The sequence below is a fragment of the Rhinatrema bivittatum genome, chromosome 5, assembly GCF_901001135.1.
Source record: "Rhinatrema bivittatum chromosome 5, aRhiBiv1.1, whole genome shotgun sequence".
Lineage (NCBI taxonomy): Eukaryota > Metazoa > Chordata > Amphibia > Gymnophiona > Rhinatrematidae > Rhinatrema > Rhinatrema bivittatum.
In genome coordinates this window covers 333748545-334901977 of record NC_042619.1, presented here as the reverse complement: position 1 = coordinate 334901977, position 1153433 = coordinate 333748545, and the positions used below count along the sequence as shown (strand labels likewise).

The window sequence follows — 1153433 nt, the reverse complement described above, 5'->3', positions numbered from 1 at the left end:
AATACAGGGAAAGGGACTGAAAAACAATAATAAACTGATTACAGCAGGAACTATATACATCTTATATACCACTAAATACATCTATAAACATCTTCCCAGTTGAGGCTACTATCAACAGTACAAAAGTAGGAAATTAAAAGGCGGATACTGCGGGTAGGCGGGCTGGGGAGGAGCTACGCTAAGAGCCGGGAGGGTATGAGGCAGGGCATGAGATGGTTCAAGGGATGCGGTTACTGGAAAATACTGTTCAAGGGAGGCAGCCTATGTTTGGTTTGCGTCAGCGTAGGCCTGCCTGAAGAGCCATGTCTTGACTCCTTTCTTAAAGTTGTGTATGGATGGCTCTAGGCAGAGACAGGTAGGGAGGGAATTCCAGAGGGAGGTACCAGCGATGGAAAAGGCCCTATCCCTGGTGAGGGATAGATGCGCAGATTTGAGAGATGGGGTGTGAAGGGTGCCTGCAAGGGTGGTTCTGGTGGGGCAGTCAGTTGAGCGGAAACGTGGCATTTCATCTAGCCAGGTGTGATTGTAATTGTATAATGAACTGTGAAGGATGGTAAGAGTTTTGTATTGTAAGAGGAAGGAAACGGGCAGCCAATGCAGGTCCTTTAAAATGGGGGTAATGTGGTCCCTTTTGTCCATGACTCTCATGGCTAGGAGGCCATCGGAGTGACATACACCGCGGACATCATGTGACCCAGCAGTATGAGGAAGTGACGAACAGTTGAGGATACTTGAGTCTGTAGACGATGCGCCAGAGAGGCCAGGGTGAAAGCCGATTCCTGAGGGAGGAAGACTTTCACCTGTATAGTGTTTAGGTTGACCTCCATAAAGGATAGGGTTTGGGATGGATCTATCTTGGATTTGGGATAGTTGATTAGAAACCATATTCCAGTCGGAGTACTGAGAGGAGAGGCTCACCTTGCTGGTGGCTGAAAGGAATCAGTAAGTTTTTGCTTGGGACATTGTCTTTTTTAAAAGTACTGGGGCAAAGTTAACTATTTGTGAATATTATTTAGTGTGTTTGTGCTTTTAATAGTCAGTAAGGCAGTGAATAAACAAGTTAGACTGTATTTTTAAATAGTCAGTCAATAAGGCAGCTAGTAAGCAGTAGGTAGTGTGTTTATTTTTAAAAGTCTGTAAGGCAGCTAGTAAGCAGAACTGAGTGTATTTAAAAAAAACCCAAAAAACCCAAAAAGTAGCCAGAAGCTAGAAATAAGCTAGGAGCAGTGTATACCTAAGTAAAAAGGTTGAAAAGTTCAGTTCAGTTACTCATCTTGGAAAGGTGTTGAGGTAGTGTAATTTTGGTTTGAATAGGTACCAACATTTATTAATCAAGAGAGCAGTGAGTCACTCTGGCTAACTAACTGAAGTTAGACTGTTTGGATTTCCCCACCCACCCCTAGCTCATCCTTTAATTTATTGGCAGGTGCCAATTTCACAAAAAAAAAACAAACAACAAAAACTATTGAGAGTTTGATCAGACCCCTGTAGGCCACTACCAGACATATAGAGAATTCACTAATACATTTAAAGGACGTTAATTAGACATATTCCTACTCCCATAGCAACCTAAAAGTTAACTAGGAACTGATCAAATTTGAGATGAAGGCAGCAGTCCAGCAGCAAGAGGGGGGCCTCCCAGTCTTTTGCATCGAGTGTAACGTGTATGATTTTTTACCCACCGGTGAGAAGTTGTACATGTGCATGCGATACAAAGAGCTCCTGGCTCTCAGAGAACGAGTCTGATCTCTGGAGGCTAGAGTTGCAGACCTGGAGGAGCTGAGGCAGACAGAGAGGTATATAGATGAGAACTTCAGGGACATAGTAGCCAAGTCCCAACTTCAGACTGGCAGCCCTGGTGGTGCCTTGGAGGAAGAAGGTCTCATGATTGGAAAGCATCAACCTGGTGTAGCAGGAAAGGATCCTGTAACAAGGACCTGCTCTCCAGGTGATGCACTATCCTTTCGTACCGAGGATATCTCCCCAAGGCCTACTGCCCAGGATGGAAGGGCTGGGTCGGCCGTCATAGTTGGTGATTCGATTATTAGGAATGTAGACAGCTGGGTGGCTGGTGGGCGTGAGGATCACCTGGAAACATGCCTACCTGGTGCGAAGGTGGTGGACCTCATGCGTCACCTAGATAGGATTTTAGACAGTGCTGGGGAGGAGCTGGCTGTCGTGGTACATGTGGGCACCAACGTCATAGGAAAATGTGGGAGGGAGGTTCTAAAAGCCAAATTTAGGCTCTTAGGTAGAAAACTTAAATCCAGAACCTCCAGGGTAGCATTTTCTGAAATGCTCCCTGTTCCACGTGCAGGTCACCAGAGGCAGGCAGAGCTCTGGAGTCTCAATGCGTGGATGAGACGATGGTGCAAGGAAGAGGGATTCAGTTTTGTTAGGAACTCTGGAACCTTTTGGGGAAGGGGGAGTCTCTTCCGAAGGGATGGGCTCCACCTTAACCAGGGTGGAACCAGACTGCTGGCGCTAACCTTTAAAAAGGAGATAGAGCAGCTTTTAAACTAGAGCAAAGGGGAAAGCCGACAGTCATTCAGCAGTGCATGGTTCGGAGAGAGGTATCTTCAAAGGATACTAATGATGTATTAGAATTAGGGCATCCTGACAGTGAGTTTCCAATAATAAGAAAAGTAGTCCAAGTGCCTGTAACTAAAAACTCACCTGAGCTAAAAGATTCTAACTTATCCCTATCAATTAAAAAGCAGAATGAAAATACAAACAAAAAACAAACTTTGAAATGTTTGTATGCTAATGCCAGAAGTCTAAGAATTAAGATGGGAGAATTAGAATGTATAGCAGTGAATGATGATATAACTTAATTGGCATCTCAGAGACATGGTGGAAGGAGCACAACCAATGGGACAGTGCTATACCGGGGTACAAATTATACCTCAATGACAGAGAGGAGCACCCAGGAGGCGGTGTGGTGCTTTATGTCCGGGATGGCATAGAGTCCAACAGGATAAACATCCTGCATGAGACTAAATACACAATTGAATCTTTATGGGTAGAAATCCCTTGTGTGTCGGGGAAGACTATAGTGATAGGAGTATACTACCGTCCACCTGGTGAAGATGGTGAGACTGATTGTAAAATGCTAAGAGAAATTAGGGAAGCTAACCAAATTGGTAGTGCGGTAATAATGGGAGAGTTCAATTACCCCAATATTGACTGAGTATAAGAACATAAGAAATTGCCATGCTGGGTCAGACCAAGGGTCCATCAAGCCCAGCATCCTGTATCCAACAGAGGCCAAACCAGGCCACAAGAACCTGGTAATTATCCAAACACTAAGAAGATCCCATGTTACTGATGCAATTAATAGGAGCAATTAATAGGAGCGCGACAAAGGGGCCTGCCCCTTTGTGCGCCCCTTCGTACAGCCCCTAGACCTGACCCGACCGGTCTCTGTAACCTTCGTGGACCCTTGGACCGATCGGAACCGAAGAGTAGGGCGCTGTGAGAATTCGCAGCGGCGGTTCCGAGCGGCAGGCGGCTGAAGCTGGCTTGTGGAAGACTGAAGCAAGACGCACGAAGGGCCCTATGCGACCAAGGGCTTGTGGAAGGAATGAAGAGACGAGATGACTGGCCTGGTGGTAGCAGGTCTTCACCCTGGAAGCCGGTACTCTCCCGAGAGGAGCTCGTAAGAGTTCGGCTGCTGGGTCTTAGGCGATTCACCCTGGAAGCCGGTGTCCCCCCAGGAGGAGCCCGTAGGGACCCGGCCGCTGGGACTTAGGAGGGTCCTTGGAGAGAGGGTCGTCGCTCACCAGGCCAGGGTCGAATGCCAGAGGATCTCCGTCAGCCGGTCCGGGTCAAGAGCCAGAGAATCACCAAAGCCGGTCCGGGACAAGAGCCAGAGAATCACCAAAGCCGGTCCGGGTCAAGAGCCAGAGAATCACCAAAGCCGGTCCGGGTCAAGAGCCAAGGAAGTGAATGATGAGGCAGGAATGTAGCAACTGGACACAGGGGAACTCTGGGAACCTCGTTGCAAGGCCCAGAAGAGAAGAACTGCAGGGCTTATGTAGCCCTACCGCGTCTGACGTCACCCAAGGGAGGAAGCCGGGTTTCCCACGCATGGCCCTTTAAATCGGGGCCCACGACGCGCGCGCGTGCCTAGGGGGCGGAGCCAGCCGCGGCGAGACACTGGCTGCTCCGCCGGCGCGGGAGCATGGCGGCAGAAGCGGGGGCAGGCCCGGCCGCGGCGCGCGAGCGCCGGGAAGACGGCGGCAAGGATCCCAGGAGGTGCGAGGAGGACCCGGAGGGCCCGAAAGCCCGAAGCGGTAGGCGGCGCGGCCGGAGCCGACCCGGGACCGTAACAGTACCCCCCCTCCTACGCCCCCTCCCGGGGGGCCGTGGTCTGTCCAGGTGCTGTAGATGGAACTGCCGAAGAAGGTCCTTATCTAGGATGTGGGAAGAAGGCTCCCATGAATTCTCCTCCGGACCATATCCCTCCCAGGAGAGTAGGTATTCCCAGCGGTGGCGCCGGCACCGGACATCCAAAACTTCTTTTACGGTGTAGGTGACCTCTGGATCAGAGGACACATCGGAGGGCTCTGGCGGGGAAGCCCGGAATCGAGAAAGTACCAGCGGCTTGAGGAGGGACACGTGGAAGACGTCATGGATCTTGAGAGTAGAAGGCAGACGCAATCTATAGGATACAGCCCCTATGCGTTCGGCCACCGGAAAGGGTCCAATGTAACGAGGCGCCAAACGCATGGACGGAGTCCGCAGTTGAATGTGCTTGGTGCTTAGCCACACCCTTGTCCCGGGTAAGAAGACCGGGGCGGGCCGTCGAGATCGGTCTGCATATGCCTTGAAGCGGGCTGCCGTTTGGTGAAGCTTCTCCTGAGTGGAGAGCCACAGGCGATGGAGCTGGCTGGCCGTCAATTGCGCCACCGGGGAGGTGACCTGCACGGGTAAAGGCAGCGGGGGTCTAGGAACCCTCCCATAAACTAGTTGAAATGGGGACTGTAGCGTGGCGGAGTGCTTGTGGCGGTTGTAAGAAAATTCCGCCCAGGGAATGAGAGAGACCCAGTTGTCTTGACGTTCATGTACAAAGGTTCGGAGGAAGGTCTTCAGAGAGCGGTTGGTCCGCTCCACCTGTCCGTTACCCTGCGGGTGAAAGGCCGTGGTGAAGTCCAATTGTATCCCAAATTTCTTGCATAATGCCCTCCAGTACTTGGCAGTGAATTGAGGGCCTCGGTCGGAAGCGATATGCGAAGGCAGCCCATGTTATCTGAAAATATGTTGGACAAATAGATCAGCCAGCTCAGGGGCCGTGGGTAGCTTAGGAAGAGGAACGAAATGAGCCATCTTTGAAAACCGGTCGACGGTGACCCAAATCGCGGTTTTTCCCTCAGAGGGAGGCAGCTCCACCACAAAGTCTGTGGAAAGGTGGGACCACGGTTCAGTGGGAATGGGGAGCGGCTGGAGCAGGCCCCACGGACGGCCTGGTGGGGGTTTTTGCTGTGTGCATGTGGGACAGGACTGAACGTAGTGCCGGACATCCTCCTTCACTCGAGGCCACCAGTAGAACTCAGTGAGAAGCTCCAGGGTTCGAGAAATCCCCGGATGGCCAGCTGTCAGGGAGTCGTGTGCCCATGCCAGAACCTTCCTCCGTGAACGAACTGGAACCACCGTCTTCCCTTCGGGTCCTAGGTCCGTGGCTGCCAGTAAAACTTTAGCTGGATCCAAGATGTACTGAGGGGTCTCCATCGCATCGTCCACCTCTGTGGTGCGGGAGAGAGCATCCGCCCGAACATTCTTGGCTGCGGGTCGGTAGTGAAGCGAGAAGTTGAACCGACTAAAAAAAAGGGACCAACGGGCCTGCCGGGGATTGAGCCTCTGAGCGTGAGACAAGTACTGCAGGTTTTTATGGTCGGTATACACTATAATCGGATGTTGGGCTCCCTCCAACCACTGACGCCACTCCTCGAACGCTAATTTTATGGCCAACAGCTCCTTGTCGCCAATCCCGTAGTTCTTCTCAGCAGGTGAAAATTTGCGGGAAAAATATGAGCAAGGCCAAGTCTTGCCGGTCTGGGAGATTTGGAGCAGCACCGCCCCTACCGCAACATCAGAAGCATCCACCTCTACTATAAACTGACGTAGAGGGTCAGGATGCCGGAGACAGGTATCCTGTAGGAAAGCCTCCTTGAGATCCCGGAAGGCCTGCGTAGCAGCGGGAGACCAGTTTCGTGCATCCGCGCCCTTCCGTGTGAGGGCCGTCAGGAGGGCTACCAGGCTGGAGTAGTGCGGGATAAATTGGCGGTAGAAGTTAGCGAATCCTAAGAACCGCTGAATCGCTTTCACTCCCGATGGTTGCGGCCAACCCTTGATGGCGCTCACCTTGTCCGGGTCCATGCGGAAGCCTGTAGAGGAGATGATATATCCTAGGAAGGGCAGTGATTCCTGTTCGAACTGGCACTTTTCTAGTTTAGCGTACAGACGGTTCTCCCTCAGTTTCTGTAGAACTTGCCGCACGTGCTGCCGATGTGTCTCGAGATCCTGGGAATATATCAAGACATCATCCAGGTATACGATGACGAAGGTGTATAGAAAGTCGCGGAGAACCTCGTTCATCAGATTCTGGAATACAGCTGGGGCGTTACAGAGACCAAACGACATGACCAGATACTCGTAATGGCCGTCCCTGGTGTTAAACGCGGTCTTCCACTCGTCCCCTGGGCGTATGCGAACAAGATTATAAGCCCTTCTGAGGTCCAATTTGGTGAACACACGAGCCCCTTGGAGGCGGTCCAGCAGTTCCGGGATCAGAGGCAACGGGTAACGATCCCGGCGAGTGATTTGATTCAAGCCCCGATAATCAATACAGGGACGAAGCGATCCATCTTTCTTCCCCACGAAGAAGAACCCAGCCCCGGCCGGGGACTTAGAGGGTCTTATGAAACCCAGGTCCAAGTTTTCCTTAATATACGCTGACATAGCTTGGGTTTCGGGCAGAGACAGGGGGTAGACTCTCCCTCGGGGCGGTGTGGTCCCTGGCAGCAAGTTGATTGCGCAATCAAAGGGTCGGTGCTCCAGGAGTAATTCTGCCTTTTCCTTAGAGAAGACGTCCTGAAAGGCATGGTACTGTGGAGGTACCGTTAACGGGGTTGTGCAGAGCGAGATGGGTTGCAGCGGGCGCGTGGGAAGGCAATGACGGTGGCAAGCAGAGCTCCAGGAGGTAATCTGAAGGGACCTCCAATCAATCACCGGAGAGTGTTCCCTAAGCCAGGGTAGGCCCAGGATGACTGGGTGGATAGATTTTTCAAGAATAAGAAACGAGATTTCCTCCTGGTGGAGGGCTCTAACCTGAAGCTTCAGAGGACTGGTGCGAGTGGCTATTAAACCAGGAAGTGGGTTCCCTTGAATGGAAGAAACCCGCACAGGCGGTTCTTGCGGGCGAACCTCGAGCTGCAGCTGTTGTACCAGCTCCTGGAGGACGAAATTCCCCCCGGACCCAGAGTCGAGTAAGGCTAGGGTATCAAAGCCTCCACCTGGAAGACAAAGTCGTACCGGGACGGTACATGGGGAGCTGGGTGAAATGTTGCCTAGAGTCAACTCCCCGCTGAGCTCTAGGTTCGGGCGTTTCCCGAACGTTCGGTACAGCGGGCCAGAAAATGCCCCTTGCCCCCGCAGTAAAGACATAGTCCTTGAGTACGGCGGTGTCTCCGTTCCTCGGAAGATAGAGGGCCACGGCCCAACTGCATGGGTTTCTCTGTTGATGGGGTTGTGGCTGTAGGGGGCGAAGACCGGACTCGAGGCGGAGTGATCCTGCGGGTAGTTTGTCCCTGAGTAGGCCGTCGCTCTCGGAATCGGCGTTGAATTCGTCGGTCTACTCGTCCGGCTAGCTCAATAAGCTCTTGCAGGTCGTCAGGCAGGTCACAAGCTGCAAGTTCGTCTTGGAGGCGGGGAGAGAGCCCCTCCAGAAAGATGCCGTGCAAGCTGTCCGATCCCCACGCCAATTCTGCTGCCAGCGTTTGGAACTCCATGGCGAATTCCTCTAGTGGCCGGTTCCCTTGCCTCAGCTGAAGCAGCTCCGAAGCGGCCGTGGCGGACCGGGAGGGTTCATCAAAGACTCGGCGAAAGGCTTGGACGAACTGCACTAAATTGTTGAGCCGAGAATCCTGGCGTTCCCAGAGGGCCGACGCCCAAGACAACGGTTTCCCATCCAGGAGAGAGATTATATATGTGGTCTTGACCCGATCGGACGGGAACTGTGCTGGCAGGAGGTCGAAGCGGATGTAACACTGGTTGAGGAAACCACGGCACGCCTTAGGATCCCCGGCATACCTGGAGGGAGCTGGCATCTGTACGGGGACGGAAGGTCCGGTACTAGGCTGGGAAGTGGATGCACCAGTCCTGGCAACCGAAGCCCCCTCCACACGGTCCGCTAGGCGTTGGACTGTGGACATCAGGGTGTCCAGGCACATCTGTTGCTGCTGTAGTTTTTGGGCAATGCCCGGAATAGCCTTTAGGCCGGCGAGGTCCGCCGGGTCCATGGCCTTGCAATCTGTAACCTTCGTGGACCCTTGGACCGATCGGAACCGAAGAGTAGGGCGCTGTGAGAATTTGCAGCGGCGGTTCCGAGCGGCAGGCGGCTGAAGCTGGCTTGTGGAAGACTGAAGCAAGACGCACGAAGGGCCCTATGCGACCAAGGGCTTGTGGAAGGAATGAAGAGACGAGATGACTGGCCTGGTGGTAGCAGGTCTTCACCCTGGAAGCCGGTACTCTCGCGAGAGGAGCTCGTAAGAGTTCGGCTGCTGGGTCTTAGGTGATTCACCCTGGAAGCCGGTGTCCCCCCAGGAGGAGCCCGTAGGGACCCGGCCGCTGGGACTTAGGAGGGTCCTTGGAGAGAGGGTCGTCGCTCACCAGGCCAGGGTCGAATGCCAGAGGATCTCCGTCAGCCGGTCCGGGTCAAGAGCCAGAGAATCACCAAAGCCGGTCCGGGACAAGAGCCAGAGAATCACCAAAGCTGGTCCGGGTCAAGAGCCAGAGAATCACCAAAGCCGGTCCGGGTCAAGAGCCAAGGAAGCGAACGATGAGGCAGGAACGTAGCAACTGGACACAGGGGAACTCTGGGAACCTCGTTGCAAGGCCCAGAAGAGAAGAACTGCAGGGCTTATGTAGCCCTACCGCGTCTGACGTCACCCAAGGGAGGAAGCCGGGTTTCCCGCGCATGGCCCTTTAAATCGGGGCCCACGACGCGTGCGCGTGCCTAGGGGGCGGAGCCAGCCGCGGCGAGACGTTGGCTGCTCCGCCGGCGCGGGAGCATGGCGGCAGAAGCGGGGGCAGGCCCGGCCGCGGCGCGCGAGCGCCGGGAAGACGGCGGCAAGGATCCCAGGAGGTGCGAGGAGGACCCGGAGGGCCCGAAAGCCCGAAGCGGTAGGCGGCGCGGCCGGAGCCGACCCGGGACCGTAACAGTCTCTGCAATACTTTTCCAAGTTTACTCCCATAGCGTTAGATATCCAGTGTCCCTCACATTGTCTCTCACGCCATTTAAAGGCCCACGTATTAACAGGCATGCTCCTCTCAGCCATCCCCACCATACCCCACCATACACTATCGCAGGAGACATACAGCAACAAAACCCGGCTACTCAACCACCCAACAACAGCAACAACAAAAAAGACTTATCCCCATCATGCTCTCACCTCTCAATCAGCTCCTGGGTCTTACCCTATTCTCCCTAACTCTTCTGAATGCTCAGTCACTCACAAAAAAACCCCACCTTTTATATGACTACCTCATGGAAGAGCAGCCAGACCTGTGTGCCATCACAGAAACAAGGCTAAAACCCGAAGACTCGGTCCTCCTCAATCAACTCCCATTACAATCCTTCGACATATTCTCCATCCCAAGACCGAAAAAAAGAGGAGGCGGCCTGCTACTCGCTGCCAACAAAAATCTTGGTCTGTCGCTTCATTCGTCTGTCTCCTCATATTCCCTGGAATTCTCAGTCTTCAAATCCCCCCATTTACAAATAGGCCTTATCTACGCGCCCCCTGGTTGCCTCGACTCAGACCCGTCTCCATTAATAGAACACATTGTAAAACATTGTAAAACACATCAACATTAGGGAGTCAGTTGGACCGTTAGATGATCGAGGGGTTAAAGGGGCACTTAGAGAAGATAAGGCCATCGCGGAAAGATTAAATGATTTCTTTGCTTCGGTGTTTACTGAAGAGGATGTTGGGGAGGTACCCGTAATGGAGAAGGTTTTCATGGGTAATGATTCAGATGGACTGAATCAAATCACAGTGAACCTAGATGTGGTAGGCCTGTTTGACAAACTGAAGAGTAGTAAATCCCCTGGACCGGATGGTATACACCCCAGAGTTCTGAAGGAACTAAAAAATGAAATTTCAGACCTATTAGTAAAAATTTGTAACTTATCATTAAAATCATCCATTGTACCTGAAGACTGGAGGATAGCAAATGTAACCCCAATATTTAAAAAGGGCTCCAGGGGCGATCCGGGAAACTACAGACCGGTTAGCCTGACTTCAGTGCCAGGAAAAATAGTGGAAAGTGTTCTAAACATCAAAATCACAGAACATATAGAAAGACATGGTTTAATGGAACAAAGTCAGCATGGCTTTACCCAGGGCAAGTCTTGCCTCACAAATCTGCTTCACTTTTTTGAAGGAGTTAATAAACATGTGGATAAAGGTGAACCGGTAGATATAGTATACTTGGATTTTCAGAAGGCGTTTGACAAAGTTCCTCATGAGAAGCTCCTAGGAAAAGTAAAAAGTCATGGGATAGGTGGCGATGTCCTTTCGTGGATTGCAAACTGGCTAAAAGACAGGAAACAGAGAGTAGGATTAAATGGGCAATTTTCTCAGTGGAAGGGAGTGGACAGTGGAGTGCCTCAGGGATCTGTATTGGGACCCTTACTGTTCAATATATTTATAAATGATCTGGAAAGAAATACGACGAGTGAGAATCAAATTTGCAGATGACACAAAATTGTTCAGAGTAGTTAAATCACAAGCAGATTGTGATAAATTGCAGGAAGACCTTGTGAGACGAAAATTGGGCATCCAAATGGCAGATGAAATTTAATGTGGATAAGTGCAAGGTGATGCATATAGGGAAAAATAACCCATGCTATAATTACACAATGTTGGGTTCCATATTAGGTGCTACAACCCAAGAAAGAGATCTAGGTGTCATAGTGGATAACACATTGAAATCGTCGGTGCAGTGTGCTGCGGCAGTCAAAAAAGCAAACAGAATGTTGGGAATTATTAGAAAAGGAATGATGAATAAAACGGAAAATGTCATAATGCCTTTGTATCGCTCCATGGTGAGACCGCACCTTGAATACTGTGTACAATTCTGGTCGCCGCATCTCAAAAAAGATATAATTGCGATGGAGAAGGTACAGAGAAGGGCTACCAAAATGATAAGGGGAATGGAACAACTCCCCTATGAGGAAAGACTAAAGAGGTTAGGACTTTTCAGCTTGGAGAAGAGACGACTGAGGGGGGATATGATAAAGGTGTTTAAAATCATGAGAGGTCTAGAACGGGTAGATGTGAATCGGTTATTTACTCTTTCGGATAGTAGAAAGACTAGGGGGCACTCCATGAAGTTAGCATGGGGCACATTTAAAACTAATCAGAGAAAGTTATTTTTTACTCAACGCACAATTAAACTCTGGAATTTGTTGCCAGAGAATGTGGTTAGTGTAGTTAGTATAGCTGTGTTTAAAAAAGGATTGGATAAGTTCTTGGAGGAGAAGTCCATTACCTGCTATTAAGTTCACTTAGAGAATAGCCACTGCCATTAGCAATGGTTACATGGAATAGACTTAGCTTTTGGGTACTTGCCAGGTTCTTATGGCCTGGATTGGCCACTGTTGGAAACAGGATGCTGGGCTTGATGGACCCTTGGTCTGACCCAGTATGGCATTTTCTTTTGTTCTTATGTAACATTGACATGCCATCCATTCTGTTAGGAGATTTCAATCTGCATGTGGACGCCACTCCTCGCTCAACCAACTGGGAATCCTTCCTCAACTCCCTCTACTGCATGGGATTCACAAAGCTCATCAACGAACCCACCCACAAAGCAGGACACACGCTGGATCTCATCTTCATCAACCAAGGCCTTAATCTAGCTTCACATATCAAATGTCTGCCAATTTCATGGTCGGACCACAAACTTATCTCTACCTCCCTTCAAAACCAACATTCAACACCCTCGGTAAAACAGAAATCCACATTCCAACTCAGAAAGTTATGTTACCAGGAAACCCTCATCTCTCACCTAGCTTCGGAGTTAACCGTAACAGAAATCGATCCTACGGATGCTGACTCTGCACTTTCTTCTTGGTCAAAAATCACAAACAAAGTGGCAGACGCAACCTGTCCTCTTATAACCAAAGTCATCAATGCCAAGAATGACAAAAAAAATCCCTTGGTTCACCCCACAATTAACTAACCTGAAACGTGAACTTAGAAAAAAGGAACAGAATTGGCGAAGGAACCCCTCTTCTTCCAACCTCTCGGCCTTTAAATCGCTCATGCACAAATACAGGATCATCATTCTTCAGACAAAAAGAGACTTCTATTCTCAAAAAATCAATCACTTCTTCTACGACCCAAAAGCCCTCTTCTCCCTGGTCTCATCACTGACCAAACCACCAACCTCAACTATTCCACATGACAAAGCTGAGTCAAAAGCCACCGAACTTGCCACATACTTCAAAAACAAGATAATCAACTTACTTGCTTCCCGTACAGTTAATACTGTTCCTACTCAGCTCCATCCATGCTCTTCTGCTCGGTCATTCAGCTCTAGCAATTCTCAAGCTCCCTCATCCTCCTCGCGACTAACGGCATGTTTAGAGAATTTCGATCTCACAACCCCTCTAGAGATAGAAAACCTTCTAAGAAAGCTCAAGCCATCCTCTCATCCACTTGATGCGATCCCAGCGAACCTTCTTATAGCAAGCGCCAAAGACGTCGCCAAGCCTATCACCCAGATCATCAATGCCTCTCTATCTCAGGGCCTGGTCCCGGACCCCCTCAAACTTGCCATCTTAAAACCCTTATTGAAAAAACCTAATCTCTCTACAGATAACCCAGCCAACTTTCACCCGATTGCTAATCTTCGTTCATTGCAAAACTCCTGGAGAGAATAGTCAACAAACAACTCTCGGAATTCCTTGACAATAACAATATCCTCTCCCCAGCACAACTTGGCTTTCACAAATCCCGTAGTACCGAAACTCTTCTTTTATCTCTGTCAGACAACATTCTCATGAATCTTGAAAACAAACAACCCTGCTCACTCATCTTTCTCGACCTCTCGGCTGCCTTTGACACAGTCAACCATGACTGTCTCATCGAAAGACTATCCGAGATCGGCATCAAAAACAAAGCCCTAAACTGGTTCATATCTTTCCTCCAGAACAGAAACTATAAAGTCAAGATCAACAGCAAGGAATCACTACCGTTCAGCTCCACACTAGGGGCCCCTCAAGGTTCATCGCTATCCTCCACTTTATTCAACATCTATCTCCTCCCACTTTGTCATCTCCTATCTGAACTAAATTTAATCCACTACTTATATGCAGATGACGTCCAAATCCTTATTCCGATCACTGAGTCACTGCACAAGACCATACATTTTTGGAACTCCTGCCTTCTCTCTAACAACCTCCTGACAAACCTGAACTTAATACTCAATGCTGACAAGACAGAGTTCCTCCTGATCACTCAAGACGGTAACTTTCCACTATACAACTCTCACCCTTCACAGTTCCCAATTTTCTCCCCTCGAGTCGGAAATCTTGGAGTCATGGATAATCAACTAAATTACTCAGGTTTCATCAACACCACGGTAAAAGAGTGCTACTACAAACTCCAAGTTCTAAAAAGGCTTCGACCCCTCTTCCATTTCCACAATTTCAGATCAGTGTTACAATCAATCATTTTCTCGAAAATCGATTATTGTAATTCTCTGCTACACGGCCTTCCCGTCAACACCCTAAAGCCTCTTCAACTTTTACAAAACGCAACAGCAAGGTGTCTCACAAAATCCAACAAAAGGGACCACATAACACCGATCCTAAAGAAGCTCCTCTGGCTCCCAGTCAAATTCAGAATCCTATACAAACTTTTATCAATCACCCACAAAGCTATTTTCAACAACACTCCTCTGGACCTCAAAATTCCTCTTCAACTTCACACTTCATCCCGCCCACTAAGATTAGCACAAAAAGTCACTCTACATGCTCCTCCCATTAAATCATCCTTAAGGAAAAGAGCTCTATCCACTGCAGGCTCCAAACAGTGGAACTTGCTTCCTCCTGAGCTCAGGCTGATTCATTGCCCTACCACATTCAAGAAGAGACTCAAGACATGGCTATTCATTCAAGCTTTCCCATAATTTTCTTGAGACATCCACAGCCTCCACCAACCATCACAGATTATAGCCTCCACAGACTGCCACAGACTTTCACTACCCATGACCTAAGCTTATATTCACTCAGCCACAGTAGCTTTTCCCCCCGTCCCCCCTCCATTATTTAATTCCCCCCTATTGTAGCCTTACCCTTTAATCCAATTCATTGTAACTGCTTACATTGTTCTCTTCCCAGTTATGTTCTCCAAGTTGTTCACATCCTTGTTCATTGTAAGACATATATTTGTCAGTATTTGCTACTTGTTGTAATGTAAACCGGAATGATAAGTAACCCTGTTACTTGAACTTCGGTATAAAAAAGTTATAAATAAATAAATTAATTAATTAATAGCAGTGGCTATTCCATAAGTAAACTTGATTAATAGCCGTTAATGGACTTCTCCTCCAAGAACTTATCCAAACCTTTTTTGAACCCAGCTACACTAACTGCACTAACCACATCCTCTGGCAACAAATTCCAGAGCTTTATTGTGCGTTGAGTGAAAAAGAATTTTCTCCGATTAGTCTTAAATGTACTACTTGCTAACTTCATGGAATGCCCCCTAGTCCTTCTATTATTCGAAAGTGTAAATAACAGAGTCACATCTACACGTTCAAGACCTGTCATGATCTTAAAGACCTCTATCATATCTCCCCTCAGCCATCTCTTCTCCAAGCTGAACAGCCCTAATCTCTTCAGCCTTTCCTCAGAGGGGAGCTGTTCCATCCCCTTTATCATTTTGGTTGCCCTTCTCTGTACCTTTTCCATCGCAACTATACCTTTTTTGAGATGTGGCGACCAGAATTGTACACAGTATTCAAGGTGTGGTCTCACCATGGAGCGATATAGAGGCATTATGACATTTTCCGTTTTATTAACCACTCCCTTCCTAATAATTCCTAACATTCTGTTTGCTTTTTTGACTGCTGCAGCACACTGAGCCGACGATTTTAAAGTATTATCCACTATGATGCCTAGATCCTTTTCCTGGGTGCTAGCTCCTAATATGGAACCTAACATTATGTAACTACAGCAAGGGTTATTTTTCCCTATATGCAACACCTTGCACTTGTCCACATTAAATTTCATCTGCCATTTGGATGCCCAATCTTCCAGTCTTGCAAGGTCCTCCTGTAATGTATCACAGTCTGCTTGTGATTTAACTACTCTGAACAATTTTGTGTCATCTGCAAATTTGATAACGTCACTCGTCGTTTTCTTTTCCAGATCATTTATATATATATTGAAAAGCACCGGTCCAAGTACATATCCCTGAGGCACTCCACTGTTTACCCTTTTCCACTGAGAAAATTGACTAGTCCTACTCTTTGTTTCCTGTCTTTTAACCAGTTTGTAATCCACGAAAGGACATCGCCTCCTATCCCATGACTTTTTAGTTTTCGTAGAAGCCTCTCATGAGGGACTTTGTCAAAAGCCTTCTGAAAATCCAAATACACTACATCTACCGGTTCACCTATATCCACATGTTTATTAACCCCTTCAAAAAAGTGAAGCAGATTTGTTAGGCAAGACTTCCCTTGGGTAAATCCATGTTGACTGTGTTCCATTAAATCATGTCTTTCTATATGCTCTACGATTTTGATCTTGAGAATAGTTTCCACTATTTTTCCTGGCACTGAAGTTAGGCTCACTGGTCTATAGTTACCCGGATCGCCCCTGGAGCCTTTTTTAAATATTGGGGTTACATTGGCCACCCTCCAGTCTTCAGGTACAATGGATGATTTTAATGATAGGTTACAAATTTTAACTAATAGATCAGAAATTTCATTTTTGAGTTCCTTTAGTACCCTAGGATGCATACCATCCAGTCCAGGTGATTTGCTATTCTTTAGTTTGTCAATCTGGCCTACTACATCTTCCAGGTTCACAGTGATTTCGTTCAGTTTGTCTGACTCATCACCCCTGAAAACCATCTCCGGAACTGGTATCTCCCCAACATCCTCATTAGTAAACACGGAAGCAAAGAATTCATTTAGTCTTTCTGCAATGACATTATCTTCCCTAAGAGCCCCTTTAACCCCTTGGTCATCTAATGGTCCAACCGACTCCCTCGCAGGTTTCTTGCTTTGGATATATTTTTTAAAGTTTTTATTATGAGTTTTTGCCTCTATGGCCAACTTCATTTCAAATTCTCTCTTCGCCTGCCTTATCAATGTTTTACACTTAACTTGACAATGCTTATGTTTTATCCTATTTTCTTCAGATGGATCCTTCGTCCAATTTTTGAAGGATGATTTTTTTGGCTAAAATAGCCTCTTTCACCTCACCTATTAACCATGATGGTGATCATTTTGCCTTCCTTCCACATTTCTTAATGCGTGGAATACATATGGACTGTGCCTCTAGGATTGTATTTTTAAACAGTGTCCAAGTCTGTTGAACACTTTTAACCTTTGCAGCTGCACCTTTTAGTTTTTTTCTATTTTCCTCATTTTATCAAAGTTTCCCTTTTGAAAGTTTAGTGTTAGAGCTGCAGATTTACTTATTGTCCCCCTTCCAGTTATTAGTTTAAATTTGATCATGTTATGATCACTGTTGCCAAGTGGCCCCACCACCGTTACCTCTCTCACCAAATTCTGCGTTCCACTAAGAATTAAATCTAAAATTGCTCCCTCTCTTGTTGGTTCCTGAACCAATTGCTCCATGAAGCAATCATTTATTACATCCAGGAACTTTATATCTCTACCAAGTCCTGATGTTACATTTACCCAGTCAATATTGGGGTAATTGAAATCTCCCATTATTATTGCACTGCCAAATTGGTTTGCTTCCCTGATTTCTCTTAGCATTTCATCATCTGTCTGACCATTTTGTCCAGGTGGACGGTAGAATACTCCTATCACTATACTCTTACCCAACACACATGGGATTTCTACCCATATAGATTCTACTGAGTATTTAGTCCAGAGCTTTCCAAAGTATGTGTCGCGACACTTTGGTGTGTCGCCTGAGGTGTGCCAGTGTGTCGCGCAAGCCCGGTGCACGTGACACACCGGCAAGTGGGAGCCAATGCAGCCGCCGGTGGAGCTCATCCCACTGGCGGCTGAGCAGTAAAGAATCGCTGTGCTGTGTGCCGCGGACACACAGCAGGAAGATCGGCATGGCCATGGTGAGTTCACGTCACCACGGCCCGAAGAAAAAGGGCACGTCTAAACGTGCAGGTGCTCCGCCTCCTTCCTGCCCATGCGGCCCCGGAAGAAAAATGTTGCCGGAGCCACACGGGTAGAAAGGGGGAGGAGCGTCAGCCGCGTGCAGAAGAGGAGCAGCAGCGTTGTTGCAGCGGGTAAGAAGAAGAGGAGGCCGGATGCAGGGTCCCCACCGCGGATCGGCCCGAGAAGATTAGGGCCGCTGCAGAGCCCATCCTGCAGCGACCCGTGAAGAGGAGGCCCAGAGGTAAGAGAGAGGCTGAGGGCCCGTAGAGTGCGTGTGTGAGCTGAGTTGAGCAATTGTGTGCGTCTGTGAGCTGAGTTGAGCGATTGTGTGCGTCTGTGAGCTGAGTTGAGCGATTGTGTGCGTCTGTGAGCTGAGTTGAGAGATTGTGTGTGGGAGTGAGGACCTGAATGTTTGCAGAGACAGCATGTGAGAGAGCCTGTGTGTGTGTGTGAGAGAGACAGCATGTGACAGTGAGAGTCTGTGCTTGAGCAAGACAGCATGTGGGAGTGAGAGAGAGCCTGGGTGTGTGAGAGTCAGACAGCATGTGCAAGAGAGAGACTGTGTATGAATGATTGTATGAGAGAGAGCATGTGACAGTGAGAGCCTGTGCTTGAGCAAGACAACATGTGGATGTGAGAGAAAGCCTGGGTGTGTGAGAGTCAGACAGCATACAATCATTCATACAGAGACTGTATGAATGATTGTATGAGAGAGAGCCTGTGAGTGTGTGAGAGAGAGAAAGCATGTGAGAATGAGAACCTGACTGAATGTTTGAGGGAAGAAGATAGATGGAGAGAAAAGAAATAGAAAAAAAGACAATATGAAAGGAATTGGCAAAAAAATAAGAAAGGGGAGGTGGAACAAAAAAGCCTGTGACCAACCGATTAGAAAACTAAGATCAGACAGCAAAGGTAAAAAAAAAGAAATAAATTACATTTTACTGATTGGCACATGTAATCTTTGGTAATGTGCAAGAGTAGCACTTTCTCTATGCTGATTTCACAATGTACGAGATCAACATGGAGGAAGTGGAAACCCACGGGGCCTGCACAGAGGAGGCAGCAGAATGGGCTTCAGTGCCAATAGCAGCAATCAGCGCCTCCCCAATAGCCATGCGGCAGCAGTGACAGTGGCAGCAGAGGAATGAGAGAGGCTCCGAGGTTGCTGGCAAAAGAAAGAGAGGGGGTTTGCCTTTAGTGTGTGCCTGCCTGAGGGTGTGTCTGTGTATGAGAATGTATGAGTGTCTTCCTGGGGTTTGTATGTGTGAGAATAGGTGCCGGCCTGTGTGTGGTATATGTGTGTGTGAGAATGAATTGGTGCCTGCCTGGGGGTCTGTGTGTGTGAGAATGAATGTGTGCATGCCTGAGGGAGTGGTGTGAAATTGAATGGAAGCCTGCCTGGGGTTCAGTTTCAGTGTGTGAGAATGACTGGGAGCTTGCCTGGGTGTGTGTGTTTGTGTGTATGTGAGGGAGCCAGACAGAGTATGTATGAGAAAATCCAGGGGAGTAAGAGTTTGTGTGGGGGTGTGTGTGTGGAGGGAGAGAGAGTGTCTTAGAGCTTGAGAGTGTGTCAGTGTCTGTGAGAGCGAGAGGTTATGGTGGGTATAAGAGCATGAATGTGTATGTATGTGACAGTATATGTGTGAGAGAGAATGGAAATGTGAGTATGTGTGAGAGAGAGAGGATAACCTCCTAATCCTTGACAATATCAGGGTGACTGGAAATCAAGAGCTCCCACGTATGGACAGCAGGGGCTTTTTAAAATCCTTATTAGTTTTAATTATTGGGTGTTATTTGATATATGTGCTGTTTTGAAATATTTTATTGGTGTTTAGGAAATTGTAAAAAATGTATATGATTTTAATGAATAGAAATTCTATTTATCAGTAGTTTTAAAATATTCTTTTATTAGTATGGTTTACTATTATAACTGATGCTTTATGTTTTCTTGATTTTATTTGTTTTATGAGGAATGGTGGTTCTGTTTTTCCATTATTAATACACAGAGTCTGGCTTCTTGGGATTTCCATTTCAGGTTTTGTCTAATTTGTGCTCCTTTATTTTGTATTCTGTATTTCGTGAGGGTCTGTCTCTGCTCTGTGTGTGTGACCATGATGAGAAATTCACTAGCATAGGGATCTATAGCAATCGGGTTTGTTTTGTTTCCTCAGTAGGTGGTGTATTGGTATTCTAGGACCCAGTATAATATTTACCCTTGCTTTTTCACAGGTAGGGTTATTGTTGTTTGAGTCCTTGGTGTTATTACTGTTATGTTATGATGGGATTGCAGTATAGATTTTGAGTGTCTTTTTTTTTTTTTTTTGCGAGGTTTTATTTTCGTTCACAATGTGCCTGGCAGTGGAAGGTGTTTGTGCTGCTGTTACTGTGAGGTGACACCAGAATTTGAAAACATCTTTAGTATGATGAGCTGTAAGGGAAACATTCAAGCTCCATTGTTTGGGGGAATTTCAGTGGATGCACAGAGTTACAGAACTGGAGGTGCAGGATTTATATTGACATTCTGTCCCTTCCTATAAATTCCAGTCTTCACTCTCATAGCCATATAGAATTAGTTGAATGAGGCTATCAAATAATTTTATAGTGTGAAACTGGCCAGCTTTTTAAAATTACGCAGAAGACCCTTTGGACTTTCTTATTAACACCAAATATTCAAAAGCTGTGCTCATCCCATCAAGCTCATATATCTCATTAAAGAGGTAAATTGAATAACACAATAACTTTGTTTTATTATTGTTACTCATAAATTATAACAATAACATTAATCTTGGAATATTATATATTTTTAATATAAATGAAAGATTTTCACAAGATAGGTTGTGTCGTGAAACATTTTATTATGTATATATTTAAGGAAACATACATAAATTGTCGAAATACATTTTGTTCGTTTAACCTTTAACCTCTGGTTTGCTAGTAGACTGAATTACTGTGTCCCGAAATTATGTTTGTCTAAAAAGTGTGTCACCAACATGAAAAATTTGGAAAGCTCTGATTTAGTCTCTTGTATGATCTTTATCCTGTTGGACTCTATACCCTCCAGGACATAAAGTGCCACACCCCCGCCAAGTTGATCCTCCCTATCATTGCGATATAATTTGTACCCTGATATAGCACTGTCCCATTGGTTATCCTCCTTCCACCAAGTTTCTGTGATGCCAATTATGTCAATCTCATCATTTGCTGCTATACACTCTAACTCTCCCACCTTATTTCTTAGACTTCTGGCATTGGCATACAGACATTTCAAAGTGTGTTTTTTGTTTGTTTTAACAACCTGCTTTTCAGTTGTTTGGGATAATTCGGAAATCATTAGCTTTTAATGGAACCTCTCTATTGGGATGCCCTAACTCTCCTGTTTCATTAGTATCCTTCAAGGATACATTGCTCCGAACCATGCACTGTGACTGTCGGCTTTCCCCCTTGTTCTAGTTTAAAAGCTGCTCTATCTCCTTTTTGAAAGTTAGTGCCAGCAGCTTGGTTCCACTCTGGTTAAGGTGGAGCCCATCCTTTCGGAAAAGTCTCCCCTTTCCCCAAATGTTTCCCCAGTTCCTTACAAAGCTGAATCCCTCTTCCCTGCACCATTCCTCTTCCCTGCACCATCGTAAACATATCATCGGGACAAGCTAGAGAGATAAAGTTCCTGGATGTAATAAATGATAGCTTTATGGAGCAATTGGTTCAGGAACTGACGAGAGAGGGAGCAATTTTAGATCTAATTCTCAGTGGAGAACAGGATTTGGTGATAGAGGTAACGGTGGTGGGGCCGCTTGGCAATAGTGATCATAATATGATCAAATTTGATTTAATGACTGGAAGAGGGACAGTAAGCAAATCCATGGCTCTCGTGCTAAACTTTCAAAAGGCAAACTTTGATAAAATGAGAAAAATAGTTAGAAAAAAACTGAAAGGAGTAGCTACAAAAGTAAAAACGTGCGTAAGAGGCGTGGTCATTGTTAAAAAATACCATCATAGAGGCACAATCCAGATGTATTCCACACATTAATGAAGGTGGAAAGAAAGCAAAACGATTACCGGCATGTTTAAAAGGGGAGGTGAATGAAGCTAATTTAGCCAAAAGATCTTCATTCAAAAATTGGAAGAAGGATCCAACAGAAGAAAATAGGATAATGCATAAACGTTGGCAAGTTAAATGTAAGACATTGATAAGACAGGCTAAGAGAGAATTTGAAAAGAAGTTGGCAGTAGAGGCAAAAACTCACAGTAAAAAATATATCCGAAGTGGAAAGCCTGTGAGGGAGTCAGTTGGACCGTTAGATGATCGAGGGGTTAAAGGGGCACTTAGAGAAGATAAGGCCATCGTGGAAAGATTAAATGATTTCTTTTCTTCAGTGTTTACTGAAGAGGATGTTGGGGAGGTACCAGTACTGGAGAAGGTTTTCATGGGCAATGATTCAGATGGACTGAATCAAATCATGGTGAACCTAGAAGATGTGGTAGACCTAATTGACAAATTTAAGAGTAGTAAATTACCTGGACCGGATGGTAAACACCCCAGAGTTCTGAAGGAACTTAAAAATGAAATTTCAGACCTATTAGTAAAAATTTGTAACCTGTCATTAAAATCATCCATTGTACCTGAAGACTGGAGGATAGCTAATGTAGTCCCCATATTTAAAAAGGGCTCCAGGGGCGATCCGGGAAACTACAGACCGGTTAGCCTGACTTCAGTGCCAGGAAAAATAGTGGAAAGTATTCTAAACATCAAAATCACAGAACATATAGAAAGACATGGTTTAATGGAGCAAATTCAGCATGGCTTTGCCCAAGGCAAGTCTTGCCTCACAAATCTGCTTCACTTTTTTGAAGGAGTTAATAAACATGTGGATAAAGGTGAACCTGTAAGAACATAAGAAAATGCCATACTGGGTCAGACCAAGGGTCCATCAAGCCCAGCATCCTGTTTCCAACAGTGGCCAATCCAGGCCATAAGAACCTGGCAAGTACCCAAAACTAAGTCTATTCCATGTAACCATGCTAATGGCAGTGGCTATTCTCTAAGTGAACTTAATAGCAGGTAATGGACTTCTCCTCCAAGAACTTATCCAATCCTTTTTTAAACACAGCTATATTAACTGCACTAACCACATCCTCCGGCAACAAATTCTAGAGTCTAATTGTGCGTTGAGTAAAAAAGAACTTTCTCCGATTAGTTTTAAATGTGCCCCATGCTAACTTCATGGAGTGCCCCCTAGTCTTTCTACTATCCGAAAGAGTAAATAACCGATTCACATCTACCCGTTCTAGACCTCTAATGATTTTAAACACCTCTATCATATCCCCCCCTCAGTCGTCTCTTCTCCAAGCTGAAAAGTCCTAACCTCTTTAGTCTTTCCTCATAGGAGAGTTGTTCCATTCCCCTTATCATTTTGGTAGCCCTTCTCTGTACCTTCTCCATCGCAATTATATCTTTTTTGAGATGCGGCGACCAGAATTGTACACAGTATTCAAGGTGCGGTCTCACCATGGAGCGATACAGAGGCATTATGACATTTTCCGTTTTATTCACCATTCCCTTTCTAATAATTCCCAACATTCTGTTTGCTTTTTTGACTGCTGCAGCACACTGTACTGACGATTTCAATGTGTTATCCACTAGGGATGTGAATCGTTTTTCAACGATTAAAATTATCGTCCGATATTTTTAATATCGTCTTAAATCATTATAGAACACAATACAATAGAAATTCTAACGATTTATCGTTAAAAATCGTTAAATCGTGTTAGTGCGCACTAACAGAAAATGATACAAATTGACACTTTCCAGGTCACTGAAGGTCAGTTAGGAATGAATATGTATTCCTATTGGCTGGCTGCCCTCTTATCTATTGATGTTACCAAGGTTCCCACTGAGGTGATGTTTGGGGGGATGGGAAATGGAACTGGAAACTCACGAACACCAACAGAAAATGATACAAATTGTTGACACTTCCCAGGTCAGTAAAGGTCACTTAGGAATGAATATGTATTCCTATTGGCTGGCTGTGCTCTTATCTATTGATGTTACCAAGGTTCCCACTGAGGTAATGGTTGGGGGGATGTGAAATGGAAACAGTTGGAAGCTTGACAAAAAAAGTAACGTGATGATCATCACTCATGTGACTAGAACTTGTTTGTTTATTATTTTTGTTAACAGGCACGTGAAATGCTAGTGCATGTTGAATTTGCCAATCACTGTGCATTTTAGAAAGGTGGTCCTGGCTGGAACTACACAGTTCAAATATATGTGGTAATTGATTGTTGGTAAGTGTATTTTTTAAGTATCCACACTGGCCACCAGATCACGAATCATGGAGAGCTGCATCTCTGCTCCCAGCCAGTCTGGGGCTGCCTGTCCCAGTCATCCATGGAGGGCTGCAGCCCTGCTCCCAGCCAGTCTGGGGCTGCCTGTCCCTGTAATCCATGCAGAGCTGCTTCCCTGCTCCCATCCAGTCTGGGGCTGCCTGTCCCAGTCATCCATGCAGAGCTGCATCCCTGCTCCCAGCCAGTCTGGGGCTGCCTGTCCCAGTAATCCATGCAGAGCTGCTTCCCTGCTCCCATCCAGTCTGGGGCTGCCTGTCCCAGTCATCCATGCAGAGCTGTATCCCTGCTCCCAGCCAGTCTGGGGCTGTCTGTCCCTGTAATCCATGCAGAGCTGCATCCCTGCTCCCAGCCAGTCTGGGGCTGCCTGTCCCAGTAATCCATGCAGAGCTGCATCCCTGCTCCCAGCCAGTCTGGGGCTGCCTGTCCCAGTAATCCATGCAGAGCTGCATCCCGGCTCCCAGGCAGTCCGGGGCTGTCTGTCCCTGTAATCCATGCAGAGCTGCATCCCTGCTCCCAGCCAGTCTGGGGCTGCCTGTCCCAGTAATCCATGCAGAGCTGCATCCCTGCTCCCAGCCAGTCTGGAGATCACAACACTCCTGGTATTAATAGGGATAGGGCACTAAGTGCAGGAAGATCATAACGCCCCTGGTATCAGGGTTAGGGCACTGTGTGCAGGAAGATCACAACACTCCTGGTATTAATAGGGATAGGGCACTGGTGCAGGAAGATCACAACACTCCTGGTATTGATAGGGTTAGGGCACTGTGTGCAGGAAGATCACAACACCCCTGGTGCCAGGGTTAGGGCACTGTGTGCAGGAAGATCACAACATCCCTGGTATCAGGGTTAGGGCACAAGTTCTAGTCACATTGACTGATCACATTACTTTTTTTGTCAAGCTACCAACTGTTTCCATTTCCCATCCCCCATATACTGTCAGTGGGAACCTTGGTAACATGAATAAATAAGAGGGCAGCCAATAGGAATACATATTCATTCCTAAACTGACCTTAACTGACCTCAAAAGTGTCAAATTGTATCATTTTCTGTTAGTGCGCACTAACTGGGAGTTAGTGCGCACTAATTGGAAAAAACGATTTTTAACGATTTTTTAACTAAAAAATCGTGCCAAACATGATTTTCTTCTCCTGCCAGACGATTTCAATCGTTAAGACGATAGGGCACACGATTCACATCCCTATTATCCACTATGACACCTAGATCTCTTTCTTGGGTTGTAGCACCTAATATGGAACCCAACATTGTGTAATTATAGCATGGGTTATTTTTCCCTAGATGCATCACCTTGCACTTATCCATATTAAATTTGATCTGCCATTTGGATGCCCAATTTTCCAGTCTCACAAGGTCTTCCTGCAATTTATCACAATCTGCTTGTGATTTAACTACTCTGAACAATTTTGTGTCATCTGCAAATTTGATTATCTCACTCGTCGAATTTCTTTCCAGATCATTTATAAATATATTGAAAAGTAAGGGTCCCAATACAGATCCCTGAGGCACTCCACTGTCCACTCCCTTCCACTGAGAAAATTGCCCATTTAATCCTACTCTCTGTTTCCTGTCTTTTAGCCATTTTGCAATCCACGAAAAGACATCGCCACCTATCCCATGACTTTTTACTTTTCCTAGAAGCCTCTCATGAGGAACTTTGTCAAACGCCTTCTGAAAATCCAAGTATACTATATCTACCGGTTCACCTTTATCCACATGTTTATTAACTCCTTCAAAAAAAGTGAAGCAGATTTGTGAGGCAAGACTTGCCCTGGGTAAAGCCATGCTGACTTTGTTCCATTAAACCATGTCTTTCTATATGTTCTGTGATTTTGATGTTTAGAACACTTTCCACTATTTTTCCTGGCACTGAAGTCAGGCTAACCGGTCTGTAGTTTCCCGGATCGCCCCTAAAGCCCTTTTTAAATATTGGGGTTACATTTGCTATCCTCCAGTCTTCAGGTACAATGGATGATTTTAATGATAAGTTACAAATTTTTACTAATAGGTCTGAAATTTCATTTTTTAGTTCCTTCAGAACTCTGGGGTGTATACCATCCGGTCCAGGTGATTTACTACTCTTCAGTTTGTCAATCAGGCCTACCACATCTTCTAGGTTCACCGTGATTTGATTCAGTCCATCTGAATCATTACCCATGAAAACCTTCTCCATTACGGGTACCTCCCCAACATCCTCTTCAGTAAACACCGAAGCAAAGAAATCATTTAATCTTTCCGCGATGGCCTTATCTTCTCTAAGTGCCCCTTTAACCCCTCGATCATCTAACGGTCCAACTGACTCCCTCACAGGATTTCTGCTTCGGATATATTTAAAAAAGTTTTTACTGTGAGTTTTTGCCTCTACAGCCAACTTCTTTTCAAATTCTCTCTTAGCCTGTCTTATGAATGTCTTACATTTAACTTGCCAATGTTTATGCTTTACCCTATTTTCTTCTGTTGGATCCTTCTTCCAATTTTTGAATGAAGATCTTTTGGCTAAAATAGCTTCTTTCACCTCCCCTTTTAACCATGCTGGTAATTGTTTTGCCTTCTTTCCACCTTTCTTAATGTGTGGAATACATCTGGACTGTGCTTCTAGAATTGTATTTTTTAACAATGACCACGCCTCTTGGACATTTTTTACTTTTGTAGCTGCTCCTTTCAGTTTTTTTCTAACAATTTTTCTAATTTTATCAAAATTTCCCTTTTGAATGTTTAGCACGAGAGCCTTGGATTTGCACACTGTTCCTTTTCCAGTCATTAAATCAAATTTGATCATATTATGATCACTATTGCCAAGCGGCCCCACCACCGTTACCTCTCTCACCAAGTCCTGTGCTCCACTGAGAATTAGATCTAAAATTGCTCCCTCTCTCGTCGGTTCCTGAACCAATTGCTCCATAAAGCTATCATTTATTCCATCCAGGAACGTTATCTCTCTAGCGTGACCCGATGATACATTTACCCAGTCTATATTGGGGTAATTGAAGTCTCCCATTATTACTGTACTACCAATTTGGTTAGCTTCCCTAATTTCTCTTAGCATTTCACTGTCCATCTCACCATCTTGACCAGGTGGACGGTAGTATACCCCTATCACTATAGTCTTCCCCGACACACAAGGGATTTCTACCCATAAAGATTCAATTTTGTATTTAGTCTCATGCAGGATGTTTATCCTGTTGGACTCTATGCCATCCCAGACATAAAGTGCCACACCTCCTCCCGAGTGCTCCTCTCTGTCATTGCGATATAATTTATACCCCGGTATAGCACTGTCCCATTGGTTATCCTCTTTCCACCATGTCTCTGAGATGCCAATTAAGTCTATGTCATCATTTACTGCTATACATTCTAATTCTCCCATCTTACTTCTTAGACTTCTGGCATTAGCATACAAACAATTCACAGTTTGTTTTTTGTTTGTAGATGTAGTTTACTTGGATTTTCAGAAGGCATTTGACAAAGTTCCTCATGAGAGGCTTCTAAGAAAAATAAAAAGTCATGGGATAGGTGGCGATGTCCTTTCGTGGATTACAAACTGGCTAAAAGACAGGAAACAGAGAGTAGGATTAAATGGACAATTTTCTCAGTGGAAAGGTGTGGGCAGTGGAGTGCCTCAGGGATCTGTATTGGGATCCTTACTTTTCAATATATTTATAAATGATCTGGAAAGAAATACGACAAGTGAGGTAATCAAATTTGCAGATGATACAAAATTGTTCAGAGTAGTTAAATCTCAAGCAGATTGTGATAAATTGCAGGAAGACATTGTGAAGCTGGAAAATTGGGCATCAAAATGGCAGATGAAATTTATAGTGGATAAGTGCAAGGTGATGCATATAGGGAAAATTAACCCATGCTATAATTACACAATGTTAGGTTCCATATTAGGTGCTACTACCCAAGAAAGAGATCTAGGCGTCATAGTGGATAACACATTGAAATCGTCGGTTCAGTGTGCTGTGGCAGTTAAAAAAGCAAACAGAATGTTGGGAATTATTAGGAAGGGAATGGTGAATAAAATGAAAATGTCATAATGCCTCTGTATCACTCCATGGTGAGACCCCACCTTGAATACTGTGTACAATTCTGGTCGCCGCATCTGAAAAAAGATATAATTGCGATGGAGAAGGTACAGAGAAGGGCTACCAAAATGATAAAGGGAATGGACTAGCTCCCCTTTGAGGAAAGACTAAAGAGGTTAGGACTTTTCAGCTTGGAGAAGAGACGGCTGAGGGGGGATATGATAGAGGTGTTTAAAATCATGAGAGGTCTGGAACAGGTAGATGTGAATCGGTTTTTTACTCTTTCAGATAATAGAAAGACTAGGGGGCACTCCATAAAGTTAGCATGTGGCACATTTAAAACTAATCGGAGAAAGTTCTTTTTCACTCCACACAATTAAACTCTGGAATTTGTTGCCAGAAGATGTGGTTAGTGCAGTTAGTATAGCTGTGTTTAAAAAAGGATTGGATAAGTTCTTGGAGGAGAAGTCCATTACCTGCTATTAATTAAGTTGACTTAGATAATAACCACCGCTATTACTAGCAATGGTAACATGGAATAGACTTAGGTTTTGGGTACTTGCCAGGTTCTTATGGCCTGGATTGGCCATTGTTGGAAACAGGATGCTGGGCTTGATGGATCCTTGGTCTGACCCAGTATGGCATGTTCTTATGTTCTTATGTTCTTACGTTCTTAACTGTAGGGAGATCAGTGTATGGAGAGTGAGATGCAAGGATGCCAATGCGGCTTGTTGAGTCAGAGCGCTTATCAACCAATCATTGAGATAAGGGTAGACATGGACACCTGACTCCTGAGGAAGGCTGCTACCACCACGAGGCACTTGGTGAAGACTCGTGGAGCGGACGCTAGGCTGAATGGTAGTACACGCTACTGGAAGTGACGAGGGCCGACCAGGAATCACAGGAATTTGCGATGGAATGGAATAATTGAGATGTGTGTGTATGCGTTTTGGCGATCCAGAGAGCACAGCCAATCTCCTTTTTGTAGAAGAGGAAATAGAGAACCCAAGATTACCATTTTGAACTTTTCCCTTTGTAGATACTTGTTTAGGGCGCAAAGGTCCAGAACTGGACAAACGCCACCTGACTTTTTTGGGATGAGGAAATACCGGGAATAGAATCCCTGCCCCTGTTCGGAGAGGGGCACTGGTTCTATTCCCCAGGACTGGAGGAGGTTTGAAATCTCCTGTTCTAGAAGGGGAGAGTGGTCGGACGATCCACATGTCAGCCGAGGTGGGGAGTCCGCCGGTACAGTCAGGAAGCTGAGGTAGTAACCCTGAGTGACTACTGCAAGCACCCACTGATTGGTGGTGACTATGTGCCAAATGTTGGTGAAGTGGCACACTCGACCGCCAACCAGTACAGATGGAAGAGGAGGTTGGCATATGCTCTCCAGGGAGGAGTAAAAACCCTGATGCTGGTCCCGGCTGAGGAGCAGGCTGGGTCGTCTGAGGTTGGGATTGCCTGGACAGACCTTTTTGATAAGGCTTGGAAGGGCGACCTCGGGAAGCCGGAGGATAATACCTTCTTGGTTTGTAGGCCAGCTGCTTAGAGTCTCGCCTGAATGTCCTCTTGGAGGTGGACGAGAAATCAGCAGGCACTGAAGAAAGTTGACGCAGCGTTTCATGGTGGTCCTTTAGCTGCGCCACAGTATCCTGGATTTTGTCTCCGAAGAGATTATCACCAGCACAGGGCAGATCAGCCAATCTGTCCTGTACCTCTGGTCTTAGGTCAGAGGATTTCAACCAGGCCCACCTTCTTGCACTAATCCCTGCTGCGGATACCCTAGAGGCAGTATCAAATATGTCGTACGCAGCGCGGATCTCATGCTTGCCTGCATCCAGGCCCTTTTGAGCCAGAGCATTAAGCTCATCCTGGAATTGATCAGGTAAAGATTCAGAGAAATCCTGGATCTTCTTAAAAAGGTTTCTGTTATACTGGGTCATGTATAACTGGTAGGAAGCAATGCGAGATATAAGCATTGAGCCATGAAAGACCCGTCTGCCAAAAGCATCTAGGGATTTCTGTTCCTTCCCTGGAGGTATGGAGGAATGAGGTTTGGAACGCCGTGCCTTTTTCTGGGCTGATTCCACAACCACAGAGTGATGATCCAGTTGTGATCTTTGAAACCCAGGAGCTGACTGCATGAGATAGGTGGCATCTGTTTTACGGTTGACAGGCGGAACTGAACCTGGGTGCTCCAGGATTTCATGAATAGGAATAGACATGATTTCCTTAGGAGCATCAAGAAACTGGAGTACTTCCAGCATCTTATGCTTTGAATCCTCTTCTGTCTGAAACTGAAATGGAATTGTCTCAGACATTTCTTTAATGAAGTTAATAAAGGACAGATCCTCTGGAGGAGAACACCTTCTCTCTTCATGAGGAGAGGGCTGTGAAGGCAGATCCTCTGTGTCCTGGGAAGAATCATCAGTCCAAGGATCATAAGGTTGATCACTAGCTCCCTGAGGATCTTCAGAGGGGAGAAATGGAGTTATTCCCGAAGGGCCAGGCCTAGGCATCGACGGCATCAGAGGTGGCACCGATGGCATCGATGGAGGCACTGAAGGCATCGATGAAGGCACCGATGGAACCGGTGACATCGATGGATGAGTTGGTGTCAGAATTCCAGATGGTGGTATGGGTATCGGTGTTTCTTTGTCTTCCTATGACAAAGGTATCGGCATCGAAGGAAGAGGACATACCGGTGTCCTCGGTTCCAGCAGTGGAAGGGCACCGATCAACGTGTCCAGTCTACCAAGTAGCGGTGCGAGCGCCATGGGAATCAGATCGGTGACCGGCATGGGCATTGGTACTGGTGTCGATGGAGGCTGGAAGCCATGCAGTGTTTACCGATGGCCTCTTGGATCATCCAATCCAATTCCTCATGGAAGTCTGGGGCATGTAACCCCAGCTCCGGAGTAGGAGTCAATAGAGGCGTAGCCGGAGGGTCCGCCGGTAAAAGTGGAGTCCCTGCACCGATGAAGGTGGGGAATGCCTTGGTGACCCGGTCACAGAGGAGGATGGGGCCTTCTCTGGACGGGATTTCTTTGTCGGTGGCTCTGTTGACGCCGATGCCGAGGGCTTGCCTGGATCAGTGGACTGAGCCTTCCGATGCCAGTGTCGACGCTTTTCACAATGTTCTCCTCGGTCCTTCTCCTGAGGCGATGAGGAAGAAGTTGACACCTTTGGTGTAGTTGATGCCAGTCGGGCAGCACCGCTGTCCCACTGCTGGCGAGAGGTCGATGGCACCGGCTCAGACAAAGTCTAAGCGGTCGACGGAGATGGGGGTTTTGAATGAAAAAGAAATTCCATCTTCTCTAATCGGGCTTTACGGCCCTTCGGCGTCATTTGGGCACATTTTGGTACAAGTTAGGGTATCATGGTCGGACCCCAAGCACAATACACAAACTCTCTGCGAGTCTGTGATGGACATTGTCCGAGGACAATCGGGGCACCGACGAAAACCCGACGCCATGGCTTTGACAAAAATGTAGCCGCGGTGCGATCGATGGCCAGTGGGCCCCAAAGGGAAAACTTGACGGGAATCGACTGCAAATGAGGGTAAAGCCTTACCTTTCGACCGCGGAGTACGGATATTGATAGGGGGACCCTTATGGGGTAGAATTTTTTGAAAATTTTTAAAGAAGTTCCGTGAAGAATATTCCTGTCAGGAATCTCAAGAGAGCTCCTTAACCCACGTGGCTACTGCTGCGCGGAAAAAAAGAGACTGAAGGGGGACCCCTGCTGGATGCAGGGTTGGTGCCAAGCTGGGCATGCCCAGTAGGTGCCAGTCAAAGTTCTAGAAACTTTGACAAAAGTGTTCCTTGATTGGGCTCCATCCTGTGATGTCACCCATATGTGAGGACTACTATCCTGCTTGTCTTGTGAGAATGAGGGACTCTGCCTAGGGGGCAGGGTGATGACTACAGCTGCACATGTTCAGTAGGGCATGTTTGAAAGTTCTAGATTATTTGAGATCAAAGTTCTGTGCAGGGCTCCATCCGATGATGTCACCCATGTGTGAGGACTACCATCCTGCTTGGCCTAGGAGAAACAGATTCTTTCAGTGGCTAAGTTAGCATTCTACAGAATGAAGTGGGTGAGACAACTGAGACCTTGTCTTTGTCCTGGGGTTATCTCTCTTTGATTATTGCAGTGCTCTTTATCTAAGATTACCTGAAAAATTGCTCAGGAGACTCAGGTAGTTCAGAACGTGATGGGAAATGGCCGTCACATACCAGCTGGCCCATTACTTTTAAGGTTACATTGGTTATCAATATCTCAGCGATATAAATTTTAAAGTTTAGTACTGGCCTTTAAGGTATTGAGGGGTGTTTGGCCTCCTCACCTTAGGGCATATATTCAATGGCATCATAGCAGACGTGAGCCAAGGGCGCATCTTCTTCGAGTGCAATTAAGTTTACCATGAATAAAGGCGTTTAAACACCTATGCCTGCAAAATGGAGCCTTTTCTTCTAAGGTCCAAAAACTCTGGTGTTAAGGGATGAAATTCCAGAAGGAGGTAAAAACATGGATAATGAAGAGAGGATATTAAGATCTTGTTTATGGAACTGAACTGGAGAAAGGTGAAATAGTGGGATATATTCTTTAGAGTTTGTGTGTGTCTGAGGTAATAAGCAAGCCAAAGATAGTTAATTCTATTGTCTGTCTTTCCCACCCACTCAACCCTTGATTTTTAGGTAAGAGACACTTTCTCATTAAAAATCAATCAGGGTCCAGCCCTTATTGAAAGTTTTATCATCCCCTTGTAGGACACTAGCTGATTAATTAGTAAATTTACCTGTAAATTTAAAGTACTCTAATTGCAACTCCCTTAGTATCCTAAACTTAACTAGCAGACTAATTAGTAAATACACCTGTAATTATAAAGTCCTCTAATTCCAACTTCTTTAGTATCCTAAACTTAACTAGGAACTCAATAAAATTAAGATGAAGGCAGCAGTCCAGCAGCAAGAGGGAGGCTTTCCAGTCTTTTGCATTGAGTGTCACATGTATGATTTTTTACCCACCGGTGAGAGATTGTATGTATGCACTCGGTGGAAAGAGCTCCTGTCTCTCAGGGAATGAGTCCAATCTCTGGAGGCTAGAGTAGCAGACCTGGAGGAGCTGAGGCAGAGAGGTATATTGATGAGACCTTCAGGGACATAGTAGCCAAGTCCCAAATCCAGTCTGGCAGCCCCAGTGCTGCCTTGGACCAAAAAGGTCTCCCAATAGGAAAACATCACCCTGGTGTAGCAGGAAGTGATCCTGTAGCAAGGACCTGCTCTCCAGGTGATGTATTGTTCTCTCGCACTGAGGACAAGTCTCCCAGGGCTACTGCCCAGGAGGGAAGGGTTAGGCCGGCCATCATAGTTGGTGATTCAATTATTAGAAATGTAGATAGCAGGGTGGCTGGTGGACGTGAGGAAAGCTTTGTAACTTGCCTGCCTGGTGTGAAGGTGGCAGACCTCACATGTCACCTAGATAAGATTATAGACAGTGCTGGGGAGGAGCCGGCTGTCATGGTACATGTGGGCACCATCGACATAGGAAAATGTGGGAGAGAGGTTCTGGAAGCCAAATTTAGGATTTTAGGTAGGAAGCTGAAATCCAGAACCTCCAGGGTGGCATTCTCTGAAATGCTTCCTGTTCCACATGCATGTCCCCATAGGTAGGCAGAGCTCCAGAGTTTCAATGCGTGGATGAGACTATGGTGCATGGAAGAGGGATTCAGTTTTGTAAGGAACTGGGGAAACGTTTGGGAAGTGGGAGACTTTTCCGAAAGGATGGGCTCCACCTTAACCAGAGTGGAACCAAGCTGCTGGCACTAACTTTCAAAAAGGAGAGCAGCTTTTAAACTAGAACAAGGTGGAAAGCTGACAGTCCCTCAGCAGTGCATGGTTTGGAGAAATGTATCCTTGAAGGATACTAATGAAACAGGAGAGTTAGGGCATCCCAAAAGAGAGGTTCCAATTAAAGCAAACATAGTCCATGTGCCTATATGTAAAAAATCACCGAAGCTAAAGATTTCTAAATTATCCCTAACAACTGAAAAGCAGGTTGTTAATACAAACAAAAAACACACTTTGAAATGTCTGTATGCCAATGCCAGAGGTCTAAGAAGTAAGATGAGAGAGTTAGAGTGTACAGCAGTAAATGATGAGATTGACATAATTGGCATCACAGAGACCTGGTGGTAGGAGATAACCAATGGGACAGTGCTATATTTATTTATTTATTTTTTAATGTTTATATACCGAGGTTCTTGTATGAAATACAAATCACTCCGGTTTACATAAAACAGTGAAATGCCCAAAAAAAGAGGGTGGGGGCTTTACATAGAACAATAGAACAAAGTACAAAATGAACATCGTATAGTATAGTTACAAGAAACATTTGAATTCAGTATCATAGTACAGTTACAAAGAAAAACAATTAAGCACAGTATCTTAATAGGGGAAAACAAGGGGACGGGTCGACATAAATGACTACTGAATATATAGTATGAGTATGCGAGCATCTAGGTCGCGTTAAGTGTCTGGGAAGGCTTGGCGGAAGAGCCAGGTATTTAGCTTTTTTTTTGAACTCCTGATGACTTGGTTCAAGTCTTAGATCTGGGGGGAGCGCGTTCCATTGGTGGGGGCCCGCTGAAGATAGTGCTCGTTTCCTTAGTATTGTTTTGCAGGCAGGGCATACAGTGTGCCTTTGTAACCGCTTCTGATGGGTCTGGAAGATGTATGAGGTTGAAGTTGTGTGCTTAACATGATGGGCACGAGATTGTGTGTCGCTTTGTGCACGATTGTAAGAACTTTAAAGAGGATCCTGTGTTTGATAGGAAGCCAGTGAAGGTTACAGAGGATTGGAGTGATATGTTCTCTTTTGTTGGAATTTGTGAGGATTCTGGCGGTGGCGATCTGTACCATCTGTAAGGGTTTGATAGTATTTGTGGGGAGTCCGAGTAGAAGGGAGTTGCAATAATCGAGCTTGGATAGTATGATGGATACTAGCTGGAAGTCATTGAAGTGAAGGAGGGGTTTTAGCTTTCTGAGGACTTGCAGTTTGTAAAATCAATCCTTTGTGGTAGTGTTTATAAACTTTTTTAGGTTTATAAGGGTACAAATTATATCGCAATGATAGGGAGGATCAACTTGATGGGGGTGTGGCAATTTATGTCCGGGAGGGTAAAGAGTACAACAGGAAAAAGATCATACAAGAGGCTAAATGCTCAGTTAGAATCTATATGGGTAGAAATCGAATGTGTGTGTTGGGTAAGAGTATAGTGATAGGAGTACTACTACCATCCACCTGGAACAAAATGGTCAGATAGATGCTGAAATGCTTAGAGAAATCAGGGGAAGGCTAACCAATTTGTAGTACAATAAAAATGGGAGATTTCATTACCCAATCATAAGCAGAAGCAACAACTTGCACATAAGCAAGTACTCAAGAACACTGGTGCAAGTAAATCAGTATATTTTCCATCCAATTATAAATCACTGTTTTATTATTGTAAATGTTCCAATATCCTTACTGTGGCAACTCCATACAAAGTAACAGTCAAGAGTTTACAGGTCCCCCGACACGGTCCCGTGTTTCGCGGTGGCTGCATCGGGAGGGACCGGATGACATTCAAAAATCTAGAATATAACATTGAGTAATCAAAACATGGAAAAAGGCTGCTGCAGGAAAACGGGTTACAGTAAGTAATCACATACCTTGTAGACAATCATCAGGAGCGGCGGGCATCCTCTGCATTTGGCAAACATTTAAGGGCAAAAAAGGCGCGAAAGCTAGCTCTCGCGAGATGCTGAGAGTGACAGAAGGACCACCTGTAATCGGGTTAACAAATTAACAAAACTGATAAACAGTACCGGTGAATATTCCACATGTTTATAAAACGGGCATCAGGGGAGGCGCTCTCAGCATTAAAAATTTTAAACAAGCAGAAGGACAAGCTGAGAGCGCCTCCCCTGATGCCCGTTTTATAAAAACAATGTGAATATTCACCGGTACTGTTTTATCAGTTTTTGTTAATTTGTTAACCCGATTACAGGTGTCCTTCTGTCACTCTCAGCATCTCGCGAGAGCTAGCTTTCACGCCTTTTTTGCCCTTTAAATGTTTGCCAAATGCAGAGGATTGCCCGCGACTCCTGATGATTGTCTACAAGGTATGTGATTACTTACTGTAACCCGGTTTTCCTGCAGCCAGCCTTTTTTCCATGTTTGATTACTCATGTTAATATTCTAGATTTTGAATGTCAATCCGGTCCCTCCCGATGCAGCCACCGCGAACACGGGACCGTGTCGGGGGGACCTGTAACTCTTGACTGTTACTTTGTATGGAGTTGCCACAGTAAGGATTATTGGAACATTTACAATAATAAAACAGTGATTTATAATTGGATGGAAAATATACTGATTTTACTTGCACCAGTGTTCTTGAAGATTCAATTACCCCAATATTGACTGGGTAAAGGTAACATCAGGACTTGCTAGAGACATAAAGTTCCTGGATGTATAAATGACTGCTTCATGGAGTAATTAGTTCAGGAGGAACCAACAAGAGAGGGGAGCTATTTTAGATTTAATTCTTAGTGGAATGCAGGGTTTGGTGAGAGAGGTAACGGTGGTGGGAGCCATTTGTCAATAGTGATCATAACATGATCAAATTTAAACTGGATAACTGGAAGGGGGACAATAAGTAATCTACAGATCTAACACTAAACTTTCAAAAGGGAAACTGATAAAATGAGGAAAATAGTTAGAAAAGAAATGAAAGGTGCAGCTATAAAGGTTAAAAGTGTTCAATAGGCATGGACATTGTTTAAAAATATAATCCTAGATGCTCAGTCCAGATGTATTCCACGCATTAAGAAAGCTGGAAGAAAGGCAAAAGGATTACCGGCATGGTTAAAAGGTGAGGTGAAAGAGGCTATTTTAGCCAAAAAAACATCCTTCAAAAATTGGAAGAAGGATCCATCTGAAGAAAATAGGATAAAACATAAGCAGTCAAGTTAAGTGTAAAACATTGATAAGACAGGTGAAGAGAGAATTCAAAATGAAGTTGGCCATAGAGGTAAAAACTCATAATAAAAACGTTTTAAAATATATCTGAAGCAAGAAACCTATGAGGGAGTCGGTTGGTTAAAGGGGCTCTTAGGGAAGATAAAGCCATTGCAGAAAGACTAAATTAATTCTTTGCTTCCATGTTTACTAATGAGGATGTTGGGGAGATACCAGTTCCGGAGATAGTTGGGTGATGAGTCAGACGAACTGAACGAAATCACTGTGAACCTGGAAAATGTAGTAGGCCAGATTGACAAACTAAAGAGTAGCATATCACCTGGACCAGATGGTATGCATCCTAGGGTATTGAAGGAACTGAAAAATGAAATTTCTGATCTATTAATTAAAATTTGTAACCTATCATTGAAATCATCCATTGTACCTGAAGACTGGAAGGTGGCCAATGTAACCCCAATATTTAAAAAGGGCTCCAGGGATGATCTGGGAAAACTATAGACCAGTGAGCCTGACTTCAGTGCTGGGAAAAATAGTGGAAACTATTCTAAAGATCAAATCGTAGAGCATACAGAAATGCATGGTTAATGTAACACAGTCAACATGGATTTAACCAAGGGAAGTCTTGCCTAACAAATCTGCTTCATTTTTTGAAGGGGTTAATAAACATGTGGATATAGGGTGAACCAGTAGATGTAGTGTATTTGGATTTTCAGAAGGCATTTGAACAAAGTCCCCTCATGAGAGGCTTCTAAGAAAACTAAAAAGTCATGGGATAGGTGGCGATGTCCTTTCGTGGATTACAAACTGGTTAAAAGACAGAAAACAGAGAGTAGGATTAAATGGTCAATTTTCTCAGTGGAAAAGGGTAAACAGTTGAGTGTCTCAGGGATCTGTACTTGGACTGGTGCTTTTCAATATATATCTATATAAATAAAAATGTAAATGTTCGTTTGTTCAAAATCTTAAATCTCTGAAAGTTCTTCACCGATTGTTTTGAAATTTTGATGCAACGTTGCATTCGAATACGTGCGAGTTTTTATATACCTATATTATATAGATGTCACACCTGCCATCTGTTGGACGTACAAGCAACACACGCTATCTACCATATAAATGGGCTCTGACCCATAGCCTGCAAATGCGCAGTAGAGAGCAGCACTACCGCGCATGTGCGGACCATTGAGCTCTGTGCTATGTGCTGGGTGTCACAGAGGGGAGGAGGAAAGGGCAGACGAGTCGCCACTCCGAGAAACGGCTCAGCCCGTTCCTCCCCCACTGGGGAAGGGGGGAGGGAGTAGGGACTGCTGGACAGTTACACACAGGAGGAGGAAAGGGTAGAAGAGTCGCTGAGCCAGTCCGTCCACCGCTGGGCAAGGGGGGGGGAGGGAGTTGGGACGGCCGGAGAAGAACAAATGCAGTAGAAAGCGGCTGTGAAGAGATCACAAGCAGCTGCAACCTGCAGCAGCCAAAGTACAAAGAGCTGAACAGAGAACAGCTCGCCCTCCTCCCCCGCCCCCTGAGTCCCGCAGATAAGGAGAAGCCAAGTAAATATCCCGCAACTGCGGGGAGGGGGGGGGGGGGGAAGGCAGTGCTGTCAGTCCGCCCTTGGGTTTCAGCCGCCACGGGAAGAATTTACATGGGCATCGCTCCACCCCCACTCCCAGCAAAGCACCGTGATGAAAGTGAATGCCAGAACCCTGCTCCCTCCTCCCTCTCAAGCCCCCGATTGGATTTCTTAAAGGCACAGGTCTGCCAGAAAGAGCAAAGTAAGCTAGGCAACGTGTCCCAAATCTGTTGCAGTGCCTGCCACCTGCCCTTTGCGAGGGGGGGGGGCGGAGTGTTTTCCTCTTTCTCCCAGATACAACTGGCGTGGGAACTTTGCAAGCTCTTGCGAGTGCAGAGCAAAGACTTAGGTGGGGAGGGGACAAAAATCCAGGCCGTTTTAACTGTGTGAGAGAGAAGTGTGGTACTGTGCGCTGAACGCGAGTGTGAGTGCCAGAGAGAGAGAGGGAGACTACGTGAGGGATTGTGTATGTGTGTGAGAGGGATTGGGTGTGCGTGTGTGAGGGACAGAGGGAGAGTGTATGTGCAAGAGAGAGAGAGAGAGGAAGCCTATGTATGGGGCTGTATGAGAGAGAGATTCTCTACCCCCCAGCTCTCCACTTATAGGTTACAATGGAAGGGGTTCAGTGTAGAGGGGAATGGGAGAACAAAGGAGTTGGGGCCTGTAAGGATAGAGTGAAAGGGGTCTGAGCCTGTCCCTCCGCCACTGGGGAAAGGGGGAGGGAGTTGGGATGGCAGGACCATTACGCCTCGTGAAATCCCCCTCGGCCACCGCTGCAGCTCCTACCACTGCCGCCGCCTCTGGCCCTTCTTGGTGCTGGGGGGTGGGGGGGGAGCGGAGCAGAGCAAAGACGTAGGAGGAGAGGGGACAAAAATCTTGCCCGTTTTAATGGGCTTAATGGCTTGGACTAAATATTTTACGATTCCATTTCAATGTTTCCGATTGCATTGTTAAATTGAATTTTTATAGATTTCGATTTATTTTCATTTTGATTTAATTATTTCGTGTGACATTGCGTTGGAATTGAGCTGTGTCATTTACCATACCATTCATTTAGTGAGTATAGTTTGTTTTTTCTTTTTTCATTCTTTTTCATTTCTAGAATTATGGGGTTTACATCTAGACACGGATTGCTTCTCACATGGACAATTATATGATGCGTGTTCTAGAGTCGGCAAACCAGACAATCTCTATATCTGTACAGACAATGGAACAACAAAATATTGTATACTCACAAGCACTGTGAAATTAAAAATATTCGAAACGTGCACTTTCTCTTTTCTTTCTTTTCCATTTAACCAGACTGAGCCACAGCAACACGTGGCCGAGTACAGCTAGTATATATATATAAATGATCTGGAAAGGAATACGACAACTGTTTATCAAATTTACAGAGGATACAAAATTATTCAGAGTAGTTAAATCACAAGCAAATTGTGATACATTACAGGAGGAGCTTTCAAGACTGGAAGACTGGGCATCCAAATGGCAGATGAAATTTTATGTGCATAAGTGCAAGGTGTTGCATATAGGGAAAAATAACCTTTGCTGTAGTTACACAATGTTAGGTTCCATAATAGGAGCTATCACCCAGGAAAAAAATCTAGTGGATAATACTTTGAAATTGTCGGCTCAGTGTGCTGCAGCAGTCAAAAAAGCAAACAGAATGTTAGGAATTATTAGGAAGGGAATAGTGAATAAAATGGAAAATGTCAATGCCTCTATATCGCTCTATGGTGAGACCACACCTTGAATAGTGTGCACAATTCTGGTCGCCGCATCTCAAAAAAGATATAGCTGTGATGGAGAAGGTACAGAGAAGGGCAACCAAAATGATAAAGGAGCTGGAACAGCTCCCCTATGAGGAAAGTCTGAAGAGGTTAGGGCTGTTTAGCTTGGAGAAGAGACGGCTGAGGGGGGGGATATGATAGATGTCTTTAAGATCATGAGAGGTCTTGAATGAGTAGATGTGAATCGGTTATTTACACTTTCGGATAATAGAAGGACTAGGGGGCATTCCATGAAGTTAGCAAGTAGCTCATTTAAGACTAATCGGAGAAAATTCTTTTTCACTTAATGCACAATTAAGCTCTGGAATTTGCTGCCAGAGGATGTGGTTAGTGCAGTTAGTGTAGCTGGGTTTAAAAAAGGTTTGGATAAGTTCTTGGAGGAGAAGTCCATTAATTGCTATTAATCAAGTTGACTTAGGGAATGGCCTCTGCTATTACTGGCATCAGTAGCATGGGATCTTCTTGGTGTTTGACTACTTGCCAGGTTCTTGTGGCCTGGTTTGGCCCTCTGTTGGAAACGGGATGCTGGGCTTGATGGACCCTTGGTCTGACCCAGCATGGCAATTTCTCATGTTCTTATGTTCTTAAACAATTGGTTTATAAGTATATAATGCAAGAGGATTAAATGTTTAAATTTTATTTTATGTACTGTTCTGTTTTTCAATTTTAGTGTTATCTGTTTATTATATTATGTATTATTTCTGTAAATTGCTCCTAATGATTTTTTAAATCTGGAAATAAAAAAATAAATACCTTATTTGGCTAACTCAACTCTGCTCTGGTCCACCCCCAAAAATGCCTTTACGTTATCCAGCTAAATTTCAGTTAGATAATTACATGGCTGAAATTCAGCCAGATAAGTGCTGGCGAAAGTCAAACATTGGCATTTAGCTGGATAAATGCCTTTTTATATCGGCCCCACCAAGATTTGTATAGAGCAAATCAGATATATGCAGCACTTTACAGAGACACATAATGGCTAGTACCTACTTCTTGGAGTTTATAATCTAGTCAAGACAGACAGACAGACAGGATGCACTGTGAAAAACAATTAAGTGACTAGTGCAGTTCAGTAGAGGATTTTGGTTTAGTATCATCAGATATGACGTTGTGGCTGTAAAAATTTAAGGAGAACTGTGGTTATGGATGTAGTTCCTGATCAGCCTATTCTTATTTTAGCTCCGTATATGTACAGCATGCTGTGATTACATAAAGCTCAGCATACACGGCTTAACATACAGCATCTTGGTTAGTGAACCCTATAGCTTGCGCACAGCATTCTGCAGATAGGTACGGTAACCTTAATACTGGTGTGCTGGCGCACATGTGCACTTGGTTGCCGGCTCTATTTTCTAGCATTCGTGCATATCTGCGCACATGTTATAAAATAGCCTGGACACACGTACGTGTGCGCACAAATGCCACTTCTAAGGCATAACTTAAGGAATTTTATAAGGGGTGCACGCTGATGCCATAGCTAGTTTTCCCAGTTCGTTCCCAGTTTGCCCAGTTTACAGATAGGACATGCAAACCTCTCTAATTCAGTTTCCTCCTGATTAGCCTAGAGTTTTTTGTTTTATTGCTCACATGCCATCCATAGCAGTAATAAAGTTATGCGGCACACATACACAACTCTTGATCTTCCCTCGACATGCCCGCGCCCAGACCATGTCCATTTCCTGCCCCTTTTTGCAAACTATTTCATTGTGCGTGTAGCAGGAGATACGCGCTTCTAAAATCCATTCGGTGTGCGCCAGCCCAACTTGTGCATGTATCTCCTGGCTTTGGTGCGTGCAGGGCTTTTAAAATTTGCTTGTCAGTATACAGACAACTGACAAAGTGATATCCCACTGGGATCCCTTCTCTATACCCTTATTTTTAGTATTACCTCTTCTCCTCCAGTACTACCTCTGTGCTCTCCTTTTTTCTCTATCCCTCCTTGCTCTTTTTACTAGGGGTGTGCATTTGTTTTCGCTGTATTGGCAATCTGCAACGTATATGCCCCTATCTGTTATATTCGTGGGGAGGCAAAACGTATCGCAACTCCCCATGAATATAATTTTTATCATCCATTTCATCCGCTGTACGGGGCACGGCACGTGCGCGCGCTTTTCTTCGCAGCCATTTGGAAATGGAGGACGCCATTTCGGTGTATCCACTATCCAGAGCCAAAAAACAGCCCTTTCCTGTGAGTCATCAGTGACTCACAGGAAAGGGTCAGACAGGTTGGCATGGATACCGGAGTGCAGCATATCAGTGATAACATTTTGTGAAATGCACTGAATGCAGCCAATCGTGCTGTCATTCAGTGCTCTGTGAGGATTTTACTGATGAGCCAGCACTATATATACTTAAGCACGAGGCGTGCCACGCACTTTCTTTGCAGGGGTGGTGTGGGGAGGTGGTCTCTGTGGAAGCAGGCTGCACTCAGAGCTAGTCTGAGTTCAGAAATCTCTATTGAATTGTTGGCTAGGCTAGTTAGTAGGGAAAAAAAAGCTATTTATTCTTTATTTTGCTGCAGTGCCTGTGCCAGCTAGCCCTGTTTGTTTTTTAAGCAGTTTATTTAGGTGACCTGAGATGGTCTCTCTGTGCCAGGGAGAGAAGCTGCTAGCAGTGCCATTTTGTTTCATTCACCCTCTGGGCTAGGCTGCAAGCAAGCACAATTTGAGTGTTGTGCCTGGGACAGATATATTCAATTTTGCTAGAATCTCCAACAATTCCAGGTTTTTTAAACTGAGTTTGTTTAATTCAACTCAGTCTCTCTGTGCACTGGGCTTCAGTGGGCAGTGGGTAGTTTAACAGACTGAACTTTATTATTGGGACAGTCTATGCAGTGAAATCCCCAGTCTGCCTCCTTCGTGCTAACAAGCAAGTTGCGTGTGTGTGCGCACACCACACACGTTACATTAGTAATGTACTAATGTAACGTGTGTGGTGTGCTATGCAGATAGTGCATAGCAAGGCACTGAGACAGTGGGCAGTGGGTAGTTTAATAGACTGAACTTTATTATTGTTTTATTTATTTATTGTTTTTATATACCAACATTTGATCTCAATTGAGATATCACACCGGTTTACATTCAGGTACTGTAGGTATTTCTCTATCCCCAGTGGGCTTACAATCTAAGTTTTTGTACCTGAGGCAATGTAGGGTAAAGTGACTTGCCCAAGGTCACAAGGAGCGACAGCGGGACTTGAACCTTGGTCTCCTTGTTCATAGTCCACTGCTCTAACCACTAGGCTATTCCTCCAGTCTGCCTCTTTTGTGCTTACAAGCAAGCTGTGTGTGTGTGCACACACCACACACATTACATTAGTACATAGCAAGGCACTGTGACAGTGGGCAGCCAGTAGGCACTAGGTAGTAACATTAAATCCATAATGTCAGGAAAAGCTAGATGTAGTCGAGTGATTGGGTCTGGCAGATGAGGCACTTCAAAAGCCACTAGTGCCACGCCCCAATTAAAGTTAAAAAGGGACCTGTCACAATCTAAACTCTTTGGAGGGGCAGGCAGTTCCATTCAGAAAAAAATGAAATGTGACCATGATGCATCGCCATCGCCACCACCTGTTTCTGACCCTGTAGTTTTGGAGGTGAGGGAAGGGGAGGCTGAGTCATGCCAGACAAAATGTTGACACCCCAAAGCAGCAGGGGGACAGAAGTCTCGACTAACATTTAGCGTTGACAATATAGTGCAGTCACTGTTTGCTTCTGATTCAGATGAAGAATCATCTTGTGTGGGATCAGAAATGGAAGAAGTAATAGCTGAAGAAGCTTTAGGAGGATCAGTTAGTCCTGTCTTAGCCTCCACTTCAGTGCAGCAGGGGAGAGATGAAACTGATGATGATGAGGAGGAAGAGCAGTCAGCGCAGGCACAGAGGGTGACTGAGGCCCCTGGCATTGCTTCTCGGGGTGCACCCACTATACTTCAGCTCCAGTGTCAGCATCCACCCCCAAGGCTTTAGAGAAGGGAGGATCACGAAAGACATCTGCGATCTGGAGCCACTTTAAAGTGATGGATGACCTGCGTTTTGCTCGGTGTAATTACTGTGGCAGGGATATTAGCAGAGGCAAGCAAATGGGACATCTATCTAATTTTGGCATGACGCATCAAATGAAGAGGCAACACTCAACAAGAGTACTGCCATCTGGGAATGGTGGCAGTACCAGTCAGGGGATCCCTTCCAAGCAGCGTAAAGTGGTTCAAAAGCAGCAGAGTCAGCCCACACCCTCATCCCCTTCTAGCAGTCAGGTGGCAGGCTAGCAACCCCCTGACATGTGGCAGAAGCGACAACCCACCATGGAGGAAATGGGTTGGAGTGCAGTAACGCTATCCCGGGGTAGGAGGCAGGCAGCCTCAAAAGTTGTAACCAGGAGCATTGGAGAAATGATTGCCCTTGATGACCAGCCCTTGCAGTTAGTGGAGAATGAGGGTTTCAAGTGTTTTCTGAAGGTCGTAGTTCCAAATTACAAAGTCCCCTCCAGAACCACATTTAGCAGAAAGGTCATCCCCAGCCTGTACAAGCAGTGTCACAGTCGCATGCAAGCGCTACTAGCTAAGGCAGAGGTGAGAGTGCATTTCACCTACGATATCTGGACCGCCATGAATGCTGCACACTCTTACCTCTCCCTGACAGCACAGTGGTGGGACCTGGCTGAGGCAGGGGCAGGCAGCAGCTCTATTACTGAACAAGTATCAGGGTGGAGGTGGACTTTACTGCACAACCACCTGACGGACCAGGCCCATACCACAGCCAATATTCTAGCATGCATCAGATAGATGCTGGAGGGCTGGCAACTACACCAGCGAGACAGGAATCCTCAGGCAGGGTTCTTTGTCACAGACAATGGTGCAAACATGGTTAAGGCAATAAACGACGGGCACTTTAAGAACATCCGATGTTTTGCACACACTCTACACCTGGTAGTGAAGTAAGCTCTGGGGTTGGATTCCAATGACCAAGAGAATGAATACCTGCATAGGTTAATACAGAAGTGCAGGAACATAGCAGCGCACTTCCACAGAAGTGTGAAGGCGGAGCAGGTTCTCTGACAAAAGCAGACTGATTTGGAGATGCCTCACAAGCGTCTCATTCAAGACATTGCCACCCGGTGGAATTCCACATTTATGATGCTCGAGAGGTTAGTGGAGCTGCAGACACCCCTTCATGAACTTTCTGGTACAATGGACATAGGTGTGCAGAATCCCCTAGGGCATCATGTTTGGTTAGTCATGAGTCAGCTGGTAAAAATCCTGCAGCCCTTCAATGATGTCACGGAGGAGCTGAGTTCCAGAAGTGCCACCTTGGCTGACATCATCCCTATAGTTAATCTCCTGGATAAACATTTGGAGGCCTTTAAACAGGAAGAGGGAATGACAGTTGAGGTGCTGCATTGTCTGAACGTTTTGCAGCAGCAGGTAGAAGAGAGATTAAGGTCTTTAACAGAACAGAACACATACATGCTTGCCACAGTCTGTGATCCCCGTGTGAAAGGAAAACTTGCCCTACAGTACGATTGTCTCTTATTGGTGAAGGACCTGCTGTTAGCAAAATTCCGTGAACAGGAGCGCCATAGGCAGAGACAGATTAGGCGTGAAGCAGAGGTGGAAACAGCGGGTACTTTATAGAGTTGTGCTGCTAGCCCAAGCAGGAGCAGCACTCTGTCAGCGACAGATAGTACCTCCTCCTCCACTTCAGAATGCCAAAGGTATGTTGCCCATAAAGATTCATCTGTTGTGCGACGGGTGAGAGAGAAAGCCACTGGCATGAATGACTCTGAGCCCACCCAAGCAAAGGAGACACCAGCACAGCTGTCAGTGACACGGTATCTCAGAGCCGACAGAGAACATGCAGGCAGATCCGCTGGCATATTGGGCACACAAGTCCACTGTCTGGCCACACCTAGCCAAAGTGGGTCAGCGATATCTGTCATGTCCACCAACCAGTGTGCCCAGTGAACATGTCTTTTCAGTGACAGGGGATATCATGAGCCCTCACCCCTCAAGGCTGGCACCAGAGTTGATGGAAATGCTAGCATTTTTGAAAGTAAGCCTGCCTTTGCTTGGGTTTCCAAATTTTCCCTGTGAATGGCAAGATGAATAAAAGCAAGTGAAAGCCTTGCAGCAGCTCCAACTGCCTCCTATGCTCCAGATAATATAAGCACTGCAGCACATGTACCTGACCTGAAACCCTGTGCCTGACCGTCCACTGTCCAGGCCGTACGTCTCTACAAGGGCCTGACCTGAAACGCTGTGCCTGTCCGTCCACTGTCCAGGCCTTATGTCCCTAGGTGGGATTCACCTCTGTCCTTGATTGCTGTGCCTGTCCATCCAGGCCTTATAGCCCTACATGGGCTTGACCTCTGTCCTCGACTGCTGTGCCTGTTCGTCTAGGCCTTATGTCCAGTCCTAACGGCTGAACCCTCGTTGCAAAGGGAAACCTCAGTCTCTGACAATTCAAACTAGTAATCCTTCACAGCATGGATCCTTAAATAAAACAGTTTCCTTTAGTTTCAGGGCAGAGAAGAGAACTTCCTCCGTCTTGCTTATGAAGTCATGACCTGTTTGCAAATCCTAACAATTTGTACCATTATACACTCTATGGGCCAACCCATTCCAGAGAACCCTTCTCTGCTCAAAGGAACGGGAACCCTCCCTGTTGTTGCAGCCTATCTCTTGCCACCTGTTGATCCACGTTCAGAACAAGAAAAGGTCTCTAAGGTACTTAGACTGTGGCAAACACAACACAGTGAGACCATGCTCCAGGTCGCCACACTTTGAAGGCTCGTACTCCACTCTAGGTGCCAACCCATTCCGGGGAGCCCTTCCCGGCTCAAAGGAAAAGGAACTCTCCCTGGGTGTAGCCAGCCTGTATCTACCCTCTGACCCATGTTGAACTGCTGTTTACATTGTAACCTCCTCCGCCTTGGCCTTGAATATTCTCTTTTGTATATCTGCTATCTCTACCAGATTTTAAAAGACCAGCGAGAGCTCACTAGATGTCAACGGAAACACCCCACTTTAGGGGCGAACCCATTCTAGGGAGCCCTTTCCTGCACAAAGGAAAGGGAACTCTCCCCGGGTGTAGCCAGCCTGTATCTACCCTCTGCCTCTGTGCCTTGCTGCCATACACCAGATGACTCACTCAACTCCTAGTGGTGTTCTGGCCACTATCATGGTTGCTCAGTGTGTTGGTGCTAGTCTTTCTGCTTGCTATGTTCCTCCTTCATTGTGCTGTAGGATGTTGATGCCACTTGTCTTGCCGCTTTGCCTGTCGTGCTGCCTTCGAGGGTTCATGCACCTCTTATCGGTGCTCTCTTTTGAAGCTCTCGCTACTGCTTTCCGCCTCTATGAAAGCTCTCTTCTTGCCACTCCTGGTACCCATTTGCCCCTTTAAAGTACCTTTGGCTATTCATGCCACTTTGTTGCCACTTTGCCACAGTCTAAGTACCTTGGAGCTGTTTTGTTGTTCTGATGATTGCTCCCCAGAAGTTTCATCAAAATTGATAAAACCCCAATTCTACAGCCAAAAATAGGCTGCAAATACTTCCCCCATTGACTTTAATGGAAACCGGAAAACAAATGCACGTATCAACATATCGGGGCACCATTGAACGAATGCAACGTATCTAGGCCCCAACGAATACGTATCCCGAATCCAACGAATACTTTCTGGCTGCACATCCCTACTTTTTACTCATTTCCACCTCTTTTCTTACTCTTTTACACTCTTACCTTTCCTGTACACTTTCTCACACTCACTCCCTTTATCCGATCTCTATCCATTTTCTTTCAGCACACTCTTCTCCTCCCTTACTGTTCCACACACACATCTTTTTACCTTCCCAGTCTTCCTCCTCGCTGCAGTTTCTTTTCTATGCTTACCCCTCTAGCTCTATCACTCTCTCCCTCATTTCTTGCCTCTGTTCCTCTTCCACATTCCCAGACACAGACAAATGCTTGGGTGAGTGGAGTGAAAAGATGGAAAGGCATGTGAGTTTGAAGGGCGCCTGAAGGGAAGAGAGAAAGACAAGCAGCCCAGGTGAGGAATGAGGGCACAGAAAACATAAACAGTGATGACTATAGAATATAAAAGCCAGAATAGGGAAAATGCGATGGGGGAAGAGAGAGAATGGAAAAGAGAAAAAAGATGACTCTGTAACCAGACAGGTGTGGCTTGGGGCAGCGGGAGGGAGGATTAAGGATTTTTCCCACCTTCTGACAAGTCTCCAAAAACTCTTCCATGGTGACAACCCCATCCTGGTTCCGATCCATTTTCTGAAACAAAAATCATTGGTTCAGAGACAGGGTTGTAAATAGAGTGATGTCCCTGAGATAGGCTGGGGGTTGCCAGGGACAGGGAAGATCCAGTTCTGTAACTCAGAACCCTGTCAGTAAAAGATACCCCCAGCATGTCTATTCAATCTGTAATTGAGACCATTCTAAAATCTCTCTACAGTCTTTAATTAAGGCTCCAGCGACTCACGTCAGTCTCCCAGGCATTTATGTGCACACTAAAACTGAGAACCACCAGCAAAATAGATGAGGGCCCCTCACCCCAGCATCTCTCTGCAGTCTTGAGCTGAGACCACCCTTCTACCCCTAAGAGACTGGCCCTCCACCCAAGCATCTCTCCTTAGTCTGTAGCTGAGAAATTCCCCTCAGCATCTCTCCATGAGTCCACGTTCTGTAGTTCATATCCTCCCCAGCTGAGATCTCCTTCAGCATCTCTCTGCTGTCTGTAATTGAGTCTCCCTGTGGCCTGACCAAGAAGGAGGCAGGAGAAAGACAGCAGACTGCCCAGGGATGCAAACATATTAGTGTTGATATAGTTAGCAGAAATAAAAAAGAGGGAGAAGCCTAGAGTTTCAGGACAGGGAGGGATCAAAGCTCCAACTTCACCCCATCCCCCTTCCGGCCCCCTCCCTCCACCATCAGCACCCAAGAGAGAAAACTGTAAGAACAGAGGGGAGAGAGAAGATGGGCATGCCAGAAATAAAGGCCAAAGATTTGCTATATTGAGGACTACGAGTGTCTCATATAAGATCCATGCAGATTATATCTAGTTTATTTTCTCATGGGTTGCTGACTAGGAAAAATCAATAACTGAGATAAATAAGTGCCTACAAGCACTCAGCAATTGGATAGTTCTGAATAAGCTTAGTTTGAATCCTGTTGAGCCAAAGTTCTTATGGGTTAGTAAGTCTGTTCCTCCAGTCTCTAATTTGAATATTCAGCTAGTGGGCTTCCCCTTAGTCTTGAAAATGGAAGAAACATAGGAATAACCATGGACTCCAAATTATCAATGAAGAATCATGCCTTTGGCAAGTTGTATGCACTTTACTAACAGGCAAAATTTAAAAGGAGTGTGTGAGTGCCCATAAACACCCATACTGGGCTTGTGAGCAAAAATACGCTTAATTTTATATTGTGATTGCAAGTATATGCGTATCATTTAAAATATCCCTGCCGCGTGTATGTGTGCAATCTTTATGCACATATTTTAATAACATGTTCGCACAAGTGAGCATGGAGAGAGTGAGAGAGAAAGAGAGAGAGTGAAAGCAAAATAGAGAGGGATATGACACTCTATATATCTCCCACTGTAAGAGGGGCACTTTCAACTCAGGGTGGGTTTTGGGGGGGGCAGTGTTACAAGGGTTACAGACCCTTGTGCCCTAGGCAGACCACTGTAACACCGCCCCCCACCCTGAGTTGAAAGTACAGTGGGAGATATATAAAGTGTCAGATTGTCTCTCTAACAGAGTCTCTGTCTCTTGGTCTCTCTTTATCTCTCTCCACCTCCTCCAGTGTTTATGACCCCTCTGGCTCAAAATCTTCAGACTTGAGCCTCATCAGAACCAGCAGTAAAGTTTCTTAAAATTCGTGTTGCTTGCGCATGGCCCGAATAGGCATGTATGGGGCCGTTTTTGCATGAGCAACACTTTTACAATCTACCTGATACTGTGGCCTTACTATTTTCCATGTGATAATTCTGTCCTGGGTGGATTACTATAGCTCTCTGTATATGGAGCTTCCTGCAAGCTCACAGTAGAGTCTTCAGTTGGTACAGAACATTGCTGTGTGCATTGTTTCTGGGATTAGGTGCAGGGTCTTTCTAAAATTACATTGGCTCCCTATAAAATGGGAAACAGAGTGTAGGATAGGCTGTTTGACATTTAAGATCTTCGGCATGTGCCTCCAGTAGTTAAAATCTCACTTGCTGTCCTATATTCCGTGCAACTCCTCAAAATCTAAGAATGAGGTTTGTTTGGTAGTTCCCTCATTCAAGGTAGTTCATCTGCATTTAAAACGAAACAGAGAGTTCTCTTGTGCGGCAACCACTTTGTGGAATTCATTGGGCTAGACTGTCATTTAGAGAATGACTAGAGTAAATTCAGAAAGCTGATAAAATCGTGGCATTTTAAGAAGCTTTTAATGATTGATAGATGAGGTTTTAGAATGCTGAAATGGAGGTTAATTAGTAGCTGTTCCATTTTTGAAATTTTTGAAGGACCTATCATTTTTATTTTGGTCAGTTTAGGAATTGATGGGGTAGTGTTTCCATGTTGCTCATACGTATAATTTTATTAACTGGTTATTTTTATTACTGTATTTGTTTAATTTATTTATTGGCTGTGTTTAATGACTGTTTATTAATATTTATGATGGTAATAATTTATGCTTAACGTCATATATACCTTGAGGTCCATATTCAGCTACTGGTTGGCTAGGAAAGTTAGTTGGATAAACTTATCCTAAAATTATCCAGCTATGTTATCCAGATAACATTGAAAATCTGCATTTATCCAGCTATCTTAGCCAGATAATCCATGCCACTTTGCAATGTTCTTGCCCTGCTCCTGAATTAACTGAATAACTTTTTAGTCAAATAAAAAGTTATCTGGCTAACTCAGGGCTAGTCAGGGTGGTAGGATTTTCAAACTCCAATATTTGTCCAGCTAAGTCCGAAGTTAGCTTGACAAATGATGCTGAATATTTACTTCCATATGTTGTTTTAAAGTCATGTTCATGTATTTCTATTTTCTATGATGTTGTCCTCTGGTCTCAGCAATACCAGAAAGCAGGATACAAAAATTTTAAATAAATAAATAATGAAGAGGCATGGACTCACTGAAGACACTAAAAGGAGGTGAAACTCCCTAGTGAGCGATTCCTAGAAGAAGAGAACTGATAGATCCACAATATCCACTCAAAAGGGTCTATAAATAAAGCCAGAGGGCCACATCAGGAAGTCCTACAACACACGATGGGATTTCTGTGAGGCCCAGTGAAAGTGTGGCCCAGTGGACGAGCCTAGAGTCAGCATTTGTCAGAAATCCTAAGGTCAATATTCAACACCACTTAGCTGTTATGTACTGACTTAACTGGCTAAGTGGCACTGTTTGAATATTTGGCCATGCTTAGCAGCCGCCACTCAGCCAGCTCTTTATCCAGCTAAATAGCTATCCAGATAAGTGAGGGGTAGAGCTACTTATCTTGCCAACTAAGGGCCTGATGCACTAAAACTTTTCTTCCATTCTTTGACTATGGGAGAAATGTTTAGTAAATGAGGCCCTTAATGCCAAAAGTTAGCCTTATTCGGCTTAGTTAGCCAGGTAAGTCAAGGGCAGCTATTTGTCTGATAGTTAGCTGATAAGCTCACCCTGCTAACTATAAGAGATCCAAGTGAAACCCCACTCACAAGGGAGAAAGGGTAAAGAGCATGCTACCATTTAAGTGAACTGCAGCAGAGAAGAAAAAGAGGACAATGCAGGAAACCCAGAATGAGATTGAAAAGGTTGCCAGATCCCTTACTGTGACAGTGCTTAATACTGTTGGTAAAATGCAATGAAATATCACTTCAAATCAAAGGATAGAAAAATCCTAAATTGCAGAACTATGACTGGAAAAGTCCTACACTGGAGAATTCTGAATGAGAGAGGGATTTATGAGACAAATGTACTGAAAAACAATCCTAGGAAACAACATATTCTCATCCTGACTAACAAAGGGAGTAGGACTCTTGGGTACCCAGTTCTCAGACAACAGAAAAAAAGGCCAGGCAGGATGAAAGGGTGTGAACATATTCTCTTTCAATAGTCCTGCTTGGGTTTGGCCTTTTGGCTGAGAAGTGATCCATCCAGGCTGGGGTAACAGCGAATGACTGGCCATGAGCTTATTGGAGCTGAAATTATTGAAAGCTGAGACTACTAAGGGCCTGAATCACTGAATTATATTCAAGCCATGAGCCCAGTGGAGCTTTAAAACCAAGCCTGGGAAAACCTTCCTATTGAGGAAGAAGAACTGAAGGACAGCAGCAGATCCAGAGGTGGAGTTGGGTCCCCCACAAGGAAGGGGATCCCAGAGGCAGTTTGGGAGATGACTCTGGGTCCCTCATGAGCAAGGGGACCCTAGCAGCAGATTGAGCAGTCCCCCAAGAGGAAGAAGATCCCAGCGGCTGATCCAGCGGTCTCCCAGGAGGAAGGTGACTCCAGCAGCAGATCGAAATGAGCAGTCCCCCAGGAGGATGATGACCCCAGCGACCGATTGAGTGGTTTCCCAGAAGGAAGGAGACCCAGCGGCAGATCAGTTCCCCAGGAGGGTGAGGATCCCATCATCAGATCAGTCCCCTAGGAGGGTGTGGACCCAAGTGGAAGACTTAGAGAGTGAACCTAGTGGCAGACCCAGAGCCGGAGTAGGGTCCTCCAGGACAGCATGGACCTCAGATGCATTCTGGGAGGCAGAGTCGGGTTCTCCAAGAGAGCATGGACCCCAGTTCCATTCTCCTAGGACAAGCAGGATGATAGACCTCACATGTGGGTGAATCTCTAGCTACAGGCTGGCCCTGAAAAATAATGGGATCAACAGATACCAACCAGATGCCAACAGGCACAATAGAGGAGCTACTGGTAACAGCTGGGATAGTCTGAACCCAAACCAGGGGCCTTATGTAGGAAGAGCTGGGTTCATAGTTGAAAGAGGTTCCTAAGGACAGACTGGCCGAATCTGCTATCCCGGCAGCCATCCCTATCCAGACAATAAAGAGCTGCGAAGATGTGCAGAGAACTCCATGTTGCAGCTTTGCAGATCTCCTCTATTGGAACTGTGCACAGGTGAGCCACAGAATTCACCATGGCTCTGACTGTATGAGCCAGGACGTGGCCCCACAGTTGCAGAAGGAAATGCAGTCCACTAGCCAGTAAGAAAGAGAGTCTGCTTAGCAACAGCTACACCCAGCCTGTTAGAGTCAAAAGAGACAAAGAGCTGGGTGAACTGTCTGTGGCCTACCATCCAGTCCAGGTAGATGGTCAAGGTCCTCTTACTTTCCCCTTGTTATCAAATTTGTGGATGATACAAAATTATTCAGAGTAGTTAAATCACAAGCGGATTGTGATGCATTGCAGGAGGACCTTGGAAGACTAGAAGATTGGGCATTCAAATGGTAGATGAAATTTAATGTGGACAAGTGCAAGGTGTTGCATATAGGGAAAAATAACCCTTGCTGTAGTTACATGATGTTAGGTTCCATATTAGGAACTACCACCCAGGAAAAAGATCTAAGCATCATAGTGGACAATACTTTAAAATTGTCGGCTCAGTGTGCTGCAGCAGTCAAAAAAGCAAACAGAATGTTAGGAATTATTATGAAGGGAATGGTTAATAAAACGGAAAATGTCATAATGCCTCTATATTGCTCCATGGTGAGACCGCACCTTGAATACTGTGTACAATTCTGGTTGCCGCATCTCAAAAAAGATATAGTTGCGATGGAGAAGGTACAGAGAAGGGCAACCAAAATGATAAAGGGGATGGAACAGCTCCCCTATGAGGAAAGGCTGAAGAGGTTAGGGCTGTACAGCTTGGAGAAGAGATGGCTGAGGAAGGATATGATAGAGTTCTTCACGATCATGAGAGGTCTTGAACGAGTAGATTTGAATCGGCTATTTACATTTTCAAATAATAGAAGGACTAGGGGGCATTCCATGAAGTTAGCAAGTAACACATTTAAGACTAATCAAAGAAAATTCTTTTTCACTCAATGCACAATAAAGCTCTGGAATTTGTTGCCAGAGGATGTGATTAGTGCAGTTAGTGTAGCTGGGTTTAAAAAAGGTTTGGATAAGTTCTTGGAGGAGAAGTCCATTAATTGCTATTAATCAAGTTTACTTAGGGAATAGACACTGCTATTAATTGTATCAGTAGCATGGGATCTTCTTAGTGTTTGGGTAATTGCCAGGTTCTTGTGGCTTGGTTTGGCCTCTGTTGAAAACAGGATGCTGGGCTTGATGGACTCTTGGTCTGATCCAGCATGGCAATTTCTTATGTTCTTATATTCTTGGTTGGAATGAGGCCCAGGGAAGAAAGTAGGCAGGACAATGGACTGCTTGAGATAGAAATCTGTCACCATCTTCGGCAGGGACTTAGGGTGTGTGTGTAGAACCACCTGGTCATGGAAGAATCTTGTGTAGGGTGGATAAGTCACCCAGGCATGCAGTTCATTGACCCTGCATGCCAACGAGATCGCTATCAAGAGTATGACCTTCCAGGTCAAATACTTGATGGTAGAGGAGCGCAGAGGTTCAAACGGTGGTTTCATCAGCTGGGCCAACACCACATTAAGGTCCCAAAAGACCATATTTCATTTCATTTATTTATTTATTTCATTTATTAAAATTTATTGATCACCTAATGCAAAAGGTCTAGCGATTTACAACAGACATACACAATATCATAAAAACAACAACATAACAAACAAATGTCATTAAACAGAAGTCATTGAATTTTATAGAAACCATAATTTCAAGAATATTAAGTATACAGATAATATAGATGATATAGAGCTAGAGATGAATCATACATCATACCTGGCAGAAAGATACAGAACTCAGCAATGCTATTACATTTTAAAATATACTAAAGGTGCGGTGGAACAGAAAGTTTTTCAAAAGCCTTTTAAATTTTTGTACATTATCCAAGGTACGCAACTCAAATGGGATGAGATTCCATAAAGATGGAACAACGATTGAAAACGATGTCTCTCTTCTGAAAAATAAACGTGCTTGCCGTACAGAAGGAATATCAAGCAAATTTAATAGAGATGATCTTAAGAACATAAGAACATAAGAAATTGCCATGCTGGGTCAGACCAAGGGTCCATCAAGCCCAGCATCCTGTTTCCAACAGAGGCCAAACCAGGCCACAAGAACCTGGCAATTACCCAAACACCTAGAAGATCCCATGCTACTGATGCAATTAATAGCAGTGACTATTCCCTAAGTAAACTTGATTAATAGCAGTTAATGGACTTCTCTTCCAAGAACTTATCCAAACCTTTTTTGAACCCAGCTACACTAACTGCACTAACCACATCCTCTGGCAACAAATTCCAGAGATTTATTGTGCGTTGAGTGAAAAATAATTTTCTCCGATTAGTCTTAAATGTGCTACTTGCTAACTTCATGGAATGCCCCCTAGTCCTTCTATTATTCGAAAGTGTAAATAACCGAGTCACATCTACTCGTTCAAGACCTCTCATGATCTTAAAGACCTCTATGATATCCCCCCTCAGCCGTCTCTTCTCCAAGCTGAACAGCCCTAACCTCTTCAGCCTTTCCTCATAGGGGAGCTGTTCCATCCCCTTTATCATTTTGGTTGCCCTTCTCTGTACCTTCTCCATTGCAACTATATCTTTTTTGAGATACGGCGACCAGAATTGTACACAGTATTCAAGGTGTGGTCTCACCATGGAGCGATATAGAGGCATTATGACATTTTCCGTTTTATTAACCATTCCCTTCCTAATAATTCCTAACATTTTATTTGCTTTTTTGACTGCTGCAGCACACTGAGCTGACGATTTCAATGTATTATCTACTATGACGCCTAGATCTCTTTCTTGGGTGGTAGCTCCTAATATGGAACCTAACATCGTGTAACTACAGCTAGGGTTATTTTTCCCTATATGCAACACCTTGCACTTGTCCACATTAAAGTTCATCTGCCATTTGGATGCCCAATCTTCCAGTCTTAAACCTCTAGTTGGTTTGTAAATGCATAGCAGTGCATTTGACCAATGAGAACCATCTAAATTAAGAAGTTTGAGCACAGTCATTATAAGTTTAAATGCAATGCATTCAAGCACAGGTAACCAATTCAGTTTACAAAGGATTAGCGAAATATATTCAGTCTGTTTTGTATGCGGGACAAGCCGAGCAGCAGCATTGAGTAAAAGTTGAATAGGCTGCAAAATAATAAAAAGGCTATTGCAATAATCTATGTGTGGGAACATTATAGACCAAACAACAGTAGAAAATCATGATCAAAGAGTACATGTCTTAAACCAGCAATCAATTGGAGTTTAAAAAATCTGGTTTTAATGATCGATCTAACCTGTGGCTTAAAAGAAAAGGTCGCATCAAGTAGAATGCCTAAACTCTTAAGAGGCTTAGTGATAGGAAATGACATGTTGTCAATGACAATAGACTCTTGAGAAAATTTAGAATGTGGAGAATGAATTAATAGTATTTCTGTTTTTTAGTATTTAAAGATAATTTATTTTGTTTTAACCAATGCTTTAGTGTCAATACAAAATTGAAGTGAGTCTACAGTTTCCTGTCAGGACTTCTGCACCTTACCATCGGCGTAAAGTTTATAACCGTCAATAACGATAGCCTACAGCTTTGTAATGGGGGCAAGATATACATTGAATAACATAGCCGACAAGGCAAACCCTTGTGGGACCCCCGCTTTTAACAGCTGGGGAGCAGACGATTGTTGATTAATCCTAAATAATTGGTAACGATCAGTAAGATAGCTCTTAAACTAAGAAAGAACTGAACCTGTTATACCACATTTTCGGAGACAGTATAATAGAATCTCGTGATCAATAGAATCAAAAGCAGATGAAATATCTAAAGATACCAAAAGAAACTATTGTCCCTGATCTAGACTGCGTTTTATAGAGTCAATCAATGAAATAAGAAGAAGCTCGGTGCTCAAATCTCGTCGAAAACCATATTAGTGTGGATTTAAAACTTCATTGTTCTCAAGAAAATCTGTAAATTGTTTTAGGACAGCACCTTCAATGATCTTTGCAACAAGAGGGAGTGAAGAAATTGGTCTATAATTTGCTGGGTTATTGGCATCTAAATTTGGCTTTTTTAACAGAGGTTTGACCACCAGTCAATAAAGAAGTTTTCACTATTTGAGAATTTGAGGTCTTGATAACTTCAAAAATAGCTCTAAAAGTTGTAGTAGAGATGTTCAGTAGAGGACAGATGGTATTGTTTAAATGGGAAACAATATCTGAAATCTCTAATGATGAAATTGTCTCAAAGTTGGACCAAAGTGGAACAATAATCGGAGTATCTTCCGAGAACCCTGGTGTCACGTTTTTAAAAAGTAAAAATAAATGTTCTAATTTCATAGAAGAGAATTGGACAAAAGTATCGAGCGATAATTGATTGTTATCAATTCCTTTGAGCTGCTGGTCTTTAGTTAGATTGTGTACTATTTATTTATTTTATTTATTTAAGAGTTTTTATATACCGTCATTAAGTTATTCACCATCATAACGGTTTACAAAAGGGCACCTATAACAAAAAATATGGGTCGTACATTACATAGGTGATGCCATTATTATTCGGTAACAAAAAGGCGTTTATTTGGGGGAAGGAGTGTTTCATAGTAATGTGTCCTGAAGGTTGCCTACAGTTAAAAAGGATGAGCTACTTCAGTAAGGAGCGTTAAATTAGGCATTCGGTGCTTTATGCCGCATATCTTTGCTTAATTGTCTGCATCACTTTTCTTTCTTGAAGGCTTGTATGAAAAGCCAGGTTTTGAGCTGTGTTTTGAAAAGTTTGTGATTGCTCTTGCACTAGGTGAAACAATGCTTTAGGACTATTTTCTAACTCCTTTATCTTTTTTGAATAGTACTCTTTTTTGGCTATCAAGGTCTCGGTTTGATATTTTACCAATGATGATCTACATAAAGATGCATTTTCAGAGGAAGGATGTTTTATCCATTTACGCTCATTTTTCCTTAATGATTGTCTAGTTAAAATCAAAGAGGAAGTTAACTAGGGCCGACGTTCTTTTTTTTAACGATGAAAAATATTTCATAGGGGCAATGGTGTCAAGAGAAGTAATTAAATGTGAAGACCAGTCTTTAAAATAGCTATTAAGATCAATAGCTTCTGATGGATCTGGAACTGGAATTAATACTTCCTTAAGTTTAACTGCATCTATAAAAGATTATTTAGAGTGACTACAGTGATTGCAAGAATCATTAGTCTTCAGGATAGAACAAGTCTCAGAGAAGCTAATTAAAGATTGATCAGACCATGAAACGTTAGTAACAGTGGGAGATCTACTATCTGTATATTAGCACAGTCATTCACATATATCAAATCATAAGGGGCCTCAGGGAAGGCTGCAGCTGGAGCAAACCATGCATTAATTGCCCTACCATGGGCTGTACTGAGATGGGCGAACCGTCCACCTCCTGGTGGTAAGCACCTATGGGACTCAGATGTACCTGAAAGGAGATGGTTTTAAGCCCAACCTCCGAGAGGTGCAGCAGGTAATCGAGGAGTTGCCGGACAGGACAGGGGAAGGGGTCGAGACCCTTCTGCTCACACCAGAAGGTAAATCTCCTCTACTTTGCAGCATAAGACTTCCTGGTGGAAGGCTTTCTCAAAGCCAAGTCTCGGGACACCTCCTCTGAGAGATCAAGAGACTGCAAGATCAACTGTTCAACATCCAGACCATGAGTGACAGGGCCCGGAGGTTGGGGTGGCACAGCCTGCCCTAATCCTAGGGATGTGAATCGTTTTTTGACGATTTAAAATATCGTCCGATATATTTTAAATCGTCAAAAATCGTTAGAGCCGCGATACAATAACAATTCCCCCGATTTATCGTCAAAAAATCGTAAATTGGGGGAAGGGGGAGGGGAAGGGGGAGGGCGGGAAAACCGGCACACTAAAACAACCCTAAAACCCACCCCGACCCTTTAAAATAAATCCCCCACCCTCCCGAACCCCCCCAAAATGCCTTAAATTACCTGGGGTCCAGAGGGAGGGTCCCGGTGTGATCTTTTACTCTCGGGCCTCCGGTGTGTTGTAGAAATGGCGCCGGCGCTACCTTTGCCTTGTCATATGACAGGTCAAAGGTAGCGCCGGCGCCATTTTGTTTTTTGTCCCCCGACGTCAGGAGCGTAGGAGATCGCTCCCGGACCCCCGCTGGACCCCCAGGGACTTTTGGCCAGCTTGGGGGGGGGCCTCCTGACCCCCACAAGACTTGCCAAAAGTCCAGCGGGGGTCCGGGAACGACTTCCTGCACGCGAATCGTTTTTCCGTACGGAAAATGGCGCTGGCCATACAGTGTATGGCCGCCGGCCATTTTGTATGTTTTTACGTACAAAATGGCGCACGCGAATCGTTTTTCCGTATGGAAAAACGATTCGCGGCAGGAGCATAGGAGATCGCTCCCGGACCCCCGCTGGACCCCCAGGGACTTTTGGCCAGCTTGGGGGGGCCTACTGACCCCCACAAGACTTGCCATAAGTCCAGCGGGGGTCCGGGAACAACTTCCTGCACGCGAATCGTTTTTCCGTACGGAAAATGGCGCTGGCCATACAGTGTATGGCCGCCGGCCATTTTGTATGTTTTTACGTACAAAATGGCGCCGGCCATACGCTGTATGGCCGGCGCCATTTTCCGTACGGAAAAACGATTCGCGTGCAGGAAGTCGTTCCCGGACCCCCGCTGGACTTTTGGCAAGTCTTGTGGGGGTCAGGAGGCCCCCCCCCCAAGCTGGCCAAAAGTCCCTGGGGGTCCAGCGGGGGTCCGGGAGCGCTCTCCTACGCTCCTGACGTTGGGGGACAAAAAAACAAAATGGCGCCGGCGCTACGTTTGCCCTGTCATATGACAGGTCAAACGTAGCGCCGGCGCCATTTCTACAATGCACCGGAGGTCCGAGAGTAAAAGATCACACCGGGACCCTTCCTCTGGACCCAGGTAATTTAAGGCATTTTGGGGGGTTGGGAGGGTGGGGGATTTATTTTAAAGGGTCGGGGTGGGTTTTAGGGATGTTTTAGTGTGCCGGTTTTCGATTTATACGATTTACACGATTTACACGATATTTAAAAAACCCAAACTGTGACGATCCGATTCCCTCCCCCTCCCAGCCGAAATCGATCGTTAAGACGATCGATCACACGATTCACATCTCTACCTAATCCTGCATGAGGAGGTCTGGGGCAGTTCACAGACAGACAGGGTCTCACTAAGAGAGGTCCTGCAGCAGTGGAAACCAAACCAGTCTCAGCCAATGGTGGTTATGAGGATCATAGTCCCCTTTTTCTGGAGAAGCTTCAAGAGAGTCCTCGACACCAACAGAAGTGGAGGATACGTGTACAGGAGGCCTGTCCCCCAGTGAAGGGCTAAGGCATCTGTGGCTGGCTGGCTGTCCGACCTGGTCAGGCAGCAGTACTGGGGAACTTTCCTGTTGCAGGGGGAGGCAAATAGATCCACATCTGGGGTCCCCCAGAGAAGGAAGATCTGATCCACCACCTCCTGCTTCAGGGACCATTCATGGGGTCTGAAAGTTCGGCTCAGCCTGTCCGCCAGGGTATTCTCCACACTGGCCAAGTACACGGCTCGGAGCAGCATTCCCTGAGCTATCACCCAGCCTAGATCTGCAACACTTCCTGACAGAGGAGGAAGGACCGAATCCCCTCCTGCTTGTTGATATAACACATAGTTACTTGTCAGTTTGGATGAGGACCATCCTGTCAACTAGCCAATCCTGGAAGGCCGAAAGAGCATACCAGATCACCCGCAGCTCCAAGAAGTTGATCTGACACACAGCTTCTTGTATGGTCCAGAGATCTTGTGTGCGGAAGCCATCTACAAGGGCCCCCCAAACCCAGGTGGAATGCGTCCGTGGTAAGCACAATCTAGATGGGGGGGTGCCTGGAAGGGAACACCCTGCTCCAGGTTGGAAAGAGTTCTCCACCAAGACAGGGAGGCCCTGAGAGGGGGAGAGTTGAATGCAAACCTGAAGGCCCTGGGTGGCTAGACACCACTGGGACCATAGGGACCACTGGGCCCGGCGCATATGGAGATGTGCAAAAGGGATAACATGGATGGTCACTTCCATGTGTCCCAGGAGCTGCAGCATATGCTGCACTGATACCCTCTAATGCTGCTGGACCTCCCTTGCCAGGGACATCAACGTGTCTGCCCTGTCGTGGGGCAAAACACTTTCGCCTGCATCGCATCCAACATGGCTCCAATGAAATTCAGCAGTGATGATGGATGAAGATGAGACTTCGGGTAATTGATCAGGAACCCCAGGGACTCCAGAACCCGAATGGTGTGACGAAGCGACTGCAAAACTCCCGCCTGGGTGCTGTTCTTGACCAGCTAGTCATTCAGGTATGGAAAGACCTGGATCCCTTGCTGGCACAAACAGACACTTTGTGAAGACCAGCGGTGCAGAGGCCAGGCTGAACAGGAGTACTCTGTACTGAAAATGTTGATGGCCTACCACAAAGCGGAGATATTTCCTGTGACCTGGGAAGATTCCGATGTGTGCAAAGGCTTCTTGTAGGTCGAGGGAGCAAAGCCAGTCCCCTCTTTGCAGGAAGGGAGTCAGGGTGCCCAGGGATACCATCTTGAACTTTTCTCTTTGAGAAATCTGTTCAAGACTCACAGGTCGAGGATGGGTTGGAGGCCTCCTGTTCTCTTTGGAATCAAGAAATAACGGGAGTAAAACCTCTGACCCAGTTGGTCCCAAGGGATGGGCTCCACAGCCCTGGCCATTAAGAGGGCTGAGAGCTCCACCAGGAGCAGCTCCAGATGCAAGATGGGATCCCACAACAGACATGGGGCTGAATCCGGTGGATCGTCCACGAGGTTTAGCCAGTACCCGTGATGGATGATAGCCAGGACCCATTTGTCTGAAGTTACGGATGGCCATTGGTCAGCAAAGAACTGAAGAAGGCCTCTGACCGATGGCTCTCTGGTGGTTGAAACCCCTGGCTTGTGCTCTCTTGCTGCCAGTCAAAACCCTGTAGCAGGGCTAGTCTGAGGCAGTGGCTGAGGCTTGGGGCCCTGCTGCTGCCTTCTACAGGCTTCTGCCTTCTACAGGCTGACATACTTTCTCAGCCTGTAGAAGGGTCTTCTCGGACCCGGTCTCGAAGACCTCTTGGAAGAGGACAGGGAAGCAGACACACTGGTCGACAGATGCTGAAGTGCCTCATGGTGATCCTTCAGTTGTGTGACTGCGTCCTTTACCTTGTCACCCAAAAGGTTATCCCCAGTGCAAGGTAAGTCAGCCAGCCTTTCCTGAACCTCAGTACAAAGGTCTAAGACATGGAGCCAAGACGCCTTACAGAAATGCCTTACAGTTGCCTTACAGAAATGCCTGCAACCACAACTTGGCTTGCCGTTTCAAAGACGTCACAGGTAGCCTGCACTTCATGCTTTCTACACTCCAAGCCTTTCTGAATAATGGACATAAAGGCCTCCTGGGGCTGTTGTGGTAGGCTATCTGCATACTCCTGGACCTGCTTCCAGAGATTATAGGAACTCCGCCAAGAACCTTGCCCACAGACCTTCAAAAAAACCCTAAAAATGTGGTTATTCAGCCAAGCCTTTCCATAACCCTCCGATCGCCTCTCCTCCTGTAAAATATGCTCTGGACAGCACTCCTTATGTACTCCCTCCTCCGGTTAATTGTTCCTACCTGCCACTTGCTAACTGTCATTATTAACAGTTAACCTTTTTAATTTTAAATTCTTAATTTCCTTATGTTATTCCTTAATCCAGTGTTAAATTTTTTTGATTGTATTGCAATCTTATTTTTAGTTTAACGGAATCGCAAATTAATGTTTGTTGTGACTCTTGATTGTTAAAGTTTCAGACTGTATATACCCAGTTATTCCCTGGCTCCCAGTTGCAAAACCCTGTTACATGTAATGCTATTATTCAACAACTGTTTCAATGTAAACCGACGTGATATGTCTTTGCCACATGAACACCGGTATAGAAAAATTATAAATAAATAAATAAATAAATATTGGGTCACGTACAGAAGGTAGGGGATGAAACTGGTTACTAACATGGAGCCCAGAAACACCTTCCTACCCATAGCTCCCTTCTGTGCTCTTTGCCAGGGGGAGCCGAGGCATGTGTTTTTGACCTCTTCGCCTTGTTTAGCGCAGACTCCATCACTACCGGCTTATGGGGGTGCTGACACTTCTCAAACCCCATAGTCTGCTGCACCAAATACACCCCATCGGCCTTTTGGTTTATTGAAGCAATGGAAAGGGGGTGCTCCCATAGTCAGAGAAGCAACTCGTGAAAGATCTCATGATCGAGTACCGCCACTACCTCTTTTGGGGCATCCAAATACTGGAGGATCTCCAGCATTTTATGGCAGGCATAGTCTTCCATCATAAGTTGGAAGAGAATGGCCTCCGCCATAGCGTGGACGAACCCCGCGACAGTTAGGACCACAGGCGGAGATTGATGCCTCTCCGAGGAGGAGGACGGATCCAAGGGAAGACCATTGGAATCCACTGACAAACTATCAAAGGGTCATAAGGGTCCTCAGGCTCATCAAGACTGCCTGTGGAGAAAGGCAGGGGAGCACTAAGTGCATCCCGAGGCTGAGGCACCAGGGAACCCATGGGCAACGGGGGCCCGAGGGTCCAGGCATCAGCCCAGGCAGCTCAGGCCGGGGCATGCAAGGTCCCAACTGTGCAGAGGGCACAGATGATCCCTTGTCCCCAGAGGAGTCTCCAACTGGGATTGGCTTGGACGCCCTGTGCTTCAGTACCCAACAGGCCTCCAAGGGATCACAGGGTGCAGGCACCAAATGGGTTGGGAGGTCTCCGAGGAGGGCATAGAGCCAATCCAATAATGGTTCAAACCCAGGTATCACTGGTGCCAGCATCAGTGCAGGCACTAGCATTGGTGAGGATCCTGACATAGGCGTGGGCGCCGGTATAGGCGAAGACACCGGCATCAGTGAAGGCACCGGCATCAAGGGAGCTCCAGCTCCCTGTCGCACAAAGCACGTTCCACCACCAGGCGCATTTGACGCTCAAGCTCCGCCTCAAAAGCCTCCAATGAAAGGGTAGGCTGTGAGGGGAAGGGTGAGATCAACTTCTCCTCAGGATGCTGAGGAGCATCCACACCCGACACCGGAATCAGTGTGGATGGCCTCGGGCCACCGGATGCGATGGAGCGAAGTCTCCTCTCACCGTGGCTGCTTCAGTGGCAAGCGTCAAGGCCAACTCGAGTCCTGCACTGTGCGAAGACCGAAACCAATGGCAGTGCTTCTGAGATCTCCCATGGTGCTCGGCCCGATCTTTCCCCGGCGCCGAGGACGAAGATGATGATCCAGAGGTCCAGGACTTAGAAGAAATCAACATCAGCCGATCTCCGGAGCCCCCCTTACCCGAAGGGCCTGAGAGAGGAGACACCGAAGGAACAAGCGGTTCCCCCTAATCTTTGGGCGGCATGGATGCCAGGGTGGAAAAATCAGACTTACCAAATCTGAAAACCTTCTCCATCTTGTCCAGCTGGGCATGGTGGCCCTTCAGGGTTATCTGAGTGCACAATTCGTAGCCCCGAACATCATGTGATGCTCCCAGGCACAGAATGCACACATCATGTGGATCCATTAGGGACATAATCCAAGGGCACTAGGGGCACCGACGGAAGCCCGAGGCTGCCATGAGGTGCACAGAAGACCACAAGGACATGACAACCAGTGGATACCGAGGAGAGGAAATAGGAAACAAAAAACTCACCGACCTAAGAAAAGTGAAGGGGAAGTGGAGAGAGACCAAGTGCAGGAAGTAGCGCTGCAGAAAAGAAGAGACTGAAGAGACACCCCCATGTGGACGCGTGGATAGTGGCATGCTGGTTATGCTCAGTGTGCCAGTTAAAGTTGCTAGAAACTTTGACAGAGGTTTTCTGTGCTGAGCTCCATCTGATGATGTCACCCACATTTGAGGATTACCATCCTGCTTGTCCTAGGAGAACGGAACTTTCAGCGGAGCAGAAGTGACACAGAGGAGATGGCAGCCGACCTCCCAGACCAGCACTACCCAGTAGCCCAGTTGAATCTTTTTGCATGGGTGATACTTGGGATAAAAGGGGGAGGATAATAATAATACTTAATTAAGTGGAACGCAAGAGGTCCCTTCTATTCCCTACGGTGGTTTACTGGGGGTGCCAATAACCCCAAACTGACAAATATTAAATGTTCTTGCTGTCTTGTAGAAATGTATATAGTTGCGTGGCCTGACACTACTAACATAGTCACAGAGAAATGTATATACTTATATAGTCTAATAAACCAATATATATTTGTATATACTGCCAACCTTGTTCACAGTCTCATTTGCTTTCCTGGGGTGAAGGGAGGGAAATCCCACTCATTAACACCTTCTTCCCCAGGTGGAGGTACCAGATGCTCAGATTGCAAGGACCAACGGAGTCTGCCCTAAGGGGGGGCTCCTGCCAGATCGGTCCTGGACATGGACCTAGGAACGCCCCATGAATTAAGTGGTCAAGGGGGCGTTACATACATTTTTGGAGGCTCTGCTGGGATCAATTTGATTAATTTTGATTTTTCTTACTGTGAAGAGGACTGGCAGATTGGGGGAAAATGGATGTTAAGGATGTATTGGTGTTGAAAAATTGGTGTAAAGAGGTTAACTTTTCACAAGATATATTGGTGAGAGGTGTCCCTGACTAAGAGGAGTCAGCTGCCATTGAGCAGACCCTAGAACTCCAGGTGGTGGGGCAAGTAAAGGTTAGGGGGAGATTTTATGATGATGCATAAGGGAATTTTAAAGCTTTCTGTACTTGCTCTATGGATTTAGATCCTAACAAATCAACCCTTACAGTTTTGCTGGGAGAAGAGGTATTTGTTCCCTTAGTCACGATGGGGAGTAAAGTGTCTGTTCTCCTTAACCCCAGTGGGAGGGTGGATGTTCTATGTCATCTTCCTGGTAGTTGGCAGGAAAAATTACAGGTCCTATTATGAAGTAAAGGAAAAACTCTGCAGGATGTAGCAGGGATTTTACCCCATCCGTGACAGCCAGCCTATTCCCCTGGTACACTGATTGGTACTATGGGGAAGGTGCTAGAGAAGTGCCTATAGCCCCACTATGATACCAGACCATACAAGAGGTTAAAGAGTATTCTCAGGAGTTGAGCCCATCCCACCAGGAGAGGAGGAATTTGACCACTGGATGGTCTTGGCCCTTCAGATTCTACAAGAATGGCAATGCACTGAGTTGAAGAAAAAGAAGAGGGTAGTAGAGAGTATGCGTGCCCCTGCCCTTGATGTCTCTGACCCTTTCTAAGCCTGATGCTACTACCCAGGATTGCTTGGACATTTTAGAAGGCATATATGGTAGTACAGAAGACCCAAAGGATTGCTTTATTCACTTTAAACTACCATGCAGAGGGCAGGGGAAAAGCTCTCACAATATGCATTCCATCTAGAGCATGTCCTACTTAAAGATGTGAGGAAGGGGGCATTCACAGCACAGGACATGGACAGGGCTCGAATTGAACAGATAGTGGGGGGGGGGGGGGGGGGGGGGGGATGGGGTCCTTATACTCAGATGTGACTATGATCAAAATTAGGTTAGCAGAAAAGAGGAGGGACCCTCCTCCCTGATATTATGAGCTTAGAGAAGAGACGGCTGAGGGGGGATATGATAGAGGTCTTTAAGATCATGAGAGTTCTTGAACGAGTAGATGTGACTCTGTTATTTACACTTTCGAATAATAGAAGGGGGCATTAAAACTAATCAGAGAAAATTCTTTTTCACTCAACGCACAATTAAGCTCTGGAATTTGTTGCCAAAGGATGTGGTTAGTGCAGTTAGTGTAGCTGGGTTCAAAAAGGTTTGGATAAGTTCTTGGAGGAAAAGTCCATTAACGGCTATTAATCAAGTTTACTTAGGGAATAGCCACTGCTATTAATTGCATCAGTAGCATGGGATCTTCTTAGTGTTTGGGTAATTGCCAGGTTCTTGTGGCCTGGTTTGGCCTCTGTTGGAAACAGGATGCTGGGCTTGATGGACCCTTGGTCTGACCCGGGATGGCAATTTCTTATGTTCTTATGGGATCAGGGAAGAGGAAGACCGAGATGCTATGAGGAGCTCTCTAAGTCACTCCAACAGAGAGGGACCCCACCTCAAATTGGAAGGGAGAATAGTACCAGAGGTTAAGACCCTCTAGGATCATCCAAAAACCCCTGCTATGGTTTAGAATCCACAGGAACAAAGGAGTGGGGGAAGGCACCATAAACCTACCTCAACTCCAGAGGAGTACCAGGCTAGAATCCACGAGTTGGAGTCCAGGCTGGAGGCCCTTCAGATCAGACTTGACTCTCCAATGAGCGCTGTTCCTCCTCCCACCCCTCTCAGAGGAACTGAAAGCGGGAAGAACTGTTCAGACAATCCAGAAACAAAGTGCTTGCATCAGGAAGAAACAATAAGCATTCTGGTGTGTGTCACAGGTGTGGGAAGCCAGGACACTACAAGAAAGAATGTAGCTTCCCCCTGGCCGCATGGAGAAGGGTAAGGACCTCCCAAAATCAGAGGAGCTACGGAGCATCCAGAGAGGGAGAACACCAGAGAGCCCTATATGTTGATAGCGCTCAGTTACCCCAGAAACCATCCAATTGGGCAGAAGGCCCTATGCCAGAGGGCTTAGTGGGACCCAAAACAACCGTCCCAATCCAAATTGAAAGGGTGGCCACCCAGGCCTTATTGGATAGTGGGTCTCTAGTCTCCCTTTGTATACCAGAGAATCTATGATATTAGGTTGTCACACATTCCGACTCCAGCCAATGCAGTGACTGGAGCTGAGGGACATAAGTAACCACAGTTGTCCCTATGAGGGCTATATAGTGGTGACAGTGGAGTTTCCCCAACACCTTACAGGGAGAGCCCAAAAGTTAGAGACTTTAATGCTAGTGTCCCCAGATTCACAGTTTGGAACCCATATCTCAGTACTATTAGGTATCAATTCGCACATGTTTGGCCAATTGTCACAGGCATGCCAGGAGGCCATGAGGGGCCAAGAGTGGCATCCCTTCCCAGGTGTCATGCTGTTACAAGCATATTTTGTAGGGGGCAGCACAGAAATGAGGTGCTGGATTTAGTGGGGGAGATACAGCAAAGGAGCAAAAATCCTATTGAAATACCCCCAGGAGATGTCAAGGAGCTAAATACAAGCTTGACAGTCGATGCCACCTTTGTACACAGCACAATGATAATTGAGGCCCCAGCAGAGGACAGACTGCCTGCAGAGTTACTGGTGCAGAATGGTGTACTAACTCTAGATGTAGGATGGACACAGAAAGTGTATATTATGATGAAGAATGAGTCTAATCACCCTATCCAGTTAACCCCCGGGGATCAGAGTGGCCACAGTGAGCTGAGTGGAGGCTGTGCAGAGAGTAGAACCTAAAGGGAGGTGTATCCAGACTATTGACCCGAATGGTTCCAGTTTAGGGACTCCCCGATTCCCCCATCTTTGAAGGCCAGACTACACCAAAAATTAGCACAACATGCTAGCGTGTTCTCATGGCCTGAGTGGGTTGAGTGGTGTGCAAAGGGTGTAGAACAGATGACACCTCATTCTGGGAAATATCAAGGAGAATAGTCCCAGATGACTAAACGGATCTGAGAGGGCATGTGGAGAAACTCAGGCAGACAAGGATTATCGCTGAATCACATAGTCCTTATGCCTCCCCCATTGTAATTGTTAAGAAAAAGGATGGGATGGCATGACTGTGTATTGATTACCGTACCCTAAATTGCAGGATCACACCTGACCAGTATACTACACCATGAGTTGAGAATGCTCTTAGCTCTCTGGGAGTCAATGGTTCTCTGTCCTGGACCTATGCAGTGGGTATTATCAAATACACGAGGTTGATAATGAGAAAACAGCATTTATATGTCCACTAAGATTTTACCAATTTAACCGACTTCCCCAGGGGGTCTCAGAGGCCCCAGCTATGTTTCAAAGGTTAAAGGAGAAGACTGTGGGGGACATGAATCTATTAGAAGTGCTAGTATACTTGGATGATCTGATAGTCTTCGGGGAAATCCTAGAGGAGCATGAAGAAAGGCTACTTAAGGTACTTGATTGGTTGGCACAGTGTGGCCTAAAATTTCCACTGGACAAATGCAAATTTTGTCAAGCTGAGGTTAAGTATGTTGGGCATATTGTTTTTAAGGAGGGAGTGGCCACACACACTGATAAGTAGCTGCCCTCACCACCTGGTCCTGTCCAGCCAACCAGAGAGTTGCATTCCTTTCTTGAGTTTAGAGGTTATTACAGATGGCTTGTGAAAGATTATTCAAAGATTGTAAATCCATTGTTGGAGTTGATGCACGGCTATCCACCTGTGAACAAGAAGCAGAAGCATAAGGTGTCTGACAAGAGGCAATATTACAAGGTGTCAGAGTCCTTTGGTGTAAGATGGACTCAAGAATGTGAGGTTGCTTTTAGAAGGACCATACAGTGTCTGGGTAATGCACCAGTACTTGCTTTTGCTGACCCAGGCAAATCCTATGAACTGCATATAGATGCTTGCCTGGAGGGCTTAGGGGCAGTTTTATATCAGCCACATCCAGAAGGACTAAGACCTGTGGCCTATGCAAGCCACAGTCTGAATAAAACTGAGAGAAACTTCCCAGATCATAAACTGGAGTTCTTAGTCTTTAACTAGGAGGTTGTGGACAAATTCAGGGATAATCTATATGGGATTGAGTTTAAGGTGAAAACAGATAATAATCCACTGAATTATATTTTAACAACTGCAAAGTTGGATGCAACTGGGCACCGGTGATTGGCAGCATTATCCCTTTACAAATTCAGTTTGCAGTACTGAACTGAAAGTAATAATAGAGATGTGGATTCACTGTCCCAGGAGCCCCACAGGAGTGACACTACCCAGGGGGATTGATATAGTTTATCAGAGACTGGAATGGCAGTAGTGTGTAACCAGGCGGGGAATGTGAGTGAAGGTAATACTGAGAACATATGTCGTGCTGCAGACAGCTTGGGGATCCCCCCCGACAGCATTCCCCCCTGTCTACTGTGATGTTGTGTCTCTGGTCTCCACTAACATGCCAAGATTGACATTGCAGGACGTTTGACAAGCACAACAGACTGATCCCTTGATTGGTGATGTGCTCAGGGTGAAGGAGAGAAATATGGAGGCACAAGCAGTCCACCAGAGCCACCCAGACACTCGGTTGCTAATCAGAGAGTGGGATTATCTTATTTGTGCGGAACTGTACTATACAGAGGAAGGAAAGATACCAATTCGGGTCATCTTGAACTATTGTGTTTACCACAAAAGTTCCACAGAACTGTGCTACAGTCCCTCCATGATGACATGGGGCATATGGGGGCAGAGAGGGTCCTACAACTGGTGAGGGAGAGCTTCTATTGGCCTAAACATGCACAAGACATTGAAAAACATTGTAGACAATATACTAGTTGTATAAAAACAACCCAGAGCAACAGAGATGGTAGTTGTATAAAAAACACTCAGAGCAGCAGAGATGGTAAACATTACTAGTCAAGGCTTTATGGACTTGGTGAGTATAGACCTCTTGACTTTAGAAATGGACTCCCCGAATAAAGAGAGCATTCTGGTTGTGACAGACCATTTCACCAGGTATGCACAAGCATACCCCATCAAGGACCAGAAAGCAGAGACTGTTGCCTGAGAAATATGGGAGAAATTCTTTGAGAACTATGGACTCTCAGCCTGAATACATTCCTACCAGGGGAGGGATTTTGAAAGCAGAATCATTAAAGATATGTTGCAGGTAGCTGGGGTTAGGAAGTCACACACCTCTCCCTATCATCCCCAGGGAGACCCCCAGCCTGAGACGTTTTAAAAGGACATTGAAGCCAGCTCAAAAGAGAAACTGGAGCCAGTAGGTGAACTATTTGGTGCATGCGTACAGCTGCACATATAAGTTTTCTCCCTATTTTCTGATGCTTGGGTGAGAGGCCTGGTTGCCAATTGATCTGTGTTTTGGGGTTTCAGTAGATGGGTTATTGCCTTAGACTTTTCAGAGCTATGTGAAGAGGCTAAAAGAACAGGTGGGGTAGCCTATAGGCTGGCTGCGGAATCTGCCTACAAACTGAGCCAGAGAAACAAGCACCAATATGACCAAAAGGTAAAGCAGAATGACTTGACGGCAGCGGACAGAGTACTCTTAGGGAACTGGGGGCTGACTGGGAGATACAAAATTGCTAGCAGGTGGAGGTCTACCCCTTATATTGTTGAGATAAAACTGAAGAACCTATCTTACCGGGTAAGGCCAGAGTGGGATGAAGGACCAAGTACACTGAAACCATCTCCTACCCATTGGACACATTCAACTCAGGGTGGGTTTGGGTGGGGGGCAGTGTTACAAGGGTCTATAGACCCTTGCGCCCAAGGCAGACCAACGTAACATTGTCCCCCCTCCAAAACCCACCCTGAGTTTAAGGTGCCCCTCTTACAGTGGGAGATATATAGAGTGTTAGATTGGCCCTTTAAAAGATTCTCTCTCTTTCTCTCTCTCTCTTGCTGTCCATCAAATTTCTAGACTTGCGCCTCATCAGGACCAGCAGTAAAGTTACCTGCGTAACTTAGCATGTGTTGCCATGATCAGCCTTGCAAAATTTAGGGGTTACGTGTGTATGTCTTGGCCCCTCTCTGGAACGCCAGTTCCCCACCCTTTTTCCGCCTCCTTATTCTTGACGTGCACACAGGTAGGTACGTGCATACTTTCCGGCTTCTTAAAATTCACGTTGCTTGCACATGACCCAAATATGCGTGTATGGGGCCATTTTTAAAAATCTACCTGTTAATGCAGGTAGAATTTTGCTATAAAAGTAGGTGCATAGATCTGAAAATGTCAGCTATCCATATACTTTTCCTTCCCTGACTTAAACATGTCCCCAGGAATGCCTCCTCTCAATGCAGCTAAAAGTATATTACATGGATTTTTAGCCACATTGAAAATGGGCAATTTTCAGACAGCCAATTAACATGGGTAAAAATGCATTTTACATGAGTAAATCATTTTGAAAACTGCAGTCTAAAAGGCTAATTTTCAAAAATTTTAATGCAGGTAAACAAGTGTTCATCTGCATAAAAAAATCATGTTTGAAAATTTCATCCCCTTCAGTACTGATTTAAATGACATTGATTTAGTCAATTTATGACCTGAAGCACAGAAGACAAGGAAAGAGAGGAGACAGGACAAGAGGAGAGGTCCCAACAGGCAACTATGGGAACAGTGACCCATCAGAGATCAATAAGAGATGCCACTTTCCCACTAACCGCTCTGCATGATACCCCTTCCCAACATGAGGTGATCCCAGAGGGATTTTTGTACCCCTATCTAGACATCTGAGATGGGTTATTATATCAGGTAGGGAGAAGAAGGCAGAGGGAGGAGGTAGTATACAGACAACTGGCACTACATAAATATCAAGGGGACCTATAAGAGATGATGCACTCACCATCAGCTGGGGAAAGATGGGGGTAAGACAGCACTCTAGTCCATTGCTTGGTCAGGTACTTTAAGCCTGAGATCTGAGACCATTCTGCTTCCTGGCCAGAGTTATCAGTAATGGATGTCCCCTTCAGGTGGCTGGGAGTTGATTTAGTGGGGTTATTAGATAAGTCAGGTAACAGAGTATATCTATATCATGGTCTTAGTGGACTATGCCATTAAGTATCCATGGGCCATGTCTCTCTGGTCAATGTTAGTGAAATTCATAGCCTTGGAATTGCTGTCAGTGTTTGCTCATATGAACTGAAAATAATAATAGGCGATAGTCCAGCCATCAAAGAGGAACAGCCAATAAAAAGAGGAGGGTCATCAAGATTCAACAATGTCCGTAAAGTTCAAGAGCAAAGTTTTATTATATATAGGCAAGCAAAAGAGTTCAATCGTTAGCAGAAGCCTGATATCTAGGGTATATGGTGAGCAACAAAGTTGAAGTGGTAGCCAATTATCTCATCTTCAAGTATAAGATACAGGTATTGCTATTCTTCAGGTTAGCAGAGTAGTACTGTAAATTCATGCCTTGATTATCAAAGTTGTTGTGACATACAGCCTCCAAACCAAATACAGTGGATACCTTAACTCAATGCATCTTTTAAGCACCCGAAAGAGGCTTTATACTATAACCCAATACTCTCACAGGTATAATTTAATAAGCACTTTCTGCTATAAACTGATGCCTCAAATGATGGGCTGGGAGCAATGCAATATCTAGATATCAGAGAGAAGGGGACATCCCATAACTAGCTGACACAAGGAAAGGAATATCCTAACTATAGTTGTTCTCATGAGAAAGGAACTATACTACAATTGAGAAAAAATGTTAGGTGGTTAAATGTGTGATAGAAAGCCTCTGTTACTATCTGCAAGGTTTGATTTTTAGACTCCTAACACTCTTCCTTTTGGCTTCAATGTTTGAAAGATGTGAACCTGTGAATCATGCACTGGTACTAACTCTCCAACAATACAAATTCACAAAACAATACTGCAATGGAAAGCAAAATTCTAAAGTAGATATTCTGTCCCAAGAGTGGGGGACTGTGGCTCATACCAAGAGTGTAGGAATACTCATAAAATAAAGGGTGGTATGTGGCCACCCCAGAAGAAGGCAGGAGGAAAACAACAGACAGCCTAGGGTTGTTAACAGATTAGTGTTGATAAAGTTAGAAGCTAAAAAGAGGCAGAACACTGGATGGAGTTTCAAATGAGAGAGGGCTGAAGTTCTATTGCTTACTAGAGATGTGAATCGGAACCGGAATCGGTTTGGTTCCGGTTCCGATTCAAATCTTATAATTTTTATCGTCCGGCCCGATTGGTTTTTTGTTTATCGGCTGCACCCGATCCGATAAACAAAAAACCCACCCTGACCCTTTAAAACTGACCCCTTAGCCTCCCCCACCCTCCCGACCCCCCCAAAAACGTTTTAAAATTACCTGGTGGTCCCGCTCTCGGGGAGATCGCTCCCCGAGAGCGGGACCACCAGGCCGGTGCCATTAAGATGGCGCCGGCCATCCAGTGCTCCTACCATGTGACAGGGGCCGGCCAATGGCACGGATACCCTGTCACATGGTAAGGGCAAAGGGCCATCGGCGCCATTTTTATTACTGTCAGCCGACAGCCCGAGAACGGGAGATCGCTCCTGGCGCCCCCACTGGACCACCAGGTAATTTTAAAATGTTTTTGGGGGGGTCGGGAGGGTGGGGGAGGCTAAGGGGTCAGTTTTAAAGGGTCGGGGGTGGGGGTTTTTTTTATCGGGCCATTGGCGCCATTTTTATTAGTGGCAGCCGACGGCCCGAGAGCGGGCGATCGGTCCCGGGGCTTCCACTGGACCACCAAGTGATTTTAAAACGTTTTGGGGGGGGGTTTGGGAGGGTGGGGGAAGGAAAGGGATTAGTTTTAAAGGGTCGGGGTGGGTTTAGGGGTTGTTTTGGTGTGCCGGTTTTCCCGCCCCCCCCCCCCAAATAACTCCCATTAGTGGACACAAATCCGATTAACGATTTTTCACGATAAATCGGGGGAATTTCTATTGTATCGCATTCTTCAACAATTTTTGACGATTTAAAAAATATTGGACGATATTTTAAATCTTCAAAAAACGATTCACATCCCTATTGCTTACTAGCCCCCAAGAGAGGAAGCTATAAGAAGCAGAAAGAGAAGAGGGGTATACCAGAAACCAGAAATACAGGCTTGAGAAACAGACAAACTGAGGATGCCTGTAGGAGGTAAACTTCCCCACCGAGTGCTAAGTAGGAGAGGGCTAACAGATCCAGAATATCTGGTTAAAAAATGCTCAGGGAGCTAGCCAGATGTCCACCTCAACAAAAGCTATCACCCCCTCCGTATCTTTCTGCAGTCAGGATATCTCCATAGTTTGTTCCCGAGATACCCCATCTGACCCCTTAGCCTCCCCCACCCTCCCGACCCCTCTCCAAGATCTGTAGTTGATATACCCAGCACCTCTTTGCAGTGAGAGCCCCTCCCCCAGCATCTCTCCACAATCTGTAACGGATATTCCCAATCCCCAGATTGTAAGTGAGATCCAAAAACATCTCTGCAGTATATAACAGAGACCTCCCTCCCAAGCAGCACTCTGTATTCTGTAACTGAGATCCCCAGTATATATGCATTCTGAAACTGAGACATCCCTGATGCCTCTGCAGTCTGCAGCCAAGATCCCTCAGCCTCTCTCTGTCATCTCTCTGATCCCTCCTTCCCCTAGCATCTCTCTGCACTCTTTAAATTTGTACACTTCTCCCCGTGTCTATAATTCTAATCCCAGCCCCCCAGAGTCTTCCCTGCTGTGTGTATGTCCTGATGGTTATTCAGGGTCTCTGAAGTTTGTAAATCTGACTCTTCTGCCCTGCATCTCTCTGTAGTCTGTAACTCTGTTGTCTTTGAGCAGTTTGTATCTCCCCAAATGTTTCGCTGCTGTTTGTAACACTGACCCCTCTCCCAATGTCAGATTGCAGTTTGTAATTTTATTCCATTACTGGCATCTCCTTCAGGACTGTAAGTCTGACCCTTCTCCCTGAAATTTCTTTGTCCTTTTAGAAGATTCATCTTTGATGCTGCCCTGTTTTGTAGGGATAGCCTCACCTGGAAGAATCTCTCCACATGTTCTAGGGGTGCGCTCTCCCTCAGGATGGGGTATGTGTAGCGACCCATCATGTCATAGATGGATTTCATAATATCTAACATCTCCTGCAAGGAAGAATGAGAGAAGGCTAAGACAGATGCCAAAAACAGTGCAATCGCATAATGGAATGAGGATTTGAAATTTGCACTTTGATTCCAAGGGCTTGATATATTAAAATCTGAGTAAATATGTGAGCTAAATTCTAGCTCATATTTTATGTACTTGCATGGTAAAAACTGAGTTAACTCCTGATGCAGAAAGCTAATGGTATGCAAACAGGGCCGGTGCAAGGGGATTTGGCGCCCTAGGCGAGCCTTCTTCCTTGCCCCCCCACCCCCCGGTCTCGGCCCCGACTCCTACCTCATTCTCAATCACGCCCGCTGACTGGGGTTTTCTGGGTCGCGAGCAGATTGGGCACTGCTTGTGGCCTGCCAAATCTCCACTCCTCTTTGCCACCACTTGCGTCCCCATATGGCTCGCACCCAGTGGCGCACCAAGGGTCTCCGGTGCCCAGGGGCCAATGCATTTGTGTGCCACAGAAAATCAGTGGCATCTCTAGACAGAAGAATTTGTTTTGGGTGGGGGGGAGCCAAAATGACATTTCTTCATCTCACCCACCTCTATAGCATGGATCCTGCTTTAAAATTGGTTATAAAAAAAAGTGTTAATAAAAAAGTCCAAAGGGTCCTCTGCATTATTTTAAAAAGCTGGCCAGTTTCACACTTCTAGTAAAACTACTATAAAATTATTTGATAGCCTCATTCAACTAATTCTATATCGATTATGAGAGTGAAGTCTGGAATATATAGGAAGGGACAGAATGTCAATACAAATCCTGCACCTCCAGTTCTGTAACTCTGTGCATCCACTGAAATTCCCCCAACAATGGAGCTTGGATGTTTCCCTTACAGCGCATCATAGTAAAAGATATTTTCAAATTCTGGTGTCACCTCACAGTAACAGCAGCACAAACACCTTCCACTGCCAGACACATTGTGAACTAACACAAAGCACCGCAAAAAAGACACCCAAAATCTATACTGCAATCCCATCATAACATAACAGTAATAACACCAAGGACTCAAACAACAATAACCCTACCTGTGAATAAGCAAGGGTAAATATTACACTGGGTCCTAGAATACCAATACACCACCTACTGAGGAAACAAAACAAACCCGATTGCTATAGATCTCTATACAGACACTATATGATAGCAGAATCTCTCATCATGGTCACACACACAGAGCAGAGACAGACCCTCACCAAATACAGAATACAAAATAAAGGAGCACAAATTAGAAAAAACTGAAATGGAAACCCCAAGAAGCCAGACTCTGTGTATTAGCAATGGAAAAACAGAACAACCATTCCTCATAAAACAAATAAAATCAAGAAGCAAAGCATCAGTTATAATAGTAAAACCATACTAATAAAATATTTTAAAACTACTGATAAATAGAATTTCTATTAATTAAAATCATATTTTTTACAATTTCCCAAACACCAATAAAATATTTCAAAACAGTACATATATCAAATAACACACAATAATTAAAACTAATAAAGATTTCAAAAAGCCCCTGCTGTCCATACATGGGAGCTCGATTTCCAGTCACCCTGATATTGTCGAGGATTAGGAGGTTATCCTCTCTCTCTCACACATACTCACATGTCCATTCTCTCTCACACATACACTGTCACATACATACACATTCATGCTCTTATACCCAACCATAACCTCTCGCTTTCACAGACACTGACACACTCAGGCACTCTCTCCCCCTCCACACACACCCCCACACAAACTCTTACTCCCCTGGATTTTCTCATACACACTCATGCTCTCACTCTCACTGGCTCCCTCACATACACACAAACACACACTCCCAGACAAGCTCCCACTCGTTCTCACACAGACACACACACACACAGGCAAGCTCCTAGTCATTCTCACACTGAACCCCAGGCAGGCTCCCATTCATTTTCACACCACTCCCTCCCCATCCCCCAGGCATGCACACATTCATTCTCACACACACACAGACCCCCAGGCAGGCACCAATTTATTCTCACACACACACATACACCACAAACAGGCAGGCACCTATTCTCACACATACAAACCCCAGGAAGACACCCATACATTCTCATTCACAGACACACCCTCAGGCAGGCACCCATGCATTCACACACATACACCGCCAGGCAGACTCCCATTCATACACATGCACACACTAAAGGCAGAGACCCCCTCTCTTTCTTTTGCCAGCAACCTCAGAGCCTCTCTCATTCTTCTGCTGCCACTGTCACTGCTGCTGTATGGCTATTGCGGAGGTGCTGATTGCTGCTATTGGCACTGAAGCCCATTCTGCTGCCTCCTCTGTGCAGGCCCCATGGGCTTCCAGTTCCTCTATGCTGATCTCGTACATTGTGAGATCCGCATAGAGAAAGTGCTACTCTTGCACATTCCCAAAGATTACATGTTCCAATCAGTAAAAAGTAATTTATTTCTTTTTACATTTGCTGTCTGATCTTAGTTTTCTAATCGGTTGGTCACAGGCTTTTTTTTTTTCCACCTTCCCTTTCTTATTTTTTTGCCAATTCCTTTTATAACATATTTCTTTTCTCTCCATCTGTCTGCTTCCCTCAAACACACAGTCAGGTTCTCATTCTCACATGCTTTCTCTCTCTCACATACACAGGCACTCATTCTCACATGCTGTCCCTCATACAATCATTTATACACAGTCTCTCTCTTGCACATGCTGTCTAACTCTCACTCCCACATGCTGTCTTGCTCAAGCACAGGTTCTCACTGTCACATGCTCTCTCTCATACAATCATTCCTACACACAGGCTCTCACTGTCACATGCTGACTCACACACACAGGCTCTCTCTCACTCCCACATGCTGTCCTGCTCAAGCACAGGCTCTCACTGTCACATGCTCTCTCTCATACAATCATTCCTACACACAGGCTCTCACTGTCACATGCTGACTCACACACACAGGCGCTCTCTCTCACTCCTACATGCTGTCTTGCTCAAGCACAGGCTCTCACTGTCACATGCTGTCTCACACACACAGAGGCTCTCCCATGCTGTCTCTCAAACATTCAGGTCTTCACTCCCACACACACACACACAGTCTCTCAACTCATCTCATACATACACAATGTACAAACCCTCAGTCTCTCTCTCACCTCTGGGCCTCCTCTTCACGGGCCACTGCAGGATGGGCTCTGCAGCGGCCCCGGTCTTCTCGAGCCGCGCTGATCCTCTTCTGCACGTGGCTGATGCTCCTCCTCTTTCCTGCCCGCGCGGCTCCGGCAACATTTTTCTTCCGGGACCGCGCAGGCAGGAAGGAGGAGAAGTTCCTGCATTGGCTGAAGCTCCTCCTCCTTCCTGCCCGCGCGGCTCCGGCAACATTTTTCTTCCGGGGCCGCGCGGGCAGGAAGGAGGAGAAGTTCCTGCATTGGCTGATGCTCCTCCTCCTTCCTGCCCGCGCGGCCCCGGAAGAAAAATGTTGCCGGAGCCGCGCGGGCAGGAAGGAGGAGGAGCACCAGCATGTTTAGACGCGACTGTACCACGGTCCTGCCGATCTTCTTGCTGTGTGTATCCGGCACACAGCATAGCAGTAGTTCACCGCTCAGCCGCCATTGGGATGACGTCCACCGGCGGCCATTGGCCATCAGCGGCTCGGCGCCCCCTAATGCTCAGCGCCCTAGGCGATCGCCTAGTTCACCTAGTGCTTCCGCCGGCCCTGTATGCAAATATATCAGGAGTTTAAAAAGTGTGCTAATCTGAAAATGTGCATGGAAGACATGCTTAGCACATTGATAGTAAATTTCAAACAGCCATGCAGGCATAAATGTATATGCATATATCATCTCGTGCCCAGAGACGCAGCCACTTTATAACATACATGCGTATATGCGCGTATGATATAAAATTGGCTGTGTGCACATACATGTGCGCACAAATGCCGGCTCTACTGTGTAAATTGGGGGGGAGGGGGGGATAATATTAAATATGCATGCCAATGCAATAGCACTTTTTCCCAGTTCGCCCAGTTAACAGATCAGATTTCCTAACACCTACCCCGTTATTTAGCCTTCCTTTTACTGTTTTAACCCCGATCCTTAAAACCCCGCTGACTTGCCTAGTTTTTTTTTTTTATTTTAATACTTACATGCCATCCATAGCAGAAGTAAAGTTACGTGGTAGGGGATCCTGGCACGCGCTTGTATGGGTAAATATGTGCACATTTCAAAGTAACTTCCTGGAATGCCCATGCCCTGCCCATTATCCGCTCAGACCATGCCCACTAACCACCACTTTTTTAAGTTTTGTTTTGTTCGCGTATTGGAAGATACACGTGTACTTGCTTGCTTTTTAAAATACGTGCCAGCTGGAGACACGTTTATATCCTGGCTTTGGTGCACATAGGGTTTTTAAAATCAACCTTATAGTAAGATGAATTTTAAAAGCCTGGATGCTTGCAACAATTAGAGGATGCATGAATATGTTGGGCCGGTGCGCACTGAGATTTTAAAAGCCACCCAGATATGCACGGACATGCTGCTGTGTGCACAAATTCAAAAATTTTTTTAAAAGGGCAGGGCATGATTGTGGTTTGGGTGTGGCATGGGCATTCTGGGATTTTAACCTAAAATTTGTGCGTAAATGCTTGTGTACTGCTGCGCATTGGGGTCCCTTGCTAATAAGTTTACTTTTGCTATGGATGATGTGTAACTTATAAAACAAAAAAATATAGAGTGATCAGCAGGGTTTTAAGGGTTGGGTCTAACGGGGCGAAGGAAGGCTATTAAATTAGAGGATTTAGAAGTCCTATCCCTTAACTGGGCAAACTGGGAATGAAATGGTAAAATGGGCAATGGCATCGGTACACGTGCCTTTTAAAATCCCCCTACTTAAGAACATAAGAAGATAAGAAATTGCCATGCTGGGTCAGACCAAGGGTCCATCAAGCCCAGCATCCTGTTTCCAACAGAGGCCAAACCAGGCCACAAGAACCTGGCAATTACCCAAACACTAAGAAGATCCCATGCTACTGATGCAATTAATAGCAGTAGCTATTCCCTAAGTAAACTTGATTAATAGCCGTTAATGGACTTCTCCTCCAAGAACTTACCCAAACCTTTTTTGAACCCAGCTACACTAACTGCACTAACCACATCTTCTGGCAACAAATTCCAGAGCTTAATTGTGCGTTGAGTGAAAAAGAATTTTCTCCGATTAGTCTTAAATGTGCTACTTGCTAACTTCATCTAATGCCCCCTAGTCCTTCTATTATTCGAAAGTGTAAATAATCGATTCACATCTATTTTTTAACATGAAGACATATATGCATGTATGTTATAAAATAGTCACTTCCCTGGGCGTGGGCCGAAGAATGTGCGCACATGTGCGCCTGCGTGCCACTTACATGGTAGAAGTGGCATTTGCGCGCACAGGCGCATATCCACTTAAAATTGAGCACACATATGCACTTGGTTAGGCTATTTTATAACATGCAGGCATATATGCATGTATGTTATAAAATAGTCGCTTCCCTGGGTGTGGGCCACTTTGAAAGTTACTGTCCCTGTGCATAAAACATGTTTCCTACACAGGCAGCGCAATTTTTTGGGGGGATGGAGGTGGGAGTTTGGGCAGTTTTCCCATTAACTTTAGGACTGCTTTTTCCCCATCCAGGATTAGTGAGAAAGCTTTACCCTACTAGGAATGATATTCAGCAATAGCTAGATAAATGTAAATTAGTTTGCCAGAACACCTCCATTCTTCTCCTTTTTTATCCGGCTAAGTTTTAGCTGTGTAATGAGTTGCATGTCTGTCTAGAAAACATAGTCATTCAGCAGGGAGGGAAATGGATGTAACCCATGAGATTTGACTGGCTAACTTCCAAACTTAGGGCCTCATTTTCCACCCGGATCGCACGCAATAAGGGACGTTTCGCACGCGAAACGTCCCTTATCGCGTGCGATACCAAAATGGGGGCGGAGTCAGCCCCGGAAGAGGAGGGGTCGGGGTGTCACCGGGGCCGACTCCGTGAAGACGCCCCGGACGACGAAAAGGTAAGGTCCTTTTCGCGTCCAAGTTTGCGCCCAATAGCTACACCTTCTATGGTGGTGCTATTGGGTGCGAAACCGGCAGCGATCGCACTGCGCCGGTGCGATCGCTGCCAGCTAGCGCAGGCCCGCCCCCCGTTTCGGCCCCCTGCCCCTCATTCCCTAAAGTATCGCAGGCCTGCAATACTTTAGAAAATGAGGCCCTTAGCCAGATAAACCCTTTTGAATATTGATCATTGTGTCTTTTCATATTCTATTTTTTTCTATTGTAGTTTGATACATTATGGTGGTGGTTTGTAACAGCGTTCATAAATATGAAGTGAATTATACCGGCTAATTTGTGAGCAGAATGTTTTCGGGAAAATTCACCCACATGCTTCTGAAAATGTAAAAGTATTCACCTAAATCCAAACCCCTCTCCAACCCTGTCCCCCAGGAACACAAGTAAAATCACATGTATACAGTCTATACGCAGGTAAGTTCCTTCTCACCATACTGGCAGGTTATTTTATAACAGGCTATTTCCATGGGTAAAACACTGTTTTGCCCATGGAAATGTCTTTTGAAAATTACCCTCCCTAAGTATTTGTTGGCATTATACTTTTTCGAATACTGCTTTTATATAGGAAAATTGGTTCTTACCTGATAATTTTCGTTCCTGTAATACCATAGATCAATCCAGACCAATTGGTTGTGCATCCCTACCAGCAGATGGAGTCAGAGAGCAAAACCTTGGGCACTGCTACATATCAGAGAATGCCACCTGCAGTCCCTCGGTATTGGCCTATACCCAAGCCCACAAGAGCTAACGGGCAAAGGGGGTTGGAACCCAAACACAACAGCCAACCCATTCGTCCATAACCGAACAACAAAACAAGTAGACCACCTCGGAAACTGTTCCTTCAAGAGCATCTGCAATAGGAAATTTATTTCAGCAAATCAATGGAGCTTAAGGCAGTCTTTCAGAATCTTGAAAAGGAATGGGCCTCTGGACTGATCTGTGGTATTACAGGAACGAAAATTAGCAGGTAAGAACCAATTTTCCTTTCCTGAATATACCTATATCAGTCCAGACCAGTGGGAAGTACCCAAGCCACCCTACACTAGGCGGGAACCCGAAAGACCCGTGCGCAGTACACTCTCACCAAAGGATGATTCATCTTGCACCCTAACATCCAAACGATAATGCTTGATGAAAGTGTGAAGGGAGGACCAAACCGCCACCCTGCAGATTTCCTGTGGTGACAGAAGCGGACACTCACCCCCGGAGGTAGCTTGGGCCCTAGTGGAATGAGCCCTCAGACCCAAGGGCACCTGACGCCTGATAAATTTTTTATGAGGTCTCGAACATGAGTCGGATTGACTCTATCCGGGTCTGACAATGACTCATGTTCGAGACCTCATAAAAAATTTATCAGGCAACATCTCAACACCCACCGACCGAGGTTTGAATGAGGACGAAATCCCTGATGAAAGGTCCCTGGACGGACTTGAAACATAGCTGCGTCGGTCATCCATTGAGAACATCAGATAAGTCGGGATGTTGAAGGAGCTTAGAATTTAAGCCTGTGTCATGTTTTCTTATGCCAGAGAGGTCCTACATAAGCGAGTCAAGTACTCATAAATACCTTTTGGGATTATTATAATTCTACCGGGACATTCACATTTATCATTTTCATGATTGATGGAGTGAATTTTCACCATCGTTAATAATGAAGATTTTATTAAAAAAACACTAGAGAGGTTCACACTTGGTGCTTCATATTTTTTTCATGAAAAACATTCGGACGGGGGAGGTTCGTTTATGATTATAATTATAATCATATTACCCTTCTTGGGGATTTATGATAGCAATATGTGAAACGTTCCTCTCTTTTCCTAAAAAAATTTTTTTATTATAAAATATTGCGCACACGTTGTTTGAATATGCGACACCTGTTTTGGGGTCTATGAAGATTATATATCTGTTATAAAATCGATTTGGAGAGTTCAGATTGTGGTTTATCTAATTTCGTTAGGAATCCCTCATAAATAATTTGGTGCCCATTGTTAGTTTTAGCAGTAAATGATGACATAGACTTAATTGGCATCTCAGAGACATGGTGGAAGGAGGACAACCAATGGGACAGTGCTATACCGGGGTACAAACTATATTGCAATGAGAGAGAGGCGCACCCGGGAGGCGATGTGGTGCTTTATGTCCGGGGTGGCATAAACAGGATAAACATCTTGTACGAGACTAAATGCACAATTTAATCTTTATGGGTAGAAACCCTTTGTGTGTCGGGGAAGACTATAGTGATAGGAGTATACTACTGTCCACCTGGTCAAGATGGTGAGACTGACAGTGAAATGCTAAGAGAAATTAGGGAAGCTAACCAAATTGGTAGTGCGGTAATAATGGGAGAGTTCAATTACCCCAATATTGACTGGGTAAACGTATCATCGGGACACGCTAGAGAGATAACGTTCCTGGATGGAATAAATGATAGCTTATGGAGCAATTGGTTCAGGAAGTGACGAGAGAGGGAGAAATTTTAGATCTAATTCTCAGTGGAGAACAGGATTTAGTGAGAGATGTAACGGTGGTAGGGCCGCTTGGCAATAGTGATCATAATATGATCACATTTGATTTAATGACTGGAAGGGGGACAGTAAGCAAATCCACGGCTCTCGTGTTAAACTTTCAAAAGGGAAACTTTGCTAAAATGAGAAAAATAGTTAGAAAAAAACTGAAAGGAGCAGCTACAAAAGTAAAAAGAGTGCAAGAGCCATGGTCATTGTTAAAAAATACCATCCTAGAAGAACAATTCAGATGTATTCCACACATTAAGAAAAGTGGAAAGAAGGCAAAACGATTACCGGCATGGTTAAAAGGGGAAGTGAAAGAAGCTATTTTAGCCAAAAGATCTTCATTCAAAAATTGGAAGAAGGATCCAACAGAAGAAAATAGAATAATGCATAAACGTTGGCAAGTTAAATGTAAGACATTGATAAGACAGGCTAAGAGAGAATTTGAAAAGTAGGCTGCAGAGGCAAAAACTCACAGTAAAAACTTTTTAAAATATATCCGAAGCAGAAAGCCTGTGAGGGAGTCAGCTGGACCGTTAGATGATCGAGGGGTTAAAGGGGCACTTAGAGAAGATAAGGCCATCGCGGAAAGATTAAATGATTTCTTTTCTTCAGTGTTTACTGAAGAGGATGTTGGGGAGGTACCCGTACTGGAGAAGGTTTTCATGGGTAATGATTCAGATGGACTGAACCAAATCACGGTGAACCTAGAAGATGTGGTAGACCTGATTGACAAACTTAAGAGTAGTAAATTACCTGGACCGGATGGTAAACACCCCAGAGTTCTGAAGGAACTAAAAAATGAAATTTCAGACCTATTAGTAAAAACTTTTAACCTGTCATTAAAATCATCCATTGTCCCTGAAGACTGGAGGATAGCTAATGTAACCCCCGTATTTAAAAAGGGCACCAGGGGTGATCTGGGAAACTACAGACTAGTTAGCCTGATTTCAGTGCCAGGAAAAAAAGTGGAAAGTATTCTAAACATCAAAATCACAGAACATATAGAAAGACATGGTTTAAATGGAACAAAGTCAGCATGGCTTTACCCAAGGCAAGTCTTGCCTCACAAATCTGCTTCACTTTTTTGAAGGAGTGAATAAACATGTGGATAAAGGTGAACCTGTAGATGTAGTGTACTTGGATTTTCAGAAAGCATTTGACAAAGTTCCTTACGAGAGGCTTCTAGGAAAAATAAAAAGTCATGGGATAGGTGGTGATGTCCTTTCGTGGATTACAAACTGGCTAAAAGACAGGAAACAGAGAGTAGGATTAAATGGACAATTTTCTCAGTGGAAGGGTGTGGGCAGTGGAGTTCCTCAGGGATCTGTATTGGGACCCTTACTTTTCAATATATTTATAAATGATCTGGAAAGAAATACGACAAGTGAGGTAATCAAATTTGCAGATGATACAAAATTGTTCAGAGTAGTTAAATCACAAGCAGATTGTGATAAATTGCAGGAAGACTTTGTGAGGCTGGAAAATTGGGCATCAAAATGGCAGATGAAATTTAATGTGGACAAGTGCAAGGTGATGCATATAGGGGCGGATTTTCAGAGCCCTGCTCGCCTAAATCCGCCCAAAACCGGGCGGATTTAGGCGAGCAGGGCCCTGCGCGCCGGTAAGCCTATTTTACATAGGCCTACCGGCGCGCGCAGAGCCCCGGGACTCGCGTAAGTCCCGGGGTTTTCGGAGGGGGCGTGTCGGGGGCGGGCCCGAACCGTGCGGCGTTTTCGGGGCGTGTCGGGAGCATTCCGGGGGCGGGTCCGGGGGCGTGGCTACGGCCCGGGGCGGCCCGGGGGCGTGGCCGCGCCCTCCGGACCCGCCCCCAGGTCGCGTCCCGGCGCGCAGGAGGCCCGCTGACGCGCGGGGATTTACGCCTCCCTCTGGGAGGCGTAAATCCTCCAACAAAGGTAAGGGGGGGGCTTAGACAGGGCCGGGTGGGTGGGTTAGGTAGGGGAAGGGAGGGGAAGGTGAGGGGAGGGCAAAAGGAAGTTCCCTCCGAGGCCGCTCCGATTTCGGAGCGGCCTCGGAGGGAACGGGGATAGGCTGCGCGCCGGCTATACAAAATCGATAGCCTTGCGTGCGCCGATCCAGGTTTTTAGCAGATACGCGCGGCTCCGCGCATATCTACTAAAATCCGGCGTACTTTTGTTTGCGCCTGGAGCGCAAACAAAAGTAGGCCTATTCGCGGAGTATGAAAATCCGCCCCATAGGGAAAAATAACCCATGCTATAGTTACACAATGTTAGGTTCCATATTAGGTGCTATTACCCAAGTAATAGATCTAGGCGTCAGAGTGGATAACATATTGAAATCGTCGGTTCAATGTGCTGCGGCAGTCAAAAAATCAAAGAGAATGTTGGGAATTATTAGAAAGGGAATGGTGAATAAAACGGAAAATGTCATAATGCCTCTGTATCGCTCCATGGTAAGATCGCACCTTGAATACTGTGTACAATTCTGGTCGCCGCATCTCAAAAAAGATATAATTGCGATGGAGAAGGTACAGAGAAGGGCTACCAAAATAAGGGGAATGGAACAACTCCCCTATGAGGAAAGACTAAAGAGGTTAGTACTTTTCAGCTTGGAGAAGAGATGGCTGAGGGGGGATATGATAGAGGTGTTTAAAATCATGAGAGGTCTAGAACGGGTAGATGTGAATCAGTTTTTTACTCTTTCGGATAATAGAAAGACTAGGGGGCACTCCATGAAGTTAGCATGTGGCACATTTAAAACTAATCGGAGAAAATTATTTTTCACTCAATGCACAATTAAACTCTGGAATTTGTTGCCAGAAGATGTGGTTAGTATAGCTGTGTTTAAAAAAGGATTGAATAAGTTCTTGGAGGAGAAGTCCATTACCTGCTATTAATTAAGTTGACTTAGATAATAACCACTGCTATTACTAGCAACAGAAACATGGAATAGACTTAGTTTTGGGTACTTGCCAGGTTCATATGGCCTGGATTGGCCACTGTTGGAAACAGGATGCTAGGCTTGATGGACCCTTGGTCTTACCCAGTGATAAGTATCACATCATCACAAAGCAGCTGTGGAGCTGAAAGAAACAGAAACAAGAGGGACTGGGCCAACAGATTCCGTGGTTGGTTTTCCATGATCGGTGGATTTAAGAGCTTGTTTGTTATCCTAGCCAGTTTAATTCTGTTTTGTCTTTTAGGACCCTGCATTATTCCTTTCTTGCTCAACTGCCTTCGTCGGATGATGGAGGACATTGCTGAACGCAAAAAAGCCACGCAGCTCCTGCCACTGTACATGTATTCCTCTGTGCCTATAGAACCTGTTTAACCATCCTCATGTTTTATCCCTGGGCCATCTTCCCATACATGACAAGTCGGGCTACAAAGGGGAGTGGAACCAATAGGGCCCATCCGTCTCAAACCCGTGAAGAAACCATCGGACTGTTTGGGAAATTAGGGCCCTCTGAGAACTCAAATTGCTAATTTTTCTTGTTTCTGTTTCTTTCAGCTCCACAGCTGCTTTGTGATGGTGGGATACTTATCAATCTCTATGATAAGTATCAAAGGGGGGAATGTAGTGGGCGGAGACTCCACCCTGACAGAGGACAACCTGAAATTCCTACCAGCAGGACTTCATGTACCAGAATTCCCTGCTTCATGACGGGTTTACTTACAGTCTGCAATACAGCTGTAGTTAGGACATTGAGAAACTCTCTGTCAGCACGTTTTCATTTTTGGCTTCGCTGTTCTTATTCTCTGATAAGCTTTCACTGCCTGTCAAGTCTGCTAGATTAGAACAATGAATGTATTATGTGCAGGACAGTATTACTACAAACTCGTGAATTCTTTTCCAGAACTGCAAGTCCTGGCAGCCTCTCCTGCATAACATGGGAGAAGTTTCACGAAAGTTCCAGGGTGTCTAGGGAGGGGGTCAGTAGCCCCTCAGCCGGGATATGCTTGCTCAGCAATGCGTAGAACGCATGTGTAAAAGATAAGAAATGTGGAATGTATAAAAGCCAGCTCCTGAAGGGGAGGGGCACGCAGATTTCTGAGCCATTGTTCTCAGCTGTGTCTTGCATGCAATAAAGGTCTTTCTTTTCGGACCAGTTGTCTGGGGCCTCTTTTCTGACGGTAACACCAGTATGGCATGTTCTTATGTTCTTATGAAAGTCTGTATCATATCACCTCTGCTCCTCCTTTCCTCCAGGGTGTACATATTTAGATTCTTCAATCTCTCCTCATAAGTCATTCGATGAAGATTCTCCACCTTTTTGGTCACCCTTCTCTGGACTGCCTCCATCCTGTCTTTGTCCCTTCGGAGATACGGTCTCCAGAACTGAACACAGTACTCCAGATGTGGCCTCACCAAGGAACTGTAGAAGGGGATAATCACATGCCTTTTCTTACTCGATATTCCTCTCTCTATGAAACCCAGCATTCTTCTGGCTTTAGCTATCGCCTTGTCACATTGTTTCGCCGACTTCATATCATTAGATACTCTCACCCCAAGGTCTCTCTCCTGCTCCTTGCACATCAGCCCTTCTCCCCCCATCGAATACAGTTCTTTCGGATTTCCACACCCCATATGCATGACTCTGCACTTCTTGGCGTTGAATCTCAGCTGCCATATCTTCGACCACTCTTCCAGTTTCCTTAAATCCCGACTCATTCTCTCCACTCCTTACGGCATGTCCACTCTGTTTCAGATCTTAGTGTCATCCGCAAAAAGATAAACCTTACCTTCTATCCCGTCCGCAATGTCGCTCACAAAGATATTGAACAGGAACGGTCCCAACACCGATCCTTGCTGCACTCCGCTTAACACCGCTCTCTCTTCAGAGTAAGTTCTTTTCACCATCACACATTGTCTTCTGTCCGTCAACCAGTTTGCAATCCAGGCCAGCACCTCGGCACTCACTCCTAAGCTTCTCATTTTATTCACCAGTCTGCTGTGCGGGACCGTATCAAAAGCTTTGCTGAAGTCCAAGTAGATGACATCGAGCGCTCTTCCTCGATCCAATTCCTTGGTTACCCAGTCAAAAAAGTCAATCAGATTTGTCTGACACGATCTTCCCCTGGTGAATCCATGCTGCTTCCAGCAATTCTCCCAACTGTAGATAGTTCACTATGCTTTTTTCAACAGCGACTCCATTACGTTTCCCACCACCGAGGTGAGGCTAACTGGTCTGTAGTTACCAGCCTCTTCTCTGTTCCACTCTTGTGAAGAGGGACCACCACCGCTCTTCTCCAGTCATTCGGCAGCACTCCCGTTTTTAGGGATCTATTGAACATGTCACACAGCGGACCTGACAGCACATCTCTGAGCTCCCTCAGTATCCTGGGATGAACCTCATCAGGCCCCATGGCTTTGACCACTTTCAGTTTCCCCAGCTCTTCCCATACATTCTCTACTGTAAATGGAGTTTCATTTACTCCATTCCCCTCCCATTTCTTGGTAACTAGTGACGGTCCTTCTCCAGGGTCCTCTTTAGTGAACACAGAACTGAAGTATTTGTTTAATATTTCTGCCATTTCTTCGTCACTTTCCACACATTGATCCTGTTCACCTTTCAATTTCACTATACCACTTTGAACATTTCTCCTTTCACTGATGTATCTCTTTACCTCTTTGGCTATCCTTTCTTCCGCTTGACCTTTTGCCGTCTTGATTACTTTCTTTGTCTCCCTCAGTTCTACCAGATATTCTTCTTTGTGTTCCTCCCTTTGGGATCCAACCTGAGATTGTAGCCTTAGAAGCCTTGTCATCTTTCTTAGGTTCACCGAATAAGACAAACAGATGATCCGTTTGATGGAAATCATTGGTAACCTCCAAATAGCACAAGCGTGCATGACGCACATCCAAAAGATGAAGATCCCTTTCCTGAGGGGAATCCTGGGACGACTGCGTAAACCCTGGCAGGTCCACCTCCTGATTGACATGAAAGGCAGACACCTCCTTGGGGACAAAGGAAGGAACCGTGTGCAAAGAAACTCTATCATCGTAGATCCTAAGAAAAGGATCTAAGCAAGACAAAACCTGCAACTCCGAAATCCGTCAAGCAGAACAAATGGCCACCAGGAAAAGTGTCTTCAAGGTCAAATCTTTCACCGGCGCCCTGCGTAAAGGCTCAAAAGGAGCTCCACAAAGCACACGAAGCACCAGGTTTAAACTCCAGTCTGGACACAAAGGGCGGATGGCAGGGCGTAGATGCTTGACCCCCTTAAGGAACCAGGTAATATCCGGGTGAGCAGCCAGAAAGCGACCGTGAAACCTGCCCCGTAAGGCACCTAAAGCCACCACCTGGACCCGAAGGGAACTGAACGCCAAATCCTTAGCCAAACCCTGTAGAAGGAAATCCAACACCTGGGGAATGTCCATTGATAACGGATCCAAGGAGCGCTGGAGGCACCACCCCTCAAAAAGATTCCAGACCCTAACATAGGCCATAGAAGTAGCCAGTCGTCGCACCTGAAGAAGAGTGGAAATGACCTATTCTGAATACCCCCTTAATTGCAATCGCCGCCTCTCAAAAGCCAAGCCATGAGAGAAAAGTGATCCTCCTGATCTGAAAATATGGACCCCTGACGGAGAAGGTGCAGAAGATGAGTCCACTGAAGGGGACCCTCCAGAGCGATTCGAACCAGATCTGCGAACCATGGTCGATGCGGCCACTCTGGAGCTACCAGAACTAAGCTGCCTGGATGCAGCTCTATGCGTCGGAGAAGATGACCGATGAGAGGCCAAGGGGGAAAAGCATACAGAAGAATTCCTGTGGGCCTACCGAGCCCAACTCTTGTCGACAACAGAAGAAGCGGTCTGTTTTCACATTGGCTCGTGTTGTCATCAGATCCAACTGGGGCACTCCCCAACTGGCACAAATGAGGTTCCAAGCTTCGGGAGCCAGCTCCCACTCCCCCGGATTGAGCTGTTACCTGCTGAGGAAGTGCACTTGTACATTCTCCACCACTGCGACATGCGATGCAGTGAGCCCTCTGAGATGGCGCTCCGCCCAGGTGAATAAAAGCCTCGCTTCCAGCACCACTACGAGACTCCTTGTCTCTCCCTGCCAGTTGATATAAGCCACCATCGTCTTGTTGTCTGAGAACACCCGAACCATTCTGTTTCTGACTAGGGGCAGCAATGCTCGCAGAGCAAGGTGGATAGCTCTCGTCTCAAGGCAGTTGATGGACCAGGACCTCTCCCTTGTGTTATGGTTAAATGTGAATCCAAGGTAGTCAAGGATCTTACCTTTCGGAATGGTAGATCCGAGGGGTTCTCAGCCAGTGGAGATGACGCACTGAGCACAGACCGTACTCAAGGCAGGCTGCAGACAAACCGGTACAGAAGCAGTCCGAGTCAGAGGTAGGCAGCGGGCAAACAGGTCCAAAAGCAATCCGAGTCAAGGGCAGGCAGCAGGCAACAGGTCCAGGGGCAATCCGAGTCAGCAGGCAGGCAGCAGGCAACAGGCAACAGGTCCAGGAGCAATCCGAGTCAGTAGGCAGGCAGCAGACAACAGGTCCAGGGGCAATCCGAGTCAGTAGGCAGGCAGCAAACAACAGGTCCAGGGGCAATCCGAGTCAGTAGGCAGGCAGCAGGTAACAGGTCCAGGGGCAATCCGAGTCAGCAGGCAGGCAGCAGGCAACAGGGCCAGGAGCAATCCGAGTCAGTAACAAACAGGAACCAGACTAACACACAGGAGCACCAGCACAAGCAAGCCTGTAGCCGAGGCAATGCTGTGCTGGGCTCAGCTTGTTAAATACCCGAAGTTCCCGCGTAAACGCGGGGACTTCTGGGTTAAAGTCCGGCACGCCGCGGGGGGCGGAGCTTGCGTTGCGTCGGCCTGCGCTGCAGCCCGAGAATGCCGCCGAAGGAAGCCGGAATCTGGTGCCCCTGCTGCCCTAATTCGTCGCGAGATAACAGTACCTCCCCCTCAAAGACCTTCTCTCCCCTTCTTCGGGCGAGGTTTCTCTGGAAAACGTCTATGAAACTCCTGGATTAGACGAGGAACCTGTATATTATGAGCTGCTTCCCAGGAATTCTCTTCAGGTCCATAATGTTTCCAAGAGATTAGATATTGTAATGTCCCCCTAGATCGTCTGCCATCCAAGATCTCTTTGACTTCATACTGAGACCCATCAGGCAGGACCACTGGGGCAGTCTGTTTAAACCTTCTGGTAGGCCAGGATAGCACTGTAGGTTTTAACAAAGAGATGTGAAACACATCATGAATGTGTAGGGTAGGAGGCAGACGAAGTTTGAAGGATACTTGTTTAATTTGCCTGTCGATAGGAAAGGGTCTGATAAATCGAGGTGCAAATTTTTGGCACGGAGTATGTAATTTGAGATTCCATGTACTCAGCCACACTAAGGGGTAGATTTTCAAAAAACACGAATAGGCGTACTTTTGCTGGCGCATCAGGCGCAAGCAAAAGTACGCTGGATTTTAGTAGATACGCGCGGAGCCGCGCGTATCCACTAAAATCCTGGATCGGCGCGCGCAAGGCTATGAATTCTGTATAGCCGGCGCGCGCCGAGCCGCGCAGCCTACCCCCATTCCCTCCAAGGCCGCTCCGAAATCGGAGCGGCCTTGGAGGGAATCCTCTAATGCCCTCCCCTCACCTTCCCCTCCCCTTCCTCTACCTAACCCACCCGCCCGGCCCTGTCTACACCCCCCCCCTTACCTTTCTCCGGGGATTTACGCCTCCCGGAGGGAGAAGTAAATCCCCACGCGCCAGCGGGCCTGTTGCGCGCAGGGACGCGACCTGGGGGCGGGTACGGAGGGCGCGGCCATGCCCCCGGACCGCCCCAGGCCGTAGCCACGCCCCCGTACCAGCCCCCAAAACGCTGCCGACACGCCCCCTAAACGCCGCGACGACCGGGCCCGCCCCCGACACGCCCCCCACACGCCCCCTCGGTGAACCCCAGGACTTACGCGAGTCCCGGGGCTCTGCGCGCGCCGGTAGGCCTATGTAAAATAGGCTCACCGGCGCGCAGGGCCCTGCACGCCTAAATCCGCCCGGTTTTGGGCGGATTTAGGCGAGCAGGGCTCTGAAAATCCGCCCCTAAGTCTCCGGCTTTTAACGGAGGTTCCAGTCTTCTTTTCTTGTCAGCTTGACTCTTCATTTTGCTGGCTGCCCGTCGCAATAAGCTTTGTGTCTCGTCCCATAGAGTTGTCATGGAACGAACGGTTTGTTCAACTGCTGGACAGGCAGAAGTGGTTGGAATAGGAAGTGGAAGTCCAGGGTGCCTCCCAAAGACCAAAAAGAAGGGTGATGAACTAGAAGCCTGGTGGATGTGATTATTATGACCGAGCTCAGCCCAGGGTAGTAAGGATGCCCAGTCATCCTGACATTGATTTACATAACAACACAGAAATGTCTTTAGTGTTTGATTTGTTCGTTTGGTTAGTCCGTTGGACTGGGGATGATAAGCAGATGAAAAGTTGAGGTCTATCCCAAATTTTTTACAGAGATCCCTCCAATATCGTGCCATGAACTGGACTCCTCTATCCGTAACAATGCTGGAAGGTAGACCATGGATTCGGAAGATGTGCTGAAGAAATAACCGACTTAACTCAGACGCAGAGGGTAATCCCGGCAAGGGAACGAAGTGTGCCATGTGAGAAAACCGATCAATAACAACCCAGATTACGGAATTACCCCCTGAAATAAAGTCTGTGGCGATGTGGTTCCCTGGCCGATCTGAAATCGGAAGAGGTTGCAGAAGTCCACTTGGTCGTTGTCTAGACGACTTTTGAGCCGCACATGTAGGGCATGAGTCCACATACTTTTTGACATCGGCCGCCCAATGTGGCCACCAATAATGACGGGACACGAGATTCTTGGTCCCGAGTTTGCCGGGGTGTCCGGCAAATAAAGAATCATGGGCCCAGCGTAACACTTTTTGTCTAGCACGTTTAGGTACTACTGTTTTCCCCACCAGAACAGTAAAGGTCACTGCCAGTATTATGTGGGCTGGATCGATTATGTCGGGGTGATTCAGGAATGTCATCAGGAATAAAACTTCGTGACAAAGCATCAGCACGAACATTCTTCTCGGAGGGTTGAAAATGTAACTTAAAGTCGAATCTGCTAAAAAAAGTGCTCACCGAGCTTGACGTGGATTAAGACGTTGAGCATGAGACAGGTAGGCCAGATTCTTATGGTCCGTATAGATATCGATGGGAAATTTAGCCCCCTCCAAAAGATGTCGCCATTCCTCGAGCGCCCTTTTAATCGCCAAAAGTTCTTGCTCCCCAATGGTGTAATTTCTTTCTGCGGGAGAGAATTTCCTGGAAAAGTATGTACAGGTACCTAATCTCCCTGAATCGGAAGGTTGTAAAAGAACTGCCCCAACTCCTAGGGCTGAAGCATCAACCTCGACAATAAACGGTTTCTCCGGGTCAGGACGTTGTAGACATGGATCTTTCACAAATTTGTTCTTCAACCTTTGAAAGGCCTGGATTGCTTCAGGAGGCCAATTACGATTTGGGGCTCCTCTCTTGGTTAGAGCAGTCAGTGGAGCCACTATCGTGGAATATCCGTAAATGAATTGACGGTAATAATTGGAAAACCCCAAAAATCGTTGCAAGGCTTTTAGTCCCACTGGTTGCGGCCAATCCATGATGGCTTTAAGTTTTTCAGGGTCCATGCGCAGACCTTCACGAGACACAATATATCCTAAGAAGGGTAGTTGCTGCTGGTGAAACAGGCATTTCTCCAATTTGGCATATAATCTGTTCTCCCGCAGTCGTTGAAGAACCTGTTGAACCTGAGTTTGATGTTGAGTCTCATCTTTAGAAAAAATCAAGATGTTGTCCAGGTAAACGATAACATGAGAATAAAGAAGGTCTCTGAAAATATTATTAATCATAGTCTGAAATACTGCTGGAGCATTACATAGTCCAAATGGCATCACTAAGTATTCATAATGTCCGTCACGAGTGTTAAACGCCGACTTCCATCCGTCTCCTTCCCGAATTCTGATTAAATTATACACTCCCCAGAGATCCAATTTGGTGAATATCTGTGCTCCTTTTAATCGATCAAATAGTTCTGAAATAAGCGGAATTGGATATCGATTTTTCTTAGTGATAGCATTAAGACCCCTATAATCAATACAGGGTCTTAATGATCCATCTTTTTTTTTAACAAAACAAAATCCAGCCCCCGCCGGCGAGGAGGAGGGTCTGATAAAACCTCTATCCAGGTTTTCCTTGATATACTGTTTCATAGCTTCTGATTCGGGTTCTGACAAGGCATAAACCCTACCCCTGGGAGGTTCTTTCCCTGGAAGTAAGTCTATCCCATAGTCATAAGAGCGGTGGGGTGGCAATATCTCCGCTTGTTTTTTGCTGAATACGTCCCTGAATGCTGCGTAAACTGGATGGAATAGTCAAAGAACAGGAGAGCATGGTAGTAGGTGGCAAAACCTGTTTTACACAATTCTGATGACAGTACTTGCTCCAACCAATTATTTGTGAAGTACCCCAATCAATCTGGGGTTGATGAAGTCTCAACCACGGTAAACCAAGAATTACCTGGTTGACTGATGAAGACAGCACATATAGTTGAATAGTTTCTTGGTAAAGAATTCCGGTGGTGAGGCTGATAGGTTTAGTGATTTGAAAAATTTTATTTGCCAATGGTTGTCCTGAAACAGATGACACGGTAAGAGGAACTGGCAGTGTCTCAATGGGAATCTGATATTGATGAACCAGAGCCTCTTCAATAAAGTTACCGACCGCCCCTGAGTCCAAAAAGGCTTGCAGATGAACAGTCTTATTATGAAGCGCTATGGAAACTGGAATTAGAATTTGTGGAGAGGACACAGCATGACCCAGGGAGGCCTCTCCTACCAAGCCTAGGTCCGGGAGTTTCCCGACTTGTTTGGGCATTTATTGATAAAATGTCCCATGCTGGCACAGTAAAGACAGAGATTTTTCAATCTTCTCCGTCTACATTCCTCGGGAGTTAAATGACACCGCTCGATCTGCATAGGTTCCTCCTCGGTTACCTGAGGTTCTGAAGCTCTTGAAGTTAGAAAAGGTCTCTGAAAAGATGGTGCTAGTGTCATAGGTCGCCTTGCGAGACTCCGTTCTCGAGATCTTTCCTGAAATCTCAGATCAATTCGGATCGCCAGCCGAATTAATTTCTCTAATGAATCTGGGATTTCACGGCCTCCTAACTCATCTTTTATTGCATTGGAAAGACCTTGTCGGAAGATAGCAGTAAGGCTGTCATTACCCCAACGTAATTCTGCTGCTAGTGTTCGAAATTGAACTGCATACTCTCCCACTGATCGGGATCCTTGTTTAATCTGTAGTAATTCTGAGGCTGCTGAAGTCGACCGTCCAGTATGGTCAAAAATCAACCGGAAGTCTTTTAAAAATTGTTCTAGATTGTCCATTAGTGGGTCCTCTCGCTCCCAAAATGGTGAAGCCCACGCCAAGGCTGGTCCCTCTAAGAGTGATAAGATGAAAGTGACTTTTGTTCTATCCGTGGGGAATGATGCTGCCTGGAGTGAGAAATGCATTCGGCATTGATTCAGGAATCCCCGACAGAGTTGAGGATTCCCATTATAACATGGTGGAGAGGCTGCAAACGTATGGGAGGAGGTGGTGACGAAGGAACGGGATTTGCTGAAGCGGCCAAAGAAAGGGCATCCATTCTGGTCACCAGTCTCTCTAGGACTCCTGAAACTTGGTCCAACGCTCCTTGTTGTTGTTGGATTCGTGTAGCTAGCCCTGGGATGGCCTGTAATGCTGAGAGATCTACTGGATCCATGGCCTCGGCTATCTGTTATGGTTAAATGTGAATCCAAGGTAGTCAAGGATCTTACCTTTCGGAATGGTAGATCCGAGGGGTTCTCAGCCAGTGGAGATGACGCACTGAGCACAGACCGTACTCAAGGCAGGCTGCAGACAAACCGGTATAGAAGCAGTCCGAGTCAGAAGTAGGCAGCGGGCAAACAGGTCCAAAAGCAATCCGAGTCAAGAGCAGGCAGCAGGCAAACAGGTCCAACAGCAATCCGAGTCAAGGGCAGGCAGCAGGCAACAGGTCCAGGGGCATTCCGAGTCAGCAGGCAGGCAGCAGGCAACAGGTCCAGGAGCAATCCGAGTCAGTAGGCAGGCAGCAGATAACAGGTCCAGGGGCAATCCGAGTAAGCAGGCAGGCAGCAGGCAACAGGTCCAGGAGCAATCCGAGTCAGTAGGCAGGCAGCAAACAACAGGTCAGGGGCAATCCGAGTCAGTAGGCAGGCAGCAGGTAACAGGTCCAGGGGCAATCCGAATCAGCAGGCAGGCAGCAGGCAACAAGTCCAGGAGCAATCTGAGTCAGTAGGCAGGCAGCAAACAACAGGTCAGGGGCAATCCGAGTCAGTAGGCAGGCAGCAGGTAACAGGTCCAGGGGCAATCCGAATCAGCAGGCAGGCAGCAGGCAACAAGTCCAGGAGCAATCCGAGTCAGTAATAAACAGGAATCAGACTAACACACTGGAGCACCAGCACAAGCAAGCCTGTAGCCGAGGCAATACTGTGCTGGGCTCAGCTTGTTAAATACCCGAAGTTCCCGCGTAAACGCGGGGACTTCCGGGTTAAAGTCTGGCGCGCCACGGGGGGGCGGAGCTTGCGACTGTGTCGCGTCGGCCCGTGCTGCAGCCCGAGAACGCCGCTGAAGGAAGCCAGAAGCCGGTGCCCCTGCTGCTCTAATTCGTCGCGAGGTAACACCTTGGCAACCAGAGACCTCGAGTGGATTTGTTTAAACAAACCGCTCCCCAGCCTAAAAGACTAGCGTCTGTGAAGATTACCATCCAGTTCGGCGGAGATTACCACCCCTTGCTCCAGGTTGTTGTGCAAGAGCCATCACGACAGACTGACTCTGGACTCTGGAAGTGGAGGCAACAGTAACTGGAATTGTTCCAACACTGGATTCCACCTCGACAACAGTGCACACTGCAACGGCCACAAATGAGTAAATGCCCACGGAATCAAATCCAAAGTGGAGGCCATGGACCCCAGGTCTTACAAGTGATGCCAAACTGTAAGAACCTCTCTCTGAAGGAGAGTCCTGACCTGAGCTTGTAACTTCGTCACACGGTCCGCTGCCAGGAAGATCTTGCCTCGACAGGTATCAAAGTGCGCTCCCAAGTATACCTGCGACTGAGTGGGCTCCAAGTGACTCTTCTGTACATTTATGATCCAGTCGAGTGACTGCAAGGTGAACATCATCCTCTGGATTGATCTCTCGCAGTCCTCCCTTGACTTCGCTCAAATCAACCAATTGTCCAGGTTCGGGTGAACTAGGACCCCCTACTTGCAAAGGAACACTGCCACGACTATCATGACCTTGGGTGAAGGTGTGTGGAGCTGTCGCCAGGCCAAAACAAAGAGTCCGAAACTGGAAATGTTGACTCAGTTCCTTGAACCGCAGAAACCGCTGGTGATCCTGCCAGAACAGGATGTGCAGATATGCCTTGGTGAGGTCTAGGGATGCAAGGAACTCCTCTTTGCGAACAGCAGCCACCACCATCCGCAAGGTTTCCATGCGAAAACGTGGGATCTGAAGACACTGGTTTACCTTCTGCAAATCTAGAATGGGGCGAAAGGTGCCCTCCTTCTTGGGAACCACAAAGTACACCGAGTACCGTCCTGACCCTGTTCTGCCAGGGGAACTGGAACTATGGCCCTGAGATCGAGAAACCACCTTGCGTTTGCCACTCGGGACTCCACAAAGGCGTCCCAAACCAGGTGAAAAAGCTTGAGAACGTAACCGTCCCTGACCACTTCCAGGACCCAGCGGTCCAAGGTAATCTTTGCCCACACTGCGTAAAAGCTCGACAATCTGTCTCCAACAGCTTTGATGTTGGAATGGATGCCCGTGGTCTCATTGGGAGGGCTTCCCACTTCCTGCTTCAAGGCCCGCGGTCTCTCTGCCTGGGCGGTGGCCACCACGAAAGGACTGCTTGGGCACAGACTGAGCATAAAATCAAACCAGCCCGGAATCTGCGTGAGTCTCGAAAACGAGCCCGAGGGGGAAAATCTTTCCTCGAAGGCTTTCTATCCTCCTGTTGCCTTTGGACTCCCCCAGCAGCTTCACCAATTGGTCCAGATCCGCCCTGAAAAGGAGCTTGCCTTTAAAGGGAAAGTTACAAAGCTGGGACTTGGAAGACAAATCCGCTGATCAAGTCCGCAACCAGAGGAGTCGACATGCTGCCACCGCGGCACCATGCTATGCGAGGAGCTTTGCACCAAATCATACAAGGCGTCCGTCACGTACGTAATGCCTGCTTCCAGATGCGCTGCCTGCTAAGGTCCATTACTACTCGTGCCTGCACTGGGAACGGCCTCCTGAACCTAACACAGACATGCCCTCTGCATGAGGCTGGCGCACACTGCCGCCCGAAGACTCAGAGTGGCAACCTCAAAGACCTGTTTCAGCTGGACCTCCAGCTTGCAGTCCTGCTTGTCCTTCAAAGCGGCAGCCCCAGCCATGGAAACTGTAGTTTTCTTTGTCATGGCAGAGACAGCCACATCTACCTTCGGGACCTTAAGGAGATCCAAGATGTCCTGTGATAGGGGATAAATCTTCGGTTTACCAGCTTGAGGACCTTCTTCGGCAAAGGGAAGGGTTTCGTCAGTGCCCAAATCCCATCCAGGACCAGGTTAACCCCTTTGCTGTCAGACTCATCCTGAGAGACCTTGAGCCCCAGGACCTCCAAAACCTGGGGAATAAGAGGCTGAAGTTCCTCACACTTAAACAAACGCATGACGCTGGGATCATCACTCTCTCAAGAAGGAAGCTCATCCGCATCCGGGTCGTTTTGGGGCACATCACCCAGATCATGACCCGGCTCCAGGTCCGGCTCCATCCCCGAATCCGGAACTCCACCCTGCGGAACCAGAGACCTTTCCTCGACTCCTGGCCGCTGCTGGTCCCCAGAACGCTGCTGGACGCCCGCGTTGGCTGAAGCTCCGACGGATCCCCAGAAGGAGCCGGTCTCTTAAAATCTGCCTGCTTCCTGGCCAGGAAAGCCTGGTGAAGCATAAGAATACTCAGGGGAGAACTCCCCTGGGATCTCCTCTCCCTCTGTTGGAAGGTCGGGCATCGCCGAGTCATCCCCAAATGAGCAATCCTACTCCACAGGGGCTAAAACGGGGGGGAATCCTCCTCCCGCGACCCCCACTGCGCTGGTACCCCCCGCCGCGGGAGGGGGTACCAGCCTGGCCGACCGGAGCCCTTGTTTCCCAGGCCAACCGCCTACAGATGATTCCTCTTGCCGTGAGCAGCAGCGCGCACAAAGGGAGGCAGCATCCAGAGCCTGCCCGCACACACCACACACAGCCACACAGTCAGCAGTAAAATCGAGGCAGTCGTGTCTGGCCTAAATATGAAACTCCCACAAGGCATGTTCACTCGCCGGGGGGGAGGGGGGCGCCGATGCGACATGCGCCGCGCACTGCGGCTGCCGGCCTGCACAAGGACCTCCTCACCCCCCTCCAAATCTGTCTGGAGCCCAGGGCACCAACGAATTCTGTGGGGGCACAAGCTGCACAATATCCTACTGGCCTGCCGCCAAGCGGACAAGGCCCGTCCCCGGCACAGACTCCTTACCTCAGCCTAACAGAAAGAAAATCTCTTTTTTTTCTCTGTTTTTTTAAAAAAAACTTTATGGAATCAGCCTTCCAGACGCAGGGAGTTGAAGGAGCAGCTTCGGTGCTCGAGGAAACCAGGAGCCCCTGCCTGTCAAACACACTGCACCGTTGTGGACGAAACTCAAGACAGGGGTGTCCAACCCCCTGGTTGCCCAGCTTCCACTGAGGGATGGATGACGAAGGTGTCTAACACCTCAGGGAGCTGTCCTACAAACTACCAGCTCCTTAAATTTTTTTTTTCTAAACTAACAGACTGCAGGAGTGCACCTCTACCATCTGCTGGAGTCAGAGAAATACTGAGGGACTGCAGGTGGCACTCTATATTGTAACAGTGCCCAAAGTTTTGCTCTCTGACCCCATCTGCTGGTAGGGATGTACAACCCACTGGTCTGGACTGATCTGGGTATGTTCAGGAACTATTTACCCCAACTATTGTATATGTTGGGGTAATTTTCAAAAGCACGTATGGCATAAACCCTGGATTTATGCGTGCAAAAGTACCTGGGGACAAGTTGTGTATGTAAAAGTACATGCAAAAGCAATCTCATGTATACTTCTATACGCATTACAAAAAGGTGTTCCCGGTTTGTGGTTGGGGCGGGGGATATGTTTTATAGGGATACTTTGTGCGTGTATGTTGGCACTGGTTCCACACATCCCGGTAAATTTTCAAAGCGGATATATGCACATAATTCTGCTTTGAAAATTTGGGCTACAGTCTGTGAGTAACAATTACTTTACTCTTTGAGGGCTATTTGAAAATTGCCCTTACTATATATATTTTGTTTAAAATGTTTTTAATGGTTAATGGGTAATTTTATGTACGTCAGTGATTTAACAACATTAAATTGTTCTTTTCCCTGCACAGCTAAGTATCAGAGACAATTCCTAGCCACTACTTTTGAAGCCAGGAACGTCCTAATTTGCATGGGATAACAAATAAGCACTTTGAAAGACAAAAGTGTAATCAGCTTTTCTTTATGGGGGGGGGCTATACATGGCCAGTACTCTCCTTTTAAGTTCTATGTGAAAGAGTTTGGTTCCAGCATAGTGTCCTATTAGCTGGGACCAGTGCTGAGTTTGGGGGGGGGGGGGGGGGGGAAATACAACTTTTCTGGAATAGCAGACTTTTACCTCAAAGCTTAGTTAAATGCTACATTATATATGTATGTCCCTTAGCCAATAAAAAAGGGTTCAAATACTGAGACTTATTAATTAATTAATTACTTATTAGTTAATATCTGTTTTATTATCAATATTAGAATTAAACAAAGAATACAATATAATGCAACAGCATGGGGACACGTGGAACGCTTCACATTTCCACATACAAAAACCAGATACATTTTTACACAGTAGCTGTCAACAACAGTATTTTGACCAAATATCTACATCCCTCCCTCCCCTCTCAAGGATGTATCTCCTTTGTTTTGTAGAGAGAAGGGAGAGGGAGAGGGAGACGGAAAAAGGAAGGGGAATTAATTAATTTCTGAATGTCAGCTTTTTGGCTGGGCGAGGAGAAAAAAAAAGGGAAAAAAATGTTTCCCCGTTTTTATTTTTACTGCAGGGTGTTTGCTATTTATTATTCAGTCAGCTGAAACAAGCATAGGGATAGATTTTTTAAAAAAGCGCAATCGCGTACTTTTGTTCGCACAGCAGGCGCAAACAAATGTACGCAGGATTTTATAAGATACGCGCATAGCCGCGTGTATCTTATAAAATCCTGGATCGGCGCACGCAAGGCTGCCGATTTTGGGCAGCCTGCGCGCGCCGAGCCGCGCAGCCTGCCTCCGTTCCCTCCGAGGCCGCTCCGAAATCAGAGCGGCCTCGGAGGGAACTTCCTTTCACCCTCCCCTCCCCTTCCCCTCCCTTCCCCTACCTAACCCACCCCCCCCCCGGCCCTATCTAAACCCCCCCCTTACCTTTGTCCCTAGATTTATGCCTGCGAGAAGCAGACGTAAATCTACGTGCGCCAGCGGACTGCTGCCGCGCCGTCATCCGACAGGGGGCTGGTCCGGAGGCCTGGACCACGCCCCCGGGCCGGCACCACGCCCCCGGTCCCGCCCCCAAAACACCACATCCCGCCCCCGAAACGCCACGTCATCCGGCCCCGTCCTCGACACGCCCCCGACACGCCCGGGGCTCTGCACGCGCCGGCGGCCTATGCAAAATAGGCATGCCAGCGCGCGAGGGCCCTGCTCGCGTAAATCCGGGCGGATTTACGCGAGCAGGGCTTTTAAAATCCGCCCGAGAGTCTTTTTGCTGGGTTTTTTTTTTTTTAGCAAGAGTAATTAAGGTGATTTTAAAATAAATTTTGGTTTGTTTAATTTCTATTTATTTATGTATGTGTTTGTTTACTTTTATATACCATCTATCTGACAATCAAGACGGTGTACATTGTGGTCGTATAGTGTTAATTAAAAAATAAATCTAATAACCATTTTAAAATTTAACATGTTTCTATAACTATAATAAAATACATCACTAAAATTAAAACGACCATAAATAAGATAACAAAATTAGGCATATAAAACAATGTTACAGTATAATTCAAATATTAACTTTAAAACTACAAATTTAATGTAATGAATAACATAAAATAAATGTAACATAAACGTAACAGACATCCATTTAATCTGCCTTTACTGCAACCCTGTTTTTATTTATTAACCCCTGTTTTATGTGAACCAGCACGATGTGACTGCTGTCTCGAATGCCGGTATATAAAAATCTGAAATAAATAAATAAATACAATAAATTAGTCTGAGAGTAAAATATGTTATTGTAACATGGTTATCAAATTATATGGTTGATGGATGAGTGTTATTTAACTCATAGGCCTTTTGGAACAGTATTGTTTTGAGACTTTTCTTGAATATTTTTATGTCTTTCTGTATTCTAAGTTCGTTAGGCAAGGTATTCCATAACTTCGCCCTTGCTATGGAAATTGCACGTTCTCTTACTTCTGAAAGATGGGCAGATTTAATAGATGGAATTACAAGTAGACCTTTATTCGCGGATCGAAGATTTCTTTGTGGTGTATGTAAACTTAATGAAGCATTTAGCAATTCAGTATGTTCGCAATTCATGGATTTAAATAATATACATAGGGCCAGATTTTGTAACCTGTGCACGGGCGTAGATTTGTGTGCATAACCCAACACGCACAAATCTACGCCCAATTTTATAACATGCACGCGCAGCCGTGTGCATGTTATAAAATCCGGGGTCGGCGCACTCAAGGAGGTGCACCTTGTGCACCTTGCGTGCGCCGAGCCCTAGGGGAGCCCTGATGCCTTTCCCCGTTCCCTCCGAGGCTGCTCTGAAATCGGAGCAGCCTCAGAGGGAATTTTCCTTCCGCTCCCCCCACCTTCCCCTCCCTTCCCCTATCTAACCTGCCCCCCAGTCCTATCTAAATCCCCCCTACCTTTGTTTTATTATTTATGCCTGCCTCCGGGCAGGTGTAGGTTGCGCGCGCCGGCTGAGTTCCGGCACGCGATCCCCGGGCCCAGTGAAATCATATACTAATATTCTGGGCAGAATGTAGACGGGGATTTGGGGAACTTAATTTTAATTTGCTTGAGCTGAGTACCAAGAGAAATGGCAGGGTTTGTGGTTTTCTAACTTACAAAAAGCTAATTTTCTATCTTTTTCTATGCTAATATATTCTTCTTTTACTATAATGCCATAGGTTTCTGTCTTCTAGAGCAGCGGTTCTCAACCGGTGTGTCGCGACACACTAGTGTGTCGCCAAGCACCGGCTGCTCTTTCTTCCCTGCTGCCGTTGCCGCCGGGCTATCAACACGTTCAAGCCCAGTGGGAACGGTAGCGGTGCTAAAAAAAAGCTGTGGCACTTGTGGCTGGGCCTTTTCTTCTTCCCGCGCCTGCCCCCCCCCCCCCCGTGACCCGGAACAGGAAGTGATATGCGGTGCGTGGGAAGGAGAAAGAGCAGTGCCGCGTGATAAAGTAGCAGCGGCGGCTGCAGCATCGGCCCCCGAGCAATTGAAGCAGCCGGTAATCGGGAAAGGAGAGAGCAGCTTGAGCCTCCCGCGGCCGATGGGAGTCTTCTTTCTTGGCTTGCGGGGGCTGGAGGAGGAGGCTGCTGCAGCTACCATTTGTGCTCGGGGGGGGGGGGGGGAGGGGGGGGAGAGGAAGTGAGTGAGAGAAAGAAGCAGCCAGCCTGCGTGTTATTGAGAGCATGTGTGTGAGTGAGAGAAACTGGTCAGAGAGCTGATGTGTGTGTATATGTGATAGACAATGAAAGTGACTGCTCAAGGAGATGACTGATGTGTATGTGAGAGTGTGAGTCATTGGTCAGGGAGGTGACTGAGGTGTGTGTGTGTGTGTGTGTGAGAGAGAGAGAAAAAGCATTGAAGTGAGAAATCTGGGTATGTGAGGAAGCATGGGCGTAAGAAGCCTGCTGTTGGGGGGGTGGGGGTGGGGTGGGGTGGATGTGTGTGAAAGAAAGCATGGGAGTGAGAAGCCTGATTATGTGAGAGAGAGAGCATGGGAGTGGGAAACCTGTGTGTGTGAGAGAGAGAGCATGGGAGTGGGAAGCCTGTGTGTGTGTGTGTGTGCATGCATGAGAGCGAGAGACTGGTTGGTAAGGTGACGGTGTGTGTGTGAGAGAAAGAGACTGGTGTGTATGAATGTAAGGGAAAGAATGTGATTCAGGGAATGAGAAGCCTGTGCAGTGGAAAGCGAGCATGGAAATGAGAGAGAGACTGGTGTGTGTGTGTATGTATGTGTGTGTAACAGAGAGAAACTGATTATGGGAATGAGAAGCCTGTGCATGTGAAGAGAGTGAGCATAGGAGTGAGAAACCTGGGTGTGTGTGAGACACAGCATGTGAGGGAGAAGCCTGTATATGTAAGACAGAACATGGAAGTGGGAAGCCTGTGTGTGTATGCATGAGAGAGATCAGGTGACTGGTGTGTGTGTGTGTGTGTGTGTGAGAGAGAAAGAAAGTGATTATGGGAATGAGAAACCTGTGCATGTGAAGAGTGAGCATGGGAGTGAGAAACCTGGGTGTGTGTGAGACACAGCATGGGAGTGAGAAGCCTGTATATCTGAAAGAACATGGGAGTGGGAAGCCTGTGTGTGTGTATGCATGAGAGAGATCAGGTGACTGGTGTGTGTTTGTGTGTGGGTGTGAGAGAGAAAGAAAGTGATTATGGGAATGAGAAGCCTGTGCATGTGGAGAGAACAAGCATGGGAGTGAGAGACTGGTGAGTGTGTGTGAGACAGAGAAAGTGATTATGAGAGTGAGAAGCCCGTATATGTAAGTAGAACACGGGAGTGGGAAGCCTGTGTGTGTGTATGGCATGAGAGAAACTGTTCAGGAAGGTGACTGGTGTGTTTGTCAAAGACTGTTTGGGAGATGATTGGTGTGTGAGAGACAGAAACTGGTCATGGAGGCATGACTGGTATAGTGTGTGTGTGAGAGAGACATGGGCACTAAGGAAGAGGACTATGAGTATAGAGCTTAGCTTTTACTGCTGCTTCTGGTGTGTACTACGGCCTGCATGGAAGAGGAGTAGGAGAGCTGCTGGAGGGGGTAAGTAAAGGTGGCTTTTTAAGTTTATTTTTCTTGATTGACTGCCATTTTAATTATTTAATATTATGTGATGTGCTGCTTTTTTTGAAATATTTTATTGGTGTTTGGAGAATTTTTAATAGTTTTTATGAGTTTTTAATTGTTGGATGTTATTCTGTTCATAGCTGTTTAGAAACATTTATTCTGCTTATTAGTATAGTTTTACAATTATTTCTGTGTGGGGATCTATAGCTGCTTGCTAGTTCTCTTTTCCTAATAAGAGGTGTATTGGTTTTTAGGGCCTGATTTAATATTAGTAATGTTGCCTTTTCATAGATAGGGTTGCTCCTGTTTGAGTGTATTCCATAATACAGGTGTAACTGTGTGCAGATTAGTTTATGTGCATTACTACAGATTCCTGGGAGTATGTTAGGTCGGTTCTGTGTCTGTTACCGAGATGAGATATTTTACTAGCATGTAAGAGTTTTATCAGTCTTATTTGTTGTGTTTTCTCAAGAGGATATGCATTGGTGGTAAACTGCTGTCTTTTCATAAGTAGGGCTATTGAGCCTGGAAGTAGAAGGAGTTTGAGTTGCTGTTACTGAGATGACACCAGAACCAGAATATCTTTTTTGTAGGGTGAGTTGTATGGGGAATGTCATAATTCTGCTTTACATCCATTATTGTGGGTCAGGGGGGTTCCCGTGGATGCAAACTGTACTTTTATAACTAGCCCAGTGACGATCATGGGTCAGTGTGTCACGCATGTGAGAACCAACTGTCAGGTGTGTCCTGACAGAAAAAAGGTTGAGAACCACTGATCTAGAGTATAAGACTCTTACCCTGGGATTCATCTTTCCGTTACAATTATAGTGGAATGATGAGTCGCAAAAAAAATGGACGGAGGAGCAATAGTGTGCAGCTGGCCAAACCGTGGCAGTGCATTTTCACCCGCCGCAGTAGCAGCTGCGCTGCACACTATCGCCCCCATAGTGCCCCTGCAAAAAGTATAGTTATTTTCAGCACTACTGCCGGCGATAATGTGTTAAACATTATCGCCCGCAGCACAACCAGGCCCTAAATTTTTGAAACCCCGCCGAAACCCCTCCCTTTTCCCTCATTTAAATTTTATCGTCACTATGCAGTAGTTATTGCGTGCATTGGGTCGTTATCGCACGCGATAATACCCTAAAGCATGCGATAACGGCCTATCGTTTTTTGATAAATGACCCTGTAAATATGTTATGTAAATGTGTATGAACTGATTTTGCTTATATTACTTGTAACACAGTAATATTTTGTGGGGTGGATTTTAAAAGGGCCGCATGCGTAAATCCTTCCGGATTTACGAGCGCAGGGCCCTCGTGCACCGGCACGCCTATTTTGCATAGGCCGCTGGCGCGTGTAAAGCCCTGAGATGCGCGTAAGTCCCGGGGCTTTCGAAAAGGGGAGGGAGGGGGCATTCCCGAAACGACGCAGCGTTTCGGGGGCGTGCCCCGGCATTTTGGGAGCCGGCCCAGGGGTGTGGCGCCGGCCCGGGGGCGTGGTAGAGGCCTCCGGACCAGCCCCCGGGACCGAAGGACGGAGTGGGGCTGCCGGCGACAGGCGTAAATTTGCCGACAAAGGTAAGGGGGGGGGTTTAGATAGGGCCGGGGGGGTGGGTTAGGTAGGGGAAGGGAGAGGAAGGTGGGGGGAGGGCGAAGAAAAGTTCCCTCCGAGGCCGCTCCGAAATCGGAGCGGCCTCGGAGGGAACATGCAGCTCGCGCTGGGCTCGGCGCACACAGGTTGCACAAATGTGCACCCCCTTGTGCGTGCCAACCCCGGATTTTATAAGATATGCGTGGCTACACGCGTATCTTATAAAATCCAGCGTACTTTTGTTCGCGCCTGGTGCGCGAACAAAAGTACGCGCTCGTGTATTTTTTAAAAATCTGCCCCTGTATTTTTAGTTTAGTTTTTCTTTTTCTATTCCAGCCTCTAGTCTCCATCCCTGGGAGAACCTTTAGTTGTGTGGGTATGTAACACATACCCATTCTAAGGGGGTCATTTTTCAACGGTAACGCACGCGATAGCTAAATTGGGGCGAAGTCAGGGAGAACGCCGTGGAAACCGCTGATGAAGAAAGGTAAGACTTCTTATTGCCGCCAGTTTCGCGCCCAATAGCGCCACCTTTCACGGTGGCACTGTTGGGTGCGAAAGCCGGCAGCGATCGCACCGCGGTGGTGTGATCGCTTCTAGCTTTCGCAGGCCCGCCCCCCCCGTTTCGACCCCCCGCCCCTGGTACCGCACGATTCACTAAGGCCTGCGATTTTAGAAAATCCAGGCCTAAATCACTCACTGGAGTTATATATGTGGCCCGTCTCATATGTGGGGTTTTACATTTATAACAACCCGTATAACATGCATTCAAAAGCTCATAAGTTATACAAATTTATAAAGTTAAATTATATGCATAATTTTACTTTGAAAGTTATCTGTAATCACATGCACAAACTAATCCTCTTTAAGCTACACCTGCTTTATGCAATGTATCACTTTTGTGGGTTAATTTATGTGCATACTGTTTAAAATAAAAAATATGCATGTAAATCCCAACTTCGCCCCAGCTCCATTCCCCAGAACGTCTATTTTTTGTGCACATAAAAAATATGCAGGAAATTGAGTTATACACATACATTTATTTATTTACTTATGTATTTAATTCGCCCATCATTCTGAAACTACCCAGGGTGGGTTAAAATAAAAAAATAAATCATCGAGTACACATAACCAATATTACAACAGAACATTACCAAAAATACATATTATATATATGTATACAAACCCTGGGTAATATTATAACAAGTCATTTATGCAAATAAACCCATGTTTTATGCATGCCAATGGTTTTGAATATTATCTCAATGTATATAGTATTACTGCCAAGTATCTTTTGTTTATGTTGCTTTGAAATTATTGTAATATGCTCTAAGCTTTTGAAAAAGCAGAATAAAAACTGAAATATAAATAAATAACATCTAGCTATGAGTGGATAGAGAGACAGAAAAGAGAGAAAGGGTGAAAGAAGTTGAAGGGAAAGAATAATGTCAGAGACTGATATAGGGAACAAAACAAGAGGTTAGAGAAGAAATTGAAAAGGGAAAGAAGACCATCGAAAATGACTTATGAGAAAACTGACAGGAAGAAACTGGAAAAGAGAGACCAAGACAAATTCAATTAGAAAAAATAAAATGCCCAGTCAACAAACACAGAAAAGAAAACATTTCATGTTCACTTTTTAGAAATTAGAATATGTCAGCTCTGGGAATATACATTTTTATATCTTTGTAGTTTGTGCAGTATAGGAGGAAATGCATGTGTATTTCTATTTCTCTAGTGTTGCATTGTTCATAGATTCTCAGGGCCAGATTTTAAAAGCTTTACGCGCATAGAGTGGCTTACACGCGCCGGGCCTATTTTATAAAGGCCCAGCGACGCGCAAAAAGCCCCAGGATGCGTCTAAGTCCTGGGGCTTTACTAAAGGGGCGGACGGGGGTGGCACGTGGGCATGGTTAGAGTCCTCTGACACAGCGACCATTTACCGCTGTGCCGGGGATTGCACGCCGGCTGTTGGCTGGCACGCGCAACTTACTTCGGCCCCAGGGCTGAAGTAAGTTTTAAAACAGAAGGAAAATAAAGAAAAAGGTAGGGGGGGAAAGGGCGGGGGAGGTAGGGGAAGGGAAAGTGGGGTGGGGGGGTAGGGAAAGGGGAAAGGCAGTGCGGCTCGGCGCATGCAAGATGCACAACTGTGCACCCCCTTGTGCGTGCCGCCCCCGATTTTCTAACATGCATGTGCATGTTAGAAAATCGGGTGTACATGTTTGCACCGGATAGCGCGCGCACATGCACGCCCGCGCGTACCTCTGAAAATCTACCCCTCAGGGTTTCAACTTCAATTTTTGTTAACATATGTCTTTTTAAAATTTGTAATCCCTTATTATGTATTTGGTAAGGGTCATTCTGTGTTCTTCACATGTGATTCAAGTGAGGGATTCTGCTAGTGTGTAATGTCTACATAGGAATCTATAGCAGGCTGCCTTTTTCTGGTTTTCCAATTGGTTTTATAAAGCCTAGCATAATATTTGCAATATAGCCTTTTCATAGGTAGAGTTGTGGCTGTTTGAGTCCTAGAAGTCAATGCTGATTTTTTATGGCAAGTGTGCTCTATAAATTCTGAGTGTCTTTTTTGCAGGGTTTTGCATTACTTGACAAAGTGTCTGACAGTAGGAGTTTGTGTTGCTATTACTGAGGTGACACCAGAATTTGAATATTTATTTTTTTGTATAGTGAGTTGTAAGGGGGAATGTTCTAGCTCTGTTAATGGGGAAATTTTTTTGGATGCTTGGTGTGTTTTACAGAACTGAAGATTCTGTCCCATTCTGTATAGACTTAAGACTTCACTTCCATATAGAAGAACAAGTTATGCTGTCAAATAATTTTAATGATAATTTTCCTTGGTGGTTGAAACTGGTCAATAGTTTTTTTATTGCATATTGTTCAGTACTTTCTCTTATAGCCAATTTAAAAGGAAAGGGGCCATATTGTGAGGTTGGGCATGATGTGTAGAAATATCTAGCTTGACCCTCTGTTTTTCTCCCCCCCCCCCCCCCTAACATCTTCCATCTATGGACATCACTGTATAAGAACATAAGAACATGCCATACTGGGTCAGACCAAGGGTCTATCAAGCCCAGCATCCTGTTTCCAACAGTGGCCAATCCAGGTCATAAGAACCTGGCAAGTACCCAAAAATTAAGTCTATTTCATGGTACCGTTGCTAGTAATAGCAATGGCTATTTTCCAAGAACTTATCCAATCCTTTTTTAAACCCAGCTATACTAACTGCACTAACCACATCCTCTGGCAACAAATTCCAGAGTTTAATTGTGCAATTATTTATTTATTTATTTATTTATTTATTTATTTAAAATTTTTATATACCGACATTCATCAAGTGATATCACATCGGTTCACAGTGTAATGCAAACAGACGCCTGGGAAGGCGTTTTACATCTAACATAATTATATCAAACTGTTATAACATGTTAACATTAGAACGAGAGAGGAGGGGAGGAAAGAGGAGGGATATAAAGAGGAAATATAACAATAAATGTTAAGAACAAGCTTTGCAAATATAAATAAAATAATGTAACAATAAATTCAATATCTATTAAGAAGCGATGACATAGTACAAAAATTTATGTAGAGTTTGAAGAGAGAAGGAGGAAGAGGGATATAGAGGGGGAGAGGGGAAGGAAGGAAGATTGAGAGGAGTTTGAATTGAGCAGTGGGGGTAGAGGGACGGGGTGGGGGGGGAGAGGAAGGGGGGAGGGTGGAGAGGGGTGGAGGGTGGGGAGTTAGAGAATTGATAAGTTGGGGGAAGTTAGGCGAACTGTACAGTGAGGAGAATGAAGAGAGGAAGGGAGAAGAGAGAAGAAGATGAAGAAGTTAAGTGTAAGCTTTAGTGAAGAGCCAGGTCTTCAGCTTCCGTTTAAACGTTTTTGTGCATTCTTCTTGCCGTAGTTCAACTGGCATTGTGTTCCAAAGGGTCGGTTTCTCGTGGAGGTTAGTTTATAGAGTTTGGGAGAGGGGGTAGGCATAGTGGCGAGATGTTGGTGTCTGGTGGGCCTGTTGGATTGGTGGAGGCGGAAGGATTCGTTAAACCAGTTCATTTCGGGGTTGTATAAGGCCTTGTGGACGAGAGAGAGAGCCTTATATTGGATGCGGGATGTAATTGGGAGCCAGTGTAAGTCTTTTAATACCGGTGTGATATGGTCATTTCTGCGTGAGTTGGTCAAGATCCGGGCTGTTGTGTTTTGCAGTATTTGAATGGGGTGGATGGAGTTGTTCAGGAGGCCGAGGAGGAGCGCATTACAGTAGTCGGTTTTGGCAAAGATGGTGGTTTGTAGAACTGTGCGGAAGTCGGGGGGATGTAGTAGGGGTTTCAGTTTTTTTAGGGAGTGGAGTTTGAAGAAACCGTCTTTTAGTATATTGCTGATGAATTTCTTCAGCGTGAAATGACCATCAAGGATGACGCCCAAATCACGGACTTGCTGGGCAAATGGAATATGACTAGGGGGGGGGGGGTTAGGATGGTTTTGAGGTGAGATGAGCATGATTTCAGTTTTAGTGGTGTTAAGAGCTAAATGGATGGAAGATAAAAGTTTGTTAATGGAGTGGAGTGTATCGTTCCAGATATCTATTGCTTTTGATAGAGAGACAGTGATTGGAATGAGTAACTGAACATCGTCAGCGTAGACATAGTGAGGCAGCTTGAGACTAGAGAGGAGGGCACAGAGGGGTAGCATGTAAATATTGAATAGGGTAGAGGAAAGAGATGAGCCTTGTGGGACACCCTGATTGAGGGGGATGGCCTTAGATTCGTGATTTCCTAGTTGGATTTTGCAGTTTCTGTTACTGAGGTAGGAGTTGAACCAGTTGTGGGCAACACCCGTAACACCAATTTCAGTTAAGCGTTGTAGGAGAATGGAATGGCTGATGGTATCGAATGAGGAGGAGATGTCGAGAAAGGCAAGAATATAGGATTGCCCTTTATCAAATCCTTTAAGGATATGGTCTGACAGAGAAAGTAAAAGTGTCTCTGTGCTGTGGGATTTCCGGAAACCGAATTGAGTGGGTGCAAGGATGTGGTTATCCTCGAGGTATTCTGAAAGTTGTTTGTTGACAGTTTTTTCGAGGAGTTTAGAAATGAAGGGAAGATTAGAAATGGGTCGGTAGTTGGCGAGATCGGAGGGGTCAAGTTTAGGTTTCTTTAAAATAGGTTTGACGATAGCCTGTTTAAGGGGGACAGGTACCTGTCCCGAGGTAATGGACAGGTTAATGATGTTTGTTAATGGTTTGGCGATAATGTTAGGGATGGTGAGTAGATGTCTGGTGGGTATTGTGTCAGAAGGGTGGGTGGAGGGTTTGGCTTTCTTGATAAAGGATTCGATTTCAAGTGCTGAGGTGCAGTCTAGGGAGGAGAGAACTTTAGTGTAGTTACTAGAGATAGTTTGGTTGAGGTCAAGTTTAGAGTGGAAGACGTGAGTGGTGGGTGAAGTAGGCTAGCAGCTTGTCTATTTTGGCTTGGAAGAATGTGGCAAGTTCTTCACATTTGGGTTTGGCTACTTCATCTGGAATGTCAGGGGCTGCTGACTTGGTTAGTGAGGCAACGTAGTCGTATAGCACTCTAGGGTTGAATTGGAATTGATGTATTTTGGTTGCGTAAAAGTCTCGTTTTGTCTTATTAAGTTTATCACTGTACAGATATAAGGAGGATTTAAATTGAGCAAGGTGGGTGGGAGTGGGGTCATTACGCCAGATCTTTTCAGATTTCCGAGGGTGTTGCTTTAGGTTCTTTAGATCTTGGGAGTACCAGGGTTTCCTTTTTTCTTTGTGTATTGGAGAGATGAGTTTTGATTGCAGGGAGCAAGTAGTGTTGGCAATGTTATTGGTGATGTCGTGCCAGGAGGCAAGCGCTGTGTCTGCATTGGTGAGATCTAAGTGGTCTAGTTTGTTGGAGATCGCTGAGATGAGGTCATCTCTGGTACAGTTTTTCCTGTATTGAATGGTTTTATTCGTGATGGAATGGTGGGTGGGTGTCTTTAAGGAGAGAGAGGCTTCGATAAGGTAGTGGTCTGACCAGGGAATGGGTGTGTGGGAGGGGGGGTCTACCTGAATGAGGGCGTTAGTGAAGAGGAGGTCAAGGGTATGACCCGCCTTGTGAGTAGGGCAGTGTATGGACTGCTTGTAGCCTAATGCATTTAGTGAATCAAGGATCGCGTCACATGTAGGGGTACGGGGGGAGTTGTCAACATGGAGGTTAAAGTCTCCTAGTATGATAGCTGGGGTGTCAATAGATAGGTTCATTGCAATGTATTCTATGAGGGTTGAAGGGTTCTTGTGTAGGGTTCCTGGGGGGGGCATAGACAAGACAGATTTGCAGAGTGGGGGATTTGAAAAGGCCTATTTCAATTTTGAGCGGGGGGGGGGGGGGGGGATGGGGTAGAGTGTCATGTTGAATTTTTTCTTTATGGCTAAAAGTAGACCTCCTCCTTTCTTTTTGGGCCTAGGTAAGGAGAAGATATCATATGTTTTGGATGGTAACTGGTTTAGGAGAACAGTATCAGAATCCTTAAGCCAGGTCTCTGTTATAGCACAGATGTCTGGGTCTTGGTCTGTGAGTAGGTCAGTGAGGAGAGGGGTTTTTTTATTTAATGATTGGGCATTAAGGAGGATGAGAGAGAGAGCAGAAAGACCGATAATTTGGGTAAGGGGGGGAGAGATCATGGAGGGGAGAATGGTGAGTGAAGAAGAACTTTCTCCGATTAGTTTTAAATGTGCCACATGCTAACTTCATGGAGTGCCCCCTAGTCCTTCTGTTATCTGAAAGAGTAAATAACTGATTCACATCTACCCGTTCTAGACCTCTCATGATTTTAAACACCTCTATCATATCCCCCCTCACCCGTTTCTTCTCCAAGCTGAAAAGTCCTAACCTCTTTAACCTTTCCTCATAGGGGAGCTGTTTCATTCCCTTTATAATTTTAGTCGCCCTTCTCTGTACCTTCTCCATTGCAATTATATCTTTTTTGAGATTCGGCGACCAGAATTGTACACAGTATTCAAGGTGCGGTCTCACCATGGAGTGATACAGAGGCATTGTGACATTTTCCGTTTTATTCACCATTCCCTTCCTAATAATTCCCAACATTCTGTTTGCTTTTTTGACTGTCGCAGCACACTGAACCGACGATTTCAATGTGTTATCCACTATGACACCTATGTCTCTTTCTTGGGTGGTAGCACCTAATATGGAACCTAACATTGTGTAACTATAGCATGGGTTATGTTTCCTTATATGCATCACCTTGCACTTATCCACATTAAATTTCATCTGCCATTTTGATGCCCAATTTTCCAGTCTCACAAGGTCTTCCTGCAATTTATCATAATCCGCTTGTGATTTAACTACACTGAACAATTTTGTATCATCTGCAAATTTGATTACCTCACTCGTCATATTTCTTTCCAGATCATTTATAAATATATTGAAAAGTAAGGGTCCCAATACAGATCCCTGAGGCACTCCACTGCCCACACCCTTCCACTGAGAAAATTGTCCATTTAATCCTATTCTCTGTTTCCTGTCTTTTAGCCAGTTTGTAATCCACGAAAGGACATCACCACCTTTCCCAAGTCTTTTTATTTTTCCTAGAAGCCTCTCGTGAGGAACTTTGTCAAATGTCTTCTGAAAATCCAAGTACACTACATCTACAGGTTCACCTTTATCCACATTTATTTATTTTATTTATTTAAGAATTTTTTATATACCGGGGCACGTTAAAAACATCACCCCGGTTCACATTGTAACGTAACGTAGCAACAGGCTTTACAATAATTTAGAATAGATAAGCATAGATAAACATTATTTAGCTTTACTATAGATTAGAATAGATAAACATTATGACAACTGACATAATGACATAATGACAACATTATGACAACATTATGACAACATGTTTAACTCCTTCAAAAAAGTGAAGCAGATTTGTGAGGCAAGACTTGCCTTGGGTAAAGCCATGCTGACTTTGTTCCATGAAACCATGTCTTTCAATATATTCTGTGATTTTGATGCTTAGAACACTTTCCACTATTTTTCCTGGCACTGAAATCAGGCTAACCGGTCTGTAGTTTCCCAGATCGCCCCTGGAGCCCATTTTAAATATTGGGGTTACATTAGCTATCCTCCAGTCTTCAGGTACAATGGATGATTTTAATGATAGGTTACAAATTTTTACTAATCGGTCTGATATCTCATTTTTGAGTTCCTTCAGAACCCTATGGTTTATTCCATCTGGTCCATGTGATTTATTACTCTTCAGTTTATCAATCAGGCCTACCACATCTTCTAGGTTCACCGTGATTTGGTTCAGTCCATCTGAATCATTCCCCATGAAAACCTTCTCCAAAACGGGTATCTCCCAAACATACTCTTTAGTAAACACCGAAGCAAAGAAATCATATAATCTTTTTGCGATGGCCTTATCTTCTCTAAGTGCCCCTTTAACCCCTCAATCATCTAAAGGTCTAACTGACTCCCTCACAGGCTTTCTGCTTTGGATATATTTTAAAAAGTTTATACTGTGAGTTTTTGCCTATACAGCCAAATTCTTTTCAAATTCTCTCTTAGCCTGTCTTATCAATATCTTATATTTAACTTGCAAACGCTTAAGCATTATCCTATTTTCTTCTGTTGGATCCTTCTTCCAATTTTTGAATGAAGATCTTTTGGCTAAAATAGCTTCTTTCACCTCCCCTTTTAACCATGCCGGTAAACGTTTTGCCTTCTTTCCACGTTTTTTAATGTGTGGAATACATCTGGACTGTGCTTCTAGGATGGTATTTTTTAACAATCCAAAAAAAGAACTGGAACAATTTCCACAAACACAAAATAGTAACCAAAAAGGAAATGTTATATAAAAAATCTTATGTTGAATGCCATTCCCAAAAATTGTTTTTGACAATTATTTGTTAAGTCTATGACCGCATCATCAAACCTGACAGCGTGTTCTCTGTAATTTCAAACAAGAGCCGCCTGGACCTCTAATCATCTGCGGCAGTCATTTTTTCTTTTTTTCAATTTTTTCAATTTCTATTTTTCTTATTTCTATTATATCATTGGTTCAATTGTCATTCCTTCAAAGAATTTTTCACATTTAAAAAAGCTCAACATACGGCCGAAGTTTCACAGCACCAGCTACTTCATCAGGAGCTGTAGTGCAATAGCATTATTCTTTCAATAATATTCAATCTTTCTCTGTCAGATGAATTCCTATATCAAGAAAAAAGATTTAATAAACCAAGATCTTATGTATATATATGTTTCTATTACTTATCTGAAGTCGGCAAACAATCAGACCTTGTAGCTGGACGAACGCCGTCTCACAACATCTTTAAACAAAAGGAACAGAGACCATCTTTGTATCAGACGTGGACTTATAACTAGTTTCCGTCCAATCCAGACCTCATACGTCATTACTAAGTGTGACGTAAGCATCAAGTTTTTCTTCACAGAAATACATTTAATTCTAATTCAGCATTCAACCCTATAGGATAAAGGGTATCCAGAAAATGTATCCATCTTTGTTCAGCTCTCAATAGTTTTTTGTTCATGTCGCCTCCACGCCAATGAGGCACAATCTGCTCCAAATCACAAACCCGCAATTCTTCAAAAGTATGTCCTTTTTCAAGGCAGTGGGACACTATCGGTGCATTCAAACGCTGTGTAGCCAAACTTGAACGATGTTCAATGATTCTAGTGCACAGTTGTCGTGTGGTCTTGCCCACATATGTCATCTTGCATGGGCATTGGATAATATATACAACACCCACAGATTTACATGTCGTATGTTGTCTCAGTTGAACTGTAATTGATAAATTATCAAACTGAATATCGGTGGTCACAAGCATATTCACACATACAGAACACGATCCACAAGCTGTATGTGAACCAACACACTGTTTAGGTGCAGAAATCGTCGAATCAGAATGTACAAGCTGATCTTTTAAATTTGAGCCTCTCGTATATGTAAATCTAGGTCTCGATTCGAATTCGTCATAGAACTGCAGCAAATGCCAATTTTGGTGAACAAGTTGTTTGAATGTAGATGCCATAGGGGAGAAAGGCACTACACAAGTAATCAAATCTTCTATTGTTTTTTCTTTCGGTAGAAACAACCAATCTCTGTTGGTATGTTTGGCTCGGAGAAAAGCTCGTCTCACACATCGTCTAGGGTAGCCTCTCTTAAAAAAACGATCACAAGATCTTAGCTTGATTTTTAAAATCATCCTGAGAGGAACAAAGACGACGGATTCTAAAAAATTGCCCGGTGGGTAGATATTCTTTTAAACTCAGAGGATGAGCGCTACTAAAGTGCAGAAAGGTGTTACTGCTTTCTGGTTTACGATAAACTGAAGTTTTAAATCCCATCGGTGTCTTTATAATGGTAATGTTTAGAAAGGTGATCACATTTGTCTGAAAAGAAGCTGTGAAATGAAGACTGGTATTACACAAATTTAACCAAATCAAAAAATCATTAAATTCCTGTTGGGTCCCTCGCCATAGAATCAAGATGTCATCTATATATCTTCTCCATACAAAAATATACTGAAAAAAAGGTTGATTGTCAGTGATCCATTTCTGCTCGAAAGTGCCCATATAGAGATTCGCTAGGTCTGGAGTCATAGTGGCACCCATTGCGGTGCCACAGACCTGCTGAAAAAAATTCTTTTCATACGCAAAATAATTTTTTGTCAGTGCAATACGTAATAAGGATTGTAAGAATTCTGAAGGTATTCGTTGTGAACGTGTTCTGGATTCAAAATATGTCATAGCAATATCCATCATTTCATTTTGTGGAATTGATGTGTATAGGGACTCAACATCTAGAGTAACCAGATGTAAATCACTGGTGTCACAATGTATGTTCTCCAGAAAGCAAATCATTTGTTGTGAATCTCTAATGAAGGAAGGTAACTCTGATACAAAAGGAGCTAAAAAAACATCAACAAATTTCTATAAAGGTTCCAATAAAGAGTCTCTGCTGGAGACAATAGGTCTCCCAGGTGGATTATTAAGGTCTTTATGAACCTTTGGCAAAAGATAAAAAATGGGGACCATAGAATGTTTTTTTATCAAAAATTTTTTTCTTTAGATGTTAAGAAACCTGCATCTTCTCCTTCCTGTACAAGATCTTCTATTTCTTTCAATAAAGACATCGTAGGATCTTCTTGTAAGGGAAAATAAAATGCCCTATTAGATAGTTGGCGATATACCTCATTCGAATATTGAATTCTGTCCATCAGAACAATTTTCCCACCTTTGTCTGCAGGCTAAAGACATTAAGTTTCACAGACGCTGATTTACAAGCTTTGTTAACTAGACCATCGAATTTTCATACCCAAACGCAACCCGATGAAAATAAGTGGGACACTTTGCAAAAATTAATGCAACGATCAATACGTAATACTTTGCATGCAGACATGCTATTGGAGTATTGCTGCTGTCAACGTATTTCTAGGGGTCTCTGAATTATAAAAGAACCCCATCTTTATAGAGAGGACTCTGAATTTGTTGATAACTGGAATGCTATTCTTAACAAATGCAGCTTGGATCTGATAATTTTGATCATCAGAACTGCATAGAAACATGATGCTGATATCCAACAAGAAATTAATACGATTAAAGATGATTTGTCTGTATCAGAGGACACAAACGTGTATAATGATCAGTTGTCAATAATACAGGAATCGAGTGAAAAATTGTGAGGGGCAATAAAAAAAAAAAAATTAAAATACAAAACTTTAATCGTGATGAACGTGACTACACCAAGGGATATGTATACCCTTGGATGGTCGATGATAAAGACAAAAATAAAACCGAGGCACGGACTCCAACAGTGATGATTCCTCTGGCGATGAAATCCAGCCAAGATACCAACAGAGACGGAGATATAACAACTCCTCTGGTGATGAATTAGAATTAAGATCGAGAGGTGATTCAGCACCTCAAAATCAAGATCAACGTTTTTTAGCGTCCCGAGGGAGGTCAGGCCGCCGACCATATCGAGGCAGAGGCAGATCTTGGAGAGACGAGACTACACCCAACCCCAGACAAACTCGATCTCAAACCAACAGGAATGCTTAGTTCTAAATCTCTCTAAAAGTGTTCTTTCTGCAGCACAAATAAGGGTTCTGAATAAAGGTGTAACCTTTGTGCCAGCCCCTAAAGCTAAATTGTTCGATTTGGAAGTTGCTTTATACAAGTTAGTGAGGAAATTATACATTAAACATTTTTTTGCTGATCAGTCTGAAAGTATTGACATCTCAGTTTTAAAAAATCCCTCCGTTTGGAGTCCACCAGGTCCGCCGGACCCCATTATTTTTTCTTTTCATCAGCTTGTTTTAAGTCAATTACGTCATCAATTCACTGACAACAATCATTTCTGTAACTTAACATCAGAAGAATTTCGAGCTATACAGGAATTGAGGGAGAACCCCGATTTGATCATTAAGCCCGCGGACAAAGGTGGGAAAATTGTTCTGATAGACAGAATTCAATACTTTTGAAGAATTGCGGGTTTGTGTTTTGGAGCAGATTGTGCCTCATTGGCGTGGAGGCAACATGAACAAAAAACTATTGAGAGCTGAACAAAGAAGGATACATTTTCTGGATACCCTTTATCCTAGAGGGTTGAATGCTGAATTAGAATTAAATGTATTTCTGTGAAGAAAAACTTGATGCTTACGTCACACTTAGTAATGACGTGTGAGGACTGGATTGGACGGAACCTAGTTATAAGTCCACGTCTGATACAAAGATGGTCTCTGCTCCTTTTGTTTAAAGATGTTGTGAGACGGCGTTCGTCCATCTACAAGGTCTGATTGTTTGCCGACTTCAGATAAGTAATAGAAACATATATATATACATAAGATCTTGGTTTATTAAATCTTTTTTCTTGATATATGAATTCATCTGACAGAGAAAGATTGATTATTATTGAAAGAGTAATGCTATTGCACTACAGCTCCTGATGAAGCAGCTGGTGCTGCGAAACTTCGGCCGTATGTTGAGCTTTTTTAAATGTGAAAAATTCTTTGAAAGAATGACAATTGAACCAATGATATAATAGAAATAAGAAAAATTGAAATAGAAAAATTGAAAAATTGAAAAAAAGAAAACATGACTGCCACAGATGATTAGAGGTCCGGGCGGCTCTCATTTGAAATTACAGAGAACACGCTGTCAGGCTTGATGATGCGGTCATAGACTTAAAAGTTTTTTTGGGAGTGGCATTCAACATAAGATTTTTTAACAATCACCATGCCTCTTGCACACTTTTTACCTTTGTAGCTGCTCCTTTCAGTTTTTTTCTGAAAATTTTTCTCATTTTCTCAAAGTTTCCCTTTTGAAAGTTTAGCATGAGAGCCGTGGATTTGCTTACTGTCCCCCTTCCAGTCATTAATTCAAATTTGATCATATTATGATCACTATTGCCAAGCGGCCCCACCACCGTTACCTCTCACCAAATCCTGTGCTCCACTGAAAATTAGATCTAAAATTGCTCCCTCTCTTGTCGGTTCCTGAACCAATCGCTCCATTAAAATGTAATTTATTCCATCCAGGAACTTTATATCTCTAGCATGTACGAATGATACATTTACTCAGTCAATATTGGGGTAATTGAGGTCTAAACATCACTCAGGCTGGTACTGCACTTTGAACAGGAAATCGTGAAGAACAACAAGTGCATATCAAATTCTTGGATCCAAATATTTATTAAGTATAAACAAATTCAACGGCAACTCCACTGTCAAAATTATTGTATTATTCCAAACACAGGTAGGGGTCCCCCAACACGGACCCCGTGTTTCGCCCACTGGCTGCGTCGGGAGGGACAGCACCATATAATCAAAGTTCTGTAACAATAAAGTTAAAAAGTTATACCATGGATCCCAAAGAGCAATGGGTATATACCGGCACATATCTTTATGTAATAAACTGACAACCATAACATACCTTTAAAGAGTTCAATATCAGGGTTACAGGGAGTGCACCTAAAGTATAATGCAACAGACATTTAAACGCCAGACCACATTTTGGCGCGAATACAATCAGGCAATCACAGTCAGAGAATGAGAAGCCAATCAGATCGAGGCAGGTAAGTACTTGGGAAATCCTTTCAGGTGAAGAAACTCCATTCCAAATCACAATTAAGACCATTCGGGGTCACCGTATCGAGAAGGTAAATCCATTTCTGTTCCCTCCTGATTAACAAGTCAGAAAAATTGCCCCACCGCATCGGGGGACGGACCACGTCCAGTAGAAAAAAATCTCAAATCTGTCATTTCATGGGAATGTTGTATCCAGTGCTCTACTAATGGTTCATTTTCCCTTCGATTTTTAATGTTTGATCTATGCTCTATAATACGTGTTTTCACCATTCGCTTCGTTTTGCCCACATAAAGTTTATTACATGGACAAAGAACCACATACACAACTCACGTAGAGTTACAATCAGATGAGCTTCGAAGTGTGAAAGTTCTATGTGTACTAGGGTGGGTGAACTCAGACATAGCCATTGTCAAAGAGCATAGTGAACAGTGGCCACATGGATTGTGGCCACTCACATCAGAAGGTGTAGCAGGATTAAATACAGTGTGAACCAGCATATCCCTCAAATTCTTACCTCTCCGATATGTAAAACGGAGGGTTGAATGAAAAAGACGGTCCAAAGCTAACGCTGTCCAGTGCTTCCGTATTAAATCTGAAATAGCCTTACTTTTTACAGAAAATGGCAAGCTACAATTTATTGACTCCTCCTCACATTGATTTTTCGGTAAAAATAAAAGGCCTCTATTAACATATAGGGCCCGCTTATATGCCCGTTTCAAAATTCTATAAGGGTACCCTCTCAGGGTGAACCTCATCATCATCTGCTTAGCTTGTAAGAGGTACTCCTCCTTTGTGGAACAAAGCCGACGTAACCTCAGGAACTGACCTGTTGGAATGTTCTGTTTAAGGAAGCGTGGATGACAACTCTCATATTGCAGAAGAGTATTCCTATCTGTACTTTTTCAGAAAATAGTAGTATTGAAACGATTGTTGGACACAGAAATCAAGATGTCTAAAAAAGAAATACGACTAGATTGTATATCAAAATTAAACTGTAAATTGCTATCACAACTATTGAGCCAGTCCAGGAATACAAAAAATTGTATGTCAGTTCCCAACCAAATAAAAAATATATCATCAATGTACCTTAACCAAATCGGTAAAAATTGTGACCATGCAGAGGGATATATGAATTTTTCTTCGAACATAGCTACATATAGACAGGCTAGGCTGGGAGCCATTGTTGCTCCCATAGCCGTGCCCTTTATCTGCTGGTAAAACTGGGAACCAAAAATGAAATAATTTTTTGTTAATGCTAAACATGTCTATTCTACCATTAATTCCGTGGGAGTCCTAATATGGCCAGATCTTGAATTCAACGTATATTCAATTACTCTTAAAGCTTCTTCTTGGGGAATGTTTGAGTATAATGAGATTATATCTAAAGTTACCAAAAAACAAGTATCACTCGGAACTGGAAATTGTTCAAGAATAGTGATGAGATGTGAAGAGTCCCTGACATATGATTTAATCTTTGGAACAAAAGGTCTTAAAAAACAGTCAACAAATTTAGATAATGGTTCCAAAAGAGAACCAATTCCCGATACAATGGGACACCCCGGTGGATTTACAAGAGATTTGTGGATCTTAGGAAGAATGTAAAATGCTGGTATAATGGGAAATTCACATATTAAAAACTGAGCTTCCCGAGTGGTAATGAATTTGTGATCCAATGCATCCTGTACCAAAACCTTTATACGACCGTGAATTGAAGGTGTGAGATCAATTGATAAGGGGGAATAAAATGCAGTATCATTTAATTGACGGATTATTTCAGATTCATAATCAATTTTATTCAATATCACAATTCCCCCACCCTTATCGGCTGGTTTTATAATGATATTAGGGTCCTCTGCCAATGATCTGATGGCTTGCCATTCATCTTTAGATAAATTAAAGAATACATAGTCCTTAGAATAATTGAGGTCTTTCACATTGAGGCGTACTAATTTTTGAAAAGCTGTCAGAAGAGGGTCAGGAGCAACATGGGGAACCCATCTCGATTTGGGGAGCAACATGGGGAACCCATCTCGATTTGGGGTATACTAACGATTCATCGGGTACTTGCGGTACCTCTGAAAAGAAAGACTTTAATTTAAGTGTCCGAAAAAAGTGGTAAAGATGGATATGTACGTTAAAGTCATCATACTTTACAGTGGGTACAAACGAAAGACCCTTTGTGAGTAGACCCTTCTCCGGAGTCGATAAGGGACGAGACGACAAGTTGAATACTGCTTCACTAGTATGGATCACTGTTGCCACGGGTCTTGTTGCCGACGAGTAGCGCGTGTTGTCCTCTGTTGAAATTGTTGTGCAGGTGCGGCCTGGCCATGACCTCGAGGGTTGCGAGAATTCCGATGTGGTTGAGACGCCTCTAAAAAAGAAGGTGCTGAAGTATAATCCGGTGCAAATGGTAAAGCAACATTTGAAGAATGAGAGGGGACAGACGTGCGATCCTCTTGGTGTATACCAAGACCTCCTTCTTCTCCTGAAGAGTCGTCCGAGGAGGACTGGGCGAAAGTCACCTTCCTCGGGACACAGTTTGTGGCCATCCATTGGTAAACGTACCCTTTACGATAAACGTATTCGTCCCGCTGAAATTTTTAAAAATTTTATAGCTTTTAGGTCCGACCTGAATTTCTCCAGATTCTCTTTAAATTCAGCGAGTTGAAGATCAAATTGTTCCACCGAAGAGTTGCTCCTGATATTTTCAATCTGTACTTTTAGCTCATCCTGTAGAGTGAGTGTTAGACTTTTAGTGGTCTCTATAATCAGAATCATTATGTCGAACGAACATTTATTGAGTATCTGATTCCAACGTTGTATAAATTCTTTGTTTTCGACAATTAAACAGGACTCCTTCTGGACTCGTAAGCCTCTAGGAATCCGGCGTACACGACAGTACTCAATAAGTGTTGATGCATGAAGTTCAGTGCATAAACGCTTCTGAAGGTTGATAACATCTAACCACGACACAGATGCACAGTTGCTCAATGAAGAGTCCGAGAAAAAAGGAACCTCTGTTAACACGGCTTGAAAAGCTTCCTCTGAATAACTGAATGTCGCTTCGTCGGCCATATTAGGACTCCCACAGAATTTCTGGTAGAATTGGCACGTTTAGCATTAACAAAAAATTATTTCATTTTTGGTTCCCAGTTTTACCAGCAGATAAAGGGCACGGCTATGGGAGCAACCATGGCTACCAGCCTAGCCTGTCTATATGTAGCTATGTTCGAAGAAAAACTCATATATCCCTCTGCATGGTCACAATTTTTACCAATTTGGTTAAGGTACATTGATGATATATTTTTTATTTGGTTGGGGACCGACATACAATTTTTTGTATTCCTGGACTGGCTCAATAGTTGTGATAGCAATTTACAGTTTAATTTTGATATACAATCTAGTCGTATTTCTTTTTTAGACATCTTGATTTCTGTGTCCAACAATCGTTTCAATACTACTACTATTTTCCGAAAAAGTACAGATAGGAATACTCTTCTGCAATATGAGAGTTGTCATCTACGCTTTCTTAAACAGAACATTCCGACAGGTCAGTTCCTGAGGTTACGTCGGCTGTGTTCCACAAAGGAGGAGTACATCCTACAAGCTAAGCAGATGATGATGATGAGGTTCACCCTGAGAGGGTACCCTTATAGAATTTTGAAACGGGCATATAAGCAGGCCCTATATGTTATATGTTTTATTTTTACCAAAAAATCAATGTGAGGAGGAGTCAATAAATTGTAGCTTGCCATTTTCTGTAAAAAGTAAGGCTATTTCAGATTTAATACGGAAGCACTGGACAGCGTTAGCTTTGGAGCGTCTTTTTCATTCAACCCTCCGTTTTACATATCAGAGAGGTAAGAATTTGAGGGATATGCTGGTTCACACTGTATTTAATCCTGCTACACCTTCTGATGTGAGTGGCCACAATCCATGTGACCACTGTTCAGTATGCTCTTTGACAATGGCTATGTCTGAGTTCACCCACCCTAGTACACATAGAACTTTCACAGAAGCTCATCTGATTGTAACTCTATGGGAGTTGTGTATGTGGTTTTTGTCCATGTAATAAACTTTATGTGGGCAAAATGAAGCGAATGGTGAAAACACGTATTATAGAGCATAGATCAAACATTAAAAATCGAAGGGAAAATGAACCATTAGTAGAGCGGTGGATACAACATTCCCATGAAATGACAGATTTGAGATTTTTTGTACTGGACGTGGTCCGTTCCCCGATGCGGGGGGGGGGGGGGGGGGGGGCAATTTTTCTGACTTGTTAATCAGGAGGGAACAGAAATGGATTTACCTTCTCGATACGGTGACCCAGAACGGTCTTAATTGTGATTTGGAATGGAGTTTCTTCACCTGAAAGGATTTCCCAAGTACTTACCTGCCTCGATCTGATTGGCTTCTCATTCTCTGACTGTGATTGGCTGATTGTATTCGCGCCAAAATGTGGTCTGGCGTTTAAATGTCGGTTGCATTATACCTTAGATGCACTCCCTGTAACCCTGATATTGAACTCCTTAAAGGTATGTTATGGTTGTCAGTTTATTACATAAAGATATGTGCCGGTATATACCCATTGCTCTTTGGAATCCATGGTATAACTTTTTAACTTTATTGTTACAGAACATTGATTATATGGTGCTGTCCCTCCCGACGCAGCCAGTGGGTGAAACACGGGGTCCATGTTGGGGGACCCCTACCCGTGATTGGAATAATACAATAATTTTGACAGTGGAGTTGCAGTTGAATTTGTTTATACTTAATAAACAATTGGATCCAAGAATTTGATCTGCACTTGTTGTTCTTCATGGTAATTGAAGTCTCCCATTATTACCGCACTACCAATTTGGTTAGCTTCCCTAATTTCTCTTAGCATTTCACTATCAGTATCACCATCTTGACCAAGTGGAAGGTAGTATACTCCTATCACTATCGTCTTCCCCGACACACAAGGGATTTCTATCCATAAAGATTCAATTGTGCATTTAGTCTCGTGCAGGATGTTGAAGCATAGAGCAATGTTGGAGTCACATTAACCGTGTATGTTTATTGAATAAGGGTATCAATCACCAGGTAGTAGCTGTCATTCCCGCAAGCCCCCCTATGCCTCTTCTCTTCATTCACATCCTCTAGACTTTATGGATCCATAGTGTTTATCCCACGTCCCTTTGAAATCCTTCACAGTCTTGGTTTTCACCACTTCCTCTGGAAGGGCATTCCAGGCATCCACCACCCTCTCCATGAAGAAATACTTCCTGACATTGGTTCTGAGTTTTCCTCCCTGGAGTTTTAAATCGTGACCCCTGGTTCTGCTGATTTTTTTCAAACAAAAAAGGTTTGTCATTGACTTTGGATCATTAAAACCTTTCAAGTATTTGAAAGTCTGTATCATATCACCCCTGCTCCTCCTTTCCTCCAGGGTGTACATATTTAGATTCTTCAATCTCTCCTCATAAGTAATTCGATGAAGACCATCCACCTTTTTGGATGCCCTTCTCTGGACCGCCTCCATCCTGTCTCTGTCCCTTCGGAGATACGGTCTCCAGAACTGAGCAAGTACTCCAGGTGAGGCCTCACCAAGGACCTGTACAAGGGAATAATCACCTCCCTTTTCTTACTCGATATTCCTCTCTCTCAATGCAGCCCAGCATTCTTCTGTCTTTAGCTATCGCCTTGTCACATTGTTTCGCTGACTTCAGATCGTTAGACACTATCACCCCAAGGTCTCTCTCCTGCTCCATGCACATCAGCCCTTCACCCCCCATCGAATATAGTTCTTTCGGATTTCCACACCCAATATGCATGGCTCTGCACTTCTTAGCATTGAATCTCAGCTGTCATATCTTCGACCACTCTTCCAGCTTCCTTAAATCCAGTCTCATTCTCTCCACTCCTCCCGGCATGTCCACTCTGTTGCAGATCTTAGTGTCATCCGCAAAAAGACAAACCTTACCTTCTATCCCATCCGCAATGTTGCTCACAAAGATATTGAACAGGACCAGTCCCAACACCGATCCTTGCGGCAATCCGCTTAACACCGCTCTCTCTTCAGAGGAAGTTCCATTTACCATCACACATTGTCTTCTTTCCATCAACCAGTTTGCAATCCAGGCCACCACCTTGGCACTCACTCCTAAGCTTCTCATTTTATTCACAAGCCTCCTGTGCGGTACCGTATCAAAAGCTTTGCTGAAATCCAAGTAGATGACATCGAGCACTCTTCCTCGATCTAATTCCCTAGTTACCCAGTCAAAAAAGTCAATCAGATTTGTCTGACAGGACCTTCCCCTGGTGAATCTATGCTGCCTCTGGTCCAGCAATTCTTCCGACTGTAGATAGTTCACTATTCTTTCTTTCAGCAGCGACTCCATTACTTTTCCCACCACCAAGGTGAGGCTAACCGGCCCGTAGTTTCCAGCCTCCTCTCTGTTCCCACTCTTGTGAAGCGGAACCACCACTGCTCTTCTCCAATCACTCGGCACCACTCCTGTTTCTAGGGATCTATTGAACAGCTCACACAGCAGACCCGCCAGCACATCTCTGAGCTCCCTCAATATCCCTGGATGAACCTCATCAGGCCCCATGGCTTTGTCCACTTTCAGTTTTCCCAGCTCTTCCCATACATTCTCTACTGTAAACGGAGTTACATCTACTCCACTCCCCTCCAGTTTCTTGTTAACTAGCAACGGTCCTTCTCCAGGGTCCTCTTTAGTGAATACCGAACTGAAGTATTCATTTACCTTGTTACTCTTTTTATCTTTTTACCTTGTTACCTTGTTACTCTTTTTATCACATTGTTAATTTTCTATCGCTTTCCTTACGTTCCAAGTTGCATTATGTCCCTGTTTTATTGTAACAGCTATTTCTTCTTATATCACATGTTAATGTTCTAAGTTTTTGTCCTCTTGTCACACCCTGTTAATTGTAAACCGACATGATGCGACTCCCATCGCGAATGCCGGTATATAAAAAAAATTAAAATAAATAAAATTTAATATTTCTGCCATATCTTCGTCTCTTTCCACACATTGATCTTTTTCACCTTTCAATTTCACTATACCACTTTGAACTTTTCTCCTTTCTCTGATATATCTGAAAAATATTTTGTCACCTCACTTTACCTCTTTGGCTATCCTTTCTTCTGCTTGACTTTTTTCCATCTTGATTACTTTCTTCATCTCCCTCAGTTCCACCAGATATTCTTCTTTGTGCTCCTCCCTTTGGGATCCTTTATATTTCTTGAACGCTGTTCTTTTAGCTTTTATTTTGTCAGCCACCTCCTTTGAGAACCAGATAGATTTCATTTTTCTTTTGCTTTTCTTTACTTTTCTATCATATAGAATAATTGCCTTGGTAATTGCTCAGTTTTATTTTGGTCCATTGCTGTTCCATATCTCTCTTGTTCTCCCAGCCTTCTAGTTCTTTCTCCAGATACTTCCCCATTTCATCAAAGTCCGTGTTTTTGAACTACAAAACTTGGGTCTTCGTGCTTCTTCTCCATATCCTATTTTTGATATGAAACCATACCGTTTGATGATCACTGGTGCTGAGTTGGGCACCCACCTGGACATTAGAGACATTATCTCCATTAGTGAGCACTAAAAAAAGTATAGCTCCCTCCCTCGTGGTTTCCATTACCATTTGTTTGAACAGAGCCCTTTGCAGAACATCCACTATCTCTCTACTATTGTTAGATTCTTAGATTGCTTGTGTAAAAAGGCCCATATATGCGAGTATAAGAACATAAGAACATGCCATACTGGATCAGACCAAGGGTCCATCAAGCCAGTATCCTGTCTCCAACAGTGGCCAATCCAGGCCATAAGAACCTGGCAAGTTCCCAAAAACTAAGTCTATCCCATGTTACTGTTGCTAGTAATAGCAATGGCTATTTTCTAAGTCAACTTAATTAATACCAGGTAATGGACTTCTCCTCCAAGAACTTATCCAATCCTTTTTTAAACACAGCTAACTGCACTAACCACATCCTCTGGCAACAAATTCCAGAGTTTAATTGTGCGTTGAGTGAAAAATAACTTTCTCCGATTAGTTTTAAATGTGCCACATGCTAACTTCATGGAGTGCCCCCTAATCTTTCTATTATCCAAAGAGTAAATAACCGATTCACATTTACCCGTTCTAGACCTCTCATGATTTTAAACACCTCTATCATATCCCCCCTCAGTCGTCAAAAAAGCAAATAGAATGTTAAGAATTGTTAGGAAGGGAATGGTTAATAGAACAGAAAATGTCATAATGCCTCTGTATCACTCCATGGTGAGACCGCACCTTGAATACTGTGTACAATTCTGGTCGCCGCATCTCAAAAAAGATATAGTTGCAATGGAGAAGGTACAGAGAAGGGCAACCAAAATGATAAAGAAGTTGGAACAGCTCCCCTATGAGGAAAGGCTGACGAGGTTAGGGCTGTTCAGCTTGGAGAAGAGACAGCTGAGGGGGGATATGATAGAGGTCTTTAAGATCATGAAAGGTCTTGAATGAGTAGATGTGACTCGGTTATTTATTAGTGGCAGCCGACGGCCCAAGAGCGGGAGATCGCTCCTGGGACCCCCACTGGACCACCAGGTAATTTTAAAATGTTTTTTTTGGGGGGGGGGGGGGGAACCTAAGGGAGCAGTTTTAAAAGGTTGGGGTGGGTTTTTTTTTTTTATCGGCTCGGACCGCACGAAGGCCCTTTGCCCTTATCATGTGACAGGGTATCCATGCCATTGGCCGGCCCCTGTCACATGGTAGGAGTAATGGATGGCCGGCCCCATCTTGGGCCATCCAGTGCTCTTACCATGTGACGGGGGCTGGCCAATGGCACGGATACCCTGTCACATGGAAAGGGCAAAGGGCCATCGGCGCCATTTTTATTAGTGGCAGCTGACGGCCCGAGAGCAGGAGATCGCTCCCGGGACCCCCACTGGACCACCAGGTAATTTTAAAATGTTTTGGGGGGTCAGGAGGGTGGGAGAACCTAAGGGAGCAGTTTTAAAGGGTCGGGTGGGTTTAGGGCTTGTTTGTGTGTGCCGTTTTTCCCGCCCTCCCCCAAAACGATAAGAGATCCCCACGAACAATTTTGTGGGGTTTTCCTATCGGTTTCGGGGAGCCCCCGATTTCTGACGCCTTTGAAAATATTGTACGATATTTTCAATCGTCAGAAATACGATTCACATCCCTAGTAGGGACTGGGAACCTCTAGTGGACAACAAGTAGTAGCACCACTTGTATTTAAATACTGTGACCTCTAATATTCATGGGTGTAATTTTGAGACTGCCACAGGGCCTGCAAGCTAATATTCAAAGGGAAATCGCAAAATAACTTAACGACACCTCCTTAGGTATAGGTAGGTTTCACGGAAAATCACCACTTTGTATGATTTTCTTTGTGTAATTTTACTATGTCAAAATTACTAATCAGCGGATTTGCATGATTCTTCAGCTCATTGGAGATTTTGCATATTTGTGAATCGCTTCACAAAATTATGCACAGTAAAATGGTAAATAGCATGATTAAAATTTGCAAAAGCGGAGGGAGTTCCAAGATGGCTGTCAGATGAAAGACATGGGACAGAGGAGCTCCTTATTTCTTCAAAATTTTTCCACTATGCCACATACCAAGAGGAAGGCAAAGTTCAGGGAAATGGGGCTACTACCCCTATCCGGGATCACTGGTGCAGGGAAAAAGGTATGATTCCATGAAAAATTATTAAAGCATTTTTATTTAGAAAGTTCAAAAGTCCTTACTGTGGCAACTCCATACAAAATAACAAACAAGAGTAACAGGTCCCCCGACACGGTCCGTGTTTCGCGGAAGCTGCATCGGGAGGGACCGGATGACACTCAAAATCTAGAAATACAACAAACATAATCAAACATGGAAGCACAAACAGGCTGCTACAAGAAATTAGTTTTACAGTGGATAAGGGCTTACCTTTAAACAGTCATCAGGAGCGCAAGCGCCCTCTGTAGTGGGGAGATATTTAAAGAGTAATTTGGCGCGAAAAGTCCATTCTCGCGAGACGCTGTGAGTGACAGCGAGACGCCGGGAATGACAGGCAAAACACCTGTAGCCTGATCGAACAATAACTCCAAAAATTTTACAATACTAAAAAGGAGAGGGCGCCCACCACTTATATTAAACCTCTAAACAACAGAGAACAGAGAAGCGCGATCTCCGAATGCAGTAAATTACCAACTGACACCTATAATCCTGAGAGTCCAATAATGCTCTAATAAAACTGATACCACTCAATGTCTTTGTTAAGACCGTGGGGGTCTCGCGAGAATGGACTCTCGCGAGAATGGACTTTTCGCGCCAAATTACTCTTTAAATATCTCCCCACTACAGAGGGCGCTTGCGCTCCTGATGACTGTTTAAAGGTAAGCCCTTATCCACTGTAAAACTAATTTCTTGTAGCAGCCTGTTTGTGCTTCCATGTTTGATTATGTTTGTTGTATTTCTAGATTTTGAGTGTCATCCGGTCCCTCCCGATGCAGCTTCCGCGAAACACGGACCGTGTCGGGGGACCTGTTACTCTTGTTTGTTATTTTGTATGGAGTTGCCACAGTAAGGACTTTTGAACTTTCTAAATAAAAATGCTTTAATAATTTTTCATGGAATCATACCTTTTTCCCTGCACCAGTGATCCCGGATACTTGCTTATGTGCAAGGTTTGCTTCTGTTATTATTGGATGTTCCCGCACGACTGAAGCTTTAATGGCTGCCTCCGATGATTACACTTTTAGTTATACAGAGGATGCGATAAATGCGGTACTCACTGACACTCTATTCTTTGAAGAGTCCTCTGACGTTGCTCCTCCCATCTCGTGGTCTGAACTGATAAACACTCAAAAACGCCTTACGAGATCGGAGCTACACTCAGCCACACTCATCGAGTACTGCCGGGTCCGACGGATACCGAGGGGCCTTCGTATGCAAAAGGAACCGAGATTACACACAGATAATACAGCTTTCATCAATCGTTGGAATCAGATTCTCAACAAGTGTTCCTTGGACCTTATGGTACTGATTATAGAGACCAACAAAGATTTGCAAGAGCAGCTTCAGGCTGAAACTGCACAACAACTAGACTCCATAAAGCAGTCCTGCCCGGCTGATACTTTTGAACAACAGCTTGAAGAATTTCAAGTGCATTTACAGAAATTTAGATCTGACCTTAAAGCTGTCAAATTGAGTAAATTTCAGAGGGACGCAACGGACTATCAGTCTGGGTACGTATATAAATGGATGGTTCAAAAATCCTCCAAGAAAGTTACCTTTGCGGACAGCATCTCGTCTGGAGATTCATCGGGAGAAGAGTCCCGAGTCCCTCGTACTCGGGGTCAGGCTCGACGTGCCCGGGGCACCGCTACCCTAGCCGACTCCGGACGTTCCGCACGTACCCCTACTGTACAGGATACAACATCAGGCGAAGTCCCTCCCTTGCCGGCAGTCTCCTCTGCCTTACGGTACTCCTCAATTGCAGCCTCTTTTTTAGACTCGGGTCAGCAACCGCCTCAGCCGCGACCGGACTCGCGACACCTTCGCCAACGAGCTGCTCCCCCTTTGCAGTACAACCCGCAGAACCGGCCACCCCGTCCTACCCGGACCCAGGCGGACCTCTGGCAATAAGGGAGGAAACGGTATTTAACCTTTCTTCACGCCAACTCACGGCATCTGAACTATGCGTCCTCCACCGGGGCTTGTCATTTGTCCCTACTCAGAAAGGGGACTCCTTTGATCTTCAAGTTTATTTACATCGCTTTTTTAGAACACTTAAGCTAAAATTGTTCTTCGAAGACTCTCCAACCCCACATGATTCTTCAGTGGTACATACTAAATCCAAATGGACTCCCCCTGGGATTGATGTCAGCCTGGGTGCTTTTGAGCGCCTTGTTTGTAAAGATGCTGTTGAGATCTGTTCACAATCTCAATACATACGATATAATTTATCTAAGAGTGAGGCTGTTGCTGTTAAAGCCCTGTCAAATGATACCACTATTGTCATTAAGCCAGCCGACAAGGGAGGTGGCATAGTCATTCTAGATAGATCGGACTATGAAAGAGAAGTGTTAAGACAATTGGGGGACACCTCTTTTTACACCCCTCTTCCATCAGACCCCACGGCATCTCTACTTGAGAATATAAAATCTGTCGTACAATCCGCTTTGGATTCCCATATCATAACAAATAAAGAAGCTAAATTTTTGATTTCTCCTCATCCGGTAATGCCTATATTTTATATCCTTCCTAAGATACATAAATCCTTGACTCATCCGCCTGGTCGCCCAATAGTGTCCGGCATTGGATCCCTGCTTGAACCATTGTCCCAATTTGTGGACATTTTTCTTAAACCATTGGTTCCTTGCATTAAGTCTTATGTCCGGGACTCTGCTCATTTCTTGACACTGTTAGCAAATATTGAGATTTCTTCGCCCATTTTTCTGATCACATTAGACGTCGTTTCTCTTTACTCTAATATTCCTCAAAATGAGGCCTTAACAGTTATTGAGAAAGTGTTGGATACACGTTTGCCACATCGGGTTACTACATCTTTTTTGGTACACCTTGCAGAAATAGCACTTACCAATAATTTCTTCTGTTTCCAAGACATCATATATCAACAAATTAAGGGAACAGCCATGGGGGCCACCATGGCTCCTAGTTTGGCCTGCCTATACATGGATGACTATGAAACTACTCACATTTACACTTCTAGCTGGTTCCATTTCATCCATGTCTGGCTTCGATTTATTGATGATGTTTTTATCATCTGGACGGGTTCTGATGTACAATTTTTTATGTTTTTAGATTGGGTCAATTCGATTAATTCTAATATCCAATTTAATTATAGTATTCATCCGTCTCAGATTTCCTTTTTGGATATTATGATATCTTGGAACGGGGAACGGTTTGATTCTACTTTGTTCCGCAAAACTACTGATCGCAATACACTTTTGGCTTATAACAGTTGTCATCCGCGAGCACTCCGAGATAATATTCCAACGGGGCAATTTTTAAGGCTTCGCCGCCTGTGCTCCTCACGGAGGGAGTTCCTTGCTCAATCTGAGAATATGGTTACTCGGTTCATCGAGAGGGGATATCCCACCCGGGTTGTGAAAAAAGCTTTTAAACGAGCTCTGTACACACACCGCGATTGGCTGTTTGGTGTTACCACACAATCTGATGACAATTTTCATAACTGTATCCTCCCTTTCTCTATAGTTGGAAGATCTGTTGTAAATATGATTAAACGTCACTGGTCCGCGTTGTCCCTCACTGATCTGATGCATGGTCCACCACGTTTCACTTTTAAGAGAGCGTTTAATTTAAGAGATCGTCTCGTACACACACTTTTACCATCTGAGCAACCCCGTTCACATATTGATGGTGGTCATAACCCTTGTGGTCGTTGTACAATGTGCAAACACACTGAGTCTTTCACAATGTTTAAACACCCGAGGTCTGGACGTGAGTTCAGATTATACCACCAATCTGACTGTTGTACAAAGGGTGTTGTTTATGTCATCTTTTGCCCCTGCTCTCTGCTATACGTGGGGAAGACCTCACGAATGATCAAAACGCGCATTATCGAGCACTGCTCGAATATTAGATCATCCAGATTGGATGAGCCGTTGGTCACGCATTGGATCCAGGTCGGACACTCCATCGCTGACCTCTCCTTCCTGGTACTAGAGGTGGTCTCTCCGCCCCCACGAGGTGGAGATTTTCTAAGCATTCTTGGTCGGAGAGAGCAGCGGTGGATCTTCACTCTTAATTCGGTCTCCCCCCACGGTCTTAACAAAGACATTGAGTGGTATCAGTTTTATTAGAGCATTATTGGACTCTCAGGATTATAGGTGTCAGTTGGTAATTTACTGCATTCGGAGATCGCGCTTCTCTGTTCTCTGTTGTTTAGAGGTTTAATATAAGTGGTGGGCGCCCTCTCCTTTTTAGTATTGTAAAATTTTTGGAGTTATTGTTCGATCAGGCTACAGGTGTTTTGCCTGTCATTCCCGGCGTCTCGCTGTCACTCACAGCGTCTCGCGAGAATGGACTTTTCGCGCCAAATTACTCTTTAAATATCTCCCCACTACAGAGGGCGCTTGCGCTCCTGATGACTGTTTAAAGGTAAGCCCTTATCCACTGTAAAACTAATTTCTTGTAGCAGCCTGTTTGTGCTTCCATGTTTGATTATGTTTGTTGTATTTCTAGATTTTGAGTGTCATCCGGTCCCTCCCGATGCAGCTTCCGCGAAACACGGACCGTGTCGGGGGACCTGTTACTCTTGTTTGTTATTTTGTATGGAGTTGCCACAGTAAGGACTTTTGAACTTTCTAAATAAAAATGCTTTAATAATTTTTCATGGAATCATACCTTTTTCCCTGCACCAGTGATCCCGGATACTTGCTTATGTGCAAGGTTTGCTTCTGTTATTATTGGATGCTACTACCCCTATCCCAGACCCATTGCAACTGACTATACAGGGGTTTCTCCACCGGGCCGCTAGCATGATTACTTCGGAGGCGTCTTTGGTGGCGGCCCATGAGGAGTGGAGGGACCGGTCGCCGGACATTCAGACCACGCTTAGCCCCGGAATACCGCTGACTCCTCCTTTACCTACAATACCACCGATTTTGGATTTCTCCTCACAACCATGTGGACCGTTTGGTCCTAGATTGGTAGTTCCAGAGGAAAATGCTAACGCCGAGAGAGTGACTGTGTTAATGCCAGATCCTTCTGCTGGCTTTGAGGCCTCGGCAAGTTTGAAGAACTCTACGCCGGGGACCAACGTGCTAGCCCTCCCACCAACGACGATGGGAATATCTACTTGCCTGGGAGGGTTGTGGCCCGGAGGACAACACATGGGTACCAGCTCGTAACATTCTGGATAAGGAACTACTGCTCCAATTCCATCGCCAGCATCCCGGTAAACCTGGGCCTTCTAAGAGGGGGCGTAAGAAGGGGGGCACTGTTGCAGCCCCGGTCGCGAGTGCCATGACCGGGACCTTACCTTCTGTGTTGGGCTCCAGTTCGGGGGGCGCCACATTGGGCACCGGGTTCCGGTCTCGATTCCGGGCGGCTGCCGCGTGGCGCTGGCGAGCTGGCGGGATACATCTTCGGCGGCGTCTCCACGAGGGAGACACTGTCGCCTCGCTGATATAGCCCTTCCTCCCTGGGTGCACGCGCACGCGAAAGGCCGGGAGTTAAAGCCCCTCCTCCCTGGGTGTGCGTGCGCGCGCGCGAAAGGCTGCGAGTTAAAGGGCCTTTCCTGCCTTGGGCATCCCGCCTCCCTTTCTGATGTCAGATGCCCTGCCTCCCTTTCTGAAGTCAGATGCCAGCAAATACTTAAGGCTGGCATCTGCCTCAGCTTACTGCCTTGCAACAAGTTTGCTGATCGTTACAGTGTGCCTCTGGAGTTCCTGCTTGTAATCGTTCCAGTTGCCTGCTTCAGTTCCAGCCTTGTTCCTGGTTCCTGTTCCAGTTGCCTGCTTCAGTTCCAGCCTTGATCCCGGTTCCTGTTCCAGTTGCCTGCTTCAGTTCCAGTCCTGGTTCGTGTCCACCTTCGGTGCCAGACCTTGGATCTTCTCATCGGATTCTCCTCTCGCCTAAGTCCCAGCGGCCCGGCTCCTACGAGCTCCTCCCGGGGAAGCGCGGGCTTCCAGGGTGAAGATCCTTCTCTTCAATCCGTCCAGTATCTGCCTCCTGGCCTGTTCCGCTAGTCCGGAGACTATATACATCTTCTCCGTCAGGCCGGCCTAAGAGTCCTCTAAACCGCTTTAACATACGGACTTGATTAAGAAATATCTTACTGAGATACTAGAAATTCCTCAAGAAATTATGCCTACATTTGCTAAAGTCTATATGACAAAATCCATAAGATCAGATATGTCAGATCTGTTAAATCAAGCAGAGCCTGATTTAACACAGCTTTTGGAAACTTCAACTGATACTGCGATAACTAAACGAGGGACTCTTTTTCTTTCATGTGTTTTTTCTCAGGACAGAGATTTGATATTAAGGTCTTTCTTCCGCCATAGGCAATCTTTATTTCTTGGCTATCCTGTCTGGGTTTTTCCAGACATACCCACTTCACTCAGGAACGTAGGAAAAAGTTTCTTCAAATGCGTGCAGAGGCTTTGGCGGTAGGGGCTAAATTTAATTTTAGATTCCCTTGTCAATGTATCTTAATTCATCAAAATGTTAAATGAATGTATTTTGATCCGGAACATCTATGTATATATTTAGATTCTTGTACCTCGATTGGTACTGTCTAAAATGTATAAGCTCGCCTGCGGTAATTAAGGTAAATGGCATAGTGGCAGCCTTTCCGTTTCATATATTATTACTATTATACAATTTTGCTCCTGTTATTCCATATTTTGGAACTCCCCTCTTTTCCTTAATATTACAAGAGAGATATGTTAAGTCTCTGGAATAAGATAATTACCAAGTGTATGTTTTGGTTTTTTTCTTGTAAATTCTCTCTTGTATTTTTTTCTATAAGCTATTATTCTTGTTAATTTGTGAAAATGCAATAAATAAATTTTTTAAAAAATTTTGCAAAAGCGATTACACGCGCTATTTGCCATTTTTCTATCCATTATTGCATTTGTGAGGCCATTCACAGTAGTACATCAACCTCCTTGTTTGCATACCCTTAATTACCCCTTTTTTTTTTTTGCATCGGCCCCTCAGTTTGTATTGACAATATAATACTGTATCTTCATGCTAGAATTCAGAGCAGCTGCATGGGGGAAGCAGGACTGGGTCTGCTGCCTGCAGGGAAGGAGAGAGACTGAGGGGTGAGAAGAAAGAGCCTTGGGGGGTATCATAGAGATGCAGAAATAGAGGAGAGCTTGCAAGTTAGCTACATTATCTGGCTGGAGTTTTCCCATCCCTCCTTCAAAGGCGGTTCACTGGCTCCTGCTATGGGGCAGTCTAGTCTGATAGAGACACACACACAGGCACACAAAGACCAAAAGACAAAATCAAGGCACTGGATTGGAGGTAACATGGTGGTGGAAGAGAAACTGCTCCCATCACTTATTTTGAGATGTGTGGGGATGATTGCCCTACCGTCGTTCTCCTTATGGTAATACTATCTGATAAAATTTTGAAAATATGGCACATCTCTCTGTGCTTTTCCTGTTATAAGAATTCTTGTTCGATTACTTAAATTCATAAATATCAATAAATATAAAATACTATAGATATATATATATATATATATAGATTAAAAAAAAATATATATATCTTTTTATTTTGTTTTGTCCTCCGGATTGAAAATTTGGCTACACTTAACACATGATTCCATGAGCCAAATGTTTGGAGTATGACGACAGAACTGCTATAAAGTCCGATGCACTCTTCCTAGCTTATAGAATGACTGCAACCTCTTTCTCTATCTTTATCCACAGATAGAGTGGACGATGGTGATGTTAGCAGCGAGGAATCCATTCCCACACCAGATGATTTCATGTTCCTGATGTCGAGCGCTGACTGCCCCAGCCAACACATGTCAACAGAGGAAGTGGTTACACTGAACCTGTTTGATGTGTCTTCTATCAGCCAACCACCAGAAGCATCGGTACCCCTGGCACAGGAGTATTCAGCATCCCTGGAAACATTTCTTGATTTGCAACCATCTCAGCTACAGGCTGACGCTCCACCAGTACTGGAAACGGCGTCAGTAGCGCAGGACCTAGAACTGGCACTTTTTGGAAATGATGGCCTGAGCGAGCAATTTTTGAGTGGAATAACCTTGTAGCACGATCAACATAATGAACTCCTCCTCCAGGAAGTGTGGTTGATGCGATCCGACCTCAACGCTGGGATGGCTGCTCAAGCAAATGCGAATTGAGAAACGATGGCGGAATTGATCGGCGCAATTCGAGAACTTGCCTCAGTTTATCGTTCCATTAACCAATCATACAATTTTCAATAAAAGTTCTGTTTGGCAATTTACCTACGTATCATTTAATGTCACATCCCGCACTGAATATGTCCAAAAAAAGGTTAAGTAATCAAAGTTGACAATATTACAACATAGTAGATTAGCTATTTTTTTTAATAGTTATAGATTTATACATAGGGAATAGGATGGGTAAGGCAAGGGAAGAGACCATGCAGTACAGGGGGATAAGAGCATCATCATCATTGCAGTTTGGCAGTGACGAGACCGGGGTGATAACGTCAATGTCGATGTCACCCCATACCCTATGTCAGGTATGAAGGTACAGATGGGGGCAGTAGAGACAGGGGGGGCGGGGAATCCTTGGCGCTGGAGGGGCGCGCCACATGCAAGAGTATAAAATACAAGGAAAGACAAGAATGTTGTATACAATGGGTAGACACACTTTATTGATGTTATACTTCACGAAATGTAAATGGAACCTTAAAAAACAGAATACAATTAATTAGTTATTGCTGGGAAAAGCTTTGATATTCATGCAAGGAAAGAAAGAAATGTCGGTTAAATGTTTATAAACTTTATATCGATTTAACACTTCAAGGAATATAAATGCAACCATAAAAAACCAAAGCCAATAAATAATATTTTGGTTGCGGAAAAAGGCCTAGATGTTCATACAAGAAGAAAGAAAGAATTTTAGGTTACAATGGGTTGACAAAGTTTTTAGATTTTATACTTCAAGAAATCCCATAAAAAACAGAAGACAATGAATAATATTTTGCTTGCTGGAAAAAGCCTAGATGATCATACAAGAGGAAAGAAAGAAAATTAGGTTACAATGGGTTGACAAAGTTTTTACATTTTATCCTTCAAGAAATACCATAAAAAAACAGAAGACAATGAAAATGTTTGTGATTGTAAAGGGATTGATGGAGGGGTCATCTTGCCTGGAAATGTTCTGAGGGGTGGATTGTTAGATGGATGCATCTCAGCTTCTGAAACAAAAACAAGACAAGAGTAAATAGGCCGTACAGGCAGAGAAATGATTAATATCTAGAATTAATCAGAGCGATGAACTACAATGAAAGCACCACATCAGTATGGGGCCCTGGAGACAGGAGTGGTGCTATAAGACAGAATAAGAGCAGTTAGGAAAATGAAAGTATGACATAACTTACAAGTGAAAACTATCGATGATCCTTCGTCGGACTTCATGACCCCGTGAAGTGTTGTCCGCTTCAGCTGCCGGTTCCACAGGCGGATCTGGTGGCAAGTTTTCGGCTACCTCTGCATCCACACCAAATCTCTGACAAATGTTGTGTAGCATGCAGAAGGCAACAATTATGCTCACCACCTTTTCTGCACTGTACTGCAGGGCTCCCCCTGAGCAATCCAGACATTGGAAACGCCTCTTCAGAACTCCAAAAGTGTGCTCAATCACGTTTCTGGTGCTGCCATGAGCCTCATTGTAGCGTTTTTCGGCCGCTGTGTGTGGGGACTAGAGTGGAGTTAGCAACCAGGGCTTTCAGCCATAGCCGTCATCACCTATAGGATCAATAATCCGGAATGCATCAAAAACAACTTCGCAGTGCCTAACATCATAAACATAACATCATAAACATAATTGAATACCGAACATCCCCAGACCTGAACACATGACAGATAGAATCACAGGCAGTAGCCATTGTCACTTACCAAGTAGCCAACCTTCACCGTACTTTCCCTCTGGGAATTGGGTCCCCAGAGCTGAATGTGCGAGAATGTAGGTGTCATGGCAGCTCCCAGGATACTTCACTACAACATTTAGAATCCGAAGGTGTGCATCACAAACGACTTGCACATTCATCGAATCGAAGTGCTTGCGATTCCGGATCGCACTCTCTTCCTCCGACCTGGGGATAAACGCAATATGAGTGCTGTCGATAGCACCCAACACGTTTGGCATCCCCGCAATACCCATGAACCCACTGCGGATCTGTTGCAGCTCCGCTGGATCCGTAGGAAAGACGATGTACTTCCTCATCTGCTTCATCATGGCCTTCAACACCTGTGACAGATGCCGTGAAATGGAGGCCTGTGTCATACCTGCAATGACACTCACGGGGTTTTGAAAACTTCCGGTACCAAATAAATTTAAAGCACCGAGAAGTTTTGTCAACCCTGGCACAGAATGGTGGCGATTGGCCAGGGGGTCACGGTCGCATCGCAGATCTTCATAGAGGAACAAGATTGCCCGTGAGTCAGCCGGTAGGTTCGGGCAACATCTCACTCACACATGCCAAACAGAGTTGTCCGGGTGCGAATGAAACGTCCTGGCCTGCCGATGGCCTGGCCAGCTGATGGCACGGTGCTCTGCCTGCATGGAATACAACAGAGGCAAACACAAGAAATTCAAATTAATTGAAGAACACATATAAATTGTTTAACAAGCACATACATGGATAAGAACATAAGAACATGCCATACTGGGTCAGACCAAGGGTCCATCAAGCCCAGCATCCTGTTTCCAACAGTGGCCAATCCAGGTCATAGGAACCTGGCAAGTACCCAAAAACTAAGTCTATTCCATGTAACCATTGCTAATGGCAGTGGCTATTCTCTAAGTGAACTTAATAGCAGGTAATGGACTTCTCCTCCAAGAACTTATCCAATCCTTTTTTATAAGAACATAGATATGCAACACTGTGGATTCTCGGGTGCACATAGATTTACTAGCAGGTGCTAATAGAAAAAGTTTCCCAGTACATACATGGATATGTCACACTGTGGATTCTCTGGTGTACATAGTTTTACTAGCAGCACATATAAATTATTTAACAGTACATACATGGATCTGCAACTCAGACCCTTCCCCTATTATAGAACTAACAGCAAAACACTTAAATTCAGGAAAACCAGCCATCTTAATGGGAGACTTCAACCTCCACGTGGACGACCAACCTCAGTCCTCCAACTGCAAAACTCTTCTCTCCTCCCTCAACCATATGGGTTTCAAACAAATTGTGACAGAACCTACCCACAAAGCAGGTCATACTTTAGACCTGATCTTTATAAACGAAGGTCTTTCATCCCACTCCACCCCTACCTGCCTTGCGGTTCCTTGGACTGACCACCGAGTCATCTCATCAATGTTAAAGATCCGTGACCCTCTTCCCCAAACAACTCAAACAATCACCATCTCAGTCAGGAAACAGTGCTCAGGAGATCACCTAAGCAAACACCTAGCTAAAGAACTAATGAATCTGGACCTCACCAACGCCAACTCAGCAACCTCATCATGGATCAACATCACCAACAAGGTTGCAGATCAAGTGTGTCCCATGACAACAAAGTCTATCAACCCGGACAAAGACAACAGGAAACCTTGGTTTACCACAGAGCTGAAGTCTCGTAAACACGAGCTTAGAAACAAGGAAAACCAATGGCGTAAAAGCCCGTCTACGACAACCCTCCTCAACTACAAATCATGCCTCAACACCTACAGAAACGAAATCAACAAAACAAAAAGAGAATTCTTCTCTAAAAAGATATACCACTTCTCATTTGATTCAAGAGCCCTATTCTCTTATGTCTCTGCTCTCACTAAACCTCCCGGACCAAACATCCCAGATGACCAAGCTCTAAAAAAAGCCAGTGAACTTGCCGACTATTTCGACAACAAAATCACCGCACTCGTAGCCCCTCTCAAAGGGCCAACGCCCCACACAATCCACGCAAGCAACCACAGACCACAATCAGCTACAGCAACCGCTCTTCAACCCAACACATACACAGCAACGCTCGAAACTCTTGAACCCACGTCCACCTTAGAAATAGCGAATATCCTTAAGAAGATAAAACCGTCCTCTCACCCCTTAGACCATATACCATCAAACCTGCTGAATTCAATACATGACATCATTGCCAAGCCAGTTGCTGAAATCATTAACTGCTCCCTCGCCCAAGGCCAAGTTCCTGACCAGCTCAAGTTAGCATCGCTCAAACCTCTCCTCAAAAAACCTAACCTTCCCACCACAGATCCGGCTAACTACAGACCTATAGCTAACCTCCCTATGCTAGCTAAGATTATGGAGAAAATTGTCAACAGACAACTCTCTGAATTCCTTGACGACAACAATATCCTCACCACTAACCAATATGGATTCCGGAAGAAAAAGAGCACCGAATCTTTATTAGCCACAATAACGGACACCATTATCTTCAATCTTGAAAAAGGCCAACCTTGTCTCCTCGCGCTTCTGGATCTTTCCTCAGCATTCGACACCGTGAACCACCATAGCCTACTACAACGACTAACAGACATCGGCATCACAGGAGCAGCTTTCAACTGGTTTAAGTCCTTCCTAGAGAACAGAACATACAAAGTTAAGATAAACAACAAGGAATCTCACCCCATCCAAGCCAAGATGGGGGTACCTCAAGGATCGTCACTCTCCCCCACCCTCTTCAACATTTACCTTCTCCCACTCTGTCAGCTACTTACTAACCTCAAGCTCACCCATTTCTTATACGCGGATGACATACAAATTCTCATCCCCATCACTGAGACCATACACAAAACCATGGCCTTCTGGAAAAAATGCCTCTCATCCATCACCGATCTTCTATCCAGCCTCAACCTGATACTAAACACCAACAAAACGGAAATCCTTATAATAGCACCGGATCAAGCTGCCCCGCCAACATCCAACAACTCTCCAGACACCTCAGGATATGCCACCGCACCTCAAGTCAGAGATCTGGGAGTACTACTAGACAACAGACTCAGCCTCAATAAATTCATAAATAACACTACAAAAGAATGCTACTTTAAATTACAAGTGCTAAAGAAACTAAAGCCCCTGCTACTCTACAGGGATTTCCGCACAGTACTCCAAGCCATCATTCTCCCCAAATTAGATTACTGCAATTCACTCCTGCAGGGCCTTCCCGCATACACCACCAAACCACTCCAGATGGTACTGAATGCCACTGCAAGGATCCTTACCAATGCCAAAAAAAGGGACCATATCACCCCGATCCTCCAGCATCTCCATTGGCTTCCCATCAAATACAGGATTCAGTTCAAAACCTGCATGATGATTCATAAGGCCATACACAACATCTCTCCCCTCAACTTAACCTTCCAGCTTCAACTACACTCTTCTAAAAAACCAACCAGATGGACATACCAGAACAGAATGATCACCCAACCTGCAAAATCTACCCTGAGGAAACGCGCTCTATCTACAGCGGGCCCGTCCCTCTGAAACTCCCTACCACCGGACCTCCGCCTTGAGCCATGCCACACTACTTTTAAAGTGAAACTCAAGACTTGGCTCTTCTGTCAAGCTTTCCCAGAGAGCTAAAGCAAGAAGAACAACAACCACCCTTGTCTTACAACAATAATGTAATGTCCATATTGCTTATATTACTTCAGTTATATGTTCCAAGTTGTGTTCTAAGTTGATCTTAGTTGTTTCATAATTGATTGTACTTTATTTTAGATTATCCGTTTATTATATACGATATGTTCCTTGTAAACCGCCTTCCCGGCGATAGTTATCTCTGTTAAATGTGAACCGGAGTGATATGTATTGTATACAGGAACTTCCGGTATATAAAAACAAAAAATAAATAAATAAATAAATAAACTCTGTGGATTCTCAAGTTTGTATTCTTAAATGAGCTATGCATTCTTAAGCTTTTACTATTCATAAATGAGCTATGCGTTCTTAAGTGTTTACTACAATCAGCAGCCTCAGGGATGCCTAATTCTAGATGCAGGAGGAATGCTCTGTATAGGTGTCCGTATAGGCATCCGTATAGGCGTTCGCTGTCCCTCCCCCCCCCCCCCCCCCCCGAGCCTCAGGACACCTAGCAGATGCCGGATGAAGGCCTGGCGTGGCTCCCATCTCTCCGGCGTCCATAGATGCGTCCATGTCCGGAGCCTCAGATACGCCCAGAGATGGATGGTACAGTTGAACCCAAACAGAATACATACCTCCTCCGGTCTTGCTGCTGGGTTCTCCGGTCTTGCTGCTGGGTTCTCCAGTTGGCTGGGTTCTCCTTGCTGCTGGGCTCCCTGTCAGCCTCTCCAATCTGCCGAGCATTTCGAGCATTTCTCATTCGAGCATTTCTCATTCTGCTTCTCAACCGAATGAAAAATATCGCCAGAGCCAATATATGCATGTTGTCCATGGTGCTGTCCAGTACGAAGCTGACTGAACACCACACTAACACCAGGGACAGGGTAGGCGGTAAATATTGAGGTTAAAGACGTGGTAAATAAGCTGGTTAAAAAGGTGATAATTTGGGCGCATGTTACTGTATCGGGGGGAATAGCTAATCCGATCATTAACATATCATATACATGCGGCGGGCGGTAATGGATATGCGTCTTTTTCGGCAAGCGCTAAGAACGTGTAAAAGCCGATACTGAATCACGCGTCCGTCTTATGCGCTCAAAACATGCGTCCAAAACGGGTTAAAAACCGCGCAACCGCAGCCATGCTTTTCTGTATCGGTCAGTCTGTTGGGAGTTTAGTTAACAGAACTGACTCTGCTGTTAACCCTTTCCTGTCTGATTACTTGCTGCAGTGAGACTTACTGTTTTTTTTTTTTCTTTTGGATTTTTGTTGAACTCACCAAGATTAAAGTGTAGGGTATCAGAAGTGAAAGTGAGAAGAAGGAAGTTTGAGTGCCCCAGCAGTTTCTGGACACATACCAGCAAGGATATTCTGTGGTAGGAGCAGCTGGGTTAGGCTTTCCACCCAGAAAGGTGTGTTGTCTGTGTCCTAGTACAAACAAAGCCCTTGACATAAAAGTTTCAGCTAGTACTAGGTTTATAACAGAAGAGTGTTTTCCAAATAAGAAGGAATTTTGAAAACAGACTGTTGGTTGTGATGTTCCTCTGTTGCTTTATCAGAGGTGACCCATATCCTGCATTCCAACCCCCTTACAAATAAATAAATAAATAAATAAATATCTCACTTACTTTGTCAAAATTACTCAAAGACAAATTCCTGTTGTGTTAGCCTGCGGTGTTTACATTATATTTGCCTACCTGCATTTTTAAGTAGACATTTATTCTTATTTGCAGAGCGTGGGTCGTTTTTGTTTATAACGGTGGAGTCTGGGAAATCACGTGGATGGAGTCCAGGGACAACAAAGGGTACCCCAGGTTGGTAGAGAGTGGGTGCAGTGGCACTGTCTGTCCCCTGTTGGCCATGAACCTGTAAACCACTGGGTCTCTAATTTATAGTGTGACCCAGTGAGTTTATTGTGTGCTAATCTCCCCCTACTGTATTACCTGAATGGGGCTGCTACTATTGCTGTATTATTGTTTTGTTACATCTATTTGTATTCCTATTGCCATTTGACTATTTAATTATTAATACGTATTTTTATTAGAGGGTGGTAGTTATGTGGGGTTGTGTGTGAGATAATTGTGACTGGGGTTGGTGTGTGTGTTTGTGAGATAGGTGTGCTGGTGGTGTGTCTGAGATGTGAGTGTGGGGGTGGTAGTGGCAGTGGTGGTGGTATGTGTGAGACATGCTTGTGGAAGGGGTTTGGGGATGGTGGTATATGTGAGATGTGTGTGTGGGGGGGGAGCTGGGATGGCGATATGTGTGAGATGTGTGTGCATGGGGGGTTGGCGTAGTGTGTGTGAAATGTGTGTGGGATATATTCATTTGTACAGGAGGTGATGGTGTATGGAGGATGTGTGCATGTATATGTGGGGGGTGGTGGTGTGTGGGATGTGTGTGTGTGGGGGGGGGGGAAAGGGTGGTGGTGTTTGGGAGTGTGTAGAGATGGTGGTGATGGGGTTTGTGGGGGTGGGGGAATGTGTAGAGGGGTGCAGGTAGGATATGTCTGTGGGGGGATGGTGATGGGGGATGTGTGTGAGATTTGGGGATGTGTGGAGGGGAGGAAGGAGTTGTGTGTTTGGGAGTGGGTATGTGTCTGCACTCTCTCCCCCATATCCTTTAGCACTCCAGTCCTCTCCTTCCCTTTCTTTTCTCTCCTCTTTCCTCTCACTCATCCCTTCCCTCCCACTCTAATACTCATTACTGACCTTGCCTCTCCCTTTCTCCGTTCTATTCTTTTTCTCCTTCCCCCACTTCAGACCACTCATCGCACCTCAACTCCCCTCGTACCCTGGCCACTTTCTGTGGCTAGTGCAGGCCGGGATACCCCACCATCCATGCAGCAGCTGCTAACCTTTTTTTTTTTTTTTTTACCAGCTGGTAGGGCCTGGGAAACCCCACCAGCCCTACTGCCGCTGCCACCATTGCCTGCTCATTTTTTCTCTTCCCTCTCTGGCCTGTGGTGCAGATCCACTGCTTCTGCCTCTCTGATGTCTGCAGGTGGCCCTGCCCACAGGTGCTCTGGGACAATGTCACTACATGCACACATGCGCTGTGATGATCAACCGGAGCCCCTAATAGTTTTCTAACATTTAGAGAAAATGAAATACAAGGTTTGCCATGCTGCCACTTACCTCCTTAGTGATGTAACCATCCTTGTTAATATCATACAGGTTGAAAGCCCAGTTTAGCTTTTCATGGACTGTTCCACGCAGCAAAACAGAGAGACCTATTACAAAATCCTGCCAAAGAGAAGAAGAGTACAGGAAGAAAGTGAGGGAGACAGCAAGAAAAATGAAAACAATGAGAGGGTAAGAAGAAAGGGGATGAAGAGTGGGAGGGAGAATGAGATTTTGAGACACTGTTACTTAGAGGATAATGATAACTGGACTTCTGTTTTACCATTTTACAGATAAAGGCTGATGAATCTATATTTTCCATTAGGGCCATAACTAAGGGTGGATTGAGAGGGGCAGCTGCCCAGGATGCAAAGTGTGGGCTGGCAGCGGATGAAAAGCCAGGCAGAGTGCCACTGTACTCCTACCATCCAGGTTGAGAGGGAGGAGAGTTAAAAAAGGGACTGGGTATCAGAGAGGAGGGAGCAGAAGGAGAGAGAAGCAAGGATGGAGGGGAGGCACAAATATGCTTGCTTGCCTCAGTAATACCTATATTTATTAAGTAGAATGGGATCTGGGACTCTGTGTGTGTGTGTACTATACGTGTCTCAGTCATGCAAGAAGGGCAGTGTAGAGCAGAGCCAGGCTTGAAGATGGAGAGAGAAGGCTGGAGAAGTAGATGTCAGTTTTTGCACTGCAGAAGAAACATGCACTAGATCACTGGGAATAGCTTAGTTTAGTTTATAAAAATGTTTAGACATCTTTAACAAACAGGTACTGAAAGTGGTTTAGAGAAGAATAAAACAGAAATTACAATATCAAATAGTTCTATATTTAAATATTCAGGAGGTAAGTTAATCGCATAAACTTATCCGGCTAACTTTGGAAGTATATTCAGGATATCTGGCTAACTTAATTCCGCTCCAGGATGACCCTACCTAATCCAGCTAAATTTGAGCTGGATAATGAGTTAACTGGATAATAATGAGAACCTTGTCCAAACAAATTTAAACAGAAACTTAAAACTTGGCTGTTCAAGCAGGCCTTTACCTGACTCTACACAACAACCTTTCACATACTTTTGGACCTCGTGATATATTGCATTGCTGTTCCTTCTATACTAAATTCTAAATAGCTTTTGCTTTCACTCAGTTCATAATGCAACTTAATGTAAATATTCTAACGCCTTCTATTGTAAATATCCTGGAACCCCCCTCTTTTTTTTTTTCTCTCTTATCCCCTCTTTCTCCTCTCACATCTGCTTTGCTACTTAATCTTGACCGCAATTTTGATGTAAAGCCCGTTGCTAATTTTGTTCTTGTGACCTCTATTTTAATGTAAAGCCTGTTGCTAAATTTGTTACCTGGAAACTCAGTTTAACTGATGTGATATTCCACAATGAATGTCGGTCTATAAAAACTTTAAATAAATAAACGGGCTAAACTTTAACTAAATAAGTGAGGGAAAATGCAAGTTTTCTTACCGTAAATAGTGTTTTCCTTAGATAGCAGGATGAATTAGCCATGCTTTCTGGGTGACATCCTCTGGTGGCACGGGGCGGACTTTCTCTTAGTGTACAGAGCTTTGTTTTGTGCTTATGTGTGGTGGTTTCCCCGAACAAATCCATCTTCTCTTCAGTTGATATTCAAGCTATTAAGTGAAATGCGTTTTATTTTTTGCAGAGAGGTGGTCCAGGGAGGAGGGCAGGGTGGCATGGCTAATTCATCCTGCTATCTATGGAAAACACCATTTATGGTAAGCAAACTTGCTTTTTCCCAGTTGATAAGCAGGCTGAATTAGCCATGCTTTCTGGGAGCCCCCAGCCTCGGGTTGCTATTGTATGCAGGAAACTACAGTTCATCTGGTCGCTGCAGAGATGTAGATGTGGTAGGATATTAGGGATGTGAATCGTTTTTTGACGATTTACAATATCGTCCGATATATTTTAAATCGTCAAAAATCGTTAGAGGCGCGATTCAATAGGAATTCCCCCGATTTATCGTCAAAAATCGTAAATCGGGGGAAGGGGGAGGGGAAGGGGGAGGGCGGGAAAACCGGCACACTAAAACAACCCTAAAACCCACCCCAACCCTTTAAAATAAATTCCCACCCTCCCGAACCCCCCCCCAAAATGTTTTAAATTACCTGTGGTCCAGTGGGGGGGGTCCCGGTGTGATCTTCCACTCTCGGGCCACGAGAGTGGCCCGAGAGTTCCTATCCCCCGAAGTCACGAGCGCAGGAGATCGCTCCCGGACCCCCGCTGGACCCCCAGGGACTTTTGGCCAGCTTGGGGGGCCTCCTGACCCCCACAAGACTTGCCAAAAGTCCAGCGGGGGTCCGGGAGCGACCTCCTGCCGTATTGCCGTATTGCAAAATGGCGCCAGCCGTATGGCCGTATGGCAGGCGCCATTTTGCAATACGGCAATATGGCCGGCGCCATTTTGCAATACGGCAGGAGGTCGCTCCCGGACCCCCGCTGGACTTTTGGCAAGTCTTGTGGGGGTCAGAAGGCCCCCCCCAAGCTGGCCAAAAGTCCTTGGGGGTCCAGCGGGGGTCCGGGAGCGATCTCCTGCGCTCGTGACATCGGGGGACAGGAGCCAAAATGGCGCCGGCGCTACCTTTGCCCTGTCATATGACAGGGCAAAGGTAGCACCGGCGCCATTTCTATTAATGCACCCGTGGCCCGAGAGTGGAAGATCACACCGGGACCCCCCCACTGGACCCCAGGTAATTTAAAACATTTTGGGGGGGTTCGAGAGGGTGGGGGATTTATTTTAAAGGGTCGGGGTGGGTTTTAGGGTTGTTTTAATGTGCCGGTTTTCCCGCCCTCCCCTGATTTACGATTTACACGATTTAAAAAAAAAACAAAACAAAACCGCGACGATCCGATTCCCTCCCCCCCCAGCCAAAATCGATCGTTAAGACGATCGATCACACGATTCACATCTCTGTAGGATATCAGTCTGTAGTTGATGTGTTGCAACCCGCCCAGTGCGTGGACTGCTTTGACCTCTAACTGTATTACGCAATATGCTGCACCCAGGACACTGTCTGAGGCTGCTTGCTGGTCATGGCAGTAATGAGATATAAAGGTATTGTGGGAATGAGCAGTGATTCTCACAGGCCTGGGGACAAACTAGATTGACTCCAGCCTTCTTAAAACAGACACTCTTTATTATAACTTCACACATGCACAACCATAGACTGTCTTCTCCTCAGAAAGTGTACACTCCTTACTTATAGTGTGTTGCTTCGTCTCAGCTCAAAGTTTGGACAGCGTTATGCACAGGAGCTGCCTTCCTCCGAGACCTCAGGCATGGTCTGGTTATCCCCAACTGGATCCCAGCTCTTATTCCCCAATCTCTGGTTATGCCCCACCTACCCAGCAGGATCCCACCTATAGAGCATACTCTCCTTAAGGCATTTAAAATGGGCCAGGCATCTAGCCTGGTCCTGCACCGGTAAATAGGGGAACAATGGGGTGCTGCCTCACATGTATGTACAGATGACCAGGTCACCGCTTTGTAGATATACAGAAGTGGTACAGTGAAGAGGTGTGCCACAGATGTTGCTGCGGCACTGAGAAGAGAGGATCACCATGCTGGTGGCTGAAAGGAATCAGTAAGTTTTGCTTGGGAAATTTTCTTTCTTAAAAGTCTTAGGGCAAAGTTAACTATTGGGGAATATTATTTAGTGTGTTTGTGTGTTTTGTGCTTTTAATAGTCAGTAAGGCAGCAAATAAAGGTAAGTTTGCTTACCGTAAACGGTGTTTTCCGTAGATAGTAGGAAATTTAACCATACATTCTGGGTGACGTCCTCCATAATGTCACGAATGCGGAGCTTACTCTCTTAGCGCGAAGAGCTTTGAAGTGCGCATGACCTCGGCTTCCTGCGCTCCTCGAGCTTCCCTTCAGTTGGTTTTCCAAGCTAAGTGCTGGTGTAGGCGTTGCTATGACGGAGGGCTATCCAGGGAGGTGGGAGGGAATGCATGGCTAAATTCCCTGCTATCTACGGAAAATACCGTTTACGGTAAGCAAACTTGCTTTTTTTCCGTTGATAAGCAGGGCATTAGCCATGCATGCTGGGAGTTCCAAGCTCATAGGTTGCAGAGACGATATTGCAATGTAAAATATTATTTATTTATTTATTTATTTATTTTTTTGCAACCTATGGAATGTGGACAGCCATTAAGGCTTTGAAACAGTTTTTAGAATTGCAGATCCCAATGAGGAATCTGATGCAGATTGCTAATCGAGGCAGTAGTATGATGTAACTGTATGAATGAACGACCAGGTTGCTGCCCTGCAAATGTCTTGGATTGGCACCCCCTGGATATGTGTAATGGAAGCCGCAGTCGCTCTGATCTAATGAGCTTTAACTGGACTGGCCAGAGGTATCGACTTTTTAGAATAGCAGTATTGGATACAGGCGGTAAGCCATTTAGAAAGTGTTTGCTTTGATACCGGATGACCTGGATTGTTTGGGTTGAAGGAAACAAACAACTGAATGTCTGATTGGGTCAGTCATGTTTTTGTAATAGGCTAAAGCTCTCTTACAGTCCAAGGTATGAAGAAGTTTTTGTCGATCGTCAGAATGTGGTTTGGCAAAAGTCCAGTAAGGAGATTGTTTTGTTCAAGTGAAAGGCAGATACTACTTTTGGTAGAAAGGAAGGTGAGTTCGTAATACCACTTTGTCATGGTAGAATTGAAGATATGGAAAATTGATTACCAGTGCTTATAGTTCACTTATTCTTCTTGCAGAACTTTCCAGGTTAAGAATTTTAGCATAGAAGATGACATTTATTTATTTATTTGTTTTTATATACCGGTGTTCGATCTGGCATGGGTTTACATGGGTTCAAAGGGTGGATTCATCAACGCTTCGAAGACTAGATTAATATCCCATGGAACTACTGGTTTTGTAAAAGGTGGGTGCAGATGAAGCAAGCCCTTCATAAATTTGGAAATCAAAGAATGGGAAGAGATGGAGCAGCCATTATCCGTGACAATATAAGCTGCAATAGCACTAAGGTGAACTCTGATGGACGTTACTGCTAGCCCTGAAAGGGATAGTCTGTGGAGATAAGTCAATAGTGATTTTGGAGGACAAGAAAAGGGGTCGATTCCTTGAGGGATGCACCATTTCAAGTACCATTTCTATTTGAAAGCATAATTTCTTCTGGTGGAAGGTTTCTGTGATGCAATGAGAATGTCCATTATGTTTGGGGAGAGATCCAGTGAGCTCAATATTTGCCGTTCAATCTCCACACCATCAAGTAAAGGGAGGACTGCATGGGGTGAATTAGAGTCCTTCTGTCTTGTGAAAGGAGGACGGGTCCTTGGACAGTGGTATTGGAGGGTTGAATGAAAGATGAAGAAGATAAGTATACCATGGTTGTCTTGGCCATGCAGGAGCTATTAGGATTAAATCTGCTCTGTCTGCAATACATTTCTGGACTGTGCGTGAGATTAGTGGTATGGGAGGAAAGGCGTATAGAAGGCCCCTCCCCCACGGAATCAGGAAAGCATCCTGCGACATCCTGTGTATACTGGGAAGAAGAGAGAAAAATTTCTCTACCTTCCGATTCTCTTCTGATGCAAAGAGGTCTATCTCCAGAGTACCCCAGTTTGCGAAGATCTTGTCTGCTTCTGTTTGCTTGAGTAACCATTTGTGTGGGTGGAAAACTCGGCTGAGTTTGTCTGCTCATGTGTTTGCAAGTCCCGGTAGGTAGGATGCCTGAAGGAAGATCTTGTTGTGTTTGGCCCACTCCCATATTTGAACCGCTTCTTTGCAAAGAGTCAAGGAACCAGATCCTCCCTGCTTGTTTATATTAATTTATTTCTATGTATTTATTTATTTATGCAATTTTTTATATACCGTTACACAGAACACAAGATTCTATCTTTACGGTTTACATAAGCAAAAATCATCATAAAAAGTTAGAAACAGAATAAAATACAATAAAATTCAATATAAAATAAAAACCATGTAACTCAAATCTACGTATTAAGGAAAATAAAATATAAAAATATAAATAAGAGTCCCTCTGTCGATCTCTTGTTTCTCAATTACCCTCTTTGGCATTGATTCCATACGCTTGTTGATTGTTGGTATGAATCATTACTGACTTCTCCTGTATCCATGACTGGAATGTTATCAGGGAGTTACTTATTGCCCTGAGTTCCAACAAATTTATTTGGAGACACTGATTGGTTTCCGACCATAGCCCTTGAGTTTCTAGATGTAAGAGATGTATCTGTTGTGATGATTAACTGATGAGGGGAATGTTGGAATGGGTTTCCTTCGTTTAAGATGGACGGGCAAAGCCACTATGGAAACTGTAACTCGTGTTACAACCCAAGAAAGAGATCTAGGTGTCATAGTGGATAACACATTGAAATTGTTGGTTCAGTGTGCTGCGGCAGTCAAAAAAGCAAACAGAATGTTGGGAATTATTAGAAAGGGAATGGTGAATAAAACGGAAAATGTCATAATGCCTCTGTATTGCTCCATGGTGAGACCGCACCTTGAATACTGTGTACAATTCTGGTCGCCGCATCTCAAAAAAGATATAATTGCGATGGAGTAGGTACAGAGAAGGGCTACCAAAATGATAAGGGGAATGAAACAGCTCCCCTATGAGGAAAGACTAAAGAGGTTAGGACTTTTCAGCTTGGAGAAGAGATGGCTGAGGGGGGATATGATAGAGATGTTTAAAATTATGAGAGGTCTAGAACCGGTAGATGTGAATCGGTTATTTACTCTTTTGGATAGTAGAAAGACTAGGGGGCACTCCATGAAGTTAGCATGGGGCACATTTAAAACTAATTGGAGAAAGTTCTTTTTTACTCAACGCACAATTAAACTCTGGAATTTGTTGCCAGAAGATGTGGTTAGTGCAGTTAGTATAGCTGTGTTTAAGAAAGGATTGGATAAGTTCTTGGAGGAGAAGTCCATTACCTGCTATTAAGTTCACTTAGAGAATAGCCACTGCCATTAGCAATGGTAACATGGAATAGACTTAGTTTTTGGGTACTTGCCAGGTTCTTATGGCCTGGATTGGCCACTGTTGGAAACAGGATGCTGGGCTTGATGGACACTTGGTCTGACCCAGTATGACATTTTCTTATGTTCTTACCTTGTGAGACATCTGCTGCGTCAGCTGGTTCCATTGAGATTTTAGACCCCACTGGAGGCGTTGTATGTGGATATGAGTACTTTGGACCACATGAATTTGCTGCGGCCATATGACCCAAGAGAGTACCATAATGTGCCGAGCCGGAACTACCTTCCCGACATAGTACAGTTCGAGAAAGGAACTGTAAAGTTTTGATTCTGTCTGGAGGTAGAAAGGCTCTGGAAAGTGGGGTTTGAATAATTGCTCCTATGAATTGAATGGTTTGGGAGGGATAGAGCTGGGACTTTTCATAGTTTACTATCCAATCCAAGCTTTCTAGATAGAGGGGTGTCCATTCTACCTGATTTTTTAGGAGTTGAGCATTGGAAGATACAAACAGCCAATCGTTCAAGTAAGGAAATATGTTTATTCCTTGTTTGCATAAGTGGTGCCACAACAACAGCAAAGACCATTTTGTGAAGACTCATCGGGCAGAGGAGAGACAAAATGGAAGTACTTTGTATTGGTAGTGGTGATTTGCAACTTGAAAACAGAGGTAATGCCAAAAATTCTTGTGAATTGGAATGTAAGTGTCCTTTAGATCTAAGTGAGCACATCTAGTCGTTTGTCTGCAGAAAAGGAAGTACCGTTTTGAGAGAAGTCATCTTGAATTTTTCTTTTGCGAGATGTTTGTTTAGTGCTCTGAAATCCAAGATGGGGCATAGGCCTTCTGATTTTTTGGGAATGAGGAAGTACTGGGAATAGAAGTTGTTTTCCCTTTGAAAGGAAGGCACTGGCCGGATTGCCTTCTGTTGAAGGAGAAGCAATATTTCCTTCATGAGCAAGGGAATTTGAATCAGAGGAGTTTTGGAAGAATTGAGATGGGGAAGAGTTCGAAAGGAACTGAAACGTAGTCAGTAACCTTGCGAGATTATGCTCAATAACCATTGTTCTTGGTGATATCGGACCATTGGGAATGAAACAAGGATAGTCCCCCCCCCCCCACCTGAACTGCTGTTGTGGCAAGTGGATTTAAAAAGATTGTTTAGGTGTCTGCTGAGAAGCTTGAGGTTTTTGTTGCATCTGGGTTCTTTGACGTAAGCTCTGTCCTTGCATTTGAGGCTGAGGTCTTTGTGATTGGAAAGGCTGTTTCCGAGTTTCTATACTGAGAGCTAAACCCAGCTTTTCAAGGAATTAGTGTGAGATCTTCCGGCGGTGAAGTAGATTGGGGAAGATCTTGTGGAGGGTCTGATGGAATACCCGTTGAACTTCCCGGAGATGACAAAGGAGAAAGATCCTGGGAGATCGTATGTACAGACGATGCAGGAGAATTGGAGTGTTGTGCAGATGGTAGATCATGAGGTGAGAAGCAGGAAGAAACATGTGTTGATGCAGGATCTTGGGGATCCGGCAGTAAAAAGTTAGGATCTGGTGGTAATCCTTGGAAAAAGGTGTGTAACAGCATAGTGATTTGAGACATTGTCTCTTGAGCTGTTGGGCGATGAGGTTGGTCAGGTATTTTGGCAGATTTTTTGGATTGTTTAACAGGCCTTTTAGGAAGTGGTACGTGAGGAGATCTTGTCCTATTTTTTGATTGTTTAGGAAGAGAAGCAAGATCTGGTGATGAGTCCCAACTTCCCGCTGGTTCGTCAATTATAATATCAGATAATATTGACTAAGGAGAGTGGTGATCCCCGAGCGGAGATGTAGGATGCTGAAGAGCAGATCTAGTTGAAGATGGTGCCCCAATGGAGGTGTAATATGTTTTGTTTTTGATGATGACTTACGTGGTCTATCTTGCAGTTTAGGTGCTGAATTCGGCTTCTCTGGTTGAGTGTGAGAAGGCTTCTTAACTTTATGAGTTGACTGCGTTGTGGATGTCTTCGTTGCGTTGTAATGCTTCGTAGATATCGACGCTTTTGATGGTGTTGACGCATGCATCGATTGCGTCGTACGAGGCAGAGTAGATTTAAGCGATGCAGGTTTTAACGACACATGCGTCATATGAGTCATATTCGGTGCGGCGCTCGACACATGATGCATGGTCACCGACGCAGTTTTCGGTGCACGGCCCTTCGAGGCCGAATGCGTGCGTCGAGAAGTCTCAGACCGGGGCTTTTGTTTTCCTGGGGAAGACTTTGTTGATCTTTTATCAGCTGGAGAGGGGGCATATGAGTGCCTCAGCCTCTCCATTTTCTCTGCTCTCAGTCTTCTCGCCCGCGGGGACATTCTGCCACAGTCCCTGCATGCGGCCTGATCATGGTCGGGACCGAGGCATAAATAACTAATTATGGCCGTCGGTCATGACATGATTTTACCGCAGGAGCAATATTTAAATCCTGGGCTTTTCGGCATTGTTTTCTTTTTCTGACGAAATTCTTTGGTTTTCTTTCTTCTGAGGGATGAAGAGAGTAGCCACATGTCTTTGTAATACCGTGGAAAATAAAAACTGAAGGGAAGCTCAAGGAGCGCGGGAAGTCGAGGTCATGCGCACTTCAAAGCTCTTCGAGCTAAGAGAGTAAGCTCTGCCTTCGTGACATCACGGATGACGTCACCCAGCATGCATGGCTAAATGCCCTGCTTATCAATGGATAAAGGAAATGTTGCTTACCTGTAACAGGTGTTCTCACAGGACAGCAGGATGTTAGTCCTCACATATGGGTGACATCATCAGGATGGAGCCCAATCACGGAAAACTTCTATCAAAGTTTCCAGAACTTTGACTGGCCCCTACTGGGCATGCCCAGCATGGCACTAACCCTGCAGCCAGCAGGGGTCCCCCTTCAGTCTTATTTGATAGCTACAAGCAGTGCCGAAAAAATAAAACAAAACGTTACGAACCCAACACCGCGGGGCGGCGGGCGGATTTCGTGAGGACTAACATCCTGCTGTCCTGTGAGAACACCTGTTACAGTTAAGCAACATTTGCTTTCTCACAGGACAAGCAGGATGGTAGTCCTCACATATGGGTGAGTACCGAGCTGAGGATGTCCAAACATGCACCAAATGTACCCAACGGCATGCAACAGGCACAACAACTGGGGTGGAATTTGGTAGAGGGCATCCTGAACCCCACCGGGCAGGTGGAAAGGTGTTGGTACGTCACGTTGCAAATAGGTTACGCAGGACAGATTGGCCGAAGATGGAATCTTGTCTTCCGGCTTTGTCTAGGCAATAGTGGGCTGCGAAAGTGTGGAGAGAACTCCAGGTGGCAGCTCTGCAAATGTCAGGAAGCGGCACCGATCGTAGGTGTGCTACTGAAGTCGCCATGGCCCTCACAGAGTGTGCTTTAACACGGTCTTGAAAAGGAATGCCTGCTTGCTGATAGCAAAAGGATATGCAGTCCTCCAACCAGGAGGAGAGAGTCTGCTTACCCACAGGTTGCCCTAGTTTGTTGGGATGGAAAGAGACGAATAACTGAGTGCTTTTCCTGTGGGCAACTGTACGGTCTAGGTAGAATGCTAGAGCCCATTTACAGTCAAGGGTATGCAGAGCCTGTTCCCCTGGGTTGGAGTGGGGCTTGGGAAAGAAGATAGGTAGTATGATGGATTGATTAATGTGAAACTCCGAAACTACTTTAGGCAAAAACTTAAGGTGAGTGCGGAAGAGTACCACCGCCCAGTCCTGCAGGAGTTTAGTGTAAGGCAGATAGATAACTAGGGCCTGTAACTCACTAACCCTGCGAGCTGAAGTGATAGCCAAAAGGAAAATCACTTTCCATGTGAGATATTTTAGGTCACAGGAGTGAAGAGGTTCGAAGGGTGGTTTCATGAGCTCCCCGAGAACCAGATTAAGGTCCCAAGAAGGGGCCGGAGGACGTAAAGGTGGCTTGATATGGAGCAAGCCTTTAAGAAAACGTGTTACGAGGGGTTGTACCGATATAGGGACATCCCCGACACCTTTATGGAAGGCGGCTACAGCACTGACATGCATTCTGATGGAAGAGGTCTTTAGACCTGATTCCGATAAATGCTAGAGATAGTCCAGAAACCTAGGGATTGGACAGGAAAAGGGATCAAGGGATTGCGAAGAACACCATGATGTGTACCTTTTCCATTTATAGGAATAAGATTTTCTTGTAGAAGGCTTTCGTGAAGCAAAAGGACACGAGAAACCAAATCTGAAAGGTTAAGTGGTTGAAGAATTAACCTTTCAACATCCATGCCGTCAGGGACAAGGCCTGAAGATTGGGATGGCGTAGACATCCGTCGTTCTAAGTGATCAGAAGCGGGTGCGTTCCCAAGGGAATGTGCCTGCGGATGGAGAGATCCTGGAGTATGGGAAACCACACTTGGCGTGGCCAGTGAGGTGCTATCAGGATCATGGTTCCCTTGTCCTGACTGAGCTTCACGAGAGTCTTCGAGAGAAGAGGAAGTGGAGGGAATGCATAAAGCAGACCGGCTGCCCACGAGAGGGAGAATGCATCTCTGGGCTGAGAGCGCTCGCTCCGAATGAGGGAGCAGTAATTGTCCACCTTGTGGTTCTGAGGGGACGCAAAGAGGTCTATATGGGGATGACCCCATTGCTGGAAGAGAGAGGTCGCTACAGAGGGATTGAGAGACCACTCGTGCGGTTGGAAGACACGACTCAGTTTATCTGCCAAGACATTGTGCACTCCCGGCAAATAGGTGGCCCTGAGGTACATCGAGTGGGAGAGCACTTCCGCCCAAATCTGTGCAGCTTCCTGACACAGAAGGAAGGAGCCTGTGCCTCCCTGCTTGTTGATGTACCACATGGTCACCTGGTTGTCCGTCTGAATCAGGATGACGTGATTTGATAGGCAATCCTGAAAAGCTCTGAGAGCATATCGCATCGCTCGAAGCTCCAGGAAATTTATCTGGTGTTTGGCTTCCTCTGGAGACCAAAATCCTTGTGACTGCAGATCGTTTACATGAGCTCTCCAGCCGAGGTTGGAAGCGCCGGTGGTGAGAATGATTTGAGGATCTGGCAGGTGAAAAGGCAGTCCCTGGAGGAGATTGTTCTGATCTTTCCACCAGGCGATAGACAGACGGAGTGCATCAGTGATGTGGACAATGGTTGACAGAGGCTGAGTCGCTTGAATCCATTGTGACCTCAGAGTCCAATGCATGACTCTCATGGCCAAGCGGGCCATTGGTGTGAGATGGACTGAGGACGCAATGTGTCCGAGAAGGACAAGGAATTGTTGAGCTGTTGCTGTATACTGAGACTGCAACTGATGAGCGAGGGATACGAGGGTTTGCACTCGTTGAGGTAGAAAGGCTTTTGCCTGTAAGGTGTCCAAGTCTGCCCCAATGAACGATAAGGTTTGAGATGGGACTAAATAGGATTTCTCGTAACTGACAAGAAATCCTAGAGAAATTAGAGTGTGTAGGGTCAAATCCAGGGACGATCAAGCGGCTTGCTGGGTTGGGGCCCTGATTAACCAGTCATCTAGATAGGGGTAGACGTGAACACCTTCTTTCCTGAGAAAGGCTGCGACAACCACAAGACATTTGGTAAAGACTCGTGGTGCCGATGCTAGGCCGAATGGAAGCACCCGGTATTGATAGTGCTTTGGGCCTACTAAAAACCTGAGGTACTTGAGATGAGCTGGAGCTATCGCAATGTGGGTGTACGCGTCCTGGAGGTCCAGAGAGCAGAGCAAGTCTCCTCTTTGTAGAAGAGGTAGAAGTGAGCCCAAGGTTACCATCTTGAACTTTTCTCGCTGGAGGTACTTGTTGAGGGCACGAAGGTCCAGAATTGGACGAAGCCCCCCAGATTTTTTGGGGATCAAAAAGTACCGGGAATAGAACCCTAGGCTTTGTTGCGAAAGAGGGACGGGTTCTATTGCTCTTAACTGGAGAAGAAGGGAAACCTCTTGCTCCAGAAGGACAGAGTGGTTGGTTACTCTCCACACTTGTAGAGGTGGTGATTCCAATGGAAGAGCAAGAAAGTTCAGGTAGTAACCCTGAGCAATGATTGCTAGCACCCATTGGTCCGTTTGTGATTGATTGGCCACATGCCATGAAGTGGCACAATCGACCTCCCACTGGTATGCCTGGCAGAGGAATCAGGCTGCTGCTCTCGAAGGGAAAGTCAAAAACTTGAAGCAGGCCCCAGCTGGGGAGCTGCTTGCGGCTTTTGCTTCCGGGGCTGGCGAGGCTGAGATTTTTGATAAGGCCTCGTAACTCGGGACCTTGTTGGTGGAGGATAGTACTTCCTTGGGCGGAAGAATGACTTCTTAGAGTCCTTCTTGAAGGGCTGTCTAGAGGGGAAGTCAGAAGGTATCGATGAGAGCTGTTTGAGGGTCTCATGATGGTCCTTTAATTCAGCCACTATTTGCTGAATCTGTTCGCTGAACAGATTATCTCCTAATACAGGGCAGGTCAGAGAGCCTGTCTTGTACTTCTGGACGAAGGTCAGAAGATTTGAGCCAGGCCCAGCGTCTTGCCGAAATAGCAGTTGCAGACACTCTAGTGGAGGTGTCGAAGATATCGTAAGCTGTTCTTATCTCATGCTTTCCTGCCTCAAACCCCTTGTTGACAAGGGTTTGAAGATGTTCTTGAAATTGGTCAGGCAGGGTTTCAGAGAATTCCTGTATTTGCTTGAAAATGACCCTGTTGTATTTGGTCATGTACAGCTGGTAAGAAGCAATCCTGGAGATGAGCATGGCCCCTTGGAACACTCGATGACCAATATTGTCGAGGAACTTGTATTCCTTGACAGGAGGGGTAGAGGAGTGTGGTTTTGTCCTTTTGATTTCTTTTGAGCCGATTCCACCACAACTGAGTGGTGGTCGAGCTGAGATTTTTGAAAACCAGGGGCTGACTGTACCAGATAAGTAGTATCAGCCTTTCTGTGTACTGGGGCAATGGATCCAGGGTTTTCCCAGTTCTTTTTGAGGAGGTCAAGAAGAACTTAATGAATGGGAATAGAAGTGATCACTTTAGGGGCATGCAGGAATTGGAGAAGCTCCATCATTTGGTGCCTATCATCTTGCTCCGTCTGAAGCTGGAAAGGGACCAATTCTGACATTTCCTTCACAAAATTAATGAAAGAGAGGTCCCTCTGGAGGAGAACACTTTCTACTTTCAGTAGGAGAAGGAGGTGAAGGTAAATCATCGGTGTCTGTGGAAGTATCATCACCCCAGGTGTCATAAGGATCAGAAGGCTGACCTGTAGGACGAGAAGGGGGTTGGATACCCGAAGGGCCCGGCTGAGGCTCCGAGAAAATCGAAGGAATCACCAGGGGCACCGTGGACGCCCTTGGGGGGCATCGGTGCCGGCATCGAAGGCATTGATGGTGCATCGCTCCCGATGAATGAATCGGTGGCGAGGGACGACATGGCATCGATGGCTGAGGCAATACCCCCGAAGGAGGAATGCGTTTCTCCTCCCGATGTAGCTGTCATCGGGGAGCGCACCGGGGCCATCGGAGACCCGGGAATCACCGGTGGAAGGGCAGTCATGAGCGCCTCCATCCGGGATAGCAGCAGTGCCAGCGCAGCTGGAATCGGGTCGTGACCGGTTCCACTCTCGGTGCCGGTGTCGGAGGGACCTGGAGTCATTGCATCGCCTTGTCGATGGCCTCCTGGACCAGCCGGTCCAGTTCTTCCCGGAGACCTGGGGCAATCAGCTCCTGCTCCATGATGGAAGAGGGAGGCTGAGGCACAGTCGGAGGGACCACCTTTACAGGCGGAATTGTGACTCCCAAACCCCAATCGGGTGAGGGTGGCCTCGATGTCCCGGTCGCAGGAGCTGTCGGTGCCGTTCCTGGACGGGGCTTTTTCGATGGTGGCAAGGTCGATGATTTCACTCCCTCGACGGTCTGAAACTTATGATGCCAATGGCGATGTTTCTCCCTTCGATCCCCTCGACCTTGAGGGGGAGAAATGGGAGTCGATGGCCGTGAAGACTTCGATGGCAGGCGGTCACCGGACGGTTGTCGATGATGGTGCGACTTCGACGGTGCCGGTTCCGATGACGTCGATGCGATGGACGGCGTCGTGGTGTGAGCACGGAAAAGGAGTCCCATCTTCTCCATTCTTGCTTTTGTGACCTTTTGGTGTCATGAGGGTACATTTGGTGCAAGTCAGGACATCATGCTCACGGCCTAAACACATTACACAGACTCCATGAGGGTCTGTGATAGACATGGTGCGAGTACAGTCCGGGCACCGACGAAAACCAGACGCCATGGCCATAGAAAAAAATTGAGCCACGGTACGGTCGAAGGCCAGTAGGCCGCGAGGGCCAAACTCGACGGTAATCGATGAAAAATGGTGAAAAACTTACTGGGGTACCGCGGCCTGAAAAAAAGTTAGAGGAGGGACCCCTGTGGGGCAAAATAATTTTAAATAAGTCCGTAAGGAAAATTCCTGTCAGGAATCTCTTCAGAGCTCCTAGACCGCGAGGCTACTGCTGCGCGGAAAAAAGAAGACTGAAGGGGGACCCCTGTTGGCTGCAGGGTTAGTGCCATGCTGGGCATGCCCAGTAGGGGCCAGTCAAAGTTCTGGAAACTTTGACAGAAGTTTTCCGTGATTGGGCTCCATCCTGATGATGTCACCGATATGTGAGGACTACCATCCTGCTTGTCCTGTGAGAAACAGAAGTTAGACTGTTTGTATTTCCCAACCCTCCCACCCCTAGCTCATCATTTAATTTAAAGGCAAGTGCCACTTTCACAGTAAAAAAAAAACCCCAGACTTTTAACTACACTTCACGAATTCCCCACACCTTATTGAGAGTTTGATCATTCCCCAGTAAACCACTACTAGACATATAGTGAATTCACTAATACATTTAAAGGACATTAATTAGACACATTCCTACTCCCATAGCATCCTAAAATTTAATTAGGAATTGAACAAATTTGAGATGAAGGCAGCAGTCTAGCAGCAAGAAGGGGAGCTTCCCAGTCTTTTGCATTGAGTGTCACATGTATTTTTTACCCGCCGGTGAGAAATTGTACATGTGCATGCGATGCAAAGAGCTCCTGTCTCTCAGAGAACAAGTCCGATCTCTGGCGGCTAGAGTGGCAGACCTGAAGGAGCTGAGGGAGATAGAGAGGTATATAGATGAGACCTTCAGGGACATAGTAGCCAAGTCCCAACTTCAGAATGGCAGCCCTGTTGCTGCCTTGGAGGAAAAAGGTCTCAGTGTCAGAGAGCATCAACCTGGTGCAGCAGAAAAGGATCCTGTAGCAAGGACTTGCTCTCCAGGTGGTTCACTGTCCTTTCACACTGAGGATGTGTCTCCAAGGGCTATTGCCAAGGAGGGAAGGGTTAGGTTGGCCGTCGTAGTTGGTAATTCGATTATTAGGAATGTAGACAGCCGGGTGGCTGGTGGGCATGAGGATCGCCTGGTAACATGCCTACCTGGTATGAAGGTGGCGAACCTCACGCATCACCTAGATAGGATTTTAGACAGTGCTGGGGAGGAGCCCGCTGTCGTGGTACATGTGGGCACCAATGACATAGGAAAATGTGGGTGGGAGGTTCTGGAAGCCAATTTAGGCTCTTAGGTAGAAAGCTTAAAACCAGAACCTCCAGGGTAGCATTCTCTGAAATGCTCCCTGTTCCACACGCAGGTCCCCAGAGGCAGGCAGAGCTCTGGAGTCTCAATGTGTGGATGAGATGATGGTGCAAGGAAGAGGGATTCAGTTTTGTAAGGGACTGGGGAACCTTTTGGGGAAGGGGGAGTCTCATCCGAAGGGATGGGCTCCACCTTAACCAGGGTGGAACCAAACTGCTGGTGCTAAACTTTAAAAAAGAGATAGAGCAGCTTTTAAACTAGAACAAAGGGGAAAGCCGACAGTCCTTCAACAGCGCATGGTTCGGAGGGAGGTATCTTCAAAGGATACTAATGACACATTAGAATTAGGGCATCCCGACAGTGAGGTTCTAATAACAAGAAAAGTAGTCCAAGTGCCTGTAACTAAAAACTCACCTGAGCTAAAAAATTCTAACCCCTATCAATTAAAAAGCAGAATGAAAATACAAACAAAAAACAAACTTTGAAATGTTTGTATGCTAATGCCAGAAATTTAAGAAGTAAATGTGAGAATTAGAATGTATAGCAGTGAATGATGACATAGACTTAATTGGTATCTCAGAGACATGGTGGAAGAAGGATAACCACTGGGACAGTGTTATACCGGGGTACAAATTATATGGCAATGACAGAGGAGCACCCGGGAGGTGGTGTGGTGCTTTATGTCTGGGATGGCATAGAGTCCAACAGGATAAACATCCTACATGAGACTAAATGCACAAACAAATCTTTATGGGTAGAAATCCCTTGTGTATTAGGGAAGACTATAGTGATGGGATTATACTACCGTCCACCTGGCCAAGATGGTGAGACAGACAGTGAAATGCTAAGAGAAATTAGGGAAGCTAACCAAATTGGTAGTGCAGTAGTAATTAGGGATGTGAATCGTGTCCTCGATCGTCTTAACGGTCGATTTCGGCTGGGAGGGGGAGGGAATCGTATTGTTGCCGTTTGGGGGGGTAAAATATCGTGAAAAAATCGTGAAAAAATCGTGAAAAATCGTGAAAAATCTAAAAAATCTAAAAATTGCAAAAACCGGCACATTAAAACCCCCTAAAACCCACCCCCCACCCCTTTAAATTAAACCCCCCACCCTCCCGAACCCCCCCCAAATGACTTAAATAACCTGCGGGTCCAGCGGCGGTCCGGAACGGCAGCGGTCCGGAACGGGCTCCTGCTCCTGAATCTTGTTGTCTTCAGCCGGCGCCATTTTCCAAAATGGCGCCGAAAAATGGCGGCGGCCATAGACGAACACGATTGGACGGCAGGAGGTCCTTCCGGACCCCCGCTGGACTTTTGGCAAGTCTCGTGGGGGTCAGGAGGCCCCCCACAAGCTGGCCAAAAGTTCCTGGAGGTCCAGCGGGGGTCAGGGAGCGATTTCCCGCCGCGAATCGTTTTCGTACGGAAAATGGCGCCGGCCATACGCGTATGGCCGGCGCCATTTTCTGTACGGAAAATGGCGCCGGCAGGAGATCGACTGCAGGAGGTTGTTCAGCGAGGCGCCGGAACCCTCGCTGAACGACCTCCTGCAGTCGATCTCCTGCCGGCGCCATTTTCCGTACGAAAACGATTCGCGGCGGGAAATCGCTCCCTGACCCCCCCACGAGACTTGCCAAAAGTCCAGCGGGGGTCCGGAAGGACCTCCTGCCGTCCAATCGTGTTCGTCTATGGCCGCCGCCATTTTTCGGCGCCATTTTGGAAAATGGCGCCGGCTGAAGACAACAAGATTCAGGAGCAGGAGCCCGTTCCGGACCGCTGCCGTTCCGGACCGCTGCTGGACCCGCAGGTTATTTAAGTCATTTGGGGGGGGTTCGGGAGGGTGGGGGATTTAATTTAAAGGGTCGGGGGTGGGTTTTAGGGGGTTTTAGTGTGCCGGCTCACGATTCTAACGATTTATAACGATAAATCGTTAGAATCTCTATTGTATTGTGTTCCATAACGGTTTAAGACGATATTAAAATTATCGGACGATAATTTTAATCGTCCTAAAACGATTCACATCCCTAGTAGTAATGGGAGATTTCAATTACCCCGATATTGACTGGGTAAATGTATCATCGGGACATGCTAGAGAGATAAAGTTCCTGGATGGAATAAATGACAGCTTTATGTTGGTTCAGGAACCGACAAGATAGGGAGCAATTTTAGATCTAATTCTCAGTGGAGCACAGGATTTGGTGAGAGAGGTAACGGTGGTAGGGCTGCTTGGCAATAGTGATCATAATATGATCAAATTTGAATTAATGACTGGAAGAGGGACAGTAAGAAAATCTATGGATCTCGTGCTAAACATTCAAAAAGGAAAGTTTGATAAAATGAGAAAAATAGAAAAAAAACTGAAAGGAGCAGCTACAAAGGTAAAAGGTGTGCAAGAGGCATTGTCATTGTTAAAAAATATCATCCTAGAAGCACATAAAAACATAAGAAATTGCCATGATGGGTCAGACCAAGGGTCCATCAAGCCCAGCATCCTGTTTCCAACAGAGGCCAAAACCAGGCCACAAGAACCTGGCAATTACCCAAACACTAAGAAGAACCCATGCTATTGATGCAATTAATAGCAGTGGCTATTCCCTAAGTATAATTGATTAATAGCCATTAATGGACTTCTCCTCCAAGAACTTATCCAAACCTTTTTTGAACCCAGCTACACTAACTGCACTAACCACATCCCCTGGCAACAAATTCCAGAGCTTTATTATGCGTTGAGTGAAAAAGAATTTTCTCCGATTAGTCTTAAATGTGCTATTTGCTAACTTCATGAAATGCCCCCTAGTCCTTCTATTATTCGAAAGTGTAAATAACCGAGTTAAATCTACTCGTTCAAGATCTCTCATGATCTTAAAGACCTCTATCATATCCCCCCTCAGCCGTCTCTTCTCCAAGCTGAACAGCCCCAACCTCTTCAGCCTTTCCTCATAGGGGAGCTGTTCCATCCCCTTTATCATTTTGATTGCCCTTCTCTGTACCTTCTCCATCGCAACTATATCTTTTTTGAGATGCCGCGACCAGAATTGTACACAGTATTCAAGGTGCGGTCTCACCATGGAGCAATACAGAGGCATTATGACATTTTCCGTTCTATTAACCATTCCCTTCCTAATAATTCCTAACATTCTATTTGCTTTTTTGACTGCTGCAGCACACTGAGATGACGATTTTAAAGTATTATCCACTATGATGCCTAGATCTTTTTCCTGGGTGGTAGCTCCTAATATGGAACCTAACATCGTGTAACTACAGCAAGGGTTATTTTTCCCTATATGCAACACCTTGCACTTGTCCACATTAAATTTCATCTGTCATTTGGATGCCCAATCTTCCAGTCTTGCAAGGTCCTCCTGTAATGTATCTCAGTCTGCTTGTAATTTAACTACTCTGAATAATTTTGTATCATCCGCAAATTTGATAACCTCACTTGATCATTTATAAATATATTGAAAAGCACCGGTCCAAGTACAGATCCCTGAGGCACTCCACTGTTTACCCTTTTCCACTGAGAAAATTGACCATTTAATCCTACTCTCTGTTTCCTGTCTTTTAACCAGTTTGCAATCCACGAAAGGACATCACCTCCTATCCCATGACTTTTTAGTTTTCGTAGAAGCCTCTCATGAGGGACTTTGTCAAACGCCTTCTGAAAATCCAAATACACTACATCTACCGGTTCACCTTTATCCACATGTTTATTAACCCCTTCAATAAAATGAAGCAGATTTGTTAGGCAAGACTTCCCTTGGGTAAATCCATGTTGACTATGTTCCATTAAATCATGTTTTTCTATATGTTCTACAATTTTGATCTTGAGAATAGTTTCCACTATTTTTCCCGGCACAGAAGTCAGGCTCACTGGTCTATAATTACCCGGATCTCCCCTGGAGCCTTTTTTAAATATTGGGGTTACATTGGCCACCCTCCAGTCTTCAGGCACAGTCCAGATGTATTCCACACTTTAAGAAAGGTGAAAGGAAGGCAAAACAATTACCGGCATGGTTAAAAGGGGAGGTGAAAAAAGCTATTTTAGCCAAAAGATCTTCATTCAAAAATTGGAAGAAGGATCCAACAGAAGAAAATAGGATAATGCATAAGTGTTGGCAAGTTAAATGTAAGACATTTTCATAACAGCCATAAAACAAACCTCAGGATGCTAGCTCACTCCATTCCCATAATCTATCACCTCTACCAAAACAGGAGAAAGCCAGCAACCCCTATTAAGCTTCACCAAAAGAGAACCTTGATACCCATCATGACCACCCCTCTTACACAATTCCTTGGTCTCTCTCTCATCTCACAAACGCTGTTTAACGCACAATCTCTCACGAAAAAAACTCATATTCTTAATGACTACCTTCTAGACTCGGAACCAGATATCTGTGCCATTACTGAAACATGGCTAAAATCCACAGACATTGTACTAACCAATCAACTACCTCTTCAGCTTTACGATATATTCTCTATACCTAGACAAAAAAAAAGAGGGGGAGGCATCCTTTTAGCGGCAAAAAAAAGCTGAAACTAACATCGCACACCTTGAAAACATCATCCAAACTAGAAATAGGCCTTTTCAAGTCTAACAATCTACAAATTTGCCTAATCTACTCCCCCCCGAGGATCCTAGACTCAGATCCTTCTCTGCTTATTGAACTCATAGCCAAACACATCAACTCTGACACCCCAGCAATCATCCTGGGGGACTTCAACATCCATATAGATTCGATCCCTCTGACTCCCAACTGCGAAACTCTTCTATCATCCTTCAACGCCATGGGATTTAAGCAAATCATCAACAACCCCACACACAAAGCTGGCCACACCCTGGACCTCATCTTCATAAACTCTACTATTGCTCTCAACTCCCCCCCCCCCCCCCCCCCCCCCCCCCCCCCCCCCCCCCCCCCCCCACTTGTTCCCCTATCCCTTGGTCTGACCATCTGATGATTTACAACTCGTCAAGACCCACCAGAGATGCTTATAGAGGTTCCCTCCAAGTACCCCCCGCGAAAACTACCAGACATGTTACCCTAAGAGATCGTGCCACCTCCACAGCTGGTCCTCCCCTATGGAACTCCATTCCTTCAGATCTCAGACAGGAGCCCTGCCTCCTAACCTTTAGAAAAAGACTTAAGACTTGGCTGTTCAAGCAAGCTTTCCCGGACACAATCTAATGACTTCACTGTCTCCTTCTCAAAACAAGCAGCCCTCAACCATGTTTTTTGTATATAGTATTTAATTTGTATATTGTTTAACTGTTACTAATCTATCCTCTCTTTTCCTCCTTCTCCCAGTTCTGCTACCCTTGTTAAATGTAACTGCACCTTCGGTCACCACAGTTCCAGTTTGATGTATCTACTGCACCCCTGTTTCATGTAAACCAGCAAGATATGTTTTTCATGATTGCCGGTATATTAAAACCTTAAATAAATAAATAAATAAATAAATAATTAAATGATCACTACTGATCTATCGATAAATAAAAATCAGACTCCCCCCATCCCCAAAACAACCATTCAATTCAGGAAACCATGCTCTATGGACGAACTGACTTCCCACCTCTCGACAGACTTACAAAACCTAGACCTTTCCAACGCAGACTCGGCATTGTCTTCTTGGCTCAACATCCCAAACTCTGTTGCAAATAAAATCTGTCCATTGACCAAAGAAATTAACCCGTTGTTTAGAAACAAAAAACCCTGGTTCTCTCTTGAGTTGAAAAACCTTAAACTAGAGTTAAGACATAAAGAACACAGTTGGCGCAAAGACCCTACCCCGACCTTGATGTCCGCCTATAAAGCCACCATGCACTCCTACAGGAACATCATAATCCGCACTAAGAGAGACTTCTATGCCAGCAAAATCTACAACTTCTTCTAAGATGCTAAGGCTTTATTCTCTTATGTAGCAGCACTTACCAAACCTTCGCCACCTAACATTCCTGACGACAAAGCCCAATCCAAGGCTATCAAATTGGCATCTTTCTTCGAGAAAAAAATCTCTAAGCTCCTAGACCCTCTCATCCGCGCTAATACCCAACCGCCCCCCTTCCATACCTCTCTAGACCGCCATAAAGCAACCTTTGACTCATTGGAACTCACTTCATCTCTTGAAATTGAATCTGTTCTCAAAAACATGAAGCCATCCTCACACCCTTCAGATCACATTCCTACTAAATTCCTTTCCATTCCAAACACCATTTCCAAACCACTAGCGGAAATCATCAATTGCTTCCTAGCCCAAGGATTTGTACCTGATCCATTGAAAATCGCCATCATTAAACCTCTGCTAAAAAAACCCCCAATCTGGATCCTGCTGACCCCACCAACTTCCGTCCTATAGCCAACCTTCCTTTCATTGCCAAACTGATGGAGAAACTAGTCAACACCCAACTCTCCGACTATCTAGACACTCACAAGATCCTGTCCCCTGCTCAGTTCGGATTCCGTAAATCCTCAAATACAGAATCCCTACTTATCTCCCTCACCGACAACATCATCATGGGTCTTGACAAAGGACAATCTTACCTACTAGCCTTACTCGACATCTCAGCGGCGTTTGACACGGTAAATCACACCATTCTCATTAATCGCTTAGCTGACATTGGCATCACAGGTTCTGCCCTTAACTGGTTCAAGTAATTCCTCAGCAACAGAAACTTCAGGGTCAGAATAAACAACAAAGACTCCCACCCCATAAGCTCCACTCATGGAGTACCTCAAGGTTCATCTCTCTCTCCAACTCTCTTTAACATTTATCTTCTCCCCCTCTGCCAGCTCCTGGAAAATTTAAAATTAACTCACTATATCTACGCCGATGATGTACAGATCCTGATCCCCATAACAGAATCCCTCTCTAAAACCTTTAACTTTTGGAAGAGCTGCCTCAACTCAATCAACCACCTCTTAACTAGCCTCAACCTAGTCCTCATCACTGCAAAAACAGAACTTCTAGTCATCTCTACCAACGACATCAACTCCGCGTTCAACAATTTCTCTACTGCCACCACAACACATGTGAGAGATCTTGGAGCCACACTAGATAACCGACTGGACTTTAAAAAATTCATCAATAATACAACGAAAGATTGCTTCCATAAGTTACACATACTAAAAAGGCTCAAACCTCTCCTGCACTTCCACGATTTCCACACAGTTCTTCAAGTCACCCTCTTCTCAAAAATAGACTATTGTAACACTCTACTTCTTGGCCTCCCGGCAACCTCCACCAAACCTTTGCAGATGCTCCAGAACGCTGCCACAAGGATTCTAACCAATTCTAATCGACGAGAACATATCACACCCATCCTCAAGAATCTACATTGGCTCCCCATTAATTTCAGAATCCTCTACAAGTCCCTCACCATCATAGACAAAACCATCCACAATCAATCCTCCCTACAGCTAAACATCCCATTCCAGGTTCATACCTTATCCAGACCGATTAGAACTGCCTACAAAGCAACCCTCCTCACCCCTTTGGCCAAGGCCACGCTCCACCCCTCATTAAGAAAACTCGCCTTCTCTACCGCCGGACCTATGTACTGCAATGCTTTACCCACAGAACTTCGCCAGGAACAATGCCCACTCACCTTTAGAAAGAAATTGAAGACCTAGTTATTCAGACAAGCCTTTCCTTAACATCCCGCAACACTAACACAGACTCCTGCTTCAGTTAAAGTACAATGCTCGTTACTACAACTGCGAATTCTTTCCCTTCCTGACCCCGCGGGCCTCGCCCTCCCTGTACCCCCCCCCCCATGTTACTCTGTCCCTACTCATGATCCGCACCACGTGCGGAGATTGCCTGTAATCTAGCTGTTTCTTCTACATTATTGTTAATCAGCCCTTGTTATGTTATGTCATCCCCCTTGTTATACATCTTTCTCTCTTCTATATTTTATATTTATTGATTTGAAGATACTTGCTATTTGTAACTTTTTCCTATTTTGGTTCAATGTAAACAGGCGTGATAAGAATTTTCGTCTTGAACGTCGGTGTAGTAAAAAGATGTAAATAAATAAATAAATAAATAAAGACAGGCTAAGAAAGAATTTGAAAAGAAGTTGGCTGTAGAGGCAAAAACTCACAGTAAAGACTTTTTAAAATATATCCGAAGCAGAAAGCCTGTGAGGGAGTCAGTTGGATCGTTAGATGATCGAGGGGTTAAAGGGGCACTTAGAGAAGATAAGGCCATTGCGTAAAGATTAAACGATTTCTTTGCTTCGGTATTTAATGAAGAGGATGTTGGGGAGATACCCGTACCGGAGAAGGTTTTCATGGGTAATGATTCAGATGGACTGAACCAAATCTCGGTGAACCGAGAAGATGTGGTAGGCCTGTCTGACAAACTGAAGATTAGTATATCACCTGGACCAGATGGTATACACCTCAGGGTTCCGAAGGAACTAAAAAATGAAATTTCAGACCTATTAGTAAAAACTTGGAACCTATCATTAAAATCATCCATTGTACCTGAAGACTGGAGGGTGGCTAATGTAACCCCAATATTTAAAAAGGGTTCCAGAACATATAGAAAGACATGATTTAATGGAACAAAGTCAGCATGGCTTTACCCAAGGCAAGTCTTGCCTCACAAATCTGCTTCACTTTTTTGAAGGAGTTAATAAACACACAGATAAAAGTGAACCGGTAGATGTAGTGTATTTACATTTTCAGAAGGCGTTTGACAAAGTTCCTCATGAGAGGCTTCTAGGAAAAGTAAAAAATCATGGGATAGGTGGCAATGTCCTTTCGTGGATTACAAACTGGCTAAAAGACAGGAAACAGAGAGTAGGATTAAACAGACAATTTTCTCAGTGGAAGGTAATGGGCAGTGGAGTGCCTCAGGGATCTGTATTGGGACCCGTACTTTTCAATATATTTATAAATGATCTGGAAAGAAATACGACGAGTGAGGTAATCAAATTTGCAGATGATACAAAATTATTGAGAGTAGTTAAATCACAAGCAAATCATGATAAATTGCAGAAAGACCTTATGAGACTGGAAAATTGGGCATCCAAAAGACAGATGAAATTTATAGTGGATAAGTGCAAGGTGATGCATATAGGGAAAAATAACCCATGCTATAGTTACACAATGTTAGGTTCCATATTAGGAGCTACTACTCAAGAAAGAGATCTAGGCATCATAGTGGATAACACATTGAAATGGTCGGTTCAGTGTGCTGTGGCAGTCAAAAAAGCAAACAGAATGTTGGGAATTATTAGAAAGGGAATGGTGAATAAAATGGAAAATGTCATAATGCCTCTGTATCACTCCATGGTGAGACCGCACCTTGAATACTGTGTACAATTCTGGTTGCCACATCTAAAAAAAGATATAGTTGCAATGGAGAAGGTACAGAGAAGGGTGACCAAAATGATAAAGAGGATGGAACAGCTCCCCTATGAGGAAAGACTAAAGAGATTAGGACTTTTCAGCTTGGAGAAGAGACGGCTGAGGGGGGATATGATAGAGGTGTTTAAAATCATGAGAGGTCTAGAACGGGTAAATGTGAATCAGTTATTTACTCTTTCGGATAACAGAAGGACTAGGGGGCACTTCATGAAGTTAGCATGTGGCACATTTAAAACTAATCAGAGAAAGTTCTTTTTCACTCAATGCACAATTAAACTCTGGAATTTGTTGCCAGAAGATGTGGTTAGTATAGCTGTGTTTAAAAAAGGATTGAATAAGTTCTTGGAGGAGAAGTCCATTACCTGCTATTAATTAAGTTGACTTGGAAAATAGCCACTGCTATTACTAACAACAGTAACATGGGATAGACTTAGTTTTTGGGAACCTGCCGGGTTCTTATGGCCTGGATTGGCCACTGTTGGAGGCAGGATACTGGGCTTGATGGACCCTTGGTCTGACTCAGTATGGCATGTTCTTATGTTCTTAATGGGGTGCTGCCTCACACGTATGTACAGACGACCAGGTTGCCACTTTGTAGATATCCAGAAGTGGTACATTGAAGAGGTGCGCCACAGATGTTGCTGCAGCTCTCACTTTATGTGCTTTGACTGAGTCTGTAAGTGCTGGAGAAAGAGAAGAGTAGCAAAACCGAATGCACTGAGTTATCCAATTTACTATCGTTCTTATGTACCGGGAGACCCAGTGCATTAGGGTTAAATGAGACAAATAGCTGAGAAGTTTCTTTAGTTGCATGTGTTCTTCTTTTGTAGTAAGCCAACACTTTTTACAGTTCATTATATGTAGTAATTTTTCCCTTTCATTAGTATGAAGTTTGGGAAAGAATGTAGGCAGAGTAATTGTATGATTCAGATGAAAAGGTGATACAAACTTTGGTAAGAAGAATGGGTGTGTTTGTAAGGTGATTTTGTCATGGTAAAACTGCAAGAAAGGAGGATAATAAACTAATGCTTGTAGTTCACTGACTCTTCTTGCTGAAGTTACTGCAAACAGGAACACCCCTTTCCATGTAAGGTACTTCATAGCTACTGTCCCAGATGATTTCAAATGGGGGGAGCATGAGCCTTTCCATTTAAGTCCCACGGAATGGATGTCTTGGTGACTGCAGGATGGACGTGAATGAGCCCCCTCATGAACTTAGATATCAAAGGATGAGTTGAAATGGCGAGCCTCTCCTTCGGAGTGTGGTATGCTGCTATCGCGCTCAAATGAACTCTGATGGAAGACGTTGCTAGTCCTTACATGAATAATGTATGTAAATAGTGCAACAGAAGTTCAGGACTGCAGGAAAAAGGATCGATGTCCTGCACCAACTGTGGTATATATGCATATTCAAGCCTAGTTTTGCCTCGTTGACAGATTCCTAGCAGAGACCAGGATATCTTGAATGCCAAGCGGCAGGTTGAAATGTTCTAATACCCTCCTCTCAATCTCCATGCTGTCAGATGGAGGGAGGATTGCATTAGATGTAACAGGGTGCCATCCTCCTGTGTGAGGAGGTCTGCACTGTTTTCCAATAGAATGGAAGAATGGAAAGTTGAACTAGATAAGCGTACCACAGTTGTCTTGGTCAAGTCGGAGCGATTAGTATGAGATCTGTGTCATCCACTATGCACTTCTGTATTCTCAGAGATATTAGGGGTATTGGAGGGTACACATAGAATAGGTCACTCTGCCAGGGAATGAAGAACGCATCCTGAGGATATCTCCTGGGCTCGGGTAAACCAAGCAGAAACAGCGAAGAGATCTAACCACGGTCTTCCCCACCTGGCAAAGAGGTAGTCTGCTACTGACTGGTGTAGGGCCCACTAGTGGGAATGGAATATCCTGCTTAGTCTGTTGGCTTGTGTGTTTCCAATTCCTGGCAGGTAGATCACCCTCAATGTGATGAGCTGAGCCTCTGCCCATTCAAGAATCTGGACCGAAATGGTGCCTTTACTGTCATGGATGATAGATTCAACCACCAGGCTATGTCCAGCTTCATGGCTTTTGTCAATGCCACTTTGTTGGAAATTGGTTGATGGAACTGGGACTATGGGTCCCATTACAGGAGACGCATATGAAGGCGAGTTTGCGGGACATTGTAAATCGCTGCAACCATTTGCCCCAACAATGTGAGAACCTCCCATGCAGAGGTGTGGGATTGATGATATAGATGAAGAGCTACTGAATGTGGGGAACTGTCTCGGTCTTCTGGAAGAAAGGCTTTGCACAGTACAGTGTTTATCCTTGCTCCTATGAACTGTAAAATCTGAGTAGGGTGGAGGTTCAATTTTTCAGAATTTATGATGAAGTGTAGATTCTCTAGGCAGTAATTATGTCCTTTAGATGCAGTTGTAGTGTTTCTGAATTCGGAGACACTATCAGCCAGTCATCCAGATAAGGATTTTTCCCTGTTCCCCTTTTCCGGAGATGGGCCATAGCTATGACAAGGTAAGTCCTGCCCCCTGGGAGCAACTCACACCCCAAGTCCCCGGTAGAGTAGTTGCTAACCTGGCCTTCTAATATAAGGGGTGTTTGCTAGCAGTGGGGCTAAAGGTTTACAAAAATAAAGAATTAGAAACCAAAAGTTGAAATGTTATACCTTTTTGATCACTAGGTAAATGTACACTATCTTAATATACTTAGGGAGAAAACACTCAGACTCAAACTGGTAGAGTTAGAGCAATTAAATTCTTTATCGTTTTATTTAGTTTGTTACATAACATTCTGAAAATATCCCAAGTCCAACAGAGTTGACAACATAAGTCAGAAAATATAAATACAAAATTTGCTTTCTCTATCCTTTAACTTATGTATCCTTCCTTTTCATTATAATTTTATTTCTAAAAATAGGTTCTTTAAATTCCTTGTAGATTCAATGAAAACATCAGATAAGTAAATTTTTTCCTTGTTCCATCTCTATTTTGTTTTTTTAAACTCTCTTTCCTTTCATAAATGTCTCAGTCTTTATGCATAACCTCTAACACTCTTTCTGGTCCATTCTCCTTTTCCTACAAAAATTATTTTATTGTCTTTGTTTTAGTGAGCTTACCAATTGAACACCAGTGGGGCCCTTTCTTTCAGATTTCGCTTCTTCTTCTTCTTTTCAAAGACTCCAGTTTTCTCCACTGCAGTTCTTCCTCAGACACCTACTACATATCTAAAAAAAACTAATTAAAAGAAACTATCTATTCTATATATATATTTTTTTTAATTAAACCCTACCTAACTAATACAAATAAATGAATAATTATAAGCCCTCTAATTAAACCCTTAACCAGACAGTCTCTAAAAAAATGTAAATAGATAATAGGGGGTCTTTATGCATCAGCATAGTTTACTTGTGCACATATACTGAATAGAGATGTGAATCGTGTCCTCGATCGTCTTAACGATCGATTTCGGCTGGGAGGGGGAGGGAATCGTATCGTCGCCGTTTGGGTGTTTAGAGTATCGTGAAAATCGTTAAAATCGTGAACCGGCACACTAAAACCCCCTAAAACCCACCCCCGACCCTTTAAATTAAATCCCCCACCCTCCCGAACCCCCCCCCCCAAATGCCTTAAATTACCTGGGGGTCCAGCGGCGGTCCGTAGCTAAATCGGGGGAAGGAGGAGGGCAGGAAAACCGGCACACTAAAACACCCTAAAACCCACCCCGACCCTTTAAATTAAATCCCCCACCCTCCCGAACCCCCCCCCCCAAATGCCTTAAATTACCTGGGGGTCCAGCGGCGGTCCGTAGCTAAATCGGGGGAAGGGGGAGGGCAGGAAAACCGGCACACTAAAACACCCTAAAACCCACCCCCGACCCTTTCAATTAAATCCCCCACCCTCCCGAACCCCCCCCCCCAAATGCCTTAAATTACCTGGGGGTCCAGCGGCGGTCCGGAACGGTCTCCTGCAATTGAATCGTGTTGTCTTCAGCCGGCGCCATTCTGCGCCGCCATTTTGCAAAATGGCGGCGCAAAATGGCGGCGGCCATAGACCAACACGATTCGACTGCAGGAGGTCGTTCAGACGGAAAATGGCGCCAGCAGGAGATCGACTGCAGGAGGTCGTTCAGCCGGGGTCCGCCATTTTGAAAAATGGTGGCGCAGAATGGCGCCGGCTGAAGACAACACGATTCAATTGCAGGAGGCCGTTCCGGACCGCCGCTGGACCCCCAGGTAATTTAAGGCATTTGGGTGGGGGATTTAATTGAAAGGGTCGGGGGTGGGTTTTAGGGTGTTTTAGTGTGCCGGTTTTCCTGCCCTCCCCCTTCCCCCAATTTACGATTTTTTGACGATAAATCGGGGGAATTGGTATTGTATCGTGGCCCTAACGATTTTTGACGATTTAAAATATATCGGACGATATTTTAAATCGTCAAAAAACGATTCACATCCCTAATACTGAATCTCTTTAGAATGTAATAATTCAAAGCTTTAGTTATAGGCACTTAGGCAATAAATATGGCCCTCGGTCTACAGCTCAGAAATGGCCAAATTTTAACCTGTGCCTCAGCTTTTACCATATTTCTTAAAGCTTAAGAAATTCCCTTGAAATCAATATAGGATCCTCAGACTCTAAAGGGTTCCTTTAAATTCAGGTGGTAACAGCAGCTTAACAGTGGCTCTGTCTTGCTATCAGCCAGGTTCAACCGGCTTCAGAGAGGAAGTTATGTTACATTAACTAGACCACTGTCAGTTTAAAACTAACAAACTTCAATAAAATTCTTTTCTTTTTTTTTTTTTTAAGAGTCCACATCCACATGCTAGAGCCAAACTCCTGCGGGGCTCTCTAAGTTAACTAAAACTCTCACAAATTCACATCCCCACACTCAGACTGTCATAAAAAAAACCTCACAAAAATGCCTTTGAGAGAAAGGATCTTCACATACACAACCTATCTCTCTCAAGGCTACCCACCCACTCACTGTTTAACTGTCACACTTGGAAGGCTGACAGCAGCAGTCCCAAGCTCAGTGAGTTTGTGACAGCCACATGCATACAGAACTTTCATTCAGACACACCTAAACTTGCCCCTTTTATTCCCCCTTACCTCTTTTCAGAACTTTTCTTCTTTAATTTATTTTCCCTCCTTTGCTTTTCCCCCTACACCAATTTCCCAGCCTGAGATCCAGGGAATTACATTTTTTTTATTTTAACCCATATGGGTTTCACAAGGCATTTGATGAAAACATGTGGGGTAGACGAAAGACCAAATGGGAGAACCTTGTATTGGTAATTCTTGGAACTGACTTGAAAGCATAGGTAATGCCAAAAGAACTGGTGAATCGAGATGTGGGAATATGCATCCTTGAGATCCAGTGAGCACATTCAATCACTGGGTTGGAGGAATGGCAGAAATAATTTGAGAAAGGTCATTTTGAATTTCTCTTTTGGAAGAAACTTGTTGAGAGAACAAAGGTCCAGGATCAGAGGCAGGCCCCCTGATTTCTTCGGGATTAGGAAGTATTAGGAATAGAATCCCTTGTGGCCCTGTGACTGGGGTAGAATGCATATAGTCCCTTGATGGAGCAATGACCCCACTTCCTGTTGTAACAGCATAGTTTGTAATTGGTCCTGAAATGGAATTACCTTGAACGGGATGGATAGATGATGCTCAAAACCTAATGATTGGACTTGATGGCCTCCCAGAAGTGGAAGAACAGTGTTATTCTGCCCCCTACTTTGAGTGGTAGCTGTGGCCCAGGCTCCTTCAAAACGTTTGCTATGGTTTTTGGGGTAGGCCCTGTTGCTTCTAAGGTCATTGGTCCCTTGGGCAAATTCTGGTCTGATTTTGTGGCCCCTGATGTCTGAGAGGCTGGTAAGTTTGGTAGGATTATGACCTGAACGAGGGATATTATTGGTAAGGACACCTTAGATAATAGGGCTTCTTATATTGCCTATAATAGCAACTTGAGGAGCCCTGGTGCTCTGATGTAGAAGTGAGAGAGAGAACTGTCACATTTTGATTCTTAATTTGGGAGACAGTTTCCCTAAGTTTGTCCCCAAAGAGATTGTCCATTTTGCAAGGTAAATCTGCTAACTTACCATGGACATTTTCCCTAATGGCACTTGCATGGAGCCAGGCGATTTGTCTAGCCACTATTAAAGCTGCGGATGTGCGAGCAGATGTTTCAAAAAGCCTCATATATAGTTCTTAATGTCATAGACCTTCCTCCAAGTCTACCAAGGAATGTGGGGGGTTTGTGTGTGTGTGTGTGTGTGTGTGGGGGGGGGGGGTGGTTGATCACCTGCACCTCCTGAGATAGGTGGCTTTAAAGCTTGCATGCATTTGCATAAATACCGCGTAATATAAAATCGATGCTGTTGAATTCCAACATTCAACATCGCCCCTTGGGAAACCTTTCTGCCGAATTCGTCAAGGATTTTATTGTCCCTTCCAGGAGGCATATTGGAATGGAGATGAGATTTCTTGGCCTTACACATCACCAATTCCACCACTACTGAAGTATGGGGGAGTTGCACTATTCCATAATGATTAGATTTGCACATCTGGAACTTTATGTCCGTTTTCCAGGAAACTGCTTGCCCTGTGAACAGGGACTCTCGGGTCTTATCCATGACTGCATCTAATACCAGATGGGATGCAACGCTATCAGTTCTGCAGGGAAATCAAAGATTTTAAGAATTCCTCACGTTTCTGATCTTGGATCAGGAAGCTTCTTGGTTTCTATTTTCAAGGCTGACCCCCACCTTGTCTATAAATTTGGAATAGATCAAAACTTCTGAAGGTGAAGCCGGCTCCAGGGACTGGATGGAATACCAGTAGAGAAACAACATCAAAATCTGGCTCTGGGGAAGGACTTGGTTCTGGACCTGCATTCTCATCCAGAGGGCTATTGGATTCTTGCTCCGGGGATGAGTGAGGATTCAGGGGTGAGAGATCCTCCTCTGCTGGTGGACTAGGGTGCTGAGGATGGCTCTGCGGAGTGTCGAGTGAGAAGAATGCTTTAAGTATGTGCAATATTTGTGACATTGCCTGTGAGGCTGCCCCTCCCCATGTGTCTGGGTACTTCTCCCTCTGTGGAGTGGAAGCTGGCTCAGTATGTGACTGTGACTTGGAGGCAGATCTCCTGTGTTCCGCATGAGGCATAGGCAGAGCCTCCTGAAGTATACAGGAGTCTGGTCCTCTATGGTGCTCAACTGGTGGTAAGCTCTGGGGGCTACTTTGTGCCTTTTAGCAATTGGTTCCTGCAACTGAGAAGTGTGTCTCTTCTATGAGACAGTGATGTCAGATCAGAATAAACTCTGTGGGAAGATGCTTACGATCTCTCTTGAGAAGACCCTACTTCCTTGTCATCTGAGAGGTGAATCCCTATGAGCTCCTAGGGCATAAACACTATTTGAGGATCAGTGTGAGGTTTGGAGGAATAAGCTTCCCTTAACAGTGACGGTGGAGACTTGTCTGTCCTTTCCCTCGTGTTATGAGTCATCTACATTGATAAGTGCAGCGATGACTGTTTTGGTCTTGACTTGAGCGTTGACTTCACATCGTGCATTCATTTTAACTCAAGCATCAGCTTTGTCGCTTGCGTGTCAACGTCTGCTTCGTTTCCTTTGTTGCTTTCTTCATGGATCATTCAGATGGAGACGCGTTGTGAGCCCTGTGTGACGCTGCTGACTCTCCTTTATGTTCAGTGTGTGTCGAGGGATGACTCTCCTTTACATTCATGTGTGTCGAGGGCTACGGGCCGGACAGACAGCACTTCAGGCTGTGTGTGTGGCGCTGCTTGGCCTCTGCCCTCCATCTGCACTGGCTCCATCTCTCTGGGAATTGTTCCCAACTGGCTATGCTTGATAGAGATGTCAATGGGTCCCACAGATGCGGCTCTTTTCCCATGGGGGGTTCTGTGATTGAGAACGGGGGGCCTAATGCTCGAGAACACCTCACCTTGCTGGAGTCTCTCAATTTTGGCTGCCCTTTGCCTCCTGTCTCTCAGGGACATCCATCCACAGTCCTGGCAAAATTCCTGCTGGTGATCTGGGCTGAGGCAGAGGTAGCAGTAGTTATGACCATCCATTAAGGACATTATCTTACTGCATTGGCAGTACATGAATGTCTTCAGGGCCATTTTAGCACTTAAAAGTGTTGTTTTGGGGGTCACTATAAGTGACAAGAAGGTGAAAAGAAGAGAGAAAGTTGACCGCACTACTGTCCAGCTGCATGGAAATAAAAAACTGAAGAGAAGATGGATTCATGCGGGAAACCACCGTGCATGAGTGCAGAGCAAAGCTCTGTACACTAAGAGAAAGCTCCATCTCGTGCCGCCAGAGGACATCTCCCAGAAAGCATGGTTAATTCAGTCTGCCTATTGATGGGAAAATATTGAATAGTCAGCTTGTGAGTTATCCAGTTATGTGCTTCAGAATATCATATGGAATGGCTCACCTATGAAGAAATAAATTAGGGCTGTTCATCTTGGAGAAGAGACTGCTGAAATGGTATATGAGAGAGGTCTATAAAATTATGAGTGGAATAGAATGGGTAAAATGGCATATAAAATATAAGATCTTAACTATCCTGCATACTCTTATTTATAACACAAATGTTTGGCTATCTGCCAGTCTGCACTTACATACTCCAGTTAAAAACCTGAGATCAAAAGATCAATCCCTTCTGCAAATCCCTTCTCCTAAATTCACATGATTAGTAACAACCCTTAAGTGTGCATTTTCCATTGCAGGACTGATCCTTTGGAACTCTATACCTCAAACTCTCAGATCCCTAGGCAAGAGAAAAGAATTCAAGAAGGTGCTAAAGCATTATCTATTTAAACAAGCCTTTGCAGACTTATGTAAATCCTAACACACATAATTCCTTCTTTTTAACTGTCTACGCGGTTGTATATCTTTTTAATTTCAATACAAGACTTTTAGGATATTTTATTATTTTATGCTTTTATGTTAATTTAATTATGAATGTATTGTTGTAACCTGCCCCGAACCTTGGTGGATTCGGGATATACATTATTTTTAAATAAATAAGTAAATAAATAAATAAATGTGAATCAGTTATTTACTCTTTCATAAAATTCAAAACCTATGGGGACACTCCATGAAGTTAGGAAGTAGTGCATTTAAAACAAATTGGGGAAAAATTATTTTTCACTAAATACACAATTAAGCTCTGGAATTCATTGCCAGAGGATGTAGTAAAGGCAGCTAAATTAGGCCTGGATTTATCAAAATGCACTAAATATCGCATGTGATAGGAAAAAGAGTGTGTTTGATGGTAATAGGCAGTTTATCACAATTTGTGCAAGTACCATGTTTAGTAGGTCTAAGCTCCTAGAGAGCCAGCCTAGCTGTTGAGAGAGAGAAAGAGAGAAGGAGAGAGAGAGAGAGAGAGAAAACCTAGCCATAATGCATTCATTCTAGGTAGGTATTTATCTCTCTATAGGAAGCCCACCTAGTAACTCGAGGTGAGGTTTAGGTATTAGTGTAGGGGTTAGGGGCCACTTTGACATTCAAAATGAGATGTATGAACAGAACAGTGCTCTCTTGTGAAGATTTGATTACCTTTCGAGTGAGGAAACTCACCCAAAGATGAGATTTGTGCAGTGTTCTCGTGTGTGTTCGTTCTCTCTCTCTCTTTCTCTCTCTCAAATCACACCCCAAGCTCCTCCCTTTTTTCTGATTTGCATCGCACCATGCATTATGGTGCTGTTAAAGGTGTTTTCGCAGGCGTTAAAGGGGCTTAACACATGCAAAAATGCCTTATAGCAATTTGATAAATGACCCTGTTAGATGGTTTTAAAAAAGATGTGGATAAGTTATTGGAGGAGAAGCCCATAAACTATTAACCAGATGGATTTGGGAAAAGCCACTACCCATCCCTAGGCGATAGCAGCATAGGATCTATCTACTGTTTGGGATCCTGCCAGGTACTTGGGACCTGGATTACCATTGTTGAAAACAGAATACTGAGCATGATGGACCCTTGGTCTGATCCAGTATGGGCAATTCATGTGTTTCTGCACATATTTATAAAACAAATCAATGAAGTCAAGACTGATGGATTCACAAAAAATAATATCTAACCCCTGTAATTGGGTTCTCCTCAGCAAGTCATTGGGCATACTCTGGCTGTCTCTGCTATGTCTTTTTCCTTTTCTCCTCTTTTCCTCAGTTAGAGTTTTCTAACCATTGCCAGTAAACAAGTCAGATACTGTAATGATATTCCAACAAAAACTTTACTGATTAAGTGGTCCAAATATGAAACTATGGCACTTGGTTCAAGTCTTTCTCACATAATGTCCGTAAAGAAATGAAAAACAGTAAATCTGTAATCCCTTGATCTATCTTTCAAGATCCATTTATCAAACAGAATGTGAAGCCTCCGTGGATAAACTGGAATGGTACTCCTTCCATTAAAGATTCACCTTGAAATATTTGGGATCGACTGCTTGCTGTTATACTCTCCAATTTTCTCCTCTTCTTTTCTTGTGTTTTGGCCATTTCCATAGCTGTTTGCGGTCTGTGGAAACCAATCTGGTGGCTCAGATCCTCCTCTCCCCTTCCTGGTTCTGGAACTACCTGGGTATCTGCTACTTCTTCACCAAAATGCCTGAATTCCTTGGATTGAAGGGCATCAAGGTGACTTTCGAAAAGAAAAAAATCTTCTCAGCAGTCTCTGATCTTTTGGGTAGGAAGGGTGGATAAAAACTTCCAACAAAAATCATCTTAAGAAGTAAACTACTCAAAAATCTTTTAGAATTAATTTATCAACCACTGGGTGTGAGTTGGAGATTCATTTCTTTACTTTCTAAGGCTCCTCAGTCAAGGTTTTGAGTTGTGGCTCTCAAAAATTAAGTGAACTGAAAGGAAACACACCTATCTTAAATCCAAATAAAAATCCACATAGACACCAGGTATCGCTTGTGTGCAAGCAGGAACAAAACAGAACAGTAGCCTTTAGTAGGGATGCTGTGGGAAAGGTACTCTGCATTGCCATGACCTAACTACTAGGCCATACTCTTTTGAAGGGATCCCCATGGGGTCCTATACTAAAATAGCTGGAGAAGCAGCAAGCTGTAGACATGAGATGCCCCTGAAAGAGCGCCACACAAGAGTCAAATTAATTATATCTGCCAACTATCAAATAAAGCTCATTGTGACTAGGGTGAAATGGAAGGCTTCAGATTTCCAGTTAAGGGTATTGTAAATGTTACGTTTGGCGGGCTGCCCTCGCAAACTCCTGCACTCACCTCCCCGGCTGGGCATTGCTGCTGACTCCTAGCACGGCGGGACACTGCACTCTGAACCAGCAAGACACTGTCAGCTCATCACATGACAGGACACCATTGGCCCCAACCTGCTGCGCTCCTTCTCAGGCGCATGCATGCTCGATCTCTCTTCATTTAAAGGGCCTGCAGCAGGAAAAGCTCCGTTGGGCCTGCTGATGACATTACACGCCAAACCCTTTAAAGGGCTCACTCTCTCCTTCTCTCACTGCCTCAGCAACAGGTCCAACTATTTCCTAGTAGTGCGTGTTGCTTCCCAGCATTCCAGTCTTCATTCAGCTTGTCTTCAGTCCTTGTCTAACTGTCTTCAGTTTGCCTTCTGCCTTCTTTCCAGTCTATTCTATCCACATTGCCCACTTGTTCTTGTCCTTGCCTGCCTGCCCTGCCTATCTGCCCTTCTTCTCCTATCACAGACGGATACCTGGTTTGACCTCGGCCTGGACTCCAGAAATGCCTGACCGCTGCCTGCCTCTGGCCATTGCCTGGACCTTGGATACACTTGCTGCCTGCCTAAGACCCTAGCTACTACGGACCTTCTCATCTGCCAACAGCAGAGACCCCTTCTAATTCCTGCTGGCCCCGGCAACCCAAGGGGAATTAGGGTTAGTATAGGTGAATGACCTGACTGGTCTCTGCTTTGCCTGGGTCTGCCTGCTGACGGTGAGAACCTGCAGGGCTCCTCCCTGCAGGTAGAGTCAATCCTGGCTTCGCCCAAGGGTCCACAAATTCAACAGTAAAGTTTCGAGGAATAGGTTTTGATATTGTTTGAATCAGCCAACTTCAAAAGATCAAGCAGCCTATGCAGCTAGTGGATTACAACCTTAAATATAATTGTGGGATCTTTTTGTGTATTGCAGGGTGCAGCTATTTTGATATAGGAAATGGGATGTCATCCTTGATTATACTTCTACTGTGTTCCTTTTTGTTATTTATTTACTTTTGCTCCTTCTTTCCTTCCTTATTAGGGACTTGATGTGTTAAACATGTATGTCATATATAACAGGGGATGGCTTATTTTATTCCTTCTTTTAATTGTTAATTTGTGATACATGTTAAACACATAGGGGTAGATTTTTAAAAAATGCGCGTTCGCGTACTTTTGTTGGCGCACCAGTCGCAAACAAAAGTACGCTGGATTTTAGTAGATACGCGCGTAGCCGCGCGTATCTTCTAAAATCCAGGATCGGCGCGCGCCGAGCCGCGCAGCCTGCCTCCGTTCCCTCCGAGGCCGCTCCGAAATCGGAGCGGCCTCGGAGGGAACTCTCTTTCGCCCTCCCCTCACCTTCCCCTCCCTTCCTCTACCTAACCCACCTCCCCGGCCCTATCTAAACCCCCCCCTACCTTTGTCCACGGATTTACGCCTCCCGGAGGGAGAAGTAAATCCACGCGCGCCAGCGGGCTGCTGGCGCGCTGAGACGCAACCCGGGGGTGGTTCCGGAGGGCTCGGCCATGCCCCCGGACCGCCCCGGGCCGAAACCATGCCCCCGGGCCCGCCCCCGAAACGCCGCATCCCGCCCCCGAAACGCCGTGTTGATCGGCCCCACCCCCGACACGCCCCCGACAAAAAAACCCGGGACTTACACGAGTCCCGGGGCTCTGCGTGCACCGGCAGGCCTATGGAAAATAGGCGCGCAAGGCCCTGCTCGCGTAAATCTGGGCAGATTTACGCGAGCAGGGCTTTTAAAATCCGCCCCATAATTTCCAGTCAAGAAGTTGTAAAACATAGTAAACAGTTAATAAACCAAAATAAATAATAAAATAGAGGGGAAGGAAGAGAATCGTCACACAAAGGTTGGGTATAGAGGGCTGCTATGTACAGGAATGCAGGTTTGACCACATGGCAGACTTCCAGAGGTGAGGTGTGAGGATTTAAGTTAGTTGTTAATTGCTGCTTTAAGAAAACTGCCCCATGTTGACTAGTAACTGAAATGAAAAGGTCATGGTCAGCCCAGAGACTGAAACAATTGTGTGGAAAAGAATGAGACTGCAGAGCGAATGTGAGATAAGAATGTGCCAATATGGGAAGCTACAGGACAATAGAACTACTGAATAAGCATAATATATAATGTCTGAGAGGCACATGAAGGAAAATTACCAGCAAACATAAGGGATGAGAGAGGGAAGGGGGGAAACATATGCGAGCCATGTTTAACAGTGTATAAAAGACTAAGGTAAATTTAAAACAATGAGTAAACTGGCATTACTCACAAAACAGTATATTCTGTGAGCTGGGCTCCGTTTACTTCCATAAGGAAAACACAATCTTGATTTCCTTATAGTTTCCTCTATCTTAACTTTGTATGCATGCATGAAATAAACAAATCCTGCCAGCAATTATAGATTGCTACTTAATAAATGTTATGTTTTGAAACTGAAAGTCTGTTTCATCACTGACTATCTCTGAGGAGGAAACCAGGCGGGGTAAGTTTCAAGGTTTTAACAGGTGATGGTATTCCAGGGTAGAGGGTGGCAGATTTGAAACTCAGTAAAGCATTTAGTGATGACAACCTGCCCAACTGTTGCTTGTTATGACCAGCTACTCGGCGCTAGAGTCAGGTGGTTTAATAGGCACAATAAATAGGGGTTAGATATAGTCATGATGTCACAAGAACTACAATTTTTACAGAAGTCTGTGACTTTAGAGATGTCTGTATAATCAGTCATTTACCTGGGCAATGGCTTCTGAAAATTGTCCTCTATTTATTATGGGAGTGTGACAGGGTACCCAAAGGAATTGTTACGGTCGTGGACCCTTGGGCAGGCTGAGACGGTGGGTGTTATATTGTGGGGACCCACAGGAGCGTCACAGCCGGGAGGCGGCACTGAAGAGAGTCTGGAGGAGGCTTCACCACTGGAAGCCCGAGGTCCCCCCAGGAGGAGCCCGTAAGGACCCGGGCCTCTTAGACTTAGGCGGGAACCTATGTGACCAAGGATCCGGGCAGCGGCCGAAGAGGCGGATGGTGAGGACAGCTGGACCCAGGAGGCCAGAAGAGTCTTTACCCTCGGAAGCCTGCGGCTCCCCCAGGAGGAGCCCGTGAGAACCCGAGCCGCTGGGACTTAGGAGAATCCTCTGGGCCAGCAAGTACCGGATACCTGAGGTGGAGGAAAAGGCTGAAGTCGGAGTCCAGGAACGAAGCCGGGTCAGAAGCCAGAAGTCATAGATCCAAACCAAAGCCAGGGGCGGAAGCTGAAGATGGAGTCGTGGGACGGAGCTGGGTCAGAAGCCAGAAGTCAAAAGTCAATATCAAAACCAGGGGCGGAAACTGAAGAGGAGTCAGGAGACGAAGCCGGGTCAGAAGCCAGAAGACACAAGAGACGATCCAGGATCTAAAGCAGCAACTAGAGACTCAGCGAACTGAAAGAACCTCGTTGCAAGGCAAGGTATAGCTGCAGCTGCCGGGTTTAAATGGCCCGGCAGCGTCTGACGTCATCAGGAGGCTGTTCCCGGGTTTCCTGCACTGGCCCCTTTAAATCTGAAGCCCCGATGAGCGCCTAGGGGGCGGGGCCAGCGGATCAGCGCCGGCATCTCCCTTGCAGGGAGAACGCCGCGGAGGGCCGCGTTTCCGGCCTGGGAGGCCGAAAGGGAGGCGTTCCTGCAGTCGGACCGGCCGCATGGTAGGTGCAGGTCCCGGGACAGGGCCCGGGACCATAACAGGAATGGGTCCTGGTTGCCCTGAGCTTACCCTGATTTGGGGCTGCACTATGTAACCTTGGGTTGAGAAAACAACAAGGAAGGCTGTCTAACAAAGCCGTGGAGGCAACAAGATAAGGATTAGAAGCCGAAATGTCCAATTTTCGATTCTTTATTGAGAAATTAAAATCTTTAAAAAGCCTGACTCAGGCCGAGTTTCACCCACTCTCAAAGGGGCTGCATCAGGGGCTACAACACACAAGCAGATTCATGAACACTAATAAATAAAATAATAAAAACACAAGACATAAATAATGGTAACATGAAAAATGGAAACAGAAATTGTGTAAGAACAAAATTATTTAAAAATGTATATGGATATTACCTCTGTTTCATCAAATTGAATTCAAATTGAATTCATAATAGTGCAGATGAAGTGAATAGAAAACACATCATGTGGTCTGGAAGATGTAAAAAATATGTTCTTAAAAAATATTATTTATTTTTATTTTTTATATTAAAAATTAGGTCAGAGCATTAAAAATAAAAAAATAATTAATTAAAATAAAAAACATTGAATTACCTCTAAACAGGGGTGTCGATAATCATATTGATGCGATCAATGCTTTGTAATCAAATGACAAACATTAGTGGGCAACTTCAACAGCATACTGTATATAAAACAAAACATGATTGAAAATGGATTTTAAAGACTTAATCCTTATAATAAAATTGGTGACAGTGCTATGCTAAAACATATATGCCTGTGGAAACAAACAAACTAACGAAGTGAGGACATTTGAAACGGACCATTTATTCTTAAGCTTAAGAAATCTACCTTATAAATGGGCCATGACCGACGGCCCGCAAATGCGCAGTAGAGCGCAGCTCTACTGCGCATGTGCGGGCAAGGACGTCGGTCTTAGCCAGCGTAAAAAAAAAAAAACATGGCGGCGGCGGGTGGCAGCAGCAGCGGCGATGGCGGCGGCGGGTGGCAGCGGCAGCGGCGTCGGGTGGCAGCGGCGTCGGCGTCGGGTGGCAGTGGCAGCAGTGGCAATAGAATATGAATAGTATGCTGAACACGTGTGAAAAAACAAAATGATATAAAATGCATCTTAATACATCTAAAAAATGATTATGAAAAATGTAAAAATAAACAAATTAAAAAAATATAAAGCTACCTTAACTATAAAATAATGACAGGCCCGGGACCATAACAGGAATGGGTCCTGGTTGCCCTGAGCTTACCCTGATTTGGGGCTGCACTATGTAACCTTGGGGCACTTACAAATGCTGTTACAGTTGAACCCCAAACAATGAGTTGTGCAGTTGGGAGATTCTGTCAGGAAGTCCCCCAGCAGCTTGGAAGGGTAACTTCTAAACAAGAAGAGAAAAAAACCAGGAAGCAAAGCCTATCCTGAGCCCAACGATAGGCTAAAGAAACCATATACATGACAAGTTCAACCAATGGGATCCAACATAAAGAAAAAGAGAAAAGTCTGACTCAGTATGACATTTTCTTATGTTCTCATTAAAAAAAAAAACAAAAAAAACCCAAAGCTGAACCCATACTGCCTCCCTCACTCTGGAAGCCCTTGAGGGGCGATTCATCTAAATTGCAACAGGCCTCAACGAGCTCTCCTAGACATAGGTTGCACCTTGTTACAATGTGACTAACAAAAAAAGTGGATAAACCTATAGGTGCCTTGGTAAACTCACGCAAATGCTGTAATATATTACCCTTTTAAGTTTGACTCTCATTCATTATTGCTGGATCGCTGAAGTAGTGTTGTTATTGTGTTATCAAATTATTATTAACTCAATGTCATCTACTTGGATTTCAGCAAGGCTTCTGATACGGTTCCGCACAGGAGGCTGGTGAATAAAATGAGAAGCTTAGGAGTGAGTGCCGAGGTGGTGGCCTGGATTGCAAACTGGTTGACGGACAGACGACAATGTGTGATGATAAATGGAACTTACTCTGAAGAGAGAGCGGTGTTAAGCGGAGTGCCGCAAGGATCGGTGTTGGGACCGGTCCTGTTCAATATCTATGTGAGCGACATAGCAGATGAGATAGAAGGCAAGGTTTGTCTGTTTGCGGATGACACTAAGATCTGCAACAGAGTGGACACGCTGGAAGGAGGGGAGAGAATGAGATGGGATTTAAGGAAGCTGGAAGAGTGGTCGAAGATATGGCAGCTGAGATTCAATGCCAAGAAGTGCAAAGTCATGCATACGAGGCTGATGTGCACGGAGCAGGAGAGAGACCTAGGGGTGATAGTGTCTAATGATCTGAAGTCGGCGAAACAATGTGACAAGGTGATAGCTAAAGCCAGAAGAATGCTGGGCTGCATAGAGAGAGGAATATCGAGTAAGAAAAGGGAAGTGATTATCCCCTTGTACAGGTTCTTGGTGAGGCCTCACCTGGAGTACTGTGCTCAGTTCTGGAGACCGTATCTACAAAGGGACAGAGACAGGATGGAGGCGGTACAGAGAAGGGCGACTAAAAAGGTGGAGGGTCTTCATCAAATGTCTTATGAGGAGAGATTGAAGAATCTAAATATGTACACCTGGAGGAAAGGAGGAGCAGAGGTGATATGATACAAACTTTCAGATACTTGAAAGGTTTTAATGACCCAAAGATAAAGACAAACCTTTTCTGTCGGAAAAAAATCACCAAAACCAGGGGTCATGATTTAAAGCTCCAAGGAGGAAGATTCAGAACCAATATCAGAAAGTATTTCTTCATGGAGAGGGTGGTGGATGCCTGGAATGCCCTTCCGAAGGAAGTGGTGACCAGAACTGTGAAGGACTTCAAAGGGGCGTGGGATAAACACTGTGGATCTATAAAGTCTAGAGGATGGGTATGAAGAGTGGGTGGCTTGCGGGAATGATGGCTACCACCGGGAGATAATACCAATGATGGCTATTACCTGGAGATAATAACCTTATTCAATAAACATGCACACAGTTAATGCGACTATTACCTGGAGATAATACCCTTATTCAATAAACATACACACAGTTAATGCGACTCCAACATTGCTCTAAGCTTCAGTGGCAAAAGGTAATGTGGAAAAAAAAAGGATTTCCATTCACAAAAAATACGGGGAGTAGCTTGCTGGTTACAGCGGTTACTACTCCTAACCAAATAAGCCTGATACTTCACTTTTAATGCCTATCCAGCATAGCTCTCTGCTTCAACAGCAAGGGAGAATGTTTGATACTTCACGCATATCCAGCACAGCTCTGATTCAACGGGAGGGGAGAAAGTCTGATACTTCACATTCAATGCAAGTTAGCTCTCTGCTTCAATGGCAAGGGAGGAAGACTGATACTTCATGCATATCCAGCATAGCTCTCTACTTCAATGGCAGGGGGAATTAAGATAAGTGGATCTATATACAGATAACAACCAACAAGGACTGAATTACTTAGACTGGGTAAACAAGCATGGGTGTAGCTTGCTTATTGCAGCGGTTACTATCCCTAATTAAGCTATTCACTTAGATGCAGTTCCAACACTGCTCTCTGCATTATGGCGGAGTGGAAGGGATACAAAACCAAAAGGTTACTAAGGGCCAAGAGTAACAAATAAGTATGAGAGAGGAGAAAAAAAAAAGAGTGCGAAGGCTTGCTGGGCAGACTGGATGGGCCGTTTGGTCTTCTTCTGCCATCATTTCTATGTTTCTATGTTTACTGTATTATAAACTTATACTGGTTGTTTGCATTTTATGGTGTTGCCTTTTGACTTTGTCATGTTCTATCACCAGCTAGAAGTAAAAGAAGTTTAATGTTATTTACTCAGTATGTTGCTTGCACAGTGAGTAAAGAAAGTGGGGAAAAGAAACACTTGCTAGGGTGGTATTGGGGTGGGGATGCCATCTACCCCCCTAAAGGTTGTGAACCCATAGACCAATACATCTATATCTTCTATGGGAATTCCTCTCTGTTATGATCAGCGGCCATGGGTTGCCCCACAGACCACCCCTCCTACTTCTGCCCCTAGACTTGTAGCATGGCAGGGCACCCAGCATGCTGCCAATGCAAGGCGGCTGCTGCCGCTCCTGCATCTCTCCATATTGCTCCTTAGGTGTGTACACATCACACTGTAACTTAAAGGGACTGTGGCAGGAAAAGCCCCGCGGCGCCTAATAATATGTCACAGTCGTTGGCCTATAAAAGGCCCTTTCTTCTCTCCCATCTTTGCCTCGGCAACAGGTCAGCTTGCTTAGCTTGGTGGTAGTTGCCTGCAGCTTCATCTCCAGCTCAAGCTTGTCTTTATCTCCAGTTCCAGCCTTGATCTTCAGTTCCAGTTCTTGTATTTATCTTCAGTCTCCATGGTCAGTCTTCATTTCCTTGGTGTGTCTTGCCTCCTTGTCATAAGAACATAAGAAATTGCCATGCTGGGTCAGACCAAGGGTCCATCAAGCCCAGCATCCTGTTTCCAACAGAGGCCAAAACCAGACTATAAGAACCTGGCAATTACCCAAACACTAAGAAGATCCCATGCTACTGATGCAATTAATAGCAGTGGCTATTCCCTAAGTAAAATTGATTAATAGCCATTAATGGACTTCTCCTCCAAGAACTTATCCAAACCTTTTTTGAACCCAGCTACACTAACTGCACTAACCACATCCTTTGGCAACAAATTCCAGAGCTTTATTGTGCGTTGAGTGAAAAAGAATTTTCTCCGATTAGTCTTAAATGTGCTACTTGCTAACTTCATGGAATGCCCCCTAGTCCTTCTATTATTCGAAAGTGAAAATAACCGAGTCACATCTACTCGTTCAAGACCTCTCATGATCTTAAAGACCTCTATCATATCCCCCCTCAGCCGTCTCTTCTCCAAGCTGAACAGCCCTAACCTCTTCAGCCTTTCCTCATAGGGAAGCTGTTCCATCCCCTTTATCATTTTGGTTGCCCTTCTCTGTATCTTCTCCATCACAACTATATCTTTTTTGAGATGCGGCGACCAGAATTGTACACAGTATTCAAGGTGTGGTCTCATCATGGAGCGATATAGAGGCATTATGACATTTTCCGTTCTATTAACCATTCCCTTCCTAATAATTCCTAACATTCTATTTGCTTTTTTGACTGCTGCAGCACACTGAGCTGACGATTTTAAAGTATTATCCACTATGATGCCTAGATCTTTTTCCTGGGTGGTAGCTCCTAATATGGAACCTAACATCGTGTAACTACAGCAAGGGTTATTTTTCCCTATATGCAACACCTTGCACTTGTCCACATTAAATTTCATCTGCCATTTGGATGCCCAATCTTCAAGTCTTGCAAGGTCCTCCTGCAATGTATCACAGGCTGCTTGTGATTTAACAACTCTGAATAATTTTGTATCATCTGCAAATTTGATAACCTCACTCGTCGTATTCCTTTCCAGATCATTTATATATATATTGAAAAGCACCAGTCCAAGTACAGATCCCTGAGGCACTCCACTGTTTACCCTTTTCCACTGAGAAAATTGACCTACTCTCTGTTTCCTGTCTTTTAACCAGCTTGTAATCCACGAAAGGATTACAAGCTTGTAATCCACGAAAGGATTACAAGCTTGCTCCTCGTCCTCCCGCCCTGCTTCTCTATCCTGACTTTCCCATGGATGGATACTCTGTAATCTTCCTCTGCCTGCTTCTGGACTCTCCTTGAACGCCACCTGCCAATGGTAGGGACCTGCAGGGTCTTTGCTCAGTGCCCCAAGAGAGTGAAAAGTGTACAATGCCCTAGGGCTCCTCCCTGCAGGTTGCACCAACCCTACCTTAGTCCAAGGGTCCACACTTGCAACAGATTGCCGAGGCCATGGACCCGGCAGACGTGTCCGCCTTGCAGGCTATCCCTGGTCTAGTTCAGAAGTTACATGCACTACAAATGGCCTTGGAACTCCTAGCTGCAGATATGAACATTCTTACTGCTCGATTGGATGCCCTGCCCATGCCTGCTGCTTTGCCTCCACCCGTAGCAGCACCAGCGCCTCTTCCAGTAACGACTTATACCTCAGTTACTGGCTCCATCCCGCTATGCTGGGGATCCTAAGCAATGCCATGGTTTCCTGAATCAATGCCACATACACTTCACGATGCAAGGAACGTTGTTCTCGGACGACATTACCAAAACTACCTACATGTTACATAACTTACAACAATTCACTGATCTATTCAAGACAATTTTCAATGAGCATGGTTGTACAACTCTGTTTGGCTCTGATTTACTCCACATCTAACTCCAGGCTCCAGGATTCTGGCAGACTACGCCATAGAATTCAGGACTTTGGCCACCGAATTGAATTGGCAGGGAGATAATTTGCTCACCCTATTCTTGGAAAGCTTAGCAACTAGAATGAAAGACGAACTTGCCGCCTGGGAGTTGCCCTCTTCGCTGGAAGCACTCATTAACCTTATGGGGAAGATAGATAAGATCCTCCAGGAAAGAGCCCGAAAGAGCTGCTCAACATGTAAAAATACCCATGAGTACCACTCTTCAAATCCTTGCCTGCGTCAGATACCTCTACATCAGTGAACCAGAAGAGCCCATGCAATTGGGCCGATGTCACCTGGCTCCAGAAGAAAAGAACCGATGAAGACAACTAGGCCTCTGCCTGTATTGCACGGTTCAAGGTTATGTCTTTGCTCAGTGCCCCAAGAGAGTGAAAAGTATACAATGCCCTGAGTTGATTGGACAAGTAATCCTAGGGTTTACTGCATCGTTGCCACAGTTCATCCTGCCAGTCACTACCTGGGCTTTAGTGAACACCTCTGGTGCTCTTGTCCATCTTTGAAAACTCTCTTCCCGGGCGGGTGACCCAGTCCCCACCATGCCCCTTATGCTATCTAGGGAGTCCGATTATCCTAGGTCTGCCATGGTTACAGAGACATCAGCCACAGTTTGACTGTACTGCGTCAGAACTCACCCACTGGGGACCCGCATGCATCGAATCCTGTATGGAGCCCAAAAGAACAGCTCAACCAGTAATCTTGGCTTTCACTCTTCTGATATTTCTAATTTCTTGCAGGTAGTCCAGAGGAATTCAAACTTCTCCCCAGCATCTCCAGGAAAATACCTCTAGAATAGTCTATGGACAATTACACAAACAGCTGGGTCAAGAGAGGGCCAAAGGGAAAGTTTACAAAAGGAATACAACAATGCCAAGGAAAGGCTGGAGTCTTTAATCACCAGGAAAAATGAAGAGATGCATATTTTATATACTTGACTTTAGCAAGGAAAAGAAAAGAACCGTATATTTTTGTTCTAGTCCAACCAGCCCAGATTCTAAAAAGACGGTAGCCGTCCCCACCCCTATAGTGGGGCCTGTTGCTCAGCTTCAATCCCAGGAACCGCATGAACTATGGGAGGAAAACAATTGTTTGGTTGCAGAAGCTGTCTTCCGAGCCTAGAAACCCATAAGGATCCGAAGGAATCTTCATGGCTGGTACCCCCGCAAACCCAAGCCCTTGGGAGGGGGCTTAAGAGGGGCAATACTGTTATGATAGGTGGCCATGGGTTGTCCCATGGATTGCCGCTCCTACCTTTGGCCCTGGTCTTGCAGCATAGTTGGGCGTCCGGGACACCACTGATGCGCAGTGGATGCTGCCGCTCCTGCATTTCTCCATGCTGCTGTTTAGGAGTGCACTCTACATTGTAACTTAAAGGAACTGCAGTAGGAAAAGCCTCATGGCCCCTGAACATGACATCATAGTCATTGTCCATAAAAGGCCCTTTCTACTCTTCAGTCTTTGCCTTGGCAACAGGTCAGCCTGCTTAGTTCAGTGGTAGTTGCCTGCGGCTTTGTCTCCAGCTCCGACTTGTGTTTATCACCAGTCTATCTTCAGCACCCATGGTCAGTCTTCAGTTCTTAAGTATGTCTTGCTCCTCATCCTCCTGCCCTGCCTCTCTGTCCCGCCTTTCCCATAGATGGATATTTGGTAATCGACCTCTGCCTGTCTCTAGACTCTCCCTGAACGCCGCCTGATGGTAGGGACCTGCGGGGCTCCTTCCTGCAGGTTGCACAAACCCTAGTTCAGTCCAAGTGTCCACATCTTGCAACACTCTCTCATTGTACCCAAGGTAAAACTATTACTTACTGGGAGGGGGCGGCGTGCTACTGGAGGTTTGCCCTTATCAGAGTAAAATGGGAATCCTAGATGTGAGGATCTGGGAGACGTCCTTTGAGTTGATATGATTGTGGAACCAACCTTCTTGATGTTAGATGAATTGGAATATTTCTCCTTTGCAAGCCTGCTTGAAAGACATAAGAACCCACACATTTAATCTGTATGTAAAAAGCCAAAACTCAAAGCTAAATCACTGGCAAAAGTTTTACTTCTTCCTTGAGGTTGTTCCCTAGTCCAGGAAAAGCCAAGATTGAAGCACTTGGCAAAATATTCCCTTTTTCTCTCCAACTTGTTTTGTAGTCTGGGAAGGCTAAAGTGAAGCACTTGGCTATGTTTTCCCCTTTAGACTTGAAGTATATTTAGCTACTTGCTGTCCCTGGAAGCCAAGTAGGAAAAAGAAGCTAGACAAACACAGTCCATATAAAATAATGCTTTAAAGAAGGATATCCACAATGAATATGCATGAGCTAAATTTGTATATATTGGGTCTCCATTGCATGCATAATTTTCTCATGCATATTCATTGGGGATATCCTGCAAACTCAACTGGCTGTGGGGTCATTAGGGCAGGTCTGGGAAGCCCTTCCTTAAAGTTGCAGAAAAATGACTTTCAGTCATGAGAGAATATATAAGTCCTTTGCAATTTGCTGTTGCGGTCTCCACCGCTTCCCTCCGCTTAGGGCTCAAACCTGCCGACCTCCGCCTTAGGAATCTCCGCATTCCGCCCGCTCTGGACCCCGGGGGCTTCTCTCACTCCACGTGGCGGCCGCCATTACGTGCCTGCTTCTCGTCAGTCTCACGCGCGCGCGAGGACGCCCGTCTTGAGCGCTCAACTCCCGGAAGCCTGGCCCCGCCCATGCTGCTGACATCACGCCCAAGCCCCGATATAACTGGCGCTCAAACTCTCTCTCATCGCCTTGCAACGAGGTTCACAACTCCATAGTTGTTCTTAGTTGCGTTCCTGGTGATCTCCACGTTTCCTGCTTTTGACTCCGGTCTGCTTCCGACTCCGCTTCAGCCAGCTGCCTGCCTCTGACTCCGGTTTGCCTCTGACTCCGCTTCTGCCTGCTGCCTGCCTCTGACTCCGGTTTGCTACCGACTCCGCTTCAGCCTACAGCCTGCTTCAGCCTCCAGTTTGCTACCGACTCTGCTTCAGCCTACAGCCTGCTTCAGCTTCCAGTTTGCTACAGACTCCGCTGCCGCCCGCTGCCCTGTCTTCAGCCGAACCTCGGCCCTGTACAGCCGGTCCCCTGCTTCCCGGGTACCTTGGACTTCCATTCTCCCCTATTTGCTCTTGTCCCGGACTAGCCTATCTCATTCCCTGGACTTTCTGCCTGTATTTCCAAGTCCCGAGGTCCCAGTGCCCTACGGGCTCCTCCTGGGGGGCTCCTGGTTCCCGGGTGAACACCTCCTGCCTGTGGCTCCGCCCCCCGGCCTACCCTGTCACCCTAGGTAGGCCAGCCCAAGGGTCCACTATCTCGCCAGCAGTGTCCAACTGCAACAGTTTGCAAGGCCATGGACTCGGCGGAGGCCCCAAGCCTGCAGGCCATCCCGGGGATGGCACAATGACTCCAGCAGCAACAGCACTGTATCGACACACTTGCCGCTACCGTGGAACAGCTGGTCTCCCGCCTGGAGGCCTCTCCTCCGGAACCGCCTCCAGCCCCTCCTCCGGCACCAGCACCCAGTTCAGCTTCAGTGACTCAGTTACCCACACCGACCCGGTATGCTGGGGATATCAAAACATGCCGTGGCTTTTTAAATCAGTGCTACGTGCGTTTTGCCCTCCTTCCTGCACAGTTTCCCTCAGACGCAGTTAGAGTAGCATATATATTCTCGCTACTGGATGGTAAGGCCCTTGACTGGGCTTCATCCATGTGGGAGCGTCAGGACCCCTTGCTACAGAATCTGCAGGAATTTGTCCTCAACTTTCGCCTTGCTTTTGATGATCCTGCCCGCCAGACCACCACGGCCTCGGAGCTCTTGCACCTCAGGCAAGGGACACGCTCGGTGGCCGATTACACCATAGACTTTCACACGCTGGCCATGGAAGTTGGCTGGCGAGATGACTGCCTTAGGGGAATCTTCCTGGAGGGGCTTGCTAGTCGCATCAAGGATAAGTTAGCAGGCCGGGACTTCCCGGAGGACTTAAATGACTTAATTGACATCGCTGGCAGGGTGGATCGTCGCCTTCAGCAGCGGGATAAGGAGACCCGCTCCTACCGTAAGGCATCACCACAGTCGTCCACTGCCTCCAGAACCCCGGCTCCTAAGGTCCTCCCGGCCTCTGTTAGCAGCGGAGAACCCATGCAATTGGGTAGATCTCCACTGACTCCCGAAGAAAGGAGGAGGCGCCGCCTGCTGGGCCTCTGTCTCTACTGCGGAGGCAAGGGGCACTTCCTCGCCAATTGCCCGGAACGTCCGGGAAACAACCGTGCCTAGGTTATACCGAGGAGCTACACCTAGGCTCTACAGGATCAGCTCCTCTATGTACCCTGCCAGTGACTCTGAAATACCCCGGTGGGGAACTCCAGATCCGCGCTTTCATCGATTCTGGTGCTGAGGGGAATTTCATTGTGGCCGACCTGGTGGATCAGCTGTGTCTCCCCACGCTACAGAAAGTTCCCCCACTGCGGATTTCCTCTATCCAGGGCACCCTGCTCCCTGGTGTCATCACCTGCTCCACAGCCCCCTTGACTCTCCAGACAGGCTTGTTCCATTCGGAGGAGATCTCCTTGCTAGTCCTGGAGCGAGCTGTGCACCCCCTGGTTCTTGGACTACCCTGGTTGCGACAGCATTCGCCCGTAATTCAGTGGGACAACTTTCAGCTAACCCGATGGAGTCCCTTTTGTTTTGAACACTATTTACGTCTCCCACATCCACTGAAAACCTTGCACCTTTGTTCCTCGCTTCTGCTGCCCGAGCCATATCGGGACTTCGCTGACGTCTTTTCCAAAGAGATGGCTGAAATACTCCCTCAACACCGGCCTTTTGATTGCCCTATTGACTTGTTTCCGGGCACCACGCCTCCCCGTGGCCGGGTGTACCCTTTGTCTTTGCCAGAGACTACTGCTATGTCTCAGTATGTGACTGAGAACCTTGCCAAGGGCTTCATTCGTCCTTCTCGCTCGCCTGCTGGAGCTGGCTTCTTCTTCATGGCCAAAAAGGATGGCTCTCTCCGTCCATGTATAGACTATCATGGCTTGAATGCCATCACCAAGCGAGACCGGTATCCGCTTCCTTTGATCCCTGAGCTTTTAGACCGCCTTCAGGGAGCACGCATCTTCACCAAGCTAGACCTCCGAGGGGCCTATAACCTTGTCCGCATTCGCCCCGGGGATGAGTGGAAGACGGCCTTTAATACCAGGGATGGGCATTACGAGTACTTGGTAATGCCCTTTGGACTCTGCAACGCCCCAGCCGTCTTCCAGAACCTCATGAACGAGGTCCTACGTGACATGCTCCACTCGCATGTCATTGTCTATCTCGATGACGTGCTCATCTTCTCCAAGGATCTGAAGACTCACCGTCGCCACGTCGCACAAGTCCTGCAGGCTCTCCGAGACAATCACTTGTACACCAAGCTTGAAAAATGCGTTTTCGAGGCTGAGGCCCTGCCCTTCCTTGGCTATATCATCTCCTCCACAGGATTTCGAATGGACCCCGAAAAAGTAGCTGCCATAACTAGGTGGCCTCAACCCAAGGGTCTCAAGGCCCTCCAGAGATTCTTGGGCTTCGCTAACTTTTACAGACATTTTATTCCACAATACTCGCATCGGGTCGCTCCCCTTACTGCCCTGACCCGCAAGGGGGCCGATGCCAAGAACTGGCCTGACACTGCGGTTGCAGCTTTCACCGACTTGAAAGAGGCATTCCTCATGGACATCTGTCTCCGTCATCCAGATCCCACCAGACCTTTAATCGTCAAGGTTGACGCCTCCAGCATTGCCGTCGGAGCGGTCCTCAGTCAACACTCCGACTCTGGACAGCTCCTGCCGTGTTCTTACTTCTCCGGGAAGTTCTCCCCCGCCGAGACTAATTACTCCATCGGCGACAAGGAGCTGCTGGCGATCAAACTCGCCTTTGAAGAATGGAGGCAATGACTCGAGGGGGCCCGACACACGACCACCGTATATGCAGATCACAAAAACTTAGAGTTTCTGTCCCAGGCTCAACGACTAAACCCTCACCAAGCCCGCTGGGCCCTGTTCTTCAGTCGTTTTGATTTCGTTTTACAATACCGGCCGGCGGCCAAGAATCTCCGAGCTGATGCTCTCTCTCGGACTTCCTTTTCCGAAGAGGACCAAGAACCTCCACAGTATATCCTCGACCCTAGTAAGGTTCGCCTGTCCGCCCTGACGTTCCTCTCCCAAGATAGGACCGTGGTTCCTCGACGAGACCGTTTAAAGACGCTATGCTGGGCTCATGACTCCCTCACTGGAGGACACGCAGGATGTGAGAGAACCCTGGAACTCCTTAACCGCCTCTACTGGTGGCCCAACATCCGACAAGATGTGCGCCCCTACGTTGCTTCCTGTCCCACCTGTGCCCGTCAAAAGCCCAGTCCTGGACCCCCGTGCAGTCTCCTACAGCCTCTGCCAGTCCTCACAGAGCCCTGGACCCATCTAGCTACAGACTTCATGGTGGACTTACCCCCGTCTCGCGGTCAAACGGTTATCTGGGTTACCATCGACCGCTTCTCTAAGATGGTGCACCTTGTTCCATTGACCAAGTTACCCTCTGCACCCGAACTAGCTCTCCTCTTTGCACAGCACATTTTCAGGCTACACGGCCTCCCGCAGGACATCGTTTCCGACCGAGGACCCCAGTTTGTTGCACGCTACTGGAGGACTCTCTGCAAGTGCTTCAAGGTAAAGCTCAGCTTCTCTACAGCTTTCCACCCGCAGAGTAACGGACAGTCCGAAAGAATGAATCGGTCTCTGAAAACCTACCTTCGAGCCTTCACCAATGAAAAGCAAGACAACTGGTCGGAACTACTGCCCTGGGCCAAGTTTGCCTATAACAATCAAGCTCATGCAGCCACCGGGCTCTCACCATTCCAGCTAGTCTACGGGAAACAACTGAGACCCCCACTTCCTCTCGCTATCCCCAGCGCCTCTCCAGCCGCCCAGTTGACGGCGTGCCAGCTACAGACCTTGTGGCAGAAGACCCAGAACAAACTGCTCCGCTCAGCCTCTTCCGCCAAACAGGCGGCTGACCGCCACCGACAACCAGCTCCTACTTACCAACCAGGAGACCGAGTCTGGCTTAGCACCAAAAACATCCGTCTCCGTCTCCCCTCATGAAGATTTGCGCCCAGATTCTGTGGGCCATTCCAGATCGCCGAAAGAGTGGGGTCAGTTTCGTATCGGCTGAGGTTGCCGTCCTCCCTTCGAGTCCACAATGTTTTCCACGTATCCTTGCTTAAGCCCGTAGTCCTCTCCCGCTATCACCGCAAACCTCCGGATCCTTCTTCTACTACCATCGACGATGATTCCACTTACCAGGTACGCGAGGTCCTGGACGTTCGCTTCTACAACCGCAGGTGGGAATATCTACTCGCATGGGAAGGTTGCGGTGATGAGGACAACACTTGGGAACCTAGCCGCAACATCCTGGACAAGTCCTTGTTACAGCAGTTCCACCGTGACCACCCGGAAAAACCTGGTCCTCTCAAGAGGGACCTTAAAGGGGGGGGGGGGGGGTACTGTTGCGGTCTCCACCGCTTCCCTCCGTTTAGGGCTCAAACCTGCCTACCTCCGCCTTAGGAATCTCCGCATTCCACCCGCTCTGGATCCCGGGGGCTTCTCTCACTCCACGTGGCGGCCGCCATTACGTGCCTGCTTCTCGCCCGTCTTGAGCGCTCAACTCCAGGAAGCCTGGCCCCGCCTGTGCTGCTGACGTCACGCCCAAGCCCCGATATAACCGGCGCTCAAACTCTCTCATCACCTTGCAACGAGGTTCACAACTCCATTGTTGTTCTTAGTTGCATTCCTGGTGATCTCCAAGTTTCCTGCTTTTGACTCCGGTCTGCTTCCGACTCCGCTTCAGCCAGCTGCCTGCCTCTGACTCCGGTTTGCCTCTGACTCTGCTTCTGCCTGCTGCCTGCCTCTGACTCCGGTTTGCTACTGACTCCGCTTCAGCCTACAGCCTGCTTCAGCTTCCGGTTTGCTACCGACTCCGCTTCAGCCTACAGCCTGCTTCAGCTTCCGGTTTGCTACAGACTCCGCTGCCGCCCGCTGCCCTGTCTTCAGCCGGCCCTTGGCCCTGTACAGCCGGTCCCCTGCTTCCCGGGTACCTTGGACTTCCATTCTCCCCTGTTTGCTCTGGTCCCGGTCTAGCCTATCTCATTCCCTGGACTTTCTGCCTGTATTTCCAAGTCCCGAGGTCCCAGTGCCCTACAAGCTCCTCTCGGGGGGCTCCTGGTTCCCAGGTGAACACCTCCTGCCTGTGGCTCCGCCCCCCGGCCTACCCTGTCACCCTAGGTAGGCCGGCCCAAGGGTCCACTATCTCGCCTGCAGTGTCCAACTGCAACATTTGCATTGGCTAATTATTATCTATTCAATATGTACAAGGTAGCAATGTTAGTGCACAAACTTTTGAATATGTCCTTTCTGCCATGGGCTAATACAATGTTGGATGTGTACAATCCTTCTAGAGCGTTATGCTCTTCTGAGCATGGTGTTTTAGAGGTTCTATCAGTGCGCTTGGCATGGTTTGCTGAAACAAGGGAAAGAGTGTTCTCCGTGTCAGAATCTGAAATTTGGAGTTCAATACCGGTGCAGTTGTGTCTTGTCACATGTACTAAGTAAATCAAGTCACTTTTGAAAACTTATCTGTTTAAGTAGGCTTTTATGTAATTTAGAAGCAATGGTACATTTTCTTTCTGTAAATAACTACTTGATTTGATGCTTTAAATGTTTTTCCTTTCTCTAAAGATGTTTATTCTGCTTGTAAATGACATTTTTATTAAGAGCGTTCAATTTGTACGGTGCTTAGAGCTGGGTGCATTTGGTGACTAATAAAAAAAATAAATAAAATAAATAACTAGAAAAATCCTCCTATAGAAGTGAGAGAGTATGTTCTCCACAAGGTAACTGGTACAGTAGACTCTGTTCAACCAGGTTTACCAGCAGACCATAGATAAGAATGTGAGAATTGATAAAGCTGCACAAATTCTAGTGGCCCCAAGTATGAATTGGTTATACATGGACAAACAGGGATAAGTGCCCAACATTTGCTTAAATTCAAGGATTTAGGCTTAAACTGCTACATTGGGTCCAAAGTCTCCCACAGATTTGTTAATTTAAGACATTATCTACCTTTCCAAGGGTTAAAATCCTATTTCATGTGTACAACAAAAACATAAAAATAATATATACAGTAAATCATAGAGCAATATATTATTTACATAAACAGCATGTCCCTAAAAATAATCTTATAACAATAGACTGTGCAAAAATAACAGCAAATATCCTTCAAGAAGAACATAAAAACAATATAAAGGAAAGTGTATAGCATATATATAAGTAGCAAATACCCATAAGAAAGTATTGGAAAATGAAGACAAAAATAAAACTGAATGGTATAGACAGACTAGCAGCGGGTATCCTACTCCCTAAAATAGGAACAAGTCAGTAGGATCCCAACTCTGCCCATCTTTACCAGCCTTCATTATACTTGGAATCCAGTCCCTATCTGAGGTTAACACATCAAACTGATACAAAGCATAAAAACAAACTCCTGTGGAAAGTTACTCAAAAAATAACAAAAACATCCAAAGTCTAAAATTTAGTTGGTCAAAGAAACTCATTACTTGATCAATGAAAGCTTGAAATTTACATAAACCCTAAATCCTAAACTAAAAAAGCATGAAAGATGAAGATACACAATGAGCTAGTAAAAAAAGCAAGTTTTCTTACCTGTAAATAGGGTTCTCGGTAGAGAGCAGGATGAATTAGCTATGACATGTGGGTGACATCATCTGATGGTGCTGAATGGACCCATCTCTCTAAGCTCAGTAAAAGTTTACTGAGCATGAGTGGTTCCATGCGTGTGCTGCCTCATGAGCTCCTCAGTCAATTTTAGAGCTTAACAAGCTTTAGCAAGGTAGTCAACTCTCCAGGGAGGAGGACTAGAATTAAGCATGGCTAATTCATCCTACTCTCTATGAAAAACCCTGTTTATAGGTAAACAAACTTGATTTCTCTGTCAACAAGCAGGGTTGAATTAGCCATGACATGAGGGAAGTCATAAGCTGAAGGTTGCAGAGCAGAGTTATTCAATAAAGCAACATGGCTGCTGGATGAACAGGTTGCATGAAACTGTCCAAAACTACTGTTGTCCCTTGACATGCTGTCCAGATAATAGTGGAATGTGAAAGTTTGGACAGATGGCAAATTTACAGTTTTCTTCAATCAAGGTGGCCCTTAGGTTCATCACTGAAGTTGTCATGGCTCTCACTTAATGAGCCTTCACAGAATGTGAAATCTGTAGGCCAGCTAGTGCATAACAGTATGCAATATAGTCGCTAGTAAATTTGACAGTTTTTTTGGCAACTTCCATTCCCAGTCTATTAGAATCAAAGGGAACAAACAACTGAGAAACCTTTCGATGAGGCTGAGTCTTTTTCAAATAGTAGGCCAAGGCCCTCTTGCAGTCCAGGAAATGAAGAGCCTTCTCGCCTTCATGAGCATGTGGTCTTGGAAAGAAAGTAAGAATAACAATGGCTTGGTTTATGTGAAAAGCCAACACCACTTTAGGAAGGAACTTAGGCTGAACTCAATAACAAACAGGGATCATTTTTTCATTGCTTTTGTTTTGTCTATTTTTGATCAAGGTTTATTTACATTACTTTATTGTGTTGCTGGTATTATTACTGCTTAGGTTTAGAGAGAAATTTTAAGAAACGCTGCCTTTCTGTAGTTTTTTTCCTCTTCTGTCTTTAGATTTAGTAGTTTAAAAGAAAATTTGTTGGAAGTCTTGGGAATTAAAAGCTGCTTATTACCTGTGTTAGTGTTAATAGTTTCATAACCTGAGTTCTGCATGTAGATCAGTCAAGCTAAGAAAGATCTACAAATCTTGGAGCAGCTCAATTACAAACAGAATTCATTTTTCTGGCTTGATTTTCAACTGCTGAGACATTACTTTGAAGGGGGGATAATTTTTTTTTATTGCTTTTGCTTTATTTTTGAAAAAGGAATATCTACATTGATTTATTGTTTTGCTGGTATTAATGCTTAGGTTCTCTCCCCATACCCCAACAATCCCTCACTCCTACCTTCCATGCTAACTTTATTTTATTTTTTATTTAAAACTTTTATATACCACCATTCTGATTTCAATCATGATGGTTTACAAACTTAGTGAAAAAATAAAATAGTGTAAAACAATCGAAATTACAAAAAAATACATATAAAATAAATTATTAGAACAAAAAAGAAATCTAACTTAAAGTAATAAAAGAAGTGCCTTAATCTTAAATAACATAGAACAGGCTAAAAGGAGTCTAACTTAAAAGAATAAAAATGCCTTCATCTCAAATAATAAAGTGAGAACTCTAACCATAAATGTCTGTCGTCAATCATACAATTAAATCGATACCTCAAATGCTTTCTCAAACAGCTATGTTTTTAAAAAGTCATAAGGTCTGTCGGTATTCTCTATTCCAAAGGTAATGAATGCCACAGTTTAGGTCCTGCTATCGAGATGGCTCTCTCTGACTTCGCTAAGATGGGCTGTGTGTATGGAAGGTACCACAAGGAGACCCTTATCTGCTGATCTCAAACTTCTTTGGGATGTATGGAGATGGATGGTTGAATTTAGGCGCTCTGTTTTGTCATTGTTTATTTATTTATGTAAAAGGCATAAAACTTTAAAATCTATTCTAAACTTTACAGGTAACCAGTGAAGGGAGCTTAATATTGGTGTTATATGATCAAATTTCCTAGCTCCGGTTAATACTCTGGCAGTGGCATTTTCTAAAAGCTGTAAAGGTCTTAAACTGCTTGTTGGTAGGCCAACTAAAAGCGCATTACAATAGTCTAAGCTTGAGAAGAGTAGTGCTTGTAGGACTGTACGGAAGTGCTCATGATTAAGCAATGGTTTTAATTGTTTCAGAATTTGACATTTATTATACCCGTCTCTTATTTTTATACTAATATGTTTTTTCATATTCAGATAATTGTCAACGGCAGGGGAGAAGAAAAACTGATACTTCACGCATATCCAGCATAGCTCTCTGCTTCAACGGCAGGGGAGAAGAAAAACTGATACTTCACGCATATCCAGCATAGCTCTCTGCTTCAACGGCAGGGGAGAAGAAAAACTGATACTACACACATATCCAGCATAGCTCCCTGCTTCAACGGCAGGGGAGAAGAAAAACAACCAATAAGAGCTGAATAACATAGTCTGGGTAAAACAAATAAGCATGGGTGTAGCTTGCTTATTGCGGCGGTTACTTCCCCTATTACCCCTAACTAATCAAGCTTGATATTTCACTTGGATGCAGCTCCATCACTGCTCTCTACATTAATGGTGGGGGTGGAAGGGAAATAGAACCAAAGAGCTATGAGAAACAGATAAGTATGAGAAAAAAATGTGTGAAGCTTGCTGGGCAGACTGGATGGGCCGTTTGGTCTTCTTCTGCCGTCATTTCCATGTTTCTATGTTTCTAGCTGTGGGAAATATGAGCTTTGCCAGCAAGCCATGTCAGGGTTTTACACTATCTTCCCTTCTCCCTGGCCTTTCACTGAATAAAAGCATCACCTGTGCTTAAGCCTCTCTGCCTAGGTAAGGATACCTGACTGTCATGTATTTCTCTAGCTTATAATTAATCCTGATTGCCTGAAATAAGGGCTGGGTGTTCCCTAGTCAGAGGCAGGACAAAGTCAGGAGGTATAGATTTCAGCAGCCAATGAAATGATCCGTGCACACCCCCTGAGCCAAAGCCAATAGTGTAGAGACATGTCTGTTGCTATGGGGAAAGTAGCCAATCATGTGATGACACATCATCTGCCTTTGTATGAATGTACAATAAAGGAGGACTCTGAGGTGTGCTCAGGTCTCTTTTACCTGCCTGCCATGAAAGCTGCCTGATGCGTCTTCAATACTGCTACATCTGGTGATCCCGCGACGTGATGATAAACTCTCTGCTCATTCGGCAGGACATAGCTTAGGTACGTACCGTTCAACAGATTTGCAATCGTAAGTATTTTTAAAGTACTTTTTAGTATTTTTCAGCAAGTTTGTTCCCCACATTCGTGAGCATGGGAAGTGATTTATCTGTACAGCAAAGGCTACATGCCAGGGAGCTGCAGAAAATCATCAATAATCATTATTTCATCACCAGAAGGAAAAAAGCACAAATCAGCCTGGGGGACTTAGAAAAATTAATAAGTGAAATAGCTTGCCGTTGCCCTTGGTATTCACAGGCGGGAACTCTGAATATCCAGGACTGGATTTTAATAGGCAATAGTCTTCATATGGTCCCCAGAGCTCCCATAAAGCAAATATTAATCTGGCAAAAATGTACAGAGGCCATAGAACACATAGAAAAAAAAAGTTTCAAGACAGCATTTCCAAACCATGTGCTTTTAGAAGCAGGTAGGCTCAATCAGAATACCCTTCCCCCATCTTATGCTCAGTCTCCCTCAGAGACAGCAAATTCTTTGTATCAGCTCTCCATACCCACACCCAAGCCCATTCACACCTCTTCAGAAAAGCAACCCTTGAGCACAATTGAACCACAACCTGGCCTGGGTGGGGTGATTAGCATTGAATTTCAGCAGAAACACCAGAAAGAAAACCTTACAGAAAAAGAATTATTAGGACTTCAAGCTGTGGCTTCCTCTGCGTCCACCTCAGAGAAAAGGCCCCAGGAAACTGAAAACACTGAGGTCAGAAAAACTAGCCTCCCTCCATCTTGCCTGCAAGCCCTTCCCCCACCAACCACCGACTCCCTGTACCCCCATTTGCCATTGCCTGAGACAGTCATTAATTCTGCATCACCAATTTGTCCAGGTAAATTACCATCTCAAACCGCTGCTCCCGGTAACAATTTATGTGCCGCGGTCAGCATGGGATTTCACCTAGAACATGGAAATCTCACAAGGGAGGAATTATTGAAAGGGATTCAAGCCTCTCCCATTACAAAAGGGATTAAAGAGCTGGGTGTGGCAGCAATAGAGTTGAGTGCCGCCCGGAGTGCCATGAGCAGTGGCTATGCCCCCAGGTCTTCAAAGAAATCAGCGTATAAAACCTTGGGCCAGGCAGCTGCACTCCTGCGTTACAAGCAAAGAAAATATCAATATGAAAAAAATGATTTAATTAGACTCCTGCGTTACAAGCAAAGAAAAAATCACTATGAAAAAAATGATTTAATTATACACTTCAATGACCTATTGCAGTCCAGATTAAACAGAGTAGTTGAGCAGACAGTACAGATTTGGAAAAAATGGTTTCTCTTGGTCTTCGATGTTCAGTTGCAGAGGGACTGCATGCTTAAGGAGTAGTTTCTCTTTGAATTCAGTTACAGAAAATCTGCCTACTCTGAGAGTATTTCCCCACAGAAAGTGAATGCACAGCCTTATGTTAAAACTGTACTGAAATTTGAATAATATACTGTGTAAATTACATGTGAAATGTTCACTTTTTGCAAAATTAATTTGGCTCACATTTAAAATGACTCCATTTCTCTGAGATTTAAGTTTATAGCTTGAATTGCCAGTGCACAGAACTTGTATTCTTATTGTAATTTTCCCTATAGGAGAAAAATAGTATCTGTCTGCAAGAAATCAGCAAGTCCACAAGAAATTAGCAAGTCCTTGCCAGCCATTGTTTCTGGTTGATGTTATCTATTGTTAAACAATACTGTCTTTCAGTTCCTGTTGACTGAAGGATTAATTCGTTGGGTGGAGTTCTCTGCTCTGTTTCTTTTCTTTTGAGAAACCCTGTTCCTCCCCCTCTTACTAACTCTTGATTGCTACTCATGGGGGGGGGGGGGGGGGAAGAACTTTTGAAAAGAAAAAAACTGGACTTAGTACTGCAGTTTCTCTCCCTAGTTTATAACTTTGAGATACATTTCTTGATACATTTCTTTAAAACTGTGCTTGCAGCTTTCAAAGGGGGGCACGAGACAGATCAGATCTCCTGCTGATCCAAATCTTTTCCCTCAACCTTCAATGCATTCCTACACCAGCCCTACTAGCCCTTCCTCTCACTCTGTTGTTAATCTTTTAATACTTTCAAACTTCTTTAATCCTGAACTGAGATTACTGAACAGTGTGTTTAATTTCCTATTCTAATAATTATAAGAAGAAATTCTATTCTGATATTCCACATTGAAAGTAAGCTCAGAGTATTATTGATTGCAACCTGGAACAATAGTTGCAATCTATAAAGTAATGATGGTGTCTCCACTAGGAGGCGCTATGCTATTCTACCGGTTATATTATATTATTGTTTTAATAATTCTGTTGTATAATAGTTTTTATTTTTCAGGCCTACAGACCTTCTGTATTAAAGAAACTTCAGTTTTATTTTCTTTTTCACAAATTTTTACAGAATTCTGAACCTTAAAAATTTTACTGACAGAGGTTGCTACATCTAAAGCAATCCCTCCCAAGCCTTTTCTTGCAAATCCAAATTGATTTTATTAAATTGAATGATAGAATTGATTCTCCAAGGTTAAGAAAGTAAGAATTTCACTTTAATCCTTACCTTAGTAAATTTTTTGCTGATGTCAGTTTTTAATATTTTCCAGATTTACAGCCTTCCTGCCATGGGAGATGTGAAGATGAACACTTTGCAGTTTATTTTAACATTCTTCTAACGCCTTTTGACTTTTGACCCTTGATCTAATTTTGTTTTTGATACCTTTTTGATAAGATTTTTAGCTCAAATTATGTGCTATCTGTTGTCTGTCTTGATGTCAAGAAGACTATGAATGAATATTTGCAGGATGGATGAATATGTGTCAGTTTTGTGTAAATTAATATTTGCAGGATGAATGAATATGTGTCAGTCTTGTGTAACATATGTTTAATATAATGTCTAATATACTTGTCATTTGTGATTCAGCTTACTGCAAATGACTTTTCCTTTAAACGATTAATTTACATGTATGCTATTTTACTGAATGAAAATTGATCACTGCATAAAAACTTTCTTGATAATGGGATTACCCTCTGTTCTGAAAAATGGCTCTGCTTACTGCAGCCATTCCTTTGCATGAATTTTGTCAATAATTGAACATTAAATACTTATTTGGCATCCCCTACAACACCACAGGGCAAGCCATTGTGGAGAGAGCCAATCATACCCTTAAGAGCTCTTGAAAACAAAAACAAAAAGGAGGGATTGCCCCTGGACTTCCCACTAAGAAGGACTGGCTGAACAAAGTATTGTTTAAATCATCTAAACATATCAGGTTCACATAAGACCACAGCCATGAGTAATCATTATGGGACTAGGGTTAGTCACCCACAGCCGTCAGTCTTGTATAGGATATTACCTAACCCTGTCTGGTACGGTCCCGTCCCCTTATCATAGGGACGAGGATATGTTTCTCTGCTTGCTTCCACAGGTATCAAGCCGTGGAGAGATGGAAAGGTGTCCAGGTCTACAGGACCCGATCCCCAACTTCTCCATGAGCCTCCACAGCCCTCAGAAGGACAGAGACCGGACTCCTTGCAAAAAGCAGCACCACATGACCTGGGGACAGATCAAGGCCCTATCCAACCAATCTGCACAACTCTTAGAACAGCAAGGCCTTGAGAAAACTCCAGAGAACTTATTAGCCGCCTTTTCTTGCATGAATGCCAACTCATTAACAATTGTGTTCTGCATCCTCCTCTTTTGCCTTATTTCTCCAGCTATGGTGATTTCAGAACAAGGACTCTGACAGGACAACATGTACATCCTCGATGCACAGAACTTTTCACACCTGTTGAATCGAACAGACTGTTGGATCTGCGCACACATGCCAACCCAAGCCTGCGGAGAACTACTGATGCATGCTGTACCATTTAACCTTACAGTATGGACTAATTATCCTTTACAGAGAGGTGTTTTCATTAACTCTCCAGTTAATAATACCATACTACACATTGGTAGCCTTATTCAAGAGACTGCCGCTCTTTGTTGGGACTATGATACAGGGGATGGGAAGGGGATTCAGGTGGGAAATGTCCATATTGTAACCGAACCTTTGTATTAATCACTGAACACTTACATAATTATACCACATATGTATGCAATTGGCAGATTTCAGGATGTGCAGTGGGAGACCCAAGCAGGTGCAGAAAGTATAGCGGGGACGAGGGATTTACCCTTTGTAGTTATATAACCCAAATGATATGAATTACAGAGACTTACACATCCTAGCTAACTGGACGACTGCCCTATTTAATCAGACAGTCCATGCATTAAGTCTCTCAGATTAGAGAAGTAGCATTTCAGAACAGCTATACCTTAGACACTATTTTAGCCTTAAAGGGTGGTGTTTGTGCATTAATTGGATCTCATTGCTGTGTGTACATATCAGACTATAAAGCAAACCTCACACATACCATAGAGCAGATAGAAACCATGGTTGCTGATGCACCATTTTCAGGCAGAATACCTACTTCTCCATGGGACTGGCTATGGTCCTGGCTCCCTGATATTTCTGGTCTCAAAAGGGTGATTTCTATTATAATGACCATAATTGTCTTAATTGTTTGCCTGTGATGCTGTATTCAGTGCATACCCAACCCTCATATCCATATTGAAACCTTGCTCTCAGCCCGGATACAAAGATGTCTTGTAAGATGCCTAATAGGGAATCCTGAGCCCTGCAGCCGTTGGCACACCACGCTGCACCAGCTCTGGGTGATATGGAGATTCAGGAGCTCATCGGCATCTGGCACACCACGCCGAATCAGCTTTCTTCCCTCCATATCCCCCTTCTCCTATTTCCAGCCCATACCAAGACATAACAGATTTCAGTAAGGGTCTAAAGCTTTATTGAGCTGCCTAAACAAAAACAGAAAGGGTGAGATGTGGGAAATATGAGCTTTGCCAGCAAGCCATGTCAGGGTTTTACACTATCTTCCCTTCTCCCTGGCCTTGCACTGAATAAAAGCATCACCTGTGCTTAAGCCTCTCTGCCTAGGTAAGGATACCTGACTGTCATGTATTTCTCTAGCTTATAATTAATCCTGATTGCCTGAAATAAGGGCTGGGTGTTCCCTAGTCAGAGGCAGGACAAAGTCAGGAGGTATAGATTTCAGCAGCCAATGAAATGATCCGTGCACACCCCCTGAGCCAAAGCCAATAGTGTAGAGACATGTCTGTTGCTATGGGGAAAGTAGCCAATCATGTGATGACACATCATCTGCCTTTGTATGAATGTATAATAAAGGAGGACTCTGAGGTGTGCTCAGGTCTCTTTTACCTGCCTGCCATGAAAGCTGCCTGATGCGTCTTCATTACTGCTACACTAGCATGTGAGGACAATTCAATTTCAGTAGAGCCTATGTGAAGAGAGAGGTGGTTGTTAAGTCTCAGTTTTCTGTTTAGTAAGATAATTTCAGTTTTTTCAAGATTAAGGATCAATTTCATATGGACCAATAATGTTTTTATTGCGGAGATGTAAACTTCTACTAATTTCATGGTATTCTCAATCATGTCCTTAATAGGGATCAGGAATTGGATATCATCCGCATATAAATAATGCGTAATACTTAGGCCCGCCAACAAGTGACAAAAAGGCAGCATATAAATGTTAAAAAGGGTGGCTGATAGTGATGATCCTTGTGGTACACTCAAATTGAGTTCAGTTTTCTCCAAAAGGGAGATGCCTACTTTCACTTGACATGAATGATCTTGTTACATACTAACCCACTAATTAGGGGGTTAAAATACACAGAATAACCTGACATTGGTTGAAAGAGAAATATAATGAAGTTATTTAGATGAATTGAATGATTTCTGAAAACAGAACTCTTAAGTAATGTTCAGGGGGAACTTAATAGTAATACCATAGTAAATTTCAGGTAATTATTTTTAGTTGGTCTGATCTTTAGTAGCCAAGACAACAGGATTTCTTATAAAATACACTTAGTTTATAACATGTATTTTTGTATCTATTAAAAGAGGATTTTCCTTTGATAATGGGATGATCTGTGGGTGATATCATTAGGCAGCACTGAACAGATCTCTCTCTCTGCAAGCTAGTAGAGCTTTGAGGTCTACGCATGGGTGTTGTCTCAGAATCTCAACAGTTGTGTATAATTCAGTGATTTTGGACAGATAAGTGCAAAATAAACCATAACCAAAATTTTAAAAAGGTAGGTTTATTAGAGATCATAGATAAACAGGTTAAGATCATAGAATAGGATAAACTACTAATCATCAGTTTGAGATAGTATTGCTTTGTACCAGGAAGAGGAGGGATAGCAAGTGATTTAGGTCATTTTGTGTTGTACGCTAACAGAACCAATCAAGTAAATTTCTTGGGAGCTTGATTATTAATATCACATTTTGATCTTTGTGGTAATAATTTGAGCTGCTCTGGTATACTTTTATACCCTAAGTAACAAGAGTCTACAAAGGGAGCAACACAAAACTACATATGTGATAGATTTATAAATACATATTGTAGTCTGAAAGAATAAGATAAATCACTTCATACTTCCAAGCAACAAGTAAGCAAGCAAACAGGACTACAAACAGGGATTTTGAATGTGGAGGTAGAAGTTAGATTTCACAGGCTAGCTAATTTTACCTGCAGAACAGTTGAGGAAAAGGTAGAGACTTTGGTAGGTCTTTCTCATTTATTTCAACAAGTACCAGAAGCTCCCAACAACTGAAGGATTGTCAGGAAATATGATATCCAAGCTGTCACCACAGTTACCACTTCTACTGGTATCAAGACTGATGTCCTGATCCACAGTGAAGGACTAGCTCAATGTGAAGGATATCTGCAGATTGACTCCCTCAGGAAACAGGTGACAGAACTCAGAGAGGAGATGGCAAGACTGAGAAGCATCTGGAAGAATGAGGATTAAATAAATGGAATATATATCGAGGCATCAAAGATGGAAAACTTGGGGGGGGGGGGGGGGGGAGGTGGGATCACATGATGTCTCCTTAGTAGGTGGCTGCACGCTTGGACCTCTTCTGCTCTTTTGTTGTTTTCAATATTTTTGGACCCCTCTACACAGTTGCTACTTCTTAGAAATGGCAGATAAGGGCATTTAAAAAATCTATTCGATATGGGGTGACTAGGTATTAAAACCTAAAAGATCTTGCCAAAAATCTGTTGCGGAGAAAGCACTTACCGCGGAAGACATGGTGTCAGAAGATAAGACCCTGTCAGATGGCAAGTTGCCTGTAGAGATGGTGGAGGCAATGAAGGTAGTCCTGCAGCAGCTGGGGGATAAAATTCATGTTAGCCTTGATGCCAAACTGGAATTGGTGGTGGACAAGGTTTTACAAATTGTCTCGACGTTAGAGGATGCAAGCGCACAGCTTGATAACATCTCTAAGTGGGTAGCAGAGCTGGAAATGAGCCTGACAGTGCTATGTGACAAAGGTTCGACACGGAGTGCAGACATAAACAGCTGATTGACGAGCACAATGAACTGGAGAGTAGAGGTATACAGTGCAATTTGCAGATTGTTAGCCTCTCTGAGAAGCCAGATGGATCTCCAAAATACTTAAGCTGCCCTACAAGAATAGTCTGCTCAAAATAGATAGAGTGTACAGGGCTCTGGCCCTGACCCCGGCAGAAAATTGCTTCCCCAGAGCTCTGATTTTAAAACTGTATCATTATGAAGGCCAAGATTCTCAAAGCCAGCAGGAAGATAGAGATTACCTACCAGAGCTGACATATTTTCTTTGTTCAGGACTCTTCTGCTGGGTTACAGAAGCAACTTGTGGGCTATGCTGACGTTCTAGAAACTCAGCATCTTACACCCTATTGTACCCTGCTATGAGTAAATCATGACAGCAAAACATCCATATTTGCTAGGGTACAAGAGGCTGATCTCTTTGTCTAGGGGTGTTAGAAAGCTGTAGGACCTAACAAAAATTTAATTTTCCTTTTTTATTCTTTTTGTGAATGCATAGAATAGTTGCCATGTGATGAGGTTTATTTTACTTGAAAAGCAGGATAAGGGGAAGCTCCAGGGGAGAGGTTAGTTGGGGCAGTCTCCATAATTGCTATGTGGAAGGTTGGGGTTTGAACGGATATTAAAATATTTTGCTTTTTTACTGATGTTTCATGGCAAATATATTTCTCAGAGCTGTTATGTGCGTCAGGAGACCCGGGGTATCTGTCTGGAATGGCATGCTGATTGCATTATCAGTTTCAGCGACAAGTTCAAAGCCGAGCTTGGGACTGCTGGTGTTGTGCAGTTGTATCCATGGAGTACTCTGAATGGATCAGGTTTTCATTGTGATCAGCTGCCTTTTCATGGTCTTCGTTAGAAAAAGCTGGATCCAGGCAGAATATCAGATTATGCCATGGAGATCAACTGAAATGTGACTCTGTTTACTTAATTTTTTTGGCTGGGACAAGGGAAGGAAAGGGGGGGGGGGGGAGAGAGAGAAAAGTGGTTATGGAGAGAAGGGTTCTTTTAAGGGTTGGGGGTTCTTTATCTGTGCAATTGACATACAAGTACATTGAAGCTGCATGAACTCTTCCATTCTGATATGCTGTGCTGTAGTATGGAGGGGGGGGGGGGGGGACTAGTTATTGCTGAATTGGTGGTGAAGGAATGGTTTGGGTGGTGTTGCCTTTCTATCCTGCAGCAGCAGAGGTTCTAGGGATCCCATTTGTTTTGGTTTAGTTATGGATGATTTTGTTATGAAGTGGATGGATTGTGGGCAGTTTTATATATAAAATACTGGGGATTTGGCTCTATGTAATCAGTTTTTGCTGTGCACTTGGCTAGTTCAGTGGGAAAGGACTAGAAATTTCAATTAACTGAAGTCTTGAGAAGCTATGATAGCCCTCTTGCAAGAAATACATCTGAGAGATGTGAAGCACATGAAACTGAAGCACAACTGGATAGGGCAAGTGGTACTCTCCTTTTTTAGCACCAAGAATAATGGATCTGTATCCCGAAACACAAGATCTGTTCCCTGGATGTGACCAGATCTCTAGTTGACCCTACTAGGCGTTATATTGCTTTGGAATGATCTATTTACGGGAAATAGTTTGCCCTAGTCAATATATATGGTCCAAACAAGGGGCAACTACGCCTACTACAGAAATCTTCTGGGTATTTTGGAGGGTTTTTCCACTCTTCCCTACATTATGGGCAGCGAATGGAATACCCATCTAGATCCTACAATGGACAGATCTTCTATTCAGGTTGGGCTGGGGCACAAACAGAGGATCTCAAGCTCTTGGTGCACGGGCAGGAGCTGGCAAATATATAGCATCGGGCAGAGACTAGATGTGTTTTTTGCAGAGACATAGTATGTACAGCTGCATAGATTTATTTTTATTCACATCTGAGTTTGCTGGCTTGGCTGGGCAACTGGATATTTTAACTTGTTCTATTTCTGATCACCACCCAATCCTGCTGCCATTGAGTATGCTGGGGGGAATAATGTTTTTCTTGAGAAATTACATCTTTTGCACTATGATTTCTTTTTTTTTGTCAAAATAATTTTTATTAAAGAGCAACACAGGGATAATCAAAACCAGACTTTGGGGAAGAAAAGCTCAGCAGGAGTCCAATAATAACACTATGGTTCAATATAAGAGCGATCTCCCAACATAACAAAGTCAACTGTAACAAAACCCCGTGTGCTCTCCTTTTGAGGTCCTTCGGACTAAGATAAACAGATTAAATTCAAACCATAACCCACTGCTCAGGCACATCACAGACATTCCTCACACTACTCACAACCCCCCCCCCCCCACCCCTACCCTGGGAGACAGCTCCCCCATAACAAACATTGCCAATCATTTGTTGAGAAAAGATTTCAAATGCCCAAACCAAGTTCAGTCCCCATCGTAGCTTACAGTGAACTCAGATCAAGCAGCAAGGCACCAGGCCCATCAGGAGTTACTAGAGTTCCAGTCATTTCCAAGATGAATGATATCCAGTGGCAGTTAAAGTGGATTGGAGATCCAACAGCAAAAGGGCATAACAAGTAGACCAACAAGACTGGTAGATCAAGTCCCGTTCCTTCTCATTATTCAGGGCGACCAGCCGTTCCATTTGCATTGAAAAGGCCAGTCATCCAAACCAGGCCCGCAGATTGGGTGGCGTGTCTGGTGTTATCCAGTCAGCTAAGATCGAACGGCAAGCCAGCAATATTGCAGTATGGCCAAATTTATCCAAGGACAACTGGTAGGAAGGAAGAGCACCCCGTAATCCCGAAAGAAGTAACTTGCCCATCCAACCAATAGAGGAGCCCATGCACTGGGCAACTACTGCAAGCACCTTCGTCCAAAATGCTTTTAGAACCGGGCAAGTAAACAACCTGTGTGCCAAAGTACCCGTCACTTGATGACATTTAATACATTTAGGGGAGGGCAACCTCCCCATCCAGCATCGGCGAACATCATCGCAAAAAATGTGATGCAAAATCTTGAATTGTAACTCTTGAAGAGAGAGGTCCGGTAGGCTTTTGGGCATAAGCTTGAAACAGGAAAGCAAGTATGGAGTAGAGATAGGCATGGCCCTCGCCTCAGTCCAGTACCAGGCTAAAGAGGTCACATGTGGCACAGAGCAATATGTTCTGCCGAACTCACACCAGCCTTTAATAGTATTACACTTTAGGGCCCCATCAAAGAAACGTTGTGTGAAAGCTGAATCCTGACGATAGGACTCCTCAGTCCAATGAAAAGATTGGAGATAATGACGAGTTTGCAAGTATGGATAAAAATGTTTAGCTGGTAAATCATAGTCTCTGGCCAAAGATGCAAAATCATGTACTGTTGGCGAGTCATTAACATAAGTCTTTTTGATGCCTGCAGCCAGGCATCAAAAAGAAAATAGTTGATGCGGCCTGGGGGAAAATCCAGGTTACCTATTAAGGGCATGAAGAGAGATGGAAGCCCAGCCACTCCCCCTCGTGACCGCAACCAGCACCAAGCCTGACGACAGGGCTTGCACTATGATTTCTAATGCTATCAAAGAATTTAACTAAATACATGAAGGGGCAGAGCAAAATCCTGTCTTATTGTAGGAAACTCTCAAGACTGACCTGTGAGGTAGAATTATTAACTTTGCCAGTCATCTGAAGCGAGACATGTTGCAAAGGGAGACATCCTTGGAGTGGCACATCGGTCGGCTGGAGGCTAGGCATAAATGTAATTGTTCCTCTAAAGTGTATAAGCGATCTCTGAAGTTTGCTTGCCAGAAAATATATGAACATGGTAACAAGGCTCTTGCTGGCAAGAGTTCTTCAGAAGAGATCACTCTGTTTGCTAATCCATGGAATTCATACCTCGCAGGGAACTGTTATATACCATCTTGCAGAAATGAACGAAGCCTTCAGGAATATTTATGAACAACTTTATTCTAGTCGAAAGACCTGAAAACTGGAGGAAATTAATGAGTATTTGAGCAAGGTAGATTTCCAAGGGTTGTTTGAACTGCAGGTGGCTAATTTGATTGCACCTATTACTGTTGCAGAGATTTTGAAGACAATGGCTGGCCTCCTCAATAAAAAATGTCCTGGGCCTGATGGCTTTCATTTAGATTTAGATTTTTATAAAAGATTCTTGCAGGAACTAACTCCACATTGTTAAGTATTTTTGAGCATCTACAACAATTCCCCAAGACTGAGACCAGGTTATTAAATGCCATTATTGCCCTGATACATAAAAAAGGCAAGGACAAGCTTGATCTTGACTTTTATCGCCTAACCTCATTAATAAATACTGATATTAAGATCCTAGCATAGGTTCTGCAGAGGTTAGAAAAGGTTATGGCAAAGACTGGCTTTATAAAAGGGAGGACCTCCATCACTAATACGCAGAGCAAAATGGGAAGGCTGGGCTAGTGGTAGTGCTAGACATGGAAAAAGCCTTTGACAGGCTTCAGTGGCCCTTTCTGTTTTCGGTGTTAGAGAAATTTGAAATCTGAGAGCCTTTTGCACTTGAATTAAAGGACTTTATGCCCAACCGAGGGCCAGGGTGCTGACTAATGGGAGTGCATCTGCTCCTTTCCCGATTTTCAGGGACAGCTGACAGGGATGTCCCCATCTCCATTGCTATATGATCTGGCAATTTAAATCCTTGCACAGAGAATCAGAGTTTCTCCTTCAGTGACAGGATTGTGAGTAGATAGGGTGGAGCATGTTATTTCCCTCTGTGTAGATGATGTGCTGAAATTCCTATTCAAACCCTGGGCTTCAGGCCTTAATATGCTGTCAGGGTATAAGGTTAACTTTCACAAATCTGAAGTGATCCCTATAGGGATTGCCACTGTTAATGATGTACCATGCAGTTTATCCCAATTTCGAGCAGTGATGAATGTATCACATATCTGGATGTCTGTGTGCCCAATAAGGTAACTGATCTATACAAGCTGAACTTTGCTCCTGTAGTTACTAGAATTCAGTGGGACCTGGTGGTCTAAGTTGCTTCACCACCTCAAGTTTACTGGCTATAGAAGAAACCTAAGCTACCATAGAAACAGAGGAGTTAAGGATGACTTCCAAACTTCTGCCCTGTTATTGAGAAGTTAGGGAAATCCCAGCTATGACTGGAGTCATATAGAAAGTGGGCACACAGAGGAGTTGCCAACCCAAACAGCACCACTTTGCTGAGATTTAGTTTCAGTTTACATTGCTGCATCTATTGACTTACATAGCAGAGAGAGTTTTAGCCACTGAAACATTTCCTCAAATTAAGAGGAAACAAAATGTGAATATCATCTGCTTAAGTATAACTTATAAGGCCAAGGCTTCTTATAATTATCTCAAGTAGCTGGATAAAGATATTGAACAGTATTGGGGAGAATGGTGATTTCTGACGTTCTCCATATGGGACCTTCCAAGTTTTAAAGTAATGAGAGTTTAAACTAACCCTCTGAAACCTAGCAGCCAGAAAGGAAGCAAACCAGTTTGCAGTGGTACCTTTGATCCTCATATTCACATGCCTGCAATGGAAAATCTTAACAGTGACTGAAATATAGAATACCAACTAGAAGGGAATACTTCTCTGATTAACCAGAGTAGGAGTACGCAACTCTGGTCCAGGAATGCCACAAATAGTTCTGGTTTTCAGGTTATCCACAGTAAATATACATGAAGTATATTTGCATTCACTGCCTCCATTGTATGCAGATATGTTTCATGCATACTAATTGTATCCTGAAAACCAGAACTTTTTTTGGTACTCCAGGACCGGAGTTGCCTACCCCTGAGCCAAAGACTGAGAAGTGCAACTCAGACCTAATCTCAGACTGCATTCTTCCCAAGCATCTGGCTATTTATGTATTTATTATTATTATATTCCACTGATCCAAGACCATTTACTCTCAGCAGATTACATTAGGAAAATACTGCACAATTGAGGACGTAAACAAAGATGCATGGCCAGGTGAAAAGACTCCCCTAATTAGAATGCAGTCAGGCCAGCTTGAGAAGATTTGCTGTTGCCCAGAAGGAGACGAGAGCTAAGCAAGCTCCCTATATTCCCTGCAATAGCTCTGAGGCTATATGCCAGAGTCTATCCAGAGAAGGATAATGAAGTAGTTTGGCAGCTCAAAATCCCTGTCAAAGTGTCTACACCTTCCAGTCTGAATATTCTCCTCAAGAGAGAGGCTGGAGAAGGATTACAGAGTTTAAAGACATGATGCCGATTTCCTGTTCCTAGGGCCAAAGCCTTAAGATATGAGGCTGGATTCCTGTACCCCAGGTATGAAACTACAGAGTCTACAGACAAGAGGTGGAACCTCTTCCTAGAGTCTGAACTTACTACTGTTAAATGATTTGTTTCTTTGATTCCTGCTGTTTTAAAGCTGAAGTGAAGCTGATATTTGTGTTATTTTTACTTGTATCTGCAGCTGCTTTAAACAACCCCAATTTTAATATGCTTTTAATATTTAATATTTTTAATATGAAATATGAGGTTGAAAAGCGTTACTCATGCAAAAATGCCCACATATATATGTGGGCTGTGCACGAGCAACACAGATTTTAAAAGCCACAATTTACGTACATACCCATCCATATGCCAAAAATAAGGGGGTGGAGAATGGGTGGGCCATTGACATTTCAGGGCAGGGTCAACTCTGTATTTTAAAACCATAGGCTGCAACATGTGTCAGCTTGTTAGCCACATAAATTTACTGCTGCCCCGGGAGTAAGTCTGTAGATCTCGCGTTTTAGGGCTTACAAGACAGGGTGAGCAATTGAGCAGGCATGCAGGATGAAGAACCAGAGGGGTCTGGAGGACCTCAATATTGACTGGGCAAACTGGACTAATTGGAAAAACTGTGAATATCTCTCATGTGAGTGTGTTTTAAAATCCAATTACATATGCACATTAACGCTGGCGAAGTCCTATGGAAGATACACGAAGTAGGTTTGTTTGAGTAACCTCTTAAAATTAGGAGCATACTAGGGATGTGAATCGTTTTAGGACGATTAAAATTATCGTCCGATAATTTTAATATCGTCTTAAACCGTTATGGAACACAATACAATACAGATTCTAACGATTTATCGTTATAAATCGTTAGAATCGTGAGCCGGCACACTAAAACCCCCTAAAACCCACCCCCGACCCTTTAAATTAAATCCCCCACCCTCCCGAACCCCCCCCCAAATAACTTAAATAACCTGCGGGTCCAGCGGCGGTCCGGAACGGCAGCGGTCCGGAACGGGCTCCTGCTCCTGAATCTTGTCGTCTTCAGCCGGCGCCATTTTCCAAAATGGCGCCGAAAAATGGCGGCGGCCATAGACGAAAAAGATTGGACGGCAGGAGGTCCTTCCGGACCCCCGCTGGACTTTTGGCAAGTCTCGTGGGGGTCAGGAGGCCCCCCACAAGCTGGCCAAAAGTTCCTGGAGGTCCAGCGGGGGTCAGGGAGCGATTTCCCGCCGCGAATCGTTTTCGTACGGAAAATGGCGCCGGCCATACGCGTATGGCCAGCGCCATTTTCCGTACGGAAAATGGCGCCGGCAGGAGATCGACTGCAGGAGGTCGTTCAGCGAGGCGCCGGAACCCTCGCTGAACGACCTCCTGCAGTCGATCTCCTGCCGGCGCCATTTTCCGTACGAAAACGATTCGCGGCGGGAAATCGCTCCCTGACCCCTGCTGGACCTCCAGGAACTTTTGGCCAGCTTGTGGGGGGCCTCCTGACCCCCACGAGACTTGCCAAAAGTCCAGCGGGGGTCCGGAAGGACCTCCTGCCGTCCAATCTTTTTCGTCTATGGCCGCCGCCATTTTTCGGCGCCATTTTGGAAAATGGCGCCGGCTGAAGACGACAAGATTCAGGAGCAGGAGCCCGTTCCGGACCGCCGCTGGACCCGCAGGTTATTTAAGTTATTTGGGGGGGGGTTCGGGAGGGTGGGGGGATTTAATTTAAAGGGTCGGGGGTGGGTTTTAGGGGGTTTTAATGTGCCGGTTTTTCGATTTTTCGATTTTTAACGATTTTTAACGATTTTTCACGATATTTTACCCCCCCAAACGGCAACAATACGATTCCCTCCCCCTCCCAGCCGAAATCGATCGTTAAGACGATCGAGGACACGATTCACATCCCTAGAGCATACTTAGGGCCTGATTTTAAAAAGCATTTATTCGAGTAAAACTAGGTTTTATTCGAGTAAATGTACTTTACTCGAGTAAGTGGGCTTTTGAAAATTGCTACAATATATGCCATTGAATTGTCCATAGGATTGACTCGAGTAGGTGCACTTTACTCTAGTAAATAGCTTTGAAAACCGCATTACTTCTTTGAAAATTACCCCCTTAATGTGCGGTAGGTGTATTTTAAATCATGTGTACGCATGATTTAAAATTCCAGTGTATCTGTTCATGCACTGATACACATGTGTATGGCAATGCACACTTGTTTTAAAATTAGTCTGTATGGTTTTAATATTATGATATGTTCTTTCAATATGTGTTTAATATCTATAGTATGTTCTGATTTCAAATGTGATTTCAATAAAGTGATATTTTAAAAGACTGGTCTGATTCTTCCTTCGGTGCAACTCAATTTTATCGCAGGCCTGTCATCTTTGGGCCAGAGTCTCCTAAACCAGTGTGAAAATCTCTAGCCCAAGGAGGCACAGCTTGCGACACCTGGAGATTTCCATCCCAGATGGACACAAATCACCACAAATCACATCACAGCCTTGCCAAGTCACTTCTATCAACCAAAAGGGAACACTACAACATTTTCCAAACTTGCATCTGTTTTTAATGCTGTTTTTGCAAGGTGTTTTTAATCTCCGCATTAGCATTGGTTATAGCGTGTTTATTGGGCTTACCATGGATTTTAGTTCCAGTTTGATTTACACACCATTAGTTTATAGCAGTGGTTCTCAACCTTTTTTCAGCCGGGACACACCTGACAGATGGTTCTCACATGCGTGACACACTGAACATGTGACCATCACGGGGCTAAATGTATATCAATTCTGCATCCTCAGGAACACCCTCAACCCCCAGCAATGGGTGCAGAGGAGAACTAGGGCATTACCTGTACAAAAAAAGATATTCTAGTTCTGATGACATCTCAGTAAAAGCAAAACAAACTCCCTTTACTGGCAGGCACAATACCCCTCCTTATGAGAAGACAGTAATTTACCACTAATGCATGTCCTATTGAGAAAACACAACAAACAAAATTGATACAAATGCCTACATACTAGTAAAATACCTCACCTCGGTCACACACCCAGAACTGACTTTCACCAAGTACACAAAGACCACAAATTATAAATATGGAGACAAACTGGAATGGAAAATCAAAACAGCCACTCTGCATGCAGTGCAAACCTGGAGAAATGGAAAGAGAAATATAGCACCTACCATAGTCCCATGATCTGCAATAATGCACACAAACTAGTCCACACTAAGTTACACCTGCATTATGGAACACACTCAAACAATAACAACCCAACTTATGAAATGGCAAACATACAAATTTTAAACCAAGCCCTAAACACTAATACACTTCTTATTAGGAAAACAGAACAAGCCAAGCTGCTATAGATCCCCACACAGAAATAATTGTAAAATTATACTAATAAATGATAAAAAATAGCTGATGAACAGAACAACATCCAACAATTAAAAAATCATAAAAATTATTAAAAATTGTCCAAATATCAATAAACTATTTCAAAACAGCAGACACATCACATAATACCCAATAATTAAAATGGCAGTCAATCAAGAAAAATTAACTTAAAAAGCCACCTTTACTTACCCTCTTCAGCAACTCTCCAACTCTTTTCCCTTGCAGGCCAATAGCACATACCAGAAGCAGCAGTGGCTGCTGAAGCTCTGTCCTCACAGTCCTCTTCCTTAGGGCCCACAACCAGTCACTCACACACAGTCTCTGTCTCACACAGACCAGTAACCTCCCTAACCAATCTCTCTTCCTCACACACACACCAGTCACCTCCTTGACCACTCTCTGTCTCTCTCTCTCACACACACACACACACACACACACACACACACACACCAGTCACTTCCCTGACCAGTTTCTCTTTCTCACTCACACACACACACCAGTCACCTACCTGACCAGTCTGACTCACACACACACCAGTCATCTTTCTGAGCAGTCTGTCTCTTTCTCAAAGAAACACATCACCTCCGACAAGTCTCTCTCAATCACACACATGATCTCTCATTTACATACAAGCTTTCAATCACATACAAATGCTCTTGCTCCCATTCTACCACAGCCCACAAAGTTGCCACTCATGCACCCAGGCATCCATTCTACCACACACACACACAAAACTGCCACTAATACACCAGCTCTCACTCAGGCACCCATTCCACACAGGCACACACAAAGCTGCCACTCACACACAAACTCAGGTGGAGCCTCTTCTCATTGTTTGGCCCAATAAGCCTGGCCTCCGCTCTTCAGCCACTGCCGGCCTGGCCTCTGGCAGTGGCACGCAGTATCTCTCCGCTCTTCAGCCGCCATTGGCGACGGCACGCAGCGTCTTTCCATACTTCAGCCACTGCCAGCCTGGTCTCCAGTGGCGGCAAACAGGTTCTTTCCATTCTTCAGTCACCATCGGCCTGGCCTCTGGTGGTGGCATGCAGCCTCTTTCCACTCTTCAGCCCGGCGGCAGCACATAGCGTCTTTTTGCTCTTCGGCCAGCTGGCTTGGCCGTCAGTGGTGGCACGCAGGGTCCTTCTACTCTTCAACTGCCTCTGGCAGCGGCACGCCGCCTCTTTCTGCTCTTCGGCCCCGCAAGCCTGGCCTCCGGCGGCGGCGTGCAAGGTCTCTACACTTCAGTTGCTGCCAGCCTGGCCTCCAGCAGTGGCAGTCCCCCTACCATCTGCATCGACCAGTCTGCCCCTGGGGAGAAGGGAAGCACAAGTGGGGCAGTGGGTCCCCGGGAGCCGTGACATACCAGCCGATGCTTGGCGACACACCGGTTGAGCATCGCTGGTTTATAGCATTGAGTGGGGCCGCATGTTTTTAATGCATACAGGATGAAAAATCAGTGCTATAATTTTGCACTATAATTGCTACAGGTTTTATTACATCAGATTCTGTATGCCTATGTGAAGTCTTTTTAAAAATGTTACTATTAGCAGTACACAATTTATGGTTTGTACTAGTTCTAGTCAGTGTGGGACACTGACTTCAGCTGCAGAGTAGCATGAAACAGCTTCTAGCTAATTCTATAAGACCTGCTCAGTGAGCTTAGCTTTGCATTAGAAAAAGCTCAAACAGGCCAAAGGCCTACTTTCTAAAATTTCTCCTCTGTGATTTTTCACAACTGCCAAGCTAAGAAAACCCTATTATTAGAATCCCCTTGCGCATATGATGCCACCATACCATTGATGCCATTTACACAGCTGTACAAACATCTTACAGAAAATCAATATTCCTCAATTAAATTGATTCTTCTTGAAATGAGAGTTCCTTCAACTCTTGTTCCTCTGTACCTAGAGAAGGAATAACCATCATAACAGCTGCACTGGTAACAGTCTTATGGCATATAGAAATCAAGCACTGGGCACAGGCTAATACACATTAAAATCTACAAATAACAATCAAAATGATAATATAAGAAATTTTTCCGCATAGGCCCTCAAATAATGACCCTATGCCCAGAACATCCCAATCCCAGTCAGTACCCTTAATGCTAAGCTCACAGGCCTAGTTGGACAAGTTAATGGAGTGCCTTATTTGGCCTTCATTATCAATATAATGGAGTGCCTTATTTGGCCTTCATTATCAATATAAGTACAATGGGAAATGTTTATCAATTTAAACTATTCCTTTCCCAGCCAGTAGTATGTCCAAACCCAGCCAATTATTCATCACCACCATAGAAACTGAGGAAACCTCTTGCTGAAGTCCAGCTAGTCCTTTTCTGGTTTCATTGGCTATTTGTTCTACAAGGGAGGAGAGATTTTGTGCAAACACTTCTAGCTCATAGACACCAAGGTTGGTAATTAATGCATAAATTTGTGCCAACTGGATGGATTTAATGGGATTAGCTGCCCTCTTTTCACTCAGTGATGGTGATGGATATCTAAAAGAGAAGAGGAGGAAGAAGAAATCAGGAAAGCATTGATATAAAAATGGATGGAGAAGTTAGGAAGGTGTACCCAAGTGTGACTCGAGAAGTAGAAGAAGATAACATTCTTTTGAAAGCCCTTTTCCCATTCAGATAAAAGACACCCATGGTGCTTAGTTATTTGTCCAGTAGCATGAATAGGGGGGTATACTTGCCATTTCTTCCCTGAATAAGATTTCTGTAATTTTGGGCCATCCATATGAATCATATAACTAAGCCAAGATGAAGCAGGCTAAAGAATAAGACCAGCAGGGACCTAGCAATCATGGTCAGGTGAAGTAGTGTTTGGAAAAACCAGGAAATTTGGAAGCTTATGATGATCCTTGGAACCACAGGACTGATGATAAGAATTAGGAGAATTAGAGAAGCAATAAACATCCACAGGAATATGTCGAAAAGTTTGTCTTGTTAAAGTTCCAGGGCCTATATTGATAGAACATTTTGCAGGTTGTATTTTCCTTCCAGCCAGAAGGAAGGGCAAAGTTTCCATTAGGGTAAGCCTCAACAGTGTAAAGACATTGTGGATAATCATCCTTATGTGGTCATTATGTCTTATCTGGATTGTACTGGAACTACCATTCAGTTAAGTCAAGAACGTGAAACAATTCAATAGTCTGTATGGTCTGGGAGATCATAACATGGTCTTTTTATATGAAGTCTGAGTTGATTCTGGCAGTGAAATGTGCTGAGACCACAAGGATGAGGATGAGGATGGAATAAGGGCGGTCGGGAGATGCGTGCATATCCAACAATCAGTAAGATTAAGACCTTGTCGCAGGGCATTGATCATTTGCTAAATTATTGTTCATTGTAAACCGAGGTGATGTTTGTAACGTTCCGCGGTATATAAAAAACCTTTAAATAAATAAAATAAAATAAATATGGACATACCCGTTTCTTTCAGGAGTAGCTATGACGGAAACAATCTGGATGAAGGAAAGAAACACAGTGGTCGACCACATGACATACATCCATAGCAGTTCTTATCAGGGATGTGAGAATGTGTCTACCACGGGATCCTCCTTGTAGAGGACCCCTCCTAGTAGAGTTCAAGTAAATTGTTGGAGGGTTAGCCTTTATTCATTCAGCAGATGAGGGACTTCAGGGGCCTGACCGCTGCTGGACCTTGAGGGGCCCGTCCCAGTGGAATTCAGGTGTGCCTCATCTATGTTCACACTTGTAGAATCAAAAGTCTTTTTGTAATGATTTACATGGACCTAACGGTCAAATCCTTGTAGTTTTAAAGCTAAATGACTCACCAAAAGTACTTGCTAGGGACTCTTCCACCACAGCTGTAAACAGTCCTTTCACTGGAATACCTTGAGTAGTATAAATTCACCTGGCTGAACATCTGGCTTTGTCAGATTAGATGGATCCGTTACCCGTTGGTAGTTCTTAACCTGCTGGTGTAACTGTGAAACAAAATGCAAAATCAGTTCATCCTGGGCAAAGTCAATGTCCACAGGTGATTTTGGCATGGAAACTGTAGGCATAGACTGTCCCATAATGTTCTCATGGGGAGTGAGTCCATGCTTGCGATTTGGCATGATCGAAATGCAATCAAATCCCCAGGGATATCAAACTAATTTCCTAATAATTTCTTTGCTACTGTCATTGTTTCATCCTTATACATACAATTCTTAAAACCCATTTGAACTGAAATACTTTTGGCATGTACAGTATATAAAGGCCATTTGTAGTGTCACAAAAGGGCCCCAAGGGGCATTGTGAGGATGCAACCAAAAGTCCTTTTCCTACATTATAAACCGTGTAGATATTGCAACTCTGAATAACATGTTATGCAACTGGGCCAATGTTAGGTGCCCACCAGTGTGAGAGAATTTCATGCATAACCTCCCCTTTTGCTCAAGTGTGAATCCTGGTGTGCCAGTCAAACAAAATACAGCAGAAGGGATGGAGATGCAACTTGTCTTTTCCAGATGGGATGATCACCAGCATCCTTCTGGAAAGCAAACAAATCAGTTAAAAAAAATGTGATCCAAAAGCTGTAAAGAAAAAGATGTTCATTAGAATGTGAAGCTCCATGGAAAGGGCAGCAGCTCAGGCTGCTGAATCTACCAGGGCTTTGCCTGTAGCCTAAAAGGGATTTGCTGTGGTATGAGCTACACAGGTGTGAATGGCAACCTGTAAAGGAAAGAAGAGAGAGTGCAACATGACATGAATATAAGTAGAGGTTTTAATGGGTATATCCAAAGAGATAAAAAAATCCACGGTTTCGCCAGAGGGTGCCAAAATCATGCTTAACCCCAAAGGCATAATGGAAGTCACAATAAATTGTGAGGGTTTGGCCTTCCTCCAAAAGGCAAGCATGAGTGAGAGCAAAGAGCTCTGCCTCTTGAGCAGGGAGAACAGGAGGAAGCTAGGCAGCCTCAACAACAAAGTAGGCTGCTACAAAGGATCCAGAGGGATTTTGAAGGCAAGAACCATCTACAAAGAAATCAGGTCAGGATTTTGCAAAGGAATTGCAGACAGATGAGGACAAACCTTGGTTTCAGTTTCACAGTCTTGTAAAATAGTAACATAGTGAATGATGGCAGATAAAGACCAAAATGGTCCATCTGGTCTGCCCAGCAAACCTTCGGTTAAGGGTAGTAGAAACTGCTGCTCTGTGCAGGCTACCCCCAAGACTCTGTTAAGGGTAGTAGCAACTGCCACTCTGTGCAGGCTACACTCAAGTCTTCTGTTAGGGGTAGTAGTAATCACCACTCTGTGCAGATTACCCCCTTGCAGAAATGTAAACTTGGTATAATAGAAAAGTTACTGCATTTCTTCATTATCATTCTCTAGCCAGCAGGGATCCTCTGTGTTTTTCTCACGACTTTTTGAATTCCATCACTCTTCTTGTCTTCACCAGCATCCCTGGGAGTGCATTCCACGCATTTACCACCCTCCCCATGAAGAAATATTTCCTGACATTGTTCCCAAGTCTTCTCCCTTGGAGTTTGATATTGCGAAATCACCTTCCTCCGGGGAAGGGAACAAGGAGACAGGGCTCAATGATGAGGAACAATGTGTGGTTACATTCCCCAAAAGGAATAGGAAATCATATTTTGTAAGTCAAAATATAGATGATAATTGTGGTTTTGAATAAGAGAGGATATTGCAAAGATGCCATTGTATTATAGCTCTTTAATTCATTCACAGGGACTTTAATAAGCACACCATATTCTAGGAAATCTTTTAAACAAACCCTAATGCTTTCCACATCTTTGGTCACATGGAATGCCATTTTACAGTAGGCAAATAGCTGTTGGAGACAATAGAGATTTTTACTGGGCAGCAGGAGAACTACATTGCTATGGGATGTGGCCCACAAAGAAACAGAGACAGGGAGAAATCAAGTTCAACAGGAGAAAAGTCCAGATAGACCAATTCAAAGCAGGTCTGTACTGCCAGGAGTGTGTCTGGGTGCAGAGATGTCAGCGACTCAAGAAATTAAGGAAAACATCACCATGATCAGTACAAAAAATTGTGCAGCTGAGTTTAAAAAGCAAATCTTGGCTGAGGAGATTGAGAGAGAAGGAGGAAGAGAGGAAGAAGGAATAGGAAGTCTCCAGCAGGCAGGTCAAAGGAATTGTCTTTTGAACATTAGCAACACCCACAACCTGAAGACTTGAAGAGGAAAATAGAAGTGAAGGGACAGTCTGCATCTGGAGTATGCAGCATGAAGCAATTATAGCAGCAACAGCACAGAAGTCCTGTACAAATTAATACCAGCCAGTGCACTGCTAACATAGGAATATTATACGGGCTGTGGATGACATACTTAATAACTTTCAATCCTTAGGAGTTAAAAGGACAAGAAGAACACTGGTATGAGATACAGCCCTCAAAGAAGCAGGGCAAGAAGAGACACTGCTGAATTTATCTGGCCTGGGCACAGAAAATCTCTCACATATTGGGTTTGTCTAATATAATTTCTGGCAGTGTATTCTTACTGCAGCTGAACTACCTTCTAAAGAAACTAAAGTCCAGACATATCACTTCCTATTTGTATTAAAAGTGCATCAACAATTATATTAGACTCACTGACAGCCTAGCATAAATCAGAACAAGAGCCATTATTGTTTCCCCACTCACAGCTAATATAATTAAGCAATGGGATGGATATATTTAAAGAAATCTCAATACTAATTAACTTAAACAAGATGATAAAACCCCCACAAATCACAGAATGCAAATCAATGGCTATAACATCATACATTCCACAAGGGAAAAAAAAAAATCTCGTTCTAGAATAATTAAAATAACTTTACAGTCAAAACTACTTAAACATAAATTAGTATAGTTGCAGGTTTATTCATATTTAATTTTATTTAAAATAAAACTAACTAGTTAATTAGACAAGTACCAGGACAAAACGTACAGTTCTTATTATTACTATACTAGATTAAACTATTCTCCAACAGCTGTAGACTGGGCAAGGAAGCTATATTAACCTGTTAAGTAGCTAAAGTACATATATTCACTCCCATATATTATTCCTGAACATACCCAGATCAGTTCAGACCAGTGGGTTGTGCATTCCTACCAGCAGATGGAGTCAGAGAACAATTAGAACTTTGGGCACTGCTACATAATGAGAGTGCCACCTGCAGTCCCTCAGTACTTCTCTGACTCCAGCAGATGGTAGAGATGGAAACCTGCAGTCTGTTAGTCAGTTTAAAAAAAAAAAAAAAGGTTATAAGGGAAAGGCTTTTTTCCTAGGATAGGCTAGTTTGTAGTTAGTAATGCAGCTTCCTGAGGTGTTAGGCACATTCGTGGGCCATCCCTCAGTTGAAGTCAGGCGTCCAGGGGTTGGATACCCCTGCTTGTGTCTCACCCGCATCGGTGCCAGTGTCTCGATATCCAGGGGCTCCTGGTTTCCTCGAGCACTGAGGAGGCTCCTCTCACTCCTTCCCTCAGACTCCAACTCTGTCAGGGTAAAGTTTTCTTCAAAAAAAAAAAAATTCAGAAGGAAAGCAAGGAAGAAGCCTTTCAAGGTAGGAGGAGTTAATTTGCGGGATGGGCTGTGCCGATTCCTCGGCAGGCCAGCTGGAGTGGTGAGCTTAACCTCGCGGATCCTCATGATGGCCCGGGGCTCCGGGTAGGTCGGCGGGGGGGGGGGGGGGGGGGGGGGGGGAGGGGGTGTGTGTGTGTGTGTAGGCCTTCGCGCGCGTGAGACCTCTTTTTATTTCCGCGCCGGCAGCTCTCCTCACAGCAATTTCGTGCCTTCAGGGAGTTTTTCTATTTTTAGCTCCTGCAGTCGCGCAAAGGTTTTCTGACTAGCCAACCACGTTTCTGCTCATTTTTCTCGATGGCACCCTGGCCTAAGTTGGGAACCTGCCGCGCGTGTGGGGCATCAAGGCAGGCCATAAATGCTAGTTCCCTGTGTTCTGCCTGTTCTTCAGGGCAGGAGGGAACTTCCTCAGGGGGAGCAGCAAGCAGGCAAGGGCTCTGGTCCTCCTCGGCGAGGGAGGGTGGCTCGCAGCGGCTGCCAAGGGAGGAGGAGGCCCCTCCCATTCTTTCTCTGGTGGACCAAATTCCTGCTTTTGGGGATGACCCTGGGCCACCAGACCCTCCTGCGGAGGGTGGTGTTGATTCAGGGGAGTTTTGCCCTGAGTTTGTGCTCCTGCTGCATCAGACATTCCTGGCTAGGAAACAGGAGATCCTGAAGAGAGCAGTGCAGCTGGACCCTTTGGCGGAACCTCCACCAAAGTGGATACCCACGGGGTCCCCGGACTGCCATCACCCTGGAAGGGCTAGGTGTGGATAGGTTGCTGACCCCACTCGGGGATCCCTCAGACCCTGGGGCGGATCAAGATCTGGGACTCACCCAGGATGACCCGGACCAAGATGACCTCCCACCCTCGGAAGGCAATTATCCCAGCATAGTGCGCTTGTTTAAGCGAGAGAAGCTTCGACCTCTCATTCCCCAGAGCTTGGAGGTCCTAGGGATCAAAGTTTCACAGGGGGAATCAGACAGCGAAGGTGTCAACCGGTCCTGGATGGGATTCGGTGTCCGACAACTTCCTTCCCGTTACCTAAGAAGGTCCGCAAGCTAGTGACCCGGGAGTGGGACTCGCCGGATGCGGGTTTAAAAGTGGGAAAAGCCATGATGAAACTTTACACGCTATCGCAGGATGTTTTCAATCTTCTAAAGATACCAAAGGTGGACGTGGTGGTGTCTGCCGTGACTAAGATGACCACATTCCTGTGGCCGGGGCTGCTGCTCTGAAGGTCATTCAGGACCGCAAACTAGAGATTCATCTGAAGCGAGTCTTTGAGGTCTCAGTGCCGAGTCTCAGGGCAGCGAATTGTGCCAGCCTCATGCAGAGAGCCTGTCTTTGCTGGGTTCAGGAGGCGGCCGCAACCCCCAGTACCGACAGCGGGGGACCCTTGCAAGCCGCGCGTTTAGAGGTAGGAGTTGCCTTTGTCGCAGACGCGTTGTATGACTTGATTTGGACCTCGGCGCCTAGTGGGTAGATGGCTCTGGTTGGGTAATTGGTCAGCAGACTTATCTTCCAAGTCTCAACTTTGTAAGCTCCCCTTTAAGGGCAAGCTTCTCTTCGGGGAGGATCTCGACCAGTTGGTGAAATTGTTGGGGGGAGTCCAAGGGCAACCGATTGCCATAGGATAGGAAACCTTCAGGGAAGGTTTTCCCCCCCGGGCTCGTTTTTGGGATTCTCACAGATTTCGCCCTGGTAGGTCTTCAGCTCCTTCGGGGTCCAGGCCAGGCTCGGGACTTCAGCAGTCCTTTCATGGAGGATGTTGCCCAGGCAGAGTCCATGGGCCAGGGTGCTGGTTGTGGAAAACCTACCCAATGAAGCCAGGGGCACCCATTCCATCGTAGAAGCTGTTGGAGGCACATTGTCTCGAGTTTTCACGCCCGGTGCGTCCCGCCTTGGTGGAGTCTCGTGTCGCTTCACAGGTCAACCATGAGGCAGTACAGGGGATGCTACAATGGCTGCTCGATCTTCCGACCATTGTTCCAGTTCCTCTGGTGGAACAGGGCAAGGGACAGTATTCGGTCTACTTTATGGTTCCCCCCCCCCCCCCCCCAAAAAAAAGAGGGCACCTTTCATCCCATTGTGGATTTGCAGAAGGTGAACAGGTGTTTGCGAGTTCCCCGTTTTCGCATGGTGATGTTGAGAACTGTGGTGGCCGCGGTACGCAGAGTAGAGTTTCTCGCATCGTTAGACCTCACTGAGGCATATCTCCACATCCCGATTCGCCGGGCTCACCAGCGGTTCCTCCGCTTCAAGGTGATGGGCCAACTTTTCCAGTTTCAAGCTCTCCCTTTTGGCCTGGTGATGGCTCCATGTACTTTCACCAAGGTCATGGACTGGAGTTTGAACCTGGTGCTGTGGGTGTTTTTGCGGAGCCCCCTTTGAGCCTTTATGGAGGGCTCCCATTAAGGATTTTACCTTGAAGACCGTTTTCCTCGTAGCCATTTGTTCTGCTCGACACATTTCAGAGTTACAGGCTTTGTCGTGTCGAGATCCCTTTCTTAGAATTTACGATGATAGAATTTTGCTGCGCATGGTACCTTCCTTCGTGCCCAAGGTGGTCTCTGCTTTTCATGTCAATCAGGCAGTGGATCTGCCAGGATTTCCGAACTGGTTCAGGGATTCTCCTCAGGAGAGGGAACTTCATCTTTTGGGTGTGCGTCATGTTCTTTTGCAGGTGGCACTCTCGTTATGTAGCAGTGCCCAAAGTTCTAATTGTTCTCTGACTCCATCTGCTGGTAGGAATGCACAACCCACTGGTCTGGATTGATCTATGGTATTACAGAAACGAAAATTAGTAGGTAAGAACCAATTTTCCTTTGAAACAACCTCATTTACAGACATAAACTAGAATCCATGATCAGTTATCACACTAAAACTGGAGTTTTCTCACATACTTCATTCAACTAAACAATGAAAATAGAAAAAAAAACCTGTTTTAAAAGACTTATTTAATTTAGACCATAAAATTAACTTTGTACACATGTCAATGTGCCCCTGTAGAGGCTGTATATTTCAAGATTTTCAGAATGCTTACAATTCTTAGTAAGAGAAAAATTTATTATCATACTAAAGAAATAAATTTATCAAATAACACCAGAATAAACTTTCTATTCTGTCCTTTCCATTTCTCGATATAATTCTTCATCTCATTAGAACAAAAACTTTCTTCCATCAGAGAAAACATGAAAATAACTTTGTAACCTTAATATTCTACCATCTGTACTAAAGGACAGAAATGTATTCTTATTATTAACTCAGTAACACAATTTCTGACCACTAATGATGATGTCCAACAATCATCACATTCTATAACCTTCAAAAAAGAGCAATTTCTCCAAAATATAAATACATAATATTTGAATAAAATGAATCACTTTTACTTTAAGGAAAAAAAGCAATGTGGCTGTAGATAAACATAGATTGAGAAAAAAACAGTAAGGAATTTCAGAGATAAAAAAAACAGAGTGAGACAGAAGAAATGGTTGGGCAGAAAATCTGGAATGAATTTTAGGGTTTTCTTCCAACTGCAAAGGAGCAATTATGAAATGCACTCTCTTCAGCGAGAGGTAGACGTGATATGGGGTTAAGTAAAGAAGCTTGAGAGAGCAAGTGATTTAGTGGAGGTCAGCAAAACTAAGTGTATACACTTGGAAGAGGATCCAGAGTTCTTCTGCCATAAAAGTATTCTTATGGTTTTATCCAAGGTTTATGTACGACCAGAAAGAGCAGACTCCTTCTGCTTCTATAATGCTTTCCCTACCAATCCGTTTAATAAAATATAAGAAATCCTTGTGACTGTACATTTCCCACATACTGTATATGTAGTTAGTCCTGACTTTGGGGGGGGTCCTTAGACTCTTAGTCCCCCATGGTAAAAAACCATATCATGTGTCTGTACCATACCATATCTGCATGCACTCACACTGCCACTGCCAAAGCCACAAAAGTAGCCAGTGTTTGGATAGTTTCTGAGCCACTGTTCCAGCAGTGGGTCTCAATCTCAGTCTGCCCAGAACTTGAATCATTCGCCAAAGGTTCTAAAGTACTCACAACCCTATGACTGTATTCCACTGGCCCATGAATATTCACACACTGTTGGATTTATTTCTGTTCACCAGAGAAGATATTCCTGTCCACCACCAGGAGGTACTCCAAATATCCACACACCAATGGATTTACTTCTCTATACCACCAGAAGTTACTGCTATATGCAACTAAGAGGTGCTCCTATATGCCACCAGGAGCTAAGAGAGTAACTGGAGGATAGACTGCAAAGTGACTGAGACTGTTTCCAAACTGCCTTTTGCAATGGCGCAGGGCAATACAGCCCCAAGCCAGGCACAGAATATGTGTGAGGAAAAGGAAGCTACTAAGGAAATGAAAGGAGAGGAGTGGCATGGCAAACAAAAAGGAAAGAACAAGCGAGGAAGTCATGAGGAATGCAAAGAGAAGAATCATATTAAAAGAGGAACAAACCTGAGGCAGAAGACTGGATGCAGGGGGGAGAAGATGATAAATCAGGTAGCATGATAAACAATAAAATACTCACCTAACTTTCAAACTGCTTCCACTTGCAATCAACAGCAAAAACAGTCAGAAATACTCCAAGCTGAGGTATTTTTGTGGAGCCCACATTCCCCCGACTAGATGTTATCCGACACAAATAAAAGCACACCTAGTTCATCCAGTAACCTTTCTTTATATACTTGCATGCAAGAAGATAGCACAGTCAGCAAATCTGAAGAAATCAGGAAATGCAGACTGATATATCATTTCAGTTATCCATTATTAAACATTAACTCATTACTTAGTATACAGCTATTAATTGGAGCTTAGCACTTCAGGGTGATCTTACCAACAGCATGATGTATCTTCATATAAGGCAAAAACTCAGATTTTGACCTGTAAAAGCTCTGTTAGTTATCTATATTGCTAGCAGAGTCTCTAACTTATGAATAATAATGTTATGCCTATCTGAAGTCTTTTCTAAAAGTTTTACTTTTAGCAGTACATAAGTTCTAGTTTATACTAGTTCTAGTCAGTGCAGGACACTGACTTCAGCTGCAGAGTGGAGAAGGTTATTATAGTTTAAAGCAGTGGTTCTCAACCTTTTCTCGGCCGGGACACACCTAACAGATGGTTCTCATATGTGTGACACACTGAACATGTGACCTTCACTGGGCTAAATGTAAATATACATTCAGCATCCTCAGGAACCCCCTTGACCCCCAACAATGGGTGCAGAGCAGAACTAGGGCATAACCCACAGAACTCACCATACTAAAAAAGATATTCTGGTTCTGATGACATCTCAGTAAAAGCAAAACAAACTCCCTTTTACTGGCAGGCACAATACCCCTCCTTATGAAAAGATAGTAATTTACCACTAATGCATGTCCTATTGAGAAAACACAACAAATAAGATTGATACAAATGCCTACATGCTAGTAAAATACCTCACCTCGGTCACAACCCAGAACTGACCTTCACCAAGTACACAAAGACCACAAATTATAAATATGAGACAAACTGGAATGGAAAATCAAAACAGCCACTCTGCATGCAGTGCAAACCTGGGGAAATGGAAAGAGAAATAAGGCACCTAACATAGTCTCAGGATCTGCAATAATGCACACAAACTAACCTGCACAAAGTTATACCTGTATTATGGAAAAACATCAAACTGTAACAACCCTACCTATGAAAAGGCAACACTACAAATATTTAACCAGGCTGTAAACACTAATATACCTCCTATTAGGAAAACAGAATAAGCCAAGCTGCTATAGATCCCCACACAGAAATAATTGTAAAACTATAATAATAAATGTTAAAAAACAGATGATGAACAGAATAACATCCAACAATTAAAATCTCATATAAATTATTTAAAACAAGCTGTACCCGGCCACGCATTGCTGTGGCTCAGTCTGGTTAAATGGAAAAGAAAGAAAAGAGAAAGCGCACATTTTGAATATGGTTAATTTCACAATGCTTGTGGGTATACAATATTTTTTGTTGTTTCATTGTCTGTGCAGATATAGAGATTGTCTGGTTTGCCGACTCTAGAACACGCAACATATAATTGTCCATGTGAGAAGCAATCCGTGTCTAGATGTAAACTGCATAATTCTAGAAATGAAAAAGAATGAAAAAAGAAAAAACATAAACTATACTCACTAAATGAACGGTATGGTAAATGACACAGCTCAATTCCAATGCAATGTCACACGAAATAATTAAATCAAAATGAAAATAAATCAAAATCTATGAAAATTCAATTTAACAATGCAATCAGAAACATTAAAATGGAATCGTAAAATATTTAGTCCAAGCCGTTAAGCCCGTTAAAACGGACGATATTTTTGTCCCCTCTCCTCCTACGTCTTTGCTGTGCTCCGCTCCCCCCCCCCCCCCAGCACCACGAAGGGCCAGAAGCGGCGGCGGTGGTAGGAGCTGCAGCGGTGGCCGAGGGGGATCTCGCGAGGCGTAACGGTCCTGCCATCCCAACTTCCTCCCCCCTTCCCCGGTGGCAGAAAGGACAGGCTCAGACCCCTTTCACTCTATCCTTACAGGCCCCAACTCCTTTGCTCTCCCATTCCCCTCTACAATGAACCCCTTCCACTATAACCTATAAGTGGAGAGCTGGGGGGGGGGGTAGAGAATCTCTCTCTCATACAGCCCCCTACATAGGCTTCCTCTCTCTCTCTCTCTTGCACATACACTCTCCATCTGTCCCTCACACACACACGCCCAATCCCTCTCACACACATACACAATCCCTCATGTAGTCTCCCTCTCTCTCTGGCACTCACACTCACCTTCAGCGCACATTACCACACTTCTCTCTCACACAGTTAAAACGGGTGGGATTTTTGTTCCCTCCCCACCTATGTCTTTGCACTGCACTCGCAAAAGCTTGCAAACTTCCCACGCCAGTTGTGTCTGGGAGAGAGAGGAAAACACTCCGTCCCCCCCCCCCTCGTAAAGGGCAGACGGCAGGCACTGCAACAGATTTAGGACACGTTGCCTAGCTTACTTTGCTCTTTCTGGCAGACCTGTGCCTTTAAGAAATCCGATCGGGTGCTTGAGAGGGAGGAGGGAGCAGGGCTCTGGCTTTCAATTTCGTCACGGTGCTTTGCTGGGAGTGGGGTTGGGGGTGGAGCGATGCCCATGTAAACTCTTCCCGTGGTGGCTGGGACCCACGGGTGGGCTGACAGCACTGCCTTCCCCTCCCCCCCCCCCCCCTCAGTTGCGGGATATTTTCTTGGCTTCTCCTTAGCTGCGGGACTCAGGGGGCAGGGGAGGAGGGCGAGCTGTTCTCTGTTCAGCTCTTTGCACTTTGGCTGCTGCAGGCTGCAGCTGCTGGTGATCTCTTCACAGCCGCTTTCTACTGCATTTGCTCTGCTCCGGCCATCCCAACTCCCTCCCCCCCTTGCCCGGCGGTGGACGGACTGGCTCGGTGACTTTTCTATCCTTTCCTCCTCCTGTGTGTAACTGTCCGGTAGTCCCTACTCCCTCCCCCCTTCCCCAGCAGGGGAGGAATGGGCTGAGCCGTTTCTCGGAGTGGCGACTCGTCTGCCCTTTCCTCCTCCCCTCTGTGACACCCAGCATGTAGCGTAGAGCTCAATGGTCTGCAAATGCGTGGTAGAGCTGCTCTCTACCGCGCATTTGCGGGCCGTGGGTCAGAGCCCATTTATATTGTAGATAGTGTGTGTTGCTTGTACGTCCAACAGATGGCGCTGTTTTTCCAAAAAAGCATGTTTTTACCTGTCACAGGTGTGACATCTATATAATATAGGTATATAGAAACACGCGCGTATTCGAATGCAACGTTGTGTCAAAATTTCAAAGCAATCAGCGAAGAACTTCCGGAAATTTAAGATTTTGAACAAACATTTACATTTTTATTTATATAGATTGTCCAAATATCAATAAAATATTTCAAAACAGCAGACACAACACATAATACCCAATAAATAAAATAGAAACAGAGAAACGACGGCAGAAAAAGACCAATCGGCCCATCCAGTCTGCCCAGCAAGTTCTCACACTTATTTTCCCATATTTATCTGTTTCATTATTTTCCCATACTTATATTTTCATCAACCACCAAGTTCAGGGCCCTTGTTGGTAACTGACTCAAATTTCCTGCCATCCCCTGTCATTGATGCAGAGAGTAATGTTGGCATTGCATCAAAGGTGAGCATAAGGCTTAAGGGTTAAGGGTAGTAACCGCCGCATCAAGCAAATTACTCCGATGCTTGGTTACCCAGACTGCACAGATCAATGCCTTATTGGATGTTGTCTGAATGTAAATCCTGTTTCCACATTTCCCCTTGCCGTAGAAGCAGAGAGCAACTCTGTATATGCATTCAAAGCGATTTATCAGGCTTAATTGGTTTAGGGTAGTAACCGCCGTAATAAGCAAGCTTATTTCTTTACCCAGATTGTGAAGTTCATTCCTTGTTGGTGGTTGTCTGAATGCAAATCCTGTTTTCCACATTTCCCCCTGCCGTAGAAGCAGAGAGCAACTCTGATATGCATTCAAAGTGATGTATCAGGCTTAAATGGTTTAGGGTAGTAACCGCCATAATAAGCAAGCTTATTTGTTTACCCAGATTGTGAAGTTCAGTCCTTGTTGGTTGTTATCTGAATGCAAATCCTCTTTTCCACATTTCCCCTTGCCGTTGAAGCAGAGAGCAATGTTGGAGTTGCATTAACCGTGTGAAGGCTTATTGAGTAAGGGTAGTAATTATCAGGAAGTAGCCTCCACTCCAGTACTCCACCCCCATGGCTCTTCTCTTCATTCCCATCCTCTAGCCTTTATGGATCCACAGTGTATATCCCATGCCCCTTTGAAATCCTTCACAGTTTGAGTCTTCACCTCTTCCTCCAGAAAGGCATTCCAGGTATCCACCACCCTCTCCGTGAAGAAATACTTCCTGACATTGGTTCTGAGTTTTCCTCCCTGGAGCTTCAAATTGTGACCCCTTGTTCTACTGATTTTTTTCCAACGGCAAAGGTTTGTTGTTGACCATGGATCAATAAAACCTTTCAAGTATCTGAAAGTCTGTATCATATCACCCCTGTTCCTTCTCTCCTCCAGGGTGTACATATTTAGGTTCTTCAATCTCTCCTCATAAGTCATTCTATGAGGACCATCAATCAATCAAGAAAAATAAGTCAAGTCAATCAAGAAAAATAAACGTAAAAAGCCACCTTTACATACCCTCTCCAGCAACTGTCGTACTCCTTTCCCTTGCAGACCAAGAACACACACCGGAAGCAGCAGTGGCTGCTAAAGCTCTGTCCTCATGGTCCTCTTCCTTAGGGCCCACAACCAGTCCCTCACACACAGTCTCTGTCTCACACAGACCAGTAACCTCCCTAACCACTCTCTTCCTCAAACACACACCAGTCACTTCCCTGCCCAATCTCTGTCTCTCACACGCACACACCAGTCACCTCCTTGAACAGTCTGTCTCTCACACACACATACCAGTCACCTCCCTGACCAGTCTGTCTCTCTCTCTCACACACACACACATCAGTCACCTCCCTGACCAGTCTCTCTTCCTCACACACAGTCCAGTCACCTTGCTGACCAATCTTTCTCACACACACAGACACCAGTCACCTCCTTGAACAGTCTCTGTCTCTCTCACACACACCAGTCACCTCGCTGACCAGCCTGTCTCTCTCACACACACCAGTCACCTCGCTGACCAGTCTCTGTCTCTCTCACACACACCAGTCACCTCCCTGACCAGTCTCTGTCTTTCACACAGACACCAGTCACCTCCCTGATTAGTCTGTTTCACACACAGTCACCTCCCTAACCAGTTTCTGTCTCACACATACACACAACCCACCAATCACCTCTCTGACCAGTCTGTCTCACATACACATACCAGTTACCTCCCTGACCAGTGTCTGTCTCTCTCACACACACACACACACACACACATACCAGTCATCTTCCTGACCAGTCTGCCTCTCTTTCACAGAAACACATCACCTCCGACCAGTCTCTCTCTCAATCACACACATGCTCTCTCACTTATATACAAACTCTCAATCACACACAAATGCTCTTGCTCCCATTCTACCACACACCCACAAAGCTGCCACACACATCCAGGCACTCATTTTACCACACACACACAAAGCTCTCACTCATGCACCCAGGCACCCATTCTACCACAGGCACACACAAAGCTGCCACTCATACATTCATTCTACCACAGGCACACAAAGCTACCACTCACACACACACACACACAAGCTCATATGGAGCCTCTTCTCATTGCTTGGCCCAATAAGCCTGGCCTCCGCTCTTCAGCCACCGCCAACCTGGCCTCCGGTGGCAGCACGCAGGGTCTCTCTGCTCTTCGGCCACTGCCGGCCTGGCCTTCAGCGGCGGCTCGCATCTCTCCACTTTTCAGCCCCGCTGGCCGGGCCTCCAGCAATGGTGCGCAACATCTCTCTGCTCTTAGGCCCCGCCAGCCTGGCCTCTGGCGGCGGCACTCCCCTACCAACTGCATCAGCCAGTCCGCCCCTGGGGAGAAGGGAAGCACAAGTGGGGCAGTGGGACACTGGGAGCTGCGAAACACCGGTTGAGAATCACTGGTTTAAAGCATGAAACAGTTTCTAGATAATTCTATGAGACTTGCACAGCAAGTTAGCTTGGCATTAGAAAAAGCACAAACAGGACAAAAAGGCCAGATTTCTAAGAAAACATAGAAACATGACAGCAGAAAAGGACTGTATGGCCCATCTAGTCTGCTCATCCGCCCAATTAATTAAGTTTATAAATCCCATCACTTCCTTACAGATCCTCTGTATTTATCCCATGCTTTCTTAAATTCAGATACTGGTTTTGTCTTTACCGCCTCCACTGGGTGACTGTTCCATGCATCTACCATCTTCTCTGTAAAGAAATATTTCCTTTCACCCTCATTTCATGACCCCTCATTCTAGAACCTCCTTTCCATTGAAAGAGGGTCACCTTCTGTGCATGGAAACATTTGAGATATTTAAATGTCTTTGCCATATCACCCCATCTCACCTTTTCTCTAGGGTGTATATGTTTAGATCTTTAAGTCTATCCCCCTATGCTTTACAACAAAGATCACTGACCATTTTAGTAGCCACTCTCTGGACAGACTCCATCCTGTTTATATCATTTTGAAGGAGTGATCTACATTACATATGATTAGATAAATGCTAAGATAATTTGGTCTCAAATCCTGCAGTAATATGAAGATCAAATATGCTACTTTAAAGTTAATATCGAAAGTGAGTTAACTGGCAACCAATGTAGCTCTTGTAGAATGGGGGTTGTATGATCTCTATATCTCGCTTGGAGACTAAGCAGGCTGCAGCATTCTGGCTGCAGCATTCTGGACCAGTAGCTTTTTCGGCAATCCTAACAATAAACTTTTGCAACAATCTAACCTTGTTAGTACTAACCCTAGCAGCACTGTTAGGGTTGTCAACTGGCTCCAGATTTTCAGGACAGGCTGATCCAGTCCTAGTTTTACTTCACTGCATGCAGGGACTTATAGTCTTGCTTTTCTTAAGGAAGGCAATAGGGAAATCAGATCTACAACTACCTGTGTGCAATGAATAAAACCAGGACTGGATCAACCTGTCCTGAAAATCTGGAGCTAAGGCAACCCAAGCATTGTCTTCAGCTGGTTCTTTTCTAAAAAGGAGCTAGACTGCCTTATCAAACATAGCTGAGCAAAGCAAACGCCATAAATAGAAACATAGAAACATAGAAATGACGGCAGAAGAAGACCAATCGGCCCATCCAGTCTGCCCAGCAACACACTTTTTTTCTCATACTTATCTGTTTTTCTTGGCTCCTAGTAACCTTTAGTTCTATTTCCCTTTCACCCCCACCATTATATATGCGATATAATTGTGATGGAGAAGGTACAGAGAAGGGCTACCAAAATGATAAGGGAACAACTCCCCTATGAGGAAAGACTAAAGAGGTTAGGACTTTTCAGCTTGGAGAAGAGACGACTGAGGGGGGATATGATAGAGATGTTTAAAATCATGAGAGGTCTAGAACGGGTAGATGTGAATCGGTTATTTACTCTTTCGGATAGTAGAAAGACTAGGGGGCACTCCATGAAGTTAGCATGGGGCACATTTAAAACTAATCGGAGAAAGTTCTTTTTTACTCAACGCACAATTAAACTCTGGAATTTGTTGCCAGAGGATGTGGTTAGGGCAGTTAATATAGCTTTGTTTAAAAAAGGATTGGATAAGTTCTTGGAGGAGAAGTCCATTACCTGCTATTAAGTTCACTTAGAGAATAGCCACTGCCATTAGCAATGGTTACATGGAATAGACTTAGTTTTTGGGTACTTGCCAGGTTCTTATGGCCTGGATTGGCCACTGTTGGAAACAGGATGCTGGGCTTGATGGACCCTTGGTCTCACCCAGTATGGCATTTTCTTATGTTCTTATTAATGCAGAGAGCAGTGATGGAGCTGCATCCAAGTGAAATATCAAGCTTGATTAGTTAGGGGTAGTAACCGCCGCAATAAGCAAGCTACACCCATACTTATTTGTTTACCCAGACTATGTTATTCAGCCCTTATTGGTTGTTTTACTTCTCCCCTGCCGTTGAAGCAGAGAGCTATGCTGGATATGCGTGAACTATTAGTTTTACTTCTCCCCTGCCGTTGAAGCAGAGAGCTATGCTGGATATGCGTGAAGTATTAGTTTTACTTCTCCCCTGCCGTTGAAGCAGAGAGCTATGCTGGATATGCGTGAAGTATTAGTTTTACTTCTCCCCTGCCGTTGAAGCAGAGAGCTATGCTGGATATGCGTGAAGTATTAGTTTTACTTCTCTCCTGCCGTTGAAGCAGAGAGCTATGCTGGATAGGGATGTGAATCGTTTTCGAACGATTAAAATTATCGTCAGATAATTTTAAAATCGTCCAAAATCGTTAGAGTGCACGATACAATACAAATGCCCCCGATTTATCGTCAGGGGCATTTGTATTGTATCGTTAAATAGGGCGCGGGAAAACCGGCACACCAAAAAAACCCTAAAACCCACCCCGAACCTTTAAAACAAATCCCCCACCCTCCCAAACCTGGGATCCAGTGGGGGGTGGGGGGGTCCCGATGCGATCTCCAGCTCTCTGGCCACGGCTGCGTTGAGAAATGGCGCCGGTGGCCCTTTGCCCTTATCATGTGACAGGGCAAAGGTAGCGCCGGCGCCATTTTGGTTCCTGGCTCCAGACGTCACGCTTGCAGGAGATCGCCCCCGGACCCCCGCTGGACCCCCAGGGACTTTTGGCCAGCTTGGGGGGGCCTCCTGACCCCCACAAGACTTGCCAAAAGTCCAGCGGGGGTCCGGGAGTGACCTCCTGCACGCGGGCCGTATTGCCAATCTTCAAAATGGCGCCGGCGCTACCTTTGCCCTCACTATGTCATACGGGCGACCGTCGCCCGTATGACATAGTGAGGGCAAAGGTAGCTCCTACCGCTTACCTTGGGAAAATGGCTACTGCCATGTCTGCAAACTGCCCTCTCCGGCGTCCCCGGAACAGCTATGGCATTGCCTCCCACCATGTTCCTCCCAAGGGCCAATAGGGTGCGCACGCGCTACCCACATCTTTATTCCAGCTATGGCGCGAACCTCGGGGGCGTCCCCCTCAAGTGATGTCACGCCATCCGGGTATTTAGCCTGCCCTTACTTGCTAGCTAATTGAGTTAGCAAGGACTGGATATAGGATTGGATTTGTCCGGTCTAAGCTACTGTAGAACATACTGATGGAAAAAATACCAGAGGCCTCAAAATGAATTAAGGCTCTGAAGAAAGAAGAAGAAGCTATGGTGAACTATGGCCTAGTTTTGCAAAGCAACATATGAACTATGGCCTAGTAACACACACATTAGCAGAATCCAGGTGAAACGTCAACAAGTGAAGTCACAGGATGAGCATAAGATAAGAAGATGACAGGTCTGAGAAAGGGTATCTGTGAAGATAACAGATCTGAAAAAGGGTATCTGTGAAGAAAGTTTGTGCATATGAAGTAAGATAAGATTAAACGGGAACAAAGAGTAGCTGCACTTAGCAGCAAGGTTAACTGAAATCTTGTGGTTTTGGAACAAATAGTAGTTATCAATTAGCTTACAGAAAATGTATATAAAAAGAGCTTGCAAAAAGAAAAAATTAAGCAAATGTTCCAGACCATAGATGTGCTATGTACATGTTGTAAGTATACCTTTGCTTCCTGCGTATACCATTGCTTATACTCAGTATAATAAATATATTATTGTGTGATTTAAGACTTAGTCAGAGTTGTTATTACAAACAATTGGTGGATTGAATGCGGGCATTTGTCACATGTTTGCGGAAGCAACTCTGATTATTTCTTGGGAAGAGTAGAAGATTTACGTTCTCTTGGTTTGATTTCCTAGGGCTCAGATTGATCAGCTGCAGCCCAATCGGTAATTAAAAGCCAAGAGTCCTGTGTAAATCGTGGTGATAGTTTTGAAAAGGCGCCTGAGGTTTTAACGCTGCAGCAATTGTTGTTTTTCTTGTATTTACTGTGTGGGTTGATATTAGCGTGTATATATTTTGTGTTCTTATTTTGTTTTGGTTACTATATACAGTTATATGTGCGTAGACTAAGTAAACGACAGTTTAAAATGGTTAACACACACCCAACCCCTAAAAGGGTCCCAGAAGGACAATTAGGAAAGCCTAACACGGTACGTACATTATATGTTAACAGTGATGATACATGTACGGCTGTCCAGCATGTAATTAATTTATTTCCATTTGAGAAAGACCTTATTAAGAAAACAAATGACAAATGGGGTAAATACTCTGCTAAAGATTCCTTTCTTTCCTGGCCCATGGAAGGATCTTTGAAACTTAGTCATTTATTGCCATTGTTAACATTCCTACAAGAAAATAAAAAGAAAAATAGTCTAAAGAAACACCTGCATGTCTGGAATTTATTTTCAGTGACAGGTGACTTATATACAGCTGATAAAGAAATAAAAAAGAAAAATAAGGTTATAGGTGAGATAGGATCAAAATCCCTAACTCCGCCCCCATATGTGACTACATGTCCCCTGCTGGAAGACAGTGATCACGAAATTTTAATGCCTATACCAGCAGGCTATGGTCCGTTGAAAGGTCCTGTACAAAAGCCTAAACCCTTATATCCGGACTTAGAACAAGCAGCTAAATTTGAACGGGAAGCTGCTGAGCTTTTCCCTGGAACAGATAACTTTAAAATTAAGGGATTAGTGCACCTGACACCTGCCGATGGCAAGGACTGTCAGCAATTACGGGCTAATGTGTTATCAGAAACCCCACAGAGTCGGTTAACAGAAACGGCTCAAGGGTCATCCTTGACACCAGAGATGATTAAAGAAAGGATTAAAACGAATGAGGAAGGTTCATATGGGGCTCCATGGTGGACCACTGTTAAGACAGAATTAGGCAATGCAAATATAAACACTCCTTGCCACCCGGAAGGGCCAGTAACTGAAGCACAGCTTTCAGAAATAAGGGAATTAATCAACAAATATTGTACGGAGTCAGAAGATTTGGAATTTATCCAAAAGGTCTAGACATATGGTTAAAATGTATACAAGATTTAAACGCGCCACCTTCTAAGGGAGTAAGAAACAAGAAAGATAATGTGGAATTGAAAGAATTTCCTATCTTCCTAAGAGATAATGGGCAACAGCCACCCATTGCAGCTTATAAACCATATACACCAGTAGATATTAGTACGATTATACAAAAATTGCCTAGTATACATAAAGGAGCAAGGCTCTGGCTCGAGGCAATAGATACTAATACGGCCGGAACACATTTAGCCATAGGGGATTTTAAGGCGCTATGTGCAGCTTGCGGCATTAGTTTACCACAACTCTCAGCAGTAAGCGCACGTCCAAGACTTATCACCCATATTGCTGACGGAATTCCTTTCCAAGGACAAGATAGGATAGATTTGGTAAATGCTTTAAATGTCCTGTATCCTACAAGCATAGATTTTACAGCTATCACTGCAGCCAAGTGGGATGGCTTAACTGATTTTGCAATGCACTTGACAAAATGTATGGACATGTATAAGGCACAAACTGGGCAGGATGCTGATATACAGCCAAACATCCCTGTATTTTTACATTTATTCTATGCTACTTTGCCTGCAAATATGCAGACTAATTTGAATAATGTTGTGGCACTTTCAACAAAAACATGGCCAGAGGTGAGAAACACTTTAATGCATTTCGCCTCAGTGCATTGCAAAATGATAAGAACTTCTAATAAAGAGCAACAGAAAATGGCTAGCAAATTAATGACATTACAGATAGCGGACTTAGAAGAGAAAAAGAATATGAAAACACAAAGAAATCAGGATACAGTAAACCTACAAGGCAGTGATATACAGGATTGTTATGTGATACAGGGTCCTCCGCGTACCCCGTATGAAGGAATATATCAGGGAGCATATCCCTCCTATATCCCCCGAGGTCGAGGGATGAGAAGGGGAAGGGGAGGAAGAGGTTTTGCACAGGGGATAATGAATAGACCGTCCCCTGATAGAAGAGCTCATGTGCAGTGTTGGAATTGCCAGTCATTTGGACACTATGCAACTGAATGCAGGCGATCAGGAGTCCCTGATCACACACAACAAACATTACAGACACCGCCGCCGCTTAACCAAACATTGCAGACACCCCCACCGTTATCTGCACCAGATCAGTTACAGGCTGGCCAACAGCCCTCACAATTCCCTGTGTGGGACCAAGGTAATTATTGACAGACTGCAGGGAATAGAGGAATGATCCAGGGAGATACTGTATTCTTACATAATTCAGAGCCGTTTATTCAATTATTAGTAGGTCCTCAGCAGGTTCCAATGCAATTTTTGATTGATACAGGCGCTACATCATCTGTTATTTGTGTTAAACCAAGCGCTGTAAAAAGATCCATTGAAACAAACACCACTATTGGCTTTGATGGCAAGCCCAGTAAAAAACATTTAACTGAATTAACCCCAGTAGTAATTAACACTACACAAGGTAAAAGAGAAGCTTCAGTTAAATTCTTAATTGCTGAACATTGCCCTGTAAATTTACTAGGACGAGACTTACTTACTCAATTTGGATTAACTCTCACCTTTAAAATCCCAGCATCTAAAAGCCTCCTTTCATTACTCACTTCAATAGGAAGTGAGGAGGAGAATGAAATCCCGGATGAATGGAAATGGGATCAACTACCTTTAGATTTATGGAGCACAGAGGAAGCTCCTTATGGTAGAGCAAAAACAGCTCCGGCTTATCGAATTAAAACAGTACCATTTGAGCTGGGACCAAATGTGAGCCCTTATCCAGTAAAAGAAAAATTAATGGAACCTACTATGAAACATATTGCTAGATTGTTAAAACATGGTATTATTGAAGAATCACAGTCACCCTATAATACTCCTTTATTCCCTGTGCCAAAAGGAGAAAATGATGTCAGAATTGTTCATGATTTACGTGCATTGAATGATATAGTGATTCCACAATATCCAGTTTGTGCTAATCCTCTGACATTATTACAAACACAGCCCATATATAAGTTCAACTCTGTCATTGATTTATCTAATGCATTCTTTGCAATTCCTCTACATACTGCTTCTCGTGATCTAACATCTTTTGTATTAGGCACAAAGGCTTATCGATGGGCACGGATGCCCCAAGGTTTTACAGATAGCCCGACTGTATTTTCAAAACAATTGAACAAGGATCTAGAGCAGTTCAGAAGTATTTTACCTAAATCAGTATCTTTATTTACATATGTTGATGACATATTGCTTTCTGCTGAAACTAAAATAGAATGTTGTGAATGGACATTTAAATTATTACAAAGGCTTGGTGAGGCAGGATATAAATGTAATCAACAGAAATGTGTATTAGCTAAGACTCAAGTAAATTTTCTAGGTCAAATAATATCCTCAGCTACTAAACACATAACAAAGGACCTATTGTTAGAACTACAGAAACAGGAGTTTCCCCAGACTTTAAAGCAATTACGAGGTTTATTGGGAACTTTTAATTACTGTCGACAATGGATACCAAGTTATTCAGCGCGCATTTCTCCTCTACTGAGGCATTTACAGGTACCGGCTGGTACTGGGTCTTATGCGCAAATAAAATTGACTGAAGATGACGAAATGGTAATACAAGATGTATTACAGACTTTACTACAGGCTGAACCCTTAGGTACTGTAGACCCCAGGCTGAAAGTGCATATATGGGTCCGAGACATGGGAAACACATGGGCTGCTTTTGTAAATCAAGAAGATACACCGAAACAAGCAGTGGCATTTCTATCTGGATCCTATAGTCCAGTGGAAATGGCTCTACCTGAAATTCCAAAGTTATTAACTGCTATTGTCGCCGCTATTGGTAAATGGCGAGCTATGATGCCATATAGCTCGTTAATTTTACACTGCGCTCATTCAATACATCATTTGCTAACGACTAGTCAGGCTGCATTGACAGCAACCAGATTTGGTAAATATCAAACAATATTGACTGGCCAAGATATAGTAACAGCACCTCTCACGAAAGCTCAGAATAAGTTACTAGATTGTTTTTTTCCTAGTAATGTACAGAGACAAATTGAAAGAAAAGACATCCCGGACCTTTTACTGACCCAGTTTGATCCCCTTGACAAGGGACTAATATGGTTTACAGATGGGGCACAGAAAGACCAGCAAGCAGCGTTTGCAGCATTAAGTGTTACACCCAGTTTAGATATTATTACCAAAATACAGTATCAAACAGAGAAAGGTGTAACAGCACAAGAAGCTGAACTCCTTGCTGTAATAGCAGCTTTGAAATCTTCAGGAATAAAAGAGCACTGCACGATCTATACTGATAGTTCATATGTAGTTAGTTCTCTACAATACCATTTATTGAAATGGAAAAGAAGGGGAATGATTACTGCCACGGGTCAGCCCTTACAACATATCAACAACTGGAAACAAATACTGAACTTATTATCAAAAAGGGAAGGGGTTGGTTCTAAAACTGCTATAGTATGGACGCCAGCACATACTGGACATATGAGCTTTGAGGCACAAGGAAATGACCTAGCAGATAAAGCTGCTACAGAAGTGCTTACCGTGAAACTAATGACTATGCAAACACGGTTTAGCTCAGAATTAATGCAGACTCCATATCCCATGCCACTTGACATACTCCATGAACAACCTAGTGGTGAGGAATTACAGAAATGGGTGACGATTGGATGTTATAAAAAAGGGAAAGAATGGCTCCACCCTAATGGAAAAAAATGTTTGACAACATCAGAAGTGTTGCGATACTTCTTTGCATGGCATGCAACCATGCATCTGTCTGCCACTGCACTATTAGCAGGCATACAAAGTAATCATTGGAACCAGAATCTTTATGCTTTAGCTGTACAGATAATTCATAACTGTTTAGTCTGTTCTACTCATATAGCTCGTCGAGGCCCAGCTGTGAGTCCTGGGAACTTGCCTATCCCCCAGGGACCAGGTTTGGAATGGCACATTGATTACACTGATATGATTGAAGCAGTTAAAGGAAAACGGTATGTATTGGTATGGGTGGATAGCTTTTCACATTGGATAGAAGCTTTCCCATGTACAAAAGAAACAGCTCATGTAGTTATTGATACCTTTTTACATAGAATTTTACCAGCCCATGGATGTCCAATCAAAATTGTATCTGATAATGGGACACACTTTAATAATCAAATTATGAATGAATTACAAGAGATCTGTAATATTATCCATCGACGTGTGTCAGTCTATAAGCCAACCTCGAATGGTTTGGTAGAACGATATAACGGAATATTGAAAACCAAATTGAGGGTATTACTAGCAGCATTAAATAAAAACAAAACAAACAAATTATATACCTGGTTGGATGTATTACCATTGGCCTTAATGAATATACGGAATACGCCAGGTACAATCCATGAGATTACTCCATTTCAATTACAGACAGGACGGATTATGAATCCGGTGAGAATAAGACAAACTGATACTCAAGTAGAGTATTGGAAAAAAGTTCAGCCCCTAGTAGCCATGGCAGCAGATCTCATACAGACTGAATCGAAAAAGGTTCCTAAACAATCTTTTTGCGCTTCCTTTTCAGTAGGTGATCAAGTACTACGAAAGAATTACACCCACAAGACTTGGAAGGATCCGATATACGTTGGACCTTTCACTATCACAGACCTCAGCCATACTGCTGCTAAACTATCTGAACATTCCACTTGGGTACATTTGTCGGATATACGGACATTTAATCCGATACTATAATTGGACTGTTGCATTATCTTTTCTCTCTGAAGTAGACTGACGACTGCAGGAAAAGAAAATGTTATGTTTACTAACCTGTTTATATGTACTAACGTATACATGGCCACTTGTTACTTCTTTCCCTCTCCAACAGGCCCCTGTTTCAGGTTTAACAAATTTGTGGGTACAGACAATACAAGAATTAGTAAAGACTCTTCCAGCAGATGTTGCTGATTGTATTGTCTGCACTCCACATCAAAAAGCCCATTCACATGTCCCAGCCATTTCCTTTCCAGTTCCATTACACCATATTTTAGGATTTAAAGATAATGGACCACACAATATGACCATAGATCCATTAGCAGGACAAACATGGACACAATATTTGGGTAATGCCAAACCTCCCCCACTTACAGCCGATTTACCAAAAAATGGTTTTCTTTGCCTTAGTAATGTTACTTCCCCGAACCCTATTCCTTGCAACTATACTTACTCCACATACAATACAACATGGATTATTCGTAAGGGAACCATCTTACCCAGCACCCCTTTCACTGACATTGTAATAAGCTGTAATTGCACATTTTCACATATTACTGCATCTCCTCCACCAGGTTGCCTCCCATGTATAGCAAATCTGTCCAAGATTGTACATGTAGCCACCGACACCCAATACATACGCACTTTCAATTCCACATACACTGTCTGTCCACGTCTGTGTGACCTCTTCAACATAGCAGACAATAACTGTTCATCTGAAAATGACTTATCTTTGGTTCCTTGTAGTGTATTAGGAAAATATAAATCTCCTTTTGTTTATGGCCCTTATGACAATAGCAATGATACCGTAATACAAAACTTTGCAAATCTTTATGTTGGACATTATTGGTTGTGTGATGGAATAGTCTTCCTCAAACTCCCTACATACTATGAATTTTGTGTGTTAGTTACATTTAACTATTTTTCTCGAATTATTCCATTAAATCACCCTATGCATACCCGCTCCCGAAGGAGTATTCCCTCAGCTGTCCCTGAAGATCAAGCAATCCAACTCTCATTGGATTATATTAACACAACCTACCCTTTAACTAAAACTAGATTAGACGCATTAAGCTATACCTCATGGTTACCATTTGCCCAACCTGCAGTTGCAGCTGAATTGGGAATGGCCATTCGGCGACTACAATCTGTTCTCCATGTAGTCACGCATGAATTAGAAATCGCCCTTAAAGCCCTTCAAGACACGGTAGATGAATTAACTACGGTTTCTACATATAATCGACATGGTCTGGACTATATATTGGCTGCCCAAGGCGGATTGTGTACGGTACTTAATAGCTCTGAATGTTGTACAGTAGTGGTTAATCGCTCTCATATAGTTTACAACGCAATGCAAAAGATACAAGAACTGGCTAGACTTCAAGTTAGCGATTTTGAGGGAGGAATCTCAGTAACTTGGTGGGATTCCATAACCTCCTGGTTTTCTAACTTATCTAGTCATTTGAAGGGGATAGTAGGAGTTTTTCTTGGATTACTAGTTTTAGGTATAATGTTATGTTTTTGTATTCCATGTATTTGTTCAGTATTACAATATTGTCGACCAAAGATGCTAACACCAAAACCAGTAACCAATATGATAGCGTATAGCAATATAAACTTGAGAACTACTAGAATGATCCAAACCACAATCAGTACAGATGATAGCTGGGAAACGGAAAGTGAGAGCAGTTAAAAAAGGGAGGTCCTAGGGAGGTGTCCACAGATACAAAGAAGAAAACCCTAGTCTCTATGCTGTTCCCCTGTGTGAAGAATGAAGACACCTAATGTGAGCCAGAGTCAATCTGGCTCAAGGGAGGATTGTAGAACATACTGATGGAAAAAATACCAGAGGCCTCAAAATGAATTAAGGCTCTGAAGAAAGAAGAAGAAGCTATGGTGAACTATGGCCTAGTTTTGCAAAGCAACATATGAACTATGGCCTAGTAACACACACATTAGCAGAATCCAGGTGAAACGTCAACAAGTGAAGTCACAGGATGAGCATAAGATAAGAAGATGACAGGTCTGAGAAAGGGTATCTGTGAAGATAACAGATCTGAAAAAGGGTATCTGTGAAGAAAGTTTGTGCATATGAAGTAAGATAAGATTAAACGGGAACAAAGAGTAGCTGCACTTAGCAGCAAGGTTAACTGAAATCTTGTGGTTTTGGAACAAATAGTAGTTATCAATTAGCTTACAGAAAATGTATATAAAAAGAGCTTGCAAAAAGAAAAAATTAAGCAAATGTTCCAGACCATAGATGTGCTATGTACATGTTGTAAGTATACCTTTGCTTCCTGCGTATACCATTGCTTATACTCAGTATAATAAATATATTATTGTGTGATTTAAGACTTAGTCAGAGTTGTTATTACAAACACTACTCTGCCGCTTCCGTGCTGCCGCTGGAAGCTCTCTCTCTGCCCTTCGGGGTATTGACTAACCTGGGTACCCGCTCCTCGAGGGCCCTCTGCTTTATTTCAGGTGCCTTACTGGTATCAGGTACTCGCTCCTCAAGGGCCTACTCTCCCAGAATCGGTGCCAGTACCATCTACTTCATCCTGGTGGAATCGCCAACCTACAGCTACCATCTAGTGAGTAATCTAACTCTCAGTCTGTCTCATCTACAGCATTGCCTTGCCTGGGAAATGTACACCGGAATCCCCTATACCAACGTGGTGAGACGGGTCCCCTCTGTCGAGGGTCCTGGGACTGCTACCTCTGGATCACCTCATTACTGCCACCTCTGGTGGTACACATCAAGCTGTATAATAAAAGAGCTAAATTGTGTGTTTGTGCATCCTGAGTCTAGCCCAGTACTGTGGCTCCCCACGGGGCTCCTCTCCGTGGGCATGGGCATCTGTCACAGTACACAAGAATCCACCCAAACACCGCTAAACCATAACAGATTGCTAACTCCATGGATTCGGCTCAGCTCACCGCATTGCAGGCCATTACAGGCCTCGCCCAGCGAATCTCCGAACAGCAGAATGCGCTGGAGAATTTGACTGCTGCATTCAACTAACTGCACGAACAGATGAACTTACCCAACACCACAGGTAAAGAAGTTACACCGCCAGAAGTGACGGTCAAGACAATTGTACCTCTATCTGCTCCAACACGCTTCTCGGGGGAAGTTTGGAAATGTAGAGGATTTATTAACCAGTGTTGCATGCACTTTTCCCTGCAACCTAGCCATTTTCCTACAGCTTATGGGAAGACCACCTACATCTTGTCTTATCTGGACAGAAGAGCGTTGGCTTGGGCCTCTTCGCTGTGGGAGCACTATGATCCTATCCTACATGATCTTGCCAGATTCCTTGAACTGTTCAGATCAGTTTTTGATGAACCTGCTCGGCATACCACTGCAAGATCTTCATTGGTTCACCTGAAGCAAGGTACTAAACCTTTAGCTGACTTCGCTATAGAATTCAAGACACTAGCATCTGAATTACATTGGGACCATAAATGCCTGAGGACCCTCTTCTTTGAAGGACTGAACTCTCGTTTGAAAGACGAGCTAGCAACTCGTGAGATGCCTGAGACCTTGGCTGAACTGGTGAAGTTGGCAACTAGGATTGATCGCCGACTTCGTGACAAGGTTCAAGAGACCAAGACTCCCAGAAGACCCTTTCAGGGTGAAGCTCGAGTTAAGTCAACACCCAGGCCTGTTCCCTCGGGTCCAGTTGCTGGTGAGGAAAACCAATGCAATTAGGCCACAGTCACCTGACGTCAAAAGAGAAAAGAACATGGAAGATGTTAGGCCTTTGCATGTATTGTGGACAAGCTGGCCATGCTGTTCAAACATGCCCTATATCTCCGGGACTGGCAGACCTAAGTCCTGCGGGAGGACTCTTCTTAGGTCTTATTGCACCCTCTCCTCCACTCTCTCTTCCTGTATCCTTGATCTGTGGACCCTTAGAGTATCAGACTCTTGCCCTAATGGGCTCAGGGGCAGGAAGTATTTTCATTTTACAACGATTAGTGGAGCACTTGCGGATCCCCACTACCACCATAACGTCTCCACTACTCCTATCTTCAATTCATGGAGAGTCTTTACTGGGTGAAGTAACCCAGCTCACCGAACCAGTATGTTTACGGACTGGTGCTCTCCATTCTGAAACTATCTCCTTCTTTGTTTTAGAGAAGGCCATGCACCCTATAGTACTGGAGCTACTGTGGCTGCAGCAGCATATGCCTCAATTCAATTGGGCCACTCTGGAACTTTCACGTTGGGGGTCCAGATTGCCATGGTAAATGTCTGATGGAGGTCGCTCCTATACCCTACATGCCAACTACCCCATTGATGCCGGGGTTGCCGCCTGCATCTTTTCAAGATGTCTTTTCCAAAGAAGCTGCAGACATACTACCGCCACACAGACCCTATGACTGCGCCATCAATTTGAAGCCTAACACTGAACCACCCAAAGGATGGGTCTACCTTCTCTCCGTGGTAGAAAATAAAGCCATGTCCGAATATATACAGGAGAACCTTCAAAAAGGCTTCATAAGACCCTCCAAGTCTCCTGCCAGCGCAGGCTTCTTCGTGGGAAAGAAGGATGGTACGTTGCATTCCTGTATAGACTACAGAGGTCTAAACGAGATCACTGTGAAAGACCGCTATCTCTTACCACTCATCTCAGAGCTATTTGATAGACTACAGGGAGCCAAGATATTCTCCAAGCTTGATCTCAAGGGAGCCTACAACTTAGTTCGCATCCGCTCTGGTGATGAATGGAAGACAGTCTTCAATACCCAGGACGGTCACTTTGAATATCTAGTGATGCCCTTTGGCCTGTGCAACACCCCGGCTGTCTTCCAAAACTTAATGAATGACATTCTGCGGGACCTTCTCTACAAATGTGTCGTTGCATACTTAGATGACATCTTGATATTTTCCCAAGACATGACCACTCATCTGGAGGATGTCAAAAGATTGCTACAAAGACTCCGTGAGAATCATCTCTACACCAAGTTGTGTAAGTGCGCTTTTCACAAGGAATCAGTGCCTTTCTTAGGTTACATTGTTTCCAACCAAGGTTTCCAGATGGAACCCACAAAAGCTGGAGAGCATTAAGAAATGGACACAACCCACAGGTCTAAAAGCTCTCAGACGATTTCTGGGTTTCACCAACTACTACAGAACATTCATCAAGAACTACTCCTCACTAACTGTTCCACTTACAGCTATGACTAAGAAAGGTGCCAACGTTGCCAATTGGTCTACTGAGGCAGTAACAGCATTCCAGAAACTGAAAGATACCTTCTCGAGCAAGCCATGCCTCTGACTCCTGGATCCGACTAAGCCCTTCATCACTGTGGTCGATGCCTCAGACGTCGGCATAGGGGTCGGGCTATGCCATGCCGGTGATTCTAAGGCCTTACACCTATGCTCATTTTTCTCCCATCGCTTCTCACCAGCAGAGAAGAACTACGGAATAGGAGATAAAGAGCTCCTGGCAATAAAGATGGCATTCGAGGAGTGGCGCCCTTGGCTCAAAGGAGCACAACATCAGATCACAGTCTTTACAGACCATAAAAATCTGGAGTACCTCCCCCACACACAGCGCCTAAACCATAGGCAAGCGAAATGGTCCCTGTTCTTCAACAGATTTGACTTTGTGCTGAAATACCGCCCTGGAGATAAGAACATCAGAGCAGATGCCCTATCTCGCTCATTCCTCTCTGAGGACGTTCCAGATGAACCTCAACATATCATTGACCAGAAAAGAGTTATCTTGGCAGCTACTCACTCAGTACCTGTGGGTAAAACCATCATACCCAAAAACCTAAGAAAAAAGCTGTTAGCATGGGGTCACGACTCCAAACTGCCTGGACACCCTGGTCAATGCAGAACTCTGGCTAAACTGCAGAAGTATTATTGGTGGCCCACCATGAAGGAAGACACATTTTCCTACGTTGCTTCATGAACAAATTGTGCCAGACAGAAACCACCATCCGGTCATCCTTGGGGCCTACTCCAACCCTTGCCAGTACCAGACAAGCCAAGGACACACATTGCTACAGAATTTGTGGTAGACTTACCACTCTCAGGAGGAATCAACATGATCTGGGTAACAGTAGATTGGTTCTCAAAGATGGTTCACTTCGTGGCTCTCCTTGGCTTACCCACAGCCATGGAGCTTGCTAAGCTCTTCATCACGTACATCTTTCGCCTACACGGCATGCCTAAGCACATCATCTCTGATCAAGGAGCCCAATTCACAGCTAAGTTCTGGAAGGCATTGTGCAAGACATTTGATATCTCTCTTGACTTCACCTCAGCATACCATCCACAGTCTAACGGGCAAACAGATAGAATGAATAGGACACTCAAGCAGTTCATTTGTGCTTATGTGGGCACTCGCCAGAATGACTGGGCTGAACTGTTGCCCTGGGCTGAATTCACCATCAACTCTCATCCAGCAACATCAACTGGATCAATACCATTCGAAGTGGTCTAAGGACGAATACCATTACCACCACTACCACTTCCACTGTCAGTGTCATCCTCGGCAGCTCAACTATTGCCAAAGACATTCAACAACTATGGACTCAGACCAAAGAGATGCTTCATAAAGCAGGACTATGAGCAAAGAAAGGCTATGATACTCATCACTGCAAGGCTCCAGATTTCCAGCCTGGTGACAAAGTCTTGCTATCCACAAAGCATTTAAGACTCAAGCTATCTTCAGCTCATTTTGCTCCACACTTCGTTGGACTCTTTCCCATTCTCCGACAACTAGGCAATCTCAAATACAGTCTGAAGCTTCCACCAGCATTGAAGATTCATAACGCGTTCCATGTCTCACTATTGAAGCCACTAGTTCTTAGTGAGTTCTCACCCAAGACACCTGAACCTACACCAATTGATGCAGAAGAAGACATCAAATACAAGGTAGATGCAATCTTTGATGTAAGGAAGAGAGGCAGAGTATGGGAATACCTCCTGTCATGGAAGGGTTATGGACCTGAAGAAAACTCTTGGGAACCTTTGGCAAATATCATGGATAAAGAAATGCTTCAACAATTCCACAGAATGCATCCTCAGAAACCAAGACCAGGTAGGAATACTGGAGGGTGCCCTTTGAAGGGTGGTACTGTTGCATCTGTCGGTCTCAGACCTTATTCTTCACTCCTCCTGCTTACCTTGGGAAAATGGCTACCGCCGCATCTGCAAGCCGCCCTCTCCAGCGTCCCCGGAACGGCTATGGCGTTGCCTCCCGCCATGTTCCTCCCAAGGGCCTACTAGGGTGCGCATGCGCGTGCTACCCACGTCTTTATTCCAGCTATGGCACAAACCTCGGGGGCGTCCCCCTCAAGTGACATCACGCCATCCGAGTATTTAGCCTGCCCTTACTTGCTAGCTAATCGAGTTAGCAAGGACTGGATATAGGACTGGATTTGTCCTGTCTAAGCTACTCTGCCACTTCCGTGCTGCCGCTGGAAGCTCTCTCTCTGCCCTTCGGGGTATTGACTAACCTGGGTACCCTTGATCTGCGGACCCTTAGAATACTAGACTCTTGCCCTAGTGGACTCAGGGGCAGGAGGCAACTTCATCTTGAAACGATTAGTGGAGCTTTTGCGGATTCCCACCACCACCATGACGTCTCCACTACTCCTATCGTCAATTCATGGAGAGCCCTTACCGAGCGAAGTAACCCAGCTCACTGAACCCATGAGTTTATGGACCGGTGCTCTCCACTCTGAGACTATATCCTTCTTTCTACTAGAGAAGGCCATGCACCCTATAGTACTGGGGCTACCATGGCTGCAGCAGCATATGCCTCAATTCAATTGGGCCACTCTGGAGCTTTCATGCTGGGGTCCAGATTGCCATGGTAAATGTCTGATGGAGGTTTCTCCTATACCCTGCATGCCAACTACACCATTGATACCTGCATTGCCGCCTCAGTATGCATCTTTCCAAGATTTATTTTCCAAAGAAGCTGCAGACGTACTACCCCCACACAGATCCTATGACTGTGCCATCAATTTGAAGCCTAACACTGAACCACCCAAAGGACGGGTCTACCCTCTGTCCGTGGTAGAAAATAAAGCTATGTCTGAATACATACAGGAGAACCTTCAGAAAGGCTTCATAAGACCCTCCAAGTCTCCTGCCGGTGCAAGCTTCTTCTTTATGGGGAAGAAAGACGGTACATTGCGTCCATGCATTGACTACAGACGTCTAAACGAGATCACTGTGAAAGACCGCTATCTCTTACCACTCATCTCAGAGCTATTTGATAGACTACAGGGAGCCAAGATATTCTCCAAGCTTGATCTCAAGGGAGCCTAAATCTAGTTCGCATTCGCTCTGGTGATGAATGGAAGGCAGCCTTCAATACCCAGGATGGGCACTTTGAATATCTAATGATGCCCTTCGGCCTGTGCAATGCCCTGGCTGTCAACCAAATCATGATGAACGACATTCTGCGTGATCTTCTCTACAGATGTGTCGTCATATACTTGAATGACATCTTGATATTTTCCCAGGACATGAACACTCATCTGGACGATGTCAAAAGAGTGCTGCTAAGACTCCGCGAGAACCGCCTATACACCAAGTTATCAAAATGCGAGTTCCACAAGGAATTAGTGCCTTTCTTAGGGTACATATTTTCCAACCAAGGTTTCCAGATGGACCAATAGAAGCTGAAGAGCATTCAGAAATGGGCACAACCCACAGGTCTAAAGGCTCTTAGGCGATTTCTGGGATTTACCAACTACTACAGATCATTCATTAAGAACTACTCCTCACTAACTGTTCTGCTTACAGAAATGACCAAGAAAGGTGCCAACGTCGCCAACTGAAAGATGCCTTCTCAAGCAAGCCATGCCTCTGACATCCAGATCCGACTCGGCTCTTCATCGTAGGGGTTGATATCTCAGACGTAGGCATAGGGGCCGTGCTAAGCCAGGCCGATGACTCTAAGAACTTACACCCATGTTCTTTTTTCTCCCGACGCTTCTCTCCAGCGTAGAGGAACCATGGCATAGGGGATAAAGAATTACTGGCAATAAAGATGGCATTCGAGGAGTGGCACCCCTGGCTTGAAGGTGCACAACATCAGATCACAGTTTTTACAGATCATAAAAATCTGGAGTACCTCCGTCACGCTCAGCGCCTAAACCATAGCCAGGCGAGATGGTCCCTGTTCTTCAACAGATTTGACTTTGTGCTGAAATACCGCCCTGCAGATAAGAACGTCAGAGCAGATGCACTATCTCGCTCATTTCTTTCTGAGGACGTACCTGATGAACCCCAACATATCATCGACCCGAAAAGAGTCATCTTGGCAGCTTCTCACCCAGTACCTGTGGGTAAGACTGTTGTACCCAAGAACCTAAGGAAAAAGCTGTTAGCATGGACTCACGATTCTAAACTGGCTGGACACAGTGGTCAACGCAGAACTCTCGCTAAACTTCAGAAGTACTACTGATGGCCCACCATGAAGGAAGACACGTTCTCCTACGTTGCTTCTTGGACTGTGCCAGACAGAAAACTCCGCCCGGTCATTCTTGGGGCCTACTCCAAAGCTTGCCAGTTCCAGATGAGCCCTGGACTCACATCGCTACAGACTTTGTGGTAGACTTACCACTCTCGGGAGGAAACAACACCATCTAGGTAACTGTGGATCGTTTCTCGAAGATGGCCCACTTTGTGGCTCTCCCTGGCTTGCCCTCAGCCATGGAGCTTGCAAAGCTTTTCATCACGCACATCTTTCGCCTATATGGCATGCCTAAGCACATCGTCTCGGACAGAGGAACCCAGTTCACAGCTAAGTTCTGGAAAGCATTGTGCAAAAAGTTTGATATCTCTCTCGATTTCACCTCTGCATACCATCCTCAGTCTAACAGGCAAATGGAGAGAATGAATAGGACACTCAAGCAGTTCATTCGTGCCTGTGTTGGTACACGTCAAAATGACTGGGCTGAACTGTTGCCCTGGGCTGAATTCGACATCAACTCTCATCCAGCGGAGAGGAACTATGGCATAGGGGATAAAGAACTACTGGCTCAACACCATTTGAAGTGGTCTACGGATGACTACCATTATCACCCTTACCACTTCCACTTTTAGTGTCATCCCCGGCAGCTCAATCTACTGCCAAAGATATCCAACAACTATGGACTAAAATCAAAGAGATGCTTCATAAAGCAGGACAACGAGCAAAGATAGGCTATGATACTCATCACTGCAAGGCTCCAGAATTCCAGCCTGGTACAAAGTCTGGCTGTCCACAAAACATCTAAGACTCAAGCTACCATCAGCTCATTTTGCTCCACGCTTCACTGGACCCGTTCCCATTCTCCGACGACTAGGTACTCTTACGTACAGTCTGAAACTTCAACCAGCATTGAAGATTCATAATGCGTTCCATGTCTCACTACTGAAACCGCTAGTCCTTAGCGAGTTCTCAACCAAGACACCTGAACCTACACCTATTGATGCAGAAGAAGACATCGAATACAAGGTAGATGCTATCCTTGATGTGAGAGAGGCAGAGTATGGGAATACCTCCTGTAATGGGAGGGTTATGGACCTGAAGAAAACTCTTGGGAACCTTTGGCAAATATCATGGATAAAGAGATGCTTCAGCAATACCACAGAACGCATCATCAGAAACCAAGACCAGGTAGGAGGTCTGGAGGGAGCCCTTTGAAGGGGGGTACTGTTGCATCCGTCAGTCTCAGACGGCTTCGACCCTTGTGCCTCACCTTTTTCTCTGCTCTCCCCGCTAGCCTTGGGAAGAAGACTGCTGCTGCGTCTCCTAGTTGCGTTCTCCGGCATCCCTGGAATGGCTATGGTAAAGCCTCACATCCATGTTTATCCTAAGGGCCTCCTAGGGTGTGCGCACGCATGCCACCCACGTCTTTATCCACGTCATGGCGGGAACCTCAGGGGCGTCCCCCTCGAGTGCCGTCATGCCATCTGGGTATTTAGCCTATGCTTGTTTGCTAGCTCATTGAGTTAGCAAGGATTGGACTCGTCCGGTCTAAGCTACTCTGCCGCTTCTGTGCTGCCACTGGAAGCTCTCTCTGCCCTTCAGGATATTCATCTAACCTGGGTACCCGCTCCTTGGGGGTCCTTTGCTTTCTTTCAGGTGCCTTACTGGGATCACTCTCCTCGAGTGCCTGCTCTCCCTGCATTGGTGCCTGTTACCAATTTACTTCTGCCTGGTGGAATCATCAACCTTACAGCTACCATCTAGTGAGTAATCTAACTCTCATTCTGTCTCATCTACAGCTCTACCGTGCTGGGAAACTGAAGGTCCCTAGACTGCTCCTCTGGATTACCTCACTACTGCCACCTCTGGTGGTATACATCAGCTATACAATAAAGACAAAACTCTGTGTTTGTGCATCCTGAGTCTAGCCCAGTACTATGGCTCCCCACGGGGCTCCTCCCCATGGGCATGGTCATCTTCCACAGTACACAGGAATCCACTCAAACACCTCAAAACCATAACAGAAAATAGGACCCCAGGTTTAAAATTAACATACATTACTTACAAACACAGCTGAAGCAGTCAAATATTTCCAGTAGATACATTCTTCTCCAACAAAATCTCCAAATTTCATCATAACCCCGAATGTTATTCGCAATAGTTCAGAAACTTACCAAAACCACCCAAGAGTCTTCATGCACCAAACATGGAAGTGATGACTTTGCTGATTTCTTCAACAACAAAATATCTCATCTAATCCAATTCAACATAACCAACAACAACCAGAACACCAAACTTAACAAACTTGGATTATGTACACATTAACAATAATCCAGCAGGATAATGTTGACCACAAAGATGGATACAATGATATGCACAAGAGGGCACAGTCCATCGAACATAACCCCTCTTTGGAGGGGCTATGTCAGTGGTGGATGAAGTCACCCAATGGCAAGAGGCGATGGGGCCTGAAGTCAGCATCTCAGGGTAGTAGCTGGAAAAAACAGGCAAGTACACCTGAAATTAGGGCCTCATCAGGGTCAAACTTTGACATTGCCTCCACCATTGAAATTCAATCTATAATAAATAAAATGAACCCCGCCAGCCATCCATTAGACAACATCCCAATAACAACCCTCAAATCAATTGAACCTACCATATCAAAAACCATCACCAAAATTGTCAATTTATCACTGACCGAAGGCAACTATCCCAAATGCCTCAAATCTGCTGTCATCAAACCAATCCTTAAAAAGAACAACCTAGATCCGGAAATCCTTTCCAACTACCGTCCCATATCAAACCTTTCGTTCATAGCCAAAACCATTGAAAAAGTCATACACACTCAACTAGAAGACTATCTGGAGACAAACAGCATCCTACCTCCATCCCAATATGGTTTTAGAAAAAACCTAAACACAGAATCTCTCCTCATCTCTCTAAATGACATTATTATAAGAGGCTTTGACAAAGGTGAAAAATACTTGCTCATTCTTCTTGACCTTTCAGCCACCTTCGACACAGTGAACCACAATATACTATTGGAGCGACTATCCCAAATTGGTTTAACTGGCAATACCTTACGTTGGTTTTCTTCCTATTTATCTGATCGAACATACCAAGTATTAATCAACAACAACCTATCAAAAATAATCAACCTCAACACCGAAGTCCCTCAAGGATCAGCTTTATCAGCCACCCTTTTCAACATATACCTTCTCCCCATTTGCCAACTACTAAAAGAATATGAAATCACACACTTCCTCTACGCTGATGACATTCAGCTCCTCATTCCCATACAAAATTCGATTGAAGACACCTACAAGAAAACCTTAGAACTACTTATCTCAATCAAACATCTCCTAAATTCCCTGAAACTCATAATCAACTTTGACAAAACTGAAATAATACTCATGGATAAAAAACCCAATCCAACTCCGCCACCCCTGACAATACTTGACAAACAAATGATAACTATACTCCCTACCACCCACACCAGGAACCTCGGAGTTATCATTGATAAAGAACTTTCTTTCAAGAACCACATAGCAAATAAAACTAAAGAAGGATACCACAGACTCCTAACCCTAAGACACCTGAAAACATTTCTCAACCCCTATGATTTCAGAACTGTACTTCAACTTCTTATCTTCTCCACCTTCAATTATGCAACTCCTTACTAATTGGAATACCTTTTTCATCCCTCAAACCACTCCAAATACTGCAGAACTCAGCCGCCAGAGTCCTAACTGGAACAAAAAGAAATGAACACATAACACCAATATTGACCTCACTTCACTGGCTCCCTATTACTGCATGTATTGCTTATAAATCAATGACCATAATCCACAAAATTCTAAACAATGATCATCAAGGTCTTAACACCCTAAACATAATCCCTCAAAATCCTCCAAGAAACCTACGCTCTAATAACTCAGGCTACCTAAACATTCCCCCTATCAAAGATGCACATCTGGCAACCACAAGAGAAAGAGCCTTTTCAATTGCTTCACCTAAACTTTGGAACACCCTACCTAAATTCCTGAGAACCCAACACGACCTAAAAATATTCAAAAAGGACCTAAAAACACTAATGTTCCGCAAATTCTACACTGACCCTCAGACGTCTGATCATTCCAACTCTCAACTGAACTCTCAGTTATAAACCTCTTAATACATTCTCTTCACCCTGAACTGCATACCCTCCTCTTCCAACCTAATAATGCTCTCTGGACTTGATATGCTTATTTCTGATATTGTTCAAATTGTTTTTTATTGTTGCACAACTGCTAAGAAAATGTATAAAGTTCACATTGTTTTTTCTGTTACACAACTGCTAAGAAAAATGTATATTTTTGTAAACCGTTATGATGGCTCTACCGAATGACGGTATATAAAACTCAACAAACAAACAAATAAATAAATAAATACATACATAAATAAATTCTAGAGAAACTTGGATTATGTAAACATTAACAATAATCCAGCAGGATAATGTTGACCACAAAGATGGATACAATGATATGCACAAGAGGGCACAGTCCATCGAACATAACCCCTCTTTGGAGGGGCTATGTCAGTGGTGGATGAAGTCACCCAATGGCAAGAGGCGATGGGGCCTGAAGTCAGCATCTCAGGGTAGTAGCTGGAAAAAACAGGCAAGTACACCTGAAATTAGGGCCAAATGAATCTCAGTCCCCCTCCTTCTACAGTGAAGTGCTAGAGCTTGCAGAAAGTCCTTTTTGCTGGCTTTTGGTGATGCTAGATAACAGGGGCAAATATTTTTCAAAACCAGCCCACGTGGTATCTGTCTGACTCCCTTGTGTGCTTTCCCTGCAGCATGTGTTTCAACAGTTCTGAAAAGCACGCAAAAATGACCCTTCAGAAGTACATCACGTGACCAGGAGCCTGGCAGAATTGAGCCAAAACATCTGCAACGTAAATTTCAAATTTTTCTTAAATAACTAAGTAGTAGAACACACCCTTGACAAGGGGTGAACAAACAGAGCTGCAGGCCCTTTTCCATCCATGCAATCAGTTGTCATCTGCCCCCAGAGCTAGTTATATCTCTCATATATATCCTGGATTCATGGTCTGGTATTAAACTCTCTTGCCAACCAATCAGCTCTTGAAACAATTGCCAAGTAATGTGACAACCACACTGCCAGCCAATGTCAGATACACACAGTGTCTTAGACACAAACATCCACACATACTCTTTCAGACACCCACTTTGTATCTGAGAGAGGGTATGTGTAGGTGTCTCTCTTTCTCTGTCATGAAGACACCCACATGCACACTCTCGCTCTCAGTTTATGGGTGTGTCATACATAAAGCATATGAATGATTGTCTTTCTGTGTCAGTCCCTTTTCATGACTGTAGCTTGCCTCCACTTCTCCATGCCTCCGCCACCATTCCAGCGCATTCCCATTGACTGAGTGCTACAGAGTCTGCTGCTTTTATGGTTCCTAGGGGAAACGAGATGTATGTCTGTTCCTCCAAGACTTAAGAAAAATGAAGCCCTGACCGAGACTAGAGAGAGCCACAGGACCAAAGCAATATAGCTCCAGAATCCTGCTTTCCCATGTGGATCCTGTGCAGCCAGGGCTGGTGCAAGCATGTTAGACATCATAGGTAAACCTTACAGTCTTGTACCTCCAGTCTCTTCCTCCCTCCACACAATTAAAAATCATGCATTTATAATTGTTTTTACATTTAAAAAAACATTCAAAGTACAGTCTTATGAGGTAAAAGTATCACTTACAGCATGTACATTATATTTACATGCACTGCTGTGCTGCCAACCAGAAAACCCTGCAAAATAAAAAATAAAGACACTTGGATCCCATATTAAATTAAGCCTATTGTAACAGATGTTCGGTGTGGGCTCAGTTCTCAGAAAGCCTTGGATAAACTGAATTACAATTAAAATACAGTAAAACTCCAATACCAAAACAGCAATGACAGCCAGCATTCAAACTGCAATAGCTCTACAAGCGAAATGGCAATTCTACAAATATTACAACAGGCCCTAAAACACCAATTTGGAAGCCGGAATAAGCTAAGCTACTTTAGGTCCCTACATAGAAACTACATGCTAGCAGAATACATCACCTCTGTCTATGTGGAGAACACAGATCGACCCCATAAAGTATAAATAGAAATGTGCAGACAAAAACTGAATTGGAAACTGCAACAAGCTAGATCCTGTATACAGTGCAACAATGGAAAAAAGAGAAATATAAATCAGCAATAGTAAAGCCATATTAATAAGAATAAATATTACAAAACAGCTGAACATCCAATAATTAAACTCATTAAACTTTTTTTTTTTATGTTATATCTTTTTATTAGTTTTCAAATATAAACAAACCAGAACCACATATGTTATAGACAGAACAGTGTCAATCAGAAAAACAACAACTGACAGAGCAGTACACAACGGTGGTGAGTATCCAAGAAAGATGTGCTGTGGTAAATACTGACATAGGTATAGAAAACCAAATACGGTAACATGATATCATATAGACCCTTCCCTTCCCCTATCCCTCCCCTTACCCCCTCCCAATTACACAGCAAAGGGTAATATAACTGGCAGTAAACATATCAGCAATCGCAAGGACAAAAAAATACATATACTAATATGGCAAGTTGTTTGTATCGGAGAAAGTCAGAGCGGTTACAGAAAAAAGAAAAGAAGAAAAGAACAGGACCCATGAACCTCTTAGAATAGTCCAATATATATATGTATATCAGGGACCACAGAGCATGCCTCAGCTTAGGATGAGAGAAGGCATGTACCAGTGCAGTTGAAATTTACGTTATTGGCGAAGGATCAATGAAAGACCCATGTGAATGATAGGTCAGAAACGGCTGCCAGAGATTCAACACAGATTTCCTCCGTCCCTCACTGTGCTGGGCAGCTGTCATTTGCTCAAAGGTAGCTAGTTTAATCATTTTTTGTACCCAAATATTGTAGTGTGGGGGAGTACTTGAGGTCCAAGCTGCCAGAATAGTTTGTTTAGCAAGAAGTCCTGCTTTGTCAACCAGCTGGGCCTGAGCAGGAGCTAAAGTAAGGGGGTCAAACAATGCACTACCCAGAAGCCACAAGGTAGGGTTTAAAGGTAGGTCCGTGGTAAGTAGTGCAGAGCAGTGGTATTGTATATTAGACCAAAAAGGTTGAATCTTTACACAGGACCAGAAACTGTGAAAATAATTCCCATTTTCGACACCACACTTTAAACACAAAGGAGTGTTGCTGATCCCAATTCTGTATGCCATATCATTGGTACAATACAATTTCCAGATAAATTTAAACTGTAATTCTCGAAGAGTCACATTCTCAGAAATAGTTTTAATTTGAAGAAGGTATGTTTTAATTGTGTCTGGATTAATATTCAGGTCAGAGTCATTTTTCCAGCGGTCACTAATATATTGCCTGGTGGATATAGGCATATATCCCTTCACTAATCTAGAGAAAATAGAGCAGGAAACTCGGCCAGGGTAACCAATGCCCAGGACAGACTCAACCGCCTTCCTGTGCACCGCTGATATTTTCAGAATGCCTAGGGAGCCAATATAATGTCTAAGCTGCAAATATGCATAGAAATCTTGCTTCGGTAAGTTAAATTTATCTTGTAGATCTGAGAAACTGTAGAGTTGGTCTGACGTGGGCATCAGCACCTGGGAGATCAATCGCAGACCCCTGGAAGCCCAGATTTGGAAAACAGAATGACCCTGCCCCGGAGGAAAGTTAGGGTTTGCACTAATAGGTATAATTAAGGTTGCATAGGTAGGAAGCCCAAGAATATGACATAAATATGCCCAAGCTTTTCGGGCTGTTTGTATCATGAGAAACTGTTTGCATTCTGGCGTTAGGTTCTTTGGGCAGACTTGTACCAGTGCAGCCAGCGAAACACCGGGCAAACTACCTTGTAGAAAAGCAGTCGGAGAAAAATATTCCGTGCCCAGCAGCCAGTCCCTAATATGACGTAACATACAAACCAAATTGTATCTTCGGAAATCAGGGCATGCTAAACCCCCCTCACCTACTCCTTCCATAAGATGTTTGAGAGCTAACCTGGACCGTTTGCCCTGCCATAAAAACCTTCGGATAGCACTATTTAAATGGGACAAGTCGTGTTGTGTAAGCCATATAGGTAACATTTGAAGTAGGTATACCCATTTTGGTAGTTCCATCATTTTTAACAGCTGGACTCGGCCCGTCAATGAAAGGGGTAGGCCCTGCCATTGCTGGAGCCATTGTCTAGTCTTGTTAAGCATAGGGAGTATATTTAAGCTGTATATGGAATCCAACCGGTTTGAGATCAAGACCCCCAGGTATTTTATAGGTCCCGTAGCCCACTTAAGTGGAAAGGAAGGGCCCCAGGTCTGTTGTAGGTTTCCGTGAATTTCCAGGGCCTCAGATTTATCCATATTTATCTTGAGACCGGAAAAACTACCATAAGAGATCTGATGGGACAGAACCCGCATTAAGGCCTGCTGCGGATTCGTGAGAAATATTAAGATGTCATCCGCGAAAGCAGCGGTCTTAAAAATGTGTCCTTCGCAGTCAAGGCCAGGAATCAAACGGTCAGCTGCAATCTTTCGCAGCAAGGGATCAATCGCTAAAATGTATAAGATAGGAGATAACGGGCATCCCTGTCGTACTCCTCTCTGCGGGGTGAAAGCTTGTGAGAGATGACCATTCGCTAAGATATGTGAGGTAGGTTGTGTGTAAAGGAGTGAAATATAAGACAGTATAGACCCTTTAAAACCATATCTTTGTAGAGAGGAGAACAGATAATCCCAGGAGACCCTGTCAAAAGCCTTCTCCGAGTCGAAACTCACAGCCATGGCAGGGATGGAGTGCATTTGACAATATTGTATAGCAGTGAGCAGTTTAGCTATGTGCGAACTAGAGGAGCGCCCCTTTACGAAGCCCACCTGAGGGGAAGAAATGAGGTCCGGTAAGACCAAACTCAGCCTGGTAGCCAAGATATTAGCTAGCAGCTTGAGGTCGCAGTTCAAAAGGGAAATGGGACGGTAGGAAGCAGGTAACCCTGGGTCCTTTCCGGGTTTGGGGAGTACAGTGATATAAGCTTTGTTGAAATCAGCAGGAAAGGAATTCAAGGCTAGAGCAGAACAATAAAAAGAGTGTAAGGTGCCCACCAGCTCAGGGCCTAACATTTTGAAAAAATCATACGCAAATCCATCTGGGCCAGGCACCTTTCCGGATTTACTTTTCTTAATTACGGACAGGATTTCGGAGCGTGAAATAGGAGCATTTAGTTTTTCACATTGAAGATCTGTGAGAGTAGGGAGATGGAGGGATTGAAAGAAATCATTTTCTTCTCTAGGGCCTCCAGAGCAGTCTTCAGTGTAAAGGTGTTTATAAAACCTTTGCATAAGATCTGCTATCTCATCCCCCTTATGGACCCAAGTGTCCTTAGAAGATCGCAATTTTACAATATAAGTTTTAGATTGTCGAATCCGTACCAGATTAGCTAGTGTCTTCCCTGCTTTGTTTCCAAAGCGGAAGAAGGAGTGTTCTTTAAAATGCATTGATTTAATAGCTCTTTGTTGAATCAAAGCCTGTAGCTTCCCTAGAGTGTCATGATATTGTATCCAATGCGCCTGGATGGGGTTATGTGATAATGCCAATTTTTCTTTTTTAAGTTGAAGGTCCAAGCGTAAAATGTCTGCATTCAAAACCTTATTTCTATGTCGTAAAAAGGAGATTATCTCCCCTCTCATAACAACTTTTCTGGTCTGCCAGAACAACTCAGGGTTATCCTTGTGGGGGGTGTTAAACTCTTGGAATTGCTCCCATTTAGTTTTTAGATAGGTTTGAAAGGTTTTGTCTGCTCTCATGTAAGAGGGAAATTTCCACCATGTAGTATGCGGTACCGAAGTGTCCCAGTTAATGTCAACCCATATTAGGGCGTGGCCTGATACACCAGGGGTGCCTATAGTTGCAGAGGTGATAAAAGTGAATAAACGTTCAGAGCCTAGTATGTAGTCTATACGGGATAGTGTACAGTGTGCTTTGGACACATGTGTATAATCCCTTTCCTCAAGATGAAGTATCCTCCAATAATCCAACAGATTTAATGAGCGGCAGACCCGGGCTATATTGGTTTTATGAGAGGGTGGCTGCTGGGCACCTCGTGAGCTAGAGCGGTCAATAGCTGGGTCGTGAACAGAATTGAAGTCTCCCACTAAGAGCAGTTCCCCCACCTTAGGAGATTGGTAATATTAGTAAAAAATACATTTGAGGGGGAGTTCGGACCATAAATATTTGCAATAGTTACCTCCCTTCCATTCAATTTTCCCGTTATTATTATGTATCTGCCCTCTGGGTCTACAAATTTTTGAGTCACCTGAAAGGAGAGAGATTTATGTAGGAGGATTGCTACTCCAGCCTTTTTCCCCACTGCAGCAGAATAGAAACATTGACCTATCCAGTCTCGTTTGAGTTTCATACTTTCTGTGGCAGTTAAATGTGTCTCCTGTATACAGGCGATATGGACCTTCGACTTCTTAAGATATTGTAGAACTTTGGTTCTTTTTATTGGGTGTCCCAGTCCATTAACATTAAGACTTGCCAATTTAACACCCGACCTAGCCATTGAGTTCTGAGTGTGGTAGCATGGATTGGAAGTATGCAGAAAAGAATGATGGGCTCCCCAGCCTAAGCCCACCATTGAAAACAGGAATAACCCATAGAAATCCACATTCCTCTTCTGAAACCGCTCCCAGCAGTGACTGAAAACTTGTTTGCCCATTGCCCTTACATGCAAGTGAAACCCATATGCTGTGAAGTGTGTCCCATCCCCTAATCCCCCCCCGTCCCATCCCTTTTCCCAATATTTCTAGAAATTTGGCGCCACATTTACCCCTTTATATTTCGGGCAAATGCGTGGGGGTACGTTAAGATGCGACGTGCCCCGCCCTTCCCGCAACAACCAAACAAAAACATGTACATACTATAAGTTTGTAACCTTAAATGTAGGAACACAAGTGCAGATTGCAGTTTGGGACCAAATGATCCGTAAAATGTCTACCGCGTCACCCGCCTCACAGGCCAACATTCTGGAGATCTGGCTATAGGGATCCAGAAGGAAAAAACCGTAGGAGTCACAATACCGGAGCGAATCAGAATGCATGTAATTGAAGGGAAATCGGAACAAGCTCCGCAGCAGTCAATCCAGGGAGATCCCCCGTGGAAACAATTCGCCGGGCCCTCCATGGCCGCCTCGATCAGTTAAGTCGTATGACTGCCGGCGCTGCGCTGTAGGGTACCTCTGGTAAGTCAGGTCCGGAATCTGTTTATGGCACCGGGATCTTCGAAGTTTTTGGGCCTCAGCCAATCGTCGCAATGTTGGTGTCAAGCTGTAAGTGGGTCGGCGGCAGATCGGAGAAGTGTAGTTGATGATCCTGCGTGGGACCAATGAGGAATCTCAAGGTCCTATAGCAGCAACATACTGCTTCGCGGGTGCCACCTCGGTGAACGTGTGATCTTGGCCTCCGTGTTTAAAACGCAGTATGGCTGGGTAGATGAGCTGAAATCGTATGTTCTTGTTATACAGATCCGTACATATGGGGCTGAACTGCTTCCGTTTTTGCTCCAGAGCTGCAGAAAAATCTTGAAAGAGACGGATATCTGCATCTTTATATTTTAGCGCTGGTTGATTCCGGTAAGCCTGCATTATTCTTTGTTTTTGGGCCCAGTTAAGCAGGCGGGCAATTATGAGCCTGGGCCTTTGATCTCCGTCCTTTCGTCTCCCCAGTCTGTGCGCTCTTTCAATATGGAAGGAGGGCCTCATGTCTGCCAGCCCCAGTGCCTCCGGAAGCCATGTTTCCAACATCTCCTCCAAATTTTGTTCCCCTGTGTCTTCTGGGAATCCCGCTAAATGAATGTTGTTGCGGCGTGCCCTGTTCTCCAAGTCGTCTATTTTGTCAGATTGACTCAGGACGACTTGTTCCAGCTCCTTTATCTTGTTTTGGGTAATTATCTGTTCATCTTCCGCCGCTGAAACCCTTTCCTCAACAGCTGTTAGTCGCGGTATAACCTCGGAGAAAGATTCTTTGAATTCTTTAAATTGCGTGGATAGTTCGTTGAATCTACCATCCAAAGCTGCGACAACCGCGTTGGTGACATTCATAGTGAGGTCATTAGACGACGGGGAGGTCGCAGGCGAACTCGGAGTTGTAGGCCGCACTGGCGCGTCCGCCATCTTGGCTCCCACGGCATTTGGTTTGTCCTTTTTTCCTCCTTTCAGAGGCATGGCGGGTGTTCCTTTTAGCATAAAGTGATCAATAGACATTTGTTCAAGGATATCTGCGGGTGGAAGAAATGATCATTCGCGTGATGTCAATGATTTTGGTTGATGCAGGGAGGGCGAGGCACAGAGCTCAGGGCAGAAGTGTCCGCTCTGTGTCACCGCATCACGAGACCCCCCTCATTAAACTTTTTAAAAATTTCCCGAAAATCAATACAATATTTTAAAACAGCAGACACAGAGCAGATAACACCAAATAATTAAAACCATTAAGAATTGTAAAAATCCCCCACTTTCTATACTTCCCTGAGATTGTTCTGGATTAGTGGGGCTGAGGGAGCGCACAAACTTTCTCTCCCCTCACATGCATGCTGACACATACACACTCCCTCGCACCCAGTGACACATTCACTCACACAAACATGCTCCCTCCCACCAGCTGATACACACACGTTCCCTTGTACTCACTGACACACACACACACACACACACACACGCTCCCTCGCTCCCACTGATGCTGACACGATTCCTCACACCCAACATATACACAAGCATCCTCACACCCTCTGACACATATATACATGCTTTCTCACATCCTCTGACACATATACACACACGCTGCCTTGCACCCACTGACACATACACACAAGTGTCAGACATATCCACTGGCTCAAATAGACACACACACAGGTACAGTCACACCTGCTGATATGCACACACACACTGCCTTGCACCCACTGACACATACGCACTCGTGCATGCTCCCTTGCACACTCTCACTGATTTTCTTTTTCCTTGCTACCTCTGAATATGTAATAAAAAAAAAATTACTTACACTGGTGGACAAGAGAGTTTCAGGCAGGGCTACCAGCTCTGCTGTGGGAAGAGGTAGGCAAAAAGGCCTGATGCAGCGGGAAGGGTTATTTTTTGCCATGGCCCCAACATAGGGGTCGATTTTCAAAACCATGCACGTGCATGCGCTGGCGCGTGCATATTATAAAATCCGATGTCTGTACACACCTGTGCGCCGGATTTTAACATCTGCGCGCACATGTGTGGGTGGAACGTGACTCGCGCACACGGGGGGAATTTTAAAATTATGTATGGCGACCTTTTTTCAAGTTCTCAACCCCCCTGCCTAACCTTCTTTCCCTTTCCCCTCTCCACCCTGACCCCTAACCCCTACCTAGCTACCCCAAATATTTTTATTTCACTACTTACTACTCCTCCGGAGCAGAAATATTTTCCGAACGCCGGCTGGCTGCTGGTGCGCACTTTCCCAAGACAGCAGCTAATGGCCGCTGTCCTGGCCGGCCTCCGTCCTGCCCAGACCACGTTCCCCCTGGCCTGCCCCTTTTTCAGTGCCCAACACATCTGCGCATAACGGGGGTTACGTGCGTGGCCGGGCAAGTTCTAATATGCGCCCAGCGCATGCAAGGCCTGGCCACGCATGAAACCCTTGTTTTTTATCTGTGCGACTCTTTGAAAATGTTAATGGAGCCATTGGCTATAGTGAGGCAGCAGCGGGAGGTCTGCTGGCTGCTACACAAGCAAAGAGAGAAACAGGGTGGTGTAAGGGATGGCTTTGGTAGCATTTCCCGCTGATGTTTCAATGGTCAGAAATTGAACAGATAACAAAATTTGAAACTGTAAATCTAATTCGGAAAATCAACCCAGCTAATCATCCCATGGATACAATTAATGCAACAACTCTTAAACAATGTATTGATGCAATTAGTACAATTCTTCAAGCCATAATTAATCAATCTCTCTTAGAAGGAACTATGCCAACATTGTTGAAAAATGCAGTCATAAAACCAATTTTGAAAAAATCCAATTTAGATCCCACATTATTAAATAATTATAGACCAATTTCCAATTTGTCTTTTTTAGCAAAACTAATTGAAAAAGTGGTAAATAAGCAATTGAGTGAACATTTGGAAAATAATGAGATTTTATATACAGCACAGCACGGTTTCCGTAAACTATATAGTACTGAAACGCTATTGTTGTCCCTATCAGATCTTGTCCTTAGAGGTTTCGATAGAGGTCAGAGCTTTGTACTCGTTTTATTAGATCTGTCGGCAGCGTTCGACACGGTAGATCATAATATTCTTCTTAATAGACTTCATGACATAGGCCTAGAAGGCATTACTTTAAACTGGTTTAAATCATTTTTAGAAAATAGAACATTTACTGTTAGGATTAAAAATATGCTGTCAGATAAGATAAAATTGACTACTGGAGTTCCGCAGGGTTCGGCTTTATCAGCCACCTTATTTAATGTGTATCTATTACCTCTTTGTCACTTGCTAACAGGTTGAGGCCTGACTTATTATATATATGCGGATGACATCCAGATATTGTTTCCAATAGATAGTAATTGTCAAGAAGGCGGCCTTGAAAGGCCTTGCATTCTGTTAGGATGGCCTCTAAAGGCCTTGCATTCTTTTACACTACTGGTGGTTTAGTGTGCCCTTGGGCCTCAGCCCAGGCCCCGACCTTCAGGGCCAAGCCGAGGGTTGACGGTGGCTCCACATGGCTAACGAGCTGACCCTCTGCCAGGCCTGCAAGCTCCCAAGGCCAACACCCAAGGATGTTGGAAGTTGAATGGTCCTCTGACCATTCCGAGCCCTTTCGGACCTGCTGCGGAGCAGCATGGAGCAGCAGGCCTGGCCTGAGGTTGAGGACAGACGGAGGCCTTGACACGTAGACAGGACTATGGTCGATGCAGCAGCATCGCAGACAAGACACTTGGCAACAGCTGGGTTGATGCATCGGCATCACGGACGAGGAACTTTGACAACAGCTGGGTTGATGCATCGGCATCACGGGCATGACAAGGAACTTGACATCCAAACAGGCAAAACACAAGGCATGGACATTGGCACTGTCTCTCAGGGCGCCCTACTCAGGCCACCCGCGGGACTGAGTCGCGGACCACCCTGTCCCACTGTGCGCCCTACACTGCCCTTGCAGGCTGGTCATGGTCAACAAGGAGAGCGGGACAGCGCAGGGAAGACCCAGGCAAGGAGGAACTCCAATGACGAAGCCGGTGTCATCCAAAGCTTCCCCCAAGGCTGGCAGGAACGGAGGCTCAGGAGCACAGGGACACTTGCCACCTGCAAGCCACCTCATTATCGGGCATACACCATGCAAGAGAACCGGCTTACAGGAACAGAAGGCTCAGGAGTACCAGACAAAGACACGGGGAAAAACATCCTGGAAGGCGGGCACATCAGGAGGTAGACGATCATAACGAGACATCATCATGGACCGAGACCTCAGGCGGAACACCAAGACATGAAGACGTGGTAGAAGGCAGACGAGACGAGGAGCTCCATGAAGAACAGAAGACCTTACAAGCTCTGGCAGGCAGAAGCCTCCAGAGGGAAGTTACGATGATGCAAGGCGAGGAACAGACTGATGAGGCAGCCCTTTATAGGGCTCAAGCAGGAAGTCCCATTAAAGGTGGGGCCAGCACACTTCCTGTGACTGGCCCTTTAAATCCAGCAGAGAGGCGCGGGCCGGCGCCTAAGAAGCAGCAGGAGCAAGGCTGTGCAGGACCATGGACAGCGGCCTGCACAGCGTCATCGCATAAGACGCTGAAGGAAGCAGGATTGGCCTGAGACGCAGGCCTGACGTAGGCAGTGGCTCCAGCCGCTGCAGGAGGCCCCGGGGGCGGCTCCAGCCACCACTTGAGCCCGGGGATGCGGCCTTAGCGCCGCGAAGAAGCTGATGACGTCGGGGGTGGTCCCAGCCCTGCAGGAAGGCCGCGGCTCCGACCGCGGAGCAGAAGAGGATCTAGGGCGGCCTCTGGGCCGCGTGGCAGGACAGACCGCGGCTCCAGCCGCGTTGGAGGCTTGATGGCGGCGTCCTGCCGCGTCGGGTGAAGAACAGCGTGGGAAGGTGAGTCTGCTCGCGGGGAAACCCGCAGGCAGCAGTGTTCATAACAGTAATATTGAATCCACTTTTAAAATGGTGAACATGTATCTAAAAATGATTAGCCAACTCCTTGTCCAAATGAAATTGGTTTTAAATTTAGACAAATCTGTTTTTATGGTTTTAGACAGGAAAAATTTCAATCAAGAAAAAAAGATAATCACCTTGGATGACCAAACATGTTTTAAGCTAACGGATACAACTAGGAACCTGGGTCTGATTATTGATTATGAACTTAATTTTAAAGCCCATGTTTCCAAAAAAGTTAAAGAAGGTTTTAATAAATTAAGGTTAATGAAACGTCTAAAATCTATGCGTTCTCCAAATAATTTTAGGTACATTTTACAGACATTAATGTTTTCAGGGCTTGACTATTGTAATTCTACAATGTTGGGACTTCCTAAATCAACTTTACGGCCTCTTCAGGTGATTCAAAATGTAGCAGCAAGGTTTCTGACAAATACAAAGAGAAGAGATCATATTACACCAGTCTTGAAATCCTTACACTGGCTACCACTCAAATATAGAATTAAGCATAAAACCCTATGTATCATCCATAAGATCATACATGGAGAAAAAACTGATTGGCTGAATATTACCATTAAATTACACGTGCCCCAACGTGAGCTCAGGTCATCCAATAATCAGCACATTTGAGCGAGGTGAGAGAGAGGGCTATTTCAGTTGCGGGACCGAAGCTTTGGAACGATTTACCATTAGAACTGAGGGTGCAGGATGACCTGAAGCGATTCAAGAAAGAATTGAAAATGTGGTGCTTTCAACAAGCATATAGAACCAATGCTCAGGACAATACATAAGTCTGCAATCCATTTTGATGAGTTTATCTTTTATATTCTTAACTATATTAATCTTATCTTTACTGTTTAACCTGTTTTTAGTTTTTGCTATGAATAGTTTTAACTATTTTATTATTTTTATTGATATTTTATTGTATTTATTCTGTTTCCTACTATTTATTACGTGTATTATGAAACCGTAAAGATAGAACCTTGTGTTCTGAACAACGGTATATAAGAATCGCATAAATAAATAAATACATAGATAAATAAATAATTAAAATGTGGTGGTGAGGGGAGGGGCAGGGAGATCAGCAATCCCTCGGAAAAGAAAAAACAAAACCAAAAAAGCAGGCCTATAGAGCCACACTGCAGTCATGGAAACAAGAAAAAAAGAGAAGCCATGGAACCGTTGCTGCAGCCGTGGGAAAAGAAAAAAAAACAGAAATGAGCAGAGAGCCTCGTTGGAAGTTCCCGCTCCGCCAGAATAGCTACTGTAGGCCGGGTATTAATCGCAGCAGCTCTGCGGGCATGGAGCCGCTGCAATCAATACCAGTGTCACATGACTGCCCTAACCAGCCTGCCGGGGCATGCCCGAAGCCCCGATAGGTCAATCCGCCCCTGATAAAGACCAATTGTTCTATCCAGTCTGCCCACTCTCTGGTTCTGTGCCACGTTGGGTAGATAAGCATGTAAATTCCTGTACTTAAACCATCACCAGCTCCCTCCCATGTCTTTTACCCAATCTTTCAACCCTTCTCCTGCCATTGCCCTCTGTATCTGTTGTAAGCAATTTTACATTATATTACCATTCTGGTTTCCATCATCTCTGCCGATAGGCCATTTCAGGTATTGTCATCCTTCTCATGTCATCCTACCAAGCTATGGAATAGTCTAAACAGCTACCAAAATTAGTAAAGCTGTTGTCCAAACTTCCAGCTGCTCCATACTCACTGATGCTAGGATTGTAGCCATGGCTGCTTCTTAGAAGCCTGATGCAGCTGTACCACCAGACTCTGCACACTGGTTTGTGTTCTTCCTTCTTTGGACTTCTAAAGTTTCACATGCCTGAGCATTACTCAAGACCCCCTCCCTCATATCTTCTACCTGTTACTATCCCCTCCCCTGCCTCCCCTGCCCTTGAATTGGATTCTGTCTGTCCCAAGAACATTTGAATTCTGTCACAGTTTTGATTGCTATTACCTCTAACACCTACCACCCTCTCAGTAAAGACACGTTTCCTCTCAACCTTCCTCCAGCTTCATATTATGACCCCAGGGCCTAGAATTTTTTTTGAAAAATTCACTCTTCTGTACTTTATTAAAGTCTGACAAATATTTGAAAGTTTTTATAATACAACCTATCAATACAATACCTAAACTGGAGGTAGGCTTATTCAAATCCAAATCTCTCCAAATCCTCCTCACATACGCCCCCCCTGGATTATTAGACCTAGATGCCTCTCCTATAGTGGAAATCATAGCAAAATACTTAAAATTGGATTCTCCAGCCATTATCCTTGGAGATTTTAATCTACACATTGATGCCAATCCTCGATCTTCTAACTGCGAAGCCTTCTTATCCGCCCTCTCGGACATGGGCTTCAAACAACTCATCAACCAACCCACACATAAAGCAGGTCATACCCTTTACCTTATCTTCACAAACTCAAACCTTACTCCACTTTCAATCCCTCTATGCCTCCCGGTTCCATGGTCAGACCATTTCATGATCACCTCCACCATCAGGTCAATGACAGGATCTTTTGCACCCCCTCAGCTCACCACTCTGCACTATAGGAGACCCTGTCTATCAGAAGCTGTCGGCAACTCTCTGATCAAAGAACTTTCTAACCTGGATCTATCTAACCCCAATGCAGCTATTATCTCCTGGCAAAATATCATAGAAACTATAGCCAATAACTTATGCCCACTGTCAATAAAATACATAAACCCTTCTCAAAAAAACAAGCAGCCATGGTTCTCAAAGGAGCTCCGTGCCCAAAAGCAAAGCCTAAGACGGAAAGAAAAGGAATGGAGGAAGAACCCCAACCCCCACTCTCTAACCATATACAAAGCCGCTCTCCACCATTACAGAACGGCAACGCTACGAACAAAAAGAGATTTTTATGCCCACCGTATCCATGACATGATCTTCGATGCGAAGGCTCTCTTCTCGTATGTATTGGAACTCACCAAAACTGCTCCCCCTACAATCCCTGATGATATAGCCCAATCAAAAGCCAACTATCTGGCCTTATTCTTCCAGAACAAAATCTCCAATACCCTGGCTAGATTACCTACCAGCCCTAACTCACTGTCTACGGATCCCCCCCCACCTCCTGAACCCAGATATAAGTTTGGAATCCTTCGATCCCGCTCACACTATAGAGGTGGAAACCTTGATAAAAAGAATGAAACTTCTACCCACCCTCCATACCAAATACCATCCAAATTTCTGATTCTCATACCAGAATCTTTCTCTAAACATCTAGCAGATATCATCAATTGTTCCCTCTCACAAGGAATATTCCTGGATGCTCTCAAATTGGCCACCCTTAAACCCATACTCAAAAAACCGAACCTGGACCCAAACGACCTCAACAACTACCGCCCTATATCAAATCTGCTGTTTGTAGCTAAGATCATGGAGAAAATCGTAAATAAGCAACTTTCAAATTATCTGGAAGATCATAATATTCTACACCCGTCACAATATGGATTCCGAAAAGAAAACAATACCGAAACCCTCCTCATCTCACTCCTTGATCAGGTATACATTGGCTTTGACAAAGGACAGTCCTTCCTCTTAGCTCTTCTCGATATCTCTGCGGCTTTTGACACCGTAAATCATAATACCCTTCTAAACCGGCTTTCAGACATAGGAATCGCAGGATCAGCCCTCAGATGGTTCGACTCTTTCCTTAGCAATAGAGGCTACAAGGTTAAAATCAATAACAAGGAATCCTGTTTAATATCTACCTACTCCCTCTCTGCCACTTACTCTCAAAACTAAAACTGAAGTTCTATATATACACAGATGATGTTCAAATTTTAATCCCCATATCTAATTCACTGGACTCAGCACTCAAACTATGGGACTGTCACTTGCAAATGATCAACCTTCACTTCTCAAGCCTTAATCTGGTGCTCAACACAACCAAGACAGAACTATTGCTCATCACCCCAGAAGGCAGTCCCTTCCATCACCAACTGCACGCTAACACACAAATATCCCATGCAAGAGATCTTGGAGTCATAATAGATAGTCACCTGAACCTAAAGCAATTTATAAAACACACTACAAAGGAGTGCTTCTACAAGCTACAAGTACTCAAAAAACTCAAGCCACTCCTATTCCATTATGATTTCAGATCTGTCCTCCAAGCCATTCTGTTCTCCAAGATCGATTACTGTAACTCCATCTTGCAAGGTCTTCCGGCTACTACTTTAAAACCCCTCCAGTTGCTCCAAAATGCAGCGGCGAGAATTTTAATGAACACTAATCGGAGAGAGCACATCTCTCCCATATTAAAAGATCTCCATTGGCTCCCAGTAAACTTTAGGATTCTCCATAAATCACTCACAATTATTCACAAAAACATTCACCATCAGACCCCTCTTGATCTGCTACACCCTCTCAAATTGCACTCAACGGCCAGACCCTTAAGGGAAGCCTACAAGGGATCCTTACATGTTCCCCCAATCAAAGTGGTGCACCACTCAAACATCAGAGACCGGACTTTCTCAATAACAGGACCCTCCATCTGGAATGCCATGCCTCCGGACCTCAGGCAGGAAACTTGTCTACTAACTTTTAAAAAGAAACTCAAGACATGGCTGTTCGGTCAAGCCTTCCCTATTCCTAGCCCAACAGCTTGACTCAGAATTGTTCCACCACCTCTGTAAATAAACAAGCGCTAAATCACACAAACAAATCATAATGAGGTTAGCTCCCTGCCTCCCTCCCATACCCTCTTGTATATAGTACTGTATTTTTGTTCTCCCTTTTTTATTTCCTATTCCCAGTTTAGGCGCCCTTGTTATAATGTAACTTTATGCTCCTTTTAATTGTCTCAGGTTATTTGGTTATGGTTAACCGCTTAGTTCGATGTAAACCGAGTTGATTTGATTTGTATCAAGAAAGTCGGTATATAAAAGCCTTAAATAAATAAATAAATAAATAAATAATATTCCCCCATCCTTTTGTTCCTATAGCGAGAACATTTTGACTGTCTTAAGCCTTTTTGTAGGGTTTGTGTTGCTTTGTATCATTTTAATAGCCCTTTTCTGTTCTGTCTGCATTTCCTTTGTGAAAGTTGAACAGACAGCTTAACTCAGTCTTTACTTGCAGACAGAGGAAGATGCTTCTTCAGCCCCAAACTATTAACAGGCAAAACAAATGAAGTCTTACTGTGCATAAAAATGGAGATATAGCGACCAGCACAGTCTGGGCCACTGAAATAAAGACAGGTAAAATAAGGATTATTTTTCAGAGCTGAGCCAGACTACCTATTGCATCACACATGCCGGACAGGCCAGATCTGACCAGAGCTGACTGAAAAACAGGAGGGGAAACACCCAGGATCCTCTGTTTCCAAGACAGAGGTTAAGAGCCAGCTGCACTGAATATAGCAGAAGCTGTGAACATGCAGGGTGACCAACAGATGGCAATATAACAGAAAACAAGAAACTTTGAAGAATTAAAGCATGAACACAGCATTAACAAACAGAAACAGAAAGGCTGATATAGAAGCATGTCACTGAAAGCAGAACAACAGTGAAAAAAACAGGAGACAGGACAGCTTCCACCTCTTTAGTGTCCCTACAAAGGTGTAGCCTCCACAATATTCAAGGTCAGATCTCACTGGTGATGAATATAGGGCAAGATTACCTCCTTTTTTTATGTTGATATCTTTAGTTATACAACCATATATACTGTTAATTTTTTCCAGTTTACTAGCCTTGAGTGAGTCTTAGGGGCAGGGAAGGCGGTTAATAAGAACTTTAAATAAAATTAATAGATATTGACTGGCTACCAAAGGTTAGTAACAGATATAGTCAGTCCAAAAAAAAAAAAGGTATTCCCTACAGCTTGATGTTGATCCTTATTTCTACTTGGTCTCTGACAGTGAATCAATAATGTTAGAATATAAGAACATAAAAAATGCCATACTGGGTCCATCAAGCCCAGTATCCTGATTCCAACAGTGGCCAATCCAAGTCACAAGTACCTGGCAAGTACCCAAACATTATGTTGCGTCCGTCAGGCTCAGACGACTTCGCCCGACATGCCTCACTTTTCTCTCAGCTTTCTCCACCAGCCTCGGGAGAATGGAGTCCGTGGCATCTCCTTGCCGCATCCTCTGGCTTCCCCGGAGCGGTTCTGGCACAGCATTTGGCCATCTTGACCCGAGGCCTCCTACGGTGTGTGCTTGTGCGTGTCCCTGCCTTTGTTGCAGTGTTGACCCGAACCTCGGGGGCGTCCCCCTCGAGTGACGTCACTGCTTCCGCATATTTAAGGTTGCCCATTTGCTGACTCTCGCAGACTTAGCAAGGATTGGTATGCCCCGGTCTGAAGCTACTCTGCTGCTTCTATCCACTGGAAGCTATCTTCACCCTTAGGGGTTCTTTAACCTGGGTACCCGCTCCTTGGGGGCCCTCTGCTTATTTACAGGTGCTGCTCCATTATTCAACCTGCTGGAAATCCATCTATCAGCTACAGTACCTTGCTATCTCTCTGCATTGGCCCCTACACCACCTTTGTGGAACGGGTTTCCTCTGCTGAGGACCAAGGACTGCTAACACCTAGGGATGTGAATCGTGATCGGGTTCGGCTGGGGGGGGGGGGGGGGCGGAAATCTGATCGTTACGAGATGTGAATTGGAATCGGTTCCGATTCCAATTCACATCACTAATTTTTTTTAGTGAAGCCCGCGCCGATAAAAAAACCCCCACCCCGACCCTTTAAAATTACCCCCGTAGCCTCTCCCACTCTCCCGACCCCCCAAAAACATTTTACACATACCTGGTGGTCCAGGGGGGCTGCGAGCAGCGATCTCCCGTTCCCACGCTATCAGCTGCGCTAAAAAAAATGGCGCTGATGGCCCTTTGCCCTTACCATGTGACAGGGCAAAGGTAGCGCCAGCGCCATTTTGAATATTGGCAATACGGCCCGCGTGCAGGAGATCGCTCCCGGACCCCCGCTGGACCCCCAGGGACTTTTGGCCAGCTTGGGGGGGCCTCCTGACCCCCACAAGACTTGCCAAAAGTCCAGCGGGGGTCCGGGAGTGACCTCCTGCACTCCGGCCGTATTGCCAGTATTCAAAATGGCGTCGGCGCTACCTTTGCCCTGTCACATGGTAAGGGCAAAGGGCCATCGGCGCCATTTTTTTTAGCGCAGTTGATAGCGTGGGAACGGGAGATCACTGCCCGCGGCCCCCCTGGACCACCAGGTATGTGTAAAAAGTTTTTGGGGGGTGTCGGGAGAGTGGGGGAGGCTAAGGGGGTAATTTTAAAGGGTCCGGTGGGGTTTATTTTTATCGGGCCATCGGCGCCATTTATATTAGTGGCAGCCAAAATGGCGCCGATGACCGAGAGCGGGAGATCGCGCCGGGACCCCCCCACTGGACCACCAGGTAATTTAAAACATGTTGGGGGGGGTTCGGGAGGGTGGGGGATTTGTTTTAAAGGGTCGGGGTGGGTTTTAGGGTTGTTTTGGTGTGCCGGTTTTCCCACCCTCCCCAATTTACGATTTTTCACGATAAATCGGGGAATTTCTATTGTATTGCGACTCTAACAATTTTTGACGATTTAAAATATATCTGACGATTTTTTTAAATCGTCAAAAAACGATTCACATCCCTACTAACACCTATCCTCTCTACTGCTCATTGGGATTCTCTCTATTCAGCTATGGGAGTGTGTTTAACATTTGCCAGTCTGTCTCTCCTACAGTGCATTATTGGACATCTGCATCGGGGCCTTACACCACCATTGTGGGACGGGTCTCCCTCGCCAAGGATTACAGACTGCTACCAGCTAAACTGCTCTCTACTGCCACCTCTGGTGGTCATCCTAGCTGTACAATAAAAGAAACTATCTCTGTGTCTGTGCTATTGAGTCTAGCCCGGTGCATCAGTCTCCCTACACGGCTCCTCCCCATAGGAGATAACATCACTGTTGCCCCTGAGAATCCACCAAGCACCTTGATATCATAACAGATTGCTAACTCCATGGATTCGGCTCAGCTCACCGCATTGCAGGCCATTCCAGGCCTGGCCCAGCAAATTGTTGAACAACAGAAATCGCTGAATAGCTTGACTGTGGCCTTTAATCTACTGCACTCACAGATGAACGCTTCTACTACCTCAGGTAAAGAAGAAAAACCGTCAGAGGTGACGGTAGAATCTGTTGTACCCCTTTCTGCTCCTATTCGCTTCTCTGGAGAGGCCTGGAGATGCATGGGATTTCTCAATCAATGCTGTATGCATTTTGCATTTCAGCCTAATAATTTTCCCACAGCCTACGCCAAGACAACGTACATTCTGTCTTACCTGGATGGAAGAGCACTGACTTGGGCTTCTCTACTGTGGGAGCGTGATGACCCTATTTTGAAGGACCTTACTGGATTTTTGGAACTGTTCAAATCCGTATTCGACGATCCTGCCAGGTACACTGTTACAGGATCTGCATTGGTCCATTTACAGCAAGGTAATAAGCCTTTGCCTGACTTCGCCATCGAGTTTATGACATTGGCTTCAGAGTTGAACTGGGACTCGAGATGCCTGAAGACCCTTTTCTTTGAAGGCCTGAACTCCCGATTAAAAGATGAGTTGGCGGCTCGAGAAATGCCTGAGACCTTAGAGGACCTGATGAAGTTAACTGCAAGAATTGATCAGTGACTTCGGGACAAGGTTCAAGAGGTTAAAGGTTACAAGAGGCCTAGCCAGGGAGAGATCCAAGTCAAGACTCTACCTAAGCTTATTTCATCTGAAGTGGTGTTGGGCGAAGAGGAACCTATGCAACTAGGCCATAGTCACCTGACTTTGAAGGAGAGAAGAACACGGAGAAGATTAGGCCTCTGCATGTATTGTGCCCAAGCCGGCCATGCAATACCAACATGCCCTATCTGTCCGGGAAACGGGCAGACCTAATTCCTGTGGGAGGACTCTTTTTAGGTATAAATGCTTCTTCTCCTCCACTCTCTACCAGTCTCCTTGATTAATGGACCACTTGAATTTCAGACTCTTGCCCTAGTGGACTCCGGGGCAGGAGGGAATTTTATCCTGAGACGTCTAGTGGAACACCTTCGTATCCCCACTATGACTATGAAGCCGCCACTTCTGTTATCCTCTATTCATAGGGAGCCCTTACCGGGTGAAGTAACTCTACAAATGGAAGTGGTCAGTTTAAGGACTGGAGCTCTTCATACGGAATCCATTTCCTTCTTCATGCTCGAGAAAGCTATGCATCCCTTGGTCCTTGGGTTACCATGGCTGCAAGGGTACATGCCTCAATTCAACTGGGCTACACTGGAGCTTTCACGCTGGGGCCCAGGTTGCCATGGCAAGTGTTTGAAGGAAGTCTCACCACTGCCCTGTATGCCTACAATTCCGTTGATGCCTGGGTTACCACCGCAATACGCATCGTTTCAAGAAGTGTTTTCTAAGGAAGCTGCTGACATACTTCCTCCACATTGATCTTATGACTGTGTGATTAACTTGAAACCGAATACTGAACCACCTAAGGGAAGAGTGGTGGAGAATAAATCAATGTCAGAATACATCCAAGAGAATCTACAAAAAGGTTTCATAAGGCCATCCAAGTCCCCTGCGGAAGAAGGATTTTACTTTGTGGGGAAGGATGGAACCCTACGTCCATGCATTGATTATCATGGTCTAAGGATCAAGGTCAAAGACCGCTATCCTTTACCACTCATATCCGAGCTGTTTGACCGCTTTCAAGGGGCTAAGATTTTCTCCAAGCTGGATCTTAAAGGAGCATATATCCTTGTCTGCATTCATTCAGGAGACGAATGGAAGACAGCTTTCAACACCAGGGATGGACACTGAGTATTTAGTGATGCCCTTCGGCTTATGCAACGCCCCAGCTGTCTTCCAGAACATGATGAACGACATCCTACGTGACCTACTCTACCAATGTGTCGTTGTCTATCTGGATGATATCCTGATCTTTTCTCAGGATCTGAATACCCACATCACGGATGTCAAGAGAGTGTTACGAAGACTGCGGGAGAACCGCCTGTATGCTAAGCTGTCCAAATATGAATTCCACAAGGAGACTGTACCGTTCCTAGGGTGCATTGTGTCTAACAAGGGGTTCCAAATGGACCCACAAAAGCTGGAGAGCATTCAGAACCCTTTGATCATCAAACGGTCCAACCGACTCCCTTGTAGGCTTTCTGCTTCAGATATATTTTAAAAAGGTTTTATTGTGAGTTTTTGCCTCTTTAGCCAACTTCTTTTCAAATTTTCTCTTAGCCTGTCTTATCGATGTCTTACATTTAACTTGCCAATGTTTATGCTTTATCCTATTTTCTTCTGAAGGATCCTTCTTCCAATTTTCAAATAAAGATCTTTTGGCTAAAATATCCTCTTTCACCTCACCTTTTAACCATGCCGGTAATTGTTTTGCCTTCCTTCCACCTTTCTTAATGCATTGAATACATCTGGTCTGTGCTTCTAGGATGGTATTTTTTAACAATGTCCACACCTCTTGCACACTTTTTACCTTTGTGGCTGTACCTTTCAGTTTTTTCTAACTCTTTTTCTCATTTTATCAATGTTTCTCTTTTGAAAGTTTAGCGCTAGAGCTGTTGATTTACATACTGTCCCCCTTCCAGTCATTAATTCAAATTTGATCATATTATGATCACTATTGCCAAGCAGCACCACCACAACAATTACCTCTCTAATCAAATCCTGTGCTCCACTGAGAATTAGATCTAAAATTTCTCTCTCATCAATTCCTGAACCAATTGCTCCAGAAAATGGTCTCTTATTCCATCCAGGAACTTTCTCTCTTTAGCAAGTCCTGATGTTTCACTTACCCAGTCAATATTGGGGTAATTGAAATCTAGAAATGTTGCAGAAGCACCTTGCACGTAAGTAAATCCACAAAGTCAATAGTGCAAGTAAAGAGATCAAAGTCCCATTCACTAAGTATAAGAAATTTATTAAACATAAGTCAAGTTCATCAATCATTTACTGCGGCAACTCCATATAAGTAATAGCAAACATATGTGTTATAAGTCCCCCGACACGGTCCCGTGTTTCGCGGAGGCTGCATCGGGAGGGACCCAAAGGAATTATTCATATCTGTAATATAATATAGAATAAAATAGTGAGGAAAGGAGCAAACACTGCCAAACAAGTGATATAATTAGAGGTACACATACCCATTCAAGTCTTCTCAGGAGCGCACTCGCCCTCTGATCTGCACAGACATTTAAAGAGCAGAAAAAGGCGCGAAGGGCAACTCTCACGAGATATGGCAATCAGCAGACAGACACCTGTAGACGGACACTTCTGAATATTGTTAATAAAACAGATACCATTCAATATCTTTATTGAGCCCAGAAGGGGCTACTGTGTTGAGGGTATAGATCCATCGTTGCTCCCTCCTACCAAGCATACCCGAGAAGTCACCCCCCCCCGCGAAGGGGGCGGGACCACCTCCAATACCGAGAAGGAGAGAGAATCAATGGAATGTTCAGCCTGGAGCCAGTGGGACACTAAAGGTTCATCAATCCTGGAGGATCTTATATTAGAACAATGTTCTATAATCCGTGTCTTTATCATTCGGGATGTTTTACCCACGTACAGCAGTGGACAGGGGCATCGTATGACATAAATGACTCCTTTTGTGCAACAGTTCGATTGAGAATAAAGTTTGAACACACGTCCAGTCAAAGGGTGTGTGAATGTGGTGGCCGGTTGCGTGTGACTGCACATTGTACAGTGACCGCAAGGAATATGCTGACCACTCGATTTCACTGGAAATTGTGCCACTGGGGCTGGGTGCACCAAGCGATCTCTATGATTGGTGGCACGTTTGAAGGTGAATCGTGGGGGACCATGCATTAAACTGTTCAGGGACAAAGATAACCAATGACGCTTCACCATCTTAGCTACAGCCCTCCCCACAATGGAAAAAGGAAGAATGCAGTTATAAGAGACGTCATCCGATGACGTGGAAGGTGTAAACAGCCAGTCTCGTTGTGTATACAAAGCTTGCTTAAAAGCCCTTTTAATCACACGCATCGGGTAGCCCCTTTCAGTGAAGCGGTCAACCAGCCCATTGGATTGAGAAAGAAATTCCTGACGTGTTGAACATAGCCGGCGAAGTCTCAAAAATTGCCCCGTGGGGATATTATCCCTCAGTGCCCTTGGATGGCAACTTTTATAAGCCAGCAAGGTATTGCGGTCTGTATGTTTACGAAAAAGGGTTGTTTCAAAGTGGTCCACTACCCATAAGACATTGATGTCTAAAAACGATATGCAGGAAGGGTGAATACTGTAATTAAATTGGATATGAGCATTAACTGTATTGATCCAATCCAGAAACATAAAAAACTGGATATCCGTGCCTGACCAGATAATGAAAATATCATCGATGTAGCGTAGCCATACATGGATGAAATGATACCATGTAGACGAGTATATATTTGACGTTTCATATTCAGCCATGTAAAGGCACGCTAAGCTCGGAGCCATAGTGGCCCCCATTGCAGTCCCCTTTACTTGCTGATAAAACGTGTCCTGAAACCGGAAAAAATTTTTGGTTAATGCTAGTTCAGCAAGTTGCTGGTGGTTGGAGGTGGTCCCGCCCCCTTTGCGGGGGGGTGACTTCTCGGGTATGCTTGGTAGGAGGGAGCAACGATGGATCTATACCCTCAACACAGTAGCCCCTTCTGGGCTCAATAAAGATATTGAATGGTATCTGTTTTATTAACAATATTCAGAAGTGTCCGTCTACAGGTGTCTGTCTGCTGATTGCCATATCTCGCGAGAGTTGCCCTTCGCGCCTTTTTCTGCTCTTTAAATGTCTGTGCAGATCAAAGGGCTCCTGAGAAGACTTGAATGGGTATGTGTACCTCTAATTATATCACTTGTTTGGCAGTGTTTGCTCCTTTCCTCACTATTTTATTCTATATTATATTACAGATATGAATAATTCCTTTGGGTCCCTCCCGATGCAGCCTCCGCGAAACACGGGACCGTGTCGGGGGACTTATAACACATACGTTTGCTATTACTTATATGGAGTTGCCGCAGTAAATGATTGATGAACTTGACTTATGTTTAATAAATTTCTTATACTTAGTGAATGGGACTTTGATCTCTTTACTTGCACTATTGACTTTGTGGATTTACTTACGTGCAAGGTGCTTCTGCAACATTTCTGGATTTCTCCGCACGACTGAAGCTTTAAATGGCTGCCTCTGATGACTACACCTTTAGTTACACTGAGGATGCGGTAAACGCAGTACTCACCGATACCTTGTTCTTCTCAGAAGACTCCTCGGACCCGGTTTCCTCTGTGTCTTGGTCAGAATTGATTAACATTCAGAAACGCCTTACGAGGGCAGAACTGCACTCAGCTACACTGATAGAATACTGCCGCGTCCGCCGTATTCCAAGGGGGCTTCGAATCCAGAAGGAGCCTAGACTACATACTGAAAACCCAGCATTTATTAATCGCTGGAACCAGATTCTCAACAAGTGTTCCCTGGACCTTATGGTCCTTATTATTGAAACCAACAGGGAAGTTCATGATCTGCTTCAAGACGAGATTTCACAAAAGCTGGAAGTGATTAAACAATCTTGCTCGGCTGAACAGTTCGATTTACAGCTGGGGGAATTTCAGGAAAATCTACAGAAATTCCGTTCCGATTTGAAAGCTGTCAAATACAGTAAGTTCCAGAGATACGCGGGTGACTATCAGTCCGGCTACGTATATAAATGGATGGCGCAGAAGCCATCCAAAAAAGTCACCTTTGCCGACAGTACCTCCTCAGGGGAATCCTCAGGAGAGGAATGCCGGGGCCCACGCACCCGGGGACAGAATCGTCGAGCCCGCGGGACAACATCTGCTGCAGCTCCGGGACGTGTCCCACGTACCGCACAAACTTCGGTTACTGTACCAGACGACTCTACATTGTCATCATCTTCTTCCAGATATGCCTCTATAGCGGCATCTTTTTTAGATTCAGGCCAGCCGCGACCGAAGCAAGATTCACGACAGCCTCGCCAGCGAGCGGCTCCTCCAGTGCTACAGACCAGTCAACAACAACGACCGGTCCGCCCACCTCGGACTCAGGCCGAATTGTGGCAATAAAGGACACAGTTTTTAACCTATCATCCCGCCACTTAACCACTACTGAATTAAATGTATTACATCAGGGACTTTCGTTTGTCCCTACCCAGAAGGGGGATGCATTTGACATCCTGGTTCATTTACATCGGTTCTTTCGATCTCTGAAACTCAAACTCTTTTTTGAGAATTCTCCTCCATCCCTTGATTCCTCTGTGGTACATGTGAAATCAAAATGGACCCCCCCGGGGGTGGGGGATGTCATGATAGGGGCGTTTGAACGCCTTGTATGCCACGATGTATCATTGATTTGTTCACAAAATCAATATATCAGACATAACCTGACAAAAGAGGAGGCTAGCGCTCTTACGGCCCTTGCTCGAGATCCCTCGATTGTTATCAAACCAGCGGACAAGGGAGGGGGGATAGTTGTACTCAATAAAACAGATTATATGGCAGAAGTTCTCAGACAACTGAGTGACACTGCCTTTTATGTACCTTTAACCACTGATCCCACAAATTCATTACGTCACCATATTCATTCAATAGTTCAGTCAGCCCTGGAGGCACACATTATCACCGCCAAGGAGGCCAAATTTTTGACTCCATCACACCCGGTAATGCCTCTATTTTACGTCCTCCCAAAAGTACACAAGTCCCTTGAAAAACCTCCGGGATGCCCGATTGTATCCGGGATTGGGTCCTTACTGGAGCCTTTATCACAGTTCGTTGATATTTTTCTGAAACCTATGGTACCCCAGATAAGCTCCTATGTGAGGGATTCCTCACACTTTATGACCATATTATCAGCACTACAGGTCCCTCAATCCACGATTTTTCTCATTACACTTGATGTGGTATCCCTGTACTCTAATATCCCTCAAAGTGAGGCCCTGACAGTGATTGAGAAATATTTGAGCACACGTCCGCCACCACAGCGAATTACCATTTCTTTTCTAGTGCAACTTGCTGAACTAGCATTAACCAAAAATTTTTTCCGGTTTCAGGACACGTTTTATCAGCAAGTAAAGGGGACTGCAATGGGGGCCACTATGGCTCCGAGCTTAGCGTGCCTTTACATGGCTGAATATGAAACGTCAAATATATACTCGTCTACATGGTATCATTTCATCCATGTATGGCTACGCTACATCAATGATATTTTCATTATCTGGACAGGCACGGATATCCAGTTTTTTATGTTTCTGGATTGGATCAATACAGTTAATGCTCATATCCAATTTAATTACAGTATTCACCCTTCCTGCATATCGTTTTTAGACATCAATGTCTTATGGGTAGTGGACCACTTTGAAACAACCCTTTTTCGTAAACATACAGACCGCAATACCTTGCTGGCTTATAAAAGTTGCCATCCAAGGGCACTGAGGGATAATATCCCCACGGGGCAATTTTTGAGACTTCGCCGGCTATGTTCAACACGTCAGGAATTTCTTTCTCAATCCAATGGGCTGGTTGACCGCTTCACTGAAAGGGGCTACCCGATGCGTGTGATTAAAAGGGCTTTTAAGCGAGCTTTTTATACACAACGAGACTGGCTGTTTACACCTTCCACGTCATCGGATGACGTCTCTTATAACTGCATTCTTCCTTTTTCCATTGTGGGGAGGGCTGTAGCTAAGATGGTGAAGCGTCATTGGTTATCTTTGTCCCTGAACAGTTTAATGCATGGTCCCCCACGATTCACCTTCAAACGTGCCACCAATCTTAGAGATCGCTTGGTGCACACAGCCCCAGTGGCACAATTTCCAGTGAAATCGAGTGGTCAGCATATTCCTTGCGGTCACTGTACAATGTGCAGTCACACGCAACCGGCCACCACATTCACACACCCTTTGACTGGACGTGTGTTCAAACTTTATTCTCAATCGAACTGTTGCACAAAAGGAGTCATTTATGTCATACGATGCCCCTGTCCACTGCTGTACGTGGGTAAAACATCCCGAATGATAAAGACACGGATTATAGAACATTGTTCTAATATAAGATCCTCCAGGATTGATGAACCTTTAGTGTCCCACTGGCTCCAGGCTGAACATTCCATTGATTCTCTCTCCTTCTCGGTATTGGAGGTGGTCCCGCCCCCTTCGCGGGGGGTTGACTTCTCGGGTATGCTTGGTAGGAGGGAGCAACGATGGATCTATACCTTCAACACAGTAGCCCCTTCTGGGCTCAATAAAGATATTGAATGGTATCTGTTTTATTAACAATATTCAGAAGTGTCCGTCTACAGGTGTCTGTCTGCTGATTGCCATATCTCGCGAGAGTTGCCCTTCGCGCCTTTTTCTGCTCTTTAAATGTCTGTGCAGATCAGAGGGCGAGTGCGCTCCTGAGAAGACTTGAATGGGTATGTGTACCTCTAATTATATCACTTGTTTGGCAGTGTTTGCTCCTTTCCTCACTATTTTATTCTATATTATATTACAGATATGAATAATTCCTTTGGGTCCCTCCCGATGCAGCCTCCGCGAAACACGGGACCGTGTCGGGGGACTTATAACACATACGTTTGCTATTACTTATATGGAGTTTCCACAGTAAATGATTGATGAACTTGACTTATGTTTAATAAATTTCTTATACTTAGTGAATGGGACTTTGATTTCTTTACTTGCACTATTGACTTTGTGGTAATTGAAATCTCCCATTATTACTGCATTACCAATTTGGTTAGCTTCCCTAATTTCTCTTAGCATTTCACTGACTGTCTTACCATTTTGGCCAGGTGGACAGTAGTATACTATCACTAATCTCTTCCCCAACACACAAGGGAATTCTACCCATAAAGATTTGATTGTGCATTTATTCTCATGCAGGATCTTTATCTTGTTGGACTCTATGCCATCCTGGACATAAAGCGCCACCCCGCCACCAAGATGCTCCTCTCTGTCAATGCAATATAATTTGTACCCAGGTATAGCACTATCCCATTGGTATATCTCATATCTCTGAGATGCCAATTAAGTCTATGTCATCATTCACTCCTATACACTCTAATTCTCCCATCTTACTTCCTAGACTTCTGGCATTAGCATACAATCATTTCAAAGTGTGCTTTTTGTTTGTATTTTCATTCTGCTTTTCCGTTGTCAGGGATACATTGGAATCTTTTAGCTCATGTGAGTTTTTAATTACAGGCACTTGGACTACTTTTATTTTAAGTGGAACCTCTCTGTTGGGATGTCCTAACTCTAATGCTTCATTAGTATCCTTTGAAGATATCTCCCTCCGAACCATGTGCTGCAGAGCACTGTCAGCTTTCCTCTTTGTTTTAGTTTAAAAGCTGCTCTCTCTCCTTTTTAAAGGTTAGCACCAGCAGCCTGGTTCTACCCTGGTTAAAGTGGAGCCCATCCCTTCAGAAAAGACTCCCCCTTCCTCAAAAGGTTTCCCAGTTCCTTACACAATTGAATCCCTCTTCTCTGCCCCATCTCATCCACGCATTGAGATTCCGGAGCTCTGCCTGCCTCTGGGGACCTGCACGTGGAACAGGGAGCATTTCAGAGAATGCCCCCCTGGAGGTTCTAGATTTCATCTTTCTACCTAAGAACCTAAATTTGGCTTCCAGAACCTCCCTCCCACCCACATTTTCCTATGTTGTTGGTGCCCACATGTACCACGACAGCCGGCTCCTCCCGAGCACTGTCTAAAATCCTATCTAGATGACGTGTGAGGTCTGCCACCTTCGCACCAGGCAGGCAAGTTACCAGACAATCCTCACGCCCACCAGCCACCCAGCTGTCTATTCCTAATAATTGAATCACCAACTATGATGGCCGACCTGACCCCCTCCTTGGCAGAAGCCCTGGGAGACCCATCCTCGTTGGCTATTCTGGAGAGGTGAAGTGGGTGGTGAATGTTTAGGAGACCCTCAGAAGGGCCTTTTTCTTCAGACATGTGAATGTCTCTATCTTCTTGCGCAGACATTTCATCCATCTGCATCACATTATACATAATGGACTCCCATAATATTAAATCCAATGGATCTTTTTCAATACATTTCAGAAGCTCACATTTTCTTGCTGCATTAGTTAAACTGTTATAAACTGCTATAAATCTAGTAGAACCAGCATTAGCCTTTACGAGTCCTCTTTTATGTGTAAATATATTTATTGAAAAGTTTTCAATGGGTACAAAGCTCCACATAGTAAGGAAAATACAAGATCAGAACATTGGATTGTACTGTCCAATGCCTGTATACAATGCATGCACCCTAACCTCTCCCAATCATACAGAGAGACTCCCATGCCCCCGCCACCCCACCCCCTATCCAATAAACAGTAAACAGTTCAAACTATGTGTTCCATATAATCGCAGTGTCAACCATCATGCAGTGTAAGATATCAGTCCACTGAACTTCAGATCTAATCAAGGCCATCCATTTAGTATTAAGCTGCGAGATCGATGCAGGATCAACTGCAAATAGGGATCCCAGATATTGATGAACTTCTTCTAGAGGCGCAGCGACCGACGCATTGACGCCGCATCCATTTGCATCATCCTGTTGCGCCACGCCCAATAAGAAGGGGGAGATGCTTCTCTCCAATTCAGTAAAATGACCTTTTTAGCCACTAAACAAGCTTTACAAATGAGTAATCAAAATCCCATATCTCTCACTTTTAAGGGAGAAATGCATCCAAAAAGCAGCCAGTACGGCGAGAGTGGGATATGGACTCCAAAGAGGTGAGCCATATATCCCAGCACTCAAGACCAATATTGCTTGATGGGCGGGCATTCCCAAAAAGCATGAGACAAAGAGCCACATGCATGATGACATTTCCCACATTCAGCCGTGGGCGATATCTTTAAATGGAATGCACCTTGAGCCGAAATGTAACTACTTCGAAGAAATTTATATTGCATTTCTCTATAGTACATGTTCACTGAGATTTGGGATACTCGTTTAAAGCATACTCGGAGAATAGACTCAGTGGGGCGGATTTTAAAAGGCGCGCGAATAGCCTACTTTTGTTTGCGCTCCAGGCGCAAACAAAAGTACGCTGGATTTTAGTAGATACGCGCGGAGCCGCGCATATCTGCTAAAAACCTGGATCGGCGCGCGCAAGGCTATGGATTTTGTATAGCCGGCGCGCGCTGAGCCGCGCAGCCTACCCCCGTTCCCTCCAAGGCCGCTCCGAAATCGGAGCAGCCTCGGAGGGAACTTTCCTTTGCCCTCCCCTCACCTTCCCCTCCCTTCCCCTACCTAACCCACCCGCCCGGCCCTGTCTAAACCCCCCCCTTACCTTTGTCGGGGGATTTACGCCTCCCGGAGGGAGGCGTAAATCCCCGCGCGCCAGCGGGCCTCCTGCGCGCCGGGCCGCGACCTGGGGGCGGGTACGGAGGGTGCGGCCACGCCCCCGGACCGCCCCGGGCCGTAGCCACGCCCCCGTACCCGCCCCCAAAACGCTGCCGACACGCCCCCGAAACGCCGCGACGACCGGGCCCGCCCCCCGACACGCCCCCCTCGGAGAACCCCGGGACTTACGCGAGTCCCGGGGCTCTGAGCGCGCCGGTAGGCCTATGTAAAATAGGCTTCCCGGCGCGCAGGGCCCTGCTCGCGTAAATCCGCCCGGTTTTGGGCGGATTTACGCGAGCAGGGCTCTGAAAATCCGCCCCAGTAAGCGTAAAGACACCATCACTGTTCTATCGTTCCACAAGGATTGAGCAGGTATCAGCGGCAGTTAAAATTTTTAGATTTTTGTAATAAAATGAAAGAGAAGGTGCTTTGGTTTTCTCAAACAAAACGACCTTATCCAGAGAGTGAAATGTCAAAGCCTGACGCGAGGCCAGGGGCAATGATCCAATATAATGTTGAATTTGTAAATACGGGAACACCCCCTTAGCCGAGAGGCCATACATCTCCCGGACTTCTGGGAAAGATAAAATCAACCCCTCAGGTGTTAGGATATGACCCAATTGCGAAAGGCCTCTGTCATGCCAGTTGCGGAATGCGCCCGTCTGGGAACCAGGGATAAAATTAGGGTTGCCTTGGATGGGCAAGAAACATGCACAGATGCGATCTACCTTCAGCAAGTGCATGAGTCAAGCCCAAGTCAACCTAATGGGCTTAGTTAGAACATTTTGTACCAGAAATGTGGGCAGGTGATGGGACAGTGATTGCAGGACAAATTTTAACTCAAGCGGAGTCGTCAAAGCCTTGTCCGCTGGAATAGAAATATATGTGGAAGTATCCAGTAGCCAATTTCTAATGACCCGGAGATTACTAGCCAAATTGTAGAGCGCTAGATTCCAGGACTCCTAGCCTCCCCAAGCCCCTCTTCTCCCGCAAATACATCAGGGGGATCCTAGCCTTCCCTCCCCGCCAAAGGAAACACCACTGCGCTTTATCGAGTAGTGACAGCTCCGCTCGTTGTAGTATAATAGGTAAATTCTGAAATAGGTATAGCCATTTAGGGAGGTGGACCATCTTGAAGATATTGACTCTGCCACCCAAAGAAAGCGGTAAATTTTGCCAGGCTTGTAACTTCTCCAATGTGATCTTAACCAACGGCTGAACAATGAGAGGGTATAATTTTGCAGGAGATCAGGGGATAATGATCCCAAGATAAGAAAAAGAGTCTCCAGCCCATTGTAGAGGAAAGTCCTCTCCCCAATCTGTCTGGAGGGTGGCAGGTTAAGCCAACGCAATAGATTTGGCCATATTTAAATACAAACCTGAGAAGACTCCAAAAGCCCAAATTAATTGAAGGAGTGGGTGCAGGGAACCCCATGGGTTTTACGTTTATGCCTCTTCTCGCCCCTCGCTCCACCTTGGGAGCGACTCCCTTTGGCTCTGACAGAAAGATGCAGCCGCAGCTTCTCCCTGCCTCTTGGTCCTGGTGTCCCCAGGCTGGCTTGACGCTACGGATACGCCATGTTCCTGATGATGTAAGGGCGCGTGCACACGCGCACTTCAGACTTTGTACCAGCAAGAGCGTGAACCTCGGGGGCGTCCCCCTATAGTGACATCATCCATTTTCACTTTAAAAGGTCTTTGTTTGCTAACCTCTAACGAGTTAGCAAGGAACTCCAACAGGACTTGCTTCGGCAGTCCACGATACTTGCAACAACGATCCGAGTCAGCAAGGAGAATCCTTCTCCACTGCTCGGCCTTTTCAAACTTACCAGGAGTACCCGCTCCACGGGGGCTCCACACTCTTCTTGATTTCAGATTGCCAAGACGCGATCCGGTACTCACTCCTCGAGGGCCTACGTCTCTGAATACTCAGAAGACTCCTCATTGCCTGGAAGCAATCGCAGACGTGAACACAGTGAGTTCTATTGTAGATAGGAATCGGTACTCACACCACAAGGGCCTACATTCCTATAACTCTGAAGACTCCCTTCCGTCCAAGACTTTATCGCAGGTACAGAGATCAAGAGTTATATTGGCAAGATTGCAGATAGGAACTGGTACTCACTCCATGAGGGCCCATGTTCCTAGAATCCTTTACAGACTCTTCTACTCTAGAAGCCATTTCATATACAGCTATTGTGAGTTCTTATTACAGACTGTTTAGAGGAACCAGTGCTCGCCTACGGCTCCTGTTCCTGAATATACTGAAGACTCTCTGTGGCATAGAGACCATTGCAGACATCCACTATTGTGAGTGTACCATCTTGTATCCAGTATTAGGGATGTGAATCGGAACCGGGATCGGTTCCGATTCCGGTTCTGATTCACATCGTGAATTTTCCTTCGTGCGGTCTGATCGGGTTTTTTTTTTATCGGCTGCGCCCAAGTCGATAAAAAAAACCCCACCTTGACCCTTTAAAACTGCTCCCTTAGCTTCCCCCACCCTCCCGACCCCCCCCAAAATGTTTTAAAATTACCTGGTGGTCCAGTGGGGGTCCCAGGAGCGATCTCCCGCTCTCAGGCCGTCGGCTGCCACTAATAAAAATGGTGCCGATGGCCCTTTGCCCTTACCATGTGACAGGGTATCTGTGCCATTGGCAGGCCCCTGTCACATGGTAGGAGCACAGGATGGCCTGTGTCATTTTTAAAGATGGTGCCGGCCATCCATTACTCCTACCATGTGACAGGGGCTGGCCAATGGCACGGATACCCTGTCACAATGTAAGGGCAAAGGGCCATCGGCGCCATTTTTATTAGTGGCAGCCGACAGCCCAAGAGCGGGAGATCGCTCCTGCGACCCCCACTGGACCACCAGGTAATTTTAAAATGTTTTGGGGGGGTTGGGAGGGTGGGGAAACCTAAGGGAGCAGTTTTAAAGGGTTGGGGTGGGCTTAGGGCTTGTTTATGTGTGCTGTTTTTCCCGCCCTCCCCCAAAACGATAAGAGAACCCCACAAAATAGAACCCCACAAACAATTTTGTGGGGTTTTCCTATCGGTTTCGGGGAGCCCCCGATTTCTGACAACTTTGAAAATATCGTACGATATTTTCAATCGTCAGAAATACGATTCACATCCCTATCCAGTATACCCTGTCTACTCACTACTTCTAGTCTTTCTCTACAGCTCAGCGACCCAGAGATTATATTCCAGTATCAGAAGAACTTCAGCCCTACCGGACACATTGACTCTCTACTGCCACCACTGGTGGTCCAGCTTCCAGCCTAATAAAGAACTATTTGTGTTTATTTCATATTCTAGCCTAGCTGGTGGTTCCTCTCAGGATCTCCTCCTGGGGGTGCTGTCATCTGCCATCGCCCCAGGGATTCACCATTTCCTCCAAGTGGTCATTCCTTACACTACTGTCACTCTGTGGGCGTCAACCACTACCGAACACTAACACCGCTTACGGAAGTATTATATAGATAACTACCTTCTCTTTCTATGGGACTTGCCAGCAGCCTATATATAACAGATTGCTACTCCGTAGCAGAGGCATGATAGATTTCTATCTCAGTAGCGAAGTACAATATACCTATTGTTAGCTCCTCTCCTCAGAAGGGTATCATTTAACAGATTGCCAACTCCTCTTCCCTGGGGAGTTGATCCATAACAGATTGCTACCTCCTTTCCTTACAGGAGCATCTAACAGCAGTTTGCTAACAGATTACTAACTCTGCCCTCCTGGCAGGGTAAGTTCTACAGATAGCTAACTCCTCCCCTCTGGAGGAGCAGATCATGATCGATTGCTAACTCCTCCCCCTTTCAGGAGAAAAGCAGATCAGATTGCTAACTCCACCCTCCTGGCGGAGTGAGTGATAACAGATTGCTAACTCCTCCCCTCTGGAGGAGGAGAGCATAACAGTGGGTCTGTGATGAACACTAGTATGTCATCAGCAAAGGCAGCATATTTAAAGGTAGTCATCTGTAATCGCATGCCCTTTATCACCTTTGTGAGTTGTATTGAGATAAGCAATGGTTCCAACTGAAGAATAAACAATAAAGGGGAAAGGGGGCATCCCTGTCTAGTACCCCTAGTAACAGGGAACATCTCCGCCTTAGAGCCATTAGCGACGATAAGCACCTTGGGAGAGTGATAAAGAAGGTGGACAGCATTATAAAATAGCCCATCAAAACCCATCATATATAAGATATGAAAAAGATACTCCCACTCCATGCGATCAAATGTTTTTTCAGCATTGAAACTTATCGCAAGATAGGGAGCCTACATTTGGTGACACATCGTCATGGTTGCTAGGAGTTTTCAAATATTGGATAGGCTGTAGCGCTTTCGTACAAATCCCACTTTATCAATCCCAATAAGTGAGGGCAATATGTCCGCTAATCTATTTGCCATTATTTTTGCAAATATCTTATGGTCGAAATTTAATAGCGAGATTGGGCGATAAGATTCAGGCATCAATGGGTCCTTTCCTGATTTATGAATGAGTGTAATATGCGCTATATTTGTATGAGCAGGAAAGGAACCCTTCTCCAATAACTCCATGTATACTCGAACTAACGGGTCCCCCACCAAGTCCGCCATACATTTATAGAATTCCACATTATAGCCTTTGGGGCCTGGAGCCTTAAGACGCTGTGTTTTCCAGATAACCAAGAGTACATCCGCCAAGGTGATAGGGCTATTCAATCCTTGTTTTTGTTCTCCCATTAACTGCAGGAGACTTAATTGGGAACAAAAACGATTACATGCCTCACTATCCCAGTCCTCCAAGGAATATAAGTTACTATAAAACTCTCAGAAGTGCCGCAAGATAGCTGACATCTCCGTAAGCATGTGTCCAGAAGAAGAATGCAGTGCTGAGATATGCCAGTACAAGCTTTACCAGCCTTGTTCCTATGCTGGTAAAGCTTGTACTGATGGTACAGCAAACTCTTCTGGGCTCTCTGATGGAGCAAAGTGTTTAACTCAGCTTGGATTGTATAGAATTAAGCCCGATTCGCACTAGTATTAACTCGGTTTAAGATCGTCCGCATGCTAGTTAATTGGGTATTAATTAATATTCTACAGTCTATGTCCCTCTTCTTATGCGCCATATATGAAATGATTTCGCCCCTCAGGACAGCTTTAGCCATATACCAAAATAACACAAGGGTCTTCACATGCTGTGTATTTAGTTCCGCATAGTTCATCCATTTGGCCCGAAGGTAATCATGAAATCTGACATCATTGGCCAAGTAAAACAGAAACCGCCAGTTCTGGGCGCCTGCGCGGGAGTAGTCCAAGACAAACTCCAGACTGACTGGAGCATGGTCCAATATGACAATGTCTCCAGTGGTGACTGCACGAACCTTGGCCAACTCCTTAGAGCTGATCAAAAAGTAGTCAAGCCTCGATAGAGTGCCGTGTGCCCAGGAGATGTGAGAAAAATCTTTTTCCCCATGGTGCAAGATACGCCAAACATCTAGCAATTGTAGAGAGTGCTCCAAAAAAGTGAGCCCTCTACCACAACCACCATCCTGTCAGGCGGACGGAGATTTATCCAGCTGGGGGTCACGAATTGTATTAAAATCCCCACCAACTATGATAAAATCACCCAGGTACGGTAAAAGGATTTGATAGATTTCACGAAAGAATGAAGGGCTATGATTAATGGGGGCATAAAGATTACACAAAATCATTGTAGTGTGGTGTATCTCCACCACTAGAATGATATATCGTCTGTGAGGGTCTTTGATTTCTTTGCAGACATTGACCGGGAAGTTTTTATTAATCAAGATGGCCACTCCAGTGGATTTACTAAATTAGACTATTGCAATACCCTCTTACTGGGCCTTCCTGCTAGCACTATGCGACCGCTGCAGCTCTTGCAGAATTCTGCCACAAGGGTATTGACTAACACCCCTGTTCTGAAAGAGCTTCACTGGCTCCCTATGGGATACAGGTCACAATACAAAACATTTACATTAATACACAAATCACTGTATAACGAGAAGGTCGTCTGGTTAAATGCAGCGCTACATTTTCATGTACCAGCACGAATAACCAGATCTGCGAACACTGGGCTATTACCAATTCCGACAATAAAATCTGCTCATATGAACACTGTACGAGAAAGAGCTTTATCTATTGCCGGGCCCAACCTTTGGAACTCTTTACCACCACAGCTAAGGATGGAACAGATATCAGACTTTTTAAAAAAGGAGTCAAAACCTGGCTTTTTAACCTAGCCTTTAACAACAAGGATTGATTTCTTTTATTGATATACTTTTAATGTTACATTTTGAATTTTAAGATGTGTTTTGATCTATAGTTTTATTTGTATTTTAAGATGTACTTGGATCCATTGTTATTGTATTTTAGCTTACGTTGAGACAGATTTTATATTTTAGATGAATTGTTTTAAAAGTTACCCTTCTTTTATACGCAAATGTAGTAACCAAACTTTGATTTATGCTTAAACTGACGTGATATGTATCAACATGAATGCCGGTATACAAAAATCACTAAATAAAATAAAATAAATTTGGAGGTTGCAGAGGCATAATGGAGACCCCCTCCCCCCCCCCAATAGCTACATAACTTCTCATGCTCTACATCTGTCAGATGTGTCTCTTGTAGAAAAGCTAAGTTGGCTTTTCATTTCTTTAAATGTGCCAGAATCTTACACCTCTTAACTGGCGAATTGATCCACATTCATTCCAAGTAATTAGACTTGCAGCGGAATTAGAGACTACATATCAGTAAGTGATTTATGCAAAGCATACAGAATCTAGAGAACAGCAAGAGTCCTCCCAGCAGGGACCACCGACTGTCGGAATATCGAGACCTTGAGACTTTGAGAGCAAAGTGAAGACATCTCACAATATGAACCACATTAGGAACACCTATATATCGCCACCCCATAACCCCTCTTTCCCTCTTCCCCTCCCATCCTGCAAGTCCTCCCCCTAACCCCTCTTCCTTATATTCCATATAGTAACTGGAGATCACTACCATGCTGGCCTACCGCCGCCCCCCCCCCCCCCCTCTCGACCTCCTCTGCACCTCAGGAATCCCACAAAGGATTTCAACAAACAGAAATAAGAAATTTGGGAAGCTGATCCAACTCCCACTTCAGGTAAAGCATAACTGAAGGTAAGAGTACAAACTAACCATGGCATCAGAAAAACAATAACATATTCAGCTGCTAGCAACACAACCAGATTATAAGCATTATAAACGATCATAATACTCATTTAGTTCAGAAAGGTGACAGGAGGCCACAACCGGTGTCTCCACAGAAGAATAACATAATCCATACGTGGCCTGGCAAATCCAAGGAGATAAAGAGAGGAAAGAGAAAAGAAAAAACTCAGTGTTATGGTTTTGAGGTGGAGTGGATTCTTGGGTACTGTGGTGATGGCCACTCCCATGGGGAGGAGCCCTGTGAGGAACTGCAGTACTAGGCTAGACTCTATACACGCAGACACAGAGAATTTGTATTTATTATACAGCTTGATGGTACTGCCCAGGGAGCAGACACCAGTGAGGTAACCCAGTAGAAGTAGTCTAGGGATCCTCAGCAGAAGAGACCAGTTCCACACTTGAGTAGATGATAGGCAGCGCAGGGTAGCAGAGGAAGGTCCCGGATGAAGACTCCAGCGTTGAAGCTGAAGGTGAGACAGACTGATAGGGTTAGTACTCACTGAAGTAGATAGCTGTATTGATGAAGATCCTGGCAGGCAGAAGTAGTTCAGTAGTAGGCACCAGAGTAGGGAGAGCAGGCCCTCGAAGAGCGAGTACCCGATATCCCAGATAGGTTACTGAAAGAGAGCATAAGGGCCCCCAAGCAGCGGGTACCCAGGTTAGCGATGAATTACCCCGAAGGGCAGAGAGAGGGCTTCCTGCAGCAGCAAGGAAGCAGCAGAGCAGCTTAGACCGGAGGCATTCCAATCCTTGCTAACTCAGTTTGTTAGCAAATGAAGGGCAGGCTAAATACCAGGATGTAATGATGTCACTCGGAGGGAACGCCCCAGAGGTTCCCGCCATGACGTGGATTAAGACGTGGGTGGCGTGCACGCGCGCACCCTAGGAAGCCCTCAGGAAAATCATGGCGAACACCGTCGTCGTTGCCGTTCCGGGGATGTCGGAGAGAGCGGCATGAAGACGCGGCAGCAGCCATCCTCCCAAGGCTTGAGGAGAGAGAGGGAAGAAAGGTGAGGCATAGAGGTCGAAGCCATCTTAGACCGATGGACGCAACAGTACCCCCCTTCAAAGGGCTCCTTTCAAGGATGCGATCGATGAAATTGACAAAGCATGATATTAGCCAATGGTTCCCAAGAGTTTTCTTCTGGTCCATATCCCTCCCATGACAGGAGGTATTCCTAAACTCTGCCTCTCTTTCTTATATCAAGGATGGAATCAACCTTGTACTCGATGTCTTCTTCTGCAATAACAGGAGGAGATTCAGGTGTCTTGGTGGAAAACTCGCTAAGAACAAGTGGTTTCAGCAGCGAAAATGGAATGCATTATGAATCTTCATTGCTGGAGGGAGTCTCAGACTATAGGTGAGTGAGCCCAATCGTCGGAGAATTGGAAATGGTCCGACAAAGCGTGGAGCAAATTGAGCAGATGGAAGCTTAAGTCTCAGATGTTTGGTAGGCAGCCAGACTTTATCACCAGGCTGTAATTCAGGAGCATTGCTTCAGTGAGCGTCATAGTCTTTCCTTGCTCTTTGTCCTGCTTTTTGGAGCATCTCTTTAGTCTTTCTCCAGAGCTGCTGTATATCTTTGGCAGTAGATTGAGTTGCTGGGGACGACACAGAAAGTGGAAGTGGTAAAGGTGGTACAGTTTGTCGTCCGTAGACCAAAAGGTGTAGATCCAGTAGATGATGCTGGATGCGAATTGATGGCGAATTCAGCCCAGGGCAACAGTTCAGACCAGTCATTCTGTCGTGAACTGACATAGGTGCTGAGGAACTGAGAGTTCTATTCATTCTCTCAGTTTGGCCATTCGACTGAGGATGGTACGCAGAGGTGAAGTCAAGTGTGATGTCGAATTTCTTACACAAGGCTTTCCAGAACTTTGCTGTAAATTGAGCTCCTCTGTCAGAAACAATGTGTTTAGGCATGCCGTGTAGGCGAAAGATGTGACTGATGAATATTTTAGCAAGTTCAATAGCTGATGGCAAGCCAGGGAAAGCCACGAAGTGAGCCATCTTTGAAAATCGATCCACTGTAACCCAAATGGTATTGTTACCTCCAGAAAGTGGCAGGTCCACCACAAAATTTGTTGCAATGTGGGTCCAGGGCTCATCTGGGGCTGGCAAGGGTTGAAGCAGGCCCCAAGGACGACCGGGTGGAGGTTTCTGTCTGGCACAATTGGAACAGGAGGCTATGTACACAAGAGTGTCTTCTTTCATGGTGGGCCACCAATAGTACTTTTGTAGCTTAGCCAGTGTTCGCCATTGACCAGGATGTCCAGCCAGTTTCGAATCGTGAGCCTATGTTAGCAACTTCTTTCTTAGATTGCAGGGTACAATGGTCTTGCCCGGGGGTACCGGATGTGAAGCTGTGAGAATCACTCTGCTCTGACATTCTTGTCACCAGGGCGATATTTCAGCAAAAAGTCAAATCTGTTGAAGAACAGGGACCACCTTGCCTGTCTATGGTTGAGGCGTTGAGCGTAACAGAGGTACTCCAGATTTTTGTGATCAGTGTAAACAGTGATCTGATGTTGTGCACCTTCAAGCCAGGGGCGCCATTCTTCAAATGCCATTTTTATTGCCAACAGTTCTTTATCCCCAAAGCCGTAGTTCTTCTCTGCTGGCGAGAAGCGTCGGGAAAAGAATGAACAGGGGTGCAACTTTCACAATGAAGGGTCATGTAGGATCCAGATGTTTTTTTTATAGTTTTATTGTTAAGTTAATATAGTTTTAGTGATAATTATAATTATGAGAAGTTTGTATTTTTTCCTTTTCCTGTTTTATTCTTGATGTAATGTAAACCGTCAAGATGGACATTGTCCGCACAACGGTATATAAAACTGTTTAATTAAATAAATAAATAAAGAATATCATTCATCATGTTTTAGAAGACAACCAGGGCATTGCACAAGCCGAAGGGCATCACCAGGTATTCAAAGTGTCCATTCCTGTTGTGGAGCGCTAGGAGAGCGATCCCACTCCTGGGTGATGTGTGTCCTTGGGCCACGGCTCGACCCCAGAGGGCTCTGAAGAGGTGCCGCGGGAGGCGTGGCATGCACGAGCATGGGCTGGACGGGAGCAGGGCTGGAGTGACATGGAAGACAGGCCCTCCTCCAGACCTGCACGCTTCGGAAGACCCAACAACGCAATGTTGGTCTTGTGAACAGTCCTCCGACCGTTCCCAGCCCTTTCGGACCTGCCGCAGGGTACGGCACGAAGCGGCAGGTCAGATGGAGGCCAGGGCAGCGAAGACTGGAACATGGATTCAGACGAGACTCAGGAACGACGTAGACTCAGGCATAGACGTGGACTCAGGAACGAGGTGCAGGATCCATAGACGTGGACTCAGGCATAGATGCAGGATCCTTAGACGTGGACTCAGGCAAAGACGTGGACTCAGGAATGAGGTGTAGGATGCATAGACGTGGACAGACACAGGCGTGGACTCAGGACTGGATGCACAGAGGTGGAATCAGGAACGAGGGCTGAAGGAAGACATGGGCACCGTCCCTCAAGGCGCCCTACTCAGACCACCCGCGGGACTGAGTCGCGGACCACCCTGCCTCATGCGCGCCCTACTCAGCCCTGGAAGGCTGGTCGCGGACCACGCAGAGAGCGGGAGAGCACAGGAAAGAGGAAGCAGGTTCGCTGACTCCTGGCAGCACAAGGCAAGGATACGCTGCACTCCTGGCAGCACAAGGCAGGTTAAAGCATCAGGATCAGGAACAAGGATTAAGACAGACCTCAGTGCTGGAACAAGGACATCTGGAACAGCAGGAACATCAGAACTGGAACACAGATACTGGAACAGGAGACACACCTCAGGGCTGGAACATGGACATCTGGAACAGCAGAGACATCAGGACTGGATCGAGAGACAGACCTTGGGACTGGAACGGGAGGCAGACATCAGGACTGGACGAAGAGCTCCGACAGGTAACAAGAAACACAAGACCTTGCAGAAGTGCTGGAACACGGACGACTTCCTGGAGCGAAGGATCTCAGGAGTGACCAACTCCTTGCGAAGGCACAGACAGACTGAAAGCTGAGCCCTTTAGTAGGGCTGAGGTGGACAACGCCCAGGGAGGGGTCAGCAGGGGGCCACACCTGGCTGGCCCTAGAAGAGGAGCAGAGAGACGTGCGCTCGCGCCCTAGGAGGCTGGAGAGAAGAGCTGGAAGCTGGTGGTGTCCTCAGCCACGTGGAGGGCCCAGGGAAGCAGTGGAGCAGCCCTGGACTGGAGCTGGGTGAAGGCAGGTCACTGGAGCAGCTCCCAGCTGCAAGGACTGAAGCAGGAAGAAGCAGAGAGAGGTAAGGCTGGCTGCAGGGGAAGCAGGGGGCTGTAGCAGGCTGCAGGGAGAACAGAGAGACTGCAGGCAGAGTAGAGAGCTGTAGCAGGCTGCAGGCACCGGCAGGGACGGCTTCCCTGCTGGGCAAGGACCCGGGCTGAAGCAGGCACTGACAAGGACGGCCTCCCTGCTGGCTGAAAGGTCCCGGGATCGCAGCAGTACGTCGGGGGAAGGCAGGAACAGAGAAGCCAGCCACATGGGAACAGCTGCGGGGACAGCCCCAGCTGATTCAGGGAGAAAGCAAGCAGCGTCAGCAGCCCGACTGGCTGTGAAGGTAAGAGCCTGCCCATGCTTCTCACGGGCAGGATCACAACAATTCCAGGTATTAAAAGCCATCTTCCATTCATCGCCAGAGCGGATGCAAACTAAATTATACGCTCCTTTGAGGTCAAGCTTGGAGAATATCTTGGCTCCCTGTAACCTGACGAATAGCTCCGAGATGAGTGGTAAGGGGTAGCGGTCCTTTTAGGTGATCTCATTCAGACCTCTGTAGTCAATGCATAGACGTAATGTTCCGTCCTTCTTCCCCATGAAGAAAAATCCTGCACCGGCAGGAGACTTGGAAGGTCTTATGAAGCCTTTCTGGAGATTCTCCTGGATGTACTCTGACATCGCTTTATTCTCTACTACGGAGAGGGGGTAGACCCTTCCTTTGGGTGGTTCCGTATTTGGCTTCAAATTAATTACGCAGTCATATGATCTGTGTGGAGACAACACATCAGCAGCTTCTTTTGAGAATACATCTTGGTAAGATGCATATTGAGGCAGCAACCCAGGCAACAATGGGGTAGTTGACATGCATGGTATTGGAGAGACCTCCATCAAGTTTTTGCCATGAAAATCTGGACCCCAACATGAAAGCTCCAAAGTGGCCCAGTTGAATTGTGGCATATATTTCTGCAGCCACGGTAGCCCAAGTAGCAAAGGGTGCATGGCCTTCTCTAGCACAAAGAAGGAAATAGTCTCTGTATGAAGAGCACTGGTATTTAAGCTCACTGGTTCTGTAAGCAGGGTTACTTCACCCAGTAAGGGCTCTCCATAAATAGAGGACAAAAGTAATGGAGACGTCATGGTAGTGGTAGGGATCCGCAAATGTTCCACTAGACGTTTCAAAATGAAATTTCCCCCTGCCCCAGAGTCCACTAAGGCAAGGGTCTGGTATTCCAGAGGCCTGCAGATTAAAGATGCTGGAAGAGAGAGTGGAGGAGAGGGTGCAGTTAGACCTAAGAAGAGTCCTCCCACAGGACTTAGGTCTGCCAGTTTCCCGAACATATAGGGCATGTTTGTACAGCAAGTGGTAGTATGCCGCAGCGGGGGAACAAGCCAAATTAAGTCGACTTATCAGTGGCGGTAAACCCGAGCCCATGTTGTTTTGGAATGTGGCGGGGAATTGGTGTTGGGGGGGGGGGGGGTGAGCCCTGTGTAGTTGGGGGTGCTGCTACATGGGAGAGCTGGTGAACTATGGGGCTAAAGCTCCCGGTAGAGCTTACTCTCGCTGGTACGAGGCAGAGTAGGCTGATAAAGGGGGAGGGGTTGATCTTCACAACTGGGGGCAAGGTGGTGAAGTAAAGGGGAGAGAGGAAAGGGGGAGGGGCCAGTTTTGTTAAGGTTAATGTTTTGAATTGTAAGGGCATTGGTTAGGTAATAAACTGCGGCCTATTTAAATACCAATTAATTGTGTTGTGTCGTCATTGGGGGGAATGGATTGCAAGTTGAGCACAAGTTTTGCCTCCCCATTTTTTTCATTTTTAACGGTAAGATGATTTGAAACAACCCACAGTAATGTAAACTGGGTATTAGTAGAAAGATGTGAAGTTTCTGCCAAAAATAGCTCTATATTAAAATGCTCTCATAACCCTTTATTCAGTTTGGGCCGGAACATAAGAACATAAGAACATGCCATACTGGGTCAGACCAAGGGTCCATCAAGCCCAGCATTCTGTTTCCAACAGTGGCAAATCCAGGCCATAAGAAACTGGCAAGTACCCCAAAAATTAAGTCTATTCCATGTTACCATTGCTAGTAATAGTGGTGGTTTTTATCTAAGTCAACTTAATTAATAGCAGAGAATGGACTTCTCCTCCAAGAACTTATCCAATCCTTTTTTAAACACAGCTATACTAACTGCACAAACCACATCTTCTGGTAACAAATTCCAGAGTTTAATTGTGCATTGAGTGAAAAAGAACTTTCTCCGGTTAGTTTTAAATGTGCCACATGCTAACTTCATGGAGTGCCCCCTAGTCTTTCTATTATCCGAAAGAGTAAAAAAACGATTCACATCTACCCGTTCTAGACCTCTCATGATTTTAAACACCTCTATCATATCCCCCCTCAGCTGTCTCTTCTCCAAGCTGAAAAGTCCTAACCTCTTTAGTCTTTCCTCATAGGGGAGCTGTTCCATTCCCTTTATCATTTTGGTCGCCCTTCTCTGCACCTTCTCCATCGCAATTATATCTTTTTTGAGATGCGGTGACAAGAATTGTACACAGTGTTCAAGGTGCGGACTCACCATGGAGCAATACAGAGGCATTATGACATTTTCCGTTTTATTCACCATTCCCTTTCTAATAATTCCCAACATTCTGTTTGCTTTTTTGACTGTCGCAGCACACTGAACCGACGATTACAATGTGTTATCCACTATGACGCCTAGATCTCTTTCTTGGGTAGTAGCACCTAATATGGAACCTAACATTGGGCATCATTTTCTAAAGTATCACAGGCCTGCGATACTTTAGAAGATGAGGGGCGGGGGGCCGAAACAGGGGGCGGGCCTGCACTAGCCGGCAGCGATCGCACCGTCGCGGTGCGATCGCTGCCGGTTTTGCACCCAATAGCGCCACCATAGGAGGTGTAGCTATTGGGAGCGAAATAGGCAGCCAAAAGGCACCTACCTTTTCGCTGTCTGCGGGGTCGGCGCAGAGTCGGCCCCAGTGACGCCCCAACTCCTCCTCTTCCGGGGCTGACTCCGCCCCCATCCTGGTATCGCACGTGATAAGGGACTTTTCGCGTGCGAAAGGTCCCTTATCGCTTGCGAGCGGCTTGGAAAATGAGGCCCATTGTGTAACTATAGCATGGGTTATTTTTCCCTATATGCATCACCTTGTACTTGTCCACATTAAATTTCATCTGCCATTTTGATGCCTCAATTTTCCAGCCTCACAAGGTCTTCCTGCAATTTATCACAATCTGCTTATGATTTAACTACTCTGAACAATTTTGTATCATCTGCAAATTTGATTACCTCACTTGTCGTATTTCTTTCCAGATCATTTATAAATATATTGAAAAGTAAGGGTCCCAATACAGATCCCTGAGGCACTCCACTGCCCACACCCTTCCACTGAGAAAATTGTCCATTTAATCCTACTCTCTGTTTCCTGTCTTTTAGCCAGTTTGTAATCCACGAAAGGACATCGCCACCTATCCCATGACTTTTTATTTTTCCTAGAAGCCTCTCATGAAGAACTTTGTCAAATGCCTTCTGAAAATCCAAGTACACTATTTATTTATTTAACATTTTTATATACCGGGATTCATGTAAAAATTTACATATCATCTCGGTTTACATTGTAACTCAGAAAACAGGCATGTAAAAATGCAATTACATAGAACAGGGCATAGAACTTGGCTCACAATAAAAGGGGGAAAACACATATTATATTATAGGGCGCATAAATTATATTATAAGGGTCATGAAAAGAGACATGAAAGAGGAACCATGTTTAGTCTTGCTGAAGGATTTATGTACATACTGGAATTAAGAAAAACTTTGAAGTGAGCTGCTGTAGCGAAGGGTTTGCTAAATTGTACAGGTGGCTGTAATTTGGCCTGTTGGCTAGTGTGGTGTTGTCGAGGTATGTCATTGTCATACTTGGAAAGCTTGCTCAAATATATAAACTATATCTACAGGTTCACCTTTATCCACATGTTTATTAACTCCTTCAAAAAAGTGAAGCAGATTTGTGAGGCAAGACTTGCCTTGGGTAAAGCCATGCTGACTTTGTTCCATTAAACCATGTCTTTCTATATGTTCTGTGATTTTGATGTTTAGAATACTTTCCACTATTTTTCCTGGCACTGAAGTCAGGCTAACCGGTCTGTAGTTTCCTGGATCGCCCCTGAAGCCCTTTTTAAATATGGGGGTTACATTAGCTATCCTCCAGTCTTCAGGTACAATGGATGATTTTAATGACAGGTTACAAATTTTTACTAATAGGTCTGAAATTTCATTTTTTAGTTATGATACACTGACCAGATCCTCATAGCGGATTGGCCGCCTCCTGTCCCCACGGTCCCCCAAGCCTCATTACCTTCAGGTGATTTACTACTCTTAAGTTTGTCAATCAGGTCTACCACATCTTCTAGGTTTACCTTGATTTGGTTCAGTCCATCTGAATCATTACCCATGAAAACCTTCTCCAGTACGGGTACCTCCCCAACATCCTCTTTAGTAAACACCGAAGAAAAGAAATCATTTAATCTTTCTGCGATGGCCTTATCTTCTCTAAGTGCCCCTTTAACCCCTCGATCATCTAACGGTCCAACTGAGTCCCTCACAGGCTTTCTGCTTCGGATATATTTTAAAAACTTTTTACTGTGAGTTTTTGCCTCTACGGCCAACTTCTTTTCAAATTCTCTCTTAGCCTGTCTTATCAATGTCTTACATTTAACTTGCCAGCGTTTATACATTATCCTATTTTCTTCTTTTTAAACCTATGTACGCCCGATTTTATAACATGCATGCGCAGCCGCGCGTATGTTATAAAATCAGGGGTTGGCGCATGCAAGGGTGTGCATGTTATTGCACTTTGTGAGTGCCGAGCCCTCGAGAAGACCAGCTAGCTTTCCCTGTTCCCTCCCCTCCCTTCCCCTACCTGTCCCGCCCCCCAGCCCGAATAAAAACCCCCCCGGTATCTTTATTTCTGAAGTTATACCTGCCAGAGGGCCGGATTTTAAAACATACGTGCGCGGGATACATTTGTGTGCGCTACCCGGCGCGAACAAATGTACGCCCGATTTTATAACATGTGCGTGCAGCCGTGCGCTTGTTATAAAATCCGGGGTCGGCGTGTGCAAGGGGGTGCACACTAGTGCACTTTGTGGGCGCTGAGCCCTAGGGGAGCCCCGATGGCATTCCCCGTTTCCTCCGAGGCCGCTCCGAAAACAGAGGCAGGCGTAACTTGCGCGTGCCGGCCAAGTACCAGTGCGCATTCCCCCGCCCAGCAGCCTACCAAAGGCCTCTGGCCATGCCCCCGCCTTGCCTATTTTTTCAAGCCCCAGGACTTACACGCGTCCTGGGACTTTACGTGTGCCGCCGGATCTTTTGAAAATAGGCCCGGCGCACGTAGGCTTTTAAAATCTGCCCCAGAAGCAGGCATAACTTGCGTGCGCCGGCTGAGTGCCGTCACACGATCCAGCGGCCTAGCAGATGCCTCTGGCCACGCCCCCGCCCAGCCTAATTTTTCAAGCCCCGGACTTACACGTGTCCTGGGGCTTTTCGTGCGCCGCTGGACCTTTTGAAAATAGGCCTGGGGCGCGTAGGATTTTAAAATCTGCCCCTATGTATAATAGGAGCTGGCAAAATTATAGAGTTAAATGGTACTCACAATAAAGATTCCAGCAGCGGTACACCAGCCACCATACAGGTAAATTCCCGCCAAAACCACGCTCATTTTATACTTGATGTAGATGATTAAAACGATTTTGTTTAGTAAATATAATTTTGCCATCTGCTATTCTACATAACTTTTAGTAAATAAGGCATTTTAAAACAGCTGTTTAAATGTATATACTTTAAAAAAAAAAAGATGAGACACTGCCCGATATTTATCAGGACTGTAGACAGCAGCATTTTTAATTAGCTCTGCTGGTGCCGATTCAAGTTAAAATAGCGATTTATAAGTTTAATAATAGCTCTATGTTTTACTTTATATCTACATTGCTTATACTCACACCTTATGAAGTAAATATAGAAACATAGAAACATAGAAATGACGGCAGAAGAAGACCAAACGGCCCATCCAGTCTGCCCAGCAAGCTTCTTTTCTCATACTTATCTGTTTCTCTTAGCTCTTTGGTTCTATTTCCCTTCCACCCCCACCATTAATGTAGAGAGCAGTGATGGAGCTGCATCCAAGTGAAATATCAAGCTTGATTAGTTAGGGGTAGTAGGGGTAGTAACCGCCGCAAAAAGCAAGCTACACCCATGCTTATTTGTTTTACCCAGACTATGTTATTCAGCCCTTATTGGTTGTTTTCTTCTCCCCTGCCGTTGAAGCAGAGAGCTATGCTGAATATGCGTGAAGTATCATTTTTCTTCTCCCCTGCTGTTGAAGCAGAGAGCTATGCTGGATATGCGTGAAGTATCAGTTTTTCTTCTCCCCTGCCGTTGAAGCAGAGAGCTGTGCTGGTTATGTGTGAAGTATCAGTTTTTCTTCTGTCCTGCCGTTGAAGCAGAGAGCTATGCTGGAGATGCGTGAAGTATCAGTTTTTCTTCTCCCCTGCCGTTGAAGCAGAGAGCTATGCTGGATATGCGTGAAGTATTAGTTTTTCATCTCCCCTGCCGTTGAAGCAGAGAGCTATGCTGGATATGCATTGAAAGTGAAGTATCAGGCTTATTTGGTTATATATTTATTATATATTTATATTTTATATATATTTATTATATATTTATTAAATATAAAAATGTTTATATGCAAACTGAATAAAGGGTTATGACAGCATTTTAATACAGAGCCGTTTTTAGCGGGAACTTCACATCTTTCTACTATTACCCGGCTTACATTACCGCGGGTTGTTTCAAATCATCTTGCCATTAAAAATGAAAACAGAAATATGTTTATTTTTAGATTCCAAGATCAATATTAATTACTTTATTTTCTGTGAAGGTGCCGGCATATATTAGGCATTATATAATGCCAGCATTATATTAGGCGCACATAGCTTTGCATTGAAAACTTAGCCACGGCGACAGATACAAGAATAGTTCTTTTTTTTTAATGTTTTTTGATAAAAGTAATATTTTTAAAGAACTAATTTATACTTTTTTTGTTTTTAAAAAATAGAAAATATATGCTAGAAAGCAGTTCTCTGCCTATCTTTGTTTTTTTATTTCTTTTATTGTTTGTAGGTTTTTTGTTTCAATTACAATAAGGACCCCTTTTGGTCTATGCATCTTAAAAATGCTCCATTTGGTACTTTGTATTTAACTAAAATATATTTTCTCTCTAGACCACAATAGAGAAGAGTTGGAGTTGTGCACAACTCTCCTGATAAAGAAATATTGGCTACAACTATTTCACAGACAAACTCTGAACAATATAGGTATAGTCCGCACCACTTGTAACTGTGTTATACAAACAATGTTGTCTTAAAAAAATAAGTTGATTCCATCTAGTTAGCTACTTTTTAAAATATATGTGTGTATTTCTTTATGTATGTTTTTTATACATGTTATAATAATTTTTTATATATGTTGTTTAAGTTTCTTAATAATTTTTATTATTTATACATGTGCCTTTTATATGTTATTAATGTACTTTTAATATGTCTTTTTAACATTAATATAGCCCCTGAAGCAGCCCCTGTTTATGGGCGAAACTCGGCCAGAGTCGGGCAGTTTATTATTTGATCAATAAAATCCACTTCTTGTGACATCAATTCACCTCTGGGTTTCTGCTTTCTGCTATATTGGATCGACTAACGTATTTTAGAGCAATACCGCGGCTTGATGCATCTCCCAGCGAGGATGGTGTTTATGGCAGTGATTCCACCATTATTACTACTTCTACTGCTTAGCACTTCTAGAGCACTACTCAATGTATGCAGTGCTGTACAGAATCACACAAGAGACAGTCCTTGCTCAGTAGAGCTTACAATCTAATCAAATATATAGGGCAAAAGAGACTTTGAGAATTTCATTTATTAAGAAAATGGTTAAAAATGATTATGGTATAGAGATCACTTCATCTTGGCATACCATCACCTTTTCTCTCCCGCATCCTCTTGATATAATTACCCTCCCCCACCTTCTCCTCACACATGACATTATTACCTTCCCTCTCCCTACCCCAGCACCACCACTTTCTCTTCCCTTCCCTCTCTCATTACTCCCTTGCATCATCATTTCACTTCACCTTCCCTTACCCTATAGCTCTGATATCATCAATCATCATCTCACCTTCCTTCTCACCTGCCTCCCTACATCAACAACATTCCCTTTCTCTCCCTACCCTCTGGTATCATCAGCATACCTCCTTTTTCCCCACTAAGGTATTCATTTCTTCCACCCCCCCCCCCCCCCACTCCTTGGCATATTCATTTGTCCCTTATCTATCACCCCCCCCCCCAATTTCCTTCAAACGGCATATTTTGGCAAGCATCGCTTACCTGCTGCTGCTGCTTCTTCCTCCTTTTCTGACTTCCTTTGGCAGTCAGCACTGCACTGGGCCAGCAGCTGTCACAAGACTATGGGGACCTGTGCAGTTTTGATTGCAGAGGAAAGTTGGCAGAGTGGAAAGCAGTAACCAGGATTGGTCTTGGACATTTTAGGGCCCCTGGCCAAAAAAATTGGGGCCAGTCTTATTTATTACTGCTGTCATTACATAATTTTGCATTTATTTTATGTGGCATAAATTAATATAGAAAAATTCAGCTGACAGTGTTCATGTAGGCACAGTTACCATGTTAACTCTCTGTTAGGCCTACCCCTCTACAGATGTTTCCTCTCTACGCAGTTCAAAATATAGTAAAAACTACAGACTTAAGTAAACATAAAGTCACCAAAGCAAGATTAATATTTCTACACAATCCAAGAAACTGACATATTAGTAAATGACAATAACAGCAACAATGCAATATCTGAAATACCATCAGCCTTTAGAGTAAGGGTACTTAGTAGTAGACCTAGAAGTACAATTAGATAAAACAGACATCATTCTAGACCACATAAACCAAATTCAACAAACTTGGTTGGACAAAAATTCATCTACCACTTTGTTGTAGTCAGTTTTCTGACCTATTTCCTTTTCAGTTGCTATAATAGACACGTTCTCTAAATGGTCTTGGCTCATGTTAGATCTTAAATAATATTTCATGTTTAACTTCAGAAAAGCTTTATTCCACTGAAGCAACCAACACAAGCATTGTCAACAAAATTCAAAGTCCAATTGCATCATTGGGGTAGATTTCACATAAATATTAGATAAAATAAATTGCAAAATTTCAGCTGCATTTTTAACATTGTCTGAGAAAAGTAAGCAAATGCTGTGAAACTCTTCAGTTAAATCAGTTCCCTCCACATCAAATTCTCCAGTAGCAGGGAGTGGTGCACTGGCAGCCAATTGAGTACTGGATGAAGTTTAAGATTCTTGCATTAATGTTAAAAGCCTTAAATGGCTGTTCCATCCATCCACCACCCTTTCTGTAAAACGTTTCCTACCTCCTTACATCCTACTCCCATGACTTCATTCCTGAGCTTCCTTTCCATTGAAAGAGGCCCTCCATCCCGTGTATTTACTCCTTGGAGGTATTTAAATGTCTTTATCATATCTCATCCCTGCTTTTCTCCATGGTGTACATGTTTAAATCATTAAGGGCCTCATTTTCCAATATTGCACGGGATACCAAAAAGGGGTGTTACCTTATGCTAATAAGCATGTGTATCACAAATTGCAATAACAGCTATGCAACATGCTCTTAGCACAAGTTGCACTATTAACCCAATTTGGGTTACATTGCAACTATATATCAGAGAGAGAGAGAGAGAGAGAGAGAGAGAGAGAGAGAGAGAGAGAGAGAGAGAGAGAGAGAGAGAGAGAGAGAGAGAGAGAGAGAGAGAGAGAGAGAGAGAGAGAGACTTGCTATAGTGCCTCTTCCCTAGACAGGTATTTGTATCCCTATGGGAGGCCCACCTAGTAACTCGAGGTGGGGATTAGGTATGAGTATAGGGGGTTGGGGGCCACTTTCACATTCAACATGAGACGTACGAACAGAACAGGTGTCTCTTGTGAAGATTTGATGGCCTCCCATAGGGATACAAATACTTGTCTAGGGAAGAGGCACTATAGCAAGGTGCTCTCTCTCTCTCTCTCTCTCTCTCTCTCTCTCTCTCTCTCTCCCTCCCTCCCCCCCCGGCCATGTCCATTTGCATGAGCCAGCATACATGCGTACATATACGTCTGCGTGGCTGTTTGAAAGTTACCGTTCTAGGTGCTTAGCTTCCAAAGTTAGGCACCTAAACTCTTTGACTCCTGCTGCTGCCCACCCTACAACTCAGCAGACCACTGTGGAGCCTGTCCCGTGGTGGCTGAAGAGAGAGATCAGACTCAGGGGCCACCAGCAGATTTCATTCGCTGGCAGTCAAAAGGAGGAGAAGCACGCAGTGGCCACCAGCAGAACCCATGCTGCTGGCAGCTGAAGACAGGAGAAGGACGCGGTAGCCGCCAGCAGACCCCATCCCATTGGCAGCTAAAGAAAGAAGGACACTGTGGCCACAAGTGGACCACATCCCAGTGGCAGTGTGGGATGATGGGGAGATTATTTCTTTGATTTCCTTATTTGAATTAATATTGTATTGGATACAGTGGATTTAACTAGTAAGCCAGCTAAAACTTACTAGTGACAGGCTGAAGCTTTGCTGACGCTGCATTTTGCTCAGAGATGCTGGATTGGAAGATTGACAACAACGTATGGAGTCAGTTAAAATAGAGTACATTTGGAGTCTGTCTAGCAACCGGAGCTGAAGTCCTGGATATAGTCATTGCTGTAGTCATTGATTGGTTGGGTCAGAAATAACTCCAAAACAACTGTTTCTATAATAGAAAGGAACAACTGTTTCTATAGGGAAGAGCCATGCTAATAAGTGATTCTTAGTTGGCTGGGGCTATTCTGGCACAAAACCATATATGACAAGAGAACTTGGTTATTCTGGTACAAAACCATATTTGAGGAAAAGAGCTCCAATTTGTGACCAATCAGAAAAGAACATTTGTCTTGGATTTCACTTGGGACATTATAAAACAGAGTAAAACTTTATCATCGCTTTGGAGGCAGAGAGAGAGAAACACATGCCCAGAAGATATCCTGTATCACAGTGCTACATTCCCTCCCCACTGTGAGTATCAATAGCCTGGCCAGCTACAACTTACATCGTAAGTATTTGATACAATATTAATCAAGTATAGATATCAATGGGAAAGTCTCTACGTTTATTTCATTATCTCTGAAAAGATCCCTAGAGATAACTGGATAAGGAATTATATACTTTACTGTATATTCTAAGTGTATACTAAAGAAACATTAAAAAGGATATAGCAAATCAACTTTTACCAATTTGCTTATTAAAAATTATTATTAAATTGGTGTCTGTGAATTATTCCTTATCAAACTAAAACAGTTACAAATTGGTGGAGAATGCAGCAGAGATAGGAATAAAGGCAGAGATGGGAATAAAAGCAGAGTTTTAAATAATTCTCTCTGATAGGTTGTATATTTGTATGTTTGTGTTATGTGGTGCACCATTAAATATTTTGGAAATTATTTAGACAAAGGAATTTGAAAAATTCTACTAGTAACACCTTGAGATGGTTGGGGCTTGTTGCTCTTTAATTAATCAAGGAAGGTTCTGGATCAGTTCCGTAAAGGTTACAGTAAGAAGGGGGAGTTATATGAAAGTAAGAGAGAATAAATAAGACCCCCCACCTATGTTCTAAATATAAGTAGTTCCTTGAAGGATATAAGGGGAACTTATGTTTGTCTAGGAGTTCTTTGAAGTATAAGGAGAACTTGTGTGTCTGGTGTTTCGTTTGAGTTAAAATTATTGTTAACTAATCATGTTTAAGCGTAAGAATCTTACAAAACAGGAACAAAAGTTAAATTATCCAGGAGTAGATTCGCCCTCACTCCTGAGACAGATTATACAGAATTCAGGTCCATGGCCATGGTCGGATTCATGCACCGACGTAATCAATTCAGTTTTTGATCTGGAATCACAGCTTGAAGCATATTGCAATCTGTATTCAGTAAAGAATAATCAGAAACAAACATCTAGCTGCTTATGGCTTCTGCGGAATTCGGCTAGTAAATTATTTAAAGAAAATGCAATATTAAAAGAGCAGGTGACAGCTTTAACACAGGAGACAAAAGATTTAAAAGATAAGCAGGAACACTGGAAATTACTTGCTCATTCTTCTCAAGCAAACGGAGAACATTTAAAAATAGCATACAGAGATGCACAAGCTCAGATTTCAAATTTAGAGCAAAAGACAGGGGATCAGGAAAAACTCCAGAATGAAAATTCTGTATTACAGGGACTTGTAAAGAAGTTATCTTTAGAACAGGGACGTAATCCTGTAGATCATGAGCGCTGTGAGTCTCGTCTTAAGAAATTGACTCAAGCAGTGAATATGCATAGAGCCCAAATAGCTGCTATCTCTTGTGAGGATGGCAATTGTGATGGTGATTTTGCAGACAAATGGAAGGGTGATATCTGGAGCTGGGATCCAGATAGTGCATGCCACCCTGTTGCAGTGGTCACCCGCACTTCTATTGCCACTACTCCAGGTGGAGATGGGGAGAATGATGCCCCCAGCACCACCACTACAACAACTACTCAGAGTTTGTCACCTGTAGATATGCAAGCCTTAGGGAAAGAACTAGGACCCCTTACAATTCGCACATGGTCAGATTGGTTAATAAAATTTATGGGAACTGTTTTTAGGGAGAATTTGGATAGTAAGGAAGTTCAACGTTTAATGTTAGCATGTGCAGATGATTCTATAAGGGGCATAGTGGAGAGAATTGCTGCAGTCCCTGGGCAACCATTGTTACAACTAATGACACAATTAGGATGTTCAATGGGTCAGAAAGATCTTAAAATTAAAGCAGCAACTCTAGTTCAGGGAGCAGAGGAAGACCCAGATAATTTTATCACCAAGTGGGGTCTTTTACAAGTTATGGCAGGGAATACCCGTCCAGTCAGGAACGGTGAAGGAAATGTTCCTGCAGAGAATTTAGATGAAGTAGCTTATGGCTTTTCTGCCTTAAGAGACTGTGTAGCTAGTTTGCATCCCCACTATAGTAATAGATTTTCTGTATGGGAGGATAATCATCCAGCTACAATGACAGAAGTGAGAGAAAAAGTACATCAGGTTCAGATGTACTATGGCTTACCAAAAGGGTGTAAGAAACAAGGTGTAGCTTCAGTTGGGACTACAGATATTACATATAGTAATGAGGGTGGATGGAGATCACAGTCAAGAGGCAGAAGTCGAGTCAGAAATAGAGGTGTGGTAGGAAGAGGCAGAGGAGGTTTATATCCTTCTCTCAGTCAGTGGCAGGATAACAAAGTGTATGAAAATACTACACAGGAAAATGATAATCGAGTACAGGCTTGGAAAATTCTGATGCAGCATGGGGAGAATCGTGATTATTGGAATGGGAAATCCACTTCCAGTATCATTGCTCGAGCTCTCCAACTTAATTGTAAACAAGTTCCAAATGCTGCTGTGGATTTTTCTAATTCTGGGGAGTATGGAAAAATGTTGAAAGAAGATTGAAATGAGGAACCTGAGAGTCATGATAGCACAAAATGTTGTAAATGGATCCAGTTGTGCCAGTTACAGTGGGATCCTGGAGGCAGACCAAGAGTGACTCTCAGGCATGGAACTAAAGAAATAAATGCTTTACTAGACACTGGTGCAGCTATTACATTAATTCGTAGTAAACCAGAGGAAGGAATTAGAGTTAGATCAGTACATTTACAGAGTTTTCAGGGCCACGATTCAAAGGGTATTTTATGGGGAAAAGTACCAGTGAATATTGCAGGAAAACAATTAGTTGGTCCTATGGTTCAGAATCCTGATATGCAGGATGATATGATACTAGGAATAGATTGGCTTAAGAAACATCAATGCATAATAGATATTCCCAATCGGGTACTCTGGAAGATTAGTAACAGAAATGATTGGTTTCCAATTAAAGATGTAGATGAAGGGATTGATATTACTGAAGTATGTGGAATTATGTGTAAGGAAGATAGGGAATATTGGCAAAATAAATTTCCTAGTCTATGGACAATAAAACCCACAGATTGTGGTAAAATTGAAGCTTGTGTTAAAATTGTAGGAGATTTTGTGCCCCCACAAAAACAATATAGGTATCCCTCAGAAGCTCATAAAGGTCTAAAAGAAATTATTGATGACTTACTAGCACAAGGGGTAATTAGGAGAACAAATTCACCATTTAATTCACCTATTTGGCCTGTTAGAAAAGCTGATGGAATTAATTGGAGAATGACAGTTGATTACAGGAGAGTAAATAAAGGTACTCCTCAAATGGCACCAGTAGTAGCTAATATTACGGAATGGGTACAAAAGATTCAAGATCGATGTAAATGGTTTTCAGTGATAGATTTGGCAAACTGTTTTTTCAATATCCCCATTCAATATGAGAGTCAGGAGCGTTTTGCATTTCAATTTGAAGATAAACAATACACTTTTTGTAGAGTCCCTCAGGGATTTCATAATGCACCTGCAATAGCTCATGCACATGTAACTCAAATGCTGTCTAACTTAGAAGAGTCAGACAAAGATCATGTATATTCATATGTGGATGATATTATCATTACGGGTGTTAATAAACAGGAAGTACAAGAGAGGACAGAAAGGGTACTAGAGCTTATTCAAAAGACAGGATTTAAAGTTAACCTGGAGAAGGCTCAGCTAGTTCAAGAACAAGTGCAGTACTTGGGCACTCTTATCGGTAAAGAAGGAAGAAAAGCTGATCAGAGAAAGGTCACAGCATTAGTGGAAGCTCCTGCTCCAACTGATGCTCATTCTCTTAGAGTTCTATTAGGAGGATTTAATTTTTTGAGATCGTACATTTTTCAATATGCACAAATAGCAGCCCCATTGTATAAACTGTTAAAGAAAAAATCTCAGTGGGAATGGGGTCCAGAACATGATCAAGCTTTATCTCAATTAAAACAAGCTGCGCTAAGAGCTCCAGCACTTAAATTCCCAGATAGTGCTAAGCCATTTAGTATTAGACTTGCAACATCTGATGTAGCTCTTGCTGCTGTGCTTTTACAGAGAAATGAAGATGATAAATTGGTTCCAGTTGCATATGATTCAAGGAAGTTGCAGGGCACAGAATTACATTTTAATCCTTGTGAAAGGGAATGCTTGGCTGCAGTGTGGGCAGTTCAGACTTTTGAACCACTGACAGGTACAGCTGCTATAACAATTCAGTGTCTGCATACTCCTTTGAAGTATATTTTGTCAGGACAGTTGGTAGGAGGTAGAGTTTCAGGAACTAGATTAGCACAATGGACTCTTATTTTGCTTAACAGAGGAGTTACTAGTGAAACAATAAGCAAACCTGATTTGATGGCACATGCACTTATTGAAAAAGGAAATGATCATAATTGTGGAGAATTGGAAGATACTCACATGTCACAGTGTAAAGTAGCTCCATTATTGTCAGAGATTGATAGTGCAGATTTACATCCACACATTTGGTTTACTGATGGTAGTTCATTATGGGAAAAAGGGGTAAGACATACTCAGTATGCAGCCATAAATTTGGCTGGAGCTGAGATAAAAGGAAAAATACACACACATGTATCTGCTCAAAATGCAGAAGTTGAAGCAGTTAAACAGGTTTTACAGTTCTATCCTAATCCACCTCCAGCAGTGTATGTATATACAGACAGTGATTATGTGGCTAAGGGCCTACAATATTGGATGTTAGATTGGGCAAAACATGGATGGCATACCATAGATGGGAAAGAATTAGCTCAGCGTAAACAATGGGAATATTTGTATACTTGGACAAGTAAACATCCAGGGATTTTACATGTTAGACATGTTAAGGCACATCAGAAGAATCAAGATAAGGAATCATATTGGAACAACAAGGTGGATAAACTAGCTAAGGAATTTATAGCAGCAGTTACCACAAGAAGGCAAGCACAAGATCAGTCACAAGAATCAGAGGAGCCTATATGGCATCCATCTACTATTGAAAGACAGGAGTTAATTTGTCTTGCACATTCTTACCTTCATGAGGGAATAGAGGGTACTTTATATAGAGTTAAACAAGTTGCACAGTGGCCTCAGATGAAAGATCAGATCAAAGAATGGGTAGCTAATTGTATACCCTGTGCTCAAGAAAAAGCTAGACAAGCTGTAACTTATGATAAATATCTTTAACCGTATTAGTCCAGTTGTTTATCAGATTGTTTTACCCAGTGATAAGCTTAAATGGGTACATATCTCACAATTAAAGAAATTTTCTTGAGTTTTCTTGTTACAGGATGGAGCCATGGAGACTTTTTTGTGGAGTGAAGCGTCCGCGTCAGAAAGTGATGCTGCCTCCTCGAAGATCACCTTTCCAGCCTACCTGGCGTCTTTCCTGGAAGAAGATGTTTTGTCTATCTTATGTTTCCTGGTTGTTTGTGTTGTTTGTCCATTTATCATACACTCATGCTGAAGAGGTTTCTCTTCATCCTTATTGTTCAGATGAGTAGAACTCCACTTTACTTTCCTATATTGACCATCTTGCAGATGGTCAATATAGGAAAGTAAAGTGGAGTTCTACAAAACAAAGTGGAGCTATAGCTTGGCAATGTACATGTGAATATTTAGGTAGTCCTTCCCCCCAATATTATGTCTACAATGATAACACTACTCATTTTCAGAACTGTACTGTTTCACAAAGTGAGATGTTTGCCTGTGATAATAGATTTCAGTTTGATGAAAGGATAGTTTACTGTGTTTCTTATTGTGTTCCATACACTATACGATGTGATCTGACATACCCTATTGAAACTGATAGTTGCTCCCATGATACACCTTTTGTCTTAAGTACACATCCTTTCCAAGTTAAATATGATGAACCTCATGATGTTTTATATCATGTAGATTATCATTTTGTTACGTGGCATTTACGCCCTCATTTATTTTTAGTGAGTTACACATATCCAAATTGCTCTAGTTTCGTTGCTAATCATGTTCAATTACTTGAATCTTGGTTTTGTCTTCAAACTACTTATTCTCCAGAGGAAACTATTCGACATAAACGTAGCATATTAAATACTATCTTAGGTGGTGCTAATACAGTACTAGGCACCGTGAATACAGTTAATTTAGAAGTACTTCGTAACAAAATGACTTCTACAGCTCAGCATAATGCTGATGGTTTTAGATCCCAATATAATATGAATGAAGCTTCCTCTCGTTTATCTAATGTTATTGTGGATACTACTAGTCTTGTATCATCCATTTTGGAGAAGAAAATACTTATGCTTGCTAAAAGTGAGTATGAACTTTCTAAAGATGTATCTTGGGCATTAGCTTGTAGCCAAGTACAAATAGAACTTAACACTATTCTTAAAGAAATTCTAATTACTGCTCGTCTAGGTCATTGGCCCACTTCACTCATGCAACTTGCAAGTAAGCATATACCTCAATTTGCTCTTGAAAATTTAGACTGGTGGACCGTTAGTGTTCCTTCTTGTTCTTTTACTGGTTGTACAATTGGTACTTTGCTTCCATGGCAGGGTGAACATATTGTTATTTATCCTATAGTTAACATTGGTATTCAATTACATAATGTGGTTGTATATCCTCGTGATGTTTTGAATTGGATTTTACCTCTTGATAGTGCATGGAATGAGTTTCAACCTATTGATCCAAGTTTATGTAAATCTTTTCCTTATCATTTCTCTTGTTTTGATGGTCAACTACTGAATATGTCATCACCTTGTTTACTTAATGTATCTCAGTGCTTTTTAGAGGCATCTGTAGAATACAATCCTAATGAAGATTTTATGGTGTATTATTTGGGTGCTGGACATTTCTGTTTTCACTTGTTTACACCACAAACTGTTTTCTTCACTACTACTCAAAGTTCTGTTCCATTTTCTGTGGACCTTACCAATGACACATGGTGTTCTAATCAGTCTCAAATTTTAACTTCGCTTCGTATCAATGGGACTGTATTTTCTACTCCTATCATCTTTAAGCAGTCTGTGGACATCACAAAGGACTTTCTTTCTTTTTCTGTTCATCCTTTACCATTGGGACTAGGTGAAGATATCTATCATCACCTTGTAAACTTTACTGCTCTTCATCACTACATTGCTTATTTGACATCAAATAATACTCAAGTCCAACACACTATTCAAATTGAAAATGAGAAAGTTTCACGCACTTTCTTAAATAAACCTGTTCATTTCTCTTGGTGGGACTCATTGTTCGGATTTTCCCCAACAGCCTCTCATGTTTTTGATTTTCTAATTCATCCAATTGTTATTATGTGTGTTGTGCAAGTTATATTCTTTTTCATTTTATTGTTTATGTGCTATTGGGTACGTAAAAAGACAGCACAGCTTTCAGTTATGCTTGCAGATTTCCATTTACAACGGAAGTTTTATAAGAATGCATAATTTTGCTGTGCTATGTACTTAGTATGTGATTCCTTGTTCACTGATGAGTTCTCATGGAATCATTTGAGGGAAATGTGGGATGATGGGGAGATTATTTCTTTGATTTCCTTATTTGAATTAATATTGTATTGGATACAGTGGATTTAACTAGTAAGCCAGCTAAAACTTACTAGTGACAGGCTGAAGCTTTGCTGACGCTGCATTTTGCTCAGAGATGCTGGATTGGAAGATTGACAACAACGTATGGAGTCAGTTAAAATAGAGTACATTTGGAGTCTGTCTAGCAACCGGAGCTGAAGTCCTGGATATAGTCATTGCTGTAGTCATTGATTGGTTGGGTCAGAAATAACTCCAAAACAACTGTTTCTATAATAGAAAGGAACAACTGTTTCTATAGGGAAGAGCTATGCTAATAAGTGATTCTTAGTTGGCTGGGGCTATTCTGGCACAAAACCATATATGACAAGAGAACTTGGTTATTCTGGTACAAAACCATATTTGAGGAAAAGAGCTCCAATTTGTGACCAATCAGAAAAGAACATTTGTCTTGGATTTCACTTGGGACATTATAAAACAGAGTAAAACTTTATCATCGCTTTGGAGGCAGAGAGAGAGAAACACATGCCCAGAAGATATCCTGTATCACAGTGCTACATTCCCTCCCCACTGTGAGTATCAATAGCCTGGCCAGCTACAACTTACATCGTAAGTATTTGATACAATATTAATCAAGTATAGATATCTGGGAGATTCTCTGCGTTTATTTCATTATCTCTGAAAAGATCCCTAGAGATAACTGGATAAGGAATTATATACTTTACTGTATATTCTAAGTGTATACTAAAGAAACATTAAAAAGGATATAGCAAATCAACTTTTACCAATTTGCTTATTAAACATTATTATTAAATTGGTGTCTGTGAATTATTCCTTATCAAACTAAAACAGTTACAGCAGCTGAAGAGGCTCAGGCCCTATGTGTGAGACTACTGTTGTGTGTTATTATTATTAGCACTATACTTTAAAATAAATTGTATTTAAATTATAATTCCCATGTTCATTTTAATTTATTATTATTATTTATTATTTATTTATCCAAGTTCATCCTACCTTGTTCATTGTAAGACATTATTCTATATATTGTCAAGTTATTTGTTGCAATGTAAACCGAAGTGATTAGTAACTATGTTACCAGAACGTCAGTATATAAAACTGTCAAATAAATAAATAAATATACTCTAATGTGTGTGTGTATGGCTGCTTGTGTGGGGGGTTGAGGGTGAAAGTCTGTGTTGGGTGTGTGTGGATGAGAGCCTGTGTGGGTGGGTGAGTGAGTGTGACTGGGAGAGAGCCTATGTGGGGGGTGAGGATGTATGTGTAAGTGGGACTGCTTGTGTGTGTATGTCTACCGGGGTGGGTGGGTGAGAGCCTGGGTATATGTATGTGTGGATGAGATCTGTGTATGTGTGGATGAGAGTCTGTGTGGTTGTCTGTGTGAGAGAGGATGTGTATGTGTGTGGGGGTAACTAATTGTGTAGGTGACTGTTTTTGTGTGTGTGTGTTGTGGGGGGTGTGAGAGCTTGGGTGGGTGAGAGGCTATGTGTTTGTGTATGGCTAGGTGAGAGCCTGTGTGTTGGTCTGTATATATATGACTGTGTGAGTGTGGGTGGGTAGATGACTACCTGGGTGTATGTGATGACTACCTGGGTGGGTGAGTGACAGCATGGGAGCATGTTTGTGGGTGAGATGCTGTGTGGGTGTAGGAGGTTGAGAGCCTGTGTGTTGTGGGGAAGGGTGGGTGAAAGCCTGTGTATGTATGTGTGATTGCCAGTGTATGGATGTGGGTGGATGACTGTATATGTGTGTGTTTGGGTGGGTGAGAGCCCATGTATGTGTGTGTTGGTGAGAGCCAGAGCATGTGTGTGTATATGTGTATGTTTGTGTGTAGAGGAAAGCCTGTATGTGGGGGTGTATGTGTGTGTGGGAGTGAGAACCTGTGTGTGTGAGTAAGAGGAAAAAGTTTGTATAATGCTCCTTCCCCTAATCCACAACAATCTGAGTGGCTGGAAATTGAAACATCCCAGGAATGAAGAGGGGAGATTTTTGAAATCCATATTACTGTAGTTTCATTATTGCATGTTATTTGATATGTTTGCTATTTTGAAATATTATATTGGTATTGTGGGAAATTTTATAAACATTTTTATGAGGTTTAATTATTGGATGTTCTATTCATCCATTTTTAAATATTTTTATTAGTATGGTTTATTTGTTTTTTTATACCGTCACATCAGTAAAAACCTTCACAACTGTGTACAGTCATTTAAAGTCATAGAAATACAATAATAATATAAAAGAGTAATAAATAGCTAAAATATAAAAAGTAATAAGATGTTATTAATAGCTGTTAAAATTAGACTAAAAGGACTATATAAATAAAATATACATAATGCTAAAAAATTGTGGAAGCATAGCTAAAATACAAAAGATAAATAAAATAAAATATGATATAAAAAATAAAATAAAGGGGGGGCGCTGTTCGCCGCTTTCAGAGAAGGCTGCTCGTGCCTGAGGCTCTGCCTGCCCGGCTACAATATCTTTAATTTTTACCCTGAAATAACTACTGTTCCCGGTAAATCGCAGCAGAGCTAGAACCTACTACTGTGGGGATCAAAATCACCCACAACAGAAGCCGGATCACTGCAAGAGGACACTGCAGGGCAGCAGCGAAGATCTAAGCTGCCAGTTTACCGACCGCTATCTTGAGAAGCACAAGCGTAGCGGGAAGCGGCCTGTCTGGGAGAAAAGAAGAGTGAATAAAAGCGAAAATAAACCGCAACAGTGCCGAAGTCAGCCTACAATAAAAACCAATTCTGGGGTAGCATTGAGCGCCGTTCGAGGAGGGGACTGCTGGAGCCGAAGACCTCACACCAGCAAATAACCGGCGCCTTCCACCCCACCCGTAAGTAAATTTAAATCCGGCGTTTTGCCACAGCGGCGGGCTGGGTGCGTGGTGTGGAGCACAATCGCACACAATAGAGGTTAGCCCACGAAGAATCCACATTGCTGTGATATTGGGAAGTTCTTTGGCCTTAAAATTGCCTACCCGCCATCTTATCGAGGGCCTCCCCTCCCCCCCTTGCTTAGCGTCAGACCCGATTGCTGCCGGAGCAGAGAGATCAGAGATCAAAGCAGACTTCCTAATCCAAATTGATCTCTGTAAGTTTATCTGCCCAGGCAGCGCTATCTTGGTGGAGGGATAGGGAGGGGACGGAGAGAACAAGCTGGACCTCGGAGAGACGGGAGAATATCCTGACTACCTGCTACAACGGCCCGCCATTTACAGCGCGCGACCATAAAAGTTCAAATACTGCGGGGCAGTCGGCATGAGCAACTACCTGGGCAATAGCTCGCACAACATAATCGCTGTTAAGGGACCCCTCGAATAAACCACTGTGACAAAAATCTTTAAGGGGGCGGTGGGGTCGGAGGAGCACGAAAGGAGCGAGCTGGCTACTGGGTGCCGCAGTCAAGGGAACAAAAGGAGAGAGTGAGTGTGCCCCAGCAACTAGAAGAAAACTTTTGACCCTGTATCTCTTTAGTGGCAGTCATCTTTACAGGGCGCAAGCAGCCATCTTAGTTGTACCTCAGTCCCTGACACACCACACTACAGCCTGGCTGTGTGGGGCAGAAGATCTAGCATTGAGGATTACTTACGTACCAACAACAAGGCATTTCTCAAACTACCTGAGGAAGTGTATGACAGAGCGGAACAGACAAAAGCCTGATCTGTGAGCCCTGTACCACCATGAACTTTTAAATGCAGCCCGGAGAGGGGGGGATGCTGGTGGGCGCCGCCGGGAGATGATAGCTTGAATACTGGATTGCGCTTCTCCCCCCTGCCCCTCACCTGCCTTCGTCGGATCCATTGAACTTTCTTTATTGAGTTCTTTTTCATTCAACCTATCTTAAGATAGCTCTTCCTTAAAACACATTGCAAATCTACCAGCTCCTATTTGCGAAAGTGTCAAATGGGGTCAAGATGGCGGCACACAGAAAAGCGGCAGATCTAAAGCAATTTGCTTTTAGCAAACCAGCGGAAGAAAATGTGACTGAGGCAATGATAACCCCGAACGCAGCCCAGGGTTTAAGGAATGCTGGAAAGGGAGTAGTTGATGCGAGAACAGAGGGTTTGGAGACTGCCCCGGGAGATACAGTTCCAGATTTCCCCACGCAGGATGAAACGCGTGGATGGTTTATTGAACTTCGGTCGGATATGTGGAACCATAAAGCAGAAATATTAGCATGCATTGAAAATATGAAAGAAGATATTGCCTCCCTGGGTTCCCATGTGGATGAATTGGACGGGAGAGCAGATGGACAAAGTGTTCAGATGGAAGCTTTATCCGCCCAAACAAAACAGTTCGTGATAGAGTTAGAAGCCCTGGGGGACAAAGTAGAAGATCTTGAAAATCGGTCCCGCAGGTCCAACATACGCATCAGGGGAGTTCCTGAAGAGGAGCAATATGCGGACAGCATGCAGACGGCGATTACCATCTGCCAAGATCTCTGGACCTGTTTCGGAACTCCCTCGAAGGAGCATGATCGTACCTTCCAGATGGATCTGGAAAGGGCACATCGGGCATTAGGGCCCAAACGCAACAATCAGCCCCGGGACATCATCATTAAATTTCTTCACTTCAAACAAAAAGAAGAGATTATCAAGCTAGCCCGGGCTCATCCCCAATGGAAATGGCATAACCATGATATCCACACCAGAAATTGAGTGCTAGAATAAAGGGTATACAGTCCCAAAAATTTCAATTTTAAAGTGTCAGAAATTTTTATTGTTCATTTCGGCAACTCCACTGTATATATCAAAAATTGTTGCAAAAAGAAGGGTCCCCCGACACGGTCCCGTGTTTCGCCAAGGGCTGCATCGGGAGGGACGCACAAAAGAGTTAAATGAGTACTGTAACAAAGCATAACATAGGACCGTATGTCCTATGTTTATGCTTTGTTTACAGTACTCATTTGTGAAAAATCCGGTCAGATTTTTCACAAAATATATTGCAACGTACACCTGGTTGCCATACCCCTTGCGGGAACTGTTCCATTTGTAAACACACAAAGCATAAACATAGGACCGTATGTCCTATGTTTATGCTTTGTTTACAGTACTCATTTTGTGAAAAATCCGGTCAGATTTTTCACAAAATATATTGCAACGTACACCTGGTTGCCATACCCCTTGCGGGAACTGTTCCGTTTGTAAACACACCACTACAATGACAAGTTTCACCGATCCCAGTTCCGGAAAAATTTATACTCTATACGGGTCATCGGACTGTAGTTCAGTGGGTGTTATATATGTTATTCGCTGCCCATGCGCAAAACTTTACATTGGCAAGACTAGACGACAATTAGGACTAGGGTGATCGAGCACCGGTCCAATATTAAACATGCTAGGGCTTTAGCCCCTCTTGTTGATCATTGGATATCCTCATCTCACACAATATCGGACTTATTTTTCTTTGTACTTGAAGTAGTCCCTACCCTACCCCGTGGAGGTGATTTTGATTCTCACTTAATTCAGTGTGAACAACGCTGGATTCATCGTTTGGACACGGTTGCCCCGGCGGGGCTCAACAAAGAGATTGAATGGGTGCATTTCATCTAACTCCCGATTGGTCAGGAATTCGTGGCTCTGATTGGTGGGCTAATCTCTTAGCTGATTGGTCTGTAAAAAATTCTTGGCGCCCTTTGACAGGTTTAAAGCTCCCTGTCTAATTATGTGGAACGCGCTCCCTGCTATGTCACCCTGAAGACTTTATTTTGGTAAGCGTTTGTATGTTTTGTATTGATATGATAATCATTATGTACGGCACTGGTGTTATTCTAATACGGTCCTATGTTTATGCTTTGTTTACAGTACTCATTTAACTCTTTTGTGCTTCCCTCCCGATGCAGCCCTTGGCGAAACACGGGACCGTGTCGGGGGACCCTTCTTTTTGCAACAATTTTTGATATATACAGTGGAGTTGCCGAAATGAACAATAAAAATTTCTGACACTTTAAAATTGAAATTTTTGGGACTGTATACCCTTTATTCTAGCACTCAATTTCTGGTGTGGATATATATAGAGTGCTAGTGGTGCTCGTTTGGCTGTGGACTAGACATAACCATGATATCACCATCTACAACGACCTGGCGCCTTCCACGCTGCAAAAGAGTTTTCTGCTGTGTGAGGCGACCTCTGTTTTACGCCGCACAGAAATCCACTACAGATGGACTTTCCCATTTGCTCTGATTTTTCAACATCAGGGTATTTCCTACAGGTTTAAAACGCTAGCGGAGGCTGCCGAATGCTTCACCCAAGCGGGCATCAGCTTTGACTTCACCCCAGCTCCCAGGCCCACGTCACATGCAGCTTCGGATGCAGACTTGCGATGGAGGTGACAGGGGACGGGCTGTGGACGGCTTTGCAGACAATCAGCTGGCTCTGGGAACCTCATCTCCGACAAGGGCTGACGGAGCAGGATCTCTCTCTTTGATTCCCTCTAGAGCAAAGGAAACTGTGCTGGGCATAAAGGAGTTCACTTTTCTGTTTAGAACCCACAGTCTTCTTTGTCACACGTTGTTTCACTGTTGATGGTTATATTTAGCTTGAAAGTATTATTGGTAGGCACGTTCTATATTTTGAAAGTGTTGCGCTATTAAAGCACATGAGTCCGGCGGGGGTGGGGGTGGGGAGATTTATTTATTTATTTATTTATTTAAAACTTTTCTATACCGTCGTTTAGTAGTACACCATCACAACGGTTTACAGTTAGGCACAAATATGTGGTTTCTCAATTATCCATAGGGTGCCATTATTATACGGTTACATGGTTCAATAATATACTCTAAATGGGGAATGGGTGTGGTTACCATTTATGATTAACTGTCTTTCTAATTTAATACTTAATAGTGAGAAAATAATAAAAAATAAGCAATTTTGCTTTTTCTTGTGACTTCCTGTTTTGTGTATGTGTTGTTATTCCGCTACCCTCACTGTGAAATGCTTTTTTGAAGAGCCATGTTTTTAAGCCTTTTTTAAAGAGTTTTAAGTCCTTCATTAGTCTTAATTCCAGTGGTAATGTGTTCCATAATAATGGTCCTGCCAAGGATAGTACTCTCTCTCTAACTTGGGTTAACTTTGCTGTTTTGACTGAGGGTATGGTTAGCAGAGCTTTATTGGCTGATCTGAGATTTCTTTGAGGGTCATGTAATCGTAATGCGGTGTTTAGCCAGTCAGACTTTTCATCATTAATTAGCTTATGAACTGTGCATTGTGTTTTAAATTGAACTTTCTGTTCTATTGGGAGCCAGTGTAGATCTGCAAGTGTTTGGGTGATATGATCTCTTCTGCCTTTATCAGTAAGTATTCTGGCAGCCGAGTTCTGTAGTATTTGCAGTGGTCTGATAGTGGTGTATGGTAATCCTAGGAAGAGTGTGTTACAGTAGTTCACTTCAAACAAAAAGAAGAGATTATCAAGCTAGCCCGGGCTCATCCCCAATGGAAATGGCATAACCATGATATCACCATCTACAACGACCTGGCGCCTTCCACGCTGCAAAAGAGTTTTCTGCTGTGTGAGGCGACCTCTGTTTTACGCCGCACAGAAATCCACTACAGATGGACTTTCCCATTTGCTCTGATTTTTCAACATCAGGGTATTTCCTACAGGTTTAAAACGCTAGCGGAGGCTGCCGAATGCTTCACCCAAGCGGGCATCAGCTTTGACTTCACCCCAGCTCCCAGGCCCGCGTCACATGCAGCTTCGGATGCAGACTTGCGATGGAGGTGACAGGGGACGGGCTGTGGACGGCTTTGCAGACAATCAGCTGGCTCTGGGAACCTCATCTCCGACAAGGGCTGATGGAGCAGGATCTCTCTCTTTGATTCCCTCTAGAGCAAAGGAAACTGTGCTGGGCATAAAGGAGTTCACTTTTCTGTTTAGAACCCACAGTCTTCTTGTCACACTTTGTTTCACTGTTGATGGTTATATTTAGCTTGAAAGTATTATTGGTAGGCACGTTCTATATTTTGAAAGTGTTGCGCTATTAAAGCACATGAGTCCGGCGGGGGTGGGGGTGGGGAGATTTATTTATTTATTTATTTATTTAAAACTTTTCTATACCGTCGTTTAGTAGTACACCATCACAACGGTTTACAGTTAGGCACAAATATGTGGTTTCTCAATTATCCATAGGGTGCCATTAATATACGGTTACATGGTTCAATAATATACTCTAAATGGGGAATGGGTGTGGTTACCATTTATGATTAACTGTCTTTCTAATTTAATACTTAATTGTGAGAAAATAATAAAAAATAAGCAATTTTGCTTTTTCTTGTGACTTCCTGTTTTGTGTATGTGTTGTTATTCCGCTACCTCACTGTGAAATGCTTTTTTGAAGAGCCATGTTTTTAAGCCTTTTTTAAAGAGTTTTAAGTCCTTCATTAGTCTTAATTCCAGTGGTAATGTGTTCCATAATAATGGTCCTGCCAAGGATAGTACTCTCTCTCTAACTTGGGTTAACTTTGCTGTTTTGACTGAGGGTATGGTTAGCAGAGCTTTATTGGCTGATCTGAGATTTCTTTGAGGGACATGTAATCGTAATGCGGTGTTTAGCCAGTCAGACTTTTCATCATTAATTAGCTTATGAACTGTGCATTGTGTTTTAAATTGAACTTTCTGTTCTATTGGGAGCCAGTGTAGATCTGCAAGTGTTTGGGTGATATGATCTCTTCTGCCTTTACCAGTAAGTATTCTGGCAGCCGAGTTCTGTAGTATTTGCAGTGGTCTGATAGTGGTGTATGGTAATCCTAGGAAGAGTGTGTTACAGTAGTTCGTGCTGGCAAATATTAATGCTTGTAGTACTGTACGAAAGTGTTCCTGATTTAATAGGGGTTTTAGTCTTCTAAGGACCATTAGTTTGGCGTAGCCTTCTCTTGCTTTTATTGATATGTGTTGCTTAAGGCTCAGTTCAGTGTCTATAATTACTCCTAGGTTTCTAGCTTTATCAGTTAACTCTACTGATTTGTCATTTTTAAGTCGAATGGGATTTTGAATTCTTTCGATGTTTTTTCGTTCAAGATGTATAAATTCTGTTTTTTCAATGTTGATTACTAGTTCCATTTGGTTTAATAGTTGTTTAATTATGTCTAGGTATAACTTTGCAAAGTTTAGTGTTTTTTCAATTGATTCTTCAACTGGTAGAATTAATTGAATGTCATCAGCATATATGTAGTGTATGATCCCTAGCCCAGCCAGTAAGTGGCAGAGGGGGAGCATGTAAATGTTAAATAGAGTTGCTGAGAGTGCTGAGCCCTGGGGGACTCCTGTCTTTAGTGTGATTTTGTCTGATATTGAGTTTTTTATCTGTACCTGATAAGATCTATTGTTAAGGTAGGATGTGAACCATTTAATTGTTTTGTTTTGTAATCCAATTTCTTCCAGTCTTTTCAATAGTATGTCATGGTTTACTGTATCAAATGCTGCGGACAGATCAAGCAGTATCATGATGTAGTGTTTTCCGCTGTCAAATCCGCGAAGTACGGTATCTGTTAGAGAGATAAGTAACGTTTCGGTGCTATAGTGTTTTCTGAAGCCATGTTGTGAAGGGAAGAGTATGTTATTGTTGTCTAGATGTTCTGCTAGTTGCTTTTGTACTGCGGTGGCGCTCGCCAGGTGGCGCTCGCCAGGTACCCCCCCAAGGGGTGGATTCGCAGAAGATGGTGAGTGAATCCTTTTTGGTTAAGGTGACGAAGGTAGTGGAGGCAGTTGGTCCAACTCACTTATTTAACTTAGGCAGATCCAGAATGCTCCTTTTTCAAATGATTGGGACAATGGCACACTCTCACATATGTACCCAAGATCCACATGGCCATTTGCAGGAAAATCTCCATAAACTTAAAGTGATGTTTCCTTCACTAATCAATAATGGTTAAGATTATCTCTCTCAATGTTAAGGGCCCAAACACTCATAGAAAGCGCTTCCTTCTTCGAAAAGAGTTGCTACATCAAAAAGCAGATATTGCATTCATTCAGGAAACTCACTTGAAGTACAAACACGAGCATTTATTGCATTTCAGAGAATACCCACATGCATTCTTAGCTGCCAGAGGATCAGAAGCTAAATATTCAGGAACAGGGATTATGATATCAAAGCATTTGGTATTCGAGTCACTTTCCCACGCTGCTGATCCGAATGGGAGGTACCTCATCTTAAATATCCAGATTGGCACGAAGAAACTTACATTAGCGACGGTCTACGCCCCTAATAGAGATCCAGGGCCCTTCTGGAAGGAATTACATGGGGCCTTGGCATTATATGCAGACGGGCCAATCATATTAGGAGGGGACCTTAATGTTATGCTAAGGCCGGACATAGATACGTCTACACCACACTCTCAGCTCTCTGGGCCCGGCAGGAAATCAGTGCGAAATCTCATGACCGATTGGAATATGGTCGACATATGGAGACACCGCTGCCCCAAGTCTAGATCATACACTTTTTTCTCTGCACCTCATGACAGCTATTCTCGCATAGATTATTTTTTGGTTGATAAACTATTGGGAAACCAGGTTAAGGGTCTGACCATGCGCCCATTATACTTGAGGTTGACTTCGATGACCGGGATGAGGGCAGTCGGTTTTGGAAGTTGAATGAATCCCTACTACAAGACACAGCTTTTGTACAGACACTGAGTGCCCAGTTGCAGGATTACTTCCATCTGAATTCAGGGGGGCAGGTATCCCCTAGCAGTCTTTGGAAGTGCTCCAAGGCAGTGGCAAGAGGGATCCTAATCTCTTGGACAGCTGCATGTAAACGCCAGGAACAGAGGGCTCGCATAGCTTTAATGAGCAAAATTTTGGCCTTATCGCAGGCACATATGAAAACCCAATCTAAGCACGGCTACCAGAAATTACTTGCTCTCAAAGACGAATTAGCGCAGCTTGATAATAAACGTATACTTTATGCTTTGGACTCTCTAAAGCAGAAATACTATGAATGTGGGAATAAGGCAGGTCGCCTCCTGGCATGTCAACTTCGGGCACGGACCTCCCAAAATAACATTCTAAAAATTAAAAATGCATTGGGGGAGATTCTCACCGCATCGGCGGGAATCCGCGGTACGTTTTCGGAGTTTTTTTCAGAATCTGTACAGGTCTGAGGGATCCATTCAACAAACTGACATAAATGCATATTTACAAACAGAGGACACTGTATTTTTCTATGTAAACAAATGTCCGGTATTGCTCATGAGGCTACTCCATTAATAGGTTTTTATTTTATTTTATTTTTATTTGTGTTATTTAGTATGCAAATAGTAATATCCCTCCACCGAGGGTGTTATTTTTTAAATAATATTGATCTTTTTCAAATAGCCCTCTCTTGTGCAGTCACGATATATTGCCTTGCTTCAAGTTCTTTTATACTTAGCTATTTTGAATAAGAAGTAATCTTCTCTTATATGTGTCTTTCATGATAGCAAAATTGGAGCTGTCAGCCCGACACTAGCAGTATTTCGACCATCCTCAGGGACTAAGAGAGCTACATAGAATTTAATACCCACACCCTCGGTGGAGGGACATTACTATTTGCATACTAAATAACACAAAGAAAAATAGATATAAAATAAAAACGGTATTTCAGTCTATGATACTGTTTAACAACCGTTTGAACCTTTGGAAACCCTGTTTAACTCCCCTTATCCCTGTAACATTGTATTTTGTAAACTGTTATGATGGCGTTATTTTGACAATTTCGTAAAGTATTACAGAGTAAATTTTATAAAGGCTATAAACAGCAGGGACCCATATTAAATTGTATAGCCTATGTTGCAATTTTGCTATGACATCAGAAGTAAAGCAGCATCCATAAAGTACCCTTGTATCTTTAATATCCCACAGAGTAGAAAGGTCCTCAAATGAGCATCTTGCCTGAAAGCACATTAACAGCAAAGTGGGAAAAATTGTAACAATGGTTCAGAATCAGCTGAGAGGGAAAGAGCCAGTAACTAGTACACTGGGGCAGAAATGAAAGAGAGAAGAGTGTCCGCTAGCACCACTCTGGGACATTGGATTAGCACTGGCTTAGAGGAAAGAATGCCCTCTAAAACCATGCTGGCAGAAAGGCTGATTGTCAGAAGGGAAAGGCTGCCAAGGTCTTGTAGACATGGAAGGGATGTCAAGGGTCTCATGGACAATGTCAGAGGGGAAGAGGTGGCAGAATAGAGGGGCTAAGTCAACTTTCCAATATAGAGGACTGCTGGCATGTCAGAGGTTAAGAAACAAGATTGTACCTCAAAGTTGATTGCTCCATTTCGGTCCAGATCAAATGCATTAAACAGGAAATGTGCATACATAGTGGCATCTGTGCAAAAAAGAGACAGAGGATCATCAGTTTCAATATCGTATGTCCAATCCAGGCCACTGTATCATTCACCATCATTCATCCGCACATTCAACCTCTCTGTATCATTCATCACTGTCTGCTGACTCACTCAGTCCAAGTCAGAGCATCATTATCAGGCCTGGCTATCTTGAACTAGTAATCCCCAAACCTTCTGAAAGGAAGTCTTCTTTCTGAACTACGAAGAAGCAGATCCTACGAAGAAGCAGATCCTACTAGAAGCAGGGGAGCTTCTAGTAGGATCTCCAGATCTCCCTGTTGTGTTCTGGCTCTGTCCAACTGACAGCCTAATGGACAAGGAGCTCTCCGTCACTGGCTGCACTATATAAACTCTCTTGCAGCTCTAATTCCTTATTGGTACAATGAACTTTGTGCAACTCTATACCTCACCTGTTTCTGCTTAACTGCCTGCATGGATTCTTACCTGTTCCTGCTCCTCCTAGACCTGTTTTCTGTGCTTCTTCAGACTAACTACTTAGTACTGACCTCAGCTTAATCTTTCTGCTTACTGATGGAAAATCTACTGGTATTATATTACTTTATTGGTTGCCTGTGTCCCAACTGTAACCTAACATTTATTCATCATCATTGACCCACACACTCAAGACAAGTCCCTTCATCATTCAGTAGCACTTACTACACACTGAAGCTGTCATTGTATCATTCATCTACTAAATACAGACACAGACTAAATTACTACCATTAACAATCATCATCATCTTCCTATGTACTCAAGGAAAGCTGCATCATCAACCATCTTTCACACACCACACTAAACTCAAGTCATTCCACCCATGATACTGCCACTATCCACCATCATCTACCTACACACGCAAGCCAAGTCACAGCATCATCCACCATTCACCAATACCATTATGCTAATTCACCACCTTCATGCATCCAGACATCCAGCCTGTAACTACAACATTCATTATTGTCTACATACAACCACTACCCAAATCATGTTGGTTGAGATTTTCAAAACACTCACATTGGTGCAAAGTCTGTGGGTACTTTTGTCTGCAAATTTTGCATCAGTTCTTTAAGGGAAAATATGAGCATACTTTCCCTATGAAAACTACCCTAAGAAAAAGTACCTGGTTTTTTTTTCAGTGGACACGTTTTGTGTCAAAAATAATGAACATAAATTTGAAAATGTGTGTGGACGTGCATGTGTGTGGGAGGGTGGCTGTTGGTTCCAGGCAGGTGGGAGGAGCTGTTAGCCCCACAGTTAACTTTGAATTTTAAGAGATGAAAAGGGAGATGAAAGGGTGGAGGGGCTATCAGCTCTGTGGGTTGCTTTTTCTTTGGCGAGTGGGAGGGGCATTAGTTGGCTAGCACTGATTTGTAGTGCTAGCCTCCTACATTTATGTTCCCAAAGGCTAAGGGGCCGATGCAATATAAAGCGCAGAAAGCAGGCGCTGAAAAGTCAGTGCCTGATTTCCTAATGCGTGCATGGCGCCCGCAAAGGGGGCGCCATGCAATACCCAAATTAGGGGGTCGCGCTAGCAAGGAGGCGCTATGGTCGCTTGCGCGACCTTAGCGCCTCCTTGCTAACGCGACCCCGCCGCGGCTGCGGTTATGAAGACCGATGCCGGTAAACTCGGCATCGGTTTTCATAAATGGCCATCTGCCAGTAATGAAAATGACCGCCGATAAACTTGGCTGAGTGCACTGTATTGCATCGGCCCCTAAGTGCATTAGTTCTATGCAGGTAAGTTTTAGTCACTTCGATTTAGATCAATTTTCAGCCAAAAATCTAGGCAGCTAGATTTTTAAGTTAGGAACTCAGCATTTTATTTTTTTTTTGAAAACCAGTCTCTAAGTAGCCCAAAATATCTTTTTTTTTTTCTTCCAAAAATAAGTCATTCTGCTTTGAAATTATTTGGAGGACAATAATGAAAGCCATTTCTGCGAGTAAATGGAAATGAGGGCTTTGGATACTGCCCAGCCTGTCTGTGGATTAAATAATGCGCATTAACAACATCCATACTTTTATCCTTACACGGTGGAGAAATTCATGGGGGCAAAGAGAAGGCAGAAAAAAGAACAACACTCGTAAGTTTGATTATTCAAATCTATGTGTTGTACTGGGCCAAAAAATTACCCACAGTGTTTTATACATTCCTTCCTTTCCAAAGACAATATCACATCTTTTTGAGCTGGAATTCTTTATGCTCATATTCTATTTATTTTGTAAAAGTTAACCAAGAGATAAGTGATGTAAATATAGAAGATAAAGCAATTCTTAACAAATAAAGTGGTAAGAATTAGAGATGTGAATCGTGTCATCGATCGTCTTAACGATCGATTTCGGCTGGGAGGGGGAGGGAATCGTATTGTCGCCGTTTGGGTTTTTAAATTATCGTGAAAATCGTTAAAATCGTGAATCGGCACACTAAAACACCCTAAAACCCACCCCGACCCTTTAAAATAAACCCCCCACCCTCCCGAACCCCCCCAAAATGCCTTAAATTACCTGGGGGTCCAGCGGGGGTCCGGAACGACCTCCTGCAATCGAATCGTGTTGTCTTCAGCCAGCGCCATTTTGCGCCGCCATTTTGCAAAATGGCAGCGCAAAATGGCAGCGCAAAATGGCGCAAAATGGCGCAAAATGGCAGCGCAAAATGGCAGCGCAAAATGGCGCCGGCTGAAGACAACACGATTCGATTGCAGGAGGTCGTTCCGGACCCCCGCTGGACCCCCAGGTAATTTAAAGCATTTTGGGGGGGGGGTTCGGGAGGGTGGGGGATTTATTTTAAAGGGTCGGGGTGGGTTTTAGGGTGTTTTAGTGTGCCAGTTTTCCCGCCCTCCTCCTTCCCCTCCCCCTTCCCCCAATTTACGATTTTTTGACGATAAATCGGGGGAATTGGTATTGTATCGTGGCTCTAACGATTTTTGACGATTTAAAATATATCGGACGATATTTTAAATCGTCAAAAAACGATTCACATCCCTAGTAAGAATCAGTTCTGTTTATGTTTTGTTTTTTAATCCACTGAGATGCCTTCTTCTACTTTTATATGTGCTTAAATGATTATTGGGTAAATTATCAATAAGGCATCTGAAAGACAAAGTGCATGTGTACTTTTCAGCCTACAAAAAACAACCTGATCTTTCACCACAAACTTCCCACGTAGTTTGTGTTTGAAGATTAAGGGGCAGATTTTAAAACATTGCGCGAGCGCATACTTTTGTTCGCGCAGCAGCGTAGCCGCGCGTATCTTATAAAATCCGAGGTCGGCGCGCGCAAGGGGGTGCACATTTGTGCAACCTGCGCGCGCCGAGCCCAGCGCACGCTGCCTGTTCCCTCCGAGGCCGCTCCGATTTCGGAGCGGCCTCAGAGGGAACTTTCTTTCGCCCTCCCCTCCCTTCCCCTACCTAACCCACCCCCCCGGCCCTATCTAAACCCCCCCCCTTACCTTTGTCAGCAAAGTTACGCCTGCTGAAAGCAGGTGTAACTTTGCGCGCGTCGCCGGCAGCCCCACTCCGTCCTCCGGTCCCAGGGGCCTGGTCCGGAGGCCTCGACCACGCCCCCGGGCCGGCGCCACGCCCCCGGGCCAGCCCCCGAAACGCCGGGGCCCACCCCCGAAACGCCGCATCGTTTCGGTGACGCCCCGGACACGCCCCCTTACACGCCCCCTCCCGCCCCTTTTCAAAAGCCCCGGGACTTACACGCGTCCCGGGGCTTTACGCGCACCGGTGGCCTATGCAAACTAGGCGCGCCGGTGCGCGAGGGCCCTGTGCGCGTAAATCCTGAAGGATTTACGCGCGCGGCCCTTTTAAAATCCGCCCCTAAGTACACTTTAAGTCATCTCAAATTAAGGATGTCTAGTATACATGTCAACTATGCATGTACATGCATAGTTTTCTTCCCCAATCATTATACCTCTGGAAATATTTCTTTTAACTGTGGCTAAAAGTGCATACATTGTGAAACTATATGCATACTTTTATGTCTGAAAATCCATGTATGCAGTAGGGATGTGCAGAAGGAAAAAATTCATTTTGATTCTGTACTCCTTTTGCTGGGACCCAAATCTGTTGCATTCGTTTCATAGGGGGAAACCCAATTCGTTGATTAGTTTTATTCGTTTTCCGATTTCCCATTAAAGTCAATGGGGAAAGTATTTGCAGCCTATTTTTGGCTGCAGAATTGGAGTTTTCATATCAATTCTGATGAAACTTCTGGGGAGCAATCATCAGAATGAGAAAAGAGCTCCAAGGTAAGTAGACTGTGCAAAGTGGCACCAAAGTGGCATGAATAGCCTAAGGCACTTTAAAGGGGTACCAGGAATGGCAAGAGTGCTTTAACAGAGGTGAAAAGCAGCAGCGAGAGTGTCAAAAACACACCACAGCTTCAAAAGAGATCACTGATAACAGATACATGAACCCTTGAAGGCAGCACGACAGGCAAAGTGGCAAGACAAGTGGCATCAACATCCTACAGCACAATGAAGGGGGAACATAGCAAGCAGAAAGACTAGCACCAGCACACAGAGGAACCATAATAGTGGCAAAGAACACCACAAGGAGATGAGTGAGTCATCTGGTGTATGGCAGCAAGGCAGAGTGGCAGAAAGCTGATAGGGGCAAGACAGGCTGGCAGAGCGGAGGTAGTCTGGTCCCTGTGGTTTTGATAGGGGCAAGACAGGCTGGCATAGCTGAGGTAGTCAAGTCCCTGTGGTTTTGATAGGGGCAAGACAGGCTGGCAGAGCTGAGGTAGTCAAGTCCCTGTGGTTTTGATAGAGGCTAGACAGGCTGGCCCCGGGGAGAGTTCCCTTTCCTTTGAGCAGGAAAGGGCTCCCTAGAATGGGTTCACCCTAGAGTGGGGTGTTTCCATTGGCATCTAGTGAGCTATCGCTGGTCTTTTAAAATCTGGTGGAGTTAGCAGATATACAAATGAGAATTTTCAAGACGGAGGAGGGTGCCATGTGAACAGCGGTTCAACATGGTTCAACAGGTACTAAGAGACAGGCTGGCTGGCTACCCCGGGGAGAGTTCCCTTTCCTTTGAGCAGGAAAGGGCTCCCAGGAATGGGTTGGTCCCTAGAGTAGAGCACAATCCTTCAAAGCGTGGTGATGTGGAGCAGGGTGCCATGTGAACTGCGGTTCAACATAGGTCAACAGGTACTAAGAGATAGGCTGGCCAGATAACCAGGGGAGAGTTCCCTTTCCTTTGAGCAGGAAAGGGCTCCCCAGAATGGGTTGGCCCCTAGAGTGGAGCACGAGACTTTAAAGCGTATTTGTTTTAAGGATCCATGCTGTGAAGGATTAGTATTTTGAATTGCCAGAGACTGAGGGTTCCCTTTGCAATGAGGGTTCAGCCGTTAGGACCAAAAGAAGTGCTGACGTCATCTCCCGCCCAAATATACAATATCAACCTTTGTTGACATTGTAGTTTACACAGTGCCTCTGTAAACTATGGGAAGACAGAGGATGAACTAGAGTGCAACTACCACCAGTTTTCTATAGTACTAGAAACATTACTGTTGGCACCTAAGAAAGATTTAGGGAACATGGCCCATATTATGAAGGTCAGGAAAACTATTGAGCATATAAAATATGCAAACTCCAAACATCTTAAGTCAGCTTTTTATGTTCTTACATTCAAAATGTGGACGGATAGGCACAGCGTTAGAGGTCAAGCCCTTGTAGGGACGTAAGGCCTAGACAGACAGGCACAGCATTCGAGGATAGAGGTCAAGCCCTCGTAGGGACATAAAGCCTGGACGGACAGGCACGCACAGTATTCGAGGATAGAGGTCAAGCCCCGTAGGGACGTAAAGCCTGGACGGACAGGCACGCACAGCATTTGAGGATAGAGGTCAAGCTCTCATAGGGACGTAAAGCCTGGACAGACAGACAGGCACAGCATTGAAGGATAGAGGTCAAGCCCACGTAGGGACGTAAGGCCTGAATGGACAGGCAGGCACAGCATTTGAGGATAGAGATCAAGCCCTCGTAGGGACGTAAAGCCTGGATGGACAGGCAGGCACAGCATTTGAGGATAGAGGTCACGCCCTCATAGGGATGTAAAGCCTGGGCAGGCAGGCAGGCACAGCATTCGAGGATAGAGGTCAAGCCCTCGTAGGGGCGTAAAGCCTGGATGGACAAGCACAGCGTTAGAGGTCAAGCCCTTTTAGGAACATAAGGCATGGACGGACAGGCAGAGCAATCGAGGATAGAGGTCAAGCCCGTTTAGGGACATAAGGCCTGGACGGACAGGCACAGCAATCGAGGACAGAGGTCAAGCCCTTTTAGGGACATAAGGCCTGGATGGACAGGCACAGCATTTGAGGTCAAACCCTTGTGGAGACATAAAGCCTGGATGGACAGGCAGGCACAGCATTCGAGGATAGAGGTCAAGCCCTCGTAGGGACGTAAAGCCTGGATGGACAGGCAGGCACAGCATTCGAGGATAGTGGTCAAGCCCTTCTAGGGACATACAGCCTGGATGGACAGGCAGGCACAGCATTCGAGGATAGTGGTCAAGCCCTCATAGGGACACCAGTTTTCTATACTACTAGAAACATTAATGTTGTCACCTAAGAAAGATTTTGGGAACATGGCCCATATTATAAAGATCATGAAAACTATTGAGCATATGAAATATGCAAGCTCCAAACATCTTAAGTCAGCTTTTTATAGAAACATAGAAACATGGAAATGACGGCAGAAGACCAAATGGCCCATCCAGTCTGCCCAGCAAGCTTTCACACATTTTTTTTTCTTTCATACTTGTTACTCTTGGTCTTTAGTTACCTTTTAGTTCTATTTCCCTTCCAACCCCGCTATTAATGTAACCTTTTGGTTCTATTTTCCTTCCACCCCCGCTATTAATGTAAGCTTTTGGTTCTATATCCCTTCCACCCCCGCCATTAGTGTAACTTTTTGGTTCTATTTCCCTTCCACCCCCATTAATGTAGAGAACAGTGCTGGAACTGCTTCTAAGTGAAGTATCTAGCTTAATTGGTTAGGGGTAGTAACCGCCGCATAAGCAAGCTACTCCACGCTTATTTGTTTACCCAGCCTGTGCAATTCAGTCCTTGTTGGTTGTTATCTGAATATAAATCCACTTTTCATCATTTCCCCCTGCCATTGAAGCAGAGAGCTTCTCTGGATATGTACTGAAAGTGAAGTATCAGGCTTAATTGATTCAGGGTAGTAACCACCGTAGCAAGCAAGTTACACCCATGCTTATTTGTTTACCCAGACTGTGGTATTCAGTCCTTGTTGGTTGTTGTCGGAATATAAAAATCATCTTTTCTTCATTCCCCCTGCTGCTGAAGCAGAAAGCAACACTGGATATGCATTGAAAGTGAAGCATCAGGCTTGTTTGTTTTTTTATCACCATCTGATTACTGCCTCGATCACGTTAAAAAATCCTCAAGTGAAAGTTAATTCTAATGATAGAATTGAATTTGAATATAAAAAACCTTGTTCAATTGAGGAATTAACAAATAACTTACCTGAAGCTTTAGAAAAAGTAGATGCCACAAGTACTTCAGAGGCAGTTACATCGTGGAATAAATCCATGGCTGACCTAGTGAGCAAATTATGCCCTTTGACTAAAAAATCGATTCCCATAGGGGCTAAATCCAAAGCTCCTTGGTTTTCTGCTCATCTTAAAAAGCTTAAGCAGGGACTTAGGACATTGGAAAGAGTTTGGCGTAAACTTCGCAATGATACTTGTCTAGCCAGCTATAGAGCTGCTCTTCAAAACTATAGAGAAGCCATCAATTTAGCAAAGAGAGATTATTATTCTGATCAAATTCATAAATTTCAATTTAATCCTAGGATATTATTCTCATATGTAGTGAATCTACAACTCATGGAGTATTTAGAAGATAATCATTTGCTATTTCCCTCTCAATATGGGTTTCAGAAGTATCATAATACAGAAACTCTTTTAATTTCATTAACCGATACTATACAAAGAGGTTTTGATCAGAACACATATTATCTATTAATACTCTTAGATATTTCAGCGGCATTTGATACCGTCATGAAGCTCTTCTAGTAAGACTCCAAGAAATTGGTCTGGTAGATACGACATTGGCTTGGTTTAGATCCTATCTTACGAACAGGTCTTTTACGGTCAAATTGGGAAAAGCAGAATCGGATAGAGTAGACCTTAATACGGGAGTTCCTCAGGGCTCTTCATTGTCACCAACCCTATTCAACATCTATATGGCCCCCCTTTGTAGGTTTCTTGCAGGGTTAGGCCTAGTACATTTTTTGTTTGCCGATGATGTCCAAATTCTTCTTCCCATCAAAGATTCTCTTCAAGACACATTGATATTATGGGATATGTATTATAAATCTATTAAACAGCTTCTTACCCATATGTCGTTAGCACTTAACAATACCAAAACTGAAATTATGCTTATCACAAATAAAATTACAGGTAAAATAGAGTCAGAAATTTCAGCTTGTGCTTCATCTTATATGTCGTGAATCAAGAGACTTGGGCTGTGTACTTGACACAGAGTTAAGCATGAAAGCTTTAGTAAAAGCTATCACAAGAGATAGCTTCTATAAATTACAAATTCTGAAAAAAATGAAACCGCTCTTACATGAAAATGATTTTCGGACGGTATTACAGGCTTTGTTTTACCAATATTGGACTATTTATTTATTTATTTAAATAACTAAAATTTAAATAAATTTAAATTTAAATGTAAGTTTAAATAAATTTAAATAAATTAAAAAATAAATAAAATTCAAATAGATAAATAAAAATAAATAAAAATAAACAATATTGGACTACTGTAATGCCTTATTACTGGGTGTACAAATATCTATAACTCGACCTTTGCAGCTGGTACAAAATGCCGCTGCTCGGCTTCTATCTAACATTAAGAAATTTGATCATGTTTCTCCTGTCCTAATGAAATTACATTGGTTGCCAGTTCAGTTTCGAATTAAGTATAAATGTCTCACTTTAATTCATAAAGCTGTTTATGGCCATAACACCGAATGGCTGAATGCTTCTCTTCGCATTCATGTCCCTGCCCGTAAACTTAGATCTCTTGGGCAGGCTCTACTGACAATACCTTCCCCTAAATTTATCCATCTTGGTTCGGTTAGTGAAAGAGCCTTGTCCCTAGCTGGACCAAAGCTGTAGAATTCACTCCCTGTCGCTATTCGTACTGAGGAAAATATGAATAGTTTTAAAAAATTGATAAAAACCTGGTTGTTCAAACAGGCATTTAATCAAGCTGACTGATACCCTCTGAAATTTGTTGCCTTGTTTACACATACTGAACATTTCAAATTTAGCTGTTTTATTTTTATTTTTTAACTTGTGCTAGCTTTATTAAGAATTTTATGATAGTTATTATGATTATTTTAAGTTTAGTTTTATGATAAGTTAAAAACTTTTATCATGAGAATATTGTTTTTTGTTACCTACTGCTGTATGATAGTGAATAATGTTTTAGTGATATTTTGATGCTACTGTACGACATGTTACTTTGATCGCATTTTGTTTTTTATGTAAATCTTTGGCATTGTAAACCGACTTGATATGAATTTAATGTCGGTATATAAATCTGACTAAATAAATAAATGTTATTACATTCAAAATGTGGATGGACAGGCACAGCGTTAGAGGTCAAGCCCTTGTAGGGATGTAAGGCCTGGATGGACAGGCACAGCATTCAAGGTCAAACCCTTGTAGAGACATAAAGCCTGGACAGACAGGCAGGCAGAGCATTCAAGGATAGAGGTTAAGCCCTCGTAGGGACACCAGTTTTCTATAGTACTAGAAACATTACTGTTGTCACCTAAGAAAGATTTCGGGAACATGGCCAAATTATAAAGGTCATAAAAACTATTGAGCATACAAATTATGCAAGCTCTAAACATCTTAAGTCAGCTTTTTATGTTCTTACATTCAAAATGTGGACGACAGGCACAGCATTAGAGGTCAAGCCCTTTTAGGGACATAAGGCTTGGATGGACAGGCACAGCATTAGAGGTCAAGCCCTTTTATGGATGTAAGACCTGGATGGACAGGCACAGCATTCGAGGTCAAATGCTCGTAGAGACGTAAAGTCTGGATGCCCAGGCACAGCATTAGAGGTCAAGCCCTTTTAGGGACGCAAGGCCTGGACGTACAGGCACAGCATTCAAGGTCAAATCCTTGTAAAGACGTAATCCTGGACAGACAGGCACAGCATTAAAGGTCAAGCCCTTTTAGGAACGTAAGGCCTGGATGGACAGGCTCAACATTCGAGGTCAAGCCCTTTTAGGGACTTAACGCTTGGACGGACAGTCACAGCATTCGAAGTCAAACCCTTGTAGAGACGTAAAGTCTAACGGACAAGCACAGCATTCGAGGTCAAACCCTCAGAGACGTAAAGCCTGGATGGAAAGGCTCAACAATCGAGGTCAAGCCCTTTTAGGGACATAAGGACTGTACGGACAGGCACAGAATTAGAGGTCAAGCCCTTTTAGGACTAAGGACTGTATGGACAGGCACAGAATTAGAGGTCAAGCCCTTTTAGGGACATAAGGCCTGGGCGGACAGGCACAGCATTTGAGGACAGAGGTCAAGCACTCGTAGGGACACCAGTTTTCTATAGTACTAGAAACAATACTGTTGGCACCTAAGAAAGATTTCAGGAACATGGCCCATATTATAAAGGTCAGGAAAACTATTGAGCATATGAAATATGCAAGCTCCAAACATCCTAAGTTAGCTTTTTATGTTCTTACATTCAAAATGTGGACGGACAAGCACAGCATTAGAGGTCAAGCCCTTGGAGGGACGTAAGGGCTAGACAGACAGGCACAGCATTCGAGGTCAAGCCCTTGAAGAGACATAAAGCCTGGACGGACAGGCAGGCACAGCATTCGAGGATAGAGGTCAAGCCCTTGTAGGGACACCAGTTTTCTATAGTACTAGAAACATTACTGTTGTCACCTAAGAAAGATTTCGGGAACATGGCCCACATATAAAGGTCATGAAAACTATTGAGCATATGAAATGTACAAGCTCCAAACATCCTAAGTCAGCTTTTTATGTTCTTACATTCAAAATGTGGATGGACAGGCACAGCATTAGAGGTCAAGCCCTTGTAGGGATGTTAGGCCTGGAAGGACAGGCACGACATTAGAGGTCTCACACACTTTTAGGACGTAAGGCTGTATGGACAGGCACAGCATTTGAGGTCAAACCCTCGTAGAGACATAAAGCATGGACAGACAGGCACAGCATTTGAGTCAAAACCTCAGAGAAACGTAAAGCCTGGATGGAACAGGCTCAATAATTGAGGTCAGCCCTTTAGGGACATAAGGACTATAAAGACAGGCACAGAATTAGAGGTCAAGTCCTTTTAGGGACATAAGGCCTGGACAGACAGGCACAGCATTAGAGCAAGAAAATGGCATTTTTTCATTTCTGAAAGATAATTCAACAAAGGATGCTTTAGTAGAGCATAGAGACTGCCATTTGTGAAACAAGAACTGAGCTGAGATATTTTGTGAATACCCAGAAGCTATTAACTGTACTTATGCACTTCAGCTGATGACAAAGGAACTTGAAGAGCTCTCAGAAACAAGAAAACCGCTACTCAAGTCCAAATCTACAATATCAACCTATGGGCCTTATTTTCCAATATCGCATTGATAACGCATTAGGGGGGAAACATCGTGTGCAGCAATGTTTTCACCATTAGCGCCGCACACGATGTTTTCCCACTGCACAATGATTCTTTCAGTGTTTTATCACGGTGCACGATATTTGCCGGTTTCGTTTATCACAGTGCACGATATTTGCCACTTTTTGGAGATAGTCCCAGACAGCCTGTTGCAGGCTCCGGGGGGAGGGAGGAGGGAGGGAGAGAGAGAGAGAGAGAGAGAGAGAGAGAGAGAGAGAGAGAGAGAGAGAGAGAGAGAGAGAGAGAGAGAGAGAGAGGGAGAGAGAGAGAGAGAGAGAGAGAGAGAGAGAGAGCGAGAGAGAGAGAAGAGACTATAGTGCCTATGCCCTACATAGGTATTTGAATCCCTATGGGAGTGCTACTACTAACTTCGGAGGTGGGGATTATGTATGAGGGGCGTCGGGGGTTGGGGGCCACTTTCCGCATTCACAATGAGACCTACGGACAGAACAGTGGTCCTCTAGTGCAGATTTGCTGTCCGTCGAGTGTGAGGACGCTCACTCCAAGCGGGAGATTTGGCCAACATTCTCGTCCACCTAGCATGTTGTTGCCCAGGTAGAGTGTCCATCAAGCTAGGTAGAGAGAACGTTGCCCAAACCACTTCTTGGAGTGAGCGTCCTCACTCCGACGGCCAGCAAATCTGCACTAGAGACCACTATAGTAAGTCGCGCGCTCTCTCTCTCTCCCCCTCCCCCCGGAACTATCGTGGATGGCGATAATCCTTTTCTGGCCCATAGCGCAGTCCATAACGCGAAGTTGGAGTTGTAGTTAAAAGCCGCGATAGCAGCCGCGCTAACACTGCGGCTGTTTCGCCGCACACGATACACAGGTTCCCGCTTTACATATGCTCCGCCCCAACTCCGCCCCCTGAATACCAAATGACTAATTTGCAAACGCGTTAACAGCTGTTAACGCGATTCGCGAATTTATCGCATGCGGTAAAGTGCTTTGAAAATGAGGCCCTATGTTGACTTTGTAGTTTACAACAGTCCAAGGGAGAAGTGCAGTGTTATAGTCAAGAAGATCCACACAATGAGTTCATATGTATAATTTTATATTTTGAATGAATACGGCAACTCCACGATGTAAAGAATGTCAGTAATACAGGCTTTAAACAATCCCCTGACAGGGTCCCTTGTTCGCCGTGCGGCTGCAATGGGAGGGACGGCAAAAATTTCAAAAGTCTAAAAACAAAAAAAAATTATATTGTGGATACTCAAAAAATGTGATGGATATAGCTCAAGGTCATTAAATATTACATTCTTTCAACATACCTTAGCCAAGCGTCAGTGCACAACTTAACCAGGAGTGCACCAGAATGTTACAATGGACAGTCCTTAAAAGCTGAGAAAATGCACGAAAAGGTGCTTAACCAATCACAACCTGACAAGTAACAGAGAACCTAGCAGAGAACTGTGACAGCACAAAATAATGCTAAACCGATACAAAAGTAACTAGTAAAGGAGGACCTAACAGATGACTGTAATGATGATCATGTGAACACACCCCACTCAGTTTCATTGTTCAAACCAAAAGGAGATAAACTTTGTAATAAAAAAAATCCATTTTTGTTCTCTACAAAAGTTAACCCTCCCTCCCCCCCCCCCCCCGGCGTGGCGGAGGGAGCACATCAATTATACTAAATTTTAGATCTGAGATGTCATGGGCTGGAGAGATCCAATGGGCAATGAGGGGAGCATTTTCTCACTGTGTATTGAGATTTGAACGATGTTCGATGATTCTTGTTTTAATCATTCGTGTGGTTTTCCCAACGTAGATCTTATAACAGGGACATCTTATGACATATATAACTCCTGATGTGGTACAGTTGGAATTAAAATGCAATGGAAAAGAATCCTGTGTAAGCGGATTATTGAATGTGTCAAGGGATAATGAATGGGGAAATACCGAGCAAGAATCATCGAACATCGTTCAAATCTCAATACACAGCGAGAAAACGCTCCCCTCGTTGCCCATTGGAACTCTCAAGCTAGATAGGATTTTAGACAGTGCTGGGGAGGAGCCGGCTGTCATGGTACATGTGGGCACCAACGACACAGGAAAATGTGGGAGGGAGGTTCTGGAAGCCAAATTTAGGCTCTTAGGTAGAAAGCTTAAATCCAGAACCTCCAGGGTAGCATTCTCTGAAATTGCTCCCTGTTCCACGCGCAGGTCACCAGAGGCAGGCAGAGCTCCGGAGTCTCAATGCGTGGATGACACGATGGTGCAAGGAAGAGGGATTAAGTTTTGTTAGGAACTGGGGAACCTTTTGGGGAAGGGGGAGTCTCTTCCGAAGGGATGGCTCCACCTTAACCAGGGTGGAATCAGACTGCTGGCGCTAACCTTTAAAAAGGAGATAGAACAGCTTTTAAACTAGAACAAAGGGGAAAGCCGACAGTCGCTCAGCAGCGCATGGTTCGGAGAGAGGTATCTTCAAAGGATACTAATGATGCATTAGAATGAGGGCATCCTGACAGTGAGGTTCCAATAATAAGAAAAGTAGTCCAAGTGCCTGTAACTAAAAACTCACCTGAGCTAAAAAATTCTAACTTAGCCCTATCAATTAAAAAACAGAATGAAAATACAAACAAAAAACAAACTTAATTGGCATCTCAGAGACATGGTGGAAGGAGGACAACCAATGGGACAGTGCTATACCAGGGTACAAATTATATCGCAATGACAGAGAGGAGCACCCGGGAGGCGGTGTGGCGCTTTATGTCCAGGATGGCATAGAGTCCAACAGGATAAACATCCTAACAGACTAACCCATCCCCCTGTACATAAGTTACTGAAGAGTTCGTTATCGAAACTTAATTAGTCATGATTGTTCTCTGTAAGCTCCTCTAAGCTCTTTTATGTGCCTTTTATGTTTCTCTTATGTTTCTCTGTTAATTGTTACAATGTAAGCCACCCACGAGGCGACAGTTTTACTTCCTTGTACACCGGTGTGATATGTATATTATACAGGAACATCGGTATATAAAAACGAAAAATAAATAAATAATAAATAAATAATAAATGCAAAATTGAATCTTTATGGGAAGAATCCCTGTGTATCATGGAAGACTATAGTGAAAGGAGTATACTACTGTCACCTGGTCAAGATGGTGAGACGGACAGTGAAATGCTAAGAGAAATTAGGGAAGCTAACCAAATTGGTAGTGCGGGTAATAATGGGGAGGCTTCAAATACCCCAATATTGACTGGGTAAATGTATCGTCGGGACACGCTAGAGAAGATAACGTTCCTAGATGGAATAAATTGGTTCAAGAACGGACGAGAGAGGGAGCAATTTTAGATCTAATTCTCAGTGGAGTACAGGATTTGGTGAGAGAGGTAACGGTGATGGGGCCGCTTGGCAATAGTGATCATAATATGATCAAATTTGAATTAATGACTGGAAGAGGAACAGTATGCAAATCCACAGCTCTCGTGCTAAACTTTCAAAAGGGAAACTTTGTTAAAATGAGAAAAATTGTTAGAAAAAAACTGAAAGGAGCAGCTACAAAGTAAAAGTATGCAAGAGGCATGGTCATTGTTAAAAAATACCATTCTAGAAGCACAGTCCAGATGTGTTCCACACATTAAGAAACGTGGAAAGAAGGCAAACGATTACCAGCATGGTTAAAAGGGAGGTGAAAGAAGCTATTTTAGCCAAAAGATCTTCATTCAAAAATTGGAAGAAGGATCCAACAGAAGAAAATAGGATAATGCATAAACGTTGGAAAGTTAAATGTAAGACATTGATAAGACGGGCTAAGAGAGAATTTGAAAAGAAGTTGGCCGAAGAGGCAAAAAACTCACAGTAAAAACTTTTAAAATATATCCGAAGCAGAAAGCCTGTGAGGGAGTCAGTTGGACCGTTAGATGATCGAGGGGTTAAAGGGGAACTTAGAGAAGATAGGCCATTGCGGAAAGATTAAATGATTTCTTTTCTTCGGTGTTTACTGAAGAGGATGTTGGGGAGGTACCCGTACTGGAGAAGGTTTTCATGGGTATAGATTCAGATGAATCAAATCACGGTGAACCTAGAAGATGTGGTAGACCTGATTGACAAACTGAAGAGTAGTAAATTACCTGGACTGGATGGTATACACCCCAGGGTTCTGAAGGAACTAAAAAAAAAAAAAAATGAAATTTCATGGGGAAGGAGCCCAGTACTCACCCGGGGAACTATCGCTGACGCCTCCGGATCCCAAAACGCTGGTTCAGGCAGCTCTACTGCTCGACTCTGTGCCTGCTGAGACGCCGGCAGGAATTTCCTTCGAGGATGCTCAGTTGGGAGGCAAGCCCAGGGACGAAGCAGACGGGGGGGCAGCCAGTGCTCGTGTCTCCGCTGAAGCTACAGGAGGGGAGGAGTATGAAGCCAGCGGAGAAGGAACAGCAGAGCCGGTTTCTCCACTTATCCCACAGAGATTAACAAAACCAGCGATTGTAACGCTCGACGCCCTTTGGGATCTGGTAGCGGGGAACGCTGCGAAGCTCGACAGACAGCTTGTAAACTAGAGGAAGTTTCCAAGAGAATGACTAAGATCGAAACTGACCACACGAATCTGGAAAAGGCCTTGACAAAGGTAACTGTGGATGTAAAAAAATTGCAAGATTTAAGTGCAGTTTCTGTTAATGAAAGACTATCGTCTTTGAGAAGATTGGAGTCAGTAGAAAATTACTTAAGGCACTTAAATATAAGACTCTTGAATTTCCCCAAAGTTATGGGTGAGTTGCCTTTGCAGACTTTCAAGAAATTTGCTATTGAAATTCTAAAGATACCACTAGAGAATGTTCCGCCTGTTAAAAAAATATTCTTTTTAAGACAGAGAGGAGCCTTAACATCGCCTGGTATGGGGATAGATATGGAAAATCTAACCAACTTTCTGGAAACAACAACGGAAGAAATTATAGAAAGGTCTGCCTTGTTTGTGACTCTTTATTCAGAAATTGATGTCGGAATAATTATGAAGAATTATTTCAAAAATTTAAATGTTTCTTTTATGGGTGGCCAAGTTCGTATCTTTCCAGATTTGGCAAGACCAACGCAAATGCGAAGGAAAAAGTTTATTTCACTGCGCCCAAAAGTGCTAGCACTAGGGGGGACCTATATCTTAAGGTACCCCTGTAGGTGCATAGTCAAACTTTTGGGGAATACTTATGTGTTCTTTAGTCCGGAACAACTTCAAGCCTTTCTAGAGGCACGAGAGCAGACCCCGCAGCCTATAGAGCCGGATCCAGTAATGAATCTGATGTGTAAACCCAGCCTTACTTCGAAATTGTTTCTTATGTTCTCCTTTTTATTCTTTTCCTCCTCAGTTACCTACGAAAGGTAGAGATTGTAAAATTTTGTCATGTTTCAACATTTAATTTTCAAATTTCAAATAAGAATTTCATGTAAAGAACAATTTCTCAATCTCTTGTGATTCTATGCAAATTACTTTGTATTTTGTTTTGAAAAGTTGATAAATAAAGAATCGAAAAAAAAAAAAAAAATGAAATTTCAGACCTATTAGTAAAAATTTGTAACCTATCATTAAAATCATCCATTGTACCTGAAGACTGGAGGATAGCAAATGAAACCCCAATATTTAAAAAGGGCTCCAGGGGCAATCCGGGAAACTACAGACCGGTTAGCCTGCCTTCAGTTCCAGGAAAAATAGTGGAAAGTGTTCTAAACATAAAAATCACAGAACATATAGAAACACATGGTTTAATGGAACAAAGTCAGCATGGCTTTACCCAAGGCAGGTCTTGCCTCACAAATCTGCTTCACTTTTTTGAAGGAGTTAATAAACATGTGGATAAAGGTGAACCGGTAGATGTAGTATACTTGGATTTCAGAAGGCGTTTGACAAAGTTCCTCATGAAAGGCTTCTAGGAAAAGTAAAAAGTCATGGGATAGGTGGCGATGTCCTTTCTTGGATTGCAAATTGGCTAAAAGACAGGAAGCAGAGAGTAGAATTAAATGGACAATTTTCTCAGAGGAAGGGTGTGGACAGTGGAGTGCCTCAGGGATCTGTATTGGGAACCTTACTTTTCAATATATTTATAAATGATCTGGAAAGAAATATGACGAGTGAGATAATCAAATTTGCAGATGATACAAAATTGATCAGAGTAGTTAAATCACAAGCAGATTGTGATAAATTGCAGGAAGACCTTGTGAGTCTGGAAAATTGGGCATCAAAATGGCAGATGAAATTTAATGTGGAAAAGTGCAAGGTGATGCATATAAGGAAAAATAACCAATGCTATAGTTACACAATGTTAGGTTCTATATTAGGTGCTACAACCCAAGAGAGAGATCTAGGCGTCATAGTGGATAACCCATTGAAATCGTCGGTTCAGTGTGCTGCGGCAGTCAAAAAAGCAACAGAATGTTGGGAATTATTAGAAAGGGAATGGTGAATAAAACGGAAAATGTCATAATGCCTCTATATCGCTCCATGGTGAGACCGCACCTTGAATATTGTGTACAATTCTGGTCGCCGCATCTCAAAAAAGATATAATTGCGATGGAGAAGGTACAGAGAAGGGCTACCAAAATGATAAGGGGAATGGAATATGGATGTGAATCGTTTTTGAATGATTAAAATTATCGTCAGATAATTTTAAAATCGTCCAAAATCGTTAGAGTGCACGATACAATACAAATGCCCACGATTTATCGTCAGGGGCATTTGTATTGTATCGTTAAATAGGGGGTGGGAAAACCGGCACACCAAAAAAACCCTAACACCCACCCTGAACCTTTAAAACAAACCCCCACCCACCCGAACCCCCCCAAAATGTTTAAAATGAACTGGGGTCCCGGCGCGATGATCCCGGCGCGATGTCCCGCTCTCTGCCCACGGCTGCTGGGAAGAGAAACGGCGCCGGTGGCCCTTTGCCCTTATCATGTGACTGGGCAAAGGTAGCGCCGGCGCCATTTTGATTCCTATCTCCCGACGTCACGCATGGTCGGCGCCATTTTGCTGTACGGCAAAACGATTCGAGTTTAGGAGGTCGTTCCCGGACCCCCGCTGGACTTTTGGCAAGTCTTGTGGGGGTCAGGAGGCCCCCCCAAGCTGGCCAAAAGTCCCTGGGGGTCCAGGGACTTTTGGCCAGCTTGGTCCCCCGACGCTCCTGACGTTGGGGGACAAAAAAACAAAATGGCGCCGGCGCTACCTTTGCCCTGCTGTCATATGACAGGGCAAAGGTAGCGCCGGCGCCATTTCTACAATGCACCGGAGGTCCGAGAGTAAAAGATCACACCGGGACCCTCCCTCTGGACCCCAGGTAATTTAAGGCATTTTGGAGGGGTACGGGAGGGTGGGGGATTTATTTTAAAGGGTCGGGGTGGGTTTTAGGGATGTTTTAGTGTGCCGGTTTTCCCACCCTCCCCCGATTTACGATTTACACGATATTTTAAAAAAAACAAAACCGCGACGATAAGATTCCCTCCCCCCCCCCCAGCCGAAATCGATCGTTAAGACGATCGATCACACGATTCACATCTCTAGAATGGAATAGCTCCCCTATGAGGAAAGACTAAAGAGGTTAGGACTTTTCAGCTTGGAGAAGAGACAGCTGAGGGGGGATATGATAGAAGTGTTTAAAATCATGAGAGGTCTAGAACGGGTAGATGTGAATTGGTTATTTACACTTTCGGAAAATAGAAAGACTATGGGGCACTCCAGGAAGTTAGCATGTGCACATTTAAAACTAATCGGAGAAAGTTCTTTTTCACTCAACGCACAATTAAACTCTGGAATTTGTTGCCAGAGGATGTGGTTTAGTGCAGTTAGTATAGCTGTGTTTAAAAAAGGATTGGATAAGTTCTTGGTGGAGAAGTCCATTACCTGCTATTAAGTTGACTTAGAAAATAGCCACTGCTATTACTAGCAACGGTAACATGGAATAGACTTAGTTTTTGGGTACTTGCCTGGTTCTTATGGCCTGGATTGGCCACTGTTGGAAACAGGATGCTGGGCTTGAGGGACACTTGATCTGATCCAATATGACATGTTCTTATGTTCTTACGTTCTGGTGCAGTCCCGGTTAAGTTGTGCATCGACGCTTGGCTAAGGTATGTTGAAAGAATGTAATATTTAATGACCTTGAGCTATATCCATCATATTTTTTGTGATTTCACAATTGAATTTTTTTTGTTTTTAGACTTTTGAAATTTTTGCCGTCCCTCCCGACACAGAAACACAGTGAAACATGGGACTATGTCGGGGGATTGTTTAAAGCCTGTATTACTGACATTCTTTAAATCATGGAGTTGCCATATTTCATTCAAAATATAAAATTATACATATGAACTCATTGTGTGGATCTTCTTGACTATAACACTGCACTTCTCCCTTGGACTGTTGTTTATGCTGTGCAGTATCTCTCCTCCATTGTTTGTGGACTTTGTAGTGTACACAGTGCATCTGTAAACTATGGGAAGACAGAGGATGAACTAGAGTGAAACTACCACCATTTTTCTATAGTACTAGAAACATTGCTGTTGGTACCTAAAAAAAATTTAGGGAACATGGCCCATATTATGAAGGTCAGGAAAACGTCTGAGCATATGAACTATGCAAGCTCCAAACATCCTAAGTCAGCTTTTTATGTTCTTACATTCCAAATGTGGACAGACAGGCACACCGTAAGAGGTCAAGCCCTTATATGGATGTAAGGCTTGGACAGACAGGCACAGCATTAGAAGTCAAGCCCTTTTAGGGACATAAGGCCTGGATGGACAGGAACAGCATTAGAGGTCAAGCCCTTTTAGGGACGTAATGCCTGGACGGACTGGTACAGCAATCGAGGTCAAACCCTTGTAGAGACGTAAAGCCTGGATGGACAGGCACAGTATTCAAGGTCAAGCCCTTTTAGGGACATAAGGCCTGGACAGACAGGCACAGCATTAGAGGTCAAGCCCTTTTAGGGACATAAGACCTGGATGGATAGGCACAGTATTCGAGGATAGAGGTAAAGCCCTCGTAGGGACACCAGTTTTCTATAGTACTAGAAACATTACTGTTGGCACCTAAGAAAGATTTCGGGAACATGGCCCATATTATGGAGGTCATGATAACTATTGAGCATATGAAATATGCAAGCTCCAAACATCTGAAGTCAGCGTTTTATGTTCTTACATTCCAAAAGTTGCAAAACAGGAAAAGAATATTCTGGAAAGAAGTGATGCACAAATACATGAAACTGAAATTAGAAATACTAGAACTAACCTCAGACAGGCACAGCATTTGAGGTCACGCCCTTGAAGGGACGTACAGTCTGGAAAGTGGATGGACAGGCACAGCATTTCAGGTCAGGTACATCTGCTGATATTATCTGGAGCATAGGAGACAGTTGGAGCTGCTGCAAGGTTTTCACTTGCTTTTATTCATCTTGCCTTTCTCAGGGAAAATTTGGAAACCCAAGCAAAGGCAGGTTTATTTTCAAAAACACTAGCATTTCCATCAACTCTGGTGCTAGCCTTGAGCGGTAAGGGCTCATGATATCTCCCCTGTTATTGAAAATACACGTTCACTGGGCACACTGGTTGGTGAACATGACAGATATCGCTGAGCCACTTTGGCTAGGTGTGGCCAGATAGTGGACACGTGTTCCCAATATGTCAGTGGATCTGTCTGCAGTCCTCTGTGGGCTCTGATAGATACCGTGTCACTGACAGTTGTGCTGGTGTCTCCTTTGCTTGGGTCAGCTGAAAGTCATTCATGCCAGCTGTCTTCTCTCTAGCCCAGGGTTCAGGAACCTTTTTGGCTGAGAGAGCCATAAACGCCACATATTTTAAAATGTAATTCCATGAGAGCCATACAATATGTTTAAAACTAAATACAAGTAAATGTGTGCATTTTATGTAAGATCACACTTTTAAAGTACAATAAGTCTCTGAAAATATTACACCAGGCCTTAAGACACCAATACATCTCCTATTAGGAAAACGGACCAAGTCAGGCTGCTATAGAGTCCTACACAGAAACTACACGCCAGCAGAAAACCTCACCTGAATCACGTGCTGTCCCTCACCTAACATAGAATAAAGAGACCAAAACGCATAACAAGAAGCATGCAGAAAAAACTGAATTGGAAACTGCAACAAGCCAGTCTCTGTATGCAGTGTAACAAAGGAAAAAAGAAACATCACCCATCCTTATAAAACAAATTAAGAAATATAAAATCATCAGCAGTAAAACTGTACTAACAAAAAGAACATATTTCCAAACAGCTGATGAGTGGAATATCCAATAATTAAAAACTCATATAAAACATTTCCAGATACCAACAAAATATTTCAAAATAGCAGACACAAAGACCCAGTAATGAAAAATAATAAGGATACAAAATTTTTTTGCTCTGCATACCTGGGAACGTTTGATATCCAGGTGTCCTGAGATTGTTCTGAATTAGCAGGAGGCGGGGTGGTTTGCTTGGAACTTTCTCCTCTCTCAGTCACATACCAGCGCGCTCTCTCACACTGGCTCTCAATGACACACCTATACACACATGCTCTCAGTACTCACATATACCCATGTTTTTTCTCTCTCACTTATATAGGCTCTTAATTACACATTTACACACATGCTGTCTATCTTTTCACGCTTACACACACACACACACACAGGCTTTCAATCACATAAATACATGCTGTCTTTCTCTCTCACACACAGACTCTCATTCACATGCTTACAAACATGTCCTCTCTTTCTCTCATTTACACACAGGCTCTCAATCACATACTCACATGCTCCCTCACCTAAATCAGCTCTCAATCACCCACAGACACACATGGTCTCTCTCTCTCATTTAAACACAGGCTCTCAATCACATACTCACATGCTCCATCACCTAAACCAGCTCTCAATCACACACAGACACACATGATCTCTCTCTTACTTATACACACAGGCTCTTAATCATACATACACATGATTTCTCTCACACACAAAGGATCTCAATCATACACACATACTCTTTCACACAAACAGGTTTTCAATCACAAACTTACACATACAGGTTCCCAATGGTAAACTTACATTCATGCTCTCTCGTTCTCTCACAGGCAGGCTCTCAATCACAGACATACGATTTTTCACATATACAGGCTCTCAATCATTCACATACATGCAATCTCTCACACACACACACAGAGCCCCCCCCCCCCCCCCCCGCGGCCCGGAAGAGGAAGTGGAGAGCATCGGGTGCCTGCGCGGCAAGAAGAGACCACACTAGTGCGCTCGGCATCGGCCCGAAGAAAAGAAGACTGCAGCGCGGCTCGGAGGAAAATGAAGAGGTTCAACCGCGGCCGATGGGACTCCGCCTCCGCGAGGGCTGAAAATGAAGGAGGTTAGCGTTGGGAGGAGGCTGCTGCTGCCGCGAGTTCCCGGGGTGGGGGAGAGAGAGAGTGAATGAGCGAGCAAACACAGCTTAGAAACATAGAAACATAGAAATGATGGCAGAAGAAGACCAAACGGCCCATCCAGTCTGCCCAGCAAGCTTCACATTTTTTTCTCATACTTATCTGTTTCTCTTAGCTCTTTGGTTCTATTTCCCTTCCACCCCCACCATTAATGTAGAGAGCAGTGATGGAGCTGCAACCAAGTGAAATATCAAGCTTGATTAGTTATGGGTAGTAGGGGAAGTAACCGCCGCAATAAGCAAGCTACACCCATGCTTATTTGTTTTACCCAGACTGTGTTATTCAGCCCTTATTGGTTGTTTTTCTTCTCCCCTGCCGTTGAAGCAGGGAGCTATGCTGGATATGCTTGTAGTATCAGTTTTTCTTCTCCCCTGCCGTTGAAGCAGAGAGCTATGCTGGATATGTGTGAAGTATCAGTTTTTCTTCTCCCCTGCCGTTGAAGCAGGATGTGCATTGAAAGTGAAGTATCAGGCTTATTTGGTTTGGGGTAGTAACCGCCGTAACAAGCCAGCTACTCCCCGCTTTGTGAGTGCGAATCCTTTTTTCTTCAGCTTGCTCGCTCATTCACTCTCTCTCTCTCCCACCCCCACCCCGGGAACTCGCGGCAGCAGCAGCCTCCTCCCAACGCTAACCTCCTTCATTTTCAGCCCTCGCGGAGGCGGAGTCCCATCGGCCGCGGTTGAACCTCTTCATTTTCCTCCGAGCCGCGCTGCAGTCTTCTTTTCTTCCGGCCGATGCCGCGCGCACTAGCGTGGCCTCTTCTTGCCGCGCAGGCACCCGATGCTCTCCACTTCCTCTTCCGGGCCGCGGGGGGGGGCGGGAAGAAGAGAGCACACCGGTGCCGCTGACTCAAGTTGTCCTGCTGCGTTCCGCCCGGGCTGACAGCATTTTAAGCCCGGGCAGAGGAGGACCGGGGAGCAGCTGGGTCAGTGGGAAAGTGTGGCGACTGTCTGCGAGCCAGATGCAGCCCTCAAAAGAGCCATATCTGGCTCGCGAGCCATGGGTTCCCGACCCCTGCTCTAGCCCATAGCAGAACAGATGATTCTTTATGGGCAACATGCCTTTGGCATACTGAAGTGGAGGAGGAGGAGTCCTGCTCTTGCTTGGGCTAGCACAACTCTCTGAAGTGCCCACCGCTGTTTCCTCCTCTGCTTCATGCCTAATGTGTCGCTGCCTATGGTGCTCCTGATCATGACTTTTGCTAACAGCAGATCCTTCACCAATAAGAGACAATCGTACTGTAGGGCGAGTTTCCCTTTCACATGGGGATCACAGACTGTGGCGAGCATGTATGTGTGGCCTTCTGTTAAAGGCCTAAATCTCTCTTGCACCTGCTTCTGCAAAAAGTCCAGACAATGGAGCACCTCAGCTGTCATTCCCTCTTCCTGTTTAAAGCCCTCCAAATGTTCATCCAGGAGATTAACTATAGAGATGATGTCAGCCAAGGTGGCACTTCTGGAACTCAGCTCCTCCATGACATCCTTGAAGGGCTGCTGGAATTTTAACAGCTGACTCATGACTAACCAATCATAATGCCCTAGGGGATTATGCACACCTAAGTCCATTGAACCAGAAAGTTCATGAAGGGGTGTCTGCAGCTCCACTGACCTCTGCAGCATCATAAAGGTGGAATTCCACCGGGTGGCAATGTCTTGAATGAGATGCTTGTGAGGCATCTCCAAATCAGTCTGCTTTTGTCGGAGAACCTGCCCCGCCTTCACACTTCTGTGGAAGTGCGCTGCTATGTTTCTGCACTTGAGTAGATTGGACTCCAACCCCAGAGCTGACTTCACTACCAGGTGCAGAGTGTGTGCAAAACATCGGATGTTCTGAAAGCTCCCATTGGTTATTGCCTTTACCATGTTTGCACCATTGTCTGTGACAAAGAACCCTGCCTGAGGATTCCTGTCTCGCTGGTGTAGTTGCCAGCCCTCCAGCATCTGTCTGATGCATGCTAGAATATTGGCTGAGGTATGGACCTCGTCCATCAGGTGGGTGGTCATCAAGGACATTCATTTCCCCAATGCTCCTGGTTACAACTTTTGAGGCTGCCTGCCTCCTACCCCGGGATAGCGTTACCATACACCACCCCATTTCTCCATGGTGGGTTGTCGCTTCTGCCACATAGCAGGGGGCTGCTGGCCTGCCACCTGACTGCTAGAAGGGGCTGAGGGCGTGGGGTGACTCTGCTCCTTTTCAACCACTTTACGCTTCCTGGAAAAAGGGGTCCCCTGACTGGCACTGCCACCATCCCCAGATGGCAGTACTGTTGTTGGGTGTTGCCTCTTCATATGATGCGTCATGCCAAAATTAGTTAGATGTCCCATTTGCTTGCCTCTGCTAATAGCTCTGCCACAGTAATTACACTGAGCAAAACGCAGGTCCTCCATCACTTTAAATGGCTCCAGATTGCATATTTCTTTTGTGACTTATTTATTTGTTGGTTTTTTTATACCTTTATTCGAATAAACATCACAATGGTTTACACAGAGCTGAGGAGAAATACAATGAAACAGGGGGAAGGGTAAGGTGGAGCAGCGAGGAAGAGAAGAACAAAGAGAGAATAGGGGAGGAAAAGGTACAGCGCAGGGCAAGGGCGACAAGAGTCGCAAGGTTAGGGGGAATACAGTATGCATAAAGCAGTAAAAACATCAAGCGGTAAATATATAGTTAGTTAGAAAAAAAACTGTATTACATTGAGCCTCAAACAGAAAGGCAACAAGCGGTATAAACTGTTACAGTAGTTCTCAAACAGTGAGCATTCAGGGGTAGGAGTAAAACAGCTGAAATATGTGATTGACAAGGAGCGTGGGCAGCCGGGTGCAACTTAGCACAGAAGACAAAGAGGGAGAGGGAGGCTAGGGAGGGCTCAGATCTGGGAAGGTTTGATTGAAGATCCAAGTCTTCAGACCTTTTATGAATTTTTTTGTGCAGACTTCTAGTCTAAGATCAAGAGGCATAGCGTTCCAGAGGGCGGAAATGGCTCGTTCCCTTGCGGAAGAGAGATGTGAGATCTTGAGTGTGGGGGGGTGAGGGTGCTTAAATGAACTGATCTAGATGGAAACAGGGAGCATCGTCAATCCATGAGAGATTATGGTTGTGGAGTGATTTGTGAATGATTGTGAGAGTTTTATGTATTATACGGGCCGGGATGGGAAGCCAGTGCAATTCCTTAAGGATTGAGGTAATGTGATCAGCTTTGCGGGTATTAGTCAAGATTCTAGCCATGGAATTCTGCAAAATTTGGAGGGGCTTAATAGTAGTGTATGGGAGGCCTAGGAGTAAGGAGTTGCATTAGTCCAATTTTGAGAGTAAGGTCGCCTGTAGGACAGTACGGAAATCTTGTGCATGGAGCATAGGTTTGAGTTTTTTTAGGATGTGTAGTTGATGTGCTTGTGAGGCATCTTTTTGAATGTGAGTTGATTGTCTATACAGACATCTTTTTGAATGTGAGTTGATTGTCTATTCAGACCCCAAGATCTCGCACATGAGATGGGAAGGAGTTGGAGGAGGAGTTAGGGTCTATAGGGTTGAGGGGAAGGGGGTTCTGATGATTGGATATAAGGAGGAGTTCAGTTTTAGATGTGTTGAGGGCCAAATGGAGGTTGATAAGGAGGACGTTTATGGAAGTGAGGTAGTTTTCCCAGACCATAAGGGTTTTGTGAAGTGATTCTTTGATTGGGATGATGATTTGGACATCATCGGCGTATAGGAAAAATTTGAGGCCAAGGTCGGTGAGGAGATGGCAGAGGGGCAGGAGGTATATATTGAAGAGGGTGGAGGATAAGGAGGAGCCCTGGGGGACACCTTGGGTCAGCTGGATGTGGGAGGATTCGGATTTGGCGATTTTTTTGTTATTAAGATTTTATTAAGCTTTCAGAACATGAAAGAAAACAATAACACTGTAATAAAGAACCAAAACAGCTTACTCGTGCAAAACAACAGTGCGACAAGTGCAGTGTCAGGCAGTACAAGTCATACAACAAATCAACATCGTGTTCCATATAACCCTCCCTCCCCCCTATTCCCCCAATGTTCCCGGTACAATATCAATAAATACAATAGGTAACATGTGGCTATCATATGGATATACAGGTGCAATGACTGAAACCACTAAATCATTGCATTCCCGCCCTGTCAACCTGAACTGAGAGCTATATGAAATTGCTATAGGGTAGGTATAAAGTAGGGCCCTCCCAGGCCATAGGTGTATGAGAGCAGCATAGGAATCAGATCCAAGAGTATAGGTAAAAAGTCAGACAGAAAAGCAGGGATCAGCGGTAAATGAGAAGACTAATAGTAGGAAAACTTAATGTGAGAGGGAACCGGAACACCCGCAAGGAGCTGGGTGACCAACTAATGCAGCTGTTGGCTAGTTAGATTGATGGGAGATAACTCCAAGTTTTCTCAAAGGCACTGAGACGCCGATAACGGCTGGCAGTGAGATAGTCGAGGCGCTTGTGGTGTCGTAGAAGTGAGACTACTTCCCCCAACGTGGGTATCCGGTCACATTTCCAATGTTTCGCTATTAGCAGGCGTGAGGCAATCCACACTTGCTGACTGATCCTCTGCTGGTCCTTGTCTAGCCCCTGTAGTTGACCATGGAGGAATACTGCTTTTATATTCAGCGTACCTGGCCGCTGAAATAACTGAGAGATCCACGTTCCAATGCCTTCCAAAAACTCGCTATGCTCGGACACGACCACATGTAGAAATGTACCCACGGCTCCACAGTCTCACCAGCAGAATGGTGAGTGGCGGGGAAAGAGCACGTGTAACCACTCCTGTACCAGATGCCATCTATAGAGCAGCTTGTAACAGTTTTCTTGTAGTTGAGTCGAAATAGAGCTCTGTCCCACTCTTTGATAGATGCGTCCCCATTCTGTAGTCGTTAATGGATCCCCCAGGTCCAGTTCCCAAAGACGGATGTGGAGCATGGGTGGGCTGTCACAGTTGTTCAGTAGACCATATATTTTAGAGGCAATCTTAGTCAGCTTGTCTGCCCCTCCACAATAATTCTAGAAAAGAGAGCGAGTAGGCCTCAATTCTTGTCGTCGAATCAGAGAAGATATAAAATGGTGGACTTGTGTATAGGGAAAGTAATCAGCCATTGAGAGTCCATATTGTAGAGCAAGCTGCGATAGAGGTATGAGCTGACCCCCTTGGTAGATATGTCCAATTGTCATGATACCCGCCTGGGTCCAAGAGTTGAAAGACGTCGAGCCATAACCCGCTGGAAATTGTTGAGTATGATATAGGGAGGATTGATAAAAATAAAAATAGTGACCCAGCAGTTTAGCCTTCCACAAATGCCATGTCCGTAATGTCGTGTTAAGTGCCCAGGGTATGCACCTGAGAGATCGCCACATATGACGAGGCTGCCAAAATAATGAGCTAAGCGCCATAGAACCAAACATAGCTTGTTCTACTTGAGCCCACTGCTTAGGCGCTTCTCGTTTGTGTAGATCTACAATAGCTTTCAGTTGGGAAGCAGCATAATAACACAATAAATTCGGTACCCCCAGGCCTCTAGCTGCCTTTGGCCGATACATCGTTCGGGGTGCAATTCATGGTGGTCGACGCCGCCATATGAAGTCAAAAATTTTCTTTTGAAGCTTTTTCAGCATGGAAGAGGACAAGTGAACTGGTAGTGTAGAAAATAAATAGAAAAGTCGGGGCAGGATGTTCATCTTTATAATGGCGATTCTGCCCAGCCATGAAAATGGTTTTTGATGCCATTGTAGAAGGTCACGATCAATAGCCTTAAGGAGTGGAACATAATTGAGATGATAAAGATCTTCTAGAGAGGCATTAAGGTATACTCCTAAGTATTTAAGAGCTGTCTTTGCCCATTTAAAAGGGAATGAGCCTTTGAGGGTAGTTACTTCTGCTGGACTGAGATTGATGTTGAGAATCTCTGATTTATCAAGGTTCACTTTGAATCCAGATACACGACTGAAGGCTGCCATCTCCTGCCTTACCGCTGCCAATGATGTCACGGGATCAGAGAGTATGAACATAATGTCATCCGCAAATAAAGAAATAGTGTATTGGTGACCAAGCAGTTCAATCCCTTTGACATCAACTGAGTGCCGTATGCGGGTGGTAAAAGGCTCCAGAAAAAGGGTGAAAATTAAGGGAAACAAGGGGCATCCCTGTCTAGTGCCCCTCTCTATTTCAAAACAAGGGCCATATCTCCCATTGACTGTTACTGTGGCCTACGGCGAATTGTAAAGCTGAAGTAACCATTGAAGGAAAAATTCCCCGAAATTCATGACCCTCCGTGTCCAAAACAGGAAAGGCCAATGTACCAGGTCAAAAGCCTTCTCCGCATCTACAGTGAGTAAAACCGCAGGGATATGCTCTCTCTTCGCCCACCACATGAGATCTAAGATTTTGCGAACATTGTCCACCGCCATGCGTTGGGGAATAAAGCCTACTTGGTCTGAGTGTACGAGACCAGGGGGGTATCGATTCAACCGCTGTGCTAGAATCTGAGCCAAAATCTTTAAGTCTTGGTTGATAAGAGATATGTGCCTGTAAGACCCACAGAGAGTAGGGTCTCTTCCTGGCTTAGGGATTATGGTGATACCTGCTGTATTGGAGTGCACGTGGAAGGAACCTCCATCTCTGATGTAATTGAAGAAGGACACCAGATGACCCACCAGTTCACCTGAGAGTGCACTATAATATTCACTAGAGAGGCCATCTAAACCCAGGGATTTTCCATTTTGTAGGTGTTTGATGACATCCCATACTTCCATCTCCGTAATTGAAGAATCCAAATATCCTTTCTGTTCTGCAGTAAGAAGTGGCAGTTTCACACCCTCCAAATAAGCTTGAATGTTGGAGTCTTGGATGGAGCCATCTTTACTATTTTTTATTTATTTTTATTTATAGGTTCTTCTATACCGCGGTACGTATAGTAATACATCACCTCGGTTTACAGTGAAACATTAATTTAGCAACAGGCTTTACATGTAACAGTATAAAATAAACAGTAAAACAATTAATAGCAACAGGTTTTACAGAAAACATGGGTTTCAAATAATATGCATAAATATCGAACAATAGAATATTAATAACCATGTATTTGCAGGAGCAAATAATCTATCAACTATAAAGTTGAGCATAGAAATCTACAAAACTCCTCCTGATCTCCTCCGGATCGGTGGTGAGCTGACCTGTAGAGTTCTTCATCTTCGGTATCATGCTTTGCACGGTGCGGTTCTTCAGCTGTCTAGCGAGCAGCTTACCAGCTTTATCGTTGCTCTCAAAATAGGTCTGTTTAATTCTGTCCAATTGAAAAGCTGTCTTATCGGCGTGGATTTGCAAAAGGCGTTGTCGCGCATCAGTAAGTTTAGAGTAAATTTTAGGGGAGAGGCTCTGCATGTGCACTTTGGATAGCTGGGCGATCTCAGCCTGTAGGACAGTACTTTTAGCTTCCCGTTCCTTTTTGAGAGCCACTGCTCTTGCAATGCATAAGCCGCGAACAACAGCCTTCGAGCACTCCCAAACCGTACTTACTGGGATTGCTGGATTATTGTTAAGCAGGAAATATTCGCGCACCTGTGAGGTAAGCCATTCTTTAAAGGTGTTGTCCTTTAAAAGTGATGTGTTTAACTTCCAGTAAATCTGACCCCCCATGGTCTCTCCATCCTCGTCTAAGGTTATCGCCCCATGATCAGACCAGGTAATAGGATATATGTCTGCGCCAGAGACCCTAGGCAGGAGGCATTGATCTAGTAAGAAAAAATCAATCCGCGAGTAAGAGTCATGGGGAATAGAGTAGAACGTATACTCTCACGCTGACGGGTTATGATGCCTCCATATATCGGTCAGCCTCCAGCTATTCATAAGAGTATGAAGGAGAGACCTCGTTTTTAGTCCTGAACGCTGTGGTTGCTGATTATGAGGATGAAAATTATCTTTCTCAGGGCGCAAAGTGATGTTAAAGTCTCCCCCAATTATCAAGAAGCCTTCCACTTCTGCGTTCAACAGTGTCCGAATCCGTTTCCAAAATGCTACTTGGTCGAGTAGTGGTGCATATATGGAAAGTACTGTGAATATGGTTGAACCTAGTTTAAATTTAATAAGTACATATTGCCCTAAAGCATCCTGCCGTTGAAGTAGCAGTTCAAAAGTGACAGAAGCCGAGACTAGTATTCCCATTCCTGCGTACCTAGCGGATTTATTGGCTGCAGCCAGAAACATCTGTGGGTATTCTTTAAATCGTAGCAAGTGTTCATGTCTCTTGCGTATGTGGGTTTCTTGTAGAAGGGCGAAGGACACTTTCCTGGCTGTTAGCTCCCTGATCAGGATGTCTTGTTTCCTACAGGTGTTCAGTCCCTTCACATTATGAGAAAGAAAACGGATCATAGCAGGTTAATAGAAAAGAATACGACTTTGCTCTCACAACAGACAATAACAAAAGAGTGTATTTTGGCTTGAGAATTCCCCACCCGCAGTCATAGATCTCCATCCAAAGTATAAAGCCCCATATAACCCACAAAATAAAGACATACCGCCGGGAAAATAAACTCCCATTTCTGAATCCAAACATACTCCCCACCGGATTCCCTCCTGTGGGGTGTGGGCCCCGCAGACCAATAAACCACACGCCTCCCTCCCCCTCCCATATATATACATTGTAAACTGCACAACAGGAGTGTATAGAGCAGATGATAATTATACTTAGCGCAGTAGTATAACTTGCAATAGGTTTCAATATCATAACAACAGATGAAACATTCATACTTCACACCCTTTAGGTGAAAACTTCAGATAATAAAATTTCCAGGCATGGAGTTCAATAGAGTCAGCCCTGGTCTGAGAGATTGCTAGTAGATTGTGCTGCTTGCGCTCTGGTATTGCGCCTTGTCTTCCCCACTGGCTGCCATCTGGGTCTGCGGTCTAAAGGGATAGATCGCTGTGGTGGAGAAATGGCGGGAAGGTGCAGCTCCAATCCGGCCTGGGCGAAGATCTTCACTGCCTCTTCCAATGATTTCAGCCTGTGTGTGGTTCCTTGATGCTAGAAAGAAAGCGCGAAGGGGAACTGCCAACGATATCGAACCTCCGCATTTCGAAGCGCCTGGATAACTGAGCGCAACTCGTATCTTTTCTTCAGCGTGCTGGGTGCTAAATCCTGAAAAAGAGAGATGTCCATGTCTCGCCATGCCCAGCTGCGCTTGGTTCTGGCTATCGACATTTTTTCTTTCTGGGAGAATCACTGAAAATTAATAATAATATCGCGAGGACTGTTCAGGCAGTGCGACCCTAACGCTCTGTGGGCCCGTTCTATTTAAATCTCTGCGTCATCAGCGCTCCAGACCGGAGATGTTTTCCTGGCATCGTGAGTGAGTAGAAAAGAGCAAAGTTCTCTAGCAGTAGTTAGACAGTCCCCGAATTCGGTCGTTTCTGGTATCTCCTTTATCCGTATGTTGGATCTCCGATTGCGGTTCTCAAGGTCTTCTATTTATCTTGTAGTAGAATAAGGCTGTGTTGAACTTCCTGATTCGACTGCGACAAACCTTGAATTGGGATCGCATGGCCCTCAACTGTGGTATCCATATCATCTACCCTCTGCCCTAGGGCCCTCATTTCCTCCCTAGTCTCTGCAAAGGAGTGAAGCAATTCATCTTTATGTTGCTTCATTTCCGCCCTGAGTTCTATGAACCAGTCTCTTATCAACGTTTTAGTAGGGAGCTCATCATCTTTAGGCGGCTTTTCAATAGCGTGAGGTGGCGAGAGGATCAGGACCTCTAGTTCAGAGCTATCGTTCCCGTTCGCCATATTGTCCGCCCAGGGGGGATCCAACTCCTGCAAGTCTTGTGCCGCTTTGACAAAAGAGAACCGCTGCAACTTACTAGTTTTTTCTTTGGTCGCCATCCTGGCCATATACTGTAGCCTGCAAGCATGTTTATGGGGTGAAACGAGCACTGAAACCCTGTGTTTTAGGCAAATGGGAGGAGGGAGTCCCGGGAGCTCTAGGCTCGTGCAGCCATTTCGGTCCGCGGTGAAACCATGCCCCCAGATTTGGCGATTTTAACGGAGTAGGCTCTATTATTTAGGTATGAAGTGAACCAACGTAATGCAGTGTCAGTGATCCCAATATCGGTTAATCGGTCCAGGAGGATCTTATGGCTGATAGTATCAAAGGAAGCTGAGATGTCAAGGATAAAGGATTGCCCATGATCCAAGCCTTTGAGTAGTGAGTCGGTTAAGGAGAGGAGGAGGCTTTCTGTGTTGAGTGATTTACGGAAGCCGAATTGAGATGGGTGTAGGATATTATGATCCTCAAGGTAATCGGAAAGTTGTGAATTTACTATCTTTTCCATGACTTTGGCCAGGAGAGGGAGATTGGAGATGAGGCGGTAGTTGGAAGGTTGGATGGGTTCAGGGAGGGGTTTTAAGGAGGGGCTTGACCACAGCTAGTTTAAGGGGGTCTGGGACTTTACCATGGGTGAGGGAACAGTTGATAATATTGGCCAGGGGTTTCGAGATGGTGGCGGGGATGGTGATCCCTTCTCTATAGCCTTCAGGGTGGATATAGTGATCCCTTCTCTATAGCCTTCAGGGTGGATGCTGGCACTGGAGCTGAAGTAGTGGGTGCACCCTGAGAAGAAATGCTAGGGGCATCAGTCACACTCTGTGCCTGCGCTGACTGCTCTTCCTCCTCCTCATCATCAGTTTCATCTCTCCCCTGCTGCACTGAAGTGGAGGCTAAGACAGGACTAACTAATCCTACTAAACCTTCTTCAGCTATTACTTCTTCCATTTCTGATGATGAGAATCCCACACAATATAATTCTTCATCGGAATCAGAAGCAAACAGTGCCTGTGCTACATTGTCAATGCTAAGTTGAGTCTGCGTCACTGCTGCTTTTGTGTGTCGCCATTTTGTCTGGCATGACTCAGCCTCCCCTTCCCTCACCTCCAAAACTACAGGGTCAGAAACAGGTGGTGGCGATGCATCATCTTTAAATTTCGTTTTTTTCCAGATGGAACTGCCTGCCCCTCCAGAGATTTTAGATTTGAACAGGTCCCTTTTAAACTATAATGGGGGACTGGCACTGCCTTTTGAAGTGCCTCTTCTGCCAGTCCCAATCACTCTGCCACGTCTAGCTTTCCCTGACATTATGGAGTTAATGTTACTGCCTACTAGGGATTTCAATTAAAAGAATTATTTCCAAAAGAGGCCCATTGGGGATTTGGCTTCAGAGAGCACTGCTCTCCCAATATACGTGAGTCTGCAAAAGTGCCCCCAGGCCCACGAGGCTGTGCCTGGATGTACACTAAAACTGGGACCACTGTATGTGTGCACACACACCAAACTTGTAACTACAAAAGAGGCCCACTGGGGATTTGGCTTCAGAGAGCACCCCTGTCCCAATATATGTGAGTATGCAAAAGTGCCCACTGGCCCACGAGGCTGTGCCTGGATGTACACTAAAACTGGGTTCGCAGTATGTGTGCACACACCAAGCTTGTAACTAAAAAAAGAGGCCCACGAGGCTGTGCCTGGATTTACACTAAAACTGGGACTGCTGTATGTGTGCCCACACCAAGCTTGTAACTACAAAAGAGGCCCACTGGGGATTTGGCTTCAGAGAGCACCGCTCTCCCAATATACGTGAGTCTGCAAAAGTGCCTCCAGGCCCACGAGGCTGTGCCTGGATGTACACTAAAACTGGGTTCGCAGTATGTGTGCACACACCAAGCTTGTAACTAAAAAAAGAGGCCCACGAGGCTGTGCCTGGATTTACACTAAAACTGCGACCGCTGTATGTGTGCACACACCAAGCTTGTAACTACAAAAGAGGCCCACTGGGGATTTGGCTTCAGAGAGCACTGCTGTCCCAATAATATATATGTGAGTCTGCAAAACTGCCCAGTGAGTGCACTGCCCAGTGAGTGCACTGCGTGTCTTCTTGGCTTAAAAGAGCACAAAGAGACAGCCTGAGTTCAATAAAAAAAAACTGCAGTTAAATAAAACGGATGGCTTGCTTGGCACAGCAGCAAAAACAAAGAAATATAATTTTCAATGGAAAATTCTATCAAAGTAGATAGCAATTTAATTAATATATCTCCCACCCACAATACCCAAATTCTGCTTGCAACCTACCCCAAGGGGTAAAATAAGCTGAAAATGCCACTGCTAGCAGTTTCTCTCAGTGCCACAGAGAGACCGTCTCAGATCAATAAAAAAAAGTGCAGTCAAAAAAAGCATGGCTAACTGGTGGCAGCACTGCAGCCAAATCGAACAAATATATTTTTCTATGGAAAATTCTTTCAAAGTAGCTAGCAATTGAATACAGATTTGAGACACTCAGACTAGCTATGAGTGCAGCCACCTCCCCGGACCACCTCCCCAGACCATCCCCACCAAGAAAGTGCATGGCACGCCGCGTGCTTAATGTATAAATAGCGCTGCGTCATCAGGACTAGCATCACAGAGCACTGAGTGAGAGCGGCGATTGGCTGCATTTCAAAAAATGCTTAGCTCTGATAGGTTGCATTCTGGTCTCCTTGCCAACCTGTCTGACCCACTCTGTGACAAGGCTGTGAGGTCACTTATGACTATCTCCTATTTCAAATGGCCACTATTGCTATCTCCTATTTCAAATGGCCGCTAAGAAATCACTGCAAGCCAAAAGAATGAAACTATGATATGTTGTATTTGTGGGGGATCGTGTTGCGTTTCGCAAACCCACGAATACAACGAATAGGGACGTATACGTTGCAGATTTCCAATGTGATGCAAACAAATGCACATCCCTAGTATGCAGATTCATTTTACCTTGATAATCTCCGATTTTACCTATGAAGTTCCTATGCACTAAAGCTTGGCGCTGCATAAACGGTAAATAGCTTGCTATGCAGTAAGGTGCTAACATGCATGATATACCAGCCTGACAAGAGGTTAGCACGATTTCACTAAAATTAATGTATGAGAATGTAAATGAAGGAACACGATCAGCAAATTAGTTTTAGCTACCATATGTGAAATAGCATGTGAAGCAGCTTGTACTGAGCTTAATAATGCCAAAATTTTAACACCTTCCTCATACCAATTGTTAACTTTTAGTATGCTTTGAAAGGGCTCACCTGTAAGCAAGCACTGTGGATGAATGATGGAAGTCATGTACAAGCGTTGATACTGGAAAAAGTTTAGCAACAGTCCCTTAAAGCATAATATATCTTCTGTTTGAAAATGAAAAAGACACCAACACATACATTTTTTGGGACTTCCTACACCAACCCATATTTATTCACACCACAAACATATCTTTTCAAACAAAAGAATAATACATGACAACTGATGCTGAAGCATTGGTGGGCACCTCATCTTGCTTAAAGGGCCAGTCCCCAAGTTAATGGCATGATCATCATGATCATTCACTTACATATGCATCATTCAGACCCACATATATACCGTGGGAAGAAGTTACTGGAGTAACAATGGCATTACCTGGGTAAATTTCCTGGGCTGAAAACTGCCCACCCCCTCAGTGGCTAAAATTATGTGGGCTGTTTCATAGCATGCATACTTTTAATTGCGTCTGAAAGGGGTGAGCTTGGGACAGTGGAAAGGAAATACAAACAGGGATTTCATTTTGAAATCTCTGCACATACGTTTTACCTGCTGCACCCTCCCCCCCCCCCCCCCCCCCACCAGTTCCAAATTTTCAAAGAGAAACTCAATAAGCAGTTTCCCTTTGAAAATTAGCTTGCAGATTCATGGATGCTAACTACCCATCGATCTGCAAGCTGCCTGAGGGGTTTCAAAATGACTCCCGTCTACAAAACAACTACAAAGGACATCTAAAGTCATATGGAGAGAGAAATTTTCATTAAAAACACATTGAAAAAAAACAACCCATGTGTGTTAACTTTTTGCCCCTACCCATGGGGAGGCTGGGAACCTGGGTGAAGGTTTTCTGAAGGCAGGGTGAAGAAACTCGTTCTGCCTCCAGAGGGGGCTCCTCCAGCATATCTGGAGCGAAGCTGAAAGAGAGAAAAAAAGGATAGTCACTCAATAAACAGTAGATGCAAAGAAGGAAAGAAGGCAGCATATTCAACTACACCTCCCCGGGTGGCATGCCTGGCCCTCAGAGTACCATTCCTTTTGAAAGAATGCTGCATGCTCTGGGGTAGTCAGGGGAGAAAAGAAGATGTTGAAAGAAACTCTGGTACAAGGGGATAAAGGAAAATTGGTTCTTACCTGATAATTTTCATTCCTGTAGTACCACGGATCAGTCCAGACTCTTGGATTTTGCCTCCCCTCCAGCAGATGGAGACAGAGAAGTTTTGACGGACTCTGCCGTTTATACCAAGGTGCCACCTACAGTCTCTGTCAGTATTACTCAGTCACAAAGCAGAATGGTTCAAAAACCAAACTAACTATATACAGTAACCTAAAAACATGAACTGGCTCACTAACCCACAAGTGGGAACAGAACCCGTTAAATATGGAAAAGTAGATTGATCTGCAGACCAAAAGTAAACAAATGCTGAATGAGCAGACTCTCCATTACCTTTAAGCGCCAAGCGGGCGGGACTCTGGACTGATCCGAGGTACTACAGGAACGAAAATTATCAGGTAAGAGCCAATTTTCCTTTCCCTGTACATACCCAGATCAGTCCAGACTCCTGGGATGTACCAGAGCTTTTCTTACCTGGGCTGGGATCCGGAGAGGCCTGCTCTCAGCACACTTTCTCCAAATCCTCCTGCACCCGGACCGTGGACATCAAGCCGGTAATGCCTGGCAAAAGTATGTAAGAATTTTCAGGTAGCCGCTCTGCAAATCACTTGCGGCAAAAATTATTGGCATTCTGGCCAAGACGCTGCCTGAGAACGAGTAGAATGTGCACGAAGACCCACGGGTAAGGGTCTACCACGTAGCAAATATGCAGAATTTATAGCCTCCTTCAGCCATCGGGCGATAGTGGACTTAGATGCCATATTACCCCTCTTTGGCCATTCCAGAGAACAAAGAGATGATCTGAGACATGAAAACCATTGGTAACCTCAAGATAACGCATCAAAGACCTACAAACATCCAATTTCCTTAAATCCTTAGAAAGAGGATCTGAGCGATCCAGGTCTGAAAAGGACAGAAGCTCCACTGATTGATTCAAATGAAAGGAGGAGACTACCTTTGGAAGAAAGGAAGGAACCATTCGCAAGGATACTCCAGAGTCCGAAATCCTTAAGAAAGGCTCCCTGCATGATAAAGCCTGAAGCTAAGACATTCTACGAGCAGAGGAAATCGCCACTAGAAACACCACCTTCAACGTGAGGTCCTTCAACGTTGCTCGTTTCAAAGGGTGCAGCACACAAAGCCATGAGGACTAAGTTTAAGTTGCAGGACGGACAAGGATGTCTCACTGGCAGGCGTAAATGCTTTGCTCCCCTAAGGAAACGAGAGACATCTGGATGTGCAGCTAACGCTACCCCCTCTATGGTACTGCGTAAACAATCAAGAGCTGCCATTTGTACCCTTAAGGAACTACACGATAATCCCTTAGCTAATCCAGCCTGAAGGAAACCCAAGATATCTGACACGGACGCCCAAGTGGACATAATCTCCTGGTCTACGCACCACGACTGAAAAACCTTCCATACTCTAATATAAGACAGGGAAGAGGAAGATTTACGTGACCTCAGAAGCGTAGTCACCACAGCATCGGAATACCCTTTGCCCTTCAGATGCTGCCTCTCAAAAGTCATGCCGCTAGACAAAACCGACCAGCCTGGTCGAAATAGACGGGCCCTTGATGCAGCAGGTCAGGGAGATCCGGAAACTGCAGGGGATCCACCACCTCTAAATTGACCAGATCCGCAAACCACGGGCGACACAGACAATCGGGAGCCACCAGGATCACTTCCACCAGGTGTAGCTCTATCCGCCTGAGCACTTTGCCAATTAGCGGCCAAGGTGGGAATACATAAAGCAGGACATTGCTCAGCCAGGGAAGAACGAGATCATCTACTCTGTCTGTTCCTGTGTCTCTGCGGTGAGCAAAGAAGCGGGGAGCCTTGGAATTCTTGAACGCCGCCATTAGATCCATGCAAGTCATGCCCCACGTGTCGCAGATGAGTCGAAAAGCCTTGTCGGCCAGCTCCCACTCTCCTGGATCGAGCCGATTCTGACTGAGAAAATCCACGTGAGGTTGTCAACGCCGGCTATGTGGGACGCAGCTATGGTGGTCAAGTTCTGCTTCGCCCAGCTGATTAACTGCCGAGCTTCCAGGTTGGCTTTTGGTTCCCTCTTGGCGATTGATGTAAGCCACCAAGGTCGCATTGTCGGACAGTACCCTGACCGACTTGCCCCTGAGAAGCGGTAGAATAGCCTGCAATGCCAGCCACACCACTCTGATCTCCAAGACGATTGATGGACCATTGGGACTCCTTTTGGGACCACTGCCCCTGTACAGACTTCCTCAGACACACTGCCCCCCAACCAGAAAGGCTAGCATCCGTAGTCACCACCATCCATTCTGGAACCACCAGGGGGACTCTGCAGGCTAACTTTCCGAAAGCAGCCACCAATCCAGACTGGATCGTGCAGACTCCATCAGCGGCAAGGGTAGATAAAACTGTTCGGATTCCATCGGGAAAGCAACACTGATTACAATAGTCGCATGTGAGCAAAGGCCCAGGGAACCAGTTCCAGTGTGGAAGTCATTGAACCCAGGACCTGTAAGTAATCCCAGACTTTCGGAGGATGCTTGGACAATAAGACTCGCACCTGCGCTTGCAATTTGAGAATGTATTTGGCCGTCAGGAAAACTCTCCCTTGCCATGTATCGAACAGGGCCCCCAGAAATTCTAATGACTGGAAGGGAATTAGGTGACTCTTGTAGGGATGTGAATCGTGTCCTCGATCGTCTTAACGATCGATTTCGGCTGGGAGGGGGAGGGAATCGTATTGTTGCCGTTTGGGGGGGGTAAAATATCGTGAAAAATCATGAAAAATCGAAAAATCGCAAAACCGGCACATTAAAACCCCCTAAAACCCACCCCCGACCCTTTAAATTAAATCCCCCACCCTCCCGAACCCCCCCCCAAATGACTTAAATAACCTGCGGGTCCAGCGGCGGTCCGGAACGGCAGCGGTCCGGAACGGGCTCCTGCTCCTGAATCTTGTTGTCTTCAGCCGGCGCCATTTTCCAAAATGGCGCCGAAAAATGGCGGCGGCCATAGACGAACACGATTGGACGGCAGGAGGTCCTTCCGGACCCCCGCTGGACTTTTGGCAAGTCTCGTGGGGGTCAGGAGGCCCCCCACAAGCTGGCCAAAAGTTCCTGGAGGTCCAGCGGGGGTCAGGGAGCGATTTCCCGCCGCGAATCGTTTTCGTACGGAAAATGGCGCCGGCAGGAGATCGACTGCAGGAGGTTGTTCAGCGAGGCGCCGGAACCCTCGCTGAACGACCTCCTGCAGTCGATCTCCTGCCGGCGCCATTTTCCGTACGAAAACGATTCGCGGCGGGAAATCGCTCCCTGACCCCCGCTGGACCTCCAGGAACTTTTGGCCAGCTTGTGGGGGGCCTCCTGACCCCCACGAGACTTGCCAAAAGTCCAGCGGGGGTCCGGAAGGACCTCCTGCCGTCCAATCGTGTTCGTCTATGGCTGCCGCCATTTTTCGGCGCCATTTTGGAAAATGGCGCCGGCTGAAGACAACAAGATTCAGGAGCAGGAGCCCGTTCCGGACCGCTGCCGTTCCGGACCGCCGCTGGACCCGCAGGTTATTTAAGTCATTTGGGGGGGGGTTCGGGAGGGTGGGGGATTTAATTTAAAGGGTCGGGGGTGGGTTTTAGGGGGTTTTAGTGTGCCGGCTCACGATTCTAACGATTTATAACGATAAATCGTTAGAATCTCTATTGTATTGTGTTCCATAACGGTTTAAGACGATATTAAAATTATCGGACGATAATTTTAATCGTCCTAAAACGATTCACATCCCTAGACTCTTGGCCAGGTTGACAACCCATCCTAGCGCTAGTAATAAGTGAAGCACCCGGTGGATCGCCGCTTGGCAAAGAGCCTCCGACGTCACTCAGATCAGCCAATCATCCAAATACGAGTGAACCAAAATATCCTTCCCGGCGAAGTTGCGCTGCTAACACCACCATTATCTTGGTGAATATCCTGGGTGCGGTAGCAAGGCCAAAAGGCAGGGCTTGAAACTGGTAATGATGTCCCAGGATTGAAAACTGCAGGAACTTCTGGTGATTGGCCAGGATCCCGATGTGCAAATACACCTCCGTCAGATCCAGGGAAGCAAGAAACTCCCCCTGATGGACTGAAGTAATGACGGACCGCAACGTCTCCATGCGGAAGCGGGGGATCCAAAGACATCTGTTGACCCGCTTCAAATCGAGAATGGGCCAGAAGGTTCCCTCTTTTTTTTGGTACCACAAAGTAAATGGAGTAATGGCCCCTTCGTTGCTCTGACGGAGGAACAGAAGTGATCGCACCGAGCTCTAAAAAGGCGCTGCAACATCTCCTTTACTGCCTAACGCTTGGTTGTGTAACCGCATGGTGAGACCAGGAATTGGTGACGGGGTCGTCGTGCAAAATCTAAAGCATAGCCTTGTCTTATCACAGAGAGAACCCACTGGTCCGATGTGAGTTTGGCCCACTCCTCGTAAAACAGAGATAGTTTGACCCCTACAACGGGAACCAAGGAATGGACTGGCCGCACATCATTGTGAAGGCTTACCGCCCTACGAGGACTGGAAGTTACCAGGTGTACCAAAATGACACCCTCGAAAGGACTGAGACCATGACTGCTGTCTGCCAGAATTCTGCCGAAAGGAGGAATTGGCCGATCGAGGCGCACGAGGCCTTCGACCGTCATGAAATCGAGACCTTGAAGAAAAAGAACCTCTCGACTTTGGCCTATCTTCCAGCAGCCGATGAACTTTATTCTCTCCCAGAGACTGAATCATGTTCTCCAGTTCCTTTCCAAACAGGAGCTTGCCCTTGAAAGGCAGGGAACCCAGCTGAGACTTGGAAGAAACATCCGTCGCCCAGTTTCTTAGCCATAAGAGATGATGAGCAGAGACAGCTGACACCATGGATCTGGCCGTTGTGCGCAGCAAATCATAAAGGGCATTAGCGCTATATGCAATGACTGCCTCAAGTCGACCCACCTGGAGAGCCTCTCATTCCGATAGCGATTCGTTGGCCTGCAATTGCTGCACCCAGCGAAGGCCCGCTTTCAGCAAGAAATTGCTACACATAACAGCATGGACCCCAAGCACTGAGACCTCAAAAATCTTTTTGAGCTGAAGCTCTAGCTTTCGATTTTGTAAATCCTCGAGGGCCGTTGATCCGGTAACCAGGATGATGGTCTTTTTTGGTTACCGCCAACACCGCAGAATCCACCTTAGGCACCTGAAGAAGATCCAATGCCTCCTCTGGCAGGGGATACAATTTATCCATCGCCTTTGAGACCTTCAGGCCCAAGTCTGGGATGTACCATTCCCAGAAAAGCAAATCCGTGGCGGAAAAAAGAAATGGGAAGGAGGAAGGCGGTCTTAGCAGACCCAACAACACTGGATCTATAGTCCCTAGCCGGGATTCTTCCTGGGGAGCCTCAATACCCAGATCCACTAAAAAAGGGGGAATAAGAGGCCCCAGCTCTTCCTTCCTGAAGAGGCGAACCAGTTTGGGATTATCTCCATCCACGATATGAGACCCACGCAGAATACCCTGCTGCTGGCCTGCATCTCCTTCAACCCCCCCTCGGAGGTGGAGATGGCAAATCTTGATTATCAGGGTCCTCAGGATCTGAGGAAGAATCTGAATCGGTCTGCGTAGCTCCTGACCTTAAAGGTCACTGTGACTTAGGGGGTCCCGCGTCCTCCGACGGTCGGGACTGCTTGCTAGACCTGGGCAGAGGATCTGAGAAAAGGGATTTGTCAGACGCCTTCTTTTTTCCTGCTTTCCGGACCTTAAAGGCCCTGTGCATGAGAAGTACAAAATCAGAAGAAAAGGACGAAGCAGAAGAGGAGGTATCTGAATCCCCCTCAGAGATATCTCCTGCTATCTTGGCATCAAGCCCCCCCCCCCCCCCCCCCAGGACCGTCTTTTTGAAGGGGTCTGAAGGCTACAACTTGACAAAGGCCAACCTGAAACTCCTGCCAAACAGGACTTCATGTACCAGAATTCCCTGCTTCATGACGGGTTTACTTACAGTCTGCAATACAGCTGTAATTAGGACATTGAGAAACTCTCTGTCAGCACATTGCACATTTTCATTTTTTTGGCTTCACTGTTCTTATTCTCTGATAAGCTTTCACTGCTGTAACCTAGATTAGAACAATGGATGTATTATGTGACGGGCTGTATTGCTGCAGACTCGCAAATTCCTTTCCAGAACTGCAAGTCCCAGCAGCCTCTCCTGCAGAACATGGGAGAAGTTTCACGAAAGTTCCAGGGTGTCTAGGGAGGGGGTCAGTAGCCCCTTCAGCCGGAATATGCTTGCTCAGCAATGCTTAGAACGCATGTGTAAAAGATAAGAACTGTAAAGTGCATAAGAGTCTGCTCCTGAAAGGGAGGGGCATGCAGTTGTACTAAGCCTTTGTCTTAGCTGCATCTTGCTGGCAATAAAAGTCTATCTTTACGGATCAGTTGTCTGGGCCTCCTTTCTGAGATTAGAGACGGTTACATTTGGCGAGCCTCAGCCAGGAGGTACCGGGGACGCTATTTTAGCCCCCCAGTTGGTCCAGGAGATTTTGTGGCGGAGTGATCCCCCAGACTTGCCTGGTGAGTGGCCACCGCTGAGTTCAGTGATCAGGTATCTGAGGGGGTCATTCCACGGAGATCCTCTGAGACCTCTGGGCCGGTGATCCGGGAAGAAGGCTTTCGCGACGATCGGAAGAACTTTGCAGGCGAGTATTTTGGGGAAAAATTAAAAAGATAAGGAATAGAGTGAGAAACGAGATAAAGATAAACTATTAGCCGATCCGTCACCAAGCGGATCGAGGGGGCCTTGATCACGCCCCGCGCAGTGGTTAGTAGGAATCCCGCTCTGAAGACCACGCGCTTGGGAACATATAGACTAGCGGGAATAGATTTCTTGTTGTGTGAAAGAGAGTGCATTTTCAGCTGAAGGTACCCTTAGGAAAATTTTCTATTGTGGTAGATCGGTTAGACAAATTTCTTTTTATGATCAAATGCATTATTTCTTTTGATCTACTCTGGTGATGCAGACTATTTTTACTTAAGGAAAACTTATTAAAAGTGATTGTGAATTATTTATCTGTATATGGGTACTGAACAGCGGCAGTTAGCCTGCGAGCATGGAGCTTGCAATCTGTTTTTTTGTGTGTCAGGTTTCTGCTGTAGTAAATGCATTACAATGTTATGGACAAAGAGCGTTGGGAGCTGGAGGGTTAACTAGTTAGGCTGGGCAGAGACTGCTTCTCAGCGGGGCAGTTTAACCCCTAAAACATTTCTCTGGTACGTTTGGGTTTTCAAATTATTAATTAAGGATTGTGATGTATGTAACTGCTATCTGTGAATTGCAAGCACATGTACCAGGGATTTTTTAAATTGTTTTTAATTGTTTTAAACCCTAATGGGAAGAGATTTTTGATTTACAGATGCTGCACAAGATCCTTCATTACTTAATCCAGAGAGTTAAGATATTTTAGTTTGTTATTAAAGTAGAGATGTGTTTCCTGCATTCATTGTATTAAAAGGTAAACTTTGAATGTGTCAATTATAAGTAAGATATTGCGCTTTGTATTTCCTTGATTACTCACAAGATGATCTGTAGTTTACAATCAGACCATTGCATATGTCATTTGACAGACATAATATGATGGACATTTTATAGCAGCAAATTCATTATTACAGTACAAAAAATGTAATTATAAAATGCTGGCGTTGTTAATCAGAAGTTTTCAGTTTTCTCATATCTTCTATCCCAGTGTCCTCCCTATGTTTATCCTTCACTCGATACATCCACAGGTTAGTCAATTATTTATTGTTTTTTTTTCCATCTATTGCAGGGCACCTGTACAATAAGAATATTCTCTAATGCCATGTTAATTATTGTTCTTACTTGTTTCCTATATATTATCTGTTATTTAAAAGTTACATTGGAACGCATGATAAAGTATGAACTCCCTTTTGCTGACGCAGTTTATTTTGAAGCTGTCTCTGGGAAAATTAGAGAAATGATTAAGAATTTCTTTGTTAAAGTTTTTCTTGTTGCTTCTTTGGCTAGCAGTAGTTAAATATGCAGAGCTACTCCCTGTTTTAAGGAATTGGCAAGATAAGACAGCATCTGACTGTGGGAATTATAGGATGCCGTTTGTAAAAACACAAAGACTTAATATTAAAAATTTTGATTCAGTGGCAGGTGCAAGATAAGGATTATTGGAAGTTGTGGGCAAGAGGAGGGGCCACTATGCAAGATCAGGAACTAGATCAAATATGATTCTGCCGAAATGACGAAGTAGTGGCCCACACACACACACACACACACACACACACACACACACACACACACACACATATATATATATATATTGCAATTATGTTCTTTTACCACTGGTGGGGGCTGGGCTCTGGCTATTACCATATGTTCTTAGTGTTTGCAATGTAATTGGTACAAGGCTTCCAAGGGTTTGATCATCACTCCTGCACACCTAAAGCCTGCAGATCCAGGTTGACTTTATTGAATTAACCCAATGCCAAACTTACAAGTATGAAGGAAGCAATGTTTTGCAGCTTCTCAGCCTCGTCAGAATTGATTTGCCTCCAGGCGCAGGTCACCTATTCAATTTCCAGATGGACTGTGATCTTTTCATCGTATTTTGAGGTGTATGGGAACAGGGATCAGGAAGAGAAGAAAAGGGCCCGTCCCTGCAACCAGGAACTTAATAATAGACCCGACATCCGAAAGAAGCTGCAGAAGGTCGAGGGCTTTGAGGGCATGAGCCTCAACCAGTTAAAAGCTATAGCAGACTAGGTATGTGGAAATAGAGAAGTGGAAGAGAAAAGAGAGAAGCAAGTAGACATATGAAGGAGAAAGTGACTGTTAGCCGCCGCTCCCGAGGACACTCGGACGGGAAGGAGCCAAGACAATGGCAGACCGCGAAGAGGAGGGGGAACAAGACCCCCCCCTTGGGAAAGAATCAGTGTGCGTACTGCAACAATGAAGGCCATTGGAAGAGAGACTGTGAAGAATTGCAAAAGAAATACAGGAGCCCTGCAGTGAATACTAACGACAAAAATGGACCTGCACCGACACAAAGGGGCCGAGGAGGAAGGAGATCGGACAACCCCCACTGGCAGATGGCGGGGGAGGCAACAAGGAGCATACAGCCTGAAGAGACCGGGAGGGAAGAATCCCCACTGACCCTCTGGTGGAGATCCACGAGGTAACACAACAAAAATCAGGGGCCTGTTGGACTCAGAGGCCAACGATCTGTCATGACTGCACCAATCGGCCCCCCCGACGAAAGAGACTGTTTCTATAGTGGGTGCCTCAGGTCAGGTACTCACTGCCCCTCTGCAGAAAGAATGAACTATACAAGTAGGCGGGACCATGGTATCCCTTATCGGACGGGACCTGCTGTGTAAACTACAGACCACATTGAGATTTCAACCAACAGGGGAAGTTAAAGCCTCCTTCGGGGACCATCCAGTGATACTCATCTGCCCCCTCAGGGAGAAATGGAGATTACTTCCTCAACCAGTCAATACCCAGAAGACACCCCATCATCGACAGAGACGGGATTTGTCCTGGAGGATTAGTCGTGAACGCCCCCAGTCTGGATCGAACTAAAGCAAGGCGCCCAAATAGTTAACCAAACCCAATACCCCGTGCCATATGCCGCCAGATGCAGTAATCGGATCTGAGTCAGAAACACCTGAAGCAGGGAGTCCTGGAAGCAACCAGACCTGAGTGGAACACGCCTTTGTTACCAGTAAAGAAACCTGGTACTAACGACTATCGACCTGTACAAGATTTAAGAAAAGTGAATACTCAAGTGGCAGATTTGGTGGCACTCGTGCCAAATCCGTACTCAATCCTGGCTCAAGTTTCTTCCAGCTCCAAGTGGTACAGTATCATTGATCTCAAGGATGCTTTCTTCTCCGTTCCAATAGCGGAGGAATGTCAGAAAATTTTTGCCTTCACATGGGAAAATGTGCAAACTGGAGAAAAGCAGCAATATACTTGGACTCGCCTACCCTACTCTGTTCTCAGAACAACTGGCCAAAGACCTGAAGATGTACCGGGTCACACATGGGCCAGTTGTACAATATGTGGATGATCTTTTGATATTTAGGGAAGTATACCATGAATGTGCGGTATCAACCCTACACTTGTTGAAGACTTTGTACTCGAAGGGGTATCGTGCGAGCAAAAAGAAAGCGCAAATTTGTGAAATAGAAGTAGAATATTTGGGTTTTCGTCTGAGAGAAGGCACTCGACGACTTGCAATTTCTCGTACTAGTTCTATAAGAGATCAACCTGTACCTACCTGCAAGAAAGAACTTCGTGCATTCCTAGGAGCCGCAGGATATTGTAGACTTTGGATTGCAAACTATGCAATTTTGGCCCAACCATTATATGACAAACTACGAGGCAAAGAAGCAGAATCACAGCCCTTCCAATGGAAAAACACAAACTAGCAAATTTGCACCAATTGAAAGAAGCTTTGATTTCACCCCCTGCTCTGGGGTTACCTGATGTAATGAAACCATTCCATTTGTTCATAGATGAGAAAAAAGGCATGGCCATTGGGGTATTGATTCAAACTTTAGGATCATGGGAACGACCTGTTGCATATTTGTCAAAAGGAATGGACAATGTTGCTAAAGGATGGCCTGGCTGTCTTCGAAGCATTGCTGCTGCATGCTTATTAATACCTGAAGCCGTTAAATTAACATTTGGACAAACTCTGCAAGTGACAACTCCTCATACTATTCAAGGACTACTTGAAACTCATGGACCAAAATGGATGACTAATTCACGTCTCGTCAAGTATCAAGCCTTACTGTGTGAAACACCTGAAATTCAAATACAAGACAGCAAAAACTTGAACCCGGCCACTCTTATGCCGGCACCTGAACCAGTTGCCCATGATTGTGAAGAAGTCATGACTACAATACATTCCAGTAGACCAGACCTGAGGGATCAATCCTGGCAAGGAGCTTGGACTTTATTCACTGATGGGAGCAGCCAAATCATTCATGGGATACGTTCTGCTGGATATGCTGTTGTATCCGAAGATGAAATCATTGAGGCTCAACCTCTTCCCCCAGGAACGTCTGCACAAAAAGCTGAACTAATTGCCCTTACTCGAGCTCTGCAGTTGGCAGAAGGACAAACTGTAAATATCTATACAGACTCTAAATATGCCTTCCTTACAATTCAAGTGCATGGAGCATTATAGAGGGAAAACAATTGAACAATGCATCAGAAGTACGTGAATTACTAGACGCAGTTTGGCTACCTCGCAAGGTGGCTGTAATGCATTGCAAAGCACACACCAGGAAATCAAACCCTATTGAAAAGGAAATCAGAGAGCAGATGAAGCAGCAAAAAGGGGCAACTCGGGAACCCTTCCAAGCAGTATTAATTGCATCGAATCATCAGACTTCAGGCAGTCCTGGAGCTCATCACCAACGACTGCTTTCGCTCTTAAACTCTGGGCAAAACAAAATACCAAAATTATGACTGCAGTGTACCAGAATAGATTGGTTTTAGATTACCCTCTGGCCCAGGAAGGAGGGTTTGTGGAACATTTAACCTCTCCAATTGTTGTTTACAGGTAGATGACCAAAACAAGGCTATCAAAGACATCACTGATCGCATGGTCAAGATGGCACACGTCCCTGTCCAGCAGTGGAATAGTGCTTGGGACTGGACCAATGGATTCCGTGGTTGGTTTTCCATGATCGGTGGATTTAAGAGCTTGTTGTTATCCCAGCCAGTTTAATTCTGTTTTGTCTTTTAGGACCCTGAATTATTCCTTTCTTGCTCAAACCGCCTTCGTCGGGTGATGAAGGACATTGCTGAACGCAAAACAGCCACGCAGCTCCTGTCACTGTACATGTATTCCTCTGAACCTATAGAACCTGTTTAACCATCCTCATGTTTTATCCTGGGCCATCTTCCCATACATGACAAGTTCGGGCTACAAAGGGGGGTGAAGAAACCATCGGACTACAAAGGGGGGTGAAGAAACCATCGGACTGTTTGGGAAATTAGGGCCCTCTGAGAACTCAAATTGCTAATTTTTCTTGTTTCTGTTTCTTTTAGCTCCACAGCTGCGTTGTGATGTGTGATACTTTTCATAGAGAATGATAAGTATCAAAGGGGGGAATGAAGGGGTCTGAAGGCTACAACTTGACAAAGGCCAACCTGAAACTCCTGCCAAACAGGACTTCATGTACCAGAATTCCCTGCTTCATGACGGGTTTACTTACAGTCTGCAATACAGCTGTAATTAGGACATTGAGAAACTCTCTGTCAGCACATTGCACATTTTCATTTTTTTGGCTTCGCTGTTCTTATTCTCTGATAAGCTTTCACTGCTGTAACCTAGATTAGAACAATGGATGTATTATGTGACGGGCTGTATTGCTGCAGACTCGCAAATTCCTTTCCAGAACTGCAAGTCCCAGCAGCCTCTCCTGCAGAACATGGGAGAAGTTTCACGAAAGTTCCAGGGTGTCTAGGGAGGGGGTCAGTAGCCCCTTCAGCCGGAATATGCTTGCTCAGCAATGCTTAGAACGCATGTGTAAAAGATAAGAACTGTAAAGTGCATAAGAGTCTGCTCCTGAAGGGGTGGGGCATGCAGTTGTACTAAGCCTTTGTCTTAGCTGCATCTTGCTGGCAATAAAAGTCTATCTTTACGGATCAGTTGTCTGGGCCTCCTTTCTGAGATTAGAGACGGTAACATTTTGAGGGAATAAATAAGGTGGGAGCTTCCCCTCCCCCGCCGCTGTAAGCGCCGCTGACCTCGCCGCCATGAGGGAATCCAACATGGTGCCCGTTCCCTCGCTCAGTGGGAACGGGCCGAAAGAAGGGGGCTGCAGCTCCCCAAAGGCTCCGGAGACACTTTGGACCCTTAAAATGACCCCCGTGGGGGTCGAGGAGGCTTCCTCGCCGCCAGGAAGACAAATTGAACAGAGCCTGTTGCCCAAGAGCTGAGCGCACTCAGTGCCGCAAGCCCAACACCTGGACCTCCGTGGCATTTCTCACATCCAAAAATAGCAAGTTTCCTACTTAAAAATGCACGAAATCGCTGCGGACAGCAACAACCGGAGCCCCCACTTGACCTCAAGGAAAGGGAGAGTCCAAGAGGGCAGAAAAACCAGAGATAAGAAAAAAGAAAATGTCCCTTTTTTTTTTTAAAACTTGCCTGCTGGCCTCCGGATCCTGATCCGTCTGGGGGGAATGAGCCGGGCTCCTTGGTATCACCCCCAGCGCTGCAAGTACATGGCAATAGGGCCCTCGATCCTCAGCCGCATCTGCCTCTGCAAACCAGGGGGCATGGTCCCCTCAGGACCCAGCAACCCCCTGGGAGGCTGAAGACAGTCTCCTGTCTGTCTTTTTCTCCTTTTTATTTTTTTTTTAAATGCTAACTAGCTGTCTAAACTATTCACTTTTTTTTTTTTTTTAAACTAAGTAACTAGAACAGACTGTAGGTTTTGCACCTCCGCCATCTGCTGGAGACAGAGAAATACTGACGGACTATAGGTGGCACCTTGGTATATATGGCAGAGTCCGTCAAAACGTCTCTGTCCCCATCGGCTGGAGGGGAGGCAAAACCCAGGAGTCTGGACTGATTCGGGTATGTACAGGGAAAAGTTATTCTAACACGTATGGATGAAGGATGAAAAAGACAGGATGCCGAAGAGAGAGAAGATGTACCATGTAACCAAAAGACACTACTCAAGGAACATAGAAACATTATTTGCCATTGCATATAACCAAGGACCACCCCCAAAAGCACAGAAAGAAAATAACACCACAACAGATGCACAGACACAACAGAGAGGAACAGAAGACTATTAGTTGCATTTGTTTTGTGACATGTTGTAAAAGTTAATAAAAACCACTAGAGAGGGACAGGAAGGAGCATGCACCGTGTTAAAGTTGGAACATATTATAAACACGAACAAATCAGGAGAACAATCATGCCACACAGAAACTAACTCTGCATGATAAGACACTGCAGACATGCATACAAGGTACCATGATGCACAGCACCATGTACAAGGAAATACTCACTGGCTGGATCAGTTCAACCAGCAACAGTTGACCCTTTGGACACCCTAGCAGAAACATAGTCAAATAGCTGGTTCTGTCTGGCAGGCTGTTATGACTGAATTAATTAGTAGCTGGGTCAGTCTGGCAGGCCAGAAGTACTGTAATAACTAGAAGTCCTAGTGTCAACCAAGTTGGTGCAGCAGGTTGGGGCTACTGTCCAGAAAGGCCATGGGAACTTAGTCAAATATTTGAGCACTTGCCATGCTATAGTACTGGTAGCAATTTAGATTAATACAAGCCATGTACTTAGACATGTGACGGGATGGGTGTTACACATAAACTAAATAGGGGATCTTGCAGACCTATATACCCAAGAAGGTAGAAGAAGATAACAAAAACTGTCTTGGATAAGATGTGATTATCTGTGGGTGGCTATGCTCTAGGATTGGCAGTTGAGATGTTGTCTTGGGTGTTGGATAGGAATAACTGGGCAGACTGCATGGGTCAGTTGGTCCATTACTGCCATCATTGTGGGGTTATGAGAAAATGTGACTGCTGTAACAGGAGTTATGGGAGATGTGAAATAGAGGACAGGGGAGTGATGGAGGAGAGGGAGGGAGTGACAGATAAAGTAGGAGACAGGGGAGAGACACCAACATACTTGATAGCACTTCAAAAATAAATCTGTATTTATTTACACAGTGCTAATACATTTACAAGCAAGAGGCTGACAGAGGACAATTTTTTTCCAATATACACTTCTAAATTTCTTAGCCATTACCAATGATTGTGCACAAATGTCTCATTGCATGTGTTCTATGTTCTGCATGTTCTCAGATGGCTCCTACAGTATGCAAGAAAGGTTTGTAGTAGAGACAAAGCTGCTGCAGGTGACAGCTAAGACCCTTACAGATGGCATTAAGAAGCAACTGGAACAGATGATCAGGAGGCAGTCTCCACAAAAACGTTGATGTCCATTGGAAACCTTTCCACCTCTAGTCTGGGGGCTTCTTTGATAGCTGCTCTTGCTTGGCATGGATACAGATAATGCAGTAGAAGGGGGTCAACTTAGCTTCAGCACATGGGCACATAGTGCTGTTGATCATTTGGTATCTGCCACCTACCATACAAAGATGGTCATTTCTGTCATTACTGTCTAATAACCACCTTAGGCATTCACAGCCTTCAGTATTAGTAACTGCCAGAGAATATATGGGTTCTTTCACTCTATCAATATTAGTAATTCTTTGGGTTTGAATGCACAGTTCTTTCCATACTAAAGTACTCATGAATTGTGCCATCATACCATTGTTGGTCCAACATTACAGTGTGGTCATAAAGGGAGGATATTCTGATTACAGTGTCCTTCCTAGTCAAGGCTGTCAATTTCTTTACACACATCATGGCATCACTGGGATGGATCTGATGGAGCTGGACCATGCAACATCTGAACCCAGTCAAACTATTCTGGCTGGATAATAATAGAGATGATGAGTTAGGTAGGATGGAACCATTCCATGATTGTTCTGAGTCTTCTCCCTTAGTGGCAACTATGAGGTTCAGTGGTATATGTCTTGGGCATTTGAGAGTTCAGGGTGCTTTTGGCAAAGCCTTTGGACCTGGAAAAGATAGAAATGATTAAGCTGTATTGTTGGAGCTAATGAATTCCTATTGCTTTTACCAGAAAGGTAAGGCTCTTCTTCAGCAAGTCACTTATCCTGCAGCTCTCCAGTCCTGCAGTCTTTTAGTGGCCCACCAAACCCTCAACCATCCTTAGATACCAGCCCTGCAACTCCAAAATGCTCTTCACTCACTAGGCCCCCCAAGCCAGTCCAACACTCTTCCACCTGCTAGGTCTGTAATTTCCTATAGGTTCCAAAGACAGACCAGGCTATGTAAGATAATCCTACAATGAAATGTTAGTGAACGCTTACTTTGTGTTCCTACAATCTATTCTTGTCATGCAAGTAAATTAATGGCTCACCCTGTGGTATTGTTGTTGCTGTACTCATGGACTCTGGAAGGCCAGCAATGACATCCAGCCTCAAAGTTTCAGCAAGGTGTTGCTCCAGTGGTATAAAGTGAATAGGACAGGCAAGGTCACCTTCTGTTGTCTTCTGTGGGTATAGATTTAATCAAACTTCTCTTGGAGACCCCATTTAACTTCCTAATAAGAGGGTTTAATTTGTTGTATTGTTCTGTGGACAACTCTGAGGTTGCTGATCTCTAAAACTATTTGTTTGGAAATGCAATCCTTTACTATCAGAGACTTCCTTTTGGAGTCTCTGTCAAACAGCAACCAGTCTGGAGCTGGTTCTGAAGGACCAGCTCCAGACTACAGTAATTTTCTTCCTAAGAGAAGCACCACATATCCTGCTGTGGTTGTGACCCTGCTGCTTCAATATGTGGAGCAGCCTCTTGCTCCTCCTGTAACAGTTCTTCTTTAGTGTGCTCTATGTCCTGGACAGACATGGAGGCACATGCTTTTGGAAGTCCATGCCTAATTTATATTCTCTCCCTTCTTCTCCTTGCTGTGCTGCACTGTGTCCTTTCACCTGGTGTGTAATGGGCCTGACCTGTAATGGTCCACCCCTTTTGTCTTTACCCCACTACTCCCTCCTTCATTTCTCCTTGAACTGTAATAAACCTCCTTCCTGTTGCAGTCACTCTCCTCCTGACGCTTCTAACCTTCCTCTTCCCATTTTACTTACTCACACCTTCACTTCTAATGCATCTTTCATGCTCATAACTAACTATGCACATATGTTTGGTCCCCTTGACACTTTGTTTTCTCTCCAACCACATCCTCTCTTTGCTCTTTCAAGACCCAAACTTACAAGAGCCTGATGGACAGAAATATGCACTTGTTCATCTAACCTTGTAACAATGGAAACATAGAACACAAAAGGAGTATAAGAGACATAACTACCCACTCTGAAATCTGTTTTATTCTCTCCTTGCTCTCTCTGTTGTCCTTCAGTCTTCGGATCCAGTTGTTCTCCCATTCTTTCTGTCAGCATTGATAACCAAGCCCCTGTGCCAGCCTTCCTTTTATACCATTTTGAAATAATCAGAAGGCTCCATGAGAAAACGAGGACTGAGCATGCTCAGTTTAGCATGAGCACACTATTAGCATGCTCACACTAACACGGGCCAATTCAGTAAAGTGCGCTGGGCCATGCTACCTGTTCAACACACATTTGGCCGCGTGTTGAGGGGCATCTATTACCCCTTATACTGTAAGGGGTTTAGCACCTCAAAAATGTGTGGCCACACCCCCTGAAAACTAATAGCACTCATCACTTGCAAATGTATGTTGATGAGCCTATTAGTCATTCACCTGGGATTCAAAAAGTAAAATGTGTGGCCAATCTGCACATTTTACACCAAAGGCAGGTGTTAATTTATGAGCAGGCTGGAAAAGTGTACAGAAAAGCAGAAAATACTGCTTTTCTGTACACCCTCTGACTTAGTATCCTAGCGATATTAAGTCAGAGGAACCAAAAATGGAAAAAAATAAAATAAAATAAAATTTAAAAAAAAAATGTTCCAGCTGGTCCGATTAGGAGAACGGATGCTCAGTTTTATCGGCATCCATTTTCCTAACCGATCACTGTCAGCGGGTTCGGAAAACCGAAGCTTGTAAAATTGAGCGTTGGTTTCCTGAACCCTATGACAGAGCAACCTCTCCTGAGCCAAGGGGGTGCTAGGGGCACGTATTCGTCTCTAGTGCCTCCTTTTAGCATGACCCCTCACTTAAATATAGGATCGCACGCCCAGGAGAGGTGGCTGGGTACGTGACGGGAGAGCGGGCACTCAACACGGAGCGCCCATTCTCCGGCGATTGTTTCTGTATCGGCTTGACAATGTGTTGATGTTATGTTTTCTCATGCCAGCTTGACAAGTATGCCCCCACTGTGGAGGCAATTTTTTTAACAAATTTATGCTAAATTTTAGGGCATAGGATATTAAGTAGAATTTTTAGCATGCACATTAAATTTTTAACTAGGATCAGACTAAAAATTTAACACAAGTTTTAGCACAGAGGTAGGCAACTTCAGACTTGGAGTGCCACAAGCAGGTCTGGTTTTCAGGATATCCACAATGAATATGCATGAGGTATATTTGCATGCACTGTCTCCACTGTATGAAATATATCTCATGCAAATTCATTGTGGATGTCCTGAAAACCAGACATGTAACTTTTATTAGGGGTAAAATAAATTGTCATGTACATACTTTACATACATTTCGGGTTCCCACATATTGCACTTCACTTTGTAGCATCATTAGGAGAAGAAGTCTACAAATATGAAATAAAACTAGCCCAAAATAATATAGTAGAATTAGAAAAGGTAATAAAGCCATCTCAAAAAAGATTTAGCAGAATTTTAAAAAGGTAGCAGAATTTTAAAAAGGTACACAATGTTAGGTTCCATATTAGGTGCTACTATCCAAGAAAGAGATCTAGGCATCATAGTGGATAACACATTGAAATCATCGGTTCAGTGTGCTGCAGCAGTCAAAAAAGCAAACAGAATGTTGGAAATTATTAGAAAGGGAATGGTGAATAAAACCGAAAATGTCATAATGCCTCTGTATCGCTCCATGGTGAGACCGCACCTTGAATACTGTGTACAATTCTGGTCGCTGAATCTCAAAAAAGATATGATTGCGATGGAGAAGGTGCAGAGAAGGGCGACTAAAATGATAAAGGGAATGGAATAGCTCCCCTATGAGGAAAGACTAAAGAGGTTAGGACTTTTCAGCTTGGAGAAGAGACGGCTGAGGGGGGATATGATATAGGTGTTTAAAATCATGAGAGGTCTAGAACGGGTAGATGTGAATCGGTTTTTTTACTCTTTTGGATAATAGAAAGACTAAGGGGCACTCCATGAAGTTAGCATGTGGCACATTTAAAACTAATCGGAGAAAGTTCTTTTTCACTCAAGGCACAATTAAACTCTGGAATTTGTTGCCAGAAGATATGGTTAGTGCAGTTAGTATAGCTGTGTTTAAAAAAGGATTGGATAAGTTCTTGGAGGAGAAGTCCATTACCTGCTATTAATTAAGTTGACTTAGATAATAACCACCGCTATTACTAGCAACGATAACATGGAATAGATTTAGTTTTTGGGTACTTGCCAGGTTCTTATGGCCTGGATTGGCCACTGTTGGAAACAGGATGCTGGGCTTGATGGACCCTTGGTCTGACCCAGTATGGCATGTTCTTATGTTAAAGGCAGCCAAAATAATAAAGGGGATCGCAGAGGTTATACTAGGTATCAAAAGGTACGGGGCATGGGCCCATAAGCCCTTCTTTCCCAACATGTGAGCACAAAGAACAATCTTATAAAAACATCTCAATGGATATCGCACAAACGATCTCTGTTCTATGTTCCTATACAGCTGTCTCGAGACAGAAGAACCTTCTAAGTAACAAAGAAATCCCTGGCCAGTTTCAACCATTAAAAATACCACTAAAATTATTCGACAGTATTAATCAATAAAATGTCTTCTATATGTCTTCTGTCTGAAGATATTCCTGGATTCACAAGGCTTCCAGAATTGCTAATTGAACTTTTACTATTTAAAATATATTAGAGCCAAGTACAGAAGTTTGTATAATTGCATAATTGTGTGCCTTGGTTTTTGGAGGGGGCAGATCGAACTGAAACCAAAACGTGTGGAATCTAAACTGCTTTTCTGGGTTTGAGGAAAAAAAATAAACCCTTTAATTCTGTCTTTCTACCTTGTGGGGCTGGGGCTAATTGAATTGCCTGGCCATAAGACTAGTGTGTTGAGGAACAACAGAGTCTTCTGTCTACAAGTATTCCTGGATTCACAAGGCTTCCAGAATCATTAAGTGAACTTTTACTGTTTGAAATATAATAGAGCAAAATATAGAATCTCAAAAGCCCTCCCTCCCTACCCCTCTACCCATCCACCCCAGAGGTTGCTCTTTTAATATAGTCTTGCTGGGGTTCATAATTGGTAACAAGATAAATTGTTATTTTTTTTATCAATTAAAGGAGTTCTTTATCAAATTAAATGAACACGATGACTATTATTCAATGTAACAACTGTGAAGCCTTTATCTTGAAGTAAACCATCTCGAAACTTAGGGCTTGGCCAATTTGTTCACAACTCTCCCCAATTAAAATGGAATTAACTCAACTTAAAAATGAATTAGCTACAATAAAAAAGGAATTAGCAACCTCCAAGCAAGCCTCATCCCCTTTACAGCATTCAGGAATCTTCTACCACAGAAGATTCCAAAACCCAGAAACAAAGGGCAGATTTTAAAACTTATGCAAGGGTGTAGATTTGTGCGCATAAATCTACACCCGATTTTATAACATGCGTGCGGTTGCACGTGCATGTTATAAAATCCGGAGTTGGAGCTCAAGGGGTTGCACACTTGTGCACCTTGCGCGCCGAGCCCTAGGGGAGCCCCGATGGCTTTCCCCGTTCCCTCCGAGGCCGCTCCAAAATCAGAGAGGCCTTGGAGGGAACTTTTTATCGGTCCCCCCCAACTTCCCCTCCCTTCGCCTATCTAACCCATCCCCCAGCCCTACCTAAATCCACCCCCTTTCTTAAGCCTGCCTGAGGCAGGCGTATCTTGCATGCGCCGGCTGGCTGCCGGCGTGTAAATCTTCAGGACGGCCGCAACAAAGGAGGCCTTGGGACCACCCCGGACTGCCGCCACGCCCCCAGACCACCCCCTGACCCGCCTCCAGATTGCCACCACGCCCCTGGCCTGCCCCCTTCCCGTCTCTTTTTCGAAGCCCCGGGACATACGCACCGGCAAGATGGCTTAGGTAGAATAAGACCTGTGACCCAAAGACACCCAATAGTGCAGCCCAGATGCCCTCCTCCACTTGCACAGAGCATCCAGAAACCCAAGAATAAATGGATTACAGTGGATTTCTGGTAGGATAAGACCTGCGATGCAGAGACACCAACTCTCTAGTGACACAAGTATAAAATGCCTTCTCTGTATTGATAAATGAAGAAGCTTCTAGCAATGGAGACTGATGTAGGATCGGAAAGGAAACAAGAAATCCAATACGCACAAAAATTCCATAATACAACCAAAAACCATACGAAGAAGCTCATTGTGCAGGGAGACTCATCAAAGGCACTAATTTGAGAACTCTTTTCAAGGGGAACACTATAGTTAAATGCCTTCCAGAATCCTCATCTGGTAGAAATGCTAATCAGATACTCAATGCAATCAATGAAGAAAGTAAGGATGCTGAAATTGATCTTATCATCCATCTTGAAACCAATGACCTTGCTAGAAACAACGACCAAGCCATACAGAGAGATTTAAAGACTCTGGGGAAGCAGATTAGGCACATGGTGAAGTCTATTGCCTTTTCAGAAGTGTTACCTGTTCATGGAAAGGGGAACGAGAAGCTACGCCATATAATTAATTTCAATGCATGGCTCAAAACCTGGTGTAAAGAAGAAAGTTTTGGATATATTGAGGGATGGGGGTCTGTGTATAGAACAGTCAGAGGCTCTATGTCAAAGATGTCTTATATCTGTCTGTGGCAGGAAAAAGGATCCTAAGTGAAAAATTCAAATCATATACCATAAAGCATTTAAACAAGAAGACGGGGGAGGCAAAAGGAAATTGAAATGTCACCCCAACATCTCCAAGAAATGGGGGAAGAAATTAACAAAAATCAGCTGAATAGAACAGAAAATATGTCCAAGGAGAAAAGCTGGAAAGCTTGAGCACAAATGCCAGTAGTCTTGTAAATAAAATCCCAGACCTGCAGGCTCTAATGGTGGAAGCAGATTTGGACATCGTTACTATTACAGAGACATAGTTCACTAAGTCTCATGACTGGAATACAGTCATTCCTGGCTATAACTTGTTTAGGAAGGACAGACAGTACAGAAAAAGTGGACTAGCAGCTCTTTAAGTCAGAAATAATATCCAAGCAACTGAAATGCAAGGGTCATGGGGTAGGGAAGAATCAATATGGGTTGTTCTAAAAAAAAAAAAGAAGATGGTACTTCCATTTACATCTGTGTAGTCTACAGGCCTCTGACTCAAACAGAGGAACCGGACAGAGATCTGGTCAAAGACATCCAAAAGGTGGGAAAGAAGAGAGAAGTGTTGCTAGTTGGAGATTTTAATCTGCTGGATATGGATTGCAGTAACCCATCTGCAGAATCTACAAGAAGTATAGACATAGTGGATGCCTTTCAAGGGGCTCTGTTCAAACAAATGGTAATGGAACCCACGAGGGAGGGTGTGATACTTGACCTGGTGTTCACAAATGAGGATAATGTCTCAATTGTCTGAGTAGGTGCCCACCTGAGAACCTGTGATCATCAGACTATATGGTTTGATATCGCAAACAGGATATAGAGAAGGCACACAAAAACCCAAATTCTGAATTTCACAAATAAAGACTTTGTCAAAATGGGAATGTTCCTAGAGGAAGAACTGGAAGACTGGGAGAAAATGGGTGAGGTGGAACAACAGTGGGCCAAATTGAAAGGGGCTATTACAAAGATAACAAATCTATGTTAGAAAAGTAAACAAAAGTAAGAGGAAAAGAAACAAGGAAGTGGCTGAAAAAATAAAGGCAAAAAGAACAGCGTTCAAGAAGTATAAAGGATCCCAAAAAGAGGAACTCAGGGAAGAATACCTGGTGAAACTGAGGGAGACTAAGAAAGAAATCAGGAAAGCAAAAGCTTAAACGGAAGAAAGGATTGCCAAAGAGGTAAAGCAAGGTGACAAAACATTTTCAGAGTTTGGAGAAAGGTCTAAAGTGGTATAGTGAAATTGAAAGGTGACAAGGAACATTGTGTGGAGAGAGTCACATAGAAACATAGAAATGACGGCAGAAGAAGACCAAACGGCCCATCCAGTCTGCCCAGCAAGCTATGCACTTTTTTTTTTTTTAAATTTCTCTCATACTTCTGTTACTCTTGGCTCTTAGTAACCTTTTGGTTCTATTTCCCTTCCACCCGCACCATTAATGTAGAGAGTAGTGTTGGAACTGCAACCAAGTGAATATCTACCATAGTTAGGGGTAGTAACCGCCACAATAAACAAGCTATTTATTTATTTAAATACTTTTGATATACCGATGCTCAAGACGAGGTCTTATCGTACCGGTTTACAGTGTAACCAGGGGTAACCAAATAAACAGAAGGTAAAGTTACAATGAACAAGGGATTTACAGTTCGGGAGAGTTAAGCGAAAGAAATCAGTTTAACATAACAAGATCCTAACAAGAGAAACTAACGTAACAAACGAGGTAAGATACATGCTTAGACATTGGTCTGCTCTGTAAATCAAACTGTGATAGGATCGATCCTGGAGGAGGGGAAGGGGGAGAACTGTGGAAATGAGGTTAAGGACTACGCTGATTGTGGAGTGACCCATCACGGGAAGGCTTGAATGAACAGCCAAGTTTTTAGTTTCTTTCTAAAGGAAAAAGGGCATTGTTCCTGCCGAAGTTCTGGGGGAAGAAGATTCCAATGATAAGGTCCAGCAGTAGACAAGGCTCTACATGCTACACCCATGCCTTTGTTTACTCAGACTATGTAACTCAGTCCTTGTTGGTTATTGTCTGTATATAGATCCACCTTTCTACGTTCCCCCTGCCGTTGAAGCAGAGAGATATGCTGGATGTGTGTTGAAAGTGAAGTATCAGACTTCCTCCCCTGCCGTAGAAGCAGAGAGCTATGTTGGATATGCGTGAAGTATCAGACTTCCTCCCCTGCCGTAGAAGCAGAGAGCTATTTTGGATATGCGTGAAGAATCAGACTTTCTCCCCTGCCATAGAAGCAGAGAGCTATGTTGGATTTGCTTGAAGTATCAGACTTCTCCCCTGCCATTGAAGCAGAGAGCTATGCTGGATATGCATTGAAAATAAAGTATCTGGCTTATTTAGTTTGGGGTAGTAACCGCCATAACAAGCAAGCTACTCCCTGCTTTTTGTGAATGCAAATCCTTTTTTTCCACACTTCCTCTTGCCGTTGAAGCTTAGAGCAATGTTGGAGTCGCATTAACCGTGCATATGTTTATTGAATAAGGGTATAATCTCCAGGCAGTAGCCGTCATTCCCGTGAGCCACCCACTCTTCATTCACGTCCTCTAGACTTGATGGATCCAAAGAAATGGATGGATCCAAAGAAATGAGTCAAAGAAATGGCAGAAATATTAAAACACTTTAGTTTGGTGTTCACTAAAGAAGACCCAGGAGAATGATTGTTGCTGGTAGACAGGATCGTAGATGGGGATGGGGTATACGAAACTCCATTGATGGAACAGAATGTATGAGAAGGAGGTAAAAGGAGAAAGAACTGAGATTACCTCGCTGTGGCCATCCGGGGAAAAGGAGAGGATCCCGGCCCCGACGGGGCTGCAACACCATTTCCTGTCTGTGACGTCATCTAGGAGGGACCGGCAGAGCTTAAAACCGGCCCCTCTTGCAGCGTTTCTTTGAGGTGAAAGGAGAAGGATTATCTTGCTGTGGCCATCCGGGGGTAAGGAGAGGATCCCGGCCCCGACGGGGCTGCAACACCATTTCCTGCCTGTGACATCATCTGGGAGGGACCAGCAGGGCTTAAAACTGGCCCTTCCTGCATTGTGCCGCTGCGGCCGGCGCGCTGCCAAAGTGGTGCGCGGCTTTATTTAATTCTCTTGGGACCTGGAAAATATTAAAGAACTTCCTGGATTCCTTGTAAGTTAAAAGTTTTTATTGATTTTCCTTTCTCAAGCTTCCACTCCAGGAGAACTAGGATAGGTCTTTGACAGAGACATATACTAAGGAACTCTCCGACCCACTATTTCTTATACGTGAATTTTTTTTATTTCCTTAATGTATGATGCCTCACACAAAGAGGTAGGCCCGGTTAAGGGAGGCATCAACCTCGTCGTCTTTGCCAACAATATCTCAGCTGCGGATATCCTCCTTCTTTATGCCAACAGCTGAAATGACGCCAGAGGAAAGGGCCACTGTGGAGGTCGCATCAGAGCGAGAAGCAACACTGCAGGCTGAAGTAATATCGTTAAGTCTTGGCGCTCCTAGTACTCCCTCCTCGCCACATGTAAGTTTAATGGGTTCTGTAGGCCCCCTTATATTTGAAGTTATATGCTAAAGTTTCCATGCAGATGTGAAATAAATTACCTACAGCATAAGTATGTTTTCTATGAGGTTTCCCCAACACCGGGCATTTTTGGAATCCCACCCCACAGTAAACACAGAAATTGGCTAAGAGCAAAAGTAAAGAATTTGGCTGTAGTCTCTGATTGCTATGTGAGGGGATTTTGTTAAATCTCCTTAATAGTTTCTTTTTTCTGTAATTCGCTCATTTAAAGTTAGCTCTCTTTTGATTTCCTCAGAAAATAAACAGATAATGCTTTTATTACCTGATTATATGGAAATACATGTTTTCTTAAGATGTATTGCTTTATCTGTATACAGTTATAATATTTGTTATAATTGTGAAATGCTTAAATTAAAAATTAAAAAAAAATATATATATATGAGAAGAACTAGGCAAACTGAAAGTGGATAAGGCCTTGGGGCCAGATGAGGTACATCCCATGATACTGAGGAAGCTCAGAGATGTGCTGGCAGGTCTACTGAAGAACCTTTTCAATATATCACTGGAAACGGGAGTGGTACCATGGAACTGGAGAAGAGCAGTGATGGTCCCGCTTCACAAGAATGGTAGCAGAAAGGAGGCTGGAAACTACAGGCTGGTTAGCCTCACATCGGTGGTGGGAAAATTAATAGAGACACTGCTGAAGGAAAGGATGTTGTAATTATGTGTGTTTGTGGATCCTTGGGTGCTGCGGAGGTGACCACGCCCACAGGGAGGAGCCCCGTGAGGAGCCACAGCACTGGGCTAGACTCGTACTACACAAATACAAGAGTTCTTTTCTTAAACACCTTGAAGAGAACCACCAGAGGTGGCAATAGTGAGGCAGTCTCGTAGTTGCAGTTTCAGGGACCTCGGCAGAGGGAGCCCTTCTCTCCTTGATGACGTCAGGAGGTTCCGCAGCAGGTCTCCCAGCAAGGAGATACTGTGGATGAGATAGACTGAGAGTTAGAGTACTCACTAGGGGGCAAATCTTTAAAGGTACTTCGGGCGCAGATTTGTTCACGCAACAAATCTACGCCTGATTTTATAACATGCGCATGCTGCCGCGTGGATGTTATAATATCTAGGGTCGGCGCACGCAGGGGGATGCACAATTGTGCAACCTGTGCGCGCCGAGCCGAGCAGCCTGCCTCCGTTACATCCGAGGCCGTTCCGAAATCGGAGTGGCCTCAGAGGGAACTTTCCTTCCGCCTCCCTCCAACTTCCCCTCCCTTCCCCTATCTATCCCACCCCCCAGCCCTACCTAACTCCCCCTCCTAACCTTTATCGAAGAAGTTACGCCTGCCTCCTGCACGCACCAGCTCTCCATCCCCTGGCACGGCGGCTGTGCCAGAGGCCTTGGCCCCGCCCCCGGGCCAGTGCCCCGCCCACGGCCCCTCCCACGGAACACCCCCTTTTGCAAGCCCTGGGACTTTGAAAATCTGCCCCTAGATGTTTGCTGTTGATATGCGATTCCACCAGGTCTGTTGTAGAAGGTACAGGCATCGAGGCAGGGAGAGCAGGCCCTCGAGGACCAAGCACCTGTTCCCTGTAAGGCACCTGAAATAAAGCAGAGGGCCCCTGAGGTGCGGGTACCCGGGTTAGCATATTCCCCGAAGGGCAGAGAGAGAGAGCTTCCTGCGGCAGCACGGAAGTGGCAGAGTAGCGTAGACAAGAACGGATTCGAGTCCTTGCTAACTCGGGGAGCTAGCAAATGAGTGAAGGTAATATACCCGGATGGCGTGACGTCAGCGTGAGGGAGCGCCCTTGAGGTTCGCGCCAAGGGTGGTACAAAGACGTGGGTTGCGTGCGCATGCGCACCCTAGTAGGTACCTGGGAGGAGCAGTGGCAGGAGGCTGCACCATAGCCATTCCGGGGACGCCAGAGAGGTCAGCTTGTAGACGTGGTGGTAGCCATCTTGCCCAGGTAAGCGGGAGGAGCCGTGAATAAGGTGAGGCAAATGGGGCAAAGCCATCGAGGACCGATGGAGGCAACAAAGGATAATAAACTAACTACAATCTGGTGAGTTGCTAGATCCGAGGCAGCATGGATTCACCAGAGAAAGGTCCTGTCAGACAAATCTGATTGATTTTTTTGATTGGGAATCTAGAAAATTGGATCAAGGAAGAGCACTCAATGTGATCTATTTGGATTTCAGCAAAGCTTTTGATGTGGTTCCACATAGGAGGCTTGTGAATAAAATGAGAAGCTTGGGAGTGAGCGCCAAGGTGGTGACATGGATTACAAACTGATTGAGCAATAGGAGACAGCATGTAATGGTAAATGAAGAGAGAGTAGTGTTAAATGGAGTGCCACAGGGATCGGTGTTAGGACCAGTTCTGTTCAATATCTTGCAGAAGGGATTAGAAGGTAAAGTATGTCTATTTGCAGATGATATCAAGATCTGCAACAGAGAGGACATGCTTGAAGTAAAGAGAATGAAAAATGATTTAAGAAAGCTTGAAGAGTGGTTGAAGATTTGGCAGCTGGGATTCAATGCCAAGAAGTGCAGAGACATGCATCTGGGATGCAGTAATCCAAAAGAACCTTATGTGATGGAGGGTGAAAGACTGATGTGCAGGGACCAAGAGAGGGATCTTGGAGTGATAGTGTCTGGGAATCTGAAGATGGTGAAGCAATGTGACAAGGCAAAGCTAAAGCCAGTCTAATGCTGAGCTGCATAGAGAGAGGAATAATCAGTAAGAAAAAGGAGGTGATAATGCTCTTGCATAGGTCCTTGGTGAGGACTCACCTTAAGTTTTGGAGCCTGTAACTCAAAAATGATAGAAACAGGATGGAGGCAGTCCAGAGAAGAGCAACAAAAATGATGCGGGGCCTGTATCCAAAGACTTACGGCTCGACACTGTAAGGCCGCGGTAGAAACAGTGCGGCAGTGTCAGGCGCACCCTTCCTCCCCGCACGCACAGTTCTCTTGACCTAGCGCCTGATACTCTCTTCTAATTGCATGCAAATGCATGCCGCGGCTGTGAAGCGTTAGGGAAGGGTTATGCCCGCACAACCCATTTTACTGTATAGGCGCTTAATACAGCGCCTGTACAGTAACCTGGGTGCGCTGGTACCTGTCATTTCAAATGTCATTTGAAATGACAGGCACCAGGAAGTGTAAAAAACAAAATTTTTAAATACCTGTCGGAGGGCCGCATGGGTCCAGGCGGCCGGCGGGCGGCGGGATCCGGGGGGCGGGTGGTCGCGTGTTAAATCTAGGCCGCGGGCGGGTGGGCGCCTGTTCCAGGCAGCGGCGGGGGCGGGTGGACGCGCGTTAGTTTCAGACGGCCGGCGGCGGGAGCCGGGGGGGCGGGTGGTCGCGTGTTAAATCTAGGCCGGGTCGCACAGACGCGCATTCATCCAGGCGGAGGAGCCGGCGACGAAAGCAGCCGGCTCCTCCGCCTGGATGAATGAATGCGCGCCTGTGCGACCCCTGCGATTCGGTGCTCAAGGCAGTCACATGCCGTGACGTCGGGCGTCGTGACGTCACGCCTTGAGCGCCGAATCGCAGGGGTCGCACAGGTGCGCATTCATTCAGGCGGAGGAGCCGGCTGCTTTCGTCGCCGGCTCCTCCGCCTGGATGAATGCGCGTCTGTGCGACCCGGCCAGGATTTAACACGCGACCACCCGCCCCCCGGCTCCCGCCGCCGGCCGCCTGGACCCACGCGGCCCTCCGACAGGTATTTAAAAATTTTTATTTTTTTTTCTGACAGGTTTTATGTGTCCCACAGCATTACATTTTCTCGATCATCTCTGTATCGCTTTTTTTTTTATTGTGTTTTATTGTTTTTGAGTATCTTAAGCGGTGTCGATGGATTTGTTACTAGACTCACAGTCCTAACACCTACTAGGGGGAGGCGGTAAACTAACACATTAAGGCCGCGGCAAAACAGCGGGTTACTAAGGAGATAATATCAGCGCCCGTTACAGTATCGGAGGGGAATAGCTAATTCCTTCATTATACAGCTAATTCGTTCATTTACACATCATATACATGCTGCGTGCGGAAAGGGTTATGTGTCTATTTTACAAAGCGCTAAGGACGCGTGAAACTGGAGACTGTATCGCTGGATCGCCTTACTCGTCTGTATTGTGCGCTCCCAGCACGTTACAGACGGGGAATCTTTAACCGCACGTTACTGTATCGACCTGTTAATGAGGAGAGGCTGAAGAATCAGAATATGCATACTCTAGAAGAGAGGAAGTGCAGGGGAGATATGATACAGAACTTCAGATACCTAAAAGGTTTCAATTATGTATGGACTTTGAATCTTTTCTGCTGGAAAAAAAAACCAATATAACTAGGGGTCATGAAATGAAACTCCAATGGGGAGACTCACAACAAACATCAGGAAATATTTCTTCATGGTGAGGGTAGTGGAGGCCTCGAATACACAGTTTTTCTTTCTCTCTCTCTCTCAGACACACAAATACATGCCGCTCCTTCAAAACATACCCGCAGATATTCTTTCAACACCATACGCTTCCTCTCTCTTTCACACACATGCTAGCTCTCATTTGGGCCGATACAGTACGGACGCGCAAGAAAAAGTGCGGCAGTGCCGGGCGCCCGCTCGTTTGACACGCGCACATTTTGGTTCACAAGCCGCTCGATTCAGTATTCAAATTAGACACAAATGCAATCGGTGGCAAACGAGCGTCCAAAGCGCGTCAATGAAGCGGTAGGCGTTCGCAATCCATTTTACTGTATAGAACGGTATAAAGCGCCTATACAGTATCCAGGGTGCACTGGTACCTGTCATTTCAAATGTCATTCCACCAAGTGGACGCTTCTTTTCTACAGATCCCGCATGGACACCGGGGCCACTGCCCTGAGCATCTGGACGTCCTCTTGTTCGGAAGCCACCCCCAGCCTTCTACGTCCGGACTCCCGGCCGGACGTCCAAGGTTGGGGCTTCTGTTCATGTACCTTTCCTTCCTGTATCCGGGCGTCCATGATCGGAGGCCTCCGCTGCCTTCCAATGTCCATGGCCGCTGCCTTGAGCGCCCGGCCGGATGGCCAAGGTTGGGGCTTCCGTTCATGGACCTTCCCGCCTGTATCCGGGCATCCATGATCGGAGGCCCCACTGCCTTCCAACGTCCATGGCCGCTGCCTTGAGCGCCCGGCCGGATGTCCAAGGTCGGGGCTTCCGTTCATGGACCTTCCCACCTTTTTCTCGCTACCCTCCATGGCCTTGACATCCATGGTGGCAGGTCTGTTTTTCATTTTCCTGTTTGCAATATATGTTCCCCTCTTCTTTCCGGTAATTATTTGTTTGATGTTCATGATTTTCACGGTGACTGCTAGCTGTATATGTGCCCCTCTTCTTAGCGGTTATTCTGTTTTTGATGTTTGTTATTGTCACTGTTACCTGTATATGTTACCTGTCCATCCTACTGCCTCTCTGTTCTACCCTCGCCCAGTTACATTCCCCTTGTTGAAATGTATTTTCCAATCTTTCAGTTATTGTCACTGTTACCTGTATATGTTACCTGTCCTTCCTACTGCCTCTCTGTTCTACCCTCGCCCAGTTATATTCCCCTTGTTGAAATGTATTTTCCAATCTTTCAGTTATTATGTGAACCGGTATGATGTCCCCACTAATACCGGTATATAAAAGTTTCTAAATAAATTCTAAATAAATAATTCTGTTTTTAATGTTCGTGATTGACATATGTGCCCCTCTTCTTTCAAGGTTTAGACTCTTGGCTGTAAGCTCTCCATGTGCCCTGTACCTTTGCTGTCATTTGGTAAATTTTAATCACAGTCATTAACCCTTTTTCCCCTTGTTATTTTCTCCGATTCAGACAATGATGCCCGGAAAACATTGCATTGCACAGGTAGAGGCGGAGCCCGGAGAGCAGCAACCTGTACTGGAAGGCACTTCAGGCTCTTGCTTGATGCTGTACATGGGCCTCTCTAGTTTCTAATATATTTTATTTATACATATTTTGTTAATTTCCATCATGCTGTCTTCCCATTCATTAATCACTGCTTTTTTTTTTTTTACCGTTCAGGTATTAATATGCCGGCAAAACGCACAATCGCTGAGGTTGAGGTGCATGCCGTTGAGCATGAACAACAAGAAGGTACAGCTGCAAGCCAGCCATCCAAAAAGCGAACCCATAACGCTCGCTTTATGGATGAAGAGAAGGAATTATTGTGCCGTGCCGTCTGTGAGAAATATAAAGTTCTTTTCCAGTCCAAGGTTTCGTGCTCCACGAAGAAAAGGATTTGGGAAAAGATCGCTCACGATGTGAGCTCCCTTTCGGTCAAGCCCAGGGATGTTAAACAGGTGCAGCACCAGTGGCACGACACCAGAAAAGAGGTCAAAGAGAAGGCCGCAAAAATAGACACATCGGCAAAGAGGACCGGTGGAGGGCCACCATGTCACATCATGCTCACACCAGTGGAGGAGCTGGTTCTCCGAACTGTGAGGACGGAGTTCGTGGTAGGCGTGCAGACACAGTACGGCGTTGACACGGCAAGTGAAGGTATGCATGTACATAAATCTTGTTAGCATTACATGTTAACTTTATGGCTCATGAGGGGTTGACTGATGTTTGATCGCTCTCTTTCGTTGATTTCCACTTTTTTCCGTTATTTTGAGATGTGTGGGAATGATTGCCCTACCGTCGTCCTGCTTATGGTAATACTATCTGATAAAATTTTGAAAATATGGCACATCTCTCTGTGCTTTTCCTGTTATAAGAATTCTTGTTCGATTACTTAAATTCATAAATATCAATAAATATAAAATACTATATATATATATATATTTTTTTTTTTTAATTTTGTTTTGTCCTCCAGATTGAAATTTTGGCTACACTTAACACTATAAAGTCCGATGCACTCTTCCTAGCTTATAGAATGACTGCAACCTCTTTCTCTATCTTTAGCCACAGATAGAGTGGACGATGGCGATGTTATCAGCGAGGAATCCATTCCCACGCCAGATGATTTCATGTTCCCGATGTTGAGCACCGACTCCCCCAGCCAACACATGTCAACAGAGGAAATGGTTACGCTGAACCTGTTTGATGTGTCTTCTATCAGCCAACCACCAGAAGCATCTGTACCCCGGCACAGGAGGATTCAGCACCGCTGGAAACATTTCTTGATTCACAACCATCTCAGCTACAGGCTGACGCTGCACCAGTACTGGAAACGGCATCAGTAGCGCAGGACCTAGAACTGGCACTTTTTGGAAATGATGGCCTGAGCGAGCAATTTTTGAGTGGAATAACCTCACACCAGGATCAACATAATGAACTCCTCCTCCAGGAAGTGCGGTTGATGCGATCTGACCTCAACGCTGGGATGGCTGCTCAAGCAAATGCGATTCGAGAAACGATGGCGGAATTGATCGGCGCAATTTGAGAACTTGCCTCAGCTTATCGTTCCGTTAATCAATCGTAAAATTTTCAATAAAAGTTCTTTTTGGCAATTTACCTACGTATCGTTTAATGTCACATCCCGCACTGAATATGTCCAAAAAAAGGTTAAGCAATCAAAGTTGACAATATTACAACATAGCAGAATAGCTATTTTTTTAATAGTTATAGATTTATACATAGGGAATAGGATGGGTACAGCAAGGGAAGAGACCATGCAGTATGGGGGATAAGAGCATCATCATCATTGCGTTTGGCAGTGACGAGACCGGGTTGATAACGTCAATGTCACCCCATCCCCTATGTCAGGTATGAAGGTACAGATGGACAGATGGGGGCAGAAGAGAACGGGGTGGGGGTGGGGGGGAATCCTTGGCGCTGGAGGGGTGCTCCACATGCAAGAGTATAAAATACAAGGAAAGACAAGAATGTTCTTATACTTTTCAATGTTCTTATACTTTTCAATATATTTATAAATGATCTGGAAAGAAATATGACGAGTGAGATAATCAAATTTGCAGATGACACAAAATTGTTCAGAGTAGTTAAATCACAAGCAGATTGTGATAAATTGCAGGAAGACCTTGTGAGACTGGAAAATTGGGCATCCCAAAGGAAGATGAAATTTAATGTGGATAAGTGCAAGGTGATGCATATAGGGAAAAATAACCCATGCTATAATTACACAATGTTGGGTTCCATATTAGGTGCTACAACCCAAGAAAGAGATCTAGGTGTCAAAGTGGATAACACATTGCAATCGTCGGTTCAGTGTGATAAGGGGAATGGAACAACTCCCCTATGAGGAAAGACTAAAGAGGTTAGGACTGGGCAGCTGGAGAGGGAACGGCTAGAGGTAGAGGCAAGGGCGGAAGAGGCTGCTTCCCATAGACTATTTGGAAGGCGAAGCCCCGGTTGCGGTGCAAGGGTGCGAGTTATTGGAGAACTCTGCCCAGGTGAGCAGCGAGGCCCAATTTTCCTGGCGGGCATTGACGTAAACTCTCAAGAATTGTTTCAGAGCTCGATTAGTGCGCTCTGCTTGGCCATTCACCTGGGGATGGTAGGCGGTGGTGTAATCAAGGGCGACGTGGAACTTCTTCAGAGGTTCTGCCAATACTTGGCGGTGAACTGAGGTCCACACTCCGAGGTGATGTGCAGAGGAAGACCATGGAGCCAAAAGATGTGTTAGACGAACAACTGTGCCATTTTGAGTGCTGAGGGAAGACAGGCTAGGGTTGTAAAGTGAGCCATTTTGGAAAAACGGTCTACCACCAGCCATATGGCCCTGTTCTTTATATGTTTCGACTTCGAAATCCGCTACCGGCCCGCAGCTAAAAACCTCCAAGCAGACGCGCTTTCCCACTCGTTCTCTCCAGAAGACCATTAAGAACCACCTCAACATATCATAGACCCTGCTCGGGTCATCGTTGCGACCACCCATGCGGTGCCGCCCGGCATGATTATCGTCCCTCGAAGACTCCATAACAGGGTCCTAAAATGGGATCACGACTCACGTACCGCAGGGCACCTCGGACGAGCCCGGACCTTGTCCTTGCTGCATCACTATTGCTGGTGGCCGGGAATGCGCCAAGACGTGTACGCATACGTGGACTCCTGCCCCGTTTGCGCACAGCAGAAGACACCGGTGGAGAAACCCTGGGACTTACTGCAGCCTCTTCCTGCACCCAAAGAACCATGGATACATGTTGAGGGGTCTTATCAAGGGTCAGGGCAGGTCCACAAGGAAGTCCGTAGATACGTGTGTCCATGGTTCTTTGGGCGCAGGAAGAGGCTGCAGTAAGCCCCAGGGTTTCTCCACTGGTGTCTTCTGCTGGGCGCAAATGGGACAGGAGTCCACGAAGGTGTACATGTCTTGGCGCATAAGAACATAAGAACATAAGAAAATGCCATACTGGGTCAGACCAAGGGTCCATCAAGCCCAGCATCCTGTTTCCAACAGTGGCCAATCCAGGCCATAAGAACCTGGCATGTACCCAAAAACTAAGTCTATTCCATGTTACCATTGCTAATGGCAGTGGCTATTCTCTAAGTGAACTTAATAGCAGGTAATGGACTTCTCCTCCAATAACTTATCCAATCCTTTTTTAAACACAGCTATACTAACTGCACTAACCACATCCTTTGGCAACAAATTCCAGAGTTTAATTGTGCGTTGAGTAAAAAAGAACTTTCTCCGATTAGTTTTAAATGTTCCCCATGCTAACTTCATGGAGTGCCCCCTAGTCTTTCTACTATCCGAAAGAGTAAATAACCGATTCACATCTACCCGTTCTAGACCTCTCATGATTTTAAACACCTCTATCATATCCCCCCTCAGTAGTCTCTTCTCCAAGCTGAAAAGTCCTAACCTCTTTAGTCTTTCCTCATAGGGAAGTTGATCCATTCCCCTTATCATTTTGGTAGCCCTTCTCTGTACCTTCTCCATCGCAATTATATCTTTTTTGAGATGCGGCGACCAGAATTGTACACAGTATTCAAGGTGCGGTCTCACCATGGAGCAATACAGAGGCATTATGACATTTTCTGTTTTATTCACCATTCCCTTTCTAATAATTCCCAACATTCTGTTTGCTTTTTTGACTGCCGCAGCACACTGAACCGACGATTTCAATGTGTTATCCACTATGACACCTAGATCTCTTTCTTGGGTTGTAGCACCTAATATGGAACCCAACATTGTGTAATTATAGCATGGGTTATTTTTCCTTATATGCATCACCTTATCCACATTAAATTTCATCTGCCATTTGGATGCCCAATTTTCCAGTCTCACAAGGTCTTCCTGAAATTTATCACATTCCTGGCCACCAGCAATACTTTTGCAGCAAGGACAAGGTCCGGGCTCGTCCGGGGTGCCCTGCGGTACGTGAGGCGTGATCCCATTTTAGGACCATGTTATGGAGTCTTCAAGGGACGATAGTCATGCCGGGTGGCATCGCCTGGGTGGTCGCAATGATGACCCGAGCAGGGTCTATGATATGTTGAGATGGTTCTTCGTGGTCTTCTGGAGAGATCGAGCGGGAAAACGTGTCTTCTCGGAGGTTTTTTGCCGCGGGCCGTAATGGAGTTCGAAGTCGAAACATGTAAAGAACAGGGCCCAGCGGGCTTGGCGAGGGTTAAGGCGCTGGACTTGCTGTAGGTGCTCAAGGTTCTTGTCTGTGTAGACCGTGATTCAATGCTGCGCACCTTCCAGCCGCTGGCGCCATTCCTCGAAGGCCGGTTTTATTGCCAGGAGCTCCTTATCACCGATGACGTAGTTGCACTGAACTTGGTTAAATTTCCTGGAGAAGAAGGAGCAGGGATGCAGGGGCCCATACAAGTCATGAACACCATACCTACCCCTTCAGAGGAGGTGTCCACCTCGAGTATGAACAGAGCTCTGGGGTCCGGATGATGAAGACAGGGTTTGTGCAAAAAGGCTTCCTTAAGCACCTGGAAGGCCTCTAGAGCTTCGACCAGCCAGTCTTGGACGTTGGCCCCCTTGAGTGTCAGGGCCGTGAGGGGCGCGGCCAACCTGGAGTAATCTTTTATGAAGCTGTGATAATAGTTTGCGAAGCCCAGGAATCATTGAAGGGCTCGTAACCACCTGGGCCGCAGCCATTCCTGGATGCTTCTCAGTTTGGTCGGGTCCATTAGGAATCCCCGGCTGGACACAATATATCCGAGAAAGGGAAGAGAGTCCTTTTTAAAGAAACATTTCTCTGGTTTAACGTAGATATGGTTCTCGCGGAGTCGTTGTAGAACCTGGCACACATCTTGGCAGTGAGCCTCTAAGGTCTGGGAGTAAATCAGGATATCATCTAGGTATACAATCATGCAGTTATAGAGGTCATGGAAGATTTTGATCACGAGATTTTGGAAGACAGCAGGCGCATTACTGAGGCCGAAGGGCATCACTAAGTATTCATAATGGCCATCCCAAGTGTTGAATGTTGTCTTCCATTCATCTCCCTCCTTAATAGAACGAGGTTGTAGGCTCCTCGGAGATCCAATTTGAAAAAGATCTTAGCTCCTTGGAACCGGTCGAAGAGTTCTGCTATCAACGGGAGCGGGTAACGATCCTTCACCATGATGGCATTCAGGCCATGATAATCGATGCACGGCCAGAAGGTGCCATCCTTCTTGCCTACAATGAAAAAGACAGCTCCAGCTGGGGAGTTCGAGGGACGGATAAAGCCTTTCTGCAGGTTCTCCCAGATGTATTCAGTCATGGCACGTGTTTCAGGGAGGGATAGAGGATACACTCTTCCCCGAGGTGGCGTTGTGCCAGGTAGCAGGTTGATAGCACAGTCGAACTTCTGGTGAGGAGGTAGGATGTCCGCAGCCTCCTGGGAAAAAACATCTACAAATTGAGGGTAGAGCGGAGGTACTCCTTTAGGAAGTGCGGAAGTAGAACAGCAGACGGGCTTCATGGGTTTGGTCTTGCAGGTCTGCAGACAGGAAGAGCCCCACCGGACGAATTTCAATGAAGCCCAGTCAAATTGCGGGTTGTGCTGTTGCAACCATGGCATGCCAAGGACCAGGGGATGAATGGCCCTTTGAATCACATAGGAGTTACACGTAGTGGTTGGGCTCGACATGGCATAGCAAGGGAATGGTCATGCGTGTAATCCTCCCTGGGAGGGGGTCTCCATGGATGGAGGAGAGTGTGAGTGGAACGGGACAGGGGCGCATGGAGATCAGCAACTGGTCGACTATCTCTTGCCTGCCCCAGAATCCATGAGGGCAAGTGTAGGGAAATCACGGCCCCCTATGGAGAGGGTTACTGGCAGGGTTAAAGGGGGAGCTGGTGCAGTCAGGCCTAGGGTCACACCCCCGGTGAGACCTAGGCCAGGGAGTTTAACTGCCGGACTGGGCATTGGGCAAGGAGGTGTCCCGTGGCCCCGCAGTAGAGACAGAGGCCGCCCTGCCGAAGTCTTTGTCGCTCCTTGGGAGACAGGGACCCACGACCCAAATGCATGGGCTCTTCAGGAGGACCTGCCGGAGAAGGGGCGGTTGCGAATCAAGAGAGGCCTGCCGGGGACGTCCGGGCGCAGTTGTGCGTTGCTTGGAACTGGGTAACGCCAGTGCTCTCTCCTGGAGGCGGCGGTCGATCTGGCCCGCTAATTCGATTAGTGTGTCCAGAGACATAGGAAGATCATGGGCGGCCAGCTTGTCCTTAATCCTAGCAGAAAGTCCGTCCAGGAAAATGACTCTCAGGGAGGGCTTGTCCCAGTGAAGTTCGGTCGCCAGGGTCCTGAACTCAATGGTATAGTCCAGTAAAGGGCGACCACCCTGACAGATGTGCAGGAGTTTGGTGCTGGCCGTGGCCCGTCATCCAGGGTTCTCGAATACAGAGCATTACAGGTGCAGGAAGCGGGGAGGTCCAGCAGGATGGGGTCTGACCGCTCCCACAGAGGTGAAGCCCAGGCCAGGGACAGGATGTAGGTCGTCTTGGTGAAGCTGTTTGGAAAAAGTGCCGCCTGAAGACAAAAGTGCATATTGCACTGGTTGAGTAAACTTCAACACTGCTGGGGATCACCCACATAGCGGGGAGGAGCCAGCAGGGAAATGACCGGTCAGGGCGGTGACGCCATCCCTGACACACTCGTGGTGGGTGAAGGCGTGGAACCCGCCGAGGCGACAGAATCCAAGCAGGTGTTAAGACGCTCCATGGAGGCGGCAAGCGACTCTAGGACCTTCTGTTGCTCTAGAATCTTTTGCGCTAGTCCAGGTATGGCCTGCAGTGCTGAAGCCTCCGCCGGATCCATGACCTTGGCTTGCTGTTATGGTCGTGGATCCTTGGGCTGAGGGGGAGTTGGCACCACAATTCCCCACCATCGGCTGGCCAGGCTGGGGAGAGCCTGAGCCCCTGATGGGGCTTCACCACTACCATCCCTCATTCCCCACAGGTTGAGCCCTTGGGTACCGGGGCCAGCTGGATTTACATGGGGTCTCAGGTACAGAGTGTCTCGTAGTCTGGGGTCCTAGCAAGGGTCAGGGCAGGCAGTGAATCTCATAGTCCATGGTCCAAGTGTGGGACAGGGCAGGCAGCGAATCTCAAGGTCCAGGTTCAGGCGAGGGTTGAGGGTCCAACAGGTCAGGAACATAGAGTCTGGAACAGGATCCTCCAAGAGCAGGAACCAGAAAGCCAAGGCAAGGTCTGGGGGCAGGCCTTGCCTTGATATAGGCCGGGGTCAGGAGGGTAGAGCTGGGGCACCTCCTAGTGAGGTCCCTTTAAATGAGAGCGAGTGGCAAACGTGCCTAAGGCAGCCGGGAGGAAGAGGAAGCTGGGCGGCTTCGGCCGCGTTGGAGGCGGACGTTCGGCACGTGGCAGGATGCGTCCATCGCGGCTCGCAGCTGCCACCAGAGTCCCCGGGCTGACCAAGATGCCGGAGTGAGGCTGGTAGGTGAAGGGGGCCAGCCGCGGACCTCCGTGGCCGGTAACCTTAACAAGAATGTATAATCCATTTATAAGAGCATCATTTTCTGGTTATGCCAGAGCAGATTATGCCTAGAGGCTCCCGTGAGTCAGTGTTTTGCAGGAAGGGACACTGGCAGCATAGAGCTATAGTTGTGCAGGGGTAAGGCTCTCCATTTCCAAAAAAGGTTTAAGAAGAGTAAAGTCAGCCTAAAGTGTCATGGCCCCGACCCATGGCCGGCCGCGGCTAGCCCCTCCTACCTGCTCTCGGGCTGCCGCCGCGCTGCTATGCTTTCAGGCACCTCCTAGCAGCAGCCTAGCTGCCCGGCTCCTACGCGTGAAGCCACGCCCCCTCACAGGACTTAAAGGGGCCTCATCCTGCAAATTGGCTGCAGCTGTTCCACAGGGGCCGGACGTATGGAAGTATTTAAGGAGACTTCCCTCACTCACTCACCGACTTGGCAACTTGTTTGCTTGAGTCTGGTCACTCCGATGAGTCTCCTGGTGCTTCGGTTCCTGGTTCCTACTTCCTGGTTCCTACTTCCTGGTTCCTACTTCTTCCAGTGCAGATAAGATACTAGTTTTTGGAAATACTGCTCTGTGTTTCATAATCCCTTTTTATTATAGAAACATAGAAACATAGAAATGACGGCAGAAGAAGACCAAATGGCCCATCCAGTCTGCCCAGCAAGCTTCCCTCATTTTTTCTCTCATACTTATCTGTTTCTCTTAGCTCTTGGTTCTAATTCCCTTCCACCCCCGCCATTAATGTAGAGAGCGGTGAATGAGCTGCATCCAAGTGAAATATCTAGCTTGATTAGTTAGAGGTAGTAGGGGTAGTAACCGCTGCAATAAGCAAGCTACACCCATGCTTATTTGTTTTTACCCAGATTATGTTATACAGCCCTTATTGGTTGTTTATCTTCTCCCCTGCCGTTGAAGCAGGGAGCTATGCTGGATATGCGTGAGGTATCAGTTTTTTTCTTCTCCCCTGCCGTTGAAGCAGAGAGCTATGCTGGATATGCATCGAAAGTGAAGTATCAGGCACATTTGGTTTGGGGTAGTAACCGCCGTAACAAGCCAGCTACTCCCCGCTTTGTGAGTGTGAATCCTTTTTTCTTCTCCCCTGCCGTTGAAGTTATGCTGGATATGCGTGAAGTATCAGTTTTTCTTTTCCCCTGCCGTTGAAGCAGAGAGCTATGCTGGAAATTCGTGATGTATCAGTCTTTCTCCCATGCCGTTGAAGCAGAGAGCCATGCTGGATATGCGTCGAGAGTGAAGTATCAGGTACATTTGGTTTGGGGTAGTAACCGCCGTAACAAGCCAGCTACTCCCCGCTTTGTGAGTGCGAACCCTTTTTTCTTCTCCCCTGCCGTTTAAGCAGAGAGCTCTGCTGGATGTGTGAAGTAACAGTTTTTCTTCTCCCCTGCTGTTGAAGCAGAGAACTATGCTGGATATGCATTGAAAGTGAAGTATAAGAATGGAGTGATCAAGCTAGTTGAAAGGCATCAGGAATAGAGGAAGGTGGAGGTAGTAATTTGGATATTTGGTTTGGGGTAGTAACCGCCGTAACAAGCCAGCTACTCCCGTCTTTGTGAGTGCAAATCCTTTTTTCCACATTTCCTCTTGCTGTTGAAGCTTAGAGTGATGTTGGAGTCACAGTAACCATGTGTATGTTTATTGAATAAGGGTATTGTCTCCAGGCAGTAGCCATCATTCTGGCGAGTCACCTACTCTTCATTGGCGGCCTCTTGACTTTATGGATCCACAGTGTTTATCCCACGCCCCTTTGAAGTCCTTCACAGTTCTGGTCTTCACCACTTCCTCCGGAAGGGCATTCCAGGCATCCACCACCCTCTCCGTGAAGAAATACTTCCTGACATTGGTTCTGAATCTTCCTCCCTGGAGCTTCAAATCGTGACCCCTGGTTCTGCTGATTTTTTTCTTATGGTAAAGGTTTGTCGTTGCCTTTGGATCATTAAAACCTTTCAAGTATCTGAAAGTCTGTATCATATCACCTCTGCTCCACAGTATTATAATCTGTGGTTCCTTGATATTGGTTTGATTCTGTATAGAAAACTGCTCTGTGATTTCAAATCCCTTTCTATTCCAGTGTTGTATACTAATCTGTTTGGTTTCTTGATATTAGATTGTTGTAAGATTCAAAAAAGCCACAAAAAAAAAAAAGAGAAAAAAATTCCCAGTATCCCTCTAATTGTATAGCTGTCATATAATCTGTTCCAAATTGGGATATAAGTGCTGTGGGATCTTTTACTAGCTAAAGGACAAGTAAACTTTCAGAAAGTGTCTTGCCCTACCCAGCTTGACCTAGGTATAAACTGTTTAACTCCCTCCCACCCTACCCCTCTGCCCACCCACCCCTAGGTTTGTATTTCTAATGTAGTCATCCTAACTTCATAATAGGCAACCAGATAAATTAGTAAATTGATTATTCCTTAGGTGCACCAATCAAATAACTTACCTAAATGAGTACTATTCAATGCAACTGCTGTGGAGCCTTTATATTGAGGGTAATCATATGGAAACTTAAGGCTTGCCCCTTTTGTTCAAAACTCTCTACCTTGGAAAAGGAGCTGGATGACTTTAAAGCTGAATTAGCTTCAATAAAGAGAGTCTCAGCCACGGTACATTATTCAGGAAATAATTTCCACTTACCACTGAATAACCAAAACTCAAGAAAAAAGAGATTTACCGTGGGCTCAGGTAGGATAAGACCTGTAACCCACAGACACCCATTATTGAAAGCTGTGCAACCCACAACTCTATCCCACCACTCACACAGGCCATTAAGGAACTTTAAAAGTATTTCAGTGGGCTCTGGTAGAATAAGACCTGTGTTCCGTAGACACACACTGTATCAAGTGCAACAAGTACAAAATGCCTTCTCTGTATTAAATTCTGAAGAAGTCCTTGAGAAAAAGATTGAAATGTTATCAGAAAAGAGAGAAAAAACCCAATGCATACAGAAATTCCAAATCAGAAACCAAAGGAAAAAGCTCACAGTGATGGATGACTCTGTCATCAGAGGCATTAATATCTTCCCTTGCACAAATGCAAAGAGAAAAGTGGATAACAAAACTCAACTAAATAGGTCACAAAAGGAGTCCAGGAACAGCAGTAACCTGAGCAAAGAAAGCTGGAAAGCTATGAGCACAAATGCTCGTAGTTTGGGTAATAAAATCCCAGAGCTGCAAGCCCTAATGGTGGAGGCAGACTTGGACGTTGTTGCTGTCACGGAAACATGGTTTACGGAATATCATGACTGGGATACGGCAATACCAGGCTATAACTTGTTAAGGAAGGACAGAGAGGATAGGAAAGGGGGAGGAGTGGCTCTATATGTCAGAAACAATATCCAAGCATCTGAGCTGCAAGGAAGATGGGGCAAAGAAGAAGCACTATGGGCCGACTTAAAAAAAGATGGGGCATCCATTTTTATTGGAGTGGTTTACAGGCCTCCAAACCAAAAGGAAGAGCTGGACAGAGATCTGATTGAAGACATCCACAGGATAGCAAAGAAAGGAGAAGTGGTGATCGTTGGAGACTTTAATATGCCAGATGTAGACTGGAGAATCCCATCTGCAGAATCTAATAATAGTAGAGAAATAGTAGATGCCCTGCAAGTAGCTTTGTTCAAACAAATGGTAATGGAACCCACGAGAGAAGGAGCTATACTCGACTTAGTGCTCACTAATGGAGATAATGTCTCAGACGTCCAGGTGGGTGCCCACCTCAGCACCAGTGATCATCAAACGGTATGGTTTAATATCACAAAAAGGACACGGAAAAGAAGCACAAAAACCCAAGTTTTGATGTTCAAAAACACAGACTTTGATGAAATGGGGAAGTACCTGGAGGAAGAACTAAAAGGCTGGGAAAACGAGAGAGATGTGGATCAACAGTGGACCAATCTAAAAGGAGCAATCACCAAGGCAACTAATCTATATGTTAGAAAAGTAAAGAAAAGCAAAAGAAAAATGAAACCTATCTGGTTCTCAAAGGAGGTGGCTGACAAAATAAAGGCTAAAAGAACAGCGTTCAAGAAATATAAAAGATCCCAAAAGGAGGAACACAAAGAAGAATATCTGGTAGAACTGAGGGAGATGAAGAAATTAATCAAGATGGCAAAAAGTCAAGCGGAAGAGAGGATTGCCAAAGAGGTAAAGAGTGGTAACAAAACATTTTTCAGATACATCAGTGAAAAGAGAAAAGTTCAAAGTGGTATAGTGAAATTGAAAGGTGGAAAGGATCAATGTGTGGAGAGAGACGAAGAAATGGCAGAAATATTAAATGAATACTTCAGTTCTGTGTTCACTAAAGAGGACCCTGGAGAAGGACCGACACTAGTTAACAAGAAACTGGAGGGGAATGGAGTAGATGTAACTCCATTTACAGTAGAAAATGTATAGGAAGAGCTGGTGAAACTGAAAGTGGACAAAGCCATGGGGCCTGATGAAGTTCATCCCAGAATACTGAGGGAGCTCAGAGATGTGCTGGCAGGTCCGCTGTGTGACCTATTCAATAGATCCCTAGAAACGGGAGTGGTGCCGAATGATTGGAGGAGAGCGGTGGTGGTCCCGCTTCACAAGAGTGGGACAGAGAAGAGGCTGGTAACTACAGACCGTTTAGCCTCACTTCGGTGGTGGGAAAAGTAATGGAGTCACTGTTGAAAGAGAAAATAGTGAACTATCTACAGTCGGGAGAATTGCTGGACCAGAGGCAGCATGGATTCACCATTGGAAGATCCTGTCGGACAAATCTGATTGACTTTTTTGACTGGGTAACCAAGGAATTGGATCGAGGAAGAGCACTCGATGTCATCTACTTGGATTTCAGCAAAGCTTTTGACACTGTCCCGCACAGGAGACTGGTGAATAAAATGAGAAGCTTAGGAGTGAGTGCCGAGGTGGTGGCCTGGATTGCAAACTGGTTGACGGACAGAAGACAATGTGTGATGGTAAATGGAACTCTCTCTGAAGAGAGAGCGGTTTTAAGCGGTGTACCGCAGGAATCGGTGTTGGGACCGGTCCTTTTCAATATCTTTGTGAGCGACATTGCGGAAGGGATAGAAGGTAAGGTATGTCTTTTTGCGGATGACACTAAGATCTGCAACAGAGTGGACACGCCGGAAGGAGTGGAGAGAATGAGACAGGATTTAAGGAAGATGGAAGAGTGGTCGAAGACATGGCAGCTGACATTCAATGCCAAGAAGTGCAAAGTCATGCATATGGGGAGTGGAAATCCAAATGAACTGTATTCGATGGGGGGAGAAAGGCTGATGTGCACGGAGCAGGAGAGAGACCTTGGGGTGATGGTGTCTAATGATCTGAAGTCGGCGAAACAATGTGACAAGGCGATAGCTAAAGCCAGAAGAATGCTGGACTGCATAGAGAGAGGAATATCGAGTAAGAAAAGGGAAGTGATTATCCCCTTGTACAGGTCCTTGGTGAGACCTCACCTGGAGTATTGTGTTCAGTTCTGGAGACCGTATCTCCGAAGAGACAGAGACAAGATGGAAGCGGTCCAGAGAAGGGTGACCAAAAAGGTGGAAGGTCTTCATCAAATGACTTATGAGGAGAGATTGAAGAATCTAAATATGTACACCCTGGAGGAAAGGAGGAGCAGAGGTGATATGATACAGACTTTCAGATACTTGAAAGGTTTTAATGATCCAAAGACAACGACAAACCTTTTCCATAGGAAAAAAATCAGCAGAACCAGGGGTCACGATTTGAAGCTCCAGGGAGGAAGATTCAGAACCAATGTCAGGAAGTATTTCTTCACGGAGAGGGTGGTGGATGCCTGGAATGCCCTTCCGAAGGAAGTGGTGAAGACCAGAACTGTGAAGGACTTCAAAGGGGCGTGAGATAAACACTGTGGATCCATAAAATCAAGAGGCCGTCAATAAAGAGTGGGTGGCTAGCCAGAATGACGGCTACTGCCTGGAGACAATACCCTTATTCAATAAACATACACATGGTTACTGTGACTCCAACATCACTCTAAGCTACAACAGCAAGAGGAAATGTGGAAAAAAGGATTCGCACTCACAAAGTGGGGAGTAGCTGGCTTGTTACGGCGGTTACTACCCCAAACCAAATAAGCCTGATACTTCACTTTCAATGCATATCCAGCATAGCTCTCTGCTTCAACGGCAGGGGAGAAGAAAAACTGATACTTCACGCATATCCAGCATAGCTCTCTGCTTCAACGGCAAGGGAGAAGAAAAACTGATACTTCACACATATCCAACATAGCTCCCTGCTTCAACAGCAGGGGAGAAGAAAAACTGATACTTCACGCATATCCAGCATAGCTCTCTGCTTCAACGGCAGGAGAGAAGAAAAACTGATACTTCACGCATATCCAGCATAGCTCTCTGCTTCAACGGCAGGGGAGAAGAAAAACTGATACTTCACGCATATCCAGCATAGCTCTCTGCTTCAACAGCAGGGGAGAAGAAAAAAGGATTCGCACTCACAAAGCGGGGAGTAGCTGGCTTGTTACGGCGGTTACTACCCCAAACCAAATAAGCCTGATACTTCACTTTCAATGCATATCCTGCTTCAACGGCAGGGGAGAAGAAAAACTGATACTTCACGCATATCCAGCATAGCTCTGCTTCAACGGCAGGGGAGAAGAAAAACTGATACTACACGCATATCCAGCATAGCTCCCTGCTTCAACGGCAGGGGAGAAGAAAAACAACCAATAAGAGCTGAATAACATAGTCTGGGTAAAACAAATAAGCATGGGTGTAGCTTGCTTATTGCGGCGGTTACTTCCCCTATTACCCCTAACTAATCAAGCTTGATATTTCACTTGGTTGCAGCTCCATCACTACTCTCTACATTAATGGTGGGGGTGGAAGGGAAATAGAACCAAAGAGCTAAGAGAAACAGATAAGTATGAGAAAAAAATGTGAAGCTTGCTGGGCAGACTGGATGGGCCGTTTGGTCTTCTTCTGCCGTCATTTCTATGTTTCTATGTTTCTATGTTTCTCGGTGATTCCTCGGTGTGTGACTTCGGACTGGCAAACGGTGATCCCTCGGTGGGTGACTTCGGATTGGCAAGTGGCAATCCTCTGGTATTCAACCTCGGACATCTCTCGGACCATCCTCCTTCAAGGGCCCACCTATGTCCCTGTGGCTCGGGTCCCTACGGGCTCCTCCTGGGGGGACCGCGGGCTTCCAGTGGTGAAGATCCAGTTGGCCTTTGCACCGACTCCATGCCTCTTTGACCTCTCAAAGGTCCATCAAAGTCGCCTGCAGCGAAGATCCAGCCAGTTCCAACTTCTGTTCCGCCTCACCATCCGACGGGGGAACCTGAGGAGCCATCTCCTAAGGTAGTACCAACTTCCCTATCGGTCCAAGGGTTCACGATCCCTCCTGGTCATAACAGATTGCCAAGTCCATGAACCTGGCAGAGGCACCTGCCCGCCAGGCCATCCCCGGAATGGCCCAACGAATGATGGACCAGCAGAAAACCCTTGATGCCCTCGTCTCCGCAATGGAGAGCCTGAATCAATGTTTCGAGGCATTAGGGCCCATGAACCTCACTTTGCCATCCCCGTCTATGGCCCCTGGGGCCCGCTCATTGATTCGTCTGCCTACACCACCACGCTTTTCCGGAGAACCCTGGTCCTGTAGGGGTTTCATTAACTAGTGCAATATGCACTTCCGTCTACAGCCGACCCTCTTCCCCGACGATGCTACCAAGACCACCTTCATTCTCTCTCTCCTCGAAGGGAAGGCCCTGGAATGGGCTTCCCCCGTGTGGGAATGGGATGACCCCGTCTTGAGTAACTTGAGAGAGTTCTGGGAGCTTTTCCGAATGAGTTTCGGTGATCCCACTCAGGAGGTTTCCGCTGGGCCCAAGCTTCTCCAACTGCGTCAGGGTTCGAGAATGCTGGCCAAGTTTGCCATCGAATTCTGGACCCTCTCTTCAGAGCTCGGTTGGGGCCCAGACTGCTTACGACCCATCTTTCTACAGGGACTCAGTCCTCGAATCAAGGACGAGCTCGCAGGCCGGGAACTACCCGGGTCCTTGAACGCCCTCATCGATCTAGGAGGGCGTATTGATAGGCGCCATCAAGAACGCCGTCAAGAGGCCCAGATGGCCATGAAAACCTCAACACCTCCTAGACGCCTGTCATGCTCACCCTTTCCTAAAGGTGAATCAGAAGGGCCCTGAACACTGACCGACGAGCCTATGCAATTGGGTCGAGGGAAGCTCTCCACACGGGAGCGCCAAAGGCGAATCAGAGACGTCCTCTGCCTCTACTGCGGTGCGGCGGGTCACCAAGTAGCCGCCTGCCCAGTGCGGCCAGGAAACTCTCGGGCCTAGGACCTGAAGGAGGTCTCTTCCTGGGCCTAACATCACCTGAACTTCCACTAACCCTGCCAGTTGCACTGACATCTGGGGACAGCGAATTCCATACCTTAGCCCTGGTAGACTCAGGAGCCGGGGGCAACTTTATTATGAAGAGTCTGGTGGAGCACTTAAAAATTCCACAGGTTGAATGGATACTGGAGATCACGTGACACGTGAGAGGGGGCGGATGTAGCCGACCCTCTCGGGCTCCCTGGTTTTCCTGATCTAACCCCATCCGGCCCTATTTTTCTTTTTTTTCGTGGAAGTTAACCAATATCCCAGTGTATTTTTGTTTGGTGAGCTGAACTGAAGCCAGATGTCGACCCGAATGGCAAGATTTGGCAAGAGACAAAACAAGGCCTGCTGATCCGGCTTCCGAGGAGAATCACAATATGGCGGACTTACCGGCGCCGACAAACTGGGCAGATCTCCGTGCTGCTGTGGTTGAAGCGCTGGAACCTGAGTTTAAAAAGTTATCATCACAAATAGGAGAGGTGACCGCGGCGATCGCTGGATATGAGGCGCGATTCTCGGCGCTGGAGCAGCGGCTCTCGGATGGAGAAGATGGCGCCCAGGCCACGAGGTCAAAGGTTGCGGAGCTGAGAGCGGAGATCATCCGGCACACAGCTCGTATTGAGGATTTGGAAAACAGGTCCAGGAGGTCCAATTTACGCCTGGTAGGCCTTCCGGAGGAGATCGATGATCGCGATTTGCCCCAAAAATTAGAAAAGTGGCTGACCCGCGAACTTTCTCTGGAGACAGAGCATGGACCCCTGAGAATAGAGAGAGCTCACCGGTTGGGGCAGAAACGGGCTCAGCAAGACAAACCACGAGTGATAATAATAAAGTTGTTAAATTATGCTCATAAGGTTGAAATCCTGCAGGCAACTCGACGAGGGCAAGCGCTGATGTATGAGGGGAAGAGGATTCTAATCTTTCAGGATTTCTCAGGGGCCTTATCTGCGCAGCACATGGCGTTCTCCCCACTGTGTGCTCAACTGTTTAATCTGGGCCAGAGAGCTGTGATAATATACCCAGCGCGGGTCCGAGTCAGTGCCCCTGGAGGGCCCAGATGGTTTACGGAGGTGGCTGACTTAAAAGCTTATATTGGAACTCTGGGGCGAGTGGCTGGAGAGAAACCGGGCGGACGCAGTTCTGGGTCTGACACAGGATGAATGTGAATGACAGCCAGTATAATAATCAAGCCTCTTCGGCAGTTTATTGAAGGCAAGGCACGAGGTGCCCAGCTCTTTAAGAACATAAGAACATAAGAAAATGCCACACTGGGTCAGACCAAGGGTCCATCAAGCCCAGCATCCTGTTTCCAACAGTGGCCAATCCAGGCCATAAGAACCTGGCAAGTACCCAAAAACTAAGTCTATTCCATTTTACCGTTGCTAATGGCAGTGGCTATTCTCTAAGTGAACTTAATAGCAGGTAATGGACTTCTCCTCCAAGAACTTATCCAATCCTTTTTTAAACACAGCTATACTAACTGCACTAACCTCATCCTCTGGCAACAAATTCCAGAGTTTAATTGTGCGTTGAGTAAAAAAGAACTTTCTCCGATTAGTTTTAAATGTGCCCCATGCTAACTTCATGGAGTGCCCCCTAGTCTTTCTACTATCCGAAAGAGTAAATAACCAATTCACATCTACCCGTTCTAGACCTCTCATGATTTTAAACACCTCTATCATATCCCCCCTCAGTCGTCTCTTCTCCAAACTGAAAAGTCCTAACCTCTTTAGTCTTTCCTCATAGGGGAGTTGTTCCATTCCCCTTATCATTTTGGTCGCCCTTCTCTGTACCTTCTCCATCGCAATTATATCTTTTTTGAGATGCGGCGACCAGAATTGTACACAGTATTCAAGGTGCGGTCTCACCATGGAGCGATACAGAGGCATTATGACATTTTCCGTTTTATTCACCATTCCCTTTCTAATAATTCCCAACATTCTGTTTGCTTTTTTGACTGCCGCAGCACACTGAACTGACGATTTCAATGTGTTATCCATTATGACACCTAGATCTCTTTCTTGGGTTGTAGCACCTAATATGGAACCCAACATTGTGTAATTATAGTATGGGTTATTTTTCCCTATATGCATCACCTTGCACTTATCCACATTAAATTTCATCTGCCATTTGGATGCCCAAATAACATCTCACTGAGCAATTTTATCTAGCCTGCTGCAATTTACATTTTTTCTGGCCTGTGGTGCTTCTTTCTTTCCTTTCACTTCCCACTCACCTGGAAAACAAGGGAGACAAGAGAGGTGCAAGCAGTGGGAGCGATGGAATAGAACAGTCTCAAGAGCGTGCTGGAGCTAGTAGGAGCCGTGCTGGAGCCACCACTGGAGAAAGAAAGAGGGAGTCCTACCAAGCCACCGCAGGACAAAAGAAGGAAGCTGTGCGAAAGCACCACGGGCACAAACAGAAGAAAGGCATGAGCCAGAGCGCCACTGGCAGGAGGAGGAGTAGAAGCGGCAAGCACAGGTATAGGGGGACCGGAGAACTGTGGCCTGTTGGGAGGAGAAAGAGAAAAGGGCATTGGAAGTGGGAACGAAAGAGAGGAGATGGGGATGAAGGGAAGAGAATGAGGAAACTGTGAGAAGGGGATGTTGGGGAAGAGAAAGGGAAGAAAATACTGAGGGAAGAGAGAAAGATAAAGGAGATGCTGAGAGGGAGATATCGGATGAGGGAAAAAGGAAGAGAAGAAACGCTGGGAGGAGAAGGAAAGAGACAGGCTGGAGAGTGAGGGAATGAGAGGGTACATTTTGAGAAAAAAGGCAGAAAGAGAGATAACCCAGAGGGAGCAAAAGGGACAAGAGAGAGAGGAGAGGCTGGAGGAGAGTCGAAGAATAGAGATGCTGTGAGAAGGGGAGAAAAAGGAAAACTAAGGTTTAGGATAAGGGGGAAAGATAGAGGGGTGATGCTGAAAGGAAAGAAGAGACCTTAGGAGGAATGGGGAAGGAGGATATGCTAGCAGGAGAGGGGCAAGAGAAGAGACATTGAGAGGAGGCGGGAATAAAGAAGGACAGTGGGGTAGAGGGGAAGAGAGGAGATGCTAGGAGGAGAAGGAAAGAAGGAGACACTGGGAAGATGGGGGAGAGGAGGTCATTAATATTTTCATCTAGCGCTCTCAATTATTTGAAATGTTTGACATGGCCCTGCTCATAAAAAGTTTGGGGACCCCTGTTCTGGATGATGCAAGAAATAATTGCATGTAGCACATAAGCTTGACATGTACACAATTAATGGTTAGACACAGGGGAGGGAGAGTGTATGTGTGTGGGAGGAGGCGGACAGTGAGCTGCTAGAAAAGCCCCAGAAGACAGACTAATACGTGAGGAAAAATATTTGGGGGCAATAATCAAAATTATGCGTATTGTTCCATTCTCTGCCTTCCCCCAGGGAACACCGCCATAGTATGTGTCTAAAAGTATGTGCGTTGTTGAAAACATACAAGTTTTTACTTACATGCACAAGTAACTTCTATAAAAAAAACCACAAGCCGATTTGCACAGGTAAAACACTGTTATGCTCACGGAAATGCCTTATTGCCTTCTCTATATTTCAAAGAGCCTCCTGGCCATTTCAGAGCTCCTCAAAGAAGGACAGAAGAGGGATGTGCTTAGAATCGCTGCCCTGGATAATTGTATCATTTTTGTGCTTATACTTGGATGTCCGTGAGTTTTCAGAGTAGAAGTCTTGGTATTTAGGACCTGGATGGTGTGGATCCAGTGTGATTAGCACACTTCAGGTAACTGTGATAGGACCTGTTGAGAGTCCAGTGTGGTTATCAGTTTTGAAAGGTCCATTCTGTGGTGTTGCAAGTGCAACAGAGTAGGATGCCCAGGCATCTCGGGTAATGGAAATGGGTATTAAATGTATTAAGAAATACAGAGTTGGGTGTCAGTCTTCCTTCCTGGTCTTTACTGAAAAGGGTCCACTTTTTGATAATGTGTGGGGACCATAATGCTCAGTTAAATATCAAAAAGGAATAAGCGTATATCTACTGCTGATTCTGTATGTATTTAAAAAATGATCACAGTCTAGAAACATGGTAAAACAAACAGGCTGATACAGTACAGTGCGCTCCAATGGAGCGCACTGTACTGTATCAGCTGTGCTGTACTGTATCAGCTGTGCCAGCTAACAGTGCGCTCCAATGGAGCGCACTGTTAGCTGGCATTTGGACGCGCGTTTGACGTGCTAGTTTACCCCTTATTCAGTAAGGGGTAATAGCGTGTCCAAAACGCATGTCCAACCCCCCCCCCCCGAACCTAATAGCGCCCGCAATATGCAAACGCATGTTGATGGCCCTATTAGGTATTCCCGCGCGATTCAGTAAGTAAAATGTGCAGCCAAGCCGCACATTTTACTTTCAGAAATTAGCGCCTACCCAAAGGTAGGCGCTAATTTCTCCGGGCACTGTGCACCCTCCGACTTAATATCATGGTGATATTAAGTCGGAGGTCCCGAAAGTTTAAAAAAGTAAAAAAAAAAAAAAAATTGAAATAGACCCACGGCTCGCAAACCGGATGCTCAATTTTGCCAGCGTCCAGTTTCCGAACCCGTGGCTGTCAGCGGGCTCGAGAACCAACGCCTGCAAAATTGAGCGTCGGCTGTCAAACCCGCTGTCAGCCGCCGCTCCTGTCCGAAAAGAGGCGCTAGGGACGTGCTAGTGTCCCTAGCGCCTCTTTTTACTGCCGAGCTTAATTTAAATAAATTTATTTACTGTATCGCGCGCACAGGAGAGTGGCCTCTGCGCGCGCCGGGAGAGCGGGCATTTGCCCGCTCTCCCGTGATTTTTACTATATCGGCCCAAAAGAAAGGTTGAGCATACAGAGAAATGGCAGCAGACTATAATTGCCAGCCTTCCTATCGAAGCTGGTGCTTGATGATGATCTTGATTTTATGGGGACATCTTGTCAGTGTTTGTATTGCATGTGTGAATGTTTAGGAGGGCTGGTTTCAAAGCTATTTACCCTGTATTTATCCAAGTAAATTGGCTTCTTTGAATATTGTGCCCCTTTGCCTGGTTAACACTACAGTGGGCTTACACAGTGCGTGTACTTTTAGCTGGCAGAGAAAAGGCATTGCTGGGAGATGGGAGAGGGCATGGTAGGGAAAGAGAGCCCACAGATTTGATTTTCAAATCCTCACATATTTTGCATGAAATTTTTTTGCTTGCACAAAAAGCAGGTATAAAATCCAGGTAAGTTTCCTTTGAGATTTAGCTGCAAACCCATGAACTTTGCACCTCCTAAATGTTTGGGAAATCTGAGTCGTGTCCATGGATAGAAGAACAAAGTGCTGGTATATTTCAGAGGTGGCCAACTCCAGTCATCGAGAACCACAAATAGGGCAGGTTTTGAAGATATCCACAATGAATATGCATGAGACAGATTTGCATGCACTGTTTCCATTGTATGCAAATCTATCTAATGCCTATTCACTATAGATATCATGAAAACCAGGCCTGTTTGTGGCTTTTGAGGACCGGAGTTGTCACACTCTTGGTGTATATATATATATATATTTTTTTTTTTTTTCTAGAAATAAAACGAATCCTCTTTTTAAGACAACGTTTCTCTCAATTATAATAGCAAAGAAACTCCATCATTGCTTTGTCATTACAGAACAACATATGAAATCAAAAAAGGAAATAAAACCACAGCCAGCGCTTCAATGGACAGTTTCAGAGGCTGACAATGACATTTTACTAACATAATAAAATCAAGCTTTTTCATTGTTGCAGGATTTTAATAGGGACAGAAATATTAGGGGTGTGCAGAAGTTAAAATTTATTTTGTTTTCTCATTTTTTTTCCCCACGAATTGTTTCATTTAATGTTTAACTTGTTTTTCATTTAAAATAACAAAAACAAAACAAACATTTAAAAAAATCCTCAAAAAAAAAAAAAAAAAGGAAATGGGGCCTCTTGTCCCTCCCACCCAGAAAAATGTTGGGCCAGGATCCTTCCGACCCCCACTTATCTGGTCCGGAGGGGATATGCTGGCGAGGTCTAGGCCCAGGCTAACGCCTCTGCCTTGCTTAGGCCTAGGCTGTGATAGATCACAGCGACCTCTGCCTAGGCTCTACACAAGGCTGAGGCTTGGCCTGGTCCCAATGCCTCAGCCTAGGTTGGATGCCTGGGCCTCAGCCTCTGCAGGGTATTGACTCCCGGGCCTCGGCCCAGATGTCAGGACTCAGCCTCCAAGCCAGGCCCCAGCATTGGGCCTGGCCTCCGGACCGAGCCCTGGCATCGAGCCCGACCCTGGGTCTTGGCTGAGGCCCAGACTTTGGAACCTGGCCTCAGAACTGGGGGCCTTGGTCTCGGTTGAGGCTCAGGCATCGGGACCCAGCCTGGCCATGGCATTGGATCCCTGACAGATTAGGTAAGTGGGAGTCAGGAAATTTTCTAACCCCAGTAAAATATTTTGGGGTAGTTCCTGGGCCTTTGCTTGGGTCTTGGCCAAGGTCCCAGCGTCAGACCTGTGTGAGCTGAGACCACAGTGTTACACTCGGGTGAAGGCTGTGGCTTGAAACAACCACAGCCTTTGCCTGGGCCTCTGCCAAGGCCAAGGTACCAGTATTGCGCTCAGGTGTAGGCCATGGCCCTTGCTTTGGGCCTTGGCCTATCCCCTATGCTAGGGAGATTTTTTTTAACCGAATGAAACAAATATGATTTGTTTAATTCTTGAGGCCCCTCAGTTTACTTTGGGGCCCTGTGATAGAAACATATTGGCCCTTATTTGTTTAATTTTTCAAATTTGGTTGAATGAATGCACATCCCTAAGAAATATCATAGTCACTCACCTCCCTGAGGGAAAAACTGAGAGTAGATGAGCTTGAATGTTTCTTCATCCACGAGACCGCTGGGGCACTCCTGTAAGGAGACATTACACAACAACTCCCACAATCAATGTCCGTATCGGCAGTTTCTAGGTTCAGCTACCGTGGTCACAGCTTTCAGCATCAATTCACACAACTCCTATAGCCAGTCTAGCAGATCCCTACTCCCATCATCAGTGACTCCCTGCCCTCCCAACACTCAGTGCCAGTGACCACAACTAGAGCTGCCAACTAGCTCCATTTTTTTCAGGACAGGTTTACCCAATTTTCTGCATGGACTCATAGTTCTGCTTTTCTTAGGGATACCAATAGGAAATTCAGAATTAAAAGTTCATTCATGTAATGGTGTAAAACTAGGACTGGATCAGCCTGTCCTGAAAAAACAGCCAGTTAGCAATGCTAACTACCACTTTCAGCGATCTCAACTCCAAGCATCATCAGCCTCTCCAACTCCTACTATCACTGACCTCACTGCTCAGTATCAGATCCCTCATCTCTCACCATTTACAAACTCAACTTCCAAAGCTGCCAGGTGATCCAGTTAAAAGAGGGAGACTTTTGGCTAGTCCTAGTTTTTTAACTTACATTCCCAATGCCTTTTGGTATTTGTAGTTCTTGGTTTTACCATTTTAAATCAGCACTGCAGATACCAAAATGCAACAGAAATCCAGGACTGGCCTAGGATCTCCCTTCTTGATCTGAGTCACTTGGTATCTCTGAACTCCCAGAGTCGATCCTCCGGCTCCTAGCTTTAGATGCTCAACTCCCAGTATAAGCAACCAAATTCCCTTATGGGCCAATATAGTAAAAGTCGCGGGAGAGCGGGCGAGCGCCCATTCTCCTGTGTGCGCAATTTAGTATTCAAATGAGGGCCGGCGGAAAAAGAGGCGCTAGGGACACTAGCACGTCCCTAGCGCCTCTTTTTTGACAGGAGCGGCGGCTGTCAGCAAGTTTGACAGCTGACACTCAATTTTGCAGGGGTCGGTTCTCAAACCTGCTGACAGCCACGGGTTCGGAAACCAGACGCTGGCAAAATTGAGTGTCCGGTTTTCAACCTGCGAGCCGCGGGCTGATTTTAAAATTTTTTTTATTTAAAATTATTTTTTACTTTTGGGACCTCTGACTTAATATCATCATGATTCTTCATTCTGTTTCATTGTAAACCGGTTTGATATGCATTTTATGCAGGAAAATCGGTATAAAAAAACTTTAAATAAATAAATAAATGATAAGTCGTACACTTTCCCGGTGCCGGCAGAAATTAACACCTACCTTTGGGTAGGCGCTAATTTCTGAAAGTAAAATGTGCAGCTTGGCTGCACATTTTACTTACTGAATGCGCGGGAATAACTAATAGAGCCATCAACATGCATTTGCATGTTGCGGGCACTATTAGTTTCCGGGGGGGGGGGGGGGGGGTGGGAATAAGGGGTAAAGCTAGTGCATCAAAAATGCGCGTCCAAACGCGGGTTAACAGTGCGCTCCACCGAAGCGCACTATACTGTATCGGCCCACCTCCCACTGTCAGTAACGTCAGCTCCAACTATCAGGGCCCCCTAACTTCCAATTTCAGAGCCCCACTACCATCGGCAATTCTATGTCCCATCAGTAACCCATCATTGGCTCTGCTAAAATGCTTTATTGAAGCTGGTTGGAGAGTTTGTGGGCAGACCAGAATAGGTTTCCACAGTCAGTAAGATGCAGAGCTGTATAAGGAAGAGAAAACTAGTTCCTGGAGTATAAACATTTAGGTTCTTCTTTAGAAGGTTTTAGCATGCTGCAAAGCCAGGCCCCAGAAAGTAGATAACAGCTTCTACAGACTAATGTTGCTGGTACGAAAGTAGCAGTGTATTTGATTGTAAATTGAAAGTACTCTTAAAGGGGACGATAAAAGTATGTACTAGAAAAGGTGTCAGTGTTTTAAGGGAGAGACAATTCTGAGAAACCTGGGCAGGTCAATTTGGCCTTGTCACACCTTCACAATCTCTGCCATAAGTCATTTCCATCAGCATTGCCAGCTCCCATGATTAATCACCAAACTCTCATCAAAATGACTAACTCCCAGTATAAGCACCAAACATCAGTTTCCACTGCCTGAAACGTCAGCTCCAGTGCCAGCCACCCCCAACAACATCAAGGACTTCACTTTCCACTGTGTGCTCAGCTCCCAATATCATCCCCCCAATTCCCAGGTTCAGTGACCCCCAACTTCCAACATTAATGCCATCAATTGTGGCCATCAGTACCCCCTAACTCCCACCACCATCCCTACCAAATCACAGTGTTAGACTAGAGAGGATGAGAGGGGGACGGTGAGGAGGAAGGTTAGCACCTGCTGTACTCACTGTTTTGAAGCCTCTGTACAGTGACTGCAGCTCCTTCTTGGTGAACTTGGTTAAAGACTGGAGCTGTTCCAGCCCCTCTGGCTGATGTCGAACCGTGGAGAGTTCAAAGTCAAGATCACTGCTGTCTGTGAAGAGAAAGCACAGACTGTGAAGAAGAAGCACAGACCACGGGTGCACAAGGAGCAAGCTATGAAACATCAGAGGAAAGAGGGGTGCACAGACTGTCAGCGACTGGGGGAAAGGAGATCACATGATGCAGACTGTGCAACAGAAGAAAGGAGGTCACAGAAAGGCGAATGAGGGCAATTTAGACTGAGAGACTACAGGTAAGGAGGGCATGAGGGAAGACAGAGACCAAGGAAAGGGCAGCACATAGATTAGGAGAGACTGGAGAAAAGGGAGCAGACTATAAAAAAGGAGAAAAAGTAGGTCAGTGAGAGGTGTGCTGGGGAAGGGGGTGTTACATAGACTAGGAGCTCTGTTGAGGGTTGTCACTTAGACTGGTAATTTGGTCACTGATTACTGTAATATTTTATATCTGCTGCGCATCTTGTTTCTGGATCTAGCATTCGAGATCTTATTACCCCTGTGATCGCTCATCTTCACTGGCTTCCAGTAACGTGGCGAGTAAAATGCAAAACTACTGTGTAAGTGTACAAAGCCATTCACGGTTTAGCTCCTCATTTTAACTCCCTCCTAAAAGTGTATTGCCCTGCCCGCATGCTGAGATCCTCATCTCAGAACTTGTTGGCAGTCTCTTTGGTGCAGCTAGTTTACCTCAAGGAATCTAGAGAGAGGACATTTTATGTTCTGAATCCATGCTTATGCAACCAGTGACAAATGAGTTGTCCTTGGTCACATTTGCTGTAAGCTTACTTGTCTCAACTAGCTTTTTAAGCAGATTCCTGTTTAATGGATATTATGGTCAGGGAAGGGCTGTCGGGCTCGGTTGCAGCAGTTGAGCATCAGCATTGACACTTTATGAGATACTTGGGCATCTTTGTCCTGGTTCATTATTTATAATCACTTGCGAGTACTTTCTCAAGCAAGTATACAGTCATTGTTGCTTTTATGTCTTGCTATATGTGTTTTAGTTATTTCATTCTTAGCATCTGTATTTATTGGCTTGTAGTTTGTTTGGTTTTAGTTTCGTATCCGCTGGTTTATGTATCTATCGGTTATGATTTTGTTTTTACTTAAATGTTTTTAACTCTCATTAATCACGTATCTTACTTCTAACCCGCCTAGTATTGTAGATAGGTGGGCTATAAATTTATAAATAAACAAAATGAATAAATAAACTATTGGGAGGTGGGAGATGGTGCATTACACAGACTGCAGAAGCCCTGTTAAGAAAGGGAGTGAGGATGTGTCCTCAGTATGCTGGACATGCCCTTGGTGAAACAATGCCAAGTATTGTCAGGTTTAAAAGACCAAATCTTCCTCAGCCTCCCCTCCACCTCCTTGGGAGTCAGTGGCAGCGAGGCCAGGCCAATAGTGTGAGAGCAAAATCAGGTCCGTACTCAGAAGGGTTTATCCGGCTAAGTTCTGGACTTAGCTGGACAAACGGGTTTTAAATATCATTGGATGAATTTTAGCCAGGTAAGTCATTAACTGGCTAAAACTTAACTGGATAGAAAAGAGGTAGTGCAGGAGCATTTCAGTGCTGGAGCTTAAACTTAGGTGGGTGACGTGACATTCAGCACTTCCTGACTAAGATTAGTTGGGTGAGTCTGGTCGTGTGGTAAGCAGGTCAAAAGTTACCTGGGTACCTTTACCCGGATAACTTTAAATCTAGCTGAATATATTCACTGGCACTTGTCTGCCACTGAAAGTCACAGGTACAAAACAAGTTGAAGGCTATGGAAGCCCCAATCCCCCTTCCGCCCACACCCCAAGTGCAAAAATAAGTTGCAGGCCTTAGGATCCATATCTCCCCTTCCTCTTCTTTGCAACCTGTGGTATTACCCTCCTCAACCTAAAGCCTGTCCGTACCCCAGCAGCAGGAGGAGGAGAAGCTCTTTTCTCCTCTCATGGGGTGCATACCTAAAGGTCAGTACAGCTGATAGGTACTCGCATTTAGATATTCACTTAATCACTGAATCTTATTTATTTCTCTAACTAATTTATATTCCACCGTTCAGCCACTTCAAAGCGGATTACAGTCAGGTACTGTAGGATATTTTTCAATAGCGCTGGGAAACGTGTTTAGTGCTGAACATATTGTAAGTTAGTTCTTAACACGTTTAATCAGGTAATCAATTTCAGCAATACTATCTGGAATGTTGTAATAAAGAACAGAAAAAAAAACCTTTCTGCAGATTGGTCAATGAACTCAGTGACCATGTGCGCTCTCCACCATACACTGAGGAGCCTACACACATAGCTCAGAACTTACGCATGTACTCACCAAGTTAAAAGCATAATTCAGAATGTACATGAGTAAATTCCAAGTTATGTGTGTCCGCTTATAAATTCCAGGTTACATATGTGCATATATTCCAAGGTACGAGTGTACGCTCCACTGCGGGACCAGCAGACATGGGGACTGGTGGGCTTTTGAAAATTGCCCATGGAGTTGCGCACATAAAATTTGGGGGTGCGGGTGGGGAAGGATGACGAGGTGTAGAGTTGGTGTGAGAAAACCATTTACATACATGCATTTGATTTTCAAAAATATTTGAGTAAATCTACACGCACACATTTATACATACTCAGGAACAGATAACAAGTAGAACAGCAGATATTTATTTACCAAGGTGCAAATATCCCAACAACATGTGATATCCATAGTGCTAGTACTACTGACATCAAAGAATAAACATAGTTCAAGTACTGTCACCATTCACGTACAAAGGCAAGCTGTAAGAAATCCAAGCATCCAGGTGCCTATCCAGCACAATTGTCATGTACCCTAGTGAGCAACCTGTTTACACACACTGGACCTGCCAGATACCAGTGTCACCCTCGGGGTCACCTTCAGCAGCTGCAGGTGGGTGACCGTTTTGCAGACACAGAACAGATCAAAACACAGAGTTCAACCAATAGGGGATCAGAATAAAATCTGGGAAGCTCAAGAGGACACTTGCACTTACTCAGGGATAAATTACAGGCCCACACCAGAAATCTTGTTCCAAAAAAGAAATAAAATTTATTGTAAAGTCGAAAAGAATCAAAGTCCAGATAGGGAAGAATAACAGTAGTTAAACCCCCCCCCCCCCCCCCCCCCAAAAAAAAACAAAAAACCAACTTCAGGAACACAAGTCCAAACGAAATGAAAACAGCTTTTCACTTCCAAATCTCCAGTTCCATCACAGAGCTTACTCAGATTCTCTTTACTTCAAGAATTATCCCCAATCTGTGTGCTTCCCAAGATCAGACAGGGAAAATCCCCAAATCTAAGAGGAATGCTTTTCTTCCCAGGAGCCCTTCCTTAGTTTCCTTAACCCACTCAGGCTTCAAATCCACAGAAATCCTCAGAACCTGTCTAATTACTTCACCAGGCTGCATATCTCAGCCTACTTCTCTTTCCATTCCAGACCCCTGACTAGTGGGAGTCTCAGCCCCAGCTCCACTGCTCCTCTGTAAATCCAAAACGTCTCCCAAGTGCTTGGAAAGCGCCTTTTATAATGTCCTCCCAACCCATCTCTTTTTTGGGGAAGGAAGTCCTTGTGCTCACTCCTCCCAAAACTCGCTACCTCTGGAAAGTTCCTCATTTTAACCAATACGCCATTACACTTTGCAGTGAGACCTAAGCTGCCTTATACCAGTGTTGGCAATGGCTCCGCACACTCCTGGGAATATTTAAAGCAGAATTATAAACATAAGTCCACTTTGAAAATTCATTCTAAAGTCTGCATGTACTTAATACACACAATCTTTAGCCCTACATTGGCCACTGAAAATTATCCTCTTCATTGTTGCTATCCCGGTCACCAGGCTAGCGACCAGGCACTTACCTCCGTGCCAAGGGCCCCGGGTTCGCCGCGCTCCACCGGAGTTTCAGGCCTGGTCAGCCGCATGGCCGCGGCATCTCCCTCGTGGAGACGCCGTCGAGGCCGATTCTAGCTCCTCCCCCTGCCCGGGTACACAGGCGCGCGAGGGGACGGCTCTTGTAGGTCCAGCACCCGGAAGTGCTGAACCGCCCCTTTTCTGACGTCGGAAGCTGGCTGGCTATATAAGCCAGCTTCAGTCTCTCTTACCTTGCCTTGCAACGAGGTCGCTCCTGTGAGTACTTAGTTGCTTCCCTGGATCCAGCCTGCTCTGTTCCTGCTTGTTCCAGTCCTTGTTCCTGTGGTTCCAATCTGCTCTGTTCCTGCTTGTTCCAGTCCTTGTTCCTGTTGTTCCTGCCATGCTCTGTTCCTGCTTGTTCCAGTCCTTGTTCCTGTGGTTCCTGCCGTGCTCCGTTCCTGCTTGCTCCAGTCCGTGCTCCTGTGGTTCCGCTCCTGCCTTTCCAGATTCTCGTCTTCAGCCAGCCTCGACCCTTGGACTCCTGCTCGACTCTTCTCGTCTTCAGCCAGCCTCGACCCTCGGACTCCTGCTCGACTCTTCTCGTCTTCAGCCAGCCTCGACCCTCGGACTCCTGCTCGACTCTTCTCGTCTTCAGCCAGCCCCGATCACCAGATCTCCTAAGTCCCAGCGACCCGGATCCCTACGGGCTCCTCCTGGGGGGGTCTCGGGTTTCCAGGGCGAACACTTCCTTCTTCACGCCAGATCCGCTCCGCCTCCCGGCTCCTTTTCCATCGTCTGGACTCCTCTGTCCAGACAGCCGGGCCAAGGGTTCACTAAACAGACTTTCTCACAACAGTTTGCAAGGCCATGGACCCGGCGGACACTCCCGGCCTGCAGGCCATTCCGGGAATGGCCCAAAGAATCCAGCAACAGCAGCAATGCATTGGTGTTGGCGGCCACTGTAGATCGCCTGGCGAGTCGCGTGGATGCTCAGCCACTCGATGTAGTGGTACAGCCTCCGGCCCCGGCACCTGTACCTCAGCCGTCCGTGCAGACCCAGCTTCCGGCTCCTACGCGTTATTCTGGGGACGCCAAGACTTGTAGGGCCTTCTTGAATCAGTGCTTCATTCGCTTTACCTTGCTGCCGGGACAATTTCCTTCGGATGCTGTCAAAGTAGCCTACATTTTGTCCCTGCTTGACGGGAAAGCCATGATATGGGCTTCGCCACTCTGGGAACATCAAGATGCCTTACTACAAGATTTGCAAAGGTTCGTGGATCATTTCAAACAAACTTTTGATGAACCAGCTCGCCAGTCTACCACCACTACTGAAATTCTACAATTAAAGCAAGGTTCCCGCTCGTTAGCGGACTACGCTATTGAATTTCGCACCCTGGCCATGGAGTTAGGGTGGCAAGATGACTGCTTGCGAGGCATATTCTTGGAAGGTCTTGCAAGTCGTATAAAAGATGAACTGATGACTCGGGAAATTCCCACTACCTTGAACGAGGTGATAGACTTGGCAGGGAGAATCGATCGACGCCTACAGCAGCGAGCCAAAGAGGGCCAAATGCTTCGGCGACCGGTATCCTTGGCGCCCACCTTTTCAAAACCTCTCTCCTCATCTCATAAGTCACAATCCACTCCTACTCACAACTCCTCTGAGGAGCCCATGCAAATTGGGCGAACACCGTTAACCGAGGATGAGAGGAGGCGACAGCGCACTCTAGGATTGTGTCTGTACTGTGGCGCCAAGGGTCACTTACTGGCTCAGTGCCCCGCGAGGCCGGAAAACGCTTGAACCTAGGGAAGAAGGAGGAGATCTCTCTAGGTTGCCTTAATCCTGCTCCTCAATGTACAGTACCTGTTACCCTGGATTACCCAGGAGGTTCCTTCCAGACTCTAGCGTTTATCGATTCCGGAGCTGGAGGGAACTTTATTTTGAAAGAACTAGTATGTCAACTGGGGCTTCCCACACTACCTCGGAATCCTCCGCTTCGAGTCACCTCTATCCAAGGAACTCCGTTATCGGGAGACATCTCGGAGATCACAGGACCTATCACTCTTCGGACTGGGACGCTTCATACCGAGAGACTCTCTTTTATGCTGTTGGAGAAATCAGTACATCCTATAGTCTTAGGTCTTCCGTGGCTGCAACAGCATGCTCCGATTATTCACTGGGATTCTCTTCAAATCGCCCAGTGGAGTTCCTATTGCTTTCAGAACTGTTTGCACTTGCCTCTGAAGTCGACTGTTCCACTCTGTCAGGCTGTCTTGGAGCTTCCAGCCCCTTACCAGAGCTTTGCGGATGTATTCTCAAAACAAAAAGCAGAACTTCTCCCTGCTCATCGTCCATTCGATTGCGCCATCGACTTGCTTCCAGACACCACTCCTCCGCGAGGCAGGGTCTACCCCTTGTCTATACCTGAGACTCGGGCAATGTCGGACTATGTCACGGAGAATCTGGCTAAGGGCTTTATTCGGCCTTCTCACTCACCAGCTGGGGCAGGCTTCTTTTTCGTGGCCAAAAAGGATGGCACCCTCAGGCCATGTATTGATTATCGAGGATTGAATACTATCACCAAGAAAGATCGGTATCCACTTCCTCTAATACCTGAACTTTTGGACAGACTTCAAGGAGCTAAAGTTTTCACGAAACTTGACCTGCGTGGGTCTTATAATCTAGTCCGTATCCGTCCCGGGGACGAATGGAAAACAGCTTTCAACACCCGGGACGGCCATTACGAATACCTAGTAATGCCCTTCGGATTATGCAACGCACCAGCTGTCTTCCAAAATCTAATGAATGAGGTACTGCGGGAGATGCTCCACTCATTTGTCATCGTATATCTTGACGATGTTTTGATCTACTCTCCAGATCTCATCTCTCATCGCCATCACGTCAAACGCGTGTTGCACGCATTAAGAGACAATCATCTATATGCCAAACTAGAGAAGTGTAAGTTCGAGTGCGAAACACTTCCTTTCCTGGGACACATCATTTCTTCTTCTGGCTTCCAAATGGACCCAGAAAAGGTCGCAGCGATCTCTAATTGGCCCCGTCCTGTGGGGTTAAAGGCTCTCCAACGATTTCTTGGTTTTGCCAACTTTTACAGACACTTTATACCATACTACTCCCAAAAGGTGGCTCCTCTCACTGCACTCACCCGCAAGGGCGCCGACACTCATGATTGGTCTACGTCGGCTTGTCTCGCCTTTGAAGAATTAAAAAAAACCTTTTTGCAAGATTCCTGCTTGCGCCATCCAGATCCGCAGCGTCCCTTCATTGTTGAGGTTGACGCTTCCAGTTTGGCGGTCGGGGCCGTCCTCAGTCAGCATGATGCTTCAGGCAAGTTAATGCCTTGCTCTTATTTTTCAAAGAAATTCTCACCAGCCGAGTGCAATTATGGCATCGGAGACAAAGAACTCCTTGCTATCAAACTCGCCTTCGAAGAATGGAGACAGTGGCTTGAAGGGGCCAATCATCCAGTGACTGTATATACTGATCATAAAAATTTACAGTACTTGGCTCAAGCCCAACGGTTGAACCCTCGTCAAGCAAGGTGGTCACTGTTCTTCAGTCGCTTCAATTTCATTCTTAAGTATCGCCCCGCGGAAAAAAATGTTCGGGCAGACGCTCTATCTCGTACCACTCAACCCGAGGAGGAGGAGGGTTTGCAGCATATCTTGAACCCCGCAAGTATACAACTAAATCTCACTCCGCTGGACCCCACTACTAAGATTCTTGTGCCTAAGAGACTTCGTAAGAAGGTCTTAACCTGGGGGCATGACTCCTTAACCGGAGGGCACGCGGGAGTACAAAGGACTCTGGACCTTATAGGCCGCTTCTATTGGTGGCCTGGTCTGCGGAAGGATGTTTCTCTTTACGTTAGTTCCTGTCCTACCTGCGCTCTTCAGAAACCCTTAAGTGGTCCTCAAAGGGAGTTGTTACAGCCATTACCAATCCCTACGGAACCTTGGACACACATTGCGACCGACTTTATAGTAGAACTTCCACCTTCTCAAGGCAAGTCTGTCGTTTGGGTCACAGTGGACTGATTTTCTAAAATGGCCCACTTTGTGCCATTACCTAAACTTCCCTCCGCTACAGAACTGGCTTTGTTGTTCGTTCACCATATATTTCGCATTCATGGTTTGCCCCTCGATATAGTCTCCGACCGGGGGTCTCAGTTCACTGCCAGGTACTGGAGAGCGTTATGCAAAAAATTTAAAATACAGTTAAGTTTCTCCACTGCGTTCCATCCACAGAGCAATGGTCAAACAGAACACATGAACCGTTCATTGAAGTTGTTTTTGAGAGCTTTTATCAACCACAAGCAAGACAATTGGGTAGATCTGCTACCTTGGGCGGAATTCGCCTACAACAATCAAGTGCACGCCGCAACCGGAAGATCTCCCTTCCAGATTGTATACGGTAAACAGCTTAAGCCACCCTTGCCACTTCCAGTGTCAGTCTCCTCACCTGCCGCCCAGTCAACCGCTAACCAACTGGGTAGACTTTGGGGTTCCACGCAGCGCAGCTCCAAAGGGTAGTGCTTTCTTCCAAACGATATGCCGACAGACATCGAAAAGCTGCACCACTGTTCCTCCCAGGGGACAAAGTCTGGCTTAGCACTAAACACCTCCATCTCAGATAACCCTCTAAGAAGTTGGCACCCAAATTCTGCGGCCCTTTCCGTGTTGCGGAAAGAGTGGGCATGGTATCTTACAGGTTACGACTACCCACTTCCCTGCGCATCCACAATGTTTTTCACGTTTCTCTACTGAAGCCAGTCATACTTTCTAAATTTCATCCTAGACCGCCTGACTCTTCCCCGACGCCCACAGCAGAAGATCCCACTTTTCAAGTCCGTGAAGTTCTGGACACTCGCTTTGTTAACAGACGTTGGGAGTATCTGTTAGCATGGGAGGGTTGCGGAGACGAAGACAATACTTGGGAGCCAGCTCGTAACATCTTAGACAAATCTCTCCTGCGACAGTTCCACCTGGACCACCCTGACAAGCCAGGTCCTTTGAAGAGGGGGCGTAAGAGGGGGGATACTGTTGCTATCCCGGTCGCCAGGCTAGCGACCGGGCACTTACCTCCGTGCCAAGGGCCCTGGGTTCGCCGCGCTCCGCCGGAGTTTCAGGCCTGGTCAGCCGCATGGCTGCGGCGTCTCCCTCGTGGAGACGCCGTCGAGGCCGATTCTAGCTCCTCCCCCTGCCCGGGTGCGCGCGCGCGCGCGAGGGGACAGCTCTTGTAGGTCCAGCACCCGGAAGTGCTGAACCGCCCCTTTTCTGACGTCGGAAGCTGGCTGGCTATATAAGCCAGCTTCAGTCTCTCTTACCTTGCCTTGCAACGAGGTCACTCCTGTGAGTACTTAGTTGCTTCCCTGGATCCAGCCTGCTCCGTTCCTGCTTGTTCCAGTTCTTGTTCCTGTGGTTCCAATCCGCTCTGTTCCTGCTTGTTCCAGTCCTTGTTCCTGTGGTTCCTGCCGTGCTCTGTTCCTGCTTGTTCCAGTCCTTGTTCCTGTGGTTCCTGCCGTGCTCCGTTCCTGCTTGCTCCAGTCTGTGGTTCCGCTCCTGCCTTTCCAGATTCTCGTCTTCAGCCAGCCTCGACCCTCGGACTCCTGCTCGACTTTTCTCGTCTTCAGCCAGCCTCGACCCTCGGACTCCTGCTCGACTCTTCTCGTCTTCAGCCAGCCTCGACCCTCGGACTCCTGCTCGACTCTTCTTGTCTTCAGCCAGCCTCGACCCTCGGACTCCTGCTCGACTCTTCTTGTCTTCAGTCAGCCCCGATCATCAGATCTCCTAAGTCCCAGCAACCCGGATCCCTACGGGCTCCTCCTGGGGGGGTCTCGGGTTTCCAGGGCGAACACTTCCTTCTTCACGCCAGATCCGCTCCGCCTCCCGGCTCCTTTTCCATCGTCTGGACTCCTCTGTCCAGACAGCCGGGCCAAGGGTTCACTAAACAGACTTTCTCACAACATTCATCTTATATACTGTTAAACCAAAGCATCTGGAACACTCAAAAAAATCAATTAAAACAAATTTTATTAAATGCTCCATTTTTAACATTTTGAGGTCTATTTTCGGCTTGTTCGGCTCAACTAGTTAGCCAGATAAATGTGTCAGGCTAACTAGCAGGATATATTCAGTGGGGCAGTTAGAGTTAGCTGGTTATGTCTAACTGGCTAACTTTAGGGTAGTCCTACATTCTGAACAGAATTAGGTGTAGAAGTTAAGCTGCTAACTCTGAATATCGGAGTTAGCCATTTAACTTATGTGGCTATCTCTGCTCTTCCTCGGAATGCCTCTTTCGAGATTGCAAGACCCATTTTTATGCTGTGTTGTACAGATCAGTCCACCTGTCTCAGATCTACATGTATATACAGTCCAGAGCAATGTTCATGATAGTGCTAAATGAAACTGCACTTCAGAAAGTGGAAAGTGCCTCTGTAGTGTTTAAATAATAGAATCCAAGGCAAAGGTGTTAAGCAGGACAAGAGTTGCTTGTTCCCTGACAAAAGGCCATTCGTTTCGCCAGTAACGCAGGAGATATACATAGCGAGGACTCCAAAAGCTACAATCATAATGAAGTGTGCAATTAGCTGCTATTCAACAGATGTTATTTCTTAAAATTTAAATATATGTAACAAACTCATTCAACATTAAAAACTTACATTATGGTTTTAAATGCTTTTCAAATCATAATCTTTTATAGAGCAGTGTTTCCTTGTAAGCCATGTAGTGACAGCAAGTTTCTAAAGTTTAAAGGCTAAATATTCTACATCAATTTTAAAAAATAACATTTTGATATGTTTATACAGTATATATATTTTGATATATAAATTGATGTGCAATATTTTGACTAATTAAAACATCTTCACTTCACTTTTCTCTCTGGCATAGGAAGGACAGATAAAAGCTAACTCGCATCAAAAAAATCACACACTGAGTACACAACTCAAAAATTACTGCACAGAGATCATTTACCAACCAGTAGATGTGGGCTGGAAACAAATTTCTTACATTGCTAAGACTAAGGGTTTGGGCTTTTTTATTGCAAATATAAGGGAATGGAAAATAATAGCTCCTACTCTCTCAAATGCAAATGAAATAATCCGGACAAAGTGCAAACAGGAATGAGAAATTACTATTCACCTGATAATTTATTTTTCTTTTTGACAAACAGATGAATCTAGAACAAGTGGGTTATGCACCTCTACCAGCAGATGGAGCCGGACCAAAGCTGACGTCACAGTATATACTGACATCAGCCTTCCAGTAATCTCTGCAAAAGCTAACTGGACAGACTAACAAAACTTGATTAAAAACAGATAACTATTTTAGCACTCAGCCAACAGGAAACACTGAGCTCAAAAAATGTATCAACTAGGGATGTGAATCGTGTCCTCGATCGTCTTAACGATCGATTTCGGCTGGGAGGGGGAGGGAATCGTATTGTTGCCGTTTGGGGGGGTAAAATATCGTGAAAAATCGTTAAAAAATCGAAAAAATCGAAAAATCGAAAAAACCGGCACATTAAAACCCCCTAAAACCCACCCCCGACCCTTTAAATTAAATCCCCCACCCTCCCGAACCCCCCCCCAAATAACTTAAATAACCTGCGGGTCCAGCGGCGGTCCGGAACGGCAGCGGTCCGGAACGGGCTCCTGCTCCTGCATCTTGTCGTCTTCGGCCGGCGCCATTTTCCAAAATGGCGCCGAAAAATGGCGGCGGCCATAGACGAAAAAGATTGGACGGCAGGAGGTCCTTCCGGACCCCCGCTGGAATTTTGGCAAGTCTCGTGGGGTCAGGAGGCCCCCCACAAGCTGGCCAAAAGTTCCTGGAGGTCCAGCGGGGGTCAGGGAGCGATTTCCCGCCGCGAATCGTTTTCGTACGGAAAATGGCGCCGGCAGGAGATCGACTGCAGGAGGTCGTTCAGCGAGGCGCCGGAACCCTCGCTGAACGACCTCCTGCAGTCGATCTCCTGCCGGCGCCATTTTCCGTACGAAAACGATTCGCGGCGGGAAATCGCTCCCTGACCCCCGCTGGACCTCCAGGAACTTTTGGCCAGCTTGTGGGGGGCCTCCTGACCCCCACGAGACTTGCCAAAAGTCCAGCGGGGGTCCGGAAGGACCTCCTGCCGTCCAATCTTTTTCGTCTATGGCCGCCGCCATTTTTCGGCGCCATTTTGGAAAATGGCGCCGGCCGAAGACGACAAGATGCAGGAGCAGGAGCCCGTTCCGGACCGCTGCCGTTCCGGACCGCCGCTGGACCCGCAGGTTATTTAAGTTATTTGGGGGGGGTTCGGGAGGGTGGGGGATTTAATTTAAAGGGTCGGGGGTGGGTTTTAGGGGGTTTTAGTGTGCCGGCTCACGATTCTAACGATTTATAACGATAAATCGTTAGAATCTGTATTGTATTGTGTTCCATAACGGTTTAAGACGATATTAAAATTATCGGACGATAATTTTAATCGTCCTAAAACGATTCACATCCCTAGTATCAACACTAGACTAGGGACTGGATTAACACTTACCAGCAAACCCTGGAAACACATAGCCACGCAGGAGGACCACAGCATAATCATTCGGCAGCCAAGGGCAGGAAGCTGGAGTCATCTGTCTGACCTAAAGAAATGGAAATTATCAGGTAAGTAGAAATTTCTCATTTCTTAGCGACCAGATAGATGAATCCAGAACCAGTGGGATGTACCCAAGCTACTCCCAAATAGGGCGGGAGGCTGCCCGCGTTCCAGTCAACACTGCAAGTGCAAAGGCTGCGTCCTCCCGTGCCTGCACATCCATAAGATAATACCTGGAAAAGGTGTGTAAGGTGGACCATGTTGCAGCTCGGCAAATGTCAATGGGAGACAACAATTTAATTTCCACCCATGACACTGCCTGAGCTCTAGTGGAATGAGCCCTAACCTGACTAGGCAACAGCTGTTCAGCATCCACCTATGTGACCATGATTACCTCCTTAATCCAGTGGGTTATTGTAGCCTACAAAGCTGGCTTGTCTTATTTACTACCACTGTGGAGGACAAACAGGTTTAGAAACCTCCAGATACCTACGATATGTCTCTCCTTATCCAGAGATGGCAAGGAAATGGACTGATTCATACAAAAATCCGAGATCACTTTTGGCAAAAAGGAAGGAACGGTTTGCAGCTGTATCACTCCTGGAATCACTCAAAGGAACGGCTCCCAGCAAGACAAGGCCTACAGCTCGGATATTCTTCGTGCAGAACAAATTGCCACAAGAAACACTGTTTTCAAGGTCAATAACCACAAGGAAAGTCTGTGCATCATTCGAAAGGTAGGACCTGCTAAGAAATCCAAAACCAGATTAAGACTCCACAAAGGCACCGGTAACAGCAAGGGAGGATGAAGATGTTTCACTCCATTATGGACCACATCTGGATGAGCAAATAAGGGTCCACCATTTACCTGACCCCTGAAACAGGCATGAGCCACTACCTGTACCGTTAAGGAATTAAGAACCAACCCTTTATTCAATCCATCCTGCAAAAATTAAAAATGAATGTGATCATAACCAAATGAGGAAGAACACCTTGATCTTCACACCAAGCCTTTAAACACTTTCCAAACCCGCACATAGGCTAAGGAAGTGGAGAACTTTCTTGCTCACAGCAAGGTGGCAATCACCGCAGCTGAATATCCATGCTTCAGTAAGCGAGTCCTCTCAGGGCCAATACCATAAGACCAAATCGAATCGGATCCTCGTGAAGAACAGGCACCTGCCACAACATATCCCTATGCACCAGAAGCCAGAGGGGGGAGACTACAAGGAGCCTTTGCAGATCCGCATACCATAAGTCTCCTGGGACAATCTGCTGCTACCAGAAGCACCATCCCTCTGTGACTCTCGACCCTCTGAACCATTCTGCCCAACATGGGCCACGAGGGAAAGGCATACAGCAGCTTGTCCTCCAGCCATTCCTGCACAAGAGCATCAATGCCCTAGGACTTTGGATCTCTCCTGCGAAGGAAGAATCAAGGAGCTTTTGTATTGCGAGAAGTTGCCAATAGGTCCAGAAATGGAAGGCTCCAGTGATCCACTATTAGCTGAAATGCTTTGTCTGACAATACCCATTCTCCTGAGTCCAGACTCTGCCTGCTGAGAAAATCTGCCCTTACATTGTCTTTTCCTGCAGTGCATGAGGCTGTGAAGATGCACTTCTGCCCATTCCATAAGTTGGTCTATTTCCTGTGACACTTGCTGGCTCTTAGTTCCTTCCTGCCTATTGATGTAGGTCACTGTTGTTGCATTGTCCGACATTATCCAGTAGGGGTGTGCATTCGGATTGACCGCATTAGTAAAACGCAACTCATATTTTTTTTTTACTTAAAAAATTGATTCGACATAAACGATCGGATTTCCCACATATCGAACATAGATATGTTCGATATGTGGGAAATCGCGATTGTTGAGCCAAAATAAAAATATAAACCCCCTCACCCTCCTTAATCCCCCCCCTGACTTACCACAACTCCCTGGTGATGGAGCGAGGAGTGAGGACGCCATTTCTGCAATCCTTGGCGAGAAGCATGTGACGTCGGCGGCACGTCGAGTGACGCTGGCGTCACGTGATTCCCGGCTCGTTCGCGCCGGACGGCTCGTTCGGCCCAAAAAGAACTTTTGGCCAGCTTGGGGGGGCCTCCTGACCCCCCCAAGCTGGCCAAAAGTTCTTTTTGGGCCGAACGAGCCGTCCGGCGCGAACGAGCCGGGAATCACGTGGCGCCGCGTCACTCAGATGCGTCACTCAAATGCACCTGCACCATCAACTTCTGAATACACCCTGCTTCGTGTTGAACCGAATACTGAGATATTCTAGTGACTGAGATGGGTAAAAACTGCTCTTTGTCAGGTTCACCACCCAACTGAGTTCATGTAACAAGGAGATCATTTTGCGTGACACCAGGAGTCTCTCTTCCAGAGTCTTGGCCCGAATCAGCCAGTCGTCCAAGTACGGGTGTACCAGAATCCCATTCTTTCTCAACTCTGCTGCCACCACCACCATAACCTTGGAAAAATTTCTGGGCGCAGTGGCCAGACCAAAAAGCATTCGAATCTGATAATGCCATCCCAAAACCACAAATCACAGAACACATTGGTGCTCTAGCCGGATAGGAAGAAAATAGGATAAAGCATAAACATTGGCAAGTTAAATGTAAGACATTGATAAGACAGGCTAAGAGAGAATTTGAAAAGAAGTTGGCCATAGAGGCAAAAACGCACAGTAAAAACTTTTTAAAATATATCCGAAGCAGAAAGCCTGTGAGGGAGTCAGTTGGACCATTAGATGATCGAGGGGTTAAAGGGGCACTTAGAGAAGATAAGTCCATCGTGGAAAGATTAAATGATTTCTTTGCTTCAGTGTTTACTGAAGAGGATGTTGGGGAGGTACCCGTACTGGAGAAGGTTTTCATGGGTAATGATTCAGATGGACTGAATTAAATCACGGTGAACCTAGAAGATGTGGTAGATCTGATTGACAAACTGAAGAGTAGTAAATCACCTGGACTGGATGGTATACACCCCAGAGTTCTGAAGGAACTAAAAAATGAAATTTCAGACCTATTAGTAAAAATTTGTAACCTATCATTAAAATCATCCATTGTACCTGAAGACTAGAGGATAGCAAATGTAACCCCAATATTTAAAAAGGGCTCCAGGGGCGATCCGGGAAACTACAGACCGGTTAGCCTGACTTCTGTGCCAGGAAAATAGTGGAAAGTGTTCTAAACGTCAAAATCACAGAACATATAGAAAGACATGGTTTAATGGAACAAAGTCAGCATGGCTTTACCCAGGGCAAGTCTTGCCTCACAAATCTGCTTCACTTTTTTGAAGGAGTTAATAAACATGTGGATAAAGGTGAACCGGTAGATATAGTATACTTGGATTTTCAGAAGGCGTTTGACAAAGTTCCTCATGAGAGGCTTCTAGGAAAAGTAAAAAGTCATGGGATAGGTGGCGATGTCCTTTCGTGGATTGCAAACTGGCTAAAAGACAGGAAACAGAGAGTAGGATTGAATGGCAATTTTTTCAGTGGAAGGGAGTGGACAGTGGAGTGCCTCAGGGATCTGTATTGGGACCCTTACTGTTCAATATACCGTATTTATAAATGATCTGGAAAGAAATACGACGAGTGAGATAATCAAATTTGCAGATGACACAAAATTGTTCAGAGTAGTTAAATCACAAGCAGATTGTGATAAATTGCAGTAAGACCTTGTGAGACTGGAAAATTGGGCATCCAAATGGCAGATGAAATTTAATGTGGATAAGTGCAAGGTGATGCATATAGGGAAAAATAACCCATGCTATAATTACACGATGTTGGGTTCCATATTAGGTGCTACAACCCAAGAAAGAGATCTAGGTGTCATAGTGGATAACACATTGAAATCGTCGGTGCAGTGTGCTGCAGCAGTCAAAAAAGCAAACAGAATGTTGGGAATTATTAGAAAAGGAATGATGAATAAAACGGAAAATGTCATAATGCCTCTGTATCGCTCCATGGTGAGACTGCACCTTGAATACTGTGTACAATTCTGGTCGCTGCATCTCAAAAAAGATATAATTGCGATGGAGAAGGTACAGAGAAGGGCTACCAAAATGATAAGGGGAATGGAACAACTTATAGAAACATAGAAACATAGAAATGACGGCAGAAGAAGACCAAACGGCCCATCCAGTCTGCCCAGCAAGCTTCACATTTTTTTCTCATACTTATCTGTTTCTCTTAGCTCTTTGGTTCTATTTCCCTTCCACCCCCACCATTAATGTAGAGAGCAGTGATGGAGCTGCAACCAAGTGAAATATCAAGCTTGATTAGTTATGGGTAGTAGGGGAAGTAACCACCGCAATAAGCAAGCTACACCCATGCTTATTTGTTTTACCCAGACTGTGTTATTCAGCCCTTATTGGTTGTTTTTCTTCTCCCCTGCTGTTGAAGCAGGGAGCTATGCTGGATATTAGGGATGTGAATCGTTTTTCAACGATTAAAATTATCGTCCGATAATGTTAATATCGTCTTAAATCGTTATAGAACACGATACAATAGAAATTCTAACGATTTATCGTTAAAAATCGTTAAATCGTGTTAGTGCGCACTAACGGGAGTTAGTGCGCACTAACTCCCAGTTAGTGCGCACTAACTCGATTTAGTGCGCACTAACTGAAAATGATACAAATAAACACTTTCCAGGTCACTGAAGGTCAGTTAGGAATGAATATGTGTTCCTATTGGCTGGCTGCCCTCTTATCTATTGATGTTACCAAGGTTACCACTGAGGTGATGGTTGGGGGGATGGGAAATGGAACTGGAAACTAACGAACACCAACAGAAAATGAAACAAAGTGTTCACACTTCCCAGGTCAGTAAAGGTCACTTAGGAATGAATATGTATTCCTATTGGCTGGCTGTGCTCTTATCTATTGATGTTACCAAGGCTAACACTGAGGTAATGGTTGAGGGGATGTGAAATGGAAACAGTTGGAAGCTTGACAAAAAAAGTAATGTAATGATCAGCACTCACGTGACTAGAACTTGTTTGTTTATTATTTTTGTTAGCAGGCACCTGAAATGCTAGTGCATGTTGAATTTGCCAATCACTGTGCATTTTAGAAAGGTGGTCCTGGCTGGAACTGTACACAGTTCAAATATATGTAATTGATTGTTGGTAAGTGTAGATTTTAAGTGATTTTCCTGCACACAGTGCCCTAACCCTGGCACCAGGGGTGTTGTGATCTTCCTGCACACAGTGCCCTAACCCTGATACCAGTCTGAGACAGCTCCCTCCCTGCATTACTAGTGAGAGGCTGGCTTCACAGACAGGGGGGAGCTTGCCTGACCCTCACTCCTGACTTCCCCCATGTCCCAGCTAGTGAATGGTGTGTGGGTGAGGGGGGGGGGCTGGTGAAGTCTGAGACAGCTCCCTCCCTGCATTACTAGTGAGAGGCTGGCTTCACAGACAGGGGGAGCTGCCTGACCCTCACTCCTGACTTCCCCCATGTCCCAGCTAGTGAATGGTGTGTGGGTGAGGGGGGGGGGGGAGGATGGTGAAGTCTGAGACAGCTCCCTCCCTGCATTACTAGTGAGAGGCTGGCTTCACAGACAGGGGGGAGCTGCCTGACCCTCACTCCTGACTTCCCCCATGTCCCAGCTAGTGAATGGTGTGTGGGTGAGGGGGGGGGGGGGGGAGGATGGTGAAGTCTGAGACAGCTCCCTCCCTGCATTACTAGTGAGAGGCTGGCTTCACAGACAGGGGGGAGCTGCCTGACCCTCACTCCTCCGGGGTGATCTTCCTGCACACAGTGCCCTATCCCTGATACCAGGGGTGTTGTGATCTTCCTGCATGCAGTGCCCTATCCCTATTAATACCAGGAGTGTTGTGATCCTGTTAGGTCTACCGATCACAGCTACAAAACCCTTACAGATGGTGCAGAACGCTGCCGCGAGGTTACTCACCAACACAAATAAAAGAGCCCACATAACACCTATTCTCTACAGTCTGCACTGGCTACCCATAAAAGCCAGAATCACATTCAAGACATTATCAATGATCCACAAGGATATTACGGGCACCGCACACCTAAACCTAAACTCGCAACTCCGACCTCACACATCACAAAGACCTATCAGATTCAACTACAAAGGTTCCTTATACGCTCCCCCGATCAAAACTTCACGATCTAAACGAGCACTTTCCTCAGCTGGGCCCACCCTCTGGAACTCATTACCACCGGATCTACGCCAAGAAACCTGTCATATAACTTTTAAGAAAAATTTAAAAACGTGGCTCTTCCGGCAAGCATTTCCAGAATCGCAGGAACACTCTGACACGGGCCAAAGAGCAAAAGAGTAAAATTAGTTCACTACAAGTTCCATGACCACACCTCAAGTTCCACGACCGCCCACACCTCTTCAAGGCCCGATTACACCTCATCTGGACAACCCACTTACAACCCACTTGTAGTGAAAGCTACCTCATCTGGACAACCCACTTACAACACACCTGTAGGGAAAGCCTCCCGCATGGATGCACTAATTCTTTAGTTCATGCATTACTGATATCTAAACTCATAAACATTGGTCACTGTTCAGCTCATCATTTATTTTTAGTTATCTCCACTGTTTTTTTAGTTATCTCCACTGTTCAGCTCATCATTTATTTTTAGTTATCTCCACATGAATCCATGTTATTTGACAGCCCACCTGTTTGATTGTTCCACTTGTGGATGCATTAATTCTTTAGCCTATGCATTACTCATAACCAGGCACATAAACATTGGTCCCTGATACCTGTATATCCCAAATTAACACATCATTTATTCTTAGTTATTCTCTACATGTTTCACGTATCATAACGAATTACTGTTGTCTTTATATATATATTTTATACTATTCTATTTATTATTTATTTTATTTCAAGTTAGTTATTTACACCATTATCTATTTTATTACATGTTATTTACTATATAGATTCTCGTCATTTGATGAGTCACTGTTGTTTATTTAATATTTATTCTCATGTTCTGAAACTCCGTTTATTGTAACGCCTTACCGCGATTGTTTTGTTTTATGTAAACCGACCTGATTTGATATTTGTATCGAGAACGTCGGTATATAAAAATGCTAAATAAATAAATAAATAAATAAATCTTCCTGCACGCAGTGCCCTATCCCTAATACCAGGGGTGTTGTGATCTTCCTGCATGCAGTGCCCTATCCCTGATACCGGGATGTGTGCAAGAAGATCCCAACACCCCCGGTATCAGGAATAGGGCACTGTGTGCAGGAAGATCACAATACCCCTGGTATCAGGGTTAGGGCACAAGTTCTAGTCACATTGACTGATCACATTACTTGTTTTGTCAAGCTACCAACTGTTTCCATTTCCCATCCCCCATATACTGTCAGTGGGAAGCTTGGTAACATGAATAAATAAGAGGGCAGCCAATAGGAATACATATTCATTCCTAAACTGACCTTAACTGACCTGAAAAGTGTCAAATTGTATCATTTTCAGTTAGTGCGCACTAACTCCCGTTAGTGCGCACTAATCGGAAAAAATGATTTTTAACGATTTTTTAACTAAAAAATCGTGCCTAACACGATTTTCTTGCCCTGCCACACGATTTCTATCGTTAAGACGATATGGAAAACGATTCACATCCCTGGATATGCGTGAAGTATCAGTTTTTCTTCTCCCCTGCCGTTGAAGCAGGATATGCATTGAAAGTGAAGTATCAGGCTTATTTGGTTTGGGGTAGTAACCGCCATAACAAGCCAGCTACTCCCCGCTTTGTGAGTGCGAATCCTTTTTTCTTCTCCCCTGCTGTTGAAGCAGAGAGCTATGCTGGATATGCGTGAAGTATCAGTTTTTCTTCTCCCCTGCCGTTGAAGCAGAGAGCTATGCTGGATATGCGTGAAGTATCAGTTTTTCTTCTCCCCTGCCGTTGAAGCAGAGAGCTATGCTGGATATGCATTGAAAGTGAAGTATCAGGCTTATTTGGTTTGGGGTAGTAACCGCCGTAACAAGCCAGCTACTCCCCACTTTGTGAGTGTGAATCCTTTTTTCCACATTTCCTCTTGCTGTTGTAGCTTAGAGCGATGTTGGAGTCACAGTAACCATGTGTATGTTTATTGAATAAGGGTATTATCTCCAGGCAGTAGCCGTCATTCTGGCGAGCCACCCACTCTTTATTGACGGCCTCTTGATTTTATGGATCCACAGTGTTTATCCCACGCCCCTTTGAAGTCCTTCACAGTTCTGGTCATCACCACTTCCTTCGGAAGGGCATTCCAGGCATCCACCACCCTCTCTGTGAATAAATACTTCCTGACATTGGTTCTGAATCTTCCTCCCTGGAGCTTCAAATCGTGACCCCTGGTTCTGCTGATTTTTTTCCTACGGAAAAGGTTTGTCATTGTCTTTGGATCATTAAAACCTTTCAAGTATCTGAAAGTCTGTATCATATCACCTCTGCTCCTCCTTTCCTCCAGGGTGTACATATTCCCCTATTAGGAAGGTGGAAGGTGGAATCTCTCCTCATAAGTCATTTGATGAAGACCTTCCACCTTTCCCTATGAGGAAAGACTAAAGAGGTTAGGACTTTTCAGCTTGGAGAAGAGACGACTGAGGGGAGATATGATAGAGGTGTTTAAAATCATGAGAGGTCTAGAACGGGTAGATGTGAATCGGTTATTTACTCTTTCGGATAGTAGAAAGACTAGGGGGCATGCCATGAAGTTAGCATGGGGCACATCTAAAACTAATCGGAGAAAGTTCTTTTTTACTCAACGCACAATTAAACTCTGGAATTTGTTGCCAGAGAATGTGGTTCGTGCAGTTAGTATAGCTGTGTTTAAAAAAGGATTGGATAAGTTCTTGGAGGAGAAGTCCATTACCTGCTATTAATTAAGTTGATTTAGAAAATAGCCACTGCTATTACTAGCAACGGTAACATGGAATAGACTTAGTTTTTGGGTACTTGCCAGGTTCTTATGGCCTGGATTGGCCACTGTTGGAAACAGGATGCTGGGCTTGATGGACCCTTGGTCTGACCCAGTATGGCATGTTCTTATGTTCTTATGTAGGTATGCCTTGGACAGATCCAAGAAGGTCAGAATCTCTCCCGACTACAAGGCCATTATCACTGAACACAAGGTTTCTATGTGAAAATGAGTTACCTGCAAATGACGGTTGAGTCCTTTGAGATCCAGGATGGGACAAAAGAGCCCTCCTTCTTGGGCACAATGAAATACATGGAATATTGGCCCATATTTTCTTGAGACATGGGCACTGGAACTACAGCCCTCAGACTGAAGAGCCTTGACAGTGTACACTCCACTGACTGCCTCTTCAGAGGGATACCATGAGGAATACTGTGAAACTCCAGCGCATATCCATCTTGTATCACCTCCAGTACGCACTGGTCTGATGCGATTTCGTCCTACCTCTGATAAAAGAGAGAGAGGCGACCTCCTATCTCCAGTTCCTGGGGGGTGGATCGGCACACCTTCATTGGGAGGCTTGGGGGGTTCCACTATCCGAGTCTGCTCCCCATCTGGGCTTCTGGGACAAAAGAACTGAGACCTACCGAATGGTCGAGTCCTCTGAAAAGCCATTCCTCTGTAGGGTCGAAAATGCTTGGATCCCCTAGCATGACCTCTCATGCTCAAGGAGTATGACGTCTGCTTCTTATCCTCCGGCAATCGAGGAACCGGAGACTTGCCCCACTTATTGACCCCCTTTCCTCCAACTCGATCCCAAACAGGAGTGAGCCTTTAAAGGGCAACTTTGTAAGTTTAGCCATGAAGGTTGATTCGGCTGACCAGTTTCTCATCCAAACCTGAAGCCTGGCCGCTATTACTGAAGCCACTCCTCTGGCTAAGGTGCGGACCAAATCACAGGCCGCATCTGCCAAAAAGGCGACTGCTGCTTCATCACTGCCCTGGAATTCACACCAGATTCAATGACTCCTTGACAGAGAAGCAAACAGGAATGAGCCACCAGGGAACAACAAGAAGCTATCTGCAAAGTGATTTCCACTGCTTCAAATGCTTGCTTGAGGATGGCCTCAATCCTTCTATTGTGCTCATCCTTCAAGGCTACTCCTCCCTTCACGGGGATAGTCTTCCACTTTGTGATGGCATACACAAGCATGTGCACTTTTAGAAAATGCAACTGCTCTCACCATTGTCTCCAGGAAGTACAGGTCTTCCAAGACTCGTCCCCCTTTGAAATTAGCCTCTGAGGTATCCCACTCAAGATCAATCAATTCTTGAAAGGCCTCCCTAACAGGGAAAAAACAAGAAATCTTTGGCCCAGACATGGATTCAGCCCCAGGGACTCCCAGCATCTTTAATGTCTGGGAAATCAGAGCCGGTAACTCATCTCTATGAAAAAACTGCAACATAGTCCTATATATTTCCAATCCCGGAGGACTTTCCTCATCCTCCAGGGTGTAAGGATCGGTTTCATCATACGTGCCATCCGGGTCCCTATTGGGAAGACTGGCCACTGATCTAGGCGTACTTTGATGCTTAACCACAGCACAAGGCATGCAGGAGGTCACCACCTACGACTCTGACCTGGCAAGATTAGTCAGGACTGAGGACTGCGCCTGAAGAAAGGATTGCAATACTTGAAAAAATGTCACCCAAGAAAAGGCAAAAGGATCCATCCCAAACACAGGAGGCACCAGTCCTGGGTCCACTGAACTACCATCCCCCGCTGACGAACCAGTTAAGGGAGTTCCAAGGTCAGGTGCCCCTTTTGACCCACCTTTTCACAAGCCCTCATCAGGCTGGGAAGAACCGGGTTTAGTAAAATCAGAGGAAGTCAATTCTCCCTGAGCCTCCAAGCAGCGCCGGCACAAGTTAGAGGGGAAGTCATGCTGAGATGCCTGAATATGACAAGCAGCACAGAGGATAAGGCACTTAGGTTTCTTAGCTATAGGCACCATCAGAAAGTTTAACAGGCGACTGAAAAATGTGCATCCAGCTGAATTTGCGCTATAAAAAATAGGTGTCCAAAATTCAGGCATCCAAAACTTAGACACTCTCAATGCTGTTCAGATTGAGTGTACAGGAAAGTGCGCGACTAAATTAGACACCACTACCAACTGGATGCCCAAGCAGACGTCCAGCTAAGCATCCAAAAACTGGACGCACAGCCGGATGCACTAGCATGAACCGACAATCCTGACGAGGGCAGCCTAACGCGCAGAAAAATGTGTGAAAAAGCCGCTGCTGCCTACCAAGCGGCGCACCAAGAAAAGCCTAAGAGTGGGGCTTAGCTCAAAAAAGCTGCTCAACCTGCCAGGCTGCCAACGTCCCTTAAACTTCCTCGGAGGCGGGAACGAATGTCGGAACAGCATGCCGAGCATGGAGACTAGAGGAAGGAGGAATCACTATAAACCCCCCCCCCCCCTTCTCTGTTCTCTTGTTTTTTGGGGGGTTTTCTAAGGCTTTGCCTGAGCTCAGCCCATCCAGGCTGAGTACAGTTGATCTCTGGCTGCGGGGGGAGAGGGCATATACCGTCGCCACCTCGATAGACTTCCTGCACCCGCTGCCTTTCAGCTGTTTCAACAGCTAAGTCCATGCTGGCTGAAAAACCAGCTACTGGACCAAAGCACTCATCTGAGGGACCACCAAAATCACCTCAGGAATTTTCAACTAGAGGAGGGACCATTTGCTTTCACCACAGGAGAGTGGGGCGAATTAAATTTCCTTTTTTTTTCTCCTTCTAAAACCTTAAGCAATCCCCAGTAGGGAGATGCATGTCCACCATTTGCTGGAGACAGAGAATACTGGAAGGCTGATCTCACCTCAGGAGTATATGTACTGTGATGTCAGTTTGCTCAGTCTCCATCTGCTGGTAGAGGTGCATAACCCATTGGTTCTGCATTCATCTGTCTGGATGCTAAGAAATAAATCATTGCAACGGCCTCCAGTGGGGGTGCTATGGCAAAGATTTTTCTATTTTAGTGGTTTAAGAGAATTGAAAAATAAATAATAAATAAAGATGGCACATTCTTCTTCTTTACACTTGCCTGACCTAGCTACTAGGCCATACTTTTAAGAGGGATCTCAGTTGTGCCCTGCACTGTATTTGCAGCCTTCCAGACAGACACAGCTGCTAGTTTAATTCAAGGTTCCCTGCTTAGCTTGGCTACACAAGTGCCTGTGTTTCCACTAGGACTTCTAGGGATTATTGTACCTGCAGTGTGCTAGATAGACCCAGTTGCTAGTTTAATTCTATAACTGTAGCCCACATCTGCACCCCATCCTTGGGGCCGATGCAATATGACGTGTGGTAAAATGAGTGCTCATAGTAAGCACCCATTTTCCTAATGTGCGCACAAACACCTCTCCTAGGCTCCCAGTGCAGTATTATAATGAGCTGCTGCGCTAAAAAGGACATGCTGGGGATCATTTGTGCAACCCTAGCGCTCTGCATCTGGCACCCACGAGACAGAGGTGTGCGGGTTAGGAAAACAGACGCTCAATACGAGCATCCATTTTCTCACCCCGCAAAACAAAAGCTGGCGTGAGAAATCCCCTGCAGTGATGAAGATCAGCCATGCAGCCTCACAAAATGTAAACATTGCAAAATATAAAGATTGCAGCCTCGCAAAATGTAAACATTTTTACATCAGGAAGCCAATGCAGTTCACGCAGTACTGAGTTAATCTGATCTTGGGTTTTACCAACCAGGCAGACAGCCAGAGGGAGGAAGCAGAAAATCGCCACTCAGCTAATGGGCCCTTGACTCACAGTATGACTTAACTCCAGCTCTGGAGCTGGTGTTAAATTTGCCATATTAACAAGGGTGTGTTAGCTGAGCGGCGATTTTCTGCATTGGGGGGGTAATAGTTAATGCCTCATCTACATGGCATTTACATGTGATTAGCGCTATTAGGTATGCATGAGAGTTTTGGATGCGCTAATCCCCTTTTTGCATCGGGGGTTAGCCTAGCGCCTCCAAAACGCAAGTCCAATCACTCGTTAAGCTATGTGCTAGGCTGAGCGCACTTTATTGCATTAGCCCCCTTGTCTTTCTAAACAAGTTTAGGTACCTTCCAATGTTTCGGTGTTGTCCTCTTGTTCTGGCTTTATCCTCTCGGCTTACTGTGCCCAACCGCCCTTGGTGAGTGGGTTAACCATACTAGAAGCCTGCTGCTCTCTTGTTCGCCACAGTGCATGGGACTCTTTTCCTCCCATGGAAATCCATACCACCCAGTCCCATCGCAAGTTCCCTTGTACCTGTGCCACATTTATTATGAGTCCATTCACAGATCTTTTATATACTTTCGTCATGCACTGTATCTATCCTTGCCCTTCTGGCGGCTGCTCTACTATCTGTTCTAGCAGAGCAGTTTCTGGGTTCTCTGGCCCATTGCCAGGACTCCTTATAGCGCCTTCCTCAGGCCACTCTCCGGGATGCTCCTTGTCAGTGTCACTCATCACTGGCTCCACTAATGCTTTGCTAGATTCCACGGTGGCACCATTTTCCGGCCAGTCTCTGGGATGATCCAGGTCAGCCTTGACCAAGCCGGCCTTCTCTCCTTTTTTGTGACTCCCAGCCTTTGTGCTTTGGGAGGGTAACAGTTCCAATCATGCACCTCACAGGGTTGTTGCCTGTACCAAAGTTACATGCTTAAGTGTTCTCAGGATGCAGCTAAACTAGGGGGTTGCAGCACTGTGCAGCTACAGTTTACCTGAGTAAGCGTTCGGAGAAATCTACTGTCCTAAAATTATCAGGGTAACTTGATCCAAATATATTTTGTGGTGCTTTTACTCAAGATAAGTGCTGCTGAATATCTGGGCGAAGTTACATGGGTAACTTACTGTTCGATGGTTTGTTGAATAGAAATCTCTTTATGGGGGTGACCTCCCATATGAGTCTACAAAGGCGTGAATAAGGAACACCAGTTTTCAAAGCAAACGTGCACATGTATGTTTGCCTTGAAAATTATCCCAGCAAAACTATCCGTACACCTGATTTGTGCACAAGAAACATTTATGAAGACATTTTATGGGCATATTTATAAATACCCAAAAGTGGGTAGGAGTCCAAACCTCTCCCCAGGGCTGGGGTAACATACACACACATGCAGTACATACCTGCAAAGTTTACCTACATGTTGGATGGGTAAGTTTATTATAACAAGCTACTTCCGTGGGTAAAACAGTGCTTTCTTTGACAAGCCAGGATTAAATTGGCCATAATCAATGGTTGATGTTATCTGATGGTCCCGACATGGATCCGCTGTCAGAGCTCGGAAGTCTTTCTGAGCACGTGCGGTGGCTTCTGTGTATTGATGCTGCCTCATGAACTGCTCAGTCTTTCTTCATAGTTATAGACCATATGACGTATTTAGTCTGCCCATTCACTCCAACTATTCCACTTTACGATCCCTACCCCCACTTCAGAAATCCCATGCTTTCTTGAATTTGGATATTGTTCTTGTCTTCAACACCTCCACTTGGAAGGATGTTCCCTGCATCCACCACCCTTTCTGTAAAGAAATACTTCCTAAGATTACTCCTGAGTCTACCCCCTTTCACCCTCATCCCATGACCCCTCGTTCTAGCGCCTCCTTTCCATTGAAAAAGGCTCACCTCCTGTGCATAGAAACCTTGGAGGTATTTAAATGTCATCACATGTCCTCTTTCCTCTAAGGTTTACTTTTTGAAGTCTGTCCCCATAAGCTATAGGAGAAAGACCACTGATCATTTTAATAGCCACCCTCTAGAAGGACTCCAGGTTTTACTTATCTTAAAACATTTCTAGTCTGCCAATCCAGAAATATGTTCTTAGCAGAGCACTACATAGATATATATACACGAATTAAATATAAATACAATTGCAATACAATGTCAGTTAAAAGCTATACATTACATTATGGAAAGGCCTGAGTGTGTAAGGAAGCTTTTATATTCTTATGAAATGTGGAATAACGATTGATTGCAGTTCAGATGGAAATTTATTCCACAGAGTGGGAGCAGCTACAACAAAGGTATGCAATTGTATGTCCATGAGGCAGACTGCTTTTAATAGTGGGAATCTTAAGTAGCATTACTTGTAAGCATAATGGTTTAATAGGGGTATTTATCAATATCTCAGCATGAATGCTCTCAGGAACAACTTGATGGAGAGTGTTGTGGTCCCGACCGCTTACTCCCCCTTCAGGCTCGGGGCCTCCTACCTTCCCGGGGGCCACGGACGGGGACGCTCCGCTTCGGGACTACTGGACCGCGTGGTCCCTGTGCCTCCTCGTGAGGACTCCCCGCTCGGCTCTCCTCTTGCTCCACTCAAGCCCGGGATCTCTGGCCGTCCTCCTGTCCATGGAGAGGGACGCCATAGCTCGCCCGGGTCCAGCCACATGGCTCCGGCCTTGCCTCACAAAAACGCCACGGAAACCTCCCCGGGTTCCGCGCACGAGGTCTGGGTACTTAAGCTTCTGTACCCGGAAGTGCTGCTCTGCCCCCGAGGTGATATCACTCATCAGCAGGAGTATATAAGCAGACACCAGTCTTCCTCACTTTGCCTTGCAATGAGGTTCACACAGTTCCTATGTGCCTTGAGTTGCTGCTGATACTCCAGTTCTGCTGTTGATTCTTGGTGTTCGACTCCGGCTTGTTCCTGACGCCCCTGCTTGCTACCTGCCCCGACCTCGGTCTGGCTACTGACTTTGGACTCCAGTCTTCCTGCTGATTCCTGACTCTCGACTCCGGATTGCTCCTGACTTTCCTGCTGGCCTTCGGCCCCTACCTTGGGCCTGCTGGACCTTGACTTCTAGGCTTGGCACGCTCGCCTGTCTCCCTTGCCAGCCTGGGCCCGATTCTCCACCCGGCCCCTGGTCCTGCTCGTGGACTACCTTAGACTCTGTACTCCAGTTGCTGGTTGTCCTTTGCTCTTGTTCCAGATGGTACCAGCCACTCCTGAACTTCTCACGCCTTAGTCCCCACGGTCGGTCCCTACGGGCTCCTCCTGGGGGGTACCGCACCACGTGGGTGAAGTCTCCTGCTACTCCTCCCCAGCTCTGCCTCCCGGCCTCCCTTTTAACAACCTCCAGGCCGGCCCAAGGGTCCACAGCTCCACCTGTACGCAACAGTTTGCAAGGCCATGGACCCGGCGGAGAGGCCTAGCTTGCAGGCTATTCCAGGCATGGCACAGCGACCACAGTGTCTGGAGGCACTGACCACCTCTGTGGAACAGTTGACCAGTCGGCTGGACGCCAGCACTTCAGAGCCACCTCCCACTCCACCCTCAACACCGGCTGCAAGCTTAGCAGTGATTACTCAGCTCCCTGCTCCAACTCGCTTTTCCGGAACTAGCACTGCCTGCCGGGGTTTCCTCAATCAGTGCTGTCCGTTTTTTGCTCTTCCTGCTCAGTTTCCTTCAGACTCTGTTAAAGTCGCCTATATCGTCTCCCTTCTCGACGGAAAGGTGCTCGACTGGGCCTCTCCCATGTGGGAGCACGGTGACCCCCTCTTGCACAATTTGGAACAATTTGTTTTAAACCTGCGCCAGACCTTCGATGATCCCGCTCGTCTGGCTACCGCTTCCTCTGACCTGCTACAGCTACGGCAGGGCTCCCGCTCCTTGGCGGAGTACGCCATTGAATTTTGCACACTTGCCATAGAAGTGGGCTGGCGTGAGGACAGTCTAAAGGGCATCTTTTTCGAAGGTCTAGCAAGTCGGATCAAGGACGAGCTAGCTGCTAGAGATATCCCTGACGATCTGAACGACCTCATCGATTTGGCAGGTCGAGTTGACCGGAGACTCCAACAACGGGCAAAGGAAAGGCGATCGTCCCACAAGCCTGTCGCCTTTACCTCCACGTCTTCGAAACCGGCCCTGCCCAGATCTCCGCCCAAGACGCTCGCTGCCGCTCTCGCCTTGGAAAAGCCTATGCAAGTAGGCCGTTCCCCTCTCTCGCTAGAGGAAAGGGCAAGGAGCCGCACCCAAGGACTTTGCCTCTACTGTGGCGGCAAGGGGCATTTCCTCGCACGGTGCAAGGAACGTCCGGAAAACGCCTGAGTCTAGGAGGTTCTGAGGGGCTACTCCTAGGCTGTGCTGGTTCAGCTCCTCGATGCACAGTTCCGGTAACCTTGATATACCCCGAAGGGTACTTTCACACCCTGGCATTCATTGATTCAGGAGCAGAAGGGAATTTTATTGTACGGGACTTGGTTCGACAGTTGGACTTTCCCACAACACCCCAATGCCCACCACTGCGTGTCGCATCGATTCACGGCACCATGCTTCCTGGAACTATTTCTGAATGTACTACTCCTCTGACACTCCAGACTGGAATTCTTCATTCTGAGGAGATAACGCTCCTCGTGCTGGAGAAGGCGGTGCACCCCATAGTCCTCGGGTTACCCTGGCTTCAGCGTCACTCCCCAGTCATCCAGTGGGACACCCTTCAACTTGCGCAGTGGAGTCCCTTCTGCCTTACTCATTGCATTAAAGGACTCCAGCCACGTCAAGTCTCGTTGCTCAGTACTGCGGTACTACCGCCTGTGCCCTATAGAGACTTAGCTGAGGTGTTTTCTAAGGAGAAAGCAGAACTACTTCCTCAACATCGACCTTTTGACTGCGCTATCGACTTACCGCCTGGAAAAACCCCTCCTCGGGGCCGCGTGTACCCCCTTTCGCTCCCGGAAACTCAAGCCATGTCACAGTACATTACGTAAAATCTAGCTAAGGGGTTCATTCGCCCCCTCACTCACCGGCTGGAGCGGGCTTCTTTTTCATTGCCAAAAAAGATGGGTCCCTCCGACCATGCATAGACTACCGAGGTTTGAATGCCATCACTAAGAAGGATCGCTATCCTCTTCCATTAATCTCAGAACTATTGGACAGAATACAAGGAGCCAAGTGGTTTACCAAACTCGACCTTAGGGGCGCCTACAACTTGGTCCGTATTCGCCCCGGCGATGAATGGAAGACGGCCTTCAATACCAGAGATGGGCATTATGAATATAGGGTAATGCCTTTTGGACTATGCAATGCTCCGGCCGTCTTCCAAAACCTCATGAACGAGGTACTAAGGGAGATGTTAAATTCTTATGTTATCGTATATCTCGATGATGTCCTCATCTACTCCAAGGACCTAGACTCCCACCATAGACATGTTCGTCCGGTACTTCAAGTCCTTAAGGATAATCACTTGTATGCTAAATTGGAAAAATGCATGTTTAACTGAGTCCTTGCCATTCTTGGGATATATAGTATCCTCAACCGGGTTTCAGATGGACCCCGAAAAGGTTTCCGCCATCCTCAATTGGCCCCAGCCCACAGGACTTAAGGCTTTGCAATGATTTTTGGGGTTTGCCAATTTCTACAGACATTTTATCCCTCATTATTCACGCCTAGTGACTCCCCTTACAGCATTAACTCGCAAGGGAGCGGATGCTAAGACTTGGCCAGACGTAGCTATCCAAGCTTTTGGAAACCTCAAACAAGCTTTCCTTGCTGACACCTGCCTGAGCCACCCTGATCCCCAGTGTCCATTCATAGTGGAGGTGGACGCCTCTAACCTCGCCGTTGGAGCCGTACTCAGTCAGCACTCTCCTGGGGGACAACTACTACCTTGCTCCTTTTACTCTAAGAAATTTACACCCGCTGAATGTAACTAAAGCATAGGAGACAAGGAGCTCCTAGCAATTAAACTAGCCTTCGAGGAATGGAGACAGTGGCTAGAGGGAGCACTCCACCCCATTACAGTCTACACCGATCACAAAAACCTCGAATTCCTCTCGCAAGCACAAAGACTGAACCCTCGACAGGCTAGGTGATCGCTCTTCTTCAGTCGATTCAATTTCTCCCTTCACTATCATCCAGCTAGCAAGAACATCAGAGAAGATGCCCTGTCGAGGCTCTCTGAACCGGAAGAGGACATTGACCCTCCTCAGTTTATCTTAGATCCTGCCAAGGTCCACGTAACCGCAACAAGCATCCAGTCTCAAGACCGAACCATTGTGCCCAATCGCTTGCGCAAGAAAGTGCTGACTTTGGCCCACGACTCCCTAACGGGAGGCCATGCCAGAACAGAGAGAACCCTGGAACTTTTGAATTGCTACTACTGGTGGCCCAACGTGCGCAGAGACGTTCACACATACGTCAGCTCGTGCCCCACCTGCGCTAAGCAAAAACCCTTAGTCGGAGCTCCCTGGGGATTACTACAGCCACTCCCCGTACCCACGGAACCCTGGACACATATAACGATCGACTGTGTTCCCCAGAGAGGAGGACCTACCCTCCTCTCTGGGGAACACAGTGATTTGGGTCACAGTCTACCGCTTTTCTAAAATGGCCCACTATGTGCCCTTACCCAAGCTCCCGTCTGCTCCCGAGCTAGCTCTCTTGTTCGCCCGCCACATCTTCCGCCTGCATGGGTTGCCTCTGGACATCATATCAGACCGAGGGCTGCAATTTACAGCCCGGTACTGGAGGGCCTTGTGTAAATGTTTTAAGGTCCAACTTAGCTTCTCCACAGCTTTCCATCCCCAAAGCAATGGCCAAGCCGAACGGATGAACCGCTCCTTAAAGACTTTCCTCCGAGCCTTCGCAAACGAGAAGCAGAACAATTGGGCCGAGCTCCTGCCCTGGGCTGAATTTTCGTACAACAATCAAGTCCACGCAGCCACAGGAGACTCTCCATTTCAAATTGTTTACGGACGACAATTAAAGCCGCCCTTGCCCATGGCTACCTCCACAAGCTCTCCAGCAGTACACCTATCGGCCCAACGCCTACAAGGTCTCTGGAAAACCATCCAAGATAAATTGACGGCCGCTTCCCGCACTGCTAAACGGGTTGCCGACCAGCACCGACGACCAGCACCAACGTTTCAGCCTGGAGATCGTGTCTGGCTCAGCACCAAACACATCCACCTCAGACTGCCTTCTAGAAGGTTTGCTCCCAAGTTTTGTGGGCCTTTTTGTGTGGCCGAGAGGGTGGGACTAGTATCCTATCGATTACTACTGCCATCCACTATGCGTATCCATAACGTTTTTCACGTTTCGCTGCTGAAACCACTATTGCTCTCTCGTTACCATCGTAAGCCTCCGGAGGTCACCTCCCCCGCAGTGACTGATGATACTACGTTCCAAGTCTGCGAGGTCGTAGACGTCCGCTTCAACAACCGATGTTGGGAATACCTCCTAGCTTGGGAGGGTTGTGGAGATGAAGAAAATACGTGAGAACCTGCCCGAAACATTTTGTACAAATCCCTCCTCCAACAATTTCATCTGGATCATCCCGGGAAACCTGGACCTCGAAAGAGGGGGCGTAGAGGGGGAGTACTGTTGCGGTCCTGACCGCTTCCTCCCCCGTCAGGCTCGGGGCCTCCTACCTTCCCGGAGGCCACGGAGGGGGACGCTCCGCTTCGGGACTACTGGACCGCGTGGTCCCTGTGCCTCCTCGTGAGCACTCCCTGCTCGGCTCTGTTCTCGCTCCACTCAAGCCTGGGATCTCTGGCCGTCCTCCTGTCCATGGAGAGGGACGCCATAGCTCGCCCGGGTCCAGCCACATGGCTCCGGCCTTGCCTCACGAAAACGCCGCGGAAGCCTCCCCGAGTTCCGCCGGCCTCACGCGCGCGAGGGCTGGGTACTTAAGCTTTTGTACCCGGAAGTGCTGCTCCGCCCCCGAGGTGATGTCACTCATCGGCAAGAGTATGTAAGCAGACACCAGTCTTCCTCACTTTGCCTTGCAACGAGGTTCACACAGTTCCTATGTGCCTTGAGTTGCTGCTGATACTCCAGTTCTGCTGCTGATCCTTGGTTTTCGACTCCGGCTTGTTCCTGATGCTCCTGCTTGCTTGATACTCCAGTTCTGCTGCTGATTCTTGGTTTTCGACTCCGGCTTGTTCCTGACGCTCCTTCTCGCTTGATACTCCAGTTCTGCTGCTGATTCTTGGTGTTCGACTCCGGCTTGTTCCTGACGCCCCTGCTTGCTACCTGCCCCGACCGCGGTCTGGCTACTGACTTTGGACTCCAGTCTTGCTGCTGATTCCTGACTCTCGACCCTGGATTGCTCCTGACTTTCCTGCTGGCCTTCGGCCCCTACCTTGGGCCTGCTGGACCTTGACTTCTAGGCTTGGCACGCTCGCCTGCCTCCCTTGCCAGCCTGGGCCCGAGTCTCCACCCGGCCCCTGGTCCTGCTCGTGGACTACCTTAGACTCTTTACTCCAGGTGCTGGTTGTCCTTTGCTCTTGTTCCAGTTGGTACCAGCCACTCCTGAACTTCTCATGCCTTAGTCCCCGCGGTCGGTCCCTACAGGCTCCTCCTGGGGGGTACCGCACCGCGTGGGTGAAGTCTCCTGCTACTCCTCCCCAGCTCTGCCTCCCGGCCTCCCTTTCAACAACCTCCAGGCCGGCCCAAGGGTCCATAGCTCCACCTGTACGCAACAGAGAGTTTGAAATACCAATATAAGAATCTTAAATTGGATTCACCAGGAGATAGGAAGCCAATGAAGACTAGCTAGAATGGGAGTCATATGATCATAACAGGATGAAATAACTCTGGTAGTGGCATTCTGAACTAGTTGTAGAAGCTTTCATAATGAAACCTAAATAAACGGGTTACAGTAATCTGAGGAAGAACACATACTTGTATGTCACTGTGGAAGTTGGATGGATGTAACTGATTTCCAGCCACGAAGAAGCTTGAATTTGTAAATGGCAGAGCCAGCAGATGCTTTTTTTTTAAATTCTGTATTTATCCTTTTTCAAAACGCATAAACAAAATAACATTTGCTTATACAGAAATACTGTGGGAACTTAATACTTATATTCCTTTTTCCAACATCCATTATTTATATAACATATGGAGAAATATTTATCAATAATAAAGCATCTCTTAGTTGGAATACCAAAATAATAACCATAAACTCTAAAATTTTAACATTTTTTAAGTCCCACACCTAGCAGAATACAATGAGGAGGAGATTGAAATCGTTAGGGAGTTATAAAGGAAAAATAATTATCTGTAAGCTAATGCACAATGCAGCACAATCCCATTTCTTACTGGGTTAGAATGTTTAACTTTCTAGCGTCTATAAACTCTTTCAATTGATCACTGGTAAAAAAGACAAAGCAATCAACTCCATTAGTTGTATAACACAAGGAAACACAATTTTAAAGGTATAACCCAGACCCACTACCTCTTGTCTTAGGTTTAAAAAACCACGATGCCTGGCTTGTGTGGCTGGGGCCAAATCAGGAAATATTTTTACAAAAGCCTCATGAAAATTAATCAGATATTTCCTAAAATAGGATTTCTTAACCTTGGTAGTAATAAACGAGACCAAGAGTGTTCCTCTATCAATCACTTCTATAGAGTTCGCCAAAACATTTGTCAAGTTTCCTTGAAAAGGAACATTACTGGTATTCACTGATCTTCTTGATAGGGGGGGAGGAAGAAACATGTATTGATGGGAAATTTTTTTCATTTAATTCCAGCTTTTCAAGGAAAGTTTTTTTTAGTGTAGTATAGGGTATATCCCCAGCTACTCTAGGAAAATTTATCAAGAGCAGGTTTAAGTGTCTCGATTTATTTTCCAAAAATTCCATGCGTCTTGATAGGACCTCACGGTCTTTAATTGCTGCTATCTTGTAATGCTGGAAATATTTCCCCTTCTCCTCCAATCCAGTAACTTTTTCTTTTAAGGAGTTAACTTGGTTTTGTAAATCAGTTGTTTTTTTGAACACATTGTATACTGGAGTGATCCATTTTTTCATTTGAGTTTATAGTTTATACTAACTGAGTTTATACTAATCAGAAACATGCTAAACAAATTAAAGCTATGCTTGAACATGAATAAAACTGAATGCATCCTCATAGGAAGAAATATCCCAGAACAAACCATCACTACACACTCCCTTACAATTGACAACATCAACATCCAGTTAAAAAACAATACAAAGAACCTCGGAATATGGTTTGATAAAGACCTCAATTTTAAAAAGACCATCGCAACCAAAACCAAAGAGGGATTCTACAAACTACAAGTCCTGAAGCATCTAAAACCACTCCTACACCATCAGGAATTTCGGACAGTTCTACAATCGCTGATCTTCAACAGCCTCGATTACTGCAACGCGCTCTTACTAGGGATACCCAAATCTTCACTAAAACCACTCCAAGCTCTACAGAATGCCGCTGCCAGAATCCTAACAGGAAAGAAAAAATCGGATCACATCACCCCCGTTCTAAAAAGTCTTCACTGGCTCCCTATCGATCAGAGAATAGAATTCAAAACCCTTACTCTAGTACATAACAGCATACACAAAACGGAAAACAACTCACTTTACAGCATGATAAACCAACTCAAACCTCAACGTCTCACAAGATCCACCAACAAACTACTACTGGAAACACCAACACTGCCTTCGGCTAAGCTCACGTGCACAAGAAACAGAGCTTTCTTAATCGCAGGACCTCACATCTGGAACTCCCTACCACAATACATAAGCACAATAACCGACAGCAAATCCTTCAAAAAAGAACTGAAAACCTGGTTATTCACAAAAACATTCAGAGACGGCGTAGACTAATCCCATAATACCATCTTCAGCATCACCCATACAAGATAGTCACACCAAGAATCCATTACGCTCCCTCTTCCCTTTTCCTCCCCTATGCTCCTTTATGCTCCCCTCCTCTCCCTCTCCCCCTTCCCTCCTTACCCCCCCCCCCCCAACATATAATCTTGAATATAATAACATATGTTCTTTCCCAGTTTCCAATTTGTGTTAACAAAGTTCCCAATTTGAGCTAGCAATGTTCTTTCCCAGTTTCCAATTTGTGCTAGCAAAGTCTTCAGTTTGAGCTAGCAAAGCTAGCAAAGTTTCCAATCACTGACTATTAGCCAATTAGTTCGAGGTCACATTAACCTCTGTTTTCTCCTTATACCGTCATATGTAACCTTTCTTTGTTCTTTTTTGACTGTTCTATGTAACAAATTGTTCTATTGTGAACCGGGGTGAAGGCTTATTGCTAAACTTTGGTATATAAAAAACCTCAAATAAATAAAATAAATAAATAGCAGTAGCCATCCCAGCCATAAAGTCCCATAGAGAGTCAAGTGTCACTTGCTTATCTCTCTGCTGCGAGCCCTTTCTGTGTTCATACCTCCTTCCAGCTGCTCGATAATGCCTGATGTCCCCACAGACAATTGTCCTTCCACCGGACTCGTAGATGGTCCCAGCTCAATACCAGCAGGAGTCCATGCAGATTCTTCTGAGTTAGAACCGGCTTGAAACACTACTGGTTCAACATTCAGTGTCTCCGCGTCTGCCCTCTGAGCCGGTGGTTGCCTCTGCTCGGGGCTTAGAGACACCTCCCCTGCAGGTGGAGTCGGCTCTCCCACACCGACCCGCACATCAGTTTCTTCGGTTCTCTACATCTGTACTGATGGATTCAAAAAGTTGGTAATCTCAGGCTGAAAACTTGTTGAAGGGGTCATCACAGATGGGTAAGTCCGAACTTTTCCCTTCCTCTTAGCTGGCATTTCGCAGGAAAAACAAAAATCTCCCGAGAGCTACCAACTCAAGGATCACTCTGTGTGGCCATCTTAACTTCTCTCCGCCAGCAGATGCTTTTGATTTGTGTTTTTCAAAAATAATTTGGTGGATGCCTAAATATCTCACCGCTGACCAGTGGGGATGGTTATATCATCTATCTGAAAAAAGTTAATTGATCAGGAATTGCAGACTGGCAAAAACTGAAGCTCCAAAGGTCACCCAAATTAAACACCAGATTATTCCAGGACATTATTACTTACCACTACTTAACTTATGCAGAGCCGTACAAATGCACAAGAGACATTCCCTGTTCAATAGAGATTACAGTCTAATCATGACAAAATAAAATATATGTATAGTTTTTAAAGAATTTATATCAGCAGAGAAAGACGATAAATCTTGTTCAATAACTGGAATGAGTAACTGAATGTTATCTGCATAGATATAATATCAGATCTGTAGGGAAGTAAAAAAATTAACTGTAGCATGTAAATATTAAAAAGAGCTGTGGTCTCCAGAAATATGTATGGTATTCCAAATGATATCTCCCAATATACTGCTAATATTGTAAAATTCTCTTTGATCAGGTATGTAATCTACCTATATCTTTCAAAATGCACCTGTTATCCCATTCCCAAAAAAAAGCTTTAGTAGATCCTTTAGATTTTTCACATTTTCGGCCTGTATCATCCCTAACTGGCAAAAATCATTGAGTCTGTAGTCCTACAGCAACTAATTGAATATTTGACCATCAGCAGCATGGATTTAGTCAGGGCTTCAGGACAGAAACTTTTACTCTTCTCTTCTTATCTGACACTATTATATGGGGGTTCAACTCAATATTGACTATATTTTGGTTCTACTTGACATAACCACTGCATTTGATGCATTCTTCTCATTCGATTTAAAATCAGTTGGTATCAATGGAGCAGTATCTAATTGGTTTTCTTCATATTTATGTGAAAGAACCCAGCAAGTAAGGATTGGTTCATCTTGCTGTGATCGGCATGCAGTGCCCTCTGTATCCCACAAGACTCCGCCCTCTCTGCTACTTTCTTGAAATTTAACTTAGCCCCTCTTTGTCAACTTCTTGCAAGTTTCGCTGTGAATTATAACATTTATGCTGGTGACATACAATTTTTCATACTTCACAGCTCATCCTGGTCTGATACTTTTGCATTGGTTTAATTATTAAACTCCATCAAGCATTGGTTAACTCATAATAGATTACAACTTAACATTGCAAAAACTGATTATCTAATCCCCTTCATATGAGATTCCCACTTTAAATTTCCAAGGACGCTGCATTCCGATCACATGTAGGGCAAGAAATGTAAGTATAATACTAGATTCAAATCTTTCTATGCAATACTATATATCCACAATTGTAAGGGCGACCAAAATGATAAAGGGGATGGAACAGTTCCCCTATGAGGAAAGGCTAAAGAGGTTAGGGCTGTTCAACTTGGAGATGAGACAGCTGAGGGGGGATATGATAGAGGTCTTTAAAATCATGAGAGGTCTAGAATGGGTAAATGTGAATCAGTTATTTACTCTTTCGGATAATAGAAGGAATAGGAGGCACTCCACGAAGTTAGCATGCAGCACATTTAAAACTAATCTGAGAAAGTCCTTTTTCACTCAATGCACAATTAAACTCTGGAATTTGTTGCACGGAAGTAGTAGGTTAGTGCAGTTAGTATAGCTGGGTTTAAAAAGGATTGGATAAGTTCTTGGAGGAGAAGCCCATTACCTGCTATTAATTAAGTTGACTTAGAAAATAGCCACTGCTATTACTAGCATCAGTAGCATGGGATCTTCTTGGTGTTTGGGTACTTGCCAGGTTCTTATGGCCTGGATTGGCCACTGTTGGAAACAGGATGCTGGGCTTGATGGACCCTTGGTCTGACTCAGTATGGCAATGTCTTATGTTCCTCCCGCTTTCAGGCTATTCAAGGTCTCTTTTATGCAAGCCAATCTTGCTTCCATTTCCTTTTTGTTTGTAAGGTAGGAAAACTGGCTCTTTACGAGGCTCTCTTGTACCCACCTTTATACTTCCAAAAGAATTGGAATCCAGGTCTCCATTTTATTTTCTCTAATGCCAAACTGGCTGCCTTGGGTTCAGAGGGCCCTGCCACCAAGGCACACACAAAAAACAGTATTTGTTCTAATGAACAGAAGAAGTCTTTCTCTCTCTTTTTTCCCAGAAAATAAAGCCCTGCATGTATCTCTCCAGAGATAAGAAAGAGGGAAAAACAAAAACTGCTGTCCTGTCAGGCCTTTACTCACTGCTTGACCCCTGACTATACAGGTGGGGATAGCTCCCTTGGCCTGTTGGGTCAAAGCTGGGTGTGGCAGTGGGAGGCCACAGGAAAAGAAAAGCTTCTGCAGGTGTTTTTCTTTTCCTTTCTTCTCACTTCTTCAGTGTGCACTGCTTAGAGCAAAAGACTTTCTCAAAACAAATTCTCTCTGGCTTCTCTTTGAAGCAGGGTTCCTGCCAATGCAGACACTTTCTTTTTTCAGTGACTTTTAAGAGGCTTGGACTTCTGTCTGTGCAGTCGCTTAGTGCAGAAAATCCATGACTTGACATCATATGTCACACAGCACGAGAGATCTATGGCTGGCTGGAGGACAGACAGATTACAGTCTGGACTCCAGTTTTCTCTTGCACACTTTATTATAATACAGCCAAATGGAACATAGAAGCAGCTTACCTCAGCAATTCTTCTTACCAAAACACCTCGACCAAGCAGTATTTAAATGGAGCTGCGATCTCCTAGACGTCCCAGGGCCTTCTCTGTTCTCCTCTGAGTCTACCGCTTTATTCCTGCTCAGAAGAGACACCCTGCACCCAGAAAGTTCTGTGTTAAGGTGGACCAGGCCCAGTTAGCTGGGACCGTTCTTTTAAGGTGTTCTGAAGGTTTCTACAGTGCACTCTGCCACAATGCTTTTGAAAATGTATTCCACTATGAAATGGATTTTCTTGTAGACCACAAGGTGAATCAAAATAAGATGCGGAGGGAATGCAGTTCTTTCCTCTAAGAGCACTATTAATTTTACAGAACTCAGCTGCCCAGATCATCTCTGGACAGGACCCGTTGGCACATTTCACTTCAATACTGTGTGAGTTACTTTGCTTTCCAGTTTAATGGCAAATTAAATATGCGATTGTCATGATAACACACAAAAATTGCTTTTCATGGATGAACACAATGTTGTGTATTTATAATCCTACGTGTGTACTTAAATCCTCACAAAGAGGTCTTCTGGATATTCCTTTACTTTGACATGCGTACAGAGCCGTAGCCAGGCAAAGTGGAGCCTATGGCCAAGCGAAAAACTGTGTCCTCACCCATTACACAACACATGACACCATGAGTTGGGAGACTCTTAAATGTTTGTACAGCAGTACCCACAGCTGGTGCAAGGGTAACTAGGAAAATTTTACAGCTTTGCTCTCCCCACCCCATCATACCTTCCTCACATGCAATTAAAAATTATGCATTTATAACAAATTTTACATGAAAAATGGCATTCAAAGCAAAGTCTTCTGAGGTAAAAGTATCACTTACAATATGTATATTATATTTACATGCACAGCTGAGGTGCCAACCAGAAAATCCTGCAAAAAAGCAAGACACTTGGAACTCATATGGTATTAGGCCTACTGTAATGCGTCTTGGGCATGGGCCTGACACTCAGTGAGCCACAAGAAAACAGAATTGCAATGCAATAAACTTTCTATATCAAAACAACACTAACTGCCAGAACTCAAAAAGCAACAACTCTACCTATAAAAGTTAACACTGCAAATATTACACCAGATCTAAAACATCAATACACCTCCTATTGGGAAAACAGAACAAGCTAAGCTGTTATAGATCCCTATATAAAAACTATATACTAATTGGAATGTCTCACTTCAGTCACACATGAAAAACACAGATAGACCCTGAAATACAGAATAAAGAGACCATAAAGTATAGATGGAAATGTACAGACAAAAACTGAACAGGAAACTGCAACAAGCCAAATTCTGTATGTACTGCAACAATGGAAAAACAGAAGCATTATCATTCCTCATAAAACAATACAATTACTAAAACCATACCAATATAAAGAACAATTCCAAACTAATGAATAGAATAACATTCAATAATTTAAAACTCACATAAAAATTTTCGAAATATCAATAAAATATTTCAAATAACACATCAGATAATACCCGATAATTAAAACTAATAAGGATTTTAAAAAATTCTCCATTATCCATACCTGGGAGCTTTTGATTTCCAGTTGCTCTAAAATTGCCATGAATTAGCAGGCAAAGAAGTGGAGTCAGTCTCCCACACTCATGCTCTCATGCTCTGTCTCCCACACACATGCTTTCTCTCTCACATGCATATACACATGCTCTCTCTGTCTCCCACACACATTCTCTCTTTCACAAGCATACACACATGCTCTCTCACTCACACACACATATACATGCTCGCTCTTCCATACACATGCTCTGTCTCCCACACATACACATATGCTATCTCTCCCACACACATACACACATACTCTCTCTCTCTCTCACTCTCCCCTTCTCCACTGAAGCAGCAGGCAGCAGTAGTCTTCTTCATCAACTCCCAGGGAACAACTTCCAGCCATTGGGGCCGACCTAGATTGGACTTTGGGCTCCTTCCATCAGGGCAGGGCAGGGTGCAACCTCCTCCTCCTCCTCCTCTGAAGCAGCATGGTTCTACCAAAATCGACAGCATGCTCAACGGGGTCCTTTTTCACATACAGACTCTCATTCATATCCCCCCCCCTCTCTCACACACATACACACACACTCAGGCTCTGTTTCATACATATAATCTCTCTCTTACTCACAGGCTTCTGGCTCTCATATGCATACACACAAGCACAAGCTCTCTGGCTCTCAAACACATGCACACATGGACAAAGGCTCCCTGGCTCTCATGCACCCATGTTGCGGTCCCTACCGCTCCCCTCCTGTTAGGGCCCAAGCCCGCCTACCTCCGCTTCAGGGATCTCCGCGTTCTGCCCACTCCGGACCCCGGAGGCTCCTCTCGCTCCATGTGGCGGCCGCCATTACGTGCCTGCTTCTCGTCGGCCTCGCGCGCATGCGCGCGAGTGAGGACATCCCTCTTGAGCGCCCAGCTCCCGGAAGCCTGGCTCCGCCTGCGCTGCTGATGTCACGCCCAAGCCCCGATATAACCGGCGCTCAAACTCTCTCTCATCGCTTTGCAACGAGGTTCACAACTCCATAGTTGTTCTTAGTTGCGCTCCTGGTGATCTTCTCGATTGTCTGCTTCCAACTCCGGTTTGCCTCTGACTCCGCTTCAGCCTGCTGCCTGCCTCCGACTCTGGTTTGCCTCTGACTTCCGCTTCAGCCTGCTGCCTGCCTCCGACTCCGGTTTGCCTCTGACTCCTCTTCAGCTTGCTGCCTGCCTCCGACTCCGGTTGCCTCTGACTCCGCTTCAGCCTGCTGCCTGCCTCTGACTATGGTTTGCCTCTGACTTCCGCTTCAGCCTGCTGCCTGCCTCCGACTCCGGTTTGCCTCTGACTCCACTTCAGCCTGCTGCCTGCCTCTGACTCCGGTTTGCTTCTGACTTCCGCTTCAGCCCGCAGCCAGCCCCTGATCCCGGACTGCTACCGACTCCACTTCAGCCTACGGCCTGCTTCAGACTCCGGTTTGCTACAGACCCCGCTTCAGTCTACAGCCTGCTTCAGCCTCCGGTTTGCTACAGACTCCGCTCCGCCCGCTGCCCTGCCATCAGCTGGCCCTCGGCCCTGTACAGCCGGTCCCCTGCCTTCCGGGTACCTTGGACTTCCTTTCCTTTCACTGTGGTACCGGTCTACGCCTATCTCAGCCTCTGGTCTTTCTGTCTCACTTCCAAGTCCCGAGGACCCAGGACCCTACGGGCTCCTCCTGGGGGGTCCCTGGTTCCTGGGTGAACTCCTCTGGCCTGTGGCTCCGCCTCCCGGCCTATCCAGCCTCTCTCGGTAGGCCGACCCAAGGGTCCACTATCTCTCCAGCAGTGTCCAACTGCAACACCCATCCTCAGCAGTCTTGCTTACCAGCCCCCAGCATTCTTGCTCCCAAGCCCCCTCTCCCCTTTCAGACCCCCCCCAGCACTCTTGCTCCCAAGCCCCTTTTCCCCTTTCAGACCCCCCAGCACTCTTGCTCTCAAGAGCCTTCTCCCCTCTCAGGCCCCCATTTGTTTCTTGTTTCCCTAGCCCCCAAGTTCTATTTCCTTGTTCTATGTAACTTTGCTTCTTTGTTAATTAGTTTATTCAGTTAATCCCCTTGTTCCATGTAAACCGATTTGATATGAATCCATTCATGAAGGTCGGTATGGAAAAGTATTAAATAAATAAATAAAATAAATTCCCCATCAGTCTTGCTCCCCAGCCTCCCACTCCTCAGCACTCTTGCTCCCAAGCCCCCTCTCCAGAGCAGTCTTGCAATCCTTCCCCCAGCACTCTTGCTCCTAAGCCCCCTTTCCCCTTTCAGATCCCACTCCCCAGCACTCTTGCTCCCAAGCCCCCTCTCCTCTTTCAGACCCCCACTCCCCAGCACTCTTGCTCCCAAGCCCCTTCTCCCCTCTCAGACCTCCACTCTCAGCACTCTTGCTCCCAAGTCCTCTCCTCTTTCAGACCCCTCGCCCCAAACGTTTGCTCCCAAGATCCTTCTCCCCTCAGCCCCCATTCCCCACCAGTCTTGCTCCTCAGCACTCTTACTCCCATGCCCCCTCTCCTCTTTCAGATCCCACTCCCCAGCACTCTTGCTCCCAAGTCCTCTCCTCTTTCAGACCCCTCGCCCCAAACGTTTGCTCCCAAGATCCTTCTCCCCTCAGCCCCCATTCCCCACCAGTCTTGCTCCTCAGCACTCTTACTCCCATGCCCCCTCTCCTCTTTCAGATCCCACTCCCCAGCACTCTTGCTCCCAAGTCCTCTCCTCTTTCAGACCCCTCGCCCCAAACGTTTGCTCCCAAGATCCTTCTCCCCTCAGCCCCCATTCCCCACCAGTCTTGCTCCTCAGCACTCTTACTCCCATGCCCCCTCTCCTCTTTCAGATCCCACTCCCCAGCACTCTTGCTCCCAAGTCCTCTCCTCTTTCAGACCCCTCGCCCCAAACTTTTGCTCCCAAGATCCTTCTCCCCTCAGCCCCCATTCCCCACCAGTCTTGCTCCCCAGCACTCTTACTCCCATGCCCCCTCTCCTCTTTCAGACCCCCACTCCCCAGCACTCTTGCTCCCAAGCCCCCTTTCCTCTTTCAGATCCCACTCCCCAGCACTCTTGCTCCCAAGCCCCTTCTCCCCTCTCAGCCCCCCATTCCCCACCAGTCTTGCTCCCAAGCCCCCCTCTCCAGAGCAGTCTTGCAATCCTTCCCCCAGCACTCTTGGTCCCAATCTCCTTTCCCCGCTTTAAATCCCCCACTTCCCAGCACTCTTACTCCTAAGCCCTTTCTCAGACCCCCAACTCCTCAGCAGTCTTGCTCACCTCTCCCAAAACCCCACTCCCCAAGAGTCTTACACCCCAGCCGCTCTACTCTCCAGAAATTGTGTTCCACAGTACCCTCTCCCCTCCCAGTCCCCAGCAGTCTTGTTCCCCCTCCCACAGCTTCTCACCCACAATCCCCTCATTCACTGCAGATGGCCAGTGCATGATTTCAGTGCTTGCTACTCACCCCCGTGGTGCTGCTACAATGTCCTCACTCATCCTCCCTGCTCCTGAACAATGGCAGGATCACGGCCTTGCAGCGCAGGCTCCTTCCTCCCTCCCAGCTACCAGTGCCTGAATGATGTCATCAATTGCCGACAGCCAAGGAAAAAGATGCAGCAAGGCCGCGATCCTTCCATTCTTTGGGAGCAGGGAGGGTGAGTGAGGGGATTGCGGCAGCACTGCGGGGGTGAGTAATGTTAAAATCATTTGCTGTCACGCTACCACAAATGAGGCATTTCCATTTGTAGGCGGCCCTCCTCCGTTCCAACGCCTATGAGTGGAAAAAGCAGTGCGGCCCTACCAGAATAATCAGCGGGACCAGCAGGCCGCTCTGCTTTTCATTTCTTGAGGCCCTATATGGTGACGTTATGACACCTTTCGGGAGCGTCAGCTATGGCCATGGCCATAGGCACACTAAGGCTCTGCCTGCGTGTCTTGTAGAGACTCTTCAAAAGCTTTTTCTGTGGCAGGACCAATTTTTAGAAATTCTTTTCCCAAACAGCTTCATCTTGTAACATGCCCAAAGACTTTATGGAAGATATATCTTTTTCAGCAACGTTTGCTAGATTATTATATGGCTCATCCCTGTGATTGAATTTAGGGCAAACGAGAGTCGCATGACTGATTCTGGCAGGTATATTTCTTTTATTGTGCAGATTGTTTATGTATTTGCTGTTCTTTGTATGTTTTGCTATTTTATGAATGTTCTAGGTTTTGTAATCCACTTTGAGCTATGGAATATAAATTTCTTATTTAAATAAATACATTAAAGTTGCTATCAATTGATCCAGTTCATGTGTGCCCCCTTTGTTTTTAATTCTAAACATTCTTATCTTTTCTCTCTACAGCTCACCTCTTGGCCTAAAACAAATGAATGGTAGAGATTACGTGATGCAGTGAGTGGACATTCCGCCTTGCGCTCTGGGTGCCTTCCCTCTGTGCATCAAATAACAACTGGATAACTGAGCCCTTCCATACCGTTTTTCATCCTCCTCCTGCCTTCATTTCAGCACAGGTGAGCTTGACCCGTTCGTAGAGTTTGTATGCAGGATGTCCTCACAGCTCACCAGAAAAGAGAAGTTGAGCATGCTGGAAGGTAAAATGGCCGCCGTGCCTGCCCCGGCTCCCGCTATTGCTCTGAGCAACTCTATGGTTGCAGATTTGACTGCGGCAGTTGTTGGTGCACTAAATTCTCATTTTGATGAGTTATCTGCTCAGATGGCAGAGGTTAAAGCTTCGCTATCTGATTATAATTCTTGGCTGGACACCGTAGATGTCTGGGTTGATGTCTCGGCAGATGAAGCTTGCCTCGCTGGAAAAGCTGGTGACCTCACAGGATGCAAAAGTAGGTGATCTGGAAAGCAGGACACTGAGGTCCAAACTTTGTTTCATGGGATTTCCAGAGCAGATTATCGATGCCAAGCTGCAGGAAATACTCGAGAACTGGATGCCTTTGGAATTGGGTCTGCCAGCCTTGGTAGACTGCCTTAAAGTTGAACGTACACTGCGTGGGTGTATCAGTGGTGGGTAATAAAAAACCAAGGGTCATGGTGGCTAAACTTCTCAATTATGCCCATAAGGTACTCCTTTTGCAGGCAGATCATAAGAATTGGGACCTAAGCTACAAGGGACAGCGTTTATTGATTTTTCGCCCAAAGTGTCTTCGCTGCTGAGGGCTTTTACGCCGATCTGCTTGCACCTGGTAAATCGATTTTCACTATTGTACCCGGTTCACCTAAAGGTATGGGCCAAAGATGGTGTTCAGTTTTTTGATTCATCTAAAGCGGCAGAGGACTTTCTGTGTGAGCTTCCTAAACTGGTGCCCTGAATCATGGATGGCGGAACAAGTGCACCATTTCACCTTAGCCAGATAACGAGGTGCTAAGTATCTCTTGCAGCACTGTTTATTGCTCTGGTTCTTTTTTCATCTGGAAGGACTGGCAACTTTTTCGTGGTTTGGGGTTATTTGGTTACTGAGAGCTCCCACTCGTTGTGGGACTGTCCACTGTGGGTCACGGTCAGGGCCAGCGGAACCACTAGGCGAGCTAGGCCTGTGCCTAGGGCGCCGAGACTTAGGGGGCGCCGCGGCAGGCAGCAGAATTTTGAAAGGGCAAAAATTGCCCTTTCAAAATTCTGCCAGCGCCCGACTCGCCCTGCCTACCGACGGCCCCCCTGGTGGTCCAGCGGAGGGCCCGGGAGCGATCTGCCGCTCCCGGGACCTCGGCTGCCACTAAGCAAAATGGCGCCGGTGACCTTTAGCCCCTACCATGTGACAGGGGCTGAAGGCCACTGGCGCCATTTTGCTTAGTAGCAGCCGAGGCCCCGGGAGCGGCAGATCGCTCCCGGGCCCTCCGCTGGACCACCAGGGGGGGCGTCGGGAGGGTGGCACTGGGGGAGAGGCAGGGAGAGTCGGGGGCTGGCTGCCTGCCGCGGCGCCCCTTGTCTCGGCGGCTGGTCTCCGGCTGCACCGATCTTCCTTTCTTCGGCCACGTGATCAGCTAGACCGGCTGCGCCGATCTTCTTTCTGTGTGTATGTGAGATGTGGTGTGTATGTGGTAAGTATGTGAGAAAGGAATGGTGCTTCTGTGTGTGTGTGTGTGTGTGTGTGTGTGTGTGTGTATGTGAGAAAGGAATCTGCCAGTTAAAAAAAATGAAGTGTGATAATACATATACCTAAACTTTTGTGCTGATTTTGTTGAAAAGTTGGATGAAAGATGAAATTACTGAATTTTAAGAATCCCTCTGCTGGAAAATAAAATTTAACAAAGTGGGTAGAGATAAATACTAAAGTAAAAAAAAATTAAAGTATTTAAAATGTTCATCTCAGCAAAATCACAAATTTAAGATACTGATGCCAGGTGGGTTTGTTTTTTTTAAAGCATAATTTAAGCATGAAGACTAGAATAGTTTCAATCTGAACCAGTTTTGCTTTTTTTTTTTTTTTTTTTAAGCCTTTAGAAAATATGTATTTTTAAATGACCAAGACTGGAGTCTTCCCATTTAAAAGGGAAGTTGACTAAGGATGTCTTTCTGTTCCATATCTCCCACATGAATAATGATAGTTTGAAGAAAGACACTTGTTTTATTGCCTGAAAGCATAAAACAAGAGAAGCTGTACGGTGTAGGTGGCTGTCCCTTGGGAGGACAGAACCTGAAGGAAGGGTGTCATTTCGCCTTCTGATAGGAATGTGGTTTTCTTATTTAATGGTTGGGAGCATCACTTTCACTTTTAGTAAAAGTGAAAAATGCTGTAAGTCTGAAAGCAAGGTGCTTCTGTGAGTGTAATGTGTATGTGAGTCAGTGAGGGTGCTTGTGTGTGTCAGTGTGTGTGTGCGAGATAGATGGAGCATGGTTTTGGATGGCTTTTGGCTGTGAGAGAGGGCATGTGTGTGATTGAGCCTGTAAGTGAGATAGAACGTGTGTGATTGAGAGCTTGTGTGTAAGTGAAATAAAGAGAGCATGTGTGTGATTGAAAGCCTGTGTGTAAGTAAGAGAGAGCGAGAACATTGTGTGATTGAGAGAGACTGGCCAGAGAGGTGACTGGTATGTGTGTGTGTGTGTGTGTGTGTGTGTGTGAGAGAGAGAGAGAGACTGGTTGGGGAGATGATTGATGTGTGAGAGACAGAAACTGGTCCTGAGGGTGTGACTTGTGTGTGTGTGTGTGTGTGTGTGTGTGAGAGAGAGAGAGCAGAGACTGGTTGTGGTCCCTAAGGAAGAGGACTGTGAGGACAGCTTCAGCAGCTACTGCTGCTTCTGGTATGGCCTGCAAGGGAAAGGAGGAGGAGAACTGCTGGAGAGGGTAAGTAAAGGTGGCTTTTTAAGTTCATTTTTCTTGATTGACTACCATTTTAATTATTGGGAAGTATGTGATGTGTCTGCTGTTTGAAATATTTTATTGGTGTTTGGTAAAGCTTTCAAAATTTGCATTAATCTTTAATTATTGGGTATTCTATTCATCAGCTGTTTTGAAATTATTTTATTTGTATTGTTTTATAATTATGATTAATGATCTTTATATTATTGATTTGTTTCACAAGGAATGGTGAAATTTTTGTTTTTCCATTGTTACACTATAGAGTCTGGCGTGATGCATTTTACAGTTCAGTTTTTGTCTGCACGTTTCTGTTTATACTTTATGTGGCTTTATTCTGTATTTGATGAGGGTCTGTCTCTGCTCTGTATGTGTGACCACGATGAGAAATTCTGCTTGCATATAGTGTCTGTATAGGGATCATTAGCAATCGGGTGTGTTTTGTTTCCTCAGTAGGTGGTGTATTGGTATTATAGGACCCAGTGTAATATTTACCCTTGCTTTTTCACAGGTAGGGTTATTGTTGTTTGAATCCTTGGTGTTATTACTGTTATGTTACGTTGGGTTTGCAGTATAGCTTTTGAGTGTCTTTTTTGCGAGGTTTTGTGTTAGTTCACAATGTGCATGGCAGTGGAAGGTGTTTGTGCTGCTGTTACTGTGAGGTGACACCAGAATTTGAAAATATCTTTTAGTATGATGAGCTGTAAGGGAAACATCCAAGCTCCATTGTTTGGGGGAATTTCAGTGGATGCACAGAGTTAGAGGTGCAGGATTTATATTGACATTCTGTCCCTTCCTATATATTCCTGACTTCACTCTCATAGCCATATAGAATTAGTTGAATGAGGCTATCAAATAATTTTATAGTGTGAAACTGGCCAGCTTTTTAAAATTACCCAGAAGAGCCTTTGGACTTTTTTATTAACACTTTTTTTTAATAACCAATTTTAAAGCAGGATCCATGCTATAGATGTGGGTGTGATGAAGAAATGTCATTTTGGATCCCCCCCCCCCCCCCCCCCCGCCAAATTCTTCTGTCTAGCGACACCACTGATTTTCTGTGACCTTAAGCATTAGTACAAGAAGGATTAAGGGGACAATGCTGGAGAGGCACACAAATGCATTAGCAACCGGGCGCTAGAGACCCTTGGTGCACCACTGGGTGCGAGCCCTCCGGAACCGCCCCCGGGTCGTGTCTCGGCGCGCCAGCGGCCCGCTGGTGCGCGTGGATTTACGTCTCCCTCCGGGAGGCATAAATCCGTGAACAAAGGTTGGGGGGGGTTTAGATAGGGCCGGGGGGGTGGGTTAGGTAGAGGAAGGGAGGGGAAGGTGAGGGGAGGGCGAAAGAGAGTTCCCTCCGAGGCCACTCCGATTTCGGAGCGGCCTCGGAGGGAACGGAGGCAGGCTGCGCGGCTCGGCGAGCGCCGGCTGCCCAAAATCGGCAGCCTTGCGCGCGCCGATCCTGGATTTTAGCGGCTACGCGCGTATCTACTAAAATCCAGCGTACTTTTGTTTGCGACTGGTGCGCCAACAAAAGTACGCGAACGCGCAGTTTTTTAAAATCTACCCCAAATTGCATAAATAGTAAACATCCCACACCAAAACAGCACTAATTTCCAGCACTTAAACAGTAACCACCTTACCTAAGAAAAGGCAACACTGAAATATTACACCAGGCCTTAAGACACCAATACATCTCCTATTAGGAAAACGGACCAAGTCAGGCTGCTATAGAGCCCTACACAGAAACTACATACCAGCAGAGAACCTCACCTGAGTCACATGTGCTGACCCTTACCTAACAAAGAATAAAGAGACCAAAACGCATAACTAGAAGCATGCAGAAAAAACTGAATTGGAAACTGCAACAAGCCAGAGAGTCTCTGTGTGCAGTGTAATAAAGGAAAAAAGAAACATCACCCATCCTTATAAAACAAATCAAGAAATATAAAATCTGTAGCAGTAAAACCATACTAACAAAAAGAACAGATTATTTCAAAACAGCTGATGAATGGAATATCCAATAATTAAAAATTCATATAAAAAATGTCTAGATACCAATAAAATATTTCAAAATAGCAGACACAAAGACCCAGTAATGAAAAATAAGGAAACAAAATTGTTTTTGCTCTGCATACCTGGAAACGTTTGATATCAAGGTGTCATGAGATTGTTTTGAATTAGCAGGAGGAGGGGTGGTTTGCTTGGAACTTTCTCTCAATCACATACCAGCGCTCTCTCTCACACTGGCTCTCAATTGCACAGCTATACACACATGCTCTCAGTCACTCACATATACACATGCTTTTTCTCTCACTTATATAGGCTCTTAATTACACATTTACACACATGCTGTCTTTCTTTTCAGGCTTACACATACAGGCTTTCAATCGCACACATACATGCTGTCTCTTTCTCTCACACACAGACTCTCATTCACATGCTTACAAACATGCTCTCTCATTCTCTCACTTTCACACAGGCTCTCAATCACATACTCACATGCTCCCTCACCTAAACCAGCTCTCAGTCACACACAGACACACATGCTCTCTCTCTTTCTCTCATTGAGAGCCTGTGTGTAAATCACATACTCACATGCTCTCTCACATAAACTAACTCTCAATCACACACAGACACACATGCTCTCTCCCTTACTTATACACACAGGCTCTTAATCATACATACACATGATCTCTTTCACACACAAAGGAACTCAATGATACACACATACTCTTTCACACAAACTTACACATATAGGTTCCCAATTGTAAACTTACATTCATTCTCTCTCTCTCTCTCAAAGGCAGGCTTTCAATCACAGACATACATGCTATCTCACATACACACATGCTTGCTTTCTTGCTCATTCACTCACTCTCTCTCTCCCCCCCGGGAACTAGCGGCAGCAGCCTCCTCCCAACCCTAACCTCCTTCACTTTCAGTTCTCGCAGAGGAGGAGTCCTATCGGCCACAGGGGGTTGACGCTCTTCATTTTCCTCCGAGCCGCGCTGCACATTCTTCAGACCGCGCCTCTCTTCTGTTCTTCGGGCCGACGCTGACCACACTAGCATGGTCTCTTCTTCCCGCGCACGCACCCGATGCTCACCACTTTCCGGGCCGCGGGAGGGTGGGAAGAAGAGACGATGCCGATGCCGCTGACTCCAGCTGTCTTGCCGCGTTCCGTCCGGGCTGACAGAATTTTAAGCCCGGGCGGAGGAGGACTGGGGAGCAGCTGGGTCAGCGGGGGACCGGGAAGTGTGGCGACATACCTGCGTGTTCTTGGCGACACACTGGTTGAGAACCACTGCTCTAACCTAAAGGATTGAGGATCTGTTGTTTTTTTGTAGGAGACCCACATTACTGCTAAAGCACATCTCAAATTAAAAAAGAAGTGTTTCAATCAAGTTTTTGTGGCGCCGGGTTCATCTCATTGTCAAGGTGTTGGCATTTTAATCCACAAGTCGGTTTCTTTCCACTGGCAGCAGTCCTTAGTGGACCCTAGAGGGCGCTATATTATTGTTGTGGGGTTTCTTTTTGGCAATCTTACCAGCCTGGTTTCAGTTTATGGGCCGAATCAGTATGATCATTTTTTTTTTCCCGATCTGGTTGCTCGTGTGGTTTCTTTAGGTAAAGCGCCCATAATGCTTGGGGGAAGATCTTAATTATGTGGTTGATCCTGCCCTGGCTCGTCAGTCACACTCCATGGGCAGACCACTCAGTAGCACTAACAGAGTGCCTTTCTTATGTGACTCCCTACATGTTTTTGATGTTTGGAGAGTTCTCAATCCCTGCACCAGGGACTTTACTCACTGTGCATAATCTGCTGATTCTAAGTCCAGACTTAATTATCTACTGGTTTCTGGTTCATTTTTTTTCTCAGTTGCGGAGCTCAGCTATTGATCCTATGGTAGTATCTGATCACTTTCCAGAGACTTGTGTTTTACAGGGGCCAGGCTCTGGTCATAAGTTTCCTAATTGGCAAATGCCTCCTTGGTTGATGCAGGATAAGGATTTTTTGTCATCAAAATGGCAGGCCTATGAGTTGAATAATAAGCAACATTAATCAGACCTCATCCTCTTCTGGGAAACAGCAAAAGTTGTGCTTTGGGGTGATATCATTGGATACTCTATTCATCGTAAACAGGAATTTGGTAAGTTCTAGAATATCCCTATCTATCAGTTGAATCAATGTAAGAGATCTTAATACACATTCGACCCTTAAGCTCCAATGCAAATTTCTTTTTTTTTTGTGGAAAACTTTAAATGAGAACCTACATAAGGAATTGACATCTTCTCTGTTTTCGTTGAAACACAAATTATTTCTTTTTGGCAATAGATCTGGCAAGTTGTTGGCTAATTTAATGAGGGGGTTATGAAAATCAGCCTTTGTTTTCAGTCTCCAGGGTAGTAATGGGGAAACTGACCACTTCCATTGATGGTATTGGTGCTACTTTTCAGACTTATTATTGTCAATTTTATACTGTGGAGATGGAGGACCTCTTTGCTAGAGATCAGTTTATGGAGAAGATTTCTTTACTGACTAGCCCCTGAGCAAGTGGACAAGCTAAATGTTCCATTTAAGGAAGAGGAAATCGCTGCAGTGGTTACAGACCTAAAAAGTGTCAAGGTACCCAGCCCTGATGGGCTACCATCTTTTTTTATACAAAGCGCTGATCCCAGCTGTGTTACATGCAATGGTGGTCAGGGGGGAGATGCCCGATACACTTCATGTGGCCAATATATTTATTTATTTATTTATTTATTTGTATTTTTCTATACCGGCATTCACGGAGTTCGTATCATGTCGGTTTACATAAAACAAGGGGTGAGAAATACATTATAACATAAATAACTAATAACATCAGAGTATACATTAAAAAGTAAAACAAGTGCATGGAAGAAAAAAAAGTTACAATAAAACGGGGTTCATTCTAACTGGGATTAGAGTTAGAGGAAAGATAAAAAGTTTAACGAGAAATAAAACATTGTAATGATTGGTAGATAGAGACTGTTTCAGTTTAATAGGAAATGTTCAGTAATGCTGCATTTGATGGTAGTATGGTATAATTTGATGGTAGATGGTATAATTGTGCTTCCTAAGCCTGGAAGAGATTCTACTGAGCCATCAGCTTATTGACCAATTTCTTTGTTAAATGTCAATATTAAAATTTATGCTAAGCGTTCGGCTAATTGCCTGGCGGTTATTTTTTCCTCCTTGGTTTCTTCGAGACAAGCAGAGTTTGTGAAGAGGAGGCATTCAAGTGTCAATATTCGACTTATCTCCCTTTTACTTAACCTTTGCAAATGCTGCCATTTGTCCTGGTGGGGTTTGATGTCGAGAAGGCTTTTGACCAGGTTTCGCAGTCTTTTTTTGAAATTTGTTTTGGATAAATTTGAGTTTTGGGGTTTTTTCTCCCAGGCTATTCAGGTCTTGTATGCTAACCCAGGGGCTTGTATTTGGGTTAATAATAGTCTCTCTCTTTCTTTTCCTCTGTCCAGGGTTACTTGCCAAGGCTTCCCTTATCAATTAAGCCCTTGGAACATGCCCTTCAGGACCTCCTACAGGCTTATACGATGTTTAATAATTTTTCTTTTATGAGTACATTCATATTTGCAGATGACATCCTTCTTTTTATCCCTCAGGCACGAAGCCTTCTTCCTCAAATTTTGGTTCTTTTTCGGGCCTCAAATTAAATTTGGACATGTCTGAGGTTATAGATATTATGGGGCATTTAAGAGATTCCTGGCCAGATCTCCCTTTGCCTTGGGTGGAGGATTTGCTTAAATATCTGCGAGTCCGTATTCATTGGGATACTGATACATGGTATCAACTTAACATTCCATCATTACTAGGGGATATTTGTAAATGTACTTTAGAGGTGGATGAAATTTCCTTTATCATGTATGAGCAGGATAGCATTGTTTAAGATGTCTCTTCTTCCTAAATTACTCTATATGTTACAAATGATGCCTCTAATTCTCACCTCCTTAGATCTTAAAAGGTTTTATTGTGTCTGTTCCAGGTTTATCTGGGGGGAGAGTAAAGCGAGGGTGTCTTGTCAAACTGATGGTGCCCACTGTAGAAGGGGGCTGGGGTTTTCCTAATTTACAATACTATAAACTAGTATGTGCATTGAGGGCCTTAGGTGACTGGCTTCTAAGTATTCATTGCTTTGCTGATATCCCTGCGGATATGATTTATGATTCCTGCTTCACGCGAGTTCCAAGGATTTTCCTGTTCATTTATCGCATAACATATTGGTGAAATATATGAAGTTTGGTTGGAAAGCTGTAAGGCGGAGGATGTCGCTCTCTTGGAAGATCTCTCCATGGTTACCCTTGTGTGGTAATCCATGTTTTTTTCCCGGGAAGAACAGTAACTTTTTGGGTAGTTACTGATCTTCCCGGGGTCCTAGCACATTTCACGACTTTATTGATTATCAGTGCCAGCAAGTTTATTCCTTCCCAAAATGCCAAGAATTATTTGTTTTTGAGCCCCGACACGTTTTTCACTATTTTCAAATTGTGAGTTTCATTACCAAAAATTTTGGGCCTCGTCATGCCTCTTGTTCCTCGAGTCCATTTCAAAGACTTTGGTCTTTATTTCGGGGGCGGAAACAGTCCTTGGCAGGCCTGTACTAATTCCTGCATGCCTTTACCTCCAACAAAATGTTTGGGGTCTTAGCAGAGTTATGGAATTTGGATTTGGGGTTGGAGCTTGATGATGACGATTTTTTATATGGAATTGCTGATTTCCACAAAGCTATTTCATAAGTTGGGTTGCGGGAATAGTATTTACAGGTGATTCACAGGCTAATTATCTCTCCTAATATGGCATATGAGATGAAACATTTCTTCTCTGCAGTGTCTCAAATGCTCTGGGCCCATGCATCCTTAAGTCATGGGCTCTGAGAGTATCCCCTAATTTATAGTTTTTAGGAATCTATACTGCAGTTTTTGTCTAAATTGCTGGGGTATACGGTTTCTGCCAGTGCCTCTATCTGTGTTTTGGGAATCTTTGCAGATGAAGTGAGTGTAGTACCTCTGTCTGTAAAATCCTGATCAAGGAGTCAATTATTGCTCAGAAATGTATTTTGTATAAGTGGATTCAGAGTGATTCACCAACATTTGACTTCTAGTTTGCAGAAATGTTGGATCTTTTGAACTTGGACTATCAGTCCTGGACTACAACGTTGAGAGGCAGGAAATCTGCCTTTCCTAGGATCTGGGAACCATTTATTAAGCAACTTCCAGTTACGTTGCAGAGGCAGTACATACATACCCTGCCAGTGGGTAATTCTATGCAATTTGCTAGTTGATATACTACTGTTTTTTGTTGTTTTTTTAATTTAGGGATGTTTCCTGTGTATTACTTTCCGCAGCTCTAGGATGTGAAGGGTGGTGGGTGGAGATACTCAGGTTTTTGGGTAGGAAGGTTGGGGGTATTGCCCACTATCAAGTTTTGTCATTGTATATTTTGTACTTTTGTCTGTTAAAATCCAATAAAGACATAGGAATGGTCGTACTTTTGTCTGTTAAAATCCAATAAAGACATAGGAATGGTCGTAGATCCAAACTACCTTTCGCTGGCCTGCAGGGTCCTGTTCAGGTTTAGCTTTCTGCTCTCAGGCAGTACCCTTGCCACCACTAATCTATTGCACAAAACAAGTTGATCTCTGGGGAGTAGTAGCCTGCCAAACAAACCTGACTAATCTGTGTTTATCCCAGGCTGTTTTGAAGTCCGTTACTATTTTACTCTCCACTACTTTTTCTGGGAGGGTGTTCCAGAAATCTGCCACTCTGTCCATGAAAACATAGTTCCTGATGATATTCCTGAGTTTACTCTTTTGGAACTTCATGTCACTGTCCGTAGTATATAGAAAAATATTTACTTCTTATGCATTAACATCTTTTAGGAATTTAAATGTGTCTATCACATCTCCCCATATCTCTTCTCTGGTATACATATTTAAGTCTGTAAGTGTCGTTTCATATGGCTTTTGGTGCAGACACCCTATCATTTTGGTTGCCTTTCTCTGGACTGCCTCCAACCTATCCATATTCTTTCAAAGGGATGGCCTTCAGAATTGAACACAATATTCTAGGTGAGGTTTCACCAATGATCTGTACAGAGGCATTATTGCTATTTTTTTTTCTGCTGGTTGTGTCTCTTCCTATGCATCCTAGCATCCCTCTCGCTACCCACCGTTTCACACTGTTTTGCTACCTTGAGGTCATCAGACACTATCAGGTTGAGGTAACGTTCCTAGTCAGTGCACTAGGGATGAGCAGCCAGAAAGTATTCGTTGCATTCGGGATACGTATTCGTCGGGGGGCATATTCGATGCATTCGTACAATGGCGCCCCGATACGTTGATACGTGCATTTGTTTTCTGGTTCCCATTAAAGTCAATGGGGGAAGGATTTGCAGCCTATTTTTGGCTGCAGCATTGGGGTTTTATTATCAATTTTGTCATAGAAATCGGAGCCGGACCGTTGAAAGGCCAGCAGGTGCCACCCGCCGTACGTCGCACACCGAAGGGGGCGCGACAAAGGGGCACTCCCCTTTGTGCACCCCTTCGTTCAACCCTTAGTGTTAACCATTCCCTTGTTTTTATCTCCCTTGTTAACAATTTCCATGTTTATTATTGTTCAATGTATTGACAAAGGAAAAGCTTGATTTCCTGCATTTTTTTGTTGGAATGCAAACCGATGTGATATGTAAAATCGAACACCGGTATATAAAAAAAAATAAATTAATTAATAAAAATGAAACTTCTGGGGAGCAATCATCAGAACAACAAAAGAGCTCCAAGGTACTTAGACTGTGGCAAAGTGGCACCAAAGTGGCATGAATAGCCTAAGGCAATGTAAAGGAGCAAAGGGGTTCCAGAAGTGGCAAGAGTGCTTTAAAAGAGGCACAAAGCAGCAGCGAGAGTGTCAAAATCACATCACAGCTTCAAAAGAGAGCACCGATAACAGATGCATGAACCCTCGAAGGCAGCACGACCGGCAAAGCGGCAAGACAAGTGGCATCGACATCCTACAGCACAATGAAGGGGGAACATAGCAAGCAGATAGACTAGCACCAGCACACTGAGGAACCATGATAGTGGCAAGAACACCACAAGGAATTGAGTGAGTCATCTGGTGATTGGCAGCAAGGCAGAGTGGCAGAAAGTTGATAGGGGCAAGACAGGCTGGCAGAGCTGAGGTAGTCAGGTCGCTGTGGTTTTGATAAGGGAAAGACAAGGAGGCAAGAGAAGACGAGGCTCAGCATGTGGCGGGACTGTCAATTGGGCAATACTGTGCACCCGACCCGTCTTGAAACAGGGAGTCTAACACGAGTGCTAGGACCTGAAACATGATGAACTATGCCTGGGTGGGGTGGAGCATCTGAGGGTGCAGATTTTGGTGGTAGTAGCAAATATTCAAACAAGAGCCCCGGGGAGAGTTCCCTTTCCTATGAGCAGGAAAGGGCTCCCTAGAATGGGTTCGCCCCTAGAGTGGGGTGTTTCTGTTGGCATCCAGTGAGCTCTTGCTGGCCTTTTAAAATTGGTGGAGTTAGCAGATATACAAACGAGAGCTTTCAAGGCCGAGACGGAGGAGGGTGCATGTGAACAGCGGTTCAATATGGGTCAGAGGGTAGATACAGGCTGGCTACACCCGGGGAGAGTTCCCTTTCCTATGAGCAGGAAAGGGCTTCCTTGGCATGGGTTGGCCCTAAAGTGGAGCATGAACCTTCAAAGCATGGCGACGTGGAGCAGGGTGCCCTGTGAACAGTGGTTCAACATGGGTCAACAGGTCCTAAGAGATAAGCTGCAACACTGGGGGGAGTTCCCTTTCCTATGAGCAGGAAAGGGCTTCCTTGGAATGGGTTGGCCCCTAGAGTGGAGCACGAGCCTTCAAAGCGTGGCAACGTGGAGCAGGGTGCCATGTGAACAGTGGTTCAACATGGGTCAACAGGTCCTAAGAGATAAGCTGCAACACCAGGGAGAGTTCCCTTTCTTTGAACAGGAAAGGGCTCTCTGGAATGGATTGGCCCCTAGAGTGTATAATGGTACAAATTCTTAGGATTTAAGCATTTGGAAACAGATCATGACTTCATAAGCAAGACGGAGGAAGTTCTCTTCTCTGCCTTGAAACTAAAGAAAAATGTTTTATTTAAGGATCCATGCTGTGAAGGATTACTAGTTTTAATTGCCATAGACTGAGGTTTCCCTTTGCAACAAGGGTTCAGCCGTTAGGACTGGACATAAGGCCTTGACAAAGAAGCACAGCATTCGAGGACAGAGCTCAAACACTTGTAGGAACATAAGGTCTGGACGGACAGGCACAGCAATCGAGGACAGAGGTGGATCCCACATAGGGAAATAAGGCCTGGACGGACAGGCACAACAATCGAGGACAGAGGTGGATCCCACATAGGGACATAAGGCCTGGACAGACAGGCACAGCAATCGAGGTCAAACATTTGTAGGAACATAAAGCCTGGACGAACAGGCACAGCAGTCGAGGACAGAGTCAATCCTACCTAGGGACATAAGGCCTGGACGAACAGCCACAGCAATCGAGGTCAAACATTTGTAGGAACATAAGGCCTGGATGGACAGGCACAGCAATTTTTTTTATTTATTTATTTATATTCCTCTTTTCAAGCTTTTCCAGCACTTCATAGTCTATTACACTCAGGTACTGTATGTATTTCCATATCCCCAGAGGGCTTACAATTTAAGTCAAACCCTTGTAGGGACATAAGGCCTGGATGGACAGGCACAGCAATCGAGGATAGAGTCAATCCCACCTAGGGATATATGGCCTGGACGAACAGGCACAGCAGTCGAGGACAGAGGTCAAGCGCATATAGGGACATAAGGCCTAGATGGACAGGCCCACCTAGGGACATAGGGCCTGGACGGACAGGCACAGCAGTTGAGGACAGAGGTCAAGCGTATGTAGGGACATAAGACGGACAGGCAAAGCAATCGAGGTCAAACACTTGTAGGAACATAAGGCCTGGACAGACAGGCAAAGCACTCGAGGACAGAGTCAGTCCTACCTAGGGACATAAGGCCTGGACGGACAGGCACTGCGATCGAGGTCAAACACTTGTAGGAACATAAGCCCTGGACGGAGAGGCACAGCAATTTTTTTTTTTTTTAATTTATTTATAATCCGCTTTTCCAGCACTTCATAGTCGATTACATTCAGGTACTGTAGGTATTTCCCTGTGCCTAGAGGGCTTACAATCTAAGTCAATCCCTTGTAGGGACGTAAGGCCTGGACAGACAGGAACAGCAATCGAGGTCAAACACTTGTAGGGACATAAGGCCTGGACGGAGAGGCACAGCAATCGAGGTCAAACCCTTCTAGACACACATGCCTGGACGGACAGGCAAAGCAGTCGAGGACAGAGTCAATCCCACCTAGGGACATAAGGCCTGGATGAACAGGCACAGCAGTCGAGGACAGAGGTCAAGTGCATGTAGGGAACAAAAGGCCTGGATGGACAGCAAAGCAGTCGAGGTTAACCACTTGTAGGAATATAAGGCCTGGACGGACAGGCAGAGCAATCGAGGTCAAACCCTTGTAGGGACATAAGGCCTGGACGAACAGGCAAATCAATCGAGGACAGAGGTGGATACCACCTAGGGACATAAGGCCTGGATGGACAGGCAAAGCAATCGAGGTCAAATACTTGTAGGAACATAAGGCCTGGACGGTCAGGCACAGCAATCGAGGACAGAGTCAATCCCACCTAGGGACATAAGGCCTGGATGGACAGGCACAGCAATCGAAGTCAAACACTTGTAGGAACATAAGTTCTGGACTGACAGGCACAGTAATCGAGGTCAAACCCTTGTAGGAACATAAGGCCTGGACTAACAGGCACAGCAATCGAGGTCAAACCCTTGTAGGGACATAAGGCCTGGACGGACAGGCAAAGCAATCGAGGACAGAGGTGGAACCACGTAGGGCCATAAGGCCTGAACAGACGGGCACAACAGTTGAGAACAGAGTCAGTCCCACCTAGGGACATAAGGCCTGGACGGACAGGCACAGCAATCGAGGTCAAACACTTGTAGGAACATAAGGCCTGGACTGACAGGCACAGCAATCGAGGTCAAACCCTTGTAGGGACATAAGGCCTGGACGGACAGGCAAAGCAATCGAGGACAGAGATGGATCCCACGTAGGGACATAAGGCCTGGACGGACAGGCAAAGCAATCGAGGACAGAGGTGGAACCACGTAGGGACATAAGGCCTAAACAGACGGGCACAGCAGTCGAGGACAGAGTCAATCCCACCTAGGGACATAAGGCCTGGACGACAGGCAAAGCAATCGAGGAAAGAGGTGGATCCCACGTAGGGACATAAGGCCTGGATCGACAGGCTAAGCAATCAAGGTCAAACACTTGTAGGAACATAAGGCCTGGACGGACAGGCAAAGCAATCAAGGTCAAACACTTGTAGGAACATAAGGCCTGGACGGACAGGCACAGCAATCGAGGACAGAATCAATCTCACCTAGGGACATAAGGCCTGGACTGACAGGCACAGCATTCAAGGACAGAGGTGAAGCCCATGTATGGACATAAGTAGTTGCCAGCCCTCCAGCACTGTCAGATGTATGCTAGCATATTGGCTGCGGTATGGGCCTGGTCATCAGGTGGGTGTGCATTAAAGCCCACCTTCACCCTGATACTTGTTCAGTAATAGAGCTGCTGGCTGCTCCTGCCTCAGCCAGGTCCCACCAGTGTGTTGTCAGGGAGAGGTAAGAGTGTGCAGTGGACGGTCAGGCACAGTGTTAGAGTTCAGCCCACATTAGGGACGTACGGCCTGGACAATGGATGGACAGGCACAGTGTTAGATTTCAGGCCACATTAGAGACGTACGGCTTGGACAGTGGACAGTCAGGCCCAGCGTTAGAGGTCAGGCCCTTGTAGGGACATATTTCCTGGACAGTGGACGGTCAGGCACATCGTTTCAGGTCTGCTACATGTGCTGCAGTGCTTATATTATCTGGAGCATAGGAGGCAGTTGGAGCTGCTGCAAGGCTTTCAATTGCTTTTATTCATCTTGCCATTCACACTGAAAATTTGGAAACCCAAGCAAAGGCAGGTTTACTTTCAAAAACACTAGCATTTCCATCAACTCTGGTGCCAGCCTTGAGCGGTGAGGGCTCATGATATCCCCTGTCATTGAAAAGACATGTTCACTGGGCACACTGGTTGGTGGACATGACAGATATCACTGATTTACTTTGGCTTGATGTGGCCAGACAGTAGACTTGTGCCCAATATGCCAGCGGATCTGTCCGCATGTTCTTTATCGGCTCTGAGAGATACCATGTCACTGACAGATGTGCTGGTGTCTCCTTTGCTTGGGCGGGCTGAGAGTCACTCATGCCAGCTGCTTTCTCTCGCCCATCGCACAACAGATGAATCTTTATGGGCAACATGCCTTTGGCGTTCTGGAGGAGGAGGTACTATCTGTCACTGACACAGTGCTGCTCCTACTTGGGCTAGCAGCACAACTCTCTGAAGTGCCCGCTGTTTCCACCTCTGCTTCACGCCTAATCTGTCTCTGCCTATGGCACTCCTGTTCACAGATTTTTCTAACAGCAGTTCCTTCACCAATAAGAGACAATCATACTGTACGGCGAGTTTCCCTTTCACACGGGGATCACAGACTGTGGCGAGCATATATGTGCAGTCTTGTGTTAAAGGCCTTAATCTCTCTTCCACCTGCTGCTGCAAAACGACCAGACAATGCAGCACCTCAACTGTCATTCCCTCTTCCTGTTTAAAGGCCTCCAAATGTTCATCTAGGAGATTAACTATAGAGATGATGTCAGCCAAGGTGGCACTTCTGGAACTCAGCTCCTCCATGACATCCTTGAAGGGCTGCTGGACTTTTAACAGCTGACTCATGACTAACCAATCATGATGCCCTAGGGGATTCTGCACACCTATGTCCATTGTACCAGAAAGTTCATGAAGGGGTGTCTGCAGCTCCAGTAACCTCTCCAGCATCATAAAGGTGGAATTCCATCAGGTGGCAATGACTTGAATGAGACGCTTGTAAGGCATCTCCAAATCAGTCTGCTTTTGTCGGAGAACCTGCCCCGCCTTCACACTTCTCTGGAAGTGCGCTGCTATGTTCCTGCACTTCTGTATTAACCTATGCAGGTATTCATTCTCTTTGTCATTGGAATCCAACCCCAGAGCTAACTTCACTACCAAGTTCAGAGTGTGTGCAAAACATCGGATTTTCTTAAAGTGCCCGTCGTTTATTGCCTTAACCATGTTTGCACCATTGTCTGTAACAAAGAAACCTGCCTGAGTATTCCTGTCTCACTGGTGTAGTTGCCAGCCCACCAGCATCTGTCTGATGCATGCTAGAATATTGGCTGCGGTATGGGCCTGGTCCGTTAGGTGGGTGTGCAGTAAAGTCCACCTCCACCCTGATACTTGTTCAGTAATAGAGCTGCTGGCTGCCCCTGCCTCAGCCAGGTCCCACCAGTGTGCTGTCACGGAGAGGTAAGAGTGTGCAGCATTCATGGCGGTCCAGATATCGCAGGTGAAATGCACTCTCCCCTCTGCCTTAGCTAGCAGCGCTTGCATGCGACTTCGACACTGCTTGTACAGGCAGGGGATGACCTTTCTGCTAAATATGATTCTGGAGGGGACTTTGTAATTTGGAACTACGACCTTCAGAAAACGCTTGAAACCCACTTCACTAACTGCAAGGGCTGGTCATCAAGGGCCATCATTTCCCCAATGCTCCTGGTTACAACTTTTGAGGCTGCTTGCCTCCTACCCCAGGATAGCGTTACCGCACTCCACCCCATTTCCTCCATGGTGGGTTGTCGCTTCTGCCACATGTCAGGGGGTTGCTGGCCTGCCTCCTGACTGCTAGAAGGGGATGAGGGCATGGGCTGACTCTGCTGCTTTTGAATCACTTTATGCTGCTTGGAAGGGGTCCCCTGACTGGTACTGCCACCATCCCCAGGTGGCAGTAATCTTGTTGGGTGTTGCCTCTTCATATGATGCGTCATGCCAAAATTAGATAGATGTCCCATTTGCTTTCCTCTGCTAATATCCCTGGCACAGTAATTACACAGAGCAAAACGCGAGTCATCCATCACTTTAAAGTGGCTCCACATCACAGATGTCTTTCGTGATCCTCCCTTCTCTAAAGCCTTGGGGGTGGATGTTGGCACTGGAGCTGCGGTAGTGGGTGCACCTTGAGAAGCAATGCCAGGGGCCTCAGTCACACTCTGTGCCTGCGCTGACTGCTTTTCCTCCTCCTCATCAGTTTTATCTCTCCCCTACTGCACTGAAGTGGAGGCTGACAGGACTAACTGATCCTCCCAAAGATTTGTCACTTATTACTTCTTCCGTTTCAGATGAGAATCCCAAACAAGATGATTCTTCATCTGAATCAGAAGAAAACAGTGACTGCGCTACATTGTCAACGCTAAGTGTTAGTCGAGACTTCTGCCCCCCTTCTGCTTTTGGGTGTCGACATTTTGTCTGGCATGACTCAGCCTCCTCTTCCCTCACCTCCAAAACTACAGGGCCAGAAACAGGTGGTGGCGATGGCGATCCATCATGGTCAGATTTCATTTTTTTCGGGATAGAACTGCCTGCTAGGGATGTGCAGACCAAAAGTTTAAGTTCATAAGTCCATAAGTCGAAAGGGGGTCCCATTTGCGGTCAATATGGACATATGGAGAATTCCATAAGTTGAGTCTATGTCCATATGTGCAAATAAAAATTTAAACCCCTCACCCGCCTTAATCCCCCCCCCAAGACTTACCACAACTCCCTGGTGGTCCAGCGGGGTCAGGACGCCATTCCTGAACTCCTTTGCAAGGAGCACGTGACGTCGGCGTCACGTCGGAGTGACGCGGCGTCACGTGATTCCCCTCGGGTTCGCTCCCGGACCCCTCGTTGGGCTCAAAAGGAACTTTTGGCCAGCTTGGGGAGGCCTCCTGACCCCCCCAATCTTATAGGGGCTTCGGCTCCCTCACTTTCGCTTCTACACTGTTTCATGCCAATTACAGTTTAGTTGGGAATGCTGGAAGCATACCAAGCAATGTTTCAAGTCTGAGGTGCCTAAATTAGTCAATGAATTTCTTTTTCCGCTGAAACCGATAAATGTTCTCCATCAAGCTGATGGAAATATGGATGTTCAGATTTCTCGGCAGGTGCTTCTAAGACCAGTGATACTTGCTTGGAGATTTATTTGTAAATAGGGGGGGGGGCTTACAATCCGTATGCAACAGATTTAATAGACGTTGTGGGAACCCTGCGTTTATACCTGGCATACAGAATCACTTCTTTCACGCATGGCATAGGAATGGAGTAACAAACTTGGGGAACCTTTACGCAGCTCTACATGTATTTACAAGCAAGGCACTACTTCCTTGGGGGGGCCTCCTGACCCCCCCAAGCTGGCCAAAAGTGCCTTTTGGGCCCAACGAGGGTTCCGGGAGCGAACCCGAGGGGAATCACGTGACGTCGGCGCCACGTCGGAGTGACGCCGCGTCACTCCGACGTGACGCGGACGTCACGTGATTCCCCACGCGTCCGCTCCCGGACCCTCACGGAACTTTTGGCCAGCTTTGGTAAGTCTTGGGGGGGGGATTAAGGAGGGTGAGGGGTTTAAATTTTTATTTAGATCAACAATCGCGATTTCCAACGTATTCAACATAGCTATGTTGAATAAGTTGGAAATCCGATCGTTTAAGCCTCATCTTTTTTTTAAGTTAAAAAAAATAAATAAGTTGCGTTTTCCATTTAAGTTCAAAACGAATGCACACCCCTACTGCCTGCCCCTACAAAGAGTTTAGATTGTGACAGGTGCCTTTTTAACTTTAACGGGGGAGTGGCACTAGTGTCTTTTGAAGTGCCTCCTCTGCCAGTACTCGTCTACATCTAGCTTTCCCTGACATTATGGATTTAATGTCATTGTCTAGTGCCTACCCATTGCCCACTGTCACGGTGCCTTGATGTGCAATAATGTGACGTGTGTGGGGTGCACACACACGCAGCTTGCTTATAAGCACAAAAGAAGCAGACTGGGCACTTGACTGCACAGACCGTCCCAATAATAAAGTTCAGTCTGTTAAACTACCCATTGCCCAGTGTCACGGAGCCTTGCTATGAACTAATGTGATGCTAGAGAACTATACTATGAACTAATGTGACGCTAGAGAGATAACGTTCCTGGATGGAATAAATGATAGCTTTATGGAGCAATTGGTTCAGGAACTGACAAGAGAGGGAGCAATTTTAGATCTAATTCTCAGTGGAGCACAGGACTTGGTGAGAGAGGTAACGGTGGTGGGGCCGCTTGGCAATAGCGATCATAATATGATCAAATTTGATTTAATGACTGGAAGAGGAACAGTGTGCAAATCCAAGGCTCTCGTGCTAAACTTTCAAAAGGGAAACTTTGATAAAACGAGAAAAAGTGTTAGGAAAAAACTGAAAGGAGCAGCTACAAAAGTAAAAAATGTCCAAGAGCCATGGACATTGTTAAAAAATACCTTTCTAGAAGAACAGTCTAGATGTATTCCACACATTAAGAAAGGTGGAAAGAAGGCAAAACGATTACCAGCATGGTTAAAAGGGGAGGTGAAAGAAGCTATTTTAGCCAAAAGATCTTCATTCAAAAATTGGAAGAAGGATCCAACAGAAGAAAATAGGATAAAGCATAAACGTTGGCAAGTTAAATGTAAGACATTGATAAGACAGGCTAAGAGAGAATTTGAAAAGAAGTTGGCTGTAGAGGCAAAAACTCACAGTAAAAACGTTTTTAAATATATCCGAAGCAGAAAGCCTGTGAGGGAGTCAGTTGGACCGTTAGATGATCGAGGGGTTAAAGGGGCACTTAGAGAAGATAAGGCCATCGCGGAAAGATTAAATGATTTTTCCTGTACGTACCTGGATCAGCCCAGACAGTGGGTTTCCTTTCCAGCAGGTTGAGACAGACTAAAATTTGAAGGATACCCTATATCAGGACAGAGCCTATCCTCTAACCCTTCAGTATTCGTCTGTCTTCAGCAGGTGCAGCATCTCCCCTTCGGTTCTCTGCTGTAGGCTAGTCAGCCTTTTTCTATCTGTCTTTTGCTAGGCTCAAGCAAGTATTTCTTTTGGTTCTCGCTTGTTTTAAAAAAAAAAAAAGGAAACAGAGAAGGGAAGTTGCCCTTTTATTTTTAGTGCTTTTTCCCTTTCTGTGTGGGAGACGGTTTCATCTCCCAGCTCTTGCCTGGCTCAGGGGGGCTGTGCCCCTTTTGCAGGAGGGGTATTCCCTGCATAGCCTGAGTCCGTGGACACTTCCAGGTGTGGGGACCGAGTCTCTCTGGGTCTCGTTCCCCCCTCTGGCTGCCGAGAGGGTTTTTGAACCCGCTGCTGCGCTCAGTAAAAAAAAAAAAAGTTTTAAACTTTAAGTTGCAGGTACTCACCTACCTCTAACTTATTTGCAGCAGTTGACCAGCATGTTTTATTTTTTCTGGTCAGAGCAGGCCTTGAACCGGCAGCCAGACTAGCAGGAGGCTGCAGGTTTCCCTCCTGCTCTCTCCTGCTGTGCAGGCTGTCAATCAAACCTTTTTTTCTGCTTTTTTTTCTTCAGCCGCGGCTCTGCTAAGTCCTGGCAGGCAGCCTGCCTTTCTTGTGGGCTGTCTCTTCGCGTTTTTCGCGGCAGGGTCTTTGCACTGCTTGCCTGCCGGGTGGGGAAGGTCCCTTCTCGGCAGGACAAGCAAATTTAGCCCGGGGCTCCACTCCTCCCGGCATGGCCAGGCCTTTCCCAGGACGGCAGGGCCCGGGAATGGCGGCCATATTGGATTTTTCGTCGGGGCCGATTTCAGTGCTCCCTGGGGCTGGGGGGCCGGATTTTTTTGATTTAACCCCTGATTTGGCTCCCGCGGGTCCCCAGGAGGGGGGTCCTGACCCCTCCTCGCTCCCCCCCTCCGCCCCCACCATCAAATCCAGGGTCCCTTTTTCAGCGGATTTCGTCCTCCTCATGCACAAATCTTATTTAGCTAGCTTGCATGAGCAGGACGAAAGCCCCCCCTTGTCCCCCCCCGCCAAAAATCCCTCGCTCAGCGCCGTTGACCGCCAGACCGGCTGTGGAGCCCCAGGGACCAGTTCGGGTGCGGGTGGTTCTGGGGGTGCCCCCCCCCGGTGTCTCCCGGGTCCTCGGACCCTGCCACTTCCTTGGATTCGGCAGTTGCCCACCCCTAGAGGGGGATGACCCCAGAGCCCTTCATCTTTTTCGTAAGGAGGAATTGGAGCCCCTCCTGCCCTTTGTTCTGCAGGAGCTGGGTCTGGAGAGTCCTTCCATGGATAATCTCATGGCCTCGCTTCCTAAGGATATGAACCTGGTCCTGGGGGGGCTCCGGGCTCGGCCTTTCTCTTCCACCCCATGTTCAAGCTCCTTATCCTGCGGGAATGGGAGGCCCCCGAGGGTGTGCTCCGGGTTGGGCGTGCGATGGATAAGCTCTATCCCCTTTCGGAGGAGGGTTTGGAGCTGCTGCGATATCCCTCGGTGGATTCTTATGTCTCTGCGGTGGCAAAGCACACCACGATTCCAGTGGAAGGTTCCATGGCACTGAAGGATCCATAGGAGGCTCACTTGAAGCACATCTTCGACGTTCTGGCCCTCAGGGTCTGGGCGTCTTGCTGTAGCAGCCTCATGATGCAGGCAGGCCTTCAGTGGATTCAACAGTTACTCTGCGCCCGGGATCTTCCGCCAGCAGAGGCAGAGCAAGCCGAACGTCTGGAGGCCGTAACCGCCTACGTTTCAGACGCCCTCTACGACCTGGTCCGTGTGCAGGCGAAGGCGATGGTTTCGGCGGTGGCTGCCCGGAGGCTCCTTTGGCTACGCCATTGGTCGGCTGATCAGTCGTCGAAGTCTCGGCTGGGCACGCTGCCCTTCAAAGGTAAGATGCTCTTTGGAGAGGATCTCGAGAAGCTAATGGACTCCTTGGCTCACAACAAGGTCCATAAGCTTCCAGAGGACCGCCCTAAGTCTTCCCTGTCCTTCGTGCCCTCTCGCTCTCGCTTCAGGGGCCAGCGTCGCTTCGCTTCTCGGGGGCGGGAAGGCTCAGTGAGGGGTTCTTCTCGTGCTCAGTCCTGGTCGCAGTCCTTTCGTGGCAGGCGGCCCTTTCGTGAAGGCCAGCCCGTGCGTGCCACCTCTAAACCTGCCACGCAATGAAGTTCAGCTGACCCATTCCTCGGTTCCTTACCTCGGCGGATGCCTCTCTCTGTTCTTCGAGGAATGGGTCAAGATCACATCGGATCAGTGGGTCCTCGACATTATCAAAGACGGGTACGCTTTCGAGCTCGTCGGGGACCTGCCGGATCACTTTCTTTTCTCGCTTTGCGGACGGGCCAAGAGGGACGCGGTGGTCCAGACTCTCTCCAAACTCCTGGATCTGGGAGTGGTGGTCCCAGTTCCGACAAAGGAGATTGGTGCAGGCCAGTATTCTATTTACTTCACCGTGCCCAAAAAGGACGGGTCCTTCTGCCCCATTTTGGACCTCAAGAGGGTCAATCGGGCCCTCAAGATCCCCCACTTCCGCATGGAAACCCTGCATGCGGTCATTGCGGCGGTCCGCCCCGAAGAGTTCCTTGCTTCTCTCGATCTCGCAGAAGCGTACTTCCACATTCCCATCCACCGCGACTACCAGAAGTATTTCCAATTCCACATCCTCAACCAGGACTTCCAGTTTCGAGCTCTCCCCTTCGGCCTCGCGACCACTCCTCGCACCTTTACAAAGGTCATGGTAGTGGTAGCAGCGGCCCTGCACCGGGAGGGAATTCTCGTCCACCCCTATCTGGACGATTGGCTCATCAGGGCCAAGTTGGAGACCTCTTGCCAACGGGCGGTGGATCGCGTCTTGGAGCTCCTTGCCTCCCTCGGGTGGATAGTGAACTTTTCCAAGAGCAAGCTTCAGCTCTCCCAGGAGTTGGAATTCCTGGGAGCCCACTTCGACACCCGAGTAGGCAAGATCTTCTTACCACGGGCGCGCGCCCTCAAGCTGATCGACCAGGTCCGGAATCTGATCGCACTACCTTCTCCGACAGCCTGGGATTATCTTCAAGTCCTGGGATCCATGGCCTCCACCATCGACCTTGTCCCCTGGGCTTTTGCTCATATGCGTCCGTTGCAGAAAGCTTTGCTATCCCGATGGCAGCCAGTGTCGGAGCAGTTTCACGTAGTCCTTCCGTTCTTGGATTCTACTGCCGACGAATTACAGTGGTGACTGTCTCTTCCTCATCTTCTGCAAGGGATGCCTCTTCAAGCTCCACAGTGGACGATAGTGACCATGGATGCCAGTCTCCTGGGCTGGGGTGCGGTCTGCCTTTCTCAATCCACCCAGGGAATATGGTTGCAGACTCAGTCGCACTGGCACATCAATCGACTGGAAACCTTGGTGGTCCACCTGGCTCTCCAGGAGTTCCTTCCCCTGATCTGCGGCAAGGTGGTAAGAGTTCTGTCCGACAACTCCACCACAGTGGCCTACATCAATCGCCAAGGGGGCACTCGCAGTCCCCTGGTAGCCTTGGAAGCCAGCCGTCTCCTCTCTTGGGCGGAGCGCCACCTACAGTGCCTTGCGGCCTCTCACAAAGCAGGCAAAGAAAATGTTCAAGCCAACTTCCTCGGCCGGCAGTTGCTCGATCCGGGAGAGTGGGAGCTCTCAGACGCGGCCATGGCTCTGATAGTGGACAGGTGGGGTCCTCCTCACCTCGATCTCATGGCGACTCTGCGCAATGCCAAGGCAAATCGGTTCTTCAGCCACTGGAGGGAGCACGTCGCAGAGGGCGTGAATGCTCTGGCTCTATCATGGCCAGCGGACGTCCTTCTGTACGTGTTCTCCCCGTGGCCACTTGTGGGGAAAGTTCTCAGGAGAATAGAGCTCCACCGGGGTCCGGTGATTCTCATCGCTCCCAAGTGGCCGCGAAGACCGTGGTTCGCGGATCTCGTCAATCTAGCGGTGGACGGGCCCCTGTAACTCTGTCATCTTCCTTGTCTCCTCCGGCAGGGGCCTGTATTTTTCGACCAGGCTGATCGCTTCTGTCTAGCGGCCTGGCTTTTGAACGGCGTCGCATGAGGCGCAAGGGTTATAAGGAGGAGGTCATCTCCACCCTGTTGCGAGCCCGGAAGCAGTCGACTTCTCTGGCCTATGTGCGCATCTGGAAAGTTTTTGAGTCCGCGTGTGCGGAGTCTGGTGTTCCGGCACGCTCCGCCTCGATTCCTCTGGTTCTTTCTTTTCTTCAGAAGGGTCTCTCTAAGGGCCTCTCCTTCAGTTCTCTACGCGTTCAAGTCTCTGCGCTCGGCTCTCTCCTGGGTTGGGTGGAGGTCATTCCTTAGCTGCTCACCCGGACGTGATTCGTTTCCTGAGGGGTGTTAGGCACCTTCGTCCCCCCTCTCGTGCCACGTGTCCGTCGTGGAGTCTCAACCTAGTCCTTCGTGCTCTCTGTATGGCTCCCTTCGAGCCTCTTCGCCACACTATGCTCAAGGATCTAACACTCAAAACTGTCTTTCTGGTTTCTATCTCCTCTGCTCGCCGAATTTCCGAGCTCCAGGCGCTGTCCTGTCGGGAGCCCTTCTTGCGTTTTTCTGATTCCGGGGTTTCTATCAGGACGGTTCCTTCCTTCTTGCCTAAGGTTGTCTCCGCTTTTCATGTCAACCAGTCGGTAGAACTGCCCGCGTTCTCTCAGGAGGAGATTGCAGGTACGGCTGGTGGCGACCTTCGGCTAGATGTCAGACGAGTCTTGCTTCGCTATCTCCAGGTCACCAATGACTTTCGCGTCTCGGGCCATCTCTTTGTCCTTTGAAGTGGTCCCAACTGGGGTAAACAGGCTTCTAAGACCACGATTGCGCGGTGGTTGAAAGAAGCCATTTCCTTGGCTTATCTTTGTCAAGGTCATCCGCTTCCTGAGGGTCTCAAGGCCCATTCTCTGCGTTCTCAGGCTACTTCGTGGGCGGAGAGTCAATCTGTCTCCCAGCAGGAGATTTGCAGGGCCGCCACTTGGACATCTCTGCACACTTTTGATCGGCACTACTGTCTGGATGTGCACGCTCCGGTTTTCGGTTCATTTGGGCGGCAAGTGCTTCGAGCGGGACTGTCTCAGTCCCACCCAGTTTAGGGAAGCTTTGGTACATCCCACTGTCTGGACTGATCCGGGTACATACAGGAAAGGAAAATTAGTTCTTACCTGTTAATTTTCGTTCCTGTAGTACCACAGATCAGTCCAGACACCCTTCCCTGTCTGTTTTTCTGTCTTCTCGAAGCTTGTTTTCTTCCAGGTTTGCAGATTTTCCTATTTCACTTTGTGCAAGATTACTGAGCAATTACACCGGAAGCCTTGGTCATTTCTATACCAAGTTTATGCAAGAGCGTATGGTTATACCATGTTTCTATAGTTGCTCCTTTGAGCTTTATGATTACTTGCTTGACCCTATTCTTGGGTTTGTTGTTTTTTTCTGCTTTGACATACGTTATACTGAAGGGTTAGAGGATAGGCTCTATCCTGATATAGGGCATCCTTCAAGTTTTAGTCTGTCTCCACCTGCTGGAAAGGAGGCTCAACCCACTGTCTGGACTGATCCGTGGTACTACAGGAATGAAAATTAACAGGTAAGAACTAATTTTCCTCTTTGCTTCAGTATTTACTGAAGAGGATGTTGGGGAGGTACCCATAATGGAGAAGGTTTTCATGGGTAATGATTCAGATGGACTGAATCAAATCACAGTGAACCTAGAAGATGTGGTAGGCCTGATTGACAAACTGAAGAGTAGTAAATCACCTGGACCGGATGGTATACACCCCAGAGTTCTGAATGAACTAAAAAATGAAATTTCAGACCTATTAGTAAAAATTTGTAACCTATCATTAAAATCATCCATTGTACCTGAAGACTGGAGGATAGCAAATGTAACCCCAATATTTAAAAAGGGCTCCAGGGGCGATCTGGGAAACTACAGACCGGTTAGCCTGACTTCAGTGCCAGGAAAAATAGTGGAAAGTGTTCTAAACATCAAAATCACAGAACATATAGAAAGACATGGTTTAATGGAACAAAGTCAGCATGGCTTTACCCAGGGCAAGTCTTGCCTCACAAATCTGCTTCGCTTTTTTGAAGGAGTTAATAAACATGTGGATAAAGGTGAACCGGTAGATGTAGTATACTTGGATTTTCAGAAGGCATTTGACAAAGTTCCTCATGAGAGGCTTCTAGGAAAAGAAAAAAGTCATGGGATAGGTGGCGATGTCCTTTCGTGGATTGCAAACTGGCTAAAAGACAGGAAACAGAGAGTAGGATTAAATGGACAATTTTCTCAGTGGAAGGGAGTGGACAGTGGAGTGCCTCAGGGATCTGTATTGGGACCCTTACTTTTCAATATATTTATAAATGATCTGGAAAGAAATATGACGAGTGAAATAATCAAATTTGCAGATGACACAAAATTGTTCAGAGTAGTTAAATCACAAGCAGATTGTGATAAATTGCAGGAAGACCTTGTGAGACTGGAAAATTGGGCATCTAAATGGCAGATGAAATTTAATGTGGATAAGTGCAAGGTAATGCATATAGGGAAAAATAACCCATGCTATAATTACACAATGTTGGGTTCCATATTAGGTGCCACAACCCAAGAAAGAGATCTAGGCGTCATAGTGGATAACACATTGAAATCATCGGTTCAGTGTGCTGCGGCAGTCAAAAAAGCAAACAGAATGTTGGGAATTATTAGAAAGGGAATGGTGAATAAAACGGAAACTGTCATAATGCCTCTGTATTGCTCCATGGTGAGACCGCACCTTGAATACTGTGTACAATTCTGGTCGCCGCATCTCATAAAAGATATAATGGCGATGGAGAAGGTACAGAGAAGGGCTACCAAAATGATAAAGGGAATAGAACAGCTCCCCTATGAGGAAAGACTAAAGAGGTTAGGGCTGTTCAGCTTAGAGAAGAGACGGCTGAGGGGGGATATGATAGAGGTGTTTAAAATCATGAGAGGTCTAGAACGGGTAGATGTGAATCGGTTATTTTACTCTTTCGGATAGTAGAAAGACTAGGGGGCACTCCATGAAGTTAGCATGGGGCACATTTAAAACTAATCAGAGAAAGTTCTTTTTTACTCAAGGCACAATTAAACTCTGGAATTTGTTGCCAGAGGATGTGGTTAGTGCAGTTAGTATAGCTGTGTTTAAAAAAGGATTGGATAAGTTCTTGGAGGAGAAATCCATTACCTGCTATTAAGTTCACTCAGAGAATAGCCACTGCCATTAGCAATGGTAACATGGAATAGACTTAGTTTTTGGGTACTTGCCAGGTTCTTATGGCCTGGATTGGCCACTGTTGGAAACAGGATGCTGGGCTTGATGGACCCTTGGTCTGACCCAGTATGGCATTTTCTTATGTTCTTATGTGTGTGGTGTGCACACACATGCAGCTTGCTTGTCAGCACAAAAGAGGCAGACTGGGCACTTGACTGCACAGACCGTACCAATAATAAAGTTCAGTCTGTTAAACTACCCACTGCCCACTGTCACGGAGCCTTGCTATGAACTAATGTGACGTGTGTGGTGTGCACACACAAACAGCTTGCTTGAAAGCACAAAAGGGGCAGATTGGGCACTTGACTGCACAGACTGGCCCAATAATAAAGTTCAGTCTGTTAAACTACCCACTGCCTACTGAAGCCCAGTGCACAGAGAGACTGAGTGACTTGAATTAAACAAACTCAGTTTAAAAAAGCTGAAATTGTTGGCACACCAGGAAAATGGATGAAAATATATCTCTCCCGGGCACAACCCCCAAATGGTGTTTGCTTGCACACTAGCCCACAGGGTGAATGAGAAAAAGTGGCACTGCTAGCAGCTTCTCTCCCTGGCACAGCGTCTCAGATCACCTAAATAATAAACTGCTTCAAAAAAACACAAACAGGGCTAGCTGGCATAGACATTACAGCCGAATTAAGAATAAAAATCTGTTTTCCTCTTTCCTATCTAGCCAAAATTGCTCTCAGTGCAGCCTCCTTCTACAAAGCCGAACTCCCCACACCACCCCTGCAAAGAAAGTGCGTGGCACGCCTCGTGCTGATATATATATATAGTGCTGTCTGATCAGTAAAATCCTCACAGAGCACTGAATGACAGCGCGATTGGCTGCAATCAGTGCATTTCACAAAATGTCAGCCCTGATACGCTGCATTTCGGTATCCTTGCCAACCTGTCCGACCCTTTCCTGTGAGTCACTGCGACTCGCAGGAAAGGGTCGGACAGGTTGGCACGGATACCGGAATGCAGGGTATGAGCGCTGACATTTTGTGAAATCATTCCAAATGGCGGCGAAAAAAAGGGCGTGCTGCATAATGCATTAAACAGATGATAAGTTATATTTGTGGGGAGTCGCGATGCGTTTCGCCTCCCCACGAATATAACGAAAAGTGACATATACGTTGCGGATCGCTGATACAGTGAAAATGAATGCACACCCCTACAGTGCACATCAGTTTTTCATCAGAAAATTCTAAACCAAAAAGACAGAAAATCCTCAAGCTTAAGACACAATTGGTTCCTGAAAAATGCAACATAAGTCAAACTGTTGGAAGTCCAAACCAACTGTCCCATTAGAACAATGATAGAAATGGTAGACTGGTTCCAGCATCTGGGCCTAGCATCTCCTATGTTCAGCAAAATAACCTGGAATTTAGTAATATTTAGTACTGTAAAAAGCATTACTTATTTTTGTTTGACGAGGAAAGTGATGTCATGGCTACACAACATTGCACTAAGTTTTTGAGGAGAGGAATCCCCCGGTACGCTTCCTACTGGGAGACTCGCCAGAATGACGGCTACTGCCTGGAGACAATACCCTTATTCAATAAACATACACATGCTTACTGTGACTCCAACATCGCTCTAAGCTTCAACAGCAAGAGGAAATGTGGAAAAATGGATTTACACTCACAAAGAGGGGAGTAGCTGGCTTGTTACGGCGGTTACTACCCCAAACCAAATAAGCCTGATGCTTCACCTTCAATGCATATACAGCATAGTTCTCTGCTTCAACGGCAGGGGAGAAGAAAAAAGGGTTCGCACTCACAAAGTGGAAAGTAGCTGGCTTGTTACGGCGGTTACTACCCCAAACCAATTGTGTCCGATACTTCACTTTCGATGCATATCCAGCATGGCTCTCTGCTTCAACAGCATGGGAGAAGACTGATACATCACGCATTTCCAGCATAGCTCCCTGCTTCAACAGCAGGGGAGAAGAAAAACAACCAATAAGGACTGTATAACATAGTCTGGGTAAAACAAATAAGCATGGGTGTAGCTTGCTTATTGCGGCGGTTACTACCCCTACTACCCCTAACTAATCAAGCTAGATATTTCAATGGTGGGGGTGGAAGGGAAATAGAACCAAGAGCTAAGAGAAACAGATAAGTATGAGAGAAAAAAACGTGTGAAGCTTGCTGGGCAGACTGGATGGGCCGTTTGGTCTTCTTCTGCCGTCATTTCTATGTTTCTATGTTTCTATTACTGACATCACTTCACCAGGCCTCAAGGTCATCAGCACACCAATATCTGCCTGTTGGGAGACACTCAGGTGTCTTCAAGTCAAAACAAGTGTTGGAAGTTGGATAATGGGTGTCAATTTAGTAATGTAACTCTGAATTGTAAGTCGAAACGCCTTAAGTCGAGGACTTGCTGCATAAATTATTTTCTAACCTTTTTGCATCTCTGGTAAAATCAGGTGCATTAGAAGCAAGCCATCTATGTGCATAGTTTTTGAAAATGCAAAGTGTGCACATATATCTAAAACACATCCTGGAAATGCCTTTGCTCCACCTCTTTATGAACATGTTTGTGCATGTTATTAAAGTATGCAAAACTTGCAATCCTCTTCTCTTTCCCAGGGAACAAGCTCCAGTGGGGGTTTTCAGTTGGTAATGTAAGATTTATCAGGATGAAAGGTTCATGGCAGCAGGGATAAAAACAAAACTATTCTCCTTTCACTAGTCGGGCAGGTGAACACAAAACAAAAGGAAGACACCTTCACAATAAGAACTGTCACTCAAACCACTCTCTGCATTGGGTGTGCGCTGGAACAGAAACACTTCTCTCATTCTAATTCTTCCCAGAGGCGGAGGGATTTTCCCTCCTTGAGCAAGGTCCAGGAAATCCAGAAAAAAACACCACAAAGTAAAAATCCACAGGTCCTCATGAAACTGCAAAAAGTAAGGCAACCCCAACCAGCCAGGTGGTGGACCAGAGAGGTAAATGGCCTGGAAACACCAGGTAGTGAAGCCTGGCCCACCAGGAATAGGGGAGCAAAGAAAAATCACAGCTTCTACTCAAAAGGCCAAAATGGTGCTTTTTCTAACTCCATCAAAAAGTGCCACACTGGTCTCCCCCTCTGCCTGCTTTTGGGCAGACAGGAGCTCACTATTCTAGCCAAAAGCTCTGAATCTAAGGCTCTCTAGGAAGCAGTTCTCAACCGGTGTGTCACGACACACCAGTGTGTCGCCACACTTCCCACTCCCCCGCTGGCCCAGCTGCTCCCTCTGCCCCAGCGAAATAGGAAATCATCTTCTACCCGGGCTTAAAATGTTGATAGCCCGAGCGGAACGCAGCAGGAGAGCTGGAGTCAGCAGCACCAGCTTGGTCTCTTCCTGCCCTCCCGTGGCCCAGAAGAGGAAGTGGTATGCAGCAGTCGTGCGTGCGGGAAGAAGAGACCATGCTAGTGCGGGCAGTATCAGCCTGATGAAGAGCAGTGTGGCTCGGAGCAAAAGAGGAGCAATGTCAGCCCCCGCGGCCGATGGGATTCCTTTCTTGAGGCTGCGAGGGCTGGAAGTGGAGGAGGCTGCTGCTGCCACTAGGGTTGGAAGTGGAGGAGGCTGCTGCTGCCGCTGGTTCAGTGGGGTAAGACAGAGAGTGAGTGAGTGAATGAAAAAGCATTTTCCTAGTGTGTAGCCAGACGGACTCAGGACCAATGGTATTGTGCTATCCTGATAGCAGATGGGAGACAGAGTCAGATTTCAAAGCTGACGTCAGCCTACATATACCCGTGCAGCATGCTTAGCTCTTCAGTATTTCTCCATCTCCATAGCAGATGCGGACACTATCCCAAACAAGAATCGTGTATCATTTACAGCAAGAAATAAGAACGAAAATGTACCTTAAGAATAGAGCCCCGCTTCTCCTGCGGTGAAACCTAACGGTCCCTCCCCCAGTCAAGACTTTTCTAAGGTGATTTTTGATATCCCTCAAAGGTGAGCCTTGGTCCGACGGCTGAATCCCGTAGTGGACTTAGCCCCCAGGGTGGCTGAAAGGCAGCGGGTGCAGATTCGAGCGCGGCGGTGAAGGTATTTCCCTCTCCCCCCGCAGCTGGAGACCATCCCGTCACGCGACCGGTAAGCTCCGAGATCAGGTAAGGTAGAAACCTTTAATTCTAAGTCTCCGGACTCCAAAGCTTGAATAATTGTACCATCCCTCCTCCGACGAGGCTTTAAAATCAGGTTGAGCAGCCCTTCCGGGGCAGGCCCCAATTCGGTATGAGGCTCCACACATGTGGATACCCTCCCAGGGGTCGCCATCTTGCATTCGGGGTCATCAGCGTCAGTTTCCCCCCTCGACTGGCGGTATGTGCAGGGCAGGCCGGAGGCCCAAAGCACCTAATTTAAACGCTTATCTACGGGTTGTGCACACAGCGATGCGCACAACTAGGCCACGCGCATAACTGTGCCATGCGCACAAACTCCATTGCCCGCACGCACCAGCGCTTCCTGTGATTTGCGATACTGGGCCATCATTATCAATTCAGGGCTCTACCCTTCTGACTAGCCACCGTCCCCAGAACCTTCACCAAATTTATGGTGGTAGTGGTGGCAGCACTGAGGAAAGAAGGAGTCCTGGTAGATCCTTATTTGGACGATTGGCTGATCAGGGCAAAGTGTCTGGAGAAGAGTCGCCACATGACTACCAGAGAAGAATCTACTACAAGAACTCGGGTGGGTCGTGAACACAGCCAAGATCTGTCTACAGCCCTCCCAGTCACTAGAATACCTGGGAGTCCACTTTGATACCTGTCAGAACAAGGTCTACCTTCCCCCTCCACGGAGAAGGAAGCTGATGGGTCAATTACAAAAACTGTTGGCCTCGGTCTGCCCCAAGGTATGGGACTACCTTCAAGTCCTCGGCCTCATGACATCAATTCTGGAAGTTGTTCCATGGGCAAGTGCCCATTTGCGGCCGCTACAATGTTCCCTATTGTCACGATGGAACCCAGTGCCCCAGAATTACTCAATTTGCCTCCAGCTACTGACAGATGTTCGGGAGCAGCTTCAATTGTGGCTACAGGAAGAACACCTAAGCAGAGGTGTAAACCTATCCGCACCAAAATGGATCTTGCTCACCACGGACGCAAGCTTGCGAGGGTGGGGAGCCCATGGTCAAGAACTGACAGCCTAGGGACAATGGAACAAGGAAGAGGCGGGATGGAACATAAACCACCTGGAACTCGAGCGGTCAGACTAGCCTACCTACAATTCAGCCACAGACTCCAAGGCGAGACCGTCAGAGTCATGTTGGACAAAGCAACGACAATTGCCTACATCAACCGCCAGAGGAACCAAGAGCCAGCAGGTGTCTCTGGAAATAGACCCCCTCATGGAATGGGCAGAAATAAATCTACAAGAGATTTTGGCCTCCTACATTGCGGGAAAAGACAACATCTCTGCAGACTACCTCAGCAGAGAAAGCCTAGACCCGGGGGAGTGGTCGCTGGCAGACACAGCCTTCTAGCTGATAGTAAATCAATGGGATCTCCCAGCCATGGACCTACTACCAACTTGTCGCAATGCCTGAGTCCCCAGATTCTTCAGCCGCAGACGAGAACCACAATTTCAGGGATTCTATGCTCTCATCCAGAACTGGCCAGGGAAAGCCTCCTGTACACTTTCCCACCCTGGCCACTACTGGGCAGGGTCATCCACAAGATAGAATACCACAGGGGACTAGTCCTATTAGTCACCCCGGATTGGCCAAGAAGACCATGGTACGCGGATATGCGAAGACTATTGGCGGGGAATCCTCTGCGTCTACCGCCATACAGGGACCTTCTTCAGCAGGGACCGATCTCCCATGAAGACCCGGCTCGATTCTCTCTTATGGAATGGCCCTTGAGAGGACTAGCCTAAAGAAGTGCGGCTACTCAAAAGCCGTGATTGATACCCTGCTTCGGGCATGCAAGTTCTCCACATCTGTCTTACATACAGATCTGGAGAGTATTCGAAGCTTGGTGTGAAGACCGCAGTCTCCTCCTGAGGACAGCCAAGATTCCCACGGTCCTAGAATTCCTACAGGACGGCATGCAGAAGGGGTTGTCCCTCAACTCCCTCAAGGTCCAAGTCGCAGCACTGGCCTGTCTCAGATCCGAAGTAGACGGTATCAGACTATCAACTCACTCTGATGTGTCTCGCTTCCTGAAAGGAGTCAAACAGCTCCAACCACCACTGAAGTGGCCAGTGCCTCAATGGAATCTCAACATAGTACTAGACTTCCTAGCAGGGAAGTTCTTCAGACCAACAAGTGCCTTGTCTCTACGTCTCTTGACCTTAAAGACAGCATTCTTGATTGCAATATGCTCAGCCCGGCGCATGTCTGAACTTCAAGCATTATCCTGTCGGGAACCCTTCCTCAGGTTCACCCTGGGCACCATACAGCTGCAGACAGTACCATCCTTCCTTCCGAAAGTGGTTTCCCAGTTCCACATGAACAGACCATATCCTTACCATCACCAGATGAGCACAGGGATTCGGAACACTCACGACTTCTTCGCCACCTGAATGTCAGCAGAATCCTAGTCCGATACCTGAAGAGATCTGAATCCTTGCACAAAACTGACCACCTGTTCGTTCTTCACAGCGGGAAGAAACAAGGGGAAGTGGCATCGCGGGCCACCATAGCCCACTGGATCAAAGTAATTAATGCTGCCTACATAGAGGCAGGAAAACCATTACCTCTACAGGTCAAGGCGCATTCTACAAGGGCCCAGGCAGTCTCCTGGACTGAAACCAGGCTGATTTTGCCAGCCGAGATCTGTCGGGCGGCAACATGGTCCTCCCTACACAGCTTCTCTAGGTTCTACCGCCTGGATGTTCAGACCAGGGAGGATACAGCCTTCGCAAGGGCAGCACTAAGTGGGCCACGGGTAGCCTCCCACCCTATAGGGGAGTAACTTTTGTGCATCCCATTGGTCCTGAGTCCATCTGGCTACATGCTAGGAAATGGAGAAATTACTTACCTGATAATTTCGTTTTCCTTATTGTAGACAGATGGACTCAGCATCCCGCTCACGGCTGCTCCAGAAATAGAGAACCTCGGATATCAAATCTCGAGACTGAACAAGTACGGGTAAGCCACGTTCTACCTCTAATCCAAGACACCCACAGTTGCCCAGGTGTCGGCGTTTATTGTTTCAGTGCACTGGCGGTCTCCAGTTTCAAAAGTTTTATATATATATAATCAATTGAACCAGTTCAAGGTTAATCAAGTATAATCAAGTATTAAGCAACATATATCTACTCTGGCTTTTTGAAGACAATACTGAAGAGCTAAGCATGCTGCACGAGTATATGTGGGCTGACGTCAGCTTTGAAATCTGACTCTGTCTCCCATCTGCTATCAGGAGAGCACAATACCATTGGTCCTGAGTCCATCTGTCTACACTAAGGAAAACGAAATTATCTGGTAAGTAATTTCTCCAAACTGTTTGAGATCCTGTGTATGTGCGTGTGTGAAAGAGACAGCACATATGTAAGTGAGTGATTGAGAGCCTGTATGTATAACTGTGTCATTGAAAACCTGTTTGTGTGAAAGAGAGTATGTGTGTGTGATTAATATCCTTTGTTTATAAGAGAGAGCATGAATGTAAGTGTGTGATTGATAACCTGTATGTGTAATCATGCGTATATATGATTAAAGAGCCTGTGTATAAATGAGAGAGAGCATGTGGGTCTGTGTGTGATTGAAAGCCTGTGTGGGTGTATGTGTGAAAAGACAGCATGTGTGTAAATGTGTGATTAAGAGCGTATACAAGTGAGAGAGAAAAAGCATGAGTATATGTATGTGTTTGAGAGCCAGTGTGAGAGAGAGAGAGCATGTGTATGACAGAGAGAGGAGAAAGTTGCAAGCAATCCATCCTCCTGCTAATTCAAAACAATCTCAGGGCACCTGGATATCAAACATTCCCAGGTATGCAGAGCAAAGCATTTTTTATCCTTTTATTTTTCATTATTGGGTCTTTGTGTCTGCTATTTTATTGGTATCTGTTACGTTGGCTGGCCGCAGAGCCCGCAACCGGCCTTCCTTTCCCAGCGTTGCGCTGCCTTGCCAGTGGCGGGCCCCGGCTCTCTGACAATACGGAGGGGGTGCCATAAACACAGTCAGAGCTTGCCTTTGCAACAGGTCTCCATGCTTCCAGTCGTGTGCTTAGTTGCTTTGTGTTCCTGTTCCGGTACCTGTCCTAGTTCCAGTCCTGCGTTCCTATTCCAATCCTTGTGCTTCAGTTCCAGTTTCCTGTTTTACCCTTTGGACAGATTTCCTGGCTCGACCCTTGCTTGTTCCTGACCACGCTTTGGACGGATTCCCTGGCTTTGACTCCCGCTTGTACCTGACCTTGTCTCCAGCTGCCTGCCCTGACTCCAGCTTGTACCTCACCTTGTCTCCAGCGGCCACCCTGATTCCAGCTTATACCTGACTTTGCCTTCAGCTGACTATCTGGACTTGGCCTTTCTTAGGCTTTCTCCTACTTACAAGCCCAGGCTTAATGTGTTCCTGACTCCTAGCCTGCTTCAGCCTGTCTGGGCTTCTGGTTCCAGGCCTTGTCTTGATCCCAGCTCCATTGGACCCTGAGGTTCCGCATGTTCCTGGTTCCCTACCTCAAGCACCCTCCATGGGATCAACCACGCGGAGGCCCTCCTAAGACCAGTCGGCCCCAGCACCCAAGGGCTCAACCTGCAGGGAACAAGGGCTGGTACTGACGAAGCTCCATTCGACCTCCGCTTCCCGTTCTGCTTCGCCTCCCGACAGTGGGGACCTGTGGGGGCTTCCCTACGGGTAGCTTCAACTCCATCTCGGACTAAGGGTCCACCTCCGCAACAGTATCTAGAAATTTTTTATATGAGTTTTTAATTATTAGATATTCCATTCATCAACTGTTTTGAAATAATCTGTTCTTTTTGTTAGTATGGTTTTCCTTCTATTGATTTAATATTTCTTGATTTGTTTTATAAGGACTGGTGATGTTTATTTTTTTCCTTTATTACACTGCATATAGAGAATCTGGCTTGTTGCGGTTTCCAATTCAGTTTTTGTCTGCATGCTTCTAGTTATGCGTTTTGGTCTCTTTATTCTTTGTTAGGTGAGGGTCTGCACATGTGACTGAGGTGAGGTTTTCTGCTGGCGTGTAATTTCTGTGTAGGGCTTTATAGTATCCTGGCTGGTTCTGTTTTCCTAATAGGAGGTGTATTGGTGTCTTAAGGCCTGGTGTAATATTTCAGTGTTGCCTTTTCTTCTTAGGTAAGGTGGTCACTATTTGAGTGCTGGAAATTGGTGTTTTGATATGGGAAGTTTACTCTTTTTATGCAACTTTTTGTTCAGAGTACTTATCTTTCCCTTGTGTCATTAACAATAGAAATAATACTGGGCCTTTATTTTATTTTTTATTTCCACCTTGAATTGTAATGAGCAGTGTGTCACACATGTGAGCGTGGTCTGCCAGGTGTGTCACGATGGGAAAAGGTTGAGAACCACTGCTCTAGTGCAGCAATTCTCAACCGGTGTGTCGCGACACACCAGTGTGTCGCCAAGCACTGGCAGGTGTGTCGTGGCTCCTAGTGTTTCACTGCCCCGGTTGTACTTCCCTTCTCCCTTTTTCCAGCCTCCACTGCCCAATGGGAAGCCTCCTTCATTCTTCTTGCCCCCGTGCAGGCCAGTCGTAGCCTCCTCCCTTCTACTTGCCAGTGGGAGTAGGAAGAAGTGAGGAAGCCTCAGATTGGCCGGTGAGGCAGGAAGAAGGGGCATCGCATAGTAGAGGTGTGCATTCGTTTTCGACGTATTGGCAATCCGCAACACATATATCCCTATTCGTTGTATTCGTGATGTCACGAAATGTATGGTGAACCCCCACGAATAGAACATATTTAACGAATAAACCCCCCACCCTCCTGACCCCCCCAAGACTTACCAAAAGTCCCTGGTGGTCCAGTGGCAGTCCTGGAGCGATCTCCTGCACTCAGGCTGTCGGCTGCCAGTATTCAAAATGGCGCCAATAGCCTTTGCCCTCACAGGGGCTACCAGTTTTCCATTCCAGTTTCTGGTCGGCCCCTGTCACATGGTAGGAGCACAAGATGGTGCCGGCCATCCATTGCTCCTACCATGTGACAGGGGCCGACCAATGGCACCGGTAGCCCCTGTGACATAGTGAGGGCAAAGGCTATCGGCGCCATTTTGAATACCGGCAGCCGACAGCCCGAGTGCAGGAGATCGCGCCAGGATCCCCGCTGGACCACCAGGGACTTTTGGTAAGTCTTGGGGGGGTCAGGAGGATGGGGGGCTGTAGTTAATTAAATTTAAAGGGTTGGGATGGGGTTTTTTTTGGGAAACGAATATATACGTAACTAATGAACGGATTGGGGTCCCCCGAGAACGGATGCAACAGATTTGGCTCTCCACGAATACCGAATGGGACGAATTCGTCCCTGCTGCACATCCCTATCGCATAGGGTGGTTTTGAGGGGGGCTGGGCGGAATGGCAGTGTTGAAGCCCGATGAAGCAAGGCCACCACGGGAGCTCATCCCCGTGGCATCAAAGAGAAAACCCGACCCCAACCAAGCAAGTTCACCACAGGAGACCATCCCTGTGGCGGCGAAAAAGAAGGCCTGCCGGAGTAAAGCCGCAGTGGAACTGGAGCCCATTCCTACAGTGAAGGAAGGTTTGGCGGTGAGAGCTTGTGTGTGTGTGGGTGTGAATGGGTGCATGGGTGAGAGCTTGTGTGTGTGGTTACTTGGGTGAGAGCTTGTGTGTGTGTGGTGTGAATTTGTACCTGGGTGAGAGCTTTTGTGTGTGGGTGCCTGGGTGAGAGCTTGTGTGAATAGGTGAGAGCATTTGTGTGTGATTGAGAGCTTGTATATAAGAGAGCATGTGTGTGATTGAGAGAGAGAGTGTGTGTGTGAGAGAGACCGAGACTGATCGTGAGGTCTAATCGGGTATGTGTGTGTGAGAGTGACTGGTTGTGGGCCCTAAGGAAGAGGACTGTGAGGACAGAGCTTCAGCAGCCTCTGCTGCTTCTGGTATGTGCTATTCGCCTACAAGGGAAAGGAGTACGAGAGTTGCTGGAGAGGGTAAGTAAAGGTGGCTTTTTAAGTTTATTTTTCTTGATTGACTGCCATTTTAATTATTGGGTATTATGTGTTATTTTGATAGATTCTATTGGTATTTGGACAATTTTTAATAATTTTTATGAGTTTTATTTGCTGGATGTTATTCTGTTCATCAGCTGTTTTGTAACATTTATTAGTATAGTTTTACAATTATTTCTGTGTGGGGATCTATAGCAGCTTGGCTTGTTCTGTTTTCCTAATAGGAGGTGTATTAGTGTTTAGGGCCTGGTTTAATATTTGTATGTTTGCCATTTCATAAGTTAGGTTGTTATTGTTTGAGTGTGTTCCATAATGCAGGTGTAACTTTCTGCGGATTAGTTTGTGTGCATTATTGCAGATCCTGGGACTATGTTAGGTGCTATATTTCCCTTTCCATTTCTCCAGGTTTGCACTGCATGCAGAGTGGCTGCATGCAGAGTGGCTGTTTTGGTTTTCCATTCCAGTTTCTGTCTCCATATTTATAATTTGTGGTCTTTCTGTACTTGGTGAAGGTCAGTTCTGAGTGTGTGACCGAGGTGAGGTATTTTACTAGCATGTAGGCATTTGTATCCATCTTATTTGTTGTGTTTTCTCAATAGGACATACATTAGTGGTAAATTATTGTCTTTTTATAAGGAGGGGTATTGTGCTTGCCAGTAAAGGGAGTTTGTTTTGCTTTTACTGAGATATCATCAGAACCAGAATATTTTTTTTTTGTATGGTGAGTTGTACGGGTAATGCCCTAGTTCTGCTCTGCACTCATTGCTGGGGGTCGAGGGGGTTCTTGAGGATGCAGAATGTATATTTACATTTAGTCCCGTGACGGTCACATGTTCAGTGTGTGAGAACCATCTGTCAGGTGTGTCCCAGCCAAAAAAAGGTTGAGAACCACTGTTCTAGTGGCTATCCCAAAGTGGTCACCACAGTAATACTAGGGACCTTCATTTTCATTTTTTCTTTTTTCCTTGGAATTTATCAGGGTTTATTGTGATAAGAACAAATACAAACAAAAATCAATGGAATAAAATGGCTAATTATTTTTCTGGGTAAATATCAGAGTTTATCTTGATGGACAGAAGCTAGGACAGTAAAACAAAAATAAGCAGATTTTCCCACCCGCCCAGTAGCATATCTTTCTCTACCCCCATTCCTTGCCTGGCATGTCCCTCTTTCTTTATACCCCCAACAAGAATCTTCCCCCCTCTCCAATGCAAAAGCATTCATCCTTACTGGTGGTGGCTGCAGGCTCCTGCTCCCTCCTTCTTTGATAGCTTGCTTGCTGTGGCTCCTGTGCTCTACAGCACTGCATTTCTGCTTTTGTGTAACATAGTAATGGTGGCAGAAAAAGACCAAGTGCTCCATCCAGTCTGCCTAGTAAGTTTCTTATGGTAGTAACTGCTGCTCCGTGCTGGTTACCCCCAAGCCTTATGTTAAGGGTAATAATACTACTAGCAATGCTGCTAGAACATGCTTTGCTTTTGGATTTGGCTATAGAATCAGTCCTGGGCTTTTTTCCTAATGAGGCTCCGTGCTGGTTACCCCCAAGCCTTATGTTAAGGGTAGTAATACTACTAGCAATGCTGCTTGAACGTGCTTTGCTTTTGGTCTTGGCTGTAGAATCAGTCCTGTGTTTTTTCCCTAATGAGGCTCCAGGAAACGTGCTGGGAGTTGATTCCGATATGAGGGGCCACTTGAAACACCGTATTGGGCAGCACCAGATTGCAAGCACTTTGGCTAGTTAGGGAATAGAGGCAGGACTTAAAATGCTACATCACTGAGCACTTTTGCAGGTGGTGGGACATGAAACACAGATGTACTTTGGCCTACACTGGCTTCTAGCAGTGGCAGGAAGCCTTGAAACGCTGCTTCTGAACCTTTGGAGCTACTCTTTAATCAGCCTAAAATTGGGGAGAAAATCAGTTTAAACTGATTGTCACCTTTTGAAAAATCCAGCAATCTATGGGTGAAAATGTGTTTAAACTGAAAATGAAGGACCCTAAATATATTGCAGGCATATAATTAGGGCTTCTGATTTTAGGTGTTTATAAATTGTAAATTTAGGTGTTACAATTTTTTCTCATGTGCAGCCTCATTGTACCCTGATTCTGGCTCCTATGCTGCCTCTCCACTTGCAGAGACCTCCAAGTGAGCTCTGTTCAGAGCTATCTGAGCCATCCTCAGTGGCCTCCTGACAGCCTGTCTTGCAACCTCTGCTCTACCAGGAGTCCTTATTGAGCTTAGCCTCCAGCCTTGCCAAGCTCTTCCTCACTGTTAGTACCACACCCAAGCTCCAGCTGTAAGTAACTCAGCCCTGCCATTGTATCCTTGCCTTTCATGGAGTCATCCTTGGCTCTTTGATCTGGCCACTCTTCCTTGCCTCCTTGCTCCTTGCCTTGTGGTCCTTGGACCTTCTGTTATCTTGCATCCTGCCCTGTGTTCTCCAGACCTACTCTCACTTCTTACTTTGCTCGACGGCCTACTCTAGGCCTTGCCTTGTCCTGTGGCCTTCAGGCCTGACCTTACCTTGCTTCTGTCTCTGTGGCCTCTGCAGGCCTCTCCTTGCTTACTGGCCTTTAGGCCTTTTTCCTGGAGGTCTACAGGCCTTTTATATCGCTGCCTTCGGACCTTTGTGTTCTTTATTCTGTGTGTCTTGACTAGTCCTGTCCTGCCCATTCCTATCCTTAGTATCCTTTCCCTGTCTTGCTTATGTATTGTCTTGCCCCAGCCTGTGCCTAGTTCTAGTCCTGCCCAGTTCTCGCTTGTCTGTATCTTCAGTCCTAGTCCCACTTCTGTGTCCTGTCCCTTTACCCAGACTATCCAGCCTTGCTCCAGACTACCTAGCCTGTCCAGCCTTGGTTCAGTCTGTACATCCTTGCTCCAATAGTATTTATTTATTTAGGGTTTTTATATACCGACTTTCTTGATATATATATATCAAATCAAGTCGGTTTCCAAATAACACAACTATCGCCGGGGGGCGTTACATTAAACAATAAACATAATATTGAACAGAGTAACCTTAAACAATAAGTAAGGTCGTTACATTAAACCATAAACATAGTATTGAACAGAGAACGTGTAGGGTTACTTTGAACAATCAATAAGGTCCTGATGTTCTTGAGGGTATTAGGTTGGTGGTGGACTTTAAATTGCGCTATTTTGTTCTTTGACCTGTGTCGAAGTGTTCCTGCGATTCTGGAAAGGCTTGCCGGAAGAGCCATGTTTTAAGGTTTTTCTTGAAGGTTAGATGGCAAGTTTCGAGTCAAAGATCTGGCGGAAGTGAGTTCCAAAGGGTGGGCCCGGCTGTGGAGAGAGCTCGTTTAGCTAGCGAGGTTTTAATCGGAGGAGTGTGTAGAGAACCTTTGTAGTTATATCTGATAGGTCTTTTTGATGTGTGAAGGCGGAGTTGCGAGGTAAGATTTAGGTGGGCGCTTCCCATAATATCCTTGTGGATCATTGATAGTGTCTTGAAGGTGATTCTAGCTTTTATGGGAAGCCAGTGGAGGTAGTGCAGAATTGGAGTGATGTGGTCTCTTCTGTTGGAGTTGGTGAGTAGCCTCGCCGCGGCGTTTTGTACCATCTGTAAAGGTTTTATGGATGATAGCGGAAGACCTAACAGAAGGGAGTTGCAGTAATCTAACTTGGACAGTATTAAAGACTGGACTACTAAGCGGAAGTCATAGAAGTGAAGGAGTGGTTTAAGATTTTTTAATACTTGTAGTTTGAAGTAACATTCCTTAGTTGTGTTGTGGATGAAAGATTTAAGGTTGAATTGATTGTCGATGCGCACCCCTAAGTCTCTGACTGAAGGTGAGTGGTTGATAGGTGGATTTATGGATTGTGTTGAGTTTTGGACGTTGAAGAGTGTGTGGTTTTCTTCGGGCGAGATGATGAGGATTTCTGTTTTATTAGTGTTGAGTATAAGGTTGAGGCTGGATAACAAGGATTTGATGGATAATAGGCAATTGTTCCAATGCGCCCAGGTTTTTTGGAGTGATTCTGTGATGGGAAGAAGTATCTGAATGTCATCGGCGAAGATATAGTGTTTTAGCTTGAGGCTGGAGAGTAGGTGGCAGAGCGGAAGCAGGTAGATGTTAAAAAGGGTAGGAGAGAGTGAAGAACCTTGAGGTACTCCTCTGGTTGATTTGATAGGAGGTGATTCAACATTATTTATCTTGACTTTGTAGTATCTATTTTCTAGGAATGATTGAAACCAACTGTGGGCTTCTCCTTGGATTCCTATGTCCGAAAGCCGCTCGAGGAGGATTTCATGATTTACGGTGTCAAATGCGGCAGATAAGTCAAGAAGAGCGAGGAGGTACGATTGTTTTTTTTCAAGGTTGAGGAGGATAGTGTCAGATAGTGAAGTTAATAGGGCTTCTGTGTTTTGTGATTTCCTGAATCCAAACTGTAAGGGGGAGAGGATGTTATTCTCCTCCAGGTAATCAGATTAAAGGCAGGTAATGAGATTAAAGGCAGGTTGGCTATCGGGCGGGCGGAAGTTAGCAGGGTCTGTTGTTGGCAAGTTAGGTTTTTTTAGTAATGGTTTAAGAATGGCTATTTTCAGTTGTTCTGGGACCTTTCCTTGGGTTAAAGAACAATTAATGATGTTTGCTAATGCTTTGGAGATGGTGTTAAGAGTCGATAGTAATAGGTTGGAAGGAATGGTGTCCAGAGGGTGAGAAGATGGTTTAAGTTTATTGAGGATGATTTCAATTTCCAGGGATGATGGGGTCTCGAATGATGATAAGCTGCATTTTTTGTTGTGGGTCGGAGTGCTGGTGGGTGTAGGAGTCCGAGGTTGGAAGGAAATTGGCCTAGCGGTGCTATGGTGAGTTGTTGTTGTCAGCTGTAGGGTGGTGATTGGTTTGAGGAGATTGGTGATCTTGTTGTCGAAGTAGATTGCTAATTCCAATGCTTTGGCGGCTGCTTGTTCGTCCAGGATGGTTGGTGGAGAGGGTTTAGTAAGGGATGATACAAATGAGAATAAGGCTTTAGAGTCGAATACGAAGTTATGGATTTTTTTTGCAAAGAAGTCTTTTTTTGCCTTGAGAATAGCTAGTCTGTATGTGTTGAGGTGGGATTTGTAGATTAGACTTGTGTTGGTGGATGGAGATTTGCGCCAGATGTTTTCCTTTTTCTTAAGTTCTTGTTTGAGAGTTTTTAGAGTCGGGGTGTACCACGGGTGTCTATTAGCTTGTGGAGGTTTCAGAGTTTTGGTAGTGGTAGGGCAGGATAGATCTGCGACCTCCTTTGTTATCTTAAGCCAGGAGTTGATCGCTGATGAGGCGTCTGAGAGGTCCAGGCGGTCGAGTTCTTTAGAGAGCACTTTATTAAGACTGTCAATGGTGCAAGGCTTCCTGTAATGAATAGTAGTTGCTGGGAAGCTAAGACGAGGCTGGTCTTTGATTTGAAGTTCCGCAGAGATGAAGTAATGGTCAGACCAAGGGACTGGGACACAAGTGGGGTTGTTGGTCGAAGTTATGCCATTGTTGAGAAAGATCAGGTCTAGCGTGTGACCCGCTTTGTGTGTGGGATCCTTGATGATCTGGTTGAAGCCAAGGTGATTTAGAGCTGTGAGGAGGATGTCACAATTATGGGTTAGACGAGTGCTGTTTACATGTAGGTTGAAGTCACCCATCAATATAGCTGGTTTGTCCTGTTTGAAGTGTTTGGTAGTGAATTCAATTAATGGTGAGGGGTCAGTATCTAAGGTACCTGGAGGTGAGTATACTAGAGCTATTTGTAGATGGTCTGAATTGAAAAAGGCGATTTCAGTATTGTTTATTGTGGTGGAGAGTTGTAGTGAGAGCCCTAGGCTCTTTTTGGAGGCAAGCAGGATCCCTCCACCTTTTTTTTTTGTTCTGGGGATAGAATGTAAGTCATAGAGGTTGTTGGGGAGTTGGTTCAATAGAACTGAGTCAGTGGGTCTCAGCCATGTTTCCGTAATCGCACAGATGTCGGGGTTGTCATCAGTCAGGTGATCGTTGAGAAGGTGGAGTTTTTTAGTGATCGACTGTGCGTTGAACAATGTGAGCGTAAATAGGGCTAGACCCAGTGTTTGGGAGATTGGAGAGATCATGATTGGAATCAATCTCTGTTGCCTGATGCCTAGAGTTCTGGGTTTATTGGGTGTAGGTTGGTAATTGTATGGGATTGTAGGTATAGAGAAAGGGGGCATGATGCGTTGTTGGTGAGTGATATAGAATCCTAGTGAGTGTTAGTGAGTGATTTTTTTTTTTTTTTTTGCTGGTGAGTTTTTTTTTTTTGCTGGTGAGGTTGGATGAGAGCTGTCTTGGCTGGATGATTGCGGGTGAGGCTGGATGATTGCTGTCGAGGCTGGATGAGTGCTGTCGAGGCTGGATGAGTGCTGTCGAGGCTGGATGATTGCTGTCTTAGCTGGATGATTGCTAGTGAGGCTGGATGGGAGCTGTCTTAGCTGGATGATTGCTAGTGAGGCTGGATGAGAGCTGTCTTAGCTGGATGATTGCTAGTGAGGCTGGATGGGAGCTGTCTTAGCTGGATGATTGCTAGTGAGGCTGGATGAGAGCTGTCTTAGCTGGATGATTGCTAGTGAGGCTGGATGAGAGCTGTCTTAGCTGGATGATTGCTGGTGAGGCTGGATGGGAGCTGGTGAGGCAGGACAATTGCTGTCGCTGTTACTTGCAAGCTGGTGAGTCTGGGTGAGTGTTGAGGAGGCAGGTATGAGTATGAGCCTGCAGTTGTTAGGTTGTTAAGTGGGACGGTGTTGGTTCTGATGTCTGCGGTGGTCTGCACTCTGGTCTGCACTAAGGGGCGCACAAAGGGGCCAGCCCCTTTGACGCGCTCCTTCGACGCGTGGCGTTCGACGCGTGGCGTCTGGGTGGTTTTTGATTTAAATGGCTACTTGGCCTCAGCTGGTTGGCTGCCTTGCAGCAGTCTATTGGGCGTGTCCCTCTGAGGTGGAGGGAGGACCTTTGCTGCTTGTTTTAGGCCCCGATTTCGGTCGCGCTGTCAGCGCTGAGGCCGCCCGGGTGGGGAGTGAAGTTTGCTGACCTTCCCCCGGCGGGGCTCGGCGCCGATTGCGCAGGCCCTCCCCAGCAGTAGCGGCAGCGGCAAGAGAAAGGAGATGGCGCTGAAGAGAGCCGCAATTTAAATCCCCGCTGGGCCGGCTCTGATTGGGTGAGCTGGAGCGGAGGCGGGACTTGAGTCTCGGCGCGTTTTTTTTTTTCTTTTTTTTACCTTTGCTGCTTGTTTTAGGCCCCGATTTCGGTCGCGCTGTCGGCGCTGAGGCCGCCCGGGTGGGGAGTGAAGTTTGCTGACCTTCCCCCGGCGGGGCTCGGCTTACCATGTTATAGTACAGGCTTACCATGTTATACGGCTGCTGCAAAGACCTTCTGGCCCCCAAAACCCAAAGGTTCAACTTGCAGGGGAGGGGGCCGGCTAGGTGGAAGACTGGCCTTAGTCCTTCCCAGCATCCAGCCTTGCAGTCCTCTACTGCTCCTGGGGTGTGATGTACCTCAAGTCCAGAAATCCTGACATTAGGGGGTCAATATTCAGGTACTGAGGAGCTAGTTAAGTTAACCGGATAGACAAATTAATTTTAGTACTTAGTATGATTTAAATTGTATTAATGTTACTTTTAGAACAATTTATTTTCTTAATTTGCTGTATACTGTACTTATATTTTGTTTGATTACATGTTATTTGAACTTACCTTGTAAACCGATATGAAGCCAACACGAACGTCGGTATATAAAAGTGATTAAATAAATAAATAAAGTCTGGCTAACTACAAGGGATATTCAGCGGCATGGCCAGGCTAACTTTAGATCTGCCCTATTGCGCATCTAGAGTTAGCCGGTTAAGTTAACTGGCTAACTCCGCTCCTCCCCAGAGCACCTACCTCCTTTCCTAGGAGCGGCCCTGACTTAACCGGCTAAATTCTAGCCAGATAAGTCTTTTAAATATGCGGCTAAGCCGTTTAGATGGATAACATTCCCTAGGTATTTATTTTCTAGCTAATTAGGGGTTTGTTTGTTGTTTTTTTTTTGGGGGGGGGGGGGGGGTAGCAGAATCTAGTATAGCTGGGTACATTTGCGCAGCTGAGGAGTTGTTAGAATGGAAAAGACACAGAAACAAAGAGGAGAATCCAGGGTAAGCAAAGGAGGGATGTGAGAGTACTAGGGGAAGTGATGGTTTTCCGGTGTTTATCTAATAAACACATATTTCATAGCGTGTAGCCAGTTGGATTCAAGACCAATGGGTATAGTGTACTCCTGATAGCAGATGGGAGACTGAGTTAGATTTCAAAGCTGACGTCAGCCTACATATACCCGTGCAGGAAGCTCAGCTCTTCAGTATTTCTCCGTCTCCTAAGCAGATAGGGACACTACATACACTAGCATAGTGTTAGCAATTTTAAACCAAAGAAGAAAGAAAAAAAACTTACCTCTAGAAGACGAGCCCCGCTCTCCTGCGGTGATACCGAAGAGTCCCACCCCTAGTCGAGAATTCCTGAGGTGATTTCCGAGATCCCTCAGAGGCAAGCCTCGGTCCGGTAGCCGGCTCCTGGCGTGGACTTAGCCCCCAGGGTGGCTGAGAGGCAGCGGGTGCAGAATCGAGCGCGGCGGTGAAGGTAACTCACTCTCCCCCTGCAGCTGGAGACTGCCCGGCACGAGACGAGGAAACACCGAGACCAGGTAAGGTAGAAACCTCTCTTAAAGTCTCCGGTCTCCGAGGCTCGATTAGCTGCACAGATCGTCCTTTCTGGCAACTGTTAAATCGGGTTGAGCAGCCCCGTCTGGGCTAGACCCCGATCCGGTGCGAGGGTCCACACACGTGGAGACCCTCCGGGTGGCGGGGGTGTCGCCATCTTGTCCATGTGGTTGTCGGTGCCATTTCCCCCCCTTGACCGCCGTATTGTCCGCTCAACTGAGCCGTGCGCACAACCGACTTGTGCGCACAGCATCGCGCACATCTATGCCGTGCCGTGCGCATAACGTGCTGGGCGCATAGCAGCCTGCATAAACGGCCCGAGCGCACAAATATTGCCGAGCACACAGCGGCCCGCACATCTCAGCCAGGCGCACAAAGTAGTAGCCTGTGCGCTCATCTTTATGCTTCCACACACACATCTTCGGCGCACCCGGAGCACACAACCAAGCCTCCCGGCACACATTCCTACATGCACAGACAAGTTTTGAAGCTCCCCACAAGCACAAACCATGGCACCGCCTGCCAAGAAGGCCAAGGGACAAGCCCTCTGCCCAGCCTGCCACCTGAGAGCTGTGCAACCAGAAGTGGCCTCCTCCTTATTCCAGCAGTGCGAAGAGGCTCAGGGGGAACCAAAGCAAGGTCCCTCACAGCCAGTAGAGGGATCTGGATCCACTAATGATAGTACCCCGGACCTCTGTATCTCCAACTCGGCACCTACACAGAAAGGCACCCCCGGGGCCTCCAGTATAAGACCTCCTGGAATCAACATGGACCCAGGGACCTTTTCCTGGGTGGAATTCTTCAAAGGGCTACAAACCTTTGTCCAAGCGCACTCAGTACCGACTGTGATCCAGTCCCAGTCGCCACCAGAAGTACAAGACATTCCAAGCACCTCTCGGGCCCATCGAGATGTGCCCTTCCTAAGCAAGAGCCTCCCTACCAGGGATACAGACATCTTGGAGGACAAGGCTGACTCCTTGGAGAAAGGAGAAATCTCCCCAGGAATGGAACCTTACCGAACCATGCTGTGATTCTTCTCCAAAGACGAGTTACCAGCTCTCGTGTCCCAGACCCTGAAGACGCTGGACATTCCAGGCATAGACACCACAGCGGAACCAAAGATAAACTCCATATTGGTCTCCCTCCGTCAGGCCTCATGCTATTTTCCAATGTTGCAATGGAATGCCCCAGAGGCCAGCATCAAAGGAGGACGGGCCCAAGAAGCCCTATATCCCCTGGAAGCCGCGGCTAAGGAACTCCTGCAGTTCCCAAAGGTAGACGCCATGGTCTGCCCAATCTCCAAGCGTCCGACCATCCCCATCGAGGGAGGAGCAGCACTAAAGGATGCACAGGACAGACGACTGGAATTCATCCTTAAGCAGTTCTTTGACGTAGCAGCAATGACTCTTCAGATCGCTTCCTGCTGTGCCCTGGTGGCACGTTCTTGCTTGCTCCTCTCCAGAGCTGCAACCACGTCTGGTGAGACTATAGAACCTGCGGTATCCTTCCTCATGGATGCGACCTCAGACCTAGTGCGCACCTCAGCCAGGAACGTTGCCTTGACAGTGGAAGCCAGAAGACATCTATGGCTCCGAAATTGGTCAGCTGACGCGATATCCAAAGCAAACCTCACAAGGATGCCCTTTAAAGGATCTCTCTTGTTCGGAAGCAAATTGGAGAAGCTAGCCAACAAATGGGGCGAATCTCCAGTACCTCATCTACCGGAGGACAGGAACAAAAGAAGTCAGCGCTCCTCCCCCCCCGAAGAACCAAGGACAGAGGAACCCAGCGCTTTAGACCGTACAAGAACACACACTACCAAGCACCTCACCCCACAGGCAGGGCTCAGTTCTTTCGGAACGAACACAAGAGGGAAGTAGGCTCATGTACAGGCCCCAGCCGTACCCCACAATGAGAATCAGTAGACCCATCCACAGGAAGACGTCATAGGGGCAGACTTACCCTCTTCTACCAAAGATGGGTCGAGATAACGTCAGACAAGTGGGTCCTAACTATCATTCAAGAGGGATACTATCTGGACTTCCACAGCATCCCTCCAGACAAATTTGTGAGATCACCATGCCACTCCCACTCCAAGAGGACGGCAGTAGAAACAACACTGGCAAGACTACTCAGCCTAAAGGCGATAACCCCGGTGCCCATGCACCAACAAAATACTGGTCACTATTCCATCTATTTTATCGTTCCCAAGAAGGAAGGAACATTCCAGCCCATCCTGGACCTCAAGACTGAGGGTACCACACTTCCGCATGGAAACCCTGTGCTCAGTCATAAGGGCAGTACAGCCAGGATAGTTCCTGACCTCACTGGATCTATCCGAAGCCTATCTCCACATCCCAGTCCATCACGACCATCAGCGCTTCCTACGCTTTGCGATACTGGACCATCATTACCAGTTCTGAGAGCTATCCTTCGGACTAGCTACCCCCTCTCAGACTTTCACCAAAATCATGGTGGTAGTGGCGGCAACACTGAGGAAAGAAGGAATTCTCATACATCCTTGCCTGGACGATTGGTTGATCAGGGCAAAATCTCCAGAGGAAAGTCTCCAAGTGACCACCAGAGTCAAGAATCTGCTGCAGAATCTCAGGTGGGTCGTCAACACAGCCAAGAGTTGCCTGCAGCCCTCCCAATCCCTAGAGTTCGACACCAAGCAGGGCAAGGTTGTCCTTCCCCCTCCAAGGAGAAGGAAACTGATGGGTCAGCTGTGAAAACTGTTGAACTATGCTCGCCCCAAGGTATGGGACTACCTCTAAGTCCTCGGTCTCATGACATCAACCCTGGAAGTCGTTCCATGGGCAAGGGCCAGCATGCGCCCACTACAATGTTGCCTACTGTCACGATGGAATCCGACATCCCAGAACTACTCCATTCACCTTCAGCTACCAGCAGGGGTTGGGACCCAGCTCCAATGGTGGTTACAGGAAGACCATCTGAACAAGGGAGTAAAACTATCCCCACCGAACTGGATTTTGCTCACCACGGATGTGAGCCTGTGAGGGTGGGGAGCCCACTGTCAGGAACTGACGGCCCAGGGACAATGGGACAAGGAAGAGGTGGGATGGAACATAAACCGACTACGCTTCGGCCACAGACTCCAGGGCAAGTCTGTCAGAGTCATGTCAGACAAAGCCACAACTGTTGCCTACATCAACCACCAGGGAGGAACCAGAAACCAACAGGTGTCCCTGGAGATAGACCCCCTCATGGCGTGGGGGTCTATCCGCCCACATCACGGGAAAAGACAACATCTCTGCGGACTACCTCAGCAGAGAGAGTCTAGACACAGGGGAATGGATGCTGTCGACCACAGCCTTCCAGTTAATTGTAAACCGCTGGGGAACCCCAGCCATGGATCTGGTGGCAACCCGGTCCAACGCCCAAGTTCCCAAGTTCTTCAGCCACAGACGAGAACTGCAATCCCGGGAAATTGACGCTTTCATCCAGACCTGGTCACAGGAAGACCTGCTATATGCCTTTCCCCCATGGCCACTACTGGGCAGGATCATCCGCAAGATAGAACACCACAGGGGACTAGAACTTCTAGTGGCCCCGGACTGGCCAAGAAGGCCATGGTATGCAGACATGCGAAGATTTCTTGCAGGGAACCCTCTGTGCCTACCTCCACACAGGGACCTTCTCCGGCAAGGACTGATCCTCCACGAAGACCCGACTCGATTCTCTCTTACGGTCTGGCCCTTGAGAGGACTCGCCTGAAGAAAAGCAGATACTCTAAGGCAGTGATTGACACCTTGCTTCGAGCACTCAAGTTCTCCACATCACTAGCTTACATATGAATATGGAGAGTATTTGAAGCCTGGTGTGAGGACCATGAGATCCTCCCGTGGACAGTCAAAATTCCCATGATCCTGGAATTTCTGCAGGATGGCTTGAAGAAGGGGTTGTCTCTCAACTCCCTCAAGGTTCAGTTGGCCCCGCTGGCCTGCTTTAGAGCCAGAGTGGACAGCATCAGTCTATCAACACATCTAGATGTTTCCCGCTTCCTGAGAGGGGTCAAACAAATACGACCACCATTAAAGTGGCCAGTACCCCTATGGAATCTCAATCTAGTACTAGACTTCCTCGTGGGAACTTCCTTCAGACCAACATGCGATCTGTCACTATGGCTCCTGACCTTGAAGACTGCATTCCTAGTGGCAATATGTTCAGCCTGTTGCATCTCCGAACTTCAAGCACTATCCTGTCGGGAACCATTTCTCAGGTTCACTCCAGGAGCCATACAGCTACGCACTGTCCCCTCCTTTCTACCGAAAGCGGTTTCTCAATTTCATCTAAACCAAACCATCTCGCTGCCATCTACAGACGAGCATAAGGACATGGAAGACTCATGCCTTCTTCGCCATCTTAATGTCGGCAGACTCCTAGTCAAATACCTGGAAAGATCAGAATCTGTGCAAAAGACGGACCACCTATTCATCCTTCACAGCGGGAAGAAACAGGGGGAAGCGGCCTCGCGGGCAACCATAGCCTGCTGGATCAAGGAAGTAAGATGTCCAGGCCCGGGAGGACACAACCTTTGCAAGGGCAGTACTAAGTGGGCCACGGGCAGCCTCCAGCCCTGTTCGGGAGTAGCTTTTGTACATCACATTGGTCCTGAGTCCATCTGGCTACACGCTAGGAAATGGAGAAATTACTTACCTGATAATTTCGTTTTCCTTAGTGTTGACAGATGGACTCAGCACCCCGCCCACAGCTGCCCCAGAATCCGGGAATCTCAGGTGACAAACCCCAAGAACAAGACAAACACGAGTAAGCCAGGTATTACCCCTAGTCCAAGACACCCATAGTTGCCGGGTGTCGGCATTATTCGGTTGAGTGCACTGGAAATCAAGTTAATCAAGTTATTCAAGTTAACCAAGTTAATCAAGTTATTAAAGCACACATATATCCACAATTGCTTTTCGAGGAGAATACTGAAGAGCTGAGCTTCCTGCACGGGTATATGTAGGCTGATGTCAGCTTTGAAATCTGACTCTGTCTCCCATCTGCTAGCAGGAGTACACTATACCCATTGGTCCTGAGTCCATCTGTCTACACTAAGGAAAATGAAATTATCAGGTAAGTAATTTCTCCATTTTTTTTGTATTGGGTGTGTTTAATTGTGGTGTATCACTTAAAACCTAAAATCAGAAGCCCTGAATATAATACAGGGCTTTTCATATTAGAGGTATATAATGCAGAGCGTGCTGTTCATGTCAAAGTCACATGATGCAGGACTTGCTCTCTATCTCACAGGAATCATTGCATCAGAAATGTGCTTACTGTTTGTTTTTAGTATGTGATACTTGTCTCTAGCTTCAATACTATCTGCACAGTTTTGCCATTGTCAATCATATTCTTTGAATAGATCTGAACGGCCGTGTGACATGTGAATGAGTGTGATTTCTATATCTGCAAGAAGGGAAATAACTGGGAGAGCAAGCGTAAGGTGGGGAAGAGGGAAAAAAGAGGGAGAAAGACATGAACACTCAGAAGGAGGAGATGGGGTTTGTAGGGCTTTATCCAGAATCATAGCTGTCTCTTCCCTTCTTTCAGCTTAGAGCTGACAGTAACTCACTTTCCTGGAGGTGACCTTTAAGCTTGGCTTTGTGAAAACCCCTCTTTTTGTATTCTATTACCAATTGTGCTGATTATATACGGAAGAAGCAGGACAACAAATCCCACAATGAACTGGGATGTAAATTGAAAAACTAGAACAAACTCTCCAAAAGCTTTAACTTGCCAATGCTGCTACTCCAGCATCAGCACTAATCAGGTAACACAGGTGATGTCGGCTGATAAGAAGCAATTGGCCTTGCTTACTCTGATTTCAGTTTCTACTTAACCTCCAGTCATCAACCTCCCTTGTCCTTACCTACTCTGATTTCAGCCTCTACTTAATCTGCAGTCATCAACCTCCCTTGTCCTTACCTCTACTCTCTGTGTCTGTTCCATGCATCTATCAAAGCTGCCTTTGCTGGAAAGTTATTCCAGAATTCCACGACTCTCTCAGTAAAGAAGCATTTCCTCTGCAAGCCCTTCCCAGGTTTTTCTCAGTCTCAGCACATTTCTGGGATGGGGGCATTGTGCTGCAGAGAAGGTGGCATTATTCTAAGGTGAAAGCATTTTATTTAGGTGAAGGACATTATACTGAGATAGTATAATACTGGCATGGGCTGTTATACTGAGAAGGTAGCAGCATTAGTGTGAAAAGGGTATTAAACTTGTGTTGGCCATTATGCTAGGGAATGACAGCATTATACTAAGAGGGAAGCATAGGGAAATTGTTCCCTTACTTATGACAGAGGGGAACAGTAAGTTGTTAAATTGCATAATGCAGGTCTTTTGATTCTTGTGTTTGCTCTGGAGTATCAGAAGGCTGCTCTTTGTCTTGAAACACACACGCATAATATTAAAGAACACCTTGCCTTGCACTGCATCAGAGTGCTAATTAGTGTCATGCTATATGTAACACTAGTCAGCACTGTACATCTGACTCCAGTCAAACAGAAGTGCCTCAGCTGACGCTGGTCAACAGCACATTGTGCATAATACCAGTAAGCAATCTGTGCCATGTCTGACACCAGTCTGCACTGTACTGCATGTAACAAGTCAGCACAATGTTTTCTCCTACCAGTCAGCACTGTATGATGTGTAACACCAGTCAGCATTATGCTGTTTCTGGGCATTAGTCCATTCCATGCTGTGTGTAACAGCAGTCAGTATTGTGCTGTTGTATAAGCAGCTAGCACAACATCTTGTTTAGCATTAGTTAACATCATGCTGTGTGTAGCACCAATCAGGAGTATGATGTATCTGACGTCATTCAACACTGTTTGTTGTGTAACAACAGTCAGCATCATAATGCATTTAAGCACTAGTCAATACCAGGCTCGCCTGAACCCACAAGCATGCCTTCTCCCTGTTTCTCTTCAGGCTCTAGAATTCTCTCCCTCCCCTAGTGCACTGTATACGCACCCACAATCTGTCAACCTGTTTCATATAATCTGCACCATGCTGTAATATATATTGTACTGTATTCTATGTAATTTATATCATATGTATGTAAACTGCCTGATAATTCTGTACCTCACTCTGCGTACTATGGTAGGAAAGAAAGCAATTAAATCCTTGTAATAAATAAATAAATGTACAACCAGTCAGTACCAAGTTGTGTATAACACTAACTAGCACTTTGCCATGTCTAAAACCAGTCAGCAGAAAACTACGTATAACTTTGGAACAGTGCCAGGTTTTATTTGACACTAGTGAGCACAACACTGTATGTAGCACCAGTCAGCATTGTGCTGTGTATATCTGCCAGTCAGCCCCATGCTGTGGATAACCCCAGTCATCCATATGCCGTAACACTAATCAGCAACACACATCATGCCTGACACAAGTCAGCACCAAACTGTAACTTCACACCACTCAGCATGACACCATATTACACCAGTAAGAGCTCTGCCATATGCAATCCAAGCTAGCACCATGATGGCATGGTACCAATTAATGCAAACAAATAGTTACAGTCCAAGTGTCAGAACGATCCAGAATCAAGATTTTTCAGTGAAATATTTAGTGTATGTCCTTTTTTTTTTTTTTTGCAGTCCGGTTATTCTAAGTTTATGATTTTCTATCATGTTTCCATTTTAGCTGTGAAAAATACATACTGCAATAGCGCCTCCCGATGCAGCTTTTTGGCGAAACACGGGGTCCGTGTCGAGGGACCCGGTTGATAACTTCTGTATGTAGAAGATGAGCAATGGTGTTGCCGTTTGTAAAAATATAAAAAATAAATGGTTTAAAAAGATCATTTCTTTAATTATTTCTGACACTTGGACTGTACCTATTTGTTTGCATCTCCTTTCGTGTGTGGATAATTTTTTGGAGTGCACTTTCTTTTTCTCCTGTGTTTATTTTATGCTACCAATTAATGCCATACCATACAATAGAAGTCTGTGACATTGGTCAGCATTGTGCCATGTTTGATACCAGTCATCTCTAGGAAGCCTCCATGGCTTATGTTTCTTGGGCTGAATTCTGCATTAGTACAATAAAAGTGCTGCCATAAAGAGAATGGATTTATGATAAGTGGTCAGGTGGTTTTACAGAAAGCCAGGCTCTGTAGTGAGGAGTCAGATGCTGTTATAGAGAGCAGGGATTTTGTAATGAGATGTCAAATGCCCACCCCTGCTTTATAAGAAGGGCTCAAATGCAGTGTAATCGAGCAGTGATGGACAACTCAGGTCCTTGAGGCTTCCAAACCAGTCAGGTTTTCAGGATGACCCTAACGAATGACAGATTTGCAGCAATACGTATGCAAAGCAACCTCATGCATATTCATTAGGGATATCCTGAAAACCTGACCAATTTAGGGCCCACAAGGACTGGAGTTGTCCACCCCTGTAATATATAGAGAGAGGGTTGTTAACTGGCTCCATTTTTTCAGAACACACCAATTCAGATTTGATTTTACCCCTACTACATACATGAACCTGTAGTTCTACATTTTTTTAGATAAATCAGAACTACAGGTCCATACAGTGTGGTAAAATCAGGCTTGGATCAGCCTGTCCTTAAAAAACAACCCAGCTAATTAATATCTTATTGGAAGGGTGCAGGGGATTATAGTGAGGAGACAGCTGCAGTTTTAAAGCATAGAGGTTTATAGAGAGGGATTAGATGTTACTACGGAGATCAGGTCACTTACATTTATAGAAAGAAGAGAGGTTTATAATGAGGAGTAAAGTGCTGTTATATAAATCAGGCATTTATAGTGGGTTCAGGTTACCAGATAAGGGGATGGGCTGAGTTGTTCATATCTAGAAATAAAGTAAATTGAGAAAGGGTTCCTTAGCTGTGTACAAAGTCAAAAAGGAACAGAGAACAAAATCTCTCTCACTGTCAGACTTGCTTGCCCACTAGATCTGAGCCCACCCAGACTAGTAAACAATCTATCCTAAGCATACTGGGATGCACAGTGCTGCTTTTATAGCACACCAAGTGCAGGATTAGAAAGCAGGACTGGCTCATTTTATTTCAGCTGTCCATTGTCCAGTAAGGGGATGCTCCATAGCTATAGGGAGAGACTGAGTTAGTCCTAGTTTTAATCTCATTACCTGCATGGACTTGTAGCCCCTTTTTAAAAGAAAGTCCATGACTGTACTGTGGAAAACCAGGATTGGCTCAACCTGTCCCTAGCAGAGGGAGAGGAAAAGGTGGGGGTCACAACTCCATGTGCATGGTACAGATTGTAAAGGATGAAAAGTGAAGCCATTACCTTCCATGGACATGGGCTCCAGGATTCCAAACTGCTTAAGCACAGCTACGAAGAGTACGATGACCACGGCCACGGCGCACAGTTCCATGCCCTGGATCCCCATGGCCGGCCGGTGTCCCTGGATATGCGCATGTGAGACACTGTGCTGCGGGCCACCCCAGCAGCAGAATCCTGCTGTGTCCTCTCCGTCTGCAGGGAAATCACATTTCTAGAGCTGACTTGGAAATCTCACCCTAAGGTCTTGTCAGTAGTGTCCAAATACACTGGTCCAACCTTAAGATTCTTGAATGTGCTGGCTAAACTTTACTGAGATGTTTCAAGGCATGTCCATGCATCTCAGGTGACACTCCCTCTTTTATGCTCTCATCCAGAAAATCTCTGCCAAGAGTCTGAAGACAAGAGCTAAGTAAAGCCAGCAGCTGTATCCTGTGAGCAGTGCTGGCTCCTTTGCAGGTTCCTGGGTGAGTCTGAGGATCTCCCCTACATTCTGGGAGGCACCTAAACTGGGAACTCCCCCCTGTCAGGCCTCCCTCCCTTCTCTCTGCAAATCTATAGGCTGCTGTAAGGCTATAAAATTCATTGGTCCCCTGAGATCTATGAATGGGAGGAGAGCCTGCAAAGTCTGTCCAGCTTACTCATTCCTCATAGAGTGATTCCCACTACATTGATTGAGACCAGAATTGCCATGACAACACTCCCAAGTCCTGGACCACAGATGAAGAAGCAGCTCCAGCAAATCAGCACTTTCAAAAAGTGGTTTTGAGGTTATTTTCAGTAGCAAGTGAGGTGATCAGAGTGTCTGTGGGAAAGGCAGCACCAGATCAGAGAGAGAAAGGAGGGGAAGATGGGGAGAAAATTAGACATAGTAGGGGAGAGGCAGGAAGAACAAAAGGAATAGAAAGGATGAGAAAAAAGTAAAGAACAAGAGAAAGAGGGATTGAGAAATAGATGGAGGATGTGGGAAAAAGGGTGAGAGAGAGAAAACAAGAATGAGGAGAGAGGGAGAGAAATCCTATAGATCAGACAATATACACCTCCTCCATCCTTCTTAAGGGATAATACAGTCACTACTGGAACCCGTCTGAGTCTCAAACCTCTAAGCTCCCTGTGAGATAAAGTCCCTTCTAGGACCACTGTGTAAGTCACACCTACTCCATCCTTGCTGTGAGATAATATACTCCCTACTGAGGCTTCTGTGCACCTTACAACTCCTTTATCTTCTCTATAGGATAATACAGACCCTATCTGGGCCCACTTGTAACTTATACCTCATCCACCCTTCCCTGCTGGGTTTCTGAGTAACTCACATGGCCCTGTTCCTTGTGAGATGATACACTCCCAGCTGGGTCTCTGTGTAACTCACAATTCCTCTATCTTCTACACCAAAATGATACTTTTTATTTTGGGGATCCTAAATGACTCTCATGTCCTAATCATTTATTCTTAGATACTGCAGTCCCTGCTGGGGCCTCTCTATGACTCACACCTCCTCTTAACACCCTGTGACATAATGCAGTCCCTGCCATGATTAATAGCTCCTCTAATGATAAGTGTTTTTCAACCTTTTGTAAGCCAGAGACTGGCTAGCCACCTTCCTTAAATTATGTGGACCAGTTGCAGGGTTACTCTTCAGGTCCTTTAAATGTTCTCTTATCTTAATATCACATTTTCAATCATGTCTCTCACTCCTCACTCATATCCTCACCCAATTAAATCCCTATTGTCCTCTTTCCATCATCCTCAAATCTCTGTGTCTCAGTCTTCAAGCTTCCACTCCCAAATCTACACTCACATAGCTGGGAACTGTATGGGTTTCACCTGGAAACCCCAGAATTTTATTGCAGTTACTAGGGCTTTTGGAGACATAGCCAAAATGTCTGGGTGCTGTACATGTACAAGGTTTCCTTCTCTGAGAATTTGTATTTATTATTTTTTAAAAAGCATACAACTGCTTCCAAAACTGGCACCATCTCCATCATGTGGCCAGTTGAGGTCACAAACCTGACATTCCGGCCTAAGGTGTCACAACTCTTCCCCTTCTCCTTCTACCTCTGATCAGTGGTGGCAGCAGCAGCAGCAGCAGTGTGTATGAGTCTCTGAGGGGGGGACCAGTTGAGGGAAGGGGAGAGTTTGAGAGGGGAGGATGAGCAGGGGAAGCTGGAGGGGATTAATTGGTTAGAGAGCAGTTTGAGAGGAAGAAATCCATTGGAGGGGGGGTGGGGGGCAGATTGGGAGAGAAAGATCAGCAGAGGGAATTGGATGGATCAGCAGATGGAAGAGAGAAAGTCCATGCAGCTATGCCCCTAATCTATACTAATCTCAGGGTGAGCAGAACTCAGAAGTTCCAAGTATAGCTACTAAATTCACCAGTCTCTGGTCTCTCCCCTTCCTCCTTCCACCAGAGCTCCAAAAGCTGCTCATCCTGACTTTCAAGGCCTTCCTTTGTCTCTCTCACACCTCTCTTTCTCCTCCCCTCTTGCTATGTTCCAGATGGCAGCAGGTGCTTCTAACCTACTTTTCCTACAGTGGTACCTCCCCCTTCCTGCATGATTCACAGATTAGCTGTTTGAATTGTGCAGGAGGAGCAAGTTAAAAGCACTAGTGCTACTTTCCTGTTGGCTGGGCCTGTGACATGAAGGGGGTACATGAGCGAGTTTGGTCAAAGCAGTGCATTGCTCACTTCTTCAGCCCTGCAGGCTATCTCTTCAGCAGCATGGATTTTAAGAGCAGGCTGGGGGGATGTGTGTACAGCAATTCTTTCCTCCTCAGCTCCACATGCCACATCAGAGGAGGATGGCAGCAGTGGCTATTCTTTCTTCAACTCCCCTGGATGCTGTAATAAGCTAAGTTGGGAAGGGTTGGGACTGGACTAGACAATATTTTGCTTTGCATTGTTTTGCCTTCGCAATGTATGCATGTTTCTTTATTATGCTGCCACCTGGAGTCATCTTGTGATATTACACAGTTTAAATTTTTTGCAGGGTTTCAAGTTTCCTGTCTTGATTGATTATTGTTTGAATATTTCTGAACTTCCTATTGGGTCTGTTCCTGTTTGCTCTCTCTCCCCCTCTGTGCCTTTCTCTTCTTCCTATTGTTCCCTTCACCCAAGGAATGTCTGGGACAGTTTATTTAGTGAAAAAAACTTTCAGTTGGAAGTAGGCTCTTGGCAGTCTAACAGCTTGTTCTAAGCCTCTTTCGGGCTCTGAAAGGCATCATCTTTTCACCTTTTATTTACTATTAAACATAGCTACTGTCAATTTTCAGAGAAACTTAATTCAGATGTATCACTCTTGTCAACCTATTCAGTTACTTTTGGACCTTCTCACCTCCTGTGAGTGTTGAATTATTCTTCATTAAAATACATGTTTTTGATATCCAAGAACTGAGTTTATCTGATATTTGTAGCTGTGGAAGAGGTTTAGCTGACTGTCTCAGCTAGACATTGAATGCCGAGGGCAGTGCATGCATACCACCCTAGACAGAGACCTAGAAATCTAAGTCTGGGAGAAAGTGTGTATGTATACATGTGAGTGGGAGGATGTGTGTTAACGACTGTATGTATGCGTATGTGACAGAGTGGGTGTAGATATGTGTACATATTAGGGATGTGAATCGTTTTAGGACGATTAAAATTATCGTCCGATAATTTTAATATCGTCTTAAACCGTTATGGAACACAATACAATAGAGATTCTAACGATTTATCGTTATAAATCGTTAGAATCGTGAGCCGGCACACTAAAACCCCCTAAAACCCACCCCCGACCCTTTAAATTAAATCCCCCACCCTCCCGAACCCCCCCCCAAATGACTTAAATAACCTGCGGGTCCAGCGGCGGTCCGGAACGGCAGCGGTCCGGAACGGGCTCCTGCTCCTGAATCTTGTTGTCTTCAGCCGGCGCCATTTTCCAAAATGGCGCCGAAAAATGGCGGCGGCCATAGACGAACACGATTGGACGGCAGGAGGTCCTTCCGGACCCCCGCTGGACTTTTGGCAAGTCTCGTGGGGGTCAGGAGGCCCCCCACAAGCTGGCCAAAAGTTCCTGGAGGTCCAGCGGGGGTCAGGGAGCGATTTCCCGCCGCGAATCGTTTTCGTACGGAAAATGGCGCCGGCAGGAGATCGACTGCAGGAGGTTGTTCAGCGAGGCGCCGGAACCCTCGCTGAACGACCTCCTGCAGTCGATCTCCTGCCGGCGCCATTTTCCGTACGAAAACGATTCGCGGCGGGAAATCGCTCCCTGACCCCCGCTGGACCTCCAGGAACTTTTGGCCAGCTTGTGGGGGGCCTCCTGACCCCCACGAGACTTGCCAAAAGTCCAGCGGGGGTCCGGAAGGACCTCCTGCCGTCCAATCGTGTTCGTCTATGGCCGCCGCCATTTTTCGGCGCCATTTTGGAAAATGGCGCCGGCTGAAGACAACAAGATTCAGGAGCAGGAGCCCGTTCCGGACCGCTGCCGTTCCGGACCGCCGCTGGACCCACAGGTTATTTAAGTCATTTGGGGGGGTTCGGGAGGGTGGGGGATTTAATTTAAAGGGTCGGGGGTGGGTTTTAGGGGGTTTTAATGTGCCGGTTTTGCGATTTTTTCACGATTTTTCACGATTTTTCACGATATTTTACCCCCCCCAAACGGCAACAATACGATTCCCTCCCCCTCCCAGCCGAAATCGATCGTTAAGACGATCGAGGACACGATTCACATCCCTAGTACATATGTGTGTATAGGTCTGTGTGGTGAATACAGTGTAAATAACTATATGACTGGCTGGATGTATATTTGAGTGCATGTTTCTTGTTAGTATGTGTGTGCATGAGTGAGTGATGTAGGTCTTTTTCTTTTTGAAACAGAGGTTCGTTTTATGCCCCATTGCCCCAGAGGAGACCGAAGCAGCACATTGTAAAAGGTATATGGGCAGAGAACTAAGCCAGGGCCTATTCTGGTCCCAGGTTCTGGGATGGCCCTGCCCACTCCTGCCTTCTGAAGTGGAGGCAAGGCCCGGGAGCAGAACAAATGCTGATTCAGTTCCTAGCCTATGCACTGTCTCATTTCCTGGTCTGTGCACCTTTACAATGTTGCCAGCTCAACCACTGCGATGGGTCTCCGAAACCTGGCAGACTTTTAACTTGGAATTGTCAGCTGCAGGGGCTGGAACAGGATCAACTGGTGAAGGTGTACAGGGATGGGAGAGAATCAGTGCATGTGCTCTTCTTCCACACCTGCCTTCCACCAAGATGGGGTGTGGCCACCGCAAAGTCTGGAAGGAGAGCACAAGCGCTGACTCCCTTCCGTCCCCATGTGCCTTCACCAGTTGATTTTGTTTTAGCCTCGCAGCAATTGGGCACTAAGCAGCTTTACAATTGCAAGTTAAAAATCTGGACAGGGAGCGGGGCATCCTGGAGCCACTAGACAGCAGCAGACCTGAAGGCCAATTTGGGCTGGGTCACCTCCCAGAGAGGATTTGCCAGGTGAGAAAGGCTCGAAAGGGATGCTGCACAGGGGGATGAAGAGGAGGGAAATGCTTAGGAGGGGTGAAGGAGAGGGATGGAAGTGCTGGGAAGGGGAGATGGAGGAAAGAGAGATGAGAGGTGCTGGAAAGTGGGAAGATGGAGGAGAGAGATGCTGGGGGGATTGCATTGAAAGATTGATGCTGGGAAGTGAAAATGGGGGAGAGAGAGGCGATGGATGCTGTGAAGCTGGAAGAAAGAGAGGGGGATAGATGCTGGGAAGGGGAGAGAGAGGAGATATTTATTTTTATTTATTTATATTCCTCATTATTGTTATACTAGTTCCATGTACTTGCCTCATTTATGCTCTCATTACTGTTACACTAGTTCAATGCAAATTTCATATGTTGCTGCTAAAAACTGTTCCATGTAATTCTCATATGTTGTTGTCAAAACTGTTCCATGTAAACCGGTGATATGCAAATGAATGTCGGTATAAATAAAATAAATAAATAAATATGCAGTGGGGGAGATGTTGAGAGAGGCTGGAGAGATACTGGGAGGAGAAAAGAGTTGGAGAGATTGTGAGAGATGTTTCAGGGAGAAAGAGGGGAGAAGTGCTGCCTTATAAGGGGGATTCCCTTCTCTGTACCCTGTGGGGTTTGCTTTAGGGATATGCTGTTTGGTGCCTGCTGCAGGCCTCTAGGAGTACAAGCTTGGGGCAGTTAGCCGGCCTCTTGCAGTGCCTCCTCGATATTAAGCCGGTACATATCTGGCATGGAAGGGCTCCTGGGTAGTGGTGGTCTTGGCATGTAGCTTGCATGTGCTGGCAGCCCAGGGCCCAGGACCTCTGCATCAGGAGTGGCAGGTATCAGGCATGTGAGGCATGGGGGAGGAACCATGCCCCAAATTCATCATCCTTACTTTGTGGGGAGACATTGTACAGGGAGAATGTGTTATAGATTGAGACAGGTGGTTCTGTTAAATATGATGTTCCCTTTCCAGCACGATGAGGCTGCCAGGCCCAACCCCCTGATCACCACTTAGTTCTTCCACTTCCTGCTCTCCTGCAGAGTTTTGGAAGGGAGTCCAGGAGATTCGCTGTTGCTCAGTTTTATATCTAAACAGGCAGTTTTCAGAGGGGTCGGGAGAGCACTTTCTTTCTAGCTGCTGTAATCTTGCTATAACTGCCCCCAGCAAAACTCCTTGGAGCCCCCACCTCTAGCAGATTACTCCATGCAGTCTCTCCTCCTTTCCCTGCTGACTGCTGGCTGACACTGCCCGGTTCTCTGAGTGCTCACGCTATTCCTGCAAGACATGCAGATCAGAACGAGCATGCAGAGAGCCACACAGGGTTGAACTGGTAACTTGCACTTCCCGGATGGCATCAAGAAAAAGCTGGACAGGCCAGGGCCCAGGTGACCCACCCTGTTCCAATGCTTATGGCAGGGCTAGAGTATGGGGATGGCAGTTTAAAATATTTAGCCAGCTAGTGCCATATTAAACACTATGAATAAATCTGTGCGAACAAATCATTTCTCACAAACTGTTGACCTAAAATTATCCAGATAACTTTAACAGGAAATTCAGTGGAACACCTCTCCAGATAAATTCCCATGAATATTCAGATAACTTACCACGCACTGGCTTACTGACACTTGCACTCAGACACTTGCACCTACTTGTTGTGTGGATAGATTTTTGCTAGAATAGACCGCACATTGATTTGAAAATGCCGTCTATGCATGTATTGTTCCTTTCCTAAGCTAAACACTCTAAGTTTCACCTCCTCCTGATATGGCTCAAAGTCTACCTGTTGGGAATGTGCAGACTTTTAGCTACATTGAGGAAGGAAAAGTTTCAGACAGCTTATCTACGTGGGTAAAATACTTGTTACTTTGTAAATGGCTTTGAAAATTGCCTCCCTTTGTTCTTATGTGTATGGAGAGCAATTTTCAACAGCTTGAATAGATAACTTATCCGCAGACTTTAACTTGAATTTTCAAAGCAAACTTATACATATGAGTCTGCTTTGAGAATTCACAAGTCATGCCAGGTATGCGCAGGGACATACGTGCAGATGTTATTCTTGATCGGGAGCAGATGTAACTTACCACTTCTACTTGCATAAAACCAGGTTTTATGTAAGTGCCTTTGAATATTGCCCTCATCTGTTTGTGAGATGGTGTATATAGATATATGTAAATAGACATGTGTGTGTGTGTATATATATATCTGTGTATGACAGCAGAAATGTGTTTGTCTTTTTATGTATATGAGTGGCTGTGTAGGTTTAGATGTGTGCATGTGTGCCTCTGTGTGTTTCAGTGGGTGCATATTTCTAAGTTTTTTGTATGTGCAAGCAGGTAAGTGTATATGTGTGAGTGTATGCATGTTTGTGTATTGGTCTTTGTGTATATGAGACGTGTGTAGGTCCTTGTATGTGTGAGTAGGTGTACATTGGTCTGTTTGTGTATGTGAGTGGATGTGTGTAGATATATACGTATGCGTGTGGATGTGTCGGATTATGTATACATGAGTTAATGTATGTCCCTTTGTGTGTGTGTGTGTGTGTGTGTGTGTGTGTATGAGTGGGTATACATGTTTGCATGCAAATAGATTTATGTAATGTTGTGTATGTGAATGTGTTCACTTCTGTGTATATGCTTAAGTAGATTTGTGTATATGTATGTTTGTGCATAAGTGTGAGCATGAATTTTCTGGCTATTGTGCATTACTTCTCTTAAGAAGTAGGCAGACTATGTCCTGTACCATCCTTCTCTCCACTTGCTCCAAATTCTGTCGTTTCATTTCCCAGTTTCTCTTTCTTGTTTTCTCTCCCTCTCAGCATATCTGCTAGAAAAATGTTTTCGGATTCCCCATAAGCACATAGCTATAAACAAAAGATTGATTCCTGTTTCTTTCAATGTAAAATATTAAAGATGTTTAAATGGATAAAAGCTTCGTGTTAGAGTTCTGCTCCATCCATTCTGCATTAGCAGCATGAGCTGATGGGTTAATGGAAACCTGTGACGCCCCTCTCTGGACTCATGGCCCCAACTGCCATTTTTTGCTGAGGTCAAAAGCTGCTGGCAGTGACAGCTCCTTTCATCTGTAGTGCAGGGGGACCACTGCTGTGTCTCTTAATGAATGTGTCCGTTTTAAGACAGGCAGAGAGCGGTTCATTCAAATCCATCACTGGTATGGTGGGGGAGTGCAGAAGCAGAAAAGAAAGGAGAAAGAGCAGTGCTTCTCAACCTTTTCCACACTGAATCTCTCCTAAGTATTTCCTGGCAGCTCTGAGTACTCCCCCCATTCTTTATTTTGCTAAATGTTACTTTAATTATTTCAACTATCCTAATCTTACCCAAGTGAATGAATATAACATAGATAAGCGTAGAAAACCTCTGTGACTTTTCTCCCCTTCGGTGATGGTGGAGCAGGGATGAGGAAACAGATGGCTGGCACCCTTCCTTCCCCATCCCCTACCCTGATATGTCCATGCCTCTTCAGATGCCCTGTCCCTTCAGGATGAGAACCGCTAAGAAAGAGAAAGGAGAAGCATAGAAAATAGCTGATTTTGGGTGAGTGAATCCCTGTGCTGCTAATAGTAAACAATAGTCAGGAATTATTTCTTCATGGAGAGGGTGGTGGATGCTTGGAATGCCCTTCCGGAGGTGGTGGTGAAGACTAAATCAGTGAAAGAATCCAAAGGGGCATGGGATAATCACTGTGGATCCCTAAATGCTAGAGGATGGAAATAAGGAAATGAGTGCATGGGGTAACCTATTAGTGTGGCAGTTACTAGCCTTAACCAATAAGCCTTCATACTGTTGTTGCAACTCCTTCATTGCTCTCTGCTTCAATGGCAGAGGGAAAAGCGGAATTGGATTCAAACAACAACCGATGAGGGTCCTGACTTTTACGGGCTGGGAAACTGATAAGCATGGGGGTAATCTGCACATCGCGGCAGATATTACCATAAGCTTGCTGGGCAGACTGGGTGGATCATTTGGTCCTTTTTTACTGTCATTTCTGTTTCTATGTTTAAGCAGTTCATTTGGGGAAAAGGCAATTAGGTCACTGTCCATAGGGAGAACCGTAATAATCTGCACTCACAATATGCAATTTCCTGATGCCTTAGTTTTGTTAGCATAACATATTTAGGACCAATACAAAAGCCTCCAGGTTGTTGCATATGTCTTTCATCGAAAAGAATTAATTATGTTTTGGAAATAAGCCATGAGAGTAAACATGGGGGTTACGTGGATAGAATGGCTGAATCCACTTACGTGGACTTTCAGTCGGCTATAAATACATGCTATTATGTGTGCAGCAGGGAGTGCTCTAGTTGTGTGGAATGTTCAGATTCTGTTCTAGACACTCTCTTGGTTCTTGTTCCTGGCTTTAACTTTTCTGGTTTTGCAGCACTCCCTGAGATAGTTGCTGGCGTACATAATAAAAGTTGGATTTTATCTGTTGGCTCTACCTAATTTTCTACACTCATTTGGATAGGGTCCAGCTGCTGTTGATGTGCGCTGGTAGCAGGAATGTGCAGTTCTTGAGCGATGCGTCCACCATGGTCAGCCAGCATGCAGGAGGCAGGTATGTGCTTAGAAAACAAAGCAATACATTCACCTGCAGCTATGGACACTTGGTCATATTCAGGAATTGGATGTGGGACAGCCCAATGCCTGGTACACTTATGCACAGAGAAAGTATTATTCTGTTTGGAAGCAAATAAAATTGAGATCCCTTATTCGAAATGTAAGGGAAAAAACATACGCCCTCCTGCCTCCAGGACCATCTGAGGCTTTTTTGGCTGTTTTTCTCACAAGTTTCTCTCTTTTTCTCCCTTACAGGTCTCTCTCTCTGCTGCCGAGCCTGCTGGGACTTCCGGGTTTTGCCCCTCCCCCTTGGTGACGCTGCCAGCATCATCGAGGCCCCCGGAGGATAAAAACCCGACAGAGACCTGGTGGGCGACGTGCCCTCCTGCCTCCAGGACCATCTGAGGCTTTTTTGGCTGTTTTTCTCCCAAGTTTCTCTCTTTTTCTCCCTTACAGTCTCTCTCTCTGCTGCCGAGCCTGCTGGGACTTCTGGGTTTTGCCCCTCCCCTTGGTGACACTGCCGGCGTCATCGAGGCCCCTGGAGGATAAAAACCTGACAGGGACCTGGTAGGCGCCGCGCGCCAGGGGCGCAATAAAGGGGCATGCCCCTTTGTATGCCCCTTCGTACACACCTGAGAAACCGAGGAACCTAATACAACAACACTACACATCGACCAACTTTCAACATGGACAAGGAAAATGAACCACCACTTGAATATCCAATTTCCATCTGCATGAACAAAGGTAAATATGTGAATAATTACTTAAGGAACAATACCAGTGAAAGAACAAAAAAGACAATGAAATCCTCACACAATAATTTGATACAGATAAAAAAGTACCCTATTTCTATTTACAAAACTCCTACAATAAACAAACTAATCATGCTAACATTCATCCTAGTAAATGCACATTCAGTCGCAAAGAAATTCCCAATCATCACGGATTTACTGTATGACAATAAAGCAAACTTTGTTGCAATAACGGAATCATGGTTAAAAAAAAGCAGACGTAGTTCTAAAAAATCAAATAGCTCACAAAAATTACAAAGTATTTTCAGTCCCCAGAATAAATAAACGCGGAGGAGGTCTCTTATTAATTATTGAAACAACCTTTAAATGTAAACCCATCCAAATAACACCCCCCCAAAATCATGAAATTGCCATTTTTGATACCAACAATATACAAATATGCCTTATCTATGCCCACCAAGCCTCCTAGAATTAAATATATCACCACTAATTGAGTTCCTTACCACACACTTAAACATCTCTAAACCAACCATAGTGTTAGGAGATTTTAATCTTCACATGGATGCCCACCCTCTATCTAACGCATGCCAAGCACTATTAGACGCTATGACAACATTAGGCTTCTCGCTAATAACAAGCAAACCAACACATAGAGCTGGACATTCACTGGATCTCACCTTCATCAACCACAATTATTTAGAACACTGTAAATCTGAATACACACAAATTCCATGGTCAGACCATTTCCTTATTCATTCTGACGTAAAATTTTAAACCCCAAATCAAACAAAATCATAAACCCTTAGAATTCAAATACAGACCACCTTTTAATATTGAAAAACTAAACGACAAACTAGAGGAAAAGCTAACTAATATTGACTACACCAGCTACAGCTCTGCCACAAAAACATGCTTAGAAACAACCAAAAAAATAGCTGACGAAATAAACCCCCTCAAATCGATACAGAAAAAAGAAGCAAGACAAAATAACCCCTGGCATAATGCAAAAGTAAAAGATGCAAAAAGGACTCTCAGTTCATTGGAAAGAAGATGGAGAAAACACAAAACATCCGATAACCTAACTAAATACAGAAAACATCTAGCTTTTTATAAACAGCTTATACTCAATGTTAAGAGAGAATATTTCAGCAATAAAATAGAAAAATTTGCAAACAGTCCAAGAACACTATTCTCAATAGTTTCAAACCTAACCAGTGAAAAACAGGAATCACCACCAAACCTACCAGAAGCAAAATGTAATGAAATCACCAAATTTTTCAGTGACAAAATTACTAAATTAAGAGACAAACTTCCAAACACTGCCAACCAAGAAATTAAAATGCAAAAAAGAGATGTCAACCAATGGACATCTTTCACTGAGATATCTGAAATGGAAGTGGAACAAATGCTAAAAAATGTAAACCCCGCCCCACACAAAATTGACACAATACCTACAATTGAACTGAAGAAATCAGCTAACATAGTTACCCATGTGCTAACTAAAATCATAAACCTATCCCTAGAAGAAGGAACAATGCCAGGTATACTGAAAGGAGCAATAATAAAACCAATTATTAAGAAAAAAAAAACAGTGATCCCCTTATCTTAAACAATTACAGACCAGTATCAAATCTTCCTTTAATAGCTAAACTAATTGAAAAACAGTGCAGAAACAGCTAGATAACAATAACATACTATATCCATCTCAACACGGATTTCGAAAACACTACAGCACTGAGACTCTTCTCCTCTCTCTAACAGATAACATTCTGAGAGGATTTGATAGTGGTAAACACTATATTCTACTAATGCTTGACCTATCGGCAGCCTTTGACACAGTAAACCATAAAATACTACTAAAGAGACTAGAAGAAATCAGATTGCACGGCTTAACATTAAACTGGTTCAGTTCATATCTAAAAAATAGGTTTTTCCAAGTTCAAATCAACAACACATTATCAGAAAAAATTAATCTCAAAACAGGTGTTCCACAGGGATCAGCCCTGTCTGCGACCCTTTTTAACATATATATGCTGCCATTATGCCACCTTCTTGCAGGGCTAGGAATTATACACTACATTTATGCCGACGATATTCAACTAATTCTACCCATAGAGGACACTTTAGAGAAAACATTAAATCTAGCCAAAATGTACCTAAGCATTATAAAACAACTACTGACACAAATGGAACTTGTAATTAATATTGATAAAACAGAATTTCTACACAGAGCGAAAAAATTCTGAAATCAGTCAAACTTCAATAAAGACAACCAGAAAATTGAACTAGCCGGAAAAGTACCTAACCTTGGAATAATAATATACCCTGAAATCAATTTGAAACAACACATATCACTAAAAATAAAGGAAGGCTATGCAAAACTCATGGTACTCAGAACACTTAAACCACTACTAACTCAAAATGACTTCTGAACAATTCTACAGGCACTAATTTTCTCCAGCACGGATTACTGCAATGCCTTTATGTTAGGACTACCTAATACAACATTAAGACCACTGCAAATACTTCAGAACACAGCAGCTAGAATACTAACCGGAAAAAGGAGGGACCATATAACTGAAACCCTAGTGGAATTACATTCGTTACCAATTGAACACAGAATTAAATACAAAACCCTAAGTACCATTCACAAACTAATTTATGATGAGAAATCAGAATGGTTAAACACAGCATTACGGGTACACGTCCCACACAGAAACCTCCGGTCAGCAAATAAAGCACTCCTAACCATTCCTTCAGTAAAAACAACAAGACTGACCCAAGTGAGAGAAAGAGCCTTATCACTAGCAGGACCCATAATTTGGAACACAATGCCTCCAGAGATCAGACTACAAAGTGATCTCAAGGCATTTAAGAAAAGTTTAAAAACATGGCTTTTTAAACAAGCATTTTACAAAGAGACGGGAGAATAGAAATTATTCAGGAATAGGCAGAAGAGCACCGACACACAGTACTTAGGACTGTACAGTAGATTAGTCTATGAACTCTACACCACAATAAGCATAACTATAATACTATGTGTGATAAATCTACCCATGTAAGTACCTTGGTACAATTGGTCATGAACTACTTCGCTAAATGACTATGTCTAATGATATATTGTAACTGAACCTTTGCCGGCACCTGTTAGAATGTAATATAGTACACTTTTCCTACATTAAATATGTGCCTACATGTAAACCGTTGCAATGGTATTTAACTTAGCAATGGTATAGAAAAGATTTAAATCAAATAAATAAATAAATAAATAAATAAATAAATAAATACTTTCACTGGTGTTGCCAGCCTTGCAAAACACTAAGATGTTTAAGGAGCATTGCTAAAGTCCCATAAGAACATAAGAAAATGCCATACTGGGTCAGACCAAGGGTCCAACAAGCCCAGCATCCTGTTTCCAACAGTGGCCAATCCAGGCCATAAGAACCTGGCAAGTACCCAAAAACTAAGTCTCTAAGTGAACTTAATAGCAGGTAATGGACTTCTCCAAGAACTTATCCAATCCTTTTTTAAACACCGCTACACTAACTGCATTAACCACATCCTCTGGCAACAAATTCCAGAGTTTAATTGTGCGTTGAGTAAAAAAGAACTTTCTCCGATTAGTTTTAAATGTGCCCCATGCTAACTTCATGGAATGCCCCCCCCCCCCCCCCCCCCATTTCTCACCTATGCCATCCATCATAGTATAAACCCTATAGTTCCACAAGTGGAATCAAAATTGTAATGAGAAAACTGTCACCTTTGTGGAATCGAGGAGCATTGCAAATTAGGTGAATTGTTAAACCAAATGCTTCATGACCGTCTAGTCCAGTGGTTCTCAACCTTTTTCCCATCGTGACACACCGGACAGGCCATGCTCATATGTGTGACACACTGCTCATTACAATTCACGGTGGAAATATAAAGTAAAGGTCCGGTAATTATTTTTATTGTTTAAAATGACACAAGGAAAACATACACATTCTGTCTGAATAGAAATTACATAAATAGTAAACATCCCACACCAAAACAGCACTCATTTCCAGCACTTAAACAGTAACCACCTTACCTAAGAAAAGGCAACACTGAAAATATTACACCAGGCCTTAAGACACCAATACATCTCCTATTAGGAAAACTGACCAAGTCAGGCTGCTATAGAGCCCTACACAGAAACTACATGCCAGCAGAAAACCTCACCTGAGTCACATGTGCTGACCCTCACCTAACAAAGAATAAAGAGACCAAAACGCATAACTAGAAGCATGCAGACAAAACTGAATTGGAAACTGCAACAAGCCAGAGAGTCTCTGTGTGCAGTGTAATAAAGGAAAAAAGAAACATCACCCATCCTTATAAAACAAATCAAGAAATATAAAATCAGTAGCAGTCAAACCATACTAACAAAAAGAACAGATTATTTCGAAACAGCTGATGAGTGGAATATCCAATAATTAAAAACTCATATGAAAAATTTCTAGATACCAATAAAATATTTCAAAATAGCAGACACAAAGACCCAGTAATGAAAAATAAGGAAACAAAAATGTTTTTGCTCTGCATACCTGGAAACGTTTGATATCCAGGTGTCCTGAGATTGTTTTGAATTAGCAGGAGGAGGGGTGTTTTGCTTGGAACTTTCTCCTCTCTCTCAATCACATACCAGCACTTTCTCGAAAACTGACTTCTGCAACACCCTCTTCTCGGCCCCCCTCCAAATGCTCCAGAATGCCGCTGCCCGTATCCTCACTAACACTTGCAAAAATGAGCATATCACCCCCATTCTCAATTACTCCTGCTCCCAATCCCTTATCGAATCCAATATAAAACCCTCACCATCATACACAAAACCTTACACAACGAAAATATGCACTGGCTCAACAACTCCCTTACTTTCCGCAACACCAACAGACCCACTAGATCTCACTACCTGGCAACCCTGCACACTCCCTCACCTAAGCTTACTCATCATACCTCCACTAAAGAGTGTGCACTATCCATTGCAGGGCCTACAATATGGAATACTATGCTTACTGACCTACGCCAAGAACACTGTTTGCAAAAATTCAAACAAAAATTAAAAACCTGGCTCTTCATACAGGCATTCTCCTGACCCACTCTCACGCGTGCCCAGCATTAACTCTGCTGCTTATCCACTCTCCCCTGCACCGCCCCAGCCTTTCCCCTATCCTTTTCCCCTTTCCCGCAAGGTGACTAAGGAATTGGATCGAGGAAGAGTGCTCAATGTCATCTACTTGGATTTTAGCAAAGCTTTTGATAGGGTCCCGCATAGGAGGCTAGTGAATAAAACGAGAAGCTTGGGAGTGAGTGCTAAGGTGCTGGCCTGGATAGCAAACTGGTTGAAGGACAGAAGACAATGGGTAATGGTAAATGGAACTTACTCGGAAGAGAGAGCAGTGATGAGCTGAGTGCCGCAAGGGTCAGTGTTGGGACCGGTCCTGTTCAATATCTTCGTGAGCGACATCACGGAAGGGATAGAAGGTAAGGTTTGTCTATTTGCAGATGATACTATCTGCAACAGAGTGGACATGCTGGAAGGAGTGGAGAGAATGAGATGGGATTTAAGGAAGCTGGAAGACTGGTCGAAGATATGGCAGCTGAGATTCAATGCCAAGAAGTGCAAAGTAATGCATATGGGGTGTGGAAATCTGAAAGAAATGTATTCGATGGGAGGTGAAGGGCTGATGTGCACAGAGCAGGAGAGAGACCTTGGGGTGATGGTATCTAACGATCTGAAGTCGGCGAAACAATGTGACAAGGCGATAGCTAAAGCCAGAAGAATGCTGGGCTGCATAGACAGAGGTATATCGAGTAAGAAAAGGGATTATCCCCTTGTACAGGTCCTTGGTGAGGCCTCACCTGGAATACTGTGCTTAGTTCTGGAGACCTTATCTCCGAAGGGACAGAGACAGGATGGAGGCGGTCCAGAGAAGGACGACCAAAAAGGTGTATGGTCTTTATTGAATGCCTTATGAGGAGAGATTGAAGAATCTAAATATGTATACCCTGGAGGAATAGAGGAGCAGGGGTGATATGATATAAACCTTCAGATACTTGAAATGTTTTAATGATCCATAGTCAACGACAAACTTTTTCCATTACAAAAAAAATCAGCAGAACCAGAGGTCACGATTTAAAACTCCAGGGAGGAAGACTCAGAACCAATGTCAGGAAGTATTTCTTCACGGAGAGGGTGGTGGATGCCTGGAATGCCCTTCTGGAGGAAGTGGTGAAGACTAAAACTGTGAAGGATTTCAAAGGGGCATGGGATAAACACTGTGGATCTATAAATTCTCGAGGATGTGAATGAAGAGAAGAGGCAAGGGGGTGGCTTGTGGGAATGACGGCTACTTCATGGTGATTAATATCCTTATTCAATAAACATAAACATGGTTAATGCAACTCCAACATTGCTCTATGCTTCAACGGCAAGAGGAAATGTGGGACAAAGAATTTGCATTCACAAATAAGTGTGGGAGTAGCTTGCTTGTTGCAGCAGTTACTACCCCGAACCAATACTTCACTTTGAATACATATACAGCGCAGCTCACTGCTTCAACGGCAGGGGGGGATGAAGAAAAGACGATTTATATTAAGACAACCAAGAAGGACTAAATTGCACAGACTGGGTAAACAAATAAGTGTGGGAGTAGCTTGCTTATTGCGGCAGTTACTACCCCTAACCAATTAGGCTTGATACTTCACGTTTATGCAGCTCCAGCACTGCTCTCTACATCAGTGGCAGGGGTGGAAGGAAAATTAGAACCAAAAGTTACCAATAAGGGCCTTGACCTCAGCGGTCAGAGTAACAGATAAGTATGAGAAAAATAACTGTGAAAGCTTGCTGGGCAGACTGGATGGGCCGTATGGTCTTCTTCTGCCATCACTTCTATGTTGTGTTATAACTGTAGATGACAGCATCGATGCTCTGTATGCAGAGTTAAAGGGGCTAAGTGTTGTTTTTTTGCAATATACTTTATTGAGGAATACAAGTAAACAAAAAAAAAAAAAAACGAACCAACAAACTATTGAAACAGGTTGGCATTCCTACAAAGATTTTATACAAATATTCACCCATCCCTCCCCCCCCCCCCCCCCCCCCCCCAATTAGCAGAAAAAAGCGAGGGAAGCTAAGACATAAGGTAAGCTCCCCGCAAAGGGAGCAGCAGGCTAGGACCGCAGGTAGTCTAAGCAAATAACAAATGTGGCACCCAGATATCTATGTCCCCTGGGTAATTAGCCATCCAAAGGACACAGCAACTACAGGGAATCCAGCAAAGACCTAAAAAAGGGATACCAAACATCTTTAAATAAGAGTTTCTTCTTTCTGGAGAAATGGTGGTATTGGGCACCATATTCCAGCTGGAAAAGTTCAATCATATGGGTGCGCCACATATCTATCAATGGGGGACGTTCTTGAGCCACTGGAGCAGAATACACTTTTTTGCAATCAAACTTTAGCAGTGAACATGATGTTATCCACATTAACACTCTTGTCTCCCACATCATTATTTAGAATGCAAAAAGAACATGACCAACGCAATCTGCCTGCAGAAGGCACTCAATTAGGCTCCATATCGATTCCCAAAAGGCCTGTATGGGTGCTCAATGTCACAGACCGTGCATCAAAGATGCGCCCGCTGTGTCACATTTCAAGCATTTATCCACTGCTATGAAGCCCACTTTATATGCTCGCAAAGGCGAGAAGACTGACTATGAAAAACCCTAGTTTGTAACTCCCTGAGAGCTACATTTGTGGATAATTTAGGAATCGAGGCATAACAATCGCATAACATAATCACATCTAGGCCTTTGGTAATATCCCTCTGCCATTTTGTCAACAGGGTTTCATATATTGAATATGATTTAACATTTTGGAGGAAAACATACAGTTTTGACAGGGACCCCTGCTTGTTGTAAAACAGTTTCAACAATGTAGAATAAAAGGAATTCTCTATCTCCCCAGACCCAACCAGCATGAGTTCATGAAAACACGCCCTGATTTGCTCATACAATAGAAAACGACCCTCTTGGTACCCTAACGTTTCCCTGCACTCCTCAAACGAGTACAGTTTTCCTGAGCCTGGGTTGATAAACTCTTTTAAAGACCATGCTGGAGACACCTGGAAGCTCTTCGCTCCCGCTAGGGCCAAGGTTGGGAAACCTAGGATTCGCCCGCAAGGGCAGTTCTAGGGACCCATATAGTGGCAAGGACATAAACTTATGGAGTGACATCCATGTTCGCCGAGCTGCTTGTATTAATTTAAAGGGCATTGGAAAACTAAGTAAATCCATCACTCTAGCGTACATCACAGCAGACGGGTGCAAGGGGGCACAAAGTGCTGCAAGAAGACGATGGTCCATATAATTGGAGGTACCATTCAATCACCTAAGAAATGCAGGTGTGCATATCTTAGAGACTGGGACCCCAATACCTCCTTTCGCCTTTGGGGCCGTTAATGTAGCATATGATAGGCGTACCTTTTTCCCTCGCCAAATAAACACCCCCAACATGTTTTGTATGGCACGCAGTTCTGAATCCGAAGACAGCAGGGAAGCATAAGTAAAAGATATAATAGTTTAAGAACAATGATCATTTTAATGACAGTGATGCATCCCTGAATTGAAAGGGGAAGTGCTTGCCAGCTCACCAGTTTATGGTGCAGTTTCTCTATAGTCTGTGCAATATTTAGAGAGTACCAGAGGGCAGGGTTCCTATGGATTTGAATACCCTAATATTTAATAGTATTCCCCGTCCACTTAACTGGGAAATTTCCCCAGCATTGCCTTAAAGTGCCTGTAATACTAGCGCTTCCGTTTTATGTAAGTTGAGTTTGAAGCTGGAAAATACTTGAATTGTTGAAAAAATTTGAAGCGCTACTGACAGCACGATGGTTGCATTGGAGAGCAGTAACAGGATATCATCCGCAAATAGCAGAGTTTTCATTTGAAACGAGCCAAGAGATATCCCAGTAATTTCTGCCGTCTGGTGCAGTTTTAGAATGAGTGGTTCAACAGTGAAAATGAACAATAGCAGGGATAAAGGGCAACCCTGCCTAATCCACAAAGAGAAGGGCGCAGACAATCGGCCATTTACTAAAATTCTTGTCATGGGATTAGTATACAGGAGGATGATATAGTTATAAATTTGCTCTTCAAAGCTGAATTTACGCAAGACAGCCAGGAGAAGAGGCCAGGCCACTCTATCGAAGGCCATTTCTGCATCACAGCTTACTAATAAAGGGGTCAACTGCGCATGCAGTTTTCTAAAGCAGTACACACCTTGTGCATATTGACCATTGAGCGCCAACCATACACAAATCCCGCCTGATCCAGGGACATCAACATGGGCATCATGTATTTCAAATGGTTAGCCATAATTTTAGCATATATCTTTATTTCTAAGTTAAGAAGCGAAATAGGGTGATACGACGATGGCAGTTGCTCATCCTGGCCTTGGGAGGACCACAATAGTAGCTTCCTGCATTGTTTGTGGCATGTTGCCATCCACAGACATAGTTTCATATAATCATTGCAGAAATAGAGGCCGCTCGTTTATTAAGATTTTGTAAAAAACAGCAATCAGACCATCAGCCCCTGGAGCTTTCAGAGAAGGCAAAGATGTTATCACTGCCTTAATTTCGTCTACCTCTATTGGTTGATTTAACTTCAATAAGGCTTCCTCTGTAAGGCTGGGAAACTTTAAACCATCAAGAAACTTAAACATTTTATAAGGGGCTCTGGGTTCAGCCTCATAGAGATGCCGATAAAAGTCATGAAACACTTGTGCGATGTCCGTCGCAGTGGTAACCAGTTTGCCATCCTTCATTTTAATGGAGGAAATGAATTTAGGAGGGTCCTGGCTCTTCAATAAATTAGTTAGCAGGCACCCTGATATATTTCCAAATTGAAATAAGCGATATTTTAAGTTCTACAGGGAGTCGAACGCCCTGTTATGTATGAGACTATTTAAGGCGCTCTGGGTACCTTTATATTCCTCCATCAATGCAGCATCAGGATTGCTAATCATCCTATCTTTACAAGAGTGTAACTGCCTCTCCAAAATTATAATGCCCATATTTCGCTTCCTACGCATATAGCTAACATAACTAATTATGTCATCTCTAAGTACTGTCTTAGTGGTTTCCCAAAACAGTACTGGAGTATCCAGATGCTTTTCATTAAACTCAACAGACTCTTGCCATTTATGTTTCAGGTATGCGAGGAACTGAGGGTCATTGAGTAAATGAGCGGGTTTTCTCCAACTGTCTCTCCCCCTAGGTCCCCCACTTGGAAAATCCACAGGACCAGGGAGTGATCCGAGATAATCAGATCTTCTATAGAGACACAGAAACTGAGGGCCTTTATTATCTTCCATCAGGCATCCACCCAAAGATGGCTGCCTATCCAATTCCGGATCGACTATACAATTAAGGTCACCCCCAGAAGCACAGGGTGATGCCCCAGCTGAGAAATATGAGAAAACGGAGGTGGAGAAGGCATGGCCATACTGATTGGGGCATATGTCGACACTAACATGACCATAGAACCCATTAATTTTCCCAGGGCTATGATAAATCTCCCATCCGGGTCAGCCACAGTCTGTAACATTTGAAAGGAGACTGCTTTATGGATAAGTATAGCAACACCACAGCTGTTAGTATTGCCAGTAGCAAAAAAGATTTGGGCCACCCATCTCCTCCTTTTCTTATTGGCTTCTTTACCATTTAGGTGAGTTTCCTGTAGAAACACCACCTTAACCTGCATTTTATTCAAGCAGCTCAAAGCCTTCTCCCTTTTTACTGGGGTCCCCAAACCAGCTATATTCCAAGTGAATATGTTAATAGCCATAGGGACAGATGCAGGCAATAAATGCACTAGGCACCCCGGACCAACACTGTCAGAGGACGCCCACTATTCCTCCCAAATGTAAGCATGTACCCACCATCTGAAAGCTAATGGAGGTAAAGCCTCGCTGAAAGGGAGCCCATAATTGTGAGAAACAGAGCAGTTACACCAGGCCAGCATGCCTCCAGCACCTGCCCTTCATGCAAAATTCTGCTTCCCAGGAATTCCAGTATCTAAGATCCCTCTTATTGACAAACCCCCACCCTTTCCCCTGAACGCCTTCCAATAGATCTCTAAAATAGAGATTAGAGGTCATGGCTGATACTGAAGTGCTCAATCACCACTCGATTTGTACCTATGGACTGCAGTGAATAAGAACAGCATAGCAAAACTACATAACTTGAATGTAAAAAAAATTGCATCTTTGTGCTATACATGTGAGAAACAAACAGTTCCAGTGTAAATGGTAGGTGGTTCACACGAACTCCATATTGCCAGCGTATCACTTATAGGCGGATGCCTGAGTAAGACCAAGACCGACTTTAACCAGAAAATTGCCCATTTTCAGTGCGCTCACTAAGCAGCCATGTGAACCACAAGGCAGTTGTCCTAGGCTTTCATGAAACTATGTCTTGCCCACCACTAAGCCTCAAACAAAGGCCACCGCTTTTGCCTCGAACACTTGGGAGCTTCCCCATTGGCAGACCCGCAGTCGAGCGGGTATAATAAAGAAAAGTGGATGTTTCTGCGTACCAGGTCAGAGCAAATTGGAGAGAACTCCTTCTGTAGGTTGGATACCTGCAGGGAGAAATCCTGAAAAATTAAGATTTTCTTGTTCTCAAATTTGACTTCTTTCTGTTTGCGAAAGTGCTGCAGTATTTCCACTTTCAGAGCATAGTTCCATATCTTAGCAATGGTCTTTGATCTCTCACTGGATTAGGGCCCAGTCGATGTGCTCACTCAATGAGCCCAGCCGGGGCCGCTGTCACAAAATTGACCATATTCATCAACAAAGCTTCCAATGTGCGCTCCAAGTCCTGGTCCGAGATAGTCTTGGGGAGACCTACAAACTAGAGATTGTTTCGTCGGGCCCAATTTTCTAAGTCATCGAGTTTAAGAACATAAGAACATAAGAAAATGCCATACTGGGTCAGACCAAGGGTCCATCAAGCCCAGCATCCTGTTTCCAACAGTGGCCAATCCAGGCCATAAGAACCTGGCAAGTACCCAAAAACTAAGTCTATTCCATGTAACCATTGCTAATGGCAGTGGCTATTCTCTAAGTGAACCTAATAGCAGGTAATGGACTTCTCCTCCAAGAACTTATCCAATCCTTTTTTAAACACAGCTATACTACCTGCACGAACCACATTCTCTGGCAACAAATTCCAGAGTTTAATTGTGCGTTGAGTAAAAAAGAACTTTCTCCGATTAGTTTTAAATGTGCCCCATGCTAACTTCATGGAGTGTCCCCTAGTCCTTCTACTATCTGAAAGAGTAAATAACCGATTCACATCTACCCATTCTAGACCTCTCATGATTTTAAACACCTCTATCATATCCCCCCTCAGTCGTCTCTTCTCCAAGCTGAAAAGTCCTAATCTCTTTAGTCTTTCCTCATAGGGGAGTTGTTCCATTCCCCTTATCATTTTGGTAGCCCTTCTCTGTACCTTCTCCATCGCAATTATATCTTTTTTGAGATGCGGCGACCAGAATTGTACACAGTATTCAAGGTGCGGTCTCACCATGGAGCGATACAGAGGCATTATGACATTTTCCGTTTTATTCATCATTCCTTTTCTAATAATTCCCAACATTCTGTTTGCTTTTTTGACTGCCGCAGCACACTGAACCGACGATTTCAATGTGTTATCCACTATGACACCTAGATCTCTTTCTTGGGTTGTAGCACCTAATATGGAACCCAACATCGTGTAATTATAGCATGGGTTATTTTTCCCTATATGCATCACCTTGCACTTTTCCACATTAAATTTCATCTGCCATTTGGATGCCCAATTTTCCAGTCTCACAAGGTCTTCCTGCAATTTATCACAATCTGCTTGTGATTTAACTACTCTGCACAATTTTGTGTCATCTGCAAATTTGATTATCTCACTCGTCGTATTTCTTTCCAGATCATTTATAAATATATTGAACAGTAAGGGTCCCAATACAGATCCCTGAGGCACTCCACTGTCCACTCCCTTCCACTGAGAAAATTGCCCATTTAATTCCTACTCTCTGTTTCCTGTCTTTTAGCCAGTTTGCAATCCACGAAAGGACATCGCCACCTATCCCATGACTTTTTACTTTTCCTAGAAGCCTCTCATGAGGAACTTTGTCAAACGCCTTCTGAAAATCCAAGTATACTATATCTACCGGTTCACCTTTATCCACATGTTTATTAACTCCTTCAAAAAAGTGAAGCAGATTTGTGAGGCAAGACTTGCCCTGGGTAAAGCCATGCTGACTTTGTTCCATTAAACCATGTCTTTCTATATGTTCTGTGATTTTGATGTTTAGAACACTTTCCACTATTTTTCCTGGCACTGAAGTCAGGCTAACCGGTCTGTAGTTTCCCGGATCGCCCCTGGAGCCCTTTTTAAATATTGGGGTTACATTTGCTATCCTCCAGTCTTCAGGTACAATGGAGTTTGTCATCGCAAGCCCAAGCTGCTTTTTCTAGGGCCTCAACTTTTCACTCCAATGCCATGATGTCATTTTCTACCACCGCAACTTGGCCCTCTACGAGTTCTATGCGAGTCCCAGAGGAGCACACCTCAGCGATCTGTTCCAAGATCTGGGTAAGTTTAAGATCAAGTGCCGCCACTACCACCGCAGTTATATTCTCTTCCATAGAGGTCTCTGCAGGAACAGCTGATGATTCTCGCCCACTCGCCTCCATCTTGGCATCTGGGGCCTTTACTTTATCACAGTCTTTTTTTGCATTTTTGCTGCCTTGAAGTACGAGAAATCGGCAATGAAAGCAACTGTGAGGCTCAGAAGTGAGTTCTCCATGCCTGGGCATGCAAAGTGGTCGAGTTTTTGCAGAGAAAATGCAGATTTATCGAGGTGGTTGCTGGAGCTCGATCTCCTGCATCCAATTGAGCCCACCACATCACGTGACCTCGTGTTGTTTTTTTTTTTTTTGCAAACAGAAAGGCTATATTAAATGAATTTCCAGTTCAAAACTCACTGGTTAGATGTGCAGGGGAAACAAGGACCCTGATTCACAAACAAATATGTTTGATAAAGCAATGAGTAATGAAAGTGGGGAAATGATATCACATCCAGATGTACAGAACCGGAAGTCACATGCTAACAGTCCATACCGTTGTTCGTGAATACAAAATGATGGTTGATGCTGCCTGGGGTGTCAGTTATCAGTGAAGATATTTCCTACTGAAAATCCTCCCACGTGGTCCACCCCAGAGTGCAAGCTATGCATTTACAGTGGAGAGAACACTGAGCTCGCAGGAGTGTTTGCCATGGCCTTTTTTAGGGGACATTGCCATTCATAATCATGCGAGGATAACACAAGAGCCTCTTAAGAAAGAACCGATTCACACATTTAGGAATAACTATCCCGGGGTCCTTGCCATGCCTTACAAGGGACCAGCAGTGTTGTTCCATCTGGGCCAGTCCAGAGGCAACTCAAGGCAATCTGCTGCCCGCCCTCCCCCCCACTCCACAAGGCACAGCATAGGTCAAATCACTAAAGAGCCCAAGATGGAGGCTTCCCACTTGGAGTCTGGCCCTTTTGGTGATTTGAAATGTTGGGAACGGGGGATGCTGACAACCCTGCCAGACTCCTGGGAACCCTACCACATATCTCCAACACCCCCCCCCCCCCCAGTATCTGCCCCCCAAGGATGTGGAAGATGGGTGAATGGTGGGGGGTTGTGTGCAGTGTACTATTTCTCAGACTGGTGCAAGGTGCCCAAGGTGAGGGGAGATTGAAGAATCTAAATATGTACACCCTGGAGGAAAGGAGGTGCAGAGGTGATATGATATAGACTTTCAGATACTTGAAAGGTTTTAATGATCCAAAGAGAAAAACAAACCTTTTCCGTTGAAAAAAATCAGCAGAACCAGGGGTCACGATTTAAAACTCCAGGAGGAAGACTCAGAACCAATGTCAGTAAGTATTTCTTCATGGAGAGGGTGGTGGATGCCTGGAACGCCCTTCCGGATGAAGTGGTGAAGACCAAAACTGTGAAGGATTTCAAAGAGGCGTGGGATAAACACTGTGGATCCATAAAGTATAGAGGATGTGAATGAAGTGAAGAGGCATGGGGGCGGCTTGCGGGAATGATGGCTACTACCTGGAGATTAATATCCTAATGAAATAAACATACACACGGTTAATGCGACTCCAACATTGCTCTATGCTTCAATGGCATGAGGAAATGGAAAAAAAAGGATTTGCATCCACAAAAAAAGCAGGGGAGTAGCTTGCTTGATACGGCAGTTACTAACCCAAACCAAATTAGCCTGATACTTCACTTTCAATGATATCCAGGGGGAATGATGAAAAGATCTCTGCTTCAACATCAGGGGGAATGATGGAAAGATGCTTTATATTCAGACAACAACCAATAAGGACTGAGTTGCACAGGCTGGATAAACATGCGTGGGAATAGCTAGATACTTCACTTAGATGCAGCTCCAGCACTGCTAACTACATCGATGGCGGGGGTGGAAGGGATGGCGGGCTGGAAGGGAAATTAGGGATGTGCATCCGTTTTCCACGAATTTGAAATCCGCAACTTATTTTTTGCTATCTGTTAAATACGTGGGGAGGCGAAACGCATCACATCTCGCCACGAATTAAACAGATTTCTGTTTAATTCGGCCTAAATAAAAATTTAAACCCCCCCACCCTCCTGACCCCCCCCAAGACTCACCAAAACTCCTTGGTGGTCCAGCGGTGGGGTCCGGGAACTCACTCAGACCCTCGGTGCTAGTTTCATCATGGTGCCGATAGCCTTTGTCACAGGGGCTACGGTGCCATTGGTCAGCCCCTGTCACATGGCCATCGGCGCCATCTTGTGCTCCTACCATGTGACAGGGGCTGACCAATGGCACCGGTAGCCCCTGTGACATAGTATGGGCAAAGGCTATCGGCGCCATTTTGAGTCCTGGCTTGGCGTCGGACGGCAGGTCGCTCCGGGACCCCCGTTGGACCCCCAGGGACTTTTGGCCAGCTTGGGAGGGGGCCTCCTGACCCCCACAAGACTTGCCAAAAGTCGAGCGGGGGTCCGGGAGCGACCTCCTTTCACGCCGGCCGCCCAATCCCAATACTCAAAATGGCGCCGATCACCGCCATTTTGAGACTCAAAATCACCGTCCCGCCAATACTCAAAATGGCGCCGATCGTTTTTGCCCTCACTATGATGGCGATCGGCGCCATTTTGAGACTCAAAATCGCCGTTCCGCCAATACTCAAAATGGCGCCGATCGCCGTCATAGTGAGGGCAAAAACGATCGGCGCCATTTTGAGTATTGGCGGGATGGCGATTTTGAGTCTCAAAATGGCGCCGATCGCCATCATAGTGAGGGCAAAAACGATCGGCGCCATTTTGAGTATTGGCGGGACGGTGATTTTGAGTCTCAAAATGGCGGTGATCGGCGCCATTTTGATTATTGGGATTGGGCGGCCGGCGTGAAAGGAGGTTGCTCCCGGACCCCCGCTGGACTTTTGGCAAGTCTTGTGGGGGTCAGGAGGCCCCCTCCCAAGCCTATATGCTGTAATCTTGTTATTTGTAAACCGATGTGATGTTCCCAACAAATGTCGGTCTAGAAAAACTTTAAATAAATAAATACAATATCTCACTCATGAGACTTTTACAATATGTTGTAATATATATTAACTCAGTTATAATGTCCTTTTTGTTTAATAACCTTTCCTATGTAGTGACCCTACAAGGATTCTTGCTAAACACTCGCCAGGCTTTCTCAGGGGAAATATAAATGTATGTCCATTCAACATGAATCCAAAATGATTTAAATGATAAATTGTAAATAGCAGTGACTCCAAAGAACAATCCACAATGGGGGTTCCTCAGGCAGATCTTCCGTAAAATATGTTGAACGATATATCTAATATACCACCAAACTTAATTCTTCCTTGATGCTGTAATTATTCAATTCTCACACTGATCTCTTCATCATAACATGACTCATAAACATTCTTAAACCACAGAACATACGAGATCGTCCATATGACACTTCAAATGCAAAGATAGAAAATCTGAAAACAAATACAATACATAAAATGATTAACTCACTACTATCACCTTCATTACACATCGAGTCATATTTCTACAGCGATATCTCATACCTTTAACAATCACCGCCAGAATGATTCAAAGGATCACTGCTTCAAACAACTAACTGGTGCACCTAAATATAAGATTTGTTGATATCAGACTACAAATTCTTAACCACAGAACTCTTCAAATCCACATCTTCACTTCTCAAAAATAGACTTACCTCATTACTCTGGTCCTGCATTTGGCCATCGAGTGGAGGAGCTCAGATTTTTTTGTATTACTACAAGTGAGGAAAGGTAAGGGCAACATTGTTAAACCATTTTGGAAACTCGAACAAAAATTCATTTTTTCTTAGAACACTGTTCACCCTAAGGGTTTAAATGGAGACATTGAATGGGAGGCATTTTTAACAGCCCCTGCTAACTTTAATAGAAATGTATGGGCTGACCTGAGCTAACTCAGCTCCTTCCAGTTATGCTCCCAGAATGCCCCTAAGTAATCTGGCCAAATTTTAGTTGGTTAAAAAGTTATCTGGCTAGAATTTAGCCGAATAAGTGGCCAAATATTCATTTAGCTAGATAACTTCTGAGTTATCAGGCTAAATGTATCTGAATATGGACCTCAGCAAAAGCTGTGACGGTTTTGTACCAGTCAACCCATTTTTATCAGGGAAATAGAAACTCTTCTTTTAGGGATCTCAAAGAGCATTTAGAGAGTCTAATGGTGAGGTATTCTGGTGTCTGACTTTGGCCTTGAAAACCAAAGAACTTTAAAACAAATGAGGTAAAGAATAGGCAAATGAATGCAGGTCCTTCCAAGAAGAAGAAATATGATCACTTATTTCCTGAGATTAATTAGGCAGCAGAGGTTTGCAGCAATTATAAACTCTGGATGGACTTCATAGAGATAATCAATTTGGGCCATTCTCCATGTCTTCACCACTGTTTTCAAATCCTCTTTTTTCATAAATGAGCACAACTGATGGGTTGCTTTCAATGAGCAATAGGTTTTTCTAGAAATTTGTGAAATGTGATTTTTAAGCAGCAACTTCTGGTCAATGGTTACTCCTAAACTATGGGCTTGCTTGCTCACAGTGGGACAGATTTAAGAGATACATGCGGGTGTAGATTTGTGCGCGCTACCCGGTGCGCACAAATCTATGCCTGATTTTATAACATGCGTGCGCTGCCGCACGCATGTTATAAAATCCGGGGTCGGCGCGCACAAGGGAGTGCACACTTGTGCACCTTGCACGTGCCGAGCCCTAGGGGAGCCCTGATGACTTTCCCTCTTCCCTCCGAGGCCGCGCCAAAATCAGAGTGGCCTCGGAAGGAACTTTTCTTCCGCCCGCCCCCCCCCCCCCCCTTCCCCCACCTTCCCCTCCCTTCCCCTACCTAACCCCCCCCCCAGCCCTACCTAAACCCCCCCGACCTTTGTTTTTAAAGTTGCGCCTGCCTCTGGGCAGGCGTAGGTTGCGCACACTGGCCAAGTGCCAGCGCGCGATCCCCCGGCCTAGAGGCCCTACGGAGGCCTCTGTCCCCTGCCCTGGACCGCCCCGCCCCTTTTTTCAAGCCCCAGGACATACGCACGTCCCGGGGCTTGCGCACATCACCGGGCCTATGCAAAATAGACTCAGCGCACGTAACCCCCCTGCGCGCGTAAATCCAGCTGGATTTACGCGCGCAGGGCTTTTAAAATCTGCCCCAGTAAGTTTTACCCCCATCTAATACCTGTCACACCTCTAAATCTCTCTTCCTATCAGGCACACTTCTGCTTTCAGTGGCTTAAGCATATGTTTATTACACATCACTCACATTTTTATGCTTTCTAACACACATTTATTTCCTGTATTGTATCTCCTCTGTCTTTGCCTATAAGGAACCAAAGTTGGATATCATCTTTATATTTAAAGAAATTGAGACTAACTGTCTGATGAGATTGGCCAATGGATTTAAATAAATATTAAACAGAGGAGATATTAACAACCCCTGAAGAACTCCATAATTTACAGTGTATATCCCTGAGGTAACATCCTCTAAGATAGCAACTGAACCTTACCTTCAAAGAAGGATTTAAATCAATCAAGTCTATACTACACAGACCAATAGACCTTAAGAGCTTTTTCATGAGGTTATCATCGATGGTATCAAAAGCAGCGCTAAGGTCCAGCAAAATTACAAATATATTTGTTTCATTATCCCACCATCTATGGCAAGGGTGGCTAATTCTGGTCTTCGAGAGCCACAACAGGCCAGGTTTTCAGAATATCCACAATGAATATGCATGAGATACATTTGAATATAATGGAGGCAGTGCATACAAATCTATCTTATGTACATTAATTCTGGATATCCTAAAAACCAGGCCTGTTTGTGGCTCTTGAAGACTGGTGTTGGCCACCCTTGATCTATGAATATCATCCAATAAAGCTACTATTACTGTTTCCATGTTATGTCTAGGCTACTGGGCCTAAACCCAGACTGAAATTGATTTACATTGTCTGGATCTGAATTGGAGATTCCAGGTTTTAAAACAAATTGGTGAGGCTCCAGAGATACATCCTGGATCTCTAGGGTAAGCACAAAGCAAGGCCAGCTCTGGCATGGGAGAAATAGCATAGAGCAGGTACACGCTACTGCCTTTCTTGACATGCTTTCTGGGCACAGGTAAGATGAAGCAGTATCATAAGCATCTACTTTGGTGTTGTAAAAAAACAAAAAAAACCCCAACCCTTCAAATGTACTTAATTGCAACCCCCCACCCCCTCAAAACTTGCCGAAATTCCCTGGTGGTCCAGCAGGGGTCCCAGGAGCGATCTCCCGATCTTGGGCAGTCGGCTGCCAGTAATCAAAATGACGCGGATGGCCCTTTGCCCTTACCGTGTGACAGGGGCTATCGGTGCCATTGGCCGGCCTCTGTCACATGGTAGGAGCAATGGGCCTTTACAACCCCGTTGTAATTAATCAAATTTAAAGGATTAGGGTGGGTTTGGGGTATCATTTCAGGGGGGGCCAGCCGAAATAAAATTGGCCCAAACCGCTGGAAAACAAAATTTCCCACGGCGGGCCTAAGGCCTAGGGGCCCTCGGCCCGCTGTGGGAAGTTGAGCGTATATTTCAAGCCCACTCCAAATATCCTGAAAACTCAAGCTAGGGCTTATTTACGGGGTAGGGTTTATTTTCGGGGAAACATGGTAGCCCCTGTTTTGTAAAATTCTTTACCATAAGAGCTTTATTTGGAGGGGCATTTCTTAGATTTAGAAAGTTGTTGAAGACATTTTTGCTTAGAAAGGCATTTCCTTTTTCCAAGTAAAAGAGGTCCTGTTTGGAGATTATGAAAATTATTAAGGCACTACTCTGTATTGGCGATTTTAAAAGTTTTACCTATCTCAATCAAGACTAGAAATTTGGGATTGCTTTTGGCTTCTGTTGTTACACTAAAGCCTCGAATAAAAAATGTTGTACAAACTGGTTTTATAAGTTGTGGCTTTTACACTATTTAAAATCTCTTATAGTGATTTTAGCCTGCCCCCCCCCCCCAAAAAAAAAGCAGTTGAACTGGCTCCTTCTAATCCAGAATACTTTTTATTGGGATTAAAACTGGGATCATGTTATCCATAACAACATAAGAACATATCATACTGGGTCAGACCCAGGGTCCATCAATCCCAGCATCCTGTTTCCAACAGTGGCCAATCCAGGCCATAAGAACCTGGCAAGTACCTAAAAACTAAGGGCCAGATCTTAAAATCTACACACGGGCATAGATTTGTTTGTGCACCTTGCGCGCGCCGAGCCCAAGGGAAGCCCCGATGGCTTTCCCTGTTCCCTCCTCTGAGCAAAATAGGCTCGGCACGTGCAGGGGCAGATTTTCTCAGGTTACGCGCGTAGCCTTTGAAAATCTGCCCCTAAGTCTATTTCATATTACCGTTGCTAGTAATAGCAGTGGCTATTTTCTAAGTCAACTTAATTAATAGCAGGTAATGGACTTCTCCTCCAAGAACTTATCCAATCCTTTTTTAAACACAGCTATACTAACTGCACTATGCTGAAGAGTTTACATTGTTTTCCTATTCACTCTAGAGCTCTTTTGACCCATAAGGCCTTTTATGGAAAAGGGCCAAAATATCATTTGACCCCTTAAGTTCCAGACAGGTTTATCCATTCCAGTAAGGACCTCTTTCTTCAGACTCTTTCTGAATTTAGAAAGATTGATAGAAATTCATAAAACAGCTTTTTTTTGCTATGACTTATCCTTTGAAAATCTCTTCCTAGAGAAATTGACAGAACTCTTAGTTTTGCAAAGTCTGGTTTTATGAATCTGTGTTTGGTTAATACAACTATTTCTAGAATTTTTATACTGAAATTTGCTGTTTTTAGTCATAATTTGAATATTTTAGAATATATGTACTAACATATCTGTTTTATCCATTGCTGTACACCAACTTGAGCTTGGGTTAGATGGAGTGGTATAATATGTAAAATATAACTAAATAAATAAATCACCTCCCAGTCATTTTTTTTGATGGATCTGAGCTCCTGGTAGTTACCTGGATGACACAAGAGGCAAAGGAAAGAGTCTTAGGGGTCAGGCCAATAAGGCTGTACTTCTGGGAAAGCATTACATACTGTCTCTGTTGCTGGTTGTGTGTGTTGTGCTAAAGAGTCTCCCAACCTAGAAGTGACATCCAGTTCAAATTTCGCTTCTTTCCTCCTCCTGTTTTCTACACAAAAAGGCGGGGAGGGACTGAATTTGTAAAACAACAGGAAGGGAGGGGCTAATTAGGGAGCAAAGTGACTCTTTGCTCTAATAATCTATGTGTTCCAAATTTACTCCCTCTGCTCCTGTTCTCTGTACAGGACAGGAGGGGGGAGTATGTGTGGGGGGAAATAACAGGAGGGGATGGAGCAGAGTGAGTATAAGTCTGTCATGTGTAGAGAATAGGATGAGAGAGGCTGTGGCTGAAGCAGACAGAGTTGTGCAGAACTACTATATGTTTGTCTTGACTAGGCTGTAAGATCTACAGAGAAGGAAATGTCTGTTATATGCATTTGTACATTGTTGCATACATCTAGTAGCACTATAAAAATAAGTGTAGTAGTAGTAGTAGTAGTATCCTCCAGCCTCACCCCTTCCCCTTCTGTTCTCTGCAAAGGACAGGATGGGAGAGGACAAGGGAAATCAACAGAAGGTGAGAAGCTGGATAAGGGAGTAGAGTAGCCTTTGTCTTATCTGCTCCAGACTCACCCCTCCCCTCCAGATCTGTGTATAGGACAAGAGGGAAGGATTGTGGGAGGGAGACAACAAGAGGGGAGGGGCTGGATTAGAGAAGAAACTAGCTCTGTTGTCTGTTCAAGTTTTACTTCCTCCTCCTCCTGGTCTTTGCAGATTACCTGGAACAGGAGGGGCTCTATCAAAAAACAAAGCAGCTAGTCTCACTGAGTGAGATTCTGGGCACAGGCTAAGAATCCCTGAATATTAAATGGAAAAATGTACAAGAGCCCTGTGTGCCTATGCCTAGAGACATCCCTGCTAAACCTTTGGTCATGGTTCCTTCCCCATCCCCCCACCCCCAGCAGGTTCTGCTAAAGAGAGCTGGTTCTTCCATTAGGAAAACTAGGCAGTCACTTAGGGTATAAATATTTTTGGGGGGGTGGCAAAAACCCCAAACCTACTCAATTTTATGGCATAGTACCATAAGAGAGAAGAGAATGGATGCTGGATAGATGTGTGGGGTGGAGACAGAGAGGAAGCTGGGTCGGTGGGGGAATTATGGCGAGATGGTGCTGAGCAGGTGAGAGTAGGGTGTAGAGAGAGAGGAAGAGGATGGTGGGCAGAGCAAGGAACTAATGAGAAAGGAGGATGCTGGGGGGGGGGGGCGAGAAGAAGAGAGATGATGGACGGGGGGGGGGGGGGGGGAGAGAGAAGCAATACTGGGCATTGTGGATGGGAGATGGGGTATAGAGAATTTGGAAGAGGGTGAGAGGAGAATGAAAGATGTATGCTGAACTGCCACTGACGGGCCAATGTGCAAAGGAGAGTGTGCAACTGAAGGTTCATCTAGGGCAGGGGTGGGCAAACTTGTTTGTGTTGAGGCCACATTACAAGTTATCGACCGCAACCAGGGCTGGGGGTCCCTTAGAAGTCATTGACATATCAATCAAACCCCCAGCAATTGCTGCAGGCATTTCAGTATCCAGTAAGCTTAAACACCATCATTGTTGGCATGCAAGGAGCCCCTTCAATCATGGAACCAAGCCTCTTGCATTGAAGCAAAAGCTTGAATCCAAGGGGGTACAAGGCATTTTCACTGCTAGCAGACTACCTCACCTCTGTACAAATGCAGAACACAGACAGTCTCTCACCAAATAAGAATAAAAAGGCCATAAAGTATAAATAGTAAGGTGCAGACAAAAAATTGAACTGAAAACCACTAAAAGCCAGATTCATATGCAGTGCAATAATACAAAAACAGAAATATCACCATTTCTCATAAAACAAATCAAGAACTATAAATCACCAATCATAACAGTGAGAAAACTATCCTAATAAAAAGAATATTTCAAAACTGTTGGCAAAAAGAAGGTGACAAGTAGAAGAATAAGAATGACAATTAGAGGAATAAAAAAACTTTAAACGTTTCCCAAAAATCACTCCAATAATTCAAAACAGTAGGCATATCAAACATCCAATAATTAAAACTAATAAGGGGGGGGGGGGAGTCACGTGGGGTGATGTGCTAAGGAGGACGTGCTCTCCCTTAGCTCTGGGTGCCACCCTTTCGAATCTACTGGTATCGCCCCTCATCGGCCTTGGAAAAAGGGACTAACCACATTGGGCAAAACGGCACATCGTTTGTTCAGTTTATGAACAAATCCCCGCAATTAATGGCCTCTCGAGGAGGAAAAAAAGAAAAGGAGAAGGAGAAAGGGAAGGCCGCAGACCCTAAGATGGCAGCAGGCGCGGGAGAGCCGAGGCCTTCATTAACGGCACCACTCACAGTGGAACCTCTAAAGGAGACACTAGATACGGCAATGGACACCAAGGTAGCTGGAATAGCTCAACAAATAACAGAGGTAAAATCCGCGCTGGACGAATTCGGCCCAAGAATTGAGCAATTAGAGGGGAGAGTGTTGGGGCTGGAGGACGGGATGGCAGCGAGGAAAGCGCAACGCAGCACTCAAATGGCGGCCTTAAAAGAATGCCAGGCTAAGCTGGATGATATGGAAAACCGCCTCCGGCGGGATAACTTACAGTTTCTGGTATTGCCAAAGGCCGTAGATGAGAAAGACTTAGTGGCCTTCCTGGAAGCATGGCTTCCCGAAGCTATGGGCCTGGAGGAACTGCAAGGCAAAGTAAGAGTTGAAAGGGCGCACAGACTGGGGACTCGGGGTGACTCTGACCCGTGGCCCCGAATTGCGATCGCAAAAATTTTAAACTCGGTGATCAAACAAAAGATATGGCTTGCTTATGGGAGGTACCCGGAGATCACGATCAGGGCCAAAGGATCCGTATTACCTAGGATTACTCCGTCCATGTGTCTCAGCAGCGCAGGAAATTTGCTCCAATGTGTTCTAAGCTCTTTGAGAAATGGGTCAAATTTGCTATTAATGCTATTTGCTATTAATCTGCTATTAAGTTCACTTAGAGAATAGCCACTGCCATTAGCAATGGTTACATGGAATAGGCTTAGTTTTTGGGTACTTGCCAGGTTCTTATGGCCTGGATTGGCCACTGTTGGAAACAGGATGCTGGGCTTGATGGACCCTTGGTCTGACCCAGTATGGCATTTTCTTATGCTCTTCAATTCCCCGCCATGCTAAAAATTTTGCTATAATGGAAGATTCATAATGTTACTGTGCCCGAGGAAGCTCAGAAATTCCTGCAGACCCCATATCACCATATTGGTGAAATGGTGAAAGTTACAACTAAACTAAAATTACTGGAAGATACTGAAAATATTCATATAAGAGATAATTTTTCCATACATAAAGAATTGGAGAAAATAGAAAATATGATGAGATATAAAAATCTACTTCTGATTAATTTTCCTCAGACGAGACTTTTATCTCCAATGGAAATGTTTAAAAAGTATTTGCGTGAAATATTACAATATGAAGATAAAGATATACCATTAATATCGAAGATCTTTTATTTTCTAGAAAGGTTGGTAAGGCAAAACGAGGAAAAAGTTGAGACTTCAACTACTGGAGATTCTACTTTCCTCAAGGAATCCATAGATATTATACAGAAAAGAGCTTCTTTATTGGTTTCTCTTCAATTGGAAATTGACAAGGATAAACTGTTTAGAGATTTTCTCAAACACAAAGATTTAAATTTTTTGTGGCCAGAGAATATTTATGTTCCCAGATGTCTCAAGAGCCACGCAGACTAAGAGGAGACACTTCCTAACCTTGAAAGCAAAATTGTTGGCAATTGGGGCTAGCTTTTTTTTTAAATTTCCCAGTATTTGTTATGTAACCTTCCAAGGAAATAAGTATAGTTTCTCTGACCCATTACATTTGGAGTCGTTTTTGCATGATAAACAGAATGAAGGAGGTAGTTTAGATGGTCCAAAAGAAAGTTAAATATCTCTCTCTCCTTAAAATGATATTTATGTTGAAGTAATATATGTTTTCTCTCCCTTTTATTGGAGATGTAATTGAGATACAAGATATCGAGATTTATATATGTATTAATATACCTAAGATAATTATTTGGTATCATCATTACTTATGTATATTTTTGTTTAAAGAATTTTTGAATGAAAATTGAATAAAGAATAAATTAAAAAAAAGAAATTCCTGCAGACCCAAGTGGCTTGAGCGATAGAAGCACACCTCAGGACGCCCGGTTTTAGAAAGGATATGTGAGGGCGGTATCCTAGCCACGCTATTTCTTTTTCTTCCCCAGGATGACAGACTGCAGCGGCAATCATTCTTGTGGGACATTATTAACAGTTTTTGATCCCGTCGCTCCGATTAAACAGCTGGCCTAACCGGACTGGGCTAGGGCTAGGACGGAGAAAGTCTGTGAGGGCATAGCAGGGATTCAGAATATCAATGACTGGTCGGTGCAGCCACACACATGATGCTTCGGCTTTTGAAAAATGTGTGCTTTGTAAACACCGATTTGGGAGGTCATTTCCCATAAGACTCATATAGATAAGCTCTGTGCTGGACTAGACAGGTTGAAAAACTGAGTTTTATAAATTTGAGGCCAAGCGCCCTTTAAGCGTACCCTCCAGATCTGACTCTTCCTCAAGGGGGAGAGCCAAGTCGTATATTTCAAGTTAAGGTGTACCAGGGTGTACAGGGAAGGGAGGGGGAGGGGCAGGAGCAGGGAAGGGGTAGGGGTAGGGAACATTTAGGCAGACATATGAAAGTGAGGGGGTAGGGTTGATTTTGTTGGGATGAGTGAGACTGACAGAGGGAATGTGTGTGTGTGGGAATGACATTGGTACGGTTATGGCGGTAGTGAGCCCCATGGCTTATGTGACATCACAGGGAACTATGGCGGGGGAGAAGCTGGCTCCTCCCCTCCCAGGGAGATGTATTATTTTTCACAGGCTGATGTGCATTCGCTCCACATTAATATGACAAAAATTGTGTCTTGGAATGTCCATGGGCTAGAATCGCCTATCAAAAGACGAAAGTTTTAACTCACTTAAAGAGATTATAGGGCGATATAGCGTGTCTTCAAGAAACACATCTCACCAGTAAGGAAAGCCTTAAGTTAAAGCGTGACTGGGTGGAGAATGCTTTTTTGCAGAGGCTAAAAATAAGAAAGCGGGTGTAGCTATCCTCATTAGTAAAACCACTGAATTTGTTTTGGAAAAAACAGTAGTGGATCCAGATGGTAGATATGTGATAGTGATAGGACGATGGCAGGGAGAAATGGTCACTATTTGTAATGTGTATACACCTACTATGAATCCCCAGCAATATTTAAAAGGGCTTACAAATGTGATACTGACTCAGGGGCGGATTGGCCTATCGGGGGATCGGGCATCCCCCAGTGGGCCGGTCTCGCTAGTCACGTGGTCTGCCAAGTGCGGCCGTGACAGAGCCGTGGTATCTCCTGGGCCAGCCTGGGCGGCGAATCCCCGGGCCGTTCTTTATCGTGAATCCACCGCTGTACTGACTCTCAAAGTGGGGCTACTAATATTAGTGGGGGATCTTAACTATGTCGCCGATGGGAATGTAGATAGATCAATGACATGAGGGCCACGACTAGGGAGAAAGGGGGATGGGGTAGAAGTCCTACGTAAGCCATTAGGGTTAATAGATGTCTGGAGGACTCTACACCCCACAGAGAAAGAGTTTACCTTTTATTCCAACCCACACGGCTCTTTCTCTAGAATTGATTACAATTTATTGGCAGCTGAGGCATTTCCCTGGGTAATCAGGGCGGATATAGAATCTCCAGTCATCAGATCACTCACCTGTATCTCTGGATATTAACTTAGGGTCAAAAAGATTAGGGAACACCATGTGGAGATTTCCGCATGATCTCAAAGGGGATATGGATTTTCAACAATTTTTATGTAATAAATGGATGGATTATAAAGAGCATAATGCCCAGCATGTATGTAATCCACAACTGTTCTGAGAGGCTGGCAAAGCAGTGTTACAGGGAGAGATTATAGGTTACACAAGTGCCCAGTTCAAGCATATGAATAGGGAAATTCTGCAACTAGACTCACTAACCAAAAAGGCCCCGTCTGAGGAAAACAAAAAGTCTTACTTTAGTATCCTCAATCAGTTAAATACGGTGCTCCATATAAGGGCGGGACAAGCGCTACAGGTTGCCCAACACAATTATTTAAAATTTGGTAATAAAGTAGGCCGACCATTAGCAAATTTGGTAAGGGTGGCTAGGCCACGGACAATGCTCCATCGCATGCGCACACATCATGGGCATCAAGTGTCTGATATTGCAGATATTGGTGAAGTATTTCGTACTTTTTACAGTGCCCTGTACAGGGATGATTTGACGCTACCTCCCAATAATGAGCAGGAGTTCTTTTCTGATATCTTATTGCCGACCATTACCAATCCACAGAAGGAATTTTTAAACTGCCCTATCAAATCCTACAAGGTAGTATAAATCATTAACACGATGCCCTCTGGAAAGTCACCTGGACCGGAGGGGTTTTCCTATGACTTTTACAAGATGCTCAGGGCCCACATAGCCGCCCCGTTGACAAACATTTATATAGATGGGTTGCCAGGAATTCTTTTCCGACGGAGTTTAATAGTGCTCATATTATTGTACTTCCAAAACCCGGAAAATATTTATAAAAACCAGAATCATATAGGCCCATCTCCCTCCTGAATAGTGATCTAAAAATACTGGCTAAAATATTGGCAGAGAAACTTAACCTGGTGATTCCAAAATTGATATCGGCACAACAAGTGGGATTTGTAAAGGGTCGAACGGCTACTAGCCATATTGTCAAATTGCTGTCCGCAATGCAGTTCTGTCAACAACATGGAACCCCAGCTTTAGTTATCGGATTTGACTCTGAGAAAGCTTTTGACAGGGTATCATGGCCATATATGCTCTCTGTGTTACACAGATATGGCCTAGAGGGCGAATTTCTCCAATATCTTCAGTTGTTATATGAGTCGCCCATCTCAAGGATTATAGTCAATGGCACATGATCCAGGCCAGTTTCCATTCAGAGAGGGGTTCATCAGGGCTGCCCATTGTCCTCACTTTTGTAAATACTCACTATCGACCCGCTTTTATGAAAAAGTATGGCTCATACGGACATACGGGGGTTCAAGAGGGCACAACAGATATTCAAAGTGGCGGTGTTTGCGGACGACGTCCTAGTGTTTTTAACGGACCTTGTCACGTCTTTAGAACTTCTGCTGTCCACTCAAGAGCTGTTTGGATCATTTGCAGGGCTCAAAATTAACAGGGAAAAAGCTGAATCTATGGATATTACAAACGGAATTAAAGCCAATTGGATAGGTCAGTTCCTGCTACGTTGGGTCAACGAAGAAATTAAATATTTAGGGGTCAAGATTCCAATGGCCCTTGATTCTATATATCAGATCAATATTAACCCGAAAATTAGAGATACCCTGGAGGTTTTGAAGAGGTGGCAGGGACTACCACTGTCATTGAAAGGCCGAATCCATTTATATCAAATTATAATTTTGCCTAAATGGCTATATACACTACAGATGCTCCCACTACGACTCCAAACTCGGGACATTCAAACTATTAATAAAGCACTCCGTCAGTTCCTTTGGTGGGGGAGAAAAAAAGGCCCGTATTCCCTTACAAATGATATAGCAATCAATCCAGGTGGGGGAACTGGGTTGCCCTGACCTGGCCCAATACAATATGGCGTGTAACTTACGTTTCATATATGATTGGATTTATGCATCTTCCCATTACTTATCAACTATTAACCTCATGGTATGGGGTACCCTCCTTAAACATGCTTTTACATATGGAGTCACGGCATATCCCAGCTGAATTAAAAGGCCATCTCTTTATGGCCACGTGTCTGAAAACGTGGGCACAGCTTTGTAAAAAACTTAAGCAGCCTCAAGGCGTAACTCCAATGTTATGTCTGGTCAATAACTCTTACTTTATCCCAAGTGAAAGGGATTCACCTTTTCTATGCTGGCAGAAGTCAGGTCTAAAATATTTATATCAATTATTTCAACGCCTGACTGGAACTTTGTTTAGTTTTTCGGAGCTCCAGCTACAATTTCGCCTGCCTCATACGGATTTCTATGCCTTCTTATAAATCCAGCATTTTATGCACACATATGCTGCGAATTGGCACACAACTTGCAGCACTGCAATGCTGCAAAAACTGTTATCTAGCAAGTCTCCAAAGGGTCCTGCTATATCTACCTTTTATAGAGAATTAGGAGCTTGTGGTTCAGAGGGTAGCCACCTGCAAACGTTATTTAACAAATGGAGTGACTGGTCAAAATTTAGTCTATCCTATGAGAGTTTTTTTGAGAACTTTTTCCTGGATCCCTAAAATTACTACCAACGAGGACCTGCGGGAGACCCAAAACAAGTTCCTGTGGCAGGAGTTTATATCTCCAACACAAGCCTTTAAGTTTGGACTTTGTGACTCCCCTACTTGTACAAAATGTGGACTATCCCCTGGTTCTTTTTATCATATGTTTTGGGAATGCCCTCATATTCACGTGTTTTGGAAGGAAATTCAGGGGTTTTGTATGTCTATATGGCAGTGCACAATACCTATAAGATCCTGGTTTGTGGCTGTTTGGGGCTCCAATAACTTTACAGAATGCTAAATTGGCTTACTTGCGGCTGTGTATCTCCAAGGCTGCAGTGGTGGGGAAGAAGGCGATTTTAACAAAATGGTTGGAAGACAAATCCCCTGATAAAGAGCAATGGTTTAAACAGCTGCTCCGGCTCTGTACCCATGAGCTTTACCTTACTGTCACGATCCTGCCCCTCCGCCCAGCATGCTGTGGGGCTTTGCTGGGCTTCAGGCCTCCGGCTTCGCTCCTATGCCACGGCCCATCCACTTGCACAGCTCATGCACAGCGCTGCTATGGACTCCTCACAGGCCCTAGTCAGAGTGCCAGGCCTAGTCCTGGCACTCCCAAACAGTACACAGGAAAAAAGGCCTTTATCACAAAAAGGATTTAATGTAGGCCTGTAGCCTCACCGGCTGCAGCCCTGCAACAATGCCTGGTTGACGGTACAATCCCCCTAAGCCTAACTGCTTAGGTTCTCCTTAGCAAGCTTAAAGTTAAACAGCATTTGCACTCTAATATCCCTTCAACATTTCTTAAACCTCTTTGTCTAAACCCAGGATTTACCATCCCCCAACCTCCTGGTTATTCTACCTCCATAGAGGAACAGCTGGAGCTTTCCTCTCCCCAGCTTACCTCCATCTCCTCCTCCTGAGACTCTGAGGAGCCGGGCTTTTGTGGCCAGTTCCACCACGGTGGCACGCCCTCTTCCTCAGCCTCCATAGACTCTGCTGAGTCATAGGGATCAGTCTCAATTTCCTCCACCTGTTCCTGCTCAGGCTCCAGCCAGGGGTCAGGTATTGGTTCAGGGAACCTGGGAAGTGTAGTCTTTGCTACCTTCCTCAGCACCCTCCGGTGGCTAAGTTTGGTACCACTAGCTTCTGCTTGGCTGTGTCTCAGCTGTTTCTGCCCCAAGCCAGGTCGTAATGCATCACACTTACACAACACCAACAGCCCTCCAAGCTGGCGGAGAATGCTGGGGTCTGGGCTCCTTTTTTAAATTATATCCAATCCATGACGCAACCCCCTTGAAAAATGGAGACAGGACGGATCAGAATGCTGACCACTTACACCAGATAACACATGTCTTTTCTCAGCTTCCTCACTTACGGGCCGATACAATAAACCACGAGGGAGAGCGGGCGAGCGCCCGCTCTCCTGTGCGCACGATTCAGTAACTTCATTTATTTAAATTAAGGCCCATGGTAAAAAGAGGCGCTAGGGACACTAGCGCGTCCCTAGCGCCTCTTTTTTGAAGGAAGCGGCGTCTGTTCTCAAACCTGCTGGCAGCCAAGGGTTCGGAAACCGGACGCTGGCAAAATTGAGCGTCCGGTTTGCGAGCCGTGGGCCCATTTAACATTTTTTTTTTAAATTTTTAACTTTTTTTAACTTTTGGGGCCTCCGACTTAATATTGCCATGATATTAAGTTGGAGGGTGCACAGCAAAGCAGTTTTTACTACTTTTCTGTGTACTTCCCCGGCGCTGGCAGAAATTAACGCCTACCTTTGGGTAGGCGCTAATTTCTTAAAGTAAAATGTGTGGCTTGGCTGCACATTTTACTTACTGTATCGAGCGGGAATAACTAATAGGGCCATCAACATGCATTTGCATGTTGCGGGCGTTATTAGTCTCGGGGGGGGGGGTAGGACGCGCGTTTTCGATGCGCTATTACCCCTTACTAAATAAGGGGTAAAGCTAGCGCGCGTCAAAAACGCGCGTCCAATTGCCGGTTAACAGTGCGCACTGTACTGTATCGGCCTGTTACAAAGCACGCTGGCCCATTCCCAAGATGTCTAACTTAGATTCCCACTACATGGACTCATTCTAATCCCTACTATGTGTGAGACAGAAAGGGGGGGGGGGGAGGGTTTATGGCGTCTGGCATAAGGAAAATATGTGACATTTGTTCTCTTGACTTTCTGGTTACTGTTGTTTGCTACCCGAGCATTATATTATACTTGAGGTATTGAGGATACTCAGGTGGGGAGTATCAAATACTTTTCACTCAGATCAGTTCTGCTCTGACTCCCTTTACTAGACCCAGAGAAGGCAAGACGAGCCATGGCATAAAAAAGGAGTACCTGAGCAAAGACAGGAAATTACAGATATCCTACCTCAGTATCTAACGTGTTCTGTTTTGCTTTACTGTATGTTTAAGATACCCAGGTTGAGAGGTTCAGTACAGAGTGGTACTAATTTGTTACTGTTGCATTCATTTGATGTATACCATTGACTGAATATATATAATGCTGTACTTTCTTAAGGATGTGCTTATGTTGTGATTCAAGTGTTGAATACACCATTGTTATTAGCAACACTAGGTATTTCAATATTTTCCTATGATTGTTTTATTATGAAAAATCCTAATAAAAATAATATAAAAAAAACCCTAATAAGGATTAAAAAAATTCCCCCTTTTTTTACTTTTTATTTATTGCAATTTTTTAATAAATACAAAGCTAATTTTACCTTGCATTAGGAAAATGAATAGCATAAAAATCAAAGAAATATGACTATGGAAAGAACACAAAATATAGAAACACAACAAAATGTATGCCATCCTTACAAAGAAAACATGAAAGTGGGGCAGAAAAATAAGCAGACAATAGGCAACCTATGCAACAAGAAACTAGCTTAACGTGTAGCAGACTGTGACTAATAATAACAGATCAAAAGCCATGAATCTTATTGGGTTGTGGAACAAGATGTGGCCTCAGTTTTGGAATCTAAGAAGGATTTAAATGGCTCTGGTAGAAAAAAAACCAAAGCAATCATTTTGGTATCTAACAACACATTTGCTGGGGTATCTTAATATGAATGATTAACCTAAGGAAATGGCCCATTGTCTAAAGGCAAGAAAATTCTTCCTTCTCGCTTGAGTTCTATGAACAGAATCAAGGAAGATATGACATAAACATAGAAACATAGAAACATAGAAATGACGGCAGAAGAAGACCAAACGGCCCATCCAGTCTGCCCAGCAAGCTTCACACACTTTTTCTCCCATACTTATCTGTCCCTCCTAGCTCTTGGTTCTATTTCCCTTCCACCCCCACCACCAATGCAGAGAGCAGTGATGGAGCTGCATCCAAGTGAAACATCCAGCCCGATTAGTTAGGGGTAGTAGGGGCAGTAACCGCCGCAATAAGCAAGCTACACCCATGCTCACCCGCTTTTTCCCAGACTATGTTATTCAGCCCTTATTGGCTGTTTTTCTTCTCCCCTGCCGTTGACCAAGTTGACCATGAAATAACAAAGAAACATTTCTAAAGTATCTTTGCATAACATTGCTTATTTCCTTTATTTTTGAGCAGGAATTAAGTAATGTAGAGCGTTCCATAACTTCAGAGTCCGAATTTTCTAAAAAGTCGGTCAAATTATACAAAAACTTCCCCCCTTCATACATGGAAACTTTTCATTTTCAGTCACCCTGAGATTGTAGTGGATTAGTAGGGAAAAAGAGAGGAGGGGGACACACAAACATCCTCTTTTCTCTCTCATATACACACATGTTCATTCACATACACACATTCATTTGCCCATCTACCCTCTTTTCTTCTCACTCCCCTCTTCTACTTCTTCTTTCCTCTCACTCACATTTCAGTCATTCACCCCTTCCTCTCTCACTCATCCCTTCCCTATCATTCAACCCCCTTCCCTTTCATTCACTCAACCCCCTCACCCTCTTACCTTCTCTCTCTTACTCACCCCTCTTCTCTCCCCTTTGTTACTCACCCTCCCACTCAATCCCCTTACCTTCCTTCCTGTCACTCACCCCTCACTCCCACTCAACCCATCCCCTCCTATCCCTCAATCACTCCCTCCCTCCCATTGACTATTTTGCTTACAGAAGGTAGATGTGGCTGAACTTGCTCTCTTGTTGTGTGACTAGTAAAAATAAGTAGAGGGAAACAGAAAACTCTTGAGTTAATTGCAGAGTCTTAGCCACATGTGGATGGTGGCTGCAGGTTTAGGGATGTGAATCGTGTGATCGATCGTCTTAACGATCGATTTTGGCTGAGGGGGGGGGGGGGGAAATCTGATCGTCTTAGTTTTTTAGGTTAAAAAATCGTTTTATCGGGGGAGGGGGGAGGGCGGGAAAACCGGCACACGAAAACATCCCTAAAACCCACCCCGACCCTTTAAAATAAATCCTCCACCCTCCCGAACCCCCCCAAAATGTTTTAAATTACCTGGGGTCCAGTGGGGGGGAGTCCGGGCGCGATCTCCCGCTCTCTGGCCACGGCTGCGTTAAGAGAAATGGCGCCACTGGCCCTTTGCCCTTATCATATGACAGGGCAAAGGTAGCGCCGGCACCAGTTTGGTTCCTGTGACCCGACGTCACGAGTGCAGGAGATCACTCCCGGACCCCCGCTGGACCCCCAGGGACTTTTGGCCAGCTTGGGGGGGCCTCCTGACCCCCACAAGACTTGCCAAAAGTCCAGCAGGGGTCCGGGAGCGACCTTCTGCACTCGGGCCGTATTGCCAATATTCAAAATGGCGCCGGCGCTAACTTTGCCCTCACTATGTCGACATAGTGAGGGCAAAGGTAGCACTGGCGCCATTTTGCCCTCACTATGTCGACATAGTGAGGACAAAGTTAGCGCCGGCGCCATTTTGAATATTGGCAATACGGCCCGAGTGCAGAAGGTCGCTCCCGGACCCCCGCTGGACTTTTGGCAAAATGGCGCCGGCGCTACCTTTGCCCTGTCATATGGTAAGGGCAAAGGGCCACCGGCGCCATTTCTCTTAACGCAGCCGTGGCCTGAGAGTGGGAGATCGCGCCGGGACCCCCCCCCCCACTGGACCCCAGGTAATTTAAAACATTTTGGGGGGGTTTCGGGAGGGTGGGGATTTCTTTTAAAGGGTCGGGGTGGGTTTTAGGGTTGTTTTGGTGTGCCAGTTTTCCCGCCCTCCCCCGATTTACGACGATAAATCGGGGGAATTGTTATTGTATCGCGGCTCTAACGATTTTTGACGATTTAAAATATATCTGACGATTGTTTTAAATTGTCAAAAAATGATTCACATCCCTATGCAGGTTACCATCGGACTCACAGAAGCATGGGGCCTCTCCTTGCTGGAGGGGATATGGGAACCCCGCCAGCATGCTATCACACATAGCTTATCCTCACTGGTAGGGGCTGGGAACCTTGACAGTGTGCTGTCACATGGGGTCTCTACTCACTGGCAGGGAGTGGGAACCCCATCAGAGTGCAGTAATACAAGACCCCCAACCATATCCACCTATGTTGAGCCAGAAACCTAATCATATCATCTTGAACCCAAGATCCAACTATAGCCCCCCACTTCAAGTCCACAAGTCAAACGTATTCTTCCCTACCTCAAACTCAGGGTGCAACCATACATCACCCACCCTGAATTCAATCACACTACGCCCTAAGCCTATGAGAAATACATCCCAACCCTGAACCCACAGTTCTACAACAACCCTCGGTCCAGGATCCAAACTCACTCCCTTTTCCACCCTAGTGACTCTCTCTATATATTAATACATAGCAGCTGTAAAAAATTATGTAACATTGAAAATTCCTTTCAGACCTTTCCTGGTTCTAAGTTATTGAATTAACATTTTCCCTAATGAGTAGCTAGAGAATTGTACTGTTAGAATTCAGCCGCCTTCCCAGATTTCTTGGCTTTGGACACACTGCAAGGCAGGGAGCTGCCATTGCATGCTCTGGTGCCTGTATTACTAGGACCCAGTGAAAAATGCATAAGGTGTGCATGCGCAACTGTGTACACGATTCTGCACACTCTGGCGAGAGAGTCAGGTAGTCGCTCCGATGATGATGTCACATGCTCGACTACTTAGCCTGCCTGGACCTGGACTCCATGCCTTGGTGGCAGGTTCCTTGGCCTGATCCTGGTTCCTGCCTTGCTTGCTGTCTGCTTGGTTCTGGACACTGTTCCTGTTTGCTTGCTGCCCATCTTGACCTTGGATTGTTCTGGATTCTGTCTGCTTGCTGCCTGCCTTGACCCTGGACTGCCTCTTTGCTTCTGCCTGTGTCTGATTTTGTCTTGGGACCTACCTAGCTCCTGCTGGCCATCTGCACCAAGGGCTCATCCTGAGGGAACAACAGTTAGTATAGGTGAAGCCTCCCCTGGTCCCTCTTTGGCACTTCCACCTGTGGTCAGGCTCATCGGTTGTGCTTCTTGCTGCCTCATCACACAGGGGACCACATCACTGCCTGTAATCCAAAAGGGCTTACAGAGTGGCCGGAGAGCTACCTCCCTGACACATACCCATCAATAAACAACCCTAAGAAGGGGCTATGAGGACTGAATCTGTTTATTCTAGAAAAGTGGACCTATTTTTGCATACGCAAGCTTGAAGATTGTGAATCTGTTTGTGCTACTAAAACAGACCGATTTTTGTTTACATGAGGTTGAGGGCTGAGAACTTGTTTGTGCTGGAACAGAAAAAAATGTATATGCCCTGAGCCCTGCTAGTCTCAAAGATGGGAGAATCACTGTGACAAGGAAAAGGCTAACAGAGACCTCTTTTTTTTGCTAAATTTACTTGAAAATTAAGAAAATATACAGGAGAAAAGAGATTGTCCTAATATTTCTAAGATTTTCAAGGGACTGATAGGGAAAGTAAGCCCATTAGTTTAAGATCAAATATGCTACACCCATTGCGTGCTTATTAAAGTACTTTGATACTCTGAGGAGTAATATGTGTAGCCAGGACTTACACTCCTTCCACCTCGCCCTTTTACAATAACCACATTTCCGTCCCCAACCCCTCCCCCCCCTAATTTAATTTCAGAAAATACACAACACCGTATTGGACTTCAACAGGCCGCAGCTTTATTGTACAACATAGGTGCCCGAGCCCCCCACCCCCATATCTGATCTAGGAACTCAACCGACCATCCTCCACCTCCCAGCAAGATGATCATGACTAGCCCACCGGCCATTAAGTTCTTCTGTTCTTTGAACTCATTATCCCGGCCCCCGCCACCTCCCAGCAAAGAGCCCAAGCCAGCATGACCCCCGTCACCTCCCAGCAGGGAGTCCCATATTTGACAACTGCACCCAGCTGTCTTCATAAGTCACCACTTGACAAGTCAACGCGTAGAAATAACATTTCACCCTAAAGGCTCGGGCAACCCGCCTTCACCCCTGCTGTGACTAGAACAACCAGTTTACAAGCAATGAATAGAAAGGCGGGCAGGAGGGAAGCGGCCACAGCAGCAAAAAAGGCGCGAATGAGTATTCCCACTGTTGCTGCTGGGTACCCCCTTCAGTGCCTTCACTGTTTACGAACATTCCCCCTTCCCCAGCCAATGAGGACTCTGCCTTTAAATTTAAGTTTCAGCAGGGGACGAATGAACTGTCCCCTGCACACAGTTCCCCCCCCCCCATTCTCCTTTCCCCCCACCTAATCTAACATCCATAGGGAGCTCTGCTCCCTCCCTTTCCTAACTCCCTCTCATCTTCCTTTCCCTCCCCCTTTTCCACTTTCTTTGACCCCAGGCCAGCTGCCTCATGAGCCTGGCACCCTATTACATTGGCTACGCAGGCACGAGACCTGCTTAGCCTCCCAAATTACCAGAGAAAGCTAGGCCTGTTCTAAAGAATAGCAGACACTAGACCTACTTTATTGGATAACCCTGGCCCATGACAGGCTCCAAAATATTAACAAATTGTCGTGGGCCTACAGGCCCGAAAACTTCCCTCCTCTTTTCCCTTACCCCCAATTAACCAATGAAACCAATTTCCCTCACCAGAAGGCTACCCTCTCCCCCCTCCTCCACCACCCATCAACCCAAGCCAACCCCTCCCACCCCATCCTGAAACCCCCAAACTCTTTACCATCTAGTTCTCGGTGCACATAACTAGTTAGGTTTCAAAGTTATCCTGGTAGGTATTCAGATAACTTTATTGAAGAATATTCAGTGTAACATTTATCCTGCTGAAGATCCCTGATAACTTATCCAGCTAACTTTAGTCAGATAAGGTATCCGTTTAACATTTTGTTTGGAAATTGACCTCAAATAAATTTAAACAAAAAAAAAAAAGTACCGGCAGTTTGCACTAATAGGGGTTTCCCCCAAAGTGACTGTCTTTTGGATTTTTGGGGTGATGAGGCCCTCTCTTTGATCCCAGGGCCCCAAAAAGGGGCCCTGGGATCAAAGAGAGGGCCTTGTGGTGGAAGGACCCTGTATAGGGGAGGAAATGGGGATGAGGAAGAGAGGGGATCCTGATATGAGGTACAGGGAGCAAAAGATCTTTGGGGGGTGAGCAGAAAATATCAGGGTGTGGGGAGCTGTGTCTCAGTTGTAATAGAGGTGTCACAAAAATGCAACTCTTGCTAATTACTGTTTTGCTGCCTTTGGAGTTTGTTCATGAGGTGCAGGGAAAGCAGAGATGATTCTCTACCTAATTGTGCTGCTGCAGAGTCAGATCCTGACTCTGATCCAGCATTATCGACCCTCATACTTAATGTGGGTTTCAGGGCTCTCTGCCCTCCTGCAAGGGTGGAGGAGAGAGGGAGGACATAAGGGATGGAAAGGAAACATGAGATGGATAAAATGATATAAGTGTGCTAATGGAGTAATAGGAAAAAAGAAATGAAGTAGAAAATGTGAAAGAGAGAAAAAGTAAGAGAGGGAGTGAGAGGGCAGGAACAGTGTGCAAAAGAAAGACAAAGTGGCAGAGAGAGTAGGGTGTGTGTGTGTGTGTGTGTGTGAGAGAGAGAGACAGAGGAAGCAAGGGAATAATATGAGAAAGTTATACTTTTAAGTTATGTTATAAATGTCATTTTTAAATTCTTTTTATGTAAGTATATCTGTAACCCGTCCCGAATTTTGGAGGACGCAGGCTATAAATACAAATAAATACATAAATAAAAAAGAAAGAGAGCTGGAGTAAGTAAAAAATGCACTTGGCACTAAAGTAGCACCCCTGTCATGTCATCAGACCAGGGTTAATGCACATGCCCACTAGGCTGCAGCAGGGGTAGAGTTGGGGCAGGGGGAGCAGCAGCTGTTATTTGACTCCACAGGCCATATCAGGAGGGGATCGGCAACTCTCATTTGCCCAGCGGTTGCATCACAAGAGGGTGCCGAGCCTACTGCATGGCACTCTGGGCACAGGTCATACACCTTTCAGAGATTAATTTATATGGATATTAGCAGAGTCAGCCTGAGGCCAAGTGGCGTTCTTTGAGAGTGGGGTTTCCTCCTTTCCAAAGATGTACGTATGTGTTTGCGGGGGAAGTGTCCGCCTCTGAAAATGTAGGGTCTCTGGGCTCTCTCTTCATCATAATCAAAGGGGGCCTGCTCTGCCCAGGCTGCTCTCTCTCTCACAGGCATGAATGATGAATGATAGCAGCATGTCGGATACATGGTTACCTGGATGGATCAGGTACCCTATGTGGAAGCACAGATCACCTATGTCTGATATTAGATCATAATTAGTTTTCTACAGTTTCCCTCTTCGAATGTTTCACCAGCACATCAGACACCTGTTGTGTCTCACCATATCTATGCAATTTTTTTTTCTCTTATTAGGTTTAAACTAGTGAATCTTGTTCCCCTGTTTCAGAACCTACTCTACCCCATCTGAACATAAAGAAGATTGTGTGCTTGTTTTTCGTTTTCATATAACTTTCAGATTTATTTCTGCACTGGTTGGCTCTAATGGGCTTGTTTCCATATGATTGTTAAAATATCTGCAAATATAAAATAAAAAAAAAGATTTGATAAATAGTAGTTGAAGTGATAATAGTAAAGAGCAGGGAGAAAGGAAAGAGAGGACAGAAACAGTGAGAGAGCATGCGAGGAGGCAGGAAGATCCAAGCGGGTGATGGTGGAGCTGGGAATGAACTCCTTGAGTTAGCAATTTTGAAGTTTGTGTTTCCAGACAATTAGTGAACTGAATTATTAAACACAAAAGAGGAAAGAAGCTGTTTTTAATAAACCATGAGAAAGCAGGTATCATTCCACTGTGGTAAGCACGATCGAAATCAATCAATCCCACCCTCATCTCAGCCCCATTTTAATGGCTGTAAATATTTATTTTGTTGTTCTGTGTTTTTCTACACTCCTGGGTTCAAGCCAATCATGTACTTAACACAGGCAATCGATAGATGAGGCCATCCAGCTCTGGGGTCTGGAAAGGGCCGTGATCTTTTACAGCACCTTGGTACGCAATATATGATGAACTTCAAATATCCACTCCCCCTAAGCCCAGATCCTAATCACACGCTTCACCCCAAGTCCATAACTCAGTCACAACCCCCAACCCTTAGTCCATGACAACTACATGCCCCACCTTGACCTACAACACAACCAGAGCTGCCATCCATGACAAACACAATGTCAGTCTGAAATCTGGACTCTGCCTTGAGCTTAGGACTCAGCCATATCCACTGTGCTTGGAACCCAGGACCCCAACCATATCCTCCAATGCTGAGTCCAGAATCCAATCACACCATCTTGACCCCAAGATCCAGCAATAACCCCAAATTAAAGTCCACAAGCTAATCATATCTTCTACCTCAAACCCAGGATGCAACCACACTACACCCTAAGCCTATGAGAAATACATCCCTATCCTGAGCCCACAGTTCTACAACAACCCCTAGCCCTCAGTCCAGGATCCAAACTCACTGTCAGAATGATCTCTGGACTTTTCTGTATCCTTCTTGTCTGAGGCTAGGATTCAGTTATACCTTTTCCATCCTAGTGACTCTCTTTCTATATTAATACGTAGCAGCTGTAACAAATTATGTAACATTGAAAAAAATTCCTTTCTGACCCTTCCTGGCTCTAAATTATTGAAATAACATTTTCCCTAATGTGTAGCTGGATAATCATACCCATCAATAACATTTTCCTCTAACACCTTCACCAATTTTACTCCTGGGGGAATTCTGCGCAAAAAATTTAAAAATTATGCAACAAAAAAATTGAAAATTCTGCGCACACATTTTCTAAATTCTGCAAAATTCTGCACATTTATTATTCAAAATAACACAATATGTTTTGCAAATTATTCTGCATTTCAGTGCAATGAGTGTCCCTGGCAACTTGGCTCATCTGCCAGCAGTGTCAATTGCTGCTGCTGGCAGATGAGCCAAGCTGGCAGGGACTGTTGCAGTTGCTGCTAACCTCTCCACCTGAGTATCTATGCTCAATGTCTCTCTTACATATCAGACATATGCATGCTCTCACATGCCATCTGTCACACACATGTTCTGTCTCCCCACATACAACTCTCTCTCTCTCTCTCACACACACACACAGTCTCCCAGGTAGACACCTACCCACTGGCTCACAACAAACACAAGGGCTCAAACATACACTCTCAGGGCCAGGGCCTCTTCTTTAGCCCCTCTCTTTCCTCCTCTCCCCTTCTTACTCTCTTTCCCCCTTCTCTCTTTCTCTGTCCCCCTTCCCCTCTATTCCCCCCCTTCTCTCTCTCCCTCTTCTCCTCCTTGCTTGCTTACAAGCCGCCGGTGCCGTGCTGCAATGCCCCCACTCTCCGTGCGCCACCTGACTTCCCCCCTCTCACCCTCTTCTCCTCCTCTCTTTTTCCCCCTCTTCTCCTTTCCCCTCTTTCTCTCTTTCCCCTTCCCTCTTTCTCCATTTCCCCTCCCTTCTCTATCTCCCTCTTCTCCTCCTGTTTTTCCCCCTTCTTTCTCTTTCCTCTTCCCCCTTCTTTCTCTTTCCCCTTCTCTCTTTCTGTTTCTCCCTCCCCTCTGTTCCCCTCCCTTCTCTCTCTCCCTCTTCTACTCCTTGCTGCTTGCTCCTTGAGCCGCCGGTGCCGTGCTGTGATGTGATGCTCCCACTCTCCGTGCGCCACTGACGTTGCTGTCCCGGATTGGCCACTGTCCGTGCTCGGCATGCTTCCGTTTTTTTTTTTTTATCCTTTTCCAGCGCGGGAGGAAATCGCGAGGGCAGCAAGGGAGGAAATCTGCACAGGGGCGATGAAATCTGCACGAACTGTGATGAAATCTGTGCGGCGGCAATGAAATCTGCGGTAACAGCAACGAGGGAAGAAATCTGCGAGGTGAGGGAGGAAATCTGTGCGAAGGAGGAATTCTGCACAAATTCTGCATTCCACAGTAGCGCAGAATTCCCCCAGGAGTACAATTTGCTTTGAATTCATTTAATGGTGTAATCATGACTGCCCCCACTGGCAAAATATTGCAGAGTTTAACCTTCTCTTTGAGTAAAAAAAAATAATAATTTCCTTTGAATGTAGTTAAATCCATTCCCCTTAAGTTTAGAAGATGCGCTTTGTTGGATGTTTCTGTAGCAAATTTATTTATTTATTTTGTTTAAAAATACTTCTGGCCCACCCATCTAGAAACCTAAGTAGGTTACACCAAAATACACACATAAATACAATAAACAAACAAGAAAAAACATTGAGATTGCCAGCATCTGAAGACTACTCAAATGATCTTGATCATGAACATAAACTGAAGGATCATAATTGGAAAAGTCGTTAGTCATTAAACAGACAGGAATCCCTTTAATTTCCTCCTGAATGTTTTCATGCAGCTGTTGGGTCTCAGTTCGTTGCGCAGAGTTCCACAATGTTGGGCCGACAGCAGCAAATACTCTCTCTCTAGATAGAGGACCTATGAGATCCCTGTAGGATCCACTAATATAATCATATAGGGGCCAATGCATTAAAGTTTAGTATTCACATTAGGACCATTTTGCACGTGCTACAAATAGTATGCTATGCAGTAAAGCCTTATCATGCACGTTAAACCAGGTTCATAAGATGTTAATGTGGGTGAACTAAAATAGCAGGTTCATGCACAAAAATGAAGTTATGTCATATGCAAATGAGGCTTCAGCATGTGCACAGTAAATAGCAAAGTAAGCTTTCCTTTGCACACTATTAAGTGAATGCTCACTGTTGCCTACAATTTAACACCTGCCTTGGCCTACAAATTGTAGGACTAGTGCCCAAAATTATATCAGGATATGAACCTCTGGATCGCTGGAGATCTTTATACTTCTCTGTTTCAGGCTCTTTATTTGTGAAGCAGGGATCTCAGACAAACTGACAGTCTGTGCTATCACTGGCTGAAAGATGGAGGGGAATCTTGATTGGAAGGGAACAGCAACACTTCATGTTCTAACTGGGTTGCCACTCCCGCAGCAGAACCTCCATCCCTGGAAAACTCACCAGTGCCATGCAGGACAGCACAGTCCAACCTCACCTGTGTTGGCACAGAAGAATACAGACTCTGAGGGGTAAGCCTTGATTTTTCCCTTACATTTTATCATATTTAGGCCAAACAATTGAGGAGAAAAGAAAAATAAAGAAGAGGCATAGGGGAACTCTGTATAGCTGTTGCCTTCAGATTGTGGTCTTCAATCCGCCTGTTGTAGTAGTTTTATTATTCTATGACCAATAATTACGCCAGATTTGTTTGCATTATGATCACTATTGCTAAGTGACTCCACTGTCCCTTGCATCAGGTCCTGTTACATTGAGAACTAGATCTAAAGTAGCTGCCCCCGTCATAGATTCCAGTTCTCCGTGAAACAGTCATTTATGATATCTGGAAACTTAACCTCCATAGCATGCCTATCAATATTGGTGCAGTTGAAAACCCTTCTACGTTTAGCATCCTGTTTAATCTTGGTTAGCATTTAACTGTTTCACCATCCAGCTCTGATGAGCAATAGTAAATTCCCACCATTCTAATCTTCCCCATCTTGCATGTAGTTTCCATTAATAGGGGCCGATGTAATAAGCCATGCTGACCCTACTGCGGATTGTCGTGCCTATTTTAGCATGGGATTTTTGCTGCAAACCTAACTCTGGTATGCAATAGGGGTTTTAGCGCCGGAACCACACCCCCCCCCCCTCGCTATAAAAGCAGCAGCAAGGTTAGCACATCTCATGCAAATTGCAGGCTTCTAAGCCTATTAGCTACTACCCTGCAATGCAAGGAGGCACGCTAGTGGGGAGGCTGCCTAGCGCATCTCCTGTTAGTGTGGGAAATTTAATGACTGCTCAGAGGCAGGCACTGTACTCCCACGATAGAGAAGAGGGTGCCAAACTCCACAGGTGAGTTCTGTCTTCCCGCCAACAAGCATGCCAGACTCCTCACCTTAAAAATCAGGGTCAGGTCTTGATGGTCCCTCCATCTGATCTGGTCTGGTGGCCCCTCTTCCTCTCATGTTAAATAAATTGGCCGGAGCTGAACTCCCACTCTCCAACCCCTCCCAGGGAACCCCAGCCAGAGAAGACCCTCCCTTCTTTGGCAGGGCTGTGCTCTCAACTAACAGCCAACTGGTCCTTCTACTGTTACATGTTAGAGAAAGGACCAATCCCCTTTCAGAAACCTATCCTTTCAGAATATTTGATGGGAGGGCAGGGAGGACTCATCCAGCCTGGCCCAACAGTGGACCAAAATAGGAGGGAGTGAGGAAGGGAGATGTGAAATTAAGGTTGGGGACTTTTTTTTTTTATACAGGGTTTTCAGATAATGATATGCAAAATGACCATGGAATAAAAAAAGATGCTTAGTATGTTTTTTTTAATGCCTGGTTTATTAGTATGTCATTAGTTTACTGCATCCCGTGGAGACCACTTATTTTTCCGCAAGAGAAAAATAAAACCCATGCTAAAATCTAATTCCGGTTTTAGCGTGGGTTTCATTACATCGGCCTCATAGAGATTCCAGAGTGCAGTTGAAGAAGTTGTATTTATTTTATCAAATCTCTTCTTCACTGATATACCAAGACACTCTATCATAGTTTACTTTGACAAAACTACTTTTTTGATTCGCCACTTTCATTTTGCTCCTTAGGTCATACGTGGTGGGTTTTGCCTCTTTTCCTTCTTTAGTTAGCGCACCAGAACCATGCACTTGGAAAGTCTCCATGCCTCTTCTCTCTTCACTGCCTGTTGAGACTGAGGAGGAATGATGCACTAAACAGTTTAGTGATGCAGAGACAGATAATCACAGGAGGGCAAGCAGGAAATGCTTCCCTTGCTGCTGCTCAAGCCTCCTCTCATAGCCTATAGCCCAAGTGCACTAACTAAGAGACCGCAGAGGGGGTGGAAGCAGCAGTTACAAGAGAAAAGTACTTCCCACAGCTTACTGTCATCATGATACTGTCATTTGTACAGCAACCAAGGAGGAGTGAGAGCGGAGGGGGCAGAGAGCAAAGACGGTTGGACACAGGTTGAAGCAGGGAATGTTCTCTGTGGAACATGTGCCAATACATTTTGAACAGGGCAACATATGCATGCACTTTTAAGCCTGCCCAAAACCCAGCTGATTTCCAAGTACAAGGGATCTGGTGGGCTGAATTGAAGTCTTTGAAGATTGAGCTCACCAGCTAACTTTAGCTTTCCCTAAATTTCACTAGGCAGCTGGTCAAATTCTGGTTGGCTCCAGAGGTCAGATTAGTTTGGGCAGAGAATATTAGGCAGCTAGTGCTGGTTTTGATTGTTAGCTTCCCCACATGGACAGCCAAATTTAGGCATTGCAATAGTAGGCCTAAATTTGTCTGGCCACTCTTCCTCTTAACTCTGTAAATTGAAAATAAAATGCCCTGCACAACTATATTCCTTCCCTCCCTCCCAGCTCTTTAAATTATAAAAGAAAATGGTCCTGCTATAGCAGAACCCCTTTCCTCTCTCCCTCCTGATCCTTGAAATTCTAAAAAAATGGTCCAAGGCAGCGGGACCTCTTGCCGCACTCACTTCTGGCTCTCTAAAGTTGAAAAAAATGGCCCTGCGGCAGGGGGATTCCCTTCTGTCCATTTCTACTGCCGCAAAATGAAGCCGCAGGTCAGTCAGAACTGGTTTGGCAGGAGCAATTGAGCATTACTCCTGCCCCTGAAGACATTGCGGACTGCTCTCGGGTGGGGAGGGGAGAGGGAAATTTGTGGGGGATCAACATTTTAAAAAGTCAGGTGGGAGAGGGGGTTTAGGCATGGGAACCAGGACTGTACATGGCTCTGTTGAGGAAGGGGTGGGTGGGGCTTGAAGGAAGTATGTTGATGATCTTATAGGGCTGCATTTGATGCCCAGTGTGGAGTTTGGTCCTGAGAGAGGGGCTGCGATCTCACTGCTTCCTTCCCCTTTTGACATCTTTAGTGACGAATGACCAAGAGTATCAACAGATGTATTAGCCTGCTGATGCCCCCTAGTAGAAAGGTAAGAACATAAGAAATTGCCATGCTGGGTCAGACCAAAGGTCCATCAAGCCCAGCATCCTGTTTTCAACAGAGGCCAAACCAGGCCACAAGAACCTGGCAATTACCCAAACACTAAGAAGATCCCATGCTACTGATGCAATTAATAGCAGTGGCTATTCCCTAAGTAAAATTGATTAATAGCCGTTAATGGACTTCTCCTCCAAGAACTTATCCAAACCTTTTTTGAACCCAGCTACACTAACTGCACTACCATATCCTCTAACAACAAATTCCAGAGCTTTATTGTGCATTGAGTGAAAAATAATTTTCTCCGATTAGTCTTAAATGTGTTACTTGCTAACTTCATGGAATGCCCCCTAGTCCTTCTATTATTCGAAAGTGTAAAATAACCGATTCACATCTACTCGTTCAAGACTTCTCATGATCTTAAAGACCTCTATCATATCCCCCCCTCAGCCATCGCTTCTCCAAGCTGCAGTCCTAACCTCTTCAGCCTTTCCTCCTAGGGGAGCTGTTCCATCCCCTTTATCATTTTGGTTGCCCTTCTCTGTACCTTCTCCATCGCAACTATATCTTTTTTGAGATGCGGAGACCAGAATTGTACACAGTATTCAAGGTGCGGTCTCACAATGGAGCGATAAAGAGGCATTATGACATTTTCCGTTTTATTAACCATTCCCTTCCTAATAATTCCTAACATTCTGTTTGCTTTTTTGACTGCTGCAGCACACTGAGCTGATGATTTCAATGTATTATCCACCATGATGCCTAGATCTTTTTCCTGGGTGGTAGTTCCTATTATGGAACCTAACATCGTGTAACTACAGCAAGAGTTATTTTTCCCTTTATGCAACACCTTGCACTTGTCCACATTAAATTTCATTTGCCATTTGGATGCCCAATCTTCCAGTCTTGCAAGGTCCTCCTGTAATGTATTTAACCACTCTGAATAATTTTGTATCATCCGCAATGTTGTGTTCCGCAGCCGCGGCTGTCCGCGGCCGCAGCCCCCTACCTGAACTGCGAGGGCAACCCGCCACGGCAGCATCGGGGGAAGCTGCTAGAGTCCGGTGCCCATCGTTCCCAGGGTGGTCGCTGGGCTGGGAGCCGTCCCTGCTCCTCCCTTGCGGCATCGGGCAGCTTTTCCTCCGTGGCCGAAATCCAAGATGGCCGCCGCCATCTTAGGCACGAGGCCTAAGATGGCCTACAGCTGTTTCCTATGCACCAGACCAGAGGAAGTATAAAAGGAGACTTCCTCTGCTCATTCCTTGACTTGGCAATGTTCTCTGTCAGCGTTGTTTGAGTCTGCTTGCTTCGGTGAGTCTTCTTGTTCTTCGGACCCTTGCTTCCTGGTTCCTGTCTCGTCTCAGTGATTCCTTGGTACCTGACTTCGGATTAGCAAGCGGTGATTCTTGGTGTGTGACTTCGGACTGGCAAGCAGTGATTCCTGGTGTGTGACTTCGGACTGGCAAGTGGCGATCCCTTGGCGCTCGACCCTCTGGCACTCGATTTTGGACTTCTTCTGGACCATCGTCTCCAAAGGCCCACCTAAGTCCCAGCGGCCTGGGTCCCTACGGGCTCCTCCCGGGGGGACCGCGGGCTTCCAGTAGAGAAGACCCAGTTGGCTTCTTCGACATCACGACTCTTCGTCTGCTTCCACAGTCACCTCAGTCTCCAGTGCCGAGGGTCAGCCGGTCACATCTTCTGTTCCGCCTCACCACCCGACGGGAGAACCTAAGGATCCACCTTCTAGGTATACCATCCTCCCGTTGGCCCAAGGGTTCACAAGCCTGAGCATAACAGATTGCCAAGTCCATGGACCCGGCCGAGGTATCTGCCCACCAGGCCATTCCTGGAATGGCCCAGCATATGATGGACCAGCAAAAGACCCTGGATGCCCTTGTCTCTGCAGTGGAGGACCTGAACCAACGTTTCGAGGCGTTAGGGCCCATGAACCCCACTCTGCCATCCCCGCCTGTGGCTTCTGGGGGCCGCTCTACTCGTCAGGGCCCCGTGGAGGCCGCCGTGGGCGATCTCAGGCAGGTAATCGTCATGCAGCTCCTGGCGCCCTCTCGATACGCTGGAGACGCGAAGTTGTGTTGGGAATTCCTTAACCAGTGCCAGGTCCGTTTCTCCGTGTTGCACGCTCAATTCCCTACCGACCTGGTCAAAACCAGCTACATAATGTCCTTACTCGAAGGGAAGCCCTTGATCTGGGCCTCTCACCTATGGGAGAGGAGAGACCCTGTGTTTGGAAACCTGGACCAGTTTCTGTCCGCTTTTTGACAGATATTTGATGAGCCTATCTGTAAACCTACTGCTGTTTCGGAACTACTCCGGTTGCGACAGGGTACTCGGACCGTGGCCGAATACGCGACAGAATTCCGTACCCTGGCCGCAGAGCTAAACTGGAGGGAGGATTGCCTCCACGGAGTCTTCTTGGAGGGGCTAGCCCCACGCCTTCCAGATGAACTAGCAGTGAGGGAACTCCCGGACGATCTTAATGGCAAGATAGACTTGGCCAATCGAGTGGATCGTCACATGCGGTTTCGTCTTCTGGAAGGGAAGGCAGGAAGGAGGCCCTCGCCTTCTCCCAAGGGTGAATTGGGAGCCCCCCGAACACCGACCAAAGAGCCCATGCAATTGGGCCGTGGGAGAATTTCCACACAAGAGCGCCGGTGACGGATTAAGGAAGGACTTTGTTTCTACTGCGGCGCGGCGGGCCATCAAATAGCCGCATGCCCGGCGCGGCCGGGAAACTCTCGGGCCTAGGACCTGAAGGAGGTCTCTTCCTGGGCCTAACCTCACCTGCACCTCCACTAACCCTACCAGTGCCGCTAACGTCTGCGGACGGTGAGTTCCACATGTTAGCTCTGGTAGACTCTGGTGCCGGCGGCAATTTCATTATGAAGAGTCTGGTGGAGCACTTGAAGATTCCACAGGTCCGTGTTCCAGCTCCATTGGACATCTCATCGATCCAAGGTAAACCCCTCCCGGGATGTGTGACACACATCACAGAACCCGTCCAGTTGAGGGTTGGGCTCCTTCATCGTGAGCGGTTGCCCTTCCATATCTTGGAGCATTTCATACACCCTATCGCCCTGGATCTTCCCTGGCTTCAGGAACATGGTCCCCAGTTCGACTGGAAAACCTTGCAATTATCCCACTGGGGGCTGAATTGTCACGACAGTTGCCTCCAACTGGTGACTCCAGTCTCATGCTCCACCGCCCTCACCAGTCTTCAGGGCCTGCCAGCCTCCTATGCCTTGTACACAGATGTCTTCTCCAAGCAAAAGGCCGAGATACTTCCACCTCACCGGCCATTTGACTGTACCATCAACCTCCTCCCTGGCACTGAGCCTCCTCAGGGGCGCACCTATGCCCTTTCGCCTGCGGAGATGCAATTCATGACTCAGTACATCAAAGAGAATCTGGAAAGGGGCTTCATTCGCAAGTCAACGTCCCCAGCAGGGGCTGGGTTCTTCTTCGTTGGGAAGAAGGACGGAACCCTTCACCCTTGCATCGACTACCTGGGCCTGAATGCAGTAACGGTCAAGGACTGGTACCCCTTGCCCCTCATCTCTGAGCTCTTCGATCATCTGCAAGGTGCGAGGGTCTTCACCAAGTTGGATCTCCGAGGGGCCTATAATCTGATTCGCATCAAAAAGGGAGACGAATGGAAAACGGCCTTCAACACCCGAGACGGCCACTATGAGTAGCTAGTGATACCGTTCGGGCTCTGTAATGCTCCAGCGGTGTTTCAGAACACTATGAACGAGATACTCCGCGATCTCTTGTATCGGTGTGTGGTCGTGTACCTTGACGACATTTTGATTTTCTCAGATTCCCTGACCACTCACCGTCAGCACGTAGTCCAGGTACTACAACGTTTAAGAGAAAACAGACTTTATGCGAAACTAGAAAATTGCCTTTTTGAGCGGGAGTCCCTTCCCTTCCTGGGATATATTGTCTCCAGTGAGGGATTCTGTATGGACCCCCAGAAACTAAAAGCCATTCGAGAATGGCCGCAACCGTCCGGACTGAAGGCACTCCAACGGTTTTTGGGTTTCGCCAACTATTTTCGGTCCTTTATTCCCCATTATGCGTCCATTGTTGCCCAATGACAGCCTTGACCCAGAAAGGCGTGGACCCCAAGAACTGGCCTCCGGGAGGCCAGTTCAAAGAGGCGTTCCTGCAACAGCCGTGCCTCCACCATCCGGATCCGCAACGGCCGTTCGTCATTGAAGTGGACACATCCTCAGAAGGCGTGGGGGCCGTTCTGAGCCAAGCTTCGAAACACCACAAGCTACACCCGTCTTCCTTCATCTCTCGCCAGTTTTCCCCGGCAGAGCGGAACTACGCCATTGGAGATAAAGAGCTCCTAGCCATTAAGGTGGCCTTAGAAGAATGGCATCCTTGGTTGGAGGGGGCACAACATCAGTTTGCGGTGTACATGGACCATAAAAATCTTGAGTACCTGCATCGGGCACAGCGACTCAATCCTCGACAGGCACGTTGGGCGTTATTCTTCACCCGCTTCAACTTCGTCCTATGCTATAGACCGGCCGGGAAGAATCTCAAGGCTGACGCCTTGTCTCGTGTCTTTGAGACTGCAGAGACTTCTGATGATCCCCAGTTTATCATCGAGCCATCACGGGTCCTGCTGTTCGCCACCACGACCATCCCTCCCAGGAAAACCCTTGTTCCGCCGCATCTACGGAAACAGGTTCTGTCATGGGCTCATGACTCTCATTGCTCCGATCATCCGGGACAACATCGGACCTTACAGACCCTTCACCATTACTATTGGTGGCCTAAGGTCAACAAGGATGTCTGGTCCTATGTAGAGTCCTGCCAGACATGTGCCCATCATAAGAGGATTCCAGGTTCGACCCCAGGCTTGCTTCAGCCATTACCAGCTCCCTCGGAACCCTGAACCCATCTTGCAACGGACTTCATGGTCGATCTGCCTCCATCCAGTGGGAACACTATCATATGGGTGGTCATCGATCGATTTAGTAAAATGGCACACTTCGTGCCCCTCCCAGGGTTGCCGTCTGCACCACAGTTGGCCCAGCTGTTTGTCCAGCACATTTTTAGACTACATGGTCTACCAAGAAGCATTCTCTCAGACCAAGGCCCCCAATTCACTGCCAGATTCTGGAGAGCCCTCTGTCAGAGGTTTGACGTCACTCTGGACTTTATGTCTGCTTACCACCCTCAGACCAATGGTCTAGCAGAGAGAACAAATCAAACCCTAAAGCAGTTTCTTCGCATCTACGTGAATGAGAAACAGGACGACTGGGCAAGTCTGCTTCCATGGGCGGAATTTGCACTCAATTCTCACCTTTCTACTGCTATCGGATCCTCTCCATTCCAGATAGTCTATGGGAAGCAGCCACGCCCGCCGCTGCCAGTTCCCATTTCCGTCACGTCTCCGGTAGCCCAACTCTCAGCGGACGAACTGCATCGCCTTTGGGTCTCCACACGGCGCGCACTGATTAAAGCCAGTCAGGTGGCAAAAAGGTATGCCGATCAGCGACGGAGACCGTACCCGCCTCTGAGACCTTGTCAAAAGGTATGGCTAAGCACCCAGTTTATTCGCCTGAAGATGCCATCAGCATGACTGGCCCCTCGATTTATTGGACCATTTCCCATCCTTTGTCGGATTGGTGCAGTATCGTATCAGCTTCAATTACCGCCTTCGCTCAAGATCCACAACACGTTCCACACCTCCCTTTTGAAGCCCCTGGTGTTGTCTTGGCCTTCCAGTACGCCTCCGACTCCCCAACCTATCACCTCCGAAGATGATCTCACCTATCAGGTCTGAGAGGTCTTGGATGTGCAGAAGCATAGAAAGAAATGGGAGTATCTGTTAGCCTGGGAGGGGTTCGGCCCCAAAGAAAACAACTGGGAGCCAATGGCCAACATCCTAGACCGGGGCTTGCTTGATCAATTCCATAGAGACCATCCGTCTAAACCCAGGCCTCCTGGGAGGTGCCCTAAAGAGGGGGATACTGTTGTGTTCCGCGGACGCCCATGGCCCCCTACCTGAACCGCAATGGCGACCCACCGTGGCAGCATCGGGGGAAGCTGCTAGAGTCCAGTGCCCATCGTTCCCGTGCACCGGCGCGGGCCTCCGGGGTGGCTGCCGGGCTGGGAGCCGTCCGTGCTCCTCCCTCGTGGCATCGGGCAGCTTTTCCTCTGCATCCGAAATCCAAGATGGCCGCCACCATCTTAGGTGTGAGGCCGCGCCTCCTTACTAGATTTAAAGGGACCTCCTCGCTTTAATTGCCTACAGCTGTTTCCTATGCACCAGACCAGAGGAAGTATAAAAGGAGACTTCCTCTGCTCATTCCTTGACTTGGCAACATTCTCTGTCAGCGTTGTTTGAGTCTGCTTGCTTCGGTGAGTCTTCTTGTTCTTCGGACCCTTGCTTCCTGGTTCCTGTCTTGCCTCAGTGATTCCTTGGTACCTGACTTCGGATTGGCAAGCGGTGATTCTTGGTGTGTGACTTCGGACTGGCAAGCAGTGATTCCTGGTGTGTGACTTCGGACTGGCAAGCGGCGATCCCTTGGTGTGTGACTTCGGACTGGCAAGCGGCGATCCCTTGGTGTGTGACCTCGGACTGGTAAGCAATGACCCTCTGGCACTCGACCTTGGACTTCTTCTGGACCATCGTCTCCAAGGGCCCACCTAAGTCCCAGCGGCCCGGGTCCCTATGGGCTCCTCCCGGGAGGACTGCGGGCTTCCAGGGGTGAAGCTCCGGTTGGCCCTTGCACCGACCTCACGACTCCTTGACCTCTCAAAGGTCCACCTAAGCCCCAGCGGCCCGGGTCCCTACGGACTCCTCCCGGGGGGAACGTGGGCTTCCAGTGGCGAAGACCCAGTTGGCTTTTCGACGTCACGACTCTTCGTCTGCCTCCACGGTCACCTCAGTCTCCAGTGCTGAGAGTCAGCCAGTCACATCTTCTGTTCCGCCTCGCCACCCAATGGGAGAACCTAAGGATCCACCTCCTAGGTATACCATCCTCCCGTCAGCCCAAGGGTTCACAAGCCTGAGCATAACACGCAAATTTGAAAACCTTACTCGTCATATTCCTCTTGAGGTATAGCTGACTTATCCAAGCTTATCACAGCAGTTTTTCATCAGCCGCGATAAGCCATTTTAATATTAATAAGTTGCTTTGTATGCATTTGCATGTGTCACACCTCAGTAATTGGTGCATTTGCATATGATTATTTTATTAAAAATAGTGCATAGCTCACAATAAAGTTTTATGGAATAGTAAATGTCAAAATTGTCATTGATTGTACATTAATGCATTATTGAAGCCTAGTAAATAGAGCCCTATACGTTAACAATGACCAGTCTTCTCTGTGATAGCACAATTTCACTAGGGTCAGCACCTGCAGAAACTGCAAACCGCTTTCAAGTCGTGTTTCCAACAATGGTCTAACCTTTTTTGCATAGGAAATTTACTTACATGCTGCTTTTCACAGGTGCAGTGAGTGTGCACAGTTCTTAAATTCTGTGCTGAGCATTTAGCTTAAGGTTCAGAGTTCAAACTAAGAGATCCTTTGAGTTTATTCTTACTCCTAGAAAAGCACAAGTAAGTGTGCAGTTTATTCCTGGCCTTCTTGAATTTTTTAGATCAATCTCTCCACTTTTTGCTCTAAGCATTTTTAGTAGATAATTTGCCATGGGAATCATTTCTCCTTATTTTATTCTTAAGGAGTAATATGTTTTATCCATATTGTCTCCTGACTGGATATCTTTTAAACATGGGGGAGGGGGGGGGGGTGTCTCATATTTCTCCCAGGAGTCCATAGTTTTACCAAGAGCCTAACATTTCTTCACTCTGCCTTGCTTCAATTAAATATTCTCTCTCTCAGATCTGCTACAGTCAGCATACTCTGTCTGCACATTGAATTCAACTCATGTACACAATCTCTCTGAATACCTCCCTCTAGAGCAGTAGTTCCCAAACCTGTCCTGGGGGACTCCAGTTAGTCAGGTTTTCAGGATGCTCAAAGTGAAAATGCATGATATAAATTTGCAAGCACAGGAGGTAGTGTATGCAAATCTATCTCACGCATATTCATTGCAAATATCCTAAAAATCCGACTGGCTGAGGGTGCCGTAGCATTCTTAGAACATTCCTTGGTATATTACCGCTATGTTCCTAAAATATATGGGGGGAGGTCACCATTCTAGAACATACAATATGGCTCAGGGGCTATAATAAAAAAAGACCCAATCTTCAGCAAGAAAATCCCGAAAAAGTATTACAAAGCTGGATTCTCTAGAGATGGACTTTGTTAATTTGAAAGAACAACCAGGAAATTAACAAAAAGAGATTCTTGGGACTGCTTAAAAAAATAAACTGAAAATAATTACTGGTCATCAGCAGTAATAAGGGGTGGGATTCTTGTCAAACTGATTGACATGTTGCGTCAGCCAATCAAGATTCACTTCCGTTCTATGCCTGCCCACTTCCCCACCCCTCCATAGAAATGAATGGGAGAAGCTCCCCACCTTCCTACCCATGCCTCTACTTTACTGGAAATGGATGTAACCATGCCCTTCATCAGACATGGTATGCTTTTATCATCAGAAATGGCCCTAACCACAACCCTAATCGCTACAAAAGGTATCGCCTAACCACAACCCGCCAGGTCCTTCTTATTTCTGCATCGAAATGAATGACTGTGATGCGATGTGTGACCACACACCCCCCGACGTCACTGGGAGCTCCGGCGACGGTTGAAGAGCGCCTCACCATTAGGCGCCGGCGAGCGGGGAGGCCACCCTCCATCCTGGGCCCCCGCGAGAACTGAACATCAAACTGAATGGCAGGGGGAAAAAAGATATGGAACTAACAGCAGGAGGTGAGGAAAATGAATGACTGTGATGCGATGTGTGACCACGCCCCCCCCTGACATCACTGGGAGCTCCGGCGACGGTTGAAGAGCGCCTCACCATCAGGCGCCGCGCGCCGTGCGTCGCACGCCGAAGGGGCGCGACAAAGGGGCTCTCCACTTTGTGCACCTCTTCGTGCAACCCTTGTGCTTCTAAAAAAAAAAAAAATCTTTTTATATTTTTCTGTTATTTAACCTTTATTCCAATTCTTTACCTTTTCTTTTCGCTTGTTAACAATTTTAATTAGAAATGTTCATTGTATTAGACTATAAAATTTATTTCCTGCTATTCTGTTTAATGTAAAACGGTATGATTTACATCGGATGTAAGAATGTCGGTATATAAAAATTATAAATAAATAAATAAATAAATAAATCGCACTGAACATGCGCAGAAATAAACCTCCTCCCCCACCCACCTTTCTGCCTAGAATTCAGACAGTTTTCTGGTGTGTACAATTTTCTGCAGGCCGACTGAAAATTGGGGCGGGTCAAACTAGAGAGTATGAGAGTGCCCAGTGCATAGTTAAGTCTGGGACTCACAAATAATGCTATTTTGCAATAACCTACTGAGTTTTGCCAGTATTCTGAATGTTTTCGGCTCTCCAGCGAAGCTGTATGGGACAAACATACTTTGAAGGGTCACAAAAGGCAGAATATTAAATTTTAAAAAAGAAAAAACAAAGTGGCCACGCTGAAACGAGGTCACGTCTGATGTCACAGGGAAAACATGATGGGCAGCTTCTCTCTTGCCTCAGGGACGGAACCGTGTGACCAGCAGACATAGCTGACAAGAGTTGTCGTTTCAAGCCTGTCTGACAAAAGAGCATGGCCTGCAGTTACAGATATCAGATCCCTCTCTCAGCTCCTCCTTTCCTCGCTGCTCAACAGTCAGTGAAAATGTGTCAGTGAGCTGATGCTCGCAGCCCCTTCTAGAAGCACATCTCTATTTTAACCTTAAACCAGTTAAACATTTTGGGGTAGATTTTCAAAGGGGTACCGCGTATGATACGCGCGTACCCCCCGAAAACCTACCCCAACCCCCCCTGCGTGCGCCGAGCCTATTTTGCATAGGCTCGGTGGCGCGCGCAAGCCCGGGATGCGCGTAAGTCCCAGGGCTTGGATGGAGGGGCGTGTTGGGGGGCATGCCGCGAGTGACGCGGCGTTTCGGGGGTGGGCCGCGAGTGATGCGGCGTTTCGGGGGCAGGCCCCGGCCCGGGGCCGTGGTCGAGGCCTCCGGACCAGCCCCCGGGTCGGGTGATGGCGCACCAGCAGTCCGCTGGCGCACGCAGATTTACGCCTGCTTTCTGCAGGCGTAAATTTGCCAACAAAGGTACGGGGGGTTTTTAGATAGGGCCGGGGGGTAGGTTAGTAGGGGAAGGGAGGGGAAGGTGAGGGGAGGTGGAAGGAAAGTTCCCTCCGAGGCCGCTCCGATTTCGGAGCGGCCTCGGAGGGAACAGGCAGCGCGCGCTGGACTCGGCGCGCGCAGGTTGCACAAATGTGCACCCACTTGCGTGCGCCGACCCCGGATTTTATAAGATACGCGCGGCTATGCGCCTGGTGCACGAACAAAATTATGCCCACGCTTACATTTATAAAATCTACCCCTTTAGGTAGAGTAAAAAATGCAAAGCTAATATGTTTCCTACTCATCGATCGTACTCCACCACGCCACGGCATTAATTTCAGGAAAACAAGAAAGGATATGTTTTTAAAATACTTGCTTTCAGATTCTTTCCATACTTTTACCATTTTTATATCAAGTCATGACCACTGTTTGTCCTATACTGTTTCTCTCTTGACATTATTTGTCAAGACTTAAATATGCCCTTGCCCTGGGCCATCTCACACGCACCCCATTCTCATTCTGCCTGCAGGAAATTGTACGCAGCGCTTTGAACTTTTATCAGTGGAGTGGCAGGAGTAAGGGGTTTGTTTCAGCACATGCTCGGCAGTGACACAGAGCTGCTGCTCCTCTGCTCTCCCCTGCCCTTTTCCCCTGTGCTTCCCCTTCTCTTAACATATATAGAAACATAGAAACATAGAAATGACGGCAGAAGAAGACCAAATGGCCCATCCAGTCTGCCCAGCAAGCTTCACACATTTTTTCTCTCATACTTATCTGTTTCTCTTAGCTCTTGGTTCTATTTCCCTTCCACCCCCACCTTTAATGTAGAGAGCAGTGATGGAGCTGCATCCAAGTGAAATATCTAGCTTGATTAGTTAGGGGTAGTAGCTGCCGCAATAAGCAAGCTACACCCATGCTTATTTGTTTTACCCAGACTATGTTATACAGCCCTTATCGGTTGTTTTTCTTCTCCCCTGCCAATAAGCAAGCTACACCCATGCTTATTTGTTTTACCCAGACTATGTTATACAGCCCTTATTGGTTGTTTTTTCTTCTCCCCTGCCGTTGAAGCAGGGAGCTATGCTGGATATGCGTGAAGTATCAGTTTTCTTTTTTTCTCCCCTGCCGTTGAAGCAGAGAGCTATGCTGGATATGCGTGAAGTATCAGTCTTCTCCCATGCTGTTGAAGCAGAGAGCCATGCTGGATATGCATCGAAAGTGAAGTATCAGGCACATTTGGTTTGGGGTAGTAACCGCCGTAACAAGCCAGCTACTCCCCGCTTTGTGAGTGCGAACCCTCTTTTCTTCTCCCCTGCCATTGAAGCAGAGAACTATGCTGTATATGCATTGAAAGTGAAGTATCAGGCTTATTTGATTTGGGGTAGTAACCGCCGTAACAAGCCAGCTAATCCCCTCTTTGTGAGTGTGAATCCTTTTTTCCACATTTCCTCTTGCTGTTGAAGCTGAGAGCGATGTTGGAGTCACAGTAAGCATGTGTATGTTTATTTAATAAGGGTATTGTCTCCAGGCAGTAGCCATCATTCTGGCGAGTCACCCACTCTTCATTGGCGGCCTCTTGACTTTATGGATCCACAGTGTTTATCCCACGCCCCTTTGAAGTCCTTCACAGTTCTGGTCTTCACCACATCCTCCGGAAGGGCATTCCAGGCATCCACCACCCTCTCCGTGAAGAAATACTTCCTGACATTGGTTCTGAATCTTCCTCCCTGGAGCTTCAAATCGTGATCCCTGGTTCTGCTGATTTTTTTCCTACAGAAAAGCTTTGTCGTTGTCTTTGGATCATTAACACCTTTCAAGTATCTGAAAGTCTGTATCATATCACCTCTGCTCCTCCTTTCCTCCAGGGTGTACATATTTAGATTCTTCAATCTCTCCTCGTACGTCATCTGATGAAGATCCTCCACCTTCCTGGTCGCCCTTCTCTGTACCGCTTCCATCTTGTCTTTGTCTTTTTGTGGATACGGTCTCCAGAACTGAACACAGTACTCCAGGTGAGGCCTCACCAAGGACCTGTACAAGGGAATAATCACTTCCCTTTTCTTACTCGATATTCCTCTCTCTATGCAGCCCAGCATTCTTCTGGCTTTAGCTATCGCCTTGTCACATTGTTTCGCCGACTTCAGATCATTAGACACTATCACCCCAAGGTCCCTCTCCTGCTCCGTGCACATCAGCCTTTCCCCCCACATCGAATACAGTTCATTCGGATTTCCACTCCCCATATGCATGACTTTGCACTTCTTGGCATTGAATCTCAGCTGCCATATCTTCGACCACTCTTCCAGTTTCCTTAGATCTCGTCTCATTCTCTCCACTCCTTCCGGCGTGTCCACTCTGTTGCAGATCTTAGTGTCATCCGCAAAAAGACAAACCTTACCTTCTATCCCGTCTGCAATGTCGCTCACAAAGATATTGAACAGGACCGGTCCCAACACCGATCCCTGCGGTACACCACTTAAAACCGCTCTCTCTTCAGAGAAGGTTCCGTTTACCATCACACATTGTCTTCTGTCCGTCAACCAATTTGCAATCCAGGTCACCACCTCGGCACTCACTCCTAAGCTTCTCGTTTTATTCACCAGTCTCCTGTGCGGAACCGTATCAAAAGCTTTGCTGAAATCCAAGTATATGATATCGAGTGCTCTTCCTTGATCCAATTCCTTGGTTACCCAGTCAAAAAAGTCAATCAGATTTGTCTGACAGGATCTTCCTCTGGTGAATCCATGCTGCCTCTGGTCCATCAATTCTCCCGACTGTAGATAGTTCACTATTCTCTCTTTCAACAGTGACTCCATTACTTTTCCCACCACTGAAGTGAGGCTAACCGGTCTGTAGTTACCAGCCTCCTCTCTGTTCCCACTCTTGTGAAGCAGGACCACCACCGCTCTTCTCCAATCACTCGGCACCACTCCCGTTTCTAGGGATCTATTGAACAGGTTGCACAGCGGTCCCGCCAGCACATCTCTGAGCTCCCTCAGTATCCTTGGATGAATCCCATCAGGCCCCATGGCTTTGTCCACTTTCAGATTCTTTAGCTCTTCCCATACATTATCTACTGTAAATGGATTTTCCTCTGTTCCGCTTCCCTCCAGTTTCTTGTTGTGTAGAGATGGTCCTTCTCCAGGGTCTTCTTTAGTGAACACAGAGCTGAATTATTCGTTTAATATTTCTGCCATTTCTTCGTCTCTCTCCACACATTGATCATTTCCACCTTTCAATTTCACTATACCACTTTGGACTTTTCTCTTTTCGCTGATGTATCTGAAAAATGTTTTGTTACCATATTTTATCTCCTTGGCAATCCTCTCTTCCGCTTGACTTTTTGCCAACTTGATTAATTTCTTAGTCTCCCTCAGTTGAATCAGATATTCTTCTTTGTGCTCCTCCCTTTGGGATCTTTTGTATTTCCTGTATGCAATTCTTTTAGCTTTAATTTTGTCAGCCACCTTCCTTTGAGAACCAGATAGGTTTCATTTTTCTTTTGCTTTTCTTTACATTTCTAACATATAGAGCAGTTGCCTTGGCGATTGCTCCTTTTAGATTGGTCCACTGCTGATCCACATCTCTCTCATTTTCCCATCCATTTAGTTCTTCCTCTAGGTACTTCCCCAGTTCCTCAAAGTCTGTGTTTTTGAACTGTAAAACTCTGGTCTTTGTGCTTCTTTTCCATATTCTTTTAGTGATATTAAACCATACCGTTTGATGATCACTGGTGCTGATCTTCATCTCTCTCTTTGCAATCACAACCCCCTCGTCTACTCCTACATTTTCTCCCTTACCTCCCTTTATGCTTTATATCTTCTGTGATACAGTAAAGACAATGAGAATCGGACGATCAGAAGAAGCCCTTTATTTCAATGCCCGACTCTGGCCGAGTTTCGCTCATAGAGCTGCTTCAGGGGCAATTCAATTAGCAGGACTTAAAATATGCCTGCAGGGCTGCTGTCACACTGTCATAATGTCACAATATCATTAGTATCTGCAGAACACTCTGACATTCCTTCTGTGACAGTGTGACAGCAGCCCTGCAGGCATATTTTAAGTCCTGCTAATTGAATTGCCCCTGAGGCAGCTCTATGAGCGAAACTCGGCCAGAGTCGGGCATTGAAATAAAGGGCTTCTTCTGATTGTCCGATTCTCATTGTCTTTACTGTATCACAGCCAACTGGATCGGCTTCCGATTTGCTTTTTGGGTCCATGCTTTATATCTTCTTCCTGCATCTCCCCATACCTCTTCTCCTGTGTGCTCTGTCTCTCACTTCCTTTTTTGTACTCTCTCTCTCTCTGTCCCTTACTATCTTGTATGTTCTCTCTGTGCTTTTCATTTCTTACCTGCTTCTGCCTTCACCCTTCCATTCCTGCATAATCTTTCTGTCGCTTACCTCCTCTTCCATGCACACTCTGTCCCTCAAACCTCTCCTTCAGGCTCTCAGGCTGATAAATAAAAAGTTGAGCTCAAATTTAGGGACCTAGAGGTTCATATTTAGCTGCTGGTTAGCTGGTTGTTCAGTAGCATGGGCATGCCACTGAATATATCTGGGTTATCTTAAAGTTATCTTGATAAATTTATCTAGCTAATTTTAGGGCTGCTGTCAGCTGTTCTAAAGTCATATGTTAGCCAGATGATGCATTTGTTAGCTGCATTATCCAACGTTCTAAGCAGCATACAGTAAGAACATTCATAAAAATACAAATAATTACAAAAACAGACAAAATAATTGAATACAATATAGAACATTCACAGAATGAAGAAAGCATCAACAATCTGCATCCATAACATTGATGTTGAAAGATAATAACATGTATGCACAGCATAACTAAAGTCAATTTCAATAGCTTACATGCTCAACATACCTGAGGCCAGGTTTAAAGGCTAATTACAATAAATAAATGGGTCTTTAGCTGCTTTTGAATGTTTTTATGCATGTTTGCCTGCATAGAGCAACAGGAAGTTGGTTCCACAGAACCGTTCAATCATTTTTTTGTTTTTAGCCACTCACAAAGCCCGACTGTGTGGTAGTTGGGGACATCAAGTAAGCATTGTCCTTCTGATCTCAGATTTCTCATAGGATGATAAATCTTTAATAAGGAATTAATGCAAACTGGAGTATCCTTGCTTAGCGCATTATGCATCAGTGAGAATTTTTTACTGAATTCAATATTTCAACAGCAACCAATATAGAGAGATCAGTACAGGGGTGATGTGAATGGGGCTGATGCTGCTCTGTTCTGCAACGCTCCTAGACTGTCCACGACATGGCCAACTATATTTTCGGTTGGCTAAAAACTTATCCAGCTATGTCAAGAGTGGTCAGACAAGCGGGCTTTTCAAATTCTGGTATTTTTCTGGCTAAGTGCTAAACTTAACCAGACAAACAAACTGAATATGGACACTGTAGGTTAGGGGCCTATTTTTAGCCAGAATTTGGAGCTCATTCAAAAATGAGCATTAGGCTGTTTACCATGAGGTACATGGGATATTTCAATACCTTGCATTATTCTGCCCCGGCAACGCACATATTAAAATGAGTTGATTAGTATGCAAATCAAACAATGTGACTTGCCTCAAAAATCTCAAGCTGTGTTATTTCACTTTACGTTAGCTACAACTTAAGAGGAGTATCCGGGAGTCTGCATAGACCCCTGTTCCACTCCCATCCCTCCGCCGCCCCTATAGACAACTGTATGAAAAATTAAAAGTTAAAATTATTTTTTTACTCATTCTGGCTCATAGCCCACCCTTCTGTCCCCAGCAAGACATTATTTTAACCCTAGTATTCTAGTAGGAGCCGGAGCGCGCCCTAGTCTCAATAGTGATCATCATGTGGTGGGGCTGCCTGTGCCATTTTGAAAGATGGCCTCTGTCGGGCCCGGAGCCTAGGGGATGCTCCAGGCTTCCACTGGAGCCTAGGGGGTGCTCCGGAGCCTAGGGGGTGCTCCAGGCTTCCACTGGAGCACCAGGGATATAATAATAAGTCTTTGGGGGTCTGGGGGTTGGGCTAGGGTGGGAGGTCCATCCTTGAAAAGCACATTCTTTTCTTGAATGGGAGGGGTTGTGGTGGGGTCAGAATGGGGGTGGGGGTGAGAGGTGGGACAGGGGGTCTGTACAGATCCCCAGGATGTTTTTTTAACTTTAGGGGGGGAGTGACTTGGGGCTGAGTGTCCCCTTTAAGTGATAGTGGAGCCTTTGGGGGCCATTTACTGCCAGGTATTGCCGTGAAAAACACCACAATATTTACAATGCAGCAGTGCCATTTATTGCCGCTTTGTAAGTCCCATGATATTTTTCCCGGGATTCTAAATTCAGCTAAAAATAGGCCGCTAATTTAGGACTTATTCACTAAAAGCTTTTTTTCCTATAGAGACAGAATGGAAAAAATCCTTAGTAAATGACGCCCCTATGGTAACTAGCTTAGGATCCTAAATTTAGAAGTTTACCTGTTTTTGAATATTGGTCTCTAAGATTTCAGCTGAAAATCACCAAAAGTTTGCATCCTAAAACTTAGAATCTTAAATTTAGATCTGCAATTCATCTGTCTCCATTTAGGGGCCTAAAGTAGGTGTCTAGTGTTGAAAGTCAGTGCTAAGCATCTACTCTTTTTCTCCCATTCTAAATCTATCCCCATATCTGCCTATTTTTTTTAGGCTCTAAAATTTAGACTCCTAATGAAGCTAGGCACCTAAATTTAGATATTAGGTCTTAATCAATTTTCAAAGGCACCAACTGAGGCTCCTAATACTACAGTTAAGATTCCTAAACCTTTTGAAATGTACCTCTCTATCTTTGGCCCTCTTCTTCTTATCTCTTCCTGTGCTCTCTCTATTTGTCCTTCTCTTTCTCTTCTAGCTTCAGCCAAATTAGTTCATCAACATCCTCCCAAAGAGAATATCCTTGCCCTTTTGGAACTCATTGGCCACATTCCTTTTGAGGTTGGGGAGAAAAGAGTCTGTTTACTTTGTGTCCAGTGTCTGCTGTGCCTGCTGTGGAATTAGAGACAGACTTGGAGGTAAGGAGCAGTCAGGGACACAGGACTGAAATCAGGGACACAGGACTGAAATCAGGAACAATCCCCCAAAACTGGGAAGGTATGGTAACTCTTCCTTCCTGCAGCCCTCTGTCTCTTCCCCATGGCTCTATTGCTGTCTCCCAGGTACCCAATTGGGATCAAAGATACCTTCTTTGCTCCCAGATCCATGACCAGGGCTAACTTCACTCCATGAATTTAGTATGTAGCACATTTAAAACTAATTGGAGAAATTTGTTTTTCACTCAACGCACAATTAAACTCTGGAATTTGTTGTCAGTGGATGTGGTTAGTGCAGCTAGTGTAGCTAAGTTTAATAAAGGTTTGGATAAGTTATTGAAGGAGAAGTCCATTACCTGCTATAATCAAGTTGACTTAGAAAATAGCCATTGCTATTACTAGTATCAGTAGCATGGGATAGACTTAGTGTTTGGGAATATGCCAGGTACTTGCAGCCTGGATTGGCCACTGTTGGAAACAGGATGCTTGGCTTGTTGGACCCTTGGTCTGACCCAGTATGGCATGTTCTTATGTAAAGATACTTCCTCCTGATGGAGGAAGTGACATCACCGCAAGAAATGGCGGCTTAAACTGAGCTCTCCATGCCCGAGATAATAAACCCTCCCGAATCACATTTATTTGGGCAGCGCAGCCGGGATACAAGTCACCTGGGAACAGCAGAAAAAGCCTGGATGTTGGTGAGAAAGAAAACGCCTGATCTGAGGCAGGTTGGGTAGAAAGGACTTTAGTAAATTATTAGTATGTGTATGCATATAGGAACGTTTATAGGGGTTTTGGGAGAAGGAAACGTGTTCTACCTTTTTTTTTTTAAAGCTTCAAATTACCAAATGTTCTTTTCAGCCCTTCCTCATCTCAAATGTCAGTATTGGGGAGGCATGGGCCAGAGTGGGTATGAAGGCTTATGTGGTCTTCAGCCCTTTTTCCTCTCCTTTTAGGAAACAGTTTTCCCTCACCCGAGTAGATATAAAATGTCCGGGCACGTTTACGTGTACCTTGCAGCTTGTTTTCCAAGGGAGGCTAGCCATCTAGTTTCCTATTGAAAGTTAGCTACAAGGTATGTGGATTTGGCATCTGTTATTTTTGCACTGTGAATACGTACAAGAAAACACGTGCGTGTATTTGAAAATCAAATGTTCTCACGTATGTTCCGCTCTTCTATCCAGGGAAGGCCCAGGTGAATATATGCAGTCTGAGGCTATATCCTATAAAACGTGTTCTTCCCTGGGTGTTAGCCCTTGGTGGAATGAACCAGAATTTTTTTTTCCCGTGGGCTATAGCGGGAGCTCGTTCTTGTCTTGGTTGCCCAACATCAATTGACCTAAATGTATCCTAGCAAGTCATTTTAGGGCCAGACACACTAAAGAGCTTTTTCCCATTTTGTGCCTGGGAACAATGATTTGTACATCTGGTCCTTAGCCTAGCAACAGCAAGCTAAGACTGTATTTATCCATTCAGCTCCTGGAGACTCCAGCTCGGAGGACTACCTAGCAGCCTGGCTTGTACTCCAGGGATCAGCATTATAAGTGAAATTGATTAATTTCCATGCAGATTTCATTGTATTAGAAATATGGTTATCATGGAAATAGATAAATAGTAAAGCCAACATAACAGATGTAATAGCAACACAACACTTTAGACCAAAGATAGTGGACAGTGAAAATCTTGCCTTTTTGTTTTTTCTAGACTGAAGGAAGAAGAGTTGCTTAATGCCTTTATTTCCCATCCTTCCCTTCTACTAAAAACACAGCCACTAAGTCACAACTCTAATCTATATTAATCTTACTGTGGATGCATAGAATACAAACTGTGAGCAGTTTACATACCTACCTGAATGGGCTGAAATCCCTATAGCGTTCTGTCCTTGCATTAGAAAGCCCTAGTTTTTATCTGTAATTTTATATAGTATATGTGCACAGCAGAAAGTAAAGTTGCTTATCTTTAACAGGTGTTCACCATGGACAGTAGAGCAAATCAGCCCCTCACATGGGTGACGTCATTCGATGGCACTGTGATGGAACATGATCCCTTACAAGTCAGAGGGAAAAAACCAAAAACTCGGAGCATGCACAAGGCTCCTCAGTCTCTTTACCAGCAAAGCTTCAACTAAGGGGAGGGCTTGTGTGATTGATTTGTCCTGCTGTCTATGAAGAACAACTTTGCTTTCTCTGTAGACAGACAAGTTCAGATACAGCTGCACAAGTTGGGACTCCCAAGCTGATGGTTGTGTATTTAATTTTAACTGGACAAGTGCAAAGTGATGCATATAGGGAAAAATAACCCTTGCTGTAGTTACATAATGTTAGGTTCTATCTTAGGAGTTACCACCCAGGAAAGAGATCTAGGTGTCATAGTGGATAATATATTGAAATCGTTGGCTCAGTGTGATGTGGGGATCAAAAAGCAAACAATGTTAGGAATTATTAAGAAGGGAATGGCAAATGAAACGATGGATGTCATAATGCCTCTGTATTGCTCCATGGTGAGACCAGTTTCTTGAATACTGGGTGCAATTCTGGTCACCGCATCTCAAAAAAGATATAGTTGCACTGGAGAAAGTGCAGAGAAGGGCGACCAAAATAAGGAGCATGGAACAGCTGCCCTATGAGGAAAGGCTAAAGAAATTAGGCCTGTTCAGTTTGGAGAAGAGACAACTGAGGAGGGATATGATAGAGGTCTACAAAATCATGAAAGGGCTTGAACAAGTTAATGTAAACCAGTTATTTACTCTCTCAGATAATAGGACTGGGGGGACAAGCCATGACGTTAGCAAGTAGCTAATTTAAAACAAATTGAAGAAAATTATTTTTCACAGTGCATAGTTAAGCTCTGGGATTCATTGCCAGAGGATATGGTTACAGCAATTAGTGTAACTGGGTTTAAAAAAGCTTTGGATAAGTTCTTAGAGGAAAAATCCATAAACTGCTATTAATTAATAAGCAATAGTAGTTTGAGATTTATTTAATGTTTGGGTACTAGCCAGGTACTTATGACTTGGATTGGCCACGGTTGGAAACAGAATACTGGGCTTGATGGACCCTTGGTCTGACCCAGTATGGCAATTCTTCTTATGTTAGTTTTCTTTTGAGCAAGCTGTGCTGAAGCAGCTCAGCGGCTCCAAGGACGGCTCCTCCCTGGGAAAATGGTGCCTAGTCAGCTGGAGCACAGCAGGGGGAGGAGGAGGAACTCCACAGACTGCTGCAGCCTGAGCAACCCCCTTCTAGGGGAGATTTCAAGCACTGGTTCGGTGAGTTGCGAGCAGACATGGGACTGCTGAAGCAGGAACTGCATACAATAGTAGCTGAGCTACGAAGTGACTGCAGTGGAGCAAAAACAAGAGGAGCAGGAAATAGCAGCGGGGAGGTTCAGCAGAAATTACAGGATTTACGAGAAGAAAATGGAAAACTGAAAGAGTGGGTGGAAGATGTGGAGAATCACTCTAGGAGAAGCAACCTCAGATTCAGAGGGGTCCCTGAGGAGCCAGCTTATTTGGACTGCCAGAAAGTGATCCTGGATATTTGTAATTCCATATTGAACCCCATGGAGAGTGAGGCTGAACTGGTGACTTTTAAGCTAGCTCAGGTACACCGAGCATTGGCTAAGGCCCAGAATAATCTCCCCCAGGATATCGTGGTCTGCTTTTACGAATTAGCGATTAAAGAACAAGTGATGACAAATTGAGACAAATGACAAACTTTCTATGGCATGGTCATAAAATAGAAGTCTTCCAGGATCTCTCTCCTTTGACAGTAAAGAATAGAAGGGAGTTCAGAGAAATAGTTCAGACCCTACGAATGGGGGGTCATCGCTACAAATGGTTGTTTCCATTCGGACTGCAATTTACTATAAACAGAGTGTCATCACGAGTGCGAACGGTGGACGAAGGCCGACAAATTATGCAGGCAGCAGGGCTACTACCGGGCGTGGCAGCCAGATTGAGACCTTCGACAGCAACGACGGGGAAGGATCCTACTGCGAGACAACAGAGGGTGCAGAATGGAGGAAAAAGGTTGTGACGCCACTCTGGCGGCTCTATTCCACTGCGAGAGCCAGCTCCCTGAGGCGGGTTCTAACAATTTGGTGTATAATGGCACTAAGTCCTACTACGTGGATTCTCCTTGATCCATACAAGAATGTGTCATGGACTCAGATTTAACTTGCTGGAAATGATCAACAAAGGGACAGCATGTTATTAATAGTTTTCTCTCGCTGATGTTTCTGACGTCGGGAGGTTGTTTAAAAGTTTAGAAGTTTCATTCTATCAAAGGGCCGGGGTGGTAAGGTATGCCACTAGAAACTGAAGTGACACCATTCCTCGTGTTGGGAGGCGATACAGGTTCAAGAAGGGAGGGTTGGGTGGGATGGGGGGGAGGAGGGGAAGAAAGGTTTTGTGAAATGGAGCCTGACAAAGAATTCCTTGCTCTGGGTTGTTTCGTACTGGCACTTGAGAAGGGCTGTACTGGTAAATCTGATGCTGTTAAGGGGTGTACTATGCAACCATGGTAGGGGTCTATATGATAGGGGCAGAGGTAGTTGGTCCCAGTTATTATGGAGGGCTTGAAATGTCTTTCTTGGAACATGAAGGGTCTCAATACCTATGCTAAACGGAAAAAATTATTATCAGATGCAGTTCGTTTGAAAGTGGATATTTTACTATGTATAGAGACCCCCTTACTCAAAAGAAATGAACGACTAATGATCTCCAAATATTTTCCTCAGCAATTCCATGCCTCAGCCACCGTCATCTCTAAATATAGGGGTGTATGTATTCTTATCTCCCAGAATGTGATGGTGGATGTACTATCAATTTTGAGGGATGTTGAGGGTAGATATCTAATCATAAAATTCAAATTGGATCCCGAGCTCTACACGGTAGCTAACATCTACGGCCCGAATGTTGGTCAGGGGAGGTTTCTGGAAAACTTTTCAAAGATACTGCGGCAATGGGCAGAGGGGCATATTATAATCGGAGGCGATTTTAATATTACCCTATATCCATTCCTAGATAATAGCGGGGGTTCTGGAGAAGCGTCCAAAGCTGAAAGGAGGGGGTCTTAAAGCACTAATGGTAGAATGGGACTTAATAGATGTCTGGAGACCTTTATTTATTTATTTTTTAACTTTTATATACCAACATTCCTGTATAAAATACAAATCACACCGGTTTACAATAAAACATAACTTCGCCTGTGAGCGTTACATAGATCAATAAATTATACTAAAAAGCATACATTACCTTTGTCAGAAATGTAAAACAATTATAAAGAATAAATTGTTAACAAGGGATAAAAGATAACAAGGGAAATATTTAAAACTAGGGGATGCACGAAGGGGATGCACAAAGGAGAATGCCCCTTTGTCGCGCCCCTTCAGCGCGCGACGCATGGCACGCGGCGCCTGCTGGCTTGGCGTTTTTAACGGATCAGTTCCGTGAGCGATGACGTCGGGGGAGGGGCGGGTTCCTCAGACCTTTTATTCTTTTCAAATTCATCATCTCTTCCCAGTTTCAGCGTTGCTTTTTTTTCTTTTTTCAATTTTTTTTTGTCTTTTTTACCTCAGATGTAATTAGGTGTTTTCCAGATAGTGGCCAGCTCTCCCCCTCAGCGGTGCCTGCTGGCTTGGCGCTTTTAACGGATCAGTTCCATCCATATGAATGAAACTACACCTTTTTCTCCAAAGCACATAAGGTTTATTCTAGGATAGACTTCTTTTCAGTAGACAAAGCTTTGGTTAACAAAGTGGGTGACTTTGGGATTTATTCTATAATGTGGTCAGATCTTGCGGCGGTCTGGATTTCCTTGAAGGGATTGAGAGATAATCCAGGCAAGAAAGTTTGGAGATTAAATGAAAGTTTATTGGATGATATTGAATACTGCATGAGCTTAGGCAAAGAAATGGGTGATTACCTGGTAGATAATGAAAATGGAGAGGTCTCAGAGGTCAGTGTCTGGGAATGCTTTAAATTTGCCAGGGGCAAATTTATAGCCAGAGCAACATATGTGAAGAAATCAAGAATGGAGGAACCTTTACAGATATTGGAGAAATTAGCCAAACTAGAAATTAAACACAAGAGGAATGTTGATGATGCCTTGGGAGGGCAACTGGAATCATTGTTGCGACATTGTTGCGACAGAGACCTACAGATCCTGACACAGGCGCGGCCGCTAGTTCATGGGAGAGCGTGAGCCCCTGAATTACAGCATGACTCAGAGAGGAGCCCCAAGCCACACCATGGGAAGTGAGCACATGCAAGCACGGGCAGAGCAGGAACAAAGCAGGACTGGAACTAAAGCAAGGAACTCGGAACAGGCACCAAGCAGGATTAGCCCTCCGCTGGACCTACACGCACCAAGAAGACCCAGCAACACAATGCTGGTCTCAGGAGTAGCCCTCTGGCCACTCGAAAGCCCTTTTGGACCCGCTGCTTGGGAACGATGAGTGCGTGAGGCCAGACGGAGGCTGAGGGCAGGATCAAGACAAAGACTTGGAACTTGGAAGGACTCAGAAGAGGACTCAGGTTACTCGGAAGACTCAGACGAAGACATGGAACTTGGAAGGAATCAGACGAGGATTCAGGTTACTCGGAGACTCGGACAAGGATTCAGGTTACTCAGAAGATCTCAGGCAAGGTTTCAGGACTCAGGTGAAAGTACTGGGTGAGACCTGCATTGCAGCGCGCCCTACACAGCCGCCCATGGGTGGTCGCAGACTACACTGAGCGCGAAGCAGACTCCAGGTGAAGTAGTGAAACTTGAGACTGGAACATGTTGAAGATTCAATAGAGGCTTGCACCGGGGTGCCCCCTACACAGCCGCCTGTGACTGGTCGCGGACCAGTCACAGGCGGCTGTGCTCATGGTAGAGCGTGAGCCCCTGAATTACGGCATGACTCAGAGAGGAGCCCCGAGCCACACCATGGGAGGTGAGCGCATGCAAGCATGGGCAGAGCAGGAACAAAGCAGGACTGGAACTAAAGCAAGAAACTTGGAACCGGCACCAAGCAGGATTAGCCCTCCGCTGGACCTACACGCACCAAGGAGACCCAGCAACACAATGCTGGTCTCACCGGAGAAGGTTCTGGCGGAGTCTTAGGCATGGACAGAAGCAGGCAAGGAACTCCAAAGACCGGAACAGGATTCAAGACTCAGGATTCAAGACTCAAAACTTGGAACTAGGAACTCAGAACATTAAAAACAAGGATCTTCCGGAGATTTGCGCTGCAGACGAGAAAAAAGCCTTGTACCACGAAGCGCCCTATATAGCCCCCCATGGGCTGGTCACGGACCACGATGGTGGCACGCCAGGAAAGGTGGACGCAGAAACTGGGAACTGGTTGCAGAGGCGAAGACGAAAGTATCAGGACCAAGATATCAGGAACACGGAATATCTGGAACATCAGGACTCAGGAACAGAACCACGGAACATCAGGACATGGAACAGGCAATGAAGGAGCTCCAATGAAGGATGAGACCAGGAACATCAGGACGAGGAGACCAGGAACACAGAATGAAGCCATCTAGACTAGACAAGTGAAGACCACGGAGGACCTGGACCGGCACAGAAGAACATAGACAACCATGGGATCCGGTCAAAGGCCCAGAGGAACAGGAACTGAGCCCTTTTATGGGGCTGAAGCAGGAAGTGGAGTGAAGAGGACTTCCGGTGGGGCCGCAGGCTTTTCCCGCCGCTGGTCCTTTAAATACCAAGAAGAGGCACGCGCCGGCGCCTAAGAAGGCTCAGGAAGATGACACAGGACCATGGACAGCGGTGTCCCCACTGCGCAGACAAAGAAGCAGGCAGGCGTCGAAGGCGGCCCCCAGGCTGCAGGATGGCGTCAGAAGCGGCTTCCCAAGTGGCACAGGCCGCAAGGAGGAAGCAGGGCCCGGCGGCGGCACTAGGCCACGAAGAGAAGGCTTGTTGGCGGCTCTCCTGCTGCATGAGGTGTCCCGACGGCAGCGCTCCTGCCGCGGATGAAGAACAGTTGGCAGCAGCGGCCCCAGGCCAAAAAGGAGACAGCGATGGTGGCCAGGCCGCGGGGCGAGGTCTGGCAGCGTCAGCAGCAATGGCGGCACTGGCCGTGAAGAGTGAAAGAGCAGGCCGGTGTTGGGGGCGGCCACCAGCCGCGGAAGTAAAGTGGAGAAGCCTGCTCGCGGGATGGGCTCCACGAGCAGGATTGTAACAATCATTGAGAGTAGAACTGAAAACTTTAGACCTGGCGGAAATAGCATATAAATTAGACAAAGTCAAACAGGGGACCTTTGAGGGAGGAAATAAGGCTAATAAATTACTAGCCAGGAAATTAAAGGCTAAAATGTTGCAGAATCAAATCTTGGACCGAAGCCATTCGGTCCAGATTCTCTCAATTCTATAAGGTGCTACCAGATATCTTAGCATATCTTGACATTATTTATTTGCCATCCTTAGATAAAAAGGAGCTACCAGATATCTTAGCATATCTTGACATTATTTATTTGCCATCCTTAGATAAAAATCAACAGGATATATTGAACAAAGAAATTTCAGAGTTTGAGGTCGCACAAGCCATCAAAGAGCTAAAATATGGGAAGGCACCGGGTCTCGATGGATTCTCGGCAGGCTTTTACAAGCATCTCAGGGAGGTGATTGTGAGGCCTTTGGCATCAGCTTTTAACAGTCTGCTATCCTTGAATCAGATAGCTAAGGATACAAACACGGCAAGGATAATGGTTTTTCCAAAACTGGGAAGGGATGCCACCTTGTGTGGTTCATGCAGACCCATTTCTTTAATAAACATAGATTTAAAAATACTGGCAAAAATACTAGCCAACAGATTAAAGGGAGAGGCGGATGTTCTAATACATCCAGATCAAGCCAGGTTTATGCCAGGAAAGTTAGCGGCAGACAGCGTCCGCCAAGTTGTAGACTTGATCTGGAGAGCACAAACTACTCGGGTCCCGATGGCTCTTCTTACGATCGATGCTGAAAAAGCATTCAATATGGTCCACTGGGAATACCTATTCGCCCTACTAGAGAAAATGGGTATGGGGGGAAATTTCTCAATTTGGATTAGCAAATTGTAATCCCAGTGCCTGCAAAAAAGTAAACGGAGGATACTCATAAGTATTTCCGATAGGCCATGGCACCCGCCAGGGATGTCCCTTATCTCCACTGCTATTCGCTCTTTATCTTGAACCTTTGGCTATCAGGACTGATGCAAATCTAGGAATTCAAGGGCTTACAGTAGAGAATCAGGATTATAAAATTATCCATGTTTGTGGATGACATATTATTTACAGTAACATATCCAGAGAGATCTCTCATATTTCTGATGCAAGAAATTTCTGACTTTAGTAAGGTATCAGAGTACCAGCTGAATGCATTCAAATCAGAATTTTTGAATATATCTATGGCTGGGGAGGCACTGGTAGATATTCAGAGGCAGTTCCCCTTTAAAATTCAAAAAACAGATATAAAATATTTGGGAATTAAATTATGTGCTCATCTAGATAAGCTATATGATCTTACTTATACCGGCCTGTGGAAAACAATAGAGGCAGACTTGGAACACCGGGAAAGGCTGGAACTATCATGGCTCGGCAGAATAGCAGCTATAAAAATGAATGCCCTCCCTAAATTGTCATATCTATTTCAGTCCCTGCCAGTTGAGATACCCGACATCCAGATATCCCTATGGCAACGCAAATGTTACACTTTATTTGGAAAAAAAGGCCACAGAGGGTGGGCCGTCATATCCTATACCTACCCAAGGACAGGGGAGGATTGGGAGTTCCATGCCTAGCTTGGTACTATGCCGCGGCGCAATTGAAGTTTATTTTTGATTGGCACGGCAGAAGTGAAGGGAAACGATGGGTAGGTCTGGAGACAGTTCTCTTAAACAATTGTTATCCAGATGCCCTGGTATGGTTCCCTGTTAAGGCTCTGTGTGTTCAAAAGGCAATTTCGCCCCCCCCCCCACCCATCACCAATGTTAAAAGTCTGGGACAAATGGAAAGCAGTTAGTAGGCAGTAAACATTATTTTTACAGTTCCCCTATATTCATGGAGATTTTCCTCCCAGTTGCTCTCAACGAGCGGCTAAACGGTGGGAAAACAAGGGGTGTAGTAAACTGGAACACATGTGGAATGGAACTAAAATATTGAGCTTTCAAGAGTTACAGGATGTGTTCCACTTTAATAAGGTGGACTACTATTTGAATGTTCAATTGGTACATTTTATGTCCCAGGCGGGGGTGAGTGAGGGGTTGCAGAGGGGGAAATCCCTGTTTGAGGGGATGTGTGCTCAACCTCAGTCCTGGAAGAAAGCGATATAAAAAATGATTCGTATGTTAAACAAAGATTTAGCCCTTCCTCCCTCGCACATTCAAAGCTGGGAAAAAGATTTAGATCAACCTCTAGAGGACAAGCAATGGGATTTATGTTTCACAGCCATTAAAAAGTTTCAATCTCAGCATCTATTGTTGAAAATGGGTATAAATTACTTTATATATGGTTATCTTACACCTGCTCGATTACACCAGTTATACCTTCATCTGAGTGTTGCGTTCGGGGGTGGTCCCTTGTCCTGGGGCAAGGATGGAATGGCTCCTAAAAGGTAACAGGAGGTAACTGGCCCCAGGGGGCGGAGCACTGAGGGAGACAGAGGCTAGGTAGAGCTTCACCACTGGAAGACCGAGGTCCCCCCGGGAGGAGCCCGTAGGGACCTGGGCCGCTTGGACTTAGGTGGGCCTCACAGGGTCTCCTGGGAGAATGGAAGTCCGGCGTGCCCACAGACACAGAAGGAGCACGGTCAGGTTCGAGCTGGAGCAGGGAGAACCAGAACAGAGTTGGTGATGACAAGGCGAGGAACAGAGCCAGAACCTGGAAGCGAAGTCAAGCAGGCAAAAGGTAAATCTCCAAAAGGCAGTCCGAGGAGTGGTCACCAAAGCAAGGGTCAGATAGGCAAGGAACAAGCTGAGGTCTTTGAGGCAGGCAGCAGACAGACAAGTCAGGAACTAGCTGGGACTGTAGACAGGCCACGAACAAGCAGAGGTCAGTACCAGTAAGACAGTCTGAGGTACTACCTGGGAAGGCAGATAGACAAGCACAGGAACAGATCAATACATGAACAAATGCAGAGACAATCTAACATACAAGCCAACCCAATGCAGTGCTCAATCTTCATCCTGCCAGGCCACATCTCCGGCAGGAAAACAGAAGACCAGCACCAATCAACAAGAATGAGGTCTGGGGTGAGCAGCTGAACAAGGCAGATATATTCCTGTTCTAGTCGACATAGATGTTCTTGGAATTCTTGAAGTGGGAGTGGGGACCCACAAGCTTAGAAACAAGTGTTCTTGGATTCAGTGATGTGTGGGCTGGGACCCACAAACAAGGAATCAATTCTAGGAAGCACTGAGAGTGGGACTTGAATCCACAACCTTCGGATCAAGATCACTTTACCTTAGGCTCTGCGCCACATGCTAAGGCGAAGAAATAAAGTCAGGAACTTCCTTATATTGTAGATCAATCAGGGCGCACCGCGGAACCCAGGCCCGCTCGGCCCTACAAGTGGCGGGGCAGGCCGCGCGCACATGCGTGTCTGGGCATGGCTAGCATGGAGGGAGACGCCGAACCTCGGCGTGAGGCCTGGTACGCAGTGGAAGGCCCGGTGACTGCCGCCGCAGGACGCCGGGGCCTAGCTGGGCTAGCAACTACAGCGAGGGAGGTCGTCCTGGGACCCGCCGAGGAATTATGCAGGTGAGCAGTCCCGTGCGTGGGACGGCCGCAGGCGGAGTGCATAACAGTACCCCACCCTTCTAGGCCTCGCCCTACGCAGCTGTGGTTTCTCAGGGTGCATTCTATGGAAGGTCTTCAGAAGGTTCTTATCGAGAATATTCTGAGATGGTTCCTATGAATTCTCCTCAGCCCCATAGCCCTCCAGGCTAAGAGTTATTCCCACTTGCCTCGGCATCGCTGGACGTCGAGGACCTCTCTTATCTGGAGAAACGTGTCTGGTTCTGCAGAGACACGCGGAGCAGGAGGGTCTTTACGAGAGGGCCAGGAGAGAACCAATGGCTTCAACAGGGACACGTGGAATGTGTTGTGGATACCCAAAGATTGAGGTAGCCAGAGTTGATAGGAAATAGCTCCTACTCTTCTGATTATCGGAAATGGTCCTATGTATTTGGGAGCCAGACGGTGAGAGGGTAGCCTTAGGCGGATGTGTCGAGCACTCAACCATTGCTCAACCATCACTCATACTTTCTGGCCTGGACGAAAGAGTGGAGCAGGTCATCTATGAAGATCAGAGGCACGCTTGGCACATTCTACAGCTTGCGCCAGTCGCTCCTTTACTTGGGTCTGCATGTGGCGAATGGTTTGAGCCATGGATTGAGCCGCTGGAGACGGAACCGTCAAAGGTACAGGAAGAGGCAGTCGGGGCTGCCGTCCGAAGACTACTGTAAACGAAGATGTGTCGGTGGCTGCTGCGACATGAGTGTTGTGCGAAATCTCAGCCCAGGGGAGGAGCTCCGACCAAATGTCTTGCAGATCATTAACGTAGGAACATAAAAATGTGTTCACAGTCTACTTGGTCCTCTCGGCCTGCCCATTTGCCTGAGGATGGTAGGCCGACGTATAGTTCAAAGTAATATTGAACTTTCGGCACAAGGAATGCCAATAATTGGTGGCAAACTGTGGTCCCCGGTCAGACACAATCTCCTTGGGAAGTCTGTGAAGACGGAAGATATTCTTCAGAAAAAGTCTAGCAAGTTCCGGGGCTGAAGATACATAGAGGGATAAAGTGTCCCATTTTTGAGTCCACATAGTTTCAGGAGTCTTGTACCATAGTAGGCCACCAGTAATGCCTTCTCAGCATCTCCAAGGTCCGGGCACGACCGGGGTGGCCTGCCATGTTGGAATCATGAGCCCACCTTAACACACGCTCACGTAGCCGGCAGGGAACGATGGTCTTCCCAACTGGAACTGTGGTAGTAGCCACCAGGGTAACACAAGCAAGGCCAATAATGAAACTGGGAGCCTCTGGAATGTCCTCTGGCTCAAAGGTGACAAAACATTTTTCATATATCAGTGAAAAGAGAAAAGTTCAAAGTGGTATAGTGAAATTGAAAGGTGGAAAGGATCAATGTGTGGAGAGAGACAAAGAAATGGCAGAAATTTTAAACGAATACTTCAGTTCTGTGTTCACTAAAGAGGACCCTGGAGAAGGACCATCGCTAGTTAACAAGAAACTGGAGGGGAGTGGAGTAGATGTAACTCCATTTACAGTAGAGAATGTATGGGAAAAGCTGGAGAAACTGAAAGTGGACAAAGTCATGGGGCCTGATGAGATTCATCCCAGGATACTGAGGGAGCTCAGAGATGTGTTGGCGGGTCCGCTGTGTGACCTGTTCAATAGATCCCTAGAAACGGGAGTGGTGCCGAGTGATTGGAGAAGAGTGGGAACAGAGAAGAGGCTGGTAACTACAGACCAGTTAGCCTCACTTCGGTGGTGGGAAAAGTAATGGAGTCACTGTTGAAAGAGAGAATAGTGAACTATCTACAGTCGGGAGAATTGCTGGACCAGAGGCAGCATGGATTCACCAGGGGAAGATCCTGTCAGACAAATCTGATTGACTTTTTTGACTGGGTAACCAAGGAATTGGATTGAGGAAGAGCACTCGATGTCAATTACTTGGATTTCAGCAAAGCTTTTGATACAGTCCCGCATAGGAGACTAGTGAAGAAAATGAGAAGCTTAGGAGTGAGTGCTGAGGTGGTGGCCTGGCTTGCAAACTGGTTGACGGACAGAAGACAATGTGTGATGGTAAATGGAACTCTCTCTGAAGAGAGAGCGGTTTTAAGCGGTGTACCGCAAGGATCGGTGTTAGGATCGGTCCTGTTCAATATCTATGTGAGCGACATTGCGAACGGGATAGAAGGTAAGGTTTGTCTTTTTGCGGATGACACTAAGATCTGCAACAGAGTGGACACACCGGAAGGAGTGGAGAGAATGAGACGGGATTTAAGGAAGCTGGAAGAGTGGTCGAAGATATGGCAGCTGAGATTCAGTGCCAAGAAGTGCAGAGTCATGCATATGGGGAGTGGAAATCCGAATGAACTGTATTCGATGGGGGGAGAAAGGTTGATGTGCACGGAGCAGGAGAGAGATCTTGGGGTGATAGTGTCTAATGATCTGAAGTCTGCGAAACAATGTGACAAGGCTATAGCTAAAGCCAGAAGAATGCTGGGCTGCATAGAGAGAGGAATATCGAGTAAGAAAAGGGAAGTGATTATCCCCTTGTACAGGTCCTTGGTGAGGCCTCACCTGGAGTACTGTGTTCAGTTCTGGAGACCATATCTCCAAAGAGATAGACAAGATGGAGGCGGTCCAGAGAAAAGCGACCAAAAAGGTGGAGGGTCTTCATCAAATGACTTATGAGGAGAGATTGAAGAATCTAAATATGTACACCCTGGAGGAAAGGAGGAGCAGAGGTGATATGATACAGACTTTCAGATACTTGAAAGGTTTTAATGATCCAAAGACAATGACAAACCATTTCCGTCGGAAAAAAATCAACAGAACCAGAGGACACGATTTGAAGCTCCAGGGAGGAAGACTCAGAACCAATGTCAGGAAGTATTTCTTCACGGAGAGGGTGGTGGATGCCAGTAATGCCCTTCCGGAGGAAGTGGTGAAGACCAGAACTGTGAAGGACTTCAAAGGGGCATGGGATAAACACTGTGGATCCATAAAGTCTAGAAGACGTGAATGAAGAGTGGGTGGCTCGCGGGAATGAAGGCTACTACCTGGAGATAATACCCTTATTCAATAAACATACACACGGTTAATGCGACTCCAACATTGCTCTAAGCTTCAACGGTAAGAGAAAATGTGGAAAAAAGGATTTGCATTCACAAAAAAGCGGGGAGTAGCTTGCTTGTTACTGCGGTTACTACCCCAAACCAAATAAGCCTGATACTTCACTTTCAATGCATATCCAGCATAGCTCTCTGCTTCAATGGCAGGGGAGGAAGACCCATACTTCACGCATATCCAGCATAGCTCTCTGCTTCAACGGCAGGGGGAATGAAGAAAAGTGGATCTATATACAGACAACAACTAACAAGGACTGAATTACATAGTCTGGATAAACAAATAAGCATGGGTGTAGCTTGCTTATTGCGGTGGTTACTACCCCTAACTAATTAAGCTAGATATTTCACTTATATGCAGTTCCAACACTGCTCTCTACATTAATGGTGGAGGTGGAAGGGAAATAGAACCAAAAGGTTACTAAGAGCCAAGAGAAACGGATAAGTATGAGAAGAAAAAAAGTGCGAAGCTTGCTGGGCAGACTGGATGGGCCGTTTGGTCTTCTTCTGCCGTCATTTCTATGTTTCTATGTTTCTATGTTAAAGGATCTGGAGAGCGCATCAGCGCGCAGGTTTTTTGAACTTGGATGGAAACAAAGGTTGAAGTTAAACCTCTCGAAGAACAATGCCCACCCTTTAGAGCACTAGAGAGTCCATCTAGGAAGATGGCTTGCAGACAGTCTTCTTGCCACCCAAGTTCTGTGGCCAAAGTCCGAAACTCCACTGTATATTCAGAGAGGGTTCTTGACCCTTGACGGAGGTGGAGAAGAATATGACTGGCAACAGCCATGCAACCTGGGCCTCTGAAGGTCTGCTTAAACAGAGTAATGAAGTCAGATAGCTTGGAAAGAATGGGGTCAGAACGTTCCCATAAGGGAGAGGCCCATGCCAGAGCCTTCCCTTCCAACTGAGACAGAATGAAGGTGACTTTGGTAATCTCCCTCAAAAACAATGAGGGTTGCAGTGCGAACTGCATAAAACACTAAGGGGCGGATTTTAAAAGGCGCGCGAATAGCCTACTTTTGTTTGCGCTCCAGGCGCAAACAAAAGTACGCTGGATTTTAGTAGATACGCGCGGAGCCGCGCGTATCTGCTAAAAACCTGGATCGGCGCCCGCAAGGCTATGGATTTTGTATAGCCGGCGCGCGCCGAGCCGCACAGCCTACCCCCGTTCCCTCCAAGGCCGCTCCGAAATCGGAGCGGCCTCGGAGGGAACTTTCCTTTGCCCTCCCCTCACCTTCCCCTCCCTTCCCCTACCTAACCCACCCGCCCGGCCCTGTCTAAACCCTCCCCTTACCTTTGTCGAGGGATTTACGCCTCCCAGAGGGAGGCGTAAATCCCCGCGCGCCAGCGGGCCTCCTGCGCGCCGGGCCGCGACCTGGGGGCGAGTACGGAGGGCGCGGCCACGCCCCCGGACCGCCCCGGGCCGTAGCCACGCCCCCGTACCCGCCCCCAAAACGCTGCCGACGCCCCCGAAACGCCACGATGACCGGGCCCGCCCCCCGACACGCCCCCCTCGCAGAACCCCGGGACTTACGCGAGTCCCGGGGCTCTGCGCGCGCTGGGAGGCCTATGTAAAATAGGCTTCCCGGCGCGCAGGGCCCTGCTCGCGTAAATCCGCCCGGTTTTGGGCGGATTTACGCGAGCAGGGCTCTGAAAATCCGCCTCTAAGAAAGCCACGACAGGAGCGTGGATCCCCATTATACCTGGGGAGTGCAGGAAGTTCCAAAGTTGCCTTGGGAAGCACCGAGGCCGAGAGGCCCACCGGATTGGCCATCGCTACATCTTGTACTTGAGAGCACAGTTCTTCTACCGAAGAAGCCAGCTTGGTGATGTTTTTTCACTGTGGTGGCCAGTCCTGGTAGGGCCCTGGAGGCGGGAGACTCCGCCGAGTCCATGGCCTTGGCAACCTGTTGCACTCGCGGGTGGACCCTTGTCCTGGGGCAAGGATGGAATGGTTCCTGAAAGGGAACAGGAGGTAACTGGCGCCAGGGGGCGGAGCACTGAGGGAGACAGAGGCTAGGTAGAGCTTCACCACTGGAAGCTCGAGGTCCCCCTGGGAGGAGCCCGTAGGGACCCAGGCCACTTGGACTTAGGTGGGCCTCACATGGTCTCCTGGGAGAATGGACGTCCGGCGTGCTCACAGACACAGAAAGAGCGTGGTCAGGTTCGAGCTGGAGCAGGGAGAACCAGAACAGAGTTGGTGATGACAAGGCGAGGAACAGAGCCAGAATCTGGAGGTGAGGTCAGGCAGGCAAAGGGTCAATGTCCAGTGGTCAGATGTAGGTGGCAGACAGGCCGAGGTCCTTGAGGCAAGCAGCAGACAGGCAAACAGGTCAGGAACAGGCTGCTGTCCTTGAGGCAGGCAGATGATTCAGGAACTAGCTGGGATCATAGATAGGCAGGCTGGTCAGGAACAAGCAGAGGTCAGTACCAGTAAGACAGTCCAAGGGTACTACCTGGGAAGGCAGATAGACAAACACAGGAACAAGACTAGGAACAAACACAGAGACAATCTAGCATACAAGTCAACCCAATGCAGTGCTCAATGTTCATCCTGCCAGGCCACGTCTCCATGGAACACAGAAGACCAGCCAAAACAGAACCAATTGACAGGAGCAAGGTCTGGGGCAAAGAGCTGAACAAGGCAGATATATTCCAGTTCATGTAGATGTTCTTGGAATTCTTGAAGTGGGAGCTGGGACCCACAAACTTAGAAACAAGTGTTCTTGGATGCAGAGATGTGTGGGCTGGGACCCACAAATGAGGAATCAATTTTAGGAAGCACCAAGAGTGGGACTTAAACCCACAACCTTCAGATCAAGGTCTCTTTACCTTAGGCACTGTGCCACATGCCAAGGCAAAGAAGTGAAGTCAGGAACTTCCTTATATTGTAGATCAGTCAGGGCATGCCACAGAACCCAGGCCCTCCCTCAGCCCTACAAGTGTTGGGGCATATGGGCGTGGCTAGCATGGAGGGAGATGCCAAACCTCGGCATGACGCCTGGCATGCAGCGGAAGGCCCGGCGACCGCCAGGGCCTAGCTGGGCTAGCAACTACCACAAAGGAGGTTGTCCCGGGACCCGCCGAGGAACTATGCAGGTGAATGGTCCTGTGCGTGGGACGGCCGCAGGCGAGGCACGTAACACTGAGTGCACAATGTTGGCGGAACTGTGGGCATATAGACAATTTCATGCATATATGGTGGGATTGTTATTGCTGAATTCTGGGATATTATGAAAGATACTGCTCAGGAGATAGTGGGGGATATTGTCCCGACAGACCCAAGGTTATTTTTATTAAGCATTTCAGTGGAGGAGTTCCCATCGGAGATACATTTCTTAATTCTACAAATAATTCTAGCTGCTTGAGGGGAGGTAGCATATTCTTGGAAAAATTCAGTGGCCCCCCCCCCCTTATATATAAAGTTCTTCGCATTTATTATCTAAGCAAGCTCACTGCTATTGCACACAAATACCTAAGTTTGAGAAGCAATGGCGACCATATCATGTGTGGCAGAAAAAATACATCACTGGATACCCAGGTGGTAGAAGTGTGGTCAACTATACTGTTACGGCTATGGCTGCTGTGCAACTGCCTCACCACCAGGGGTCCCTCTAGAGCTGGATCTCCTGACAGGCCCAGTCCATCTCCCTTCTCCTCTCTATGTTCTGGGCTGTCCCTTATAACCCTGCCTGACAGTTCCCTCAGTGCTTCGGCATCGAGCTCGCCTGGGCTCCCTGCTCTAGCCTTCCTTGCTTGCTGTGCATTTGGTCCCTGGACCTTCCCTTGCCTTGCGCGGCCTTCAGGCCTTATTCCTTGCCTTGCCTTGCGCGGCCTTCGGGCCTTATTCCTTTCCTTGCCTTGCCTTGCCTTGCGCGGCCTTCGGGCCTTATTCCTTTCCTTGCCTTGCCTTGCCTTGCGCGGCCTTCGGGCCTTATTCCTTGCCTTGCCTTGCGCGGCCTTCGGGCCTTATTCCTTGCCTTGCGCGGCCTTCGGGCCTTATTCCTTGCCTTGTCTTGCCTTGCCTTGTGTGGCCTATAGGCCTTCTGTGTGTGTGTGTGGCCTACGGGCCTTCTGACCTGCCTTGCCCTGCTTACGGTGTGTGGCCTACGGGCCTTCTGTGTGTGTGTGGCCTACGGGCCTTCTCTGCCTTGCCTTGCTTACTGTGTGTGGTCTACGGGCCTTCTGTGTGTGTGTGGCCTACGGGCCTTCTGACCTGCCTTGCCCTGACCCAGCCTGAACCCAGACACTGCTACTTGCCGCCTGCCCTGACCCAGCCTGAACCCAGACACTGCTACTTGCCGCCTGCCCTGACCCAGCCTAGACCCAGACACTGCTACTTGCCGCCTGCCCTGACCCAGCCTGAACCCAGACACTGCTACTTGCTGCCTGCCCTGACCCAGCCTGGAACCAGACACTGTTTCTAGCTTCCTGTCTCTCTCCACCTGGAGCCACCCTGCTGGGTGGTGTTCACGACTCCTGACCGGAGCCCAAGCGTAACAGTATGCCGAAGCCACCAAATTTCCAGGGGAAGAGATAGGTCTGTGTGCTAAACCGGTGAGTCAACTTTTTAACTATTACAAGATGCCTCCTTCTTCAAAGTTTTATACCTGCAATTCCTGTCAGACCTTGAATTACCCAAGCTATCAGAACTGCCTAGCCTGTCAACTTGCTGGTCAGGAACACTGGACATGCAGTAACTGCAATAAGAGAAATGTCTCTGTCTACCAAGAGTGTTTAAACTGTTCTACTCCAAAGCCAGGATGGTGGAAATGTTCATGTATTCCCAGCCTATTACCACCAGGCAAACCGTGCCCCTGTTGTTCAGCTACAGGACCAGCTGCTTCATTAGGGAGAACAGTCAGCTCTACTACCATGCGTTCAGCTTCTGGCCCAGTTAACAACATTATTTCATGTAACAGTTTATGGATTAAGCATTCTAGCACTTCATCTCTGGACACTTTAGAAAAAACTTGCTCTGAAAATCTCAGAACTCACCGGGTTAAGAAGCCTTCGATAACTTCCACGCTAGAGCACCAGAAACAGAAGCAGAGGGAAGTAATTAACTCTAGCAGGGCTCTGCTTCCCACAGCTGCCAAGTGGACACTAACGAGCACCTTCCCTAGACGTCCTAGAACTGCCTGTGCCTTCTCTAAACTGTTCCTCCAGAAACAAAATCAAGAGCGTCAGACTTTGGCTCGAGGTATCAAGCCCACGGCAGTACAATGTGTCTTCCATGCACACTACTTCTAACCTTTCTACTCTGCCATCTGAACCTGCTGCACAACCCCAAGAAGAGTCTGGGTCTGCTGTTTCGCCCCAAGAGGGGTCCGAGTCTCCTCCACTACCCCGAGAAGAGCCTGAGTCTGCTGAACCGGTCCTGCTGTCATCCCCGGAGGGGTCCGAACCGGCCCTGCTGCCGCCCCTGGAGGGGCTCAAACCGGTCCTGCTGCCGCCCCTGGAGGGGTCCGAACCGGTCCTACTGACAGACTTTCTGACTCAGCCATCTGAGCCTGCTGAACCGGCCCTGCTGCCATCCTCGGAGGGGTCCGAACCGGCCCTGCTGCCGTCCTCGGAGGGGTCCACATCGGTCCTGCTGACAGACTTTTTGACTCAGCCATCTGAGCCTGCTGATCCGGTCCTGCTGCCGCCCCTGGAGGGGCTCGAACCGGTCCTACTGCCGCCCCTGGAGGGGCTCGAACCGGTCCTGCTGCCGCCCCTGGAGGGGTCCGAACCGGCCCTGCTGCCGTCCTCGGAGGGGTCCGCACCGGTCCTGCTGTCAGACTTTCTGACTCAGCCATCTGAGCCTGCTGATCCGGTCCTGCTGCCGCCCCTGGAGGGGCTCGAACCGGTCCTGCTGCCGCCCCTGGAGGGGTCCGAACCGGTCCTACTGACAGACTTTCTGACTCAGCCATCTGAGCCTGCCGAGCCGGTCCTGCTGCCGTCCTCGGAGGGGTCCGAGCCGGTCCTGCTGCCGCCCCCGGAAGGGCTCGAGCCAGTCCTGCTGCCGTCCCTGGAGGGGTCCGAACCGGGCCTGCTGCCATCCCCGGAGGGGTCCAAACCAGTCCTATTGACAGACTTCCTGACTCAGCCATCTGAGCCTGCTGTACCGGTCCAGCTGCCGCCCCTGGAGGGGTCCATACCGGTTCAGCTGCCTCCCCGAGAGGGGTCCGTACCGGTCTTGCTGCTGCCCCCGGAGGGGTCTGAACCGGGCCTGCCAACTGACTTTGTTACTCAACTATCTGAGCCTGCTGTACCAGTCCAGCTGCCGCCCCTGGAGGGGTCCGTACCGGTCCTGCTGCTGCCCCCGGAGGGGTCAAAACCAGGCCTGCCAACTGACTTTGCTACTCAACTATCTGAGCCTGCTGTACTGGTCCAGCTGCCGCCCTTGGAGGGGTCTGTACCGGTCCTGATGCCGACCTTGGAAGGGTCCGGACCGGCCCTACTGTCGCCTCAAGAAGGGTTACGGACTATTTCTCTGCCCCAGGTGGGGTTTGTGTTCCCCTTGTCACCCCAGGAGGGGTTATGGAAATCTGCACCGCCTCTGCTACCCCAGGAGGGGTCTAACCCTGCCGCCTTATCACCCCAGGTGGGGGTATGGACTGCCTTACTGCCTCGGGAAGGAGTTGAACCTGCCGCATCACCCCCGGAGTGGTCTCACGTTATTATTGATTACCTCCTGCACAGATGGGATCCAGGAGGAGAGGGAGGCCTTGAGGGGGGGGGGTACTGTTACGGCTATGGCTGCTGTGCAACTGCCTCACCACCAGGGGTCTCTCTAGAGCTGGATCTCCTGACAGGCCCAGTCCATCTCCCTTCTCCTCTCTATGTTCTGGGCTGTCCCTTATAACCCTGCCTGACAGTTCCCTCAGTGCTTCGGCATCGAGCTCGCCTGGGCTCCCTGCTCTAGCCTTCCTTGCTTGCTGTGCATTTGGTCCCTGGACCTTCCCTTGCCTTGCGCGGCCTTCGGGCCTTATTCCTTCCCTTGCCTTGCGCGGCCTTCGGGCCTTATTCCTTGCCTTGCCTTGCGCGGCCTTCGGGCCTTATTCCTTGCCTTGCCTTGCGCGGCCTTCGGGCCTTATTCCTTGCCTTGCCTTGCGCGGCCTTCGGGCCTTATTCCTTGCCTTGCCTTGCGCGGCCTTCGGGCCTTATTCCTTGCCTTGTCTTGCCTTGCCTTGTGTGGCCTATAGGCCTTCTGTGAGTGTGTGGCCTACGGGCCTTCTGACCTGCCTTGCCCTGCTTACGGTGTGTGGCCTACGGGCCTTCTGTGTGTGTGTGGCCTACGGGCCTTCTGACCTGCCTTGCCCTGCTTATGGTGTGTGGCCTACGGGCCTTCTGTGTGTGTGTGGCCTACGGGCCTTCTCTGCCTTGCCTTGCTTACTGTGTGTGGTCTACGGGCCTTCTGTGTGTGTGTGGCCTACGGGCCTTCTGACCTGCCTTGCCCTGACCCAGCCTGAACCCAGACACTGCTACTTGCCGCCTGCCCTGACCCAGCCTGAACCCAGACACTGCTACTTGCCGCCTGCCCTGACCCAGCCTAGACCCAGACACTGCTACTTGCCGCCTGCCCTGACCCAGCCTGAACCCAGACACTGCTACTTGCTGCCTGCCCTGACCCAGCCTGGAACCAGACACTGTTTCTAGCTTCCTGTCTCTCTCCACCTGGAGCCACCCTGCTGGGTGGTGTTCACGACTCCTGACCGGAGCCCAAGCGTAACATATACATTTCAGCTGAGGGCGGGGGTGGGGGAATAGGGGGGAAATAATAATAAAACACTGCTCTACAATTATAACAGTTGAATGAAAAAGTTTTATTGTACATAGCTTATTGGCCAATAGGCTACTTCATTGAAGTTGTATTCTGAAAAGCTTTGCAAGGTGTTGCACATAGGTGTTTGCAAGGTGTTGCACATAGGGAAAAATAACCCTTGCTGTAGTTACACGATGTTAGGTTCCATATTAGGAGCTACCACCCAGGAAAAAGATCTAGGCATCATAGTGGATAATACTTTAAAATCGTCGGCTCAGTGTGCTGCAGCAGTCAAAAAAGCAAATAGAATGTTAGGAATTATTTGGAAGGGAATGGTTAATAGAATGGAAAATGTCATAATGCCTCTGTATCGCTCCATGGTGAGACCGCACCTTGAATACTGTGTACAATTCTGGTCACCGCATCTCAAAAAAGATATAGTTGCGATGGAGAAGGTACAGAGAAGGGCAACCAAAATGATAAAGGGGATGGAACAGCTCCCCTATGAGGAAAGGCTGAAGAGGTTAGGGCTGTTCAGCTTGGAGAAGAGACGGCTGAGGGGGGATATGATAGAGGTCTTTAAGATCATGAGAGGTCTTGAACGAGTAGATGTGACTCGGTTATTTACACTTTCGAATAATAGAAGGACTAGGGGGCATTCCATGAAGTTAGCAAGTAACACATTTAAGACTACCGTATTTTCCGGCGTATAAGACGACTTTTTAACCCCTGAAAATCTTCTTAAAAGTCGGGGGTCGTCTTATACGCCGGGTATCGTCTTATAGGGCAGCTGTGGCATCCGCGGCTGGCCTTTTCTTCTTCCTGCCCCCTGTCGCGTGCTCCCGGTTTCTCCCGCTGCTCTTCCTTTCCTGCTGCCGTTGCCGCCGGGCTATCGGCAAGTTCAAGCCCAGCGGGAACGGCAGCGGTGCAAAAAAACAAAAAAAAAAAGCTGTGGCGTCCGCGGCTGCCCTTTTCTTCCTCCCGCCCCCTGTCGCGTGCTCCCGGTTTCTCCCGCTGCTCTTCCTTTCCTGCTGCCGTTGCCGCCGGGCTATCGGCAAGTTCAAGCCCAGCGGGAACGGCAGCGGTGCAAAAATAAAAAAAAATAAAAAAGCTGTGGCGTCCGCGGCTGGCCTTTTCTTCTTCCCGCCCCCCGACCCGGAACAGGAAAGGATACACAGTGCGGTGCGCGGGAAGGAGAAAGCCGTGCCGCATGAAAAAATCGCAGCGGCGACAGCAGCATCGGCCCCCGAGCAATCGAAGCAGCTGATAATAGGGAAATGAGACAGCAGCATGAGCCTCCCGCGGCCGATGGGATTCTTCTTACTTGGCCTGCGGGGGCTGGAGGAGGCGGCTGCCGCAGCTACTATTTGTTCTTTGGGGGGCGGGGGAGGGGAGAGGGAGTGAGAGAGAGAGAGAAGCAGCCAGCCAGCCTGTGTGTAAGTGAGAGAATGCATTTGATTGAGAGCATGTGTGTGAGTGTGAGAAACTGGTCAGAGAGCTCATGTGTGTGTATATGTGAGAGACAATGAAAGTGACTGCTCAGAGAGATGACTGATGTGTATGTGAGTGTGAGAGAGAGAAAAAGCATGGAAGTGAGAAATCTGGGTATGTGAGAAAGCATGGGAGTAAGAAGCCTGATTATGTGAGAGAGAGCATGGGGTGGGAGGCCTGTGTGTGCGCGCGCATGCATGAGAGAGAGACTGGTTGATAAGGTGACGGTGTGTGTGTGAGAGAAAGAGACTGGTGTGTGTGAATGTGAGAGAAAGAATGTGATTCAGGGAATGAGAAGCCTGTGCACGTGGAGAGTGAGCATGGAAATGAGAGAGAGACTGGTGTGTGTGAGACAGAGAAAGTGATTATGAGAGTGAGAAGCCCGTATATGTACGGTAAGCAGAACACGGGAGTGGGAAGCCTGTGTGTGTGTATGACATGAGACAAACTGTTCAGGAAGATGTCTGGTGTGTGTGTCAAAGACTGTTTGGGAGATGATTGGTGTGTGAGAGACAGAAACTGGTCATGGGGGCATGACTGGTATGGTGTGTGTGTGTGAGAGAGACATGGGCCCTAAGGAAGAGGACCATGAGTATAGAGCTTAGCCACTACTGCTGCTTCTGATGTGTGCTACGGAGCTGCTGGAGGGGGTAAGTAAAGGTGGCTTTTTAAGTTTATTTTTCTTGATTGACTGCCATTTTAATTATTTAATATTATGTGATGTGTCTGCTTTTTTGAAATATTTTATTGGTGTTTGGAGAATGTTTAATAGTTTTTATGAGTTTTTAATTGTTGGATGTTATTCTGTTCATAGCTGTTTTGAAACATTTATTCTGCTTATTAGTATAGTTTTACAATTATTTCTGTGTGGGGATCTATAGCTGCTTGCTAGTTCTGTTTTCCTAATAAGAGGTGTATTGGTTTTTAGGGCCTGATATACGGTATTTGTAGTGTTGCCTTTTCATAGATAGGGTTGCTCCTGTTTGAATGTAAAATTATTTTTTTTCTTAAAAATATGTATAAAAAAGGGGGGGTCGTCTTATACGCCCAGTCGTCTTATACGCCGGAAAATACGGTAATCGGAGAAAATTCTTTTTCACTCAACGCACAATAAAGCTCTGGAATTTGTTGCCAGAGAAGGTAGTTAGTGCAGTTAGTGTAGCTGGGTTCAAAAAAGGTTTGGATAAGTTCTTAGAGGAGAAGTCCATTAATGGCTATTAATCAATTATACTTAGGGAATAGCCACTGCTATTAATTGCATCAGTAGCATGGGTTCTTCTTAGTGTTTGGGTAATTGCCAGGTTCTCGTGGCCTGGTTTTTGGCCTCTGTTGGAAACAGGATGCTGGGCTTGATGGACCCTTGGTCTGTCCCAGCATGGCAATTTCTTATGTTCTTATTGTTACTTTGATGACATTGTACAGAAAATGTGAGCTTTACAAATATGTTGAATAAAAAAATTACAACAAAAGATACTTCCTCCTACTCCCAGGCCTGCCGCTGCAACCTCCTGGTTCCTGATCAGGGTGAAGATGATGTGGCTTTCCCCTGGACTGCAACTGGGGCCAAAGACATCAACACCTCCTAAACTCAGGGCTGTCTCACTAGCTGAGAAAATTTGCTCACCCCATGCAACTGGGTAGTGGATTTTTGAAACCCTGCTCATAGGTGAGCTAAAATTACAAGTCACAGATCTAATGCTAGAAAATGAAAGCCTGAAAAGTATTCTCAAGGGCACCCAAGGAGAACTGGAAAAAAAACCAGCAACAAGAAATCAAAACCTGCAGAAAGATTGGGGCTCATCCATTAAGATCTGCAATGACTCAAAGTGGCCAGTATTCAAAAAGAGCTGGAGCATCTTACTTCAGGCACTTAAGATAGGACCTAAGGTCAACTGAAAATAGGCGCTAAACTGAGGCCTCTACATTTAGGCCTGCTATTCATGCACCAAAATTTAGGCACCCAAGTTAGGGAAACAGCCTGAGCTCCTAACTGTTCCCGCAGCCTGCCCCCTCCGTGACGCCGCCTACTTTTTAGGGCCCTAAATTTAGGGATCCAGCAAAAATAGGCCCCTAAATTTTAAGTTAGGTGCCTGAATCTTTTGAATAGTGAATTGAAAGTGACTGGGCAAGAAAATCAAAAGGATTTAAACAAGTTAATCTAAATTGATTATTTACTCTCTCAGAAGGACCAGGGTGCACGCCATGAAGTTAGCAAATAGCTCATTTAAAACAAATCAAAGAAAATTATTTTCCACTCAGTGCATAGTTAAGCTCTAGAATTCATTGCCAGAGGATGTGGTTACAGCAGTTAGTGTAATTGGGTTTAAAAAAAGGTTTGAATAAGTTCCTAAAGAAAAAAATGCATAAACTGCTATTATGATAATTAATAAGCAATAGTAGCTTGTGATCTGTCTAATGCTTGGGTACTTGCCAGGTACTTGTGACTTGGATTGGCCACTGTTGGAAACAGGATACTGGGCTTGATGGACCCTTGGTCTGACCCAGTATGGCATATCTTATGTTCTTATGTAAAACTGAAGGAAAAGCTTGATTTTCCACAATCCTTGAAGCACAAGTAAAATTATTCAGCCTTATCTTACATTCTGACCATTTTTCTGATACATGGTCAGAAGGGTTAATTACAACAATCTACAAAAGTAATGATAATCCAAATAATTATAGATATCTGTGTCAACAGCAATATTAGTAAACTGTTCTGTAGTATCATCAACAAACAGCAAGAGAAACCAGATTCCTCCCCAATAAGGGAAACATTGACCACATCGTTACCTTGCAGACACTGATTTAAAAGTATGTGAATATCACCCCCTCCAGGGAACTATTTGCATGTTTTATTGATTTTAATTTAAAGAGGTACACACTGCTGTGCTGCACAAATTAGGAGTGTTTTACAAGCCATATTTTGTATTTTAGCTAATGATTCTTTGAGAATTGTTCCAGTTGCATATACAGCTCAAGTGAAAGGAAGAACTGAGCTATCTAAAGAGAACTGAAAAAGCAAAATTAACTCTACCGAAACCTTTCCCTTTCTATTAGGCAAAAAATTTGCAGAGCTTTTGAAGAAGAAATTAACAAGGCTGACAGCGCAGATTCAGGATAATACTGTCATAGCCTCATTTTCCAGACCAGACAGCTAATGAGGTTAAGATTCCCTGGCTCTGTGTCAGCTGATTCTGCATGGGAAGAGGCGTACTTTTACCAAGATACAGGATGGGCAATTTTCAGACAGTTGATTAAACATGGCTAGAACACTTTTTACATATGAAATTCCTTATGGTTACAGTGCACCTCTCATCCTTATGAACTACAAATATCTCTTAATCAATAACTCATCTGTTTCTTTATTTTCCCCCTTTCCTTTCCATTTACTTCTTCCCCAGAAAGTTATTTCCCTCTGCTCACCTTCCCTCCTGTTAATTAGGTGTAAAAGGGACCCCAAATCTGGTGTAGGAGCCTAAAGTGTAGAGTCAGTGGTATCAACAAATCCTGCTTCTGCTAGTGAGGTCAGTGTGGGTAGGACTGTTTATGGAGCTGTGGCACTCACTAATGGGAGCATGCCCAAGTGATTCAAGGAATTTTGGGTTCAGTTGGAGTCGGCCTTAGTCACCTAAGGGCTGAGGGATATTGAATGGCCCACCATGAGGAGGGTACTGTTAGGCGCCCTGGCCATCGGGGAGTCTGGCTGGGTCCCCTCACCTGCGCGGGCAGGAAGCCCATTCTGGCGTTCCCCCTCCGTTCCTGCGTCCCAGTGTGGTTCACCACCATTGTGCCCTGCTCGCGGTGCTCCTGATGCTGCCGGAGTAATCCCCAGGCTCCCTAGGTGCGCGTGCCTGGGCCAGATTTAAAGGGTCAACGGCGGGAAAGTTCCCTGTAGCCCAGGATGATGATGTCAGGCAAGGCAGGTATAAATATTTGCCTCCTGCTCTGGATCCTGCTCCAGCTCCAGTCCTAGTTCCTGTTCCTGCTTCTGTCCAGCTCTTCCTCGCCCCTGCTTCCTTGGATTGATTTTCTGGCTCCAACCCTGCTTGTTTTCATGTCTCCGCTTATCTTCTGCTTGCCCTGACCTTCAGCCTGGTTTTTCATCTCTGCTTGTCTGCTTCCTGCTCTGATCTACAGTCTTGTTCTTCATCTCCACTTGTACACTACCCGCCCTTACCTTGGCCTGGCCTCCACCTCGCTTAGCCTGCTGCCTGCCTTGACCCTTGGTACGTTCGACCTGTCTTCTGCCTGCCGACTGAGAGACCTGCGCCTAAGTCCTGCCAGCCCCGGCACCCAAAGGCTCAACCCGCAGGGAATGTGGGCTGGTATAGGTGAAGGTCCTGTTGGATCCTCTCTCTCGGAACCACCTCCCTATGACGAGGACCACCAGGGGCCTCTCCTTGGTGGTGGAAACAACCTTGTCTCGGCTCAAGGGTCCACCTTCCTTCAGGTACTTGGAAGGGCCTTTCTCTGCCCAGGGAAAGTACCAAGAGTGGGGATCTCTCTCCACAGAGTGGTGCTTAAAGGCAAAGAGTACCTGTCCTTGAAAAATGTCTGGGACCTAAAGTTGGGGTTCCCAGGACTTCTAGGAAGAAAGGAGGTTTGGAGTTCAAAAGAATGAATTGAAAGTCAGGAAGTCTTAAGGAAGATAGGAGTCAATCAGTATTCCTCATCTGTCCTGGGAGAGCTTGAGAGAGGAGTGTTCAAAAAGAGGATTTGTCCTTGGTGGGAGTTTGAAAGAGGAAATGCTACCCAAATGAGGAAGGGCCCTGAGGAGGTCCTGCATGAAAGAGATTTTTTGGTAAGTGTTATGATTTATTTATCAATTAGGGTTTCTTGCCAGTGAATAGTTGATTTTAGCTAAGGAAGCCATTTTGTTTTTATTGTTTCGTGGGGTTTTTCTTTTGAATATGTGGTTTGATAAGTACGTGTTTTTTGGTTGTAGTTCCCCTGAGATAGCCTCTTTGTGAGGTGAAACAGACTGATGTTGTGAAGTGTGAGAGAGATACATGAGAAGATATTGCTTGGTGGAGCAATTCTTTTGGGCATAACAGTTATTGCATGAGATTTTGGGATATACAGATATGTTGATTGGTGATATATCCTCTTAGTTGTATTTTGGATATATGAAGTACCTGAAGTACTGAAAAGTGGAATATATATTAGAAAGGAAAGGAAAAGTGTCTGAAAGGTAGACTATAAAACAAACATAAATAATGTAGACATTTTGGGAAATGAAAGATTGAAAAAAGAAGGACACTTTCATTGTGTCTTTTTTCCTCTTAGTTGGTAATTTTGATACTTCAAAGTATTATTTTATATGGGGTACATTTATGCTTTCTGTTGAGTTTAGGTGGATTTTAATTTGTGTATTGTATGCATATATGTTTGTGTATGTTTTTTCTATATGTTGTATTTTTGTATATATTTATGCAAATTTTATTATGTTGTGGTATGAATTTGAACTGTGAGACTATTGAATTAAAATTGTTATAGTTCTGTTCAATTAATATTGTTGTTTTTTTTGTGTTCTTAAGTGTATATATATAGTGTGTGTGTGTGTATATATATATATATATATATATATATATATATATGTATACTGTATCAACAAATAAATGCATGCATTTATAAATATTTTAAATAATTACCCTTTGCTTTTTAATTGAAAGAGGAGTCAGCCAGAAGCTCACCAGAGCTGGAGAAGCTGCTAAGATAAAGGAGAAGAGCTACCTTCTGAGCAGGTACCCAGGAAGACCCAAGGGAGGAGGTTCCTGTCCCAAGAACTGACCTGTTTGGGAGGCCACAATGAGCAGATCCCTTGCATGCAGCATGCAAATTTTCTCTCATGCATATTCACTGTGGATATCCTGAAAATCTGACTGGCTGGTGGGTCCCCAGGACAGGGATGGGGACCATTGCTCTAAAGCGTACTGGTAACCAGTGCATCCATGTCAAAATCCAGGTAATATGTTCACTGTACCTATTATTAATATGAACCCAGACTGCAGCATTTTGCATTAACTGTAGTTTTTGTAAACTCTTTAACATGAACTCATTAAACAGATAATTCTAATAATCCCATCTAGCCAAGTTCTGAGCGGTTCGCATTAAAACATGCACATATATATTAGACTAACAAAACAACAATCCTGCCAGATGTTTACTCATCTAGCAGCAAGTGACTGAGACTCATTGCCCCAAGATCTGCAGAATAAAAGATATTAAACAAATTACTCCATTACATCACATCTATTATGACTCATCTTATCAAACAAAAATAAAAGATATAGCAAAGTACATTTTGACCAGTTGATAAAAAAACATTCAAGGTATGAAAGACAAAAAGCAGCTTTATATAAATAAATGTGTTTTCAAGGGTTTTTTAAGGTTTTAAAACAGGACCTCTCCTAAGTTCATCAAGCAAAGAGTTCCAAAATATATTACCAGCGACAGCAAACATCTTTTCCCAGAATTCCGCTAGCTAGATGGAATATGCCGTAGGGATGTCGAGAAGACAGTGGCTGGGTTCTCTGGAGGGTTTATAAATTGTCAGCAGTGAGCTGATGTATAATGGATAATCGTTGCTTAGGACTTTATGTATCATAGTCATCATTGTAAATTTAATTCTCCAGTGCCCTGGAAGCCAATGGAGAGACTGCATTACCAGAGTAATATGGTCATTTCGGGTGTGTTGCGATCCCCCCTGTTGCTGCGCTACAGGAGGCATCTTACCTTCCTCCAGAGGCCGCTCTGAAGCCAGGGCCTCGCCTACGCACCGTCCGGGACTTGCTCCAGGGCCTGAGAGGCCTAGCTGTTCCTGTGGCTTCGTGCCTGTGTTTGGACTTCCTGTTTCCAGCCACGCCCGTTTCTCTAGGGGCTGGCCCGCAGCTCTCTTCCCCAGTTATAGGGCCAGCAAGGGGCGGTCCTGTCTAACTCCTCCCAGGGAGTTGCCTACAACCTCCAGTATATAAGGACTTGCTTGTTAGTTCCTGTTTGCCTTCGGATTGGGTTACACAGTTGTCTGTGGCCTCTCCCGATCATCCGTGGTCATACCTGCTTTGATGGTTCCTTGTCCTGATGTTGCCTTTGGATTGGGTTACACAGTTGTCTGTGGCCTCTCCCGATCCAGGTCCTCCGTGGTCTGCCGTGTCTAGATGGTACTTTGTCTCGTCTGTTTCTGACCTTGCCTAGATGTCTTCGTGTCTCTGCCTTGACCTTCGTCCTCGTCTGGTTCCTGAGCCTTCTGTCCTGTTGGGCCCTGGCGTGGCCAACAGGAGGGATTCGTCCCACGGGCTCTTGAGCTTCTGCCAGCCGAAGGGGCTTCGGATGTCAGTATCCCAGCATCGGAGTTCCTGCTCGCCTGGATCTTTCCTATGTCTCGCTTCAGCCCTTGCCCTGATGTCTCCAACGTCTTGCTTCAGCCTGTCCTGGATGTCTGCTTCAGCCCCGTCTCACGTCCTCAGTGTAAGGACTCTGTCTGCCCTCGCCTCTGTCCGGCCTGCTGCCCATTGCCGTTCCCAGCGGCAGGTCCGAAAGGGCCGGGAACAGTCGGAGGACCGTTCATCAGTCAACTTCCCCGTGTTGGCTACCATGGGCATGCAGGTCCGGCTGAGGGTCGGACTCCCTGCTTCTGTTCCTGCCTGCCTGGCTCACCATGCCTGCTCAGCTCACCTCCCATGGTGTGGCTTGGGGCTCCTCCTTGAGTCCTGCCGTGGCCCAAGGGCTCACCACCCGCTTACGACGACCGCGCCCGCGCGCGCTCGTAACAGGGTGTACTAGAAAGAATGCAAGCCGCTGAATTCTGAATCATTTGCAGTGCTTTTATGGAGGAAAGGCTCAAATAGATTGAATTACAGCAATCCAGCCCAGCTAGCACAAGAGACTGTAAAACTGTACAAAAATCTACTGGATATAAATATGGCTTTTCTGAGAACTCGGAGCCTAAAATATGAGCTTCACACCACTGCTTTAATCTGATCTTGAAATGCATTATAGTGGCCAATTCTATGTGAGCTGCAAGAGTTGGGCATTTAAGAGCACAAATACATATTTTACACTTTGCATGCTCTGACTGCAATAATTAAGAGTACAGAATATGATAACCTTATCATACATTTACTAATAGTGGGGCCAGTGTAATAAGGTACACTTAGCAGAGTGCACAGTTTAACCCACAGCTGTGAGTAACTTCCCTGCTGGGGAGAGGTGCGAGATCAGGGAAGAGACGGGGACTGAGGGGTGGGGAGGGATTGAGAGATGGTGTGAATGGCCTGGAGGACTGAAGAAAGGGTAAAGGACAGTAAAAAGGGATTGGAGTGCTCTGGAGGGATGTGAGAGCAAAGGGAGGGGTTTGAGAAGGGGCAAGAGAGGATGGGAATGAGGTTGGGGATGTGGTGAAAGAGAGTAATAGGAGGCTGGGTAGGGGATAAGAGACAGAAAAACAGGCTGGAGGCCGGGGAGGGAATGAGTGACAGGGAAGGAAAAGGGGCTAGTTAGGGGATGAGAGACACTGGAAGATTGATAGATAGGGTGAATACAGAGGGTGGTGGAAATGGGAGACTAGGGAATGGGTGAAAGAGAGGGGGAATAGGATGCTGGAGAAAAAGTGACAGACAGAGTGGGGAATGGAGGGGCTGGAGGGAGTGAGAGTAGGAGATGGAGAACTGATAAAGGGGATGGAACAGCTTCCCTATGAGGATAGGCTGAAGAGATTAGGGCTATTTAGCTTGGAGAAGAGAAGGCTGAGGGGGGATATGATAGAGGTCTTTAAGATCATGAGAGGTCTTGAACGAGTAGATGTGAGTCGGTTATTTTCACTTTCGAATAATAGAAGGACTAGGGGGCATTCCATGAAGTTAGCAAGTAGCACATTTAAGACTAATCGGAGAAAATTCTTTTTCACTCAACGCACAAAGCTCTGGAATTTGTTGCCAGAGGATGTGGTTAGTGCAGTTAGTGTAGCTGGGTTCAAAAAAGGTTTGGATAAGTTCTTGGAGGAGAAGTCCATTAATGGCTATTAATCAATTTTACTTAGGGAATAGCCACTGCTATTAATTGCATCAGTAGCATGGGATCTTCTTAGTGTTTGGGTAATTGCCAGGTTCTTGTGGCCTGGTTTTGGCCTTTGTTGGAAACAGGATGCTGGGCTTGATGGACCCTTGGTCTGACCCAGCATGGCAATTTCTTATGTTCTTATGTTCTTATGATAGGTGAGAGGTGAAAAGAGGGAGACTGAGGACTGGAGAGTTAAGAGAGGGGAAGAAGGGGGGTGAAATGTATCTGTGAATGGATGGAGAAGAAATGGAATGGACAAGACTGAAGAGAGAAACCAGGACTAAACCAATCACAAAAATAAATGCCCAGACAACAAAGGTATAAAATAATTTCTTATATCTTTGCATTTTGCTCAGTTCAGAATGAAATGTATTGCACTGCATGCAATGTCGAGCTTCTCAGCATTTCCATTTCAGTTTTGGTTTGCATTTTTCTGTCTTTAATTTGTGGTCCCTATTTTTATTAGGTAAAGGTTGTTTTTTCTGCATGTTCAACTGAGGCGAGGGATTCTGCTAGCTGGTAGTGTCTGACTTGTTCTTTTTTTCTAATAGGAGGTGTATTGGTGTTCTAGGGCCTATAGTAATATTTGCAGCACTGCCCATTCCCAAGTGTAGTTGCTTCTGTTACAGTATGGCAGGTTTGGTACACAAGTTCTGAGTTTTTGGGGTTTTTTTTTGCAGGGTTTTGTGTTACTTCACAAAGTTTCTGACAGTGGAAGGTGTTTATGTGGCTGTTATTGGGGGAATTTCAGTGGATGCAGTGTGTGTGTGTGTACTGGGTTTGTATTGAGATTCTACTTCTTCCTGTATAGACTCCAGACTTTACTTCTATATCCATACAGAATTAGTTAAAAGATTCTATCAAATAATTGTAATGGTAGTTTTACTGGATGGTTGAAACTGACTGGGGTTTGTTGTAAATGGCATTGAAGGTCCTTGGGACTTTTTCTTATTGTGTCTTTACAGCTAATTTGAAGGCAGGGGGTTGTGCTGTGGGGGTGCACGTGATATGTGGACATGTTACTTTGGCTTGCCCCTCCCCCCAGTACTTCTGTCTAGACCACTGCTTTATGCAGATTTTCTGGTTTGTTTGCATTTTTAACTTCTGATGCATTAGTACAGCTTGCTGCATTGGGAGTTAAAAAAGATTTTAGTGTGTACATTAAGAATCTGTATGCTGAATTTCAGTGAACAATTTTAATGCTCATCTTATTACATTGGCCCCCTTGATTAGATCCAATACTGACTCGTGACACACATATCTACTTGGTACATTTCAATGCGATACATCTCCATTTACAATAATGATCCCACATTATTCCATATTTCTGTCTCATAAAGAACATCATAATTTATGTTTTTACCCATTATCCAAACAATACCATACTGGTTCATCTTTCCTTTATGTCAATATTATAGTACTTCATCCATCCATGCAAACTCTGCTATATTACTTAATCTCGCCATAATTTAAAGAAAGCCACACTGCTTCAGCCCTTTATCATCCAAAGGCTTCTTTGGTCCCTCAGCTCCCATCATCTGCTGCTAAGCCTCTTGATCTGTTATCCAAAAGCTATCACACTCTGTCTCATCATCTAATGAGTATCAGACTCCTTCAGTCTTCTATCATTCAGTAGCTGCCATGTCCCATCATGAAATGTCGTGTGATGCTTCATCCTTCCATCAGCTTCTTCCAATATAGCCATTTATCACCTCTCCAGCTCTTCCATCATGCAAAAGCTGCTATACTGGCCTATTTCCCCATCAAGCCTACCATGGTGACTTATTTCTCGCTATTTTACCCTATGGTGTAACCCTAAATCTCAATACTGAGGTCATATAACACAAATTCCTGGGTGTTACATTCCCTATGTCGGTGTTTCCCAACCTTTTCAAGCTCAAGGCACACCTGCATTAACAAAAATGTTGTATGGCCACCAATCTCCACAGGGCAGGCAGTGCAGATGTGGAGACACTTGTATGGTCAAAAGAAGAGTTAGGAAAGTACTGATAGCCCAACCAGTCTCTCTTCCAAATTTTAAAATTAAGGCAGAGGGGGTGGAGACACATATGTACTCATCACAATGAACCAGCTCCCTCTACATACAAGTGCAAGAGAAGAGAGAAGTCAATGTGATGTGGGTAGGCGGCTCGGTTAGTTACCTTGATTGCTGCATATGGCTGCCAAAGCTCCTCCGCTACTGCTACTCCCAACACTCAGAGTGAGTCAAATCCAGTGCTCAGTGCATGCTCTCCCCATCGGATAAGACTGAGGTTGGAGGGACTCAAAGCTGGATGCTCAGGAGGGGAAAGATGAGGAGGTACTGTGTTTGCTGCACAAAGTGCGGCCTGGCTATCTGTACTCTACATACTGCCCATTAATTACCACTGCTCTTGCTGTATCTAAGAAGAAGAGGCATGCATGATTACACATGTTCTCAGGAAGGAATTGCTACATGTTTAAAAGCCACCGCTGATGTCTCTTATTGATGCGAGGTGCTGAGAGCAGAGCCCAGGTGCTGATCTGGTTCTGAGCATCAGGCAGTGGTGGCTTTTCCATGGCATGCCTGATCAGGTCTGAAGGCACACTGCCCTGTGACCAGTCATATGACAGAGTTTCCTGGGTGTTACAAGACCAATCATATGATACATTTCCCTGAATACTACAGTCAACCGGATCACAATAAACATTTTTGTGGGAATTAAGTGTTAAGGCTTGGTGCTATCAGCCAGCTAACAACATGAATTACCGACAAAGAGTTCACCTGCATAACGACATTTATTCTCACTGGGATTCCGAGAGTCAGAGAAGATGATCTGTTGCCCTTGTTGGCTGAAGCGCCGTCGCGACTCCAGGGAGAAGGTCGCCATCACTCCGCCCATTCCCAGTAATCACCCAGTCAGGTTCTGGTCTAGCTTCAGCTGGAGAACGAAAACGCAGCACAGCGTACACTCCTCCACCCTACTGAAGTCGCTATGCGCGCCTCAAAATCTGATCGCCTCTCGCTCAGTTCTCCTCCCACCTTCCTCTTTCAGCTCTCTTTTCTCTCGACGATTGCTCTTTTGCTTTCTCTCTCCCCACTGTCATGCTGTAAGTCTGAGGTTTCTGGATTTATAATGGATTACTCTCCCCTCCAGATGTTGCTTCTTTTCTGTGAACTCTCCTTCCTGCCCTTTGCCTTTGGCCACACTTCAAACCCAACAGAGCTTCAAAGAGTCCCCTCCTGCTGGCAGGATGAAAAGGTCACAGGCTTCTGGCATTCTCCTGTGTCTTTCTGACACCCTCGCCAGGCACCACAGGGAAATCGATGAACCTCTGATGATTTTAATTCAATGCAGAGCTCCCTCAACTCTGCTATCCAACTTTGTATCTCATGCCACTCTCTGCCCTCATTTCTTATATTCTCTTACCTCTTAGGACAAGAGATTAACCCTTTTATTTTGTCCAGCCTGAAATTTTACATATAGTGCAGGTACCAGCATGCCTTCTACCCCAAATTATTCTAACGCAGAAGAATTGTTGTTTAGTATTTAAAGCAGGGGTTCTCAACCTTGTCCTAGTCAGTCATGTTTTCAGGAAATCCACAATGAATATACAGGCGATATATCTGCAATTAATGCAGGCAGTACATGCAAATCTATCTCCTGCATATTCATTGTGGATATCCTGAAAACCTGAGTGGCTACGTGTGTCCCGAGGACAGGGTTGAGAACCCCTGGCTTACAGCACTGGACTGTGATTCGGAAGGAACCCATTTAAATCCCAGTTAAATGAAGGCATTAGGTAAAGCTTTTGGGTCCGTGATTAAATTGCAGACTGAAGTGTTTGTAAATGACACAAAATAAATGTATCCAACACATGTTCAATATAGAGTAGCTATTGTATTATCACAGGGGAATATTAAATGTTAAGCAGCAGGTGGAAGACAAAAATCATAACATTTCCAAACATTTTAACCCTTCCTCTTTTGTTCTGTATTGTATCTTAAAAGTCTGTACAGTCTAGAAAACAAATCAGGATATTTGGCAACCCTACTTGATCCCTGCAAGGAACAGGAGCTTTGCTGTACTCTGTGATCTGCCCACACCAGCATCACTTCCTCCCCTCTTATTCCCTATAGGCTGCTGCCCAGAGCAGGAAGCCAAGGGGCTGTCAGAATACTGGCATATTTAATTAACTAACAAAGAAGCAGCACACCTCTCCAATATTATCAAGCAGCCAGAAAAAGAGAGGGAAAAGGATCAGTCGTCCAATTCACAACTTTAACTGAATCATAGGCAGATGACAATATCATACAACTCTATTGCTTAGAAGTCTCAATCTGCGGCCTCTCGCCTCTCAATGGGCCGCAAGCCTTAATCAGCTTACCAAAGCAGCATATAATGTTTAATCATTTATCGTCATCTGCTCATGTCAGTATTTAATCTAATTAGAGTGTAATAATTTTACCACAATTTTATTTCCAACCTACCCTAAAAAAGGTTATAAATATGAACCGAAAACTATACTTCCCACCAACATTAAAATCTGAAAAATTCCCAAAATTCAAAAATTTGTTGAAAAAGAGATACTTAGCCGATGCCTCGTAGAATGTCACATTAACGCATTTTTAGGGTAGGTTGGAAATAAAATTGTGGTAAAATTATTACACTCTAATTAGATTAAATACTGACATGAGCAGATGACGATAAATGATTAAACATTATATGCTGCTTTGGTAAGCTGATTAAGGCTTGCGGCCCATTGAGAGGCGAGAGGCCGCAGATTGAGACTTCTAAGCAATAGAGTTGTATGATATTGTCATCTGCCTATGATTCAGTTAAAGTTGTGAATTGGACGACTGATCCTTTTCCCTCTCTTTTTCTGGCTGCTTGATATTTAATTAACTGGCATAGACTATGCCCCATGCATGCTGGTTAATGGGGCTTTTACTGTAAGCCCAAATGAAGGATATCACCAACAACTTGTTTGCCTATGAGTTCCATTTTCAGCTGCTGACTGGCCAGCAAAGTTAGATGGATAAACTTATCCAGCTAATGTCAGGATATTCAGGGGTGCACCCACGGTGCTGAATATACCCAGATGTCTTACAGTTAACCAGATAAGTTTATCTGGCTAACTTTAGGACTGCTTATTTGGCAGTTTTAAAGTTATCCGGCCATGTTAGCTGGATAACTCTGGTAAAAGCTGGACAACCGGCTGCACTCCAGTACTAACTGGATAACCTTTTAACCAGATAGTATGTTATCTCAGAGTCAGGCAGTGTGGAACTTAGCCAGACTAATGGCACTAAATATCGTCCTCCATTATTTCTACGTATCTAAGTGGACCAGCATGGCAGCCACACGATTTGAAATATAAATAATAGGGATGTGCAGATAGAAAATTAACGTTTCAGTTTTTGTTATATTTTATTTTTATTTCATTTCATATTATGTTTTATTGTGCACGATTTTGTTTTGGTGTGTGCAATTTCATTTTTGTGCAATTAAACACAAAACTGTGCATTGCAAAACCTTGCAATGCTGATAACTTGCACTGCTACCAGAGCAAGGTGGAACTGAATTTTTTTTTATTCCCCTTTTTAGCAGCACTTCAAAGTGGATTACATTCAGGTACTGTAGATATTTCCCTATCCCCAGAGGGCTTATAATCTAAATTTTGTACTTGCAGCAATGGAGGATAAAGTGACTTGCCCAAGGTCACAAGGAGTGACAGCAGGACAAACCCTGGTCTCCTGGTTCATAGCCCACTGCTCTAACCACTAGGCTACTCCTCCACACCAAGGATCTGAGCCTACTGCAATCCTGGTGCTAGAAATGGGGGCCCTTGGCTTGATACAGATACTGAATGGGTGGGGGCATTTTAGTTAGATAAAATTATTGGAGATATTCACTGGGATGTTTATCCTACTGAGTATCTGGGACAAGTTATCTAACTTTAGCTGGATAACTTGTCTTCTTGTCGGCTTAATTACAGGCCGATTCAGAAAAATGCACAGGAGAGCTGGCGAGTGCCCGCTCTCCCGGCGTGCGCACAGGCCACTCTCCTGGGCGCGCGATTCAGGAGGGTGGCCTATGCAAATTAGGGCCCACAGTAAAAGGAGGCACTAGGGATACTAGCGCGTCCCTAGCAACTACTTTTTGACAGAAGCGGCAGCTGTCAGTGGGTTTGACAGCCGACGCTCAATTTTGCCAGCATCGGTTCTCAAACCCGCTGACAGCCACGGGTTCGGAAAACGGACGCCGGCATAATTGAGCGTCCATCTTCTGACCCGCGGGCCGATTTTTAATTTTTTTTAATTTTTACTTTTTTTTTTACTTTTGGGGCCTCCGACTTAATATCGCCATGATATTAAGTCGGAGGTTGCACAGAAAAGCAGTTTTTACTGCTTTTCTGTGCACTTCCCCGGCGCTGGCAGAAATTAACACCAGCCTTTGGGCAGGCGTTAATTTCTGAAAGTAAAATGTGCGGCTTGGCTGCACATTTTACTTTCTGTATCGCGCGAGAATAACTAATAGGGCCATCAACATGCATTTGCATGTTGCGGGCACTATTAGTTTCGGGGGGGTTGGATGCGCGTTTTCGATGCGCTATTACCCCTTACTGAATAAGGAGTAAAGCTAGCGCGTTGAAAACGCGCGTCCAAATGCGGGTTAACAGTGCGCTCCACCGGAGCGCACTGTACTGTGTTGACCTGTTAATTTGGTTTTCACATAGGTTAAAAAAATCAACATTGGGCCTGTAGACTGCTTCTATAGGATACTTCCTTCTTCTACTGGCCCTTCTTCTTCGGTCACTCTTAATTCAAACACTACCAGCCTAGAAGCATTCCCCTTTTAACATGTGTACCAAAAACCAGGAACACCATCAACCACAAACCAAGATGTTCAAAGTTAGGGGTTGATTTTGAAAGGTCCATTCCCTTAGACACAAACAGTGGGCCTAGATGAAGTTGAATAAATGTAATGCATGTGTGTCTTGTAGATATAAAAAGTTTGACATTGCCCATCAAGTTTGAAGGGTGTACTGACCATGGCCCCAAAATGTTTCTTTTTTTTTTTAGCCAGGTAAATCCAGGCACCTTATGAATTTAGAGGGCACTTTTCCAAAGCCATTTGTATAGGTAAATGGCTTGTTACCCCAGTAAATCCGCTGTTTGTAGAGTGCACACCCTACCCTTAGATTCCGTGGGCTTGCATTCTTTTGCCCACATCAAGCAGAGGCATTCCTAGGAGGCGGGCTAGGGACCAGGGGAGGTGGCATCAGATGTAGTTTGGGATTTTCAAAACTATGCACTTTCAGGCCAATACAGTACAGTGGAGCGCACTGTTAACCCATGATTGGACGCGCATTTTCGATGTGCTAGCTTTACCCCTTATTCAGTAAGGGGTAATAGCACGTCAAAAACGCACGTCCAACCCCCCGGAACCTAATAGCGCCTGCAACATGCAAATGCATGTTGATGGCCCTATTAGGTATTCCCGCGCGATTCAGTAAGTAAAATGTGCAGCCAAGCCGCACATTTTACTTTAAGAAATTAGCACCTACCCAAAGGTAGGCGTTAATTTCTGCCGGCGCCGGGGAAGTACACAGAAAAGCAGTAAAAACTGCTTTTCTGTGCACCCTCCGACTTAATATCATGGCGATATTAAGTCGGAGGTCCCGAAAGTTAAAAAAAAAGTAAAAAGAAAAAACAATTTGAAAGGCCTGTGGCTCGCGGGTTGAAAACCGGATGCCCAATTTTGCCGGTGTCCGGTTTTCGAACCCGTGGCTGTCAGCGGGCTCGAGAACCGATGTCGGCAAAATTGAATGTCGGTGTCGAACCCGCTGACAGCCGCCGCTCCTGTCCGAAAAGAGGCGCTAGGGACGCGCTAGTGTCCCTAGCGCCTCTTTTTACTCTCGGCCCTAATTTAAATAAATGAAATTACTGTATCACGCGTTCAGGAGAGCAGTGGGTTGAAGTAACCGTGGACTTTGCAGCTACCAGCAGTTGCTTTGAAAATTGCCTCCTTAAACGCCTAATTCACACCCACTTAAAAATAGAGTTTAACCGGCTACACACATTGTAGCTGCTCAGGTCCCTTTAATCACTCCATATCAGATCATATTGTATACAGTGCAAACTGGCCATGATTATACATGCCACGATTCATAATATTCATTCTCTCTGGATTTCCTCCGTACTAAAAATTCATGTCCCTTCCAGATCATTAAGATCAGAATGTCTAGCTTTCCTTGATGTCTCCTCTCCAAAGTTAACTCACCTTCAGCTAGCCCAGTTCTTTGGAACACTTTACCAAAAGAATTGAGGTGCCTCCATGAAAAAAGTTTCTTCAAAAAAGCACTAAAAACATATCTTTTCAAAACAGTATTTCCAAACCAGGCTAGCAACCTGTAGTCCACCTGACTTTGTTACTCCTGAATCCTTAGTCAGTGAGGTAATATATTTATATTGTATTTTATTTAATTTTAAGCTCTACTGTGATGTGAATCTTTGTTAACTACTATGTGAACATAGGAAGGGTGGGTAACAAATGTTTCAATACAAAACTTACCCCCTTTGAGTGTAGATTCAGTTATGGCACATCCCACAACAATGGAAAGCAAATAAAAAAAAAAAAGTCACAGTTTTACTATCAAAATAGTGTTTTTAGGAACAAGTGACATGGTCTAAAACTGAATGAAAATAAAAAGGTCTATTTGGCATAAGTAACAGAGGCCACCGCACCGGTGAACTCGGCCCTGGTCCAGGAATCCCCTCCTCATGTCCTGGGAGGAGTGAATAGTGATCCTTGAGCCGGGGATCACCTATTTGGGCTGCAGGAAAGACACAGTGAGGACGAGGCTGGAAATCATCTATCCAGACTGGGGGAGAGGCGACAGACGATGGTGCAGATCCACAATTCATCTTCCTAGGCCCCAGGAGGAGAAAGACGGTAAGCAGGGGGGTTAAAGATTCCTTTTACGAGCCCCTTGGGTAAAATAATAAAAAAAACAAACAATAAAATTGCTTGCACAAATGTTTGCAGTTCTCTGCTTGTTTTCTTTTTTGACCTAGTCTGTCCAGCCACGTGAATGAAGGTATTTACGCAGAAAAGCTAATTTTACTGTTTACTGATAATGAAATCTTCTTCTCGAGGCTGGGCACCAGAGAATACCGGAGGCTCTCCTGAGCCCTTGGAATATTAATGAAGTGATGTAAAGTAGCACTCAGCAGGATCAGTTTCTACAGAGAAACAGAAACAGTTTTGTTTCAGTAAAGACTGTGGCCAAGTCTTCCACCATGGGATGCTGCTTCTATTCCATGCACAAACGAGGTGGCAAAAGATTACATTTAAAAAATAAACTCAGGGGAAACTGAGTCAGGAGCAGCATCATATTCTCACTGAGGTAACACGAGGAATTCGGAACAGATTCTCTTTTTCCAAGTAATAAAATCTGGGGACAAAAAAAGACAAAAATATCTAGAGAGAAAAAAGCAGGCATAAAGGGAACCAGAAAGACCAAAAGAAAATGTGAGAAGGGAAAGATGGTACGGGAGTCAGAAGATGGACAATGGGAAGAAATAAGAAAGGGGGGGGGGGGAGGGTTTATAAAGGTTTGGAAAGACAAGGAAGGAGAGAAATGGAGAAACAGAGTGGGGCAGGACATGGATACAGAAAAGAAAAGCGAGGGAGAAACGTATGAGAGAGAAGGGAGGAAGAAGACAAATCAAAGGGGAGGGGAAAGAGATGGGGAAAAGGTGAACAGGAAGGAGAGACAGAATAAAAATACAAATGTGAAGGGCAGAAGGAAAATGAGGATGGAGAAAAAATGGAGAACAGGCATGGAAGAAGGGCGGGAGAATGAGAGATGAAGGCGATGAGGAGAGTCTGGAAAGGGCGAGGAAAATGGGGAGGTAGGATATTGGAGAATAGGATTAAAAGTAAGACTGAAGTATCTAGTCACACAGTAAATGACAGCAGACAAAGATCCAAAGGTCTATGCAGTCTGCCCAGCAGCGATTTTATGTGCATTTACCCAAAGCAGATCAAATTCTCACGTGGAACCGAATCCCCCATCCCCTTGTGTCCCCTCTAGAGTTGCAATTGCCGCTCGGTGCAGGTTTCCCCATGCTCTCCAGCATGCACACTGCACCCACTTCACTGCTGTCCTGGGCTGCAAGCATCTCTCAGCGAAGGCTGCGCAGTCCCCTCATCATCAGTCTCTTGCCACCAGAGATCCTCTGGTTTTTCTCCCATGCTTTCCTGAAGTCTGCCCCTGCCCTTGTCATCACTACCTTTTCCGATAGAGGAGAGAAGGAGAGGGGAGGTGAGGAAAGAGATATAGGGGGAGAGGAGGCGGCAGAGTGGTACTGTTCCCAACGGATTTATGATCTAAACAAGTCCCCTCCTATAAGGCAATGCAGAGAGTACAGAGGAATAAGCTTCCTGCAGACATTAGGCAAATAAAGAACTATCTTACATTTAGGAAGAAGTTGAAGACTTGGCTCTTTCCCAGAGTGGTTATTAAGTAGGGAAGATTGGGTTTTCAGTGGCTATTGCAACGAACTGAGAAGGGAAGGATAAAATCTGGTCTGTGACTATTGATTGTGGTATTGTCTGGGCTGGGAATGTTTTTATTTTTTAAGTTTAGTTTTAATGTCTATTGTTTTGGTTTATATTTTGATTTGTTCTGCTTTAGAGGAGTTTGTTGTATTTGATTACTTGCTGTATTTGTTATGCATTTAGTATAGTTTAATTGCATTTGATTAGGATGCTCTTGTGATTACAGGAGTATAGAAAATTGTTTTTAATACAAATAAATAAATGGTTAGGTTTAACAGAGAGCGAGATGGAGAGGGAGGAATCAAAGAAATGGGGAGGAAAGGGAGAGGGAGGGAAGAAAGATGTGGGATGAGAAAGAAGGACAGATTGTGCTTAACAGAAGATCATTAATTATACATACGCCTAACCCCTCACTCATCACATCACCGAGACAGAAAGTTTCAGCTAATCTGCAGCTCAATCCAATATCTGAGTGATGTCTTTTGGACTTTTCTGGTCTGATTTGCAGCTTTTTACAGCCAGTCTGTGCCAAGAGCTACAGCACTTAGGCTAACTGCTGGAACCTTACAAGCTTCCCTGCAAGAGATGCAAAGGGGGAGTGGTGGGGGTGGTGGGGGCTACACACCAGGGACTCTTCCTGCTAGAGAAGCAACTCCCCTAGCTGAGCTATAATGAGAACACAAAACCCAGTACCTCTTTCCCTCAGGGCTCTCTTTTTTTGTCTGTTTTGGACAGAATCACAATGTGGGAGTCTGGTTCTTTTTTTTCACTCTCTGTCTTTGGGAACTTCCACCTTCACAGCCCCTGCAAAGCCACCAAAGCCTTTTCTTGTTCTTTTATTTATTGATTATTGTCTGCAGAAATCAACACACTGCTCTTCTAATATGTTCTTAAGTGAATTAAGACTCTGTACCTCAAAGCCTGTAGGAAAATAGTTTTGGTGGGAAAATCTATAACGGAGAAAGGGATTATGAAAGTGTTTATTTTTCACCAAGGTAATTTGACCCTCAGGCAGTGTAAATCATCTGCCCAGGGTTAATCTTAGAGGCTGAACCATTTCTGGTTTTGCCCCATTGCATCTATGGACTTGTAGTTCCACTTTCTCTAAAAAAAAGAAGGAACTACAAGTCCATAGATTCAATGAATCAAATCCAGAATTAGATCCAATCATCCAACCTGTTAGGTTGACCTGGGTAATGTGACAACCCTGCCCTCAGGCAATGGTATAAAAAGCTGCCTCCCCAGCTCGGATGCAGTCTGGATTCAGCTGCAGAGCTGACAGGATCCTTGCCTGCCGGGCAGAATTGTGACTCCAGTCTACTTCTTACTTGTACTTTTTATATTGTTTATATATGTTTTGATATGCCTTGTTATTGACACTAATAAACTATATAATTTGTAAACAGACAAAGAGCATAACCCGATCATGACCTGGATTTTCACACTTAGGGATGAGCAGCATTGTAGCAGATGTGGTTCAACTGTAGTCAGGAGCACTAATATGAACTTAGGCCATAAGGAGAAACCTGCAGAACACAGACTAAATGGGTCAATGCTTTCTGTTATCACATAGGAAAAGGATTTAAATTTATAATGGACAAAAAGCCATTGAACATTCAGAGAAAGGCAGTAGTCACCTGGCCCGGCACCACCAGGTGTGTAAACCGTGCAATTGCACAGGGTGACACACCCAGTGGCGCAGCGTCAGGAGCAGGGAGAGACTTGTGCTGCTGCTGGTGGACATGCTGTCAGAGCACGAATGCCAGACCTGCGGCTGTTTCAGTTCATTCAGGTGGCAGTGGAGAGTAGCTCTGGATTGAGGGGGACCAAGAATTCATCACTTCCATCTCCCCCACTTTGGTTCAGCAACAACAAGAAAACAAAAAATCAGCCGAGTCCGTGACAGCTTGCAGATCAAAAAAAGAGAACTACACTCGTTTGTCTATCTCGCTGGTCGGGCTCGCGCACTCACTCAACTGCTTCTCACATGCGCACAGTGTTCTGAAGGGGAGGGCATGTGCTGCTGCTGCTGTCCACTAGCTCCGATGATGATGCTTCTTCCCCCATTCACTGCTGATTTTTGGTGGTCCTGGGACAGAGAATGAATGAATGGGTGGGGGGGGGGGGGTAGCACAGTAATTGTTCGCACAGGGCAACAAGAAACCTAGTAACTGGCTCTGCTAGTCACTAAAATTATGTAAAGGCTGGCAAGCATTAAATCTGGGGTGGAACTGAGGGCCAGGAAATGTAATTCCCATTCTATAAAAGCACCAAGCACCCCTCCCTCCTCATTAGGAAACACTTAGGACATTGGATGTACCTTTTAGGCTTCACACTTCAGAAAGATGTCAAGGAACTAGAAAAGCTGCAAAGGGGATGGAGATGCTACCCTATATGGAAAGTGGCCTTTATCCTCATCAACAGGGGGCTAAGAAGTGGCATAATTACACTCTACAAGTACATGAAAGCATCAATCAAGATCTTGCAGTGGAACCATTTATGACTAGAAGAAATAACACCCTGTGAGACTAAAGATGAAAGTTCTATTAATTCCAAAAGCATAAAGGTGGTGAATATGCATGGAGCCCAGAGCTCACCACTCACCTCAATCTACTCTCCAGTGGTCGGAAGTACTTGACTGTTTTTGATGGAAAAGATTGGTACTGGGAATCAGGAAGAGGGTACAACCATCCCAGGCAAAACCAGAATGCATTCTGAAAGCAGTAAGAGGGGCAGATGGGAAAGTTGATTAAGCATTAGTGTTGAATAGATTTGAGGTTCTGATTCTCTTTCTTACTATTCAAACCTCTCACCATGCCTTCTGCCCTCCCAAAGTCCCAACATTTTAAATCATAATGTGCCCAAAGTTCCCCCGTTTTGCAACAAAAATACCCCAGCCTCAAAGGACATCACCGGCTCCCTATCTCTTTCTCTATCTGGCACAAAACTGCCTTATTAGTCTCAGTAACATAGTAATGACGGCAGAAAAAGAGCAAACGATCCATCCAGTCTGCCCAGCAAACTTCTTACAGTAGTAACTGCCGCTCTGTGCAGGTTACCCCCAAGCCTTATCTTAAGGGTAGTAACATTTACAATCAAAACCAAACATGTCAAACCCATAGCAAAATCACTGCTAGCAATATTTTCACAGGGTGAGAAGCCTTCCTGATAATTCATACAATGCTGCTGCTTGAGTGTGCTTTCCTTTTGGACTTGGCCATAGAAGCAGTCTTGTGCTTTTTCCCTAATGTCTGCGTATCAGTACCCCCAGACCGTAAAAGTTGGGGCTTAGCGTTGGCTGTTGTCTTAATCCAATTCCCCTTTTTCCCCACAGAGCAGCTCCAGTAAACCTGTCTGACTTCACTCATAATTTCTCTTCACATTTCCTTGCCCCTCCAACTACTCCAGTTCCCAACCTTACCATATTTAATAGAAGAGCTTTTCCTTTAAAGAGGTCAAGTTAGCACAAGTTTGAAACTTGTAAGCAGATGCGCCAATAGTCAAAGCTTCAACCCTAGCTTCTCTTCATTTTTCCATCCCTCAAACATTCATTAGTCAATGAACTTTAAAAAAGTACAAAAATATGTCAGAAGTAAAAGCAAAGTTTTAATTCATCAGCTTATTTACATCTAATAGATTTTGTGTACTTTCTTCAGGTAATTAAATTAGGAATGAGAGATGATTGAATGGACAATAGCTAGGCTGGAAGCCTTGACTACAGGTTTTATACTTGTGCTAATTCAGTTCTTTGGGTCAGCTGGTGGCACTTGAGGTATAGTGCCAGCAGGGCAGGAGTGACTAGGGATCACTCCTGTTTCCTTTCAACCCAAGGAATCCTTAGTTATTTAACAACTTTTATATTCCGTGATCTCTACCTATTGATGAATGCGGATAACAAAAAGAAGCATACAGAATAAAACATCAAACATTCAATAAAATAAAAACATCACATTACTCAATTAATGTATTATTCATTAAAATAAAAGGCCTTAACTTGCTTTAAAAGATTGTTATTAACCACAATCTTTCTAGGCAAATTATCCTTGGGGTAAATTGGAGGGGTACGGTGGAGAAAAGAGAAGTGTGGAGGAGGGGATTTTGAGGGTTTGGAGGTGGGCGGGGAGGAGCACTAGTACAGCTAGTGACGTGCGAGGGAGGGAGAGTGAGGGAGCAGGGACCCCAAGTAGATTTTATTTTTATGAAAATCATGGTACCGGGACCTTGTGGACCTTGTTAGTTTTTTGTCATTTCAAAGCATACTAAACAGTTTTAACACAAGTTAAAACAAAAAAAAAACAAAATTAAATCTTGTTTGTTTATATGTCACTTCATTTTGAAAATTGACATGAAAGGAAACAAGTATCATTGATGTTTTCATTTTGTTTCAAAACAAAAGCACATCACTAGTATTAAACTGGCCACTAACACCTGCATTACAGATAATCCATATTTTTGGCCAGTTTTTAATGCTGTTTAGTTAATGGACACTTTACTCTCCTCTTACGTGGGTAAAAAGTTAACCTGTGTAACTCAACTGTACATGGGTAAGTGGATTTTCAGTCATGTGTATTTTCATATACAAAAAGTGCCCTAGCAATCCAAGATTCAAACTCCAAGTACATGGGTCCTTTCGTGCTTGAAAATCCCCTTGCTCCACATGGGCTTTCTTTCTTTATTCTTATATTCTGCAGTTTCCAGCAATCAATGCAGATAAACTTACATTCACAAATTTAAAGAACAAATAAGAATCCAGCATATGTTACCATGGGTCTTTTCTGCTCCTAAATCTGGACCAGGCTTCTCCTCCTTCAGATGACTAATTCAGAGCCAGATAGAGTTATTGTTTTCCTCACTTACTTTTATAAATTATGTTCTACACTCCAGATATTTTTAGCACTGCTCCTCCTCTTCCTATTTTCCTAAACTTCCCATGGTGTCAGTAAAGAACTGTGATGTATATTTGTTGCCAGTTATTTCAGGGCAAATGCCAGAACAGCCGTATTTGGTTATTACTTTAGGTGGAGACTCCCTATAAAAGAAAACACAGTTGCTTACCTGTAACAGGTGTTCTTCTAGGACAGCAGGATGCTAGTCTTTAGATGTGGGTGACATCATCTGATGCAGCCCAGCATGGTATTTTTATTTATTATTTATTTTTATTTAATTTTTTTAAATTTTAGTATTTTTCTATACCGACCTTCAGGTTAAATACCATATCAGATCGGTTTACATCGAACAAAGGGGTCTGTAACAGAAAATACATTTTTTTAAATAAGTGAATAAACAGAAGAATCATAGTTACATTCAACAGGGATGGTAAAACTTGGAAGCTTAAGCAGCTGGAAAGAAAGGCCTAAGAAGGCATAAAGTTAAGAAACATAAAACCAACACGGTAACATGGTTAGTGCTAGTTAAGTGGTTAGAAGAAACTAGTGCTTGTGGGAGTTTAAAGGATGTCAAAGTCCAAGGATGTCTTGTGGGAGTTAAAGGATGTCAAAGTCCATCTCGGGCACAAGGGTATGTGGACCCTTGGCCCGAGATGCGAGTGTTACAGCCTGGGGGTCTCTCCACTACTGTGCACCACTCTGGGGCACAGTAGTGGGAGACCCCCAGGGACCAGGGAGTGACCCCTGTGAGTGAGTATTACAATAGGTTTGTATCTGGAGTGAGGACCCCTGAGGAGAGAGGTGCCAGACAACCACAGGGCGGTAGGCTCAGGATTATCCGCGCTGAAGGTTCTCCAGGAGGACAGTTTGAGGGGCGGAGCTGCAGCATAGTGGCATAGAATTGGAGGCGCAGGCCCACCCACGAATCAAGAGGCCCGGAGCCGGTCTCAGCTGTAGCGTAGGCAGGAACCCGGAGAGAGGAGAAAGTGACGGCAGTCTAGTAGGGAAAGCAGGCCTGAGGAGCGGGGCAGCCAATAGGCGTAGAACACACTGGAGCAAGCCCGTGGAGCGGGGGAGCTGTAGGTAGTCTCTGGAGTAGAGAGTGCAGCCTGAGGAGCGGAAAAGCGCAAGACAGTCCTTGCTAGAACACAAGCACAACCCCGAGGAGCGGGGAGGCTAGCCAAAGAACTCACAGGTTGCCGCGGTGTTCCTCAGGAGACCCGAGTAGTAGCAGAAGCTTGTTGCAGAGTAGGATCCAAGAGGCGCAGGGCCAGTCCAAGGAGCGGGGTAGGCCAGGGAAGTGAGTCCCCGTAGAAGCGCACACTGACCCCCGAGGAGCGGGTTGCCAGACAGGGTCCAGGAGGCAAGGCTCATAGCGAAGTCTCAGGAACACAAGGCAGGAGTTGAGGACTCGTATGGAACTTGTTGCCAAGTCGGCTAGCTGGGGACGAAGGGTGGAGCTTAAGTACAGGAGTCCGATGACATCATCAACCAGGGACGCCCCCGAGATTCCCGCCGAAGAGTGCTTCAAAAGCGGGGCCGATGATGCGTGCGCGCACCTAGGAAAGCCCAACATCGAAGTAGGAAGTTGCGGCATCCATGCCACCGTGAGGAAGTCCCGAGGAAGGCGGGGGTGTAGGCAGGCCTGCGCAGCGAGAAGATCCGCGGAGGACAGGAAAGCGGTACAAGCAGTGAGTACTCGCGGTCGCAGCCATCTGTGACAGACAGGCATAACAGGCAGACTGAGCATGCCCAGCCTGCTGCTATCTGTACATCCATGCGAGGTCCCCCTTCAGTCTTGTAACATAGCAAAAAATATGAGCAAGAAAAATAACACAGTAAACTGAAAGTGAACCCAAAATCGTGGGGAGGTGGGTGGATTCCTGAGGACTAACATCCTGCTGTCCTAGGAGAACACCTGCTACAGGTAAGCAACTGCTCTTTCTCCTAGGACAAGCAGGATGGTAGGCCTCACATGTGGGCGATTACAGAGCTCCAGACTGCCCCCTGTGATCAGAGGGACCCACAATAGTTGAACAAGGTGCCAACGGGCACAACACAACTGCAGCGTTGTGGGAAACAGTGGCAGTCTGGCCCCATAGAGCATGATGAAAACAGTTAGGTTCAAGATTGGAATAGATTGCGGAGGAGAGACTGGCCAAAAGCGCTGTTTGTCCTGGCGACTATCCCTGTCGAGACAGTAGTGAGCCGCAAATGTGTGGAGAGAATTCCAGGTTGCAGCCCTGCAGATTTCGGTGACAGAGAACACATGCAGATGGACCACTGATACCGCCATACCCGCACAGAGTGAGCCATCACCCTGCCAGCCAGCTGGCCTGCCTGCTCATAGCAGAACTGCTAGCCAATTGGATAGGGTCTGCTTCCCCACTGTTGTTCCAAGCCTATTGGTGTCAAAAGACACAAAGAGCTGGTTGACTGTCTATGGCTTGCTGTACAGTCCAAGTAGAAAGCAAGCGCCCGCTTGCAGTCCAGAGTGTGGACAGCACATTCCTCCAGGTGAGAATGAGGCTGTGGGAAGGATAATTGACTGGTTGATGTGGAAAGCCAGTCACCACCTTTGGCAGGAAATTTTGGATGTGTGCACAGCACCACACAATCATGGAAAAAGTTGTGTAGGGAGCAAACATAACCAGGGCCTGGATCTCACTGATCCTGTGAGCGGAAATGATCGCCACAAGGAACATAACTTTCCAGGTGAGGAACTTCAGGTCACAGGATTTGAGAGCCTCAAACGGATGCCGCATGAGCCTCACTAGGATAACGTTGAGATCCCACGGGGTTGCTGCGGGTGAAGCAGGGGCTTCAGGTGAACCAGGCCCCGCATGAAAAGCCCGACCAGTGGCTGGACTGAGATGGGCATCCCGGCGACCCCCTGGTGGTAGGCGCAGAGGGCGCTGAGGTGTACTTGGACTGAGCTGGTTTGGAGGGCCACACTTGGATAGGTGCCAAAGATAATCCAGCAGACGGGGGGGTAGCGGACAGGAGAAAGGGTCCAGTCCATGGCTGATGCACCAGGTGGAGAAACGCTTCCATTTCAAGCTGTAAGATCTCTGGGTGGAAAGTTTCCAGGATTCAATCAAGACCCTGGAAACACCATCTGAGAACTGTAAGGGCGCTCAACATCCAGGCAGTGAGGGCCAGGGACTGGAGGTTCAGTGGCGCAGGGTTCCCTGGTTCTGCCGATAGGAGGTCGGGAGCCATCCCCAGCTGAACCGGCACACTCATGGACAGGTCCTGGAGCAGAGGAAACCACACCTGCCTTGCCCAGGAGGGTGCCACCATTCATTTCCATTTCATTTCATTTAAAAAAATTTATTAAACGCCTAACACAGAATGGCCTAGGCGATATACAAAATAAACAGACATAATAATAAAAACAATGACATAAAAATAACATACATTAAATATAAGTTTCATAGAAACTATCATAAGATATTCCAAACTATCATTAACGATATATCCCTAGAAATCGCTGTGTATTACATACATGGAGTAAACTCATCAAAAAAGTTCAAAGGTTGACACACCATGACCACACCAGGATCATGGTCCCCCGTCCTCTTGCAGCTTCACGAGTGAAGCTGAATAGGGGGGGTACATCTACATGAGACCTTGTCCCCAGTGAAGAGAGAATGTATCGCAGGCCGGATTGTCCTCCCCCGGAATCAGGGAGCAGAACATGCTCACCTTGTGATTGTGGGGAGAGGCGAACAGGTCCATGTCCAGCGAGCCCCAGTGACAGAATAGGTCGGCTGCCACCGCCGGGGTTCAGGGCCACTCATGTGGTTGGAAGGACCGGCTGAGGTGGTCCACCAGCTTATTCAGGTGGCCTGGCAGGTAGGTGGCCCATAGATACATCCCCCTGGAGAGGTCCCAATCCCAGACCTGTATTGCTTCCTGGAAGAGAGGGAAGCAGCCTATGCCGCCCTGCTTGTTGATGTACCACATCGCCACCTGGTTTGTCCATTCTAATGAGGACGACCTTGAAAAACAGCCTGTCCTGGAAGGCCCACAAGGCATTACCGGATCGCCCGCAGCTCCATGAAGTTTTATCTGGCAGTGGGACTTGGCTGAGTCCAAAGGCCCTGGATATGTAGATCGTCTTTTGTGGGCCCCCCCCCCCACCCCTGAGGCGAGGCTTCGGTGAGGGTTATCTGGGGCGGTGCGGGCTGAAATGAGAGCCCAGTTTTCAAATTGGGCAGGGTCTCCCACCAGGCCAGGGCGAGGTGAATAGGGTCTGTGACGCATCCCAGAATCTGGAGGCACCAGGGATGCAGTCACCACTGGGACCGCAAGGCCCACTGAGGGTTCCTCATGCAGAGGCGAGCCAAGGGGGTCACGGGGACTGAGGCCACCATATGATCCAGCAGGCAGAGCCGCAGACGGGCTGGCACCCTCTTCCTGTTGCAAACAAGGGTGGCCAGCAAGGAGAGGGCAATGGCTCGATCCTTGGGCAGAAACGCCTTTGCTTGTGCCGTATCCAAACTGGTGCCGATAAAGTCCAACCATGGAGATGGACTGAGATGTGACTTGGGTAAGTTGATAACAAATCCCAATGTCTGTAAGGTCTGAACTGTTAAGGCCAGTGCATTCAGGGCCCCGGAATGGGAGTCGCTCCAGATCAGCCAATTGTCCCTATACGGAAAGACGTTAGACCGAGCGACGCCTGATGGTAGGCAGCTGCCACCGCCAAGCATTTCGTGAAGACGCGTGGGGCTGATGCCATACCAAAGGGCAGCATAAGAACATAAGAAAATGCCATACTGGGTCAGACCCAAGGGTCCATCAAGCCCAGCATCCTGTTTCCAACAGTGGCCAATCCAGGCCATAAGAACCTGGCAAGTACCAAAAAACTAAGTCTATTCCATGTTACCATTGCTAATGGCAGTGGCTATTCTCTAAGTGAATTTAATAGCAGGTAATGGACTTCTCCTCCAAGAACTTATCCAATCCTTTTTTAAAACACAGCTATACTAACTGCACTAACCACATCCTCTGGCAACAAATTCCAGCATTTAATTGTGCGTGAGTAAAAAAGAACTTTCTCCGATTAGTTTTAAATGTGCCCCATGCTAACTTCATGGAGTGCCCCACTTTGTACTGAAAATGTGCCGTCCCCACCAAAAAGTGGAGGTACTTTCCTGTGGTTGGGGACAATTGCAATATGGACGTAAGCCTCCTTTAAGTCGAGGGAGCAGAGCCAGTCCTCTCTGGAGGAGTGGGATCAGTGTGCCCAGGGAGACTATTTTGAATTTTTCTCTTACATGAAAGCGGTTTACCGCCCTGAGGTCGATGATGGGGCGCAAAGCCACCATTCCTCTTCAGAATGAGGGAAGTACCTTAAGAACATAAGAACATAAAAAATTGCCATGCTGGGTCAGACCAAGGGTCCGTCAAGCCCAGCATCCTGTTTCCAACAGAGGCCAAACCAGGCCACAAGAACCTGGCAATTATCCAAACACTAAGAAGATTCCATGCTACTGATGCAGTTAATAGCAGTGGCTATTCCCTAAGTAAACTTGATTAATAGCCGGTAATCGACCTTCTCCTCCAAGAACGTATCCAAACCTTTTTTGAACCCAGCTACACTAACTGCACTAATTCATCCTCTGGCAACAAATTCCAGAGCTTTATTGTGCGCTGAGTGAAAAATAATTTTCTCCGATTAGTCTTAAACGTGCTAATTGCTAACTTCATGGAATGCCCCCTAGTCTTTCTATTATTCGAAAGTGTAAATAACCGAGTCATATCTACTCGTTCAAGACCTCTCATGATCTTAAAGACCTCTATCATATCCCCCCTCAGCCGTCTCTTTTCCAAGCTGAACAGCCCTAACCTCTTCAGCCTTTCTTCATAGGGGAGCTGTTCCATCCCCTTTATCATTTTGGTTGCCCTTCTCTGTACCTTCTCCATCGCAACTATATCTTTTTTGAGATACGGCGACCAGAATTGTACACAGTATTCAAGGTGTGGTCTCACCATGGAGTGATATAGAGGCATTATGACATTTTCCGTTTTATTAACCATTCCCTTCCTAATAATTCCTAACATTCTCTTTGCTTTTTTGACTGCTGCAGCACACTGAGCCAACGATTTTTAAAGTATTATCCACTATGATGCCTAGATCTTTTTCCTGGGTGGTAGCTCCTAATATGGAACCTAACATCATGTAACTACAGCAAAGGTTATTTTTCCCTATATGCAAACCTTGCACTTGTCCACATTAAATTTCATCTGCCATTTGGATGCCCAATCTTACAGTCTTGCAAGGTCCTCCTGTAATGTATCACAGTCTGCTTGTGATTTAACTACTCTGAATAATTTTGTATCATCTGCAAATTTGATAACCTCACTCGTCGTATTCCTTTCCAGATCATTTATATATATATTGAAAAGCACTGGTCCAAGTACAGATCCCTGAGGCACTCCACTGTTTACCCTTTTCCACTGAGAAAATTGACCATTTAATCCTACTCTCTGTTTCCTGTCTTTTAACCCGTTTGTAATCCACGAAAGGACATCGCCTCCTATCCCATGACTTTTTAGTTTTTGTTGAAGCCTCTCATGAGGGACTTTGTCAAACGCCTTCTGAAAATCCAATACACTACATCTACCGGTTCACCTTTATCCACATGTTTATTAACCCCTTCAAAAAAATGAAGCAGATTTGTTAGACAAGGCCTCCCTTGGGTAAATCCGTGTTGACTATGTTCCATTAAATCATGTCTTTCTATATGCTCTACGATTTTGATCTTGAGAATAGTTTCCACTATTTTTCCCGGCACTGAAGTCAGGGTCACTGGTCTATAGTTACCCGGATCGCCCCCTGGAGCCTTTTTTAAATATTGGGGTTACATTGGCCACCCTCCAGTCTTCAGGTACAATGGATGATTTTAAGGATAGGTTACAAATTTTAACTAACAGATCAGAAATTTCATTTTTGAGTTCCTTCAGTACCCTAGGATGCATACGATCTGGTCCAGGTGATTTGCTACTCTTTAGTTTGTCAATCTGGCCTACTACAACTTCCAGCGATTCCAGGTTCACAGCGATTTCGTTCAGTTTGTCTGACTCATCACCCCTGATAACCATCTCCAGAACTGGTATCTCCCCAACATCCTCATTAGTAAACACAGAAGCAAAGAATTCATTTCGTCTTTCTGCAATGGCCTTATCTTTCCTAAGAGCCCCTTTAACCCCTCAGTCATCTAATGGTCCAACCGACTCCCTCACAGGTTTCTTGCTTTGGATATATTTTTTAAAGTTTTTATTATGAGCTTTTGCCTCTATGGCCAACTTCATTTCAAATTCTCTCTTCGCCTGTCTTATCAATGTTTTACACTTAACTTGGCAATGCTTGTGTTTTATTCTATTTTCTTCAGATGGATCCTTCTTCCAATTTTTGAAGGATTTTTTTTGGCTAAAATAGCCTCTTTCACCTCACCTTTTAACCATGACGGTAATCGTTTTGCCTTCCTTCCACCTTCTTAATGTGTGGAATAGATATGGACTGCGCCTCTAGGATTGTATTTTTAAATAATGTCCAAGCCTGTTGAACACTTTTAACCTTTGCAGCTGCACCTTTCAGTTTTTCTATTTTCCTCATTTTATCAAAGTTTCCCTTTTGAAAGTTTAGTGTTAAAGCTGCAGATTTACTTATTGTCCCCCTTCCAGTTATTAGTTTAAATTTGATCACTATTGCCAAGTGGCCCCACCACCGTTACCTTGAGTAGAAGCCGTGGCCCCACTGCTCGCGGGGGAACCAGTTCTACCACGTCCGCTGCTAGAAGGGGTGGAAAATTCTGATTCAAGGGCGACCTGATGGTCGGGCGCACCCCTCTCTGGACATGAGGGAGTGGTTTCTGGGAGGCTGCTGAAGTTCAGTCGGTAGCCCTGGTGGATAATTGAGAGGACCCAATGATCTGAAGTGATCACTTCCCAATGGCGGGTGAAGCAAAGGAGCCTGCCACTGATTGGGGTATCGACCGCCAGGGGAACCGGCGTTTGGCTCACGTCACCTCACCACCAGTCAAAACCGGCAGATGGGGCCTGCTGGGGGGCTGGTTGGGCCCTCGGAACTTGCTGCTGCCAGCCCTGACCTCTAGGGCTGGACCGAGGTGGGTGAGTACAAGCAGCTGAAGGTAAGTACTTATTTATTTATTTATTTATTTGACATTTTTCTATACCGACATTCGCACGAGACATCACATCGGTTTCCAGATAACAGGAAATTCAGCCAACAGGGCTTTACATTGTAACTGATATTATAACTACGGGGAGGGGAGGGAAGGGGGGCAGGGCAGTAACTTGGAACTGAATGAGTATGCTGGGAAGAGAGTAGGGGAATAAGGAGGATTATTTACAAAAAGCAGGAGTTATTTACATTCTGTATACTTTCTAATATGTACATTCAATATATGTACATTCAATATACACGGGGGGAGTGGGGGGGGGGGGGCTAGGTTAGAGAGGGATGGGAGGTAGGGGGGTGAGAGCGGGGTGATAGAGAGGAAGGGGTAGGGGGTGGGGGGGTGAGGGGGGGAGGAAAGGGTCTGTGTGAGGGGGTGGAGTGGATTAGGGGGGGGTGTGGGGGGGGGAATGGAACTGGGATGGCAGATTAAGAGTAGGCGTGTGTGAAAAGCCATGTTTTAAGTTTCTGTCTGAATTTCTTTGGACAGATCTCAAGGCGTAGACTGGTGGGCATTGAGTTCCATAGCTTGGGACCAGCTAAGGAGATGGAGCGTTGTTTGGTGGAAGCGAGGTGGGATAGTTTGGGTGTAGGAGTGGGTATTGTTGCAAGGTATGGTGATCTGGTTTGGTCTTGATGTCGTACGAAGGTGTAGAGTGTCGGAGAACCAATGCATATTTGGGTTGTGGATGGCTTTGTGTATGAGAGTTAGAGTCTTAAAGATGATTCTTGAGGATATGGGGAGCCAATGTAGTTGTTTAAGAACAGGCGTGATGTGATCGTTTCTACGTGTGCCTGTTAGAATGCATGCAGCTACATTTAGTAGGAGCTGCAGGGGGGTTGTGGTGGTTTTTGGGAAGGCCTAGTAAGATGGCATTTGCGTAATCTATTTTGGATAGGATGAGTGCCTGAAGCACAGTTCTGAAGTCGCTGGGATGCAGGAGTGGTTTTAGTTTTTTGAGTGTGTGTAGTTTGAAATAGCATTCCTTAAGGGTGGTTTTGATGAATTTTTGCAAGCTGAATTGGGTGTCAAGAATTACACCAAGGTCTCTAACATGTTGAGCGAAGTTTGGGAGGGGGTGCAGGGAGCTGACATTGGTGGGTGAGGGATTGAGTTGTTGGGGGGCGATGATTAGTTCAGTTTTATTAGTGTTTAGCGCTAGATTGAGTTGTGTGAGAAGGCTGTTGATGGAGGAGAGGGGCACTTTCCCATTTTAGGAGGGCATTGGGTAGTGAGTCTGTGATGGGAATGAGGACTTGTACATCGTTGGCGTATACAAAATGTGGGAGACCAAGTTTCTGAAGGAGGTGGCAGAGAGGTAGGAGGTATATGTTAAATAGGGTTGAAGATAGGGAAGAGCCTTGGGGTACGCCGCACGTGATATTGATGGGTTTGGATTCATTCTTTCCTATTTTGACTTTGAAGTGTCTGTCATTAATGAAGGATGTGAACCATAGGAGGGGGATTCCTGAGATTCCAATTTCAGTCAGCCTGTCGAGTAGTATGGAGTGATTGATGGTGTCGAAGGCTGCTGATATGTCTAGTAGGGCTAGGATGTATGTGTGACCCATGTCTAGTCCTCTGATGATGTAGTCCAATAGTGACGTCAGGAGGGTTTCGGTACTAAATTGTTTGCGAAGCCGTGTTGTGAAGGTAGGAGGATTGATGCTGGTCTAAATAATTAGATAATTGCGTGTTAACAGTTTTTTCGAGGACTTTCGCAAGAAACGGGAGATTGGAAATGGGGCGAAAGTTGGTTGGGTCAGTGGGATCTAGTTTGGGGTTTTTTTTAATGGGTTTTTACGATGGCTAGTTTAAGTTGGTTGGGCACATTGCCGGAGGCCAGGGATGTGTTAATGAGGTCAGTTAGGGGTTGTGCGATGCAATCTGGTATAGATAAGAGTGCTTTGGTGGGTAATGCGTCTGAGGGTGGGAGGAAGGTTTCATTTTACTTAGTATAGATCTGATTTCAGATGTGGATGTGGTCTCGAAGGCATCCATTTGGTGATTAGGGGCTTTCAGAGAGGTTTTGGTGGGTGAGGGGAGGGGTGGTAAGCGTGAAGCGATGTTAGCTATTTGTTGTGGAAGTATTTTGGCGAGCTCGTTGCATTTGTTGTCTACTTGGCTGGTAGAAAGGCTTGAAAGAGCCTGGCCTGGAGGACTTCCTGGCATTGGATGGGCCTTCAGAGGGGCTGGCGGAGAGTTGCTGAAGAGTATCATGATGATCTTTCAGTTGTGCCATAACCTCTTTCACCTTATCCCCAAACAGGTTATCTCCTGTATAGGAGAGGTCCGCAAGCCTGTCCTGAACTCCGGTCGGAGATCGGAGGCCCAAAGCCACGCCAGCCATCTTGCACTGATGCCTCCAGTGGCTAGATGGGCTGTGGTTTCAAAAACATCATAGGTAGACCGGACCTTGTGTCTACCCACCTCAAGTCCCAGCGTGGCAATGGCTGCAAGGGACTCCTGCTGTTGCTGAAGGAGGCCCTCCGCAAACTCCTGGACCTGCTTCCATAGGTTGCGGTCGTGTTGGGTCATGTATATCTGGTAGGCCGCAATACAGGCCACCAGCATAGCCCCCTGGAAAACTTTCCTCCCAATGCCATTGAGCTCCCCTGTGTTCATGCCTTGGAGGGGCAGAAGCATGTGTCTGGGAGCGCCTGGCCTTTTTAAGTGCGGATTCCACCACTGCAGACTGGTGGGGTAAGTGCCGCCGTTCAAAGCCCACGATCTGTTGAACCAGATAAGTCGCATCAGCTTTCCTGTTCACCAGGGCAACTGACACTGGGTGTTCCCACATACGGAGGAGGAGCTCCTTAGAGATGCCGTTGACCGGCACCGCCACAATCTCTTTTGGGGCGTCAATGAACTGGAGGACTTCCAGCATCTTATGACGGGTATCCTCCTCCGACAGGAGCTGGAAGGGGATGGCCTCAGCCATAGCCCTTACAAAGCTTGTGAATGACAGGTCTTCAGGCAGAGAGTGACGCCCGCTCCTCTGGAGGGAAAGGCTCCGAGAGGGGGTTGTTGGAGAACTCGGAAGATGCATCTGAGGAGTCATTGCCCTATGGGTCATAGGGGCCCTCCTCCTCACTAGAATCCGGACGCCGAGGCAGGGACCAGGAGGAGCACTAGGCCTGGGGTCCTAAAGGCACCAAGGGCCGTGGAGGCACTGACGGCATCGATGGACCCTTGGGCATCGAGGTGGCATTGGCCAAGGTACACCGGGGGGGGGGGGGGGGGGGGGGGAACCGGTGGCAGCCCGCAGAACCGCAGGCATGGGCACCCGGTCCCCGCAGTCTCATCATCCTTGGAGGACCCAGGAATCGGGATTGCTCCAGTGGAGGGCATCGGTGGCCAAGTAGGCATCAGAGGCCTCTCGGGCATCGGTTGCATCGGTAGGGCACCAAGAAGGACATCCAAATGCTCCAGCAGGGGCGCGAGCATCAAAGGTGGAGGCTTGGGCACCGGTATGGGGTCGGTGGTGCCAGCAGCTCAATGCTCTGAAGCGCTTTGAGCACCGCCGATTGCATCCTGCGGTTCAACTCCTACTGATAGTCCTGGGTAGTAAAGGACTAATGGAGGGGGACGAGGCATTGCCGACACACCCTCGAAGGGATCACAAGGGGGCACCCATTGCCGGTGGGGAACGCCTTGGGCTACCGGGGACCCCGGAGGATGGGGCCTCCAGTGGCTGGTGCCACTTTGATGGTGGCTCGGCAGCTGCCGATGCCACTCCCAGACGATTCTTCCTGGGTTTCTGGTGCTCAGCCTGGTCCTTCCCCGGGCACCAAGGTCGATGAAGAACCCGAGGTCAGGGGGAGGGGAAAGACCACCAAGGATTGATCTCCTTCTCCTCGATCTTTAAGGGAACTGGAGAACGGGAACCGCCAGGGAAGAGACGGGGACAGTTCCCCATGGGTCTTAGTCGAAGTAGAGGGTTTTGGAGAGCCAAAAAGCTTCTCCATTTTATCTAGGTGCACACGACGCACTTTGAGGGTCATTTGATCGCATAAAGGACACCCTCGGACATTGAGAGAGGCCCCCAGGCAGATGATACACACCTTATGTGGATCCATCTGAAGAAAATTTATTTATTTATTTATTTATTTAAAGTTTTTATATACCGGCAATCATGAAAACATATCTTGCTGGTTTACATAGAATGGGGGTGCAATAAAATACATAGAACTTAAGAACAAGAACTAGAACTGTGGTGACAGAAGGTACAGTTACATTTAACAAGGTGGCCAAACTTGGAGTAGGAAAAATAGAAAAGAGGATAGAAAATGGTTAAACAATATACAATTTAAATGTAGTATACAAAATAGATAAATGTTATAAACAAACGGCAAGGTGATTTAGGAGTTATTGGATGGACATAAAATGATGGACATGGTCCGCGGGGACTGGGGGCACCATCGAAAACCCGACGACGCCATCGAAAAAGAGGCCGGCGCATGGTCGATGACAGACGGAGGCCCAAAGCGGGAGTGGGAAATCGACCGCAAATAACGTCGGCAAAAGCCAATGGTACCTACTGGAGGAACCGAAAGCGAAGGGGGGATCTGACGTAGAAAAAACCTTGAAAATTAAGCAAAATACTTTCAAGGTTTTGGAACTCCACAACCGCAAGGCTACTGCACTGCCAAAAAGAAGAGACTGAAAGGGCACCTCGCATGGATACATGGATAGCAGCAAGCTGTGCATGCTCAATCTGCCAAAGTTTCTAGAAACTTTGACAAAAGTTTTCCGTGCCGGGCTGCATCGGATGATGTCACCCACATGTGAGGACCTATCAACCTACTTGTCCTAGGAGAAACATTCCTCTCTGTGGATATTGGTGTATATCCTGCTATGCAACTCCAAATAATCACAGACTATTCAGCCAGAATGAATCTAAACTCAGCTGATTCTATTTATAAGGCGGTAGTTGCATTCCACAGGAAACAACAAATTGTTACAGTTCTCCATTTCTGTGAAGAGCAGTTGACTTATGGTACAAGAATTCAATAAAGAATTCCTTAGGTAGAGTTATGCCAGCCTGCATTTGCTTCAGCAGAAGAGTTAGGTGATTTCAGTTGTGGCTGTTTCCTTGTCTTCATGAGCAGAGGATTCCTTTTCACCTCATAAGGGGTTTCATTTTTCACCCAGCTTCCTGGGAAGGGCTCTGCGGTTCACATCTAGGAGTTAACCCTGGAATATTAGGTTGCCCAGTTAGCAAGCCTGGAGTTAGGGATGGGCAACATAGCAACGATTTAGAGTGCCTGGGTTGAAGAAGAGCTTGCTCTAACTTACTATAGGACCATGTGCTGGTACCTCTTTAAAGGGGCACTGATGTAGCATTCTGTCCCCCACCTCATGCCCCTGGTCCTTTCTATGGTCAACTAAATCTTCAATCTGACCCTGCCAGCTAGGGAGCTAGACTGCTACCTTCTCCATGCTGGTTGCTTACTCCGGCAACCCCCTCTTGGTGTGTATGTGATTGTCTCTAGAAACTTCCAGTCACTGCCAGGTTCTAATATTAGAGCAGTGGTTCTCAACCCTGTCCTGGGGACCCCCCCAGCCAATCGGGTTTCATGATATCCACAATGAATATGCATGAGAGAAAATTTGCATGTTATGGAGGCAGTGTATGCAAATTTTCTCTCATGCATATTCATTGTGGATATTCTGAAAACCCAACTGGCTGGGGGGGTCCCCAGGACAGGGTTGAGAACCACTGTATTAGAGGGTAGTGGGACATACTACTTTAACTAGGGGTTACACACCCACCCATTAATTTATGAATGCATATTGTGAATGGCTTAGAATTATGAATGGATGGGTATAAGTCCTGTAAATAAATCAAATCTATATAAATAAAAATGTAAAATAATTTGGACGTAATCGATAATCTCAGAAACTACTGCACCAATTGCTTTCAAATTTGGACACAACCTTGCTTTCACTTTCGGCAAGATTCTTCTCTATCTAGATTACATAGATGTCACACAGTTACAGAGAAAAACATATTTTACATGTGTGTGGGGAAAACAGCGACATCTGTTGGACAGACATTGTTCTGACTTGGAAGGTGGACCCTTGTCTGGCGATGAAGGTAGTTCTTCGTCGGAAGGCGAGGCCAATCACAAGGGTCGCTGAAGAGACTCGAAGATCTAGATGCAGGCGCCTCCTGCAGGTCGTTTAATCCAGATAGCTGGCACCTCCAGCAGGTCGTGAGGACAAGTGCTGGCACCTCCAGCAGGTCATGGAACAGAAGCTGGCGCCTCCAGCAGGTCGTGAGAGCAAACGATACCACAGGCAGTCCAGAAATCAAGAGCCAGAACACTGCAGCCAGTCCAGGGGTCGAGAGCCAGAAAGTACCACAGCCAGTCCAGGGATCAAGAGCCAGAACACTCCACAGCCAAGTCCAAGAGTCAAGAGCCAGAAAGTAGCACAGCCAGTCCAGGGATCAAGAGCCAGAATATTCCGTAACCAGTCCAGGGGTTGAGAGCCAAGCAGGGATGTCAAGCCAATCCAGGAATCACCACACGGAGGAACAAATCAGGAACAGAGCCACGAAGCCAAGGCAAGGTCTGAAGGCTCAGACCTTGCCTTAAATAGTTTGCAGAAGATGGAGTCTGCAGAAGGAAACCCCCTAACTTCCTGTAGGGGTTCCTTTAAGGCCGGGTTCTTGCCGCCCGCGCGGCCCTAGTAAGATTCAGGGGGCGGGGCTTAGCCGCGCCGAGAGGATGCCGCGGCCATCTTGGAGAGTGGAAGCACTGCTGCGGGGGCGGCCTGCCGACGTCGGCCTCAGCATCCGTGCTTGGACCTGCTGCGAAGGTGAGCGACCGACTCCCGGTCGCGGTCTGCCGCGGCCAGCAGTCATAACAGACATGCAATACACGCTATCTACCTTGGGAAATGAAGCTGTTGTACTGCGCGGGCTGGAGCGCATGTCGGGCACAGCAGGACAAACATGGCGCTGAGAGGAGCAGCAGCAGTGCACGTCGGGCACAGCAGGACCAACATGGCGCTAGGAGGAGCATCAGCGGCAGACCGGTGGCGATATTGGGCGTGGTGGTGTTGGCCGGCCGAACTTCAACACCTGGGAGGAGCTGTGGCGGCGATCTGGTACGGCTCACGTGCACGACAGGGAGGGATCCTCACTGACCTCACGTCTTTGGGAGCGGGCCGCGCAGAACCGCACAAGAGGGAGAGGGACGGGGGGGGGGGGGGATTAGCTGGGAGAGCATTGCGATCGGGAGGGGATCTGAGTCAGGGAAGGAGATTCAGAGAGGGTGTTCTGTCACTGACGAAAGGGTAGGGAGTAGGGGAGAGGTGATAGTGATGGGAGGGAGAATGAAGGGGACGGTGAGTGTCAGGGGAGAGACACAGAGGGGAGAGGTGAGTGTGAGGGGTGAGAGTTGGAGTATGGACAGGGGAGTGAAGGGGGGGGTTAGTGACCAAAGGGGGAGGGGTGAGTGTGAGGGGGGAGAGAGTTGCAGTGGGGATAGGAGAGGAAAGGGGGGGAGTGACCAAGGGGGAGGACGATGTGTGACTGAGGTATATGAGCAAGGGGGGGGGGGGGGAAAAGAACCTGACTCTGCCACTGCAACGCCTGGCGAGCCACCGCTAGTAAATAAATATATGTATGACAAACACTGTATTTAACTGTATTATAACTAAGTTTTTTCAAAAATCGACTACTGTAATTCACTACTACTAGGCCTCCCTGCTTCAACCATCAAACCTCTCCAAATGCTACAGAATGCCACCGCCAAAATCCTAACACACGCAAAACAGACCATATCACCCCCGTACTCAAAGAGCTCCACTGGCTTCCAATATCTTCCCGAATCCTCTACAAGAATAAGAAAATGATTCCTTACCTGCTAATTTTCGTTCCCCTAGTACCAAGGATCAGTCCAGACAGTAGGTTATATCCCCCTTCCAGCAGATGGAGTCAGAAAGAACTTTGAAGGATGCTTCCTTATAAGTTAGTGCACCCTCTATTAATCCTCAGTATGGAGTATATCAAAGCAAAGAGGAAAATCAGGATGGATCAAGGAACAATAGAATTAAGTAACAAATAACAGTGTGCAATGGGCACAAAATAGTGTCAAACAACAAAACTTGCAGAATGAACCATTAACCAGCCAAAGGAAAAAAGGCACTGAAAAACAATTGAGCAGAGAGGCAATCCCAAACCCAATAAACAGTCAGGGAGGGCATCTGGACTGATCCTTGGTACTACAGGAATGAAAATTAGCAGGTAAGGAATATTTTTTTTTCCCTGTACATACCAGGATCAGTCCAGACAGTGGGATGTACCAAAGCTTCCCTACATAGGGTGGGCCCCGGAAAGCCCTGCTCAAATGACCCTAGAGCCAAGGAGCCAAAAGTAGGTGACTGTATGTGTAGACGATAATGACGAGCAAAGGTATGTAACGATTTCCAAGTTGCCGCTTGACAATCTCCTGGAACGAGACTGATTGCATCTCCACTCAGGAAGCAGCCTGAGCACAAAGAGAATGGGCCCTTGACAACCCGTCGGAGTTTGTCGACCCGCTCCAATGTAGGCCACCGAGATCGCCTCCTTCAGCCAGCGAGCAAATGGTAGTTTTAGATGCTTTGGCCCCCTTCTTCGGACCATGCCAGAAAACAAAAAGATGGTCCGACAAGCGAAAATCATTAGTGACTTCCAGATAGCGAATGAGGATACACTTGACATCTAGCTTGCATAGATCTGCCGATGTGTCCGCTGAGAAGGGATGGAAGCTCTACTGTCTGATTCAAGTGGAACTCAGAAACCACCTTGGGCAGAAAAGCAGGCACAGTGCGCAAGGAAACTCACGAATCCGTAAAACGAAGGTAGGGCTCTCTGCACGAGAGTGCTTGAAGCCCCGAGATTCTGCGAGCAGAACAGATAGCTACCAGGAAAACCGTCTTGAGAGTGATATCCTTGAGGGTCGGGAACGCATGGGTTCAAAGGGTGGTCCGACCAAGATTCGGAGAACAAGATTGAGACTCCACGAATGATAAAGAGCGTGGACCGGGGGTTTCACGTGCTTCACCCCCCTGAGGAATCGGATGATATCTGGGTGAGAGGAAAGGGAAGTTCTCTCTCGTTGATGAAGTAGAGAGCCTAGGCCAAAGATTTCACTCTCAGCGAGTTGTAGGCCAGACCCTTGTCCAGTCCCTGTTGAAGAAAAGATAGGATCTGAGCCACCGAGGTGGTCCGTGGCGACACAGGTATGGAGGCACACTAGTTCTCAAAAAACTTTCCATACCCTGATATAGGAGATGGAGGTAGATGTCTTTCTAGCCTTGAGGAGGGTCGAGATAATGGCCTCTGGGTATCCACGCCGTCTCAGTCGGCGCTTCTCAAAAGCTAGGCTGCAAGACAGAAGCGATCAGCCTGGGTGAAAGATACCGGACCCTGATGCAGCAAGCATGGAAGGTGACCCAGACGAAGAGGTCCATCCATTGCGAGGTTGATCAAGTCTGCAAACCACGGATGACGGGGCCATTCCCGCGCCACCAGAATTACCAGGCCCTGGTGGGACTCTATTCCCTGGAGCACCTTGCCCACCAGAGGCCAAGGGGGAAACACGTAGAGGAGAATGTGACGGGGCCAGGGGAGGACTAAGGCATCTGCGCCGTACTCTCTTCTGCGACTGAAAACCGAGCTACCTTGGCATTCCGGGAGGTTGCCATTAGGTCCAGATAGGGGATCCCCCATATGTGGAACAGGTGATTCACCGCCTCCTCTGAGAGTTCCCACTCTCCGGGATCTAGATGTTGATGACTGAGAAAGTCGGCTTGAACGTTGTCTATGCCTGCGATGTGGGAAAGCCACTAGGCGGGAGAGATGAGTATCTGCCCACGCCATCAACCTGTCTGTCTCCCGAGAGACATGCCGGCTCCTCATGCCCCCTTGGGTGATTGATGTTGGCCACAGTGGTCGCATTGTCTGAGAGTATTCGAACTGCGTGATGATGGACGAGATGTAGGAAGCATTTCAATGCCAGACGCACTGCTCTGGTCTCCAAGCGATTGATCATAAGAACATAAGAACATAAGAACATGCCATACTGGGTCAGACCAAGGGTCCATCAAGCCCAGCATCCTGTCTCCAACAGTGGCCAATCCAGGCCATTAGAACACTGGCAAGTACCCAAAAACTAAGTCTATCCCATGTTACCATTGCTAGTAATAGCAGTGACTATTTTCTAAGTCAACTTAATTAATAGCAGGTAATGGACTTCTCCTCCAAGAATTTATCCAATCCTCTTTTAAACACAGCTATACTAACTGCACTAACCACATCCTCTGGCAACAAATTCCAGAGTTTTAATTGTGCGTTGAGTAAATAAGAATTTTCTCCGATTAGTTTTAAATGTGCCACATGTTAACTTTATGGAGTGGCCCCCTTAGTATTTCTATTATCCGAAAGAGTAAATAAGCAATTCACATCTACCCGTTCTAGACCTCTCATGATTTTAAACACCTCTATCATATCCCCCCTCAGCTGTCTCTTCTCCAAGCCGAAAAGTCCTAACCTCTTTAGTCTTTCCTCATAGGGGGAGCTGCTCCATTCCCCTTATCATTTTGGTAGCCTTTCTCTGTACCTTTTCATCACAATTATATCTTTTTTGAGATGCAGCGACCAGAATGTACACAGTATTCAAGGTGCGGTCTCACCTGGAGCGATACAGAGGCATTATGACATTTTCCGTTTTATTCACCATTCCCTTTCCAATAATTCCCAACATTCTGTTTGCTTTTTTGACTGCCGCAGCACACTGAACCGACGAGTTCAATGTGTTATCCACTATGACGCCTAGATCTCTTTCTTGGGTTGTAGCACCCAATATGGAACCCAATATTGTGTAACTATAGCATGAGTTATTTTTCCCTATATGCATCACCTTGCATCCACGTTAAATTTCATCTGCCATTTTGATGCCCAGTTTTCCAGTCTCACAAGGTCTTCCTGCAATTTATCATAATCTGCTTGTGATTTAACTACTCTGAAACAATTTTGTATCATTTGCAAATTTGATTATCTCACTCGTCGTATTTCTTTCCAGATCATTTATAAATATATTGAAAAGTAAGGGTCCCAATACAGATCCCTGAGGCACTCCACTGCCCACTCCCTTCCACTGATAAAATTGTCCATTTAATCCTACTCTGTTTCCTGTCTTTTAGCCAGTTTGCAATCCACGAAAGGACATCACCACCTATCCCATGACTTTTTACTTTTCCTAGAAGCCTCTCATGAGGAACTATGTCAAACGCCTTCTGAAAATCCAAGTATACTACATCTACCGGTTCACCTTTATCCACATGTTTATTAACTCCTCTAAAAAAAGTGAAGCAGATTTGTGAGGCAAGACTTGCCTTGGGTAAAGCCATGCTGACTTGTTCCATAACCATGTCTTTCTATATATTCTGTGATTTTGATGTTTAGAACACTTTCCACTATTTTTCCTGGCACTGAAGTCAGGCTAACCGGTCTGTAGTTTCCCGAATTGTCCCTGGAGCCCTTTTTAAATATTGGGGTTACATTAGCTATCCTCCAGTCTTTAGGTACAATGGATGATTTTAATGATAGGTTACAAATTTTTACTAATAGGTCTGAAATTTCATTTTTTAGTTCCTTCAGAACTCTGGGGTGTATACCATCCAGTCCAGGTGATTTACTACTCTTCAGTTTGTCAATCAGGTCTACCACATCTTCTAGGTTCACCGTGATTGAATTCAGTCCATCTGAATCATTACCCATGAAAACCTTCTCCAGTACGGGTACCTCCCCAACATCCTCTTCAGTAAACACTGAAGCAAAGAAATCATTTAATCTTTCCACGATGGCCTTATCTTCTCTAAGTGCCCCTTTAACCCCTCGATCATCTAATGGTCCAACTGACTCCCTCACAGGCTTTCTGCTTCGGATATATTTAAAAAAAGTTTTTACTGTGCGTTTTTTTGCCTCTATGGCCAACTTCTTTTCAATTCTCTCTTAGCCTGTCTTATCAATGTCTTACATTTAACTTGCCAACATTTATGCATTATTCTATTTTCTTCTGTTGGATCCTTCTTCCAATTTTTGAATGAAGATCTTTTGGCTAAAATAGCTTCTTTCACCTCCCCTTTAACCATGCCAGTTATCGTTTTGCCTTCTTTCCACCTTTCTTAATGTGTGGAATACATCTGGACTGTGCTTCTAGAATAGTATTTTTTTACAATGACCATGCCTCTTGCACATTTTTTACTTTGTAGCTGCTCCTTTCAATTTTTTTTCTAACAATTTTTCTCATTTTATCAAAGTTTCCCTTTTGAAAGTTTAGTCATTAATTCAAATTTGATCATATTATGATCACTATTGCCAAGCGGCCCCCACCACCGTTATCTCTCTCACCACTGTGCTCCACTGAGAATTAGATCTAAAATTGCTCCCCTCTCATCGGTTCCTGAACCAATTGCTCCATAAAGCTATCATTTATTCCATCCAGGAAAGTTATCTCTCTAGATTGTCCCGATGATATATTTACCCAGTCAATATTGGAGTAATTGAAGTCTTCCATTTTTACCGCACTACCAATTTGGTTAGCTTCCCTAATTTCTCTTAGCATTTCACTGTCCGTCTTGACCAGGTGGACTGTAGTATACTCTTACCACTATAGTCTTCCCCGACACACAAGGGATTTCTACCCATAAAGATTCAATTTTGCATTAGTCTCATGCAGGATGTTTATCCTGTTGGACTCTATGCCATCCCGACATAAAGCGCCACACACCGCCTCCCAGGTGCTCCTCTCTGTCATTGCGATATAATTTATACCCCGGTATAGCACTGTCCCATTGGTTATCCTCCTTCCACCATGTCTCTGAGATGCCAATTAAGTCTATGTCATCATTCACTGCTATAGATTCTAATTCTCCCATCTTACTTCTAAGACTTCTGGGCATTAGCATACAAACATTTCAGAGTTTGTTTTTTGTTTGTATTTTCATTCTGCCTTTTAATTGATAGGGATAAGTTAGAATTTTTTAGCTCAGGTGAGTTTTTAGTTACAGGCACTTGGACTAATCTTTCTTATTATTGGAACCTCACTGTCGGGATGCTATAATTCTAATGCATCATTAGTATCCTTTGAAGATATCTCTCTCCGAACCATGCGCTGCTGAGCGACTGTCGGCTTTCCCCTTTGTTCTAGTTTAAAAGCTGCTTTCTATCTCCTTTTTAAAGGTTAGCGCCAGAAATCTGGTTCCACCCTGGTTAAGGTGGAGCCCATCCCTTCGGAAGAGCCCCCCCCCCCCTTCCCCAAAAGGTTCCCCAGTTCCTAACAAAGCTGAATACCTCTTCCTTGCACCATCGTCTCATCCACGCATTGAGACTTCCGTTGCTCTGCCTGCCTCTGGTGACCTGCGCGTGGAACAGGGAGCATTTCAGAGAATGCTACCCTGGAGGTTCTGGATTTAAGCTTTCTACCTAAGAGCCTAAATTTGACTTCCAGAACTTCCCTCCCACATTTTCCTATGTCGTTGGTGCCCACATGTACCACGACAGCCACTCCTCCCCAGCACTGTCTAAAATCCTATCTAGGTGACGCGTGAGGTCCGCCACCTTTGCACCAGGTAGGCATGTTACCAGGCGATTCTCACGCCCACCAGCCACCAGCTATCCCTTGCACAGAACTCATCTGACACAACCCCACTCCCCAGCCAGAGAGACTGGCATCCCTCGTGACGATTACCCATTTCAGAATGTCCAAAGGAACACCCTGGAGAAGATGAGACAGGTTGAACCACCATGAGAGACTGTCCTTGGCTCCCTGCGGGAGAGGAAGGATGGCTTGGAAGTCTCGAGAACAACCGGCTTCCAGCGGGAGAGCATGCTGCGCTATAAGGGACGCATATGTGCAAATGCCCAGGGGACCAGATCAATGGTGGAATCCATGGATCCCAGGACCTGGAGGTAATCCCACGCCATTGGAAGCGAGAGACCGATGAATCGCTGTACCTGAGCTATGAGTGTATGAGCCCTGTCCGCGGGCAGAGACACCTTACCCAGCGCTGTGTCGAAATGCACCCCCAAGAAGTCCAAGACTGAGATGGAGAAAGGCTGCTCTTGGCGAAGTTGACCAACCAACCGAGGGAGTGAAGAAGCGTCAACACCTTGTCGACCGCCCGGTGGCACTGGACTGAGGACTTTGCCCGAATGAGCCAGTCGTCCAGGTATGGATGCACCAAGACTCCCTCCCTCCGGAGAGCGGCAGCTACTCTATCATCACCTTCATGAAGGTTCGAGGAGCGTTCGCAAGATCAGAGGGTAGAACCTGGAACTGGAAATGCTGTCCCAGATTCTTGAATTGCAGAAAACACTGATGCGCTTGGAGGATGGGAATGTGTAGATAAGATTCCATTAGATCCAGGGAGGCCAAAAAGTCTCCGGAGTGTACCGCTGCTATCACGGAGCACAAGGTTTCCATCCGAAAGTGGGGAATCTTGAGGGCCCTGTTGACCATCTTGAGGATCCAAGATCGGGCAGAAGGAACCTTCCTCTTGGGGACTACGAAGTATACCGAATAATGTCCCCGGCCTACTTCCGGGGGGGGGGGGGGGGGGGGAAGAACCGGACGAATCACTCCGAGAGCCTGTCGAATGTCTACTGGACTATGAGTTGTTTCTGGACTGGGCTACATGGAGAGAAGAGGAACCTGTCTCTTAGCAGCCGAGCAAATTCTAACATGTAGCCGTGTCTTAGAATATCCAGGACCCACTTATCTGACATGATGTTGACCCACTCCTCGTAGAAAAGGGAGGAGACGTCCCCCTATCCTGGGGATTGGGGAGTAGGCCAGCATAGCTTCAATTTGAAGACTTGGAGGATGTCCCCTGAGCCGGTCCAGAGTGGGGCTGTCTTCGGGCACGAAAGGACTGAGTCCAGGATTGAGATCGAGAGGACGGCTGACGAGGAGCAGGTGCAGGGTTCTTTGTAGGGAAAAAGATGGCTTCCTGCGCCCCTGCATCAATTACCGTGGCCTAAATGAAATAACTTTCAAGGATCGCTTCCCGCTGCTGCTTATCTCTGACAGGCTTCAAGGAGCTAAGATCTTCTGCAAAGTTAGACCCTCCGCGAGGCCTATAACTTGGTCTGGATCCGCGAGGGCAATGAGTGGAAAACCCGCCTTTAAAACATCCGCAATGGACACTTCGAGTACCTCTAATGCCCTTTGTATTGTGCAATGCACCCACGGTATTTCAAAACTTGATGAACAAGGTTTTCAGAGATATGCTATACCAGTGCGTAGTCATATAGCTTGATGATATACTAGTGTTTTCACAAGACCTCGAAAGTCATTGCCGGGATGTGTTCTCGTGTTCTACAGTGACTGCGGGAGAATCAGCTATTCGCCAAGCTTGAAAAGTGTTCATTCGAACAGGAGACCATCCCTTTCCTGGGCTATGAGGTATCTAGTCAGGGGTTTCGTATGGACTGAAGAGCATCCATGATTGGCCTCAACCCACAGGCCTTAAAGCCCTCCAGAGATTCCTTGGCTTTGCCAATTACTATCGCTCTTTTATCCACCATTACTCCACTCTGACTGCACCACTCACAGCCATTACTCGTAAGGGGGCCAATCCCTCTCAATGGACACCCGAAGCTACGACGACTTTTCAGGATCTCAAGGCCGCCTTCCTTAAGGACCCTGTCTCCGTCATCCGGATCCTACGCGCCCATTTGTGGTGGAGGTCAACACCTCCGATGTCGGCGTTGGAGCCATATTGTCAGTACTCCACTACTCATATGCTGCACCCCTGTTCTTTCTTTTCTCAATGATTTTTGCCAGCAGAACGCAATTACGCCATCGGGGACAAAGAATGCCATCAAGTTGGCGTTTGAGGAATGGCGAGCCTGGCTTGAAGGGGCACAGCATCAGATTACCGTATAACACGGATCATAAAAATTGGAGTATCTGCATCAGGCCCAGTGTCTAAACCACTGCCAGGCCCGCTGGTTCCCTCTTCTTCACACGATTCAATTTCATATTGCGTTACCGTCCTGGCAATAAAAATGGTCACACTAACGCCCTCTCGTGGTCATTTGTCACCGAGGATGTACCTGATTCCCTGAGGCACATCATAGATCCTGCTAGGGTCATACTGTTGGCCACCTATCCAGTGCCCTCCAGGGAAGACCGTGGTTCCTTGCCCGCTATGTCAGAAGGTGCTGCAGTGGGCCCACGACTCTCTGACCTCCGGACACCCAGGTCAGGCCAAGACTCTTTCCACCCTTCTACGCTACTATTGGTGGCCCACTATTCGAAAGGACAACGTCAAATCCTGTCCTGCATGCACTTGTCATAAGCCTCCACCCGGGAAGCCCTGGGGGCTCTTGCAGCCACTCCCTGTTCTGAGCGAACCTTGGACCCATATCGCCACTGATTTTATAGTGGACCTGCCCATCTCCAGTGGGAACAACACCATATGAGTCACTGTCGATCACTTCTCTAAGATGGCGCACTTTGTGGCTCTTCCTGGCGTCCCAACAGCGCCCCAGCTGGCCAAACTGTTTTTTTCGGCATGTGTTTCGTCTCCACTGTCTCCCCAAACATATTCTCTCTGACTGTGGTGTTCAATTTACTGCACGTTTCTGGAAATCTCTTTGCAAGAAGTTGGATATTTCCTTAGACTTCACTTCGGCCTACCACCCTCAAGCCAGCGGCCAAACTGAGAGGACCAACAGGACTCTGAAACAATTTCTTTGAGCCTACGTGAATCTGCGGCAGGACGACTGGGCCAACCTTCTGCCTTGGGGGGAGTTTGCATTAAATTCTCATGTGTCCACGTCCACTGGTTTGTCTCCTTTCCAGCTGGTCTACGGGCGCCAACCTTTGCCATCACTTCCTGTCCCGCTGTCCATGGCCGCTCCGGCAGCGCAGATGACTGCTCAAGAATTACACCAACTGTGGTGTAGTACCCAACAGCTGCTCGAGACGCGCTGCCCAGAGATCAAAAAGGGCCTTCGATGCTCACCATCGTTCAGCCCAGTTTCAAAACCGGGAGATAAGGTGTGGCTTAGCACTAAATTCATTCACCTCAAACTGCCTTCAACACGTTTTGCTCCTAGGTATATTGGTCCCTTTCCTATATTACGCCATCTGGGCCCTGTTCGTCTTCAGTTGCCCTCTTCACTCAAAATTCACAATGCGTTTCATGTTCCCTGCTGAAGCCTCTGATTCTCTCTGGATTTTGAAGAAACCACCGGATCCCGTACCACTATCCTCCGAGGCTGATGTCACCTACCAAGTCCGAACTTCTTGGACATCAGGAAATATGCAGGAGATGGGAGTACCCTCCTTTCATGGGAGGGCTTTGGGCATGAAGAAAACAGCTGGGAGCCCATGGCCAATATCCTGGACAAGGATCTCAGTCAACAGTTCCATGCCAAGCATCCTCAGAAACCCAAATCCCCCGGGGAGGGGCCATAAGGGTATTATTATGCCCGTCAATCGCAGACGGCTGTGACTGCGTGTACTTACTTCCTGCACTTCCTGCACTGCTCTCCTCCCCCCGCCCTCCCTGGGGCTGCTCGCGGCTTGGGCCAGCCTTCACTGCTGCATTCCCCAGGACTCCTCATGGCAGCCTGGACAACCGCCGCCATCTTCCTCAACTTTGGGCCTTCCTAGGTGCACGCACGTGCCACTGGGCCCTCCTTTGAAGCCACCTCAGCGGGAACCTCTGGGGTGTGTCTGGTTGATGACATCATCAGACGGTGTATTTAAACTCCACCTTCACCCTCAGCTGGCCGACCTGGCAACAAGTTCCGTTCGTCTTCGACTACTGCCTACGTGTTCCTGAGCCTACGCTTCATGCCTTGGACCCTGTCTGGTACCCGCTCTTCGGGGGCCAGTGCATGCATTGGGACTCACTCTCCTTGCCTACCCCGCTCCTCAGGCTGGCTCTGAGACTCCTGGGTTCTAACTTGCAAGGCCTCCCATTCCTCGGGGCTACCTCTGGGACACCTCAGCTATCCATGAGTTCTACAGTGGGACTTTCCTGCTCCTTGGGGTTGCTCCTGCAACCTGAACAAGACTGTCCATGCCTCCCACTCCTCGGGATTGCGCTTACGTATTAAAGTGACTGCCAGAGCTTCCCTGCTCCTTGGGGTAGCACTCTCCGGCTTCTCTGCTCCTCGGGGTTGTACCCACGTACTATATTGAGACTGCCTATTCTTCCCCAGTCCTCGGGGCGGTGCTACGTTATCACTAGAGACTCAGCTTGGCTTCCCTGTCCTGTGGGTTGGCCTGCGGCGTTACATTAGCAATTCCTTCATTAAAGTCAGTACACCTTAGTCAGGTGAGAGATCGAGCAGTTTCAATAGCTGGCCCTAAATTCTGGAATACATTACCAGCCCAGATAAGATTACAAGCAGACACTAAGAAATTTAAGACCGAGCTTAAGACATGGCTCTTCGGCTGTGCATAAGCAGACACTAACAAAAATGACTTTTTACCTTTAACTTTACTGCGTACCTTTTTTTTTTTTTAAATGTTTGAAATTTATATTGTAGTTGTTTATATGCTTTATATGATTTTAGTATTGTACTAGTTCTTAATTATTTATTATCTTATAGCTATATATTTGCTAGTATTTTGATTTTATTAATGAGTTATTGTATTTTCCCTACTTTTATTGTATTGTAAACCATAGTGAAGGTTTTACTGATACTACGGTATATAAAAAAACTAATAAACTAAACTAAACTACATCATCATCCTAAGCTGTGCAGCTCCTCCCTTCAGGGTTGCCCTCCGGAGTACCTCCTGATTGGCCAATCCTCACCCCCCCCCCCCCCCCCCGCTCTGCGGTCTGTCTGGCATTCCTTCCCTCGGGGTCCCTGCCCAGGTATAGCCTCCAGACTACTCTCCATGGGGGTCCTCTCCTGGTCCCGCGGGATCTCTCCATTGCCTCACCCAGAGCTCTCCGCTGTCTCTGACCTCGCCTCCCGGCAGTGCAGACCTGTGGGGGTCCTTGCCACAGGTAGGAACAACTTGTACATCGGGCCAAGGGCCCACATACCCACAAATCATAGCACTGGGTGCTCAGTGTTGAGTGCCTGCTTTCCTAACACGCCCAGCCACCTCTCCTGGGCGGGCAAATAATAAACCCCTAGTGCCTCCTTATCAGTGGAAGCCCTGGAGAGGTGGCTGTCAGTGGGTTTGGAAAATGGACACCGATAAAATTGAGCATCTGTTTCCTAACCTGACCTGCTGGTACATTTAAAAAAAATTTTGGTTTTTTCGGGCTGTTCAGAAATTAAGGCCTGCCTTTGGGCAGATGCTAATTTCTGAGCGTACATTTTTTTTCTGTATCCCGGGTCAATAACTAATAGCCTCATCAACATGCATTTGCATGTGATAAGCGCTATTAATTTCGGGGGGTTTTGGACCTGCGTTTTGGACACGCTAAACGACTTATTGTATAAGGGATAGTGGATGCACATCAAAAACTTGGGTCCAACCGCGAGGAAAACAGTAGCACTCAGTTGAGCGCTCTTTACTGTATCAGCCTGTTAGAAATATGTCAGGGACAGATTGACAGAGTTAGGAATCCCTGGTTACAGCCTACAGCAGGGCTTCCCAAACCTGTCCTGGTGACCCCCACAGCCAGTTGGGTTGTCAGGATATCCACAATGAATATGAATGAAATACATCTGCATACATTATTGACACAGTTGGGGGGGGGGGGGGCAAGGTTGGAAGGATTACAGGGGAAATAGTGATGCAGTGGGAGAGGTGACAGAGACAGTGACAGGAAGAGCAAGAGAGTGGGTGGAGGACAGTGATGGGAGGGGAGAGATAGCAAGAACGGATTCAGTGAGGGGGAATGCTGTAGATAGGACAGTTAGGGAGGGGAGGGGGAAACATGAAGGTTTAGGCTCTCTTTGCACCAGTTTCCTTACCCAGGGATCCGTGATACGGTCACAGATAATGCCTCTAACATTATCCACTGTAATAGAGATTGGCTGGCAGGAAGCAACATGCTGCATAATCTGTGAAAAAGGAATGGGAGAAAGAGGAAGAGGGGACAGGGGACAGGGGGGGGAGAGTAAAACATTGGCAATTACTTCTGCAATTCTGAGAATGAGACCAGAACAAAATTAGATCAGTGTCAGGAAATACTTTCAAGGTAAAAACCAATGCCCATTCTGAGAATGAGTCCACCATCTGTCCCTAACTCTCAGGCTGATGCAAAGAAGCTGAGTGCTGGTTTTCAGTGCACACTTTTGTCACCCAGATTATTATTATTTTTAAATCCTGATGCAGTAAGCTAATACGATGCTAGTGCATCAGGAGTTAAAAAATGCGCCTAGACTTTAAAATATGCGTTCAGGACAAACTGAAAGAACATTTTAACTCAAGAAGTTGGAGACATCTCTAACAAGCTTTTGCAGCCATCGCCACTACTTAGCCGGATAAATACACTGACACAGTCAACTGAAGTGGTAGAATGTTCTTACTACCCCAGAAAATGGACAGTACTGCTGGATTCCCTCATTTGCATGGGATTTCCATGTGAGGGCGCTAAACAGTACTCCCATTTAGAGATACACATTTTCTGCATGCAGAGCTCCTTGCTGCATCTGCAGTAAGTTTTGCACACAGAAAATGTGCGTTCAAAAGTAAACGTAAACGTACCTTCTGCATCAGCCTGTCCAACAGCAGTAGTGCAAGGAGATTTTAATTCTTACCAGTATTGTATTCACCCCAACCCTGACTCTATCCCCCAGGAACACTGCCTGGGGCAATTGACCTTTACCTGCTATCATTTTCTATATGTGAATACAGATTAACAAATAAAAACAAAACATATATAAGGTGATACATTTTTATAGATTCATTTCTGACCATTTGCTCCTGACAACTAATCAAGAAATGTATGAAGCTAGACCAATAAAATGGTATCATATATTTTTTTTGTTTTTGTTAACCTTTATTTCCATGTATGAAAGTGGACTAAAATGGCAACCATACTATTTTATATCATTTACTAAAATACTACAAAAAAGTTTAATTTACATAGTGCCTGTCATTCATATATTCCAATTGGATCACTTAGGATTATTATCAGATCTATTTGTAGTTGGATATGTTCATAGCTGCCAAGTCACTCAATTCCTGGAGGGAGATTTTAGGCCACTCCTTGTTTTGACAAAACCCCAACCTCATGGGGTCTGTAATCTGCAGCACTGATTTCAAATAGTAGATGCAGAGACTAGTCTAAACTCCCTGCAGGAACTGGCACCTCCCGATCCTCAACATCCCAGTGAGCCCTGATAAGACTCTTGATTCCAATTTCTGAGTTTTGCAGAGATTGCTTTGAAACAGTCCATGAAAAAGCAAGACTGGCTCAGCTGTTCCTTAGAGCCTGAGACCAGGGGCTCACCATAGAGTTGTTCCTTCCCCTGGTAGTGATTCTGTGTTATAAAAATAAACATTTTGCTTTTCACACCCTTATATTACCCCATTATGTTCCTTCATATGCAAGTGACTCACCTCATAAAAACCCGCCATTCATTATTATTATCAGCCATTTGTATAGCACATATCAGATGTACACAGCACTGTACAGAGACACAAAATGGACAATGTCTATTCCTTGAAACTTACAGTCTATTCAAGACAGACAAGCACACAGCAAAACAAGGTTTCTGAGTCAGGTGAGCAAGGCCATGACTGAGAAAGTTTAAAGGAAGGAAACAAGGGGGCTTGTAGGTGGTCTTAAATAGTAAGAAGATTTAATTAAGTAAATTGGTAAAGAATCAACACCTAATTATACTCCTCTAATTGGTGTTGCAGCCTAATTGGTGAAGCAGCCAAAAATTAAATCTTTGCCCCAGAAGCAATAAGAACATAAGAACATAAGAAATTGCCATGCTGGGTCAGACCAAGTGTCCATCAAGCCCAGCATCCTGTTTCCAACAGAGGCCAAACCAGGCCACAAGAACCTGGCAATTATCCAAACACTAAGAAGATCCCAAGCCACTTATGCAATTAATAGCAGTGGCTATTCCCTAAGTAAACTTGATTAATAGCCGTTTAATGGACTTCTCCTCCAAGAACTTATCCAAACCTTTTTTGAACCCAGCTACACTAACTACACTAACCACATCCTCTGGCAACAAATTCCAGAGCTTTATTGTGCGTTGAGTGAAAAAGAATTTTCTCCGATTAGTCTTAAATGACTTGCTAACTTCATGGAATGCCCCCTAGTCCTTCTATTATTCGAAAGTGTAAATAACTGAGTCACATCTACTCGTTCAAGACCTCTCATGATCTTAAAGACCTCTATCATATCCCCCCTCAGCTGTCTCTTCTCCAAGCTGAACAGCCCTAACCTCTTCAGCCTTTCCTCATAGGGGAGCTGTTCCATCCCCTTTATCATTTTGGTTGCCCTTCTCTGTACCTTCTCCATCGCAACTATATCTTTCTTGAGATGTGGCGACCAGAATTGCACACAGTATTCAAGGTGTGGTCTCACCATGGAGTGATATAGAGGCATTATGACATTTTCCGTTTTATTAACCATTCCCTTTCTAATAATTCCTAAAATTCTGTTTGCTTTTTTGACTGCTGCAGCATTCTGAGTCGACGATTTTAAAGTATTATCCACTATAATGCCTAGATCTTTTTCCTGGGTGGTAGCTCCCAATATAGAACCTAACATCGTGTAACTACAGCAAGGGTTATTTTTCCCTATATGCAACACCTTGCACTTGTCCACATTAAATTTCATCTGCCATTTGGATGCCCAATCTTCCAGTCTTGCAAGGTCCTCCTGTAATGTATCACATTCTGCTTGTGATTTAACTACTCTGAATAATTTAGTATCATCCGCAAATTTGATAACCTCACTCGTCGTATTCCTTTCCAGATCATTTATATATATATATTGAAAAGCACCGGTCCAAGTACATATCCCTGAAGCACGCCACTGTTTACCCTTTTCCACTGAGAAAATTGACCATATAAGAAAAGTAGAAGATGGGGGTGCATGGGTGAAGGGAGGGAAGTAACTAGATGACATTTGAATTTCAAAGAGTTTTATTAACTGCTGTAAACAACATTCCCACATAAACTCAAACAATCCATTGCCCTATACGATTTATATAGTTTACGTGACAAAACCTACGAACAGAGCATGAAAGAAATTTAGAAGAAACAAAGCTTAGAAATCTCGTTTTAACAGGGAGCAAGCATTTAGGTGTCTTCCCCTAACCAGGAATTTCTTGTTGCGTGTGTCGGCCATGGCAGGTCCACGACCAGGCCTCTTACCCTCTTCTGCCTGTTCCAGCGTCTGGCTCCACTTCCCTTGTGGCTGTGGGCCACCGCCTTTGACCTCGGGTCATCCCCGGCACTCCTGTCTCCACGGCAGACGCTGGTGCTACACAGTGGTCCTCTCCACGTGGTCCGCGGAGAGATGCCGCCAGCCCGTGCCACACTCCTCCCTATCAGTGGTCGCGCAACTCCTTTCCTTTTAAAGGGGCGGCAGCGGGAAACCAACTCGCAGCCCCGCTTGATGATGTCACGGGGCTCCACTATATAAGGCTGGGCCCAGCTCCTGTTAGTTGCCTTTGCAACAGGTCTCCATGCTGGACGTGTAATCTGTTGCCTCCTCTGGTGATTTCCTCATGTTCCTGGTTTCTGTTCCTTCCGTGTTCCTGATCCTGGCTTCGCTACTTCTCCTAGTTCCTGTGCCTCGTCTTTACTCTACTTACTTTATGGACTGACTTCTCCTGGACTCAACCTCTGCTTTGTCTGACCACGCCATTGATCATCTCCTGGACCTGACCTTGCCTTGCCACTGCCTCTCGCTTGCTGCCTTCCTGACTTCAGCCTGTTCTAAGATGCCTCTTCAGTCTGAACCCTGGACTTGGCCTTTCAGGCTTCGGCCTGCTTTTACCCGAGTGCCCCTTGTATGACTCTCGTATCTTTTGGTGCCTGGGTCTCTGGGACTCCGCCTCGTCCAGTACAGACTCTCTATTACTACCGTTGCTGGTCCCTGGCTGACCTCCTCCTCATCTACCAGAAGATCTCGGACTAGGCCCGCCTAACTTCAGCCTGCCCCAGCACCCAAGGGCTCAACCCGCGGGGAACAAGGGCTGGTACTGGCGAAGCTCCAGCTGGCCTCCGTCAGTCAGCCAGCTCCGCCTACTGACGGTGGGGACCCATAGGGCCTCCCCTATGGGTAGCATCAACCCCACCTTGGCCTGAGTCCACCTCCTGCGCAACAGGTTGCAAAGACCATGGACTCGGCGGAGCCGTGTGCTCTCCAGGCCATTCCTGGCCTGGTTTCAAAACTACAAGAACAGCAAAGATTCCTCGAGGCACTGGCCTCCTCCATCGAGCGTCTGCACGCCTGGCTTGATGCTCAATCTGGTCACTTGGTTCCATCACCAGCTTCCACCAACCAACAGCAGTCTCCCTCCACCTCCAGGGCCTTGCTGACCTACCAGCTCCGCCTCGCTTCAATGGTGACTCCAAGTTCTGCAGAGGGTTTATCAACCAATGCTATATGCAGTTTGCCCTGCAGCCCTCCATCTTCCAAGATGAACTCACGAAGATCACCTTCATCCTATCTAGATTGGAGGGGAAGGCATTGGCTTGGGCCTCACCCCTATGGGAGCACTCAGACTCGCTCCTACAAGAACTATCTCGTTTTGCGACCGTCTTCCGTCGGACCTTTGACAGCCCAGGGCGGCATGCAGTGGCAAGTGCTAACCCTCTTCATTTGCGGCAAGGCCAACGAAGCCTGTTTGATTATACTATAGAATTTCGGAATCTAGCTTCAGAGTTCCCTTGGCAAGAAGACTGCCTTCGAGCTATCCACCTGGACAGATTATCTCCTCTGTTAAAAGATGAACCGGCAGCTCGTGAGCCCCCATCCTCACTCGAGGACCTTATTGACTTGACTGGCTGAATTGACCATCACTTCCAAGAGCGGAAGAACCCATGCAGTTGGGCCGTGGGCGGCTGTCCCTGGAAGAGCGCCTCCAGCGGAGGCAATCAGGCCTATGTCTGTATTGTGGAGCATTGGGCCATCGACTTCAGACCTGCCCAGTCCATCTGGGAAACTTCTGGGCCTAAGTTCAGTAGGAGTCCTGAACTTGAGCACTAGCTTTCCTGCCCCTCAGTTATCCTTACCAGTGATGCTGATAGATTCCGGAGCAGGGGAAAATTTTATTCTCAAGAACCTAGTTCAGCTTTTGGGTATTGATACCCGTCCTTTGGAAACTTCCTTGTGTATTGCTTCTATTTATGGTGAACCGTTACCTGGCCAGATCTCCTTGGTACAGAGCCAGTTCATCTCCTCACTGGCGCAATTCATGTTGAAGAAATTGAATTCCTTGTCCTAGAAAAATCAATTCATCCAGTAGTTCTGGGACTACCTTGGCTCCAACGTCACTCTCCCCAGTTTGACTGGGGATCCCTTCAGCTGATTGAATGGAGTCCAGCCTGTCATCACTTGCTTGGAAAAGGTGGTACTGCCTCCTACAGTTGCTCTAGCGACCACCTCCTCTGGCATTCCAGCTCCTTACGTAGACTTTGAAGATGTCGTCTCAAAACAGAAAGCTGACATCCTTCTGCCTCTTCGGAAGTTCGATTGTCCAATAGAGCTTTTGCCTGGAACTACACCCCCTCAAGGGCGGACCTATCCTCTGTCACAACCGGAGACTTGAGCCATGATGGAGTATATCCGAGAGAACCTGGCTAAAGGGTTCATTCGACCATCAACTTCTCCTGTCGGAGCGGGATTTTTCTTCGTCATGAAGAAAGACGGATCCTTAAGGCCATGTATCGACTACTGTGGCTTAAATGCCATCACTCATAAAGACAAGTATCCTCTGCCTTTGATCTCTGAATTGTTCGACCACCTTCAAGGGGCCTCCATCTTTACTAAATTAGACCTATGTGGAGCCTACAACTTGGTACGCATACGCCCTGAAGACATCTGAAAACCGGTCTTTAATACAGGGATGGGCAGTACGAATACCTGGTGATGCTCTTTGGCCTTTGTAATGCCCCGGATGTATTTCAACGAATGATCAACAAGATCTTCAGAGATCTTTTGTACGTCAAGGTAGTGGCATACCTTGACGACATTCTTGTCTTTTCAAAGGACCTCGCTACGCACCGTGCAGATGTTTGCAGGGCCCTCCAAAGTCTCCGGGAGAACCATCTCTTCGCAAAATTGGACAAGTGCCTCTTTGAACAATCCAGTTTGCCTTTTTTGGGATATATATAGTCTCGCAACAAGGGTTTTCCATGGACCCAGAGATACTCAAGGGAATCCAAGACTGGCCTTGGCCTGTGGGCCTCCGAGCCTTGCAACGGTTTCTCGGATTTACAAATCACTACCGCCATTTCATTTCCAACTATTCGACTCTGGCGGCTCCCCTCACAGCTATGACCCGAAAGGACCGAGATACTCGGAATTGGACTACAGAAGCCCTTACAGCCTTTCAGCGCCTTAAAGAGGCCTTCCTCGCTGGCCCATGCCTTCGTCACCCAGACCCAAACCGCCCCTTCCTGGTTGAAGTGGATGCCTCTGCTATGGGAGCCGAGGTGGTTCTGAGCCAACATTCGACATCCGGGTCCCTGGTCCCGTGTTCCTTCTTTTCTCGTAAGTTCTCCCCTGCAGAACAAAATTACAGTATTGGGAACCGAGAATTACTCGCAATTAAACTGGCTTTGGAGGAATGGCATCCTTGGTTAGAGGGCGCACAGCACAAAATTTACAATTCTCACAGATCACAAAAACCTTGAACACCTGAATCATGCCCAGCATCTCAACGCCCGTAAAGCCCAATGGGCCTTGTTCTTTTCCAGGTTTAATTTTGAACTCCAGAACCGCCCAGCAGAAAATAATCTCTGGGTGGATGCCTTATTTCATTGCTTCAAACCTGAAGATATTCCTGAAGAGCCAAGTCACATTATCGACCCTGCTTGTATCTGCTTGTCTGTGACTCTTCCAGTCTCTGCTGGGAAAACTGTTGTGCCCTGTCACCTCCGTGAAAGAGTTCTCTGATGGGCACACGATTCTAAGTTCGCTGGCCACCCAGGATGAGTGTGAACTCTTGCTTTACTCCAGCAATTCTTCTGGTGGCCCACTATGGTCTCTGACGCCAGAGTGTACGTCGATTCCTGCAATACTTGTGCTCAACAAAAGCCCCCGGTCGGTCGACTTTGGGGTTTGCTTCAACCACTTCCTGCTCCAGAAGAGCCGTGGACACACCTTTCCACGGATTTCATTGTGGATTTGCCACTGTCTAAAGGTTACACTGTCATATGGGTCACCATCGAGAGGTTTTCAAAAATGACCCATTTTGTTCCACTGCTGGGCCTACCTTCTGCTCTAGAATTGGCATGCCTGTTCTTTTTCCATATATTCCGTCTGCATGGTTTACCCAAGCACATAGTCTCGGACAGAGGTCACCAGTTTGTTGCCAGCTATTGGCACGCTTTATGTTGCAAGTTAAGCATCAACATCAGCCTCACCACAACTTGCCATCTGCAGGCCAACGGTCAAGCCGAATGTATGAACTGTTCTCTAAAGGCCTTTCTCCATGCCTACATAAATGATCGGCAGGACAACTGGGCAGAACTTCTTCCTTGGGCGGAGTTCTCCCACATTGCTGCTGCCACAGGAACGTCGCCATTCTTCATTGTCTATGGTAAGCAGCCACGGCCTCCACTACCTATACCGCTGTCTGTATCTTCTCCAGCCGCGCAAGCCACTGTGGATGCCCTCAAGTCTCTCTGGAATCAGGCGAACCTTCGCCTGCGTCAAGCCACAATCCGGGCTAAGAAGTCCACAGATACTCATTGACGCTCTGCTTCTGAGTTTCTTCCTGGTCAAAAAGTCTGGTTAAGTACATGATACATCCACCTCAAGATACCTTCTCAAAGGTTCGCACCAAGATATATCGGACCTTTTCCAGTCACCCGTCATGTTGGACCTGTTACCTACTAGCTTCGGCTGCCACCGACTTTGGGAATTCACAACATATTCCATGTGTCACTTCTGAAACTGGTGATTCTCTCTTGGCCTTCTCGTAAGGTTCCTGGAGCTTCGCAGTTGGTTGTGGAGTCTAACACCACTTACAAGGTCCACGAAGTCCTTGATGTCCGCCGTAGGGGTCATCGGTGGGACTACCTCCTTTCCTGGGAGGGGTACGAGGGTTTGTATTGGCGAAGCTCCAGCCGGCCTCTGTCAGTCAGCCAGCTTCACCTACTGACGGTGGGGACCCGTAGAGCCTCCCCTACGGGTAGCGTCAACCCCACCTCGGCCCAAGGGTCCACCTCCTGTGCAACATTTAAATGGAGATTTTTAGTTCTATCTGCCTTTATTATCTGTTCACTAGAAAACACTTTCTCATACCAGCTCAGACAATTCACTGCTACATAACAGTTTACATGAGAAATCTGCAAAAATAAAGGATGTTGTTTTCAAACAGGACAGAAGAATTCTAGCCAGAATGTTTTATGGAAATTTTTAGCTCTGGTTTTTTTTTTTTTTTTTTAATATGTCTAGCTTAAGCAGTGAGGAAGGGGGTTCCCTGTGAACCAGAGAAGTGGGAAGGGCCTACTATCAGTTGCTTTACCTCATGCCCCATTCAATGACCCTGTACAGGTAGTGGTGCAAAGAGCAGGAGCTGGGGGTGTTGTCATTGCAAAAAGTGCTCTGGCTGGTTTTAGTCCAGTCTGCCAGGTTGAAGGCTGGGGTTTTACATGCAGAGCCCTGCAGTGCCATAGGCAAATATAGGTTTAAGTAGTCCTTGCTAGACCCTGGAGTAAATCCAGGGGGTCCCACCCCATAGAGCCTGATTGCTCCTCAAGGCTTTAAGAAGGAAAGAGTCACTGTACATCTGAACTCTGGACTGGATTTATGAACTGGTTAAAGCCTTGCATCTGAAGCGAATCATGCAAATTTATTTATTTATTTATTTATTTATAACTTTTTTTTATACCGAAGTTCAGGTAACAGAATTACTTATCACTCCGGTTTACATTATAACAAGTAGAAAACAATGACAACATATGTCTTACAATGAACAAGGGAGTGAACAACTTGGATAATATAACATAACATAACTAGGAACAGTAGCAGTATGCACTATTAGAGCGAAACTAGCGCATGGGGAGGGAGGTTTGCTAATGGGGGGGGAGGGGGAAGGAAGGTTGTTCGTGGAGGGGGGGAGGAGGGAGAAATTTCTTATTGATGAGTAAAAACACGAGCATAGGTTCTGGACGTCAACAGTATGAAAACAGTCTATGGGAGCTGTGGAAGACTAAGTAAGTTAAGGGAATGCTTGAGCGAATAGCCATGTCTTGAGTCTTTTTTTGAACGTGTTGGGGCAATGTATCAGCCTTAGCTCCGGAGGAAGCAGATTCCACTGTTTGGGGCCTGCTGTGGATAGAGCTCTTTTACTTAAAGATGTTTTCATGGGAGGTGCATGTAGAGTTCCTCTTTGTGCTAATCTTAGCGGTCGGGAAGAGGTGTGAAGCTGAAGAGGGATTCTGAGGTCCAGTGGAGTGTTGTTGAATATGGCTTTGTGGGTGATTGATAGAAGTTTAAACAGGATTCGAGATTTGACTGGGAGCCAGTGGAGCTTCTTTAGAATTGGTGTTATATGATCTCTTTTGTTGGATTTAGTGAGACACCTTGCTGTAGCATTCTGTAACAGTTGAAGAGGCTTTAGGGTGTAGACTGGGAGACCGTGAAGCAGTGAATTACAGTAGTCCATTTTCGAGAAGATGATGGATTGTAACACTGACCTGAAATCGTGAAAATGAAGAACCGAGAAAATGAAATTGTACATATGAAACCTAAGTTGTATTCCCAATTAGCCTGCAGTGCATATGTCAGGTCCTGCCTTTGTTCCAGTTGTATATAAATAAATCCTTAATTGAAGCACCACCTCTGAGCATGGCTTATCACTGGAAAGGCCCCAACAGTGCACAAACACACACCCAGTGCATATTCTTAAGGTTGCTAAGTCTTTGGCAGGAGATAGGCCAGTGTCTGCTTGGTCCTCTGCTAGAAATGGAGCAACTGTGACTAGAGTGTCTGCCGGATTCTAGTTCCCGCAAGTCAGCGCAGATGTTGGCAGTGGCTGCAGATAAGATGGGACCATTAAATGGGAGTTTGACTAGTTCCCTATAGCAGCAGTGATTTTGCATCCATCACTAAGTAGTCTTGATGGAAGTTGATGGCAAGAGTGGAATCCATGACCACTACCAAGACAGACAAACTTTCAGGTGATATATCTCATGTTCATTCAAACTTAAAGGTGAAAGAGGAGAAGTTTGATGACATCTTTAAGCATTTCGTGGCTTTGGAGAATACAATATTGACACTGCAAGCTAATAGTGCTATTTTGGTAAATCATAAACTCTGTCTCACAAAGACTTTTAAACAGGGATTGTAACCTTTAAACCTATGCGTGTGTGCACATTTGTGCCATATGTCAGCCCGTGCCCAGGTATGCAGTCATTCTATAACATACGCGCACATACACATGCATGTTATAAAATAGTCTGGCTGTGTACACGTGTGCCTCAGCTCGCCAAATCCTCACAATGTTGGGTCATATTGCAGCAGCCCTATTTCTGGTACAACACACCAGTCTTCATATGCATTGGCTTTAGTGGGGACTAAAAGCTCAATGGTCTCAACACAACTAACCAATGACTCATCAAATTCTTATGCCTTGCTCTATGACCTCAGATATAGATTGGTGGCTCTCCCCCCAAGTTCTACAAATGGAAGCACCGTTTCAGTATTCGGAATATCAAACTACTATGAAAACAGATGCATCCACTCACGGCTGGGGTGTACATGTACTACACTTGAAAACTCAAGTGATTTGGTCTCAGCAGGAAAATCATCTACAAATAAACCTGTTAGAGCTGAGAGCAATAAGGAATGCAATCCATTCCTTTGTATGTATCCTCATGGACATCCAAGTGGCTACGTTTTACATAAACAAAGGAGGAGGGTCTGATTTGTGGACACTTTGCAAAGAGGCAAATATTTTGCAAAGAGGCTATTACTAGAATAGGTGTTGAACCGCTCCATGCAGTTGCAAGCAACATATCTCCCAGAATTAAGAAACACAGAAGCCAACAGGCTCAGCAGGATATCCCACCCCTACAAGTGAGCATTAAATCCACATTTTTGCTCCAAATACCCCAGCACTCACAGAGTAGCTTAAGACGCATTTCTACTTCCCTGGATGGAGACCTGTTATATGCTTACTCACCGATATCCTTGTTGGGACGAGTAATCCAGAAGTGCACAACAGATGAATCAGATCTTATTCTCATTGCACCAGCATGGCCCAGACAACCATGGTATGCCTACCTCATGCATATGACATTTCAAACACTAGTACAGTTGGGGAACCAGGAAGACCTTATATCACAAGAAGGAGGCATGCTACTTCACCCCCTGCACTCCTCTCTACATCTGACAGTGTGGAGATTGAAAGGAAGGCCTTAAGTCATCTCACTTTCCCAACAGACATTGAAAATATTCTTATTTCTGCTAGGAAACCATCTATACTGAAGAACTATGCTGGAAAATGAAGCAGATACTCTAATTGGTGTACTAATGGAGCAATGGATCCACTTCTTAGCTCTCCACAGCAGATTTTTCAATATCGCCATCTGTTGTATTCTTCTGGCCTAGCAGTATCCATTAGAGTATACCTCAATGCGATTGCAGCATACCACCTTTTATTGCATGGAAAATCCATTTCTATACATCCATTAGTTTCTTGATTCATGAGGGGGAGCTATAAGACTTTGTCCGCCAATCACAAAACTGGCAGTTTCCTGGGACATTAACATAATTTTGGAAAAACTCAGGTACCTGCCATTTGAACCACTACATTCCATCTCAATAAAATTCCTGATGTAGAAAGTATTATTTCTAGTGGCTATCACATCAGCAAGAAAAGTCAGTGAGCCTTAGTTCACTATTCTTTGTTGCACTCGGGGGTGGACCCTTAACCTGTGGCAGTGGAGATCCGCCGCCTGGTAGAGACCAGGAGGCAACTGCCCCCAGGGGGCGGAGCATGGACAGAGAGAGAGGCTAGAAGAGCTCTTCACCACTGGAATGCCCGAGGTCCCCCCGGGAGGAGCCCGTAGGGACCAGGGCCGCTTTGACTTAGGTGGGCCTTGTAGGTCTCCTGGGAGAGTGGACATCCGGTGTGCCCACAGACAGAAGGATGAGCGCGGTCAGGTTAGAGACTGGAGGTCAGGTGGAAAAGGAGGGACCAGAATAGCGTAGGTGATAACAAGGCTAGGAACAGAGCCAGAATCTAGAGACGAGGTCAAACAGGGCAGAGGTCAAGTCCAGGAGTCAGTCCAAAGAATGGTTCAACAAAGGCAAGGTCAGGTACCGGAGGTCAGATGAAGTCACAGGCAGGCTGAGGTCAAGAGGCAGGCAGCTGCAGGCGAGTCAAGTATCAGGCGGACCTTTCAGAAGGCAGGGTCGAGGAACAGATTGGAGTCAGGAGACAGGCAGGCAGGTAGACGGGTCAAGTAGCAAGCCGAGGTCAGTACCAGAGAGTCAGTCCGGAGGTACTACCTGGGAGACGAACAGGAACAGAAGGACACTGGAACTAGGAAGCAGGACCAAGGCAGGAACAGAACTGGAACAGAAGGATCCTGGAATGAGACTTGGAACAAGACAGGAGCAAGTACAAGCGCGGAAGCAATCTAGCATAAGCCGACCTGATTGCCAAGGCAAGGAAGTGCAGGCAGGGACTTCCTTATAACAGAGAATCAATCAGGGTGCACCGCGGAGCTAAGACCTGCCCTTGGCCCTACAAGAGGCTGGGCGGTCCGCGCGCACGTGTAGGGGCATGACCAACTGCACTGAAGACACCGAGCTCTGGCGTGAGGCCTGGTGCGCAGTGGAAGGCCCAGCGACCACCACCACGGGATGCCGGGGCCTGGAAGTGCTAGCAGCTGTTGCTAGGGAGGCCGACCCGATTGCTGCTGAGGAACTATGAAGGTGAGCAGGCCTGTGCGCAGGACGGGTGTGGACAGGGCGCGTAACAGTACCCCCCTTTCTAGGCCTCCCCCTACGTGGCTGTGGCTTGTCAAGATGAGCCCTATGAAAGGCTTTCAGGAACTCCTTATCAAGGATATTATGGGAAGGTTCCCACAAATTCTCCTCGGCCCCATAACCCTCCCAGGTTAAGAGATATTCCATTTTCCTTGACGTCGCCGAACGTCAAGGACCTCTCTTACCTGGAGGGAGGAGTCAGGTTCAGCAGAGACCCGTGGAGGAGAGGGTACTCTGCATGAGGGCCAGGAGAGGACCAACGGCTTCAACAAGGACACATGGAATGTGTTATGAATGCCCATGGCATGGGGTAGCTGGAGTTGGTATGATACCACTCCCACTCTTTGGATTACAGGAAATGGTCCTATGTACTTTGGAGCCAAGCGATGAGAGGGAAGTCTCAGTCATATGTGTTGAGCGCTTAGCCACACTTATTGGCTGGGATGGAAGAGTGGAGCAGGACATCTAAGGATATCAGAGTTACGCTTGGAGCATTCAGCGGCTTGAGAAAGGCGCTCTTTTACTTGGTTCCTTACCTGACGAATGGTGTGAACCATGGATTGTGCCGCTGCAGACGGAACTGTCAAGGGAACAGGAAGAGGCAGACGGGGCTGCCATCTGAATACCACAGAAAATGGGGAAAGATCGATGGCTGCAGCAACATATGTATTGTGCGACAGCTCAGCCCAAGGAAGAAGATCAGACCAATTATCTTGCTGATCATTTACATAGTAACGGAGGAATGTCTTCAGGGTCTGATTGGTCCTTTCAGCTTGGTCATAGGCCTGTGTATGATAGACCAATGTGTAGCTTAAGGAGATGTTGAACTTCTTACATAGAGAACGCCAATACTTGGCAGCAAACTGTGGTCCCTGAGAGGAGATAATCTCCTTGGGAAGTCCATGGAGGCAAAAGATGTTCTTCAAAAACAGATTCACCAGTTCCGGGGCTGAGGGGAGGACCGGGAGAAGAATAAAGTGACCCATCTTCGAAAAACGGTCGATGATGACCCAAATCACCATGTTGTTCTGGGAAGGAGGTAGATCCATAAAAAAGTCTGTCGAGATGCTTGCCTATGGTTCGGTAGGTGCCGGGAGTGGTTGCAGTAAGCCCCAGAGCTTTCCAGTAGGCAGCTTCTGCTGGGCACAGATGGGACACGAGTCCACATAGTTTCGGGAGTCTTGCACCATATTGGGCCATCAATAGTGTCTTCGCAACATCTCTAATGTTCTAGCACGGCCGGATGGCCTGCCAACTTGGAGTCATGAGCCCATTTCAGAACTCGTTCACGTAATCTCCTAGGAATGACAGTTTTTCCAGTAGGAACTGTAGTGGTCACAGCAAGGGAAATACAGGCAGGATCATAAATGAAGCTAGGAACTTCAGGGACATCTTCAGGTTCAAATGGTCTGTATAGCGCATCAGCATGAAGGTTCTTGGAACCAGGACGGAAACAAAGCGTGAAGTTTGAATCGTTCAAAGAAGAGTGCCCATCGGGCTTGATGAGGGTTCAGGAGTTGAGTCTCTTTCAGATGCTCAAGGTTCTTATGGTCAGTGAAGATGGTAAACTTTGTTGCGCCCCTTCCAACCAGGGGCGCCATTCTTGGAGTGCCAACTTGACTGCGAGGAGTTCACGGTCACCAACGGTGTAATGCTGTTCTGTGGGGGAGAACTTGTGTGAATAGAAAGAGCAGGGAATAAGTTTGCCCTTGGGGGAAAACTGGCTCAAGACGGCTCCTGCGCTAATTGCTGAGGTGTCAACCTCCACGACGGAAGGGACATATGGGGTCTGGGTGCTGCAAACAAGGGCCGGAACAGAATGCTTCCTTGATAGTCTGGAAGGTGGCAAGTGCCTTAGGTGTCCACACCCGGGTGTTGGCCCCTTTCCTAGTCATAGCAGTAAGTGGGGCAACTAGGGAAGAGTAGTTCGCAATGAAGCTCCGGTAATAATTGGTAAAACCATGAAAATGCTGCAAGGCTTGGAGGCCTACTGGATGGGGCCAGTCACGGATCCCCTGGACTTTCTCGGGGCCCATGGAAAATCCTCGGTCAGAAATGATGTACCCTAGGAAAGGTAAGCGATTACGTTCAAACAGGCATTTTTCCAGCATGGTGTACAAGTGGTTCTCTCGTAGATGTTGTAATATGGTTCTGACCTGATCTCTATGAGATTCCAAGTCTTTAGAAAAGATCAAGATGTCGTCAAGGTATACGACCACAAAGGAGTACATAAGATCTCGGAAGACTTCGTTCATAAGGCGTTGAAAGACCGCTGGGGCATTACATAGCCCAAAGGGCATCATAGAGTATTCGTAGTGACCATCCCTTGTGTTAAACGCGGTTTTCCATATATCATTAGGTTGGATGCCTACCAAATTGTACGCACCCCTCAGATCCAGCTTGGAAAAGATTCATGCCCCTTCAAGGCGATCGAATAGTTCACTAATGAGGGGCAATGGGTATCGGTCCTTACGGGTTATGGTGTTGAGCCTCTTGTAATCAATACAGGGGCATAGGCTGCCATCCCTCTTCTTGACGAAGAAGAACCCCGCACCAGCAGGGGAGTCAGACGGACGGATGAAACTTTCTCTAGGTTCTCCTTAATATACTCCGACATAGCCTCAGGTTGAGACAATGTGTAAGTTCTGCCTTTGGGAGGTGTAGTGCCTGGCAGGAATTCGATAGAACAGTTGAACTTGTGTAACGGAGGCAAGGTATCCGCTTTCTGCTTTGAGAAAACATCATTGAAGTCAGAATACTGCGGAGGCAGACCAGGTAAGGTAACAGACTTCAGGACAGGAACTACTGGAGATACGGAATGCAAACAAGTCTTCTGGCATTTGGAGCCCCACTGTACCAACTGCAGGGTTTTCCAGTCGAACTGGAGTTCGTGAGCCTAGAGCCAGGGTAGGCCCAGAATAATCGGGTTGGTTGATCGCTTCAGTATGTAGAAAGACATCTCTTCCTCATGGAGGGTACCCACGGTAAGACGGACAGCCACTGTTCGGTGAGTAATGAGTCTTGGAAGATGACCCCGCTGAACGGAGGCAATGCGGAGACTCACCTCCAATGGCTGGAGAGGGATGTTCAAGAGCTTGACGATATCGTCCATAATGAAGCTGCCACTGGCTCCGGTATCAACAAGAGTGGTGGTAGCGAAGGTGTGGGCCTTGATGCCCAGGGAGATAGGAAGCAAATGTTGAGGGCCTGTAACAGTTGCACCCAAGCTCGGGACCCCCGCTGCGCTCAGGTGTTGCAGTTTCCCGGTTGAACAGGGAAGGAATGCAGACAATGTCCAGAAGTGCCACAGTAAAGGCAAAGCCCCTCCTTCTGCCGATGTAGCTGTTCGGTCGGAGACAAGCAGCCACGATTCACCTCCATGGGTTCTACCATAGAGGAAGGTGGTGATGCAAAGTTCTTCACAGGAGGATTGGAGGTAATTGTGGAAAGTGCTATAGGAGACTGTGGAGCCTTTACTTCTAGGCGTCTTTGCCGGAGATGATGATCAATCTTCCCGGCAAGGGAGATCAAGTCCTCTAGAGACGTGGGAGTCTCACGGACGGAGAGCTCATCTTTGAGAGCACAGGAGAGTCCATCTAGGAAGATGGCTTGCAGACAATCTTCTTGCCACCCAAGCTCTGTGGCCAGAGTCCTAAACTCCACCGTATACTCGGAGAGGGTCCTTGCCGCTTGACGGAGGTGGAGTAAGGCATGGCTAGCAACAGCCTGGTGGCCTGGGTCTCCGAAGGTCTGCTTGAAGAGAGCGATGAATTCAAATAACTTGGAAAGGATGGGATCAGAACATTCCCATAAGAGAGAGGCCCACGCAAGCCTTCCCTTCCAAACGAGACAGAATGAAGGTCACCTTAGTGATTTTCTTCAAAAACAACGAGTGTTGCAGTGCAAACTGCCTAAAGCACTGATTAAGGAAGCCACAACAGGAGCGTGGGTCCCCATTATATTGAGGAGGTGCAGGAAGTGCCAAAGATGCTTTAGGAAGCATGGTGGCCGAGAGGAATGAAGTTCTACCATCAAAGAAGCCAACGTTTCCAACGCTTGATGATGTTGTTTCACGTAGAGGTCAAACCCGGTAGGGCCCTGGAGGCGGGAGACTCCGCCGATTCCCTACCGGGACTTGGTGGAGTCTCCCTGGAATTTGTTGCCAGAGAATGTGGTTAGTGCAGTTAGTGTAACCGGGTTCAAAAAAGGTTTGGATAAGTTCTTGGAGGAGAAGTCCATTAATGGCTATTAATCAATTTTACTTAGGGAATAGCCACTGCTATTAATTGCATCAGTAGCATGGGATCTTCTTAGTGTTTGGGTAATTGCCAGGTTCTTGTGGCCTGGTTTTGGCCTCTGTTGGAAACAGGATGCTGGGCTTGATGGACCCTTGGTCTGACCCAGCATGGAAATTTCTTATGTTCTTATGACCATGGCCTTGGCAACCTGTTGTGCTCGGGGGTGGACCCTTGTTCTGTGGCAGTGGAGATCCACCTCCTGGTAGGGATCAGGAGGCAACTGCCCCCAGGGGGTGGAGCATGGATGGAGACAGAGGCCAGGAAGCGCTTCACCACTGGAAGTCCGAGGTTCCCCTGGGAGAAGCCTGTAGGGACCTGGGCCGCTTGGATCTAGGTGGGCCTCGCAGGGTCTCCTGGGAGAGTGGAAGTCCGGCGTGCCCACAGACAGCAGGAGAGCGTGGTCAGGTTCAAGACTGGAGGTCATGTGGAACAAGGAGGACCAGAATAGCATAGGTGATAACAAGGCTAGGAACAGAGCCAGAATCTACAGACGAGGTCAAACAGGCAGAGGTCAAAGTCCAGGAGTCAGTCCGAAGAATGGTCAACAAATCAGAGGTCAGGTACCTGAGGTCAGACGAAGTCACAGGCAGGCTGAGGTCAAGAGGTAGGCAGCAGACAGGCAAGACAAGTAGCAGGCGTACGTCAGAAGGCAGGCTGCAGGTAGGCATGTCGAGGAACAGACTGGAATCACAGGAGACAGGCAGGCAGGTAGACGGGTCAAGTAGCAAGCCGTCAGTACCAGAGAGTCAGTCCGGAGGTACTACCTGGGAGACGAACAAACGGACAGGAACAGAAGGCTGCTGGAACTAGGAAGCAGGAACAGAACTGGAACAGAAGGATCCTGGAACGAGACTTGGAACAAGACAGGAGCAAGTACAAGCACGGAGGCATCTAGCATAAGCCGACCTGATTGCCAAGGCAAGGAAGTGCAGGCAGGGACATCCTTATAACAGAGAATCAATTAGGGCGCACCGCGGTGCTAAGACACGCCCTTGGCCCTACAAGAGGCTGGGTGGTCCGCGCATACAGGGGCGTGGCCAACAGCACCGAAGACGCCGAGCTCCAGCGTGAGGCCTGGTGCGCAGTGGAAGTCCCGGCAACCGCCGCCGCAGGACACTGGGGCCTGGAAGTGATAGCAGCTGCCGCTAGGGAGGCTGACCCAGGACCTGCCGAGGAACCAAGAAGGTGAGCAGGCCCGTGCGTGGGACGGGTGTGGACGGGGCGTGTAACACTCTTCATACTTACAATTCTACCAACGTAAGGTTACCCTATGAACCAACCTGGCCTTTCTCCCTAAGATAGTGTTGGGAATCAGGAGGTAGATCCTTGGTCCGACCGGCGGAGAGGGACTGACCTGGATATCCGCATGATGGCGTAGGTCGGTAGGCGGTATCGCCTCTGCGGGAGAATGGCTCTTCACCCTGGAGATCCGTGACCCCTCCAGGAGGGTCCTGTGGAGGCCCGGACCTCTGGGACTTAGGTAGCTTCGCCCTGGAAGTCTGCGGTCCCCCCAGGAGGAGCCCGTAGGGACCCGGACCGCTGGGACTTAGGAGAGCGGCAGGAGGCGTAGGCGAGTAGACAGACCAGGTTCGAGGCAGGCGGCTGAAGGCGTAGACAAGTAGGCAGACCAGGTTCGAGGCAGGTGGCTGAAGGCGTAGACGAGTAGACAGTCCAGGTTCAAGGCAGGCGACTGAAGCAGGCAGGCAGGGCGACAGGAACAGACGGGCAGGATCAGGCAGGCAGACAAGCAGGAACAGGCAACTTACTACTCACAGGAGTCGACCACGTTGCAAGGCAAAGTTCCGGGTTTAGACACCGGGGTTAAATCCTCCCCGGCGTCTGACATCATCGCGGGGGGCCAGCAAGGCTTTCGTGCCGGAGGCCCTTTAAAAGGGTGCCCTCCACGCGCACGCGAGCCTAAGGGGCGGGGTCAGCAGTGTTCGGTGGCGTCTCCCTCGTGGAGACGCCGCGATACAGGCCCGAACGGGCCCAGCGGATCCGGCGGCTCGGGTGGCGTCCTGCAGGGTAGAGAAGGTAAGGGTCCGGTCGCGAGGTGCGCGACCGGAACCGCAACAGTACCCCCCTTCTTACGCCCCCTCCACAGGGGACTGGGTTTACCCGGGTTGTCTTGGTGAAACTGGAGCAACAAGGATTTATCCAAAATATTCCGAGCGGGCTCCCAAGTGTTACATAAGAAACATAAGAAAATGCCATATTGGGTCAGACCAAGGGACCATCAAGCCCAGCATCCTATTTCCAACAGTGGCTAATCCAGGCCAAAAGAACCTGGCAAGTACCCAAAAACTAAGTCTATTCCATGTTACCATTGCTAATGGCAGTGGCTATTCTCTAAGTGAACTTAATAGCAGGTAACGGACTTCTCCTCCAAGAACTTATCCAATCCTTTTTTAAACACAGCTATACTAACTGCACTAACCACATCCTCTGGCAACAAATTCCAGAGTTTAATTGTGCGTTGAGTAAAAAAGAACTTTCTCCGATTAGTTTTAAATGTGCCCCATGCTAACTTCATGGAGTGCCCCCTAGTCTTTCTACTATCCGAAAGAGTAAATAACCGATTCACATCTACCCGTTCTAGACCTCTCATGATTTTAAACACCTCTATCATATCCCCCCTCAGTCGTCTCTTCTCCAAGCTGAAAAGTCCTAACCTCTTTAGTCTTTCCTCATAGGGGAGTTGTTCCATTCCCCTTATCATTCTGGTAGCCCTTCTCTGTACCTTCTCCATCGCAATTATATCTTTTTTGAGATGCGGCGACCAGAATTGTACACAGTATTCAAGGTGCGGTCTCACCATGGAGCGATACAGAGGCATTATGACATTTTCCGTTTTATTCACCATTCCCTTTCTAATAATTCCCAACATTCTGTTTGCTTTTTTGACTGCCGCAGCACACTGAACCGACGATTTCAATGTGTTATCCACTATGACACCTAGATCTCTTTCTTGGGTTGTAGCACCTAATATGGAACCCAACATTGTGTAATTATAGCATGGGTTATTTTTCCCTATATGCATCAACTTGCACTTATCCACATTAAATTTCATCTGCCATTTGGATGCCCAATTTTCCAGTCTCACAAGGTCTTCCTGCAATTTATCACAATCTGCTTGTGATTTAACTACTCTGAACAATTTTGTATCATCTGCAAATTTGATTCTCACTCGTCATATTTCTTTCCAGATAATTTATAAATATATTGAAAAGTAGGGGTCCCAATACAGATCCCTGAGGCACTCCACTGTCCACTCCCTTCCACTGAGAAAATTGTCCATTTAATCCTACTCTGTTTCCTGTCTTTTAGCCAGTTTGCAATCCATGAAAGGACATCGCCACCTATCCCATGACCTTTTACTTTTCCTAGAAGCCTCTCATGAGGAACTTTGTCAAACGCCTTCTGAAAATCCAAGTATACTATATCTACCGGTTCACCTTTATCCACATGTTTATTAACTCCTTCAAAACAGTGAAGCAGATTTGTGAGGCAAGACTTGCCCTGGGTAAAGCCATGCTGACTTTGTTCCATTAAACCATGTCTTTCTATATGTTCTGTGATTTTGATATTTAGAACACTTTCCACTATTTTTCCTGGCACTGAAGTCAGGCTAACCAGTCTGTAGTTTCCCGGATCGCCCCTGGAGCCCTTTTTAAATATTGGGGTTACATTTGCTATCCTCCAGTCTTCAGGTACAATGGATGATTTTAATGATAAGTTACACATTTTTACTAATAGGTCTGAAATTTCATTTTTTAGTTCCTTCAGAACTCTGGGGTGTATACCATCCAATCCAGGTGATTTACTACTCTTCAGTTTGTCAATCAGGCCTACCACATCTTCTAGGTTCACCATGATTTGATTCAGTCCATCTGAATCATTACCCATCTGAATCATTACCCTCTGGTCCACAGCCTTCCCAGGCCAGAAGGTACTCGCAGCGTCGACGATGAAAACGTACATCTAATACTTTACGCACTTGATAGGTTGCATCGTCTTGTACCGTGGAAGCGACTGGATCAGGTTCAGGATGATGAAATTTGGAGAGCCTCACTGGTTTCAACAAAGATACGTGAAACACGTTGTGGGCACGCATCGAGGAGGGTAGGCGAATTTGGTAAGACACCAGCCCTATCCTCTCTGCTACCCGGAACGGTCCACAATATCTGGGCGCCAATCTCCGGGACGGACTAGGTAGATGGAGATTCTTGGCGCTCAACCAGACTCTATCCCCAGGCAAAAAGACCGGTGCTGGGCGCCGATGACGGTCGGCCACCTTTTGAGATCGTTTCGCTGCCTCTGAGAGCTGTATTTGAACGGTTCGCCAGAGGTTATGTGGAAGATGGGCTGCAGATTGTGCTGCCGGCGATGGAACAGGTGTAGGTATAGGAACCGGAGGTCTGAGTTGCTGCCCAAACACAACCTGGAAGGGAGATTTCCCAGTAACAGAGTGTGGGTGATTATTATAAGAAAACTCAGCCCATGGGAGTAGCGTCGTCCAATTATCTTGTCTCTGGTTTGCAAAGCTACGAAGAAAGACTTTCAACGACCGGTTCATCCGTTCTGTTTGCCCATTGCTCTGGGGGTGGAACACAGTAGACAGGTTTAACTGTACCCTGAACTTCTTGCATAATGCTCGCCAATACCAGGCAGTGAACTGGGGCCCACGGTCGGACACTATGCTTTGCGGAAGGCCATGTACTCGAAAGATGTGCTGGGTGAATAGCATAGCCAATTCGGGTGCAGTCGGAAGTTTGGGCAGAGGAACCAGGTGGACCATTTTGGAAAACCGGTCCACCGTGACCCAAATGACCGTGTTACCCTCCGAGGATGGCAGTTCCACCACAAAATCGATGGCAATATGGGTCCAAGGCTCGGCTGGTATTGGCAAGGGCTGTAGGAGTCCCCAGGGATGACCGTTTAAAGGCTTCTGCCTGGCACATGTGGGGCAAGAATCCACGTAGAGTTGAACATCCCGCTTTACGTTGGGCCACCAATAGTAGCGGTTAAGGAGGTCTAGAGTTCTCTCTCTGCCCGCATGTCCTCCCGTGAGGGAATCATGAGCCCAACTTAAGACCTTTTTGCGGTCTCTGCATGTAACGACCACCTTTTCAGGGCAGTAACCATGGTGCTGGACAGGTTGACCTTAGCGGGGTCAATGATGTACTGAGGCGGTTCTTCCTTTTCCTCCATAATGGAGTTGCGGGATAAAGCATCCGCTCTGATATTTTTTGAAGCTGGCCGGTATCGGAGTATGAAATTAAATCGATTAAAAAACAGAGACCAGCGGGCCTGCCTGAGATTCAGTCGTTGAGCTTGGCATAAGAACTCCAGGTTTTTATGATCCGTATACACTGTGATGGGGTGGTTGGCTCCCTCCAGCCAGTGTCGCCACTCCTCAAATGCCAGCTTGATGGCCAAGAGTTCTTTGTCCCCAATACTGTAATTGCACTCGGCGGGGCTAAATTTCCTGTAGAAGTATGAACAGGGCATCGACCGACCTGCGCTAGAGACTTGGCTCAGCACGGCTCCTACTGCTATGCTGGAGGCGTCTACCTCTACAATGAATGGACGAAGGGGGTCTGGGTGATGAAGACAGGTCTCCAGCAGGAAGGCCTCCTTGAGTTTCTCGAAGGCCTGACAAGCCTCATCGGGCCACACTCGAGCGTCCACACCCTTTTTGGTCAATGCCGTGAGGGGTGCTACTAAGCATGAGTATTGAGGTATAAAGTGTCTATAGAAGTTTGCGAACCCCAGGAACCGTTGCAGGGCCTTGAGGCCCGTGGGGCGCGGCCACCCCTTAATGGATGACACTTTCTCTGGGTCCATGTGAAACCCTGCTGCGGAGATGATGTATCCCAGAAATGGCAATGATTCTCTTTCAAACAAGCACTTCTCTAGTTTTGCATATAAATGGTTGTCCCGGAGAATCTGCAACACTTGCCTCACATGCTGACGATGAGAGTTCAAATCCTTTGAGTAAATGAGAACGTCATCTAAATACATGATGACGGAGGAGTTCAGCATTTCCCGCAATACTTCGTTCATTAAGTGCTGAAAGATGGCTGGGGCATTACATAGACCGAATGGCATTACTAAGTACTTGTAATGCCCATCCCGGGTGTTAAAGCCGTCTTCCATTCATCCCCGGGACGGATCCGGACCAGGTTGCATGCCCCTCTTAGGTCCAGCTTGGTAAAGACTCTGGCTCCTTGAAGTTTGTCCAGGAGTTCAGGGATCAGCGGCAATGGATAACGATCCTTCTTAGTGATGGCGTTCAGGCCCCGGTAATCGATACAAGGTTTCAGAAACCCATCTTTCTTCCCTACGAAGAAAAACCCCGCCCCAGCGGGGGATTTGGAGGGATGGATAAAACCCCTTGGTGAGGTTCTCAGTGATATATTCCATCATTGCTTGCGTCTCCGGGCAAGACAAGGGATACACCCTTCCCCGGGGTGGCGTGGTACCTGGTAGAAGCTCTATTGCACAGTCGAACGGACGATGTTGCAGTAAGATCTCTGCCTTTTCCTTAGAGAATACTTCTGCGAACTCCTCGTATGGTGTTGGTGGTGACAAGTCCGTCTGTGCCAAAGTTACTTGCCGGATCTGGGGGGCTTTGATACAGTTCCGAAGGCAATGAGAACTCCACAGAGCAATCTGCAAAGAGTCCCAATGGATTACCAGAGAGTGTTGTCACAACCAGGGTAGTCCGAGAACCACTGAATATACAGCTTTTTCCAGGATCAGGAACGAGATTTTCTCTGTGTGCAGGATCCCGGTCTGCAAGGTAACGGGTTCGGTGACCGTCGAGATGCTGCCAGGAAGCACCGTGACCCGGATGGAAGTGATCAGCAGCGGCAGTACATGGGGTCGCGTGGGGATCTGGAGTTGTTGTACTACCTCTTGGAGAATAAAGTTCCCCCCTGCACTGTAGTCGATGAAGGTCAAGGTCTCGAGCGAGCCTCCCGGGTACTTCAGGGTTATAGGTACAGTACATTGAGGAGCAGAAGTGATAAGTAGCTCCACGGATCCTTCTAGGCTTTGGAGTTTTCCGCCCTCTCCTTACACTGGTTCAGGAAGTGGCCTTTCCCACCGCATTATAGGCACAACCCCAGTGTTCGGCGACGTCGTTTCTCCTGAGGGTATAATGAAATACGCCCCAATTGCATGGGTTCCTCCATGGGGTGTTCCGGGGGTGCCGAGGCGGCTTTGGTAGTCGGCATCAGAGGCCTAGCGAAGGCGGGAGCCAGGGGAACCATTTGACGCGACGGTCTCCCTTCCTTGGACCTTTCCTGGAGGTGCCGATCAATGTGGCCGGCGACATCAATTAGGGTGTTGAGGTCCTCGGGGAGCGGCTAGCTCATCTTTGATCCTTGCCACGAGACCTTCTAGGAATACTCCCCGTAAGGCGTCGTCATGCCACCCGACTTCCAGCGCCAAGGTGTGAAATTCAAGGGCGTACTCTGCCAAGGGGCGCGCACCTTGGCGTAGCTGAAGCAACTCCGAGGTTGCGGAGGCCATGCGAGCAGGCTCATCAAAGGCCAATTTGAAGTTCTCCACAAATAGCGACAGATTATGGAGCATGGAGTCATTCTGCTCCCACATGGGTGAAGCCCAATGCAACGCCCATCCGTCCAAGAGGGAGAAGATGTAGGCCACTTTAACAGAGTCCGTGGAGAACTGTGCGGACAGCAATGAGAACCGCACGAAGCACTGGTTCAGAAAACCCCGACAGGCTTTCACGTCCCCAGAAAAGCGGGACGGAGCTGGAAGGTGGGTGGGAGTGTGGATAGTCACCACCGGAGGTGGCTTCTGTTCTCAGGCCAGTTCCGGAACCTTGGCGTCCAGCCGGTTAGCCAAGTGTTCCACTGTGGTCGCCAAGGCGTCCAGTGCTGTTGCTGCTGTATCCGCTGTGCTATCCCAGGTATAGCTTGAAGACCAGCGAGATCGGCAGGATCCATGGCCTTGCAAACTGTTGGGAATCAGGAGGTGGATCCTTGGTCGGACCGGCGGAGAGGGACTGACGTGGATCTCCGCTTGATGGCGTAGGTCGGTAGGCGGTATCGCCGCTGCGGGAGAATGGCTCTTCACCCTGGAGATCCGTGACCCCTCCAGGAGGGTCCTGTGGAGGCCCGGACCGCTGGGACTTAGGTGGCTTCGCCCTGGAAGTCCGCGGTCCCCCCAGGAGGAGCCCATAGGGACCCGGACCGCTGGGACTTAGGAGAGCGGCAGGAGGCGTAGGCAAGTAGACAGACCAGGTTCGAGGCAGGCGGCTGAAGGCGTAGACGAGTAGACAGATCAGGTTCAAGGCAGGCGGCTGAAGCAGGCAGGCAGGGCGACAGGAACAGGCGGGCTGGATCAGGCAGGCAGGCGACAGGAACAAGCGGGCAGGATCAGGCAGGCGAGCAGGAACAGACGGGCAGGATCAGGCAGGCAGGCGAACAGGAACAGACGGGCAGGATCAGGCAGGCAGACGAACAGAAACAGGCAACTTACTACTCACAGGAGTCGACCACGTTGCAAGGCAAAGTTCCGGGTTTAGACGCTGGGGTTAAATCCCCCCCGGCGTCTGACGTCATCGCGGGGGGCCGGCAAGGCTTTCGTGCCGGAGGCCCTTTAAAAGGGTGCCCTCCGCGCGTGAGCCTAAGGGGCGGGGTCAGCAGTGTTCGGCGGCGTCTCCCTCGTGGAGACGCCGCGATGCAGGCCCGAACGGGCCCAGCGGATCCGGCGGCTCGGGTGGCGTCCTGCGGGGTAGAGAAGGTAAGGGTCCTGTCGCAAGGTGTGCGACCAGAACCGCAACAGATAGTCTCAGCATTTCATTTGAACCAATCACTTTATCAACCTTTTTCCCAAAGTCACATGCTACAGAAAGAGGAAAAAACCCTTCATACATTGGACTGTAAAAGAGCTTTGGCATATTATATTCAAAGAACTCAGTCCCCAAAACGTAGTTTGCAATTGTTTCTTTCCTTCAACCGAAATGCACCAGGTTTGCCAGTCTTTAAACACACATTGGCGACTTGGTTATTCCAGTGTATTAATGTTACGCTCTCCTCCTCCAGAGGGGAGGAGTTAGCAATCTGCTGTCACTCACCCCACCAGGAGGGCGGAGTTAGCAAACTGTTCTGCTTTTCTCTTGAAAGGAGGAGGAGTAGTAATCTGTCATGATCTGCTCCTCCAGAAGGGAGGAGTTAGCTATCTGTAGTGCTGACCCTGTCAGGAAGGCAGAGTTAGTAATCTGTAGCGAACTGCTGTTAGATTCTCCTGTAAGGAAAGGAGGTAGCAAGCTGTTATGGACCAACTCCCCAGGGAAGAGGAGTTGGCAATCTGTTCTATGATACTCTTCTAGGGAGAGGAGCTAACAATAGGATATTGTACTTCACTACTGAGATAGCAATCTATCATGCCTCCGCTACGGAGTAGCAATCTGTTATATATATAGGCTGCTGGCAAGTCCCATAGAAAGAGAAGGTAGCTATCTATATAATACTTCCGTGAGCGGTGTTAGTGGTCTGTAGTGGTTGGCTCCCACAGAGTAATAGTAGTGTAAGGAATGACCACTAGGAGGAGATGGTGAATCCCTGGGCCGATGGCAGATGACAGCGTCCTCAGGAGGAGATCCTGAGAAGAACCACCGACTAGGCTAGAATATGAAGTAAACACAATAGTTCTTTATTAAGCTGGAAGCTGGACCACCAGAGGTGGCAGTAGTGAGTCAAGGTGTCCGGTAGGGCTGAAGTCCTTCTGATACTGGAATGTAATCTCTGGGTCGCTGAGCTGTAGAGAGAGACTAGAAGGAGTGAGTAGACAGGGTATACTGGATACAAGATGGTACACTTACAATAGTAGATGTCTGCAATGGTCTCTATGCCACAGAGAGTCTTCAGTATATTCAGGCGAGCACTGGTTCCTCTAAACAGTCTGTAATAAGAACTCACAATAGCTGTATATGAAATGGCTGCTAGAGTAGAAGAGAGTCTGTAAAGGATTCTAGGAACATGGGCCCTCGTGGAGCGAGTACCGGTTCCTATCTGTAATCTTGCCAATGTAACTCTCGATCTCCGTACCTGCAATAGCGTCTTGGAGGAAGGGAGTCTTCAGAGTTATAGGAATGTAGGCCTTCGTAGAGCAGGTACCGATTCCTATGTACAATAGAACTCACTGTGTTCACGTCCGTGATCGCTTCCAGGCAATGAGGAGTCTTCTGAGTATTCCGGCAATCTGAAATCAAAAATAGAGAGCGGGTACGCCTGGTAAGTTTGAAAAGGCCAAGCAGTGATGAAGGATTCCCCTGGCTGACTTGGATCGTTGTTGCAAGTATCATGGACTGCCAAAGCAAGTCCTGTTGGAGTTCCTTGCTAACTCGTTAGAGGTTAGCAAACAAAGACCTTTTAAAGTGCAAATGGATGACATCACTACAGGGGAACGCCCCCGAGGTTCGTGCCCTTGCTGGTACAAATTCTGGAGCACGCACGCACGTCCTTACGTCATCAGGAACACGGCGGATCCATAGCGAAAAGCCAGCCCGGGGACACCGGGACCAAGAGGCAGGGAGAAGCCGCGGCTGCATCTGTCCGTCAGAGCCGAAGGGAGTCACTTCCAAGGTAGAGAGGATGGAGGGAGGGGCGAGAAGAGGCACGAACGCAACAATTAACTTGTTACTCACCATATAAGGATAAACTCCTGGATGGAGTAAAGGCACATCAGATCCAAGCCATGGCAACATCCATAGCTCACCTAAAAGATGTACCAATTTGGATATCTGCAGAGCAGCCTTGTGGCCCTCTCTGCACATGTTTGCATTGCATTCTTTCTCAGACAGCAGACAAAGTTGGATACAGCAGTGGGAGAAGCGATATTATGCTTCACAACTCAAACATAAGCTGTCCTCAATGATCATGAATTCTCTTGCATATGTTTCTTCTCATAGAGCACTAAAAGGAATTTGAACTAACAGTGAGCTCTAGAATTCTTAGCTGGGGACTCCAAGAGAGCATGGCTAATTCAGCCTGCTTATCTGAGGGAAAAAAGTACGTTTGCTTACTGTAAATGGTGTTTTCCGTAGATAGCAGGATGAATTAGCCATGCATCACCACCTTCTTCCCTGGACAGCTTCCACCTTAATTCTAACTATATTCTATGCTCTTCTCGTTTGCTGCACGTTTATGGTTTCCTTTAACTGGCGAGAGTGGAGGATAGCACAGGAATGGCCGCGCAAGCAGCTCTGTATACTTTGAGCAAGTTCCGCGTCAGGCCGACAGAAGTTAGCATGGGGCACATTTAAAACTAATAGGAGAAAGTTCTTTTTTACTCAACGCACAATTAAACTCTGGAATTTGTTGCCAGAGAATGTGGTTCGTGCAGTTAGTATAGCTGTGTTTAAAAAAGGATTGGATAAGTTCTTGGAAGAGAAGTCCATTACCTGCTATTAAGTTCACTTAGAGAATAGCCACTGCCATTAGCAATGTTTACATGGAATAGACTTAGTTTTTGGGTACTTGCCAGGTTCTTATGGCCTGGATTGGCCACTGTTGGAAACAGGATGCTGGGCTTGATGGACCCTTGGTCTGACCCAGTATGGCATTTTCTTATGTTCTTATGTTCTTAAGGATGTGCTATGGTAAGCAAACTTGCTTTTAATGTGCGTGTCGGGCTTTTAAAATACACCTCCTAGAGAACACCTGCCAAAATGAAAAATGTGCATATTAGTTACTTTCCATAAAGTAATGTTTCATCAGCAGAGTTTTTAAAGAAATATTTCCTTGAGCTACTGTTTGTTCATATGGTGTCATGGTGTCAACAGACTTCAGCAACAAATTCATCTTATAATTCTGTAGCCCCGATCCAAACTCTCCTTAAGGTCAGTACCAGGACTAAGTTCTGGACTCACTCCATCAATCTTAAATTGCAGCTCCTCCATTGAGGGGGAGGGGGAAGGATAAAATTCCAAGGCCTTATCTTCTTCTGTGTGCCAATAAAGAAGCTGGACACTGTAATGGTGTTCCAACATAAAACTTCACTGAAGAAAATACTCAGCATGAATATATGGCACTGGATACAAGTCTTTGAGATAATCTCCATCAATGCATCTTAAAATCAGTAAATCTGAGCACCTATGGCTCCTTAATCTATCCCTCAGGGTCCCTTCTTTATCCTTGGATGGATTTTGAAGCTGCCCTGGGCAAACTAGAAACGGTCCTCCTATCCCCTTAGGGATGTCCCCTGAAATATCCACTGCTTGCTCTTTAAGTCTTCAATTTTCTCCTCTCCTTATCTAGGGTATCCTATTAGCACCTCCTCGGCTATTTGCTGTTAGTGAGCACCAGACTGGTGACTCAGTTTCTCTTCTCTCCTTCCTGGTATGGTACTGCTGGGTATTCAATTCTTCTTCTACCAACTGCCAGACTGGCAAAGGAATTCCTTGGACTGAGGAACACTTGAATGACTTGAAAAAAACTCAGAATCCTCACTCCTATCTATCTCTTGGGCAGGAAGGGTATGAAAAATATTCCTCCCAAGTGGAGTGGAGGAACAACCTAGTGGTTAGAGCAGCAGGCTGTGAACCAGGGAAGCCAGGCTTCAAATTCTGCTGTTGCTCCTTGTAATCTTGGGCAAGTCAGTTCACCTTCCATTGCCTCAGGTACAAACTTAGATTCTGAGCCCTCTCAGGAGAGGAAAATCCTACAGTACCTGAATGTAATCCATGTTGAGGTACCTGAAAATTGAATAAATAAAATCAATAAATGTAACCGGTCCCCAAACTGGGTGCTTTATCCTTCATTATGGGATGTTACAGGTCCGGGTTCAGTCTAGAAGGGGAGGAAGAATAATCTTCTGGAGCCCTCTGGCATATTTATTCACTCTTTACTCTGTGTCCACACTAAAGATAGAATACTTCCAACAGGTGCCAAACAGTTCAGAGAAGGAGCAATGTAGGCAATAAAATAGCAAGGGTAGGAAAATCAGGAAAAACACTCTCAAGAGTCCAAGAATGGTGTTACAATAAAATAGTCTTTACTGCAACTTAAATAATCTAAGCCTCAATGCAAAAAAAAAAAAAAGAAAGAACAGTATCAAAAATATAATACCAATGAAGATGCTTGTTAATTTGTCTATCTTATCTATTCTATTTTACACTTTCATTTATTTAAATGTTTCATAATTATTATGTAATTGCATTATTCTATTTATCTTGCTTCAAGCTCTTATTTATTATTTTACTATTTTACTTATAATAATTAAGTGTTATGGTTTTAATTGTTTATAAACTGTAAACCATTATGATTGTCCAACACAATAGCAGATGGTTCATTTCTCTTCTCTACACTTCCTGACCTAGCTACTAAGTCACACTCCTTAGTAGGAATCCCAATGGGCCCTACAGTTCATCAAATAAGTTGTGATGCTGCCATGGGAGAAGCCTGCAAGTGACCTCTAACCTCTCTGCCGGCTGGACGCCGGTCCTGTGTTCTCCCTGTGGCATGGAGTGCTGCCGATGCCTGCCTCTTTATGGCCCAAGTGCCACCGCTGCTTCCGGTCCTTCGCGGCTTGAGCCGCCTTCATTCTCCCTTGAACTTCACGGCCCCGAGCCGCTAGCCATGATGCCGCTGTCGCTGTCCATCTTCACAGCCGGGAGCACTGCCAACTCTGCCATCTTCACGGCCTGGGTTGCCACCAATGCCTCTGCTTTCTCTGTGCGGCCGGGAGGCCACATGACGCCAGCTCCTGCATAGGCACGCACATGTGCCTCTGCTGTTAATTTAAAGGTCCCGCAGAGGGAAAAGCTTCATGGCACTCTTTGATGATGTCATCACCTTGTCAGTTCAGTAGCCCTATAAAAGGACTCTCTGCCAGTTCCTCAGGGCTTTCGCAATGGATCTTCATGGTCTCTTCATCCTGCAAGGTCTTCCTTAGTCATGCTCCTGTCTTGATGGTCTTCATTTCCTCGTTGGATATTCCTAGTCTCCATGTTCCTGGTCTCCTTGTTCTTCATGGGAGCTCCTTCATGTTCTATGTTCTATGTTCATGTTCTATGTTCTATGTTCCTGGTCTCTCGTCATTTCCTCATCCAAGTCTTCTGAATCTTCGCCTCATCCAAGTCTTCAGTCAAGTTCCTGATGTCCCTGCCTTCATTCTCTCTCATCCCTCTTTCTAATTTGCCAGTGATATGATCCACGACCAGCCCATGGTGGGGGGGGGGCTCTGTAGAGTGTTTCCTGGCACAAGGCCTGTTTCTAAATCTGTCTTCGCTGGATCAAGTCCTCAGAATTCATCCTTCATTTTAGAGTTCCAAGTTCCAAATCAAGTTCTAAGTCAAGTTTTGAGTTCCTAGTCATGTTCCTAGTGCCAGGTCTCATGGAGCTTGTCCAGCCAGTGGATTTCCTTGATTCTCATTCCAAATCATGTTCCGCATTCCAAGGATGTCTTGGCTCCTGTCCTCATCGAGTCTCAGTCCCGAGCCTGTCTTGCTCCACGCATGGTCCATGACCAACCTGTAGCAGGTTGTGTAGGGCATGCAGCGAGACAGCATGGTCCACAACCAGCCCTTGGGATGTGTAGGGTATGCTATGGTGCAGTGCCCATTGAAGCTGAACTCTAATCTGAACCTGAGCCTTCGTCCAAGTTCCTAGTCTTCATCCAAGTTCCTTCATTCAAGTTCCAACCTTCAGGGTCTTCATCCATGTTCCTCGTCATGCCATGTCCTGTCCTGAGCCTTCATCTGTCCTGACACACTCGTTGTTCCAAGCGGCAGGTCCGAAAGAGCCATAGAGTGGCTGGAGGACTACCCTAGAGACCAACATTGCATTGTTAGATCTCACTCTGTGCGTACAGGTTCAGCAGAGGCTTGAGAGCTATGTTTCAAGTCCAAGCTATGTTCCAAGTCCAGCCTGGGCTTGAATATGCTTGCATCCCACGGTGCCTACCTTGGAGCCTCACCCTGAGATTGCGCTGTGATACAAGGGCTCACTCTCTCTCGAACAAGCGACCGCATCCTGCGCTCACAACAAAACACATCTCCTTTTCCACAGATCTGAGGCATTTATGGACTGCATCGTCAATATGGAAGGGAATACAGGTAGTCAGAAATGTTCTACTATAGGTCAAAGGCTATGGAAGGAAGCACAGAAAGCTGGGATAGCTTTATTTGTAACAAAGTGTGAAATATAAATAGAATTCCACAAAGTTCTACTGACTGCACCGTGTAAGTAACTGCTTGGATGTTGTGCAGAGCAGTGGAGGTTGGTTCCTGGTTTCTGTGTCCTAGAAGGTGGAGAGAGAAAACTTCCACTGTAAGAAAGAGGGGTGCCTTTAAAATTTTGCAAGGAAAACAAAGTTAGTTCTCAATGGTTTTGTTCCCAACTCTGTTCCTTAACATGGAAGTACTCAGACTCCAGGAGAATGTAGAGAGGTAAGCAGGGCCTGAATTCTCTCTCAATCTCTGGGTAGTTTTTTTTAATTGTTATTAAATGTTATGAAGTTCCTATTTTAGCTCATCAATTTTATGTTGCTAGCTAGATTTGCAGGTTAGTTTTAATTTGGACTATTGAAACTAAAGAAACCTGTAACACAACATGCAGTAAAGCAATCATTGCTTAATTGTATTTCAGTCTTCTGAGCTGGGTTTCCCACTGCCTCTTCTCTACTCTTTAGTGTTGCAGATAGGTTCAATTTGTTATTGTAAAAGAAAAACACCAAAACCACTATAGGTGCATGTGGTGCTCAGATTCTAGGAAAATATAGAAATCCTCTTCTGAGCTGCAAGAGCACAGCTTTCTGCTCCCTTTTCTCTAATATTTTATGTTATAGATGAATCTTGTAGCATGTCTTGTCTTCTATGGGCCCAAGTAGCTGTGGGTCAGTAGGTAGCAGCAGTAAGCTGGCTACATATTTAGAGGCAGTGGAAGGTGCACAGAACCCTTGGGACACCTCTTCTACCAGTTAGATAACACACAGTTGAAAGAACTCTTCTGTTGATTAAAGGCTGCAGAAGGGAGGGCCCTAAACAGAGATATTCTATCAATCAGAGTCATTGGAAGCAGGTACAGATAGCTGTACTACTGGGTGGTCAGAAAGTGTGGAGAGTGTGATGGTCTGGTTCGCCACAGTTAGTGCAGGAGCACTGGGGATAATATTCAGTCACTAGCTGGATTGCAAAGTTAGCCAGATAAAACTTAACCAGATAACTTTGGAGGGAAATTTATCAGTACAGCTGTAATATTGAATATAGCCAGGTATCTTAAAGAACAGGTCCAATAAGGAAGTTTCTAACATTCAAATTGCAGCTAACAATAACCAATCAGGAAGGGACTTAAAAACCCTGCAGAAAATCTAAGCTATGCAATATCTCAAGATGATAGAGGGTGGCAACGCAATAAAGAAACATTCATATAATCTGGAGACGGAATACTCCTCGCTTGGTATCAGATACCACTCTTATGGAACATTATATAATATCAAAAAAATGTCAAAATATGCTGTGGTTCATAGTGTTCAAGTACTTTCATTACACATAAGGAGCACTATCTCAGTGTTAGGTCTGATGAATGTCTTCACTATCCTTGTTTTGCTGTTTTGATTTCAATCTCACAGACTTTGCCATCACTACTGGGAAAGATTTCACAATGGGTCCCATTGGCCATTCATTCTGTTACTCTCTTCCATTTTTAGTAGAACAAGGTCACCTTCCTGGTTGTCCAGTTTGTTAGATTGCCATTTGTAGCAATTCTGCAGAGCTGTGAGTTACTCGTACTTCCAGCGGCTCCAAGAAGTGTTGGTGAGACTTTGTACCTGTCTGTCTCTGTTAGAGATCCTTAGTGTTGAAATTCACAAGTGGCGCTGGATTCTTAACAGTTTTTGGGTAAGAAGTGTGGTAGAAGTCAGGATGACTGGTGCCTTAGGATCAGTGGGAAATTGGGACTAAATGTCTTGCATTAATGATAGCAGAGACCTCGGCCAGAAGCATTATTAGGACTTCATGAGTCAGGCGAGTGAGTCCAGACTCTGAAAGCATAGAGTCCAGAATGTCCCAATGATATGTTCCCAGACTCTGCCCATGTGCGAAGAATGAGGTACACCTTTCTTCTCTGACAGGTACCTATTAACTGCAGAACTATTAAAATCTTCTGAGTTGATTCTCAGTTCTCTGCAGGCTCCAATGACATTGGTTCCACAATTAGAATAGAGCTGTTTGGCAGGTTCTCTGATAGAAAATAATCTTTGGAGAGCATTTATGAAACTGGAGGTATCCATGGATTCCACAACTTCAATGTGAATAGTATGAATGCTCATGCATGTGAATATCATAGCCCATTGTTTGCTGTTTGTGAGTTCTCCTCTTGTTTGTTGGGAGCTGACAGTCCATAGTCCAAAGACCAAAGATATCTAATCCTACATAAGTAAAGGGTCCATGCTGAACCAGTCTACTACTATCTTCTGTTGTTGCTGTTGACCTCATTATGTGCAGCATTTGATACACTCATGAATGATGACAGTCATCATTTTGCACCGATGATGCCACCAGCTCTGACTGCTCTTGTGGAGTGCTCATGGTTTCTTTCTCTGAGGTCCAATTTGGCATGATTTAGCTGACCACTGACTCTTGAGTAGGCCATTTTCATTAATGAAAGGATTCAACTTCCAAAGAAGGCTATCTTAAGGAAGTTTAAAATATTTAAACAGCAGCTAACAATAACCAATCAGTAAAGGACATAAAAACTCTGCAGAAAATCTAAGCTATGCAATATCACAAGATGACCCAGGGTGGCAATGTAATAAACAAGCTTTTACGGTCCCCTCCTAATTGCTTCCTCATCAACTTCCACAACTCAGTCACAGCTGCTCTTTGTAAATAACTCTATGATGTTAATCTACTACTGTATTTCTCTATTCTCCCAGTTCGATCTCCCTTGTTATTTGTAACTGCAATTTCCTTGCACTTGTTCCAGTTTTAATGTATTTTGCACCCCTTGTTCAACTGTAAACCAGCATGATGTGATTGTATCATGAATGCTGGTATATAAAAATCTTAAATAAGTAAATAAATAAAAATAAATAAACATATATCTACACTGTGGAGATCTAATAGTGGCCAAGTGTCAATTGAGTTAGTTCTCGAGGCTGGGTTTGCTTCTGATGCCAGGAACTATCCTGGGACCTATAACGCCAAGCTATCTATCTGGTCCAGAATTGGCCTGAAGATTTTAGTGCTCAGTAGCATTGTTCTAGGAACATAAGACTCAACCTCTTTCTCCAATTCCCCCAGATTCCTTTTCCACTCCTGTAGTCTTGCTTCTGTCTGGAGCTATGTGCTCAAGTAACACCAGTAGTGATTTTCTGCCAGGGCACTAACCTAGAATTTGTCTCTGACATGGAACCTTATTGAACTTGCTTCTTTTTACTCATTGAAACTGGAGTGGAAGGCAGAAGCCAACCCTGTCCCCAACCTAGTACTCTTTATTTTTAGAAGATTACAGTTAGGATTTGTGGACCTTTGGCCCGAGTTGGGGTTGACGCTACCTGAGGGGTTGGGCCCCGCAGGTCCCCACCGTTGGGAGGCGAGGCTGGCCGAGAACAGAAGCAAGCAGGAACCTCGCCAGTACCAGCCCTCGTTCCCTGCAGGTTGAGCCCTTGGATGCCGGGGCCAGCTGGTCTTAGGAGCACCTCTGTGTGGTTGGTCCCAGAGGGAGTAGGCGGCTGGAAGCAGAGAGAGAGGTTAGGTATAGTCCAAGACCAAGATACTCTCGGAGGGAGAGTGAGGGAAAGCCTCAAGGGATGAAAGGCCACCGCAGTTCCGAAGACAGTAGAGCAGGACCCGTGGGAGTGGCCCTGAGGAGAGGAAGTGCAGAAGCTAAGGCTTGTATAGTGGTATGCTGAAGCAGAGTCAGAGTGGAGGATCCACTGTAGCAGGTATGAGTAGAGGTAGTAGTAGTGCAGAGGGACTGCCTGATGAACAGCAGTGCAGTAACAGGGCCTTGTGATGTAGAAGCACTGAGAGGTGCCCCAAGGAGCGGGGGCACAGAGACACAGTCCAGTAATGTTGAAGCACTGAGACAGGTCTGGAGCAGAAGCGTAGAGACAGTGTCTTGTGACATAGAAACTCTGACCCAGACCCCAAGGGGCGGAAGCGCCGTGACAGGATCTCTTGGTGTAGCAGCGCTGAGTCAGGTCTTGAAGAATGAAAGCACTGAAGCAGGATCTCCAATGTAGAAGTGCTGAGGCTGGTCCCGTGGAGTGGGAAGCACTGCGGCAGGGTCACAAATGCAGAGGCACTGAGCCAGGTCCCGAGGAGCGGGAAGTGCTGAGATAGGATCCCAGGTGTAGAAATGCTGAGCCAGGCCACCGACGAGAAGCGCAGGGATCCATAGAGCAGGAACAACAGGAGTACTGGAGCAAGCACCAGAAAGGAACCAGGGAACTCGTTTCCAAGTCGGTTAGTGGTGGCTGGAGGTAGTCCTTAAGTATCCCGGGCCAGTGATGTCATCAGCCGGGGACGAGCCTGAAGTTTCCATCATTGGACCTTTAAAAGGAGGACAAATGGTGCGTGCACGCGCCTAGGGAGGCCCAGGGTCAGAACGCTGGTCGGCGGCGTCCCAGCCACCACGTGGAGCACAGGGAGCCAGGAGGAACGCGGCAGCAGCGACTGGCCACAGCTGTGAGTGTACCAAGAGTAGATAGCCAAACATGACCTGAGTTGAGCCGGACGTAGAAGGCTGTGGCCAGTGGCCATAACAATTACCATTGAGTAGCATCTGTTAAACCAAGAAGATGCAGGTACGTATAGGTGTTGTAGCACAAGCATCATAATTTTTCAGCTGATACTTGCCATACTCTTCTTCCAAGGATGCCCCCTCCTGAAAAAAAGAGCCTCCCCTCCTGCCTCCTTCCCAGGTAATGCAACCACCCCTACTTCCAGCAAGCACAATGACCTTCGATACTGGATTCTGTCTTGGGATTGTAAATTACTAACCTGTTGACTTTGTCATGCAGCTATGCTGTGGTATTCAGGCCATTGGCAATTTTGAAGATAACTTCCAGTCCCATGATGCCACAGTGCTTGACTTCTCCAATCAGCCAATAAGGCCAGGTGCAGCACCTTCTGTCTTGCTCTGGTGTTGCTGTATCCTGGCTGCCTTCTCCCAGACAGCAATGGCATACCTGTCTTGGTATTGATGTTTGATTCGTTTGATGGTCCTGAGTGTCACTCCTAAGCTGGTGACTTCTGATGCTATCCCTTTTTAGATACTTTCCTTCTCAGCTAGGGAGTTGCATACTGAAGAGAATGCTGTCTAGAATGTGTTGCAGTATCTTCTTGTTCTCCTTTCTGCTGTACTTGAACTATTGGAAATGTGCCCTTGCTAACCAGCATTGGCACTTTTGTTCATCTTATTCAGCTCTTTATCCTGCTCTTGCATTGTTGGTCAGTAGGGATGTGAATCGTGTGATCGATCGTCTTAACGATCGATTTTGGCTGGGGAGGGGGAGGGAAATCTGATAGTCATGGTTTTTTTTGTTAAAAAATCATAAATCGGGGGAGGGCGGGAAAACCGGCACACCAAAACAACCCTAAAACCCACCCGACCCTTTAAAACAAATCCCCCACCCTCCCGAACCCCCCCAAAATGTTTTAAATTACCTGGGGTCCCGGCGCGATCTCCCGCTCCCGGACCCCCGCTGGACTTTTGGCAAGTCTTGTGGGGGTCAGGAGGCCCCCCCAAGCTGGCCAAAAGTCCCTGGGGGTCCAGCGAGGGTCCGGGAGCGATCTCCTGCACTCGTGACGTCGGGTGACAGGAACCAAAATGGCGCCGGCGCTACCTTTGCCCTGTCATATGGTAAGGGCAAAGGGCCACCGGCGCCATTTCTATTAACGCAGCCGTGGCCCTAGAGCGGGAGATCGCGCCGGGATGCCCCCCCCCCCCCACTGGACCCCAGGTAATTTAAAACATTTTGGGGGGGTTCGGGAGGGTGGGGGATTTGTTTTAAAGGGTCGGGGTGGGTTTTAGGGTTGTTTTGGTGTGCCGGTTTTCCCGCCCTCCCCCGATTTACGATTTTTTGACGATAAATCGGGGGAATTGCTATTGTTTCGTGGCTCTAACGATTTTTGACGATTTAAAATATATCTGACGATTGTTTTAAATCGTCAAAAAACGATTCACATCCCTATTGGTCAGTACTATGAGGCCTTCCTACTCTCTCCTTCCATGTCCTTCTCTCTTGCTCTTCTGCTCCCTTGGCCTTGACACTGGACTGTCTCCTCCCTCCTCTGTCTCTGTGGCCTGGATAAACTCCTTTTCCTCTTCCCCCTTGTTCTCTAGCATGAACGCCACTCCACTGCTCTTTCCTCTCTGTCATGATCTGTGCCCAATTCTAGGTTAGGATTTTCAAGAGAAGAGTAACAGTGCGAGAGATGGAAAGAATGGAGCATGGCAGGGGGCATGTGACTGGCCGAATGCATAAGCATGATAGGAGTATGACTGCTGAGAATGTGATTAAGAGACTGAGTATTAAGGTGAAAGAGAGAACTGCGAAGAACATGAAGGCACAAGTCTGTTAGCTGATAATATACTATCTGACTCAGTAAAATGAAGTAAAAGGATTTCAGTTTTCTGTCTTGCCATGAGATGTCAGAATGTATTGCATTTGCTGGAAACTGAACCTTGATGAGTAAGTTGAAAGGTAGCTGTGCTCACCCGGCCGGATTTTAAATGCCCTGCGCACGCCGGCATGCCTAATTTGCATAGGCCGCCGGCGCGCGCAGAGCCCAGGGACGCGTGTAACTCCCGGGGCTTCGTAAAAGGGGCGTGTCGGGGGCGTTCCGTAAATGACGCGGCGTTTCAGGGGCGTGACGCAGCGTTTCGGGGCGGGCCCAGGGGTGTGGCGCCGGCCCGGGGACGTGGTCGAGGCCTCCGGACCAGCCCCCGGGTCGGGTGATGGCGCGCCAGCAGCCCGCTGGCGCGCGCAGATTTACATATAAAATCTAGCGTACCTTTGTTCGCGCCTGGTGCGCGAACAAATTATAAAATCCACCCCACCATCATCAATATACATTTTCCAAACTCATTTATCCAGGTTTACCCAGATAAAAAAGCTTTTTGAAAATTATCCAGGCAACTAAAAGATTATGGCTTGTCCCATAACATACATACTGTTACCCTGCATTATTTGGCAGCATTTCCAGGGGCAGGGTTAGGGCGGGGTGGCAACAACATGTGTAGTTTTGCATTTTTTCAGGATGCTCTCCTTAAATTGTCATACCCTAAGGAAATTAAACTGCATGTAACAAGAAACAGAGGGTCAGATTTTAAAAAGCATTTACTCGAGCAAAACTGGTTTTTGCTCGAGTAAATACACTTTACTCAGGTAAGTGGGCTTTTCAAAATTGCTACAATATATGCCATTGAATTGTCCATAGGATTTACTCAAGTAAGTGCACTTTACTCGAGTAAATAGCTTTTGAAAATTGCTACGATAGTATGTCACATTTACATGCGTAACTCCTTTGAAAATTACCCCCAGAGTGTTTTCGTATGCTGGGGCAAAGTTTTGGAACGCCCTACCAAAAGAGATCCAGATGCTAGACAACTATTTGAATTTTAGGGCAATATGCTTAAGAGGAATCAATTTATTTTTGCTACAACAGTAATTCTGTTTGGTATCAGTAAGTTCTTTCTTTGATTCTGTAATTAATATTATGGCTATTTTAGATTAGTTTTTTATTTATTTGATTATATTGTATTTTAGATGATTTTTAGATTATTTTAATTAGATTGTTTATTAAGCATTTGGTATCCATTGATTTATCTTTTTACTGGATTTTATTTAAATGGAATTATAACATTTATATTTATGTTTTATAATTTGATATTGAACACTGTGAACTCGCTTCTAGCATATGATTATGAAATGAAGATAGTTAAAAATAAAATAAAAAAATAAATCTGACAGAAACTTTCAAATTCCTCCAAGGAATACACATAGTACGTACTCCGTTTTAAGATAAAGAGAAGCTCGAGAATGAGGGTGAAAGGGGGAAGGTGTTACGTGACCCAATTGCGGCTGTCCCGCACACAGGCCTGCTTACCTTCATGGTTCCACAATGGGTCCCAGGACAACCTCCCTCACGGTAGTTGCCAGTCCTGCCAGGCCCCGGCGTCCCGCGGTGGCGGTCGCCGGGCCTTCCACTGCGCGCCAGGCCTCACACCGAGGCTTGGCATCCTCTGCCATGTTGGCCACACCCCTAGGCGTGCTTGCGTGGACCGCCCGGATTCATGTAGGGCCAAGGGCGGGTCTTAGCTCCGCAGTCGCTCTGATTGATCCCTTGATAAGGAAGTTCCTGTCTATGCTTCCTGGCCTTGGCAATCGGGTCGTTTTGTTCTAAGATTGCCTTTGTTCCTGTTCCTGCTTGTTCCTAGTCTTGTTCCAGGATCCTTCTGTTCCTGACTCATTCCTGCATCCTGCTTGTTCCTGTGTTCGCCTGTCTGTCTACCCAGGTAGTACCCTCGGACTGTCTTACTGGTACTGACCTCAGCTTGCTCCTGCCCTGCCTGCCTACCTGCCGCCTGCCTTAAAGACGTCAGCTTGCTCCGGATCTACCTGCTTGTCTGCCGCCTGCCTCAAGACCTCAGCCTGCCTTTGACCTTGTCTGACCTCCGGTACCTGACCCCTGCTTCATTGACCATTCCTCAGACTGACCTATGGACCTTGATCTTTGCCTCCCTGACTTTGTCTCCAGATTCTGGCTCTGTTCCTCACCTTGTCATCACCACCTCTGTTCTGGTTCTCCTTGTTCCAACCAGCCTCCAACTTTGAACCCGATCGCGCTCCCTCTGTGTCCGTGGGCACACCGGACTTTCATTCTCTCAGGAGACCCTGCGAGGCCCACCTAAGTCCAAGCGGTCTGTGTCCCTACGGGCTCCTTCCAGGGGGACCTCGGGCTTCCAGTGGTGAAGCTCTTCACAGCCTCTGTCTCTTCCAGTGCTCCGCCCCCCTGGGGGCAGTTACCCCCTTTTCCCTCTCAGGAGACATTCCTTCACTGTCCCAGGACAAGGGTCCACCCCTGAGCGCAACAGGTTGCCAAGGCCATAGACTCGGCGGAGTCACCCGCCTCCAGGGCCCTACCAGGACTGGCCGCCACAGTGAAACAACATCACCAAGCTTTAGAGACGCTGGCCTCATCGGTTGAAGAACTGTGCTCTCAATTACAAGATACAGCAATGACCAACCCGGTGGGCCTCTTGGCCACTATGCTTTCCAAAGCAACTCTGGCACTTCCTGCACCTTCCAGATATAATGGGGATCCATGCTCCTGTCGTGGCTTCCTTAATCAGTGCTTTATGCAGTTCGCGCTACAACCCTTGTTGTTTTTGAAGGAGATCACTAAAGTCACCTTCATTCTGTCCCGTTTGGAAGGGAAGGCTCTGGCATGGGCCTCTCCCTTATGGGAACGTTCTAATCCCATCCTCTCTAAGCTATCTGACTTCATTGCTCTCTTCAAGGAGACCTTCGGAGACCCAGGTCACATGGCTGTCTCTAGTCATAGCTTACTCCACCTCCGTCAAGGGTCAAGGACCCTCTCCGAATACACAGTGGAGTTTCGGACCTTGGCCACAGAACTTGGGTGGCAAGAAGATTGTCTGCAAGCCATCTTCCTAGATGGACTCTCCTGTCCTCTGAAAGATGATCTCTCTGTGAGACTCCCACATCTCTAGAAAACTTGATCTCCCTTGCCGGAAGGATTGATCATCACCTCCGGCAAAGATGCCTAGAAGTAAAGGCTCCACACCCTCCTCCAGTATGCCCCACGGGTGCACCCTGCACTCCAGCAAACATTCCTGCACCACCACCACCTTCCTCCATGGTAGAACCTATGGAGGTGAATCATGGGCGATTGTCTCTGACCGAACATCTCCATCGGCAAAAGGAGGGGCTCTGCCTTTACTGTGACACTTCTGGACATCGTCTGGAGTTTTGCCCCGTCCGTCCGTGAAACTGCAATGCCTGAGCCAGACTGGGGTCCCGAGCTTGGGCGCAATTGTTTCTGGCCCTCAACTCTTGCTCCCTGGGCATCAAGGCCTACACTTTTGCGACCACTGCTCTCATCAATACCGGAGCAAGCGGTAGCTTTATTACGGACGACATCGTCGAAAATACCTTTCCATCCCCTAGAGGTGAGTCTTTGTATTGCCTCCATCCAGGGGGAACATCTTCTAGACCTCATTACTCACCAGACAGCGGCTATTCATCTCACTGTGGGTACCCTTCATGACATCCTTCTACCTCCTAAAACGCTCAACTCATCCAGTAATCCTGGCTCCAGGTCCACGAACCCCAGTTTGATTGGCAGTCCCTGCAGTTGGTACACTGGGGCCCTAAATGCCAAAAGACTTGCCTGCACCCGGTATCTCCCGGTATCCTCGTCTTGAAATCAGTTACCATTCCAGGTTTACCTCCGCAGTATTCTGACTTCAGCAATGTGTTCTCTAAGCAGAAAGCAGATACCCTACCTCCATTACGCAAGTTCAACTGTCCTATTGAACTTCTGCTGGGCACCACACCTCCCAAAGGCAGAACCTATCCGTTGTCCCAGCCTGAGACTCAGGCTATATCGGAGTATATTAAAGAGAATCTAGAGAAAGGCTTTATCCGTCCATCTGATTCCTCTGCAGGAGCGGGGTTCTTCTTTGTGAAGAAAAAGGACGGTGGATTACGTCCCTGTATTGATTACAGGGGTCTCAATGTGATAACTCGTAAGGACTGATACCCGCTACCCCTCATTAGCGAACTGTTCAATCGCCTCGAGGGGGCACAAATCTTTTCCAAGCTGGACCTGAGAGGTGCATACAATTTGGTACGCATCCAACCTGATGACATTTGGAAGACGGCGTTTAATACCAGAGATGGCCACTACAAATATGTGGTAATGACTTTTGGGCTATGTAACGCTCCAGCCGTCTTCCAACGCCTCATGAATGAAATCTTCCGAGATCTCCTGTATAATTTCGTAGTCGTATACCTCGATGACATTCTGATCTTCTCTAAGGACATAGAATCCCATTGTGAACACGTTCGCATCGTCCTCCAACATCTGAGAGAGAATCATTTGTATACAAAACTGGAAAAATGTCTGTTTGAGCGGAATCGCTTTCCTTTCCTGGGTTACATCATCTCTGATCGTGGATTCTCAATGGACCCGGAAAAATTTCAGGGAATCCGCGACTGGCCTCAGCCAATAGGCCTTAGGCGTTGCAACGCTTTCTAGGCTTCACCAATTATTACTGAAGCTTCATTGTGAATTACTCCTCCATAGTTGCCCCACTCACTGCTATGACTAGAAAAGGGGCCAACACCCGAGTTTGGATGCCTAAAGCAATTGCTGCCTTCCAGAGAATTAAAGAAGCCTTTAGCTCTGGTCCCTGTCTCTTTCATTCGGATCCCAGATGTCTGTTTGTTGTGGAGGTCGACGCCTCAGCGATCAGCGCCGGAGCCGTTCTGAGTCAACACTCTCCCACAGGCAAGCTAACCCCCTGCTCGTTTTACTCTCATAAGTTTTCCCCCACGGAACAGTGTTACACCGTGGGTGACCGTGAACTCCTTACGGTCAAACTAGCGCTTCAGGAGTGGCGCCCCTGGTTGGAAGGGGCGCAACAAGTTTACCATCATCACTGACCACAAGAACCTCGTACATCTCAAAGAGGCTCAACTTTTGAACCCCCGTCAGGCCCGGTGGGCCTTTTCTTCGAGAGGTTTGACTTTAACCTTTGTTTTCGTCCTGGTTCCAAGAGCTTGCGTACTGATTTGCTGTCCAGATCATTCGAGCCTGAAGACATCCCGGATGTTCCTAGCTTCATTATCTACCCTGCTTGTATTTCTCTTGCTGCAGCTACCACAGTCCCTGTTGGAAAGACCATCATTCCTCGCCGGTTATATGAGTGAGTCTTAAAGTGGGCCCACGACTCCAAACTGGCAGGCCACCCTGGTCATGCCAGAATCCTGGAAATGCTGCGAAGGCACTATTGGTGGCCTACGATGGTGCAAGATTCATGAAACTACGTGGACTCATGTCCCACTTGCGCCCAGGAAAAACCGCCAACAGGGAAGCCTTGGGGCTTGCTTCAGCCTCTCTCAGCACCTACAAGACATGGCCCAGTATCTCGATGGACTTTATTACTGATCTACCTCCTTCCCAGAATAATACGGTGATTTGGGTCGTCATCGATCGTTTCTCGAAAATGGGTCACTTTATCCCCTTGTCAGGCCTTCCTTCAGCCCTGGAACTGGCAAAGCTCTTCCTGAAGAACATCTTTCGCCTCCACGGACTCCCCAAGGACTCCCCAAGGAGTCAAATATTAGCGTTCCTTGTGTCGAAAGTTCGATATTTCTTTGAGTTATACATCGGCCTACCATCCCCAGGCCAATGGGCAGGCCGAAAGGACCAATCAGACCTTGAAGACATTCCTATGCTCCTATGTAAATGATCAGCAAGACAATTGGTCGGATCTTTTTCCCTGGGCTGAGCAGTCGCTCAATACTCATGTTGCAGCAGCCACCAACATATCTCCATTTGCAGTAGTCTTCGGACGGCAGCCCCAACTGCCTCTTCCTGTTCCTCTGACAGTTCCATCTCCAGCGGCTAAATCCATGGCTAAAACCATTTGCCAAGTGTGGACCTGGGTAAAGGAGCAACTTTCGCAAGCTGCTGAATGCGCCAAGCGCACTTCTAATCTTCATAGATGGCCCGCTCCACTCTTTCGACCTGGCCAGAAAGTGTGGCTGAGTGATCGACACATCCGACTGAGACTTCTCTCTCACCATCTGGCTCCGAAATACATAGGACCATTTCCTGTGATCCGAAGAGTGGTAGCTGTCGCATATCAACTCCAGCTACCTCGCTCATTGGGTATCCACAATACGTTTCACGTGTCCCTGTTAAAGCCTTTGGTTCTTTCCTGGCCCTCACGCAAAGACCCTCCTGCTCCACCATCTCTGCAGAACTTGACACTTTTCTTCAGGTAAGAGAGGTCCTCGACGTCCGGTGACACCGAGGCAAGTGGGAATACCTCTTAGACTGGGAGGGCTATGGAGGTGAGGAGAATTCGTGGGAACCCTCCCAAAACATCCTTGATAAGGATCTCCTGAGGAACTTCCATAGATTGTACCCTGAGAAACCACAACCGCATAGGGGAAGGCCTAGAAGGGGGGGGGGGGTACTGTTACTCGCCCCGCCCACGGCTGTCCCGTGCATGGGCCTGCTCACCTTCATGGTTCCACAATGGGTCCCGGGACAACCTCCCTCGTGGTAGTTGCCAGTCCTGCCAGGACCCGGCATCCCGCGACGGCGGTCGCCGGGCCAACCACTGTGTGCCAGGCCTCACTCCGAGGCTCGGCGTCCTCTGCCATGTTGGCCACGCCCCTATGCATGTGCGCACGGACCAATCGGACTCATGTAGGGCCCAAGGGCATGTCTTAGCTCTGGGGCGCACCCTGATTGATCCCTTGATATAAGGAAGTTCCTGTCTATGCTTCCTGGCCTTGGCAATCGGGTTGGTTTGTTCTAAGATTGCCTCTGCATTTGTTCCTGTTCTTGCTTGTTGCTAGTCTCGTTCCAGGATCCTGCTGTTCCAGTTCTGTTCCTGACTCGTTCCTGTGTTTGCCTGTATGTCTACCTAGGTAGTACTCTCTGATTGTCTTACTGGTCCTGACCTCAGCTTGCAGCAAAGACCTCAGCCCGCTCCTGACCTTCCTGCCTGCCTGCCGCCTGCCTCAAAGACCTCAGCTTGCTCCTGACCTGCCCGCCTGCCTGCCGCCTGCCTCAAGACCTCAGCCTGCCTTTGACCTTGTAGGACCTCCAGTACCTGACCCCTGCTTCGCTGACCATTCCTCGGACTGACTTCTGGACCTTGACCTTTGCCTGCCTGACTTTGTCTCCACATTCTGGCTCTGTTCCTTGCCTTGTCATCACCAACTCTGTTCTGGTTCTCCTTGTTCCAACCAGCCTCCAACTTTGAACCCGATCACGCTCCCCCTGTGTCCGTGGGCACGCCAGACTTTCATTCTCTCAGGATACCCTGCAAGGCCCACCTAAGTCCAAGTGGCCCGGGTCCCTACGGGTTCCTCCCAGGGGGACCTCGGGCTTCCAGTGGTGAAGCTCTTCACAGCCTCTGTCTCCTCCAGTGCTCCGCCCCCTGGGGGAAGTTACCTCCTGTTCCCTTTCAGGAGGCATTCCTTCACTGTCCCAGGACAAGTGTCCACCCCCAAGCACAACAGAAGGCTCAGGCGCAATCTAAGAAAATAATTTTTCATGGAAAAAGTAGTAATACCAAGAAATAATCTCCCATTTGAGGTGGTAGAGCCAAAAAAACTATCTGACTTCAAGAAAGTGTGGGGCAAGCAAAGGGGATTGCTGGGGGTGGAGAAAGAATTGAAATTCCATGGATCAATTAAGGTCTGCAGTAAGTGGTACAAGAAAAGGACTGGATTGTCCTTATGGCCTTTATTTGCCAATATAGTCTGTGTTTCTTTGTTTAAAAATCCTGCAAAAGGTTGGGGAAAATGGAAAAAAAAGCTTTTGTTTTTAAACTAAATACTTTTAGCAAATTTTGTACAAATGAAGTGTGTGATCTCAGTCCTTGTAGGTACAATGATGTATGAAGCAGTATATATGGTGCAGAGGAAGTAAGTGTCAAATATGATAAAGAGAGTAATATGTAAGTTGAAGTGGCTCTCTGGGAGTTTGTTGTTTGCATAAGTAGGAGAAGGGTCAGTGTGCACAGAGCATTTAGGAGCGCTATGTGTCTTGAAGGAGTTCTGAGAGTGCACGGAAGAGCACTGTTTGGTATTAGTACATTTGTGCTTTGTATACAGAAGGTCCAGGGATTCCTTTCAGCTATGCTGTGTTTAAGGGACAGTGTCTCCAAATGGGTGTGTAAGGTTGCGTGAGAGAATAAATGATGGGTATGAGTGAAAGTATGTTTGCATGTGTACAATGTGGATACTGTAGTGTATACACGAGTGACCCTAAACAAGAATGTGCATCATTGAACTTGAGGCCTGCAGTTATGCACACAGACTGAACCACTGTGTAACCTAAGCAACACAAAGATGGAGTCTTCAGCCACGTAATGGCAACTTCATTTGAGACTGTGATTCCCACAGAAAAGAAGAATTTGTGATTGTTCTTCCTTATCAGACATTTGTCAGCACCTCACAATGTGAGAGGAGAATCTTGGACAATAACTGTGTACATATCCTTGTTGAAAACATTATGTCAGCCATGAGACCAACTATGAAATGGATATTGTTCCACATGTCTGCTGATGAACTTTATAAACTTCATTAACCTACAATGGGAATAGTCATAAGCATCTGGACTCAGATGACATCATTTGCATTCCACCAATCCTGTGTCTATAGAAGGTGGTGAATTTCAATCAAGATCAATGTTGGATCCTATAGAAATGAACATGTAATGAGGTTCCAAACAGAGAAAAGGATTCTGATTTATACAGACTGTGGATTTACACAGGGATTATACCAAAGAGCTTTTGCTTCCAGAACTCTAACTGCTGTAGTTCACAATACCTGTGAACCTGCAAGTAAGACAGTTTCATATTCAGCAGCTTGATCTGAGAAGCAGAAGTCTTGTCAATGTATCTTGAAAAACTTTGGCAAGCTAGGAATTCTTTACTCTGTTTTTGCCAATATATCTCATGAGGATGTCTGTGAGGCCTTTGGGTTCTAATTGTCATCTGTTCATTGGATTTGTCCTGTAATACTGAGATAGATCTTGGATCAGTTAAGGATGAGATAAAACGGGTTTAATTACTTTTCAACTGAGTTAATTAGTTTGTCAATTGCATAATTAACAAGTGCAAAGTTGGGCTTGGAGATAACACATTACAGTGCTTTCTGCTGTGAAACCTTAGTAAACTAAAACCAAAAACAAAGAAAAAAATATCTGTACTGCATTAAACCTTTTATACTTGTGCTGCTACAGTAAAACTGATTGATTACTTCACATAAAGTGTAAGCAACTGCTACCTTAAATTAATGAATTTGTATAATAAGGTTATCAAATTAAATTATTGTAATCAACTGTAGATATCCACAAGTGATATTCCTATAAGACTGCTAAGAAGATGTGGAGGTAAGATAGGAATAGAGGGGCATATGTCATAAAAGTACAAGCAGAGAGGAGGCTGGAAACTACAGGCCGGTTAGCCTCACCTCGGTGGTGGGAAAAGTATTGGAGTCGCTGCTGAAGGAAACAATAGTGAACTATCTACAAGCAGCAGAATTGCTGGACCAGAGGCAGCATGGTTTCACCAAGGGAAGGTCCTGTCAGATGAATCTGATAGACTTTTTTGATTGGGTGACTAAGGAATTGGATCGAGGAAGAGTGCTCGATGTCATCTACTTGGATTTTAGCAAAGCTTTTGATATGGTCCCGCGCAGGAGGCTAGTGAATAAAACGAGAAGCTTAGTACGGCCTGGATAGCAACCAGTTTGCTATCCAGGCCGTACTAAGGTGGCGGCCTGGATAGCAAACTGGTTGAAGGATAGAAGACTATGTGTGATGGTAAATGGAACTTACTCGGAAGAGAAAGCAGTGATGAGCGGAGAGCCGCAAGGGTCGGTGTTGGAACCGGTCCTGTTCAATATCTTCGTGAGCGACATCGCGGACAGGATAGAAGGTAAGGTTTGTCTATTTGTGGATGATACTAAGATCTGCAACAGAGTGGACACGCCGGAAGGAGTGGAGAGAATGAGACAGGATTTAAGGAAGCTGGAAGACTGGTCAAAGATATGGCAGCTGAGATTCAATGCCAAGAAGTGCAGAGTCATTTATATGGGGTGTGGAAATCTGAAAGAAATGTATTCAATGGGGGGTGAAGGGCTGATGTGCACGGAGCAGGAGAGAGACCTTGGGGTGATAGTGTCTAACGATCTGAAGTCGGCGAAACAATGTGACAAGGCGATAGCTAAAGCCAGAAGAAGGCTGGGCTGCATAGAGAGAGGAATATTGAGTAAGAAAAGGGAAGTGATTATCCCCTTGTAAAAGTCCTTGGTGAGGCCTCACCTGGAGTACTGTGCTCAGTTCTGGAGACCGTATCTCCAAAGGGACAGAGATAGGATGGAGGCGGTCCAGAGAAGGGCAACCAAAAAGGTGTATGGTCTTCATCGAATGCCTTATGACGAGAGATTGAAGAATCTAAATATGTATACCCTGGAGGAAAGGAGGAGCAGGGGTGATATGATACAGACCTTCAGATACTTGAAAGGTTTTAATTATTATTATTATAATTTATTAATTTTTATATACCGACATTCGTCGGAACATCATGCAGGTTTACATTGTAACAAAAATAACAAGAGAGTGAAATACAATAAACAGGGATGGGGAAAGGGGAGCAACAAAGAAAGAGGAGAGAGGACAGCAGTAGGAAGGATAGGGAAAGAGAGAAATTTGATAGGAACATTTGAAGAAAATAAATTAACAATAGAAACTATGTACAGGTGGGCTGGTAGGTACCAGACCAGTGATGGCAGTGGCAGGAAGAGGTTGGGGGTGGGGGGGAGAATGGTGGGGTAGGCTTAAAGAGGGTGAGGGGAAACTAATAACAGAATTTAGGCATCATTGCTTAGCGGGGAGAAACACTATATTTTGGAGTCTTTGCTAGGTGAAGAATGGGGGAGACGAGGAGAGGCAGATAGAAACATAGAAACGACGGCAGAAGAAGACCAAACGGCCCATCTAGTCTGCCCAGCAAGCTACGCACTTTATCCATTTTTTTCCCCTTTTTTTCTCTCCCACCTGTTACTATTGGCTTCCAGTACCCTCCAGCCCTAATTCCCCTCCACCCCACCACCAATTTAGAGAGCAGCGCCGTATCTGCATCCAAGTGAACGTCCAGCTCAATTAGGGGTAGCAACCGCTGTAACAAGCAGGCCACACCCTTACCCCATACTCTTACCCACCCCTGTTTTTATTTTTTTGTTTGTTTGTTTTTTTGGAGATAGCAGCCCTCCATCCTTCCGCTCCGTGAAGGTGGAACACCAACTACTGGCCACTGGCATCCCGCTCCGTGAATGCCTCTGTGGCTACTGCCGCTCCGTGCAGTGTTTGAATGCCTCTGTGGCTACTGCCGCTCCGTGCAGTGTTTGAATGCCTCCTCTTTATTCACGCCATCAAGTCTAGAGGAGTCAAGTCTAGGAGGAGAGGGGAAGGGGTGGGCTGCAGGGTTTTGGAGTCTTTGCTTGGGGTGAAGAATGGGGGAGAAAGGAGAGGCAGAAAGGAGGAGAGGGGAAAGGGTGGGCTGCGGGGTTGGAGTGCAAGTTAAGTTTGGACAACGTCTCGGTAAGCTAATATAAAGAGCCAGGTTTTGAGCCCTTTTTAAAATTTAGACAGGTTAGGTTCTAGACGGAGGGCCATGGGCAGGGTGTTCCATAGGGAAGAGCTGGCTATAGAGAAAGCCCTTTCTCTGGTTGAGGTGTGGTGAGCAGTTTTTAGGGAGGGGGTGTATAGGGTACCAGCAAGGTTGGATCTGGAGGGGCGGGTAGATGATCGGAAAAGAGGTGCATTCTCGAATCAAGTGTGATTTTGATTGTACAATAAATTGTGGAGGATGTTGAGAGTTTTGTATTTTATGCGTGAGGTTATGGGTAACCAGTGGAGGTCTTTTAGGATAGGGGTAATGTGATCCGATTTACGTGCATTTGTTAGGATTCTGGCCATAGCATTCTGTAAAAGTTGGAGGGGTTTGATAGTAGAGAGAGGGAGGCCCAGCAATAAAGAATTGCAATAGTCCAGTTTAGTTAAGATAGTTGTCTGTAGGACTGTGCGGAGGTCTTGGGTATATAGAAGGGGTTTAAGTTTCTTTAGGATATGCAATTTGAAGAAGCCTGTTTTTATGGTATTGTGGATGTGAGATTTGAAATTTAAATGTTGGTCAAGATAGACACCGATATCTCTCACATTGCAGGTGAATGTTTCAAGTGGAGGGTTTTGGTTTGCTAAAGGCAGGGAGCGAGCGAGCTAGGGGATTGGTGATTGTGAGGAGCTCCGTTTTTGTTACATTTAAAGCGAGATGTTGGTTTGAGAGGAGGGTGTTAATTGAAGTAAGGCAGGAATCCCAAAACTGTAATGTTTTGGGGAGGGATTCTTGAAGCGGGATGAGGATTTGAACGTCATCAGCATACATGAAGAACTTTAGGCCAAGATCAGAGAGGAGATAGAGGGGGAGGAGAGATATTGAAGAGTGTGGAAGAGAGGGAGGAGCCCTGCGGGACGCCCTGAGAGAGGGGAATGTGGGATGATTCGCAATTGGCTATTTTTACAGTGTAATTTCTGTTGTTGAGATAAGAAGAGAACCATTGCAGCGCAGAACCCGTGACACCGATTTCTGCTAGGCGGGTGAGGAGAATGGTATGATTGACAGTGTCAAAGGCAGCAGATATATCAAGTAAGGCCAGTATGTATGATTGACCATGGTCCAGTCCCTTGAGTATAGTGTCAGAGAGGGTAAGAAGGAGGCTTTCAGTGTTACGGGCTTTACAAAAGCCAAACTGAGCCGGGTGAAGGGTGTTGTGCTCTTCAAGGAATTCAGTAAGCTGGGTATTGACTATTTTCTCCATTATTTTAGCTATGAAAGGCAAGTTAGAAATAGGGCGATAGCTAGCTGGGATACTGGGGTACCCCCCAAAAACCTGGGATACTTGGGTACCCCCCGAAAACCTGCCCGAAGTTCCCCCTGCACGGGCCGAGCCTATGTTGAGTAGGCTCGGTGGCGCGCACAAGCCCCGGGATGCGTGTAAGTCCCGGAGCATTTCAGGGGCATGGCCGAGGCCTCCGAAATGACGCTCGGGCCTGGGAATCATGCACCGGCGGCCGGCCCTACGCGTGCAAGTTACGCCTGCCTCGGGCAGGCGTAACTTGTGAAACAAAGGTGGGGGGGGGGTGGGTTAGGTAGGAGAAGGGAGGGGAAGATTCGGGGGGGTGGAAGGAAAGTTCCCTCCGAGGCCGCTCTGATTTCGGAGTGGCTTCGGAGGGATCGGAGGCAGGCTGCGCGGCTCGGTGCGCAGGCTGCCGATTTTGCACAGCCTTGCGCGCACCGATCCCGGATTTTAACAGATACGTGTGGCTATGCGCGTATCTATTAAAATCCCGCATACTCTTGTTTGCGCCTGGTGCACAAACAAAAGTACGCGTGTGCTCAAATTTGTAAAATCTACCCCATATAGTGCAGCTCACTGTTTCAACGGCAGGGGGAAATGAAGATAAGATGATTTACATTCAGACAACCACCAACTAGGATTGAATTGCATAGTCTGGGAAAACAAATAAGTGTGGGAGTAGCTTGCTTGTTGTGGCGGTTACTACCCCGAACCAATACTTCACTTTGAATACATATACAGGACAGCTCACTGTTTCAACGGCAGGGGGGGAATGAAGAAAAGGGTATTTATATTAAGACAACCAACAAGGACTAAATTGCACAGGCTGGGTAAACAAATAAGCATGGAAGTAGCTTGCTTTTTGTGGCGGTTACTACCCCTAACCAATTAGGCTTGATACTTCACTTTTATGCAGCTCCAGCACTGCTCTCTACATCAATGGCAGGGGTGGAAGGAAAATTAGAACTAAAAAGTTACCAATAAGGGCCCTGACCTCTGTGATCAGAGTAACAGATAAGTATGAGGAAAAATAACTGTGAAAGCTTGCTGGGCAGACTGGATGGGTCGTATGGTCTTCTGCTGTCACTTCTATGTTTCTGTGTTTCTATGGTCTGACAAAATACTTGAAATAGTGACTACTGTGATCTGTTGCAGAGAAAAAGTGGCTTTAAAAGTGGCTTTGGGCATAAGAAAGTGAAAGATTTTGCCACATTTCCCTATAGTACACTATAAAGCAAAATGATATAGCTTCTTTCAGTTAGGTTTACTATGTATGATAAAATGAGTGGCTGAGGCAAATGTCCCTCCAGAAATATTAAACAGTAGGAAAATGCTTTCATTTTAATTTGAATGGGAAAGCGGACCAGTAAATTGAGTTTTGGTTTGGTTCATTGCAAGCAAATACTAAGGTACTTGAAAATACCTGTATTTTTTTCTGTTCATTTGGTTTGGTTCCATTAAATAGGAAGGAAATAAAGAAATACTTTTTTTTTTTTTACTTCCAGCCACATAGAATAAAGTCAGTTAGGGATGAGGCAAGGAAAGAGCACAACCAATCACATTGCAGCAGATTTCTAATTAGCTTATTCCAGCATTACATCATTAATACTATTTTTTGTTGAAAGCAAAAGCATACTTAAGCTTAATACACAGCATTTTCACTTAGTCCATGTTGGATTTTGAGACAGTCAGATAGAAGTTGTGATGCACTTTGCTTCAATTTCAGAGCCGTATTATAAGTTTACAAACAGACTTGAAAAGTGTGCTCTCAGTCAGTAGTTCAATACATAGTTTAGCTATGCTGCTCTTTTTCTAGGATGCTCAACCCACCAGGATTCAGTATTTGTTTCTGTATAAATTAAACATTTAGTTTTGATTGCTTTTTTCCTACACAAAACAAAATACCACAAATCGCTGGCTATTCTGAGTTGTCACTCTCTACATCTTGTTAGGCATGCACACAAAACATATAAGCCCGAATTTTAAAAGCCCGAGGCACGTAAAATTTGGGGGTTATGTGTAAGGCCGGGCCCTGCATGCACTGCGTGCATTTTCAAAAGAAATTGTCAACATTAATTTTACAGCATTAAGAATGAATGTCTTGTCATCAGCAACTCATGGTTTGTGCAAAAGATGTGTATTAAACATTACAGAATAAGGTCTTGCAAAAAATGTCTTTATGCCATCTCTGCCTACCTCCTAAAAATATCTTTCTGGAGCCTAAGGTTTTCTAATATGTTTCCAGCCCTGCTTGATAGTATGACTAGTATAGTAAGGGTAAACAGAGATACATACCATTATCTTTACCCAGTCTAGGTACTGTGTGAAATATCCCATCTCTTTCCTCATAAAGCAAATGCTTTCCTAGAGAGGGAGCGAGAGAGAATTCAAGAGTTATGATAATTTGGAGAAAAGGATGTTCCATGATTCATGCTGTGATTATATAGAACTCTGCAAGTAGACAGAGACCCCCCCTCTGTGTGGCAGTCTGCAGGGTTACAACCAAAGCCGATTCAATTAACCCCACTCCCACCCCAACAGAAACATGGATTAGTCCATTATCAGTCAACCTCCTTCTCAACCAATCAGGATCCTCCATCTCCTGTTAATTGCTGATTTGTATTCATCCATATGAGAGACTTCCTCTAGCTTTGGCTTTGTAAACTCAAAATCCAATGCATTTAGAGCAAGAAAAGCTCTCCCAGAGGTCTGCACCCTCTTCCACAGCATCTGCACCCATTTGAGTGACTAAATCTAGCCATGGAGAGGGCAATAATGAGCCTTCCTGTGGGACTGCAAACTCATTTTCAAAGGACAACTGCTCATGGGGCTTTTCATTGAAACTCCTGCTGGCGTGTACCACACAGGATGGGTACACAAAGTACCAATGTACTCTGCATCTGTATCAAAGCAGGCATGAACTAGCAGGCTGGTGCAATATCAGTGCATGAAAAAATAGGCGCTCATGACTGAGCACCCACTTTCCTAACGCGTGCCTATCCACATCACCCCGGCGCGCAATGAAGTAGGCTAATGAGCTGCCGCGTTAAAAAGGAGGCACTAGGGGAAACTGTACGTCCCTAGCGCTTTCTCAGCATCAGGCACCCAGGAGACGTGGCTTTTAGTGTGAGTTGGGAAAACAATCCGCTTTCTCCTGCTACCGGCACAATATACACAGCCTGGACAGTTTATATTGTGCGTGGATATTGGGCTCCCAGAATTTTTTTTCCCCAAGACTTTCTATTTTTGGCACAATACTAATAGGAGGAACCACAGAAAACAGGATTTTTGTTTTTTTGGTTGAGCCCTTGAGTGCGGCATGCTTTAACGCCAGATCCCGGGCTGTTGTTAAATTTGCCGCATTACAATGGGCGCAATTGCCGCGCGGGACTTTTTGAATAGCGGGCTAATAGCTGAGTCTCATCTACATTGAATTTACATGTGATGAGCGCCATTAGCTACACACTGGTTTGGATGCACATTTTGGACGCACTAATCCCGGTATTGCATTGGGTGTAAGTCTAGCTCGTCCACCCAGGTGTTTAGTGGCCCGCTGACCTGAGCGCCTGCATGTATCAGAAAGTATGCATGGAGAATTAAAATGTAACCTCTGAGTGTACTTTGCCATTCCTCACTTCTGTAAGTATGGAAACGTATTGTGTGTGCACTGGGGGAAGGAGAAGTGCAATAACCTCACCATGGGCCGATGTAATAAGGTACTCTCAGCAGAGTGCTGTCTTACCCATAGTAGTGTGTATTAAAAGTTTACAAACAGACTTGAAAAGCTCAGTATACAGTTCAGCTATGCTGTTCTTTATGCCAGGGTGTGTGCACTGGGGGAAGGAAGGATTCGGTATTTGCTTCTGTATCATACATTTACTTCCGATGCAGCAAGGAGTTTTGAGCACAAAAAATATGTGATTAGAACTGTAGGCATTGCATAGAACTCCTACATGGGAAAGCTCATGCAATTGGCTATTAGCCTCCAAAGCAGGGAGGTGCGCTGGCTTAACTTCTGCCATCTTAACGCTGGAAGTTTTACTCCTGGCCTGAGGTGGAGAAAGTTTCCAGTACTAGTGTTAGTCAATGGACATAAGGAAGAGCTCTGGTATTGGGAACTGCGGTCAGTATGTTATGTGCAGAAAACATGCTTCATGTTGAAAAAGTATGTTTTCTGAACATAAAATATGATTTTTGTGCATAAAAAATGATTTATTCATAAAAAGTATTTTTTGTGCATAAATCATGTTTTATATGTCAAAAACATGGGTTAAGTGTACAAATCATGTTTTCTGCACACATAATATAATTTATGTGCACAAAAAATGCTTTCTGCAGTTACAGTCAGTTAGAGTTGGTTGCTCGCTGTCTCAGAGGGCTTACAAACTAAGGGTAAATTTTCTAAGGTGTGCTGTTTTTCCCACTAAGAAAAATACTGCAGGATTCACAATGTACCAATTACTGTAGTAATTGGTACATTGTCACGAGATAGAGGCAAAGTAGTATAGAGGTCTTCTAGCATTATTTTGAACATAGCGAGTGCCAGGCCTGGAGTCCTAAGGGATGCTCCAGGCCCCAGTGGAACACCAGGGATTTATAGGTAAGAGCCAATGGGCGAGGGTGGGGGGGTAGGTTTGAACTCCAGGGAGGAGGGAGTTGGCATAAAGGGGAGGAGTTTGGGAATGGGGCAGAGCATGTGCCCAGATCCTGACCTAGTTAACACTTTTTTTTTCACTTTGGCCATCTCAAGGGGTAGTGGTTGTGTGGGACAAAGGGTCTACTGAGATCCCCTAGAGGTTGGCTGTACTCTGACTAATTGGCCCTTTTAAATGGAGGCCCCAGAAGCACAAATTCTGATGATCTCAGGGAAAGTTGGTACAACTCACAAGTTGTAGCTAATTTTCCTGAAAAATAATGCGGCTTGTGAATTTCCAGGCAAATCAAGTGATTTTATTTGCATTATATTATATTGCATGCAAATCGGTTCATTAAGAACATAAGAAAATGTCATACTGGGTCAGACCAAGGGTCCATCAAGCCCAGCATCCTGTTTCCAACAGTGGCCAATCCAGGCCAAAAGAACCTGGCAAGTACCCAAAAACTAAGTCTATTCCATGTAACCATTGCTAATGGCAGTGGCTATTCTCTAAGTGAACTTAATAGCAGGTAATGGACTTCTCCTCCAAGAACTTATCCAATCCTTTTTTAAACACAGCTATACTAACTGCACTAACCACATCCTCTGGCAACAAATTCCAGAGTTTAATTGTGCGTTGAGTAAAAAAGAACTTGCTCCGATTAGTTTTAAATGTGTCCCATTCTAACTTCATGGAGTGCCCCCTAGTCTTTCTACTATCCGAAAGAGTAAATAACCGATTCACATCTACCCGTTCTAGACCTCTCATGATTTTAAACACCTCTATCATATCCCCCCTCAGTCGTCTCTTCTCCAAGCTGAAAAGACCTAACCTCTTTAGTCTTTCCTCATAGGGGAGTTGTTCCATTCCCCTTATCATTTTGGTAGCCCTTCTCTGTACCTTCTCCATCGCAATTATATCTTTTTTGAGATGCGGCGACCAGAATTGTACACAGTATTCAAGGTGCGGTCTCACCATGGAGCGATACAGAGGCATTATGACATTTTCCGTTTTATTCACCATTCCCTTTCTAATAATTCCCAACATTCTGTTAGCTATTTTGACTGCCGCAGCACACTGTACTGACGATTTCAATGTGTTATCCACTATGACACCTAGATCTCTTTCTTGGGTTGTAGCACCTAATATGGAACCCAACATTGTGTAATTATAGCATGGGTTATTTTTCCCTATATGCATCACCTTGCACTTATCCACATTAAATTTCATCTGCCATTTGGATGCCCAATTTTCCAGTCTCACAAGGTCTTCCTGCAATTTATCACAATCTGCTTGTGATTTAACTACTCTGAACAATTTTGTGTCATCTGCAAATTTGATTATCTCACTCGTATTTCTTTCCAGATCATTTATAAATATATTGAAAAGTAAGGGTCCCAATACAGATCCCTGAGGCACTCCACTGTCCATTCCCTTCCACTGAGAAAATTGCCCATTTAAACCTACTCTCTGTTTCCTGTCTTTTAGCCAGTTTGCAATCCACGAAAGGACATCGCCACCTATCCCATGACTTTTTACTTTTCCTAGAAGCCTCTCATGAGGAACTTTGTCAAACACCTTCTGAAAATCCAAGTATACTATATCTACCGGTTCACCTTTATCCACATGTTTATTAACTCCTTAAAAAAAGTGAAGCAGATTTGTGAGGCAAGACTTGCCCTGGGTAAAGCCATGCTGACTTTGTTCCATTAAACCATGTCTTTCTATATGTTCTGTGATTTTGATGTTTAGAACACTTTCCACTATTTTTCCTGGCACTGAAGTCAGGCTAACCGGTCTGTAGTTTCCCAGATCGCCCCTGGAGCCCTTTTTAAATATTGGGGTTACATTTGCTATCCTCCAGTCTTCAGGTACAATGGATAATTTTAATGATAGGTTACATATTTTTACCAATAGGTCTGAAATTTCATTTTTTAGTTCCTTCAGAACTCTGGGGTGCATACCATCCGGTCCAGGTGATTTACTACTCTTCAGTTTGTCAATCAGGCCTACCACATCTTCTTGGTTCACAGTGATTTGATTCAGTCCATCTGAATCATTACCCATGAAAACCTTCTCCATTACGGGTACCTCCCCAACATCCTCTTCAGTAAACACCGAAGCAAAGAAATCATTTAATCTTTCTGCGATGGCCTTATCTTCTCTAATTGCCCCTTTAACCCCTTGGTCATCTAACGGTCCAACTGACTCCCTCACAGGCTTTCTGCTTCGGATATATTTAAAAATGTTTTTACTGTGAGTTTTTGCCTCTACAGCCAACTTCTTATCAAATTCTCTCTTAGCCTGTCTTATCAATGTCTTACATTTAACTTGCCAACGTTTATGCTTTATCCTATTTTCTTCTGTTGGATCTTTCTTCCAATTTTTGAATGAAGATCTTTTGGCTAAAATAGCTTCTTTCACCTCCCCTTTTAACCATGCCAGTAATCATTTTGCCTTCTTTCCACCTTTCTTAATGTGTCGGAATACATCTAGACTGTGCTTCTAGAATGGTATTTTTTAACAATGACCATGCCTCTTGGACATTTTTTACTTTTGTAGCTGCTCCTTTCAATTTTTTTTCTAACAATTTTTCTCATTTTATCAAAGTTTCTCTTTTGAAAGTTTAGCACGAGAGCCTTGGATTTGCACACTGTTCCTCTTCCAGTCATTAAATCAAATTTGATCATATTATGATCACTATTGCCAAGCGGCCCCACCACCATTACCTCTCTCACCAAGTCCTGTGCTCCACTGAGAATTAGACCTAAAATTGCTTCCTCTCTTGTCGGTTCCTGAACCAATTGCTCCATAAAGCTATCATTTATTCCATCCAGGAACGTTATTTCTCTAGCGTGTCCCGCTGATACATTTACCCAGTCAATATTGGGGTAATTGAAGTCTCCCATTATTACTGAAGCTACCAATGTGGTTAGCTTCCCTAATTTCTCTTGGCATTTCACTGTCCGTCTCACCATCTTGACCAGGTGGACGGTAGAATACCCCTATCACTATAGTCTTCCCCGACACACAAGGGATTTCTTCCCATAAAGATTCAATTTTGTATTTAGTCTCATGCAGGATGTTTATCCTGTTGGACTCTATGCCATCCCGGACATAAAGCGCCACACCTCCTCCCGGGTGCTCCTCTCTGTCATTGCGATATAATTTGTACCCCGGTATAGCACTGTCCCATTGGTTATCCTCTTCTCACCATGTCTCTGAGATGCCAATTAAGTCTATGTCATCATTCACTGTTATACATTCTAATTCTCCCATCTTACTTCTTAGACTTCTGGCATTAGCATACAAACATTTCAAAGTTTGTTTTTTGTTTGTATTGTCATTCTGCTTTTTAATTGATAGGGATAAGTTCGAATTTTTTAGCTCAGCTGAGTTTTTAGTTACAGGCACTTGGACTATTTTTCTAATTATTGGAACCTCACTGTCGGGATGCCTTAATTCTAAAGCATCATTAGTATCCTTTGAAGATACCTCTCTCCGAACCATGCGCTGCTGAGTGACTGTCGGCTTTCCCCTTTGTTCTAGTTTAAAAGCTGCTCTATCAGCTTTTTAAAGGTTAGCGCCAGCAGTCTGGTTCCACCCTGGTTAAGGTGGAGCCCATCCCTTCGGAAGAGACTCCCCCTTCCCCAAAAGGTTTCCCAGTTCCTAACAAAACTGAATCCCTCTTCCTTGCACCATCGTCTCATCCATGCATTGAGTCTCCAGAGCTCTGCCTGCCTCTGGTGACCTGCATGTGGAACAGGGAGCATTTCAGAGAATGCTACCCTGGAGGTTCTGGATTTAAGCTTTCTACCTAAGAGCCTAAATTTTGCTTCCAGAACCTCCCTCTCACATTTTCCTATGTCGTTGGTGCCCACATGTACCACGACAGCCGGCTCCTCCCCAGCACTGTCTAAAATCCTATCTAGGGGACGCGTGAGGTCCGCCACCTTCGCACCAGGTAGGCATGTTACCAGGCGATCCTCACGCCCACCAGCCACCCAGCTATCTACATTCCTAATAATCGAATCTCCAGCTATGATGGCCGACCTAACCCTTCCCTCCTGGGCAGTAGGCCTTGGGGAGATATCCTCAGTGCGAAAGGACAATGCATCACCTGCAGAGCAGGTCCTTGCTACAGGATCCTTTCCTGCTACACCTGGTTGGTGCTCTCCCATCATGAGACCTTCCTCCAAGGCAGCATCAGGGCTGCCAGTCTGAAGTTGGGACTTGACTACTATGTCCCTGAAGGTCTCATCTATATACCTCTCTGCCTGCCTCAGCTCCTCCAGGTCTGCTACTCTAGCCTCCAGAGATTGGACTCGTTCTCTGAGAGCCAGGAGCTCTTTGCATCGCATGCACATGTACAACTTCTCACCGGTGGGTAAAAAATCATACATATGACACTCTTTGCAAAAGTCTGGGAAGCCCCCCTCTTGCTGCTGGACTGCTGCCTTCATCTCAGTTTTGAGCAGTTCCTAGTTAAGTTTTAGGTTGCTATGGGAGTAGGAATGTGTCTAACGTCCTTTAAATGTATTAGTGAATTCACTATGGGGCGGATTTTAAAAGGCGCGCAAATAGCCTACTTTTGTTTGCGCTCCAGGCGCAAACAAAAGTACGCTGGATTTTATTAGATACGCGCGGAGCCGCGCATATCTGCTAAAAACCTGGATCGGCGCCCGCAAGGCTATGGATTTTGTATAGCCGGCGCGCGCCGAGCCGCGCAGCCTACCCCCGTTCCCTCCAAGGCCGCTCCGAAATCGGAGCGGCCTCGGAGGGAACTTTCCTTTGCCCTCCCCTCACCTTCCCCTCCCTTCCCCTCCCTAACCCACCCGCCCGGCCCTGTCTAAACCCCCCCTTACCTTTGTCGGGGGATTTACGCCTCCCAGAGGGAGGCGTAAATCCCCGCGCGCCAGCGGGCCTCCTGCGCGCCGGGCCGCGACCTGGGGGGGGGGGGGAGGGCGCGGCCACGCCCCCAGACCGCCCTGGGCCGTAGCCACGCCCCCGTAGCCACCCCCAAAACGCTGCCGACACGCCCCCGAAACGCCGCGACGACCGGGCCCGCCCCCGACACGCCCCCCTCGGAGAACCCCGGGACTTACGCGAGTCCCGGGGCTCTGCGCGCGCCGGGAGGCCTATGTAAAATAGGCTTCCCGGCGCACAGGGCCCTGCTCGCGTAAATCCGCCCGGTTTTGGGCGGATTTACGCGAGCAGGGCTCTGAAAATCCGCCCCTATGTGTCTGGTAGTGGCCTACCGGGGTCTGATCAAATTCTCAATAAAGTTTTTGTTGATGTTGGTTTGTTTTTTTTTGTGAAAGTGGCACCTGCCTTTAAATTAAGGGATGAGCTAGGGGTGGGTGGGTGAGTGGTGGGAGGGTTGGGAAATACAAACAATCTAACTTCAGTTAGTCAGCCAGAGTGACTCACTGCTCTCTTGATTAACAAATGTTGGTCCCTATTCAAATCCAATCACACAACCTCAACACCTTTCCAAGGAGAGTAACTGAACTGAACTATTCAACTTTTTAACTTAGGTATACACTGCTCCTAGCTTATTTCTAGCTTCTGGCTACTTTTTGGGGTTGTTTTTTTTTGTGGGTTTTTTTTTCAATACAAACACTCATTTTGTATTAAATACAAACACTCAGTTCTTTAAAAGTCTGGAGAACACTCAGTTCTGCAGACTTTTAAAAATAAACACACTACCTAATGCTTACTAGCTACCTTATTGACTGACTATTTAAAAATACAGTCTAACTTGTTTATTCACTGCCTTTCTGACTATTAAAGGCACAAACACACTAAATAATATTCCCAAATAGTTAACTTTGCCCCAATACTTTTAAAAAAGACAATGTCCCAAGCAAAAACGTACTGATTCCTTTCAGCCACCAGCAAGGTGATCCTCTTCTCTCAGTGTTCCCACTGGAATGTGGGTTACTGAGCTCTTCCCTTCTAATTTATAATGTGCTTCTAAGGTAAATTAGTACAAAACAGTTCCTATAGAGATGTGTATCCTGTTGGACTCTATGCCACACTGCCTCCCGGGTGCTCCTCTCTGTCATTGCGATAAAATTTGTACCCCGGTATAGCACTGTCCCATTGGTTGTCCTCCTTCCACCATGTCTCTGAGATGCCAATTAAGTCTATGTCATCATTCACTGCTATACATTCTAATTCTCCCATCTTACTTCTTAAACTTCTGGCATTAGCATACAAACATTTCAAAGTTTGTTTTTTTGTTTGTATTTTCATTCTGCTTTTTAATTGATAGGGATAAGTTAGAATTTTTTAGCTCAGGTGAGTTTTTAGTTACAGGCACTTGGACTACTTTTCTTATTATTGGAACCTCACTGTCGGGATGCTCTAATTCTAATGCATCATTAGTATCCTTTGACGATATCTCTCTCCGAACCATGCGCTGCTGAGCGACTGTCGGCTTTCCCCTTTGTTCTAGTTTAAAAGCTGCTCTATCTCCTTTCTGATGGTTAGCGCCAGCAGTCTGGTTCCACCCTGGTTAAGGTGGAGCCCATCCCTTTGGAAGAGACTCCCCCTTCCCTAAAAGGTTCCTCAGTTCCTAACAAATCTGAATCCCTCTTCCTTGCACTATCGTCTCATCCACGCATTGAGACTCCGGAGCTCTGCCTGCCTCTGGTGACCTGCGTGTGGAACAGGGAGCATTTCAGAGAATGCTATCCTGGAGGTTCTGGATTTAAGCTTTCTAACTAAGAGCCTAAATTTGGCTTCCAGAACCTCCGTCCCACATTTTCCTATGTTGTTGGTGCCCACATGTACCATGACAGCCAGCTCCTCCCCAGTACTGTCTAAAATCCTATCTAGGTGACGCGTGAGGTCCGCCACCTTCGCACCAGGTAGGCATGTTACCAGGCGATCCTCATGCCCAACAGCCACTCAGCTCCTAATAATCGAATCACCAACTATGACGGCCGACTTAACCCTTCCCTTCTGGGCTGTAAGCCTTGGGGAGATATCCTCGGTGTGAAAGGACAATGCCTCACCTGCAGAGCAGGTCCTTGCTACAGGATCCTTTCCTGCTGTACCAGGTTGATTCTCTCAATTATGAGACATTATTCCTTCAAGGCAGCACCAGGGCTGCCAGTCTGAAGTTGGGACTTGGCTACTATGTCCCTGAAGGTCTCATCTATATACCTCACTGTCTGCCTCAGCTCCTCCAGGTCTGCCACTCTAGCCTACAGAGATCGGACTCGTTCTCTGAGAGCCAGGAGCTCTTTGCATCGCATGCACATGTACAACTTCTCACCGGTGGGTAAAAAAATCATACATGTGACACTCGATGCAAAAGACTGGGAAGCCCCCTCCTGCTGCTGGACTGCTGCCTTCATTTCAATTTTGTTCAGTTCCTAGTTAATTTTTAGGTTGCTATGGGAGTAGGAATGTGTCTAATTAATGTCCTTTAAATGTATTAGTGAATTCACTATATGACTGGTAGTGGCCTACAGGGGACTGATCAAACTCTCAATAAAGTTTTTGTTGGGTTTTTTTTTTTTTTGTGAAAGTTCTTTTTTTGTGAAAATTCTCTTCTGCGGAACAAAACTATAGCATTAGAGATCGCAAATTGCTTGCTATCAAATTAGCACTAAAAGAATTGCGCCCATGGCTAGAGGGCGCTCAACATAAATTCACCATATTTACAGATTACAAGAATCTGGAACACTTGAACCGTGCCCAGTGCCTTAACACCAGCCACGCTCGATGGGCCCTGTTTTTTTCTAGGTTCAAGTTTGAACCTCACTATCGCCCAGCTGGGAAACATTTTCTAGCAGATGCCCTGTCACGTTCCTTTGAATCAGAAAATACTTCTGAAGAACCCAGTCACATTACTGACCCAGCTTGTATTTGTTTGTCTGCGACTCACCCAGTCCCGACTGGGAAGACTGTTGTGCCCCGTCACCTCCGTGAAAGAGTCCTCCGGTTACCCAGGGCGAGCGCAAACTCTAGCATTGCTCCAATGGTTTTTCTGGTGGCCCACTATGGTCTCTGACGCTAAAGCGTACATTGATTCCTGCAATACTTGCGCTGAACAGAAAACCCCGGTTAGTCGACCAGGGGGTTTGCTCCAGCCTCTTCCAGCTCCCGAGGAACCGTGGACACATCTCTCCACAGATTTCATTTTGGAGTTACCACCACCCAAGGGTCACACAGTCATATGGGTTACTATAGATAGATTTTCTAAAATGGCCCATTTTGTTCCACTACCGGGCCTAGCATCTGCTCCCGAATTGGCACGCCTGCTCTTTCTCCATATATTTCGGCTATACGACCTGCCCCAGGACATTGTCTCTGATAGGGGCCCACAATTTGTTGCCTGATACTGGCGCGCTCTCTGCAATAAATTTGGTATCAACATCAGTTTAACAACAGAATATCATCCGCAGGCCAATGGACAAGCTGAGCGAATGAATTGCTTCTTAAAATCCTTGCTCCGTGCCTACATAAATGACCATCAAGACAACTGGTATGAACTTCCTTGGGCAGAGTTCTCCCACAAGTCCCATATTGCCGCTGCCACAGGTACGTCGCCATTTTCTATCGTTTATGGGAAGCAACCACGACCACCACTACCCATACCTTTATTGGTGAGCTCTCCTGCTGCACAAGCTACTGCTGATGCCCTCAAGGCACTCTGGAATCAGACAAATCTTCGCTTACGCCAAGCCGCATCCTGGGCCAAGAAGTCTGCGGACATCCATCGATGCTCGGATCCTGAGTTCCTTCCTGGCCAGAAAGTCTGGTTAAGCACTCAATACATTCGGCTTAAGATACCTTCCCAAAGGTATGCACTAAGGTACATTTGACCTTTTTCAATCATTTGTCGTGTTAGATCAGTTACAAATCAGCTTCGGTTGCCACCAACATTAGTAATCCATGATATGTTCCACATATCACTTCTGAAGCCAGTAGTCCTATCTCGGCCTTCACGGAAAGTTCCTAAACCATCTCCGCTGGTTGCGGAGACCGACACTACCTACAAGGTTCATGAAGTCCTTGATGTTTGCCGTAGGGGCCGCCGGTGGGTATATTTATTTATTTATTTAAAAACTTTTCTATACCATCATTCCTTTCCTGGGAGGGTTACGGCCCCAAAGAGAATTTGTGGGAACCAGCACGTAACATCCTGGATAAAAACCTCCTCCTTCAACTTCATCGTGCCCATCTGGGCAAACCCAGACCACCTCCGGGGGGGGGGGGCATAACGGGGGGGGGGGGGTACTGTTACGTGTAATGGCCGTGGCAGACCCACGGCCCAGTCCCCTCATCTCTCTCTGACGAATCCAGTGCCTGATTCCTCTTCCCTGGCGGTGGTGGGCTGCCAGCTCCATCCTCGGGTCGCTCCCGGTGTCTCAGCTTCAGCTACAGATTCCTGTGCTCCGTGTCGGGCCTTTCCGCGTGGCCTGTGAACAGACGCCACCATCCAGTGCCGCACCCCTCCCTAGGGGCGAATGCACACATCACTGACCCTTATGAAGGGCCCGCGGTGGGAACTTGGCCGCTGCCCCAGATGATGACGTCACCAGAGCTCCAGTGCTTAAGGCTGGGCTCAGCTTCCAGTGATCGCCTTTGCAACAGGTCTCCACACTGGTCGTGTACTCGTTGCCTCCTGGTGATTCCCCTGCGTTCCTGGTTCCTGATCCTCGAAAGTTCCTGTTCTCCTTCATTCCTGCGTTCTTGATTCCTAACCTTTCATTGGATTGCTTTCTCGGACACGACCTCTCATTGCCTGACTACGCCATTGACTCTCTCCAAGCCCGAACCTCTGCATTGCCTGACCACGCCATTGACTCTCTCCAAGCCCGGACCTCTGCATTGCCTGACTGGGCCATTGACTCTCTCCAAGCCCGGACCTCTGCATTGCCTGACTACGCTATTGATTCTCTCCTCGTCCAGACCTCAGCCTTGTCTTGCCACTGCTTCTTGATTGCCGCTGGCCCTGACTCCAGCTTGCTCAATGACGCCTCTTCAGTCTACGTCCTGGACTTGGCCTATTCAGGCTTTGGCCTGTTCTTGCTCGGGCACCCCTTGTCTGACTTTGGTTCTATTGGCGCCCGGGTCTCCGGGACTCCGCCTTGTCCAGTACAGACTTTTCCATTCCACTGTTGCTGCTTCTGGACTGACCTCTCTGTCCTTCCATCGATGACATATGGAGGCCCACCTAATTCCAGCCAGCCCCGGTACCCAAAGGCTCAACCCGCGGGGAACGAGGGCTGGTATTGGTGAAGCACCAGCCGGCCTCCGTCCTTCAGCCCACTCCGCCTGCTGACAGTGGGGACCCGTAGGATCCCCCGTACAGGTAGCGTCAACCCCAACTCGGTCCAAGGGTCCACCTCCGGTGCAAAGATGGGTTTTCGGGGAAAGATAACATGTGGTATTTTAAATGGTGCATGCTGTCACTGTATTAAGGTATGCTCCAGGCAGGCGTTAACAGCTGAGCGCAAAATGCACATCTGAGACGCACACTTTTTTTTTTAAGGTGGAGTGAATGAGTAATAGCCTCATTCACATGCATTTGCATGTGATGAGTGCTATTGCATTCACTCCGCATCCGACGTGGGTTAAATAGGCGCTAATCCCCCTATTGCATTAGGGGTGGTTTAGCGCCTATTTAACCCGCGTCGGAGTGTGGGTTATACAGTACGCTCGGCTGAGCACACTGTATTGCATAGGCCCCTAAGTTAGTACTTGAGGTGATGGAGAATGAAGTGAATTGATTTATGTTATAAGGCGCATTGGAAGGATCTGAGTCCTGGATTCCCTGGTTGTCAGCCTGTTGCGCTAACCACTAGGCTACTCCTCCTCTCCTTCCCTCCTTACTTACGTTTTTCAGTATCCTTAGTGCATCTGAAGGGAGTGCTTTCTCCAGGTATGTTATCTCAAGCACTGTCTGATTAACACGAGACTGTAAGAAATAATAATATAGAAGTCAAATATGATTGACATCACTCACAGCCCAGGAAACACATGTCTCGCTACTCAGTAATCCAGGGCAAATAAGTACACCCCTCACTAGTCCACTAATTCACAGCACTCGTGCCACGTCCCTATAACATCCTGAGGCCTCTGTGTCACAATGTCCATGCAAGGGTGACCGAGCAGGTTTTCTGCCTGGAGCAGAAAACCACACTGACCAGCCTTTTTAAATGCAATTTCAAGTTTTATTCTCATGCACAGTACTTTCACACAATGGTAGACTGCCTTAGCTCAGGACAGTGTACGTATAACCTTCAGAAAGGATCAGGAGCTCCTTGCTCCTGGAGACGTGGGGGCCTCCTGATCCCAGCTGGGTTTACACTCTTATCCTGCCCAGCAGGGTCCAGCCCACAGACCACCCTCTGTGGGATTTAAGGTGGACCAGGCATCTAGCCTGATCTTGCACATACAAAAAGGGTGAAAATGGGGTCACTTCATCACAGTCCACTAAACCAAGGTACCTGGCCCAGAAGCACCTTTAATGACCTTTTTTTTGTGAGCATGTGGTATAAAAGTTTATTTTATTTTATTTATTTAGTGATTTTTGCATACCAGCATTCATGTTGATACATATCACGTCGGTTTACAGCATAAATCAAATGTTGGTTACTACATTTGTGTATAAAAGAAGGGTAACTAAAAGTAGTATAAAAGTGGTTTAAAATAAAATAAAAATAAATAAATAAGTATTTATGGCACACTGACCCATAAGCCTCGGTACTAGCTCATTTAACCCCTTGCTGACCTAGTGCACACCATCAATGTCACACTGCCCATTTACTGGGTGTAACTGTCAAACACCAACCACTAGATTATAAGTGAGAAAACTATGGCCCCCAGAGTCAGGTCTCAGCATGCTGTGGCTAATACCTGTCACTTCTGGCTGAAAGTGACATTTGTCAGTTCAGTAGTGATATCGCCAACAGCCTGTTGGACGTCCAGAAAAATCTCCACTTCCCTCCAACCCTTATTAGCCCCACCTCCAAGACTAGGCCTGCCAGTGTGGCCCTCAGGCCGAAACGTTTGCCCATCCCTGCACTAGACCAAGATGCTTGTGCCAACTATTTTAACCCAGTAACTCATGGTAAGATTTCCAAATTACACACCACCACATAGCACCTGTGTACACTATGCACTAACCTGTTCAACATAGATGCTAACAAAGAGTCTCTCTTCACCAAATACAGTGAAACTGGGCCATTGCGCCCCACTGCGCACACTAAATTCGGGCAACTGTGCTAGTCTAACCCTATTTCAGGGCTCCCGAGCTATGTTGACCCCAACACAGGCAACTACTCTGTTCATTCAACCAAAGCAGAGCACCTATGTTATATATCCTGCAATTGAGGGCACCTGTGCCACAGAGTCAACAGCAGGGCACATATGCCACTCTGTCAGGCACAGTATTGCATCCCTGCTACACCAGTAAGTCAGGGCAGTTGTACCACACTGTTCTGTAATTAACGATCCTGGCTCATGCTGTCATGTACTATTTATTTATTTAGATTTACTAATCGTCTTATCACGGTATACAACTCAAGGCAATTTACAAAGCATAATAAAAATTCATACAATTAAAACATCCTTACATGAACAATAAGATATAAAAACCTCCACCTTGTACTGATCACTATCAACTTCCTCTTCAACATCAAACAAATTAAAAATACAGCATTGCAATCTCCACCCCATAAACTACAGCCCCCCCCCCCCCCCCCTTGGATCTTTTACCCAAGAAGGGGTCTTCCATATTCTCCTCTTTTCATATTACAAAAAAAAAAAATTCATACAGACACCCACATGTGCCCGTATGACATAGTGAGGGCAAAGGTAGCGCCGGCGCCATTTTGAAGATTGGCAATACGGCCCGCGTGCAGGAGGTCGCTCCCGGACCCCCGCTGGACTTTTGGCAAGTCTTGTGGGGGTCAGGAGGCCCCCCCCAAGCTGGCCAAAAGTCCCTGGGGGTCCAGCGGGGGTCCGGGGGCGATCTCCTGCACGCGTGACGTCGGGAGCCAGGAACCAAAATGGCGCCGGCGCTACCTTTGCCCTGTCTGATGAGTTAGCATTTCTTCCGGTCGTTCTGTGGAGGGGATAGATCAGGTAGCGGGTTTGAGGTGCTGGAGAATAGAGGACAATCTGTCAAAAGAACTCTCAAACCTCGACTTATCCAATCCCAATTCAGCTGTTCTCTCTTGGCACAACATTATGGAAACAGTAGCAAACAAATTATGCCCCGCAGTCTCCAAAATTATAAATCCAGAAAAAAAAGGAAACCAACCCTGGTTCTCTACGGAGCTCAAGCGGATGAAACAAGTCCTTCGACACAAAGAAAACAGTTGGCGCAAAGCCCCCAACCCCTCTACACTATCGACCTACAAAGGAACCTTACATCACTACAGGACCTCTATTCTAAAGTCAAAGAGAGAATAATACGCCAACAAAATACACGATCTTCAATATGATGCCAAGGCGCTGTTCTCTTATGTGGCTCAAATTACTAAGTCATCCCCATTAACGATACCAGATGATCAGGCACAATCTAAGGCCAACGAACTTGCATCATTCTTTCAACAGAAGATTTCAAACACGCTAGCACTTCTACCAACCAATACTACCCCATGCCCTACATTCTCTAACACTCACTCCTGCACGGGAGTTAAACTCAACAACTTCGAATTAACATCCTCAAAGGAGATAGAAGCCCTCCTCAAGAGACAGAAACCCTCTAGTCACCCAGATGACAACATACCATCTAAACTTCTGCTACTGATTCCTAACAGTATCTCGGGTCCCCTTGCGAATATTATAAACTGCTCTTTAGCCCAAGGGTTGTACCCAGACAGCCTTAAAACTGCCTCTCTGAAACCCCTCCTTAAGAAGCACAATTTAGACCCCAAAGAACTCTCCAACTTCCGCCCCATCTCGAAGTTCCCTTTCCTCGCCAAATTAACAGAGAAATTGGTGAATTCTCAGCTTTCCGAATTCCTAGAAGAACACAACATCCTATACCCATCCCAATACGGATTCCGCAAATCTCGCAGTACTGAAACTCTTCTCATATCACTAACAGACCATATAATCATGGGATTAGACAAGGGCTACTCCTTTCTCCTGGTACTCCTAGACATTTCAGCGGCATTCGACACCGTCAACCACTCCATCCTCCTCAATCGCCTAGCTGACATAGGGATAGCTGGTTTAGCCCTTAGCTGGTTCACGTCATTTCTATATAACAGAAGCTTCAAAGTTAAAATCAATGATAAAGAATCGCCTTTGACCAGATCCTCACTTGGTGTTCCCCAAGGATCCTCGTTATCACCCACACTCTTTAACATTTACCTCCTCCCCCTCTGCCAGCTTCTAACAGACCTCAACCTAATTCATTACCTGTATGCAGATGACGTGCAGATTCTGATTCCTATAACAGAATCCATCACTAAATCTCTCACGCACTGGAACAAATGCCTAGAATCAATCACCAGTCTTCTCAACAGTCTTAATCTGGTACTTAATGCATCAAAGACCGAACTCCTCCTCATCTCCCCCAACCAAGACAACTCACTCCCTCAGACAATCCACAATATCCAACTCACACATACCCATGTGAGAGACCTCGGAGTCCTACTCGATAATCGCCTAAACCTCAAGAAAATGATCAACACCACAACCAAAGACTGTTTCTATAGACTCCAGGCTCAAACCTTTAGTATTCTTCCACGACTTTAGGACAGTTCTGCAAGCGGTGCTATTTTCCAAAATAGATTACTGCAGCGCCCTACTCATGGGTCTACCCAACTCCTCCACCAAGCCACTACAGTTGATACAGAATACTGCGGCAAGACTCCTAACCAGCACCAAACGTGGCGAACACATCTCACCCATACTCCGTAACTTACATTGGCTTCCAGTGAACTTCAGAATCCTCCACAAATCACTCACCATAATCCACAAATCCATTTACAGTCACCTTCATCTGGACCTGGAATACCCTCTCAAACTCCATACCTCCAATCGACCAACAAGAGAACTATACAAAGGAATCCTACAAGCACCGCCTTCCAAAGCAACACGCCTCATCTCGACCAAAGACCGATCCTTCTCTACAGCAGGCCCAGCTGCCTGGAACAACATACCTCCAGACCTTAGGCTGGAACCCTGCCTCCTAACATTCAGGAAAAAACTGAAGACATGGCTTTTCCGCCAAGCATTCTCAGATCCCCCGGATACACACTAGACGACCGAACATCATCTTGTACTATGAATCTTGAACTATGAATCACTGTACCTCCTCCTGCACTTAATAAGACCCTTTATCATATTGTTTACACTTCTGGTTTACTGCGTTCCTATGTCCTTTCCTTCCAACAGTATATAGCTCCAAGTTTACCAACCTTGTTAAATGTAACTTTATTCTTCCGGTTTTTACTATTTTTTACTATTTTTACTGTTTTTTGTTACTATTACCCTGTTCGATGTAAACCGATCTGATATGGTCTTCCAGCCATGAAGGTCGGTATAGAAAAGCGTTAAATAAATAAAATAAATAAGAGCAAAGGGCCACCGGCGCCATTTCTCAACGCAGCCGTGGCCAGAGAGCTAGAGATCGCGTCGGGACCCCCCCAGTGGACCCCAGGTAATTTAAAACATTTTGGGGGGGTTCGGGAGGGTGGGGGATTTGTTTTAAAGGTTCGGGGTGGGTTTTAGGTTTTTTTGGTGTGCCGGTTTTCCCGCGCCCTATTTAACAATACAATACAAATGCCCCTGACGATAAATCGGGGGCATTTGTATTGTATCGTGCACTCTAACGATTTTGGACGATTTTAAAATTATCTGACGATAATTTTAATCGTTCAAAAACGATTCACATCCCTATGCGTTATATGCTGCTTTTGTTAGGTTATATGCCATAGAACCTTTTTAAGATAGGAGACATAAATATAAATGAAATAAGATAAGGGGAAAAAAAACACAGGTAAGTGAAAATTCCTGGCATCTTAGCCCAAATTGAGACCAGTTTCAATTGAAAGGAAAATTGGTTCTTACCTGCTAATTTTCGTTCCTGCAGTACCATGGATCAATCCAGACTCCTGGGTTCATTTCTCCCAGCCAACAGATGGAGACAGAGAAAAAGCTTCGCTGACACTGTATCATAATGCCCAGTGCCCCTTGCAGTTCCTCAGTATAGATGTCTATCAAAGCAGAACTTAGCATAAAACTTCTAACAATCAAACAAAAACCAAAAACACGGAATGCATCAGAGAACACCCTCACAGCTGAGTGGATGTCTCTCCCCTAAAGAAACTCCTCATTAAGTGGGCGAGCTCTGGACTGATCCATGGTACTACAGGAACGAATCAGTCCAGACTCCTGGGATGTACCAAAGCCCATATCTAGGATGGGACCTGGAGAGTCCAGCTCGCAGAACACTCTCGCCAAAAGAAGGGGTTGCCGGATCCCTCACATCAAGGTGATAGTGCCTTGAAAAAGTATGCAAGACTTCCAAGTCGCAGCCCTGCACATTTCCTGTGGAGAAACAAGTTGTGATCCCGCCCAAGAAGTCACTTGTGAACGTGTGGAATGAGCATGCAACCCTTCTGGAACTGGACGATCCCATGTGATATACGCAGAAGACATGGCTTCCTTCAACCAACGTGCAATAGAGGCTTTAGAAGCCTTGGAACCTTTGTTCGCACCACTCCACAGCACAAAGAGGTGATCATACCTCCTAAAGTTATTCGTGACCTCGAAATAACGCAACAGCGTTCTCTGTACATCCAAACGTCTGAGATCCCTCACCTGAGAATCAGACGCCGAAAAGGCAGAAAAGGCCGGAAGCTCCACCAACTGATTGACATGAAATGCTGAGACCACCTTCAGTAAAAAGAAAGGTACTGGCCGTAAAGAAACTCCGGAATCTGAAATCTGAAGGAAGGGATCCCGGCAAGATAGATCCTGCAACTCAGAGATCCTTCTAGTTGAACAAATGGCCACCAGACAAACCACCTTAAGTGTTAAATCCTTCAACGTAGCCCTCCGGAACAGCTCGAAAGGAACTTCACACAAACTTCTAAGGACGAGATTAAGATTCCAGGATGGACAGGACTTCTGAACCGGAGGACGTAAATTCATCGTCCCTCTCAGAAACCGAACCACTTCCGGATGAGCAGCAATAGCGGAACCATCAACCTTGCCAGGGAGAGAGCCCAGTTCTGACACCTGCACCTTAAACGAATTGAAAGACAAGCCCTTGGCAAAGCCATCCTGCAAAAAGGATAGAATTTCAGGGATTAAGACCCTGAGTGGACGAATGCCCCTGACGGAACACCAGGACTCAAAAATTTTCCATTCCCGAACGTAAGACAGGTTAGTAGACTTCCTTCTAGACTGTAACAAAGTAGTGACTTCCGAGTCTGGATAACCTTTCCTTCTCAAAAACCTCCTCTCAAAAGCCATGCCGCTAGATAAAAGCGAGCAGCCTGGTCAAAAAATATGGGACCCTGTCGAAGAAGTCACATCAGGTGGTCGAAGCAAAGAGGCCCGACCATCGCCAGGTTGACCAGATCCACAAACCACGGGTGCTGAGGCCACTCTGGAGCCACCAGAATCACCTCGCCACAATGCTTCTCTATGCGACACAGAACCTTGCCCACCAGCAGCCAAGGGGGAAAAACAAAGTAGAAACCCCTGAGGCCATGGCAGAACTAGAGCGTTGACCCCTTCGGCCCGTGCTGCCTTCGGCGACTGAATGAAATGCCTTGGCATTCCGAGGAGTCGCCATTAGGTCCACATGAGGAGCTCCCCAATGATCTCAAATCAACTGCATGGCTGTCTCTAACAATTCCCACTCACCCGGATCCAAGCAAGTCCAGCTCAAGAAGTCCACTTGAACATTCTCTACCCCGGCGATGTGGGATGCCACTAATTGCTCCAGTTGTTACTCCGCCCAGAGCACCAACTTTTGCACCTCCAGAGCCACCACATGACTCTTGGTTCTGCCCTGTCAACTGATATATGCAACTGTTGTTGCATTGTCCGACAGCACTCGTACTGGTCGATTCCGTAGCAGAGGAAGAAACTCCTTCAAGGCCAAGCGAACCGCCCTGGTCTCTAGCTGGTTGATAGACCACGCAGACTATTTCCTGGACCAGGACCCCTGAACTGAATGAGACCAACAAACTGCTCCCCATCCAGAGAGACTGGCATCGGTAGTGACCACCATCCAATCCGGAACTTCGAGCTCCACTCCACAAATGAGATTGGAAGTCTGAAGCCACCACGACAGACTCTCTCTCGAGAAGCCCTTGAGAGGCAACCGCAGATGATACTCCTCTGACACTGGCTTCTGTAGCGGTTTCATATGGGAAAACACCCATGGAACAAAGTCTAGCGTAGAAGCCATCGAGCCGAGAATCTGAAAGTAGTCCCAGACCTTGGGCATGCGCAACTGCAAGAAACATCGAATCTGCGTCTGAAGTTTCAGGACTCGATCTTAAGAGAGGAACACCCTGCCTACCAGAGTGTCGAACTGGGCCCCTATATACTCCAAAGTTTGCATCAGCGACAACTGACTCTTGGCATAAATCACCACCCAACTGAGAGACTGTAGAACTTCGAGCATTCGATGAACCGATTTGCAGCACAGAAACTCTGAGTTGGCCCTGATCAGCCAATCGTCCAAATATGGGTGCACTAGAATACTCTCCTTTTGAAGGAATGCTGTCACCACCACCATTACCTTGGTGAAAGTCTGCGGAGCTGTGGTGAGACCAAACGGAAGGGCCTGAAACTGAAAATGTTGTCCCAGAATCATGAAGCGAAGAAGCCACTGAGAGTCCTGATGGATGGGAATATACAGATAAGCCTCCATGAGATCTAGGGAAGCTAGGAACTCTCCTTTGTGCACCGCCGCTATGACTGGCCTGAGGGTCTCCATCCTGAAGCGTGGCACCTTGAGCGCTGCATTGACCTTCTTTAAATCGAGTATTGGCCGGAACGAGCCCTCCTTTTTGGGGACCAGAAAATAAATGGAATATCTCCCCTGCAGAGCTCTGTCTGGGGAACCGGCACCACAGCATCTAAGCGACATAGGTGATCTAGAGTCACTTGAACTGCAGACTTCTTGTCCGGGTAGCCGCATGGGGAAATCAGAAAAAGCTCTCACACGGGACGAGCAAATTCTAAAGTGTAGCCATTTCTTACCACGCTGAGAACCCACTGGTCCTGAGTGATCTTGGCCCACTCATCGTAAAACTGCCGCAACTGACCTCCTATAGTAGGAACAACGGAGTGGATCAGCCTCACATCATTAGGAAGACTTGACTCCTGCTGAAGAGCTCCCAGGGGAACCCCTGAAAGACCTCTGGGCTTCACGAAAGGACTGCCCCCATGCCTGCCCACGCGAAAAAAATTGCCTCTGAGGCTCTGACACCCTACGCGTAGGCCGCATCCTTCTGTCGGACCGAAAATGAGACCTTGATTGAAAAAACCTCTTAGCCTTAGGCTTATCCTCGGGCAACCTGAGGACCATATTGTCTCCAAGAGACTGCATCAACTGCTCGAGATCCTCCCCAAATAAGAACTTACCTTTAAAAGGCAAGGAAGCCAATTGCGCTTTAGAGGAAACATCTACCACCCAATTGCAGAGCCAGAGCAATCGTCTGGCGGCCACTGCTGATGCCATAACCCTGGAGGAGGTATGCACCAAATCATATAGGGCATCTGCCCCGTAAGCCACAGCTGCTTCCACTCTCTCAGATGTGTCCACGTCCGCACTCGACTGTGATAAATTCCCCTGAAGCTGTGGTACCCATCGAAGACAAGCACGCTGCAAGAAACTGGAACAAACAACCGCAAGCAAACCCAGAGATGCCACCACAAAAATCCTTTTAAGGTGCAACTCCATCTTACGATCTTGCACATCCTTCAACGCGGCTGAACCAATCACCGGAATCGTGGTTCGTTTAGTCACAGCTGAAACTGCTGTGTCTACCCTGGGGAGAGAAAAAAGTTACAAATCCTGTTCTGGTAGAGGATAGCTTCCCCATGGACCTGCCAACCTTCAAACCAGAATCAGGGGTCCCCCATTCCGCTTCCACTAGCTTCCTAACCGACGTGATATGGAAAAGTCGTAGAACCTCGCATACCATCCAGGACCGGATCCTCTCCCTCCAAATCCTGGTCCTTCTGTGGCATTTTCACACCAAGGACCTGAAATGCCAAAGGGAGCAAAACATCCAGCTCTTCCCTTTTAAAAAGGCATACCACCTTAGGGTCCTCCAATTTATGAATAGAAGACACCGAGTCCTCCCCTTGACCCAAATCCCTGGTCGCCGGCTGAACCGGACCCACCGGAGCACCCTAGCCAGACACAGACCCTGTGCCCTCAGGGCCCATGCTTGCCTCTTCCGGTTCAACCCCCACATTTGAATCCCCCAGCGGAAGATGAAACGAATCCTGCGCTAAGAGAACTCTCCTACCGGGCATGGTAGACTGACTGGGACCACCCAAAGGTCCCTCAGTGGGTTGACCTAGCGGGGGCTGTGGCTGGATAACCACCCAAGTCACCTTCTGTCTAGCTAAATAAGCATCATGTAAGTAACAAAACAAAATCTGAGGAAAACAGCCTCCCTGCACCAACCCCTGCAGGACCCGGCTGTAAAACGAGCTTTCCTCCCCCTCTAAGCCTCCCTGTCTGTTCCCCAACTCCAAACGGGCCAGAGACAAACATGGGGGGCCCTCTCTCACCCTCTCCAGTGATGCGGGAACTGCCGTGAAAAAATCCAAAACGGCCACCATTCCCACGCCGGACGGGTGAGGGAGATCAGAAGCCCCAGAACATCCACTCGCAGCCGGTCCTAAGATGGCCAAAACACGGCACTGCTTAGCGGGAGGAGGACCGACCGAGGAGCCTTCCCCATCATCGGCACAACCTGCGCACAGCCCCGAATGGTTGAGGTGCAACTAAATCGAGCCGCACGAGCGGCATGGCCTGCCGCGAGCCATCAAGGAAGGGGAAGACACCCGCGGGACAAAAGGAACCTACCCATCCAAAAACCGATGCCCCCAAAGTCTGCTAGACCATCAGAGAAAACTCTTACCTGAGGGGAGGAAGCTGCCTACAGAGCAGAGCTGTGCTCCGGTGCAAACACCCCATCTTTTTTTTTTTAAAACAACTTTACCTCAAAGAGACAAACTGCCCTTAAAAAGACAGGCAAAGTCTCAAAGGGGCTAAAAATCATGAAAAACAGGAGCCTGCAGTCGCCTCAGTGGCCTCGTGAAGGGGAGGGATCTGGACAACCAGATTTACACCCCACGGGTGCACAGACCAAGAACACACAAGGGCACCAACCCCCGGCTTGGCCCCCTCAACTGGACAGGGCAAAACACAAAAGGATTCTTAAAAACCAAAAGAAATCCTGGGAGGAAGGCTCAAAAGAAAAAAAGTAGCTGTAAAAATGTAGCAAACTGCAGAACTGCAGGATTCATACCCTCTGCTGGAGACAGAGGAATACTGAGGAACTGCAGAGGGCACTGGGGGTTATGATACAGTGTCAGCAAAGCTTTTTCTCTGTCTCCATCTGCTGGCAGGGGGGAATGAACCTAGGAGTCTGGACTGATCCTGGTACGTATAGGGAACTGGAAATTCAAAGGAGCAGAAGGAAATTTCTGGGTCAGAAAAGAAAAGTATGTGGTTCATACTGAGACCATTTGTCCGGCTAATTTAGGGACGGAGCTGACAATACCATGGTTTTTAAACTTACTGCTGTGTTGAGGAGCTCAGACTTATCCAGGTATGATTTTAGCTGGCTAAAACTTACATGGATGAATTGGGGGCATTTCAGGGTGGGCCAAACCTATTCAGAGTTATTCGGGTAAGTTATTGGGCTAAGTTCTGACGGTGCCGTGAGGCAGTCCTAAGCATAAGAAGATAAGGAGTGCCATGCTGGGTCAGCCCAAAGCTCATCCAGCCCAGCATCCTGTCGCCGACAGTGGCCAATCTGGGTCTGTCTGATCCCAGAAAGAAGATCCGTTTCTTATTGCTCTCTCCCAGGGATAGCAATGGCTCTCTCTAGTCTGTCTAGCTAATAACTGTATACAGATTTTTCCTCCAGGAACTTATCCAAACCTCTTTTAAACCCCGCTATGCTAGGTGACTGGATCTCATCCTCTGACAACAGAGGATGAGATCCAGTCACCTAGCATAGCGGACCGATTGTGTGCTGAGTGAAAAAAATACCTTCTCTGAATGTTAACATCTGCTTTTGATACTTTCATGGAGTGTCCCCTTGCTTTAGTATTATTTGAAAAGGTAAATAACCATCCATTAATTATAATTTTCTCTCCACTCACGGTTTCATAAGCCTCGGTCATATCCCTTCTGTTGTCTCTTCTCCAAGCCAAAGAACTCTAACTTGTTTGGCCCTATTCATAACAGAGCTGTTCCGTCTCCTTTACCATTTTTCTTGTCCTTCTCTGTACTTTTTCTAATTTTACTATGCCATTTTTGAGATGGGACTGACCAGAGCAGCACATAACATTCAAGGTGCAGTCACAGAATGGATCAACAACATAAGATCATAAACCTTTAGGGATGTGCAGCAGGGATGGATACGTTCGATTCGGTATTCGTATTCGTCGGGTCCCAAATCAGTTACATCCGTTTTCGGGGGACCCCTATTCATCCATTAGTTACGTATGGTATTCATTTCCCATTAAAGTTAAAAAAAACCCCCATCCCAACCCTTTAAATTTAATTAACTACAACCCCCTCACCGATAGCCTTTGTCCTTACTATGTCACAGGGTAGCCCCTGTGACATAGTAAGGACAAAGGCTATCGGTGCCATTTTGAATACCGGCAGCTGACGGCCCAAGTACTGGAGAATGCTCCAGGACCCCCGCTGGACCACCAGGGACTTTTGGCAAGTCTTGGGGGGGGGGGTCAGGAGGGTGGGGGTTTTATTCGTTAGTGATACGTTGCATTCGTGGGGGTTTACCATACGTTTCAGAACCCCATGAATGCAAGGAATAAGGACCTATACGTTGCGGATTGCGCATTCGTTCAAAACGAATGCACATCCCTATAAACCCTACCATACTGGGTCAGACCAAGGGTCCATCAAGCCCAGTATCCTGTTTCCAACAGTGGCCAATCCAAGTTACAAGTACCTGGCAGGATCCCAAGGGATAGATAGATTCCAAGCTGCTTATTCCAGGGATAAGAAGTGGATTTCTGCAACTCCACCTTAATAATGTTTATGGACTTTTCCTCCAGGAACTTGCCCAAACCTTTTTTAAACGCAGTTACACTATCAGCTATCACTATATCCTCTGTAACAAATTCTAGACCTTAATTATGCATTGAATAAAAAAACATTTTCTTTTATTAGTTTTAAATGTACAACTTAGTAACTTCATTGTGTATCCCCTAGTCTTTGTACTTTTTGAAAGTGTAAATACCTTTTACTCGTTCTACTCCTTTCGTTATTTTATAGACCTCTATCTCCCCTCAGCAGTTTCTTCTCCAAGCTGAAGAGTCCTAACCTCTTTAGCCTTTCCTCATAAGGGAATTGTTTCATTCCCTTTATCATTTTGATCACCCTTTTCTGTACCTTTTCTAATTCTGCTATACAGAAGCATTATGAAATTCTCCATTTTATTTTCCATTTTTCTCCAAATAACCCCTTAACATTCTATTTGGTTTTTGACCACCAGTGCACACTGAGATGAGCATTTCAACGAATTGTTCACAAGGCCTCTGAGGTCTTTTTCAGGGTGGTGATTTTCAATAAGGAACCCAGCATTGTGTACTTGTAGTTGGGATTACTTTTTCCTATATGCATCACTTTATACTTGTCCACATTAAATTTCTTTTTATTTATCCTTGACACACTGCTAAATATCCAGTTTAAGTTATCCGGACTGCCCGCAGATCAATATTGACCTCTATGTTCCCTCTTTTTACTCCCCCTCATTCAACCTTAAATCAGAAATCATGATGTGTATTCCCCTCACTTTAATTCTTCTCAACTAGCTTTCATCAGGCAGTCATCATATGCATCCCTTCTCCTTGCAACTCCTCTACTGGCTCTCATTACAGAGCTATAATGTTCATCCCTGCTCGTTACTCCTCATGCACTCTCAGCAGGAAAGCATCATGTGTGACCCCCTCTCTATTCCTCATATGACTTTTCAGGGGGATGCCATGCATGGTCCCTCCTCTCGTTCCTTCCCACCGTGCAGTGACTGTTCTCCCCCCTCCGAAGAAAGAGAAGTCCCTGACCAAGATTACAGTAAACAAGGTGCTATTCAAAGACTTCTTCTACATTACCTGAAGTGTTGGGGAAAATGCCGCCAGAAACTGCAAACTTTCACTCAACTTCGCCTAAATGACAAAAGAGAAACTGTTACTGTAAACTTGTGGGACAAACAGACAGAAACACATTATATAAGGGCCCTGGTGAGAGTCCACCTTCCCAGGATAAACAGCCAATAACTTGTTTTATCAGGACCCGATAAAGAAGAGGAAAAATTCATATAAAAGAAATCCTGAAAGAAACCTTTTCAGCAGAATCCACTACAATAACATTGCTAGAGACTTAAAAGATTGGGGGCATGGGCCCATAGATCCTTTCATTCTCCCCCCACCCAGGGTTGCCAAATTTCCATAGTCCAAGCCTTGACACCTGAGGACTGGGGAGAGGAGAGATACTTGACCCTCCCCTCATTTCCATACATTTCCATAAATGTGCCACCACTGCCTCTGAACCTGGCTTCTAGCTCTCTCGTCCCTCTGTTCTTTCTATTCTAATATCCCCAGGACAGAAATGATAGACAATAAACCAATGGATCAACAGAACCAACAGAGCTATCAATGATGAGTGATTCACTCATAAATATATTTGAAATACCACAGGAATGACAGAGCATAATCTTCATAGATGCATGCATTCCATTAATTGTGTATCTACAATTGTATTATGAATGCATTGATCGATTCCTAATGTTATGGAAATATCATAAGTGCATCATTAATCCACACTCTTTACTGATCTCCTCTCAAGGAGCACTCACAGCTGGCTGAGGGACCCAGCTACAGCACAGCACCTAACTACTTACATTCAAGCCTTTGGGTTGTAGTACAGTAGAGATTTAAAAATTGTGCTGCCATTAATTTGATGCTGACAAATTGGCAATGAATCCTCTGAAAAAAAGTGAATTACAATTACCATAAAGTAAACCTTCCATACCAATATACCACTAACTGCCAGCACTCAAATATTTTATTTTTATACCATTTGATCTGAGATATCACATCTGTTTACATTCAGGTACTGTAGGTATTTCCCTATCCCCAGAGGGCTTACAATCTAACTTTTGTACCTGAGGCAATGGGAGGGTAAAGTGACTTGCCCAAGGTCACAAGGAGCAACAGCGAGACTCAGTGGGTTTGTAGCCCACTGCTCTAACCACTAGGCTATTCCTCCTCCCTAACAACCCTACCTATGGAAAGGCAACATGGCAATTATCACCTATCAGGAAAATAGAACAAGCCAAGCTGCTACTGATCTCTACACAGAAACTACACACTAGTAAAATACCCAACAAAACACAGACTAAAGAAACCATAAAACAGAAATAGAAATATGTAGACAAACTCAACTTGAAACTGCAACAAGCCAGACTCTGTATGCAGTGTAGCATTGGAAAAACACAAACATCATCATTCCACATAAAACATCAAAAATAAGACCATGAAATATAAAACATCATAATAAAACCATACTGAAATTGTTGCGCTGGAGGTGGACCCTTGGCCTGGTGAAGAATTGGTACGGCCCTCTGGTCGGACCCAGAAAGTGCCTGCCACCAGGAGGCGGAGCACAGGAGGAGACAGAGGCTAGCTGGAGCTTCGCCAGTAGCAACCTGGGGTTTCTGCAGGTTGAGCACTTGGGTACCTGGGCCGCCTGGTCTTAGATGGGCCTCGCAGGGTCTCCTAGAGAGGAAGAGCAGGGGAGTGCCCACCATGAACAAGGGTGCACGGTCAATGTCCAAGCAAGAATGTCCAGAGGTCGCAGGAGGCCAGAATAGAATGTCCGAGTGGATAGCGAGGATCAAGGCCAGAATATCAGTCCAGAATGGTCAGCCGAAGCAGAGGTCAGTACCAGTAGTCAGTCCAGGCGTAGTCAGTGGACAGGGAGAGGTCGGTTCCAGGAAGCGGTCAGACGTGGTTAGTGGACAGGCAGAGGTCGGTTCCAGGCAGCAGTCAGAAGAGGTCAAAAGCAAGCAAAGGTCAGTACCATGAGATCAGTCCAAAGGGTACTACCAGGAATGGAGAGACGAAGGAACAGGAGACGCTGGAACAGGAGACGCTGGAACACGGTAAACTAAGAACACCAAGATGTTTGACCCTATTGCCAAGGAGTGGAACAAGAAGCAGGGCCTCGCCTTAAGTATCCGGCCTAGGTGACGTCATCAGGAGGTGCCCCTACAAGTTAAAGGGCTGCAGGTCACCACGCGCGCGCCTAGGGGCGGGGCAGAGGACGCTGTGAGGCTCCGCTGTGAGGCCTGCATGGGAGACTGTGAGCGGGGAAGCCGGGACGCCGCGAACTGGCTGTGGCTACCGAGGAGGAGAGCCCAGAGCTCGTGGATGGGAGAGCGAGGTGAGCAGGGCCAGCTGCGGAGCGGTCGCGGCCAGGATGCGCAACAGAAATAAAGAATAAACATTTCAAAACAGCTGGCAAAAAGAATATCCAATAATTAAAAACATATAAAAAAAATGTCCCCAACAAAATATTTCAAAACAGACACAACAAATAACACCCAAAAATCGGGCCGATACAGTAAAGTCCGCGGGAGAGCACACAGGCCACTCTCCTGTGCGCAGGATTCAGTATTCAAATTAGGGTCGGCGGTAAAAAGAGGCGCTAGGGACACTAGCGCGTCCCTAGCGCCTCTTTTTGGACAGGAGCGGCAGCTGTCAGCGGGTTTGACAGCCAACGCTCAATTTTGCCGGCGTTGATTCTCAAACCCGCTGACAGCCAAGGGTTCGGAAACTGGATGCCGGCAAAATTGAGCTACCGGTTTTCGAGCCGCGGGCCAACTTCACATTTTTTTTATTTTTAACTTTTTGTAACTTTCGGGACCTCCAACAACTTAATATCGCCATGATATTAAGTCGGAGGGTGCACAGAAAAGCTTTTCTGTGCACTTTCCCGGTGCCCGGAGAAATTAGCGCCTACCTTTGGGTAGGCGCTAATTTCTGAAAGTAAAATGTGCGGCTTGGCTGCATATTTTCCTTTCTGAATTGTGCGGGAATACCTAATAGGGCCATCAACATGCATTTGCATGTTGCGGGCACTATTAGGTTCGGGGGGGTTGGATACGCGTTTTCGACCCCTTACTGAATAAGGGGTAATGCTAGTGCGCCAAATGTGCGTCCAATCGCGGGTTAACAGTGTACTGTATTGGCCTGTATGAAACCAAATAAGGATTAAAAAATCGCTTGCTCATACCTAGGAACTTTTGATTTCCAGTCATCCTGATATTGTCATGGATTAGTCGGGGAAGGGAGCACACAAACTTTCTTCTCTCTCTCACATACACACACTCTCCAACACACACACACTTGCAAGCTCTTTAACGTATGCTCTCCTAAACACAAACACATATACACTTGCTCCTTCACATGCTTTCTCACATACACATTCTCTCTTTCTCTCCCTGGAACATACAGGCAACAGCAGCGTCCTCCTAGGACTCAAGCAGTGTCTCTCACACACACACATATACACTTGTTTTCTCTCATGCGCTCATACACTCATGCGCACGCTCTCTCTCTCTCAAACACACACACACACACTCTTTGTCTCTCTCATGTGCACGCACATGCTTTATGAATCTCACATACACACATGCTCTCTCTCTCTCACACACACATACACACATGCTCTGTCTCTCACATATACACACACACATGCTACCTCTCTCACACAGACACATGCTATCACACACTATTACAGGCCCTGGAGTTGGGGAAATCCACCTGGGGAGCAGCACGGGACTGCAGGGCAAGAGTCAGTACAAGACAAGGGCCAATCTTCTGTCTAGCCAGCCTCTTCCCCCACAGGTTGAGCCCTTGGGTTCTGGGAGCCAGTAGATCTCTGTGGCAGCAGTGTATCATAGTGGTGAGTCTACACAGACAGGAACACGAGTAGGTATGGCAAGGCAGGCAAGGCCAGATAGACAAAACTTGGAAGGCAGGAGAAGATAGACAGATAGGACAAGGCAGACAAGCTTGGCTGGCAGGACAGGCAAGACTAGATACTAAGCAGAACCTGGAACTAGACAAGGCAAAGTTAAGGTGAGGCAAGGACAGGACTCTGGTACAGGCAGGATGGGAGAGGATACTGGAACAGACAGGACAAGACCAGCAAGGCCGACTAGGGCAGGAGTAAATATGGCAGACAAGGGAAACACCAAAGAACACAGAAGCCCAAAGGCAGCATGGCTTGGAACAGACAGAATATGCCTGAAGACCCCCAGGCAGGATACAAGAGAGAATAGGCCCTAAGGCCTCAAGGCAAAGCTAGAAGGCCCATAGGCCACATGGCAAGGCAAGGCAAAGAGCTAGAATGCCGGTAGGCCACAAGGCAAAGCAATAACAAGGGACAGAGCCAGAAGTGACACCATGAGACGACAAGGAACTTCTGGCCAGGCAGGTTTACATAGGGCTGAGGCTGAGACATGGCAAGGGCAGAGAGGAGGAGGAGCTTGGCAAAGCTAGAGGTGAAGCTTACTGAGAGCCTCTGCTGGTGGGTAGACATCATTGCAGGAGTTCAGAAGGTAGGATAAGGCTGCTTAGCAAGTGAAATCCTAACACACACACACACACATAATTACATACATACATGCTCTCTTTTTCTCTCTCTCTCACACACACACACACACTCCTGCTCTCTCTCATACACACGCACACATGTATATTCATGCTGTCTCTTACACACACTCACACATATCCATTTAAGCTGTCTCACAAGCACACATACACACTCATGCTCTCTCATATACATACATACATACTTATGCTCTCTATCTCACACATGCATACTCATGCTCTGTTTCTCTCAACACATACACACATGCACATATGCTGTCTCTCACACACACACACACACACACTTACAAATGCTTTCTCTCTTTCTCTAGAGGGTGCAGGGTGCAGACAGGAGCAACTTTCTTTCTTCAGCCCTGCGGACTGGCTGACATAGCGGTCTCTTCTTTGGGCCCAGGGGGCCCAGCTGACATAATAGTAACCTCCTCCTTGGGCATGTGGGCCCAGCCAACACTGCAGTCACCTAAGGGTGTGTGGGCCCGGCAGACAGAGCAGCCTCCCCCTCCTCCTTGGACCACATGGGTCCAGCTGATACAGCTGCACTGCAGCCTCCTCCTTAGCAGGAATTAAGACCGAGGCTTGGGACACTGAGATTTGGACTAAGTCATTAGCACCATGGGCCTGGTGCTAATGATGCCCCTGATCAACTATAAACTATAGTCTGAACGTACAAAAGTTAGAGATGGGCTAAAATTCCAGTGAACTATTTATCAGTTGTGATGCATTTCATTGGCTGAACAAATAAAGCTTTAACAGATGTCAGATGAGCAAAACAGCAACAATTTCACCATGTCTTTCTACACAATTTTCCTGTATGATGTTTTTTTCCGTGGAATTCTTTCTTTACAAAAGTTGCAGGAACTACTTGAGCATAAGATGTGCTATTTCAAAACTGTGTAAGTATGACCAGTTAATATAGGTGTTAAGGGGTTAAGCTGAACATGCAGCAGCAGCCAAATGTAATGGCATGCGGTGACATTTATAGTTGGGAATTCAGTCTCACTTCCTCAGCCCCCTTTCCACTTCTTCCATTACTCCACTCCCGAGTCACCAACAATCTTGTTCTCTCCATTCCCTCTATCCTCCCATACCCCCCCCCCCCCCAACCCTTCAGCAGTCTCGTGCCTTCTATCCCCTTTCCCCGACATACAAAAGACAGTTGGAACCTATATGGCATTAGGCTTTTTGTAATATGCATTGGGTGTGGGCTTGGCCCTCAGAAAACCATGAACAAACAATTACAATATAGTAAACCTATCATATCGAAACTGCACTAACTGCCAGCACTTGACCAGTAAAAAACCTTACATATAAAAAGACAACAAAGCAAATACTATATCAGGCCCTAAAACATTAATGCACCACCTATTAGGTAAACAGAACAAGCCTAAAAAAACCTGCAAAATAAATACAGTTACCTAAAAATATTATACAAGAGCTTTTGAAACTACATAGGCCCCCTTCTTCAGATGTCAGATTAGAGATATTCACATCTAAGGATGGGTCCTATATTGTCTCAATAACTCACGTATAGTATTTTGGGATAATACTATGTAGTTCCAATAAAAGCTATCACAGCCTGCCATGAATACAGTTTACCCCAAGAGACAAATCTGCCAAATCAAAACAACACTAACTCCCAGGACTCAAACATCAACCACCCCACCCAAGAAAAAGCACCACTGCAAGTATTACATCAATAAAACATTTAAAAACAGCAGACATATCAAACAACTTCTAACAATTAAAACTAATAGGGATTAAAAAAAATCCTCTGCTCTCCATACCAGGGAACTTACACACACTCTTAACTCACATATATATTCAGTGGCTCTTTCTTCTTCACACACACACATTCACACAGACACTCTCTCACACTCAGTGGTTTCTCTCACCCTCCCACAGACAAAGCCGCTCTCTCACACTCAATGGCCCTCTGTCCCTCACACATACAAAGGCAGTTTCTCAAACTCAGTGGCTGTCTGTCCCTCACACATATACAAAGAACTCTCACACTCGGTGTTCTTTCTTCTTCACACACATACATACAAAGGCACGCTTTCACACTCAGTGGCTCTCTCCCCTTCTTATACACATGCACAGGCAATCTCACACTCAGTAGCTCTCTTGCCCTCACATACACACAGGCACTCTCTCACACTCAGTGGCTCTCTCTCCCTCACAGACACACACACACATACACACACACACACACACACACACTCAGTAGCTCCCTCTCCCTCCCATACCCCATCCAGCTACTCTCTCACACTCAGTGGCTCTCTCATCTCCCCCCCCCCCAGACATTCTCACACTCAGTGAATCTCTCTCCCTCACAAACACACACACATACATACAAAGGCAGTCTCTCATACTCAGTGGTTCTTTCTCCTCCCACACACATACACATATACTCAGGCACTCTCTTACATTGGGGCCGATGCAATAAAATCATGTAGAAAGCAGGTGCTGAACAGTCAGCCCCCAAGGCGCCATGCAATATTTAAATTAGGGGAGTCGCGTTAGCAAGGTTTTCCTTACTGCCATACACTGGTCACGAAAACCGCCACCGGGTTTATTGGCGTCAGTTTTCGTGACTGCCGTGCGCTGGTCATGAAAACCGACGCCGAGTTTATCGGCGTCTGTTTCCCTTACTGGCAGATAGCCACGAAAACTGACACCAATAAACCCGGTGGCGGTTTTCGTGACTGGCGTATGGCAGTAAGGAAAACCAACGCAGAGTTTATCGGCATTGGTTTTCCTTACCAGTGGATGGCAGTCACAAAAATTGACACCGGGTTTATCGGCGTTGGTTTTCGTGACTCGGCTGTCCGAGTCACGAAAACTGACGCTGATAAACTCGTTGTCGGTTTTCATAATGGGGCACATTTTTTTTTTACTTTTGTTTCTTTTATTTTTCATCCTACTTAATAACACAATGATATTAAGTAGGAGGCAGTACAGAAAAGCAATTTTTCTGCTTTTCTGTACTTTTTTTTGATGTGCACAGCTATTAACGCCTGCTCCAAGCAGGCGTTAATAGATGACAGTTAAATGTGTGTCCGAGACGCACATTTTTTTTTTTTGCATAGGAAGTGAATGCCTAATAGCCTCATTCACATGCATTTGCATGTGATGAGCACTATTAGATTCACTCCATGTTGGACGCGTATTGAATATCGGATTACAAGGCAAAACATTAAACTGGTTCAGTTCATATCTAAAAAACAGGTTTTTCCAAGTTCAGATCAATAACACATTATCAGAAAAAATAAATCTCAAAACAGGAGTTCTGCAGGGATCAGCCCTGTCTGCAACCCTTTTTAACATATACATGCTGCCATTATGCCACTTACTGGCAGGACTAGGAATTATGATATCAAAAATACTGGTACATCAGGTATGTCTTAAATCAAAGGTTATTTTAGCCAAATATATGTAGGCCCCTTACTTCGAGGGTCTGTATTGTGTAACAGACTCTACTATTGTACAGGGTCACCTTACTTTAATTTTAATATTCCCTCATCCATCCTATCCTTTTTTGGTATAATTTTTTCTTTATAATAAAATCAAATCAATAATTGACTGTCAAACAATCTTCATAATTCAGTAATTGACTGTCAAACGACATAAGAGATACAAATACTCATCTACTCCAGTTTCTGGTAGTTCACCCGTCTGGTTGTTAACCCGACACAGCTGTGTTTCAGACCTCGACGTCCTTCTTCAGGGGGTATCCTTTGGTATCTCCTTATACGAATGTTGTCACGGAGCCTTCTTTAATTTATTGGCTTACTTCTTCTTTTTAATTCCACGACAGCCCCGTTGGGCTGCATCTGCTCTTAAGATGCCAACCCCCTCCAGTGATCGCTATATACCTGTCGTTTGACAGTCAATTACTGAATTATGAAGATTGTTTGACAGTCAATTATTGATTTGATTTTATTATAAAGAAAAAATTATACCAAAAAAGGATAGGATGGATGAGGGAATATTAAAATTAAAGTAAGGTGACCCTGTACAATAGTAGAGTCTGTTACACAATACAGACCCTCGAAGTAAGGGGCCTACATATATTTGGCTAAAATAACCTTTGATTTAAGACATACCTGATGTACCAGTATTTTTGATATCGTTGTTTGACAGTTCGGTACACTGGAATACAGTGGTTTTGGGTAAATAGGTTGTGAAGGACTGGGAATTATACATTACATTTATGTTGACGATATTCAACTAATTCTACCTATAGATGACACAATAGAGAAAATATTAAATCTAGCTAACATGTACCTAAGCATTATAAAACAACTACTAACCCAAATGGAACTTGTAATTAGTATTGATAAAACAGAATTTCTACACCTAGAATGGAAAAATACTGAAATCAGCCAAACTTCAATAATCCTCAAAGACAACCAGAAAATTGAACTAACTGGAAAAGTACGTAACCTTGGAATAATAATGGACCCCTAAATCAATCTAAAACAGCACATATCACTAAAAGTAAAAGAAGGATATGCAAAACTCATGGTACTCAGAAAACTAAAACCACTACTAACTCAAAATGACTTCCGAACAATTCTACAGGCACTAATCTCCAGCACGGATTACTGTAATGCCCTTCTGCTAGGACTACCAAATATAACACTAAGACCACTTCAAATACTTCAGAACACAGCAGCTAGAATACTAACCAGAAAAAGAAGGAGGGACCATATAACTGACACCCTAGCGGAACTACATTGGTTACCAATTGAACACAGAATTAAATACAAAACCCTATGTACCATCCATAAACTAATTCATGATGAGAAATCAGACTGACTAAACACAGCGTTACGGGTACACGTCCCACACAGAAACCTTCGCTCAGCAAATAAAGCACTCCTAACCATTTCTTCAGTAAAAACAGCAAGACTAACCCAAGTGAGGGAAAGGGCCTTATTATTAGCAGGTCCCACAATATGGAACATAATGCCTCCAGAGATCAGATCACAAAGTGACCTCAAGGCATTTAAGAAAAGTTTAAAAACATGGCTTTTTAAACAAGCATTTTACAAAGAGACGAGAGAATAGGAATTATTCTGGAATAGGCAGATAAGCACCGACACACAGTACTTAGGACGATACAGTAGAGTAGTCTATGAACTCTACATCACAGTAAGCATATTGATAACACTACGTATGATAAATTTACCCGTGAAAGTACCTTTGGTACACTTAGTCATGACTTACCTCTCTAAAAATTATTTTGTCTAATGATATATTGTAACTGAACCTTTGACGGCACCTGTTAGAATGTACTATAGTACACTTTGACCTACATTAAATATGTGCGTACATGTAAACTGTTGCGATGGTATATAACTTAGCGACGGTATAGAAAAGATTTTAAATAAATAAATAATAAATAAATAAAATATGCGCTAATCCCCTTATTGCATTAGGGGATTGGTTAGCGCCTATTCTACCCGCATCCTACTGCAGGTTAACAATGCTCTCGGCTGAGCGCACCGTATTGCATCGGCCCCATTCAGTGGCTGTTTCCACACATACTCAGACATTTTCTCACATTCAATGGCTCTGTCTCCCTCACACACACATAGACACTCTCTCATAGTGTCCCTCTTTCCCTCTCACACGCAAAAAGGCACTCTTATACTCTGGCTTTTACACAAATAGGCACTCTCTCACACAAAAAAGGCACTCTTTCACATTCAGTGGCTCTTTCTCCCTCACACAGACACACATATACTCAGGCAATCTCTCACATTCAGTGGCTCTCTGCACACACACAAACACAGGACTGGCACTCACATTCACTGGCGCTCTGCGCGCACACACACACACACACTAGTACTCTCACATTCACTGGCTCTCTTTCACTCACACACATACTCAGGCACTCTCACATTCAGTGGCTCTCTGCACAAACACACAATTTCTGGCTTGCTTGCTCTCAGACACCCTCATGCTCTCTTTCACTCACTCACTCACTCACACAGCTTCAGGGCCTTCCCCTCTCTTCACCATGCTACTGGGTTGCAGGTAGTCTCTTATTTAGCCCCCCCCCCCCCCTCCCCGCTGAAAAAGAGAGGATCTGCTGGGACCCATCTTCAGTCAGGACTCATCTTCAGGATGGGTTCTGCTGGCGGCCGCTGGGTTGCGGGGTCTCCTGTCTTCTTCATCTGCTGCAGGGTGGGCTCCATGGTGGCTGCCTGCCAGATCACAGGTTCTTCATGTGTGACATGGACCGTGGGAGTTGCATTGATGCAATGAGAACTCCTGTTGCCATGGGGCCGATCTTGCAATAAAGAGAGTGATCGGCCCTGTGGTAGCAGGAGATCATTGTCACTTATACATGATTCCTGCTGCTGGCTGTGGGGGTAAGGAAAGTTGAGTGAAGCATTGGCTTGGGCAGGGGTTTGGTTTATTCCTCCCTGACTTGAAAAAAAACCGCAAAGAAAAAGAATTAAATAAAAGAAATCAGTCAGGGCTGGGGAGTCACTCAACCATTGAAGGCCCTGACCGCATGCCACTGCAGAGAGCCTTTGTGAGAACATTTTTTCCATGAATCTCTATACATTTTTTCCCTGTGAGCCAACATGTGCCTACAGGCTCTGCCCATGTGGGGGTCATTGTGGAGCCTTTTGGTATATAAGCTGCATTTTATGTGCCAAATTCATCTGTTTTTGGAGACTATCATTTTAAATTAGTTATTCATAGGGATGTGCAGAAGGAAAAAATTTGTTTCATTTCGTTTTTCGTTTTGCAGGGACCCAAATTCATTTGATTAGTTTCATAGGGGGAAAAACCAATTCATTTATTAGTTTCATTTGTTTTTCCTTTCCCATTAAAGTCAATGGGGGAAATATTTGCAGCCTATTTTTTGGCTGCAGAATTGGGGTTTTATTATCAATTCTGATGAAACTTCTGGGGAGCTAACATCAGAACGAGAAAAGAGAAAAGAGCTCCAAGGTATCTCGCATACATTATAAGACACTAACACTTATCCATAAAGCCCTCCACAATCCTGAAATGAAATGGTTTAATAATACACTACAATTTCAAAATTCTATTAAACCTACCAGAAATCAATACCTTGCTACATTACAGACCCCTTCGCCCAAACTATATAACCATGCTTCCACCAAAGCGCGAGCGCTTTCCTTTGCTGGCCCTTTGTTATGGAATACCATGCCCACCGAACTGCGCCTTGAGCCATCTCCCAAAACATTCAAGCAAAAACTCAAGACATGGTTATTCACACATGCCTATACTTGAAATATATATGTCCTTCCTCTCCTTTACCTGCCCTGCCCTATCTACCCGACACCCCCTACCTATATACCATCTCTAATTTCCCCTTTTTCTGCTCTTACTATAAATATCCTACCATATAACTGTTCTTAATCGCATTCGAAGCGCTATCTCTCCCCTCTTACCACTTCTAATTTAGAACTCCATCTCCTCCTAACCCTTTCCCTCAGCCTTTACCTATTCCCCTTGAACCCTTTTACTCTCTAGTACCTTTTAACTCAGCTCTGATAAGTTACAACTAAATGATAGTTCTGTTTTTTAAAAGATTCTAATTGTTTTATGTTCAAATATTTATATACCGTATTTTCCGGCGTATAAGACGACTTTTTAACCCAAGAAAATCTTCTCAAAAGTCGGGGGTCGTCTTTTACGCCGGGCACACCTGCTCTCTGACCAGTTTCTCTCAATCACACACACATGTTCTCAATCAAATGCATTCTCGCACTTACACACAGGCAGGCTGCTTCTCTCTCTCTCACTTCCACTCCCCCCCCCCCCCCCGAGCACAAATAGTAGCTGCAGCAGCTTCCTCCTGCAGCCCCCGCAGGCCAAGAAAGAAGAAACCCATCGGCCGCGGGAGGCTCACGCTGCTGTCTCCTTTCAGATTACCAGCTCCTTCGACTGCTCGGGGCCGATGCTGCTATCTTTTCATGCGGCACGGCTTTCTCCTTCCCGCGCACCGCACTGCCGTTGCCGCTGGGCTAAAAGCACGTTCAAGCCCAGCGGGAACGACAGCGGTGCAAAAAAAAAAAAAAAAGCTGTGGCATCCGCGGCTGGCCTTGTCTTCTTCCCCCCCCCCCCGAACCGGAACAGGAAGTGATGCGCGGGAAGGAGAAAGCCGTGCCGCGTGAAAAAATAGCAGCGGCGCAGCAGCATCGGCCCCCGAGCAGTCGAAGGAGCTGGTAATCCGGAAAGGAGACAGCAGCGTGAGCCTCCCGCGGCCGATGGGTTTCTTCTTTCTTGGCCTGCGGGGGCTGGAGGAGGAAGCTGCTGCAGCTACTATTTGTGCTGGGGGGGGGCGTGGAAGTGAGAGAGAGAGAGAAGCAGCCACCCTGCCTGTGTGTAAGTGAGAGAGAGAGAGAGAGAGAAGCAGCCACCCTGCCTGTGTGTAAGTGAGAGAGAGAGAGAGAAGCAGCCACCCTGCCTGTGTGTGAGAGAGAGAGAGAGAGAGAGAAGCAGCCAGCCTGTGTGTAAGTGAGAGAGAGAGAGAGAGAAGCAGCCAGCCTGTGTGTAAGTGAGAGAGAGAGAGAGAGAAGCAGCCAGCCTGTGTGTAAGTGAGAGAATGCATTTGATTGAGAGCATGTGTGTGATTGAGAGAAACTGGTCAGCGAGCTCATGTGTGTGAGAGACAATGAAAGTGACTGCTCAGAGAGATGACTGATGTGTATGTGAGTGTGAGAGAGAGAAAAAGCATGGAAGTGAGAAATCTGGGTATGTGAGAAAGCATGGGAGTAAGAAGCCTGATTATGTGAGAGAGAGCATGGGAGCGGGAGGACTGGCTGTGTGTGTGTGTGTGTGCGCGTGCATGAGAGAGAGACTGGTTGATAAGGTGACGGTGTGTGTGAGAGAAAGAGACTGCTGTGTGTGAATGTGAGAGAAAGAATGTGATTCAGGGAATGAGAAGCCTGTGCACGTGGAGAGTGAGCATGGAAATGAGAGAGAGACTGGTGTGTGTGTGTGTGAGACAGAGAAAGTGATTATGAGAGTGAGAAGCCCGTATATGTACGGTAAGCAGAACACGGGAGTGGGAAGCCTGTGTGTGTTTATGGCATGAGAGAAACTGTTCAGGAAGGTGTCTGGTGTGTGTGTCAAAGACTGTTTGGGAAATGATTGGTGCGTGAGAGACAGAAACTGGTCATGGGGGCATGACTGGTATGGTGTGTGTGTGAGAGACATGGGCCCTAAGGAAGAGGAAGAGGAATAGGAGAGCTGCTGGAGGGGGTAAGGAAAGGTGGCTTTTTAAGTTTATTTTTCTTGATTGACTGCCATTTTAATTATTTAATATTATGTGATGTGTCTGCTTTTTTGAAATATTTTATTGGTGTTTGGAGAATGTTTAATAGTTTTTATGAGTTTTTAATTGTTGGATGTTATTCTGTTCATAGCTGTTTTGAAACATTTATTCTGCTTATTAGTATAGTTTTACAATTATTTATGTGTGGGGATCTATAGCTGCTTGCTAGTTCTGTTTTCCTAATAAGAGGTATATTGGTTTTTAGGGCCTGATATACGGTATTTGTAGTGTTGCCTTTTCATAGATAGGGTTGCTCCTGTTTGAGTGTAAAATTATTTTTTTTCTTAAAAATATGTATAAAAAAGGGGGGGGTCGTCTTATACGCCCAGTCGTCTTATACACCGGAAAATACGGTACTTACCTTTGTTAATTATATAACGCTTATATAACTCTGTTAAATGTATAACGCTCCGGCGTAAGTTCCTGTTCACTGTACACCGACGTGATATCTTTGATGAGCGGCGGTATATAAAAATTTATAATAAATAAAATAAAATAAAATTTAAGCTGTGGCAAAGTGGCACCAAAGTGGCATGAATAGCCTAAGGCACTGTAAAGGGGCAAAGGGAACATAAGAACATAAGAACATGCCATACTGGGTCAGACTAAGGGTCCATCAAGCCCAGCATCCTGTTTCCAACAGTGGCCAATCCATGCCATAAGAACCTGGCAAGTACCCAAAAACTAAGTCTATTCCATGTTACCATTGCTAATGGCAGTGGCTATTCTCTAAGGGGCGGATTTTCAGAGCCCTGCTCGCGTAAATCCGCCCAAAACCGGGCGGATTTACGCGAGCAGGGCCCTGCGCGCCGGGAAGCCTATTTTACATAGGCCTCCCGGCGCGCACAGAGCCCCGGGACTCGCGTAAGTCCCGGGGTTCTCCGAGGGGGGCGTGTCGGGGGCGTGTCGGGGGCGGGCCCGGTCATCACGGCGTTTCGGGGGCGTGTCGGCAGCGTTTTGGGGGTGGCTACGGGGGCGTGGCTACGGCCCGGGGTGGTCCGGGGGCGTGGCCGCGCCCTCCGTACCCGCCCCCAGGTCGCGGCCCGGCGCGCAGGAGGCCCGCTGGCGCGCGGGGATTTACGCCTCCCTCCAGGAGGCGTAAATCCCCCGACAAAGGTAAGGGGGGGGTTTAGACAGGGCCGGGCGGGTGGGTTAGGTAGGGGAAGGGAGAGGAAGGTGAGGGGAGGGCAAAGGAAAGTTCCCTCCGAGGCCGCTCCGATTTCGGAGCGGCCTTGGAGGGAACGGGGGTAGGCTGCGCGGCTCGGCGCACGCCGGCTATACAAAATCCATAGCCTTGCGCGCGCCGATCCAGGTTTTTAGCAGATATGCGCGGCTCCGCGCGTATCTACTAAAATCCAGCGTACTTTTGTTTGCGCCTGGAGCGCAAACAAAAGTAGGCTATTCGCGCGCCTTTTAAAATCCGCCCCTAAGTGAACTTAATAGCAGGTAATGGACTTCTCCTCCAAGAACTTATCCAATCCTTTTTTAAACACAGCTATACTAACTGCACTAACCACATCCTCTGGCAACAAATTCCAGAGTTTAATTGTACGTTGAGTAAAAAAGAACTTTTTCCGATTAGTTTTAAATGTGCCCCATGCTAACTTCATGGAGTGCCCCCTAGTCTTTCTACTATCCGAAAGAGTAAATAACCGATTCACATCTACCCATTCTAGACCTCTCATGATTTTAAACACCTCTATCATATCCCCCCTCAGTCGTCTCTTCTCCAAGCTGAAAAGTCCTAACCTCTTTAGTCTTTCCTCATAGGGGAGCTGTTCCATTCCCCTTATCATTTTGGTAGCTCTTCTCTGTACCTTCTCCATCGCAATTATATCTTTTTTGAGATGCGGCTACCAGAATTGTACACAGTATTCAAGGTGCGGTCTCACCATGGAGCGATACAGAGGCATTATGACATTTTCCGTTTTATTCACCATTCCCTTTCTAATAATTCCCAACATTCTGTACCAGGAGTGGCAAGAGTGCTTTAACAGAGATACAAAGCAGCAGCGAGAGTGTCAAAAACACACCACAGCTTCAAAAGAGAGCACCGATAACAGTTGCATGAACTTTCGAAGGCAGCACGACAGGCAAAGTGGCAAGACAAGTGGCATCAACATCCTACAGCACAATGAAGGGGGAACATAGCAAGCAGAAAGAGTGTCAGAAAAAACCACAAGGCATCGATAAAGGGACAAAGCAGCAGAAAAACTAGCACCAACACACTGAGGAACCATGATAGTGGCAAGAACACCACAAGGAGTAGAGTGAGTCGTCTGGTATATGACAGCAAGGCAGAGTGGCAGAAAGTTGATAGGGGCAAGACAGGCTGGCAGAGCGGAGGTAGTCTGGTCCCTGTGGTTTTGATAGGGGCAAGACAGGCTGGCAGAGCTGAGGTAGTCAGGTCCCTGTGGTTTTGATAGGGGCAAGACAGGCTGGCCCCTGGGAGAGTTCCCTTTCCTTTATGCAGGAAAGGGCTTCCTAGAATGGGTTCGCCCCTAGAGTGGGGTGGTTCTGTTGGCATCTAGTGAACTCTCACTGGTCTTTTAAAATCTGGTGGACGTAGCAGATATACAAACAAGAATTTTGAAGGCCGAGGCGGAGGAGGTTTCTATGTGAACAGCGGTTTAACATGTGTCAGTGGGTGTTAAGAGATAGGCGACACCCGGGGAGAGTTCCCTTTCCTTTGCGCAGGAAAGGGCTCCCTAGAATGGGTTAGCCCGTAGAGTGGGGCCCAAGCCTTCAAAATGTGGTGACGTGGAGGAGGTTTCCATGTAAACAGCGGATCTGGTTCAACATGGGTCAGCAGGTACTAAGAGACAGGCTGCACCCGGGGAGAGTTCCCTTTCCTTTGCGCAGGAAAGGGCTCCCTAGAATGGGTTGGCCCCTAGAGTGGGGCCCAAGGCTTCAAAGTGTGGTGACGTGGAGGAGGTTTCCATGTAAACAGTGGATCTGGTTCAACATGGGTCAGCAGGTACTAAGAGACAGGCTACACCCGGGGAGAGTTCCCTTTCCTTTGCGCAGGAAAGGGCTCCCTAGAATGGGTTGGCCCCTAGAGTGGGGCCCAAGCCTTCAAAGTGTGGTGAGTCGATGTGGAGGAGGTTTCCATGTAAACAGCGGATCTGGTTCAACATGGGTCGGCAGGTACTAAGAGATAGGCGACACCCGGGGAGAGTTCCCTTTCCTTTGCGCAGGAAAGGGCTCCCTAGAATGGGTTAGCCCGTAGAGTGGGGCCCAAGCCTTCAAAATGTGGTGACGTGGAGGAGGTTTCCATGTAAACAGCGGATCTGGTTCAACATGGGTCAGCAGGTACTAAGAGACAGGCTACACCCGGGGAGAGTTCCCTTTCCTTTGCGCAGGAAAGGGCTCCCTAGAATGGGTTGGCCCCTAGAGTGGGGCCCAAGGCTTCAAAGTGTGGTGACGTGGAGGAGGTTTCCATGTAAACAGCAGATCTGGTTCAACATGGGTCAGTAGGTACGAAGAGATAGGCGACACCCGGGGAGAGTTCCCTTTCCTTTGCGCAGGAAAGGGCTCCCTGAAATGGGTTCGCCCCTAGAGTGGAGCTCAAGTCTTCAAAATGTGGTGACGTGGAGGAGGTTTCCATGTAAACAGTGGATCTGGTTCAACATGGGTCAGCAGGTACTAAGAGACAGGCTACACCCGGGGAGAGTTCCCTTTCCTTTGCGCAGGAAAGGGCTCCCTAGAATGGGTTTGCCCGAAAGTGTGGTGGTTCCGTTGGCGTCTAGTGAATACCCAGAAGCTATTAACTGTACTTATGCACTTCAGCTGATGACAAAGGAACTTGAAGAACTCTCAGAAATAAGAAAACTGCTACTCAAGTCCAAATCTACAATATCAACCTATGTTGACTTTGTACCCTACACAGTGCCTCTGTAAACTATGGGAACACAGAGGATGAACTAGAGTGCAACTACCACCAGTTTTTTATAGTACTAGAAATATTAATGTTGGCACCTAAGAAAGATTTAGGGAAAATGGCACATATTATGAAGGTCATGAAAACTATTGAGCATATGAAATATGCAAGCTCCAAACAAACATCTTAAGTCAGCTTATGTTCTTACATTCCAAATGTTGCAAAACAGGAAAAAGAATATTCTGAAAAGAAGTGATGCACAAATATATGAAACTAAAATTAGAAATACTAGAATTAATTAAACTCAGACAGGCACAGCATTTGAGGTCAGGCCTTTGTAGTGACGTAAGGACTGGATGGGCAGGCACAGAATTTGAGGTCAGGCCCTTGTAGTGACATAAGGGCTGGACAGACTGGCACAGCATTTGAGGTCAGGCCTTTGTAGTGATGTAAGGGCTGGACAGACAGGCACAGCATTTGAGGTCAGGCCCTTATAGTGATGTAAGAGCTGGACAGACAGGCACAGAGTTTGGGGTCAGGCCCTTGTACTGACATAAGGGCTGGACAATGGACAGACAGGCACAGGTCCTTGTAGTGACGTAAGGGCTGGATGGGCAGGCACAGCGTTTGAGGTCAGGCCCTTGTAGTGACATAAGGGTTGGACAGACAGGCACAGCATTTGAGGTCAGGCCCTTGTACTGACGTAAGGGCTGGACAGACAGGCACAGCATTTGAGGTCAGGCCCTTGTAGTGATGTTAGGGCTGGATGGGCAGGGACATCGTTTGAGGTCAGGCCATTGTAGTGATGTAAGAGCTGGACAGACAGGCACAGCGTTTGAGGTCAAGTACATGTGCTGATATTATCTGGAGCATATGAGGCAATTGGAGCTGCTGCAAGGCTTTAAATTGCTTTTATTCATTTTGCCATTCACAGGGAAAATTTGGAAACTCAAGCAAAGGCATGTTTATTTTAAAAAACACTAGCATTTCCATCAACTCTGGTGCCAGCCTTGAGTGGTGAGGGCTCATGATATCCCCTGTCATTGAAAATACACGTTCACTGGGCAGTGGACATGACAGATATCACTAAACCACTTTGGTTAGGTGTGGCCAGACAGTGGTCTTGTGTGCCCAATATGCCAGTGGATCTGTCTGCATGTCCTCTCTGGGCTCTGTGAGATACCGTGTCACTGACATTTGTGCTAGTGTCTAAGAGTCCTTCTTGCCAGCTGCTTTCGCTCTAGCCTGTTCCAGAACAGATGCTTTTTTGGAGGCAACATGGCTTTGGCATACTGAAGTGGAGGAGTAAGTACTAGCTGTCGCTGACAGAGTGCTGCTCCTGCTTGGGCTTGCACTACTCTTTGTAGTACCCACTGTTTGCTTCATGCCTAATCTGTCTCTGCCTATAGTGCTCCTCTTCAGGGAATTTTACTAACAGCAGGTCCTTCACAAATGTGAGACAATTGGACAGTAGGGCGAGTTTCCCTTTCACACAGGGCTCACAGACTGTGGCGAGCATGTATGTGTGGTCTTTTGTTAAAGGTATTAATCTCTCTTGCACCTGCTTCTGCAAAAAGTCCAGACAATGCAGCACCTCTGCTGTCATTCCCTCTTCCTGTTTAAAGCCCTCCAAATTTTCCTCCAGGAAATTAACTTAGGGATGATGTCGGCGAAGGTGGTACTTCTGGAACTCAGCTCCTCCGTGGAATCCTTGAAGGACTGCAGGAGTTTTACCAGCTGACTCATGACTAACCAATCATGATGCCCTACGGGACTCCGCACACCTATGTCCATTGCCGCAGAAAGTTACTGAAGGGGTGTCTGCTGCTCCACTAACCTCTGCAGCATCATATAGGTGGAATTCCACCAGGTGCCTTGAATGAGATGCTTGTGAGGCATCTCCAAATCAGTCTGCTTTTGTCGTAGAACCTGCCCCGCCTTCACACTTCTGTGGAAGTGCGCTGCTATGTTCCTGCACTTGTGTCTTAACGTATGCAGGTATTCATTTTCTTGGTATCAAAGATGAAAAATCAGGAATTAACTAGTTAACAATTGAAACCAAGAAAATTCACTAGTTAATATTTCTGTTATTGGCACTTAAGTAAATCTTACAATTTGAAGTTGCATCATACTATTAAAATGGTCTCCTCATGTGTTGTAATATTAAATGTAACTACATCCAATCCCGGAAGAAGTCTTTCCAAATATTGAAAAATATTATTTATATGGAAGATAAGACCTCAGCACCGGCATAGAATTCTGATAATGAACAGAAATCTTTTGCACCGGTCGGTACAATCACTGGTCTAATGTCTTCCTTTGTATTTTTGCTTTTCTTTAAAACATTTTTTTGCTGGAACCTGCAATTTGCTCTGCAACGTCAGGATGTTAAACCTGAGCTTAAAATCGCTTAAATCTGAAGTTGTCAATTTGAAAATCAAACTGAAACAGTTTTATATTGTGCCGCCCAACTGTGCAATACTGTAGCGAGCAGAATTTGTTATTTTTCCTACCCCAGAGCTGATTTCACTACCTGGTACAGAGTGTGTGCAAAACAGCGGATGTTCTGAAAGCGCCCGTTGCATATTGCCTTTACCATGTTTGCACCATTGTCTGTGACAAAGAACCCTGCCTGAAGATTCCTGTCTCACTGGTGTAGCTGCCAGCCCACCAGCATCTGTTTGATGCATGCTAGAATATTGGCTGAGGTATGGGCCTCATCCGTCAGGTGGGTGTGCAGTAAAGCCCACCTCTACCCTGATACTTGTTCAGTAATAGAGCTGCTGCTTGCCCCTGCCTCAGCCAGGTCCCACCAGTGTGCTGTCAGGGAGAGGTAAGAGTGTGCAGCATTCATGGCGGTCCAGATATCGCAGGTGAACTGCACACTCCCCTCTGCCTTAGCAAGCAGCACTTGGATGCGACTGCAACACTGGTTGTACAGGCTGGGGATGACCTTTCTGCTAAATGTGGTTCTGGAGGGGACTTTCTAATTTGGAACTAAGACCTTCAGCAAATGCTTGAAACCCACATTCTCCACTACCTGCAAGGGCTGGTCATCAAGGGCAATCATTTCCCCAATGCTCCTGGTTACAACTTTTGAGGCTGCCTGCCTCCTTCCCCAGGATAGCGTTACCGAACACCACCCCATTTCCTCCATGGTGGGTTGTCGCTTCTGATACATGGCAGGGGGCTGCTGGCCTGCCACCTGACTGCTAGAAGGGGCTGAGGGCGTGGGATGACTTTGCTCCTTTTCAACCACTTTACGCTGCCTGGAAAAAGGGGTCCCCTGACTGATACTTGCACCATCCCCAGATGGCAGTACTGTTGGGGTTTGCTTCTGCATATGATGCATCATGCCAAAATTAGTTAGATGCCCCATTTGCTTGCCTCTGCTAATAGCCCTGGCACAGTAATTACACTGAGCAAAACGCTGGACCTCCATCACTATAAAGTGGCTCTAGATCACAGATTTCTTTCATTATCCCTTCTCTATAGCCTTCGGGGTGGATGCTGGCACTGGAGTTGAAGTAGTGGGTGCACCCTGAGAAGCAATGCCAGGGGCATCAGTCACACTCTGTGCCTGTGCTGACTGCTCTTCTTCCTCCTCATCATCAGTTTCATCTCTCTCCTGCAGCACTGAAGTGGAGGCTAAGACAGAACTAACTAATCCTCCTAAACCTTCTTCAGCTATTAGTTCTTCCATTTCTGATGATGAGAATCCCACACAAGATGATTCTTCATGGGTCTCGGAAGCAAACAGTGTCTGCACTACATTTTCAGCACTAACTAGAGTCTGCTGTCGCACTGCTGCTTTTGGGTCTCGTCCTTTTGTCTTGCACGACTCAGCCTCCCCTTCCCTCACCTCCAAAACTACAGAGTCAGAAACAGGTGGTGGCGATGCATCATCTTTAAATTTCATTTTTTTCCGGATGGAACTGCCTGCCCCTCCAGAGATTTTAGATTGGTACAGCTCCCTTTTTAACTTTAATGGGGGACTGGCACTGCCTTTTGAAGTGCCTCCTCTGCCAGTCCCAATCACTCGACCACGTATAGCTTTCCCTGACATCATGGATTTAATGTCACTTCCTACTAGGGATTTCAATTAAAAGAATTATTTCTTTATTGGTGACTGAACACCTTTGTACCAATATATATGAGTGTGTAAAACCACACACACACACACGAGAGAAAAGACTGGAAGCCAGAGCAAGCCCAATTCCTACAGTGATACTGCTTGTTCTTTGAAAATACCAACTCCCAGACAGCCACTGCAACTCACACATTTATCTAAAAACCCTGCCTGCAACCTACCCAAGAGGGGTAAGATCAGCAGCAAAATGCCACTGCTGGCAGCTTTTCTCAGTCAGAGAGAAAGAGAGACAGGCTGAGTTCAATTTTAAAAAAAGTGCAGTAAATGTCAATGCATACTCGGGATTTCAATTAAAAGAATTATTTCTTTATTGGTGACTGAACAACTCTGTTCCAATATATATGAGTGTGTAAAACTACACACACACACACATACACAGAGAAAAGACTGGAAGCCTGAGCAAGCCCAATTCCTACAGTGATGCTGCTTGTTCTTTGAAAATACCAACTTCCAGACAGCCACTGCAACTCTCACACCATCTCCCACCTACACCACCCAAACCCTGCCTGCAACCTACCCCAGCGGGGTAAGATCAACAGCAAAATGTCACTGCTGGCAGCTTGTCTCAGTAGGAGAGACAGAGAGACAGTCTGAGTTCAATTAAAAAAAAAAAAAGTGCAGTAAAAAAAGCCTGGCTGGCACAGTAGCAAAAACGAACAAATATATTTTTCAATGGAAAATTCTATCAAAGTAGCAAGCACAAGCAGCAATAGCAATTGAATACAGATTTGAGACACTCAGACTAGCTCTGAGTAAAGCCACCTCCCCAGACTGAGAAGAAAGTGCATCGCACGCCGCGTGCTTAAGGTATAAATAGTACAGCATCAGCAGGAACAGCGTCACAGAGCACTGAGAGCAGCGATTGGCTGCATTAGAAAAATGCTTAGCTCTGATACGTTGCCATTCTGGTCTCCTTGCCAACCTGTCTGACCCACTCTATGACAGAGCTGTGAGGTCACTTATGACTCACAGGAAAGGGCTGGTTGTTGCAATGGATACTCCCACATGGCCTTCTCCTATTTCAAATGGCCACTAAGAAATCACTGCGAACCAAAAGAATGAAACAAATATGATATGTTTCATTCGTGGGGGATCGCCATGCATTCCGCGAACCCATGAATAAAACAAACAGGGACTTATGCGTTGCGGATTGCACATTTGTTGAAAACGAATGCACATCCCTAGTTATTCATGCCTTTCTATCTTATTATTTATTTAAAATCTTAGAAGTCAACATTCAGAGAACTGTTGATTGGAAAATTTATCTGAGAAAATGTATGCACGTAACTTGTCACGGATATTCAGCGGGACTTATCCAGACATATTCATGTATATTCAACAGCATATTTATGCTGTTGAATATACATGGATAAGTCTGGATAAGTCTGCTGTGTAATATACACATATAAAGTTACATGCATAACGTTAGGACAGCTATTTTTCCCACCAGACTTGTGTGCATAACTTTTGCTGGACAGTGCTGAATATGTGCATTTATCAGCTATAGTTTAGCCCTATCCCGGAATACCTCCATCAACATCCCTTTTTGTCCAGACAAATTTTATGTACACAAAAAAGTTGTGCACACAAAACGTATGAAGTCAGTGGGCGGGGGGATATTTGGATTTTGTTGGAAACAGGATGCTGGGCTTGATGGACCCTTGGTCTGACCCAGCATGGCAATTTCTTAAGTTAAATTCTGCACCTTACGAGCAGTAATTGCCTTTTACTTTTATGGCAAAAGTGGCCTCAACAGGTCTGCTTGCCAGCAGTGTGTGTCAGAAATCTCACTTGACCTTGCCCCTTGGTGTTAGGCATGCTATTGAGTTAACAAAATTCTTGTGCCCATGTGCCACAGGCAGGGAACTGGAAAGCATAGGGCTGAGAGAGTGACTGTTTCTCCTTGCAGACGTCACTTGTGGGGCTCATCCCTTCACAGGGAAGGTCTTGGGAAAAGTGAAGTGAAAAGCTGTTCCTGTTCAACGAAGGTTCCTGGGACTGAGGGAGAGGTTGGGCAAGCCTGCTGAGAGGAAGAATTTCAGGATTCCAGAAGGGAGAATTCCTAAGCTGGAAAAAAGAGTTCCTGAGGATGGATCAGAGTGTGAGGAGTCTTATTAAGCAAAGAATTCCGCAGAAGCTGCTGGACGAGTGTACTGGGAGTTTTCAGAGAGAAAGTAAACCTGCCTGGGAAAATCCATTAAGTTACTTACTGACCAGAGGCTCTATTGAGAGTAAGAGTGAAGGTCCGAGGAGCATTCTGCCATTCAAAAGGTAGTGGGATGGCCCAGGAAAGAAGGGTACTTGACTCTAAGAGCTTATCTTCATGGGAAGCTATTTTTGGAGTTTTGGACTTTGTGTGGCTGGTGCACACTACCAGCTGGTCTTATGGACTTTGTTTTTCCTGCCACCAGTTTCAGTAAAGACTTTTATTTTGAACAACAACTTTGGAGTGGAGTCTGATTTTTGATGTGACTGGTGTGCATAGGAACCCCACAGTGTGATTAAGACCCTAAGAGCCTTGATAGGATTGTCTTTTCCCTCCTGTACTTGAACCCCAGGAGGTCATGGGGACTTGTGTGGTCCTTAACCTTTCCTGTGTGCCTCTGTGACTATTAGGGGTGTGCATTCGTTTTCATTATATTGGCAATCCGCAACGTATATGTCCCTATTCGTTATATTTGTGGGGAGGCGAAACGCATCGCGACTGCCCATGAATATAACTTATCATCCGTTTCATCTGTTGCACAGCGTATGGCGCGCGTGCTTTTCTTCGCCACCATTTGCAATCAGAGGATGCCATTTAAATGTATCCACTATCCAGAGCCAAAAAAAAGCCCTTTCCTGTGAGTCATCAGTGACTCACAGGAAAGGGTCGGACAGGTTGGCACGGATACTGGAATGCAGCGTATCAGCGCTAACATTTTGTGAAATGCACTGAATGCAGCCAATCGCGCTGTCATTCAGTGCTCGGCGATGATTTTCCTGATGACCCAGCACTATATATACTTCAGCACACGGCGTGCCACGCACTTTCTTTGAAAGGGTGGTGTGGGGAAGTGGTCTTTGTGTGAAAGAGGCTGCACTGAGAGCTAGCTAGGCTAGTTAGTAAAGAGAAAAAAAGCTATTTATTCTTTATTTGGCTGCAGTGCCTGTGCCAGCTATCACTGTTTGTTTTTTAAGCAGTTTATTTAGGTGATCTAAGACAGTCTCTCTGTGCTAGGGAAAGAAGCTGCTAGCAGTGCCATTTTTTTAAATCACCCTCTCGGCTAGGCTGCAAGCAAGCACGATTTGGGTGTTGTGGCTGGGAGAGATATATTCAATTTTGCAAGAATTTGCATTGGAAAATATATTTCATCAATTTTCCTGCTCTGCCAACAATACCAGCTTTTTAAAACTGAGTTTGTTTAATTCAACTCACTCAGTCTCTCTGTGCACTGGGCTTCAGTGGGCAGTGGGTAGTTTAACAGACTGAACTTTATTATTGGGAAGGTCTGTGCAGTGAAATCCCCAGTCTGCCTCATTTGTGCTTACAAGCAAGCTGCGTGTGTGTGCACACCACACACATTACATTAGTGCATAGCAAGGCACTGTGACAGTGGGCATTGGGTAGTTTAGCATACTGAACTTTATTATTGAGACAGTCTGTGCAGTGAAATCCCCAGTATGCCTCTTTTGTGCTTACAAACAAGCTGTGTGTGTGTGTGTGCGTGTACACCACACACGTTACATTAGTGCAAAGCAAGGCACTGTGACAGTGGGCAGCCAGTAGGCACTAGGCAGTAACATCTTGTGTGGGATTCTCATCAGAAATGGAAGAAGTAATAGCTGACGAAGCTTTAGGAGGATCAGTTAGTCCTGTCTTATCCTCCACTTCAGTGCAGCAGGGAAGAGATCAAACTGATGAGGAGGAGGAGGAGGAAGAGCAGTCAGTGCAGGCACAGAGGGTGACTGAGGCCCCTGGAATTGCTTCTCAGGGTGCACCCACTACCTCATCTTCAATGCCAGCACTCACCCCCAAGGCTTTAGAGAAGGGAGGATCACAAAAGACATCTGTGATCTGGAGCCACTTTAAAGTGATGGATGACCCCCGTTTTGCTCGGGGTAATTACTGTGGCAGGGATATTAGCAGAGGCAAGCAAATGGGACATCTATCTAATTTTGGCATGACGCATCATATGAAGAGGCAACACCCAACAAGAGTACTGCCATCTGGGATGGTGGCAGTACCAGTCAGGGGACTCCTTCCAAGCAGCGTAAAGTGGTTCAAAAGCAGAATAGTCAGCCTCCGCCCTCATTCCCTTCTAGCAGTCAGGTGGCAGGCCAGCAACCCCCTGACATGTGGCAGAAGCAACAACCCGTATTGGAGGAAATGGGGTGGAGTGCGGTAACACTATCCGGGGCTAGGAGGCAGGCAGCCTCAAAAGTTGTAACCAGGAGCATTGGGGAAATGATTGCCCTTAATGACCAGTCCTTGCAGTTAGTGGAGAATGTGGATTTCGGAGGGGAAGGAGAAGTCAAGTTACTATTGCTTGGATACCACTTACTTGACTGGGAACAGCTGAAAATTGTTTTACCCGGGGGCAGGGAGGACCTTGCCCCGACGGAGAAATCGCTGCCCGGAAGTGACGTCACTGAGAGGTACTGAGATATAAAGATCTGGATTCCGTTCCCTCATTGAGGGGAAGGAGAAGTCAAGTTACTATTGCTTGGATACCACTTACTTGACTGGGAACAGCTGAAAATTGTTTTACCCGGGGGCAGGGAGGACCTTGCCCCGACGGAGAAATCGCTGCCCGGAAGTGACATCACTTCAAGCTTTCCAATAACAGCTGACTTCTCACGGCGCGCGCGTCGCCCAAGCCGCGCGCGCCTAAGGGGCGCGCGGCTTTGACGGAGAATACTGGTAATTTATTTGGCGGCTGTTCCAAGTAAGTTTAAGTTTAAACTTAAATCGACTCTCCTATACCCTCCAGTTTACAGTGTGCATGGTAAGATTAAGTGGAAAGTACTAAATAGCTCTCTAATTAATAGTGACTCATTTCTTCGGCATTAACATGCCACACACAAAAAGGAAGGGGAAACTGAGAGAAGCCGCAATGGCATCTACTCCAGTAGACCCCTCCCAAGGAAAAATTGAGAGATTTTTTAGTCCCACACGAGAAAAAACTCCCGAAGAAGGCGCTATAATTCCAGAAATTGAGCTGAGTACGGAATTATCTGCCTCATTAGTATCACTCAGTCCGGGAGCACCAGTAACTCCTTCTCCTCCTCTACAAACATCTATACAAGAAAATGATCCTGTAGAAGGGCAAATAACAACTGGTTTAAACTTGGTGGATGAGAAAGAACAAATGGAGTTGAAGGATAAGGAGGAGACAGGATTGGCAATAATCCCTCCAATGAAGAAACTTGAAAAACCATCAAAAATTACTCTGGACTCTGTTTGGACCGCAATAGTAACCTTAGAGAAAGCTATATCCAAATTGACAACTGTTACATTAGAAATGAATAATAGAGTATTAAAAACAGAAGAAGGTTTAGATAAACAAAAGTTACAACTAGTAGAAATGGAAAATAAAATTTCACAAGTACAGAAAGTACAATTAAAACTGATACAGGGGGAAATGTCACATGGAAGGAACTTAGAAAGATTAGAGAACGAGAATAGATACTTAAATTTAAGGATAATTAATTTTCCTTTGTTAAAATATTCAAACTTACAGGATCATTTCAAAAGGTATTTAAAGGAAGTATTAAAGATTCCTGTTGAAGCTCTTCCTGTTATAGCTAAAATCTATTACATAGTATCTACTCCAGTAAATGAGGAACAGGATCCTCCTTTGAATGTTTCTGAAATATTAGAATCTTCTACTAATATTAATATTGTTGAAAAGAAAGGAACTGTTATGGTTAAATTTGTTTTCCCAACAGACAGGGATACAGTTCTGAGACTATTTCTACGTAATAGATTAGTTAAATTTTGCGATCATCAAATTTGGATATATCCTGACATTGCTAAAATAACTCAACGTAAAAGAAAAGAGTTCTTAACTTTGAGAAAATTAGCAGAGCAAGTAGGTGCACATATATTAGTAAGATATCCAGCTAAATGTATAATGCGGTTCGAAAACCAGAGATATATATATTATGAACCAGGAGATTTGAAAAGTTTTTTAGAATCTAAAAGTTTAATTGGAGGGAATATAGACCAAACCCAAACTGGTTAGAATAGAATGTAGGAGTGTGGTAACTTTCACATTATGTTTAAATTATTTCTTACATATATGCTCATTAATTCATTTGCTCACTGTAAAATTTCATGGTATTAGTAGATTCTCATTGTTTAGATGTAGGGAGTATTATTATTAAAATGTTTATTATATTGATGTTTTTGATAACAGTGGGAATCATATTTGTATTGACAGTTTTTGTCATAAATATTTCAAAAATCAATAAAGAATAAATATAAAAAAAAAAGAATGTGGATTTCAAGTGTTTTCTGAAGGTCGTAGTTTCAAATTACAAAGTCCCCTACAGAACCACATTTAGCAGAAAGTTCATCCCCAGCCTGTACAAGCAGTGTCGCAGTCGCATGCAAGCACTGCTATCTAAGGCAAAGGGGATAGTGCATTTCACCTGCGATATCTGGACCGCCATGAATGCTGCACATTCTTACCTCTCCCTGACAGCACACTGGTGGGACCTGGCTGAGGCAGGGGCAGGCAGCAGCTCTATTACTGAACAAGTATCAGGGTGGAGGTGGGATTTACTGCACACCCACCTGATGGACAAGGCCCATACCACAGCCAATATTCTAGCATGCATCAGACAGATGCTGGAGGGCTGGCATCTACACCAGCGAGACAGGAATCCTCAGGCAGGGTTCTTTGTCACAGACAATTTCGTAAACATGGTTAAGGCAATAAACGACAGGCACTTTAAGAACATCCGATGTTTTGCCCACATTCTGCACCTGGTAGTGAAGTCAGCTCTGAGGTTGGATTCCAATGACAAAGAGAATGAATACCTGCATAGGTTAATACAGAAGTGTAGGAACATAGCAGCGCACTTCCACAGAAGTGTGAAGGCGGGGCAGGTTCTCCGACAAAAGCAGACTGATTTGGAGATGCCTCACAAGCGTCTCAAAATCAAGAAATTGCCACCCGGTGGAATTCCACATTTATGATGCTGGAGAGGTTAGTGGAACTGCAGACACCCCCTTCATGAACTTTCTGGTACAATGGACATAGGTGTGCAGAATCCCCATAGGGCATCATGATTGGTTAGTCATGAGTCAGCTGGTAAAAATCCTGCAGCCCTTCAAGGATGTCATGGAGGAGCTGAGTTTCAGAAGTGCCACCTTGGCTGACATCATCCCTATAGTTAATATCCTGGATGAACATTTGGAGGCCTTTAAACAGGAAGATGGAATGACAGTTGAGGTGCTGTATTGTCTGGACGTTTTGCAGCAGCAGGTGGAAGAGAGATTAAGGCCTTTAACAGATCAGAACACATACATGCTCGCCACAGTCTGTGATCCCCATGTGAAAAGGAAACTCGCCCTACAGGATTGTCTCTTATTGGTGAAGGACCTGCTGTTAGCAAAAGTCCGTGAACAGGAGCGCCATAGGCAGAGACAGATTAGACGTGAAGCAGAGGTAGAAACAGCGGGCACTTCATAGAGTTGTGCTGCTAGCCCAAGCAGGAGCAGCACTCTGTCAGCGACATAGTACCTCCTCCTCCACTTCAGAACGCCAAAGGCATGTTGCCCATAAAGATTCATCTGTTGTGCGACGGGTGAGAAAGAAATCAGCTGGCATGAGTGACTCTCAGCCCACCCAAGCAAAGGAGACACCAGCCAGCTATCAGTGACACGGTATCTCTCAGAGCCGACAGAGAACATGCAGACAGATCCGCTGGCATATTGGGCACACAAGTCCACTGTCTGGTCACACCTAGCCAAAGTGGCTCAGCGATATCTGTCATGTCCACCAACCAGTGTGCCCAGTGAACGTGTCTTTTCAATGACAGGGGATATCATGAGCCCTCACTGCTCAAGGCTGGCACCAGAGTTGATGGAAATGCTAGTGTTTTTTAAAGTAAACCTGCTTTTGCTTGGGTTTCCAAATTTTCCCTGTGAATGGCAAGATGAATAAAAGCAATTGAAAGCCTTGCAGCAGCTCCAACTGCCTCCTATGCTCTAGATAATATAAGCACTGCTGCACATGTACCTGACCTGAAATGCTGTGCCTGACTGTCCACTGTCCAGGCCTTATGTCCCTAGGTGGGATTGACTCTATCCTTGAGTGCTCTGCCTGTCTGTCCAGGCCTTATGTCCCTACAAGTGTTTGACCTCGATTGCTGTGCCTGTTCATCCAGGCCTTATGTCCATACATGGGCTTGACCTGTGTCCTCAAATGCTGTGCCTGTCTGTCCAGGCCTTATATTCCTAGGTGGGATTCACCTCTGTCCTCAAATGCTGTGCCTGTCCATCCAGGCCTTATGTCCCTGCAAGGGTTTGACCTTGATTGCTTTGCCTGTCCGTCCAGGCCTTATGTCCCTACGTGGGATTGACTCTGTCCTTGATTGCTGTGCCTGTCCGTCCTGGCCTTATGTCCCTACAAGGGTTTGACCTCGATTGCTGTGCCTGTCTGTCCAGGCCTTATGTTTCTACAAGTGTTTGACCTTGATTGCTGTGCCTGTTCGTCCAGGCCTTATGTCCATTGGTGGGCTTGACCTCTGTCCTCAAATGCTGTGCCTGTCCATCCAGGCCTTATGTCTCTACGTGGGATTGACTCTGTCCTCGATTGCTGTACCTGTCCGTCGAGGCCTTATGTCCCTACGTGGTATTGACCTCTGTCCTCGATTCCAGTGCCTGTTCATCCAGGCCTTATGTCCCTGGGTGGGATTGACTCTGTCCTGTATTGCTGTGGCTGTTTGTCCAGGCCTTATGTCCCTACGTGGGACTGACTCTGTCCTCGATTGCTGTGCCTATCCATCCAGGCCTTATGTCTGTATGTGGTATTGACCTCTGTCCTCGACAGCTGTGCCTGTCTGTCCAGGACTTATGTCCGTACGTGGGATTCATCTCTGTCCTCGACTGCTGTGCCTGTTCGTCCAGGCCTTATGTCCCTGGGTGGGATTGACTCTGTCCTGTATTGCTGTGCCTGTTCATCCAGGCCTTATGTCCCTACATGGGATTGATTCTGTCCTCGATTGCTGTGCCTATCCATCCAGGTCTTATGTCCGTACATGGTATTGACCTCTGTCCTCGACTGCTGTGCCTGTTCGTCCAGGCCTTATGTCCCTAGGTGGGATTGACTCTGTCCTGTGTTGCTGTTCCTGTCCGTCCAGGCCTTATGTCCCTACAAGAGTTTAACTTAGATTGTAAGCCCTCTGGAGATAGGGAAATACCTACAGTACCCAAATGTAATCCACTATGAAGTGCTGGAAAAATGTGAAAAGAGGAATATAAATAAATTTTAAAAAAAATTGCTGTGCCTGTCCGTTCAAGCCTTATGTCCCTAGGTGGGATTGACTCTGTCTTGTATTGCTGTGCCTGTCCGTCCAGGCCTTATGTCCCTACGTGGGCTTGACCTCTGTCCTTGACTGCTGTGCCTGTCCGTCCAGGCCTTATGTCCCTACAAGGGTTTGACCTTGATTGGTTTGCCTTATGTCCCTAGGTGGGATTCACCTCTGTCCTCGACTGCTGTGCCTGTCCGTCCTGGCCTTTTGTCCCTACAAGGGTTTGACCTCGATTGCTGTGCCTGTCTGTCCAGGCCTTATGTTTCTACAAGTGTTTGACCTTGATTGCTGTGCCTGTTCGTCCAGGCCTTATGTCCATTCGTGGGCTTGACCTCTGTCCTCAAATGCTGTGCCTGTCCATCCAGGCCTTATGTCTCTACGTGGGATTGACTCTGTCCTCGATTGCTGTACCTGTCCGTCGAGGCCTTATGTCCCTACGTGGTATTGACCTCTGTCCTCGATTCCAGTGCCTGTTCATCCAGGCCTTATGTCCCTGGGTGGGATTGACTCTGTCCTGTATTGCTGTGGCTGTTTGTCCAGGCCTTATGTCCCTACGTGGGACTGACTCTGTCCTCGATTGCTGTGCCTATCCATCTAGGCCTTATGTCCGTATGTGGTATTGACCTCTGTCCTCGACAGCTGTGCCTGTCTGTCCAGGACTTATGTCCGTACGTGGGATTCATCTCTGTCCTCGACTGCTGTGCCTGTTCGTCCAGGCCTTATGTCCCTGGGTGGGATTGACTCTGTCCTGTATTGCTGTGCCTGTTCATCCAGGCCTTATGTCCCTACATGGGATTGATTCTGTCCTCGATTGCTGTGCCTATCCATCCAGGTCTTATGTCCGTACATGGTATTGACCTCTGTCCTCGACTGCTGTGCCTGTCTGTCCAGGCCTTATGTCCGTACGTGGGATTCACCTCTGTCCTCAACTGCTGTGCCTGTTCGTCCAGGCCTTATGTCCCTAGGTGGGATTGACTCTGTCCTGTGTTGCTGTGCCTGTCCGTCCAGGCCTTATGTCCCTAGGTGGGATTGACTCTGTCCTGAATTGCTGTGCCTGTCCGTCCAGGCCTTTTGTCCCTACAAGGGTTTAACTTAGATTGTAAGCCCTCTGGGGATAGGGAAATACCTACAGTACCCAAATGTAATCCACTATGAAGTGCTGGAAAAATGTGAAAAGAGGAATATAAATAAATTAAAAAAAAAATTGCTGTGCCTGTCCGTTCAAGCCTTATGTCCCTAGGTGGGATTGACTCTGTCTTGTATTGCTGTGCCTTTCCATCCAGGCCTTATGTCCCTACATGGGCTTGACCTCTGTCCTCGACTGCTTTGCCTGTCCGTCCAGGCCTTATGTCCCTACGTGGGCTTGACCTCTGTCCTTGACTGCTGTGCCTGTCCATCCAGGCCTTATGCCCCTACAAGGGTTTGACCTTGATTGGTTTGCCTTATGTCCCTAGGTGGAATTCACCCCTGTCCTCGACTGCTGTGCCTGTTCGTCCAGTTCTTATGTCCAGTCCTAACGGCTGAACCCTCATTGCAAAGGGAAACCTCAGTCTCTGGCAATTCAAACTAGTAATCCTTCATAGCATGGATCCTTAAATAAAACAGTTTTCTTTAGTTTCAGGACAGAGAAGAGAACTTCCTCCGTCTTGCTTATGAAGTCATTATCTGTTTGCAAATGCTTATATCCTAACAATTTGTACCATTATACACTCTATGGGCCAACCCATTCCAGGGAGCCCTTTCCTACTCAAAGGAACGGGAACTCTCCCCGTTGTTGCAGCCTCTCTCTTACCACCTGTTGACCCATGTTCAGAACAAGAAAAGATCTCCAAGTTACTCACAGTGAGTAACTCCACTCGTCCTCCACTCTAGGGGCCAACCCATTCTGGGGAGCCCTTCCCGGCTCAAAGGAAAGGGAACTCTCCCCGGGTGAGCCAACCTGTATCTACCCTCTGACCCATGTTGAACCGCTGTTTACATGGTAACCTCCTCTGCCTCAGCCTTGAAAATTCTCTTTTCTATATCTGCTAACTCTACCAGATTTTAAAAGACCAGCGAGAGCTCACTAGACGCCAACGGAAACACCCCACTCTAGGGGTGAACCCATTCTAGGGAGCCCTTTCCTGCAGAAAGGAAAGGGAACTCTCCCCGGGAGTAGCCAGCCTGTATCTACCCTCTATGCCATGCTACCATGCACCAGATGACTCACTCAACTCCTTGTGGTGTTCTGGCCACTATCATGGTTGCTCAGTGTGTTGGTGCTAGTCTTTCTGCTTCCTATGTTCCTCCTTCATTGTGCTGTAGGATGTCGATGCCACTTGTCTTGCTGCTTTGCCTGTCGTGCTGCCTTCGTGGGTTCATGCATCTCTTATCGGTGCTCTCTTTTGAAGCTGTGGTGTGTTTTTGACACTCTTGCTGCTGCTTTGTGCCTCTATTAAAGCATTCTTCTTGCCACTCCTGGTACCCCTTTGTCCCTTTAAAGTACCTTAGGCTATTCATGCCACTTTGGTGCCACTTTGCCACAGTATAAGTACCTTGGAGCTGTTTAGTTGTTCTGATGTTTTCTCCCCAGAAGTTTCATCAAAATTGATAATAAAACCCCAATTCTGCAGCCAAAAATAGGCTGCAAATACTTCCCCCATTGACTTTAATGGGAACCGGAAAACAAATGCACGTATCAACGTATCGGGGCGCCATTGATCGTATCTGGGCCCCGACGAATACGTATCCCGAATGCAACAAATTCTTTCCGGCTGCACATCCCTAGTGACTAGGATGGGGACTACACAGGTATTTCAAAAAGCTATAGCACAAATCCTTTCAATATCAGCTTTTTAGTCATGTCTTTTGGGTTGGCAATCTATTTTAATGATAGAATACATCACTACATTCTGTCTAGATAACTGCTTTCTATGAATGAAACGAGATTCTATTTGCCCTTTGTATACTGCAAGATTAGAAAGGACATGCAAGCAAGCTTTTTCTGGAGCAGCTCTCAGGCTTTGGAATATGATTCCTTTTCAAGCCAGAGTTGAGCAGAATTTATTGTCATTTTCCCACTTTCCGTTTTCTGCATACAATAGTTTTTTAGTTGAATTGTTTTTGACTTTTATAATAATTTATTGACTAGTTTTATATTGATTGTATTGTATTATTTTATGCTGATTGGTTTTGTTGTATTTGTCTTATGCATGCAACAGTATTATTTATCATAGTAATGTTGCATGTTATGTTATTTTTATAATGTATGTTGACGTTTTACTATGATATTTCTGTTATAGTGTGTGACTTATGCTTGCTGCTTTGGGTAAAACTTCTGTAGAAAAGCGATCTGTAACATGTTATAAATACATGGCAGCTCATAGATCCATGCTCACTAACTGCTGCCACTGCTACCTTCTTCAATTTGATAGAAGGGGCCTTGGAGGAAGAAGCAGAAGTCCGCAGGAGAGAAAAGAGTTCAGGGAGCACAGAGGCCTGCAGAGGGTGTGTGGGGTCGAGGAGAATGAGCATAGCTCTATGAAGTTCAGGGAAGCAGGGAACACCATTCCTCCAGTCCCAGTTCTGCTTCCCTTTGCCCTCATTGTCCGCCATGGCTCTTCTGTCCAGATCAGCTCCCTGTCCAGCCAGCCCATTTTGTGGAGTTGAAGGAGATCCGTGGAAAGAAGGTGTGGGAGACTTGAATGGGTGAGTATAAAGGACAGCTCAACCATGTCAGTAAACAGTTCAAACAAAGGTTTATTCCTGCAGCTTTCAGGTATCAGAAAACAGGAACAAAAAAAACAGAGTGGCATCAGCTTTACAACATAAAGAATCAAAGGGTGAAAGCATTTACCCTGAGAACAGAGACTGAGGCTCTGTATTCCTTTTCCAGCCTGTCTCTCAGAGAATAGTTTCTGGCTGTGAGGCTTAGATGCACTAGCAGGGTTTTATTCAGGAATTTCCCTCAGCATCTCTCATGGCTTATAATATGAGACACTCTCACGAGGAATTGTACGACAATCTCCTTTAACATCCCTTTCAGCCTGGGCAATAGCAAGCCTTCTCAAGATGCCCAGGCTGCTACTTAATCAGGCAGAGGTTTGAGAATATGGCAGGGGTGGGCAGCTCCAATCCTTGAGGACCACCAAGTGGTCAGAATATCCCTAATGATTGTGAATCAGAGATATTTGCATACACACTGCCTCAATGGTACACAAATTTCTCTCATGCATAATCATTAGGGATATCCTGAAAAACTGATTGGTTGACGGCCCTGGAGAATCGGATTTGCCCACTCCTGGTTTAAAGTCTGCTGCAGCCCACTTTCAGTCTTCTCTAACACAGGGGATCTCAACCCAGTCCTCAGGACACACCCAGCCAGTGGGGTTTCAAGGATATCCACAATTAACCTGCATGAGATAGATTTGGATACAATGGAGGTAGTGCATGAAAATTTAGCTCACGGATCTTCATTGCAGATATCCTGAAAAGGACTGGGGTGAGAATCGCTGTAATAAGGGATTCTTGCACCTTATCATATTACCTTTTCTTTCAGTGTTAGGGTTTTCCCACAGCAGCTCTGCACTTCCTCTTCTGCCTGGTTTAATGGAAAACCTGGTCTGGATTGGTGGAAAAAGGCTGCAGTACAGTGTAACAGGTTTGCACCATATTACTTAAATGGGTGGCCCAGAGCACTCATAAAGTGCAAAACTACGCTCAATGTAGCATTGCTGGTCCAAACCCTGCACACAGGAGCATCTCTGCTCAATGAAGTTAAAAGTAATGCGAGAGGTTGTCAAATTTGCAGATGATACAAAATTATTCAGAGTAGTTAAATCACAAACGGACTGTGATACATTACAGGAGGACCTTGCAAGACTGGAAGATTGGGCATCCAAATGGCAGATGAAATTTAATGTGGACAAGTGCAAGGTGTTGCATATAGGGAAAAATAACCCTTGCTGTAGTTACACGGTGTTGGGTTCCATATTAGGAGCTACCACCCAGGAAAAAGATCTAGGCATCATAGTGGATAATACTTTAAAATTGTCAGCTCAGTGCTGCAGCAATCAAAAAAGCAAACAGAATGTTAGGAATTATTAGGAAGTGAATGGTTAATAAAACGGAAAATGTCATAATGCCTCTATATTGCTCCATGGTGAGACCGCACATTGAATATTGTGTACAATTCTGGTTGCTGCATCTCAAAAAAGATATAGTTGCGATGGAGAAGGTACAGAGAAGGGCAACCAAAATGATAAAGGGGATGGAACAGCTCCCCTATGAGGAAAGGCTGAAGAGGTTAGGGCTGTTCAGCTTGGAGAAGAGATGGCTGAGGGGGGATATGATAGAGGTCTTTAAGATCATGAGAGGTCTTGAACGAGTAGATGTGACTCGGTTATTTACACTTTCAAATAATAGAAGGACTAGGGGGCATTCCATGAAGTTAGCAAGTAGCACATTTAAGACTAATCGGAGAAAATTCTTTTTTACTCAACGTACAATAAAGCTCTGGAATTTGTTGCCAGAGGATGTGGTTAGTGCAGTTAGTGTAGCTGGGTTCAAAAAAGGTTTGGATAAATTCTTGGAGGAGAAGTCCATTAATGGCTATTAATCAATTTTACTTAGGGATTAGCCACTGCTATTAATTGCATCAGTAGCATGGGATCTTCTTAGTGTTTGGGTAATTGCCAGGCTCTTGTGGCCTGGATTGGCCTCTGTTGGAAACAGGATGCTGGGCTTGATGGACCCAGCATGGCAATTTCTTATGTTCTTATGTTCTTACATTCATGTGCAGGGAGGGAGAGCAATTTTTAGTCAGTTTCCATGAGCAGAAAGTAATGGCCTGCAGGGAAATTTTCAAAAGTCTGTGGGTGGTTGCAAAGTCTGTGGCTATTTTCACTCACAGATTTTGTACCTGTTTTCAAAGGGGCAGTATGAGAATCTTTCCCATGGAAAATAGCGCTTGGAGAAAGTACCCACAGAGAATTGCCTCTTTTTTTCTCCTGCAAAACACATCATTTTGAAAAAATGCAAAGCTATGTGGGTCATTGCCTCCCCCTACCTTCTCCATCCCAGGAATCACCTCCGCATAATGTAGGTAAAAGTACACGCAGTACAGAACAAGGCATATATTTTTGCCACATGGAGACTGATCAATGTTCAAAAAATCCTTTTACCAGTCCTTTTATCAGCATTTACCTAGGTAAATGGCTTTTGAACATTACCCTGTTTATATCTACTATGTGGGGTCCTGCTAGGCACTTGTGACCTGGATTGGCCTGGAAACAGGATATTAGGCTTGATGGACCCTTGGTCTGACCCAGTATGGCAGCTTGACTGGTGATGGTGCGCTCAGCTACCTTCTAACTTTCTAACCCAGGTTCAATTTCCACAGACGCAATCTTTTTCTTCTTTAAGTGTTGTATTCTTTGACAGGTATAAAACAAAACTACCTGTAGGATTTTTGATCAAATGATGACACCTTGTGGCTAGATGGAGAACTGGAAGCATTTTACTATGGTACCAAGAATGTTCCTTTTTACTGAGTCGAATAGTATATTAGCAGCTAGCAAAATGCCCTGCTAGACGTTGTTTTGTATCTATTCTGCAGTGGAAAGTCATTTCTGCTTGTTTAGTCTCCTCTTCCTCCTTTACATCCTTTGGATGGCTAATAGCCTGAAGGGGAAACCTTTCTTTTTTTTTTAATTTTTTATTTATATCAATTTTTAACAATACAATCAAGAATACCTTGATACAGAAATTACATGGTTATTAAACTATTATTACCATATCTTCATTATCCAAAGAAAATCATTACTAAACCATATTCTTTTCTTAGTCCTCTATATAGGGGGCTAACATATATGAACCAATAAAGGCTCAATCAAAAGAACAATTTAAAGGAAATATTGACAATCCAATTCCAGGGACCTATATTCCATTTTTATAGAGCAATTTTGGTTATATTACTGAGGGGTTGCTGCTTCTGGCCCACACTCTATATTCTTTTCTGCAATAAACTTAATCAAATGAGATGGCTGGAAAAAACAATACCTAATAGACTTATAGGTGATACAGCACTTACAAGGAAATTTCAACTTATATTTATATTTATTTATTTCAGATTTTTATATACCGGCATTCGAGACAGCAGTCACATCATGCTGGTTCACATAGAACAGGGGTGCATAGTAAACATAACTATAACAATGGTGCTGAAAAGGCAGTTACATATAACAGGGTGATAAGAACTTGGCTGAGAAGGAAGAGAAAGGACAGGTTATTAATTCACACAGGTAAACGATAGAAGATATGGTTAATCAAGGTGTAGTTGGAGGTTAGTTGACCATGTTGGCGTCCGGGAACTTGTACTGAGCACCCATTTGTAAAGGTTTCGGTATTAATAAAAGAAATTCTTTCCTTCTCTTTTGTGTCTCTTTCGTAACATCTGGAAATACTCTTACATTAAGTTGACAAAATTTTTAATTGTTTCTGAAAAATAACTTTTGAACCCACTCTTTATCAGAATTTAATAAGAAAGAAACAATTAACGTGGATGGCTGAGCCATTTCCACATTAGTGGATTCCAAAATTTCTGTAACATTTAAAGGTGAAATTAACTGAAAATCTTTCCCTTTATCAGCTGTATCTTTCCAAGATGGAACATAATAAATCTGAGCAAGATGGGGCAAGACTTGTTGTGGAATTTTCAGAAATTCTAAAGCAAACTTATTCCATGCTTCCTTAGCCGAAATGGCCGGAAACTTTGGAAAATTTATTAACCTTAAATTCTTACTACGTGCTTGATTTTCAAGATTTTCTAACTTCCTGGAAAGATATTGATTTTCTTTAATTATCATTACATTCTGATCACTTAATCTTTTTAACTCTGTAGAAACATTGGTTATGGCCTGATCCCTCTTACAGTTTTCCAAAATTACATTTTTCAACTTAAGATCTAAATTTTCCATATTTTTTAAAACAGGTCTCATTTGCAAGGTGACATTCTTATCTAAAACTACCAAAGTTTCCCATATAGCCTCCAAGGAGATTACAGATGGTCTTACTATTGGGAGTAATCCAATAACTTCACCAAATGACTTATCAGAACTGTGTTCAATGTCCTGTGGCAGCATTTGACCCTCTATATCACTTCCCTCTGAGATGTCAATAGACTTGACTCCTCCTGCAACAGAATTCAAAGATTTTCCTGGGTCATTTCTATTTCCACCATTCTCTTCGAGGGGTGGTGTAGCATCCCTATATGATTCTGGTCTATTAGCTGCTTGGTTCTCAGGGGGTGCTCTTTTATCCAGGGACAAAGAGATTTCAAGATCACGAGGGGACACCATGCCTTCCTGGTTCCCCTCAAGTGATAATTCACCTGGTATCATAGTCCCTTTTCTGATGTGGGCATCCATAGGACCCAACACCGGACTAGCTGTAGTTCCTTCAACAAACCTTTCTCGAGCCCTACGTTTGCAAGCCGAGTGAGGCATTTCTTTAGAAGAAAAATAGATAGGAAAATAAAAGGTACTTAGCTAGATTGGATTGTCCAAATGAATTCCCCCTGGTGGAGCTGGGAAGATTCCAGTAATGAACAAATCTTATAACGAACTGTTGGATAGTTCCAGGTATTCTTCAGCCAAAGCCGTGTGCCCCTTTGGCGCGCGTGGCTTCGGCGACACACCGGCAGCGGCTGCACGCCGCACGGAGTCAGTTTTTAAAGCTCCTCCGGCGACACCCTCGGATGATGTCACTTGGGGGGCGTGTCCTCGGCGCCTCATCGATCCTCCGGTAACGCTCCAGCCTCAACAGGCCACCGGTCTACTGCCACAGCAGCTCACTTAGGGCAATTTTCAGCTTCCCGGTCTCCTGGGGAAGCGACACAGGGAGCAGTTTTTAAAGCTCCTCCGGCGACGCCCTCGGATGATGTCACTTGGGGGGCGTGTCCTTGGCGCCTCGTCGATCCTCCGGTAATGCTCCGGCCTCAACAGGCCACCGGTCTACTGCCACAGCAGATCACTCGGGGCAATTTTCAGCTTCCCAGTCTCCTGGGGAAGCGACACAGGGAGCAGTTTTTAAAGCTCCTCCGGCAACGTCCTTGGATGATGTCACTTGGGGGGCATGTCCTCGGCACCTCGTCAATCCTCCAGTAACGCTCCGGCCTCAACAGGCCACCGGTCTACTGCCACAGCAGCTCACTCGGGGCAATTTTCAGCTTCCCGGTCTCCTCGGGGAAACCTTTCTAAGTACCTCAACTTTGGCCTTCCCCAGACTAAGGAACTATCTGGAGGAAAAAGGAAATTTTGGCAACGAATTTAGTCTTGGTCTTCCCTGTACTAGAACACAGTAATATTCCTTCCCAGCCCTCGAGGGCTGCAAATAGGTTGGGTTTTCAGGATATCCCTAATCAATATGCATGAGATAGATTTGCATGCACACTGCATCCAACGCATACAAATCTATCTCATGCATATTGATTAGGGATGTTCTGAAAACCCAACCTGTTTGTGGCCCCAGAGGGTTCGGGGACATCTTATAGGAGATGGAAACAAGGTGACAAAAGTTTCTCTCCTGCTGTACTCGATGGCTGCATCAGCTGCCTAATCCAGAGACATGTTTAGATTGGGGCAGGGAAATAACACGTGCAGCCAGCATTCTCAAATCTACACACGTTATTTTCTAGGGAAAATGCACCTTGTAGGAAAGGCAGCTGCAAAATCCTTCCAGTACTCTTTCACTTACACGAGTATATGCTATTTTAAAAACCACAACATGCACGCGAAAATCAAGGTCCGTGAGCAAATTTGCGACTATAAAAAAATGGGCAGGTCAGAGTTGCTCCAGGGAGGGGCCAACATTTACATGAGTAAGCTATGATTTTACAACTTGCCAAAGTGAAACGCATAAGTCTTTTACTGATCATTATCAGGTGTAAATGATCATAAAAATCTTAAAAATGAAAACATGACTGGGTGGGGGATCTGGGTGAAATGGGGGGACTTCAGGCTAAGGAGCCAGGAGGATCTTCACGAGCTGCAGATGGTTATTTCATTGTCACACGCATGTTAGAAAATCCCCCGATTACGCATGTAAAAGACAACTTTCGGTGGGGCAAATGCGTCTACATAATGCAAGTAAAATCTATTCGTGTATCCCTTTAAAATTTTAAGTACAAATTCACGGTTGTATCATTTGTGTAAATTTATCTAATTAAATTCTGACTTATTTGGTTAAGTAGCTCCTTTGCTATTTTTTAGATGGACAAATTTGAACATATCCGGATAAGTAACGCCTTTTTTTAAAAGACTTATTCAGCTTTCTTACATACCCAGATAAGTCCAAAAAGCGCTAGTTAGAGGGACAAGTACATTTTTCAGACTGACAGGCCAATGTAATAAGATGCGCGTTACTACAGGTGCTCATATTGAGCACCCATTGTTCCTAACGCACTCAAGGCCACATCCCTTGGGAGCCTGATACAATATGTAAATAAGGGACTGCGTAAAAAAGGAAGCGCTAGGGAAGAATTGTGCATCCCTAGCTCGTAAATGCATCGCATGCTCACAATTGAAACGGGCACGCGTCTGTTTTATCCCGCTTCTGGCCGATTTCGCCCCTTGCTATTGAGCATGTATGTTGTGCGTCTAGAATTTTTTTGTTTTACATCAAGCCATTACATTATACCTTTATTTTTAAACACCACAACCAGTAGATTTAAGTGTCGCAATGATAATAAGTAGGCGGAACCACAAAGGACTGTATTTTTTAATTTCTCATGAGCCTTTGATTCATGGATTGACTTAACGCCACCTCCGGGGTTGAAGTTAAATTTGCTGCGTTAAAACGTGGCGGTTGGTCGCCCAGCAATATTTTTGCATTGAGGGGTAATAGCTTATAGCCTCATCTACATGGAATTTACATGTGATGAGCGCTATCGGCTATGCATTGGTTTGGGTGCGAATTTTGTACGCGCTAATCTCCTTATTGCATCTGGTGCTAGTCTAACTCATTCAAAAAGCACGTCCAAGTGCACGTAAACCTATGGACTAGATTGGGCACACTTTATTACATCGACTCCTTATCTGGCCCTAAGTTCCGCTACTTAGCTTCATAAATCAGAACTTATCCAGATTAAGTGTCACTACTTTTCTGGATAAATCCAAACTTGCATGGTATGTGGTTTGTTCATTTTTGCACACAAATGTATTCATATTTTATAACGCATGCATATTTTATTCACACAGGTTATAAAATACAGTAGCAACTTTGTGTGAGCCCATATACACATGAAAATGGGTGCATATGAGCAGTTTTGAAAGTTATCCTCTAAGTGTTTCAAATGTCTAGATAGCTAACTTTTATATTTTCTGGATGAACCAGCTAGCAACTATTTACATGGATGTGAAGCAGGTTACTTTTTATATTACTGAATGGGGTGTGATAGGAAAAAAAATATGTTTCATTTTTCAATTTTGTTGTGTTTTTTTCCCACAAATTTTGTTTCGTTTGTTTATTTCATTTTCTTAAGTTTACAAAAATGAAATAAACATTAAAAAAAAACCCACTCTGCAGACAAAAGAAACGGGGCCTCCCAACCCCACCATCCATCCCTCCCACCTGGAAAAATGCTGGGGCCAGGATCCTCCCCAGCCCCCAATTATCTGGTCTGGGGATGATCCATTGTCGAGGCCTAGGCCCAAGCTGAAGCCTCGGCCTTATGTAGGCTTAGGCCACGATAGGTTGCTGCGACTTTGGCCAGACTTGCAGGCTTGGTCCCAATGCCTCGGCCTAGGCCTGACACCGGGGCCTGGTCCAGAAGCTGGGATCCAACCCTTGGGCTTTGTCCTAGGCCAAGGCCTGGGCCTAGGCCAGATGCCGGGTCCTGATGCCAAGCCCAGGCCCAATGCCAGAGTCCAGCTCAGATGCTGGGTCCCGATGTCAGGGCCTCGAACTAGGCTCAGGCCTAGAGGCCGGAGCCCAGGCCTCCTAAACCATCGTTTTGTCTTCTTTCTTCTTTAAAATGACAGTGTCCACTGGGGACATGGCAGAGTAAATTAACTTCAGTGCCTTCCTCCTCAGCTGAGGGCACCATTTTGGTGTATGGCAGTTCCAAGATGTAGGATCCCCAATGGACAAACTAAGGGGCCGATGCAATACAGTGCGCTCAGCCAAGCGCACTGTATAACCCGCACTTCGACGCAGGTTAAATAGGCGCTAATCCATCCCCTAATGCAATAGGGGGATTAGCACCTATTTAACCCGCGTCAGACACTGAGTGAATGTAATAGTGCCTCCTTGCTAGCCTGACCCCCTAATTTTGATATTACATGGCGCCCCCCTTGTGGGCACCATGCGATCATTAGGAAAGCGGGCGCTGACTTTTCAGTGCCCGCGTTCCGTGATTTATATTGCATCGGCCCCTAAGTGGGGGCCAGGAAGTGTGCCAGCCTCAGAAAAAATTTTGGGGCCTGGGCCTTTGTTTGGGTCTCAGCCGAGGCCCTAGTGTCGGGCCTGGGCCTAGGTGCCGGCATTACACTCTGGCAAAGGCCGCAAAATGAAATGTGAAAACTAATGAAATTTTGTCAGATTTTCAATCCATTTTGAGAACAAAATGATACTAAATAGGAAACTGTTGTCATATCCAATTTTGTTTTTTAACAAATGCACATCCCTACTGAATATATCAGAATTTCATGGTCTTCCACAGTCAAAATCCCATACATAAGAAATGACATCCGGAACATGATTATATTTCTCCACCTCCATCATCTTTTCCCACATGATAACGTTTCTTTGGACCAACCAAAACAGTTAGTCTGAACTCTCAAATTCCTCTTAAGTCACATCTAGATCCTAATCATGAAATGAGATTCTTCTTTTAGCATACCCATATCAAAATTCACATTCAAGTGGACCAAATGCGACTTCATTCTTTTCTCACTATTTTCTTTTCTTCCCCTCAGACTACACCACATCCTCCCATTGAAGGTTCTCCAAGCTACTGCACTCAAAGAATACTCTTCAGTTCTCTTGCATCTTTTCCTCAGAAGGAGGAATGGCCTCTTCTTCATTTCACCTCCTGGTCCTCACTTCCACCTCCTGGTTAGTTCCTTCATGGCCTCTGGCCTCTCCCTGGGCCCACCAGTCCACAGGCTGGCTACTCCAGTAGGTCAGATCTCTGGAGATCCCTGTCACCCTCCCTACTCTGCAAAATGTAGGAATCAAAGGGCAAAAACACACCAAAAGGTCCCACTTTTATATCTCCCTCTACATTTGGCCAACCAATAAGAAAAAAACACATACCATTTTACTCTCACATCTTATTAATAAAATAAACTACAGTACTCACACCTCTAAAATGCCATCCAGTGGACATTTTTTATTACTATATACATAAAACATTAAACATTTTTCCAAACAAGGCAACCATGACAACCCTGGGTCTCTCCCAACCAAAGCCTCTTATACGGCTACCAAACTGAAAAGTGCACTATATTGGGGGTCTCCCTACATTGAAATCATTAGACATAATCACTCCGGGTCTCTCTCTCCTGGTTAGTGCACATCAATTTCTCATTTCCCATTCTATACTGCCCCTTTGGATTTCTAGATCCCAAATGCATAACTGCAATTTTTTTGCATTGAAGCTTAACTGCTTCACACTCAACCACTCCCCAAGCTTTCTTAGAACACTAGTCACTATGGGGCCAATGCAAAAAAAAGCGCGGAAAGTGGGTGCTGAAAAGTCAGCGCCTGCTTTTTTAACGCATACATGGTGCCAGCAAGGGGGGCACCATGCTATATGCAAATGAGGGGGTTGCGCTAGCAAGGAGGTGCTAGGGTCGCTTGTGCACCCCTAGCGCCTCCTTGCTAACACAAACCCATGGTGGCTGCCGGTTAAAAAAACCGACACCAGTAAACTCAGCATCGGTTTTCATAGCCAGCCACCTGCTAGTAATGAAAACCGATGCCGAGTTTACCGGCCTTGGTCTTCATAACTTGGTGGTCTGCCAATGATTTTTTTTTTGTTTTTACTTAAGAAGTACAGAAAAGCAGTTTTTTCTACTTTTCTGTACTTCTTTTACATGTGCTCAGCTATTAACGCCTGAGAGCTAAATGTGTGTCTGAGACGCACACTTTTTTTTTTAAAGCAGAGTGAATGAGTAATAGCCTCATTCAATGCATTTGCATGTGATGAGCACTATTGCATTCACTCCGCGTCAGACGTGGGTTAAATAGGCGCTAATCCCCCTATTGCATTAGGGGGTGGATTAGCACCTATTTAACCCACGTCCAACTGCAGGTTATACAGTGCGCTCGGCTGAGCGCACTGTATTGCATCAGCCCCTATGTTGTAAATCTTAGTGCCATCTACAAAAAAGCTAACTTTTTTCTCCAACCCTCAATAAATTCTATTTACCACCAACTTCAGTTTTCTGTTATTCAACTGGTTTCTAATCTAGTCTACCACCAATAGGCCCATCCCAAGCTGCTCAGTTTATTTATGAACGTCCTATACCGAAATCCAAGTCCGCATATACCCTTGATCTAATTTTCTAATCACCCTATCAGAGAAATCAGATTTGTTTAACACAATCCCTCCCCCCCCCCCTCAGTAAAGCATGCTGTCTCGAATCCTATAACCTGCTGGCTTTAACTTGCTTCATTCTTCATGGTCCTTCAGTAGAATTTCTGTTAATTCTCCTATCACCAAGATTAGACTAATTAGTCTGTAGTTTCAAAGCTCCTTTGTCTTTCCACTTTTATGAAGAGGATCAACATCCTCCCTCCTCTAATCGCATGGGCCCACCCCCTTTCTCCAACAGCTCCATCAGCAGATCCCTTAATATTCTGTGATGTATTCCATCTGAATCTATAGTTTTGTCCACGTACATTTTTGCTAGTTTCACAAAAACACTTTCTTTAGTAGATAGTGTGACCCCTACCACCACCAAAAGTCAGTCCATCTCCGATCCCTTTTTCAGTGAATACTAAGCACAAATATTTGTTTAGGTATTCTGTTTTTTCTTTGTGCCCCTCTACACAGTCCTCCTTTTTATCTCTCAGTTTTACAGTTTCACTTCTGAACTTCTCCCTTTTATTGACATACCTGAAAAAAATCTTGAAACCTCACTTTACCATTTTAGCTGTCCATTTTTCTGCTTATCAGGCCTGAATACAAAAAGCATTTACACACTTAAAATTGGGTTTTAAACATGTATATGAACTTTACCCATCTAAGCGGGCTTTTGAAAATTGCTACAATATATGCCATTGAATTGTCCATTGGATTTACCTGTGTAAGTGCACTTTGCGTGCATAAATGGCTTTTTAAAATTGCTATGAATGTATATTACATTTACAGATATAATTCCTTTTAAAATTTCCTCCTTTGTCTTTGCCATCCTGACTACTTTCCTTGTTTCTTTCAGCTTTACCAGATATTTTTCCATATGTTATTCTTTCTATTGAATCCTAAAGACATGGAGAGAGAACGTGGACAAAAGCTTTGTTTTCTACTCACCACATTGGCCTCCTGCTTTTGGACTATAGAGACCTGGAGATCTCTCAGTGCTTTTGCTTCATCCTTCAGTTGTGTCTGAATTGTAGCATCAGCCTACATGGCACACCCAATGAAGAATAGGGGATCATAGTGAGTAATCTCTCTGGCTTACTAGTTACTACTACTACTCTTGCTGCTGTTTTCTCATGAAGAGATTTATTCATTTATATTTATTTATATTCCACCTTTTGTGACTGGTCAGCCACTTCAAAGCATTCAGTTACCATAGGTATTTCCCTATCCCTGGAGGGTTTACAATTTAAGGGGGTCATTTACTAAGCTACGATATTTTTCCCTGGAGGGCAGACAGTGCAGGGTCCAAGCCTAGGGGGGTGAGGGAGTCTCTGCGCCGCACTAGGACCACCAAGGAAACTTTAGGTATGACTGGGAGGGATCAGACTGGGGGGGAGGTCCAGGTCCTTCAGAGGGAGTCTGGGTTGGATTTGGGGGGAGGGGAGTCTGGGTGCCTGGGGGGTGCCTAAATGCTTAAAGGAGCAGGTCCGAGTAAGGGGAGGGCCATCGCTGTGTGACTTTTTATCTTTTTTATTATTACTTTTAAGATATAGCACCACCTCAAAAGGTGGCGGGGCTCTCACAAGACCCCTGGCAGAGTTTTCACATGCTTGGGAGGGTGTTTGGATTGGGCCACTTTGGCCCTTTAAATGGCAGCCCAGGGAGCATTGGGACCACACTAGCATTCCGATGCTCCTGGGGAAAGGTAGCTACAATTCCCAAGCAGCAGCCAACTTTCAATAAAATAACGTGGCTTATGAATATTCAGGCAAGCCATATTATTTTATTTACATGAAATTGATCTAGTAATGATCTGCTTTGTGTACATTTGTAAAGCAGCTCATTATCATTTCGGCAATATTTTTTTTTTTTGGAGGGGGGGGGGGGAAATAATGCACGGTATTGAAAATACCACATGGTACATACCTAACACTGCTTAGTAATTGACTCCCTAAGTTTGTCCTGAGGCAATGGAAGAAAAAGTGATTTACCCAAGGTTACAAGGAGTGGCAGCAGGATTTTAACTCCAGCTTTCCTGGTTTACAGCCTGCTGCACTAACCACAAAGCTGCTACTCCACTCTTGGAAAGCCAGCTGACTAACAGTGGGTTCATCTCAGCAGACAAGTTTGAGAAGATCTAAGCTAGTAAGGAAGACAACCCACACCAACAGCAACTACTGGAGGAGGTGTTGAAAAATCTCACTACCCCTAAAACCCAAGAAAATCTCACTACCTCTTCTGACTCAAGAAAATAAAATAAATGTCTCCAGGATAAAAAAAAATCTACATAAAAATTATAAATGCAATATGACAGGAGAATTAATGTAATTTTATTTAAAAAAAAACAACAAAAACCCTCCACTAAAAAAGGCAAGCTTAAAATCATATTTTCACAAGGATGAAGGTCTGCTAGTCTTTACTAGTGCTATGCATAGCTAATCCTCTCTCCCAGGGCGAAAGTTAAGTTCCCAGACCCAGATCAAAATTATGGACTTTATTTCAAGTTCTGGCATGTATGAAAAATAGCAGCAGCTGCCTAATAGCAACGAGGTATCCCAATACCTATTCCATTAAGGATTCTGCTTCCTTAGGGAGTTTTAGAAACATTTTATATCTCTCACTTGATTCCTTAATTATAAAGAGCAACTAAATAAATACATTCAAAATTCTCAGGAAAATGCATATTGCAAGTTATAATGCAGGGAAATGCCTATTGCAAATTGTATATTGCAGTTTTAAATGTTCTTATATCCATGTTCTTATATCCAAAGTTCCATTCATGCCCTCTTCCAATCGCTCTTGTAATCTTCAATTCCCTAATCTCTCTTTTCCTGGATCCCCTACCAAGCTCCTCCTTCCCAGGATGCCCTGATGAGTATTCCCCCTTCACAATCTTTTCTTACCTGTGTTGCACTCAGTCTCTCTAGTTCTTCTGCAAAATTCACAAGATTTGTGTTTACCACAGGTTTCTGGATCTAAAGATAGAGAAAAGGGTTAGAGGGGTCAGGCAGGTCAAACAGGTCACCAACAGAGAAGAAAGTTTGAGCAAGTCACCCACATCGAAACAGGGCAGGGTTCAGCACAGTGAGGCAGAGCAGTCAATCAGACAAAACCACACAGAAAATACATAGATCAAAACTTTATCGTGTACTACCTGTTGACTACAGTAAAGTGTGACAGAAAGAATTGTTCAAATGGGATCTAGCTTCTTAACCATGGAGGCACATAGTTGCACTTTGTGGCTCTATTTAGCCACTTTTCAAATAGCATTGAGAAAAGTTGAGACAAGGCATAGGATTTCAGCTTCCAGGTCGGCATTTTCTCATCGATTTTATGAATTTTATTTATTTTATGTTGTTTTGTCAAAATGTTTGATGTTGGATGTTTGATCATTGTAATCTGCCTAGACCGATGGGTATTGTAATAGACAGAATATAAAAATTATAAAATGAAATAAATTCTATGGGTCATGTTTAGGTCAATGAGAAAACTGCAAGCATGTAATAGATTTTTCAATTATAAGTGAGTAGTTTGAGTTTCTCACTTAGAACCAAGCTGCACAAACAGCAAGGTAAAGTATGAGTACATTTGTACCCGCATGACTTTAGCCAATGTTCAAAGAGAAACTATGCATGTTTTTTGCACTTACAGCCCAATGCTTTGTGGTATTTATGGTTCCTGCTTCTACCATTTTCAGTCAGTGCTGCAGGTACCCTAATGCATCAGAATGGGATTGCCAGAAATCCAAGACTGGCCTAAAATCTCATTCCTTGAGGTGGGTAATTTGGCAGCTCTGCAGAACTCCTGCTAGAGGATCCTTAGGCATATATATTTGAGATGTTGCAACACTGTCTATAGGAGATTGTGACAACTACAGTCAGCAAATCTGGATAGAGATTCCAGAGACACAGAAAACAGAGAGTCAATAAAGTTGGGCTAGGAAAATAAATCTAGAGGAAGAAAAAAAGGAAGACCCTGGAAAGAGCTCAGGGAAGAGGGAGGGGCCAAGCTGCACTCCAGCTGAGGCCTGTGCCTGAAGGTATAGAAAAGGCAAGGAGCACATGCTTGCAAGAAAAGCTGGAGTAGCCTAGGAAGTCAGATAAGGCTGCTGCCAACAGGCTGCCCCAGAACATGACCAAAGATTCATATCCCAGGATGTGGCGCAGGAGACCCCAGGAGAAGCTTTCCTGGGAATAGAATGCAATGGTGAGTCCAGGTGAAAAGCCAAAAAACAGCCAAGCGGCCTTGTGCCTGTCGTGGAGGTAGACCCCTGGCCTGAGGTGGTGTTGATACCAACCGTGGGGGAAACCCACGGCCAAGCTGGAAGCGGAGGCCGACTGGAACTTCGCCAATACCAGCCCTCGGTCCCCACAGGTTGAAACCTTGGGGACTGGGGCTGGCTGGACTTAGGCAGGCCTCCGCATGATTGATCTTGGAGAAGATGTCCAGAGGCAGCGTGCCAGGTGGCAGTGGAGGTGAAGGGTTCCGGAAGGATGAAGCAAGAACCGGAGGCAGGTCCAGATGAAGGATCGAGGCTGGTGGCTAGAGGCAAGGTCAGGTCCAAGCAAAGGGTCGAAGGCAGGCAGCAAGAGGTGAGGTCAAGTCCAAGCAGAGGTCAAAGCCAAGGAGGTCCATCAGAAGGTAAGCAGGAACAGGAGTAGGAGCTGGAGCAGGAACTGGAACTGAAGTGGGTACTGGAACAGGAAATGGAACAGGAACAGGTACTGGAACAGGAGTAGCAACAAAGCGCACGTCAGGGAAGCGTGGAGACCTGTTGCAAAGGCAGGTTCTGAACATCTGAGCCTGCCTTATATAGTGGAGCTTGTTGACGTCATCATCTCGGGCCAAGGGAGGCTTTCCTGCTGCAGCCCCTTTAAATCCCAGAGAGGCACGTGTGCCCAAAGCCGACAGGCCAGGGAAGAGGAAGTGGCGGCGTCTCCCCGCAGCGCACATGGGGAGGCCAGGTTGGCCCTGGAGGAGGCCGCCGCGGCACAGGAGGATCCCAGGAACATGGAGGGAGGACGGGCAAGTAGGTGACTGCCTACCGCCGCCAAAGAGGTCGGGCCAGCCTCGGGAGTCGTGGGTGAGTAAACCCAGCCACAGGCCTGCCACGGCTATGGAGCACAACAGTACACCCCCCCCCCTTACGCCCCTCTCTTGGAGGTCTGAGCTTACCCGGATGGGTCAAATGGAATTGCCGGATGAGACCTTTATCAAGGATGTTACTAGTAGGTTCCCAGGAGTTTTCTTCAGGGCCGTACCCCTCCCAGGAGAGAAGATACTCCCAATGGCGGCCTCTCTTCCAGACGTCTAAGACTTCTTATACCCGATAAATGGTGTCAGTTTTAGAAACAAGGTGCGAGGGCTCAGGAGTTCTGATAGAAGGCCATGAAAGCACCAAGGGTTTAAGTAGGGAAATGTGGAAAGAGTTGTGTATTCTCAGTGTTGGCGGAAGACGGAGCTGGTAAATTACTGGGCTGATGCGTCGAGTGACTGGAAATGGGCCAATATATTTGGGAGCGAAATCCTGGGAAGGATTTGCCCAAAAGTTAACCTGTTTGCAATGTTATATGTAAGGGTTCTGCCCAATGGTTCCTGTTTAACTGTAAACCGATACGATGTGTGAACGGCTATCGGTATAAAAAAGACATTAAATAAAATAAATAAATAAAATAAGGAAGCTTCAGACGAATATGGCGTGTACTCAGCCATACCCTGTCGCCAGGCTAGAACTCTGGGGCTGGCCTTCGGAGAGCATCTGAGGATCTTTTGGCATGCGCAGCCGCTTGTTGGAGCCTTTGATTTGTGCGGGTCCACAAGGCCTGAAGGACGTCTGCAGTTGCTTGACCTCCTGGAGAAGGAACCATGAGAGGTATTGGCAGAGGGGCCTGTGGTTGTCTCCCATATATTATGGAGAAAGGGGAGCCTCCCGTGGCTGTAGCGATGTGTGAGTTATGGGAAAATCAGCCTATAGGAGCAGTTGGGCCCATTTGTCTTGCTGATCATTGGAGTATGAGCGCAGAAGCAATTTGAGAGAACGATTCATATGCTCAGTTTGGCTATTGGTCTGAGGATGGCAAGCTATAGTCAATCCAACTGATATCCCAAATTTCTTGCACAGGGAACGCTAACAGCGGGCGACAAATTGAGGCCCTCTGTTCGAGGTGATGTGCTCAGGCAATCTGCGGAGACAGAATATGTGCAAGAAGAACAGGCGTGCTAGTTCAGGTGCAGAGGGCAAGCCAGGAAGCGGAATAAAGTGAGCCATCTTGGAGAACCTGTCCATGACCACCCAGATAATGGTATTCCCATTAGATACAGGAAGGTCCACTATGAAATCGGTGGACAGGTAGATCCAGAGCTACCTGGAGGTCAATAACAGCTGCAATAGACCCCAGGGTCGATCCACGGGTGTCTCTTGTTGTGCACACGTGGGGCAGGAATCCATGTAAGCTCGAGTATCCAAGGACATGGTTGGCTACCAATAGTAACGTTGAAGGAGGGACAACGTCCATGCACATCCAGGGTGTCCGGTGACCCAGACAGTAGTATCCCACAGTCATGAAGACTGTGGGGTACTACTGTCTTCCCCGCAGGCACAGTCATGGCAAGCTGGGTCAATAATGTGCTGAGGCTCTTCCTGGGAATCATCTGGCTCAAAGGAATGGGATAAGGTGTCAGCATGTAAATTATTTTCTGCAGGATGGTAACATAGATCAAAATTAAACCGGGTGAAGAGCAATGCCCATTGGGCCTGGTGGGAATTCAGTCGCTGGGCGTGTTGGAGGTGCTCCAGGTTTTTATGATCTGTAAATATCATAAAGCAGTGCTGGGTGCCCTTCAGCCAGGGGCGCCATTCTTCTAAGGCAAGCTTAATCACGAGGAGCTCGTGATCCCCAGTACTGTAGTTTGGCTCCATGGAGGAAAACTTATGCAAGTAAAAGAAGCATGGATGCAAGGTGCCCTTATGGAATGTTGACTTAAGACGGCCCCTGCTCCAATGGCAAAAGCGTCCACTTTGAAGATAAAAGGGCGACGGGTCCAGATGGCATAAACAGGGTCCACATAAAGGATTTCAAAGGGGCATGGGATAAACACTGTAGATCCATAAAGGCTAGTAGATGGGAATGAAGAGAAGAGCCATAGGAGTGGAGGCTACTACCTGGTGATTACTACCCTTACTCAATAAGCCTCTCTGCTTCAACGGCAAGGGGAAATGTGGAAAAGATGATTTGCATTCAGATAACAAACAACAAGGACTGAACTTCACAATCTGGGTAAACAAATAAGAGTAGGGGTAGCTTGCTTATTATGGCGGTGTGATGCCCTTGGAGCGGTCTAGGACTGGGGAAGGCTGGAGAACAGACCAGGCTGGAGTCTGGTCTGCTTTTCACCAGTTTATTTACAGAATTTTAACAGAATAGAAGCAAAATGGCTGTTTACCTCAGCAGACTGACAAGACAAGAAAATTTCCAAAAATGCACAGCAGTTAATTACAGATTCCTTCTCCTTCCTGGGGCATTCCTCCCTCTCTCAGGGCCTCACCTTTTTATCCCTTACCTCAGGAAAATGCCCCCACCCGAGGATCCCCTTTCTGTCTGTCTTAAGGTGGACCGGGCAGATAGGTGGAGCCGGTCCCTTAAGGCAGTCTTGAAAGGAAGTCTGCATTTACGTTCGCATTCCCTGCTCTGTGTCGGACTTTAAAGTCAAATGGTTGGAGTGCCAGAAACCACCTCATTACTCATCCATTGGACTCCTTATTCCGAGCGACCCAGACAAGGGGTTGGTGATCTGTTACCAACATGAACTGGTGGCCCAGTAGGTAATAACGAAAAGCCTCCAAGGCCATTTGACAGCTAAGGCCTCTCTCTCTCTATTGTTGAATAGCATCTCTCTTGGGGTAGTAGCTTCCTGCTAATGAAGGCTACTGGGCATGGTTAAAAGGGGAGGTGAAAGAAGCTATTTTAACCAAAAGATCTTCATTCAAAAATTGGAAGAAGGATCCAACAGAAGAAAATAGGATAATGCATAAACGTTGGCAAGTTAAATGAAAGACATTGATAAGACAGGCTAAGAGAGAATTTGAAAAGAAGTTGGCCGTAGAGGCAAAAACTCACAGTAAAAACTTTTTAAAATATGTCCGAAGCAGAAAGCCTGTGAGGGAGTCAGTTGGACTGTTAGATGATCAAGGGGTTAAAGGGGCACTTAGATAAGATAAGGCCATCGTGGAAAGATTATGACGCCAAGACTGCGGACTTGCTGTAGTTGGGGAAGGACTGAAGTTGAAAGATGGGAGGTGTTGGAGGAGATATTATTGTGTGGCGTGATGAGGATGAGTTCGGTTTTGGAAGTGTTTATTGCTAGGAAGTTTTCTGTGAGAAGCTTTTTTATTTCAGCCAGGGCTGATTCCCAGGTTTTCAGTGCATTAGAGAGGGAATCATTAATAGGGATGAGAATCTGAACGTCATCAGCATATATGAAGTGACGGAGATTCAGTTTTGCAAGGAGTCGACAGAGCGGTGATAAGTAAATGTTGAACAGAGTTGATGAAAGCGAAGAGCCTTGTGGTACACCTTGTAGGAGATTTCTGGGTTTAGATATTTGGGATCCCAACTTGACACTGTATGTCCTGTCTTGCAGGAAAGATTGGATCCAGTATAAAGCAGTGCCAGTGATGCCGATTTGGGAGAGGAGGGCTAGGAGGATATTATGATTGACCGTGTCAAATGCCGAAGAAATATCAAGTAGGGCAAGAATGTATGAATGACCAGAATCTAGTGTTTTTAGAATAGCGTCTGAAAGGGATACTAGCAGCGTTTCAGTACTATGGTTCTTACGGAAACCATATTGTGACAGGAATAGTAATCGGTTATCGGCCAGATAGTCAGTGAGTTGTTTGTTGATTACTTTTTCTATGATTTTTGACAAGAATGGGAGGTTCGAGACAGGACGATAATTGGCAGGTTCAGATGGATCCAGGTCTGGTTTTTTGAGAGTAGGCTTTATTATTGCATGCTTGAGTTGCGTAGGAAAAACACCAGTCGATATAGATTTGTTAATGATGTTGGAGATGGGAGGTGCAATCCTAGTAGGGATGGAGAGGAGTGTTTTTGTAGGCATGATATCCAAGGGGTGCAATGCAGGTTTTATCTTTTTTAGAATTGCTTCAATTTCTGAAGCAGTCGTGTTTTCAAAATTAGCGAGTGAGGGTGAGGTGATCATGGTGTTTGTGGGTGGAAGGGATACCGGTAGAGATACCGGTGGAAGGGATACCGGAAGAGAATGTGAAGTAAAGCGCGCCATAATATTAGAAACCTTGTCATAAAAATAGGTAGCTAGCTTCTCACATTTATTTTTATTGTCATTTTCTGGTTTGCTGTTTGAAGGTGGGGTAATAATGTTAGTAACATATTGGAATAATGCACGCGGGTTGAACTGGTACTGATGAATTTTTGCTGTGTAGTAGTTTTTCTTGGCTTCATCTGTTGTTTTATGATACTTATGGAGTAGGGATTTGAATTTTTGTAGATGTGTTGGATCTTGATTTCTACGCCATCTCTTTTCCAGTTTACGGAGTTCACGTTTCATAATTCTAAGATCCGTGTTGTACCATGGTTTTTTATCTTTTTTATCAGAGCTGATTTCTTTCGTTAGTAGAGGACAGAGTCGATTAGTAATGCAGCTGGTGAGTTGATGCCAAGAGATACAAGCAGTATTGGCATCAGAGAGGTCTAATTTATGGAGATCTTCTGTTATAGCTTCGATAATATCGTCTGTTTGGCATTTTTTTCTGAATTCAATGGTTCTTTTCTTTGAGTGTGTTGCTTGGGGGTTACAGTTAATGGAGCAGTGTGTGTCTACTCGGTAGTGGTCTGACCATGGTATAGGTGTGCATTGGGGGTGGTCAGGTTGTACGAGAGAGTTCGTAAAAATAACGTCCAGTGTATGGCCAGCCTTGTGTGTTGGGCCTGAGACAATTTGTTTAAATCTGATGGCGTTAAGGGTAGCGAGTGTGGCTTCACATGCAGGTGTGAGGGGGGACCGGTCAAAATGGAGGTTAAGATCTCCAAGTATGATGGCTGGAATGTTGATGTCAATGTGTTTTGTAATGTATTCCGTAAGTGTTGAAGGATTTTTTTCCAGTATGCCAGGGGGTGCATAAATTAAGCAAATTTGCAGGCTTTTAGATTTAAAGAGACCTATTTCTATCTTATGAGGCGGGGTGGTGTGTTGTAGGGAGAGGTTGAACTTCTTTTTTGCTGCCAGGAGAAGTCCCCCTCCTTTTTTTTAGGTCTTGGAATGGAGAACAAATCATATACGTCTGATGGAAGTTGATTTATTACGGCGAGGTCAGTGCTCTTGATCCAGGTCTCCGTAATTGCGCATATGTCAGGTGACTCATCGTTGAGTATGTCATCTAATAGAGTAACCTTTTTTAGGAGCGATTGTGTGTTCAGTAGCAGGATAGAGAACGTCATCAAACCTATAATTTGAGTGAGGGGTGACGTTATTATTGGAACGAGGGTTTTGTAATATGAATTGATATTCCTTGTTATCCTTATATTGGTGGTGAAGTTTGAGTATTTAAGAACTGGAATGTGGGAGTATATCATCGTAAATGTGTTGGTCAAATGATAAATCAAATACTGTAGAGTGGGTGGTTCAAGGAGGGTGAAGTGCAGTATGGCTGTGCTTAAATATGGGGTTGCTTGAAAGTTGAGTGTTGGGTGTTTGTTGTCTGAGGTTGTTTGAATGCAGTTGTCTGAATGCATCAATGGCATTACTCTCTGCATCAATGGCAGGGGATGGCAGGAAATTTGAATCAAACAGTTACCAACAAGGGCCCTGAACTTGGTGGTTGGTGAAACAGATAAGTATGGGAAAATAAGTGTGGGAGCTTGCTGGGCAGACTGGATGGGTCGACTGGTCTTTTTCTGCCGTCATTTCTATGTTTCTATATTCCCACCCATGGGGTTTGATTCTTTTCCCTTATGGTTCCTGGTGCTACAGGAGCCAGTATAGGCTCCAAGAAGGTGCTGCAATGGATGACAGAGCAGCAGCAGGCTCAATGGTAGCTCCACCAATAATGCGCATACCAGCTAGCCCAGCAGCACCGGCAGACTCAGCAACAACTTAGGGCCAACAGGAGATAATGCAGAGGCTGCTTCAGCATTTGTATACTGATCTCATCTTACCAGCATAGGATAGAGTGCTTGCTGGATGGACCCCCTTCTTCTCAAAGATAAGCCCCCTAGATGATGTAGAGGCTTACCTTGTAACCTTTAAAGAGGTGACTGAAGCTGCTGGCTGGTCTCTTAGCCAGTGGCTCGCCTTCCTTGCTCCATTCCTGACCAGGGAAGTACATGCCACTTATTGTACCTTGGTGGAGCACAAAGCAAGGGATTATGCAGTACTGAAGGTTGCTATCCTGAAATGGATGGGCCTAACCCCTGAAGCCTACCAGCAATGGTTCCTGAGATGCCTGAAGAACATGGTCAAGACGTTCATTGCCAAAAGTCAGAGACTGGGATAAATATATACTCTTCCTGATCTTTCCTGTCAGGGAAGTCCCACAGACCTCCAAAGGATTCTCCCCCTTTGTTTATTTATTTATTTGTATGTTTTTATATACCGAAGTTTGGTGCCGGCCTTCACTCCAGTTTACAGGTATAACAACAGGTTACATGAATAGTCGAAATGGTTTACATTAATATCTATGGGAGACGGCTCAGGCCTTCTCTCCGGAATCCAAGAATAATAACGATTTACATGAACAGACAAACGTTTTATATTGATAACTGTGGGACAGGGTATAACAAGGGTTTAATTCAATAATCTTGCTATGTACATTAATAACGAAAGGGGGGGATGGATTTATAGTTATAACAGCTAGCTTACTGGATTTCACAGCGAGGTGCTATGTCGTGTAGCGTGTATTTTGTAGGCAAAGAAGAAACAAAGCTACAGGATACAATAGGACCAACTGGTTCTCATGGTGAGAATAGGGTAGGTAGAGTGATATGGTGATCAAGAGCTTAATGGAGATTTTTTTTTTTTTCTTGGGTAGGGTAGGGTGGACATTGAATAGTTTACCCTATCCCGTTTTTGTAGGCTTATCTGAATAACCAGGTTTTGAGTATTTTTCTAAATATTTTTGAGTTGTTTTGTAGTCTTAGGTTTTCCAGTAAGGTATTCCATAGTCGTGGTCCGGCTATTGAGATTGCTCATTTTCTAACTGTGATAAGTCTGGCGGTTGTGACTGATGGGATGTCTAGTTGGGCTTTTTTGGTTGATATAGTGTTCCGTTGAGTTTTGTGTTTTTGTATTATGGTGTTTAGGCAGGTGCTTTCACTGTTGTGTATTGCACTGTGAAGGATGGTTAGTACTTTGTATTCAATTCTTTTTTCCACAGGTAGCCAGTGTAGTTCTTTTAGAGCAGGGGTGATGTGATCCATTTTTTTGTGGCCGGTGAGGATACTAGCAGTGGAATTCTGTAATATTTGGAGTGGGTGTGTAGTTGATTTGGGTAGGCCTATCAAAAGTGAATTGCAATAATCGAAGCTTGTAAATATCAGAGATTGGAGAATGGTTCTGAATTTGGGTTGGTTCAGGAGTGGTTTGAGGTGTTTGAGAATCAATAATTTGTGGAAACCATCTTTGATTTTCATTGCAATGTGTTTTTTGAAATTCAGTTCTGGGTCAATCCAAATTCCTAAATCTTTCACGTTTTCTTTTAGTTTGATGAAAGTGTTGCCAATTTGAATGGTATGGGTCTGGTGGTCACCAGAGTATTTTCTTTCAAGTAGAATACATTTTGTTGTGTTGGTATTAAGGCAGAGTTTCATTTGATTTAGAATGTTTCTTATGTTATTAAGGTATGTAGCCGAGAGTTTCATTGCATTCTCCAGGGTATTTGTTATTGGTATGATTAACTGGATATCGTCGGCGTACATGAAGTATGGGATGCTGAGACTCGAAAGTAGTTGACATAATGGCAGGAGGTATATGTTGAACAGTATGGCTGATAGAGCAGATCCTTGTGGGACTCCGGTTTCTAGTGGGATGGCTTCTGATGTGTGGTTGTTGATGTTTACCTTGTATGATCTGTTTTGGAGGAAGGAGGTAAACCAGTCTAGAGTTTTACCAGTTAGACCGATTTTGGATAATCTGGAAATTAGGCTTTTAGGTTCACCTGTGTCGAAGGCGGCTGATAGATCTAGTAGGATGAGGATGTATCATTGACCATTGTCAAAGCCCCTTATAATTGTGTTTGTTAGATTGAGGAGTAGGGTTTCAGTGCTGTGATTTTTTTGAAATCCGTGTTGGGTGGGGTATAGGATGTTGTTTGTGTCTAGATGATTGTTGAGTTGTTTAAGGGCTGCTTTTTCAGTTAGTTTGGCAAGGAAAGATAAGTTTGAAATTGGGCGGTAGTTGTTGAGCTCATCAGGATTGAGGTTCTTTTTTTTTTTTATGATGGGTTTGATGGTGGCGGTTTTTAATTTGTCTGGTAGTTCCTCTTCTTCTAGTGATTTGTTTATGATTGCCGTGATGGCTGGTGTAATGGTTCGAGATATTTCTTTTAAGGTGGTCTTTGGGCACCATCCCCAGACATTACTGAAATGTAAGTCAGTGAGGTATGAAAGGAATCTTCAAACATCAAAGGCAGCATGGTGCAGGATGTTTTAGATTATGGAAATAATAATCCAGGCCACTTGCTTTGTGCAGGAAAACCTGCTTAAAGCTGAGCAGCATCAGGCCACCCTGTATAATCAGGAGGCTCATTTAAGAGAGTATAATCCAGGAGGCAAACATGTTAATATTGCTCCTCAACCTCTCCAGTCAGAAAAAGCTACTGGTTGTCTTGCATAGCCCGTGAGAGATATACCATGGGTTGAAACCACAGACTGTGAGATAAGCCAGGTCAGGCAGAGGAAGAAAAAGCAGACTTATTAGCTAAACCTAATGAAAGCCTGGAAGCCTCAGAAGGTTCTCCTGGGTGAGGAGGACAAATATCCTGTCACAATCAAGGTGTAAGCAAAGGACTTTGTGAAGCTGGGCCACAATTAGGACCCATCCAGAGAGAGAGCTAGTGAAGAGGATGGTATAGTGCTCTAGGCAGTGTCGGGCTGGCCTTTGGGTAGGGTGTACTGGGTGGTCATCTGGCATGCTGCAAGCCGAGGGGCATCCTGGGCACTGCTGGCAACACCCAATATACTGAAGAGCAGGAGAGGTGCCAATGAGATACCGATTTTTGCCCAGGGCGCCATTTACCCTAGAGCTGACCCTGGCTTTGGGGATGTATTCACAATCCATCCCATCTGTAAAAAACCACACCAATCCCAACTTCATTCAAAAAAGAATTATCCCAATCATGACTTCACCACTGAACCAACTGCTGGGCCTCACGCTACTCTCCTTAACCCTGATCAATGCACAATCACTATCGAAAAAAACTCATCTCCTATACGACTATCTAACAGAATCAAATCCAGACTGCTGCGCAATCACCGAAACATGGCTGAAACCTGAAGACACGGCTCTAATCAACCAACTCCCTACTCATACTTACGACATCCTCTCTATCCCCAGAATCAAAAAAAGAGGAGGCGGTCTATTATTAGCCACAAAAAAAAGAGCTAGGGCTATCCCTACAGACCACCACCTCATTACCCTCTCTCGAATTCGCATTATTCAAATCTAAACACCTCCAAATCGGCCTTACATATGCCCCTCCAGGAAGCCTAGAATCGGACCCGTCTCCTTTAATTGAACTCCTAGCAAAACACATCAACACAGATACCCCTGCTATAATAATGGGAGATTTCAACCTCCACGTGGACAAAACCCCTCAATCTTCCAGTTGTGAAACCTTTCTCACTTCACTTCAGTACCTGGGATTCAAACAAATTATCAAGGAGCCGACGCACAAAGCGGGACATACACTAGATTTAATTTTCATAAATGAAAGCCTTAACACTGCCTCATCTACAACCTGTTCCCCAGTTCCCTGGTCAGACCATAAGCTGATTTCTACAACTCTCAAGTTCACCCAACCCATCATCTTACCATTACAAAAAACCACAGTCCAATTCAGAAAGTTATGCAACCCAGAAACCCTCAGCCCATATCTATCCTCTGCATTAGACAAACTAGACCTCACAGATGCCAATTCAGCCACAACCTCCTGGATCAAAATAACTAAAGACGTAGCAGACCTAACATGTCCTTTAACCACCAAAGCTCTACGATCTAATGCGAACAACAGGAAACCCTGGTACACCCCCCAGCTAAAAACTCTGAAACAAGAAATCAGAAGACTAGAACATACATGGCGAAAAAACCCTTCCCCATCAAACCTGGAAGCTTACAAATCTCTCATGCACTGCTACCGAATATCCATCCTCCAAACAAAGAGGGATTTTTTCTCACAGAAAATACACCACTTCATCTTCGACCCTAATGTTACGCTTGGGCTCCGGACAGGAGTCGTGCACACCACCCAGCAGGGTGGCTCCAGGTGGAGAGAGACAGGAGGCTCGAAACAGAGTCAGGTACCAGGCTGGGTCAGGGCAGGCAGCAATAATCAGAGTCTGGGTTCAGGCTGGGTCAGGGCAGGCGGCAAGTGGCAGTGTCTGGTACAGGCTGGGTCAGGGCAGGCGGCAAGTGGCAGTGTCTAGTACAGGCTGGGTCAGGGCAGGCGGCAAGTGGCAGTGTCAAGTACAGGCTGGGTCAGGGCAGGCGGCAGTCAGCAGTGTCTGGGTCCAGGCTGGGTCAGGGCACAGTAAGCAGGACAAGGCAGGTCAGAAGGCCCGTAGGCCACACACACACACACACGGAAGGCCCGTAGGCCACACACCAATAGCAGGGCAAGGCAGGTCAGAAGGCCCGTAGGCCACACACACTCACACGGAAGGCCCGTAGGCCACACACCATAAACGGGGCAAGGCAGGTCAGAAGGCCCGTAGGCCACACACACACACACGGAAGGCCCGTAGGCCACACACCATAGACGGGGCAAGGCAGGTCAGAAGGCCCGTAGGCCACACACACACACACGGAAGGCCCGTAGGCCACACACCATAGACGGGGCAAGGCAGGTCAGAAGGCCCGTAGGCCACACACACACACACGGAAGAAGGCCAAAAGGCCGCACAAGGCAAGGCAAGGATAGGATAGGCCCGAAGGCCACGCAAGGCAAGGCAAGGATAGGCCCGAAGGCCACGCAAGGCAAGGCAAGGCAAGGATAGGCCCGAAGGCCACGCAAGGCAAGGCAAGGCAAGGATAGGCCCGAAGGCCACGCAAGGCAAGGCAAGGCAAGGATAGGCCCGAAGGCCGCGCAAGGCAAGGCAAGGCAAGGATAGGCCCGAAGGCCACGCAAGGCAAGGCAAGGCAAGGATAGGCCCGAAGGCCGCGCAAGGCAAGGCAAGGCAAGGATAGGCCCGAAGGCCACGCAAGGCAAGGCAAGGCAAGGATAGGCCCGAAGGCCGCGCAAGGCAAGGCAAGGCAAGGATAGGCCCGAAGGCCGCGCAAGGCAAGGCAAGGCAAGGATAGGCCCGAAGGCCACGCAAGGCAAGGCAAGGATAGGCCCGAAGGCCGCGCAAGGCAAGGCAAGGCAAGGATAGGCCCGAAGGCCACGCAAGGCAAGGCAAGGATAGGCCCGAAGGCCACGCAAGGCAGGCTAGAGCAGGGAGCCCAGGTGAGCTCGATGCCGAAGCACCGAGGCAACTGTCAGGCAGGGTTAAGAGGGCACACCCAGAGCATAGAGTGGACATAGGAGATGGACTGGGCCTGTCAGGAAAGCCAGCCCTAGAGGGACCCCTGGTGGTGAGGCGGTAGCACAGCAGCCACCGCCGTAACAGTACCCCCCCCTCAAGGCCTCCCCCTCCTCCTGGATCCCATCTGTGCAGGAGGTAATCAAGAATAACGGGAGACCACTCCGGGGGTGATGCGGCAGGTTCAACTCCTTTCCGAGGCAATAAGGCAGTCCATAACCCTTCCTGGGACAAGGCGGCAGGGTTAGACCCCTCCTGGGGTAGCAGAGGCGGTGCAGATTTCCATAACCCCTCCTGGGGTGACAAGGGGAACACAAACCCCACCTGGGGCAGAGAAATAGTCCGTAACCCTTCTTGAGGCGATAGTAGGACCGGTCCGGACCCTTCCAAGGTCGGCATTAAGACCGGTACAGGCCCCTCCAGGGGCGGCAGCTGGGCCAGTACAGCAGGCTCGGATCCTACTCGGGCAATTGTAGCAGGCTCGGACCCCTCTCGGGGCGGTGTAGCAGGCTCGGACCCCTCTCGGGGCGATGAAGCAGGCTCGGACCCCTCTCGGGGCATTGTAGCAGGCTCGGACCCCTCTCGGGGCGATGAAGCAGGCTCGAACCCCTCTCGGGGCGATGAAGCAGGCTCGGACCCCTCTCGGGGCATTGTAGCAGGCTCGGACCCCTCTCGGGGCGTTGTAGCAGGCTCGGACCCCTCTCGGGGTGATGAAGCAGGCTCGGACCCCTCTCGGGGCATTGTAGCAGGCTCGGACCCCTCTCGGGGCGTTGTAGCAGGCTCGGACCCCTCTCGGGGCGATGAAGCAGGCTCGAACCCCTCTCGGGGCGATGAAGCAGGCTCGGACCCCTCTCGGGCATTGTAGCAGGCTCGGACCCCTCTCGGGGCGTTGTAGCAGGCTCGGACCCCTCTCGGGGCGATGAAGCAGGCTCGGACCCCTCTCGGGGCATTGTAGCAGGCTCGGACCCCTCTCGGGGCGATGAAGCAGGCTCGGACCCCTCTCGGGGCATTGTAGCAGGCTCGGACCCCTCTCGGGGCGATGAAGCAGGCTCGAACCCCTCTCGGGGCGTTGTAGCAGGCTCGGACCCCTCTGAAGACGGCAGCAGGGCCGGTTCGGCAGGCTCAGATGGCAGAGTTAGAAAGTCTGTCAGCAGGGCTGGTGCGGACCCCTCCGAGGACGGCAGCAGGGCCGGTTCAACAGACTCAGGCTCTTCTCGGGGTAGTGCAGCAGGTTCAGATGGCAGAGTAGCATGGTTAAAGGTAGTGTGCATGGAAGACACAGATTGTACTGCCGTGGGCTTGATACCTCGAGCCAAAGTCTGATGCTCCTGATTTTGTTTCTGGAGGAGCAGTTTAGAGAAGGCACAGGCAGTTCTAGGACGTCTAGGGAAGGTGCTCGTTAGTGTCCACTTGGCAGCTGTGGGAAGCTGAGCCCTGCTAGAGCTAATCAGCTCTCTCCGTTGTAGAGAAACCTGTTCCCGAGGCTCTAGCACTGGTCTCACAGAAGCCTTCTTGGCCAGGTAAGTCCTGGGTTTTTCTACCCTCAAACTGCCAGCAAAAATGTCTGTTTTAGTTGAGCCAGAAACAGAATACTGGTTAGGAGAGCTGATAGCCTTTTCTAATTGCACAGCTGGTCCTAGAGCAGAACAACAGGGGCAGGGTTTGCCTGGAGGTAACAAACACGGGAGACAGGAGCATTTCCACCACCCTGGTTTAGGAGCCAGACAGTTCAAACACTCCTGATAGACAGAGACATTTTTCTTGTTGCAGTTATTGCATGACCAGTGTTCCTGACCAACAAGTTCACAGGCTAGACAGTTCTGATAGCTAGGATAATTCAAAGTTTGACAGGAACTGCAGGTATAAAACTGTAAAGAAGGAGGCATCTTGAATTAGTGAAAAGTTGACTCACCGGCAGGACACAGACTTATCTCTTCCCCTGGAAAATGTGATGGCTTCGGCATACTGTTACGCTTGGGCTCCGGACAGGAGTCGTGCACACCACCCAGCAGGGTGGCGCCAGGTGGAGAGAGACAGGAGGCTCGAAACAGAGTCAGGTACCAGGCTGGGTCAGGGCAGGCAGCAATAATCAGAGTCTGGGTTCAGGCTGGGTCAGGGCAGGCGGCAAGTGGCAGTGTCTGGTACAGGCTGGGTCAGGGCAGGCGGCAAGTGGCAGTGTCTAGTACAGGCTGGGTCAGGGCAGGCGGCAAGTGGCAGTGTCAAGTACAGGCTGGGTCAGGGCAGGCGGCAGTCAGCAGTGTCTGGGTCCAGGCTGGGTCAGGGCACAGTAAGCAGGACAAGGCAGGTCAGAAGGCCCGTAGGCCACACACACACACACACGGAAGGCCCGTAGGCCACACACCAATAGCAGGGCAAGGCAGGTCAGAAGGCCCGTAGGCCACACACACTCACACGGAAGGCCCGTAGGCCACACACCATAAACGGGGCAAGGCAGGTCAGAAGGCCCGTAGGCCACACACACACACACGGAAGGCCCGTAGGCCACACACCATAGACGGGGCAAGGCAGGTCAGAAGGCCCGTAGGCCACACACACACACACGGAAGGCCCGTAGGCCACACACCATAGACGGGGCAAGGCAGGTCAGAAGGCCCGTAGGCCACACACACACACACGGAAGAAGGCCAAAAGGCCGCACAAGGCAAGGCAAGGATAGGATAGGCCCGAAGGCCACGCAAGGCAAGGCAAGGCAAGGATAGGCCCGAAGGCCACGCAAGGCAAGGCAAGGATAGGCCCGAAGGCCACGCAAGGCAAGGCAAGGATAGGCCCGAAGGCCACGCAAGGCAAGGCAAGGCAAGGATAGGCCCGAAGGCCGCGCAAGGCAAGGCAAGGCAAGGATAGGCCCGAAGGCCACGCAAGGCAAGGCAAGGCAAGGATAGGCCCGAAGGCCGCGCAAGGCAAGGCAAGGCAAGGATAGGCCCGAAGGCCACGCAAGGCAAGGCAAGGCAAGGATAGGCCCGAAGGCCGCGCAAGGCAAGGCAAGGCAAGGATAGGCCCGAAGGCCGCGCAAGGCAAGGCAAGGCAAGGATAGGCCCGAAGGCCACGCAAGGCAAGGCAAGGATAGGCCCGAAGGCCGCGCAAGGCAAGGCAAGGCAAGGATAGGCCCGAAGGCCACGCAAGGCAAGGCAAGGATAGGCCCGAAGGCCACGCAAGGCAGGCTAGAGCAGGGAGCCCAGGTGAGCTCGATGCCGAAGCACCGAGGCAACTGTCAGGCAGGGTTAAGAGGGCACACCCAGAGCATAGAGTGGACATAGGAGATGGACTGGGCCTGTCAGGAAAGCCAGCCCTAGAGGGACCCCTGGTGGTGAGGCGGTAGCACAGCAGCCACCGCCGTAACACCTAAAGCTCTATTCTCCCTTGTTTCATCTCTCATTAAATCCACCCCCATGACTATCCCAGACGATCAAGCGGCCAGCAAAGCCTCAGAGTTAGCCACATATTTCAAGAAAAAAATCATTGATCTGATCAGACCTCTAAAAGCCAACAACGCTCCTCTACCGCCACCAACCCAATACTCTCATTATCAACAGAACACTAGTCTTGAAACGTTCGAACGGACGTCATCCTTAGAGGTTGAAACAATCCTGAAGAAGCTCAAACCTGCCTCTCACCCCACAGATGCGATACCCACCAACTTACTCATTGCCAGCTCTAAAACGGTCGCCAAACCTATTGCCGACATTATTAACCGCTCACTAATGCAAGGTTCAGTACCTGACCAGTTGAAACTCGCAATACTAAAACCTCTCCTGAAAAAACCCAACCTGTCTCCAGATGACCCCTCTAACTATCGCCCGATCGCTAAACTCCCCTTCATTTCAAAAATCCTAGAAAAAATAGTCAACCAGCAACTCACAGAATACTTAGAAGATAACAAAATACTAGCCCCATCTCAGTTCGGCTTCCGAAAAACCCGAAATACAGAAACTCTGCTAATCTCCCTGATGGACACAATTTTACTGAATCTAGAAAAAAAACAACCTGGCTTACTCATTCTCCTCGACCTATCAGCCGCATTTGACACGGTAAACCACACAACGCTCCTGGATAGGCTAACAGACATCGGCATCAAAGGCACTGCTCTCAGTTGGTTCAAATCTTTTCTACATAACAGAGTTTATAAGGTCAGAGTCAACAACGAAGAATCACACCCAGTTCCCTCATCCTTGGGAGTCCCTCAAGGCTCTTCCCTATCCCCCACCCTCTTCAACATTTATCTACTACCACTTTGCCAGCTTCTCTCCAAACTAAAATTAACCCACTATATCTACGCAGACGACGTGCAAATATTCATCTCGGTTACGGAAACTCTACAAAAAACACTAGAATTCTGGAATAACTGCCTCCAAACCATCAACAACCTACTCAAGAGCCTTAACCTGATCCTTAATTCCAACAAAACTGAAATACTCCTTGTCACACAAGACAGTAACTATGCAACGTCTAACTTACCCCCTACTAGTCAACTATCCTTCTCACCTCAAGTTAGAAACCTCGGAGTAATCATGGACAATCAACTAAACCTTAAGAGATTCATTAATAATACCACTAAGGACGGATTCTATAAATTGCAAGTTCTGAAACGACTCAGACCGCTTCTCCATTTCCAAGACTACCGGGCAGTTCTCCAAGCAATAATTTTTTCAAAAATTGACTACTGTAACTCCCTCCTACTTGGCCTCCCAACCAACACAATAAAACCATTACAAATGCTCCAAAACGCTTCAGCCAGGATTCCAACTAAATCTAACAAAAGAAATCATATTACCCCCATCTTGAAAAACCTACACTGGCTCCCAGTCAAGTTCAGAATCTCCTACAAAGTACTAACAATCATACATAAATCTATACACAAGCTCATTCCTCTGGAACTCAATACCCCTCTGCAGCCACATATACCCTCCAGACCGGTGAGAACAGCCTATAAAGATACTCTCCTCGCCCCAACCATCAATTCCTCATTAAAGAAACGCACTCTATCCACAGCAGGCCCCGCGCAATGGAACTCTCTACCACCAGACCTCCGGAAAGAACCTTGCCCTATCGTCTTTAAAAAGAGACTCAAAACTTGGCTAGTCGAACAAGCCTTCTATCCACACCAATAATTTTACCCTAAATCTTCCCAAATATGCGCACCTTGTAACGTGTCTACTGTATATTTAGCCAGATCCTTTCGAGTACTACATTATTTATTGTAACTTCTTATTTCTTTAATCCCCAGTTACTTGATCCAAGTTTATCCTCCTGTTCGATGTAATTGCACTCTGTCTTGCTTGTTTAATGTTATAATGTAAACCGAATTGATATGTAACTTTTGCTACATGAATTTCGGTATATAAAAATGTTAAATAAATAAATAAATAAATCCAGGTAGGCTTACCTCAAGCAGCATGCAGTCATGATAGCCACAAGAAAAATGGTCCACCGGTACCTTTATTGAGCCACAGAAGCATGCAGGTTAGTCACTGAGAAGTACACTAACTGCCAGAAATGGGGTTCATCAAGGAATTGGTCAGTAATTGGGTGAACCCTATTATACTTATTGGGAGGTGCCAATTTTGAGATGCCCTTGACCTATACCTGGACTTTAACTTTTCCCTGGGTTTGTAAGACTCCCTGTTAGACTGCCACATATGGATGAAAAAGAGAGGGACATATGTTCAGGAAGCAAGAGGAGACTGGCTTCAAACTCTTTCCTGGTACAATGTACCAGACGACAGCTGGCAGGGTTTGTGCTTTTTCCTTACACTAGCATACTGCCTCAGGCCACAGGGTTAATTTCCAGAATTTCTGACACAATTCCTACCCCACTGAGTAGCCCAGTTAACTGTGTAAGCCCAGTTAACTGTGTAAGCCAATAAAATTTATGCTTCCTGTTTTGCCTCACCGTATCCAGTGGTTTTAAGAGTTAAATTGACAGAGAGAGAGAGAGAGAGTGCGTCTAAAGGAGGTGAATTGTTCAGGTTTGCTGGAGGATAGCTAGGGGCTGCTGGTTGCAGAGAGAAGGAGTAAGCCCCAGCAGAATAATTGTTTGGCAGAGTTGAAGAGAGCAAGATAGGAGCTGGAAGTGCTGGATGTTTTTCTTGCTGGAGCTGTGATAGAAGTGAATCACAGTCAGAAGCTGCTGAAGCTTGGCTGCAGGGTCAAGGGAAACAGAGATAACTATAAGTTTTGATCTTGTTTTACAGCCAAGCGTGAAGGGAGGAAAGACACCTTCTCCGACCTAAGAACACTTGGTCAGTGAGTATTTACAAAAGGAAAAATCTGGATCTGTGGGAAAATGAATGCTGCTGTTGGAACTGCTTTGTTAACCTGGAGAGTAAATATTTAATAACCATCCTCAGCCATCAAAAGAGATCTCCAACATTTTTTTTCTCCAGTATCAAACTGCTAAAGAACTTTTACACCACTGAACCCTGCTGTAAGTTGATAACAGGGAGATCTTTGAATGGGTTGAAGGTTTTTTTTTTTCCCTTTGCCCTGGCTCTGAGAGAACTGTTTTGTTTCAGCTAGGGCATGAATGTTTTTCCCTTTGCACTAAAGTGTTCATTGTAGTACAATATATTGCTTAGTGGTACCAAATTACTGGCACTCTCACAGAAAATAAAGGAAGGATACGCAAAACTAATGATCCTGAGGAGACTAAAACCTCTTTTAACGATAAACAATTTTCACACAGTTCTACAAGTGTAGATAAGATCTAAAATAGTATATATAAATAAATTAAATACAAAAGTTTACCTGTGTCTGAAAATGGAGCAGAACTTCAGAGGTGTTGGGTTTTCTTTTGGGGAAAAGAGTGGAGCTGTGTCTTGCTTACAGTGGCTGTTGCACTTGTTAATAATAAAAAAAACAAAAACAAAAAACAACTAAACAAAACAGGAGAACAGTGCTGGTCTCAGTTTAAACTGAGACATGTTTGGATTCTTTGGGGTTTTTTTCAGCAGGGTGGCGTCTGCATTAGTGCAGACAACAGAGATTTTCTTTTCTGGTTTGTTTACGTTTGTCACTGCCTCAGGCCTGATGAGAGTGGGGGCAGGGAGCATAGTCAAGCCCAGAGCAGGCTGCCAGGACAGAAAATAGGAGGAGTGAAGAGAGAGAGATTGTGGGCAGTTCAGGGGGGCTGCTGCTGCTGACAGCCTTCAGGATGGCTCAGGAGCGGAGGAGAGTTGACAGAGACCGGCACAGGAGGGATCGGCTGAGCAGGGTCACTGTCTCTGCCCATGGCCTTTCCCTTCTGTGTGAGAAGCATCAGAGCTGACAGGAAAAACCATCTTCTGGAGTCAGGAGGGTCAGAGAGCTCTTAGGTGAGTTTTTTTTTTATGAAAGGAGGAATTCTGTCCAGCTTAGGTGGGCTGAACTTCTGATACAGGCCGAAGAAAAGACAGTTTACGTGATGACATCATTAATGATGTCATCAGGGACCCTATCTTAAGTGGGGGGAACATATTAATTTTAAGTAAAAGAAAGAAAAGTAAGAATTTATTAAAATAAATGATACTGGTAGCCTGAAATAGAGGTTTAAGCCACTTGAAGGAGCTAAGTCCAGGATAACAGAAACATTTTTAATTTTCTAAATAGACTCAATGAACATCCTGATGTGTTAAAAACTAAAGTAGCTTTTAAAACTTAAAGGAAAGTGTAAGAAGGAATTAAAATACTAGGGAGGTAAAGAGAAAATATGTAAAATATTTTTATTACAGTTAGGAAAGTTATAATAGTCTGATAAAGTAAAATGAATAAATTAATAATCTAATTGGAATAGTCTGAACACCCCTATGTAGGATAGTATAATCTAAAACAACTTTGAAAAATAAGGGGGTAACTAAGTAGTGATGTCAGTAGCTTCCTTGGTTACAAGTAACAAGGTGTGCACAAGTACACTAGTTTGAGCCTTAGCACTGAATTAAAGTAGCAAATAAGAAGGGATTTTATTAATAAACAATCTATTAAAATGTTTCTGATATTGAAATTAATAAACCCAAGTAGAAATGAACATGAGGGGAAAGACAGAACACATATAGTGAGCAGTGCTGTGCACTATTTAGAGCAATGACATCAGCAGGAGAATGAATCTTAGGATCTAAGAAAAGAAAGAGACAGAGAAACAGTTAGTTGAGAGGTAGAAGTGTAATAGTACAGAGGTGCTGTCATGATTCTCTGTACGTTAGGCCTAGTTTTCAGTATAAAACATCGTGAAATAATGAAAGAACATGCACTATAAATAGAATGAATGAAAGTATGTATGTGTTTGTATGAGGGTTCCTGTTAAGATAAGGTAGGCAAAATAAACTATTATTAAGTAATTAAAAGTTGCTGTATCGCGTTCTAAAACAGCATTTAATAGGCTAAATATACTGTTTGAGTGAATAGAATTTTTTATTTTTTGTGAAGAGATAGAATGGCAATAAAATTGAGCATTATAAAGTGTATAACATTTTAGTGACAAAAACTGTAACAACAGTCACTATAAAGAAGATATCACTATAAAAGCTCAATTCCATACATGCTATTAAACACAGGATACAAATTACATATGGAAATATTGTATGGCGAAGTAAAATTGTATCCAAAGAAGTTGTATCTATATCCAATGAATAATTTAAGAAGGAACTCATAGGTGTGGAAGAATATCAAAAGGAAAGAGAGTTGTATGAAAGTATTTATAGTGAAGTGTTCTTTTAATTATAAAAGAGAAAAAAAGAAGAAAAGATAAGGCAAACCAATTATCTTTTGATTTAATTTTAGCTAGTTAAACAGTAACAAGTAGCTCTGTCAAAGACAGAATACACAGGTGGACACACACACATATATATTTTAGTTACAGAAGATCCAGGAGCAGTTTCAGGGAGTTAGTATTTGTTATTCGTTTATTTAAAGTATAAGTTAGTAGGTACAAGAAAGAAGAAACAGCATACAGAGAAAAAGAAGAGAAAAGAAGAAGACTAAGGGACGAGAGAAAGACAAGATTATCATCTGGCCAGCAACGAAAAGAAGAAGAAAAAAACAGATAAGTTTAATAATAGAACTTACAACTTCTATTGCCAGGCCTGAGCAGATTGTTTTACATGTGCACTTGAGAACAATTACAAACTATAAGTAAGAAAAGACACTAAATACAAAAGGAAAGTAAAAGACTATAACAAAAATAAAGTTTATTTACCTGAATACAACAAGGAGAAGAGATACTGGACTTAAATAAGAGAAAGAAAAGAAAAGAGAATACAAAGAATCAATTTTCTTTTATTTAAAAGAAATGATATAAGAAACATTAAAGTTAATAGTTAAGAAAGAATAAGGACTGAAATATCTGATAAATAGATGCGTTGGAAGTAGCTGGAATATATTATTTTATGATTGCTTGTTTGGTTACAGTTATTAATCTGTGATAGGGAAAAGAAAAAAAATATATTTTAAGGTTTGTTAAGAGAATTGTTATTTGAATATTCACAATAGTATTAAGAAATAGTACGATTTCATTAAAAGAGTATTTTTAAATAAAATTCTTAAAAAAAAATATATACAATATCTTATTTATCCTTGCCTCCCCTCTTAACCGGCAAGAGACTGCACTGGGTGGGTAGTAGCAATTAGAATCCCTACTGAACCCCCTTCTGAAAAGAGACCCAGTAGGGAGGAAGGCCTTAAACAGCACCCCTGTAGGGCAACACCTGAGAGCTTGCTGCCTTGTACATATTTCACGACTACATTACTGATACCATCAACCTCGGTCACGACAGCAATCTTCAACCCTGCAGGGGCGGCGGTTTATACAAGCAATGATATTCGCAAGCACAGATTATTGTAATTCCCTGCTATTAGGACTACCTCAATCTACGATTCGGCCTCTGCAAATACTGCAAAATTCTGCTGCTAGAATTTTGACTGACAAAAAAAAGAAGTGACCACATTACAGGAACACTTGCTGAACTTCATTGACTTCCAATTGAACAAAGAATACAATATAAGGCACTATGTATAATCCATAAACTAATCCACGATGAAAAAGCCGACTGGTTTAACATGGCACTGCACGTACATGTTCCACAGAGAAACCTGAGATCTGCGAATAAGGCTCTTCTAACTATCCCCTCTGTCAAATCAGCACGTCTCACGCAAGTAAGGGAAAGAGCACTATCACTGGCTGGTCCCATACTATGGAATACCATGCCACTAGAAATAAGACTGCAGAGAAATTTGAAAATTTTCAAAACTAATCTGAAAACCTGGCTTTTTAAACAAGCTTTTTATAAAGATAAAGAGAAGGAGAAAAACAGATGATGGATAAAGACGCATCAAACTAGAAGCTGTTATTTTTTAACCTACAAATGCATAGTAATGTTAAAATCAAACTGCCTAATATGTTCCTAACAAACAGGCTTAACTTACACACTTAGCTTATTATTATAAACTAGCGGGACCCGGCCACGTGTTGCAGTGGCAGAGTCAGGTTCTTTACCCTCCCTCCCCCTTCCCCTTGCTCATTTACCTCAGTCACTCATCCTCCTCCCCCTTGGTCACTCACCCCACCCTTCCCTCCCTTGTCCCCACTCCAACTCTCTCCCTTCACACTCACCTCTCCCCTCATTCTCCCTCCCCTGACACTCACCCCCCCCCCCCTCATTCTCCCTCCCCTCACTGTCACCTCCCCCCGCCTACTGCCTACCCTTCAGATCAGAAAACCTTTGTCTTTCTATTTCTGTGGGAACCCCCCACCCCCAAAAAAAACCCCCAATCCCAACCCTTTAAATCAAATAATAACCCTCCACCCTCCTGCCCCCTCCCAAGACCTGGGAAATTAAAATTGTTGGTGCTACATGTGGTCTGTCCCTGGGCGTCTATGCGCGTTATGTAGCCAAATAGGGGAGTGCCTAACCAAATTTGCACTTCCAAATTTGTTTTGTGGTCTGGGGAGGGCTATTTTGGTGCGTTCCCGAGATCGTGCAAGTTTAGTGTATGTATTTGTGTGTGAACCTCTCCCTTCCCCCAAAAAACAACCGTATGAGAAAAGTTCTCTTAAATTAACCACCCCACACTCTCCTGCCCCAGCCCTGCGAAAAACAGTAGCCCCCCCTGCCCCCCCCAGAGTTGCTGAATGAATGAAACCTGCCCCCCCCTCGTGACCCCTCCCCAAGATTTTCGCAATAAATTCATTACCACCCCCCACCCTCCAGACCCCTCGAGACCTGATAAAAATGTCTGTCGGTGGAGCGGGCATTCAGGAGCGGTCCGGGAGCGATGTATTGGCGTTGGTCCGTCGGCTGCGAGCACTGAAACGGGTTCCGACGGCCCTTTGCCCTTACTATGTCAGTGGGGTGGAGCAATGGCAGTGGTAAGTCCTCTGACATAGTAAGGGCAAAGGTCCGCCGGCTGCCAGTCCTGAAAATGGCGCCGAGGGGCCCTCACCCTTACTATGTCACATGGGCTACTGCCGCCATTGGTGTCCCCGAGTGGCATAGTAAGGGAAAGGGCCATCGGCGCCATGTTGAGTGCTGGCAGCCGACGGCCGTAGTGCAGATGTGTCCCGGACCGGTCCTGGCCCCCTGCTGGAGCCTCCCGGACTTCTGTTAGGTTTTGTGTGTGTTGTGAGGGCCTGGGAAGTAAATAAAGTTGGCATGTGTGTTGGGGGTGTGAGGAGGGTGGTTTTGTGTGTGTTGGGAGGCTGTGGGAAGTAAATCAATTTGGCATGTGTGTGGGGGGCGTGAGGAGGGTGGTGGGTGTATCTTATCTGTAAAGGAAATAGTTCTCTTCCGGCGAAAAAAGTGCGCAAATGTGTTAAAATGGAAGTGAAACGTGGACCTGGACTAGCGAAATGATTAGTGTAGCGTGTGTTAGTGTAAGGTGTAACAGATGGCGCTTATGTCCAGCAGATGTCGCTGTTTTCTCGAAAAAATTTTTAAACCTATTTTACCTGTCACAGGTGTGACATATCTGTAATGTAAGTACAGAAGAACCTTCCTGTATGTGAAATGAAGGTTGTGTCCAAATTTGAAAGCAATCGGTTCAGTGGTTTCTGAGATTAGCGATTTTGTCCAAACTATTTAACATTTTTATTTATATAGATTGTTACCGTACTATGATGGCACATGACTAATTTGTAATCTATACCACTCATATTTTTCATTATTGTGCCCTTCTGTAAACCGTTGTGATGGTAATCTAACTTAACGACAGTATAGAAACGTTTTTAAATAAATAAATAAATAGATAGATAAATATATAAATAAATACAAGTGCATAATGTCAGTGCCTTATGCTTATGTTTCATAAGTAAAATTACTTAGAAAACTTTGAGCTTTGCGATATTGCTTTACCGTGGAGCACATTCTGCTCAGAAAGTTCCCTGAGGAGGGGGTGTGGATGTACTGGACGTGGTATTGGCATGCTTGGAGACGCTGTTCACCGCTTAGGTTTTGACAGTCTGCACTGTTACATGTTTTCCCCTTTTGGCAGGTGGGGATTGGAGTAATATTATTTTTTTTAGGGTTAGTCCCCCCTCCCATGTCACCTGCTAGGGTTGGGTGGGGGAGGGGGGTAATACATACTGGTAGCTAAGCAGATGGCTCAGTAAGATTTTATATAGATTTCCTTGCAATAAATATCATATCCAGATCCTATATTTTCTCCATGTCGAGGGCAGGTAAACTCCTTAATAGGTTGGGGACCATGCACTTCATTTCCAAGTCGCATCTGATCAAACAGATCCATCCAAATGGTACTGGCAGATCTCCCTATCATTCAACCCCCAAGAACATAAAATTTACGACCTCCTTGGGGCTGTATTTAGCCACGGTGGACTTTCACTTATGAACATAATTTTTATGCCTCACCAGCACTAGATTGTGGCTTGCTTAGGTGATCATATAGTCTTCAGTGGGAACTGCCCAAAGAGGGTTGAGAGAGTACTCTAATCCCTGAGACTGGCAGGTCATGGCTAATCCCCTAGTATGTGTATTATCCACAATGGAGTTTCTGATACACCATCTGAATGCCAACTTCTTTTGAAAAAGAGGAGGTGGCTAATGGCAAGTGCATGGTCATTATTTGGAGAAAGGGGAAGGTGTATAACCATGTCTATAGTAGATTCTGACAGCCACAGTCAAAAGAGCTAGATAAAGAATTCCAGGGACACAGAAGACACAAGAAATAGAGAGCCAATAAAGTTTGGCTAGAAAAAAAACCTCAGACATATTTTAAAAAGAGAGTCTGTGGGAGGAGCTTGTGAAGAGGGAGGGACCAAGCTCTAAACTTCAGCTGAGGCCTGCACTTGGAGGTCTTGAAAAGGCAGGAGGATAGGAAAGCAATGGAACTTATTTATTTATTTATTTATTTACAACTGTATATCTCACCTATCTAAAAATACTAGGTGGGCTACAAAATAACACACATAATAACTTAATAATATAAAACAAATAAAAACATCAAGTTATAAAAATAAATACAAAATTGGGAAAAAAGTATATTAACGCAGAGTTGCTTACCTGTAAGAGGTGTTCTCCAAGGATAGCAGGATGTTAGTTCTCACGCATAGGTGACATCATCAGATGGAGCCCAATGCGGAAAACATGTCAAAGTTTCTAGAAACTTTGAATAGGCACATTGAGCATGCCCAGTATGCCCTATAGCTTGTGTCCACATAGGGTCCCTTCTTCAGTCTTGTAACATAGAATTACAAAAAAATAAAACAAAAAAATGAGAGAAATCCAACTACGCGGGGTGGCAGGTGGGTTCTGTGAGAACTAACATCCTGCTGTCCTTGGAGAACACTGCTTTCTCCAAGGACAAGCAGGATGGTAGCCCTCACACATAAGTGAATCCCTGGCTACAGGCTGCTCCCAAACACAAAAGGGGAACCAACAGACACCTAACCAGGTGCCAACGGGCACAACAACACTGGTGCTGTTGGTAACAGAGGGGAAGACAGCCTGAACCCAAACAACGGGCCCTTGGTTGGGAGAATTGGATTCTACACCTCAACAGGTTTCTGAGGACAGACTGGCCGAACCTATTGTCACGTTGGCCATCCTTATCCAGACAGTAATGGGATGTGAATGGGTGGAGAGAACTCCACATCGCAGCTTTGCAATGTCTTCCATGGGAACTGCTGCAAATGGGCCACCGACGCTGTCATGGTCCTGACAGAATAAGCCTTGACATGACCCCCAAAATGCAGTCCTGTCTGGGCATAACAGAAGGAGATGCAATCTACTAGCCAACTGGATGAAATAAAAAGTTGGATGAACTGGCTATGGGCTTCTGTCCGCTCCAAACAGAAGGCTAAGACTTGGTTGCAATCCAAACTATGCAGTGCTTGATCACCTTGGTGCGAATGGGGCTTGGGAAAGAAAATTGGCAGGATTGACTGGTTAAGATGGAAATCCATTACCACCGTAGGCAGGAACTTAGGTTTTAATGATGCACAAACATAAAACCTTTTCAATTGGAAAGAAATCAATAGAACTAGGGGTCATGAAATGAAACTCCAGGGAGGATGACTCAGAACCAATGTCAGGAAATATTTCTTCATGAAGAGGGTGGTGACTGCCTGGAATGCCCTTCTGGAAGAGGTGGTGAAGATGAAAACAGTGAAAGAATTCAAAGGGGCATGTGATAAACACTGTGGATCCCTAAATGCTAGAGGTTGGAAATAAAGAAAAGAGTGCAAGGGGGTAACTGGGGGTAACTTGCTGGTGTGGCAGTTGCTACCCTTAACAAATAAGCCTTGATAATGCTAATGCAACTCCATCATTGCTCTCTGCTTCAACAGCAATGGGAAAAGGGGAACTGGATTCAGATAGCAACCAACAAGGGCCCCGACTTTTACGGTTTGGGAACAAATAAACATGGGGGTAACTTGCTAATGTTGCTTTTACTATTCTTAATCACTAAGCCTGATATTTTTGAAGGAACTCCAACATTGCTCTCTATTTCCACGGCAATGGTTAAGGGAAATTGGATTCAAACAGCATCAGAGGGCCCTGACTTTTACGGTCTGGAAAACTGATAAGCATGGGGGTAACCTGCACAGTGTGGCAGATACTGGAATAAGCTTGTTGGTCAGACTGGGTGTATCATTTGGTTCTTTTCTGCTGTCATTTCTATATTTCTATGTTTACCCTGTCATAATAAAACTTAGTATAAGATGGATAAGTTATTAAGTCCTGGAGCTCGCTGGCCCTGTGCGCTGAAGTGACATCACCAAAAATATGACCTTCCAGGTCAGGTACTTCAGGTCATAGGTGTGCAGTGGCTCAAAAGGAGCTTTCATCAACTGAACCAATACCACATTGAAGTCCCATGACACAGCGGGTAGCCTTAGGGGAGGCTTCAATTGAAGCAGGCACCGCATGAAGTGTACAACTATAGGCTGTACAAAAGATGGGCATACTATCTACACCATGGTGGTATGCGCCAATCACACTAAGATGAACACTGATGGAGTTGGTTTTTTAACATGGAAAATCTCCTCCACTTCAGTCTGTAGGACTTTCTAGTGGAAGGCTTTCTGGAAGCCACAAGAACCCTGAGACACATCCTCAGAAAGATCAAAAGGTTGCAGGATTAACCTTTCAACATCCAAGCTGTGAGTGACAGGGTCTGGAGGTTGGGATGCCGCAGCCTGCCCTGATCTTGCATGATGAGATCTGGTGAAGTCCCCAGACTGATTGGTTTCCAGTTGGACAACTCCCACAGGAGTGGAAACCAGACCTGTCTCAGCCAATGAGGGGCTATGAGGATCATAGCCCTCTGTCCTTGCGAAGCTTCAAGAGAGTCTTTGCCACTAAGTGAATCGGAGGACACGCATACAGAATACCCCTGCCCCAATGACGAGCAAAGGTGTCCAATACTGGTTTGCCATCTGACCTGGACAGGGAGCAGAACTGAGGCACTTTTTGGTTGCAGGGGGACGTGAACAGATCTACATCTGGGCTACCCCAAAGGCAGAAAATCTGATCCGCTACCCCCGGGCCAGGGACACTTGTGGAGCCTGAAAGCTCAGCTCAGCCTATCTGCAATCATGTTCTCGATTCTGGCCGGTTACATGGTCCTGAGCACCATCCCCTGGGCCAGGGCCCAGGACCAGAGCTGGACCGCTTCCTGACACAGGAGGTATGATCTCCTACCTCTCTGCTTGTTGACATACCACAATACAACTTGGTTGTCGGCCTGGATCAGGACAATTTTGTTGGACAACCAATTTCTGAAAGCCCATAGTGTGTACCTAATCACCCGAAGCTCCAGGATGTTGATTTGAGAAGAACATTCCTGAGCAGATCACAGCCCCTGGGTGCAAGCCCATCTACGTGAGCTCCCCACCCCAGGATAGATGCATCCATAGTTAGTACAATTTGAGTAGGGAGATTCCGAAAGGAAACCTCCCGTTCCAGAATGGAGAGTACCTGCCAGGAGAACAAAGGGTCCTGGAGAGAAGGGGTGACACGGATTAGGGATGTGCATTCGTTTTGAACGAATGCACAATCCACAACGTTTAGGTCCCTATTTGTTGCATTCATGGGGTTCTGAAACGTATGGCAAACCCCCACGAATGCAACATATCACTAACGAATAAAACCCCCACCTCCTGTCCCCCCCAAGGCTTGCCAAAAGTCCCTGGTGATCCAGCGGGAGTCCTGAAGTGATCTCCTGCACTCAGGCTGTCGTCTGCCGGTATTCAAAATGGCACCGATAGCCTTTGCCTTTACTATGTCACAGGGCTACCGGTGCCATGGGTCGGCCCCTGTCACATGGTAGGAGCACAAAATGGTGCCGGCCGTCCATTGCTCCTACCATGTGACAGGGTCGACCAATGGCACCGATAGCCTTTGCCCTTACTATGTCACAGGGGCTATCAGCGCCATTTTGAATACCAGCAGCCGATGGCCCGAGTGCAGGAGAATGCTCCAGGACCCCCGCTGGACCACCAGGGACTTTTGGCAAGTCTTGGGGGAGTCAGGAGGGTGGGGGATGTAGGTAATTAAATGTAAAGGCTTGGGATGGTTTTTTGTTTTTTTTTTTAACTTTAATGGGAAACGAATACCAAACGTAACTAATGGATGAATCGGGGTCCCCAAAAACGGATGTAACGGATTTGGGTCCTGACGAATACGAATACCGAATCAAATATATCCGTCCCTGCTACACATCCCTAACACGGATGCAATCCTGGAGGCTCTGAGTGGCCTGGCACCACTATGACTTCAGGGTCCATTGGGCTCTGCACATGTGTAATTGTGCCAAGGAAGTGAGTGACATGGTCTGTCATGGCCATGTGACCCAACATCCTCAACAAGTGCCAGACCGACATCTGCTGGCTCTGTTGCACTTGTGTACAATGGTTGCCAGAGCGACAGCCTTCTGGCATGGCAGAAAGGCCTTGGCTTGAGCTGTGTATAGCAGAGCTCCGATGAAGTCCTATTGAAGTGAAGGACTGAGATGGGACTCTGGGTAGTTGAGAATGAACCCTGGTGACTCCAACACCTAGATGGTCAAGCGCATGGACTGGATGGCCCCTGCATGAGATGTGCCTTTGACCAGCCAATCATCCAGATATGGGAAAACATGCACTCCCATTCTGTGGAGGTGCACCACCACCACAGCCAATCATTTTGAAAGTCTTGTGAGGCAGACGCAACACCCAGTACTGGAAATGCTATTTGCCCACCACAAATTGGAGATACTTCCTATGATCAGGGAAGATCTTGATATGTATGAGCACATTTGTATGAGCAAGAAAAACACAAAAAAAGAGAAAAATCGCTGGGAAAACAAGGAAGTTATTGACAACTGAAAAAATGAGAACCGCCCACTATGATGTCACCACGCTCAGCGTTTCAGCTGGTAAACGACGCTGGTCCACCAGGCAACGAGGCTGAGGGGCTGCCCTTCAACATCGGGCACTTGAGAAACAATCCCTGTCACAAAAAAACACAAAAAAAGAGAAAAATCGCTGGGAAAACAAGGAAGTTATTGACAACTGAAAAAATAAGAACCGCCCACTATGATGTCACCACGCTCAGCATTTCAGCTGGTAAACGACGCCGGTCCACCAGGCAAGGAGGCTGAGGGGATGCCCTTCAACATCGGGCACTTGAGAAACAATCCCTGTCACAAAAAAACACAAAAAAAGAGAAAAATCGCCGGGAAAACAAGGAAGTTATTGACAACTGAAAAACTGAGAACCGCCCACTATGATGTCACCACGCTCAGCGTTTCAGCCAGTAAACGACGCCGGTCCACCAGGCGTCGCGCGCCTGCGTCGCGTGCCGAAGGGGCGCAACAAAGGGGCTTTCCCCTTTGTGCTCCCCTTCGTGCTAACCTTTGTGCTAACCTTGTATGTATGTTTTAGTTAATAATTTAACTTTTAGTAATGTTGTTCAGCTTCTTGCTTTATTTATAATTATTTTGTTACAGATGTTTCAATGTATCAGACTAAGGAATGTTATTCCTGCTTATACTGTTTCATTGTAAACCGGTTTGATATGCATTTAATGCATGAAAATCGGTATATAAAAATAAAAAGTAAATAAATAAATTAATATGGGCATATGCGTCCTTCAGGTTAAGGGAGCACAGCCAGTCCCCTTTTTGCAAGAGGGGGATCAAGGCGCTCAGGGAAACCATCTTGAACTTTTCTTTTAGAAAATTGTTCAAGGCCTTCAGGTCTAGGATAGGATGGAGTCCTACAGTTCTCAGGAAGTACCTGGAGTAGAATTCCCACCCTCTTTGCCCTTGTGGTAAGGGGTCAACCACCCTGGCTGTTAAGAGGGAGAAGAGCTATGTTTGTATCATTTCCTGATGCACTACCAGCCCCCAAGAGAGGCGCGCAAGACAATTTGGTAGGACACCCAATAGGTTTAATTGGTACACCTGGCAGACGGTGGATAAAACCCACTGGACTGAGGTTACACTGGACCAGCAGTTCACAAAGAACCGCAGCCAGCCCCTTACCGGAGGGTCCCTCCCTAAGGCCCAGTCAAAACCCCGTCCCTGGGGTTGACTTGAGGAGCCAGCTGGGGTTTGGGAGCTCTCTTCTGCCTGGAACAGCCGCGGGAGCTCTGATGGTGTTTTATGGAATAGAGGAGGCAGAGGATAGTACTTCCTAGAAAAATTTCCTGGGCCCCTGCCTCGATGGCCTCCTGGATGAGGAGGACAAGACCGGAGTGGTGGTGGAGAGCTGTTGGTTTCATAGTGGTCCTGGAGTTGGGCCACAGCATCCTTCACTATCTCTGAAGAGATTCTCTCCAGTGCTGGGCATGTCAGTGAGTCATTCCTTCCCCTCAGGCTTCAGATCCAAGGCTCGCAGCCATGCCAGTCTACAGGCACTGATTCCCACTACGGAGACCCTCGATGCAGTTTCAAAAACATTGTAGGTTGCACAGACATCGTGTTTTCCACACTGCAAATCCTTGTGCACCAGCGATATGAGGGTGTATAGCTGCTGTTGAGGCAGTTGCTCTGCCACCTCTTGCACCTGCTTCAAGATGTCCTGTGAGTATTGGCCCATGTAGAGGTGGAGTCAGTGATGTGGGCAATGAGCATAGTGCCTTGGAACACCTTCCTCCCAAAAGCATCCAACACTCTGTGTTCCTTTCCCGGGGACACCGAGGAATGGGTCAGAGAGCACTTGCCCTCTTGAGGGCAGATTTGACCACCACCAATTGGTGGGGCAGCTGACACATCAAATCCGGCAGCTTTCTGGATGAGGTAAACCCTGTCTGCCTTCCTATTCATGGGAGGCACTGTGAGGGGAGTGTTCCCACATCCTCAGCAGCAACTCTGTAAGGATCTCATGTACCAGGACTGCCATGATCTCCTTAGGAGGCTTCACGAACTGAAGAACCTCAAGCATTTTGTGCTTCGTGTGTTCTTCAGTTAAAAGATGGAACAGGATGGCCTCCACCATCACCCTGAAGAACCCTGCGAAGGTCAAGTCCTCAGGCGGGGACCTCCTTTGCTCCTCTGGAGGAGAAGGGTCTGACAGGAGACCATCTGAATCATCAGAAGAGGATTCCATCTGATCATCCCCACCCCAGAGGTTGTAGGGACCCTCATCCTCGCTGTATACCACAGGGGATGGGGCCCTAGGTGCTCAGCCGATGTCCAGAGATGCAGGCACCGATGGAACTGGATGGAGGACTACCAGCCTCAGTGTCTCCGCCGGCCTCAATGGAATTTCCTCCTCAGAGGAACCGGCGATGACCACCGTATCAGTAGGGAGATGCCTCGGTGGCCCGCTGGGCACCGGTGCCATCCTGGGAACTGACACCAGCTGGATCAGTAAGGCACCGATGAGCACATTGAGCTTCAACAGAAGCGGTACGAGCACAGGTGGCATCGGCTCCGATGCCATCAGTGCCGCAGGACCAAAGCCCTGCAATGCTCGCTCCACCGCTAGCTGGACTCAACGCTCCAGTTCCTCCTCAAATGTTGCCGATGCCAACACTGACTGGGAGGAAAGAGGCGTGGCCAGATCTTCCTTGGACCCACAAGGTGGATCAGCGACTGGCATCAGGACTGCCCGTAGTGGACCCTGTGCATAGATGGAGGTTGGCACACCTTGGGGTTGCTTCGGGGAAATCTCAGCAAAAACTGGTGCGTCCCGATGCCTGGCATCGTGCAGCGATAATGACTAGCACCAATGCGTCTTGGTCTTCCCACAATGCTCAGCCCGGTCTTTCCCCGGTGCAGAGGTTGAGGACGATGAACCCGACATCGGCCCAGAGGAGATCGACAATGGTCAGACTCTGGGGCCTCTATCCACCAGTGATCTCGACGTAACCAACAATCCCGCTGATGTCGATAGCAGGTCCATCGGTACGGTTCGGAGGTCCTCCGATGCTGATGCCAATGGCTTGGACTTCTTCGACCCAAAGAGGTTGTTCATCTTGTTGAGTCGAAGTCATTATCCCTTCGGGGTCATCTGGGCGCACAAGCAACAACCCCAGATGTCATGCGATGCACCCAGGCAGAGGATACAAGCCTCATGAGGATCGGTGAGCAACATGGATGCACTGGGTGCATCAGTGGAAGTCAGACGTGGCCATGACAGGGTGAAACAAACTGGAAAAGTTCAGAACGATTGTGGTGGGCATCGATGAAGAATGGGCACCGAGGCACCGCCACCATGGGGGGAACGACCGCAAAAGTAAACTTACTCGAATGCCGAAAACCCTGACTGGGGACACTATGGGAAAGTACCAAAAGGGACCCGGCAACAGACTTTTGAAGAAAGACAGCAAAAAAACACAAAAAATAAGTTTTCCATGAGGTAAGTTTTAGAGTTCAATCAACCACGTTGCTGACAGCTCCGCGGAAAAAAAGAGACTGAAGAGGGACCCTGTGTGGACGTGTAGTACAGGGCATGCTTGGCATGCTTAGTGTGCTTAATCAAAGTTTTTAGAAACTTTGAGATAAGTTTTACGCATTGGGCTCTATCTGATGATGTCCCCCATGTGTGAGGGCTACCAGCCTGCATACTGCTCCCAGCATCCCCCGGGAGAGGAGTCCAGAGGTCACCGCAAGCGAGATAGGGATTGACTTCCACAGCCCCAGCTTCCAGAGGTCCCGCACCTTTTGCAGTAGAGGAGGACCGGAAGCGTGTGACTAAAAGAGTGCAAATCTCAAATCCTTCCATCACTGAGTGAAGATTAATTTAATGGTGGTTAAAGAGGATTGGTAAGTAGGGATGTGAATCGTTTTTGAACGATTAAAATTATCGTCAGATAATTTTAAAATCGTCCAAAATCGTTAGAGTGCACGATACAATACAAATGCCCCCGATTTATCGTCAGGGGCATTTGTATTAAATAGGGCGCGGGAAAACCGGCACACCAAAAAAACCCTAAAACCCACCCCGAACCTTTAAAACAAATCCCCCACCCTCCCGAACCCCCCCAAAATGTTTTAAATTACCTGGGGTCCAGTGGGGGGTCCTGACGCGATCTCCAGCTCTCTGGCCACGGCTGCGTTGAGAAATGGCGCCGGTGGCCCTTTGCCCTTATCATGTGACAGGACAAAGGTAGCGCCGGCGCCATTTTGGTTCCTGGATCCCAACGTCACGCGTGCAGATCGCCCCTGGACCCCCGCTGGACCCCCAGGGACTTTTGGCCAGCTTGGGGGGGCCTCCTGACCCCCACAAGACTTGCCAAAAGTCCAGCGGGGGTCCGGGAGCGACCTCCTGCACGCGGGCCGTATTGCCAATCTTCAAAATGGCGCCGGCGCTACCTTTGCCCTCACTATGTCATACAGGCGACGCCCTCAACCGAAGCTGGCCAAAAGTCCCTGGGGGTCCAGCGGGGGTCCGGGGGCGATCTCCTGCATGTGTGACGTCGGGAGCCAGGAACCAAAATGGCGCCGGTGCTACCTTTGCCCTGTCACATGATAAGGGCAAAGGGCCACCGGCGCCATTTCTCAATGCAGCCGTGGCCAGAGAGCTGGAGATCGCGTCAGGACCCCCCCACTGGACCCCAGGTAATTTAAAACATTTTGTGGGGGGGGGGTTCAGGAGGGTGGGGTATTTGTTTTAAAGGTTTGGGGTGGGTTTTAGGGTTTTTTGGTGTGCCGGTTTTCCTGCCCTCCCCCGATTTACGATTTTTAACGATTTTTTAAAAACAAAAAAACACAACGATAAGATTTCCCTCCCCCCCCAGCCAAAATCGATTGTTAAGACGATCGATCACACGATTCACACCCCTATTGGTAAGTATAGCTTTCAGAAATTTTTGGGCTTATAAAAGTTTGGTGAAAGGTGAAATTAAGGGATATATTCTTTAGAGTTTGTGTGTGCCTGAGGTAATAAGCAAGCCGGAGATAGTTAATTCTAGTGTCTATCTTTCCCACCCACTCAACCCTTGATTTTTAGGCACAAGACACTTTCTCATTAAAAATCAATCAGGGTCTTATCTAAGTCATACTATTGTACCAGCCCTTATTGAAAGTTTAATCATCCCCTTGTAGGACACTAGCTGATTAATTAGTAAATTCACCTGTAAATTTAAAGTACTCTTATTCCAACTCCCTTAGTATCCTAAACTTAACTAGGAACTCAATAAAACTAAGTGAAGGCAGCAGTCCAGCAGCAAGAGGGGGGCTTTCCAGTCTTTTGCATTGTCACATGTATGATTTTTTACCCGCCAGTGAGAGATGCACTCGGTGCAAAGAGCTCCTGGGTCTCAGGGAACGAGTCCGATCTCTGGAGGCTAGAGTAGCAGACTTGGAGGAGCTGAGGGAGACAGAGAGGTACATTGATGAGACCTTCAGGGACATAGTAGCCAAGTCCTAAATCCAGTCTGGCAGCCCCAGTGCTGCTTGGATCAGAAATGTCTCCCAGTAGGAGAACATCACCCTGAAGTAGCAGGAAGTGATCCTGTAGCAAGGACATGCTTTCCAGGTGATGGATTGTCCTCTCGCACTGACAAGTCTCCCAGGGCTACTGCCCAGGAGGGAATGGTTAGGCTAGCCATCATAGTTGGTGATTCGATTATTAGAAATGTACATAGCAGGGTGGCTGTGGACGTGAGGACCGCCTGGTAACTTGCCTGCCTGGTGCGAAGGTGGCAGATCTCATGCATCATCTAGATAGGATTATAGACAGTGCTGGGGAGGAGCTGGCTGTCATGGTACATGTGGGTACCAATGACATAGGAAAATGTGGGAGAGAGGTTCTGGAAGCCATATTTATGATTTTAGGTAGAAAGCTGAAATCCAGAACATCCAGGGTGGTATTCTCTGAAATGCTTCCTGTTCCACGTGCAGGTCCCCAGAGGCAGGCAGAGCTCCAGAGTTTCAATGCGTGGATGAGACGATGGTGTAGGGAAGAGGGATTCAGCTTTGTAAGGAACTGGGGAAACAATTGGGGAAAGGGGAGACTTTTCCGAAAGGATGGGCTCCACCTTAACCAGAGTGGAACCAAGCTGCTGGCACTAACTTTCAAAAAGGAGATAGAGCAGCTTTTAAACTAGAACAAGGGGGAAAGCCGACAGTCACTCAGCAGTGCATGGTTTGAAGAAATGCCGTTTCATTAGTATCCTTGAAGGATACTAATGAAACGGGAGAGTTAGGGCATCCCAATAGAGAGGTTCCATTAAAAGCAAACATAGACCATATGCCTATTAGGGGTGTGAATCGTGTCCAGCGGGGGTCCGGGGGCGATCTCCTGCACGTGTGACGTCGGGAACCAGGAACCATAATGGCGCCGGCGCTACCTTTGCCCTGTCACATGATAAGGGCAAAGGGCCACCGGCGCCATTTCTCTCAACGCAGTCGTGGCCAGAGAAAGGGAGATCGCGTCGGGACCCCCCCACTGGACCCCAGGTAATTTAAAACATTTTGGGGGGGTTCGAGAGGGTGGGGGATTTGTTTTAAAGGTTCGGGGTGGGTTTTAGGGTTTTTTTGGTGTGCCGGTTTTCCCGCGCCCTATTTAACGATACAATACAAATGCCCCTGACGATAAATCGGGGGCATTTGTATTGTATCGTGCACTCTAACGATTTTGGACGATTTTAAAATTATCTGACGATAATTTTAATCGTTCAAAAACGATTCACATCCCTAATGCCTATATGTAAAAAATTACTGAAGCTAATGATTTCCGAATTATCCCTAACAACTGAAAAGCAGGTTGTTAATACAAACAAAAACACACTTTGAAATGTCTGTATGCCAATGCCAGAAGTCTAAGAAGTAAGATGGGAGAGTTAGAGCGTATAGCAGCAAATGATGAGATTGACATAACTGGTATCGCAGAGACTTGGTGGAAGGAGGATAACCAATGGGATAGTGCTATACCAGGGTACAAATTATATTGCAATGACAGGGAGGATCAACTTGGTAGGGGTGTGGCACTTTATGTCTGGGAGGGTATAGAGTCCAACAGGATAAAGATCATACAAGAGACTAAATGCTCAGTAGAATCTCTATAGGTAGAAATCCCATGTATGCTGGGTAAGAGTATAGTGATAGGAGTATACTACCTTCCACCTGGACAAAATGGTCAGACAGATGATGAAATGCTAAGAGAAATCAGGGAAGCTAACCAATTTGGCAGGGAAATAATAATGGGAGATTTCAATTACCCCAATATTGACTGGGTAAATGTAACATCAGGACTTGCTAGAGACATAAAGTTCCTGGATATAATAAATGACTGCTTCATGGAGCAATTGGTTCAGGAACCAACAAGAAAGGGAGTTATTTTAGATTTAATTCTTAGTGGAACGCAGGATGTGGTGAGAGAGGTAACAGTGGTGGGGCCACTTGGCAACAGTGATCATAACATGATCAAATTTAAACTAACTGGAAGGGGGACAATAAGTAAATCTGCAGCTCTAACACTAAACTTTCAAAAGGGAAACTTTGATAAAATGAGGAAAATAGTTAGAAAAAAACTGAAAGGTGCAGTTGCAAAGGTTAAAAGTGTTCAACAGGCATGGACATTGTTTAAAAATACAATCCTAAAGGTGCAGTCCATATGTATTCCACACATTAAGAAAGGTGGAAGGAAGGCAAAATGATTACCATGCTTAAAAGGTGAGGTAAAAGAGGCTATTTTAGCCAAAAGAAATCCTCCAAAAATTGGAAAAAGATCTATCTGAAGAAAATAGGATAAAACATAAGCATTGTCAAGTTAAGTGTAGGTGAAGAGAGAATTTGAAATGAAGTTGGCCATAGAGGCAAAAAATCATAATAAAAACTTTTAAAAATATATCCAAAGCAAGAAACCTGTGAAGGAGTCGGTTGGACCATTAGATGTCTGAGGGGTTAAAGGGGCTCTTAGGGAAGATAAGGCCATTGCAGAAAGACTAAATTAATTCTTTGCTTCCGTGTTTACTAATGAGGATGTTGGGGATATTCCAGTTCCGGAGATGGTTTTCAGGGATGATGAGTCAGATGAACTGAACAAAATCACTATGAACCTGGAAGATGTAGTAGGCCAGATTGACAAACAAAAGAGTAGCAAATCACCTGTACCGGTGCATCCTAGGGTACTGAAGGAACTAAAAAATGAAATTTCTGATCTATTAGTTAAAATTTGTAACCTATCATTAAAATCAGCCATTGCATCTGAAGACTGGAGAGTGGCCAATGTAACACCAATATTTAAAAAAGGCTACAGGTGTGATCCGGGTAACTATAGAACAGTGAGCCTGACTTCAGTGCTGGGAAAAATAGTGGAAACTATTCTCAAGATCAAAATCGTAGAGCATATAGAAAGACATGGTTTAATGGAACAAAGTCAACATGGATTTACCTAAGGGAAGTCTTGCCTAACAAATCTGCTTCATTTTTTTTTGAAGGAGTTAATAAACATGTGGATAAAGGTGAACCAGTAGATGTAGTGTATTTGGATTTTCAGAAGGCGTTTGACAAAGTCCCTCATGAGAGGCTTCTAAGAAAACTAAAAAGTCATGGGATAGGAGGCGATGTCCTTTCATGGATTACAAACTGGTTAATAAACAGGAAACAGAGAGTAGGATTAAATGGTCAATTTTCTCAGTGGAAAAGGGTAAACAGTGAAGTGCCTCAGGGATCTGTACTTGGACCGGTGCTTTTCAATATATATATAAATGATCTGGAAAGGAATACGACGAGTGAGGTTATCAAATTTGCGGATGATACAAAATTATTCAGAGTAGTTAAATCACAAGCTGATTGTGATAAATTACAGTAGGACCTTGCAAGACTGGAAGATTGGGCATCCAAATGGCAGATGAAATTTTTTGTGGACAAGTGCAAGGTGTTGCATATAGGGAAAAATAACCCTTGCTGTAGTTACACGATATTAAGTTCCATATTAGGAGCTACCACCCAGGAAAAAGATCTAGGCATCATAGTGGATAATACTTTAAAATCGTCGGCTCAGTGTGCTGCAGCAGTCAAAAAAGCAAACAGAATGTTAGGAATTATTAGGAAGGGAATGGTTAATAAAACGGAAAATGTTATAATGCTTCTATATCGCTTCATGGTGAGACCGCACCTTGAATACTGTGTACAATTCTGGTCACCGCATCTCAAAAAAGATATAGTTGCGATCGAGAAGGTACAGAGAAGGGCAACCAAAATGATAAAGGGGATAGAACAGCTCCCCTATGAGGAAAGGCTGAAGAGGTTAGGGCTGTTCAGCTTGGAGAAGAGACGGCTGAGGGGGGAATATGATAGACGTCTTTAAGATCATGAGAGGTCTTGAACGAGTAGATGTGAATCGGTTATTTACACTTTCGAATAATAGAAGGACTAGGGGGCATTCCATGAAGTTAGCAAGTAGCATATTTAAGACTAATTGGAGAAAATTCTTTTTCACTCAACGCACAATAAAGCTTTGGAATTTGTTGCCAGAGGATGTGGTTAGTGCAGTTAGTGTACCTGGGTTCAAAAACGTTTGGGTAAGATCTTGGAGGAGAAGTCCATTAACTGCTTTTAATCAAGTTTACTTAGGGAATAGCCACTGCTATTAATTGCATCAGTAGTATGGGATCTTCTTAGTGTTTGGGTAATTGCCAGGTTCTTGTGGCCTGGTTTGGACTCTGTTGGAAACAGGATGCTGGGCTTGATGGACCCTTGGTCTGACCCAGCATGGCAATTTCTTATGTTCTTATATTTTTAATATTGGAGACACTTAATACATTTACTTGGGAACCTTTGATTCCAGTTGCCCTGTGATTATCATGGATTGGGTGGGGGTGGGGGTAGGGGGTTGGGGACAATGGCACGGTGGGACCAGATGCACACAAATTTGCTCTCATATACACTAACACTCTTACATGTTCATGCTCACTTTCACACACACACACATGCTCATTCTCACATGCTCACTTTCACTGCTCATTCTCTCACACATTCTCACATGCTCATTTACACCTTTACTTCTCCCATTCTCCCACATACACACACATACTCTCACATACTCACACACTCACTTCTCTCCCTCTTCCATGTTCACTCACTCTCACACCCATGCTCACTTGTGTTCACTTCTCTCCTATTCACCCACATACACTCACAATTCTCTACTTCCCGAACAAAACACACTCACTTACTCTCACGGACATGCTCATTGATTCTCTCCACTGGGGCGGATTCCCACTGATGACCGGCCCAGGGATTCGCACCCCGGCCTGCCCCGGAGATACCACGTGGTCTGCCGAGTGCGGCTCTGACACGGCCACGCTCGGCAGACCACGTGACTAGCGCGACCGGCCCACCGGGGGATGCCCAATCCCCCGATAGGCCAATCCACCCCTGCCCTCCACCCTTCAAAACCTGCCAGCAACAGCCGCCTCCAACTTGGGCTCCTGGAGCAGCAGCAGCCTCTTCCTTCAGGCTGACTGCTTTTCTCCTCCTTCTGTGCTGCATAGGCGGACGCTGCACATTTTTCACTCTTCATTTGGCCACACAGGCAGGAAATCGCAATGTCAATTGGTCAAGGTAAACGGGATGGGGAGGGCAAGTGCCTGGAAACATTGCATGGAATGGCTGTAAAGGCTACGGAGTAGCAGGTGGAGGAGGGTGGTAGTGACAAGAGGAAGTGAAGTAAGAGTTAAAAAGGAGAGAGGAAGGTAGAAATCACTGTCGAGTTTCTCCGTTTTCAACTGTTCACGACCAATGACACTCCTTTCTTCTCAGGCAGATTGCTTTTGCTGCAGCACCCAGAGTTTTCCGGTATTGAGCTGGAGACCTGATAATTCCTGTAGAATTCTGGTGTTTCCGGGCCAAATCCGGAGAATTCCCAGGTATATTAATAAATCAATAAATACATCATAAATAGATCACTAAAACAACAAAATTCAAAAATGAAATTCAACAAACATTAATACAGACAACTGCCACAAACACATCATCTCCTTTAAAAAAATAAAAGTTGTGCTTACTTAAAAAATGTATAAAATCAGCTTGGCTTCACATATAGTTTTTCAACAAGCAGACACCATGTGCTAATTAAAACATATTATAGGCTGTTTCTAAAAATAGAGCTAAGTGCTAGCTGATAATACCAAAAGCCTACTGAAAAAAGATAAGTTTTTAACAACTTTCTGAATTGTACAACAGAAGTTTCAGTTTTTCATTCCAGGTGATAGCTCATTCCAAAAACAAGGACTAGACTCATAAAATAGCCTCTATCTGGGTTCGAGAAGCCTTACTTTACGAACTGACAGGATTTCCAACAGCATTTAAGAGCTAGATCTTAAATTCCTCACAAACAATCTTAGGACAGTCAACCCAGGCTGCCATAGAGAGGGTCCCCTAGAATCTTGGAACTTGATGGCCAGGATATAGGGGAGGAGACTCCAGTAGCTGCTGTCTTGGGGATGGATCCAGATGAGGAGTCAAACACAGCCAAGGGACCAAGTTATATTTGAGGCCTGCTGCAGCCAGGAAGGTTTGGCTGATGAATGGATCAGATAGGGGCAGAAAATGGCTAGAGGGCTCCTCTGGGACACAGAGCTCATGGATGAGGCAGGAAAGGTATGCAGCCACTACCAAGGGATCCAAGACCTGGTAGACTACTCCATGACAGACATGTAGTTCATGAATTATCAAAGGACAACATTTTCAAAGGGAGAAGGCCAAGCAAGGTGTTTACTAATGAGGATGTTGGGGAGATACCAGTTCCGGAGATGGTTTTCAGGGGTTATGAGTCAGACGAACTGAACGAAATCACTGTGAATCTGGAAGATGTAGTAGGCCAGATTGACAAACTAAAGAGTAGCAAATCACCTGGACTGGATGGTATGCACCCTAGGGTACTTAAGGAACTCAGAAATGAAATTTCTGATCTATTAGTTAAAATTTGTAACCTATTATTAAAATCATCCATTCTACCTGAAGACTGGAGGGTGGCCAATGTAACCCCAATATTTAAAAAAGGCTCCAGGGGCGATCCGGGTAACTATAGACCAGTGAGCCTGACTTCAGAGCCGGGAAAAATAGTGGAAATTATTCTCAAGATCAAAATTGTAGAGCATATAGAAAGACATGATTTAATGGAACACAGTCAACATGGATTTACCCAAGGGAAGTCTTGCCTAACAAATCTGCTTCATTTTTTTGAAGGGGTTAATAAACATGTGGATAAAGGTGAACCAGTAGATGTAGTGTATTTGGATTTTTAGAAGGCATTTGTCAAAGTCCCTCATGAGAGGCTTCTACGAAAACTAAAAAGTCATGGGATAGGAGGCGATGTCCTTTCGTGGATTACAAACTGGTTAAAAGATAGGAAACAGAGAGTAGGATTAAATGGTCAATTTTGTCAGTGGAAAAGGGTAAACAGTGGAGTGCCTCAGGGATCTGTACTTGGACCAGTGCTTTTCATCTATATAAATAAAAATGTTAAATAGTTTGTACCAAATCGCTAATCTCAACAACCACTTAACCGATTGTGTTCAAATTTGGGCACAAGTTTCACCTCACATACGGCAAGGATCTTCTACACTTACATTACATATATGTCACACCGGGGGCTGGTAAAAAAGTTTTAAAATTTGGTTCCACAAAACAGCGACATCTGGTGGACATAAGCGGAAGCTCTTACACCTTGCACAAACGCTCACACCCCCCACACACGTGACCAATGTTTGCGATTCACACACCCTCAGAGCAGACACAAATCCACCCTCCTCACACCCCCCCGCACACATGCCAATTGTACTTATTTCACACACCCTCAAAAAACACACAAAAACCCACTAAATACCAGCATGCTACACCAGGAGGCCAGTCACCTGCCACATGTTTGCAATTCCCACACCCTACGAACTCACACACAAACACCCTCCTCACACCCCTCATGCACATGACTTTTCTACTTACTGCCCTCAACCTCCGAACGCACGGAAAACTGCAGAATAGTTCGGGCTGCTCCAGCGGGGGGGGGGGGGGAGGGCAACACCACTCCAGGACACATCGCATACACTACAGCTGTCAGCTGCCAGCAATCAAAATGGCGCCGACGGCTCTTTCCCTTACTAGGACACTTGGGAACGACAATAGCGGCAGTAGCCCATGTGACATAGTAAGGGCGAGGGCCCATCGACGCCATTTTCTGAACTGGCAACCGGCGCACTTTCGCCCTTACTATCTGAGCGAGACGACTGCTCCCATTGCTTCACCTCGAGGGCCCAGCGCCAATACTTCCATGCCGGAACGAACGCCCGCTCCACCAACTACCATTTTTGAAAGGTATCGTCGGGCCTGCAAGGGGGGGGGGGCGTGGGGATGTTCTTGCGTCCATGTTCGGGGGGAGAGGCCAGGGGGCAGTTCCGAGATTCTGCAACTATTGTGGGTTAGTCTATTTCGCCGGCCTGGGGGGGGGGGGAAGGAAGGGTGGGGGAGGCTTATATAAACACAACGTTTCTGTGGGGATTACTTTGGGGTGCAAAGGGGGAGGCCACACACAAACACATACACAAAATGTGCACCATCTCCGAAAGGTTACAAAACAGTCCTCACCAGGTGGGGAGTCACTGAGGTGACAGTGAGGGGAGGGAGAATGAGGAGGGAGGCAACTGTCAGGGGAGGAAGAATGAGGGGAGAGGTGAGTGTGAGGGGACAGAGTTGGAGTGGGGACAGGGGAGGGAAGAGGGGGGGGGAGTGACCAATGGGGAAGAGGATGAGTGACTGAGCTAAATGAGCAAGGGGAAGGGGCAGGGAGGGCAAAGAATCTGACTCAGCCACTGAAACGCATGGCAGGGGTCCGCTAGTCTACCTTATAAATGGGCTCTGACCGACGGCCCGCAAATGCGCAGTAGAGAGCAGCTCTACCGCGCATGCGCGGGCGAGCACATCGGTCAGAGCCAAGCGTGCCGGAAAAAAAATGGCGCTGGGGCAGCAGGAGCGGCGGCGAGAAGCAGGAGTGGGAGGAGCATTAGCGGCGCCGCCGCGCGTGCGGGAGGGACACCCCCCTACCCCCCCGGAGATCTTCCGTCTGCGGATGAGCTGAAAGGGGAGGGCATTGGGAGAGGGAGGAGAGAGTGAGGGGAGGGAGAATAGAGGGTGAGAGGGAGGGAGAATAGAGGGAGGGGGGAAGGTGAGAGGGAGGGAGAATAGAGGGGGAGGGAGAGTAGAGGGGGAGGGGGAAGGTGAGAAGGAGGGAGAATAGAGGGAGAGGGAGGGAGAATGGAGGGGGGAAGTGAGAGGGAGGGAGAATAGAGGAGGGAGGGGGAAGGTGAGAGGGAGGGAGAATAGAAGAGGGAGGGGGAAGGTGAGAGGGAGGGAGAATAGAGGAGGGAGGGGGAAGGGGAGGGGGAGGGAGAGGGAGGGAGAATAGAGGGGTAGGGAGAGGGAGGGAGAATAGAGGGGGGAGGGAAAGGGAGGGAGAATAGAGGGGGGAGGGAGAATGGAGGGGGGGGAGGGAGTGGGAAGGAAATGGACCGAAATTTTTTTTTTTTTTAAATGTAGCCCGTTGTTACGGGCTTAACGGCTAGTTATATATATAAATGATCTGGAAAGGAATATGATGAGTGAGGTTATCAAATTTGCGGAAGATACAAAATTATTCAGAGTAGTTAAATTACAAGTGGACTGTGATACATTACAGGAGGACCTTGCAAGACTGGAAGATTGGGCATCCAAATAGCAGATGAAATTTAATGTGGACAAGTGCAAGGTGTTGCATATAGGATAAAATAACCCTTGCTGTAGTTACACGATATCATAGTGGATAATACTTTAAAATCGTCGGCTCAGTGTGCTGCAGCAATCAAAAAAGCAAACTGAATGTTAGGAATTATTAGGAAGGGAATGGTTAATAGAATGGAAAATGTCATAATGTCTCTATATCGCTCCATGGTGAGACCGCACCTTGAATACTGTGTACAATTCTGGTCGCCGCATCTCAAAAAAGATATAGTTGCGATGGAGAAGGTACAGAGAAAGGCAACCAAAATGATAAAGGGGATGGAACAGCTCCCCTATGAGGAAAGGCTGAAGAGGTTAGGGCTGTTCAGCTTGGAGAAGAGATGGCTGAGGAGGGATATGATAGAGGTCTTTAAGATGGAATAGACTTAGTTTTTGGGTACTTGCCAGGTTCTTATGGCCTGGTTCTTATGGCCTGGATTGGCCACTGTTGGAAACAGGATGCTGGGCTTGATGGACCCTTTGTCTGACCCAGTATGGCATTTTCTTATGTTCTTATGTTCTTATCATGAGAGGTCTTGAACGAGTAGATGTGACTCGGTTATTACACTTTCGAATAATAGAAGGACTAGGGGGCATTCCATGAAGTTAGCAAGTAGCACATTTAAGACTAATTGGAGAAAATTCTTTTTCACTCGACACACAATAAAGCTCTGGAATTTGTTGCCAGAGGATGTGGTTAGTGCAGTTAGTGCAGCTGGATTCAAAGAAGGTTTGGATAAGTTCTTGGAGGAGAAGTCCATTAACGGCTATTAATCAAGTTTACTTAGTGAATAGCCACTGCTATTAATTGCATCGGTAGCATGGAATCTTCTTAGTTACTCATTACTTCTTAGTTACTTCTTAGTTACTGAAAATTGACCACATTTCACCTATTCTCAAAAACCTCCATTGGCTTCCGATCCACTATAGAATCATGTACAAAACCATTAACATCATTTACAAAACTATCAACCAACACACGCAACTCGACCTACAAATACACTTAAAAAATTCACCTCCGCCAGGCCTATCAGGGAACACTACAAAGAGTCACTCCAAATTCCAAAGGCCAAAACCTACCAACATAAATCCTTGAGTCTCAGAGCCTTCTCATCAGCAGGTCCAGCTCTCTGGAACTCGATCCCACCTGATTTGAGACAAGAGCCATGCTCTTTAACATTTAGGAAAAGACTAAAAACTTGGCTTTTCAAAAAAGCATTTCCAAGCCTTGAATAAAACCTCCTCTCACTAGCACTAACTCGTATGCAATAATTTATTTATTTATTTATTTAATAACTTTTATATACCGGCATTAGATAGGCACATCATGCCGGTTTACATATTAACAAAAGCGAGGAAACTACATTATAACAGGGAGTGGGAGGGGATATAACAAACTGAGAAAGGCAAGAAATACAGAGTTGTGAACTAGTTAAATAAGTCAAAAATCAACAACAAGTGCAATAAAAGCAACAACGGCAACTGGTAAAAACTTAACTCTAACCGAAGAGGCATAATCTTTATAAAGTGCGATGAGTAGATCGGGATACAATGGCGGAATTGGGTTCACAGGGGAGGAAGGATTAGTCAGGGTAGGCTTGATGGAATAGCCAGGTCTTCAATTTAGATCTAAACTTGATTGGGCAGGGTTCTAATCGGAGTGTCATGGGCATGGAGTTCCAGCGTGTGGGGCCTGCTATAGAAAGGGCTCTTTCCCTAGTGGAGGAGAGGTGTGCAATTTTTAGCGAGGGAACTTGCAGAGTTCCTTTGTGAACTGTCCTGGTGGGGCGGGTCTGAGTGACAGGGCTAAATGGTATGTCCAGCCAAAGGGAATTGTGAGAGAAAATGGATTTGTGTATGATGGTGAGTGTTTTGTGGAGTATTCGGAATGGGATAGGTAGCCAATGAAGGCTTTTCAGGATCGGGGTGATGTGATCTGTTTTACGGGTGTTAGTGATGATTCTGGCGGTGGCGTTTTGCAACATTTGGAGTGGTTTGATTGTAGCGTGTGGGAGGCCAAGGAGTAGAGAATTACAGTAATCAAGTTTAGAGAGAAGGGAAGTTTGGATGACAGTGTGAAAGTCTTGAGAGTGTAGCAGTGGCTTAAGTTTTTTTAGAACATTTAGTTTATAGAAACCGTCCTTGAGGATGGAGCTTACATATTTTTTCATGTTTAGTTGCTCATCCAGGAGGACTCCGAGATCTCTTACAAAGGGTTGGTTTATAAAGGGTTTACAAGTAGGGTTATGAAGTGAATGAGGTTTAGAGTGGGGCGAGATGAGTAATAGCTCCATTTTGTTGGTATTGAGAGCGAGGTGGAGGTTCGTTAGAAGAGAGTTAATTGGAGTGAGACAGGTTTCCCAGTGCTTCAATGCATCGGATAAAGAGTTGTGGATAGGGATAATGATTTGGATATCGTCAGCATATAGATAGAAGTTAAGTTTGAGTTCAGTTAAGAGGAGGCATAGAGGGGTAAGGTAAATATTAAAGAGGGTGGAGGAGAGGGAAGAGCCTTGTGGGACACCCCGTTGTAAGGGGAGGGAGGTAGAGATAGCATTGCCTATTTTGACTGAGAAAGTTCTGTTTGATAGGAAAGATTTGAGCCATGCTAAGGCCAGGCCCGAGATACCGATGCTTTCTAGGCGGGCGAGTAGATGATTGTGGCATATAGTATCAAAGGCGGCAGATATATCCAGGAGGGCAAGAAGGTAGCTAGCGCCCTTGTCCATTCCTATAAGAAGGTGGTCGGTAAGTGTAAGCAGGAGGGTTTCAGTATTAAGATGTTTACGGAAGCCAAATTGTGCGGCATGGAGAATATTATGGTTTTCTAAGTAGTCCGTGAGTTGTGAGTTAACTACTCTTTCCATTATCTTAGCAATGAAAGGAAGGTTGGATATCGGACGGAAGTTCGCAGGGTCTTTGGGGTCAAGAGAGGGCTTCTTTAGGAGGGGTTTGACCACTGCTTGTTTAAGTGAGTCTGGGACAGAGCCATAAGATAGTGAGCAGTTGACGATGCCAGCTATTGCTCTGGAAATAGTGTTTGGGATTGCAAGGAGCGCTTTGGGGGGAATGGTGTCACTTGGGTGTGAGGCAGGTTTGAGTTTTTTGAGAATAGATTCTATTTCTTTGGCAGAAGTGAGGTCAAAAGCAGATAGGACAGTGGTGGAGGGAGTAGGACTCGGAGAGGTAAGGTGGGTTGAGTCAGGGAATCTGGAGCTGAGTTTCGAGATTTGGAATGTAAACACGAATCAACCAACCTCAAACCCTCTCTCACTAATTCCTGCTGAATATTTATCATACTATTACCATTCACAACTGTGTCATATTTATTCATTTGATTACCTATGTACCGTTTCATAGTCTTATTTTTTCACTTGCTATTCTAATGTATCAATAGGCTGAAATGTAAATATTGTGCTGTTCAATTTCTCCCCTTCCATCCCAAGTTTATTTTCCTTGTTTTTTGTAACTTTCCCTCTCCCTTTTTCTGATTCACTGTATTTAAAGTTCAAGGTTCTTATTGAAAATATTGTTTTTTACGTTACGTTATGCTTTACACTCCTTGTTATTTGTAAACCGGGTTGATGTGATGCCTATCATGAAACTCGGTATAACAAAAACAATAAATAATAATAATAATAGTGTTTGGGTAATTGCCAGGTTCTTGTGGCCTGGTTAGGCCTTTGTTGGAAACAGGATGCTGGGCTCGATGGACCCTTGGTCTGACCCAGCATGGCAATTTCTTATGTTCTTTTGTTCTTATGATTCAGGAGACGTGTTGGGACATGAATTTGACTCACCTCTACCACTGAGTGATCTTGGGCAAGTTACTGTCTCCATATGCCTTTGAGGCCCAATTAAAACCAGACAACTGTCTTAATCCAGCTTTTCTTATTAGTAAAATAAGGAGCTGATATAGTGAAGTGTATAAGAAATTGTGGCATGGATGCCACTAAATGTGCACTAGTCCTGTACTTTTATGGGGCTACATGTTTACATAGATTTATTCTGTACTGTGTTTGAAAGTTTAGAAGTGCAAAAGTGCAAGGTTGTCAGCTGGGAAGGTCATGCTCTGGGCAAGCCTGTGCAAAGGATTTTGGTGTGAAGACACTCTGGGGTAGCCCCCTGAGAGACAGTATACCCCACCCAGGGTGAGTACTTCCAACACTTCCCATGACTGGGAAGGTGGTCCTTGGCACAGGGGTTACAGTATGCACCATACAGTAAATAGCCTGTGCTATATACTAAGTATTTTGTAAATATGTGCACTAAGTATTTATGGCCACAATAACACCATCTGTTAAATGAAGAGTTCTTCCTGGATTCTCTCCATAGGAGTGGTGAATAGTAGATGCAGGATCTGGGAGGTGGTGACCCCAGTGACATATTTCAGACAGGTTTTTTTGATGTTAGTAATAAATGATTACCCTTCCTTCTACCCATATACATTCGAGTATCTTACATTATTCATCTCAACATACAGGTAAGCCCAACACACTGGTGGGTGTGCACTCCTCTATGTCCCCCGACCCCCTTTCTTTGTGTTTCACCCTTGCTTACCCACTTTGTACTCCTCTCACCCCTAAGACATACCTCTGCCTGTAGAATGGAGTAAGGTATCTTGTCTACTCCGCTGTCTCGGTAGCTTTCTAATCCATATATTGAGAGCTGGGTTAGAAATGACAAGTCTCCTAGATCCAGTGTAAGGCTGTCAATGTTTTTCTGGAAGTCAGCTGTATACTAAGAGACAGAAGAGATGGAACATCTGTCAAAGAATGAAGAGCGATGAGCTGCTGTGAAGTAAGAAGCACATTCTCACCATCCGTTCTCCTACTACCATGGGGGATCTCCCTCTTCTAACACCCTGCCCAGCTTTATAACAAACAGCCACTGCGCTCCATCTTCTCTCCCACCACCCCTCTAGCCTTCTGTCCACCCTTCCCCCATCTCCTTTTCCACAGCCTCTGCTACCCCCTGCAACCACCTTGCCCCATTCCCTCTACCATTGCTCCCACCACCCTCTGTCCTGTCGCCTTACTACTTCCACCCATGTTCCACTTTCCATCTCCATTGTTTCTTGCCTTCTCCCTTTCTGCCATCCTGGGTCTCTCCATCTCTTTTATCAATGACAACATGTCCCTTTCCTGTGAAATATTCCCTTTGGTCTATTTTGCTCCATCTTCTATTGACGCTGCTTCTATTACCTCCCCTCCTGCCTCTTCTACCTTTTATTGCAGTATACCCATTCCCACTTTCTAACTGCTTTATTTTCTTCTGCTCCAGAATTGCTCTCAACAACATCTTATCTCCTTTCTACCGCCCCCCCCCCCCCCCCCCCCAGTCTCCTCTCCCACCAGGGACCAAGGAGCATGGAGGCCAGAGAAAATGACGGTTTCAAAGTGTCATTAAATGTTTTTACATGTTACACACATTAGTCTATAGACACATGAGTTCTGCTGGTGACAGTGGTGCAGAAGAAACTATTTCTACCTCTATTATTTATCATTTTTAAAGTGCTTCTAGATGTATGCAATGCTGTACAGATGCACCTAAAAGACAGCAAAATGAAACAATGAGTTTTTCTTTCATCACAGCACAGAGCCTACAGACTGTGGGAGAGGGCTGGGCTCCATGCACAAGCCAGGTTTTGGGTGACAGCTCAGTTTTCTGCAACCATAAAGTAATTCCTTACCATGCCCTTGGATTAAATCTGTGGCTGCCTTTCACTGATGTTAGAATATAATACAGGCATAATATTCAAAAAACTGTGTCATATACCTCAAATGAAACAAACATATTTGGGGTCCATGCACACTCAGTCAGGGGAAAAAAGGATGGAGTGGATATCAAGAATGCTATCAGGACATGATCAGTGGCCTCACCCAGCCATTCCTTGCATTTTCCAATTAGGCATGAACATAGAGCTGAGAGCTGTTACAATTCCCAGTCCCAAGAGGCCAGTCCCTACCACTCGGCGCCAGGTCCAGGCCGCGGCCCTTCTCGCTCCGGCTGCGCTTGCCAGATGCCGTCGCAGTCCTGCTGCTTCCCGGCTCGGTTCCGGACTGCTCCTCACCTCCTCTGCAGCAGAGGGGTGCCACCACCTCAACCTCCACGTGGGCCGCCTCCCAGCCGTGGTGAGGGAGCGACACCATGCCACCTTGCCTGGCTCCTGCCCCTAGGCGCGCGTGTGCGTCGCCGGTCAAGATTTAAAGGGGCCGCGGCAGGAAAGCTACCCGCGGCCCCTAGTAATGACATTGCCTGTCCTGGGTATATAAGGCAAGCTCTGACAGTCAGAGCTTGCCTTGGCAATGGGTCTCCTCGCTCTTGCTTGCTCGAGTTCCTGAGTTGCTGTTCCAGTTCTCCTGTTCCTGTTGCTGCTGCCTGTTTCTGACCTCTGGACTGGATCTGACCATGCTTACCGCTGCCTGCCTCTGACCTTCTGGACCACCATGCTTACCACTGTCTGCTTCAGACCTCTGAACTGGACGCGACCATGCCTCATGCCTCTGTTCTCCTGGACCAGGCCCGGCCATGCTCGCCGCCTCTCACCTGGCCCATTGGACTGGATTGGTGCTGCCCTTGGCTTCAGGCCTCCAACCTCTCTCTCCTGGTTGCCACTATGCTCCCTCGTGTACTCCCTGGGATCATCCATGCAGAGGTCCATCTAAGACCAGCCAGCCCCGGTACCCAAGGGCTCAATCTGCGGGGAACACGGGCTGGTAGTGGTGAAGCGACAGTTTGCCTCTGCTTCCCATCCGGCCTCACCACCCAATGGTGGGGACCTGTGGGGGTTTCCCCCACAGGTGGTTCTAACATCATCTTGGGCCAAGGGTCCACGAACTTAACAGGTTGCCAAGGCCATGGACCCAGCTGAGGCATCCACCTTACAGGCCATCCCAGGCCTAGCACTCAAGATCCAGCAACAACAGAGGTACCTTGAGGCTCTGGCATCTTCCATTGAGTGGCTCAACGCTCGTCTCAACGCCGGTTATATTCCTGCTGCGCCACCCTTGGCTTTCAGCCTCCCAGCGCAGCCATCTTCTCTGAGATCCCATCTTTTGCTCCAAGCTCCGACTCGCTTCAACGGCGACCCTGCACAGTGCAGAAGTTTCATTAACCAATGCTACATGCCAGTTTCCCAGATGCCATGACAAAGACTACCTTCATCCTCTCATGACTCGGGGGCAGGGCCCTATCTTGGGCCTCACTGCTCTGGGAGCGCTCTGACGCCCTCCTCCAGGATCTACCTCGTTTCATTGTGAATTCCAGAAAACCTTTGATGATCCGGGTAGGACCGTGAATGCCAGCCTTCTGCATCTTGGCCAGGGCTGACGGCCTCTCTGCGACTATGTGATAGACTTCCATACGTTGGCCTCCGAGCTGGCTTGACAGGAGGACTGCCTTCACCCCATTTTCCTGGATGGGCTATTCGCCTAACTAAAAGATGAACTCGTCGCCCACGAGTTGCCCAACTCCCTGGAGGGGCTGATTGACCATTGGGCTGATCATTGAGCCCAAGAATGCAACCGAGAGCTGCGGCCAACCCGGCAGCCTCCTTCTGAAGCATCCCCGCCTGGCTCCACCAGAGAAGGGTCCCCATCGGGAGCTTCTAGACCCCGGACTTCAGAAGAGCCCATGAAACTGGCAGAGGCAAATTATCCCCCCGAGGAGCGCTTTCACAGGAGACAGTCGGGGCTCTGTCTATATTGCAGAGCTGAGGGGCATCATCTGACCAAAAGCCCAGTCCATCCGAGAAAGTCCCCGGCCTAGGGCCAGCCCTGACTCTAGGCGCAGCTAATCTGGCCCTTCAGCTGTCATTTTCGGCCAAGCTCTCTTGTGGTATCCGCTCCTCTCCCACACTAGCCCTGGTCGACTCTGGAGCTGGTGGGAACTTCCTGTGGGAGAACCTGGCACATCACCTGCAAATCCCCATCAAGATGCTCAAGGTACCCCTGTCCATTGCCTACATACAAGGGGATCCTCTGCCAGGGAGGATAACCCGGGTCACTATACCTGTCCAACTGCAGATTGGCACCCTCCACCACAAGGAGATTGAGTTCTATATTCTGGAAAAGTCCATCCACTCGGTGGTCCTGGGCCTGCTGTGGCTTCAACGCCAAAATTCAACTGGGCTACCTTGCAGCTTTCGGAGTGGTGGCCTCGCTGCCGGGAATACTGTCTGCAGCCTGTCGCACCAGTGGAAGGCTCCCGGTCTCTCTCCCTTGCACTGCAACCCCTGAGATACCTGCACCTTACTTCGACTATGCCGACATTTTCTCCAAACAGAAGGCCGACATCCTACCACCTCTGTGGAAATTCAATTGTGCCATCGAACTCCTGCCTGGGATCTTGCCCCCTCGAGGTTGGGTCTATCCACTTTCCATTCCTGAGACTCAGGCAATGGCCGATTACATCAAGGAGAACCTGACGAAAGGCTTCATTAGGCCCTCCTCATCACCCGCAGGGACGGGGTTTTTCTTCGTAACTAAGAAAGACGAGTCCCTGCACCCCTGTGTTGATTACAGGGGTCTTAACACCATTACCCGCAAAGATAAATATCCGCTACCCCTAATCAACGAGCTCTTCGATCGTCTGCAAGGGGCCACCATCTTTTCCAAACTCGACTTATGGGGTGCCTACAACCTGGTCCAGATCTGGCCCGCGGATGTCTGGAAGACCACCTTCAATACTAGAGATGGGCATTACGAGTATCTTGTAATGCCCTTCAGCCTTTGCAGTGCCCTGGCAATCTTCCAATGAATGATGAATGAAATATTCTGGGACCTGCTCTACTCCAAAGTACTAGTCTTTCTCACAGGACAAGCAGGATGGTAGTCCTCACAAATGGGTGACATCGAGGATGGAGCCCTGTACGGAAAACTTTTCTGTCAAAGTTTCAACAAGCTTTGACTGACACTGGCACACTGGGTGCACTGAGCATGCCCAGCCTGCAATTATCCCTGTGAGCCACAGGTGTCTCCCTCAGTCTTCTTTTTTCCGCTCTACAGTCAGCATAGCGGTTGGAGCTCTGTGAGGATTTTTTAACTAATTACCTCATGGAAACACTTAACTTTTCACTTCAAAAAACACTTTTCCCTGCACAGGTCTCCCTCCGCGTACGTTTTTACGACGCTCGGTGAGTACTAATTCTTATTTTTCGGTCGGTTCCTGTCACTATCTTAAGGCTGTTAACTGACTGAAGCCTTCCCTTCCCCCATTTTTCAGTTAGCTTTAAACAGCTTGCGAGTATCTCTGTGACACTCTGCTTGCTTATGCTAGTGGGGTAGGGATTTTTTCCTTAACTTTAGGACCTCTGTAGCTTCAAGTCCTTCGTTCCCTGGTACCCTCACGCAGTCGATACCCTATCGCTACACCGGGACCCTCCTAAACCGCCCTGGGCTTTTATATGTCATCAGCGCCCCTCCCCCCACGGTGCCCTGATGCCTTTATCCATGTTTTTTGCTTTTCAGTGCTACCAGGCTTTTTCCTCCTACGCACTGTTTTTTTCCTTGGGCTTCCTCGGTGCCGTCCCTACCCGGATGCATGCCATTGACGCACACGCTGTTAGTCACTGCCATGCATACTCGGGTCGCCGCCACCGCTGCCCGAGACACTTTTTAACGATCCCAGGGTCACTTCATCGATGCCACCCCCCCTTTTGGGGATGCCATCGATGCCCCATCCTCCCCACCGATGTCCAGCCCTTTTCCATCGGTGGGCATCGGTGCCACATCGATTCGTCGGTGGGCATCGATGCCGGATGGTCCCCATCGGTGGACATCGGTGCCGGATGGTCCCCATCGATGGACATCGGTGCCGGATGGCTTGTCCGTCGATGGCATTGGTGCCGGATGGCCGTCCGTCGATGGCATCGGTGCCAGGTCCTTTTGCATCGATGGACACCGATGCCCAGGTGTTTCATCCATGGGCATCTATGTTAGAATGCATCCATCGAGGGCAGTCGATGCCAGGCTGCTCCCATCGGTGAAATTCGATGCCCAGGTGGGTCCCATCGGTGGGTATCCATGCTGGCTCGATTCCGTGGATGGGCGTTGATGCCAATGCCAGCCTTATGGCTGGCATCGATGCCCATGCCGATTCCAGGACTGGCGTTGATGCCGGGATGGAATTCATCGACTGGGAGATCCATGCCATCGATTCCATACGTGTCCATATCGATGCCACCGACACATGTGTCTGGGGCACCGATGCCATGTACACTTGGAAATCTGAGTCTGTCCAAATCAATACCGTCAACGTCTGTGGCCCTATAGTTGATGCCCGTGGCCATGCCACAAACGGCATAAATGCCCGCCTCCATGCATCGATGCCCTCGACACCTCCGTTTTCCTTCGGTGTCCTTGACGCCCTATTGATTCGACTTCGACTCAGTCGATGCCGGTATCTTTTTCAATAACGGCAATGTTTTTCGATTATTCGATTCCACATCGTTTCAAAGATACCTATGCCACTGCTGTCAGTGCCCGTCACTGTCATCATTCTCCTGGCCAGTCATCGACAATTTTTCATACCCATTTTGATGATATCCTCGAAGCCCCTTAGGTTGCCTTCAATATCGTCAATACCGACATAGCACCGCCACATAATACCCTCGCCTCCTCACATTGCTCCACGCTTTGGGTTCTTTTTTAAGCCCCGTATTAGCTTAAGACACTCCATTGTGTCAGGAGCAGAGCAGGCGTGCTGACAGTTCGTCATCGATCGCCTTCCAGGACGACGAGGGCTTCCATCTCGGCGCTGGGGAAAGACCGGGCCGAGCACCGTGGCACCCATCATCGCCGACATCGTGATCGTCCGCCGCTGACGCCATCCAGCACATCGGTGCCATCCTTCTCCAGGCTGGACAACGCTCGGGCAGAGCGACATCACCACTGCCATCAGCACTGTTCCTACAGTTTTGGCAGTCCTTGGTGATCCAGAACTTCCGGATCCAGGTCCGACAGCTTCTGCATTGGCGTCACGACACATCGAGCCGCTGGGACGAGGGAAGGGAACATGAATTCCGTTAGGGCTCCTCTGTTCCTGGCGTGCCCCACCGTCAAGTGGTGTGGGACTATGGCCATCTGTTACACTTAGCAGTCTAAACGCCACTCACGCCTGGCCTGTCTCCTCTGTACCTGTGCCACCATACCGGGTTTCAGAGCGAGATGGACGTTTACATCCCCGGCCTTACCCTCGAGGACTCTGGAGACCGTCGGAGTCAACAATCTTCACCGGCTCGTCTTGTGGCGATCCACGTCGGATGGTAAGTACCCGCTTCGGCGGCATTCCCATAGAGTTGTGTTCTCCCATTCGGACCGTGGTTCGAAAAGTTCTGGGTCATGTGCCTTTTAGAACTGTATTAGTGTCACATATCGCTATGTTAGCTATGTTAGCCACAATATCAGGAGAACCCCTCTATCTTCTTGGGATTGCAGCAGGGCTTCTTCTCTTGTCAGTAACAAGTCCCTGTGCCGACCAATGCTCTGACTCTTGGTTCCCTCCCAACCAAGGTCCAGCTGCATTGGCTGATCTGCTAAACATGAGATTCAGCAACCATTGCCCCATGTACAAGTCCACCTTGAGGCCTGGCCACAGGTCTCAGTGTCTCCTTGTACAGCATACAGAAATGCGGGTACCACTTACCGCTCACACACCTGCAGGAGCCTACATGATATCCTCCATTGGGACACCTCCTGGTCTCCCATCTGGTCAGATATCAGAGCGGCCACCCCACCTTGTACCAAAGTCCCGGTACACTCCCCCAGGCGCTACGAAGTGCAGAGGGGAGAAGGGAGGGGGGTTGGGGAGTTTTAATTGCACTATTCTTTCTTTTAACAGAAAATAGTTACTCTCCGCACATCCTGGACCTAAGAAAATCCAACTTTCTTTAGACGTCACAGGTACAATGGTATCTTTGGTTACCATCACTCCATACTGCAGTAAGTACATTATTTTAATGTTTCTATGTGCTTTATGGTGAGTCAACATTACAACCCCAAGCTCTGCCGCTGGCACCAGCTTCGGTAAGTGAACTGTCTCTTGCATCACTGTTGGTGAATGCTGTTTTCTCTGCGGAGTGTAACATCATTCACTTTCCTTGCATAGACTACTGCTAACCACTTTCAGTACATGCAAGGAGCTCTCACTTTTTTCAGGACTCACTATACATTTACTAACTGGGATTACTGTCACTGCCATAAATCCCTTCTGTAACACTTCTGGACACCACAGTCTTAAGACCCTCTTGTCCAGCATGCGCACAGACATTCTGATACATTGTTATATGTCCCTGCGCATATTTTTCATAACCTCAGCCTTTCAACTTTTCATGGTTGGGCTATGGGGTTTCTTCCCACTATGCATTTTTCTCATAATTCAAAACTGCTATGGGTTATATTCAGTGACATTCTATACTCAATGGACCTAAGTGGTTTCATTGCTTTCGTCCCTGATTCTTATCCCAGTTCGAACTAGGACCTAGTCTCCTTCGACTCATGCTCGCAATTCCTTAGGGTTATAAAGTTTCTCCTGAAAGCTGTCAACCCATTATGCATCTATTGCACTCCAGCATAGTTTCTCATAAACTTCCTGGACGTTGCACCCATGAGTTATGCCCTTATGCCTTCCAATACTGCTTTTGCAACAATTCTTTGTGCATACAGACAGACAGCATAGGGACAATGTGCTTTCCAACTCATAAGCACGCATTACCTCTTAGCTGCTCTGCTAGACAGCTGCGCAGCTCTACCCTTGGCCCTTGTTCACTTCATGCGTCCTTGGGCCACATATCTAAGAGATTTAATGAACGCTCTATCAGACCTTCTCCACGTAGGTTCTATCCTCTCGAATGGTCTCAATTACATGTGTACAGGGCAAATCTTTTAACGCTGAGTTTAACTAAACTTTCCTCGGCGTCTGCATCATTCCATACGATGCACAGGTTCTGCTCCCTGCACATGTTTCCTATGCGTTCCCTTAGATGCCTTTTCTTCCATCAAAGGCCTCTTCAATATATCTCTTCTGCTGCCTCTCGTAGCCAGCATTCTTCTAATGTTGAACTGGGATGGGGTTCAGTATTCTTTTCCCCACTCCCTGACTGAGATCAGTATGCTTTCCCATACTTCTCAATCCATCATATCAGTAACCTTTTATTCTCTCACCAGTCAGTCCCAAATCATAGACTTACTGATGTTCTTAGGTTCTGGTAGCGTCACAAAACCTTCTAAACATAAATCTTGCCGTTTAATATGGCAGGCTTTACCTCCTGACGCTAAAAAAAAAAAAAAAAAAGAGGTATTACCCCTTTTACTTTTCCACCATTTTTTCTTACTCCCTCGGATTCTGTTCTCCAGACATCCTCCACATAGATACACCTTTCTCTTAGGAGGTGTATCGTTTTGGGAGTTGGGTTCCCGTTTTCGGTAATCCTCTCTGAGTCGGCTTACCATGGATTATCCACTGATCAAGCCGCCTCTATTTCTCTAATCACAGAATGAACATATATATTCTCCTTATAAGTCTCATACATTCTACGTTTGAGCCTTTCCATTCCTCTCTTCCACAGTTTGGCAAGGGAACTTCTTTCCCTCTTAATGTCATTCCTGCCAGCAGGGTCCGTGAGTTATGCACTCTTTCCATACTCACCTGACTCCGTTCCTCTGCCACTGAGTAGTTCTACGCATTCAACTTTCTATCCTTTTCAGGTAGATGTTGTATCTCCTTTCCTCAGGAAATACTCTATTAATTTTTCCTAACCTCTCTCTCTCGCCCTAGGGAGAGACTGGGTTTTCCACATTCCTGGACAGTAATGCTGCGCTTACATTCTATCTACATTGCACTGCATTCCATGTGAATTCCACTTGACTCTTTCCTTCATGCAAGGGTCAAGCTGCTACTTCCAGTGGCCACACAGACCTAATCCTTCTGATTAAGTGGTCTATATTTCCTTTCCTACCAACAAGCAGACATTTCACTACAACACTGTGGGTATCCACATACTGTTGTGTCCGTCTTAGCCTTAACAGCTTCCCTTTGGTTACTGCTGCTTGTACTTTTTTATCAGGTTGCAGCCTGGAGTCCTCTCCATACCTTCGCAGCCTATTATTGCTTACATTTGACTAGCCGGCATGCTCCATGTTTGGCCAGTCCGCCTACTCTTACTTTTTTCAATTCACTACCCAACATCCTTCCACGAACCCATTATGGTGTTGCGGATGCCCTCCGTTCCCATTTCCACCTCAGTCGTTACGCCTTTGCGCATCTGCGGTGTATCTGGTGCATTCCCGGGCATCCTCAGCTCGGTACTCACCCATTTGTGAGGACTACCATCCTGCTTGTCCTGTGAGAAAGCAAATGTTGCTTACCTGATGTAACAGGTGTTCTCACAGGACAGCAGGATGTTAGTCCTCACGAAACCCGCCCGCCACCCCGCGGAGTTGGGTCTGTATACTTTTATTTTAGTTTCGCTTGCGCTTTTTAGCTATAAGATGAGACTGAGGGAGACACCTGTGGCTCACAGGGATAATTGCAGGCTGGGCATGCTCAGTGCACCCAGTGTGCCAGTGTCAGTCAAAGCTTGTTGAAACTTTGACAGAAAAGTTTTCCGTACAGGGCTCCATCCTCGATGTCACCCATTCGTGAGGACTAACATCCTGCTGTCCTGTGAGAACACCTGTTACATCAGGTAAGCAACATTTGCTATCTGAATGACATCAAAATTTACTTCCGGGACCTGCAGATGCACCACCAGGATGTACGCCATGTTCTTCAGCGTCTCTGGGATCATCACTTGTACGCCAAAGTGGACAAATGTGTATTTGAAAAGCCGAGCCTCCGTTTCCTTGGCTATATTGTGTCCAGGAACGGCTTTGTGATGGACCCCGACAAGCTTCAGTTCATCCAAAATTGGTCTTAGCCTTCCGGCCAGCGCGTGCTCCTACGCTTCCTGGGGTTCGCTAACTACTACCGCCAGTTCATTGCCAACTGTCATCGCAGCGCCCCTCACAGCCCTCACCAAGAAGGGTGCGGACCCAAAGAACTGGACATCAAAGGCCATCTCGGCTTTTCAGACCCTCAAGGAGGCTTTCCTTAAGAGACAGTGCCTGCAACACCTGGACCCCAGCCAAAAGTTCTTCATTGAGGTAGATGCCTCCTTGGTGGGAGTTGGACCCATCCTCAGCCACTGCGCTCCCAAGGGCAAGCTCCACCCATGTTCGTTTTATTCCCACAAGTTCTCGTCCACCGAAAGCAACCTCGGAGTCGGCGATCATGAGTTGCTTGCCATCAAGCTGGCCCTGGAAGAATGGCGTCCCTGGCTCAAGGAAGCGTAACACCGATTCATTGTCTACACCAACCACAAGAACCTTGAGCACTTGAAACAGGCCCAGCATCTCAACACCAGGCAAGCCCACGGTCGCTCTTCTTTTCTTGCTTCGACTTTGAACTCAGATACTGCCCAGAGAAAAGAACCTACAAGCAGACGTGCTGTCATGTTCATTCGAACCAGAAGACGCACCCGACACTCCTCAGCACACATCGATTCTGCTCGCATCCACCTGCTCACATCCACTCCGATTCCCATAGGGAAGATGGTAGTCCCCAGCTGACTCCGCAAAAAGGTTCTCCAATGGGCCCACGATTCCCAACTCGCCGGGCACCCCGGGCGGGCCCGCACCTTAAGTCTGCTTCAGCGATATTATTGGTTGCCCAACATGATCCAGGATGCCTGTGCCTATGTGGACTCCTGCACCACATGCGCCCAACAGAAGGTGCCCGTGGGCCGGCCAAAAGCTCCATGGGTTCATGTTTCCATGGACTTCATTGTGGATCTCCCTAAGTCTGATGGCCATACCATGATCTGGGTATTCATGGACCGCTTCTCAAAAATGGCCCATTTCGTCCCTCTGCCTACTCTACCATCTCCTCCCGAACTGGCTCATCTCTTCTTCGTCCACGTCTTCTGGCTACATGGTCTGCCCAAATACATCACCTCCGACCGCGGGCCCCAGTTCATAGCCCGGTATTGGTGAGCCCTCTGCCAAAAGTTTGGGGTTGTTATGTCTCACCACTGCTTACCAAGCAAATGGGCAGGCAGAGCACACCAATCACTCCCTGAAAACCTTCTTGGGGGCCTACTCCAATGAGCGACAGGACAATTGGGCGCAACTGCTATCCTGGGCGGAATTTTCACATAATTCCCACATCTGCGAATCCACCAGAGCCTCTCTGTTCTTCGTTGTCTATGGCCATCAGCCACAACCTCCACTGCCCATATGACAATTCGTTTCCTCTCCTGCGGCTCAAGCCACCACCCAAGCTCTACATGCAATGTAGGTTCGTATGACCAAGATGCTCCAGGAGGCCGCCAACCGTGCCAAAAGGACCACAGACGCTCACTGCAGACCAACGCCTGGCTTCCACCCGAGAGATAAAGTGTTGCTGAGCACATGTCACATACGCATGAAATTGCCTTTGCAACGCTTGGCCACGAAGTACATTGCACCGTTCTCGGTCACCAGATGCGTGGGACCAGTCACTACCAGCTCTGTCTTCCGCACTCCTTCCGCATTCACAACACATTCCACGTTTCCTTACTGATCCTTTTCTGGCCATCTCGCAAGCCTCCTGAACCTCCTGCACTGTCTTCAGAACCGGATGCTACCTATCAGGTGCGAGAAGTCCTCGATGTCTGGAAGAGGGGATGAAGGTGGGAGTACTTTCTCTCCTGGTAGGGTTATGGCCCAAAGAGAATTCGTGGGAGCCAGTTTCAAACATTCTGGACAAAGAACTTTTGAGACAATTCCACGCACTTCATCCCGGGAAGCCCAGACCTCCTAGGATGGGCCTTAAGGGGGGGTACTGTTACAATTCCTGGTCCCAAGAGGCCTGTCCCTACCTCTCGGCACCAGGTCTGGGCCGTGGCCCTTCTCAGTTCTGCTGCTTCTCGGCTCCCCGGCTCGGCTCCAGATCGCTCCTCACCTCCTCCGAGACGAAGGGATGATGCTGCCTTGACCTCTGTGTGGGCTGCCTCCCAGAAGTGGAGAGGGAGTGACACCATGCCACCTTGCCTGGCTCCTGCCCCTAGGCGCGCGTGTGCGTCGCCGGTCAAGATTTAAAGGGGTCGCGGTAGGAAAGCTTCCCGCAGCCCCTAGTAATGACGTTGCCTGTCCTGGGTATATAAGGCAAGCTCTGACAGTCAGAACTTGCCTTGGCAACGGGTCTCCTCACTCTCACTTGCTCGAGTTCCTGAGTTGTGGTTCCAATTCTCCTGTTCCTGTTTCTGCTGCCTGTTTCTGACCTCTGGACTGGACCTGACCTCGCTTACCGCTGCCTGCCTCTGACCTTCTGGCCCAGACCTGACCAAACTTACCTCTGTCTGCCTCTGACCCTCTGGACCGAACCTGACCACGCTTACTGCTGCCTGCCTCAGAGCTCTGGACTGGACGCGACCTCGCCTCGTGCCTCTGTTCTGGACCAGGCTCGGCCACGCTCGCCGCCTCTTGCCTGGCTCACTGGACTGCATTGGTGCCAACCTTGGCTTCAGGCCTCCAACCTCCTTCTCCTGGTTGCCACCGTGCTCCCTCGTCTACTCCCTGGGATCATCTACACAGAAGCCCACCTAAGACCAGCTGGCTCTGGTTCCCAAGGGCTCAACCTGCGGGGAACACGGGCTAGTAGTGGCAAAGCTCCAGCTGGCCTCTGCTTCCCCATCCAGCCTCACCACCTGATGACAGGGACCTGTGAGGTTTTCCCCCACAGGTGGTGCCAACACCACCTCGGGCTAAGGGTCCACGAACGTAACAAGATCCCACCACAAAACGAGCAAAATGAGCCACTACTATATATATAACAAAGGCAAACCAATTTTTAGACATCAAATCTTAGAGAGATTATGGACGTTATAAAGAATCCATAGCCCATAATAGCTGAGAAGAATTATGGAAGGCTGTGGGTTCTGCTTATTTAAGGGCACCTGTGAACAATAAATATTTGAGCCAGAGAAGGGCTATGTTTTTTTCAAATCCAAATCATCTGCAGGCTGAGATTTTTGGGAAGAACGGGATCCAAAAATAATGAACATAAGAACATGCCATACTGGGTCAGACCAAGGGTCCATCAAGCCCAGCATCCTGTTTCCAACAGTGGCCAATCCAGGCCATAAGAACCTGGCAAGTACCCAAAAACTAAGTCTATTCCATGTTACCGTTGCTAGTAATAGCAGTGGCTATTTTCTAAGTCAACTTAATTAATAGCAGGTAATGGACTTCTCCTCCAAAAACTTATCCAATCCTTTTTTAAACACAGCTATACTAACTGCACTAACCACATCCTCTGGCAACAAATTCCAGAGTTTAATTGTGCATTGAGTAAAAAAGAACTTTCTCCGATTAGTTTTAAATGTGCCACATGCTAACTTCATGGAGTTCCCCCTAGTCTTTCTATTATCTGAAACAGTAAATAGCCAATTCCTATCTACCCATTCCAGACATCTCAGGATTTTAAACACCTCTATCATATCTCCCCTCAGTCGTCTCTTCTCCAGGCTGAAAAGTCCTAACCTCTTTAGTCTTTCCTCATAGGGGAGCTGTTCCATTCCCCTATGGGGGTTGAGTAAAAGAAATGGGAGGCCTGGTTATTGGTTTAGGTATAGAAACGTGTATGCTATTCAGCCCAGAATGATAGCGAGCCGATGGGGAAATACAGGGATAGAGATAAGATGCAGTGCTTTGTGGGTGGTCAAGCTCGTACTGCTGGGAGATACCTTTAACCTGCTGGAGATGATACATGCAAGGAAGGGAGATTACCAGAGCTACAGCAGTGTAGATGACAAGAATGTATGCCATGAATAACAATAAATAAGTAACCATTCAGAGCTCTAAATAAGGAAACCAAGAGATGTGCCATCCTGGCATCTTATACTCCCATCACAGAAAAAATTAATTCTAAGTGAAATGTGCAGCTCCCAGGCACTCCATCTTCCCCTCCCCTCATTCTCCCGAGCAGGGGCGGCTCAAGGCAATCTGCTGCCTGAGACGAGGAATGAGATGGCACCTGGCCTCCGGCAGCGATGGAGGTCCTCCTCTCTTTAGCCACGCTGGCCCGCGGCTCCTCTTTTCTGCTGCCGCCAGCCTGGGTAAACAGTCGTGGCAGAGGCAGGCAGGGTGAGGTGGACGCCACAGCAGCATTCTAAAAGGGGCATTTTTTACCACCTCAAAATTCTACTGCCTGAAGCGGCCATTTCACCCTGCCTCATTATAGAACCAGCCCTGTTCCCAAGAATGCGCGCCAAGACTAAAAGAAGGTCTGAGGCACAACAATTAGATATGCACAAAGAAATTAAAGAACTGTGGCGTGGTAAACAGATATAAGCCTGCACCTAAGAAAGGCCAGACAGACCAGATCAGGGTGTCATATCAGATAAGAGAGGACAGGAAAAGAAGTAGTCAGTTCTGACACTGGGGCCAATCCATAGATGGTGAGAATGCAAACAAAAAGTCATAAGGAGTAGCCTAGTGGTTAGAGCAGCAGGCTATGAACCGTGGGCAAGTTACTTTACCCTCCATTGCCTCAGGTACAAATTTAGATTGTAAGCCCTCTGGGGATAGGGAAATACCTACAGTACCTAAGTGTAATCCACTTTGAAGTGCTGCAAAAAGTGAAATATAAAATAAATATTCTTTTTATTTGAGCTTACTGGTAACTTCAGAAAACTCTCCTTATCCCTTTCCCATAAGCTCACTAATTTTAGGAAAAAATAAGTTTAGTCTGTGCTCTGAGTATGAGAACTGATTGCTAGCATTTGCTCCTAAGGATACTGTAATAATGATCTTTTTATAAGAATTTTATATAATTATTTGAACATAAACCACCATTTATATCAGAACTAATTTAAAATCTGTATACCACCGATTATACTACTGCTCATTACCAAGTAATGTAATGTTACAAACAACATTAATAGCAAATTACTGTATAGCACCCAAACTGACCTGAATGTTTTTAGGTACTGGAAGTGAAAAAAGGTCCTGTTGCTCGCAATATTTTAAGGGGGCACCAAATGGAAATACAAGGCTGTAAATAGCAACAGCCATAACAACTTGTTCCATCTACACCAACCTTCTGACCTTTAGAACGCCAAGAATATTCAATGGTTTAGGAATCAGCTTACTTTGTAACAACAGAAACAACTACCCATGTCATTTATTTCTCATTACTTTTCAGTAAAAATATCTAGGCTAAGTCCTTTAAAGGCTTGGTTGTGATGGATAGAAAGGGACTTCCAGGCTATTGCTCAGAGAAAAACACCTCTCTTACCTTTGAGATATTAAGGGTATCTTCTAGATCAAAGACATTGTCCAGTTGCAGAACGTCCCAGAAAGCAGCTCCCTGTTTACATTCCCTGGAATATAAATCATAATGCATCTGTGGGCTCAGAAACCATCACAGAGAAACCTTTCCTTCAGTCATCATTCAGTAAAATGCCAAGAAACATTCTATACATGCAACAACTTTAATATCCTGCTCTAGAATTAACAGCAAATCATGCAAATGACCCTGTCTGGCCAGTTGATGCAAATGATGTCGCAGTCTCAGTTGCTGTTACAATGGTCCATTACATTTTTAAGACAAACTGACAACGAGGCTCACACTAAAACAGTTAAAAATAGCCACAATAGGAGATTATGTAGATAGTTTAAAAACTATTGGGCCTGATTTTAAAAAGCATTTACACACTTAAAATTGGGGTTTACCTGTGTAAGTGGGCTTTTTAAAATTGCTACAATATATACTATTGAATTGTTCATAGGATGTTCACGTGTAAGCGCACATTAGGGGCCAGATTTTCAAAAGCATTTACTCGAGCAAAACTGGTTTTTGCTCGAGTAAATACACTTTACTCAAGTAAGTGGGCTTTTCAAAATTGCTACAATATATGCCATTGAATTGTCCATAGGATTTACTCAAGTAAGTGCACTTTACTCGAGTAAATAGCTTTTGAAAATTGCTACGATAGTATGTCACATTTACATGCGTAACTCCTTTGAAAATTACCCCCTAGGTGTGTAAACAACTTTTTAAAATTGCTATGATAATATGTGACATTTACACGTGGAACTCCTTTTAAAATTAACCCCTTCATGTTTTTAGCTCACACCTTTTCATTGGTAACTCAAGGCAAGTTATAATCAGATAATATATTTCCCTGTCCTCAGAGGGCTTACAATCTAAGAGGTAGATTTTAAAAGCATTGCTCGCACAAAAACAGCCACATACATGTGTATGCGGGATGCACACAAACAATGCAAATTTTAAGAAGCCGTGAAGTGCATGTACACATACCCGTGCACACGTCAAGAATAAGGGGCGGATAAGGCGCAGGATATGGGCATTCTAGGGCAGGGCCAAGACACGTGCGTAACTCCGAATTTTAAAAAAACTGACCATGGCATGCATCGGCATGTAATCCACGTGATGAGGAGCAAGTCTGTTTTAGGGCTTTTAGCACAGTGTGAGGGTTTGCGGACCAGTGGGGGGGGGGGGGGGGGGATGTGCTTACAGGATGAAAAACCACTAAACCAGAGGGGTCTTGAAGACCTCAAAACAACTGGACAAACTGGTGGAATTACTGGAAAAACTGTTTTTTCCCTTGCACAAACTGTTATGATGCTGCTTGCGGGCCTAGCCACAAGCAGCCTCTCACCTTCCATGTGGCCTAGTGCTGCCGCCTTCTGCTCTCTGCGGCGGGTGAGCCACCGCTGATGTCCTTCTCTTGCAGCCTCCCACGAACACTGCCACCTGTGCGGCCTGAGCACCGCTGCTGTTCCTGCCCTGCGGCAGGCAGAGCCACCACCAATGTTCCTCTCTTGCGGCTTGGAGACTGCTGCCCCTGCTTCTACGCAGCCCGAACGTCACCGCCGTCTTTCGCTTCGCAGCGGGCAGAGCTGCCGCGAACTCCTCCTTACTTGTGGTGTGGAGCTGCCGACATCCGGGCCTCATCTCATAGCCTAGTGCCGCCGCCAGCCTTGTTCTTCACGGTATGGACGCGACCGCCGCTGCTGTCCCCAGTCCTGGCTTCTCCCTAGGCACGCGGCCTTGCCCCTCCTGGATACTTAAAGGGCCCGCGGCGGGACAAACCCCGTGGCCCCACCTAATGACCTCATCTTGGCATATCCTCTTCAGCCCTATAAAAGGGCCCCTCGCCAGTCCCTCGTCACCTTCGCAAGGAGCCAGTCCACTCTGGATTCCTTGTCTGTTCCAGCTCTTCATTTCAGGAGGCTCTGAGGTCCTTCTTCGCTTCTTCAAGATCCTCTGTTCTTCGCGGGAGCTCCTTTGTCTTCGTCCATGGTTCCTGGTCTCTCGGATCCTGCGTCTTCATCTGTCCTGTCTTCAGATGTTCCTGTTTTCAGATGTTTCATCTCCAGATTTCCTAGTTCTCTCCGGTTTCTCTCTTTGGATGTCTTTGTCCTCAGATGTTCCAGCTCCTTGGTTCCTGCCTCCAGTTGTTCCAGTACTTCTGTTCCTGTGTCCTGTGGTCCCTGATCCTCTAGTTCCTGGCTCTGGGTTTCAAGCCTTGCCTCACTCGCCAGACCCCGCCTCCAGAAGACAATCCTGTGAGTAAATCCATATCTGATCCGGTATCTGTTCCCGGTCATTGGAGTCCTGTTCCGGATGGTTCTTTCTTTGAGCGCTGCCCGGATTACTCCTTCATCCTGCAAATTCGGCACTCCTTCATCCTGCAAATTCGGCACTGTCCGAATTTGCATTCTGTCCAGTGAAATCACCAGAAAAGGCTCCCGACAGGAGAGGGCTTGCAATTCTGAAATTCTCCTCATGGAACTTATGGTAACCAAGAACACCATCTTAATCATCAACAGATGCAAGGAAAGTCACCAAAGAGGATGGAAAATGGACCTGCCAAGAAGGCCAGTACCAGATTCAGATCCCAAAGTGGCACTTGTTTCCTTAGCGGTGGTCGAATATACTGCAAAATCTGACACATCAGGATGCGAAGAGGGAGGTTGCCCTTAACTTGACCTTATAACAGGCCAAAGCCGCAACTTGTACCTTTAGCCTACTAAAGGCCAGTCCCTTAGTCAAACCTTCCTGCAAAAAATCCAGAATGATGAGAACCACCAATTTAGCTGGAACACACTGCTGCTCCAGAAACCAATGCTCAAACACTTTCCAAATATGCAAGTTCACCAAAGACATAGAAAACATAGTGTCCACTACTGGCATGGAGTAGTCCAACAGTCTTGCTCTCAAGGGCCAAACCATAAGACAAAACTGATCTGGATTCTTGTGGAGAATTGGTCCTTGTCACAGAAGGTCCCTCCATGACGGCAGCAACAACAACCTGCTGTAGACCAGAAGTTGAAGGTCCACATACCGGGGCCTCCTGGGACAATCTGGGGCCACCAGAAGGACTAGTCCTGGGTGATGAGCTATCCTCTGCAACACTGAGAGGAGAGGATCACCTTGTTGGTGGCTGAAAGGAATCAGTAAGTTTTTGCTTGGGACATTGTCTTTTTCAAAAGTATTGGGGCAAAGTTAACTATTTGGGAATATTATTTAGTGTGCTTGTGTGTTTGTGCTTTTAATAGTCCATAAGGCAGCGAATAAACAAGTTAGACTGTTTGTATTTTTAAATGGTCAGTCAGTAAGGCAGCTAGTAAGCAGTACTGAATGTTTGTATTTAAAAAAAAAAAAAAAAGTAGCCAGAAGCTAGAAATAAGCTAGGAGCAGTGTATACCTAAGTAAAAAGGTTGAAAAGTTCAGTTCAGTTACTCACCTTGGAAAGGTGTTGAGGTAGTGTGATTTGGTTTGATTAGGTACCAACATTTGATAATCAAGAGAGCAGTGAGTCACTCTGGCTGACTAACTGAAGTTAGACTGTTTGGATTTCTAGATCCGTTCCCTTGGTGAGATGATCTCTCTGCAGCCACCAAAATAATTCCTTTTTCACTGCTGCTGGGAGAACCAGCCAGATTGAATATTCCTGCAATTGGGAGCTCCACCACAAGAGTAATGTCCTTTGAAGCAACCCCATGTGCACCCTGGCCCAAGGAAACAACTACAAGGTTGTCACCATGGTGCCTAACATCTGCAGCTAAGCTTACACAGACGGCCAATTTGCTGTTTGCAGGGCTCAAACCTGTCCCCAAAGCTTCTGGATTCTCTGCTATAATGAACTGGGCTCCTAAGAAATCCAGAATCTGAGAGGGTTGTAAGCGACTCTTGGCCAGATTGACTATCCATCTGAATTCCTGCAGCAGCTGAACCACCCTGGAAGACACCATGCTACTCTCTTCCACTGACTTGGCTCTGATTAACCAGTCATCAAAATAAGGATGAACCAGGATGTCCTCTTTGTGCAGTGCAGCTGCTACCACCACCATGACCTTGGAAAAGATTCTGGGTGCCATAGCCCGCCCGAACGGCAAGGCCTAAAATTGGAAATGGCGTCTGAGCACCATGAAGCACAAAAAATGCTGGTGTTCCAGCTGTATGGGGTTGTGAAGATAATCCTCCATCAGATCCAGGAAAGTAAGAAACTCTCCCTTGGACCGCCATGATCACCAAAAGCAAGGTTTCCATCCTGAAGTGGGTATCCCACAAAAGCCAGTTGAACCCTTTCAGATCCAAAATAGGATGAAAGATTCCTTCCTTTTTGGGGACTACAAAGTAATTGGAATATCGAACCGTACCTTCCTGTTCTCAAGGATATCAACTGCTGCAGTGTTGCACACACTGCATCCCTTATTCTGATGGGTTTGCCTGGGGAAACCATAAGCGCGTCTGTAACTGGTCAGAGAAATTCTAGGGTGTAGCTGTTCCTGATAATGTCTAGCATCCACTGATCAGAAGTGATCTGAGTCCACCTCTGAGAAAACTGAAGAAGGCATCTGCCTATCTTGGGTACCAGAGGCTGGACCCCCAAATCTTCATTGGGAAGAATGAGAGGCTCCAAAAGCAGAGTTCCCATCTTTCCAGTATTTTTTGACTGAAAAGACTGCAACCTCCTGAAAGAATGAAACCTCTGACTCCAGGACCCCCTGTTTGAATGGAGTTATGAAAACACTTGCTAGTAAAAGAGGACCCCTATGCTGGATTCTTGTCCTCCGGCAGGTGAGGTATGTTGGAATCTCCTCACATATTCACCATCTTCTCCAATTCCTCTCTAAACGGAAGATGACTCTTAAAGGGAAACTTCATTAAAATTGACTTAGAGATAGTATCAGCTGACTAGTTATGCAGCCAGAACAAACATCGGGCTGCCACTACTGAGGCCACACCTTGAGCAGCCATGCACATCAGATCATAACTTGCATCCATTAGGAAGGCAGCTCTAGGCTTCCAGGAAGGTTACTGCCATCTGGCTTGCTCCCATCTTCTGGTGGATCTTCCTGAGTCAATCGCAGCCCTACACATGCCACAAGGCAACAGCAAGCAGCAACCAGAAAATTCATGGCCATAGCCTAGTAGATTTGCATCAGAATAGCTTTGATACACCGATCCTAGATATCCTTCAGGGCAGCTCTATCTTCCAACGGACTGGTAGTCACTGAGCATAACAGAGCATCCACCTTTGGAAAACAAAATTGCTTTCAGGCCCAAGGATCCAAAGATCCCACTAGGGCCCAAATCCCCCTTAAAATTAGTCTCTGGCGCTTCCCAATCCAAGTCTATCAATTCCTGTACTGCCTCATGGAGAGGGAAAAAACATGTCACTTTCTGCAAATTGACCAGTATAGGGTCCTTTTTCTGTAGCTGAGACAAAACTGTCTTGTTCTCATCCAGCCCCAACACCCAGAGTCTATTAATCCGGGCAATTCATCTCGATGAAAAATTCAAAGCATTATCCAGTGAGCCTACACATCTGAAGGAATCTCACCCTCCTCCAGGATGGAGTCCCCTGGATCCTCAGGATAATCATTCAAGGAATCCTCCGAGACATCAGGTTTAGCTTCATCCTCCTGGTCTTCCCTGCCCCTCCTCCATGACTTGCTTTGCTGTGGAGAGGGAGGGGCCAGAGCTGACTGTTTCCTGCTCTGCGAGAAGGATGTCACCAGAGAGGGGGTTCCCTTGGCTCCCGACCGTGGCACTTCCTGTCCCTTACAAAAGGTATGGAGGCCTTTAAAAACTTCTAGCCAGGATAGGGCTGAAAGATCCATGCTCAGCATCAGGGACATAGGTAATGCTACCTCTGAGCCAACCACCCAGACTCTGAGGAGCCAGGTGACAACGGAGGAGGGCCCAGGTTGTCATCTCCTCATGGAGGTCTCTGGAGGTTGATCTCTCTTGCAGGGGCCTGCCAGCTCAATATCATCTGAGCAAGATCTTCCCGCTGAAGAAAACTCCCCCTGGGCCATTTCCCCCTTAGCTACCAAACAGATGCTACACAAGCTTAAGGAGTGGCTTGGCTGCATGGCGTGCATGTGGCAGGCCGCACAGAGTGAGAGTCATTTCCCACGCTGACCTCCCAGCGCCATGACAGTTTGCACCACACGGCCCGCTGAACACATGGCCTAACTGCTCATGGCAGCACGCAGCCCACAGTGCTAACAACACTTGACTACCATGAGTGCTGTGAAAAGCTGATGCAGCTCCACCTCGGTCCTGCTACTGCCCTGCAGCTGTTTACTTTTTATTTTGTGTCAAGCCCAGCTCGCTCTTTAAATGAGCGAGCACAGCCCCAAATCTACCTGGCCTGCCCCAAAGCCCAACCATTGGAGGGAGGCCCAAAAAGACCCCTAATCAAGAAGGATGGAGAGAGATATCAGAAGAAGAACACCGTCCTGAGTTCAATAGCTTTCTTACCCGCACTGGAAGCTGTGTCTCTGCAGCCCAAGGGAGAAGGCTATTTGCTTTCACCTCCAGATCCCCTCTGAGTCATCTCTGGAGTCTGTTCCAACCTATTCATCCTATCCTGACAGGTTTACTTCTACATACAAGTATGCATGTACACCATTTGCTGGAGAAAGAGAATACTGGCAGGCAGATGCCAGTGATGGGCTAAATGAATGTGATATCAATGAGTCAGTTGATCTCCATCTCCATCTGTGGTTGGTGTGTATAACCTACTTGTGTGGACTGGCCTGCCTGGATGAAGAGTAATATCTCTTTTGAGATATGATGTCCAGAAATGCACATAATACTCAATGGGGTAGATTTTTAAAAATTGCGCGATCGCGTACTTTTGTTCGCGCACCAGGCGCGAACAAAAGTATGCTGGATTTTATAAGATACGCGCGTAGCCGTGCGTATCTTATAAAATCCGTGGTCGGCGCGCGCAAGGGGGTGCACATTTGTGCAACCTGCGCGCGCCGAGCCCAGCGCGCGCTGCCTGTTCCCTCCGAGGAAGGAACTTTCCTTCACCCTCCCCCCACCTTCCCCTCCCTTCCCCTACCTAACCCACCCCCCCGGCCCTATCTAAACCCCCCTTACCTTTGTTGGCAGATTTATGCCTGCTAAAAGCAGATGTAAATCTGCGAGCGCCAGCGGGCTGCTGGCGCGCCGTCACCCGACCCGGGGGCTGGTCCTGAGGCCTCAACCATGCCCCCGGGCCGGCACCACGCCCCCGGGCCCGCCCCCGAAACGCCGGTGCCCGCCCCCGACACGCCCCCTCCCCGCCCCTTTTACAAAGCCCCGGGACTTATGCGCATCCCGGGGCTCTGCGCGTGCCGGCGACCTATGCAAAATAGGTGCGCCGGCGCGCGCAGGGCATTTAAAATCCACCCCAACGTGTGGTTATACCATGGATCGATACAGAGGCATTATTTTATTCATAGATTTGATTTTTATCCCTTTCAGAATAACGCCTAACATTCTATTTGCTTTTAGGCTGCAGCTGCACAGGTTTATATATATTATCCACAGAGACTTCAAGGTTCTTTTCCTGGGTGGTAACTCCTAATAATGAACTCAGCAATGCATACACATAGTATTATTTTTTCCTATATGTATCGATTTACCCTTGTCCATATTAAATTTCATTTAGATGCCCAGTTTTCCTATCTCACAATGCTTTCCTGCAAGTCCTGTCAATCTGCTTGTGTTTTAATTGCTTTGAATAATTTTGTGTCATCTGCAAATTTGGCCACCTTGCTCCTTGCACCCATTTTCAGATTGTTAATGAATAAGTTAAACACTGGTTCCAGTACAGATTATTGGGGCACTCCACTATTCCCCTCTCTCCACTGGAAAACCTGACCATTTAGACCCTACTCAATGTTTCTTATCTTTTAACCAGTTACAAATCCATATTAGGGCACAGCCACCTATTCCATGATGTTTTATTTTCCTGAGGAGTCTCTCATGTCGAAGTTTGTCAGATGCCTTCAGACTATATTGCAGGGCATGAGGAATCACATTTTTTCACACTATACTGCAGGGTATGAGATAGAAAGGCATCCCTTCAGACTATATTGCAGAATATGAAGCATCACAGACTTGCCGTGTATGACATAGCATGAGGCACTATGGCATTGCATTGCACTAATGTATAACATGAGGCAAAACAGCATCCCATTACACTGTACTGCAAGACATGAGACATCATGCAGCACTCAACCTAGAATGATCCAACCTTTTAGCAAAGTACACTAGCCTCCTGAGAAAAGTAATATACAATACCTATTATCACAGTAGATGAGGACAAATGAGGAATAATTTGCCCACCTAATCTGCCGAGTTTAGCTCATGGTCTGCATATATCTCTATTCAAGCTTAACTGCTTGCAGACTATTATGCCTTACCCAAGTCAGTTTTATTGTACTCTCTTCTTGGTCTTCACCATTCTGTGTAGATAAAAATGCATGTTCCCATATTTAAACCATCATCCAGGCTTCTCCCCAGCCATGTCTTTTACCCATCTTCTCAACCCTGTTCCTACCACAGGGCTTTCTATCTATCCCAAGCATGCTTAAATTCCATCACAGTACTGGTCTCTAACAACTCTGCTGATAGAATATAGCAGCTATACACAGCCTTCTCCATAAAGAAGTGTGTCTTCATATTTTCTTTGAGCATCCCTTCTTCCCATCTTCATCTCAGGACACTTTGTCCAAGAATTTCTTTTCTATGGAAAATTGCCCCTTCCTATATTCTATTGAAGCTTGCTATCATAGACCCACTTTCTCTCCTTCTCTCCAGTGAGTTCATTGACCTTAAGCCTTAGCAGCTGGTACTTACTGGTAAATGTTGGTGATGTAGATATTCTTCTCAAGGCCAAGGATTTTACTGAGATTCATATCTGGGGGAAGGTTACCAGGACCATCAATAAACTGGCAAAAAAAAAAAGTACAAAAAAAGTATGAAGATGGTATAGTAGATACATACAGTTTCTATGGCAGAGCTTTCCAAAGTGTGTGTCGGGACACATTAGTGTGTCGCCTGTAGTGTGGAGGTGTGTCGCCCGGTCCACAGGGCCGGCGGAAGCAGGGAACTATAGCAGGAAGATCGGCGGGCAGTGGTGGAGCTTACATCACCACGGCCCGAAGAAAAGGGTCACGTTCACTCCTCCTCCTTCCTGCCTGTGCAGCCCTGGAAGAAAAACGTTGCCGGAGCCGCGTGGGCAGGAAGGAGAAGGAGCATCTGCTGCATACAGAAGAGCAGCATTAATGGGCCGTTGCGGATCCCACGTCGCGACGGCCCGAGAAGGAGGAAACCCGATAGCAGGGCCGCTGCGGATCCCACGTCGCGGCAGCCCGAGAAGAGGAGGAAACCTGATAGCAGGGCCGCTGCAGATCCCATGTCACGGCCAGGGAAGATCAGGGCCTCTGAAGAGCCCATCCTTCGGCAACCCGTGCAAAGGGACAGCATGTGCCAGTGAGAGCCTGTGCTTGAGCAAGAGAGCATGTAGGAGTGAGAGAGCCTGTGTGTGTGAGAGTGAGACAGCATGTGCACGAGAGAGACAGTATGTATGTATGTATGAGAGAGAGGCATGTGAGAGTGAGAGCTGTGGATGTGTGAGATTGCATGTGAGTGAGAGCCTGTGTGTGTGAGAATGTGTGAGATAGCGTGTGAGAATGAGAACCTGATTGTGTGTTTGAGGGAAGACAGATGGAGAGAAAAGAAATAGAAAAAAAGACCCTGTAAAAGGAATTGGCAAAAAAACAAGAAAGGAAAGGTGGAAAAAAAAGCCCGTGACCAACCGATTAGAAAACTAAGATCAGACAGCAAAGGTAAAAAAAAAAATTACTTTTTAGTGATTGGCACATGTAATCTTTGGGAATGTGCAAGAGTAGCACTTTCTCTATGCCGACCTCACAATGTACGAGATCAGCATGGAGGAAGTAGAAGCCTGCAAATATTTATTATGAGATAGGTTGTGTTGTGAAACATTTTATTTATGTATATATTTAAGGAAACATACATAAATTGTTGAAATACATTTTGTTCGTTTAACCTTTAACTTCTGGTTTGCTGGTAGACTGAATTACTGTGTCACGAAATTATGTTTGTCTAAAAAGTGTGTCACCAACATGAAAAGTTTGGAAAGCTCTGTTCTATGGTTTGCTCCTGCTTTGCATAATGAGAACAATACTCAGTTTGCATCCTCACTTATCCCAAGATAATTGTGGCTCAGTTATACATGCTGCAATCACAAGCTGGCTGGACTGTTGCAATGTATTTTATGTGAATGTAAAGAAATCTCAACTGCACAGATGGGGATATATTCAAAACAGCGTTCCTTGAATTCTCCTTGGTATGACATTTTTATGACCATCTCTGTAGGCTTTGCATTGGTTCCTTGTACGTTTTAAAATCCAGAATTAAGATTTTAGTGTCTGTTTCAAATCACTGAATTGATTGGGATCTCATTACTTAATGAGTAATTTGATTATGTTCCAAAAATAAATCATTCCTTTCAAGACTTATTTTTTGGGTGGTTCCAACCCCAAAAGGGATTAGAAACTCAGAACCCCCCCCGCCCCCCTCTTATCTGAGACTGAACTTATGGATGTTGAGAACGGGGGTGTTCGTGTGCTCAAGGGCCTCAGCCCGACCCAGACCTTCCGGACCGAGCTAAGGGTGACGGTGGCTCCGCGTGGCTGAACAATCTACCCTCTGCCAGGCCGGCAAGCTCCCATGGCCAACATCCGAGGATGATGGAAGTTGAATGGTCCTCCGACCATTCCGGGCCCTTTCGGACCTGCTGCGAGCAGCATGGAGCAGCAGGCCTGGCCTGAGGTTGAGGGCAGACGGACCTTGAGACGTAGACATGAAGATTGATGCAACGGCATCACATGGCACAAAGACTTGGGTTGATGCGACAGCATCACATGGCACGAAGACACTTGGGCTGAAGACATGACACCAGGACTATGAATACGTGACACCAGGATCGATGCAGACGGCATCGCAGACGAGACACTTGGGATCGATGCGGACGGCATCGCAGACGAGACACTTGGGATCGATGCGGACGGCATCGCAGACGAGACACTTGGGATCGATGCGGACGGCATCGCAGACGAGGCACTTGGGATCGATGCGGACGGCATCGCAGACGAGGCACTTGGGATCGATGTGGACGGCATCGCAGACGAAGACTCTTGACATCCACAAAGGCAACGCAAGGCATGGACATTGGCACTGTTTCTCAGGGCGCCCTACTCAGGCCACCCGCAGGACTGAGTAGAGGACCACCCTGTCCCAGTACGCGCCCTACACAGCCCCAGAGGCTGGTCACGGACCACAACGGGAGCGGGACAGCACAGGAACACACAACCAGGACTTGACGGCTCAGGAGCACAGGACAACCGTCCACCAGCAGGCTAGTCCACTCAGGAGTACTGCATCTGAGGGACCCCCGGCCTACCGGACCAGAAGGCTCAAGAGCGTAGAAGGCGAGACGTAGGAAGGAACATCACGGAAGGCAGGAACACCAGGACGTAGAGGATCAAGACACCTGGACGAGGACCTCAGGCACGAAGACATAACATGGCGTGACGGGAAGACAGCACGATGAGGAGCTCCACGAGACAAGAAGACCTTACACAGGCTCAGGCAGGCAGGAGCCTCCAGAGCGAAGACTCCACGACGGTGCAAAGCCAGGAACAACTGACGGAGCAGCCCTTTATAGAGCTGGTACAGGAAACAGTCACCAAGGTGGGGCCAAGACACTTCCTGTGTCTAGCCCTTTAAATTGTAAAGGAAGACGCGGCCGCATGCCTAGGGAGAGTGCAGGAACTGTGCAGGACCGCGGACAGCGGCCTGCACCGACGGCTCCACGCGAAGACGTCAGAGAAGCAGGGCAGGGCCCTGACGTCGGCAGTGGCTCCAGCCGCTGCGGGGGCCCCGGGGGCGGCTCCAGCCGCTATTCCGACCCGGGGCTGCGGCCTAAACGCCGCGAAGAAGGAGATGACGTCGGCGGCACTCCCAGCCGCGCCGGGGGTGGCAGAAGACTCGCGGCTCCGGCCGCGATGGAGTGGGGACTCCGGGGCAGTCTCTGGGCCGCGTGGGCAGACCAACGGCGGCATCCTGCCGCGTCGGCTGAAGACAACGTGGTGAGTCAGTGAGCCTGCTCGCGAGGAAACCCGTGGGCAGAGTTCATAACAGTACCCCCTCCTGAAAGACCCCTTCCTCAAGCCTCCTGAGCATGTTATAAAATCGGGCATATATTTGTGCGCGCCGGGTTGCACGCACAAATGTACGCCACGCGCGTAGGTTTTAAAATCTGCCCCATGATTTTTTCCCTTTCCATAAATATTTCTAAAGTTTATTAATTGAAAGTGTTTCTTGTCAGGACAAATAGGTAGGAAATAAATTTAAAGCAAAAATCCACTCAGCCAATAGGATCATTCTAAAGAGCAATATTTTCCCCACTAGTGAAAAAGGGAATGCAGTCCAGTTATTTAAAGGTGTTCTGTTAAAGTCAACAGTTTTTATATAATGGATTTCTGAATTAGACCAGTATCTCTTGTTATGACAACCCTGAAATATTTAAAAGAATTCCCTACCCTTTTAAGAGAGAACGGGTCAATCCATTTATGACAGATGAAATCACCAGTAGGCATAGCCTCAGACTTGCCTAAATTCAACTTGAGATCTGATAAGCCTCCATGTATATTAAATTCATGAAGAACTTTGCATAATGAGGTCATAAGTTCTGTAATATGAATAAGAATGTCATCCACAAAGTTTGCAGTTTTAAAGGAAGATGCTCCAAGAGGAACACCTAGGATCCCAGTCTGATTTTTTATAACTCGAAGAAATGGGTCTATGGATAATAAAAATAATAAGGGAGGGCATATTTGTCACATGCCTCTCTGTAAGTGGATCTCATCTGAAAATACCCCACTAACTAAAATAAAGGCCATAGGATCTTGGTACAAAACAATCACTTTAAGAAAAAGCCCATGAAAGCCATAATTATTTAAAGATTCAAATAGAAATTACCAGCTCACTCTGTTAAACGCCTTTTCTGCATCAAAGCTCATCAAGAGATTTCCTGTTCCTTATTTTAGATTGCTCAATGGAAGTAATAAGTTTGCGCATATTTAATACTGCTTGTCTACCTTTAACAAACCCTATTTGGCCCTCAAGTATTAAGATGGGCAAAAACTGAGATAGCCTCTCTGCCATGATTTTTACCAGTAGCTTAATATCAAAATTTATTAACGAGATAGGTCTAGGTCTATATGAGTCAGGTCTCACAGAATCATGCCTTGTCTTTGAGATGACAGTTATAATCACTTTATTAATTCCATATGGAAATTTTCTTTATCAGTCAATAACTTATAAAATTCACTAGAAAATTCATCAGCCTGTAGTATTGCTTTATACAGCTTTTCTAATCCAATGGGTTAATTTAAAAATTGAATCAGCTGTGTAGACCTGCGGACGATAGTGTCCTTAACTGCTGCCACATTAGAAGATTTTGATTTTTACAGATCTGTTCTAGTATTGATGAAAAATGACTGCAATTTCTTTATTGGAAATGACTATCTTTCCAGAGTTAGCTTTCATGGTCAATACATATTTAGGATCCAGCCAAAATTTAATAATTCTTGCTAACAAACAGCCTGGCTTATTACCATACTCAAGAAATCTATATTTGTAGTATATTAGTCTTTTTTTATACATTAATATATTAATCTATTTAAATAAATGTGGGTAGCAATCATTTTCATCTTATTCTCAGGAGAGGGATGTAACCCAAACTTTGTCAATTTTAAGTTGTTTTTATAAGCATAAAATGTATTTGGAAAATTCTCTTTTTATTTATAACATACACTCCAATACTCTCCTTTACACAGCCTTAGCAGTTTCACAGAACAAGGTGTGATTGTACTGAAGTTGTTAATTATTTTGTGTGAAATCTTTCCATTCAAAATATTTGATCTTTATAAAGCTGGTAAGGGATTCTCCATTAGCCCCTTGAAATGATTTCTCAGAATCCTTCCAGATCTAGGCAGACCATAGAGGGCCAATCACAACATCTGAAACCTTAGAAAAAGAGCCTGTGAGATCAATAAATAGTCTGGTCTTGATTGATCATCATGGGCTCTGCAGGACATGTGTGTAATCTTTATCCATAGGATGGAAGTATCTCCAAGAATCATGCACACAAGTCCAGAGATCTACAGAAAAATGAATGGACTTAAGGCTTCTCTTCTGATTGTCACTAGTTTGTGGATTCCTATTCAAGGCAGAATCATTAAAATCACTGTCTAATATCAGAGAAGCAATCTCATAAGAAAGCAATAATTGTACTAAGGACTGAAAGAAACTATGGGATAATTTTCTTTTTTTTTTTCATTTTTTATTTTCCAATTTTCAACATTTACAAAGTAAAACTTTGCTTGAAATACAAGAGATTTACATTAATAACCTTACAGAAGAAACTGATATCCAACATCTAATTATGTCATTAGAAAAATTGCATTATGTAAATCTCTAAACTTTCATAGGAAATAAGGAGAGGAATGAAAAACAAGGAGAACATTAAGAAAACAAAAGTTATAATTAAGAAGGGCTGACAGAACACTAGGCACAATTTTTAGATCCCACCTTATGAATGTGGCTGCTGCATACGAGCATCCAAGAAGGCTCGTAGTTGTTCAGGGCTGAAGAATATATAGGTATTCTCTGAAAGTTTTATCACGCACTTACAGGGGTAGCGCAAATTGTAGCTAGCCCCTAGTGCCAAAACCTCAGGCCTCATTACTAAGAAATGTTTCCTACGTATTTGCGTGGTTTTTGCAAGGTCAGGAAATATATGAACCACTCCCCCTAGGAACTGAACATTCATATTTTTGAAATAATTCTTCATGATTAAACTTAATTCATATTCAGCATAGAAAGTGACAAATAAAGAAGACCTCTCAATAATTTCAACATCTGAGTTTTCAAGAAAGTTGGATCGATTCAAAATGTCTATCCCTGTTACATTAGAAACTACTATATTAGAGGCACTTCTTTGTGGCAGGAAGAATATTTTCTTTACTGGGGGAATATTCTCTGGAGGCAATTTAAGGATTTCTTGTAAATATTTCTTAAAAGTTTGTAATGGTAACTCACCCATTACCTTAGGAAAGTTAAGGAGTTTTAGATTCAGTTGCCTAAGATAGTTTTCAACAGATTCAAGTCTTCTCAAAGTGGAAGTCCTTTCTTTTATCGTAATAGCACTTAAGTCCTGTAGTTTCCTCACATCTTCAGTTACCTTTTGTGTAGCTTGAGCTTGATCCATTTTTTCCTGTCGATGGGATTGTTTGATTACCTCCATTCTTGCAGAAACTGCCTCCAGCTTTCTCTCCTGTTCTTTGGAGTTCGTCGCCATACCAGCAATCAGGTCCCATAGGGCGTCTAAGGTTACAACCACCGGTTTCACTAATCCTGGGGGAGAGCTTAAACAAGCTCCATGCTCCATGGCATTTCTGCCTTCCTCAGCTCTTACCGAGGTGCCAGCTTCCCTTTTCTCCACCTCTCTCTCCAGGGTCGCGGTCCGAGCAGGGGCTGCCCCCCCCCCCCCACCTCTGCTCCGACGCCGGCAGCTCCTCCTGACTGAGCATGCCCAGTGAGGTCCTCCACCGGCAGCTCAGCAGCTACGGCGTTCAGCAGAGTGGAAGCTTCTGGCAGAGATCTGGGATCCGGAGGTGTCAATGATAACTCCCCAGGTGAGTATGGGGCTCCCCTCCCCATTTCTCCAGCAGGGCTCGACGTCCTCAATCCCAGTGTTGGGGTCGCAAACTCCGATATTAAGGGATAATTTTCAAAGGAGTTATGCACGCAAATGTTACATACTATTGTAGCAATTTTCAAAAGTCATTTACTCAAGTAAAGTGCACTTTTGCGAGTAAATCCTATGGACTATTCAATGGTCTATATTGTAGCAATTTTCAAAAGTCCACATACTCAAATGTGCATTTACTTGAGTAAAACCCAGTTTTACTCGAGTAAATGCTTTTTAAAATCAGGCCCTTTGGGTATAATTGTTTGGAATATATACATTACACAAAACCAGCAGATAACCATAAAGTGTCCATTCCATAATTAGGTACTGTCTTCCGAGTCCTTTGTTTTGAAAGGAATTGTTTTCCCTACCACTATGGCTACCAATATGGCTTTCCCCAGTGGAAGCATAAAACATTTCACCCATCCATTGATGTTTTAACTTAACGGCTCTAGGCCATTTAACTTTGTTTCTTGAAGCATCACCACATTCATTTTGTATCTATTCAAATATTGCAGAATTTTAAAATGTTTAACAACAAATCTAATACCAGACACATTCCAAGTGGCACATTGTACTGCACTAGACAGAATAATCTATCCAGAATAGATAGCTGCCAAAACTTCCAATGATATCAGTAAATCCCTTACAGGCCTTCTATCCTTGATCTCCTTCCAGGCAGAAAGGAAAAATCATGAAGATATTGAGAAAGTTCGAGAAAAGAACAAAGACACATGCTGGAAAGTAGTCATTCCTTCCCTTATTACCCTCATTGTTAACCCATCTATAATCAAACCTACTAGAATCCCCAATGCTCCTAGACCCAACTAAATCTAATTCATCCACAACTCATCACAGTAGCAGTTACTAGACGTACATTAGTGAGGCCTCCCTTCCCTTTAGAGCTTTAAAGCTGCTCAGAATATGGAGACATTACTGATCTCATTCTTCCGGAGAGGATTTAACAGTGGGCAGGAATTCTTTCTAGTACTCCTAGATTTAACAGCAGCTTTTCATCCTATTGATCACTCCTTGTTGTTAAAACATCTAAAGCAGATAGAAATTGGCAATGTGGTATATAAATGGGTCCTTTCTCTTAGAACACATACAAATAATTGTCATAAATGGTGTGATATCTTCACCATTTTCTTTAAAGACTGGTGTCCTACAAGGCTCTGCCTTATTGGAAACCCTCTTTAATATATACAGTGCTTTAATATATACAATTTTATCTAAACTCAATGCTGGTTTCCAACTGTTCCGTTTTTTATCCCTTTTAAGAATTCTTTTGATGATGCAATCAGAAGAGATTCCGTTTGCCTATCCACATTGAAAATTTGGCTAACGATCATGTTAATGCTGAATATGGGAAAACCAGAAATCGCAAGATTTCCATCTCCTGACATTTCCAATTCAGTGAGTATTGATGGTATGCCTATTACTATTGCTAAACAAGTAAGCAATCTTGGCATGACTATGGACACAAAATTGTCACTACGGCCACACATATACAGATTGCGCCCTTATATAGATGATGCAGACATAAAATAGTATTGCACACATTGGTCATCCCTTCTTTTGATTACTGCAATGCATTATATGTAGGTCTCCCATAATCTACCCTACACGCCATGCAATTGGTACAGAATGCAGCAGCATGTATAATTGCTGCAACCCCAATCCATTAATGTATCTTCCCCATTTTAATCAAACTTCATTGGCTACATATAGAATAGCGAATAAAATTCAAAATCTTGCTATTAGACTTCAAGGGTATGAATAGACCAGCTTTTAATGCATTGCCTAAACTATATCAACCTACAAGAAGTTTAAGATCAGTCTTAGAGCTTGATTATGCATCCTTTTATTCAAGCAGATAAGATTAGTCAAATTTCGTGGGCAACTTTTCTGTCTTCAGAATAGCCTGCCAGGAAACATCAAGGGTGAAATTTCCTAAAATTTAGGAAAAGGATCAAAGAGCACTTCTTTCAGATGGCTTTTAATATATTATTTTATCTATGATATTAATGATTCAAAGACTGTTTATTGACCAACATGTTCAGATGTATCAAAATCCCCAGAGTGATTTTGCCACACTATCTGCTACTTTTAACACTAAGAAGCGTGTGTTTTTATTTTATTTGTTGCCTTTTATGGAATCTTATGTTTTAATGTCGTGTTTTATTTGATATTTCATGAATGTTTTTATTGTAAACCACATAGTAAAATTGATAAGTGTTCTAGAAATTTTAAAATAAATAAAATAAATTAATAAATTATCTAAGGCCTAACCCTCAGTAATGCTTTATCAAATATGTAGAAGTTTAGGAGTTCACTTATAAAGAATGCTTAAACATCTATTAATAGTTCTAAAAGAAATGGATTCTAAGGCAACAGATAGGCAAGCAGATGATAAAAATAAATAGGAGACATCAAGGAATAATCTATCCACCAGAAGCTAAATACAAATATAAACAAAAATATGAAATTCACAATAAGTGTGATAAAAATGATTCCAAGTTTGAAGCATGAAAAAAATCCTGACTTCTGTTTCTCTTTAAGTCTATCAGTAAAAGACAGTATACAAAACAAAAGCAGCCTTGGAAGACCATTTGTCATGTAAAATCAACACAAACCAATTCAGAGTAGTCCTTCTCATAGAAGGATGAACCTTTCTCATAAGAAGGCACTGAAAATACTTTACAGGATGTTTAAAAAAAAACAAAAAAACAAAAAAATAAAAACAAAAGGTAGACAGTGAAAGTACATTGTGGAGCAAAAAAAGTGGAATCAACAGTATGCAGCTTTCCCTGGCATGCATCCAGATACCAAAGCACAGCAAACACATTGAAGTTAGGCTTCTTATAGCAGCCCAAAATCCAAAAACCAAAATTATGATTTTAGGTCACACTATTCCATATAATATTCCTCTACACATACAAATCATTGGCCAACTTATTTCCACTGCAAAGTCTGCTCGTAAACTTGGCATTCAACTGGACTCCACTCTGCTTATAAACGATCATGTAAAGTTTATCATATGCTCCTCTTTCTACAAACTATCAGGCCAATACTGTAAGAATCGCAGGAGAGCGGGCGCTCCGTGTTGAGCGCCCGCTCTCCTGACGCGAGTCCAGCCACTTCTCCTGTGCGAGTGATCCTATATTTAAATGAGGGGGTCACACTAATAAGGAGGCGCTAGGGACAATAGCGTGTCCCTAGCACCTCCTTATTAGTGTAGATGTGGCTGTCAGCGGGTTCTGACAACCGATGCTCTATTTTACAGGCACCGGTTTCCGAACACAGTAACAGCCGTGGGTTAGGAAAACAGACACCAGTAAAATTAAACGGACACCAGTAAAATTAAAAAAACTAGCCCAAGGAGAATACCCGGATGACCTTAAAACAGCTTCTATTAAACCTCTCTTGAAGAAACCCAACCTGGACACTAATGAGCTCTCCAACTTCCGACCCATATCCAATCTCCCGCTGCTAGCAAAACTCACCGAGAAGGTGGTGAACACACAGCTTTCGGACTACCTGGAGGAACACAAAATCCTATACCCCTCCCAGTATGGCTTCCGCAAGTCTTCCAGTATCGAAACCCTCCTCATCTCGCTAACAGACCACATCCTCATGGGCCTGGATAAAGGGATTTCATTCCTGCTAGTTCTCTTAGACATCTCCGCGGCGTTTGACACCGTGAACCATAGCATCCTCCTCAATCGTCTCTCAGACATTGGATTATCTGGACACGCCTTCCAATGGTTCAGCTCATTCCTCAATAATAGAAGCTCCAAGATCACTATCAATAACAAAGAATCTCCTAACTTCGAATCTACTCTAGGTGTTCCCCAAGGCTCCTCTCTATCCCCCACCCTCTTCAATATCTACCTACTGCCTCTTTGCCAGCTCCTCACAAACCTTAACCTAATCCACTACTTATATGCTGACGACGTTCAGATCCTGATCCCAATAAAAGAATCCCTTCCAAAAACGCTTTCCTTCTGGGAGAACTGCCTTAAGTCCATCAACCAGTTACTCACCAGCCTGAACCTGGTCCTCAATGCAGCCAAAACAGAAATCCTCCTCATCTCCACCGACCATTCTTCCAACAATGATCAGACAACCTCTATTCCTCAGACCACTCAAGTTAGAGATTTAGGAGTCACCATTGATAACCATTTGAACCTAAAAAAATCTATCAACAATATTACGAAGGATTGTTTCTTCAAGCTCCAAGTCATGAAAAGACTCAAACCCCTCCTCCATCTCCAGGACTTCAGAACTGACCTTCAGTCAACAATATTCTCCAAAACTGACTACTGTAACACTCTCCTCTTAGGACTCTCGATCTCTGCCACTAGACCACTACAGATGCTCCAGAACTCAGCAGCCAGGATATTAACCAACACCAACCGGAGAACTCATATCACTCCTATACTTAGAAACCTACACTGGCTACCTATTAAATACAGAATTTTGCACAAAGCACTCACCATTATCCACAAATCCATACACAACCAACTACCTTTAGACCTTCAGTTCCCACTCAAACTATACACATCTGCAAGACCCATCAGAGCGGCACACAAAGGAACCCTTCAAGTTCCCCCAATTAAATCCTCTCGTCTAACCTCCTCGAAAGAACGGGCATTTAAATGGCCCGGCAGCGTCTGACATCATCTGGCCCCATCATCTGGAACAACCTGCCGACTGATCTATAAGTTCTTATGCTCCAGTTTTTTCTGTCCTTTATTTCCTGACTACTCTAGCCCCCAAGTTCTTTCTCCCTGTTATTTGTAACTGCGCTTCAGCCTTCCTGTTATATGGTTTTGTTCAGTTAACCCCTAAGTTCGATGTAAACTGGGCTGATATGAAGCTTGTCAGGAAGTTCGGTATAGAAAAATGTTAAATAAATAAATAAAATAAAAATTGAGTGTCCATTTTTCTAACCACTGACCGGCGGGCAGATTTTTATTTTTTATTTTTGGTTCCTCCAACTTAATATTGGTAGGATATTAAGACAGAGGGTGTACAGAAAAGCAGTATTTTCTGCTTGGCCACACATTTTACTTTCAGTATCCTGGGGACTAACTAATAGCCTCATCAACATACATTTGCATGTGATGAGTGCTATTAGTTTTCAGTGGGGTTGGCCGCACGTTTTTGATGTAGTAAACCCCTTACTGTATAAGGAGTAATAGATAGGGATGTGAATCGTTTTTTGACGATTTAAAAAAATCGTCGATATTTTTTAAATCGTCAAAAATCGTTAGAGTGCGCGATACAATACAAATTCCCCCGATTTATAGTCAATAATCGTTAAATCGGGCACGGGAATTATTTGGGGGGAGGGCGGGAAAACCGGCACACCAAAACAACCCCTAAACCCACCCCGACCCTTTAAAACCAATCCCTTACCCTCCCCCACCCTCCCGAACCCCCCCAAAATGTTAAATTAACTGGTGGTCCAGTGGGTGGGGGGGGGTGTCCCGGCGTGATCTCCCGCTCTCAGGCCATCGGTGCCATTTTGGCTGCCACTAATATAAATGGTGCCGATGGCCCGATAAAAAAAAAACCCACCCGACCCTTTAAACTGACCCCCTTAGCCTCCCTCACCCTCCCGACCTCCCCCCAAAACCTTTTAAAATTACCTGGTGGTCCAGGCGGGGCACGGAGAGCGATCTCCTACTCTCGGGCCATCGGCTGCCACTCATAAAGATGGCGCCGATGGCCCTTTGCCCTTACCATGTGACAGGGTATCCATGCCATTGGCTGGGCCTGTCACATGGTAAGGGCAAAGGTCCAGTGACAGGGGCCGGCCAATGGCACGGATACCCTGTCACATGGTAAGGGCAAAGGGCCATCGGCGCCATTTTTATTTTAGCGCAGCTGATGGCCTGGGAACGGGAGATCGTTCCCCGCAGCCCCCCTGGACCACCAGGTATGTGTAAAAAGTTTTGGGGGGGGGGGGGTTGGGAGAGTGGGGGAGGAAAGGGGGTAATTTTAAAGGGTCGGGGTGGGTTTTTTTTTATCGGCGCGGGCCTCACTAAAAAAAATTAGTGATGTGAATTGGAATCGGAACCGATCCCAATTCACATCTCTAATGATCAGATTCCCCCCCCCCCCCCCTCCCAGCCGAACCCGATCATTAAAATGATCGGGCACACGATTCACATCCCTAGTAATAGACGCACATCGAAAATGCTAAACCCCTTCTGTATAAGGGGTAATAGATGCACGTCAAAAATGCGTGGCCAATTGAGTGGTTAGAGCAGTGGGCTGCAAACAAGGGAAGCCAGAGTTCAATTCCTATTGCCATTCCTTGTGACCTTGGGCAAGTCATTTCACCCCCCATTGCCTTTCCCCTGCCCTGGCCCTCGGTGATTTCACCTGCACCGGGACATGGGGGTGGGGTGGGGGCGCCATTTCATCCTTTGCCTCAGGCAGCAGATTGCCTTGAGCCACTCGTGCTCACAGCTCATGGGACCTCTGGCAGGCTTTTTTTTTTTTTTTTAAAACAGAGCCACATTTGTGGCTCTCAACTTTACTAGGAGCTGGGGAGCTTAGGCCGATTAAAGAGCATCTCCAGAATTTCAGGTGCAGATGTCTCAAGGCCTCCAGCAACTGCTGGAAACCAGTATGGGGCAAAGCACCTGCATTGTTTCAAGTGCTCCTGTTGCGTCCGTCGGCCTCAGTCGGCTTTGACCTTTGTGCCTCACCTTTTTCTCTGCTCTCCCCGCTAGCCTTGGGAAGATGGCTACCACCGCGTCTGCAAGCCGCATTCTCCGGCGTCCCCAGAACGGCGATGGCAAAGCCTCACGCCATGTTTCTCCTAGGGCCTCCTAGGGTGCACGCATGCACACCACCCAAGTCTTTATCCACGTCATGGTGGGAACCTTGGGGGCGTCCCCCTCGAGTGACGTCTCGCCATCCAGGTATTTAGCCTACACTTGTTTGCTAGCTCGTTGAGTTAACAAGGATTGGACTTGTCCGGTCTAAGCTACTCTGCCGCTTCCGTGCTGCCGCTGGAAGCCTCTCTGCCCTTCGGGGTATTCTCTAACCTGGGTACCCGCTCCTCGGAGGCCCTTTGCTTTATTTCGGGTGCCTTACTAGGATCAGGTACTCGCTTCTTGAGGGCCTGCTCTCCCTGCATCCTTGCCTGTTACCATCAACTTCTGCCTGGTAGAATGATCAACCTTACAGCTACCATCTAGTGAGTAATCTCATTCTCAGTCTGTCTCATCTACAGCTCTGCCGTGCTGGGAAACCTACACCTGGATATTCCTATACCATCTTGGTGAGACGGGTTCCCTCTGCCGAGGGTCCCTGGACTGCTACCTCTGAATCACCTCACTACTGCCACCTCTGGTATACATCAGCCGTACAATAAAAGACTGTGTTTGTGCGTCCTGAGTCTAGCCCAGTACTGTGGCTCCCCACAGGGCTCCTCCCCGTAGGCGTGGTCATCTGCCACAGTACCCAAGAATCCACTCAAACACCTCGAAACCATAACAGCTGCCCCCACCAGCGACAGCATTCACCCACCAGCCCCGCTGATGTTGCATTTCAAGTCCCACTTTCTCCCTCCCCCAGGCAGCCAAGGTGTCTGCTGCATGGAGCTGCCAGTGCAGCATTTGAAGCATGCCATGCCCACCAGAAGCACTTGCTGGTAGGCTCCCTGGCCCCAAACTAAAGCAGAAGTGCAGAGCGAGGAAGCCTCAGTAAGCACGCTACTGAAGAAGAGAGAAGCCTGGAGCCACCACCACTAGGAAGGATGAATGCTGTTGCAAAGGATGGGGGGAAGAGGAAGATTCTCCTGGGTGTGGGGAGAGATAGGGACATGCTAGATAAGGGGTGGGGATAGGGATGCTGCTAAGCGGGTAAGTGAGAGAAGCTACTCAATATTGTTTTCTTGTCCTGGTTTTTGTACACCAAAATAAATTCTGATATTTACCCAGGAAACTAATGAGTCACGTTTTCCAACTGAATTTCTTCTGTTTTTGTTCTTGTCATAATAAACCTTGATAAATTCCCAGGAAAAATTTTAAAAATGAAAGCCGAAAATGAAGGTCCCTAAACAGAACTTACACTCCTAGGCTACATAATTTAAAAAAAAACTGAGGCTTGTTGTAGCTGCAAAGGGTCTTTTTAATTAACAAGCAGTGCAAAGCCTCAGTGTTTTATTATATAGCCTGGGAATATAATATAAAAATTACTGAGGCTTTACAATTAAGCCCACAGGCTACAAAACAAAGAAAATCTAGCTTGCTTTATTTTTCAGGGTCCTTGCAATGGCAGGAGCATTTTTTTCTTTTGCTAGTTTTTTATTTTTCCCTTCCCTTCTGTTTGAAGCATCAGCTGGGGAAGCTGTAGTGGTCCTGGGCTGCCCTGATGGACATGGGCAGAAACAAAAGTGGGGAACCGTGGCATCTGCTTCCCTCTTTTCTGCCACATGGATTTGCCTCTTTTACCAAGCATGCAGCTGCTGCCTACCCTTTCTTCGGCCTCATGGGCCTTCCTCTTGTTCTGCTAACGCAGTGCCCTCCTCTGACAGAGAAAGCAAGGAAACTTGGATGCTGTAGCTCCATCACCGTCCAGGTCGACGCCATCATCAAAGGCCCATGACATCAGGCGTTTGTAGATGACGTCAGCAGAAACTACAGGATGATGGGCCCCAAACCTATCGATTTAATAAAAAGTATCTTAATGATGAGTGGGCTGAATTAAAGGGTCCAGTGGTCTGGTTTTGGCCTGCAGACTGTAGTTTGCCCACCCCTGCTGTATGTTGTATGTGTGAGTGTTCTGAGACCCTTAGAGGTTTCAGACCTCAGAACTGCAGTTTCAGTTATGCAGGAGGCGGTTAAAGAGCCAACATCTTGTCAGACTAGCTCCTTTCCAGCACACTCCTAGGCTGGGCTTTCTCCTAGAAAGAAAGACGCAGTGCATTGTACAGGGTTTCCTCCTTCCTGCACTCCTTTTTGCTTTTGAATCTGGTGATGTGAGTAATATCCTTTATCAAGCTGGGTATTGCTAGGGAGTTAAGCCTTTTCAGCTGGAATTGCCTTACTCCTTCTGGGATTTCTAAATTTTATATGCTCTCAATCAGCTCGAGGAAACAGGGACTCCGAAATTAGCTTGTGAACTGCTGTGAATTTTCAGTCTTAAACTGGTTTAACCTTAATCAGAAAGGAATGTCTAATAGGTTGTAATTTGTCTTACGCTTTCTCACAGGACAAGCAGGATGGTAGTCCTCACAAATGGGTGACATCGAGGATGGAGCCCTGTACGGAAAACTTTTCTGTCAAAGTTTCAACAAGCTTTGACTGACACTGGCACACTGGGTGCACTGAGCATGCCCAGCCTGCAATTATCCCTGTGAGCCACAGGTGTCTCCCTCAGTCTTCTTTTTTCCGCTCTGCAGTCAGCATAGCGGTTGGAGCTCTGTGAGGATTTTTTAACTAATTACCTCATGGAAACACTTAACTTTTCACTTCAAAAAACACTTTTCCCTGCACAGGTCTCCCTCCGCGTACGTTTTTACGACGCTCGGTGAGTACTAATTCTTATTTTTCGGTCGGTTTCTGTCACTATCTTAAGGCTGTTAACTGACTGAAGCCTTCCCTTCCCCCATTTTTCAGTTAGCTTTAAACAGCTTGCGAGTATCTCTGTGACACTCTGCTTGCTTATGCTAGTGGGGTAGGGATTTTTTCCTTAACTTTAGGACCTCTGTAGCTTCAAGTCCTTCGTTCCCTGGTACCCTCACGCAGTCGATACCCTATCGCTACACCGGGACCCTCCTAAACCGCCCTGGGCTTTTATATGTCATCAGCGCCCCTCCCCCCACGGTGCCCTGATGCCTTTATCCATGTTTTTTGCTTTTCAGTGCTACCAGGCTTTTTCCTCCTACACACTGTTTTTTTCCTTGGGCTTCCTCGGTGCCGTCCCTACCCGGATGCATGCCATTGACGCACACGCTGTTAGTCACTGCCATGCATACTCGGGTCGCCGCCACCGCTGCCCGAGACACTTTTTAACGATCCCAGGGTCACTTCATCGATGCCACCCCCCCTTTTGGGGATGCCATCGATGCCCCATCCTCCCCACCGATGTCCAGCCCTTTTCCATCAGTGGGCATCGGTGCCACATCGATTCGTCGGTGGGCATCGATGCCGGATGGTCCCCATCGGTGGACATCAGTGCCGGATGGCTTGTCCGTCGATGGCATTGGTGCCGGATGGCCGTCCGTCGATGGCATCGGTGCCAGGTCCTTTTGCATCGATGGACACCGATGCCCAGGTGTTTCATCCATGGGCATCTATGTTAGAATGCATCCATCGAGGGCAGTCGATGCCAGGCTGCTCCCATCGGTGAAATTCGATGCCCAGGTGGGTCCCATCGGTGGGTATCCATGCCGGCTCGATCCCGTGGATGGGCGTTGATGCCAATGCCAGCCTTATGGCTGGCATCGATGCCCATGCCGATTCCAGGACTGGCGTTGATGCCGGGATGGAATTCATCGACTGGGAGATCCATGCCATCGATTCCATACGTGTCCATATCGATGCCACCGACACACGTGTCTGGGGCACCGATGCCATGTACACTTGGAAATCTGAGTCTGTCCAAATCGATACCGTCAACGTCTGTGGCCCTATAGTTGATGCCCGTGGCCATGCCACAAACGGCATAAATGCCCGCCTCCATGCATCGATGCCCTCGACACCTCCGTTTTCCTTCGGTGTCCTTGACGCCCTATTGATTCGACTTCGACTCAGTCGATGCCGGTATCTTTTTCAATAACGGCAATGTTTTTCGATTATTCGATTCCACATCGTTTCAAAGATACCTATGCCACTGCTGTCAGTGCCCGTCACTGTCATCATTCTCCTGGCCAGTCATCGACGATTTTTCATACCCATTTTGATGATATCCTCGAAGCCCCTTAGGTTGCCTTCAATATCGTCAATACCGACATAGCACCGCCACATAATACCCTCGCCTCCTCACATTGCTCCACGCTTTGGGTTCTTTTTTAAGCCCCGTATTAGCTTAAGACACTCCATTGTGTCAGGAGCAGAGCAGGCGTGCTGACAGTTCGTCATCGATCGCCTTCCAGGACGACGAGGGCTTCCATCTCGGCGCTGGGGAAAGACCGGGCCGAGCACCGTGGCACCCATCATCGCCGACATCGTGATCGTCCGCCGCTGACGCCATCCAGCACATCGGTGCCATCCTTCTCCAGGCTGGACAACGCTCGGGCAGAGCGACATCACCACTGCCATCAGCACTGTTCCTACAGTTTTGGCAGTCCTTGGTGATCCAGAACTTCCGGATCCAGGTCCGACAGCTTCTGCATTGGCGTCACGACACATCGAGCCGCTGTGACGAGTGAAGGGAACATGAGTTCTGTTAGGGCTCCTCTGTTCCTGGCGTGCCCCACCGTCAAGTGGTGTGGGACTATGGCCATCTGTTACACTTAGCAGTCTAAACGCCACTCACGCCTGGCCTGTCTCCTCTGTACCTGTGCCACCATACCGGGTTTCAGAGCGAGATGGACGTTTACGTCCCCGGCCTTACCCTCGAGGACTCCGGAGACCGTCGGAGTCAACAATCTTCACCGGCTCGTCTTGCGGCGATCCACGTCGGATGGTAAGTACCCGCTTCGGCGGCATTCCCATAGAGTTGTGTTCTCCCATTCGGACCGTGGTTCGAAAAGTTCTGGGTCATGTGCCTTTTAGAACTGTATTAGTGTCACATATCGCTATGTTAGCTATGTTAGCCACAATATCAGGAGAACCCCTCTATCTTCTTGGGATTGCAGCAGGGCTTCTTCTCTTGTCAGTAACAAGTCCCTGTGCCGACCAATGCTCTGACTCTTGGTTCCCTCCCAACCAAGGTCCAGCTGCATTGGCTGATCTGCTAAACATGAGATTCAGCAACCATTGCCCCATGTACAAGTCCACCTTGAGGCCTGGCCACAGGTCTCAGTGTCTCCTTGTACAGCATACAGAAATGCGGGTACCACTTACCGCTCACACACCTGCAGGAGCCTACATGATATCCTCCATTGGGACACCTCCTGGTCTCCCATCTGGTCAGATATCAGAGCGGCCACCCCACCTTGTACCAAAGTCCCGGTACACTCCCCCAGGCGCTACGAAGTGCAGAGGGGAGAAGGGAGGGAGGTTGGGGAGTTTTAATTGCACTATTCTTTCTTTTAACAGAAAATAGTTACTCTCCGCACATCCTGGACCTAAGAAAATCCAACTTTCTTTAGACGTCACAGGTACAATGGTATCTTTGGTTACCATCACTCCATACTGCAGTAAGTACATTATTTTAATGTTTCTATGTGCTTTATGGTGAGTCAACATTACAACCCCAAGCTCTGCCGCTGGCACCAGCTTCGGTAAGTGAACTGTCTCTTGCATCACTGTTGGTGAATGCTGTTTTCTCTGCGGAGTTTAACATCATTCACTTTCCTTGCATAGACTACTGCTAACCACTTTCAGTACATGCAAGGAGCTCTCACTTTTTTCAGGACTCACTATACATTTACTAACTGGGATTACTGTCACTGCCATAAATCCCTTCTGTAACACTTCTGGACACCACAGTCTTAAGACCCTCTTGTCCAGCATGCGCACAGACATTCTGATACATTGTTATATGTCCCTGCGCATATTTTCCATAACCTCAGCCTTTCAACTTTTCATGGTTGGGCTATGGGGTTTCTTCCCACTATGCATTTTTCTCATAATTCAAAACTGCTATGGGTTATATTCAGTGACATTCTATACTCAATGGACCTAAGTGGTTTCATTGCTTTCGTCCCTGATTCTTATCCCAGTTCGAACTAGGACCTAGTCTCCTTCGACTCATGCTCGCAATTCCTTAGGGTTATAAAGTTTCTCCTGAAAGCTGTCAACCCATTATGCATCTATTGCACTCCAGCATAGTTTCTCATAAACTTCCTGGACGTTGCACCCATGAGTTATGCCCTTATGCCTTCCAATACTGCTTTTGCAACAATTCTTTGTGCATACAGACAGACAGCATAGGGACAATGTGCTTTCCAACTCATAAGCACGCATTACCTCTTAGCTGCTCTGCTAGACAGCTGCGCAGCTCTACCCTTGGCCCTTGTTCACTTCATGCGTCCTTGGGCCACATATCTAAGAGATTTAATGAACGCTCTATCAGACCTTCTCCACGTAGGTTCTATCCTCTCGAATGGTCTCAATTACATGTGTACAGGGCAAATCTTTTAACGCTGAGTTTAACTAAACTTTCCTCGGCGTCTGCATCATTCCATACGATGCACAGGTTCTGCTCCCTGCACATGTTTCCTATGCGTTCCCTTAGATGCCTTTTCTTCCATCAAAGGCCTCTTCAATATATCTCTTCTGCTGCCTCTCGTAGCCAGCATTCTTCTAATGTTGAACTGGGATGGGGTTCAGTATTCTTTTCCCCACTCCCTGACTGAGATCAGTATGCTTTCCCATACTTCTCAATCCATCATATCAGTAACCTTTTATTCTCTCACCAGTCAGTCCCAAATCATAGACTTACTGATGTTCTTAGGTTCTGGTAGCGTCACAAAACCTTCTAAACATAAATCTTGCCGTTTAATATGGCAGGCTTTACCTCCTGACGCTAAAAAAAAAAAAAAAAAAAGAGGTATTACCCCTTTTACTTTTCCACCATTTTTTCTTACTCCCTCGGATTCTGTTCTCCAGACATCCTCCACATAGATACACCTTTCTCTTAGGAGGTGTATCGTTTTGGGAGTTGGGTTCCCGTTTTCGGTAATCCTCTCTGAGTCGGCTTACCATGGATTATCCACTGATCAAGCCGCCTCTATTTCTCTAATCACGGAATGAACATATATATTCTCCTTATAAGTCTCATACATTCTACGTTTGAGCCTTTCCATTCCTCTCTTCCACAGTTTGGCAAGGGAACTTCTTTCCCTCTTAATGTCATTCCTGCCAGCAGGGTCCGTGAGTTATGCACTCTTTCCATACTCACCTGACTCCGTTCCTCTGCCACTGAGTAGTTCTACGCATTCAACTTTCTATCCTTTTCAGGTAGATGTTGTATCTCCTTTCCTCAGGAAATACTCTATTAATTTTTCCTAACCTCTCTCTCTCGCCCTAGGGAGAGACTGGGTTTTCCACATTCCTGGACAGTAATGCTGCGCTTACATTCTATCTACATTGCACTGCATTCCATGTGAATTCCACTTGACTCTTTCCTTCATGCAAGGGTCAAGCTGCTACTTCCAGTGGCCACACAGACCTAATCCTTCTGATTAAGTGGTCTATATTTCCTTTCCTACCAACAAGCAGACATTTCACTACAACACTGTGGGTATCCACATACTGTTGTGTCCGTCTTAGCCTTAACAGCTTCCCTTTGGTTACTGCTGCTTGTACTTTTTTATCAGGTTGCAGCCTGGAGTCCTCTCCATACCTTCGCAGCCTATTATTGCTTACATTTGACTAGCCGGCATGCTCCATGTTTGGCCAGTCCGCCTACTCTTACTTTTTTCAATTCACTACCCAACATCCTTCCACGAACCCATTATGGTGTTGCGGATGCCTTCCGTTCCCATTTCCACCTCAGTCATTACGCCTTTGCGCATCTGCGGTGTATCTGGTGCATTCCCGGGCATCCTCAGCTCGGTACTCACCCATTTGTGAGGACTACCATCCTGCTTGTCCTGTGAGAAAGCAAATGTTGCTTACCTGATGTAACAGGTGTTCTCACAGGACAGCAGGATGTTAGTCCTCACGAAACCCGCCCGCCACCCCGCGGAGTTGGGTCTGTATACTTTTATTTTAGTTTCGCTTGCGCTTATTAGCTATAAGACGAGACTGAGGGAGACACCTGTGGCTCACAGGGATAATTGCAGGCTGGGCATGCTCAGTGCACCCAGTGTGCCAGTGTCAGTCAAAGCTTGTTGAAACTTTGACAGAAAAGTTTTCCGTACAGGGCTCCATCCTCGATGTCACCCATTTGTGAGGACTAACATCCTGCTGTCCTGTGAGAACACCTGTTACATCAGGTAAGCAACATTTGCTATCCCTGTCTCAGCTCGGAAATTTAATTTGCCTATGAAGTGCCTGTGGATGGGGACTTGTAAACATCCTCTTCCTTTAAATAAACTGACTTGTTTTGGAACTCCATATTCCAGAAGTGGTCTGGACTCACTACACCAATCTCAGTTTACCTAAAAAGGTTACAAAAGTGAGTTTCTCCTAATCACTGAGTAGTACTTTCAAACTACTAGATTGTATTATCTGGAAGAGAACTTAACTCTCCACAGAGGAATCTGGTCAGTCTAGCGCAGCAAATATTTCATCCACTATACTATCTGATCCACCATTTACCAGGACAGGATATACCCACTGACTATTTGGTTACAAGAATTGTCAAAGGGAAATTCCCTACAGAGTTTCCATTTGAACATTTTTGGGCTAGGCAGTACAGATTATATATATGTAGCCACAAATTTTCATCTGCTTTATAGCAGGTGCAAAGTTGATACTGTAAAGCAAGTATGAGGATTTCAAAACGAAATCCCCATGCATTATTTGCCAGCTTCACTCTAACCCACCCCCAATGCCCCCAGCCCTGTCCCTTCACAGCACAGGGAAAAGAGCATGTGCTGTGAAACAGTGTGAGTACTTTTATGAAAGGAAACTTTTCCGCTGCAGATTTTATATTGAGCATCTTATTAGTTATGGTTGAAAAAGACCTTCCTTCTAGCTAAAAAACCCCAAACAATTCTATGTTCTTTATCTGGGTAAATTATTTGAAAGATGTCCTCTTTAAGTAGATACATGTGACTGTATGTATGTGTGTACTAGTAATCTATCTAAATTTATACAATTCACCTTCCACTCTTCCGGGTGCCACCTGGTGGCCATAGACAGACACGACAGTGTGACTAACTGATTGGCTTATGTTGGTCAGCCAGTTGGTTAGTCACACACTGTCATGTCTATCTGTGGCCACCAGGTGGCACTTGGAACAGTGGAAGGTAAACTGTGTAAAGACAATATGCTCTGTCTGCAAACTCCTGTCTCTCTCTCTCTCACACACACACACACACACACACACACACACACACACTTTCACTCAAGCTCCCCCACACACACATACAGGCTCTCACTCTCTCATGCTCCCACACACACATTCAGGCTCTCACTTTCCCAGGCTCTCCCCACACATGCATTCTCACTCTCTAAAGCTCTTCTCTTACACACACACTGGTTCTCACTCTCTCAGGCTCCTCCCCCCCCCCCCCCCCCACACAGCTGTCACTCTCTGACTCACACACACACACACACACACACAGACAGGCTCTCATGCTCTCAGGCTCTCATTCTCTCAGATTCCCACACATACACATTGGCTCCCACTCATACATAAACACACACACAGGGCCTTTTCAGCCACCACCAGATATTTTCTTCAGCTTCCATGGGATGGGATATTGTGGCAGTCTTCTTCTTTGGCTGCCATGGGATATATATATATATATATATATATATATCACATCTAAGTTTTAATATTTATTGATTTATTTTGATTTTCGTTCTTTTGTTCAATATGTGGATTGTTTAATGTAAAGCCGCACATTACCTGTTCAATACTATATCTATTGTTTAATGTAACGCCTTACGGCGAAAGTTTTGTTCTTTGGAAACCGTCTTGATTTGATTTGTATATCGAGAAAGTCGGTATATAAAAACCCTAAATAAATAAATAAATAAATAGGAACCATGATGGCCATACTGCAAGCTTCTTCTTCCGGTATCAGGCAGCTCTGTTTGGGTGGGCCTGAGCTCAAAGGCTCACCCAGGCCCACCCGTGGCTATCCCTCTGCTGTGGATTGTGAATTCGTTCAAAGACAGGAAACAGAGTAGGACTAAATGATCAGTTTTCTCAATGAAGGTTGATAAATAATGGAGTGCCCCAGGGATCCGTGGTGGAACTGGTGCTTTCTAATTTTCTTCTATAACAATCACTATATAGTGCTCTTTAGAGTTGCACAATTGGAGAAGTCTAATATGCTGTCAGTGTATTTATAGAGAGATTTAAGTGTCTATAAGCTTTCTGTTAGTTAATACAATAAAACAATATTTATTTTTTTCACTTTTGTTTGATTTTAAAATTTAAATCTTTTATCAACCAGATAATCTGAGCAATGCCAAGCAGTTTTCAGTAGTTATGATATAGACTGGAATTTGTACCTTGTAAATATCTTGATTGGCCCAATGTTCACATAGTAGCGTGCGAATGTTCCCTCCAGGCAGAAATGTGATAAAAACCAGAAGGATCAGCAGCCAAGAGAAGATAAAACTGAGGCCAGTACCTCTGCAAGAGATAAAAAGTCTATATATATATATGGAACATGTCTATACACACACACACACACATATATGCTCGCTTGTCAAACTCCAGTACATAAACATACTTTACGGGAAACCAATAAATTATGAAATTAAATGTTTGCAGGCATATGGAATATATTTAAAAACATAATTTCTCTCTATATATAATTTGCTGCTTTTGTATGTTGGTCATCCTGTGAGTTACATTCCAAAAAACATATTTATACTGTCATATGTGTGATTTAAAGATTTATTTTCTTTCCTAAGGGTCTGCTCTCAAGAAATAATTTTTAATGTGATAGGGCCATACTTAGTATTACGACCAACTATTACCATTTTGTCTAGAGAGAACACCGGGCCTGAAACATGGAGTTGCTCCGAACCCCACTATGCCCAGAGAGAGGTGGGCTAGAGTGAGTTGGTGGGTTAGGAGAGGGTGTGGGTAGTTGCTATGCTCAGAGGGGGGTAAACAGTTTGAATCTTGGGGAGGCCATTTATTGGAAGAGGGGGTTGGGTAGGAGACAGGGTGTTTGCCGCATAACTTCAAAAATGCTTTTAAACTTTTTTTCTTGAGGGCAGCCTCTAGAGGCACTGGGGGTGGGGGTCTCACAATACCCCCAGGGGTGGTATTTCACATGCTTGGTTGAGGCTGTTTTGAGTTGTGATGGACCTTTAAGAACTAGCTTGGGAGCATTGGGAGCTAACTTTCAGGAAAATAATGTCACGTTTTTTGAGGGAAGCCACGTTATTTTATTAGCATAAAATGTACTAGTAATGAGCTGCTTTGCATGCATTTGCAAAGCATATGCATGCAAATCAACTCATTGCCATGCAAGCAGTATTCAGAGTTAAATAATGCACAGTTTTTAAAATACAACATGTTATTGCTGTTTTAGGCATTTAATGTGCGGTATATGCTGTTTAACACTTAACATGGCTTAGTAAATGACCCCTACATTTGTAACTGAGGCAACAGCAGGTGAAATGAAGTGCCCAAAGTCACACGTACAACCACTTCTTTGGTTTAGAGCTAGAATGTAGGGGCCACACAGTCCCCAGGGTCAATCTCAATGTCCTGGACCTCTCACTCTTCTCTACAGTCATGCATAGTTAGCCACTAGGGTGCCAGGTTTCCACTGGTGGGGAGGAAGAGAAGCCTCGGGGCCCTAGATATGTAGGAGGGAATCCAGTTTCTATAGGTGAGAAACTCATCTTGAACAAAGGCAGGCAGGACACTTTGTTGGTGTTCAAATAATAAATGTGAACATCAAAATAGGGTCCAAGCCAAAATAACAACAATCATAATAATACTAAGAAAAATGAAAACCTCAGTGTCACAACCTCTTTCTCCATCTTCAACTTCTGAGTCACTGTCCCTTCCCAGTGTTGGAAAAGATAGAAAAAAATTTCTTCCCCAAAGTAGGTAGGGAAGTGGTGGTAGAGGAAAAGCTCCTTCCTATCTAAGGTAAAGAAAAGTTTTTTCAAAATCCATCCTTGGGCAACCACAGTCCCTACTGTTCACTATACGCAGGACAAAGTAGATCCCAATCCTCTCAGGCAGGGATATTTGCCCTCCTGAGCTGGGAGCAGGTCAAGAAAACAACCAACTCTCTTAAAATACAAAAAACCTCCTCTTCCTTCTCAATTGGACATGGACAGTGCCTTTTCTATATCTGCAAAGGAAACTAGACAGTAGGGCAAAGTCCTTCCCCTTTGGTGCAGAATTTGGGAAACTACAAAAATCATTCCTCTCCTTTTCAAAAAGCAAACTGTCATGATCTTGGCTCCTAGAAAGCATCTTTGCCAGCAGATGTCCTCACTGAGCCACACTCTCTTATGCTCTTGCCCCTACTTGATGGCTCTATGATGCAGCAAGGTCCATCCTATTTAGCCCCACCTCTCCATAAATTGAGGCCTCTTCATTGAATCACCTTGGTTCCTTGCATTGGCCCCCCTTGCCTTGCTACTTCATGGCCCCTATGGCCTTCTTGCCTCATATTACCTTGTCCTGTGGCCTCTTTGGCCTCGTTGCATTGCCTTATGGCCTTCAGGCCTTCTAGTCTTGTCTTGCCTTACTTTGTGGCCTGCTTAGGCCTCCTTGTCTTTTTCTTCCTTGTCTTGTCTTATATGTACCTGCTTTGCATTAATTTCCTGTTTGCCTATTTATTCTTGTGGTCCTGGCAAGTCCTTGTCTCGTCCTGCACGATCCTCCATGTGGCTCCTGCTCTCTGTGGGCCTTCAGTTTCAGCCCTTGTCTTCCACTAATACTTTGCCTCCAGGTCCAGCCTCTATCTCAGTTACAGGCCTTGCGTCCAGTTCCAGCCCTTATCCCCAGCTCCTGCCTGTCTCTGGTTCTAGTCCTTGTCTTCAGTTCCAGCCCTGCATTCCATTCCAGCCTTGTTCCCAGTTCCTGGCCTGCCTGACCCCTGTCATGTACCATACCAGGAAAATCCTGTGGGCTCAACCCAAAGGGAGGGGGCTGGCCAGGTGGAAGATCTTGTCCTGCTTTGTCTTGAAGTCCTGTACCACTCCCTCTGGGGAATACCAGAATCCAGCCTGCCTGAACATAACACAAATTACATCAAACCATACTATAATCCAAGAATGAGCAATTCCAGTAGTCTAGGAGGGGAAAAATCTTAGGAATGGTCTCAGAAATGCAAACCCTCTCTCTATAGCAGGTCAAGGGCAGAACTATTGATAAGGAAGCAATGCAATCCTTATAGAAGGAACATTAGTGGGAACAAATCAGAGGAAACCAACAATACTTATTTAAGACCTTTTTTTACTTATAAGAACTAACCTCTACTATTATTTCCATCAATGTTACCTATTTTCAACTATGTTATACTCTCTGTTAAATTCCTAATTTTACTCTGTACTCATATATATATATTTTTTTTCTTGTAAACCGTTGATGGCTAAACTGAATGACGGTATACAAAACATGTTAAATAAATAAATAAAATTTCAAGTCTTGATTGTTACGACTATGGCTACTGTGCAGCCGCCTCACCACCAGAGGTCCCTCACGAGCATGCTGGCCCGATCCAGCCTATCTATCTGCTCTATGTTCTGGACTTCCTTTATAACCCTGCCTAGTCAATCCCTCAGTGCTTTGGCATCGAGCTCGCTTGGGCTCCCTGCTCTAGCCTCCTGTGTATCTCTGTGTTGCCTTCGGGCATTCTGTCTTACCCTGCTGCCTTCGAGCTCTGTGTCCTGGCTTGGCTGCCTTTGGTCTGTGGCCTGCCTTCCCTGCCTTGCTGTCTTTGGACATTGTGTCACGCCTCCTTGTTTGCTGCCTTCGGGCTTTTGTGTTTTATGTTCAGTGTTAGTGCTGTCTGGTTAGTCTGTCTATTCTTTGTCAGTCTTGCCTCCCTGGGTTCCATCAGTCCAGTCACACATACCTATAGTCAGTCTCACACTTACCTGCATGCCATCCTGAATCCATCCTTACCAGCATTCGGTTCCAGTGTTCTGACCACATTTACCTGTACTCACTTCCACACATACCTCCAGCATGGAGGTATGTGTGGTGAGCTCCAGTGTATCGAGCTCACCCTTACCTCTACGCACCTTGTATAAAAGATTCCTCCAGCCTGCATCAGACTTCCTCCAGCCAGCTCCCAGCACCACTGGCACCTTCCAGCTAGCACCCAGCTCCACAGGTTTCAGCCAGCACCAGACTCCCTTTCCAGCCAGCACCCAGCCCTACACACTCCTACCTGCACCAGATTCCTCTCCAGCCAGTATCAGAGGCTCTACTGCAACTCCTGTTTCTCTCCATCCGGAATCACTCCTGCAGGTGGTGTTCACTACACCTGACCACTGCCCAATCGTAACGTTGATTTCCTGGTTCTCAGCCCATTGTGCTAACTACAAGGCTACTTTTCTACTCCTAGATAGGAGAATTAGAATGTATAGCAGTGAATGATGACATAGACTTAATTGGCATCTCAGAGACATGGTGGAAGGAGGATAACCAATGGGACACTGGGACAGTGCTATACTGGGGTACAAATTATATCGCAATGACAGAGAGGAGCACCCAGGAGGCAGTGTGGCGCTTTATGTCTGGGATGGCATAGAATCTAACAGGATAAACATCCTGCATGAGAAATCCCTTGTGTGTTCGGGAAGACTATAGTGATAGGAGTATACTACCATTCACCTGGTCAAGATGATGAGAAGGACAGTGAAATGCTAAGAGAAATTAGGGAAGCTAAGCAAATTGGTAGTGCAGTAATAATGGGAGACTTCAATTACCCCAATATTGACTGGGTAAATGTATCATCGGGGCATGCTAGAGAGATTAAGTTCCTGGATGGAATAAATGACAGCTTTATGGAGCAATTAGTTCAGGAACTGACAAGAGAGGGAACAATTTTAGATCTAAATCTCAGTGGAGCACAGGATTTGGTGAGAGAGGTAACAGTGGTGGGGCCGCTTGGCAAAAGTGATCATAATATGATCAAATTTGAATTAATGTCTGGAAGGGGGACAGTAAGCAAATCCACGGCTCTCGTGCTAAAGTTTCAAAAGAGAAACTTTGATAAAATGAGAAAAATAGTTAGAAAAAAACTGAAAGGAGCAGCTACAAAGGTAAAAAGTGTGCAAGAGGTGTAGTCATTGTTAAAAAATACCATCCTAGAAGCACAGTCCAGATGTATTTCACACATTAAGAAAGGTGGAAAGAAGGCAAAATGATCACTGGCATGGTTAAAAGGGGAGGTGAAAGAAGCTATTTTAGCCAAAGGATCTTCATTCAAAAATTGAATAAAGGATCCAACAGAAGAAAATAGGATAATGTATAAGCGTTGGCAAGTTAAATGTAAGACATTGATAAGACAGGCTAAGAGAGGATAAGACAGGCTAAGAGAGAATTTGAAAAGAAATTGGCCATAGAGGCAAAAACTCACAGTAACATTTTTTTTAAATATATCCGAAGCAGGAAGCCTGTGAGGGAGTCAGTTGGACCGTTAGATGATCGAGGGGTTAAAGGGGCACTTAGAGAAGATAAGGCCATCGTGGAAAGATTAAATGATTTTTTTGCTTCAGTGTTTACTGAAGAGGATGTTGGGGAGATACACGTATCAGAGAAGGTTTTCATGGGTAATGATTCAGATGGACTGAACCAAATCACGGTGAATCTAGAAGATGTGGTAGGCCTGATTGACAAACTGAAGAGTAGTAAATCATCTGGACCGGATGGTACCAGGATTCTGAAGGATATAAAAAATGAAATTTCAGACTTATTAGTAAAAATGTGTAACCTATCGTTAAAATCATCCATTGTACCTGAAGACTGGAGGGTGGCTAATGTAACCCCAATATTTAAAAAGGGCTCCAGGGGTGATCCGGGAAACTACAGACCAGTTATCCTGGCTTCAGTGCCAGGAAAAATAGTGGAAAGTGTTCTAAATATCAAAATCACAGAACATATAGAAAGAGATGGTTTAATGGCTTTACCCAAGGCAAGTCTTGACTCACAAATCTGCTTCATTTTTTGAAGGAGTTAATAAACATGTGGATAAAAGTGAACCGGTAGATGTGGTATATTTGGATTTTCAGAAGGCATTTGACAAAGTTCCTCATGAGAGGCTTCTAGGAAAAGTAAGAAGTCATGTGATAGGAAATCGGGTTGAATTGTGACCATGGTGTTATATTCATTGTATCGTAAGGATTCTCTACGGAAGTGGGGTTGTTGAATGTGTTAGATATTCTGTTGATTTTGTCTTTAAAGAATGTGGCAAGGTCTTGGGATAGGTTGATTGCATTGGTAGCTGGGGCGTTGTTACTTTTTTCGTCTATGAGGTTTTTGACGATGTTGAACAGAGCGTTAGAGTTATTGGATGAGTTTTTTTTATCTTTTTGCTGTAGTAGTTGCGTTTTGTGGTCATAATCATGTTTTTCTAGGTGGCCAGTTGAGTGCGGTATCTTTGTAGGTCTTTTGGGCAATTAGATTTTTTCCATTCTTTTTCCATTTTTCTGAGGATTGTTTTCATTGATCTTAGATTTGAGTTATACCATGGGTTGTTTTTGCCGTTAGTTGCTTTCCTTTGACTTGTTTTTTCGGGGTTTATCTTGTTAGCAGTTTGTTCTGTGAGTTGGTGCCAAGATTGAATCACACTGTTGATGTTGGATAGGTCTAGGTGCGATTCAATCTTGGCACCAACTCACAGAACAAACTGCTAACAAGATAAACCCCGAAAAAAAATATAAATGGAAAATTTTCTCAGTGGAAGGGAGTGGGCAGTGGAGTGCTTAAGGGATCTGTATTGGGACCCTTACTTTTCAATATATTTATAAATGATCTGGAAAGAAATACAATGAGTGAAGTAATCAAATTTGCAGATGATACAAAATTGTTCAGAGTAGTTAAATCACAAGCAGATTGTGATGAATTGCAGGAAGACCTTCCAAGACTGGAAAATTGGGTATCCAAATGGGAGATGAAATTTAATGTGGATAAGTGCAAGGTAATGCACATAAGGAAAAATAACCCATGCTATATTTTCACAATGTTGGGTTCTATATTGGGAGCTACCACTCAAGAAAAAGATCTGGGCGTCAAAGTGGATAACATATTGAAATCATCAGTTCAGTGTGCTGCGGCAGTCAAGAAAGCAAACAGAATATTGGGAATTATTAGAAAGGGAATGGTGAATAAAATGGAAAATGTCATAATGCCTCTGTATTGCTGGTCGCCGCATCTCAAAAAACATATAGTTGCGATGCAGAAGGTGCAGAGAAGGGCGACCAAGATGATAAAGGGAATGGAACAGCTCCCCTATGAGGTTAGGACTTTTCAGCTTGGAGAAGAGACAGCTGAGGGGGGATATGATGGAGGTGTTTAAAATCATGAGTGGTCTAGAACGGGTTAATGTTATTTACTCTTTCGGATAATAGAAAGACTAGGGGGCACTCCATGAAGTTAGCATGTGGCACATTTAAAACTAATCAGAGAAAGTTCTTTTTCACTCAGTGCACAATTAAATTCTGGAATTTGTTGCCAGAGGATGTGGTTAGTGCAGTTAGTGTAGCTGTGTTTAAAAAAGGATTGGATAAGTTCTTGGAGAAGTCCATTACCTGCTATTAATTAAATTAACTTAGAAAATAGCCACTGCTATTACTAGCAACAATAGCATGGAATAGACTTAGTTTTTGGGTACTTGCCAGGTTCTTATGGCCTGGATTGGCCACTGTTGGAAACAGGATGTTGGGGCTTGATGGACCCTTGGTCTGACCCAGTATGGCATGTTCTTATGTTCTTATGATTGACTAGGGAAGCGGGCATCTAAATGACATATGCAATGTAAGAAGGAGAAGTGCAAAGTGATGCACATGGGGAAAAATAATTCTAATTATATTTGCACAATGCTGGGTTACTTATTAGGAATTAACACTCTGGAAAATTATTTTACAGTCATTGTGAACAGTACATTGAAACCTCAGCTCATTGTGCAGCCAGTCAAAAACTCAAATAGAATGTTAGGAATTATTTGAAAAGGAATACAAATAAAACCTGAAAACATCATAATGCCTATTGATAGACTTATGATGCATGATGCAACTACTTTTGAGTATTGTGTGTGGTTCTGGTTGCCCCATTTCAAAAATGATATAGCAGAACTAGAAAAGGTATGGAGAAGAGCAACTAACATGATAAAGGGGACAGAATGTCTTTTTTAGGGAAATAGGTTAAACAAGTTAGGGCTCGGCAGTTTGGAGAAAATGTGATTGAAAGAGGAAATGATAGAGAAATTGCAATAGTCTAAACTGGGCATAATCAAGGCCTGTAAGACCATTCTGAGATTATTTTTTCTCTAATTAAGGTTGTAGGTAGCAGACCAAGAGTAACTTTATAAATGTCTGCTTGACTACCTCAGCAGTCTTGTTCTATAGGATAAGTTCAGAATATAGAATACATCCCACATTTCTAATTTGTAATTTAGGCCTGGATTTTCTAAGGTCGCAGACCTTAGAAAATCCGACGGTAACGGGGGGTGGGGTGGCAAAGCAGGGGGCGGGCCTGCGAAAGCCGGCAGTGATCGCACCTCCATGGTGCAAACACTTCCAGCTTTCGCACACAATAGCGCCATCGTAAAAGGTGGTGCTATTGGGCGCGTGTTGCGTCCATCAGAGTCAGTCGGCTTCGTCCTACTTGCCTCACCTCAATATTTGCTTCCTCCACCAGCCTCGGGAAAATAGTGACCTCTGTGTCTGCTTGCCGCATTCTCCGGCGTCCCTGGAACAGCTATGGCAAGGCATTCCGCCATGATTCACCTGAGGGCCTCCTAGAGTGTGCGCGCGCACGCTACCCACGTCGTTATTCCAACATTGGCGCGAACCTTGGGGGTGTCCCCCTCGAGTGACGTCACTTCATCTGGGTATTAAGGTTGCCCATTTGTTGACTGACTTTGAGTTAGCAAGGATTGGATTCGTCCGGTCTAAGCTGCTCTGCTGCTTCTCGCTACTGCTAGAAGCTCTCTCTACCCTCCGGGGTTCTACTAACTTGGGTACCTGCTCATCGGGGGCCCTATGCTTCTTTCCAGGTACCTATCCAGTATCCAGGTACTCGCTCCTCGAGGGCCTGAGTTGTCTACCTTGGTGCCTGCTACTTATACTTCTACCTGCTGGGAACTTCACCATTATAGCTACAAGAGTGTGAGTAAACTAACATCTACCAGTCTGTCTCACCTACAGCTCCTCCCCGTGGGAGTGGCCATCACTTTATTTATTTATTTATTTATTTAAGGTTTTTATAAACCGGCAAACATGAGGACATATCTTGCTGGTTTACATGAAACGGGGTGCATTAAATACATCAAACTAAAACTGTGGTGATCGAAGGAAACAGTTACAATTAACAAGGGTCACAGAACTTGGAGAAGAAGGAAGAGATAGGAAAGAATAACTGGTTAGACAAAATACAAATTAAATTAATTAAATACTATGTACAAATGGTATTGTTAATGGTTGAATGTTTTGGGGAGTCCTTGGATTGAGTCCTTGGATTGTGTCATTAGATTGTGTCTGGGAAAGCTTGCTTGAATAACCAAGTCTTAAGTCCTTTCCTAAAAGTTAGGAGGCATGGTTCTAGTCCGAGATCTGTAGGAATGGAATTCCATAGAGAAGGGCCAGCTGTGGAGGTGGCCCGATCTCTGAGGGTAATGTGTCTGGTTGTTTTCGTGGGAGGAACTTGGAGGGCGCCTCTGTAAACTTCTCTGGTAGGTCTTGTCGAATTGTATGCTTGGAGGGGGATTTGAAGATCGAGGGAGATGCGTTGATGTATAGTTTTGAAGATGACACACATGGCTTTATACATGATACGGAAGTATACGGGTAGCCAATGTAGCTCTTTCAGGATGGGAGTTATGTGGTCTCTCTTTTTTGCGCCTGTTAGTAGTCGGGCTGCTGAATTTTGAACTTTGCACCTAAGAATCCACCAAACACCTCAAAACCTTAACAGATTGCTAATTCCATGGATACAGCTCAGCTCACCGCATTGCAGGCCATTCCAGGCCTGGCCCAGCGAATCTTCAAACAACAGAACTCGCTGGATAGCTTGACTGTGGCCTTTAATCTACTGCACTCACAGATGAACGCCTCTACTACCTTACTTAAAGAAGAAACACTACCAGACGTGACGGTTTAAAACTGTTGTACCCCTCTCCGCTCCTACACGCTTCTTGGGGAAGCTTGGAGATGTAGGGGATTCATCAATCAATGCTGCATGCATTTTGCCCTGCAACCTAACCATTTTCCTACAGCGTATGCCAAGACCACATATATCCTGTCTTATCTGGATGGAAGAGCACTGGCTTGGGCTTCTCTGCTGTGGGAACGCGATGATCCCATCCTGAAGGATCTTACTGGGTTTAAATCTGTATTTGATGACCCTGCCCGGTACACTACAACAGGATCTACATTGGTTCATCTGAAGCAAGGTAATAAACCTTTACCAGACTTCACCATAGAATTTAAGACTATGGCTTCAGAGTTAAATTGGGACTTGAGATGCCTGAAGACACTCTTCTTTGAAGGCCTGAACTCCCGGCTAAAAGATGAACTGGTGGCTCGAGAAATGCCTGAGACCTTGGAGGACCTGATGAAGTTGTCCACAAGGATTGATCACCGACTTTGGGATAAGGTTCAAGAGGTCAAGAGTTCCAAGAGACCTAGCCAGGGAGAAATCCGAGTCAAGACCATAACTAAGCCTATTCAGTCTAATCCTGTTGCTGGCGAGGAAGAACCAAGGCAACTAAGCAGCAGTCACCTGACTTTTAAAGAAAGAAAACAAAAAAGATTGGGCCTCTGCAGGCATTGTGGACAAGCTGGCCATGCTGTACAAACATTCCCAATCTGTCTGGGAAACTAGCAGACCTAAGTCCTGTGGGAGGACTCTTCTTAGGTCTAACTGCACCCTCTCCTCCACTCTCTCTTCCAGTCTCCTTGATATGCGGACCGCTTGAATATCAGACTCTTGCCCTAGTGGACTCTGGGACAGGAACATTTGCAGATCCCCACCACTATCATGACGTCTCCGCTACTACTATCCTCTATCCATGGAGAGCCTTTACTGGGTGAAGTAACCCTACTTATTGAACCAGTAAGTTCAAGGACAGGCGCTCTTCATACAGAGAACATTTCTCTCTTTGTGCTAGAGAAGGCTATGCCCCCTAGTACTTGGGTTACCGTGGCTGCAAAAGCACATGCCTCAATTCAACTGGGCTACTCTGGAGCTTTCATGTTGGAGTCCAGATTATCGTGGCAAGTGCCTGAAGGAAGTCTCTCCTATACCCTGCATGCCAACGACCCTGTTGTTGCCTGGGCTGCCACCTCAATACGCATCTTTCCAAAATGTATTTTCTAAAGAAACTGCTGATGTACTACCCCCACACAGAGCCTACGACTATGCTATCAACTTGAAACTGAATACTGAACCACCCAAGGGAAGGGTCTACACCCTCTCTGTGGTAGAAAATAAAGTGATGTCTGAATACATCCAAGAAAATCTTCAAAAGGGTTTTATAAGGCCATCCAAGTCTCCTGCGGGGGCAAGCTTCTTCTTTGTGGGGACGAAGGACGGATCCTTACGTCCATGCATTGATTATTGTGGTCTAAACAAGATCACAGTCAAAGACCGCTATCTCTTACCACTCATCTTAGAGCTATTTGACAGACTACAGGGAGCCAAGATATTCTCCAAGCTTGATCTTAAAGGAGCATGTAACCTTGTTCGTATTCGTTCAGGTGACAAATGGAAGACTGCGTTTAATACCAGGGATGGACACTTTGAGTACTTAGTGATGCCCTTCGGCTTGTGCAATGCCCCAGCTGTCTTCCAAAACATGATGAATAGCATCCTGCATGAACTACTGTACCAATGTGTCATTGTATACCTGGATGACATCCTGATATTCTCTCAAGATCTGAATACCTATAAGGAGAATGTCAAGAAGGTTTTACAGAGACTGCAGGAGAATCGTCTATATGGAAAGCTATCCAAATATGAATTCCACAAGGAATCTGAACCTTTCTTAGAGTACATAATATCTAACAAAGGGTTCCAGATGGATCCTCAAAAGCTTGAGAGCATTCAGAAATGGACTCTACCCACTGGTCTAAAAGCTCTCAGAAGATTTCTGGGATTCACTAATTATTATAGAACCTTCATAAAGAATTACTCCTCACTGACTGTACCATTAACAGCTCTGACAAAGAAAGGTGCCGATGTTGCCAATTGGTCTATAGAGGCTGTTTCTGCATTTCAAAAGCTAAAGGATGCTTTGTCTACTAAGCCATGTCTCCAACATCTGGATCCTGCACACCCCTTCATCGTGGAGATTGATGCCTCAGATGTTGGTGTAGGGGCTGTGCTAAGTCAGACCAGTGACTCCAAGATCCTACGTCCCTGTTCCTTTTTCTCCAGACACTTCATGCCGGCAGAAAGAAATTACGGCATTGGAGATAAAGAGCTACTGGCGATAAAGATGGCGTTCGAGGAGTGCCCTGTGCCTCAACCATAGACAGGCGAGATGTTCCCTGTTCTTGAAATATCGACCTGGAGATAAAAACATCAGAGCGGATGCCCTATCTCGCTCCTTCATATCTGAAGGTGTACCTGATGCTCCGCAACACATCATTGACCCAGAGAAAGTCATTCTTTCTGCTACTCACCCAGTGCCCTCGGGCAAGACTATTATGCCTAACAACCTCTGGAAGAAACTACTAGCGTGGGCTCACGACTCTAAATTGGCTGGACATCCCGGTCAACGGAGAACGTTGGCAAAGCTACAGAAATATTACTGGTGGCCGTCGATGAAGGAGGACATGTTTGCTTACGTAGCGGCCTGTGCCAACTGTGCCAGACAGAAACCTCCGCCCGGACATCCCTGGGGCCAGCTTCAACCCTTGCCAGTGCCAGATGAGCCTAGGACTCACATTGCCACGGACTTTGTGGTGGACTTACCACTCTCTGGTGGCAACAACACCATATGGGTAACAGTGGATCGTTTCTCAAAGATGGCTCACTTTGTGGCGCTTCCTGGCTTACCAACTGCTAGTGAACTTGCAAAGCTTTTCATCAGTCACATTTTTCGCCTGCACGGCATGCCGAAACACATTGTTTCAGATAGAAGTGTACAATACACAGCCAAATTCTGGAAGGCTCTGTGCAAGAAGTTTGATATCACTCTCGACTTCACTTCATCTTACTATCCTCAATCAAATGGTCAAATGGAGAGGATGAACCGTACCCTCAAGCAGTTCCTCCGTGCCTACGTTAGTTCACGACAGAATGACTGGGCTGAACTGTTACCATCGGCCGAGTTTTCCATCAACTCCCATCCAGCAACATCTACTGGATCAACACCATTCGAAGTGGTATATGGACGACTACCTTCACCACCTTTGCCACTTCTGCTATCAGGGTCGTCCCTGGCAGCTCAAGCTACTGCCAATGAGATTCAACAACTTTGGAAGAAGACCAAGGAGATGCTCATTAAAGCTGGAATCTGAGCTAAAAGGGGCTATGATGCTCATCACGGCAAGGCTCCTGACTTCAAGCCTGGTGATAAAGTCTGGCTGTCAACAAAGCACCTTAGACTTAAGCTACCATCAGCTCACTTTGCTCCACGCTATGTCGGACCATTTCCCATCCTTTGACATCTGGGCAATCTCTCCTACAGTCTCAGACTTCCCCCAGCAATGAGGATCCATAACGCGTTTCACGTCTCTCTATTGAAACTGCTCATTCTCAACAAATTCAGCACCAAGACACGAGATCCCCCTCCTGTTGACGCAGAAGAGGACATCGAGTGCAAAGTCGATGCAATACTTGATGTAAGGAAGAGAGGCAGAGTTTGGGAATACCTCCTATCATGGGAGGGCTATGGGCCAGAAAATAACTCGTGGGAAACTATGGCCAATATCATGGACAAAAAGATGCTGAATCAGTATCACCGATCACATCCTCAGAAACTAAGACCAGGTAGGGGGTCTGGAGGAGGTCCTTTGAAGGGGGGTACTGTTGTGTCCGTCGGACTCAGATGGCTTCGTCCTACTTGCCTCACCTCAATATTTGCTTCCTCCACCAGCCTCGGGAAAATAGTGACCGCCGCATTCTCCAGTGTCCCTGGAATGGCTATGGAAAGGCATTCCACCATGATTCACCTGAGGGCCTCCTAGGGTGCGCGCGTGCTACCCACGTCTTTATTCCAACATTGGCGTGAACCTCGGGATGTCACTTCATCCGGGTATTAAGGTTGCCCATTTGCTGACTGACTTTGAGTTAGCAAGGATTGGATTCGTCCAGTCTAAGCTGCTCTTCTGTTTCTTGCTGCTGCTAGAAGCTCTCTCTAACCTCCGGGGTTCTACTAACTTGGGTACCCGCTCCTCGGGGTCCCTATGCTTCTTTCCAGGTACCTATCCAGTATCCAGGTACTCGCTCCTCGAGGGCCTGAGTTGTCTACCTTGGTGCCTGCTACTTATACTTCTACCTGTTTGGAACTTCACCATTACAGCTACAAGAGTGTGAGTAAATTAACATCTACCAGTCTGTCTCACCTACAGCTCCTCCCCGTGGGAGTGGCCATCACTGCAGCACCTAAGAATCCACCAAACAGCTCAAAACCTTAACAGCGCAAAACTGGCGGCGAACGGGTCCCTTACCTTTTCGCCGTCAGTGACGTCTTCGTGGCGTCCACCCTGGTGCCACCCGACTCCTCCCCTTCCGGTGCGGATGCCACCCAGAACCTGCTATGATCTAGGTATCGCACGTGAAAAGGGACTTTTCGCATCCGATCCCTTTTAAAAATGACCTCCTTAGGGAGCAATTTTGAAATCTATGCAGATTATTGCCAAGTCTGTGGGTTCCTTTCTCCACAAACTTCACATTAGTTCTCAAAGGGAAAAATGGCATACTTTCTGTTTGAAAATTTTCTAGGGAAAAAGTACATGCAAAGACTTGTGTCTCTTTTTTCAGCCGATACTTTTACCATGAAAAACAACTCACATAGTTTTGAAAATATAGAATTATGTGCATTGTTGCCTCCCATGTCCTAACCTCCACCGCTAATTTCACCTATATTATCGTGGGTAAAAGTACACATATTGTTGATCCCCATGTGTGCTTTTATCCGCATTCAGGGTGGGCAGTTTTTAGACAGCTCTTTCATCTGGGTAAATAGCCATCTACTTGGATATATGGCTTTTGAAAATAGCCCTTTTAGGGACATAGTTTATAATTTCAGTTGCAGGGAGGAAGTCCCAATGTGTATGATCTTTATTTCCAACCCAAAATATCTTTGTCTTTTCCCCAATTAAAAACTGTCACTAAATAGGAATTGAAATTATTTATTGTTTCTATAGCATTATCCGCAAGTGGTAGTAATATCTTTAAATTGTCTGCATAAAGACAGAATACAGATATTAAAAAATACTGGTGACAGCACAAAACCCTGGGGAACACACCAGGCCATAGATCAAGGGTATGATGAACTATCCTGTAATCTTAACTGTTTTAGCAGGCCCACTTACCAAAACTTCACCCAGTGGAAGACTATTCCCCCTAGGCCTAAGTTCAAACATCTCTTAAAGGGAGTGAAATGGTTCACAAATTCAAAACCACTTGAAAGATCTAGTAGAACTAAGTGGGCTTCCCCCAATAGTCCATAATAAGTCTTGTTTCATCTGTCAAGGTAAGTATCACCCTCTCGGTCCTGAATTCCACCATAAACCCAGATTGATATGGATCTAACACTCCTGTCTTATTAAGGAAGGATTGTATTTGGGAAAGGACAATCTGTTTCACTAGTTCAGATGTAGGAAAGGCTTCTTCAGTACTGGTCGAATTATAGTATGTTTAAAATGATCTCAGAGATTACCTTGTCTTAATGAAGTGTTAACTCATTACTATCCATTCTAATCATCCTTCATTCAAAGCCTTAATTAGTCTGGACAGACCTTGGTCTAATATATTGTACAAGTGGTTATTCACATCATACCTATATAAATGTTTTTATATTGTAAAGAATCTATACACTAAAACCTTATAAAAGATCATGGAGTTTCAATCAGATTGTAGCTAGGATAGCTAAAGTTATGTCTCAACTTACATCTATCATGTGTGGACCTCATCAGTGATTGGGAAGTATCAATCCTGGGTGAGGCTGGTATCAATAAGTTCCTGATATTTATTCTCTGGCTCAATCTGTATGACCTTTTTTGCTTCCACTTCTTCTCTGATATGTGCTATTTTAGATTCAAAGCAGGAGTTACAACTTTCACAATTAGGATAGTTTGAGCTAATGACTGTTGATACTGGGTTTGATGAAACTTTGTTTTATGTGGGAATAACAACTCTTATGTTCTTATGAGAGGATACTGGTGCTAGTCTGCACAATGTTAGTAAGAGGCAGATAATGGAAGTAAAAAATCTTACGTCATGAGTAAGAATACAGCCGTCTCTCCTGTACTGGTGTGGTCATTCAGACCCTCCTGTTTAGATATCCACCAGACACCCAGCACCAGCCCCAGGAGGTTACAGAGAATAATCAAAATCAGGATGCAGCACAACACGATTGCCACAATCCACCTGGGAAGAAAGAAGAAAAAAAGAGCAATCACAAACCTGCTATTCTGCCAAAGTGTGTGATCCATCTGCAAGGTGGTGAAGGGAAGTCGGAAAAGGTTTCAATACTGAATGGCGCAGACAAAGGAAGCAGACACAGGTAAGGGCAGAAGAACACATAGGGGTAGATTTTATAAATTTGCGCAAGCGCTTACTTTTGTTCGCGCACCAGGTGCGAACAAAAGTACGCTGGATTTTATAAGATCTTCTAAAATCCGGGGTTGGCGCGCGCAAGGGGGTGCACATTTGTGCAGCTTGCGTGCGCCGAGCCTGGCGCGCGCTGCCTGTTCCCTCCGAGGCCGCTCCGAAATCAGAGCGGTCTCGGAGGGAACTTTCTTTTCACCCCCCCGCACCTTCCCCTCCCTTCCCCTACCTAACCCCCCCCCCCCCCCCCGGCCCTATCTAAACCTCCCCTACCTTTGTTGGCAGATTTACGCCTGCTTTCAGCAGACTTGCCAAAAGTCCAGCGGGGGTCCGGGAGCGACCTCCTGCACGCGGGCCGTATTGCCAATCTTCAAAATGGCGCCGGCGCTACCTTTGCCCTCACTATGTCATACGGGCGACCGACGCCCGTATGACATAGTGAGGGCAATCTTCAAAATGGCGCCGGCGCTACCATTGCCCTCACTATGTCATACGGGCGACCATCGTCTGTATGACATAGTGAGGGCAAAGGTAGCGCCGGCGCCATTTTGAAGATTGGCAATACGGCCCGCATGCAGGAGGTCGCTCCCGGACCCCCGCTGGACTTTTGGCAAGTCTTGTGGGGGTCAGGAGGCCCCCCAAGCTGGCCAAAAGTCCCTGGGGGTCCAGCCGGGGTTCGGGGGCGATCTCCTGGATGCGTGACGTCGGGAACCAGGAACCAAAATGGCGCCGGTGCTACCTTTGCCCTGTCACATGATAAGGGCAAAGGGCCACCGGCGCCATTTCTCTCAACGCAGTCGTGGCCAGAGAGAGGGAGATCACGTCGGGACCCCCCCACTGGACCCCAGGTAATTTAAAACATTTTGGGGGGGTTCGGGAGGGTGGGGGATTTGTTTTAAAGGTTCGGGGTGGGTTTTAGGGTTTTTTGGTGTGCCGGTTTTCCCGCCCTCCCCCGATTTACGATTTTTAACGATTTTTTAAAAAAAAACAACAGGACGATAAGATTTCCCTCCCCCCCAGCCAAAATCGATCATTAAGACGATCGATCACACAATTCACACCCCTACCCATTTCTTTTACTCATCCTCTCAACCCTATTCTTACCATTGACCTCTTTTGGGTAAATTTTCATTAATGCGCCTAATTACCGTTATGCGTGTAATTTCAAGTGTGCACAAAACAACCCAATTTCCACATACAAAATATACATATAAATTGAGTTTGGATATTGGGTTATAATGCAGCTAAATACATGTGCATAACTTTACCTATTGCAAAATTGGGTGGTATGCTTCTTATGTGCATAACTTTGGAAAATGTAAGTTTCATGCATAAATCAACGATGCACCTGAAATGCCCCCGTCCCATCCCATCACACCTTTTTTGTAAGCTATGAAATGCATGCATCTTACGAAGGTAAGCATGTAGTTTTAGGTGGCTGTAAATCCACATAAGCAAATGCAGCCAACTTAGGTGCATAACTCTTTGTTTTCTGTGCAAACTTTTGAAAATTACTGGTTTCAATAAAATTACTGGTTTCAATAAAGCATTGTCGAATCCGGTTTGTGTTTCTTGGTCTATTATTCTCTTTCTTCCTATCATCTTCTTTTATGTTTCTTTCTCGTTCCTTTCTCCTGATCATTCCCCACTTTCTTTTGTGCTTATTTCTAATTTAGGTGTCTTTCTATTATCTATTATTTGGGCAGACTAGATAGGTGTATGGTCTTTTTCTGAAGCCATATTTCTATGTTTCAATTCCTCTCATGTTTCTATATTTTCTCTCCTCCCTGTTTTTTTTTAATTAACAGTTTATATTGAACCAATTATAACATCAAACATTATCCACTGTCTATAGTATAATACAGCCAAATAGCATTTCATGTCTCCTGTCATATCAGCAAGGTACATATCGTCCAAAGTTTCCCTTTATTCTTCCCCCAACCCCCCATATTTTCAAAGTATGTATGCATATCAATATACCCAATGCCTTCTCATTGTATTTAGAAAGTTTCAGGCATAATACATAGTAAATATAGATTGTAATTTGTTATATATGCAGAGATACCAATAAGAATGGACTGAAAATAATATAAATATGGAATACAATAGCTGCTATAAAGATAAAAAGTGTGCAAGAGGTATGGACATTGTGAAAAAATACCATATTAGAAGCACAGTCCATATGTATTCCTCACATGAGAAGTGGAAGGAAGGTCAAATGGTGGCCAGCATAGCTAAAAAGTGAGGTGAAAGAGGCTATTTTAGCCAAAAGATCTTCATTCAAAAAATGGAAGAAGGTTCCATCAGAAGAAAACAGGATTAAGTATAAGCATTGGCAAGTTAAATGTAAGACATTGATAAGACAAGCTAAGAGAGAATTTGAAAAGAAATTGGCCTTAGAAGCAAAAACTCACAATAACAACTTTTTAAAATATATCCGAAGCAAAAAGCCTCTGAGAGAGTCAGTTGGACTGTAGATGATTGAGGGTTTAAAGGTAAAGGGGCATTTAGGGAAGATAAGGCCATCACGGAAAGATTAAACAATTTCTTTGTTTTGGTGTTTTCCGAAGAGGATGTTGGGAAGATACCTGTTCTGGAGACATTTTTCAAGGGTGATGATTCAGATGAACTGAACCAAATCACAGTGAACCTAGACTGACAAACTGAAGAGTAGTAAATCACCTGGACCAGATGGCATACATCCCAGGGTTCTGAAAGAACTAAAACTACAATTTCAGTTATAAGGATTTTGTAAAGTTACAGCTATTACCAAGTATATTACCTATTTTTACAGGTTGACTGAACAAGATATGTACAAAATTGATTTGACATACCAAATCAGGTAAAAATCGTTATTACCGACCATCTTAATTTATATATTTTTTTTAATAAAAAGCAATCTTGTTTTATTTGCTTTTCTTTTAGTTTTTAAACAATTTTTTAATTTTTCATTTTTCATTTTCAGTGGATATTCATAGAGAGATTATATATTGAACTAGAGTACACACTCTAGATTTTACCTATGTTAAAGGTAATGTTCACTTCTTCTCTGTTCTATACTTACGCGGTCACCTCGCTTCTCCATTAAAAAAAAAAATATATATATATAGCTTGTTATGGACAATTTTTATATTATTATGCAACTTACCGATTCATTTGTTTTGTTTTATTTATATGGATTGTTTTATTATTAATAAAATTTAATATGGTTTTTGTAGAGCCCCTGATGCAGCCATAAAGCGAAACTTTGGCCAGAGTCGGGCATGTTCAATAATAAATGAATTAATCCTTTCCAAGGCATCGGTCTAGATTTTATTCTTTCATTTCCATGGCTTTTCTGGACCGTCTACCATCTTGTTTTAAAAGTCTGGAATAGGTAACTAAGCCTAGGTAGAACATTCATTTTTACAATCAAAATTCTACCCAACCAAGAAAAAGATGCCCGCTCCCACCTCTGAAGGTCCCCTAGGACCTTATTCCATACTCCATCACAATTTACGGTAAAAAGGCTATCCAATTTAGTGCCAATCTTCACCCCCAGATATTTTACCTCTGTAGTCACAATTTTAAAGGGGAATCTCTACTTAATTACAGCAACCTGCTGTGGCAGAAGAGTAATACTCAAAAATTCAGAATTATCCGCATTTAACTGATACGCAGAGACCCTGCCAAATCTCACCAGTTCTTCCATAAGAAAAGACAGGGACTTATCAGGAGAAGCTACCATAAACAGGACATCATCTGCGAACATAGAAATTTTGTATTCATGATTCCCCACCCTTAAACCTGAGGATCTTAGCAGCTACAGGCTCCAAATATAAAGTAAAAAGTAGCGGAGAAAGTGGACATCCCTGCCTCGTACCTCTGCCTATCGGGAACATCTCCAAATATCCCCCATTAACCTTTATGCTAGCACTAGGGTTACTATACAACTCCAGAAAACAAGTAGAAAAGTTCCCTCCTAAACCAAATTTCTCTAATACAGAAAACAAGTAATCCCAATGGACTAGATCAAACACCTTTTCAGCATCTACCATTAACAAAGCCAGCGGGGTCTGCGACTCCAGAGCCCACCATATAAGATCCATCACCCTCCCTCACATAATCTGCTGCCAATCTACCCGGACACAATCTGGTTTGATCTGGATGTATCAGGAAATCCACTATCTCACTAAGGCACTTAGCCAAAATTTTTATGTCCAGATTTATAAGGGAAATGGGCCTATAGGACCCACACAGAGTCACTTCCCTCCCCAGCTTCGCCAACAACGTAATGCTGGCTCTAATGGCATCAGCTGCAATGCTTCTACTCGCTAACAGGTCATTAAAAGCAACCGCCAAAGGCCTAACTACCATCGAAGCCAACTGCTTGTAAAACCATGCTGAAAATACATCTAGCCCTGGGGATTTGCCCATTTTCAACTCCTTAATTGCCTGAGCAACTTACGATTCAGATATTTCCCTATTTAACCTTTCCTGTTGTATGATGTCTGTTCTAGGCACACCTATATCTCCTAGATATTCATCTATAGCGGACTTGCAAATATCTGTAAGAGAAAGGTACAACTCCTTATAAAACTGGGAAAACTGGGCTCTAATACTCACATTATGAGATACCATCTTACCCGCCCTGTCTTTGCTTTTTAAAATCTGGTTTTATGTTGCCCTAACCTTAAGCTTTCTTGCTAATAATCTGCTGGCTTTATTACCCCCTTCAAAATATTCTTGCTTCACCCTAGCCAACTGAAATGCAATCTTCCATACATCTAGATCCCGTAATTCAGCTCTCAGCTGCCCCAGCTTCTTCCCTATCACATTATTCACACATCCTTTATGACGCACCTCCATTTAACCTATCTGGGTCAACAGCCACACTCGTTTCTTTTCACGCTTTCTCTTTAAAAAGGAAGCCCTAGCAATCAATTTACCTCTGGCGACTGTCTTAAAACAGGCACAAAGAGTCCCCACGGACACTTCTCCATTCTCATTTTCAGAGAGATACATGCTCATCTCCTCTCTCAAAAACTCATCAAACTCATTATCATCCAATAAACTCTCATGGAGCCGCCAGCATCCATCTCCTGACTGCCCCCCCTCCCCCAGCCCCGCCCCTGCAGAGTCAACTACTTAGCCGCATAGTCAGACCATGTTATGGGATCAATCTCAGTTTTCCTTACCGTATTCACCAGGGACTTATCCACTATGAAAAAGTCAGAGAGTAAACTTTGTAGGCCATTGAGAAAAAAGTATTCTTTTGTTCAGAGGGGTGTAAGAGGTGCCAAATATCCACCAACTCCAAATCAGCCATTTAAACCTTTCCTGTTCACTCTAGAGGCCCCCCACTCCCCCACTATTATCTAAAAATGGGTATCTAGTAATATTAAAAATCCCCTCCTATAAGAATATGACCTTCCGCCCATTGCTGCAGAATGTTTGAAAACCCCTGTAAAAACCTCCCCTGACTAGAATTAGAGCCATAAGCATTCCGTAAGATATAAGTGACATTCCCCAATTATAAGATACCTCCCTTCCACATCCTTCAAAACAGAGAGCACATCTACCACCACATTCTTGGAGGACAAAATACCCACCCCACAATATTTATTAGATTTTGTAGCTGAAGCAAAAAATTGGAGTGGGAAATGATGCGAAGCCATCAGTCTTTCGTGTCTTTTCCATAAGTGAGTTTCCTGACATAGCAATACATCCACCCTCATATTAATAGCATCATTCAAAAGCCGCATCCTCTTGATGTAGGTATTTAACCTTTTAACATTCCATGACAAAATCTTTAATTCCCCCATTAACTGGTTTGTATATAATTTTCCAATCCCAGACACAACTCTTGGGCATTATAACAAACATCCCACCTCCAAAATCAACTGAATACTTTATACACCAAACTATTCTGCCCCCAAAACTGCCATCCCAGTACCACACATATCCTCAGCTCAGTATATCCCCTTTCCTGCCCCAAAACCCTCCCCTTTCCCTCCCTCTTTCCCCACCCAAAACACTCCCACCTCCTATCTGAGGAATGACAACACTCAGCTTCCCCAGACCACTCTTTAACCTGCCCTACCGACCCAATGCATAATGTAGCATAAATACCTTCTTCCCCTTTGATAACCTTAAATAAGCAATCCAATGAAACCATCAAATAAAGAACCTGGATAAAATACAACAACAGCAGACCCTAGAGTCCAAAAGCATGGACTTCACTAAGTCTGCCAGGATAGCCAACTTGCTCTGCACCATCCCAACTCTGCACTCAAGTTGCTGCCTCTCGAAGAAGAAGAAGATCCATTGGAATGTCTCCTCAGGTGCTTTCCTCTGGATTGTACCCTCTGCCAATGAGGACTGGTCTCCCTGCCAGCCAGAGCGGAAGAAATACTCTTGATGGAAGCCACAGACTTCACTAAACCAGCTGCTTGAAGTATTTTCCTCGCTTCATCCACTGATTTAACTTGAGAGGTTACCCCATTAATGGAAAATTGTAATCCAAAAGGAAATAACCACTTGTATCAATGATTTCCAGTCTGAAGGGCCTGCAGCACATCCCAGAAGTCCCACCATTTCCTAATCATGAGAGGAGATAGATCTTGGAAAACTTCTACTTTGTGTCCGTGCCATTGAATACCTTTCATCTTCCTCGCTTGGACCATCACCTTCTCTTTCACAATGTAGTCATGAAAGCACACCACAATATCCTGGGGCACATTCCCTTGAGGATAAGCCAAAGACCTGTGCGCTCTCTCAAGCACCAGTTTAGGGATCTCCTCCCTCCCCTTGATGTCATGTAGGATTAGGTCACAGATATCAGATATTAGATAAGCAGCTTCCTCAGGGACATCCCGGAACCTCAGGTTCCTCTTCTTGACCTATTTTCTAGATCTTCCACCCAATCTTTCAGTAAGGCATTATCTTCCTGATCTTCCTGCTGAATATGCTCACAGGCCCACACCTGATCCTCAATCTGGTGCTGAATGGCATCAACCCTATCTCCCAACTCTGCACACTTTCGCCACAACTCTACCACTATTGATTTGATTTCTTGCTTCAGAGAGCTCATATCACCTCTCAGCTCTCCAAACCACAGCTGAAAATCATCTCTGGAGACAGATCGACTTGCCATTGATGAATTTCTGACGCTGCACTCCCCTCCGCATGGCCTGATTCACAGCCACCATGTTCTCTGTCCTCCTCCATGGCCGGGTCCTCCGACTTTTTCGCCACCACTGCTTCGTAGGAGAAGTGCTTTAGATCAACCGATTTTTTCCTCCCATCACCAAAACTGCCCAATACACACAGTATGTTCACAGCTGATCTCTGCAGCCTGATGGCAATGCTGCAGGGAAGATTATAAAATCAGGGTCCGGAGCGCGACCTGTAAGCGGCCATTTGGCAGCATGACATCACTTCCCCCCCTTTCCTGACTTTTCTATCATGCTTTGAATCTCTCTCCTATGTCTGCCTCACCTTCCTCAGTCCCTTACACCTACCATTTTCCCGCCTTCATTTCTCCATGTTATTTTCCCTTCCCAAATTCCATACCCTCCTCTTCCTCCTTTCTGCTGCTTGATCTCCTTTTTGTGCACCACTCCCCTTTCGCCTCCCCTTGCCCCTTTTCCACCCATCTCCCTTCCCCTGTCTCTCCATTTTCCTTCCTTTTCTTCTCTTTGTACTTTTCACCTTTTCCTTTATCTCTCCTCTCTCTTCTCTTCCCCTCTCACCTTCCATCTCCTCTCTCGCTTTCCCTCCCTCCATCTTCTATTTCCTGCTTGCCATCTTTCTTCTTTTCTATACCTCTTAGCATGGTTTTGTGTCAAATTAACATGGTGCAAACTGTGCTGCACATATCACAAGGTCAGACAGTTACATCAATAGACCAGAAGGGCTCAAGATACTTTATCAGAAAGATTAAGTGATCATACCATGTTCTCCTCCACATCCAGCTCGTTAAGACTAGTGACTGTATGTCGAGGAGAAGCAGCAATCCTGGTTCTGTGGGAAGATCCCAAGCTGATTTCTTTCCTCAGGAAAAAATCCCAAAGAGGAGGAAAACAAATCTCCCAGCCAATAATTATAGCTCATTGGTGCCAGGGATGCTAGAGAACTTGCTTCTAGAGATTTGTGCTAGAGATCTGTTCTTTGAGAAATAAACCAAAAATCTGTAAACTTGCAAGGAAAATTGCTATTTCTTTCAAATGCTTAAGTGATAATTATTCATGGCCAGTGATAAATCAGGTAAATTAAAAGCATCTTTTGCTACATCACATGGAGTTAAAAGGTCCAAACAGTATCTACCATCTCCACAGATAATAATTGTTGGCAAGAAAAACTGAAACCTTCCTTACTCTATTTTGGGATTTTCTCTCACTATCGTCGGATTCATTTTTATGCTGGGCTGCCTTCTTCAACTCTGCATCCACCTTGCATACCTTTTGAGGCATATATTTTACTGCTAATACTAGGAAGGTGTTACATTGTGGAATCATTTAGCCACCTACGTGAAGTTCAGGAAAGTGTTAAAGCCTTTTAGTTTCAACAATTTTTATTGCATAGATAACACCGCCCGCTGAGGGAAACTATCCCCCAGCAAGTGACTACAACACCAAAGCAGTTTACAATATGTAGTAAGACAATGATACAAACAATCCCCAAAGAAGCCACCCCCCACCCATTCCCAAGCTCATTCAGTCCAATAATAAACCCTGTCAGCTCAGGAAACTGTGTAGGTCTGCAGTAACAAGACAAATGAGTATAGGTCAGACATTCATGATGAGACTCCGGAACGGTGCGGCAACTATTGGAGGTAACAATCTTATGTCTGCAGAAATAGCCGCCAATGAGCCGGAGAAGTATCAGAGGCCATATGTTCCATCTGCATCAGATGGTGCAAAGAATTCCTCCACATCCAGAAGGTAGGTACTTCAGCTCCTTTCCAGAGCACGAGAATGAGGCATTTCCCAACCAAGCAGGCCTTCTGAACAAATAGGTGTGGCCCCCGACCCCGAATGATTAAAGGGGGAATACTGTCAAACAAAAGCGCCACTGGGGAAACAGGAATGTTCATATCGAAAAGGTCAGCAAGATATTGAGTGATATAGCCCCAAAAGATTTTAATCTGGGGGCAGCCCCAAAACAAGTGAAAAATGGACCCAGGGACCACATTACATTTGGCACACAATGCAGTCTCTGATAGCTTGGCTAGATACATAACTCGGGGGGAAAGATACGCTCTGTAGAAAAACTTAAACTGCATTTCTTGATAGTACATATTGGCAGTTACTGCTGCAATACATCGGAAGCCGGACTATAAAGTAGACTGAGCGAGAGCCAAGTGACCATCCTTAGTCCATCGCTTGGCCAAAATGGCACAGGCATCCACCTTGACAAGGGTCCTCAGACTTTTGTAATAAGAAGACAAAGAAACAGTACCAGGTCGGTCCAAAAGGAGGAGAGAGTCCAAAGCCTGAAACACTGTGGGCTGACAAGCCTCAGGAGGTATGGACTGAATATAATGTTTAGGGATGTGAATCGTTTTTTGACGATTTAAAATATCGTCCGATATATTTTAAATCGTCAAAAATCGTTAGAGGCGATATATAATAGGAATTCCCCCGATTTATTGTCAAAAATCGTAAATCGGGGGAAGGGGGAGGGCGGGAAAACCGGCACACTAAAACAACCCTAAAACCCACCCCGACCCTTTAAAATAAATCCCCCACCCTCCCGAACCCCCCAAAAATGTCTTAAATTACCTGGGGTCCAGTGGGGGGGTCCCGGTGTGATCTTCCACTCTTGGGCCACGGGTGCGTTGATAGAAATGGCGCCAGCGCTACCTTTGCCCTGTCATATGAACGTCCGGGAACGACCTCCTGCACTCGAATCGTGTTGCCGTATTGGCGCCATTTTGCAATACGGCAACACGATTCGAGTACAGGAGGTCTTGGGTTGTAGCACCTAATATGGAACCTAACATTCTATAACTATAGCATGGGTTATTTTTCCCTATATGCATCACCTTGCACTTATCCACATTAAATTTCATCTGCCATTTGGATGCCCAATTTTCCAGTCTCACAAGGTCTTCCTGCAATTTATCACAATCCACTTATGGTTTAACTGCTCTGAATAATTTTGTATAATCTGCCAATTTGATTATCTCACTCGTCGTATTTCTTTCCAGATCATTTATAAATATATTGAAAAGTAAGGGTCCCAAAACAGATCCCTGAGGCACTCCACTGCCCACTCCCTTCCACTGAGAAAATTGTCCATTTAATCATACTCTAAATTTCCTGTCTTTTAGCCAGTTTGCAATCCAAGAAAGGACATCACCACCTATCCCTTTCCTAGAAGCCTCTCATGAGGAACTTTGTCAAATGCCTTCTGAAAATCCAAGTATACTACATCTACCAGTTCACCTTTATCCACATGTTTATTAACTCCTTTAAAAAAGTGAAGCAGATTTGTGAGGCAAGACTTGCCTTGGCTAAAGCCATGCTGACTTTGTTCCATTAAACCATGTCTTTCTATATGTTCTGTGATTTTGATGTTTAGAACACTTTCCACTATTTTTCCTGGCACTGAAGTCAGGCTAACCAGTTTGTAGTTTCCTGGATCGCCCCTGGAGCTCTTTTTAAATATTGGGGTTACATTAGCTATCCTCCAGCCTTCAGGTACAATGGATGATTTTAATGATAGGTTACAAATTTTTACTAATAGGTTTGAAATTTCATTTTTTAGTTCCTTCAGAACTCTGGGGTGTATACCATCTGGTCCAGGTGATTTACTACTCATCAGTTTGTCAATCAGGTCTACCACATCTTCCAGGTTCACCGTGATTTGATTCAGTCCATCTGAATCATTACCCATGAAAACCTTCTCCAGTACGGATACCTTCCTAACATCCTCTTCAGTAAACACCGAAGCAAATAAATCATTTAATCTTTCCGTGATGGCCTTATCTTCTCTAAGTGCCCCTTTAACCCCTCGATCATCTAATGGTCCAACTGACTCCCTCACAGGCTTTCTGCTTCGGATATATTTTAAAAAGTTTTTATTGTGAGTTTTTGCCTCTACAGCCAACTTCTTTTCAAGTTATCTCTTAGCCTGTCTTATCAATGTCTTACATTTAACTTGCCAATGTTTATGCTTTATCCTATTTTCTTCTGTTGGATCCTTCTTCCAATTTTTGAATGAAGATCTTTTGGCTAAAATAGCTTCTTCACCTCCCCTTTTAACCGTGCCGGTAATCGTTTTGCCTTCTTTCCACCTTTCTTAATGTGTGGAATACATCTGGACTGTGCTTCTAGAATGGTATTTTTTTTAACAATGACCACGCCTCTTCCACATTTTTTACTTTTGTAGCTGCTTTTAGTTTTTTTCTAACAATTTTTCTCATTTTATCAAAGTTTCCCTTTTGAAAGTTTAGTACAAGAGCCTTGGATTTGCACACGGTTCCTCTTTCAGTCATTAATTCAAATTTGATCATATTATGATCACTATTGCCAAGCGGCCCCACCACCATTACCTCTCTCACCAAGTCCTGTGCTCCATTGAGAATTAGATCTAAAATTGCTCCCTCTCTCATCGGTTCCTGAACCAATTGCTCCATAAAGCTTTCATTTATTCCATCCTGGAACGTTATCTCTCTAGTGTGTCTCGATGATACATTTACCCAGTCAATTTTGGGGTAATTGAAGTCTCCCATTATTACCGCACTACCAATTTGGTTAGCTTCCCTAATTTCTCTTAGCATTTCACTGTCCATCTCACCATCTTGACCAGGTGGACGGTAGTATACTCCTATCACTATAGTCTTCCCTGACACACAAAGGATTTCTACCCATAAAGATTCAATTTTGCATTTAGTCTCATGCAGGATGTTTATCCTGTTGGACTCTATGCCATCCCGGACATAAAGCGCCACACCTCTTCCCGAGTGCTCCTCTCTGTCATTGCGATATAATTTGTACCCTGGTATAGCACTGTCCCATTGGTTATCCTCTTTCCACCATGTCTCTGAGATGCCAATTAAGTCTATGTCATTATTCACTGCTATACATTCTAATTCTCCTATCTTACTTCTTAGACTTCTGGCATTAGCATACAAACATTTCAAAATTTGTTTTTTGTTTGTATTTTCATTCTGCTTTTTAATTGATAGGGATAAGTTAGAATTTTTTAGCTCAGGTGAGTTTTTAGTTACAGGCATTTGGACTACTTTTCTTATTATTGGAACCGCACTGATGGGATGCCCTAATTCTAATGCATCATTAGTATCCTTTGAAGATACCTCTCTCCGAACCATGCGCTGCTGAGCGACTGTCGGCTTTCCCCTTTGTTCTAGTTTAAAAGCTGCTCTATCTCCTTTTTAAAGGTTAGTGCCAGCAGTCTGGTTCCACCCTGGTTAAGGTGGAGCCCATCCCTTCGGAAGAGACTCCCCCTTCCCTAAAAGGTTCCCCAGTTCCTAACAAAACTGAATCCCTCTTCCTTGCACCATCGTCTCATCCACGCATTGAGACTCTGGAGCTCTGCCTGCCTCTAGTGACCTGCGCGCGGAACAGGGAGCATTTCACAGAATGCTCCCTGGAGCATTTCACAGAATGCTACCCTGGAGGTTCTGGATTTAAGCTTTCTACCTAAGAGCCTAAGAACCTCCCTCCCACATTTTCCTATGTCGTTGGTGCCTACATGTACCATGACAGCCGGCTCCTCCCCAGCACTGTCTAAAATCCTATCTAGGTGACGCGTGAGGTCTGCCACCTTTGCACCAGGTAGGCATGTTACCAGATGATCCTCATGCCCACCAGCCACCCAGCTATCTACATTCCTAATAATCGAATCACCAACTATGACGGCCGACCTAACCCTTCCCTCCTGGGCAGTAGGCTTGGGGAGATATCCTCAGTGCGAAAGGACAATGCATCACCTGGAGAGCAGGTCCTTGCTACAGGATCCTTTCTTCCTGCACCCGGTTGATGCTCTCCAATCATGCATTTTGTTTGTATCTGGTTTGCTTAGTTATATGTTTTGTTTACATTTTATTTGAGATTTACATATATTGTTTAATGTACAGCTGCTTGTCCTTTTACAGGCAGGATATTCTTAAATAAAAATATAGGGAACATATCCCTGACTCATTGGTCTTATCCTACTATTATTCCCTGTAATCCAACTATTTTGAGTCCTACAGTTCCTTTGTGAGTGTGGAGGGAGTTTTGTTGGTCTGGATATGGGGGAGAAACCCTTTTAATTCTGGTCATGTCTTGTTTAACATATATCTCCTTCCCCTATGTAATATTCTATCCTCTCTAAATTTACAATTCAAAATCTACGCAGATGATATTCAGTTCTTTGTCCCATATAAAACATCCTGGTCAGCAACATTAGCCTTGGTTTCTCTTTATCGCTCTACCATAAATTCATGGCTTTCTCATAACCGACTAAAACTAAACTCTTCAAAAACAGAAATCATACATCTCTCCTCTATTACAGATTCTTCAATAGGTCCACCTACACAGTTGACAATAAATAACATCTCTATCCCCATAACTCGTCATGCCACTAATCTAGGCATAATTATTAATTCAGATCTCTCCATGAAACAACAAATCTCTTCACTTACCAAAAAATCCTTCTATAAACTACGACTTTTAAAACATCTTGGACCATTACTCTTCTACCGTGACTATAGAACCATTCTTCAATCACTAGTATTTTCCGGATTAGACTATTGCAATGCACTCTATTTAGGACTACCTGATTCCTCTCTACATTCCCTTCAATTGATTCAAAATAGTGCCACCCGAATATTAACCAGGACCCCTTTACACAGCCATATCACCCCAATCCTTCAATCATTACATTGGCTCCCAGTAAAATTTAGGATACAATTTAAAATTTTGTCTATTATTCATGGCTTGGTCCATAACCCAACCTCCATCTGGCTTTGCTCATCACTGCGGATCTACAAACCTACCCATCATTTACGTTCTCTTACCCAAAATCTCCTAGATATCCCCTCTCCTAAACTAGCGAGGCTAGAAGTCACCCGAAAACGAGCTTTCTCGGTAGCTGGACCCATTTTATGGAATTCCCTTCCCAATCCTCTTCGTTCAATTTCAAATTCTTCCCATTTCAAAAAATCACTTAAAACCCATTTTTTTCAATTAGCATTTAAAACACTCCAGAACAAACATAAAGTCCTCTCCACCACCTCATTTACAGACTCTATCATTTTTTTTCATTTCATTTCCCCCCCCCCCCCCTTTTTTCCCATTTGTTCCCTAGTTTTCGGTCTTACTTTGTCACTTCTCTACCTTTCTTCTCCTTCCCCCCTCCCTTCCATATTAATAGCAAGTTCCACGGCAACAGTTTTATTTTATTTACTTTAGTAATATTTGTTTATTTCTAGCTAGAATTGTTCCAGCTATTAATTAATTTTATGTACTTTTAATTTTATTTATTTATTACCCTTTCTTATAATTTTATTTTATTCTTTTATTTTAGTACTCTTTTCAATGTAAACCACTTTGACAAAAACTAATTTTATAAAGTGGTATATAAATTCTTTTAAATAAATAAAATAAATAAATCATGTATACCTCAAACTGAATCCTCCAGAATGTCTTTCTAAAGTCTAAAGCCCCACAGTTATTAAGCTATTTCTGTTTAAATTCTTTTTTAATTAGAAGGCTTTCAAAACTTTTCCTTGCTAACTGGTTCAATGATACTTTTTAGAAATAAATGTTTTCAATGCTAGAATACAACTTTATCCATTTAAGAGATAATTAATTTTTCTATTCAGTTTAATCTCTTACCAGTTGCTATGCCATCTCTGCAAGAACAATATCATATGACTGTGGCGGCTGCTTCAGAATGTCCTGAGCATGGTAACTTCATTCTCAAGTCTTGCAAAACACTCTCTGGCCTTCCCCCACTCTCAGATGCTGCCCCTTTTCTATCCTCTTTGCTTTCTCACAGCACACTTTGTTACCTTTCATTGTTTACAACTGGCAGTTTTGCCTAATGCAGAATTAACCTTGCAACTCTTGTTAGGGATGATACCAATTCAGACTCAAACAGAGAAGAACAGAAAACTATACACTCTATAAGATATCCATTAATGGAAGGCATGCACAGAACTTTGCACACTAATTGCTTATCCAGGTCCTCCCTCTGTGTACAACAGACAGGAGGCTTGAACTCACAAGCTGGCTAATCAGATGGCCTTGGAATTCTCTTTAAAATATGGTGAGTGATCTTTTACCTAATAAGAGTTCTGGAGGAGGTCCGAAGTTTTGCCACAAGCTCCAGCCACCTCTTAGCTCTCTGTCACAAGCTCCATCTCTCCTAACTGTTACTACACTATCTACAACTCTTCATGGCTCAAATATGTACAAGGAAAATAAATGAAATTAAAATAAAAATGCTTTCCAAAGCTTTCTGTAAATTACAGATTGGCTCTTACGCACTGTCTAACCAAGCCATCATAGAGAATCTTGCTCACATTGTGGGTGCACAGAAATGTAAAAGATCTTGGTAGAAAAAGACCACTTGGTCCACCTAGTCTGCCCAATTGTACATGACTCTAATATATGGAGAAGAAGCTTAATCGTATATGCTGTGGAATGAATGAAACCCATCAAGCTCTTTCTCCCACCATGCCCTTTACTATTCTACCTGTATCTGTCATAGTTTTTCACTTCATTCCCATAGTAAGTGATCCAGTCCTCAACCTGCTTCAAGGCCTCATTCAGGGGGCTGGTGTATTTTTCAATGTGGACATTTGCAGGCATAGCACGAACCTCCTCCTCTGTCTTATTCAGCGCTTTTTTTTATATCTAAGAAAACAACAGAGAGGGGTGAGAATCAATCCCTAGAAAAAGAAAGTGGGGTGAAAGTCAGAATCTCAGGAAGCAAAAAGAAGGCTAGGACCTTCAGATAATGAATAGTAAGAGAGAGTCATTTTTTCTTTGTCTAGATCAGAGCTTTCCAAAGTGAGTGTTGCGACACTTTGGTGTAACGCCTGAGGTGTGCCGGTGTGTCGCGCAAGCCCGGTGCACGTGACACACCGGCAAGTGGGAGCCAATGCAGCCGCCAGTGGAGCTCATCCCACTGGCGGCTGAGCAGTAAAATATCTCTGGCAGGAAGATCGGCAAGGCCGTGGTGGAGCTCACCTCACCACGGCCCGAAGAAGAAAAAGGTCACGTCGAGACGTGCAGGTGCTCCTCCTCCTTCCTGCCCATGCGGCCCCGGAAGAAAAATGTTGCCAGAGCCGCACGAGCAGAAAGGGGGAGGAGCGTCAGCCGCGTCCAGAAGAGGAGCAGCAGCGGGGAGAGAAGAGGAGGAGGCCCGGTAGCAGGGTCGCCACTGCGATCGGCCCGAGAAGATCAGGGCCGCTGCAGAGCCCATCCTGCAGCGACCCGTGAAGAGGAGGCCCAGAGGTAAGAGAGCGGCTGAGGGCCCGTAGAGTGCGTGTATGAGGTGAGTTGAGCGATTGTGTGCGTCTGTGAGCTGAGTTGAGCGATTGTGTGCGTGAATGAGGTGAGTTGAGCGATTGTGTGCGTCTGTGAGCTGAGTTGAGCGATTGTGTGCGTGAATGAGGTGAGTTGAGCGATTGGTGCGTCTGTGAGCTGAGTTGAGCAATTGTGTGCGTGAATGAGCTGAGTTGAGCGATTGTGTGCGTCTGTGAGCTGAGTTGAGCGATTGTGTGTGGGAGTGAGGACCTGAATGTTTGCAGAGACAGCATGTGAGAGAGCCTGTGTGTGTGTGTGTGTGTGTGAGAGAGAGACAGCATGTGACAGTGAGAGCCTGTGTGTATGAATGATTGTATGAGAGAGAGCATGTGACAGTGAGAGTCTGTGCTTGAGCAAGACAGCATGTGGAAGTGAGAGAGAGCCTGGGTGTGTGAGAGTCAGACAGCATGTGCAAGAGAGAGACTGTGTATGAATGATTGTATGAGAGAGAGCATGTGACAGTGAGAGCCTGTGCTTGAGCAAGACAACATGTGGGTGTGAGAGAGAGCCTGGGTGTGTGAGAGTCAGCATGTGCAAGAGAGAGACTGTATGAATGATTGTATAAGAGAGAGCCTGTGAGTGTGTGAGAGAGAGAAAGTATGTGAGAATGAGACACCTGACTGAATGTTTGAGGGAAGAAGATAGATGGAGAGAAAAGAAATAGAAAAAGACAATATGAAAGGAATTGGCAAAAAAATAAGAAAGGGGAGGTGGAACAAAAAAGCCTGTGACCAACCGATTAGAAAACTAAGATCAGACAGCAAGGTAAAAAAAAGAATAAATTACTTTTTACTGATTGGCACATGTAATCTTTGGTAATGTGCAAGAGTAGCACTTTCTCTATGCTGATTTCACAATGTACGAGATCAACATGGAGGAAGTGGAAACCCACGGGTCCTGCACAGAGGAGGCAGCAGAATGGGCTTCAGTGCCAATAGCAGCAATCAGCGCCTCCCCAATAGCCATGCGGCAGCAGTGACAGTGGCAGTAGAGGAATGAGAGAGGCTCCGAGGTTGCTGCCAAAAGAAAGAGAGGGGGTTTGCCTTTAGTGTGTGCCTGCCTGAGGGTGTGTCTGTGTATGAGAATGTATGGGTGTCTTCCTGGGGTTTGTATGTGTGAGAATAGGTGCCGGCCTGTGTGTGGTGTATGTGTGTGTGAGAATGAATTGGTGCCTGCCTGGGGGTCTGTGTGTGTGAGAATGAATGTGTGCATGCCTGAGGGAGTGGTGTGAAATTGAATGGAAGCCTGCCTGGGGGTCAGTTTCAGTGTGTGAGAATGACTGGGAGCTTGCCTGGGTGTGTGTGTTTGTGTGTATGTGAGGGAGCCAGACAGAGTATGTATGAGAAAAATCCAGGGGAGTAGAGTTGTGTGTGGGTGTGTGTGTGGAGGGAGAGAGAGTGTCTTAGAGCTTGAGAGTGTGTCAGTGTCTGTGAGAGCGAGAGGTTATGGTGGGTATAAGAGCATGAATGTGTATGTATGTGACAGTATATGTGTGAGAGAGAATGGAAATGTGAGTATGTGTGAGAGAGAGAGGATAACCTCCTAATCCTGGACAATATCAGGGTGACTGGAAATCAAGAGCTCCCACGTATGGACAGCAGGGGCTTTTTAAAATCCTTATTAGTTTTAATTATTGGGTGTTATTTGATATATGTGCTGTTTTGAAATATTTTATTGGTGTTTAGGAAATTGTAAAAAATGTATATGATTTTAATGAATAGAAATTCTATTTATCAGTAGTTTTAAATATTCTTTTATTAGTATGGTTTACTATTATAAACTGATGCTTTATGTTTCTTGATTTTATTTGTTTTATGAGGAATGATGGTTCTGTTTTTCCATTATTAATACACAGAGTCTAGCTTCTTGGGGTTTCCATTTCAGTTTTTGTCTAATTTGTGCTCCTTTATTTTGTATTCTGTATTTGGTGAGGGTCTGTCTCTGCTCTGTGTGTGTGACCATGATGAGAAATTCGCTAGCATAGGGATCTATAGCAATTGTTTCCTCAGTAGGTGGTTGTATTGGTATTCTAGGACCCAGTATAATATTTAACCTTGCTTTTTCACAGGTAGGGTTATTGTTGTTAGAGTCCTTGGTGTTATTACTGTTATGTTATGATGGGATTGCAGTATAGATTTTGAGTGTCTTTTTTTTTTTTGCGAGGTTTTATTTTCGTTCACAATGTGCCTGGCAGTGGAAGGTGTTTGTGCTGCTGTTACTGTGAGGTGACACCAGAATTTGAAAACATCTTTAGTATGATGAGATGTAAGGGAAACATTCAAGCTCATTGTTTGGGGGAATTTCAGTGGATGCACAGAGTTACAGAACTGGAGGTGCAGGATTTATATTGACATTCTGTCCCTTCCTATAAATTTCCAGTCTTCACTCTCATAGCCATATAGAATTAGTTGAATGAGGCTATCAAATAATTTTATAGTGTGAAACTGGCCAGCTTTTTAAAATTACGCAGAAGACCCTTTGGACTTTCTTATTAACACCAAATATTCAAATCTGTGTTCATCCCATCAAGCTCATATATCTCATTAAAGAGGTAAATTGAATAACACAATAACTTTGTTTTATTATTGTTACTCATAAATTATAACAATAACATTAATCTTGGAATATATATATATTTTAATATAAATGAAAGATTTTCACAAGATAGGTTGTGTCGTGAAACATTTTATTATGTATATATTTAAGGAAACATACATAATTGTCGAAATACATTTTGTTCGTTTAAACCTTTAACCTCTGGTTGCTAGTAGACTGAATGTACTGTGGTCCCGAAATTATGTTTGTCTAAAAGTGTGTCACCAACATGAAAAGTTTGGAAAGCTCTGGTCTAGATAGAAGGAGTATGAGAGTCAGATATGAATTACCTTAAGAGCCTGAGGAGTGTGAGTGTGTTAAGAAGAAACAAGCTTGAGCCACTAAGACAGCCATAGGAATATGGTGACACAAATTGAAATCACCAGTGGAGCCAGATGAACTGTGCCTAAGTCATCACCACAGCCTGAGTTTATATCAAGAGCCAGAAAATGTGAGGAACAATATATCTGTCTCAGAAAATAAGAAGCTATGAAGATCACAGTTCACTAGAGAGCTTTCTGATAGATAAATGTGTGAGAGATTAGTTTTCTCAGAAACAAGCCAAACATTAGGTAGAAGAGTATCGCAAGAGAGATATCTAAGATATGGCAGGAGCCAGAAGAGAGATGAGACCAGACAATTTACTATAGAAGCTCAAGAAGTGTAAGAAGAGACAGGCCCAAGTTACCATGGAAACCACAGAAGTGTGAGGAGAAAAAGATCTAAGTTACCAAATAAATCAAGAAAAGAAGAGTAATAAGATAGAGGTCAAAGTTACCACAGTAGCCAGAGTATAATGAAAGACTGCTCGAGTCACCACAGAAGTATGAGAGGAGAGAATCTCAAGTTACCACACAAGCCACAGAAGTTTGAGGAAAGATAAACCAGAGTTAGCATGAAAGAGTGAGGGGCATGAGAATGCATAGAATTTAGCTGTTTGGTGTTGGCACTTACTTGTTACTGGCTCAACACTTTGTTTTTCCACAAGTCCTGGGATATCATCAAAATACTGGATCCCCTAAAAATGCCAAAGCACTTATTAGCCAAATCAGTTAAAGAGGACATGTAATAATCATGAAAGATGGAACATAATGAACTAAAAGTGAATGTGTAAGAAAAAACTATATAATTTGGATAGTGTGCAATATATGAAAAAGCTACTTGGAAAGAACATTCATCCTACTGTGATGCTAGTAAGCAAGCTGAGAATAATTTTGGATGCTCAATTACTTCCTGTTCTTACTAGATACATTTTTTTTTTTTTTTTTTTTACAAAGTACTACACAAAGAAAAAGGAATATAAATCCTTCAGTGTATTATTTGTCCAGCTGAAAGGCCAAACATTCACTGCATAGTAAGAGCCTGTTACTGACATCATTATGCAATTATTATATTATAGTTTAAGGACATCAGCTACTGAAAAAAACACCTCCTGAGCTTTGCATTTCATGTTTACTGGCAATAACGTGGTGGTCGATATTTAGTGCCACTTAACTGGATATGTTTGGACTTATCTGGTAAAGTGGTGCTGATTCAATATTTGGCTGCAGTCAGCAGCCATCATATATCTGGATGTTTTTGTTTAGCTAAAAATTTATCTGAATAAGTGAGGGTCAGGATGGGGGCTTTCCGGAGTGGAGCTAATTATCCAGCTATCTGAGCTAGATAAGTGCTATTATTTGGCCTTATCCGGATAATTTAGCTGGATAAGTTAGACCTTCTATTTGGCTCATCTTAAGTTAGATAGTCAAATATATTTAATGGCGCAGCTGTGCTGCTGAATATGTCAGCCAAGTTAGCCAGCTAACTTGCTCAGCTGGATAGCGGCTGAATATCAGCCTCAGTGTGTAACTCGATTTTAGGTTGTAAAGTGAGAGTTTGAGAGCTGAAAGTAAAAGAGTAGTTGTACCCATAGCCCCATCTCCCATGATTCGAAAGCTGAAGAGGCCACATATGTCTCCAATGAAGATAAATACCAACTTTATCCTGCTGTGGAATCAGTCATCTACCAGCATTGTGCTGACAGCTGCTCTTTTTCCTTTGCCATGCTGGCATCTCCCTCATCCAATCAGATTGCCACGAGAGAAAGAACACCAATTATTAGAGGAGGAATTGGGAGAGGGGGGGTTTCAAAGTAAGGACAAAGAAACTCAAATAGAAAGAATCTCAGAATGTGGGTGCACTGCTGATTTTTCTGCTGACATCTATGGACCGGTGGAAAGAACTGCAAGCTACCATTGGTGCTGACGATGATTTACCTGAAGCTGCAAGGTATGGTCATTGGTTTTGCTGCTCATTATTTTGGGGGCAATAATCAAACTGCTCACAATGGTGCAAGCACTGCAGTTAGCTTTTACGCAGGGAGTTTGAACCAGTTATCAAAGAAACACTGTGTGTGGTTTTGCTTTGATAACTGTGGAGGGAAAACATACCCCCAGAGTTTCGTGCCTGCATTTTTTGCAGGTACTTTATTCCTGGCAAAACAATGTGCTTAAGTTTGAAAATCTGAGCCTGCCCGTTGGAGCCTCCCCACCCTAATCCCAGCCATGGAACCTCCTCTGCAGTGAAACAGACACTCAGCTCTGGTACCATTAAGTCCTGGGTTTTCAGTGTCAGCTGGCTTGTGCAGGATGGTTAGTGGGGAGGATCCATTAATTTATAGCCCCTTCTTCTGCAGGGTCTGGAATGGCCATCCCCCTGGTAATACTATATAGTAGCTCCCCAACTACAGCTCAGGAGACAGTCCCTTTGTTTAATACAAAGTATAGAGATAGAGCAGAGTTTAGCTTATGTTGTTTTGCAAGCCCAGTCAGAGCAGCCAAGCAAACTCTGTTTGGTGGTCCTGATCAGGGCTAGGAGGGGTTTCTCCTTTCCAGTCCACTCACTGGCTCATCTGGATCTTTCTTTCTTTCTGAGTACATTTTTTGGAATTTAACCTTTTAAGTGGTAGGAGCCTTACTGGAGCCTGTTCAGCTCCTGGGCTCAGAGAACTGGGCAGGTTAGGGAAGACCTGCCCTCCAAACCCTCCACGAGGAAGGGGATGCCAGTGACCTGCTATAAGGATATACTCTGGGAGTATCTTCAGTTTTGCCAAAGAATAATTTCAAAATTCAGGAAGAGGTTTTGACTGCCCTGTCTTCCTGACTGAAGCACAAAGAGTCCTGCTTCGGGGATCCCTCCCATCAGGGATCACAACTGGTAAAATGAAAGAGTTGCATCAGAAACAAAAGAATTTACAAACCAACTGAGTAGAGGCAAAGCCTAACATCCTTGGAATCACCCATTTGGTGCATCTACGAACCCTGGGGAGAGAGAGAACTTATCTCTCTGTGCAGAGGTAGTAACTGGTATTTTAGCTAGTTGGGAGGGCCACCCTGCACCACTTGGGGACATCTATTTTTCCAAGGCATATTTAAAAGGGCATTAAAAACGTGGCTTTTTAATCAAGCATATGAAACAGACACCAGCCAGTGACAGCTACTTTATATTTGTTTTATTATGTTTTAATAATATTTTTAATTTTTCTTTATTAATTACTTTTTTACTTATAAACTTTAATTATGTGTTAATAGCTTATTATTTTATGATTGTATTTTAATATTTACATGTTGTTTTTCATATTTTGTATCAATTGTAAACTGATGTGAAGGGTAACACTGAACATCGGTATATAAAACTGACTAAATAAATAAATAAAAGCCCTGGAGTGTAATAGTTCCCCTGGCGCTGGCAATAGACATTCCTGTGCAGATTGAGGAGAACTCCGTAAAAAACATATTCAGTGGTGCTGTGGATCAATACTGTGCCGTTATATAACCATTTGCAATAGTAAAGATTTATTTGGACACTAACCCAGTGGCTCCATTGATTTATATGGCACTGCCAGCACACACAAGGATCATTAATTATCATACCACCCAAGGAGTCAGGAGAGGAGAGTTAGTCACCCTGCACTGAGACCTGAGAGGACTCCTTTCTTTCCCCCAGTCGAAAGAACCTACACCTTGGGAAGGAAGGGAGGCTGGAGAGCTAGCCAGGGTCCCTGCTCTAAAGAGTTACAAATTAGTTTATGGCCTCGCCCATGCTGGACGTGCACACTGGGGTGGGTTACAGCAGTATACGGGTAGAAGTATACATGTTACCTTTACCCGTATAGAAGATGGATACTTCAAAAAGCCCATTTCTGCAGGTAAAATGCTGTTTTACCCAGGAAACAGCTTTGGTCTTTGCTCTGTTTTATGGGAATAATTTTTCGACTTTCTGCATTGGCACAGAATGCTCAGGCGCTTTTTACTCAATGCATAGGCTTTGCATCAGTTTTACATAAACTCAAAAATATTAACTACATCTGAAGAAGTAGGGCGGTCTTTATTCAGAGACAGCTGGATAACAATGCCGACTTTTGAATATTTCCTCTAAATGCTGACTTTTGAATATTTCTCCACTTATCCGGCTAAATTTAAGAATACATATCATTATCTACTAAAATTTAGCCAGATAATTAAGGGGTGTTTATAGGGTGGTTAGAGCAGTGGGCTATGAACCAGGAGACCAGGGTTTGAGTCCTGCTGTCACTCCTTGTGACCTTGGGCAAGTCACTTTACCCTCCATTGCCTCAGGTACAAACTTAGGCCTGGATTTCTCAAAATGCGGTAAGTATTGCATGTGATAGCAAAAGGGGTGTGGTTTATGCAAATATTAATTTTATCGCAATTTGTCCATCAAGCTAGGTTGAGAGAACATTGCCCAAATCTCATTGTGGAGTGAGTTTCCTCACTCTGAGAGTCATCAAATGTTCACGAGAGACCACTGTTCTGTTCGTACATCTAACATTGAATGTCAAAGGGGCCCCTAACCCCCTACACTGATACCTAAACCTTGCCTCGAGTTACTAGGTGGGCCTACCATAGGGATACAAATACCTATCTAGGGAGATGACATCATGGCCTCTCTCTCTCCCACACTAGATCATAAGCCCTCTGGGGATAGGGAAATACCTACAGTACAGCATATAAACACATTTTACCTTAGCTCAGATAATGCATCTGGCTAACTCTAGTCATGTCATAGAACTGTCCTAAAATTAACCAGATAAATTTATTTGGTTATCTTTAAGATAGCAGGCCTATATTCATTAATATGGCTGCACTACTGAATATCCCTCCAAAGTTAGCCAGATTAGTTTATCTGGCTAATTTTGCAATCCGGCCAGTGGCTGAATATGAACCGCATAGTTAATTTTTATTAAAAGCATCAACAAGTTAAAGCACGATGATTTCTGGCCACATCCCTCTCTCTCCAATAGCTGTCAAGGTCCATCTGCTGCCCAGTGTTCCCCCTTTCCCCTCACAGTAAAGAAGCGGTGTCCCTCTCCCCAAAGCATCCCTTTTTTTGTGTGGCCAAATAAGTGCGTCAGCTCAGCTGGTGCAATATTCATCTGCAGAGTGAGTAGGACAGGAGGGGGCGAGGATCTTTCCTGCCCCCAAAAGGATTTTCTCGCATCAGTTGGAGTAAGGAAGGGTGGGTGGGCTTGGGGCTGGGAGTCCTTTTCAGCACTTGCTGGGAAGGGGTCTTTGGAGCTGGGAATCACTTTCACCACTGGGGGGGAGAGTGGCAAACATCTGGCTACAGCCATCCCTTCGGTAACACATTGCTGCTGCAGGTAATATACATGTATTACTGGCTGCAGTAAAATTGCATGAATGTGATATTTACTAAAGGGTTTATGCTGATTAGTAAATATCATGTTAAAGGTGCTGTACTACATGCCTTAATGTGCTTCACGCATTTTAGCAAATAGGCTCGTAAGGGTGGAATGTGGAAAATGACTATTAAGGAGGTGAGGTAAAAGATGATGGATGAAGGAGGATCACTGAAAGGCAAGAATAACTCAAAGAAACAAGAGAAAGATGAAGGATGAAAGGTAAGGAAGGAAGAGCATAAGATGACAAGATGAAGACTGAAAGGTTAAGGGTTGTGTGACAGTCTGTGAGATACCTGCTGAAAGATCCCTGTCAGGTTGACATTCTTTGCATCTTCTAAATTGTTCAGAGCAGTTTCTGATGATGGGATCTGAAGAAAAAAAAATACAAAATACTGCATTTTTATATCAAAGCAATCTCTGAGAAGTCATGAACCAAAAGGGAAAGAAAATGCAGCTGTGGTGGGGGAGGAAGGGGGTACAAGAGTTGCCTGTGTGTCTGAAAGAGTAGTCGGACATGTCTGTTAGAGAGGCTTTGCAAGGCAACTAAGATACAAGTGGTATGAGAAAAGCAAAAAGTATTATTTGAAGGAAGAAGGACTTCATGATTTGATACTTTCAGCTGGTGTTACGCCTGCCGGCTGCGGCAGACCCATGGCTCAGCCCCCTCACCTCTCTGAGACTAATACAGTGCCTGGATCCTCGTCCCTGGCAGTGGTGAGCCGCCGGCTCCGTCCTTGGACCACTCCCAGTGACCACTGGGAGTGGCTCTGGCTCAGCTGCTGATCCCTGAGCTCTACGTTGAGCCTCTTCGCATGGCCCGCGGAGAGATGCTGCCATCCAGCGCTGTTCCCCTCCCTAGGGGCACGTGCGCACGCATCCTTCAGCTTTATGAAGGGCCCATGGCGGGAACGTGGCCGCGGCCCCGCATGATGACGTCAGCGGAGCTCCAGTACTTAAGACCGGGCTCCGCTCCTAAGGATTGCCTTTGCAACAGGTCTCCACACTGGTCGTGTACTCGTTGCTTCCTGGTGATTCCTCTACGTTCCTGGTTCCTGTTCCTCATTCCTCATTGTCTCCTGTTCCAGTTCTCCTTGTTCCCGTGTTCCTGATTCCTGTCTACCCCTGCCTTCTCGGACATGACCTCTGCATTACAAGACTATGCTCCTGACTCTCTCCAGCCTGGACCTCTGCATGTTGTTCACTCTCTCCATCCCGCACCTCTGCATTGCCTGACCACATTGTTGACTCTCTCCAGTCCGGACCTCTGCATTGCTTGACTATACCATTTAATTCTCTCCAAGCCCAGACCTCTGCATTGCTTGACTACACTATTGACTCTTTCCAAGCCTAGACCTCTGCATTGCCTGACTACGCTATTGACTCTCTCCATGCCCAGACCTCTGCATTGCATGACTACGTCTTTGATTCTCCCCTCATCCAGACCTCAGTCTGTCTTGCCACCACTTCCAGATTGCCGCCAGCCCTGACTCCAGCTTGCCTCATGACGCTCCTTCTGTCTACGTCCTGGACTTGGCCTACTCAGGCTTCGGCCTGTTCTTGCTCGGGCACCCCCCATCTGACTTTGGTTCTATTGGCACCCGGGTCTCCAGGACTCCGCCTCGCCCAGTACAGATTTCTCCATCCTACTGTTGCTGCCTCTGGGCTGACCTCACATTCCTTCCATCAATGATGACATACGGAGGCCCACCTAAGCCCAGCCAGCCCCGGTACCCAAAGGCTCAACCTGCGGGGAACAAGGGCTGGTATTGGTGAAGAGCCAGCTGGCCTCTGTCCTTCAGCCCACTCCGCCTGCCGACGGTGGGGATCCATAGTATCCCTCCTACGGGTAGCGTCAACCCCACCTCAGTCCAAGGGTCCACCTCAGGCGCAACAGCTGGTAGACTTAGGAGTAACGTGAGGAAGCATTTCTTCACGTAAAAGGTATTGGACACATGGAACAGCCTCTAAACAGTAAGAGAATTCAAGAAAGCATGTGCCAAGCAGAGTTGATCCATTGGGATCAACTTAGTATTGGGAAAATAACAATAAAATCAAAGACCAAATACGGCCTGGCAGCAGGGGAAATAGTCAAAATGAATGGACCTTGCACTTTTTATCTGCCATCATATTCCAATGAGCTTGATTTTCCCATCAAGATACCAGAAAGGAGGCTGTAGCAGAAAGCTGTTTGGGAGACAGCCAAATTGTAAAAACATGATTTTGAATTTAAAAAGGATAGCATTGGGTTAGGCTGAATGGGAAGAATATGCTAATAATGAGCATTAAAAAGGCATTTGGAACGGGCTAGGCTCTGAGTCTCAGAAAACATTTTCAGCCTTATTAAAATATGCATAATCCTTATTGGATATGAAACTCATTCTAGTTTCCTATAGAAAAAGGTGGAGGAAGCAAATGGAGCATGCTTGGATCATGTTTGGAACATGCTGTCCGTGCAAACAAAAGCATGAAGACTTGCCAAGAAGTCAGTGGCAACCCTAGCTCATTTGCACATGCTCTGTAATATGTTTTTTATTTTCAGCTGCATTGTAGATAATGGGGATACTTTTGAAAACTATTTATACACAAAACATATGGTTTTATGCATATCAATGGTCTTTTCCAAAATTGCCTGTGAGTCTGGAAGTGACAGTGATTTCAGGCATACTTTTCGCATACTGAAAAGAAGCATTACTGGGAGCAGAGTTGGGGAAGGGAAATAATTTACGTGTTTCTTTTCGATTTGTGAAAGTATGCGAGTAAATGTATACATATACACTTATTCCTGCTCCGAGTGGATGTAAATATGTGCACGTATGCCACACTGGAGTCCTCATGCACCCGCAATTTTCAAAATGGACTTATGCACGCAAATCAGCTTTGAAAATTAGGGCTGAGGTCTACGTGTACTTTCTACATGCAGACTTCAACCCTACACAAGTTGTTACAAAATTGCCCTCCCTTAGAAAAGAAGACATAGAAAAGAAATAGTCTAAAGTCCTTACAAATTCTAACAAAGGATTTGGGAGCAAAAAGCATGCAGAACTGCTGGCAGTCAAGTTTAGCATGAGTGAAAAAGTTATAAAATGACCAATCAATTCCAATTGGAACCGACCTGACACATCCACCTGACAATTATGAGTATGTTAAACTGTGGAAAAAAAATACTATAATTGGGCATACCAAGGGCACCAAAGAACCACTATTTTAAATATTCTTTTATCCAAGGGCAGTCATATATGCGAGCAAACACATGGAGCATACATATCTTCTAGTATAAAGATGGCACACAGCTCTGTTTCAGCATCACATTATGCCTGCTTCCAAGGCTTCTTTCTAAGACTATCCTCCTCAGTTCAACCTGACTGCTGAGGACAGGAAAAACTTGAGCAATTTATTTTTAAAACATATGCATTTCCTCATACTCTAAGCATACATTTAAAAATTTTGTTTATACCACAAAATATCAGGGACCCAGTGCAAGCTCTTATGGCTGATACATACGGTAAAAATAATTGCACACTGGAAAAATCTTAATCAAATTCCACTTTTTCACTTGTGTTAAGCTCTGTGCTAAAGATCTACGCAGACCTTGATACTGTTCTTGAACTGCATTGATCAGTTCAAGAACAGGGATGTGCACATAAATAAAATGGTTTTTTTTTCTTTTCAGGTTTTTTCTAATTTGAGTTTTGGTTCTTGCACCCCAAATGCATAACTGCATTTTTTTAGTATTGAAACTTAGCTGCCAAGCAGTTAACTATTCCTCAAGCTTTCTTAGATTTCTTCTCATGGGGCAGTGACTCCAAATTAGTTTATTTTTAACACATTTATTTATTTATTTATTTATTTATTTATTTATTTATTTAAGAGTTTATATACCATGATTGATATGAACCTCACTCAAAAGCCAGAGTATGTTGGATATGATTTCATCTCTCAAATGTACTGCCAGTGCTTTTCTTAATATTTGCGTTGTGCCAAAGACAGCTTCATTCTGGAACCCATAGGGTGCACTGTACAGCTGCCATCTTTTACAGCAGCCACTATAACAGCAACTACAAAACTGTTTTAGTTTTGTTCTTTTTAAACAATGTGTGAATCAGACTCAGAAGCATTTATTTGTTTCTTTCTCTGCTAGCAAAGATGCATTTTCACTCACACAAACTTCAAGGTAATTGCCAAGGGTTTGGTTTTTTTTATAATAAAGTGCCATGGCTTTCAAGTGGTCACTGAGCTTATAGTTCCCTCTTGAGAAATAAGACAACTCAGGAGATTTACAAGAAGGCACCCCAGGGAGCCCTTGCTATAGTAATTGCGAACAAAGTTTTTTCCCCCCTGTTTCTGAGGCATAGAGATTTTTAGGCCATGTAATTTCTGAGGTTTCCTTTTATGCAGTCTTTGGATATGTGGTTTTACAAGGCTGACAAGTCTAAGTTGAGCATTTACAGAATATAAAGGAATGTGTACTACATTTAGCAGAGTCTATTATTAAAGCAGTTTGCTATGGAGAATATTTGTAACAGGGGTCTTCCTGAAATGATGATTGCTACAGCCCTGAAAGTAAAAAAAAAAAAAATCTTTATTATTTTATAGTTTAGGAATGAATTAATCAATTAGAAACTGGAAGTTAGAGAAGTTTGGATAGCTAACTATAAAGAGTATATTGTATGTCAGTTAAGCTAAAACAATTTTCAGACAGAAAAGTATGTTCAAAATTAAATTATGGTAGGGGAATGTTCTGGGGCTCAGTTCTGAAAATTGAGGAATAACTTTTTCTGCTTTTTTGTGATGTGGTATGTAAGAGGAAAAATTATATATAATGTTGTACAATTGTGTTTTCTCTGTAAAAAGTTATAGTATTACATTAGCAGGGACTGCTCAATTCCTAAAGAAAACTATATGGAACTCTGATCTGCTCCTTGCAGCTTAAGTCTGTGATTATTCCTATTAACTAAAGACAGTGATGTGCTGTTTGTTAGAACTCCCAGCTGCGGCTGTCCACGGCAGGCCCCTCCTACCTCCCTTCACGGCGTCGGGACTGCCACCGGCACCTCAGCGGCGGCAGGGAGGCATCCCCGATGCGGGCTCCTGCTCTCCTCCCTCTGGGAAGCCCAACTGCCGAGCTCCTGCCGTGTTCCACGACAGAGGGAATGTCCCTTGGCCTCCTCTTCGCGGCGTCGGGCTGCATACCAGGACTTCCTGCTTCCTCATCGGGCCGTCCTCCTCTTAGGCGTGCGGCTGTGCCCCCTGCATCCATTTAAAGGGCCCTCATCACCAAATCACCTTCAGTTGCACCAGATGACATCAAGGCTCAGGGAAGTACTTATGGAGGCTTCCTCTTCCTGTTCTTCGACTTGGCAATGAGTCTGCTTGCTTCAGTTAGTTGTCTGTGTCTCTGGCACTTTTGTTCCTAGTTCCGGCCTCTCCGAGTCCTGCCCCTGCCTCTCTAAGTCCTGCACCTGTTACTCCTTCTGCAGCTCCTGGACTGACTCTCTGGTTTCTGACCTCGGACTGGCGATTGGCAACTCTCTGGCTTCTGACCTTGGACTGGCAGTTGGTGATTCTCTGGCTTCTGATCCCAGACTAAACTTCGATGAACCTTCCATCTTCTCAAGGGCCCACCTAAGTCCAGCTGGCCCTACGCACCCAAGGGCTCAACCCATGGGGAACGGGGCTGGTATTGGTGAAGCTCCAGTTGGCCCTTGCTTCAGTTCAGCCTCGCCTCCCGATGGTGGGGGGGAACCTGTGGGAGTTCGCTTCCTCAGGTAGTGTGAACTCCCCCTTGGGCAAAGGGTCCAAATCTCCTTGGCCTTCACAACATATTTCCAAGTCCATGGACCCGGCAGAGGTCTCGGCCCTTCAGGCCATTCCAAGTATGGCCCGATGGATCCTGGATCAACAGAAGACTCTGGATTCCCTCGTCTCTGCATTATAAAGCTTGAACCGATGTTTTGACGCCACCGGTCCTATGAATCCCGCCTTGCCGTCAGTACAAGTCGCTGCACCGTCGACCTCTGGTGGCCGTCCAGTCATTCCTCTACCCAGTCCTCTGCGCTTCTCTGGAGATCCCTGCTCCTGCAAGGGCTTCATCAACCAATGTAACATGCACTTCTGTTTACAACCAACCCTCTTCCCTGATGAGGTTACTAAGACAACGTACATCTTATCTCTTCTTGAAGGGAAGGCTCTAGTCTTGGCATCTCCCTTGTGGGAGACTGACAATCTTGTCCTACATGACCTGAGAGAGTTCTGGGATCTCTTCTGCATCGTCTTTGACGACCCCACTCACCAGGCGGCCTCTGGAGCTACTCTCCTACATTTGCACCAGGGCTCCCAGACTCTCGCGGAATACGTAATTGAGTTCCGAACATTTTCCTTGGAGCTTAGTTGGGATTCCAACTGCTTGAGGACCATCTTTCTGGAGGGGCTCAAACCAAGAATCAAGGATGAACTCGCAGCTCGCAATGTACCAGGATCCTTGAACTCCCTCATTGACTTGACCGGGCGCATTGACAGACGCCTTCAGGAATGCTCCCGAGAAGTTCCGCTTTCCAAGAAGAGTTACAGTTCCAGTACCTTCAGACACCCTCGACGTTCACCGTCTCCTAAGGTCGAACCAGGGCCCTCGGGGGCATCAGCTGAGGAACCCATGCAGTTAGGCCGATGCAAACTCTCCTCTCAGGAACTCTGCAAATGCTTGCAAGGTGGCCTCTGTCTTTACTGTGGTGCTGCTGGGCACCTCCTGTCATCCCCGATGAGTCCGGAAAACTCACGGGCCTAGGATCTGAATGCAGGAGGACTCTTCCTGGGCTTGGCATCACTCGCACCTCCACTGACTCTGCCGGTCAAGTTGACTACAAGAGACCACGAATTCCATACTCTAGCCCTGGTGGACTCGGGAGCTGGGGGTAATTTCATCATGAAGAAGTCGGTGGAATACCTTGGGATTCCACTCGTCCAGGCCCAGGTTCCATTGGTCCTCTTGTCCATTCACGGCGAACCCCTCCTGGGCTGGGTCACCCACGTCACCGCTCCCGTCCTAGTTTGCACTGGATTCCTTCATGTAGAACAACTTTCCTTCTATGTCCTTAACCGGTCTATACACCCCATCGTGCTGGGACTCCCCTGGCTCCAAGCACATTGTCCCCGGTTCAAATGGAAAACTCTACAATTGGTCCGATGGGGATTGGCCTTGCCAAGGCTCCTGTCTTGATACGGTATCACGCGTACAGTGCTTGACTACAACCGCCCTTCCTCAGGGTCTAGCTTCACCAGAGCTCCAGAGTTTCAGTGCGTGGATGAGACGATGGTGCAGGGAAGAGGGATTCAGCTTTGTAAGGAACTGGGGAAACATTTGGGGAAAGGGGAGACTTTTCTGAAAGGATGGGCTCCACCTTAACCAGAGTGGAACCAAGCTGCTGGCACTAACTTTCAAAAAGGAGATAGAACAGCTTTTAGACTAGAGCAAGGGGGAAATCCCATGGTTCAGAGAAATGTATCCTTGAAGGATACTAATGAAACAGGAGAGTTAGGGCATCCCAACAGAGAGGTTCCATTAAAAGCAAACATAGTCCATATGCCTATATGTAAAAAATCACAGAAGCTAATGATTTCCAAATTATCCCAAACAACTGAAAAGCAGGTTGTTAAAACAAACAACAAACACACTTTGAAATGTCTCTATGCCAATGCCAGAAGTAAGATGGGAGAGTTAGAGTGTATGACAGCAAATGATGAGATTGGCATAATTGGTATCACAGAGACTTGGTGGAAGGAGGATAACCAATGGGACAGTGCTATATCAGGGTACAAATTATATCGCAATGATAGGGAGGATCAACTTGGTGGGGGTGTGGCACTTTATGTCTGGGAGGGTATAGAGTCCGACAGGATAAAGATCATACAAGAGAGTAAATGCTCAGTAGAATCTGTATGAGTAGAAATCCCATGTGTGTTGGGTAAGAGAATAGTGATAGGAGTATACTACTGTCCACCAGGACAAAATGGTCAGACAGATGATGAAATGCTAAGAGAAATCAGGGAAGCAAACCAATTTGGCAGTGCAATAATAATTGGAGATTTCAATTACCCCAATATTGACTGGGTAAATATAACATCAGGACTTGCTAGACATAAAGTTCCTGGATGTAATAAATTATTGCTTCATGGAGCAATTGGTTCAGGAACCAACAAGAGAGGGAGCTATTTTAGATTTAATTCTTAGTGGAACGCAGGATTTGGTGAGAGAGGTAACGGTGGTGGGGCCACTTGGCAACAGTGATTATAACATGATCAAATTTAAACTAATAACTGGAAGGGGGACAATAAGTAAATCTATAGCCCTAACACTAAACTTTCAAAAGGGAAACTTTAATAAAATGAGGAAAATAGAAAAAAAATGAAAGGTGCAGCTGCAAAGGTTAAAAGTGTTCAACAGGCTTGGACATTGTTTAAAAATATAATCCTAGAGGTGCATTCCATATGTATTCCACACATTAAGAAAGGTGGAAAGAAGGCAAAACGATTACCGTCATGGTTAAAAGGTGAGATGAAAGAGGCTATTTCAGCCAAAAAAAACATCCCTCAAAAATTGGAAGAAGGATCCATCTGAAGAAAATAGGATAAAAGATAAGCATTGACAAGTTAAGTGTAAAACATTGATAAGACAGGCGAAGAGAGAATTTGAAATGAAGTTGGCCATAGAGGCAAAAACTCATAATAAAAACTTTTTAAAATATATCCGAAGCAAGAAACCTGCGAGGGAGTCAATTGGACCATTAGATGACCGAGGGATTAAAGGGGCTATTAGGGAAGATAAGGCCATTGCAGAAAGACTAGATTAATTCTTTGCTTCCATGTTTACTAATGAGGATGTTGGGGAGATACCAGTTCTGGAGATGGTTTTCAGGGGTGATGATTCAGACGAACTGAACAAAATCACTGCGAACCTGGAAGATGTAGTAGGCCAGATTGACAAACTAAAGAGTAGCAAATCACCTGGACCGGATGGTATGCATCCTAGGGTACTGAAGGAACTAAAAAATGAAATTTCTGATCTATTAGTTAAAATCTGTAACCTATCATTAAAATCATCCATTGTACCTGAAGACTGTAGGGTGGCCAATGTAACCCCAATATTTAAAAAAGGCTCCAGGGGTGATCCGAGTAACTATAGACCAGTGAGCCTGACTTCAGTGCCGGGAAAAATAGTGGAAACTATTCTCGAAATCAAAATCGTAGAGCATATAGAAAGACATGATTTAATGGAACACAGTCAACATGGATTTACCCAAGGGAAGTCTTGCCTAACAAATCTGCTTCATTTTTTTGAAGGGGTTAATAAATATGTGGATAAAGGTGAACCAGTAGAAGTAGTGTATTTGGATTTTCAGAAGGCGTTTGACAAAGTCCCTCATGAGAGGCTTCTACGAAAACTAAAAAGCCATGGGATAGGAGGCGATGTCCTTTCATGGATTACAAATTGGTTAAAAGACAGGAAACATAGAAACATAGAAATGACGGCAGAAGAAGACCAAACGGCCCATCCAGTCTGCCCAGCAAGCTATGCACTTTTCTTTTTCCTCTTACTTGTTACGCTTGGCTCTTAGTACCTTTTAGTTCTATTTCCCTTCCACCCCACCATTAATGTAGAGAGCAGTGTTGGAACTGCATCTAATTGAATATGTAGCTTAGTTAGGGGTAGTAACCGCCTCAATAAGCAAGCTACACCCATGCTTTTGTTTACTCGACTATGTAATTCAGTCCTTGTTGGTTGTTGTCTATATAAGGATCCTCTTTTTTATATTGCCTCTGCCGTTGAAGCAGAGAGCTATGCTGGATATGCATTGAAAGTGAAGTAACAGACTTTCTCCCCTGCCGCTGAAGCAGAGAGCTATGCTGGCTATGCTTTGAAAGTGAAGTATCAGACTTTCTCCCCTTCCGTTGAAGCAGAGAGCTATGCTGGATATGCATTGAAAGTGAAGTAACAGACTTTCTCCCCTGCCGTTGAAGCAGAGAGCTATGCTGGATATGCGTTGAAAGTGAAGTAACAGACTTTCTCCCCTGCCGTTGAAGCAGAGAGCTATGCTGGCTATGCGTTGGAAGTGAAGTATCAGACTTTCTCCCCTGCCATTGAAGCAGAGAGCTATGCTAGATATGCATTGAAAGTAAAGTATCAGGCTTATTTGCTTTGGGGGTAATAACTGCCGTAACAAGCAAGCTACACCCCTTTTTGTGAATGCAAATCCTTTTTTTTTTTCCACATTTCCTCTTACCGTTGAAGCTTAGAGCAATGTTGGAGTCGCATCAACCGTGTATATGAATATTGAATAAGGGTATTATCTCCAGGTATTAGCCTTCATTCCGGTGAGCCACCCCCTCTTCATTCATGTCCTCTAGACTTGATGGATCCACAGTGTTTATCCCATGCCCCTTTGAAGTCCTTCACAGTTCTGGTCTTCACCACTTCCTCCAGAAGGGCATTCCAAGCATCCACCACCCTCTCCGTGAAGAAATACTTCCTGACATTGGTTCTGAGTCTTCCTCCCTGGAGCTTCAGCTCGTGACCCCTGGTTCTGCTGATTTTTTTCTGACGGAAAAGGTTTGTCGTTGTCTTTGGATCGTTAAAACCTTTCAAGTATCTGAAAGTTTGAATCATATCACCCCTGCTCCTCCTTTCTTCCAGGGTGTACATATTTAGATTCTTCAATCTCTCCTCATAAGTCATTTGATGAAGACCCTCCACCTTTCTGGTCGCCCTTCTCTGTACCGCTTCCATCTTGTCTCTGTCTCCTTGTAGATACGGTCTCCAGAACTGAACACAGTACTCCAGGTGAGGCCTCACCAAGGACCTGTACAAGGGGATAATCACTTCCCTTTTCTTACTAGATATTCCTCTCTCTATGCAGCCCAGCATTCTTCTGGCTTTTGCTATCGCCTTGTCACATTGTTTCGCTGACTTCAGATCATTAGACACTATCACCCCAAGGTCTCTCTCCTGCTCCACATCAGCTTTTCCCCCCCATCGAATACAGTTCATTCGATTTCCTCTCTCCATATGCATGACTTTGCACTTTTTGGCATTGAATCTCAGCTGCCATATCTTCGACCACTCTTCCAGCTTCCTTAAATCCCGTCTCATTCTCTCCACTCCTTCCAGCGTGTCCACTTTGTTGCAGATCTTAGTGTCGTCCGCAAATAGACAAACCTTACCTTCTATCCCGTCCGCAATGTCGCTCACAAAGATATTGAACAGGACCGGTCCCAACACCGATCCTTGCGGTACACCGCTTAAAACCACTCTCTCTTCAGAGAGAGTTCCATTTACCATCACACATTGTCTTCTGTCCGTCAACCAGTTTGCAATCCAGGCCACCACCTCGGCACTCACTCCTAAGCTTCTCATTTTATTCACCAGTCTCCTGTGTGGAACCGTATCAAAACTTTGCTGAAATCTAAGTAGATGACATCAGTGATCCAATTCCTTGGTTACCCAGTCAAAAAAGTCAATCAGATTTGTCTGACAGGATCTTCCCCTGGTGAATCCATGCTGCCTCTGGTCCAGCAATTCTCTGGACTGTAGACAGTTCACTATTCTCTCTTTCAACAGTGACTCCATTACTTTTCCCACCACCAAAGTGAGGCTAACCAGTCTGTAGTGACCAGCCTCTTCTCTGTTCCCACTCTTGTGAAGCGGGACCACCACCGCTCTTCTCCAATCACTCGGCACCACTCCCGTTTCTAGGGATCTATTGAACAGGTCACACAGCGGACCTGCCAGCACATCTCTGAGCTCCCTCAGTATCCTGGGATGAACCTCATCAGGCCCCATGGCTTTCTCCACTTTCAGATTCTTCAGCTCTTTCCATACATTTTCTACTGTAAATGGATTTTCATCTACTCCACTCCCCTCTAGTTTCTTGTTAAGTAGAGATGGTCCTTCTCCAGGGTCTTCTTTAGTGAACACAGAACTGAAGTATTCGTTTAATATTTCTGCCATTTCTTCATCACTCTCCACACATTGATCCTTTCTACCTTTCAATTTCACTATAACACTTTGAACTTTTCTCTTTTCACTGATGTATCTGAAAAATGTTTTGTCACCATTCTTTATCTCCTTGGCAATCTTCTCTTCCGCTTGGCTTTTTGCAGTCTTGATTAATTTCTTCATCTCCCTCAGTTCAATCAAATATTCTTCTTTGTGCTCCTCCCTTTGGGATCTTTTATATTTCTTGAACGCTGTTCTTTTGGCCTTTATTTTGTTAGCCACCTCCTTTGAGAATGAGATAGGTTTCATTTTTCTTTTGCTTTTCTTTTCTAACATATAGGGCCTCATTTTCCAAGCAGTTTACCGCGTGCGATAAATTCGCAAATCGCGTTAACAGCTGTTAACGCGATTTGCGAATGCAAATTGGTATTCAAATTTGCGTTACAGGCCAGTAAAGGGTTATCGTGGTCCACGATAGTTCCGGACAGCCTGTTTCAGGCTGTGAGAGAGAGAGAGAGAGAGAGAGAGAGAGAGAGAGAGAGAGAGAGAGAGAGAGAGAGAGAGAGAGAGAGAGATGAGAGATAGAGAGAGAGAGAGAGAGACTTACCTTACTATAGTGCCTCTGCCTAGACAGGTATTTTAATCCCTATGGGAGGGCCACCTACTAACTCGGGGTGGGGATTAGGTATGAGCGTCGGGGGTTGTGGGGCCACTTTCGCATTCCACATGAGACCTACGGAAAGAACAGTGGTCTCTAGTGAAGATTTGCTGGCCGTCGGAGTGAGGAAACTCACTCCAAGAGGAGATTTGGGCAACGTTCTCTCCACCTAGCTTGCTGGACACTCTACCTGGGCAACAACAAGCTAGGTGGAGAGAACGTTGCCCAAATCTCCTCTTGGAGTGAGTTTCCTCACTCCGACGGCCAGCAAATCTTCACTAGAGACCACTGTTCTTTCCGTAGGTCTCATGTGGAATGCGAAAGTGGCCCCCAACCCCCGACGCTCATACCTAATCCTCACCCCGAGTTAGTAGGTGGCCCTCCCATAGGGATTAAAATACCTGTCTAGGGCATAGGCACTATAGTAAGTAAGTCTCTCTCTCTCTCTCTCTCTCTCTCTCTCTCTCTCTCTCTCTCTCTCTCTCTCTCTCTCTCTCTCTCTCTCTGACCTATCGTGGCCTGCGATGATTCAATTGCAAAAACCGGCAAATATTGTACACTGCGATGAAACACCCAAAGAATCATCGCACACTGGGAAAACATCGTGAATGGCGAAAACATCGCCGCACGCGATGTTTCCCCACTGCACGAAAGAAGCCTCATTTGCATTGGTAACGCCCCCTAATGCGTTACCAATGCGATATTGGAAAATGAGGCCCATAGTGTAGTTGCCTTGGTGTTTGGTCCACTGCTGATCCACATCTCTTTCGTTCTCCCAGCCTTTTAGTTCTTCCTCCAGGGTACTTTCTCATTTCCTCAAAGTCCGTGTTTTTGAACTGCAAAACTTGAGAGTTTTGCAGAGAAACAGAGAGTAGTTTTGCAGAGTTTTGCAGAGAAACAGAGAGTAGGATTAAATGGTCAATTTTCTCATTGGAAAAGGGTAAACAGTGGAGTGCCTCAGGGATCTGTACTTGGACTGGTACGTTTCAATATATATATAAATGATCTGGAAAGGAAAATTGACGAGTGAGGTTCTCAAATTTGCGGATGATACAAAATTATTCAGAGTAGTTAAATCACAAGCAGACTGTGATACATTACAGGAGGACCTTGGAAGACCGGAAGATTGGGCATCCAAATGGCAGATGAAATTTAATGTGGACAAGTGCAAGGTGTTGCATATAGGGAAAAACAACCCTTGCTTTAGTTACATGATGTTAGGTTCCATATTAGGAGCTACCACCCAGGAAAAAGATCTAGGCATCATAGTGGATAATACTTTAAAATCCTTGGCTCAGTGTGCTGCAGCAGTCAAAAAAGCAAACAGAATGTTAGGAATTATTAGGAAGGGAATGGTTAATAAAATGGAAAATGTCATAATGCCTGTATATCGCTCCATGGTGAGACCACACCTTGAATACTGTGTACAATTCTGGTCGCCGCATCTCAAAAAAGATATAGTTGTGATGGAGAAGGTACAGAGAAGGGCAACCAAAATGATAAAGGGGATGAAACAGCTTCCCTATGAGGAAAGGCTGAATAGGTTAGGGCTGTTCAGCTTGGAGAAGAGACGGCTGAGGGGGAATATGATAGAGGTCTTTAAGATCATGAGAGGTCTTGAACGAGTAGATGTGACCTGGTTATTTACACTTTCGAATAATAGTAGGACTAGGGGGCATTCATTGAAGTTAGCAAGTAGCATAGTTAAGACTAATCGGAGAAAATTATTTTTCACTCAACGCACAGTAGAGCTTTGGAATTTGTTGCCAGAGGTTGTGGTTGGTGCAGTTAGTGTAGCTGGGTTAAAAAAAGGTTTAGATAAGTTCTTGGAGGAGAAGTCCATTAACGGCTATTAATCAAGTTTACTTAGGGAATAGCCACTGCTATTAATTGCATCAGTAGCATGGGATCTTCTTAGTGTTGGGTAATTGCCAGGTTCTTGTGGCCTGGTTTGGCCTCTGTTGGAAACAGGATGCTGGGCTTGATGGTAGGGATGTGAATCGTGTGATCGATCGTCTTAACGATCGATTTTGGCTGGAGGGGGGAGGGAAATCTGATCGTCATGGGTTTTTTTGTAAAAAAATCGTAAAAAATCGTAAATCGGGGGAGGGCAGGAAAACCGGCACACCAAAACAACCCTAAAACCCACCCCGACCCTTTAAAACAAATCCCCCACCCTCCCGAACCCCCCCAAAATGTTTTAAATTACCTGGGGTCCAGTGGGGGGGTCCCGTCGCGATCTCCCTATCTCGGGCCATGGCTGCGTTAATAGAAATGGCGCCGGTGGCCCTTTGCCCTTACCATATGACAGGGCATAGGTAGCGCCAGCGCCATTTTGGTTCCTGTCAGCAGATGTCACGAGTGCAGGAGATCGCTCCCGGACCCCCGCTGGACCCCCAGGGAGTTTTGGCCAGCTTGGGGGGGCCTCCTGACCCCCACAAGACTTGCCAAAAGTCCAGCGGAGGTCCGGGAGCGACCTCCTCACTCGCGCAGTATTGCCAATATTCAAAATGGCGTCGGTGCTACCTCCAGCGCTGTCTCCAGCGTTGGATGAGCAGAGGAAGTCTCCCTTTATACTTCCCCTGCTTAGGCTGCTGAGGAACAGGTGAAGCTTGTTAAAGGGATCAGGTCCCTTTAAATCAGTGGAGGAGGCGTGGCCTCACACCTAAGAATGGCGGTGGCCATCTTGGATTTTCCCCTGCAGAGGAGAGACGCTGCTGGATGCCGCGAGGGGGGAGCAGGACGGATCCCCCTGCAGCGAGCAGCACCGGAGGCCACGCGGGAGTGACAGCCCGGATCTGAGCCCTCCCCCGGGGCTCCCGCGGCGAAGAAATGCCACGGACAAGGTAGGGGGCCTCTGTCATGGCGTGCTACGGCCGCGGAACACAACAGTCTCAAAGAAGAATTTCTCCTCCAGCCTTGACCGTCACCCTAACCCACGGCGTCCATTTATCTTTGAAGTAGATATCTCCTCAGAAGGGGTTGGAGCCGTTCTCAGCCAATCATACACTACACCCTTGCTCCTTTCTTTCTCGCCAATTCTCCATGGCAGAACGTAATTATGCCACTGGTGACAAGGAGCTCCTCGCTATCAAAATCGCCTTTGAAGAATGGCGCCCTTGGTTAGAAGGAGCTTAACACCAGATCATGGTCTATACCGATCATAAAAATTTAGAATATCTGCACCGGGCACAACGTCTCAATCCACGACAGGCCCGTTGGGCTCTGTTTTTCACTAGCTTTAACTTCATACTGAGATACCGCCTAGCCACCTAGAATTTGAAAGCAGACGCACTCTCCTCGAGCCTTTGACACCACGGATACCCCCGAACCCCCAGTTTCATCATTGAACCATTGTGAGTACTGCTGGCCGCCACTACGCCCGTTCCTCCTGGGAAGACCTTCATGCCACCCCACCTCCGAAATCAGGTCTTGACTTGGGCCCACGATTCCCGCAGCTCGGGACATCCAGGACAACAGCGGACTCTGCTCACCCTCCGCCGGTACTACTAGTGGCCTGGAATGCCTAAGGATGCTTGATCCTACATGGAATCTTATCTTACATGCGCCCGTCAGAAGAATCCACCAGGGCTGCCTCGGGGTCTGCTCCAACCCCTGCCTGTTCCCACTGAACCATGGACACATTTCAACGGATTTCATCGTTGATCTACCCCCGTCCAGTCGCAACACCATCATCTGGGTCATTGTTGATCGATTCAATAAAATGGCTCATTTTGTGCCGCTTCCGGGGTTACCCTCCGCACCTCAACTAGCTCAGTTATTTATCCATCATGTCTTTAAATTGCATGGCTTACCCAAGATCATCCTATCCGACCGAGGACCTCAGTTCACTGCCAAGTTTTGGAAACCGCTCTGCCAGAAGTTCGACGTCACCCGCATATCACCCACAAACCAATGGTCTAGCGGAAAGAACTAATCGGACCCTCAAACAATTCCTACGCATCTATGTCAATAGCAAACAGGTTAATTGGTCAGACCTGCTTCCATGGGCTGAATTTGCACTTAACTCGCACCCTTCCGCTGCCACCGGTTCGTCACCATTTCAACTAGTCTATGGCAAGTAACCTCGCCCACCACTGCATGTTCCTGGGACCATTCCGTCGCCGGCAGCACAGCTCTCCGCTGAAGAACTACATCAACTTTGGATCTCCACCCAGCAAGACTTGCTCAAGGCCAATCAAACGGCTGGCCCCATCCACGGCTGGCCCCTCCTACCTCCGTGTGCGGCGTTGGGACTGTCGCCGGTACCTCAGCGGTGGCAGGGAGGCATCCCTGATGCAGGCTCCTGCTATCCTCCCTCCGGGCATACCTGCCTGCCTGCCGAGTTCCTGCCATGTTCCACGACGGAGGGAACGGCCTTCTCTTCGTGGCGTCGGGCCACACACCAGCACTTCCTGCTTCCTCATCAGGCCATCCTCCTCTTAAGTGTGCGACCGTGCCCCCTGCATACATTTAAAGGGCCCTCATCACCAAATCATCTTCAGCTGCACCAGATGACTTCAAGGCTCAGGGAAGTACTTATGGAGGCTTCCTCTTCTTCAACTTGGCAATGAGTCTGCTTGCTTCGGTGAGTTGTCTGTGTCTTTGGTGCTTTTGTTCCTGGTTCCTGCCACTCGGAGTCCTGCCCTGCCTCTCTGAGTCCTGCCCCTGCCTTTCCGATTCCTGCCCCTGCCTTTCTGAGTCCTGTACCTGTTACCCCTTCTGCAGCTCCTGGACTGACTCTCTTGCTTCTGACCTCAGACTGGCGATTGGTGACTCTCTAGCTTCTGACCTCGGACTGGCAGTTGGCGATTCTCTGGCTTCTGATCCCAGAGTGGACTTTGACAAACCTTCCATCTTCTGAAGGGCCCACCTCCCGCGGGGAACGGGGCTGGTATTGGTGAAGATCCAGTCGGCCCTGCTTCAGTTCAGCCTTGCCTCCCGATGGGGGAGACCTGTGGGAGTTCGCTTCCTCAGGTAGTGCCAACTCCCCCTCAGGCAAAGGGTCCACATCTCCTCAGCCTTCACAACACTGTTTACCTCACCTCATTTAGTGACTTCCTATTAATTATTCATGAGAGAAAGCAAGTTAGTGTTAAAATTTAAACTAGCCAATTATAATGTTCTTTTTGAAGAGACTGGTACAAATAAGTTAATCTCTTTGTTTAAAAAGATTCAACCATGTGAACATAAGGAGAATATCTTAGGTGTTGGGGTAGGGTAAAGTGAGAATAATTTTCTTTGTGCAGAATAGCAAATGTTGCTTACCTGATGTAACAGGTGTTCTCACAGGACAGCAGGATGTTAGTCCTCACAAAAGGGTGACATCGAGGATGGAGCCCAACCACGGAAAACCTCTGTCAAAGTTTCAGGAACTTTGACTGGCCCCTACTGGGCATGCCCAGCACGGCACCAACCCTGCAGCCAGCAGGGGTCTCCCTTCAGTCTTGTTTCAAAGCTACAGGCAGTGCCGAAAAATAAAATAAAAACGAACCCAACACCGCAGGGTGGCGGGCGGGTTTCGTGAGGACTAACATCCTGCTGTCCTGTGAGAACACCTGTTACATCAGGTAAGCAACATTTGCTTTCTCACAGGACAGCAGGATGTTAGTCCTCACGAATGGGTGAGTACCGAGCTGAGAATGTCCTAACATGCACCAAATGTACCCAACGGCGTGCAACAGGCACAACAACTGGGGTGGAATTTGGGAGAGGGCATCCGCACCCTACCGGGAGGTGGAAGGGTGTTGGTACCTCATGTTGGAAAAAGGTTACGCAAGACAGATTGGCCGAAGATGGAATCCTGTCTTCCAGCTTTGTCCAAACAATAGTGGGACTGCAAATGTATGGAGGGAACTCCAGGTTGCAGCCTTGCAGATGTCAGGAAGCGGCACCGATCGCAGGTGTGCTACTGAAGTCGCCATGGCCCTCACAGAGTGTGCTTAACACGGTCTTGAAAAGGAATGCCAGCTTGCTGATAGCAGAAGGAGATGCAATCTGCCAACCAGGAGGAAAAGAGCCTGCTTACCCACAGGTTGCCCTAACTTGTTAGGATGGAAAGAGACGAATAATTGAGTGCTCTTCCTGTGGGCAACTGTACGGTCTAGATAGAAAGCTAGAGCCCGTTTACAGTCTAGGGTATGCAGAGTCTGTTCCCCGGAGTTGGAGTGGGGCCTGGGAAAGAAGATAGGTAGTATGATGGATTGATTAATATGAAACTCCGAAACTACCTTAGGTAAAAATTTAGGGTGAGTGCGGAGTACCGCCCGGTCCTGCAGGAGTTTAGTCTAGATATGCCTTCTCCCCTCCCTCCCTACGACCCTCCTCCCCCCCTTCTGCTATTGCTCCATTTTGGTTCTTTTTGTATTCTGATTTTTGTTTCTGCTAGCAATGTTATTTTGTTATATTATTATTTTGTTATATTGTTTTATATTGTTTTATTGTATTTCCCGCCTGAGTTCTTTGTAAAACCGGCATGATGTGTTTCACGAATGTCGGTAAATAAAAGTTAATAAATAAATAAATAAATAAATAAATAAATAAATAGTGTAAGGCGGATAGGTAACTAGGGCCTGTAATTCACTAACCCTGCGAGCTGAAGTGATAGCCAAAAGGAATAACACTTTCCATGTGAGATATTTTAAGTCACAGGAGTAAAGAGGTTTGAAAGGTGGTTTCATAAGGTGACCAAGAACCAGGTTAAGGTCCCAAGATGGGGCTGGAGGACGTAAAGGTGGCTTCAAATGGAGCAATCCTTTAAGAAAACGTGTAACAAGGGGTTGTACTGAAATAGGGGACACCCCGATACCTTTATGGAAGGCGGGCTACCGCACTGACATGCATTCTAATGGAAGAGGTCTTTAGACCTGATTCTGATAGATGCCAGAGATAGTCCAAGAATTTAGAAATTGGACAGGAAAGGGGATCAAGGAACTGAGAAGTGCACCATGATGTATACCTTTTCCATTTGTAGGAATAAGATTTCCTTGTGGAAGGCTTTCGTGAAGCGATCAGGACACGAGAAACTGAATCTGAAAGGTTAAATGGTTGAAGGACTAACCTTTCAACATCCATGCCGTCAGTGACAAGGCTTGGAGGTTGGGATGGAGGAGGCATCCGTCATATTGCATGATCAGTTGCGGGTCCTTTCCCAGAGGAATGTGCCTGCGGATGGAGAGATCCTGGAGTATGGGAAACCACACTTGGCGTGGCCAGTGCGGTGCTATCAGGATCATAGTTCCCCTGGCCTGACACAGCTTCACGAGAGTCTTCGACAGAAGAGGAAGTGGAGGGAATGCATAGAGCAGACCGGTTGTCCACGTGAGGGAGAATGCATCCCTCGGCCGAGAGTGCTGGCTCCGAATGAGAGAGCAGTAATTGTCTACTTTGTGGTTCTGAGGGGACGCAAAGAGGTCTATGTGGGGATAACCCCATTTGTGAAACAGAGAGGTCGCTACCAAGGGGTCGAGTGACCACTCGTGTGGTTGGAAGACACGGCTCAGCTGGTCTGCCAATACATTGTCTACTCCCGGCAGGTAGGTGGCCCTGAGGTACATAGAGTGGGAGAGGGCTTCTGCCCAAATCTGCGCAGCTTCCTGACACAGAAGGAAGGAGCCTGTGCCTCCCTGCTTGTTTATGTACCACATGGCCACCTGGTTGTCCGTCTGAATTAAGATTGTGTGGTTTGATAGGCAATCTTGAAAGGTCCTGAGAGCATATCGGATTGCTCTCAGTTCCAGGAAATTTATCTGGTGTTTGGCTTCCTCTGGTGACCAGAACCCTTGAGTTTGTAAATTGTTTACATGGGCTCCCCAACCGATGTTGGAAGCGTCGGTGGTGAGGATTACTTGGGGATCTGGTGGAAGAAAAGGCAAGCCCTGTAGGAGGTTGGATTGATTTGTCCACCAGGCAAGAGACAGACGGAGTGCATCGGTGATGGGAACAATGGAGGACAGAGGCTGAACAGCTTGTGTCCATTGCAGTCTCAGAGTCCATTGCATGATTCTCATGGCCAGACGGGCCATGGGAGTCACATAAACTGAGGAGGCCATGTGTCCCAGTAGAATGAGGAATTGGCGAGCTGTAGCTGTGGGTTGAGACTGCAGCTGGCGAGCTAGGGACACAAGGGTTTGAACCCGTGGATGAGGAAGGAAGGCTTTTACTTGTAAGGTGTCCAAGTCCGCCCCAATGAAGGATAAGGTCTGTGATGGGACTAAGTAGGATTTGTCGTAATTGACAAGAAATCCTAGAGAAAGCAGAGTTTGAATTGTTAGGGTCAGGGAGGACCGAGCTATCTGCTGGGTTGGGGCCCTGATTAACCAATCGTCCAGGTAGGGGTAGACGTGGACACCTGCCTTCCTCAGAAAGGCTGCCACTACCACGAGGCATTTGGTAAAAACTCGTGGTGCGGATGCCAGGCCGAAAGGTAGCACTCGATATTGGTAGTGATTGCGGCCTACTAGAAAACGCAGATATTTGCGATGAGATTGCGTGATCACAATGTGGGTATATGCGTCTTTGAGGTCTAGAGAGCAGAGCCAATCCCCTCTTTGCAGCAGAGGGAGAAGCGAGCCCAGGGTTACCATCTTGAACTTCTCCTTGTAAAGGTACTTGTTGAGGGCCCGTAGGTCCAAGATGGGACAAAGTCCCCCTGACTTTTTTGGGATCAGGAAGTACCTGGAGTAGAACCCTAGTCCTTTTTGTGAGGGAGGAACGGGTTCTATAACGTTTGACTGTAGGAGAAGAGAAACTTCCTGCTCTAAAAGAACAGAGTGATCGGCGAGTCTCCACGCCTGCAGGGGTGGGGAGTCGGGAGGTAGAGTCATGAAGTTGAGATGGTAACCCTGTGCAATTATCGCTATTACCCACTGATCTGTGGTGATATGACGCCACTTTTCTAGAAAGTGGCACAGCCGACCTCCTACTGGTATGGCTGGAAGAGGGGTTTGGCAAGTGCTCTCTAAATGAGAGTCAAAAACCCGCCGCAGGGCCAGGTTGTGGAGCTGGTGCGGGCTTTTGTTTACGAGACTGGCGAGGTTGAGTTTTATGGTAAGACCTCGCAGGCCTAGCCTTGGTTAGTGGGGGATAGTACTTCCGTGGCCGGAAGAAAGACTTTTTGGAGTCTTTTCTAAATGGCTGTTTAGAAGGCAAGTCAGGAGGAATGGATGAGAGCTGTTTAAGTGTCTCATGATGATTCTTTAGTTCAGCAACAATTTGTTGAATTTGCTCACCAAACAATTTATCCCCTAGACAAGGCAAGTCAGAGAGCCTGTCCTGAACCTCCGGACGAAGGTCAGATGACTTGAGCCAAGCCCAGCGTCTAGCAGAGATAGCCATAGCAGAAAGTCTAGTGGGAAGCATCAAATATGTCATAAGCTGTTCTTATTCATGCTTCCCCAGCTTCAAATCCTTTATTTAGTAGGGATTGAAGTTGTGGCTGGAACTGTTCTGGTAAGGCATCTGAGAACTCCTGCATTTGTTTAAGGATGACTCTATTATATTGAGTCATATACAGCTGATAAGAAGATATTCTAGAAATCAGCATGGCTCCCTGGTATACCTTCCTACCTATACTATTTAGGAATTTGTTTTCCTTAGTAGGAGGTATGGAAGAATGTGGCTTTACTCGTTTAGCTTTCTTTTGAGCTGATTCTACCACAACAGAATGATGGTCCAATTGTGGTTTCTGAAAGCCAGGTGCTGACTGCACCAGGTAGGTAGAGTCAGCTTTTTTATTTACCGGAGCAACAGATCCAGGAGATTCCCACAATTCTTTTTGAGAAGGTCTAGAAAAACCTGATGAATTGGAATAGAGGTGATGACCTTAGGGGCATCCAGGAATTGGAGCAATTCCATCATCTGGTGCCTGTCATCTTGTTCAGATTTGAAGCTGGAAAGGGACCAACTCCGACATGTCCTTCACAAAGTTTATGAAGAGAGGTCCTCAGGGGGAGAAACGCTTTCTACTCTCCGGAGGAGAGGGTGGTGAAGGCAAATCCAATCGGTGTCAGTCGAGGTATCATCACCCCCAAGTGTCATAAGGATTAGGTTGCTGACCCTTAGGACCATGAGCGGGCTGAATACCTGAAGGCCCCGGTTGAGGCTCCGAGAAACTCGAAGGAATCACTGGGGGCATCGAGAATGTCCTCGGTGGAATCGATGCCGGTACCGGTATCGATGCCGGTATCGAAGGAACCGGTGTCGGCATCGAGGGAATTGGTGTCAGCATCGGAATCCTCGGTGGAGCTGATGTGCGTATCGCCCCCAAGGAATGTATCGGTGGCGAGGGACGACAAGGCACCGATGGAACTATCCCCGAAGGGGAATTCGATACGGTGTTTCTCCACCTGATGAGAATGCTGTTGGTGATCCAGGTATTGCCGGTGAAAGGGCATTCATAAGCGCTTCCATCCGGGCAAGCAGCGGTGCCAGTGCTGCTGGAATCGGATCGGTGACCGGTTCCACTCTCGGTGCCGGAGTCGGTGCTGGAGGAGTCTGGAACCGTAGTATCGCCTTGTGGATGGCCTCCTGGACCAGCCGGTCCAGTTCTGCCCGGAGACCTGGGGTAACAAGACCCGGCTCAACGGGAGAGGGAGGCTGAGGCTGAGTCGGAGGGACCACCGTCACCGGTGGAATCGCGGCTCCCAAACCCCGGAGGGGTGAGGGTTGCCTCGGTGTCTGCGAGACAGTAGTGGACTGTGCCACTTCTGGTCGAGACTTCTTTGGTGGAGGCTCGGACGGTACGGAGGTCGATGACATCGATTCCTCGACGGGCCGAGACTTATGACGTCGATGGCGATGTTTCTCCTTCCGATCCCCTCGATGATCAGGGGAAGGGACAGGAGTCGATGGCCGTGAAGTCGTCGATGGTGGACGGTCACCGGAGGGCTGTCGATGGCGATGAGACTTCGACGGTGCCGGTTCCGATGACGTCGATGCAATCGATGGCGTTGGGGTCCGAGCATGGAAGAGGAGTCCATCTTTTCCATTCTGGCTTTGCGACCTTTGGTGCATTATGGCACATTTGGTGCAAGTCAGGACATCATGCTCACTTCCTAAGCACAAAACAACAGACTCTATGTGGGTCTGTGATTGACATAGTTCGGGGTACAGTCCGGACATCACGGAACCCCGACGCCATGGCCATAGGCCAAAAATTTAGCCGCGGGACTGTCGACTGCCAATGGGCCTCAAGGGCCAAACTCGACGGTAGTCGACCAAACGACGGCAAAAACTTACCGAAGTTCCGCGGATGAAAAAATTCGAAGAAGGGAGACCCCTGAGGGGCAAATTTTCTTCAGAAATTTTTAATTGAAGAATTCCTGTCAGGAACGTGGTTTAGAGCTCTTTGACCGCGTGGCTACTGCTGCGCGGAAAAAAGAAGACTGAAGGGAGACCCCTGCTGGCTGCAGGGTTGGTGCCGTGCTGGGCATGCCCAGTAGGGGCCAGTCAAAGTTCCTGAAACTTTGACAGAAGTTTTCCGTGGTTGGGCTCCATCCTCGATGTCACCCATTTGTGAGGACAACCATCCTGCTTGTCCTGTGAGAAAGCAGTGAATTCAACTCAGAATATATTCAATAGATTTTTACATTGAAGTTAATTTGCTCGCAGAACAAGCTTGTATGGATTGTATTTTTGTTCTAGTTAGATGATTTAGAAATGGGATTAAACATCTGTGAAGTCAATTTAGAATTTAAAATATACCTTTGACAAAAAGTTTTAACTAAATAATCTAATTAGTTACTGTACCTTTTGTTTTATTTTTAGCTTATTAAAAGCAGTTAACATTAATGCACACACATTTTTTATATCAGGCATTCTGTATTATAGAGGCCAAGAGGAAGAATCTTTGTGCTGAGTCAGGAATAGAGAGAAATTTCTTTTAGTTTTTATAGTTAGAATAGCTTGCAGTACTCTGTGAGTTGATCAGATTCCAGGGTCTACATCAAGAGATAGAGAGCATTGTGGGAGGAGCCAAGAAACCAGGATCACCACTTGTCTGCTCATTATCTAAGTGCTGCATGAGATTGACCTAATGCATCCTACTGGTCATGTGAATTCAAACCAAAAAAACACATATAATTCTGGCCAGAATTCAAATAAATTTGAGAGTTTTGGGCACTCATTAATACTTTCCCTTTCTACAGTGTCCTTCAGTGAAACTTATTCTACATAAGCATTATGGTTATCATAAATGTATACATCCTTTTGCTATAGACTTTCTTAGAGATGATATTTTGTATCATCATATGTTGCCTGGAAACTGAAGTAAATTGATATTTGATTTGCAGCTGCTGAATAAAGAAGTGTCTATGTGAGTAAATTTTCATTTTACCATAAGAATATGTGTTCTTGTCTCCTATAGATTTTAAGAATAGTTTAATGTGTAATACAAAATTGAACAAATACAAGATAAATGTACTGTTTTTGTTTGGTTTATTTAGATTAGAAATTCACTGGTTCCAATATTTCTCTACTTCTGGGAAAACCTTTATTTGTATTGGCACATTCATTTATTCATTTTAGTAACACAGCTGAGAGGTGGGGTTATTTATATAGAACTGCCCTGCAGAGGGTAACTAGAAAAATCAGTAATTTAAAAATTAACACCACCATTCCTTGGCCCAGCCACTGTGATAAAGGGAACTTGCAGTGCTCTCCCTCCTGTGCATACAGTTAGATGGGTGGGCAGGGTTTTATATAGGTCACTTTTCCCCTAAAAAATCCCTAGTTTGTATAAAAATATTGCTTTTATGCTTTCTAAAGATAACTCAGCGATATGATTAGGGCAGTGGGAAGTGCCTTAACAAAGCATCCTTATAAACAGGATGTGTTTGCTATTAATATATAGACATATGGAAATATGTGTATGGCCCCTATACCACAAAAGTATATAGAAGTTAACAGTGCTAACAAGTTTTGTGGTAAAATAGAGATTTCCCCTTTATGGGAACCCTGAATGATCTCAAACAATGTGTAACATCTGCTAGAAGTCACAGGATATGCAGATGCCAAGAGGTTATCCTGGAGCCAGTGTAGGAATGTTCCAGAGCTCTAGGTCATCTGTTGGTCAGAGGGTGTTACCTGCCTTTCTTGACAGAGAAGGGGCTACATCCCCTATGGGCTCAGTTGTTGAGGAGAAGTGATAAAAACTCTGACTCTACTGAATTTGGGGCTGCTTTAAATTGCAAGGAAAAGAGACAGGTTGCAGCTGTGATCTCTCTCAGGATACAGAAGAGAGTAGCTGAAGGGGTTAGGGATTTTCCGCTAAAAATCCCTAGAGGCCTGAGGAGAAGAAGCAGAGCGTGCAATACAGCCTGCAAGTTTAAAAGATAAAGCCTGTGCTTAACTGGAGCAGGAACATATCTGGACCAGAAAGACAAACTGTGCCACAAGGAACTCGTTCTGGGGCTCGGAGGATCCTGATGCTGCATCAGAAGGATTTTTCCTGAGCTGGACAGGACATTCTTGTGAATAATAATTTTGGGAACTGATGAAAATATGGAGAGTACTGTTGCGCTGGAGGTGGACCCTTGACCTGGTACAGGATTGGTATGGCCCTCTGGTCGGACCCAGAGAGTGCCTGCCACCAGGAGGCAGAGCACACAAGGAGAAAGAGACTAGCATTTGTCACGCATTTGGCCTGGTCAGCCGCTTGGCAGAGATGCTCCCTCACTTGATCCCACAGCCGGCGAATGGACTGCGCTGTGGACTGGGCTGCCGGTGACGGCACGCTGAGCGGAATCGGCAGAGGTAGGCGGGGTTGACGGCCAAAGACCACCGTGAATGGAGAAATCTCCATAGCCGAGGCGACATGGGTGTTGTGAGACAGCTCTGCCCATGGGAGGAGGTTGGCCCAGTTGTCTTGCTGATCATTGACATATGACTGAAGGAAGGTCTTGAGGGACTGGTTGGTCCTTTCGTACTGGCCATTAGCTTGTGGGTGGTATGCTGAAGTGAAATTCAAGGTGATATTAAACATTCTACAGAAAGACCTCCAGTATTTTGTGGCAAATTGAGGGCTATGATCTAAAACTATTTCTTGCGGTAGCCTGTGGAGATGAAAGACGTGAGTCAGAGTCGAGCCAGCTCCAGGGATGATGGTAGTCCAGGTAGTCCAGGGACAAAGTGGGCCATTTTAAAGAAACGGTCTATTATGACCTAGATTATGATATGCCCCTTGGAAAGTCCATGATAAAGTCTGTGGATAGACTAGTCCATGGTTCGGTGGGTGCAGGAAGTGGTTGGAGAAGCCCCCAAGGACATCTCGTAGGGGGCTTTTGTTGAGCGCAGACAGGCAAGAGTCAACATAGTCTCGAGAGTCCTTGACCATACCAGCCCACCAATAATGTCTGCGGAGCATCTCAAGAGTTTGGACTCGGCCGGGGTGGCCAGAAAGTTTGGAGTTGTGGGCCCAATGGAGCACACGTTTTCAAAGGCGACGGACCGTCTTACCTGCTGGTACAGTGGTGGTGACTGCGATGGAGATACAGGCAGGGTCAATGATATGCAGCAGAGTCTCAGGAGTATCCTCCGGCTCTAATGAGCATGAGACCGCGTCTGCGCAAAGGTTCTTTGCTGCCAGGTGGTAGCGAAGTTCAAAATTGAAGCTCCCCTATGAGGAAAGACTAAAGAGGTTAGGAGTTTTCAGCTTGGAGAAGAGACGGCTGAGAGGGGATATGATAGATGTGTTTAAAATCATGAGAGGTTTAGAACGGGTTAATGTGAATCAGTTATTTATTCTTTCGGATAATAGAAAGACTAGGGGGCACTCCATGAAGTTAGCATGTGGCACATTTAAAACTAATTGGAGAAAGTTCTTTTTCACTCAACGCACAATTAAACTCTGGAACTTGTTGCCAGAGGATGTGGTTAGTGCAGTTAGTGTAGCTGTGTTTAAAAAAGGATTGATAAGTTCTTGGAGGAGAAGTCCATTACCTGCTATTAATTAAGTTGACTTAGAAAATAGCCGCTGCTATTATTAGCAACAGTAGCATGGGATAGACTTAGTTTTTAGGTACTTGCCAGGTTCTTATGGTCTGGATTGGCCACTGTTGAAAACAGGATGCTGGGCTTGACTGACCCTTGGTCTGACCCAGTATGGCATGTTCTTATGTTTCTTACGTGCAAAGAAGAGGGCACATTAGGCTTGTCTAGGGTTGAGTAACTGTGCTTCTTTCAGGTCTTCTAAGTTCTTATGGTTGGTAAATATAGTAAATCTGTGTTGCGCCCCTTCGAGCCAGGGGCGCCATTCCTGGAGGGCAAGTTTCACGGCCAGGAGTTTGCGATCTCCAATAGTATAGTTCCATTCTGTGGGCGAGAACTTATGGGAATAGAAGGAACACGGGACAAAAGTTCCCTTGGTGGAGTACTGACTAAGGACCACCCCAGCTCCAATGGCGGACGCATCAACCACTACAATGAAGGGGCGGTTAGGGTCTGGATGACGGAGACTCGGGCCAGTACAGAAGGTTTCTTTCAATGCTTGGAATGCAGACTGGGCCTTGGGGCTCCACACCCGAAGGTCACTTCCCTTCTTCGTTATGGTGGTGAGTGGAGTGGCCAACATGGAGTAGTCTGCAATAAAATGATGATAATAATTCGTGAACCCCAGGAATTTTTATAGGGCCTGCAGACCAACTGGCTGCGGCCAATCATGAATACCTTGCAGCTTGTCCGGGTCCATGGTAAACCCTTCGCTAGAGATAATATAGCCCAGAAATGGGAGGCTAGAAAGCTCAAAAAGGCACTTTTCTAGTTTGGCGTAGAGATCATGGTCCATGGAGGATGGTCTGGACGTGGAAGTTATGGGATTCCAGATCCTTGGAGAAAATCAATATGTCGTCCAAATACACTACAACGAATGAGTACAGAAGGTCCCGGAAGATCTCATTCATCAGGTGTTGGAAGATGGCGGGAGTGTTGCATAGCCTGAAGAGCATTACTCATAGTCTCCATCCCGTGTATTAAATGTGGTCTTCCATATGTCTTCAGGCTGAATCCGGACTAAGTTATAGGCTCCACGTAGATCTAACTTGGTGAAGATTTGAGCCCCTTGCAGCCGATCAAAGAGCTCACTGATGAGCAGTGGGTACCGGTCCTTCCAGGTAACTTCATTCAGACCCCTGTAGTCAATACAGGGCCTCAGGCTCCCATCCTTTTTCTTTACAAAAAAGAACCCGGCACCCGCCGGGGAGGTAGAAGTCTTATAAACCCCTTGGCTAAGTTTTCTTTAATATATGCAGACATCGCCTGGGTCTCCGGGAGTGAGAGAGGGTAAGTTCTGGCCTTGGGTGGTGAGGAGCTGGGTAAGAGTTCTATAGGCAATTGAACTTCCAGAGCGGGGGCAGGATATCGGCATTCTGTTTGGAAAATACGTCCTGATATTCCATGTAGGGACTAGGTAACCTGGGAAGGGTTGTGGAAGTTAGTACTGGTACGGACAGGGACACCTGCTGTAAACAATGGCTTTGGCATCGAGGGCCCCACTGGGTAAGTTGAAGCGACTGCCAGTCGAAGTGGGGTGAGTGTAATTGAAGCCATGGGAGACCGAGGACTACGGGATGTACAGCAAAATTGCTTACCTTGTAATAGGTGTTATCCCAGGCAGCAGGATGTAGTCCTCACATATGAGTGACGTCACTGACGGAACCCAGCATGGGAAATCTTTCTGTCAAAGTTTCTAGAAACTTTTGACCGGCCATGTGAGGCCACTGAGCATGCCCAGCATCCTATGATATTCTCTGCCACAGGTATCTCTCTTCAGTCTAGTATGTAGCAAAAGAGTTTAGTAAATTAAATCATAAAAGGATATGAGCCCAACTCCGCGGGGTGGCGGGTGGGTTCTATGAGGACTACATCCTGCTGTCCTGGGATAACACCTATTACAAGGTAAGCAATTTTGCTTTATCCCAGGACAAGCAGGATGCTAGTCCTCACATATGGGTGAATAGCAAGCTAGAGGCTGAGTCCTTTTGTTGTGAAATATTGTTGTTGAAAAGGAATCAGCCGGAGATCACAGAAGATTGGATGTGGAAGGAGTTGGGATTAAGCTGGAAACAAATTCTTTAAGACAGATTGTCCGTAGGCCGAATCTTGTCATCCTTGTTTGTCTAGGCAGTAATGAGCTGCAAAAGTGTGAAGACAACTCCATGTTGCTGCTTTACATATGTCGTGGATAGGCACTGAACGGTAGTGTGCTACTGAGGTTGACATTGCTCGTACTGAATGCGCCTTTACTTGCCCTTGGAGAGGAAGGCCTGCCTTTTCATAACAAAATTGTATGCAATCTGCTAGCCAATTTGATAAAGTATGTTTACCCACTGCTTTACCTGGTTTGTTTGGGTCGTAGGATACAAAAAGCTGTGTGGATTGTCTGTGTATTGCAGTGCGGTCTATATAAAAAGCTAGTGCATGCTTACAATCCAAGGTATGCAAGGCTGTTTCTCCTGGATGGGAATGAGGCCTTGGAAAGAATATGGGTAAATTTATGGATTGATTCAAGTGGAATTCTGTAACTATCTTGGGAAGGAATTTTGGATGAGTACGGAGAACCACTTTGTCATGTAGGAACTTAGTATAAGGTGCGTACGTGACAAGTGCTTGTAACTCACTAACCCTTCTAGCTGATGTAATGGCTATAAGGAAGATAGTTTTCCAGGTGAGAAATTTAAGATCACAAGAATCTATGGGTTCGAAAGGAGAACGCATGAGTCTAGTTAGTACCAAATTCAGATCCCATTCTGTGACAGGTGGTCGAATTGGTGGCTTAAGGTGAGTTAAACCTCTCATAAATCTGCTTACGAGAGGTTGTGTGGAGATAGGTGCATCTGCTATCTTGTTATGGTATGCAGAGATTGCACTTAAATGTACTCTTACCGATGAAGTCTGGAGACCAGATTCTGAAAGATGGTATAAGTAGTCTAGTAGAGAAGTTGTGGGGCAGGTGAAAGGATTTATGTTCTTTTCGGAGCACCACAAAGTGAACCTCTTCCATTTAGAAGCATAGTTCTTTCGTGTGGAAGGTTTACGTGAAGCTATAAGCACTTGAGATATATTGGATGAAAGATTGAGTGGTTGCAAGATCAAGCTTTCAACATCCATGCTGTCAGGGATAGGGATTGAAGGTTGGGATGTCGCAACCGCCCCTGATCCTGAGTTATGAGAGTGGGAGCTACTCCCAGTCGAATTGGATCCCTGACTGAGAGGTCTAGCAGTGTGGGGAACCATACTTGTCGAGGCCAGTATGGGGCTATGAGTATCATGGACCCTTTGTCCTGTTGTAACTTTACTAGAGTTTTGGTTATGAGTGGTATCGGAGGATACACGTATAGTAGGCCTGAGCTCCAAGGGTGAGCAAAGGCGTCCTTGGCTGGCTGATTGTTCTGTTTGTGAAGAGAACAGAATTTGTCCACTTTGTGATTCAGATGTCACAAAGAGGTCTATTGTTGGTTGTCCCCAACGCTGAAATATCCTGGTCACTACTGCAGGATCCAGGGACCATTCGTGTGGTTGGAATTGACGACTGAGTCGATCCGCTACTACATTGCGAATGCCTGCGAGATAAGTGAATCGTAGGAACATTGAGTGGTTCAGGGCCCAGCCCCAAATTCGTGCAGCTTCTTGACAAAGGAGATACGATCCCGTACCTCCCTGTTTGTTGATGTACCACATGGCTACTGTGTTGTCTGTTTGGATTAGAACAGTCTTGTGTGAAAGGCAGTGCTTGAACGCATGCAGTACATAACGTATAGCTCGAAGTTCCAGAAAATTGATTTGATATGTTGCTTCGAGTTTTCTCCAAGTCCCTTGAGTGTGGAGATTGTCTATATGAGCTCCCCATCCCAAGGTGGATGCATCTGTAGTTAAAGTTATCTGTGGGACTGGTTGTTGAAAGGGTAGGCCTTTGCACAGGTTGTCTTTGTTCGTCCACCAAAGTAGAGATGATCTTAGTTGGTGGGTCAGTGGAATTGGATAATGTAGTGGTTGAATGACTTGAATCCATTGTGATCGTAAAGTCCATTGGGCAACTCGCATGGCAAGCCTTGCCATTGGTGTAACGTGAACTGTGGAGGCCATATGACCTAGCAGTATCAGAAACTGATGGGCTGTGGTTTGTGCTCGTAAGGAAATGGAATTTGCTAGTAGAATGAGAGCATCTGCACGATCTATAGGTAGAATAGCCTTTCCTAGATCTGTGTTCAACTCTGCTCCTATGAAGTGAAGCAGATGAGTTGGAGTGAGATGGGATTTTTGATAATTGATGAGAAATCCCATGGAGTGAAGTAGAGCAATTGTTCGAGTGAGAGAAGTTATTGCTCCTTGTTGAGATGGACTCCTTGTGAGCCAGTCGTCTAGATATGGGAAAACATGGACACCTTATTTGTGCAAGTGTCCTGCTATGACCGCTAGACATTTGGTGAAGACTCTGGGAGCAGATGCAAGTCCAAAGGGTAGAACTCTGTATTGGTAATGTTGATGGTCTACCATGAAGCACAGGTACTTGCGATGAGGAGGGTATATTGGAATGTGAGCATAAGCATCTTGAAGATCCAGAGAACAAAGCCAATCTCTTGCTTGAAGAAGTGGAAGCATGGTGCCTAAAGATACCATCCTGAATTTTTCTTTCTTCAGAAATTTGTTGAGATTTCTGAGGTCTAGGATGGGACGTAGGCCTCCTGTTTTCTTTGGAATGAGGAAGTATCGGGAGTAGAATCCTCTGCCCTGCTGTGTCCAGGGCACTGGTTGTATGGCCCTGGATCTCAGAAGGGTGGATAATTCTGCCTGTAATTGATGCAGTTGAGAATTTTATCGAGGGCAGGAAGTTGGTGGAAATTCTGGAGGAATTGAGGTGAGACTATAGCCTCGAGAGACTATGGAAAGTACCCATTGATCTGATGTTATGTTTTGCCAATTTGTGTGAAAGTGAGATATTCTTCCTCCCACCGGTAGATTTGGCTTGGGATTGAAAGGTTGGGTCTGTTCTCTGGTCTTTGTTTCAAAAGCCTGTTGCAGGGCCTGTCTGTGCAGGAGGTTGTGGACGAGCAGGCCTGGATTGTCTGGCCTGGGAGCGTTGTGTAGGTCTGCTGAACCTACCCCTAGAAGTGTGGGGGTAGTATCTGCGTATCCTGTAATAGGAACGTCGCATATCTCTTCGTGGAGGACGATGAGAAGACTGAGTAGCAGGCTCTTGAGGGGTTTGAGACAGCTGACGTAGAGTCTCAGTGTGGTCCTTAAGCTGTTGTACAGCTTCTTGAATTTTGTCCCCAAACAGATTGTCACCAAGACAGGGCAGGTCCACAAGTTTGTCTTGTACCTCAATTCTGAGGTCAGATGCTTTGAGCCAGGCCCATCTGCGAGCAGTGATTCCAGCTGCTGCTGTCCTGGAAGCAGTCTCAAAATTATCATAGACTGCTCTCACCTCATGTTTGCCTGCCTCCAGTCCCTTTGTTATTACAGCTTGTACAGGCTCCTGGAACTGGTTGGGTAAGGAGGTTACAAACTCTTCCATCTGCTTCCAGAGGTTCCGCAGGTATTGAGTGATATAGAGTTGATAAGCTAGTGTATCCAGGAATCTGTGTTCTCTACCAGGTGGATGGATGAGTGTGGGCGCACACGTTTAGATTTTTTCTGTGATGACTCCACTACTACAGACTGGTGTGGTAATTGCTGTTTGTGGTAGCCTGGAGCTGGTTGGACTATGTAAGTAGTGTCCACACATTTATTCACTGCAGGAGTAGAAGCTGGGTGTTCCCAGATTCGATTTTGGAGATCTAGTAAAACCTCATGTACTGGTACCACCAGTACTTGTTTGGGTGGATCCACAAACTGTAAAACCTCAAGGGTTTGTGCTCTTGTGTCTTCCTCTGCTGTAAGTTAGAATGAAATTGAGTCAGACATGCTTTGAATGAATGAGGAGAAGGAAAGATCCTCTGGGGGTGACTTCTTTCTTTGATCAGGAGAAGAAGGGTTAGACATGAATTCCTCTGAAGAAAAAATGAGAGGGTTCATCATCCCAGGAATCTTCAGAATCTTCTCTATAAGGTGATTTTGGCATTGTTTTAGATGGGACATGGAGTCCTGAAAGACCTGGCTGTGGGTCATCGATGGAAAATCCTGCAGAAGTAGTATGTGGCCTAGTAGATGGTAAATTATCGATCACATCTTGATACCTTTGTAAAAGACGTCGATAAAAGGACTCATCTTGAACTTCTGGAGGTTCCAATGCAGGTTGCCGCGATGGTAGCAGGGATGTTCTTGATGTTGTGGTCGGTGGAAATGGCATCGAAGTCATCGACGTCGATGGAAGTGGTATTAACATCAAGGGGCTCGATGGAATATGAGCAAAGAGTGATGTGGATTGTGTCCTGAGCCTTGGTGTAGTGGTTATGAAACCGGTCGAAATCCTCAGAGGCAAGAAAGGTGCCGTCATCGGTCATGCCACTGGCATCGGTACTACTACTGGCATCGATGTTGGAGGCATCGGGATCGAAACTGGAGTCATCGACATCGATGCTGGAGGCATCGGCATTGATGCTGAAAGCATCGTCATCGACACGGATGGTGTCGGCATCGTAGGAACCGTCGTAACATTTTGCTCTTGAAGAGCTTGTAGGACCGCTTGTCTTATTAATATAGACAATTCCAGCTGTACAAGTGGTGAAGTCACCGATGTTGTACGCGGTGGCGGTACGGAGGTGTCCATCGACGAAGTGTGAAGAGTAGTTGGAATCGGCGAAGACGAAGGCCCAGGCATCGAAGGTGCCGGTGTTTCCTGTTGTCGGGGCCGCTTTGGCATCGATTCGTCCTGGGACATCGATGTAGAAGATGACGGACGTCGATGTCGATGCCGATGTTTGGATTTTTGGTGTTCTGCCGATTTAGTCGATAGCACCAACGATGGTGAGGATGGGCAATCACTGGATCCATCCGGACGCGGTTTTTTAAGTAAAGCCCTCTTGGTCGCTCCGGCCGGAGATGACCTCGATGATTTTGAGGGAGAAGGGATTAACTGAAGTTGAAACAGATGTTCCATCTTCTCTTGTCTGGCTTTCCGTCCTTTTACTGTCATTTCCACACATTTGGGGCATGTACTGACATTGTGTTTTTCTCCGAGGCAGAGTACATACTCCAAATGCGGGTCAGTTATCGACATATTCCTATTACAAATCGGGCACTTTTTGAATCCCGTCGCCATTTTGGAATCGACGGCCATCAATGGATGCAAATGTGAGGAAAGGGATTCCTAGAAAATATGAGAATGAAGGGAATGGTACTCACCAGCCGGCGAGCTTGAGAGCTCCTATGAGAGAGAATATCAACAAATTGAAAAAATATCGACTTTTTCAGTCACAAGAATTGTGGAGAACACAACGGCTCTAGTCCCGCGATGCAAACAGCAGCGCAGAAAAGCGAAGACTGAAGAGAGACACCTGTGGCAGAGAATATCATAGCATGCTGGGCATGCTCAGTGGCCTCACACGGCCGGTCAAACGTTTCTAGAAAGTTTGACAGAAAGATTTCCCATGCTGGGCTCCGTCGGTGACGTCACCCATATGTGAGGACTAGCATCCTGCTTGTCCTGGGATAATAACTGTTTCAGAACCAGGAGGGTGATTTCATCTTCATGGAGAGTCCCCACGGTCAGACGGATAGCCAGGGTCCGATGAGTGATACGGTCAGGTAAAAGTTCTCCGTGGATGGAGGCAATGTGCAACGGCACCTCCAGTGGTTGAGTAGGTATCTGTAGGAGAGTGACTATCTCTTCAAGGATGAAATTTCCACCGGCCCCGGTGGTAGCGAAGGAATGTGCCTCCCTGAGGAGGGAGACAGGTAGCAGAAGTTGAGGGCCAGATACTGTAGTGCCCAAGCTCAGGATCCCCACTGGGCTCAGGATTTGGAGTTTCCCGGACGCACCGGACAGAACCCCAACAGTAGAGGCAGAGACCAGACTTTCTTCTTCGGAGGCGTTCCTCGGGAGTAAGGCGACCACAGTTTATCTACATTGGTTCTTATGGAGATTGAGGAGGCACCAGTAATGCTTTTAACCTGGGACTCGCAGACCGGGGTGGTTGTAGGACGGGAGGTCGGAGAGCCTTTACTTCCCGGTGCTTTTCCCGAAGAGTCTATTTGCCCAAATCAGAGAGATAAGTTCTTCCAGAGATGTGGGGCTCTCTCAGCGCCCAAATTCATCCTTCAGAACAGGTGACAGTCCCTCGAGATAGCGGGCCCGCATGCAGTCTTCCTGCCATCCCAACTCGGTTGCCAGGGTTCGGAACTCTACCGTATATTCAGCGAGTGAGTGTGATCCCTGGCGGAGGTGGAGGAGATGGTGGCCGGCGACTGCCTGTTGGCTGTGGTCCTCGAAGGTGCGTCAGAATGCTGAGATAAATTTAGGGAGCTGCTGTAGTACTGAATCGGAGCGCTCCCAAAGTGGGGAGGCCCATGCCAGGGCCTTCCCTTCCAGATGAGATAGGATGAACGTGATTTTCGTCACTTCATCCAGGAAGAGAGAAGGTTGCAGTGAGAACTGCATGTAGCATTGATTGATAAAATCTCCACAGAGACGAGGATCCCCATTGAAATTCTATATTATGAAAGAGCAGTGAGCTATAAAAGTATTCTTTCTGTCCCACAAGCCTATTACACCACTGAGTCCACAGCGTCAGAGTATTGGCGGTTGTGGAAGAGACAACTATGATAGGTCTCCATGTTTTCTTAGGTTGCCACACCCTTGAATTTAAAAGCATAGAGCCCACTAATGATTGTTCTAAACCCATCCACTGTTTCACCTCCCTCCTTCCATTCCAGTCCACTATTGCACACAGTTGGGAAGCTGCATAGTACCATAAAACATTCGGGACTCCCAGATCTCCTGTTAACTTTGAGTGATAAATCACGGGATACCCTAGGGAGCCTATGCCATCAAATGAAGTAAAATATTCTCCTTTGCCATAATTTCAGCATGTTATTTGAGACCCTAACTGGTAGTGTTTGGAACAAATTTTAACTAAGGCAGTATGTTCATTGTCACCAAGGCTATCTTTCCCAACCAGTAGGAATTATAACCCTCCCATTTCTCCAAGATTCTTAATATACTGTTTGACAGTGGGGAATACTTAAGGTTGAATTAACTTCCATTTTCTTTCCCACATAAACCCCTAAGTATTTTATCTTATGTTTGGTCCATTTAAAGGGAAATCCATGTATTAGCTCTGCTAAATTCTCCTTTGGAACAGTGATATTCAATATCTCTGATTTTTCAAGATTACTCTTGAAACCAGAAACCTTACTAAATCTCCCCATTTCTGTCACCACTCTCACCAAGGGAATGGTCTGGGTCCACTAGGGTGAACAAAATGTTATCTGCAAAGATCAATTTGTAAGAACTGCCAGCAATGGCTACTCCTTGAATAGAAAGATTCAACCTAACCTTGATAGCAAAAGGTTCTAAAAATAAAGCAAAGAGTAGCAGAGAATGAGGGCATCCCTGCTGTGCATCACCACACACTGTAAAGTTATTGGAATTGCCTCTATTCACCTTTACACATGCACCCAGAAGATCATACAACTTTTGAATCTATTCGATGAAATGTCAACCAAAGTTCTTCTTTTCCAAAATTTTAAAGAGGTAAGGCCAGTGCACCATGTCAAATGCTTTCTTTGCATAGACATTTAAGAGCAATATAGGAATGTTTTCTCTTTTCTCCCACCACATAATATCTACAATTTTGTGAATATTGTCCGCAGCCATTTGCCTGGGTTTAAAACCTGCTTGAACTGGATGGATTAGTGAAGCAGTCACACCCTTCACGTGGTCTGCTAGCACCATAGCCAGAATCCTAAGGTCAATGTTGATAAGGCATATTGGTGTATATATGATTCACATATCACAGGATCCTCTTTTGCTTAGCTGTTATAGATATCCAACAACTCAAAACCTCATCCAATTCCTTTAACAATGTGTCCATATGATACTGTAAATAATTATTAAGTTATTTATCTTAACCCCATACAGTTCCTTCTTACTCCTCACTGTTCCTTTTTTCTCTTTCTCCCAGTTATTCTACCCCTGTTTTTTTGTAACTGCTTCCCCCCTGCACTAGTTCTAGTTCTATGCACCCCTTGTTTCGATGTAAACCGGCATGATGTGACCTGTTCATGAATGCGGGTATATAAAAAAAATCTAAATAAATAAATAAATGAATGGGGAGGAGCTGGGAGGGCCAGCAATGACTGAGAGGGTGATGAGGCAGCAGACGAGCTGTGGGCGAGAGCCCCTGGGTTGGCCATAGCGGACTCTTCTAGTTGAGAACGCAGTCTAACGCAGTCTTTCCACTGAGGTGGCCAATGCTTCAATGAATTGTTGCTGCTCCCAGACACATGTCGCCAGACCCAGAATGGCCTGCAAGGCAGAGGACTCCACTGAGACCATGGCCTTGACAACCTGTTGCGCTGGAGGTGGACCCTTGGCCTGGTGCAGGATTTGTAAGGCCCTCTGGTTGGACCCAGAGAGCGCCTGCCACCAGGAGGCAGAGCACACAAGGAGACAGAGGCTAGCTGGAGCTTTGCCAATAGCAATCCGGGGTTTCCGCAGGTTGAGCCCTTGGGTACCTGGACCACCTGGACTTAGGTGGGCCTCAGAGGGTCTCCCGGAGAGGTAGCGGAGAGGTGTGCCACCACGAGCAAAGGTGCACAGCTGGTGAAGAGAGGAGAGATTAGACCCGAACAAGGATCACTGGAGACCTCAGGAAAGCAACAGGAAATTAAAGTCCTCTGGGCAAGATAGGCAGCGCCTAAGTGGTCTAGTCTGAGGCAGGCCGTGGGCAGCATCCGAGAAGGCTTGTCTGGTGGTCACAGGAGGAGCAAACAGAGTATCCAATTGGAGCAAAAGGGTCAAAGCCAGGGTATCCGTCCGAGGGTGGTCAGCCAAAGCAAGGGTCGGTTCCGAGATCAGTACGAGCGTAATCAAGGCAAGCAGAGGTCAGTTCCAGGTGGCGGTCAATGTGGTTAGGCAAGCAAAGGTCAGTTTCAGACAGCGGTCAGCGTGGTCCAAAGGCAGGCAGAGGTCAGGTCCAGGCAGCGGTCAAACATGGTCAGGCAAGCAGAGGTCAGTACCGTGTATCAGTCCAAGAAGGTACCAGGAGAAGAAAATGTGGAGAAGGAATCAGGACAGACGCTGGGACACAGAGAGGACCACGGGAACACAGGAACGCAGGAGCACTGGAACAAGACATGAACACAGGAAAGCAGGAACAATGTAACAGAGACTGGATCAAGGAAGCAGGAACAGAGGAATGAAGGATGGCAATTAGCTACACCAGAGGTGTTGACCTGTTTGTCAAGGCGAGGTCCTGGGGGCAGGGCCTCGCTATTTATAGTCCTGTTACGTGACATCATCGGAAGGCGTCCGGGCCGAGGTTCCTGTCCTCGGCCCTTTAAATGTGGAGACTTCGGCCGCGCGCGCACCTAGGGGCAGAGCTCTGCTAAGAAGCCTGTGGCGTGGAGGAAGCTGGAGAGGCCTGAGGAAAGCGTCTGGGACGTCGGGAGCTGGCAGCCACGGCAAATGAAGAGGAGCCGGAGCTTGTGGAGGGAAGCGCAAGATGAGCAGACTCAGTCACGGCACCAACGCGGCTGGGACGTGCAACAAGTACCAGGCTAGGGTGTGCAAAAGACTAAGGAGAGAGAAGAAACAAAGTAACCAGAGACCCTGTGTTTCTGTAAGAAGAAACTGTTATTTAAGGAGAGGAGCTGTAAGGAGAAGAGTTAGAGAATTTCTAGAACTGTGATTCTGTTTAATTTCTGCATCTGCTTAAACTGTCATTATGTTTGATTCAGAAGATTCTGCAGTAAACTATATTTTGGGCACAACTCGAGTCTGGAGAGTGTTTTGTTTGTGTGGAGTGTTCTCAGACTGGTATTGGCCCTGCAGGTTAGTCTGCCCCCAGCTCACGACCCTGGAGACTTAATTCCAATCTTGGGATAGTGACCCCAATGCTCCCTGAGACTGGGAAGGTACCCCAGGTGTACAGGGGGTAACCTGTGAAAAATTAAAGAAGTGCTTAGTTTGTAAAATGTCACTCCTATTCTCTTTTTGGTTTGGGGTAGAGATTCAAGGTCATATGCTCACTCTCTCTGCTTTTGGAAAGCATCCTCCAGCCTCATGCTCACTGTCTGTCGCCTCTGGCTTGGGAAATAGATCCCTCAGCCCTGCAGTCTCTCCTGGGGCCTGGTGAGGGGATACCCCACCCTGTGCTAGGCTCTTCTCTTTTAGCCTGGGGAATGAATACCTAGCCCTGCATATTCTGTCTGCTCCTGGGGACTCAAGAAAAAGATCCTCATGCTGACTGCCTATCTCCTCTTGGGCTCCACGTGGAGCATCCCTGGCCCCACACTCATTGACTACTCTTGACGTCTAGGAAGGGTATTCCGGGCCCTACACATTTTCTTTCTGCATCAGAGATTGCATGAGGGGATGGCTGGACTTTCCCTGACTCCTGTCTCCTCCGGGCCTTGAGAAGGATATCCCCAGGCCCAGGTGACTTCTGACTACTTTTGGGCCAGGTGATCAGTAGTCACTGTCTCTCTCTTCCCAGGACTCTACTTTTTTTTAAAATAACACACGAATCATGCTGACCTTGTCAGAGAAGCCTGCATGCATATGCTTGGTGTTCATTTTTAAACTGTTTCACTTTTCTTGAAAACACTGTTATTTATTTATTTATTTTTGCAAAACTGTCTTTTACTCTTCCCAAAGACACCATGGCCATGCATATAAGTCAACAAGAAGTGCCCTAACTGAGCACATAAACACCGTGAGTTTGGTATTAGTATAGAGCTTATTATATATCTTTGGCTAAAGGAATCTTAACGTTAAACGTGTTCTCTTTCTATTCCTTCATTTCCCATGGTCCCTTACTCATCTCTTTCTCCTCTCCTTCATCCCCTCTGAGTCACACTTACCTTGCTGTAGTTTGCTCCCAGTACCAGACTTTCTGCTCCTGCTCTGATGGCTTCACAGGACACACAGTTTGAACCATCAATAAGATTAACAATATTTTGTTTTCTCTCCTGCAATGCCGATGCCAGGACTTCCTGCTGCTGCTGCACGTCCCAAGTGCTTTCATTAAGGTTCTGTATTTGGTATACTGAATCCTCCAGGTCTTAAAGAAATTACAACATTAATCACATTTTCTTTTCATTTAATTTCTGGCTTACATGCCCTCTTCCCTGACTTGTCAGCTGCTTCAAAGCAGATTGCATTCAGGTGCCGCAGGTGTTTCCCTGTCCTCAGCATGATTACAATAGGGAGATAAGTAGAAGCCTGGCTACACATGTAAATGTTTCATACTTTTATAGCAATTTTCAAATGCCCACTTATACGGATAAAGTGCATTTACACATGTAAAACCCAGGTTTAAGCATGTAAATGCTGTTGAAAATCAGGATGTAGGCGTGTAAGTTGATTATGTGGATACCTTTCCCCGGTCTTGAGGTAGGAATTCCCAGCATCAATCCCTGTTACCCCAGAACCCCCAAAAAACTAATTTTGAAATCCCATGCCCTGGTCTGAAAACTCATTCCGACCTAACTTAAAAAATTTCAGACTCCACAGGCCTCCCCAGCCCCCTTACTCTTTTTTACATAACTACCTGTCATTTTCTCCAATACCCAGCACACTATGTGCAGCCCTCTGGAGGTTTTGCCTAGACTGGCTAATTCTTTTGCTTCTGTCTGCTTGCTAGATAATAAAAGGATAACTTTCAAACAACTCCATGCTGCCCCATATACGCGCATATATGGGTAAACGGGGATCTACTACAGTATTTTATAATATGCGGGTATTGGTTTATAAAATATGCATATATCCGCCTCCCCAGCATACTCCCATATGTTTCAGTATTTTGAAACCAGCAATAGAATGCATGATAACAAGCAGCAGATTTGGGGGCAGGTCAGGGGTGTTGCAGGGCGGGGCCAACATTTACCTGCGTAAATCCCAATTTTAAAACTAGTGAATGCAGTGTGCATCAGGCTGTTATCTGCGCATATTTACTTCTGCTCTTTTTCAGGTGTAAGTCAGAATAAAACTCATAGCCAAAAACTGACTGGGTGAGGGGTTTGGGTAAACTGGGGGGAGTGTAGGCTGAAGAACCAGGGGGGGAGTCTTGATGACCTAAAGATTGACTGGGCAAACTAATGGAGTAGGAGATCAAACTGCACACATGTTTTAAAATGTGTTCACTTGCAAATGTAAAAGCTGACAAGCACTAAGGAAAGATATGCAAATAACATTTCCTCGCATAACTGCTTAAAAGTAGGGGCATGCATATGCTCACTAGGTGTATTTTACATTATATGCACGCATTTCCATGAACAATTTAAAATTCCAGCATATATGGGCAAGAGCACACTTATGTTATAGATTCCACCATATATTTTACATGTGAAAAAAAAAATTATATATATATATATATATATATATATATATATATATATATATATATGTAAAACCCTGATTTATACACGGAAGTAGGTATATATTCAAAATATGTGTGTACCTGAAATCCCAGTTTGCAGATGCTTCCACCAGTTCAACCACTCCTCCTCCAGTTCACGAGGACCCTCATAATACTTCATCGTGAACTCCTCCCAGTTAACCCAGCCCTCCCATCCAAAATCAACAGATGAGTCTGTTATCAATTGCTCTAGTTCAGTGGTCCCCAACCTTTTTTGCACCAGGGACCGGCTTCAAGCAAGACCATTTTTCCATGGCCAGGCAGGGTGGGGTGGGAGTGGGGTAGGGGCGGGGCAAATTCTCATCTGCAGAGCAGAACTACAGTATAAGAGATCGTGAGCTACTTGCCATAAAATTGGCCCTCGAAGAATCACACCCATGGCTAGAGGGTGCACAACATAAGTTCATCGAGTTGACCGATCATAAGAACCTGGAACATCTGAGCCATGCCCAGTGCCTCAACGCCCGTCAAGCCCGATGGGCTCTGTTCTTTTCCAGGTTCAATTTTGAGCTTCATTACAGTCCAGCTGATAAAAACCTCCAGGCTGATGCCCTATCCCGCTCTTTCAAGCCTGAAGACACACCGGAAGAACCAAGCCATATAATAGACCCAGCTTGTATCTGTTTGTAAGTTACTCACCCAGTCCCTGCTGGGAAGACTGTCATGCTCCGATGAAGGGCCGGTGAAAGCACGAGGCAAACTAGGCCTGGGCCTAGGGGGCCGAGCATTAGGGGGCACTAAGCAGTGGTATTCCGAGGGGAGGTCAGGGGGAGCCAATGCCACTGGGAGCAAGGCCATAGGGGAGCGCTGATGGCCGACATGAAGGCTCATGCGGCGCCGGTGGACCTCATCCCACTGGCGGCTGACCAGTGAACTACTGCTGTGCTGTGTGTCGGATACACACAGCAGGAAGATCGGTTGGGCCGATGGCCCAAAGAAAAAGGTCACATCTAAACCTGCAGGTGCTCCTCCTTCCTGCCCACGCGGCCCCGGAAGAAAGATGTTGCCAGAGCCGCAGGGGCAGAAAGGGGGAGGAGCATCAGCTGGGAGCAGAAGAGGAGCAGCACTTACGGGCCGCTGCGAATCCCAAGTCGCAGCAGGTTGAGAAGAGGAGGAGGCCCGATAGCAGGGCTGCCGCCGCGGATCCCACATTGCGGGCGGCCCGAGAAGATCAGGGCCGCTGCAGAGCCCATCCTGCGGTGACCCGGGAAGCGGAGGCCCAAAGGTGAGAGAGAGGCTGAGAGCCTGTAGAATGTGTATGTGTGCTTGTATGAGATGAGTTGAGAGATGGTGTGTGAGAGTGAGAGACTGTGTGTGGGAGTGAGGACCTGAATGTTTGCAGAGACAGCATGTGAGAACCTCTGTGTGTGTGTGAGAAAGACAGCAAGTGACAGTGAGAGCCTGTGCTTGTGGGAGTGAGAGAGAGCCTGTGTGTGTGAGAGTCAGACAGCATGTGCCAGTGAGAGACTGTGTGTATGAATGATTGTATGAGAGAGAGCATGTGAGAGTGACAGCCTGCGTGTGTGTATGTGTGAGAGAGAAAGCATGTGAGAATGAGAACATGACTGTGTGTTTGAGGGAAGAAGACAGATGGAGAGAAAAGAAATAGAAAAAAAGACAATATAAAAGGAATTGGCAAAAAAATAAGAAAGGTAAGGTGGGAAAAAAAAAGCCTGTGACCAACCGATTAGAAAACTAATATCAGACAGCAAATGTAAAAAAAACTAAATTACTTATTACTGATTGGCACATGTAATCTTTAGGAATGTGCAAGAGTAGCACTTTCTCTATGCGGATCTCACAATGTACGAGATCAGCATGGAGGAAGTGGAAGTCCACGGGGCCTGCACAGAGGAGGCAGCAGAATGGGCTTCAGTGCCAGTAGCAGCAATCAGCACCTCCGCAATAGCCACGCGGCAGCAGTGACAGTGGCAGCAGAGGAATGAGAGAGGCTCCGAGGTTGCTGGCAAAAGAAAGAGAGGAGGTCTGCCTTTAGTGTGTGCATGTGTATGTGTAGTGCGTGGGGGTGTATGTGTGGGAATGCATGGGTGCCTGCCTGAGGGTGTGTTTGTGTATGAGAATGAATTGGTGCCTGCATGGGGGTCTGTGAATTTGAGAATGAATGTGTGTATGCCTGTGGGATGGGGAGGAAGTGGTGTAAAAATGAATTGGAGCCTGCCTGGGGGTCAGTGTGTGTGTGAGAATGACTGGGAGCTTGACTGGGTGTGTGTGTTTGTGTGTATGTGAGGGAGAAGGTAAGAGTGAGAGCATGAGTGTGTATGAGAAAATCCAGGGGAGTAAGAGTGTGTGTGGGTGTGTGTGTGTGGAGGGGGAGAGAGTGCCTTAGAGCCTGAGAGTATGTCAGTGTCTGTGAGAGCGAGAGGTTATGGTGGGTATAAGAGCATGCATGTATATGTATGTGACAGTGTATATGTATGAGAGAGAATGGACATGTGAGTATGTGTGAGAGAGAAGATAACCTCCTAATCCTCGACAATATCAGGGTGACTGGAAATCAAGAGCTCCCACGTATGGACAGCAAGGGCTTTTTAAAATCCTTATAAGTTTTAATTATTGGGTGTTATTTGATATATGTGCTGTTTTGAAATATTTTATTGGTGTTTGGGAAATTGTAAACAATGTATATGATTTTAATTAATAGAAATTCTATTTATCAGTAGTTTTAAAATATTCTTTTAATAGTATGGTTTTACTATTATAACTGATGCTTTATATTTCTTGATTTTATTGTTTTATGAGGAATGATGGTTTTGTTTTTCCATTGTTAATACACAGAATCTGGCTTCTTGGGTTTTCCCTTTCAGTTTTTTCTAATTTGTGCTCCTTTATTTTGTATTCTGTATTTGGTAATGCTTTATGTGTGTGACCATGATGAGAGATTCTGCTAGCATGTAGTGTCTGTATAGGAATCTATAGCAATCGGGTTTGTTTTGTTTCCTCAGTAGGTGGTGTATTGGTATTCTAGGACCCAGTGTAATATTTACCCTTGCTTTTTCACAGGTAGGGTTATTGTTGTTTGAGTCCTTGGTGTTATTACTGTTATGTTATGATGGGATTGCAGTATAGATTTTGAGTGTCTTTTTTGCGGGGTTTTGTGTTAGTTCACAATGTGTCTGGCAGTGGAAGGTGTTTGTGCTGATGTTACTGTGAGGTAACACCAGAATTTGAAAATATCTTTTAGTATGATGAGCTGTAAGGGAAACATCCAAGCTCCATTGTTTGGGGGAATTTCAGTGGATGCACAGAGTTACAGAACTGGAGGTGCAAGATTTAATATTGACATTCTGTCCCTTCCTATATATTCCAGACTTCATTCTCAGAGCCATATAGAATTAGTTGAATGAAGCTATCAAATACTTTTTTATAGTAGTTTTACTAGAAGTGTGAAACTGGTCAGCTTTTTAAAATTATGCAGAAGACCCTTTGCACTTTTTTATTAACACTTTTTTTTATAACCAATTTTAAAGCAGGATCCATGCTATAGAGGTGGGTGTGATGAAGAAATGTCATTTTGGCTGCCTCCCCAAAATTCGTCTGTCTAGAGATGCCACTGATTTTCTGTGACCTTAAGCATTAGTACAAGAAGGATTAAGGGGGGATGCTGTAGAGGCACACAAATGCATTGGCCCCCAGGCGCTGGAGACCCTTGGCGCCACTGGATGCGAGCCATATGGGGCCGCAAGCGGCGGCAAAGAGGAGTGGAGATTTGGTGGGCCGCAAGCAATGCCCAACCTGCTCGCGACCCAGAAAACCACACAATCAGCGGGCGTGCTCGAGAGTGAGGTAGGAATCGGGCCGAGACCGGGGGGTGGCGGCACAACTGGGGGGGGGGGGGGCACAAGGGAGAAGGCTCGCTTAGGGTGCCTAATCCCCTTGCACCGGCCCTGCCCTGATGACTCCAAGAAAGAGTCTCCGCTGGGCGCATTATTCTAAGTTTCCCAGTCACCCAGAGTGAGCACGAACCTTGGCACTGCTCCAGCAGTTCTTCTGGTGACCTACTATGGTTTCTGATGCTAAAGCAAATGTTGAATCCTGTAACACTTGTGCATAGCAAAAGCCCCCCGGTCGGTCGACCTTGGGGTCTCCTGCAACCACTTCCAGCTCCCGAGGAACCATGGACCCACCTGTCTACGGATTTCATTGGTAATTTGCCTCCATCTAAGGGTCATACCGTTATATGGGTAACCATAGACCGATTTTCAAAAATGGCCCATTTCATCCCTCTACCAGGCCTACCATCCGCTCCAGAATTGGCATGCCTATTATTTCACCACATCTTCAGACTGCATGGCCTACCCAAGGACATTGTCTCTGATTGTCCACAGTTTGTTATTAGATATTGGCATGCTCTTTGCCAAAAATTCGGTATTAATATCAGTTTAACAACTGCTTATCACCCGAAAGCCAACGGACAAGCCGAGTGAATGAATCGCTCTTTGAAGGCCTTCCTGTGCACCTTCATCAATTACCGCCAAGACAATTGGTCTGAACTTTTATCTTGGGTGGAGTTTTCTCATATCACCACTGCTACAGGCATGTCACCATTCTCTATTGTCTATGGAAAACAACCACGACCACCGTTGCCCGTACCTTTGCCTGTACCGTCTAGAGATGTGCTTCGTTTTTTTCTACCGGGTCGTTTTTTGACTCGGATACTTCGTGGTAAAATTCGGGTTTTCTCGTTTAGTTTTTTTGAAAAACGAAACGAGGAAACCCGAAACCAGCCTAAAAAACGAAGCGGGAAACGAAGCTAAAAAAAACCCCACCCCAAGCATTTAAATTCATTTTAAAACATTACATACAACCCTCCCACCATCCCGATCCCTCCCCAAGACTTACTAACATCCCTGGGCGTCCAGCGGGGTCCCGGGTTCCATTTGTCCCTCCGTGCCCGGTGTGCTACTGCAAGCCGTGCTCCTCAAAATGGTGCCGAATAGCCTCTGAACTACTATGTCACAGGGGCTACCGGCGCCATTGGTCAGCCCCTGTCACATGCTCATACCATGTGACGGGGGCTGACCAATGGCGCCGGTAGCCCCTGTGACATAGTATGGGCAAAGGCTATCTGGGCCATTTTGATTCCTGGCAGCCGACAACGAAATCGCTCCTGGACCCCCGCTGGACCCCCAGGGATTATTGGCAAGCCTGGGGGGGGGGGGTCAGGAGGCCCCACCAAGCTGGCCAAAAGTCCCTGGGGGTCCAGCGGGGGTCCGGGAGCGATCTTCTGCACGCGTGCCGTCGGATGCCAGGAATCAAAATGGTGCCGATAGCCTTTGCCCATACTATATCACAGGGGCTACCGGCGCCATTGGTCAGCCCCCGTCACATGGTATGAGCATGTGACAGGGGCTGACCATGGCGCCGGTATGATAGGAGTATACTACCGTCCACCTGGACAAAATGGTCAGACAGATGATCAAATGCTAAGAGAAATCAGGGAAGCAAACCAATTTGGTAGTGCAATAATAATGGGAGATTTCAATTACCCCAATATTGACTGGGTAAATGTAACATCAGGACTTGCTAGAGACATAAAGTTCCTGGATGTAATAAATGACTGCTTCATGGAGCAACTGGTTCAGGAACCACAAGAGAGGGTGCTATTTTAGATTTAATTCTTAGTGGAATGCAAGATTTGGTGAAAGAAGTAACGGTGGTGGGGCCACTTGGCAACAGTGATCATAACATGATCAAATTTAAACTAATAACTGAAAGGGGGACAATAAGTAAATCTGCAGCTCTAACACTAAATTTTAAAAAGGGAAACTTTGATAAAATGAGGAAAATAGTTAGAAAAAAACTGAAAGGTGCAGCTGCAAAGGTTAAAAGTGTTCAACAGGCTTGGACATTGTTTAAAAATACAATCCTAGAGGCGCAGTCCATATGTATTCCGCACATTAAGAAAGGTGGAAGGAAGGCAAAACGATTACCGTCATGGTTAAAAGGTGAGGTGAAAGAGGCTATTTTAGCCAAAAAAATATCCTTCAAAAATTGGAAGAAGGATTGATCTGAAGAAAATAGGATAAAACATAAGCATTGTCACGGTAAGTGTAAAACATTGATAAGACAGGCGAAGAGAGAATTTGAAATGAAGTTGGCCATAGAGGCAAAAACTCATAATAAAAACTTTTTTAAATATATCCAAAGCAAGAAACCTGTGAGGGAATCGGTTGGACCATTAGATGACAGAGGGGTTAAAGGGGCTCTTAGGGAAGATAAGGCCATTGCAGAAAGACTAAATGAATTCTTTGCCTCCGTGTTTACTAATGAGGATGTTGGGGAGATACCAGTTCCGGAGATGGTTTTCAGGGGTGATGACTCAGATGAACTGAACGAAATCACTGTGAACCTGGAAGATGTAGTAGGCCAGATTGACAAACTAAAGAGTAGCAAATCACCTGGACCGGATGGTATGCATCCTAGGGTTCTGAAGGAACTAAAAAATGAAATTTCTGATCTATTAGTTAAAATTTGTAACCTATCATTAAAATCATCCATTGTACCTGAAGACTGGAGGGTGGCCAATGTAACCCCAATATTTAAAAAAGGCTCCAGGGGCAATCCGGGTAATTATAGACCAGTGAGCCTGACTTCAGTGCCGGGAAAAATAGTGGAAACTATTCTCAAGATTAAAATTGTAGAGCATATAGAAAGACATGATTTAATGGGACACAGTCAACATGGATTTACCCAAGGGAAGTCTTGCCTAACAAATCTGCTTCATTTTTTTGAAGGGGTTAATAAACATGTGGATAAAGGTGAACCGGTAGATGTAGTGTATTTGGATTTTCAGAAGGCGTTTGACAAAGTCCCTCATGAGAGGCTTCTACGAAAACTAAAAAGTCATGGGATAGGAGGCGATGTCCTTTCGTGGATTACAAACTGATTAAAAGACAGGAAACAGAGAGTAGGATTAAATGGTCAATATTCTCAGTGGAAAAGGGTAAACAGTGGAGTACCTCAGGGATCTGTATTGGGACCGGTGCTTTTCAATATATATATAAATGATCTGGAAAGGAATACGAAGAGTGAGGTTATCAAATTTGCGGATGATACAAAATTATTCAGAGTAGTTAAATCACAGGCAGACTGTGATACATTACAGGAGGACCTTGCAAGACTGGAAGATTGGGCATCCAAATGGCAGATGAAATTTAATGTGGACAAGTGCAAGGTGATGCACATAGGGAAAAATAACCCTTGCTGTAGTTACACGATGTTAGGTTCCATGTTAGGAGCTACCACCCAGGAAAAAGATCTAGGCATCATAGTGGATAATACTTTAAAATCGTCAGCTCAGTGTGCTGCAGCAGTCAAAAAAGCAAATAGAATGTTAGGAATTATTAGGAAGGGAATGGTTAATAGAACGGAAAATGTCATAATGCCTCTGTATCGCTCCATGGTGAGACCGCACCTTGAATACTGTGTACAATTCTGGTCGCCGCATCTCAAAAAAGATATAGTTGCGATGGAGAAGGTACAGAGAAGGGCAACCAAAATGATAAAGGGGATGGAACAGCTCCCCTATGAGGAAAGGCTGAAGAGGTTAGGGCTGTTCAGCTTGGAGAAGAGACGGCTGAGGGGGGATATGATAGAGGTCTTTAAGATCATGAGAGGTCTTGAACGAGTAGATGTGACTCGGTTATTTACACTTTCGAATAATAGAAGGACTAGGGGGCATTCCATGAAGTTAGCAAGTAACACATTTAAGACTAATCGGAGAAAATTCTTTTTCACTCAACGCACAATAAAGCTCTGGAATTTGTTGCCAGAGAAGGTAGTTAGTGCAGTTAGTGTAGCTGGGTTCAAAAAAGGTTTGGATAAGTTCTTGGAGGAGAAGTCCATTAATGGCTATTAATCAATTATACTTAGGGAATAGCCACTGCTATTAATTGCATCAGTAGCATGGGTTCTTCTTAGTGTTTGGGTAATTGCCAGGTTCTTGTGGCCTGCTTTTTGGCCTCTATTGGAAACAGGATGCTGGGCTTGATGGACCCTTGGTCTGTCCCAGCATGGCAATTTCTTATGTTCTTATGTTCTTATGTTCCTGACCAGAAAGTCTGGTTAAGTACTTGGTATAGCTGACTCAGAATACCTTCTCAAAGGTTCTCTCCAAGGTATATTGGACCTTTTATGGTCACTAAACGCATTGGACCAGTTAGATACTAGCTTCGGCTGCCTCCTATGCTGGGAATACATAATATATTTTCATGTATCTCTCTTAAAACCTATGATCCTATCCTGGCCTGCCTGAAAGGCTCCTGAACCACCTCCACTCATGGCTGAAAGTGATACGATGTACAAGGTACATGAAGTCCTCGACGTCAGCCGTAGGGGCCGCCGGTGGGAATACCTCCTTTCTTGGGAGGGTTATGGACCCGAAGAAAATTCTTGTGAACCAGCTCAGAACATCCTGGACAAAACCTTCCTCCTGAACTCTCATCGTGCCCATCCAGGCAAACCCCGACCTCCAAGAGGGGGGCATAAAGGGAGGGTACTCACCTTTCTACAGTGACTCCAGCCTTTGGTTCATCCTCGCTGGCGGCGGTGGGCCATCAGCTTCGTCCTCGGGCCTTCCCCGGTGCCTCTGGCTCTGCCACAGTCCCTGGTGTTCCCGGTCCTGCTTCCACTTCTCATCGGGCCTCTGCGCGTGGCCCGCAGAGAGGCACTGCTACTTGTGCCGCTCCTCGCCCCTCCCTAGGCGGAGCGGCACTTAAGTTGGGACCGCGGTGGGAACCTAGCTGCAGACCATGATGATGATGATGTCAATCTAACCATAGTACTTAAGCTCAGGCTCTGCTGCCTAGCGTTGCCTTTGCAACAGGTCTCTTCGCTGGTCAAGCCCATTGCTTCCTAGAGATTCTTCTCATCCCTGCATTCCTGTTCCTCATTGTTCCTGGTCTCCGTCTCTTTGTTCCTAACCTGATTATGCTTCGGATTGACTATATGGATTTTGACTTTGCTTTGCCTGACGTTGCCATTGCCTATCTCCAACCTCTGCTTCGCTTGACTACGGTACTGCCTATCTCCAGACCCATATCTCTGCTTTGCCTGACTATGCTGCTGCTGCCTATCTCCAGACCCAGATCTCTGCTTTGCTTGACTTTGGTACTGCCTATCTCCAGACCCAGACCTCCACTTTGCTCAACTACACTACTGCCTATCTCCAGATCCAGACCTCTGCTTTGTCCAACTACGCACTGCCTATCTCCAGACCCAGAACTTCACCTTGCCTGACTACGCTATTGACTATCTCTATGATCAGGCCTCAGCTTTGCTTAACCACGCTCTTGACTATCTCCGTGATCAGACCTCAGTCTTGCATGCCACTGCCTTCGGATCGCTGCCAGCCTTGACTCAAGCCTACCATTGGACACCTCTTCTGCTTACTCCCTGGACGTGGTTTCTTCAGGCTTCGGCCTACTTTTGCTTTGGCGCCTGAGTTTCCAGTACATTACCCAATCCGGAGTAAGACTGTACTATCTCTTACCTGCTGTCTCTGGGCTGAACCAACTCCTACTGCAACTATATACAGAGGCCCACCTGAGTGCTGCTGGCCCTGGCACCCAAAAGCTCAACCTGCAGGGAACTAGGGCTGGTATATGTGAAGCTCCAATGGCCTCTGTCTATCAGCCCACTCCACCTGCCAATGGTGAGGACCCGTAGGTCCTTACCTACGGGTTGCGTCAACACCACCTCGGCCCAAGGGTCCACCTCTGATGCAACACTTCCTTCATGGAGAGACCAAGGTTAAACCTCCAATTACAATGCATATGGGGATGCTGGAGTTTTTACAACAGCCTCACTAATCTTAGTGTCTTGGGGATTAATATAAAACTGGCTAATAAGACAAAGAAGAGGGTCTGGGTGTTGGCTTAAGTAACAGTATTGTAAGAAGCAAAGTTGAAGACTTTTTTGATCTGGAGTACTGAAAAGCATGGGGGTAACCTGCATGGAGCGGCAGTTACTACTCTTAACAGAAGGCATGGGGATTACTACCCCTAACTAATAAGCCTTGATGATTTTGACGGAACTGCAACATTGCTCTCCGCTTCGACATGGGGGGAGAAGGGGGATTGGATTCAAACAACCATCACTACTGGCCCTGATTTTTATCGTCTGGGGTACTGATATGCAGACACAAGGGAAAAAGCACAGGACTGCTTCTATGGTCAAGTCCAAAAGCAAAGCACATCGAGCAGCAGCGACTGAATTATCAAGAAAACTCATCATCTAGTAAAAATAGTGCTAGCAGTAATTTTTTTATGATTTATCATAAGGCTTGGGGATAACTACACGGCGTGGCAGTTACTATCCTTAAGAGAAACATGGGGGTAACCTGCACTGAACGGCAGTTACTACTATTAAGAGAAACATGGGGGTGGTCTGCATGGAGTGGCAGTTACTACCTTTAACAGAAACATGAGGGTGACCTGATTGGAGTGGCAGTTACTACCCTTAAAAAAAACATGGGGGTGACCTGAATGGAGTGGTAATTATTACCCTTAAAAGAAACATGGGGGTGACCTGCATGGAGTGGCAATAACTACCATAAGAGGCTTGATGGGCAGACTGGATAGACTATTTGGTTCTTTTCTGCCGTCATTACTGTGTTACTATGTTTCTATATAATAACATCTAAAATTATATACTAGCAGAGGTGGTGGAAGCTATCGCTGTAACAGGTTTTGGGTATATTTGGGACAGCCAAGTATATTCAGCGGGAGGCTTGTCCTGTTGAGTATCCATTACAAGTCATCCGGCTAACTTTAGCAGATAACTTTTCTACTTGCCATCTTATTGAATATAGATAGACCTCAGATTTTTAAATGGCTGATTCCTAACCTTTTCAAAATTGACCCCAAAGTGATTTCCAAAGGTTAGAAAGAATCTGTGGCATGTCCTATCCCCACTCTGAGCTCTAGATCCCACCTAAGCTGATGCTGGCACATATCTTGTCCATAGGGGAATTATTCTATTACCTTGTGCTGTCTTCTCAGCATTCACCAACAATGGGAAAAAACTCCTTTTGAGACTGGAATAGATAGCGAGACCAATAACTTGCCCAATATCTGCAAAGAAGAAACCATCAGATCAGTTATAACCAAAGTGCAATGCATAATATTTGACCTACCCACATTATAGACCCCCAGTGACACAGGGTATCTGCTACTCCCATGTTATGTGAGGTGAGTGGCAGATGAAAGCTGAACAAATCACAGTTACCTCCACAGCCTTCTTCATTCCCCTTCAAAGCCAAAAAGCCCATTGACGGAGGATAGCTCCCTGACACCCCCCGGCTCATCCCTACCCCCCTTCCAAATATTATAAAATCCCTGGTGTCTAGTGTCTTCCACCCCCACTCCCCCAAAACAGTATCCTGATGGTCTAGAGAAGGCAGGTGAACCCCCCACCCCTACCCCCTGTACCTAAAAAATGTTTCTTTGATAGCCAGCTGGGTGCCCGGAGCACCCTCTAGCCCCAGGACCAGTCAGTGCTATTTTGCAATGGCACCATGCTGACCTAAGCAAAGTAGCCTGATCCTCAGACCTTGCCCCATAATGTGATAAGGACAACGTCAGGCTGGTGCCATTTTGAAAAATGGCTCTGACCAGGACTGGGGTTAGGGGGTGCCTGGGCCCCCAGCTGGCTTTTGAAGACAACTTTTTGTGGTATGGGGGGAGTAGGGGATAGGAGTGGAGGACCACTTGCCCCCCAGACCACAGGTTACTATTTTGGGGGATTGGAGGGGGCGGGGGGACACTAGACACCAAAGATTTTATTATATTTGAAAGGGGGGTAGAGATGGGTTGGGGATGGGGGGCTATCCTATGTTAATAGGACTTTTTGGCTTTGAATTGGGGGAAGGGAAAGTGCCATCACTGGGCATGTTGCATACATTTTTTTTAAATTTCAGGTAGCCACTGCTACCTTGGTAGGTAGCAGGGGGTGGGGCAGATGAGCATCACCATTGCCTCTCAGGTTAATTTTTTTGGTCTTTGAGGGGGTCTTGGGCACCTTGGCCCTTTAATTTTCCTGCGGGAGCATCGGGGACCTGAGTTAGCGCCCAATGCTCCCTCAGGAAAATAACTACTCCTTCCCCATAGGGGGAGGGAATATGCTGCTATATCGTGCGATGGTGCCACAATATGGTGATATCGTTTGATAACAGCATTTAAGGCATGTAACATGCTTTTTAACTCATGATATCACCATATTGCAGCTTAGTGAATCCACCTATAAGTAAAAGGTGAAAAATTTCCGAATGTACATACAGAAGAAGGAGTGGCCAGGAACATTTTCTTGAAGATCATGTGTACAAATGTCTGATGCTTACAATAAAATACCATACCGGCAGGCTTCATGGTAAAGGCCAGTCAGGATATTATTGCTATCCTAGATATGCAGTGCAATGGGAAACATAATTGATTGTCGTACTAGGCTATAGCTTATTTGGAAAGAACCGCATAGGTAAGAAAGAAATAAGAGCAATATTTTACATAAAGAATAATATTAAAGAGATCACGTGAGGCAGCATAGGGGACGAATGTAGGCTTCCCTGCTCCGTGCTTCGCCTCCCCATCCAGCCCCATCTACCGCGCTAATTATAAAACGGAACCAAAGGCATCCTTTCTGCAGAACGCCTAATCTCTCAGGGTCACATCTATACTGACCATGGCGACACGTGTTGTCCGCAAAGACTAGGAAAGAGAAAGAGAAAAAGCTTGCGGCCCAGATCCGCCATCTTCGCCTGAGGCTGCGCCGCCTGTGACACCAATCTCACAGCCGAGAGACTATAAAATCAACGGTGGCAGCAGCACTCAGTCCTGAATTAAAAACTATTGCGGACAAGCTCTCTGAAATTACCCAGTCCCTCAGTGGGTATGAAACCAGATTTGCAGAGGTGGAAGGTAGGGTCTCAGACATACAGGATGGTCTGGTCACAGCACGGTGGGACATAGAGGTTCTGCAGGCCTTGATGGCACAACAAATACAGCGCGTCGAGAACCTGGGGAACCATTCCCGCCGTTCGAATATTAGATTAATAGGGCTTCCGGAGATGATTAAAGACCAAGATCTCTCGTCCTTGCTGGAAACTTGGCTGCAGGAGCAATTGGAGCTCCCAGCCACGCACGGACCCTTGCGGGTGGAACGATTGCATAGGCTAGGCCCTAGACAAATAAACGCCACGCGTCCCAGGCCGGTGATTGCTAAATTGAACAATTACACCCACAAAATGGACATTCTGAGGCCGTTGAGGGGGGGCCATTCACTCACATATGCTAGTCAAAAAATCCTCCTCTTCCAGGACTTTTCTGCGACTGTTGCGATGCAGCGTCAAGCTATGGTGCTTCACTGCACCCAGCTGATTAATCAAGGCCTCAAGCTACATTAAATTACCCAGCTTGACCGCGTGGCTACAGCCTCGGGAATAAAGTGGCTGGATACCCCTGCAGTGGCTCAGGCTTTTGTGTGTGAGCATGAGGGCCAGGAGCTGGCTGCACCTCACTAACCTTGATTACTCTGTTCTGACGCCAAAGATGGTCAGATCGCGATACCTGCGACCAATTTTGCCCCTGAACTTCATATCAGGGCAAGCTTCTCAGTTTTCAAGAATCAAAACTGGATTGGCCTGATGGCTGGAGGATTATTCTCGGGACAGATATGCAGCTTTCTCCGGTTTTGTTTATGCAGGCATGCAACGTGTGTCTCTGCTCTCATGCCAGGTGTCTGAGCGTTCATTATAGCTGGAAGTTCTATAGCTCATTTTTATTTTTACAATTTTTACTTTTACTTTTTATTTTTTCCGTTGTTGCTGGATTTTTGTGGTTTATTTTTTTTATTTTATTTTATTTTCTTCAACTGTTGCTTGCCCCCTGAGCTCGGGACTACGATACCATCTGGTCTTTATTCCATGGACATTATTTTGCGGATAAAGGTGCTCAGTTGTGTAGTCGAGATCCTCCCTGCACCTTTCACAATATTGCCGGGACAATTAATGAACTCTCATTTTTTACTTTCTTTTTTTTCATATTTTCGTTCAGTCTTGCTCACTTTCAGTTTCTGTCTATATTGTGTGGAGAGTTACATAGCCGATTTATGAGTGCTGGGGCTCTTCCTCTTATACATGTCCTCTGTCATTTTATCCCGGTTACTGGGTTATTTTGTTATTTAGCTGTCCTGGGGGAGACATCTTTAAACAAGGAGGGGATAGCCCAGATGGGGGGTAGACTGACATCCCCCTTACTTGCCATAACTATCTCCTATCCTTCGGGGTTAAATCAATGGTATTTAATTCAATCGCCCCTGGGGGCCAGAGTGCTAGCCTGCTCGGGGGGGCTGTTGAGCCTCATTCATACCCTGAATTGACTGTCGGTTCTGACACCTCCCTGAAGTTTCTTGAAACACAAGGGGACCATAACTACAGCTGCTGTTTTTTTTTTCTTTTTCTCTTCTCTTTCTTCTCTCTCCCTTTGCCTTTAGAGAGATATAGATACCAACTGCCGTGAGAAGGCTCTCAGAACAGGTAGAAATAGGGGTTTTCTTTTTTTTATTTTGTTATGAGTACGAGACTGTTGCTCACCCACTTATGCTGTGGCCAATCGTTGGTTACCAGGTCTTTCACTAGGTATGTCGTCCCACATCAGACACCTAGGGTACCCTGGGCAGCCTATAAGATTGGTCATCAGGGCCATTGATCAATTAAATCAAACATAGCTGAGGTAGCTCTCCTATTCGGAAGCATCCAGCCTACACAGAATCTGCTCTGTTACTATGGGGTAGATTTTCAAAGGGTTACACGCGTAAGATATGCGCATAATCCCCGAAAACCTACCCCTGCGCGCGCCGAGCCTATTTTGCATAGGCTCGGTGGCACGCACAAGTCCTGGGATGCACGTATGTCCCGGGGCTTTCAAAAATGGGCGGTCCAGGGGCAGGTCCGGGGGCATGGCGGCGGTCTGGGGGGCAGGGCTGGGGGCATTCCCGAGCCTCTGGCACAGTGGCCGTGCCGGAGGTTCGCACGCCAGCAGCCGGCTAGTGCTCGCAAGTTACGCCTACCTCAGGCAGGCGTAACTCGCCAAAATAAGGTAGAGGGGGGATTTAGGTAGGTCTGGGGGTGGATTAAGAACATAAGAACATAAGAAAATGCCATACTGGGTCAGACCAAGGGTCCATCAAGTCCAGCATCCTGTTTCCAACAGTGGCCAATCCAGGCCATAAGAACCTGGCAAGTACCCAAAAACTAAGTCTATTCCATGTAACCATTGCTAATGGCAGTGGCTATTCTCTAAGTGAACTTAATAGCAGGTAATGGACTTCTCCTCCAAGAACTTATCCAATCCTTTTTTAAACACAGCTATACTAACTGCACAAACCACATTCTCTGGCAACAAATTCCAGAGTTTAATTGTGCGTTGAGTAAAAAAGAACTTTCTCCGATTAGTTTTAAATGTGCCCCATGCTAACTTCATGGAGTGCCCCCTAGTCTTTCTACTATCCGAAAGAGTAAATAACCGATTCACATCTACCCGTTCTAGACCTCTCATGATTTTAAACACCTCTATCATATCCCCCCTCAGTCGTCTCTTCTCCAAGCTGAAAAGTCCTAACCTCTTTAGTCTTTCCTCATAGGGGAGTTGTTCCATTCCCCTTATCATTTTGGTAGCCCTTCTCTGTACCTTCTCCATCGCAATTATATTTTTTTGAGATGCGGCGACCAGAATTGTACACAGTATTCAAGGTGCGGTCTCACCATGGAGCGATACAGAGGCATTATGACAGTTTCCGTTTTATTCACCATTCCCTTTCTAATAATTTCCAACATTCTGTTTGCTTTTTTGACTGCCGCAGCACACTGCACCGACGATTTCAATGTGTTATCCACTATGACACCTAGATCTCTTTCTTGGGTTGTAGCACCTAATATGGAACCCAACATTGTGTAATTATATCATGGGTTATTTTTCCCTATATGCATCACCTTGCACTTATCCACATTAAATTTCATCTGCAATTTGGATGCCCAATTTTCCATTCTCACAAGGTCTTCCTGCAATTTATCACAATCTGCTTGTGATTTAACTACTCTGAACAATTTTGTGTCATCTGCAAATTTGATTATCTCACTCGTCGTATTTCTTTCCAGATCATTTATAAATATATTGAACAGTAAGGGTCCCAATACAGATCCCTGAGGCACTCCACTGTCCACTCCCTTCCACTGAGAAAATTGCCCATTTAATCCTACTCTCTGTTTCCTGTCTTTTAGCCAGTTTGCAATCCACGAAAGGACATCGCCACCTATCCCATGACTTATTACTTTCCTAGAAGCCTCTCATGAGGAACTTTGTCAAACGCCTTCTGAAAATCCAAGTATACTATATCTACCGGTTCACCTTTATCCACATGTTTATTAACTCCTTCAAAAAAGTGAAGCAGATTTGTGAGGCAAGACTTGCCCTGGGTAAAGCCATGCTGACTTTGTTCCATTAAACCATGTCTTTCTATATGTTCTGTGATTTTGATGTTTAGAACACTTTCCACTATTTTTCCTGGCACTGAAGTCAGGCTAACCGGTCTGTAGTTTCCCGGATCGCCCCTGGAGTCCTTTTTAAATATTGGGGTTACATTTGCTATCCTCCAGTCTTCAGGTACAATGGATGATTTTAATGATAAGTTACAAATTTTTACTAATAGGTCTGAAATTTCATTTTTTAGTTCCTTCAGAACTCTGGGGTGTATACCATCCGGTCCAGGTGATTTACTACTCTTCAGTTTGTCAATCAGGCCTACCACATCTTCTAGGTTCACTGTGATTTGATTCAGTCCATCTGAATCATTACCCAATAAAACCTTCTTCATTACGGGTACCTCCCCAACATCCTCTTCAGTAAACACCGAAGCAAAGAAATCATTTAATCTTTCCGCAATGGCCTTATCTTCTCTAAGTGCCCCTTTAACCCCTCGATCATCTAACGGTCCAACTGACTCCCTCACAGGCTTTCTGCTTCGGATATATTTAAAAAAGTGTTTACTGTGATCTTTTGCCTCTACAGCCAACTTCTTTTCAAATTCTCTCTTAGCCTGTCTTATCAATGTCTTACATTTAACTTGCCAATGTTTATGCTTTATCCTATTTTCTTCTGTTGGATCCTTCTTCCAATTTTTGAATGAGATCTTTTGGCTAAAATAGCTTCTTTCACCTCCCCTTTTAACCATGCCGGTAATCGTTTTGCCTTCTCTCCACCTTTCTTAATGTGTGGAATACATCTGGACTGTGCTTCTAGAATGGTATTTTTTAACAATGACCACGCCTCTTGGACATTTTTTACTTTTGTAGCTGCTCCTTTCAGTTTTTTTTCTAACAATTTTTCTCATTTTATCAAAGTTTCCCTTTTGAAAGTTTAGCACGAGAGCCTTGGATTTGCACACTGTTCCTTTTCCAGTCATTAAATCAAATTTGATCATATTATGATCACTATTGCCAAGCGGCCCCACCACCGTTACCTCTCTCACCAAGTCCTGTGCTCCACTGAGAATTAGATCTAAAATTGTTCCCTCTCTCGTCGGTTCCTGAACCAATTGCTCCATAAAGCTATCATTTATTCCATCCAGGAACGTTATCTCTCTAGTGTGACCCGATGATACATTTACCCAGACTATATTGGGGTAATTGAAGTCTCCCATTATTACTGCACTACCAATTTGGTTAGCTTCCCTAATTTCTCTTAGCATTTCACTGTCCATCTCACCATCTTGACCAGGTAGACGGTAGTATACCCCTATCACTGTAGTCTTCCCTGACACACAAGGGATTTCTACCCATAAAGATTCAATTTTGTATTTAGTCTCATGCAGGATGTTTATCCTGTTGGACTCTATGCCATCCCGGACATAAAGCGCCACACCTCCTCCCGACTGCTCCTCTCTGTCATTGCGATATAATTTGTACCCCGGTATAGCACTGTCCCATTGGTTATCCTCTTTCCACCATGTCTCTGAGATGCCAATTAAGTCTATGTCATCATTTACTGCTATACATTCTAATTCTCCCATCTTACTTCTTAGACTTCTGGCATTAGCATACAGACATTTCAAAGTTTGTTTTTTGTTTGTATTTTTATTCTGCTTTTTAATTGATAGGGATAAGTTAGAATTTTTTAGCTCAGGTGAGTTTTTAGTTACAGGCACTTGGACTACTTTTCTAATTATTGGAACCTCACTGTCGGGATGCCCTAATTCTAATGCATCATTAGTATCCTTTAAGGATACCTCTCTCCGAACCATGCGGAGGGAGGGAAAGGTGGGGGGGAGGCGAAAAAAGTTCCCTCCGAGGCTGCTCCGATTTCGGAGCGGCCTTGGAGGGAACGGGGAAAGCCATCTGGGCTCCCCTAGGGCTCAGCCTGTGCAAGGTGCACAAGTGTGCACCCCCTTGTGCACGCCGACCCTGGATTTTAACATGCGCGCGGTAGCGCGCGCATGTTATAAAATTGGGTGTACATTTGTGCAGGCCGGGCAGCGCGCACAAATGTACCCCAAGCGCATAATTTAAAAATCTGCCCCATGCTTATTTAACTCATCTGACCACATTGTGGGGTTTAGTATTCCTGTATAAGTAGAGATGGTTACAATTGGTTGATGTTGTTACTGGTTTCTGTTATTCTTGCCTCTTTATGCTTCAACATGGTACTTGGGCGGGTGGGGGGGCTGGATGGAGGATGGGGCGGGGGTGGGAGGGGACCTCTTAATCTCCCTTTCTCCAAGAGGAACGGGAGCGTGGTCTCATGGTTGAGTCTACAGTTGGGGGGTAATGATAACGGGATAGAGGTCGGGGAGGGTAGGAGAAGGAAAGGGGATGGGGAATTGGAAACGGGGAAAGGGGGGCAGAGGGAGATACTGGGTTCCTGATTGGTTTGAGTGTCCTCAATTTTGCTTAAGTGTCATGTCGTTGACCAGTTCATTGTCCAGGGATTTTGTTTTCCAAGCATGGGCCCCGGCTGGGAGGGCTCAGGCTCAAACTAGGGTGAACAATCTGCTTTACCTATCCTCGAGTTTAGTCGCAACCTGATCAACAGACGCGTATAGTGTCGTGGAATGTGTGTGGCATTCATTCCCCCGTTAAACGCTCTAAGATACTATCTCGCTTACGGCGTCTGGAGACGGACGTAGGTTTCCTCCAAGAAACCCATTTATCTGATTCAGAACATGCTAAAGTATGTAAGTATTGGTGGGTAGCCTTTACTATGCCTCTGCTACTTCTCGATCGGCGGGAGTGGCAATACTATTTCATAAGAATTTACCCATTCAGGTTCGTAAAGAAATTAAGGACCATGCCGGATGCTTTCTTATCCTGATCAACGAACTATATCATCAGACTGTGTTGTTCTGTAATCTTTATGCCCCTAATACTTATTCCTCGACTTTTTTTCAAGTTCTCTATCAACATCTGCTTCCATTTATCGAGGATACAATCATTGTAGGGGGAGACTTCAACACTGTTAAAGACCCTCAAATAGATGCCTCTCAAAGCCAACGGTGAGAAACAGGGTTGGAAGGGGTCCTTCTTTTCTGGAGAATGCTCTTCATTTGGTCGAAACGTGCCGCATTTTAAACACTGGGGTAAAGGAGTTCACTGACCTCTCTCGAGCGCATGCCACATATTCTCGTATAGATTTTTCCTCACCAGTCGCCAGGCTTTTTCAAGGGTGTCTGAGGCCAGTATCGAGAATATTGTGATCTCTGACCATGCCCCCGTGTGGGTAGACATGGCCTTTCAGCCCCCTTCTCATTCCACTAGGATCTGGCAATTTCCCTTCTATTTAATTGATGAAAGGAATTTTCAACAGTACTTAGACGAATGATGGTCCGAATACGACAAATTAAACCAGGACCCAACCTACGCTTTTCTGGTATACTGCCAAGGCGGTTTTGAGAGGTGACATCATCTCCTACACTGCCCACCACCGATTCACTCTCAATAAAAGAGTCTTACAGCTCACTAACCAGCTGAAGAAAGCTAAGGTACAGCTCCTTCAGGCGAATACGGGTCCGGTGAGGGACACGTATCTCTCCCTCCAATGCGCTTTAAATACACTATTGTACCAGAGAGAACAAAAGAGTTTTTTATACTATAGGCTTAGGTTATACCAATACAGTAATAAGGAGGGTAAGCTGCTGTCCCAGCTGATTAGATCCTCGCGTGCGTCCTGCTTTATAGCGGGACTGCGGAATGAATCGGGACAGATTGAGAGAAACACTAAATCTATTTTGCGCATCTTCCGCAATTATTATAGTAAATTATACCGGAATGAGGAGGGATGCTTGCGCTCACTTTTGTGATTCCATATCCTTCCCTCAACTTACTATGGAGCAACAGCAAATCTTGAATTTTCCTATCACGTCGGAGATCAAATTGACAATTCACAGGTCTCACCGTCTGAAAGCTCTAGGCCCGGATGGATACCCTGCCAAATTTTATAAATGCTTAATTGATAAGATCACCTGCCCCCTGATACTTTTTTTCTCAGATCTACTAGCTAGCTTTCCCACGCAAATGAATCATGCTCACGCTTATACCCAAGATAGGAAAGGACTCTCTTGCTCCTGATTCATATCGCCCAATCTCACTGATTAATTTTGATCACAAGCTGCTGGCGAAAATCCTGGCAGATCTTACCATCTCTTGTGGGAACGCATCAAGTTGGCTTTGTATGAAAATGATACGCCCTCTCCAACATTCATCGGGTGCTTGTGGCGATGGAGATGTGCCGCTATACCCACACTCTGTATCTTGATATAAGCTTTGATGCAGAAAAAGCTTTTGATCGGGTGGAGTGGCACTATTTGTTTTATATTCTGAGACAGATGGGTTTTGAAGGCTTTGTGTTTGCGGACGACTTATTAGTCTTCCTTACGGACCCTTACTCGTCGTTGCCTTTGCTCTTAGATATGTTTAGAGCATTTGGTGGTTTTTCGTGCTTCCGGTTGAACAGAGGAAAATCTTCAGGCTGGCCTTCCCTGACGTTCTTCGAGAGCGCTGGCGGGATCACTTTCTCTTGCAATGGGCTGACATCTCCTTTCTCTATCTGGGAGTTTTTTTGTCAGCAGATCCTACCCAAGTATATCATCTGAATGTTCTCCCCTTCTTAAAACTACACAGGAACTGCTACTTTACTGGCAGCCTTTACCTTTGTCTTTGTCTGGCTGGTTCACTTATACAAAATGGTTATTCTTCCCAAATGGCTTTACCTTCTGCAAAACTTACCCCTTTGTCTTGGGCACCGGAACTTGGCGCCCAAGACAAAGGATCATTCTTTGAGGCTTTTTCTTTGGAGGGGACGAGGGCTAGGCTGCCATTCTCTCTTGGTTGCAGGAGAGGTGGGGAGCGGGGGGCTGGGGTGCTGAATCTTCGCTTATATAATTTGGCTTGCAACATGCGAGTGATTAGAGACTGGATTTTGGGTACTTCTTCACATACTCCGTATGTGGCAGATTGTGCCCTGGTTGTGCCCTTGGAGGTGACTTATTCTTCAAGTGAAGCCTACAAAACTTTCTACATTTCTGACTTCTTCTATTACCACTGTCCCATTCGGCAAGCGTGGGTCCAATTAACTAAACGATTGCAAACACCTCGAGTTTGTGCATATCTGCTGCCAATATCTGGTAATGCCGATTTACTTCCAGGTTCTCAAACTGCCGTCTTTCAACGTTGGTTATAGGAGGGCATTACATGCCTTGGACACTTACTTACCAAGGAGGGTGGCCCACTTCCTTATTCTGAATTCCAAATTTCCCGCTTGTCACCCTTTTTACATGCATGCATGATGAATGAGTGGCCAATGATCCACACAAAACGACGACAGATGGCAGCTGCAAGTGAAGGAAAAACGTAATTCTTGGTACGCACCTGACCTGGCGCAATTGCAGGGGAACAGTCATCATGCCTAATATATGACGCAAAAGTTCCGGACTTCCATTGGCCCATCTGCTGTATGACGGCCTGTGGGAGACCGGCAGTGGCAGCACTAGAAGTGGCTCCGATGTGGAATGAGCGAGTGCCAAAACATTCACTCTGAAGCCTGGCTTTCGCCAAGTTTTCTTGAAGACTGCTGAAAACTGGTGTCTGCTTAATGGGGATTTATCTCGGTGAAGTAAGAACAAGCCATTCCCTTTTGGGCATAAGGTTAGGTATAGAGTCACGGCCATAACCGGACATGTTACTGGACCTTTAACTGCTGTCAAAGAGATGAGTTGACCACATGCCCCTTGATCAGTCTTGGACTCTCTTAATCTTAGGTATAGCATTACGTTCGAGATGCTGACATCCTCCCACAGTAAACTATGTAGCTGTGATGCATTCTGCGATGGTGCTGTGAAATCACACAAGGTGCCAAAGAATGAAAACATGAAGGTAACATGGAAGAGCATAGTCTTGAATTCGTCTGCTGCTACCACAGGCAGGACATGCCAAAGCAGCAACAGGAGGTCATGAGACAGTGGTCTCTGCATGCTGTGCTGAGGTAAGGACTCCTTGGCCCAGCCCAGCATCACCCTTTTGACAGCAAAATACTGTTCTGTGTGGCCTGTTTCTAGCTTTGAGAAGAATTCTAGCTAAAAGTTATTCACTGAATTTATTTGTTCCAGAGGGAGAGTTAATTTACATTTAGTAATCCCATAGTGGGAATTGAATACTGGCTCTCTTAGGTTCAGAGCCCCCTCTGACCACTAGGCTACTACTCCACTCTCCACGGGTAGATGTGAATTGGTTATTTACTCTTTCGGATAATAGAAAGACTAGGGGGCACTCCATGAAGTTAGCATGGGGCACATTTAAAACTAATCGGAGAAAGTTCTTTTTTACTCAACGCACAATTAAACTCTGGAATTTGTTGCCAGAGGATGTGGTTAGTGCAGTTAGTATAGCTGTGTTTAAAAAAGGATTGGATAAGTTCTTGGAGGAGAAATCCATTACCTGCTATTAAGTTCACTTAGAGAATAGCCACTGCCATTAGCAATGGTAACATGGAATAGACTTAGTTTTTGGGTACTTGCCAGGTTCTTATGGCCTGGATTGGCCACTGTTGGAAACAGGATGCTGGGCTTGATGGACCCTTGGTCTGACCCAGTATGGCATTTTCTTATGTTCTTATGTTCTTATCTATAAGCAGCATAAAATGAACTCCCTCAGCAACTCTGACACCAGGAGACACTTGGAAGTTTGCTTGTTTATTGACTGAACTACCGCTGCATTGTCACACCATAACACCACCCTTTGACAACTAAGTACCTTACCCCAGATGAGTACGGCGACTATATGGGAAATAGCTCAAGAAATGTGATGTTCCTGGTTAGGTCACCCACTGTCCAGTGGTCTGGCCAGCACACTGTGCACCAAGCTCCTTTGAAACAAACACCAACACCAATGCCTTCTGATGCATCACAATATAGAAACATAGAAGTGACGGCAGAAGAAGACCAAATGGCCCAATCAGTCTGCCCTACAAGCTTTCACACTTATTTGTTACTCTGACTGCTGAGTAACAAATAAGTATTGGTAACTTTTTGGTTCTAATTTACTTCCACCTCCACCATTGATGTAGAGAGCAGTGCTGGAGCTGCAACAAAGTGAAGTATCAAGCCTAATTGGTTAGGGATAGTAACCGCCGCAATAAGCAAGCTACTCCCATGCTTATTTGTTTACCCAGCCTGTGCAATTTAGTCCTTGTTGGTTGTTGTCTGAATACAAATCCTCTTATTTTCATTCCCCCCTGCCATTGAAGCAGAGAGCTATACTGGATATGCATTGAAAGTGAAGTATCAGGCTTATTTGGTTTGGGGTAGTAACTGCCGCAACAAGCAAGCTACTCCCACGCTTATTTGTGAATGCAAATCTTTTTTCCCACATTTTCTCTTCCATTGAAGCATAGAGCAATGTTGGAGTCGTATTAACTGTGCGTACAGCTGAAGATCATTACTGCTGACCGGTCTAGGAAGTCATGCCAAAACCAACACCAATGCCTCCTGATGCATCAAAGTATAGCTGAAGGTCATTGCTGCTGACCGGTCTAGGAGGCCATGCTGAAAAAACGTTAAAGTCCTTGAGGATCTTAGACCATAAGGCTAGGTCTTCCCTAATTGGCCTGCTTATCCGCAAGCGGTGGTGGTTGCAAACCAGACCCACTGTGGGCATATTAAGTGGTGCAGGAAAATCCTGCCAATAGAAATAACTCACATGGCAAAGGCCAGGCTGCCTATAAGGGATCTCATGTGCCTCAGCGTGACTTTCTTGCTGCACATGGCGATAGACACCAGATTGGTCAGTTTCGCTAACTTGTTGTCTGGGAGTCTGGATTCCATTTGCATGGAATCAAGCTCGAGCCCCAGGAAGGTAAGGACAGTTGCCAGGCCTTAAGACTTGTCCTCTGCCAAAGAGATGCCAAACCTGTGCACCAGCTCATGTCAAAAAACTTAAACACATTCAGGTGTACCTCCTCTTCCTATAAATAAGAAATCATCTAGATAGTGAACTAGCGACGCTAGCTCAGATGCCTCTTTGGTTGCCCAATGTTGGAAGGTATTGAATGTTTCAAGTTCTTTTTCACTCAACGCACAATTAAACTCTGGAATTTGTTGCCAGAGGATGTGGTTAGTGCAGTTACTGTAGCTGTGTTTAAAAAAGGATTGGATAAGTTCTTGGAGGAGAAGTCCATTACCTGCTGTTAATTAAGTCGCCAGAAAATAGCCACTGCTATTACTAGAAACAGTAGCATGGAATAGACTTAGCTTTTGGGTTCTTGCCAGGTTCTTATGGCCTGGATTGGCCACTGTTGGAAACAGGATGCTGGGCTTGATGGACCCTTGGTCTGACCCAGTATGGCATGTTCTTATGTTATTTCTTATTTATTTATTTTTAATTCAATCATTTTTTTTGGAGCGAGAAAGATGCGGAATAGAGAGGTCTTGGAAATGGGGAATTGCGTGAGAAAAACAGGGAAACTTAAGCAGTCAGCTAAATTAGTTGCTGCCTGCCTGGCCATGGCATCGGGGTTTCGTCGGTGCCTAGACTGCACTCGCACCATGCCTATCACAGACCCTCATGGAGTCTATGTAATGTGTTTAGGCCTTGAGCATGATGTCCTGACTTTCACCAAATGTGCCCTCATGACACCAAAAGGTCGCAAAGCCAGAATGGAGAAGATGGGGCTCCTTTTCTGTGCTCACACCCCGACGCCGTCCTTCGCATTGACGTCATCAGAACCGGCACCGTCGAAGTCGCACCAGCATCGACAACCGTCCGGTGACCGCCCACCATCGACGTCTTCACGGCCATCGACCCCCGTTTCTCCCCCTCAAGATCGAGGGGATCGTAGGGAGAAACATCGCCATCGGCATCGTAAGTCTCGGACTGTCGAGGGAGCGAAATCATCGACCTCGCCACCGTCCGAGCCACCATTGAAGAAGCCCTGTCCAGGAATGGCACCGACCACTCCTGCGACCGGGACATCAAGGCCACCCTCACCCAATCGGGGTTTGGGAGTCGCGATTCCGCCTGTAAAGGTGGTCCCTCCGACTGTGCCTCAGCCACCCTCTTCTGTCACGGAGCTGGGGCTGATTGCCCAGGTCTCCGGGAAGAACTGGACTGGCTGGTCCAGGAGGCCATTGACAAGGCGCCAACATCGGCACCGAGAGTGGAACCGGTCACCGACCCGATTCCAGCAGCGCTGGCACCGCTGCTATCCCGGATGGAGGCGCTCATGACTGCCCTTCCATCGGTGATTCCCGGGTCTCCGATGGCTCCGGTGCGCTCCCCGATGACAGCTTCATCGGGAGGAGAAACACCGTTCCGCATTCCTCCTTCGGGGGTACTGCCTCAGCCATCGATGCCATGTCGTCCCTCACCACCAATTCATTCATCGGGGGCGATACGCACATCGGCACCAGCGATGTCTTCGATGCCGGCACCGATGCCCCCCCAAGGCGTCCACGGTGCCCCCGGTGATTCCTTCGATTTTCTCAGAGCCTCAGCCAGGCCCTTCGGGTATCCAACCCCCTTCTCATACTACAGGTCAGCCTACTGATCCTTATGACACCTGGGGTATTGATACTTCCACAGACACTGATGACGTACCTTCACCTCCCTCTCCTACTGAAAGTAGAAAGCATTCTCCTCCAGAGGACCTTTCTTTCATTAATTTTGTGAAGGAAATGTCGGAATTGGTCCCTTTTCAGCTTCAGATGGAGCAAGATGATAGGCACCAGATGATGGAGCTTCTCCAGTTCCTGGATGCCCCTAAAGTGATCACTTCTATTCTCATTCATCAAGTTCTTCTTGACCTCCTCAAAAAGAACTGGGAAAATCCTGGATCCATTGCCCCAGTACACAGAAAGGCTGACACCACCTATCTAGTACAGTCAGCCCATGGATTTCAAAAATCTCAGATTGACCACCACTCAGTTGTGGTAGAATCAGCTCAAAAGAAAGCAAAAAGGACGAAGCCTCACTCCTCTACCCCTCCTGTCAAGGAACACAAGTTCCTAGACAATATTGGTCGACGAGTGTTCCAAGGGGCCATGTTCATCTCCAGGATTGCTTCTTACCAGCTGTACATGATCCAATACAACAGGGTAATTTTCAAGCAAATACAGGACTTCTCTGAAACCCTGCTTGACCAATTCCAAGAACATCTTCAAATCCTTGTCAACAAGGGGTTTGAGGCAGGAAAGCATGAGCTAAGAACAGCTTACGATATCTTCGACACCTCCACTAGAGTGTCTGCAACTGCATTTCGGCAAGACGCTGGGCCTGGCTCAAGTCTTCTGACCTTCGCCCAGAAGTACAAGACAGGCTCTCTGACCTGCCCTGTATAGGAGATAATCTGCTCGGTGAACAGATTCAGCAAATAGTGGCTGAATTAAAGGACCATCATGAGACCCTCAAACAGCTCTCATCGATACCTTTTGACTTCCCTTCTAGACAGCCCTTCAAGAAGGATTCTAAGAAGTCATTCTTCCACCCAAGGAAGTACTATCCTCCACCAACAAGGTCCTGAGTTACGAGGCCTTATCAAAAATCTCAGCCTCGCCAGCCCCGGAAGCAAAAGTCACAAGCAGCTCCCCAGCCGGGGCCTGCTTCAGGTTTTTGACTTTCCCTTGGAGAGCAGCAGCCTGATTCCTCTTCCAGGCATACCAGTGAGAGGTCGATTGTGCCACTTTCACGGCATGTGGCAATCAATCACAACCGACCAATGGGTGCTAGCAATCATTGCTCAGGGTTACCACCTTAACTTTCTTGCTCTTCCACCGCAATCACCACCTTTAGAAGTGTGGAGAGTAACCGACCACTCTGTCCTTCTAGAGCAGGAGGTTTCCCTTCTTCTCCAGTTAAGGGCAATAGAACCCGTTCCTCTTTCCCAAAAAGGCCTAGGGTTCTGTTCCTGGTACTTTTTGATCCCCAAAAAATCCGGGGGGCTTCGTCCAATTCTGGACCTATGTGCCCTCAACAAGTACCTCCAGCTGGAAAAGTTCAAGAGACTGGCTCTGCTCTCTGGACCTCCAGGATGTGTACACCCACATTGCGATAGCTCCAGCTCATCGCAAGTACCTCAGGTTTTTATTAGGCCCAAGGCACTATCAATACCGGGTGCTTCCATTCGGCCTAGCATCGGCACCACGAGTCTTTACGAAATGTCTCGTGGTTGTCGCAGTCTTTTGCCTAAGGTAGTTTCGGAGTTTCACATTAATCAATCCATCATACTACCTATCTTCTTTCCAAGGCTCCACTCCAACCCAGGGGAACAGGCTCTCCATGCCCTCGACTGTAAACGGGCTCTAGCGTTCTACCTAGACCGTACAGTTGCCCACAGGAAGAGCACTCAGTTATTCATCTCTTTCCATCCCAACAAATTAGGGCAACCTGTGGGTAAGCAGACTCTCTCTTCTCCTGGTTGGCAGACTGCATATCTTTTTGCTATCAGCAAGCAGGCATTCCTTTCCAAGACCGTGTTAAAGCACACTCTGTGAGGGCCACGGCGACTTCAGTAGCATACCTAAGATTGGTGCCACTTCCTGACATTTGCAGGGCTGCCACCTGGAGCTCTCTCCACACTTTTGCAGCCCACTATTGCTTGGACAAAGCCGGAAGACAAGATTCCATCTTCGTCCAATCTGTCCTGCATAACCTATTTCCAACGTGACATACCAACACCCTTCCGCCTGCCCGATGGGGTTCAGGATGCCCTCTACCAAATTCCACCTCAGTTGTGCCTGTTGCACGCTGTTGGGTACATTTGGTGCATGTTCGGACATCCTCAGCTCGGTACTCACCCATATGTGAGGACTACCATCCTGCTTGTCCTGTGAGAAAGCAAATGTTGCTTACCTGTAACAGGTGTTCTCATAGGACAGCAGGATCTTAGTCCTCACGAAACCCGCCCGCCGCCCCGTGGTGTTGGGTTCGTAACGTTTTGTTGTTTTATTTTTTCAGCACTGCCTGTAGCTATCAAATAAGACTGAAGGGGGACCCCTGCTGGCTGCAGGGTTAGTGCCATGCTGGGCATGCCCAGTAGGGACCAGTCAAAGTTCTGGAAACTTTGACAGAAGTTTTCTGTGATTGGGCTCCATTCTGATGATGTCACCCATATGTGAGGACTAACATCCTGCTGTCCTGTGAACACCTGTTACAGGTAAGCAACATTTGCTTTATCTGAGTAATACTGGGCCCAATGATTAGTGTGGTAATATACCCTGGGAGATATAGCGAGCTCACAGATAATTCTAAAGTATACTCTTCAATCTTATTTTTTAGACTTTTTGCATTTGCAAACAGACACCTAAATTTGTCTGTGATCCACACTAGACAAAGTTCAAAACAAGGAAAAAGAAATGTATCAACAAACTTCTACATGATTTTTTGAGAGAGACCTGTTCTTTTATATTTAAACCTCTTCATTGTACAGCCTTGTAACTTTTAATATGCAGCAATTATATGACAAAAATGCCCCAACTAAGAAGGCTGACTGAAATAAGAATATCTTGAAGAGCTTTCTAAAGGTCTTAATACAAGTGAGTGTCCATAATTGTTCAGGAAGGTTATTCTAAAAGGTTGAACCAACAGAAGAGAAAGCCTTATTTTGAGTTTCGGCCAGCTTCTTTTAGTGAAGGAATATCAGGAAAGCCAGATTGTGATGATTGTAACATTATAGATCTGAAGGATAGCACTGATCCATGGGTATTCAATCCTCCCTAAGAGTTTGTATATCAAAACACCTGTTTTATATTTAATCCTCCAGGCCACGGGCAACCGGTGAAGGACTCTGAGAACAAATGTAGTGTGTGCTGTCATATTTGTGCCAGTTGGAAGATGAGCAGTTACATTCTAGCTAACCTGAATTATCATCAACATAGAAGCTGGTACACCTAGATATAAAGAATTGCAATAGTCAAGACCTGAAAACAATACTGTCTGTAGAACAGTTCGGAAATTCTGTGGCTCAAGCAATGGTCTCAAACGGCGCAAAATGCGCAATTAAAAAAAAATAAATCTTAGCATCGGCATTTATCTGTGATCGCATTGAGAAGCTTGACTTCAATATCACTCCTAAGCTTTTTACTCAAGACTTAATAGGAATCTGATGACACTCAAAGTGAATAGGTTAGCATATTGATCGCTAGAACTTTTCTCCAATATTAGCACCTCAACACTTAAAGCAAGCTTATTGTGTAGGAGCCATTGTATTACTGCTGAGAGACATATTGAGATTATTTAGAATGTAGTTTGCTATGAGGACATTGAAGGTACAAAAGAATTGAACATAATCCATGTATAGTCTGTAATTTACACCCAGACCAACAACAATTTACTGGAGCCATGTAACTGTTAAAGAGAGTGGCTGAAAGAGCCAATCCTTGAGGAACTCCAGTATTTATAGCATGCCAGGATAAAAGTTGAGGATGCAATGCAAATTTATTGACAGTGATCTGAAAGAAAATACGAGAACCAGTCTAATTCAATCCCACATTCTCTCAATCAATGGAGTAGTCTCTCATGGTTTAAAGTGTTGATTGCAGCAATGTCTCGAAAAACTAAAACATACTCCTTTTAGTTCTTTTTGCAAACCAGTTACTAGCAGTTGATTTAGGTCATTTTGAATCATTCATATTTGTCTGCTTTTTATTTAAATCTACCTCATCTACCTCATTTTTTTTCACAGCCTATCAGGATACTCCCCTGATTTTACAGTATCTAAAGGCATCTCCCTCCAAACCATGTGCTCCTGAGAACTGTCATTTTTTCCCCATAATCTAGTTTGAACACTGTTCTTTTTCTTTGTAATTGTTAGCATCAGCAGCTGGGTTCCTTTCTGGATATGGTGAATCCTATCTTGTTGGAATAGGCTCCCCTTCCTCAAAATATTTTCTATGCTTTAATGAATCTAATGCCTTCTTCGCTGCACCATTATCTCATCTGTTAAGACTCTGGAACAGCCTGCCTCTAGGGATTTGCATGTTGAAATGAAAGTACTGCTGAGAATGCTACACTGCAGGTTGTAGATTTTAATATCCTAATTAGTAGCCTAGATGTATCTTCCAAAACTTCCCTATGTAATCAGTACCCACATGGTTCATAACTACTAGCTGGTCCCCACCATTCTCTAAAATTCTATCTAAGTAATGTGTGAGGTCTACTATCTTCATACCAGGCAGGCACAGCGATCCTCACGGCCACCAGCACCAAGCTATCTATGCTCTTAATGATCGAGTCACCAATAACGGCATTCCTTATCCTCCTGTCCCTGGCTATGCATCCTTAGTGTGAGAACTTTTTAAATATTACCAAAAAAAACATGAAATATTCAGGAAATCAAATATCCATTATTATAACAGGAAAAATGTAAGGTGGTCCCAGTTGTAGAATTACCTCCTACCCTCCAAGGTGAACTTCCTCTTTCTGGTGACCTTGCTCTTTCTGTTGACCTTGCTTTTCCAAAGTAGCCCAGTGGCTGCCAAAGCAGAGGTGGGATGAATTTATTATATTCCTGAAGCTCTCCTCTATATACCACTCTGCCTGTGTCAGCACCTCCACATCTGTCACTACAGCTTCCAGAAGCTGCACTTGTGCCCTGAGAACTAGGAGCTCTTTGCTTTGAATGCTCATACATAATCTCTCCCCAACAGACAAATAATCGTTTGTGTAGCACTCAGAGCAAAAGGCTAGATAACCCCCATACCGCAGCTGTATTGATGTCTACTTCTTTTAAAAATATATACAGTATAAGGGTATATTTTCTAAAGCCTGCTGAGTGGTAAGATAACTAGATAAACGTATCTAATTATCTTTAGCTGGATATTCAGCCACACCTACCTGGTTACAAGTGTAGCTGAATTCCTAACTAAATCTAGTCGGTCAAAATTAGACCAGATAGATTTGTCAAACTAAGTCCTAGATTCATCATTTTGCTATAAATTTTGCTATAAATTTTGCATGAATAGTGCCCATGATAAAAAAAAAGGGGGCATGGTTAGGATAAATTTGGAAAGGGAGGGGGAGGGGGAGAGAGAGAGAGAGAGAAACTATTTATAAGGCTCTCATATAAATAAACTATTTATACCACTGTAGGAGTGTAAACTAGTAACTCGAGGTGAGATTTTGGTGGTGGTCTAAGATTTGGGAGCCAGTTTTATATGCACAGTCAGAGGTACGAACAGCACAGTACACATCAGTGAAGATTTGATGTGATTTGGAGTGAGGAAAGGTACGCAAAGATGAGATTTGTACATTGTACTCTCGACCTAGTTTGATGTACTCTCTACCTAGCTGCTATCAAGCTAGGTCAAGAGTACATTGTACAAATCTCATCTTTGCATGCATTTCCTTACTCCAAATCACAGCTTGAAACAAACTGCCATCTTACCTATCCCTAAAAATAAATCCAAAAACCCCCTAGATGTTACTAACCTCAGACCGATTGCTCTTCTTCCTTCTTTAGTAAAACTTATAGAATTGGTAGTCCTACACCAACTTTCAGATTTCTTAGCGGACCATGATATACTCCACCCAGGTCAACATGGCTTTCGTAAAGGGTCACTCCACTGAAACCCTACTTCTTTAAGAACATAAGAACATAAAGATTAAACCTAAAAGCATTCATAAATCAAACTACTAAGGACTGCTTCTATAAACTCCAAGTCTTAAAAAGAATAAGACCACTCTTCCACTTTCAAGACTACAGAACTATTCTGCAATCAATAATATTTGCTAAACTAGATTACTGCAACTCCCTGCTATTAGGTCTTCCTTCATCTCACACTAAACCTCTTCAGATGGTTCAAAACACGGCTGCGAGAATATTAACTAACACTCGGAGAAGAGACCACATATCACCAATCCTCAAAGACCTGCACTGGCTGCCAATTCACTACAGAATCATATATAAATCCATAACCACTATCTTCAAAGCTATACATCAACACTCTCAGCTCAACCTTCAAATTCCTCTCAAAAAATTTACGTCCAACAGACCAATCAGAGAATCCTATAGAGAAACCCTACAAGTACCACACTCCAAATCCATGAGGCACATAACCACCAGAGACAGAGCTTTCTCCACTGCAGGACCAACACTGTGGAATTCCATCCCACCAGATTTGCGACAGGAACCCTGCCTTCCCACATTTAGGAAAAGACTCAAAACGTGGCTACTCATGAAAGCCTTTCCCGAACTAAACTGAACCTATTCCATTATTAAATAGTCGCTCAGACTTTGCCTTAATCATGGTAATTAACATCCCTACCTCATAAGGGCAATTCATTAATGCTTCAAGCACATTGTCTGACATATATACTCTCTCTATTTAATCCCCTGCTTCTTTTTCTATGCTCCAAGTTGTATTACTCCCTTGTTTTATTGTAACTGCATTCCTTAGCCTTTCTCTTGTTTAATGTGTTAATGTTTTATCATTACTATTATCATTATTTATTACTATTATTAGGATCAATGTTATTTTTTACCTTTTTGTTCCCTATCCACTTGTTAAATGTAAACCGGCATGATGCGATATTTATCGCGAATGCCGGTATAGAAAAACTTAAAAATAAATAAATAATAAAATAAGAACATGCCAATCTGGGTCAGATCAAGGGTCCATCAAGCCCAGCATCCTGTTTCCAACAGTGGCCAATCCAGGCCATAAGAACCTGGCAATAACCCAAAAACTAAGTCTATTCCATGTTGCTAGTAATAGCGGTGGTTATTATCTAAGTCAACTTAATAGCAGGTAATGGACTTCTCCTCCAAGAACTTATCCAATCCTTTTTTAAACACAGTTATACTAACTGCACTAACCACATCTTCTGGCAACAAATTCCAGAGTTTGTGCATTGAGTGAAAAATAACTTTCTCCGATTAGTTTTAAATGTGCCCCATGCTAACTTCATGGAGTGCCCCCTAGTCTTTCTATTATCCGAAAGAGTAAAAAACCGATTCACATCTACCCGTTCTAGACCTCTCATGTTTTTAAACACCTCTATCATATCCCCCCTCAGCCATCTCTTCTCCAAGCTGAAAAGTCCTAACCTCTTTATTTCCTCATAGGGGAGCTGTTCCATTCCCCTTATCATTTTGGTAGCCCTTCTCTGTACCTTCCCCATCGCAATTATATCTTTTTTGAGATGCGGCGACCAGAATTGTACACAGTATTCAAGGTGCGGTCTCACCATGGAGCGATACAGAGGCATTATGACATTTTCTGTTTTATTCACCATTCCCTTTCTAATAATTCCCAACATTCTGTTTGCTTTTTTGACTGCCGCAGCACACTGAACTGACGGTTTCAATGTGTTATCCACTATGACGCCTAGATCTCTTTCTTGGGTAGTAGCACCTAATATGGAACCTAACATTGTGTAACTATAGCATGGGTTATTTTTCCCTATATGCATCACCTTGCACTTGTCTACATTAAATTTCATCTGCCATTTTGATGCCCAATTTTCCAGCCTCACAAGGTCTTCCTGCAATTTATCACAATCTGCTTGTGATTTAACTACTCTGAACAATTTTGTATCATCTGCAAATTTGATTACCTCACTTGTCATATTTCTTTCCAGATCATTTATAAATATATTGAAAAGTAAGGGTCCTAATACAGATCCCTGAGGAACTCCACTGCCCACTCCCTTCCACTGAGAAAATTGTCCATTTAATCCTACTCTCTGTTTCCTGTCTTTTAGCCAGTTTGTAATCCACGAGAGGACATCGCCACCTATCCCATGACTTTTTATTTTTCCTTTCTTGTTTGGACACTCTACATTGAGGTTTCGACGCCAACACCAATTTCATACTAGTTTGTTTAGACATTTCAGTGGCTTTCGATACGCTGCATCACCAAATTCTCATATCAGGTTTGCAATCTCTAGGCATTTCAGCAACAGTTCTAAAATGGTTCCAATCTTACTTAGCTAATCGCTCTCAACAAATCTTCTTACATAACCAATCATCAGATCAGTATTCTGTTTCAACAGGTGTTCCTCAGGGGTCTTCACTATCCCCGATTCTTTTAAACATTTATCTTTTACCTTTGTGTCACATTCTTGCAACCCTAAATATACAGTTCTGCATTTATGCAGATGATATTCAATTCATCGTCCCTTACAATAATTCATGGTCGGACACTTTGTCAACTATAGTATTATATCTATCTACAGTTAGTTCACTTTCTCATAATAGATTAAAATTGAATCCATCAAAAACGGAATTTCTCTATTTATCATCCATATCCTGTTCCACAATTGGTCCTCCTTCCCATCTACTGTTTAATGGTACTTCCATTCCAATTCGAAATAATGTCACTAGTTTAGGTGTGATTATAAACTCAGATTTATCCATGACAAAACACATTTCAATGGTCATCAAAAAATCTTTTTTCAAACCATTTATTGAAACGCTTACACCCTTTGCTATTTCTACAAGATTTCCGTACAGTCCTGCAGTCATTAATATTTTCTGGTTTAGATTATTGCAACACCCTTTACATTGGCTTGCCTGATTCTTCAATACATCCATTACAATTAGTGCAAAATACAGCAGCTAGAATATTGGTTGGTTCAACACGCAGAAATCATATCTCACCAATCCTTTGCTCCCTTCACTGGCTTCCTATCAAATTTAGAATTATGTTTAAAGTTTTGACAATCATTCACACTCTTATCTATATAAATAAAAATGTTAAATAGTTTGGACAAAATCGCTAATCTCAGAAACCACTGAACAGATTGCTTTCAAATTTGGACACAACCTTCATTTCGCATACAGGAAGGTTCTTCTGTACTTACATTACAGATATGTCACACCTGTGACAGGTAAAATAGGTTTAAAAATGTTTTCCAGAAAACAGCGACATCTGCTGGACGTAAGCGCCATCTGTTACACCTTACACTAACACACGCTACACTAATCATTTTGCCAGACAAGGTCCACGTTTCACTTCCATTTTAACACATTCGCGCACTTTTTTTGCCGGAAGATAACTATTTCCTTTACAGATAAAATACACCCACCACCCTCCTCACACCCCCCACACACATGCCAAATGTATTTACTTCTCAGGCCCTCATAACACACACAAAACCCAACAGAAGTCAGGGAGGCTCCAGCGGGGGGCCAGGACCGGTCCGGGACACATCTCCTGCACTACGGCCATCGGCTGCCAGCAATCAACATGGCGCCGACGGCCCTTTCCCTTACTATGCCACTCGGGGACAACAATGGCGGCAGTAGCCCATGTTACATAGTAAGGGCGAGGGCCCCTCGGTGCCATTTTCAGGACTGGCAGGCGGCGGACCTTTGCCCTTACTATGTCAGAGGACCTACCGCTGCCATTGCTTCACCCCACTGACATAATAAGGGCAAAGGGCATCGGAACCTGTTTCAGTGCTCGCAGCCGACGGACCAACGCCAATACATCGCTCCCGGACCGCTCCTGAACGCCCGCTCCACCGACTGACATTTTTATCAGGTCTCGGGGGGTCTGGAGGGTGGGGGGTGGTAATGAATTTATTGCGAACATCTTGGGGAGGGGTCACGAGAGGGGGCAGGTTTCATTCATTCAGCAACTCGGGGGGGGGGGGGGCAGGGGGGCAGGAGAGTGTGGGGTGGTTAGTTTAAGAGAACTTTTCTCATAGGGTTGTTTTTTGGGGGAAGGGGGAGGTTCACACACAAATACATACACTAAACTTGCACGATCTCGGGAACGCACCAAAATAGCCCTCCCCAGACCACAAAACAAATGTGGAAGTGCAAATTTGGTTAGGCACTCCCCTATTTGGCTACATAATGCGCACAGACGCCCAGGGACTGACCACATGTAGCACCAACAATTTTAATTTCCCAGGTCTTGGGAGGGGGCAGGAGAATGGGGGGTTTATTATTTGATTTAAAGGGTTGGGATTGGGGGGTTTTTTTTGGGGGGTGGGGGGGTTCCCACAGAAATAGAAAGACAAAGGTTTTCTGATCTGAAGGGTAGGCAGTAGGCGGGGGGAGGTGACAGTGAGGGGAGGGAGAATGAGGGGGGAGGTGAGTGTCAGGGGAGGGAGAATGAGGGGAGAGGTGAGTGTGAGGGGAGAGAGTTGGAGTGGGGACAGGGGAGGGAAGGGGGGGGGGGGTGAGTGACCAAGGGGGAGGAGGATGAGTGACTGAGGTAAATGAGCAAGGGGAAGGGAGGGTAAAGAACCTGACTCTGCCACTGCAACGCGTGGCTGGGTACCGCTAGTTTATAATATTTCCTCAACTTGGCTCTGCACGACACTACATATTTACAAACCAGCTCGGCAACTGCAATCCCTTTCAAAAAATTTGTTAGACGTACCTACTGTTAAATTAGCAAGGTTTGAATTTACTCGTAAAAGAGCTTTTTCTGTGGCCGGACCCTACTTATGGAACTCCCTACCAGATTACCTGTGACTTACCTCATCTGTACAACAATTTAAGAAACTTGTTTCACAAAGCTTTCAATCAATATTTCCTCTTCAAATTGATCATTTAATATTTACTTTTCAATCCTAGTTTCATTATTCTATACCAGTGTATACCATCAGTTTATACCACACTTCCTTCCCTTCCCTCTCCCCCCTCCCCCTTCCTTGCTAACAGACTAGCAAGTTAGGGTCCCCTCCCAATTCCTGAGAGGTGTTCTCTGTTTGTTTGTACCGAATCTGTTTATCGAATTTGTTTTTAGATTTTTTGTATAGATTTTTTTAAATTGTTTTTATTTAGATTATGTATGTTTTAAATCTGTAAACCGTTTTGACTAAATTTCTATTTGGAAAAGCGCTATACAAACATTTAAAAATAAAATAAATAAAAATTAAATATCAAAACTTCACTGATTTGTACTGTACTGTTCGTACCTCTGACTGTGCATATAAAACTGGCCCCCAACCGTAGACCACCACCAAAACCTCACCCTCCTACAGTGTTATAAAAAGTTGACTAATAGGGGTGCATTCCTAGAGGTAAGTGTGCTCTCTCTCTCTCACACACACACACACGATTTGCAGTATTTAGCACAAATCCTGGTTCTCGCATAACACCAGGAAAAAGGTGCATTACACTAACACATACAAAATTAAATACCCCTTACTTTCCCAAACTCCTCCCTTTTGACATTTTTAGAATTAGCATACGCATCTCACAATGCATTATTTATCGCATAGTTTATGACATTATCACAGGCATTAGGCCCTAACGCAATTTAATGAATGACCCCCTAAACTGGTTATTATTGAAAATCATCACAAACTGGCTAAGTACTGTAAAAAAAAACAAAAAAAACCTCATGATCCATCCCTCCCTGCTCCTTCCTGCTGCTGAATTAAAAGCTGAAGTACCCACCCCCTATGGCCAATCGAGGGCACACCCTCTTTCCTTCTTCCAATGAAAAAGATCAAGTGCCACTCTGCCAATTACCTACCCTTCCCTCCCCTGAACTAAAAAATAATCCCCTGACCTTCCCAATTCTCACCCTTTACTCTCCAACAACCCCTAAAGTCAGCCCATGGCTAGTGGATAGGAGGAAGTACTCTTTCCTAATGTCATCTTGGGAGTTCAGTGTTGTTCTTCCAACTGGGAATATTAAGGAATAATAGCAATTATTGTAGAATCATATTTATTTTATTTATATTCCACTTTTCAGGCACTTCAAAGTGGATTACATTCAGGTACTGTAGACATTACTGTTCTTACCGTCAAGATCTGCCATGACTTTGTCTTTGGGGACGGAAAAATCATTCACAATTATCTCTACAGACTGAAAAAGAAAAACAATAAAAAGAATACATATTAACACCCCCTAGTTATTCCACTGCTAAGAAATTATCTCCTCTTCTTCCCCAAAAATATTGCTCTATCAATGCATCTCAGTCCTGCCCTGTGCCATCTCCTACTATTCCATCACAGAGACCTCCCATCTACTGTTCTTGCAATGAACCTCAATCCTGACTGCAGCACTCTTATTACTCCAGTATCTAGACTCACACAGTTCTGTCAATACACCTTCATCTTGCCCTATAATGTGTTCTTTGCTATACTAGTACTCACACCCACATACAGCTCTGCTAATACATTTCTTTCCTGCCATACACAAATTGCTTCTTACTATGTCATGTAGAAAATACAAATTGATATTTATAGGATATGCATACATACTGTATATGTTAAAACAGACTAAGATTATAATTGAGCTATTAACATGAAAAAGTACTAAAGGAAAACAATCTAAGACACATAAATGGGCAAATAAATAGTTATCTTGTTACATTATTCCTGGCATGTTTTTTCCTGCGTGCTTCCAGACTTCTCAAAATACCTATAAACTAACCTTGATACTTCTGGAAAATGCATCTCCAAAAGAGACCAGAGCTACCAGAATGGTGCAGAATGTGCACTCTAAGCCCTAAAAGATGAGACTTAAATGCCTAACTATGGGGTTTAGTTACTAAACCACCTTAACATGTATTATTAGCAATGTCAGCTTAAATATTATCAATGACACAAAAATTTGGGGGCTAACATAGTAAATACTGATCTGGGTCACACGCAAATACATGCAAAGCAGCTCAGTATTAAAGTGGCTTAATATAGATCATATTAAGCCTTGGAAAGTTAACTACATCTTAAGAGCAAATATGCCACACCAAGGCTCTGGGACACCCTCAGGTTTTCCCTCTCCCCATCCCGCCCACATACCTTGGGTCAGCTGGCACCATTTTGAATTTTGATGCTGCTGGGTCAGGAGTAACTGGGCATCAGTCCTGCCCTAGGGGCCATAGGATTAACATTTTGGCAGGCGGATTTGGAATGGGAGGGTTCTAAATATTTTTTTCAGTTAATGCATAATGAAGCTATGGAATTTTTGCTGGAGGATGTTATGTTTAATAGTATAGCTGGATTTAAAAAAGGTTTGGAGAAGTTACTGGAGAACAGAATGATTAACAATTATTAACCAGACAGAAAGGATTGCAACCTCTTACGTCTGGGAGTGAGTAACAGGGAATGTATCTCCCTATTAGGATCTGTGGTTACTTCCAAATGAAGACAGGATGAGGGCTCGATGGACCATTGATCTGACCTAACATTGCACTTTATGGGGAACATTTTCAGACTATCCTTTGAGACATAGTCTGCTGGGTCAGACCAGAGGTCCATGAAGTCCAATATCCTTTCTCTGACAGTGGTCAATATGGATCACCAGGAAGAACCTGACAGATCCCAAAGAATATATGCACCCCTTGTTGCTTCCTCCTAGTGATAAGTGGTAATTTTCCCCAAGTGTACCTCACTGATAATTGTTTATGGACATTTCTTCCAGCAGCTTGACCAAATCTCTTTTAAACCCTACTATGTTGGATGCTTTGTCCACATCCTCCAGCAACAAATTCCACTGTGTAAATGTGTGATAAATGAAAAAACACTCCCCAATTTGTTTTAATCCAGTTAGTTTCATGGCGTGTTCCATAGTCCTAGGGTAAATATCCGTTCCCTATGTACCTGTACCACCCCACTCATGATTTTATAAACCTCTATCGTATTCTCTCTCAGTGGTCTCTTTTCTAAGCTGAAGAGTCCTAATCTGTTTAGCCTTCATAAGGGAGCAGTTTCATCTCCTTTATCATTTTTGCTGCCTTTCTCCATGCTTTTTCGAATTCTGCTTTCTGTGTTTTGATTTAAGTTGTTTGGTTTTGCATGCACTACATTTACGTTAGTGCACCTTAACAGGATTTAATGTACACTAAATTGATTTAATGCACACTAATTTGATTTAATGCACATGAATCATTTTAATGTGTGCTAAAAAATTAGCACACACTAAAAAAATTAATTCACAGTAAATGAAGCATATCCCTAACCAGAATTGCACACAGCACCAAAGGTGCTGACACATTATAGATCTATATAGAGACATTATGATATTCTCAGTTTTGTTCTCCATTCCCCTTGGAATTATTCTTAACATACTATTTGGTTTTTGACAACCACTGCATACAGCGCCAAAAGTTTAAATGTATTGTCCACAATGACTCCAAAATCCTTTTCCTGGGTGATGACCCATAATATGGAACCCAACATTCTGTTCATATAGTTAGGATTCTTTGACCTCATTAAATGTAATTTGCCATTTAGAAATCTAGATGCTCAGTCTAGCAAGTTTCTTCCCCTCTAATTCTTCTAAGTTCCTCTCCACCTCCCACCTCCAATTTTTCTTTAGCTTCTCCCAGTTTCTTCTCCTCCTCATCGCCCCCCCTAAAAAAAAGAACTTATAAGTCTATATTAAAAAGCATTTAGCCAGCTAACTCAGAAGCTAGCTGGTTAAATGACTATTTGGGCACATATTCAGCTAAATTCTAGCAAGTTAATAAGTTAGGAAGGTAGAATTTAGCAGGATAAGTTAGGAGTGTAGGATAAGTTAGGAGTTAGGATAAGTTTCCAGGAGTGTAACTGGGAGGAGTTGAGTTAGTTGGTCATTAAGTGGCTAACTCTGATATTCAGAGTTAGCTGGATGACTTAGCTGGCTAAATCTGGTTGGGTTAAAGAGCTGACCTACAGTTAGCCAGCTATACTTGGCCTACTAACTTTAAGATAACCGGCTATATTCAATAGTGCGACTATACTATTGAATATACCTCCAAAGTTAGCTAGATAAGTTTATTTGGCTAACTTTGCTATCTGGATTGTGTTTGAATATCTACCTCTTAATGTTCATCTCTATCTCCCCTCTCAAGTTCCTCTTCCTTTCATCTTTGCTGTCTTTAAAGGTCTCCTTCATATCTGCCCACTCTTAAATTCCTAACCCCCCCCCAGGATCCTATAATAAATGCATCATTAGAAGAGGGATTTTATACCTTCAATATTAAAATATGTCATAATTCACCCTGTTCTGAGTGAAGCTAATCTAGACTTTAATAAACCAGAGAATTTCCATCCAGTTTCTAATCTCCCTCTTTTAGGGAAAATTATGTAAAAGCAGTTACTCTTCTACTTCAAGATTTTCTTTGTATGAGCAACTACTGTACTTGGGTCACTTTCAATCCAGCTTTAGGCCCAGATATAGCACAGAGACATTGATAGATGATCTGTGCATCATACTGGATAAAGGAGGTTCAGATATTTTAATTCTTTTAGATTTTCCTCTGCCTTTAATATGGATGACCAGATGATTTCAATAAACTGCCTGTTCAATTTAGGTTTAAGTAGTATTAAACTGATTTCATTATTTTGTGGCAGAAAGAACTCAAACAGTCCTGTTTGTGTGTGTGTGTGTGTATTGGGGGGGGGGGGGGGGCAAATGTTCAAATTCACAACACTTAAATAGGTAGTCCCACAGGGTTTGATTTTATCATCCTTTGTCCATTAGGTGAAATTATTAATCAATTTGGCATTCAGTACCATATTACACAGATGACCTCAAACTATCTGCCACTGGAAGTGAACCACAAGGAACCAATAAATACATTAAATGCCTGCCTCCCATACTTTCCTTCCAGTTTCTTTCATTCTATCCACATGGTGTCCTGTATTCTGGGATATTTTAGTGGCCACAAAAATTAGAACTCAGAGTTTGATAGAGGTTTGGACATACACCTGAAATATTTGTTCTCAATTGTGTAAAACTAGTTTCTGTGTATAGGTTTGTATTATGGTGCCATGTTATATTGGGTATAACATTAAGAAATTACACCACTGTGATCCTTATTTTTCCTGTGGGTGGCTGTTATTACTACTAAGCAGCTAGTCTTTTTCAACTGAATCCACCAAGTCTATATGGCCATATTATGCTTCCCCTGGAAAGGGAGTGTGAAAGTGGGACAGGTAGGCTGGAGCTTTCAATGGAATAGGCATAACACTGCTTTGAATTGTGACATACTCTCTCCCACACCAACTCACGTGTGGAATATTGGCTAGGAGGGCCCTGAAGTTCTTCAGCATCAAGTTCACAGTTTGGACACTGGGCTCCATCTCCTCTGTCACCTTTTGATTGGCTGCAAAAGTACAAGCAACCCCAGCCCTGTGGATAAAGGGAACACAATGTCACTCTTTGCAGCAGGGAGATGCAGAATTTATTTATTTTTGTTACCTGCCTTCCCAATAAAAATATTTGCCTAATAGATTCAAATACTATAATCATATTCTAAAAATAATACAGTAATGTCAAAATCATAGTCATATAAAATATATACATAACATATCATACCTCTATTAATCTAGCTGATTAGATTCAGCTGAAACTCATCTTAAGAAACCAAAATATGGCTGACTACAATAGATACTCAATCTTTCTTTGAAAATCTGCCTGAAAGACTGTGAATATTGACTGACAATTTTTGGCAAAAACAGAAAACATGTTCTGGATAGTCTAGATATGAACACATACTTTCTATATCTGAGCAACATCCCCCTTGGATGCTGGGGTTGGTTCTCCCTGTCTGTCCTGAGCAGTTCCCTCCCTTCTTCTGCTTAGCTCTCCTTGTCTGTCCTGAACAATAATTCCCTCCCTACCCCTGCTTAGCTCCCCCTAAAATAAATTGCAACCAAAGCATTATTCATTCTGCCAAAATGTTTTTTTTCAAGCATCCTCCTAAACTGTCCACTCCTCCAGTGAGTGCAATTATGATATCTCTCTCTTCCTTTGAATTCTTTTTGGAAGCTTCCAAATGCAGACTTTTCAAGGTAAAACAAAATATGAATAGCAGAATCAGGCTACCCTCCCCACCCATGGAATTTATCAGCATTTTACATACACATGCGTGCACACACACATACTTATACACTTACAAGATGATGAGGGAAGTTAGCCCCGACAGCAGGATCAGGCTGTTGCGTTTACAGATCAGAGATTTGTGGGAATGATCGACTCTCCCACCGCACTTTCCACGGCAGCGACATATGCAGAAAATGAGGCCAGTGAGTGGCATCAGTAGGAGGAAGAGAGCAGCTATGACAGCACAGACTATGTAACCAGCCTCATATTTCACCAGCTGATGAGCAAGAGAAGACAGAATAATTCTTAGTGAGATATGGGGCTATTCCAGCATAGGACAGTACATGATGAAGAACTGTATGCTTCTGATGGGGAAGAATTTGGAGCCCCACTAAATGATGGAGTGGGGAGAAAACTACCCTGATAAGGAAGAGAGACTTATGGACACTGAAATATTATACATCTGGACGAACAGTTCCATAAACATGGGCTGCACAAGAGGTTCACTGGAACTCCAAGGCTGTCCCAAGCCTGGAATGGGAAAGGGACACAACTCTTTTCTGGAAAGCAGGGCTCAATAAAAGGGACACAAATGTTTACTGAAATGCCAGGGTAGGAAAAGGAACAGCTCCTTCTCCAGAGTCTTCGTGAATTCACATGAATGATTCACATCAGCTGACAAATGGGACTCCAAGGAACCTTCTGGGCTTAGAGATCTAAAACTGAGAATACTGTATTAAAGAAACTACTCGCATATCCTTGTGAGTCACACTTGAGATACCTTTTATTGGAAAAAACAGAAAATTATCCAAACAGGATGAAGCACATGAGACAACATTTAGGCCTTTCTTCACAAATTGTTAACTTGGGAACTGCCTGGCCTAGCAGATGAAACATACTCAAAGCCAGTACTTCTAACAGTCAAGTTTATTCATAGTATCACAACTTTCAGCAAGGTCTGCAATACTCTCATTAGCTCGAACATATAGAGCAACTGCACTCTGACCTCTGAGAGGAGGAACTATTAACCCCTTGAATGCTAACTCACAGGCCGCATAACCCTCTACAGTGTGTGCCAAAACATTGACAGATAAAGACAATTTGGCCCATCCAGTCTGCCTGCCCCTGCTCACAATACTCTAGCTAAGAATATCTCCTAGATGTCCAAGCTTGACTGCCTGAATGAGATTTTGCCAGATCAGCCCACAACCCTTGCTGGGCAACCTGTCATTCCCACCTCATTATGATTGAAAATATTACAAGATCCTATCATAGCTCTATATTGGTTGACCCTTTTCACCTTTTTTTTTGGAAAGTGCGCATACTGCTACTCTCAACAGTGCAGATTTGTGTCTATTTTAGATTTCTACCATTATAGAAAAGCATATAAATTCACATAGATTAACCAATTCACAGACCCATCATTTCTTTTACTGTATCTCATCCTCACCTCTGCTTGTAAATGCTTAAATTCTGTCATAGGTTTACTTGCTTTCACCTCTAATGGTAGACTACTGAAGGCATTTACCACCTCCTGAGTAAAGAAGCATTTCTACATATTTTGTCTGAGCCTCTCTGCCTCCAACTTCATACTGTGAATAAGTGATTACTGTTTTCTTTTTGTCCACTGTCTCATTAATAGTTAATTTGGTAAGTCCTGGTGCTGCCTCTAACACCCACCAGGTATTAACCCTTGGCTACTTGAGGGTCCCAGCAAACACTGCATCGGTTTCACTTGTACCTGCATATGCTTCTCTCCTGGCAACCTCCTATCCTCCAATTGGGTTCCCAGTTGCTTCTGGTCAAGTACCATGCCCATGGGCTACTCTGAGGATTTCTGGGGACACTATGACTCCACAAATCTGGGGTCTCACACTTCCTAGAAAATATACTCATAGACCTCAAATCAAAAAATAGTGGGATTGCCCAGCCACTCACTAATCAGGCACAGAACACAGAGCAAATAAACAATAAAATTTATTAGTAAAAAAGATATATAGCAAAAAAAAAAGATAAAAAATTGCAATACAACATGCAAAGGAAAGAAAAAGGAATTTTCACAATAATGCTAACAGATATATTAAATCAGCTGGTCTACGGAGTTGGACGCTATAATTTTCAAAGGATCTGAGGTTCCTGGTAATTTGAGAGCCTCTGGCTGTGATATTAGGCTGATCTGAGAGACAATGGAAATTGATTATTAATTGCTAATTTTTGTTCTTAGAGTCCCATAGCTCAGTCCAGATGCAGGGATATTCTCCCCTACCAGCAGATGGAGACAGAGAAGAAAAGCTTTTACTGTATATCAGCCAGTGTGCCACTTGCAGTCGCTCAGAATGACCTGTACCCAAGCCAAGATAACAAGTAGAACCATAACTACTAAAACTATCTGAAATGAGCAGGGGAAAGGAAGCCCCCCAGAGGTAGAATAGAACAAGTGTAAAAACTGAAAATCTTCCAACCCATGGAAGAAAATTACTTCTGATCTATGTACGTACCAGAATAAAGTGGTCACGTTTATTTACTTATTAATATAAAAGCTTGGGTGGGGCCCTGGACTGATCTGTGGGACTCCAGGAATAAAAATTAGCAGGTAAGAAACAATTTTCCTTTCCTTATCATCCCCAAGATCAGTCCAGAGCATGGGATTCACCCAAGCTCCCCTAAACTGGGAGGGAACCTGAAAGAATGGTTTGTAACACACTTTCATCAATACCGGCTGTGTTCGGTGCATTAATATCTAACCAATAATGCTTGGTAAAAGTATGCAATGATACCACATCTCTGCTCTGAAAATCTCCTGTGGTGATACAAGATGATGTCAGCCCAAGATGCTACCTTTGCCCAAGTGGAATGAGCTCTGAGGCCCTACAGAACTGGGATGCCTTTCAATATGTAAGACAAAGCAATGGCCACCTTTATTCAAAGAAATAGCACCTTAGAAGTCTTCTTCCATTTGTTGCAACCTGCAAAGAGCACATATAGATGTTCCGTTTTTCTGAAATTATTGGTGACGTTCAAATAGTGTAAAAGGATTCTTCTCACATCCAATAACTGCAGCTCACAGACATATGAGGAAGACAACTTCACATTGCTAAGGAGGGTAATTCAACCTTCTGAATCAAATGAAAAGTGAAAACCATGTTTGGCAAGAAAGATGGAACCGTACATAAAGAAACACCATTTTCCGAAAACTATAGGAAAGGGTCTCTACAGGATAATACTTGTAGCTCAGATATATGCCACACAGAACAGATGGCCACCAAAAAGACCACCTTCAAAGTCAAGTCCTTCAAGTCTCCTCAACGGTTGAAATGGTGGTTTGCACAGTGCTCTCAAGACCAAATTGAGGTTCCATGGAGAGGCTGCGCTTGCCTAATCAGCAGAATGCAAATGCTTCACCCCTTTGAGAAAACGCATAAATGCCCAGATGCGATGCTAGAGAGAACTTTTGGACTCACCCTGAAGGAAGATAAAACTGCTACATGCACTTGAAGAGAATTCAGGGCTAGTCCTTTCTGAAGACCCTTGTGCAAAAAAAGAAAGTATTTGCGAACCAAGGTGTGCAGAGGAGCTACCCCTTCCTCAAGGCACTAGGCCTCAAAAACCCTCCACACCTTCACTCAAGCAAAGGATATGGAATTCTTTCTTACCTGCAACAAAGTGGTAATGACTTCCTCAGAATAGCTGCGTAATCTCAACCGTCTCCACTCAAAAGCAAAGTTGCAAAAAACAAGAAGATTGGACCCTGTCGCAGTGACCCGGGTAGATGCCTGATTTACAGTGGACCATTCACTGAAAGATTTACAAGTTATGCATGGCATGGTCTCTGTAGCCACACTGTAGCTACCAAAATTTCCTTTCTGTGATGTGACTCTATACACGTGAGGATCCTACCTATGAGTAGCCAAGGGAGGAACACAGAGATGGGCCCCTTATGACCAGGGAAGGGAAAGAGCATCAAAACCTTCTGCCTCCATTTCCTGTCGGCAGCTGAAGAATTGCCAAGCCTTGGCATTTGCCCTTGAAGCCATCAGATCCACCTGTGTCCACTTCAACCCTTCTTGAATGAAGGACATCACATCCCTTGACAATTCCCACTCTCTGGGGTCTAGAATATGCTGGCTGAGAAAATTCACCAGCACATTTTTATGTTCTGGCCACGTGAGATGCTGATAGGAGATGGCTTTCTGTCCACTGCAACAATAGAAATAAAATCATAAATTTATCATCTAGAGAACTAGATGAGAATGAAGTCAATATACTTAATAAAGGTCTCTCATTCATTCCCACTCCTGCATATAATTCCTTTAGGACCAGAGTTGAACTTTACAAATTCATTCGCAAACTTAAGATAATAGACTTCTTTGAAAACAAGGAAGTAGTTAATAATGATGCATCAATTGTAAAAAAATCAAGTAATTGGATACCCCCAGGTGCAACTAATCCGATTATACAGACGTTCGAAACAATGGTCTTGCAAGAAATCGATAATATTGAAACAACTGGAAATGATAAAAGGTATTTTAATATTACAAAAAAAGAAAGAGATGCTATGAATAATCTGAGAGCTGATAATTCAATTGTTATCAAATCAGCAGACAAAGGAGGTTCCATAGTAATCCTAGACACAGTAGATTACATTAAGGAGGTAGAAAGGCAACTCTCTGATCAATCATTTTACTGCAAATTGGATAAGAATCCCACTGTTACCATTAAAGGAGAGATAGATTCTCTATTGAAGATTGCGAATGAGAGGGGTTTTCTTACCAGCAAAGAATATGGTTTTCTTAAAGTAGATAATCCAATTTTACCAACTCTGTATATATTACCCAAAGTGCATAAATCATTAACAAATCCTCCAGGTAGACCCATAGTTTCAGCAATAGGATCACTCTTAGAACCTATCTCTTCGTTTCTAGATACTTTTTTGAAAACGCAAGTAATGGAGGCACCATCTTACATCCGTGATTCATCAGATTTTATTTTGACTTTACAAACCAGTAATATCTCAGATAATTTAAGTGAAAATATATTTCTAGTGACACTTGACATAGAGTCATTATACACTAATATACCTCAAGCTGCTGCAATAGAGATTATGTTGGGTATTTTTCAAAAACGGACGACAAACAAACGATTCCCGAATGAGTTCTTGATAAGTTTAGCGACTATAGCCATTACAAAAATTTTTTTTAGTTTTAATGGTATTATTTATCAACAAATCAAAGGAGTGGCGTTGGGGTCTAAAATGGCCCCATCGGTTGCGAATTTATATGTGGCACAATTCGAAAGAATCCATTTAACATCTCATGAATATAAAGAAAATATATTGCTCTGGAGAAGATTTATCGATGATGTTTTTCTGTTGTGGAATGGTGATCTAGAGTCATTGAATAACTTTTACACTTGGTTGAATACATTGGACAGTAATTTAAAATTCACCATGAATTATGACAAATCCTCAATTCCTTTTTTGGACATTCAGATCACATTGTTTAATGGTAAATTTATTACTGACATATATAGAAAGCCCACGGACACGAACAAGCTATTACATTATACAAGCAGTCATAGTAGGTCCCTTCTTAAAAACCTTCCCTTTTCTCAGTTTTTAAGATTAAGACGACTCTGTACCACTGATGAACTTTATGAAGAGAGAGCAAAACAAATGAAACAAAGGTTTTTAGATAAAGGATACCCTCTGCAACATGTTCAGAATGGCCAAGATAAAGCTTTCAAACAAGATAGGTCTGATTTATTGAAGAAGAAAAACAGAAAAGAAAAACAAAAGAATTTTTTAACATGTCCAATAACTTTTAGTCATATGTCGCATAATATTACCTGTGTTCTTAGGAAACTTTGGCCCATAATACAAGTATTACCAGCTTTTAAAGATAAAAGACTGATGATAGCCAATAAAAAAGACAAAAATCTTAAGGATTTATTGGCCCCTTCAGCATTACCCATGAAGATCATTTCTGATCTGAGAGCCCCCCTGGCCATCGTCCCTGTGGGAGCTGCTCAGTCTGTAGGGTTAATATCAAGACAGATGTTTTGCACATTCCAGGGCGCAATAGAGAATTTAGACTTAACTCCTTCACTAATTGTAAAAGTAAAGGAGTAGTATATGCGGCTATATGCCCCTGTGGTAAATATTATATAGGTAAAACTATAAGGGAATTTAATAAGAGAATATTGGAACATAAAAGCAGCATCAAGAGAAGTATTATATCTAAACCTTTGGTCGATCATTCTCTTGAGTACAATCATAAATTTGAACAATACACTTTCTGTGTTATCAGACAACCAAACCTAAATTGGAGAGGTGGAAATTTAGATAGGTTATTATTACAAATTGAACAGAAATACATATATGAATTTAACACAATGTCTCCAAATGGGCTGAATTTGGAGACTGATCTGTCAGTTTTTTTAATGATCTACATGTCTTTTATCATCTATTAATTTTTTCCTCCAGATTTGACTTAATTTTTATGATTATTTGTGATGTTTAATTTTTAATACATTTTTGAGTTTTTATGTGCATGTGGTGGTTGCTATATCTTTTCTATAATTTTATTAAATTCAAGAATACTTTCATGATTTTTATAATTTTTATGATTATATGGAAGTGAATATAAAATATCTTTTTCAAAATCCGTTTTTACAAAATCTATTTCTAAATATTAGCAGTTCCATTCTTTGAATGATATATCGAATAGCTTTTTAACATATTTGTGTTAGGCATTGACTCCTATGTTTTGATTTGCCTTTGTATAATTTTCACATGACTTTGACACGCCCAGAATAATGATTGACACATCTAGTAACACAAAAAATTTGGTTTTGTTTGTTTTTATTTAAGGAGCAGTATATATTTGGTTGTTTTTAAGAAGCAGATTTAGCTTTTCTTTAGATTTTTGATTTTTTAATTAGATTTAAATATAGATATATCTTGACAGCGTTCTTCTGATTTTTGGCGCCAAAATCGCTATTTAAAATGGTGGATTCAGCGCGCAGAATCCTGATTCAATGTTAAACTGAGTGCGGTACACCACCCGAAACAGTAAGTGTTTAAAATTTTTTTGATTCACTCGCTATATTTTTTTGATTCACTCGCTATTTTTTTTTATTCACTCGCTATTTTTAAGACAGCATTATTTTGATTTGGTAAGCCTTCATGCAGGTATACAAAGATTTGATTTTCTAATAGCAATACTGATTTTTCAACAGTGCATTCAGTGCGGTCTGATCCCACCTTTTGTCATTCTTAGTGCAGTATATGGCGAGTGTTTTAAACAGCGATATCTTGAATCAATGTATGTTTAGCCTAGCTTAAAAACCGCCTGATTCTTTACAACCTGTAATAAATTATGGTTAGGTCTAAGTGCGGCTGGTTTTTGTTTGCCTTTCAACCCGACAATTTTTTGTGTTAAGTTTGATACAATAATGTATGTTTTGAATAAGCAATAGCAGTACTGATTTTTAACAGTGGATCTAGTGCGTTTTGATCCCAATCTTAGTGTAGTATGTGACGATATTTCTGAATGAATTTATGTTTAACCAAGCTCAAAAAAACCAATTGGATCGTTGCAATCTGTAATAAAATATGGTTAGGTTCAAGCGTGGCTGGTTTAATTTGCCTGTCACTCGACATTTTCCTTGTGCTAAGCCTGATACAGTTATGCATGTTACGAATAAAGCAACTGTACTTCAATCATAGATTATCAAGATATATTCATTTTTAGTTAACATATCTATCGCTGCCTTTATGATTGATATATTCATATATAAAATTGATTATGAGTTATTAATGAAAAAAGTTTATTGATCTAATTAATATCCTACAGTGATGCTGTCAAAATATATTTCAATGGATAAATACATCTCTTTTGATATTTTGTTTATTGTTTCAAAGTTTTTCGATTTTTAATTCTTAGAATCCATACACCACATGTACATTATGAATGATTAAATGTGTTTTAATATTTTGCATTACAAATACTCATTTTTTAGTTGATCATACATTTGCTGTACGTCTGATGAAAACTTATTGTGTGAAGTTCCACCTAGAATTTGAAGTGTTCAAGGTAAATATTGTATTTTAACAATGTAGTTTTAAATTATATTTGTTGTCATATTTTATAAATTATAAAAAAAATTTTTGATATCTGAGATCTTAATTATTGTTTAAAAGGATTTTTTGATTAATTTTAGAAAAAACCTTTTTAATATTTATAAAATCTTAATGATGTTATTTATATGTTATTTATTTATTGTTGGTTTTACTTGATTTTTGATGTGATTTCAATATTATTCTTGTTTGGTTTGATTGTAGCCCCTGAGGCAGCGGCCAACGAGCTGCGAAACTCGGCCTGAGTCGGGCAATTATTGAGCACATCTCTGTTCTAATAAATACTGAAATAAGACTGAGGCATCTATTGTGTTTTTGTTCACAAGACTATTCTTTACAACAAAAGAAACACTTTCCCCTCTTTGGTCTCAAAACTAGCTCTAGAGACTGAGACAGAACTAGGTGACTTTTTGCCATATTGACAGCCCACCCAGGGATTGCAACACCTGCAACACCCACTGCACCGACTGAAGACAGGTGTCCCTCGACTTTGCCCGAATCAGCCAGTCTTCCAGGTATGGGTGAACCAGAATGCCTTCCCTGCGGAGAGTTGCAGCAACAACTACCATCATCTTGGTAAACGTGCGAGACAATGAGGCAAGGCCAAAAGGTAGAGACTGAAGCTGATAATGTCTCCACAATAGTAAAAAGTGTGCAAGAAGCGTGATCATTGTTAAAAAAATATCATCCTAGAAGCACAATCCAGATGTTTTCCACACATTAAGAAAGCTTGAAAGAAGGCAAAACAATTACTGGCATGGTTAAAAGGGGAGGTGAAAGAAGCTATTTTAGCCAAAAGATCTTCATTCAAAAATTGGAAGAAGGATCCAAGAGAAGAAAATAGGATAATGCATAGACATTGGCAAGTTAAATGTAAGACATTGATAAGACAGGCTAAGAGAGAATTTGAAAAGAAATTGGCCACAGAGGCAAAAACTCACAGTAAAAACTTTTAAAAATATATCCGAAGCAGAAAGCCTGTGAGGGAGTCAGTTGGACCGTTAGATGATCAAGGGGTTAAAGGGGCACTTAGAGCAGATAAGGCCATCGCGGAAAGATTAAATGCTTTCTTTTCTTCGGTGTTTACTGAAGAGGATGTTGGGGAGGTACCCATACTGAAGAAGGTTTTCATGGGTAATGATTCAGATGGACTGAACCAAATCACGGTGAACCTAGAATATGGACCAGGTAGACCTGATTGACAAACTGAAGAGTAGTAAATCACCTGGACCGGATGGTTCTGAAGGAACTAAAAAATGAAATTTCACACCTATTAGTAAAAATTTGTAAACTGTCATTAAAATCATCCATTGTACCCCCATATTTAAAAAGGGCTCCAGGGGTGATCCGGAAAACTACAGACCGGTTAGCCTGACTTCAGTGCCAGGAAAAATAGTGGAAAGTGTTCTAAACATCAGAATCACAGAACATATAGAAAGACATGGTTTAATGGAACAAAGTCAGCATGGCTTTACCCAAGGCAAGTCTTGCCTCACAAATCTGCTTCACTTTTTTGAAGGAGTTAATAAACATGTGGATAAAGGTGAACCTGTAGATGTAGTGTACTTGGATTTTCAGAAGGCATTTGACAAAGTTCCTCATGAGAGGCTTCTAGGAAAAATAAAAAGTCATGGGATAGGTGGCAATGTCCTTTCGTGGATTACAAACTTGCTAAAAAACAGGAAACAGAGAGTAGGATTAAATGGACAATTTTCTCAGTGGAAGGGTGTGGGCAGTGGAGTGCCTCAGGGATCTGTATTGGGACCCTTACTTTTCAATATATTTATAAATGATCTGGAAAGAAATACGACAAGTGAGGTAATCAAATTTGCAGATGATACAAAATTGTTCAGAGTAGTTAAATCACAAGCAGATTGTGATAAATTGCAGGAAGACCTTGTGAGGCTGGGAAATTGGGCATCAAAATGGCAGATGAAATTTAATGTGGATAAGTGCAAGGTGATGCATATAGGGTAAAATAAACCATGCTATAGTTACACAATGTTAGGTTCTATATTAGGTGCTACTACCCAAGAAAGAGATCTAGGCGTCATAGTGGATAACACATTGAAATCGCCGGTTCAGTGTGCTGCGGCAGTCAAAAAAGCAAACAGAATGTTGGGAATTATTAGAAAGGGAATGGTGAATAAAACGAAAAATGTCATAATGCCTCTGTATTGCTCCATGGTGAGACCGCACCTTGAATACTGTGTATAATTCTGGTCGTCACATCTCAAAAAAGATATAATTGCGATGGAGAAGGTACAGAGAAGGGCGACCAAAATGATAAAGGGAATGGAACAGCTCCCCTATGATGAAAGGCTAAAGAGGTTAGGACTTTTCAGCCTGGAGAAGAGATGGCTGAGGGGGGGTGGATATGATAGAGGTGTTTAAAATCATGAGAGGTCTAGGATGGGTAGATGTGAATCAGTTTTTTACTCTTTCGGATAATAGAAAGACTAGGGGGCACTCCATGAAGTTAGCATATGGCACATTTAAAACTAATCAGAGAACGTTCTTTTTCACTCAACGCACAATTAAACTCTGGAATTTGTTGCCAGAAGATGTGGTTAGTGCAGTTAGTATAGCTGTGTTAAAAAAGGATTGGATGAGTTCTTGGAGGAGAGGTCTATTGCTTGCTATTAATTAAGTTGACTTGGATAATGACCAGCGCTATTACTAGCAACGGTAACATGGAATAGACTTAGTTTTTGGGTACTTGCCTGGTTCTTATAGCCTGGATTGGCCACTGTTGGAAACAGGATGCTTGGCTTGATGGACCCTTGGTCTGACCCAGTATGGCATGTTCTTATGTTCTTAATACAGCAAACCTGAGAAACTTTTGATACTCTTCCCAAATGGGAATATGCAGATTGGCTTTCGTAAGATCCAGAGATGCTATAAAGTCTCCTGTCCTGACCACAGCGTTGTCCGAGTAGAGTATCTCCATGTGAAAGAAAGGACTGCCCCTGAGAACCCGGCGGCGAGTAGAAATGCTAACCAGGAGCCCTCGGGTCCGAAGGTGGAGAACCACATGAAGGAGAATTGCGGTCTCTGGAGGAGCTGGTTTCATGGCATAGTGGAGGAGAATTAAGAGGAAGGAGATATGCAGGAATTTGAACCTATATTAACACCTCTGGTAAGACCTGAAGCATTTACATTGGAGGCAATTTGGTTAGCTATTGAGGTGTTGTACAAAAATATGACTGTACAGATTAGCCCAATAGTAAAGAAAGTGGGACAGTTACAAAAACAAGTAAATACATTAAAAGAGAAGCAAACTGAAACTAAACAGGAAATGGATGTATTGAAGTCAGACGGGAGACATGAAAAAATATTGTCAAAATTTGAAAGATAATTTATATTTCTTAAGAAAATTGGAAAATTTGGAAAACAATCAGCGGAATAAAAACTTAAGAGTAATCAATTTCCCCAAGAAATTAACGGTTTCACCAAATGAGATGTGGTTAAAGTTTGCTGTAGAAGTTTTAAAAATACCACAAGCCACATTGCCTCCTTTATTGAAGATCTATTATCTCCCTTCTAAGAAAAAGATTCCTATAGAAGGTAGAGAAATGCAACAGTTATCACCACTGAATATATCTGAGATTCTGGAAACATCTACTGAAGAAGTGGCCCAACCATCTACACTTATAATCTCTTTTCTATTGGATTCCGATAGAGATTGGGTCCTCAGCATGTATTTCAGAAATTAGCAGCAAATGTTTCTCGGTATGAATGTCCAAATATTTCTGGACTTAGCCAAAGAAACACAACAAAGGAGGAAGCAGTTCCTTGAATTAAGATCTAGAGTGTTACAGCTTGGAGCACTATTCTTCCTCAAGTTTCCATGCAAGTGTGTCATCAAATTTAAGGATTTAACATATACTTTTTTCCAGCCTGATCAGTTGTGTAAATTTCTTACTGATAGATTACCCACTGTACCGGAAGCCAGCCCTAGTCTAGAGTCTGTAACCTAAATATGTGAATTATGTTCTTTAGAAATAGTAACCATTTCATCCCTAGTGCTTTCATAAACTGTGTTATCTGTTTTTTGTTCTATTTCCTTTGATTAAAGTCGTCTCTAGAGAAAGGTCTCCCCGCACAATTGGGGACTATGGGAATTATGACATTTTGTATTACTTTGTACTGTATAATTGATGGATAGCAAATGTTGCTTACCTGATGTAACAGGTGTTCTCACAGGACAGCAGGATGTTAGTCCTCACAAATGGGTGACATCGAGGATGGAGCCCTGTACGGAAAACTTTTCTGTCAAAGTTTCAACAAGCTTTGACTGACACTGGCACACTGGGTGCACTGAGCATGCCCAGCCTGCAATTATCCCTGTGAGCCACAGGTGTCTCCCTCAGTCTCGTCTTATAGCTAAAAAGCGCAAGCGAAACTAAAATAAAAGTATACAGACCCAACTCCGCGGGGTGGCGGGCGGGTTTCGTGAGGACTAACATCCTGCTGTCCTGTGAGAACACCTGTTACATCAGGTAAGCAACATTTGCTTTCTCACAGGACAAGCAGGATGGTAGTCCTCACAAATGGGTGAGTACCGAGCTGAGGATGCCCGGGAATGCACCAGATACACCGCAGATGCGCAAAGGCGTAACAACTGAGGTGGAAATGGGAACGGAGGGCATCCGCAACACCATAATGGGTTCGTGGAAGGATGTTGGGTAGTGAATTGAAAAAAGTAAGAGTAGGCGGACTGGCCAAACATGGAGCATGCCGGCTAGTCAAATGTAAGCAATAATAGGCTGCGAAGGTATGGAGAGGACTCCAGGCTGCAACCTGATAAAAAAGTACAAGCAGCAGTAACCAAAGGGAAGCTGTTAAGGCTAAGACGGACACAACAGTATGTGGATACCCACAGTGTTGTAGTGAAATGTCTGCTTGTTGGTAGGAAAGGAAATATAGACCACTTAATCAGAAGGATTAGGTCTGTGTGGCCACTGGAAGTAGCAGCTTGACCCTTGCATGAAGGAAAGAGTCAAGTGGAATTCACATGGAATGCAGTGCAATGTAGATAGAATGTAAGCGCAGCATTACTGTCCATGAATGTGGAAAACCCAGTCTCTCCCTAGGGCGAGAGAGAGAGGTTAGGAAAAATTAATAGAGTATTTCCTGAGGAACGGAGATACAACATCTACCTGAAAAGGATAGAAAGTTGAATGCGTAGAACTACTCAGTGGCAGAGGAACGGAGTCAGGTGAGTATGGAAAGAGTGCATAACTCACGGACCCTGCTGGCAGGAATGACATTAAGAGGGAAAGAAGTTCCCTTGCCAAACTGTGGAAGAGAGGAATGGAAAGGCTCAAACGTAGAATGTATGAGACTTATAAGGAGAATATATATGTTCATTCCGTGATTAGAGAAATAGAGGCGGCTTGATCAGTGGATAATCCATGGTAAGCCGACTCAGAGAGGATTACCGAAAACGGGAACCCAACTCCCAAAACGATACACCTCCTAAGAGAAAGGTGTATCTATGTGGAGGATGTCTGGAGAACAGAATCCGAGGGAGTAAGAAAAAATGGTGGAAAAGTAAAAGGGGTAATACCTCTTTTTTTTTTTTTAGCGTCAGGAGGTAAAGCCTGCCATATTAAACGGCAAGATTTATGTTTAGAAGGTTTTGTGACGCTACCAGAACCTAAGAACATCAGTAAGTCTATGATTTGGGACTGACTGGTGAGGGAATAAAAGGTTACTGATATGATGGATTGAGAAGTATGGGAAGCATACTGATCTCAGTCAGGGAGTGGGGAAAAGAATACTGAACCCCATCCCAGTTCAACATTAGAAGAATGCTGGCTACGAGAGGCAGCAGAAGAGATATATTGAAGAGGCCTTTGATGGAAGAAAAGGCATCTAAGGGAACGCATAGGAAACATGTGTAGGGAGCAGAACCTGTGCATCGTATGGAATGATGCAGACGCAGAGGAAAGTTTAGTTAAACTCAGCGTTAAAAGATTTGCCCTGTACACATGTAATTGAGACCATTCGAGAGGATAGAACCTACGTGGAGAAGGTCAGATAGAGCGTTCATTAAATCTCTTAGATATGTGGCCCAAAGACGCATGAAGTGAACAAGGGCCAAGGGTAGAGCTGCGCAGCTGTCTAGCAGAGCAGCTAAGAGGTTGTGCGTGCTTATGAGTTGGAAAGCACATTGTCCCTATGCTGTCTGTCTGTATGCACAAAGAATTGTTGCAAAAGCAGTATTGGAAGGCATAAGGGCATAACTCATGGGTGCAACGTCCAGGAAGTTTATGAGAAACTATGCTGGAGTGCAATAGATGCATAATGGGTTGACAGCTTTCAGGAGAAACTTTATAACCCTAAGGAATTGCGAGCATGAGTCGAAGGAGACTAGGTCCTAGTTCGAACTGGGATAAGAATCAGGGACGAAAGCAATGAAACCACTTAGGTCCATTGAGTATAGAATGTCACTGAATATAACCCATAGCAGTTTTGAATTATGAGAAAAAATGCATAGTGGGAAGAAACCCCATAGCCCAACCATGAAAAGTTGAAAGGTTGAGGTTATGGAAAATATGCGCAGGGACATATAACAATGTATCAGAATGTCTGTGCGCATGCTGGACAAGAGGGTCTTAAGACTGTGGTGTCCAGAAGTGTTACAGAAGGGATTTATGGCAGTGACAGTAATCCCAGTTAGTAAATGTATAGTGAGTCCTGAAAAAAGTGAGAGCTCTTTGCATGTACTGAAAGGAAAGTGAATGATGTTACACTCCGCAGAGAAAACAGCATTCACCAACAGTGATGCAAGAGACAGTTCACTTACCGAAGCTGGTGCCGGCGGCAGAGCTTGGGGTTGTAATGTTGACTCACCATAAAGCACATAGAAACATTAAAATAATGTACTTACTGCAGTATGGAGTGATGGTAACCAAAGATACCATTGTACCTGTGACGTCTAAAGAAAGTTGGATTTTCTTAGGTCCAGGATGTGCGGAGAGTAACTATTTTCTGTTAAAAGAAAAAATAGTGCAATTAAAACTCCCCAACCCCCCTCCCTTCTCCCCTCTGCACTTCGTAGCGCCTGGGGGAGTGTACCGGGACTTTGGTACAAGGTGGGGTGGCCGCTCTGATATCTGACCAGATGGGAGACCAAGAGGTGTCCCAATGGAGGATATCATGTAGGCTCCTGCAGGTGTGTGAGCGGTAAGTGGTACCCGCATTTCTGTATGCTGTACAAGGAGACACTGAGACCTGTGGCCAGGCCTCAAGGTGGACTTGTACATGGGGCAATGGTTGCTGAATCTCATGTTTAGCAGATCAGCCAATGCAGCTGGACCTTGGTTGGGAGGGAACCAAGAGTCAGAGCATTGGTCGGCACAGGGACTTGTTACTGACAAGAGAAGAAGCCCTGCTGCAATCCCAAGAAGATAGAGGGGTTCTCCTGATATTGTGGCTAACATAGCTAACATAGTGATATGTGACACTAATACAGTTCTAAAAGGCACATGACCCAGAACTTTTCGAACCACGGTCCGAATGGGAGAACACAACTCTATGGGAATGCCGCCGAAGCGGGTACTTACCATCCGACGTGGATCGCCGCAAGACGAGCCGGTGAAGATTGTTGACCCCGACGGTCTCCGGAGTCCTCGAGGGTAAGGCCGGGGACGTAAACGTCCATCTCGCTCTGAAACCCGGTATGGTGGCACAGGTACAGAGGAGACAGGCCAGGCGTGAGTGGCGTTTAGACTGCTAAGTGTAACAGATGGCCATAGTCCCACACCACTTGACGGTGGGGCACGCCAGGAACAGAGGAGCCCTAACGGAACTCATGTTCCCTCCCTCGTCACAGCGGCTCGATGTGTCGTGACGCCAATGCAGAAGCTGTCGGACCTGGATCCGGAAGTTCTGGATCACCAAGGACTGCCAAAACTGTAGGAACAGTGCTGATGGCAGTGGTGATGTCGCTCTGCCCGAGCGTTGTCCAGCCTGGAGAAGGATGGCACCGATGTGCTGGATGGCGTCAGCGGCGGACGATCACGATGTCGGCGATGATGGGTGCCACGGTGCTCGGCCCGGTCTTTCCCCAGCGCCGAGATGGAAGCCCTCGTCGTCCTGGAAGGCGATCGATGACGAACTGTCAGCACGCCTGCTCTGCTCCTGACACAATGGAGTGTCTTAAGCTAATACGGGGCTTAAAAAAGAACCCAAAGCGTGGAGCAATGTGAGGAGGCGAGGGTATTATGTGGCGGTGCTATGTCGGTATTGACGATATTGAAGGCAACCTAAGGGGCTTCGAGGATATCATCAAAATGGGTATGAAAAATCGTCGATGACTGGCCAAGAGAATGATGACAGTGACGGGCACTGACAGCAGTGGCATAGGTATCTTTGAAACGATGTGGAATCGAATAATCGAAAAACATTGCCGTTATTGAAAAAGATACCGGCATCGACTGAGTCGAATCAATAGGGCGTCAAGGACACCGAAGGAAAACGGAGGTGTCGAGGGCATCGATGCATGGAGGCGGGCATTTATGCCGTTTGTGGCATGGCCACGGGCATCAATTATAGGGCCACAGACGTTGACGGTATCGATTTGGACAGACTCAGATTTCCAAGTGTACATGGCATCGGTGCCCCAGACACGTGTGTCGGTGGCATCGATATGGACACGTATGGAATCGATGGCATGGATCTCCCAGTCGATGAATTCCATCCCGGCATCAACGCCAGTCCTGGAATCGGCATGGGCATCGATGCCAGCCATAAGGCTGGCATTGGCATCAACGCCCATCCACTGAATCGAGCCGGCATGGATATCCACCGATGGGATCCACCTGGGCATCGAATTTCACCGATGGGAGCAGCCTGGCATCGACTGCCCTCGATGGATGCATTCTAACATAGATGCCCATGGATGAAACACCTGGGCATCGGTGTCCATCGATGCAAAAGGACCCGGCACCGATGCCATCGACGGACGGCCATCCGGCACCAATGCCATCGACGGACAAGCCATCCGGCACCGATGTCCATCGATGGGGACCATCCGGCACCGATGTCCACCGATGGGGACCATCCGGCATCGATGCCCACCGACGAATCGATGTGGCACCGATGCCCCCCGATGGAAAGGGCTGGACATCGGTGGGGAGGATGGGGCATCGATGGCATCCCCAAAAGGGGGGGGTGGCATCGATGAAGTGACCCTGGGATCGTTAAAAAGTGTCTCGGGCAGCGGTGGCGGCGACCCGAGTATGCATGGCAGTGACTAACAGCGTGTGCGTCAATGGCATGCATCCGGGTAGGGACGGCACCGAGGAAGCCCAAGGAAAAAAAACAGTGCGTAGGAGGAAAAAGCCTGGTAGCACTGAAAAGCAAAAAACATGGATAAAGGCATCAGGGCACCGTGGGGGGAGGGGCGCTGATGACATATAAAAGCCCAGGGCGGTTTAGGCGGGTCCCGGTGTAGCGATAGGGTATCGACTGCGTGAGGGTACCAGGGAACGAAGGACTTGAAGCTACAGAGGTCCTAAGTTAAGGAAAAAATCCCTACCCCACTAGCATAAGCAAGCAGAGTGTCACAGAGATACTCGCAAGCTGTTTAAAGCTAACTGAAAAATGGGGGAAGGGAAGGCTTCAGTCAGTTAACAGCCTTAAGATAGTGACAGGAACCGACCGAAAAATAAGAATTAGTACTCACCGAGCGTCGTAAAAACGTACGCGGAGGGAGACCTGTGCAGGGAAAAGTGTTTTTTGAAGTGAAAAGTTAAGTGTTTCCATGAGGTAATTAGTTAAAAAAATCCTCACAGAGCTCCAACCGCTATGCTGACTGCAGAGCGGAAAAAAGAAGACTGAGGGAGACACCTGTGGCTCACAGGGATAATTGCAGGCTGGGCATGCTCAGTGCACCCAGTGTGCCAGTGTCAGTCAAAGCTTGTTGAAACTTTGACAGAAAAGTTTTCCGTACAGGGCTCCATCCTCGATGTCACCCATTTGTGAGGACTACCATCCTGCTTGTCCTGTGAGAACAATTGTACTCATAATTATGTTTTCTTTTCAATAGTATACATTTATATCATTGAAAAATGTACAATAAATAGATAATTAAAAAAAAATAAATAATAATATAAGGCAGGTAATTCTGCTGTCTGAAAGCATGAGAGAAGAGAGGTGTTAAGCGCATGACGAAGTTGTAACCAGGCATAAAACTAAGACTGCGGAAGGGAATATTCCGCCTGTAAATCAGAGAATGAGAGCAGGGAGTCACGTAAAATAGAGGAAATAAACCATATGCCTTTACATTGCTAGCTTTGCTAATTAAGCGAGCAGCCAGCTACTTATATTAGTGAATTGTGCCATATAGGAGCATATTTAGAGACCTTCCAGGTAGGGTTTGAAGAGGTAAACAAATTCTGTTCAAATTCTGTAATAGCACGGTGAAGGGAACATAAAATGGGCTTAGGGGAAAGGGAGGCTGGAGAAGTGACATCTGGAAAGCTCTCCAGAGGGAAACAAATTCTGTTCAAATTCTGTAATAGCATGGTGAAGGGAACATAAAATGGGGTTAGGGGAAAGGGAGGCTGGAGAGGTGACATCTGGAAAGCTCTCCAGAGGGAAATGAGATAATAAAGTCCTTTCAATGGGCAGCCATCTAGGGGTATCAATAATAGTAGAAGTGGAAGAACCAGCAGTACCCCTGATGTAATATGAATGCAGTGTGGTAAAGATAAAAATCTGGGAAATTAACACCCCCCCTACTTTTGTCTGCTTTTAATTTAGCTAAGGCAATATGAGGCGCTTTGTTATGCCATAGGAACTGCGAAAGAAGGCTATCAACTTGTCTATAGAAATCCTTAGAGAAATAGAAAGTGTGAAATTTATGCGAGAACCATTTTTATGGTGTCATGAAGTCCCCACCAGGTCAAATGTAATGGAGACCACTGTAGAATGGCGTCCTGGAACTTTTGTAATATGGAACACTCACAATGCAGTATGGTCCAAACAAGAGCTTACCCTTGAAGGGGAGGGTGCCAAGCTGAGACTTGGACCAGACATCTGCCAACCAGTTATAAAGCCAGAATAATCACCTATCTGAAACAGCCAACATCATATTCCAGGCCAAATATGTGCAGCAAATCATACAGGGCATCAGCAATAAAAGCCAGACCTGACTCCAACCGTGGTGCCTCTTTGAAGGCCAGAGCAGCTCCATGTCCCTCAACTGGAATCTTCTGAATCCAATGCAGACATGCTCATGCCATAAAACTGCTACAAAATGGCAGCACAAATTTCCAATGTTGAGACTTCAAACATGTGCTTCAATGTAGAGATTACTTACCTGAAAATCTCCTTTTCCTTAGTGTATGCAGATGGACTCAAAACAAGTGGGTATAGTGTGCTCGTGCTAGCAGTTGGAGACGGATCTGACGTCAGCACGGGTACATATACCCCCACAGGAAGTACAGCAATTCAGTAATCTTCCTTGCAAAAGCTTTATGGATATATGTGTGACTGACCGATCGATTAAATGAACAGGATTACCCTGACCGACAGTAGCTGGAGACCGCCAGTGTTCTCAGCCAGAAGGCGTCGACACCCGGCAGGGTGGATGCCCTATATAAGAAAAACATGGCTTACCGTGAGTCGGTGAATCCCCATGTATACCGGCAGCCGGGCGGGATGCTGAGTCCATCTGCATACACTAAGGAAAAGGAGATTATCAGGTAAGTAATCTCTACATTTCCTAGCGTGTAGCAGATGGACTCAAAACAAGTGAGATGTACAAAAGCTACTCCCGGACTGGGCGGGAGGCTGCCCGAGGTCCGTTTAGGATTGCCCTCGCAAATGCTGTGTCCTCCCTGGCCTGAACGCCCAGACGGTAGAATCTGGAGAAGGTATGGAGGGAGGACCATGTCGCCGCTTTACATATCTCTGCAGGCGACAGCATCCTAGTTTCTGCCCAAGAGGCCGCTTGCGCTCTGGTAGAGTGAGCCTTGACTTGTAGAGGTGGTGGTTTTCCTGCCTCTACATAGGCCGCCTTGATAACTTCTTTGATCCAGCGGGCGATGGTGGGCCGTGAGGCCGCTTACCCTTGCTTCTTCCCGCTGTGAAGGACGAACAGGTGGTCCGTCTTTCGTACTGCTTCTGACATTTCCAAGTATCTGGACAGCAACCTGCCAATGTCGAGATGGCGCAGTATTCGACCTTCTTCTGACTTCTTCAAACCTTCCGTAGATGGCAAGGATATGGTTTGGTTGAGGTGAAAGTGTGAGACCACTTTGGGTAAGAAGGAAGGAACCGTGCGAAGATGGATAGCTTCTGGAGTGATTCTGAGAAACGGATCACGGCAGGACAGTGCTTGTACTCTGAGATGCGGCGTGCTGAACACACAGCCATCAAGAACACCATCTTCAAGGTTAACAAATGGAGAGACTGGCCTCGAAGGGGCCTGAAGGTGGATCCCGCTAGAAATTCCAACACTAGGTTGAGGTTCCACAAGGGCACTGGCCACTTCAGTGGCGGGCGAATGTGTTTGACTCCTTTCAGGAAACGCGAGACGTCTGGGTGTTTGGCAATGGTTTTGCCGTCACTCCTGGGACCGTAGCAAGACAGCGCTGCTACCTGAACTTTGATGGAGCTGAGGGACAGACCCTTCTGAAGTCCATCTTGTAGGAAGTCCAAAATGCTAGGAATCTTAGCGGCATGTGAATTGGTGCTGTGAGAGTCGCACCAGGCTTCAAAAACTCTCCAGATCCTGATATATGTCAGTGATGTAGAGAACTTGCGTGCTCGGAGGAGTGTATCTATTACCGGCTCCGAGTATCCTCTTTTCTTCAGTCTAGCCCTCTCAATGGCCAGACCGTAAGAGAGAATTGAGCTGGATCCTCGTGCAGGATGGGACCTTGCCGCAGCAGGTCCCTGTATGGAGGCAGAGGTAGAGGATTCCCTGCCAGTAGTCTTCTCATGTCTGCGTACCAGGGTCTTCTTGGCCAATCCAGGGCCACTAGAAGAACTAGGCCTCTGTGTCGCTGAATCTTGTGTAAAATGGCACCCAGCAGGGGCCACGGAGGAAAGGCATATAGCAGGATTCCCTGAGGCCATGGCTGTACCAGGGCATCGATCCCCTGGGATAGAGGATCCCGCCTGCGGCTGAAATATCTGGGTATTTGAGCGTTGGACCTGTCCGCTAATAGGTCCATGCCCGGCATCCCCCACTGGTCCACGATCATCTGGAAAGCTGTGGGCGACAGCTGCCATTCCCCTGGATTTAGGCTTTCTCTGCTGAGGAAGTCTGCCGTGGTGTTGTCCTTTCCGGCGATGTGAACGGCGGAGATGTCCTGGAGATTCGCTTCCGCCCAAGTCATCAGGGGGGCTATTTCTAGGGATACCTGTTGGCTTCTGGTTCCGCCCTGTGCAAAATTGTGACCAGTTTGCACCTAATGGCATGATGTAAGCCACCGGACCCCACCAAGGGGCCACACTGTGAAGCTTGGGCTGGGTTGAAGCCCCCTTTGACTTTTTATTATGCCCTGCTGATTTCTTCTTTGCCAAATATACTTTATGCATGAGCAGCACAAATTCAGAAAACAAAATGTCCTCTGGGCCAGATTCATCATCCAGGGAATCATCCATTCCTTCAGACCCCTCTAGGGCCAATTCTGGAGGGTCTGCCGCTGGAGATAACGGTGGAGGAGTAGCCTCTCCCTCTCCCTCCCAATGCTTTGCTCATGCAGGGAAGATAAAATTGCCACCATTACCACACTGCAGAGCTGCTACATTTTGCCTGCCTTGCAACCCAGAGTAATGGCTTTCTCACAGCTAAACTCTGCATAATGGAGGGACCCTCCCTGCTGCCAGCACAGGTTCCACTAAGGCCAGATGAATCAATTTTTGTCCGTTTGCTTCAACACCTACTGCTGTGCTTCCCATGTTCTGCAGGAGCCGACATGTTTGCACACTGTTTGGTAGCACAGTAAAAACCCCAGTGGTTCAGTCTTTCAGTACTGTGGGGTTTGCCAAAATCTCTGCCAGTCACCACTGACCTGAATTGCTGGATTGCTGACCTGGAGCTCCAGCTGAATTGCTGACCTGGAGCTCCAGCTTTGCAGTCTCAATGCTGTCTGAACTAAAATACTTTTTTTTTTTAAACTTTAATGCCAAAAACAACAAAAGTACAATATGTCCCCTTTTTACTATAAAATAAGATATACTTCCCTAAAACTGAAGCTCTGGAGCCAGAAAGAGAGGATAGGGCAAGAACAGAAGCTTTCAGTTCCTCCACTCATTCGGGGTAAGACTCCCAAGGGCCACAAACTCCCTGCTCATCCCTACTCTACCAGGGGGAAGGTACCAATCAAGGTCCTAACACCCTTGGAAGCAATTTCTCCAGCAAATGTCCCAACTGCAGTTTTGTACTCTACCATCTGCTGAAGACAGTGAATACTGAGCGACTGCAGGTGGCACACTGGCTGAGATACAGTAAAAGCTTTCCTTTTTGTCTCCATCTGCTGGTAGAGGAGAAAAACCTCTATGTCTGGACTGATCTGGGGGACGATAAAGAAATACAGATCACATTACATTTCCTGTCAGTTTTTCTCTCAGCACCTAGATGTAAATTTCATAGCTGAAATGATCACTCCCTCTCCGTCTTACCCTTATCTAACTGTCTCTCAACCAGTTTTGTCTCTCCTAACAGCTGAAAATGAAAAACTAAGGACTCACAGCAAGAGAGTGAAGTCAGCAGCTTGTTTTGACTCTGGGATTAACCCCGTCAGCTCCAGCTGCCGGTGACTATGGAACACTCATTGTTGTGCTGCCACCTGCTGTCCAAATCAAAGTCATAAGAAAAGGAAAAATAAAGTGTTCCTCAGGAAAAGGAATTATAGCAAACAAATAATCATATTAGTGGTTAAAACTCCTGTTTTGCTGAATGGGTCAAGGTATATTTTTAGCTCTGGAGCTCGTTTGCTTTTTTGAGTTTTCAGAGAAATATCCTTCCAAAATCTCTCCATCCCCCTTCTTTTATCCTCCCCCCTTTCCCCATCCCCCCACTACCAAACCCATTAGGGACTCCACCACCCCTCTTCCCCCTAACCCCCCTTCCAAAATCCCCCTTCCCCCCTCCCAGGATGCTAGCATCAGAGGACTGGCATCCGTGGGCCCGAGACTACCCCCCACTGTGGAGGGGAGGTGTCTGCAGCCAGGTTGCTGTGCTGGGCATAGGTATGTTATGTATGTTGCTGGCCTTACTCTGAAAGCCTGTGGACCCAGGGCAGTGTGCTGGCGACCACTGAAGTGCACCTGTGCCAAGCCTCCAATGAAGAATGAGAACAAAAGAAGACAAGGATGTTGTAAAAAAATTATATTTATTAACAATAGAGTAACTAGGCGAATTACTTAACATTCAGTAAACAGGGCCATTGTAACATATTTACATACTGGCACATATTTACATACTGGCACAGTTCTCATCAATGGGGATGGTGCTGATCTCCAAAATAGTCCTCATTCCCCCTTGCTGGGCTATCTCCATCTGCAGCAGGAGTGATAATCTTAGGCTCTATGGCAAAGTTGGGATTCACGTCTGGCAATACTATGCAGCATGCAACATACTACAACAATATGCCACCTTTTCTGGCGAATTTTGCAATGCCCCTCTAGAGCGGCCCAGGCAGCGGAACAGACTTTTAAGAAGCCCAAATGTCTGCTCAATCACTCCCCTGGTTCTGATATGTGCCTCATTGTACCACATTTCAGCAGGAGTGTGTGGCACTGACAGGGAAGTAAGAAGCTATGACTTGCAGCCAAACCCAGCATCACCTGTAGGAAAAAAAAGACCATTATTTCTGTTTGGCAAAAAGGGAACTAGTTTCCTGAAAATTCCCTGCCTTCAGTGCCCACCCCTGCGAGCTGACATCCGTAACAGATTATTGGTTGCACTGGCGCCTAAGAACCAGAAAAGCCCTTACTATTCTGCCTTAGGCACTTACCCCTGCACGCTGACATTTATAGCAGATTAATAGGTGTATTGGCATCCATGTACCAGACAGTGTGTACAATTCTGCCTTTATTATACATGACAGCAGGCAGATTAGTACGTTCTTTTGGCACATGGGTGCCAAAGCGAATACTAATCTGTTACACATTTCAGCTTTCAGGAAAGGGTCCCAGAGCAGGATAGTACAGTCTTTCTACTGCATGGGTGCTACTAAACAGTTACACATGTGGACTCGCAGATTAGTAAGCGCTTTAGTACCTATGTTCCAGAAAGCACATACTAACTTTCCTTTGGTTAGTGCACACTCCTGACCTCACAGATTTGATTGCAACTTAAAGAAAGTACTTGTATGGGCTTTCATTTTTAACTTACCAAGCAACCAGCCTTCATCATATTTCCCTTCTGTGAAATTTTGTGCCAGTGCTGACTGTGCAAGGATGAAAGAGTCATGACTGCTTCCAGTGAATTTGGAGACAATGCTTAGGGTCTTCATTTGTGCATTGCAAACAACTTGAACATTCAGAGTGTGAAAATGCTTCCTGTTGTGATATGTCATTTCTCTACCATGTTTGAGGGGGGGGGGGGGGAATGAGAGCAACTTGGGTGCAATTAATTGCACCCATCATATATGGCATGCCAGCTATGCATTAGAAAGCATGCTTTATAGGAAAATTAGTTTCTTACTTGATAATTTTCGTTCCTGTAGTACCAAGGATCAGTCCAGGACACCTGTCTTAGCGGGTTGTGACTCCGCACCAGTAGATGGAGACAGACTAAAACTTGTGGGCGGAGCATATATGCCCCTGTGCCAGTCAGTCATACGTAATGTCAAAGTAGACAAAAGCCAAAAGGCAACCATAACTAACCATACAAACTTGGTAGGGAAACGAAAGAAATCCAACACCCCTACAGGAACCAGACTCCCAAACCGGGAGAGCGAATCAACAAGGGTCAGCGTAGTGAAAGAAACAATAAAGAGCGGACTCTCCATTACTATAGCGCAGCACTGTGGGCGGGATCCTGGACTGATCCTTGGTACTACAGGAACGAAAATTATCAGGTAAGAAACTAATTTTCCTTTCCCTGTACGTACCAGGATCAGTCCAGGACACCTGGGATGTACCAGAGCTAACTTACCGAGGGTGGGAAGCAGAGAGTCCCGCTCGGAGTACCCTCTCTCCAAAACCCCCAGCTTCAGTAGCCTGAACATCCAACCGGTAATGTGTAATGAAGGTATGCAACGACTTCCAGGTAGCCGCCCTGCAAATCTCTTGAGGCGACACCTGAGAAGATTCCGCCCAAGACGCAGCGTGAGACCGCGTCGAATGAGCCCGAAGACCCACCGGCGGCGATTTTCCACGCAGAAGATACGCAGAACCAATGGCTTTCTTGAGCCAACGGGCAATTGTCGTGCGGGACGCCGCAGCACCTTTCTTTGGACCCGAAGTCAACACAAACAGATGATCCATCACCCGAAACGGATTAGTAACCTCTAGATAGCGAAAAAGGGACCTCCGCACATCTAGTTTTCTCAAGTCTTTCGTTTTCGGGTCCGAAGACTCCCCAACCATGAAAGCGGGAAGTTCAATCGACTGATTCAAATGGAACGACGACACGACCTTAGGAAGGAAGGAGGGAACCGTCCGCAAGGAAACCCCCGAATCGGAGATGCGCAAGAAGGGCTCCCTATAGGACAACGCCTGTAATTCTGAAACACGACGGGCCGATGCAATCGCCACCAGGAATACGGTCTTCAACGTGAGATCCTTGAGCGTAGAACGTTTCAGGGGCTCAAACGGCGCTGAGCATACGGCTGAGAGTACCCAGTTGAGGTTCCAACATGGGCAAGGGGGCCGCAACGGAGGACGGAGGTGCTTAGCTCCCCTAAGAAAGCGGGAGATATCTGGGTGGAGAGCCAGAGAGACTCTCCGGACCTTACCTCGCAAACAACCAAGCGCCGCCACTTGGACCCGAAGGGAATTGCACGCTAAACCTTTGGCGAGCCCCGCCTGGAGAAACGCCAAAATATCAGAAATAGAAGCGGAAGTGGGATTCAGATCCCGCTCCACGCACCATTCCTCAAAAACTACCCAGACCCAAACATAAGCCAGGGAAGTAGACTGTTTTCGGGATCTCACAACGTAGTAACGACCGCATCCGAGTAGCCTTTTCTTTTCAACCGGTACCTCTCAAAAGCCATGCCGCGAGACAGAAGTGATCCGCATCCTCCAAACAGACGGGGCCGGTGCCACCATGATCACGTTGGACGGGTGCAATTCTATGCGCCGCAGAATCTTGCCGATCATGGGCCACGGTGGGAACACATACAGAAGCACATCCATAGGCCAGGGAAGCACCAACGCGTCGACTCCCTCTGCGCCCCTTTCGCGACGTCGACTGTAAAATCTCGGAGCCTTTGCGCTGTGCCACGTGGCCATCAGATCCATGTGGGGCGTTCCCCAAGTCTTGCAGATGAAGAGAAACGCCTCGTCCGCCAGCTCCCACTCTCCGGGATCCAGACGGTGACGGCTGAGAAAATCCGCCTGGACGTTGTCGACTCCTGCAATGTGGGACGCAGCGAGATGGCTGAGATGCCGCTCTGCCCAGAGCATCAAGAGCCGCGCCTCCTCCGCCACTAGAGGACTTCTTGTCCCGCCCTGGCGATTGATGTAAGCCACGGTGGTAGCGTTGTCCAACAATACCCGGACCGCCTGTCCGTGTACTAGGGGTAGAAAAGCATGCAGCGCCAGACGGACCGCTCTGGTCTCCAGCCGGTTGATAGACCACCGGGTCTGCGACTCTGACCACAGACCCTGAACCGACTTCCCTTGGCACACTGCCCCCCAGCCGGAAAGACTGGCATCCGTGGTCACCACCAACCAGTCGGGCACCAGAAGGGACACTCCACAGGAGAGATGCTTGGAATCCAGCCACCAGCTCAGGCTGGCTCGCGCCTGACCCTCGAGAGGGAGAGGTAGATAAAAAAAACCTCGGAAACCGGTTTCCAGCGGGAAAGCAATGAGGACTGCAGCGGTCGTAGATGAGCGAACGCCCAAGGGACTAACGCCAGAGTGGACGCCATAGACCCCAGAACCGTCAGGTAATCGCAGACTCGTGGCCGGTGTAGCGACAGAAGACGTAGCACCTGAGACTGCAGTTTGCATATCCGTTCCTGAGAGAGAATCACTTTGCCTCGCTTCGTGTCGAAAAGGGCTCCAAGATACTCCAAGGACTGAGAAGGTTCGAGATGACTCTTGTTGTAGTTGACCACCCAGCCCAGGGACTGCAAGAGCTGTAACACCCTGGTCACCGCCTGCCGACACAGACTCTGAGACTTCGCTCGGAGTAGCCAATCGTCGAGGTAAGGGTGAACCAGCAGGCCTTCCCGCCGCAACTGCGCCGCCACGACCACCATTACTTTTGTGAATGTCCGAGGCGCTGTCGCCAGGCCGAACGGGAGCGCCCGGAACTGGAAGTGCCTGCGCATAATGCAAACCGCAGGAACCGCTGAAACGCTGGATGGATGCCCACATGAAGGAATGCTTCTGTGAGGTCTAGGGACACCAGGAATTCGCCGGGGCGCACTGACGCGATCACGGAACGAATGGTTTCCATCTTGAAATGAGGAACCCGAAGGCATCTGTTGACTCCCTTCAGATCCAGAATGGGGCGGAAAGAGCCGTCTTTCTTGGGGACTATAAAGTAAATGGAGTAACGGCCCTTGCCGTACTGATCGGCTGGAACCGGAGAGATGGCTCCCAAGCTTTCTAGTCTTTGGATGGTGTCTAGCACCGCCGCCTTCTTCTTCGGATCCTGGCAGGGAGAGACCAGGAACTTGTCCGCTGGGATGCGAGCAAAATCTAACTCGCAGCCGTGTCTTATCACGTCGAGGACCCACTGATCCGTCGTCATGCTGGCCCATTCCTCGAGAAAGAAGGAGAGACGCGCCCCCACGTTTGGGACAACTTGCCGAAGCCGCGAGGAGGGATGGGCCGGCCGAACTTCATTGTGAAGGCTTGGACCCCGCACCCGACGGAGCCCCTCCTTGCCGGCCAAAACACTTGCCCCGAAAGGACTGCTGCCACTGAGCGTTCCGCGAGGAGGACGACCTATATGAGGATCCAGAGGATCTTTGCGGTCTGGACTTCCTGGGCCCCCGGAACCGGGCTCTGCCTGAGAAGGAAGATCGCAGGACGGACCCTATCCTCCGGCAGCTTAAAATGCTCGATTCTCACCCAGGGAAACCAACAAATCATCTAACTCCTTGCCGAATAGCAATTTCCCTTTAAACGGCAATGCCCCGAGGTGAGCCTTGGAAGAGCCATCCGCTGCCCAGTTGCGCAGCCAAAGAAGACGACGCGCCGACACCGCTGCCACCATGGAGCGAGCTGAGGTGCGCAACAGATCATGGAGCGCATCGGCCCCATAGGCAACGGCCGCCTCCAACCTGTCTGCTTGAGAAGCATCCTCTGCAGAGAGACCCGCATTCGCCTGAAGGACTTGAGCCCAGCGCAGACTAGCCCGCATAGCAAAATTCGTGCACATGGCGGCCCGCACTCCCAGGGCAGAGACCTCGAAAATCTTTTTGAGTTGAACCTCCAACTTCCGGTCTTGAATATCCCGGAGGACTGTTGCTCCCATGACCGGGATGGTAGACCTCTTCGTGACAGCGGACACCGCCGAATCCACTTTTGGGAGCCGGAGGAGCTCCAGCGCGTCCTCCGGCAAAGGGTAAAGCTTGTCCATGGCCTTGCTGACCTTCAAACCCAACTCCGGAGTATCCCATTCCTTGAAGAGGATATCCGTGGACGAAAAATGAAAAGGAAAAGCAACCGCCGGCCCTGTGAGCCCGAGCAGGACAGGATCTATATTTGCCTCCTGGCGGACCACCACCGGAGGGGCATCAATCCCCAGCTCCTGGAGAATGGCCGGGATAAGCGGCGACAGCTCCTCCCTACGGAACAAATGCACCACCTTGGGGTCATCCCCATCGATGGCCTGTGCTCCTTTCCCCGGAGCGAGCTGCGCGGAGCCATCTGATGCTGCCTTCCCGGCCCCCGGCAGGGGCTCCTCAGAGGCCTCCGTGTCCGCCTCGGCGGATTCTTTGGACTCCGAGTCCTGCGGCACCCCTCGCGGAAGCCGCTTGCTCCGACCCGCGGCCTGGGCGACCTTCGCCGTCCTCCTGGTCGGCTTTTTCTTCGGCGGGGACCGGTGGACCCGAGCGCGCAAGGCGTCCCCCCGACTGCGCTTGCTTCGCCTATATCGGAGCACCTTGCGCAGCAAAAGCGCCAAATCCTCTGAGAGCTCGCCCGAATCCGAAGAATCGATTTCCGAAGTCCCCCGGGACCGGGGCCCCTCCGAGGGGGCTTCCCCCGCCGCACCCCGCTGCGGGGAGAGCTCAGGGGGCAAAACCGAGGCCTCCACCATTTCGCGTGAAACTACCCGGCCGGTGGACAAAATGGCCGCCACTCCCGCGGAAACCGGGAAAGAATCAGGAGGCCTGTCAGGGGCCCCTCCCCCCTGCGACGGCGATCGTGCCACCCGGGAACGGGTCCCCCGAGGTGCCCCCGATGATCCCTCATCTCCCGGGACGCAGGCCGAGCAAAGGCCGTCCCGGGAGAGACGCGCGCGCGCCGAGCCGCAGGCCCTGCACTGCGAGCCGCGCGGCATCGAGAAAATCGCGGGAAACCAAAGGACGCGCCGAAAAACACTGAGGGGCGCTGAGGAAAAAGAAAAAAATCACCGCGGCGAAATCGGCGACCTCCCCCCTGCCGACGACGCCCCCCCCCCGAGCGGGACGGAGCGCAACGCCAGGCAACGGAGAGCCGATTTTTTTTTTTTTTTTAACAGAAAAAAACGCTGTCCCTGGTACTGAAAAAGCCCTCTGTCCTGCAGGGGTGAGTGAACCGGGCTCCCCGGTGTCACCCCTGACGCTGCTACTAGTCCAGCCGGGTCCTCAACCCTAGCAGCGGCCTCAACCTGGGGAGGGTAGTCCCCTCAGGACCTCTCAACTCCCCAGGGAGGCAGGGCAACCGGGACTAAAATTAACCAAATTAAACAAAAAACCCAATTTGCAGAAAAAAACCAAATAGGCCTAATAGAAAATAAAACCCAAAAAGCGAACCTGACTAACAACCAGAATCAGGCCCGACAGGGCTGTGACCAGACCTGCACCACCTACTGGAGACAGAGTAAGACTGAGGGGCTGTGACTGGCACAGGGGCATATATGCTCCGCCCACAAGTTTTAGTCTGTCTCCATCTACTGGTGCGGAGTCACAACCCGCTAAGACAGGTGTCCTGGACTGATCCTGGTACGTACAGGGAACTCCTGTTACTCTGTACTTTGCTGTGGGTACTTTATGTACTGCCTGACCATTTCTCTTGCACCTGGCAGTCCATGGGTGCTCCCACAAACTGCCAGACCCACCTCCCTGGATCGGATGGCCCCACTGCCCGTTAATGTGGTGTACACCGCCAGCTAAATCACATGGCAGGATGCCGCTCTCCATTTCCAGAGACGCCAGCAGGACATTGAAGACGGCACATGCCTCCCCTAGATTTGCGTGCTCGCACCACTCTGGAATTTAAAGGGATTTTGGTGGAAGAGTCCCTGCAGCCCCTAGAGATAACATCGTCAGCACTGCCCTATATATGGGCAGCTTCCTGGAAGCAACTTGCCTCAGTACCAGTACCAATTCCAGCCACTCCTCAGTGCTGCGTGTTGCTTCCCAGCATTTCAGATATTGTCCAGCTTGTCCTCGATCTTCTTTGCAGTCTGTTCCATCTTTATTACCAGCTTGTTCTTGCCCTTACCTGCCTGCCCTGCCTATCCATCATCTTCTTCTCCTTTGGACGGATACTTGGATTTGACCTCAGCATGGACTGGATATGCCTGACTTCTGCCTGCCTTTGACCACTGCCTGGAGCTTGGATACGCCAGACCGCCACCTGCCCACAACACTAGCTAATGACTGACCTTCTCTTCTGTCATCAGCAGAGACCCCACCTAATTCCTGCTGGCCCCGGCACCCAAAGGCTCAACCTGAGGGAAGCGTGGGCTGGTATAGGTGAACAGTTCTGACCGGCATCTGCTTCACCTGGGTCTGCCTCTGATGGTAAGAACCTGCAAGACTCCTCCCTGCAGGTTGTGTCAATGTTGCCTTAGACCAAGGGTATTCAGACACAACAGTTTCAACATGGCCTTCAGTACCTGACTGAAATGCCTGGAGAACATTGACTAGAGATGTGAATTGTGTCCTCGATCGTCGTAACGATCGATTTCGGCTGGGAGGGGGAGGGAATCGTATTGTTGCCGTTTGGGTGTGTAAACTATCGTGAAAAATCGTTAAAATCGTGAGCCGGCACACTAAACCCCCCTAAAACCCACCCCGACCCTTTAAATTAAATCCCCCACCCTCCCGAACCCCCCCAAATGCTTTAAATTACCTGGGGATCCGGCGGTGGTCCAGAATGGCGGCGGTCCGGAACGGCCCCCTCAATAGAATCGTGTTGTCTTCAGCCGGCGCTGAACGACCTCCTGCAGTCGATCTCCTGCCGGCGCCATTTTCCGTACGAAAACGATTCGCGGCAAGAAATCGCTCCCGGAACCCCGCTGGACTCCCAGGAAACTTTTGGCCAGCTTGGGGGGGCCTCCTGACCCCCACAAGACTTGACAAAAGTCCAGCGGGGGTCCGGAATGACCTCCTCCGTCGAATCGTTTTTGTCTATGGCCGCCGCCATTTTGCGGCGGCCATTTTGAAAAATGGCGCCGGCTGAAGACAACACGATTCTATTGAGGGGGCCATTCCGGACCGCCGCCCTTCTGGACCACCGCCGGATCCCCAGGTAATTTAAAGCATTGGGGGGGGGGTTCGGGAGGGTGGGGGATTTAATTTAAAGGGTCGGGGGTGGGTTTTAGGGGGTTTTAGTGTGCCGGTTTTCCTGCCCTCCCCCTTCCCCCGATTTACGATTTTTTAACGATAAATCGGGGGAATTGGTATTGTATCGTGGCCCTAACGATTTTTTGACGATTTAAAATATATCGGACGATATTTTAAATCGTCAAAAAACGATTCACATCCCTAACATTGACTGCTCCATGCCAGCCACCACAGCCACCATGTTCTGAAATGAGCCAGCGGTGAGAAAATGCAGGACTCTGAGAAGCTTGACAAGGTCTGGAATGTCATGTCCATGCTCTGTCAGAGGATCTATATCCTCTTTAATCTCCTCATAGAGACAGAGAATAGCCCTGGAGCTCAGCCTGTAAGTACAGACCACATCAGTCTCCGGCATCCCCAGCAGAGTCCTCAAGCAAAATATATACGCTGCCTGCGTGCCCTTCTGCAAACAACTTGAGCCAGGACCACCTGCTCCTCTTGGGCCCTCCTCTTTTACTCGGCAAGGAACAGCCTTCTTTGAAGGTATGTGTGCACGTTTTTCCCGTGCGGAACAGTATTACATACACATGTCGTATCAGTGCGGGAAAACGTTGTGCAAATAGACACAGCAAGCTAAGCGTGGTTTATTACATTGGCCCCATAGTGTGGTTAAGGAGAGCATGAGTTCTTTCAAATGATGTAAAACAGATTTGGGTAAGTCTAAAATCCCAAAGACTACAATGGAAAGAGGAAAATAAAGTGAAAGGCTTTCTTTAGGCAAAAACTGCGTAGTTCTCAGTGATATATATAATACTTTCTTAAGATGATGAGACTTTGTATTACAAAGAATAATATATAGCACAATCAAGTCCGTTTCGTAATTTGAATAAATTAGTTGGTTTTGCCAGAACTGTATTTTCTACGAAAGAGAAAAAATGATAGCACAAGGAAGAGTTTCTTTGGAAGTTTCCTCTGTGATTATTCAGCATTCCCTTATCAATCATATCAAAATGTTCAGGGAAGTGCATTCTAATGCAGGCTAACATGAAAATTTGCCTCAGTATTAAGGTTGTCCTGTAACATATTAAAAATAGTGTCCCAGGAACAGTTTTATGCTATTTGATAGGAAGATTTCAGAGGGGTAACAGTATTTTCTGCTGATTCTGTTCTGGTTCTGAATTTTTAGAAAGGCATAATGTATTTAAATAGCAAATAAAAGAATGCTAGTATACTGCCCTCTAATCATGCCATTTATGCAGTTACCCCATACCTTCATACTTGTTGCAAAAGTTCAGCCAGGACATAGTTGATGTGTTGCTTTTGGGACATCTCCAGTCCTTCTCAATATGGCTGCCTTAGCCTGTAATTTCCTCTTGGAACTGCACTATGCTCCTGATCACATGACTCTAAGAGCCAATGGGAATGCAGGGTAGTATCTGAGTGATGATAAAGCTGGAAACGATTTCAAATCTGCTGGGCTTTTGTGTTCAGTTAGAGAGAACAGGACAGCAGATGTGCTGCTTGTGACTGCACAGTTAGGTTTGCTGACCTCTGCAGGGATTTTCTCAAGGAGTATCCTATTTAGACTGGCCAGTGGGATATAAGCAGCTGTAACTCACTAAGAGTTACAGAGCCACTTCTCTGTTGAACCCTTGTCATTGCTGTTTATATTGATTGTTGCTGTCAGACCCCTGTAATCCGTCAGCGGAATGTAGTTTGCTGCGGCCAACAAGTGGAGGATAAAGACTCCTTGGAGAGGAGACTGAACACTACCTGGTGGGTCTTAGGAACAAGAGATGCTTCTCAATCAAACACAGGGGAAAAGGCTCTGGGTACTAGTCTCTTCAACAAATTTGCGAATCCACAGATTTTACTCCAGTGACATTCATTCTCCACCTTAAAAATAAAGTTATTTGCTGGCATCATACAGTATGATGAAGTTGTTTCCAACATTAATCCTCAAATTCATTGAAATACGCCACTTACCTGGATAAGTACATTATCCGGCTAAGTAGTGATGAACCGCGCTAGATAGCTAGATAAGTACTGACTTATGCGGCTATCTGGCAGTTGCTTCCCCCTGCCAGATAGATGGATAAATTGGTATTTATCTGGCTAAGTAGGTAAGGTAAGTAGTGGCGGCTGCCACTACTTACCTTGATAAGTCAGTACTTATCTTTTTAAGTGGCGGTGGCTGCCAGCACTTACCCAGTGAGTTCCTGACTATTTTTTAAACTTTTTTTTTAACTTTCTAAAAACATTTTTTTAGAGTGCTGTAAACTTCATGTCAGCTCTGATCCAGGAGTTAAGTTTCCAGCACTATAAAAGATGTACTGGCCAGGTGCAGTCTCTCTGCTTCAGGAAGTACTGTTTAATGCCCTCATTTGCATGGGATTTCCATGCGAGGGCGCTAAGCAGTATTCCTATTAATGCCCTCATTTGCATGGGATTTCTATGCGAGGATGCTAAGCAGTACTCCCATTTAGAGATGCACATTTTTTGAATGCAAAACTCCTTGCTGCATTGGCAGTAAGTTTTGTGCCCAAAAAATGCACGCTCATATGCAGGCAGATAGGTGTGTTCAACTGAATGCACCATTATCGGCTTGAGAATAGGAGAAGAGCCTTAGTAAATCAGGCACTTAGTTCTTGTTTCTCTGCTGTTTTCAAATGAAAATGCATCTGTTAAATATAATGTATATTTATGTATTGTGACAAGTCACTGCCTGTTACCAGCTTCAGCTAGCTTTCCAATAGCCAGAAACACTCTCACACCCAAATACCTTTCAAAACAATAGCCTCTTTATTATTTCTCAATGTCTGTCACTTCACCATTAAAACTATAGCTCGATACCCTGAGTCACTAGGGCATTCCAGAATTTAAGTCATGCAGCCACAAATCTGCTTTTATCCTGTCCACTATCATGCAGCTAACAAAGCCCTAGCAGTATGGCTGTCATACCCTTTCTACACAGATATCAGGGTATTCATTTATTTTGAACTAATGTAAAAAGCAATGAATGAGATCATTTTCAGTTTGTATGAATAATCCGAAAGGAAAATAGGCCTCTAAAGAAAATATATGGGGGGGGGGGGGGGGGGGCATGCTATAAAAAAAGCAACATTTGTGATGGTAAAAGCCAATTTTAACAGCATAAATAATTTGAATGTTTACCTCATATATTCTGCCTATTTCCTCTTTCTGTTGCAATCCTTTAAATTATTCTTACTCTCTAGTTTTATCCTTGCTTTCCCACAGTTAAGAATCATTTGTGATTGTCCCATGATTTTCTGAATTCTGATACTCTTTTTACTTCCACCATTTGCATTCTTTTTCAGTCCCATACTATGATCTCTTGTTCTAGAACTTTCTTGTCAGGGAAACAGTCTTACATTCTGTGCATTATTTAAATGCATGAGATATTTAGACTATCTCTATCATACCCATCCTCTCTCTCCTCTTCTCTAGGGGATATATATAAGTTTATTAAGCCTGATTCCAAAGGGTGTACACTCTGCACCATTATGTTAGCCCTGTTCTTGACTACCTCTGTTTTGTATGCTTGTGGAGATAATGCCCTCTAGAAGGGAACACAATATGCCAGATGAAATCTCACTAATGATTTCTACAGTGTATTATCACCTCCATATTTCTATGGGTAATACCTTTCAATATGCATCCTAACACTTCTCTGGCTTTGGTCACTGCTTAGTCACACATTCTGATGTGAGAGCTACTTCAGGCATGCACCAACCTTTCTGTGAAGAAATAGTTCCTTATGCTACTCCTGAATCTACCTCATTTAAGATCTTGTTCTAGAACATCTTTTCACTGAGAAATGTTTGCTCTCTGTGCATTATTTAGATCGTTCATGTATTTTAATGTCTCTATTATATCATTCTTCCTTTCCTTAGTATATCCATATTTAGGCCCTTAAGTTTTACCTCATAGGGCTTTTGATGCAGATTTGGAACCACTTTGGTAGCCATCCTTTGGACTGCTTCTACCTTATCTGTATCCAGAATTAGATTCAGTACTGCAGATGCAGTCTTGCCGATGATATGGTACAGAGGTAGTAACACCACTATTTTTTCCCACTGCTAATGCTTATCCCTAAGTAGCCAGGCATTCCCATGGTTCTTGCCACTATCCGCTTACACTGTTTGGTCACCTTGAAAACATCAGATATGATCACTCTCAGATATCTATGTTTTTTTCCTGAACATCAATATGTTGCCCTCCATGAAGCACTGAGTATTCCATTGTCAAAATGCACAAGAATAGCAAACTTTTGACCGCTCTTCAAACATTCTTTGGTTACTCATTTTTCAACTACCTCTGCTATGTCATAGGGATGTGCAGACCAAAAGTTTATGTTCATAAGTCCATAAGTCGAAAGGGGGGGTCATTTGCGGTCAATATGGACATATGGAGAATTCCATAAGTTGAGTCTATGTCCATATGTGCAAATAAAAATTTAAACCCCTCACCCTCCTTAATCCCCCCCCCCCAAGACTTACCAAAACTCCCTGGTGGTCCAGCGGGGTCAGGACGCCATTTCTGAACTCCTTTGCAAGGAGCACGTGACGTCGGCGTCACATCGGAGTGACGCGGCGTCACATGACGCGGTGTCACGTGACTTTTGGCCAGCTTTGGGGGGGGCCTCCTGACACCCCCAAGCTGGCCAAAAGTTCCTTTTGGGTCGAACGAGGGTCCCGGAGTGAACCCGCGGGGAATCACGTGATGCCGCGTCACTCCGACGTGGCGCCGACGTCACGTGCTCCTCGCAAAGGAGTTCAGAAATGGCGTCCTGACTCCTCGCTGGACCACCAGGGAGTTGTGGTAAGTCTTTGGGGGGGGATTAAGGAAGGTGAGGGGTTTACATTTTTATTTTGGATCAACAATCGCGATTTCCAACGTATTCAACATAGCTATGTTGAATAAGTTGGAAATCCGATCGTTTTCGCCTCATCACTTTTTTAAGTTTAAAAAAAAAAAAAAGTAGCGTTTTACATTTAAGTTCAAAACGAATGCACACCCCTACTATGTCACCCTTGTTGCAGATTTCAGTGTCATCTACAAAAAAGGGAACCTTTCCAAGAAGCCCTCCTGCAATATGAGTATTTTGAATAGAACATGATCTATGACAAGTACCTGAGGCACTCCACTGATATTACCCCTTTTCTTGGTGTGAAATCTATGTACCACTATCCTCTGTTACATATCATTCACCCAGTGTCTAAGTTTATGGTCTATCTCTAGACTATTCATATTGTTAATGAACCTCCTGTGTGACACAGTGTCAAAGTCCTGAAATCTATATATACCGTATCTAGTGCTTTCTTCTGATCTAATTTCCTGGCCACTTTGTCAAAAAATTGTTCATATTTATTTGATGTGACCTCTTTTCTGGTGAAATGATGGTACTTTGCATCTTCTAATTTAATGAATTGGATTCAAAATACTCCACTATCTTAAGAACATAAGAACATAAGAAATGCCATACTGGGTCAGCCCAACGGTCCATCAAGCCCAGCATCCTGTTTCCAACAGTGGCCAATCCAAGTCACAAGTACCTAGCAAGTACCCAATATTAGATAGATCACAAGCTACTATTGCTTATTAATTACCTTAATAGTAGTTTATGGATTTAACCTCTAGGAACTTATCTAAACCTTTTTTAAATCCAGTAATACTAACTGCTGAAACCACATCCCCTGGCAATGAATTCCAGAGTTTAACTATGTGCTGAGTGAAAAAGAATTTTCTTTGATTTGTTTTAAATGACCTACTTGCTAACTTCATGGAGTGACCCCTAGTCCTTCTATTATCTGGGAGAGTAAATAACCGATTTACATTAACTTGTTCAAGTCCTTTCGTGATTTTGTAGACTTCAATCATATGCCCTCCCCCCCCCCCCGCCTCCAGTCGTCTCTTCTCCAAACTGAACAGCCCTAACTTCTTTAGCCTTTCCTCATAGGGCAGCCGTTTCATGCCCCATATCATTTTGGTCGCCCTTCTCTGCACGTTCTCCAGTGCAGCTATATCCTTTTTGAGATGCAGTGACCAGAATTGCACACAGTATTCAAGGTGTGGTCTCATCATGGAGCGATACAGAGGCATTATGATATCCTCTGTTTTATTTTCCATTCTCTTGTTGTGACACGCCTTCTTCTATGACGTCACCCCCTTCTGTGACATCAGATGCTGGGGGGATTTAAACCCGGCGTCTCCTAGGTTTCCTTGCCTTGCAACACAGTTACCAAGAAAGTTGCTTGCCTGCCAGTCTGCCTGCCGGCCTGCCAGCCTGCCTGCCTGCCTACCAGTCTGCCTGCTTGCCTGCCAGTCTGCCTGCCTGCCTACCAGTCTACCTGCTTGCCTGCCAGCCTGCCTGCCTACCAGTCTACCTGCCTGCCTGCCAGTCTACCTGCCTGCCTGCTAGTCTACCTGCCTGCCTGCCAGCCTTCCTGCCTGCCTGCCAGTCTACCTGCCTGCCTGTCAGTCTACCTGTCTGCCTCCTGACCGTCTTCCATCAACGGTCGGCCCAAGGATCCACTTCTGGATTTACAACACTCTTACTAATAATTCCTAACATTCTGTTTGATTTTTTTGATCGCCACAGCACACTGGGCTGACAATTTCAATGTATGATGCCTAGCTCTCTTTCCTGAATGGTAACTCCTAAGATAGAACCTAACTGTGTAACTACAGCAAGGGTTATTTTCCCCTATATGCATCACTTTGTACTTGTCCACGTTAAACTTTATCTGCCATTTGAAAGCCAAATCTTCCAGTCTCACAAAGTCCTTTTGCAATTCATCACAATCCGCTTGAGATTTAACCACTCTGCATAATTTTGTGTCGTCCGCAAATTTGATCACCTTACTCGTCGTACCCCTTTCCAGATCATTTATAAATATATGAAAAAGCACCAGTCCAAGTACAGATCCCTGAGGCACTCCATTGTTAATCTTTTTCCACTGTGAAAACTGACCATTTAATCTTACTCTTTGTTTCCTGTCTTTTAACAAACTTGCAATCCACAAAAGGACATCGCTTCCTATCCCATTACTTTTTAGTTTTCTTAGAAGCCTCTCATGGGGGACTTTGTCAAATGCCATCTGGAAATCCAAATATACCTCATCCACCAGTTCACCTTTGTCCACATATTTATTCGCCCATTCAAAAAAAAGAAAAATGTAGGAGATTTGTGAGGCAAGATTTCCCTTGGGTAAATCCATATTGGCTGTGTTCCATCAAACCATGTCTATGTTGTGTGTCCTGGCCATGGCAGGCCTGCAACCGGGCCTACTCACCTCTTGCGCCCGGTTCCCAGACCTGGCCCATCCTTATTGGTGGTGGTGGGCAGCCGCCTGTGCTCCCGCACCCCCACTGCCTCCTCGAGCACTCCCAGTCCCTCTGTGGACCTCTCCGACTCCTGGCGGGTCTCTCCACATATGCCGCTGGGAGACGCCGCCATTCAGCGTCCTGCCTCCTCCTAGGCACGTGCACGCATGCCTCGTTGGCCTTTAAAGGGGCTGAGGTGGGAAACTAACCCATGTCCCCAGATGATGACATCATCGGGCCCTGCTTCTTAAGGCAGGGCCTGCTACTCATTCCTTGCCTTGGCAACAGGTCTCCACACTAATTGTGTGCTTTGTTGCTCGTCTCTGTTCCTGACTTCGTTCCTGGTTCCTAGCCTTTGCCTTGGAATGATTATTGGCTTTGACCCCTGCTTTGTTGGACTACGCTCTGGACTGATTACTGGCCTTGACCCTTGCTCCACTGTACCTCACCTAGCTCTGCCGCCTGCCCTGACTTCAGCCTGTTCCTGACCTCACCTCTGGTATCTCCTTGGAATTGGCCTTGTTAGGCTTCAGCCTTCTACTGCCCGAGTGTCACCTACCCTTGCTTTTGGCCTATCCTTGCCGCCCGGGTCTCTGGATCCCTGCCTCGTCCGGACCTGCCTCGTCCGGACGAGGGACCTGCCTTGTCCATGCCTCAGTCCCTCCGATACTTCTGCTGGTCCCTGGCCACCTGCTACAATATCCACTGGGAGTCATCTGATGGAGGCCCGCCTAAGACCAGCCGGCTACAGTACCCAAGAGCTCAACCTGCAGGGAACGAGGGCTGATATTAGCGAAGCTTTAGGCAGTCTCCATCTCCCGGTCTGCTCCACCTCCAGACGGTGGGGACCCGTGGGGCTTGCCCTACGGGTAGCATCAACCCCACGTCAGGCCACGGGTCCACCACCAGCGCAACAGTCTATCTAAATGTTTTGTGATTTTATGCTTTATAACAGTTTCCACGATTTTTCCCAGCACTGAAGTCAGGCTCACTAGTCTATAGATTCCTGGATCACCTCTGGATCCCTTTTTAAATATCGGGGTTACATTGGCCATATTCTAATCTTCAGGTACATCGGATGATTTTAATGATAGTTACAAATTTTTACTAATAGTTCTGAAATTTCATTTTTTAGTTCTTTCAGAACCCTGGGGTGTATGCCATCTAGTCCAGGTGATTTACTACTCTTCAGTTTGTCAATCTGGCCTACCACATCTTCCAGGTTCACTGTGATTTAGTTCAGTTCATCTGAATCACCACTCTTGAAAACAGTCTCTGGAACAGGTATCTCCCCAACATCCTCTTCAGTAAACACCGAATCATGTAAACATCTGTGATGGCCTTATCTTCCCTATGTGCCCCTTTAACCCCTCGATCATCTCACACAAACACTCAAAGCTACCTGCATCCAGGGATCCCTCCCTTCAGAGTTCCAGAGGAGAGGCTGAGTCTGTCAGAAACTTAAAAAAGATTTTGAAGATCTGCTAACTGTGAGTAAAAGAATTACAAAGATCTTTGAGGACACCCATCTGGAGTCTTCACTCCCAGGGGAGAGATTTGGACTCTGTGCAAAGACAGGGATTTTTACATTTTTGCCAGTTCGGAAGGGGTCGCCTGCCCATTCAAGGGATACTCTGACCACCTGGGAACTCTAGTTATTCAAACCCTGGTGGCTAGAAGTTCTCGGACCCTGGTGTAAGTTATTCCTACACAGACAGAGGAAAAAGGAATGTAAAAAAGTGAGAAAGGCTGTGGTGCTGGAATCATATTTATTGTATCCAAAAATCCCCACACCTCAATAATTAATATTCAATAGCGCAATTCATTATATGACGTACTAGGCGTCATAGTGTGGTAATCCATACCATTTTATCACTCTGCCTTATGCTTAATCATTGGTCAGTCTTTTTTTTTATAATATTTTTTCGTGTGCAAGTGCTCCGTGTATTAAAACATTATTATTGAGGTGTGGGGATTTTTGGATACATTGTGGTTAGCATATTGATCCCTATCTCACAAGAAAATTCAGTGGTCGATGACAGGGGCTAATTGTGTGTACATCATATTTATTGTGCCATTATTCATCAGTGTGTGAACAATAAAGACTTTTTTAATTTGGACACTAACCTAGTGAGTCTAGTGTAGTTATTTAGGCAACATTAATGACTCAGTCATCCCTAGCACTTGAGCCCTGAAAGTTTTCTCTCTTTCCCCCATAAAAAGGATACACATCCTGGGGAAAGAGATAAAACAAAGAGCTAACCAGATTTCCCTTCCCCATAGAGTTTACAAATTCTTTTATGGTCCCACCCATGCAGGACAGGTACACCAGGGTGGAATTACCAATATATAAATAATATATGGATGGTTATTAAAAAATATCCGTTTATGTAAGTTAGCTGGATAGAGTTATCTGGCTAACTTAGATGGACATTCAGCAACATGGCTACGCTGCTGAATATCCCCAGATATATCACTACTTAGAGGGATACGTTTTACCTGGCTAAGTTTAGACCTGCTATTAAGCAGGTCTAACTTAGCCGGATAACTTAACTGGCTAAGGCTCAATATTGCTATGCTGATTGCCTACCTCCAAGTTAGCTGGCTAAGAAATTAGCCAGTTAAATGACTTCACCGGCCAAGTGGTGGCCACTAAATATACAGTGGCCATTACTTAGACAGTTAAGTCTGAATTAACCAGCTAAGTGCCATTTCAATATCAGCCTTATAATATTCTAGGACCTATGAATATAATTGTGGACCCAAGCAGCGAACAGTGAGTCAACAAGCCAAGTTCTTATTTATGATGGTGCTCTTACTCTTTTGTACAGGTCTAATACAAGTAAACATTTTGGAAGTGGTGAGACTGAGTTTAGTCTTACTACAACCAGTAACATGCATATGTTACTGGCAACATTATCACATGAGTGTTATTGACCACAGTAATGCTAGGCCCACAATGCCTCTCTTCTGGAGCATCAATCTCCCTAGAATGAAAACCCATCCTGATCCACAAAGATACTCCCTGAGATTTTACTAGGGAGTCCTCCAGCCCCCATACTCTCTTCTTCTGAGAAGACCTCCTCATCCACACTACCCTATGGGAAAGTCATCTGGGTAGGAGCTCCTGCTTCACTGACTACAGTTTATAAAATGGTACCAACTGAACAGATGCTCTGCTTTGCCCCGCACATGCCCCTCTTTCCCTGTCTTCCATTAATTCTTATTCTCCCATCCTTTCCTCCATTGGTGAGTAAATCCACAACTATTTCCCTCCCCCTGAATCTTCCAGAAAGGCTTCCTTCCCTCTGATGTTTTTCTCTTCCTTTCCCAAATGATGTAGCTTACCTGAGAAGAATTGATTGAAGAAATATTGTTTAGTGCCTGGCGTATTAGATCTGTAAGGGAAGTAACCATGACATAGCATCACTTCCAATAATACAAGGTAACATACAGAGTGACATTTCAGCATTCCTAGTGACAAAGTAAAAGATTAACATGAGTAAGACACAGTGACACAGTAACAGAAATAATACAGTGATGGAGGAATACACTATGGAACATACCCTCACAGACCTTTCTGCCATTTCAGAACTCATTCAACTTGCACTTAATCATATCAATAGAAATCATTAGCTAAGGTTATATTCTTTGGAAATATATTCCAAAATGTTACTGCTCGTGTTGGACAGAATTGTCTCAGGTGAGACATACTCTTGGAAGAGAATTTATTTTTATCCTGGAAGTCTCCAACCCATATTGGTGTTAATGGGTATTTCCATTTTTTGGAATAAGCAGGCACAGCTCTCTCAGTGATCTGAGCCTGCAGTAGGCAGGTCATCTCTCACAACAATATTTCAAATAGTCAGGTACATCTTACTCTCACATTAAAGGGCCTATGAACTAAAGGTTTTCTCCTATTTTGTGTCTATGGAAAAAATACTTAGATGCCGATATTCAGTGCCATTTAACCGGATAAGCCAGGTATGATTTATCTGGCTAAATGGCACCATTTCAATATTTGTCCAAGTTGAATGGCTGCCATTTATCCGGCTAAAAAGTTATCTGGATGAATGAGGGACAGGATGGGGTTGTTTTGGTGTGGAGCTATTTTTCTAGCTAACTTATAGGGTCATTTATCAAAATTCTATAAGGTGTTTTCACATGTGTTAAGCACCTTTAACACATGCAAAAACCCCTTAATGCATGCGATAGCACCATACCGTATGGTGTGAAGCAAATCTAAAAAAAAAGGGGGAGTTAGGGGTGGGTTTATTGTTTTGTGAAGCCCTATCACATGGCTTTAATATTGATTTTAACTACACCTTTTTCAGTAGTGTGAGAGAGAGAGATAGAGACTAGCCATAATAAGCTACCATTAGGTATTTATATATCTATGGGAGGCCCACCTAGTAACTCGAGGTGAGGTTTAGGTATTAGTGTAGGGGTTAGGGGCCATTTTGACATTCAAAGTGAGACGTTCGAACAGAACAGTGCTCTCTTGTGAAGATTTGATGACCTTCGGAGTGAGGAAACTCACTCAAAGATGAGATTTGTGCAATGTTCTTTCAACCTAGCTTGATGTTACCCAGATAGATAGTCTAGATAGCTAGGTTGAGAGAACATTGCACAAATCTCATCTTTGAGAGAGTTTCCGCACTCCAAGGGTCATCAAATCTTCACAAGAGAGCACTGTGTTCGTACATCTCACTTTGAATGTCAAAGTGGCCCCAACCCCTACACTAATACCTAAACCTCACCTCGAGTTACTAGGTGGTTGTATGTAGGAAATACCACAATTCTGACACTTATCTCAAAGTATGAAAAAGTTATCACAATTTGCAGTTACTTAGCACTTCACATAAGTATTATTGCAATAAACTGCCTATTACCATAAAACACACCCCTTTTTCTATCGCATGCAATAATTTAGTGCATTTTGATAAATCCAGGCCTTAGACCTAGATTAATCATTTTGCTAGAAATATAGCAAAAATAGTGCCCATGATAATAAAGGGGCATGGTTAGGCTAATTTTCCTGATGCTGCACCACATAGGTATTTAATGCAATGTGCGATAACATTATCACAACACATGCTATTTTCACATCACACACTAAGTTATTTAATGCAGCCACGTTAGCAGCCAAAAAGGATTTTATCATGAATGGCAATCCAGGCTACGAGAGAGAGAGTACTATTATACCACTGTTGTTGTGCGCGCTGGCCACAGTGCTCTGCCGCTGGTCGCACTTACCCGGCATGGCGTCGGTTGAGCCTCGACCTCCTAGGCAGTGGCAGGGAGCCGCTGCCATCGACAAACTCCCTCATGGCCCAGAGCTGCTGCTGCTCATTCTGCCGATGCTCGGACCCCCCAGCATCTTCCTAGGCATGCACGCACGCCTCTCCACTGATCTTAAAGGGGCCATGGCAGGAAACGTTCCCGCGGCTCCCACTGATGACTTCAGCCCTTCTGACTTCTTAAGCCTGTTCCTGCCTGCAGTGCCTTGCCTCAGCAACAGGTCATGCTCCTTGTGGGTAGCTAGTTGTCTGTTGCCGTCTCTTCCTGGATTGCTTCTCTGGTCTTAGCTTTGATTGTTCTGGACTTTGGATTTCTGCCTGCCCTGACTTCTGGTGTGCTCCTGGATTTTGTTGGAGCTCTGCCTGCCAACTTCTGTTATGTCTTGGACTCTATTGGATTGCTGCCTACCCTGACCTCAGTTACGTTTTTGGACTTCATTGGATTGCTGCCTGTCCCAGCTCCTGATATGGTCTTGGACTCCGCTGGTGTGCCACCTGCCCTGACTTCTGGTTCATTCTAGACTCTATTGGATTGCTGCCTCATGGAGTTGTTCTTCTCCAGAGATCTGCTCCTAAGTCCAGCTGGACCCAGTACCAAAGAGCTCAACCTGTGGGGAATGAGGGCTGGTATTGGGGAAGGTCCTGTTGGGTTTCCACATTGGCCAGCTCCGCCTACTGATGACAAGAACCTGCAAGGCCTCCTTCCTGAAGGTAGTGACAACCTCGTCTCGGACTCAGGGTCCACCTTCATAACCATTTGCTGAGGCCATGGATCTCTCAGGACTCCAAGCTATTCCAGACTTGGCTCAGAAAATTCAGAAACAGCAGCACTTCCTGGAGTTGTTTGCGGATAAGATGGAATACTTCAGTGCCCGGCTAAATGCTACCACCACAGATACTGGCACCTTCTAGACTCCTGTGCCTGCACCTTCCTCAACCACTCTCTGACTTCTGCCATCACCCCAATACGCTGGGGATCTTAATCACTGTTGGGGTTTCTTGAATCAATGTTTTATGCATTTCACCTTACAACTGGCGCAATTCTCTAACAACACCATTAAGACGACTTTCATCCTTTCCCTCCTTGATGGGAAGGCCTTGACCTGGGCCTCTCCCTTATGGGAATGGGGAGACCCACTTCTGCAGGACCTACAGTAGTTTCTTCAAACCTTCAAGCAAGTCTTTGATGAGCCTGGTAGGTTGACCACTGCCGGATCAGAGTTATTGCATCTCTGGCAGGGTGCTAGACAGTTAATGGACTATGCCATAGAGTTCTGGACTCTAGCTACTGAATAGGACTGGTGGGAAGACAGTCTTGGGAGCATTTTTTTTGTAAGGACTATCCCCCTGAATAAAGGACAACTTGGCAGCAAGGGAGCATCCCAAATCTCTTGACGCCCTCATTAATCTCACTGGGAGGATTGACCGCAGTCTCCAGTAATGGTCCCAGGAATTACAGACTTCACGACAGCCAGTCACACTTGCCCTGGCATTCTCCCATCCCCTGATTCTGAGCTCAGCTGCTGAGCCCAGTACTTTGTGACCTGATGAACCTATGCAACTAGGACGGAGCCAACTTATGCCTGAAGAGAAGCACAGGCGCCGCACCCATGGACTATGTTTCTATTGTGCTGAGAAGGGCCATCTACTAGCACAATATCCTGTGAAACAGGGAATCTTCCAAGCCTAGGAGTCAGCAGAGAGATGATCCTAGGCTACGCCACTCCCGCTCCACAACTTATACTGCCTGTAGCGATCATCTCAGAACAGCTTGAATTCCCCACTATTGCACTAATAGATTCTAGTGCTGGGGGGAATCTTCATCCTAGAGGACCTGATTTCCCACATAAATCTGCCTATGGTTTCCAGGGATCTACCATTAACTATTTTCTCCATTTATGGAGAACCTCTCCCTGGCCAGATCACCAAGACCACTGCACCTTTAAGACTTCGTACCAGTGTATTACATATGGAGGAAATAACTTTTTTCATCATTGAAAAGGCAGTTCATCTCATTGTCTTGGGAATGCCCAGGCTACAGCTCCATTCTCCCACAATCAGCTGGGGAACCCTGCAATTGTACGTTACTTTATCACACACAGCATTAACCGGCCCTTATTTCCATTTATTCCTCCCACTTGACTACTAATTTTAAATTTGCATACACATTTCATTGTGTGGTATTTATTGCATGTGTTATGAAGTTATTCTGTGCGTTAGGGCCCTAATGTGCGCAATAATGCCCTAATGCAATTTGATGAATGACCCTCTATGTACCTGATTCACTAAGTGTTTTTCCCCATAGACACAAAATAGGAGAAAAGCCTCAATGAATCTGGCCCTTAGAAGGATATGTGCTAGGGATGGGCAACCAGAAAGTATTCATTGGATTCAGGATTAGAGATGTGCTTCGTTTTTTTCTACCGGGTTGTTTTTTGACTCGGATACTTCGTGGTAAAATTTGGGTTTTCTCGTTTAGTTTTTTTGAAAAACGTAACGAGGAAACCCGAAACTGGCCCAAAAAACGAAGCGGGAAACAAAGGTAAAAAAAAACCCACCCCAAGCATTTAAAATCATTTTAAAACATTACATACAACCCCCCCCCCCCCACCATCCCGATCCCTCCCCAAGACTTACTAGCATCCCTGGGGGTCCAGTGGGGTCCCGGGTTCCATTTGTCCCTCCGTGCCTGGTGTGCCACTGCAAGCCGTGCTCCTCAAAATGGTGCCGAATAGCCTCTGAACTACTATGTCACAGGGGCTACCCTGTCACATGCTCATATCATGTGACGGGGGCTGACCAATGGCGCCGGTAGTCCCTGTGACATAGTATGGGCAAAGGCTATCGGTGCCATTTTGATTCCTGGCATCCGACGGCACGCGTGCAGGAGATTGCTCCCGGACCCCCGCTGGACCCCCAGGGACTTTTGGCCAGCTTGGGGGGGCCTCCTGCTCCCCCCCAAGGCTTGCCAATAATCCCTGGGGGTCCAGCGGAGGTCCGGGAGTGATTTCGTTGTCGGCTGCCAGGAATCAAAATGGCGCCGATAGCCTTTGCCCATATTATGTCACAGGGGCTACCGGCGCCATTGGTCAGCCCCCGTCACATGGTATGAGCATGTGACAGGGGCTGACCAATGGCGCCGGTAGCCCCTGTGACATAGTAGTTCAGAGGCTATTCGGCACCATTTTGAGCACGGCTTGCAGTAGCACACCGGGCACGGAGGGACAAATGGAACCCGGGACCCCGCTGGACCCCCAGGGATGTTAGTAAGTCTTGGGGAGGGATCGGGATGGGGAGAGGGTCGTTGTATTATACTTAATCTGAATGTTTGGGGTGGTTTTTAATTTTAAAAAAAAAATGTGCCCCTCTCCCCACACAAACCCGAAAAACGAAGTTTCCCCGAAGTTCGGGGAAAATCCTTTTCGGGTTTCGGGGCCCCCGAACCACTACGGATTAGGCAATTTCATTGTAATTGCCTAATTCGTGATAAACGACTGCACATGTCTATTCAGGATACCTATTTGTCGGGGCCCAGATACGTTACATTCGTTCAATGGCGCCCCGATACGTTGATACATGCATTCGTTTTCCAGTTCCCATTAAAGTCAATGGGGGAAGTATTTGCAGCCTATTTTTGGCTGCAGAGTTGGGGTTTTATCAATTTTGATGAAACTTCTGGGGAGCAATCATCAGAACAACAAAACAGCTCCAAGGTACTTAGACTGTGGCAAAGTGGCGCCAAAGTGGCATGAATAGCCTATGGTACTTTAAAGGGGCAAAAGGGTACCAGGAGTGGCAAGAAGAGTGCTTTAATAGAGGCACAAAGCAGCAGAGACAGTGTCAAAAACACACCACAGCTTCAAAAGAGAGCACCGATAACAGATGCATGAATCCTCGAAGGGAGCACGACAGGCAAAGTAGCAAGACAAGTGGCATCAACATCCTACAGCACAATGAACAAGGAACATAGCAAGCAGAAAGACTAGCACCAACAAACTGAGCAACCATGATAGTGGCCAGAACACTACAATGAATTAAGTGAGTCATCTGGCATATGACAGCAAGGCACAGAGGCAGAGGGTAGATACAGGCTGGCTACACCCGGGGAGAGTTCCCTTTCCTTTGTGCAGGAAAGGGCTCCCTAGAATGGGTTCACCCCTAGAGTGGAGTGTTTCCGTTGGCGCCTAGTGAGATCTCGCTTGTCTTTTAAAATCTGGTAGAGTTAGCAGATATACAAAAGAGAATTTTCAAGGCCGAGACGGAGGAGGTTACCATGTAAACAGTGGTTCAACATGGGTTAGAGGGTAGATACAGGCTGGCTACACCCGGGGAGAGTTCCCTTTCCTTTGAGCCGGGAAGGGCTCCCCGGAATGAGTTGGCCCCTAGAGTGGAGTACGAGCCTTCAAAGCGTGGAGACCTGGAGCAGGTCGCCACAGTGAGCATGGTCTCACTGTGTTGTGTTTGCCACAATCTAAGTACCTTGGAGATCTTTTCTTGTTCTGAACATGGGTCAACAGGTGGTAAGAGATAGGCTGCAACAACGGGGAGAGCAGAAAAGGGCTCCCTAGAATGGGTTGACCCATAGAGTGTATAATGGTACAAATTGTTAGGATTTAAGCATTTGCAAACAGATCATTACTTCAGAAGCAAGATGGAGAAAGTCATCTTCTCTGCCCTAAAACTAAATACAACTGTTTGTTTTATTTAAGAATCCATGCTGTGAAGGATTACTAGTTTGAATTGCCAGAGACTGAGGTTTTCCTTTGCAACGACAGTTCAGCCGTTAGGACTGGACATAAGGCCTGGACGAACAGGCACAGTAGTCGAGGACAGAGGTCAAGCCCACGTAGGGACATAAGGCCTAGACGAACAGGCAAAGCAATCGAGGTCAAACCCTTGTAGGGAAAGAAGGCCTGGACAAACAGGCAAAGCAATCGTGTCAAACCCTTATAGGGACATGAGGCCTGGACGAACAGGCAAAGCAATCAAGGTCAAACCCTTGTAGGGAAAGAAGGCCTGGACAAACAGGCAAAGCAATCGAGTCAAACCCTTATAGGGACATGAGGCCTGGACGAACAGGCAAAGCAATCAAGGTCAAACCCTTGTAGGGAAAGAAGACCTGGACGAACAGGCACAGCAGTCGAGGACAGAGTCAATCCCACCTAGGGACATAAGGCCTGGATGACAGGCACAGCAGTCTAGGACAGAGGTCAAGCCCACGTAGGGACATAAGGCCTGGATGAACAAGCACAGCAGTCGAGGACAGAGGTCAAGCCCACGTAGGGACATTAGGCCTGGATGAACAAGCACAGCAGTCGAGGACAGAGGTCAAGCCCACGTAGGGACATTAGGCCTGGAGGGACAGGCACAGTAATACAGGACAGAGTCAATCCCACCTAGGGACATAAGGCCTGGATGGACAGGCACAGCAATACAGGACAGAGTCAATCCCACATAGGCAGATAAGGCCTGGACGGACAGGCAAAGCAATCGAGGTCAAACCCTTGAGGAGACATAAGGCCTGGACGACAGGCACAGCAGTCTAGGACAGAGGTCATGCCCACGTAGGGACATAAGGCCTGGATGAACAAGCACAGCAGTCGAGGACAGAGGTCAAGCCCACATAGGGACATAAGGCCTGGATGAACAAGCACAGCAGTCGAGGACAGAGGTCAAGCCCACGTAGGGACATTAGGCCTGGAGAGACAGGCACAGTAATACAGGACAGAGTCAATCCCACCTAGGGACATAAGGCCTGGATGGACAGGCACAGCAATACAGGACAGAGTCAATCCCACATAGGCAGATAAGACCTGGACGGACAGGCAAAGCAATCGAGGTCAAACCCTTGAGGAGACATAAGGCCTGGACGACAGGCACAGCAGTCTAGGACAGAGGTCAAGCCCACGTAGGGACATAAGGCCTGGATGAACAAGCACAGCAGTCGAGGACAGAGGTCAAGCCCACATAGGGACATAAGGCCTGGATGAACAAGCACAGCAGTCGAGGACAGAGGTCAAGCCCACGTAGGGACATTAGGCCTGGAGGGACAGGCACAGTAATACAGGACATAGTCAATCCCACATAGGGACATAAGGTCTGGACGGACAGGCAAGGCAATACAGGACAGAGTCAATCCCACATAGGGAGATAAGGCATGGACGAACAAGCAAAGCAATCAAGGTCAAACCCTTGTAGGGACATAAGACCTGGATGAGCAGGCACAGCAGTCGAGGACAGAGGTCAATCCCACATAGGGACATAAGGCCAAACGAACAGGCACAGTATTTTACGGCAAACATGAATTCCACATAGGGACATAAGGCCTGGACAGACAGGCAAAGCAATCGAGGTCAAACCCTTGTAGGGACAGAAGACCTGGACGAACAGGCAAAGCAATCGAGGTCAAACCCTTGTAGGGACAGATGGCCTGGACGAACAGGCAAAGCAATCAAGTCAAACCCTTGTAGGGACATAAGGTCTGGATGAACAGGCACAGCAGTCGAGGACAGAGGTCAAGCCCACGTAGGGACATAAATCCTGGACAGACAGGCACAGCAATACAGCTCAGAGTCAATCCCACCTAGGGACATAAGACCTGGATGGACAGGCACAGCAATCGAGGACAGAGTCAATCCCACCTAGGGACATAAGGCCTGGACGGACAGGCACAGCAGTTGAGGACAGAGGTGAATCCCACCTAGGGACATAAGGCCTGGACGGACAGGCACAGCAATCGAGGACAGAGTCAATCCCACCTAGGGACATAAGGCATGGACGGACAGGCACAGCAGTTGAGGACAGAGGTCAGTCCCACTTAGGGACAAAAGGCCTGGATAAACAGGCAAAGCAATCGAGGTCAAACCCTTGTAGGGACATAAGGCCTGGACGGACAGGCACAGCAGTCGAGGACAGAAGTGAACCCCAACTAGGGACAAAAGGCCTGGATGGACAGGCACAGCAATCGAGGACAGAGGTCAAGCCCACGTAGGGACATAAGGCCTGGATGGACAGGCACAGCAATACAGGACAGAGTCAATCTCACCTAGGGACATGAGGCCTGGATGAACAAGCAGAGCAGTCGAGGACAGAGGTCAAGCCCACATAGGGATGTGCAGAGCAAAATTTTATGTTCATATTTCTTATGTCCGAAAGGGGGTCCCACTTGCGGCCAATATGGACATAAAAAAAATCTAATGAGTTGGGTATATGTACATATGTCGCCCATTAAAGTCAATGGGGGAAGGATTTCCAGCCTATTTTTGGCTGCAGAATTGTGGTTTTCTTATCAATTGGCCCAGGAGAGAGTTCCCTTTCCTTTGTGCAGGGAAGTACTCCCTGGAAAGGGTCCACCCCTAGAGTTGTGTGTACCCGGTGTTTACATTGGCGTCCAGTGAATATCGTTGGCGTCTAGTGAATTCCGTTGGCGTCTAGTGAATTCAGACGGTACTTACGCACTTCAGCAGATGACAAAGGAATTGGAGGATCTCTCAGAAATAAGAATACGTGTGGGAACACAAGGTCTGGATGAACAGGCAGGCACAGCAATGGAGTTAAAACAGCAGTAGGAACACAAGGCCTGGATGAACAGGCACTTCCTTCGAGGACAGAGGTCAATCCCAGCTAGGGACACAAGGCCTGCATGAACAGGCACAGGAACTAGGTTAAAACACTGGTAGCTCGCCAGCATCTTTCTGATGCATGCTAGAATATTGGCAGCGGTGTGGGCATGGTCCGTCAGGTGGGTGTGCAGTAAAGCCCACCTCCACCCTCATGCTTGTTCAGGGAAGGACTCCCTGGAACGGGTCCACCCCTAGAGTTGTGTGTACCCGGTGTTTACATTGGCGTCCAGTGAATATCGTTGGCGTCTAGTGAATTCCGTTGGCGTCTAGTGAATTCAGACTGTACTTACGCACTTCAGCTGATGACAAACGAATTGGAGCCTAGGATCTCTCACAAATAAGAATACGTGTGGGAACACAAGGCCTGGATGAACAGGTACATCATTCGAGGACAGAGGTCAATTCCAGCTAGGGACACAAGGCCTGCATGAACAGGCACAGCAACCAGGTTAAAACACTTGTGGGAACACAAGGCCTGGATGAACAGGCACAGCCACTGAGTTAAAACACCTGTGGGAACACAAGGCCTGGATGAACAGGCCCCGCCACTGAGTTAAAACACCTGTGGGAACACAAGGCCCGGAAGAATGGGCACAGCAACTGAGTTAAAACACCTGTGGGAACACAAGGCCTGGATGAACACGGATACTCGGATAGTAATTATGTGTTTTTTTAATGTATTTATATTCTTATTCGAAAACGTTTCTAGCACGTCATACTTGATTACACTCAGGTACTGTAGGTATTTCCCTATCCCCAGAGGAACACAAGGCCTGGATGAACAGGCACCGCCACTGAGTTAAAACACCTGTGGGAACACAAGGCCTGGATGAACAGGCAGGCACAGCAATGGAGTTAAAACACCAGTAGGAACATGGATGAACACTGATACTCGGATAGTACAATTTTTTTTTATGGATTTATATTCTTTTTTTAAAAAGTTTATAGCACTTCATTTATTTTTATATTTATTTGTCATTTTTATATACTGACATTCTTGTATTCAATGCAAATCATACTTGCTTACACTCAGTTACTGTATGTATTTCCCTATCCCCAGAGGAACACAAGGCCTGCAGGAACGGGCACAGCAACGGAGTTAAAACACTTGTGGGAACACAAGGCCGGGATGAAGAGGCGCAGCAGTCGAGCACAGAGGTCGATCCCAGCTAGGGACACAAGGCCTGGATGAAGAGGTACATCATTCGAGGACAGAGTTCAATCACAGCTAGGGACACAAGCCGCGGAGGAAAAGACACTAACCAGGATCCTCCAAGCCCTCATTTTCTCCAAATTAGACTACTGCAACTCTACATTTCTTGGACTCCCTTCCTCATACACAAAACCACTCCAAATGGTTCAAAACGCAGCAGCCCATCTACTAACAAACACTAGGAAAAGAGACCACATTTCCCCAGTCCTAAAAGACCTCCACTGGTTACCAATTCAGTTCAGAGTCATTTACAAATCCATCACCTTGATATACAAAATCTTTCACCAACACACCATAATCGACCTACAAATTCCTCTCCGTTTATACAAATGCACAAGACCGACCAGGGAAGCCTACAGAGGATGCCTCCTTGTTCCACCCTCCAAAACCACTTATCACAGCACCTTTAGAGATTGAGCCCTTTCCACAGCAGGTCCACCGTTATGGAACTCCATCCCCCCAGATCTCAGAAATGAACCTTGCCTCCTAACCTTTCGGAAAAGACTCAAGACATGGCTTTTCAGGCAAGCCTTCCCGAACTGCACCTAACACACACCATCAATAAATTCTCAGCTCAGAAGCTGTATATATTGGACGCCATATTTGTAATGTACTCTTGTATATTTTTATATTCTACACATGTATATAATTAACCTCCTCTATCCCTCTTTATTTCTTACACTCCCAGTTCATAGTCCCAGTTAATTGTAACTGCATCTCTTCACCACGTGTATTTATGTTATAGGTTGTTTTCTTTGCACCCCTGTTTTCTGTAAAGCGACATCATGTGAACGATTTCATGAATGCCGGTATAAAAAAACCTTAAATAAATAAAATAAATAAGTAAGTACCGCAAGGGAAAGTTGAAAACAACTTTGAAGAGGGAGTTCAAGAGGGCGTGAAATTGTAAAGAGGTAAATGGGTGGGGTCCGTGCAGTCCGCCCACAGGATTCAACCCGGCGGGTTCGGTCGGACCGGGGTTTCGGCGGATCCCCCACCCCCACCCCTTTCGCGGGGGGTGGGGGAGGGGCGGGGAACGCCTCCCGGACGGCCCCGGCCCCCGCAGGGCGCATTTCCTCCGCGGCGGTGCGCCGCGACCGGCAACGGGTCGGCTGGGAAGGCCCAGGGGGGGCAGGTGGCCCGCTGCTCTGGCGGCGCGTGTTATAGCCCCCCCTCCCGGCGTTTCCTCCTTCCCCTTTGGCAACTGTTAACTTGTCTTAACCTCATTCACTACATCTATGCAGACGATGTTCAGATTCTTATTCCCATAACAGAATCTATTAACAAACTTGGCTATTCTTACAAGCCTTCCCTGATCCTTCAAACTTTCACTAGATAAGTACAGCTACTCAGCTTTGAATATGGAACTTCGCCCCTCCAATATTCTCCTCATTTAGCTACCCTACTTATGCACTTCAGAAAATGACAAAGGAATTGTAAGATCTCTCAGAAATAATAATACGTGTGGGAACACAAGGTCTGGATGAACAGGCAGGCACAGCAATGGACTTAAAACACCAGTAGGAACACTAGGCCTGGATGAAGAGGCACATCATTCTAGGACAGAGGTCAATCCCACCTATGGACACAAGCCGCGGAGGAAAAGAAACTAACCAGGATTCCCTCCGTAACGGCGAGTGAAGAGGGAAGAGCCCAGCGCCGAATCCCCGCTCGTCCGGCGGGCGCGGGAAATGTGGCATACGGAAGATCGCCTCTCTGGCGCCGCTCGGGGGCCCAAGTCCTTCTCATCAAGCCTCAGCCCGCGGACGGTGTTAGGCCGGTAGCGGCCCCCGGTGCTCCGGGACCGGGTTTTCTCGTAGTCTGTTTGTTTGGGAATGCAGGCCAAAGTGGGTGGTAAACTCCATCTAAGGGTAAATACCGGCTCTGGCGCGTGTTATTGCCCCCCCCCCCCCCCGGCAGCAGCTTCGCCGTTTCCCCCGGACAAGGGTCCACCTCCAAGTTCAACAATTTCTTACTCTTTACTTTGTCTGTCGAGGCTTGACGTCTCTAAAAGGGTTTGACCTGGAATGCTGTGCATGTCCATCCAATATCGCATACAATATAAAGTGGCATGTTTAATTCAAAATGTTGTACACGGGGAGATCTCAGAAATGAACCTCGCCTCCTAACCTTTCTGGAAAGACTCAAGACATGGCTTTTCAGGCAAGCCTTCCCGAACTCCACCTAACACGCACCATCAATAAAGTCTCTGCTCAGAAGCTGTATATATTGTATATACAGGTGGCCCGCCGCTCCGGCGGCGCGTGTTATAGCCCCCCCTGGCAGCAGCTTCGCCGTTTCCCCCGCCGTTTCCTCCTTCCCCTTTGCCAACTGTTAACTAGTCTTAACCTCATTCACTACATCTATGCAGACGATGTTCAGATTCTTATTCCCATAACAGAATCTATTAACAAAGCCATCGCACTTTGGAACAACAGCTTACAAGCCATCACTAATCTCCTCAGCAGTCAAAGCATGAGATCTTATTAAGAAACTGACATTATCCTCAACAAATTCTTACTCCTAGCAAAACCTCTACCAAGTAAGTACACAGTGGTCTGTATTTTCATACCCCAGTGCTTGCTGTTTGAATACCGCTCTTGCCGTACCGACCCGCAGGGACCACCTAGGGACACAAGCTGTGGAGGAAAAGAAACTAACCAGGATTCCCTCAGTAACGGCGAGTGAAGAGGGAAGAGCCCAGCGCCGAATCCCTGCCTGTCCGGCGGGCGCGGGAAATGTGGCATACGGAAGACCGCCTCCCCAGCGCCGCTCGGGGGCCCAAGTCCTTCTGATGGAGGATCAGCCCGCGGACGGTGTTAGGCCGGTAGTGGCCCCCGGCACGCCGGGACCGGGTCTTCTCTGAGTCGGGTTCTTTGGGAAATCAGCCCAAAGCGGGTGGTAAACTCCGTGTAAGGCTGAATACTGGCACGAGACCGATGAAACAGCTAGTAGCGATCGGAATCTCTGGATTGGCGCTCGCCTGGTTCAAATTGTTGCTAACCAACAGAGGTTATAAGGTAAAAATCCAGAACAAAGAATCACCACGCCACGACTCGGCCATCGGAGTCCCACAAGGTTCCTCTTTATCCCCTAAACTCTTTAATATTTACCTCCTACCACTCTGCCGACTCCTTACCAACCTCAATTTAATACACTTTCTCTATGCTGACGACATCCAGATCCTGATCCCCATCAAAGAATCATACACAAAAACCCTCGAATACTGGGATTCCTGTCACCTAGAAATCAAAAGCCTCCTCAAAAACCTAAATCTGGTACTAAACTCCTCTAAAACTGAAGTATTACTCATAACTCCTGACAACAATCTCACAGCTTGTCTCCCAACCAACCTACAAACTACTCATGTGAGGGATCTAGGTGTGCTAATCGACAATTAACTAAACTTGAAATCCCATATCAATAAAACCACCAAAGACTGCTTCTATAAACTGCAAGTTTAAAAAAGGATAAGACCACTCTTCCACGCCAAAGACTTCAGAACCATCCTCCAAGCCCTCATTTTCTACTACTGCAACTCTACATTACTTGGACTCCCTTCCTCATACACAAAACCACTCCAAATGGTTGAAAACGCAGCAGCCCGTCTACTAACAAACACTAGGAAAGGAGGCCACATTTCCCCAGTCCTAAAAGACCTCCACTGGTTACCAATTCAGTTCAGAGTCATTTACAAATCCATCACCTTGATATAAGAAATCATTCACCAACACACCATAATCGACCTACAAATTCCTCTTCGTTTATTCAAATGCACAAGACCCACCAGGGAAGCCTACAGAGGATGCAATGCCGGTATAAATAAATAAAATCAATAAGTACGTAAGGGAAAGTGGAAAAAAAACTTTCAAGAGTGAGTTCAAAAGGGCGGGAAACCGTTAAGAGGTAAACGGGTGGGGTGCGTGCAGTCCGCCTGGAGGACTGAACCCGGCGGGTTCGGTGGGACCGGGGTTTCGGCGGATCCCCCACCCCTTTCGCGGGGGGGTGGGGAACGCCTCCCGGACGGCCCCGGCCCCGTCCAGGAATAAAAAAAATAAAGTAAAGCAATAAAATCAATAAGTACGTAAGGGAAAGTTGAAAACAACTTTCAAGAGCGAGTTCAAAAGGGCGGGAAACCGTTAAGAGTTAAACGGGTGGGGTGCGTGCAGTCCGCCTGGAGGATTGAACCCGGCGGGTTCTGTGGGACCGGGGTTTCGGCGGATCCCCCACCCCTTTCGCGGGGGGGCGGGGAACGCCTCCCGGACGGCCCCGGCCCCGTCCAGGAATAAAAAAAATAAAGTAAATCAATAAAATCAATAAGTACGTAAGGGAAAGTTGAAAACAACTTTCAAGAGCGAGTTCAAAAGGGCGGGAAACCGTTAAGAGTTAAACGGGTGGGGTGCGTGCAGTCCGCCTGGAGGATTGAACCCGGCGGGTTCTGTGGGACCGGGGTTTCGGCGGATCCCCCACCCCTTTCGCGGGGGGGCGGGGAACGCCTCCCGGACGGCCCCGGCCCCGTCCAGGAATAAAAAAAATAAAGTAAATCAATAAAATCAATAAGTACGTAAGGGAAAGTTGAAAACAACTTTCAAGACCGAGTTCAAAAGGGCGGGAAACCGTTAAGAGTTAAACGGGTGGGGTGCGTGCAGTCCGCGGCCCCGGCCCCGTCCAGGAATAAAAAAAATAAAGGAAATCAATAAAATCAATAAGTACGTAAGGGAAAGTGGAAAACAACTTTCAAGAGCGAGTTCAAAAGGGCGGGAAACCGTTAAGAGTTAAACGGGTGGGGTGCGTGCAGTCCGCGGCCCCGGCCCCGTCCAGGAATAAAAAAAATAAAGTAAATCAATAAAATCAATAAGTACGTAAGGGAAAGTTGAAAACAACTTTCAAGACCGAGTTCAAAAGGGCGGGAAACCGTTAAGAGTTAAACGGGTGGGGTGCGTGCAGTCCGCGGCCCCGGCCCCGTCCAGGAATAAAAAAAATAAAGGAAATCAATAAAATCAATAAGTACGTAAGGGAAAGTTGAAAACAACTTTCAAGAGCGAGTTCAAAAGGGCGGGAAACCGTTAAGAGTTAAACGGGTGGGGTGCGTGCAGTCCGCGGCCCCGGCCCCGTCCAGGAATAAAAAAATAAAGTAAATCAATAAAATCAATAAGTACGTAAGGGAAAGTTGAAAACAACTTTCAAGACCGAGTTCAAAAGGGCGGGAAACCGTTAAGAGTTAAATGGGTGGGGTGCGTGCAGTCCGCGGCCCCGGCCCCGGCCCCGTCCAGGAATAAAAAAAATAAAGTAAATCAATAAAATCAATAAGTACGTAAGGGAAAGTTGAAAACAACTTTCAAGACCGAGTTCAAAAGGGCGGGAAACCGTTAAGAGTGAAACGGGTGGGGTGCGTGCAGTCCGCCTGGAGGATTGAACCCTCGGGTTCGGTGGGACCGGGGTTTCGGCGGATCCCCCACCCCTTTCGCGGGGGGGCGGGTAACGCCTCCCGGACGGCCGCAGGGCGCATTTCCTCCGCGGCGGAGCGCCGCAACCGGCTCCGTGTCGGCTGGGAAGGCCCAGGGGGGGGCAGGTGGCCCGCCGCTCCGGCGGCGCGTGTTATAGCCCCCCCTGGCAGCAGCTTTGCCGTTTCCCCCGCCGTTTCCTCCTTCCCCTTTGCCAACTGTTAAGTAGTCTTAACCTCATTCACTACATCTATGCAGACGATGTTCAGATTCTTATTCCCATAACAGAATCTATTAACAAAGCCATCGCACTTTGGAACAACAGCTTACAAGCCACCACTAATCTCCTCAACAGTGTAAACCTGGTCCTCAATGCCTCTAAAACTAAACTCCTCTTCATTTCCTACAAGCAAGAAAACCTCCCATCTCAGATCCATCACAAACACCTTCTCACCCACAACCATGTGAGAGACCTGGGAGTAATTATAGACAACCGTCTTCACCTAAAGAATATGATCCAAACCACAACTATAAGATATAATATTATATCTTAATGGGCCTCGACAAAGGAAACTCTTTCCTATTGATCTTGTTAGACCTTTCCGCAGCGTTCGACACGGTCAACCACGCCATCCTCCTAAACCAGCTTTCGTCCATAGGAATCAGCGGCACCGTCCTATCCTGGTTCAAAACGTTTCTCAATTACAGAGGTTACAAAGTTAAACTCCAAAACAAGGAATCCTCAAGATTTGACTCTGTCATAGGAGTCCCTCAAGGTTCTTCATTGTCTCCGACCCTATTTAATATCTATCTTCTTCCTCTCTGCCAACTTCTTACCGACCTCAATCTAAAGTACTTCCTTTACGCAGATGATATTGAAATCATCATCCCTATCAAAGACACATACTGTAAAACTCTTGAGTACTGGGAAACATGCCACCAGAAAATCAAACAAGTAGTAAACAACCTACACCTCATCTTAAACTCATCCAAGACAGAAATCCTACTCATCTCTCCTGAAAACAATATCTCCAACACTACTCTTCCCACCAACCTACCTACCACACAAGTTAGAGAGTTAGGAGTGATAATAGACAACCGGCTAAACTTCAAGGCACATATCAACAAAACAACCAAAGACTGCTTCTATAAACTCCAGGTTCGGAAGAGGATAAGACCTCTTTTCCATGCTCAAGACTTCAGAACGATCATCGAAGCAGTCTTTTTTTGCGAAATTAGACTACTGCAGTTCCCTATTGCTAGGTCTGCCCTCATCCTATTCCAAACCACTACAGATGGTTCAAAATTCAGCAGCCCGATTACTAACAGGCGCAAGAAAGAGAGACCACATATCTCCCATTCTGAAAGAGTTACATTGGCTACCCGTCCACTTCCGTATCATCTATAAAGCCAGATGTGTCATCTTCAAAACTATTCATCAACGCATCTTATGCACTTTAGCTGATGACAAAGGAATCGGAAAATCTCTCAGAAATAAGAATACGCGTGGGAACACAAGGTCTGGATGAACAGGCACATCATTGGAGGACAGAGGTCAATCCCAGCTAGGGACACAAGCCGCGTAGGAAAAGAAACTAACCAGGATTCCCTCAGTAACGGCGAGTGAAGAGGGAAGAGCCCAGCGCCGAATCTCCGCCACTCCAGGTTCGGGGATCTGAACCCGACTCCCTTTCGATTGGCCCAGGGCGACGGAGGCCTTCGCCCGTCCCTTCGGAACGGCTCTCGCCTATCTCTTAGGACCGACTGACCCATGTTGAACTGCTGTTCACATGGAACCCTTCTCCACTTCGGCCTTGAAGAAGAATGCTCAGTCTGTTTAAAATAAGAAAATGAACGGACCCACTCTGAAGGACCATGCTCAGTCTGTTTAAAAGAACAAAATTAACGGACCCACTCAAGGACTATGCTCAGTCTGTTTAAAAGAACAAAATTAACGGACCCATTCTGAAGGTCAATGCTCAGTCTGTTTAAAATAGCAATATCAACAGACCCACTCTGAAGGACAATGCTCAGTCTGTTTAAAATAACAAAACGGAACTGCCCAGCTAGGGACACAAGGCCTGGAGGAACAGGCACATCATTGGAGGACAGAGGTCAATCCCGGCTAGGGACACAAGGCCTGGAGGGACAGGCAAGCACAGCAATGGAGTTAAAACACCAGTAGGAACACAATGCCTGGAGGTACAGGCAGGAACAGCAATGGAGTTAAAACACTTGTGGGAACACAAGGGCTGCACAGTAGATGCCGGTCAGGCACAGCGATTCATGTCAAGAACATGTGCTGCAGTGCTTACATTATCTTGAGCATAGGAGGCAATTGGAACTGCTGCAAGGCTCCTTTCAATAGCTTTTATTCATCTTGCCATTCACAAGGAAAATCGGGAAAGCCAAGCAATGGCAGGTTTACTTTCAAAAACACTAGCATTTCCATCAAGACCGGTGACAGCCTTGAGCGGTGAGGGCTCATGATATCCCCTGTCATTGAAAAAACACGTTCACTGGGCACACTGGTTGGTGGACATGACAGATATCCTTCAGCCACTTTGGCTAGGTGTGGCCAGACAGTGGACTTGTGTGCCCAATATGCCAGCGGATCTGTCTGCGTGTTCTCTATCGGCTCTGAGAGATACCGTGTCACTGACAGCTCTGCTGCTGTCTCCTCCTGTGCTTGGGAGGGCTGAGAGTCACTCAATCCAGTTACTTTCTCTCTCGCCCGTTGCACAACTGATGTATCTTTATGGCCAACATGCCTTGGGCATTCTGACGTTGAGGTGGACGCACTAATAATAGTATCTGTCACTGACACAGTCCTTCTCCTGCCAGGGCTAGCAGCAGCACAACTCTGTGACGTGCCTGCTGTTTCCACCTGTGCTTCAAGCCTAATCTGTCTCCGCCTATGGTGCTCCTGTTCACGGACCTGTGCTAACAACAGCTCCTTCACAAATGACAGACAATTGGTCTGTAGGGCGAGTTTACCTTTCACACGGGGATCACAGACAGAGGCGAGCATGTATGTGCTGTCCTCTGTTAAAGGCCTTAATCTGTCTTTCACCTGCTGCTGCAAAACGTCCACACACTGCAGCACCTCAGCAGTCATTCCCTCTTGCCGTTTAATGCCTTCCAAATGGTCATCCAGGAATTTCACTATAGGGATGATGTCAGCCAAGGTGGAACTTCTGGAACTCAGCTCCTCCATGACGTCCTTGAAGGGCTGCAGGATTTTTACCAGCTGACTCATGACTAACCAATCGTGATGCCCTAGGGGATTCTGCACACCTATGTCTATTGTACCAGAAAGTTCATGAAGGGGTGTCTGCAGCTCCAGTAACCTCTCCAGCATCATAAAGGTTGAATTCCACCGGGTGGCAACGTCTTGAATGAGACGCTTCTGAGGCATATCCAAATCAGTCTGCTTTTCTCGGAGAACCTGCCCCGCCCTGACACTTCTGTGGAAGTGTGCTGCTATGTTCCTGCACTTGTGTATTAACCGACGCAGGTATTCAGTCTCCTTGTCCTTGGACTCCAAGCCCAAACCTGACTTCACTACCAGATGCAGAGTGTGTGCAAAAACATCGGATGTTCTTAAACCGCCCATCGCTTATTGCCTTAACCATGTTTGCACCGTTGTCTGTGACAAAAAAGCCTGCCCGCGTTTTACTGTCTCGCTGGTGTACTTTCCAGCTCGCCAGCATCTTCTGATGCATGCTAGAATATTGGCAGCGGTATGGGAATGGTCCGTCAGGTGGGTGTTCAGTAAAGCCCACCTCCACCCTGATGCTTGTTCAGTAATAGAGCTGCTGGCTGCCCCTGCCTCTGCCATGTCCCACCAGTGTGCTGTCAGAGAGAGGTAAGAGTGTGCAGCATTCATGGCGGTCCAGATATCGCAGGTGAAATGCACTCTTCCGTCTGCCTTTCCTAGCAGTGCTTGCACGCGACTGACACAGTGCTTGTACAGGCTGGGGATGACCTTTCTACTAAATGTGGTTCTGGAGGGGACTTTGTAATTTGGAAGTACGACCTTCAAGAAACGTTTGAAACCCACATTCTCCACTAACTGCAGGGGCTGGTCATCAAGTGCAATCATTTCCCCAATGCTCCTGGTTACTACTTTTGCGGCTGCCTGCCTCCTACCCCGGGATAGCGTTACCGCACTCCACCCCATTTCCTCCATGGTGCATTGTCGCTTCTCCCACATGTCAGTGGGTTTCTGGCCTGCCGCCTGACTGCTAGAAGGGTATGAGGGCGTGGGCTGACTCTGCTGCTTTCCTACCACTGCACCCTGGTTGGAAGGGGAAGGGGTCCCCTGACGGAAAATGCTACCATCCCCAGATGGCAGTAATTTTGTTGGGTGTTGCCTCTTAATATGATACTCCATGCCAAAATTTGACAGATGTCCCAGTTGCTTGCCTCTGCTAATATCCCTGGCACAGTAATTACACCGAGCATAACGCAGGTCTTCTGTCACTTTAAAATGTGCCCAGATCGCAGATTTCTTTTGTGATCCTCCTCTCTTTCCCGCCCTGGGGGTGGATGGTGGCACTGGAGTTGAGGTACTACTGGGTGTGGCTGGTGCACCCACTGCACCTGGCGAAGCAATGCCAGCGGGGGGCAACAGTCACCCTCTGTCTCCCTTCTGACAGCTCTTCCTCCTCCTCGATATCAGTGGAATGTCTCCCCTGCCGCAGATTTCTGGAGGTGGAGGCTAAAACAGGACTAACTGACAATTCTACCGAAGATTGCTCAGGTATTACATCTTCCGTTTCTGATGAGAATCCCATCCAAGAAGATTCTTCTTCTGAATCAGAAGCTAACAGTGCCAGCGCTACCTTGTCACCGCGAAGTTTTGCAGGACACTTCTGTCCCCTGGCTGCTCTTGGGTGTGTAACTTTTGTCTGGCTAGACTCTGCCTCCTCTTCACTCTCCTCCAAAACTACAGTGCCAGAAACACGTGCTGGGCGATTGCAAAAGTTTCATGGTCTGATTTCTTTTTTTTGCCATGGAACTGCCATCCCCTACAACGACGTTTGATTGCGACAGTTGCCTTTTTACCTGTACTGGTGGTGTTGCGCTGGTGTCTTTTGCGGTGCCTCCGCTGCCATTCCCACTAAGTCGCTTGCATCTCCCTTTCCCTGACATTATGGATTTAATGTCAATGAGTACTAGTGGTAACACTGCCCACTGTCCCACAATAATAATGTTCGGTCAGTTTAAAATAACTAAATTAACAGACCCACTCAAGAAGAATGCTCAGTCCTGTTTAAAATAACAAAATGAAACGGACCAGTCCAGGACAATGCGGTTAAGTCTGTTTAAAAATAGCAGATTGAACAGACTCGCTGAAGGCCAATCTTCACTCTGTTTACAATGCCCACTGCCTCACTGCCTGCCTGGCAATGCACGGAATGTGTCTGTCTGTGTGAGTGCAGTGAGTGCACAGAGAACCAGCTTCCTTTTCAGTAGATATGAGGCAGGGAACTCCCAGCCCTGGAACTGCTGCCCACCCAGCACTGAACCACTCAAGGAGAATGCTTTTAAGTCTGTTTAAAAATAGCAAATGTAACAGACTCGCTGAAGGGCAATGTTCACTCTGTTTACAATGCCCACTGCCTCACTGCCTGCCTGGCAATGCATGGAATGTGTCTGTCTGTGTGTGTGCAGTGAGTGCACAGAGAACCAGCTTTCTTTTCAGTAGATATGAGGCAGAGTACTGCCAGTGCCAGCCCTGGCACTGCTGCCCACCCAGCACTGAACCACGTCAAGGACAATGCGGTTAAGTCTTTTTAAAAATAGCAGATTGAACAGACTTGCTGAAGGCCAATCTTCACTCTGTTTACAATGCCCACTGCCTCATGCCTGCCTGGCAATGCACGGAATGTGTCTGTCTGTGTGATGTGCAGTGAGTGCACAGAGAACCAGCTTCCTTTTCAGTAGATATGAGGCAGTGTACTCCCAGCCCTGGACACTGCTGCCACCCAGCACTGAACCACTCAAGGAGAATGCTTTTAAGTCTGTTTAAAATAGCAAATGTAACAGACTCGCTGAAGGGCAATGTTCACTCTGTTTACAATGCCCACTGCCTCACTGCCTGCCTGGCAATGCACGGAATGTGTCTGTCTGTGTGTGTGCAGTGAGTGCACAGAGAACAAGCTTCCTTTTCAGTAGATATGAGGCAGAGTACTGCCAGTGCCAGCCCTGGCACTGCTCCCACCCAGCACTGAACCACTCAAGGACAATGCGGTTTAAGTCTGTTTTAAAAATAGCAAATGTAACAGACTCGCTGAAGGCAATGTTCACTCTGTTTAATGCCCACTGCTCACTGCTGCCTGGCAATGCACGGAATGTGTCTGTCTGTGTGTGTGCAGTGAGTGCACAGAGAACAAGCTTCCTTTTCAGTAGATATGAGGCAGAGTACTGCCAGTGCCAGCCCTGGCACTGCCCACCCAGCACTGAACCACTCAAGGAGAATGCTTTTAAGTCTGTTTAAAAATAGCAAATGTAACAGACTCGCTGAAGGCCAATGTTCACTCTGTTTACAATGCCCACTGCCTCACTGCCTGCCTGCAATGCACGGAATGTGTCTGTCTGTGTGGTGCAGTGCAGTGCACATAGAACTAAAGTAGATATGAGGCAGGGTACTCCCAGCACTGGAACTGCTGCCCACCCAGCACTGAACCACTGAAGGAGAATGTGTTCACTCTGTTTACAATGCCCACTGCCTCACTGCCTGCCTGGCAATGCACGGAATGTGTCTGTCTGTGTGCACTGCAGTGCACATAGAACTAAAGTAGATATGAGGCAGAGTACTCCCAGCCCTGGAACTGCTGCCCCACCCAGCACTGAACCAGCTCAAGGAGAATGCTTTTAAGTCTGTTTAAAAATAGCAAATGTAACAGACTCGCTGAAGGGCAATGTTCACTCTGTTTACAATGCCCACTGCCTCACTGCCTGCCTGGCAATGCACGGAATGTGTCTGTCTGTGTGCACTGCAGTGCACATAGAACTAAAGTAGATATGAGGCAGGGTATTCCCAGCCCTGGAACTGCTGCCCAGTGCCCACCCAGCACTGAACCACTCAAGGAGAATGCTTTTAAGTCTGTTTAAAAATAGCAAATGTAACAGACTCGCTGAAGGGCAATGTTCACTCTGTTTACAATGCCCACTGCCTCACTGTCTGCCTGGCAAGGCACGGAATGTGTCTGTCTGTGTGCACTGCAGTGCACATAGAACTAAAGTAGATATGAGGCAGAGTACTCCCAGCCCTGGAACTGCTGCCCACCCAGCACTGAACCACTCAAGGAGAATGCTTTTAAGTCTGTTTAAAAATAGCAAATGTAACAGACTCGCTGAAGGGCAATGTTCACTCTGTTTACAATGCCCACTGCCTCACTGCCTGCCTGGCAATGCACGGAATGTGTCTGTCTGTGTGCACTCACTGCACATAGAACTAAAGTAGATATGAGGCAGGTACTCCCAGCCTGGAACTGCTGCCCAGTGCCCACCCAGCACTGAACCACTCAAGGAGAATGCTTTTAAGTCTGTTTAAAAATAGCAAATGTAACAGACTCGCTGAAGGGCAATGTTCACTCTGTTTACAATGCCCACTGCCTCACTGCTGCCTGGCAATGCACGGAATGTGTCTGTCTGTGTGCACTGCAGTGCACATAGAACTAAAGTAGATATGAGGCAGGGTACTCCCAGCCCTGGAACTGCTGCCCAGTGCCCACCCCAGCACTGAACCACTCAAGGAGAATGCTTTTAAGTCTGTTTAAAATAGCAAATGTAACAGACTCGCTGAAGGGCAATGTTCACTCTGTTACAATGCCCACTGCCTCACTGTCTGCCTGGCAATGCACGGAATGTGTCCTGTCTGTGTGCACTGCAGTGCACATAGAACTAAAGTAGATATGAGGCAGAGTACTCCAGCCCTGGAACTGCTGCCCAGCCAGCACTGAACCACTCAAGGAGAATGCTTTTAAGTCTGTTTAAAAATAGCAAATATGAGGCAGAGTACTGCCAGCCCTGCCTGGCACTGCCCAGGATAAAATGTACAGACTCACTCAATAAGAATGTTCTGTTTTTTTTTCCCTAACAAAGAATCTGTTCTGTGTTGTCTATCAAATCTGGTTCTGTTCTGTGTTGTCTATCAAAATCGGGTTCTGCTATCTTCTCTGCCTCAGCCTGCCTAAGCCCACCCTGCACGATCCCGATCCCGATCCCACCTCCCCACTGAATCGCTGACAATGTCCATCCAGTCCTCGTGCTGCTGCTGCTTTTATAGTGCTGCTGGCTCGTCAGGAAATCCTCAGAGAAGCACGGAATGACAGCGCGATTCGCTGCATTCAGTGCTTCTCTGAAAAGGTGAACGCAGATTCGCTGCGTTCCGGTATCCATGCCGACCTGTCCCACCCTTTCCTGTGAGTCACTGAGACTCACAGGACAGGGTCAGACAGGTTGGCATGGTTACCGCAGGGGCGCCACCATTTTCAGGTAATCCGGGGCTCCGAGCTCGAGTCGCAGGTATGGCGGCGAGAAAGCGCGCGCATGGCGATTCGCCGTATCCGACATATCTATGTTCATTTATGTCGGAAATCTGCTCGTATACGCCCCATCTTTTTTTAAGTTAAAAAAAAATATTGAGTTGCGTTTTCCATATGCGGTCAATCCGAATGCACATCCCTAAGCCCACATAGGGACATAAGGCTGTTCAAGCAGGCCTTTCCTAACTCCAACATTATTTAACTCCCTTCAATCAACACACTTCGCTAGTAATAGCATTAATAGCCACCTCTTACAATGTTATTATATATGGGGTAGATTTTAAGAGGCGCGCGAACAGCCTACTTTTGCTGCGCATCAGACTCAAGCAAAAGTACGCTGGATTTTAGTAGATACGCGCGGAGCCGCGCGTATCCACTAAAATCCTGGATCGGCGCGCGCAAGGCTATTGATTTGTATAGCCTGCGCGCGCCGAGCCGCGCTGCCTCCCCCCGTTCCCTCCAAGGCCGCTCCGAAATCGGAGCGGCCTCGGAGGGAACTTTCCTTTTGCCCTCCCCTCACCTTACCCTCCCTTCCCCTACCTAACCCACCCACCCGGCCCTGTCTACACCCCCCCCTTACCGTTGTCGGGGATTTACGCCTCCCGGAGGGAGACGTAAATCCCCGCGCGCCAGCGGGCCTGCTGCGCGCCGGGCCGCGACCTGGGGGCGGGTACGGAGGGCGCGGGCCACGCCCCCGGGCCATAGCCACGCCCCGTACCCGCCCCCAAAACGCGGCCGACACGCCCCCGAAACGCCGCGTCGACCGGCCCGCTCCCCGACACGCCCCCGACACGCCCCCCTCCCGAAAACCCCGGGACGTACGCGAGTCCCGGGGTCTGCGCGCGCCGGTAGGCCTATGTAAAATAGGCTTACCGGCGCGCAGGGCCCTGCTCGCCTAAATCCGCCCGGTTTTGGGCGGATTTAGGCGAGCAGGGCGCTGAAAATCCGCCCCTATATATATAATTATCTGATCTTCATTTTCCTTCTTACTCCAAGTTATTGATTTCCTTGTTACATGTAAGTGCTTTTCTGCACTATTGTTCAAATTGTAAAGTTTATTATAATTGCACCCCTGTTTCTTGTGAACCAGCATGATGGGACTACCGTCTTGAATGTTGGTATATAAAAAACTTAAATAAAAATAAATAAATAAATAAGGCCTGGATGAACAAGCACAGCAGTCGAGGACAGAGGTCAAGCCCACGTAGGGACATTAGGCTGGAGGGACAGGCACAGTAATACAGGACAGAGTCAACCCCACCTAGGGACATAAGGCCTGGATGGACAGGCACAGCAATACAGGACAGAGTCAATCCCACATAGGCAGATAAGGCCTGGACGGACAGGCAAAGCAATCGAGGTCAAACCCTTGAGGAGACATAAGGCCTGGATGACAGGCACAGCAGTCTAGGACAGAGGTCAAGCCCACGTAGGGACATAAGGCCTGGATGAACAAGCGCAGCAGTCGAGGACAGAGGTCAAGCCCACATAGGGACATAAGGCCTGGATGAACAAGCACAGCAGTCGAGGACAGAGGTCAAGCCCACGTAGGGACATTAGGCCTGGAGGGACAGGCACAGTAATACAGGACATAGTCAATCCCACTTAGGGAGATAAGGCATGGACGAACAAGCAAAGCAATCATGGTCAAACCCTTGTAGGGACATAAGACCTGGATGAGCAGGCACAGCAGTCGAGGACAGAGGTCAATCCCACATAGGGACATAAGGCCAAACGAACAGGCACTGCAGTTTATGGCAGAGATGAATTCCACATAGGGACATAAGGCCTGGACAGACAGGCAAAGCAATCGAGGTCAAACCCTTGTAGGGACAGAAGACCTGGATGAACCGGCAAAGCAATCAAGGTCAAACCCTTGTAGGGACAGAAGGCCTGAACGAACAGGCAAAGTAATCAAGGTCAAACCCTTGTAGGGACAGTTGGCATGGACGAACAGGCAAAGCAATTGAGTCAAACCCTTGTAGAGACATAAGGTCTGGATGAACATGCACAGCAGGCGAGGACAGAGGTCAAGCCCACGTAGGGACATAAATCCTGGACAGACAGGCACAGCAATACAGCTCAGAGTCAATCCCACCTAGGGACATAAGGCCTGGAATTGGATGGATAGGCACAGCGTTTCAGGTCAGACCCTTGTAGGGATGTGTGGACGGTCAGGCACAGCGTTTCAGGTCAGGTACATGTGCTGAAGTGCTTATATTATCTGGAGCATAGGAGGCAGTTGGAGCTGCTGCAAGGCTTTCATATGCTTTTATTCATCTTGCCATTCACTTTGAAAATTTGGAAACCCAAGCAAAGGCAGGTTTACTTTCAAAAACACTAGCATTTCCATCAACTCTGGTGCTAGCCTTGAGCGGTGAGGGCTCATGATATGCCCTGTCATTGAAATGACACGTTCACTGGGCACACTGGTTGGTGGACATGACAGATAATGCTGAGCCATTTTGGCTAGGTCTGGCCAGACAGTGGACCTGTTTGCCCAAAATGCCAGCGGATCAGTCTGCATGTTCTCTGTCGGCTCTGAGAGATACCGTGTCACTGACAGCTTTGCTGGTGTCTCCTTTGCTTGGGTGGGCTGAGAGTCACTCATGCCAGCTGCTTTCTCTCTTGCCCGTTGCAAAACAGATGAATCTTTATGGGCAATATGCCTTTGGCGATCTGAAGTGAAGGAGGAGGTACTATCTGTTGCTGACACAATGCTGCTCCTGCTTGGGCTAGCAGCACAACTCTCTGAAGTGCCCGCTGTTTCCAACTCTGCTTCACGCCTAATCTATCTCTGCCTCCTGTTCACGGACTTTTGCTAACAGCATGTCCTTCACCAATAAGAGGCAATCATACTGTAGGGTGAGTTTCCCTTTCACACGGGGATCACAGACTGTGGCGAGCATGTATGTGTTCTGTTCTGTTAAAGACCTTAATCTCTCTTCCACCTGCTGCTGCAAAAACGTTCCAGACAGTGCAGCACCTCAACAGTCATTCCCTCTTCCTGTTTAAAGGTATTCGGAGATTAACTATAGGGATGATGTCAGCCAAGGTGCACTTCTGGAACTCAGCTCCTCCGTGACATCCTTGAAGGGCTGGCAGGATTTTTACCAGCTGACTTATGACTAACCAATCTTCTGTTAATTGTTCTGTTAAATTCCTCTAGCCTTTTCCTTCCTCACCCAGTTTTGAACATCCTTGTTTCATTGTAATTTCAGCGTTTCTCTTCACTTGTTACAGTTTTAATTTTCATATTACACCCCCTGTTAATTGTAAACCAGCTTGATGTGATTTTTGTCTTGAATGCCGGTATAGAAAAACTCTAAACAAATAAAATAAAATAAATCATGATGCCCTAGGGGATTCTGCACATCTATGTTCATTGTACCAGAAAGTTCATGAAGGGGTGTCTGCAGCTCCACTAACCTCTCCTTCATCATAAAGGTGGAATTCCACCGGGTGGCAATGTCTTGAATGGGACGCTTGTGAGGCATCTCCAAATCAGTCTGCTTTTGTCGGAGAACCTGCCCCGCCTTCACACTTCTGTGGAAGTGCACTGCTATGTTCCTGCACTTCTGTATTAACCTATGCAGGTATTCATTCTCTCTGTCATTGGAATCCAACCCCAGAGCTGACTTCACTATCAGGTGCAGAGTGTGTGCAAAACATCGGATGTTCTAAAAGTTCCCGTCGTTTATTGCCTTAACCATGTTTGCACCATTGTCTGTGACAAAGAACCCTGCCTGAGGGTTCCTGTCTTGCTGGTGTAGTTGCTAGCCCTCCAGCATCTGTCTGTTGCATGCTAGAATATTGGCTGTTGTATGGGCCTGGTCTCTCAGGTGGGTGGTGCAGTATAAAGCCCACCTCCACCCTGATACTTGTTCTGTAATAGAGTTGCTGGCTGCCTCTGCCTCAGCCAGGTCCCATCAATGTGCTGTCAGGGAGAGGTAAGAGTGTGCAGCATTCATGGTGGTCCAGATATCGCAGGTAAAATGCACTCTCCCCCTCTTCCTTAGCTAGCAACACTTGCATGCGACGGCGACACTGCTTGTACAGGCTGGGGATGACCTTTCTGCTAAATGTGGCTCTGGAGGGGACCTTTGTAATTTGGAACTAAGACCTTCAGAAAATGCTTGAAACCCACATTCTCCACTAACTGCAAGGGCTGGTCATCAAGGGCAATCATTTCCCCAATGCTCCTGGTTACAACTTTTGAGGCTGCCTGCCTCCTACCCTGAGATAAGCGTTACCGAACTCCACCCCATTTCCTCCATGGAGGGGTTGTCACTTCTGCCACATGTCTGGGGGTTGCTGGCCTGCCACATGACTGCTAGAAGGGGATGAGGGCGTGGGCTGACTGTACTGCTTTTTCAACCACTTTACGCTGCTTGGAAGGGGTCCCCTGACTGGTACTGCACCATCCCTAGATTGGCAGTACTCTTGTTGGGTGTTGCCTCTTCATATGATGCGTCATGCCAAAATTATATAGATGTCCCATTTGCTTGCCTCTGCTAATATCCCTGGCACAGTAATTACACCGAGCAAAACGCAGGGTCATCCGTCACTTTAAACTGGCTCCAGATCACAGATGTCTTTCGTGATCCTCCCTTCTCTAAAGCCTTGGGGTGGATGCTGGTACTGGAGCTGAAGTAGTGAGTGCACCCTGAGAAGCAATGCCAGGGGCCTCAGTCACCCTCTGTGCCTGCGCTGACTGCTCTTCCTCCTCCTCTTCATCAGTTTCATCTCTCCCCTGCTGCACTGAAGTGGAGGCTAAGACAGGACTAACGCCTTCCTAAAGCTTCTTCAGCTATATACTTCTTCCATTTCTGATGAGAATCCCACACAAGATGATTCTTCATCTGAATCAGAAGTAAACAGTGACTGCGCTACATTGTCAACGCTAAGTGTTAGTCGAGACTTCTGTCCCCCTGTTGCTTTTGGGTGTCGACATTTTGTCTGGCATGACTCAAGCCTCCCCTTCCCTCTCCTCCAAAACTACAGGGTCAGAAAACAGGTGGTGGCGATGGCGATGCATCATGGTCAGATTTCATTTTTTTCTGGATGGAAATGCCTGCCCCTCCAAAGAGTTTAGATTGCGACAGTTCCCTTTTTAATTTTAATGGGGGAGTGGCACTAGTGCCTTTTGAAGTGCTTCTTCTGCCAGTCACAATCACTCGACTACATCTAGCTTTCCCTGACATTATGGATTTAATGTCACTGCCTAGTGCCTACTGGCTGCCCACTTTCACAGTGCCTTGCTATGCACTAATGTAACGTGTGGTGTGTGTGTGTGCACACACGCAGCTTGCTTGCAAGCACAAAAGTGGCAAACTGGGATATCACTGCACAGACAGTCCCAATAATAAAGTTCAGTCTGTTAAACTACCCACTGCCCACTGTCAGAGTGCCTTGCTATGCACTAATGTAACGTGTGTGGTGTGCACACGCACACAGCTTGCGTATAAGCACAAAAGAGGCAGACTGGGGATTTCACTGCACAGACTTTCCCAATAATAAAGTTCAGTCTGCTAAACTGCCAGCACACTGAAGCCCAGTGCACAGAGAGACTGAATTGAATTAAACAAACTCAGTTTAAAAAAGCTGGAATTGTTGGCATAGCAGGAAAATCGATGAAATATATTTTCTAATTGAGATTCTAGCAAATTGAATATATCTCTCCCAGCGACAACACCCAAATGGTGCTTGCTTGCAGCCTAGCCCAGAGGGTGAATGAAACAAAATGGCACTGCTAGCAGCTTCTCTCCCTGGCACAGAGAGACCGCCTTAGATCACCTAAATAAACTGCTTAAAAAACAAACAGTGCTAGCTGGCACAGGCACTGCAGCCAAATAAAGAATAAATAGCTTTTTTCCCCTACTAACTAGCCTAGCTAGGAATTCAATAGAGATTTCTGAACTCAGACTAGCTCTCAGTGCAGCCTGCTTCCACAGAGACCACCTCCCCACACCACCCCTGCAAAGAAAGTGCATGGCACGCTGTGTGCTTAAGTATATATAGTGCTGGGTCATCAGGAAAAATCGTCACAGAGCACTGAATGACAGCACGATGTTATCGCTGATATGCTGCATTCCAGTATCCGTGCCAACTGGTATTCCGGTATCAGTGCCAACTTGTCCAACCCTTTCCTGTGAGTCACTGATGACTCACAGGATAGGGCTGGTTTTTGCTCTGGATAGTGGATACACCGAAATGGCATCCTCCGATTGCAAATGGCGGCAAAGAAAGCGTGCAGCGCGGCAATGCAATGGATGAAACGCATTGATGTTATATTCGTGGGGAGTCGCGATACATTTTGCCTCCCCACAATATAACGAATAGGGACATATAAGTTGCGGATTGCCAATACGTCGAAAACAAATGCACAATAGGGATGTGAATCGTTTTTCAACGATTAAAATTATCGTCCGATAATGTTTATATCGTCTTAAATCGTTTATAGAACACGATACAATAGAAATTCTAACGATTTATCGTTAAAAATCGTTAAATCGTGTTAGTGCGCACTAACTCGAGTTAGTGCGCACTAACTCCCCGTTAGTGCGCACTAACTCGAGTTAGTGCGCACTAACTGAAAATGATACAAATAAACACTTTCCAGGTCACTGAAGGTCAGTTAGGAATGAATATGTGTTCCTATTGGCTGGCCTGCCCTCTTATCTATTGATATTACCAAGGTTACCACTGAGGTGATGGTTGGGGGGATGGGAAATGGAACTGGAAACTAACGAACACCAACAGAAAATGAAACAAAGTGTTCACACTTCCCAGGTCAGTAAAGGTCACTTAGGAATGAATATGTATGTATGTATTCCTATTGGCTGGCTGTGCTCTTATCTATTGATGTTACCAATATGGTGTGGGGGATGTGAAATGGAAACAGTTGGAAGCTTGACAAAAAAAGTAATGTAATGATCAGCACTCACGTGACTAGAACTTGTTTGTTTATTATTTTTGTTAGCAGGCACTGAAATGCTAGTGCATGTTGAATTTGCCAATCACTGTGCATTTTAGAAAGGTGGTCCTGGCTGGAACTGTACACAGTTCAAATATATGTAATTGATTGTTGGTAAGTGTATTTTTTAAGTAGCCACACTGGCACCAGTATGTTTACTTTTCCTCCTACTTAACTCACTAGCTCAGCTTTGTAAGAAGGGCTTCTCTGCTTGTGTGTTGTTTTTGTTTGGTGTGAGGAGAGCAGAAACATCAGATCTTTATTCAATCTACTACAGTCATCTCTTACAGTGCCCTATCCCTATTAATACCAGGAGTGTTGTGATCTTCCTGCACACAGTGCCCTAACCCTGATACCAGTCTGAGACAGCTCCCTCCCTGCATTACTAGTGAGAGGCTGGCTTCACAGACAGGGGGGAAGCTGCTGACCCTCACTCCTGACTTCCCCATGTCCCAGCTAGTGAATGGTTGTGTGGGTGAGGGGGGGGGGGGGAGGATGGTGAAGTCTGAGACAGCTCCCTCCCTGCATTACTAGTGAGAGGCTGGCTTTCACAGACAGGGGGGAGCTGCCTGACCCTCACTCCTGACTTCCCCCATGTCCCAGCTAGTGAATGGTGTGTGGGTGAGGGGGGGGGGGAGGATGGTGAAGTCTGAGACAGCTCCCTCCCTGCATTACTAGTGAGAGGCTGGCTTCACAGACAGGGGGGAGCTGCCTGACCCTCACTCCTGACTTCCCCATGTCCCAGCCAGTGAATGGTGTGTGGGGTGGGGGGGGGGGGGGGGGGGGGGGGCATGGTGAAGTCTGAGACAGCTCCCTCCCTGCATTACTAGTGAGAGGCTGGCTTCACAGACAGGGGGGAGCTGCCTGTCCCTCACTCCTGACTTCCCCCATGTCCCAGCTAGTGAATGGTGTGTGGGTGAGGGGGGGGGGGGAGGATGGTGAGGGTCTGAGACAGCTCCCTCCCTGCATTACTAGTGAGAGGCTGGCTTCGCAGACAGGGGGGAGCTGCCTGACCCTCACTCCTGACTTCCCCCATGTCCCAGCTAGTGAATGGTGTGTGGGTGAGGGGGGGGGGGGGGGGGAGGATGGTGAAGTCTGAGACAGCTCCCTCCCTGCATTACTAGTGAGAGGCTGGCTTCACAGACAGGGGGGAGCTGCCTGACCCTCACTCCTGACTTCCCCATGTCCCAGCTAGTGAATGGTGTGTGGGTGAGGGGGGGGGGGGGGGAGGATGGTGAAGTCTGAGACAGCTCCCTCCCTGCATTACTAGTGAGAGGCTGGCTTCACAGGACAGGGGGGAGCTGCCTGACCCTCACTCCTGACTTCCCCCCATGTCCCAGCTAGTGAATGGTGTGTGGGTGAGGGGGGGGGGGGGAGGATGGTGAAGTCTGAGACAGCTCCCTCCCTGCATTACTAGTGAGAGGCTGGCTTCACAGACAGGGGGGAGCTGCCTGACCCTCACTCCTGACTTCCCCCATGTCCCAGCTAGTGAATGGTGTGTGGGTGAGGGGGGGGGGGGAGGATGGTGAAGTCTGAGACAGCTCCCTCCCTGCATTACTAGTGAGAGGCTGGCTTCACAGAACAGGGGGGAGCTGCCTGAACCCTCACTCCTGACTTCCCCATGTCCCAGCTAGTGAATGGTGTGGGGGGAGGGGGGGGGGGGGGGAGGATGGTGAAGTCTGAGACAAGCTCCCTCCCTGCATTACTAGTGAGAGGCTGGCTTCGCAGACAGGGGGGAGCTGCCTGACCCTCACTCCTGACTTCCCCCCATGTCCCAGCTAGTGAATGGTGTGTGGGTGAGGGGGGGGGGGGGGGAGGATGGTGAAGTCTGAGACAGCTCCCTCCCTGCATTACTAGTGAGAGGCTTGGCTTCACAGACAGGGGGGAGCTGCCTGACCCTCACTCCTGACTTCCCCCAATGTCCCAGCTAGTGAATGGTGTGTGGGTGGAGGGGGGGGGGGGGGGGGAGGATGGTGAAGTCTGAGACAGCTCCCTCCCTGCAAATACTAGTGAGAGGCTGGCTTCACAGACAGGGGGGAGCTGCCCTGACCCTCACTCCTGACTCCCCCCATGTCCCAGCTAGTGAATGGTGTGTGGGTGAGGGGGGGGGGGGGGGAGGATGGTGAAGTCTGAGACAGCTCCCTCCCTGCATTACTAGTGAGAGGCTGGCTTCACAGACAGGGGGGAGCTGCCTGACCCTCACTCCTGACTTCCCCCATGTCCCAGCTAGTGAATGGTGTGTGGGTGAGGGGGGGGGGGGGAGGATGTGTGAAGTCTGAGACAGCTCCCTCCCTGCATTACTAGTGAGAGGCTGGCTTCGCAGACAGGGGGGAGCTGCCTGACCCTCACTCCTGACTTCCCCCATGTCCCAGCTAGTGAATGGTGTGTGGGTGAGGGGGGGGGGGGGGGGGGGAGGATGGTGAAGTCTGAGACAGCTCCCTCCCTGCATTACTAGTGAGAGGCTGGCTTCACAGACAGGGGGGAGCTGCCTGACCCTCACTCCTGACTTCCCCCATGTCCCAGCTAGTGAATGGTGTGTGGGTGAGGGGGGGGGGGTGGATGGTGAAGTCTGAGACAGCTCCCTCCCTGCATTACTAGTGAGAGGCTGGCTTCACAGACAGGGGGGAGCTGCCTGACCCTCACTCCTGACTTCCCCATGTCCCAGCTAGGGAATGGTTGTGGGTAAGGGGGGGGGGGGGGGGATGGTGAAGTCTGAGACAGCCCCCTCCCTGCATTACTAGTGAGAGGCTGGCTTCACAGACAGGGGGAGCTGCCTGACCCTCACTCCTCCGGGGTATTGTGATCTTCCTGCACACAGTGCCCTATCCCTGATACCAGGGGTGTTGTGATCTTCCTGCATGCAGTGCCCTATCCCTATTAATACCAGGAGTGTTGTGATCTTCCTGCATGCAGTGCCCTATCCCTGATATCGGGGATGGTGCAAGAAGATCACAACACCCCCGGTATCAGGAATAGGGCACTGTGTGCAGGAAGATCACAACACCCCCAGTATCAGGAATAGGGCACTGTGTGCAGGAAGATCACAACACCCCTGGTATTAGGGATAGGGCACTGTGTGCAGGAAGATCACAACACTCCCTGGTATTAATAGGGATAGGGCACTGTGTGCAGGAAGATCACATTACCCCTGGTATCAGGGTTAGGGCACAAGTTCTAGTCACATTGACTGATCACATTACTTGTTTTGTCAAGCTACCAACTGTTTCCATTTCCCATCCCCCATATACTGTCAGTAGGAAACTTGGTAACATGAATAAATAAGAGGGCAGCCAATAGGAATACATATTCATTCCTAAACTGACCTTAACTGACCTGAAAAGTGTCAAATTGTATCATTTTCAGTTAGTGCGCACTAACTCCCAGTTAGTGCGCACTAACTCGAGTTAGTGCGCACTAATCGGAAAAAAACGATTTTTTAACGATTTTTTTAACTAAAAATCGTGCCTAAGACGATTTTCTTGCCCTGCCACACGATTTCTATCGTTAAGACGATATGGAAAACGATTCACATCCCTAATGCACACCCCTAATAAGTGCCGATATTCATCCTTATCTGGTTAAAGGCCTGATGTACTAAGGCTTTTCTCCCCTTCTGTGTCTTTGGGAAAAATGCTTAGTAAATGAGTCCCTAAGTTAGCTGGATAAGTTAGACCTGTTCTTTAATTGGTCTAAACTTAGATAACCAAGTATTTTCATTGGCTTGGCTGTAATGCTGAATATCTTGGGCAGATTAGTCAAATAAGTTTATCCTGCTAACTTGCTCTGCCAGATAATGGCTGAATATAGACCTTTAGTAAGTAGGGCGCTATTTTTTTAATATAAGTATAGATATCTCTACAGTATTTTCCTGAATTTGATCGGTAGGCACATTTTTTTCTGTTGTATTCCTAACCCTCAAATATATATTTTTTGACAAATCAGTTTTTTATGTCTCAGCATTTATCCTATCTTTGTATTATAATTTCCCAGTCTGGTATACAGTGGCACCATTCCTTCACTATCTCCCAGCCTAATAAAGATAAACACAACTCTAAACTGTCTCCATATCTTTCAACCTGGTAGAAACTATTTGTATCTCCCTGCCTGGTGTAGGCAGACTATCTCCCAGACTGGAGGCAGAGATCTCTCCATCACTATATCCTAACCTGGTATACAGAAGCATAGCTCTATCCATTGGTATGGTCCAAAGGTATTGCACACTTTAGTATATATGATCAATACTCAGTCTCACTGCAGCAGTTCTCCATTTGACAAAGGTATGCATAACATTCCCTCTCAGCAGTGTCTCTAATATATGAGACACCTTTTTTCATTAATAATTTCTTTTGGAAGTAATTTCTTTTGGATGCAGAACAAGATGGCTGATGTCTGCTGATCACACCTTGAGTATTCTTGTTATTTCTACTAGAAATCTTCGTTCTACAGACACTGGTTTACTCTCTATTCCCTACAGCAAACAAATGCTCAAAACAGCTACTATAAATCGAGCCCCCTCTATAATTGGTCCTACTCTATGGAACTCACTTCCACCACTACTAAGGACTGAACCCTCCACATCCACCTTTAGAAAAAACCTTAAAACATGGCTTTTTATCAAAGCTTTCCCCCAATAAACTCGATAGATTTCTTCCCCTTATACACGGTTTTGTTCCTTTTATTATCGATGAGATACTGAATTTTGGTTTCATAATGTTAGCTTATTATCTTTTATAGTTCTATGTTTAATTTATTGATAATTATTAGTTGGGTTTTTTTTTGTTTTTTGTTTTTTTCCTTATTCCACATGCTGTTTTTCAACTGTTATACTGTATTAGGTCTTCAATAATATTTGTTGACAATTTGTTTCAATGTAAACCGGTGTGATATTTTGAATTGAATGTCTGTATAAAAAAAGCAAATAAATAAATAAATAAATATTTCACAGGACTTATTTCTTATATTATCTTAAAGATGATGAAATGGAAAGGTAAACTATGCATCTATCCGTTGGAGATGTTAGCCTCAGTTTCTCCACAAGCTATTGAGAATTTTGTTGTATGTACAGCATCTGCGACTCATCTCAGTGAGGAGCTGCTGGAGGAAGTATGATAGGGGAAGTTATGCTGTTACCTCCACATTGAGCTGCATCCCCAAGCTAAGGTCTGGCCTGATGGACTCAGTGAAGTTACTCATTCTGGAGATGTCGTTAGTGCCAGCTGATGATACTAGTATCCCAAGGGGAGAAGGGCTTCCTCCCAACCTGACTGAGATCCAGACTACAGGGGTATCAGTAGCACTGGAGACATTCGTGAGTCACCAGGTGACAGAAGGCAACAACTTGGCAGACTGCACTGAAGATAGTGGAAGCAGTCATTGCAGGTGTTTGAGAGGGAACCACATTGAGGAGCTTCAGAAGCTAACTACACAAGAGACAAGCATGGTTATTTCCTCTATTCCATCAATTACACTGATAAAACCCCCTAAAGGTCAGCTTGGACAATTTATGGGACGCAGTTGCTAGGCTGGAAAATTATTTTGTTACTCAGATGTACAATTTAACCACAGAATTGAGGGCTCTTTGATCAGGCTAAATAAAAAGGAAAGTAATCCAGGAGGAAAAAGTAAGTGTTTAGATCTGGCGTGAGAGCCGATTGAAAAGTTAGGACTCTAATTAGAGGCATTTATTTTTCTATATAATAACATTGACATTTTAGAAAATGCGGTTAGGTGCCATAATTTGAGATTTCTAAACATTCCCAGTTGACTACGGTCACGCTTCTGGAGATGCTTCAGAAACATACAGTATTAAAAATCCTGAGAGGTCTTTTCCTTCATTATCTAGCACATATCATCTGCCCCTTTTTATCAAGAAAAAGGGAGAACAGATTCCTGTTCAAATCTGGGAAACTTCTTTTGATTTTCTTTATTTGACACAGGTTCTAGAGGCAGAAGAAGAGAAATTTATTCTCATTACATTTATTAATTAACTTTGCTTTGTATCAAGCCAGAGACTGGGTTCTGTAATTGTTTTTAAAGGATCCTGAATCTTTGGCCTTGAATTTTAAAATAAGGATATTTCATGATGCAGCCAAAACTATAAGTAAAAAAGCATTATTAAATTTATTTATTGTTAAAGACCTGGAATTCTGCATATTGGATGGGTTTTCTGGTTTATCTTTCCGAGCTAATGCATCGTTAAATATTTGTCTGTTATATATATATTTTACTAACTTTCTCAAATGGCACCCTTTCTGAGTACCAAAGGTGTGCAGGAACCAGCCACGACCTCATCACCTGCCTTTTCTGTTACTTAAGTTCTCCTGGTCTTTGTAGGAATTAAGTTGTAAGCCCACAGCAGATTTCATTTTTTAGTGATATTTTGATAGCGCTGAAGAAGATAACATTTTAATGTTTTTTTTAATTGATTTTGATATATTTCCTTTCTCAATACTATTGTGTACAAGAGGTGTTTCTTGGAATTATATGTAAAATAACAATAAATAAAAAGTAAAAATATAATAATGTATTTTGAATGGTCTTACCTGTTGGGAAGGGGTTAGGCTGTACTGCATCCAAGTATAGATGGACCATGTGATACAGAGGCCCCATGGCTCCAGGGTCTATGATCTGATTTTTGATGTTGGAGCTGGAGTCCAGGTTTGAGAACAGCAGTAGCTCAGAGTGCATTCCAACAGCACATTCCTGTGCTTGACTCTGAGTAGAGAGAGCCAAGGACAGAGCCAGCACCACAGAAAGATGCCAGAGGATCCATGGAGCCTGCAGGCCCCTCTCTGTCTCCTTAAGCTGAAAAGCTTGCATTTATAAAATAATCTGCTTTAGAAACCAAGAGAAATGTAGAGCCAGTGTCTGACAAGAAAATCTTCCTGAGTGTGAGACATTTCCAAACTTTTAAGTTAAGGCAATTAATAAACAGAATTCTCCTCCCTACTCTGCTTCTATATCCACTCCCTCCAACATACATAGTCATACAGGCACAAAGATATATATAGACACACATTAATTAGTTCAGATTGCTGTCTGGTCATTTGCACTGCTCCTCATCAGTCCTGCCTCTGGGTTTCAGGAAGTGTTAAAGGTACCAAGATCCTGCACTGACGTGCTGAAGGTCTCTGTTACTCATATTCCCTGCATGTGTGGAGAATCTTGTCTTTGCTAGGAAACCCGATCAACCGGTTTTCCCTCTCTGAACTTGGAATGGGGCCCCTTCTCCTTCAGGCTGTGTAGCTGGCTTTCTTACATCTTTCTGATTCATCTGCCATCTTGAGGGTGGAGAGGATTCAGAATTCCATAGTTGGATATCAGAGTATCATCACTTTAATATTAACGCTCAGCCAGTGCTCATGTTTGATGCACTCTGATTCTCTACAAGACTGTGTGACCTCATGCGCTGCTGTGCAAGTACTGTGACACCCACAGAAAGTATGACTCCAGTGCATGACTGTGTGACCCTGTGAAGAATCCTGTGATGTCAGCACAGTCAGAGGTTGTACCCTTTGATTCATTAAAAACACCTTTGACAAAGCTACGAGAACAACTTGTTTTTATTTGCCAGTTTAGCATTACAGCTTACCTTAACTACCAAATAGAACATAAGAACATAAGAACATAAGAACATAAGAAATGCCTTGCTGGGTCAGAACAAGGGCCATGAAACCAAACATCCTGTCTCTGATAGTGACCAGGCTGGATCGCAAGTATATGGCAGATCCCATGAAGTAAGCCTATTTCCTCTTATTCTCTCCCTGGGATAGCAATATCTTTCTTTAGGCTAATTAAGTTTTATGGACTTTTATGAACTTACCCAAACCTCTTTTAAACCTAGCTATACTAACCACTTTAATCATGTCTTCTGGGAACAGATTCCACAGTTTGATTGACTGCTGAGTAAAAAAGTACTTTCTTCAATTTGTTTAAAATCTGCTGGTTATTAGGTTCATGGAGTATCCCCTTGTTTTAGTATTATTTGAATGATTTTTTGAATGATTATTTTTTGAATGATTATTTGAATGATTTTTATGATTTTCTATTATAAGCTATCTCCTTTCCAAGATGAGGAGACCTAACCTGCGTAGCCTTCCATCATAGGGGAGCACTTTCATTCCCTTTATCATTTTGATCACCCTTCTCTGCACCTTTTCTAGTTTCACTATATCTTTTTTGAGTCAGGACAACAAGAACTGCACACAATAATCAAAGGTGTGGTCACACTATGAATTGATACAGAGGCAATATGATATTTTCTGTTTTATTCTCCATTCATGTTTGGATCATTCCTATCATTCTATTTGTGTTTTTGACTGTGGCTGCACACCGAGCTGAGGATTTCCATGAATTGTCCACAAAGACCCCAAGGTCCATTTCCTGGATAGTGTCCCTCAATATGGAGCCCAGCATTGTGTATCTACAGTTGGGATTATGTTTCCCTATGTTCATCACTTTGTACTAGGAGTGTGCATCCGTTTTCGACGTATTGGCGATCCGCAACGTATTTTGTCCTATCCGTTAAATACGTGGGGAGGCGAAACGCATCGCGACTCCCCACGTATTTAACTTATTATCTGTGTAATTCGGTGCACCCCGCGGTGCGCGCTTTTCTTTGCCCCCATTAGCTACTAGCTACCTATGGTTTTCACAAAATGGCAGCGCCCATGCCCTACATTCCGGTATCCTTGCCGACCTGTCTGACCCTTTCCTGTGAGTCACAGTGACTCACAGGAAAGGGTCAGACAGGTCGGCATATCCGCGCTGACATTTTCTGACATGCACTGAATGCAGCCAATCGCGCTGTCATTCAGTGCTCTCTGTCGATTTTACTGATGAGCCAGCACTATATAAACATCAGCACGAGGAGCCACACACTTATTTCCAGCGATGCTGTGGGGAGGTGGGCTGGGTGTAAGAGAAGGCTGCACTGAGAGATAGGCTAGTTAAGCTAGTTAAGGAAAGAAAAAGCTAATTATTCTTTGTTTTGCTGCAGTGCCAGGGCCAGCTAGTCCTGTTTCTTTCAAGCTGTTTATTTTGGTGATCTCTGACTGAGAAGAGAAGCTGTGCTAGATCAGCTAGCACTGACCGCCATTTAGGGGGGCTGGCTTGAAGAGATATATTATTTTCAATTTCATCCATTTTTCTGGAGTGACAAAAATTCCAGCTTTTTTAAACTGATTTTTTTAAATTCAAATTTCTTAGTCTCTCTGTGCACCGGGCTTCACTGGGCAGTTTAACAGACTGAGCCTAACTATTGGGTGGGTCTGTGCAGTCAAGTTCCCAGGGAATGTGCTTCTTTTGTGCTTACAAGCAAGCAGCATCTGTGTGCACACCACACACATTAGTGCACAGCCAGGCAACTTGATAGTGGACAGTGGGCATTTTTAACAGACTGAATCTTATTATTGAGTGGGTCTGTGCAGTCAAGTGCCCAGGGAGTGTGCCTCTTTTGTGCTTACAAGCAAGCAGCATCTCTGTGTACACACCACACACATTAGTGCACAGCCAGGCACCGTGATAGGGTACAGTGGGCATTTGTAACAGACTGAACCTTATTATTGAGTGTGTCTGTGCAGACAAGTGCCCAGGGAGTGTGCCTCTTTTGTGCTTACAAGCAAGCAGCATCTCTGTGTACACACCACACACATTAGTGCACAGCCAGGCACCTTGATAGAGGACATTGGGTATTTTTAACAGACTGAGCTATATTATTGAGTGGGTCTGTGCAGTCAGGTGCCCAGGGAGTGTGCCTCTTTTCTGCTTACAAGCAAGCAGCGTCTGTGTGCACACCACACAAATTAGTGCACAGCCAGGCACTGTGACAGTGGGCAGTTTTACTACTCAGTGACATTAAATTCATGTCAGGGAAAGAGAGATGTAGTCGAGTGATTGGGACTGGCAGAGGAGGCACCTCAAAAGACACTAGTGCAACACCACCAGTACAGCTAAAAAGGCAACTGTCGCAATCTAAACTCTTAGTAGGGGATGGCAGTTCCATGCCAAAAAAAATGAAATCTCACCTTGATGCATCGCCATCGCCACCACTTTTTTCTGGCCCTGTAGTTTTGGAGGTTAGGGAAGGGGAGGCAGAGTCATGCCAGACAAAATGTGGACACCCAAAAGCAGCAGGGGGACAGAAGTCTCGACTAACACTTAGCGTTGACAAGGTAGCACAGTCACTGTTTGCTTCTGATTCAGCTGAAGAATCTTCTTGTGTGGGATTCTCATCAAAAATGGAATAGCTGACGAATCTTCGGTAGGATCAGTTAGTCCTGTCTTAGCCTCCACAAATGTGCAGCAGGGGAGATATGAAAGTGATAAGGAGGATGAGGAAGAGCAGTCAGCACAGGCACAGAGGGTGACTGAGGCCCCCCCTGGCATTGCTTCTCAGGGTGCACCCACTACCTCAGCTCCAGTGCCAGCATCCACCCCCAAGGTGTTAGAGAGGGGAGGATCACAAAAGACATCTGCGATCTGGAGACACTTTAAAGTGACGGAAGACCTGCGTTATACTCGGTGTAATTTCTGTGCCAGGGATATTAGCAGAGGCAAGCAAATGGGACATCTATCTAATTTTGGCATGAACCATCATATGAAAAGGCAACACCCAACAAGATTACTGCCATCTGGGGATGGTGGCAGTACCAGTCGGGGGACCCCTTTCAACCAGTGTGCAGTGGTAGGAAAGCAGCAGAGTCAGCCCATGCCCTCATCCCTTCTAGCAGTCAGGTGGCAGGCCAGCAACCTTCTGACATGTGGCAGAAGCGACAATCCACCATGGAGGAAATGGGGTGGAGTGCTGTAATGCTATCCCGGGGTAGGAGGCAGGCAGCCTCAAAAGTTGTAACCAGGACCATTGGGGAAATGATTGCCCTTGATGACCAGCCCTTGCAGTTAGTGGAGAATGTGGGTCTCAAGCGTTTTTTGAATATCGTACTTCCAAATTTCAAAATCCCCTCCAGAACCACATTTAGTAGAAAGGTCATTCCCAGCCTGTACAAGCAGTGTCGCAGTCGCATGCAAGCCCTGCTAGGTAAGGCAGAGGGAAGAGTGCATTTCACCTGCGATATCTGGACCACCATGAATGCTGCACACACTTACCTCTCTCTGACAGCACACTGGTGGGACATGGCTGAGGCATTGGCGGCCAATAGCTCTATTACTGAAGAAGTATCAGGGTGGAGGTGGGCTTTACTGCACACCCACCTGATGGACCAGACCCATACCGCAGCCAATATTCTAGCATGCATCAGACAGATGCTGGAGGGCTGGCAACTACACCAGCGAGACAGGAAAACGCAGGCAGGGTTCTGCACTTTAAGAACATCCGATGTTTTGCACACACTCTGCACCTGGTAGTGAAGTCAGCTCTGGGCTTGGAGTCCAATGACAAAGAGAATGAATACCTGCATAGGTTAATACAGAAGTGCAGGAACATAGCAGCGCACTTCCACAGAAGTGTCAAGGCGGGGCAGGTTCTCCGACAAAAGCAGACTGATTTGGGTATGCCTCACAAGCGTCTCATTCAAGACATTGCCACCCGGTGGAATTCCACATTTATGATGCTGGAGAGGTTACTGGAGCTGCAGACACCCCTTCATGAACTTTCTGGTACAATGGACATGGGTGTGCAGAATCTCCTAGGGCATCATGATTGGTTAGTCATGAGTCAGCTGGTAAAACTCCTGTAGCCTTTCAAGGATGTCACGGAGGAGCTGAGTTCCAGAAGTGCCACCTTGGCTGACATCATCCCTATAGTTAATTTCCTGGAAGAACATTTGGAGGCCTTTAAACGGGAAGAGGGAATGACAGTGGAGGTGCTGCAGTGTCTGGACATTTTGCAGCAGCAGGTGAAAGACAGATTAAGGCCTTTAACAGACGACCGCACATACATGCTCGCCTCAGTCTGTGATCCCCATGTGAAAGGGAAACTCGCCCTACAGTCCAATTGTCTGTCATTTGTGAAGGAGCTGCTGTTAGCAAAAGTCCGTGAACAGGAGCGCCATAGGCGGAGACAGATTAGGCTTGAAGTAGAGGTGGAAACAGCAGGCACTTCAGAGAGTTGTGCTGCTAGCCCAAGCAGGAGCAGTACTGTGTCAGCGACAGATAGTACTTCCTCCTCCTCGTCAGAACGCCCAAGGCATGTTGCCCATAAAGATTCATCAACTGTGCAACGGGCGAGAGAGAAAGCAACTGGCGTGAGTGACTCTGAGCCCGCCCAAGCAAAGGTGACATCAGCACAGCTGTCAGTGACACGGTATCTCTCAGAGTCGATAGAGAACATGCAGACAGATCCGCTGGCATATTGGGCACACAAGTCCACTGTCTGGCCACACTTAGCCAAAGTGGCTCAGCGATATCTGTCATGTCCACCAACCAGTGTGCCCAGTGAACATGTCTTTTCAATGACAGGGGATATCATGAGCTTTCACCGCTCAAGGCTAGCACCAGAGTTGATGGAAATGCTAGTGTTTTTGAAAGTAAACCTGCCTTTGCTTGGGTTTCCAAATTTTCAAAGTGAATGGCAAGATGAATAAAAGCAATTTATAGCCTTGCAGCAGCTCCAACTGCCTCCTATGCTCCAGATAATATAAGCACTGCAGCACATGTACCTGACCTGGAACGCTGTGCCTGACCGTCCACTGCCCAGTCGGTACGTCCCTACAAGGGCCTGACCTCAAACGCTGTGCCTGACCGTCAACTGTCCAGGCCTTATGTTCCTACAAGTGTTTGACCTCGATTGCTGTGCCTGTCAGTCCAGGCCTTATGTCCCTAGGTGGGACTGACTTCTGTCCTCGACTGCTTTGCCTGTCAGTCCAGGCCTTATGTTCCTACAAGTGATTGACCTCGATTACTCTGCCTGTCCGTCCAGGCCTTATGTCCCTAGGTGGGATTGACTTCTGTCCTCGACTGCTTTGCCTGTCCATCCAGGCCATATGTTCCTACAAGTGTTTGACCTCGATTGCTCTGCCTTTCCGTTCAGGCCTTATGTTCTTACAAGTGTTTGACCTCGATTGCTCTGCCTGTCCGTCCAGGCCTTATGTTCCTACAAGTGTTTGACCTCGATTGCTCTGCTGCCCGTCCAGGCCTTCAACTGTCCATCCAGGCCTTCAACTGATTCAAAATAGTGCTGCCCGAATATTAACCAGGACCCCTCTACACAACCATATCACCCCAATCCTTCAATCATTACATTGGCTCCCAGTAAAGTTTAGGATACAATTTAAAATTTTGTCTATTATTCATGGCTTGATTCATAACCCAACCTCCACCTGGCTCTGTTCTTTACTGCGGATTTACAAACCTACCTGCCATCTACGTTCACTTACCCAAAATTTCCTAGATATCCCATCTCCTAAACAAGCGAGGCTAGATGTCACCCGAAAACGAGCTTTCTCGGTAGCGGGACCCATTCTGTGGAACTCCCTCCCCAACCCTCTTCGCTCAATTTCAAATTCTTCTCATTTCAAAAAATCACTCAAAACCCATCTGTTTCAATTAGCATTTAAAACATCTACTCAAGATCAAACATAAACTCTTTTCCACCAACTCATTTACAGTCCCCATCACTCTCATTCATATCTCCTCCCTCCTTCCCTATTTTTTTCCCTTTTTCCCCATTTTTTCTTCCATTCACCTTATTTTTACTATTGTACCTTTCCTCTCTTTCCCCTCCGTCCCATAACAATAGCAAGTCCCACGGCAACAATTTTTATTCTATTGTTATTTACTTTAGTAGATATTTTATTTATTTCTAGCTGGAATTTGTTCCAGCTATTAATTAATTTTATGTATTTTAATTTTTATTTATTTTTATCGTTTCTTTATAATTTTTATTTCTATTTTTATTTTTATCTTTTCCAATGTAAACCACTTTGACAAAACCGATTTTATAAAGTGGTATATAAATACTTTTAAATAAATAAATAATTATGTTCCTAAAAGTGTTTGACCTTGATTGCTCTGCCTGTCCGTCCAGACCTTATGTTCCTACAAGTGTTTGACCTCGATTGCTCTGCCTGTCCGTCCAGGCCTTATGTTCCTACAAGTGTTTGACCTCGATTGCTCTGCCTGTCCGTCCAGGCCTTATGTTCCTACAAGTATTTGACCTCGATTGCTCTGCCTGTCCGTCTAGGCCTTATGTTCCTACAAGTGTTTGACCTCGATTGCTCTGCCTGTCCGTCCAGGCCTTATTTCCAGTCCTAATGGCTGAACCTCGTTGCAAAGGGAAGCCTCAGTCTCTGGCAATTAAAACTAGTACTCCTTCACAGCATTGATCCTTAAATAAAACAAAGAGTTTTCTTTAGTTTCAGGGCAGAGAAGAGAATTTCCTTCGTCTTGCTTATGAAGTCATGATCTGTCTGCAAATGATTAAATCTGAACAATTTGTACCATTATACACTCTAGTGGCCAATCCATTCCAAGGAAGCCCTTTCCTGCTCTTAGGAAAGGTAACTCTCCCCGCTGTTGCAGCCTATCCCTTAGGACCTGTTGACCCATGTTTAACCGCTGTTCACATATCACCCTGTTCCCTGTTGCCGCGCTTTGAAGGCTCGTGCTCCACTCTAGGGGCCAACCCATTCCAAGGAAGTCCTTTCCTGCTCTTAGGAAAGGGAACTCTCCCCGGTGTTGCAGCCTATCTCTTAGGACCTGTTGACCCATGTTTAACCGCTGTTCACATGGCACCTTGCTCCCTGTTGCCACGTTTTGACGGCTCGTGCTCCACTCTAGGGGCAAACCCATTCCAAGGAAGTCCTTTCCTGCTCTTAGGAAAGGGACCTCTCCCCGGTGTTGCAGCCTATCTCTTAGGACCTGTTGACCCATGTTTAACCGCTGTTCACATGGCACCCTGCTCCCTGTCACCATGTTTTGAAAGCTCGTGCTCCACTCTAGGGGCCAACCCATTCCAAGGAAGTCCTTTCCTGCTATTAGGAAAGGGAACTCTCCCCGGTGTTGCAGCCTATCTCTTAGGACCTGTTGACCCATGTTGAACTGCTGTTTAGGGGCGAACCCATTCTAGGGAGACCTTTTCTGCTCATAGGAAAGGGAACTCTCCCCGGGTGTAGCCTGCCTATATCTATCAACCCTCTGACCCATGTTGAACCGCTGTTTGTTTACATGGTAACCTCCTCCGCCTTGGCATTGACAATTGTCGTATGTATATTCAAGTTTCATATCACCAAAATGCCAGGAAGAGTGCAGATGATAGCACATATCAAATCTTGATTCTTCTACAGTATACTTCATCTGTATGTATTCTCTTCTATCTGTGTTGCTAGGTGCCAAGCACACTTTATTAGTACCTCTTCTTAGCTTCAGAATAGTAAAGTTCTTCAAAGCCTCTGTTTCTACTTAAACAACAGCTGGCATTTGGGATTTTACTTTACTTGATGAAGTCCTTTCTATTAGTGTTTTACCTCCAGTCGTTTCTTCCATTTTGAAATCAACCTCTTTCTATGCCAAGCTGTACTCTGACTACTTTCCGGCCTACCTGTCTTTTGTCAAGGATATTCTCACACTACAGTCCCTCGGGGTCCCGTGTGTAGCCTGCCTGTATCTGCCCTCTGTCCCATGTTGAACCGATGTTTAGGGGTGAACCCATTCTAGGGAGCCCTTTCCTGCTCATAGGAAAGGGAACTCTCCCCAGGGCTCTTGTTTGAATATTTGCTACTACCACCAAAATCGGCACCCGCAGATGCTCCACTCCACCCAGGCATAGTTCATCATGTTTCAGGTCCTAGCACTCGTGTTAGACTCCCTGGTCCCTGTTTCAAGATGGGTTGGGTGCACAGTATGCACAGTTGACAGTCCCACCACATGCTGAGCCTCGTCTTGTCTTGCCTCCTTGTCTTTCCCTTATGAAACCACAGGGAACTGACTACCTCGGCTCTGCCAGCCTGTCTTGCCCCTATCAACTTTCTGCCACTCTGCCTTGCTGCCAATCACCAGATGACTCACTCAACTCCTTGTGGTGTTATTGCCACTATCATGGTTCCTCAGTGTGTTGGTGCTAGTCTTTCTGCTTGCTATGTCCCCCCTTCATTGTGCTGTAGGATGTCAATGTCACTTGTTTTACCGCTTTGCCTGTCATGCTGCCTTCGAGGGTTCATGCATCTGTTATCAGTGCTCTCTATTGAAGCTGTGGTGTGTTTTTGACACTCTTTCTCCACTCTTGCCACTTCTGGTACCCCTTTGCACCTTTACAGTGCCTTAGGCTATTCATGCCACTTTGGTGCCACTTTGCCACAGTCTAAGTACCTTGGAGCTCTTTTGTTGTTGTGATGATTGCTCCCCAGAAGTTTCATCAAAATTGATAATAAAACCCCAATTCTGCAGCCAAAAATAGGCTGGTAATCCTTCCCCCAATGACTTTAATGGGAACCGGAAAACGAATTCACATATCAACGTATTGGGGGTGCCATACGTCCGAATGCAACGGAAATGACCCCCCGTCGAATACGTATCACGAATGCAATGAAAATATTTTGGCTGCACATCCCTACTTTGAACATTAAATTTCAACTGCTATTCAGATGCCCAGTTTCCTAGATACACAAGGTTGTTCTGCAGTTCTTCACAATCCACTCCTATGTTATGTTTTCATCATCTCAAATTTGATCACTTCACTTGTTGTCACCCTTTTCCAGATCTTTTATGAATATACTAACTGTATTGAGGTCCCAGTACCAATACCTGTAGTATGCCACTAATGACCTTTTTCCATCTGGAAAACTGACCATTTAGTCTTGCTCTCTGTATTCTGTCTTTTAACCAGTTCCCATTTCACAGTAGGACACTGCCTCCTATCCCATGATTTTGTAATTTCCTGAGGAATGTCTCATAGGGAATTTTGTCAAATGCCTTCTGAAAATCCAAATACTAGGGGTGTGCATTCGCTTGCAACGTATTGGCAATCCGCAACATATATGTCCATATTCATTAGGGATGTGAATCGTTTTCCATATCGTCTTAACGATAGAAATCGTGTGGCAGGGCAAGAAAATCGTCTTAGGCACGATTTTTTAGTTAAAAAATCGTTAAAAATCGTTTTTTCCGATTAGTGCGCACTAACTCGAGTTAGTGCGCACTAACTGGGAGTTAGTGCGCACTAACTGAAAATGATACAATTTGACACTTTTCAGGTCAGTTAAGGTCAGTTTAGGAATGAATATGTATTCCTATTGGCTGCCCTCTTATTTATTCATGTTACCAAGTTTCCTACTGACAGTATATGGGGGATGGGAAATGGAAACAGTTGGTAGCTTGACAAAACAAGTAATGTGATCAGTCAATGTGACTAGAACTTGTGCCCTAACCCTGATACCAGGGGTATTGTGATCTTCCTGCACACAGTGACCTATCCCTATTAATACCAGGAGTGTTGTGATCTTCCTGCACACAGTGCCCTATCCCTAATACCAGGGGTGTTGTGATCTTCCTGCACACAGTGCCCTATTCCTGATACTGGGGGTGTTGTGATCTTCCTGCACACAGTGCCCTATTCCTGATACCGGGGGTGTTGTGATCTTCTTGCACACATCCCGATATCAGGGATAGGGCACTGCATGCAGGAAGATCACAACACTCCTGGTATTAATAGGGATAGGGCACTGCATGCAGGAAGATCACAACACTCCTGGTATTAATAGGGATAGGGCACTGCATGCAGGAAGATCACAACACCCCTGGTATCAGGGATAGGGCACTGTGTGCAGGAAGATCACAATACCCCGGAGGAGTGAGGGTCAGGCAGCTCCCCCCTGTCTGTGAAGCCAGCCTCTCACTAGTAATGCAGGGAGGGAGCTGTCTCAGACTTCACCATCCTCCCCCCCCCCCTCACCCACACACCATTCACTAGCTGGGACATGGGGGAAGTCAGGAGTGAGGGTCAGGCAGCTCCCCCCTGTCTGTGAAGCCAGCCTCTCACTAGTAATGCAGGGAGGGAGCTGTCTCAGACTTCACCATCCACCCCCCCCCCCCTCACCCACACACCATTCACTAGCTGGGACATGGGGGAAGTCAGGAGTGAGGGACAGGCAGCTCCCCCCTGTCTGTGAAGCCAGCCTCTCACTAGTAATGCAGGGAGGGAGCTGTCTCAGACTTCACCATCCTCCCCCCCCCCCTCACCCACACACCATTCACTAGCTGGGACATGGGGGAAGTCAGGAGTGAGGGTCAGGCAGCTCCCCCCTGTCTGTGAAGCCAGCCTCTCACTAGTAATGCAGGGAGGGAGCTGTCTCAGACTGGTATCAGGGTTAGGGCACTGTGTGCAGGAAGATCACAACACTCCTGGTATTAATAGGGATAGGGCACTGTAAGAGATGACTGTAGTAGATTGAATAAAGATCTGATGTTTCTGCTCTCCTCACACCAAACAAAAACAACACACAAGCAGAGAAGCCCTTCTTACAAAGCTGAGCTAGTGAGTTAAGTAGGAGGAAAAGTAAACATACTGGTGCCAGTGTGGCTACTTAAAAAATACACTTACCAACAATCAATTACATATATTTGAACTGTGTACAGTTCCAGCCAGGACCACCTTTCTAAAATGCACAGTGATTGGCAAATTCAACATGCACTAGCATTTCAGGTGCCTGCTAACAAAAATAATAAACAAACAAGTTCTAGTCACGTGAGTGCTGATCATTACATTACTTTTTTTGTCAAGCTTCCAACTGTTTCCATTTCACATCCCCCCAACCATATTGGTAACATCAATAGATAAGAGCACAGCCAGCCAATAGGAATACATACATACATATTCATTCCTAAGTGACCTTTACTGACCTGGGAAGTGTGAACACTTTGTTTCATTTTCTGTTGGTGTTCGTTAGTTTCCAGTTCCATTTCCCATCCCCCCAACCATCACCTCAGTGGTAACCTTGGTAATATCAATAGATAAGAGGGCAGCCAGCCAATAGGAACTCATATTCATTCCTAACTGACCTTCAGTGACCTGGAAAGTGTTTATTTGTATCATTTTCAGTTAGTGCGCACTAAATCGAGTTAGTGCGCACTAACGGGGAGTTAGTGCGCACTAACTCGAGTTAGTGCGCACTAACACGATTTAACGATTTTTAACGATAAATCGTTAGAATTTCTATTGTATCGTGTTCTATAACGATTTAAGACGATATAAACATTATCGGACGATAATTTTAATCGTTGAAAAACGATTCACATCCCTAATATTCATTGTATTCATAGGGTCGCGAAACGTATCGCGATTCCCTATGAATATAATATATCATCCATTCCATACGTTTGGCGGCGCGCGCTTTTCTTAGCTGCCATTTCAAATCAGAGAATGCCATTTGGATCTATCCATAGCCAAAAACCAGCCCTTTCCTGTGAGTCATCACTGACCTCACAGCCCAGTCAGAGTGGGTCGGACAGGTTGGCAAGGAGACCAGAATGCAACATATCAGCGATAAAAGTTTTGCAATGCAGCCAATCGCGCTCTCACTCAGTGGTCGGTGACCCTTTTCCTGATGACCCAGCACTATATATACTTAAGCATGCGGTTTGCCACGCAGTTTATTTGCAGGGGTGATCTGTCTCTGCGGAACTTGGATGCACTCAGAGCTAGTCTGAGTTCTCAAATCTGTATTCAGTTGCTAGCTTAAATCCAGAACCTCCAGGGTAGCATTCTCTGAAATGCTCCCTGTTCCACACGCCGGTCACCAGAGGCAGGCAGAGCTCCGGAGTCTCAAGGCGTGGATGAGACGATGGTGCAAGGAAGAGGGATTCAATTTTTTTAGGAACTGGGGAACCTTTTGGGGAAGGGGGAGTCTCTTCCGAAGGGATGGGCTCCACCTTAACCAGGGTGGAACCAGACTGCTGGCGCTAACCTTTAAAAAGGAGATAGAGCAGCTTTTAAACTAGAACAAAGGGGAAAGCCGACAGTCGCTCAGCAGCGCATGGTTCGGAGAGCGGTATCTTCAAAGGAAACTAATGATGCATTAGAATTAGGGCATCCCGACAGTGAGGTTCCAATAATTAGAAAAGTAGTCCAAGTGCCTGTAACTAAAAACTCAACTGAGCTAAAAAATTCTAACTTATCCATATCAATTAAAAAGCAGAATGAACGTACAAACAAAAAACAAACTTTGAAATGTTTGTATGCTAATGCCAGAAATCTAAGAAGTAAGATGGGAGAATTAGAATGTATAGCAGTGAATGATGACATAGACTTAATTGGCATCTCAGAGACATGGTGGAAAGAGGATAACCAATGGGACAGTGCTATACCGGGGTACAAATTATATCGCAATGACAGAGAGGAGCACTCGAGAGGAGGTGTGGCGCTTTATGTCCGGGATGGCATAGAGTCCAACAGGATAAACATCCTGCATGAGACTAAATACAAAACTGAATCTTTATGGGTAGAAATCCCTTGTGTGTCGGGGAAGACTATAGTGATAGGGGTATACTACCGTCCACCTGGTCAAGATGGTGAGACGGACAGTGAAATGCTAAGAGAAATTAGGGAAGCTAACCAAATTGGTAGTGCAGTAATAATGGGAGACTTCAATTACCCCAATATTGACTGGATAAATGTATCATTGGGACACGCTAGAGAGATAACGTTCCTGGATGGAATAAATGATAGCTTTATGGAGCAATTGGTTCAGGAACCGACGAGAGAGGGAACAATTTTAGATCTAATTCTCAGTGGAGCACAGGACTTGGGGAGAGAGGTAACGGTGGTGGGGCCGCTTGGCAATAGTGATCATAATATGATCAAATTTGATTTAATGACTGGAAGAGGAACAGTGTGCAAATCCAAGGCTCTCGTGCTAATCTTTCAAAAGGGAAATTTTTGATAAAATGAGAAAAATTGTTAGAAAAAAACTGAAAGGAGCAGCTACAAAAGTAAAAAATGTCCAAGAGGCGTGGTCATTGTTAAAAAATACCATTCTAGAAGCACAGTCCAGATGTATTCCACACATTAAGAAAGGTGGAAAGAAGGCAAAACAATTAGCGGTATGGTTAAAAGGGGAGGTGAAAAGAAGCTATTTTAGCCAAAAGATCTTCATTCAAAAATTGGAAGAAGGATCCAACAGAAGAAAATAAGATAAAGCATAAACGTTGGCAAGTTAAATGTAAGACATTGATAAGACAGGCTAAGAGAGAATTTGAAAAGAAGTTGGCTGTAGAGGCAAAAACTCACAGTAAAAACCTTTTAAAATATATCCGAAGCAGAAAGCCTATGAGGGAGTCAGTTGGACCGTTAGATGATCGAGGGTTTAAAGGGGCACTTAGAGAAAATAAGGCCATCGTGGAAATATTAAATGATTTCTTTGCTTTGGTGTTTACTGAAGAGGATGTTGGGGAGGTACCCGTAATGGAGAAGGTTTTCATGGGTAATGATTCAGATGGACTGAATCAAATCACGGTGAACCTGGAAGATGTGGTAGGCCTGATTGACAAACTGAAGAGTAGTAAATCACCTGGACTGGATGGTATCCACCCCAGAGTTCTGAAGGAACTAAAAAATGAAATTTCAGACGTATTAGTAAAAATTTGTAACCTATCATTAAAATCATTCATTGTACCTGAAGACTGGAGGATAGCAAATGTAACCCCAATATTTAAAAAGGGCTCCAGGGGTGATCCGGGAAACTACAGACCGGTTAGCCTGACTTCACTGCCAGGAAAAATAGTGGAAAGTGTTCTAAACATCAAAATCACAGAACATATAGAAAGACATGGTTTAATGGAACAAAGTCAGCGTGGCTTTACCCAGGGCAAGTCTTGCCTCACAAATCTGCTCATTTTTTTGAAGGAGTTAATAAACACCGGTAGATATAGTGTACTTGGATTTTTAGAAGGCGTTTGACAAAGTTCCTCATGAGAGGCTTCTAGGAAAAGTAAAAAGTCATGGGATAGGTGGCAATGTCCTTTCGTGGATTGCAAATTGGCTACAAGACAGGAAACAGAGAGTAGGATTAAATGGACAATTTTCTCAGTGGAAGGGTGTGGGCAGTGGAGTGCCTCAGGGATCTGTATTGGGACCCTTAATTTTCAATATATTTATAAATGATCTGGAAAGAAATACGACGAGTGAGATAATCAAATTTGCAGATGACACAAAATTGTTCAGAGTAGTTAAATCACAAGCAGATTGTGATAAATTGCAGGAAGACCTTGTGAGACTGGAAAATTGGGCATCCAAATGGTAGATGAAATTTAATGTGGATAAGTGCAAGGTGATGCATATAGGGAAAAATAACCCATGCTATAATTACAGAATGTTGGGTTCCATATTAGGTGCTACAACCCAAGAAAGAGATCTAGGTGTCATAGTGGATAACACATTGAAATCGTCAGTTCAGTGTGCTGCGGCAGTCAAAAAAGCAAACAGAATGTTGGGAATTATTAGAAAGGGAATGGTGAATAAAATGGAAAATGTCATAATGCCTCTGTATCGCTCCATGGTGAGACCACACCTTGAATACTGTGTACAATTCTGGTCGCCGCATCTCAAAAAAGATATAATTGCGATGGAGAAGGTACAGAGAAGGGCTACCAAAATGATAATGGGAATGGAACAACTCCCCTATGAGGAAAGACTAAAGAGGTTAGGACTTTTCAGCTTGGAGAAGAGATGGCTGACGGGGGATATGATAGAGATGTTTAAAATCATGACAGGTCTAGAACGGGTAGATGTGAATCGGTTATTTACTCTTTCGGATAGTAGAAAGACTAGGGGGCACTCAATGAAGTTAGCATTGGGCACATTTAAAACTAATCGGAGAAAGTTCTTTTTTACTCAACGCACAATTAAGCTCTGGAATTTGTTGCCAGAGGATGTGGTTAGTGCAGTTAGTATAGCTGTGTTTAAAAAAGAATTGGATAAGTTCTTAGAGGAGAAGTCCATTACCTGCTATTAAGTTCACTTAGAGAATAGCCACTGCCATTAGCAATGGTAACATGGAATAGACTTAGTTTTTGGGTACTTGCCAGGATCCTATGGCCTGGATTGGCCACTGTTGGAAACAGGATGCTGGGCTGATGGACCCTTGGTCTGACCCAGTATGGCATTTTCTTATGTTCTTATGTTCTTAGATAGAAAAAGATATTTGTGCTTCATTTGGCTGCAGTGCCAGCTAGCCCTGTTTTTTTTTTAAGCACTTTTTTCAGTTGTTCTGAGACGGTCTCTCTGTGCCAGGGAGAGAAGCTGCTAGCAGTGGCATTTTGTTTAATCCACCCCTGGGGTTGGTTGCAAGCACCATTTGGGTGTTGTGGGTGGGAGAGATACGAGGGTAAGTCAGTAAGTAAGTCACAAACATACATGGGATTAATATTCATGAAATTTATTTAAATGCAAAAGATGAATTATTTTCTGTGAAATATACAGAATATAGTCTCAAACAGTTTTTCTGGAAAAACCAAATACTTTTCAACGTAATCGCCGTGAACATTTATACATTTGTCCCAGCGTTTGAAAAGTCCGTCAAAACCTTCTGCGTAAAAGTCTTTTGGCTGCCATCGTAACCAGCGCTTCACCTCTTGTTCCACTTCTTCATCGCTGGTGAAATGTTTATCACCGAGATGGCTTTTCAGTTTGCCAAACAAGTGAAAATTGCTGGGTGCCAAATCCGGACTGTTATGGTGATGTTCAAGAACTTCCCAGTGCAGGTTCACAATTGTCTGTCGAGTCTCATTCGAAGTGGGTGGTCTGGCATTATCGTGAAGAATCAGCACTCCTCTTTTTTCCAGAACTGGGCGTTTTCTACGAATAGCTCCTTTAAGCTTTAATAGAGTAGCATAGTAGGAATCCGAATTAACAAGATTCACCACGCTTATGAAACCTGGTTAAGAGTATCCCATCTCGGTCCCAAAACACAGTCAACATCACCTTTCCTGCAGAAGGCACAAGCTTGAACTTTCTCGGGGTCGGTGATAGTGGATGCTTCCACTGCATGGAATTGCGTTTCACTTCTGGTTGATAGTGGTGCACCCACGACTTGTCACCAGTAACAATACGTGCCATCATTGATTCACCTTCGTTTGCATAATGGCAGAGATTTTCCAAACAGACACCCATCCGGTTATTCTTATTGTCTTCGTTCAGCTGTTTGGGGAACCCATCTTGCACAGACTTTGCGAAAGTTCAATGCATCGTGCACTAAGGAATATGCTAATCTGTGAGGACACCCAATTTCTTTGACAACTCGTCAATTGTTACCCTCCGGTTAGCGCAAACCATCTCTTCAACCTGCTTCACAGTTGCCTCTGTCGCAATCTCTACAGGTCGACCAGGTCTGGTTTCGTCGTTCACGTTGGCACGTCCTTGTGCAAATTTATCAGTCCAGTTATAAATTGCTTTACGTGAGAGACATTTCTCTCCATATACTGGATACATTTCTTTATGAATGTCTTTTTGCCACTAAGCCCTTAGCCCATAAAATCGGACAACAGCACATTGTTCTTTGACCATACAATCTGTCAACACGGCAGCCATTTTCCTTGTGTACACAGCCCCTGCGCATGCACAGTTTAAATAAACTATTTATGTACATAAGCACTTCTAAGGTGCTGCCATCTATGGAATATGACAACATTACAGATATATGTTTTATTACCTTAGTAGAGAGATTTGTGACTTACTTACTGACTTACCCTCGTATATTCAATTTCTAGCTATTTTGCTAGAATTGCCATTAAAAATATATTTTATCAATTTTCCTGCTGTGCCAACAATTCCAGCTTTTTTGTTAAGTGCATTGTTTAATTGAACTCACTCAGTTTCTCTGTGCATGGGCAGCGTGCCAGTGGGCAGGCAGTTTTGCAGACTCAAGTACACTGGGACAGCAGTGGTCTGTGTGTGCAGCCAAATCCCCAGTGGGCCTCTTTTGTAGTTACAAGCTTGGTATGTGCACACACATTACATTAGTGCATATCAAGGCACTGGGTAGTTTAGCAGACACAAGTATATTATTGGGACAGTCTGTGTAGCCAAATCCCCAGTAGGCCTCTTTTGTAGTTACAAGCTTGGTGTGTGCACACACATTACATTAGTGCATAGCAAGGCACTGTGTCAGTGGACACTGGGTAGTTTAGCAGACTCAAGTATATTATTGGGACAGTCTGTGTAGCCAAATCCCTAGTAGGCCTCTTTTGTAGTTACAAGCTTGGTGTGTGCACACACATTACATTAGTGCATATCAAGGCACTGTGCCCGTGGGCAGCCAGTAGGCACTAGGCAGTGACATTAAATCCATAATGTCAGGGAAAACTAGATGTGGTCGAGTGATTGGGACTGGCAGAGGAGGCACTTCAAAAGGCACTAGTGCCAGTCCCCCATTAAAGTTAAAAAGGGACCTGTTGCAATCTAAACTCTTTGGAGGGGCAGGCACTGGCAGTTCCATCCAGAAAAAAATGACATCTAAACATGATGCATCGCCACCACCTGTTTCTGACCCTGTAGTTTTTTGGAGGTGAGGGAAGGGGAGGCTGAGTCATGCAAGACAAAATGTCGACACCCAAAAGCAGCAGTGGGACAGCAGTCTCGACTTAGCATTGACAATGTAGCGCAGGCACTGTTTGCTTCTGATTCTGATGAAGAATCATCTTGTGTGGGATTCTCATCAGAAATGGAAGAAGTAATAGCTGATGAAGTTTTAGGAGGATCAGTTAGTCCTGTCTTAGCCTCCACTTCAGTTGCAGCAGGGGAGAGATGAAACTGATGATGATGATGAGGAAGAAGAGCATTCAGCACAGCCACAGAGTGTGACTGATGCCCCTGGCATTGCTTCTCAGGGTGCACCCACTACTTAAGCTCCAGTGCCAGCATCCACCTGCAAGGCTATACAGAAGGGAGTATCATGAAAGACATCTGTGATCTGGAGCCACTTTAAAGTGACGGAGGACCTGTGTTTTACTCGGTGTAATTACTGAGGCAGGGCTATTAGCAGAGGCAAGCAAATGGGACATCTATCTAATTTGGCATGACACATCATATGAAGAGGCAACATCCAACAACAGTACTGCCATCTAGGGATGGTGGCTAGTACCAGTCAGGGGACCCCTTCCAAGCAGCGTAAAGTGGTTCAAAAGCAGCAGAGTCATCCCACGCCCTTATCCCCTTCTATGGCAGGCCAAGCAAACCCCCTGACATGTGGCAGAAGAGACAACCCACCATGGAGGAAATGTGGTGGAGTGCAGTAACGCTATCCCATGGTAGGATGCAGGCAGCCTCAAAAGATGTAGCCAGGAGCATTGGGGAAATGATGCCCTTGATGACCAGCCCTTGCAGATAAGTGGGAGAAAGTCGGTTTCAAGCATTTTCTGAAGGTTGTCGTTCCAAATTACAAAGTCCCCTCGAGAACCACATTTAGCAGAAAGGTCATCCCAAGCCTGTATAAGCAGTATCACAGTCGCATCCAAGCGCTGCTAGCTAAGGCTCAGGGGAGTGTGTATTTCACCTGCAATATCTGGACTGCCATGAATGATGCACACTCTTACCTCTCCCTGACACAACACAGGTGGGACCTGGCTGAGGCAGGGGCAGGCAGCAGCTCTATACTGAACAAGTATCAGGGTGGAAGTGGGCTTTACTGCACACCCCCCTGACAGACCAGGCCCATACCGCAGATAATATTCTAGCATGCATCAGACAGATGCTGTGAGGGCTGGGCAACCTATACCAGCAAGATAGGAATCTTCAGGCAGGGTTCTTTGTCACAGACAATGGTGCAAACATGGTTAACGCAATAACTGGCGGGTACTTTAAGAACATCCGATGTTTTGCATACACTCTGCACCTGGTAGTGAAGTCAGCTCTGGGGTTGGAGTCCAATGACCAAGAGAATGAATACCTGCATAGCTTAATTCAGAAGTGCAGGAACATAGCAGCATACTTCCACAGAAGTGTGAAGGCGGGGCAGGTTCTCCGACAAAAGCAGACTGATTTGGACATGCCTCACAAGCGTCCTCATTCAAGACATTGCCACCCCCGTGGAATTCCACCTTTATGATGCTGCAGAGGTTAGTGGAGCTGCAGACACTCCTTCATGAACTTTCTGGTTCAATGGACATAGGTGTGCAGAATCCCCTAGGGCAGTGGTTCTCAACCCTGTCCTGGGGACCCCACAGCCAGTCGGGTTTTTCATGTATATCCACAATGAATATGCATGAGAGAAAATTTGCATGTTATGGAGGCAGTGCATGCAAATTTTCTCTCATGCATATTCATTGTGATATCATGAAAAACCCGACTGGCTGTGGGGTCCCCAGGACAGGGTTGAGAACCACTGCCCTAGGGTATCATGATTAGTTAGTCATGAGTCAGCTGGTAAAAATCCTGCCACCCTTCAAGGATGTCACGGAGGAGCTGAGTTCCAGAAGTGCCACCTTGGCTGACATCATCCCTATAGTTAATTTCCTGGATGAAAATTGGAGGCCTTTAAACAGGAAGAGGGGAACTACAGTTGAGGTGCTGCATTGTCTGGACATTTTGCAGCAGCAGGTGGAAGAGAGATTAAGGGCTTTAACAGAACAGAACACATACAATGTCACCACAGTCTGTGATCCCTGTGTGAAAGGGAAACTCGCCCTACAGTACGATTGTCTCCTATTGGTGAAGGACCTGCTGTTAGCAAAAGTCCGTGAACTGGAGCGCCATAGGCAGAAACAGATTAGGCGTAAAGCAGAGGAGGAAACAGAGGGCACTTCAGAGAGTTGTGCTAGCCCAAGCACGAGCAGTACTCTGTCAGTGACAGCTAGTACCTCCTCCTCCTCCACTTCAGAACGCCAATGGCATGATGACCATAAAGATTCATCTTTTGGGTTCCGGGCTAGAGATAAAGCAGCTGGCATGAGTGACTCTCAGCCCACCCAAGCAAAGGAGACACCAGCACAGCTGTTGGTATCTCTCAGAGCCCACAGAGAACATGCAGACAGATCTACTGGCATATTGGGCACATAAGTCCACTGTCTGGCCACACCTAGCCAAAGTGGCTCAACGATATATGTCATGTCCACCAACCAGTGTGCCCAGTGAATGTGTCTTTTCAATGACAGGGGATATCATGAGTCCTCACAGCTCAAGGCTGGCACCAGAGTTGATGGAAATGCTAGTGTTTTTGAAAATAAACCTGCCTTTGCTTGGGTTTCCAAATTTTCCCTGTGAATGGCAAGATGAATAAAAGCAATTGAAAGCCTTGCAGCAGCTCCAACTGCCTCCTATTCTCCAGATAGCATAAGCACCTGCAGCACATGTACCTGTCCTGAAATGCTATGCATGTCCGTCTACTGTCCAGGCCGTATGTCCCTACAAGGGCCTGACCTGTAACGCGTGTGCCTGTCTGTCCACTGTGCAGGCCGTATGTCCCTACAAGGGCCTTATCTGTAACGCCGTGCTTGTCCGTCCACATTTGGAATGTAAGAACATAAAAAAGCTGACTTAAGATGTTTGGAGCTTGCATATTTCATATGCTCAATATTTTTCATGACCTTGCCCACAGTAATGTTTCTAGTACTATCAAAACTGGTGGTAGTTGCACTCTAGTTCCCATTGTTTAAAGAGGCACTGTGTAAACCACAAAGTCAACATAGGTTGATATTGTAGATTTGGACTTGAGTAGTGTTTTTCTTATTTCTGAGAACTCTTCATGTCCCCGAATGCTGTGCCTGTCCGTCCAGACCTTAAATCCCTATGTGGGCTTGACCTCTCTCATCAAATGCTGTGCCTGTCCATCCAGGCCTAATGTCCCTACGTGGGTTTCCGTTTGACCTCTGTCCTCAAAATGCTGTGCATGTCCATCCAGGCTTATGCCCTACATGGGCTTGACCTCTGTCCTCGATTGCTGTGCCTATCCATCCAGACCTAATGTCCCTACAAGGGTTTGACCTCTGTCCTCGAATGCTGTGCCTGCCGACCAGGCCTTTTGTCCCTACATGGGCTTGACCTCTCTCCTTGAATGCTGAGCCTGTCCGTCCATGCCTTATGTCCCTACGTGGATTTCCATTTGACCTCTGTCCTCGAATGCTGTGCCTGTCAGGTCCAGGCTTATGTCCCTTCATGGGCTTGACCTCTGTCCTCAAATGCTGTGCCTGTCCATCCAGGCCTAATTTCCCTAAAAGGGTTGACCTCTGTCCTCGAATGCTGTGCCTGTCCATCCAGGCCTTATGTCCCTACGTGGGCTTGACCTCTGTCCTCGAATGCTGTGCCTGTCCGTCCAGGTCTTATGTCCCTACATGGGTTTCCGTTTGACCTCTGTCCTCGATTGCTGTGCCTGTACGTCCAGGCCTTATTTCCCTATGTGGGCTTGACCTCTGTCTTCGAATGCTGTACCTGTTCATCCAGGCCTTACGTCCAGTCCTAATGGCTGAAACCTCGTTGCAAATGGAAACCTCCGTCTCTGGCAATTCAAACTAGTAATCCTTCACAGCATGGATCCCTTAAATAAACAAACAATTTTATTTTATTTTCAGGCAGAGAAGAGAACTTCCTCCGTCTTGCTTATGAAGTCATGATCTGTTTGCAAATGATTAAATCCTAACAATTTATACCATTACACACTCTATGGGTCAACCCATTCCAGGGAGCCCTTTCCTGCTCAAAGGAAAGGGAACTCTTCCCGGATGTAGCAGCCTATCTCTTAGCACCTGTTGACCCATGTTGAGAATGAGAAAAGAGCTCCCAGGTAACTTAGACTGTGGCAAACACAGTGAGACCATGTTCACAGTGAGACTCTGTTCCATGTCGCCACACTTTGAAGGCTCATGCTCCACTCTAGGGCAACCCATTCCAAGGAAGCCCTTTCCTGCTCAAAAGAAAGGGAACTCTCTCCAGTGTTAGCCACTGCCAGCCTATCTCTTAGCACCTGTTGACCCTTGTTGAACCGCTGTCTACATGGCACCGCTGCTGCACGTCGCCACGCTTTGAAGGCTCGTGCTCCACTCTAGGGGCCAACCCTATCCGGGGAGCCCTTTCCTGCTCAAGGAAAGGGAACTCTCCCCGGGTATAGCCAGCCTGTATCTGCTCTCTGACCAATGTTGACCGCTGTTTACATGGAAACCTCCTCGGCCTTGGCTTGAAAATTTTCGTTTGTATATCTGCTAACTCCACCAGATTTAAAAGACCAGTGGAGAGCTCACTAGACGCCAATGGAAACTCCCACTCTAGGGGCGAACCCATTCTAGGGAGCCTTTTCCTGTGCAAAGGAAAGGGAACTCTCCCCGGGTGTGGCCAGCCTGTATCTACCCTCTGAACCCATGTTGAACCGATGTTACATGGAAAACTCCTCCATCTCGGCCTTGAAAATTCTCGTTTGTATATCTGCTAACTCCACCAGATTTTAAAAGACCAATGAGAGCTCACTAGACGCCAACGGAAACACCCCACTCTAGGAGCGAACCCATTCTAGGGAGCCCTTCCTGCACAAAGGAACGGGAACTCTCCCTGGGTGTAGCCAGCCCTGTACTACCCTCTGCCTCGCTGCCATACACCAGATAACTCACTCAACTCCTTGAGGTGTTCTTGCCACTATCATAGTTGCTCAGTGTGTTGGTGCTAGTCTTTCTGCTTGCTATGCTCCCACTTCATTGTGCTGTAGGATTGGTTGATGCCACTTGTCCTTGCCGGTTGCCTATCATGCTGCCTTCGAGGGTTCATGTATCTGTTATCGGTGCTCTCTCTTTTGAAGCTGTGGTGTGTTTTTGACACTCTCCGCTGCTGCTTTGTGCCATCTATTAAAGCACTCTTCTTGCCACTCCTGGTACCCCTTTGCCCCCTTTAAAGTACTTTAGGCTATTCATGCCACTTTTGGTGCCACTTTGCCACAGTCTAAGTACTTTGGAGCCTCTTCTTTCTTGTTCTGATGATTGCTCCCAGAATTTTTATAAAATTGCTAAGAAACCCCAATTCTGCCAGCCAAAAATAGGCTGCAAATACTTCCCCCATTGACTTTAATGGGAATCGGAAAACGAATGCAATATATCAACTGATCGGGGGCCGTCATTGAACGAATGTAACGTATTTGCCCGCGGACGAATACGAATACCAAATCGGACAAATCCGTACCCTCTTCTTCACATCCCTACCAAATACACTTTATCAACTATATCACCTTTATCTACATGTTTAATCACAGCTTCAAAAATCTAAAAGATTGGTAAGGCAAGACTTCTCTTTGCTAAAACCATGTTGATTTTTTCCCATTAAATCATGTCTAGCTATATGGCCAGTGATTTTGTTTTAAACAATGGCTTCTACTATTTTGCCTGGCACCAATACCACTTTTCCTGATCACCTTTGGATCCCTATTTTAAAAATCAGTGTCACATTAGCCACTTTCCATTCTTCAGGCATTGTTGTTGTTATAAATGATAGCCTACAGAATACTGTTAGCAGGTTTGCAATTTTATGTCTTATTTCTTATAGAACTCTGGGGTGGACCCAGAAAAAAGTTATTTGTTACTCTTTAGTTTGTCAATCAGATGTATTACATTCTCCTTTGTCACAAACATTTGTTTAGTTACTCAGAATCTCCACCCTTAAAAAAAGTATGGTTATGTTCCTAACATCTGATGATCTTAAAGTGGCCAAACAGGTAGAAAAAGTGACTGTAAAATCCAAAAAGATGTTTGGTTGCATAGGAAGAGGAACAGTCAGTGGAAAAAGTGAGGCAATATTGATCCTGTAGAAGTCCCTGGTGAGACTTCATTTGGATTACTGTGTACAATTCTGGAGACTGTGCCTTCAAAAGGATATAAATAGGATGGAGTCAATCCAGAGGGTGGCTACTAAAACGGTCAGTGGTCTTCATTCTAAAGCATATGGGAATAGAATTAAAGATCTAAACATATATACCCTGAAAGAAAGGCAAGATAGAAGAGATATGATAGAAACATTCAAATATCTCAAA

The 1153433-nt window shown here is 45.7% G+C and overlaps 3 protein-coding genes across 3 annotated transcripts in view; all 3 read right to left on the bottom strand.

Annotated features, from left to right (window-relative positions):
• Positions 1–441047, bottom strand: part of KCNIP3 (potassium voltage-gated channel interacting protein 3) — a 465763-nt gene extending 24716 nt beyond the window's left edge. Inside the window, exons 1-7 of the mRNA XM_029603301.1 lie at positions 440945–441047; positions 435857–435981; positions 433476–433545; positions 341868–341938; positions 149189–149296; positions 76116–76220; positions 48593–48655 (exon numbers count right to left, since the gene is read on the bottom strand). Coding sequence (XP_029459161.1) covers positions 48593–48655; positions 76116–76220; positions 149189–149296; positions 341868–341938; positions 433476–433545; positions 435857–435981; positions 440945–441047 — 645 coding nt within the window. The remainder of the gene's footprint in view (positions 1–48592; positions 48656–76115; positions 76221–149188; positions 149297–341867; positions 341939–433475; positions 433546–435856; positions 435982–440944) is intronic.
• A 213584-nt stretch (positions 441048–654631) lies between these two features.
• PROM2 (prominin 2) lies at positions 654632–936565 on the bottom strand. The gene is made up of 13 exons (XM_029604437.1): positions 936488–936565; positions 920401–920524; positions 896143–896234; positions 887263–887347; positions 871540–871686; positions 820447–820518; positions 818492–818584; positions 771526–771579; positions 758045–758125; positions 744845–744913; positions 690391–690480; positions 659939–660048; positions 654632–656013 (listed from the first exon to the last, which is right to left on the bottom strand). Exons 1-13 carry the CDS (start codon positions 936490–936492, stop codon positions 656007–656009), a joined length of 1029 nt encoding a protein of 342 aa, XP_029460297.1. The 5' UTR covers positions 936493–936565; the 3' UTR covers positions 654632–656006.
• On the bottom strand, positions 936560–1128563 carry LOC115092941 (prominin-2-like). The gene is made up of 11 exons (XM_029604436.1): positions 1128093–1128563; positions 1089786–1089835; positions 1047152–1047354; positions 1046264–1046384; positions 1042067–1042130; positions 1014812–1014901; positions 1002253–1002452; positions 961942–962016; positions 956899–956962; positions 952514–952674; positions 936560–936640 (listed from the first exon to the last, which is right to left on the bottom strand). Exons 1-10 carry the CDS (start codon positions 1128367–1128369, stop codon positions 952652–952654), a joined length of 1167 nt encoding a protein of 388 aa, XP_029460296.1. The 5' UTR covers positions 1128370–1128563; the 3' UTR covers positions 936560–936640; positions 952514–952651.
• Between the last annotated feature and the right edge of the window lie 24870 nt (positions 1128564–1153433).

Coding starts and splice junctions, on each gene's coding strand:
- PROM2 (XM_029604437.1), bottom strand. Junction 820,519..871,539: donor ACTCCATTCTACAGGCAGAG/GTATGTCTTAGG, acceptor CTCTATCTTTAG/ATCCAGAAACCTGTGGTAAA. Junction 771,580..818,491: donor AAAAGCAGGAGGCCAATGTG/GTGAGTAGAAAA, acceptor TTTGTCATTTAG/GCGAAGTTGAGTGAAAGTTT.
- LOC115092941 (XM_029604436.1), bottom strand. CDS start 1,128,369: ATGCAAGCTTTTCAGCTTAAGGAGACAGAGAGGGGCCTGCAGGCTCCA. Junction 1,089,836..1,128,092: donor GCCTAACCCCTTCCCAACAG/GTAAGACCATTC, acceptor CTTCCCTTACAG/ATCTAATACGCCAGGCACTA. Junction 1,047,355..1,089,785: donor CTTCAATCAATTCTTCTCAG/GTAAGCTACATC, acceptor CTTGCTCATCAG/CTGGTGAAATATGAGGCTGG.